The following is a 1,153,433-nucleotide window of genomic DNA, read 5'->3' as shown; positions in this document are numbered from 1 at the left end:
AATTTTCACAGAATGCTACTGTGTAGTTTATATTTGAATATATTCCTTTTTCCACTATTACCCTCTTAGCGCTCCGAATGTCCACTTGCATTTTCTACAGAAAGAGTGTTCAGAACTGCGCAATCAAAAGTATGGTTTAACTCTGTTAACTTAATGAACATATCAGAAATAAGTTTCACACAATGCTTCTGTGTAGTTTTTATTTGAAGATATTCTTTTTCCCAATGTAGGCCTCTTAGCGCTCAGAATGTCCAATTGCAGTTTCTACAGAAAGAGTGTTTCAGAAAGGCTCATTCAAAAGTAAAGTTCAACTCTGTTAGTTGAATGCACAGAACAGAAAGAAGTTTCATACAATGCTGCTGTGTAGTTTATATTTGAACATATTCTTTTTTCAACTATTACCCACTTAGCGCTACGAATGTCCAGGTGCATTTTCTACAGACAGAGTGTTTCAAAACTGCTCAATCAACAGTATGGTTTAACTCTGTTAGCTGAATGCTCAGATCAGAAAGAAGTTTCACAGAATGCTTCTGTGTAGTTTATATTTGAATATATTCCTTTTTCCACTACTACTCTCTCAGCGCTCCAAATGTCCAGTTGCATTTTCTACAGAAAGTGTGTTCAGATCTGCTCAATCAAAAGTATGGTTTAACTCTGTTAGCTGAATGCACAGATCAGAAAGAAGTTTCACAGAATGATTCTGTGTAGTTTATATTTGGAGACATTCCTTTTTCCACTATTACCCTCTTAGCGATCCGAATCTCCACTTGCATTTTCTACAGAAAGAGTGTTTCAGTATGGCTCAATCAAAACTAAGGTTCAACTCTTTTAGTTGAACAAACAGAACAGAAATAAGTTTCACACAATTCTTCTGTGTATTTTTTATTTGTAGACATTCTTTTTCCCAATATAGGCCTCTTAGGGCTCAGAATGTCCAATTGCAGTTTCTACAGAAAGAGTGTTTCAGAACGGCTCAATCAAAAGTAAGGTTCAACTCTGTTAGTTGAATGCACAGAACAGAAAGAAGTTTCATACAATGCTTCTGTGTAGTTTATATTTGAATATATTCTTTTTTCCACTATTACCCACTTAGCGCTACGAATGTCCAGTTGCATTTTCTACAGACAGAGTGTTTCAAAACTGCTCAATTAAAAGTATGGTTTAACTCTGTTAGCTGAATGCTCAGATCAGAAAGAAGTTTCACAGAATGCTTCTGTGTAGTTTATATTTGAATATATTCCTTTTTCCACTACTACGCTCTTAGCGCTCCAAATGTCCAGTTGCATTTTCTACAGAAAGAGTGTTCAGATCTGCTCAATCAAAAGTATGGTTTAACTCTGTTAGCTGAATGCACAAATCAGAAAATTGTTTCACCGAATGATTCTGTGTAGTTTATATTTGAAGACATTCCTTTTTCCACTATTACCATCTTAGCGCTCCGAATCTCCACTTGCATTTTCTACAAAAAGAGTGTTTCATAACTGCTCAATCAAAAATATGTTTTATCTCTGTTAACTAAATTTACAGATCAGAAATAAGTTTCACAGAATGCATCTGTGTAGTTTTTATTTGAAGATATTCTTTTTCCCAATGTAGGCCTCTTAGCGCTTAGCATGTCCAATTGCAGTTTCTACAGAAAGAGTGTTTCAGAACGGCTCAATCAAAAGTAAGGTTCAACTCTGTTAGTTGAATGCACAGAACAGAAAGAATTTTCACAGAATGCTACTGTGTAGTTTATATTTGAATATATTCCTTTTTCCACTATTACCCTCTTAGCGCTCCGAATGTCCACTTGCATTTTCTACAGAAAGAGTGTTCAGAACTGCGCAATCAAAAGTATGGTTTAACTCTGTTAGCTTAATGAACATATCAGAAATAAGTTTCACACAATGCTTCTGTGTAGTTTTTATTTGAAGATATTATTTTTCCCAATAGAGGCCTCTTAGCGCTCATAATGTCCAATTGCAGTTTCTACAGAAAGAGTGTTTCAGAACGGCTCAATCAAAATTAAGTTTCAAATCTGTTAGTTGAATGCACAGAACAGAAAGCAGTTTCACAGAATGCTTCTGTGTAGTTTATATTTGAATATATTCCTTTTTCCACTACTACGCTCTTAGCGCTCCAAATGTCCAGTTGCATTTTCTACAGAAAGAGTGTTCAGATCTGCTCAATCAAAAGTATGGTTTAACTCTGTTAGCTGAATGAACATATCAGAAATAAGTTTCACACAATGCTTCTGTGTAGTTTTTATTTGAAGATATTATTTTTCCCAATAGAGGCCTCTTAGCGCTCAGAAAGTCCAATTGCAGTTTCTACAGAAAGAGTGTTTCAGAAAGGCTCAATCAAAAGTAAGGTTCAACTCTGTTAGTTGAATGCACAGAACAGAAAGAAGTTTCATACAATGCTTCTGTGTAGTTTATATTTGAACATATTCTTTTTTCCACTATTACCCACTTAGCGCTACGAATGTCCAGTTGCATTTTCTACAGACAGAGTGTTTCAAAACTGCTCAATCAAAAGTATGGTTTAACTCTGTTAGCTGAATGCTCAGATCAGAAAGAAGTTTCACAGAATGCTTCTGTGTAGTTTATATTTGAATATATTCCTTTTTCCACTACTACTCTCTTAGCGCTCCAATTGTCCAGTTGCATTTTCTACAGAAAGAGTGTTCAGATCTGTTGAATCCAAAGTATGGTTTAACTCTGTTAGCTGAATGCACAGATCAGAAAGAAGTTTCACAGAATGATTCTGTGTAGTTTATATTTGGAGACATTCCTTTTTCCACTATTACCCTCTTAGCGCTCCGAATCTCCACTTGCATTTTCTACAGAAAGAGTGTTTCAGAACGGCTCAAACAAAACTAAGGTTCAACTCTTTTAGTTGAACAAACAGAACAGAAAGAAGTTTCACAAAATTCTTCTGTGTAGTTTTTATTTGTAGACATTCTTTTTCCCAATATAGGCCTCTTAGCGCTCAGAATGTCCAATTGCAGTTTCTACAGAAACAGTGTTTCAGAACGGCTCAATCAAAAGTAAGGTTCAACTCTGTTAGTTGAATGCACAGAACAGAAAGAAGTTTCATACAATGCTTCAGTGTAGTTTCTATTTGAACATATTCTTTTTTCCACTATTACCCACTTAGTGCTACGAATGTCCAGTTGCATTTTCTACAGACAGAGTGTTTCAAAACTGCTCAATCAAAAGTATGGTTTAACTCTGTTAGCTGAATGCTCAGATCAGAAAGAAGTTTCACAGAATGCTTCTGTGTAGTTTATATTTGAATATATTCCTTTTTCCACTACTACGCTCTTAGCGCTCCAAATGTCCAGTTGCATTTTCTACAGAAAGAGTGTTCAGATCTGCTCAATCAAAAGTATGGTTTAACTCTGTTAGCTGAATGCACAGATCAGAAAGAAGTTTCACCGAATGATTCTGTGTAGTTTATATTTGAAGACATTCCTTTTTCCACTATTACCCTCTTAGCGCTCCGAATCCCCACTTGCATTTTCTACAAAAAGAGTGTTTCATAACTGCTCAATCAAAAATATGTTTTATCTCTATTAACTGAATTTACAGATCAGAAATAAGTTTCACAGAATGCATCTGTGTAGTTTTTATTTGAAGAGATTGTTTTCCCAATGTAGGCCTCTTAGCGCTTAGCATGTCCAATTGCAGTTTCTACAGAAAGAGTGTTTCAGAACGGCTCAATCAAAAGTAAGGTTCAACTCTGTTAGTTGAATGCACAGAACAGAAAGAATTTTCACAGAATGCTACTGTGTAGTTTATATTTGAATATATTCCTTTTTCCAATATTACCCTCTTAGCGCTCCGAATGTCCACTTGCATTTTCTACAGAAAGAGTGTTCAGAACTGCGCAATCAAAAGTATGGTTTAACTCTGTTAACTTAATGAACATATCAGAAATAAGTTTCACACAATGCTTCTGTGTAGTTTTTATTTGAAGATATTCTTTTTCCCAATGAAGGCCTCTTAGCGCTCAGAATGTCCAATTGCAGTTTCTACAGAAAGAGTGTTTCAGAAAGGCTCATTCAAAAGTAACGTTCAACTCTGTTAGTTGAATGCACAGAACAGAAATAAGTTTCATACAATGCTTCTGTGTAGTTTGTATTTGAACGTATTCTTTTTTCAACTATTACCCACTTAGCGCTACGAATGTCCAGGTGCATTTTCTACAGACAGAGTGTTTCAAAACTGCTCAATCAAAAGTATGGTTTAACTCTGTTAGCTGAATGCTCAGATCAGAAAGAAGTTTCACAGAATGCTTCTGTGTAGTTTATATTTGAATATATTCCTTTTTCCACTACTACTCTCTCAGCGCTCCAAATGTCCAGTTGCATTTTCTACAGAAAGTGTGTTCAGATCTGCTCAATCAAAAGTATGGTTTAACTCTGTTAGCTGAATGCACAGATCAGAAAGAAGTTTCACAGAATGATTCTGTGTAGTTTATATTTGGAGACATTCCTTTTTCCACTATTACCCTCTTAGCGATCAGAATCTCCACTTGCATTTTCTACAGAAAGAGTGTTTCAGTATGGCTCAATCAAAACTAAGTTTCAACTCTTTTAGTTGAACAAACAGAACAGAAAGAAGTTTCACACAATTCTTCTGTGTATTTTTTATTTGTAGACATTCTTTTTCCCAATATAGGCCTCTTAGGGCTCAGAATGTCCAATTGCAGTTTCTACAGAAAGAGTGTTTCAGAACGGCTCAATCAAAAGTAAGGTTCAACTCTGTTAGTTGAATGCACAGAACAGAAAGAAGTTTCATACAATGCTTCTGTGTAGTTTATATTTGAATATATTCTTTTTTCCACTATTACCTACTTAGCGCTACGAATGTCCAGTTGCATTTTCTACAGACAGAGGGTTTCAAATCTGCTCAATTAAAAGTATGGTTTAACTCTGTTAGCTGAATGCTCAGATCAGAAAGAAGTTTCACAGAATGCTTCTGTGTAGTTTATATTTGAATATATACCTTTTTCCACTACTACGCTCTTAGCGCTCCAAATATCCAGTTGCATTTTCTACAGAAAGAGTGTTCAGATCTGCTCAATCAAAAGTATGGTTTAACTCTGTTAGCTGAATGCACAAATCAGAAAATAGTTTCACCGAATGATTCTGTGTAGTTTATATTTGAAGACATTCCTTTTTCCACTATTACCATCTTAGCGCTCCGAATCTCCACTTGCATTTTCTACAAAAAGAGTGTTTCATAACTGCTCAATCAAAAATATGTTTTATCTCTGTTAACTGAATTTACAGATCAGAAATAAGTTTCACAGAATGCATCTGTGTAGTTTTTATTTGAAGATATTCTTTTTCCCAATGTAGGCCTCTTAGCGCTTAGCATGTCCAATTGCAGTTTCTACAGAAAGAGTGTTTCAGAACGGCTCAATCAAAAGTAAGGTTCAACTCTGTTAGTTGAATGCACAGAACAGAAAGAATTTTCACAGAATGCTACTGTGTAGTTTATATTTGAATATATTCCTTTTTCCACTATTACCCTCTTAGCGCTCCGAATGTCCACTTGCATTTTCTACAGAAAGAGTGTTCAGAACTGCGCAATCAAAAGTATGGTTTAACTCTGTTAGCTTAATGAACATATCAGAAATAAGTTTCACACAATGCTTCTGTGTAGTTTTTATTTGAAGATATTATTTTTCCCAATAGAGGCCTCTTAGCGCTCATAATGTCCAATTGCAGTTTCTACAGAAAGAGTGTTTCAGAACGGCTCAATCAAAATTAAGTTTCAAATCTGTTAGTTGAATGCACAGAACAGAAAGCAGTTTCACAGAATGCTTCTGTGTAGTTTATATTTGAATATATTCCTTTTTCCACTACTACGCTCTTAGCGCTCCAAATGTCCAGTTGCATTTTCTACAGAAAGAGTGTTCAGATCTGCTCAATCAAAAGTATGGTTTAACTCTGTTAGCTGAATGAACATATCAGAAATAAGTTTCACACAATGCTTCTGTGTAGTTTTTATTTGAAGATATTATTTTTCCCAATAGAGGCCTCTTAGCGCTCAGAAAGTCCAATTGCAGTTTCTACAGAAAGAGTGTTTCAGAAAGGCTCAATCAAAAGTAAGGTTCAACTCTGTTAGTTGAATGCACAGAACAGAAAGTAGTTTCATACAATGCTTCTGTGTAGTTTATATTTGAACATATTCTTTTTTCCACTATTACCCACTTAGCGCTACGAATGTCCAGTTGCATTTTCTACAGACAGAGTGTTTCAAAACTGCTCAATCAAAAGTATGGTTTAACTCTGTTAGCTGAATGCTCAGATCAGAAAGAAGTTTCACAGAATGCTTCTGTGTAGTTTATATTTGAATATATTCCTTTTTCCACTACTACTCTCTTAGCGCTCCAATTGTCCAGTTGCATTTTCTACAGAAAGAGTGTTTAGATCTGTTGAATCCAAAGTATGGTTTAACTCTGTTAGCTGAATGCACAGATCAGAAAGAAGTTTCACAGAATGATTCTGTGTAGTTTATATTTGGAGACATTCCTTTTTCCACTATTACCCTCGTAGCGCTCCGAATCTCCACTTGCATTTTCTACAGAAAGAGTGTTTCAGAACGGCTCAAACAAAACTAAGGTTCAACTCTTTTAGTTGAACAAACAGAACAGAAAGAAGTTTCACAAAATTCTTCTGTGTAGTTTTTATTTGTAGACATTCTTTTTCCCAATATAGGCCTCTTAGCGCTCAGAATGTCCAATTGCAGTTTCTACAGAAACAGTGTTTCAGAACGGCTCAATCAAAAGTAAGGTTCAACTCTGTTAGTTGAATGCACAGAACAGAAAGAAGTTTCATACAATGCTTCAGTGTAGTTTCTATTTGAACATATTCTTTTTTCCACTATTACCCACTTAGCGCTACGAATGTCCAGTTGCATTTTCTACAGACAGAGTGTTTCAAAACTGCTCAATCAAAAGTATGGTTTAACTCTGTTAGCTGAATGCTCAGATCAGAAAGAAGTTTCACAGAATGCTTCTGTGTAGTTTATATTTGAATATATTCCTTTTTCCACTACTACGCTCTTAGCGCTCCAAATGTCCAGTTGCATTTTCTACAGAAAGAGTGTTCAGATCTGCTCAATCAAAAGTATGGTTTAACTCTGTTAGCTGAATGCACAGATCAGAAAGAAGTTTCACCGAATGATTCTGTGTAGTTTATATTTGAAGATATTCCTTTTTCCACTATTACCCTCTTAGCGCTCCGAATCCCCACTTGCATTTTCTACAAAAAGAGTGTTTCATAACTGCTCAATCAAAAATATGTTTTATCTCTATTAACTGAATTTACAGATCAGAAATAAGTTTCACAGAATGCATCTGTGTAGTTTTTATTTGAAGATATTCTTTTCCCAATGTAGGCCTCTTAGCGCTTAGCATGTCCAATTGCAGTTTCTACAGAAAGAGTGTTTCAGAATGGCTCAATCAAAAGTAAGGTTCAACTCTGTTAGTTGAATGCGCAGAACAGAAAGAATTTTCACAGAATGCTACTGTGTAGTTTATATTTGAATATATTCCTTTTTCCACTATTACCCTCTTAGCGCTCCGAATGTCCACTTGCATTTTCTACAGAAAGAGTGTTCAGAACTGCGCAATCAAAAGAATGGTTTGACTCTGTTAACTTAATGAACATATCAGAAATAAGTTTCACACAATGCTTCTGTGTAGTTTTTATTTGAAGATATTCTTTTTCCCAATGAAGGCCTCTTAGCGCTCAGAATGTCCAATTGCAGTTTCTACAGAAAGAGTGTTTCAGAAAGGCTCATTCAAAAGTAACGTTCAACTCTGTTAGTTGAATGCACAGAACAGAAATAAGTTTCATACAATGCTTCTGTGTAGTTTATATTTGAACATATTCTTTTTTCAACTATTACCCACTTAGCGCTACGAATGTCCAGGTGCATTTTCTACAGACAGAGTGTTTCAAAACTGCTCAATCAAAAGTATGGTTTAACTCTGTTAGCTGAATGCTCAGATCAGAAAGAAGTTTCACAGAATGCTTCTGTGTAGTTTATATTTGAATATATTCCTTTTTCCACTACTACTCTCTCAGCGCTCCAAATGTCCAGTTGCATTTTCTACAGAAAGTGTGTTCAGATCTGCTCAATCAAAAGTATGGTTTAACTCTGTTAGCTGAATGCACAGATCAGAAAGAAGTTTCACAGAATGATTCTGTGTAGTTTATATTTGGAGACATTCCTTTTTCCACTATTACCCTCTTAGCGCTCCGAATCTCCACTTGCATTTTCTACAGAAAGAGTGTTTCAGAACGGCTCAAACAAAGCTAAGGTTCAACTCTTTTAGTTGAACAAACAAAACAGAAAGAAGTTTCACACAATTCTTCTGTGTAGTTTTTATTTGTAGACATTCTTTTTCCCAATATAGGCCTCTTAGCGCTCAGAATGTCCAATTGCAGTTTCTACAGAAAGAGTGTTTCAGAACGGCTCAATCAAATGTAAGGTTCAACTCTGTTAGTTGAATGCACAGAACAGAAAGAAGTTTCATACAATGCTTCTGTGTAGTTTATATTTGAACATATTCTTTTTTCCAATATTACCCACTTAGCGTTACGAATGTCCAGTTGCATTTTCTACAGACAGAGTGTTTCAAAACTGCTCAATCAAAAGTATGGTTTAACTCTGTTAGCTGAATGCTCAGATCAGAAAGAAGTTTCACAGAATGCTTCTGTGTAGTTTATATTTGAATATATTCCTTTTTCCACTACTACGCTCTTAGCGCTCCAAATTTCCAGTTGCATTTTCTACAGAAAGAGTGTTCAGATCTGCTCAATCAAAAGTATGGTTTAACTCTGTTAGCTGAATGCACAGATCAGAAAGAAGTTTCACAGAATGCTTCTGTGTAGTTTATATTTGAATATATTCCTTTTTCCACTACTACGCTCTTAGCGCTCCAAATGTCCAGTTGCATTTTCTACAGAAAGAGTGTTCAGATCTGCTCAATCATAAGTATGGTTTAACTCTGTTAGCTGAATGCACAGATCAGAAAGAAGTTTCACAGAATGATTCTGTGTAGTTTATATTTGGAGACATTCCTTTTTCCACTATTACCCTCTTAGCGCTCCGAATCTCCACTTGCATTTTCTACAGAAAGAGTGTTTCAGAACGGCTCAATCAAATCAAAGGTTCAACTCTTTTAGTTGAACAAACAGAACAGAAAGAAGTTTCACACAATTCTTCTGTGTAGTTTTTATTTGTAGACATTCTTTTTCCCAATATAGGCCTCTTAGCGCTCAGAATGCCCAATTGCAGTTTCTACAGAAACAGTGTTTCAGAACGGCTCAATCAAAAGTAAGGTTCAACTCTGTTAGTTGAATGCACAGAACAGAAAGAAGTTTCATACAATGCTTCTGTGTAGTTTATATTTGAACATATTCTTTTTTCCACTATTACCCACTTAGCGCTACGAATGTCCAGTTGCATTTTCTACAGACAGAGTGTTTCAAAACTGCTCAATCAAAAGTATGGTTTAACTCTGTTAGCTGAATGAACATATCAGAAATAAGTTTCACACAATGCTTCTGTGTAGTTTTTATTTGAAGATATTATTTTTCCCAATAGAGGCCTCTTAGCGCTCAGAATGTCCAATTGCAGTTTCTACAGAAAGAGTGTTTAAGAAAGGCTCAATCAATAGTAAGGTTCAACTCTGTTAGTTGAATTCACAGAACAGAAAGAAGTTTCATACAATGCTTCTGTGTAGTTTATATTTGAACATATTCTTTTTTCCACTATTACCCACTTAGCGCTACGAATGTCCAGTTGCATTTTCTACAGACAGAGTGTTTCAAAACTGCTCAATCAAAAGTATGGTTTAACTCTGTTAGCTGAATGCTCAGATCAGAAAGAAGTTTCACAGAATGCTTCTGTGTAGTTTATATTTGAATATATTCCTTTTTCCACTACTACTCTCTTAGCGCTCCAAATGTCCAGTTGCATTTTCTACAGAAAGAGTGTTCAGATCTGTTGAATCAAAAGTATGGTTTAAATCTGTTAGCTGAATGCACAGATCAGAAAGAAGTTTCACAGAATGATTCTGTGTAGTTTATATTTGGAGACATTCCTTTTTCCACTATTACCCTCTTAGCGCTCCGAATTTCCACTTGCATTTTCTACAGAAAGAGTGTTTCAGAACGGCTCAAACAAAGCTAAGGTTCAACTCTTTTAGTTGAACAAACAAAACAGAAAGAAGTTTCACACAATTCTTCTGTGTAGTTTTTATTTGTAGACATTCTTTTTCCCAATATAGGCCTCTTAGCGCTCAGAATGTCCAATTGCAGTTTCTACAGAAAGAGTGTTTCAGAACGGCTCAATCAAATGTAAGGTTCAACTCTGTTAGTTGAATGCACAGAACAGAAAGAAGTTTCATACAATGCTTCTGTGTAGTTTATATTTGAACATATTCTTTTTTCCACTATTACCCACTTAGCGCTACGAATGTCCAGTTGCATTTTCTACAGACAGAGTGTTTCAAAACTGCTCAATCAAAAGTATGGTTTAACTCTGTTAGCTGAATGCTCAGATCAGAAAGAAGTTTCACAGAATGCTTCTGTGTAGTTTATATTTGAATATATTCCTTTTTCCACTACTACTCTCTTAGCGCTCCAAATGTCCAGTTGCATTTTCTACAGAAAGAGTGTTCAGATCTGCTCAATCAAAAGTATGGTTTAAGTCTGTTAGCTGAATGCACAGATCAGAAAGAAGTTTCACAGAATGCTTCTGTGTAGTTTATATTTGAATATATTCCTTTTTCCACTACTACGCTCTTAGCGCTCCAAATGTCCAGTTGCATTTTCTACAGAAAGAATGTTCAGATCTGCTCAATCATAAGTATGGTTTAACTCTGTTAGCTGAATGCACAGATCAGAAAGAAGTTTCACAGAATGATTCTGTGTAGTTTATATTTGGAGACATTCCTTTTTCCACTATTACCCCCTTAGCGCTCCGAATCTCCACTTGCATTTTGTACAGAAAGAGTGTTTCAGAACGGCTCAATCAAATCAAAGGTTCAACTCTTTTAGTTGAACAAACAGAACAGAAAGAAGTTTCACACAATTCTTCTGTGTAGTTTTTATTTGTAGACATTCTTTTTCCCAATATAGGCCTCTTAGCGCTCAGAATGCCCAATTGCAGTTTCTACAGAAACAGTGTTTCAGAACGGCTCAATCAAAAGTAAGGTTCAACTCTGTTAGTTGAATGCACAGAACAGAAAGAAGTTTCATACAATGCTTCTGTGTAGTTTATATTTGAACATATTCTTTTTTCCACTATTACCCACTTAGCGCTACGAATGTCCAGTTGCATTTTCTACAGACAGAGTGTTTCAAAACTGCTCAATCAAAAGTATGGTTTAACTCTGTTAGCTGAATGCTCAGATCAGAAAGAAGTTTCACAGAATGCTTCTGTGTAGTTTATATTTGAATATATTCCTTTTTCCACTACTACGCTCTTAGCGCTCCAAATGTCCAGTTGCATTTTCTACAGAAAGAGTGTTCAGATCTGCTCAATCAAAAGTATGTTTTAACTCTGTTAGCTGAATGCACAGATCAGAAAGAAGTTTCACCGAATGATTCTGTGTAGTTTATATTTGAAGACATTACTTTTTCCACTATTACCCTCTTAGCGCTCCGAATCTCCACTTGCATTTTCTACAAAAAGAGTGTTTCATAACTGCTCAATCAAAAATATGTTTTATCTCTGTTAACTGAATTTACAGAACAGAAATAAGTTTCACAGAATGCATCTGTGTAGTTTTTATTTGAAGATATTCTTTTTCCCAATGTAGGCCTCTTAGCGCTTAGCATGTCCAATTGCAGTTTCTACAGAAAGAGTGTTTCAGATCGGCTCAATCAAAAGTAAGGTTCAACTCTGTTAGTTGAATGCACAGAACAGAAAGAAGTTTCATACAATGCTTCTGTGTAGTTTATATTTGAACATATTCTTTTTTCCACTATTACCCACTTAGCGCTACGAATGTCAAGTTGCATTTTCTACAGACAGAGTGTTTCAAAACTGCTCAATCAAAAGTATGGTTTAACTCTGTTAGCTGAATGCTCAGATCAGAAAGAAGTTTCACAGAATGCTTCTGTGTAGTTTATATTTGAATATATTCCTTTTTCCACTACTACGCTCTTAGCGCTCCAAATGTCCAGTTGCATTTTCTACAGAAAGAGTGTTCAGATCTGCTCAATCAAAAGTATGGTTTAACTCTGTTAGCTGAATGCACAGATCAGAAAGAACTTTCACCGAATGATTCTGTGTAGTTTATATTTGAAGACATTCCTTTTTCCACTATTACCCTCTTAGCGCTCCGAATCTCCACTTGCATTTTCTACAAAAAGAGTGTTTCATAACTGCTCAATCAAAAATATGTTTTATCTCTGCTAACTGAATTTACAGATCAGAAATAAGTTTCACAGAATGCATCTGTGTAGTTTTTATTTGAAGATATTCTTTTTCCCAATATAGGCCTCTTAGCGCTTAGCATGTCCAATTGCAGTTTCTACAGAAAGAGTGTTTCAGAACGGCTCAATCAAAAGTAAGGTTCAACTCTGTTAGTTGAATGCACAGAACAGAAAGAATTTTCACAGAATGCTACTGTGTAGTTTATATATGAATATATTCCTTTTTCCACTATTACCCTCTTAGCGCTCCGAATGTCCACTTGCATTTTCTACAGAAAGAGTGTTCAGAACTGCGCAATCAAAAGTATGGTTTAACTCTGTTAGCTTAATGAACATATCAGAAATAAGTTTCACACAATGCTTCTGTGTAGTTTTTATTTGAAGATATTATTTTTCCCAATAGAGGCCTCTTAGCGCTCAGAATGTCCAATTGCAGTTTATACAGAAAGAGTGTTTCAGAAAGGCTCAATCAAAAGTAAGGTTCAACTCTGTTAGTTGAATGCACAGAACAGAAAGAAGTTTCATACAATGCTTCTGTGTAGTTTATATTTGAACATATTCTTTTTTCCACTATTACCCACTTAGCGCTACGAATGTCCAGTTGCATTCTCTACAGACAGAGTGTTTCAAAACTGCTCAATCAAAAGTATGGTTTAACTCTGTTAGCTGAATGCTCAGATCAGAAAGAAGTTTCTCAGAATGCTTCTGTGTAGTTTATATTTGAATATATTCCTTTTTCCACTACTACGCTCTTAGCGCTCCAAATGTCCAGTTGCATTTTCTACAGAAAGAGTGCTCATATCTGCTCAATCAAAAGTATGGTTTAAATCTGTTAGCTGAATGCACAGATCAGAAAGAAGTTTCACCGAATGATTCTGTGTAGTTTATATTTGAAGACATTCCTTTTTCCACTGTTACCCTCTTAGCGCTCCGAATCTCCACTTGCATTTTCTACAAAAAGACTGTTTCATAACTGCTCAATCAAAAATATGTTTTATCTCTGTTAACTGAATTTACAGATCAGAAATAAGTTCCACAGAATGCATCTGTGTAGTTTTTATTTGAAGATATTCTTTTTCCCAATGTAGGCCTCTTAGCGCTTAGCATGTCCAATTGCAGTTTCTACAGAAAGAGTGTTTCAGAACGGCTCAATCAAAAGTAAGGTTCAACTCTGTTAGTTGAATGCACAGAACAGAAAGAATTTTCACAGAATGCTACTGTGTAGTTTATATTTGAATATATTCCCTTTTCCACTATTACCCTCTTAGCGCTCCGAACGTCCACTTGCATTTTCTACAGAAAGAGTGTTCAGAACTGCGCAATCAAAAGTATGGTTTAACTCTGTTAGCTTAATGAACATATCAGAAATAAGTTTCACACAATGCTTCTGTGTAGTTTTTATTTGAAGATATTATTTTTCCCAATAGAGGCCTCTTAGCGCTCAGAATGTCCAATTGCAGTTTCTACAGAAAGAGTGTTTCAGAAAGGCTCAATCAAAAGTAAGGTTCAACTCTGTTAGTTGAATGCACAGAACAGAAAGATGTTTCATACAATGCTTCTTTGTAGTTTATATTTGAATATATTCTTTTTTCCACTATTACCCACTTAGCGCTACGAATGTCCAGTTGCATTTTCTACAGACAGAGTGTTTCAAAACTGCTCAATCAAAAGTATGGTTTAAATCTGTTAGCTGAATGCTCAGATCAGAAAGAAGTTTCACAGAATGCTTCTGTGTAGTTTATATTTGAATATATTCCTTTTTCCACTACTACGCTCTTAGCGCTCCAAATGTCCAGTTGCATTTTCTACAGAAAGAGTGTTCAGATCTGCTCAATCAAAAGTATGGTTTAACTCTGTTAGCTGAATGCACAGATCAGAAAGAACTTTCACCGAATGATTCTGTGTAGTTTATATTTGAAGACATTCCTTTTTCCACTATTAACCTCTTAGCGCTCCGAATCTCCACTTGCATTTCTTACAAAAAGAGTGTTTCATAACTGCTCAATCAAAAATATGTTTTATCTCTGCTAACTGAATTTACAGATCAGAAATAAGTTTCACAGAATGCATCTGTGTAGTTTTTATTTGAAGATATTCTTTTTCCCAATGTAGGCCTCTTAGCGCTTAGCATGTCCAATTGCAGTTTCTACAGAAAGAGTGTTTCAGAACGGCTCAATCAAAAGTAAGGTTCAACTCTGTTAGTTGAATGCACAGAACAGAAAGAATTTTCACAGAATGCTACTGAGTAGTTTATATTTGAATATATTCCTTTTTCCACTATTACCCTCTTAGCGCTCCGAAAGTCCACTTGCATTTTCTACAGAAAGAGTGTTCAGAACTGCGCAATCAAAAGTATGGTTTAACTCTGTTAGCTTAATGAACATATCAGAAATAAGTTTCACACAATGCTTCTGGGTAGTTTTTATTTGAAGATATTATTTTTCCCAATATAGGCCTCTTAGCGCTCAGAATGTCCAATTGCAGTTTCTACAGAAAGAGTGTTTCAGAAAGGCTCAATCAAAAGTAAGGTTCAACTCTGTTAGTTGAATGCACAGAACAGAAAGAAGTTTCATACAATGCTTCTGTGTAGTTTATATTTGAACATATTTTTTTTCCACTATTACCCACTTAGCGCTACGAATGTCCAGTTGCATTTTCTACAGACAGAGTGTTTCAAAACTGCTCAATCAAAAGTATGGTTTAACTCTGTTAGCTGAATGCTCAGATCAGAAAGAAGTTTCACACAATGCTTCTGTGTAGTTTATATTTGAATATATTCCTTTTTCCACTACTACGCTCTTAGCGCTCCAAATGTCCAGTTGCATTTTCTACAGAAAGAGTGTTCAGATCTGCTCAATCAAAAGTATGGTTTAACTCTGTTAGCTGAATGCACAGATCAGAAAGAAGTTTCACCGAATGATTCTGTGTAGTTTATATTTGAAGACATTCCTTTCTCCACTATTACCCTCTTAGCGCTCCGAATCTCCACTTGCATTTTCTACAAAAAGAGTGTTTCATATCTGCTCAATCAAAAATATGTTTTATCTCTCTTAACTGAATTTACAGATCAGAAATAAGTTTCACAGAATGCATCTGTGTAGTTTTTATTTGAAGATATTCTTTTTCCCAATGTAGGCCTCTTAGCGCTTAGCATGTCCAATTGCAGTTTCTACAGAAAGAGTGTTTCAGAAAGGCTCAATCAAAAGTAAGGTTCAACTCTGTTAGTTGAATGCACAGAATAGAAAGAATTTTCACAGAATGCTACTGTGTAGTTTATATTTGAATATATTACCTTTTCCACTATTACCCTCTTAGCGCTCAGAATGTCCACTTGCATTTTCTACAGAAAGAGTGTGCAGAACTGCGCAATCAAAAGTATGGTTTAACTCTGTTAGCTTAATGAACATATCAGAAATAAGTTTCACACAATGGTTCTGTGTAGTTTTTATTTGAAGATATTATATTTCCCAATAGAGGCCTCTTAGTGCTCAGAATGTCCAATTGCAGTTTCTACAGAAAGAGTGTTTCAGAACGGCTCAATCAAAAGTAAGGTTCAACTCTGTTAGTTGAATGCACAGAACAGAAAGAAGTTTCATACAATGCTTCTGTGTAGTTTATATTTGAACATATTCTTTTTTCCACTATTACCCACTTAGCGCTACGAATGTCCAGTTGCATTTTCTACAGACAGAGTGTTTCAAAACTGCTCAATCAAAAGTATGGTTTAACTCTGTTAGCTGAATGCTCAGATCAGAAAGAAGTTTCACAGAATGCTTCTGTGTAGTTTATATTTGAATATATTCCTTTTTCCACTACTACTCTCTTAGCGCTCCAAATGTCCAGTTGCATTTTCTACAGAAAGAGTGTTCAGATCTGCTCAATCAAAAGTATGGTTTAAGTCTGTTAGCTGAATGCACAGATCAGAAAGAAGTTTCACAGAATGATTCTGTGTAGTTTATATTTGGAGACATTCCTTTTTCCACTATTACCCTCTTAGCGCTCCGAATCTCCACTTGCATTTTCTACAGAAAGAGTGTTTCAGAACGGCTCAATCAAAACTAAGGTTCAACTCTTTTAGTTGAACAAACGGAACAGAAAGAAGTTTCACACAATTCTTCTGTGTAGTTTTTATTTGTAGAGATTCTTTTTCCCAATATAGGCCTCTTAGCGCTCAGAATGTCCAATTGCAGTTTCTACAGAAAGAGTGTTTCAGAACGGCTCAATCAAAAGTAAGGTTCAACTCTGTTAGTTGAATGCACAGAACAGAAAGAAGTTTCATACAATGCTTCTGTGTAGTTTATATTTGAACATATTCTTTTTTCCACTATTACCCACTTAGCGCTACGAATGTCCAGTTGCATTTTCTACAGACAGAGTGTTTCAAAACGGCTCAATCAAAAGTATGGTTTAACTCTGTTAGCTGAATGCTCCGATCAGAAAGAAGTTTCACAGAATGCTTCTGTGTAGTTTATATTTGAATATATTCCTTTTTCCACTACTACGCTCTTAGCGCTCCAAATGTCCAGTTGCATTTTCTACAGAAAGAGTGTTCAGATCTGCTCAATCAAAAGTATGGTTTAACTCTGTTAGCTGAATGCACAGATCAGAAAGAAGTTTCACCGAATGATTCTGTGTAGTTTATATTTGAAGACATTCCTTTTTCCACTATTACCCTCTTAGCGCTCCGAATCTCCACTTGCATTTTCTACAAAAAGAGTGTTTCATAACTGCTCAATCAAAAATATGTTTTGTCTCTGCTAACTGAATTTACAGATGAGAAATAAGTTTCACAGAATGCATTTGTGTAGTTTTTATTTGAAGATATTCTTTTTCCCAATGTAGGCCTCTTAGCGCTTAGCATGTCCAATTGCAGTTTCTACTGAAAGAGTGTTTCAGAACGGCTCAATCAAAAGTAAGGTTCAACTCTGTTAGTTGAATGCACAGAACAGAAAGAATTTTCACAGAATGCTACTGTGTAGTTTATATTTGAATATATTCCTTTTTCCACTATTACCCTCTTAGCGCTCCGAATGTCCACTTGCATTTTCTACAGAAAGAGTGTTCAGAACTGCGCAATCAAAAGTATGGTTTAACTCTGTTAGCTTAATGAACATATCAGAAATAAGTTTCACACAATGTTTCTGTGTAGTTTTTATTTGAAGATATTATTTTTCCCAATAGAGGCCTCTTAGCGCTCAGAATGTCCAATTGCAGTTTCTACAGAAAGAGTGTTTCAGAAAGGCTCAATCAAAAGTAAGGTTCAACTCTGTTAGTTGAATGCACAGAACAGAAAGAAGTTTCATACAATGTTTCTGTGTAGTTTATATTTGAACATATTCTTTTTTCCACTATTACCCACTTAGCGCTACGAATGTCCAGTTGCATTTTCTACAGACAGAGTGTTTCAAAACTGCTCAATCAAAAGTATGGTTTAACTCTGTTAGCTGAATGCTCAGATCAGAAAGAAGTTTCACAGAATGCTTCTGTGTAGTTTATATTTGAATATATTCCTTTTTCCACTACTACTCTCTTAGCGCTCCAAATGTCCAGTTGCATTTTCTACAGAAAGAGTGTTCAGATCTGCTCAATCAAAAGTATGGTTTAACTCTGTTAGCTGAATGCACAGATCAGAAAGAAGTTTCACAGAATGATTCTGTGTAGTTTATATTTGGAGACATTCCTTTTTCCACTATTACCCTCTTAGCGCTCCGAATCTCCACTTGCATTTTCTACAGAAAGAGTGTTTCAGAACGGCTCAATCAAAACTAAGGTTCAACTCTTTAAGTTGAACAAACAGAACAGAAAGAAGTTTCACACAATTCTTCTGTGTAGTTTTTATTTGTAGACATTCTTTTTCCCAATATAGGCCTCTTAGCGCTCAGAATGTCCAATTGCAGTTTCTACAGAAAGAGTGTTTCAGAACGGCTCAATCAAAAGTAAGGTTCAACTCTGTTAGTTGAATGCACAGAACAGAAAGAAGTTTCATACAATGCTTCTGTGTAGTTTATATTTGAACATATTCTTTTTTCCACTATTACCCACTTAGCGCTACGAATGTCAAGTTGCATTTTCTACAGACAGAGTGTTTCAAAACTGCTCAATCAAAAGTATGGTTTAACTCTGTTAGCTGAATGCTCAGATCAGAAAGAAGTTTCACAGAATGCTTCTGTGTAGTTTATATTTGAATATATTCCTTTTTCCACTACTACGCTCTTAGCGCTCCAAATGTCCAGTTGCATTTTCTACAGAAAGAGTGTTCAGATCTGCTCAATCAAAAGTATGGTTTAACTCTGTTAGCTGAATGCACAGATCAGAAAGAACTTTCACCGAATGATTCTGTGTAGTTTATATTTGAAGACATTCCTTTTTCCACTATTACCCTCTTAGCGCTCCGAATCTCCACTTGCATTTTCTACAAAAAGAGTGTTTCATAACTGCTCAATCAAAAATATGTTTTATCTCTGCTAACTGAATTTACAGATCAGAAATAAGTTTCACAGAATGCATCTGTGTAGTTTTTATTTGAAGATATTCTTTTTCCCAATATAGGCCTCTTAGCGCTTAGCATGTCCAATTGCAGTTTCTACAGAAAGAGTGTTTCAGAAAGGCTCAATCAAAAGTAAGGTTCAACTCTGTTAGTTGAATGCACAGAACAGAAAGAATTTTCACAGAATGCTACTGTGTAGTTTATATTTGAATATATTCCCTTTTCCACTATTACCCTCTTAGCGCTCCGAATGTCCACTTGCATTTTCTACAGAAAGAGTGTGCAGAACTGCGCAATCAAAAGTATGGTTTAACTCTGTTAGCTTAATGAACATATCAGAAATAAGTTTCACACAATGGTTCTGTGTAGTTTTTATTTGAAGATATTATATTTCCCAATAGAGGCCTCTTAGTGCTCAGAATGTCCAATTGCAGTTTCTACAGAAAGAGTGTTTCAGAACGGCTCAATCAAAAGTAAGGTTCAACTCTGTTAGTTGAATGCACAGAACAGAAAGAAGTTTCATACAATGCTTCTGTGTAGTTTATATTTGAACATATTCTTTTTTCCACTATTACCCACTTAGCGCTACGAATGTCCAGTTGCATTTTCTACAGACAGAGTGTTTCAAAACTGCTCAATCAAAAGTATGGTTTAACTCTGTTAGCTGAATGCTCAGATCAGAAAGAAGTTTCACAGAATGCTTCTGTGTAGTTTATATTTGAATATATTCCTTTTTCCACTACTACTCTCTTAGCGCTCCAAATGTCCAGTTGCATTTTCTACAGAAAGAGTGTTCAGATCTGCTCAATCAAAAGTATGGTTTAAGTCTGTTAGCTGAATGCACAGATCAGAAAGAAGTTTCACAGAATGATTCTGTGTAGTTTATATTTGGAGACATTCCTTTTTCCACTATTACCCTCTTAGCGCTCCGAATCTCCACTTGCATTTTCTACAGAAAGAGTGTTTCAGAACGGCTCAATCAAAACTAAGGTTCAACTCTTTTAGTTGAACAAACGGAACAGAAAGAAGTTTCACACAATTCTTCTGTGTAGTTTTTATTTGTAGAGATTCTTTTTCCCAATATAGGCCTCTTAGCGCTCAGAATGTCCAATTGCAGTTTCTACAGAAAGAGTGTTTCAGAACGGCTCAATCAAAAGTAAGGTTCAACTCTGTTAGTTGAATGCACAGAACAGAAAGAAGTTTCATACAATGCTTCTGTGTAGTTTATATTTGAACATATTCTTTTTTCCACTATTACCCACTTAGCGCTACGAATGTCCAGTTGCATTTTCTACAGACAGAGTGTTTCAAAACTGCTCAATCAAAAGTATGGTTTAACTCTGTTAGCTGAATGCTCAGATCAGAATGAAGTTTCACAGAATGCTTCTGTGTAGTTTATATTTGAATATATTCCTTTTTCCACTACTACGCTCTTAGCGCTCCAAATGTCCAGTTGCATTTTCTACAGAAAGAGTGTTCAGATCTGCTCAATCAAAAGTATGGTTTAACTCTGTTAGCTGAATGCACAGATCAGAAAGAAGTTTCACCGAATGATTCTGTGTAGTTTATATTTGAAGACATTCCTTTTTCCACTATTTCCCTCTTAGCGCTCCGAATCTCCACTTGCGTTTTCTACAAAAAGTGTGTTTCATAACTGCTCAATCAAAAATATGTTTTATCTCTGCTAACTGAATTTACAGATGAGAGATAAGTTTCACAGAATGCATCTGTGTAGTTTTTATTTGAAGATATTCTTTTTCCCAATGTAGGCCTCTTAGCGCTTAGCATGTCCAATTGCAGTTTCTACTGAAAGAGTGTTTCAGAACGGCTCAATCAAAAGTAAGGTTCAACTCTGTTAGTTGAATGCACAGAACAGAAAGAATTTTCACAGAATGCTACTGTGTAGTTTATATTTGAATATATTCCTTTTTCCACTATTACCCTCTTAGCGCTCCGAATGTCCACTTGCATTTTCTACAGAAAGAGTGTTCAGAACTGCGCAATCAAAAGTATGGTTTAACTCTGTTAGCTTAATGAACATATCAGAAATAAGTTTCACACAATGTTTCTGTGTAGTTTTTATTTGAAGATATTATTTTTCCCAATAGAGGCCTCTTAGCGCTCAGAATGTCCAATTGCAGTTTCTACCGAAAGAGTGTTTCAGAAAGGCTCAATCAAAAGTAAGGTTCAACTCTGTTAGTTGAATGCACAGAACAGAAAGAAGTTTCATACAATGCTTCTGTGTAGTTTATATTTGAACATATTCTTTTTTCCACTATTACCCACTTAGCGCTACGAATGTCCAGTTGCATTTTCTACAGACAGAGTGTTTCAAAACTGCTCAATCAAAAGTATGGTTTAACTCTGTTAGCTGAATGCTCAGATCAGAAAGAAGTTTCACAGAATGCTTCTGTGTAGTTTATATTTGAATATATTCCTTTTTCCACTACTACTCTCTTAGCGCTCCAAATGTCCAGTTGCATTTTCTACAGAAAGAGTGTTCAGATCTGCTCAATCAAAAGTATGGTTTAACTCTGTTAGCTGAATGCACAGATCAGAAAGAAGTTTCACAGAATGATTCTGTGTAGTTTATATTTGGAGACATTCCTTTTTCCACTATTACCCTCTTAGCGCTCCGAATCTCCACTTGCATTTTCTACAGAAAGAGTGTTTCAGAACGGCTCAATCAAAACTAAGGTTCAACTCTTTAAGTTGAACAAACAGAACAGAAAGAAGTTTCACACAATTCTTCTGTGTAGTTTTTATTTGTAGACATTCTTTTTCCCAATATAGGCCTCTTAGCGCTCAGAATGTCCAATTGCAGTTTCTACAGAAAGAGTGTTTCAGAACGGCTCAATCAAAAGTAAGGTTCAACTCTGTTAGTTGAATGCACAGAACAGAAAGAAGTTTCATACAATGCTTCTGTGTAGTTTATATTTGAACATATTCTTTTTTCCACTATTACCCACTTAGCGCTACGAATGTCAAGTTGCATTTTCTACAGACAGAGTGTTTCAAAACTGCTCAATCAAAAGTATGGTTTAACTCTGTTAGCTGAATGCTCAGATCAGAAAGAAGTTTCACAGAATGCTTCTGTGTAGTTTATATTTGAATATATTCCTTTTTCCACTACTACGCTCTTAGCGCTCCAAATGTCCAGTTGCATTTTCTACAGAAAGAGTGTTCAGATCTGCTCAATCAAAAGTATGGTTTAACTCTGTTAGCTGAATGCACAGATCAGAAAGAACTTTCACCGAATGATTCTGTGTAGTTTATATTTGAAGACATTCCTTTTTCCACTATTACCCTCTTAGCGCTCCGAATCTCCACTTGCATTTTCTACAAAAAGAGTGTTTCATAACTGCTCAATCAAAAATATGTTTTATCTCTGCTAACTGAATTTACAGATCAGAAATAAGTTTCACAGAATGCATCTGTGTAGTTTTTATTTGAAGATATTCTTTTTCCCAATATAGGCCTCTTAGCGCTTAGCATGTCCAATTGCAGTTTCTACAGAAAGAGTGTTTCAGAACGGCTCAATCAAAAGTAAGGTTCAACTCTGTTAGTTGAATGCACAGAACAGAAAGAATTTTCACAGAATGCTACTGTGTAGTTTATATATGAATATATTCCTTTTTCCACTATTACCCTCTTAGCGCTCCGAATGTCCACTTGCATTTTCTACAGAAAGAGTGTTCAGAACTGCGCAATCAAAAGTATGGTTTAACTCTGTTAGCTTAATGAACATATCAGAAATAAGTTTCACACAATGCTTCTGTGTAGTTTTTATTTGAAGATATTATTTTTCCCAATATAGGCCTCTTAGCGCTCAGAATGTCCAATTGCAGTTTCTACAGAAAGAGTGTTTCAGAAAGGCTCAATCAAAAGTAAGGTTCAACTCTGTTAGTTGAATGCACAGAACAGAAAGATGTTTCATACAATGATTCTGTGTAGTTTATATTTGAACATATTCTTTTTTCCACTATTACCCACTTAGCGCTACGAATGTCCAGTTGCATTCTCTACAGACAGAGTGTTTCAAAACTGCTCAATCAAAAGTATGGTTTAACTCTGTTAGCTGAATGCTCAGATCAGAAAGAAGTTTCTCAGAATGCTTCTGTGTAGTTTATATTTGAATATATTCCTTTTTCCACTACTACGCTCTTAGCGCTCCAAATGTCCAGTTGCATTTTCTACAGAAAGAGTGTTCATATCTGCTCAATCAAAAGTATGGTTTAACTCTGTTAGCTGAATGCACAGATCAGAAAGAAGTTTCACCGAATGATTCTGTGTAGTTTATATTTGAAGACATTCCTTTTTCCACTGTTACCCTCTTAGCGCTCCGAATCTCCACTTGCATTTTCTACAAAAAGACTGTTTCATAACTGCTCAATCAAAAATATGTTTTATCTCTGTTAACTGAATTTACAGATCAGAAATAAGTTTCACAGAATGCATCTGTGTAGTTTTTATTTGAAGATATTCTTTTTCCCAATGTAGGCCTCTTAGCGCTTAGCATGTCCAATTGCAGTTTCTACAGAAAGAGTGTTTCAGAACGGCTCAATCAAAAGTAAGGTTCAACTCTGTTAGTTGAATGCACAGAACAGAAAGAATTTTCACAGAATGCTACTGTGTAGTTTATATTTGAATATATTCCCTTTTCCACTATTACCCTCTTAGCGCTCCGAACGTCCACTTGCATTTTCTACAGAAAGAGTGTTCAGAACTGCGCAATCAAAAGTATGGTTTAACTCTGTTAGCTTAATGAACATATCAGAAATAAGTTTCACACAATTTTTCTGTGTAGTTTTTATTTGAAGATATTATTTTTCCCAATAGAGGCCTCTTAGCGCTCAGAATGTCCAATTGCAGTTTCTACAGAAAGAGTGTTTCAGAAAGGCTCAATCAAAAGTAAGGTTCAACTCTGTTAGTTGAATGCACAGAACAGAAAGAAGTTTCATACAATGCTTCTGTGTAGTTTATATTTGTACATATTCTTTTTTCCACTATTACCCACTTAGCGCTACGAATGTCCAGTTGCATTTTCTACAGACAGAGTGTTTCAAAACTGCTCAATCAAAAGTATGGTTTAACTCTGTTAGCTGAATGCTCAGATCAGAAAGAAGTTTCACAGAATGCTTCTGTGTAGTTTATATTTGAATATATTCCTTTTTCCACTACTACTCTCTTAGCGCTCCAAATGTCCAGTTGCATTTTCTACAGAAAGAGTGTTCAGGTCTGCTCAATCAAAAGTATGGTTTAACTCTGTTAGCTGAATGCACAGATCAGAAAGAAGTTTCACAGAATGATTCTGTTTAGTTTATATTTGGAGACATTCCTTTTTCCACTATTACCCTCTTAGCGCTCCGAATCTCCACTTGCATTTTCTACAGAAAGAGTGTTTCAGAACGGCTCAATCAAAACTAAGGTTCAACTCTTTAAGTTGAACAAACAGAACAGAAAGAAGTTTCACACAATTCTTCTGTGTAGTTTTTATTTGTAGACATTCTTTTTCCCAATATAGGCCTCTTAGCGCTCAGAATGTCCAATTGCAGTTTCTACAGAAAGAGTGTTTCAGAACGGCTCAATCAAAAGTAAGGTTCAACTCTGTTAGTTGAATGCACAGAACAGAAAGAAGTTTCATACAATGCTTCTGTGTAGTTTATATTTGAACATATTCTTTTTTCCACTATTACCCACTTAGCGCTACGAATGTCCAGTTGCATTTTCTACAGACAGAGTGTTTCAAAACTGCTCAATCAAAAGTATGGTTTAACTCTGTTAGCTGAATGCTCAGATCAGAAAGAAGTTTCACAGAATGCTTCTGTGTAGTTTATATTTGAATATATTCCTTTTTCCACTACTACTCTCGTAGCGCTCCAAATGTCCAGTTGCATTTTCTACAGAAAGAGTGTTCAGATCTGCTCAATCAAAAGTATGGTTTAAGTCTGTTGGCTGAATGCACAGATCCGAAAGAAGTTTCACAGAATGATTCTGTGTAGTTTATATTTGGAGACATTCCTTTTTCCACTATTACCCTCTTAGCGCTCCGAATCTCCACTTGCATTTTCTACAGAAAGAGTGTTTCAGAACGGCTCAATCAAAACTAAGGTTCAACTCTTTAAGTTGAACAAACAGAACAGAAAGAATTTTCACACAATTCTTCTGTGTAGTTTTTATTTGTAGACATTCTTTTTCCCAATATAGTCCTCTTAGCGCTCAGAATGTCCAATTGCAGTTTCTACAGAAAGAGTGTTTCAGAACGGCTCAATCAAAAGTAAGGTTCAACTCTGTTAGTTGAATGCACAGAACAGAAAGAAGTTTCATACAATGCTTCTGTGTAGTTTATATTTGAACATATTCTTTTTTCCACTATTACCCACTTAGCGCTCCGAATGTCAAGTTGCATTTTCTACAGACAGAGTGTTTCAAAACTGCTCAATCAAAAGTATGGTTTAACTCTGTTAGCTGAATGCTCAGATCAGTAAGAAGTTTCACAGAATGCTTCTGTGTAGTTTATATTTGAATATATTCCTTTTTCCACTACTACGCTCTTAGCGCTCCAAATGTCCAGTTGCATTTTCTACAGAAAGAGTGTTCAGATCTGCTCAATCAAAAGTATGGTTTAACTCTGTTAGCTGAATGCACAGATCAGAAAGAACTTTCACCGAATGATTCTGTGTAGTTTATATTTGAAGACATTCCTTTTTCCACTATTACCCTCTTAGCGCTCCGAATCTCCACTTGCATTTTCTACAAAAAGAGTGTTTCCTAACTGCTCAATCAAAAATTTGTTTTATCTCTGCTAACTGAATTTACAGATCAGAAATAAGTTTCACAGAATGCATCTGTGTAGTTTTTATTTGAAGATATTCTTTTTCCCAATATAGGCCTCTTAGCGCTTAGCATGTCCAATTGCAGTTTCTACAGAAAGAGTGTTTCAGAACGGCTCAATCAAAAGTAAGGTTCAACTCTGTTAGTTGAATGCACAGAACAGAAAGAATTTTCACAGAATGCTACTGTGTAGTTTATATATGAATATATTCCTTTTTCCACTATTACCCTCTTAGCGCTCCGAATGTCCACTTGCATTTTCTACAGAAAGAGTGTTCAGAACTGCGCAATCAAAAGTATAGTTTAACTCTGTTAGCTTAATGAACATATCAGAAATAAGTTTCACACAATGCTTCTGTGTAGTTTTTATTTGAAGATATTATTTTTCCCAATATAGGCCTCTTAGCGCTCAGAATGTCCAATTGCAGTTTCTACAGAAAGAGTGTTTCAAAAAGGCTCAATCAAAAGTAAGGTTCAACTCTGTTAGTTGAATGCACAGAACAGAAAGAAGTTTCATACAATGATTCTGTGTAGTTTATATTTGAACATATTCTTTTTTCCACTATTACCCACTTAGCGCTACGAATGTCCAGTTGCATTCTCTACAGACAGAGTGTTTCAAAACTGCTCAATCAAAAGTATGGTTTAACTCTGTTAGCTGAATGCTCAGATCAGAAAGAAGTTTCTCAGAATGCTTCTGTGTAGTTTATATTTGAATATATTCCTTTTTCCACTACTACGCTCTTAGCGCTCCAAATGTCCAGTTGCATTTTCTACAGAAAGAGTGTTCATATCTGCTCAATCAAAAGTATGGTTTAACTCTGTTAGCTGAATGCACAGATCAGAAAGAAGTTTCACCGAATGATTCTGTGTAGTTTATATTTGAAGACATTCCTTTTTCCACTGTTACCCTCTTAGCGCTCCGAATCTCCACTTGCATTTTCTACAAAAAGACTGTTTCATAACTGCTCAATCAAAAATATGTTTTATCTCTGTTAACTGAATTTACAGATCAGAAATAAGTTTCACAGAATGCATCTGTGTAGTTTTTATTTGAAGATATTCTTTTTCCCAATGTAGGCCTCTTAGCGCTTAGCATGTCCAATTGCAGTTTCTACAGAAAGAGTGTTTCAGAACGGCTCAATCAAAAGTAAGGTTCAACTCTGTTAGTTGAATGCACAGAACAGAAAGAATTTTCACAGAATGCTACTGTGTAGTTTATATTTGAATATATTCCCTTTTCCACTATTACCCTCTTAGCGCTCCAAACGTCCACTTGCATTTTCTACAGAAAGAGTGTTCAGAACTGCGCAATCAAAAGTATGGTTTAACTCTGTTAGCTTAATGAACATATCAGAAATAAGTTTCACACAATTTTTCTGTGTAGTTTTTATTTGAAGATATTATTTTTCCCAATAGAGGCCTCTTAGCGCTCAGAATGTCCAATTGCAGTTTCTACAGAAAGAGTGTTTCAGAAAGGCTCAATCAAAAGTAAGGTTCAACTCTGTTAGTTGAATGCACAGAACAGAAAGAAGTTTCATACAATGCTTCTGTGTAGTTTATATTTGTACATATTCTTTTTTCCACTATTACCCACTTAGCGCTACGAATGTCCAGTTGCATTTTCTACAGACAGAGTGTTTCAAAACTGCTCAATCAAAAGTATGGTTTAACTCTGTTAGCTGAATGCTCAGATCAGAAAGAAGTTTCACAGAATGCTTCTGTGTAGTTTATATTTGAATATATTCCTTTTTCCACTACTACTCTCTTAGCGCTCCAAATGTCCAGTTGCATTTTCTACAGAAAGAGTGTTCAGGTCTGCTCAATCAAAAGTATGGTTTAACTCTGTTAGCTGAATGCACAGATCAGAAAGAAGTTTCACAGAATGATTCTGTGTAGTTTATATTTGGAGACATTCCTTTTTCCACTATTACCCTCTTAGCGCTCCGAATCTCCACTTGCATTTTCTACAGAAAGAGTGTTTCAGAACGGCTCAATCAAAACTAAGTTTCAACTCTTTAAGTTGAACAAACAGAACAGAAAGAAGTTTCACACAATTCTTCTGTGTAGTTTTTATTTGTAGACATTCTTTTTCCCAATATAGGCCTCTTAGCGCTCAGAATGTCCAATTGCAGTTTCTACAGAAAGAGTGTTTCAGAACGGCTCAATCAAAAGTAAGGTTCAACTCTGTTAGTTGAATGCACAGAACAGAAAGAAGTTTCATACAATGCTTCTGTGTAGTTTGTATTTGAACATATTCTTTTTTCCACTATTACCCACTTAGCGCTACGAATGTCCAGTTGCATTTTCTACAGACAGAGTGTTTCAAAACTGCTCAATCAAAAGTATGGTTTAACTCTGTTAGCTGAATGCTCAGATCAGAAAGAAGTTTCACAGAATGCTTCTGTGTAGTTTATATTTGAATATATTCCTTTTTCCACTACTACTCTCTTAGCGCTCCAAATGTCCAGTTGCATTTTCTACAGAAAGAGTGTTCAGATCTGCTCAATCAAAAGTATGGTTTAAGTCTGTTGGCTGAATGCACAGATCCGAAAGAAGTTTCACAGAATGATTCTGTGTAGTTTATATTTGAAGACATTCCTTTTTCCACTATTACCCTCTTAGCGCTCCGAATCTCCACTTGCATTTTCTACAAAAAGAGTGTTTCATAACTGCTCAATCAAAAATATGTTTTATCTCTGCTAACTGAATTTACAGATGAGAAATAAGTTTCACAGAATGCACCTGTGTAGTTTTTATTTGAAGATATTCTTTTTCCCAATGTAGGCCTCTTAGCGCTTAGCATGTCCAATTGCAGTTTCTACTGAAAGAGTGTTTCAGAACGGCTCAATCAAAAGTAAGGTTCAACTCTGTTAGTTGAATGCACAGAACAGAAAGAATTTTCACAGAATGCTACTGTGTAGTTTATATTTGAATATATTCCTTTTTCCACTATTACCCTCTTAGCGCTCCGAATGTCCACTTGCATTTTCTACAGAAAGAGTGTTCAGAACTGCGCAATCAAAAGTATGGTTTAACTCTGTTAGCTTAATGAACATATCAGAAATAAGTTTCACACAATGTTTCTGTGTAGTTTTTATTTGAAGATATTATTTTTCCCAATAGAGGCCTCTTTGCGCTCAGAATGTCCAATTGCAGTTTCTACAGAAAGAGTGTTTCAGAAAGGCTCAATCAAAAGTAAGGTTCAACTCTGTTAGTTGAATGCACAGAACAGAAAGAAGTTTCATACAATGCTTCTGTGTAGTTTATATTTGAACATATTCTTTTTTCCACTATTACCCACTTAGCGCTACGAATGTCCAGTTGCATTTTCTACAGACAGAGTGTTTCAAAACTGCTCAATCAAAAGTATGGTTTAACTCTGTTAGCTGAATGCTCAGATCAGAAAGAAGTTTCACAGAATGCTTCTGTGTAGTTTATATTTGAATATATTCCTTTTTCCACTACTACTCTCTTAGCGCTCCAAATGTCCAGTTGCATTTTCTACAGAAAGAGTGTTCAGATCTGCTCAATCAAAAGTATGGTTTAACTCTGTTAGCTGAATGCACAGATCAGAAAGAAGTTTCACAGAATGATTCTGTGTAGTTTATATTTGGAGACATTCCTTTTTCCACTATTACCCTCTTAGCGCTCCGAATCTCCACTTGCATTTTCTACAGAAAGAGTGTTTCAGAACGGCTCAATCAAAACTAAGGTTCAACTCTTTAAGTTGAACAAACAGAACAGAAAGAAGTTTCACACAATTCTTCTGTGTAGTTTTTATTTGTAGACATTCTTTTTCCCAATATAGGCCTCTTAGCGCTCAGAATGTCCAATTGCAGTTTCTACAGAAAGAGTGTTTCAGAAAGGCTCAATCAAAAGTAAGGTTCAACTCTGTTAGTTGAATGCACAGAACAGAAAGAAGTTTCATACAATGCTTCTGTGTAGTTTATATTTGAACATATTCTTTTTTCCACTATTACCCACTTAGCGCTACGAATGTCAAGTTGCATTTTCTACAGACAGAGTGTTTCAAAACTGCTCAATCAAAAGTATGGTTTAACTCTGTTAGCTGAATGCTCAGATCAGAAAGAAGTTTCACAGAATGCTTCTGTGTAGTTTATATTTGAATATATTCCTTTTTCCACTACTACGCTCTTAGCGCTCCAAATGTCCAGTTGCATTTTCTACAGAAAGAGTGTTCAGATCTGCTCAATCAAAAGTATGGTTTAACTCTGTTAGCTGAATGCACAGATCAGAAAGAACTTTCACCGAATGATTCTGTGTAGTTTATATTTGAAGACATTCCTTTTTCCACTATTACCCTCTTAGCGCTCCGAATCTCCACTTGCATTTTCTACAAAAAGAGTGTTTCATAACTGCTCAATCAAAAATATGTTTTATCTCTGCTAACTGAATTTACAGATCAGAAATAAGTTTCACAGAATGCATCTGTGTAGTTTTTATTTGAAGATATTCTTTTTCCCAATATAGGCCTCTTAGCGCTTAGCATGTCCAATTGCAGTTTCTACAGAAAGAGTGTTTCAGAACGGCTCAATCAAAAGTAAGGTTCAACTCTGTTAGTTGAATGCACAGAACAGAAAGAATTTTCACAGAATGCTACTGTGTAGTTTATATATGAATATATTCCTTTTTCCACTATTACCCTCTTAGCGCTCCGAATGTCCACTTGCATTTTCTACAGAAAGAGTGTTCAGAACTGCGCAATCAAAAGTATGGTTTAACTCTGTTAGCTTAATGAACATATCAGAAATAAGTTTCACACAATGCTTCTGTGTAGTTTTTATTTGAAGATATTATTTTTCCCAATATAGGCCTCTTAGCGCTCAGAATGTCCAATTGCAGTTTCTACAGAAAGAGTGTTTCAGAAAGGCTCAATCAAAAGTAAGGTTCAACTCTGTTAGTTGAATGCACAGAACAGAAAGAAGTTTCATACAATGCTTCTGTGTAGTTTATATTTGAACATATTCTTTTTTCCACTATTACCCACTTAGCGCTACGAATGTCCAGTTGCATTCTCTACAGACAGAGTGTTTCAAAACTGCTCAATCAAAAGTATGGTTTAACTCTGTTAGCTGAATGCTCAGATCAGAAAGAAGTTTCTCAGAATGCTTCTGTGTAGTTTATATTTGAATATATTCCTTTTTCCACTACTACGCTCTTAGCGCTCCAAATGTCCAGTTGCATTTTCTACAGAAAGAGTGTTCATATCTGCTCAATCAAAAGTATGGTTTAACTCTGTTAGCTGAATGCACAGATCAGAAAGAAGTTTCACCGAATGATTCTGTGTAGTTTATATTTGAAGACATTCCTTTTTCCACTGTTACCCTCTTAGCGCTCCGAATCTCCACTTGCATTTTCTACAAAAAGACTGTTTCATAACTGCTCAATCAAAAATATGTTTTATCTCTGTTAACTGAATTTACAGATCAGAAATAAGTTTCACAGAATGCATCTGTGTAGTTTTTATTTGAAGATATTCTTTTTCCCAATGTAGGCCTCTTAGCGCTTAGCATGTCCAATTGCAGTTTCTACAGAAAGAGTGTTTCAGAACGGCTCAATCAAAAGTAAGGTTCAACTCTGTTAGTTGAATGCACAGAACAGAAAGAATTTTCACAGAATGCTACTGTGTAGTTTATATTTGAATATATTCCTTTTTCCACTATTACCCTCTTAGCGCTCCGAATGTCCACTTGCATTTTCTACAGAAAGAGTGTTCAGAACTGCGCAATCAAAAGTATGGTTTAACTCTGTTAGCTTAATGAACATATCAGAAATAAGTTTCACACAATGTTTCTGTGTAGTTTTTATTTGAAGATATTATTTTTCCCAATAGAGGCCTCTTAGCGCTCAGAATGTCCAATTGCAGTTTCTACAGAAAGAGTGTTTCAGAAAGGCTCAATCAAAAGTAAGGTTCAACTCTGTTAGTTGAATGCACAGAACAGAAAGAAGTTTCATACAATGCTTCTGTGTAGTTTATATTTGAACATATTCTTTTTTCCACTATTACCCACTTAGCGCTACGAATGTCCAGTTGCATTTTCTACAGACAGAGTGTTTCAAAACTGCTCAATCAAAAGTATGGTTTAACTCTGTTAGCTGAATGCTCAGATCAGAAAGAAGTTTCACAGAATGCTTCTGTGTAGTTTATATTTGAATATATTCCTTTTTCCACTACTACTCTCTTAGCGCTCCAAATGTCCAGTTGCATTTTCTACAGAAAGAGTGTTCAGATCTGCTCAATCAAAAGTATGGTTTAAGTCTGTTAGCTGAATGCACAGATCAGAAAGAAGTTTCACAGAATGATTCTGTGTAGTTTATATTTGGAGACATTCCTTTTTCCACTATTACCCTCTTAGCGCTCCGAATCTCCACTTGCATTTTCTACAGAAAGAGTGTTTCAGAACGGCTCAATCAAAACTAAGGTTCAACTCTTTAAGTTGAACAAACAGAACAGAAAGAAGTTTCACACAATTCTTCTGTGTAGTTTTTATTTGTAGACATTCTTTTTCCCAATATAGGCCTCTTAGCGCTCAGAATGTCCAATTGCAGTTTCTACAGAAAGAGTGTTTCAGAACGGCTCAATCAAAAGTAAGGTTCAACTCTGTTAGTTGAATGCACAGAACAGAAAGAAGTTTCATACAATGCTTCTGTGTAGTTTATATTTGAACATATTCTTTTTTCCACTATTACCCACTTAGCGCTACGAATGTCAAGTTGCATTTTCTACAGACAGAGTGTTTCAAAACTGCTCAATCAAAAGTATGGTTTAACTCTGTTAGCTGAATGCTCAGATCAGAAAGAAGTTTCACAGAATGCTTCTGTGTAGTTTATATTTGAATATATTCCTTTTTCCACTACTACGCTCTTAGCGCTCCAAATGTCCAGTTGCATTTTCTACAGAAAGAGTGTTCAGATCTGCTCAATCAAAAGTATGGTTTAACTCTGTTAGCTGAATGCACAGATCAGAAAGAACTTTCACCGAATGATTCTGTGTAGTTTATATTTGAAGACATTCCTTTTTCCACTATTACCCTCTTAGCGCTCCGAATCTCCACTTGCATTTTCTACAAAAAGAGTGTTTCATAACTGCTCAATCAAAAATATGTTTTATCTCTGCTAACTGAATTTACAGATCAGAAATAAGTTTCACAGAATGCATCTGTGTAGTTTTTATTTGAAGATATTCTTTTTCCCAATATAGGCCTCTTAGCGCTTAGCATGTCCAATTGCAGTTTCTACAGAAAGAGTGTTTCAGAACGGCTCAATCAAAAGTAAGGTTCAACTCTGTTAGTTGAATGCACAGAACAGAAAGAATTTTCACAGAATGCTACTGGGTAGTTTATATATGAATATATTCCTTTTTCCACTATTACCCTCTTAGCGCTCCGAATGTCCACTTGCATTTTCTACAGAAAGAGTGTTCAGAACTGCGCAATCAAAAGTATGGTTTAACTCTGTTAGCTTAATGAACATATCAGAAATAAGTTTCACACAATGCTTCTGTGTAGTTTTTATTTGAAGATATTATTTTTCCCAATATAGGCCTCTTAGCGCTCAGAATGTCCAATTGCAGTTTCTACAGAAAGAGTGTTTCAGAAAGGCTCAATCAAAAGTAAGGTTCAACTCTGTTAGTTGAATGCACAGAACAGAAAGAAGTTTCATACAATGATTCTGTGTAGTTTATATTTGAACATATTCTTTTTTCCACTATTACCCACTTAGCGCTACGAATGTCCAGTTGCATTCTCTACAGACAGAGTGTTTCAAAACTGCTCAATCAAAAGTATGGTTTAACTCTGTTAGCTGAATGCTCAGATCAGAAAGAAGTTTCTCAGAATGCTTCTGTGTAGTTTATATTTGAATATATTCCTTTTTCCACTACTACGCTCTTAGCGCTCCAAATGTCCAGTTGCATTTTCTACAGAAAGAGTGTTCCTATCTGCTCAATCAAAAGTATGGTTTAACTCTGTTAGCTGAATGCACAGATCAGAAAGAAGTTTCACCGAATGATTCTGTGTAGTTTATATTTGAAGACATTCCTTTTTCCACTGTTACCCTCTTAGCGCTCCGAATCTCCACTTGCATTTTCTACAGAAAGAGTGTTTCAGAACGGCTCAATCAAAACTAAGGTTCAACTCTTTAAGTTGAACAAACAGAACAGAAAGAAGTTTCACACAATTCTTCTGTGTAGTTTTTATTTGTAGACATTCTTTTTCCCAATATAGGCCTCTTAGCGCTCAGAATGTCCAATTGCAGTTTCTACAGAAAGAGTGTTTCAGAACGGCTCAATCAAAAGTAAGGTTCAACTCTGTTAGTTGAATGCACAGAACAGAAAGAAGTTTCATACAATGCTTCTGTGTAGTTTATATTTGAACATATTCTTTTTTCCACTATTACCCACTTAGCGCTACGAATGTCCAGTTGCATTTTCTACAGACAGAGTGTTTCAAAACTGCTCAATCAAAAGTATGGTTTAACTCTGTTAGCTGAATGCTCAGATCAGAAAGAAGTTTCACAGAATGCTTCTGTGTAGTTTATATTTGAATATATTCCTTTTTCCACTACTACTCTCTTAGCGCTCCAAATGTCCAGTTGCATTTTCTACAGAAAGAGTGTTCAGATCTGCTCAATCAAAAGTATGGTTTAAGTCTGTTGGCTGAATGCACAGATCCGAAAGAAGTTTCACAGAATGATTCTGTGTAGTTTATATTTGGAGACATTCCTTTTTCCACTATTACCCTCTTAGCGCTCCGAATCTCCACTTGCATTTTCTACAGAAAGAGTGTTTCAGAACGGCTCAATCAAAACTAAGGTTCAACTCTTTTAGTTGAACAAACGGAACAGAAAGAAGTTTCACACAATTCTTTTGTGTAGTTTTTATTTGTAGAGATTCTTTTTCCCAATATAGGCCTCTTAGCGCTCAGAATGTCCAATTGCAGTTTCTACAGAAAGAGTGTTTCAGAACGGCTCAATCAAAAGTAAGGTTCAACTCTGTTAGTTGAATGCACAGAACAGAAAGAAGTTTCATACAATGCTTCTGTGTAGTTTATATTTGAACATATTCTTTTTTCCACTATTACCCACTTAGCGCTACGAATGTCCAGTTGCATTTTCTACAGACAGAGTGTTTCAAAACTGCTCAATCAAAAGTATGGTTTAACTCTGTTAGCTGAATGCTCCGATGAGAAAGAAGTTTCACAGAATGCTTCTGTGTAGTTTATATTTGAATATATTCCTTTTTCCACTACTACGCTCTTAGCGCTCCAAATGTCCAGTTGCATTTTCTACAGAAAGAGTGTTCAGATCTGCTCAATCAAAAGTATGGTTTAACACTGTTAGCTGAATGCACAGATCAGAAAGAAGTTTCACCGAATGATTCTGTGTAGTTTATATTTGAAGACATTCCTTTTTCCACTATTACCCTCTTAGCGCTCCGAATCTCCACTTGCATTTTCTACAAAAAGAGTGTTTCATAACTGCTCAATCAAAAATATGTTTTATCTCTGCTAACTGAATTTACAGATCAGAAATAAGTTTCACAGAATGCATCTGTGTAGTTTTTATTTGAAGATATTCTTTTTCCCAATGTAGGCCTCTTAGCGCTTAGCATGTCCAATTGCAGTTTCTACTGAAAGAGTGTTTCAGAACGGCTCAATCAAAAGTAAGGTTCAACTCTGTTAGTTGAATGCACAGAACAGAAAGAATTTTCACAGAATGCTACTGTGTAGTTTATATTTGAATATATTCCTTTTTCCACTATTACCCTCTTAGCGCTCCGAATGTCCACTTGCATTTTCTACAGAAAGAGTGTTCAGAACTGCGCAATCAAAAGTATGGTTTAACTCTGTTAGCTTAATGAACATATCAGAAATAAGTTTCACACAATATTTCTGTGTAGTTTTTATTTGAAGATATTATTTTTCCCAATAGAGGCCTCTTTGCGCTCAGAATGTCCAATTGCAGTTTCTACAGAAAGAGTGTTTCAGAAAGGCTCAATCAAAAGTAAGGTTCAACTCTGTTAGTTGAATGCACAGAACAGAAAGAAGTTTCATACAATGCTTCTGTGTAGTTTATATTTGAACATATTCTTTTTTCCACTATTACCCACTTAGCGCTACGAATGTCCAGTTGCATTTTCTACAGACAGAGTGTTTCAAAACTGCTCAATCAAAAGTATGGTTTAACTCTGTTAGCTGAATGCTCAGATCAGAAAGAAGTTTCACAGAATGCTTCTGTGTAGTTTATATTTGAATATATTCCTTTTTCCACTACTACTCTCTTAGCGCTCCAAATGTCCAGTTGCATTTTCTACAGAAAGAGTGTTCAGATCTGCTCAATCAAAAGTATGGTTTAACTCTGTTAGCTGAATGCACAGATCAGAAAGAAGTTTCACAGAATGATTCTGTGTAGTTTATATTTGGAGACATTCCTTTTTCCACTATTACCCTCTTAGCGCTCCGAATCTCCACTTGCATTTTCTACAGAAAGAGTGTTTCAGAACGGCTCAATCAAAACTAAGGTTCAACTCTTTAAGTTGAACAAACAGAACAGAAAGAAGTTTCACACAATTCTTCTGTGTAGTTTTTATTTGTAGACATTCTTTTTCCCAATATAGGCCTCTTAGCGCTCAGAATGTCCAATTGCAGTTTCTACAGAAAGAGTGTTTCAGAACGGCTCAATCAAAAGTAAGGTTCAACTCTGTTAGTTGAATGCACAGAACAGAAAGAAGTTTCATACAATGATTCTGTGTAGTTTATATTTGAACATATTCTTTTTTCCACTATTACCCACTTAGCGCTACGAATGTCAAGTTGCATTTTCTACAGACAGAGTGTTTCAAAACTGCTCAATCAAAAGTATGGTTTAACTCTGTTAGCTGAATGCTCAGATCAGAAAGAAGTTTCACAGAATGCTTCTGTGTAGTTTATATTTGAATATATTCCTTTTTCCACTACTACGCTCTTAGCGCTCCAAATGTCCAGTTGCATTTTCTACAGAAAGAGTGTTCAGATCTGCTCAATCAAAAGTATGGTTTAACTCTGTTAGCTGAATGCACAGATCAGAAAGAACTTTCACCGAATGATTCTGTGTAGTTTATATTTGAAGACATTCCTTTTTCCACTATTACCCTCTTAGCGCTCCGAATCTCCACTTGCATTTTCTACAAAAAGAGTGTTTCATAACTGCTCAATCAAAAATATGTTTTATCTCTGCTAACTGAATTTACAGATCAGAAATAAGTTTCACAGAATGCATCTGTGTAGTTTTTATTTGAAGATATTCTTTTTCCCAATATAGGCCTCTTAGCGCTTAGCATGTCCAATTGCAGTTTCTACAGAAAGAGTGTTTCAGAACGGCTCAATCAAAAGTAAGGTTCAACTCTGTTAGTTGAATGCACAGAACAGAAAGAATTTTCACAGAATGCTACTGTGTAGTTTATATATGAATATATTCCTTTTTCCACTATTACCCTCTTAGCGCTCCGAATGTCCACTTGCATTTTCTACAGAAAGAGTGTTCAGAACTGCGCAATCAAAAGTATGGTTTAACTCTGTTAGCTTAATGAACATATCAGAAATAAGTTTCACACAATGCTTCTGGGTAGTTTTTATTTGAAGATATTATTTTTCCCAATATAGGCCTCTTAGCGCTCAGAATGTCCAATTGCAGTTTCTACAGAAAGAGTGTTTCAGAAAGGCTCAATCAAAAGTAAGGTTCAACTCTGTTAGTTGAATGCACAGAATAGAAAGAAGTTTCATACAATGCTTCTGTGTAGTTTATATTTGAACATATTCTTTTTTCCACTATTACCCACTTAGCGCTACGAATGTCCAGTTGCATTTTCTACAGACAGAGTGTTTCAAAACTGCTCAATCAAAAGTATGGTTTAACTCTGTTAGCTGAATGCTCAGATCAGAAAGAAGTTTCACACACTGCTTCTGTGTAGTTTATATTTGAATATATTCCTTTTTCCACTACTACGCTCTTAGCGCTCCAAATGTCCAGTTGCATTTTCTACAGAAAGAGTGTTCAGATCTGCTCAATCAAAAGTATGGTTTAACTCTGTTAGCTGAATGCACAGATCAGAAAGAAGTTTCACCGAATGATTCTGTGTAGTTTATATTTGAAGACATTCCTTTCTCCACTATTACCCTCTTAGCGCTCCGAATCTCCACTTGCATTTTCTAAAAAAAGAGTGTTTCATAACTGCTCAATCAAAAATATGTTTTATCTCTGTTAAATGAATTTACAGATCAGAAATAAGTTTCACAGAATGCATCTGTGTAGTTTTTATTTGAAGATATACTTTTTCCCAATGTAGGCCTCTTAGCGCTTAGCATGTCCAATTGCAGTTTCTACAGAAAGAGTGTTTCAGAAAGGCTCAATCAAAAGTAAGGTTCAACTCTGTTAGTTGAATGCACAGAACAGAAAGAATTTTCACAGAATGCTACTGTGTAGTTTATATTTGAATATATTCCCTTTTCCACTATTACCCTCTTAGCGCTCCGAATGTCCACTTGCATTTTCTACAGAAAGAGTGTGCAGAACTGCGCAATCAAAAGTATGGTTTAAATCTGTTAGCTTAATGAACATATCAGAAATAAGTTTCACACAATGGTTCTGTGTAGTTTTTATTTGAAGATATTATATTTCCCAATAGAGGCCTCTTAGTGCTCCGAATGTCCAATTGCAGTTTCTACAGAAAGAGTGTTTCAGAACGGCTCAATCAAAAGTAAGGTTCAACTCTGTTAGTTGAATGCACAGAACAGAAAGAAGTTTCATACAATGCTTCTGTGTAGTTTATATTTGAACATATTCTTTTTTCCACTATTACCCACTTAGCGCTACGAATGTCCAGTTGCATTTTCTACAGACAGAGTGTTTCAAAACTGCTCAATCAAAAGTATGGTTTAACTCTGTTAGCTGAATGCTCAGATCAGAAAGAAGTTTCACAGAATGCTTCTGTGTAGTTTATATTTGAATATATTCCTTTTTCCACTACTACTCTCTTAGCGCTCCAAATGTCCAGTTGCATTTTCTACAGAAAGAGTGTTCAGATCTGCTCAATCAAAAGTATGGTTTAAGTCTGTTAGCTGAATGCACAGATCAGAAAGAAGTTTCACAGAATGATTCTGTGTAGTTTATATTTGGAGACATTCCTTTTTCCACTATTACCCTCTTAGCGCTCCGAATCTCCACTTGCATTTTCTACAGAAAGAGTGTTTCAGAACGGCTCAATCAAAACTAAGGTTCAACTCTTTTAGTTGAACAAACGGAACAGAAAGAAGTTTCACACAATTCTTCTGTGTAGTTTTTATTTGTAGAGATTCTTTTTCCCAATATAGGCCTCTTAGCGCTCAGAATGTCCAATTGCAGTTTCTACAGAAAGAGTGTTTCAGAACGGCTCAATCAAAAGTAAGGTTCAACTCTGTTAGTTGAATGCACAGAACAGAAAGAAGTTTCATACAATGCTTCTGTGTAGTTTATATTTGAACATATTCTTTTTTCCACTATTACCCACTTAGCGCTACGAATGTCCAGTTGCATTTTCTACAGACAGAGTGTTTCAAAACTGCTCAATCAAAAGTATGGTTTAACTCTGTTAGCTGAATGCTCCGATCAGAAAGAAGTTTCACAGAATGCTTCTGTGTAGTTTATATTTGAATATATTCCTTTTTCCACTACTACGCTCTTAGCGCTCCAAATGTCCAGTTGCATTTTCTACAGAAAGAGTGTTCAGATCTGCTCAATCAAAAGTATGGTTTAACTCTGTTAGCTGAATGCACAGATCAGAAAGAAGTTTCACCGAATGATTCTGTGTAGTTTATATTTGAAGACATTCCTTTTTCCACTATTACCCTCTTAGCGCTCCGAATCTCCACTTGCATTTTCTACAAAAAGAGTGTTTCATAACTGCTCAATCAAAAATATGTTTTATCTCTGTTAACTGAATTTACAGATCAGAAATAAGTTTCACAGAATGCATCTGTGTAGTTTTTATTTGAAGATATTCTTTTTCCCAATGTAGGCCTCTTAGCACTTAGCATGCCCAATTGCAGTTTCTACAGAAAGAGTGTTTCAGAACGGCTCAATCAAAAGTAAGGTTCAACTCTGTTAGTTGAATGCACAGAACAGAAAGAATTTTCACAGAATGCTACTGTGTAGTTTATATTTGAATATATTCCTTTTTCCACTATTACCCTCTTAGCGCTCCGAATGTCCACTTGCATTTTCTACAGAAAGAGTGTTCAGAACTGCGCAATCAAAAGTATGGTTTAACTCTGTTAACTTAATGTACATATCAGATATAAGTTTCAAAAAATGCTTCTGTGTAGTTTTTATTTGAAGATATTATTTTTCCCAATAGAGGCCTCTTAGCGCTCAGAATGTCCAATTGCAGTTTCTACAGAAAGAGTGTTTCAGAAAGGCTCAATCAAATGTAAGGTTCAACTCTGTTAGTTGAATGCACAGAACAGAAAGAAGTTTCATACAATGCTTCTGTGTAGTTTATATTTGAACATATTCTTTTTTCCACTATTACCCACTTAGCGCTACGAATGTCCCATTGCATTTTCTACAGACAGAGTGTTTCAAAACTGCTCAATCAAAAGTATGGTTTAACTCTGTTAGCTGAATGCTCAGATCAGAAAGAAGTTTCACAGAATGCTTCTGTGTAGTTTATATTTGAATATATTCCTTTTTCCACTACTACTCTCTTAGCGCTCAAAATGTCCAGTTGCATTTTCTACAGAAAGAGTGTTCAGTTCTGCTCAATCAAAAGTATGGTTTAACTCTGTTAGCTGAATGCACAGATCAGAAAGAAGTTTCACAGAATGATTCTGTGTAGTTTATATTTGGAGACATTCCTTTTTCCACTATTACCCTCTTAGCGCTCCGAATCTCCACTTGCATTTTCTACAGAAATAGTGTTTCAGAACGGCTCAATCAAAGCTAAGGTTCAACTCTTTTAGTTGAACAAACAGAACAGAAAGAAGTTTCACACAATTCTTCTGTGTAGTTTTTATTTGTAGACATTCTTTTTCCCAATATAGGCCTCCTAGCGCTCAGAATGTCCAATTGCAGTTTCTACAGAAAGAGTGTTTCAGAACGGCTCAATCAAAAGAAAGGTTCAACTCTGTTAGTTGAATGCACAGAACAGAAAGAAGTTTCATACAATGCTTCTGTGTAGTTTATATTTGAACATATTCTTTTTTCCACTATTACACACTTAGCGCTACGAATGTACAGTTGCATTTTCTACAGACAGAGTGTTTCAAAACTGCTCAATCAAAAGTATGGTTTAACTCTGTTAGCTGAATGCTCAGATCAGAAAGAAGTTTCACAGAATGCTTCTGTGTAGTTTATATTTGAATATATTCCTTTTTCCACTACTACGCTCTTAGCGCTCCAAATGTCCAGTTGCATTTTCTACAGAAAGAGTGTTCAGATCTGCTCAATCAAAAGTATGGTTTAACTCTGTTAGCTGAATGCACAGATCAGAAAGAAGTTTCACCGAATGATTCTGTGTAGTTTATATTTGAAGACATTCCTTTTTCCACTATTACCCTCTTAGCGCTCCGAATCTCCACTTGCATTTTCTACAAAAAGAGTGTTTCATAACTGCTCAATCAAAAATATGATTTATCTCTGTTAACTGAATTTACAGATCAGAAATAAGTTTCACAGAATGCATCTGTGTAGTTTTTATTTGAAGATATTCTTTTTCCCAATGTAGGCCTCTTAGCGCTTAGCATGTCCAATTGCAGTTTCTACAGAAAGAGTGTTTCAGAACGGCTCAATCAAAAGTAAGGTTCAACTCTGTTAGTTGAATGCACAGAGCAGAAAGAATTTTCACAGAATGCTACTGTGTAGTTTATATTTGAATATATTCCTTTTTCCACTATTACCCTCTTAGCGCTCCGAATGTCCACTTGCATTTTCTACAGAAAGAGTGTTCAGAACTGCGCAATCAAAAGTATGGTTTAACTCTGTTAGCTTAATGAACATATCAGAAATAAGTTTCACACAATGCTTCTGTGTAGTTTTTATTTGAAGATATTGTTTTTCCCAATAGAGGCCTCTTAGCGCTCAGAATGTCCAATTGCAGTTTCTACAGAAAGAGTGTTTCAGAAAGGCTCAATCAAAAGTAAGTTTCAACTCTGTTAGTTGAATGCACAGAACAGAAAGAAGTTTCATACAATGCTTCTGTGTAGTTTATATTTGAACATATTCTTTTTTCCACTATTACCCACTTAGCGCTACGAATGTCCAGTTGCATTTTCTACAGACAGAGTGTTTCAAAACTGCTCAATCAAAAGTATGGTTTAACTCTGTTAGCTGAATGCTCAGATCAGAAAGAAGTTTCACAGAATGCCTCTGTGTAGTTTATATTTGAATATATTCCTTTTTCCACTACTACGCTCTTAGCGCTCCAAATGTCCAGTTGCATTTTCTACAGAAAGAGTGTTCAGATCTGCTCAATCAAAAGTATGGTTTAACTCTGTTAGCTGAATGCACAGATCAGAAAGAAGTTTCACCGAATGATTCTGTGTAGTTTATATTTGAAGACATTCCTTTTTCCACTATTACCCTCTTAGCGCTCCGAATCTCCACTTGCATTTTCTACAAAAAGAGTGTTTCATAACTGCTCAATCAAAAATATGTTTTATCTCTGTTAACTGAATTTACAGATCAGAAATAAGTTTCACAGAATGCATCTGTGTAGTTTTTATTTGAAGATATTCTTTTTCCCAATGTAGGCCTCTTAGCACTTAGCATGTCCAATTGCAGTTTCTACAGAAAGAGTGTTTCAGAACGGCTCAATCAAAAGTAAGGTTCAAATCTGTTAGTTGAATGCACAGAACAGAAAGAATTTTCACAGAATGCTACTGTGTAGTTTATATTTGAATATATTCCTTTTTCCACTATTACCCTCTTAGCGCTCCGAATGTCCACTTGCATTTTCTACAGAAAGAGTGTTCAGAACTGCGCAATCAAAAGTATGGTTTAACTCTGTTAGCTTAATGAACATATCAGAAATAAGTTTCACACAATGCTTCTGTGTAGTTTTTATTTGAAGATATTATTTTTCCCAATAGAGGCCTCTTAGCGCTCAGAATGTCCAATTGCAGTTTCTACAGAAAGAGTGTTTCAGAACGGCTCAATCAAAAGTAAGGTTCAACTCTGTTAGTTGAATGCACAGAACAGAAAGAAGTTTCATACAATGCTTCTGTGTAGTTTATATTTGAACATATTCTTTTTTCCACTATTACCCACTTAGCGCTACGAATGTACAGTTGCATTTTCTACAGACAGAGTGTTTCAAAACTGCTCAATCAAAAGTATGGTTTAACTCTGTTAGCTGAATGCTCAGATCAGAAAGAAGTTTCACAGAATGCTTCTGTGTAGTTTATATTTGAATATATTCCTTTTTCCACTACTACGCTCTTAGCGCTCCAAATGTCCAGTTGCATTTTCTACAGAAAGAGTGTTCAGATCTGCTCAATCAAAAGTATGGTTTAACTCTGTTAGCTGAATGCACAGATCAGAAAGAAGTTTCACCGAATGATTCTGTGTAGTTTATATTTGAAGACATTCCTTTTTCCACTATTAAACTCTTAGCGCTCCGAATCTCCACTTGCATTTTCTACAAAAGGAGTGTTTCATAACTGCTCAATCAAAAATATGTTTTATCTCTGTTAACTGAATTTACAGATCAGAAATAAGTTTCACAGAATGCATCTGTGTAGTTTTTATTTGAAGATATTCTTTTTCCCAATGTAGGCCTCTTAGCGCTTAGCATGTCCAATTGCAGTTTCTACAGAAAGAGTGTTTCAGAACGGCTCAATCAAAAGTAAGGTTCAACTCTGTTAGTTGAATGCACAGAACAGAAAGAATTTTCACAGAATGCTACTGTGTAGTTTATATTTGAATATATTCCTTTTTCCACTATTACCCTCTTAGCGCTCCGAATGTCCACTTGCATTTTCTACAGAAAGAGTGTTCTGAACTGCGCAATGAAAAGTATGGTTTAACTCTGTTAGCTTAATGAACATATCAGAAATAAGTTTCACACAATGCTTCTGTGTAGTTTTTATTTGAAGATATTATTTTTCCCAATAGAGGCCTCTTAGCGCTCAGAATGTCCAATTGCAGTTTCTACAGAAAGAGTGTCTCAGAACGGCTCAATCAAAAGTAATGTTCAACTCTGTTAGTTGAATGCACAGAACAGAAAGAAGTTTCATACAATGCTTCTGTTTAGTTTATATTTGAACATATTCTTTTTTCCACTATTACCCACTTAGCGCTACGAATGTCCAGGTGCATTTTCTACAGACAGAGTGTTTCAAAACTGCTCAATCAAAAGTATGGTTTAACTCTGTTAGCTGAATGCTCAGATCAGAAAGAAGTTTCACAGAATGCTTCTCTGTAGTTTATATTTGAATATATTCCTTTTTCCACTACTACTCTCTTAGCGCTCCAAATGTCCAGTTGCATTTTCTACAGAAAGAGTGTTCAGATCTGCTCAATGAAAAGTATGCTTTAACTCTGTTAGCTGAATGCACAGATCAGAAAGAAGTTTCACCGAATGATTCTGTGTAGTTTATATTTGAAGACATTCCTTTTTCCACTATTACCCTCTTAGCGCTCAGAATCTCCACTTGCATTTTCTACAAAAAGAGTGTTTCATAACTGCTCAATCAAAAATATGTTTTATCTCTGTTAACTGAATTTACAGATCAGAAATAAGTTTCACAGAATGCATCTGTGTAGTTTTTATTTGAAGATATTCTTTTTCCCAATGTAGGCCTCTTAGCGCTTAGCATGTCCAATTGCAGTTTCTACAGAAAGAGTGTTTCAGAACGGCTCAATCAAAAGTAAGGTTCAACTCTGTTAGTTGAATGCACAGAACAGAAATAATTTTCACAGAATGCTACTGTGTAGTTTATTTGAATATATTCCTTTTTCCACTATTACCCTCTTAGCGCTCCGAATGTCCACTTGCATTTTCTACAGAAAGAGTGTTCAGAACAGCGCTATCAAAAGTATGTTTTAACTCTGTTATCTTAATGAACATATCAGAAATAAGTTTCACACAATGCTTCTGTGTAGTTTTTATTTGAAGATATTATTTTTCCCAATAGAGGCCTCTTAGCGCTCAGAATGTCCAATTGCAGTTTCTACAGAAAGAGTGTTTCAGAAAGGCTCAATCAAAAGTAAGATTCAACTCTGTTAGTTGAATGCACAGAACAGAAAGAAGTTTCATACAATGCTTCTGTGTAGTTTATATTTGAACATATTCTTTTTTCCACTATTAACCACTTAGCGCTACGAATGTCCAGTTGCATTTTCTACAGACAGAGTGTTTCAAAACTGCTCAATTAAAAGTATGGTTTAACTCTGTTAGCTGAATGCTCAGATCAGAAAGAAGTTTCACGGAATGCTTCTGTGTAGTTTATATTTGAATATATTCCTTTTTTAATCTACTACTCTCTTAGCGCTCCAAATGTCCAGTTGCATTTTCTACAGAAAGAGTGTTCAGATCTGCTCAATCAAAAGTATGGTTTAACTCTGTTAGCTGAATGCACAGATCAGAAAGAAGTTTCACCGAATGATTCTGTGTAGTTTATATTTGGAGACATTCCTTTTTCCACTATTACCCCCTTAGCGCTCCGAATCTCCACTTGAATTTTGTACAGAAAGAGTGTTTCAGAATTGCTCAATCAAAACTAAGCTTCATCTCTTTTAGTTGAACAAACAGAACAGAAAGAAGTTTCACACAATTCTTCTGTGTAGTTTTTATTTGTAGACATTCTTTTTCCCAATATAGGCCTCTTTGCGCTCAGAATGTCCAATTGCAGTTTCTACAGAAAGAGTGTTTCAGAACGGCTCAATCAAAAGTAAGGTTCAACTCTGTTAGTTGAAGGCACAGAACAGAAAGAATTTTCACAGAATGCTACTGTGTAGTTTATATTTGAATATATTCCTTTTTCCACTATTACCCTCTTAGCGCTCCGAATGTCCAGTTGCATTTTCTACAGAAAGAGTGTTCAGAACTGCGCAATCAAAAGTATGGTTTAACTCTGTTAGCTTAATGTACATATCAGATATAAGTTTCAAAAAATGCTTCTGTGTAGTTTTTATTTGAAGATATTATTTTTCCCAATAGAGGCCTCTTAGCGCTCAGAATGTACAATTGCAGTTTCTACAGAAAGAGTGTTTCAGAAAGGCTCAATCAAAAGTAAGGTTCAACTCTGTTAGTTGAATGCACAGAACAGAAAGAAGTTTCATACAATGCTTCTGTGTAGTTTCTATTTGAACTTATTCTTTTTTCCACTATTACCCACTTAGCGCTACGAATGTCCAGTTGCATTTTCTACAGACAGAGTGTTTCAAAACTGCTCAATCAAAAGTATGGTTTAACTCTGTTAGCTGAATGCTCAGATCAGAAAGAAGTTTCACAGAATGCTTCTGTGTAGTTTATATTTGAATATATTCCTTTTTCCACTACTACGCTCTTAGCGCTCCAAATGTCCAGTTGCATTTTCTACAGAAAGAGTGTTCAGATCTGCTCAATCAAAAGTATGGTTTAACTCTGTTAGCTGAATGCACAGATCAGAAGGAAGTTTCACCGAATGATTCTGTGTAGTTTATATTTGAAGACATTCCTTTTTCCACTATTACCCTCTTAGCGCTCCGAATCTCCACTTGCATTTTCTACAAAAAATTGTTTCATAACTGCTCAATCAAAAATATATTTTATCTCTGTTAACTGAATTTACAGATCAGAAATATGTTTCACAGAATGCATCTGTGTAGTTTTTATTTGAAGATATTCTTTTTCCCAATGTAGGCCTCTTAGCGCTTAGCATGTCCAATTGCAGTTTCTACAGAAAGAGTGTTTCAGAACGGCTCAATCAAAAGTAAGGTTCAACTCTGTTAGTTGAATGCACAGAACAGAAAGAATTTTCACAGAATGCTACTGTGTAGTTTATTTGAATATATTCCTTTTTCCACTATTACCCTCTTAGCGCTCCGAATGTCCACTTGCATTTTCTACAGAAAGAGTGTTCAGAACAGCGCTATCAAAAGTATGTTTTAACTCTGTTATCTTAATGAACATATCAGAAATAAGTTTCACACAATGCTTCTGTGTAGTTTTTATTTGAAGATATTATTTTTCCCAATAGAGGCCTCTTAGCGCTCAGAATGTCCAATTGTAGTTTCTACAGAAAGAGTGTTTCAGAAAGGCTCAATCAAAAGTAAGATGCAACTCTGTTAGTTGAATGCACAGAACAGAAAGAAGTTTCATACAATGCTTCTGTGTAGTTTATATTTGAACATATTCTTTTTTCCACTATTAACCACTTAGCGCTACGAATGTCCAGTTGCATTTTCTACAGACAGAGTGTTTCAAAACTGCTCAATCAAAAGTATGGTTTAACTCTGTTAGCTGAATGCTCAGATCAGAAAGAAGTTTCACGGAATGCTTCTGTGTAGTTTATATTTGAATATATTCCTTTTTTAATCTACTACTCTCTTAGCGCTCCAAATGTCCAGTTGCATTTTCTACAGAAAGAGTGTTCAGATCTGCTCAATCAAAAGTATGGTTTAACTCTGTTAGCTGAATGCACAGATCAGAAAGAAGTTTCACAGAATGATTCTGTGTAGTTTATATTTGGAGACATTCCTTTTTCCACTATTACCCTCTTAGCGCTCCGAATCTCCACTTGAATTTTGTACAGAAAGAGTGTTTCAGAATGGCTCAATCAAAACTAAGCTTCAACTCTTTTAGTTGAACAAACAGAACAGAAAGAAGTTTCACACAATTCTTCTGTGTAGTTTTTATTTGTAGACATTCTTTTTCCCAATATAGGCCTCTTTGCGCTCAGAATGTCCAATTGCAGTTTCTACAGAAAGAGTGTTTCAGAACGGCTCAATCAAAAGTAAGGTTCAACTCTTTTAGTTGAATGCACAGAACAGAAAGAAGTTTCATACAATGCTTCTGTGTAGTTTATATTTGAACATATTCTTTTTTCCACTATTACCCACTTAGCGCTACGAATGTCCAGTTGCGTTTTCTACAGACAGAGTGTTTCAAAACTGCTCAATCAAAAGTATGGTTTAACTCTGTTAGCTGAATGCTCAGATCAGAAAGAAGTTTCACAGAATGCTTCTGTGTAGTTTATATTTGAATATATTCCTTTTTCCACTACTACGCTCTTAGCGCTCCAAATGTCCAGTTGCATTTTCTACAGAAAGAGTGTTCAGATCTGCTCAATCAATAGTATGGTTTAACTCTGTTAGCTGAATGCACAGATCACAAAGAAGTTTCACCGAATGATTCTGTGTAGTTTATATTTGAAGACATTCCTTTTTCCACTATTACCCTCTTAGCGCTCCGAATCTCCACTTGCATTTTCTACAAAAAGAGTGTTTCATAACTGCTCAATCAAAAATATGTTTTATCTCTGTTAACTGAATTTACAGATCAGAAATAAGTTTCACAGAATGCATCTGTGTAGTTTTTATTTGAAGATATTCTTTTTCCCAATGTAGGCCTCTTAGCGCTTAGCATGTCCAATTGCAGTTTCTACAGAAAGAGTGTTTCAGAACGGCTCAATCAAAAGTAAGGTTCAAATCTGTTAGTTGAATGCACAGAACAGGAAGAATTTTCACAGAATGCTACTGTGTAGTTTATATTTGAATATATTCCTTTTTCCACTATTACTCTCTTAGCGCTCCGAATGTCCACTTGCATTTTCTACAGAAAGAGTGTTCAGAACTGCGCAATCAAAAGTATGGTTTAACTCTGTTAGCTTAATGAACATATCAGAAATAAGTTTCAAACAATGCTTCTGTGTAGTTTTTATTTGAAGATATTATTTTTCCCAATAGAGGCCTCTTAGCGCTCAGAATGTCCAATTGCAGTTTCTACAGAAAGAGTGTTTCAGAAAGGCTCAATCAAAAGTAAGGTTCAACTCTGTTAGTTGAATGCACAGAACAGAAAGAAGTTTCATACAATGCTTCTGTGTAGTTTATATTTGAACATATTCTTTTTTCCACTATTACCCACTTAGCGCTGCGAATGTCCCGTTGTATTTTCTACAGACAGAGTGTTTCAAAACTGCTCAATCAAAAGTATGGTTTAACTCTGTTAGCTGAATGCTCAGATCAGAAAGAAGTTTCACAGAATGCTTCTGTGTAGTTTATATTTGAATATATTCCTTTTTCCACTACTACTCTCTTAGAGCTCCAAATGTCCAGTTGCATTTTCTACAGAAAGAGTGTTAAGATCTGCTCAATCAAAAGTATGGTTTAACTCTGTTAGCTGAATGCACAGATCAGAAAGAAGTTTCACAGAATGATTCTGTGTAGTTTATATTTGGAGACATTCCTTTTTCCACTATTACCCTCTTAGCTCTCCGAATCTCCACTTGCATATTCTACAGAAAGAGTGTTTCAGAACGGCTCAATCAAATCTACGTTTCAAATCTTTTAGTTGAACAAACAGAACAGAAAGAAGTTTCAAACAATGCTTCTGTGTAGTTTTTATTTGAAGATATTATTTTTCCCAATAGAGGCCTCTTAGCGCTCAGAATGTCCAATTGCAGTTTCTACAGAAAGAGTGTTTCAGAAAGGCTCAATCAAAAGTAAGGTTCAACTCTGTTAGTTGAATGCACAGAACAGAAAGAAGTTTCATACAATGCTTCTGTGTAGTTTATATTTGAACATATTCTTTTTTCCACTATTACCCACTTAGCACTGCGAATGTCCCGTTGCATTTTCTACAGACAGAGTGTTTCAAAACTGCTCAATCAAAAGTATGGTTTAACTCTGTTAGCTGAATGCTCAGATCAGAAAGATGTTTCACAGAATGCTTCTGTGTAGTTTATATTTGAATATATTCCTTTTTCCACTACTACACTCTTAGCGCTCCAAATGTCCAGTTGCATTTTCTACAGAAAGAGTGTTCTGATCTGCTCAATCAAAAGTATGATTTAACTCTGTTAGCTGAATGCACAGATCAGAAAGAAGTTTCACAGAATGATTCTGTGTAGTTTATATTTGGAGACATTCCTTTTTACACTATTACCCTCTTAGCTCTCCGAATCTCCACTTGCATTTTCTACAGAAAGAGTGTTTCAGAACGGCTCAATCAAAACTAAGGTTCAACTCTTTTAGTTGAACAAACAGAACAGAAAGAAGTTTCACACAATTCTTCTGTGTAGTTTTTATTTGTAGACATTCTTTTTCCCAATATAGGCCTCCTAGCGCTCAGAATGTCCAATTGCAGTTTCTACAGCAAGAGTGTTTCAGAACGGCTCAATCAAAAGTAAGGTTCAACTCTGTTAGTTGAATGCACAGAACAGAAAGAAGTTTCATACAATGCTTCTGTGTAGTTTATATTTGAACATATTCTTTTTTCCACTATTACCCACTTAGCGCTACGAATGTCCAGTTGCATTTTCTACAGACAGAGTGTTTCAAAACTGCTCAATCAAAAGTATGGTTTAACTCTGTTAGCTGAATGCTCAGATCAGAAAGAAGTTTCACAGAATGCTTCTGTGTAGTTTATATTTGAATATATCCCTTTTTCCACTACTACGCTCTTAGCGCTCCAAATGTCCAGTTGCATTTTCTACAGAAAGAGTGTTCAGATCTGCTCAATCAAAAGTATGGTTTAACTCTGTTAGCTGAATGCACAGATCAGAAAGAAGTTTCACTGAATGATTCTGTGTAGTTTATATTTGAAGACATTTCTTTTTCCACTATTACCCTCTTAGCGCTCCGAATCTCCACTTGCATTTTATACAAAAAGAGTGTTTCATAACTGCTCAATCAAAAATATGTTTTATCTCTGTTAACTGAATTTACAGATAAGAAATATGTTTCACAGAATGCATCTGTGTAGTTTTTATTTGAAGATATTCTTTTTCCCAATGTAGGCCTCTTAGCGCTTAGCATGTCCAATTGCAGTTTCTACAGAAAGAGTGTTTCAGAACGGCTCAATCAAAAGTAAGGTTCAACTCTGTTAGTTGAATGCACAGAACAGAAAGAATTTTCACAGAATGCTACTGTGTAGTTTATATTTGAATATATTCCTTTTTCCACTATTACCCTCTTAGCGCTCCGAATGTCCACTTGCATTTTCTACAGAAAGAGTGTTCAGAACTGCGCAATGAAAAGTATGGTTTAACTCTGTTAGCTTAATGAACATATCAGAAATAAGTTTCACACAATGCTTCTGTGTAGTTTTTATTTGAAGATATTATTTTTCCCAATAGAGGCCTCTTAGCGCTCAGAATGTCCAATTGCAGTTTCTACAGAAAGAGTGTTTCAGAACGGCTCAATCAAAAGTAATGTTCAACTCTGTTAGTTGAATGCACAGAACAGAAAGAAGTTTCATACAATGCTTCTGTGTAGTTTATATTTGAACATATTCTTTTTTCCACTATTACCCACTTAGCGCTACGAATGTCCAGGTGCATTTTCTACAGACAGAGTGTTTCAAAACTGCTCAATCAAAAGTATGGTTTAACTCTGTTAGCTGAATGCTCAGATCAGAAAGAAGTTTCACAGAATGCTTCTCTGTAGTTTATATTTGAATATATTCCTTTTTCCACTACTACTCTCTTAGCGCTCCAAATGTCCAGTTGCATTTTCTACAGAAAGAGTGTTCAGATCTGCTCAATGAAAAGTATGCTTTAACTCTGTTAGCTGAATGCACAGATCAGAAAGAAGTTTCACCGAATGATTCTGTGTAGTTTATATTTGAAGACATTCCTTTTTCCACTATTACCCTCTTAGCGCTCAGAATCTCCACTTGCATTTTCTACAAAAAGAGTGTTTCATAACTGCTCAATCAAAAATATGTTTTATCTCTGTTAACTGAATTTACAGATCAGAAATAAGTTTCACAGAATGCATCTGTGTAGTTTTTATTTGAAGATATTCTTTTTCCCAATGTAGGCCTCTTAGCGCTTAGCATGTCCAATTGCAGTTTCTACAGAAAGAGTGTTTCAGAACGGCTCAATCAAAAGTAAGGTTCAACTCTGTTAGTTGAATGCACAGAACAGAAATAATTTTCACAGAATGCTACTGTGTAGTTTATTTGAATATATTCCTTTTTCCACTATTACCCTCTTAGCGCTCCGAATGTCCACTTGCATTTTCTACAGAAAGAGTGTTCAGAACAGCGCTGTCAAAAGTATGTTTTAACTCTGTTATCTTAATGAACATATCAGAAATAAGTTTCACACAATGCTTCTGTGTAGTTTTTATTTGAAGATATTATTTTTCCCAATAGAGGCCTCTTAGCGCTCAGAATGTCCAATTGCAGTTTCTACAGAAAGAGTGTTTCAGAAAGGCTCAATCAAAAGTAAGATTCAACTCTGTTAGTTGAATGCACAGAACAGAAAGAAGTTTCATACAATGATTCTGTGTAGTTTATATTTGAACATATTCTTTTTTCCACTATTAACCACTTAGCGCTACGAATGTCCAGTTGCATTTTCTACAGACAGAGTGTTTCAAAACTGCTCAATCAAAAGTATGGTTTAACTCTGTTAGCTGAATGCTCAGATCAGAAAGAAGTTTCACGGAATGCTTCTGTGTAGTTTATATTTGAATATATTCCTTTTTTAATCTACTACTCTCTTAGCGCTCCAAATGTCCAGTTGCATTTTCTACAGAAAGAGTGTTCAGATCTGCTCAATCAAAAGTATGGTTTAACTCTGTTAGCTGAATGCACAGATCAGAAAGAAGTTTCACCGAATGATTCTGTGTAGTTTATATTTGGAGACATTCCTTTTTCCACTATTACCCCCTTAGCGCTCCGAATCTCCACTTGAATTTTGTACAGAAAGAGTGTTTCAGAATGGCTCAATCAAAACTAAGCTTCATCTCTTTTAGTTGAACAAACAGAACAGAAAGAAGTTTCACACAATTCTTCTGTGTAGTTTTTATTTGTAGACATTCTTTTTCCCAATATAGGCCTCTTTGCGCTCAGAATGTCCAATTGCAGTTTCTACAGAAAGAGTGTTTCAGAACGGCTCAATCAAAAGTAAGGTTCAACTCTGTTAGTTGAAGGCACAGAACAGAAAGAATTTTCACAGAATGCTACTGTGTAGTTTATATTTGAATATATTCCTTTTTCCACTATTACCCTCTTAGCGCTCCGAATGTCCACTTGCATTTTCTACAGAAAGAGTGTTCAGAACTGCGCAATCAAAAGTATGGTTTAACTCTGTTAGCTTAATGTACATATCAGATATAAGTTTCAAAAAATGCTTCTGTGTAGTTTTTATTTGAAGATATTATTTTTCCCAATAGAGGCCTCTTAGCGCTCAGAATGTCCAATTGCAGTTTCTACAGAAAGAGTGTTTCAGAAAGGCTCAATCAAAAGTAAGGTTCAACTCTGTTAGTTGAATGCACAGAACAGAAAGAAGTTTCATACAATGCTTCTGTGTAGTTTCTATTTGAACTTATTCTTTTTTCCACTATTACCCACTTAGCGCTACGAATGTCCAGTTGCATTTTCTACAGACAGAGTGTTTCAAAACTGCTCAATCAAAAGTATGGTTTAACTCTGTTAGCTGAATGCTCAGATCAGAAATAAGTTTCACAGAATGCTTCTGTGTAGTTTATATTTGAATATATTCCTTTTTCCACTACTACGCTCTTAGCGCTCCAAATGTCCAGTTGCATTTTCTACAGAAAGAGTGTTCAGATCTGCTCAATCAAAAGTATGGTTTAACTCTGTTAGCTGAATGCACAGATCAGAAGGAAGTTTCACCGAATGATTCTGTGTAGTTTATATTTGAAGACATTCCTTTTTCCACTATTACCCTCTTAGCGCTCCGAATCTCCACTTGCATTTTCTACAAAAAATGGTTTCATAACTGCTCAATCAAAAATATGTTTTATCTCTGTTAACTGAATTTACAGATCAGAAATATGTTTCACAGAATGCATCTGTGTAGTTTTTATTTGAAGATATTCTTTTTCCCAAGGTAGGCCTCTTAGCGCTTAGCATGTCCAATTGCAGTTTCTACAGAAAGAGTGTTTCAGAACGGCTCAATCAAAAGTAAGGTTCAACTCTGTTAGTTGAATGCACAGAACAGAAAGAATTTTCACAGAATGCTACTGTGTAGTTTATTTGAATATATTCCTTTTTCCACTATTACCCTCTTAGCGCTCCGAATGTCCACTTGCATTTTCTACAGAAAGAGTGTTCAGAACAGCGCTATCAAAAGTATGTTTTAACTCTGTTATCTTAATGAACATATCAGAAATAAGTTTCACACAATGCTTCTGTGTAGTTTTTATTTGAAGATATTATTTTTCCCAATAGAGGCCTCTTAGCGCTCAGAATGTCCAATTGCAGTTTCTACAGAAAGAGTGTTTCAGAAAGGCTCAATCAAAAGTAAGATTCAACTCTGTTAGTTGAATGCACAGAACAGAAAGAAGTTTCATACAATGCTTCTGTGTAGTTTATATTTGAACATATTCTTTTTTCCACTATTAACCACTTAGCGCTACGAATGTCCAGTTGCATTTTCTACAGACAGAGTGTTTCAAAACTGCTCAATCAAAAGTATGGTTTAACTCTGTTAGCTGAATGCTCAGATCAGAAAGAAGTTTCACGGAATGCTTCTGTGTAGTTTATATTTGAATATATTCCTTTTTCCACTACTACTCTCTTAGCGCTCCAAATGTCCAGTTGCATTTTCTACAGAAAGAGTGTTCAGATCTGCTCAATCAAAAGTATGGTTTAACTCTGTTAGCTGAATGCACAGATCAGAAAGAAGTTTCACAGAATGATTCTGTGTAGTTTATATTTGGAGACATTCCTTTTTCCACTATTACCCTCTTAGCGCTCCGAATCTCCACTTGAATTTTGTACAGAAAGAGTGTTTCAGAATGGCTCAATCAAAACTAAGCTTCAACTCTTTTAGTTGAACAAACAGAACAGAAAGAAGTTTCACACAATTCTTCTGTGTAGTTTTTATTTGTAGACATTCTTTTTCCCAATATAGGCCTCTTTGCGCTCAGAATGTCCAATTGCAGTTTCTACAGAAAGAGTGTTTCAGAACGGCTCAATCAAAAGTAAGGTTCAACTCTTTTAGTTGAATGCACAGAACAGAAAGAAGTTTCATACAATGCTTCTGTGTAGTTTATATTTGAACATATTCTTTTTTCCACTATTACCCACTTAGCGCTACGAATGTCCAGTTGCATTTTCTACAGACAGAGTGTTTCAAAACTGCTCAATCAAATGTATGGTTTAACTCTGTTAGCTGAATGCTCAGATCAGAAAGAAGTTTCACAGAATGCTTCTGTGTAGTTTATATTTGAATATATTCCTTTTTCCACTACTACGCTCTTAGCGCTCCAAATGTCCAGTTGCATTTTCTACAGAAAGAGTGTTCAGATCTGCTCAATCAAAAGTATGGTTTAACTCTGTTAGCTGAATGCACAGATCAGAAGGAAGTTTCACCGAATGATTCTGTGTAGTTTATATTTGAAGACATTCCTTTTTCCACTATTACCATCTTAGCGCTCCGAATCTCCACTTGCATTTTCTACAAAAAGAGTGTTTCATAACTGCTCAATCAAAAATATGTTTTATCTCTGTTAACTGAATTTACAGATCAGAAATAAGTTTCACAGAATGCATCTGTGTAGTTTTTATTTGAAGATATTCTTTTTCCCAATGTAGGCCTCTTAGCGCTTAGCATGTCCAATTGCAGTTTCTACAGAAAGAGTGTTTCAGAACGGCTCAATCAAAAGTAAGGTTCAACTCTGTTAGTTGAATGCACAGAACAGAAAGAATTTTCACAGAATGCTATTGTGTAGTTTATATTTGAATTTACTCCTTTTTCCACTATTACCCTCTTAGCGCTCCGAATGTCCACTTGCATTTTCTACAGAAAGAGTGTTCAGAACTGTGCAATCAAAAGTATGGTTTAACTCTGTTAGCTTAATGAACATATCAGAAATAAGTTTCACACAATGCTTCTGTGTAGTTTTTATTTGAAGATATTATTTTTCCCAATAGAGGCCTCTTAGCGCACAGAATTTCCAATTGCAGTTTCTACAGAAAGAGTGTTTCAGAAAGGCTCAATCAAAAGTAAGTTTCAACTCTGTTAGTTGAATGCACAGAACAGAAAGAAGTTTCATACAATGCTTCTGTGTAGTTTATATTTGAACATATTCTTTTTTCCACTATTACCCACTTAGCGCTACGAATGTCCAGTTGCATTTTCTACAGACAGAGTGTTTCAAAACTGCTCAATCAAAAGTATGGTTTAACTCTGTTAGCTGAATGCTCAGATCAGAAAGAAGTTTCACAGAATGCTTCTGTGTAGTTTATATTTGAATATATTCCTTTTTCCACTACTACTCTCTTAGCGCTCCAAATGTCCAGTTGCATTTTCTACAGAAAGAGTGTTCAGATCTGCTCAATCAAAAGTATGGTTTAACTCTGTTAGCTGAATGCACAGATCAGAAAGAAGTTTCACAGAATGATTCTGTGTAGTTTATATTTGGAGACATTCCTTTTTCCACTATTACCCTCTTAGCTCTCCGAATCTCCACTTGCATTTTCTACAGAAAGAGTGTTTCAGAACGGCTCAATCAAAACTAAGGTTCAACTCTTTTAGTTGAACAAACAGAACAGAAAGAAGTTTCACACAATTCTTCTGTGTAGTTTTTATTTGTAGACATTCTTTTTCCCAATATAGGCCTCCTAGTGCTCAGAATGTCCAATTGCAGTTTCTACAGCAAGAGTGTTTCAGAACGGCTCAATCAAAAGTAAGGTTCAACTCTGTTAGTTGAATGCACAGAACAGAAAGAAGTTTCATACAATGCTTCTGTGTAGTTTATATTTGAACATATTCTTTTTTCCACTATTACCCACTTAGCGCTACGAATGTCCAGTTGCATTTTCTACAGACAGAGTGTTTCAAAACTGCTCAATCAAATGTATGGTTTAACTCTGTTAGCTGAATGCTCAGATCAGAAAGAAGTTTCACAGAATGCTTCTGTGTAGTTTATATTTGAATATATTCCTTTTTCCACTACTAAGCTTTTAGCGCTCCAAATGTCCAGTTGCATTTTCTACAGAAAGAGTGTTCAGATCTGCTCAATCAAAAGTATGGTTTAACACTGTTAGCTGAATGCACAGATCAGAAGGAAGTTTCACCGAATGATTCTGTGTAGTTTATATTTGAAGACATTCCTTTTTCCACTATTACCATCTTAGCGCTCCGAATCTCCACTTGCATTTTCTACAAAAAGAGTGTTTCATAACTGCTCAATCAAAAATATGTTTTATCTCTGTTAACTGAATTTACAGATCAGAAATAAGTTTCACAGAATGCATCTGTGTAGTTTTTATTTGAAGATATTCTTTTTCCCAATGTAGGCCTCTTAGCGCTTAGCATGTAAAATTGCAGTTTCTACAGAAAGAGTGTTTCAGAACGGCTCAATCAAAAGTAAGGTTCAACTCTGTTAGTTGAATGCACAGAACAGAAAGAATTTTCACAGAATGCTATTGTGTAGTTTATATTTGAATATACTCCTTTTTCCACTATTACCCTCTTAGCGCTCCGAATGTCCACTTGCATTATCTACAGAAAGAGTGTTCAGAACTGTGCAATCAAAAGTATGGTTTAACTCTGTTAGCTTAATGAACATATCAGAAATAAGTTTCACACAATGCTTCTGTGTAGTTTTTATTTGAAGATATTATTTTTCCCAATAGAGGCCTCTTAGCGCACAGAATTTCCAATTGCAGTTTCTACAGAAAGAGTGTTTCAGAAAGGCTCAATCAAAAGTAAGGTTCAACTCTGTTAGTTGAATGCACAGAACAGAAAGAAGTTTCATACAATGCTTCTGTGTAGTTTATATTTGAACATATTCTTTTTTCCACTATTACCCACTTAGCGCTACGAATGTCCAGTTGCATTTTCTACAGACAGAGTGTTTCAAAACTGCTCAATCAAAAGTATGGTTTAACTCTGTTAGCTGAATGCTCAGATCAGAAAGAAGTTTCACAGAATGCTTCTGTGTAGTTTATATTTGAATATATTCCTTTTTCCACTACTACTCTCTTAGCGCTCCAAATGTCCAGTTGCATTTTCTACAGAAAGAGTGTTCAGATCTGCTCAATCAAAAGTATGGTTTAACTCTGTTAGCTGAATGCACAGATCAGAAAGAAGTTTCACAGAATGATTCTGTGTAGTTTATATTTGAAGACATTCCTTTTTCCACTATTACCCTCTTAGCTCTCCGAATCTCCACTTGCATTTTCTACAGAAAGAGTGTTTCAGAACGGCTCAATCAAAACTAAGGTTCAACTCTTTTAGTTGAACAAACAGAACAGAAAGAAGTTTCACACAATTCTTCTGTGTAGTTTTTATTTGTAGACATTCTTTTTCCCAATATAGGCCTCCTAGTGCTCAGAATGTCCAATTGCAGTTTCTACAGAAAGAGTGTTTCAGAACGGCTCAATCAAAAGTAAGGTTCAACTCTCTTAGTTGAATGCACAGAACAGAAAGAAGTTTCATACAATGCTTCTGTGTAGTTTATATTTGAACATATTGTTTTTTCCACTATTACCCACTTAGCGCTACGAATGTCCAGTTGCATTTTCTACAGACAGAGTGTTTCAAAACCGCTCAATCAAATGTATGGTTTAACTCTGTTAGCTGAATGCTCAGATCAGAAAGAAGTTTCACAGAATGCTTCTGTGTAGTTTATATTTGAATATATTCCTTTTTCCACTACTACGCTCTTAGCGCTCCAAATGTCCAGTTGCATTTTCTACAGAAAGAGTGTTCAGATCTGCTCAATCAAAAGTATGTTTTAACTCTGTTAGCTGAATGCACAGATCAGAAAGAAGTTTCACCGAATGATTCTGTGTAGTGTATATTTGAAGACATTCCTTTTTCCACTATTACCCTCTTAGCGCTCCGAATCTCCACTTGCATTTTCTACAAAAAGAGTGTCTCATAACTGCTCAATCAAAAATATGTTTTATCTCTGTTAACTGAATTTACAGATCAGAAATAAGTTTCACAGAATGCATCTGTGTAGTTTTTATTTGAAGATATTCTTTTTCCCAATGTAGGCCTCTTAGCGCTTAGCATGTCCAATTGCAGTTTCTACAGAAAGAGTGTTTCAGAACGGCTCAATCAAAAGTAAGGTTCAACTCTGTTAGTTGAATGCACAGAACAGAAAGAATTTTCACAGAATGCTACTGTGTAGTTTATATTTGAATATATTCCTTTTTCCACTATTACCCTCTTAGCGCTCCGAATGTCCACTTGCATTTTCTACAGAAAGAGTGTTCAGAACTGCGCAATCAAAAGTATGGTTTAACTCTGTTAGCTTAATGAACATATCAGAAATAAGTTTCACACAATGCTTCTGTGTAGTTTTTATTTGAAGATATTATTTTTCCCAATAGAGGCCTCTTAGCGCTCAGAATGTCCAATTGCAGTTTCTACAGAAAGAGTGTTTCAGAAAGGCTCAATCAAAAGTAAGGTTCAACTCTGTTAGTTGAATGCACAGAACAGAAAGAAGTTTCATACAATGCTTCTGTGTAGTTTATATTTGAACATATTCTTTTTTCCACTATTACCCACTTAGCGCTACGAATGTCCAGTTGCATTTTCTACAGACAGAGTGTTTCAAAACTGCGCAATCAAAAGTATGGTTTAACTCTGTTAGCTGAATGCTCAGATCAGAAAGAAGTTTCAAAGAATGCTTCTGTGTAGTTTATATTTGAATATATTCCTTTTTCCACTACTACGCTCTTAGCGCTCCAAATGTCCAGTTGCATTTTCTACAGAAAGAGTGTTCAGATCTGCTCAATCAAAAGTATGGTTTAACTCTGTTAGCTGAATGCACAGATCAGAAAGAAGTTTCACCGAATGATTCTGTGTAGTTTATGTTTGAAGACATTCCTTTTTCCACTATTACCCTCTTAGCGCTCCGAATCTCCACTTGCATTTTCTACAAAAAGAGTGTTTCATAACTGCTCAATCAAAAATATATTTTATCTCTGTTAACTGAATTTACAGATCAGAAATAAGTTTCACAGAATGCATCTGTGTAGTTTTTATTTGAAGATATTCTTTTTCCCAATGTAGGCCTCTTAGCGCTTAGCATGTCCAATTGCAGTTTCTACAGATAGAGTGTTTCAGAACGGCTCAATCAAAAGTAAGGTTCAACTCTGTTAGTTGAATGCACAGTACAGAAAGAATTTTCACAGAATGCTACTGTGTAGTTTATATTTGAATATATTCCTTTTTCCACTATTATCCTCTTAGCGCTCCGAATGTCCACTTGCATTTTCTACAGAAAGAGTGTTCAGAACTGCGCAATCAAAAGTATGGTTTAAATCTGTTAGCTTAATGAACATATCAGAAATAAGTTTCACACAATGCTTCTGTGTAGTTTTTATTTGAAGATATTATTTTTCCCAATAGAGGCCTCTTAGCGCTCAGAATGTCCAATTGCAGTTTCTACAGAAAGAGTGTTTCAGAACGGCTCAATCAAAACTAAGGTTCAAATCTTTTAGTTGAACAAACAGAACAGAAAGAAGTTTCACACAATTCTTCTGTGTAGTTTTTATTTGTAGACATTCTTTTTCCCAATATAGGCCTCTTTGCGCTCAGAATGTCCAATTGCAGTTTCTACAGAAAGAGTGTTTCAGAACGGCTCAATCAAAAGTAAGGTTCAACTCTGTTAGTTGAATGCACAGAACAGAAAGAAGTTTCATACAATGCTTCTGTGTAGTTTATATTTGAACATATTCTTTTTTCCACTATTACCCACTTAGCGCTACGAATGTCCAGTTGCATTTTCTACAGACAGAGTGTTTCAAAACTGCTCAATCAAAAGTATGGTTTAACTCTGTTAGCTGAATGCTCAGATCAGAAAGAAGTTTCACAGAATGCTTCTGTGTAGTTTGTATTTGAATATATTCCTTTTTTAATCTACTACTCTCTTAGCGCTCCAAATGTCCAGTTGCATTTTCTACAGAAAGAGTGTTCAGATCTGCTCAATCAAAAGTATGGTTTAATTCTGTTAGCTGAATGCACATAACAGAAAGAAGTTTCACAGAAGGATTCTGTGTAGTTTATATTTGGAGACATTCCTTTTTCCACTATTACCCTCTTAGCGCTCCGAATCTCCACTTGCATTTTCTACAGAAAGAGTGTTTCAGAACGTCTCAATCAAAACTAAGGTTCAACTATTTTAGTTGAACAAACAGAACAGAAAGAAGTTTCACACAATTCTTCTGTGTAGTTTTTATTTGTAGACATTCTTTTTCCCAATATAGGCCTCTTTGCGCTCAGAATGTCCAATTGCAGTTTCTACAGAAAGAGTGTTTCAGAACGGCTCAATCAAAAGTAAGGTTCAACTCTGTTAGTTGAATGCACAGAACAGAAAGAAGTTTCATACAATGCTTCTGTGAAGTTTATATTTGAACATACTCTTTTCTCCACTATTACCCACTTAGCGCTACGAATGTCCAGTTGCATTTTCTACAGACAGAGTGTTTCAAAACTGCTCAATCAAAAGTATGGTTTAACTCTGTTAGCTGAATGCTCAGATCAGAAAGAAGTTTCACAGAATGCTTCTGTGTAGTTTATATTTGAATATATTACTTTTTCCACTAATACTCTCTTAGCGCTCCAAATGTCCAGTTGCATTTTCTACAGAAAGAGTGTTCAGATCTGCTCAATCAAAAGTATGGTTTAACTCTGTTAGCTGAATGCACAGATCAGAAACAAGTTTCACAGAATGATTCTGTGTAGTTTATATTTGGAGACATTATTTTTTCCACTATTACCCTCCTAGCGCTCCGAATCTCCACTTGCATTTTCTACAGAAAGAGTGTTTCAGAACGGCTCAATCAAAACTAAGGTTCAACTCTTTTAGTTGAACAAACAGAACAGAAAGAAGTTTCACACAATTCTTCTGTGTAGTTTTTATTTGTAGACATTCTTTTTCCCAATATAGGCCTCTTAGTGCTCAGAATGTCCAATTGCAGTTTCTACAGAAAGAGTGTTTCAGAACGGCTCAATCAAAAGTAAGGTTCAACTCTGTTAGTTGAATGCACAGAACAGAAAGAAGTTTCATACAATGCTTCTGTGTAGTTTATATTTGAACATATTCTTTTTTCCACTATTACCCACTTAGCGCTACGAATGTCCAGTTGCATTTTCTACAGACAGAGTGTTTCAAAACTGCTCAATCAAAAGTATGGTTTAAATCTGTTAGCTGAAGGCTCAGATCAGAAAGAAGTTTCACAGAATGCTTCTGTGTAGTTTATATTTGAATATATTCCTTTTTCCACTACTACGCTCTTAGCGCTCCAAATGTCCAGTTGCATTTTCTACAGAAAGAGTGTTCAGATCTGCTCAATCAAAAGTATGGTTTAACTCTGTTAGCTGAATGCACAGATCAGAGAGAAGTTTCACCGAATGATTCTGTGTAGTTTATATTTGAAGACATTCCTTTTTCCACTATTACCCTCTTAGGGCTCCGAATCTCCACTTGCATTTTCTACAAAAAGAGTGTTTCATAACTGCTCAATCAAAAATATGTTTTATCTCTGTTAACTGAATTTACAGATCAGAAATAAGTTTCACAGAATGCATCTGTGTAGTTTTTATTTGAAGATATTCTTTTTCCCAATGTAGGCCTCTTAGCGCTTAGCATGTCCAAATGCAGTTTCTACAGAAAGAGTGTTTCAGAACGGCTCAATCAAAAGTAAGGTTCAACTCTGTTAGTTGAATGCACAGAAGAGAAAGAATTTTCACAGAATGCTACTGTGTAGTTTATATTTGAATATATTCCTTTTTCCACTATTACCCTCTTAGCGCTCCGAATGTCCAGTTGCATTTTCTACAGAAAGAGTGTTCAGAACTGCGCAATCAAAAGTATGTTTTAACTCTGTTAGCTTAATGAATATATCAGAAATAAGTTTCACACAATGCTTCTGTGTAGTTTTTATTTGAAGATATTATTTTTCCCAATAGAGGCCTCTTAGCGCTCAGAATGTCCAATTGCAGTTTCTACAGAAAGAGTGTCTCAGAAAGGCTCAATCAAAAGTAAGGTTCAACTCTGTTAGTTGAATGCACAGAACAGAAAGAAGTTTCATACAATGCTTCTGTGTAGTTTATATTTGAACATATTCTTTTTTCCACTATTACCCACTTAGCGCTACGAATGTCCAGTTGCATTTTCTACAGACAGAGTGTTTCAAAACTGCGCAATCAAAAGTATGGTTTAACTCTGTTAGCTGAATGCTCAGATCAGAAAGAAGTTTCACAGAATGCTTCTGTGTAGTTTATATTTGAATATATTCCTTTTTCCACTACTACTCTCTTAGCGCTCCAAATGTCCAGTTGCATTTTCTACAGAAAGAGTGTTCAGATCTGCTCAATCAAAAGTATGGTTTAACTCTTTTAGCTGAATGCACAGATCAGAAAGAAGTTTCACAGAATGATTCTGTGTAGTTTATATTTGGAGACATTCCTTTTTCCACTATTACCCTCTTAGCGCTCCGAATTTCCACTTGCATTTTCTACAGAAAGAGTGTTTCAGAACGGCTCAATCAAAACTAAGGTTCAACTCTTTTAGTTGAACAAACAGAACAGAAAGAAGTTTCACACAATTCTTCTGTGTAGTTTTTATTTGTAGACATTCTTTTTCCCAATATAGGCCTCTTAGCGCTCAGAATGTCCAATTGCAGTTTCTACAGAAAGAGTGTTTCAGAACGGCTCAATCAAAAGTAAGGTTCAACTCTGTTAGTTGAATGCACAGAACACAAAGAAGTTTCATACAATGCTTCTGTGTAGTTTATATTTGAAAATATTCTTTTTTCCACTATTACCCACTTAGCGCTACGAATGTCCAGTTGCATTTTCTACAGACAGAGAGTTTCAAAACTGCTCAATCAAAAGTATGGTTTAACTCTGTTAGCTGAATGCTCAGATCAGAAAGAAGTTTCACAGAATGCTTCTGTGTAGTTTATATTTGAATATATTCCTTTTTCCACTACTACGCTCTTAGCGCTCCAAATGTCCAGTTGCATTTTCTACAGAAAGAGTGTTCAGATCTGCTCAATCAAATGTATGGTTTAACTCTGTTAGCTGAATGCACAGATCAGAAAGAAGTTTCACCGAATGATTCTGTGTAGTTTATATTTGAAGACATTCCTTTTTCCACTATTACCCTCTTAGCGCTCCGAATCTCCACTTGCATTTTCTACAAAAAGTGTGTTTCATAACTGCTCAATCAAAAATATATTTTATCTCTGTTAACTGAATTTACAGATCAGAAATAAGTTTCACAGAATGCATCTGTGTAGTTTTTATTTGAATATATTCTTTTTCCCAATGAAGTCCTCTTAGCGCTTAGCATGTCCAATTGCAGTTTCTACAGAAAGAGTGTTTCAGAACGGCTCAATCAAAAGTAAGGTTCAACTCTGTTAGTTGAATGCACAGAACAGAAAGAATTTTCACAGAATGCTACTGTGTAGTTTATATTTGAATATATTCCTTTTTCCACTATTACCCTCTTAGCGCTCCGAAAGTCCACTTGCATTTTCTACAGAAAGAGTGTTCAGAACTGCGCAATCAAAAGTATGGTTTAACTCTGTTAGCTTAATGAACATATCAGAAATAAGTTTCACACAATGCTTCTGTGTAGTTTTTATTTGAAGATATTATTTTTCCCAATAGAGGCCTCTTAGCGCTCAGTATGTCCAATTGCAATTTCTACAGAAAGAGTGTTCAGAACTGCGCAATCAAAAGTATGGTTTAACTCTGTTAGCTTAATGAACATATCAGAAATAAGTTTCACACAATGCTTCTGTGTAGTTTTTATTTGAAGATATTATTTTTCCCAATATAGGCCTCTTAGCGCTCAGAATGTCAAATTGCATTTTCTACTGAAAGAGTGTCACTGAAAGGCTCAATCAAAAGTAAGGTTCAACTCTGTTAGTTGAATGCACAGAACAGAAAGAAGTTTCATACAATGCTTCTGCGTAGTTTATATTTGAACATATTCTTTTTTCCACTATTACCCACTTAGCGCTACGAATGTCCAGTTGCATTTACTACAGACAGAGTGTTTCAAAACTGCTCAATCAAAAGTATGGTTTAACTCTGTTAGCTGAATGCTCAGATCAGAAAGAAATTTCACAGAATGTTTCTGTTTAGTTTATATTTGAATATATTCCTTTTTCCACTACTACTCTCTTAGCGCTCAAAATGTCCAGTTGCATTTTCTACAGAAAGAGTGTTCAGATCTGCTCAATCAAAAGTATGGTTTAACTCTGTTAGCTGAATGCACAGATCAGAAAGAAGTTTCACAGAATGATTCTGTGTAGTTTATATTTGGAGACATTCCTTTTTCCACTATTACCCTCTTAGCGCTCCGAATCTCCACTTGCATTTTCTACAGAAAGAGTGTTTCAGAACGGCTCAATCAAAACTAAGGTTCAACTCTTTTAGTTGAACAAACAGAACAGAAAGAAGTTTCACACAATTCTTCTGTGTAGTTTTTATTTGTAGACATTCTTTTTCCCAATATAGGCCTCTTAGCGCTCAGAATATCCAATTGCAGTTTCTACAGAAAGAGTGTTTCAGAACGGCTCAATCAAAAGTAAGGTTCAACTCTGTTAGTTGAATGCACAGAACAGAAAGGAGTTTCATACAATGCTTCTGTGTAGTTTCTATTTGAACATATTCTTTTTTCCACTATTACCCACTTAGCGCTACGAATGTCCAGTTGCATTTTCTACAGACAGAGTGTTTCAAAACTGCTCAATCAAAAGTATGGTTTAACTCTGTTAGCTGAATGCTCAGATCAGAAAGAAGTTTCACAGAATGCTTCTGTGTAGTTTATATTTGAATATATTCCTTTTTCCACTACTACGCTCTTAGCGCTCCAAATGTCCAGTTGCATTTTCTACAGAAAGAGTGTTCAGATCTGCTCAATCAAAAGTATGGTTTAACTCTGTTAGCTGAATGCACAGATCAGAAAGAAGTTTCACCGAATGATTCTGTGTAGTTTATATTTGAAGACATTCCTTTTTCCACTATTACCCTCTTAGCGCTCCGAATCTCCACTTGCATTTTCTACAAAAAGAGTGTTTCATAACTGCTCAATCAAAAATATGTTTTATCTCTGTTAACTGAATTTACAGATCAGAAATAAGTTTCACAGAATGCATCTGTGTAGTTTTTATTTGAAGATATTCTTTTTCCCAATGTAGGCGTCTTAGCGCTTAGCATGTCCAATTGCAGTTTCTACAGAAAGAGTGTTTCAGAACGGCTCAATCAAAAGTAAGGTTCAACTCTGTTAGTTGAATGCACAGAACAGAAAGAATTTTCACAGAATGCTACTGTGTAGTTTATATTTGAATATATTCCTTTTTCCACTATTACCCTCTTAGCGCTCCGAATGTCCACTTGCATTTTCTACAGAAAGAGTGTTCAGAACTGCGCAATCAAAAGTATGGTTTAACTCTGTTAGCTTAATGAACATATCAGAAATAAGTTTCACACAATGCTTCTGTGTAGTTTTTATTTGAAGATATTATTTTTCCCAATAGAGGCCTCTTAGCGCTCAGAATGTCCAATTGCAGTTTCTACAGAAAGAGTGTTTCAGAAAGGCTCAATCAAAAGTAAGGTTCAACACTGTTAGTTGAATGCACAGAACAGAAAGAAGTTTCATACAATGCTTCTGTGTAGTTTATATTTGGACATATTCTTTTTTCCACTATTACCCACTTAGCGCTACGAATGTCCAGTTGCATTTTCTACACACAGAGTGTTTCAAAACTGCTCAATCAAAAGTATGGTTTAACTCTGTTAGCTGAATTCTCAGATCAGAAAGAAGTTTCACAGAATGCTTCTGTGTAGTTTATATTTGAATATATTCCTTTTTCCACTACTACGCTCTTAGCGCTCCAAATGTCCAGTTGCATTTTCTACAGAAAGAGTGTTCAGATCTGCTCAATCAAAAGTATGGTTTAACTCTGTTAGCTGAATGCACAGATCAGAAAGAAGTTTCACCGAATGATTCTGTGTAGTTTATATTTGAAGACATTCCTTTTTCCACTATCACCCTCTTAGCGCTCCGAATCTCCACTTGCATTTTCTACAAAAAGTGTGTTTCATAACTGCTCAATCAAAAATATATTTTATCTCTGTTAACTGAATTTACAGATCAGAAATAAGTTTCACAGAATGCATCTGTGTAGTTTTTATTTGAAGATATTCTTTTTCCCAATGTAGGCCTCTTAGCGCTTAGCATGTCCAATTGCAGTTTCTACAGAAAGAGTGTTTCAGAACGGCTCAATCAAAAGTAAGGTTCAACTCTGTTAGTTGAATGCACAGTACAGAAAGAATTTTCACAGAATGCTACTGTGTAGTTTATATTTGAATATATTCCTTTTTCCACTATTACCCTCTTAGCGCTCCGAAAGTCCACTTGCATTTTCTACAGAAAGAGTGTTCAGAACTGCGCAATCAAAAGTATGGTTTAACTCTGTTAGCTTAATGAACATATCAGAAATAAGTTTCACACAATGCTTCTGTGTAGTTTTTATTTGAAGATATTATTTTTCCCAATAGAGGCCTCTTAGCGCTCAGAATGTCCAATTGCAGTTTCTACAGAAAGAGTGTTCAGAACTGCGCAATCAAAAGTATGGTTTAACTCTGTTAGCTTAATGAACATATCAGAAATAAGTTTCACACAATGCTTCTGTGTAGTTTTTATTTGAAGATATTATTTTTCCCAATATAGGCCTCTTAGCGCTCAGAATGTCCAATTGCATTTTCTACTGAAAGAGTGTCACTGAAAGGCTCAATCAAAAGTAAGGTTCAACTCTGTTAGTTGAATGCACAGAACAGAAAGAAGTTTCATACAATGCTTCTGTGTAGTTTATATTTGAACATATACTTTTTTCCACTATTACCCACTTAGCGCTACGAATGTCCAGTTGCATTTACTACAGACAGAGTGTTTCAAAACTGCTCAATCAAAAGTATGGTTTAACTCTGTTAGCTGAATGCTCAGATCAGAAAGAAATTTCACAGAATGTTTCTGTGTAGTTTATATTTGAATATATTCCTTTTTCCACTACTACTCTCTTAGCGCTCCAAATGTCCAGTTGCATTTTCTACAGAAAGAGTGTTCAGATCTGCTCAATCAAAAGTATGGTTTAACTCTGTTAGCTGAATGCACAGATCACAAAGAAGTTTCACAGAATGATTCAGTGTAGTTTATATTTGGAGACATTCCTTTTTCCACTATTACCCTCTTAGCGCTCCGAACCTCCACTTGCATTTTCTACAGAAAGAGTGTTTCAGAACGGCTCAATCAAAACTAAGGTTCAACTCTTTTAGTTGAACAAACAGAACAGAAAGAAGTTTCACACAATTCTTCTGTGTAGTTTTTATTTGTAGACATTCTTTTTCCCAATATAGGCCTCTTAGCGCTCAGAATGTCCAATTGCAGTTTCTACAGAAAGAGTGTTTCAGAACGGCTCAATCAAAATAAGGTTCAACTCTGTTAGTTGAATGCACAGAACAGAAAGGAGTTTCATACAATGCTTCTGTGTAGTTTCTATTTGAACATATTCTTTTTTCCACTATTACCCACTTAGCGCTACGAATGTCCAGTTGCATTTTCTACAGACAGAGTGTTTCAAAACTGCTCAATCAAAAGTATGGTTTAACTCTGTTAGCTGAATGCTCAGATCAGAAAGAAGTTTCACAGAATGCTTCTGTGTAGTTTATATTTGAATATATTCCTTTTTCCACTACTACGCTCTTAGCGCTCCAAATGTCCAGTTGCATTTTCTACAGAAAGAGTGTTCAGATCTGCTCAATCAAAAGTATGGTTTAACTCTGTTAGCTGAATGCACAGATCAGAAAGAAGTTTCACCGAATGATTCTGTGTAGTTTATATTTGAAGACATTCCTTTTTCCACTATTACCCTCTTAGCGCTCCGAATCTCCACTTGCATTTTCTACAAAAGAGTGTTTCATAACTGCTCAATCAAAAATATGTTTTATCTCTGTTAACTGAATTTACAGATCAGAAATAAGTTTCACAGAATGCATCTGTGTAGTTTTTATTTGAAGATATTCTTTTTCCCAATGTAGGCCTCTTAGCGCTTAGCATGTCCAATTGCAGTTTCTACAGAAAGAGTGTTTCAGAACGGCTCAATCAAAAGTAAGGTTCAACTCTGTTAGTTGAATGCACAGAACAGAAAGAATTTTCACAGAATGCTACTGTGTAGTTTATATTTGAATATATTCCTTTTTCCACTATTACCCTCTTAGCGCTCCGAATGTCCACTTGCATTTTCTACAGAAAGAGTGTTCAGAACTGCGCAATCAAAAGTATGGTTTAACTCTGTTAGCTTAATGAACATATCAGAAATAAGTTTCACACAATGCTTCTGTGTAGTTTTTATTTGAAGATATTATTTTTCCCAATAGAGGCCTCTTAGCGCTCAGAATGTCCAATTGCAGTTTCTACAGAAAGAGTGTTTCAGAAAGGCTCAATCAAAAGTAAGGTTCAACACTGTTAGTTGAATGCACAGAACAGAAAGAAGTTTCATACAATGCTTCTGTGTAGTTTATATTTGAACATATTGTTTTTTCCACTATTACCCACTTAGCGCTACGAATGTCCAGTTGCATTTTCTACAGACAGAGTGTTTCAAAACTGCTCAATCAAAAGTATGGTTTAACTCTGTTAGCTGAATGCTCAGATCAGAAAGAAGTTTCACAGAATGCTTCTGTGTAGTTTATATTTGAATATATTCCTTTTTCCACTACTACGCTCTTAGCGCTCCAAATGTCCAGTTGCATTTTCTACAGAAAGAGTGTTCAGATCTGCTCAATCAAAAGTATGGTTTAACTCTGTTAGCTGAATGCACAGATCAGAAAGAAGTTTCACCGAATGATTCTGTGTAGTTTATATTTGAAGACATTCCTTTTTCCACTATTACCCTCTTAGCGCTCAGAATCTCCACTTGCATTTTCTACAAAAAGTGTGTTTCATAACTGCTCAATCAAAAATATATTTTATCTCTGTTAACTGAATTTACAGATCAGAAATAAGTTTCACAGAATGCATCTGTGTAGTTTTTATTTGAAGATATTCTTTTTCCCAATGTAGGCCTCTTAGCGCTTAGCATGTCCAATTGCAGTTTCTACAGAAAGAGTGTTTCAGAACGGCTCAATCAAAAGTAAGGTTCAACTCTGTTAGTTGAATGCACAGAACAGAAAGAATTTTCACAGAATGCTACTGTGTAGTTTATATTTGAATATATTCCTTTTTCCACTATTACCCTCTTAGCGCTCCGAATGTCCACTTGCATTTTCTACAGAAAGAGTGTTCAGAACTGCGCAATCAAAAGTATGGTTTAACTCTGTTAGCTTAATGAACATATCAGAAATAAGTTTCACACAATGCTTCTGTGTAGTTTTTATTTGAAGATATTATTTTTCCCAATAGAGGCCTCTTAGCGCTCAGAATGTCCAATTGCAGTTTCTACAGAAAGAGTGTTTCAGAAAGGCTCAATCAAAAGTAAGGTTCAACACTGTTAGTTGAATGCACAGAACAGAAAGAAGTTTCATACAATGCTTCTGTGTAGTTTATATTTGAACATATTCTTTTTTCCACTATTACCCACTTTGCGCTACGAATGTCCAGTTGCATTTTCTACAGACAGAGTGTTTCAAAACTGCTCAATCAAATGTATGGTTTAACTCTGTTAGCTGAATGCTCAGATAAGAAAGAAGTTTCACAGAATGCTTCTGTGTAGTTTATATTTGAATATATTCCTTTTTCCACTACTACTCTCTTAGTGCTCCAAATGTCCAGTTGCATTTTCTACAGAAGGAGTGTTCAGATCTGCTCAACCAAATGTATGGTTTAACTCTGTTAGCTGAATGCACAGATCAGAAAGAAGTTTCACAGAATGATTCTGTGTAGTTTATATTTGGAGACATTCCTTTTTCCACTATTACCCTCTTAGCGCTCCGAATCTCCACTTGCATTTTCTACAGAAAGAGTGTTTCAGAACGGCTCAATCAAAACTAAGGTTCAACTCTTTTAGTTGAACAAACAGAACAGAAAGTAGTTTCACACAATTCTTCTGTGTAGTTTTTATTTGTAGACATTCTTTTTCCCAATATAGGCCTCTTAGCGCTCAGAATGTCCAATTGCAGTTTCTACAGAAAGAGTGTTTCAGAATGTCTCAATCAATAGTAAGGTTCAACTCTGTTAGTTGAATGCACAGAACAGAAAGAAGTTTCATACAATGCTTCTGTGTAGTTTATATTTGAACATATTCTTTTTTCCACTATTACCCAATTAGCACTACGAATGTCCAGTTGCATTTTCTACAGACAGAGTGTTTCAAAACTGCTCAATCAAAAGTATGGTTTAACTCTGTTAGCTGAATGCTCAGATCAGAAAGAAGTTTCACAGAATGCTTCTGTGTAGTTTATATTTGAATATATTCCTTTTTCCACTACTACGCTCTTAGCGCTCCAAATGTCCAGTTGAATTTTCTACAGAAAGAGTGTTCAGATCTGCTCAATCAAAAGTATGGTTTAACTCTGTTAGCTGAATGCACAGATCAGAAAGAAGTTTCACCGAATGATTCTGTGTAGTTTATATTTGAAGACATTCCTTTTTCCACTATTACCCTCTTAGCGCTCCGAATCTCCACTTGCATTTTCTACAAAAAGAGTGTTTCATAACTGCTCAATCAAAAATATGTTTTATCTCTGTTAACTGAATTTACAGATCAGAAATAAGTTTCACAGAATGCATCTGTGTAGTTTTTATTTGAAGATATTCTTTTTCCCAATGTAGGCCTCTTAACGCTTAGCATGTCCAATTGCAGTTTCTACAGAAAGAGTGTTTCAGAACGGCTCAATCAAAACTAAGGTTCAACTCTGTTAGTTGAATGCACAGAACAGAAAGAATTTTCACAGAATGCTACTGTGTAGTTTATATTTGAATATATTCCTTTTTCCACTATTACCCTCTTAGCGCTCCGAATGTCCACTTGCATTTTCTACAGAAAGAGTGTTCAGAACTGCGCAATCAAAAGTATGGTTTAACTCTGTTAGCTTAATGAACATATCAGAAATAAGTTTCACACAATGCTTCTGTGTAGTTTTTATTTGAAGATATTATTTTTCCCAATAGAGGCCTCTTAGCGCTCAGAATGTCCAATTGCAGTTTCTACAGAAAGAGTGTTCAGAACTGCGCAATCAAAAGTATGGTTTAACTCTGTTAGCTTAATGAACATATCAGAAATAAGTTTCACACAATGCTTCTGTGTAGTTTTTATTTGAAGATATTATTTTTCCCAATATAGGCCTCTTAGCGCTCAGAATGTCAAATTGCATTTTCTACTGAAAGAGTGTCACTGAAAGGCTCAATCAAAAGTAAGGTTCAACTCTGTTAGTTGAATGCACAGAACAGAAAGAAGTTTCATACAATGCTTCTGTGTAGTTTATATTTGAACATATTCTTTTTTCCACTATTACCCACTTAGCGCTACGAATGTCCATTTGCATTTACTACAGACAGAGTGTTTCAAAACTGCTCAATCAAAAGTATGGTTTAACTCTGTTAGCTGAATGCTCTGATCAGAGAGAAATTTCACAGAATGTTTCTGTGTAGTTTATATTTGAATATATTCCTTTTTCCACTACTACTCTCTTAGCGCTCCAAATGTCCAGTTGCATTTTCTACAGAAAGAGTGTTCAGATCTGCTCAATCAAAAGTATGGTTTAACTCTGTTAGCTGAATGCACAGATCAGAAAGATGTTTCACAGAATGATTCTGTGTAGTTTATATTTGGAGACATTCCTTTTTCCACTATTACCCTCTTAGCGCTCCGAACCTCCACTTGCATTTTCTACAGAAAGAGTGTTTCAGAACGGCTCAATCAAAACTAAGGTTCAACTCTTTTAGTTGAACAAACAGAACAGAAAGAAGTTTCACACAATTCTTCTGTGTAGTTTTTATTTGTAGACATTCTTTTTCCCAATATAGGCCTCTTAGCGCTCAGAATGTCCAATTGCAGTTTCTACAGAAAGAGTGTTTCAGAACGGCTCAATCAAAAGTAAGGTTCAACTCTGTTAGTTGAATGCACAGAACAGAAAGGAGTTTCATACAATGCTTCTGTGTAGTTTCTATTTGAACATATTCTTTTTTCCACTATTACCCACTTAGCGCTACGAATGTCCAGTTGCATTTTCTACAGACAGAGTGTTTCAAAACTGCTCAATCAAAAGTATGGTTTAACTCTGTTAGCCGAATGCTCAGATCAGAAAGAAGTTTCACAGAATGCTTCTGTGTAGTTTATATTTGAATATATTCCTTTTTCCACTACTACGCTCTTAGCGCTCCAAATGTCCAGTTGCATTTTCTACAGAAAGAGTGTTCAGATCTGCTCAATCAAAAGTTTGTTTTAACTCTGTTAGCTGAATGCACAGATCAGAAAGAAGTTTCACCGAATGATTCTGTGTAGTTTATATTTGAAGACATTCCTTTTTCCACTATTACCCTCTTAGCGCTCCGAATCTCCACTTGCATTTTCTACAAAAAGAGTGTTTCATAACTGCTCAATCAAAAATATGTTTTATCTCTGTTAACTGAATTTACAGATCAGAAATAAGTTTCACAGAATGCATCTGTGTAGTTTTTATTTGAAGATATTCTTTTTCCCAATGTAGGCCTCTTAGCGCTTAGCATGTCCAATTGCAGTTTCTACAGAAAGAGTGTTTCAGAACGGCTCAATCAAAAGTAAGGTTCAACTCTGTTAGTTGAATGCACAGAACAGAAAGAATTTTCACAGAATGCTACTGTGTAGTTTATATTTGAATATATTCCTTTTTCCACTATTACCCTCTTAGCGCTCCGAATGTCCACTTGCATTTTCTACAGAAAGAGTGTTCAGAACTGCGCAATCAAAAGTATGGTTTAACTCTGTTAGCTTAATGAACATATCAGAAATAAGTTTCACACAATGCTTCTGTGTAGTTTTTATTTGAAGATATTATTTTTCCCAATAGAGGCCTCTTAGCGCTCAGAATGTCCAATTGCAGTTTCTACAGAAAGAGTGTTTCAGAAAGGCTCAATCAAAAGTAAGGTTCAACACTGTTAGTTGAATGCACAGAACAGAAAGAAGTTTCATACAATGCTTCTGTGTAGTTTATATTTGAACATATTCTTTTTTCCACTATTACCCACTTAGCGCTACGAATGTCCAGTTGCATTTTCTACAGACAGAGTGTTTCAAAACTGCTCAATCAAAAGTATGGTTTAACTCTGTTAGCTGAATGCTCAGATCAGAAAGAAGTTTCACAGAATGCTTCTGTGTAGTTTATATTTGAATATATTCCTTTTTCCACTACTACGCTCTTAGCGCTCCAAATGTCCAGTTGCATTTTCTACAGAAAGAGTGTTCAGATCTGCTCAATCAAAAGTATGGTTTAACTCTGTTAGCTGAATGCACAGATCAGAAAGAAGTTTCACCGAATGATTCTGTGTAGTTTATATTTGAAGACATTCCTTTTTCCACTATTACCCTCTTAGCGCTCCGAATCTCCACTTGCATTTTCTAAAAAAAGTGTGTTTCATAACTGCTCAATCAAAAATATATTTTATCTCTGTTAACTGAATTTACAGATCAGAAATAAGTTTCACAGAATGCATCTGTGTAGTTTTTATTTGAAGATATTCTTTTTCCCAATGTAGGCCTCTTAGCGCTTAGCATGTCCAATTGCAGTTTCTACAGAAAGAGTGTTTCAGAACGGCTCAATCAAAAGTAAGGTTCAACTCTGTTAGTTGAATGCACAGAACAGAAAGAATTTTCACAGAATGCTACTGTGTAGTTTATATTTGAATATATTCCTTTTTCCACTATTACCCTCTTAGCGCTCCGAATGTCCACTTGCATTTTCTACAGAAAGAGTGTTCAGAACTGCGCAATCAAAAGTATGGTTTAACTCTGTTAGCTTAATGAACATATCAGAAATAAGTTTCACACAATGCTTCTGTGTAGTTTTTATTTGAAGTTATTATTTATCCCAATAGAGGCCTCTTAGCGCTCAGAATGTCCAATTGCAGTTTCTACAGAAAGAGTGTTTCAGAAAGGCTCAATCAAAAGTAAGGTTCAACACTGTTAGTTGAATGCACAGAACAGAAAGAAGTTTCATACAATGCTTCTGTGTAGTTTATATTTGAACATATTCTTTTTTCCACTATTACCCACTTAGCGCTACGAATGTCCAGTTGCATTTTCTACAGACAGAGTGTTTCAAAACTGCTCAATCAAATGTATGGTTTAACTCTGTTAGCTGAATGCTCAGATCAGAAAGAAGTTTCACAGAATGCTTCTGTGTAGTTTATATTTGAATATATTCCTTTTTCCACTACTACTCTCTTAGCGCTCCAAATGTCCAGTTGCATTTTCTACAGAAAGAGTGTTCAGATCTGCTCAATCAAAAGTATGGTTTAACTCTGTTAGCTGAATGCACAGATCAGAAAGAAGTTTCACAGAATGATTCTGTGTAGTTTATATTTGGAGACATTCCTTTTTCCACTATTACCCACTTAGCGCTCCGAATCTCCACTTGCATTTTCTACAAAAAGAGTGTTTCATAACTGCTCAATCAAAAATATGTTTTATCTCTGTTAACTGAATTTACAGATCAGAAATAAGTTTCACAGAATGCATCTGTGTAGTTTTTATTTGAAGATATTCTTTTTCCCAATGTAGGCCTCTTAGCGCTTAGCATGTCCAATTGCAGTTTCTACAGAAAGAGTGTTTCAGAACGGTTCAATCAAAAGTAAGGTTCAACTCTGTTAGTTGAATGCACAGAACAGAAAGAATTTTCACAGAATGCTACTGTGTAGTTTATATTTGAATATATTCCTTTTTCCACTATTACCCTCTTAGCGCTCCGAATGTCCACTTGCATTTTCTACAGAAAGAGTGTTCAGAACTGCGCAATCAAAAGTATGGTTTAACTCTGTTAGCTTAATGAACATATCAGAAATAAGTTTCACACAATGCTTCTGTGTAGTTTTTATTTGAAGATATTATTTTTCCCAATAGAGGCCTCCTAGCGCTCAGAATGTCCAATTGCAGTTTCTACAGAAAGAGTGTTTCAGAAAGGCTCAATCAAAAGTAAGGTTCAACACTGTTAGTTGAATGCACAGAACAGAAAGAAGTTTCATACAATGCTTCTGTGTAGTTTATATTTGAACATATTCTTTTTTCCACTATTACCCACTTAGCGCTACGAATGTCCAGTTGCATTTTCTACAGACAGAGTGTTTCAAAACTGCTCAATCAAAAGTATGGTTTAACTCTGTTAGCTGAATGCTCAGATCAGAAAGAAGTTTCACAGAATGCTTCTGTGTAGTTTATATTTGAATATATTCCTTTTTCCACTACTACTCTCTTAGCGCTCCAAATGTCCAGTTGCATTTTCTACAGAAAGAGTGTTCAGATCTGCTCAATCAAAAGTATGGTTTAACTCTGTTAGCTGAATGCACAGATCAGAAAGAAGTTTCACAGAATGATTCTGTGTAGTTTATATTTGGAGACATTCCTTTTTCCACTATTACCCACTTAGCGCTCCGAATCTCCACTTGCATTTTCTACAAAAAGAGTGTTTCATAACTGCTCAATCAAAAATATCTTTTATCTCTGTTTACTGAATTTACAGATCAGAAATAAGTTTCACAGAATGCATCTGTGTAGTTTTTATTTGAAGATATTCTTTTTCCCAATGTAGGCCTCTTAACGCTTAGCATGTCCAATTGCAGTTTCTACCGAAAGAGTGTTTCAGAACGGCTCAATCAAAAGTAAGGTTCAACTCTGTTAGTTGAATGCACAGAACAGAAAGAATTTTCACAGAATGCTACTGTGTAGTTTATATTTGAATATATTCCTTTTTCCACTATTACCCTCTTAGCGCTCCGAATGTCCACTTGCATTTTCTACAGAAAGAGTGTTCAGAACTGCGCAATCAAAAGTATGGTTTAACTCTGTTAGCTTAATGAACATATCAGAAATAAGTTTCACACAATGCTTCTGTGTAGTTTTTATTTGAAGATATTATTTTTCCCAATAGAGGCCTCTTAGCGCTCAGAATGTCCAATTGCAGTTTCTACAGAAAGAGTGTTCAGAACTGCGCAATCAAAAGTATGGTTTAACTCTGTTAGCTTAATGAACATATCAGAAATAAGTTTCACACAATGCTTCTGTGTAGTTTTTATTTGAAGATATTAATTTCAAAATATAGGCCTCTTAGCGCTCAGAATGTTCAATTGCATTTTCTACAGAAAGAGTGTTTCAAAACTGCTCAATCAAAAGTATGGTTTAACTCTGTTAGCTGAATGCTCAGATCAGAAAGAAGTTTCACAGAATGCTTCTGTGTAGTTTATATTTGAATATATTCCTTTTACCACTACTACTCTCTTAGCGCTCCAAATGTCCAGTTGCATTTTCTACAGAAAGAGTGTTCAGATCTGCTCAATCAAAAGTATGGTTTAACTCTGTTAGCTGAATGCACAGATCAGAAAGAAGTTTCACAGAATGATTCTGTGTAGTTTACATTTGGAGACATTCCTTTTTCCACTATTACCCTCTTAGCGCTCCGAATCTCCACTTGAATTTTCTACAGAAAGAGTGTTTCAGAACGGCTCAATCAAAACTAAGGTTCAACTCTTAGTTGAACAAACAGAACAGAAAGAATTTTCACACAATTCTTCTGTGTAGTTTTTATTTGTAGACATTCTTTTTCCCAATATAGGCCTCTTAGCGCTCAGAATGTCCAATTGCAGTTTCTACAGAAAGAGTGTTTCAGACCGGCTCAATCAAAAGTAAGGGTCAAATCTGTTAGTTGAACAAACAGAAGAGAAAGAAGTTTCACACAATTCTTCTGTGTAGTTTTTATTTGTAGACATTCTTTTTCCCAATATAGGCCTCTTAGCGCTCAGAATGTCCAATTGCAGTTTCTACAGAAAGAGTGTTTCAGAACGGCTCAATCAAAAGTAAGGTTCAACTCTGTTAGTTGAATGCACAGAACAGAAAGAAGTTTCATACAATGCTTCTGTGTAGTTTATATTTGAACATATTCTTTTTTCCACTATTACTCACTTAGCGCTACGAATGTCCAGTTGCATTTTCTACAGACAGAGTGTTTCAAAACTGCTCAATCAAAAGTATGGTTTAACTCTGTTAGCTGAATGCTCAGATCAGAAAGAAGTTTCACAGAATGCTTCTGTGTAGTTTATATTTGAATATATTCCTTTTACCACTGCTACTCTCTTAGCGCTCCAAATGTCCAGTTGCATTTTCTACAGAAAGAGTGTTCAGATCTGCTCAATCAAAAGTATGGTTTAAATCTGTTAGCTGAATGCACAGATCAGAAAGAAGTTTCACAGAATGGTTCTGTGTAGTTTATATTTGGAGACATTCCTTTTTCCACTATTACCCTCTTAGCGCTCCGAATCTCCACTTGCATTTTCTACAGAAAGAGTGTTTCAGAACGGCTCAATCAAAACTAAGGTTCAACTCTTTTAGTTGAACAAACAGAACAGAAAGAAGTTTCACACAATTCTTCTGTGTAGTTTTTATTTGTAGACATTCTTTTTCCCAATATAGGCCTCTTAGCGCTCAGAATGTCCAATTGCAGTTTCTACAGAAAGAGTGTTTCAGAACGGCTCAATCAAAAGTAAGGTTCAACTCTGTTAGTTGAATGCACAGAACAGAAAGAAGTTTCATACAATGCTTCTGTGTAGTTTATATTTGAACATATTCTTTTTTCCACTATTACCCACTTAGCGCTACGAATGTCCAGTTGCATTTTCTACAGACAGAGAGTTTCAAAACTGCTCAATCAAAAGTATGGTTTAACTCTGTTAGCTGAATGCTCAGATCAGAAAGAAATTTCACAGAATTCTTCTGTGTAGTTTACATTTGAATATATTCCTTTTTCCACTACTACGCTCTTAGCGCTCCAAATGTCCAGTTGCATTTTCTACAGAAAGAGTGTTCAGATCTGTTCAATCAAAAGTATGGTTTAACTCTGTTAGCTGAATGCTCAGATCAGAAAGAAGTTTCACAGAATGCTTCTGTGTAGTTTATATTTGAATATATTCCTTTTTCCACTACTACTGTCTTAGCGCTCCAAATGTCCAGTTCCATTTTCTACAGAAAGAGTGTTCAGATCTGCTCAATCAAAAGTATGGTTTAACTCTGTTAGCTGAATGCACAGATCAGAAAGAAGTTTCACAGAATGATTCTGTGTAGTTTATATTTGGAGACATTCCTTTTTCCACTATTACCCACTTAGCGCTCCGAATCTCCACTTGCATTTTCTACAAAAAGAGTGTTTCATAACTGCTCAATCAAAAATATGTTTTATCTCTGTTAACTGAATTTACAGATCAGAAATAAGTTTCACAGAATGCATCTGTGTAGTTTTTATTTGAAGATATTCTTTTTCGCAATGTAGGCCTCTTAGCGCTTAGCATGTCCAATTGCAGTTTCTACAGAAAGAGTGTTTCAGAACGGCTCAATCAAAAGTAAGGTTCAACTCTGTTAGTTGAATGCACAGAACAGAAAGAATTTTCACAGAATGCTACTGTGTAGTTTATATTTGAATATATTCCTTTTTCCACTATTACCCTCTTAGCGCTCCGAATCTCCACTTGCATTTTCTACAGAAAGAGTGTTTCAGAACGGCTCAATCAAAACTAAGGTTCAACTCTTTTAGTTGAACAAACAGAACAGAAAGAAGTTTCACACAATTCTTCTGTGTAGTTTTTATTTGTAGACATTCTTTTTCCCAATATAGGCCTCTTAGCGCTCAGAATGTCCAATTGCAGTTTCTACAGAAAGAGTGTTTCAGAACGGCTCAATCAAAACTAAGGTTCAACTCTTTTAGTTGAACAAACAGAACAGAAAGAAATTTCACACAATTCTTCTGTGTAGTTTTTATTTGTAGACATTCTTTTTCCCAATATAGGCCTCTTAGCGCTCAGAATGTCCAATTGCAGTTTCTACAGAAAGAGTGTTTAAGAACGGCTCAATCAAAAGTAAGGTTCAACTCTGTTAGTTGAATGCACAGAACAGAAAGAAGTTTCATACAATGCTTCTGTGTAGTTTATATTTGAACATATTCTTTTTTCCACTATTACCCAATTAGCGCTACGAATGTCCAGTTGCATTTTCTACAGACAGAGAGTTTCAAAACTGCTCAATCAAAAGTATGGTTTAACTCTGTTAGCTGAATGCTCAGATCAGAAAGAAGTTTCACAGAATGCTTCTGTGTAGTTTATATTTGAATATATTCCTTTTTCCACTACTACGCTCTTAGCGCTCCAAATGTCCAGTTGCATTTTCTACAGAAAGAGTGTTCAGATCTGCTCAATCAAAAGTATGGTTTAACTCTGTTACCTTAATGAACATATCTGAAATAAGTTTCACACAATGCTTCTGTGTAGTTTTTATTTGAAGATATTATTTTTCCCAATATAGGCCTCTTAGCGCTCAGAATGTCCAATTGCAGTTTCTACAGAAAGAGTGTCTCAGAAAGGCTCAATCAAAAGTAAGGTTCAACTCTGTTAGTTGAATGCACAGAACAGAAAGTAGTTTCATACAATGCTTCTGTGTAGTTTATATTTGAACATATTCTTTTTTCCACTATTACCCACTTAGCGCTACGAATGTCCAGTTGCATTTTCTACAGACAGAGTGTTTCAAAACTGCTCAATCAAAAGTATGGTTTAACTCTGTTAGCTGAATGCTCAGATCAGAAAGAAGTTTCACAGAATGCTTCTGTGTAGTTTATATTTGAATATATTCCTTTTTCCACTACTGCGCTCTTAGCGCTCCAAATGTCCAGTTGCATTTTCTACAGAAAGAGTGTTCAGATCTGCTCAATCAAAAGTATGGTTTAACTCTGTTAGCTGAATGCACAGATCAGAAAGAAGTTTCACCGAATGATTCTGTGTAGTTTATATTTGAAGACATTCCTTTTTCCACTATTACCCTCTTAGCGCTCCGAATCTCCACTTGCATTTTCTACAAAAAGAGTGTTTCATAACTGCTCAATCAAAAATATGTTTTATCTCTGTTAACTGAATTTACAGATCAGAAATAAGTTTCACAGAATGCATTTGTGTAGTTTTTATTTGAAGATATTCTTTTTCCCAATGTAGGCCTCTTAGCGCTTAGCATGTCCAATTGCAGTTTCTACAGAAAGAGTTTTTCAGAACGGCTCAATCAAAAGTAAGGTTCAACTCTGTTAGTTGAATGCACAGAACAGAAAGAATTTTCACAGAATGCTACTGTGTAGTTTATATTTGAATATATTTCTTTTTCCACTATTACCCTCTTAGCGCTCCGAATGTCCATTTGCATTTTCTACAGAAAGAGTGTTCAGAACTGCGCAATCAAAAGTATGGTTTAACTCTGTTAGCTTAATGAACATATCAGAAATAAGTTTCACACAATGCTTCTGTGTAGTTTTTATTTGAAGATATTATTTTTCCCAATAGAGGCCTCTTAGCGCTCAGAATGTCCAATTGCAGTTTCTACAGAAAGAGTGTTTCAGAAAGGCTCAATCAAAAGTAAGGTTCAACACTGTTAGTTGAATGCACAGAACAGAAAGAAGTTTCATACAATGCTTCTGTGTAGTTTATATTTGAACATATTCTTTTTTCCACTATTACCCACTTAGCGCTACGAATGTCCAGTTGCATTTTCTACAGACAGAGGGTTTCAAAACTGCTCAATCAAAAGTATGGTTTAACTCTGTTAGCTGAATGCTCAGATCAGAAAGAAGTTTCACAGAATGCTTCTGTGTAGTTTATATTTGAATATATTCCTTTTTCCACTACTACTCTCTTAGCGCTCCAAATGTCCAGTTGCATTTTCTACAGAAGGAGTGTTCAGATCTGCTCAATCAAAAGTATGGTTTAACTCTGTTAGCTGAATGCACAGATCAGAAAGTAGTTTCACAGAATTATTCTGTGTAGTTTATATTTGGAGACATTCCTTTTTCACTATTACCCTCTTAGCGCTCCGAATCTCCACTTGCATTTTCTACAGAAAGAGTGTTTCAGAACGGCTCAATCAAAAGTAAGGTTCAACTCTGTTAGTTGAACAAACAGAAGAGAAAGAAGTTTCACACAATTCTTCTGTGTAGTTTTTATTTGTAGACATTCTTTTTCCCAATATAGGCCTCTTAGCGCTCAGAATGTCCAATTGCAGTTTCTACAGAAAGAGTGTTTCAGAACGGCTCAATCAAAAGTAAGGTTCAACTCTGTTAGTTGAATGCACAGAACAGAAAGAAGTTTCATACAATGCTTCTGTGTAGTTTATATTTGAATATATTCTTTTTTCCACTATTACCCAATTAGCGCTACGAATATCCAGTTGCATTTTCTACAGACAGAGAGTTTCAAAACTGCTCAATCAAAAGTATGGTTTAACTCTGTTAGCTGAATGCTCAGATCAGAAAGAAGTTTCACAGAATGCTTCTGTGTAGTTTATATTTGAATATATTCCTTTTTCCACTACTACGCTCTTAGCGCTCCAAATGTCCAGTTGCATTTTCTACAGAAAGAGTGTTCAGATCTGCTCAATCAAAAGTATGGTTTAACTCTGTTAGCTGAATGCACAGATCAGAAAGAAGTTTCACCGAATGATTCTGTGTAGTTTATATTTGAAGACATTCCTTTTTCCACTATTACCTTCTTAGCCCTCCGAATCTCCACTTGCATTTTCTACAAAAAGAGTGTGTCATAACTGCTCAATCAAAAATATGTTTTATCTCTGTTAACTGAATTTACAGATCAGAAATAAGTTTCACAGAATGCATCTGTGTAGTTTTTATTTGAAGATATTCTTTTTCCCAATGTAGGCCTCTTAGCGCTTAGCATGTCCAATTGCAGTTTCTACAGAAAGAGTGTTTCAGAATGGCTCAATCAAAAGTAAGGTTCAACACTGTTAGTTGAATGCACAGAACAGAAAGAATTTTCACAGAATGCTACTGTGTAGTTTATATTTGAATATATTCCTTTTTCCACTATTACCCTCTTAGCGCTCCGAATGTCCACTTGCATTTTCTACAGAAAGAGTGTTCAGAACTGCGCAATCAAAAGTATTGTTTAACTCTGTTAGCTTAATGAACATATCAGAAATAAGTTTCACACAATGCTTCTGTGTAGTTTTTATTTGAAGATATTATTTTTCCCAATATAGGCCTCTTAGCGCTCAGAATGCCCAATTGCAGTTTCTACAGAAAGAGTGTCTCAGAAAGGCTCAATCAAAAGTAAGGTTCAACTCTGTTAGTTGAATGCACAGAACAGAAAGAAGTTTCATACAATGCTTCTGTGTAGTTTATATTTGAACATATTCTTTTTTCCACTATTACCCACTAAGCGCTACGAATGTCCACTTGCATTTTCTACAGACAGAGTGTTTCAAAACTGCTCAATCAAAAGTATGGTTTAACTTGGTTAGCTGAATGCTCAGATCAGAAAGAAGTTTCACAGAATGCTTCTGTGTAGTTTATATTTGAATATATTCCTTTTTCCACTACTACTCTCTTAGCGCTCCAAATGTCCAGTTGCATTTTCTACAGAAAGAGTGTTCAGATCTGCTCCAACAAAATATGGTTTAACTCTGTTAGCTGAATGCACAGATCAGAAAGAAATTTCACAGAATGATTCTGTGTAGTTTATATTTGGAGACATTCCTTTTTCCACTATTACCCTCTTAGCGCTCCGAATCTCCACTTGCATTTTCTACAGAAAGGGTGTTTCAGAACGGCTCAATCAAAACTAAGGTTCAACTCTTTTAGTTGAACAAACAGAACAGAAAGAAGTTTCACACAATTCTTCTGTGTAGTTTTTATTTGTAGACTTTCTTTTTCCCAATATAGGCCTCTTAGCGCTCAGAATGTCCAATTGCAGTTTCTACAGAAAGAGTGTTTCAGAACGGCTCAGTCAAAAGTAAGGTTCAACTCTGTTAGTTGAATGCACAGAACAGAAAGAAGTTTCATACAATGCTTCTGTGTAGTTTATATTTGAACATATTCTTTTTTCCACTATTACCCACTTAGCGCTACGAATGTCCAGTTGCATTTTCAACAGACAGAGTGTTTCAAAACAGCTCAATCAAAAGTATGGTTTAACTCTGTTAGCTGAATGCTCAGATCAGAAAGAAGTTTCACAGAATGCTTCTGTGTAGTTTATATTTGAATATATTCCTTTTTCCACTACTACTCTCTTAGCGCTCCAAATGTCCAGTTGCATTTTCTAGAGAAGGAGTGTTCAGATCTGCTCAATCAAAAGTATGGTTTAACTCTGTTAGCTGAATGCACAGATCAGATAGAAGTTTCACAGAATGATTCTGTGTAGTTTATATTTGAAGACATTCCTTTTTCCACTATTACCCTCTTAGCGCTCCGAATCTCCACTTGCATTTTCTACAGAAAGAGTGTTCTGAACTGCGCAATCAAAAGTATGGTTTAACTCTGTTAGCTGAATGCACATATCAGAAATAAGTTTCAAACAATGCTTCTGTGTAATTTTTATTTGAAGATATTCTTTTTCCCAATATAGGCCTCTTAGCGCTCAGAATGTCCAATTGCAGTTTCTACAGAAAGAGTGTTTCAGAACGGCTGAATCAAATGTAAGGTTCAGCTCTCTTAGTTGAATGCACAGAACAGAAAGAAGTTTCACTGAATGCTTCTGTGTAGTATTTAGTTGAAGATACTCCTTTTTGGACTATTACACACTTAGCGCTCCGAATATCCACTGGCAGTTTCTACACAAAGAGTGTTTCAGAACTGCTCCTTCAAAAGTAAGGCTCAACTCTGTTATTTGAATGCGGAGAACAGAGGGGGTTTCAGAGAATGCTTCTGTGTAGTTTTTAATTGGAGATATTCCTTTTTCCTCTATTACAATCTTAGCGCTCCGAATGTCCACTTGCATTTTCAACAAAAAGAGTATTTCATAACTGCTCAATTAAAAATATGGTTTAGCTCTGTTAACTGAATTTACAGATCAGAAATAAGGTTCACAGAATGCATCTGTGTAGTTTTTATTTGAAGATATTCTTTTTCCCAGTGTAGGCCTCTTAGCGCTTAGAATGTCCAATTGCAGTTTCTACAAAAAGAGTGTTTCAGAACGGCTCAATCAAAAGTAAGGTTCAAATCTGTTAGTTGAATGCACAGAACAGAAAGAAGTTTCACAGAATGCTACTGTGTAGTTTATATTTGAATATATTACTTTTTCCACTATTACCTTCTTAGCGCTCCGAATGTCCACTTGCATTTTCTACAGAAAGAATGTTCGGAACTGCGCAATCAAAAGTATGGTTTAACTCTGTTAGCTGAATGCACACATCAGAAATAAGTTTCACACAATGCTTCTGTGTAGTTTTTATTTGAAGATATTTTTTTTCCCAATAGAGGCCTCTTAGCGCTCAGAATGTCCAATTGCAGTTTCTACAGAAAGAGTGTTCCCGAACGGCTCAATCAAATGTAAGGTTCAACTCTGTTAGCTGAATGCACAGAACAGAAAGATGTTTCATACAATGCTTCTGTGTAGTTTATATTTGAACATATTCTTTTTTCCACTATTACCCACTTAGCGCTACGAATGTCCAGTTGCATTTTCTACAGACAGAGTGTTTCAAAACTGCTCAATCAAAAGTATGGTTTAACTCTGTTAGCTGAATGCTCAGATCAGAAAGAAGTTTCACAGAATGATTCTGTGTAGTTTATATTTGAATATATTCCTTTTTCCACTACTACCCTCTTAGCGCTCCAAATGTCCAGTTGCATTTTCTACAGAAAGAGTGTTCAGATCTGCTCTATCAAAAGTATGGTTTAACTCTGTTAGCTGAATGGACAGATCAGAAAGAAGTTTCACAGAATGTTTCTGTGTAGTTTATATTTGAAGACATTCCTTTTTCCACTATTACCCTCTTAGCGCTCCGAATCTCCACTTGCATTTTCTACAGAAAGAGTGTTTCAGAACGGCTCAATCAAAACTAAGGTTCAACACATTTAGTTGAATGAACAGAACAGAAAGAAGTTTCACAGAATGCTTCTGTGTAGTTTTTATTTGTAGAAATTCTTTTTCCCAATATAGGCCTCTTAGCGCTCAGAATGTCCAATTGCAGTTTCTACAGAAAGAGTGTTTCAGAACGGCTCAATCAAAAGTAAGGTTCAACCCCGGTAGTTGAATGCACAGAACAGAAAGACGTTTCACAGAATGCTTCTGTGTAGTTTGTATTTGTATATATTCCTTTTTCCAATATTACCCTCTTAGCGCTCCGAATGTCCACTTGCATTTTCTACAAAAGAGTGTTCTGAACTGCGCAATCAAAACTATGGTTTAACTCTGTTAGCTGAATGCACATATCAGAAATAAGTTTAAACAATGCTTCTGTGTAGTTTTTATTTGAAGATATTATTTTTCCCAATATAGGCTTCTTAGCGCTCAGAATGTCCAATTGCAGTTTCTACAGAAAGAGTGTTTCAGAACGGCTCAATCAAATGTAAGGTTCAACTCTCTTAGTTGAATGCACAGAACAGAAAGTAGTTTCACAGAATGCTTCTGTGTAGTATTTAGTTGAAGATACTCCTTTTTGGGCTATTACCCACTTAGCGCTCCGAATATCCACTGGCAGTTTCTACAAAAACATTGTTTCAGAACTGCTCCTTTAAAAGTAAGGTTCAACTCTGTTAGTTGAATGCGGAGAAGAGAGGGGGTTTCAGAGAATGCTTCTGTGTAGTTTTTAATTGGAGATATTCCTTTTTCCTCTATTACAATCTTAGCGCTCCGAATGTCCACTTGCATTTTCAACAAAAAGAGTATTTCATAACTGCCCAATCAAAAATATGGTTAAGCTCTGTTAACTGAATTTACAGATCATAAATAAGTTTCACAGAATGCATCTGTGTAGTTTTTATTTGTAGATATTCTTTTTCCCAATGTAGGCCTCTTAGCGCTTAGAATGTCCAATTGCAGTTTCTACAAAAAGAGTGTTTCAGAACGGCTCATTCAAAAGTAAGGTTCAACTCTGTTAGTTGAATGCACAGAACAGAAAGAAGTTTCACAGAATGCTACTGTGTAGTTTATATTTGAATATATTCCTTTTTCCACTATTACCCTCTTAGCGCTCCGAATGTCCACTTGCATTTTCTACAGAAAGAGTGTTCTGAACTGCGCAATCAAAAGTATGGTTTAACTCTGTTAGCTGAATGCACATATCAGAAATAATTTTCACACAATGCTTCTGTGTAGTTTTTATTTGAAGATATTATTTTTCCCAATATAGGCCTCTTAGCGCTCAGAATGTCCAATTGCAGTTTCTACAGAAAGAGTGTTTCAGAACGGCTCAATCAAATGTAAGGTTCAACTTTCTTAGTTGAATGCACAGAACAGAAAGAAGTTTCACAGAATGCTTCTGTGTAGTATTTAGTTGAAGATACTACTTTTTGGACTATTACCCACTTAGCGCTCCGAATATCCACTGGCAGTTTCTACACAAAGAGTGTTTCAGAACTGCTCCTTCAAAAGTAAGGCTCAACTCTGTTAGTTGAATGCGGAGAACAGAAAGGGGTTTCAGAGAATACTTCTGTGTAGTTTTTAATTGGAGATATTCCTTTTTCCTCTATTACCATCTTAGCGTTCCGAATGTCAACTTGCATTTTCTACAAAAAGAGTGTTTCACAACTGCTCAATCAAAAATATGGTTTAGCTCTGTTAACTGAATTTACAGATCAGAAATAAGTTTCACAGAATGCATCTGTGTAGTTTTTATTTGAAGATATTCTTTTTCCCAAAGTAGGCCTCTTAGCGCTTAGAATGTCCAATTGCAGTTTCTACAGAAAGAGTGTTTCAAAACGGCTCAATCAAAATTAAGGTTCAACACTGTTAGTTGAATGCACAGAAGAGAAAGAAGTTTCACAGAATGCTACTGTGTAGTTTATATTTGAATATATCCCTTTTTCCACTATTACCCTCTTAGCGCTCCGAATGTCCACTTGCATTTTCTACAGAAAGAGTGTTCTGAACTGCGCAATCAAAAGTATGGTTTAACCCTGTTAGCTGAATGCACATATCAGAAATAAGTTTCAAACAATGCTTCTGTGTAATTTTTATTTGAAGATATTATTTTTCCCAATATAGGCCTCTTAGCGCTCAGAATGTCCAACTGCAGTTTCTACAGAAAGAGTGTTTCAGAACGGCTCAATCAAATGTAAGGTTCAACTCTCTTAGTTGAATGCACAGAACAGAAAGAAGTTTCACAGAATGCTTCTGTGTAGTATTTAGTTGAAGATACTCCTTTTTGGGCTATTACCCACTTAGCGCTCCGAATATCCACTGGCAGTTTCTACAAAAACAGTGTTTCAGAACTGCTCCTTCAAAAGTAAGGTTCAACTCTGTTAGTTGAATGCGGAGAACAGAGGGGGTTTCAGAGAATGCTTCTGTATAGTTTTTAATTGGAGATATTCCTTTTTCCTCTATTACAATCTTAGCGCTCCGAATGTCCACTTGCATTTTCAACAAAAAGAGTATGTCATAACTGCCCAATCAAAAATATGGTTAAGCTCTGTTAACTGAATTTACAGATCATAAATAAGTTTCACAGAATGCATCTGTCTAGTTTTTATTTGAAGATATTCTTTTTCCCAATGTAGGCCTCTTAGCGCTTAGAATGTCCAATTGCAGTTTCTACAAAAAGAGTGTTTCAGAACGGCTCAATCAAAAGTAAGGTTCAACTCTGTTAGTTGAATGCACAGAACAGAAAGAAGTTTCACAGAATGCTACTGTGTAGTTTATATTTGAATATATTCCTTTTTCCACTATTACCCTCTTAGCGCTCCGAATGTCCACTTGCATTTTCTACAGAAAGAGTGTTCTGAACTGCGCAATCAAAAGTATGGTTTAACTCTGTTAGCTGAATGCACATATCAGAAATAAGTTTCACACAATGCTTCTGTGTAGTTTTTATTTGAAGATATTTTTTTTCCCAATAGAGGCTTCTTAGCGCTCAGAATGTCCAATTGCAGTTTCTACAGAAAGAGTGTTTCAGAACGGCTCAATCAAAAGTAAGGTTCAACCCCGGTAGTTGAATGCACAGAACAGAAAGACGTTTCACAGAATGCTTCTGTGTAGTTTATATTTGTATATATTCCTTTTTCCAATATTACCCTCTTAGCGCTCCGAATGTCCACTTGCATTTTCTACAAAAGAGTGTTCTGAACTGCGCAATCAAAACTATGGTTTAACTCTGTTAGCTGAATGCACATATCAGAAATAAGTTTAAACAATGCTTCTGTGTAGTTTTTATTTGAAGATATTATTTTTCCCAATATAGGCTTCTTAGCGCTCAGAATGTCCAATTGCAGTTTCTACAGAAAGAGTGTTTCAGAACGGCTCAATCAAATGTAAGGTTCAAGTCTCTTAGTTGAATGCACAGAACAGAAAGGAGTTTCACAGAATGCTTCTGTGTAGTATTTAGTTGAAGATACTCCTTTTTGGGCTATTACCCACTTAGCGCTCCGAATATCCACTGGCAGTTTCTACAAAAACAGTGTTTCAGAACTGCTCCTTTAAAAGTAAGGTTCAACTCTGTTAGTTGAATGCGGAGAACAGAGGGGGTTTCAGAGAATGCTTCTGTGTAGTTTTTAATTGGAGATATTCCTTTTTCCTCTATTACAATCTTAGCGCTCCGAATGTCCACTTGCATTTTCAACAAAAAGAGTATTTCATAACTGCCCAATCAAAAATATGGTTAAGCTCTGTTAACTGAATTTACACATCATAAATAAGTTTCACAGAATGCATCTGTGTAGTTTTTATTTGTAGATATTCTTTTTCCCAATGTAGGGCTCTTAGCGCTTAGAATGTCCAATTGCAGTTTCTACAAAAAGAGTGTTTCAGAACGGCTCAATCAAAAGTAAGGTTCAACTCTGTTAGTTGAATGCACAGAACAGAAAGAAGTTTCACAGAATGCTACTGTGTAGTTTATATTTGAATATATTCCTTTTTCCACTATTACCCTCTTAGCGCTCCGAATGTCCACTTGCATTTTCTACAGAAAGAGTGTTCAGAACTGCGCAATGAAAAGTATGGTTTAACTCTGTTAGCTTAATGAACATATCAGAAATAAGTTTCACACAATGCTTCTGTGTAGTTTTTATTTGAAGATATTATTTTTCCCAATAGAGGCCTCTTAGCGCTCAGAATGTCCAATTGCAGTTTCTACAGAAAGAGTGTTTCAGAAAGGCTCAATCAAAAGTAAGGTTCAACACTGTTAGTTGAATGCACAGAACAGAAAGAAGTTTCATACAATGCTTCTGTGTAGTTTATATTTGAACATATTCTTTTTTCCACTATTACCCACTTAGCGCTACGAATGTCCAGTTGCATTTTCTACAGACAGAGGGTTTCAAAACTGCTCAATCAAAAGTATGGTTTAACTCTGTTAGCTGAATGCTCAGATCAGAAAGAAGTTTCACAGAATGCTTCTGTGTAGTTTATATTTGAATATATTCCTTTTTCCACTACTACTCTCTTAGCGCTCCAAATGTCCAGTTGCATTTTCTACAGAAGGAGTGTTCAGATCTGCTCAATCAAAAGTATGGTTTAACTCTGTTAGCTGAATGCACAGATCAGAAAGTAGTTTCACAGAATGATTCTGTGTAGTTTATATTTGGAGACATTCCTTTTTCCACTATTACCCTCTTAGCGCTCCGAATCTCCACTTGCATTTTCTACAGAAAGAGTGTTTCAGAACGGCTCAATCAAAAGTAAGTTTCAACTCTGTTAGTTGAACAAACAGAAGAGAAAGAAGTTTCACACAATTCTTCTGTGTAGTTTTTATTTGTAGACATTCTTTTTCCCAATATAGGCCTCTTAGCGCTCAGAATGTCCAATTGCAGTTTCTACAGAAAGAGTGTTTCAGAACGGCTCAATCAAAAGTAAGGTTCAACTCTGTTAGTTGAATGCACAGAACAGAAAGAAGTTTCATACAATGCTTCTGTGTAGTTTATATTTGAACATATTCATTTTCCACTATTACCCAATTAGCGCTACGAATGTCCAGTTGCATTTTCTACAGACAGAGAGTTTCAAAACTGCTCAATCAAAAGTATGGTTTAACTCTGTTAGCTGAATGCTCAGATCAGAAAGAAGTTTCACAGAATGCTTCTGTGTAGTTTATATTTGAATATATTCCTTTTTCCACTACTACTCTCTTAGCGCTCCAAATGTCCAGTTGCATTTTCTAGAGAAGGAGTGTTCAGATCTGCTCAATCAAAAGTATGGTTTAACTCTGTTAGCTGAATGCACAGATCAGAAAGAAGTTTCACAGAATGATTCTGTGTAGTTTATATTTGGAGACATTCCTTTTTCCACTATTACCCTCTTAGCGCTCCGAATCTCCACTTGCATTTTCTACAGAAAGAGTGTTTCAGAACGGCTCAATCAAAACTAAGGTTCAACTCTTTTAGTTGAACAAACAGAAGAGAAAGAAGTTTCACACAATTCTTCTGTGTAGTTTTTATTTGTAGACATTCTTTTTCCCAATATAGGCCTCTTAGCGCTCAGAATGTCCAATTGCAGTTTCTACAGAAAGAGTGTTTCAGAACGGCTCAATCAAAAGTAAGGTTCAACTCTGTTAGTTGAATGCACAGAACAGAAAGAATTTTCACAGAATGCTACTGTATAGTTTATATTTGAATATATTCCTTTTTCCACTATTACCCTCTTAGCGCTCCGAATGTCCACTTGCATTTTCTACAGAAAGAGTGTTCAGAACTGCGCAATCAAAAGTATGGTTTAACTCTGTTAGCTTAATGAACATATCAGAAATAAGTTTCACACAATGCTTCTGTGTAGTTTTCATTTGAAGATATTATTTTTCCCAATATAGGCCTCTTAGCGCTCCGAATGTCCACTTGCATTTTCTACAGAAAGAGTGTTCTGAACTGCGCAATCAAAAGTATGGTTTAACTCTGTTAGCTGAATGCACATATCAGAAATAAGTTTCAAACAATGCTTCTGTGTAATTTTTATTTGAAGATATTCTTTTTCCCAATATAGGCCTCTTAGCGCTCAGAATGTCCAATTGCAGTTTCTACAGAAAGAGTGTTTCAGAACGGCTGAATCAAATGTAAGGTTCAACTCTCTTAGTTGAATGCACAGAACAGAAAGAAGTTTCACTGAATGCTTCTGTGTAGTATTTAGTTGAAGATACTCCTTTTTGGACTATTACACACATAGCGCTCCGAATATCCACTGGAAGTTTCTACACAAAGAGTGTTTCAGAACTGCTCCTTCAAAAGTAAGGCTCAACTCTGTTATTTGAATGCGGAGAACAGAGGGGGTTTCAGAGAATGCTTCTGTGTAGTTTTTAATTGGAGATATTCCTTTTTCCTCTATTACAATCTTAGCGCTCCGAATGTCCACTTGCATTTTCAACAAAAAGAGTATTTCATAACTGCTCAATTAAAAATATGGTTTAGCTCTGTTAACTGAATTTACAGATCAGAAATAAGGTTCACAGAATGCATCTGTGTAGTTTTTATTTGAAGATATTCTTTTTCCCAGTCTAGGCCTCTTAGCGCTTAGAATGTCCAATTGCAGTTTCTACAAAAAGAGTGTTTCAGAACGGCTCAATCAAAAGTAAGGTTCAACTCTGTTAGTTGAATGCACAGAACAGAAAGAAGTTTCACAGAATGCTACTGTGTAGTTTATATTTGAATATATTACTTTTTCCACTATTACCTTCTTAGCGCTCCGAATGTCCACTTGCATTTTCTACAGAAAGAATGTTCGGAACTGCGCAATCAAAAGTATGGTTTAACTCTGTTAGCTGAATGCACACATCAGAAATAAGTTTCACACAATGCTTCTGTGTAGTTTTTATTTGAAGATATTTTTTTTCCCAATAGAGGCCTCTTAGCGCTCAGAATGTCCAATTGCAGTTTCTACAGAAAGAGTGTTCCCGAACGGCTCAATCAAATGTAAGGTTCAACTCTGTTAGCTGAATGCACAGAACAGAAAGATGTTTCATACAATGCTTCTGTGTAGTTTATATTTGAACATATTCTTTTTTCCACTATTACCCACTTAGCGCTACGAATGTCCAGTTGCATTTTCTACAGACAGAGTGTTTCAAAACTGCTCAATCAAAAGTATGGTTTAACTCTGTTAGCTGAATGCTCAGATCAGAAAGAAGTTTCACAGAATGATTCTGTGTAGTTTATATTTGAATATATTCCTTTTTCCACTACTACCCTCTTAGCGCTCCAAATGTCCAGTTGCATTTTCTACAGAAAGAGTGTTCAGATCTGCTCTATCAAAAGTATGGTTTAACTCTGTTAGCTGAATGCACAGATCAGAAAGAAGTTTCACAGAATGTTTCTGTGTAGTTTATATTTGAAGACATTCCTTTTTCCACTATTACCCTCTTAGCGCTCCGAATCTCCACTTGCATTTTCTACAGAAAGAGTGTTTCAGAACGGCTCAATCAAAACTAAGGTTCAACACTTTTAGTTGAATGAACAGAACAGAAAGAAGTTTCACAGAATGCTTCTGTGTAGTTTTTATTTGTAGAAATTCTTTTTCCCAATATAGGCCTCTTAGCGCTCAGAATGTCCAATTGCAGTTTCTACAGAAAGAGTGTTTCAGAACGGCTCAATCAAAAGTAAGGTTCAACCCCGGTAGTTGAATGCACAGAACAGAAAGACGTTTCACAGAATGCTTCTGTGTAGTTTATATTTGTATATATTCCTTTTTCCAATATTACCCTCTTAGCGCTCCGAATGTCCACTTGCATTTTCTACAAAAGATTGTTCTGAACTGCGCAATCAAAACTATGGTTTAACTCTGTTAGCTGAATGCACATATCAGAAATAAGTTTAAACAATGCTTCTGTGTAGTTTTTATTTGAAGATATTATTTTTCCCAATATAGGCTTCTTAGCGCTCAGAATGTCCAATTGCAGTTTCTACAGAAAGAGTGTTTCAGAACGGCTCAATCAAATGTAAGGTTCAACTCTCTTAGTTGAATGCACAGAACAGAAAGTAGTTTCACAGAATGCTTCTGTGTAGTATTTAGTTGAAGATACTCCTTTTTGGGCTATTACCCACTTAGCGCTCCGAATATCCACTGGCAGTTTCTACAAAAACAGTGTTTCAGAACTGCTCCTTTAAAAGTAAGGTTCAACTCTGTTAGTTGAATGCGGAGAACAGAGGGGGTTTCAGAGAATGCTTCTGTGTAGTTTTTAATTGGAGATATTCCTTTTTCCTCTATTACAATCTTAGCGCTCCGAATGTCCACTTGCATTTTCAACAAAAAGAGTATTTCATAACTGCCCAATCAAAAATATGGTTAAGCTCTGTTAACTGAATTTACAGATCATAAATAAGTTTCACAGAATGCATCTGTGTAGTTTTTATTTGTAGATATTCTTTTTCCCAATGTAGGCCTCTTAGCGCTTAGAATGTCCAATTGCAGTTTCTACAAAAAGAGTGTTTCAGAACGGCTCAATCAAAAGTAAGGTTCAACTCTGTTAGTTGAATGCACAGAACAGAAAGAAGTTTCACAGAATGCTACTGTGTAGTTTATATTTGAATATATTCCTTTTTCCACTATTACCCTCTTAGCGCTCCGAATGTCCACTTGCATTTTCTACAGAAAGAGTGTTCTGAACTGCGCAATCAAAAGTATGGTTTAACTCTGTTAGCTGAATGCACATATCAGAAATAATTTTCACACAATGCTTCTGTGTAGTTTTTATTTGAAGATATTATTTTTCCCAATATAGGCCTCTTAGCGCTCAGAATGTCCAATTGCAGTTTCTACAGAAAGAGTGTTTCAGAACGGCTCAATCAAATGTAAGGTTCAACTTTCTTAGTTGAATGCACAGAACAGAAAGAAGTTTCACAGAATGCTTCTGTGTAGTATTTAGTTGAAGATACTTCTTTGTGGACTATTACCCACTTAGCGCTCCGAATATCCACTGGCAGTTTCTACACAAAGAGTGTTTCAGAACTGCTCCTTCAAAAGTAAGGCTCAACTCTGTTAGTTGAATGCGGAGAACAGAAAGGGGTTTCAGAGAATACTTCTGTGTAGTTTTTAATTGGAGATATTCCTTTTTCCTCTATTACCATCTTAGCGTTCCGAATGTCAACTTGCATTTTCTACAAAAAGAGTGTTTCACAACTGCTCAATCAAAAATATGGTTTAGCTCTGTTAACTGAATTTACAGATCAGAAATAAGTTTCACAGAATGCATCTGTGTAGTTTTTATTTGAAGATATTCTTTTTCCCAATGTAGGCCTCTTAGCGCTTAGAATGTCCAATTGCAGTTTCTACAGAAAGAGTGTTTCAAAACGGCTCAATCAAAATTAAGGTTCAACACTGTTAGTTGAATGCACAGAAGAGAAAGAAGTTTCACAGAATGCTACTGTGTAGTTTATATTTGAATATATCCCTTTTTCCACTATTACCCTCTTAGCGCTCCGAATGTCCACTTGCATTTTCTACAGAAAGAGTGTTCTGAACTGCGCAATCAAAAGTATGGTTTAACCCTGTTAGCTGAATGCACATATCAGAAATAAGTTTCAAACAATGCTTCTGTGTAATTTTTATTTGAAGATATTATTTTTCCCAATATAGGCCTCTTAGCGCTCAGAATGTCCAACTGCAGTTTCTACAGAAAGAGTGTTTCAGAACGGCTCAATCAAATGTAAGGTTCAACTCTCTTAGTTGAATGCACAGAACAGAAGGAAGTTTCACAGAATGCTTCTGTGTAGTATTTAGTTGAAGATACTCCTTTTTGGGCTATTACCCACTTAGCGCTCCGAATATCCACTGGCAGTTTCTACAAAAACAGTGTTTCAGAACTGCTCCTTCAAAAGTAAGGTTCAACTCTGTTAGTTGAATGCGGAGAACAGAGGGGGTTTCAGAGAATGCTTCTGTATAGTTTTTAATTGGAGATATTCCTTTTTCCTCTATTACAATCTTAGCGCTCCGAATGTCCACTTGCATTTTCAACAAAAAGAGTATGTCATAACTGCCCAATCAAAAATATGGTTAAGCTCTGTTAACTGAATTTACAGATCATAAATAAGTTTCACAGAATGCATCTGTCTAGTTTTTATTTGAAGATATTCTTTTTCCCAATGTAGGCCTCTTAGCGCTTAGAATGTCCAATTGCAGTTTCTACAAAAAGAGTGTTTCAGAACGGCTCAATCAAAAGTAAGGTTCAACTCTGTTAGTTGAATGCACAGAACAGAAAGAAGTTTCACAGAATGCTACTGTGTAGTTTATATTTGAATATATTCCTTTTTCCACTATTACCCTCTTAGCGCTCCGAATGTCCACTTGCATTTTCTACAGAAAGAGTGTTCTGAACTGCGCAATCAAAAGTATGGTTTAACTCTGTTAGCTGAATGCACATATCAGAAATAAGTTTCACACAATGCTTCTGTGTAGTTTTTATTTGAAGATATTTTTTTTCCCAATAGAGGCCTCTTAGCGCTCAGAATGTCCAATTGCAGTTTCTACAGAAAGAGTGTTTCAGAATGGCTCAATCAAAAGTAAGGTTCAACCCCGGTAGTTGAATGCACAGAACAGAAAGACGTTTCACAGAATGCTTCTGTGTAGTTTATATTTGTATATATTCCTTTTTCCAATATTACCCTCTTAGCGCTCCGAATGTCCACTTGCATTTTCTACAAAAGAGTGTTCTGAACTGCGCAATCAAAACTATGGTTTAACTCTGTTAGCTGAATGCACATATCAGAAATAAGTTTAAACAATGCTTCTGTGTAGTTTTTATTTGAAGATATTATTTTTCCCAATATAGGCTTCTTAGCGCTCAGAATGTCCAATTGCAGTTTCTACAGAAAGAGTGTTTCAGAACGGCTGAATCAAATGTAAGGTTCAAGTCTCTTAGTTGAATGCACAGAACAGAAAGGAGTTTCACAGAATGCTTCTGTGTAGTATTTAGCTGAAGATACTCCTTTTTGGGCTATTACCCACTTAGCGCTCCGAATATCCACTGGCAGTTTCTACAAAAACAGTGTTTCAGAACTGCTCCTTTAAAAGTAAGGTTCAACTCTGTTAGTTGAATGCGGAGAACAGAGGGGGTTTCAGAGAATGCTTCTGTGTAGTTTTTAATTGGAGATATTCCTTTTTCCTCTATTACAATCTTAGCGCTCCGAATGTCCACTTGCATTTTCAACAAAAAGAGTATTTCATAACTGCCCAATCAAAAATATGGTTAAGCTCTGTTAACTGAATTTACACATCATAAATAAGTTTCACAGAATGCATCTGTGTAGTTTTTATTTGTAGATATTCTTTTTCCCAATGTAGGCCTCTTAGCGCTTAGAATGTCCAATTGCAGTTTCTACAAAAAGAGTGTTTCAGAACGGCTCAATCAAAAGTAAGGTTCAACTCTGTTAGTTGAATGCACAGAACAGAAAGAAGTTTCACAGAATGCTACTGTGTAGTTTATATTTGAATATATTCCTTTTTCCACTATTACCCTCTTAGCGCTCCGAATGTCCACTTGCATTTTCTACAGAAAGAGTGTTCTGAACTGCGCAATCAAAAGTATGGTTTAACTTTGTTAGCTGAATGCACATATCAGAAATAATTTTCACACAATGCTTCTGTGTAGTTTTTATTTGAAGATATTATTTTTCCCAATATAGGCCTCTTAGCGCTCAGAATGTCCAATTGCAGTTTCTACAGAAAGAGTGTTTCAGAACGGCTCAATCAAATGTAAGGTTCAACTTTCTTAGTTGAATGCACAGAACAGAAAGAAGTTTCACAGAATGCTTCTGTGTAGTATTTAGTTGAAGATACTACTTTTTGGACTATTACCCACTTAGCGCTCCGAATATCCACTGGCAGTTTCTACACAAAGAGTGTTTCAGAACTGCTCCTTCAAAAGTAAGGCTCAACTCTGTTAGTTGAATGCGGAGAACAGAAAGGGGTTTCAGAGAATACTTCTGTGTAGTTTTTAATTGGAGATATTACTTTTTCCTCTATTACCATCTTAGCGTTCCGAATGTCCACTTGCATTTTCTACAAAAAGAGTGTTTCACAACTGCTCAATCAAAAATATGGTTTAGCTCTGTTAACTGAATTTACAGATCAGAAATAAGTTTCACAGAATGCATCTGTGTAGTTTTTATTTGAAGATATTCTTTTTCCCAATGTAGGCCTCTTAGCGCTTAGAATGTCCAATTGCAGTTTCTACAGAAAGAGTGTTTCAAAACGGCTCAATCAAAATTAAGGTTCAACACTGTTAGTTGAATGCACAGAAGAGAAAGAAGTTTCACAGAATGCTACTGTGTAGTTTATATTTGAATATATCCCTTTTTCCACTATTACCCTCTTAGCGCTCCGAATGTCCACTTGCATTTTCTACAGAAAGAGTGTTCTGAACTGCGCAATCAAAAGTATGGTTTAACCCTGTTAGCTGAATGCACATATCAGAAATAAGTTTCAAACAATGCTTCTGTGTAATTTTTATTTGAAGATATTATTTTTCCCAATATAGGCCTCTTAGCGCTCAGAATGTCCAACTGCAGTTTCTACAGAAAGAGTGTTTCAGAACGGCTCAATCAAATGTAAGGTTCAACTCTCTTAGTTGAATGCACAGAACAGAAGGAAGTTTCACAGAATGCTTCTGTGTAGTATTTAGTTGAAGATACTCCTTTTTGGGCTATTACCCACTTAGCGCTCCGAATATCCACTGGCAGTTTCTACAAAAACAGTGTTTCAGAACTGCTCCTTCAAAAGTAAGGTTCAACTCTGTTAGTTGAATGCGGAGAACAGAGGGGGTTTCAGAGAATGCTTCTGTATAGTTTTTAATTGGAGATATTCCTTTTTCCTCTATTAAAATCTTAGCGCTCCGAATGTCCACTTGCATTTTCAACAAAAAGAGTATGTCATAACTGCCCAATCAAAAATATGGTTAAGCTCTGTTAACTGAATTTACAGATCATAAATAAGTTTCACAGAATGCATCTGTCTAGTTTTTATTTGAAGATATTCTTTTTCCCAATGTAGGCCTCTTAGCGCTTAGAATGTCCAATTGCAGTTTCTACAAAAAGAGTGTTTCAGAACGGCTCAATCAAAAGTAAGGTTCAACTCTGTTAGTTGAATGCACAGAACAGAAAGAAGTTTCACAGAATGCTACTGTGTAGTTTATATTTGAATATATTCCTTTTTCCACTATTACCCTCTTAGCGCTCCGAATGTCCACTTGCATTTTCTACAGAAAGAGTGTTCTGAACTGCGCAATCAAAAGTATGGTTTAACTCTGTTAGCTGAATGCACATATCAGAAATAAGTTTCACACAATGCTTCTGTGTAGTTTTTATTTGAAGATATTTTTTTTCCCAATAGAGGCCTCTTAGCGCTCAGAATGTCCAATTGCAGTTTCTACAGAAAGAGTGTTTCAGAACGGCTCAATCAAAAGTAAGGTTCAACCCCGGTAGTTGAATGCACAGAACAGAAAGACGTTTCACAGAATGCTTCTGTGTAGTTTATATTTGTATATATTCCTTTTTCCAATATTACCCTCTTAGCGCTCCGAATGTCCACTTGCATTTTCTACAAAAGAGTGTTCTGAACTGCGCAATCAAAACTATGGTTTAACTCTGTTAGCTGAATGCACATATCAGAAATAAGTTTAAACAATGCTTCTGTGTAGTTTTTATTTGAAGATATTATTTTTCCCAATATAGGCTTCTTAGCGCTCAGAATGTCCAATTGCAGTTTCTACAGAAAGAGTGTTTCAGAACGGCTGAATCAAATGTAAGGTTCAAGTCTCTTAGTTGAATGCACAGAACAGAAAGGAGTTTCACAGAATGCTTCTGTGTAGTATTTAGCTGAAGATACTCCTTTTTGGGCTATTACCCACTTAGCGCTCCGAATATCCACTGGCAGTTTCTACAAAAACAGTGTTTCAGAACTGCTCCTTTAAAAGTAAGGTTCAACTCTGTTAGTTGAATGCGGAGAACAGAGGGGGTTTCAGAGAATGCTTCTGTGTAGTTTTTAATTGGAGATATTCCTTTTTCCTCTATTACAATCTTAGCGCTCCGAATGTCCACTTGCATTTTCAACAAAAAGAGTATTTCATAACTGCCCAATCAAAAATATGGTTAAGCTCTGTTAACTGAATTTACACATCATAAATAAGTTTCACAGAATGCATCTGTGTAGTTTTTATTTGTAGATATTCTTTTTCCCAATGTAGGCCTCTTAGCGCTTAGAATGTCCAATTGCAGTTTCTACAAAAAGAGTGTTTCAGAACGGCTCAATCAAAAGTAAGGTTCAACTCTGTTAGTTGAATGCACAGAACAGAAAGAAGTTTCACAGAATGCTACTGTGTAGTTTATATTTGAATATATTCCTTTTTCCACTATTACCCTCTTAGCGCTCCGAATGTCCACTTGCATTTTCTACAGAAAGAGTGTTCTGAACTGCGCAATCAAAAGTATGGTTTAACTCTGTTAGCTGAATGCACATATCAGAAATAAGTTTCACACAATGCTTCTGTGTAGTTTTTATTTGAAGTTATTTTTTTTCCCAATAGAGGCCTCTTAGCGCTCAGAATGTCCAATTGCAGTTTCTACAGAAAGAGTGTTTCAGAACGGCTCAATCAAAAGTAAGGTTCAACCCCGGTAGTTGAATGCACAGAACAGAAAGACGTTTCACAGAATGCTTCTGTGTAGTTTATATTTGTATATATTCCTTTTTCCAATATTACCCTCTTAGCGCTCCGAATGTCCACTTGCATTTTCTACAAAAGAGTGTTCTGAACTGCGCAATCAAAACTATGGTTTAACTCTGTTAGCTGAATGCACATATCAGAAATAAGTTTAAACAATGCTTCTGTGTAGTTTTTATTTGAAGATATTATTTTTCCCAATATAGGCTTCTTAGCGCTCAGAATGTCCAATTGCAGTTTCTACAGAAAGAGTGTTTCAGAACGGCTGAATCAAATGTAAGGTTCAAGTCTCTTAGTTGAATGCACAGAACAGAAAGGAGTTTCACAGAATGCTTCTGTGTAGTATTTAGCTGAAGATACTCCTTTTTGGGCTATTACCCACTTAGCGCTCCGAATATCCACTGGCAGTTTCTACAAAAACAGTGTTTCAGAACTGCTCCTTTAAAAGTAAGGTTCAACTCTGTTAGTTGAATGCGGAGAACAGAGGGGGTTTCAGAGAATGCTTCTGTGTAGTTTTTAATTGGAGATATTCCTTTTTCCTCTATTACAATCTTAGCGCTCCGAATGTCCACTTGCATTTTCAACAAAAAGAGTATTTCATAACTGCCCAATCAAAAATATGGTTAAGCTCTGTTAACTGAATTTACACATCATAAATAAGTTTCACAGAATGCATCTGTGTAGTTTTTATTTGTAGATATTCTTTTTCCCAATGTAGGCCTCTTAGCGCTTAGAATGTCCAATTGCAGTTTCTACAAAAAGAGTGTTTCAGAACGGCTCAATCAAAAGTAAGGTTCAACTCTGTTAGTTGAATGCACAGAACAGAAAGAAGTTTCACAGAATGCTACTGTGTAGTTTATATTTGAATATATTCCTTTTTCCACTATTACCCTCTTAGCGCTCCGAATGTCCACTTGCATTTTCTACAGAAAGAGTGTTCTGAACTGCGCAATCAAAAGTATGGTTTAACTTTGTTAGCTGAATGCACATATCAGAAATAATTTTCACACAATGCTTCTGTGTAGTTTTTATTTGAAGATATTATTTTTCCCAATATAGGCCTCTTAGCGCTCAGAATGTCCAATTGCAGTTTCTACAGAAAGAGTGTTTCAGAACGGCTCAATCAAATGTAAGGTTCAACTTTCTTAGTTGAATGCACAGAACAGAAAGAAGTTTCACAGAATGCTTCTGTGTAGTATTTAGTTGAAGATACTACTTTTTGGACTATTACCCACTTAGCGCTCCGAATATCCACTGGCAGTTTCTACACAAAGAGTGTTTCAGAACTGCTCCTTCAAAAGTAAGGCTCAACTCTGTTAGTTGAATGCGGAGAACAGAAAGGGGTTTCAGAGAATACTTCTGTGTAGTTTTTAATTGGAGATATTACTTTTTCCTCTATTACCATCTTAGCGTTCCGAATGTCCACTTGCATTTTCTACAAAAAGAGTGTTTCACAACTGCTCAATCAAAAATATGGTTTAGCTCTGTTAACTGAATTTACAGATCAGAAATAAGTTTCACAGAATGCATCTGTGTAGTTTTTATTTGAAGATATTCTTTTTCCCAATGTAGGCCTCTTAGCGCTTAGAATGTCCAATTGCAGTTTCTACAGAAAGAGTGTTTCAAAACGGCTCAATCAAAATTAAGGTTCAACACTGTTAGTTGAATGCACAGAAGAGAAAGAAGTTTCACAGAATGCTACTGTGTAGTTTATATTTGAATATATCCCTTTTTCCACTATTACCCTCTTAGCGCTCCGAATGTCCACTTGCATTTTCTACAGAAAGAGTGTTCTGAACTGCGCAATCAAAAGTATGGTTTAACCCTGTTAGCTGAATGCACATATCAGAAATAAGTTTCAAACAATGCTTCTGTGTAATTTTTATTTGAAGATATTATTTTTCCCAATATAGGCCTCTTAGCGCTCAGAATGTCCAACTGCAGTTTCTACAGAAAGAGTGTTTCAGAACGGCTCAATCAAATGTAAGGTTCAACTCTCTTAGTTGAATGCACAGAACAGAAAGAAGTTTCACAGAATGCTTCTGTGTAGTATTTAGTTGAAGATACTCCTTTTTGGGCTATTACCCACTTAGCGCTCCGAATATCCACTGGCAGTTTCTACAAAAACAGTGTTTCAGAACTGCTCCTTCAAAAGTAAGGTTCAACTCTGTTAGTTGAATGCGGAGAACAGAGGGGGTTTCAGAGAATGCTTCTGTATAGTTTTTAATTGGAGATATTCCTTTTTCCTCTATTACAATCTTAGCGCTCCGAATGTCCACTTGCATTTTCAACAAAAAGAGTATGTCATAACTGCCCAATCAAAAATATGGTTAAGCTCTGTTAACTGAATTTACAGATCATAAATAAGTTTCACAGAATGCATCTGTCTAGTTTTTATTTGAAGATATTCTTTTTCCCAATGTAGGCCTCTTAGCGCTTAGAATGTCCAATTGCAGTTTCTACAAAAAGAGTGTTTCAGAACGGCTCAATCAAAAGTAAGGTTCAACTCTGTTAGTTGAATGCACAGAACAGAAAGAAGTTTCACAGAATGCTACTGTGTAGTTTATATTTGAATATATTCCTTTTTCCACTATTACCCTCTTAGCGCTCCGAATGTCCACTTGCATTTTCTACAGAAAGAGTGTTCTGAACTGCACAATCAAAAGTATGGTTTAACTCTGTTAGCTGAATGCACATATCAGAAATAAGTTTCACACAATCCTTCTGTGTAGTTTTTATTTGAAGATATTATTTTTCCCAATATAGGCCTCTTAGCGCTCAGAATGTCCAATTGCAGTTTCTACAGAAAGAGTGTTTCAGAACGGCTCAATCAAAAGTAAGGTTCAACTCTTTTAGTTGAATGAACAGAACAGAATGAAGTTTCACAGAATGCTTCTGTGTAGTTTTTATTTGTAGATATTCTTTTTCCCAATATAGGCCTCTTAGCGCTCGGAATGTCCACTGGCAGTTTCTACACAAAGAGTGTTTCAGAACAGCTCCTTCAAAAGTAAGGCTCAACTCTGTTAGTTTAATGCAGAGAACAGAAAGGAGTTTCAGAGAATGCTTCTGTGTAGTTTTTATTTGGGGATATTCCTTTTTCCACTATTACAATCTTAGCGCTCCTAATGTCCACTTGCATTTCCTACAGAAACAGTGTTTAATAACTGCTCAATCAAAAGTATGGTTTAACTCTGTTAGCTGAATGCACAGATCAGAAATAAGTTTCACAGAATTCTTCTGAGTAGTTTTTATTTGGAGATATTCTTTTTCCCAATATAGGCCACTTAGCGCTCAGAATGTCCAATTGCAATTTCTACAGAATGAGTGTTTCAGGACGGCTCAATCAAAAGTAAGGTTCAACTCTGTTAGTTGAATACACAGAACAGAAAGAAGTTTCACAGAATTCTTCTGTGTAGTTTATATTTGAATATATTCCTTTTTCCTGTATTACCTTCTTAGTGCTCCGAATGTCCACTTGCATTTTCTTCAGAAAGAGTGTTCATAATGGCTCAATCAAAAGTATGGTTTTACTCTGTTAGTTGAATGCACATATCAGAAATAAGTTTCACAGAATGCTTCTGTGTAGTATTTAGCTGAAGATATTCCTTTTTCGACTTTTATCCTCTTAGCTCTCCGAATGTCCAATTTCAGTTTCTACACAAAGAGTGTTTCGGAACTGCTCCTTCAAAAGTAAGGCTCAACTCTGTTAGTTGAATGCAGAGAACATAAAGAAGTTGCAGAGAACAGAAAGAAATTTCACAGAATGCTTCTGTTTACTTTATATTTGAATATATTCCTTTTTCCACTACTACCCTCTTAGCGCTGCAAATGTCCAGTTGCATTTTCTACAGAAAGAGTGTTCAGAACTGCTCAATCAAAAGTACGGTTTAACTCTGTTAGCTGAATGCACAGAGCAGAAAGATGTTTCACAGAATGATTCTGTGTAGTTTATATTTGAAGATATTCCTTTCTGTTCTCTGCATTAAAATCAATCAAAAAATTATATTGAAATTGAAATACTGAATTTTATACTAAAGACAAGGCATACAACTGAAAATGAAATTTTCCAGGTGAAAATTTCCAAATCATAAATATGTAGGGACAAAAAACTTTATTTATAAAGAAAAAGATAATTCTAATTAATTGATGATTCAAAGGTTTACAACTTTAAAAGTAAATATTATCTTTGAAGTAAAGTCCATTTAAATTATTTATGCCGCCAAAATTTTAGTAATTGTATATGTATATCATGTAAACTTTTTCGAGAAAGATGGAATTGGAAATGTTAGAGTATTATGCGGAAAAAATCACCTAAAGGAAAAAATTATCTCCTCATGAAATATTACTTTAGCCACTTTGACAGGTGTAGGTAAAAGAACACTTAATGCACATCAATATGATTAGGAGATGCGCGCTTAGAAATACGTTATCATTGAAAAGAGAATTGTATTATCAGGTTTGCAGGGGCCCTTCTTATCCTTCATATTTATGTAACTTTGTCATGTATAGAAAGATTATAAGAATTTTAAAAATAGCTGATAGTTAAGAAACATCACCATAACACTGTGCTGAATGCATAATAAAACATTTCCCTTCTCTCTAAAAGCCTTTTAAAATTATGTACCATAATCAGTATGGCCAGCAGAGGGTCATTTCCATGTTCAAGTTCCTCTGTTTCTCGAGGGTGAGAATCCTTCTATAGTCTTCTGAGGGTGACACTGTAGTGTTTTCTTAGCCTGATTATTTTTATCTATTTTTTCCGATCCTTTCCTTTGTATATTTACATTTTACATATTGAAAGTTATTTTTTCAAATATTTTATATGCAAATTTACAAAGTACAATGACTGTACATTAAAATAACTTATTTATGCCATATGGAAGATTAAATATAATTTTACAATATCTAATATTGATTGTTTAGTTTCTAATCATTGATACTTGACATGATTTTTCCCAGCATACCTCAAAATATTCTTCAAAATCCTGCGAATTAATTCCTGTAACACTTCTGAGGTGTATTAATAAGCTAGAGATGTAAAGAAGATTTGCAGAGAAAATTAGGTTCCCAAATTAGAAATTTTGTCCCACTATCGACTAGAAACCTCTTGAAATGATCAAAAACAATAATAATGCATGTCATAGAGGAAAACCAATAAGGCTGCTGCAGCATGACTACCTCTGTGACCTCATACAAGTTACGTGTGGGTCCCTACTTCTGTGACCTCAGACAAGTTACGTGTGGGTCCGCACTTATTTTCTTCATCTCTAATAAATATTTGACAAATCTCATTTTCAAAAGTCTTTTAAGGCCTATCCACCTTTATTTTTCAGATGGAGTTTTGCTCTCATTGCCCAGGCTGAAGTGCAATGTCATGGTCTCGGCTCACACAACCTCCGACTCCCGGGTTCATGTGATTCTCCTGCCTCCACCTCCTGAGTAGCTGGGATTACAGGTGCGCAACACAACGCCCAGCTAATTTTTTGTATTTTTAGTAGAGATGGGGTTTCACCATGTTGGTCAGGCTGGTCTTGAACTCCCGACCTCAGGTGATCTGCACGCCTCGGCCTCTCAAAGTGCTGGGATTACAGGCATGAGCAACCGCGGCCTGTGAGGGCTTTCTACTTTTAAGATGTCAGGACGTATAGCCTGGGAGGTAAATGGTAGTATATATATACATATATATATATATATATGTATATATATATACACACACACACTGTATATATATACATATATACGGTATATTATACTATATATACATATATACTGAATATTATACTCTATATATACATATCTACTGTATATTATATGTATATATATATATATACACATACACACATACACACATACACACATGAGACAGAGAGAAGGGATAGACAATTTCATGTGAAAATATAAACTGTTAACATAATATTTTGCTTCTCTGAGGAATATTTAGCAATGTTCTCAATCTTCTCTGCAGAATTTAAGCATTTTTCTCAGAACTCACCAGATAGAATGAGGGAGGGGCCATATGATACGAGCCAGAGATGAAGGGAGAACAATAGAGAGGGTGCTTTGGGAAAAATAGTACAGTAAGGCTAGGGAATACTTCTCTCCAACAAAAAGACCAAGGTCACAGCTGTATCTCTTCAGAAGCCAAACTTTCTTTTAAAATGTCAATTTCCATCTATTTCTTGCTTCACAGACATTCCATTCATTGCTGGATTTCAAATAAAGCCTTTCCATGTGCAACCTTTCTATAGAAAAAGAGAAATATGGGGGACAGTACAGTCTAAGAAGTGATTAAGAATATCTAGTGGACTTTCCCAGACTGTAAATCTTTACATATATCTGAGCCTAATGAGGTGATTTATTGTGCTATAATGCACAGTGAACTATACAGATGCTTCTTTTTGATCATGCTGCAGAATGGAACTAAATACTAAATACCAAATAGCACTCCCATGATTCTTATACATGTCATTCACATGGCATATTTATGCTTTTTTATATAGCAATTCTTATTCTTAGCTCTTAGGCAATTACGGAATCTTTTTGTCATTTTAATAATCATGCTCCATTTGAGTTATGCAAGGTAGAAATTCTAAGTAGAAAATCTTGTTTTTATTGAAAGTTTTTAGTAAACATTTTGGAAAAAGTCTGTTTTTTGATGCTACTTCTGCACGCTTTCTCAACATGATATTACTTGGTATTGTCCTTATTAACCATAGTACACCATATTCTGCAAATGTTAGAGAGGGTTAAAAATCAGTCATGTATAAGTAAAGCTAATGAAATAGAAAGGAAACCATATTTAGGAAATGGAAGGCAGAAGCAAATGTATTAACCGTGAGTTAGAAACGGTTTAGTCTTTGGAATGAAGCAGCAAGAGTTTAAAAATCTGGTTTGTGATTCACTAGCTTTGTGATCTTGGAGAATTACTTCAGATTTCTGAGTATCAGTTTAGTAGGTGATATCAATTGCAACTTCGCAGAAATATCACAAGTATTAAATAAAGGACTTAGTATCTGGGAGAGCATAGAAAATTACTAATAGTTACATTTTTGTTAATATTACCGTTATTATTATCATACGTATAGTATTTTCTTTCACTGACAATGCATTTAGGACATAAGGAGAACTATAGAACAGTGCTTCTCCAACTTAAATGCAGAGCATGAATCACCTGGAGTTTTGTCAAAATGCGAATTCTGACTCAGTAGCCCTGCAAACTAAGGAAATCTTGATAATGCTGGTGCTGCTAGTTCACCAACAGACCACACGTTTTGCAACAGCTATATAGAATGTCCTGTTTCTTTTTTTAATCACAAAACATGGCAAGCTCTAAAATAAAGCAGAATAACAGATTTAAATGTTAATACTCATGTCCTCAATTTATAATTTCTCCCTCCCTAACAATGGTATAATTCTGATTAAAAATTAGCAAAGAAAAAAATGGAAATTAATCTTCCTATGTTTATTCTTTTAACAAATTCTGTGTGATTACTACTGGGTTACTTGCTGTAGGAAATAGAAAAATTGCTTTGACATAGATCCTCAAGAATCTGTCCCACTACAAGCTTATTTTTGTAGGAAGCTAAAAGATTTATATAAATAACCGTAATTAAAGAGACAAATGAAGAAGTGCAATGAAAGACGTAGGGAAAGTGCTAGAGGAGTTCGGGGTGGAGGAAAATTATCCTCAAATAATATCTATGCGTAACATTATGCTATCTTCCCTAACCAGCGCTTGACCAGATTGTCACAGTGAACTTTGGTCCTTTCTTATATCTTAGTTTTGGTTCCCACATCCTTCTGTTTGGGGAAGTTCTTGTTTTCCTCATGTAATGACAACAACACTTAAACAATGTATACTAGATAAAAGGAACTATATTGCTTTATTTACATAGTTAATTTAATTTGTACAATGAACTATGAAGTAATCAGCATTATTTCCTTCATTTTACATATGAGAAAATGGAGAATCAGCGACATTGAATCATCTCAAGTTTCTAAAATATCCACTCTCACCAGGCTGTTTACCCTGTTTTTGTCTGTATGCTGCTATAACAAAATGCCACAGATTGAGTAATTCATAAAAAAACAGAAATGTATTTCTCACAGTTCTGGGGCTGAGAAGTCCGAAATCAAGGCAGTGGAGATTTGGCAGTTGGTCCCGAGGTGGCACCTTCTTGCTTCGTCTTCACGTGACAAAAGTGGGCAAAAACGGACAATGTAACGACATGGCAGAAGAGACTGAGGAGCCCGGCATTCCTCTAAAGCATCTTTTACGAGGACGTTTATCTCATTCATGAGGGTGGATCCTTCTTCATTTAATCACTTAACCAAAAGCCCCATCTCTTGATGTCATTGTCCTGGGATTTTAGTTTCAACATACAAACTTTGGATGGGCACATAGGTTCAAATCATAGCACCCTCCAAATTATAATGCCTCTCTCATGCCTGTTCTCCTTGAAGTACCCTCTGGTTTTGCTCTCTTCATTCTTGCCATCACAGTTAACCCTTCAGTTCCATTTCTTTAAGTAATCTCTAAATTTGTAAGATGGTTCCATCTTTTTTTTTTGTATATGGCAGTCTCTCAAACATATTTGTCATATGAACTAAGCAGGTAAATATGTAAATGCCAGCTAAATTTTAGTGAATGATATAATGGCCTAAAGTTGTATCTACCCTTCAGCCAAATATATTTACTTTTAGTAGCAATCTCCTGTCATATACAAAGTCACGACTCTAGGGGTAAACATTTTAGCCTGTGGGTAAGATGTAAAGCAGTGGTATGTTATAGTGACAACTCACTGTCATAGCACTGGGACATGCTCCTCTATCTGCTACAAATTGAATCAACAAAATATATATGATTTTGTCAGATTTAAATGTATGCTCCTGTTAGTAAAATAAAAGTATGGGAAAACTTTACGGAGTAGATTTAATAGAAATGTTTTCCTGAGTTATCTGCCTTCTTTATTTTTATGTTATGCTTTAAGTCTATGGTCAATGTATAGAGCTATGATTGATGTGCTTTTCCAATTCTGTTCAGATCAGACAGGTTAATTTTCTTCTTTTAAATCTTCTTGAATTTTGTCTAACACTTTTTGTTCCAATTTCTTACTAGATTATACTCCCTTCCCTAACTGCTTCATGATTACTTATACACAAACAATATTATGATATTGACACATTGAATTCATTTTAGGTGATGATTTTGGTCATAAACATGAGCAGGTTGTGAAGTGTTTCAGCCATCCCAGGGCATGGCTGTGAGTCCCTTGTCTAATGTTTCAAAAAAATCTTGAATTTGTGATGATGCTGTGATGGTCCCTCAGATATTCTTACACACATCTTTGCCCCTTGTTCCCTCTAACTTTCCTCTTCTGATAAAAAAGCAAACACTGCCAAGCTCAAATGGAATTACATTTGGATGCAAGTGTCACTATGCAATGGTTGCCAATAAAAGTACACAAGGAATTTCATTATGGTGAATTAAAGGCAAACAGACTTCAGAGAAATGAGCACGAACATGAAAATGGCGCATGGTACGCGGATCTCACTGGAAAGTCATTCGGTACACAATGTTTTCACTAGAAAAATCCATTAGCTTTAGCTAGAAATTGAAATTACTTTGTAGGAAATCAGAATAAAATATGTGAAAACATTATATTCTGTGCAAGATTAATACCACGCCTGGTGTTGAAAGGTTTGTGGTCTTGCTTCGACGATGCTAAAAGGTCAGAAACCACAAAGATGCATATGTGTTGTCGTTTGCACAGTTACTAATTTTTCTCATTATTTCCATAATGCGATGTGCTGTTTCAACAGAGAAACCCTCTGGAGAGTGGCTTGCACTGTTTTCAGGCAGCTCTTTTGCTTTCATGTTTTGGCCTTGGCCAGGGAATTCAGACAGACTTTTCAGTTATTTTCGACAAGAATGTATTCATTGATTGTTTTAAATAATAATAAATAGATTTTAAAATTACTGTACATTACTGCACTTTAAACGCCATGAGGTCAAGGACTCTAAAGTCTGGACATCATTGTATACCCTACATCTTGCACAAGGTTTAGAAAAAATGGCATGGACACCTATTTTTTGAATCAATAAATGAATACATAAAAGAATTCCAAACTCTAGTCCAAGGTTTTAGATTAATAATGTATTAAAATGCGTAAAATTTATAGACAAAACTCTTCTTATTTAGAAGTTTATTCTTTAGTTGGAGAGATAAAATATATGCACATAAAAGCTTAAGGAAAAATAATAAGGGTTTTGAAGTACTTACTATGTGAAAAATTTAGCATAAATCTTACATCCATTTATTTAACACATTTTATACGTTGCATTATTTATATATAGTGCTGATTGGTAGAATTCATATGTGAACGGAACTATAAAAATTTTGAGGATAAGCACTAGAAACACAGAATAAATAGAGTGTTAACATGCAAAACACAGAAATACTTAAATTGACTAGGTGAAAGAAAAGATTTCTGGTTCCATGTACACTGATTATTGAGGGATGAGTATGACATTATTATGCCAGAATCAATAAATATTTTAAATAGGGAGAAAACTATAATTATATATCTTTGTGTTCAACAGGAGTAGCAGTACTGATAAAGTAGAAGTTTGTTATACCTTTTTTATAGTCTTTTAAAGTTGTTTATAAATAAAATCTACTCTTAGTTAATTAATGGTTGATGTTCATTGAAGTGTTTTCAAATTTTTGACCTCTGAATTGCCTTGTACATATGGAGAAATAAAGCTTGCCTAGCATAATTTCTTGAGTGGAGAATGAATGATCTGGATAGATTTGTTGACAATATGTCTGTACTTATTTTATTAATTCTTTAATCTTCATGAAGAAAAATATAAAAGTCATATTCTAGTATTTTATACCATGGAAAAAATGTCTTATCCTTTTCCTAAGGAAAAATACATCATGACACAAAAGTAAAGTTAATTAAATTACTTACTTTATTAATTAACTGTCTATTATTTCTATGGGTTGAAGTAAATTTGATACTCAATGCTATTTAATCTAATTCTAAAAGCTTGAATGAGTAATGATTTTTTCATGTAAGGTTAGTTGAAATAAATTATCACTGATTTTCAGATTTAATATTAATTAGCTATTGCATATTCTTAATGGGAAATAAGTGTTTAAAAAGCCCTTTTTGGTTGCGAAAAGACCACGCCCATTGTAGACTTCTTAGAATACATCACATCTGGCCTCCTTTTTAGAGTGGGGAATTCAACTCATAAGTGGCTGGACATTGATTCTGAACATTTTGAACATTATTTGCCTGTCTTCACTCATACTGGTTGCTGTTCTTTTATAAGTAATCACCATGTTTAGCATGCACTTGAACTATTGTTACTTAGGGTGCTTGACTATTTACAAGTCTCACTAGGATTCTAGGTATTCATTAGTCTCGTGGTGTGTATTTGCTGATGGTCCTATTATCTTTGTTGGTTCAGTTACACAGTACCATCCAAGATGCTGCAACACATTATACACAGGCTATGGGTTGTGGGAGCTACAGATTTCAGTTATTATTTAGGCTCAGAAACTTAGAATCTCTGCAAGGTTGGACATGATCCTTAGTCTTGTTTTAAGACCGTCTTGTTTTAAAAGTTAAACCCAAATTCTTAAAATATAGAATAGGGGTGCTAGTAGTGCTCACAGAATTGTAGTAAAGATCAGCTGGGAAAGAAGAGCCTATTAAACAGAGCCTGGTATTTAATAAGTATCAGCTGCCTTCAATTAGGAATCTGTGTTGTCATGATTAGAAGATTGCTGGTTTATTTTACAGATCTGTAAGTATAGCCAAAATATGTCAAAATAACCACCAGAAAGAATCATATACCGTCCCTTGAACATTTCATCCCTAGAATCTAGCCAGATTACCATGTCTATACTGGCAATACTGTTAACACAGATTGTGCTCAAACCCCTCATTGACTTTTCAGCACCTGTAAATTACTGGAGATTTAGGAAGAAGTCTGGGGTTATGGCTTAGTTAAGCTGAGTGGCCAGAAAGTGTGAGATGCTGGATGCCTCCTCCAGTTCATTTCTCCAGCGGCCGCACCAGGCGTATCCATAGCTCCGCTCCCGGGAGCTCGTCTCCGGCGTGGGGCGTGTGCGCACCCCTGGCCGGGCGGAGCCTGGAGCCTGCTCATTAGCAGCGCGGGCAGCTCGTGCGCCCGCAGGAGGGAGGCGGAAGCACAGTCCTGAGCCGCCAGCAGGAGGAGGGAGCGCGGCGGCTGCAGGCAGGGGAGGGAGAGGAAAGAACGGAGGGACGGTTCCCGGACAGAGCGGGAGGAATCGGGGAGCGGCCAGTCCAGGGGGAGCTGCTCCGCTGCGCTGCACTCGTTATTCACAGGACGCGGCGGCGCTTCCCGGGGCCGCTTCCCGGTCCCCTGGGTGGAGGCTGCCATCTAAACCTGACTCCAGGTGAGTTCCCCAAAGAGGCGAAGCGAGGGGTCTCGAACCAGAGACTTGGAACTGGCGAGGCTGCTCGGCTCCCCAAGCGCTGCTGCCTTGACATTTCCCGATTCACGGGAGGTTTTGGGGGCGGCTGCACAGGCTGGAGGGGCGGATGGGCGGTTGCGATCCTCAGCCGGCGTGGGGGCGTTCGGGAGGAGTTAGCTTCAGTGAACGGGGTTTTAGGAGATGTCCGCAAGGCACGCGCTATGTACGCGTTTCTAGACGAGCTTTTGAGCAGAAATTTGGCTTCCCGGATGCCCGTTTTGGCCTTCTGTCCTTCCTTTTGCTTGCCTCATGCCCAATTTTCCAAGCCGAGGAAAGGACTGGAAGGGCGTGGAAGTAGGAGGTCTGGGCACAGCATTCGGCAGGGCAGCCCTGGTCTCCAAGTTTGGGGGTGGGGGGTGGGACTCTTTTCCTTTCAGCCTAATTTACCAGGGGAAAACCCGCAGAGCACCTTGAGGTGCCTTTGCTCCGCACCCTCCATAAGCTTATTAGAGGGAACTTGAGGCTCGCTAGACAACCTGTGACAGGTGACGGCAATTTAGCTTAAAAGCCATGTTGGTTCACTTCGTCTCCTCTTTATCCTTTGTTGCAAAATTGATACCTTTTTGGATTTCTTTAACAGCACAAAGTTTAAGTGGCCGGCTGACAGGAAATATTTCTTTTGAAAATGCTATGAGAAAAGTGATGAGTTAACGTTGAGAGAAAGGCAACTTTATTTTCTCGGAAGAACTTTGGGGAAAGAGATTGATAGGGAAATTCTGGGCATGAAATTATGGACATTTCCCACAGAACTTCCTTCATTTATTTATTTTTTTACATTTCCTTCATTTTTTTTTTAATCGTGTGTGTGTGTATCAGAGAGACAAAATTCGTTGGAGGTATTAGGACTTTATTTGGTTTAGAAGTTTCTTTCTTACTAATAGCACTAATTTGTGATCTTCATGATTATAAGAATTTACTAAGTGTTTTGCTTTTAGGTGTTTTGGGTCTGTTTTTTAAAAAAATTCAATACTTACTTTGTGGGCCTTGCTGAATACCTCTCAATAAAATCGGTGGGCATACAGTTAGTGACATGACCCCTGTGGATTTAATAGCAGGTAAGTATACAAATGATAAGTTTAGGAAATAAATGTCAGAATCAACATTTAGGTGTGAAATTGAAATATCTTTCAAATATTTACCAAACTCTCTTATAGGATCCAATGTCATTTTATGGTCAAGAGAGCTTAAAGGTTTCTCAGATTGAGATATATGTATCTACTTTGTTAATCCAAATGTAATGTTTTATTTTGTTCTTTAATGACTGTTTGAATTCAACAAATAAAACTTGCATATTTAATGTAAGGTTCTTTCACATATATTACTTCTCCAATTTTTAATATAAATTTAAGGAGAAAAGCAATATTCCATTTTGTAGATGAAGAGACTGTGTCACAGAAGTATTACTTTACCTAGATTTCTGTAATTATTATGTTATAAACTTAGAAATTACATATTATTCTGGAACATATAAAATATATGAATGTTATAAACCATAAGAATTCAGACCTATGCTATTTAACTTCAAGTTTAGTTCTTTACCCAAACAATTGCATGACTACATTGAGACTACTGAAGTAATTATATATGAACACGCTATACGAAAAAATACTTAAAACATTTCTTATTTTTGTCGTTTCTCTTTGATATAAAATATACTATAATTTAATGGAGTTATATTCCATATTTAGATGCTCCTAACTTCCAAATAACACCTAAACTCCTAAAAACTGACCTGTGTCCTTCTTAATAGAAGTGGCTTGACCGGGAGACCCAATTTTTACTAAGAATATTCTTGGGATAATTTATGTCTTATAATCAAGATAAAGACAGGCCACATTTAGTTGTATTTTTAAACCACTTAGTGTGAAGTTGCAACGCAGACATAACTTGCTTTCAGGCTACACTGCCAGCTTTGCAGTGAATAGTCTTTAAGATTCCGTGGAAACATTGGCAGATATAGCTAATGTCTATCTGATGTAGGATTTATGAGAAAAGGAGAGGTAGAAACTGAATGCTCTTATATTTCATATGTGACCACATTCATAAAACTTTATTGATAAGTACTTTGTTGTCTGACACGGGCTGATACAAATAGGCTTCTTCAAGAGTTGAGGAAGAAAACTAAATCCCTATAATACAGCCTTTTTCCTCCTTTTCTTTCTTAAGCGGTAATAGTTGATCCTAGCTTTTGTGTGTCTATGCATGCTCAATACAGTTAGGGGTATAAGGAGAAGTTAAGCAAGAATATTGAATGCTAGCTAGGAAAGTTTTTGGAGTCTCAAATACTTTGGAACGATTTTTCACATTATATACATAAAATTCCTAGTTACATTTGGGAACTAAGTATATTATACACAACTTTGCATCTGATTACAGGATTCCCTGTACATTTATAGCTCAGGTATTCTGGAAAGAGTCAAGATAATTAGTTTTATGGCTCTTGCCCGTGTGACCTGTTTCTTTCTGGTCCTGATATTAAAAGGATGACTTAAATTTTCTGGAATGTCAAAATTTTCTCTTCCCTTGGATCCTACAAAATACTTCAAGCAGTGTATGTGTGATACTCGCTGTCATTCCAACATTTCCAATCCTCCTGAGAATGCTAAACAATGCCCTAGATTTCTTCCTTTGTAATTCTTTCAGATAGAGGGTTAGCTGAGTTAGGAAGAAAGGAGAGAGGGAGAGAAGAAGAGAGATGACATTTTATCCCTCAGGAAAGAACAAGACCAATTGTATTCCTAATTTAGAAATATTATTCTACAAACATTCCTGAACAAGAGGGCTTTGCATATACATTAAAGCAGAATACCTAGTCAACTTCTAGTTATGCCATGTAGTGAAATGGAAGTAAGATGAGCAGGCCGAGATCATTTTTGTTGGAGAACTGACACCACATGAAATAGGTAACAGAGTTACCCCAACTGGGGGGCAAGAGGACTTGAAAGTTTCCTCCATAAATTTGCAGTTAGTACAGGGCTGCTCCAGTGATCAGAGTCATGAATGCCCTAGAGTGTCTGTATAACCCTGTACACAGGCTGAGACAGCTCTAACGGCCCAGAAAAGCCTCTGGACAGAATCACTGCACCCTTGGACATTGTCCGACCGCATGTATGAGAATAGTGAGTGCTGAGGAGTTGTGGGTAGCTCGGTACAACTCTTGCTAAAGGAGTGTCATCAACATTCATTGCTGAAAGTGAATTTTTTCATTCACATATGTGATGCCTATTAGGTCATGATTTCTTGGATACCAATTTGTACAAGATATGAATTAATTTTTGAACATCCTTTCTTAAAAGTACCATGTTCATATAGTTGCTCATTTTAATATGAGTAGTTCAGATGGGACATAATAGAGTAAGGAAATGATTGAACATCCTAAGATCTAGTGTATATACCTTTGTTCATGATGAGATTCATCCCCTGTCCCCCTTTGTAGTGACACTGATGGCATAAGGAGTATTAGATGAAATTTAATGCAGAAAACAATGGGATATATGAATGGTAGATATGGTTGACAACCACCATTTTCACTGAAGTTGTTTCAAAGCAAAGAAATTTGGGATAAATTCATTTTATTTGCTCCTGAAGGGTAATTAGGAATAAGTAGGAATTGTGAAGAGGCTGTAGTGTTGACATTAAGAGAAGTTTTTGATTCTTAAAATAGGATATATTACACAAGAGTGAACAAACAGAAGATACTGAACAAATATTCTGTCATAAGTAAGTGATGGATTATTCGGACTTGTTGAACTATGTTTTTAAATGTATTATTTAAATATTTAAATATTATTAAAACCTTAAATAATATTTAAATATTATAAAAGTTGTAGAAAATTATGTTTTCAATACAAATATACACTTATAAGCTATATTGTAGATATGGGAGTAAACAATGCAATTTTTTTTAACTGAGTGAAAAATTTAGTTTTTTAAAATTCCAAATGGAGCTAACAGCTTAGTGTGATACATATTTTGAATTTCAAAATTTGTAACCAAATAGGACAAATGTGTTGAACTGTACTTTTCTTGAAGAACCGTGATAAGAATGAGCGGTGAAAAAATTACAGCATACTTACCAGGGATCAAATACTTGCTTAGGGTTAATAAGAAAAATCTCAGCAAACGCTAGAAATGAGGTACACGATCTATCAGAGACCCATGATTAAAGTGGTATCTTGTTAGGTATATGAGCTTGAAAAGAAACGGCATAGCTTCACTTTACCCCAGTTGCTTCTTTTGTAAAACGGGGAGACTAAGAGTGTGGTAACTCAAAATCCTTTGTTAATGATTTTCTTCTTAGAACAGTGCCAGGTCCAATTAGGATTAGATTGCTATTTTTATTATTGATATTTGCCCTAGTTCTGCCTTTTATTGACTGTGTGAAATTGGTGAAGATCCCTTTCTGAAGCTTTGTTTCTTACCTACAAGCTGGGAATAGAATACTTGCTATGAAGAGTCGTTGTTAGTACATTAGAAAGGCTGGATATTTGTTGATATAAGGGGCTCAGCGCATGGTAGAAATTTGATAGCATTTTTTTCTTGCCCTCCCATGTATTACTGTGGAGACATCCCACATATTATGTCCAAGTTTTTATTTTCCCCTCAAATGCAATGTCAAGCACAAAACATTCCCATCTCCCAATTCTCTTCTGATGTTCTACAACCATTAAAGTATAGAAAACTAGAATGAGTGTTTTTATAACTTTTGCTGTACTTAAGCATGTGGAGAGAAGAGCGCTAGATCACAGGACACACTTTGATAGGAAAAGGGAAATATTTACACTGCAAACAACTTTCTCCTCATGCTTAACAGTTTTATGCTGTCATTCTGTCAGCACCAAGTGAGATTTTTCTATTTAAATAGTTTTCTATTTGTGGTATGATAATTCATGTATGGACTTCATGTAACTAACATAAATATAATGGATGGTTGAGAAGTGGTTTATTTTTACCAAGAGGAAAAAATGTGTACACGATTTTTTAAAATATTGCTTTGAAAATATTTAAAATTAATTTTGATTCAGTTGGTGGAAGATAGCGTCACAAACTCACTGCTAGTGGTATTCTTGAGAAGTAATGTTTGAATTTTCTAGGTATTGTCCCCAGACTGGCTTAAAAGAATTTAATTTTAGATGTAAATTTTCTGCTTAACATGGAAGATTTTCCCTGAAAATATTAGCTTCATCAGATACATAGTTGCTTAGGGGTAGCTGCATGGAATTATGGGAAGAGTGAAATAGAAAAAAATTTTCATGTCTAAGTTATACATACTGGTGTAATCATATTGATTGGATGATAATGATAATTACAGCAATAATGTGATTGAAAGGGTAAGCAAGTAACATATACTACAGTTACTAATATAATCCTGTGATTGAGTTTACCACTTCGTTTCTCTTTCCTGGAAACCCTTAAGTTTGTCACTATTGCACTTTATTTCCTTTGCTTATTGTAGTGGTGTATTAGTTGTATTACTGCTGCTATAACAAATTACGACACATTTACATAACTTAACACATATTTATTGTCTTGCAGTTTCAAAGGTCAGAAGTCCAAAATCACTTTAATATGGCTAAGTCAATGTGTCTGCAGTGTGGGTTCCTTCTGGAGGTGCTGAGGGGAGAATCCATTCTCTTGCATTTTCTGCTTCTGGTGGCACCTGTCTTCATTGTCTTTTCCCCATTCCTCCATTTTCAAGGTGCGTTGCTTTTATTTCTGTTTCTGTCTCCGCGCTGTCTCCTCCTTTAACTTTGAGTCCTTCTCTCCACTTCATCTAAGGACTCCTGTGATTACTTTGGACTCACGTGGATGATCTGGGATAATCATCTTGTCTCCAGATCCTTAAATGAATCGTATCTACAAGTCCTTTGGCTGTGTAAGGCAGCACATTCCCAGGGCCGGGAGATTAGGTGAAGAACATCTTTTGGGACTATTATGCAGCCTATCACAAGTGGTAATATCACTTTTATGCCTTGAGACCCTGAAATTAATGTACTTGCTTACGCATGGAAAAACAATGTATCTGTGGGGGTAACAGTTTATTTTTGAACCATTAGAAGGTATTGATGGGGAAGTTTTCATCTGACAACAGATACTGATAAATTAAATACCCTTAGATTTGTCAAAACTAGCTTTAGTAAAATATAAGTAAAAGTATTTGCACTGCTAGGGTCAAAAATATTAATTAAACCCATTATTTATCAAGGCCAAGTCCTGGATTAGTTAGGTTTAAATTAACCTAGAACATTATCTTCCATAGTGCTTAATTGTGAAGCTTAGTTCTTGTTGACAAAAGCTCATCCATATAAGAAAGCATCGAAAGGTTGGTGTTTTTTAACCTTTGCAGAATATAACTTTTCAAAGGGATGTTAGACAGTAGTTCCATCACAATTGATGCAGTTCACAGACATTCTTTGTGAATATTTTATCTCATGAGTTATATCTATGACACTAATCATAGACTTCTAGAAGAAATTTAGCAATGGTCATGTCAGCCTTTCAAATCTTTCTGTAACCTAGAAGAGGATCATTGCATAAGATAGATTCATTTTCCCCTTTATTCCATTGTTGCCAGAGAGAACTTGAAATGCCCTGTTCAAATTAATTTAATGCAAATGAATTCTTGCTGCCTCACAAGTAGTTTGTCCTTCATTTTTCTTAAAATTAGATTGAAAATGGATGTGACCTGCTTTACTGGTTGTTGTGCAGGAAGCGTTGTCCTTCCTGAAAGCTCCCTCAGTTGTCAAAATGAAGCCATTAAGAGTAAAGTAAATTATATTATCTGATCATAGTATCACAATTGACCTTAAAACAATAAATTTTATAATCAGTGCAAATTGCTGAATAGTGTTTGCAGTTGTAGAAATTTCAAAGGAAACCCTGGTTGAGATACAAAGCTGCTATAATCATTTTTAAAATCTTTGTTTTTCTTTTACTTTGGAACAGTAGTGCAGTAAGTACTTTTGCCTTATTGTTCTCTCTGCCTTCCAGAAACCCTCATTCAAATATTCTAAGTTTTTAAGTCTTTTTCATTTCTTTTAATATTGTAACATTTAACAATGTCAAAGAAAGTATAATTTTTCTGGAAATCAAGCTAAAAATGAAGAGAAGCCGATGTAAATGAACATCAAATTAACAAGATTGATTAGGAAAAGTAATTTTTGAAAAGGGCCCAAAATCCCTTTGCACATAAATGCAAAAGAATTTAGTGAAAGAAGGTGAAACTGGAGTAAAGAACTCTACGGATGCGTAAGTAACTCTTAATAAGAATGAGTAACGTACATGCATATCTTTAGCTCCCAGTTTCAGAGATACAGTAGTTGTACAACAAATGGTCCTTTCCTGCTCTTAAGGAAGCCTCTCCTCCTCCAGCCATGCCATTCCTCAGAGCAAGCTCTTCCACTGAGTTTTCAGCAACCATAAGTAAGAAGGATGGTACGATAGGCTGCGTGTACATATGGCCCTCATTAGCAGGCCAACTGTTCCTTTTGCCCACCCACATCACTGGGGACATATGGCGTTACTTTGACTGTTGAAACAAGTGTGTGTGGACATATCTTGGTATGAGTAAAAGACTGTTGATTGTCTTTCTCTTGTCGCTCGTGCAACCGTCTCCTTGTGGAGATCGTATTATCCATAACACTAGATTTGAGGATGATAAATGACGTTGTTATTATTAACTGAATTTGCCTCTCTAGTTTGATCACAAAACCAGCGAATGTTTGCTTATGGAACATGTAAAGCTTATAGAAGACGGAAAGCTTACAGAAAGAAATGATGGCTTTTCTAAGCATAAGAGTCAGGTCTTTTTCAATCAAAAACTAACTCATTCAAAAATTCAAGAGTTCTGTAAAACCAGAACAGCAGAGGTTTCAGAAATGCTATTGAGATCATTTATTATAAAATAGCCATTAATGAAATGTAATAGTGAGTCTGTTGTTGTGACTATGTGGAGAAATGAATGAGAAAATATAAGATAGGCTGGAATGAAGAGAGTCATCGGATCCCAGCATAATTCATTTTGTATAGTTCACAGTATTGTAACTTTAAAAAATTATGAATTTTTTCAGTACTGTGAATTCTGAATTTGCAATATGAGGCTTTTCAATCCTTGCAACAAGTGTGTATTTTTCAGTGGTTCTAGAATTATCGGGGCTTTCGAGCTGCTTCTGATAAGAAGGCAAGGCTAGAGGACTTGTGTTGAGGTGGCATTTGCACAGGACTTTAGATAACATACATCGATGATGTAGAGAGAAGAGCGGGTGATGTTGCTGTGGATTATAGGGGAAAGGCACCTTTTGCTCCCTCTGCTGACCTCTTTGTGTATTCAGCTGTGTAGCATATTTCTTGTATAATTACATAGTAATTTCACACACTACATTAAGAAAATCTGAACAATTTTTACTAAACTCATGTTTTCTAAATATTAAGTAAATAAAACCAATATTTGGCTAGGTAACATTTATAAAAACAGGATTTCTAGATAGATGATGATAAATTTTCATCTATATCTATAGAGCTGATAAATTTTCAAAACCCTTTGAATATCACTTGTACTACAAAGTCTCGTTTCAGTTTCAGTGCCATGGCACATTGATTAATCACCACTAAAATGGTACATGAAATATTTGGCAATATAGGTATTTGGTAATGGTGATTGATGCACAGAATACGGCACCATTATTATGCACTGGCCTTGAGAACTTTAGTTTTCATCTTCGATCACCTGATAGAGAACAAACTAACAGCTTTTTTCTTTCACCTTGCTGGAGAATAAACTAACAACTTCAAATTATCTGATCCATCCAAAAACTTATTTCCGTGAAACTCACTGATTTATTTATTATTTCGTGGGGATCACTATTATTTGCTGTAGTAAAATATCAAATGATCGATGTTTTATACCAACATGGCAGCTCACATGGTAGGCAACAGAATGAAAACAAACAGGTTTACTACCAAGAATTATACTATATTGCTTTTATTGACAGAAAAAGCATACAGATAATTTTATTCAGAGATTTTATGTGAATTATTTTGATAAGTGTACACATATATTTATAACTGACCTTTCTTTGTCAAGTGTGTGCCCACACACGTATTCATACTAAATCAATCTTAGAGATCTTATCCAAAGATTGAATTTCTTAAAGTGACTGTTCCAAATATGTATAATTTATGGCAAAAAAGTCACAAAATGGCAATACAAGGAGGCATAAAAGTGAAGATAAAGGGGGAGATGATGGTTAAAAACACCTGTAAATGAATAATTGATTTTGATTTAAATTCTTTTTAGTTCTTAGCTGATGAAATGAATATAAATGAAATTATTATGCAAAACACCTCTATTTGTTGTATATGCATGTACATATATGTGTTACAAATACAAAACTGATAGGATATTATTTAACATATATTCACACTCATAATGTGCATATATGTACAAAATGAAAATGAGTGCTTGTTTTATATGTATGTATACACACACATACACATATTGCATACTTTCATTTTTTAAAATTTTACTTTAAGTTCTGGGATACATGTGCTGAACATGCAGGTTTGTTACATAGGTATACTTGTGCCATGGTAATTTGCTGCACCCATCAACCCGTCATCTAGGTTTTAAGCTCCACATGCATTAGCTATTTGTCCTAATGCTCTCCCTCCCCTTTCCCCACACCCACCTACAGACCCCAGTGTGTGATGTTCCTCTCCCTGTGTCAACATGTTCTCATTGTTCAGCACCCACTTATGAGTGAGAACATGCAGTGTTTGGTTTTCTGTTCCTGTGTTAGTTTGCTGAGGATGATGGTTTCCAGCTTCATCCATATCCCCGCAAAGGACGTGAACTCATCCTTTTTTATGGCTGTGTAGTATTCCATGGTGAATATGTGCCACATTTTCTTCATCCAGTCTATCATTGATGGGCATTATGTTGGTTCCAAGTCTTTGCTATTGTAAATAGTCCCATGATAAACATATATGTACATGTGTCTTTAGAGTAGAATGATGTATAATCCTTTGGTATATACCCAGTAATGGGATTGCTGGGTCAAATGGTATTTCTGGTTTTATATCCTTGAGGAATCACCACATTGTATTCCACAATGGTTGAACTATTTTACAAGCCCACCAACAGTGTAAAAGTGTTCCTATTTCTCTGCATCTTCTCCAGCATCTGCTGTTTCCAGAATTTTTAATGATCACCATTCTAACTGGTGTGAGATGGTATGTCATTGTGGTTTTGATTTGCATTTCTCTAATGAACAGTGATAATGAGCTTTTTTCATATGTTTATTGGCCATATACATATCTTCTTTTGAGGAGTGTCTGTTCATATCCTTTGCCCACTTTTTGATGGGGTTGTTTGTTTTTTTTTCTTGTAAATTTGTTTAAGTTCCTTCTAGATTCTGGATATTAGACCTTTGTCAGATGGATAGATTGCAAAAATTTTCTCATATTTTGTAGGTTGCCTGTTCACTCTTGTGATAGTTTATTTTACTGAGCAGAAGCTCTTTAGTTTGATTAGATTCCATCTGTCAATTTTGGCTGTTGTTTCAAGTGCTGTTGGTGATTTAGTCATGAAGTCTTTGCCCACACCTATGTCCTGAATCATATTGCCTAGGTTTTCTTCTAGGGTTTTTATAGTTTTAGGTTTTACATTTATGTTTTTAATCCACCTTGAGTTAATTCTTTTATAAGGTATAATGAAGGGGTCTAGTTTCTCTTTTCTGCATATGGCTACCCAGTTTTCCCAGCGCCATTAATTACATAGGGAATCCTTTCCCCATTGCTTGCTTTTGTCAGGTTTGTTGAAGATCAGATTGTTGTAGATGTGTGGTGTTATTTCTGAGGCCTCTATTCTGTTTCATTGGTCTATATATCTGTTTTGGTATTAGCACCATGCTGTTTTGGTTACTTTAGCTTTGTAATATAGTTTGAAGTCAGGCAGCGTCATGCCTCCAGCTTTGTTCTTTTTGCTTAGGTTAGCCTTGGCTCCACAGGCTCTTTTTTGCTTCCATATGAAATTTAACATAGTTTTTTTCTAGTTCTGTGAAGAAAGTCAATGGTAGCTTGATGGGAATAGCATTGAATCTATAAATTACTTTGGGCAATATGGCCATTTTCATGATATTGAGTCTTCCTATCCATGAGGATGGAGTGTTTCTCTATATGTTTGTGTCCTGTCATTTCCTTGAGCTCTGGTTTGTAGTTTTCTTTGAAGAGGTCCTTCACATCCCTTGTAGGTTGTATTCCTAGGTATTTTGTTTTCTTTATAGCAATTGTGAATGGGAGTTTACTAATGATTTGGCTCTCTGCTTGTCTGTTATTGGTATATAAGAATGATTGTGATTTTTGCACATTAATTTTATATCCTGAGACTTTGCCAAAGTTGCTTATCAGGTTAAGGAATTTTTGGGCTGAGGTGGTGGCGTTTTGTAAATATACAATCATGTCATCTGCAGACAGAGACAATTTGATTTCCTCTCTTCCTATTTGCATGCTTTTATTTCTTTCTCTTACTCGATTGCCCTGGCCAGAACTTCCAATACTATGTTGATAAGAGTGGGGAGAGAGGGCATCCTACTCTTGGGCCAGTTTTCAAAGGTAATGCTTCCAGCTTTCGGCCATTTAGCATGATATTAGCTATGCATTTGTCATAAATAGCTCTTATTTTTGTGAGATATGTTCCATCAATACCTAGTTTATTGAGAGTTTTTAGTATGAGGGGTGTTGAATTTTATTGAAGGCCTTTTCTGCATCTATTGAGATAATCATGTGGTTTTTGTCATTGGTTCTGTTTATGTGATGGATTATGTTTATTGATTTGCATATGTTGAACCAGCCTTTCATGCCAGGCATGAAGCCAACTTGATCGTGGTGGATAAGTTTTTGATGTGCTGCTGGATTCTCTTGCCAGTATTTTATTCAGGATTTTCGCATCGATGTTCATCAGTGATATTGGCCTGAAATTTTCTTTTTCTATTGGGTCTCCGCCAGGTTTTGGAATCAGAGTGATGCTGGCCTCATAAAATGATTTAGGGAGGAGTCTTTCTTTTTCTATTGTTCAGAATAGTTTCAGAAGGAATGGTACCAGCTCCTCTTTGTACCTCTGGTAGAACTCGGCTGTGAAGACATCTGGTCCTGGGCTTTTTTTGGTTGGTAGGCTAGTAATTACTGAGTCAATTTCAGAACTTGTTATTGGTCTATTCAGGGATTTGACTTCTTCCTGCTTTAGTCTTGGGAGGGTGTATGTGTCCAGGACTTTATCCATTTCTTCTAGATTTTCTAGTTTATTTGTGTAGAGGTGTTTACAGTATTCTCTAATAATAGTTTGTATTTCTGTGGGATCAGTGGTGATATCCCCTTTATCGTTTTTTAATGTGTCTATTTGATCTTTCTCTCTTTTCTTCCTTGTTAGTCTGGCTACCGGTCTATCTATTTTGTTAATCTTTTCAAAAAACCCACTCTTAGATTCATTGATTTTTTTTTGAAGGTTTTTTTGTGTTTCTCTCCCATTCGGTTCTGCTGTGATCTTAGTTATTTCTTGTTTTATACTAGGTTTTTAATGTGTTTTCCATTGCTTCTTTTGATTGTGATGTTAGGGTGTCTATTTTAGATCTTTCCCACTTTCTAATGTGGACATTTAATGCTGTAAATTTCCCTCTAAACACTGTTTTAACTGTATCCCAGAAATTCTGATATGTTGTGTCTTTGTTCTCATTGGTTTCAAAGAACTTATTTATTTCTGCCTTAATTTTGCTATTTACCCAGTAGTCATTCATAAGCAGGTTGTTCAGTTTCCATGTAGTTGTGCAGTTTTGAGTGAGCTTCTTAATTCTGAGTTCTAATTTGATTACACTGTGGTGTGAGAGATTGTTTGTTATGATTTTCATTCTTTTGCATTTGCTGAGGAGTGTTTTACTTCCAATTATGTGGTTGATTTTAGAATAAGTGCTATGTGGTGCTGAGAAGAATGTATATTCTGTTGATTTGGGGTGGAGAGTTCTGTAGGTATCTATTAGGTCCACTTGGACCAGAGCTGAGTTCAAGTCTGAATATCCTTGTTAATTTCCTTTCTTGTTGATCTGTCTAATATTGATAGTGGGTTGTTAAAGTTTCCCACTATTATTGTGTGGGAGTCTAAGTCTCCTTGTAGGTCTCTAGGAACTCGTTTTATGAATCCTGGTGCTCCTGTATTTGGCATATATATATATTTAGGATACTTAGCTCTTCTTGTTGCATTGATCCCTTTACTACTATGTAATGCCCTTCTTTGTCCTTTTTTATCCTTGTTGGTTTAAAGTCTGTTTTATTAGAGACTAGGATTGCAACTCCTGCTTTTTTTTTCTTTCTTTCCATTTGCTTGGTAAATATTCCTCCATCCCTTTATTTTGAGCCTATGTGTGACCTTGCAAGTGAGATGTGTCTCCTGAATACAGCACACCTGTGGGTATTGACTCTTTATCCAATTTGCCAGTGTATGTCTTTTAATTGGGGCATTTAGCTCATTTATATTTACCGTTAATATTGTTATGTGTGAATTTGGTCCTGTCATCATGATGTTAGCTGGTTATTCTGCACATTAGTTGAAGCAGTTTCTTCCTAGTTTCATTGGTTTATATATTTTGGTGTGTTTTTGCAGAGGCTGGTACTGGTTTTTCCTTTCCATGTTTAGTGCTTCCTTTAGGAGCTCTTGGAAGGCAGGTCTGATGGTGACTAAATCTGTCAGCATCTGCTTGTCTGTAAAGGATTTTATTTCTCATTCACTTATGAAGCTTAGTTTGGCTGGTTATGAAATTCCATATGTACATCATGGAAACGAGTGCATGTGATACACACACACACACACGCACACACATTGCATACTTTCATTTTTGTGTCCATTTCTTTTCTGATTTTATCAGCAGCCAACTAAAGAAAATAGAAAAAAAAATTGGTAATTCGATCTTTCATGTTCTGCATCTTCCAGCTTCACAACTTATAGTTTTCTATTTTTATTGTTATTGTGATCAGAATGAAAATGTATACAATAGAATCAGAATCAGGTCAGAATCAACAAAAATACTATAATGTTTGTACATGCTTTCGATGCAGTTTGTCTCTGCAAAGGGTGTGTGTGTTTCTATGCACATGTGCATGTACACAAGTGTGTAAATAAGTGTTTTATTCATGATGGAGAAAGGCTGGTCAAAATGATTCTGAATGAGATAGCACCACTACAGCAGATAATTAGGTCTCTATCAATAAAACAAGTCATTAAACATGTTTCTAAGCATCTACTCAGTATCTGGCACAATGTTAAGTAGTGTAAATATAATCATTAGCAAAATTCAGCTTCTACCCTCAATGGTATATGTGTAGAACAAATTGGTAAAGCTGGAGTACATTTCAGGACCAAAAACAGTTTCTGTGTAGTTCCCACTTCATCAAGACCATGTTGTATACCTCTCATACACTTAAGCCATAGGGAAGCAATTATTCCATCCATCCTTTTACAGGGTAGTGGTGGGGAAGAAGAGCTGACTGTCATGCTTGAATTCACATAATTTCATAATTAAATAATTTCATGTTACATAATCTCGATAAACCTAAAATCCAATATATGATAAAGATAGTGTTTCAAATCAGTGGATAAGTGATAAACAGTTCATAAAATGGTGTTCAGATAATTGGCTATATGTATTTTATAGTTGCACAAAGGTATAATATGTCATTAATAAATATTAATTCCGTAGTGGATGTCAAATACACTTTTCCAAAATATAAAGAAAAAATACCATAGACAAATATCACTTGCAACATTACGGTTAAAATTAAATATCCAAACATAGCCCTAACCAATAACAGAAAATTTAAAAAAAAATTTATGGATTGGAATTTGTTAAAATATAAAACTTTTCTTTTTCAGAGGATACAATGAATATGTGTAAAAAGCAAATATCAAATCAGCAACAAGTGCTTGCAGTTCACTTGACATATTTAAAATATGAGTAGTTCCAACAAATCATAAATAAATGATTAGTAGTCCAATAAAAAAAAGACAAAGTACATTGACAGGAAACTGTATGAAACTCATGAACACTAAATGTCTTAGATTCTCTATTGTTAAACAAAATGCAAAAACAATAGAGAACATTATGAATATGGAGTTAATATTTAACAAAATTATTTTATCCATGTTATAAGTAAATATTTACATCCAAAAACCCTTGTTTTCTCTGAAAGTTGTCACTTATGAGTCTATTTTGAAAATGTTTAAAGAATAGTAATTAATTAACTTTAATAAATAGGTACTCCTATTGAGGGAAAACAGACATTTCCATAATTTTTCTTCTGTTTCTAATCTAGTAGATGGTAGGAAAATAATGACAATTGCATATTCATACCTGGAGAATATGCATTCCATTTCTTTTAAACTTTTGCATTCTCAAAACTATATTGATACCTCAAAGCATACCCTTTGCTGTTGAAAACAGCCTTTCAAGTATAAAGACACACACATCACTTTCCTTAAATCTTATATAAGGCAAGGGCCTAGATTCCTATCAGAAAATGTATTTCAAGAATGCTTTTTTAGTAGTTCCTGTGGCCTTATCTTATAGAGGAAGGTTTTTTTTTAAACATACACACAGTATTTGATGCACATTTTTATTGGAAAGAGCTTTTATTTCCTTAAATGTTTTGTTGTCTAAGTGTGAAAAGTATCCTGCAGTGGAATTTAGTGGCACAGATGCTTATTGTGATAGATGAGATGAACTTGCTTCCCTAAGCATGCATGGTCATGAAATGCATCTGGCTTCTGTACGTAAAAGTCAGTTATGTTCCCAAATGTGTCTCTGCATTTACACAGACGTTTAGAGGCAGACACCCTACTGTTCCCTCAAAAGGCGGCTCTGCTTAATTATGAAGTTCAAGTTAGACCAGAAGTTGGAAAATACTAAATTCCACATTGCAGACAGAGCCTGAGCAGGTGATGTCACCACTGCATTCTAAGGTGGCAAGTCCTCAGAGAAGTCACTTATCACCTTACCATGGAGAAAAATAACCGTGTCCAGAACACAAGAGGATGCTTTTAGGTAGCGTACAATCAAGTGTGCAAACCTGTGCAATACATACCAGATGAAATCCAGTTCAGAGGCTCAGGAAAACAAACAAATGAGGATATGCTTTAAAAAATAGGACTTAATATAAACAGTCGTGAGAGTAAAACTATTGCTAAGCACATAGGAAACATAAACCAGGCTTTCAGGAAGGAGTTTGGCACATGTGTGCACTGGTAGGAGGTGTAATGTGCAGAAATCCGGCCTTTTGTGGCATAGCAACTAAAGTTCCTTTTCTATTGTCCAGACAACCTTAAATATTCCTTTATGCAGTACTATTTTAAAAAGGCCATCTACTGTGCACAATGTGTTAGCATCAAGGACATGAAATTTATCTGGAATATACCAAAACTTTAATCAATAGACTAGGACCAAAGCTTTTAAAAACAGGTTTTCGTAGATAAATCATTATAAGTTATTATTTCCTCGCCATAGGTAAGGCATGATAGATAACTTTACTTTTTCTCAGTCACTTAGTGTGTAGGTAGAATAATGACCCTTAGCAGGATGACCTTTTGAATGTGTTGTTAGGCAGCATGGAAGCATTATGGTTAGAGGTGGAATTAAGATTGCTAATCACCTCACCTTAAACTGGAGCGATTATCCTGAATTATCTAGGTGGGCCCACTGTAGTCACAAAGAACCTTCAGACAGGAAGGCGGAGAGACCAGAGTGAGCAGAAGAGCTTGGGGAAACTGGAGCCGAGGCTGAAGTGATGTGCTGTGTCCAAGATGTGCAGAGGCCAAGAGCTCAGGGATACATGTGACCCCTCAAACCTGGTGAATTCTCTCCTGGAATCTCTAGACAAAATATACACTTGATGATACCTTGATTTTAGCACACTAAGACCCATTTTGGACTTCTGACCCCCAGAAGTATAAAGAAAAAAAATGTGTTGTTTTAAGCCTCTGAGTTTATGTTAATTTACTGTAACAGCAGTAAGAAACTAACACAGTAAGACGGCTTTTATTTTTATGTGATGTATAGAATTAAATTGGATATGCTAGGAAATATTGGAAATTTATTGATTTAATTTTTTGTCTGAGCTGGAGTCTGGCTCTGTCGCCCAGGCTGGAGTGCAGTGGCGCGATCTCGGCTCACTGCATGCTCTGCCTCCCGGGTTCCCGCCATTCTCCTGCCTCAGCCTCCCGAGTAGCTGGGACTACAGGCGCCGCCACCACGCCGGCTAATTTTCTGTATTTTTAGTAGAGACGGGGTTTCACCGTGGTCTCGATCTCCTGACCTCGTGATCCGCCCGCCTCGGCCTCCCAAAGTGCTGGGATTACAAGTGTGAGCCACCGCGCCCGGCCAGGAATTTATTTTCTTAATATAGTTCTTCATATTAGAATAATGAGAACCATCGAGTAATGAAGTGTTCTATTTTGTGAAGGATGATTATATAAACAGTACGAAGGTTAAAAACCGGGCGGGACCGGCTGGGCACAATGGCTCGTTCATGTAATCCCAGCACTTTGGGAGGCCGGGGCAGGTGGATCTCTTGAGCCCAGGAGTCTCAGATCAGCCTGGGCAACATGTGAAACCCCATCTCCACAAAAATACGAAAACCAGGCAGACGTGGTGGCGGCGCCTGTGGTCCCAGCCACTCAGGAGGCTGCGGTGGAAGGATCGGAGCCCGGCAGGTGCAGGCTGCGGTGGACCGTGATTATGCCACTGCGCTCCAGTCTGGGTGACAGAGTGAGACCTTGTCTCCATTAAATAAATAGATAAATAAATATATATATAAGTAAAAGAGGAGGGTGTCTTTTGAAGGCTATTAAAGTCGTCTAAGTGTCCTCTGATTATATGAGGCTGGAATGGTGCATGGAATGTTGTGTTGAATAACCTGATACAGTCTCTGAAACTATAGAAGCATTAGTAATTTTAGCCTGAGAGTGCTATAATCTGGGATAATTTGGTCCAATACTTCCAGAGAGGGTTGAAGTTTTGAGATAGCTGGAGTTATTTCAGTTGAAGACCTGAATATGAGGCAACTGGATACTCAATTACAATTCAATTTCTACTCTTTATATAAGGTAGAAATGGGTAACATGTGGGACACTGTGTTAAAAGTAATGCAGCCATAGTGTAGTGGTAGAAGCAGATGAAAAGTACTATAATAGTCGTATAGATGAGGTACTGGAAAGAAGCAGAGTTGAAAAATTGGAGATAAATGTCAGTTTTCCAGAGCCATGGGATGAAAACCAAACAGGATTACAACAGATTCAATTCACTCAAGATGTCTAACTTGGTAATAGGTCAGAAAACTCAATTTGTCGTATTTTCTTAAAAGTACACAAAAATGTTCCTTTTGATAAAACACGTGTAGTGCACCTTCGGATTTGATTTTTCTTTATGTTCTGTAAACTGCTCACAGTAAAACAGAAAAAAAGTCTGACAAATATGATGGTCCTTAAATATTGTAGGAGTATGATGCTTCTCCAAAGAATAGAGGTTTTGCTAGGAAGGCCCTAAGCAAGGAATCAAGTTTCCTTTTGCAAGAAATAAAATTCTCAAAAGTTCCCTGCACCTTGGAAAGGCTCTGGTTGAAATTAATAGCACAACGTTATTTATTTAAATTTTAACTTTTAAGTTCAGGGGTACAAGTGTAGGTTTGTTACAGAGGTAAGCTTATGCCATGGGATTGGTTGTACAGTTTATTTCATCACCCAGATATTAAGCCTAATATCCATTAGTTGTTTTTCCTGATCCTCATAGCAAATATTACCCCCATAAAGTTTTATGGTTACTTTTTTCTTATCTTCTGATTAATGCCATTAGATTCACCAATTGAAATTATTTTTCAGTAGTTTAATTCCCTCTAGAAGGTTTAAAAAATGTTTCCGAATTTCCTAAGTCTTCTTTCTTTGTTAGTCTTCTAAAAAGCTATATTCAATAGAATTCATGTGCTTAGGTACAGTTTCACTAAAAGCGTATCTTCAACATTTGATCTGTTTAAAAGTTCTTAAGGTGTTAAGGAACATTAGGTATCAGAGTTTATGGCATTTGATTAATCTGAATAAATCTTGGCATCAAATTGAATTCAGCAAAAGTAACAGTGATAAATCAGAGAGCAATATTTGAAATGTCTCCAGGAAACATTTTAAAACAATTTTTAAGTTCACTAATTTGAGTCATTACACTTGGCCCTAATATGGTAGATTTTAAGTGAAGCTCAGTCGAACCTGGCAGATATCATATACAAACTTTTAATAGTCCTAACAATTCCTGTACCTCATTTGGATAAAGATTATTTCCAGAGCATCAGTGCTTTGACCAGAAAGGCATTTATTATTCTGTAACACTTTTCTTGAGAAATTAGCATGATTCATCATTTGAGTACGCTCTCTCAGATAAGATTCTAATATTTGGGTGTGAATAAAACTTCAGGGCATTGAAAACAGCTGGAAGATAGACAATAGGGTGATCATCCTCTCTTGTCATTCTCTATCAAGGTCCTCTTTAATTATTGGCCTAAACAGCTATAACTTTATGGTGAAAACAAACCGCTCGGATATAGCGTTAAAGGTTGAAATAATGAATTATACATAAATCGATTTAGTTCAGTTATATTCTGTTGAATTGGGAGAACATCGAATTTTTAAATTTCTCTGCATTTCTTGAAGTTAGGAATAAAAGCTGGGGTGGGGTCTCCTGAAATAATGAGGTCTAGAATAATTTCTGTTAAATTTACCTTTTAGTAGGATAAGTCTACTAAAATCAATATGAATGGAACCTTCAATGTACCACTGAAGATAATTAATCTTTGAGAGGTTAAGTAACCATTACAAGGTAATTTACCTAATTAGCAACTAAACCAACCAAATTTTAGATTTCTTAACTTTAAGACTATTGCTCACATAGTCACGTAAAGTATATCTTCCACATAGTCACAGGCAATCACAAGCTAACACGAGCAGTTAGCACAAAATAGATGTTCCACATAGAATGCAGAACAAAAAAAGACACTTTAAAAATCCTTTTCCCTTTTCCAAATTCATATTTAAAAAGTTTCTTGTGGAATTTCCCAAATGCCAGCATGGCCACATATAATACAGATTGATACTCAGACCTCTAATGAGAAACAGTTAGAATTATGCTAAACAAGGAACATTCTATATTGATTTCACAAATTCTCCTCTTTCCACTTATAGTTTCTCATAAAATGTAACATGTTTGTCTCGTGTGGAGTCTGTATAGAAAAAGTGTGATAACTGAAGATATAGACACACAGGTGTATGTATGTCTGTGTGTTCCTGTGTATTATAGCCTTTCTTTAATGGTTTTCTCTTTATATTTATATATATATATATATATATATATATATACTTTAAGTTCTAGGACACATGTGCACAACGTGCAGGTTTGTTACATATGTATACATGTGCCATGTTGGTGTGCTGCACCCAGTAACTCATCATTTACATTAGGTATATCTTCAAATGCTGTCCCTCCCCCTCACCCCACCCCATGACAGGCCCCGGAGTGTGATGTTCCCCTTCCTGGGTCCATGTGTTCTCATTGTTCAATTCACACCTATGAGTGAGAACATGCAGCGTTTGGTTTTTTTTGTCCTTGTGATAGTTTGCTGAGAATTATGGTTTCCAGCTTCATCCATGTGTCTACAAAGGACATGAACTCATCCTTTTTTATGGCTGCATAGTATTCCATGGTGTATATGTGCCACATTTTCTTTTTTTTTTATTATACTTTAGGTTTTAGGGTACATATGCACAATGTGCAGGTTTGTTACATATGTATCCAGCCACATTTTCTTAATCCAGTCTATCATCGTTGGACGTTTGGGTTGGTTCCAAGTCTTTGCTATTGTGAATAGTGCCACAATAAACATACGTGTGCATGTGTCTTTATAGCAGCATGACTTATAATCCTTTGGGTATATATACATATATATATAAAAAAACTATATATATATATTTTGGGGACGGAGTTTCTCTCTGTCACCCAGCTGGAGTGCAGTGGCGCGATCTCGGCTCACTGCAAGCTCCGCCTCCCGGGTTCACACCATTCTCCTGCCTCAGCCTCCAGAGTAGCTGGGACTACAGGTGCCCGCCACCATGCCCGGCTAATTTTTTGCATTTTTAGTACAGACGGGGTTTCACCGTGTTAGCCAGGATGGTCTCGATCTCCTGACCTCATGATCCACCCTCCTCGGCCTCCCAAAGTGCTGGGATTACAGGCATGAACCACCGCGCCAGGTCTCTATTTAAGTTAGCTCTGTCCAGGGCAAACCAGCATTTCAAAGATACAAACTGTTTTTGCAAAAAACAGGTATACACCTATCCATAGTGCAGACATTTTGTCTACTTATTTCTCTCTAAATAGATCTTTCATTTTAACAAGTACTTCACCTTCACAAAATTTAGTTGAGTCAGTGAACTCTTATCCAGATGCTATATCTTGGCCAGATTATCAAGAATTAAGCCTCACAGATAGGCTGTTTCCATTTCCTTTAACAAAGTTTATCAGTCCTGAGTTACTTCTTGATTTCTTGCCAGTGGCATATAATGATGACTCAGCCAAGTCAGTTCCCAGAGTTGGACTCTTTTTTTTCTTATACACAGGAAACTTCTTTTCCAAGAATACTTGTTCCAGTTGCTCACAATCTTCATAGCTGATGATTATAGAATGATCTATGTACTTTCAGTGTACCTTCAAAAATGAGATCTGCAGCTGGATAAGACGTGTGTGTGTGTGTGTGTGTGTGTGTCTTAGTAGACTTAAACCGTTCATTGAATAAGAAGCCTAGTTGATAGTGTAAGGTGAGAGTTAGAAGAACAGGGAATTATTTGGTTTAAGGAATTGTGAAGAAATGTGCTATGCCATTAAAATTTTTCTCTACTTTTGTGTTAAATCTTAATTTTGTGCAGAATTTACTAAGCTGCAGGAAACTGTCAAAATTGACTCTTGCTAAGTTCCATATTGGTTTGTAATTATCTTAAAACAAAAGTTGGTTGATACTAAAGTGCAGTTTTTCCTCTAGCTTTCATAAATTGAGACAGGTCTTTTTCTCACCCTCCACATACCTATGGCTGGAAGCCGAGGTGGTTGTTCTTGGTTCCCGTTACAACTTCTAGACTGTTAATTTCTCCGCTCCTTGCAAATTAGACTGTTCCTTTGAAACTCAAACCCCTTGGAAATATCGGCCATGCCCCTTTGGTATTACCATCATCAACAGACCTCCCTCCTGGGCACTCTGGTCTTATTTTTTTTTTTTTTTTGAGATGGAGTCTTGCTCTGTCACCCATGCTGGAGTGTAATGGTGTGATCTCGGCTCACTGCAACCTCCTCCTCCCGGTTTCAAGTGATTCTCCTGCCTCAGGTTCCTGAGTAACTGGGATTACAGGTGCATACCACCACACCCAGCTAATTTTTGTATTTTTGGTAGAGACGGGGTTTCGCCATGTTGGCCCGGCTGGTCTCGAACTCCTGACCTCAGGTGATATGCCTGCCTCAGCCCCCCAAAGTTCTGGGATTACAGGCATGATCCACTGCACCTGGCCTCTTGCCATTTATTTAAGGCTGTAGATCTTTTGCTCAATATCATCTTCAGGCAAGTTCAGCCATCATTTTAGTGGCTCAGCTTTCACGTGAAAGGACCAGTACAAACCTCGGTTCCCCGTTTTTTGACATCTTTATTTCCATTACTTTTTTTCTTTCCTCCACTTTATTGTCATCAAATCTGAAACATTTTCTATAAGGGTATATACCACCAGGATCTAGATGCAAATATTCTGCCTCCTGGACATCACTCCTTGCCAGCTCGTTGGCCCAGATGTCCTCATTCCTACAACCCTTCATTTTCACTGAGACTCTTCTTAGGACACAGCTGCTGCTGCTCCCTCACGATCCATCCGTACTCTCTTGCTTTCAGTTTCCACGTTTTCCTCCTCAAATGCCATAGTTCATTTTTAGCATTCCCTTGCAACTACCCTGAGCTTCATTTTCCCACAATTTATTTGTTTCTGTTTCTCTTCCCAAATTTTAAATATTGATGTTTCTAAGGGTTCTGTCCTAATTGCTCTTCTTTTCTCTCCACACACATACTCTCTCTAAGCTCTAAACACTACTAAACAGCTCATAATTTCCAGTCTTAGAGTTTGGCCCAGACCTTTATTCTGGGAGTTGATGATTTACATGACAATAGCACTCGAATAATTCAGAGGTAACATGTCCTGGTTTCCCACATGTCAGTAAGTGGCACTGCCAGCCATGCTAGACGCTTATAAGTCATTTTTGGCCCTTCCTCAATATTCTGACAATATCCAATTCAACATTCATTTAAAAAATATTTTGGTTCCAAATACATCTGTAATTTCCTCCACCTCTTTTGATTTCCAATGTCCCCAGCCTAGCCAGAGCCACATATTTTCTTACCTATGCTTATTTTCTTAGGTCATCCTTAGTCAACCTACTTTAATTCTTAATCTCCTACACCCTGTTAGCTACAGAGAAACCAAAGTGATCTCTTCACATGTCTTTCAGTTTCCAACTCTCCCACTTTTCTGGTGTACTTGGACTAACATTTATGTTCCTCATCATTACTAATGAAGACCTGTACTGTTTCACATATCCTTCTCTTTCAGCCACGTCTCACATTAGTCTTTCTCCCTTCTGTACTTCATCCAGATTCCTACTTTTCAGTTTTTCATTTCATCCAATTCACAGGTTTCTTCTACATGCCAAGATCTTGCTCATATATTAGGGTCCATGAACACTGGGGGTTTTTCCTAAAAGACGAATCTTTCTGTAGTGTATGAAAAGCTAACTCTTTTTATTCTCAGGTCTTACCTTAAATATTCTCACTTGAAAGAAGTGGTTAGAATCTGTATAATCCAAATTAATATTTCTTTTTTTCTTTTTCTTTTGAGACAGGGTCTTGCTGTGTCACCCAGGCTGGAGTGCAGTGGCACAATCTTGGCTCACTGAAACCTCTGCCTCCTGGGTTCAAGCAGTTTTCCTTTCTCAGCCTCCTGAGTAGCTGGGACTACAAGCGCACACCACTACACCCGGCTAACTTTTTTATTTTTAGTAGAGATGGGGTTTTGCCATGTTGATCAGACTGGTCTGAAACTCCTGGACTGAAGTGATCCATCCGCCTTGGCCTCCCAAAATGCTGGGATTACAGGCATAAGCCACCACGCCCGGCCCAAATTAATATATCTATATATAAAAATTATATGTATGAATCTTATATAATCTGAATTAAGATTGTATCTAATGTTCGCCCCAAAACCCTTGTTGTATATTCAGTCCCTTGCTTCACTTTGCATGTGAACACATTTTGTAATAATCTCTTCTCTTTGCTCAGTTGGGTTTCTGTGCCTGTCTTCGTCTTCAGAATTGAAACCCTGGGAGTACAGGACTGTGGCTTTCTTATTCACCACTGCAGCTCCGTAACTAAGAGAGCATCTGATACATATGTGTGAAGGGAATTGGTTAAATATAGACCACTATGTCCAGTGGAGTCCACAGCCTATTCACTTCATGTAGTTTCCAAGAAACAAAGGCTTCTCAACATATATTAATGAATGAGATATGGGCCAGGATATCTGGTCTGGCTGGAGATGGCTTAACTTTGAGTTCACTTGAGAGGGTATCAGTGTGAGCAGGGATGCTTTCACTCACTTCAAGAATTGCATGGTGTTTAGGGGGAAGAATCACCCTGCTTCTCTGGAGAGACATGAGGGCTCTGTGGCTCCTGTGGGCTCTCAAACTGTTGGAAGATGACTGCTAAACCTGAGTTTTCAGGTCTCCTAGTTATATTCATTTAAACTTATAGATGATTTGTCACTATTTTAAGTTGTTTTTCACTGAAAATTCAGTCTGAATATAGAGCCTTATTTCATTCAGAACAGAAAGAATGGGTTACGGTGAAATCTGTTTATCTCTAATTTTTAAGTAAGTACAATTTTATAAACCAGTTATTCCTAACTTGAGAGGCCTGGAGGATTTATTACAATGTGTATTTCAGGGCCACATCTGCAGAAGTTTTGATACAACATTTCCTTACTAATCCCCCTGACAGCACATTTTAGCAGGCATCCTGTGTTATTGAGAAGCAGAACGTTTATGCACCACACTTTGGGAGAGAGAAGTGCATGTTATGTTACCATTTAAAGATGCCTGGTTCTTGTGGGGCAAATTGGCAAATGATTTATCTGAACTAATGGCAGAGTGGAATTTTAATATTTTAGGGTTTTCAGGAATCTTAGAGCTGTTTTCATTTGTCTCATACATAGAGCCTGAACCTTGAAGACATTAATGAATTTGTCACAGAAATTAAATTGGGCCAAAATTTACATTTCCAACCCATGTCTGTGCTCTTCATTCTAAAGCACAATGGCCTAGAGTCATATTTTAACCTCTAACTTTTATCTTATTAAAAAATAAAATAAAATAAATAATTGTAAATACATGCATGTATTATACCTATATATACAATTTATATACATTACAATATTAATTTGAACTACACATGACATCACTAGTAAAGGCCAGTTACAGTTTAGACTGAGATAAGCCCTGTGAGAATTTACTAAGATCAAAAAGACTCCTTTTAATAGTGACTCAGTGGCACCTACTCTAAGGACAAAGGCTCCAGTATGTATCCTAATCTAAGTTATTACTGAATGTGAGTCCTGTGATAGCTTCTAATGAAAATTTCCCATTGGAAAAAATCAATGTTAATAACTGGAACTCGAGAGCTGTAATGGGTTCTGCTGTGTTTTTCGGGCTTAGACTGTGTGCTATAATATGCTAAGAAGAGGAGTTGATGACCTGTGAGCTCTGGTCACTTCCTGATCTCATTTGATTCTTTGGTCTTTAGTTTTAAAAGGGTGATCAGAGAGGTTGCTTTATAATGGAGAAGTTGAACAAAAGGACCATCAACCTGCAGGCTCACTGGCACAGCGCAAGTTTCACCGGATAAGCATTTCAGTAAAGAGGACTATTGCCAACAGCAATACTTGCAAGGAAGCTTTGTTCCAGAGAGGATTTTTGTTTTTAAAGAAGCTGCTAGAAAAACTGACACTAGAAGCTAACTAGAGTCACTCTTTCTAGATATCAATGAAATTGTAAGTCTGAAGACATTACTTACCTAGATACAGAAATGGACTTTATTTAAGAACCAACTTTATACATATCTAATATACCTAGGCTTGTTGATCAAGTTGGCTGGCTGGGGAAGAATAAGACCATCTAGAAGATCCACATGATGAGAGAAAGCATTCGGGGAGGGCAGACAGATACTTGATGCTGGCCACAGATAGAACCCAGAGACGCTCTGTGATTGAAGTGGTTCTAATACCTAGAAGCTTCGATTTGCTCTTATAACGTGTTCTAAAGCCATTTAATTCAAGACTACCCTTCCTGGTTGGTACCTGTAGATGTAATGCATCTCCTAAGGTATTACTCTAGGCTCCATCGGACAGAACAACTACATGGAGGTAGGTGGTGGAGCCTCCGGACTCCACGACACATTTCACAGTGCTGTTTACTCCAAAACACTGGCCTAATTGAACTAATGTAGCTATTGGGTAAGACGAGAAGTAATACACGAACATTCTTAAAGTCTGTTCTCTTTTGCCTTGTGACCTTAAACATTTGAAAGACCAAGATGAACACTATTGAATAGAATTGTGTTTCCATCGTCGTAACTAACCTGAAAGCCTAAGTTTTACCTCTTTCACTGCACATCCGATCTATTTTATGGGCAGAAGAGCACAATGGGCTCAGCTATCCAGGCTTTAGGAGTTATTTTAATCTTTAAAGAACAATAGACACAAGTAAAAGTACATACATAAAGTAGGTATTTTATATTTAATTTTTATTTTCATATGCATGAAAAGGGTGTTCCAAAAAAAGATTAGAGAAGTCCATGGCATGTCTTTCTGGTTAATGTTACTTTATTTTTTGGTTCATCTACCATACTACTTACAAGTTACTTGATTTTGTTCATGGAAAATTATTTTAAAAGAATTGATTTTACTTTTCATCAGCACAGTTGTTGACTAATACCAAAGTTAGTTAGAAGGTTATGATTTTTGTATTTATAGAATGGCAGGGGCAGCATTTAGATAATACATCATAGTAACTTGGCATTTATGAAATATTAGTTTTCCATAAACATGAACTCAGAGAGGAAGGTTACATTTTTTTAAATTATAATAACATTTTGAAAAGCATCTGTCCTTTAAAATGTTACTGAAATATATATTGGAACTGGTGTTTTAGATGCCAGTCCTTCCTGAAGAGTGTTTTGAGATTTTTTTCAAATACTGCCTCAGTTCTATATAAAATAGAAAAAATTCTGCCTTGTAAAATGACTACTGGATGTAGGTAAGAAGAAGTTAAGGAAATATTACATAAAAATAGATTTGCAAAGGTAATTTGCTGGAGGATTATTTACACTTTGATGAGTGGATCTGGATATTTTGATACTAAGTGAAAGTGGTTCCACTGGAATTAGAAGGGAACAGAGATCTGCAAGCAGGAGTGAAAAGAATGTGTGTAAGCCGGGCACGGTGGCTCATGCCTGACCTCAGGTGAGCCGCCCACTTCAGCCTCCCAAAGTGCTGGGATGACACGCTTGTTAAGTGGTACTCTAATTAATCAGTAACTTAAACCTCAAAAGAGATTCATTATGTACACAAAATTAATCTTGTGTAATCAAGTGTATAAGTAAAATTAATTGAAGAAATCAAAAAACGCACGGTGGCTGACACCTGTAATCTCAGTGCTTTCGGAAGTCCAGGTGGGAGGATCCCTTGACTTAAGGAGGCTGAGACCAGTCAAGCAACACGGTGGGACCCATCTCTGTAAAAAAATTAGCCGGGGATGGTGGTGCGTGCCTGTAGTCCGAGCTACTTGAGAGGCCGAGGCAAAAGTATCGCTTGAGCCTAGGACTTGGAGTCTGCAGTGAGCTATGATCACACCACTGACTCCAGCCAGAGCAACAGAGGGAGACAATGAGAACACGTGGACACAGGAAGGGGAACATCACACTCTGGGGACTGTGGTGGGGTGGGGGGAGGGGGCAGGGACAGCATTAGGAGATACACCTAATGCTATATGACGAGTTAATGGGTGCAGCACATCAACATGGCACATGGATACATATGTAACAAACCTGCACATTGTGCACATGTACCCCAAAACTCAAAGTATAATAATAAATAAATAATAAACCACAAAACACTTGTAATTCCACATCCAGATATATAAACCACAGGAATACTTAGATAAACACACGCTATACACACATATAGTATATATATGATAAAATATATTTGTATGTTCAACTTGGGAAAGGTTGATGATTTTAGAAACAAACTAATAATTCTTTTGCCTTGTGCTCTAATGATTTTCAATATGAAGATGTATTTGGGATCAAATACATGAGGCTCCACATACAAGACATCTTTCTTTCCCCTCTTCTCAGCACCATTTTTTGGCTGATTATTGGACTACAACTGGGAGATCTAGAACTAAATTCCTGCTTAGTGTTTACTTGTTCAGAGCATAGGCTTTGAAATCGTCCTGTTTTGCCTCAGTCTCCACAGTGGTACCTACTAACCTCATGACTAGGGGATCGTGTAGCATTTCTCTAAGCCTTGTTTTCTTAGCTGTGAAGTGGTAAATTTTGGAAGTGCTTTGTTCATAGGATTTCTGTGAAAACTGAATTGGGTAAAGAATGTAAGGCATTTAGCACAGTAAAATAACCTGGATTACAGTAACTTTTCCAGGAGTGTTTATTAGTACTTAAACTGTCATTGTCATCAAAATTCTGTTTTTACATATGAACTTAGAAATGTCATTGTAACCTTCTCAACTCATTTGGTCATTTAAAATGGAGAGGTTGAGTTAGGTGTTTCTTAAATTTCTCTTTAGCTCTGATACTATGAGTCTGACGTTAAGTAATGCAAAGTTGGTAATTAAATCTTCCCCTATCGTGATGTAGGAGAAAGGCATAAAAAATTTCTGGGTGACTGGATTCCCTTGCAAGTTTATTAGAATTGTAATTACGTAGCATTTTGAATAAAGCATTCATTCTGGAAATCATTAAGTTTATTTTTCTTAACTCCGTTATTTTGTCAACTGTGGAAAAATTGGGATTTAGGAGTAACCTCTGATTTAAAATTCCACCTACTAACCATTTAAATTGTAGTCTTGTAATTTCCTAACTTTAGTCTTGAAGGTGTTTCTCATTCTTATGCGTTATTATACTGTATTATATATTTATGCAACATAAAATTTATAGTTTTAACTATTGCACATGTTTACATATGAAAGGTGTAATTTTGAACTTATCATTATTAAATTTGCTAGTTTTGCTTCACTATTCATTTTGGACACTTATCCATATTAGTACATGCAACTCAAGTTTATTCTTTTGAGCTACTGTATATCATTCAAATGTATGAATAAATAACCTTGCTTTGGTGGACATTTAAGTATTTTCATGTATCAGTATGAAAAGCAGTTTCAAAATGAACATTCAAATATACATTGTCATATATGTGTATAATATTTGTATATATGAAGGTTCCTGTGGGTCATATATCTGAAATCAAAATTACAAGTGTTTTGTACCTTCTATAATTAATTTTACTCTCAATTTTAAGTAAACAAGATTAGTTTTTGCACATGATGCATCTCTTTATTCAGTTAAAATTACTGACATAATTAGAATACCACTTAAAACTTGAGAATATTTTCAAGGGTATTTATGCAAAACTTACATAAATGTGTTGAAAAGTCCTTTTGTATATATGTAGAGATTACATGGTATGTTAAATTCATCAATTTGCCTAAATATCAAGTTATACTTAAGTAGTGTCCATACACCATGCTTTTGCTTGACTGAACTCCAATATGTATATCGGGAGTACTTTTTAACATTCATAGGTTAAGTGGCCTGTTTTGGAAAATGATATTAAAAATGGAATTCAGATGAATGCTTAAAGATTAAAAATGAATGAGCTTTCGTATTAATCATCAATATGACAACCCTAAAGGGAAGCATGATTTTCAAATGTACCTCCTTGTAGGCAGGATAATTCAGAAATGCACAGTGCATATTAGATATGGGATTTGAGTCGTAGTGTATTTCTCTAAGAATGTAATTTATTGTACTTTCACATCCACCCCACTGAATATGCAGAGTTTAAGATGCAATGGCCAGAAGACACGAGCGTGTCACTAGAAGGATGTGGACGTGGGCTCCGGGGCTGTTGATGATGACGGTGGTGTTTTGGGGTCATCTGGGGAATGGACAAGGCCAAGGTAAGTGCAAGGATTTTCTAATTCTTTGCGAGTTGGATGCGAATTTCACTTTGTGATGAAATTATGTTTAGTGTTTGGTTTGATGTTTAAGCAATTTGTTACAATCTTCCGTCAGGTTTTTGTTACAGGGTATTGTAATATCTCTGCAGTTAAATTGAAATAGAATTAAGTGTGAGTAAATGCATCAAAATTGAAGCCATGTTTCTGAAATTGGCTTTTCTCTGTTGTAATTGATGATATGTATATATATGTGAGGTATTATGAGGCCATATATATGCGTGTGTCTCTGTTGCATTTGGTGACATGTATATATATGTGAGGTATTACGAGGCCATATAAATTCGAGTGTGTGGGTTTTGGGTGGGTGGGTGTGCCTGTGAGTTTGTGTATGTGGTATTTTACAGGAACACGTAGCATATAAAGTTGTTGTGATTTTGAAGAAAAGTTTTTGGACGTTTGTCTGTTTAGGGTTTTTATGTTTTTGGATGTTTGTCTCTTTAGGGTTTTTATGTTTAACATTTTAAAATTTCAAGAACCTATTCTTAAAGGATGTGATGTTCTTTAGAAATTAAATGAAAAATGTGACGTTTCTCGTTCTTCTGCCAAGGGTATTTAGGGGAAATTAATGAGAGAGTGGAGCTGCAAGGTTGTGGCATCCTGAAATGTCAGTTGGAGAGTAGAAAAGGGCCATAGATTTTGGAATAAGGCTTTCAATACTGATTTCATCAATAGCTGTATGGAGTGGTTTGTGCCAAATCTAGTATCTGTGAATGTATTTTGTGATAAGTATTGTATTATTTTTGGAGGTGTGTTGCCTGCTCATATACAAATTGCAATTCTGTACTTTATGTGATAAAACATCCTGACACCCCTGAAATTTTCTTTTCCTTTCGGGGCAAGTATATTCAGCATTGATTTTCTGCATTTTCAAGGCTTGAAATGAAATCTGTGAGCAGGAAGTTTACAGAGTTATTTCAAGGGATAGATATATTTCTCCAGATAAAATTGAAAGTGTGCAGTGTTATTATATAATTGTGATGAAGTTGAGCTTTGCTAGTTTGGAGTATCTAATAAAGTTTAACACTTTTTAAAAGATCCTTCAAAAAGATCAGTTTTCTTGCCATATGTAATATTGTTCAATGAAGATTTGAAATGAAATAGATATTTTTTCAAAACCACAAATGCATCTGTGCCTTTGTATATGAACAGTTGTATATACATGTAAGCAGATAATACATTTTGTTAATTAAGATCAGCTTTGATTTTAATTTTTCTTTCCTGTCATTCAGAATTTGTATTTGCATCTAATAGAATTCTCATTTTTCTTTTGTGATAAAACTAATGTAAAATATATTCAATACACATAGTAGTTTTTTTCACCAAAGGTCTAAAACAAGAATATGTAGACAGTAGCTACGTTGGATTTCTTTGGCTATAAGAGTTGTCTATTTCTCTGGTGATGTGTAGAATTACTAAAATGCAGCATGACAACTGTTTCTCTGTAATAGTGATCCAACATGACATGTAGTATTACACAGGGTTGCTAATACCTTCCTCTGACCATCATTTCCAGTAATTGTGGCTTGTTTTAGATGAGGAATAGGTTATTAGATATTTAAAATATTTGAGAAAAATAGGTATCTTCTCTCTTATTTACCCAAACCCTTTTATTTACTCAATATTGATGGCTCAAGTATTCTATCTTTCACTAGGGACCATCATTTATTAAAAAATGGCCTGAAATCCATTCCAAGTCTAGCTGTAGTGAAGCTTCTAGTGGGAAATGCAAGTTAAGTAATTTGTTTTCTTTCTAAAAGGATAAATTAAAATAGACAATGATTCAAAGAACAAAACAACTTAATAGAAAACATAATGGAATGCTTTGATACTATGATTCAGGGAATTTTGCTTCCTTAGTGGTAGCTAGATTGAGTGAAGGAGATTGCTTAGGTATAATGAGCAAATCTTATAATTGCAAGTATAACCCAAGCTGCATATCATCATTTAGCTCAATAAGCCTCATTAAATATTAAATATTACCTTTTAACTTTTATGCAATTAAGCAGAATTTAAAAATAAAAGTTTTAAAAATTAAAGTTTTTATTACTAAGTATCTTTTAAAATACAAATCTCACAGCTCCTTATTGTCAAGAAAAGAACACATGAAAATTTATAAATAAGGTTTTCTCTCTATTAAATTTACAGTCTTGCATTAAATATTGGTTATTGGGACCCACCATGTCCATGATTATGATTAAGTATCAATGAAAGATGACTCTTGCAGCAAATATGCATGCAAATGTTTTAAGATTATTTTCACATTATTTCACATAATTTCTTAAGCATAATAGGATAAGTAAATTATACTTTCTACACAAGCTCTTCATATTTATGAGTAGACCATGTTCTAAATTTTTCAATCATTGGGGAATCCCAATGTCATATTTATGAATGGACCATGTTCTAAATGTTTCAGTCATTGGGGAATCCCAATGTCATATTTATGAATGGACCATGTTCTAAAAGTTTCAGTCATTGGGGAATCCCAGTGTCGTATTTATGAATGGACCATGTTCTAAATGTTTCAGTCATTGGGGAATCCCAGTGTCGTATTTATGAGTGGACCATGTTCTAAATGTTTCAGTCATTGGGGAATCCCAGTGTCGTATTTATGAATGGACCATGTTCAAAATGTTTCAGTCATTGGGGAATCCCAGTGTCGTATTTATGAATCGACCATGTTCTAAATGTTTCAGTCATTGAGGAATCTTCCTAGAGAAACCGTGTGAGAAATTGTAGCTAAGCTCAAAAACGGAAGACAAAAATCGATTTAACGAGGAATGTAGATTAATGTCATAGTATTATCGCGACTGTGTGCAACCACTACTTATAAACAATGATATAAGAAATGCAATCTGAAATCTGAATTCTAAATAGGAATGTAGTGCCATTATCCCTCTGGGACCCTTAGGGTCAAAATAAGATAAAAGTGATGAATGGTGGGTTGGAAGTCAGTCAGTGATCCTTGTCAAATTTTTGTATCTGTCAAGAAAAGCATCTGCTTGAGGACATCCATTTTCCTACTTCTGAGTTACAGAATAATAGGTACTTATCCTGAATGTGACATTCCCTGACGTGGACTCTGTCTTTGCTGCTTAGGTGGTGTGTGCATGAGAAAGTGCTTAACATCTGAAAACGGAGACAATCCTTAGAGAAAGATATATATGAATTTTAAAAGGAAATATACCTACGATGGAAATAAAACAAATAGCATAAATATCTAGCTGTATTTGGTCTTTTTGGTAACTATTACAATATATACATTTTCAAACAACTAAGTTCAGCACTGACTTTGGGAGAATCTAGATAAAACTGAACTGACATATAATAAGCATTGGTGTAATTAATAGCACAGCGGGCAGAACCATGGGGGTATTTCCTGAGGAAGAGGGACTATAGAGAGGCAAAAGAAAACCCAGCTCATTCTGGGGAGTGCCAGGAGCAGTTATTATATTCAGAACTGAGAACTTATTTCTAACTCACCAACCCATAGTTCTGGCTGAAGTGCAGTGGTGCAGTCATAGCTCATTCTCAGCCCCAAACTCCTGGGTTCATATGGTCCTCTCATCTCAGCCTCCTGGTAGCTATGACCACAGGTGTGCACTACTTTGTCCAGCCAGTTTATTTTATATTTTATTTTCATTTCATTTGTAAAGACTGGGTCTTGCTGTGTTGCCCAGGCAGGTCACAAACTCCTATCCTCAAGCAGTCCTCTAACCTAGGCCTCCCAAAGTACTGACATTACAGGCATGAGCCATTGCATCTGGCTCAAAAATATTTCTGTCCTAATGGCTTTAACAAAGAAGTGCCGTTTTGGGGATATATACAATGGTGTGCTGCTTGGGAGTGACAAAAAAATAATTATAAGAAGAATGGAACGAATATGTCAGTATGTTTTCAAAAGCAAGTTAGCCCAAGTTTTTAAACAAGCATAATTTTAGGGTTTTTGTAACTAACTTAGGGTTTAAATGTAGCAAAAATTTTAAACATTATCATGAATACACAGAAAATTTTAATCAATTTGGTTTCCATGATGAATTTACATGCTTAAATTCCTAATTTCAATTTGCTGCTAGATATGAGAAAGTTTGAGATTTTGAAGAAGCAAGTGGTTCTTACAAATGTAGCAAACTTAAATTTTGAGGACAATTTAATTTAACTTCCATTTTTATGACCAGATTTTGGGTCAGCTGTTAAGCATTCAAAAAATAAAATCTGATAATATCTGGCAATTCCAATTTTCAGTTTTATTGATCTTCACCATGAAATAATATATAAGCTAAGGGTCAAAATTTTGGAAAAGCAGATCACTTTGTTGTCCTATTTAGCAAGTTCTCAAATTATGCCATCTTGGAATCATTACAAGTAATTATACGAAGACAGTATCTTGTGTTTTGTATTTCATTGTTACACATCCAATTGTTCTCTAGAGATATCAGAGAAAACCCACTCAAGAAGGGAAGGTTAGATAAACAGCCCTCTCTCTCTCTCTCTCTCTCTCTGTCTTTGCCTCCATTTGGTTCCTTATGTTCATTTCTCAGTGCATTTCAGTTACTTTTATTGTTCCCTTCATTTTCTCTTTCATTCCAGAAGTTTAAGTGATTGCATAATTCTTTTGACAGCTGAAAGTAGTATCCGACTTTGAATGAAAGGTTTACAGCTACAGCTTTTCAATTAGAAAATCTCAGATCATGTGATCTATGAGTTTTAATATCTTAGGATCTCGACCAGTAAGGAATAATCACTTTGAAAAACCTTGATGCTACCTAGAGTTTGTGTTTTGTGAGGTTGCTTGGTAAATTATTTTCCTTTGATAATTGAATATTGCTTCAAGAGAGGTGAGCTCAGACGTTTGGCAATGAATATTGAATGTGTATTCCAAGAGACATGACCTTAAAATATCATCAAGCTAAGTAGTAGTGAAATTGAACTCTGCTGTATAATAGAAGTCAGTGTTTCTTACATCTTTGTGATATATAAATATTTTTACATTGTGGTAGATAATAATTTGTATGGGAACATTTAATTGAATTTAATTTATCCTATGGCAGAATTATGTTGCATAGGTCATTTTAGTTTTTGATTTAAGCATCTTAAAATTACAAATGCAAATATTCAACACGTAAAACCCACATGAATACACACTCCCAAACATTTGAAATCCTAACAGTCATTTCCAACAGCTTTTTCCTACAAAAGAAGTCAGCTCTTCTTAGAGAAGACATGCATTCCCATAGCTTGAGAGGTGCACACTATAAGGTAAACAGAGAAAGGATTACAGCAGTTTAAGTATACCAGCGGATTTACTTTATAGACAATAGACTTTTGAATTACTTGTCTTCAAAATTTGGTTTCTTGAGAAAATTATCTGTGTAGATTAATCATGCATTTCAGATACTTTCCAGACATCTGAATGTTGTTTTCTTAAAAGTAGCCAGCACGCCTTTTTATGCAGTCTGCATGGGAGATAGTAAGAGATGTGTATGCTGTATATCTACTAGTAGAGATTTGTTTATGAGTGCTTCCTTAAAAAATTATTTTTTTCTGAAGAAAGGGATTTCTTTTTTATAATTTAGATTAGATGATTTTAAATGTTTTTAGGTTTTAACCTCTCTGATCATCAGGGTCATTGCCATGGAAAAAATGCAAGTTATAGCATATTTCATTTTTATAAGGAAAGAAGTTGATAATTTAGACTTTTTTCTTTTACTAAATTGAATTACATCACTCAATATTTGGATGGCATTAATTCACAATAGCAACAAAAAAATCTTACTATTCAACAAAATAAAGTATGATTTCCTTCACATTTAACTTAATTTGTTCTTTAAAACATCTCCTAACGAAGGTTTTCTCATCCTCTGAAGCTGAATTTATTTAGGAAAAAATATTTTAAACACCATCCCAAGTGATATAACTATTTTTATTGAGCTTTGATGTTCTATTTGAACATATTTGAAGACTGTACAAGCACTCAATTTAGAATTAAGATTTTATTTGGAGATTTTGGTTGTATTTGAAATCTGTTGTGGAATTAAACATGAAGAATACGTCAATTTACTAGATGTCATTGTCTATGACACATTTTAGTCTTATCTTTCTGCCTATATGTAAAGAGGAATAGAAATAATTGGTATAAACAGGAAAAAAGAAGTAAAGTGGTAGGATCAGATGTGAGAAATATATAAGCTAAGATATTCTTTTTTTGTTTGTTTGTTTTTTGTTTTTGTGAGACAGAGTCTTGCTCTGTTGCCCAGGCTGGAGTGCAGTGACACAATCTTGGCTCACTGCGGCCTCCACCTCCCAGGCTCAATGGTTCTCCTGCCTCAGCCTCCTGTGTAGCTGGGATTACAGGTACGCATCACCACACCCGGCTAATTTTTGGATTTTTAGTAGAGACTAGGTTTGACCATGTTGGCTAGGCTAGTCTCAAACTCCTGACTTCAGTTGATCCGCCCACTTCAGCCTCCCAAAATTCTGGGATTTCAAGTGTGAGCCACCAGGGCCAGCCTAAGCTAAGATATTCTAGAAGCTATTAATAGTAAAATATAATGTAAATTGTTTAAAATTAATCTGTATATGAAATTTTTTCTAGGACTTTCCTGCCAGAAAAGTAGGAATAGAATGGCAAAAGGAACGAGGTTCCTTCTACAAGTAGGCACACATCCTATTTCACTTTATCCTGTGATCAGTCTCATAACCATCTCCTGGTGTGAAGTGCTAAAACTGTGCTTTAAGAATAACTTAAGTCCTTTATGTACAAACTAAAGTATGAGAGCCTGAACCTTGGAAACCAAGAGATTCCAAAAAGCCTTATGTGTGAGACTGGGTGCCACAGATCTTGGCAGAAATTACTGCTTATTCTTAATTCTTATTGTTCCTTTCTAGCACTTCAATTTATAATGCCAATATCTACCTCAGCCTAAAGACAAGCTCTAGAATCACTTGTGTTACTTATTACATTTCTTTTAAAAAACTCATGAATTACACATGAATTTCAAAGTTGCCAACTGAGATTCCAAGGACTTAAAAAAGAAAAAACGTGGCACCTTTCCATTATAAAGGCTGTACGCAGTCTTCATAGTGTTTGTCTTTAAGGGACAACATGCCTCATCCATCAGCAACTTTTCTTCCTTAAATCATCATATCTTGCCTAAAAAGGTTTTCTGAAAACTAAGATTTGCAGATTGTTATATCACATCTTAATCTACGTATCAACTTTAGCATTATCAAAGCATGAACTGTTCTGGGTTTTCATAGTTAATTATGTTTGTGGTAATAACTGGGATGCAATTGTTTTTCTTCTGATGATTTTGTACTTGCTTTTCTTATGGTAACTTCTGATGCTTGTTTGTAAGATCTTCCTCTCTTTTCTCCATCTGGTTATCTTCTTACCTTCTGTCCTTTAACTCAGATGTCACCCACACTGTGTGTCTTTCTGGATTGCTTCTTATTTAACTGTTGCTTCTCATAGTTTACATACCTCCTCCTGTACCACACTATCAACATTTCTCAAGCTGCACTATATGCTGGGTTGTGTCTTTATTTATTTATAAGTTCCTTGATAATTCGGACTATATATTAGTATATTCAAAAAATACTTATGAAGTGTTTACTTTGGGTCAGGAATTATTGAGTGAAGGAAATTGACCAAAACTCTGCCATCATGAAGCTCGCATTCTAACTTAGGGAGACAGATAACAGACAATGAGCCACATAAATATGCAAAGTATCGTAAGTTAGATGGTGAAAAGTAATCCTGGATGGGGATCAGATAATTTTGATAGGATAATTTTTAACTGGGTAGTCAAGAAAGGCCGCACAGAGAAGATGGCAATTGGAAGAACAAGGTGGTGAGAACTGCTGAGTCTGGAGCAAACACACAATTTGGAGCAGTAGAAGATTCCAGAAGTAACAGTATAGAGGCGAAGAAGTGGGAATTGTGTGGAGTCTTTTACTTGCTGTTGTAATGACCTTGGCTATGCTTTGAAGTGAGGTGGAAAGTTGGCAGGGACCTTAGTTTTCTTTTTAATAATTCACTATGAATTTTGAACGGTCACTATTATAGACTCAATAATTTTGCTTTATTACTCTTGCAATTGACTACAAAAGAGCGTATTGAAGAAATGTTAAATTCTAATTTAAACTGATTGAAATAGGTTTTTATCTTTTTATGTTTCTCATCACTGAATATCTCATTTTTAATTAGTTTGAAAGCATTCTAAGATAGTGAGCCAATGCAATTTAGCATAATGCATAACTTATTATTCATCAGATTTAGGTATTTAACCGAGGATGCTAATTAGGAAAGTAACTTGTTCTGTTGGATGATTTTGATAAAGCTACTTTCAAATGATTATCACATCCATTGATGTCATATTAAGTTGTGTTTCTGGAAACCAAATTTAGGCAGTGGTAATGAGTCAATATCTCTAAGTGGATACCTTTTATCTCTACAGTCAAGGATACTTGAAAGTGGAAAAACATACTGGCTTCAAGTCTTGGGAACTAGGACTTACCGGAAATGTGTGTGTTTTTTTTGTTTCCTGGTGGAATTGTCTTCTCGGAAAGATGGTGTTTCCTTTTCAATAGGAAAAAATTGATCCTATGCTGCTTTACTTTAATGCTTTGCTTTTGTCAAAATAGTGTTTTCTTAGGAAAATTAACCTATCATAATATAATGAAAAGAGAAATGCTGAAGACACAAAATGATGTCCATGTTAATATTGAGTAGGAAGCATCAAGGGACATGAGAAGAGGGAAGCGAAGAGAGGGAGAAGAGAAATTTATAGTGTAACAACAATTAGTAAAAAGGATTAGCATATACATGTAGTCAATAAGTCAATAAATGGCTGTTTATAGAAAGCCTACCAGGCACTAGGGGATATAGCAGTGAAGAAGGCAAAGACACAATTGGCTATACTGTAGTGAGGAGGGAAAGAGGAGGAAGACATACAAATACCTAAAAAAAGCAATGGTGTGAAGGGCTATAAAGTACACTACTACGAAGAAGATTACATGTGATAACATGGCTGAGTAAAACTGTCAAGGAGGAAGGCACTGATCTGGCTGTAGGTATTTCAGAGCATTTTTCTCTCTGAGGAGGTAATATTTCATTTGAGAGTTGAGTGAAGACAAAGAGGAAGGTACTTTGAAGATCTGGGGTGCTCTGAGCAGAAAGAAGGGCAGATATAAAGATTCTGTAATTTAAAAAGAGAGCTTGATAGTTTCTTACAAAGAAAAGAAGGCCGGTTTGGCTGGAATGTCCATGAAGGAAGAGCATGGAGAGAGATTACATGAGTGTTCTCAGGGACCAAATCTAGATCTTATATCAAAATGTGAATATAAATTAACTACATTGAAAAGTGTATGATGGATGTGTGATACGATGAGGTTAGCTCTTAGGAGGGTGTACTATTGTGGAAGGGTACACTAGTGAAGGAAGGGGGTTCATTTAGCTGACTATTGCACCTGTCCAGTTGAAGGATGATGGTAGTTGGGATTATGAGTGTAGCAATAAAGTTGGAGAAAATCAGTTGAGATTGGAAGTTGATTTGAAGATGATTGAATTTACTGAGCAAGAATTATATCAAGGTATTTGGATGTAGGGACATGGGGGATTATGGTCACTTTTAGTGATATGGCAAAGTCTTGATGACATGAGGCAGTTTGCAAGTGACAGAGGTGTGGGTAGGTGCGTATGTGTGATTGATTTTACATTTTTTAATCTTAAATTAAGACGCTAGTTAGAATCCAAGTGGAGACATCAAGTAGGCACTGACAAGTTGACTTGGCTAGAGATGTGAGTTAGATCATCGTAGCCTATAGAGCATGCCTAAAGTCATGAATCTAGGTGAGGGGTTGGAAAACTATTATAGCCCATGGGCCAGATCTGGTCTGCCACCTATTTTTGTATGGCTCATGAGTTATAAGTACGTGTGGCATTTATAAGTCTAAAATGTAAAATACAGGGAAATTTTTCAGCAGGGAAAGTTCCATAAATTTGCCTCTTGGCAACACAAAGCCTGCAATATTTACTATCTGGCTCTTTGTCAAAAATGTTACTGACTCCTGATCTGGATGAAACCCTGTGAGGAGAGAGTGTTGACAGAAGAGAGAGAAGCATCACAGTGGAAATTAAAATTATGTCAACTGAAGTGTGTAGGGTAGAGAATTTAAGCCTGAGTATAACAGTAAGAGATTAAAATAACAGTAAATTCATTATCAGCGTGATCAATGAAACCTTTGGGGGCAAAGAGGAACTATCTTCGTCACACCTTTCACTCACTCATAGAAAGATCTTAGGCAGGAAATATAACTTGTTTGAAGATCTGAGATAAGGCTAATGTAGTTTGGACAAAGAAAGCCAATGGGAGGATGACATTACATCTGGCCAAAGATTTAGGGAAGAGCCAAATACTTCAGGCTTTTTAAAGTGATCTTTAGATAAAGAGGAGGTCATCAAGGCATTCCGAATTTGGAGGATCAAATCACATCTGATGGAAAAAATCTGGCTGTATGTGCATCTAGGATGTAAGGAAGCCAACATGGATGTGAAGTTAAAATTGTCCATTGCAAATAATAAAATGAAGGCCCCAGGTAGCCTTGGCAAGGGCAGATTTGGTATAAAATCCTTATTGGAATGGGCTTAAGCAGTAACGGGAATACGGATCTAGCTGTTGTGTTTAGTGGAATTTTATCAGTCTGTTTGTTGTGTATGATATATAGATGGTCAAAATAAGGAACTTCTACATTTTCGGTTTTTGTTTTATTTTAATTGAGATTTGAATTAAAAATAAGAAACTTTTATTTTGAAACTTGGAGACTGTGTTTAAAAGGTATAGAGTAGGGCTAGAAAAAAACCTAAAACTCTCCTGATGAGGAGAGTGCTAATCGTGACTCTAATAATAATAAAATACTTTTCTGATAATTTTTTGTGTGTTTCATTATTTATATATGTATGGGAAGTTGTACCCTAGCCACATGCCAATTCACCTGGTGAACTTGCTCTTCAACGTGGCACAAATATTTCCTTCTATCTTTAGCCTTCCGGGGTTTCTCACATGGACTATTGGCTCTTCCTACATGAACCTGCTGGTAGTACCCTGTAGGAGACATGCTACTCCATGACAACAGGCACCACGCTGTAGGGGAATTACCATACCTGTCAATCACTATCTCTAGAATGTGGCCTTTCATGAGCCCTGAGATTTCATACTGTTTCTCTGAGCTGTAACAATATTTATATTGAAAAAATAAACATGTTCTTCTATCTTTAATATTTTATATCTTATAATTTGAATATCCCATTTTCATTATACTACTTAGCTGCTAAGTTATGTTATAAAAACAAGTTTTAATTATCTGCAAACACCTTCAAATCTAATCCTTACCGGTGAAGACTGATGTCTGGTTAACATCTGTTAGGACATTTATTTCCATACAGTATTTATAGCGCCTTTTTGTTATTGATTGGTATGATAAATGTGTAACTCTTACACAAAGACAAAATTTTTAGATTTTTGTATTTAAAATACTGGTTATCAAAAGAAAAACCCAGATGTTATTTGTTTATGTTTCTGCTTGAGGTACTGAATCTATTTCAAGTCATATTTCTCAGTATTGATATACTTAATTTTGCTGAAATAATAACACACTAACTTTAGCTATTTTTTTTCTCAGTGTATCTCCTTGTCGCTCACCATTTCCGCCTCATTTCACTTCTCATCTTTATTTCTTTTTCTTTGGTCTTCTTTTACTTTAGGGATTCTTTCAATTTAGAAGTGTTCTTGTTTTCTGTTAATTACTATTCTTCTTGGATGTACACAGTTATCCTTTTCCATTTCATTTGTGAATTCATCTCAGAGGCATTTTGTATGTGCCTTTTACTCATAGCTTCTCAGAAGTCCCTTTCGAGGTTACCGATTTAACATGTCATGTACTATAAGGTTTGCATGGCATGGTGGCAGCTGACTTTGGTCTTTACAAGGATTGAAATGTTCACTCAACATGGATTGGTAGAATTTATTTTTTCCTTAAACATTTCATCGCCTTGTAAACAAACAAAAGCAAACCCAAGACTCAAAACTGACATTACTATTGGTGCCCCTGGAAATAGCTACCTTCTCACTAAAGTAGATTTTGTCATCCAACTTTATGTGTTGTTGAACACACATGGTGCTGTATGAGCACTCACTCACTAGTCTAGAAAACATTGCTGTGACCAGTTACCAGAAAAATAAATTCAGATTGCTCTTCACCTTCCACAGATGACCCTTCTGAAAGCCATTTGAATTCATTATAAATTATAGTTATATTAGTGTGACTTTAATTCACTTGTAATCTGAACTTTATGTGCAATGCATTTTTTCCCGTGTTTAATCATTTTTGAATGCTAAATCATTTGCAAACAAATGGCTTGTCCTTGAGAAAGAATTTAAGGCTGAAAGTACATTAAGTGCCATCTGGGTATCTGTGTCAATGGTTTTGTGACTACAAATGTGTGTGTGTGTGCATATCACCTACTTTATCACATTTATTTGATAAAATTGATATGCAATCTCTAAATCATTGTGTCTCCAACTTGTGTTATGCCACAAATACAAATTTTTGTCCTAAAGTTGATGGTACCCTTTGTAAAACTAGAAGTTCTCATTTGTGCAAAGGAAGGAAAAATAAAACAAGAAACAAATTCAATAAAAAAATTAAAGGTCAGATTTCTTTTATAGCTGCTGAGTTCCTTTCTTTCCTTTCCATCATCCTCACATTCCCAAATCTCAACAAAGTTAAGAAATTAAAACACACATCATGAGATCATATGTTCACCTTGTTCAGGAACTGAAGGATTACATATACAAGACTATACCTTAATAAGTAGAGGGAGAAATATGAAGATATGAATAGAATATGAAAATTTATTATAATGCAGTTGTATTCTAAAGTGTTTCCTAGGCAGGCTAAGAGTATGTTGCCAGGAAATTTTAAGAGACCCACTCCATTATATAGAAGAGGATGTGTGTAGATCTCTTAATTCTGAAATGTTTAGAACTGAGTACAACAGGTCTTTGAATAACGACGTTTCATTCAATGTCATTTCATTATGATGTTGATGAGAAAAAACAAATTGATTCCAATTGGGGTTCACTGTCTGTGTAGAGCTTATGTATTCTCCCCATGTCTGCATTGATATTCTCTGGATGCTCCAGTTTCCTCTCACTTCCCAAGGCTGTGCATGTGAGGTTGATTGACGTGTCTATGTGGTCCCAGTCTGAGTAACTGTGGGTATGTGTGAGTGCACCTGCAATGCGACGGCGCCCTGTCCAGGGCTGGTTCCCACATTGCGTCCTGAGCTGACAGGATAGGCTGCGGTCAACTGCAACCCTAAACTGAAATAAGTAGGTAAATAATGATTTTACTAGCTTTTATTAATCTTAAACGTATGAATAGCTGAAATTTATTTCAGCATTTAATATTAGAAGTGTTTTGATCTTTATTTACAAGTTTGTTGACGTTTTAGTTACCAAAAGCCATAGAAGCTGAACTCTTTTGATGTCAACCTATGGTAAAATGGGTTTCGCTGACTGTATTTTTGTACCAATTAACCATCCCCAATTTATCCCTCCGTATGCGTGTATCAAAACATCACGTGACCATAAATATATATACCTATGACCAGTTTTCAAGCACCTGTCAATGATGTTAAGTGAAGACTTATTGTAGTCCTTTTTTGGCATAACGAAAATGTGTGTGTTTTGTTCAAGATTGGAAAAGTTCTTTGTGTAAAGAACTAGACAGTAAATATTATAGGCTTTGCTGGCCATATGTAGTCTCTGTCTCTCCTTCATCTACTCATTCTTCTTCTCCCCTTCCTTCTCCTTCTTTAAACACTTCCAAAATGCCAAAACAATTTTTAGCTCTCAGCCATATGAAGCAAGCCATTGATTAAATTTGGCTTGTAGGCCCATAAGGTGTGAATTCCTTTACATCATCAGAATGCCGCATATATATGAAATGTTATCTATGAGAAATTAATGGGGCTCCCAGCAGAGAGAAATTAGCCTAAGTTAAGTTTGGGCTTTGGAATTCAGGGGAATGCCATGCACAAAAATGCTCTGCTTTTAAAACTAGTTACTAACAGTCCATTTCTGATATCAGAAATACATGAAAACTACCAATTGAACGGACATTATTCACTACTTTAGTGCTGCTACTCCTGTGTGGTGGAAAAAGAATCCAGAAAGTTTTCCTTTCCATTTGAACATTCATGCAATAAAAATTTCCAAATCTTTTTTTGAACAAATTTTTATCTTATAGCTCTCTTGTGTACTTTATAAGTACGTTTTGCTGCTTATTCTCAGTAACTGTATTGAAACAATCTGTTTTCCTTTATCAATCAAAATAAAATAAGAAATTTAGCTTAATACTAATATTAAGCTGAAGTGCAAGATATATGAAAAAGAGAGAAAAGAAGCAGGATAAACTGACCTTTTGATAACTGCAGAGGACAGCAGATCAAAGACTGGACTTTAACGTCTGACATTTTCAGAATCTATCACAGTAAGTCCACTGGGTCCAGAAATAGGTTTTAATCCTAGATTGAAATGACAATGCTGTCATGACATTGAGTTTGATGGAAAAAGTGAAGTTAAAGTTTTTCTCAATATTTTTTTAAAATCAATGATTGATTTAACTATAAAATGGACTGATTCTGAAGAACTCATTCTGACGTTGGAGGTGAAAATGCTTTTACTCTAATCATTAAAATCAATTTCTCTAGATATCTGACTTTATTCTGCTTTATAACATAAAGAATGAAACTATATTTATTAATGAAGTGTAATCTAGCAAAGTGGCATAAGCATAATTATGAGTCACTTACTAAAGTTGTGTGTTTTTTTCCATTGCATGAAAACCCTGCCTTGTTTTAATTTTTATTGACTCTTTAAAAGCAATTTTAGGTTTGTAGAAAGAAGTGAATAAGCATTCACACGTCATCCTCAGCCTCTACCCCAATTTCCCCGATTTTTAACATCTTGCAATAGTGTGGTACATTTGTTATAGTTGATGAGTCAATATTGGTACATTACTATTGACTAAAGTATGTAGTTTGTATTAGAGTTTACTCCTTGTCTTATGAATTCTATAGGTTTTGTCAAATGTGTAATGACAAATAATCCTCATTACAGTGTCATACAGAATAATGGATTCACTCTCCTAAAATTCTTCCTTGCTCCATCCGTTCATCGTTTCCTCTACTAATTTATGTAGAAGATAAATTAGTAGATTGAGTTGATGGTTATAGCAGTTTAAAGCACAGATAGAAAACTAGATTGACCTGCCTACCCAGACTGTGCTTCTCACTCTCACTGTGCCCTTTCTTAACCTTTGGAAATGCTTTTATTCATATATAAAATAGGCTATAACTTCATATAGTTGTATTACAAAAAGTTAATGCACAGAAAAAGACTTGTGCTAGGTATATGGTTTCTTCTCAGTTAAATGGAAGCCATTGCGTGTGTTTGTCAATAGAATTCGTCATACTTTATCTCACATATCTTTACGTCATTGTTGGCACATGACATGTTTAGACTGCACAAATCTCCTCCAAATCCCTAATAGCCACTGATCTCTTTACTGTCTCCATAGTTTGGCTTTCTCCAGAAGGTCATGTAGTTGAATCATACGGTATGTAGACTTTTCAGACTGGCTTCTTTCACTTGGCAATATGCATTTAAAGGTTCCTGTGTGTCTTCTGTAGCTTGACAGAATACTATTCCATTGCCTGGATATACCACAGTTTATTTTTCCATTCACTTCCTGAAGGACATTTCGATTTTACTGATCATGAATAAGGCTCCTGTAACATTCATGGGAAGAAGGCTTTTGTGTGCATGTAAGTTTTCAAATCCTTTAAGTAAATACTGGGAATGTAATTGCTGGGTTGTGTGGTAGGAGTATGTTTAGTTTTATAAGAAACTGCCAAACTGACTGCCAAAGTAGCTGTACTATTCTGCATTCTCACAAGCAATGAATAAAAGTTCCTGTTTCTCCTCACATTTGCCAGCTTTTGGTATCATCAGACTTTTGGATATTGGTCATTTTAATAGTCATGTAATAATATCTCACGGTTGCTGTGACTTGCAGTTCCCTAATGATACATGACTAGTAACTTCAAAATCCCCATTTGACAGCTGTATTTAGACCTTTGGACTATTTTTTAAATGAGTTGTTTTCTTTCTTATTTTCGAGTTCTCTGTATACTTTAAATACCAGTAATTTATCTGATATGTTTTGAAAATGTTTTGAATATGTTTTGAAAAAATTTTCTCCCAACCTGTGGCTTTTGTTTTCATTCTAAGCACAGTTTTAATAACAAAAGTCTTTAATTTTAATGATGCTCAATTTCTCAATTTTTTCTTTGTCTAACCCAATAAATCAGAAAGCTTTTTATCATTTCACATGACTTAATATTCAGGCAAGGTCTATATAGGCCCCTTTCAAACAGTCATAAAGTTTAGAAGCTCTGACCTCACAAACAATAACAACGACAACATAGAAACAAAAATGACAGCTTTTGATGTTGTCTCAGTAATTTCTCAATTCAAGAACAGATTACTGAGCTTTATAAGCAATACGTATAGATATCAATTTCACAGTAAAATACCTTATGATATTTATCAAATCACCTTAGTTTTGGTCACTTATTACTATTAGACTAAAATGTAATTTGTCAGACATGAGAAATCCTTTGGAGTATTTTTTAGAGAACCAAGTATTTGTTTTAGCCTTTTCAGTTCTTCTCTTGCTGTTTCTCCAGTATAGTCATTCCAATTGTCTCTATAGATGTATTAATACCAGGTACATAGTAAACACAATTATCTCCCACGTGTACCCCAACCCCCTTCCCTGTTCATGCAGTGAACGTAAAGGAAGCAGGTCAAAAGGAAGCAGGTCATGTACCCTGTGATGTGCTGGGTTGTAAGGAAAGGTACACAATTAATGTACCATGTCTGAGTTTTCTTCTTCTCTGTATTTGTTCCATTTAATGCATGTATGTTTTTTATTCCTTAGGCCTCTCCAGTCCTAACACACTCAGGGATACTTGATACAGCTATAAGGCTGTGTCTTTATCAGGTACCTTTGGGTTACCCCCGGCCAGGGGTGGGAAATAGAGGAAGTGAATGTCTGTATCCTCATTAAGTATCACACAGAGCAGAAACATAAAGAAGCCTGTGCCATGAATGGGTCTCTTCTTTCTCCAAAAACCACCTACCCCTTCAACTCCCACTGCTTAAAGGAAAATCTTGTATTAGTCTCCCCATTTTCTCCTCAAACTTGCTTTAGCAAAGCAGTTCCTAAACCTCTGTTAATGTATGTCCCCACCCCTAACTCAACACACAGTCTCATGTCACATCACAGAAAAGAAGTTCAAAACAAAACAAAACAAAGCCACAGTCTTATAAGAAAAATAGGTAAGTTTTACAAAAGTTGTGTACTGTATCTCTGCTTTGAATTTTGTCATTGGCCAAGGATAGTAAAACTCTTGGAAAACTATAAAACAGGAACTTACGTAATATGTTTTACCCAAGATTTTTCAAACATTTTTGGAAGGATACTTATTAACATCTTGCAGAGGTAATGTTACATGAAAAACTTAGCATAAGACCAATCAGGTATTCTATGCAATAATGCAGATATATGAAAAAATAATATAATGAAATAAATGACTTTTCAAAAGGTATTGATCCTAGATCCACATTCTTTTTTTGGTTCAGGTGAGGCAATTAGAATGTGAAAAAAAGAAGCATAGAACAACTGTCTAATGAGAGGGACGAATGCTCCTGGGTGGAAAGTTATTAGAAGATAAATTAGTAGATTGACCCTTTTGCTGTCTACGCAGGTTTTTTTTTTTTTTGCTAGTACCAATAGAAACAAATTCATTTTATGGTTTGTGTCACTGGAAATGTATAACTTAGTGGTAGCTGTATAGCAAACTTTGAATATGTAATAATAAGAGATTAGATGTAGGTTTAATATCATTATTTAATTTATTTGCTTGAATACCAGTGAGGAATTTCCACTTAAGCTCTCGTTTTCCAGATGAGTGTTTAATTGAATTCCAGAATTCATTTTGAAATAGAACTTTGTGTAGAATATGAATTTCTTTGCAAGAAGAATCATTTGTACACTTGGGTTTGAGAGCAGTTTAATGTCAATATAACTTCTTTCCAGGCTTTCATTTCCTACTTTTTGATATGGGAATAATCTCATGGCGTGATTGTGAAAGTCTTAAAAGATAATGTTTGGGGGGAGGGGAAGGGATAGCAATAGGAGATATACCTAATGTTAAATGATGAGTTAATGGGTGCAGCACACCTACATGGCACATGTATACATCTGTAACAAACCTCCACGTTGTGCACATGTACCCTAAAACATAAAGTGTAATAAAAAAAGATAATGTTTGCAAAGATACTCTGTGCACTCAAAGCGTGCTCTATGAACTTCATTGCCGTTCACATTTTGGGTTTATGAGGCTTCCATTTGCTGGCAATTGAAATGTGACTCTGAGTTAGATGCCGTGGTGTGGGAGATGATGTTTATTGGAGTTTAAAGCACAGATAGACAACTAGATTGTCCTGCCCACCCAGACTGTGCTTCTCACTCTCACCGTGCCCTTTCTTAACCTTTGGAAACACCTTTATTTATATATAAAATAGTTTCATATACTATTTTATACTATATACTTCATATAGTTGTATTATGAAAAGTTAATGCACAGAAAAAGACTTGTGCTAGGTATACGGTTTCTTCTCAATTAAATGGAAGCTATTGCCTGTATTTGTCAATGGAATTCATCATACTTTATCTCACATATTCAGTGCTTTACATCATTTTTGGCACATGGTATGTTTAGACTGTGCAAGGGTTAATTACGCCAAATTTATCTATCTACCGTTAATATAGCCCAAGGTACCTTGTTTAGCTGAGCCAAAGTTTGCATTTATTAAAAATGTAAATTTATCTTGAAGTGATGCCTGATCTCACAGAACTATGGGTTCCAATCTCTAAATCACTGTGATCAGTAGTAAAACTATGTACTCTGTGTCTGTCCTACTAGCTATATTGCCGGAATCTGGAGCATGACTTTTGGGTCTTTCTGTAATGCCTTACCTCTCATCAAAATTCACAAAATTCACAAGACCTGCTCTCTGGATTGTGAGACTTTTGCATTACAAAGAAAAAGGTACTGTCCTAATGGCATTCCAAAGCCATTTGAAATGAGTTGCTGTCGTTTCCAGGGAGTCATTTTTGTGTTGGTTATCATTACTTTACCATTACCTTTTAATTTGGAAATGTTAAAATCCATTGCCATGCTCCTTGTAATATAAAGATCATATAGGGTCATTGACATGAGTCTGAAAGTATCAGTCACTGGAGACCTTCTAGTGGGATAATGTTGTTAATATTGCTGGTATTCTATTCTTCACGTTTCCTCCAGTAAAATGTAAAGTGACCAAAATATAAGCGTCACGCAGGCAAAGATTCTTTTATTTGTTCAACGAACACTGCTTTCACAGAGTAGTCAGTTAATATTCACTACTAGAATGCATGTTGAATGGCAGCTCTTTTATTTGCCATTAGCGTTGGCCCACTTGATAGCAGTTGGACAAAAAAATTGGACAAAGTGTGTTGATCTTTTATGAAAAAATAGATATCTCTTTCTTTCTTTCATTGTTGCGTTTTCTCTGGGCAAGTTGATACACACTGTAGACCTGATGTTATTTTAGGGATACAGTTGAAGTTACTAGATACTTTAGAGTTTATTTAATTATAATATGAAGCTTTGAGTTTCTGTTTCATTATTAAATAATTTATTTTATGATAGTGTTGCTTAACTTAGTGTGCAAGGCCTACAAATAAACCTAATAAATATCTTACAAACTACCTTAAAATAAATCTAACATTTTTTACTGAAATATTTTTAAACATGTTGAAGTTGGAATGCCAGGTAATTGTATACATACACACACACACATTTTCTTTTGGTTTCTTTGTTCCTATTATTGAAATTCCTATGCTAATAACCATATCAATTTATGAAACTCATTTTGAGAAAAAAGGCCTAAAATATAACTCATTTTTAAAATGATTTTCTCTTAATTTATAATGTCATACTTTAATAAAATAGGGTAGGGCAATTTTGTATAAATATTTATGCTAAGTTTTCTACATAAGTTACTGCATGTAGTCTAGTTTTTAATAGAAGGGTTTTCTTTTTCTTCAGTATCCACTTTAAAGTCAATGACATTTAGTGTTTTTTACTTTACAGTTCTAAGTTACTTATGCTTAAAAAGACACCTGACTTTTAAGTTACTGTCCAACTTGATTGTTATCTCTCTGTATCTTATCGATGTGTTCTTGAAAGTAGTTAGATTTTGAAAGACATTACTAAGAGGGCTTTTTCTCATCTTTGGAGAGTAACTTGGGGTAAACGGTTGTCTTTCGTCTTTGTCCTCCTCTCTACCCACAACTCCCCATCCCAGATCATTAGCTGAACTTGTGTGCTCAGGTTAATGTTCTGTTTCACCTTTCTTGTCAAATTGCTAGATACAACTCTCTTCAGTTATATACTGTACAAACAGAATCTCATCTTTTTAATCTCTCTCTTTTAAACAAATGTGTTCACGCTCAGATTTGTTGTCATTTAGAACAGGACTTCCTATTAGAAATATAATAATTTTCCTTCATGTTGTATCTTCAATACAAAAAAAAAAACAGAAAAACACGTATCAATGGTTTGCATGTGTCATGCTGATAGTTGGAGGGCAACTGATATTAGAAAAAGTGACACTATATTTCTGAACACAAACCTTGTTTCATCTTAGACTTTGGTGTTGAACCAATTGTGTACCTCATAGCAATAAACTTTAATGAGTTGTTAATATGTGATTAACTGCCTTGGCCAAACTCAAAATCTTATTCACACATACAATACACACAGAGAACTTATTTTTATTTGTTCAGTCACTCCTTTAGTCCTTCATTTATTTCACAAACATTCATTGACACTTACGTGGCAGCACTCTTATAAGAATAGAATATACCCTGTTAAATCAGACATGATACTTGCTTTTGTGGAGCTTATGCTTTAATGGAGAAACAGAAAGTCAAGCAAAAACTCAAACTATATAACTTTAAATTGGATATGTGCTAATGAAGGAAAATGTGGCAGTGTAAGAAAAAATAATAGGGAGTTAAAGGATAAATAGGAGTTTGGTGGATGAAATTTATGAAGGGCTGAAGATTTCAAACAAAAGAAACTGATGCAGGAGGGTGCAGCTTTGGAGTCAAGAATGAAGTTCTAGGAGATAGCAAGGAAATGGTGGGAGAGGAGGTCAAAGTAGGTAGGATTTTATATATTATCAATGGGAAAATATTGAACAACCCTAAGCAGAAAGGCAATGATAGGGGGTCAAAGTAGGTAGGATTTTATATATTATCAATGGGAAAATATTGAACAACCCTAAGCAGAAAGGCAATGATAGGAGGTCAAAGTAGGTAGGATTTTATATATTATCAATGGGAAAATATTGAACAACCCTAAGCAGAAAGACAATGATATATATTCATCTTCATTACAAATTCTTATATCTTTAGTAGACCTGTTTTCAGGCAAAATTTCATGAGAGAATAGTAACAAAGAGAAAAAAAGTGGTGTTCTCAGATTATCTCTAACTCACCTGATGACTTTAAGCTAAATGACCTCAACATTTTGTGAGGCTTTTCCTTCTTATAAAGTAAGGAGTTTAGATGAGGTGAGGTGTCCAATTTCATTTAGCTTCAATTTCCTGTAATTTGACGGCTGTCAAGTCATGCTTTGATTTGTTCTGTTTGTGAGCCAGAGTAACTTTAAGGCAGTATATTAACTAGGAGAACTATTTCTTTACTTTTAAACTTCAAAATTATGATGACATAAGTATTTTAAAGAGCATTTAGAAAGTAGACAAATGAAAAATTTTTAACATTTTGGAATGCTTCTTGTATTTCTTTTTGAAACCTAGGTTTTTGGTGGTAGTGTTGATATTTATTTTTGCCAAACTAACCGTTCCATGTAATTTTGTAGCATTTTGGGTTGATGACCACCGTAAGTCTAGTATTCCCATATGTGTTAAAATTTATCTTTACAATTAATATATTTTCACTGAATTATTTAATTAAAAATTAAACTACGATTTCTAATACATGTTCAGTGAGATATTATTAGGCATTTCCTGAAAGGGATTTCTGGAGAAAGAAAGAATTTCTGGTTAAAAAGAGTTGAGCAGGTTTTCCTAGAGCGATTCTCTTGGTCTCTAGGATGGTGCTACAGCATAAAATATCCTCCTAATTTACTTCACAAATTAGCCCTTAGATTTCATGAATTACTTATAATTTTTTTTGTAGACCACAGTTTCTTTGCTCTTCAGTATTACACTTGCTTATGTGAGTTTCTAAAACTAAGTTTAATTTTGGAAATTCTTAATTTTATATTTATATTTTGAATTGTGTTTAAAATTAAGTTTAGTAAAAAGCTAGGTTTTTATTTCTACCTACAAATTCAGTGTCCCATCAATAGAAAAAAAATTCTCAATAATATTTTAAAGTTACTTACTTTAGTCTTTGTCATTAAAGAATAAAATTTACCAGGCAGAAATGCCCCAGAAGCTACCTATGGAGGAAATATAAATATTATTATTACCTACTAATAGTAATATACAAAATAGTCAATTATGTGTATAGAAGTTAAATATATATAAAAGTTAAATATTTATAAATGATACAGGACTCACGTGTTTGTATTCTCTGACTGCTGTGCAGTCACAGTCTGATAAATTGATAAACAGAGTTTGCAGTAAAGAAGGAGTTTAATGATTGCAGGACAGCTGAGTGAGGAGATGCGAGCACCCTCAAATCTGTCTTTCCAGAGAGTACTTGGTTGGGGTGAAGGGATTGTAGAGGACCAGGGGCTGGATAAATGGGGTCACTGACTGGTTTGGGTTAGGGGGATTAAATCTTAAATCACCAGGATATAGAAACTTCACCCTTTAGTGAGTCAGCTTCTCCTGGAGCCCTTCGGAGGAGCTGATGTCAGTAGTTTCACTGGTATGTAGGATCTGAAAGAATACCTCAGAGAGAAAACAACATTTCACAATGCTCAAGTTGTTATCTATGAGTAGTTAAGTTAAGGGATGAATATTCTGATATATGTAAGTCATCAATTCTGATATATGTAAATCATCTATTCTGATATATGTAAATCATCAGTTCTGATATATGTAAATCATCTATTCTGATATATGTAAATCATCTATTCAGATATATGTAAATCATCACTACTCACTATGCTGCATGATCCTTGACAAATTTTCTGATTTCCTTGTATTATTAAGTAATAGCTGCATTCTTTTAGGATACTATTTCATGATCAGCACTCTTCCTTCAGGCTCTACATAAAAATTATATAAGACTACTAAATCAGTTTATGATCTAATTATGTCATTTCTTTATTTGTCTATTATTTGCCACTGTAACTCAATTGTTCAAAGATTCAATGTAGGAGTCATATAATTCAGCCAGATTAATATAAGTATTTGCTCTAAATGACATTGGAAATATATATATCCATTATAGCTCATTTTAGCACATATGTTAATATTTCTGTTGCAGGATTCACTCAGTTATATCCTCATTAAATGTTGGTACACTTCGAAGATATCAAATGATATCAAATCAGCAATACTGAGCAGCTAGCTACATTTATGAATTTCTTATTTGCTAGTTGAAGTTACTTATATTTGTTACAATCTGGGAAGCTCTTAAAAATATAATTATGCCTTTAAATATATCTCTGCAAAAAAAACTTTTGGAAAGAATTTCTTTGGTGTCTCTGAGAACTGTGAAGTCTTAAGTCTGAACGGAATTAAAGGCATTTGTATTCATCCATTCTTTTTTTTTTTTTCCTGAGACGGAGTCTCGCTCTGTCGCCCAGGCTGGAGTGCAGTGGTGCAATCTCGGCTCACTGCAAGCTCCGCCTCCCGGGTTCACACCATTCTCCTGCCTCAGCCTCCCGAGTAGCTGGGACTACAGTTGTCCGCAACCACGCCTGGCTAATTTTTTTTTTGCATTTTTAGTAGAGACGGGGTTTCACCCTGTTAGCCAGGATGGTCTCGATCTCCTGACCTCGTGATCTGCCTGCCTCGGCCTCCCAAAGTGCTGGGATTACAGGCCTGAGCCACTGCACCTGGCAAGTGGTGTCTTTTCACTTAGTTTAAGTTTACTCAGTGATGAGGATATGAACATTTTTCTAATTGGCATTCACTTCCATAACTGTGAACTCTACCCAGTGACCAGTATCTGTGATGGTATTAAGTACCACCTGTTCAAGCTATTTATGTGTTGTAAATTAGTCCCTAATACCCCCTGTTTCCAAAGTCTTATGACATCTAAGATGAAATGATAATAGATAATTTCATTAATTTATAAAACTCTGACTGAAGATGGGAGAAAGATGTCTAAACTAATTCTTTAGATTATATTTATCAAGAACCAGACAGATTCTAATCATTCTACATGTACATTAAATATATTGAATTAGATTTCTCTTCTAACCTTTACAATAAATGCTGTATGAGCTTGTGTGTTTATTTAGCTCCTGGAAAATATTAGCTCTAATCTCCCCTATTTCATGCTATTTATGTTTTAAACCTCGTTTCTGAATGTGCTTTGTTAATTTGAATTTTATTGGCCTAAACAAATTTTTTCTTATAATCAACATAAATTACATCGCCATAACTCATATGAAGTTTTCTTCCCTCCCTCAGAAAGTTGTGACCAAACAGGATTTTAATACATTGCAGTTTTTGTAGAACTCCTCTACCAACAATTTCATAGCTAGTTAACTGTTTAAATGCACACTTACTGTGCTAATGGTTGGAGAATAAGAGGTCAAGATGGTGGCTTTTACAAGGAACACATATTTCTGAGCTTATGGCCTGCAAAGCTAAGATAAATTTTAAGAGAGAGAAAAATATCCTAAGTATTTATATATTTAATTATGTTATATTTGAAGTCACATATTTAGGAAATGAAAGTAGGTGTTTTCAAACAATGTCAGTTTCTATCAGCATGCAGCAGGGGTATCCCTCTCCATGCACAGATGCACAGAAACGAGAGAAAAATTAAGTACTAAATTCTAGTGACTATTATAGGATGGTGCAAGTTTCAAGACATGTGAAAGAAAACACAAACTAAAATAATTAGTGAGGACTGTGATGTCCGATAAGGCAAGCAATGAATTCTCTCTTAGCCTCATCTTCTTCATTTGTAAAATTGTTAAATATTTTGCATGACTTCTTCATACTCAGACTTTAATTGTGGTTGGCTTAGAACTCTTTCTCTTTCAACATTGTCTTCATTTCTCCACCGTTTTACTAAATCTTAGTCGTGACTGTTGATATGTCCTCAAGTATCATATACGCACCACGTTCCTTGGAGGTGGTAGAGTGTAGTGAATAGTCAAACAGGTTCTGGGTTTAAATCCTGCATCCTCTGCTTTCTAGCTGTGTGATTTGGGTCAGGCTAGTTGCTATCTGAGCCTCATTTTCCTCATCTGATTGTTTTAAATACAAAATAGTATATAAGACAAAAGAGTTAAACAATATGTGAAAATATTCCAGCCTCTGACACATCGAAATTCTCAAGAAATATTTACTGTTCTCAGAACAATATTCTATTCTATTCACAATAACAATTGTTACAATTTTTATGCCTGTTCTAATTTAAAATCTCTACAAGTCCAAGGGTTAATCAAGAAACATTAAATGTCCCACAAATAATTATTTCTATTTAACATAATTTAATTTTAAAACAGTTTTAGGTTCACAGCAAAACTGAGCATTGAAGTGTAAAAGCTTTAAGATAATTTTTTGCCCTTTCAGTATTTAATTTATTTTATTTAGACCTGATTAATTGTAAAATTATTTTTCCTTAGCCATGAGAATTCAATATTACGTTATAAAGATATTTCAACTGGAAAGCTTTTTTTTTTTTTTTTTTTTTTTTTTTTTTTTTTTTTTTTTTTTGAGATGGAATCTGGCTCTGTCGCCCAGGCTGGAGTGCAGGGGCACGATCTCGGCTCACTGCAAGCTCCACCTCCCGGGTTCACCCTGTTCTCCTGCCTCAGCCTCCCTAGTAGCTGGGACTACAGGCGCCTGCCACCATGCCTGGCTAATTTTTTGTATTTTTAGTAGAGATGGTATTTCACCATGTTAGCCAGGATGGTCTCGATCTGCTGACCTCTTGATCCACCCACCTCGGGCTCCCAAAGTTAATTTTTGAATATATTTCAGATTTTGCTCTAGCATATTTAATGAGATATTAATGTCACTATACAATCTAAATTTTGGCATATCATTTTATGTCCCTCAGCGTGTAAAAATCCTTTGTCATTATAGCTTGTACTCTCTGTCTTTTAATAGTGAACTTAATGTATTTATACTAAATATGATTTTGACACATATGGATATATTTCTGCATCTTTAATAAAATTTCACTGTATTTTTACTTCTTTACTTTTTTCGTTTGTTTTCTGCTTTTCATTGACTTGATTGCATATTTTTGGGGGGTGTGTTGTTTGTATATTTCCTTTTCCATTTAATCTGTGTCGCTTTTCATTGCTCTTTAGTTATTAAATGTTGAACAAAGTGCATTAGCACTAATGAAGCACAAGGTTGCATTAGCAAAGTACAACTTGAAACAATCATCTCCTTCTACCTGAACAATTTAAAGGCTGTAGAAAATTTTAGATATGATCATCTCTTCCAGTTTTTATATTATTGCAATTTGTAAATATAATTATGTATTGTTTTTTAAATTCCAAGCTAAATAGTCATTATCCTTAATGTTATTATTGCTGTTACTTTGGTTATTGATTATTTAGATACACCAACGTGTTTTCAAGTTTCTGTATAACTCAGTGCCACTTAGATCTCACTCTTTTCTTCTCATTGAAGCATATATTTTGGTGCTCTTTGGTATGTAAACTCAATCATTTATTTGAATGTGTGTGTGTGTGTATGTGGCAGGGTCTCAGGCTGTCACCCAGGCTGCAGTGCTGTGGTGCAATCATGGTTCACTGCAGCCTTGACTTTCTGGGCTCAAGCAGGTCTCCCACCTCAGCCTCTTGGGTAACTGGGACTACAGGCATTTGCCACCATGCCCACACCAGGCTAATTGTTTGTATTTTTAGTAGAAATGAAGTTTCACTATCTTGTCCAGGCTGGTCTTGAACTCTTGAGCTCAAGCAGTCTGCTCTCCCGAGCCTCCCAAAGTGCTGAGATTACACGCATGAACAACCATGGCTGTCCTGAAAATTATCTTATTTTATATATCTTACTCTTAATAATTTAGAAAGGTTTAAAATAATAGATTGATGGATATTTTCTCTTAGCACTTTGAAGAGTTTAAAATCATAGGTTGATGGAAATTTTCTCTTAGCACTATTGTCTTTTATAATTTCAAGATGCTTTCATTTTAAATTATGAGTAGAAAACAGAAATTACCTAAAAGGGCACAATTACTAGACTGACAGTGTTATGGGTTGAATTGTGTACCTTCAGCAAATAATGAGGCGGTAATTCCAGTAGCTGTGAATGTGACCTTGTATGGAAATACAGCCTTTGCAGATGACCAAGTCAGGATGAAGTCATTAGGATGGGCCCAATCCAATATGACTCTGTAGTTACAAAAAGGAGAAATGTGGACACAGGGAAAGATAGGTATACAGAGAAGGCGATGTGAAGACACAGGAAGAATGCCATTGATAAGCCAAGCGATATGGTCTGTCTTAGCTCCTGTAACTCCCATGTGTTGTGGGAGGGATTTGGGGGAGGTAAGTGAATCATGGTTGTAGTTTCCGTAACTCCCATGTGTTGTGGGAGGGATCTGGTGAGAGATCATTGAATCACGGGGTGGTTTTCCCCATACTGTTCTTGTGGTGGTGAATGAGTCTCACAAGATCTGTTGGTTTGATAAGGGGTCTCCTCTTTGCTTGGTTCTCATTCTCTCTTGCCTGCCGCCATGTGAAATGAGCCTTTCGTCTTCTGCCATGACTATGAGGCCTTCCCAGCACATGGAACTGTGAGTTCATTAAACCTCTTTTTCTGTATAAATTATCCAGTCTCTGGTATGTCTTCATGAGCAGCAGGAGAACAGACTAAAACACCAAGAAACACCCAAAGCTGCATGACATAAGGAGAGAGACTTCTCTGGAATAGCTTTTTCCTTGTGGCTCTCAGAAGGAGCCACCTTTTCAACACCATGATTTTAGACTTCTGCCTTCCAGAACTCTGAGACAGTACACTTATGGTTAAGCCACCCACTGTGCGCTGTTTTGTTAGGGCAGTCCCAGGAAACTACTACAGATACAAATCGTAAACAGAAACAAGAGCCAGGAGAAACCAGAACCTTCAACCCTCTATGCAGTACTCTGTCCTTTCTTTCTGGAGGTTTTCAGAAGGAATTTCAAGGATTCGGCAGGGGGTTGGTAGACCATGCTGGGCCCACTGTGTCCCATTCCTGCCAGATTCCTGCGGGAACTGCACGGTTTACTAGGTTACACTTTCTTTTCTGTTTATGGCTTCTCAGGATGCACACTTGACCCTATGCCCTCTCTTAATCCTGGCAACCCCCCATACTCTGCCTAAATAAATACCAGTGGACATAACTACCGACATGCCAAAGTCCTCAACATCTCATATTCCATGGAAGAGTACATAGACGGGCTCTTTATACTGTCATAGATTATACCAGCCGGGTATCCAAGTGATGTCAACAGGGCCCCAGTGTTTTTTAGACATTTTAATAAAAATTTCTTTTTAAAAAATCAGATTTTGCTATAGAGTCAGGCTTATAATCCCTATGTTCTTTTCTTGACAGTATGTTTTTCCAAAAGAATCCTCAGCCATCCACATAAAAACAGTTTCCATATATGCGAACTGGAAATTTTTATAACTGGTAGAAACAGACTAAAAACTGGACTTTCAAAAAATATAGTTGGCCTTTCCTGTGTACGAGCTCCGCATTCACAGATTCAACCAACTATGGATAGAAAATATAGTATTCCCAGATTGGGCAGCCCAAGGATGCAGAGGGCTCAGTTTTAATTTTCCCAGGTTATACAGGACCAATGTTGGAATTTTAGCATTTCTGGATTTTGGCATCCATCAGGGTTCTAGAACTAATCTCTCACGGAGAACGTGGAACCACTGTATATACCAATGGCAAATAAGCAGTGAAAATTTGCTTAACGCCACTAGTCATTAGGAAAATGCAATTAAAACTGCAATGAGATGCTCTATACAGCTACTAGGACGGCTATAATCAAATCACAGAAGACGGAGTACTGATGAGGATATGTAGAAACATCAGTGGTATAGTTGCTTTGGATAACAATAGGGAAGTTTCTTTTAAATTTAAATATACATTTATCATATGACTCAACTGTCAATTCCTGGATGTTTACCCAAGAGAAATAAAAGCATGTTCATACAGAGACCCATTTGCTAATGTTTATAGCAACTTTATTTGCATGGCCTTAAGCTAGAAATAATCCAGAGGCCCATGTATTAGTAAAGGTATAATCAAATGGAACACTAGTTTGCGATAAAAAAATACAATATAGACATATGTAACAGCATGAATAAATCTCCAACGCATTAAGTAAACTCAATAAAAAACAATCAAAGCTACATAGTATATGATTCAATTTTTGTGACATTATTTAATAGCCAAAACTGTAGCCACCCAAATCTGAGTGGGGTAGACAGGGGCTAGGTGTCAGGTTGGAGGCGAGGACTGATTACAAAGGGGCACCAGGTAACATAGTACTTTAGGTTGCTGTAACAGAATATCATAGACTGGGTAGTTTATAAACAACCAAAATTTATTTTTCACAGTTTTGGTGACCAGAAGTTCAAATTCACGTTACTGACAGACTCAGTGCCTGGTAATGACTCACTTCCTGATTCAGAGGTGGCTGTCATTCTTTTGTCTCCTCACATTGTAGAAGGACGGGATATCTCCAGGGTCTCTTATAAAAAGCACTAACTCCTTTGATTAAGTCTCTGTTCTTATGATCTAATCACCTTCCAAAGCCTCCAACTCGCAATACCATTATATTGGGTATTAGATTTCAGCATAAAATTTCAGAAGAATATAAAAATTGAATCTATAGAACAAGGGAATTTTTAGGATGAAACGTCTCCATTGAAGTGGTTGTTACACTACTGTAAACATTTGTCAAAATTCATCAAAATGAACACTTAGAAAATGCTGTTATATATCATTATCGTTTGGCTGTGTCCCTCCAAAAGGCATGTGTTGGAACATAATCCAATGAACCACTGTTGGGAGGTGGGGCCCAATGGGAGGTGTTTAGGTCATGAAGGCTGAAGCCTTGTGAACAGATTCATGCTGATTTAAAATAACTTAAAGCTGGGAGTTCAATCTCTTGCTGTCTCACCTTCCACCATGAGATGACACAGAAAGAAGGTCCTCACCAGACACTTGCCTTTGCATCTTGGATTTTCCAGTTTCCAGAACCATGAAGAATCTCTACAAATTGCCCAGTCTCTTATATTCCATTATAGCAGCACAGACTGAATGTAACTATACATGTATTGCATTTGAATGAATATTAATAAGAAATTAAACATTCACCACAATAAAGGGATCTTTGAATGAGCACTGGGTCCCTCTGAGCAAGGCCATGGACAGATGTTATGTAAGAGAAAGGACTGGATCAGAACTTTGAGAGCAGAAAGCATCAAATATTCTACAGCTTGAGCCTTCTGTAATGGTAGCAGTAGGAACTGAAGATTCCTATGTTTTTGTTATCTTAGATGGTGAATTGGACTCCACTAATGGAGGGGCTTAAGATATCAGCAGCCATTTATTTTGTATAAACAGTTGTGCAAAATGAATGTGCCAATAAACCATAACAAAATAAATTGGGAGAGCTTCAAATCTAATCCACCTTTTAGGAAGTCTATGATGGATAGACTTGACCTACAGAATCTATGCACACTTTTGATAAGCCAATAATTTCCTCTCTATATAGATACCCCTAATTCAGGCTTCAGGGGCTAAAAAGTGTTCCCAGAGTTGCAACAAAATCATCAATACTTGAACAATATAACACACACTACAAGATTCCTTACTTTGAATGTTGAATATGTGTAGATATAGATACTAACAGAAGAAATTAAAGTTTGGCAGCTTTTGAAAGTGTAGTCATTCAAATATGTAAGGCACTGTTTGATGACACAACTAAAAATAAAGTTTTCATATTTCTTTTTTCAGTATTTTACATAATCTAGGGAGATATAAACTTCTGGCTAACAAAAAAATAAATGTTTGCTTAGGAAACAAGACTCCCAGACTTAAAAATCGTTACAAAAATACATATGTGACCAGCTATGTTTGGTTTCTCCGTTGTCTTTTGTTTGCATTCTAATTTTTCCAGCTTGAAGTATCTTGTCCTTACTCATTTTTAGACATCCAATACAGAGGTAATATTTATTTATTCAGTATTTGTCACTTTGAGAGTACTATGTTTTCTCAGATGTGAATCATCAAGTTGTTCTTGAATATTATACATTTCATTTTCAGGGTAGGATAAACTTTGTACCGATTATATTTGAATTTGTTACTTGAAGTGGAAATTGTATGTGATAGCAGAAAGGCTGAGTGCTTTGAAATGAGTAATACTGGATAGTGAAATATTGGTTAAAATTCTGGATCTTCCAGTGATAGCTGCCATCAAGGACACATTTCTTATCATTTTTAGCCTTAAGTCACTCACTTTGAACATGGAAATAATAAACACGTTTTACAAAGTTATACTGGTGTGATGAGATCAGCATTCAGTAAAGGGAAGCTGATACGACTGTCAGTCAACGGATTCATCTAGCTATTTACCTACCGTTCTTTTGTTTTCCTCTCTGCAGCCAAAAGATTTAAGTTCAAATTCTGGATTGACAGTTTATTACATCTGTGACTTTTAGCAAATTATGTACTTTGCAGTCTAAAATTTCACATTTATAATGTATGATATTATTATTAAAGAGTCCATAAGAATCCAGTTTAGTGCCTGAAATATAGTAGGTGCTCATTTAATGACAGCTACTATTTCAACTTTTAGACATCACTATTACTACAAAACTGGCTTTGATATTTTACCTTTCTAAAATTTATTTTTTTGCTTCCTAAAATGCAGACTGTCCTACATCCAAACTATATTGGAAATTAAATATTTTAACGGAAAATAAAAATCACACACAGGTCAAGTAAGTTATAGTGGTTTTGAACAAAAGGCATACAATTTCTTTTTAAAAAAATATAAAAAGTACTAAAGCTATGTTCAACACGAATATACTTATATGTGTATTATATACATGCTGGAAATATCAGTTTTTAAGGGACTACATAGCAGCTACATGTTTTGATAATTGACATTATTCAGCAAATTATTCTAATACAGGAAGTATGTCAAATGATGAGTTCAGTATAACATTTTTATCTGCATTGCTTTGTTACTTTTGTGCATTACTATTAAATGCATTGTTATATGTTGCTGTAAGTTGTATTATTGCATATTAAAATCATTCTTAGATAAAATAAAAATCAACAAGGTCATTTGCACAGCTCGAGAAAATGTTTTTATCATACAGAGATTACGCATTTTTCTTTTAGCACTTTTTTTGCATGAAATCAATTGTTTCAGGGTTTTTTTTTTAAAAAAAACACATCTTCCAGGTAAAGTAAATATTTTCACTTTTAGCTACACATGGATATCCTCCATTATTTATGTTGTCATATACTTATCTTAGTAAAAGTTTGCCTAAAAATAACTGCTTATCCAAAGTGTACTTATGTTAAGTGTAGATATATTTTGAGTAAATAAAAAGCAGGTATTGTTTTCAGAGATAATCTTAAAAATGCTTTATCATGAATCTGGAGGTTAAATAGCTGGAAATGAAATCCAGAAGTAAATGATACCACTTGTAAACATACCTCTGACATTAGGAGTATACAGGAAATTATGACAAGTATCTGTTATCATAGATAAGTAAGGGTATCCCATGGGTAACTAAAAATGAGCATATTTAATGGGAGCCAAGTTTCGTATTTTTAAAAGACATGGAGAAATTTATTTTATAAGAAAAATCTGTTTAAAATGGAAAATCTTTGTAAAAAAACTACTCTTTTTAAAATCCTTTGCTAATGGCCTTCTTGAACTTTATCTTAATGTATATAAGAATTCTTCAAAAGTCACATTATATAATTAATTAAGGATACTAGAGAAAATTAGATACTGCAATGTGTCAACAATGTTTAGAACTGATGTTAAATAAGTCTGGGTGCAGTGCCTCACTCCTGTAATCCCAGCACTTTCGTAGGCGGGTCACCTGAGGTCAGGAGTTCAAGACCAGCTTGGCCAACATGGTGATACCCCAACTCTACTAAAAATATGCAAATTACCTGGGTGTGGTGGTGGATACCTCTAGTTACAACTACTCTGGGAGGCTGAGGCAGGAGAATTGCTTGAACCTGGGAGGTGGAGGTTACAGTGAGCCGAGATCACGCCACTGCACTCCAGCCTGAGAGACAGAGCAAGACTGTTAAAAAAAAAAAAGAAAAAATATCGCTGCTAAATACGTTTCTGGCTATTACTAATTTCTATTTGTGATGGTCTAGTTTGTGCTTTTCTTTTTAATAAAGACTTGTTTTTTAAAAGAAAGCACAGTGATCTGGATGATGTCTTATGGTAAAGCCTTGGGGTAAACTCCAAAGGGTAAGTATTAGCAGTGTCGATGCCACCTCATTACGGTAACCACAATACCACATTTAAAGTGAAAAAAAAAATCAGACTTTTCTGAAGTGTCTTGCAAATTCAAATCCTTTCTATGATGGCAAATAAAACAGGAATTTGGAGCACCAAACTTGCCCCTTCCTCTGCAATAAAGTAAACAAAAGTTTCAAACATGTTTTAGAATGAATTCCTAATTTTATACATCAAATGACCACCCTCTCATCACATTGAATACCTATGGTAAGAAATTAGAATTCTCTCTCTCGTCCTTCCTTGTTAGTGTAGGGTAGAAGGGATTTTTTTTTCTCATCCATCACTAGGTTCATGGCTGAAGCACCTATAACAAAAGGCAGTTTAACAACAGAAAAGCATACATATTTATTTAATGTAAATTTTATGTGACATGTGGACCTTCAGAAATGAAGACCCAAAGAAATGGCGAAATCTATGTATATTTATGCTTAGGTTGGATGGGGAGTAGACAGTCATGAGGAAGCATGATTGAACAGAAGGAGTATGATCTAATGGTAATAAGCTGGGGGAACTTAGCAAGGCCTGTTTGTTCATATTATTTTCTGTGTCCCAGTGTGACATTCCTTGTCTCCAGATATGAGGCACATGAGGCTCTTATCACATACTTCAGAGGAAGATCAGATTCTTTTTTTATTTTTTTTTTGAGACAGAGTCTCGCTCTGTCGCCCAGGCTGGAGGGCAGTGGCGTGATCTCCGCTCACTGCAAGCTCCACCTCCCGGGTTCACACCGTTTTCCTACCTCAGCCTCCCGAGTAGCTGGGACTACAGGTGCCACCACCACACCCGGATAATTTTTTGTATTTTTAGTAGAGACGAGGTTTCACCGTGTTAGCCAGGATGGTCTCAATCTCCTGACCTCGTGATCCACCCACCTCGGCGTCCCAAAGTGCTGGGATTACAGGAGTGAGCCACCGCACCCAGCTGAAGATCAGATTCTTTTACAGCTTGCTTCAGAGAAGAAGGATTGGAGAAGGTCAGAGACCTTTCTCCTTTGTGATTTTCTCAAATGTGAAGGTGCCATCTTCTGGGGTAGCACGTTCTGAACCCAATGCTCTGGGGTAGCGTGTTTCTATTTGTAGAATATCAAGAGAATGGTGTTGCATCTTTCAGAAAACCCAGTCTAGAAAATCTTAGGAATGAAATATACAACCTAATTTTATACATTTTTCTAATTTCTATTTATGGTTAATATTTGAAGAAACATTCCCTCATGCATATAGAGTTTTAATTTAATGTAAGTGGATAATATACATAATAATGCTGGTTGCAAAGATTTTGTGTTCCAGAAGAGTTCAATAATATTTTCCTTAAAGGTTGGCGTGGAAGAAGAAAATTTATTTCCAACATTTTAATCTTTGACTCTGCATTAGCCATTTTCAAGTAGATAAATTAATTTTTTTCACTTGAGTTATTTACTGAAAATTGGTGAACTTAATTGCTGAAAAGCTTTAGCTTTTGCTGTTTTTTTTTCGCTAATCATTGATTCAGTGATTACTATTTCTTTTCTATTTTCTTTATATGTACTGTAATTTCTCAATGGCATTCAAGAAACCCAGGAAAGCACATTGAAAGTGGAATTATTTGGGCTGGACATATACTTGTGCATTAAAAAATTCTCCAAATATGTCTTTAAAACTTAATTAAAAATGTCAACTTAGAAACTTAATGTGCCTGGGGCTTAGTCCAGAGGACAGTGGTATCAGCTGAAACAGGAAGATAATGGAAGGGGATTTGAACTTTATGATAAGGACTCCTGGTCAGTTTAAGAAAGACAATGGCAGGATCAGAATATACGTTACTGCCTGCTGTGTATATGCAGCAATAGTGGTTATACCTGGTTCTTTGTCTCCAAATCAGAGCACAGGCCCAACAAGAACAATCCTCGGTCCACTTATGAAGGAGGCTTATCCACTCAGTTGGAGGTATGGTTTCCCTGCATATTGCTGCCAACTTCCTGTCACTGCCCCAGAGGTTTAGAATTAGCATTAATGACCTTCAAACAGCTTAATTTCCCCAGAGTCATTGAACACAGCTAGTTGGCCCTACTAGGCTGAAAGCCATATGGCATCAATTGTAAATGTTTTGCTACCATTTCCCAACATAACCACCTGCCTGATTTACTGTTTGCTGGATACTCACCTTGAATGTGAATATGTCCACATAATTTTTTTCTTTAAATTAAGAAATGTAGTTTAAAATTATGATTCATTTTATCCTATTAAGATGTTGAAGGGGGATGCTGAAGAAGATTCACATTGTCAGTTTTGTATAAATCCACTTGTTGGAGAAAAGTGTTGAAATGAAATTAACAAAACCATCACATAAATATAAACGTGTAGATTGTTAAAATTACAGTTTTAGGAAATTTGCAACATAAAGTACAAGGTAAATAAATATCTCATTTTGAACTCACATATTTAGTACAAATTATTGCCCAAAATACATCCTAGGGCTTGGGGATATTTAGAAAAGAGAAGACCCCCAGAGCTATAAATCATTAAAAAACCAGATAGCTTAACTTCAAAATGCATTTTATTTTTTTTAGTCTTGGGTTTCAAGATAAAACCTTGAAGAAAACTGTAGAAGCCTTTTCTCTTAGCCATAAAATAGACTCCATATCCCTCCCTTTCCTACCATGTATACTCCCTTCACATTTATCTAATTGTATGCTGTCGTCTATATGCCTTCTTAGAAGTTGCAGGGGCTAATCTTGAGTCTGACAAAGGAAGCTTGGAGACTCAGCTGCAAAATTCCCAAGATTATTTCAAGGTGGCTGGCTAGTCAACAACCCCGCCATTGTTGAGATGCTGCCAGCTCGTGATTCAGGAGGACTGAGACACAAAATAGCCACCAGAGCAAGACACACAGACATTGTACTCAGCACAATTTTGCGCGCCTTCCTTATCAATTTTTCCACACTTAAACTCCTACCCTCACCCCCAAAATTGAAGTGGTTGCTTTGGATGGGAATCCGGCCACATCCCCTTTACTAGTTTTGGTTAGTAAAATCCCTTTCTTTCCACCAGACCTCACTCTTGTGAATTGGACTCTGCAAGTGGTGAGCATTCAGATCTGTATTCAGTTACAACGAAGTGATCTCTCTGCAATGGATACAGAAAAGATAGGTTCAAGGGGAAATATAGGGGAAGAGGGAGGGGGAACTTAAATAGGGGGGATAAATGAATTTGTGATAATTAAAAGCAGACATAGAGAAAATTCTGAAGGGAAACTGGTAATAGTGTATATGGAGACATTGTGCTCCTCAATGGAAATTTTGAGGGTACGATATTGTTTCCATGCATCTCCCTTTCAGCAATTCATCCCAGTGACTTGATGCAATGACATCACCTGTTCTCTTCTGAGGAAACAGTTTTAGACATTCAAAGCCCAGTTGTTCAATGTAGCCGAGATTCTTTAATTTCTATTTCAGCTAATTAGTAGCAATACAAACTCTTGCCAAACAAGAAATGTGAATTCTTAAAGATTAAATTTTATTTTCTCTCTATCTAGAGGTAGGAAACCAATCTTTCGGGAGGCACAAATTACGATGACAGCCAACATTCATTTATTCATTCCAAAATAAAGCCTTTATGTGTAATGAATTATTTTTCGTAATTCTAGAAAGTGGCGTGTTCCAGCAATTATAATTATAAAGTGTACTGTTTTTGGAGGGTAAAATAGTAAGTCACATCATTAAGGTCAAAATGATGTTTAAAGGAAAACTATAACTATGCCTTTAGTATATTAAAATTAGATAATATTTTATACATCTGTCCCTGCAAAATAAAACACTTTTCATATGTTTTCTTTGGCTCACACACAACTAAATTTGATGAGATAAAATATACAAATATTTGACAGGGTCAATTTCCTTTTCAAGTTGGATTTTAATTAATTCAATAAGCATGTATTGATGACCTACTGTATGCAATACATTTGGCTAAATTTAGCATATCTGATTTTGCTCTATCATCATGGATCGTGATGTTTGTGACGGGGGATGTTTGTGACTGGGAGCTTTTTTTTCCCATTAGCCAAATAAATAAGTAGGTAAATGCTTAAAGATTTTTTTAAAAATCCACGTGGTGTTATTTTGAGAGGTATAGAATTTATCTAAGCTCCAGTTCCTTCCATTGGAAAAATGCATATTTAAATGAGGTAATATGTATAAAGGCAATGGTGGCTGGGCACGGTGGCTTGTGCGTGTAATCCCCGCAATTTGGGAGGCCCAGGTGGGACGATCGCTTTAGCCCGGGAGTTCAAGATCAGCCTGGGCAACAGGGAAAGACCCAGTTTCTACAAAATATTTTTAAATTTAGCTGGGTGCAGTGGCACGTGCCTGTAGTCCCAGCTACTTGGGAGGCTGTAGCAGAAGGATTGCTTAGGCCTGGGAGGTTGAGGTTGCAGTGAGCTGTGATCGCGCTACTGCCCTCCAATCTGAACCACAGAGTGAGACCCTGTCTCTAAAAATAAATAAATACAGAAATAAATAAATAAAGACATACATACATACATACACAAAAAAGGCAAAGAGTAGGCCCTCAATAACATGAGCTAATATCAATCTGTATTTCCATAAATTGGTATCATTCTATGTATTCATAGCCTCCAAACCTGTTATAGTCCAGTCTTCGGCTCCTTTTCCTGTGGCTTTAAAAATTTATATTAGATAAGGAAAAGAATCACACTATATACTTATCCTTAACTGTTTTATAGTTATTTTCAGATTTACATTTCCTGTGGTTACCAAATTACAAATGGCTACATGTAAAAACATACCTTTCTGGACAGTTTAGTTTCTCAAAGTTCAGAGGAACTCATATGCACTTACATGTAAAAATTATATAAAATATGCATATGTTAACTTCTCATATATACTTGAAAGACACCTAACAAAATTGAGAGTTCGCAATGGCGTTACACACATATTTGAAGTTGCAAATAGAAAAAAACAGATATCCAGAAATCAGGCTGAGTTTATACCCTAGAGATATTTGCAATTCCTCCATAATAAAGTGACAAAATTTGTGACTTTGAAGCTAAAAATTATGTATAACTACATTTTACACAATTTTAGCCATCAACAACTTATATTAACAAATAAATTAAGTTATACATCAAGCCAGAAAAGATAGCAAATTTCTTATGTTCTAGTATGGGAAGAAGAAAGGCATTTTTAGTTTAAAATTTAGTATGCGACACAAAATGGCCAGATGGTGCACATAATCCATTTGTTGCAGGGCTTCTAGTTCTTTCTGTGCATTGGAAGAAAACCAGGTGACAAGTTAGGCAGCAGTTTTTATGTAGGACATTTCCAAATTGCATATAATCAGAGAATAAGGATCTAGAAGATAACTTCCAACTAAAAACAAGCCATTCTGACTCAAAGTCACAAGAATTCAGTCTTAATAATCACAAATGCTTTCTGGTCTCAAGCTTAAATATCTATTCTCTATTTTCTTTGGACTCTCAGTGTCTTAGAATTTTTGCACACATAGTCTTACATTTTCCTCTTCAGAGAATGGGATTGGCAGAAGAAATGAGAGAACTTTTTGCAGCCAGTCATTTTTTCCAAGATCACAGAGCTAGTCAATACACCCTGAGATTCACATAAAACATGAGAATAGCCAGTATGGGGTACCTAGAAATGAGGAGCACTGCAATTATAATACAAACAAAAATTATACCCCATTTTACTAGTTTGAATCATTACCACAATAAACATGGATTCATATGTTAGGCTGTGATAGAACCAAAAGAAGACATTTATGTGATTTTTTTTTTTTAATGGCATGCATCTGCTCGGGACAGGCTGTGCTTTTTAGAGGAACAAATTTATCCTTCAGTAAAAAATTCTGGAGAAGTGTGATATAAAAGATCAATTAAACTTGATATTTAAAGTCTTTGTACCAAAATAATGAATCTATTCATGAACAATACAAGAATGAGATTTGGCAGGAAAGCTATGTCAGTATATCTCATATCAGTGCCTAGCTAGGATGCTAATTCACAAGAAAAAATATTGTCATTCTCCAATGTCAGACGGTTATTTGAAGCCTGTCTGCTTTTTTTGGTAAAGATACTTTAAATAAGGAACCTGGGGAAAGAGTTACAGATATCTACTGGCATGAAGAGGAAGACTGTTTACTGAATAGAATTGAATGGATTTTTTTATGAGTATTGGTATTATTTCAATTTTCAATTAAAAAATAAACTGGTATATGCAAAATCTTCATGCTGTGGGCCATATTGAAAGATAGTAAATAATTGAAATAAAATGCCAAGATATTGGTGGGGACCCGTCTGCACCTACTAGGGTCTTGATGTTACCTGAGCCCCCTTAGGTATTTTAAATATGTGCCAGAAGACATGCTTCCCAGGACATGATTTTTCTATTCCTAAAAATAAGTTACAGGAAAAATAGACAAATGAAGACTAAATGTTTCAAGAGGGAACCCATATAATGGGTTAAATGAGGCATAGGATAGCAGTGTGTGAGGCATTTTGTATTAGAGCTCATTTAAAATACCATCGGTTACATGAGGTTTCAGAAAAAAAGAAAACAGCCTGTGTTCTGCATAAACAACTGTATGCAATGCATTGTAAAATGGGTATGAGGAATTAAGGAAAGAATGCCTTTTCTTCTGGTGTTCATCTTCCTCCTGGTTCCTAGCCAACTACAACAATTTGTTTTATAATCTTGCTTATGGCACCTTCCATGGCAACAGGTGCTTACTCATTTTGACAAATGTCACTTTATTAACAATCGTGATGTATGCAAAGAGGACTAACAATCCCTCTAGTTATGCAAAGGACAGGCACAGTACCCGCTGGGGATCAGAGCCTACCAACTTTGTGACAGCTCACAGTATATTTTCACTATTGAAGCCAATGGAGTATATATTGAATATACACTTTGTTCAAGGATTGGTCCTGCTTTATGCTTGAGGCTTATTTTATTTTCAACGTGTCCTGATTTATTAAACTAGTTTTATGATGGACACACCTAAAGAGCATCTGTCTCCTATACAGGAAATGGCCATGTTATAGTGACAAACTTGGCAATGTAGAAATAAACTTAGAAATGTAGGCAAATATGAGATGATACCTGAACATCATCTCAGCCACACCACAGTTATTGAGATATTGTTTTCTAAGGGTAAGGTCCAAACACTTTATCATATTTTTATATCTTGCATGTAGTAGATAATTTATATACCTACCAATCACACACACACACACACACACACACTTAATGTCATAGCAATCTAATTAGAAATAAAAGTTTCTAAATTTCAAACAATGTGGAGCAAAACTATAAAATATTGTCTTAAGTTTTACAAATTTTTTAAAAAGGTGATTCACAGGATTATGGAGGATATTGATCCAATTGAATAAAACATAAAGCCCTGAATACTTCTCCACTCTTCCATTTTTATAGAAACTAAGAAGCAATTTAAGGATTTCTTTTTTAATGTGAAGAAAAATGTTTTGTTAGATTTTCTGCTAAATGCCATTTAAATAATCAATTTGCCAACATTTAGGGAAATTGAGTATGCCACTTCTCTAAAAAGCTTGTCATTTCTCTTTAGGGTAACGTGTAACAGAGATGCATAGGAAAATTCAGGGATGTGCTTTGAAATACTATTAGTAGATAGCAAATGGGGGATAGATGGATAAAAATTTAATCTATATATTACTGGGCAATAGTTAAAAGGAATAAAGTATCTCTCTATACACATGGGTCTCAAAATTGGCCTCAAAAATGATACTGAGTTAAAAAACACTAAGTGAAACATGGTGAATATCACATTTCCCTGTGTAAATATAAAAATAGAAAAAATATAACAATCATTGTTGATATATATTTAGGAAAGAAAGGATTAATAGTTTAATATTGAGAGTAGATTAGACACACACATATATTAAATATATAAGAATTAGCCTTTCGATTTGTTAATCTTTTTGTTTTAATCTGCTGTATCTCTATTTACTATTTCATTCATTATTATTGTTGGTTTTTATAATTGCATTTCTTCTGCTTGGGTTTCTTATATTTTCCCTAATATCTTAAGTTAACTGTTGAATTTATCGGTTTTCAGACTTTATTGCTTTCTTGTATGTTTTAAATATGCTTTCCTATTTCCAAATCTACAAATTTTTCAAAAAAAAAATGTTTTTTTCTGACTTTGAACTTCGTTGTGCTAAGAGAAGTATATCTGTCTGATAATTCCTTGGAATTGGCTGATATGTGCATTATGTCTTCCCCATGTGGTTCGGCTTTCTCTGAAGTTCCGTGCGTACCTGAGAACACTGTGTATTCCTTGGTATGATGGGTTTGTTGACTTCTTTATATGTTTTGAGGCAAGTTATTAGAGGCATCAAAGTTGAAATGAGTGTATAATTATCATTGTTTTATGATGTTTTCCATTCTATATGATGCTTTGTGCCTTAAAGACTTCACTCTATAATATTAATATAGATACACCAGCTTTCCTTTGACTAATATTTAAGCTGCCTAATTTCTTATCCTTTGTGTATCAGTTTTTCCATGTTTTTATTTTCATGTGTGATTCTTCGATAGTATAATCCTGGATCTTATCTTTTATTGAATTTAACCTTTAACTAGAAAGTTAATTTATTTACATTTATTAGGATTGCTGATATATTTGGATTCATTACCATCCTATTTCTTGTTTTGTATGTTCCTCTTTTGCTTCATCGCTTTTACTTTTTATCACTTTTTCTGCATCTTTTACATGAAGTTTTTATTTAAATTCTATTTCCCTCTTTATTCTTTTAATAGTTACCATGAAATTTTAACAGATTTATTTACTTAAAGTCTACATTAATCATTTTCTCTATTCCTTCTTTATATAACATAGGGACCTTAGAATTATAAAAATCAAATCACCTGCTAGTCTTACTTATTGTCCCATATTTTAATTATATCCTTTCTGTATTCCCAAATTTAATTTTTTTGTTATTTCACACAGACCTTGTGGTTTATCTACATGCTTTCCATGTTCTTCACTCAACATTTCTTCTTGTATCTGCAGCTTTCCTTTTGTAGTTATTTTCCATCTTGCTGACGTATCGTCAAAAGTTTGTTGAAGTGTGAATCTATTCACTTTTAGGTTTCCTAAAGGGAGTTTTAGTTTTTCTTTTAGGTTTACTTACATCTTACTTTTGAATTATTTCACACATGACAAAATATGTGAGAGGAGTACAACTATTAATACTTCCTATATACCTTGGGCCCACATCCTTTACTTGTTTATGTTTTACTGAATGCACTTTATCATTCTCTCTCTCTTCATCCTCAGTGTTCATTTTATTACCATGTTGACAGGAAGAGTTGTTCTTGATATTAAGTAAGGATTTTAAATCAACTTATTATCACTGCAAATTTCCAAAAGACAGAAAGAAGGGTAACAGTGTGAATCTCTCTGGCTTCTAGTAGAAATGGAAATATTGCTTAGATTGGAGGAAGGTCATAGAGCACTCAGAAGAAATATGATCGTATTGTCATCATAGAAGCAATACATTTGTCTTTTGTCTCCTTACTTGTTTATATTTTTTCAACTATTTAAATCAAACAATTTGAGGTGAAAGTTCACCACCACTCTCACCTACCAATAACAAGATAGAACAGTGGAAATATTAATTCACAAACATGTGTTTTCATTTTGATGATAGTCAGCTACTAATCTAGATGCTTGATATAAGAGACATTATCTAAGCTCTACCATACCTGTATCAGTAGAATTACTTCCCTATTATACATGAAGATATACAGGCATACCTTGGAGATATTACAGATTCAGTTCCAGACCACTGCAGTAAAGCAAACATTGCAATAAAGTGAGTCATACAAGTTTGTTGGTTTTCCAATGCATAAAAAAGTCATGTTTACATTACAATATAAGCAGCTGAGTGTGCAATAGAAGTATGTCTAAAAAACAATGCACATACTTTAATTTTAAAATACTTTATTGCTAAAATGCTAATGATTATCTGTTCCTTCATCAAGTTGTGATTTTTCACAGGTAAAGGGTTTGGTCCAAGTGTTGGTGGCAGCTGACCAATCAGGGTGGTGGTTTCTTAAAGTTAATATGGCTGTGGCAATTTCTTCTAACAAGGCAGCAATGAAGTTTGCCACATTGGTTGACTTTTCCTTTCATGAAAGATTTTTTTTTTTTTTTGTAACGTGATGCTGTTTGATAGCTTTTTCCCCACAGTAGAACTTCTTTCAAACCCAAATTCTACCATTGCTTTATCAACTAAGTTTCTGTAATATTCTAAATTCTTTGTTGTTATTTGAAGAATGTTCACAGCATCATTACCAGGAGTAGATTCTATCTCAAGGAACGACTTTCTTTGCTCATCTCTAAGAAACAAATCCTAATGCATTAAAATTGTATCTTGAAACTGCAGCAACTCAGTCACATTTTCAGGCTCCAGTTCTAATTCTAGTTGTCTTGCTGATTCCACCACATCCGCATTTACTTCCACTGAAGAGTTAAACCCCTCAAGGTCATCTGTGAGAGTTGGACTCAACTTCTTCTAAACTCCTGTTATTGTTGATATTTTGGACTCCTCCCAGGAATCACAAATGTCCTTAGTGTCATCTAGAGTGGTGAATCCTTTCCTGAAGATTTTCAATTTATTTTACCCAGATTAATCAGGGTAGTCATTATGGCAGCAATAACCTTACCATGTTTAGTTCTTATGTAATAAAACTTGAAAGTTGAAATTACTCTTTGATTCAGAGGCTACAGAATGGATGTTGTGTTAACGAGCTTAGAAACACTAATATCCTTGTTCACCTCCATCGGAACTCTTGGGTGGTCAGGTACATTGTCAATGAACAGCAATATTTTGAAAGGACTCTTTTTTTTCTGAGCAGTAGGTCTCAGGAGCAGGATAAAAATATCCAGTAGACCATACTGTTAACAGATATGCTGTCATTCAGACTTTGCTCCATTTATAGAGTACAGGCACAGTAGATTTAGCATAATTCTGGCTATTTTCAGAATCGTTAATCAGTATTGGCTTCAACTTCAATTTACCAGCTGCATTAGCCCCTACCAAGAGTGTCACCCTGTGCACTGAAGCTTTAAAGCCAGGCATTGACTTATTTTCTAGCCATGAACGTCCTAGACAGCATCTTCTTTCAATATAAGTCTGTTTCATCTACACTGAAAATCTCTTGTTTAGTGTAACAAACTTCATCTATTATCTTAGCTAGATTTTCCAGATTATGTGCTAAAGCTTCTACATCAGCACATGCTACTACTTCACCTTGCACTTTTTCTTTTATTTTGGGATGGCTTCTTTCCTTAAAAATTATCAACCAACTTCTTCTAGTTTCCAACTTTTCTTCTTCATTTCTCTCAGCCTGAAGAGAATTGAAGATAATTTGGGCCTTGTTGTAGTTGGTTTGATTTTCTATCCAGACTGATAAAACGTTCTTCATATCAGCAACAAGCCTGTTTTACATTCTTCATCGTTCATTTGTTCACTGTAGTAGCACTGTCAATTACCTTCAAGAACTTTTCCTTTGTGTTCATAAGTTGGCTGTTTGTTATAAGAGACCTAGCTTTTAGCCTCTCTCAGCTTTCAACATGCCTTCTTCATTAAGTTTAATCATTTCCAGCTTTTGACTTAAAGTGAGAGATGTATGATGCTTTTCTTCTCACTTGAACACTTACAGGCCATTGCAGGGTTATTACTTGGTCTAATTTTAATATTGTTGTGTCTCAGGGAATAGTGAGGCTTGAGGAGAAGAAGAGAGATGGAAGAACAGCTAGCTGCTGAAGAAGTGGGAACACACATGATATTAATTAAGTTTGCTATCTTATATGTGCAGAGTGTATGGTGTCCCACAATTACAATAGTGACATAAAAGATCATTGATCACAGATAACCATAAGTAATATAATGACAATGATAAAATCTGAAATATTGTGAGAAGTATTGAACTGTGACCCAGAAACCAAAAGTGAGCACATACTGTTGGAAAAAATAGTGTGGATAGAATTGCTCAAGGCAGGCTGGCCACAAACCTTCAATTTGTAAAAAACACAACATCTACAAGAAAAGTGCAATGAAACAAAGTACGCTTGTCATTGCTCCAGGTTACAGAGAAAAAAGTGGAAGAGATTAGATTCAAATCAAATCTCTCTGATGCCAAAATCCATGATCTTAATCATTAAATACATTGCTTCCAATTTTATGTCTAGATAATATATATTTCAAAGGTTTTATATAAAAATCTATTGTTTAACCTCATCTCATTAGTAATATATATATAATATTCAGAAAGTTTAATTAAACAATGGTTGCTTAAATGAACTACTGCTTTATTAAGCAAGAAACAAATCTTAATCTGTAATATATATTTAGAAGTAGCATTTATAACATTAAAATAAGCCATGATGGTTTTTCCAAAATAATGAGAAGATGACCCCTTAAATCAATTATACTTTAAAAAGAAAGATGCCTGTTTTGTCTGTCTTTATGAAGGAGATGAAATTTGGCAAGGCAAAAACTATAGATTGTTAAAAGAAGCAAGTTAACTCATGTTTATGTTTTATAACTTATTTTATTTTTTAAAACAACCTTGAGTAGAGTTTTCTTTGTATTTATTTTGTACTATTTTAAGATGTATAGGTCATTTGCAAGTAGTTAGTTTCTGAATTTTCGGTGCAATCCAAATACTTAGTTTAGTATTACCTGTGGTTTACCTGCTAATTTTAAAAAATGACTATAACATGCAAATTAAGATTATAACCACGCATTTTCAACTGCAAACTATATGGAGAGAGTATTCGTTATGAAAAAGATAAAAAATAAAAATCACACAGTTTCTATTTTCTTTGCAGTTTAAAAATGAATTGGAAAATGAATTAGTAATAATGTTTAAAATGCATTTAATTGTGTTTTTTAATGTTGCATGGCATAAAATTTTAATAGCTCGGTTAGAAATCTATGTCTGAACTAGATTTCAGAGAAATTGTTTTCCTCTTTCTATTGGTGAAATACTAACTGCTGTGTCTTGATATGACCACTTGATGGAACTCTTTCATTTTGCTTTCAGCAATCTCTAAGCAGTGACAAACTTACCTTTCTTGGCAGGTATAAAAGTGTATATAAGTATGTATGTGTGTATATATACATGTATATGTATGTGTGTGTGTGTATATATATGTATATATATGTGTGCGTATGTATATATGTATATATATATGTGTATATATGTGTATATATATATATCTATGCTTAAAGGAATTCGTTATTTGGCACATTTAGTATTCTCTACCGTTTTTTATGTATGTGAATTTTATTTATTTCTATGGAGAACCACAGTGTTAGTAAGTCGACCTGTAGAAAAAGAAATAAAATTCTACTTCTTAAATAAACTCTTGTTCTCATTTCCCTCCAAGAATTTTTTGCAAAAAATTAATTTTAAATAATTCTAAATATTTAAATATAATAATATCCAAGATGTTATTTGCTTTATAATCAAACTGAAACTGTATTTCTGGAATGCCTTCAAAATTCATAGTCAGAAGCATTCACAAGGTCTTGGGAATTAGAGGGTGTTAGGTAGCTGTGGGCACTTCCTAACAATTATCCTTATTAAGAAAGATAGTTTGAGAAGGGGAGAGATTGATTTTGAAGTGAAGCTTTCAATAAAGTCATATAGAACAATTAGGAAAAACTAGAAGTGAAGGATGGGGTGAAAATCACCTTCTCTTCATTGAAAACATTGACGCTATAGGTCATCCAAGAGCTGTGGATTAGGTATCAATCATCTATTTGTGACCTTTCATTTAAACTTTCTGAAGTTTTGCATAAAATAGGGATAATCGTAAATCTCTCACGAGGCTCAGATACAATAAAACTCACTGTAGTAATACATTTGTAAACTCTAAAAACATCGTGGAACTAGTAGTTGTTGGAATGATCACATTGTTGTAAAGAAAGCCCACATTAAGCATGTCAGCATATCTCGGAGAAAAAGGCCGTCTTCGGTAACTCTACCTTACAAAATATTTTCCATGCTCTGTAGTGTCTGGCTCCTAGTCAGAAGAATCTCAAGGAAGTAAGGCCTCTTTTTTGTTTGCCATTTATTCTAAGTGATCTCTGCCACTTCAGTGGCATCTAGTCCTATGCTAATGGTGGCCAAATCATTTTTCCAGTCCAGAATCTCTACATGAACTCCACCATCCTATTAGACACTTTCTCCCCAATATTCTGGAAACTTAAATTTCTCTGTCTTAAACCAAACTCACTGTGTTTATTCTGCAAAACTGTTGCATACACTTGGCTGACAGAGTTTTTGGTTTTTAAATTGATGACCGTGATTAATTTCTCTTTTGGCTCCCCAGTACCCAGCCTACAGTAGTCAGTGACCGATTAACCATTGAATGAATGAAGTATTTTGAAGCTCAAGACACAGATTTGACCTAATGGTGATAATTTCAAACATTAATTTGTTTTATTGTGACTCTGTTAGAGATTGGCTTATACAATATTACTTTCCTAGTGATTCTTGTTTTTATCTATTTTTGGTCTACACAAGGCATTGAAAATGTAAGGCACTGAATGTGCCCTCATTTTCAGAGTTTAAAAGAAACTTCATTGCTGCACTAATGATAAACATTTAATCAACCCATTTTTAGGAATAAGTTATAAAACACTATTAATGCTTTTTCTCTATATACACTTTTTCTTCTTGAATTACTGGAGTGAGGAAATTCACTTAAGAGTAATGTCTTTCAATAAGAGCAGCTGTAAGGGAAAAGCATATTTTCACTGCCAAGAAAAACTATCAGATAAAATACATTCATTGTACAAAAAATTACAAACGATTTCTGTAGACATGCAATATGGTATGTACTATTGAATGTGTTGGGGATAAAGTAATAAACAAAAGTACATGTCCTTACATTCTTTGAGCTTGTGTGGGAAACCCAATATAAACAAATGTGCTATTTATATTTCGGTTTAAATTATTTTATTTCAGGTTGCAACAGAACTATACAAAATGTGAAGTAGGGAAGGTGATGAAGTAACAGAGGCTGCTATTTTCTAATGGGTTGTCAGAGAAGATCTGTCTAAGGGGAGACTTTATATAGATATCTGAGTGAAATGATGGGCCAAGGCATTTCGGGAAGACATTTTGGATTGCCTCGAGAGGTCTCAAGAACCTTCCAGGGCTCTCCAGAACCCCTCTTCAGGGATCTCTGACAAGATACTGATTACAGAGATGTCTGAGGACAGAGCTGGGACAATCCAACATTTGTAGTACTGATGCAAAGAAAGCCCACCAAAAGAGATTTAGATCATTTCTATAGTTCTATAAAAATGTTTTTATGACTCCCAATTTTCATTTAGTTAGCGTATTTTTTCTTCTTCATGTCACCTTTACCCTTTGGTTGACTGTAAAGGAATCCATACACTTACGCAATGTATTCTGTAACAGCATAAGCTGTTTTCAATGATGGGAGCATCAATTTATAGGTAAGTATAACTCAATTAAAGCACATAAGTTCAGGTACTAAAATCAATACAAAGAGCATATTCTGGTACCTCCCAGTCGCCCGCCTCCGGTTTACATATGCTTAACATTTCTGGTGGACAGAATCTTGCTGCTTGTTTGGGATTCTTGACATCACAATATTCATCGTAGAGTAGGCATGCAATGCTTTTAATTTAAATCAATAAGTTAATTTCAAGGGGCAGGGAAGTGAGCAAAAGGGGGCTTATGACCCTTTTTCCTAAAGAGCAACCAATGGTCAGCCACCATTGATTGCTACACAAGGCCAGTCCTGAGATCCCAGTTCTAATATCATAAATAATCAAGTACATGAAAATAATAGAAAATGAAACCCATCCTTTTCTGACAACAGTGTCTTGCTTCTGGAGATAAAACTAATGATTTTCCCAGAAAATTTTTAAGCAACATTTGGAGGAAAAGCTAAAGAGAGATTTGAATATTATTCCTTTAGGACAGGATTGCCTGGTAACTTACAGGGCACCTATTTAAATGTGAACTTCAGATAAGCCTCTAAGTATTTAAGATGTTCTTATACTAAAAAGTTATTTGTTTTTTACATGAAATTGAAATATAAGTAGAAATCCTATATTTTTATTTGCTAATTCTGACAATCCTATGTTAGGAATACTTTAGACAGATGAGGGTAAGATACTTTCTCTGGAAACATCAAGCAAGCTATTTTTGTTAGTCCATCAATCAAAGCCAAGGAGCCAATAGGATAGATTAGTATGGCTAAATGTCTTAGGCTATTGGCAAAAATGTGTGGGTGTAGTATTTTTCAGGACAAAATAAAAGAAAGGAAGTTAGCTTTTAGATGGATGAAATGTTCTTTCTTAGCTATGATTTTATTAAAAATATACTGAGATGAGAAAATCAATCCTTTCTCAGATGAGAAGAAATCCAAACATAAGCGCAATAAAACGTGTGAAAGCAATAAAATACACGCTATAGAATTCAACCATATTCCAATATATACTGATAGAGCAAATATGAGAGAGGATAATAATACATGAAGCTGAACTATGCCCTCTTCCATGAAAAATCATAGGCTCAAATTGTCTATGGAGGGGCTAGGCCACTCATAATGACAAAAGATGAAGACATTAATAAGAGTTATATAACATTTTTAGTAGTTATATTAAGCTTCTAAGTGAGGGTAAAAAGTAACAAATATTCCCAACCGTGTGATAAAAACAATAAAAAATTACTACAATTGACAGAACTCCAGGATCATAAGAGACTTGTTAGATTCTAAAGGAAGTTGCTAATGAATAAGGAAAGCTGTTAAACAGGCATTGAAAGTCTCCAAAGAACTAGGGCATGCATTAAAGAAATCCTCAGGAAAATGCAATATAGTAAAATTCAGAAAAAAATGTGTAACTGTGGTGTGGTATAAAATTCCAGTGGTGTGAATTTCAGAATCAAGAATAGACCTGAGAAAGAAGAGGAGGAGGAGGATGAGGGGGACCTTTCTAGCAAAGATCATTACCTGTCAAAACCATGAAGTCTCTTAATAAAATAAGCTACTGACTAGATTTTAAATTTGCATTGGAAATGCCATGATTATTAAAAATTTTTACATAAAAAAAGGCCTGGGTTATTTGAATGTGTTCTCTAACTCTGGTTGTGTGCTTGGAAATAAAGCCCTATCACTGGCGTTCCAACTCTGCTGTGATCCTATTTTGGGGGTTAGTTCCTGGCAGTGCTGCTATGAGCATATTTGCCAAATTGTCTAAAGACCACTTTTCTTGTTATGCAAATATCAGTTTAGTCGTCCAACTTGTGTATACAGTTCTGGAACAAGAAGCATCTGGAAAAAAAAGAACATATTATGACAGTTAGCTAAAAGTGGGGGATGGTGATATTCTTTGGAGGAAAAGAATTCTATCAAGGACCTAATGTATTTAATTCTGTTCGTTAAAAACAAATTTCCAATGGTTTCAAGCCAGAAATTAATTAAAATAAAAATGGGAGTTAACATGAAATATTAACAAAACTTTATCATTTCTATTTGTTTTTGTTAACTGTGCTTAATAAGTGTTCAGAAAAAACATGGCATTATATTAATGTCTCCTAAATATTTGAAAATCTGTAATTTAGCACTTCTTACATTTCTTTATTATTATTATTATACTTTAAGTTCTAGGGTACATGTGCACAATGTGCAGGTTTGTATACATGTGCCATGTTGGTGTGCTGCACCCATTAACTCCTCATTTACGTTAGGTATTTCTCCTAATGCTATCCCTCCCCCAACCCCCCACCCCATGACGGGCTCTGGTGTGTGATATTCCCAACCCAGTGTTCAAATGTTCTCATTGTTCAATTCCCACCTGTGAGTGAGAACACGCAGTGTTTGGTCTTCTGTCCTTGCGGTAGTTTGCTCAGAATGATGGTTTCCAGCTTCATCCATGTCCCTACAAAGGACATGAACTCATCCTTTTTTACAGTTGCATAGTATTCCATGGTGTATATGTGCCACATTTTCTTAATCTAATCTATCATTGATGGACACTTGGGTTGGTTGCAAGTCTTTGCTATTGTGAATAGTGCCACAATAAACATATGTGTTCATGTCTTTATAGTAGCATGATTTATAATCCTTTGGGTATATACCCAGTAATAGAATTGCTGGGTCAAATGGTATTTCTAGTTTGAGATCCTTGAGGAATCACCACACTGTCTTCCACAATGGTTGAACTACTTTACAGTCCCACCAACAGTGTAAAATCCTTCCTATTACTCCACATCATCTCCAGCACCTGTTGTTTCCTGACTTTTTAAATGATGGCCATTCTAACTGGTGTGAGATGGTTTCTCATTGTGGTTTTGATTTGCATTTCTCTGATGACCAGTGATGATGAGCCTTTTTTCATGTGTGTGTTGGCTGAATAAAGGTCTTCCTTTGAAAAGTGTCTGTTCATATCCTTTGCCCACGTTTTGATGGGGCTGTTCGATTTTTTCCTGTAAATTTGTTAAAGTCTTCGTTGATTCTGGATATTAGCCCTTTGTCAGATGGGTAGATTGCAAAAATTTCCTCCCATTCTGTAGGTTGCCTGTTCACTCTGATGGTAGTTTCTTTTGCTGTGCAGAAGCTCTTTAGTTTAATTAGATCCCATTTGTCTATCTTGGCTTTTGTTGCCACTGCTTTTGGTGTTTTAGTCATGAAGTCCTTGCCCATGCCTATGTCCTGAATGGTATTGCCTAGGTTTTCTTCTGGGCTTTTACGGTTTTACATATAACATTTAAGTCTTTAATCCATCTTGAATTAATTTTTGTATAAGGTGTCAGGAAGGGATCCAGTTTCAGCTTTCTACATATGGCTAGCCAGTTTTCCCAGCACCATTTATTAAATAGGAAATCATTTCCCCATTTCTTGTTTTAGTCAGGTTTGTGAAAGATAAGATGGTTTTAGATGTGTGGTGGTATTTCTGAGGCCTCTGTTCTGTTCCTTTCATCTATGTATCTGTTTTGGTACCAGTACCATGCTGTTTTGGTTACTGTAGCCTTGTAGTATAGTTGGAAGTCAGGTAGCATGATGCCTCCAGCTTTGTTGTTTTTGCTTAGGATTGGCTTGGCAATACAGGCTCTTTTTTGGTTCCATGTGAACTTTAAAGTAGTTTTTTTCCAATTCTGTGAAGAAAGTCATTGGTAGCTTGATGGGGATGGCATTGAATCTATAAATTACCTTGGGGAGTATGGCCATTTTCACAATAGTGATTCTTCCTATCCATGAGCATGGAATGTTCTTCCATTTGTTTGTATCCTCTTTTATTTCATTGAGCAGTGGTTTGTAGTTCTCCTTGAAGAGGTCTTTCACATCCCTTGTGAATTGGATTCTTATGTATTTTATTCTCTTTGTAGCAATTGTGAATGGGAGTTCACTCATGATTTAGCTCTCTGTCTGTTACTGGTGTATAGGAATGCTTGTGATTTTTGCACATTGATTTTGTATCCTGAGACTTTGCTGAAGTTACTTATCAGCTTAAGGAGATTTTGGGCTGAGATGATGGGGTTTTCTAAATATAAATCATGTCGTCTGCAAACAGGGACAATTTGACTTTCTCTTTTCCTAATTGAATATTTATTTCTCTTTATTTCTTTATTTCTTTCACTTGCCTGATTGCCCTGGCCAGAACTTCCAGCACTGTGTTGAATAGGAGTGGTGAGAGAGGCCATCCCTGTCTTGTGCCGGTTTTCAAAGGGCATGATTCCAGTTGTTGCACATTCAGTAAGATATTGGCTGTGCGTTTGTCATAAATAGTTCTTATTATTTTGAGATACGTCCCATCAATACCAAATTTATTGAGAGTGTTTAGCACGAAGCGCTGTTGAATTTTGTCAAGGGCCTTTTCTAAATCTATTGAGATAATCATGTGGTTTTTGTCTTTGGTTCTGTTTATGTGATGGATTATATCTATTGATTTGCGTATGTTAAACCAGCATTGCATCCCAGGGATGAAGCCAAATTGATCTTGGTGGATAAGCTTTTTGATGTGCTGCTGGATTCGGTTTGCCAGTATTTTACTGAGGATTTTCGCAGCGATGTTCATCAGGGATATTGGTCTAAAATTCTCTTTTTTTGTTGTGTCTCTGACAGGCTTTGGTATCAGGATGAAGCTGGCCTCATAAAATGAGTTAGGGAGGATTCCCTCTTTTCCTATTGTTTGGAATAGTTTCAGAAGGAATGGTACCAGTTCCTCTTTGTACCTCTAGTAGAATTCAGCTGTGAATCCTGGACTTTTTTTGGTTGGTAGGCTATTAATTATTGCCTCAATTTCAGAGTCTGTTGTTGGTCTATTCAGGGATTCAGCATCTTTCTGGTTTAGTCTTGGGAGGGTGTATGTGTCCAGGAATTTATCCATTTCTTCTAGATTTTCTAATTTATTTGCATAGAGGCATTTATAGTATTCTCTGATGGTAGTTTGTATTTCTGTGGGATCGGTGGTGATATCCCCTTTATCATTTTTTATTGCGTCTATTTGATTCTTCTCTCTTTTCTTCTTTATTTGTCTTGCTAGCGGTCTATCAATTTTGTTGATCTTTTAAAAAAAACCAGCTCCTGGATTCATTGGTTTTTTTGAAGGGTGTTTTGTGTCTCTATTTCCTTCAGTTCTGCTCTGATCTTAGTTATTTCCTGACTTCTGCTAGCTTTGGGATGTGTTTGCTCTTGCTTCTCTTGTTCTTTTAATAGTCATGTTAGGGTGTTGATTTTAGATCTTTCCTGCTTTCTCTTGTGGGCATTTAGTGCTATAAATTTCCCTCTACATACTGCTTTGAATGTCTCCCAGAGATTCTGGTATGTTGTGTCTTTTTTCTCATTGGTTTCAAAGAACATCTTTATTTCTGCCTTCATTTCGTTATGTACCCAGTAGTCATTCAGGAGCAGGTTGTTCAGTTTCCATGTAGTTGTGCAGTTTTGAGTGAGTTTCTTAATCCTGAGTTCTAATTTGATTGCACTGCGGTCTGAGAGATAGTTTGTTGTGATGTGTGTTCTTTTACATTTGCTGAGGAGAAGCACTTCTTACATTTCTGATGTGAAAACTGTTTAAACGCTATGGCATCCTAGTTTAAAAATTACATATTGAGTGGTCCAAACAGACCGTAAAGTTTTCAGAAAGCAATATTCATATCACGTACATTGAAGTTAGTTTCGACTGGATATTATACGATACTGCTTATTTAGGCAAGATAGTGTTTTCTTTTAATATTGCAATGTGTGATGTACTAAAGAACTTTAATGTTGAAGCTTTAAAAAGACAGAAATAAGAGAAACCCAAACACATTCTGACTGGCTGTAAAAGTAAGAATAAATAGTACTTGCAAAGCATCATAAAATGGATATAACAGCAAAAAAAAAAAAAAAAATGGGTAGAAATGTTATCGTTGATTTTTCTTTGTTTCCTCAAGGAGGAAAAATAACACTTTTATCATGGTTGGGACATAACTTCTAAAGAAAAACAAGTTTAGAGCTTTCTATGTATTTTCTATTTCTTTCTTTAGACAATGTTACCACGTGGTCTGGTCTAATGCAGCTGTGACACATACACATACACACACATCACCGACCAGGATATGCTGTGCTATTGCTTTTGCTTCTTCGTGTGAATATTGAAAGGCCACAGGGTCACCTTCAGCTCCTTGGACACTGGCTTCCTGTGTGTCCTGCTGTGCATATAGGGCCTGCTACCGTGGTGTTTCCTCTGAGTCCCACACGCTGTGCCATTTTTGTACGAATTGAGCCAGATATTTTCTACATGGCATCATGGTCTGCCACTGGAATTTTACACTGAAAAGTTAGCAATAAGCATTTTACTACTCATTATTATTTATATGTTGCTATGTAATAAAGCACCGCAAAGCTTAATGACTTCAAATCACAGCCATTTTATTGGGTATGATGCCATGAGACAGCAATATGGGCAGGATGAAGAAGAGAGAACTCGTCCATGATTGACATGGTTTTGGCTGGGACAGCTCAGCTGGACATAGTGGAACCCATTGGCCTCATTTGCACGTGGGGCCTGGTACTTGCTGTTGGCTGGAATGCCATGGGTCTCTTCCATGTAGATTGTGTTTCTGCCTGTGGCCTGTCACTCTCCCGTCTCTCTGTGTGGTTACCCTCCTTAATAGGAGATTCCGGAATTCTTTATTCGGAGCTGAGTTCCGAAAGGGAAAGTAGAAACTGAAGACCTGAGCTCAAAAGTCCTAGAACATAACTTCTGTGACATTTCATTGATCAAAGCAAGCCACGTGGGCAACCCAGATTCAGGAGTTAAAGAAACAGACTTCACCTCTTGACAGGAGGGTGGCAAACACCTTAGAAAACGCGCATAGGCATGACCATTGGTGGGCAGTTTTTATCACTGTAGCACACTGCTTTTATGGGAGATGTGCAGTGGCCTTTGAAATGAACAGCTGCACCCAATATCATTTTGCTTTGAATAAGGCAGGAGCATGGATTCTAATTTTTCTCCCAAGTATTCCCTGAAGGAAAAAAATTTATATATCCATTTGTGGTTATAATGTTAAATTAGTTTTAAAAGTTTACAATTTTGATATAATCTCTTCCTCCTCAAGTAGCTTAGCTGGTTAATTCAGAAGGACTAAATGCATCTATTTCTATTTTTCTCCCTGTTTGAAAATAGACAAGTCACCTGTACTAATTTTCTATGATAAGACGTGGAGACTAGGTTATATATCTTTGCAGATAAGCACGCTCAGAACTGAAAGAATAAAGTTGAAAGTATGTTGTTTCAGTAGGGAACAGTGGGAAATAATTAATAACCCACATTAGTTCTGTGTGTTGGAATGTTGTTGTGGGGGTAGGAGAAGTAATTATTTTGCAGTTAAATTAATACAAGTCTACTTCCTGATGCTTCTGCTACAGTAACTTCTTTTTGTCTTACCACCTCGAATCCATGTGTTTTGTGATGTGCCATTATCTTGCTTTAAGCTCTTCAGTTTCTTCCAGTGGCTGGTAGAAAACAGTGAAAATTCCTTAGTGTGACATTTATGAGCCTTGCCTGGTTCCAGCTGTCACTCATCATGCCCCACCTCACGGCCTGTGCCCCAGCCAATCAAACTGCCTGTAATTTTCTCAGATGGCAGTCTGGGTCAGACCTGCAAGGCTGCTCGTTCAGTGCTCTCTGTTGTAGCTTCCTTTGGTCCCGGACTTCTTTTACTCTCCCACCTCCCAGAAAACTTGGTCCAAGAACAATGCTTCTCTCTTTAACCTTAGCCAATACTGAATCTTAAGTGAATCTTCTTTATAATCGCCTCCTCTTATGTAGAAGTGACTGTTTTATCCCATGTGTGCTAATTTCCAGACCTTCATAAGTTTTATCTTTGAAGCTATAGTATACTCCTGCATTTAATTACTTACTTATCTTTTTCTATGGCTGGACTGCGGTAAATATATCTTTATTTTTTTTTTTTCTAAATCCTCTCTTCCTAGGACAATGTCTGGCGCATGTTTGGTATTGAAGAAATGAGGCTTGCTGAATTAATGCACATATGCCAAAATCCCTTTTGATAGTGAGTCTTCCTAGTAAATATTCTAGACATGTTCTAAGACAGATGCATAAGTATTATCTCAGCATGGACTTTCCCTGTATGATTCAGAACAGATTACTCAAATATGATTCTTTGTTGTTTTTTTTTTTTTTTAATTGAGACTGGAACCATGATGAGAAGGTGAATGTGATCAGTCTGAGGATGTGCTCGGCTAGATTTCTGCAGGGTAAATTTTCTCCTCTATGCCATAAAATAACCAGCAGACTGTTTAAGAGCCACCAGGAACTCCAGTTTTTCTTTCAGAAGTCTGTTAAGACATAATGTTTGATGTGCTTGCTTTCCAAGGCATACATTAGTTGAGTGCAATTATATAAAGGAATGTTGTACCCACAAGCCATATTGCACTGAGTATGTTCTGCAGAAATGTACCTTGATATGCCACATAACACCCATACACATTTGCGGGCCTGCACTCATTATCGATTGAAAACAATCTGATCGAAAAGTGACAGTCTCGATTGCGATTTTCATTTGATCTTACAAGTTATTTCCAAGGGCCACGGTGTTGGCACATTTTTAACTCCTGTGTCTCCTTCACCCTCTAAAACAGACTTAGCCCCACCTTTTCATGGAAAAGCACAAGACCCTCAAATCATTGTGTTGTCCTAACGGCTTTCAAAGAATTACTTCCTTCGAAGTTATTTTCCTCTTTTTTTAACTTACGTTTCTAAAGCTAGAGTCAGGATAGTTGATTCTGGTGCTGAAAAAAATCAGTTAATAACCATTTTTATAAACTTCTACACATTTCTTTGGTGTAGGGTTGGTGTCGTGGAATATTGTGCATTTGGAGGTTAGAAAGAAACTGTTTCACTTCTTTTTTTTTTGAGGCAGGATCTCACTCTTGCCCAGGGTGGAGTGCAGTGGTGCGATCCCGGCTCACTGCAACCACCGCCTCCCGGGTTCAAGTGATTCTCCTGCCTCAGGCTCCCAAGTAGCTGGGATTACAGGCACCCGCCACCACGCCCAGTTAATTTTTGTATTTTTAGTAGAAATGGGGTTTCACCATGTTGGCCAGGCTGGTCTCAAACTCCTGACCTCAGGTGATCTGCCTGCCTCGGCCTCCCAAAGTGCTGGTATTACAGGTGTGAGCCAACGCGCCTGGCTGGTTCACATTTTAAATATGCAACTTTTTAACCAAATGATTTGGGGCAAGTTTCTCCTGTTTTTCTTTTTTTTTTTGAAATAGAGTTTCATTCTTGTTGCCCAGGCTGGAGTTCAATGGCGCAATCTCAGCTCACCACAACCTCTGCCTCCCAGGGTCAAGCGACTCTCCTGCCTCAGCTTCCCTAGTAGCTGGGATTACAGGCATGCGCCACCATGCCCAGCTAATTTCATGATTTTAGTAGAGACGGGGTTTCTCCATGTTGGTGAGGCTGGTCTCAGACTCCCGCCCTCAGGTGATCCGCCAGCCTCGGCCTCCCAAAGTGCTGAGATTACAGGTGTGAGCCAACGCGCCTGGCTGGTTCACATTTTAAATATGCAACTTTTTAACCAAATGATTTGGGGCAAGTTTCTCCTGTTTTTCTTTTTTTTTTTGAAATAGAGTTTCATTCTTGTTGCCCAGGCTGGAGTTCAATGGCGCAATCTCAGCTCACCACAACCTCTGCCTCCCAGGGTCAAGCGACTCTCCTGCCTCAGCTTCCCTAGTAGCTGGGATTACAGGCATGCGCCACCATGCCCAGCTAATTTCATGTTTTTAGTAGAGACGGGGTTTCTCCATGTTGGTGAGGCTGGTCTCAGACTCCCGCCCTCAGGTGATCCGCCAGCCTCGGCCTCCCAAAGTGCTGGGATTACAGGCATGAGCCACCGTGCCCAGCCATTTCTCCCCTTTTTCACATGTTTTCTCAGCTACAAAATATTTATCCCTGTAGATCTCTGTTCACCTCGAAAGTCAAGATAAAACTTTCCATTTGCTTCCCAGTATATATTTGGACATTTTGCCATAGTGAACTTACCCATGCCTGTTTTTAAGTGTGTTCATTTGTATTACTTTGGAAAAGCAATTATCTTGCCATCCTCTTTGTTGTCTTCAGATTTCTACTCCCTATTTTTCATTGAGATTTTCTTCTGCCCTCAAGTAGTACATGCTCATCCATCTCCATTGCATATCAATAGGCCTTTGAAAATAATCCTAGCTATAAATCCTGACTATTAAATAATTCAGAATTATTTACTCATCTGCATCATCCTGATTTATATTCCTATGTTTCCCACACTGTGTTCAGTGGTAGAAACACATGCTAAATTATGCATGTACATTTTCTTTTTTCTTTTTTTTTTTAGACAGAGTATCACTCTGTTGCCCAGGCTGGAGTGCACTGGCACGATCTTGGCTCACTGCAACCTCTGCCTCCTGGCTTCAAGTGATTCTGCTGCCTCAGCCTCCCAAGTAGCTGGGATTACAGGTGTCCACCACCATGCCTGGCTAATTTTTGTATTTTTACTAGAGACGGGGTTTCACCTGTGGGCTGGGCTGGTCTCAAACTCCTGACCTCGTGATCTGCCCTCCTCGGACTCCCAAAGTGCTGGGATTCGCATGTTCATTTTCCAGTCACTATTTACGCATTCTTCAATCACACTGCTTTTCTCAGCGTATACATACATAAAATGTTTTCTGTGCATCAAGCCTTATTCTAGGCACTGGGGATAGACTAAAAACAAACAAAATAGGATAATCTGTTCCCCTGCCCCCTTGAAACTCACGGTCAAACAGAAGAAAAATATATGAAACAAAAGAATAAAGTAAATAATTTTGTCATTTGAATAAACACAAAGATAGAGTGATATTATAGAACAAAATCCTTAACTACTTTTGGACAATGAGTAAGAGTTTTTAAAGAAATGCCATTTAAACAGATACTTTAAAAATAAAGAAAGATTCACCGAATGACAGGGATCAAGGAGGACATATGAATAAGTAAAATTAACCTAGAGAGGAACTTAAGGAAGAAACGTAGATCAGAATGTGCAGAGCTTTGAAAGAGTCATTTTAAGAATGTTCTTACCTTTTCTGAAGGGTACTGGGAAGATACCGAAAAGTTTCAGCAGAAGGGTAACTTGACCTCATTTGTATTTTTAAAGAAATCATTCTAGTTTCTGTTTGTGGAGCAAGAAAAAAGAAAGATTGTTTGGGAAAGAACAGGAAGTGGGGGAAGATGGTGAGTAGAATTCTACAAGTAGGTTTTGCAAATATATGTGTAGAGCTAGAAGAAATATCTGGTACAGATATAAATTTGGGTCCCTTCAGTCTATCATTATTAAAGGAAAGAATGGGAGTAGGTGAGATTGCATTGAGTGTATATTGCATGAAGAGTGGGGAAAAGAAATTATGAGAAACTTCAACACTTTAAAATTAAGTAGAAAAGTAGGACCTGGTAAGGAACAATCAAGATGCAAGAATGATAGAGGTGTGAGGAACATCCTCAGAATGAGGTTACATTGTATGATGGGTGCTGTGATCACAGCCCTCTTTAAGGGTGGTCTCAACTGCCTGCAACCAATGACTGATCAATAGACGGATATGAAGGCACAGTCTACCCGTTCCAACTAGAACTTGGCCTTTATACAACTCTGAAGTGTTATTTTACCAGTGTCCCCATAGGCTGAAGCTGCGTCCAGCCCACTTTCTCTCCTTGTCCTACCATGCTTCTCTCTACTTTCCTAGGTATTGATCCCAAGAGAATTCCATAAAAGACATCCTTCTTGTTAGTATCCATCTGACATTCTCCTTCCCTGGGAACACAACTGGCAGCACATGGAAAACTGCATGTGTGTGTGTGTGTATGTGTGTGTGTGTGTGTATCTGTGTGTGTATGTGTGTGTATGTATGTGTGTGTGTATGTGTATGTATGTGTGTGTATGTGTGTTTATGTATGTGTGTGTATGTGTGTGTGTATGTGTGTGTGTGTATGTGTGTGTATGTGTGTGTATGTATGTGTGTGTGTATGTGTGTGTATGTGTGTTTATGTGTGTGTGTGTATGTGTGTGTTAAAAGAGTGTGCTAGATTGTGTCTAGTAATCTTGCACAGTCAATAAATAATGTCTGCAATAGGAACAAAGTAGTGATTCGCCCTTTTGTTTCAGTAGTGAATGCAGCTAAATTGGTCAAGTCATGCCAGCAGCAATGGAATTGGACCGTGTAGAGGAATAAGAGAGGGAGACTTAGGATGGGTAATGTTGACAATCTTCCTGAAGAGCTTAGGAGGAAACACAAAATCAGGACAGTGGTAACACATGTAAAATTTGTTTCAGGTGGAAGAAATGACATTGACTTTGGAATGTTCCTCCACAGGTGGCGGAGGGGCCATAGGAAAGACTGGCGTTAGGTTGACTAGAGGAGGATGCAGCACAGTTTCCTGTCTTGGCTTTTGTTTGTTTCAGGGAAGAAAGAGACAAAGATTAAGGACAGCAGAGGGAAATACAGGTTGTGTTTGTGGTGAAAGATTAAAATAGTCATTCTGAAGGGTGATGGGTTGAATTGAGAAAATAAACGTGGTCTCTTTTTTTTTAGGCAGCATCAGGAGTTCAGTTGAGAGTAATGACAATGAATTTATACGGCACAAATGTAGGCAATCACATGTTCTACTTGTTTTCTTGTTTAATATAAATGGCCATGCATTTTGGGTTGGTTGGTAAATGGTGTTTGTGATGAAAACATCTGTTTCCCTTTTTTTTTACTCTCTTAAGAAAAATACCATTTAAAGAAAATTTAAATTACCTTGCATTTGAAAAGAACACATCAATAAGCTTATATAAACATTTTCTCTGTTGGGGAATACTTCCTAATGAATCGCATCCTTTGTCTATAGGGTAAAAGGAAAGAACATTATCTGACTAATAAGGAAGAAGGAGCTCTTTGTGAATCTATAATATTAAGCATAGATATTTGTCAGGCTAAACTTACCTGGTTGAGCCTCTATAATTAGAATATGACTGATGAAGAGAAGAAATATTTGTATATAATGTAATGAAAGGCTTTGTAAAGTTTATTTGCATAGGGGATGTAGGTGGAAGGCTGGCTCAAATTAATCAGTATTATCTGCGGAAGTGATGGCATTCCACTTCGGAGAATAAACGACATGACATCCTGTGGTTCCTTTGAATTCTGGACATTACATGAAAGGGGACATATTATTGCTCTCTTAAATAATATCCGACTTGTAATTAAAAATGAATGTAGGGTTTAATGACTTCTTTTGTCTTCTTTTTTGTGCAGAGAAAACTTCTAAAGCTCATTTTTAACATTTGCTATTCAATTTATAGATTTATAAGCCTAGTTCTTCTCTAGGTCTCTTTCATTACTGAGATTATTTTATTTTTAAAATGGGAAATTGCAGCAATTATTTTAAGGGCTTATGAATTTTTTTAATCTTGTTTACAAATGTAAGACATTTTCAAATATTTTTAAATTTATTTATAAACCTTTATAACTTATTTTTTGAGTGCTTCAAATTTAGGACAGTAAATTTTTTCTGCATATCTAAATAACTTTTATAAATCTAATTAATAAAAATAGTGACCCTAAAATGCATCTAGTTGTTCCAAAATAATATATAAATACTAAAATATCAATTTAAAATACCATGTCAAAATCAAGCAAATAATTACATATTTTAAGTTTGAAATTATGAAACCATCATTCCAATTCACTAGGAATTCCAAATGTAATATATTTTATTTCACTCAAGTTCTTTAGTGTCTGCATCTACAAACAAAATTTCCCCGATAATTTTATTTTTGTAAGAACAATCAATATGGTGAATCCAAACGCTTTGCCAAATGTTCCAATATTGTTTATATTAGTAAGAAATTTAAAATCAAATATCTGTTTCAAGTACTCAACTGCATATTAGATATTGTACCTTTAAAACTCACTCTCTGCTGGGCATGGGGGCTCATGCCTGTAATCCCAGCACTTTGGAAGGCAAAGGAGGGCAGATCACCTGAGGTCAGGAGTTCAAGACCAGCCTGGCCAACCTGGAGAAACCTTGTCTCTACTAAAAATACAAAAATTAGCCGGGCGTGGTGGGGTGCATCTGTAGTGCCAGTTACTCAGGAGGCTGAGGCAGGAGAATTGCTTGAACTGGGAGGGGAGGTTGCAGTGAGCTGAGATCCCACCACTGCCCTCCAGCCTGGGCGACAGAGTGAGACTCTCTCTCTCAAAAAACAAAACGAAGCTTTCTCTCATAAGCGAAGTTCTCTTAAACATTACACGTATGTAGATTTCCAACACAGATTGGATCCTTTCCAATGCCAAACTATCTTTACTAGGATTTCAAATTTTTAAAGTATTTCTATGCTTAATTGGAAACCCTGCCGAGGCTAAGGAGACGTGTACACATCATGAAAGCAACGACTATCTGGTAACTGAAGATACTCACAGTACCAAACACTTAATTCTAAATCTTATGCTGTGGGAGATCATGTCATCCTGCGCGACTATGATTTATTATGACCGGAAACCTTTGCCAGGATTTTGATCTTTTTAGATTCTATTTTTTTTTCTGAGCTACTAATAAAAACTTATGTAGAGCTTTTATGTTGGTGACCCTCGGACCTCAAGGAGGAAGTTATACCACCCATTCCCTGGAGTTACTTGGAACAGATTTTCTAATTCTCCTGTCTAATCACAGAACTCTGCCCTCCCACCTACATTGGTCATTTGTCTGTATGTCGAATGCATTATTTTAGCTCTTAAGAAACATATGTGTATTTTCCAACTAAACCGTAAAACTTCGTGGGAATACCAATGAATGCCTTTTCCATCTAACTTTAAAGAACTTTGAACTTCATAGAATTTTCTATTTTTTCGTGTTCTTAATACCACAAAACACAGGTATTAATATCATATGTATTGGCATTTGGATATCTCTTATAGCTTTATCTGACATGGGTTTGAAAATTATAAGGTCATTCTATTGGCATTTATTTAATTATTGCTTATGACACTTTATGTTGATTGAGCCCTACATTTTTGGCTTTTGGAAATAAAGACTGCTGTGATTTTGTCTGTAATGGTGCAAACACATTGTCATTCATTGACATATGAATGTACTTCAAGTTTAAAAGATGTCCTGTTTCTCTTGATCATCAGAAATCTCAGAGCTGACAGCACCAGGCATGTGTGTTTGTGTGTGTGTGACAGTGAGAGAGGGAGAGAGAGAGCGAGAGAGAGAGAGATTAAAAAACACCCCAGAACATAGTAAAGTGACAGAAACAAATTAAAGATGAATTAAATTTCATCCAAACTTTAAATATGGTCATTTTGCACCTTTGAGAAAGTTGGGTAGCTTATTCTAGGAAGACCATACTGTAGAAAGGATGGAATACCTGATTAGTACATTAACGTAATTTTGAAGACATGAAATGAATAAAGTACTTGATTCTAATGCATGATATGCAGGTGTATGTAAGAACTTTGCTAATAGTTGTCTTTTTGAAACAGTAATAGATGTTTCCACGTGTGCACAGGTATGTGCGAATATCAGAGATTAAAATAGAAATGGAACCAAAAAGCTGTGCCATCATTGAAAATGTATTTGTTTAAAGACTACGTGACACTTAGGAGGCATTTTAATGCAATATTTTATGTATGCAATTATTTACATATGTTTAAGTGTTTTTTATTTGACTTCCATAAAGTTTAGATTTGTCGCAATCTTATTTTTACCCTTGAGGGAAGAGAGAGACCCTCTCATATTGTTTTATACTGTTTTATACTCAGTACCTGTTTTAAGAAAAAAACAAGGAAGTGAAATCAAAGACAGGCAGCCCAGCGCCAGACCCAAAACCAGGCCTGGGCCTGCCTGGCCTAAACCTAGTAGCTAAAAATCAACTCATGACTTAGAACCCGATGTTACCCATAGATTTCAGGCATTGTATGGAAGAACATTGTGAAACTCCCTGCCCTGTTCCGTTTCACTCTGACCACCGGTGCATGCAGCCCCTGCCACGTACCCCTTGCTTGCTCAAATCAATCACGACCCTTTCTTGTGAAATCCTTAGTGTTGTGAGCCCTTAAAAGGGACAGAAATTGTGCACTTGGGGAGCTCGGGTTTTGAGGCAGTAGCTTGCTGATGCTCCCAACTGAATAAAGCCCTTCCTTCTACAACTCGGCGTCTGAGGGGTTTTGTCTGCGGCTCATCCTGCTACACACTTAGTAGTGTCTGAATCTTGGAAAGGAAGGGGAGGGAATATCCAGATACCTTAAACGGGGTTCTCGGACTTCTAATAAACAGTTAAAATCTTACACACACGGTATTTAAAATCTTACACACACGGCATACAGATGATTCTACATTTGTCCTAACAGATCATAGTGCCATGAATATTTGTCCATTAACGAACATCCCTTACGTGTAAGAACATTTTGCCACTGCGCTTTGAGTTATCTCCTTTTCACCTACTGTCCCCTGGAATAGTCTCTCCCTTTCGTTTCTCAGGGGTCTTCTTGAGCCTGAAGCTTTTATTGGGCCTCACTTTTTGCTGCTTTGTTCCTTCGCCAGTTCTGGGCCTTTTTGCTGTGTCGACTACAGGTTGAAAAAAGGAGAAAGCGCAACCCCAAGCTACTGACCTATGAGTAACAAGGTCACCGAATTCCCCTTAATCCTGCTGGTCTGATCCCCCACTCTGTGAAGACCACGGCTGGGGAAGACCTAACCTTCACTCCAGCTCGCCTGAATTTGTCAGTCTTTGATGATGGAAGCCTGAAATGCAGACCTTATACCCTAACCAATTCTTCCTCGGCCAAAAAAAAAAAAACAACCAAAAACCAAACAAAACAAAACAAAAAAACACGGCCACCTCTTTATGACCAACCATAGTTTTGGTTTAAGCCTTCAAGACGCACTTATCTACTTCATCCACAATTACATTGTAGTATCACGCTAAGCCTGGAGTTAATATCAAGGAGCAAATGGCCTCTGGCCTTTTGGAATCCACATGATCTTGGAACTCTGTGGAGATTGTCTTCGGATCACTTTGCCCTGCTGTTGTCCCCCCACCCCGTGCATTTTGTCTTTTCTATCTCCTTCCCTATTGTCGTGTAAAGTTACATCACGATGTTGAGTGGTGTGTTTTACACCCCGATGTCCCATAAACAAATACTTTTAATACCCTTTTGTTGGTCTAATTTGTAAGTGACCATTTTATACGCCACAGTAAGTACCTGTAAAGTTGGAGACAAAGAAAAGAGAATTGTGTTGTTCTCGTTCTAAGAAAGGGCAGCATTAAACTCCTCCGTAACCTCTTTTCTGTATTTCCGTTTTAACAAGGGTAAAGTTATCACAAAGTAGGTGAATGTAAGCATTCTTCCCTCAAACATCTGTGTTCTTCAGCCTGTCCCACTTCACCCTTTCCAAAGAAGGGCAGGTTTTTAAATAGAAGAGAAGCAATGTTGAATAAAGAGTATATCATGACGCTCCATAATTCATATAACCTCCAGACAAGCTCTCAGGTTTATTGGTCAGAAAACACATGGTGACATTCACTACTTTTTTGTTATCATTTTAAAGATTTCTGTGAGAGTGTGGGGCTCAGTCAAACTTTGTAGGGAGAAATAAGCCACAGTCACAGAGATTCATTCATTCATTCAACACATAGCTTTGTTTCTATTATGCCCCAGTGTCCTAGGCTCTGGGGATTAGACAGTGACCAAAACTGACAGGTATTTAGCCTCATGGAGCTTAAAGCATATTGAAGGGAACAGACAAAACTCACATAGGAATGTGCGATGTGCATAAATAAAATACTTTCGGTAAGTGCCATGACTAAAATACACCGAGGGCTGACATACAGTTGCATGTTGCGTAAGAGAGACTTGCGTTAGGTAAGGTGTCTAGGTTAGCTGTCTCTGAGGAAATTGCATTTCAGCTGAGACCTAAAAGATTACAATGAGGTCGGAGAGTGTCCTAGGCAGAGATAAATAGAATGTGTAAATGACTTTACGTTGAAAAATTCCTAAGCTGTTTGAAAAACTGATAGCGGCCAAGTTGCAGGTGAAATGGATGAGAGCAAGTCAAGCTATTACCATTTTATTACAAACCACACATAGGGTCTTTAAATGTTCCAGAATTTTGATTTTTTTTATTACCTGGGAGAGAATGTAATTTTATTTTCATCAAATCTTGTTCTTATAAACTCCGTTTACATTTTGCTTTCATCTGAGTAAGCTGACCATATAGTGCCCTCGTGTGGCGTAGTGCTGTATTACACGATTAATACTGTAGACTCTTTGAGGCATGATTTTAGCAAAATTCTTTTACACCTTTTTCAGTTAATCTAAGTCACCTCTAGCTGCTCTCACTCAGACTCAAACATAGAATCTTATTTATTTGTATTTTTGTGTTTTACTACTTTCTCACATTCCACTGTGGAATGGACACGCGCTGGGAGCACAGAATCCAGTGACCTCAGGATCCAGGCAGACTGAGAACAAAAATGAGGGAGGCCAGACTAGACCTGAAACAAAGACTCCGAGAGATTTGGAGAAGCAGGTTATAGGAAAGACTTTCAATTTTATGTATTTACTTTATAAATAAGTAATGCCAAAATAAATAGCCTTGGGGATCATTGTATTTTTCAGTCTCTGTCCCCAGATTTCTACGTTTAGCAAATGTACATGGTTAATTTCTCAGTCAACACCACAAATGCTTTGTATCCTTTTGTACATTTTGACTATTTTAGAACTGATTATTTTGTGCATCAAGTTGTCTATTTCTGTTTCCAAGTTCAGCATTTTGCCACAGGTTTATTTTGGAAAGTATTTCAGGAATCTTTGTTGCTCAAAACCAAGCACTGTAGCTGGAGCTGGTTTCTTTCCTCCTCTCCCTTCCTCTCTCTTCCTTCTTCCTTCCTAAGGCTTGAGCCATTTTTCACTAGAAGAGTTTTATTTTTAATTTTATTTTTATTTATTTTTTTTGACAAATGACTGCCAGTATGCTTTATGGAATGCAGCTGTTGAACTTTATTTCCTGCTTTTCTTTGCATTAAAGTAGTCCCAAAATTGTTTTCTGAGGAACTCTTCACTTTGACTGCCAGCGCTGCTTGTGTACCTTTCAAGTCAGAAATTGAGCGGTCTGTTAAGGCCCATCTTTATCCAGCTCCTGCTTTTCACATGAGGATGTTTGTGCTACATGCAATTTTGTTGACTTTTGGAGTGTAATGCTTTGTTTGCAAATGAAAACATAGAATTACAGCTTTCCCGGTACTTGTCAGGGACTATAATCACGAATTCACTGCAGCTGGATACTTTTCAGACACGTGGATAAGATAAATAATATTTATGAAAGATGGCCTGGAGGAAACGAAGCCATCTATTCTGCATTGTTATCTAAAATCTGTTTCAAGATGAAGTGAGACCATCAAAAATGCCTAACTGGCCGGGTGCGGTGGCTCACCCCTGTAATCCCAGCACTTTGGGAGGCTGAGGCGGGCGGATCATGAGATGAGGAGATCGAGACCATCCTGGCTAACACGGTGAAACCCCGTCTCTACTAAAAACACAAAAAATTAGCCAGGCGTGGTGGCGGCGCCTGTAGTCCCAGCTACTTGGGAGGCTGAGGTGGGAGAATGGTGTGAACCCGGGAGGCGGAGCTTGCAGTGAGCCGAGATTGCACCACTGCACTCCAGCCTGGGCGACAGAGTGAGACTCTGTCTCAAAAAAAAAAAAAAGAAAAAAGAAAAAGAAGCCTAACTGGACCACATCATACTGGGCCCAACACAGTCGCTTCTTACTGAACTGCTTTAGCCATCATAAAACCTTCTCTTCTTGAGGGGCCGTAGGAAATATTTTCTCTTATTTCATATTGGTGTTCTCCCAAATAACTAGAATATATCATGCACGGTCTTGTTACTGGTTATATTTTCTCCTTTCTGCATGTTAATTAGAAAACTCAAAGTCAAATTTGTGCTCTGCCCTGACTCAGTGCATGATTCGTCAAAGTGTCCATTTGTTCACTGACCACGTTTATGACACCATCTTGCTTCCCTATTTTTTGTATTTTCTAAAGGTTCTTTCTAAAGAGTTTAAGTATTTTATATTGCTATATTGTATGCATTTGCAAGCAACTTAAATGCATTGGGAACAGAAGTGATAGATAAGTAGCAACCATGGGATCGCTATCGATTCTGTACCTAATTATAAGTACATAATTCCTGGCTTAACCGTCTGTAACCTAAATAAGTAAGAATTAATACACCCTATAATTCCTCGATAGCTGAAACCTCCCCCCAGATAAATTTTATAAGCCATGCTAATCCTATTTCTCAGTGCACAGAGGTTGAACTTGTGGACTAATAATGCATTAATATTCCTCATGAAAAATATAGCTAAATAGGGAGAAAGAGATGAAAAGAACCAAAAATATTCTTTTAAGGATAATATTTGATCCTCTGCATCCATTCATTAAAGCTAATATTCATTCTCCATTTCTCTCTGTCCGTCTGGTTCTATGAAAAGACCTAGCCTGCCCTCAACATGTGTGTGACATTAATAGATGTTAGTGATACAGAGATTGCCCTCAGTGCAGATTGACAGCACTGTGTGGAGGTGAGAAGGAGTCTTGTTTACCACTTAGGATCTGGATCTCTGGTCTGCTTTGTCATGCAACACAATCCTTCTGGGATTTGTAAGTGACGACAAGCCTCAGCGATAATTATATTAAAATGCTTTTAACTTAGTGTAAACATAATTTAATAAGATGTAGATGTTCAAAAGGCTAGCCTTGAATTCAGTCTTGAGACCAGAGACAATATGCCTGTGTGCATGGTGTATGTCTGGAAAGCATGTACATTCTTTGACCCCAGTTAATTTCTACGAAGAAGTGTGTTAGTCTCTGATCTAATAATCTCATCTGCAGATTACTACATTTTTATTACGATAAAGAACACCTGGGCTTTTAAAATATAGTAAGGTTATCTTACCTGGAATATTAAATATTATTGAAGTTACAACTTTGGAGAAATTATATTTTTAATGAATATGGTTATATTATACCTGTTCGTTATTAGAGTAGCCCTCAAAGTTGGTGATTTATCAATGCGTTGTTGCTGAATAACAATAGCTTTATTGAATGTCTGCTTGATACTGAGCGTTGTATTAGCGGCTTTTCATATATTATCTCATTTAGTCATCGTAAAACATTTTATGGAATGCATTGTCAACATTTTGAGAATGATAAGTGGAGTAAATTGTTTGCATTCCCTTAGGTGGGCAGGTATTTTATGCTAAAAAAAAAAGAAAATAGTTGCATTCACATCTCTTAACCTATATGCACACTTCCTTTGCACGGTGGGGTTTGGCAAAGCTCTATCTTCTGCTAGTGATAGGGCAATTCTGATTGAAATCATACCATTTTAGATAAAATTAAAAATTAAACTTGTATTTGTATAACTTGAAAATTGTGAATTTTTCCTGCAATGACAGGGAGGCACACATCATGATTGGCACTCAGGTTTATGTTTTAGAGTAGCAAACAGACAGTGATAAGCCAGAAAAATGAGTTTGTACGTAAACTGCAAATATTTTTACTTAATATAGTAAGCAGTAAATAATTAGTCAATGTTTTTGATCATATGAATGACAATTTGAACATGGGAATATTGCAGCCCTTATGCACTGCAGATGAGACTATGGATTGTCACACTGGTTGAAAAAACAATATGAAATTATACAATATGTTTTAAGATGCTCACAACCCCTAAAAAGCTAGCAAGGAAGCTCAGACACATGTGCATAAGGACACACAAGAGCATCCATGGCAGCTCTGTCTACGGTAACGGGGCACTGAAGATTAGCAGGAGAGCAAGTTAACAAATCATAGCATGTTTACAAATGGAATACTACACAGCAGTGTGAATGAGGGACCGGAACTGTAAATGTTAACAAGATTAATCTCAGGAACACAATGTTGAATGAAAATAGCACACCACAGAAAGATACATACTTCTTGAGTATACCTGAATAAAGTTCAAAGCATGCAACACTAAACAACATATTAGAGGCACATATGATGGTACAACTATTAATAAAAATAAAGAGGAATTAAAAACCACACAAGATACAGGATAATGGTAATCTCTTTGGGGGAGAGAGTTGTCAGGTTGAGGGACCCTCAGGGACCCTAAGGGTTTCGGCAACTTCTTTTTTTTTTATTTTTTTTTTGAGACGGAGTCCCGCTCTGTCACCCAGGCTGGAGTGTAGTGGCGCGATCTCGGCTCACTTCAAGCTCCGCCTCCCGGGTTCCCGCCATTCTCCTGCCTCAGCCTCTCCGAGTAGCTGGGACTACAGGCGCCGCCACCACGCCCGGCTAATTTTTTGTATTTTTAGTAGAGACGGGGTTTCACCGTGGTCTCGATCTCCTGACCTCGTGATCCGCCCGCCTCGGCCTCCCAAAGTGCTGGGATTACAAGCGTGAGCCACCGTGCCCAGCCTCAGCAACTTCTTATTTTGAGCTGGGTAGCTAGGCGGTGGGTGTAAGGAACACCCTTTTACATTTAATCTCAGTGTCTCACGTTTATCACAAGCATTTTTTGTTTTTGCTTTTGTTTTTTTGAGACAGGGTTTTGCTGTGCTGCCCAGGCTGGAGTGCAATGATGTGACCACAGCTCACTGCTTCAGCCACGACCTCTTGGGCTCAAGCAGTCCTGTCACCTCAGCCTCTGGAGTAGCTGAGACCACAGGCGCATGCCACCACCCCTGGCTAATTTACGTGTATATATATATATTTTGTGTGTGTAGAGACAGAGTTTTCCATATTGCCCAGGCTGATCTCAAACTCCTGGACTCAAGTGATCCATCTCCCTCAGTCTCCCAAAGTGCTGGGATTACAGGCGAGAGCCACAGAGCCTGGCCACAAGCGTTCCTTTAGTGTCTATGTATTCAATATTCCAACAAGGACAAACAATGAGAAAATATTTAGACCTTAAATATTTTCTAAGTAAAGTTATTTATATCACGCTCTTTAGAGAAGCACCTCCTCTTACTTTATTATTTACACATATTCTTCTCTGAATTTAATTCATAAAAGTTATTGTCCAGTGTCCTCTAATTTGTGCCACTTTTTCATCAAACGAGGAAGATATGTGTGTGTCCTCGTACCCTGGGTGGCATGTTGCAAATTTTTCACTCCTGGTAGTGCATAGTCCCTCTCTGGAAATCAGGTCAATTGGTAGAGTCCTCTGTATTTCTGCCTCCTGCCCCAGTGTATTAAAAATGATAAAAAGATAGGCCTCTTCTTCTTCGTGTTGTAATACAACCCAAGCATAGCAAAGCTTTGATTAAATGAGTACAGAATAGTTGGTAGCTGATGCTTGCTATTCCCCAGTGTGATGGTTAATAACGAGTGTCAACTTGATTGGGTTGAAAGATGCAAATAACTGTTCCTGGGTGTGTCTTTGAGGGTATTGCCAAAGGACATTAGCATTTGAGTCAGTGGACTAAGAGACACAGACCCACCGTCAATCTGAGTGGGCGCTGTCTAAGCAGCTGCCATTGTGGCTAAGATAAAAGCAGGCAGGAGAACGCAGAAGGACCAGACTGGCTAAGTCCTCAGGTCTCCATCTTTCTCCCGTGCTGGGTGCTTTCTGCCCTCGAACATCGGACTCTGAGTTCTTCAGCTTTCAGACTCTTGGATTACACCAGTGATTTGCCAGGGGCTCTCGCGTCTTCGGCCACACACTGAAGGGGACACTGCTGGCTTCCCTGCTTTTGCAGTTTGGGACTCAGACTGGCTTCCTGGGTCCTCAGCTTGCAGATGGCGTATTGGGGGCTTCACCTTAAGATCATGTGAGTCAATTCTCCTAATAAACTCCCTTTCATGCATACATCTATCCTATTAGTCCTGTCGCCCTAGAGAACCCTGACTAATACACCCAGCTAGGAGGTACAGTTAAGTTGTAAATACCACCCACAGGCTGGTTCTTGTGGCCACTGCCTCTTACAGTGTTTATTTCTCCATCGAGTTCGCAACGGCTGTGTGCTTGCTGTGCTCTCCCTCTTCTCTCTCAGTACCTGATGGCCAGAGCTGTTTCCAGATCTTTTGCCTTTATAAATGCCTTCTTCCCTCCTACAGCTGATTCCTTCCAACAGGGCTCAGCAGGTGAAAGGCAGTTCACACAATTCTTCTCTAATGAATACTGCTGTGATGCTTTTTGAAATTACTAACATTCCTATCGTTTTCATTAAACAGTGAAGATAGAAGATTAAAGGCCACTATCCCTGCACAAGAGCTCCTCCTTGTGGCCTGCCCATGTTTTAAATGTGCAAACCTTGGTGATATATTGATATCCTGTGATGAGTTTATCCCACATCAACAATTGAGTTTTCTTCTGTTCTTTCGTATTTTATCACGTGTATAATTATTTTTCTCCAGATGAATCTTGTACTGTTTGTTATATTTACTTGTTCTTATATATATTGCCATATTGCCTAGGCTGGGAAAAAAATTGACGTATGCACTTACTTAGTGCCTCATTTGAAAAAAATGATTTCAGTGATATGAAACTCTAAAGTACATTTTCTTCATGTCTGTTTTCTATATTTTAAAAATGAAGTACTTTCATATGTATTCATGTCACTACAGTCATAAGTTCCCGTCCAAAGTTCCTCTGAAGAACCACCTTATCTTACACATCTCAAGGGAATTTAGCTGATGAAATAATTTGAACTACATTAATCACTGTTTCTGACAGGTAAAATGCTGAAATAAGCTTCTTGTAATGAATGTGAATTTTTTTGGGGGCTTGCAGAATATTGCAGATTAATATCACAGAAAGCATGTCTAGTTCATGCAACAATTATTTTCATGCAAATTTTGTGGGGCTTTACAAATAATACGTATTTGTTACCACTCTTCTTGACAGCAAAGAAAATAAAAATAATAAATATTTGAGAAAAGATCAGGTTCACTTATACTACATATACCACATTATCTTTCATGTCAATAGTTGCCTTGCACTTTAAACCTGTGACAAAACATGACAAATTTTAGAAGGGAAAATATTGTAAGATAAATTAATACCTCTGAAGCCTGTATTCCTATAAATTTAGTTGATAAAGCTCAGCTTATTTAGAGTTTTGAAGAGATATTTTCTCTTCAATGAAGAAATCTCCATAATTGAATGATCTAAATTTCAATGATTAAAAGTACTATTAAAAGAAAATATTTATAGAAAAGCTTTCCTTTAACAATTTTTACGTCCAAAATATGATTTATTTTTTCATGAAATGGGAATATGAATGATCATACATTCTTTTACACACACTTCATAAATTAAAAAGTTCTCAATCTATTTTAAAAACCCATATGTAAACAACAGTGTCATAGGATGTGTTAAGAACTACAGCAGTCAGAAAAAGTTAACAACCCTTGAAATGGCACAGGAAAGGACAGGATGTCTTCCAGGAAGAGGTGCCAATTCTGTTTAAAATTAAGAGACAACGGAGTAATGCAAATACTAACTTTACCCTGCAAATTGCAACATTTATCATCTAGCATCAAATGTGTATGCTGGGACTGACACATGCACGCATAGATGGTTTGTGTTCCATAATAAAGTTAATTGGTGAAATAAAATAATGGGTTTAATTTCTAGCAAAGAAATGCTTGGTTAATCTAAATTAGTAATGTTTGCTTATGGAATTTCCTACCCCAATTATTTCAGATGCTGTCCTTGAGATTCTTTTTGTTAAACTGCATGATACACATTTTGCGTGAAGTATTTTTAAAACTTAGGGTATCTCCTTATTTTCTGATTAAAGTAAAATTTCTCAGTGTTTCTGTAAGGACTTTGGCAAATACTCTTTCTGCTTTATAAAGCAAAATATAAGAACCAGAAATCTTTGTAATCCTTCACTATGTTGATGTCTTTTTACAGCAGATTTCTCAGGAATTATTGTTTGTGGTTCCAAATTGAAATTTTCCCTGCATAATCTAACATTCATATCTTCAGATCTGATGTGATAAACTGACCAATCTCTTTGTAAGTGATATTTTGTAAAACTCATTCTGTGTTTCGGACAAGGGAACACAAAGTTGTCACCTTCAAAATAGCTAATGGTCATATCACATGTTAAATTGACTGGGGAAATTCTAAACATTGAAAGTGTTCAAGTCTGGATTTTTCCTCAGGAAATATAACCTTTGGTTATTTATATTTGAAAGAAGCTAGTTTTATGAATTAAGCTTTAATTCTGAGATAATTATATGTTCATAGGCAGTTATAAGAAATAATACAGAGATATTTTATTGCCACTTGCCTAGCTTCCCGCAGTGGTCATGTAGGCCAAACTATAGGACAGTATCGTAACAAAGATGCTGACATTGATATAATCCACTGAACTTATTCAGGGTCAGTTTTACTTTTTACGTTAAAGTACATGATTCATTTAGTTTTTGTTTTTAAAATAAAATATCTGAGGGCCAAGTCTGCTGACTTAGTTCTTTAAATTTTACAACTAATACAAAGTTACTGAGACTTACAGAGCTTTGAGAAGTGCACTGTTATTTCTAGAGTTAAATTTAAATAAAACACTTAAAGTCTGAGACTATTTTCTAGTTGTAAAAAGGTTAAAACTGCATTGTAGATGTTCTTTTCCTTTCATTTCAAAACCTAAACAATGTTCTATTATTTAAAGGTAGTTCATTAATAAGCAAAGATTTGTTACAACTGTGATGAGAATAACATGTATGTATATTTTAGCATTTGAATACATTCTACATGAAAACATTTCTTTATATTTAAACTATTATTTCATACAAATAGAAGTCAAAAGAAATGTTATCAGATGCTATAAAATAACTCTTCCATAATGTAGGATGCACTAGGAAAATAGTGAATACAATATCATGTGCTGTTTTGGCATTAGATTTTCCATACATTAAGATAAATGCGTTCATTAACTTCTTCCACCCACCTTTTTTATTTTGGAGATTGACTTCATATTACTGTGATAAGAGGCAAATTGAAATCCTGGCTTCCTGATGATATATCTTCTTGTATGAACTCTTGTTGATGTAGATTAAGTGGGCTAGCAGATACAGTAGTACTCATAAAATAGTTTTTCAGAGCTTTTTATAGTTTAATAAACATTTGCCTATTTCCCAAAAATATCGTGCAAACATACTAAATTTAAGTCAATAATCCGTACTTTATATATCTATTACCATTGTCTAACAATGTAATTTATCTATTTGAAACTAAATTGACCAAAGACATTAACAAACATATAGGGAAATTTAAGTTTTATGTCTTTATGGAAATATGTTTTAAGTCCTGCCTTTTTGTAATTGAGAGTTATATTTTTACTCGAATATTTAAATGTTATAAGTAATTACAATCATAAGGCAACCCCTATCATGAATGAATCCTGATTTGGTGAGGTGAAATGTCTTAGTTTATGTTTGTATAAATTGTATACAGTATTGTGTAATTTGTATAAAATATTTTATCTGAATTTAGTTCTTTAGTTCAGATTGAAAAACCTCTCCTGCCTAGCCCTACCTCCAATAATTGGAAAATCTACTTACTGACATGTCAAGTCACTTCTCTTGAGGAATAAACTTCTAAAAGTAGTAGTCATAGAGTGAGTTTAGACAGAAATTCAGAAACGTCAACTAAAGTTAACTATACCCCTGTTGTTCACTGTTATCATGACTTTCATTTTTCTATCCGGCCAAAAATACTTCTAGTTTTATTCCCTCCAAGTTTAATGCCTTCTTGTTTACATGCCTATTGCATGTTGTCACTTATAAGTAGGAGCTGAAGAGTAAGGACACATGGACATAAACAGAGATAACAGACACTGGGAATTCCAACAGGATTTGGATTATGTATTATATTATTCACATTAAGTCCTATGAGCCTATCAGTGGAGGTGCATAATAATTATTTCAAAAATAATTTTAAACATGGAAGTTTGAAACGCATTTTTGGCATAGTTTATCAGGGAAAGTTGGAGAGAAGAGCAGAGATTTTCTAGCTGTCCTCTTGGTATGCTTGCTTATGCATTAGCTTGCATAAACTGACACATCCCGTGTCAGCCCTGAAACCCTTAAGCTGGAGTTTGGGGAGGTGAGGAATCTCTGGACATATCCTTGAGTTGATTGATTATCAGTTTGAAAGTGCAGTGTACTAGTCTGTTCTCATGCTGCTAATAAAGACACACCCGAGACTGGGTCATTTATGAAGGAAAGAGGTTTAATGGACTCACAGTTCTACATTGCTGGAGAGGCCTCACAATCATGGCTGAAGGTGAATGAGGAGCAAAGTCACATCTTACATGGCAGCAGGGAAGAGGGCATGTGCTTTATAAAACCATCAGCTCTCATGAGACTTATTCAACATCACGAGAACAGCATGGAAAATAACCACCTCCATGATTCAGTATCTCGCACGGGGTCCCTCCCACAACCTGTGGGGATTCTGGGAGCTACAATTCAAGATGAGATTTGGGTGGGGACACAAAGCCAAACCATATCAGGCAGACCTTACTAATTGTCACCACCATCTTTTTATTGTATTTATCTTATGTCTAATTTTAGATACATAGATTATTTGTTACATGGCTATTCCATGCGTGATGGTAGGGAATGTGCTTCTAGTACACCTGTCACCCAAATGGTGAACATTATACACAATAGGCAGTTTATGAACCCTCATTCCCATCGCCCTCCCCGCTTTTGGAGTTTTCAGTGTCTGTTATCTCCATCTTTATGTCCATGTGTCCCCATTATTTAGCTCCTACTTGTGAGAATATGAAATGATTTGATTTCCTGCTTCTGGGTTTGTTCACTTAGAATAATAGCCTCTAGCTCCATCCACATTGCTGCAAAGGGCATGATTTTATTATTTTTATGACTGTATGGTATTCCATGGTGTATATATACATTTTTTAAATCTAATCAACTGTTGACTACCAGCTTTTATTTTATTTATTTATTTTTTTAATTTCATTTTTTGAGATGGAGTCTCACTCTGTTGCCAGGCTGGAGTGCAGTGGTGCCATCTCGGCTAGCTGCAACCTCCACCTCCTGGGTTCAAGCGATTTTCCTGCTTCAGCCTCCCAAGTAGCTGGGACTACAGGCACCACCACCACACCCGGCTGGACCACCAGCTTTTAAAAACAAACTTGATTGACTAATTTTACTAGTTTTTGTGACTCACGACTCATTCAACACTTTGGAGATTAAAAATACATCCTCTGGTTTTGCATCCATGGATTCAACCAAGTGCTAATTGAAAATATTTGAAAAAATGAAAAACAAAAAAAGATACAAATAACACAAATTAAAAACAATACAGTATAACAACTACATAGCATTCATATTGTATTAAGTATTATAACAACTCTGTAGATAATTTAAAGTATACGGGAGGATGTGCATAGATTATATACACATATTACACCATTTTATGTAAAGGACTTGAGTATCTGCAGATTCTGAGGAGGGTCCGTTCTGGAACAAGCGCCCCACAGGTACCAAGGGATGACTGTATTCAGACTGAAACAAAATATTCTTAAACAGAAGCCATTGGCCCATATAATATAGTTCTAATACTAACCCTGCTTTTAAAACCTTTAAATTACATGATATTTTCTTTAAAAAATGGTGACTTTTTAAAAGGCACGATCATGTTGGTTGTATTTAATTTTAACTACATGTTCTAAAAGGGTCTCCAAAATAAAATCGAAAAAAAATAACCCATTCACTTTTAAAATACTGAGGTTTTGTTGCCTGTTTATAGAGGAGGTTACCAAAAAAAAAGAAAAGAAAAAGGATCTTACATGTATCACTACACTGAAGCAATTGCCTTCAGAATACTTAGCATAGACTTAAATTTGAGTCTTGTAACATTCTGAGGAACATTTATGATGGGAGGGTTGCAGATGTTTATGGCAATTTAAGGAGGTACACATCTTAAACATACATCAGTAGATTATGAATTCAGAAGTGGTGACTGGTAGCACTTTATAATCTGCAAATTGATTTGCTAAAGTCTACCCTATAATAGAGGAAAGTGTAATGTCAGATGTAGCAAATTGCAATTTTGGGGCATATGTTAATAGTATGCAGTTTCAATCCTTCATTAAAACAAAACAAAACAGCTAAAAATTATGGTCTTTTTTTAAAAAAAATAATTATATTGTGTATGCATGTGTATGTATTTAAAATATGTTATTTACCTAAATATTCTGTCTACTTAATTTTGGAGTTCCCCAAATTTTCTAAAGACCAGTTAGAAACAAAATGAGATCTTAAAATATTTTATCATGAGCATCTGGATTCCGTTCCTTTGTGTGTAATATTTTAAGTTACCATCATCTCTCACCTTCTAGGGCCTTTTATTTATACGTGCTTCAATCTGATACTAGGCGTATGCAGGCTTATTCAAATGTGTGCCACTCACAGCCTGCAGTGCCTATGACATTGAAGGAGTTTCTTAAAGTCATTTAGACTCTCCATCCTTGGGTTTATACGACACATTTGTTACTTCAGTAATTCAGTATGAATGATCCTCAGTACCTCAGGAGGAACAAAGCTCTTATGCTTAGAGATGTTAATATTTAGAAGCTTTGGAAGGTTCGAAATACTTTAAAGGAGACAAGCATTCTCTTAAAAAGCTAGAATATTTCCATATTTCCTTTATAAACATGTTCATGGTTGATAAATAAGTCAGTTTTGGGTCACAAAAAGGGGTTGTGCTGCACACTTCTGCATTTGGAATTATCCTCAGCATAGTAAGCTTTCAGGGTGACACGTAGATGGAACTTTTTTAGAGATATATCACTTTCTCGGGAAAGTATTGTGGAGTAGAACAGATTTATAGAGCTGGAACCGTATTATACAGAGCTGTAGATCACTGCTGCTGACCAATGAGACCAGCTTTTTTTTCCCTTTTTGCAAATATTCACCAAATGTCCTTTGTTTTATCTTTCCTTGTTGAAGTAACAATTCAATTAGTTTTTTGGTCTGAAAAATACGATCATTCCCTGTTCTAAATCATTTTTCTTGATTTTTGTTCCTAATCTCATACCATAAACAAATGTTTTTGTTTAGCTGTGTTTGTCAGGAATGACAGATTTAACAGCAAAGCATAAATGTAGATAGGTAGTTAAAAATCCAGTACAGTAAATCACTGCTTTTACCATGTGTTTGTGAAGGGTTATGATTAAAAATGGAACCTGAGTGAGGTAGATAAAAGAAATCCAATAATGTTATTTTAGGAGGATAGTGTTGTAACTTTCAGAATTGTAATCATTATAAAGAGCTTTTTTTTTCCCCTTTTTTAAACTATACATTCACTTCTGGGACACATGTGCAGAATGTGAAGGTTTGTTACGTAGGTCTACACGTGCCATGGTGGATAGCTGCACCCATCAACCCATCACCTCCATTAGGCATTTCTCCTAATGCTCTCCCTCCCATAACTCCCACCCCTGACAGGCCCCAGTGTGTGATGTCCCCTCCCTGTGTCCACGTGTTCTAATTGTTCAACTCCCACTTAGGAGTGAGAACACGCGGTGTTTGGTTTTCTGTAGAGAATATTTTTAAAAGGAAAACAGATACTATAGTTATTACTACTGAATGTATTTAGAAGTTCTAATAAGTTCATATTATGAATGTAATACTGCCTTTTGCCTGAAGCACCTAGTGGGTAATTATAAAACTCATTGCGACCTAATTGATTAAATAGGTAGAGTGACAATTTCCACTTGTTGATGAACGTTACACATGAACTATCACATGTCGAAACAGCAGAAACTCTTTTTTTTTTTTTTTGCTATTTGGTTGCAAGATGGTTTCTTTGCCTTTTTCTTTTAATTATTATTATACTTTAGGTTTTAGGGCCCATGTGCACAACGTGCAGGTTTGTTACATATGTATCCATGTGCCGTGTTGGTTTGCTGCACCCATTAACTCGTCATTTAACATTAGGTATATCTCCTAATGCTGTCCCTCTCCCCACCCCACAACAGTCCCCGGAGTGTGATGTTCCCCTTCCTGTGTCCATGTGTTCTCATTGTTCAATTCCCACCTATGAGTGAGAACATGTGGTGTTTGGTTTTTGTCCTTGTGACAGTTTACTGAGAATGATGGTTTCCAGCTTCATCCATGTCCCTACAAAGGACATGAACTCATCCTTTTTTATGGCTGCATAGTATTCCATGGTGTATATGTGCCACATTTTCTTAATCCAGTCTATCACTGATGGACATTTGGGTTGGTTCCAAGTCTTTGCTATTGTGAATAGTGCCTCAGTAAACATATGTGTGCATGTGTCTTTATAGTAGCAACGATTTATAATCCTTTGGGTATATGCCCAGTAATGGGATGGCTGGGTCAAATGGTATTTCTAGTTCTAGATCCCTGAGAAATCGCCACACTGACTTCCACAATGGTTGAACTAGTTTACAGTCCCACCAACAGTGTAAAAGTGTTCCTATTTATCCATTTATCCACATCCTCTCCAGCACCTGTTGTTTCCTGACTTTTTAATGATGGCCATTCTAACTGGTGTGAGATGGTATCTCACTGTGGTTTTGATTTGCATTTCTCTGATGGCCAGTGATGATGAGCATTTTTTCATGTGTTTTTTGGCTGCATAAATGTCTTCTTTTGAGAAGTGTCTTTTCATGTCCTTCACCCACTTTCTGATGGGGTTGTTTGTTTTTTTCTTGTAAATTTGTTTGAGTTCATTGTAGATTCTGGATATTAGCCCTTTGTCAGATGAGTAGGTTGTGAAAATTTTCTCCCTTTCTGTAGGTTGCCTGTTCACTCTGATGGTGGTTTCTTTTGCTGTGCAGAAGCTCTTGAGTTTAATTAGATCCCATTTGTCAATTTTGGCTTTTGTTGCCATTGCTTTTGGTGTTTTAGACATGAAATCCTTGCCCATGCCTATGTCCTGAATGGTATTACCTAGGTTTTCTTCTAGGGTTTGTATGGTTTTAGGTCTAACATGTAAGTCTTTAATCCATCTTGAATTAGTTTTTGTATAAGGTGTAAGGAAGGGATCCAGTTTCAGCTTTCTCCATATGGCTAGCCAGTTTTCCCAGCACCATTTATTAAATAGGGAATCCTTTCCCCATTTCTTGTTTTTGTCAGGTTTGTCAAAGATCAGATGGTTGTAGATGTGTGGTGTTATTTCTGAGGGCTCTGTTCTGTTCCATTGGTCTATATCTCTGTTTTGGTACCAGAGAAATTCTTTTATATATTTTTAAGACATTATCACATCAAGGTATTTTGGTGTGATTTCCAGCAGAATCGGCTAGAAAATGTTTTTTTTTAAAAAAAGAAAATGTGATTTGAGTATTTGATTATCATCACTGACTATAACTATAAATCATTTCCATGCTCTTATAATCCAAAAACTACCTGTGGGAAAATTATTAGCAATCACATCTATGCTGAATGTTCATTCATACATAAATTAAAAAGCATTTTCACACAGAGACCTGATTTTTGTGTACATCAGAAATAGAATAAAACCTAATATGGGTATTGTATTAATAATCCCATGTGGTGAAGGAACAATTAACTATATCTGTAACCATAATCTTGAGAAATATCTTACCTTTTAGTAAATAATAAAACCCATCTGCTGTTGCATCTCTCTGAGGTTTATAAAATTATGCTAGGGTTAGTTATTTTAATCAGCACAGGACATTTTGGCCCCGGATCTGTTGTCTTCTGGGAAAACATTGGCTTCCACAGAAGGTGGTCGTTTCGAAGGCTGGCAGCGATTTCTGCTGGTGACTGTCACCGAGGATTTTCATCCCTAACAATGGGAAGTGTAAATATAATCTGACTGCTGTGGCTAATTTGGGTCCCTTTACAACTGTAAATAACTAGTCCAAGGTTTTTGCTTAAGGTGTCACACCAATGTTACAACTCTTTTGAATTTTTTCAAGTCAGGAATAGACATCTCCTTCTTACTGCTGTGTGAAAGATAATTAATAGATCTTGTCTGTGACTCTTAACTTGGAAAAATGATTTGTTATGGGCAGAGAAATAACAGAGAATAAGAAATCTCAAACTTCGCCATCTCATGATCATCCCTGTTCCCACCTTGGAATTTGATTTAATGTTCTTTCACCTTGGACAGCGGTCAGTGTTTCAACATTAGAAATCCTAGAAGCATGTTCTTGCTATAGTTTCACCCCAAGGACAAGATTATTGCAAAACTCCACTCGATTTGAGGATTTTATTTTCCCTGGTATGATTTGCAGCCACCTGGAAAATGCCATGTTTATTTATGTTATTCTTCTTTATAAAGATTGCGAAAAATCAATGTCAAGGTGAATTCACATGTGCAAATTCTCAGCAACAAGTTAATTTAATGTCAAAGTTTAAAAAAAATGTCGTTATCATTCCTAAAACCAATTTTAGAAGCTGGAATTGTTTTACTGAATAAATTCAGGTAAAGTGCATGCTTCCTTTGAACACCTGCATCCTGCATCTCATGGTCAGCAACCAAGTTAATAATTAGGAAACACATCGCATTTCAGCTGAGTTGTTTGAGCTCTCTGTGTTTAAGTATAGTCTCATTATTCAGATTGTTTTTTTCTTTTTTTGGTAAGATGTATTTTTTACTTTTAAAGGAACCTGTAGTCATTGTTTACTCTGTAACTAAAGGTGGACACAGATATAAAATATTGCTTGCCTGTATTTTCTATATTTGACCAGGAGTTATTAACAGAGTTGTTTGATAGTAGAGACATGTTCTGTTGAAATTTGTGAAAAAAACATATTTTATCTAGATGAACCTGTTTACCAAATACTTTTTGGACATACAGCTGGAAGCACCAGAAATTTCCCTCCTGGAGAAAGTAAAGTCACACTTTTTAATTGTGTTAGTTCTATGCAGCTGCTGTAACAAATTACCTCTAATGGCTTGGTGGCTAAAACCCCAGAAATCCATTATCTTAAATTATGTATCTTAGAAATTCAACAAGGGTCTCAGTGGGCTGAAATCGAGGTATCAGCAGGACTGAATTCCTTTCTGGAGGTTCTACAGGGTCCATTTCCTTTCTTTTTCTATCCGGCAGGGGCCACCCGCATTCCTTTGGTCCCACAGCATCCTCAAAGCCAGCAACACTGCTCTCTCTGTTTCTTTCTTCCATAGTCACATCTCCCTCTGACTCTCGCTCTTCAGCTTCTCTTTCCCATTTTAAAGACCATTCTGATGTCACTGGGCTTGCTGGGATGACTCTAAATAATCTACCTATTTTGAGGCCAATTGGCTAGCAATCTTAACTTTCCCTGTGCCATGTAACCTAACATATTCACAGGTGTACAGAGATTAGAATGCGGACATTCTTGGGGGATATGGCCTAGTTCTGCCCACCACAAAGATGGAGCCAACTCTTAAAACAATCTTTGAAAGGCATAACTGATTTTTGGGTGCAACAGTAAAATTTAAATATTAATAAGATAATCAAAACAGCACGTCTAAAATAATTTGTTTTAAAAGTTAACTTACAAATTTCAATTGAAACATATTTTTTTTTATCAGAAATCCTAGCAGAGTTATATGCTATCCGACTACTTCACTAATGTGATCCCCAAACAATTACAGGTGTACGAGTCACTGTAGTTTTACGACATTAGCAAAACTTTGTACCAGGTTTTGTCAGTCACAAAACGCGAAATTTCAAATCCAAGTTTCTCCCTCCTTCATTGATAAAAAGTGAAGTCAATACTCAGTCTTACCTGGCATTCTTCTTCTTACTTGGGTTATAGGCCTGTGTTCTAGATGCAAAGGAAATTGGGTTTTTGCTTTCATCTTAGAGAAGAATTTATAAGGTGAAATTTTCCCAGACACAGGCACAGTATTCAAAGAAATGCAGATCAAAAAGCATGAACAGTGTTAGCTATAGGGCTGTCAGAACGGAATCGTTGCTTGACCCTAGCAAATCATAGCTTTGTTCTGTTTTCCCCCAGATAATGGTGAGAAATCACAGAAAACATTTGGGGAGATTTCAAAATTGTTAAAATCATATATGTTGGAGTTAATATAGGAGAAAATTATGCCTACTGATACTAATATTTGTCTATGTCATTTTTAACAATCAGAGTTCATTTAAGTGATTTTCTATTCATAAGTAAGAAATCTATTACTGTAAGTTCTTGATTAAGCTTATTAGATTCATTCATTCTAAAAGCCTGGTTACATTTTGTCACATATCAGCTCATTTAAACAACTGATACTCAAATACTTAACCTATGTTTATGCAAGGTAACACTAACTATAGTCTTTAAAGAGGGAATGAGTCACCATACTTGGCAGCTATGCAAAAGTTTTGCATTGTTAATCATGAGCGTAATGTAATGTGGCAGAGGGCATGGGGCCTTTTGAGTTACTGGGCGAAGTCTAAAAATAGCTGCCATTCACTGAGTCCAGACCGTAGACGTTGCTCTGAGAATTTTTTTATGCTGCCCTCCTCCCCCCCTTTTTTTTTTTGAGGCGGAGTCTCACTCTGTCACCCAGGTTGGAGTGCAGTGGCACAATCTTGGCTCACTGCAAACTCCACCTCCCGGGTTCACGCCATTCTCCTGCCTCAGCCTCCAAGTAGCTGGGACTACAGGCGCCACCACCACGCCCGGCTAATTTTTTTGTATTTTTAGTAGAGACGGGGTTTCACCGTGGTCTCGATCTCCTGACCTCGTGATCCGCTCGCCTCAGCCTCCCAAAGTGCTGGGATTACAAGCGTGAGCCACCGCGCCCGGCCTTTTTTTTTTTTTTTTTTTGAGACAGAGTCTCACTTTGCTGCCCAGGCTGGAGTGCAGTGGTGCAACGGTGGCTGACTGCAGTCTTGACTCCCTTTGGGCTCAAGCAATCCTCCCACCTCAGACCCCCAGGTAGCTGAGACTGCAGGTGTTGCCACCACACATGACCAATTTTATTATTTTTTTTGTAGAGATGAGACCTCACTCTGCGATCCAGGCTTGTCTTGAACTCCTGGCCTCAAGCTATCCTCCCATTTCGACCTCCCAAAGTGCTGGCAATACAGGCATAAGCCACTGTACCCAGCCTGTGTTAACTTTTCTTTCTACCAAACTTTTGAGATAGGTGCTAAGCTTATTCATATACTGAGATGTAACTTGACAAAGGTCACTCAGCAGACTTATGGCAGAGTAAAATCTCTGTACATCTGTTTTGTCTCCTGTGTACATGTGCTTTGTTTAATACCCTACCTTTAAGTGGAATTGGTGTGTGTGAATATAACTAAGCAAATTATACCACAAGAGTGATCCTCTTGGGATTATTTCTTGTTACATAAGCCTCCCTTATAGCAGGCTGGAGAGTTTCCTCTAGCTTTAGAGAAGTAAGCTGCTATGTGTTGAGAGGGCCATATGGCTTGGATCTGAAGGTGGCCTCCAAGAGCTGAAAGCAACTCTCGTTGACAACCAGCAGAGAAACAGGGACGTCAGTCCTCTAACTGCAAGAAGCTGAGTTCTGCCATCAATCAGAATGAGACTGGAAAAAGACCTCCGAGTTTCATGTGAGAATTGCAGACCGGTTGACACCTTGATTTCAGACTTGTGAGACCCAGAGCAGAGGATGCAGTTGAGTCACACACTCAGATTCCTGACCCATGGAAAATGTGAAATAATACACTTGTGTTGTGTTACACTTCTAATTTTGTTGTAATCTGTTATGCAGCAAGAGGAAACTGACATATTATGAAGGTTACACAGCTGATGAGGAGTTAAGTATTTTGCTGAGGAAGCTCAGCTGCAAATCCTCTGGCCTCTCCCATTATAGATGGTTGCCTTCAAATTCGAGGACTCAGCCATGAACCAGTCCAGGGAACTAGCACAACCCTTGTCCTCTGGGCCAAGCTCCTAGGTAGTTCCACTCTCATTAGAGAATTACGGTTTGGTCCTCTGATGACCAAATTTAAAGACAAATTATTGGTGATTTGAAATTTATCTGAATGCTAATATATGATTAGCTCTAACAATCCTTAAAAAGAAAGAAAGATTTTCTAATAATTACTTTTATTCCTTTAGCAAATATAAGTACATCTGAATCAGGTCTTTTAAACTGATTTTCTTTTAATGAAAATAAAAGTTGGGGGCCTGAAAGAATACATACAATGTAAAAGCACAATAGAGCTAAGATATTTGAGGAAGTGTCTATTCAGGGCAGCTTGAATCTATGCTCCTGGAAATAACATTTTAAAAATAAAAAAGAGAAAGATCTAAATATTTTAAAGGGTGTATGTACCTAATAATACCTATCTTTTCCAATTTTATTTCAAATGTGCCATGCTGCCATAAAATAAAGGTAAGTTTTTTTTCTTTGTTTGTTTGTGTTTGACTTGTATATCTTTATCACAGGAGTATAACAAAGATTATATGTATAGTCATTAATCAATTTGCATTCCAGATTGTTATTATATATATATTTGCATTCCAGATTGTCCATATATAGGGAAATAGATAAGTTGAAACAACTTTCAGAAAGAAATGAAGCAAAAGTGGTTAATAAATATAATAGCATAAAAATTATTGTAAGAAACCGAAAGATTTGTAGCCCGTAAAGATTTCATTAATGTGGTGAGAGACACAGGCTCCGTATCTCTCTGTTGTCAGAGTTAACTTGATTTCCTCACAAAAAAGTGCTTTCAACAATCATTGTGGTTGCTTATCCTAGAATTATAGAATATGTTTTTCTTTGCTCAATTGTAAAGTAGTAATTAGTGCTTATTCTCAGGATATTTTAAATAATGTGCGAGAACAATTTACAATCTCAAGGAAGATGACTGCAAAGCGGCTTTTAAAACACTGTGTATATGATTCAAAAATCATTGGTAAAGACATAACAATCGTGTTGTGTTGAATACTTACTTCCAAATCGATGCCAAAGATTGTTGGCCACTAGTTAACCATATTTTGAACTATAAGAAACAAAATCTTTGGCAAATTCTCTCTGTAAAAGCATCAGAAACCTAAAAAGCCTCTACTTAGAAAATGAAATTTCCCTTATAATAACCTTTCCTCCAAAGGGTTATATTTTTGTAATGTTATGGAAGAAATAAAAATTATTTGACAAAGTAAAATTTTAAATGCCTAAAAATACAGCCTGATATGAGTTTTCACATTCATACCAATTTTTAAACTAAATATAAGCATGTGTATATATATATACACTCACATATATGCTGCCATTTGTAGTTTTACTTAGACATGTTGATTCAGTGCAGTGGTTATTCCAAATTTTGTCTGAAATATTTTAGATTAACTATTTAAAGAATAGTCCCTGTATTGAAAAATTGTCCATCCCATGGCAGTGCAGATGATAAGCTTTCTGTACTTCTGTATTATTCCCTGCTCTCAACAGCTGCTCTTAATTGAACCCTAGGTACGATTTAGGATTGTTTTCTTTTGCTTTGTTGTTCTAAGAATTCTCACTTTAAATCCGTCTAAGGTTACAACAGCCTCTTATCATGTAGCTTTCGTACAAATGTGACATGGTCTCATTATATTTCTGCCAATGGATTTTATCGCTTTAATAATCCTTTGCAATATTTATAGAATGTCATGATGAATCATATTATATTTATCATATCACACAATAAATAGCATGACATGCTAATAAATCATTCCAGTTTGGAGAGTGTTGAAATTATTCTTTGTAAGCTTACATCAAAATGATTAGTCAGCATCCAGTCTCTGCATTAAATCTGTAGTCTTACACCAATTTATAACTTAGAATGGATAATGCAAATGAATACTCAAAATTATTTAATTATTTGCTAATATTTTATATAAGTTAACTTCTTTAGTTGTACAAAATACTAAATTACGGAGCCAAATATTTTTTATAATGAACCATTTTCTTAAGAATAATACAATAGACATAAGTCTAATAAGACTTTGCAAAAATTGAGATGTTTGTTGAACATTTTTCAAATTAGCAAGAATAAATTTAAGAGAAAACTTTATTTTAAGGATATTAGAATCCACAGAGAAGAAAGGAATAGAGAAATATGATTTAGTCTGCCAATTTTATATGTGAAAAAACATAGGCTCACCTATGTTAAGGAATGCAATCAGTTAGACTGACAAAGAAATGAAATTAGAAATTAGGTTTTCAGACATTTATCTTAGTGGTACTTTATAATAAGTTCTTTTCTGTTCTCTTTAAAATTTCATGTTGAGTTTTAAGAATTTAAGAAATAATATATAAGTATTAAAAGATAATTAAGCTGATAGATATAATCAATCAAGTTAGCTTAGATTGCATCAGAATCTTTTGGAATCCGGGTGTTATCTTCTTGGCTGCGTGTTTGAAGCCAGCAATTTCTTTTCAATTGTCTTTTGCCTTAATGTGAATTCTTTATTAGCTCTTTCGAAACAAAGACACTTTCCATGGACAAATACGAGTCTCCAGCTCGATGACTGTAGGGTTCGTGAGGTTGTGTGGCTGACACAGGAAGCCCGAGGCAATAGCTGAGCAAAGTGGTTCAGGTTGTGAATTCTGGAGTCGGCTTTTTTGGTTTGAATCCCAGATTAGACACAAATCAGAAATGTGATCACAGGCCAGTTATCTGATTTTTCTAAGCCCCAGTTCCCTTCTGTTAAAAATGGGGATAATAAAGAATACAAGACAGCTCACATCTGTTGTATGATTAATTATTGTATATCAAGATCAAAGGAGGACAATATCTGCATAATAATCAGCAAATAACAGCTATTGTGTATACTAGTAACAGGGACTAAGAGGAATCTTTCTGAACAAATGTTTGGAAAACATGGTAGAGATTGGCAGCCAAATTTAGTCAAATAGTTTACAGAATTCCTGCGATTCACTGCTTTTCTTTACAATAGATACCAGAGCCTTGGAAATGTTTTTTTTAAAAAAAACTATTGTTTACCTAAAGATCCATAAATATATCAGGCTCCGCACAATTAAGTAGAAAAAGAATCTTTTTTATATTATTATTATCCTGTAGCATTTATCTGTACTTGGTGTCATATCAAAAACCTTTGCGAGAGGGCCTGGTTTCTTCCAATTACAAAGTAGGAAATGTATTTATTTTGTAAACTTTCACCAGTGCTCTAGTTACCAGTATTTATTTTTGCCTTCTAGTCTTACGAGAAATCTCACTGAAAACTACAATACCCTCTAGTGTACATGATTGCATATAGTTTAAACATTGTTGTTTTAGGATTTTTATGCAAAGTAGTAAAAATTTGAGGTTAAGCCCTAAAATATCATTTTATTCATTTATCTGGCAAACTTACTGAACATGTAATATGTGATGGATAGTAATTTAGCTGCTGGATATATAGCAGTGAACGACGGGTAAAAATTTGTGTTCTCTTAAAATCTAAAGGGGTAAGACAATTATCAAAGAAAATATTTAAAACTCTTAATATGTCGTGTATTGGTGAGTGCTAAGGAGAAGAAGTACACGTGGAGGGTGGAGGGTTACAAGGTCAGGAAAGACTTCATTAAGCAGGTGAAATGTGAGCAAAGGCACAAATGAAAAGAGAAGGCAAGCCCTGCAGAATAGCCTAGTTGTTAAGAGCACAGACTTTGCAGGTACAGAGGCGTGCAGGTGTCTGGTGTGTTTGAGGGAGGGTAAGGAGTTCTGTCTGACTGGGCTGTAGTCAGCAAAAGGACAGTGAGAGCAGAAGGGGACAGCGGGGTAATGGAGCCAAATTACATAGTTCCTTGTAGGCCTCCGTAACACCTCAGGCTTTTACTTTGAATGAGATGGAAAGCCACTGAGGAGTTTGTAACCAGCCATACCTTATGGTCTGGTTTAATACGAGAAACTGTCACTGTGGGTGCCATGGAGAAGGTGCCCTTAGAGGCCACAGTGTGTTCATAGGAAATGCTAAGCCTTCTACCTGTGTGCCAGACACTGTCACCTCTCACCTAATGCAGGAACATCATTCCCCCAACTTTTCCCTTTCTTCTGCATCATCAATTCTCCTCTTGCTAATTAATAATATTCTTCATATGCAAACATGCTACAATTATTCTTATTTTAAAATACCTTTCCACATTCTACAAATCTCTCAAGATACTGCCTCCGTTCTCTGATCCTCAGAGCAAAACTCCATGCACCCATTATACCCAAATCCTTTCATCTTGGTTTTTAAAGATTCCACCCCAATCTGCCTTCTCCTTTTCTACTGTCCAAAATTTGTTGTTGCCAAGGACAACATTGATCTCCATATTCTTCAACTTTTAGTCCTTTTCACAGAATTTGACACAGGTAATCACTGACTTCTCCTTGAAACATGTTTGTCACCTGGGTTCCAGGTCACAGTATTGTCAGTTCCATTCACCTTGTTACAGCTGCTGCTTCCTGCGTTCCTTCGTTCACCACCATCTTCCTGATTTCTCAGTTACAGCACAGAAGGGATGATTCTGGCATTTATTTACTTTATTTAAATGCATTTTCTTTTTTATCTCAGATGGTGTCATGCTTTAACTCCTATGCGTATACTGCCGATTTTCAAGTGTTTAATCCCCAGCCTTCATTGTGCTGTAGAACTCTAGAATTGTACATTGAGCCACCTAGTTGATATCACTTCTTGAAATCTAATAAGTAACTCAAGGTTATTATTTGCAAAATTGACCCTCTGATTTTCTCCCTAAACCTGGTTCTGCCGCAACTTGGCCAGCTCAATAAATGACAGTTTTATTCTTCGATAATTTAAACCAAACTCTATGAAGTTATCCTTACCTGCTATTTCTAGTTTTCCCAGATTCAATCCATCAGGAAATCCTGCAAGTCTACTTTTAAACTGAATGCCTGTTGAGGTAATTTGCACTGACACTACTTGGAATAAACCACCATCAGCTCTCAATGGAATATTGCCTTAGTTTCCTGTTTGCGTCTAGAGCTGATGAAGCCGGACAGCAGGCTGATGGCTAGTTTTTTTTTTTTCCTGAAAGAAATAAATTATTGTAATTTGGTGGGTCTTAAATAACTGACTTAGAAATTATGTAATCTCATTAAAATTCCTACACTATTTTTTAATGAAAATTAGAAACATCCTAAACTTTGTTTAGTAAAGTCTTGACAAGTTCTTTCTGTGTGAGTTTTAATGGCGAAATCTTGTTCAAGAACAAAGAACACGTTCAGACGTGTTAGGTAAGGGAAGGTCTAAGCTAAACTCAGAGAGAAGAGGCCTATTGCTTTATTTGAATTTGTGATTCTTTGAGATTCTTAATGTCACAAAAACAAGTATAAAAAGAAACCATACAAATACCTCATTAGCCATCTAGTTTTTAATATGCTGTCTAACCAAGGGTTGCATTTCTTGAGTCAAAGGTAGCATTTTATGATTCATAGTTTCTACCATTGCTAAAATTTTAAATTTGGTCTTAACATTTGATTGGTTCTCTTTCATAATTGCAATTTCAGGGCCTATAGTTTGTCTGGGTTGATAATTATTCAGATGAATGATTTATCCATTTAGATAAACATCAACTGGTTCTAATAATTTGCAGTTACTGTTTATGTCAGGTTGCTTAATCATAAATGCTTTCTTGAGACCCCCTCTTTGTCAAAACTGTTCTTTAGATTCCCACAAAACACTTTTGGAGTTAGAATTTTCCCTATCATTTCTAAAGATAAATGGAAGAACTCAGAAATTAATTTGACCTCTTTGCTGCCTTGCCATCCTGCTTAATTACTACAGAGTTAACTATAAAAGCTATTATCTCATCAGTAACTATCTAATTTATAATATCCTATATTGAGTATAAAATGTATGAACTGGTTGGGTTATCTGGCTTTATGTTACATAATTGCCCATTCAAATTTTTATTTCAACCTGGTTTATGTGCTTTGCGACATTTCGGATATATTCGTATTTTTAGGTATTTCTCGTTTTAGTAGAGACTGATGTTCTTAAATACAAGCTTTTACTTTGATTTTTATCAGCATTGTGAGCAATTTGCTCATTTTCTAATCGGACGTTTTCAGGTCATAGAAAAATTAAGGAATGATATTGTCATTTAAATTCACTAAGAGAGTTGGAAACACCAGTAGTGATTTACAAGTTAAGGAAAGTAAACAGACGCTTTAAAAATATATATTTTTTAATGATTATATTATTATTAATTGAAAGCTGATTTTTAGGAATGGAAACAAATGTAGATTTGTGGGTTCTTAATGTCAAGCTAACACCTGTTTCTGGTAGTTTAATTTACTTTGGTTCACTGTCTTCTTCATGTAAGAGTAAAAACTGTTTTGTGGAACACACTTCAGTACCAAGAAAAGCTTGTTAATAGCTGTTCTACAGTATATATTCTCAAATTCGTGTCATGCCACATCTTTTCATATGTTGTAAGTCAGTGGTTTAGGACATTAAAAAATGATGTTTCTCAAAACACTTGTTATTTTCTCACACATACTGTGTTCTAGCATTCTAGAAGTGTTTTGGTAGATTTAAAGATTGGTTTGCTCTGTCACACTATAATCTAACAAAGTTTTCTTTGGCTTTTAAATCTAATCTCTGAGGCTGGATAGTAGGCTTTCTTTCCCCCACAAAAAAACTCTTCGTTGGATTTTTTTTCCTTGAGGCATATCAAATTCTTATTTCCTTTAGGTTATAAATAAATAGAGACTCAAAACATTGTGTCAAAACTTTTTCATATTTTACCCCCTATTTTGTGGAGAAATGTTTCGAAAAGTAGCCAATGCTATATTTCTTAGTTGTATTTTATTTTTATTTTTACTTCATATTATGTTGAATATAAAATAAAACTTGAGAGATGCATTAACCAGTTTATTCAATAAGGCCTTTTCTTTATATATACTCCTAGATAAATTTTAGCAGGAAAGTCAGAAACTTGTACTAAATTAAAGCTTAGTTTTTTTTTTGTTTTTTTTTTTAAGACCTACAAACTCCTCTTGTATCAGCACACTTCATATTATGGCTTAAGCTGTTATCAGAAATACTATTTCTTAATATCATATATTATTTTTAAAGCGCAAAAATTTAATACAGCTCTATTTATTAAGACCCTCACAGATCAAGAGCTGAGGGTGTTTATAAATGAAACATAAAAGATGACAGACATAGGGCCAGTGGTCTCGAGCAATGTCCATGAAACCCCAGTGCAGGAATGCAGGCAGGCCTCAGAGGTTGTAAAGTTATACTAAGAAGTAGAAAGTTGACAATTGTTTCTCTACCTATTCAGACCTCTGTTTCCTCATTTGTCAAATGAAATCAATAATAGAAAGTACCTCCCAGGACAAACGATGGGATGGATATAAAGCATTCTTACACTTTAGCACATAATAATTTTTCAGTGTTCCACAAGAAACCTTTATTTTGATTTATTTTATTTTGTCCCTATTCTTTCCCCAGTCACTTGAAATGTTGGAATGAAGGTGAGGGGACTGATCTGCTTACTGCTCTTGTGTTGTGGCTGAAATTTGTAGGGGAGGCTGCTCTCCATAATTAAGTCTAGTATCATTGTTTCATACGTGTGCCTTTAATATTTTTAAAACATTTATTTAAAAACTTAAGCCTAACTGATTTGTGAACTTCTCAGAATGAGTATTCTTCTGAAAATGTTAAATTAATAAGAAAATTAAGCACAATATAAGGAAGACATTTATATAAAAACTGAACAATAAGTTAAATTGGAGTGTAGTCAAAGGCACTTGGGATGCTAGAGCTGTTATAAGTGAGCTTTCAATTTATGTCAAGAGTCCTGGTAGATGGAAGATTAAGAGTCTTTGTATCTTACCATCTTATAAAGTAAGTTATACGGGTTCAACTAGAGAGATAAGCAGTGTCCTGACAAACATGAATACGGGTTCCCTTTTAAAAACGTTTCTAATAAAGGCATTGCGTTGAGCTTGCCTCCAATGTGGCATCTCGGTGGAGACCTGAAGCTGAGGCTCCAGGTCCGTGGAGGTCATTTCTCACTCTTCAGTTCCATCAGATGATGTGCCAGGGGTTAGGAGAAGCTACACCCCGTCTCACATTTCAACTCTGCTGCAATGAGAAGGAAATAAGCCAAGGAAAATGCCTTACTGCGTTAAGGCAGGGGCAAGAGAGAAGAAGAGCACCATGGTTTGCTCATGATTAAAAAATATTCAGCCAGATGGCCCACAAGTAAATGTGGCCCAATTAATTGGTAATGTGTAATCAGATTAGAATCTCTTGCCTTTTTAGAGGAGTAAGAAATGGGCAAAGATATGGACAGAGGTGCCAAACATATCTTCTTTCTTAATTTCTCATCAGGAAAAATGTTGATTATGAGTAAAAAGGAAGGAATTAATTGAAGTTAAACTAATATTAAGTGAGATGGATCAATATGTTAGGTTAAATACTTGTCATTAATCTGGAGGAATTAGTATAAAGTAAAATATAAGACTGTTCATTGTAAAATAGTCAATAAAATGAATATAAAGGCACATAGCCCACATATGCTAGTTTTTTAATGAAAAAGGAAAGTTCTGTTTCAGATATGGCCCTTCAAAATATATGTAAAGAAGACACAAAATAAATTGATCAAAAAATGGTAAAGTAACATGTCAGATTACTTTTAAAAATTGTTCCTTTAAGCAAAAGTTAATGAAATGGTGGTAGTTGCATATAAAGAAAGAAATATGTGACAATAGGGTCTTTCATATTCACTAGAAACATACTTGGGGATGAGACTTAACCCATAAGGCATGAATACGAACAGAAATGGAAGACATTCAGACACAAGTGATCATTTGTGAGACATGAGATTGGTCGTATTTATCCTGCTGAGTTCTTTGTTGAAACGACATTGCTTCCCCACATGATATTTCCCACAGCCTGTCTGAATTATGCTGTGTGGAGCCGTGTCACCCAGGCTTTCTGTGCCAGGGCCACCGTGTGATGGCTCATCCAGTATCTACTATCCACTAGCCAGTAACTTCCAAGGCTGAGAGTGGCCAGGGGAGGAAGAAAGATTATGTCATTATTACCAGGAAGGCAAGGTACACTGGTGATATCTACAGCCTGAATGTTTCTACAGGAAGAGTGTTTCAGAAAGGCTAAATCAAAAATATAGTTCAACTCTTTTAGTTGAATGCAAAGAACAGAACGAAGTTTCACAGAATGCTTCTGTGTAGTTTAGATTTGAATATATTCCTTTTTCACTATTACCCTCTTAGCGCTCCGAATGTCCACTTGCATTTTCTACAGAAAGAGTGTTCAGAACTGCGCAATCAAAAGTATGGTTTAATTCTGTTAGCTGAATGCACATATCAGAAATAAGTTTCACACAATGCTTCTGTGTAGTTTTTATTTGAAGATATTATTTTTCCCAATATAGGCCTCTTAGCGCGCAGAATGTCCAATTGCAGTTTCTACAGAAAGAGTGTTTCAGAACGGCTCAATCAAAAGTAAGGTTCAACACTGTTAGTTGAATGCACAGAACAGAAAGAAGTTTCATACAATGCTTCTGTGTAGTTTATATTGGAACATATTCCTTTTTCCACTGTTACCCACTTAGCGCTCCGAATGTCCAGTTGCATTTTCTACAGACAGAGTGTTTCAAAACTGCTCAATCAAAAGTATGGTTTAACTCTGTTAGCTCAATGCTCAGATCAGAAAGAAGTTTCACAGAATGCTTCTGTGTAGTTTATATTTGAATATATTCCTTTTTCCACTACTACGCACTTAGCGCTCCAAATGTCCAGTTGCATTTTCTACAGAAAGTGTTCAGAACTGCTCAATCAAAAGTATGGTTTAACTCTGTTAGCTGAATGCACAGATCAGAAAGAAGTTTCACAGAATGATTCTGTGTAGTTGATATTTGAAGATATTACTTTTTCCACTATTACCCTCTTAGCGCTCCGAATCTCCACTTGCATTTTCTACAGAAAGAGTGTTTCAGAACGGCTCAATCAAAACTAAGGTTCAACTCTTTTAGTTGAATGCACAGAACAGAAAGAAGTTTCACAGAATGCTTCAGTGTAGTATTTAGTTGAAGATATTCCTTTTTCGACTATTACCGTCTTAGCGCTCCGAATGTCCACTGGCAGTTCCTACACAAAGAGTGTTTCAGAACTGCTACTTCAAAAGTAAGGCTCAGCTCTGTTAGTTGAATGCAGAGCACAGAAAGGAGTTTCAGAGAATGCTTCTGTGTAGTTTTTATTTGGAGATATTCCATTTTCCACTATTACAATCTTAGCGCTTCGAATGTCCACTTGCATTTTCTACAGAAAGAGTGGTCAGAACTGCTCAATCAAAAGAATGGTTTAACTCTGTTAGCTGTATGAACAGATCAGAAAGAAGTTTCACAGAATGCTTCTGTGTAGTTTTTATTTGAAGATATTCTTTTTCCCAATATAGGCCACTTAGCGCTCTGAATGTCCAATTGCAGTATCTACAGAAAGAGTGTTACAGAACTGTTCAATCAAAAATAAGGTTCAATAGTGTTAGTTGAATGCACAGAACAGAAAGAAGTTTCATACAATGCTTCTGTGTAGTTTATAATTGAAGATATTCCTTTTTCCACTATTACCCACTTAGCGCTCCAAATGTCCAGTTGCATTATCTACCGAAAGAGTGTTTCAGAACTGCTCAATCAAAAGTAAGATTCAACTCTTTTAGTTGAATGCACAGAACAGAAAGAAGTTTCACAGAATGCTTCTGTGTAGTTTATATTTGAATATATTCCTTTTTCCACTATTACCCTCTTAGCGCTCCGAATGTCCACTTGCATTTTCTACAGAAAGAGTGTTCAGAACTGCTCAATCAAACTGTGGTTTAACTCTATTAGCTGAATGCCAATATCAGAAATAAGTTTAACAGAATGCTTCTGTGTAGTTTTTATTTGAAGATATTCTTTTTCCCAATATAGGCCTCTTAGCGCTCAGAATGTCCAATTGCAGTTTCTACAGAAAGAGTGTTTCAGAACGGCTGCATCAAAAGAAAGGTTCAACTCAGTTACTTGAATGCAAAGAACAGAAAGAAGTTTCACAGAATGCTTCTGTGTAGTTTGTATTTGAATATATCCCTTTTTCCACTACTACCCTCTTAGCGCTCCAAATGTCCAGTTGCATTTTCTACAGAAAGAGTGTTCAGAGCTGCTCAATCAAAAGTATGGTTTAATTCTGTTAGCTGAATGCACAGATCAGAAAGAAGTTTCACAGAATGATTCTGTGTAGTTGATATTTGAAGATATTACTTTTTCCACTATTACCCACTTACCGCTGCAAATGTCCAGTTGCATTTTCTACAGAAAGAGTGTTTCAGAACTGCTCAATCAAAAGTATGGTTTAACTCTGTTAGTTGAATGCAGAGATCAGAAAGAAGTTTCACAGAATGCTTCTGTGTAGTGTTTATATGAAGATATTCTTTTTACCAATATAGGCCTCTTAGCGCTCAGAATGTCCAATTGCAGTTTCTATAGAAAGAGTGTTTCAGAACGGCTCAATAAAAATAAGGTTCACCTCTTTTAGTTGAATGCACAGAACAGAAAGAAGTTTCACAGAATGCTTCTGCGTAGTATTTAGTTGAAGATATTCCTTTTTTGACTATTATCCACATAGCGCTCCGAATGTCCACTGGCAGTTTCTACACAAAGAGTGTTTCAGAACTGCTCCTTCAAAAGTAAGGCTAAACTCTCTTAGTTGAATGCAGAGAACAGAAAGGAGTCTCAGAGAATGCTTCTGTGTAGTTTTTATTTGGAGATATTCCCTTTTCCTCTATTACAATCTTAGCGCTGCGAATGTCCACTTGCATTTTCTACAGAACGAGTGTTTCATAACTGCTCAATCAAAAGTATGGTTTAGCTCTGTTAACTGAATGCACTGATCAGAAATAAGTTTCACAGAATGCTTCTGTGTAGTTTTTATTTGTAGATATTATTTTTCCCAATATAGGACTTTTAGCGGTCAGAATGTCCGTTTGCAGTTTCTACAGAAAGAGTGTTTCACAACGGCTCCATCAAAAGTAAGGTTCAAATCAGTTAGTTGAATGCACAGAACTGAAAGAAGTTTCACAGAATGCTTCTGTGTAGTTTATAATTTCATATATTCCTTTTCCCACTATTACCGTATTAGCGCTCCGAATGTCCACTTGCATTTTCTACAGAAAGAGTGTTCAGAACTGCGCAATCAAAAGTATGGTTTAGCTCTGTTAGCTGAATGCACATATCAGAAATAAGTTTCACACAATGCTGCTGTGTAGTTATTATTTGAAGATATTATTTTTCTCAATATAGGCCTCTTAGCGCTCAGAATGTCCAATTGCAGTTTCTACAGAAAGAGTGTTTCAGAACGGCTCAATCAAAAGTAGGGCTCAACTCTGTTACTTGAATGCACAGAACAGAAGGAAGTTTCATACAATGCTTCTGTGTAGTTTATATTTGAACATATTCCTTTTTCCATTATTACCCACTTAGCGCTCCGAATGTCCAGTTGCATTTTCTACAGACAGAGTGTTTCAAATCTCCACAATCAAAAGTATGCTTTAACTCTGTTAGCTGAATGCTCAGATCAGAATGAAGTTTCACAGAATGCTTCTGTGTAGCTTATATTTGAATATATTCCTTTTTCCACTACTAAACTCTTAGCGCTCAAAATGTCCAGTTGCAATTTCTACAGAAAGAGTGTTCAGAACTGCTCTATCAAAACTATGGTTTAACTCTGTTAGCTGAATGCACATATCAGAAAGAAGTTTCACAGAATGATTCTGTGTAGTATTTAGTTGAAGATATTCCTTTTTTACTATTACCCACTTAGCGCTCCGAATATCCACTGGCAGTTTCTACACAAAGAGTGTTTCAGAACTGCTCCTTCAAAAGTAAGGCTAAACTCTGTTAGTTGAATGCAGAGAACAGAAAGGAGTCTCAGAGAATGCTTCTGTGTAGTTTTTATTTGGAGATATTCCCTTTTCCTCTATTACAATCTTAGCGCTCCGAATGTCCACTTGCATTTTCTACAGAACGAGTGTTTCATAACTGCTCAATCAAAAGTATGGTTTAGCTCTGTTAACTGAATGCACTGATCAGAAATAAGTTTCACAGAATGCTTCTGTGTAGTTTTTATTTGAAGATATGCTTTTTAACAATGTTGGCCTCTTAGCGCTTAGAAAGTTCAATTGCAGTTTCTACAGAAAGAGTGTTTCAGAACGGCTCAATCAAAAGTAAGGTTCAACTCTGTTAGTTGAATGCACAGAACAGAAAGAAGTTTCAAAGAATGCTTCTGTGTACTTTTTATTTGAATATATTCCTTTTTCAACTATTACCCTCTTAGCGCTCTGAATGTCCACTTACATTTTCTACAGAAAGAGTGTTCAGAACGGCTCAATCAAAAGTATGGTTTTACTCTGTTAGTTGAATGCACAGATCTGAAAGAAGTTTCACAGAATGCTTCTGTGAAGTTTTTATTTGTAGATATTCTTTTTCCCAATATAGGCCTTTTAGCGGTCAGAATGTCCGATTGCAGTTTCTACAGAAAGAGTGTTTCACAATGGCTCCATCAAAAGCAAGGTTCAAATCAGTTAGTTGAATGCACAGAACTGAGAGAAGTTTCACAGAATGCTTCTGTGTAGTTTATAATTTCATATATTCCTTTTCCCACTATTACCGTATTAGCGCTCCGAATGTCCACTTACATTTTCTACAGAAAGAGTGTTCAGAACTGCGCAATCAAAAGTATGGTTTAGCTGTGTTAGCTGAATGCACATATCAGAAATTAGTTTCACACAATGCTGCTGTGTAGTTTTTATTTGAAGATATTATTTTTCCCAATATAGGCCTCTTAGCGCTCTGAATGTCCAATTGCAGTTTCTACAGAAAGAGTGTTTCAGAACGGCTCAATCAAAAGTAAGGCTCAACTCTGTTACCTGAATGCACAGAACAGAAAGAAGTTTCATACAATGCTTCTGTGTAGTTTATATTTGAACATATTCCTTTTTCCATTATTATCCACTTAGCGCTCCGAATGTCCAGTTGCATTTTCTACACACAGAGTGTTTCAAATCTCCTCAAACAAAAGTATGGTTTAACACTGTTAGCTGAATGCTCAGATCAGAATGAAGTTTCACAGAATGCTTCTGTGTAGCTTATATTTGAATATATTCCTTTTTCCACTACTACCCTCTTAGCGCTCCAAATGTCCAGTTGCATTTTCTACAGAAAGAGTGTTCAGAACTGCTCAATGAAAAGTATGGTTTAATTCTGTTAGCTGAATGCACAGATCAGAAAGAAGTTTCACAGAATGATTCTGTGTAGTTTATATTTGAAGATATTACTTTTTCTAGTATTACCCTCTTAGCGCTCCGAATGTCCACTTGCATTTTCTACAGAAAGAGTGTTCAGAACGGCTCAATCAAAAATATGGTTTTACTCTATTAGTTGAATGCCCATATCAGAAATAAGTTTCACAGAATGCTTCTGTGTAGTTTTTATTTGAAGATATTCTTTTTCCCAATATAGGCCTCTTAGCGCTCAGAATGTCCAATTGCAGTTTCTACAGAAAGAGTGTTTCAGAACGGCTGCATCAAAAGTAAGGTTCAACTCAGTTAGTTGAATGCAAAGAACAGAAAGAAGTTTCACAGAATGCTTCTGTGTAGTTTATATTTGAATATATCCCTTTTTCCACTACTACACTCTTAGCGCTCCAAATGTCCAGTTGCATTTTCTACAGAAAGAGTGTTCAGAACTGCTCAATCAAAAGTATGGTTTAATTCTGTTAGCTGAATGCACAGATCAGAAAGAAGTTTCACAGAATGATTCTGTGTAGTTGATATTTGAAGATATTACTTTTTCCACTATTACCCACTTACCGCTCCAAATGTCCAGTTGCATTTTCTACAGAAAGAGTGTTTCAGAACTGCTCAATCAAAAGTATGGTTTAACTCTGTTAGCTGAATGCACAGATCAGAAAGAAGTTTCACAGAATGCTTCTGTGTAGTGTTTATATGAAGATATTCTTTTTACCAATATAGGCTTCTTAGCGCTCAGAATGTCCAATTGCAGTTTCTATAGAAAGAGTGTTTCAGAACGGCTCAATCAAAATAAGGTTCACCTCTTTTAGTTGAATGCACACAACAGAAAGAAATTTCACAGAATGCTTCTGTGTAGTATTTAGTTGAAGATATTCCTTTTTTGACTATTACCCACTTAGCGCTCCGAATGTCCACTGGCAGTTTGTACACAAAGAGTGTTTCAGAACTGCTCCTTCAAAAGTAAGGCTAAACTCTGTTAGTTGAATGCAGAGAACAGAAAGGAGTTTCAGAGAATGCTTCTGTGTAGTTTTTATTTGGAGATATTACTTTTTCCTCTATTACAATCTTAGCGCTCAGAATGTGCACTTTCATTTTCTACAGAACGAGTGTTTCATAACTGCTCAATCAAAAGTATGTTTTAGCTCTGTTAACTGAATGCACTGATCAGAAATAAGTTTCACAGAATGCTTCTGTGTAGTTTTTATTTGAAGATATTCTTTTTAACAATGTAGGCCTCTTAGCGCTTAGAAAGTCCAATTGCAGTTTCTACAGAAAGAGTGTTTCAGAACGACTCAATAAAAGGTAAGTTTCAACTCTGTTAGTTGAATGCACAGAACAGAAAGAAGTTTCACACAATGCTTCTGTGTAGTTTGTATTTGAATATATTCCTTTTTCAACTGTTACCCTCTTAGCGCTCTTAATGTCCACTTACATTTTCTACAGAAAGAGTGTTCAGAACGGCTCAATCAAAAGTATGGTATTACTCTGTTAGTTCAATGCACAAATCCGAAAGAAGTTTCACAGAATGCTTCTGTGTAGTTTTTATTTGTAGATATTCTTTTTCCCAATATAGGCCTTTTAGCGGTCAGAATGTCCAATTGCAGTTTCTACAGAAAGAGTGTTTCACAACGGCTCCATCAAAAGTAAGGTTCAACTCAGTTAGTTGAATGCACAGAACCGAATGAAGTTTCACAGAATGCATCTGTTTAGTTTATAATTGAATATATTACTTTTTCCACTATTACCCTCTTAGCGCTCCGAATGTCCACTTGCATTTTCTACAGAAAGAGTGTTCAGAACTGCGCAATCAAAAGTATGGTTTAGTTCTGTTAGCTGAATGCACATATCAGAAATAACTTTCACAAAATGCTGCTGTGTAGTTTTTATTTGAAGATATTATTTTTCCCAATATAGGCCTCTTATCGCTCAGAATGTCCAATTGCAGTTTCTACAGAAAGAGTGTTTCAGAACGGCTCAATCAAAACTAAGGTTCAACACTTTTAGTTGAATGCACAGAAGAGAAAGAAGTTTCACAGAATGCTTCTGTGTAGTTTTTATTTGTAGATATTCTTTTTCCCAATATAGGCCTCTTAGCGCTCAGAATGTCCAATTGCATTTTCTACAGAAAGAGTGATCCAGAACGGCTCAATCAAAAGCAAGGTTCAACTCAGTTAGTTGAATGCAGAGAACAGAAAGAAGTTTCACAGAATGCTTCTGTGTAGTTTATATTTGAATATATTGCTTTTTCCAATATTACCCTCTTAGCGCTCCGTATGTCCACTTGCATTTTCTACAGAAAGAGTGTTCAGAACTGCGCAATAAAAAGTATGGTTTATCTCTGTTAGCTGAACGCACATATCAGAAATAAGTTTCACACAATGCTTCTGTGTAGTTTTTATTTGAATATATTATTTTTCCCAATATAGGCCTCTTAGCGCTCAGAATGTCCAATTGCAGTTTCTACAGAAAGAGTGTTTCAGAACGGCTAAATCAAAAGTAAGGTTCAACCCTGTTAGTTGAATGTACAGAACAGAAAGCTGTTTCATACAATGCTTCTGTGTAGTTTATATTTGAGCATATTACTTTTTCCACTATTAGCCACTTAGCGCTCCGAATGTCCAGTTGCATTTTCTACAGACAGAGTGTTTCAAAACTGCTCACTCAAATCTATGGTTTAACTCTGTTAGCTGAATGCTCAGATCAGAAAGAAGTTTCACAGAATGCTTCTGTGTAGTTTATATTTGAATATATTCCTTTTTCCACTACTACCCTCTTAGCGCTCCAATTGTCCAGTTGCATTTTCTACAGAAAGTGTGTTCAGAACTGCTCAATGAAAAGTATGGTTTAATTCTGTTAGCTGAATGTACAGATCAGAAAGAAGTTTCACAGAATGATTCTGTGTAGTTTATATTTGAAGATATTACTTTTTCTGGTATTACCCTCTTAGCGCTCAGAATGTCCACTTGCATTTTCTACAGAAAGAGTGTTCAGAACGGCTCAATCACAAGTAAGGTTTTACTCTATTAGTTGAATGCCTATATCAGAAATAAGTTTCACAGAATGCTTCTGTGTAGTTTTTATTTGAAGACATTCTTTTTCAAAATATAGGCCTCTTAGCGCTCAGAATGTCCAATTGCAGTTTCTACAGAAAGAGGTTTTCTGAACGGCTCCATCAAAAGTAAGGTTCAACACAGTTAGTTGAATGCACAGAACAGAAAGAAGTTTCACAGAATTCTTCTGTGTAGTTTATATTTGAATATATTCCTTTTCCAGTATTACCGTCTTAGCGCTGCGAATATCCATTTGCATTTTCTAAAGAAAGTGTGTTTCAGAACGGCTCAATCAAAAATAAGATTCAACTCTGTTAGTTAAATGCACAGAAGAGAAAGGAGTTTCATACAATTCTTTTGTGTAGTTTATATTTGAATATATTACTTTTTCCACTACTACCCTCTTAGCGCTCCAAATGTCCACTTGCATTTTCTACAGAAAGAGTGTTCAGAACTGCTCAATCAAAAGTATGCTTTAACTCTGTTAGCTGAATGCACAGATCAGAAAAAAGTTTCACAGAATGATTCTGTGTGGTTTATATTTGAAGATATTCCTTTTTCCACTATTACCCACTTAGCGCTCCAAATGTCCAGTAGCATTTTCTACAGAAAGAGTGTTTCAGAACTGCTCAATCCAAAGTACGGTTTAACTCTGTTAGCTGAATGCACAGATCAGAAAGAAGTTTCACAGAATGCTTCTGTGTAGTGTTTATATGAAAATATTCTTTTTACCAATATAGGCCTCTTAGCGCTCAGAATGTCCAATTGCAGTTTCTACAGAAAGAGTGTTTCACAATGGCTCCATCAAAAGTAAGGTTCAACTCAGTTAGTTGAATGCACAGAACAGAAAGGAGTTTCACAGAATGCTTCTGTGTAGTATTTAGTTGAAGATATTCCTTTATTGACTATTACCCACTTAGCGCTCCGAATGTCCACTGGCAGTTTCTACACAAAGAGTGTTTCAGAACTGTTCCTTCAAAAGTAAGGCTCAACTCTGTTAGTTGAATTCAGAGAACAGAAAGGAGTTTCAGAGAATGCTTCTGTGTGGTTTTTATTTGGAGATAATCCTTTTTCCCCTATTACAATCTTAGCGCTCCGAAGGTCCACTTATATTTTCTACACAAAGAGTGTTTCATAACTGCTCAATCAAAAGTATGGTTTAGATCTGTTAACTGAATGCACATATCAGAAATATGTTTCACAGAATGCTTCTGTGTAGTTTTTATTTGAAGATATTCTTTTTAATAATGTAGGCCTCTTAGCGCTTAGAAAGTCCAATTGCAGTTTCTACAGAAAGAGTGTTTCAGAACGTCTCAATCAAAAGTAAGGTTAAACTCTGTTAGTTGAATGCACAGAACAGAAAGAAGTTTCACAGAATGCTTCTGTGTAGTTTATATTTGAATATATTCCTTTTTCAACTATTACCCTCTTAGCGCTCCGAATGTCCACTTGCATTTTCTACAGAAAGAGTGTTCAGAACGGCCCAATCAAAAGTATGGTTTTACTCTGTTAGTTGAATGCACAGATCCGAAAGAAGTTTCACAGAATGCTTCTGTGTAGTTTTTATTTGTAGATATTCTTTTCCCCAATATAGGCCTTTTAGCAGTCAGAATGTCCAATTGCAGTTTCTACAGAAAGAGTGTTTCACAACGGCTCCATCAAAAGTAAGGTTCAACTCAGTTAGTTGAATGCACAGAACAGAAAGAAGTTTCACAGAATGCTTCTGTGTAGTTTATAATTGAATATATTCCTTTTTCCACTATTACCGTATTAGCGCTCCGAATGTCCACTTGCATTTTCTACAGAAAGAGTGTTCAGAACTGCGCAATCAAAAGTATGGTTTAACTCTGTTAGCTGAATGCACATATCAGAAATAAGTTTCACACAATGCTGCTGTGTAGTTTTTATTTGAAGATATTATTATTCCCAATATAGGCCTCTTAGAGCTGAGAATGTCCAATTGCAGTTTCTACAGAAAGAGTGTTTCAGAACGGCTCAATCAAAAGTAAGGTTCAACTCTGTTAGATGAATGCACAGAACAGAAAGAAGTTTCATACTATGCTTCTGTGTTGTTTATATTTGAACATATTCCTTTTTCCATTATTACCCACTTAGCGCTCCGAATGTCCAGTTGCATTTTCTACAGTCAGAGGGTTTCAAATCTCCTCAATCAAAAGTATGGTTTAACTCTGTTAGCGGAATGCTGAGATCAGAAAGAAGTTGCACAGAATGCTTCTGTGTAGCTTATATTTGAATATATTCCTTTTTCCACTATTACCCTCTTAGCGCTCCGAATCTCCACTTTCATTTTCTACAGAAAGAGTGTTTCAGAACGGCTCAATCAAAACTAAGGTTCAACTCTTTTAGTTGAATGCACAGAACAGAAAGAAGTTTCACAGAATGCTTCTGTGTAGTTTATATTTGAGTATATTGCTTTTTCCACTATTACCCTCCTAGCGCTCCGAATGTCAACTTGAATTTTCTACAGAAAGAGTGTTCAGAACTGCGCAATGAAAAGTATGGTTTAACTCTGTTAGCTGAATGCACATATCAGAAATAAGTTTCACACAATACCTCTGTGTAGTTTTTATTTGAATATATTATTTTTCCCAATATAGGCCTCTTAGGGCTCCGAATGTCCAATTGCAGTTTCTACAGAAAGAGTGTTTCAGAACGGCTCAATCAAAAGTGAGTTTCAACTCTGTTAGTTGAATGTACAGAACAGAAAGATGTTTCATACAATGCTTCTGTGTAGTTTATATTTGAACATATTCCTTTTTCCACTGTTACCCACTTTGTGCTCCGAATGTCCAGTTGCATTTTCTACAGACAGAGTGTTTCAAAACTGCTCAGTCAAAAGTATGGTTTAACTCTGTTAGCTGAATGCTCAGATCAGAAAGTAGTTTCACAGAATGCTTCCGTTTAGTTTATATTTGAATATATTCCTTTTTCCACTACTACCCTCTTATCGCTCCAAATGTCTAGTTGCATTTTCTACAGAAAGAGTGTTCAGAACTGCTCAATGAAAAGTATGTTTTAATTCTGTTAGCTGAATGCACAGATCAGAAAGAAGTTTCACAGAATGATTCTGTGTAGTTTATATTTGAAGATATTACTTTTTCTGGTATTACCCTCTTAGCGCTCAGAATGTCCACTTGCATTTTCTACAGAAAGAGTGTACAGAACGGCTCAATCAAAAGTATGGTTTTACTCTATTAGTTGAATGCCCATATCCGAAATAAGTTTCACAGAATGCTTCTGTTTAGTTTTTATTTGAAGATATTCTTTTTCAAAATATAGGCCTCTTAGCGCTCAGAATGTCCAATTGCAGTTTCTACATAAAGAGCTTTTCAGAACGGCTCCATCAAAAGTAAGGTTCAACTCAGTTAGTTGAATGCACAGAACAGAAAGAAGTTTCACAGAATGCTTCTGTGTAGTTTATAATTGAATATATTCCTTTTTCCACTATTACCGTATTAGCGCTCCGAATGTCCACTTGCATTTTCTACAGAAAGAGTGTTCAGAACTGCGCAATCAAAAGTATGGTTTAACTCTGTTAGCTGAATGCACATATCAGAAATAAGTTTCACACAATGCTGCTGTGTAGTTTTTATTTGAAGATATTATTATTCCCAATATAGGCCTCTTAGAGCTGAGAATGTCTAATTGCAGTTTCTACAGAAAGAGTGTTTCATAACGGCTCAATCAAAAGTAAGGTTCAACTCTGTTAGTTGAATGCACAGAACAGAAGGAAGTTTCATACAATGCTTCTGTGTAGTTTATATTTGAACATATTCCTTTTTCCATTATTACCCACTTAGCGCTCCGAATGTCCAGTTGCATTTTCTACAGTCAGAGTGTTTCAAATCTCCTCAATCAAAAGTATGGTTTAACTCTGTTAGCGGAATGCTGAGATCAGAAAGAAGTTTCACAGAATGCTTCTGTGTAGCTTATATTTGAATATATTCCTTTTTCCACTACTACCCTCTTAGCGCTCCAAATGTCCAGTTGCATTTTCAACAGAAAGAGTGTTCAGAACTGCACTATCAAAACTATGGTTTAACTCTGTTAGCTGAATGCACATATCAGAAAGAAATTTCACAGAATGATTCTGTGTAGTTTATATTTGAAGATAATCCTTTTTCCACTATTACCCTCTTAGCGCTCCGAATCTCCACTTTCATTTTCTACAATAAGAGTGTTTCAGAACGGCTCAATCAAAACTAAGGTTCAACTCTTTTAGTTGAATGCACAGAACAGAAAGAAGTTTCACAGAATGCTTCTGTGTAGTATTTAGTTGAAGATATTGCTTTTTCGACTATTACCCTCTTAGCGCTCTGAATTTCCACTGGCAGTTTCTACACAAAGAGTGTTTCAGAACTGCTCCTTCAAAAGTAAGGCTCAGCTCTGTTATTTGAATGCAGAGAACAGAAAGGAGTTTCAGAGAATGCTTCTGTGTAGTTTTTATTTGGAGATATTCCTTTTTCCACTATTACTAACTTAGCGCTCCAAATGTCCACTTGCATTTTCTACAGAAAGAGTGTTTCATAACAGCTCAATCAAAACTAAGGTTCAACACTTTTAGTTGAATGCACAGAACAGAAATAAGTTTCACAGAATGTTTCTGTGTAGTTTTTATTTGTAGATATTCTTTTTCCCAATATAGGCCTCTTAGCGCTCAGAATGTCCAATTGCATTTTCTACAGAAAGAGTGTTCCAGAACGGCACAATCAAAAGCAAGGTTCAACTCAGTTAGTTGAATGCAGATAACAGAAAGAAGTTTCACAGAATGCTTCTTTGTAGTTTATATTTGAATATATTCCTTTGTCCACTATTACCCTCTTAGCGCTCCGAATGTCAACTTGCATTTTCTACAGAAAGAGTGTTCAGAACTGCGCAATCAAAATTATGGTTTAACTCTGTTACCTGAATGCACATATCAGAAATAAGTTTCACACAATGCCTCTGTGTAGTTTTTATTTGAATATATTATTTTTCCCAATATAGGCCTCTTAGGGCTCAGAATGTCCAATTGCAGTTTCTACAGAAAGAGTGTTTCAGAACGGCTCAATCAAAAGTAAGTTTCAACTCTGTTAGTTGAATGTACAGAACAGAAAGATGTTTCATACAATGCTTCTGTGTAGTTTATATTTGAACATATTCCTTTTTCCACTATTACCCACTTAGCGCTCCGAATGTCCAGTTGCATTTTCTACAGACAGAGTGTTTCAAAACTGCTCAGTCAAAAGTATGGTTTAACTCTGTTAGCTGAATTCTGAGATCAGAAAGAAGTTTCACAGAATGCTTCCATGTAGTTTATATTTGAATATATTCCTTTTTCCACTACTACCCTCTTATCGCTCCAAATGTCTAGTTGCATTTTCTACAGAAAGAGTGTTCAGAACTGCTCAATGAAAAGTATGGTTTAATTCTGTTAGCTGAATGCACAGATCAGAAAGAAGTTTCACAGAATGATTCTGTGTAGTTTATATTTGAAGATATTACCTTTTCTAGTATTACCCTCTTAGCGCTCAGAATGTCCACTTGCATTTTCTACAGAAAGAGTGTTCAGAACGGCTCAATCAAAAGTATGGTTTTACTCTGTTAGTTGAATGCCCATATCCGAAATAAGTTTCACAGAGTGCTTCTGTGTAGTTTTTATTTGAAGATATTCTTTTTCAAAATATAGGCCTCTTAGCGCTCAGAATGTCCAATTGCAGTTTCTACAGAAAGAGCTTTTCAGAACGCCTCCATCAAAAGTAAGGTTCAACTCAGTTAGTTGAATGCACAGAACAGAAATAAGTTTCACAGAATGCTTCTGTGTAGTTTATATTTGAATATATTCCTTTTCCAGTATTACCGTCTTAGCGCTGCGAATATCCACTTGCATTTTCTAAAGAAAGAGTGTTTCAGAACGGCTCAATCAAAAATAAGGTTCAACTCTGTTAGTTAAATGCACAGAAGAGAAAGCAGTTTCATACAATTCTTCTGTGTAGTTTATATTTGAATATATTACTTTTTCCACTACTACCCTCTTAGCGCTCCAAATGTCCAGTTGCATTTTCTACACAAAGAGTGTTGTGAACTGCTCAATCAAAAGTATGCTTTAACTCTGTTAGCTGAATGCACAGATCAGAAAGAAGTTTAACAGAATGATTCTGTGTAGTTTAAATTTGAAGATATTCCTTTTTCCACTATTACCCACTTAGCGCTCCACATGTCCAGTAGCATTTTCTACAGAAAGAGTGTTTCAGAACTGCTCAATCCAAAGTATGGTTTAACTCTGTTAGCTGAATGCACAGATCAGAAAGAAGTTTCACAGAATGCTTCTGTGTAGTGTTTATATGAAAATATTCTTTTTACCAATATAGGCCTCTTAGCGCTCAGAATGTCCAATTGCAGTTTCTATAGAAAGAGTGTTTCAGAACGGCTCAATGAAAAGTAAGGTTCACCTCTTTTAGTTGAATGCACAGAACAGAAAGTAGTTTCACAGAATGCTTCTGTGTAGTAGTTAGTTGAAGATATTCCTTTATTGACTATTACCCACTTAGCGCTCCGAATGTCCACTGGCAGTTTCTACACAAAGAGTGTTTCAGAACTGTTCCTTCAAAAGTAAGGCTCAACTCTGTTAGTTGAATTCAGAGAACAGAAAGGAGTTTCAGAGAATGCTTCTGTGTGGTTTTTATTTGGAGATAATCCTTTTTCCCCTATTACAATCTTAGCGCTCCGAAGGTCCACTTATATTTTCTACACAAAGAGTGTTTCATAACTGCTCAATCAAAAGTATGGTTTAGCTCTGTTAACTGAATGCACATATCAGAAATATGTTTCACAGAATGCTTCTGTGTAGTTTTTATTTGAAGATATTCTTTTTAACAATGTAGGCCTCTTAGCGCTTAGAAAGTCCAATTGCAGTTTCTACAGAAAGAGTGTTTCAGAACGGCTCAATCAAAAGTAAGGTTCAACTCTGTTAGTTGAATGCACAGAACAGAAAGATGTTTCACAGAATGCTTCTGTGTAGTTTATATTTGAATATATTCCTTTTTCAACTATTACCCTATTAGCGCTCTGAATGTCCACTTGCATTTTCTACAGAAAGAGTGTTCAGAACGGCTCAATCAAAAGTATGGTTTTACTCTGTTAGTTGAATGCACAGATCCGAAAGAAGTTTCACAGAATGCTTCTGTGTAGTTTTTATTTGTAGATATTCTTTTTCCCAATATAGGCCTTTTAGCGGTCAGAATGTCCAATTGCAGTTTCTACAGAAAGAGTGTTTCACAACGGCTTCATCAAAAGTAAGGTTCAACTCAGTTAGTTGAATGCACAGAACAGAAAGAAGTTTCACAGAATGCTTCTGTGTAGTTTATAATTGAATATATTCCTTTTTCCACTATTACCGTATTAGCGCTCCGAATGTCCACTTGCATTTTCTACAGAAAGAGTGTTCAGAACTGTGCAATCAAAATTATGTTTTAACTCTGTTAGCTGAATGCACATATCAGAAATAAGTTTCACACAATGATGCTGTGTAGTTTTTATTTGAAGATATTATTATTCCCAATATTGGCCTCTTAGAGCTGAGAATGTCCAATTGCAGTTTCTACAGAAAGAGTGTTTCAGAACGGCTCAATCAAAAGTAAGGTTCAACCCTTTAAGTTGAATGCACAGAACAGAAAGAAGTTTCATACAATGCTTCTGTGTTGTTTATATTTGAACATATTCCTTTTTCCATTATTACCCACTTAGCGCTCCGAATGTCCAGTTGCATTTTCTACAGTCAGAGTGTTTCAAATCTCCTCAATCAAAAGTATGGTTTAACTCTGTTAGCGGAATGCTCAGATCAGAAAGAAGTTTCACAGAATGCTTCTGTGTAGCTTATATTTGAATATTTTCCTTTTTCCACTACTACCCTCTTAGCGCTCCAAATGTCAAGTTGCATTTTCTACAGAAAGAGTGTTCAGAACTGCTCAATCAAAAGTATGGTTTAACTCTGTTAGCTGAATGCACATATCAGAAAGAAGTTTCACAGAATGATTCTGTGTATTTTATATTTGAAGATAATCCTTTTTCCACTTTTACCCTCTTAGCGCTCCGAATCTCCACTTTCATTTTCTACAGAAAGGGTGTTTCAGAACGGCTCAATCAAAACTAAGTTTCAACTCTTTTAGTTGAATGCACAGAACAGAAAGAAGTTTCACAGAATGCTTCTGTGTAGTATTTAGTTGAAGATATTCCTTTTTCGACTATTACCCTCTTAGCGCTCTGAATTTCCACTGGCAGTTTCTACACAAAGAGTGTTTCAGAACTGCTCCTCCAAAAGTAAGGCTCAGCTCTGTTAGTTGAATGCAGAGAACAGAAAGGAGTTTCAGAGAATGCTTCTGTGTAGTTTTAATATGGAGATATTCCTTTTTCCGCTATTACTAACTTAGCGCTCCGAATGTCCACTTGCATTTTCTACAGAAAGAGTGTTTCAGAACGGCTCAATCAAAACTAAGGTTCAACACTTTTAGTTGAATGCACAGAACAGAAAGAAGTTTCACAGAATGCTTCTGTGTAGTTTTTATTTGTAGATATTCTTTTTCCCAATATAGGCCTCTTAGCGCTCAGAATGTCCAATTGCATTTTCTACAGAAAGAGTGTTCCAGAACGGCTCAATCAAAAGCAAGGTTCAACTCAGTTAGTTGAATGCAGAGAACAGAAAGAAGTTTCACAGAATGCTTCTTTGTAGTTTATATTTGAATATATTCCTTTGTCCACTATTACCCTCTTAGCGCTCCGAATGTCAACTTGCATTTTCTACAGAAAGAGTGTTCAGAACTGCGCAATCAAAAGTATGGTTTAACTCTGTTAGCTGAATGCACATATCAGAAATAAGTTTCACACAATGCCTCTGTGTAGTTTTTATTTGAATATATTATTTTTCCCAATATAGGCCTCTTAGGGCTCAGAATGTCCAATTGCAGTTTCTACAGAAAGAGTGTTTCAGAACGGCTCAATCAAAAGTAAGTTTCAACTCTGTTAGTTGAATGTACAGAACAGAAAGATGTTTCATACAGTGCTTCTGTGTAGTTTATATTTGAACATATTCCTTTTTCCACTATTACCCACTTAGCGCTCCGAATGTCCAGTTGCATTTTCTACAGACAGAGTGTTTCAAAACTGCTCAGTCAAAAGTATGGTTTAACTCTGTTAGCTGAATGCTCAGATCAGAAAGAAGTTTCACAGAATGCTTCCGTGTAGTTTATATTTGAATATATTCCTTTTTCCACTACTACACTCTTATCGCTCCAAATGTCTAGTTGCATTTTCTAAAGAAAGAGTGTTCAGAACTGCTCAATGAAAAGTATGGTTTAATTCTGTTAGCTGAATGCACAGATCAGAAAGAAGTTTCACAGAATGATTCTGTGTAGTTTATATTTGAAGATATTACTTTTTCTAGTATTACCCTCTTAGCGCTCCGAATGTCCACTTGCATTTTCTACAGAAAGAGTGTTCAGAACGGCTCAATCAAAAGTATGGTTTTACTCTATTAGTTGAATGCCCATATCCGAAATAAGTTTCACAGAATGCTTCTGTGTAGTTTTTATTTGAAGATATTCTTTTTCAAAATATAGGCCTCTTAGCGCTCAGAATGTCCAATTGCAGTTTCTACAGAAAGAGCTTTTCAGAACGCCTCCATCAAAAGTAAGGTTCAACTCAGTTAGTTGAATGCACAGAACAGAAATAAGTTTCACAGAATGCTTCTGTGTAGTTTATATTTGAATATATTCCTTTTCCAGTATTACCGCCTTAGCGCTGCGAATATCCACTTGCATTTTCTAAAGAATGACTGTTTCAGAACGGCTCAATCAAAAATAAGGTTCAACTCTGTTAGTTAAATGCACAGAAGAGAAAGCAGTTTCATACAATTCTTCTGTGTAGTTTATATTTGAATATATTACTTTTTCCACTACTACCCTCTTAGCGCTCCAAATGTCCAGTTGCATTTTCTACACAAAGAGTGTTCAGAACTGCTCAATCAAAAGTATGCTTTAACTCTGTTAGCTGAATGCACAGATCAGAAAGAAGTTTAACAGAATGATTCTGTGTAGTTTAAATTTGAAGATATTCCTTTTTCCACTATTACCCACTTAGCGCTCCACATGTCCAGTAGCATTTTCTACAGAAAGAGTGTTTCAGAACTGCTCAATCCAAAGTATGGTTTAACTCTGTTAGCTGAATGCACAGATCAGAAAGAAGTTTCACAGAATGCTTCTGTGTAGTGTTTATATGAAAATATTCTTTTTACCAATATAGGCCTCTTAGCGCTCAGAATGTCCAATTGCAGTTTCTATAGAAAGAGTGTTTCAGAACGGCTCAATGAAAAGTAAGGTTCACCTCTTTTAGTTGAATGCACAGAACAGAAAATAGTTTCACAGAATGCTTCTGTGTAGTATTTAGTTGAAGATATTCCTTTATTGACTATTACCCACTTAGCGCTCCGAATGTCCACTGGCAGTTTCTACACAAAGAGTGTTTCAGAACTGTTCCTTCAAAAGTAAGGCTCAACTCTGTTAGTTGAATTCAGAGAACAGAAAGGAGTTTCAGAGAATGCTTCTGTGTGGTTTTTATTTGGAGATAATCCTTTTTCCCCTATTACAATCTTAGCGCTCCGAAGGTCCACTTATATTTTCTACACAAAGAGTGTTTCATAACTGCTCAATCAAAAGTATGGTTTAGCTCTGTTAACTGAATGCACATATCAGAAATATGTTTCACAGAATGCTTCTGTGTAGTTTTTATTTGAAGATATTCTTTTTAACAATGTAGGCCTCTTAGCGCTTAGAAAGTCCAATTGCAGTTTCTACAGAAAGAGTGTTTCAGAACGTCTCAATCAAAAGTAAGGTTAAACTCTGTTAGTTGAATGCACAGAACAGAAAGAAGTTTCACAGAATGCTTCTGTGTAGTTTATATTTGAATATATTCCTTTTTCAACTATTACCCTATTAGCGCTCCGAATGTCCACTTGCATTTTCTACAGAAAGAGTGTTCAGAACGGCTCAATCAAAAGTATGGTTTTACTCTGTTAGTTGAATGCACAGATCCGAAAGAAGTTTCACAGAATGCTTCTGTGTAGTTTTTATTTGTAGATATTCTTTTTCCCAATATAGGCCTTTTAGCGGTCAGAATGTCCAATTGCAGTTTCTACAGAAAGAGTGTTTCACAACGGCTCCATCAAAAGTAAGGTTCAATTCAGTTAGTTGAATGCACAGAACAGAAAGAAGTTTCACAGAATGCTTCTGTGTAGTTTATAATTGAATATATTCCTTTTTCCACTATTACCGTATTAGCGCTCCGAATGTCCACTTGCATTTTCTACAGAAAGAGTGTTCAGAACTGTGCAATCAAAAGTATGGTTTAACTCTGTTAGCTGAATGCACATATCAGAAATAAGTTTCACACAATGCTGCTGTGTAGTTTTTATTTGAAGATATTATTATTCCCAATATAGGCCTCTTAGAGCTGAGAATGTCCAATTGCAGTTTCTACAGAAAGAGTGTTTCAGAACGGCTCAATCAAAAGTAAGGTTCAACTCTTTAAGTTGAATGCACAGAACAGAAAGAAGTTTCATACAATGCTTCTGTGTTGTTTATATTTGAACATATTCCTTTTTCCATTATTACCCACTTAGCGCTCCGAATGTCCAGTTGCATTTTCTACAGTCAGAGTGTTTCAAATCTCCTCAATCAAAAGTATGGTTTAACTCTGTTAGCGGAATGCTCAGATCAGAAAGAAGTTTCACAGAATGCTTCTGTGTAGCTTATAATTGAATATATTCCTTTTTCCACTACTACCCTCTTAGCGCTCCAAATGTCAAGTTGCATTTTCTACAGAAAGAGTGTTCAGAACTGCTCAATCAAAAGTATGTTTTAACTCTGTTAGCTGAATGCACATATCAGAAAGAAGTTTCACAGAATGATTCTGTGTAGTTTATATTTGAAGATAATCCTTTTTCCACTATTACCCCCTTAGCGCTCCGAATCTCCACTTTCATTTTCTACAGAAAGAGTGTTTCAGAACGGCTCAATCAAAACTAAGTTTCAACTCTTTTAGTTGAATGCACAGAACAGAAAGAAGTTTCACAGAATGCTTCTGTGTAGTATTTAGTTGAAGATATTCCTTTTTCGACTATTACCCTCTTAGCGCTCTGAATTTCCACTGGCAGTTTCTACACAAAGAGTGTTTCAGAACTGCTCCTCCAAAAGTAAGGCTCAGCTCTGTTAGTTGAATGCAGAGAACAGAAAGGAGTTTCAGAGAATGCTTCTGTGTAGTTTTAATATGGAGATATTCCTTTTTCCGCTATTACTAACTTAGCGCTCCGAATGTCCACTTGCATTTTCTACAGAAAGAGTGTTTCAGAACGGCTCAATCAAAACTAAGGTTCAACACTTTTAGTTGAATGCACAGAACAGAAAGAAGTTTCACAGAATGCTTCTGTGTAGTTTTTATTTGTAGATATTATTTTTCCCAATATAGGCCTCTTAGCGCTCAGAATGTCCAATTGCATTTTCTACAGAAAGAGTGTTCCAGAACGGCTCAATCAAAAGCAAGGTTCAACTCAGTTAGTTGAATGCAGAGAACAGAAAGAAGTTTCACAGAATGCTTCTTTGTAGTTTATATTTGAATATATTCCTTTGTCCACTATTACCCTCTTAGCGCTCCGAATGTCAACTTGCATTTTCTACAGAAAGAGTGTTCAGAACTGCGCAATCAAAAGTATGGTTTAACTCTGTTAGCTGAATGCACATATCAGAAATAAGTTTCACACAATGCCTCTGTGTAGTTTTTATTTGAATATATTATTTTTCCCAATATAGGCCTCTTAGGGCTCAGAATGTCCAATTGCACTTTCTACAGAAAGAGTGTTTCAGAACGGCTCAATCAAAAGTAAGTTTCAACTCTGTTAGTTGAATGTACAGAAGAGAAAGATGTTTCATACAATGCTTCTGTGTAGTTTATATTTGAACATATTCCTTTTTCCACTATTACCCACTTAGCGCTCCGAATGTCCAGTTGCATTTTCTACAGACAGAGTGTTTCAAAACTGCTCAGTCAAAAGTATGGTTTAACTCTGTTAGCTGAATGCTCAGATCAGAAAGAAGTTTCACAGAATGCTTCCGTGTAGTTTATATTTGAATATATTCCTTTTTCCACTACTACCCTCTTATCGCTCCAAATGTCTAGTTGCATTTTCTACAGAAAGAGTGTTCAGAACTGCTCAATGAAAAGTATGGTTTAATTCTGTTAGCTGAATGCACAGATCAGAAAGAAGTTTCACAGAATGATTCTGTGTAGTTTATATTTGAAGATATTTCTTTTTCTAGTATTACCCTCTTAGCGCTCAGAATGTCCACTTGCATTTTCTACAGAAAGAGTGTTCAGAACGGCTCAATCAAAAGTATGGTTTTACTCTATTAGTTGAATGCCCATATCCGAAATAAGTTTCACAGAATGCTTCTGTGTAGTTTTTATTTGAAAATATTCTTTTTCAAAATATAGGCCTCTTAGCGCTCAGAATGTCCAATTGCAGTTTCTACAGAAAGAGCTTTTCAGAACGCCTCCATCAAAAGTAAGGTTCAACTCAGTTAGTTGAATGCACAGAACAGAAATAAGTTTCACAGAATGCTTCTGTGTAGTTTATATTTGAATATATTCCTTTTCCAGTATTACCGTCTTAGCGCTGCGAATATCCACTTGCATTTTCTAAAGAAAGAGTGTTTCAGAACGGCTCAATCAAAAATAAGGTTCAACTCTGTTAGTTAAATGCACAGAAGAGAAAGCAGTTTCATACAATTCTTCTGTGTAGTTTATATTTGAATATATTACTTTTTCCACTACTACCCTCTTAGCGCTCCAAATGTCCAGTTGCATTTTCTACACAAAGAGTGTTCAGAACTGCTCAATCAAAAGTATGCTTTAACTCTGTTAGCTGAATGCACAGATCAGAAAGAAGTTTAACAGAATGATTCTGTGTAGTTTAAATTTGTAGATATTCCTTTTTCCACTATTACCCACTTAGCGCTCCACATGTCCAGTAGCATTTTCTACAGAAAGAGTGTTTCAGAACTGCTCAATCCAAAGTATGGTTTAACTCTGTTAGCTGAATGCACAGATCAGAAAGAAGTTTCACAGAATGCTTCTGTGTAGTGTTTATATGAAAATATTCTTTTTACCAATATAGGCCTCTTAGCGCTCAGAATGTCCAATTGCAGTTTCTATAGAAAGAGTGTTTCAGAACGGCTCAATGAAAAGTAAGGTTCACCTCTTTTAGTTGAATGCACAGAACAGAAAGTAGTTTCACAGAATGCTTCTGTGTAGTATTTAGTTGAAGATATTCCTTTATTGACTATTACCCACTTAGCGCTCCGAATGTCCACTGGCAGTTTCTACACAAAGAGTGTTTCAGAACTGTTCCTTCAAAAGTAAGGCTCAACTCTGTTAGTTGAATTCAGAGAACAGAAAGGAGTTTCAGAGAATGCTTCTGTGTGGTTTTTATTTGGAGATAATCCTTTTTCCCCTATTACAATCTTAGCGCTCCGAAGGTCCACTTATATTTTCTACACAAAGAGTGTTTCATAACTGCTCAATCAAAAGTATGGTTTAGCTCTGTTAACTGAATGCACATATCAGAAATATGTTTCACAGAATGCTTCTGTGTAGTTTTTATTTGAAGATATTCTTTTTAACAATGTAGGCCTCTTAGCGCTTAGAAAGTCCAATTGCAGTTTCTACAGAAAGAGTGTTTCAGAAGGTCTCAATCAAAAGTAAGGTTAAACTCTGTTAGTTGAATGCACAGAACAGAAAGAAGTTTCACAGAATGCTTCTGTGTAGTTTATATTTGAATATATTCCTTTTTCAACTATTACCCTATTAGCGCTCCGAATGTCCACTTGCATTTTCTACAGAAAGAGTGTTCAGAACGGCTCAATCAAAAGTATGGTTTTACTCTGTTAGTTGAATGCACAGATCCGAAAGAAGTTTCACAGAATGCTTCTGTGTAGTTTTTATTTGTAGATATTCTTTTTCCCAATATAGGCCTTTTAGCGGTCAGAATGTCCAATTGCAGTTTCTACAGAAAGAGTGTTTCACAACGGCTCCATCAAAAGTAAGGTTCAATTCAGTTAGTTGAATGCACAGAACAGAAAGAAGTTTCACAGAATGCTTCTGTGTAGTTTATAATTGAATATATTCCTTTTTCCACTATTACCGTATTAGCGCTCCGAATGTCCACTTGCATTTTCTACAGAAAGAGTGTTCAGAACTGTGCAATCAAAAGTATGGTTTAACTCTGTTAGCTGAATGCACATATCAGAAATAAGTTTCACACAATGCTGCTGTGTAGTTTTTATTTGAAGATATTATTATTCCCAATATAGGCCTCTTAGAGCTGAGAATGTCCAATTGCAGTTTCTACAGAAAGAGTGTTTCAGAACGGCTCAATCAAAAGTAAGGTTCAACACTTTAAGTTGAATGCACAGAACAGAAAGAAGTTTCATACAATGCTTCTGTGTTGTTTATATTTGAACATATTCCTTTTTCCATTATTACCCACTTAGCGCTCCGAATGTCCAGTTGCATTTTCTACAGTCAGAGTGTTTCAAATCTCCTCAATCAAAAGTATGGTTTAACTCTGTTAGCGGAATGCTCAGATCAGAAAGAAGTTTCACAGAATGCTTCTGTGTAGCTTATAATTGAATATATTCCTTTTTCCACTACTACCCTCTTAGCGCTCCAAATGTCAAGTTGCATTTTCTACAGAAAGAGTGTTCAGAACTGCTCAATCAAAAGTATGTTTTAACTCTGTTAGCTGAATGCACATATCAGAAAGAAGTTTCACAGAATGATTCTGTGTAGTTTATATTTGAAGATAATCCTTTTTCCACTATTACCCCCTTAGCGCTCCGAATCTCCACTTTCATTTTCTACAGAAAGAGTGTTTCAGAACGGCTCAATCAAAACTAAGTTTCAACTCTTTTAGTTGAATGCACAGAACAGAAAGAAGTTTCACAGAATGCTTCTGTGTAGTATTTAGTTGAAGATATTCCTTTTTCGACTATTACCCTCTTAGCGCTCTGAATTTCCACTGGCAGTTTCTACACAAAGAGTGTTTCAGAACTGCTCCTCCAAAAGTAAGGCTCAGCTCTGTTAGTTGAATGCAGAGAACAGAAAGGAGTTTCAGAGAATGCTTCTGTGTAGTTTTAATATGGAGATATTCCTTTTTCCGCTATTACTAACTTAGCGCTCCGATTGTCCACTTGCATTTTCTACAGAAAGAGTGTTTCAGAACGGCTCAATCAAAACTAAGGTTCAACACTTTTAGTTGAATGCACAGAACAGAAAGAAGTTTCACAGAATGCTTCTGTGTAGTTTTTATTTGTAGATATTATTTTTCCCAATATAGGCCTCTTAGCGCTCAGAATGTCCAATTGCATTTTCTACAGAAAGAGTGTTCCAGAACGGCTCAATCAAAAGCAAGGTTCAACTCAGTTAGTTGAATGCAGAGAACAGAAAGAAGTTTCACAGAATGCTTCTTTGTAGTTTATATTTGAATATATTCCTTTGTCCACTATTACCCTCTTAGCGCTCCGAATGTCAACTTGCATTTTCTACAGAAAGAGTGTTCAGAACTGCGCAATCAAAAGTATGGTTTAACTCTGTTAGCTGAATGCACATATCAGAAATAAGTTTCACACAATGCCTCTGTGTAGTTTTTATTTGAATATATTATTTTTCCCAATATAGGCCTCTTAGGGCTCAGAATGTCCAATTGCACTTTCTACAGAAAGAGTGTTTCAGAACGGCTCAATCAAAAGTAAGTTTCAACTCTGTTAGTTGAATGTACAGAAGAGAAAGATGTTTCATACAATGCTTCTGTGTAGTTTATATTTGAACATATTCCTTTTTCCACTATTACCCACTTAGCGCTCCGAATGTCCAGTTGCATTTTCTACAGACAGAGTGTTTCAAAACTGCTCAGTCAAAAGTATGGTTTAACTCTGTTAGCTGAATGCTCAGATCAGAAAGAAGTTTCACAGAATGCTTCCGTGTAGTTTATATTTGAATATATTCCTTTTTCCACTACTACCCTCTTATCGCTCCAAATGTCTAGTTGCATTTTCTACAGAAAGAGTGTTCAGAACTGCTCAATGAAAAGTATGTTTTAATTCTGTTAGCTGAATGCACAGATCAGAAAGAAGTTTCACAGAATGATTCTGTGTAGTTTATATTTGAAGATATTACTTTTTCTGGTATTACCCTCTTAGCGCTCAGAATGTCCACTTGCATTTTCTACAGAAAGAGTGTACAGAACGGCTCAATCAAAAGTATGGTTTTACTCTATTAGTTGAATGCCCATATCCGAAATAAGTTTCACAGAATGCTTCTGTTTAGTTTTTATTTGAAGATATTCTTTTTCAAAATATAGGCCTCTTAGCGCTCAGAATGTCCAATTGCAGTTTCTACATAAAGAGCTTTTCAGAACGGCTCCATCAAAAGTAAGGTTCAACTCAGTTAGTTGAATGCACAGAACAGAAAGAAGTTTCACAGAATGCTTCTGTGTAGTTTATAATTGAATATATTCCTTTTTCCACTATTACCGTATTAGCGCTCCGAATGTCCACTTGCATTTTCTACAGAAAGAGTGTTCAGAACTGCGCAATCAAAAGTATGGTTTAACTCTGTTAGCTGAATGCACATATCAGAAATAAGTTTCACACAATGCTGCTGTGTAGTTTTTATTTGAAGATATTATTATTCCCAATATAGGCCTCTTAGAGCTGAGAATGTCTAATTGCAGTTTCTACAGAAAGAGTGTTTCATAACGGCTCAATCAAAAGTAAGGTTCAACTCTGTTAGTTGAATGCACAGAACAGAAGGAAGTTTCATACAATGCTTCTGTGTAGTTTATATTTGAACATATTCCTTTTTCCATTATTACCCACTTAGCGCTCCGAATGTCCAGTTGCATTTTCTACAGTCAGAGTGTTTCAAATCTCCTCAATCAAAAGTATGGTTTAACTCTGTTAGCGGAATGCTGAGATCAGAAAGAAGTTTCACAGAATGCTTCTGTGTAGCTTATATTTGAATATATTCCTTTTTCCACTACTACCCTCTTAGCGCTCCAAATGTCCAGTTGCATTTTCAACAGAAAGAGTGTTCAGAACTGCACTATCAAAACTATGGTTTAACTCTGTTAGCTGAATGCACAGATCAGAAAGAAATTTCACAGAATGATTCTGTGTAGTTTATATTTGAAGATAATCCTTTTTCCACTATTACCCTCTTAGCGCTCCGAATCTCCACTTTCATTTTCTACAATAAGAGTGTTTCAGAACGGCTCAATCAAAACTAAGGTTCAACTCTTTTAGTTGAATGCACAGAACAGAAAGAAGTTTCACAGAATGCTTCTGTGTAGTATTTAGTTGAAGATATTGCTTTTTCGACTATTACCCTCTTAGCGCTCTGAATTTCCACTGGCAGTTTCTACACAAAGAGTGTTTCAGAACTGCTCCTTCAAAAGTAAGGCTCAGCTCTGTTATTTGAATGCAGAGAACAGAAAGGAGTTTCAGAGAATGCTTCTGTGTAGTTTTTATTTGGAGATATTCCTTTTTCCACTATTACTAACTTAGCGCTCCAAATGTCCACTTGCATTTTCTACAGAAAGAGTGTTTCATAACAGCTCAATCAAAACTAAGGTTCAACACTTTTAGTTGAATGCACAGAACAGAAATAAGTTTCACAGAATGTTTCTGTGTAGTTTTTATTTGTAGATATTCTTTTTCCCAATATAGGCCTCTTAGCGCTCAGAATGTCCAATTGCATTTTCTACAGAAAGAGTGTTCCAGAACGGCACAATCAAAAGCAAGGTTCAACTCAGTTAGTTGAATGCAGATAACAGAAAGAAGTTTCACAGAATGCTTCTTTGTAGTTTATATTTGAATATATTCCTTTGTCCACTATTACCCTCTTAGCGCTCCGAATGTCAACTTGCATTTTCTACAGAAAGAGTGTTCAGAACTGCGCAATCAAAATTATGGTTTAACTCTGTTACCTGAATGCACATATCAGAAATAAGTTTCACACAATGCCTCTGTGTAGTTTTTATTTGAATATATTATTTTTCCCAATATAGGCCTCTTAGGGCTCAGAATGTCCAATTGCAGTTTCTACAGAAAGAGTGTTTCAGAACGGCTCAATCAAAAGTAAGTTTCAACTCTGTTAGTTGAATGTACAGAACAGAAAGATGTTTCATACAATGCTTCTGTGTAGTTTATATTTGAACATATTCCTTTTTCCACTATTACCCACTTAGCGCTCCGAATGTCCAGTTGCATTTTCTACAGACAGAGTGTTTCAAAACTGCTCAGTCAAAAGTATGGTTTAACTCTGTTAGCTGAATTCTGAGATCAGAAAGAAGTTTCACAGAATGCTTCCATGTAGTTTATATTTGAATATATTCCTTTTTCCACTACTACCCTCTTATCGCTCCAAATGTCTAGTTGCATTTTCTACAGAAAGAGTGTTCAGAACTGCTCAATGAAAAGTATGGTTTAATTCTGTTAGCTGAATGCACAGATCAGAAAGAAGTTTCACAGAATGATTCTGTGTAGTTTATATTTGAAGATATTACCTTTTCTAGTATTACCCTCTTAGCGCTCAGAATGTCCACTTGCATTTTCTACAGAAAGAGTGTTCAGAACGGCTCAATCAAAAGTATGGTTTTACTCTGTTAGTTGAATGCCCATATCCGAAATAAGTTTCACAGAGTGCTTCTGTGTAGTTTTTATTTGAAGATATTCTTTTTCAAAATATAGGCCTCTTAGCGCTCAGAATGTCCAATTGCAGTTTCTACAGAAAGAGCTTTTCAGAACGCCTCCATCAAAAGTAAGGTTCAACTCAGTTAGTTGAATGCACAGAACAGAAATAAGTTTCACAGAATGCTTCTGTGTAGTTTATATTTGAATATATTCCTTTTCCAGTATTACCGTCTTAGCGCTGCGAATATCCACTTGCATTTTCTAAAGAAAGAGTGTTTCAGAACGGCTCAATCAAAAATAAGGTTCAACTCTGTTAGTTAAATGCACAGAAGAGAAAGCAGTTTCATACAATTCTTCTGTGTAGTTTATATTTGAATATATTACTTTTTCCACTACTACCCTCATAGCGCTCCAAATGTCCAGTTGCATTTTCTACACAAAGAGTGTTGTGAACTGCTCAATCAAAAGTATGCTTTAACTCTGTTAGCTGAATGCACAGATCAGAAAGAAGTTTAACAGAATGATTCTGTGTAGTTTAAATTTGAAGATATTCCTTTTTCCACTATTACCCACTTAGCGCTCCACATGTCCAGTAGCATTTTCTACAGAAAGAGTGTTTCAGAACTGCTCAATCCAAAGTATGGTTTAACTCTGTTAGCTGAATGCACAGATCAGAAAGAAGTTTCACAGAATGCTTCTGTGTAGTGTTTATATGAAAATATTCTTTTTACCAATATAGGCCTCTTAGCGCTCAGAATGTCCAATTGCAGTTTCTATAGAAAGAGTGTTTCAGAACGGCTCAATGAAAAGTAAGGTTCACCTCTTTTAGTTGAATGCACAGAACAGAAAGTAGTTTCACAGAATGCTTCTGTGTAGTAGTTAGTTGAAGATATTCCTTTATTGACTATTACCCACTTAGCGCTCCGAATGTCCACTGGCAGTTTCTACACAAAGAGTGTTTCAGAACTGTTCCTTCAAAAGTAAGGCTCAACTCTGTTAGTTGAATTCAGAGAACAGAAAGGAGTTTCAGAGAATGCTTCTGTGTGGTTTTTATTTGGAGATAATCCTTTTTCCCCTATTACAATCTTAGCGCTCCGAAGGTCCACTTATATTTTCTACACAAAGAGTGTTTCATAACTGCTCAATCAAAAGTATGGTTTAGCTCTGTTAACTGAATGCACATATCAGAAATATGTTTCACAGAATGCTTCTGTGTAGTTTTTATTTGAAGATATTCTTTTTAACAATGTAGGCCTCTTAGCGCTTAGAAAGTCCAATTGCAGTTTCTACAGAAAGAGTGTTTCAGAACGGCTCAATCAAAAGTAAGGTTCAACTCTGTTAGTTGAATGCACAGAACAGAAAGATGTTTCACAGAATGCTTCTGTGTAGTTTATATTTGAATATATTCCTTTTTCAACTATTACCCTATTAGCGCTCTGAATGTCCACTTGCATTTTCTACAGAAAGAGTGTTCAGAACGGCTCAATCAAAAGTATGGTTTTACTCTGTTAGTTGAATGCACAGATCCGAAAGAAGTTTCACAGAATGCTTCTGTGTAGTTTTTATTTGTAGATATTCTTTTTCCCAATATAGGCCTTTTAGCGGTCAGAATGTCCAATTGCAGTTTCTACCGAAAGAGTGTTTCACAACGGCTCCATCAAAAGTAAGGTTCAACTCAGTTAGTTGAATGCACAGAACAGAAAGAAGTTTCACAGAATGCTTCTGTGTAGTTTATAATTGAATATATTCCTTTTTCCACTATTACCGTATTAGCGCTCCGAATGTCCACTTGCATTTTCTACAGAAAGAGTGTTCAGAACTGTGCAATCAAAATTATGTTTTAACTCTGTTAGCTGAATGCACATATCAGAAATAAGTTTCACACAATGATGCTGTGTAGTTTTTATTTGAAGATATTATTATTCCCAATATTGGCCTCTTAGAGCTGAGAATGTCCAATTGCAGTTTCTACAGAAAGAGTGTTTCAGAACGGCTCAATCAAAAGTAAGGTTCAACCCTTTAAGTTGAATGCACAGAACAGAAAGAAGTTTCATACAATGCTTCTGTGTTGTTTATATTTGAACATATTCCTTTTTCCATTATTACCCACTTAGCGCTCCGAATGTCCAGTTGCATTTTCTACAGTCAGAGTGTTTCAAATCTCCTCAATCAAAAGTATGGTTTAACTCTGTTAGCGGAATGCTCAGATCAGAAAGAAGTTTCACAGAATGCTTCTGTGTAGCTTATATTTGAATATTTTCCTTTTTCCACTACTACCCTCTTAGCGCTCCAAATGTCAAGTTGCATTTTCTACAGAAAGAGTGTTCAGAACTGCTCAATCAAAAGTATGGTTTAACTCTGTTAGCTGAATGCACATATCAGAAAGAAGTTTCACAGAATGATTCTGTGTATTTTATATTTGAAGATAATCCTTTTTCCACTTTTACCCTCTTAGCGCTCCGAATCTCCACTTTCATTTTCTACAGAAAGGGTGTTTCAGAACGGCTCAATCAAAACTAAGTTTCAACTCTTTTAGTTGAATGCACAGAACAGAAAGAAGTTTCACAGAATGCTTCTGTGTAGTATTTAGTTGAAGATATTCCTTTTTCGACTATTACCCTCTTAGCGCTCTGAATTTCCACTGGCAGTTTCTACACAAAGAGTGTTTCAGAACTGCTCCTCCAAAAGTAAGGCTCAGCTCTGTTAGTTGAATGCAGAGAACAGAAAGGAGTTTCAGAGAATGCTTCTGTGTAGTTTTAATATGGAGATATTCCTTTTTCCGCTATTACTAACTTAGCGCTCCGAATGTCCACTTGCATTTTCTACAGAAAGAGTGTTTCAGAACGGCTCAATCAAAACTAAGGTTCAACACTTTTAGTTGAATGCACAGAACAGAAAGAAGTTTCACAGAATGCTTCTGTGTAGTTTTTATTTGTAGATATTCTTTTTCCCAATATAGGCCTCTTAGCGCTCAGAATGTCCAATTGCATTTTCTACAGAAAGAGTGTTCCAGAACGGCTCAATCAAAAGCAAGGTTCAACTCAGTTAGTTGAATGCAGAGAACAGAAAGAAGTTTCACAGAATGCTTCTTTGTAGTTTATATTTGAATATATTCCTTTGTCCACTATTACCCTCTTAGCGCTCCGAATGTCAACTTGCATTTTCTACAGAAAGAGTGTTCAGAACTGCGCAATCAAAAGTATGGTTTAACTCTGTTAGCTGAATGCACATATCAGAAATAAGTTTCACACAATGCCTCTGTGTAGTTTTTATTTGAATATATTATTTTTCCCAATATAGGCCTCTTAGGGCTCAGAATGTCCAATTGCAGTTTCTACAGAAAGAGTGTTTCAGAACGGCTCAATCAAAAGTAAGTTTCAACTCTGTTAGTTGAATGTACAGAACAGAAAGATGTTTCATACAGTGCTTCTGTGTAGTTTATATTTGAACATATTCCTTTTTCCACTATTACCCACTTAGCGCTCCGAATGTCCAGTTGCATTTTCTACAGACAGAGTGTTTCAAAACTGCTCAGTCAAAAGTATGGTTTAACTCTGTTAGCTGAATGCTCAGATCAGAAAGAAGTTTCACAGAATGCTTCCGTGTAGTTTATATTTGAATATATTCCTTTTTCCACTACTACACTCTTATCGCTCCAAATGTCTAGTTGCATTTTCTAAAGAAAGAGTGTTCAGAACTGCTCAATGAAAAGTATGGTTTAATTCTGTTAGCTGAATGCACAGATCAGAAAGAAGTTTCACAGAATGATTCTGTGTAGTTTATATTTGAAGATATTACTTTTTCTAGTATTACCCTCTTAGCGCTCCGAATGTCCACTTGCATTTTCTACAGAAAGAGTGTTCAGAACGGCTCAATCAAAAGTATGGTTTTACTCTATTAGTTGAATGCCCATATCCGAAATAAGTTTCACAGAATGCTTCTGTGTAGTTTTTATTTGAAGATATTCTTTTTCAAAATATAGGCCTCTTAGCGCTCAGAATGTCCAATTGCAGTTTCTACAGAAAGAGCTTTTCAGAACGCCTCCATCAAAAGTAAGGTTCAACTCAGTTAGTTGAATGCACAGAACAGAAATAAGTTTCACAGAATGCTTCTGTGTAGTTTATATTTGAATATATTCCTTTTCCAGTATTACCGCCTTAGCGCTGCGAATATCCACTTGCATTTTCTAAAGAATGACTGTTTCAGAACGGCTCAATCAAAAATAAGGTTCAACTCTGTTAGTTAAATGCACAGAAGAGAAAGCAGTTTCATACAATTCTTCTGTGTAGTTTATATTTGAATATATTACTTTTTCCACTACTACCCTCTTAGCGCTCCAAATGTCCAGTTGCATTTTCTACACAAAGAGTGTTCAGAACTGCTCAATCAAAAGTATGCTTTAACTCTGTTAGCTGAATGCACAGATCAGAAAGAAGTTTAACAGAATGATTCTGTGTAGTTTAAATTTGAAGATATTCCTTTTTCCACTATTACCCACTTAGCGCTCCACATGTCCAGTAGCATTTTCTACAGAAAGAGTGTTTCAGAACTGCTCAATCCAAAGTATGGTTTAACTCTGTTAGCTGAATGCACAGATCAGAAAGAAGTTTCACAGAATGCTTCTGTGTAGTGTTTATATGAAAATATTCTTTTTACCAATATAGGCCTCTTAGCGCTCAGAATGTCCAATTGCAGTTTCTATAGAAAGAGTGTTTCAGAACGGCTCAATGAAAAGTAAGGTTCACCTCTTTTAGTTGAATGCACAGAACAGAAAATAGTTTCACAGAATGCTTCTGTGTAGTATTTAGTTGAAGATATTCCTTTATTGACTATTACCCACTTAGCGCTCCGAATGTCCACTGGCAGTTTCTACACAAAGAGTGTTTCAGAACTGTTCCTTCAAAAGTAAGGCTCAACTCTGTTAGTTGAATTCAGAGAACAGAAAGGAGTTTCAGAGAATGCTTCTGTGTGGTTTTTATTTGGAGATAATCCTTTTTCCCCTATTACAATCTTAGCGCTCCGAAGGTCCACTTATATTTTCTACACAAAGAGTGTTTCATAACTGCTCAATCAAAAGTATGGTTTAGCTCTGTTAACTGAATGCACATATCAGAAATATGTTTCACAGAATGCTTCTGTGTAGTTTTTATTTGAAGATATTCTTTTTAACAATGTAGGCCTCTTAGCGCTTAGAAAGTCCAATTGCAGTTTCTACAGAAAGAGTGTTTCAGAACGGCTCAATCAAAAGTAAGGTTCAACTCTGTTAGTTGAATGCACAGAACAGAAAGATGTTTCACAGAATGCTTCTGTGTAGTTCATATTTGAATATATTCCTTTTTCAACTATTACCCTATTAGCACTCCGAATGTCCACTTGCATTTTCTACAGAAAGAGTGTTCAGAACGGCTCAATCAAAAGTATGGTTTTACTCTGTTAGTTGAATGCACAGATCCGAAAGAAGTTTCACAGAATGCTTCTGTGTAGTTTTTATTTGTAGATATTCTTTTTCCCAATATAGGCCTTTTAGCGGTCAGAATGTCCAATTGCAGTTTCTACAGAAAGAGTGTTTCACAACGGCTCCATCAAAAGTAAGGTTCAACTCAGTTAGTTGAATGCACAGAACAGAAAGAAGTTTCACAGAATGCTTCTGTGTAGTTTATAATTGAATATATTCCTTTTTCCACTATTACCGTATTAGCGCTCCGAATGTCCACTTGCATTTTCTACAGAAAGAGTGTTCAGAACTGTGCAATCAAAATTATGTTTTAACTCTGTTAGCTGAATGCACATATCAGAAATAAGTTTCACACAATGATGCTGTGTAGTTTTTATTTGAAGATATTATTATTCCCAATATTGGCCTCTTAGAGCTGAGAATGTCCAATTGCAGTTTCTACAGAAAGAGTGTTTCAGAACGGCTCAATCAAAAGTAAGGTTCAACCCTTTAAGTTGAATGCACAGAACAGAAAGAAGTTTCATACAATGCTTCTGTGTTGTTTATATTTGAACATATTCCTTTTTCCATTATTACCCACTTAGCGCTCCGAATGTCCAGTTGCATTTTCTACAGTCAGAGTGTTTCAAATCTCCTCAATCAAAAGTATGGTTTAACTCTGTTAGCGGAATGCTCAGATCAGAAAGAAGTTTCACAGAATGCTTCTGTGTAGCTTATATTTGAATATTTTCCTTTTTCCACTACTACCCTCTTAGCGCTCCAAATGTCAAGTTGCATTTTCTACAGAAAGAGTGTTCAGAACTGCTCAATCAAAAGTATGGTTTAACTCTGTTAGCTGAATGCACATATCAGAAAGAAGTTTCACAGAATGATTCTGTGTATTTTATATTTGAAGATAATCCTTTTTCCACTTTTACCCTCTTAGCGCTCCGAATCTCCACTTTCATTTTCTACAGAAAGGGTGTTTCAGAACGGCTCAATCAAAACTAAGTTTCAACTCTTTTAGTTGAATGCACAGAACAGAAAGAAGTTTCACAGAATGCTTCTGTGTAGTATTTAGTTGAAGATATTCCTTTTTCGACTATTACCCTCTTAGCGCTCTGAATTTCCACTGGCAGTTTCTACACAAAGAGTGTTTCAGAACTGCTCCTCCAAAAGTAAGGCTCAGCTCTGTTAGTTGAATGCAGAGAACAGAAAGGAGTTTCAGAGAATGCTTCTGTGTAGTTTTAATATGGAGATATTCCTTTTTCCGCTATTACTAACTTAGCGCTCCGAATATCCACTTGCATTTTCTACAGAAAGAGTGTTTCAGAACGGCTCAATCAAAACTAAGGTTCAACACTTTTAGTTGAATGCACAGAACAGAAAGAAGTTTCACAGAATGCTTCTGTGTAGTTTTTATTTGTAGATATTCTTTTTCCCAATATAGGCCTCTTAGCGCTCAGAATGTCCAATTGCATTTTCTACAGAAAGAGTGTTCCAGAACGGCTCAATCAAAAGCAAGGTTCAACTCAGTTAGTTGAATGCAGAGAACAGAAAGAAGTTTCACAGAATGCTTCTTTGTAGTTTATATTTGAATATATTCCTTTGTCCACTATTACCCTCTTAGCGCTCCGAATGTCAACTTGCATTTTCTACAGAAAGAGTGTTCAGAACTGCGCAATCAAAAGTATGGTTTAACTCTGTTAGCTGAATGCACATATCAGAAATAAGTTTCACACAATGCCTCTGTGTAGTTTTTATTTGAATATATTATTTTTCCCAATATAGGCCTCTTAGGGCTCAGAATGTCCAATTGCAGTTTCTACAGAAAGAGTGTTTCAGAACGGCTCAATCAAAAGTAAGTTTCAACTCTGTTAGTTGAATGTACAGAACAGAAAGATGTTTCATACAGTGCTTCTGTGTAGTTTATATTTGAACATATTCCTTTTTCCACTATTACCCACTTAGCGCTCCGAATGTCCAGTTGCATTTTCTACAGACAGAGTGTTTCAAAACTGCTCAGTCAAAAGTATGGTTTAACTCTGTTAGCTGAATGCTCAGATCAGAAAGAAGTTTCACAGAATGCTTCCGTGTAGTTTATATTTGAATATATTCCTTTTTCCACTACTACACTCTTATCGCTCCAAATGTCTAGTTGCATTTTCTAAAGAAAGAGTGTTCAGAACTGCTCAATGAAAAGTATGGTTTAATTCTGTTAGCTGAATGCACAGATCAGAAAGAAGTTTCACAGAATGATTCTGTGTAGTTTATATTTGAAGATATTACTTTTTCTAGTATTACCCTCTTAGCGCTCCGAATGTCCACTTGCATTTTCTACAGAAAGAGTGTTCAGAACGGCTCAATCAAAAGTATGGTTTTACTCTATTAGTTGAATGCCCATATCCGAAATAAGTTTCACAGAATGCTTCTGTGTAGTTTTTATTTGAAGATATTCTTTTTCAAAATATAGGCCTCTTAGCGCTCAGAATGTCCAATTGCAGTTTCTACAGAAAGAGCTTTTCAGAACGCCTCCATCAAAAGTAAGGTTCAACTCAGTTAGTTGAATGCACAGAACAGAAATAAGTTTCACAGAATGCTTCTGTGTAGTTTATATTTGAATATATTCCTTTTCCAGTATTACCGCCTTAGCGCTGCGAATATCCACTTGCATTTTCTAAAGAATGACTGTTTCAGAACGGCTCAATCAAAAATAAGGTTCAACTCTGTTAGTTAAATGCACAGAAGAGAAAGCAGTTTCATACAATTCTTCTGTGTAGTTTATATTTGAATATATTACTTTTTCCACTACTACCCTCTTAGCGCTCCAAATGTCCAGTTGCATTTTCTACACAAAGAGTGTTCAGAACTGCTCAATCAAAAGTATGCTTTAACTCTGTTAGCTGAATGCACAGATCAGAAAGAAGTTTAACAGAATGATTCTGTGTAGTTTAAATTTGAAGATATTCCTTTTTCCACTATTACCCACTTAGCGCTCCACATGTCCAGTAGCATTTTCTACAGAAAGAGTGTTTCAGAACTGCTCAATCCAAAGTATGGTTTAACTCTGTTAGCTGAATGCACAGATCAGAAAGAAGTTTCACAGAATGCTTCTGTGTAGTGTTTATATGAAAATATTCTTTTTACCAATATAGGCCTCTTAGCGCTCAGAATGTCCAATTGCAGTTTCTATAGAAAGAGTGTTTCAGAACGGCTCAATGAAAAGTAAGGTTCACCTCTTTTAGTTGAATGCACAGAACAGAAAATAGTTTCACAGAATGCTTCTGTGTAGTATTTAGTTGAAGATATTCCTTTATTGACTATTACCCACTTAGCGCTCCGAATGTCCACTGGCAGTTTCTACACAAAGAGTGTTTCAGAACTGTTCCTTCAAAAGTAAGGCTCAACTCTGTTAGTTGAATTCAGAGAACAGAAAGGAGTTTCAGAGAATGCTTCTGTGTGGTTTTTATTTGGAGATAATCCTTTTTCCCCTATTACAATCTTAGCGCTCCGAAGGTCCACTTATATTTTCTACACAAAGAGTGTTTCATAACTGCTCAATCAAAAGTATGGTTTAGCTCTGTTAACTGAATGCACATATCAGAAATATGTTTCACAGAATGCTTCTGTGTAGTTTTTATTTGAAGATATTCTTTTTAACAATGTAGGCCTCTTAGCGCTTAGAAAGTCCAATTGCAGTTTCTACAGAAAGAGTGTTTCAGAACGGCTCAATCAAAAGTAAGGTTCAACTCTGTTAGTTGAATGCACAGAACAGAAAGATGTTTCACAGAATGCTTCTGTGTAGTTTATATTTGAATATATTCCTTTTTCAACTATTACCCTATTAGCACTCCGAATGTCCACTTGCATTTTCTACAGAAAGAGTGTTCAGAACGGCTCAATCAAAAGTATGGTTTTACTCTGTTAGTTGAATGCACAGATCCGAAAGAAGTTTCACAGAATGCTTCTGTGTAGTTTTTATTTGTAGATATTCTTTTTCCCAATATAGGCCTTTTAGCGGTCAGAATGTCCAATTGCAGTTTCTACAGAAAGAGTGTTTCACAACGGCTCCATCAAAAGTAAGGTTCAACTCAGTTAGTTGAATGCACAGAACAGAAAGAAGTTTCACAGAATGCTTCTGTGTAGTTTATAATTGAATATATTCCTTTTTCCACTATTACCGTATTAGCGCTCCGAATGTCCACTTGCATTTTCTACAGAAAGAGTGTTCAGAACTGTGCAATCAAAATTATGTTTTAACTCTGTTAGCTGAATGCACATATCAGAAATAAGTTTCACACAATGATGCTGTGTAGTTTTTATTTGAAGATATTATTATTCCCAATATTGGCCTCTTAGAGCTGAGAATGTCCAATTGCAGTTTCTACAGAAAGAGTGTTTCAGAACGGCTCAATCAAAAGTAAGGTTCAACCCTTTAAGTTGAATGCACAGAACAGAAAGAAGTTTCATACAATGCTTCTGTGTTGTTTATATTTGAACATATTCCTTTTTCCATTATTACCCACTTAGCGCTCCGAATGTCCAGTTGCATTTTCTACAGTCAGAGTGTTTCAAATCTCCTCAATCAAAAGTATGGTTTAACTCTGTTAGCGGAATGCTCAGATCAGAAAGAAGTTTCACAGAATGCTTCTGTGTAGCTTATATTTGAATATTTTCCTTTTTCCACTACTACCCTCTTAGCGCTCCAAATGTCAAGTTGCATTTTCTACAGAAAGAGTGTTCAGAACTGCTCAATCAAAAGTATGGTTTAACTCTGTTAGCTGAATGCACATATCAGAAAGAAGTTTCACAGAATGATTCTGTGTATTTTATATTTGAAGATAATCCTTTTTCCACTTTTACCCTCTTAGCGCTCCGAATCTCCACTTTCATTTTCTACAGAAAGGGTGTTTCAGAACGGCTCAATCAAAACTAAGTTTCAACTCTTTTAGTTGAATGCACAGAACAGAAAGAAGTTTCACAGAATGCTTCTGTGTAGTATTTAGTTGAAGATATTCCTTTTTCGACTATTACCCTCTTAGCGCTCTGAATTTCCACTGGCAGTTTCTACACAAAGAGTGTTTCAGAACTGCTCCTCCAAAAGTAAGGCTCAGCTCTGTTAGTTGAATGCAGAGAACAGAAAGGAGTTTCAGAGAATGCTTCTGTGTAGTTTTAATATGGAGATATTCCTTTTTCCGCTATTACTAACTTAGCGCTCCGAATATCCACTTGCATTTTCTACAGAAAGAGTGTTTCAGAACGGCTCAATCAAAACTAAGGTTCAACACTTTTAGTTGAATGCACAGAACAGAAAGAAGTTTCACAGAATGCTTCTGTGTAGTTTTTATTTGTAGATATTCTTTTTCCCAATATAGGCCTCTTAGCGCTCAGAATGTCCAATTGCATTTTCTACAGAAAGAGTGTTCCAGAACGGCTCAATCAAAAGCAAGGTTCAACTCAGTTAGTTGAATGCAGAGAACAGAAAGAAGTTTCACAGAATGCTTCTTTGTAGTTTATATTTGAATATATTCCTTTGTCCACTATTACCCTCTTAGCGCTCCGAATGTCAACTTGCATTTTCTACAGAAAGAGTGTTCAGAACTGCGCAATCAAAAGTATGGTTTAACTCTGTTAGCTGAATGCACATATCAGAAATAAGTTTCACACAATGCCTCTGTGTAGTTTTTATTTGAATATATTATTTTTCCCAATATAGGCCTCTTAGGGCTCAGAATGTCCAATTGCAGTTTCTACAGAAAGAGTGTTTCAGAACGGCTCAATCAAAAGTAAGTTTCAACTCTGTTAGTTGAATGTACAGAACAGAAAGATGTTTCATACAGTGCTTCTGTGTAGTTTATATTTGAACATATTCCTTTTTCCACTATTACCCACTTAGCGCTCCGAATGTCCAGTTGCATTTTCTACAGACAGAGTGTTTCAAAACTGCTCAGTCAAAAGTATGGTTTAACTCTGTTAGCTGAATGCTCAGATCAGAAAGAAGTTTCACAGAATGCTTCCGTGTAGTTTATATTTGAATATATTCCTTTTTCCACTACTACACTCTTATCGCTCCAAATGTCTAGTTGCATTTTCTAAAGAAAGAGTGTTCAGAACTGCTCAATGAAAAGTATGGTTTAATTCTGTTAGCTGAATGCACAGATCAGAAAGAAGTTTCACAGAATGATTCTGTGTAGTTTATATTTGAAGATATTACTTTTTCTAGTATTACCCTCTTAGCGCTCCGAATGTCCACTTGCATTTTCTACAGAAAGAGTGTTCAGAACGGCTCAATCAAAAGTATGGTTTTACTCTATTAGTTGAATGCCCATATCCGAAATAAGTTTCACAGAATGCTTCTGTGTAGTTTTTATTTGAAGATATTCTTTTTCAAAATATAGGCCTCTTAGCGCTCAGAATGTCCAATTGCAGTTTCTACAGAAAGAGCTTTTCAGAACGCCTCCATCAAAAGTAAGGTTCAACTCAGTTAGTTGAATGCACAGAACAGAAATAAGTTTCACAGAATGCTTCTGTGTAGTTTATATTTGAATATATTCCTTTTCCAGTATTACCGCCTTAGCGCTGCGAATATCCACTTGCATTTTCTAAAGAATGACTGTTTCAGAACGGCTCAATCAAAAATAAGGTTCAACTCTGTTAGTTAAATGCACAGAAGAGAAAGCAGTTTCATACAATTCTTCTGTGTAGTTTATATTTGAATATATTACTTTTTCCACTACTACCCTCTTAGCGCTCCAAATGTCCAGTTGCATTTTCTACACAAAGAGTGTTCAGAACTGCTCAATCAAAAGTATGCTTTAACTCTGTTAGCTGAATGCACAGATCAGAAAGAAGTTTAACAGAATGATTCTGTGTAGTTTAAATTTGAAGATATTCCTTTTTCCACTATTACCCACTTAGCGCTCCACATGTCCAGTAGCATTTTCTACAGAAAGAGTGTTTCAGAACTGCTCAATCCAAAGTATGGTTTAACTCTGTTAGCTGAATGCACAGATCAGAAAGAAGTTTCACAGAATGCTTCTGTGTAGTGTTTATATGAAAATATTCTTTTTACCAATATAGGCCTCTTAGCGCTCAGAATGTCCAATTGCAGTTTCTATAGAAAGAGTGTTTCAGAACGGCTCAATGAAAAGTAAGGTTCACCTCTTTTAGTTGAATGCACAGAACAGAAAATAGTTTCACAGAATGCTTCTGTGTAGTATTTAGTTGAAGATATTCCTTTATTGACTATTACCCACTTAGCGCTCCGAATGTCCACTGGCAGTTTCTACACAAAGAGTGTTTCAGAACTGTTCCTTCAAAAGTAAGGCTCAACTCTGTTAGTTGAATTCAGAGAACAGAAAGGAGTTTCAGAGAATGCTTCTGTGTGGTTTTTATTTGGAGATAATCCTTTTTCCCCTATTACAATCTTAGCGCTCCGAAGGTCCACTTATATTTTCTACACAAAGAGTGTTTCATAACTGCTCAATCAAAAGTATGGTTTAGCTCTGTTAACTGAATGCACATATCAGAAATATGTTTCACAGAATGCTTCTGTGTAGTTTTTATTTGAAGATATTCTTTTTAACAATGTAGGCCTCTTAGCGCTTAGAAAGTCCAATTGCAGTTTCTACAGAAAGAGTGTTTCAGAACGTCTCAATCAAAAGTAAGGTTAAACTCTGTTAGTTGAATGCACAGAACAGAAAGAAGTTTCACAGAATGCTTCTGTGTAGTTTATATTTGAATATATTCCTTTTTCAACTATTACCCTATTAGCGCTCTGAATGTCCACTTGCATTTTCTACAGAAAGAGTGTTCAGAACGGCTCAATCAAAAGTATGGTTTTACTCTGTTAGTTGAATGCACAGATCCGAAAGAAGTTTCACAGAATGCTTCTGTGTAGTTTTTATTTGTAGATATTCTTTTTCCCAATATAGGCCTTTTAGCGGTCAGAATGTCCAATTGCAGTTTCTACAGAAAGAGTGTTTCACAACGGCTCCATCAAAAGTAAGGTTCAATTCAGTTAGTTGAATGCACAGAACAGAAAGAAGTTTCACAGAATGCTTCTGTGTAGTTTATAATTGAATATATTCCTTTTTCCACTATTACCGTATTAGCGCTCCGAATGTCCACTTGCATTTTCTACAGAAAGAGTGTTCAGAACTGTGCAATCAAAAGTATGGTTTAACTCTGTTAGCTGAATGCACATATCAGAAATAAGTTTCACACAATGCTGCTGTGTAGTTTTTATTTGAAGATATTATTATTCCCAATATAGGCCTCTTAGAGCTGAGAATGTCCAATTGCAGTTTCTACAGAAAGAGTGTTTCAGAACGGCTCAATCAAAAGTAAGGTTCAACTCTTTAAGTTGAATGCACAGAACAGAAAGAAGTTTCATACAATGCTTCTGTGTTGTTTATATTTGAACATATTCCTTTTTCCATTATTACCCACTTAGCGCTCCGAATGTCCAGTTGCATTTTCTACAGTCAGAGTGTTTCAAATCTCCTCAATCAAAAGTATGGTTTAACTCTGTTAGCGGAATGCTCAGATCAGAAAGAAGTTTCACAGAATGCTTCTGTGTAGCTTATAATTGAATATATTCCTTTTTCCACTACTACCCTCTTAGCGCTCCAAATGTCAAGTTGCATTTTCTACAGAAAGAGTGTTCAGAACTGCTCAATCAAAAGTATGTTTTAACTCTGTTAGCTGAATGCACATATCAGAAAGAAGTTTCACAGAATGATTCTGTGTAGTTTATATTTGAAGATAATCCTTTTTCCACTATTACCCCCTTAGCGCTCCGAATCTCCACTTTCATTTTCTACAGAAAGAGTGTTTCAGAACGGCTCAATCAAAACTAAGTTTCAACTCTTTTAGTTGAATGCACAGAACAGAAAGAAGTTTCACAGAATGCTTCTGTGTAGTATTTAGTTGAAGATATTCCTTTTTCGACTATTACCCTCTTAGCGCTCTGAATTTCCACTGGCAGTTTCTACACAAAGAGTGTTTCAGAACTGCTCCTCCAAAAGTAAGGCTCAGCTCTGTTAGTTGAATGCAGAGAACAGAAAGGAGTTTCAGAGAATGCTTCTGTGTAGTTTTAATATGGAGATATTCCTTTTTCCGCTATTACTAACTTAGCGCTCCGAATGTCCACTTGCATTTTCTACAGAAAGAGTGTTTCAGAACGGCTCAATCAAAACTAAGGTTCAACACTTTTAGTTGAATGCACAGAACAGAAAGAAGTTTCACAGAATGCTTCTGTGTAGTTTTTATTTGTAGATATTATTTTTCCCAATATAGGCCTCTTAGCGCTCAGAATGTCCAATTGCATTTTCTACAGAAAGAGTGTTCCAGAACGGCTCAATCAAAAGCAAGGTTCAACTCAGTTAGTTGAATGCAGAGAACAGAAAGAAGTTTCACAGAATGCTTCTTTGTAGTTTATATTTGAATATATTCCTTTGTCCACTATTACCCTCTTAGCGCTCCGAATGTCAACTTGCATTTTCTACAGAAAGAGTGTTCAGAACTGCGCAATCAAAAGTATGGTTTAACTCTGTTAGCTGAATGCACATATCAGAAATAAGTTTCACACAATGCCTCTGTGTAGTTTTTATTTGAATATATTATTTTTCCCAATATAGGCCTCTTAGGGCTCAGAATGTCCAATTGCACTTTCTACAGAAAGAGTGTTTCAGAACGGCTCAATCAAAAGTAAGTTTCAACTCTGTTAGTTGAATGTACAGAAGAGAAAGATGTTTCATACAATGCTTCTGTGTAGTTTATATTTGAACATATTCCTTTTTCCACTATTACCCACTTAGCGCTCCGAATGTCCAGTTGCATTTTCTACAGACAGAGTGTTTCAAAACTGCTCAGTCAAAAGTATGGTTTAACTCTGTTAGCTGAATGCTCAGATCAGAAAGAAGTTTCACAGAATGCTTCCGTGTAGTTTATATTTGAATATATTCCTTTTTCCACTACTACCCTCTTATCGCTCCAAATGTCTAGTTGCATTTTCTACAGAAAGAGTGTTCAGAACTGCTCAATGAAAAGTATGGTTTAATTATGTTAGCTGAATGCACAGATCAGAAAGAAGTTTCACAGAATGATTCTGTGTAGTTTATATTTGAAGATATTTCTTTTTCTAGTATTACCCTCTTAGCGCTCAGAATGTCCACTTGCATTTTCTACAGAAAGAGTGTTCAGAACGGCTCAATCAAAAGTATGGTTTTACTCTATTAGTTGAATGCCCATATCCGAAATAAGTTTCACAGAATGCTTCTGTGTAGTTTTTATTTGAAAATATTCTTTTTCAAAATATAGGCCTCTTAGCGCTCAGAATGTCCAATTGCAGTTTCTACAGAAAGAGCTTTTCAGAACGCCTCCATCAAAAGTAAGGTTCAACTCAGTTAGTTGAATGCACAGAACAGAAATAAGTTTCACAGAATGCTTCTGTGTAGTTTATATTTGAATATATTCCTTTTCCAGTATTACCGTCTTAGCGCTGCGAATATCCACTTGCATTTTCTAAAGAAAGAGTGTTTCAGAACGGCTCAATCAAAAATAAGGTTCAACTCTGTTAGTTAAATGCACAGAAGAGAAAGCAGTTTCATACAATTCTTCTGTGTAGTTTATATTTGAATATATTACTTTTTCCACTACTACCCTCTTAGCGCTCCAAATGTCCAGTTGCATTTTCTACACAAAGAGTGTTCAGAACTGCTCAATCAAAAGTATGCTTTAACTCTGTTAGCTGAATGCACAGATCAGAAAGAAGTTTAACAGAATGATTCTGTGTAGTTTAAATTTGTAGATATTCCTTTTTCCACTATTACCCACTTAGCGCTCCACATGTCCAGTAGCATTTTCTACAGAAAGAGTGTTTCAGAACTGCTCAATCCAAAGTATGGTTTAACTCTGTTAGCTGAATGCACAGATCAGAAAGAAGTTTCACAGAATGCTTCTGTGTAGTGTTTATATGAAAATATTCTTTTTACCAATATAGGCCTCTTAGCGCTCAGAATGTCCAATTGCAGTTTCTATAGAAAGAGTGTTTCAGAACGGCTCAATGAAAAGTAAGGTTCACCTCTTTTAGTTGAATGCACAGAACAGAAAGTAGTTTCACAGAATGCTTCTGTGTAGTATTTAGTTGAAGATATTCCTTTATTGACTATTACCCACTTAGCGCTCCGAATGTCCACTGGCAGTTTCTACACAAAGAGTGTTTCAGAACTGTTCCTTCAAAAGTAAGGCTCAACTCTGTTAGTTGAATTCAGAGAACAGAAAGGAGTTTCAGAGAATGCTTCTGTGTGGTTTTTATTTGGAGATAATCCTTTTTCCCCTATTACAATCTTAGCGCTCCGAAGGTCCACTTATATTTTCTACACAAAGAGTGTTTCATAACTGCTCAATCAAAAGTATGGTTTAGCTCTGTTAACTGAATGCACATATCAGAAATATGTTTCACAGAATGCTTCTGTGTAGTTTTTATTTGAAGATATTCTTTTTAACAATGTAGGCCTCTTAGCGCTTAGAAAGTCCAATTGCAGTTTCTACAGAAAGAGTGTTTCAGAACGTCTCAATCAAAAGTAAGGTTAAACTCTGTTAGTTGAATGCACAGAACAGAAAGAAGTTTCACAGAATGCTTCTGTGTAGTTTATATTTGAATATATTCCTTTTTCAACTATTACCCTATTAGCGCTCCGAATGTCCACTTGCATTTTCTACAGAAAGAGTGTTCAGAACGGCTCAATCAAAAGTATGGTTTTACTCTGTTAGTTGAATGCACAGATCCGAAAGAAGTTTCACAGAATGCTTCTGTGTAGTTTTTATTTGTAGATATTCTTTTTCCCAATATAGGCCTTTTAGCGGTCAGAATGTCCAATTGCAGTTTCTACAGAAAGAGTGTTTCACAACGGCTCCATCAAAAGTAAGGTTCAATTCAGTTAGTTGAATGCACAGAACAGAAAGAAGTTTCACAGAATGCTTCTGTGTAGTTTATAATTGAATATATTCCTTTTTCCACTATTACCGTATTAGCGCTCCGAATGTCCACTTGCATTTTCTACAGAAAGAGTGTTCAGAACTGTGCAATCAAAAGTATGGTTTAACTCTGTTAGCTGAATGCACATATCAGAAATAAGTTTCACACAATGCTGCTGTGTAGTTTTTATTTGAAGATATTATTATTCCCAATATAGGCCTCTTAGAGCTGAGAATGTCCAATTGCAGTTTCTACAGAAAGAGTGTTTCAGAACGGCTCAATCAAAAGTAAGGTTCAACACTTTAAGTTGAATGCACAGAACAGAAAGAAGTTTCATACAATGCTTCTGTGTTGTTTATATTTGAACATATTCCTTTTTCCATTATTACCCACTTAGCGCTCCGAATGTCCAGTTGCATTTTCTACAGTCAGAGTGTTTCAAATCTCCTCAATCAAAAGTATGGTTTAACTCTGTTAGCGGAATGCTCAGATCAGAAAGAAGTTTCACAGAATGCTTCTGTGTAGCTTATAATTGAATATATTCCTTTTTCCACTACTACCCTCTTAGCGCTCCAAATGTCAAGTTGCATTTTCTACAGAAAGAGTGTTCAGAACTGCTCAATCAAAAGTATGTTTTAACTCTGTTAGCTGAATGCACATATCAGAAAGAAGTTTCACAGAATGATTCTGTGTAGTTTATATTTGAAGATAATCCTTTTTCCACTATTACCCCCTTAGCGCTCCGAATCTCCACTTTCATTTTCTACAGAAAGAGTGTTTCAGAACGGCTCAATCAAAACTAAGTTTCAACTCTTTTAGTTGAATGCACAGAACAGAAAGAAGTTTCACAGAATGCTTCTGTGTAGTATTTAGTTGAAGATATTCCTTTTTCGACTATTACCCTCTTAGCGCTCTGAATTTCCACTGGCAGTTTCTACACAAAGAGTGTTTCAGAACTGCTCCTCCAAAAGTAAGGCTCAGCTCTGTTAGTTGAATGCAGAGAACAGAAAGGAGTTTCAGAGAATGCTTCTGTGTAGTTTTAATATGGAGATATTCCTTTTTCCGCTATTACTAACTTAGCGCTCCGAATGTCCACTTGCATTTTCTACAGAAAGAGTGTTTCAGAACGGCTCAATCAAAACTAAGGTTCAACACTTTTAGTTGAATGCACAGAACAGAAAGAAGTTTCACAGAATGCTTCTGTGTAGTTTTTATTTGTAGATATTATTTTTCCCAATATAGGCCTCTTAGCGCTCAGAATGTCCAATTGCATTTTCTACAGAAAGAGTGTTCCAGAACGGCTCAATCAAAAGCAAGGTTCAACTCAGTTAGTTGAATGCAGAGAACAGAAAGAAGTTTCACAGAATGCTTCTTTGTAGTTTATATTTGAATATATTCCTTTGTCCACTATTACCCTCTTAGCGCTCCGAATGTCAACTTGCATTTTCTACAGAAAGAGTGTTCAGAACTGCGCAATCAAAAGTATGGTTTAACTCTGTTAGCTGAATGCACATATCAGAAATAAGTTTCACACAATGCCTCTGTGTAGTTTTTATTTGAATATATTATTTTTCCCAATATAGGCCTCTTAGGGCTCAGAATGTCCAATTGCACTTTCTACAGAAAGAGTGTTTCAGAACGGCTCAATCAAAAGTAAGTTTCAACTCTGTTAGTTGAATGTACAGAAGAGAAAGATGTTTCATACAATGCTTCTGTGTAGTTTATATTTGAACATATTCCTTTTTCCACTATTACCCACTTAGCGCTCCGAATGTCCAGTTGCATTTTCTACAGACAGAGTGTTTCAAAACTGCTCAGTCAAAAGTATGGTTTAACTCTGTTAGCTGAATGCTCAGATCAGAAAGAAGTTTCACAGAATGCTTCCGTGTAGTTTATATTTGAATATATTCCTTTTTCCACTACTACCCTCTTATCGCTCCAAATGTCTAGTTGCATTTTCTACAGAAAGAGTGTTCAGAACTGCTCAATGAAAGGTATGGTTTAATTCTGTTAGCTGAATGCACAGATCAGAAAGAAGTTTCACAGAATGATTCTGTGTAGTTTATATTTGAAGATATTTCTTTTTCTAGTATTACCCTCTTAGCGCTCAGAATGTCCACTTGCATTTTCTACAGAAAGAGTGTTCAGAACGGCTCAATCAAAAGTATGGTTTTACTCTATTAGTTGAATGCCCATATCCGAAATAAGTTTCACAGAATGCTTCTGTGTAGTTTTTATTTGAAAATATTCTTTTTCAAAATATAGGCCTCTTAGCGCTCAGAATGTCCAATTGCAGTTTCTACAGAAAGAGCTTTTCAGAACGCCTCCATCAAAAGTAAGGTTCAACTCAGTTAGTTGAATGCACAGAACAGAAATAAGTTTCACAGAATGCTTCTGTGTAGTTTATATTTGAATATATTCCTTTTCCAGTATTACCGTCTTAGCGCTGCGAATATCCACTTGCATTTTCTAAAGAAAGAGTGTTTCAGAACGGCTCAATCAAAAATAAGGTTCAACTCTGTTAGTTAAATGCACAGAAGAGAAAGCAGTTTCATACAATTCTTCTGTGTAGTTTATATTTGAATATATTACTTTTTCCACTACTACCCTCTTAGCGCTCCAAATGTCCAGTTGCATTTTCTACACAAAGAGTGTTCAGAACTGCTCAATCAAAAGTATGCTTTAACTCTGTTAGCTGAATGCACAGATCAGAAAGAAGTTTAACAGAATGATTCTGTGTAGTTTAAATTTGAAGATATTCCTTTTTCCACTATTACCCACTTAGCGCTCCACATGTCCAGTAGCATTTTCTACAGAAAGAGTGTTTCAGAACTGCTCAATCCAAAGTATGGTTTAACTCTGTTAGCTGAATGCACAGATCAGAAAGAAGTTTCACAGAATGCTTCTGTGTAGTGTTTATATGAAAATATTCTTTTTACCAATATAGGCCTCTTAGCGCTCAGAATGTCCAATTGCAGTTTCTATAGAAAGAGTGTTTCAGAACGGCTCAATGAAAAGTAAGGTTCACCTCTTTTAGTTGAATGCACAGAACAGAAAGTAGTTTCACAGAATGCTTCTGTGTAGTATTTAGTTGAAGATATTCCTTTATTGACTATTACCCACTTAGCGCTCCGAATGTCCACTGGCAGTTTCTACACAAAGAGTGTTTCAGAACTGTTCCTTCAAAAGTAAGGCTCAACTCTGTTAGTTGAATTCAGAGAACAGAAAGGAGTTTCAGAGAATGCTTCTGTGTGGTTTTTATTTGGAGATAATCCTTTTTCCCCTATTACAATCTTAGCGCTCCGAAGGTCCACTTATATTTTCTACACAAAGAGTGTTTCATAACTGCTCAATCAAAAGTATGGTTTAGCTCTGTTAACTGAATGCACATATCAGAAATATGTTTCACAGAATGCTTCTGTGTAGTTTTTATTTGAAGATATTCTTTTTAACAATGTAGGCCTCTTAGCGCTTAGAAAGTCCAATTGCAGTTTCTACAGAAAGAGTGTTTCAGAACGGCTCAATCAAAAGTAAGGTTCAACTCTGTTAGTTGAATGCACAGAACAGAAAGATGTTTCACAGAATGCTTCTGTGTAGTTTATATTTGAATATATTCCTTTTTCAACTATTACCCTATTAGCGCTCCGAATGTCCACTTGCATTTTCTACAGAAAGAGTGTTCAGAACGGCTCAATCAAAAGTATGGTTTTACTCTGTTAGTTGAATGCACAGATCCGAAAGAAGTTTCACAGAATGCTTCTGTGTAGTTTTTATTTGTAGATATTCTTTTTCACAATATAGGCCTTTTAGCGGTCAGAATGTCCAATTGCAGTTTCTACAGAAAGAGTGTTTCACAACGGCTCCATCAAAAGTAAGGTTCAACTCAGTTAGTTGAATGCACAGAACAGAAAGAAGTTTCACAGAATGCTTCTGTGTAGTTTATAATTGAATATATTCCTTTTTCCACTATTACCGTATTAGCGCTCCGAATGTCCACTTGCATTTTCTACAGAAAGAGTGTTCAGAACTGTGCAATCAAAATTATGTTTTAACTCTGTTAGCTGAATGCACATATCAGAAATAAGTTTCACACAATGATGCTGTGTAGTTTTTATTTGAAGATATTATTATTCCCAATATTGGCCTCTTAGAGCTGAGAATGTCCAATTGCAGTTTCTACAGAAAGAGTGTTTCAGAACGGCTCAATCAAAAGTAAGGTTCAACCCTTTAAGTTGAATGCACAGAACAGAAAGAAGTTTCATACAATGCTTCTGTGTTGTTTATATTTGAACATATTCCTTTTTCCATTATTACCCACTTAGCGCTCCGAATGTCCAGTTGCATTTTCTACAGTCAGAGTGTTTCAAATCTCCTCAATCAAAAGTATGGTTTAACTCTGTTAGCGGAATGCTCAGATCAGAAAGAAGTTTCACAGAATGCTTCTGTGTAGCTTATATTTGAATATATTCCTTTTTCCACTACTACCCTCTTAGCGCTCCAAATGTCAAGTTGCATTTTCTACAGAAAGAGTGTTCAGAACTGCTCAATCAAAAGTATGGTTTAACTCTGTTAGCTGAATGCACATATCAGAAAGAAGTTTCACAGAATGATTCTGTGTAGTTTATATTTGAAGATAATCCTTTTTCCACTTTTACCCTCTTAGCGCTCCGAATCTCCACTTTCATTTTCTACAGAAAGGGTGTTTCAGAACGGCTCAATCAAAACTAAGTTTTAACTCTTTTAGTTGAATGCACAGAACAGAAAGAAGTTTCACAGAATGCTTCTGTGTAGTATTTAGTTGAAGATATTCCTTTTTCGACTATTACCCTCTTAGTGCTCTGAATTTCCACTGGCAGTTTCTACACAAAGAGTGTTTCAGAACTGCTCCTCCAAAAGTAAGGCTCAGCTCTGTTAGTTGAATGCAGAGAACAGAAAGGAGTTTCAGAGAATGCTTCTGTGTAGTTTTAATATGGAGATATTCCTTTTTCCGCTATTACTAACTTAGCGCTCCGAATGTCCACTTGCATTTTCTACAGAAAGAGTGTTTCAGAACGGCTCAATCAAAACTAAGGTTCAACACTTTTAGTTGAATGCACAGAACAGAAAGAAGTTTCACAGAATGCTTCTGTGTAGTTTTTATTTGTAGATATTATTTTTCCCAATATAGGCCTCTTAGCGCTCAGAATGTCCAATTGCATTTTCTACAGAAAGAGTGTTCCAGAACGGCTCAATCAAAAGCAAGGTTCAACTCAGTTAGTTGAATGCAGAGAACAGAAAGAAGTTTCACAGAATGCTTCTTTGTAGTTTATATTTGAATATATTCCTTTGTCCACTATTACCCTCTTAGCGCTCCGAATGTCAACTTGCATTTTCTACAGAAAGAGTGTTCAGAACTGCGCAATCAAAAGTATGGTTTAACTCTGTTAGCTGAATGCACATATCAGAAATAAGTTTCACACAATGCCTCTGTGTAGTTTTTATTTGAATATATTATTTTTCCCAATATAGGCCTCTTAGGGCTCAGAATGTCCAATTGCAGTTTCTACAGAAAGAGTGTTTCAGAACGGCTCAATCAAAAGTAAGTTTCAACTCTGTTAGTTGAATGTACAGAACAGAAAGATGTTTCATACAGTGCTTCTGTGTAGTTTATATTTGAACATATTCCTTTTTCCACTATTACCCACTTAGCGCTCCGAATGTCCAGTTGCATTTTCTACAGACAGAGTGTTTCAAAACTGCTCAGTCAAAAGTATGGTTTAACTCTGTTAGCTGAATGCTCAGATCAGAAAGAAGTTTCACAGAATGCTTCCGTGTAGTTTATATTTGAATATATTCCTTTTTCCACTACTACACTCTTATCGCTCCAAATGTCTAGTTGCATTTTCTACAGAAAGAGTGTTCAGAACTGCTCAATGAAAAGTATGGTTTAATTCTGTTAGCTGAATGCACAGATCAGAAAGAAGTTTCACAGAATGATTCTGTGTAGTTTATATTTGAAGATATTTCTTTTTCTAGTATTACCCTCTTAGCGCTCAGAATGTCCACTTGCATTTTCTACAGAAAGAGTGTTCAGAACGGCTCAATCAAAAGTATGGTTTTACTCTATTAGTTGAATGCCCATATCCGAAATAAGTTTCACAGAATGCTTCTGTGTAGTTTTTATTTGAAGATATTCTTTTTCAAAATATAGGCCTCTTAGCGCTCAGAATGTCCAATTGCAGTTTCTACAGAAAGAGCTTTTCAGAACGCCTCCATCAAAAGTAAGGTTCAACTCAGTTAGTTGAATGCACAGAACAGAAATAAGTTTCACAGAATGCTTCTGTGTAGTTTATATTTGAATATATTCCTTTTCCAGTATTACCGCCTTAGCGCTGCGAATATCCACTTGCATTTTCTAAAGAATGACTGTTTCAGAACGGCTCAATCAAAAATAAGGTTCAACTCTGTTAGTTAAATGCACAGAAGAGAAAGCAGTTTCATACAATTCTTCTGTGTAGTTTATATTTGAATATATTACTTTTTCCACTACTACCCTCTTAGCGCTCCAAATGTCCAGTTGCATTTTCTACACAAAGAGTGTTCAGAACTGCTCAATCAAAAGTATGCTTTAACTCTGTTAGCTGAATGCACAGATCAGAAAGAAGTTTAACAGAATGATTCTGTGTAGTTTAAATTTGAAGATATTCCTTTTTCCACTATTACCCACTTAGCGCTCCACATGTCCAGTAGCATTTTCTACAGAAAGAGTGTTTCAGAACTGCTCAATCCAAAGTATGGTTTAACTCTGTTAGCTGAATGCACAGATCAGAAAGAAGTTTCACAGAATGCTTCTGTGTAGTGTTTATATGAAAATATTCTTTTTACCAATATAGGCCTCTTAGCGCTCAGAATGTCCAATTGCAGTTTCTATAGAAAGAGTGTTTCAGAACGGCTCAATGAAAAGTAAGGTTCACCTCTTTTAGTTGAATGCACAGAACAGAAAGTAGTTTCACAGAATGCTTCTGTGTAGTATTTAGTTGAAGATATTCCTTTATTGACTATTACCCACTTAGCGCTCCGAATGTCCACTGGCAGTTTCTACACAAAGAGTGTTTCAGAACTGTTCCTTCAAAAGTAAGGCTCAACTCTGTTAGTTGAATTCAGAGAACAGAAAGGAGTTTCAGAGAATGCTTCTGTGTGGTTTTTATTTGGAGATAATCCTTTTTCCCCTATTACAATCTTAGCGCTCCGAAGGTCCACTTATATTTTCTACACAAAGAGTGTTTCATAACTGCTCAATCAAAAGTATGGTTTAGCTCTGTTAACTGAATGCACATATCAGAAATATGTTTCACAGAATGCTTCTGTGTAGTTTTTATTTGAAGATATTCTTTTTAACAATGTAGGCCTCTTAGCGCTTAGAAAGTCCAATTGCAGTTTCTACAGAAAGAGTGTTTCAGAACGTCTCAATCAAAAGTAAGGTTAAACTCTGTTAGTTGAATGCACAGAACAGAAAGAAGTTTCACAGAATGCTTCTGTGTAGTTTATATTTGAATATATTCCTTTTTCAACTATTACCCTATTAGCGCTCTGAATGTCCACTTGCATTTTCTACAGAAAGAGTGTTCAGAACGGCTCAATCAAAAGTATGGTTTTACTCTGTTAGTTGAATGCACAGATCCGAAAGAAGTTTCACAGAATGCTTCTGTGTAGTTTTTATTTGTAGATATTCTTTTTCCCAATATAGGCCTTTTAGCGGTCAGAATGTCCAATTGCAGTTTCTACAGAAAGAGTGTTTCACAACGGCTCCATCAAAAGTAAGGTTCAATTCAGTTAGTTGAATGCACAGAACAGAAAGAAGTTTCACAGAATGCTTCTGTGTAGTTTATAATTGAATATATTCCTTTTTCCACTATTACCGTATTAGCGCTCCGAATGTCCACTTGCATTTTCTACAGAAAGAGTGTTCAGAACTGTGCAATCAAAAGTATGGTTTAACTCTGTTAGCTGAATGCACATATCAGAAATAAGTTTCACACAATGCTGCTGTGTAGTTTTTATTTGAAGATATTATTATTCCCAATATAGGCCTCTTAGAGCTGAGAATGTCCAATTGCAGTTTCTACAGAAAGAGTGTTTCAGAACGGCTCAATCAAAAGTAAGGTTCAACTCTTTAAGTTGAATGCACAGAACAGAAAGAAGTTTCATACAATGCTTCTGTGTTGTTTATATTTGAACATATTCCTTTTTCCATTATTACCCACTTAGCGCTCCGAATGTCCAGTTGCATTTTCTACAGTCAGAGTGTTTCAAATCTCCTCAATCAAAAGTATGGTTTAACTCTGTTAGCGGAATGCTCAGATCAGAAAGAAGTTTCACAGAATGCTTCTGTGTAGCTTATAATTGAATATATTCCTTTTTCCACTACTACCCTCTTAGCGCTCCAAATGTCAAGTTGCATTTTCTACAGAAAGAGTGTTCAGAACTGCTCAATCAAAAGTATGTTTTAACTCTGTTAGCTGAATGCACATATCAGAAAGAAGTTTCACAGAATGATTCTGTGTAGTTTATATTTGAAGATAATCCTTTTTCCACTATTACCCCCTTAGCGCTCCGAATCTCCACTTTCATTTTCTACAGAAAGAGTGTTTCAGAACGGCTCAATCAAAACTAAGTTTCAACTCTTTTAGTTGAATGCACAGAACAGAAAGAAGTTTCACAGAATGCTTCTGTGTAGTATTTAGTTGAAGATATTCCTTTTTCGACTATTACCCTCTTAGCGCTCTGAATTTCCACTGGCAGTTTCTACACAAAGAGTGTTTCAGAACTGCTCCTCCAAAAGTAAGGCTCAGCTCTGTTAGTTGAATGCAGAGAACAGAAAGGAGTTTCAGAGAATGCTTCTGTGTAGTTTTAATATGGAGATATTCCTTTTTCCGCTATTACTAACTTAGCGCTCCGAATGTCCACTTGCATTTTCTACAGAAAGAGTGTTTCAGAACGGCTCAATCAAAACTAAGGTTCAACACTTTTAGTTGAATGCACAGAACAGAAAGAAGTTTCACAGAATGCTTCTGTGTAGTTTTTATTTGTAGATATTATTTTTCCCAATATAGGCCTCTTAGCGCTCAGAATGTCCAATTGCATTTTCTACAGAAAGAGTGTTCCAGAACGGCTCAATCAAAAGCAAGGTTCAACTCAGTTAGTTGAATGCAGAGAACAGAAAGAAGTTTCACAGAATGCTTCTTTGTAGTTTATATTTGAATATATTCCTTTGTCCACTATTACCCTCTTAGCGCTCCGAATGTCAACTTGCATTTTCTACAGAAAGAGTGTTCAGAACTGCGCAATCAAAAGTATGGTTTAACTCTGTTAGCTGAATGCACATATCAGAAATAAGTTTCACACAATGCCTCTGTGTAGTTTTTATTTGAATATATTATTTTTCCCAATATAGGCCTCTTAGGGCTCAGAATGTCCAATTGCACTTTCTACAGAAAGAGTGTTTCAGAACGGCTCAATCAAAAGTAAGTTTCAACTCTGTTAGTTGAATGTACAGAAGAGAAAGATGTTTCATACAATGCTTCTGTGTAGTTTATATTTGAACATATTCCTTTTTCCACTATTACCCACTTAGCGCTCCGAATGTCCAGTTGCATTTTCTACAGACAGAGTGTTTCAAAACTGCTCAGTCAAAAGTATGGTTTAACTCTGTTAGCTGAATGCTCAGATCAGAAAGAAGTTTCACAGAATGCTTCCGTGTAGTTTATATTTGAATATATTCCTTTTTCCACTACTACCCTCTTATCGCTCCAAATGTCTAGTTGCATTTTCTACAGAAAGAGTGTTCAGAACTGCTCAATGAAAAGTATGGTTTAATTCTATTAGCTGAATGCACAGATCAGAAAGAAGTTTCACAGAATGATTCTGTGTAGTTTATATTTGAAGATATTTCTTTTTCTAGTATTACCCTCTTAGCGCTCAGAATGTCCACTTGCATTTTCTACAGAAAGAGTGTTCAGAACGGCTCAATCAAAAGTATGGTTTTACTCTATTAGTTGAATGCCCATATCCGAAATAAGTTTCACAGAATGCTTCTGTGTAGTTTTTATTTGAAAATATTCTTTTTCAAAATATAGGCCTCTTAGCGCTCAGAATGTCCAATTGCAGTTTCTACAGAAAGAGCTTTTCAGAACGCCTCCATCAAAAGTAAGGTTCAACTCAGTTAGTTGAATGCACAGAACAGAAATAAGTTTCACAGAATGCTTCTGTGTAGTTTATATTTGAATATATTCCTTTTCCAGTATTACCGTCTTAGCGCTGCGAATATCCACTTGCATTTTCTAAAGAAAGAGTGTTTCAGAACGGCTCAATCAAAAATAAGGTTCAACTCTGTTAGTTAAATGCACAGAAGAGAAAGCAGTTTCATACAATTCTTCTGTGTAGTTTATATTTGAATATATTACTTTTTCCACTACTACCCTCTTAGCGCTCCAAATGTCCAGTTGCATTTTCTACACAAAGAGTGTTCAGAACTGCTCAATCAAAAGTATGCTTTAACTCTGTTAGCTGAATGCACAGATCAGAAAGAAGTTTAACAGAATGATTCTGTGTAGTTTAAATTTGAAGATATTCCTTTTTCCACTATTACCCACTTAGCGCTCCACATGTCCAGTAGCATTTTCTACAGAAAGAGTGTTTCAGAACTGCTCAATCCAAAGTATGGTTTAACTCTGTTAGCTGAATGCACAGATCAGAAAGAAGTTTCACAGAATGCTTCTGTGTAGTGTTTATATGAAAATATTCTTTTTACCAATATAGGCCTCTTAGCGCTCAGAATGTCCAATTGCAGTTTCTATAGAAAGAGTGTTTCAGAACGGCTCAATGAAAAGTAAGGTTCACCTCTTTTAGTTGAATGCACAGAACAGAAAGTAGTTTCACAGAATGCTTCTGTGTAGTATTTAGTTGAAGATATTCCTTTATTGACTATTACCCACTTAGCGCTCCGAATGTCCACTGGCAGTTTCTACACAAAGAGTGTTTCAGAACTGTTCCTTCAAAAGTAAGGCTCAACTCTGTTAGTTGAATTCAGAGAACAGAAAGGAGTTTCAGAGAATGCTTCTGTGTGGTTTTTATTTGGAGATAATCCTTTTTCCCCTATTACAATCTTAGCGCTCCGAAGGTCCACTTATATTTTCTACACAAAGAGTGTTTCATAACTGCTCAATCAAAAGTATGGTTTAGCTCTGTTAACTGAATGCACATATCAGAAATATGTTTCACAGAATGCTTCTGTGTAGTTTTTATTTGAAGATATTCTTTTTAACAATGTAGGCCTCTTAGCGCTTAGAAAGTCCAATTGCAGTTTCTACAGAAAGAGTGTTTCAGAACGTCTCAATCAAAAGTAAGGTTAAACTCTGTTAGTTGAATGCACAGAACAGAAAGAAGTTTCACAGAATGCTTCTGTGTAGTTTATATTTGAATATATTCCTTTTTCAACTATTACCCTATTAGCGCTCCGAATGTCCACTTGCATTTTCTACAGAAAGAGTGTTCAGAACGGCTCAATCAAAAGTATGGTTTTACTCTGTTAGTTGAATGCACAGATCCGAAAGAAGCTTCACAGAATGCTTCTGTGTAGTTTTTATTTGTAGATATTCTTTTTCCCAATATAGGCCTTTTAGCGGTCAGAATGTCCAATTGCAGTTTCTACAGAAAGAGTGTTTCACAACGGCTCCATCAAAAGTAAGGTTCAATTCAGTTAGTTGAATGCACAGAACAGAAAGAAGTTTCACAGAATGCTTCTGTGTAGTTTATAATTGAATATATTCCTTTTTCCACTATTACCGTATTAGCGCTCCGAATGTCCACTTGCATTTTCTACAGAAAGAGTGTTCAGAACTGTGCAATCAAAAGTATGGTTTAACTCTGTTAGCTGAATGCACATATCAGAAATAAGTTTCACACAATGCTGCTGTGTAGTTTTTATTTGAAGATATTATTATTCCCAATATAGGCCTCTTAGAGCTGAGAATGTCCAATTGCAGTTTCTACAGAAAGAGTGTTTCAGAACGGCTCAATCAAAAGTAAGGTTCAACACTTTAAGTTGAATGCACAGAACAGAAAGAAGTTTCATACAATGCTTCTGTGTTGTTTATATTTGAACATATTCCTTTTTCCATTATTACCCACTTAGCGCTCCGAATGTCCAGTTGCATTTTCTACAGTCAGAGTGTTTCAAATCTCCTCAATCAAAAGTATGGTTTAACTCTGTTAGCGGAATGCTCAGATCAGAAAGAAGTTTCACAGAATGCTTCTGTGTAGCTTATAATTGAATATATTCCTTTTTCCACTACTACCCTCTTAGCGCTCCAAATGTCAAGTTGCATTTTCTACAGAAAGAGTGTTCAGAACTGCTCAATCAAAAGTATGTTTTAACTCTGTTAGCTGAATGCACATATCAGAAAGAAGTTTCACAGAATGATTCTGTGTAGTTTATATTTGAAGATAATCCTTTTTCCACTATTACCCCCTTAGCGCTCCGAATCTCCACTTTCATTTTCTACAGAAAGAGTGTTTCAGAACGGCTCAATCAAAACTAAGTTTCAACTCTTTTAGTTGAATGCACAGAACAGAAAGAAGTTTCACAGAATGCTTCTGTGTAGTATTTAGTTGAAGATATTCCTTTTTCGACTATTACCCTCTTAGCGCTCTGAATTTCCACTGGCAGTTTCTACACAAAGAGTGTTTCAGAACTGCTCCTCCAAAAGTAAGGCTCAGCTCTGTTAGTTGAATGCAGAGAACAGAAAGGAGTTTCAGAGAATGCTTCTGTGTAGTTTTAATATGGAGATATTCCTTTTTCCGCTATTACTAACTTAGCGCTCCGAATGTCCACTTGCATTTTCTACAGAAAGAGTGTTTCAGAACGGCTCAATCAAAACTAAGGTTCAACACTTTTAGTTGAATGCACAGAACAGAAAGAAGTTTCACAGAATGCTTCTGTGTAGTTTTTATTTGTAGATATTATTTTTCCCAATATAGGCCTCTTAGCGCTCAGAATGTCCAATTGCATTTTCTACAGAAAGAGTGTTCCAGAACGGCTCAATCAAAAGCAAGGTTCAACTCAGTTAGTTGAATGCAGAGAACAGAAAGAAGTTTCACAGAATGCTTCTTTGTAGTTTATATTTGAATATATTCCTTTGTCCACTATTACCCTCTTAGCGCTCCGAATGTCAACTTGCATTTTCTACAGAAAGAGTGTTCAGAACTGCGCAATCAAAAGTATGGTTTAACTCTGTTAGCTGAATGCACATATCAGAAATAAGTTTCACACAATGCCTCTGTGTAGTTTTTATTTGAATATATTATTTTTCCCAATATAGGCCTCTTAGGGCTCAGAATGTCCAATTGCACTTTCTACAGAAAGAGTGTTTCAGAACGGCTCAATCAAAAGTAAGTTTCAACTCTGTTAGTTGAATGTACAGAAGAGAAAGATGTTTCATACAATGCTTCTGTGTAGTTTATATTTGAACATATTCCTTTTTCCACTATTACCCACTTAGCGCTCCGAATGTCCAGTTGCATTTTCTACAGACAGAGTGTTTCAAAACTGCTCAGTCAAAAGTATGGTTTAACTCTGTTAGCTGAATGCTCAGATCAGAAAGAAGTTTCACAGAATGCTTCCGTGTAGTTTATATTTGAATATATTCCTTTTTCCACTACTACCCTCTTATCGCTCCAAATGTCTAGTTGCATTTTCTACAGAAAGAGTGTTCAGAACTGCTCAATGAAAAGTATGGTTTAATTCTATTAGCTGAATGCACAGATCAGAAAGAAGTTTCACAGAATGATTCTGTGTAGTTTATATTTGAAGATATTTCTTTTTCTAGTATTACCCTCTTAGCGCTCAGAATGTCCACTTGCATTTTCTACAGAAAGAGTGTTCAGAACGGCTCAATCAAAAGTATGGTTTTACTCTATTAGTTGAATGCCCATATCCGAAATAAGTTTCACAGAATGCTTCTGTGTAGTTTTTATTTGAAAATATTCTTTTTCAAAATATAGGCCTCTTAGCGCTCAGAATGTCCAATTGCAGTTTCTACAGAAAGAGCTTTTCAGAACGCCTCCATCAAAAGTAAGGTTCAACTCAGTTAGTTGAATGCACAGAACAGAAATAAGTTTCACAGAATGCTTCTGTGTAGTTTATATTTGAATATATTCCTTTTCCAGTATTACCGTCTTAGCGCTGCGAATATCCACTTGCATTTTCTAAAGAAAGAGTGTTTCAGAACGGCTCAATCAAAAATAAGGTTCAACTCTGTTAGTTAAATGCACAGAAGAGAAAGCAGTTTCATACAATTCTTCTGTGTAGTTTATATTTGAATATATTACTTTTTCCACTACTACCCTCTTAGCGCTCCAAATGTCCAGTTGCATTTTCTACACAAAGAGTGTTCAGAACTGCTCAATCAAAAGTATGCTTTAACTCTGTTAGCTGAATGCACAGATCAGAAAGAAGTTTAACAGAATGATTCTGTGTAGTTTAAATTTGAAGATATTCCTTTTTCCACTATTACCCACTTAGCGCTCCACATGTCCAGTAGCATTTTCTACAGAAAGAGTGTTTCAGAACTGCTCAATCCAAAGTATGGTTTAACTCTGTTAGCTGAATGCACAGATCAGAAAGAAGTTTCACAGAATGCTTCTGTGTAGTGTTTATATGAAAATATTCTTTTTACCAATATAGGCCTCTTAGCGCTCAGAATGTCCAATTGCAGTTTCTATAGAAAGAGTGTTTCAGAACGGCTCAATGAAAAGTAAGGTTCACCTCTTTTAGTTGAATGCACAGAACAGAAAGTAGTTTCACAGAATGCTTCTGTGTAGTATTTAGTTGAAGATATTCCTTTATTGACTATTACCCACTTAGCGCTCCGAATGTCCACTGGCAGTTTCTACACAAAGAGTGTTTCAGAACTGTTCCTTCAAAAGTAAGGCTCAACTCTGTTAGTTGAATTCAGAGAACAGAAAGGAGTTTCAGAGAATGCTTCTGTGTGGTTTTTATTTGGAGATAATCCTTTTTCCCCTATTACAATCTTAGCGCTCCGAAGGTCCACTTATATTTTCTACACAAAGAGTGTTTCATAACTGCTCAATCAAAAGTATGGTTTAGCTCTGTTAACAGAATGCACATATCAGAAATATGTTTCACAGAATGCTTCTGTGTAGTTTTTATTTGAAGATATTCTTTTTAACAATGTAGGCCTCTTAGCGCTTAGAAAGTCCAATTGCAGTTTCTACAGAAAGAGTGTTTCAGAACGTCTCAATCAAAAGTAAGGTTAAACTCTGTTAGTTGAATGCACAGAACAGAAAGAAGTTTCACAGAATGCTTCTGTGTAGTTTATATTTGAATATATTCCTTTTTCAACTATTACCCTATTAGCGCTCCGAATGTCCACTTGCATTTTCTACAGAAAGAGTGTTCAGAACGGCTCAATCAAAAGTATGGTTTTACTCTGTTAGTTGAATGCACAGATCCGAAAGAAGCTTCACAGAATGCTTCTGTGTAGTTTTTATTTGTAGATATTCTTTTTCCCAATATAGGCCTTTTAGCGGTCAGAATGTCCAATTGCAGTTTCTACAGAAAGAGTGTTTCACAACGGCTCCATCAAAAGTAAGGTTCAATTCAGTTAGTTGAATGCACAGAACAGAAAGAAGTTTCACAGAATGCTTCTGTGTAGTTTATAATTGAATATATTCCTTTTTCCACTATTACCGTATTAGCGCTCCGAATGTCCACTTGCATTTTCTACAGAAAGAGTGTTCAGAACTGTGCAATCAAAAGTATGGTTTAACTCTGTTAGCTGAATGCACATATCAGAAATAAGTTTCACACAATGCTGCTGTGTAGTTTTTATTTGAAGATATTATTATTCCCAATATAGGCCTCTTAGAGCTGAGAATGTCCAATTGCAGTTTCTACAGAAAGAGTGTTTCAGAACGGCTCAATCAAAAGTAAGGTTCAACACTTTAAGTTGAATGCACAGAACAGAAAGAAGTTTCATACAATGCTTCTGTGTTGTTTATATTTGAACATATTCCTTTTTCCATTATTACCCACTTAGCGCTCCGAATGTCCAGTTGCATTTTCTACAGTCAGAGTGTTTCAAATCTCCTCAATCAAAAGTATGGTTTAACTCTGTTAGCGGAATGCTCAGATCAGAAAGAAGTTTCACAGAATGCTTCTGTGTAGCTTATAATTGAATATATTCCTTTTTCCACTACTACCCTCTTAGCGCTCCAAATGTCAAGTTGCATTTTCTACAGAAAGAGTGTTCAGAACTGCTCAATCAAAAGTATGTTTTAACTCTGTTAGCTGAATGCACATATCAGAAAGAAGTTTCACAGAATGATTCTGTGTAGTTTATATTTGAAGATAATCCTTTTTCCACTATTACCCCCTTAGCGCTCCGAATCTCCACTTTCATTTTCTACAGAAAGAGTGTTTCAGAACGGCTCAATCAAAACTAAGTTTCAACTCTTTTAGTTGAATGCACAGAACAGAAAGAAGTTTCACAGAATGCTTCTGTGTAGTATTTAGTTGAAGATATTCCTTTTTCGACTATTACCCTCTTAGCGCTCTGAATTTCCACTGGCAGTTTCTACACAAAGAGTGTTTCAGAACTGCTCCTCCAAAAGTAAGGCTCAGCTCTGTTAGTTGAATGCAGAGAACAGAAAGGAGTTTCAGAGAATGCTTCTGTGTAGTTTTAATATGGAGATATTCCTTTTTCCGCTATTACTAACTTAGCGCTCCGAATGTCCACTTGCATTTTCTACAGAAAGAGTGTTTCAGAACGGCTCAATCAAAACTAAGGTTCAACACTTTTAGTTGAATGCACAGAACAGAAAGAAGTTTCACAGAATGCTTCTGTGTAGTTTTTATTTGTAGATACTATTTTTCCCAATATAGGCCTCTTAGCGCTCAGAATGTCCAATTGCATTTTCTACAGAAAGAGTGTTCCAGAACGGCTCAATCAAAAGCAAGGTTCAACTCAGTTAGTTGAATGCAGAGAACAGAAAGAAGTTTCACAGAATGCTTCTTTGTAGTTTATATTTGAATATATTCCTTTGTCCACTATTACCCTCTTAGCGCTCCGAATGTCAACTTGCATTTTCTACAGAAAGAGTGTTCAGAACTGCGCAATCAAAAGTATGGTTTAACTCTGTTAGCTGAATGCACATATCAGAAATAAGTTTCACACAATGCCTCTGTGTAGTTTTTATTTGAATATATTATTTTTCCCAATATAGGCCTCTTAGGGCTCAGAATGTCCAATTGCACTTTCTACAGAAAGAGTGTTTCAGAACGGCTCAATCAAAAGTAAGTTTCAACTCTGTTAGTTGAATGTACAGAAGAGAAAGATGTTTCATACAATGCTTCTGTGTAGTTTATATTTGAACATATTCCTTTTTCCACTATTACCCACTTAGCGCTCCGAATGTCCAGTTGCATTTTCTACAGACAGAGTGTTTCAAAACTGCTCAGTCAAAAGTATGGTTTAACTCTGTTAGCTGAATGCTCAGATCAGAAAGAAGTTTCACAGAATGCTTCCGTGTAGTTTATATTTGAATATATTCCTTTTTCCACTACTACCCTCTTATCGCTCCAAATGTCTAGTTGCATTTTCTACAGAAAGAGTGTTCAGAACTGCTCAATGAAAAGTATGGTTTAATTCTGTTAGCTGAATGCACAGATCAGAAAGAAGTTTCACAGAATGATTCTGTGTAGTTTATATTTGAAGATATTTCTTTTTCTAGTATTACCCTCTTAGCGCTCAGAATGTCCACTTGCATTTTCTACAGAAAGAGTGTTCAGAACGGCTCAATCAAAAGTATGGTTTTACTCTATTAGTTGAATGCCCATATCCGAAATAAGTTTCACAGAATGCTTCTGTGTAGTTTTTATTTGAAAATATTCTTTTTCAAAATATAGGCCTCTTAGCGCTCAGAATGTCCAATTGCAGTTTCTACAGAAAGAGCTTTTCAGAACGCCTCCATCAAAAGTAAGGTTCAACTCAGTTAGTTGAATGCACAGAACAGAAATAAGTTTCACAGAATGCTTCTGTGTAGTTTATATTTGAATATATTCCTTTTCCAGTATTACCGTCTTAGCGCTGCGAATATCCACTTGCATTTTCTAAAGAAAGAGTGTTTCAGAACGGCTCAATCAAAAATAAGGTTCAACTCTGTTAGTTAAATGCACAGAAGAGAAAGCAGTTTCATACAATTCTTCTGTGTAGTTTATATTTGAATATATTACTTTTTCCACTACTACCCTCTTAGCGCTCCAAATGTCCAGTTGCATTTTCTACACAAAGAGTGTTCAGAACTGCTCAATCAAAAGTATGCTTTAACTCTGTTAGCTGAATGCACAGATCAGAAAGAAGTTTAACAGAATGATTCTGTGTAGTTTAAATTTGAAGATATTCCTTTTTCCACTATTACCCACTTAGCGCTCCACATGTCCAGTAGCATTTTCTACAGAAAGAGTGTTTCAGAACTGCTCAATCCAAAGTATGGTTTAACTCTGTTAGCTGAATGCACAGATCAGAAAGAAGTTTCACAGAATGCTTCTGTGTAGTGTTTATATGAAAATATTCTTTTTACCAATATAGGCCTCTTAGCGCTCAGAATGTCCAATTGCAGTTTCTATAGAAAGAGTGTTTCAGAACGGCTCAATGAAAAGTAAGGTTCACCTCTTTTAGTTGAATGCACAGAACAGAAAGTAGTTTCACAGAATGCTTCTGTGTAGTATTTAGTTGAAGATATTCCTTTATTGACTATTACCCACTTAGCGCTCCGAATGTCCACTGGCAGTTTCTACACAAAGAGTGTTTCAGAACTGTTCCTTCAAAAGTAAGGCTCAACTCTGTTAGTTGAATTCAGAGAACAGAAAGGAGTTTCAGAGAATGCTTCTGTGTGGTTTTTATTTGGAGATAATCCTTTTTCCCCTATTACAATCTTAGCGCTCCGAAGGTCCACTTATATTTTCTACACAAAGAGTGTTTCATAACTGCTCAATCAAAAGTATGGTTTAGCTCTGTTAACTGAATGCACATATCAGAAATATGTTTCACAGAATGCTTCTGTGTAGTTTTTATTTGAAGATATTCTTTTTAACAATGTAGGCCTCTTAGCGCTTAGAAAGTCCAATTGCAGTTTCTACAGAAAGAGTGTTTCAGAACGTCTCAATCAAAAGTAAGGTTAAACTCTGTTAGTTGAATGCACAGAACAGAAAGAAGTTTCACAGAATGCTTCTGTGTAGTTTATATTTGAATATATTCCTTTTTCAACTATTACCCTATTAGCGCTCCGAATGTCCACTTGCATTTTCTACAGAAAGAGTGTTCAGAACGGCTCAATCAAAAGTATGGTTTTACTCTGTTAGTTGAATGCACAGATCCGAAAGAAGCTTCACAGAATGCTTCTGTGTAGTTTTTATTTGTAGATATTCTTTTTCCCAATATAGGCCTTTTAGCGGTCAGAATGTCCAATTGCAGTTTCTACAGAAAGAGTGTTTCACAACGGCTCCATCAAAAGTAAGGTTCAATTCAGTTAGTTGAATGCACAGAACAGAAAGAAGTTTCACAGAATGCTTCTGTGTAGTTTATAATTGAATATATTCCTTTTTCCACTATTACCGTATTAGCGCTCCGAATGTCCACTTGCATTTTCTACAGAAAGAGTGTTCAGAACTGTGCAATCAAAAGTATGGTTTAACTCTGTTAGCTGAATGCACATATCAGAAATAAGTTTCACACAATGCTGCTGTGTAGTTTTTATTTGAAGATATTATTATTCCCAATATAGGCCTCTTAGAGCTGAGAATGTCCAATTGCAGTTTCTACAGAAAGAGTGTTTCAGAACGGCTCAATCAAAAGTAAGGTTCAACACTTTAAGTTGAATGCACAGAACAGAAAGAAGTTTCATACAATGCTTCTGTGTTGTTTATATTTGAACATATTCCTTTTTCCATTATTACCCACTTAGCGCTCCGAATGTCCAGTTGCATTTTCTACAGTCAGAGTGTTTCAAATCTCCTCAATCAAAAGTATGGTTTAACTCTGTTAGCGGAATGCTCAGATCAGAAAGAAGTTTCACAGAATGCTTCTGTGTAGCTTATAATTGAATATATTCCTTTTTCCACTACTACCCTCTTAGCGCTCCAAATGTCAAGTTGCATTTTCTACAGAAAGAGTGTTCAGAACTGCTCAATCAAAAGTATGTTTTAACTCTGTTAGCTGAATGCACATATCAGAAAGAAGTTTCACAGAATGATTCTGTGTAGTTTATATTTGAAGATAATCCTTTTTCCACTATTACCCCCTTAGCGCTCCGAATCTCCACTTTCATTTTCTACAGAAAGAGTGTTTCAGAACGGCTCAATCAAAACTAAGTTTCAACTCTTTTAGTTGAATGCACAGAACAGAAAGAAGTTTCACAGAATGCTTCTGTGTAGTATTTAGTTGAAGATATTCCTTTTTCGACTATTACCCTCTTAGCGCTCTGAATTTCCACTGGCAGTTTCTACACAAAGAGTGTTTCAGAACTGCTCCTCCAAAAGTAAGGCTCAGCTCTGTTAGTTGAATGCAGAGAACAGAAAGGAGTTTCAGAGAATGCTTCTGTGTAGTTTTAATATGGAGATATTCCTTTTTCCGCTATTACTAACTTAGCGCTCCGAATGTCCACTTGCATTTTCTACAGAAAGAGTGTTTCAGAACGGCTCAATCAAAACTAAGGTTCAACACTTTTAGTTGAATGCACAGAACAGAAAGAAGTTTCACAGAATGCTTCTGTGTAGTTTTTATTTGTAGATACTATTTTTCCCAATATAGGCCTCTTAGCGCTCAGAATGTCCAATTGCATTTTCTACAGAAAGAGTGTTCCAGAACGGCTCAATCAAAAGCAAGGTTCAACTCAGTTAGTTGAATGCAGAGAACAGAAAGAAGTTTCACAGAATGCTTCTTTGTAGTTTATATTTGAATATATTCCTTTGTCCACTATTACCCTCTTAGCGCTCCGAATGTCAACTTGCATTTTCTACAGAAAGAGTGTTCAGAACTGCGCAATCAAAAGTATGGTTTAACTCTGTTAGCTGAATGCACATATCAGAAATAAGTTTCACACAATGCCTCTGTGTAGTTTTTATTTGAATATATTATTTTTCCCAATATAGGCCTCTTAGGGCTCAGAATGTCCAATTGCACTTTCTACAGAAAGAGTGTTTCAGAACGGCTCAATCAAAAGTAAGTTTCAACTCTGTTAGTTGAATGTACAGAAGAGAAAGATGTTTCATACAATGCTTCTGTGTAGTTTATATTTGAACATATTCCTTTTTCCACTATTACCCACTTAGCGCTCCGAATGTCCAGTTGCATTTTCTACAGACAGAGTGTTTCAAAACTGCTCAGTCAAAAGTATGGTTTAACTCTGTTAGCTGAATGCTCAGATCAGAAAGAAGTTTCACAGAATGCTTCCGTGTAGTTTATATTTGAATATATTCCTTTTTCCACTACTACCCTCTTATCGCTCCAAATGTCTAGTTGCATTTTCTACAGAAAGAGTGTTCAGAACTGCTCAATGAAAAGTATGGTTTAATTCTGTTAGCTGAATGCACAGATCAGAAAGAAGTTTCACAGAATGATTCTGTGTAGTTTATATTTGAAGATATTTCTTTTTCTAGTATTACCCTCTTAGCGCTCAGAATGTCCACTTGCATTTTCTACAGAAAGAGTGTTCAGAACGGCTCAATCAAAAGTATGGTTTTACTCTATTAGTTGAATGCCCATATCCGAAATAAGTTTCACAGAATGCTTCTGTGTAGTTTTTATTTGAAAATATTCTTTTTCAAAATATAGGCCTCTTAGCGCTCAGAATGTCCAATTGCAGTTTCTACAGAAAGAGCTTTTCAGAACGCCTCCATCAAAAGTAAGGTTCAACTCAGTTAGTTGAATGCACAGAACAGAAATAAGTTTCACAGAATGCTTCTGTGTAGTTTATATTTGAATATATTCCTTTTCCAGTATTACCGTCTTAGCGCTGCGAATATCCACTTGCATTTTCTAAAGAAAGAGTGTTTCAGAACGGCTCAATCAAAAATAAGGTTCAACTCTGTTAGTTAAATGCACAGAAGAGAAAGCAGTTTCATACAATTCTTCTGTGTAGTTTATATTTGAATATATTACTTTTTCCACTACTACCCTCTTAGCGCTCCAAATGTCCAGTTGCATTTTCTACACAAAGAGTGTTCAGAACTGCTCAATCAAAAGTATGCTTTAACTCTGTTAGCTGAATGCACAGATCAGAAAGAAGTTTAACAGAATGATTCTGTGTAGTTTAAATTTGAAGATATTCCTTTTTCCACTATTACCCACTTAGCGCTCCACATGTCCAGTAGCATTTTCTACAGAAAGAGTGTTTCAGAACTGCTCAATCCAAAGTATGGTTTAACTCTGTTAGCTGAATGCACAGATCAGAAAGAAGTTTCACAGAATGCTTCTGTGTAGTGTTTATATGAAAATATTCTTTTTACCAATATAGGCCTCTTAGCGCTCAGAATGTCCAATTGCAGTTTCTATAGAAAGAGTGTTTCAGAACGGTTCAATGAAAAGTAAGGTTCACCTCTTTTAGTTGAATGCACAGAACAGAAAGTAGTTTCACAGAATGCTTCTGTGTAGTATTTAGTTGAAGATATTCCTTTATTGACTATTACCCACTTAGCGCTCCGAATGTCCACTGGCAGTTTCTACACAAAGAGTGTTTCAGAACTGTTCCTTCAAAAGTAAGGCTCAACTCTGTTAGTTGAATTCAGAGAACAGAAAGGAGTTTCAGAGAATGCTTCTGTGTGGTTTTTATTTGGAGATAATCCTTTTTCCCCTATTACAATCTTAGCGCTCCGAAGGTCCACTTATATTTTCTACACAAAGAGTGTTTCATAACTGCTCAATCAAAAGTATGGTTTAGCTCTGTTAACTGAATGCACATATCAGAAATATGTTTCACAGAATGCTTCTGTGTAGTTTTTATTTGAAGATATTCTTTTTAACAATGTAGGCCTCTTAGCGCTTAGAAAGTCCAATTGCAGTTTCTACAGAAAGAGTGTTTCAGAACGTCTCAATCAAAAGTAAGGTTAAACTCTGTTAGTTGAATGCACAGAACAGAAAGAAGTTTCACAGAATGCTTCTGTGTAGTTTATATTTGAATATATTCCTTTTTCAACTATTACCCTATTAGCGCTCCGAATGTCCACTTGCATTTTCTACAGAAAGAGTGTTCAGAACGGCTCAATCAAAAGTATGGTTTTACTCTGTTAGTTGAATGCACAGATCCGAAAGAAGTTTCACAGAATGCTTCTGTGTAGTTTTTATTTGTAGATATTCTTTTTCCCAATATAGGCCTTTTAGCGGTCAGAATGTCCAATTGCAGTTTCTACAGAAAGAGTGTTTCACAACGGCTCCATCAAAAGTAAGGTTCAATTCAGTTAGTTGAATGCACAGAACAGAAAGAAGTTTCACAGAATGCTTCTGTGTAGTTTATAATTGAATATATTCCTTTTTCCACTATTACCGTATTAGCGCTCCGAATGTCCACTTGCATTTTCTACAGAAAGAGTGTTCAGAACTGTGCAATCAAAAGTATGGTTTAACTCTGTTAGCTGAATGCACATATCAGAAATAAGTTTCACACAATGCTGCTGTGTAGTTTTTATTTGAAGATATTATTATTCCCAATATAGGCCTCTTAGAGCTGAGAATGTCCAATTGCAGTTTCTACAGAAAGAGTGTTTCAGAACGGCTCAATCAAAAGTAAGGTTCAACTCTTTAAGTTGAATGCACAGAACAGAAAGAAGTTTCATACAATGCTTCTGTGTTGTTTATATTTGAACATATTCCTTTTTCCATTATTACCCACTTAGCGCTCCGAATGTCCAGTTGCATTTTCTACAGTCAGAGTGTTTCAAATCTCCTCAATCAAAAGTATGGTTTAACTCTGTTAGCGGAATGCTCAGATCAGAAAGAAGTTTCACAGAATGCTTCTGTGTAGCTTATAATTGAATATATTCCTTTTTCCACTACTACCCTCTTAGCGCTCCAAATGTCAAGTTGCATTTTCTACAGAAAGAGTGTTCAGAACTGCTCAATCAAAAGTATGTTTTAACTCTGTTAGCTGAATGCACATATCAGAAAGAAGTTTCACAGAATGATTCTGTGTAGTTTATATTTGAAGATAATCCTTTTTCCACTATTACCCCCTTAGCGCTCCGAATCTCCACTTTCATTTTCTACAGAAAGAGTGTTTCAGAACGGCTCAATCAAAACTAAGTTTCAACTCTTTTAGTTGAATGCACAGAACAGAAAGAAGTTTCACAGAATGCTTCTGTGTAGTATTTAGTTGAAGATATTCCTTTTTCGACTATTACCCTCTTAGTGCTCTGAATTTCCACTGGCAGTTTCTACACAAAGAGTGTTTCAGAACTGCTCCTCCAAAAGTAAGGCTCAGCTCTGTTAGTTGAATGCAGAGAACAGAAAGGAGTTTCAGAGAATGCTTCTGTGTAGTTTTAATATGGAGATATTCCTTTTTCCGCTATTACTAACTTAGCGCTCCGAATGTCCACTTGCATTTTCTACAGAAAGAGTGTTTCAGAACGGCTCAATCAAAACTAAGGTTCAACACTTTTAGTTGAATGCACAGAACAGAAAGAAGTTTCACAGAATGCTTCTGTGTAGTTTTTATTTGTAGATATTATTTTTCCCAATATAGGCCTCTTAGCGCTCAGAATGTCCAATTGCATTTTATACAGAAAGAGTGTTCCAGAACGGCTCAATCAAAAGCAAGGTTCAACTCAGTTAGTTGAATGCAGAGAACAGAAAGAAGTTTCACAGAATGCTTCTTTGTAGTTTATATTTGAATATATTCCATTGTCCACTATTACCCTCTTAGCGCTCCGAATGTCAACTTGCATTTTCTACAGAAAGAGTGTTCAGAACTGCGCAATCAAAAGTATGGTTTAACTCTGTTAGCTGAATGCACATATCAGAAATAAGTTTCACACAATGCCTCTGTGTAGTTTTTATTTGAATATATTATTTTTCCCAATATAGGCCTCTTAGGGCTCAGAATGTCCAATTGCACTTTCTACAGAAAGAGTGTTTCAGAACGGCTCAATCAAAAGTAAGTTTCAACTCTGTTAGTTGAATGTACAGAAGAGAAAGATGTTTCATACAATGCTTCTGTGTAGTTTATATTTGAACATATTCCTTTTTCCACTATTACCCACTTAGCGCTCCGAATGTCCAGTTGCATTTTCTACAGACAGAGTGTTTCAAAACTGCTCAGTCAAAAGTATGGTTTAACTCTGTTAGCTGAATGCTCAGATCAGAAAGAAGTTTCACAGAATGCTTCCGTGTAGTTTATATTTGAATATATTCCTTTTTCCACTACTACCCTCTTATCGCTCCAAATGTCTAGTTGCATTTTCTACAGAAAGAGTGTTCAGAACTGCTCAATGAAAAGTATGGTTTAATTCTGTTAGCTGAATGCACAGATCAGAAAGAAGTTTCACAGAATGATTCTGTGTAGTTTATATTTGAAGATATTTCTTTTTCTAGTATTACCCTCTTAGCGCTCAGAATGTCCACTTGCATTTTCTACAGAAAGAGTGTTCAGAACGGCTCAATCAAAAGTATGGTTTTACTCTATTAGTTGAATGCCCATATCCGAAATAAGTTTCACAGAATGCTTCTGTGTAGTTTTTATTTGAAAATATTCTTTTTCAAAATATAGGCCTCTTAGCGCTCAGAATGTCCAATTGCAGTTTCTACAGAAAGAGCTTTTCAGAACGCCTCCATCAAAAGTAAGGTTCAACTCAGTTAGTTGAATGCACAGAACAGAAATAAGTTTCACAGAATGCTTCTGTGTAGTTTATATTTGAATATATTCCTTTTCCAGTATTACCGTCTTAGCGCTGCGAATATCCACTTGCATTTTCTAAAGAAAGAGTGTTTCAGAACGGCTCAATCAAAAATAAGGTTCAACTCTGTTAGTTAAATGCACAGAAGAGAAAGCAGTTTCATACAATGCTTCTGTGTAGTTTATATTTGAATATATTACTTTTTCCACTACTACCCTCTTAGCGCTCCAAATGTCCAGTTGCATTTTCTACAGAAAGAGTGTTTCAGAACGGCTCAATCAAAAATAAGGTTCAACTCTGTTAGTTGAATGCGCAGAAGAGAATGAAGTTTCATACAATGCTTCTGTGTAGTTTATATTTGAATATATTCCTTTTTCCACTACTACTCTTTTAGCGCTCCAAATGTCCAGTTGCATTTTCTACAGAAAGAGTGTTCAGAACTGCTCCATCAAAAGTATGTTTTAACTCTGTTAGCTGAATGCACAGATCAGAAAGAAGTTTCACAGAATGATTCTGTGTAGTTTATATTTGACGATATTCCTTTTTCCACTATTACCGACTTAGCGCTCCAAATGTCCAGTAGCACTTTCTACAGAAAGAGTGTTTCAGAACTGCTCAATCTAAAGTATGGTTTAACTCTGTTTGCTGAATGCACAGATCAGAAAGAAGTTTCACAGAATGCTTCTGTGTAGTGTTTATATGAAAATATTCTTTTTACCAATATAGGCCTCTTAGCGCTCAGAATGTCCAATTGCAGTTTCTATAGAAAGAGTGTTTCAGAACGGCTCAATGAAAAGTAAGGTTCACCTCTTTTAGTTGAATGCACAGAACAGAAAGAAGTTTCACAGAATGCTTCTGTGTAGTATTTAGTTGAAGATATTCCTTTATTGACTATTACCCACTTAGTGCTCCGAATGTCCACTGGCAGTTTCTACACAAAGAGTGTTTCAGAACTGTTCCTTCAAAAGTAAGGCTAAACTCTGTTAGTTGAATTCAGAGAACAGAAAGGAGTTTCAGAGAATGCTTCTGTGTGGTTTTTATTTGGAGATAATCCTTTTTCCTCTATTACAATCTTAGCGCTCCGAAGGTCCACTTGCATTTTCTACACAAAGAGTGTTTCATAACTGCTCAATCAAAAGTATGGTTTAGCTCTGTTAACTGAATGCACATATCTGAAATAAGTTTCACAGAATGCTTCTGTGTAGTTTTTATTTGAAGATATTCATTTTAACAATGTAGGCCTCTTAGCGCTTAGAAAGTCCAATTGCAGTTTCTACAGAAAGTGTGTTTCAGAACGGCTCAATCAAAAGTAAGGTTCAACTCTGTTAGTTGAATGCACAGAACAGAAAGAAGTTTCACAGAATGCTTCTGTGTAGTTTATATTTGAATATATTCCTTTTTCAACTATTACCCTCTTAGCGCTCCGAATGTCCACTTGCATTTTCTACAGAAAGGGTGTTCAGAACGGCTCAATCAAAAGTATTTTTTTACTCTGTTAGTTGAATGCACAGATCCGAAAGAAGTTTCACAGAATGCTTCTGTGTAGTTTTTATTTGTAGATATTCTTTTTCCCAATATAGGCCTTTTAGCGGTCAGAATGTCCAAATGCAATTTCTAGAGAAAGAGTGTTTCACAACGGCTCCATCAAAAGTAAGGTTCAACTCAGTTAGTTCAATGCACAGAACAGAAAGAAATTTCACAGAATGCTTCTGTGTAGTTTATAATTGAATATATTAATTTTTCCACTATTACCGTAATAGCGCTCCGAATGTCCACTTGCATTTTCTACAGAAAGAGTGTTCAGAACTGCGCAATCAAAAGTATGGTTTAACTCTGTTAGCTGAATGCTCAGATCAGAAAGAAGTTTCACAGAATGCTTCTTTATAGCTTATATTTGAATATATTCCTTTTTCCACTACTACCCTCTTAGCGCTCCAAATGTCCAGTTGCATTTTCTACAGAAAGAGTGTTCAGAACTGCACTATCAAAAGTATGGTTTAACTCTGTTAGCTGAATGCACATATCAGAAAGAAGTTTCACAGAATGATTCTGTGTAGTTTATATTTGAAGATAATCTTTTTTCCACTATTACCCTCTTAGCGCTCCGAATCTCCACTTTCATTTTCTACAGAAAGAGTGTTTCAGAACGGCTCAATCAAAACTAAGGTTCAGCTCTTTTAGTTGAATGCACAGAACAGAAAGAAGTTTCACAGAATGCTTCTGTGTAGTATTTAGTTGAAGATATTCCTTTTTCGACTATTGCCTTCTTAGCGCTCTGAATTTCCACTGGCAGTTTCTACACAAAGAGTGTTTCAGAACTGCTCCTTCAAAAGTAAGGCTCAGCTCTGTTAGTTGAATGCAGAGAACAGAAAGGAGTTTCAGAGAATGCTTCTGTGTAGTTTTTATTTGGATATATTCCTTTTTCCACTATTACTATCTTAGCGCTCCGAATGTCCTCTTGCATTTTCTACAGAAAGAGTGTTTCAGAACGGCTCAATCAAAACTAAGGTTCAACACTTTTAGTTGAATGCACAGAACAGAAAGAAGTTTCACGGAATGATTCTGTGTAGTTTTTATTTGTAGATATTCTTTTTCCCAATATAGGCCTCTTAGCGCTCAGAATGTCCAATTGCATTTTCTACAGAAAGAGTGTTCCAGAACGGCTCAATCAAAAGCAAGGTTCAACTCAGTTAGTTGAATGCAGAGAACAGAAGGAAGTTTCACAGAATGCTTCTGTGTAGTTTATATTTGAGTATATTGCTTTTTCCACTATTACCCTCTTAGCGCTCCGAATGTCCACTTGCATTTTCTACAGAAAGAGTGTTCAGAACTGCGCAATCAAAAGTATGGTTTAACTCTGTTAGCTGAATGCACATATCAGAAGTAAGTTTCACACAATGCTTCTGTGTAGTTTTTATTTGAATATATTATTTTTCCCAATATAGGCCTCTTTGGGCTCATAATGTCCAAATGCAGTTTCTACAGAAAGAGTGTCAGAACGGCTCAATCAAAAGCAAGGTTCAACTCAGTTAGTTGAATGTACAGAACAGAAAGATGTTTCATACAATGCTTCTGTGTAGTTTATATTTGAACATATACCTTTTTCCACTATTACCAACTTAGCGCTCCGAATGTCCAGTTGCATTTTCTACAGACAGAGTGTTTCAAAACTGCTCAGTCAAAAGTATGGTTTAACTCTGTTAGCTGAATGCTCAGATCAGAAAGAACTTTCACAGAATGCTTCTGTGTAGTTTATATTTGAATATATTTCTTTTTCCACTACTACCCTCGTAGCGCTCCAAATGTCCAGTTGCATTTTCTACAGAAAGAGTGTTCAGAACTGCTCAATCAAAGGTATGGTTTAATTCTGTTAGCTGAATGCACAGATCAGAGAGAAGTTTCACAGAATGATTCTGTGTAGTTTATATTTGAAGATATTACTATTTCCAGTATTACCCTCTTAGAGCTCCGAATGTACACTTGCATTTTCTACAGAAAGAGTGTTCAGAACTGCTCAATCAAAAGTATGGTTTTACTCTGTTAGTTGAATGCCCATATCAGAAATAAGTTTCACAGAATGCTTCTGTGTAATTTTTATTTGAAGATATTCTTTTTCCCAATATAGGCCTCTTAGCTCTCAGAATGTCCAATTGCAGTTTCTACAGAAAGAGTGTTTCAGAACCCCTCCATCAAAAGTAAGGTTCAACTCAGTTATTTAAATGCACAGAACAGAAAGAAGTTTCACAGAATGCTTCTGTGTAGTTTATATTTGAATATATTCCTTTTCCAGTATTACCGTCTTAGCGCTCCGAATATCCACTTGCATTTTCTACAGAAAGAGTGTTTCAGAATGGCTGAATCAAAAATAAGGTTCAACTCTGTTAGTTGAATGCACAGAAGTGAATGAAGTTTCATACAATGCTTCTGTGTAGTTTATATTTGAATATATTCCTTTTTCCACTACTACCCTTTTAGCGCTCCAAATGTCCAGTTGCATTTTCCACAGAAAGAGTGTTCAGAACTGCTCAATCAAAAGTATGGTTTAACTCTGTTAGCTGAATGCACAGATCAGAAATAAGTTTCACAGAATGATTCTGTGTAGTTGATATTTGAAGATATTCCTATTTCCACTATTACCCACTTAGCGCTCCAAATGTCCTGTAGCATTTTCTACAGAAAGAGTGTTTCAGAACTGCTCAATCAAAAGTATGGTTTAACTCTGTTAGCTGAGTGCCCAGATCAGAAAGAAGTTTCACAGAATGCTTCTGTGTAGTGTTTGTATGAAAATATTCTTTTTACCAATATAGGCCTCTTAGCGCTCAGAATGTCCAATTGCAGTTTCTATAGAAAGAGTGTTTCAGAACGGCTCAATGAAAAGTACGGTTCACCTCTTTTATTTGAATGCACAAAACAGGAAGAAGTTTCACAGAATGCTTCTGTGTAGTATTTAGTTGAAGATATCCCTTTATTGACTATTACACACTTAGCACTCCGAATGTCCACTGGCAGTTTCTACACAAAGAGTGTTTCAGAACTGTTCCTTCAAAAGTAAGGCTAAACTCTGTTAGTTGAATTCAGAGAACAGAAAGAGTTTCAGAGAATGCTTCTGTGTGGTTTTTATTTGGAGATAATCGTTTTTCCTCTATAAAAATCTTAGCGCTCCGAAGGTCCACTTGCATTTTCTACACAAAGAATGTTTCATAACTGCTCAATCAAAAGTATGGTTTAGATCTGTTAACTGAATGCACAGATCAGAAATAAGTTTCAGAGAATGCTTCTGTGTAGTTTTTATTTGGAGATATTCCTTTTTCCACTAATACAATCTTAGCGCTCCGAATGTCCACTTTCATTTTCTACAGAAAGAGTGTTTCAGAACGGCTCAATCAAAACAAAGGTTCAACACTTTTAGTTGAAAGCACAGAACAGAAAATGTTTCACAGAAGGCTTCTGTGTAGTTTTTATGTGTAGATATTCTTTTTCCCAATATAGGCCTCTTAGCGCTCAGAATGTCCAATTGCATTTTCTACAGAAAGAGAGTTTCAGAACGGCTCAATCAAAAGCAAGGTTTAACTCAGTTAGTTGAATGCAGAGATCAGAAAGAGGTTTCACAGAATGCTTCTGTGTAGTTTATATATGAATATATTGCTTTTTCCACTATTACCCTCTTAGCGCTCCGAATGTCCACTTGCATTTTCTACAGAAAGAGTGTTCAGAACTGTGCAATCAAATGTATGGTTTAACTCTGTTAGCTGAATGCACATATCACAAATAAGTTTCACACAATGCTTCTGTGTAGTTTTTATTTGAATATATTATTTTTCGCAATATAGGCCTCCTAGCGCTCAGAATGTCCAATTACATTTTCTACAGAAACAGGGTTTAAGAACGGCTCAATCAAAAGTAAGGTTCAACTCTGTTAGTTGAATGTACAGAACACAAAGTTGTTTCATACAATGCTTCTGTGTAGTTTATATTTGAACATATTCCTTTTTCCACTATTACCCACTTAGCGCTCCGAATGTCCAGTTGCATTTTCTACAGACAGAGTGTTTCAAAACTGCTCAATCAAAAGTATGGTTTAACTCTGTTAGCTGAATGTTCAGATCAGAAAAAGTTTCACAGAATGTTTCTCTGTAGTTTATATTTGAATATATTCTTTTTCTACTAATACCCTCTTAGCGCTCCAAATGTCCAGTTGCATTTTCTACAGAAAGAGTGTTCAGAACTGCTCAATGAAAAGTATGGTTTAACTCTGTTAGCTGAATGCACATATCAGAAATAAGTTTCACACAATGCTGCTGTTTAATTTTTATTTGAAGATATTATTTTTCCCAATATAGGCCTCTTAGCGCTCAGAATGTCCAATTGCAGTTTCTACAGAAAGTGTTTCAGAACGGCTCAATCAAAAGTAAGTTTCAAATCTGTTAGTTGAATGCACAGAACAGAAAGAAGTTTCATACAATGCTTCTGTGTAGTTTATTTTTGAACATATTCCTTTTTCCATTATTACCCACTGAGCGCTCCGAATGTCCAATTGCATTTTCTACAGACAGAGTTTTTCAAAACTGCTCAATCAAAAGTATGGTTTAACTCTGTTAGCTGAATGCTCAGATCAGAAAGAAGTTTCACAGAATGCTTCTGTGTAGTTTATATTTGAATATACACCTTTTTCCACTACTACCCTCTTAGCGCTCCAAATGTCCAGTTGCATTTTCTACAGAAAGAGTGTTCAGAACTGCTCAATCAAAAGTATGTTTTAACTCTGTTACCTGAATGCTCAGATCAGAAAGAAGTTTCACAGAATGATTCTGTGTAGTTTATATTTGAAGATATTCCTTTTTCCACTATTACACTGTTAGCGCTCCAAATCTCCACTTTCATTTTCTACAGAAAGAGTGTTTCAGAAAGGCTCAATCAAAACTAATGTTCAACTCTTTTAGTTGAATGCACAGAACAGAAAGAAGTTTCACAGAATGCTTCTGTGTAGTATTTAGTTGAAGATATTCCTTTTTCGACTATTACTGTCTTAGCGCTCCGAATGTCCACTGGCAGTTCCTACACAAAGAGTGTTTCAGAACTGCTCCTTCAAAAGTAAGGCTCAGCTCTGTTAGTTGAATGCACAGAACAGAAAGGAGTTTCAGAGAATGCTTCTGTGTAGTTTTTATTTGGAGATATTCCTTTTTTCACTATTACAATCTTAGCGCTCCGAATGTCCACTTGCATTTTCTACAGAAAGAGTGTTTCAGAACGGCTCAATCAAAACTAAGGTTCAACACTTTTAGTTGAATTCACAGAACAGAAAGAAGTTTCACAGAATGCTTCTGCGTAGTTTTCATGTGTAGATATTCTTTTTCCCAATATAGGCCTCTTAGCGCTCAGAATGTCCAATTGCAATTTCTACAGAAAAAGTGTTTCAGAACGGCTCAATCAAAAGCAAGTTTTAACTCAGTTAGTTGAATGCAGAGATCAGAAAGAAGTTTCACAGAATGCTTCTGTGAAATTTATATTTGAATATATTCCTTTTTCCACTATTACCCTCTTAGCGCTCCGAAAGTCCACTTGCATTTTCTACAGAAAGAGTGTTCAGAACTGTGCAATCAAATGTATGGTTTAAATCTGTTAGCTGAATGCACATATCAGAAATAGGTTTCACACAAGGCTTCTGTGTAGTTTTTATTTGAATATATTATTTTTCGCAATATAGGCCTCCTAGCGCTCAGAATGTCCAATTACAGTTTCTACAGAAACAGTGTTTAAGAACGGCTCAATCAAAAGTAAGGTTCAACTCTGTTAGTTGAATGTACAGAACACAAAGTTGTTTCATACAATGCTTCTGTGTAGTTTATAATTGAATATATTCCTTTTTCCACTATTACCGTATTAGCGCTCCGAATGTCCACTTGCATTTTCCACAGAAAGAGTGTTCAGAACTGCGCAATCAAAAGTATGGTTTAACTCTGTTAGCTGAATGCACATATCAGAAATAAGTTTCACACAATGCTGCTGTGTAGTTTTTATTTGAAGATATTATTTTTCCCAACATATGCCTCTTAGCGCTCAGAATATCCAATTGCAGTTTCTACACAAAGAGTGTTTCAGAACGGCTCAATCAAAAGTAAGGTTCAACTCTGATAGTTGAATGCACAGAACATAAAGAAGTTTCATACAATGCTTCTGTGTAGTTTATATTTGAACATATTCCTTTTTCCATTATTACCCACTTAGTGCTCCGAATGTAAAGTTGCATTTTCTACAGACAGAGTGTTTCAAATCTCCTCAATCAAAAGTATGGTTTAACTCTGTTAGCTGAATGCTCAGATCAGAAAGAAGTTTCACAGAATGCTTCTGTGTAGCTTATATTTGAATATATTCCTTTTTCCACTACTACCCTCTTAGCGCTCCAAATGTCCAGTTGCATTTTCTACAGAAAGAGTGTTCAGAACTGCTCTATCAAAAGTATGGTTTAATTCTGTTAGTTGAATGCACACATCAGAAAGAAGTTTAACAGAATGATTCTGTGTAGTTTATATTTGAAGATATTACTTTTTCCAGTATTACCCTCTTAGCGCTCCGAAGGTCCACTTGCATTATCTACAGAAGGAGTGTTCACAACGGCTAAATCAAAAGTATGGTTTTACTCTATTAGTTGAATGCCAATATCAGAAATAAGTTTCACAGAATGCTTCTGTGTAGTTTTTATTTGAAGATATTCCTTTTCCCAATATAGGCCTCTTAGCCCTCAGAATGTCCTATTGCAGTTTCTACAGAAAGAGTGTTTGAGAACGGCTTCATCAAAAGTAAGGTTCAACTCAGTTATTTGAATGCACAGAACAGAAAGAAGTTTCACAGAATGCTTCTGTGTAGTTTATATTTGAACATATTCCTTTTTTCACTATTACCCACTTAGCGCTCCAAATGTCCAGTAGCATTTTCTACAGAAAGAGTGTTTCAGAACTGCTCAATCAAAAGTATGGTTTAACTCTGTTAGCTGAATGCACAGATCAGAAAGAAGTTTAACAGAATGCTTCTGTGTAGTGTTTATATGAAAATATTCTTTTTACCAATATATGCCTCTTAGCGCTCAGAATGTCCAATTGCATTTTCTACAGAAAGAGAGTTTCAGAACGGCTCAATCAAAAGCAAGATTTAACTCAGTTAGTTGAATGCAGAGATCAGAAAGAAGTTTCACAGAATGCTTCTGTGTAGTTTATATATGAATATATTGCTTTTTCCACTATTACCCTCTTAGCGTTCCGAATGTCCACTTGCATTTTCTACAGAAAGAGTGTTCAGAACTGTGCAATCAAATGTATGGTTTAACTCTGTTAGCTGAATGCACATATCACAAATAAGTTTCACACAATGCTTCTGTGTAGTTTTTATTTGAATATATTATTTTTCGCAATATAGGCCTCCTAGCGCTCAGAATGTCCAATTACAGTTTCTACAGAAACAGTGTTTAAGAACGGCTCAATCAAAAGTAAGGTTCAACTCTGTTAGTTGAATGTACAGAACACAAAGTTGTTTCATACAATGCTTCTGTGTAGTTTATATTTGAACATATACCTTTTTCCACTATTACCCACTTAGCGCTCCGAATGTCCAGTTGCATTTTCTACAGACAGAGTGTTTCAAAACTGCTCAATCAAAAGTATGGTTTAACTCTGTTACCTGAATGCTCAGATCAGAAAAAGTTTCACAGAATGTTTCTCTGTAGTTTATATTTGAATATATTCTTTTTCAACTACTACCCTCTTAGCGCTCCAAATGTCCAGTTGCATTTTCTACAGAAAGAGTGTTCAGAACTGCTCAATCAAAAGTATGGTTTAACTCTGTTAGCTGAATGCACATATCAGAAATAAGTTTCACACAATGCTGCTGTGTAATTTTTATTTGAAGATATTATTTTTCCCAATATAGGCCTCTTAGCGCTCAGAATGTCCAATTGCAGTTTCTGCAGAAAGTGTTTCAGAACGGCTCAATCAAAAGTAAGTTTCAAATCTGTTAGTTGAATGCATAGAACAGAAAGAAGTTTCATACAATGCTTCTGTGTAGTTTATATTTGAACATATTCCTTTTTCCATTATTACCCACTGAGCGCTCCGAATGTCCAATTGCATTTTCTACAGACAGAGTTTTTCAAAACTGCTCAATCAAAAGTATGGTTTAACTCTGTTAGCTGAATGCTCAGATCAGAAAGAAGTTTCACAGAATGCTTCTGTGTAGTTTATATTTGAATATACACCTTTTTCCACTACTACCCTCTTAGCGCTCCAAATGTCCAGTTGCATTTTCTACAGAAAGAGTGTTCAGAACTGCTCAATCAAAAGTATGTTTTAACTCTGTTACCTGAATGCTCAGATCAGAAAGAAGTCTCACAGAATGATTCTGTGTAGTTTATATTTGAAGATATTCCTTTTTCCACTATTACACTGTTAGCGCTCCAAATCTCCACTTTCATTTTCTACAGAAAGAGTGTTTCAGAACGGCTCAATCAAAACTAATGTTCAACTCTTTTAGTTGAATTCACAGAACAGAAAGAAGTTTCACAGAATGCTTCTGTGTAGTATTTAGTTGAAGATATTCCTTTTTCGACTATTACCGTCTTAGCGCTCCGAATGTCCACTGGCAGTTCCTACACAAAGAGTGTTTCAGAACTGCTCCTTCAAAAGTAAGGCTCAGCTCTGTTAGTTGAATGCAGAGAACAGAAAGGAGTTTCAGAGAATGCTTCTGTGTAGTTTTTATTTGGAGATATTCCTTTTTTCACTATTACAATCTTAGCGCTCCGAATGTCCACTTGCATTTTCTACAGAAAGAGTGTTTCAGAACGGCTCAATCAAAACGAAGGTTCAACACTTTTAGTTGAATTCACAGAACAGAAAGAAGTTTCACAGAATGCTTCTGTGTAGTTTTCATGTGTAGATATTATTTTTCCCAATATAGGCCTCTTAGCGCTCAGAATGTCCAATTGCATTTTCTACAGAAATAGTGTTTCAGAACGGCTCAATAAAAAGCAAGTTTTAACTCAGTTAGTTGAATGCAGAGATCAGAAAGAAGTTTCACAGAATGCTTCTGTGTAATTTATATTTGAATATATTCCTTTTTCCACTATTACCCTCTTAGCGCTCCGAAAGTAAACTTGCATTTTCTACAGAAAGAGTGTTCAGAACTGTGCAATCAAATGTATGGTTTAAATCTGTTAGCTGAATGCACATATCAGAAATAAGATTCACACAATGCTTCTGTGTAATTTTTATTTGAATATATTATTTTTCGCAATGTAGGCCTCCTAGCGCTCAGAATGTCCAATTACAGTTTCTACAGAAACAGTGTTTAAGAACGGCTCAATCAAAAGTAAGGTTCAACTCTGTTAGTTGAATGTACAGAACACAAAGTTGTTTCATACAATGCTTCTGTGTAGTTTATATTTGAACATACTCCTTTTTCCACTATTACCCAATTAGCGCTCCGAATGTCCAGTTGCATTTTCTACAGACAGAGTGTTTCAAAACTGCTCAATCAAAAGTATGGATTAACTCTGTTAGCTGAATGCTCAGATCAGAAAGAAGTTTCACAGAATGCTTCTGTGTAGTTTATATTTGAATATATTCCTTTTTCCACTACTACTCTCTTAGCGCTCCAAATGGCCAGTTGCATTTTCTACAGAAAGAGTGTTCAGATCTGCTCAATCAAAAGTATGGTTTAACTCTGTTAGCTGAATGCACAGATCAGAAAGAAGTTTCACCGAATGATTCTCTGTAGTTTATATTTGAAGACATTCCTTTTTCCACTTTTACCCTCTTAGCGCTCCGAATCTCCACTTGCATTTTCTACAAAAAGAGTGTGTCATAACTGCTCAATCAAAAATATGTTTTATCTCTGTTAACTGAATTTACAGATCAGAAATAAGTTTCACAGAATGCATCTGTGTAGTTTTTATTTGAAGATATTCTTTTTCCCAATGTAGGCCTCTTAGCGCTTAGCATGTCCAATTGCAGTTTCTACAGAAAGAGTGTTTCAGAACGGCTCAATCAAAAGTAAGGTTCAACTCTGTTAGTTGAATGCACAGAACAGAAAGAATTTTCACAGAATGCTACTGTGTAGTTTATATTTGAATATATTCCTTTTTCCACTATTACCCTCTTAGCGCTCCGAATGTCCACTTGCATTTTTTACAGAAAGAGTGTTCAGAACTGCGCAATCAAAAGTATGGTTTAACTCTGTTAGCTTAATGAACATATCAGAAATAAGTTTCACACAATGCTTCTGTGTAGTTTTTATTTGAAGACATTATTTTTCCCAATATAGGCCTCTTATCGCTCAGAATGTCCAATTGCAGTTTCTACAGAAAGAGTGTTTCAGAAAGGCTCAATCAAAAGTAAGGTTCAACTCTGTTAGTTGAATGCACAGAACAGAAATAATTTTCATACAATGCTTCTGTGTAGTTTATATTTGAACATATTCTTTTTTCCACTATTAGCCACTTAGCGCTACGAATGTCCAGTTGCATTTTCTACAGACAGAGTGTTTCAAAACTGCTCAATCAAAAGTATGGTTTAACTCTGTTAGCTGAATGCTCAGATCAGAAAGAAGTTTCACAGAATGCTTCTGTGTAGTTTATATTTGAATATATTCCTTTTTCCACTACTACTCTCTTAGCGCTCCAAATGTCCAGTTGCATTTTCTACAGAAAGAGTGTTCAGATCTGCTCAATCAAAAGTATGGTTTAACTCTGTTAGCTGAATGCACAGATCAGAAAGAAGTTTCACAGAATGATTCTGTGTAGTTTATATTTGGAGACATTCCTTTTTCCACTATTACCCTCTTAGCGCTCCGAATCTCCACTTGCATTTTCTACAGAAAGAGTGTTTCAGAACGGCTCAATCAAAACTAAGGTTCAACTCTTTTAGTTGAAAAAACAGAACAGAAAGAAGTTTCACACAATTCTTCTGTGTAGTTTTTATTTGTAGACATTCTTTTTCCCAATATAGGCCTCTTAGCGCTCAGAATGTCCAATTGCAGTTTCTACAGAAAGAGTGTTTCAGAACGGCTCAATCAAAAGTAAGGTTCAACTCTGTTAGTTGAATGCACAGAACAGAAAGAAGTTTCATACAATGCTTCTGTGTAGTTTATATTTGAACATATTCTTTTCTCCACTGTTACCCACTTAGCGCTACGAATGTCCAGTTGCATTTTCTACAGACAGACTGTTTCAAAACTGCTCAATCAAAAGTATGGTTTAACTCTGTTAGCTGAATGCTCAGATCAGAAAGAAGTTTCACAGAATGCTTCTGTGTAGTTTATATTTGAATATATTCCTTTTTCCACTACTACGCTCTTAGCGCTCAAAATGTCCAGTTGCATTTTCTACAGAAAGAGTGTTCAGATCTGCTCAATCAAAAGTATGGTTTAACTCTGTTAGCTGAATGCACAGATCAGAAAGAAGTTTCACCGAATGATTCTGTGTAGTTTATATTTGAAGACATTCCTTTTTCCACTATTACCCTCTTAGCGCTCCGAATCTCCACTTGCATTTTCTACAAAAAGAGTGTTTCATAACTGCTCAATCAAAAATATGTTTTATCTCTGTTAACTGAATTTACAGATCAGAAATAAGTTTCACAGAAGGCATCTGTGTAGTTTTTATTTGAAGATATTCTTTTTCCCAATGTAGGCCTCTTAGCTCTTAGCATGTCCAATTGCAGTTTCTACAGAAAGAGTGTTTCAGAAAGGCTCAATCAAAAGTAAGGTTCAACTCTGTTAGTTGAATGCACAGAACAGAAAGAATTTTCACAGAATGCTACTGTGTAGTTTATATTTGAATATATTCCTTTTTCCACTATTACCCTCTTAGCGCTCCGAATGTCCACTTGCATTTTCTACAGAAAGAGTGTTCAGAACTGCGCAATCAAAAATATGGTTTAACTCTGTTAGCTTAATGAACACATCAGAAATAAGTTTCACACAATGCTTCTGTGTAGTTTTTATTTGAAGATATTATTTTTCCCAATATAGGCCTCTTAGCGCTCAGAATGTCCAATTGCAGTTTCTACAGAAAGAGTGTTTCAGAAAGGCTCAATCAAAACTAAGGTTCAACTCTGTTAGTTGAATGCACAGAACAGAAAGTAGTTTCATACAATGCTTCTGTGTAGTTTATATTTGAACATATTCTTTTTTCCACTATTACCCACTTAGCGATACGAATGTCCAGTTGCATTTTCTACAGACAGAGTGTTTCAAAACTGCTCAATCAAAAGTATGGTTTAACTCTGTTAGCTGAATGCTCAGAACAGAAAGAAGTTTCACAGAATGCTTCTGTGTAGTTTATATTTGAATATATTCCTTTTTCCACTACTACTCTCTTAGCGCTCCAAATGTCCAGTTGCATTTTCTACAGAAAGAGTGTTCAGATCTGCTCAATCAAAAGTATGGTTTAACTCTGTTAGCTGAATGCACAGATCAGAAAGAAGTTTCACAGAATGATTCTGTGTAGTTTATATTTGGAGACATTCCTTTTTCCACTATTACCCTCTTAGCGCTCCGAATCTCCACTTGCATTTTCTACAGAAAGAGTGTTTCAGAACGGCTCAATCAAAAATAAGGTTCAACTCTTTTAGTTGAACAAACAGAACAGAAAGAAGTTTCACACAATACTTCTGTGTAGTTTTCATTTGTAGACATTCATTTTCCCAATATAGGCCTCTTAGCGCTCAGAATGTCCAATTGCAGTTTCTACAGAAAGAGTGTTTCAGAAAGGCTCAATCAAAACTAAGGTTCAACTCTGTTAGTTGAATGCACAGAACAGAAATAAGTTTCATACAATGCTTCTGTGTAGTTTATATTTGAACATATTCTTTTTTCCACTATTACCCACTTAGCGCTACGAATGTCCAGTTGCATTTTCTACAGACAGAGTATTTCAAAACTGCTCAATCAAAAGTATTGTTTAACTCTGTTAGCTGAATGCTCAGATCAGAAAGAAGTTTCACAGAATGCTTCTGTGTAGTTTATATCTGAATATATTCCTTTTTCCACTACTACGCTCTTAGCGCTCCAAATGTCCAGTTGCATTTTCTACAGAAAGAGTGTTCAGATATGCTCAATCAAAAGTATGGTTTAACTCTGTTAGCTGTATGCACAGATCAGAAAGAAGTTTCACCGAATGATTCTGTGTAGTTTATATTTGAAGACATTCCTTTTTCCACTATTACCCTCTTAGCGCTCCGAATCTCCACTTGCATTTTCTACAAAAAGAGTGTTTCATAACTGCTCAATCAAAAATATGTTTTATCTCTGTTAACTGAATTTACAGATCAGAAATAAGTTTCACAAAATGCATCTGTGTAGTTTTTATTTGAAGATATTCTTTTCCCAATGTAGGCCTCTTAGCGCTCAGAATGTCCAATTGCACTTTCTACAGAAAGAGTGTTTCAGAAAGGCTCAATCAAAAGTAAGGTTCAACCCTGTTAGTTGAATGCACAGAACAGAAAGAAGTTTCATACAATGCTTCTGTGTAGTTTATATTTGAACATATTCTTTTTTCCACTATTACCCACTTAGCGCTACGAATGTCCAGTTGCATTTTCTACAGACAGAGTGTTTCAAAACTGCTCAATCAAAAGTATGGTTTAACTCTGTTAGCTGAATGCTCAGATCAGAATGAAGTTTCACAGAATGCTTCTGTGTAGTTTATATATGAATATATTCCTTTTTCCACTACTACTCTCTTAGCGCTCCAAATGTCCAGTTGCATTTTCTACAGAAAGAGTGTTCAGATCTGCTCAATCAAAAGTATGGTTTAACTCTGTTAGCTGAATGCACAGATCAGAAAGAAGTTTCACAGAATGATTCTGTGTAGTTTATATTTGGAGACATTCCTTTTTCCACTATTACCCTCTTAGCGCTCCGAATCTCCACTTGCATTTTCTACAGAAAGAGTGTTTCAGAACGGCTCAATCAAAACTAAGGTTCAACTCTTTTAGTTGAACAAACAGAACAGAAAAAGTTTCACACAATTCTTCTGTGTAGTTTTTATTTGTAGACATTCTTTTTCCCAATATAGGCCTCTTAGCGCTCAGAATGTCCAATTGCAGTTTCTACAGAAAGAGTGTTTCAGAACGGCTCAATCAAAAGTAAGGTTCAACTCTGTTAGTTGAATGCACAGAACAGAAAGAAGTTTCATACAATGCTTCTGTGTAGTTTATATTTGAACATATTCTTTTCTCCACTGTTACCCACTTAGCGCTACGAATGTCCAGTTGCATTTTCTACAGACAGAGTGTTTCAAAACTGCTCAATCAAAAGTATGGTTTAACTCTGTTAGCTGAATGCTCAGATCAGAAAGAAGTTTCACAGAATGCTTCTGTGTAGTTTATATTTGAATATATTCCTTTTTCCACTACTACGCTCTTAGCGCTCCAAATGTCCAGTTGCATTTTCTACAGAAAGAGTGTTCAGATCTGCTCAATCAAAAGTATGGTTTAACTCTGTTAGCTGAATGCACAGATCAGAAAGAAGTTTCACCGAATGATTCTGTGTAGTTTATATTTGAAGACATTCCTTTTTCCACTATTACCCTCTTAGCGCTCCGAATCTCCACTTGCATTTTCTACAAAAAGAGTGTTTCATAACTGCTCAATCAAAAATATGTTTTATCTCTGTTAACTGAATTTACTGATCAGAAATAAGTTTCACAGAAAGCATCTGTGTAGTTTTTATTTGAAGATATTCTTTTTCCCAATGTAGGCCTCTTAGCGCTTAGCATGTCCAATTGCAGTTTCTACAGAAAGAGTGTTTCAGAAAGGCTCAATCAAAAGTAAGGTTCAACTCTGTTAGTTGAATGCACAGAACAGAAAGAATTTTCACAGAATGCTACTGTGTAGTTTATATTTGAATATATTCCTTTTTCCACTATTACCCTCTTAGCGCTCCGAATGTCCACTTGCATTTTCTACAGAAAGAGTGTTCAGAACTGCGCAATCAAAAATATGGTTTAACTCTGTTAGCTTAATGAACACATCAGAAATAAGTTTCACACAATGCTTCTGTGTAGTTTTTATTTGAAGATATTATTTTTCCCAATATAGGCCTCTTAGCGCTCAGAATGTCCAATTGCAGTTTCTACAGAAAGAGTGTTTCAGAAAGGCTCAATCAAAACTAAGGTTCAACTCTGTTAGTTGAATGCACAGAACAGAAAGTAGTTTCATACAATGCTTCTGTGTAGTTTATATTTGAACATATTCTTTTTTCCACTATTACCCACTTAGCGCTACGAATGTCCAGTTGCATTTTCTACAGACAGAGTGTTTCAAAACTGCTCAATCAAAAGTATGGTTTAACTCTGTTAGCTGAATGCTCAGAACAGAAAGAAGTTTCACAGAATGCTTCTGTGTAGTTTATATTTGAATATATTCCTTTTTCCACTACTACTCTCTTAGCGCTCCAAATGTCCAGTTGCATTTTCTACAGAAAGAGTGTTCAGATCTGCTCAATCAAAAGTATGGTTTAACTCTGTTAGCTGAATGCACAGATCAGAAAGAAGTTTCACAGAATGATTCTGTGTAGTTTATATTTGGAGACATTCCTTTTTCCACTATTACCCTCTTAGCGCTCCGAATCTCCACTTGCATTTTCTACAGAAAGAGTGTTTCAGAACGGCTCAATCAAAAATAAGGTTCAACTCTTTTAGTTGAACAAACAGAACAGAAAGAAGTTTCACACAATACTTCTGTGTAGTTTTCATTTGTAGACATTCTTTTTCCCAATATAGGCCTCTTAGCGCTCAGAATGTCCAATTGCAGTTTCTACAGAAAGAGTGTTTCAGAAAGGCTCAATCAAAACTAAGGTTCAACTCTGTTAGTTGAATGCACAGAACAGAAATAAGTTTCATACAATGCTTCTGTGTAGTTTATATTTGAACATATTCTTTTTTCCACTATTACCCACTTAGCGCTACGAATGTCCAGTTGCATTTTCTACAGACAGAGTATTTCAAAACTGCTCAATCAAAAGTATTGTTTAACTCTGTTAGCTGAATGCTCAGATCAGAAAGAAGTTTCACAGAATGCTTCTGTGTAGTTTATATCTGAATATATTCCTTTTTCCACTACTACGCTCTTAGCGCTCCAAATGTCCAGTTGCATTTTCTACAGAAAGAGTGTTCAGATATGCTCAATCAAAAGTATGGTTTAACTCTGTTAGCTGTATGCACAGATCAGAAAGAAGTTTCACCGAATGATTCTGTGTAGTTTATATTTGAAGACATTCCTTTTTCCACTATTACCCTCTTAGCGCTCCGAATCTCCACTTGCATTTTCTACAAAAAGAGTGTTTCATAACTGCTCAATCAAAAATATGTTTTATCTCTGTTAACTGAATTTACAGATCAGAAATAAGTTTCACAAAATGCATCTGTGTAGTTTTTATTTGAAGATATTCTTTTCCCAATGTAGGCCTCTTAGCGCTCAGAATGTCCAATTGCAGTTTCTACAGAAAGAGTGTTTCAGAAAGGCTCAATCAAAAGTAAGGTTCAACCCTGTTAGTTGAATGCACAGAACAGAAAGAAGTTTCATACAATGCTTCTGTGTAGTTTATATTTGAACATATTCTTTTTTCCACTATTACCCACTTAGCGCTACGAATGTCCAGTTGCATTTTCTACAGACAGAGTGTTTCAAAACTGCTCAATCAAAAGTATGGTTTAACTCTGTTAGCTGAATGCTCAGATCAGAATGAAGTTTCACAGAATGCTTCTGTGTAGTTTATATATGAATATATTCCTTTTTCCACTACTACTCTCTTAGCGCTCCAAATGTCCAGTTGCATTTTCTACAGAAAGAGTGTTCAGATCTGCTCAATCAAAAGTATGGTTTAACTCTGTTAGCTGAATGCACAGATCAGAAAGAAGTTTCACAGAATGATTCTGTGTAGTTTATATTTGGAGACATTCCTTTTTCCACTATTACCCTCTTAGCGCTCCGAATCTCCACTTGCATTTTCTACAGAAAGAGTGTTTCAGAACGGCTCAATCAAAACTAAGGTTCAACTCTTTTAGTTGAACAAACAGAACAGAAAAAGTTTCACACAATTCTTCTGTGTAGTTTTAATTTGTAGACATTCTTTTTCCCAATATAGGCCTCTTAGCGCTCAGAATGTCCAATTGCAGTTTCTACAGAAAGAGTGTTTCAGAACGGCTCAATCAAAAGTAAGGTTCATCTCTGTTAGTTGAATGCACAGAACAGAAAGAAGTTTCATACAATGCTTCTGTGTAGTTTATATTTGAACATATTCTTTTCTCCACTGTTACCCACTTAGCGCTACGAATGTCCAGTTGCATTTTCTACAGACAGAGTGTTTCAAAACTGCTCAATCAAAAGTATGGTTTAACTCTGTTAGCTGAATGCTCAGATCAGAAAGAAGTTTCACAGAATGCTTCTGTGTAGTTTATATTTGAATATATTCCTTTTTCCACTACTACGCTCTTAGCGCTCCAAATGTCCAGTTGCATTTTCTACAGAAAGAGTGTTCAGATCTGCTCAATCAAAAGTATGGTTTAACTCTGTTAGCTGAATGCACAGATCAGAAAGAAGTTTCACCGAATGATTCTGTGTAGTTTATATTTGAAGACATTCCTTTTTCCACTATTACCCTCTTAGCGCTCCGAATCTCCACTTGCATTTTCTACAAAAAGAGTGTTTCATAACTGCTCAATCAAAAATATGTTTTATCTCTGTTAACTGAATTTACTGATCAGAAATAAGTTTCACAGAAGGCATCTGTGTAGTTTTTATTTGAAGATATTCTTTTTCCCAATGTAGGCCTCTTAGCGCTTAGCATGTCCAATTGCAGTTTCTACAGAAAGAGTGTTTCAGAAAGGCTCAATCAAAAGTAAGGTTCAACTCTGTTAGTTGAATGCACAGAACAGAAAGAATTTTCACAGAATGCTACTGTGTAGTTTATATTTGAATATATTCCTTTTTCCACTATTACCCTCTTAGCGCTCCGAATGTCCACTTGCATTTTCTACAGAAAGAGTGTTCAGAACTGCGCAATCAAAAATATGGTTTAACTCTGTTAGCTTAATGAACACATCAGAAATAAGTTTCACACAATGCTTCTGTGTAGTTTTTATTTGAAGATATTATTTTTCCCAATATAGGCCTCTTAGCGCTCAGAATGTCCAATTGCAGTTTCTACAGAAAGAGTGTTTCAGAAAGGCTCAATCAAAACTAAGGTTCAACTCTGTTAGTTGAATGCACAGAACAGAAAGTAGTTTCATACAATGCTTCTGTGTAGTTTATATTTGAACATATTCTTTTTTCCACTATTACCCACTTAGCGCTACGAATGTCCAGTTGCATTTTCTACAGACAGAGTGTTTCAAAACTGCTCAATCAAAAGTATGGTTTAACTCTGTTAGCTGAATGCTCAGAACAGAAAGAAGTTTCACAGAATGCTTCTGTGTAGTTTATATTTGAATATATTCCTTTTTCCACTACTACTCTCTTAGCGCTGCAAATGTCCAGTTGCATTTTCTACAGAAAGAGTGTTCAGATCTGCTCAATCAAAAGTATGGTTTAACTCTGTTAGCTGAATGCACAGATCAGAAAGAAGTTTCACAGAATGATTCTGTGTAGTTTATATTTGGAGACATTCCTTTTTCCACTATTACCCTCTTAGCGCTCCGAATCTCCACTTGCATTTTCTACAGAAAGAGTGTTTCAGAACGGCTCAATCAAAAATAAGGTTCAACTCTTTTAATTGAACAAACAGAACAGAAAGAAGTTTCACACAATTCTTCTGTGTAGTTTTTATTTGTAGACATTCTTTTTCCCAATATAGGCCTCTTAGCGCTCAGAATGTCCAATTGCAGTTTCTACAGAAAGAGTGTTTCAGAACGGCTCAATCAAAAGTAAGGTTCAACTCTGTTAGTTGAATGCACAGAACAGAAAGAAGTTTCATACAATGCTTCTGTGTAGTTTATATTTGAACATATTCTTTTTTCCACTATTACCCACTTAGCGCTACGAATGTCCAGTTGCATTTTCTACAGACAGAGTGTTTCAAAACTGCTCAATGAAAAGTATGGTTTAACTCTGTTAGCTGAATGCTCAGATCAGAAAGAAGTTTCACAGAATGCTTCTGTGTAGTTTATATTTGAATATATTCCTTTTTCCACTACTACGCTCTTAGCGCTCCAAATGTCCAGTTGCATTTTCTACAGAAAGAGTGTTCAGATCTGCTCAATCAAAAGTATGGTTTAACTCTGTTAGCTGAATGCAGAGATCAGAAAGAAGTTTCACCGAATGATTCTGTGTAGTTTATATTTGGAGACATTCCTTTTTCCACTATTACCCTCTTAGCGCTCCGAATCTCCACTTGCATTTTCTACAAAAAGAGTGTTTCATAACTGCTCAATCAAAAATATGTTTTATCTCTGTTAACTGAATTTACAGATCAGAAATAAGTTTCACAGAAGGCATCTGTGTAGTTTTTATTTGAAGATATTCTTTTTCCCAATGTAGGCCTCTTAGCGCTTAGCATGTCCAATTGCAGTTTCTACAGAAAGAGTGTTTCAGAAAGGCTCAATCAAAAGTAAGGTTCAACTCTGTTAGTTGAATGCACAGAACAGAAAGAATTTTCACAGAATGCTACTGTGTAGTTTATATTTGAATATATTCCTTTTTCCACTATTACCCTCTTAGCGCTCCGAATGTCCACTTGCATATTCTACAGAAAGAGTGTTCAGAACTGCGCAATCAAAAATATGGTTTAACTCTGTTAGCTTAATGAACACATCAGAAATAAGTTTCACACAATGCTTCTGTGTAGTTTTTATTTGAAGATATTCTTTTTCCCAATGTAGGCCTCTTAGCGCTCAGAATGTCCAATTGCAGTTTCTACAGAAAGAGTGTTTCAGAAAGGCTCAATCAAAAGTAAGGTTCAACTCTGTTAGTTGAATGCACAGAACAGAAAGAAGTTTCATACAATGCTTCTGTGTAGTTTATATTTGAACATATTCTTTTTTCCACTATTACCCACTTAGCGCTACGAATGTCCAGTTGCATTTTCTACAGACAGAGTGTTTAAAAACTGCTCAATCAAAAGTATGGTTTAACTCTGTTAGCTGAATGCTCAGATCAGAAAGAAGTTTCACAGAATGCTTCTGTGTAGTTTATATTTGAATATATTCCTTTTTCCACTACTACTCTCTTAGCGCTCCAAATGTCCAGTTGCATTTTCTACAGAAAGAGTGTTCAGATTTGCTCAATCAAAAGTATGTTTTAACTCTGTTAGCTGAATGCACAGATCAGAAAGAAGTTTCACAGAATGATTCTGTGTAGTTTATATTTGGAGACATTCCTTTTTCCACTATTACCCTCTTAGCGCTCCGAATCTCCACTTGCATTTTCTACAGAAAGAGTGTTTCAGAACGGCTCAATCAAAACTAAGGTTCAACTCTTTTAGTTGAACAAACAGAACAGAAAGAAGTTTCACACAATTCTTCTGTGTAGTTTTTATTTGTAGACATTCTTTTTCCCAATATAGGCCTCTTAGCGCTCAGAATGTCCAATTGCAGTTTCTACAGAAAGAGTGTTTCAGAACGGCTCAATCAAAAGTAAGGTTCAACTCTGTTAGTTGAATGCACAGAACAGAAAGAAGTTTCATACAATGCTTCTGTGTAGTTTATATTTGAACATATTCTTTTTTCCACTATTACCCACTTAGCGCTACGAATGTCCAGTTGCATTTTCTACAGACAGAGTGTTTCAAAACTGCTCAATCAAAAGTATGGTTTAACTCTGTTAGCTGAATGCTCAGATCAGAAAGAAGTTTCACAGAATGCTTCTGTGTAGTTTATATTTGAATATATTCCTTTTTCCACTACTACGCTCTTAGCGCTCCAAATGTCCAGTTGCATTTTCTACAGAAAGAGTGTTCAGATCTGCTCAATCAAAAGTATGGTTTAACTCTGTTAGCTGAATGCACAGATCAGAAAGAAGTTTCACCGAATGATTCTGTGTAGTTTATATTTGAAGACATTCCTTTTTCCACTATTACCCTCTTAGCGCTCCGAATCTCCACTTGCATTTTCTACAAAAAGAGTGTTTCATAACTGCTCAATCAAAAATATGTTTTATCTCTGTTAACTGAATTTACAGATCAGAAATAAGTTTCACAGAAGGCATCTGTGTAGTTTTTATTTGAAGATATTCTTTTTCCCAATGTAGGCCTCTTAGCGCTTAGCATGTCCAATTGCAGTTTCTACAGAAAGAGTGTTTCAGAAAGGCTCAATCAAAAGTAAGGTTCAACTCTGTTAGTTGAATGCACAGAACAGAAAGAATTTTCACAGAATGCTACTGTGTAGTTTATATTTGAATATATTCCTTTTTCCACTATTACCCTCTTAGCGCTCCGAATGTCCACTTGCATATTCTACAGAAAGAGTGTTCAGAACTGCGCAATCAAAAATATGGTTTAACTCTGTTAGCTTAATGAACACATCAGAAATAAGTTTCACACAATGCTTCTGTGTAGTTTTTATTTGAAGATATTCTTTTTCCCAATGTAGGCCTCTTAGCGCTCAGAATGTCCAATTGCAGTTTCTACAGAAAGAGTGTTTCAGAAAGGCTCAATCAAAAGTAAGGTTCAACTCTGTTAGTTGAATGCACAGAACAGAAAGAAGTTTCATACAATGCTTCTGTGTAGTTTATATTTGAACATATTCTTTTTTCCACTATTACCCACTTAGCGCTACGAATGTCCAGTTGCATTTTCTACAGACAGAGTGTTTCAAAACTGCTCAATCAAAAGTATGGTTTAACTCTGTTAGCTGAATGCTCAGATCAGAAAGAAGTTTCACAGAATGCTTCTGTGTAGTTTATATATGAATATATTCCTTTTTCCACTACTACTCTCTTAGCGCTCCAAATGTCCAGTTGCATTTTCTACAGAAAGAGTGTTCAGATCTGCTCAATCAAAAGTATGGTTTAACTCTGTTAGCTGAATGCACAGATCAGAAAGTAGTTTCACAGAATGATTCTGTGTAGTTTATATTTGGAGACATTCCTTTTTCCACTATTACCCTCTTAGCGCTCCGAATCTCCACTTGCATTTTCTACAGAAAGAGTGTTTCAGAACGGCTCAATCAAAACTAAGGTTCAACTCTTTTAGTTGAACAAACAGAACAGAAAGAAGTTTCACACAATTCTTCTGTGTAGTTTTTATTTGTAGACATTCTTTTTCCCAATATAGGCCTCTTAGCGCTCAGAATGTCCAATTGCAGTTTCTACAGAAAGAGTGTTTCAGAACGGCTCAATCAAAAGTAAGGTTCAACTCTGTTAGTTGAATGCACAGAACAGAAAGAAGTTTCATACAATGCTTCTGTGTAGTTTATATTTGAACATATTCTTTTCTCCACTGTTACCCACTTAGCGCTACGAATGTCCAGTTGCATTTTCTACAGACAGAGTGTTTCAAAACTGCTCAATCAAAAGTATGGTTTAACTCTGTTAGCTGAATGCTCAGATCAGAAAGAAGTTTCACAGAATGCTTCTGGGTAGTTTATATTTGAATATATTCCTTTTTCCACTACTACGCTCTTAGCGCTCCAAATGTCCAGTTGCATTTTCTACAGAAAGAGTGTTCAGATCTGCTCAATCAAAAGTATGGTTTAACTCTGTTAGCTGAATGCACAGATCAGAAAGAAGTTTCACCGAATGATTCTGTGTAGTTTATATTTGAAGACATTCCTTTTTCCACTATTACCCTCTTAGCGCTCCGAATCTCCACTTGCATTTTCTACAAAAAGAGTGTTTCATAACTGCTCAATCAAAAATATGTTTTATCTCTGTTAACTGAATTTACAGATCAGAAATAAGTTTCACAGAAGGCATCTGTGTAGTTTTTATTTGAAGATATTCTTTTTCCCAATGTAGGCCTCTTAGCGCTTAGCATGTCCAATTGCAGTTTCTACAGAAAGAGTGTTTCAGAAAGGCTCAATCAAAAGTAAGGTTCAACTCTGTTAGTTGAATGCACAGAACAGAAAGAATTTTCACAGAATGCTACTGTGTAGTTTATATTTGAATATATTCCTTTTTCCACTATTACCCTCTTAGCGCTCCGAATGTCCACTTGCATTTTCTACAGAAAGAGTGTTCAGAACTGCGCAATCAAAAATATGGTTTAACTCTGTTAGCTTAATGAACATATCAGAAATAAGTTTCACACAATGCTTCTGTGTAGTTTTTATTTGAAGATATTATTTTTCCCAATATAGGCCTCTTAGCGCTCAGAATGTCCAATTGCAGTTTCTACAGAAAGAGTGTTTCAGAAAGGCTCAATCAAAACTAAGGTTCAACTCTGTTAGTTGAATGCACAGAACAGAAAGTAGTTTCATACAATGCTTCTGTGTAGTTTATATTTGAACATATTCTTTTTTCCACTATTACCCACTTAGCGCTACGAATGTCCAGTTGCATTTTCTACAGACAGAGTGTTTCAAAACTGCTCAATCAAAAGTATGGTTTAACTCTGTTAGCTGAATGCTCAGAACAGAAAGAAGTTTCACAGAATGCTTCTGTGTAGTTTATATTTGAATATATTCCTTTTTCCACTACTACTCTCTTAGCGCTGCAAATGTCCAGTTGCATTTTCTACAGAAAGAGTGTTCAGATCTGCTCAATCAAAAGTATGGTTTAACTCTGTTAGCTGAATGCACAGATCAGAAAGAAGTTTCACAGAATGATTCTGTGTAGTTTATATTTGGAGACATTCCTTTTTCCACTATTACCCTCTTAGCGCTCCGAATCTCCACTTGCATTTTCTACAGAAAGAGTGTTTCAGAACGGCTCAATCAAAAATAAGGTTCAACTCTTTTAATTGAACAAACAGAACAGAAAGAAGTTTCACACAATTCTTCTGTGTAGTTTTTATTTGTAGACATTCTTTTTCCCAATATAGGCCTCTTAGCGCTCAGAATGTCCAATTGCAGTTTCTACAGAAAGAGTGTTTCAGAACGGCTCAATCAAAAGTAAGGTTCAACTCTGTTAGTTGAATGCACAGAACAGAAAGAAGCTTCATACAATGCTTCTGTGTAGTTTATATTTGAACATATTCTTTTTTCCACTATTACCCACTTAGCGCTACGAATGTCCAGTTGCATTTTCTACAGACAGAGTGTTTCAAAACTGCTCAATGAAAAGTATGGTTTAACTCTGTTAGCTGAATGCTCAGATCAGAAAGAAGTTTCACAGAATGCTTCTGTGTAGTTTATATTTGAATATATTCCTTTTTCCACTACTACGCTCTTAGCGCTCCAAAAGTCCAGTTGCATTTTCTACAGAAAGAGTGTTCAGATCTGCTCAATCAAAAGTATGGTTTAACTCTGTTAGCTGAATGCAGAGATCAGAAAGAAGTTTCACCGAATGATTCTGTATAGTTTATATTTGGAGACATTCCTTTTTCCACTATTACCCTCTTAGCGCTCCGAATCTCCACTTGCATTTTCTACAAAAAGAGTGTTTCATAACTGCTCAATCAAAAATATGTTTTATCTCTGTTAACTGAATTTACAGATCAGAAATAAGTTTCACAGAATCCATCTGTGTAGTTTTTATTTGAAGATATTCTTTTTCCCAATGTAGGCCTCCTAGCGCTTAGCATGTCCAATTGCAGTTTCTACAGAAAGAGTGTTTCAGAACGGCTCAATCAAAAGTAAGGTTCAACTCTGTTAGTTGAATGCACAGAACAGAAAGAATTTTCACAGAATGCTACTGTGTAGTTTACATTTGAATATATTCCTTTTTCCACTATTAACCTCTTAGCGCTTCGAATGTCCACTTGCATTTTCTACAGAAAGAGTGTTCAGAACTGCGCAATCAAAAGTATGGTTTAACTCTGTTAGCTTAATGAACATATCAGAAATAAGTTTCACACAATGCTTCTGTGTAGTTTTTATTTGAAGATATTATTTTTCCCAATATAGGCCTCTTAGCGCTCAGAATGTCCAATTGCAGTTTCTACAGAAAGAGTATTTCAGAAAGGCTCAATAAAAAGTAAGTTTCAACTCTGTTAGTTGAATGCACAGAACAGAAAGAAGTTTCATACAATGCTTCTTTGTAGTTTATATTTGAACATATTCTTTTTTCCACTATTACCCACATAGCGCTATGAATGTCCAGTTGCATTTTCTACAGACAGAGTGTTTAAAAACTGCTCAATCAAAAGTATGGTTTAACTCTGTTAGCTGAATGCTCAGATCAGAAAGAAGTTTCACAGAATGCTTCTGTGTAGTTTATATTTGAATATATTCCTTTTTCCACTACTACTCTCTTAGCGCTCCAAATGTCCAGTTGCATTTTCTACAGAAAGAGTGTTCAGATTTGCTCAATCAAAAGTATGGTTTAACTCTGTTAGCTGAATGCACAGATCAGAAAGAAGTTTCACAGAATGATTCTGTGTAGTTTATATTTGGAGACATTCCTTTTTCCACTATTACCCTCTTAGCGCTCCGAATCTCCACTTGCATTTTCTACAGAAAGAGTGTTTCAGAACGGCTCAATCAAAACTAAGGTTCAACTCTTTTAGTTGAACAAACAGAACAGAAAGAAGTTTCACACAATTCTTCTGTGTAGTTTTTATTTGTAGACATTCTTTTTCCCAATATAGGCCTCTTAGCGCTCAGAATGTCCAATTGCAGTTTCTACAGAAAGAGTGTTTCAGAACGGCTCAATCAAAAGTAAGGTTCAACTCTGTTAGTTGAATGCACAGAACAGAAAGAAGTTTCATACAATGCTTCTGTGTAGTTTATATTTGAACATATTCTTTTTTCCACTATTACCCACTTAGCGCTACGAATGTCCAGTTGCATTTTCTACAGACAGAGTGTTTCAAAACTGCTCAATCAAAAGTATGGTTTAACTCTGTTAGCTGAATGCTCAGATCAGAAAGAAGTTTCACAGAATGCTTCTGTGTAGTTTATATTTGAATATATTCCTTTTTCCACTACTACGCTCTTAGCGCTCCAAATGTCCAGTTGCATTTTCTACAGAAAGAGTGTTCAGATCTGCTCAATCAAAAGTATGGTTTAACTCTGTTAGCTGAATGCACAGATCAGAAAGAAGTTTCACCGAATGATTCTGTGTAGTTTATATTTGAAGACATTCCTTTTTCCACTATTACCCTCTTAGCGCTCCGAATCTCCACTTGCATTTTCTACAAAAAGAGTGTTTCATAACTGCACAATCAAAAATATGCTTTATCTCTGTTAACTGAATTTACAGATCAGAAATAAGTTTCACAGAATGCATCTGTGTAGTTTTTATTTGAAGATATTCTTTTTCCCAATGTAGGCCTCTTAGCGCTTAGCATGTCCAATTGCAGTTTCTACAGATAGAGTGTTTCAGAACGGCTCAATCAAAAGTACGGTTCAACTCTGTTAGTTAAATGCACAGAACAGAAAGAATTTTCACAGAATGCTACTGTGTAGTTTATATTTGAATATATTCCTTTTTCCACTATTACCTTCATAGCGCTCCGAATGTCCACTTGCATTTTCTACAGAAAGAGTGTTCAGAACTGTGCAATCAAAAGTATGGTTTAACTCTGTTAGCTTAATGAACATATCAGAAATAAGTTTCACACAATGCTTCTGTGTAGTTTTTATTTGAAGATATTATTTTTCCCAATATAGGCCTCTTAGCGCTCAGAATGTCCAATTGCAGTTTCTACAGAAAGAGTGTTTCAGAGAGGCTCAATCAAAAGTAAGGTTCAACTCTGTTAGTTGAATGCACAGAACAGAAAGAAGTTTCATACAATGCTTCTTTGTAGTTTATATTTGAACATATTCTTTTTTCCACTATTACCCACATAGCGCTACGAATGTCCAGTTGCATTTTCTACAGACAGAGTGTTTAAAAACTGCTCAATCAAAAGTATGCTTTAACTCTGTTAGCTGAATGCTCAGATCAGAAAGAAGTTTCACAGAATGCTTCTGTGTAGTTTATATTTGAATATATTCCTTTTTCCACTACTACGCTCTTAGCGCTCAAAATGTCCAGTTGCATTTTCTACAGAAAGAGTGTTCAGATTTGCTCAATCAAAAGTTTGGTTTAACTCTGTTAGCTGAATGCACAGATCATAAAGAAGTTTCACAGAATGATTCTGTGTAGTTTATATTTGGAGACATTCCTTTTTCCACTATTACCCTCTTAGCGCTCCGAATCTCCACTTGCATTTTCTACAGAAAGAGTCTTTCAGAACGGCTCAATCAAAACTAAGGTTCAACTCTTTTAGTTGAACAAACAGAACAGAAAGAAGTTTCACACAATTCTTCTGTGTAGTTTTTATTTGTAGACATTCTTTTTCCCAATATAGGCCTCTTAGCGCTCAGAATGTCCAATTGCAGTTTCTACAGAAAGAGTGTTTCAGAACGGCTCAATCAAAAGTAAGGTTCAACTCTGTTAGTTGAATGCACAGAACAGAAAGAAGTTTCATACAATGCTTCTGTGTAGTTTATATTTGAACATATTCTTTTTTCCACTATTACCCACTTAGCGCTACGAATGTCCAGTTGCATTTTCTACAGACAGAGTGTTTCAAAACTGCTCAATCAAAAGTATGGTTTAACTCTGTTAGCTGAATGCTCAGATCAGAAAGAAGTTTCACAGAATGCTTCTGTGTAGTTTATATTTGAATATATTCCTTTTTCCACTACTACGCTCTTAGCGCTCCAAATGTCCAGTTGCATTTTCTACAGAAAGAGTGTTCAGATCTGCTCAATCAAAAGTATGGTTTAACTCTGTTAGCTGAATGCACAGATCAGAAAGAAGTTTCACCGAATGATTCTGTGTAGTTTATATTTGAAGACATTCCTTTTTCCACTATTACCCTCTTAGCGCTCCGAATCTCCACTTGCATTTTCTACAAAAAGAGTGTTTCATAACTGCTCAATCAAAAATATGTTTTATCTCTGTTAACTGAATTTACAGATCAGAAATAAGTTTCACAGAAGGCATCTGTGTAGTTTTTATTTGAAGATATTCTTTTTCCCAATGTAGGCCTCTTAGCGCTTAGCATGTCCAATTGCAGTTTCTACAGAAAGAGTGTTTCAGAAAGGCTCAATCAAAAGTAAGGTTCAACTCTGTTAGTTGAATGCACAGAACAGAAAGAATTTTCACAGAATGCTACTGTGTAGTTTATATTTGAATATATTCCTTTTTCCACTATTACCCTCTTAGCGCTCCGAATGTCCACTTGCATATTCTACAGAAAGAGTGTTCAGAACTGCGCAATCAAAAATATGGTTTAACTCTGTTAGCTTAATGAACACATCAGAAATAAGTTTCACACAATGCTTCTGTGTAGTTTTTATTTGAAGATATTCTTTTTCCCAATGTAGGCCTCTTAGCGCTCAGAATGTCCAATTGCAGTTTCTACAGAAAGAGTGTTTCAGAAAGGCTCAATCAAAAGTAAGGTTCAACTCTGTTAGTTGAATGCACAGAACAGAAAGAAGTTTCATACAATGCTTCTGTGTAGTTTATATTTGAACATATTCTTTTTTCCACTATTACCCACTTAGCGCTACGAATGTCCAGTTGCATTTTCTACAGACAGAGTGTTTCAAAACTGCTCAATCAAAAGTATGGTTTAACTCTGTTAGCTGAATGCTCAGATCAGAAAGAAGTTTCACAGAATGCTTCTGTGTAGTTTATATATGAATATATTCCTTTTTCCACTACTACTCTCTTAGCGCTCCAAATGTCCAGTTGCATTTTCTACAGAAAGAGTGTTCAGATCTGCTCAATCAAAAGTATGGTTTAACTCTGTTAGCTGAATGCACAGATCAGAAAGAAGTTTCACAGAATGATTCTGTGTAGTTTATATTTGGAGACATTCCTTTTTCCACTATTACCCTCTTAGCGCTCCGAATCTCCACTTGCATTTTCTACAGAAAGAGTGTTTCAGAACGGCTCAATCAAAACTAAGGTTCAACTCTTTTAGTTGAACAAACAGAACAGAAAGAAGTTTCACACAATTCTTCTGTGTAGTTTTTATTTGTAGACATTCTTTTTCCCAATGTAGGCCTCTTAGCGCTCAGAATGTCCAATTGCAGTTTCTACAGAAAGAGTGTTTCAGAACGGCTCAATCAAAAGTAAGGTTCAACTCTGTTAGTTGAATGCACAGAACAGAAAGAAGTTTCATACAATGCTTCTGTGTAGTTTATATTTGAACATATTCTTTTCTCCACTGTTACCCACTTAGCGCTACGAATGTCCAGTTGCATTTTCTACAGACAGAGTGTTTCAAAACTGCTCAATCAAAAGTATGGTTTAACTCTGTTAGCTGAATGCTCAGATCAGAAAGAAGTTTCACAGAATGCTTCTGTGTAGTTTATATTTGAATATATTCCTTTTTCCACTACTACGCTCTTAGCGCTCCAAATGTCCAGTTGCATTTTCTACAGAAAGAGTGTTCAGATCTGCTCAATCAAAAGTATGGTTTAACTCTGTTAGCTGAATGCACAGATCAGAAAGAAGTTTCACCGAATGATTCTGTGTAGTTTATATTTGAAGACATTCCTTTTTCCACTATTACCCTCTTAGCGCTCCGAATCTCCACTTGCATTTTCTACAAAAAGAGTGTTTCATAACTGCTCAATCAAAAATATGTTTTATCTCTGTTAACTGAATTTACAGATCAGAAATAAGTTTCACAGAAGGCATCTGTGTAGTTTTTATTTGAAGATATTCTTTTTCCCAATGTAGGCCTCTTAGCGCTTAGCATGTCCAATTGCAGTTTCTACAGAAAGAGTGTTTCAGAAAGGCTCAATCAAAAGTAAGGTTCAACTCTGTTAGTTGAATGCACAGAACAGAAAGAATTTTCACAGAATGCTACTGTGTAGTTTATATTTGAATATATTCCTTTTTCCACTATTACCCTCTTAGCGCTCCGAATGTCCACTTGCATTTTCTACAGAAAGAGTGTTCAGAACTGCGCAATCAAAAATATGGTTTAACTCTGTTAGCTTAATGAACATATCAGAAATAAGTTTCACACAATGCTTCTGTGTAGTTTTTATTTGAAGATATTATTTTTCCCAATATAGGCCTCTTAGCGCTCAGAATGTCCAATTGCAGTTTCTACAGAAAGAGTGTTTCAGAAAGGCTCAATCAAAACTAAGGTTCAACTCTGTTAGTTGAATGCACAGAACAGAAAGTAGTTTCATACAATGCTTCTGTGTAGTTTATATTTGAACATATTCTTTTTTCCACTATTACCCACTTAGAGCTACGAATGTCCAGTTGCATTTTCTACAGACAGAGTGTTTCAAAACTGCTCAATCAAAAGTATGGTTTAAATCTGTTAGCTGAATGCTCAGAACAGAAAGAAGTTTCACAGAATGCTTCTGTGTAGTTTATATTTGAATATATTCCTTTTTCCACTACTACTCTCTTAGCGCTGCAAATGTCCAGTTGCATTTTCTACAGAAAGAGTGTTCAGATCTGCTCAATCAAAAGTATGGTTTAACTCTGTTAGCTGAATGCACAGATCAGAAAGAAGTTTCACGGAATGATTCTGTGTAGTTTATATTTGGAGACATTCCTTTTTCCACTATTACCCTCTTAGGGCTCCGAATCTCCACTTGCATTTTCTACAGAAAGAGTGTTTCAGAACGGCTCAATCAAAAATAAGGTTCAACTCTTTTAATTGAACAAACAGAACAGAAAGAAGTTTCACACAATTCTTCTGTGTAGTTTTTATTTGTAGACATTCTTTTTCCCAATATAGGCCTCTTAGCGCTCAGAATGTCCAATTGCAGTTTCTACAGAAAGAGTGTTTCAGAACGGCTCAATCAAAAGTAAGGTTCAACTCTGTTAGTTGAATGCACAGAACAGAAAGAAGCTTCATACAATGCTTCTGTGTAGTTTATATTTGAACATATTCTTTTTTCCACTATTACCCACTTAGCGCTACGAATGTCCAGTTGCATTTTCTACAGACAGAGTGTTTCAAAACTGCTCAATGAAAAGTATGGTTTAACTCTGTTAGCTGAATGCTCAGATCAGAAAGAAGTTTCACAGAATGCTTCTGTGTAGTTTATATTTGAATATATTCCTTTTTCCACTACTACGCTCTTAGCGCTCCAAAAGTCCAGTTGCATTTTCTACAGAAAGAGTGTTCAGATCTGCTCAATCAAAAGTATGGTTTAACTCTGTTAGCTGAATGCAGAGATCAGAAAGAAGTTTCACCGAATGATTCTGTGTAGTTTATATTTGGGGACATTCCTTTTTCCACTATTACCCTCTTAGCGCTCCGAATCTCCACTTGCATTTTCTACAAAAAGAGTGTTTCATAACTGCTCAATCAAAAATATGTTTTATCTCTGTTAACTGAATTTACAGATCAGAAATAAGTTTCACAGAATCCATCTGTGTAGTTTTTATTTGAAGATATTCTTTTTCCCAATGTAGGCCTCCTAGCGCTTAGCATGTCCAATTGCAGTTTCTACAGAAAGAGTGTTTCAGAACGGCTCAATCAAAAGTAAGGTTCAACTCTGTTAGTTGAATGCACAGAACAGAAAGAATTTTCACAGAATGCTACTGTGTAGTTTACATTTGAATATATTCCTTTTTCCACTATTAACCTCTTAGCGCTTCGAATGTCCACTTGCATTTTCTACAGAAAGAGTGTTCAGAACTGCGCAATCAAAAGTATGGTTTAACTCTGTTAGCTTAATGAACATATCAGAAATAAGTTTCACACAATGCTTCTGTGTAGTTTTTATTTGAAGATATTATTTTTCCCAATATAGGCCTCTTAGCGCTCAGAATGTCCAATTGCAGTTTCTACAGAAAGAGTATTTCAGAAAGGCTCAATCAAAAGTAAGGTTCAACTCTGTTAGTTGAATGCACAGAACAGAAAGAAGTTTCATACAATGCTTCTTTGTAGTTTATATTTGAACATATTCTTTTTTCCACTATTACCCACATAGCGCTATGAATGTCCAGTTGCATTTTCTACAGACAGAGTGTTTAAAAACTGCTCAATCAAAAGTATGGTTTAACTCTGTTAGCTGAATGCTCAGATCAGAAAGAAGTTTCACAGAATGCTTCTGTGTAGTTTATATTTGAATATATTCCTTTTTCCACTACTACGCTCTTAGCGCTCCAAATGTCCAGTTGCATTTTCTACAGGAAGAGTGTTCAGATCTGCTCAATCAAAAGTATGGTTTAACAATGTTAGCTGAATGCACAGATCAGAAAGAAGTTTCACCGAATGATTCTGTGTAGTTTATATTTGAAGACATTCCTTTTTCCACTATTACCCTCTTAGCGCTCCGAATCTCCACTTGCATTTTCTACAAAAAGAGTGTTTCATAACTGCTCTATCAAAAATATGTTTTATCTCTGTTAACTGAATTTACAGATCAGAAATAAGTTTCACAGAATCCATCTGTGTAGTTTTTATTTGAAGATATTCTTTTTCCCAATGTAGGCCTCCTAGCGCTTAGCATGTCCAATTGCAGTTTCTACAGAAAGAGTGTTTCAGAACGGTTCAATCAAAAGTAAGGTTCAACTCTGTTAGTTGAATGCACAGAACAGAAAGAATTTTCACAGAATGCTACTGTGTAGTTTATATTTGAATATATTCCTTTTTCCACTATTACCCTCTTAGCGCTCCGAATGTCCACTTGCATTTTCTACAGAAAGAGTGTTCAGAACTGCGCAATCAAAAGTATGGTTTAACTCTGTTAGCTTAATGAACATATCAGAAATAAGTTTCACACAATGCTTCTGTGTAGTTTTTATTTGAAGATATTATTTTTCCCAATATAGGCCTCTTAGCGCTCAGAATGTCCAATTGCAGTTTCTACAGAAAGAGTGTTTCAGAAAGGCTCAATCAAAAGTAAGGTTCAACTCTGTTAGTTGAATGCACAGAACAGAAAGAAGTTTCATACAATGCTTCTGTGTAGTTTATATTTGAACATAATCTTTTTTCCACTATTACCCACATAGCGCTACGAATGTCCAGTTGCATTTTCTACAGACAGAGTGTTTAAAAACTGCTCAATCAAAAGTATGGTTTAACTCTGTTAGCTGAATGCTCAGATCAGAAAGAAGTTTCACAGAATGCTTCTGTGTAGTTTATATTTGAATATATTCCTTTTTCCACTACTACTCTCTTAGCGCTCCAAATGTCCAGTTGCATTTTCTACAGAAAGAGTGTTCAGATTTGCTCAATCAAAAGTATGGTTTAACTCTGTTAGCTGAATGCACAGATCAGAAAGAAGTTTCACAGAATGATTCTGTGTAGTTTATATTTGGAGACATTCCTTTTTCCACTATTACCCTCTTAGCGCTCCGAATCTCCACTTGCATTTTCTACAGAAAGAGTGTTTCAGAACGGCTCAATCAAAACTAAGGTTCAACTCTTTTAGTTGAACAAACAGAACAGAAAGAAGTTTCACACAATTCTTCTGTGTAGTTTTTATTTGTAGATATTCTTTTTCCCAATATAGGCCTCCTAGCGCTCAGAATGTCCAATTGCAGTTTCTACAGAAAGAGTGTTTCAGAACGGCTCAATCAAAAGTAAGGTTCAACTCTGTTAGTTGAATGCACAGAACAGAAAGAAGTTTCATACAATACTTCTGTGTAGTTTATATTTGAACATATTCTTTTTTCCAATATTACCCACTTAGCGCTAGGAATGTCCAGTTGCATTTTCTACAGACAGAGTGTTTCAAAACTGCTCAATCAAAAGTATGGTTTAACTCTGTTAGCTGAATGCTCAGATCAGAAAGAAGTTTCACAGAATGCTTCTGTGTAGTTTATATTTGAATATATTCCTTTTTCCACTACTACGCTCTTAGCGCTCCAAATGTCCAGTTGCATTTTCTACAGAAAGAGTGTTCAGATCTGCTCAATCAAAAGTATGGTTTAACTCTGTTAGCTGAATGCACAGATCAGAAAGAAGTTTCACCGAATGATTCTGTGTAGTTTATATTTGAAGACATTCATTTTTCCACTATTACCCTCTTAGCGCTCCGAATCTCCACTTGCATTTTCTACAAAAAGAGTGTTTCATAACTGCTCTATCAAAAATATGTTTTATCTCTGTTAACTGAATTTACAGATCAGAAATAAGTTTCACAGAATCCATCTGTGTGGTTTTTATTTGAAGATATTCTTTTCCCCAATGTAGGCCTCCTAGCGCTTAGCATGTCCAATTGCAGTTTCTACAGAAAGAGTGTTTCAGAACGGCTCAATCAAAAGTAAGGTTCAACTCTGTTTGTTGAATGCACAGAACAGAAAGAATTTTCACAGAATGCTACTGTGTAGTTTATATTTGAATATATTCCTTTTTCCACTATTACCCTCTTAGCGCTCCGAATGTCCACTTGCATTTTCTACAGAAAGAGTGTTCAGAACTGCGCAATCAAAAGTATGGTTTAACTCTGTTAGCTTAATGAACATATCAGAAATAAGTTTCACACAATGCTTCTGTGTAGTTTTTATTTGAAGATATTATTTTTCCCAATATCGGCCTCTTAGCGCTCAGAATGTCCAATTGCAGTTTCTACAGAAAGAGTGTTTCAGAAAGGCTCAATCAAAAGTAAGGTTCAACTCTGTTAGTTGAATGCACAGAACAGAAAGAAGTTTCATACAATGCTTCTGTGTAGTTTATATTTGAACATATTCTTTTTTCCACTATTACCCACATAGCGCTACGAATGTCCAGTTGCATTTTCTACAGACAGAGTGTTTAAAAACTGCTCAATCAAAAGTATGGTTTAGCTCTGTTAGCTGAATGCTCAGATCAGAAAGAAGTTTCACAGAATGCTTCTGTGTAGTTTATATTTGAATATATTCCTTTTTCCACTACTACTCTCTTAGCGCTCCAAATGTCCAGTTGCATTTTCTACAGAAAGAGTGTTCAGATCTGCTCAATCAAAAGTATGGTTTAACTCTGTTAGCTGAATGCACAGATCAGAAAGAAGTTTCACAGAATGATTCTGTGTAGTTTATATTTGGAGACATTCCTTTTTCCACTATTACCCTCTTAGCGCTCCGAATCTCCACTTGCATTTTCTACAGAAAGAGTGTTTCAGAACGGCTCAATCAAAACTAAGGTTCAACTCTTTTAGTTGAACAAACAGAACAGAAAGAAGTTTCACACAATTCTTCTGTGTAGTTTTTATTTGTAGACATTCTTTTTCCCAATATAGGCCTCTTAGCGCTCAGAATGTCCAATTGCAGTTTCTACAGAAAGAGTGTTTCAGAACGGCTCAATCAAAAGTAAGGTTCAACTCTTTTAGTTGAATTCACAGAACAGAAAGAAGTTTCATACAATTCTTCTGTGTAGTTTATATTTGAACATATTCTTTTTTCCACTATTACCCACTTAGCGCTAGGAATGTCCAGTTGCATTTTCTACAGACAGAGTGTTTCAAAACTGCTCAATCAAAAGTATGGTTTAACTCTGTTAGCTGAATGCTCAGATCAGAAAGAAGTTTCACAGAATGCTTCTGTGTAGTTTATATTTGTATATATTCCTTTTTCCACTACTACGCTCTTAGCGCTCCAAATGTCCAGTTGCATTTTCTACAGAAAGAGTGTTCAGATCTGCTCAATCAAAAGTATGGTTTAACTCTGTTAGCTGAATGCACAGATCAGAAAGAAGTTTCACCGAATGATTCTGTGTAGTTTATATTTGAAGACATTCCTTTTTCCACTATTACCCTCTTAGCGCTCCGAATCTCCACTTGCATTTTCTACAAAAAGAGTGTTTCATAACTGCTCAATCAAAAATATGTTTTATCTCTGTTAACTGAATTTACAGATCAGAAATAAGTTTCACAGAATCCATCTGTGTGGTTTTTATTTGAAGATATTCTTTTTCCCAATGTAGGCCTCCTAGCGCTTAGCATGTCCAATTGCAGTTTCTACAGAAAGAGTGTTTCAGAACGGCTCAATCAAAAGTAAGGTTCAACTCTGTTAGTTGAATGCACAGAACAGAAAGAATTTTCACAGAATGCTACTGTGTAGTTTATATTTGAATATATTCCTTTTTCCACTATTACCCTCTTAGCGCTCCGGATGTCCACTTGCATTTTCTACAGAAAGAGTGTTCAGAACTGCGCAATCAAAAGTATGGTTTAACTCTGTTAGCTTAATGAACATATCAGAAATAAGTTTCACACAATGCTTCTGTGTAGTTTTTATTTGAAGATATTATTTTTCCCAATATAGGCCTCTTAGCGCTCAGAATGTCCAATTGCAGTTTCTACAGAAAGAGTGTTTCAGAAAGGCTCAATCAAAAGTAAGGTTCAACTCTGTTAGTTGAATGCACAGAACAGAAAGAAGTTTCATACAATGCTTCTGTGTAGTTTATATTTGAACATATTCTTTTTTCCACTATTACCCACTTAGCGCTACGAATGTCCAGTTGCATTTTCTACAGACAGAGTGTTTCAAAACTGCTCAATCAAAAGTATGGTTTAACTCTGTTAGCTGAATGCTCAGATCAGAAAGAAGTTTCACAGAATGCTTCTGTGTAGTTTATATTTGAATATATTCCTTTTTCCACTACTACTCTCTTAGCGCTCCAAATGTCCAGTTGCATTTTCTACAGAAAGAGTGTTCAGATCTGCTCAATCAAAAGTAGGGTTTAACTCTGTTAGCTGAATGCACAGATCAGAAAGAAGTTTCACAGAATGATTCTGTGTAGTTTATATTTGGAGACATTCCTTTTTCCACTATTACCCTCTTAGCGCTCCGAATCTCCACTTGCATTTTCTACAGAAAGAGTGTTTCAGAACGGCTCAATCAAAACTAAGGTTCAACTCTTTTAGTTGAACAAACAGAACAGAAAGAAGATTCACACAATTCTTCTGTGTAGTTTTTATTTGTAGACATTCTTTTTCCCAATATAGGCCTCTTAGCGCTCAGAATGTCCAATTGCAGTTTCTACAGAAAGAGTGTGTCAGAACGGCTCAATCAAAAGTAAGGTTCAACTCTGTTAGTTGAATGCACAGAACAGAAAGTAGTTTCATACAATGCTTCTTTGTAGTTTATATTTGAACATATTCTTTTTTCCACTATTACCCACTTAGCGCTACGAATGTCCAGTTGCATTTTCTACAGACAGAGTGTTTCAAAACTGCTCAATCAAAAGTATGGTTAAACTCTGTTAGCTGAATGCTCAGATCAGAAAGAAGTTTCACAGAATGCTTCTGTGTAGTTTATATTTGAATATATTCCTTTTTCCACTACTACGCTCTTAGCGCTCCAAATGTCCAGTTGCATTTTCTACAGAAAGAGTGTTCAGATCTGCTCAATCAAAAGTATGATTTAACTCTGTTAGCCGAATGCACAGATCAGAAAGAAGTTTCACCGAATGATTCTGTGTAGTTTATATTTGAAGACATTCCTTTTTCCACTATTACCCTCTTAGCGCTCCGAATCTCCACTTGCATTTTCTACAAAAAGAGTGTTTCATAACTGCTCAATCAAAAATATGTTTTATCTCTGTTAACTGAATTTACGGATCAGAAATAAGTTTCACAGAAGGCATCTGTGTAGTTTATATTTGAAGATATTCTTTTTCCCAATGTAGGCCTCTTAGCCCTTAGCATGTCCAATTGCAGTTTCTACAGAAAGAGTGTTTCATAAAGGCTCAATCAAAAGTAAGGATCAACTCTTTTAGTTGAATGCACAGAGCAGAAAGAATTTTCACAGAATGCTACTGTGTAGTTTATATTTGAATATATTCCTTTTTCCACTATTACCCTCTTAGCGCTCCGAATGTCCACTTGCATTTTCTACAGAAAGAGTGTTCAGAACTGCGCAATCAAAAGTATGGTTTAACTCTGTTAGCTTAATGAACATATCAGAAATAAGTTTCACACAATGCTTCTGTGTAGTATTTATTTGAAGATATTATTTTTCCCAATATAGGCCTCTTAGCGCTCAGAATGTCCAATTGCAGTTTCTACAGAAAGAGTGTTTCAGAAAGGCTCAATCAAAACTAAGGTTCAACTCTGTTAGTTGAATGCACAGAACAGAAAGAAGTTTCATACAATGCTTCTGTGTAGTTTATATTTGAACATATTCTTTTTTCCACTATTACCCACTTAGCGCTACGAATGTCCAGTTGCATTTTCTACAGACAGAGTGTTTCAAACCTGCTCAATCAAAAGTATGGTATAACTCTGTTAGCTGAATGCTCAGAACAGAAAGAAGTTTCACAGAATGCTTCTGTGTAGTTTATATTTGAATATATTCCTTTTTCCACTACTACTCTCTTAGCGCTCCAAATGTCCAGTTGCATTTTCTACAGAAAGAGTGTTCAGATCTGCTCAATCAAAAGTATGGTTTAACTCTGTTAGCTGAATGCACAGATCAGAAAGAAGTTTCACAGAATGATTCTGTGTAGTTTATATTTGGAGACATTCCTTTTTCCACTATTACCCTCTTAGCGCTCCGAATCTCCACTTGCATTTTCTACAGAAAGAGTGTTTCAGAACGGCTCAATCAAAACTAAGTTTCAACTCTTTTAGTTGAACAAACAGAACAGAAAGAAGATTCACACAATTCTTCTGTGTAGTTTTTATTTGTAGACATTCTTTTTCCCAATATAGGCCTCTTAGCGCTCAGAATGTCCAATTGCAGTTTCTACAGAAAGAGTGTTTCAGAACGGCTCAATCAAAACTAAGGTTCAACTCTGTTAGTTGAATGCACAGAACAGAAAGGAGTTTCATACAATGCTTCTGTGTAGTTTATATTTGAACATATTCTTTTTTCCACTATTACCCACTTAGCGCTACGAATGTCCAGTTGCATTTTCTACAGACAGAGTGTTTCAAAACTGCTCAATCAAAAGTATGGTTTAACTCTGTTAGCTGAATGCTCAGATCAGAAAGAAGTTTCACAGAATGCTTCTGTGTAGTTTATATTTGAATATATTCCCTTTTCCACTACTACGCTCTTAGCGCTCCTAATGTCCAGTTGCATTTTCTACAGAAAGAGTGTTCAGATCTGCTCAATCAAAAGTATGGTTTAACTCTGTTAGCTGAATGCACAGATCAGAAAGAAGTTTCACCGAATTATTCTGTGTAGTTTATATTTGGAGACATTCCTTTTTCCACTATTACCCTCTTAGCGCTCCGAATCTCCACTTGCATTTTCTACAAAAAGAGTGTTTCATAACTGCTCAATCAAAAATATGTTTTATCTCTGTTAACTGAATTTACAGATCAGAAATAAGTTTCACAGAATCCATCTGTGTAGTTTTTATTTGAAGATATTCTTTTTCCCAATGTAGGCCTCTTAGCGCTTAGCATGTCCAATTGCAGTTTCTACAGAAAGAGTGTTTCAGAACGGCTCAATCAAAAGTAAGGTTCAACTCTGTTAGTTGAATGCACAGAACAGAAAGAATTTTCACAGAATGCTACTGTGTAGTTTATATTTGAATATATTCCTTTTTCCACTATTACCCTCTTAGCGCTCCGAATGTGCACTAGCATTTTCTACAGAAAGAGTGTTCAGTACTGCGCAATCAAAAGTATGGTTTAACTCTGTTAGCTTAATGAACATATCAGAAATAACTTTCACACAATGCTTCTCTGTAGTTTTTATTTGAAGATATTATTTTTCCCAATATAGGCCTCTTAGCACTCAGAATGTCCAATTACAGTTTCTACAGAAAGAGTGTTTCAGAACGGCTCAATCAAAACTAAGGTTCAACTCTTTTAGTTGAACAAACAGAACAGAAAGAAGTTTCACACAATTCTTCTGTGTAGTTTTTATTTTTAGACATTATTTTCCCAATATAGGCCTCCTAGCGCTCAGAATGTCCAATTGCAGTTTCTACAGAAAGAGTGTTTCAGAACGGCTCAATCAAAAGTAAGGTTCAACTCTGTTTGTTGAATGCACAGAACAGAAAGAAGTTTCATACAATGCTTCTGTGTAGTTTATATTTGAACGTATTCTTTTTTCCACTATTACCCACTTAGCGCTACGAATGTCCAGTTGCATTTTCTACAGACAGAGGGTTTCAAAACTGCTCAATCAAAAGTATGGTTTAACTCTGTTAGCTGAATGCTCAGATCAGAAAGAAGTTTCACAGAATGCTTCTGTGTAGTTTATATTTGAATATATTCCTTTTTCCACTACTACGCTCTTAGCGCTCCAAATGTCCAGTTGCATTTTCTACAGAAAGAGTGTTCAGATCTGCTCAATCAAAAGTATGGTTTAACTCTGTTAGCTGAATGAACAGATCAGAAAGAATTTTCACAGAATGATTCTGTGTAGTTTATATTTGGAGACATTCCTTTTTCCACTATTACCCTCTTAGCGCTCCGAATCTCCACTTGCATTTTCTACAGAAAGAGTGTTTCAGAACGGCTCAATCAAAACTAAGGTTCAACACTTTTAGTTGAACAAACAGAACAGAAAGAAGTTTCACACAATTCTTCTGTGTAGTTTTTATTTGTAGACATTCTTTTTCCCAATATAGGCCTCTTAGCGCTCAGAATGTCCGATTGCAGTTTCTACAGAAAGTGTGTTTCAGAACGGCTCAATCAAAAGTAAGGTTCAACTCTGTTAATTGAATGCACAGAACAGAAAGAAGTTTCATACAATGCTTCTGTGTAGTTTATATTTCAACATATTCTTTTTTCCACTATTACCCACTTAGCGCTACGAATGTCCAGTTGCATATTCTACAGACAGAGTGTTTCAAAACTGCTCAATCAAAAGTATGGTTTAACTCTGTTAGCTGAATGCTCAGATCAGAAAGAAGTTTCACAGAATGCTTCTGTGTAGTTTATATCTGAATATATTCTTTTTTCCACTACTACGCTCTGAGCGCTCCAAATGTCCAGTTGCATTTTCTACAGAAAGAGTGTTCAGATCTGCTCAATCAAAAGTATGGTTTAACTCTGTTAGCTGAATGCACAGATCAGAAAGAAGTTTCACCGAATGATTCTGTGTAGTTTATATTTGAAGACATTCCTTTTTCCACTATTACCCTCTTAGCGCTCCGAATCTCCACTTGCATTTTCTACAAAAAGAGTGTTTTATAACTGCTCAATCAAAAATATGTTTTATCTCTGTTAACTGAATTTACAGATCAGAAATAAGTTTCACAGAATGCATCTGTGTAGTTTATATTTGAAGATAGTCTTTTTCCCAATGTAGGCCTCTTAGCGCTTAGCATGTCCAATTGCAGTTTCTACAGAAAGAGTGTTTCAGAACGGCTCAATCAAAAGTAAGGTTCAACTCTGTTAGTTGAATGCACAGAACAGAAAGGTATTCACAGAGTGCTACTGTGTAGTTTATATTTGAATATATTCCTTTTTCCACTATTACCCTCTTAGCACTCCGAATGTCCACTTGCATTTTCTACAGAAAGAGTGTTCAGAACTGCGCAATCAAAAGTATGGTTTAACTCTGTTAGCTTAATGAACATATCAGAAATAAGTTTCACACAATGCTTCTGTGTAGTTTTTATTTGAAGATATTATTTTTCCCAATATAGGCCTCTTAGCGCTTAGAATGTCCAATTGCAGTTTCTACAGAAAGAGTGTTTCAGAAAGGCTCAATCAAAAGTAAGGTTCAACTCTGTTAGTTGAATGCACAGAACAGAAAGGAGTTTCATACAATGCTTCTGTGTAGTTTATATTTGAACATATTCTTTTTTCCACTATTACCCACTTAGCGCTACGAATGTCCAGTTGCATTTTCTACAGACAGAGTGTTTCAAAACTGCTCAATCAAAAGTATGGTTTAAATCTGTTAGCTGAATGCTCAGATCAGAAAGAAGTTTCACAGAATGCTTCTGTGTAGTTTATATTTGAATATATTCCTTTTTCCACTACTACTCTCTTAGCGCTCCAAATGTCCAGTTGCATTTTCTACAGAAAGAGTGTTCAGATCTGCTCAATCAAAAGTATGGTTTAACTCTGTTAGCTGAATGCACAGATCAGAAAGAAGTTTCACAGAATGATTCTGTGTAGTTTATATTTGGAGACATTCCTTTTTCCACTCTTACCCTCTTATCGCTCCGAATCTCCACTTGCATTTTCTACAGAAAGATTGTTTCAGAACTGCTCAATCAAAACTAAGGTTCAACTCTTTTAGTTGAACAAACAGAACAGAAAGAAGTTTCACACAATTCTTCTGTGTAGTTTTTATTTGTAGACATTCTTTTCCCCAATATAGGCCTCTTAGCGCTCAGAATGTCCAATTGCAGTTTCTACAGAAAGAGTGTTTCAGAACGGCTCAATCAAAAGTAAGGTTCAACTCTGATAGTTGAATGCACAGAACAGAAAGAAGTTTCATACAATGCTTCTGTGTAGTTTATATTTGAACATATTCTTTTTTCCACTGTTACCCACTTAGAGCTACGAATGTCCAGTTGCATTTTCTACAGACAGAGTGTTTCAAAACTGCTCAATCAAAAGTATGGTTTAACTCTGTTAGCTGAATGCTCCGATCAGAAAGAAGTTTCACAGAATGCTTCTGTGTGGTTTATATTTGAATATATTCCTTTTTCCACTACTACGCTCTTAACGCTCCAAATGTCCAGTTGCATTTTCTACAGAAAGAGTGTTCAGATCTGCTCAATCAAAAGTATGGTTTAACTCTGTTAGCTGCATGCACAGATCAGAAAGAAGTTTCACCGAATGATTCTGTGTAGTTTATATTTGAAGACATTCCTTTTTCCACTATTACCCTCTTAGCGCTCCGAATCTCCACTTGCATTTTCTACAAAAAGAGTGTTTCATAACTGCTCAATCAAAAATATGTTTTATCTCTGTTAACTGAATTTACAGATCAGAAATAAGTTTCACAGAATGCATCTGTGTAGTTTTTATTTGAAGATATTCTTTTTCCCAATGTAGGCCTCTTAGCGCTTAGCATGTCCAATTGCAGTTTCTACAGAAAGAGTGTTTCAGAACGGCTCAATCAAAAGTAAGGTTCAACTCTGTTAGTTGAATGCACAGAACAGAAAGATTTTCACAGAGTGCTACTGTGTAGTTTATATTTGAATATATTCCTTTTTCCACTATTACCCTCTTAGCGCTCCGAATGTCCACTTGCATTTTCTACAGAAAGAGTGTTCAGAACTGCGCAATCAAAAGTATGGTTTAACTCTGTTAGCTTAATGAACATATCAGAAATAAGTTTCACACAATGCTTCTGTGTAGTTTTTATTTGAAGATATGATTTTTCCCAATATAGGCCTCTTAGCGCTCAGAATGTCCAATTGCAGTTTCTACAGAAAGAGTGTTTCAGAAAGGCTCAATCAAAAGTAAGGTTCAACTCTGTTAGTTGAATGCACAGAACAGAAAGAAGTTTCATACAATGCTTCTGTGTAGTTTATATTTGAACATATTCTTTTTTCCACTATTACCCACTTAGCGCTACGAATGTCCAGTTGCATTTTCTACAGACAGAGTGTTTCAAAACTGCTCAATTAAAAGTATGGTTTAAATCTGTTAGCTGAATGCTCAGATCAGAAAGAAGTTTCACAGAATGCTTCTGTGTAGTTTATATTTGAATATATTCCTTTTTCCACTACTACTCTCTTAGCGCTCCAAATGTCCAGTTGCATTTTCTACAGAAAGAGTGTTCAGATCTGCTCAATCAAAAGTATGGTTTAACTCTGTTAGCTGAATGCACAGATCAGAAAGAAGTTTCACAGAATGATTCTGTGTAGTTTATATATGGAGACATTCCTTTTTCCACTCTTACCCTCTTATCGCTCCGAATCTCCACTTGCATTTTCTACAGAAAGAGTGTTTCAGAACGGCTCAATCAAAACTAAGGTTCAACTCTTTTAGTTGAACAAACAGAACAGAAAGAAGTTTCACACAATTCTTCTGTGTAGTTTTTATTTGTAGACATTCTTTTTCCCAATATAGGCCTCTTAGCGCTCAGAATGTCCAATTGCAGTTTCTACAGAAAGAGTGTTTCAGAACGGCTCAATCAAAAGTAAGGTTCAACTCTGTTAGTTGAATGCACAGAACAGAAAGGAGTTTCATACAATGCTTCTGTGTAGTTTATATTTGAACATATTCTTTTTTCCACTATTACCCACTTAGCGCTACGAATGTCCAGTTGCATTTTCTACAGACAGAGTGTTTCAAAACTGCTCAATCAAAAGTATGGTTTAAATCTGTTAGCTGAATGCTCAGATCAGAAAGAAGTTTCACAGAATGCTTCTGTGTAGTTTATATTTGAATATATTCCTTTTTCCACTACTACTCTCTTAGCGCTCCAAATGTCCAGTTGCATTTTCTACAGAAAGAGTGTTCAGATCTGCTCAATCAAAAGTATGGTTTAACTCTGTTAGCTGAATGCACAGATCAGAAAGAAGTTTCACAGAATGATTCTGTGTAGTTTATATTTGGAGACATTCCTTTTTCCACTCTTACCCTCTTATCGCTCCGAATCTCCACTTGCATTTTCTACAGAAAGATTGTTTCAGAACTGCTCAATCAAAACTAAGGTTCAACTCTTTTAGTTGAACAAACAGAACAGAAAGAAGTTTCACACAATTCTTCTGTGTAGTTTTTATTTGTAGACATTCTTTTTCCCAATATAGGCCTCTTAGCGCTCAGAATGTCCAATTGCAGTTTCTACAGAAAGAGTGTTTCAGAACGGCTCAATCAAAAGTAAGGTTCAACTCTGATAGTTGAATGCACAGAACAGAAAGAAGTTTCATACAATGCTTCTGTGTAGTTTATATTTGAACATATTCTTTTTTCCACTGTTACCCACTTAGAGCTACGAATGTCCAGTTGCATTTTCTACAGACAGAGTGTTTCAAAACTGCTCAATCAAAAGTATGGTTTAACTCTGTTAGCTGAATGCTCCGATCAGAAAGAAGTTTCACAGAATGCTTCTGTGTAGTTTATATTTGAATATATTCCTTTTTCCACTACTACGCTCTTAACGCTCCAAATGTCCAGTTGCATTTTCTACAGAAAGAGTGTTCAGATCTGCTCAATCAAAAGTATGATTTAACTCTGTTAGCTGAATGCACAGATCAGGAAGAAGTTTCACCGAATGATTCTGTGTAGTTTATATTTGGAGACATTCCTTTTTCCACTATTACCCTCTTAGCGCTCCGAATCTCCACTTGCATTTTCTACACACAGAGTGTTTCAGAACGGCTCAATCAAAACTAAGGTTCAACTCTTTTAGTTGAACAAACAGAACAGAAAGAAGTTTCTCACAATTCTTCTGTGTAGTTTTTATTTGTAGACATTCTTTTTCCCAATATAGGCCTCTTAGCGCTCAGAATGTCCGATTGCAGTTTCTACAGAAAGAGTGTTTCAGAACGTCTCAATCAAAAGTAAGGTTCAACTCTGTTAGTTGAATGCACAGAACAGAAAGAAGTTTCATACAATGCTTCTGTGTAGTTTATATTTGAACATATTCTTTTTTCCACTATTACCCACTTAGCGCTACGAATGTCCAGTTGCATTTTCTACAGACAGAGTGTTTCAAAACTGCTCAATCAAAAGTATGGTTTAAATCTGTTAGCTGAATGCTCAGATCAGAAAGAAGTTTCACAGAATGCTTCTGTGTAGTTTATATTTGAATATATTCCTTTTTCCACTACTACTCTCTTAGCGCTCCAAATGTCCAGTTGCATTTTCTACAGAAAGAGTGTTCAGATCTGCTCAATCAAAAGTATGGTTTAACTCTGTTAGCTGAATGCACAGATCAGAAAGAAGTTTCACAGAATGATTCTGTGTAGTTTATATTTGGAGACATTCCTTTTTCCACTCTTACCCTCTTATCGCTCCGAATCTCCACTTGCATTTTCTACAGAAAGAGTGTTTCAGAACGGCTCAATCAAAACTAAGGTTCAACTCTTTTAGTTGAACAAACAGAACAGAAAGAAGTTTCACACAATTCTTCTGTGTAGTTTTTATTTGTAGACATTCTTTTTCCCAATATAGGCCTCTTAGCGCTCAGAATGTCCAATTGCAGTTTCTACAGAAAGAGTGTTTCAGAACGGCTCAATCAAAAGTAAGGTTCAACTCTGTTAGTTGAATGCACAGAACAGAAAGGAGTTTCATACAATGCTTCTGTGTAGTTTATATTTGAACATATTCTTTTTTCCACTATTACCCACTTAGCGCTACGAATGTCCAGTTGCATTTTCTACAGACAGAGTGTTTCAAAACTGCTCAATCAAAAGTATGGTTTAAATCTGTTAGCTGAATGCTCAGATCAGAAAGAAGTTTCACAGAATGCTTCTGTGTAGTTTATATTTGAATATATTCCTTTTTCCACTACTACTCTCTTAGCGCTCCAAATGTCCAGTTGCATTTTCTACAGAAAGAGTGTTCAGATCTGCTCAATCAAAAGTATGGTTTAACTCTGTTAGCTGAATGCACAGATCAGAAAGAAGTTTCACAGAATGATTCTGTGTAGTTTATATTTGGAGACATTCCTTTTTCCACTCTTACCCTCTTATCGCTCCGAATCTCCACTTGCATTTTCTACAGAAAGATTGTTTCAGAACTGCTCAATCAAAACTAAGGTTCAACTCTTTTAGTTGAACAAACAGAACAGAAAGAAGTTTCACACAATTCTTCTGTGTAGTTTTTATTTGTAGACATTCTTTTTCCCAATATAGGCCTCTTAGCGCTCAGAATGTCCAATTGCAGTTTCTACAGAAAGAGTGTTTCAGAACGGCTCAATCAAAAGTAAGGTTCAACTCTGATAGTTGAATGCACAGAACAGAAAGAAGTTTCATACAATGCTTCTGTGTAGTTTATATTTGAACATATTCTTTTTTCCACTGTTACCCACTTAGAGCTACGAATGTCCAGTTGCATTTTCTACAGACAGAGTGTTTCAAAACTGCTCAATCAAAAGTATGGTTTAACTCTGTTAGCTGAATGCTCCGATCAGAAAGAAGTTTCACAGAATGCTTCTGTGTAGTTTATATTTGAATATATTCCTTTTTCCACTACTACGCTCTTAACGCTCCAAATGTCCAGTTGCATTTTCTACAGAAAGAGTGTTCAGATCTGCTCAATCAAAAGTATGATTTAACTCTGTTAGCTGAATGCACAGATCAGGAAGAAGTTTCACCGAATGATTCTGTGTAGTTTATATTTGGAGACATTCCTTTTTCCACTATTACCCTCTTAGCGCTCCGAATCTCCACTTGCATTTTCTACACACAGAGTGTTTCAGAACGGCTCAATCAAAACTAAGGTTCAACTCTTTTAGTTGAACAAACAGAACAGAAAGAAGTTTCTCACAATTCTTCTGTGTAGTTTTTATTTGTAGACATTCTTTTTCCCAATATAGGCCTCTTAGCGCTCAGAATGTCCGATTGCAGTTTCTACAGAAAGAGTGTTTCAGAACGGCTCAATCAAAAGTAAGGTTCAACTCTGTTAGTTGAATGCACAGAACAGAAAGAATTTTCACAGAATGCTACTGTGTAGTTTATATTTGAATATATTCCTTTTTCCACTATTACCCTCTTAGCGCTCCGAATGTCCACTTGCATTTTCTACAGAGAGAGTGATCAGAACTGCGCAATCAAAAGTATGGTTTAACTCTGTTAGCTTAATGAACATATCAGAAATAAGTTTCACACAATGCTTCTGTGTAGTTTTTATTTGAAGATATTATTTTTCCCAATATAGGCCTTTTAGCACTCAGAATGTGCAATTGCAGTTTCTACAGCAAGAGTGTTTCAGAAAGGCTCAATCAAAAGTAAGGTTCAACTCTGTTAGTTGAATGCACAGAACAGAAAGAAGTTTCATACAATGCTTCTGTGTAGTTTATATTTGAACATATTCTTTTTTCCACTATTACCCACTTAGCGCTAAGAATGTCCAGTTGGATTTTCTACAGACAGAGTGTTTCAAAACTGCTCAATCAAAAGTATGGTTTAACTCTGTTAGCTGAATGCTCAGATCAGAAAGAAGTTTCACAGAATGCTTCTGTGTAGTTTATATTTGAATATATTCCTTTTTCCACTACTACGCTCTTAGCGCTCCAAATGTCCAGTTGCATTTTCTACAGAAAGAGTGTTCAGATCTGCTCAATCAAAAGTATGGTTTAACTCTGTTAGCTGAATGCACAGATCAGAAAGAAGTTTCACCGAATGATTCTGTGTAGTTTATATTTGAAGACATTCCTTTTTCCACTATTACCCTCTTAGCGCTCCGAATCTCCACTTGCATTTTCTACAAAAAGAGTGTTTCATAACTGCTCAATCAAAAATATGTTTTATCTCTGTTAACTGAATTTACAGATCAGAAATAAGTTTCACAGAATGCATCTGTGTAGTTTTTATTTGAAGATATTCTTTTTCCCAATGTAGGCCTCTTAGCGCTTAGCATGTCCAATTGCAGTTTCTACAGAAAGAGTGTTTCAGAACGGCTCAATCAAAAGTAAGGTTCAACTCTGTTAGTTGAATGCACAGAACAGAAAGATTTTCACAGAGTGCTACTGTGTAGTTTATATTTGAATATATTCCTTTTTCCACTATTACCCTCTTAGCGCTCCGAATGTCCACTTGCATTTTCTACAGAAAGAGTGTTCAGAACTGCGCAATCAAAAGTATGGTTTAACTCTGTTAGCTTAATGAACATATCAGAAATAAGTTTCACACAATGCTTCTGTGTAGTTTTTATTTGAAGATATGATTTTTCCCAATATAGGCCTCTTAGCGCTCAGAATGTCCAATTGCAGTTTCTACAGAAAGAGTGTTTCAGAAAGGCTCAATCAAAAGTAAGGTTCAACTCTGTTAGTTGAATGCACAGAACAGAAAGAAGTTTCATACAATGCTTCTGTGTAGTTTATATTTGAACATATTCTTTTTTCCACTATTACCCACTTAGCGCTACGAATGTCCAGTTGCATTTTCTACAGACAGAGTGTTTCAAAACTGCTCAATCAAAAGTATGGTTTAAATCTGTTAGCTGAATGCTCAGATCAGAAAGAAGTTTCACAGAATGCTTCTGTGTAGTTTATATTTGAATATATTCCTTTTTCCACTACTACTCTCTTAGCGCTCCAAATGTCCAGTTGCATTTTCTACAGAAAGAGTGTTCAGATCTGCTCAATCAAAAGTATGGTTTAACTCTGTTAGCTGAATGCACAGATCAGAAAGAAGTTTCACAGAATGATTCTGTGTAGTTTATATTTGGAGACATTCCTTTTTCCACTCTTACCCTCTTATCGCTCCGAATCTCCACTTGCATTTTCTACAGAAAGAGTGTTTCAGAACGGCTCAATCAAAACTAAGGTTCAACTCTTTTAGTTGAACAAACAGAACAGAAAGAAGTTTCACACAATTCTTCTGTGTAGTTTTTATTTGTAGACATTCTTTTTCCCAATATAGGCCTCTTAGCGCTCAGAATGTCCAATTGCAGTTTCTACAGAAAGAGTGTTTCAGAACGGCTCAATCAAAAGTAAGGTTCAACTCTGTTAGTTGAATGCACAGAACAGAAAGAAGTTTCATACAATGCTTCTGTGTAGTTTATATTTGAACATATTTTTTTTCCACTATTACCCACTTAGCGCTACGAATGTCCAGTTGCATTTTCTACAGACAGAGTGTTTCAAAACTGCTCAATCAAAAGTATGGTTTAATTCTGTTAGCTGAATGCTCAGTTCAGAAAGAAGTTTCACAGAATGCTTCTGTGTAGTTTATATTGGAATATATTCCTTTTTCCACTACTACTCTCTTAGCGCTCCAAGAGTCCAGTTGCATTTTCTACAGAAAGAGTGTTCAGATCTGCTCAAACAAAATTATGGTTTAACTCTGTTAGCTGAATGCACAGATCAGAAAAAGTTTCACAGAATGATTCTGTGTAGTTTATATTTGGACACATTCCTTTTTCCACTATTACCCTCTTAGCGCTCCGAATCTCCACTTGCATTTTCTACAGAAAGAGTGTTTCAGAACGGCTCAATCAAAACTAAGGTTCAACTCTTTTAGTTGAACAAACAGAACAGAAAGAAGTTTCACACAATTCTTCTGTGTAGTTTTTATTTGTAGACATTCTTTTTCCCAATATAGGCCTCTTAGCGCTCAGAATGTCCAATTGCAGTTTCTACAGAAAGAGTGTTTCAGAACGGCTCAATCAAAAGTAAGGTTCAACTCTGTTAGTTGAATGCACAGAACAGAAAGAAGTTTCATACAATGCTTCTGTGTAGTTTATATTTGAACATATTCTTTTTTCCACTATTACCCACTTAGCGCTACGAATGTCCAGTTGCATTTTCTACAGACAGAGTGTTTCAAAACTGCTCAATCAAAAGTATGGTTTAACTCTGTTAGCTGTATGCTCAGATCAGAAAGAAGTTTCACAGAATGCTTCTGTGTAGTTTATATTTGAATATATTCCTTTTTCCACTACTACGCTCTTAGCGCTCCAAATGTCCAGTTGCATTTTCTACAGAAAGGTTGTTCAGATCTGCTCAATCAAAAGTATGGTTTAACTCTGTTAGCTGAATGCACAGATCAGAAATAAGTTTCACCGAATGATTCTGTGTAGTTTATATTTGAAGACATTCCTTTTTCCACTATTACCCTCTTAGCGCTCCGAATCTCCACTTGCATTTTCTACAAAAAGAGTGTTTCATAACTGCTCAATCAAAAATATGTTTTATCTCTGTTAACTGAATTTACAGATCAGAAATAAGTTTCACAGAATGCATCTGTGTTGTTTTTATTTGAAGATATTCTTTTTCCCAATGTAGGCCTCTTAGCGCTTAGCATGTCCAATTGCAGTTTCTACAGAAAGAGTGTTTCAGAACGGCTCAATCAAAAGTAAGGTTCAACTCTGTTAGTTGAATGCACAGAACAGAAAGAATTTTCACAGAATGCTACTGTGTAGTTTATATTTGAATATATTCCTTTTTCCACTATTACCTTCTTAGCGCTCCGAATGTCCACTTGCATTTTCTACAGAAAGAGTGTTCAGAACTGCGCAATCAAAAGTATGGTTTAACTCTGTTAGCTTAATGAACATATCAGAAATAAGTTTCACACAATGCTTCTGTGTAGTTTTTATTTGAAGATATTATTTTTCCCAATATAGGCCTCTTAGCGCTCAGAATGTCCAATTGCAGTTTCAACAGAAAGAGTGTTTCAGAAAGGCTCAATCAAAAGTAAGGTTCAACTCTGTTAGTTGAATGCACAGAACAGAAAGAAGTTTCATACAATGCTTCTGTGTAGTTTATATTTGAACATATTCTTTTTTCCACTATTACCCACTTAGCGCTACGAATGTCCAGTTGCATTTTCTACAGACAGAGTGTTTCAAAACTGCTCAATCAAAAGTATGGTTTAACTCTGTTAGCTGAATGCTCAGATCAGAAAGAAGTTTCACAGAATGCTTCTGTGTAGTTTATATTTGAATATATTCCTTTTTCCACTACTACGCTCTTAGCGCTCCAAATGTCCAGTTGCATTTTCAACAGAAAGAGTGTTCAGATCTGCTCAATCAAAAGTATGGTTTAACTCTGTTAGCTGAATGCACAGATCAGAAAGAAGTTTCACCGAATGATTCTGTATAGTTTATATTTGAAGACATTCCTTTTTCCACTATTACCCTCTTAGGGCTCCGAATCTCCACTTGCATTTTCTGCATAAAGAGTGTTTCAGAACCGCTCAATCAGAACTAAGGTTCAACTCTTTTAGTTGAACAAACAGAACAGAAAGAAGTTTCACAAAATGCTTCTGTGTAGTTTTTATTTGTAGACATTCTTTTTCCCAATATAGGCCTCTTAGCGCTCAGAATGTCCAATTGCAGTTTCTACAGAAAGAGTGTTTCAGAACGGCTCAATCAAAAGTAAGGTTCAACTCTGTTAGCTGAATGCACAGAACAGAAAGTAGTTTCATACAATGCTTCTGTGTAGTTTATATTTGAACATATTCTTTTTTCCACTATTACCCACTTAGCGCTACGAATGTCCAGTTGCATTTTCTACAGACAGAGTGTTTCAAAACTGCTCAATCAAAAGTATGGTTTAACTCTGTTAGCTGAATGCTCAGATCAGAAAGAAGTTTCACAGATTGCTTCTGTGTAGTTTATATCTGAATATATTCCTTTTTCCACTACTACGCTGTGAGCGCTCCAAATGTCCAGTTGCATTTTCTACAGAAAGAGTGTTCAGATCTGCTCAATCAAAAGTATGGTTTAACTCTGTTAGCTGAATGCACAGATCAGAAATAAGTTTCACCGAATGATTCTGTGTAGTTTATATATGAAGACATTCCTTTTTCCACTATTACCCTCTTAGCGCTCCGAATCTCCACTTGCATTTTCTACAAAAAGAGTGTTTCTAACTGCTCAATCAAAAATATGTTTTATCTCTGTTAACTGAATTTACAGATCAGAAATAAGTTTCACAGAATGCATCTGTGTAGTTTTTATTTGAAGATATTCTTTTTCCCAATGTAGGCCTCTTAGCGCTTAGCATGTCCAATTGCAGTTTCTACAGAAAGAGTGTTTCAGAACGGCTCAATCAAAAGTAAGGTTCAACTCTGTTAGTTGAATGCACAGAACAGAAAGATTTTCACAGAGTGCTACTGTGTAGTTTATATTTGAATATATTCCTTTTTCCACTATTACCCTCTTAGCGCTCCGAATGTCCACTTGCATTTTCTACAGAAAGAGTGTTCAGAACTGCGCAATCAAAAGTATGGTTTAACTCTGTTAGCTTAATGAACATATCAGAAATAAGTTTCACACAATGCTTCTGTGTAGTTTTTATTTGAAGATATTATTTTTCCCAATATAGGCCTCTTAGCACTCAGAATGTCCAATTACAGTTTCTACAGAAAGAGTGTTTCAGAACGGCTCAATCAAAACTAAGGTTCAACTCTTTTAGTTGAACAAACAGAACAGAAAGAAGTTTCACACAATTCTTCTGTGTAGTTTTTATTTTTAGACATTATTTTCCCAATATAGGCCTCCTAGCGCTCAGAATGTCCAATTGCAGTTTCTACAGAAAGAGTGTTTCAGAACGGCTCAATCAAAAGTAAGGTTCAACTCTGTTTGTTGAATGCACAGAACAGAAAGAAGTTTCATACAATGCTTCTGTGTAGTTTATATTTGAACATATTCTTTTTTCCACTATTACCCACTTAGCGCTACGAATGTCCAGTTGCATTTTCTACAGACAGAGGGTTTCAAAACTGCTCAATCAAAGTATGGTTTAACTCTGTTAGCTGAATGCTCAGATCAGAAAGAAGTTTCACAGAATGCTTCTGTGTAGTTTATATTTGAATATATTCCTTTTTCCACTACTACGCTCTTAGCGCTCCAAATGTCCAGTTGCATTTTCTACAGAAAGAGTGTTCAGATCTGCTCAATCAAAAGTATGGTTTAACTCTGTTAGCTGAATGAACAGATCAGAAAGAATTTTCACAGAATGATTCTGTGTAGTTTATATTTGGAGACATTCCTTTTTCCACTATTACCCTCTTAGCGCTCCGAATCTCCACTTGCATTTTCTGCATAAAGAGTGTTTCAGAACGGCTCAATCAAAACTAAGGTTCAACACTTTTAGTTGAACAAACAGAACAGAAAGAAGTTTCACACAATTCTTCTGTGTAGTTTTTATTTGTAGACATTCTTTTTTCCAATATAGGCCTCTTAGCGCTCAGAATGTCCGATTGCAGTTTCTACAGAAAGTGTGTTTCAGAACGGCTCAATCAAAAGTAAGGTTCAACTCTGTTAATTGAATGCACAGAACAGAAAGAAGTTTCATACAATGCTTCTGTGTAGTTTATATTTCAACATATTCTTTTTTCCACTATTACCCACTTAGCGCTACAAATGTCCAGTTGCATATTCTACAGACAGAGTGTTTCAAAACTGCTCAATCAAAAGTATGGTTTAACTCTGTTAGCTGAATGCTCAGATCAGAAAGAAGTTTCACAGAATGCTTCTGTGTAGTTTATATCTGAATATATTCCTTTTTCCACTACTACGCTCTGAGCGCTCCAAATGTCCAGTTGCATTTTCTACAGAAAGAGTGTTCAGATCTGCTCAATCAAAAGTATGGTTTAACTCTGTTAGCTGAATGCACAGATCAGAAAGAAGTTTCACCGAATGATTCTGTGTAGTTTATATTTGAAGACATTCCTTTTTCCACTATTACCCTCTTAGCGCTCCGAATCTCCACTTGCATTTTCTACAAAAAGAGTGTTTTATAACTGCTCAATCAAAAATATGTTTTATCTCTGTTAACTGAATTTACAGATCAGAAATAAATTTCACAGAATGCATCTGTGTAGTTTTTATTTGAAGATATTCTTTTTCCCAATGTAGGCCTCTTAGCGCTTAGCATGTCCAATTGCAGTTTCTACAGAAAGAGTGTTTCAGAACGGCTCAATCAAAAGTAAGGTTCAACTCTGTTAGTTGAATGCACAGAACAGAAAGGTATTCACAGAGTGCTACTGTGTAGTTTATATTTGAATATATTCCTTTTTCCACTATTACCCTCTTAGCACTCCGAATGTCCACTTGCATTTTCTACAGAAAGAGTGTTCAGAACTGCGCAATCAAAAGTATGGTTTAACTCTGTTAGCTTAATGAACATATCAGAAATAAGTTTCACACAATGCTTCTGTGTAGTTTTTATTTGAAGATATTATTTTTCCCAATATAGGCCTCTTAGAGCTTAGAATGTCCAATTGCAGTTTCTACAGAAAGAGTGTTTCAGAAAGGCTCAATCAAAAGTAAGGTTCAACTCTGTTAGTTGAATGCACAGAACAGAAAGGAGTTTCATACAATGCTTCTGTGTAGTTTATATTTGAACATATTCTTTTTTCCACTATTACCCACTTAGCGCTACGAATGTCCAGTTGCATTTTCTACAGACAGAGTGTTTCAAAACTGCTCAATCAAAAGTATGGTTTAAATCTGTTAGCTGAATGCTCAGATCAGAAAGAAGTTTCACAGAATGCTTCTGTGTAGTTTATATTTGAATATATTCCTTTTTCCACTACTACTCTCTTAGCGCTCCAAATGTCCAGTTGCATTTTCTACAGAAAGAGTGTTCAGATCTGCTCAATCAAAAGTATGGTTTAACTCTGTTAGCTGAATGCACAGATCAGAAAGAAGTTTCACAGAATGATTCTGTGTAGTTTATATTTGGAGACATTCCTTTTTCCACTCTTACCCTCTTATCGCTCCGAATCTCCACTTGCATTTTCTACAGAAAGATTGTTTCAGAACTGCTCAATCAAAACTAAGGTTCAACTCTTTTAGTTGAACAAACAGAACAGAAAGAAGTTTCACACAATTCTTCTGTGTAGTTTTTATTTGTAGACATTCTTTTTCCCAATATAGGCCTCTTAGCGCTCAGAATGTCCAATTGCAGTTTCTACAGAAAGAGTGTTTCAGAACGGCTCAATCAAAAGTAAGGTTCAACTCTGATAGTTGAATGCACAGAACAGAAAGAAGTTTCATACAATGCTTCTGTGTAGTTTATATTTGAACATATTCTTTTTTCCACTGTTACCCACTTAGAGCTACGAATGTCCAGTTGCATTTTCTACAGACAGAGTGTTTCAAAACTGCTCAATCAAAAGTATGGTTTAACTCTGTTAGCTGAATGCTCCGATCAGAAAGAAGTTTCACAGAATGCTTCTGTGTAGTTTATATTTGAATATATTCCTTTTTCCACTACTACGCTCTTAACGCTCCAAATGTCCAGTTGCATTTTCTACAGAAAGAGTGTTCAGATCTGCTCAATCAAAAGTATGATTTAACTCTGTTAGCTGAATGCACAGATCAGGAAGAAGTTTCACCGAATGATTCTGTGTAGTTTATATTTGGAGACATTCCTTTTTCCACTATTACCCTCTTAGCGCTCCGAATCTCCACTTGCATTTTCTACAGAAAGAGTGTTTCAGAACGGCTCAATCAAAACTAAGGTTCAACTCTTTTAGTTGAACAAACAGAACAGAAAGAAGTTTCTCACAATTCTTCTGTGTAGTTTTTATTTCTAGACATTCTTTTTCCCAATATAGGCCTCTTAGCGCTCAGAATGTCCAATTGCAGTTTCTACAGAAAGAGTGTTTCAGAACGTCTCAATCAAAAGTAAGGTTCAACTCTGTTAGTTGAATGCACAGAACAGAAAGATGTTTCATACAATGCTTCTGTGTAGTTTATATTTGAACATATTCTTTTTTCCACTATTACCCACTTAGCGCTACGAATGTCCCGTTGCATTTTCTACAGACAGAGTGTTTCAAAACTGCTCAATCAAAAGTATGGTTTAACTCTGTTAGCTGAATGCTCAGATCAGAAAGAAGTTTCACAGAATGCTTCTGTGTAGTTTATATTTGAATATATTCCTTTTTCCACTACTATGCTCTTAGCGCTGCAAATGTCCATTTGCATTTTCTACAGAAAGAGTGTTCAGATCTGCTCAATCAAAAGTATGGTTTAACTCTGTTAGCTGCATGCACAGATCAGAAAGAAGTTTCACCGAATGATTCTGTGTAGTTTATATTTGAAGACATTCCTTTTTCCACTATTACCCTCTTAGCGCTCCGAATCTCCACTTGCATTTTCTACAAAAAGAGTGTTTCATAACTGCTCAATCAAAAATATGTTTTATCTCTGTTAACTGAATTTACAGATCAGAAATAAGTTTCACAGAATGCATCTGTGTAGTTTTTATTTGAAGATATTCTTTTTCCCAATGTAGGCCTCTTAGCGCTTAGCATGTCCAATTGCAGTTTCTACAGAAAGAGTGTTTCAGAACGGCTCAATCAAAAGTAAGGTTCAACTCTGTTAGTTGAATGCACAGAACAGAAAGATTTTCACAGAGTGCTACTGTGTAGTTTATATTTGAATATATTCCTTTTTCCACTATTACCCTCTTAGCGCTCCGAATGTCCACTTGCATTTTCTACAGAAAGAGTGTTCAGAACTGCGCAATCAAAAGTATGGTTTAACTCTGTTAGCTTAATGAACATATCAGAAATAAGTTTCACACAATGCTTCTGTGTAGTTTTTATTTGAAGATATTATTTTTCCCAATATAGGCCTCTTAGCGCTCAGAATGTCCAATTGCAGTTTCTACAGAAAGAGTGTTTCAGAAAGGCTCAATCAAAAGTAAGGTTCAACTCTGTTAGTTGAATGCACAGAACAGAAAGAAGTTTCATACAATGCTTCTGTGTAGTTTATATTTGAACATATTCTTTTTTCCACTATTACCCACTTAGCGCTACGAATGTCCAGTTGCATTTTCTACCGACAGAGTGTTTCAAAACTGCTCAATCAAAAGTATGGTTTAAATCTGTTAGCTGAATGCTCAGATCAGAAAGAAGTTTCACAGAATGCTTCTGTGTAGTTTATATTTGAATATATTCCTTTTTCCACTACTACTCTCTTAGCGCTCCAAATGTCCAGTTGCATTTTCTACAGAAAGAGTGTTCAGATCTGCTCAATCAAAAGTATGGTTTAACTCTGTTAGCTGAATGCACAGATCAGAAAGAAGTTTCACAGAATGATTCTGTGTAGTTTATATTTGGAGACATTCCTTTTTCCACTCTTACCCTCTTATCGCTCCGAATCTCCACTTGCATTTTCTACAGAAAGAGTGTTTCAGAACGGCTCAATCAAAACTAAGGTTCAACTCTTTTAGTTGAACAAACAGAACAGAAAGAAGTTTCACACAATTCTTCTGTGTAGTTTTTATTTGTAGACATTCTTTTTCCCAATATAGGCCTCTTAGCGCTCAGAATGTCCAATTGCAGTTTCTACAGAAAGAGTGTTTCAGAACGGCTCAATCAAAAGTAAGGTTCAACTCTGTTAGTTGAATGCACAGAACAGAAAGAAGTTTCATACAATGCTTCTGTGTAGTTTATATTTGAACATATTTTTTTTCCACTATTACCCACTTAGCGCTACGAATGTCCAGTTGCATTTTCTACAGACAGAGTGTTTCAAAACTGCTCAATCAAAAGTATGGTTTAATTCTGTTAGCTGAATGCTCAGTTCAGAAAGAAGTTTCACAGAATGCTTCTGTGTAGTTTATATTTGAATATATTCCTTTTTCCACTACTACTCTCTTAGCGCTCCAAGAGTCCAGTTGCATTTTCTACAGAAAGAGTGTTCAGATCTGCTCAATCAAAATTATGGTTTAACTCTGTTAGCTGAATGCACAGATCAGAAAAAGTTTCACAGAATGATTCTGTGTAGTTTATATTTGGACACATTCCTTTTTCCACTATTACCCTCTTAGCGCTCCGAATCTCCACTTGCATTTTCTACAGAAAGAGTGTTTCAGAACGGCTCAATCAAAACTAAGGTTCAACTCTTTTAGTTGAACAAACAGTACAGAAAGAAGTTTCACACTATTCTTCTGTGTAGTTTTTATTTGTAGACATTCTTTTTCCCAATATAGGCCTCTTAGCGCTCAGAATGTCCAATTGCAGTTTCTACAGAAAGAGTGTTTCAGAACGGCTCAATCAAAAGTAAGGTTCAACTCTGTTAGTTGAATGCACAGAACAGAAAGAAGTTTCATACAATGCTTCTGTGTAGTTTATATTTGAACATATTCTTTTTTCCACTATTACCCACTTAGCGCTACGAATGTCCAGTTGCATTTTCTACAGACAGAGTGTTTCAAAACTGCTCAATCAAAAGTATGGTTTAACTCTGTTAGCTGTATGCTCAGATCAGAAAGAAGTTTCACAGAATGCTTCTGTGTAGTTTATATTTGAATATATTCCTTTTTCCACTACTACGCTCTTAGCGCTCCAAATGTCCAGTTGCATTTTCTACAGAAAGGTTGTTCAGATCTGCTCAATCAAAAGTATGGTTTAACTCTGTTAACTGAATGCACAGATCAGAAATAAGTTTCACCGAATGATTCTGTGTAGTTTATATTTGAAGACATTCCTTTTTCCACTATTACCCTCTTAGCGCTCCGAATCTCCACTTGCATTTTCTACAAAAAGAGTGTTTCATAACTGCTCAATCAAAAATATGTTTTATCTCTGTTAACTGAATTTACAGATCAGAAATAAGTTTCACAGAATGCATCTGTGTAGTTTTTATTTGAAGATATTCTTTTTCCCAATGTAGGCCTCTTAGCGCTTAGCATGTCCAATTGCAGTTTCTACAGAGAGAGTGTTTCAGAACGGCTCAATCAAAAGTAAGGTTCAACTCTGTTAGTTGAATGCACAGAACAGAAAGAATTTTCACAGAATGCTACTGTGTAGTTTATATTTGAATATATTCCTTTTTCCACTATTACCCTCTTAGCGCTCCGAATGTCCACTTGCATTTTCTACAGAAAGAGTGTTCAGAACTGCGCAATCAAAAGTATGGTTTAACTCTGTTAGCTTAATGAACATATCAGAAATAAGTTTCACACAATGCTTCTGTGTAGTTTTTATTTGAAGATATTATTTTTCCCAATATAGGCCTCTTAGCGCTCAGAATGTCCAATTGCAGTTTCAACAGAAAGAGTGTTTCAGAAAGGCTCAATCAAAAGTAAGGTTCAACTCTGTTAGTTGAATGCACAGAACAGAAAGAAGTTTCATACAATGCTTCTGTGTAGTTTATATTTGAACATATTCTTTTTTCCACTATTACCCACTTAGCGCTACGAATGTCCAGTTGCATTTTCTACAGACAGAGTGTTTCAAAACTGCTCAATCAAAAGTATGGTTTAACTCTGTTAGCTGAATGCTCAGATCAGAAAGAAGTTTCACAGAATGCTTCTGTGTAGTTTATATTTGAATATATTCCTTTTTCCACTACTACGCTCTTAGCGCTCCAAATGTCCAGTTGCATTTTCAACAGAAAGAGTGTTCAGATCTGCTCAATCAAAAGTATGGTTTAACTCTGTTAGCTGAATGCACAGATCAGAAAGAAGTTTCACCGAATGATTCTGTATAGTTTATATTTGAAGACATTCCTTTTTCCACTATTACCCTCTTAGGGCTCCGAATCTCCACTTGCATTTTCTGCATAAAGAGTGTTTCAGAACCGCTCAATCAGAACTAAGGTTCAACTCTTTTAGTTGAACAAACAGAACAGAAAGAAGTTTCACAAAATGCTTCTGTGTAGTTTTTATTTGTAGACATTCTTTTTCCCAATATAGGCCTCTTAGCGCTCAGAATGTCCAATTGCAGTTTCTACAGAAAGAGTGTTTCAGAACGGCTCAATCAAAAGTAAGGTTCAACTCTGTTAGCTGAATGCACAGAACAGAAAGTAGTTTCATACAATGCTTCTGTGTAGTTTATATTTGAACATATTCTTTTTTCCACTATTACCCACTTAGCGCTACGAATGTCCAGTTGCATTTTCTACAGACAGACTGTTTCAAAACTGCTCAATCAAAAGTATGGTTTAACTCTGTTAGCTGAATGCTCAGATCCGAAAGAAGTTTCACAGAATGCTTCTGTGTAGTTTATATCTGAATATATTCCTTTTTCCACTACTACGCTGTGAGCGCTCCAAATGTCCAGTTGCATTTTCTACAGAAAGAGTGTTCAGATCTGCTCAATCAAAAGTATGGTTTAACTCTGTTAGCTGAATGCACAGATCAGAAAGAAGTTTCACCGAATGATTCTGTGTAGTTTATATATGAAGATATTCCTTTTTCCACTATTACCCTCTTAGCGCTCCGAATCTCCACTTGCATTTTCTACAGAAAGAGTGTTTCAGAACGGCTCAATCAAAACTAAGGTTCAACTCTTTTAGTTGAACAAACAGAACAGAAAGAAGTTTCACACAATTCTTCTGTGTAGTTTTTATTTGTAGACATTCTTTTTCCCAATATAGGCCTCTTAGCGCTCAGAATGTCCAATTGCAGTTTCTACAGAAAGAGTGTTTCAGAACGGCTCAATCAAAAGTAAGGTTCAACTCTGTTAGTTGAATGCACAGAACAGAAAGAAGTTTCATACAATGCTTCTGTGTAGTTTATATTTGAACATATTTTTTTTCCACTATTACCCACTTAGCGCTACGAATGTCCAGTTGCATTTTCTACAGACAGAGTGTTTCAAAACTGCTCAATCAAAAGTATGGTTTAATTCTGTTAGCTGAATGCTCAGTTCAGAAAGAAGTTTCACAGAATGCTTCTGTGTAGTTTATATTTGAATATATTCCTTTTTCCACTACTACTCTCTTAGCGCTCCAAGAGTCCAGTTGCATTTTCTACAGAAAGAGTGTTCAGATCTGCTCAATCAAAATTATGGTTTAACTCTGTTAGCTGAATGCACAGATCAGAAAAAGTTTCACAGAATGATTCTGTGTAGTTTATATTTGGACACATTCCTTTTTCCACTATTACCCTCTTAGCGCTCCGAATCTCCACTTGCATTTTCTACAGAAAGAGTGTTTCAGAACGGCTCAATCAAAACTAAGGTTCAACTCTTTTAGTTGAACAAACAGTACAGAAAGAAGTTTCACACAATTCTTCTGTGTAGTTTTTATTTGTAGACATTCTTTTTCCCAATATAGGCCTCTTAGCGCTCAGAATGTCCAATTGCAGTTTCTACAGAAAGAGTGTTTCAGAACGGCTCAATCAAAAGTAAGGTTCAACTCTGTTAGTTGAATGCACAGAACAGAAAGAAGTTTCATACAATGCTTCTGTGTAGTTTATATTTGAACATATTCTTTTTTCCACTATTACCCACTTAGCGCTACGAATGTCCAGTTGCATTTTCTACAGACAGAGTGTTTCAAAACTGCTCAATCAAAAGTATGGTTTAACTCTGTTAGCTGTATTCTCAGATCAGAAAGAAGTTTCACAGAATGCTTCTGTGTAGTTTATATTTGAATATATTCCTTTTTCCACTACTACGCTCTTAGCGCTCCAAATGTCCAGTTGCATTTTCTACAGAAAGGTTGTTCAGATCTGCTCAATCAAAAGTATGGTTTAACTCTGTTAACTGAATGCACAGAGCAGAAATAAGTTTCACCGAATGATTCTGTGTAGTTTATATTTGAAGACATTCCTTTTTCCACTATTACCCTCTTAGCGCTCCGAATCTCCACTTGCATTTTCTACAAAAAGAGTGTTTCATAACTGCTCAATCAAAAATATGTTTTATCTCTGTTAACTGAATTTACAGATCAGAAATAAGTTTCACAGAATGCATCTGTGTAGTTTTTATTTGAAGATATTCTTTTTCCCAATGTAGGCCTCTTAGCGCTTAGCATGTCCAATTGCAGTTTCTACAGAGAGAGTGTTTCAGAACGGCTCAATCAAAAGTAAGGTTCAACTCTGTTAGTTGAATGCACAGAACAGAAAGAATTTTCACAGAATGCTACTGTGTAGTTTATATTTGAATATATTCCTTTTTCCACTATTACCCTCTTAGCGCTCCGAATGTCCACTTGCATTTTCTACAGAAAGAGTGTTCAGAACTGCGCAATCAAAAGTATGGTTTAACTCTGTTAGCTTAATGAACATATCAGAAATAAGTTTCACACAATGCTTCTGTGTAGTTTTTATTTGAAGATATTATTTTTCCCAATATAGGCCTCTTAGCGCTCAGAATGTCCAATTGCAGTTTCAACAGAAAGAGTGTTTCAGAAAGGCTCAATCAAAAGTAAGGTTCAACTCTGTTAGTTGAATGCACAGAACAGAAAGAAGTTTCATACAATGCTTCTGTGTAATTTATATTTGAACATATTCTTTTTTCCACTATTACCCACTTAGCGCTACGAATGTCCAGTTGCATTTTCTACAGACAGAGTGTTTCAAAACTGCTCAATCAAAAGTATGGTTTAACTCTGTTAGCTGAATGCTCAGATCAGAAAGAAGTTTCACAGAATGCTTCTGTGTAGTTTATATTTGAATATATTCCTTTTTCCACTACTACGCTCTTAGCGCTCCAAATGTCCAGTTGCATTTTCAACAGAAAGAGTGTTCAGATCTGCTCAATCAAAAGTATGGTTTAACTCTGTTAGCTGAATGCACAGATCAGAAAGAAGTTTCACCGAATGATTCTGTGTAGTTTATATTTGAAGACATTCCTTTTTCCACTATTACCCTCTTAGGGCTCCGAATCTCCACTTGCATTTTCTGCATAAAGAGTGTTTCAGAACCGCTCAATCAGAACTAAGGTTCAACTCTTTTAGTTGAACAAACAGAACAGAAAGAAGTTTCACAAAATGCCTCTGTGTAGTTTTTATTTGTAGACATTCTTTTTCCCAATATAGGCCTCTTAGCGCTCAGAATGTCCAATTGCAGTTTCTACAGAAAGAGTGTTTCAGAACGGCTCAATCAAAAGTAAGGTTCAACTCTGTTAGCTGAATGCACAGAACAGAAAGTAGTTTCATACAATGCTTCTGTGTAGTTTATATTTGAACATATTCTTTTTTCCACTATTACCCACTTAGCGCTACGAATGTCCAGTTGCATTTTCTACAGACAGACTGTTTCAAAACTGCTCAATCAAAAGTATGGTTTAACTCTGTTAGCTGAATGCTCAGATCAGAAAGAAGTTTCACAGAATGCTTCTGTGTAGTTTATATCTGAATATATTCCTTTTTCCACTACTACGCTGTGAGCGCTCCAAATGTCCAGTTGCATTTTCTACAGAAAGAGTGTTCAGATCTGCTCAATCAAAAGTATGGTTTAACTCTGTTAGCTGAATGCACAGATCAGAAAGAAGTTTCACCGAATGATTCTGTGTAGTTTATATATGAAGACATTCCTTTTTCCACTATTACCTTCTTAGCGCTCCGAATCTCCACTTGCATTTTCTACAAAAAGAGTGTTTCATAACTGCTCAATCAAAAATATGTTTTATCTCTGTTAACTGAATTTACAGATCAGAAATAAGTTTCACAGAATGCATCTGTGTAGTTTTTATTTGAAGATATTCTTTTTCCCAATGTAGGCCTCTTAGCGCTTAGCATGTCCAATTGCAGTTTCTACAGAAAGAGTGTTTCAGAACGGCTCAATCAAAAGTAAGGTTCAACTCTGTTAGTTGAATGCACAGAACAGAAAGATTTTCACAGAGTGCTACTGTGTAGTTTATATTTGAATATATCCCTTTTTCCACTATTACCCTCTTAGCGCTCCGAATGTCCACTTGCATTTTCTACAGAAAGAGTGTTCAGAACTGGGCAATCAAAAGTATGGTTTAACTCTGTTAGCTTAATGAACATATCAGAAATAAGTTTCACACAATGCTTCTGTGTAGTTTTTATTTGATGATATTATTTTTCCCAATATAGGCCTCTTAGCGCTCAGAATGTCCAATTGCAGTTTCAACAGAAAGAGTGTTTCAGAAAGGCTCAATCAAAAGTAAGGTTCAACTCTGTTAGTTGAATGCACAGAACAGAAAGAAGTTTCATACAATGCTTCTGTGTAGTTTATATTTGAACATATTCTTTTTTCCACTATTACCCACTTAGCGCTACGAATGTCCAGTTGCATTTTCTACAGACAGAGTGTTTCAAAACTGCTCAATCAAAAGTATGGTTTAACTCTGTTAGCTGAATGCTCAGATCAGAAAGAAGTTTCACAGAATGCTTCTGTGTAGTTTATATTTGAATATATTCCTTTTTCCACTACTACGCTCTTAGCGCTCCAAATGTCCAGTTGCATTTTCAACAGAAAGAGTGTTCAGATCTGCTCAATCAAAAGTATGGTTTAACTCTGTTAGCTGAATGCACAGATCAGAAATAAGTTTCACCGAATGATTCTGTGTAGTTTATATTTGAAGACATTCCTTTTTCCACTATTACCCTCTTAGGGCTCCGAATCTCCACTTGCATTTTCTGCATAAAGAGTGTTTCAGAACCGCTCAATCAGAACTAAGGTTCAACTCTTTTAGTTGAACAAACAGAACAGAAAGAAGTTTCACAAAATGCTTCTGTGTAGTTTTTATTTGTAGACATTCTTTTTCCCAATATAGGCCTCTTAGCGCTCAGAATGTCCAATTGCAGTTTCTACAGAAAGAGTGTTTCAGAACGGCTCAATCAAAAGTAAGGTTCAACTCTGTTAGCTGAATGCACAGAACAGAAAGTAGTTTCATACAATGCTTCTGTGTAGTTTATATTTGAACATATTCTTTTTTCCACTATTACCCACTTAGCGCTACGAATGTCCAGTTGCATTTTCTACAGACAGACTGTTTCAAAACTGCTCAATCAAAAGTATGGTTTAACTCTGTTAGCTGAATGCTCAGATCAGAAAGAAGTTTCACAGAATGCTTCTGTGTAGTTTATATCTGAATATATTCCTTTTTCCACTACTACGCTGTGAGCGCTCCAAATGTCCAGTTGCATTTTCTACAGAAAGAGTGTTCAGATCTGCTCAATCAAAAGTATGGTTTAACTCTGTTAGCTGAATGCACAGATCAGAAAGAAGTTTCACCGAATGATTCTGTGTAGTTTATATATGAAGACATTCCTTTTTCCACTATTACCCTCTTAGCGCTCCGAATCTCCACTTGCATTTTCTACAAAAAGAGTGTTTCATAACTGCTCAATCAAAAATATGTTTTATCTCTGTTAACTGAATTTACAGATCAGAAATAAGTTTCACAGAATGCATCTGTGTAGTTTTTATTTGAAGATATTCTTTTTCCCAATGTAGGCCTCTTAGCGCTTAGCATGTCCAATTGCAGTTTCTACAGAAAGAGTGTTTCAGAACGGCTCAATCAAAAGTAAGGTTCAACTCTGTTAGTTGAATGCACAGAACAGAAAGATTTTCACAGAGTGCTACTGTGTAGTTTATATTTGAATATATTCCTTTTTCCACTATTACCCTCTTAGCGCTCAGAATGTCCACTTGCATTTTCTACAGAAAGAGTGTTCAGAACTGCGCAATCAAAAGTATGGTTTAACTCTGTTAGCTTAATGAACATATCAGAAATAAGTTTCACACAATGCTTCTGTGTAGTTTTTATTTGATGATATTATTTTTCCCAATATAGGCCTCTTAGCGCTCAGAATGTCCAATTGCAGTTTCAACAGAAAGAGTGTTTCAGAAAGGCTCAATCAAAAGTAAGGTTCAACTCTGTTAGTTGAATGCACAGAACAGAAAGAAGTTTCATACAATGCTTCTGTGTAGTTTATATTTGAACATATTCTTTTTTCCACTATTACCCTCTTAGCGCTCCGAATGTCCACTTGCATTTTCTACAGAAAGAGTGTTCAGAACTGGGCAATCAAAAGTATGGTTTAACTCTGTTAGCTTAATGAACATATCAGAAATAAGTTTCACACAATGCTTCTGTGTAGTTTTTATTTGATGATATTATTTTTCCCAATATAGGCCTCTTAGCGCTCAGAATGTCCAATTGCAGTTTCAACAGAAAGAGTGTTTCAGAAAGGCTCAATCAAAAGTAAGGTTCAACTCTGTTAGTTGAATGCACAGAACAGAAAGAAGTTTCATACAATGCTTCTGTGTAGTTTATATTTGAACATATTCTTTTTTCCACTATTACCCACTTAGCGCTACGAATGTCCAGTTGCATTTTCTACAGACAGAGTGTTTCAAAACTGCTCAATCAAAAGTATGGTTTAACTCTGTTAGCTGAATGCTCAGATCAGAAAGAAGTTTCACAGAATGCTTCTGTGTAGTTTATATTTGAATATATTCCTTTTTCCACTACTACGCTCTTAGCGCTCCAAATGTCCAGTTGCATTTTCAACAGAAAGAGTGTTCAGATCTGCTCAATCAAAAGTATGGTTTAACTCTGTTAGCTGAATGCACAGATCAGAAATAAGTTTCACCGAATGATTCTGTGTAGTTTATATTTGAAGACATTCCTTTTTCCACTATTACCCTCTTAGGGCTCCGAATCTCCACTTGCATTTTCTGCATAAAGAGTGTTTCAGAACCGCTCAATCAGAACTAAGGTTCAACTCTTTTAGTTGAACAAACAGAACAGAAAGAAGTTTCACAAAATGCTTCTGTGTAGTTTTTATTTGTAGACATTCTTTTTCCCAATATAGGCCTCTTAGCGCTCAGAATGTCCAATTGCAGTTTCTACAGAAAGAGTGTTTCAGAACGGCTCAATCAAAAGTAAGGTTCAACTCTGTTAGCTGAATGCACAGAACAGAAAGTAGTTTCATACAATGCTTCTGTGTAGTTTATATTTGAACATATTCTTTTTTCCACTATTACCCACTTAGCGCTACGAATGTCCAGTTGCATTTTCTACAGACAGACTGTTTCAAAACTGCTCAATCAAAAGTATGGTTTAACTCTGTTAGCTGAATGCTCAGATCAGAAAGAAGTTTCACAGAATGCTTCTGTGTAGTTTATATCTGAATATATTCCTTTTTCCACTACTACGCTGTGAGCGCTCCAAATGTCCAGTTGCATTTTCTACAGAAAGAGTGTTCAGATCTGCTCAATCAAAAGTATGGTTTAACTCTGTTAGCTGAATGCACAGATCAGAAAGAAGTTTCACCGAATGATTCTGTGTAGTTTATATATGAAGACATTCCTTTTTCCACTATTACCCTCTTAGCGCTCCGAATCTCCACTTGCATTTTCTACAAAAAGAGTGTTTCATAACTGCTCAATCAAAAATATGTTTTATCTCTGTTAACTGAATTTACAGATCAGAAATAAGTTTCACAGAATGCATCTGTGTAGTTTTTATTTGAAGATATTCTTTTTCCCAATGTAGGCCTCTTAGCGCTTAGCATGTCCAATTGCAGTTTCTACAGAAAGAGTGTTTCAGAACGGCTCAATCAAAAGTAAGGTTCAACTCTGTTAGTTGAATGCACAGAACAGAAAGATTTTCACAGAGTGCTACTGTGTAGTTTATATTTGAATATATTCCTTTTTCCACTATTACCCTCTTAGCGCTCAGAATGTCCACTTGCATTTTCTACAGAAAGAGTGTTCAGAACTGCGCAATCAAAAGTATGGTTTAACTCTGTTAGCTTAATGAACATATCAGAAATAAGTTTCACACAATGCTTCTGTGTAGTTTTTATTTGATGATATTATTTTTCCCAATATAGGCCTCTTAGCGCTCAGAATGTCCAATTGCAGTTTCAACAGAAAGAGTGTTTCAGAAAGGCTCAATCAAAAGTAAGGTTCAACTCTGTTAGTTGAATGCACAGAACAGAAAGTAGTTTCATACAATGCTTCTGTGTAGTTTATATTTGAACATATTCTTTTTTCCACTATTACCCACTTAGCGCTACGAATGTCCAGTTGCATTTTCTACAGACAGAGTGTTTCAAAACTGCTCAATCAAAAGTATGGTTTAACTCTGTTAGCTGAATGCTCAGATCAGAAAGAAGTTTCACAGAATGCTTCTGTGTAGTTTATATTTGAATATATTCCTTTTTCCACTACTACGCTCTTAGCGCTCCAAATGTCCAGTTGCATTTTCAACAGAAAGAGTGTTCAGATCTGCTCAATCAAAAGTATGGTTTAACTCTGTTAGCTGAATGCACAGATCAGAAAGAAGTTTCACCGAATGATTCTGTGTAGTTTATATTTGAAGACATTCCTTTTTCCACTATTACCCTCTTAGGGCTCCGAATCTCCACTTGCATTTTCTGCATAAAGAGTGTTTCAGAACCGCTCAATCAGAACTAAGGTTCAACTCTTTTAGTTGAACAAACAGAACAGAAAGAAGTTTCACAAAATGCTTCTGTGTAGTTTTTATTTGTAGACATTCTTTTTCCCAATATAGGCCTCTTAGCGCTCAGAATGTCCAATTGCAGTTTCTACAGAAAGAGTGTTTCAGAACGGCTCAATCAAAAGTAAGGTTCAACTCTGTTAGCTGAATGCACAGAACAGAAAGTAGTTTCATACAATGCTTCTGTGTAGTTTATATTTGAACATATTCTTTTTTCCACTATTACCCACTTAGCGCTACGAATGTCCAGTTGCATTTTCTACAGACAGAGTGTTTCAAAACTGCTCAATCAAAAGTATGGTTTAACTCTGTTAGCTGAATGCTCAGATCAGAAAGAAGTTTCACAGAATGCTTCTGTGTAGTTTATATCTGAATATATTCCTTTTTCCACTACTACGCTGTGTGCGCTCCAAATGTCCAGTTGCATTTTCTACAGAAAGAGTGTTCAGATCTGCTCAATCAAAAGTATGGTTTAACTCTGTTAGCTGAATGCACAGATCAGAAAGAAGTTTCACCGAATGATTCTGTGTAGTTTATATATGAAGACATTCCTTTTTCCACTATTACCCTCTTAGCGCTCCGAATCTCCACTTGCATTTTCTACAAAAAGAGTGTTTCATAACTGCTCAATCAAAAATATGTTTTATCTCTGTTAACTGAATTTACAGATCAGAAATAAGTTTCACAGAATGCATCTGTGTAGTTTTTATTTGAAGATATTCTTTTTCCCAATGTAGGCCTCTTAGCGCTTAGCATGTCCAATTGCAGTTTCTACAGAAAGAGTGTTTCAGAACGGCTCAATCAAAAGTAAGGTTCAACTCTGTTAGTTGAATGCACAGAACAGAAAGAATTTTCACAGAGTGCCACTGTGTAGTTTATATTTGAATATATTCCTTTTTCCACTATTACCTTCTTAGCGCTCCGAATGTCCACTTGCATTTTCTACAGAAAGAGTGTTCAGAACTGCGCAATCAAAAGTATGGTTTAACTCTGTTAGCTTAATGAACATATCAGAAATAAGTTTCACACAATGCTTCTGTGTAGTTTTTATTTGAAGATATTATTTTTCCCAATATAGGCCTCTTAGCGCTCAGAATGTCCAATTGCAGTTTCAACAGAAAGAGTGTTTCAGAAAGGCTCAATCAAAAGTAAGGTTCAACTCTGTTAGTTGAATGCACAGAACAGAAAGAAGTTTCATACAATGCTTCTGTGTAGTTTATATTTGAACATATTCTTTTTTCCACTATTACCCACTTAGCGCTACGAATGTCCAGTTGCATTTTCTACAGACAGAGTGTTTCAAAACTGCTCAATCAAAAGTATGGTTTAACTCTGTTAGCTGAATGCTCAGATCAGAAAGAAGTTTCACAGAATGCTTCTGTGTAGTTTATATTTGAATATATTCCTTTTTCCACTACTACGCTCTTAGCGCTCCAAATGTCCAGTTGCATTTTCAACAGAAAGAGTGTTCAGATCTGCTCAATCAAAAGTATGGTTTAACTCTGTTAGCTGAATGCACAGATCAGAAATAAGTTTCACCGAATGATTCTGTGTAGTTTATATTTGAAGACATTCCTTTTTCCACTATTACCCTCTTAGGGCTCCGAATCTCCACTTGCATTTTCTGCATAAAGAGTGTTTCAGAACCGCTCAATCAGAACTAAGGTTCAACTCTTTTAGTTGAACAAACAGAACAGAAAGAAGTTTCACAAAATGCTTCTGTGTAGTTTTTATTTGTAGACATTCTTTTTCCCAATATAGGCCTCTTAGCGCTCAGAATGTCCAATTGCAGTTTCTACAGAAAGAGTGTTTCAGAACGGCTCAATCAAAAGTAAGGTTCAACTCTGTTAGCTGAATGCACAGAACAGAAAGTAGTTTCATACAATGCTTCTGTGTAGTTTATATTTGAACATATTCTTTTTTCCACTATTACCCACTTAGCGCTACGAATGTCCAGTTGCATTTTCTACAGACAGACTGTTTCAAAACTGCTCAATCAAAAGTATGGTTTAACTCTGTTAGCTGAATGCTCAGATCAGAAAGAAGTTTCACAGAATGCTTCTGTGTAGTTTATATCTGAATATATTCCTTTTTCCACTACTACGCTGTGAGCGCTCCAAATGTCCAGTTGCATTTTCTACAGAAAGAGTGTTCAGATCTGCTCAATCAAAAGTATGGTTTAACTCTGTTAGCTGAATGCACAGATCAGAAAGAAGTTTCACCGAATGATTCTGTGTAGTTTATATATGAAGACATTCCTTTTTCCACTATTACCCTCTTAGCGCTCCGAATCTCCACTTGCATTTTCTACAAAAAGAGTGTTTCATAACTGCTCAATCAAAAATATGTTTTATCTCTGTTAACTGAATTTACAGATCAGAAATAAGTTTCACAGAATGCATCTGTGTAGTTTTTATTTGAAGATATTCTTTTTCCCAATGTAGGCCTCTTAGCGCTTAGCATGTCCAATTGCAGTTTCTACAGAAAGAGTGTTTCAGAACGGCTCAATCAAAAGTAAGGTTCAACTCTGTTAGTTGAATGCACAGAACAGAAAGATTTTCACAGAGTGCTACTGTGTAGTTTATATTTGAATATATTCCTTTTTCCACTATTACCCTCTTAGCGCTCAGAATGTCCACTTGCATTTTCTACAGAAAGAGTGTTCAGAACTGCGCAATCAAAAGTATGGTTTAACTCTGTTAGCTTAATGAACATATCAGAAATAAGTTTCACACAATGCTTCTGTGTAGTTTTTATTTGATGATATTATTTTTCCCAATATAGGCCTCTTAGCGCTCAGAATGTCCAATTGCAGTTTCAACAGAAAGAGTGTTTCAGAAAGGCTCAATCAAAAGTAAGGTTCAACTCTGTTAGTTGAATGCACAGAACAGAAAGAAGTTTCATACAATGCTTCTGTGTAGTTTATATTTGAACATATTCTTTTTTCCACTATTACCCACTTAGCGCTACGAATGTCCAGTTGCATTTTCTACAGACAGAGTGTTTCAAAACTGCTCAATCAAAAGTATGGTTTAACTCTGTTAGCTGAATGCTCAGATCAGAAAGAAGTTTCACAGAATGCTTCTGTGTAGTTTATATTTGAATATATTCCTTTTTCCACTACTACGCTCTTAGCGCTCCAAATGTCCAGTTGCATTTTCAACAGAAAGAGTGTTCAGATCTGCTCAATCAAAAGTATGGTTTAACTCTGTTAGCTGAATGCACAGATCAGAAAGAAGTTTCACCGAATGATTCTGTGTAGTTTATATTTGAAGACATTCCTTTTTCCACTATTACCCTCTTAGGGCTCCGAATCTCCACTTGCATTTTCTGCATAAAGAGTGTTTCAGAACCGCTCAATCAGAACTAAGGTTCAACTCTTTTAGTTGAACAAACAGAACAGAAAGAAGTTTCACAAAATGCTTCTGTGTAGTTTTTATTTGTAGACATTCTTTTTCCCAATATAGGCCTCTTAGCGCTCAGAATGTCCAATTGCAGTTTCTACAGAAAGAGTGTTTCAGAACGGCTCAATCAAAAGTAAGGTTCAACTCTGTTAGCTGAATGCACAGAACAGAAAGTAGTTTCATACAATGCTTCTGTGTAGTTTATATTTGAACATATTCTTTTTTCCACTATTACCCACTTAGCGCTACGAATGTCCAGTTGCATTTTCTACAGACAGAGTGTTTCAAAACTGCTCAATCAAAAGTATGGTTTAACTCTGTTAGCTGAATGCTCAGATCAGAAAGAAGTTTCACAGAATGCTTCTGTGTAGTTTATATCTGAATATATTCCTTTTTCCACTACTACGCTGTGTGCGCTCCAAATGTCCAGTTGCATTTTCTACAGAAAGAGTGTTCAGATCTGCTCAATCAAAAGTATGGTTTAACTCTGTTAGCTGAATGCACAGATCAGAAAGAAGTTTCACCGAATGATTCTGTGTAGTTTATATATGAAGACATTCCTTTTTCCACTATTACCCTCTTAGCGCTCCGAATCTCCACTTGCATTTTCTACAAAAAGAGTGTTTCATAACTGCTCAATCAAAAATATGTTTTATCTCTGTTAACTGAATTTACAGATCAGAAATAAGTTTCACAGAATGCATCTGTGTAGTTTTTATTTGAAGATATTCTTTTTCCCAATGTAGGCCTCTTAGCGCTTAGCATGTCCAATTGCAGTTTCTACAGAAAGAGTGTTTCAGAACGGCTCAATCAAAAGTAAGGTTCAACTCTGTTAGTTGAATGCACAGAACAGAAAGAATTTTCACAGAGTGCCACTGTGTAGTTTATATTTGAATATATTCCTTTTTCCACTATTACCTTCTTAGCGCTCCGAATGTCCACTTGCATTTTCTACAGAAAGAGTGTTCAGAACTGCGCAATCAAAAGTATGGTTTAACTCTGTTAGCTTAATGAACATATCAGAAATAAGTTTCACACAATGCTTCTGTGTAGTTTTTATTTGAAGATATTATTTTTCCCAATATAGGCCTCTTAGCGCTCAGAATGTCCAATTGCAGTTTCTACAGAAAGAGTGTTTCAGAAAGGCTCAATCAAAAGTAAGGTTCAACTCTGTTAGTTGAATGCACAGAACAGAAAGAAGTTTCATACAATGCTTCTGTGTAGTTTATATTTGAACATATTCTTTTTTCCACTATTACCCACTTAGCGCTACGAATGTCCAGTTGCATTTTCTACAGACAGAGTGTTTCAAAACTGCTCAATCCAAAGTATGGTTTAACTCTGTTAGCTGAATGCTCAGATCAGAAAGAAGTTTCACAGAATGCTTCTGTGTAGTTTATATCTGAATATATTCCTTTTTCCACTACTACGCTGTGAGCGCTCCAAATGTCCAGTTGCATTTTCTACAGAAAGAGTGTTCAGATCTGCTCAATCAAAAGTATGGTTTAACTCTGTTAGCTGAATGCACAGATCAGAAAGAAGTTTCACCGAATGATTCTGTGTAGTTTATATATGAAGACATTCCTTTTTCCACTATTACCCTCTTAGCGCTCCGAATCTCCACTTGCATTTTCTACAAAAAGAGTGTTTCATAACTGCTCAATCAAAAATATGTTTTATCTCTGTTAACTGAATTTACAGATCAGAAATAAGTTTCACAGAATGCATCTGTGTAGTTTTTATTTGAAGATATTCTTTTTCCCAATGTAGGCCTCTTAGCGCTTAGCATGTCCAATTGCAGTTTCTACAGAAAGAGTGTTTCAGAACGGCTCAATCAAAAGTAAGGTTCAACTCTGTTAGTTGAATGCACAGAACAGAAAGAATTTTCACAGAGTGCTACTGTGTAGTTTATATTTGAATATATTCCTTTTTCCACGATTACCCTCTTAGCGCTCCGAATGTCCACTTGCATTTTCTACAGAAAGAGTGTTTCAGAACGGCTCAATCAAAAGTAAGATTCAACTCTGTTAGTTGAATGCACAGAACAGAAAGATTTTCACAGAGTGCTACTGTGTAGTTTATATTTGAATATATTCCTTTTTCCACTATTACCCTCTTAGCGCTCCGAATGTCCACTTGCATTTTCTACAGAAAGAGTGTTCAGAACTGCGCAATCAAAAGTATGGATTAACTCTGTTAGCTTAATGAACATATCAGAAATAAGTTTCACACAATTCTTCTGTGTAGTTTTTATTTTTAGACATTCTTTTTCCCAATATAGGCCTCCTAGCGCTCAGAATGTCCAATTGCAGTTTCTACAGAAAGAGTGTTTCAGAACGGCTCAATCAAAAGTAAGGTTCAACTCTGTTAGTTGAATGCACAGAACAGAAAGAAGTTTCATACAATGCTTCTGTGTAGTTTATATTTGAACATATTCTTTTTTCCACTATTACCCACTTAGCGCTACGAATGTCCAGTTGCATTTTCTACAGACAGAGTGTTTCAAAACTGCTCAATCAAAAGTATGGTTTAAATCTGTTAGCTGAATGCTCAGATCAGAAAGAAGTTTCACAGAATGCTTCTGTGTAGTTTATATTTGAATATATTCCTTTTTCCACTACTACTCTCTTAGCGCTCCAAATGTCCAGTTGCATTTTCTAGAGAAAGAGTGATCAGATCTGCTCAATCAAAAGTATGGTTGAACACTGTTAGCTGAATGCACAGATCAGAAAGAAGTTTCACAGAATGATTATGTGTAGTTTATATTTGGAGACATTCCTTTTTCCACTCTTACCCTCTTATCGCTCCGAATCTCCACTTGCATTTTCTACAGAAAGAGTGTTTCAGAACGGCTCAATCAAAACTAAGGTTCAACTCTTTTAGTTGAACAAACAGAACAGAAAGAAGTTTCACACAAGTCTTCTGTGTAGTTTTTATTTGTAGACATTCTTTTTCCCAATATAGGCCTCTTAGCGCTCAGAATGTCCAATTGCAGTTTCTACAGAAAGAGTGTTTCAGAACGGCTCAATCAAAAGTAAGGTTCAACTCTGTTAGTTGAATGCACAGAACAGAAAGAAGTTTCATACAATGCTTCTGTGTAGTTTATATTTGAACATATTCTTTTTTCCACTGTTACCCACTTAGAGCTACGAATGTCCAGTTGCATTTTCTACAGACAGAGTGTTTCAAAACTGCTCAATCAAAAGTATGGTTTAACTCTGTTAGCTGAATGCTCAGATCAGAAAGAAGTTTCACAGAATGCTTCTGTGTAGTTTATATTTGAATATATTCCTTTTTCCACTACTACGCTCTTAGCGCTCCAAATGTCCAGTTGCATTTTCTACAGAAAGAGTGTTCAGATCTGCTCAATCAAAAGTATGATTTAACTCTGTTAGCTGAATGCACAGATCAGGAAGAAGTTTCACCGAATGATTCTGTGTAGTTTATATTTGGAGACATTCCTTTTTCCACTATTACCCTCTTAGCGCTCCGAATCTCCACTTGCATTTTCTACAGAAAGAGTGTTTCAGAACGGCTCAATCAAAACTAAGGTTCAACTCTTTTAGTTGAACAAACAGAACAGAAAGAAGTTTCTCACAATTCTTCTGTGTAGTTTTTATTTGTAGACATTCTTTTTCCCAATATAGGCCTCTTAGCGCTCAGAATGTCCAATTGCAGTTTCTACAGAAAGAGTGTTTCAGAACGGCTCAATCAAAAGTAAGGTTCAACTCTGTTAGTTGAATGCACAGAACAGAAAGAAGTTTCATACAATGCTTCTGTGTAGTTTATATTTGAACATATTCTTTTTTCCACTATTACCCACTTAGCGCTACGAATGTCCAGTTGCATTTTCTACAGACAGAGTGTTTCAAAACTGCTCAATCAAAAGTATGGTTTAACTCTGTTAGCTGAATGCTCAGTTCAGAAAGAAGTTTCACAGAATGCTTCTGTGTAGTTTATATTTGAATATATTCCTTTTTCCACTACTACTCTCTTAGCGCTCCAAGAGTCCAGTTGCATTTTCTACAGAAAGAGTGTTCAGATCTGCTCAATCAAAAGTATGGTTTAACTCTGTTAGCTGAATGCACAGATCAGAAAGAAGTTTCACAGAATGATTCTGTGTAGTTTATATTTGGAGACATTCCTTTTTCCACTATTACCCTCTTAGCGCTCCGAATCTCCACTTGCATTTTCTACAGAAAGAGTGTTTCAGAACGGCTCAATCAAAACTAAGGTTCAACTCTTTTAGTTGAACAAACAGAACAGAAAGGAGTTTCACACAATTCTTCTGTGTAGTTTTTATTTGTAGACATTCTTTTTCCCAATATACGCCTCTTAGCGCTCAGAATGTCCAATTGCAGTTTCTACAGAAAGAGTGTTTCAGAACGGCTCAATCAAAAGTAAGGTTCAACTCTGTTAGTTGAATGCACAGAACAGAAAGAAGTTTCATACAATGCTTCTGTGTAGTTTATATTTGAACATATTCTTTTTTCCACTATTACCCACTTAGCGCTACGAATGTCCAGTTGCATTTTCTACAGACAGAGTGTTTCAAAACTGCTCAATCAAAAGTATGGTTTAACTCTGTTAGCTGTATGCTCAGATCAGAAAGAAGTTTCACAGAATGCTTCTGTGTAGTTTATATTTGAGTATATTGCTTTTTCCACTACTACGCTCTTAGCGCTCCAAATGTCCAGTTGCATTTTCTACAGAAAGATTGTTCAGATCTGCTCAATCAAAAGTATGGTTTAACTCTGTTAGCTGAATGCAGAGATCAGAAATAAGTTTCACCGAATGATTCTGTGTAGTTTATATTTGAAGACATTCCTTTTTCCACTATTACCCTCTTAGCGCTCCGAATCTCCACTTGCATTTTCTACAAAAAGAGTGTTTCATAACTGCTCAATCAAAAATATGTTTTATCTCTGTTAACTGAATTTACAGATCAGAAATAAGTTTCACAGAATGCATCTGTGTAGTTTTTATTTGAAGATATTCTTTTTCCCAATGTAGGCCTCTTAGCGCTTAGCATGTCCAATTGCAGTTTCTACAGAAACAGTGTTTCAGAACGGCTCAATCAAAAGTAAGGTTCAACTCTGTTAGTTGAATGCACAGAACAGAAAGAATTTTCACAGAATGCTACTGTGTAGTTTATATTTGAATATATTCCTTTTTCCACTATTACCCTCTTAGCGCTCCGAATGTCCACTTGCATTTTCTACAGAAAGAGTGTTCAGAACTGCGCAATGAAAAGTATGGTTTAACTCTGTTAGCTTAATGAACATATCAGAAATAAGTTTCACACAATGCTTCTGTGTAGTTTTTATTTGAAGATATTATTTTTCCCAATATAGGCCTCTTAGCGCTCAGAATGTCCAATTGCAGTTTCAACAGAAAGAGTGTTTCAGAAAGGCTCAATCAAAAGTAAGGTTCAACTCTGTTAGTTGAATGCACAGAACAGAAAGAAGTTTCATACAATGCTTCTGTGTAGTTTATATTTGAGCATATTCTTTTTTCCACTATTACCCACTTAGCGCTACGAATGTCCAGTTGCATTTTCTACAGACAGAGTGTTTCAAAACTGCTCAATCAAAAGTATGGTTTAACTCTGTTAGCTGAATGCTCAGATCAGAAAGAAGTTTCACAGAATGCTTCTGTGTAGTTTATATTTGAATATATTCCTTTTTCCACGACTACGCTCTTAGCGCTCCAAATGTCCAGTTGCATTTTCAACAGAAAGAGTGTTCAGATCTGCTCAATCAAAAGTATGGTTTAACTCTGTTAGCTGAATGCACAGATCAGAAAGAAGTTTCACCGAATGATTCTGTGTAGTTTATATTTGAAGACATTCCTTTTTCCACTATTACCCTCTTAATGCTCCGAATCTCCACTTGCATTTTCTGCATAAAGAGTGTTTCAGAACCGCTCAATCAGAACTAAGGTTCAACTCTTTTAGTTGAACAAACAGAACAGAAAGAACTTTCACACAATGCTTCTATGTAGTTTTTATTTGTAGACATTCTTTTTCCCAATATAGGCCTCTTAGCGCTCAGAATGTCCAATTGCAGTTTCTACAGAAAGAGTGTTTCAGAACGGCTCAATCAAAAGTAAGGTTCAACTCCATTAGCTGAATGCACAGAACAGAAAGTAGTTTCATACAATGCTTCTGTGTAGTTTATATTTGAACATATTCTTTTTTCCACTATTACCCACTTAGTGCTACGAATGTCCAGTTGCATTTACTACAGACAGAGTGTTTCAAAACTGCTCAATCAAAAGTATTGTTTAACTCTGTTAGCTGAATGCTCAGATCCGAAAGAAGTTTCACAGAATGCTTCTGTGTAGTTTATATCTGAATATATTCCTTTTTCCACTACTACGCTGTGAGCGCTCCAAATGTCCAGTTGCATTTTCTACAGAAAGAGTGTTCAGATCTGCTCAATCAAAATATGGTTTAACTCTGTTAGCGGAATGCACAGATCAGAAAGAAGTTTCACCGAATGATGCTGTGTAGTTTATATATGAAGACATTCCTTTTTCCACTATTACCCTCTTAGCGCTCCGAATCTCCACTTGCATTTTCTACAAAAAGAGTGTTTCATAACTGCTCAATCAAAAATATGTTTTATCTCTGTTAACTGAATTTACAGATCAGAAATAAGTTTCACAGAATGCATCTGTGTAGTTTTTATTTGAAGATATTCTTTTTCCCAATGTAGGCCTCTTAGCGCTTAGCATGTCCAATTGCATTTTCTACAGAAAGAGTGTTTCAGAACGGCTCAATCAAAAGTAAGGTTCAACTCTGTTAGTTGAATGCACAGAACAGAAAGAATTTTCACAGAGTGCTACTGTGTAGTTTATATTTGAATATATTTCTTTTTCCACTATTACCCTCTTGGCGCTCCGAATGTCCACTTGCATTTTCTACAGAAAGAGTGTTCAGAACTGCGCAATCAAAAGTATGGTTTAACTCTGTTAGCTTAATGAACATATCAGAAATAAGTTTCACACAATGCTTCTGTGTAGTTTTTATTTGAAGATATTATTTTTCCCAATATAGGCCTCTTAGCGCTCAGAATGTCCAATTGCAGTTTCTACAGAAAGAGTGTTTTAGAAAGGCTCAATCAAAAGTAAGGTTCAACTCTGTTAATTGAATGCACAGAACAGAAAGAAGTTTCATACAATGCTTCTGTGTAGTTTATATTTGAACATATTCTTTTTTCCACTATTACCCACTTAGCGCTACGAATGTCCAGTTGCATTTTCTACAGACAGAGTGTTTCAAAACTGCTCAATCAAAAGTATGGTTTAACTCTGTTAGCTGAATGCTCAGATTAGAAAGAAGTTTCACAGAATGCTTCTGTGTAGTTTATATTTGAATATATTCCTTTTTCCACTATTACCCTCTTAGCGCTCCGAATGTCCACTTGCATTTTCTACAGAGAGAGTGTTCAGAAATGCGCAATCAAAAGTATGGTTTAACTCTGTTAGCTTAATGAACATATCAGAAATAAGTTTCACAAAATGCTTCTGTGTAGTTTTTATTTGATGATATTATTTTTCCCAATATAGGCATCTTAGCGCTCAGAATGTCCAATTGCAGTTTCTACAGAAAGAGTGTTTCAGAAAGGCTCAATCAAAAGTAAGGTTCAACTCTATTAGTTGAATGCACAGTACAGAAAGAAGTTTCATACAATGCTTCTGTGTAGTTTATATTTGAACATATTCTTTTTTCCACTATTACCCACTTAGCGCTACGAGTGTCCAGTTGCATTTTCTACAGACAGAGTGTTTCAAAACTGCTCAATCAAAAGTATGGTTTAAATCTGTTACCTGAATGCTCAGATCAGAAAGAAGTTTCACAGAATGCTTCTGTGTAGTTTATATTTGAATATATTCCTTTTTCCACTACTACTCTCTTAGCGCTCCAATTGTCCAGTTGCATTTTCTACAGAAAGAGTGTTCAGATCTGCTCAATCAAAAGTATGGTTTAACTCTGTTAGCTGAATGCACAGATCAGAAAGAAGTTTCACAGAATGTTTCTGTGTAGTTTATATTTGGAGACATTCCTTTTTCCACTCTTACCCTCTTATCGCTCCGAATCTCCACTTGCATTTTCTACAGAAAGAGTGTTTCAGAACGGCTCAATCAAAACTAAGGTTCAAATCTTTTAGTTGAACAAACAGAACAGAAAGAAGTTTCTCACAATTCTTCTGTGTAGTTTTTATTTGTAGACATTCTTTTTCCCAATATAGGCCTCTTAGCGCTCAGAATGTCCAATTGCAGTTTCTACAGAAAGAGTGTTTCAGAACGTCTCAATCAAAAGTAAGGTTCAACTCTGTTAGTTGAATGCACAGAACAGAAAGAAGTTTCATACAATGCTTCTGTGTAGTTTATATTTGAACATATTCTTTTTTCCACTATTACCCACTTAGCGCTACGAATGTCCAGTTGCATTTTCTACAGACAGAGTGTTTCAAAACTGCTCAATCAAAAGTATGGTTTAACTCTGTTAGCTGTATGCTCAGATCAGAAAGAAGTTTCACAGTATGCTTCTGTGTAGTTTATATTTGAGTATATTGCTTTTTCCACTACTACGCTCTTAGCGCTCCAAATGTCCAGTTGCATTTTCTACAGAAAGAGTGTTCAGATCTGCTCAATCAAAAGTATGGTTTAACTCTGTTAGCTGAATGCAGAGATCAGAAATAAGTTTCACCGAATGATTCTGTGTAGTTTATATTTGAAGACATTCCTTTTTCCACTATTACCCTCTTAGCGCTCCGAATCTCCACTTGCATTTTCTACAAAAAGAGTGTTTCATAACTGCTCAATCAAAAATATGTTTTATCTCTGTTAACTGAATTTACAGATCAGAAATAAGTTTCACAGAATGCATCTGTGTAGTTTTTATTTGAAGATATTCTTTTTCCCAATGTAGGCCTCTTAGCGCTTAGCATGTCCAATTGCAGTTTCTACAGAAACAGTGTTTCAGAACGGCTCAATCAAAAGTAAGGTTCAACTCTGTTAGTTGAATGCACAGAACAGAAAGAATTTTCACAGAATGCTACTGTGTAGTTTATATTTGAATATATTCCTTTTTCCACTATTACCCTCTTAGCGCTCCGAATGTCCACTTGCATTTTCTACAGAAAGAGTGTTCAGAACTGCGCAATCAAAAGTATGGTTTAACTCTGTTAGCTTAATGAACATATCAGAAATAAGTTTCACACAATGCTTCTGTGTAGTTTTTATTTGAAGATATTATTTTTCCCAATATAGGCCTCTTAGCGCTCAGAATGTCCAATTGCAGTTTCAACAGAAAGAGTGTTTCAGAAAGGCTCAATCAAAGGTAAGGTTCAACTCTGTTAGTTGAATGCACAGAACAGAAAGAAGTTTCATACAATGCTTCTGTGTAGTTTATATTTGAACATATTCTTTTTTCCACTATTACCCACTTAGCGCTACGAATGTCCAGTTGCATTTTCTACAGACAGAATGTTTCAAAACTGCTCAATCAAAAGTATGGTTTAACTCTGTTAGCTGAATGCTCAGATCAGAAAGAAGTTTCACAGAATGCTTCTGTGTAGTTTATATTTGAATATATTCCTTTTTCCACGACTACGCTCTTAGCGCTCCAAATGTCCAGTTGCATTTTCAACAGAAAGAGTGTTCAGATCTGCTCAATCAAAAGTATGGTTTAACTCTGTTAGCTGAATGCACAGATCAGAAAGATGTTTCACCGAATGATTCTGTGTAGTTTATATTTGAAGACATTCCTTTTTCCACTATTACCCTCTTAGCGCTCCGAATCTCCACTTGCATTTTCTGCATAAAGAGTGTTTCAGAACCGCTCAATCAGAACTAAGGTTCAACACTTTTAGTTGAACAAACAGAACAGAAAGAACTTTCACACAATGCTTCTGTGTAGTTTTTATTTGTAGACATTCTTTTTCCCAATATAGGCCTCTTAGCGCTCAGAATGTCCAATTGCAGTTTCTACAGAAAGAGTGTTTCAGAACGGCTCAATCAAAAGTAAGGTTCAACTCTATTAGCTGAATGCACAGAACAGAAAGTAGTTTCATACAATGCTTCTGTGTAGTTTATATTTGAACATATTCTTTTTTCCACTATTACCCACTTAGCGCTACGAATGTCCAGTTGCATTTTCTACAGACAGAGTGTTTCAAAACTGCTCAATCAAAAGTATGGTTTAACTCTGTTAGCTGAATGCTCAGATCCGAAAGAAGTTTCACAGAATGCTTCTGTGTAGTTTATATATGAATATATTCCTTTTTCCACTACTACGCTGTGAGCGCTCCAAATGTCCAGTTGCATTTTCTACAGAAAGAGTGTTCAGATCTGCTCAATCAAAAGTATGGTTTAACTCTGTTAGCTGAATGCACAGATCAGAAAGAAGTTTCACCGAATGATTCTGTGTAGTTTATATATGAAGACATTCCTTTTTCCACTATTACCCTCTTAGCGCTCCGAATCTCCACTTGCATTTTCTACAAAAAGAGTGTTTCATAACTGCTCAATCAAAAATATGTTTTATCTCTGTTAACTGAATTTACAGATCAGAAATAAGTTTCACAGAATGCATCTGTGTAGTTTTTATTTGAAGATATTCTTTTTCCCAATGTAGGCCTCTTAGCGCTTAGCATGTCCAATTGCATTTTCTACAGAAAGAGTGTTTCAGAACGGCTCAATCAAAAGTAAGGTTCAACTCTGTTAGTTGAATGCACAGAACAGAAAGAATTTTCACAGAGTGCTACTGTGTAGTTTATATTTGAATATATTCCTTTTTCCACTATTACCCTCTTAGCGCTCCGAATGTCCACTTGCATTTTCTACAGAAAGAGTGTTCAGAACTGCGCAATCAAAAGTATGGTTTAACTCTGTTAGCTTAATGAACATATCAGAAATAAGTTTCACACAATGCTTCTGTGTAGTTTTTATTTGAAGATATTATTTTTCCCAATATAGGCCTCTTAGCGCTCAGAATGTCCAATTGCAGTTTCTACAGAAAGAGTGTTTTAGAAAGGCTCAATCAAAAGTAAGGTTCAACTCTGTTAATTGAATGCACAGAACAGAAAGAAGTTTCATACAATGCTTCTGTGTAGTTTATATTTGAACATATTCTTTTTTCCACTATTACCCACTTAGCGCTACGAATGTCCAGTTGCATTTTCTACAGACAGAGTGTTTCAAAACTGCTCAATCAAAAGTATGGTTTAACTCTCTTAGCTGAATGCTCAGATTAGAAAGAAGTTTCACAGAATGCTTCTGTGTAGTTTATATTTGAATATATTCCTTTTTCCACTATTACCCTCTTAGCGCTCCGAATGTCCACTTGCATTTTCTACAGAGAGAGTGTTCAGAAATGCGCAATCAAAAGTATGGTTTAACTCTGTTAGCTTAATGAACATATCAGAAATAAGTTTCACAAAATGCTTCTGTGTAGTTTTTATTTGATGATATTATTTTTCCCAATATAGGCCTCTTAGCGCTCAGAATGTCCAATTGCAGTTTCTACAGAAAGAGTGTTTCAGAAAGGCTCAATCAAAAGTAAGGTTCAACTCTATTAGTTGAATGCACAGAACAGAAAGAAGTTTCATACAATGCTTCTGTGTAGTTTATATTTGAACATATTCTTTTTTCCACTATTACCCACTTAGCGCTACGAGTGTCCAGTTGCATTTTCTACAGACAGAGTGTTTCAAAACTGCTCAATCAAAAGTATGGTTTAAATCTGTTACCTGAATGCTCAGATCAGAAAGAAGTTTCACAGAATGCTTCTGTGTAGTTTATATTTGAATATATTACTTTTTCCACTACTACTCTCTTAGCGCTCCAATTGTCCAGTTGCATTTTCTACAGAAAGAGTGTTCAGATCTGCTCAATCAAAAGTATGGTTTAACTCTGTTAGCTGAATGCACAGATCAGAAAGAAGTTTCACAGAATGTTTCTGTGTAGTTTATATTTGGAGACATTCCTTTTTCCACTCTTACCCTCTTATCGCTCCGAATCTCCACTTGCATTTTCTACAGAAAGAGTGTTTCAGAACGGCTCAATCAAAACTAAGGTTCAAATCTTTTAGTTGAACAAACAGAACAGAAAGAAGTTTCTCACAATTCTTCTGTGTAGTTTTTATTTGTAGACATTCTTTTTCCCAATATAGGCCTCTTAGCGCTCAGAATGTCCAATTGCAGTTTCTACAGAAAGAGTGTTTCAGAACGTCTCAATCAAAAGTAAGGTTCAACTCTGTTAGTTGAATGCACAGAACAGAAAGAAGTTTCATACAATGCTTCTGTCTAGTTTATATTTGAACATATTTTTTTTCCACTATTACCCACTTAGCGCTACGAATGTCCAGTTGCATTTTCTACAGACAGAGTGTTTCAAAACTGCTCAATCAAAAGTATGGTTTAACTCTGTTAGCTGAATGCTCAAATCAGAAAGAAGTTTCACAGAATGCTTCTGTGTAGTTTATATTTGAATATATTCCTTTTTCCCCTACTATGTTCTTAGCGCTCCAAATGTCCAGTTGCATTTTCTACAGAAAGAGTGTTCAGATCTGCTCAATCAAAAGTATGGTTTAACTCTGTTAGCTGCATGCACAGATCAGAAAGACGTTTCACCTAATGATTCTGTGTAGTTTATATTTGAAGACATTCCTTTTTCCACTATTACCCTCTTAGCGCTCCGAATCTCCACTTGCATTTTCTACAAAAAGTGTGTTTCATAACTGCTCAATCAAAAATATGTTTTATCTCTGTTAACTGAATTTACAGATCAGAAATAAGTTTCACAGAATGCATCTGTGTAGTTTTTATTTGAAGATATTCTTTTTCCCAATGTAGGCCTCTTAGCGCTTAGCATGTCCAATTGCAGTTTCTACAGAAAGAGTGTTTCAGAACGGCTCAATCAAAAGTAAGGTTCAACTCTGTTAGTTGAATGCACAGAACAGAAAGAATTTTCACAGAATGCTACTGTGTAGTTTATATTTGAATATATTCCTTTTTCCACTATTACCCTCTTAGCGCTCCGAATGTCCACTTGCATTTTCTACAGAAAGAGTGTTCAGAACTGCGCAATCAAAAGTATGGTTTAACTCTGTTAGCTTAATGAACATATCAGAAATAAGTTTCACAAAATGCTTCTCTGTAGTTTTTATTTGAAGATATTATTTTTCCCAATATATGCCTCTTAGCACTCCGAATGTCCAATTACAGTTTCTACAGAAAGAGTGTTTCAGAACGGCTCAATCAAAACTAAGGTTCAACCCTTTTAGTTGAACAAACAGAACAGAAAGAAGTTTCACACAATTCTTCTGTGTAGTTTTTATTTGTAGACATTCTTTTTCCCAATATAGGCCTCTTAGCGCTCAGAATGTCCAATTGCAGTTTCTACAGAAAGACGGTTTCAGAACGGCTCAATCAAAAGTAAGGTTCAACTCTGTTATTTGAATGCACAGAACAGAAAGGAGTTTCATACAATGCTTCTGTGTAGTTTATATTAGATCATATTATTTTTTCCACTATTACCCACTTAGCGCTACGAATGTCCAGTTGCATTTTCTACAGACAGAGTGTTTCAAAACTGCTCAATCAAAAGTATGGTTTAACTCAGTTAGCTGAATGCTCAGATCAGAAAGAAGTTTCACAGAATGCTTCTGTGTAGTTTATATTTGAATATATTCCTTTTTCCACTACTACGCTCTTAGCGCTCCAAATGTCCAGTTGCATTTTCAACAGAAAGTGTGTTCAGATCTGCTCAATCAAAAGTATGGTTTAACTCTGTTAGCTGAATGCACAGATCAGAAAGAAGTTTCACCGAATGATTCTGTGTAGTTTATATTTGAAGACATTCCTTTTTCCACTATTACCCTCTTAGCGCTCCGAATCTCCACTTGCATTTTCTACAAAAAGAGTGTTTCATAACTGCTCAATCAAAAATATGTTTTATCTCTGTTAACTGAATTTACAGATCAGAAATAAGTTTCACAGAATGCATCTGTGTAGTTTTTATTTGAAGATATTCTTTTTCTCAATGTAGGCCTCTTAGCGCTTAGCATGTCCAATTGCAGTTTCTACAGAAACAGTGTTTCAGAACGGATCAATCAAAAGTAAGGATCAACTCTGTTAGTTGAATGCACAGAACAGAAAGAATTTTCACAGAATGCTACTGTGCAGTTTATATATGAATATATTCCTTTTTCTACTATTACCCTCTTAGCGCTCCGAATGTCCACTTGCATTTTCTACAGAAAGAGTGTTCAGAACTGCGCAATCAAAAGTATGGTTTATCTCTGTTAGCTTAATGAACATATCAGAAATAAGTTTCACACAATGCTTCTGTGTAGTTTTTATTTGAAGATATTTTTTTTCCCAATATAGGCCTCTTAGCGCTCAGAATGTCCAATTGCAGTTTCTACAGAAAGAGTGTTTCAGAAAGGCTCAATCAAAAGTAAGGTTCAACTCTGTTAGTTGAATGCACAGAACAGAAAGAAGTTTCATACAATGCTTCTGTGTAGTTTATATTGAACATATTCTTTTTTCCACTATTACCCACTTAGCGCTACGAATGTCCAGTTGCATTTTCTACAGACAGAGTGTTTCAAAACTGCTCAATCAAAAGTATGGTTTAACTCTGTTAGCTGAATGCTCAGATCAGAAAGAAGTTTCACAGAATGCATCTGTGTAGTTTATATTTGAATATATTCCTTTTTCCACTACTACTCTCTTAGTGCTCCAAATGTCCAGTTGCATTTTCTACAGAAAGAGTGTTCAGATCTCCTCAGTCAAAATTATGGTTTAACTCTGTTAGCTGAATGCACAGATCAGAAAGAAGTTTCACAGAATGATTCTGTGTAGTTTATATTTGGAGACATTCCTTTTTCCACTATTACCCTCTTAGCGCTCCGAATCTCCACTTGCATTTTCTACAGAAAGAGTGTTTCAGAACGGCTCAATCAAAACTAAGGTTCAACTCTTTTATTTGAACAAACAGAACAGAAAGTAGTTTCACACAATTTTTCTGTGTAGTTTTTATTTGTAGACATTCTTTTTCCCAATATAGGCCTCTTAGCGCTCAGAATGTCCAATTGCAGTTTCTACAGAAAGACGGTTTCAGAACGGCTCAATCAAAAGTAAGGTTCAACTCTGTTAGTTGAATGCACAGAACAGAAAGGAGTTTCATACAATGCTTCTGTGTAGTTTATATTAGAACATATTATTTTTTCCACTATTACCCACTTAGCGCTACGAATGTCCAGTTGCATTTTCTACAGACAGAGTGTTTCAAAACTGCTCAATCAAAAGTATGGTTTAACTCAGTTAGCTGAATGCTCAGATCAGAAAGATGTTTCACAGAATGCTTCTGTGTAGTTTATATTTGAATATATTCCTTTTTCCACTACTACGCTCTTAGCGCTCCAAATGTCCAGTTGCATTTTCAACAGAAAGAGTGTTCAGATCTGCTCAATCAAAAGTATGGTTTAACTCTGTTAGCTGAATGCACAGATCAGAAAGAAGTTTCACAGATTGATTCTGTGTAGTTTATATTTGAAGACATTCCTTTTTCCACTATTACCCTCTTAGCGCACCGAATCTCCACTTGCATTTTATACAAAAAGAGTGTTTCATATCTGCTCAATCAAAAATATGTTTTATCTCTGTTAACTGAATTTACAGATCAGAAATAAGTTTCACAGAATGCATCTGTGTAGTTTTTATTTGAAGATATTCTTTTTCCCAATGTAGGCCTCTTAGCGCTTAGCATGTCCAATTGCAGTTTCTACAGAAAGAGTGTTTCAGAACGGCTCAATCAAAAGTAAGGTTCAACTCTGTTAGTTGAATGCACAGAACAGAAAGAATTTTCACAGAATGCTACTGTGTAGGTTATATTTGAATATATTCATTTTTCCACTATTACCCTCTTAGCGCTCCGAATGTCCACTTGCATTATCTACAGAAAGTGTGTTCAGAACTGCGCAATCAAAAGTATGGTTTAACTCTGTTAGCTTAATGAACATATCAGAAATAAGTTTCACACAATGCTTCTGTGTACTTTTTATTTGAAGATATTATTTTTCCCAATAGAGGCCTCTTAGCGCTCAGAATGTCCAATTGCAGTTTCTACAGAAAGAGTGTTGCAGAACGGCTCAATCAAAAGTAAGGTTCAACTCTGTTAGTTGAATGCACAGAACAGAAAGAAGTTTCATACAATGCTTCTGTGTAGTTTATATTTGAACATATTCTTTTTTCCGCTATTACCCACTTAGCGCTACGAATGTCCAGTTGCATTTTCTACAGACAAAGTGTTTCAAAACTGCTCAATCAAAAGTATGGTTTAACTCTGTTAGCTGAATGCTCAGATCAGAAAGAAGTTTCACAGAATGCTTCTGTGTAGTTTATATTTGAATATATTCCTTTTTCCACTACTACTCTCTTAGCGCTCCAAATGTCCAGTTGCATTTTCTACAGAAAGAGTGTTCAGATCTGCTCAATCAAAAGTATGGTTTAACTCTGTTAGCTGAATGCACAGATCAGAAAGAAGTTTCACAGAATGATTCTGTGTAGTTTATATTTGGAGACATACCTTTTTCCACTATTACCCTCTTAGCGCTCCGAATCTCCACTTGCATTTTCTACAGAAACAGTGTTTCAGAACGTCTCAATCAAAACTAAGGTTCAACTCTTTTATTTGAACAAACAGAACAGAAAGTAGTTTCACACAATTCTTCTGAGTAGTTTTTATTTGTAGACATTCTTTTTCCCAATATAGGCCTCTTAGCGCTCAGAATGTCCAATTGCAGTTTCTACAGAAAGACGGTTTCAGAACGGCTCAATCAAAAGTAAGGTTCAACTCTGTTAGTTGAATGCACAGAACAGAAAGGAGTTTCATACAATGCTTCTGTGTAGTTTATATTAGAACATATTATTTTTTCCACTATTACCCACTTAGCGCTACGAATGTCCAGTTGCATTTTCTACAGACAGAGTGTTTCAAAACTGCTCAATCAAAAGTATGGTTTAACTCAGTTAGCTGAATGCTCAGATCAGAAAGATGTTTCACAGAATGCTTCTGTGTAGTTTATATTTGAATATATTCCTTTTTCCACTACTACGCTCTTAGCGCTCCAAATGTCCAGTTGCATTTTCAACAGAAAGAGTGTTCAGATCTGCTCAATCAAAAGTATGGTTTAACTCTGTTAGCTGAATGCACAGATCAGAAAGAAGTTTCACAGATTGATTCTGTGTAGTTTATATTTGAAGACATTCCTTTTTCCACTATTACCCTCTTAGCGCACCGAATCTCCACTTGCATTTTATACAAAAAGAGTGTTTCATATCTGCTCAATCAAAAATATGTTTTATCTCTGTTAACTGAATTTACAGATCAGAAATAAGTTTCACAGAATGCATCTGTGTAGTTTTTATTTGAAGATATTCTTTTTCCCAATGTAGGCCTCTTAGCGCTTAGCATGTCCAATTGCAGTTTCTACAGAAAGAGTGTTTCAGAACGGCTCAATCAAAAGTAAGGTTCAACTCTGTTAGTTGAATGCACAGAACAGAAAGAATTTTCACAGAATGCTACTGTGTAGGTTATATTTGAATATATTCATTTTTCCACTATTACCCTCTTAGCGCTCCGAATGTCCACTTGCATTTTCTACAGAAAGTGTGTTCAGAACTGCGCAATCAAAAGTATGGTTTAACTCTGTTAGCTTAATGAACATATCAGAAATAAGTTTCACACAATGCTTCTGTGTACTTTTTATTTGAAGATATTATTTTTCCCAATAGAGGCCTCTTAGCGCTCAGAATGTCCAATTGCAGTTTCTACAGAAAGAGTGTTGCAGAACGGCTCAATCAAAAGTAAGGTTCAACTCTGTTAGTTGAATGCACAGAACAGAAAGTAGTTTCATACAATGCTTCTGTGTAGTTTATATTTGAACATATTCTTTTTTCCACTATTACCCACTTAGCGCTACGAATGTCCAGTTGCATTTTCTACAGACAAAGTGTTTCAAAACTGCTCAATCAAAAGTATGGTTTAACTCTGTTAGCTGAATGCTCAGATCAGAAAGAAGTTTCACAGAATGCTTCTGTGTAGTTTATATTTGAATATATTCCTTTTTCCACTACTACTCTCTTAGCGCTCCAAATGTCCAGTTGCATTTTCTACAGAAAGAGTGTTCAGATCTGCTCAATCAAAAGTATGGTTTAACTCTGTTAGCTGAATGCACAGATCAGAAAGAAGTTTCACAGAATGATTCTGTGTAGTTTATATTTGGAGACATACCTTTTTCCACTATTACCCTCTTAGCGCTCCGAATCTCCACTTGCATTTTCTACAGAAACAGTGTTTCAGAACGTCTCAATCAAAACAAAGGTTCAACTCTTTTATTTGAACAAACAGAACAGAAAGTAGTTTCACACAATTCTTCTGTGTAGTTTTTATTTGTAGACATTCTTTTTCCCAATATAGGCCTCTTAGCGCTCAGAATGTCCAATTGCAGTTTCTACAGAAAGACGGTTTCAGAACGGCTCAATCAAAAGTAAGGTTCAACTCTGTTAGTTGAATGCACAGAACAGAAAGAAGTTTCATACATTGCTTCTGTGTAGTTTATATTAGAACATATTCTTTTTTCCACTATTACCCACTTAGCGCTACGAATGTCCAGTTGCATTTTCTACAGACAGAGTGTTTCAAAACTGCTCAATCAAAAGTATGGTTTAACTCAGTTAGCTGAATGCTCAGATCAGAAAGAAGTTTCACAGAATGCTTCTGTGTAGTTTATATTTGAATATATTCCTTTTTCCACTACTACGCTCTTAGCGCTCCAAATGTCCAGTTGCATTTTCAACAGAAAGAGTGTTCAGATCTGCTCAATCAAAAGTATGGTTTAACTCTGTTAGCTGAATGCACAGATCAGAAAGAAGTTTCACCGAATGATTCTGTGTAGTTTATATTTGAAGACATTCCTTTTTCCACTATTACCCACTTAGCGCTCCGAATCTCCACTTGCATTTTCTACAAAAAGAGTGTTTCATAACTGCTCAATCAAAAATATGTTTTATCTCTGTTAACTGAATTTACAGATCAGAAATAAGTTTCACAGAATGCATCTGTGTAGTTTTTATTTGAAGATATTCTTTTTCCCAATGTAGGCCTCTTAGCGCTTAGCATGTCCAATTGCAGTTTCTACAGAAAGAGTGTTTCAGAATGGCTCAATCAAAAGTAAGGTTCAACTCTGTTAGTTGAATGCACAGAACAGAAAGAATTTTCACAGAATGCTACTGTGTAGGTTATATTTGAATATATTCATTTTTCCACTATTACCCTCTTAGCGCTCCGAATGTCCACTTGCATTTTCTACAGAAAGTGTGTTCAGAACTGCGCAATCAAAAGTATGGTTTAACTCTGTTAGCTTAATGAACATATCAGAAATAAGTTTCACACAATGCTTCTGTGTACTTTTTATTTGAAGATATTATTTTTCCCAATAGAGGCCTCTTAGCGCTCAGAATGTCCAATTGCAGTTTCTACAGAAAGAGTGTTGCAGAACGGCTCAATCAAAAGTAAGGTTCAACTCTGTTAGTTGAATGCACAGAACAGAAAGAAGTTTCATACAATGCTTCTGTGTAGTTTATATTTGAACATATTCTTTTTTCCACTATTACCCACTTAGCGCTACGAATGTCCAGTTGCATTTTCTACAGACAAAGTGTTTCAAAACTGCTCAATCAAAAGTATGGTTTAACTCGGTTAGCTGAATGCTCAGATCAGAAAGAAGTTTCACAGAATGCTTCTGTGTAGTTTATATTTGAATATATTCCTTTTTCCACTACTACTCTCTTAGCGCTCCAAATGTCCAGTTGCATTTTCTACAGAAAGAGTGTTCAGATCTGCTCAATCAAAAGTATGGTTTAACTCTGTTAGCTGAATGCACAGATCAGAAAGAAGTTTCACAGAATGATTCTGTGTAGTTTATATTTGGAGACATTCCTTTTTCCACTATTACCCTCTTAGCGCTCCGAATCTCCACTTGCATTTTCTACAGAAAGAGTGTTTCAGAACGGCTCAATCAAAACTAAGGTTCAACTCTTTTATTTGAACAAACAGAACAGAAAGTAGTTTCACACAATTCTTCTGTGTAGTTTTTATTTGTAGACATTCTTTTTCCCAATATAGGCCTCTTAGCGCTCAGAATGTCCAATTGCAGTTTCTACAGAAAGACGGTTTCAGAACGGCTCAATCAAAAGTAAGGTTCAACTCTGTTAGTTGAATGCACAGAACAGAAAGAAGTTTCATACAATGCTTCTGTGTAGTTTATATTAGAACATATTCTTTTTTCCACTATTACCCACTTAGCGCTACGAATGTCCAGTTGCATTTTCTACAGACAGAGTGTTTCAAAACTGCTCAATCAAAAGTATGGTTTAACTCAGTTAGCTGAATGCTCAGATCAGAAAGAAGTTTCACAGAATGCTTCTGTGTAGTTTATATTTGAATATATTCCTTTTTCCACTACTACGCTCTTAGCGCTCCAAATGTCCAGTTGCATTTTCAACAGAAAGAGTGTTCAGATCTGCTCAATCAAAAGTATGGTTTAACTCTGTTAGCTGAATGCACAGATCAGAAAGAAGTTTCACCGAATGATTCTGTGTAGTTTATATTTGAAGACATTCCTTTTTCCACTATTACCCTCTTAGCGCTCCGAATCTCCACTTGCATTTTCTACAAAAAGACTGTTTCATAACTGCTCAATCAAAAATATGTTTTATCTCTGTTAACTGAATTTAGAGATCAGAAATAAGTTTCACAGAATGCATCTGTGTAGTTTTTATTTGAAGATATTCTTTTTCCCAATGTAGGCCTCTTAGCGCTTAGCACGTCCAATTGCAGTTTCTACAGAAAGAGTGTTTCAGAACGGCTCAATCAAAAGTAAGGTTCAACTCTGTTAGTTGAATGCACAGAACAGAAAGAATTTTCACAGAATGCTACTGTGTAGGTTATATTTGAATATATTCATTTTTCCACTATTACCCTCTTAGCGCTCCGAATGTCCACTTGCATTTTCTACAGAAAGTGTGTTCAGAACTGCGCAATCAAAAGTATGGTTTAACTCTGTTAGCTTAATGAACATATCAGAAATAAGTTTCACACAATGCTTCTGTGTACTTTTTATTTGAAGATATTATTTTTCCCAATAGAGGCCTCTTAGCGCTCAGAATGTCCAATTGCAGTTTCTACAGAAAGAGTGTTGCAGAACGGCTCAATCAAAAGTAAGGTTCAACTCTGTTAGTTGAATGCACAGAACAGAAAGAAGTTTCATACAATGCTTCTGTGTAGTTTATATTTGAACATATTCTTTTTTCCACTATTACCCACTTAGCGCTACGAATGTCCAGTTGCATTTTCTACAGACAAAGTGTTTCAAAACTGCTCAATCAAAAGTATGGTTTAACTCTGTTAGCTGAATGCTCAGATCAGAAAGAAGTTTCACAGAATGCTTCTGTGTAGTTTATATTTGAATATATTCCTTTTTCCACTACTACTCTCTTAGCGCTCCAAATGTCCAGTTGCATTTTCTACAGAAAGAGTGTTCAGATCTGCTCAATCAAAAGTATGGTTTAACTCTGTTAGCTGAATGCACAGATCAGAAAGAAGTTTCACAGAATGATTCTGTGTAGTTTATATTTGGAGACATTCCTTTTTCCACTATTACCCTCTTAGCGCTCCGAATCTCCACTTTCATTTTCTACAGAAAGAGTGTTTCAGAACGGCTCAATCAAAACTAAGGTTCAACTCTTTTATTTGAACAAACAGAACAGAAAGTAGTTTCACACAATTCTTCTGTGTAGTTTTTATTTGTAGACATTCTTTTTCCCAATATAGGCCTCTTAGCGCTCAGAATGTCCAATTGCAGTTTCTACAGAAAGACGGTTTCAGAACGGCTCAATCAAAAGTAAGGTTCAACTCTGTTAGTTGAATGCACAGAACAGAAAGAAGTTTCATACAATGCTTCTGTGTAGTTTATATTAGAACATATTCTTTTTTCCACTATTACCCACTTAGCGCTACGAATGTCCAGTTGCATTTTCTACAGACAGAGTGTTTCAAAACTGCTCAATCAAAAGTATGGTTTAACTCAGTTAGCTGAATGCTCAGATCAGAAAGAAGTTTCACAGAATGCTTCTGTGTAGTTTATATTTGAATATATTCCTTTTTCCACTACTACGCTCTTAGCGCTCCAAATGTCCAGTTGCATTTTCAACAGAAAGAGTGTTCAGATCTGCTCAATCAAAAGTATGGTTTAACTCTGTTAGCTGAATGCACAGATCAGAAAGAAGTTTCACCGAATGATTCTGTGTAGTTTATATTTGAAGACATTCCTTTTTCCACTATTACACTCTTAGCGCACCGAATCTCCACTTGCATTTTCTACAAAAAGAGTGTTTCATAACTGCTCAATCAAAAATATATTTTATCTCTGTTAACTGAATTTACAGATCAGAAATAAGTTTCACAGAATGCATCTGTGTAGTTTTTATTTGAAGATATTCTTTTTCCCAATGCAGGCCTCTTAGCGCTTAGCATGTCCAATTGCAGTTTCTACAGAAAGAGTGTTTCAGAACGGCTCAATCAAAAGTAAGGTTCAACTCTGTTAGTTGAATGCACAGAACAGAAAGAATTTTCACAGAATGCTACTGTGTAGTTTATATTTGAATATATTCCTTTTTCCACTATTACCCTCTTTGCGCTCCGAATGTACACTTGCATTTTCTACAGAAAGATTGTTCAGAACTGCGCAATCAAAAGTATGGTTTAACTCTGTTAGCTTAATGAACATATCAGAAATTAGTTTCACACAATGCTTCTGTGTAGTTTTTATTTGAAGATATTATTTTTCCCAATATAGGCCTCTTAGCGCTCAGAATGTCCAATTGCAGATTCTACAGAAAGAGTGTTTCAGAAAGGCTCAATCAAAAGTAAGGTTCAACTCTGTTAGTTGAATGCACAGAACAGAAAGAAGTTTCATGCAATGCTTGTGTGTAGTTTATATTTGAACATATTCTTTTTTCCACTATTACCCACTTAGCGCTACGAATGTCCAGTTGCATTTCCTACAGACAGAGAGTTTCAAAACTGCTCAATCAAAAGTATGGTTTAACTCTGTTAGCTGAATTCTCAGATCAGAAAGAAGTTTCACAGAATGCTTCTGTGTAGTTTATATTTGAATATATTCCTTTTTCCACTACTACTCTCTTAGCGCTCCAAATGTCCAGTTGCATTTTCTGAAGAAAGAGTGTTCAGATCTGCTCAATCAAAATATGGTTTAACTCTGTTAGCTGAATGCACAGATCAGAAAGAAGTTTCACAGAATGATTCTGTGTAGTTTATATTTTTAGACATTCCTTTTTCCACTATTACCCTCTTAGCGCTCCGAATCTCCACTTGCATTTTCTACAGAAAGAGTGTTTCAGAACGGCTCAATCAAAACTAAGGTTCAACTCTTTTAGTTGAACAAACAGAATAGAAAGAAGTTTCACACAATTCTTCTGTGTAGTTTTTATTTGTAGACATTCTTTTTCCCAATATAGGCCTCTTAGCGCTCAGAATGTCCAATTGCAGTTTCTACAGAAAGAGTGTTTCAGAACGGCTCAATCAAAAGTAAGGTTCAACTCTGTTAGTTGAATGCACAGAACAGAAAGAAGTTTCATAAAATGCTTCTGTGTAGTTTATATTTGAACATATTATTTTTTCCACTATTACCCACTTAGCGCTACGAATGTCCAGTTGCATTTTCTACAGACAGAGTGTTTCAAAACTGCTCAATCAAAAGTATGGTTTAACTCTGTTAGCTGAATGCTCAGATCAGAAAGAAGTTTCACAGAATGCTTCTGTGTAGTTTATATTTGAATATATTCCTTTTTCCACTACTACGCTCTTAGCGCTCCAAATGTCCAGTTGCATTTTCAACAGAAAGAGTGTTCAGATCTGCTCAATCAAAAGTATGGTTTAACTCTGTTAGCTGAATGCACAGATCAGAAAGAAGTTTCACCGAATGATTCTGTGTAGTTTATATTTGAAGACATTCCTTTTTCCACTATTACCCTCTTAGCGCTCCGAATCTCCACTTGCATTTTCTACAAAAAGAGTGTTTCATAACTGCTCAATCAAAAATATATTTTATCTCTGTTAACTGAATTTACAGATCAGAAATAAGTTTCACAGAATGCATCTGTGTAGTTTTTATTTGAAGATATTCTTTTTCCCAATGCAGGCCTCTTAGCGCTTAGCATGTCCAATTGCAGTTTCTACAGAAAGAGTGTTTCAGAACGGCTCAATCAAAAGTAAGGTTCAACTCTGTTAGTTGAATGCACAGAACAGAAAGAATTTTCACAGAATGCTACTGTGTAGTTTATATTTGAATATATTCCTTTTTCCACTATTACCCTCTTAGCGCTCCGAATGTACACTTGCATTTTCTACAGAAAGATTGTTCAGAACTGCGCAATCAAAAGTATGGTTTAACTCTGTTAGCTTAATGAACATATCAGAAATTAGTTTCACACAATGCTTCTGTGTAGTTTTTATTTGAAGATATTACTTTTCCCAATATAGGCCTCTTAGCGCTCAGAATGTCCAATTGCAGATTCTACAGAAAGAGTGTTTCAGAAAGGCTCAATCAAAAGTAAGGTTCAACTCTGTTAGTTGAATGCACAGAACAGAAAGAAGTTTCATGCAATGCTTCTGTGTAGTTTATATTTGAACATATTCTTTTTTCCACTATTACCCACTTAGCGCTACGAATGTCCAGTTGCATTTCCTACAGACAGAGAGTTTCAAAACTGCTCAATCAAAAGTATGGTTTAACTCTGTTAGCTGAATTCTCAGATCAGAAAGAAGTTTCACAGAATGCTTCTGTGTAGTTTATATTTGAATATATTCCTTTTTCCACTACTACTCTCTTAGCGCTCCAAATGTCCAGTTGCATTTTCTACAGAAAGAATGTTCAGATCTGCTCAATCAAAATATGGTTTAACTCTGTTAGCTGAATGCACAGATCAGAAAGAAGTTTCACAGAATGATTCTGTGTAGTTTATATTTGGAGACATTCCTTTTTCCACTATTACCCTCTTAGCGCTCCGAATCTCCACTTGCATTTTCTACAGAAAGAGTGTTTCAGAACGGCTCAATCAAAACTAAGGTTCAACTATTTTAGTTGAACAAACAAAATAGAAAGAAGTTTCACACAATTCTTCTGTGTAGTTTTTATTTGTAGACATTCTTTTTCCCAATATAGGCCTCTTAGCGCTCAGAATGTCCAATTGCAGTTTCTACAGAAAGAGTGTTTCAGAACGGCTCAATCAAAAGTAAGGTTCAACTCTGTTAGTTGAATGCACAGAACAGAAAGAAGTTTCATAAAATGCTTCTGTGTAGTTTATATTTGAACATATTATTTTTTCCACTATTACCCACTTAGCGCTACGAATGTCCAGTTGCATTTTCTACAGACAGAGTGTTTCAAAACTGCTCAATCAAAAGTATGGTTTAACTCTGTTAGCTGAATGCTCAGATCAGAAAGAAGTTTCACAGAATGCTTCTGTGTAGTTTACATTTGAATATATTCCTTTTTCCACTACTACGCTCTTAGCGCTCCAAATGTCCAGTTGCATTTTCAACAGAAAGAGTGTTCAGATCTGCTCAATCAAAAGTATGGTTTAACTCTGTTAGCTGAATGCACAGATCAGAAAGAAGTTTCACCGAATCATTCTGTGTAGTTTATGTTTGAAGACATTCCTTTTTCCACTATTACCCTCTTAGTGCTCCGAATCTCCACTTGCATTTTCTACAAAAAGAGTGTTTCATAACTGCTCAATGAAAAATATGTTTTATCTCTGTTAACTGAATTTACAGATCAGAAATAAGTTGCACAGAATGCATCTGTGTAGTTTTTATTTGAAGATATTCTTTTTCCCAATGTAGGCCTCTTAGCGCTTAGCATGTCCAATTGCAGTTTCTACAGAAAGAGTGTTTCAGAACGGCTCAATAAAAAGTAAGGTTCAACTCTGTTAGTTGAATGCACAGAACAGAAAGAATTTTCAAAGAATGCTACTGTGTAGTTTATATTTGAATATATCCCTTTTTCCACTATTACCCTCTTAGCGCTCCGAACGTCCACTTGCATTTTCTACAGAAAGAGTGTTCAGAAATGCGCAATCAAAAGTATGGTTTAACTCTGTTAGCTTAATGAACATATCAGAAATAAGTTTCACACAATACTTCTGTGTAGTTTTTATTTGAAGATATTATTTTTCCCAATATAGGCCTCTTAGCGCTCAGAATGTCCAATTGCAGATTCTACAGAAAGAGTGTTTCAGAAAGGCTCAATCAAAAGTAAGGTTCAACTCTGTTTGTTGAATGCACAGAACAGAAAGAAGTTTCATACAATGCTTCTGTGTAGTTTATATTTGAACATATTCTTTTTTCCACTATTACCCACTTAGCGCTACGAATGTCCAGATTCATTTTCTACAGACAGAGTGTTTCAAAACTGCTCAATCAAAAGTATGGTTTAACTCTGTTAGCTGAATGCTCAGATCAGAAAGAAGTTTCACAGAATGCATCTGTGTAGTTTATATTTGAATATATTCCTTTTTCCACTACTACTCTCTTAGCGCTCCAAATGTCCAGTTGCATTTTCTACAGAAAGAGTGTTCAGATCTGCTCAATCAAAATTATGGTTTAACTCTGTTAGCTGAATGCACAGATCAGAAAGAAGTTTCACAGAATGATTCTGTGTAGTTTATATTTGGAGACATTCCTTTTTCCACTATTACCCTCTTAGCGCTCCGAGTCTCCACTTGCATTTTCTACAGAAAGAGTGTTTCAGAACGGCTCAATCAAAACTAAGGTTCAACTCTTTTACTTGAACAAACAGAACAGAAAGTAGTTTCACACAATTCTTCTGTGTAGTTTTTATTTGTAGACATTCTTTTTCCCAATATAGGCCTCTTAGCGCTCAGAATGTCCAATTGCAGTTTCTACAGAAAGACGGTTTCAGAACGGCTCAATCAAAAGTAAGGTTCAACTCTGTTAGTTGAATGCACAGAACAGAAAGGAGTTTCATACACTGCTTCTGTGTAGTTTATATTAGAACATATTATTTTTTCCACTATTACCCACTTAGCGCTACGAATGTCCAGTTGCATTTTCTACAGACAGAGTGTTTCAAAACTGCTCAATCAAAAGTATGGTTTAACTCAGTTAGCTGAATGCTCATATCAGAAAGAAGTTTCACAGAATGCTTCTGTGTAGTTTATATTTGAATATATTCCTTTTTCCACTACTACGCTCTTAGCGCTCCAAATGTCCAGTTGCATTTTCAACAGAAAGTGTGTTCAGATCTGCTCAATCAAAAGTATGGTTTAACTCTGTTAGCTGAATGCACAGATCAGAAAGAAGTTTCACCGAATGATTCTGTGTAGTTTATATTTGAAGACATTCCTTTTTCCACTATTACCCTCTTAGCGCTCCGAATCTCCACTTGCATTTTCTACAAAAAGAGTGTTTCATAACTGCTCAATCAAAAATATGTTTTATCTCTGTTAACTGAATTTACAGATCAGAAATAAGTTTCACAGAATGCATCTGTGTAGTTTTTATTTGAAGATATTCTTTTTCCCAATGTAGGCCTCTTAGCGCTTAGCATGTCCAATTGCAGTTTCTACAGAAAGAGTGTTTCAGAACGGCTCAATCAAAGGTAAGGTTCAACTCTGTTAGTTGAATGCACAGAACAGAAATAAGTTTCATACAATGCTTCTGTGTAGTTTCTATTTGAACATATTCTTTTTTCCACTATTACCCACTTAGCGCTACGAATGTCCAGTTGCATTTTCTACAGACAGAGTGTTTCAAAACTGCTCAATCAAAAGTATGGTTTAACTCTGTTAGCTGAATGCTCAGATCAGAAAGAAGTTTCACAGAATGCTTCTGGGTAGTTTATATTTGAATATATTCCTTTTTCCACTACTACTCTCTTAGCGCTCCAAATGTCCAGTTGCATTTTCTACAGAAAGAGTGTTCAGATCTGCTCAATCAAAAGTATGGTTTAACTCTGTTAGCTGAATGCACAGGTCAGAAAGAAGTTTCACAGAATGATTCTGTGTAGTTTATATTTGGAGACATTACTTTTTCCACTATTACCCTCTTAGCGCTCCGAATCTCCACTTGCATTTTCTACAGAAAGAGTGTTTCAGAACGGCTCAATCAAAACTAAGGTTCAACTCTTTTATTTGAACAAACAGAACAGAAAGTAGTTTCACACAATTCTTCTGTGTAGTTTTTATTTGTAGACATTCTTTTTCCCAATATAGGCCTCTTAGCGCTCAGAATGTCCAATTGCAGTTTCTACAGAAACACGGTTTCAGAACGGCTCAATCAAAAGTAAGGTTCAACTCTGTTAGTTGAATGCACAGAACAGAAAGAAGTTTCATACAATGCTTCTGTGTAGTTTATATTAGAACATATTATTTTTTCCACTATTACCCACTTAGCGCTACGAATGTCCAGTTGCATTTTCTACAGACAGAGTGTTTCAAAACTGCTCAATCAAAAGTATGGTTTAACTCAGTTAGCTGAATGCTCAGATCAGAAAGAAGTTTCACAGAATGCTTCTGTGTAGTTTATATTTGAATATATTCCTTTTTCCACTACTACTCTCTTAGCGCTCCAAATGTCCAGTTGCATTTTCTACAGAAAGAGTGTTCAGATCTGCTCAATCAAAAGTATGGTTTAACTCTGTTAGCTGAATGCACAGATCAGAAATAAGTTTCACAGAATGATTCTGTGTAGTTTATATTTGGAGACATTCCTTTTTCCACTATTACCCTCTTAGCGCTCCGAATCTCCACTTGCATTTTCTACAAAAAGAGTGTTTCATAACTGCTCAATCAAAAATATGTTTTATCTCTGTTAACTGAATTTACAGATCAGAAATATGTTTCACAGAATGCATCTGTGTAGTTTTTATTTGAAGATATTTTTTTTCCCAATGTAGGCCTCTTAGCGCTTAGCATGTCCAATTGCAGTTTCTACAGAAAGAGTGTTTCAGAACGGCTCAATAAAAAGTAAGGTTCAACTCTGTTAGTTGAATGCACAGAACAGAAAGAATTTTCAAAGAATGCTACTGTGTAGTTTATATTTGAATATATCCCTTTTTCCACTATTACCCTCTTAGCGCTCCGAACGTCCACTTGCATTTTCTACAGAAAGAGTGTTCAGAACTGCGCAATCAAAAGTATGGTTTAACTCTGTTAGCTTAATGAACATATCAGAAATAAGTTTCACACAATACTTCTGTGTAGTTTTTATTTGAAGATATTATTTTTCCCAATATAGGCCTCTTAGCGCTCAGAATGTCCAATTGCAGATTCTACAGAAAGAGTGTTTCAGAAAGGCTCAATCAAAAGTAAGGTTCAACTCTGTTTGTTGAATGCACAGAACAGAAAGAAGTTTCATACAATGCTTCTGTGTAGTTTATATTTGAACATATTCTTTTTTCCACTATTACCCACTTAGCGCTACGAATGTCCAGATTCATTTTCTACAGACAGAGTGTTTCAAAACTGCTCAATCAAAAGTATGGTTTAACTCTGTTAGCTGAATGCTCAGATCAGAAAGAAGTTTCACAGAATGCATCTGTGTAGTTTATATTTGAATATATTCCTTTTTCCACTACTACTCTCTTAGCGCTCCAAATGTCCAGTTGCATTTTCTACAGAAAGAGTGTTCAGATCTGCTCAATCAAAATTATGGTTTAACTCTGTTAGCTGAATGCACAGATCAGAAAGAAGTTTCACAGAATGATTCTGTGTAGTTTATATTTGGAGACATTCCTTTTTCCACTATTACCCTCTTAGCGCTCCGAGTCTCCACTTGCATTTTCTACAGAAAGAGTGTTTCAGAACGGCTCAATCAAAACTAAAGTTCAACTCTTTTATTTGAACAAACAGAACAGAAAGTAGTTTCACACAATTCTTCTGTGTAGTTTTTATTTGTAGACATTCTTTTTCCCAATATAGGCCTCTTAGCGCTCAGAATGTCCAATTGCAGTTTCTACAGAAAGACGGTTTCAGAACGGCTCAATCAAAAGTAAGGTTCAACTCTGTTAGTTGAATGCACAGAACAGAAAGGAGTTTCATACAATGCTTCTGTGTAGTTTATATTAGAACATATTATTTTTTCCACTATTACCCACTTAGCGCTACGAATGTCCAGTTGCATTTTCTACAGACAGAGTGTTTCAAAACTGCTCAATCAAAAGTATGGTTTAACTCAGTTAGCTGAATGCTCATATCAGAAAGAAGTTTCACAGAATGCTTCTGTGTAGTTTATATTTGAATATATTCCTTTTTCCACTACTACGCTCTTAGCGCTCCAAATGTCCAGTTGCATTTTCAACAGAAAGTGTGTTCAGATCTGCTCAATCAAAAGTATGGTTTAACTCTGTTAGCTGAATGCACAGATCAGAAAGAAGTTTCACCGAATGATTCTGTGTAGTTTATATTTGAAGACATTCCTTTTTCCACTATTACCCTCTTAGCGCTCCGAATCTCCACTTGCATTTTCTACAAAAAGAGTGTTTCATAACTGCTCAATCAAAAATATGTTTTATCTCTGTTAACTGAATTTACAGATCAGAAATAAGTTTCACAGAATGCATCTGTGTAGTTTTTATTTGAAGATATTCTTTTTCCCAATGTAGGCCTCTTAGCGCTTAGCATGTCCAATTGCAGTTTCTACAGAAAGAGTGTTTCAGAACGGCTCAATCAAAGGTAAGGTTCAACTCTGTTAGTTGAATGCACAGAACAGAAATAAGTTTCATACAATGCTTCTGTGTAGTTTCTATTTGAACATATTCTTTTTTCCACTATTACCCACTTAGCGCTACGAATGTCCAGTTGCATTTTCTACAGACAGAGTGTTTCAAAACTGCTCAATCAAAAGTATGGTTTAACTCTGTTAGCTGAATGCTCAGATCAGAAAGAAGTTTCACAGAATGCTTCTGGGTAGTTTATATTTGAATATATTCCTTTTTCCACTACTACTCTCTTAGCGCTCCAAATGTCCAGTTGCATTTTCTACAGAAAGAGTGTTCAGATCTGCTCAATCAAAAGTATGGTTTAACTCTGTTAGCTGAATGCACAGGTCAGAAAGAAGTTTCACAGAATGATTCTGTGTAGTTTATATTTGGAGACATTACTTTTTCCACTATTACCCTCTTAGCGCTCCGAATCTCCACTTGCATTTTCTACAGAAAGAGTGTTTCAGAACGGCTCAATCAAAACTAAGGTTCAACTCTTTTATTTGAACAAACAGAACAGAAAGTAGTTTCACACAATTCTTCTGTGTAGTTTTTATTTGTAGACATTCTTTTTCCCAATATAGGCCTCTTAGCGCTCAGAATGTCCAATTGCAGTTTCTACAGAAACACGGTTTCAGAACGGCTCAATCAAAAGTAAGGTTCAACTCTGTTAGTTGAATGCACAGAACAGAAAGAAGTTTCATACAATGCTTCTGTGTAGTTTATATTAGAACATATTATTTTTTCCACTATTACCCACTTAGCGCTACGAATGTCCAGTTGCATTTTCTACAGACAGAGTGTTTCAAAACTGCTCAATCAAAAGTATGGTTTAACTCAGTTAGCTGAATGCTCAGATCAGAAAGAAGTTTCACAGAATGCTTCTGTGTAGTTTATATTTGAATATATTCCTTTTTCCACTACTACTCTCTTAGCGCTCCAAATGTCCAGTTGCATTTTCTACAGAAAGAGTGTTCAGATCTGCTCAATCAAAAGTATGGTTTAACTCTGTTAGCTGAATGCACAGATCAGAAATAAGTTTCACAGAATGATTCTGTGTAGTTTATATTTGGAGACATTCCTTTTTCCACTATTACCCTCTTAGCGCTCCGAATCTCCACTTGCATTTTCTACAAAAAGAGTGTTTCATAACTGCTCAATCAAAAATATGTTTTATCTCTGTTAACTGAATTTACAGATCAGAAATAAGTTTCACAGAATGCATCTGTGTAGTTTTTATTTGAAGATATTCTTTTTCCCAATGTAGGCCTCTTAGCGCTTAGCATGTCCAATTGCAGTTTCTACAGAAAGAGTGTTTCAGAACGGCTCAATCAAAAGTAAGGTTCAACTCTGTTAGTTGAATGCACAGAACAGAAAGAATTTTCACAGAATGCTACTGTGTAGTTTATATTTGAATATATTCCTTTTTCGACTATTACCCTCTTAGCGCTCCGAATGTCCACTTGCATTTTCTACAGAAAGAGTGTTCAGAACTGCGCAATCAAAAGTATGGTTTAACTCTGTTAGCTTAATGAACATATCAGAAATAAGTTTCACACAATGCTTCTGTGTAGTTTTTATTTGAAGATATTATTTTTCCCAATAGAGGCCTCTTAGCGCTCAGAATGTCCAATTGCAGTTTCTACAGAAAGAGTGTTTCAGAACGGCTCAATCAAAAGTAAGGTTCAACTCTGTTAGTTGAATGCACAGAACAGAAAGAAGTTTCATACAATGCTTCTGTGTAGTTTATATTTGAACATATTCTTTTTTCCACTATTACCCACTTAGCGCTACGAATGTCCAGTTGCATTTTCTACAGACAGAGTGTTTCAAAACTGCTCAATCAAAAGTATGGTTTAACTCTGTTAGCTGAATGCTCAGATCAGAAAGAAGTTTCACAGAATGCTTCTGTGTAGTTTATATTTGAATATATTCCTTTTTCCACTACTACTCTCTTAGCGCTCCAAATGTCCAGTTGCATTTTCTACAGAAAGAGTGTTCAGATCTGCTCAATCAAAAGTATGGTTTAACTCTGTTAGCTGAATGCACAGATCAGAAAGAAGTTTCACAGAATGATTCTGTGTAGTTTATATTTGGAGACATTCCTTTTTCCACTATTAACCTCTTAGCGCTCCGAATCTCCACTTGCATTTTCTACAGAAAGAGTGTTTCAGAACGGCTCAATCAAAACTAAGGTTCAACTCTTTTATTTGAACAAACAGAACAGAAAGTAGTTTCACACAATTCTTCTGTGTAGTTTTTATTTGTAGACATTCTTTTTCCCAATATAGGCCTCTTAGCGCTCAGAATGTCCAATTGCAGTTTCTACAGAAAGACGGTTTCAGAACGGCTCAATCAAAAGTAAGGTTCAACTCTGTTAGTTGAATGCACAGAACAGAAAGAAGTTTCATACAATGCTTCTGTGTAGTTTATATTAGAACATATTCTTTTTTCCACTATTACCCACTTAGCGCTACGAATGTCCAGTTGCATTTTCTACAGACAGAGTGTTTCAAAACTGCTCAATCAAAAGTATGGTTTAACTCAGTTAGCTGAATGCTCAGATCAGAAAGAAGTTTCACAGAATGCTTCTGTGTAGTTTATATTTGAATATATTCCTTTTTGCACTACTACGCTCTTAGCGCTCCAAATGTCCAGTTGCATTTTCAACAGAAAGAGTGTTCAGATCGGCTCAATCAAAAGTATGGTTTAACTCTGTTAGCTGAATGCACAGATCAGAAAGAAGTTTCACCGAATGATTCTGTGTAGTTTATATTTGAAGACATTCCTTTTTCCACTATTACCCTCTTAGCGCTCCGAGTCTCCACTTGCATTTTCTACAAAAAGAGTGTTTCATAACTGCTCAATCAAAAATATGTTTTATCTCTGTTAACTGAATTTACAGATCAGAAATAAGTTTCACAGAATGCATCTGTGTAGTTTTTATTTGAAGATATTCTTTTTCCCAATGCAGGCCTCTTAGCGCTTAGCATGTCCAATTGCAGTTTCTACAGAAACAGTGTTTCAGAACGGCTCAATCAAAAGTAAGGTTCAACTCTGTTAGTTGAATGCACAGAACAGAAAGAATTTTCACAGAATGCTACTGTGTAGTTTATATTTGAAAATATTCCTTTTTCCACTATTACCCTCTTAGCGCTCCGAATGTACACCTGCATTTTCTACAGAAAGATTGTTCAGAACTGCGCAATGAAAAGTATAGTTTAACTCTGTTAGCTTAATGAACATATCAGAAATTAGTTTCACACAATGCTTCTGTGTAGTTTTTATTTGAAGATATTATTTTTCCCAATATAGGCCTCTTAGCGCTCAGAATGTCCAATTGCAGATTCTACAGAAAGAGTGTTTCAGAAAGGCTCAAACAAAAGTAAGGTTCAACTCTGTTAGTTGAATGCACAGAACAGAAAGAAGTTTCATACAATGCTTCTGTGTAGTTTATATTTGAACATATTCTTTTTTCCACTATTACCCACTTAGCGCTACGAATGTCCAGTTGCATTTCCTACAGACAGAGTGTTTCAAAACTGCTCAATCAAAAGTATGGTTTAACTCTGTTAGCTGAATTCTCAGATCAGAAAGAAGTTTCACAGAATGCTTCTGTGTAGTTTATATTTGAATATATTCCTTTTTCCACTACTACTCTCTTAGCGCTCCAAATGTCCAGTTGCATTATCTACAGAAAGAGTGTTCAGATCTGCTCAATCAAAATATGGTTTAATTCTGTTAGCTGAATGCACAGATCAGAAAGAAGTTTCACAGAATGATTCTGTGTAGTTTATATTTGGAGACATTCCTTTTTATACTATTACCCTCTTAGCGCTCCAAATCTCCACTTGCATTTTCTACAGAAAGAGTGTTTCAGAACGGCTCAATCAAAACTAAGGTTCAACTCTTTTAGTTGAACAAACAGAATAGAAAGAAGTTTCACACAATTCTTCTGTGTAGTTTTTATTTGTAGACATTCTTTTTCCAAATATAGGCCTCTTAGCGCTCAGAATGTCCAATTGCAGTTTCTACAGAAAGAGTGTTTCAGAACGGCTCAATGAAAAGTAAGGTTCAACTCTGTTAGTTGAATGCACAGAACAGAAAGAAGTTTCATACAATGCTTCTGTGTAGTTTATATTTGAACTTATTATTTTTTCCACTATTACCCACTTAGTGCTACGAATGTCCAGTTGCATTTTCTACAGACAGAGTGTTTCAAAACTGCTCAATCAAAAGTATGGTTTAACTCTGTTAGCTGAATGCTCATATCAGAAAGAATTTTCACAGAATGCTTCTTTGTAGTTTATATTTGAATATATTCCTTTTTCCACTACTACGCTCTTACTGCTCCAAATGTCCAGTTGCATTTTCTACAGAAAGAGTGTTCAGATCTGCTCAATCAAAAGTATGGTTTAACTCTGTTACCTTAATGCACAGATCAGAAAGAAGTTTCACCGAATGATTCTGTGTAGTTTATATTTGAAGACATTCCTTTTCCCACTATTACCCTCTTAGCGCTCCGAATCTCCACTTGCATTTTCTACAAAAAGAGTGTTTCATAACTGCTCAATCAAAAATATGTTTTATCTCTGTTAACTGAATTTACAGATGAGAAATAAGTTTCACCGAATGCATCTGTGTAGTTTTTATTTGAAGATATTCTTTTTCCCAATGTAGGCCTCTTAGCGCTTAGCATGTCCAATTGCAGTTTCTACAGAAAGAGTGTTTCAGAACGGCTCAATCAAAAGTAAGGATCAACCCTGTTAGTTGAATGCACAGAACAGAAAGAATTTTCACAGAATGCTACTGTGTAGTTTATATTTGAATATATTCCTTTTTCCACTATTACCCTCTTAGCGCTCCGAATGTCCACTTGCATTTTCTACAGAAAGAGTGTTCAGAACTGCGCAATCAAAAGTATGGTTTAACTCTGTTAGCTTAATGAACATATCAGAAATAAGTTTCACACAATGCTTCTGTGTAGTTTTTATTTGAAGATATTATTTTTCCCAATAGAGGCCTCTTAGCGCTCAGAATGTCCAATTGCAGTTTCTACAGAAAGAGTGTTTCAGAACGGCTCAATCAAAAGTAAGGTTCAACTCTGTTAGTTGAATGCACAGAACAGAAAGAAGTTTCATACAATGCTTCTGTGTAGTTTATATTTGAACATATTTTTTTTCCACTGTTACCCACTTAGCGCTACGAATGTCCAGTTGCATTTTCTACAGACAGAGTGTTTCAAAACTGCTCAATCAAAAGTATGATTTAACTCTGTTAGCTGAATGCTCAGATCAGAAAGAAGTTTCACAGAATGCTTCTGTGTAGTTTATATTTGAATATATTCCTTTTTCCACTACTACTCTCTTAGCGCTCCAAATGTCCAGTTGCATTTTCTACAGAAAGAGTGTTCAGATCTGCTCAATCAAAAGTATGGTTTAACTCTGTTAGCTGAATGCACAGATCAGAAAGAAGTTTCACAGAATGATTCTGTGTAGTTTATATTTGGAGACATTCCTTTTTCCACTATTACCCTCTTAGCGCTCCGAATCTCCACTTGCATTTTCTACAGAAAGAGTGTTTCAGAACGGCTCAATCAAAACTAAGGTTCAACTCTTTTATTTGAACAAACAGAACAGAAAGTAGTTTCACACAATTCTTCTGTGTAGTTTTTATTTGTAGACATTCTTTTTCCCAATATATGCCTCTTAGCGCTCAGAATGTCCAATTGCAGTTTCTACAGAAAGACGGTTTCAGAACGGCTCCATCAAAAGTAAGGTTCAACTCTGTTAGTTGAATGCACAGAACAGAAAGAAGTTTCATACAATGCTTCTGTGTAGTTTATATTAGAACATATTTTTTTCCACTATTACCCACTTAGCGCTACGAATGTCCAGTTGCATTTTCTACAGACAGAGTGTTTCAAAACTGCTCAATCAAAAGTATGGTTTAACTCAGTTAGCTGAATGCTCAGATCAGAAAGAAGTTTCACAGAATGCTTCTGTGTAGTTTATATTTGAATATATTCCTTTTTCCACTACTACGCTCTTAGCGCTCCAAATGTCCAGTTGCATTTTCAACAGAAAGAGTGTTCAGATCTGCTCAATCAAAAGTATGGTTTAACTCTGTTAGCTGAATGCACAGATCAGAAAGAAGTTTCACCGAATGATTCTGTGTAGTTTATATTTGAAGACATTCCTTTTTCCACTATTACCCTCTTAGCGCTCCGAATCTCCACTTGCATTTTCTACAAAAAGAGTGTTTCATAACTGCTCAATCAAAAATATGTTTTATCTCTGTTAACTGAATTTACAGATCAGAAATAAGTTTCACAGAATGCATCTGTGTAGTTTTTATTTGAAGATATTCTTTTTCCCAATGCAGGCCTCTGAGCGCTTAGCATGTCCAATTGCAGTTTCTACAGAAACAGTGTTTCAGAACGGCTCAATCAAATGTAAGGTTCAACTCTGTTAGTTGAATGCACAGAACAGAAAGAATTTTCACAGAATGCTACTGTGTAGTTTATATTTGAATATATTCCTTTTTCCACTATTACCCTCTTAGCGCTCCGAATGTACACTTGCATTTTCTACAGAAAGATTGTTCAGAACTGCGCAATCAAAAGAATGGTTTAACTCTGTTAGCTTAATGAACATATCAGAAATTAGTTTCACACAATGCTTCTGTGTAGTTTTTGTTTGAAGATATTATTTTTCCCAATATAGGCCTCTTAGCGCTCAGAATGTCCAATTGCAGATTCTACAGAAAGAGTGTTTCAGAAAGGCTCAATCAAAATTAAGGTTCAACTCTGTTAGTTGAATGCACAGAAGAGAAAGAAGTTTCATACAATGCTTCTGTGTAGTTTATATTTGAACATATTCTTTTTTCCACTATTACCCACTTAGCGCTACGAATGTCCAGTTGCATTTCCTACAGACAGAGTGTTTCAAAACTGCTCAATCAAAAGTATGGTTTAACTCTGTTAGCTGAATTCTCAGATCAGAAAGAAGTTTCACAGAATGCTTCTGTGTAGTTTATAATTGAATATATTCCTTTTTCCACTACTACTCTCTTAGCGCTCCAAATGTCCAGTTGCATTTTCTACAGAAAGAGTGTTCAGATCTGCTCAATCAAAATATGGTTTAACTCTGTTAGCTGAATGCACAGATCAGAAAGAAGTTTCACAGAATGATTCTGTGTAGTTTATATTTGGAGACATTCCTTTTTCCACTATTACCCTCTTAGCGCTCCGAATGTCCACTTGCATTTTCTACAGAAAGAGTGTTTCAGAACGGCTCAATCAAAACTAAGGTTCAACTCTTTTAGTTGAACAAACAGAATAGAAAGAAGTTTCACACAATTCTTCTGTGTAGTTTTTATTTGTAGACATTCTTTTTCCCAATATAGGCCTCTTAGCGCTCAGAATGTCCAATTGCAGTTTCTACAAAAAGAGTGTTTCAGAACGGCTCAATCAAAAGTAAGGTTCAACTCTGTTAGTTGAATGCACAGAACAGAAAGAAGTTTCATACAATGCTTCTGTGTAGTTTATATTTGAACATATTATTTTTTCCACTATTACCCACTTAGCGCTACGAATGTCCAGTTGCATTTTCTACAGACAGAGTGTTTCAAAACTGCTCAATCAAAAGTATGGTTTAACTCTGTTAGCTGAATGCTCATATCAGAAAGAAGTTTCACAGAATGCTTCTTTGTAGTTTATATTTGAATATATTCCTTTTTCCACTACTACGCTCTTACTGCTCCAAATGTCCAGTTGCATTTTCTACAGAAAGAGTGTTCAGATCTGCTCAATCAAAAGTATGGTTTAACTCTGTTACCTTAATGCACAGATCAGAAAGAAGTTTCACCGAATGATTCTGTGTAGTTTATATTTGAAGACATTCCTTTTTCCACTATTACCCTCTTAGCGCTCCGAATCTCCACTTGCATTTTCTACAAAAAGAGTGTTTCATAACTGCTCAATCAAAAATATGTTTTATCTCTGTTAACTGAATTTACAGATGAGAAATAAGTTTCACCGAATGCATCTGTGTAGTTTTTATTTGAAGATATTCTTTTTCCCAATGTAGGCCTCTTAGCGCTTAGCATGTCCAATTGCAGTTTCTACAGAAAGAGTGTTTCAGAACGGCTCAATCAAAAGTAAGGATCAACCCTGTTAGTTGAATGCACAGAACAGAAAGAATTTTCACAGAATGCTACTGTGTAGTTTATATTTGAATATATTCCTTTTTCCACTATTACCCTCTTAGCGCTCCGAATGTCCACTTGCATTTTCTACAGAAAGAGTGTTCAGAACTGCGCAATCAAAAGTATGGTTTAACTCTGTTAGCTTAATGAACATATCAGAAATAACTTTCACACAATGCTTCTGTGTAGTTTTTATTTGAAGATATTATTTTTCCCAATAGAGGCCTCTTAGCGCTCAGAATGTCCAATTGCAGTTTCTACAGAAAGAGTGTTTCAGAACGGCTCAATCAAAAGTAAGGTTCAACTCTGTTAGTTGAATGCACAGAACAGAAAGAAGTTTCATACAATGCTTCTGTGTAGTTTATATTTGAACATATTTTTTTTCCACTATTACCCACTTAGCGCTACGAATGTCCAGTTGCATTTTCTACAGACAGAGTGTTTCAAAACTGCTCAATCAAAAGTATGATTTAACTCTGTTAGCTGAATGCTCAGATCAGAAAGAAGTTTCACAGAATGCTTCTGTGTAGTTTATATTTGAATATATTCCTTTTTCCACTACTACTCTCTTAGCGCTCCAAATGTCCAGTTGCATTTTCTACAGAAAGAGTGTTCAGATCTGCTCAATCAAAAGTATGGTTTAACTCTGTTAGCTGAATGCACAGATCAGAAAGAAGTTTCACAGAATGATTCTGTGTAGTTTATATTTGGAGACATTCCTTTTTCCACTATTACCCTCTTAGCGCTCCGAATCTCCACTTGCATTTTCTACAGAAAGAGTGTTTCAGAACGGCTCAATCAAAACTAAGGTTCAACTCTTTTATTTGAACAAACAGAACAGAAAGTAGTTTCACACAATTCTTCTGTGTAGTTTTTATTTGTAGACATTCTTTTTCCCAATATATGCCTCTTAGCGCTCAGAATGTCCAATTGCAGTTTCTACAGAAAGACGGTTTCAGAACGGCTCCATCAAAAGTAAGGTTCAACTCTGTTAGTTGAATGCACAGAACAGAAAGAATTTTCATACAATGATTCTGTGTAGTTTATATTAGAACATATTTTTTTCCACTATTACCCACTTAGCGCTACGAATGTCCAGTTGCATTTTCTACAGACAGAGTGTTTCAAAACTGCTCAATCAAAAGTATGGTTTAACTCAGTTAGCTGAATGCTCAGATCAGAAAGAAGTTTCACAGAATGCTTCTGTGTAGTTTATATTTGAATATATTCCTTTTTCCACTACTACGCTCTTAGCGCTCCAAATGTCCAGTTGCATTTTCAACAGAAAGAGTGTTCAGATCTGCTCAATCAAAAGTATGGTTTAACTCTGTTAGCTGAATGCACAGATCAGAAAGAAGTTTCACCGAATGATTCTGTGTAGTTTATATTTGAAGACATTCCTTTTTCCACTATTACCCTCTTAGCGCTCCGAATCTCCACTTGCATTTTCTACAAAAAGAGTGTTTCATAACTGCTCAATCAAAAATATGTTTTATCTCTGTTAACTGAATTTACAGATCAGAAATAAGTTTCACAGAATGCATCTGTGTAGTTTTTATTTGAAGATATTCTTTTTCCCAATGCAGGCCTCTGAGCGCTTAGCATGTCCAATTGCAGTTTCTACAGAAACAGTGTTTCAGAACGGCTCAATCAAATGTAAGGTTCAACTCTGTTAGTTGAATGCACAGAACAGAAAGAATTTTCACAGAATGCTACTGTGTAGTTTATATTTGAATATATTCCTTTTTCCACTATTACCCTCTTAGCGCTCCGAATGTACACTTGCATTTTCTACAGAAAGATTGTTCAGAACTGCGCAATCAAAAGAATGGTTTAACTCTGTTAGCTTAATGAACATATCAGAAATTAGTTTCACACAATGCTTCTGTGTAGTTTTTGTTTGAAGATATTATTTTTCCCAATATAGGCCTCTTAGCGCTCAGAATGTCCAATTGCAGATTCTACAGAAAGAGTGTTTCAGAAAGGCTCAATCAAAATTAAGGTTCAACTCTGTTAGTTGAATGCACAGAAGAGAAAGAAGTTTCATACAATGCTTCTGTGTAGTTTATATTTGAACATATTCTTTTTTCCACTATTACCCACTTAGCGCTACGAATGTCCAGTTGCATTTCCTTCAGACAGAGTGTTTCAAAACTGCTCAATCAAAAGTATGGTTTAACTCTGTTAGCTGAATTCTCAGATCAGAAAGAAGTTTCACAGAATGCTTCTGTGTAGTTTATAATTGAATATATTCCTTTTTCCACTACTACTTTCTTAGCGCTCCAAATGTCCAGTTGCATTTTCTACAGAAAGAGTGTTCAGATCTGCTCAATCAAAATATGGTTTAACTCTGTTAGCTGAATGCACAGATCAGAAAGAAGTTTCACAGAATGATTCTGTGTAGTTTATATTTGGAGACATTCCTTTTTCCACTATTACCTTCTTAGCGCTCCGAATGTCCACTTGCATTTTCTACAGAAAGAGTGTTTCAGAACGGCTCAATCAAAACTAAGGTTCAACTCTTTTAGTTGAACAAACAGAATAGAAAGAAGTTTCACACAATTCTTCTGTGTAGTTTTTATTTGTAGACATTCTTTTTCCCAATATTGGCCTCTTAGCGCTCAGAATGTCCAATTGCAGTTTCTACAGAAAGTGTGTTTCAGAACGGCTCAATCAAAAGTAAGGTTCAACTCTGTTAGTTGAATGCACAGAACAGAAAGAAGTTTCATACAATGCTTCTGTGTAGTTTATATTTGAACATATTCTTTTTTCCACTATTACCCACTTAGCGCTACGAATGTCCAGTTGCATTTTCTACAGACAGAGTGTTTCAAAACTGCTCAATCAAAAGTATGGTTTAACTCTGTTAGCTGAATGCTCAGATCAGAAAGAAGTTTCACAGAATGCTTCTGTGTAGTTTATATTTGAATATATTCCTTTTTCCACTACTACGCTCTTAGCGCCCCAAATGTCCAGTTGCATTTTCAACAGAAAGAGTGTTCAGATCTGCTCAATCAAAAGTATGGTTTAACTCTGTTAGCTGAATGCACAGATCAGAAAGAAGTTTCACCGAATGATTCTGTGTAGTTTATATTTGAAGACATTCCTTTTTCCACTATTACCCTCTTAGCGCTCCGAATCTCCACTTGCATTTTCTACAAAAAGAGTGTTTCATAACTGCTCAATCAAAAATATGTTTTATCTCTGTTAACTGAATTTACAGATCAGAAATAAGTTTCACAGAATGCATCTGTGTAGTTTTTATTTGAAGATATTCTTTTTCCCAATGTAGGCCTCTTAGCGCTTAGCATGTCCAATTGCAGTTTCTACAGAAAGAGTGTTTCAGAACGGCTCAATCAAAAGTAAGGTTCAACTCTGTTAGTTGAATGCACAGAACAGAAAGAATTTTCACAGAATGCTACTGTGTAGTTTATAATTGAATATATTCCTTTTTCCACTATTACCCTCTTAGCGCTCCGAATGTCCACTTGCATTTTCTACAGAAAGAGTGTTCAGAACTGCGCAATCAAAAGTATGGTTTAACTCTGTTAGCTTAATGAAAATATCAGAAATAAGTTTCACACAATGCTTCTGTGTAGTTTTTATTTGAAGATATTTTTTTTCCCAATATAGGCCTCTTAGCGCTCAGAATGTCCAATTGCAGATTCTACAGAAAGAGTGTTTCAGAAAGGCTCAATCAAAAGTAAGGTTCAACTCTGTTAGTTGAATGCACAGTACAGAAAGAAGTTTCCTACAATGTTTCTGTGTAGTTTATATTTGGACATATTCTTTTTTCCACTATTACCCACTTAGCGCTACGAATGTCCAGTTGCATTTTCTACAGACAGAGTGTTTCAAAACCGCTCAATCAAAAGTATGGTTTAAGTCTGTTAGCTGAATGCTCAGATCAGAAAGAAGTTTCACAGAATGCTTCTGTGTAGTTTATATTTGAATATATTCCTTTTTCCACTACTACTCTCTTAGCACTCCAAATGTCCAGTTGCATTTTCTACAGAAAGAGTGTTCAGATATGCTCAATCAAAAGTATGGTTTAACTCTGTTAGCTGAATGCACAGATCAGAAAGAAGTTTCACAGAATTATTCTCTGTAGTTTATATTTGGAGACATTCCTTTTTCCACTATTACCGTCTTAGCGCTCCGAATCTCCACTTGCATTTTCTACAGAAAGAGTGTTTCAGAACGGCTCAATCAAAACTAAGGTTCAACTCTTTTAGTTGAACAAACAGAATAGAAAGAAGTTTCACACAATTCTTCCGTGTAGTTTTTATTTGTAGACATTCTTTTTCCCAATATAGGCCTCTTAGCGCTCAGAATGTCCAATTGCAGTTTCTACAGAAAGAGTGTTTCAGAACGGCTCAATCAAAAGTAAGGTTCAAATCTGTTAGTTGAATGCACAGAACAGAAAGAAGTTTCATACAATGCTTCTGTGTAGTTTATATTTGAACATATTCTTTTTTCCACTATTACCCACTTAGCGCTACGAATGTCCAGTTGCATTTTCTACAGACAGAGTGTTTCAAAACTGCTCAATCAAAAGTACGGTTTAATTCTGTTAGCTGAATGCTCAGATCAGAAAGAAGTTTCACCGAATGATTCTGTGTAGTTTATATTTGAAGACATTCCTTTTTCCACTACTACGCTCTTAGCGCTCCAAATGTCCAGTTGCATTTTCTACAGAAAGAGTGTTCAGATCTGCTCAATCAAAAGTATGGTTTAACTCTGTTAGCTGAATGCACAGATCAGAAAGAAGTTTCACCGAATGATTCTGTGTAGTTTATATTTGAAGACATTCCTTTTTCCACTATTACCCTCTTAGCGCTCCGAATCTCCACTTGCATTTTCTACAAAAAGAGTGTTTCATAACTGCTCAATCAAAAATCTGTTTTATCTCTGTTAACTGAATTTACAGATCAGAAATAAGTTTCACAGAATGCATCTGTGTAGTTTTTATTTGAAGATATTCTTTTTCCCAATGTAGGCCTCTTAGCGCTTAGCATGTCCAATTGCAGTTTCTACAGAAAGAGTGTTTCAGAACGGCTGAATCAAAAGAAAGGTTCAACTCTGTTAGTTGAATGCACAGAACAGAAAGAATTTTCACAGAATGCTACTGTGTAGTTTATATTTGAATATATTCCTTTTTCCACTATTACCCTCATAGCGCTCCGAATGTCCACTTGCATTTTCTACAGAAAGAGTGTTCAGAACTGCGCAATCAAAAGTATGGTTTAACTCTGTTAGCTTAATGAACATATCAGAAATAAGTTTCACACAATGCTTCTGTGTAGTTTTTATTTGAAGATATTATTTTTCCCAATATAGGCCTCTTAGCGCTCAGAATGTCCAATTGCAGTTTCTACAGAAAGAGTGTTTCAGAACGGCTCACTCAAAAGTAAGGTTCAACTCTGTTAGTTGAATGCACAGAACAGAAAGAAGTTTCATACAATGCTTCTGTGTAGTTTATATTTGAACATATTTTTTTTCCACTATTACCCACTTAGCGCTACGAATGTCCAGTTGCATTTTCTACAGACAGAGTGTTTCAAAACTGCTCAATCAAAAGTATGGTTTAACTCTGTTAGCTGAATGCTCAGATCAGAAAGAAGTTTCACAGAATGCTTCTGTGTAGTTTATATTTGAATATATTCCTTTTTCCACTACTACGCTCTTAGCGCCCCAAATGTCCAGTTGCATTTTCAACAGAAAGAGTGTTCAGATCTGCTCAATCAAAAGTATGGTTTAACTCTGTTAGCTGAATGCACAGATCAGAAAGAAGTTTCACCGAATGATTCTGTGTAGTTTATATTTGAAGACATTCCTTTTTCCACTATTACCCTCTTAGCGCTCCGAATCTCCACTTGCATTTTCTACAAAAAGAGTGTTTCATAACTGCTCAATCAAAAATATGTTTTATCTCTGTTAACTGAATTTACAGATCAGAAATAAGTTTCACAGAATGCATCTGTGTAGTTTTTATTTGAAGATATTCTTTTTCCCAATGTAGGCCTCTTAGCGCTTAGCATGTCCAATTGCAGTTTCTACAGAAAGAGTGTTTCAGAACGGCTCAATCAAAAGTAAGGTTCAACTCTGTTAGTTGAATGCACAGAACAGAAAGAATTTTCACAGAATGCTACTGTGTAGTTTATATTTGAATATATTCCTTTTTCCACTATTACCCTCTTAGCGCTCCGAATGTCCACTTGCATTTTCTACAGAAAGAGTGTTCAGAACTGCGCAATCAAAAGTATGGTTTAACTCTGTTAGCTTAATGAACATATCAGAAATAAGTTTCACACAATGCTTCTGTGTAGTTTTTATTTGAAGATATTTTTTTTCCCAATATAGGCCTCTTAGCGCTCAGAATGTCCAATTGCAGATTCTACAGAAAGAGTGTTTCAGAAAGGCTCAATCAAAAGTAAGGTTCAACTCTGTTAGTTGAATGCACAGGACAGAAAGAAGTTTCCTACAATGTTTCTGTGTAGTTTATATTTGAACATATTCTTTTTTCCACTATTACCCACTTAGCGCTACGAATGTCCAGTTGCATTTTCTACAGACAGAGTGTTTCAAAACTGCTCAATCAAAAGTATGGTTTAAGTCTGTTAGCTGAATGCTCAGATCAGAAAGAAGTTTCACAGAATGCTTCTGTGTAGTTTATATTTGAATATATTCCTTTTTCCACTACTACTCTCTTAGCACTCCAAATGTCCAGTTGAATTTTCTACAGAAAGAGTGTTCAGATCTGCTCAATCAAAAGTATGGTTTAACTCTGTTAGCTGAATGCACAGATCAGAAACAAGTTTCACAGAATTATTCTCTGTAGTTTATATTTGGAGACATTCCTTTTTCCACTATTACCGTCTTAGCGCTCCCAATCTCCACTTGCATTTTCTACAGAAAGAGTGTTTCAGAACGGCTCAATCAAAACTAAGGTTCAACTCTTTTAGTTGAACAAACAGAATAGAAAGAAGTTTCACACAATTCTTCTGTGTAGTTTTTATTTGTAGACATTCTTTTTCCCAATATAGGCCTCTTAGCGCTCAGAATGTCCAATTGCAGTTTCTACAGAAAGAGTGTTTCAAAACGGCTCAATCAAAAGTAAGGTTCAAATCTGTTAGTTGAATGCACAGAACAGAAAGAAGTTTCATACAATGCTTCTGTGTAGTTTATATTTGAACATATTCTTTTTTCCACTATTACCAACTTAGCGCTACGAATGTCCAGTTGCATTTTCTACAGACAGAGTGTTTCAAAACTGCTCAATCAAAAGTACGGTTTAATTCTGTTAGCTGAATGCTCAGATCAGAAAGAAGTTTCACAGAATGCTTCTGTGTAGTTTATATTTGAATATATTCCTTTTTCCACTACTACTCTCTTAGCGCTCCAAATGTCCAGTTGCATTTTCTACAGAAAGAGTGTTCAGATCTGCTCAATCAAAAGTATGGTTTAACTCTGTTAGCTGAATGCACAGATCGGGAAGAAGTTTCACAGAATGATTCTGTGTAGTTTATATTTGGAGACATTCCTTTTTCCACTATTACCCTCTTAGCGTTCCGAATCTCCACTTGCATTTTCTACAGAAAGAGTGTTTCAGAACGGCTCAATCAAAACTAAGGTTCAACTCTTTTAGTTGAACAAACAGAACAGAAAGTAGTTTCACACAATTCTTCTGTGTAGTTTTTATTTGTAGACATTCTTTTCCCCAATATATGCCTCTTAGCGCTCAGAATGTCCAATTGCAGTTTCTACAGAAAGAGTGTTTCAGAACGGCTCACTCAAAAGTAAGGTTCAACTCTGTTAGTTGAATGCACAGAACAGAAAGAAGTTTCATACAATGCTTCTGTGTAGTTTATATTTGAACATATTTTTTTTCCACTATTACCCACTTAGCGCTACGAATGTCCAGTTGCATTTTCTACAGACAGAGTGTTTCAAAACTGCTCAATCAAAAGTATGGTTTAACTCTGTTAGCTGAATGCTCAGATCAGAAAGAAGTTTCACAGAATGCTTCTGTGTAGTTTATATTTGAATATATTCCTTTTTCCACTACTACGCTCTTAGCGCCCCAAATGTCCAGTTGCATTTTCAACAGAAAGAGTGTTCAGATCTGCTCAATCAAAAGTATGGTTTAACTCTGTTAGCTGAATGCACAGATCAGAAAGAAGTTTCACCGAATGATTCTGTGTAGTTTATATTTGAAGACATTCCTTTTTCCACTATTACCCTCTTAGCGCTCCGAATCTCCACTTGCATTTTCTACAAAAAGAGTGTTTCATAACTGCTCAATCAAAAATATGTTTTATCTCTGTTAACTGAATTTACAGATCAGAAATAAGTTTCACAGAATGCATCTGTGTAGTTTTTATTTGAAGATATTCTTTTTCCCAATGTAGGCCTCTTAGCGCTTAGCATGTCCAATTGCAGTTTCTACAGAAAGAGTGTTTCAGAACGGCTCAATCAAAAGTAAGGTTCAACTCTGTTAGTTGAATGCACAGAACAGAAAGAATTTTCACAGAATGCTACTGTGTAGTTTATATTTGAATATATTCCTTTTTCCACTATTACCCTCTTAGCGCTCCGAATGTCCACTTGCATTTTCTACAGAAAGAGTGTTCAGAACTGCGCAATCAAAAGTATGGTTTAACTCTGTTAGCTTAATGAACATATCAGAAATAAGTTTCACACAATGCTTCTGTGTAGTTTTTATTTGAAGATATTTTTTTTCCCAATATAGCCCTCTTAGCACTCAGAATGTCCAATTGCAGATTCTACAGAAAGAGTGTTTCAGAAAGGCTCAATCAAATGTAAGGTTCAACTCTGTTAGTTGAATGCACAGTACAGAAAGAAGTTTCCTACAATGATTCTGTGTAGTTTATATTTGAACATATTCTTTTTTCCACTATTACCCACTTAGCGCTACGAATGTCCAGTTGCATTTTCTACAGACAGAGTGTTTCAAAACTGCTCAATCAAAAGTATGGTTTAACTCTGTTAGCTGAATGCTCAGATCAGAAAGAAGTTTCACAGAATGCTTCTGTGTAGTTTATATTTGAATATATTCCTTTTTCCACTACTACTCTCTTAGCGCTCCAAATGTCCAGTTGCATTTTCTGCAGAAAGAGTGTTCAGATCTGCTCAATCAAAGTATGGTTTAACTCTGTTAGCTGAATGCACAGATCAGAAAGAAGTTTCACAGAATTATTCTGTGTAGTTTATATTTGGAGACATTCCTTTTTCCACTATTACCCTCTTAGCGCTCCGAATCTCCACTTGCATTTTCTACAGAAAGAGTGTTTCAGAACGGCTCAATCAAAACTAAGGTTCAACTGTTTTAGTTGAACAAACAGAATAGAAAGAAGTTTCACACAATTCTTCTGTGTAGTTTTTATTTTTAGACATTCTTTTTCCCAATATAGGCCTCTTAACGCTCAGAATGTCCAATTGCAGTTTCTACAGAAAGAGTGTTTCAGAACGGCTCAATCAAAAGTAAGGTTCAACTCTGTTAGTTAAATGCACAGAACAGAAAGAAGTTTCATACAATGCTTCTGTGTAGTTTATATTTGAACATATTCTTTTTTCCACTATTACCCACTTAGCGCTACGAATGTCCAGTTGCATTTTCTACAGACAGAGTGTTTCAAAACTGCTCAATCAAAAGTATGGTTTAACTCTGTTAGCTGAATGCTCAGATCAGAAAGTAATTTCACAGAATGCTTCTGTGTAGTTTATATTTGAATATATTCCTTTTTCCACTACTACGCTCTTAGCGCTCCAAATGTCCAGTTGCATTTTCTACAGAAAGAGTGTTCAGATCTGCTCAATCAAAAGTATGGTTTAACTCTGTTAGCTGAATGCACAGATCAGAAAGAAGTTTCACCGAATGATTCTGTGTAGTTTATATTTGAAGACATTCCTTTTTCCACTATTACCCTCTTAGCGCTCCGAATCTCCACTTGCATTTTCTACAAAGAGAGTGTTTCATAACTGCTCAATCAAAAATCTGTTTTATCTCTGTTAACTGAATTTACAGATCAGAAATAAGTTTCACAGAATGCATCTGTGTAGTTTTTATTTGAAGATATTCTTTTTCCCAATGTAGGCCTCTTAGCGCTTAGCATGTCCAATTGCAGTTTCTACAGAAAGAGTGTTTCAGAACGGCTCAATCAAAAGAAAGGTTCAACTCTGTTAGCTGAATGCACAGAACAGAAAGAATTTTCACAGAATGCTACTGTGTAGTTTATATTTGAATATATTCCTTTTTCCACTATTACCCTCATAGCGCTCCGAATGTCCACTTGCATTTTCTACAGAAAGAGTGTTCAGAACTGCGCAATCAAAAGTATGGTTTAACTCTGTTAGCTTAATGAACATATCAGAAATAAGTTTCACACAATGCTTCTGTGTAGTTTTTATTTGAAGATATTATTTTTCCCAATATAGGCCTCTTAGCGCTCAGAATGTCCAATTGCAGTTTCTACAGAAAGAGTGTTTCAGAAAGGCTCAATCAAAAGTAAGGTTCAACTCTGTTAGTTGAATGCACAGAACAGAAAGAAGTTTCATACAATGCTTCTGTGTAGTTTATATTTGAACATATTCTTTTTTCCACTATTACCCACTTAGCGCTACGAATGTCCAGTTGCATTTTCTACAGACAGAGTGTTTCAAAACTGCTCAATCAAAAGTATGGTTTAACTCTGTTAGCTGAATGCTCAGTTCAGAAAGAAGTTTCACAGAATGCTTCTGTGTAGTTTATATTTGAATATATTCCTTTTTCCACTACTACTCTCTTAGCACTCCAAATGTCCAGTTGCATTTTCTACAGAAAGAGTGTTCAGATCTGCTCAATCAAAAGTATGTTTTAACTCTGTGAGCTGAATGCACAGATCAGAAAGAAGTTTCACAGAATGATTCTGTGTAGTTTATATTTGGAGACATTCCTTTTTCCACTATTACCCTCTTAGCGCTCCGAATCTCCACTTGCATTTTCTACAGAAAGAGTGTTTCAGAACGGCTCAATCAAAACTAAGTTTCAACTCTTTTAGTTGAACAAACAGAACGGAAAGATGTTTCACACAATTCTTCTGTGTAGTTTTTATTTGTAGACATTCTTTTTCCCAATATAGGCCTCTTAGTGCTCAGAATGTCCAATTGCAGTTTCTACAGAAAGAGTGTTTCAGAACGGCTCAATCAAAAGTAAGGTTCAACTCTGTTAGTTGAATGCACAGAACAGAAAGAAGTTTCATACAATGCTTCTGTGTAGTTTATATTTGAACATATTCTTTTTCCACTATTACCCACTTAGCGCTACGAATGTCCAGTTGCATTTTCTACAGACAGAGTGTTTCAAAACTGCTCAATCAAAAGTATGGTTTAACTCTGTTAGCTGAATGCTCAGATCAGAAAGAAGTTTCACAGAATGCTTCTGTGTAGTTTATATTTGAATATATTCCTTTTTCCACTACTACGCTCTTAGCGCCCCAAATGTCCAGTTGCATTTTCAACAGAAAGAGTGTTCAGATCTGCTCAATCAAAAGTATGGTTTAACTCTGTTAGCTGAATGCACAGATCAGAAAGAAGTTTCACCGAATGATTCTGTGTAGTTTATATTTGAAGACATTCCTTTTTCCACTATTACCCTCTTAGCGCTCCGAATCTCCACTTGCATTTTCTACAAAAAGAGTGTTTCATAACTGCTCAATCAAAAATCTGTTTTATCTCTGTTAACTGAATTTACAGATCGAAATAAGTTTCACAGAATGCATCTGTGTAGTTTTTATTTGAAGATATTATTTTTCCCAATGTAGGCCTCTTAGCGCTTAGCATGTCCAATTGCAGTTTCTACGGAAAGAGTGTTTCAGAACAGCTCAATCAAAAGTAAGGTTCAACTCTGTTAGTTGAATGCACAGAACAGAAAGAATTTTCACAGAATGCTACTGTGTAGTTTATATTTGAATATATTCCTTTTTCCACTATTACCCTCTTAGCGCTCCAAATGTCCACTTGCATTTTCTACAGAAAGAGTGTTCAGAACTGCGCAATCAAAAGTATGGTTTAACTCTGTTAGCTTAATGAACATATCAGAAATAAGTTTCACACAATGCTTCTGTGTAGTTTTTATTTGAAGATATTATTTTTCCCAATATAGGCCTCTTAGCGCTCAGAATGTCCAATTGCAGTTTCTACAGAAAGAGTGTTTCAGAAAGGCTCAATCAAAACTAAGGTTCAACTCTGTTAGTTGAATGCACAGAACAGAAAGAAGTTTCATACAATGCTTCTGTGTAGTTTATATTTGAACATATTCTTTTTTCCACTATTACCCACTTAGCGCTACGAATGTCCAGTTGCATTTTCTACAGACAGAGTGTTTCAAAACTGCTCAATCAAAAGTATGGTTTAACTCTGTTAGCTGAATGCTCAGTTCAGAAAGAAGTTTCACAGAATGCTTCTGTGTAGTTTATATTTGAATATATTTCTTTTTCCACTACTACTCTCTTAGCACTCCAAATGTCCAGTTGCATTGTCTACAGAAAGAGTGTTCAGATCTGCTCAATCAAAAGTATGTTTTAACTCTGTTAGCTGAATGCACAGATCAGAAAGAAGTTTCACAGAATGATTCTGTGTAGTTTATATTTGGAGACATTCCTTTTTCCACTATTACCCTCTTAGCGCTCCGAATCTCCACTTGCATTTTCTACAGAAAGAGTGTTTCAGAACGGCTCAATCAAAACTAAGGTTCAACTCTTTTAGTTGAACAAACAGAACAGAAAGAAGTTTCACACAATTCTTCTGTGTAGTTTTTATTTGTAGACATTCTTTTTCCCAATATAGGCCTCTTAGCGCTCAGAATGTCCAATTGCAGTTTCAACAGAAAGAGTGTTTCAGAACGGCTCAATCAAAAGTAAGGTTCAACTCTGTTAGTTGAATGCACAGAACAGAAAGAAGTTTCATACAATGCTTCTGTGTAGTTTATATTTGAACATATTCTTTTTTCCACTATTACCCACTTAGCGCTACGAATGTCCAGTTGCATTTTCTACAGACAGAGTGTTTCAAAACTGCTCAATCAAAAGTATGGTTTAACTCTGTTAGCTGAATGCTCAGATCAGAAAGAAGTTTCACAGAATGCTTCTTTGTAGTTTATATTTGAATATATTCCTTTTTCCACTAATACGCTCTTAGCGCCACAAATGTCCAGTTGCATTTTCAACAGAAAGAGTGTTCAGATCTGCTCAATCAAAAGTATGGTTTAACTCTGTTAGCTGAATGCACAGATCAGAAAGAAGTTTCACCGAATGATTCTGTGTAGTTTATATTTGAAGACATTCCTTTTTCCACTATTACCCTCTTAGCGCTCCGAATCTCCACTTGCATTTTCTACAAAAAGAGTGTTTCATAACTGCTCAATCAAAAATATGTTTTATCTCTGTTAACTGAATTTACAGATCAGAAATAAGTTTCACAGAATGCATCTGTGTAGTTTTTATTTGAAGATATTCTTTTTCCCAATGTAGGCCTCTTAGCGCTTCTCATGTCCAATTGCAGTTTCTACAGAAAGAGTGTTTCAGAACGGCTCAATCAAAAGTAAGGTTCAACTCTGTTAGTTGAATGCACAGAACAGAAAGAATTTTCACAGAATGCTACTGTGTAGTTTATATTTGAATATATTCCTTTTTCCACTATTACCCTCTTAGCGCTCCGAATGTCCACTTGCATTTTCTACAGAAAGAGTGTTCAGAACTGCGCAATCAAAAGTATGGTTTAACTCTGTTAGCTTAATGAACATATCAGAAATAAGTTTCACACAATGCTTCTGTGTAGTTTTTATTTGAAGATATTATTTTTCCCAATATAGGCCTCTTAGCGCTCAGAATGTCCAATTGCAGATTCTACAGAAAGAGTGTTTCAGAAAGGCTCAATCAAAAGTAAGGTTCAACTCAGTTGAATGCACAGAACAGAAAGAAGTTTCATACAATGCTTCTGTGTGGTTTATATTTGAACATATTCTTTTTTCCACTATTACCCACTTAGCGCTACGAATGTCCAGTTGCATTTTCTACAGACAGAGTGTTTCAAAACTGCTCAATCAAAAGTATGGTTTAAGTCTGTTAGCTGAATGCTCAGATCAGAAAGAAGTTTCACAGAATGCTTCTGTGTAGTTTATATTTGAATATATTCCTTTTTCCACTACTACTCTCTTAGCGCTCCAAATGTCCAGTTGCATTTTCTACAGAAAGAGTGTTCAGATCTGCTCAATCAAAAGTATGGTTTAACTCTGTTAGCTGAATGCACAGATCAGAAAGAAGTTTCACAGAATTATTCTCTGTAGTTTATATTTGGAGACATTCCTTTTTCCACTATTACCGTCTTAGCGCTCCGAATCTCCACTTGCATTTTCTACAGAAAGAGTGTTTCAGAACGGCTCAATCAAAACTAAGGTTCAACTCTTTTAGTTGAACAAACAGAATAGAAAGAAGTTTCACACAATTCTTCTGTGTAGTTTTTATTTGTAGACATTCTTTTTCCCAATATAGGCCTCTTAGCGCTCAGAATGTCCAATTGCAGTTTCTACAGAAAGAGTGTTTCAGAAAGGCTCAATCAAAAGTAAGGTTCAAATCTGTTAGTTGAATGCACAGAACAGAAAGAAGTTTCATACAATGCTTCTGTGTAGTTTATATTTGAACATATTCTTTTTTCCACTATTACCCACTTAGCGCTACGAATGTCCAGTTGCATTTTCTACAGACAGAGTGTTTCAAAACTGCTCAATCAAAAGTACGGTTTAATTCTGTTAGCTGAATGCTCAGATCAGAAAGAAGTTTCACAGAATGCTTCTGTGTAGTTTATATTTGAATATATTCCTTTTTCCACTACTACTCTCTTAGCGCTCCAAATGTCCAGTTGCATTTTCTACAGAAAGAGTGTTCAGATCTGCTCAATCAAAAGTATGGTTTAACTCTGTTAGCTGAATGCACAGATCAGAAAGAAGTTTCACAGAATGATTCTGTGCAGTTTATATTTGGAGACATTCCTTTTTCCACTATTACCCTCTTAGCGCTCCGAATCTCCACTTGCATTTTCTACAGAAAGAGTGTTTCAGAACGGCTCAATCAAAACTAAGGTTCAACTCTTTTAGTTGAACAAACAGAACAGAAAGTAGTTTCACACAATTCTTCTGTGTAGTTTTTATTTGTAGACATTCTTTTTCCCAATATATGCCTCTTAGCGCTCAGAATGTCCAATTGCAGTTTCTACAGAAAGAGTGTTTCAGAACGGCTCACTCAAAAGTAAGGTTCAACACTGTTAGTTGAATGCACAGAACAGAAAGAAGTTTCATACAATGCTTCTGTGTAGTTTATATTTGAACATATTTTTTTTCCACTATTACCCACTTAGCGCTACGAATGTCCAGTTGCATTTTCTACAGACAGAGTGTTTCAAAACTGCTCAATCAAAAGTATGGTTTAACTCTGTTAGCTGAATGCTCAGATCAGAAAGAAGTTTCACAGAATGCTTCTGTGTAGTTTATATTTGAATATATTCCTTTTTCCACTAATACGCTCTTAGCGCCCCAAATGTCCAGTTGCATTTTCAACAGAAAGAGTGTTCAGATCTGCTCAATCAAAAGTATGGTTTAACTCTGTTTGCTGAATGCACAGATCAGAAAGAAGTTTCACCGAATGATTCTGTGTAGTTTATATTTGAAGACATTCCTTTTTCCACTATTACCTTCTTAGCGCTCCGAATCTCCACTTGCATTTTCTACAAAAAGAGTGTTTCATAACTGCTCAATCAAAAATATGTTTTATCTCTGTTAACTGAATTTACAGATCAGAAATAAGTTTCACAGAATGCATCTGTGTAGTTTTTATTTGAAGATATTCTTTTTCCCAATGTAGGCCTCTTAGCGCTTAGCATGTCCAATTGCAGTTTCTACAGAAAGAGTGTTTCAGAACGGCTGAATCAAAAGTAAGGTTCAACTCTGTTAGTTGAATGCACAGAACAGAAAGAATTTTCACAGAATGCTACTGTGTAGTTTATATTTGAATATATTCCTTTTTCCACTATTACCCTCTTAGCGCTCCGAATGTCCACTTGCATTTTCTACAGAAAGAGTGTTCAGAACTGCGCAATCAAAAGTATGGTTTAACACTGTTAGCTTAATGAACATATCAGAAATAAATTTCACACAATGCTTCTGTGTAGTTTTTATTTGAAGATATTTTTTTTCCCAATATAGGCCTCTTAGCGCTCAGAATGTCCAATTGCAGATTCTACAGAAAGAGTGTTTCAGAAAGGCTCAATCAAAAGTAAGGTTCAACTCTGTTAGTTGAATGCACAGTACAGAAAGAAATTTCCTACAATGTTTCTGTGTAGTTTATATTTGAACATATTCTTTTTTCCACTATTACCCACTTAGCCCTACGAATGTCCAGTTGCATTTTCTACAGACAGAGTGTTTCAAAACTGCTCAATCAAAAGTATGGTTTAAGTCTGTTAGCTGAATGCTCAGATCAGAAAGAAGTTTCACAGAATGCTTCTGTGTAGTTTATATTTGAATATATTCCTTTTTCCACTACTACTCTCTTAGCACTACAAATGTCCAGTTGCATTTTCTACAGAAAGAGTGTTCAGATCTGCTCAATCAAAAGTATGGTTTAACTCTGTTAGCTGAATGCACAGATCAGAAAGAAGTTTCACAGAATTATTCTCTGTAGTTTATATTTGGAGACATTCCTTTTTCCACTATTACCGTCTTAGCGCTCCGAATCTCCACTTGCATTTTCTACAGAAAGAGTGTTTCAGAACGGGTCAATCAAAACTAAGGTTCAACTCTTTTAGTTGAACAAACAGAATAGAAAGAAGTTTCACACAATTCTTCTGTGTAGTTTTTATTTGTAGACATTCTTTTTCCCAATATAGGCCTCTTAGCGCTCAGAATGTCCAATTGCAGTTTCTACAGAAAGAGTGTTTCAGAACGGCTCAATCAAAAGTAAGGTTCAAATCTGTTAGTTGAATGCACAGAACAGAAAGAAGTTTCATACAATGCTTCTGTGTAGTTTATATTTGAACATATTCTTTTTTCCACTATTACCCACTTAGCGCTACGAATGTCCAGTTGCATTTTCTACAGACAGAGTGTTTCAAAACTGCTCAATCAAAAGTACGGTTTAATTCTGTTAGCTGAATGCTCAGATCAGAAAGAAGTTTCACAGAATGCTTCTGTGTAGTTTATATTTGAATATATTCCTTTTTCCACTACTACTCTCTTAGCGCTCCAAATGTCCAGTTGCATTTTCTACAGAAAGAGTGTTCAGATCTGCTCAATCAAAAGTATGGTTTAACTCTGTTAGCTGAATGCACAGATCAGAAAGAAGTTTCACAGAATGATTCTGTGCAGTTTATATTTGGAGACATTCCTTTTTCCACTATTACCCTCTTAGCGCTCCGAATCTCCACTTGCATTTTCTACAGAAAGAGTGTTTCAGAACGGCTCAATCAAAACTAAGGTTCAACTCTTTTAGTTGAACAAACAGAACAGAAAGTAGTTTCACACAATTCTTCTGTGTAGTTTTTATTTGTAGACATTCTTTTTCCCAATATATGCCTCTTAGCGCTCAGAATGTCCAATTGCAGTTTCTACAGAAAGGGTGTTTCAGAACGGCTCACTCAAAAGTAAGGTTCAACACTGTTAGTTGAATGCACAGAACAGAAAGAAGTTTCATACAATGCTTCTGTGTAGTTTATATTTGAACATATTTTTTTTCCACTATTACCCACTTAGCGCTACGAATGTCCAGTTGCATTTTCTACAGACAGAGTGTTTCAAAACTGCTCAATCAAAAGTATGGTTTAACTCTGTTAGCTGAATGCTCAGATCAGAAAGAAGTTTCACAGAATGCTTCTGTGTAGTTTATATTTGAATATATTCCTTTTTCCACTAATACGCTCTTAGCGCCCCAAATGTCCAGTTGCATTTTCAACAGAAAGAGTGTTCAGATCTGCTCAATCAAAAGTATGGTTTAACTCTGTTAGCTGAATGCACAGATCAGAAAGAAGTTTCACCGAATGATTCTGTGTAGTTTATATTTGAAGACATTCCTTTTTCCACTATTACCTTCTTAGCGCTCCGAATCTCCACTTGCATTTTCTACAAAAAGAGTGTTTCATAACTGCTCAATCAAAAATATGTTTTATCTCTGTTAACTGAATTTACAGATCAGAAATAAGTTTCACAGAATGCATCTGTGTAGTTTTTATTTGAAGATATTCTTTTTCCCAATGTAGGCCTCTTAGCGCTTAGCATGTCCAATTGCAGTTTCTACAGAAAGAGTGTTTCAGAACGGCTGAATCAAAAGTAAGGTTCAACTCTGTTAGTTGAATGCACAGAACAGAAAGAATTTTCACAGAATGCTACTGTGTAGTTTATATTTGAATATATTCCTTTTTCCACTATTACCCTCTTAGCGCTCCGAATGTCCACTTGCATTTTCTACAGAAAGAGTGTTCAGAACTGCGCAATCAAAAGTATGGTTTAACACTGTTAGCTTAATGAACATATCAGAAATAAGTTTCACACAATGCTTCTGTGTAGTTTTTATTTGAAGATATTTTTTTTCCCAATATAGGCCTCTTAGCGCTCAGAATGTCCAATTGCAGATTCTACAGAAAGAGTGTTTCAGAAAGGCTCAATCAAAAGTAAGGTTCAACTCTGTTAGTTGAATGCACAGTACAGAAAGAAGTTTCCTACAATGTTTCTGTGTAGTTTATATTTGAACATATTCTTTTTTCCACTATTACCCACTTAGCCCTACGAATGTCCAGTTGCATTTTCTACAGACAGAGTGTTTCAAAACTGCTCAATCAAAAGTATGGTTTAAGTCTGTTAGCTGAATGCTCAGATCAGAAAGTAGTTTCACAGAATGCTTCTGTGTAGTTTATATTTGAATATATTCCTTTTTCCACTACTACTCTCTTAGCACTCCAAATGTCCAGTTGCATTTTCTACAGAAAGAGTGTTCAGATCTGCTCAATCAAAAGTATGGTTTAACTCTGTTAGCTGAATGCACAGATCAGAAAGAAGTTTCACAGAATTATTCTCTGTAGTTTATATTTGGAGACATTCCTTTTTCCACTATTACCGTCTTAGCGCTCCGAATCTCCACTTGCATTTTCTACAGAAAGAGTGTTTCAGAACGGGTCAATCAAAACTAAGGTTCAACTCTTTTAGTTGAACAAACAGAATAGAAAGAAGTTTCACACAATTCTTCTGTGTAGTTTTTATTTGTAGACATTCTTTTTCCCAATATAGGCCTCTTAGCGCTCAGAATGTCCAATTGCAGTTTCTACAGAAAGAGTGTTTCAGAACGGCTCAATCAAAAGTAAGGTTCAAATCTGTTAGTTGAATGCACAGAACAGAAAGAAGTTTCATACAATGCTTCTGTGTAGTTTATATTTGAACATATTCTTTTTTCCACTATTACCCACTTAGCGCTACGAATGTCCAGTTGCATTTTCTACAGACAGAGTGTTTCAAAACTGCTCAATCAAAAGTACGGTTTAATTCTGTTAGCTGAATGCTCAGATCAGAAAGAAGTTTCACGGAATGCTTCTGTGTAGTTTATATTTGAATATATTCCTTTTTCCACTACTACTCTCTTAGCGCTCCAAATGTCCAGTTGCATTTTCTACAGAAAGAGTGTTCAGATCTGCTCAATCAAAAGTATGGTTTAACTCTGTTAGCTGAATGCACAGATCAGAAAGAAGTTTCACAGAATTATTCTCTGTAGTTTATATTTGGAGACATTCCTTTTTCCACTATTACCGTCTTAGCGCTCCGAATCTCCACTTGCATTTTCTACAGAAAGTGTGTTTCAGAACGGCTCAATCAAAACGAAGGTTCAACTCTTTTAGTTGAACAAACACAATAGAAAGAAGTTTCACACAATTCTTCTGTGTAGTTTTTATTTGTAGACATTCTTTTTCCCAATATAGGCCTCTTAGCGCTCAGAATGTCCAATTGCAGTTTCTACAGAAAGAGTGTTTCAGAACGGCTCAATCAAAAGTAAGGTTCAAATCTGTTAGTTGAATGCACAGAACAGAAAGGAGTTTCATACAATGCTTCTGTGTAGTTTATATTTGAACATATTCTTTTTTCCACTATTACCCACTTAGCGCTACGAATGTCCAGTTGCATTTTCTACAGACAGAGTGTTTCAAAACTGCTCAATCAAAAGTACGGTTTAATTCTGTTAGCTGAATGCTCAGATCAGAAAGAAGTTTCACAGAATGCTTCTGTGTAGTTTATATTTGAATATATTCCTTTTTCCACTACTACTCTCTTAGCGCTCCAAATGTCCAGTTGCATTTTCTACAGAAAGAGTGTTCAGATCTGCTCAATCAAAAGTATGGTTTAACTCTGTTAGCTGAATGCACAGATCAGAAAGAAGTTTCACAGAATGATTCTGTGCAGTTTATATTTGGAGACATTCCTTTTTCCACTATTACCCTCTTAGCGCTCCGAATCTCCACTTGCATTTTCTACAGAAAGAGTGTTTCAGAACGGCTCAATCAAAACTAAGGTTCAACTCTTTTAGTTGAACAAACAGAACAGAAAGTAGTTTCACACAATTCTTCTGTGTAGTTTTTATTTGTAGACATTCTTTTTCCCAATATATGCCTCTTAGCGCTCAGAATGTCCAATTGCAGTTTCTACAGAAAGAGTGTTTCAGAACGGCTCACTCAAAAGTAAGGTTCAACACTGTTAGTTGAATGCACAGAACAGAAAGAAGTTTCATACAATGCTTCTGTGTAGTTTATATTTGAACATATTTTTTTTCCACTATTACCCACTTAGCGCTACGAATGTCCAGTTGCATTTTCTACAGACAGAGTGTTTCAAAACTGCTCAATCAAAAGTATGGTTTAACTCTGTTAGCTGAATGCTCAGATCAGAAAGAAGTTTCACAGAATGCTTCTGTGTAGTTTATATTTGAATATATTCCTTTTTCCACTAATACGCTCTTAGCGCCCCAAATGTCCAGTTGCATTTTCAACAGAAAGAGTGTTCAGATCTGCTCAATCAATAGTATGGTTTAACTCTGTTAGCTGAATGCACAGATCAGAAAAAAGTTTCACCGAATGATTCTGTGTAGTTTATATTTGAAGACATTCCTTTTTCCACTATTACCCTCTTAGCGCTCCGAATCTCCACTTGCATTTTCTACAAAAAGAGTGTTTCATAACTGCTCAATCAAAAATATGTTTTATCTCTGTTAACTGAATTTACAGATCAGAAATAAGTTTCACAGAATGCATCTGTGTAGTTTTTATTTGAAGATATTCTTTTTCCCAATGTAGGCCTCTTAGCGCTTAGCATGTCCAATTGCAGTTTCTACAGAAAGAGTGTTTCAGAACGGCTGAATCAAAAGTAAGGTTCAACTCTGTTAGTTGAATGCACAGAACAGAAAGAATTTTCACAGAATGCTACTGTGTAGTTTATATTTGAATATATTCCTTTTTCCACTATTACCCTCTTAGCGCTCCGAATGTCCACTTGCATTTTCTACAGAAAGAGTGTTCAGAACTGCGCAATCAAAAGTATGGTTTAACTCTGTTAGCTTAATGAACATATCAGAAATAAGTTTCACACAATGCTTCTGTGTAGTTTTTATTTGAAGATATTTTTTTTCCCAATATAGGCCTCTTAGCGCTCAGAATGTCCAATTGCAGATTCTACAGAAAGAGTGTTTCAGAAAGGCTCAATCAAAAGTAAGGTTCAACTCTGTTAGTTGAATGCACAGTACAGAAAGAAGTTTCCTACAATGTTTCTGTGTAGTTTATATTTGAACATATTCTTTTTTCCACTATTACCCACTTAGCCCTACGAATGTCCAGTTGCATTTACTACAGACAGAGTGTTTCAAAACTGCTCAATCAAAAGTATGGTTTAAGTCTGTTAGCTGAATGCTCAGATCAGAAAGAAGTTTCACAGAATGCTTCTGTGTAGTTTATATTTGAATATATTCCTTTTTCCACTACTACTCTCTTAGCACTCCAAATGTCCAGTTGCATTTTCTACAGAAAGAGTGTTCAGATCTGCTCAATCAAAAGTATGGTTTAACTCTGTTAGCTGAATGCACACATCAGAAAGAAGTTTCACAGAATTATTCTCTGTAGTTTATATTTGGAGACATTCCTTTTTCCACTATTACCGTCTTAGCGCTCCGAATCTCCACTTGCATTTTCTACAGAAAGAGTGTTTCAGAACGGCTCAATCAAAACTAAGGTTCAACTCTTTTAGTTGAACAAACAGAATAGAAAGAAGTTTCACACAATTCTTCTGTGTAGTTTTTATTTGTAGACATTCTTTTTCCCAATATAGGCCTCTTAGCGCTCAGAATGTCCAATTGCAGTTTCTACAGAAAGAGTGTTTCAGAACGGCTCAATCAAAAGTAAGGTTCAAATCTGTTAGTTGAATGCACAGAACAGAAAGAAGTTTCATACAATGCTTCTGTGTAGTTTATATTTGAACATATTCTTTTTTCCACTATTACCCACTTAGCGCTACGAATGTCCAGTTGCATTTTCTACAGACAGAGTGTTTCAAAACTGCTCAATCAAAAGTACGGTTTAATTCTGTTAGCTGAATGCTCAGATCAGAAAGAAGTTTCACGGAATGCTTCTGTGTAGTTTATATTTGAATATATTCCTTTTTCCACTACTACTCTCTTAGCGCTCCAAATGTCCAGTTGCATTTTCTACAGAAAGAGTGTTCAGATCTGCTCAATCAAAATTATGGTTTAACTCTGTTAGCTGAATGCACAGATCAGAAAGAAGTTTCACAGAATGATTCTGTGTAGTTTATATTTGGAGACATTCCTTTTTCCACTATTACCCTCTTAGCGCTCCGAATCTCCACTTGCATTTTCTACAGAAAGAGTGTTTCAGAACGGCTCAATCAAAACTAAGGTTCAACTCTTTTAGTTGAACAAACAGAACAGAAAGTAGTTTCACACAATTCTTCTGTGTAGTTTTTATTTGTAGACATTCTTTTTCCCAATATATGCCTCTTAGCGCTCAGAATGTCCAATTGCAGTTTTTACAGAAAGAGTGTTTCAGAACGGCTCACTCAAAAGTAAGGTTCAACACTGTTAGTTGAATGCACAGAACAGAAAGAAGTTTCATACAATGCTTCTGTGTAGTTTATATTTGAACATATTTTTTTTCCACTATTACCCACTTAGCGCTACGAATGTCCAGTTGCATTTTCTACAGACAGATTGTTTCAAAACTGCTCAATCAAAAGTATGGTTTAACTCTGTTAGCTGAATGCTCAGATCAGAAAGAAGTTTCACAGAATGCTTCTGTGTAGTTTATATTTGAATATATTCCTTTTTCCACTAATACGCTCTTAGCGCCCCAAATGTCCAGTTGCATTTTCAACAGAAAGAGTGTTCAGATCTGCTCAATCAAAAGTATGGTTTAACTCTGTTAGCTGAATGCACAGATCAGAAAGAAGTTTCACCGAATGATTCTGTGTAGTTTATATTTGAAGACATTCCTTTTTCCACTATTACCCTCTTAGCGCTCCGAATCTCCACTTGCATTTTCTACAAAAAGAGTGTTTCATAACTGCTCAATCAAAAATATGTTTTATCTCTGTTAACTGAATTTACAGATCAGAAATAAGTTTCACAGAATGCATCTGTGTAGTTTTTATTTGAAGATATTCTTTTTCCCAATGTAGGCCTCTTAGCGCTTAGCATGTCCAATTGCAGTTTCTACAGAGAGAGTGTTTCAGAACGGCTCAATCAAAAGTAAGGTTCAACTCTGTTAGTTGAATGCACAGAACAGAAAGAATTTTCACAGAATGCTACTGTGTAGTTTATATTTGAATATATTCCTTTTTCCACTATTACCCTCTTAGCGCTCGGAATGTCCACTTGCATTTTCTACAGAAAGAGTGTTCAGAACTGCGCAATCAAAAGTATGGTTTAACTCTGTTAGCTTAATGAACATATCAGAAATAAGTTTCACACAATGCTTCTGTGTAGTTTTTATTTGAAGATATTTTTTTTCCCAATATAGGCCTCTTAGCGCTCAGAATGTCCAATTGCAGATTCTACAGAAAGAGTGTTTCAGAAAGGCTCAATCAAAAGTAAGGTTCAACTCTGTTAGTTGAATGCACAGAACAGAAAGTAGTTTCATACAATGTTTCTGTGTAGTTTATATTTGAACATATTCTTTTTTCCACTATTACCCACTTAGCGCTACGAATGTCCAGTTGCATTTTCTACAGACAGAGTGTTTCAAAACTGCTCAATCAAAAGTATGGTTTAAGTCTGTTAGCTGAATGCTCAGATCAGAAAGAAGTTTCACAGAATGCTTCTGTGTAGTTTATATTTGAATATATTCCTTTTTCCACTACTACTCTCTTAGCGCTCCAAATGTCCAGTTGCATTTTCTACAGAAAGAGTGTTCAGATCTGCTCAATCAAAAGTATGGTTTAAATCTGTTAGCTGAATGCACAGATCAGAAAGAAGTTTCACAGAATGATTCTGTGTAGTTTATATTTGGAGACATTCCTTTTTCCACTATTACCCTCTTAGCGCTCCGAATCTCCACTTGCATTTTCTACAGAAAGAGTGTTTCAGAACGGCTCAATCAAAACTAAGGTTCAACTCTTTTAGTTGAACAAACAGAACAGAAAGTAGTTTCACACAATTCTTCTGTGTAGTTTTTATTTGTAGACATTCTTTTTCCCAATATATGCCTCTTAGCGCTCAGAATGTCCAATTGCAGTTTTTACAGAAAGAGTGTTTCAGAACGGCTCACTCAAAAGTAAGGTTCAACACTGTTAGTTGAATGCACAGAACAGAAAGAAGTTTCATACAATGCTTCTGTGTAGTTTATATTTGAACATATTTTTTTTCCACTATTACCCACTTAGCGCTACGAATGTCCAGTTGCATTTTCTACAGACAGATTGTTTCAAAACTGCTCAATCAAAAGTATGGTTTAACTCTGTTAGCTGAATGCTCAGATCAGAAAGAAGTTTCACAGAATGCTTCTGTGTAGTTTATATTTGAATATATTCCTTTTTCCACTAATACGCTCTTAGCGCCCCAAATGTCCAGTTGCATTTTCAACAGAAAGAGTGTTCAGATCTGCTCAATCAAAAGTATGGTTTAACTCTGTTAGCTGAATGCACAGATCAGAAAGAAGTTTCACCGAATGATTCTGTGTAGTTTATATTTGAAGACATTCCTTTTTCCACTATTACCCTCTTAGCGCTCCGAATCTCCACTTGCATTTTCTACAAAAAGAGTGTTTCATAACTGCTCAATCAAAAATATGTTTTATCTCTGTTAACTGAATTTACAGATCAGAAATAAGTTTCACAGAATGCATCTGTGTAGTTTTTATTTGAAGATATTCTTTTTCCCAATGTAGGCCTCTTAGCGCTTAGCATGTCCAATTGCAGTTTCTACAGAAAGAGTGTTTCAGAACGGCTCAATCAAAAGTAAGGTTCAACTCTGTTAGTTGAATGCACAGAACAGAAAGAATTTTCACAGAATGCTACTGTGTAGTTTATATTTGAATATATTCCTTTTTCCACTATTACCCTCTTAGCGCTCCGAATGTCCACTTGCATTTTCTACAGAAAGAGTGTTCAGAACTGCGCAATCAAAAGTATGGTTTAACTCTGTTAGCTTAATGAACATATCAGAAATAAGTTTCACACAATGCTTCTGTGTAGTTTTTATTTGAAGATATTTTTTTTCCCAATATATGCCTCTTAGCGCTCAGAATGTCCAATTGCAGATTCTACAGAAAGAGTGTTTCAGAAAGGCTCAATCAAAAGTAAGGTTCAACTCTGTTAGTTGAATGCACAGTACAGAAAGAAGTTTCCTACAATGTTTCTGTGTAGTTTATATTTGAACATATTCTTTTTTCCACTATTACCCACTTAGCCCTACGAATGTCCAGTTGCATTTTCTACAGACAGAGTGTTTCAAAACTGCTCAATCAAAAGTATGGTTTAAGTCTGTTAGCTGAATGCTCAGATCAGAAAGAAGTTTCACAGAATGCTTCTGTGTAGTTTATATTTGAATATATTCCTTTTTCCACTACTACTCTCTTAGCACTCCAAATGTCCAGTTGCATTTTCTACAGAAAGAGTGTTCAGATCTGCTCAATCAAAAGTATGGTTTAACTCTGTTAGCTGAATGCACAGATCAGAAAGAAGTTTCACAGAATTATTCTCTGTAGTTTATATTTGGAGACATTCCTTTTTCCACTATTACCATCTTAGCGCTCCGAATCTCCACTTGCATTTTCTACAGAAAGAGTGTTTCAGAACGGCTCAATCAAAACTAAGGTTCAACTCTTTTAGTTGAACAAACAGAATAGAAAGAAGTTTCACACAATTCTTCTGTGTAGTTTTTATTTGTAGACATTCTTTTTCCCAATATAGGCCTCTTAGCGCTCAGAATGTCCAATTGCAGTTTCTACAGAAAGAGTGTTTCAGAACGGCTCAATCAAAAGTAAGGTTCAAATCTGTTAGTTGAATGCACAGAACAGAAAGAAGTTTCATACAATGCTTCTGTGTAGTTTATATTTGAACATATTCTTTTTTCCACTATTACCCACTTAGCGCTACGAATGTCCAGTTGCATTTTCTACAGACAGAGTGTTTCAAAACTGCTCAATCAAAAGTACGGTTTAATTCTGTTAGCTGAATGCTCAGATCAGAAAGAAGTTTCACAGAATGCTTCTGTGTAGTTTATATTTGAATATATTCCTTTTTCCACTACTACTCTCTTAGCGCTCCAAATGTCCAGTTGCATTTTCTACAGAAAGAGTGTTCAGATCTGCTCAATCAAAAGTATGGTTTAACTCTGTTAGCTGAATGCACAGATCAGAAAGAAGTTTCACAGAATGATTCTGTGTAGTTTTTATTTGTAGACATTCTTTTTCCCAATATATGCCTCTTAGCGCTCCGAATCTCCACTTGCATTTTCTACAGAAAGAGTGTTTCAGAACGGCTCACTCAAAAGTAAGGTTCAACTCTGTTAGTTGAATGCACAGAACAGAAAGAAGTTTCATACAATGCTTCTGTGTAGTTTATATTTGAACATATTTTTTTTCCACTATTACCCACTTAGCGCTACGAATGTCCAGTTGCATTTTCTACAGACAGAGTGTTTCAAAACTGCTCAATCAAAAGTATGGTTTAACTCTGTTAGCTGAATGCTCAGATCAGAAAGAAGTTTCACAGAATGCTTCTGTGTAGTTTATATTTGAATATATTCCTTTTTCCACTACTACGCTCTTAGCGCCCCAAATGTCCAGTTGCATTTTCAACAGAAAGAGTGTTCAGATCTGCTCAATCAAAAGTATGGTTTAACTCTGTTAGCTGAATGCACAGATCAGAAAGAAGTTTCACCGAATGATTCTGTGTAGTTTATATTTGAAGACATTCCTTTTTCCACTATTACCCTCTTAGCGCTCCGAATCTCCACTTGCATTTTCTACAAAAAGAGTGTTTCATAACTGCTCAATCAAAAATATGTTTTATCTCTGTTAACTGAATTTACAGATCAGAAATAAGTTTCACAGAATGCATCTGTGTAGTTTTTATTTGAAGATATTCTTTTTCCCAATGTAGGCCTCTTAGCGCTTAGCATGTCCAATTGCAGTTTCTACAGAAAGAGTGTTTCAGAACGGCTCAATCAAAAGTAAGGTTCAACTCTGTTAGTTGAATGCACAGAACAGAAAGAATTTTCACAGAATGCTACTGTGTAGTTTATATTTGAATATATTCCTTTTTCCACTATTACCCTCTTAGCGCTCCGAATGTCCACTTGCATTTTCTACAGAAAGAGTGTTCAGAACTGCGCAATCAAAAGTATGGTTTAACTCTGTTAGCTTAATGAACATATCAGAAATAAGTTTCACACAATGCTTCTGTGTAGTTTTTATTTGAAGATATTTTTTTTCCCAATATAGGCCTCTTAGCGCTCAGAATGTCCAATTGCAGATTCTACAGAAAGAGTGTTTCAGAAAGGCTCAACCAAAAGTAAGGTTCAACTCTGTTAGTTGAATGCACAGTACAGAAAGAAGTTTCCTACAATGTTTCTGTGTAGTTTATATTTGAACATATTCTTTTTTCCACTATTACCCACTTAGCGCTACGAATGTCCAGTTGCATTTTCTACAGACAGAGTGTTTCAAAACTGCTCAATCAAAAGTATGGTTTAACTCTGTTAGCTGAATGCTCAGATCAGAAAGAAGTTTCACAGAATGCTTCTGTGTAGTTTATATTTGAATATATTCCTTTTTCCACTAATACGCTCTTAGCGCCACAAATGTCCAGTTGCATTTTCAACAGAAAGAGTGTTCAGATCTGCTCAATCAAAAGTATGGTTTAACTCTGTTAGCTGAATGCACAGATCAGAAAGAAGTTTCACCGAATGATTCTGTGTAGTTTATATTTGTAGACATTCCTTTTTCCACTATTACCCTGTTAGCGCTCCGAATCTCCACTTGCATTTTCTACAAAAAGAGTGTTTCATAACTGCTCAATCAAAAATATGTTTTATCTCTGTTAACTGAATTTACAGATCAGAAATAAGTTTCACAGAATGCATCGGTGTAGTTTTTATTTGAAGATATTCTTTTTCCCAATGTAGGCCTCTTAGCGCTTAGCATGTCCAATTGCAGTTTCTACAGAAAGAGTGTTTCAGAACGGCTCAATCAAAAGTAAGGTTCAACTCTGTTAGTTGAATGCACAGAACAGAAAGAATTTTCACAGAATGCTACTGTGTAGTTTATATTTGAATATATTCCTTTTTCCACTATTACCCTCTTAGCGCTCCGAATGTCCACTTGCATTTTCTACAGAAAGAGTGTTCAGAACTGCGCAATCAAAAGTATGGTTTAACTCTGTTAGCTTAATGAACATATCAGAAATAAGTTTCACACAATTCTTCTGTGTAGTTTTTATTTGAAGATATTATTTTTCCCAATAGAGGCGTCTTAGCGCTCAGAATGTCCAATTGCAGATTCTACAGAAAGAGTGTTTCAGAAAGGCTCAATCAAAAGTAAGTTTCAACTCTGTTAGTTGAATGCACAGAACAGAAAGAAGTTTCATACAATGCTTCTGTGTAGTTTATATTTGAACATATTCTTTTTTCCACTATTACCCACTTAGCGCTACGAATGTCCAGTTGCATTTTCTACAGACAGAGTGTTTCAAAACTGCTCAATCAAAAGTATGGTTTAACTCTGTTAGCTGAATGCTCAGTTCAGAAAGAAGTTTCACAGAATGCTTCTGTGTAGTTTATATTTGAATATATTCCTTTTTCCACTACTACTCTCTTAGCACTCCAAATGTCCAGTTGCATTGTCTACAGAAAGAGTGTTCAGATCTGCTCAATCAAAAGTATGTTTTAACTCTGTTAGCTGAATGCACAGATCAGAAAGAAGTTTCACAGAATGATTCTGTGTAGTTTATATTTGGAGACATTCCTTTTTCCACTATTACCCTCTTAGCGCTCCGAATCTCCACTTGCATTTTCTACAGAAAGAGTGTTTCAGAACGGCTCAATCAAAACTAAGGTTCAACTCTTTTAGTTGAACAAACAGAACAGAAAGAAGTTTCACACAATTCTTCTGTGTAGTTATTATTTGTAGACATTCTTTTTCCCAATATAGGCCTCTTAGCGCTCAGAATGTCCAATTGCAGTTTCTACAGAAAGAGTGTTTCAGAACGGCTCAATCAAAAGTAAGGTTCAACTCTGTTAGTTGAATGCACAGAACAGAAAGAAGTTTCATACAATGCTTCTGTGTAGTTTATATTTGAACATATTCTTTTTTCCACTATTACCCACTTAGCGCTACGAATGTCCAGTTGCATTTTCTACAGACAGAGTGTTTCAAAACTGCTCAATCAAAAGTATGGTTTAACTCTGTTAGCTGTATGCTCTGATCAGTAAGAAGTTTCACAAAATGCTTCTGTGTAGTGTATATTTGAATATATTCCTTTTTCCATTACTACGCTCTTAGCGCTCCAAATGTCCAGTTGCATTTTCAACAGAAAGAGTGTTCAGATCTGCTCAATCAAAAGTATGGTTTAACTCTGTTAGCTGAATGCACAGATCAGAAAGAAGTTTCACCGAATCATTCTGTGTAGTTTATATTTGAAGACATTCCTTTTTCCACTATTACCCTCTTAGCGCTCCGAATCTCCACTTGCATTTTCTACAAAAAGAGTGTTTCATAACTGCTCAATCAAAAATAAGTTTTATCTCTGTTAACTGAATTTACAGATCAGAAATAAGTTTAACAGAATGCATCTGTGTAGTTTTTATTTGAAGATATTCTTTTTCCCAATGTAGGCCTCTTAGCGCTTAGCATGTCCAATTGCAGTTTCTACAGAAACAGTGTTTCAGAACGGCTCAATCAAAAGTAAGGTTCAACTCTGTTAGTTGAATGCACAGAACAGAAAGAATTTTCACAGAATGCTACTGTGTAGTTTATATTTGAATATATTCCTTTTTCCACTATTACCCTCTTAGCGCTCCGAATGTCCACTTGCATTTTCTACAGAAAGAGTGTTCAGAACTGCGCAATCAAAAGTATGGTTTAACTCTGTTAGCTTAACGAACATATCAGAAATAAGTTTCACACAATTCTTCTGTGTAGTTTTTATTTGAAGATATTATTTTTCCCAATATAGGCTTCTTAGCGCTCAGAATATCCAATTGCAGATTCTACAGAAAGAGTGATTCAGAAAGGCTCAATCAAAAGTAAGGTTCAACTCTGTTAGTTGAATGCACAGAACAGAAAGAAGTTTCATACAATGCTTCTGTGTAGTTTATATTTGAACATATTCTTTTTTCCACTATTACCCACTTAGCGCTACGAATGTCCAGTTGCATTTTCTACAGACAGAGTGTTTCAAAACTGCTCAATCAAAAGTATGGTTTAACTCTGTTAGCTGAATGCTCAGATCAGAAAGAAGTTTCACAGAATGCTTCTGTGTAGTTTATATTTGAATATATTCCTTTTTCCACTACTACTCTCTTAGCGCTCCAAATGTCCAGTTGCATTTTCTACAGAAAGAGTGTTCAGATCTGCTCAATCAAAAGTATGGTTTAACTCTGTTAGCTGAATGCACAGATCAGAAAGAAGTTTCACAGAATGATTCTGTGTAGTTTATATTTGGAGACATTCCTTTTTCCACTATTACCCTCTTAGCGCTCCGAATCTCCACTTGCATTTTCTACAGAAAGAGTGTTTCAGAACGGCTCAATCAAAACTAAGGTTCAACTCTTTTAGTTGAACAAACAGAACAGAAAGTAGTTTCACACAATTCTTCTGTGTAGTTTTTATTTGTAGACATTCTTTTTCCCAATATAGGCCTCTTAGCGCTCAGAATGTCCAATTGCAGTTTCTACAGAAAGAGTGTTTCAGAACGGCTCAATCAAAAGTAAGGTTCAACTCTGTTAGTTGAATGCACAGAACAGAAAGAAGTTTCATACAATGCTTCTGTGTAGTTTATATTTGAACATATTCTTTTTTCCACTATTACCCACTTAGCGCTACGAATGTCCAGTTGCATTTTCTACAGACAGAGTGTTTCAAAACTGCTCAATCAAAAGTATTGTTTAACTCTGTCAGCTGAATGCTCAGATCAGAAAGAAGTTTCACAGAATGCTTCTGTGTAGTTTATATTTGAATATATTCCTTTTTCCACTACTACGCTCTTAGCGCCCCAAATGTCCAGTTGCATTTTCATCAAAAAGAGTGTTTAGATCTGCTCAATCAAAAGTATGGTTTAAATCTGTTAGCTGAATGCACAGATCAGAAAGAAGTTTCACCGAATGATTCTGTGTAGTTTATATTTGAAGACATTCCTTTTTCCACTATTACCCTCTTAGCGCTCCGAATCTCCACTTGCATTTTCTACAAAAAGAGTGTTTCATAACTGCTCAATCAAAAATCTGTTTTATCTCTGTTAACTGAATTTACAGATCAGAAATAAGTTTCACAGAATGCATCTGTGTAGTTTTTATTTGAAGATATTCTTTTTCCCAATGTAGGCCTCTTAGCGCTTAGGATGTCCAATTGCAGTTTCTACAGAAAGAGTGTTTCAGAACGGCTCAATCAAAAGTAAGGTTCAACTCTGTTAGTTGAATGCACAGAACAGAAAGAATTTTCACAGAATGCTACTGTGTAGTTTATATTTGAATATATTCCTTTTTCCACTATTACCCTCTTAGCGCTCCGAATGTCCACTTGCATTTTCTACAGAAAGAGTGTTCAGAACTGCGCAATCAAAAGTATGGTTTAACTCTGTTAGCTTAATGAACATATCAGAAATAAGTTTCACACAATGCTTCTGTGTAGTTTTTATTTGAAGATATTATTTTTCCCAGTAGAGGCCTCTTAGCGCTCAGAATGTCCAATTGCAGTTTCTACAGAAAGAGTGTTTCAGAAAGGCTCAATCAAAAGTAAGGTTCAACTCTGTTAGTTGAAGGCACAGAACAGAAAGAAGTTTCATACAATGCTTCTGTGTAGTTTATATTTGAACATATTCTTTTTTCAACTATTACCCACTTAGCGCTACGAATGTCCAGTTGCATTTTCTACAGACAGAGTGTTTCAAAACTGCTCAGTCAAAAGTATGGTTTAACTCTGTTAACTGAATGCTGAGATCAGAAAGAAGTTTCACAGAATGCTTCTGTGTAGTTTATATTTGAATATATTCCTTTTTCCACTACTACTCTCTTAGCGCTCCAAATGTCCAGTTGCATTTTCTACAGAAAGAGTGTTCAGATCTGCTCAATCAAAAGTATGTTTTAACTCTGTTAGCTGAATGCACAGATCAGAAAGAAGTTTCACAGAATGATTCTGTGTAGTTTATATTTGGAGACTTTCTTTTTTCCACTATTACCCTCTTAGCGCACCGAATCTCCACTTGCATTTTCTACAGAAAGAGTGTTTCAGAACGGCTCAATCAAAACTAAAGTTCAACTCTTTTAGTTGAACAAACAGAACAGAAGGAATTTTCACACAATTCTTCTGTGTAGTTTTTATTTGTAGACATTCTTTTTCCCAATATAGGCCTCTTAGCGCTCAGAATGTCCAATTGCAGTTTCTACAGAAAGAGTGTTTCAGAACGGCTCAATCAAAAGTAAGGTTCAACTCTGTTAGTTGAATGCACAGAACAGAAAGAAGTTTCATACAATCCTTCTGTGTAGTTTATATTTGAACATATTCTTTTTTCCACTATTACCCACTTAGCGCTACGAATGTCCAGTTGCATTTTCTACAGACAGAGTGTTTCAAAACTGCTCAATCAAAAGTATGGTTTAACTCTGTTAGCTGAATGCTCAGATCAGAAAGAAGTTTCACAGAATGCTTCTGTTTAGTTTATATTTGAATATATTCCTTTTTCCACTACTACTCTCTTAGCGCTCCAAATGTCCAGTTGCATTTTCTACAGAAAGAGTGTTCAGATCTGCTCAATCAAAAGTATGGTTTAACTCTGTTAGCTGAATGCACAGATCAGAAAGAAGTTTCACAGAATGATTCTGTGTAGTTTATATTTGGAGACATTCCTTTTTCCACTATTACCCTCTTAGCGCTCCGAATCTCCACTTGCGTTTTCTACAGAAAGAGTGTTTCAGAACGGCTCAATCAAAACTAAGGTTCAACTCTTTTAGTTGAACAAACAGAACAGAAAGAAGTTTCACACAATTCTTCTGTGTAGTTTTTATTTGTAGACATTCTTTTTCCCAATATAGGCCTCTTAGCGCTCAGAATGTCCAATTGCAGTTTCTACAGAAAGAGTGTTTCAGAACGTCTCAATCAAAAGTAAGGTTCAACACTGTTAGTTGAATGCACAGAACGGAAAGAAGTTTCATACAATGCTTCTGTGTAGTTTATATTTGAACATATTCTTTTTTCCACTATTACCCACTTAGCGCTACGAATGTCCAGTTGCATTTTCTACAGACAGAGTGTTTCAAAACTGCTCAATCAAAAGTATGGTTTAACTCTGTTAGCTGTATGCTCAGATCAGAAAGAAGTTTCACAGAATGCTTCTGTGTAGTTTATATTTGAATATATTCCTTTTTCCACTAATACGCTCTTAGCGCTCCAAATGTCCAGTTGCATTTTCAACAGAAAGAGTGTTCAGATCTGCTCAATCAAAAGTATGTTTTAACTCTGTTAGCTGAATGCACAGATCAGAAAGAAGTTTCACCGAATGATTCTGTGTAATTTATATTTGAAGACATTCCTTTTTCCACTATTACCCTCTTAGCGCTCCGAATCTCCACTTGCATTTTCTACAAAAAGAGTGTTTCATAACTGCTCAATCAAAAATATGTTTTATCTCTGTTAACTGAATTTACAGATCAGAAATAAGTTTCACAAAATGCATCTGTGTAGTTTTTATTTGAAGATATTCTTTTTCCCAATGTAGGCCTCTTAGCGCTTAGGATGTCCAATTGCAGTTTCTACAGAAAGAGTGTTTCAGAACGACTCAATCAATAGTAAGGTTCAACTCTGTTAGTTGAATGCACAGAACAGAAAGAATTTTCACAGAATGCTACTGTGTAGTTTATATTTGAATATATTCCTTTTTCCACTATTACCCTCTTAGCGCTCCGAATGTCCACTTGCATTTTCTACAGAAAGAGTGTTCAGAACTGCGCAATCAAAAGTATGGTTTAACTCTGTTAGCTTAATGAACATATCAGAAATAAGTTTCACACAATGCTTCTGTGTAGTTTTTATTTGAAGATATTATTTTTCCCAATAGAGGCCTCTTAGCGCTCAGAATGTCCAATTGCAGTTTCTACAGAAAGAGTGTTTCAGAAAGGCTCAATCAAAAGTAAGGTTCAACTCTGTTAGTTGAATGCACAGAACAGAAAGAAGTTTCATACAATGCTTCTGTGTAGTTTATATTTGAACATATTCTTTTTTCCACTATTACCCACTTAGCGCTACGAATGTCAAGTTGCATTTTCTACAGACAGAGAGTTTCAAAACTGCTCAATCAAAAGTATGGTTTAACTCTGTTAGCTGAATGCTCAGATCAGAAAGAAGTTTCACAGAATGCTTCTGTGTAGTTTATATATGAATATATTCCATTTTCCACTACTACTCTCTCAGCGCTCCAAATGTCCAGTTGCATTTTCTACAGAAAGAGTGGTCAGACCTGCTCAATCAAAAGTATGGTTTAACTCTGTTAGCTGAATGCACAGATCAGAAAGAAGTTTCACAGAATGATTCTGTGTAGTTTATATTTGGAGACATTCCTTTTTCCACTATTACCCTCTTAGCGCTCCGAATCTCCACTTGCATTTTCTACAGAAAGAATGTTTCAGAACGGCTCAATCAAAATTAAGGTTCAACTCTTTTAGTTGAACAAACAGAACAGAAAGTAGTTTCACACAATTTTTCTGTGTAGTTTTTATTTGTAGACATTCTTTTTCCCAATATAGGCCTCTTAGCGCTCAGAATGTCCAATTGCAATTTCTACAGAAAGATTGTTTCAGAACGGCTCAATCAAAAGTAAGGTTCAACTCTGTTAGTTGAATGCACAGAACAGAAAGGAGTTTCATACAATGCTTCTGTGTAGTTTATATTTGAACATGTACTTTTTTCCACTATTACCCACTTAGCGCTACGAATGTCCAGTTGCATTTTCTACAGACAGAGTGTTTCAAAACTGCTCAATCAAGAGTATGGTTTAACTCTGTTAGCTGAATGCTCAGATCAGAAAGAAGTTTCACAGAATGCTTCTGTGTAGTTTATATTTGAATATATTCCTTTTTCCACTACTACTCTCTTAGCGCTCCAAATGTCCAGTTGCATTTTCTACAGAAAGAATGTTCAGATCTGCTCAATCAAAAGTATGGTTTAACTCTGTTAGCTGAATGCACAGATCAGAAAGAAGTTTCACAGAATGATTCTGTGTAGTTTATATTTGGAGACATTCTTTTTTCCACTATTACCCTCTTAGCGCACCGAATCTCCACTTGCATTTTCTACAGAAATAGTGTTTCAGAACGGCTCAATCAAAACTAAATTTCAACTCTTTTAGTTGAACAAACAGAACAGAAGGAATTTTCACACAATTCTTCTGTGTAGTTTTTATTTGTAGACATTCTTTTTCCCAATATAGGCCTCTTAGCGCTCAGAATGTCCAATTGCAGTTTCTACAGAAAGAGTGTTTCAGAACGGCTCAATCAAAAGTAAGGTTCAACTCTGTTAGTTGAATGCACAGAACAGAAAGAAGTTTCATACAATGCTTCTGTGTAGTTTATATTTGAACATATTCTTTTTTCCACTATTACCCACTTAGCGCTACGAATGTCCAGTTGCATTTTCTACAGACAGAGTGTTTCAAAACTGCTCAATCAAAAGTATGGTTTAACTCTGTTAGCTGAATGCTCAGATCAGAAAGAAGTTTCACAGAATGCTTCTGTGTAGTTTATATTTGAATATATTCCTTTTTCCACTACTACTCTCTTAGCGCTCCAAATGTCCAGTTGCATTTTCTACAGAAAGAGTGTTCAGATCTGCTCAATCAAAAGTATGGTTTAACTCTGTTAGCTGAATGCACAGATCAGAAAGAAGTTTCACAGAATGATTCTGTGTAGTTTATATTTGGAGACATTCCTTTTTCCACTATTACCCTCTTAGCGCTCCGAATCTCCACTTGCGTTTTCTACAGAAAGAGTGTTTCAGAACGGCTCAATCAAAACTAAGGTTCAACTCTTTTAGTTGAACAAACAGAACAGAAAGAAGTTTCACACAATACTTCTGTGTAGTTTTTATTTGTAGACATTCTTTTTCCCAATATAGGCCTCTTAGCGCTCAGAATGTCCAATTGCAGTTTCTACAGAAAGAGTGTTTCAGAACGTCTCAATCAAAAGTAAGGTTCAACTCTGTTAGTTGAATGCACAGAACAGAAAGAAGTTTCATACAATGCTTCTGTGTAGTTTATATTTGAACATATTGTTTTTTCCACTAATACCCACTTAGCGCTACGAATGTCCAGTTGCATTTTCTACAGACAGAGTGTTTCAAAACTGCTCAATCAAAAGTATGGTTTAACTCTGTTAGCTGTATGCTCAGATCAGAAAGAAGTTTCACAGAATGCTTCTGTGTAGTTTATATTTGAATATATTCCTTTTTCCACTACTACGCTCTTAGCGCTCCAAATGTCCAGTTGCATTTTCAACAGAAAGAGTGTTCAGATCTGCTCAATCAAAAGTATGGTTTAACTCTGTTAGCTGAATGCACAGATCAGAAAGAAGTTTCACCGAATGATTCTGTGTAATTTATATTTGAAGACATTCCTTTTTCCCCTATTACCCACTTAGCGCTCCGAATCTCCACTTGCATTTTCTACAAAAAGAGTGTTTCATAACTGCTCAATCAAAAATATGTTTTATCTCTGTTAACTGAATTTACAGATCAGAAATAAGTTTCACAAAATGCATCTGTGTAGTTTTTATTTGAAGATATTCTTTTTCCCAATGTAGGCCTCTTAGCGCTTAGGATGTCCAATTGCAGTTTCTACAGAAAGAGTGTTTCAGAACGACTCAATCAAAAGTAAGGTTCAACTCTGTTAGTTGAATGCACAGAACAGAAAGAATTTTCACAGAATGCTACTGTGTAGTTTATATTTGAATATATTCCTTTTTCCACTATTACCCTCTTAGCGCTCCGAATGTCCACTTGCATTTTCTACAGAAAGAGTGTTCAGAACTGCGCAATCAAAAGTATGGTTTAACTCTGTTAGCTTAATGAACATATCAGAAATAAGTTTCACACAATGCTTCTGTGTAGTTTTTATTTGAAGATATTATTTTTCCCAATAGAGGCCTCTTAGCGCTCAGAATGTCCAATTGCAGTTTCTACAGAAAGAGTGTTTCAGAAAGGCTCAATCAAAAGTAAGGTTCAAATCTGTTAGTTGAATGCACAGAACAGAAAGAAGTTTCATACAATGCTTCTGTGTAATTTATATTTGAACATATTCTTTTTTCAACTATTACCCACTTAGCGCTACGAATGTCCAGTTGCATTTCCTACAGACAGAGTGTTTCAAAACTGCTCAATCAAAAGTATGGTTTAACTCTGTTAGCTGAATGCTCAGATCAGAAAGAAGTTTCACAGAATGCTTCTGTGTAGTTTATATTTGAATATATTCCTTTTTCCACTACTACTCTCTTAGCGCTCCAAATGTCCAGTTGCATTTTCTACAGAAAGAGTGTTCAGATCTGCTCAATCAAAAGTATGTTTTAACTCTGTTAGCTGAATGCACAGATCAGAAAGAAGTTTCACAGAATGATTCTGTGTAGTTTATATTTGGAGACATTCCTTTTTCCACTCTTACCCTCTTAGCGCTCCGAAACTCCACTTGCATTTTCTACAGAAAGAGTGTTTCAGAACGGCTCAATCAAAACTAAGGTTCAACTCTTTTAGTTGAACAAACAGAACAGAAAGAAGTTTCACACAATTCTTCTGTGTAGTTTTTATTTGTAGACATTCTTTTTCCCAATATAGGCCTCTTAGCGCTCAGAATGTCCAATTGCAGTTTCTACAGAAAGAGTGTTTCAGAACGGCTCAATCAAAAGTAAGGTTCAACTCTGTTAGTTGAATGCACAGAACAGAAAGAATTTTCACAGAATGCTACTGTGTAGTTTATATTTGAATATATTCCTTTTTCCACTATTACCCTCTTATCACTCCGAATGTCCACTTGCATTTTCATCAAAAAGAGTGTTTAGATCTGCTCAATCAAAAGTATGGTTTAAATCTGTTAGCTGAATGCACAGATCAGAAAGAAGTTTCACCGAATGATTCTGTGTAGTTTATATTTGAAGACATTCCTTTTTCCACTATTACCCTCTTAGCGCTCCGAATCTCCACTTGCATTTTCTACAAAAAGAGTGTTTCATAACTGCTCAATCAAAAATCTGTTTTATCTCTGTTAACTGAATTTACAGATCAGAAATAAGTTTCACAGAATGCATCTGTGTAGTTTTTATTTGAAGATATTCTTTTTCCCAATGTAGGCCTCTTAGCGCTTAGGATGTCCAATTGCAGTTTCTACAGAAAGAGTGTTTCAGAACGGCTCAATCAAAAGTAAGGTTCAACTCTGTTAGTTGAATGCACAGAACAGAAAGAATTTTCACAGAATGCTACTGTGTAGTTTATATTTGAATATATTCCTTTTTCCACTATTACCCTCTTAGCGCTCCGAATGTCCACTTGCATTTTCTACAGAAAGAGTGTTCAGAACTGCGCAATCAAAAGTATGGTTTAACTCTGTTAGCTTAATGAACATATCAGAAATAAGTTTCACACAATGCTTCTGTGTAGTTTTTATTTGAAGATATTATTTTTCCCAGTAGAGGCCTCTTAGCGCTCAGAATGTCCAATTGCAGTTTCTACAGAAAGAGTGTTTCAGAAAGGCTCAATCAAAAGTAAGGTTCAACTCTGTTAGTTGAAGGCACAGAACAGAAAGAAGTTTCATACAATGCTTCTGTGTAGTTTATATTTGAACATATTCTTTTTTCAACTATTACCCACTTAGCGCTACGAATGTCCAGTTGCATTTTCTACAGACAGAGTGTTTCAAAACTGCTCAGTCAAAAGTATGGTTTAACTCTGTTAACTGAATGCTGAGATCAGAAAGAAGTTTCACAGAATGCTTCTGTGTAGTTTATATTTGAATATATTCCTTTTTCCACTACTACTCTCTTAGCGCTCCAAATGTCCAGTTGCATTTTCTACAGAAAGAGTGTTCAGATCTGCTCAATCAAAAGTATGTTTTAACTCTGTTAGCTGAATGCACAGATCAGAAAGAAGTTTCACAGAATGATTCTGTGTAGTTTATATTTGGAGACTTTCTTTTTTCCACTATTACCCTCTTAGCGCACCGAATCTCCACTTGCATTTTCTACAGAAAGAGTGTTTCAGAACGGCTCAATCAAAACTAAAGTTCAACTCTTTTAGTTGAACAAACAGAACAGAAGGAATTTTCACACAATTCTTCTGTGTAGTTTTTATTTGTAGACATTCTTTTTCCCAATATAGGCCTCTTAGCGCTCAGAATGTCCAATTGCAGTTTCTACAGAAAGAGTGTTTCAGAACGGCTCAATCAAAAGTAAGGTTCAACTCTGTTAGTTGAATGCACAGAACAGAAAGAAGTTTCATACAATCCTTCTGTGTAGTTTATATTTGAACATATTCTTTTTTCCACTATTACCCACTTAGCGCTACGAATGTCCAGTTGCATTTTCTACAGACAGAGTGTTTCAAAACTGCTCAATCAAAAGTATGGTTTAACTCTGTTAGCTGAATGCTCAGATCAGAAAGAAGTTTCACAGAATGCTTCTGTTTAGTTTATATTTGAATATATTCCTTTTTCCACTACTACTCTCTTAGCGCTCCAAATGTCCAGTTGCATTTTCTACAGAAAGAGTGTTCAGATCTGCTCAATCAAAAGTATGGTTTAACTCTGTTAGCTGAATGCACAGATCAGAAAGAAGTTTCACAGAATGATTCTGTGTAGTTTATATTTGGAGACATTCCTTTTTCCACTATTACCCTCTTAGCGCTCCGAATCTCCACTTGCGTTTTCTACAGAAAGAGTGTTTCAGAACGGCTCAATCAAAACTAAGGTTCAACTCTTTTAGTTGAACAAACAGAACAGAAAGAAGTTTCACACAATTCTTCTGTGTAGTTTTTATTTGTAGACATTCTTTTTCCCAATATAGGCCTCTTAGCGCTCAGAATGTCCAATTGCAGTTTCTACAGAAAGAGTGTTTCAGAACGTCTCAATCAAAAGTAAGGTTCAACACTGTTAGTTGAATGCACAGAACGGAAAGAAGTTTCATACAATGCTTCTGTGTAGTTTATATTTGAACATATTCTTTTTTCCACTATTACCCACTTAGCGCTACGAATGTCCAGTTGCATTTTCTACAGACAGAGTGTTTCAAAACTGCTCAATCAAAAGTATGGTTTAACTCTGTTAGCTGTATGCTCAGATCAGAAAGAAGTTTCACAGAATGCTTCTGTGTAGTTTATATTTGAATATATTCCTTTTTCCACTAATACGCTCTTAGCGCTCCAAATGTCCAGTTGCATTTTCAACAGAAAGAGTGTTCAGATCTGCTCAATCAAAAGTATGTTTTAACTCTGTTAGCTGAATGCACAGATCAGAAAGAAGTTTCACCGAATGATTCTGTGTAATTTATATTTGAAGACATTCCTTTTTCCACTATTACCCTCTTAGCGCTCCGAATCTCCACTTGCATTTTCTACAAAAAGAGTGTTTCATAACTGCTCAATCAAAAATATGTTTTATCTCTGTTAACTGAATTTACAGATCAGAAATAAGTTTCACAAAATGCATCTGTGTAGTTTTTATTTGAAGATATTCTTTTTCCCAATGTAGGCCTCTTAGCGCTTAGGATGTCCAATTGCAGTTTCTACAGAAAGAGTGTTTCAGAACGACTCAATCAATAGTAAGGTTCAACTCTGTTAGTTGAATGCACAGAACAGAAAGAATTTTCACAGAATGCTACTGTGTAGTTTATATTTGAATATATTCCTTTTTCCACTATTACCCTCTTAGCGCTCCGAATGTCCACTTGCATTTTCTACAGAAAGAGTGTTCAGAACTGCGCAATCAAAAGTATGGTTTAACTCTGTTAGCTTAATGAACATATCAGAAATAAGTTTCACACAATGCTTCTGTGTAGTTTTTATTTGAAGATATTATTTTTCCCAATAGAGGCCTCTTAGCGCTCAGAATGTCCAATTGCAGTTTCTACAGAAAGAGTGTTTCAGAAAGGCTCAATCAAAAGTAAGGTTCAACTCTGTTAGTTGAATGCACAGAACAGAAAGAAGTTTCATACAATGCTTCTGTGTAGTTTATATTTGAACATATTCTTTTTTCCACTATTACCCACTTAGCGCTACGAATGTCAAGTTGCATTTTCTACAGACAGAGAGTTTCAAAACTGCTCAATCAAAAGTATGGTTTAACTCTGTTAGCTGAATGCTCAGATCAGAAAGAAGTTTCACAGAATGCTTCTGTGTAGTTTATATATGAATATATTCCATTTTCCACTACTACTCTCTCAGCGCTCCAAATGTCCAGTTGCATTTTCTACAGAAAGAGTGGTCAGACCTGCTCAATCAAAAGTATGGTTTAACTCTGTTAGCTGAATGCACAGATCAGAAAGAAGTTTCACAGAATGATTCTGTGTAGTTTATATTTGGAGACATTCCTTTTTCCACTATTACCCTCTTAGCGCTCCGAATCTCCACTTGCATTTTCTACAGAAAGAATGTTTCAGAACGGCTCAATCAAAATTAAGGTTCAACTCTTTTAGTTGAACAAACAGAACAGAAAGTAGTTTCACACAATTTTTCTGTGTAGTTTTTATTTGTAGACATTCTTTTTCCCAATATAGGCCTCTTAGCGCTCAGAATGTCCAATTGCAATTTCTACAGAAAGATTGTTTCAGAACGGCTCAATCAAAAGTAAGGTTCAACTCTGTTAGTTGAATGCACAGAACAGAAAGGAGTTTCATACAATGCTTCTGTGTAGTTTATATTTGAACATGTACTTTTTTCCACTATTACCCACTTAGCGCTACGAATGTCCAGTTGCATTTTCTACAGACAGAGTGTTTCAAAACTGCTCAATCAAGAGTATGGTTTAACTCTGTTAGCTGAATGCTCAGATCAGAAAGAAGTTTCACAGAATGCTTCTGTGTAGTTTATATTTGAATATATTCCTTTTTCCACTACTACTCTCTTAGCGCTCCAAATGTCCAGTTGCATTTTCTACAGAAAGAATGTTCAGATCTGCTCAATCAAAAGTATGGTTTAACTCTGTTAGCTGAATGCACAGATCAGAAAGAAGTTTCACAGAATGATTCTGTGTAGTTTATATTTGGAGACATTCTTTTTTCCACTATTACCCTCTTAGCGCACCGAATCTCCACTTGCATTTTCTACAGAAATAGTGTTTCAGAACGGCTCAATCAAAACTAAATTTCAACTCTTTTAGTTGAACAAACAGAACAGAAGGAATTTTCACACAATTCTTCTGTGTAGTTTTTATTTGTAGACATTCTTTTTCCCAATATAGGCCTCTTAGCGCTCAGAATGTCCAATTGCAGTTTCTACAGAAAGAGTGTTTCAGAACGGCTCAATCAAAAGTAAGGTTCAACTCTGTTAGTTGAATGCACAGAACAGAAAGAAGTTTCATACAATGCTTCTGTGTAGTTTATATTTGAACATATTCTTTTTTCCACTATTACCCACTTAGCGCTACGAATGTCCAGTTGCATTTTCTACAGACAGAGTGTTTCAAAACTGCTCAATCAAAAGTATGGTTTAACTCTGTTAGCTGAATGCTCAGATCAGAAAGAAGTTTCACAGAATGCTTCTGTGTAGTTTATATTTGAATATATTCCTTTTTCCACTACTACTCTCTTAGCGCTCCAAATGTCCAGTTGCATTTTCTACAGAAAGAGTGTTCAGATCTGCTCAATCAAAAGTATGGTTTAACTCTGTTAGCTGAATGCACAGATCAGAAAGAAGTTTCACAGAATGATTCTGTGTAGTTTATATTTGGAGACATTCCTTTTTCCACTATTACCCTCTTAGCGCTCCGAATCTCCACTTGCGTTTTCTACAGAAAGAGTGTTTCAGAACGGCTCAATCAAAACTAAGGTTCAACTCTTTTAGTTGAACAAACAGAACAGAAAGAAGTTTCACACAATACTTCTGTGTAGTTTTTATTTGTAGACATTCTTTTTCCCAATATAGGCCTCTTAGCGCTCAGAATGTCCAATTGCAGTTTCTACAGAAAGAGTGTTTCAGAACGTCTCAATCAAAAGTAAGGTTCAACTCTGTTAGTTGAATGCACAGAACAGAAAGAAGTTTCATACAATGCTTCTGTGTAGTTTATATTTGAACATATTGTTTTTTCCACTAATACCCACTTAGCGCTACGAATGTCCAGTTGCATTTTCTACAGACAGAGTGTTTCAAAACTGCTCAATCAAAAGTATGGTTTAACTCTGTTAGCTGTATGCTCAGATCAGAAAGAAGTTTCACAGAATGCTTCTGTGTAGTTTATATTTGAATATATTCCTTTTTCCACTACTACGCTCTTAGCGCTCCAAATGTCCAGTTGCATTTTCAACAGAAAGAGTGTTCAGATCTGCTCAATCAAAAGTATGGTTTAACTCTGTTAGCTGAATGCACAGATCAGAAAGAAGTTTCACCGAATGATTCTGTGTAATTTATATTTGAAGACATTCCTTTTTCCCCTATTACCCACTTAGCGCTCCGAATCTCCACTTGCATTTTCTACAAAAAGAGTGTTTCATAACTGCTCAATCAAAAATATGTTTTATCTCTGTTAACTGAATTTACAGATCAGAAATAAGTTTCACAAAATGCATCTGTGTAGTTTTTATTTGAAGATATTCTTTTTCCCAATGTAGGCCTCTTAGCGCTTAGGATGTCCAATTGCAGTTTCTACAGAAAGAGTGTTTCAGAACGACTCAATCAAAAGTAAGGTTCAACTCTGTTAGTTGAATGCACAGAACAGAAAGAATTTTCACAGAATGCTACTGTGTAGTTTATATTTGAATATATTCCTTTTTCCACTATTACCCTCTTAGCGCTCCGAATGTCCACTTGCATTTTCTACAGAAAGAGTGTTCAGAACTGCGCAATCAAAAGTATGGTTTAACTCTGTTAGCTTAATGAACATATCAGAAATAAGTTTCACACAATGCTTCTGTGTAGTTTTTATTTGAAGATATTATTTTTCCCAATAGAGGCCTCTTAGCGCTCAGAATGTCCAATTGCAGTTTCTACAGAAAGAGTGTTTCAGAAAGGCTCAATCAAAAGTAAGGTTCAAATCTGTTAGTTGAATGCACAGAACAGAAAGAAGTTTCATACAATGCTTCTGTGTAATTTATATTTGAACATATTCTTTTTTCAACTATTACCCACTTAGCGCTACGAATGTCCAGTTGCATTTCCTACAGACAGAGTGTTTCAAAACTGCTCAATCAAAAGTATGGTTTAACTCTGTTAGCTGAATGCTCAGATCAGAAAGAAGTTTCACAGAATGCTTCTGTGTAGTTTATATTTGAATATATTCCTTTTTCCACTACTACTCTCTTAGCGCTCCAAATGTCCAGTTGCATTTTCTACAGAAAGAGTGTTCAGATCTGCTCAATCAAAAGTATGTTTTAACTCTGTTAGCTGAATGCACAGATCAGAAAGAAGTTTCACAGAATGATTCTGTGTAGTTTATATTTGGAGACATTCCTTTTTCCACTCTTACCCTCTTAGCGCTCCGAAACTCCACTTGCATTTTCTACAGAAAGAGTGTTTCAGAACGGCTCAATCAAAACTAAGGTTCAACTCTTTTAGTTGAACAAACAGAACAGAAAGAAGTTTCACACAATTCTTCTGTGTAGTTTTTATTTGTAGACATTCTTTTTCCCAATATAGGCCTCTTAGCGCTCAGAATGTCCAATTGCAGTTTCTACAGAAAGAGTGTTTCAGAACGGCTCAATCAAAAGTAAGGTTCAACTCTGTTAGTTGAATGCACAGAACAGAAAGAATTTTCACAGAATGCTACTGTGTAGTTTATATTTGAATATATTCCTTTTTCCACTATTACCCTCTTATCACTCCGAATGTCCACTTGCATTTTCTACAGAAAGAGTGTTCAGAACTGCGCAATCAAATGTATGGTTTAACTCTGTTAGCTTAATGAACATATCAGAAATAAGTTTCACACAATGCTTCTGTGTAGTTTTTATTTGAAGATATTATTTTTCCCAATAGAGTCCTCTTAGCGCTCAGAATGTCCAATTGCAGTTTCTACAGAAAGAGTGTTTCAGAAAGGCTCAATCAAAAGTAAGGTTCAACTCTGTTAGTTGAAGGCACAGAACAGAAATAAGTTTCATACAATGCTTCTGTGTAGTTTATATTTGAACATATTCTTTTTTCAACTATTACCCACTTAGCGCTACGAATGTCCAGTTGCATTTTCTACAGACAGAGTGTTTCAAAACTGCTCAATCAAAAGTATGGTTTAACTCAGTTAACTGAATGCTGAGATCAGAAAGAAGTTTCACAGAATGCTTCTGTGTAGTTTATATTTGAATATATTCCTTTTTCCACTACTACTCTCTTAGCGCTCCAAATGTCCCGTTGCATTATCTACAGAAAGAGTGTTCAGATCTGCTCAATCAAAAGTATGGTTTAACTCTGTTAGCTGAATGCACAGATCAGAAAGAAGTTTCACAGAATGATTCTGTGTAGTTTATATTTGGAGACATTCTTTTTTCCACTATTACCCTCTTAGCGCACCGAATCTCCACTTGCATTTTCTACAGAAAGAGTGTTTCAGAACGGCTCAATCAAAACTAAAGTTCAACTCTTTTAGTTGAACAAACAGAACAGAAGTAATTTTCACACAATTCTTCTGTGTAGTTTTTATTTGTAGACATTCTTTTTCCCAATATAGGCCTCTTAGCGCTCAGAATGTCCAATTGCAGTTTCTACAGAAAGAGTGTTTCAGAACGGCTCAATCAAAAGTAAGGTTCAACTCTGTTAGTTGAATGCACAGAACAGAAAGAAGTTTCATACAATGCTTCTGTGTAGTTTATATTTGAACATATTCTTTTTTCCACTATTACCCACTTAGCGCTACGAATGTCCAGTTGCATTTTCTACAGACAGAGTGTTTCAAAACTGCTCAATCAAAAGTATGGTTTAACTCTGTTAGCTGAATGCTCAGATCAGAAAGAAGTTTCACAGAATGCTTCTGTGTAGTTTATATTTGTATATATTCCTTTTTCCACTACTACTCTCTTAGCGCTCCAAATGTCCAGTTGCATTTTCTACAGAAAGAGTGTTCAGATCTGCTCAATCAAAAGTATGTTTTAACTCTGTTAGCTGAATGCACAGATCAGAAAGAAGTTTCACAGAATGATTCTGTGTAGTTTATATTTGGAGACATTCCTTTTTCCACTATTACCCTCTTAGCGCTCCGAATCTCCACTTGCGTTTTCTACAGAAAGAGTGTTTCAGAAAGGCTCAATCAAAACTAAGGTTCAACTCTTTTAGTTGAACAAACAGAACAGAAAGAAGTTTCACACAATTCTTCTGTGTAGTTTTTATTTGTAGACATTCTTTTTCCCAATATAGGCCTCTTAGCGCTCAGAATGTCCAATTGCAGTTTCTACAGAAAGAGTGTTTCAGAACGTCTCAATCAAAAGTAAGGTTCAACTCTGTTAGTTGAATGCACAGAACAGAAAGAAGTTTCATACAATGATTCTGTGTAGTTTATATTTGAACATATTGTTTTTTCCACTATTACCCACTTAGCGCTACGAATGTGCAGTTGCATTTTCTACAGACAGAGTGTTTCAAAACTGCTCAATCAAAAGTATGTTTTAACTCTGTTAGCTGTATGCTCAGATCAGAAAGAAGTTTCACAGAATGCTTCTGTGTAGTTTATATTTGAATATATTCCTTTTTCGACTACTACGCTCTTAGCGCTCCAAATGTCCAGTTGCATTTTCAACAGAAAGAGTGTTCAGATCTGCTCAATCAAAAGTATGGTTTAACTCTGTTAGCTGAATGCACAGATCAGAAAGAAGTTTCACCGAATGATTCTGTGTAATTTATATTTGAAGACATTCCTTTTTCCACTATTACCCTCTTAGCGCTCCGAATCTCCACTTGCATTTTCTACAAAAAGAGTGTTTCATAACTGCTCAATCAAAAATATGTTTTATCTCTGTTAACTGAATTTACAGATCAGAAATAAGTTTCACAAAATGCATCTGTGTAGTTTTTATTTGAAGATATTCTTTTTCCCAATGTAGGCCTCTTAGCGCTTAGGATGTCCAATTGCAGTTTCTACAGAAAGAGTGTTTCAGAACGACTCAATCAAAAGTAAGGTTCAACTCTGTTAGTTGAATGCACAGAACAGAAAGAATTTTCACAGAATGCTACTGTGTAGTTTATATTTGAATATATTCCTTTTTCCACTATTACCCTCTTAGCGCTCCGAATGTCCACTTGCATTTTCTACAGAAAGAGTGTTCAGAACTGCGCAATCAAAAGTATGGTTTAACTCTGTTAGCTTAATGAACATATCAGAAATAAGTTTCACACAATGCTTCTGTGTAGTTTTTATTTGAAGATATTATTTTTCCCAATAGAGGCCTCTTAGCGCTCAGAATGTCCAATTGCAGTTTCTACAGAAAGAGTGTTTCAGAAAGGCTCAATCGAAAGTAAGGTTCAAATCTGTTAGTTGAATGCACAGAACAGAAAGAAGTTTCATACAATGCTTCTGTGTAATTTATATTTGAACATATTTTTTTTCAACTATTACCCACTTAGCGCTACGAATGTCCAGTTGCATTTCCTACAGACAGAGTGTTTCAAAACTGCTCAATCAAAAGTATGGTTTAACTCTGTTAGCTGAATGCTCAGATCAGAAAGAAGTTTCACAGAATGCTTCTGTGTAGTTTATATTTGAATATATTCCTTTTTCCACTACTACTCTCTTAGCGCTCCAAATGTCCAGTTGCATATTCTACAGAAAGAGTGTTCAGATCTGCTCAATCAAAAGTATGGTTTAACTCTGTTAGCTGAATGCACAGATCAGAAAGAAGTTTCACAGAATGATTCTGTGTAGTTTATATTTGGAGACATTCCTTTTTCCACTATTACCCTCTTAGCGCTCCAAAACTCCACTTGCATTTTCTACAGAAAGAGTGTTTCAGAACGGCTCAATCAAAACTAAGGTTCAACTCTTTTAGTTGAACAAACAGAACAGAAAGAAGTTTCACACAATTCTTCTGTGTAGTTTTTATTTGTAGACATTCTTTTTCCCAATATAGGCCTCTTAGCGCTCAGAATGTCCAATTGCAGTTTCTACAGAAAGAGTGTTTCCGAACGGCTCAATCAAAATTAAGGTTCAACTCTGTTATTTGAATGCACAGAACAGAAAGAAGTTTCATACAATGCTTCTGTGTAGTTTATATTTGAACATATTCTTTTTTCCACTATTACCCACTTAGCGCTACGAATGTGCAGTTGCATTTTCTACAGACAGAGTGTTTCAAAACTGCTCAATCAAAAGTATGGTTTAACTCTGTTAGCTGAATGCTCAGATCAGAAAGAAGTTTCACAGAATGATTCTGTGTAGTTTATATTTGAATATATTCCTTTTTCCACTAATACGCTCTTAGCGCTCCAAATGTCCAGTTGCATTTTCAACAGAAAGAGTGTTCAGATCTGCTCAATCAAAAGTATGGTTTAACTCTGTTAGCTGAATGCACAGATCAGAAAGAAGTTTCACCGAATGATTCTGTGTAGTTTATATTTGAAGACATTCCTTTTTCCACTATTACCCTCTTAGCGCTCCGAATCTCCACTTGCATTTTCTACAAAAAGAGTGTTTTATAACTGCTCAATCAAAAATATGTTTTATCTCTGTTAACTGAATTTACACATCAGAAATAAGTTTCACAGAATGCATCTGTGTAGTTTTTATTTGAAGATATTCTTTTTCCCAATGTAGGCCTCTTAGCGCTTAGCATGTCCAATTGCAGTTTCTACAGAAAGAGTGTTTCAGAACGGCTCAATCAAAAGTAAGGTTCAACTCTGTTAGTTGAATGCAAAGAACAGAAAGAATTTTCACAGAATGCTACTGTGTAGTTTATATTTGAATATATTCCTTTTTCCACTATTACCCTCTTAGCGCTCCGAATGTCCACTTGCATTTTCTACAGAAAGAGTGTTCAGAACTGCGCAATCAAAAGTATGGTTTAACTCTGTTAGCTTAATGAACATATCAGAAATAAGTTTCACACAATGCTTCTGTGTAGTTTTTATTTGAAGATATTATTTTTCCCAATAGAGGCCTCTTAGCGCTCAGAATGTCCAATTGCAGTTTCTACAGAAAGAGTGTTTCAGAAAGGCTCAATCAAAAGTAAGGTTCAACTCTGTTAGTTGAATGCACAGAACAGAAAGAAGTTTCATACAATGCTTCTGTGTAGTTTATATTTGAACATATTCTTTTTTCCACTATTACCCACTTAGCGCTACGAATGTCCAGTTGCATTTTCTACAGACAGAGTGTTTCAAAACTGCTCAATCAAAAGTATGGTTTAACTCTGTTAGCTGAATGCTCAGATCAGAAAGAAGTTTAACAGAATGCTTCTGTGTAGTTTATATTTGAATATATTCCTTTTTCCACTACTACTCTCTTAGCGCTCAAAATGTCCAGTTGCATTTTCTACAGAAAGAGTGTTCAGACCTGCTCAATCAAAAGTATGGTTTAACTCTGTTAGCTGAATGCACAGATCAGAAAGAAGTTTCACAGAATGATTCTGTGTAGTTTATATTTGGAGACATTCCTTTTTCCACTATTACCCTCTTAGCGCTCCGAATCTCCACTTGCATTTTCTACAGAAAGAGTGTTTCAGAACGGCTCAATCAAAACTAAGGTTCAACTCTTTTAGTTGAACAAACAGAACAGAAAGTAGTTTCACACAATTCTTCTGTGTAGTTTTTTTGTAGACATTCTTTTTCCCAATATAGTCCTCTTAGCGCTCAGAATGTCCAATTGCAATTTCTACAGAAAGAGTGTTTCAGAACGGCTCAATCAAAAGTAAGGTTCAACTCTGTTAGTTGAATGCACAGAACAGAAAGTAGTTTCATACAATGCTTCTGTGTAGTTTATATTTGAACATGTTCTTTTTTCCACTATTACCCACTTAGCGCTACGAATGTCCAGTTGCATTTTCTACAGACAGAGTGTTTCAAAACTGCTCAATCAAGAGTATGGTTTAACTCTGTTAGCTGAATGCTCAGATCAGAAAGAAGTTTCACAGAATGCTTCTGTGTAGTTTATATTTGAATATATTCCTTTTTCCACTACTACTCTCTTAGCGCTCCAAATGTCCAGTTGCATTTTCTACAGAAAGAGTGTTCAGATCTGCTCAATCAAATGTATGGTTTAACTCTGTTAGCTGAATGCACAGATCAGAAAGAAGTTTCACAGAATGATTCTGTGTAGTTTATATTTGGAGACATTCCTTTTTCCACTACTACCCTCTTAGCGCTCCGAACCTCCACTTCCATTTTCTACAGAAAGAGTGTTTCAGAACGGCTCAATCAAAACTAAGGTTCAACTCTTTTAGTTGAACAAACAGAACAGAAAGAAGTTTCACACAATTCTTCTGTGTAGTTTTTATTTGTAGACATTCTTTTTCCCAATATAGGCCTCTTAGCGCTCAGAATGTCCAATTGCAGTTTCTACAGAAAGAGTGTTTCAGAACGGCTCAATCAAAAGTAAGGTTCAACTCTGTTAGTTGAATGCACAGAACAGAAAGAAGTTTCATACAATGCTTCTGTGTAGTTTATATTTGAACATATTCTTTTTTCCACTATTACCCACTTAGCGCTACGAATGTCCAGTTGCATTTTCTACAGACAGAGTGTTTCAAAACTGCTCAATCAAAAGTATGGTATAACTCTGTTAGCTGTATGCTCAGATCAGAAAGAAGTTTCACAGAATGCTTCTGTGTAGTTTATATTTGAATATATTCCTTTTTCCACTACTACGCTCTTAGCGCTCCAAATGTCCAGTTGCATTTTCAACAGAAAGAGTGTTCAGATCTGCTCAATCAAAAGTATGGTTTAACTCTGTTAGCTGAATGCACAGATCAGAAAGAAGTTTCACCGAATGATTCTGTGTAGTTTATATTTGAAGACATTCCTTTTTCCACTATTACCCTCTTAGCGCTCCGAATCTCCACTTGCATTTTCTACAAAAAGAGTGTTTCATAACTGCTCAATCAAAAATATGTTTTATCTCTGTTAACTGAATTTACAGATCAGAAATAAGTTTCACAGAATGCATCTGTGTAGTTTTTATTTGAAGATATTCTTTTTCCCAATGTAGGCCTCTTAGCGCTTAGCATGTCCAATTGCAGTTTCTACAGAGAGAGTGTTTCAGAACGGCTCAATCAAAAGTAAGGTTCAACTCTGTTAGTTGAATGCACAGAACAGAAAGAATTTTCACAGAATGCTACTGTGTAGTTTATATTTGAATATATTCCTTTTTCCACTATTACCCTCTTAGCGCTCCGAATGTCCACTTGCATTTTCTACAGAAAGAGTGTTCAGAACTGTGCAATCAAAAGTATGGTTTAACTCTGTTAGCTTAATGAACATATCAGAATTAAGTTTCACACAATGCTTCTGTGTAGTTTTTATTTGAAGATATTATTTTTCCCAATAGAGGCCTCTTAGCGCTCAGAATGTCCAATGGCAGTTTCTACAGAAAGAGTGTTTCAGAAAGGCTCAATCAAAAGTAAGGTTCAACTCTGTTAGTTGAATGCACAGAACAGAAAGAAGTTTCATACAATGCTTCTGTGTAGTTTATATTTGAACATATTCTTTTCTCCACTATTACCCACTTAGCGCTACGAATGTCCAGTTGCATTTACTACAGACAGAGTGTTTCAAAACTGCTCAATCAAAAGTATGGTTTAACTCTGTTAGCTGAATGCTCAGATCAGAAAGAAGTTTCACAGAATGCTTCTGTGTAGTTTATATTTGAATATATTCCTTTTTCCACTACTACTCTCTTAGCGCTCCAAATGTCCAGTTGCATTTACTACAGAAAGAGTGTTCAGATCTGCTCAATCAAAAGTATGGTTTAACTCTGTTAGCTGAATGCACAGATCAGAAAGAAGTTTCACAGAATTATTCTGTGTAGTTTATATTTGGAGACATTCCTTTTTCCACTATTACCCTCTTAGCGCTCCGAATCTCCACTTGCATTTTCTACAGAAAGAGTGTTTCAGAACGGCTCAATCAAAACTAAGGTTCAACTATTTTAGTTGAACAAACAGAACAGAAAGAAGTTTCACACAATTCTTCTGTGTAGTTTTTATTTGTAGACATTCTTTTTCCCAATATAGGCCTCTTAGCGCTCAGAAAGTCCAATTGCAGTTTCTACAGAAAGAGTGTTTCAGAACGGCTCAATCAAAAGTAAGGTTCAACTCTGTTAGTTGAATGCACAGAACAGAAAGAAGTTTCATACAATGCTTCTGTGTAGTTTATATTTGAACATATTCTTTTTTCCACTATTACCCACTTAGCGCTACGAATGTCCAGTTGCATTTTCTACAGACAGAATGTTTCAAAACTGCTCAATCAAAAGTATGGTTTAACTCTGTTAGCTGTATGCTCAGATCAGAAAGAAGTTTCACAGAATGCTTCTGTGTAGTTTATATTTGAATATATTCCTTTTTCCACTACTACGCTCTTAGCGCTCCAAATGTCCAGTTGCATTTTCAACAGAAAGAGTGTTCAGATCTGCTCAATGAAAAGTATGGTTTAACTCTGTTAGCTGAATGCACAGATCAGAAAGAAATTTCACCGAATGATTCTGTGTAGTTTATATTTGAAGACATTCCTTTTTCCACTATTACCCTCTTAGCGCTCCGAATCTCCACTTGCATTTTCTACAAAAAGAGTGTTTCATAACTGCTCAATCAAAAATATGTTTTATCTCTTTTAACTGAATTTACAGATCAGAAATAAGTTTCACGGAATGCATCTGTGTAGTTTTTATTTGAAGATATTCTTTTTCCCAATGTAGGCCTCTTAGCGCTTAGGATGTCCAATTGCAGTTTCTACAGAAAGAGTGTTTCAGAACGACTCAATCAAAAGTAAGGTTCAACTCTGTTAGTTGAATGCACAGAACAGAAAGAATTTTCACAGAATGCTACTGTGTAGTTTATATTTGAATATATTCCTTTTTCCACTATTACCCTCTTAGCGCTCCGAATGTCCACTTGCATTTTCTACAGAAAGAGTGTTCAGAACTGCGCAATCAAAAGTATGGTTTAACTCTGTTAGCTTAATGAACATATCAGAAATAAGTTTCACACAATGCTTCTGTGTAGTTTTTATTTGAAGATATTATTTTTCCCAATATAGGCCTCTTAGCGCTCAGAATGTCCAATTGCAGTTTCTACAGAAAGAGTGTTTCAGAAAGGCTCAATCGAAAGTAAGGTTCAAATCTGTTAGTTGAATGCACAGAACAGAAAGAAGTTTCATACAATGCTTCTGTGTAATTTATATTTGAACATATTCTTTTTTCAAATATTAAACACTTAGCGCTACGAATGTCCAGTTGCATTTCCTACAGACAGAGTGTTTCAAAACTGCTCAATCAAAAGTATGGTTTAACTCTGTTAGCTGAATGCTCAGATCAAAAAGAAGTTTCACAGAATGCTTCTGTGTAGTTTATATTTGAATATATTCCTTTTTCCACTACTACTCTCTTAGCGCTCCAAATGTCCAGTTGCATATTCTACAGAAAGAGTGTTCAGATCTGCTCAATCAAAAGTATGTTTTAACTCTGTTAGCTGAATGCACAGATAAGAAAGAAGTTTCACAGAATGATTCTGTGTAGTTTCTATTTGGAGACATTCCTTTTTCCACTATTACCCTCTTAGCGCTCCGAAACTCCACTTGCATTTTCTACAGAAAGAGTGTTTCAGAACGGCTCAATCAAAACTAAGGTTCAACTCTTTTAGTTGAACAAACAGAACAGAAAGAAGTTTCACACAATTCTTCTGTGTAGTTTTTATTTGTAGACATTCTTTTTCCCAATATAGGCCTCTTAGCGCTCAGAATGTCCAATTGCAGTTTCTACAGAAAGAGTGTTTCAGAACGGCTCAATCAAAAGTAAGGTTCAACTCTGTTAGTTGAATGCACAGAACACAAAGAAGTTTCATACAATGCTTCTGTGTAGTTTATATTTGAACTTATTCTTTTTTCCACTATTACCCACTTAGCGCTACGAATGTGCAGTTGCATTTTCTACAGACAGAGTGTTTCAAAACTGCTCAATCAAAATTATGGTTTAACTCTGTTAGCTGAATGCTCAGATCAGAAAGAAGTTTCACAGAATGATTCTGTGTAGTTTATATTTGAATATATTCCTTTTTCCACTAATACGCTCTTAGCGCTCCAAATGTCCAGTTGCATTTTCAACAGAAAGAGTGTTCAGATCTGCTCAATCAAAAGTATGGTTTAACTCTGTTAGCTGAATGCACAGATCAGAAAGAAGTTTCACCGAATGATTCTGTGTAGTTTATATTTGAAGACATTCCTTTTTCCACTATTACCCTCTTAGCGCTCCGAATCTCCACTTGCATTTTCTACAAAAAGAGTGTTTTATAACTGCTCAATCAAAAATATGTTTTATCTCTGTTAACTGAATTTACACATCAGAAATAAGTTTCACAGAATGCATCTGTGTAGTTTTTATTTGAAGATATTCTTTTTCCCAATGTAGGCCTCTTAGCGCTTAGCATGTCCAATTGCAGTTTCTACAGAAAGAGTGTTTCAGAACGGCTCAATCAAAAGTAAGGTTCAACTCTGTTAGTTGAATGCACAGAACAGAAAGAATTTTCACAGAATGCTACTGTGTAGTTTATATTTGAATATATTCCTTTTTCCACTATTACCCTCTTAGCGCTCCGAATGTCCACTTGCATTTTCTACAGAAAGAGTGTTCAGAACTGCGCAATCAAAAGTATGGTTTAACTCTGTTAGCTTAATGAACATATCAGAAATAAGTTTCACACAATGCTTCTGTGTAGTTTTTATTTGAAGATATTATTTTTCCCAATAGAGGCCTCTTAGCGCTCAGAATGTCCAATTGCAGTTTCTACAGAAAGAGTGTTTCAGAAAGGCTCAATCAAAAGTAAGGTTCAACTCTGTTAGTTGAATGCACAGAACAGAAAGAAGTTTCATACAATGCTTCTGTGTAGTTTATATTTGAACATATTCTTTTTTCCACTATTACCCACTTAGCGCTAAGAATGTCCAGTTGCATTTTCTACAGACAGAGTGTTTCAAAACTGCTCAATCAAAAGTATGGTTTAACTCTGTTAGCTGAATGCTCAGATCAGAAAGAAGTTTCACAGAATGCTTCTGTGTAGTTTATATTTGAATATATTCCTTTTTCCACTACTACTCTCTTAGCGCTCAAAATGTCCAGTTGCATTTTCTACAGAAAGAGTGTTCAGACCTGCTCAATCAAAAGTATGGTTTAACTCTGTTAGCTGAATGCACAGATCAGAAAGAAGTTTCACAGAATGATTCTGTGTAGTTTATATTTGGAGACATTCCTTTTTCCACTATTACCCTCTTAGCGCTCCGAATCTCCACTTGCATTTTCTACAGAAAGAGTGTTTCAGAACGGCTCAATCAAAACTAAGGTTCAACTCTTTTATTTGAACAAACAGAACAGAAAGTAGTTTCACACAATTCTTCTGTGTAGTTTTTTTGTAGACATTCTTTTTCCCAATATAGTCCTCTTAGCGCTCAGAATGTCCAATTGCAATTTCTACAGAAAGAGTGTTTCAGAACGGCTCAATCAAAAGTAAGGTTCAACTCTGTTAGTTGAATGCACAGAACAGAAAGTAGTTTCATACAATGCTTCTGTGTAGTTTATATTTGAACATGTTCTTTTTTCCACTATTACCCACTTAGCGCTACGAATGTCCAGTTGCATTTTCTACAGACAGAGTGTTTCAAAACTGCTCAATCAAGAGTATGGTTTAACTCTGTTAGCTGAATGCTCAGATCAGAAAGAAGTTTCACAGAATGCTTCTGTGTAGTTTATATTTGAATATATTCCTTTTTCCACTACTACTCTCTTAGCGCTCCAAATGTCCAGTTGCATTTTCTACAGAAAGAGTGTTCAGATCTGCTCAATCAAAAGTATGGTTTAACTCTGTTAGCTGAATGCACAGATCAGAAAGAAGTTTCACAGAATGATTCTGTGTAGTTTATATTTGGAGACATTCCTTTTTCCACTATTACCCTCTTAGCGCTCCGAATCTCCACTTGCATTTTCTACAGAAAGAGTGTTTCAGAACGGCTCAATCAAAACTAAGGTTCAACTCTTTTAGTTGAACAAACAGAACAGAAAGAAGTTTCACACAATTCTTCTGTGTAGTTTTTATTTGTAGACATTCTTTTTCCCAATATAGGCCTCTTAGCGCTCAGAATGTCCAATTGCAGTTTCTACAGAAAGAGTGTTTCAGAACGGCTCAATCAAAAGTAAGGTTCAACTCTGTTAGTTGAATGCACAGAACAGAAAGAAGTTTCATACAATGCTTCTGTGTAGTTTATATTTGAACATATTCTTTTTTCCACTATTACCCACTTAGCGCTACGAATGTCCAGTTGCATTTTCTACAGACAGAATGTTTCAAAACTGCTCAATCAAAAGTATGGTTTAAATCTCTTAGCTGTATGCTCAGATCAGAAAGAAGTTTCACAGAATGCTTCTGTGTAGTTTATATTTGAATATATTCCTTTTTCCACTACTACGCTCTTAGCGCTCCAAATGTCCAGTTGCATTTTCAACAGAAAGAGTGTTCAGATCTACTCAATGAAAAGTATGGTTTAACTCTGTTAGCTGAATGCACAGATCAGAAAGAAGTTTCACCGAATGATTCTGTGTAGTTTATATTTGAAGACATTCCTTTTTCCACTATTACCCTCTTAGCGCTCCGAATCTCCACTTGCATTTTCTACAAAAAGAGTGTTTCATAACTGCTCAATCAAAAATATGTTTTATCTCTTTTAACTGAATTTACAGATCAGAAATAAGTTTCACGGAATGCATCTGTGTAGTTTTTATTTGAAGATATTCTTTTTCCCAATGTAGGCCTCTTAGCGCTTAGCATGTCCAATTGCAGTTTCTACAGAAAGAGTGTTTCAGAACGGCTCAATCAAAATAAGGTTCAACTCTGTTAGTTGAATGCACAAAACAGAAAGAATTTTCACAGAATGCTACTGTGTAGTTTATATTTGAATATATTCCTTTTTCCACAATTACCCTCTTAGCGCTCCGAATGTCCACTTGCATTTTCTACAGAAAGAGTGTTCAGAACTGCGCAATCAAAAGTATGGTTTAACTCTGTTAGCTTAATGAACATATCAGAAATAAGTTTCACACAATGCTTCTGTGTAGTTTTTATTTGAAGATATTATTTTTAACCTATAGAGGCCTCTTAGCGCTCAGAATGTCCAATGGCAGTTTCTACAGAAAGAGTGTTTCAGAAAGGCTCAATCAAATGTAAGGTTCAACTCTGTTAGTTGAATGCACAGAACAGAAAGATGTTTCATACAATGCTTCTGTGTAGTTTATATTTGAACATATTCTTTTCTCCACTATTACCCACTTAGCGCTACGAATGTCCAGTTGCATTTTCTACAGACAGAGTGTTTCAAAACTGCTCAATCAAAAGTATGGTTTAACTCTGTTAGCTGAATGCTCAGATCAGAAAGAAGTTTCACAGAATGCTTCTGTGTAGTTTATATTTGAATATATTCCTTTTTCCACTACTACTCTCTTAGCGCTCCAAATGTCCAGTTGCATTTTCTACAGAAAGAGTGTTCAGATCTGCTCAATCAAAAGTATGGTTTAACTCTGTTAGCTGAATGCACAGATCAGAAAGAAGTTTCACAGAATGTTTCTGTGTAGTTTATATTTGGAGACATTCCTTTTTCCACTATTACCCTCTTAGCGCTCCGAATGTCCACTTGCATTTTCTACAAAAAGAGTGTTTCATAACTGCTCAATCAAAAATATGTTTTATCTCTGTTAACTGAATTTACAGATCAGAAATAAGTTTCACAGAATGCATCTGTGTAGTTTTTATTTGAAGATATTCTTTTTCCCAATGTAGGCCTCTTAGCGCTTAGCATGTCCAATTGCAGTTTCTACAGAAAGAGTGTTTCAGAACGGCTCAATAAAAAGTAAGGTTCAACTCTGTTAGTTGAATGCACAGAACAGAAAGAATTTTCACAGAATGCTACTGTGTAGTTTATATTTGAATATATTCCTTTTTCCACTATTACCTTCTTAGCGCTCCGAAAGTCCACTTGCATTTTCTACAGAAAGAGTGTTCAGAACTGCGCAATCAAAAGTATGGTTAACTCTGTTAGCTTAATGAACATATCAGAAATAAGTTTCACACAATGCTTCTGTGTAGTTTTTTTTTGAAGATATTATTTTTCCCAATAGAGGCCTCTTAGCGATCAGAATGTCCAACTGCAGTTTCTACAGAAAGAGTGTTTCAGAAAGGCTCAATCAAAATTAAGGTTCAACTCTGTTAGTTGAACGCACAGAACAGAAAGAAGTTTCATACAATGCTTCTGTGTAGTTTATATTTGAACATATTCTTTTTTCCACTATTACCCACTTAGCGCTACGAATGTCCAGTTGCATTTTCTACAGAAAGAGTGTTCAGATCTGCTCAATGAAAAGTATGGTTTAACTCTGTTAGCTGAATGCACAGATCAGAAAGAAGTTTCACAGAATGATTCTGTGTAGTTTATATTTGGAGACATTCCTTTTTCCACTATTACCCTCTTAGCGCTCCGAATCTCCACTTGCATTTTCTACAGAAAGAGTGTTTCAGAACGGCTCAATCAAAACTAAGGTTCAACTCTTTTAGTTGAACAAACGGAACAGAAAGTAGTTTCACACAATTCTTCTGTGTAGTTTTTATTTGTAGACATGCTTTTTCCCAATATAGGCCTCTTAGCGCTCAGAATGTCCAATTGCAATTTCTACAGAAAGATTTTTTCAGAACGGCTCAATCAAAAGTAAGGTTCAACTCTGTTAGTTGAATGCACAGAACAGAAAGGAGTTTCATACAATGCTTCTGTGTAGTTTGTATTTGAACTTATTCTTTTTTCCACTATTACCCACTTAGCGCTACGAATGTCCAGTTGCATTTTCTACAGACAGAGTGTTTCAAAACTGCTCAATCAAAAGTATGGTTCAACTCTGTTAGCTGAATGCTCAGATCAGAAAGAAGTTTCACCGAATGCTTCTGTGTAGTTTATATTTGAATATATTACTTTTTCCACTACTACTCTCTTAGCGCTCCAAATGTCCAGTTGCATTTTCTACAGAAAGAGTGTTCAGATCTGCTCAATCAAAAGTATGGTTTAACTCTGTTAGCTGCATGCACAGATCAGAAAGAAGTTTCAGCGAATGATTCTGTGTAGTTTATATTTGAAGACATTCCTTTTTCCACTATTACCCTCTTAGCGCTCCGAATCTCCACTTGCATTTTCTACAAAAAGAGTGTTTCATAACTGCTCAATCAAAAATATGTTTTATCTCTGTTAACTGAATTTACAGATCAGAAATAAGTTTCACAGAATGCATCTGTGTAGTTTTTATTTGAAGATATTCTTTTTCCCAATGTAGGCCTCTTAGCGCTTAGCATGTCCAATTGCAGTTTCTACAGAAAGAGTGTTTCAGAACGGCTCAATCAAAAGTAAGGTTCAACTCTGTTAGTTGAATGCACAGAACAGAAAGAATTTTCACAGAATGCTACTGTGTAGTTTATATTTGAATATATTCCTTTTTCCACTATTACCCTCTTAGCGCTCCGAATGTGCACTTGCATTTTCTACAGAAAGAGTGTTCAGAACTGCGCAATCAAAAGTATGGTTTAACTCTGTTAGCTTAATGAACATATCAGAAATAACTTTCACACAATGCTTCTCTGTAGTTTTTATTTGAAGATATTATTTTTCCCAATATAGGCCTCTTAGCACTCAGAATGTCCAATTACAGTTTCTACAGAAAGAGTGTTTCAGAACGGCTCAATCAAAACTAATGTTCAACTCTTTTAGTTGAACAAACAGAACAGAAAGAAGTTTCACACAATTCTTCTGTGTAGTTTTTATTTTTAGACATTATTTTCCCAATATAGGCCTCCTAGCGCTCAGAATGTCCAATTGCAGTTTCTACAGAAAGAGTGTTTCAGAACGGCTCAATCAAAAGTAAGGTTCAACTCTGTTAGTTGAATGCACAGAACAGAAAGAAGTTTCATACAATGCTTCTGTGTAGTTTATATTTGAACATATTCTTTTTTCCACTATTACCCACTTAGCGCTACGAATGTCCAGTTGCATTTCCTACAGACAGAGTGTTTCAAAACTGCTCAATCAAAAGTATGGTTTAACTCTGTTAGCTGAATGCTCAGATCAGAAAGAAGTTTCACAGAATGCTTCTGTGTAGTTTATATTTGAATATATTCTTTTTCCACTACTACTCTCTTAGCGCTCCAAATGTCCAGTTGCATATTCTACAGAAAGAGTGTTCAGATCTGCTCAATCAAAAGTATGGTTTAACTCTGTTAGCTGAATGCACAGATAAGAAAGAAGTTTCACAGAATGATTCTGTGTAGTTTCTATTTGGAGACATTCCTTTTTCCACTATTACCCTCTTAGCGCTCCGAAACTCCACTTGCATTTTCTACAGAAAGAGTGTTTCAGAACGGCTCAATCAAAACTAAGGTTCAACTCTTTTAGTTGAACAAACAGAACAGAAAGAAGTTTCACACAATTCTTCTGTGTAGTTTTTATTTGTAGACATTCTTTTTCCCAATATAGGCCTCTTAGCGCTCAGAATGTCCAATTGCAGTTTCTACAGAAAGAGTGTTTCAGAACGGCTCAATCAAAAGTAAGGTTCAACTCTGTTAGTTGAATGCACAGAACAGAAAGAAGTTTCATACAATGCTTCTGTGTAGTTTATATTTGAACATATTCTTTTTTCCACTATTACCCACTTAGCGCTACGAATGTGCAGTTGCATTTTCTACAGACAGAGTGTTTCAAAACTGCTCAATCAAAATTATGGTTTAACTCTGTTAGCTGAATGCTCAGATCAGAAAGAAGTTTCACAGAATGATTCTGTGTAGTTTATATTTGAATATATTCCTTTTTCCACTAATACGCTCTTAGCGCTCCAAATGTCCAGTTGCATTTTCAACAGAAAGAGTGTTCAGATCTGCTCAATCAAAAGTATGGTTTAACTCTGTTAGCTGAATGCACAGATCAGAAAGAAGTTTCACCGAATGATTCTGTGTAGTTTATATTTGAAGACATTCCTTTTTCCACTATTACCCTCTTAGCGCTCCGAATCTCCACTTGCATTTTCTACAAAAAGAGTGTTTTATAACTGCTCAATCAAAAATATGTTTTATCTCTGTTAACTGAATTTACACATCAGAAATAAGTTTCACAGAATGCATCTGTGTAGTTTTTATTTGAAGATATTCTTTTTCCCAATGTAGGCCTCTTAGCGCTTAGCATGTCCAATTGCAGTTTCTACAGAAAGAGTGTTTCAGAACGGCTCAATCAAAAGTAAGGTTCAACTCTGTTAGTTGAATGCACAGAACAGAAAGAATTTTCACAGAATGCTACTGTGTAGTTTATATTTGAATATATTCCTTTTTCCACTATTACCCTCTTAGCGCTCCGAATGTCCACTTGCATTTTCTACAGAAAGAGTGTTCAGAACTGCGCAATCAAAAGTATGGTTTAACTCTGTTAGCTTAATGAACATATCAGAAATAAGTTTCACACAATGCTTCTGTGTAGTTTTTATTTGAAGATATTATTTTTCCCAACAGAGGCCTCTTAGCGCTCAGAATGTCCAATTGCAGTTTCTACAGAAAGAGTGTTTCAGAAAGGCTCAATCAAAAGTAAGGTTCAACTCTGTTAGTTGAATGCACAGAACAGAAAGTAGTTTCATACAATGCTTCTGTGTAGTTTATATTTGAACATGTTCTTTTTTCCACTATTACCCACTTAGCGCTACGAATGTCCAGTTGCATTTTCTACAGACAGAGTGTTTCAAAACTGCTCAATCAAGAGTATGGTTTAACTCTGTTAGCTGAATGCTCAGATCAGAAAGAAGTTTCACAGAATGCTTCTGTGTAGTTTATATTTGAATATATTCCTTTTTCCACTACTACTCTCTTAGCGCTCCAAATGTCCAGTTGCATTTTCTACAGAAAGAGTGTTCAGATCTGCTCAATCAAAAGTATGGTTTAACTCTGTTAGCTGAATGCACAGATCAGAAAGAAGTTTCACAGAATGATTCTGTGTAGTTTATATTTGGAGACATTCCTTTTTCCACTATTACCCTCTTAGCGCTCCGAATCTCCCCTTGCATTTTCTACAGAAAGAGTGTTTCAGAACGGCTCAATCAAAACTAAGGTTCAACTCTTTTAGTTGAACAAACAGAACAGAAAGTAGTTTCACACAATTCTTCTGTGTAGTTTTTATTTGTAGACATTCTTTTTCCCAATATAGGCCTCTTAGCGCTCAGAATGTCCAATTGCAGTTTCTACAGAAAGAGTGTTTCAGAACGGCTCAATCAAAAGTAAGGTTCAACTCTGTTAGTTGAATGCACAGAACAGAAAGAAGTTTCATACAATGCTTCTGTGTAGTTTATATTTGAACATATTCTTTTTTCCACTATTACCCACTTAGCGCTACGAATGTCCAGTTGCATTTTCTACAGACAGAATGTTTCAAAACTGCTCAATCAAAAGTATGGTTTAACTCTGTTAGCTGTATGGTCAGATCAGAAAGAAGTTTCACAGAATGCTTCTGTGTAGTTTATATTTGAATATATTCCTTTTTCCACTACTACGCTCTTAGCGCTCCAAATGTCCAGTTGCATTTTCAACAGAAAGAGTGTTCAGATCTACTCAATGAAAAGTATGGTTTAACTCTGTTAGCTGAATGCACAGATCAGAAAGAAGTTTCACCGAATGATTCTGTGTAGTTTATATTTGAAGACATTCCTTTTTCCACTATTACCCTCTTAGCGCTCCGAATCTCCACTTGCATTTTCTACAAAAAGAGTGTTTCATAACTGCTCAATCAAAAATATGTTTTATCTCTTTTAACTGAATTTACAGATCAGAAATAAGTTTCACGGAATGCATCTGTGTAGTTTTTATTTGAAGATATTCTTTTTCCCAATGTAGGCCTCTTAGCGCTTAGCATGTCCAATTGCAGTTTCTACAGAAAGAGTGTTTCAGAACGGCTCAATCAAAAGTAAGGTTCAACTCTGTTAGTTGAATGCACAGAACAGAAAGAATTTTCACAGAATGCTACTGTGTAGTTTATATTTGAATATATTCCTTTTTCCACTATTACCCTCTTAGCGCTCCGAATGTCCACTTGCATTTTCTACAGAAAGAGTGTTCAGAACTGCGCAATCAAAAGTATGGTTTAACTCTGTTAGCTTAATGAACATATCAGAAATAAGTTTCACACAATGCTTCTGTGTAGTTTTTATTTGAAGATATTATTTTTAACCTATAGAGGCCTCTTAGCGCTCAGAATGTCCAATGGCAGTTTCTACAGAAAGAGTGTTTCAGAAAGGCTCAATCAAATGTAAGGTTCAACTCTGTTAGTTGAATGCACAGAACAGAAAGATGTTTCATACAATGCTTCTGTGTAGTTTATATTTGAACATATTCTTTTCTCCACTATTACCCACTTAGCGCTACGAATGTCCAGTTGCATTTTCTACAGACAGAGTGTTTCAAAACTGCTCAATCAAAAGTATGGTTTAACTCTGTTAGCTGAATGCTCAGATCAGAAAGAAGTTTCACAGAATGCTTCTGTGTAGTTTATATTTGAATATATTCCTTTTTCCACTACTACTCTCTTAGCGCTCCAAATGTCCAGTTGCATTTTCTACAGAAAGAGTGTTCAGATCTGCTCAATCAAAAGTATGGTTTAACTCTGTTAGCTGAATGCACAGATCAGAAAGAAGTTTCACAGAATGATTCTGTGTAGTTTATATTTGGAGACATTCCTTTTTCCACTATTACCCTCTTAGCGCTCCGAATGTCCACTTGCATTTTCTACAAAAAGAGTGTTTCATAACTGCTCAATCAAAAATATGTTTTATCTCTGTTAACTGAATTTACAGATCAGAAATAAGTTTCACAGAATGCATCTGTGTAGTTTTTATTTGAAGATATTCTTTTTCCCAATGTAGGCCTCTTAGCGCTTAGCATGTCCAATTGCAGTTTCTACAGAAAGAGTGTTTCAGAACGGCTCAATAAAAAGTAAGGTTCAACTCTGTTAGTTGAATGCACAGAACAGAAAGAATTTTCACAGAATGCTACTGTGTAGTTTATATTTGAATATATTCCTTTTTCCACTATTACCCTCTTAGCGCTCCGAAAGTCCACTTGCATTTTCTACAGAAAGAGTGTTCAGAACTGCGCAATCAAAAGTATGGTTAACTCTGTTAGCTTAATGAACATATCAGAAATAAGTTTCACACAATGCTTCTGTGTAGTTTTTTTTTGAAGATATTATTTTTCCCAATAGAGGCCTCTTAGCGATCAGAATGTCCAATTGCAGTTTCTACAGAAAGAGTGTTTCAGAAAGGCTCAATCAAAATTAAGGTTCAACTCTGTTAGTTGAACGCACAGAACAGAAAGAAGTTTCATACAATGCTTCTGTGTAGTTTATATTTGAACATATTCTTTTTTCCACTATTACCCACTTAGCGCTACGAATGTCCAGTTGCATTTTCTACAGAAAGAGTGTTCAGATCTGCTCAATGAAAAGTATGGTTTAACTCTGTTAGCTGAATGCACAGATCAGAAAGAAGTTTCACAGAATGATTCTGTGTAGTTTATATTTGGAGACATTCCTTTTTCCACTATTACCCTCTTAGCGCTCCGAATCTGCACTTGCATTTTCTACAGAAAGAGTGTTTCAGAACGGCTCAATCAAAACTAAGGTTCAACTCTTTTAGTTGAACAAACGGAACAGAAAGTAGTTTCACACAATTCTTCTGTGTAGTTTTTATTTGTAGACATGCTTTTTCCCAATATAGGCCTCTTAGCGCTCAGAATGTCCAATTGCAATTTCTACAGAAAGATTGTTTCAGAACGGCTCAATCAAAAGTAAGGTTCAACTCTGTTAGTTGAATGCACAGAACAGAAAGGAGTTTCATACAATGCTTCTGTGTAGTTTGTATTTGAACTTATTCTTTTTTCCACTATTACCCACTTAGCGCTACGAATGTCCAGTTGCATTTTCTACAGACAGAGTGTTTCAAAACTGCTCAATCAAAAGTATGGTTCAACTCTGTTAGCTGAATGCTCAGATCAGAAAGAAGTTTCACCGAATGCTTCTGTGTAGTTTATATTTGAATATATTACTTTTTCCACTACTACTCTCTTAGCGCTCCAAATGTCCAGTTGCATTTTCTACAGAAAGAGTGTTCAGATCTGCTCAATCAAAAGTATGGTTTAACTCTGTTAGCTGCATGCACAGATCAGAAAGAAGTTTCAGCGAATGATTCTGTGTAGTTTATATTTGAAGACATTCCTTTTTCCACTATTACCCTCTTAGCGCTCCGAATCTCCACTTGCATTTTCTACAAAAAGAGTGTTTCATAACTGCTCAATCAAAAATATGTTTTATCTCTGTTAACTGAATTTACAGATCAGAAATAAGTTTCACAGAATGCATCTGTGTAGTTTTTATTTGAAGATATTCTTTTTCCCAATGTAGGCCTCTTAGCGCTTAGCATGTCCAATTGCAGTTTCTACAGAAAGAGTGTTTCAGAACGGCTCAATCAAAAGTAAGGTTCAACTCTGTTAGTTGAATGCACAGAACAGAAAGAATTTTCACAGAATGCTACTGTGTAGTTTATATTTGAATATATTCCTTTTTCCACTATTACCCTCTTAGCGCTCCGAATGTGCACTTGCATTTTCTACAGAAAGAGTGTTCAGAACTGCGCAATCAAAAGTATGGTTTAACTCTGTTAGCTTAATGAACATATCAGAAATAACTTTCACACAATGCTTCTCTGTAGTTTTTATTTGAAGATATTATTTTTCCCAATATAGGCCTCTTAGCACTCAGAATGTCCAATTACAGTTTCTACAGAAAGAGTGTTTCAGAACGGCTCAATCAAAACTAAGGTTCAACTCTTTTAGTTGAACAAACAGAACAGAAAGAAGTTTCACACAATTCTTCTGTGTAGTTTTAATTTTTAGACATTATTTTCCCAATATAGGCCTCCTAGCGCTCAGAATGTCCAATTGCAGTTTCTACAGAAAGAGTGTTTCAGAACGGCTCAATCAAAAGTAAGGTTCAACTCTGTTAGTTGAATGCACAGAACAGAAAGAAGTTTCATACAATGCTTCTGTGTAGTTTATATTTGAACATATTCTTTTTTCCACTATTACCCACTTAGCGCTACGAATGTCCAGTTGCATTTTCTACAGACAGAGTGTTTCAAAACTGCTCAATCAAAAGTATGGTTTAACTCTGTTAGCTGAATGCTCAGATCAGAAAGAAGTTTCACAGAATGCTTCTGTGTAGTTTATATTTGAATATATTCCTTTTTCCACTACTACGCTCTTAGCGCTCCAAATGCCCAGTTGCATTTTCTACAGAAAGAGTGTTCAGATCTGCTCAATCAAAAGTATGGTTTAACTCTGTTAGCTGAATGAACAGATCAGAAAGAAGTTTCACAGAATGATTCTGTGTAGTTTATATTTGGAGACATTCCTTTTTCCACTATTACCCTCTTAGCGCTCCGAATCTCCACTTGCATTTTCTACAGAAATAGTGTTTCAGAACGGCTCAATCAAAAGTAAGGTTCAACTCTGTTAATTGAATGCACAGAACAGAAAGAAGTTTCATACAATGCTTCTGTGTAGTTTATATTTCAACATATTCTTTTTTCCACTATTACCCACTTAGCGCTACGAATGTCCAGTTGCATATTCTACAGACAGAGTGTTTCAAAACTGCTCAATCAAAAGTATGGTTTAACTCTGTTAGCTGAATGCTCATATCAGAAAGAAGTTTCACAGAATGCTTCTGTGTAGTTTATATCTGAATATATTCCTTTTTCCACTACTACGCTCTGAGCGCTCCAAATGTCCAGTTGCATTTTCTACAGAAAGAGTGTTCAGATCTGCTCAATCAAAAGTATGGTTTAACTCTGTTAGCTGAATGCACAGATCAGAAAGAAGTTTCACCGAATGATTCTGTGTAGTTTATATTTGAAGACATTCCTTTTTCCACTATTATCCTCTTAGCGCTCCGAATCTCCACTTGCATTTTCTACAAAAAGAGTGTTTTATAACTGCTCAATCAAAAATATGTTTTATCTCTGTTAACTGAATTTACAGATCAGAAATAAGTTTCACAGAATGCATCTGTGTAGTTTTTATTTGAAGATATTCTTTTTCCCAATGTAGGCCTCTTAGCGCTTAGCATGTCCAATTGCAGTTTCTACAGAAAGAGTGTTTCAGAACGGCTCAATCAAAAGTAAGGTTCAACTCTGTTAGTTGAATGCACAGAACAGAAAGATTTTCACAGAGTGCTACTGTGTAGTTTATATTTGAATATATTCCTTTTTCCACTATTACCCTCTTAGCGCTCCGAATGTCCACTTGCATTTTCTACAGAAAGAGTGTTCAGAACTGCGCAATCAAATGTATGGTTTAACTCTGTTAGCTTAATGAACATATCAGAAATAAGTTTCACACAATGCTTCTGTGTAGTTTTTATTTGAAGATATTATTTTTCCCAATATAGGCCTCTTAGCGCTCAGAATGTCCAATTGCAGTTTCTACAGAAAGAGTGTTTCAGAAAGGCTCAATCAAAAGTAAGGTTCAACTCTGTTAGTTGAATGCACAGAACAGAAAGCAGTTTCATACAATGCTTCTGTGTAGTTTATATTTGAACATATTCTTTTTTCCACTATTACCCACTTAGCGCTACGAATGTCCAGTTGCATTTTCTACAGACAGAGTGTTTCAAAACTGCTCAATCAAAAGTATGGTTTAAATCTGTTAGCTGAATGCTCAGATCAGAAAGAAGTTTCACAGAATGCTTCTGTGTAGTTTATATTTGAATATATTCCTTTTTCCACTACTAATCTCTTAGCGCTCCAAATGTCCAGTTGCATTTTCTACAGAAAGAGTGTTCAGATCTGCTCAATCAAAAGTATGGTTTAACTCTGTTAGCTGAATGCACAGATCAGAAAGAAGTTTCACAGAATGATTCTGTGTAGTTTATATTTGGAGACATTCCTTTTTCCACTCTTACCCTCTTATCGCTCCGAATCTCCACTTGCATTTTCTACAGAAAGAGTGTTTCAGAACGGCTCAATCAAAACTAAGGTTCAACTCTTTTAGTTGAACAAACAGAACAGAAAGAAGTTTCACACAATTCTTCTGTGTAGTTTTTATTTGTAGACATTCTTTTTCCCAATATAGGCCTCTTAGCGCTCAGAATGTCCAATTGCAGTTTCTACAGAAAGAGTGTTTCAGAACGGCTCAATCAAAAGTAAGGTTCAACTCTGTTAGTTGAATGCACAGAACAGAAAGTAGTTTCATACAATGCTTCTGTGTAGTTTATATTTGAACATATTCTTTTTTACACTGTTACCCACTTAGAGCTACGAATGTCCAGTTGCATTTTCTACAGACAGAGTGTTTCAAAACTGCTCAATCAAAAGTATGGTTTAACTCTGTTAGCTGAATGCTCAGATCAGAAAGAAGTTTCAGAGAATGCTTCTGTATAGTTTATAGTTGAATATATTCCTTTTTCCACTACTACGCTCTTAACGCTCCAAATGTCCAGTTGCATTTTCTACAGAAAGAGTGTTCAGATCTGCTCAATCAAAAGTATGATTTAACTCTGATAGCTGAATGCACAGATCAGGAAGAAGTTTCACCGAATGATTCTGTGTAGTTTATATTTGGAGACATTCCTTTTTCCACTATTACCCTCTTAGCGCTCCGAATCTCCACTTGCATTTTCTACAGAAAGAGTGTTTCAGAACGGCTCAATCAAAACTAAGGTTCAACTCTTTTAGTTGAACAAACAGAACAGAAAGATGTTTCTCACAATTCTTCTGTGTAGTTTTTATTTGTAGACATTCTTTTTCCCAATATAGGCCTCTTAGCGCTCAGAATGTCCAATTGCAGTTTCTACAGAAAGAGTGTTTCAGAACGGCTCAATCAAAAGTAAGGTTCAACTCTGTTAGCTGAATGCACAGATCAGAAAGAAGTTTCAGCGAATGATTCTGTGTAGTTTATATTTGAAGACATTCCTTTTTCCACTATTACCCTCTTAGCGCTCCGAATCTCCACTTGCATTTTCTACAAAAAGAGTGTTTCATAACTGCTCAATCAAAAATATGTTTTATCTCTGTTAACTGAATTTACAGATCAGAAATAAGTTTCACAGAATGCATCTGTGTAGTTTTTATTTGAAGATATTCTTTTTCCCAATGTAGGCCTCTTAGCGCTTAGCATGTCCAATTGCAGTTTCTACAGAAAGAGTGTTTCAGAACGGCTCAATCAAAAGTAAGGTTCAACTCTGTTAGTTGAATGCACAGAACAGAAAGAATTTTCACAGAATGCTACTGTGTAGTTTATATTTGAATATATTCCTTTTTCCACTATTACCCTCTTAGCGCTCCGAATGTGCACCTGCATTTTCTACAGAAAGAGTGTTCAGAACTGCGCAATCAAAAGTATGGTTTAACTCTGTTAGCTTAATGAACATATCAGAAATAACTTTCACACAATGCTTCTCTGTAGTTTTTATTTGAAGATATTATTTTTCCCAATATAGGCCTCTTAGCACTCAGAATGTCCAATTACAGTTTCTACAGAAAGAGTGTTTCAGAACGGCTCAATCAAAACTAAGGTTCAACTCTTTTAGTTGAACAAACAGAACAGAAAGAAGTTTCACACAATTCTTCTGTGTAGTTTTTATTTTTAGACATTATTTTCCCAATATAGGCCTCCTAGCGCTCAGAATGTCCAATTGCAGTTTCTACAGAAAGAGTGTTTCAGAACGGCTCAATCAAAAGTAAGGTTCAACTCTGTTAGTTGAATGCACAGAACAGAAAGAAGTTTCATACAATGCTTCTGTGTAGTTTATATTTGAACATATTCTTTTTTCCACTATTACCCACTTAGCGCTACGAATGTCCAGTTGCATTTTCTACAGACAGAGTGTTTCAAAACTGCTCAATCAAAAGTATGGTTTAACTCTGTTAGCTGAATGCTCAGATCAGAAAGAAGTTTCACAGAATGCTTCTGTGTAGTTTATATTTGAATATATTCCTTTTTCCACTACTACGCTCTTAGCGCTCCAAATGTCCAGTTGCATTTTCTACAGAAAGAGTGTTCAGATCTGCTCAATCAAAAGTATGGTTTAACTCTGTTAGCTGAATGAACAGATCAGAAAGAAGTTTCACAGAATGATTCTGTGTAGTTTATATTTGGAGACATTCCTTTTTCCACTATTACCCTCTTAGCGCTCCGAATCTCCACTTGCATTTTCTGCATAAAGAGTGTTTCAGAACGGCTCAATCGAAACTAAGGTTCAACTCTTTTCGTTGAACAAACAGAACAGAAAGAAGTTTCACACAATTCTTCTGTGTAGTTTTTATTTGTAGACATTCTTTTTCCCAATATAGGCCTCTTAGCGCTCAGAATGTCCGATTGCAGTTTCTACAGAAAGTGTGTTTCAGAACGGCTCAATCAAAAGTAAGGTTCAACTCTGTTAATTGAATGCACAGAACAGAAAGAAGTTTCATACAATGCTTCTGTGTAGTTTATATTTCAACATATTCTTTTTTCCACTATTACCCACTTAGCGCTACGAATGTCCAGTTGCATATTCTACAGACAGAGTGTTTCAAAACTGCTCAATCAAAAGTATGGTTTAACTCTGTTAGCTGAATGCTCAGATCAGAAAGAAGTTTCACAGAATGCTTCTGTGTAGTTTATATCTGAATATATTCCTTTTTCCACTACTACGCTCTGAGCGCTCCAAATGTCCAGTTGCATTTTCTACAGAAAGAGTGTTCAGATCTGCTCAATCAAAAGTATGGTTTAACTCTGTTAGCTGAATGCACAGATCAGAAAGAAGTTTCACCGAATGATTCTGTGTAGTTTATATTTGAAGACATTCCTTTTTCCACTATTACCCTCTTAGCGCTCCGAATCTCCACTTGCATTTTCTACAAAAAGAGTGTTTTATAACTGCTCAATCAAAAATATGTTTTATCTCTGTTAACTGAATTTACAGATCAGAAATAAGTTTCACAGAATGCATCTGTGTAGTTTTTATTTGAAGATATTCTTTTTCCCAATGTAGGCCTCTTAGCGCTTAGCATGTCCAATTGCAGTTTCTACAGAAAGAGTGTTTCAGAACGGCTCAATCAAAAGTAAGGTTCAACTCTGTTAGTTGAATGCACAGAACAGAAAGATTTTCACAGAGTGCTACTGTGTAGTTTATATTTGAATATATTCCTTTTTCCACTATTACCCTCTTAGCGCTCCGAATGTCCACTTGCATTTTCTACAGAAAGAGTGTTCAGAACTGCGCAATCAAATGTATGGTTTAACTCTGTTAGCTTAATGAACATATCAGAAATAAGTTTCACACAATGCTTCTGTGTAGTTTTTATTTGAAGATATTATTTTTCCCAATATAGGCCTCTTAGCGCTCAGAATGTCCAATTGCAGTTTCTACAGAAAGAGTGTTTCAGAAAGGCTCAATCAAAAGTAAGGTTCAACTCTGTTAGTTGAATGCACAGAACAGAAAGAAGTTTCATACAATTCTTCTGTGTAGTTTATATTTGAACATATTCTTTTTTCCACTATTACCCACTTAGCGCTACGAATGTCCAGTTGCATTTTCTACAGACAGAGTGTTTCAAAACTGCTCAATCAAAAGTATGGTTTAAATCTGTTAGCTGAATGCTCAGATAAGAAAGAAGTTTCACAGAATGCTTCTGTGTAGTTTATAGTTGAATATATTCCTTTTTCCACTACTACGCTCTTAACGCTCCAAATGTCCAGTTGCATTTTCTACAGAAAGAGTGTTCAGATCTGCTCAATCAAAAGTATGATTTAACTCTGTTAGCTGAATGCACAGATCAGGAAGAAGTTTCACCGAATGATTCTGTGTAGTTTATATGTGGAGACATTCCTTTTTCCACTATTACCCTCTTAGCGCTCCGAATCTCCACTTGCATTTTCTACAGAAAGAGTGTTTCAGAACGGCTCAATCAAAACTAAGGTTCAACTCTTTTAGTTGAACAAACAGAACAGAAAGAAGTTTCTCACAATTCTTCTGTGTAGTTTTTATTTGTAGACATTCTTTTTCCCAATATAGGCCTCTTAGCGCTCAGAATGTCCAATTGCAGTTTCTACAGAAAGAGTGTTTCAGAACGGCTCAATCAAAAGTAAGGTTCAACTCTGTTAGTTGAATGCACAGAACAGAAAGAATTTTCACAGAATGCTACTGTGTAGTTTATATTTGAATATATTCCTTTTTCCACTATTACCCTCTTAGCGCTCCGAATGTCCACTTGCATTTTCTACAGAAAGAGTGTTCAGAACTGCGCAATCAAAAGTATGGTTTAACTCTGTTAGCTTAATGAACATATCAGAAATAAGTTTCACACAATGCTTCTGTGTAGTTTTTATTTGAAGATATTATTTTTAACCTATAGATGCCTCTTAGCGCTCCGAATGTCCAATGGCAGTTTCTACAGAAAGAGTGTTTCAGAAAGGCTCAATCAAATGTAAGGTTCAACTCTGTTAGTTGAATGCACAGAACAGAAAGATGTTTCATACAATGCTTCTGTGTAGTTTATATTTGAACATATTCTTTTCTCCACTATTACCCACTTAGCGCTACGAATGTCCAGTTGCATTTTCTACAGACAGAGTGTTTCAAAACTGCTCATTCAAAAGTATGGTTTAACTCTGTTAGCTGAATGCTCAGATCAGAAAGAAGTTTCACAGAATGCTTCTGTGTTGTTTATATTTGAATATATTCCTTTTTCCACTACTACTCTCTTAGCGCTCCAAATGTCCAGTTGCATTTTCTACAGAAAGAGTGTTCAGATCTGCTCAATCAAAAGTATGGTTTAACTCTGTTAGCTGAATGCACAGATCAGAAAGAAGTTTCACAGAATGATTCTGTGTAGTTTATATTTGGAGACATTCCTTTTTCCACTATTACCCTCTTAGCGCTCCGAATCTCCACTTGCATTTTCTACAGAAAGAGTGTTTCAGAACGGCTCAATCAAAACTAAGGTTCAACTCTTTTAGTTGAACAAACAGAACAGAAGGAAGTTTCACACAATTCTTCTGTGTAGTTTTTATTTGTAGACATTCTTTTTCCCAATATAGGCCTCTTAGCGCTCAGAATGTCCAATTGCAGTTTCTACAGAAAGAGTGTTTCAGAACGGCTCAATCAAAAGTAAGGTTCAACTCTGTTAGTTGAATGCACAGAACAGAAAGAAGTTTCATACAATGCTTCTGTGTAGTTTATATTTGAACATATTCTTTTTTCCACTATTACCCACTTAGCGCTACGAATGTCCAGTTGCATGTTCTACAGACAGAGTGTTTCAAAACTGCTCAGTCAAAAGTATGGTTTAACTCTGTTAGCTGTATGCTCAGATCAGAAAAAAGTTTCACAGAATGCTTCTGTGTAGTTTATATTTGAATATATTCCTTTTTCCACTACTACGCTCTTAGCGCTCCAAATGTCCAGTTGCATTTTCAACAGAAAGAGTGTTCAGATCTGCTCAATCAAAAGTATGGTTTAACTCTGTTAGCTGAATGCACAGATCAGAAAGAAGTTTCACCGAATGATTCTGTGTAGTTTATATTTGAAGACATTCCTTTTTCCACTATTACCCTCTTAGCGCTCCGAATCTCCACTTGCATTTTCTACAAAAAGAGTGTTTCATAACTGCTCAATCAAAAATATGTTTTATCTCTGTTAACTGAATTTACAGATCAGAAATAAGTTTCACAGAATGCATCTGTGTAGTTTTTATTTGAAGATATTCTTTTTCCCAATGTAGGCCTCTTAGCGCTTAGCATGTCCAATTGCAGTTTCTACAGAAAGAGTGTTTCAGAACGGCTCAATCAAAAGTAAGGTTCAACTCTGTTAGTTGAATGCACAGAACAGAAAGAATTTTCACAGAATGCTACTGTGTAGTTTATATTTGAATATATTCCTTTTTCCACTATTACCCTCTTAGCGCTCCGAAAGTCCACTTGCATTTTCTACAGAAAGAGTGTTCAGAACTGCGCAATCAAAAGTATGGTTTAACTCTGTTAGCTTAATGAACATATCAGAAATAAGTTTCACACAATGCTTCTGTGTAGTTTTTATTTGAAGATATTTTTTTTCCCAATAGAGGCCTCTTAGCGATCAGAATGTCCAATTGCAGTTTCTACAGAAAGAGTGTTTCAGAAAGGCTCAATCAAAATTAAGGTTCAACTCTGTTAGTTGAACGCACAGAACAGAAAGAAGTTTCATACAATGCTTCTGTGTAGTTTATATTTGAACATATTCTTTTTTCCACTATTACCCACTTAGCGCTAAGAATGTCCAGTTGCATTTTCTACAGAAAGAGTGTTCAGATCTGCTCAATGAAAAGTATGGTTTAACTCTGTTAGCTGAATGCACAGATCAGAAAGAAGTTTCACAGAATGATTCTGTGTAGTTTATATTTGGAGACATTCCTTTTTCCACTATTACCCTCTTAGCGCTCCGAATCTCCACTTGCATTTTCTACAGAAAGAGTGTTTCAGAACGGCTCAATCAAAACTAAGGTTCAACTCTTTTAGTTGAACAAACGGAACAGAAAGTAGTTTCACACAATTCTTCTGTGTAGTTTTTATTTGTAGACATTCTTTTTCCCAATATAGGCCTCTTAGCGCTCAGAATGTCCAATTGCAATTTCTACAGAAAGAGTGTTTCAGAACGGCTCAATCAAAAGTAAGGTTCAACTCTGTTAGTTGAATGCACAGAACAGAAAGGAGTTTCATACAATGCTTCTGTGTAGTTTGTATTTGAACATATTCTTTTTTCCACTATTACCCACGTAGCGCTACGAATGTCCAGTTGCATTTTCTACAGACAGAGTGTTTCAAAACTGCTCAATCAAAAGTATGGTTCAACTCTGTTAGCTGAATGCTCAGATCAGAAAGAAGTTTCACAGAATGCTTCTGTGTAGTTTATATTTGAATATATTACTTTTTCCACTACTACTCTCTTAGCGCTCCAAATGTCCAGTTGCATTTTCTACAGAAAGAGTGTTCAGATCTGCTCAATCAAAAGTATGGTTTAACTCTGTTAGCTGCATGCACAGATCAGAAAGAAGTTTCACCGAATGATTCTGTGTAGTTTATATTTGAAGACATTCCTTTTTCCACTATTACCCTCTTAGCGCTCCGAATCTCCACTTGCATTTTCTACAAAAAGAGTGTTTCATAACTGCTCAATCAAAAATATGTTTTATCTCTTTTAACTGAATTTACAGATCAGAAATAAGTTTCACAGAATGCATCTGTGTAGTTTTTATTTGAAGATATTCTTTTTCCCAATGTAGGCCTCTTAGCGCTTAGCATGTCGAATTGCAGTTTCTACAGAAAGAGTGTTTCAGAACGGCTCAATCAAAAGTAAGGTTCAACTCTGTTAGTTGAATGCACAGAACAGAAAGAATTTTCACAGAATGCTACTGTGTAGTTTATATTTGAATATATTCCTTTTTCCACTATTACCCTCATAGCGCTCCGAATGTGCACTTGCATTTTCTACAGAAAGAGTATTCAGAACTGCGCAATCAAAAGTATGGTTTAACTCTGTTAGCTTAATGAACATATCAGAAATAACTTTCACACAATGCTTCTCTGTAGTTTTTATTTGAAGATATTATTTTTCCCAATATAGGCCTCTTAGCACTCAGAATGTCCAATTACAGTTTCTACAGAAAGAGTGTTTCAGAACGGCTCAATCAAAACTAAGGTTCAACTCTTTTAGTTGAACAAACAGAACAGAAAGAAGTTTCACACAATTCTTCTGTGTAGTTTTTATTTTTAGACATTATTTTCCCAATATAGGCCTCCTAGCGCTCAGAATGTCCAATTGCAGTTTCTACAGAAAGAGTGTTTCAGAACGGCTCAATCAAAAGTAAGGTTCAACTCTGTTAGTTGAATGCACAGAACAGAAAGAAGTTTCATACAATGCTTCTGTGTAGTTTATATTTGAACATATTCTTTTTTCCACTATTACCCACTTAGCGCTACGAATGTCCAGTTGCATTTTCTACAGACAGAGTGTTTCAAAACTGCTCAATCAAAAGTATGGTTTAACTCTGTTAGCTGAATGCTCAGATCAGAAAGAAGTTTCACAGAATGCTTCTGTGTAGTTTATATTTGAATATATTCCTTTTTCCACTACTACGCTCTTAGCGCTCCAAATGTCCAGTTGCATTTTCTACAGAAAGAGTGTTCAGATCTGCTCAATCAAAAGTATGGTTTAACTCTGTTAGCTGAATGAACAGATCAGAAAGAAGTTTCACAGAATGATTCTGTGTAGTTTATATTTGGAGACATTCCTTTTTCCACTATTACCCTCTTAGCGCTCCGAATCTCCACTTGCATTTACTGCATAAAGAGTGTTTCAGAACGGCTCAATCAAAACTAAGGTTCACCTCTTTTCGTTGAACAAACAGAACAGAAACAAGTTTCACACAATTCTTCTGTGTAGTTTTTATTTGTAGACATTCTTTTTCCCAATATAGGCCTCTTAGCGCTCAGAATGTCCGATTGCAGTTTCTACAGAAAGTGTGTTTCAGAACGGCTCAATCAAAAGTAAGGTTCAACTCTGTTAATTGAATGCACAGAACAGAAAGAAGTTTCATACAATGCTTCTGTGTAGTTTATATTTCAACATATTCTTTTTTCCACTATTACCCACTTAGCGCTACGAATGTCCAGTTGCATATTCTACAGACAGAGTGTTTCAAAACTGCTCAATCAAAAGTATGGTTTAACTCTGTTAGCTGAATGCTCAGATCAGAAAGAAGTTTCACAGAATGCTTCTGTGTAGTTTATATCTGAATATATTCCTTTTTCCACTACTACGCTCTGAGCGCTCCAAATGTCCAGTTGCATTTTCTACAGAAAGAGTGTTCAGATCTGCTCAATCAAAAGTATGGTTTAACTCTGTTAGCTGAAAGCACAGATCAGAAAGAAGTTTCACCGAATGATTCTGTGTAGTTTATATTTGAAGACATTCCTTTTTCCACTATTACCCTCTTAGCGCTCCGAATCTCCACTTGCATTTTCTACAAAAAGAGTGTTTTATAACTGCTCAATCAAAAATATGTTTTATCTCTGTTAACTGAATTTACAGATCAGAAATAAGTTTCACAGAATGCATCTGTGTAGTTTTTATTTGAAGATATTCTTTTTCCCAATGTAGGCCTCTTAGCGCTTAGCATGTCCAATTGCAGTTTCTACAGAAAGAGTGTTTCAGAACGGCTCAATCAAAAGTAAGGTTCAACTCTGTTAGTTGAATGCACAGAACAGAAAGATTTTCACAGAGTGCTACTGTGTAGTTTATATTTGAATATATTCCTTTTTCCACTATTACCCTCTTAGCGCTCCGAATGTCCACTTGCATTTTCTACAGAAAGAGTGTTCAGAACTGCGCAATCAAATGTATGGTTTAACTCTGTTAGCTTAATGAACATATCAGAAATAAGTTTCACACAATGCTTCTGTGTAGTTTTTATTTGAAGATATTATTTTTCCCAATATAGGCCTCTTAGCGCTCAGAATGTCCAATTGCAGTTTCTACAGAAAGAGTGTTTCAGAAAGGCTCAATCAAAAGTAAGGTTCAACTCTGTTAGTTGAATGCACAGAACAGAAAGAAGTTTCATACAATGCTTCTGTGTAGTTTATATTTGAACATATTCTTTTTTCCACTATTACCCACTTAGCGCTACGAATGTCCAGTTGCATTTTCTACAGACAGAGTGTTTCAAAACTGCTCAATCAAAAGTATGGTTTAAATCTGTTAGCTGAATGCTCAGATCAGAAAGAAGTTTCACAGAATGCTTCTGTGTAGTTTATATTTGAATATATTCCTTTTTCCACTACTAATCTCTTAGCGCTCCAAATGTCCAGTTGCATTTTCTACAGAAAGAGTGTTCAGATCTGCTCAATCAAAAGTATGGTTTAACTCTGTTAGCTGAATGCACAGATCAGAAAGAAGTTTCACAGAATGATTCTGTGTAGTTTATATTTGGAGACATTCCTTTTTCCACTCTTACCCTCTTATCGCTCCGAATCTCCACTTGCATTTTCTACAGAAAGAGTGTTTCAGAACGGCTCAATCAAAACTAAGGTTCAACTCTTTTAGTTGAACAAACAGAACCGAAAGAAGTTTCACACAATTCTTCTGTGTAGTTTTTATTTGTAGACATTCTTTTTCCCAATATAGGCCTCTTAGCGCTCAGAATGTCCAATTGCAGTTTCTACAGAAAGAGTGTTTCAGAACGGCTCAATCAAAAGTAAGGTTCAACTCTGTTAGTTGAATGCACAGAACAGAAAGAAGTTTCATACAATGCTTCTGTGTAGTTTATATTTGAACATATTCTTTTTTCCACTGTTACCCACTTAGAGCTACGAATGTCCAGTTGCATTTTCTACAGACAGAGTGTTTCAAAACTGCTCAATCAAAAGTATGGTTTAACTCTGTTAGCTGAATGCTCAGATCAGAAAGAAGTTTCACAGAATGCTTCTGTGTAGTTTATAGTTGAATATATTCCTTTTTCCACTACTACGCTCTTAACGCTCCAAATGTCCAGTTGCATTTTCTACAGAAAGAGTGTTCAGATCTGCTCAATCAAAATTATGATTTAACTCTGTTAGCTGAATGCACAGATCAGGAAGAAGTTTCACCGAATGATTCTGTGTAGTTTATATTTGGAGACATTCCTTTTTCCACTATTACCCTCTTAGCGCTCCGAATCTCCACTTGCATTTTCTACAGAAAGAGTGTTTCAGAACGGCTCAATCAAAACTAAGGTTCAAGTCTTTTAGTTGAACAAACAGAACAGAAAGAACTTTCTCACAATTCTTCTGTGTAGTTTTTATTTGTAGACATTCTTTTTCCCAATATAGGCCTCTTAGCGCTCAGAATGTCCAATTGCAGTTTCTACAGAAAGAGTGTTTCAGAACGTCTCAATCAAAAGTAAGGTTCAACTCTGTTAGTTGAATGCACAGAACAGAAAGAAGTTTCATACAATGCTTCTGTGTAGTTTATATTTGAACATATTCTTTTTTCCACTATTACCCACTTAGCGCTACGAATGTCCAGTTGCATTTTCTACAGACAGAGTGTTTCAAAACTGCTCAATCAAAAGTATGGTTTAACTCTGTTAGCTGAATGCTCAGATCAGAAAGAAGTTTCACAGAATGCTTCTGTGTAGTTTATATCTGAATATATTCCTTTTTCCACTACTACGCTCTGAGCGCTCCAAATGTCCAGTTGCATTTTCTACAGAAAGAGTGTTCAGATCTGCTCAATCAAAAGTATGGTTTAACTATGTTAGCTGAATGCACAGATCAGAAAGAAGTTTCACCGAATGATTCTGTGTAGTTTATATTTGAAGACATTCCTTTTTCCACTATTACCCTCTTAGCGCTCCGAATCTCCACTTGCATTTTCTACAGAAAGAGTGTTTCAGAACGGCTCAATCAAAACTAAGGTTCAACTCTTTTAGTTGAACAAACAGAACAGAAAGAAGTTTCTCACAATTCTTCTGTGTAGTTTTTATTTGTAGACATTCTTTTTCCCAATATAGGCCTCTTAGCGCTCAGAATGTCCAATTGCAGTTTCTACAGAAAGAGTGTTTCAGAACGGCTCAATCAAAAGTAAGGTTCAACTCTGTTAGTTGAATGCACAGAACAGAAAGAAGTTTCATACAATGCTTCTGTGTAGTTTATATTTGAACATATTCTTTTTTCCACTATTACCCACTTAGCGCTACGAATGTCCAGTTGCATTTTCTACAGACAGAGTGTTTCAAAACTGCTCAATCAAAAGTATGGTTTAACTCTGTTAGCTGTATGCTCAGATCAGAAAGAAGTTTCACAGAATGCTTCTGTGTAGTTTATATTTGAATATATTCCTTTTTCCACTACTACGCTCTTAGCGCTCCAAATGTCCAGTTGCATTTTCAACAGAAAGAGTGTTCAGATCTGCTCAATGAAAAGTATGGTTTAACTCTGTTAGCTGAATGCACAGATCAGAAAGAAGTTTCACCGAATGATTCTGTGTAGTTTATATTTGAAGACATTCCTTTTTCCACTATTACCCTCTTAGCGCTCCGAATCTCCACTTGAATTTTCTACAAAAAGAGTGTTTCATAACTGCTCAATCAAAAATATGTTTTATCTCTTTTAACTGAATTTACAGATCAGAAATAAGTTTCACGGAATGCATCTGTGTAGTTTTTATTTGAAGATATTCTTTTTCCCAATGTAGGCCTCTTAGCGCTTAGCATGTCCAATTGCAGTTTCTACAGAAAGAGTGTTTCAGAACGGCTCAATCAAAAGTAAGGTTCAACTCTGTTAGTTGAATGCACAGAACAGAAAGAATTTTCACAGAATGCTACTGTGTAGTTTATATTTGAATATATTCCTTTTTCCACTATTACCCTCTTAGCGCTCCGAATGTCCACTTGCATTTTCTACAGAAAGAGTGTTCAGAACTGCGCAATCAAAAGTATGGTTTAACTCTGTTAGCTTAATGAACATATCAGAAATAAGTTTCACACAATGCTTCTGTGTAGTTTTTATTTGAAGATATTATTTTTAACCTATAGATGCCTCTTAGCGCTCCGAATGTCCAATGGCAGTTTCTACAGAAAGAGTGTTTCAGAAAGGCTCAATCAAATGTAAGGTTCAACTCTGTTAGTTGAATGCACAGAACAGAAAGATGTTTCATACAATGCTTCTGTGTAGTTTATATTTGAACATATTCTTTTCTCCACTATTACCCACTTAGCGCTACGAATGTCCAGTTGCATTTTCTACAGACAGAGTGTTTCAAAACTGCTCATTCAAAAGTATGGTTTAACTCTGTTAGCTGAATGCTCAGATCAGAAAGAAGTTTCACAGAATGCTTCTGTGTAGTTTATATTTGAATATATTCCTTTTTCCACTACTACTCTCTTAGCGCTCCAAATGTCCAGTTGCATTTTCTACAGAAAGAGTGTTCAGATCTGCTCAATCAAAAGTATGGTTTAACTCTGTTAGCTGAATGCACAGACCAGAAAGAAGTTTCACAGAATGATTCTGTGTAGTTTATATTTGGAGACATTCCTTTTTCCACTATTACCCTCTTAGCGCTCCGAATCTCCACTTGCATTTTCTACAGAAAGAGTGTTTCAGAACGGCTCAATCAAAACTAAGGTTCAACTCTTTTAGTTGAACAAACAGAACAGAAGGAAGTTTCACACAATTCTTCTGTGTAGTTTTTATTTGTAGACATTCTTTTTCCCAATATAGGCCTCTTAGCGCTCAGAATGTCCAATTGCAGTTTCTACAGAAAGAGAGTTTCAGAACGGCTCAATCAAAAGTAAGGTTCAACTCTGTTAGTTGAATGCACAGAACAGAAAGAAGTTTCATACAATGCTTCTGTGTAGTTTATATTTGAACATATTCTTTTTTCCACTATTACCCACTTAGCGCTACGAATGTCCAGTTGCATTTTCTACAGACAGAGTGTTTCAAAACTGCTCAGTCAAAAGTATGGTTTAACTCTGTTAGCTGTATGCTCAGATCAGAAAAAAGTTTCACAGAATGCTTCTGTGTAGTTTATATTTGAATATATTCCTTTTTCCACTACTACGCTCTTAGCGCTCCAAATGTCCAGTTGCATTTTCAACAGAAAGAGTGTTCAGATCTGCTCAATCAAAAGTATGGTTTAACTCTGTTAGCTGAATGCACAGATCAGAAAGAAGTTTCACCGAATGATTCTGTGTAGTTTATATTTGAAGACATTCCTTTTTCCACTATTACCCTCTTAGCGCTCCGAATCTCCACTTGCATTTTCTACAAAAAGGGTGTTTCATAACTGCTCAATCAAAAATATGTTTTATCTCTGTTAACTGAATTTACAGATCAGAAATAAGTTTCACAGAATGCATCTGTGTACTTTTTATTTGAAGATATTCTTTTTCCCAATGTAGGCCTCTTAGCGCTTAGCATGTCCAATTGCAGTTTCTACAGAAAGAGTGTTTCAGAACGGCTCAATCAAAAGTAAGGTTCAACTCTGTTAGTTGAATGCACAGAACAGAAAGAATTTTCACAGAATGCTACTGTGTAGTTTATATTTGAATATATTCCTTTTTCCACTATTACCCTCTTAGCGCTCCGAAAGTCCACTTGCATTTTCTACAGAAAGAGTGTTCAGAACTGCGCAATCAAAAGTATGGTTTAACTCTGTTAGCTTAATGAACATATCAGAAATAAGTTTCACACAATGCTTCTGTGTAGTTTTTATTTGAAGATATTTTTTTTCCCAATAGAGGCCTCTTAGCGATCAGAATGTCCAATTGCAGTTTCTACAGAAAGAGTGTTTCAGAAAGGCTCAATCAAAATTAAGGTTCAACTCTGTTAGTTGAACGCACAGAACAGAAAGAAGTTTCATACAATGCTTCTGTGTAGTTTATATTTGAACATATTCTTTTTTCCACTATTACCCACTTAGCGCTACGAATGTCCAGTTGCATTTTCTACAGAAAGAGTGTTCAGATCTGCTCAATGAAAAGTATGGTTTAACTCTGTTAGCTGAATGCACAGATCAGAAAGAAGTTTCACAGAATGATTCTGTGTAGTTTATATTTGGAGACATTCCTTTTTCCACTATTACCCTCTTAGCGCTCCGAATCTCCACTTGCATTTTCTACAGAAAGAGTGTTTCAGAACGGCTCAATCAAAACTAAGGTTCAACTCTTTTAGTTGAACAAACGGAACAGAAAGTAGTTTCACACAATTCTTCTGTGTAGTTTTTATTTGTAGACATTCTTTTTCCCAATATAGGCCTCTTAGCGCTCAGAATGTCCAATTGCAATTTCTACAGAAAGAGTGTTTCAGAACGGCTCAATCAAAAGTAAGTTTCAACTCTGTTAGTTGAATGCACAGAACAGAAAGGAGTTTCATACAATGCTTCTGTGTAGGTTGTATTTGAACATATTCTTTTTTCCACTATTACCCACGTAGCGCTACGAATGTCCAGTTGCATTTTCTACAGACAGAGTGTTTCAAAACTGCTCAATCAAAAGTATGGTTCAACTCTGTTAGCTGAATGCTCAGATCAGAAAGAAGTTTCACAGAATGCTTCTGTGTAGTTTATATTTGAATATATTACTTTTTCCACTACTACTCTCTTAGCGCTCCAAATGTCCAGTTGCATTTTCTACAGAAAGAGTGTTCAGATCTGCTCAATCAAAAGTATGGTTTAACTCTGTTAGCTGCATGCACAGATCAGAAAGAAGTTTCACCGAATGATTCTGTGTAGTTTATATTTGAAGACATTCCTTTTTCCACTATTACCCACTTAGCGCTCCGAATCTCCACTTGCATTTTCTACAAAAAGAGTGTTTCATAACTGCTCAATCAAAAATATGTTTTATCTCTGTTAACTGAATTTACAGATCAGAAATAAGTTTCACAGAATGCATCTGTGTAGTTTTTATTTGAAGATATTCTTTTTCCCAATGTAGGCCTCTTAGCGCTTAGCATGTCGAATTGCAGTTTCTACAGAAAGAGTGTTTCAGAACGGCTCAATCAAAAGTAAGGTTCAACTCTGTTAGTTGAATGCACAGAACAGAAAGAATTTTCACAGAATGCTACTGTGTAGTTTATATTTGAATATATTCCTTTTTCCACTATTACCCTCATAGCGCTCCGAATGTGCACTTGCATTTTCTACAGAAAGAGTATTCAGAACTGCGCAATCAAAAGTATGGTTTAACTCTGTTAGCTTAATGAACATATCAGCAATAACTTTCACACAATGCTTCTCTGTAGTTTTTATTTGAAGATATTATTTTTCCCAATATAGTCCTCTTAGCACTCAGAATGTCCAATTACTGTTTCTACAGAAAGAGTGTTTCAGAACGGCTCAATCAAAACTAATGTTCAACTCTTTTAGTTGAACAAACAGAACAGAAAGAAGTTTCACACAATTCTTCTGTGTAGTTTTTATTTTTAGACATTATTTTCCCAATATAGGCCTCCTAGCGCTCAGAATGTCCAATTGCAGTTTCTACAGAAAGAGTGTTTCAGAACGGCTCAATCAAAAGTAAGGTTCAACTCTGTTAGTTGAATGCACAGAACAGAAAGAAGTTTCATACAATGCTTCTGTGTAGTTTATATTTGAACATATTCTTTTTTCCACTATTACCCACTTAGCGCTACGAATGTCCAGTTGCATTTTCTACAGACAGAGTGTTTCAAAACTGCTCAATCAAAAGTATGGTTTAACTCTGTTAGCTGAATGCTCAGATCAGAAAGAAGTTTCACAGAATGCTTCTGTGTAGTTTATATTTGAATATATTCCTTTTTCCACTACTACGCTCTTAGCGCTCCAAATGTCCAGTTGCATTTTCTACAGAAAGAGTGTTCAGATCTGCTCAATCAAAAGTATGGTTTAACTCTGTTAGCTGAATGAACAGATCAGAAAGAAGTTTCACAGAATGATTCTGTGTAGTTTATATTTGGAGACATTCCTTTTTCCACTATTACCCTCTTAGCGCTCCGAATCTCCACTTGCATTTTCTGCATAAAGAGTGTTTCAGAACGGCTCAATCAAAACTAAGGTTCAACTCCTTTCGTTGAACAAACAGAACAGAAAGAAGTTTCACACAATTCTTCTGTGTAGTTTTTATTTGTAGACATTCTTTTTCCCAATATAGGCCTCTTAGCGCTCAGAATGTCCGATTGCAGTTTCTACAGAAAGTGTGTTTCAGAACGGCTCAATCAAAAGTAAGGTTCAACTCTGTTAATTGAATGCACAGAACAGAAAGAAGTTTCATACAATGCTTCTGTGTAGTTTATATTTCAACATATTCTTTTTTCCACTATTACCCACTTAGCGCTACGAATGTCCAGTTGCATATTCTACAGACAGAGTGTTTCAAAACTGCTCAATCAAAAGTATGGTTTAACTCTGTTAGCTGAATGCTCAGATCAGAAAGAAGTTTCACAGAATGCTTCTGTGTAGTTTATATCTGAATATATTCCTTTTTCCACTACTACGCTCTGAGCGCTCCAAATGTCCAGTTGCATTTTCTACAGAAAGAGTGTTCAGATCTGCTCAATCAAAAGTATGGTTTAACTCTGTTAGCTGAAAGCACAGATCAGAAAGAAGTTTCACCGAATGATTCTGTGTAGTTTATATTTGAAGACATTCCTTTTTCCACTATTACCCTCTTAGCGCTCCGAATCTCCACTTGCATTTTCTACAAAAAGAGTGTTTTATAACTGCTCAATCAAAAATATGTTTTATCTCTGTTAACTGAATTTACAGATCAGAAATAAGTTTCAGAGAATGCATCTGTGTAGTTTTTATTTGAAGATATTCTTTTTCCCAATGTAGGCCTCTTAGCGCTTAGCATGTCCAATTGCAGTTTCTACAGAAAGAGTGTTTCAGAACGGCTCAATCAAAAGTAAGGTTCAACTCTGTTAGTTGAATGCACAGAACAGAAAGATTTTCACAGAGTGCTACTGTGTAGTTTATATTTGAATATATTCCTTTTTCCACTATTACCCTCTTAGCGCTCCGATTGTCCACTTGCATTTTCTACAGAAAGAGTGTTCAGAACTGCGCAATCAAATGTATGGTTTAACTCTGTTAGCTGAATGAACATATCAGAAATAAGTTTCACACAATGCTTCTGTGTAGTTTTTATTTGAAGATATTATTTTTCCCAAAATAGGCCTCTTAGCGCTCAGAATGTCCAATTGCAGTTTCTACAGAAAGAGTGTTTCAGAAAGGCTCAATCAAAAGTAAGGTTCAACTCTGTTAGTTGAATGCACAGAACAGAAAGAAGTTTCATACAATGCTTCTGTGTAGTTTATATTTGAACATATTCTTTTTTCCACTATTACCCACTTAGCGCTACGAATGTCCAGTTGCATTTTCTACACACAGAGTGTTTCAAAACTGCTCAATCAAAAGTATGGTTTAAATCTGTTAGCTGAATGCTCAGATCAGAAAGAAGTTTCACAGAATGCTTCTGTGTAGTTTATATTTGAATATATTCCTTTTTTTACTACTAATCTCTTAGCGCTCCAAATGTCCAGTTGCATTTTCTACAGAAAGAGTGTTCAGATCTGCTCAATCAAAAGTATGGTTTAACTCTGTTAGCTGAATGCACAGATCAGAAAGAAGTTTCACAGAATGATTCTGTGTAGTTTATATTTGGAGACATTAATTTTTCCACTCTTACCCTCTTATCGCTCCGAATCTCCACTTGCATTTTCTACAGAAAGAGTGTTTCAGAACGGCTCAATCAAAACTAAGGTTCAACTCTTTTAGTTGAACAAACAGAACAGAAAGATGTTTCACACAATTCTTCTGTGTAGTTTTTATTTGTAGACATTCTTTTTCCCAATATAGGCCTCTTAGCGCTCAGAATGTCCAATTGCAGTTTCTACAGAAAGAGTGTTTCAGAACGGCTCAATCAAAAGTAAGGTTCAACTCTGTTAGTTGAATGCACAGAACAGAAAGAAGTTTCATACAATGCTTCTGTGTAGTTTATATTTGAACATATTCTTTTTTCCACTGTTACCCACTTAGAGCTACGAATGTCCAGTTGCATTTTCTACAGACAGAGTGTTTCAAAACTGCTCAATCAAAAGTATGGTTTAACTCTGTTAGCTGAATGCTCAGATCAGAAAGAAGTTTCACAGAATGCTTCTGTGTAGTTTATAGTTGAATATATTCCTTTTTCCACTACTACGCTCTTAACGCTCCAAATGTCCAGTTGCATTTTCTACAGAAAGAGTGTTCAGATCTGCTCAATCAAAATTATGATTTAACTCTGTTAGCTGAATGCACAGATCAGGAAGAAGTTTCACCGAATGATTCTGTGTAGTTTATATTTGGAGACATTCCTTTTTCCACTATTACCCTCTTAGCGCTCCGAATCTCCACTTGCATTTTCTACAGAAAGAGTGTTTCAGAACGGCTCAATCAAAACTAAGGTTCAACTCTTTTAGTTGAACAAACAGAACAGAAAGAAGTTTCTCACAATTCTTCTGTGTAGTTTTTATTTGTAGACATTCTTTTTCCCAATATAGGCCTCTTAGCGCTCAGAATGTCCAATTGCAGTTTCTACAGAAAGAGTGTTTTAGAAAGGCTCAATCAAAAGTAAGGTTCAACTCTGTTAGTTGAATGCACAGAACAGAAAGAAGTTTCATACAATGCTTCTGTGTAGTTTATATTTGAACATATTCTTTTTTCCACTATTACCCACTTAGCGCTACGAATGTCCAGTTGCATTTTCTACAGACAGAGTGTTTCAAAACTGCTCAATCAAAAGTATGGTTTAACTCTGTTAGCTGAATGCTCAGATCAGAAAGAAGTTTCACAGAATGCTTCTGTGTAGTTTATATTTGAATATATTCCTTTTTCCACTACTATGCTCTTAGCGCTCAAAATGTCCAGTTGCATTTTCTACAGAAAGAGTGTTCAGATCTGCTCAGTCAAAAGTATGGTTTAACTCTGTTAGCTGAATGCACAGATCAGAAAGAAGTTTCACCGAATGATTCTGTGTAGTTTATATTTGAAGACATTCCTTTTTCCACTATTACCCTCTTAGCGCTCCGAATCTCCACTTGCATTTTCTACAAAAAGAGTGTTTTATAACTGCTCAATCAAAAATATGTTTTATCTCTGTTAACTGAATTTACAGATCAGAAATAAGTTTCACAGAATGCATCTGTGTAGTTTTTATTTGAAGATATTCTTTTTCCCAATGTAGGCCTCTTAGCGCTTAGCATGTCCAATTGCAGTTTCTACAGAAAGAGTGTTTCAGAACGGCTCAATCAAAAGTAAGGTTCAACTCTGTTAGTTGAATGCACAGAACAGAAAGATTTTCACAGAGTGCTACTGTGTAGTTTATATTTGAATATATTCCTTTTTCCACTATTACCGTCTTAGCGCTCCGAATGTCCACTTGCATTTTCTACAGAAAGAGTGTTCAGAACTGCGCAATCAAATGTATGGTTTAACTCTGTTAGCTTAATGAACATATCAGAAATAAGTTTCACACAATGCTTCTGTGTAGTTTTTATTTGAAGATATTATTTTTCCCAATATAGGCCTCTTAGCGCTCAGAATGTCCAATTGCAGTTTCTACAGAAAGAGTGTTTCAGAAAGGCTCAATCAAAAGTAAGGTTCAACTCTGTTAGTTGAATGCACAGAACAGAAAGAAGTTTCATACAATGCTTCTGTGTAGTTTATATTTGAACATATTCTTTTTTCCACTATTACCCACTTAGCGCTACGAATGTCCAGTTGCATTTTCTACAGACAGAGTGTTTCAAAACTGCTCAATCAAAAGTATGGTTTAAATCTGTTAGCTGAATGCTCAGATCAGAAAGAAGTTTCACAGAATGCTTCTGTGTAGTTTATAGTTGAATATATTCCTTTTTCCACTACTACGCTCTTAACGCTCCAAATGTCCAGTTGCATTTTCTACAGAAAGAGTGTTCAGATCTGCTCAATCAAAAGTATGATTTAACTCTGTTAGCTGAATGCACAGATCAGGAAGAAGTTTCACCGAATGATTCTGTGTAGTTTATATTTGGAGACATTCCTTTTTCCACTATTACCCTCTTAGCGCTCCGAATCTCCACTTGCATTTTCTACAGAAAGAGTGTTTCAGAACGGCTCAATCAAAACTAAGGTTCAACTCTTTTAGTTGAACAAACAGAACAGAAAGAAGTTTCTCACAATTCTTCTGTGTAGTTTTTATTTGTAGACATTCTTTTTCCCAATATAGGCCTCTTAGCGCTCAGAATGTCCAATTGCAGTTTCTACAGAAAGAGTGTTTCAGAACGGCTCAATCAAAAGTAAGGTTCAACTCTGTTAGTTGAATGCACAGAACAGAAAGAAGTTTCATACAATGCTTCTGTGTAGTTTATATTTGAACATATTCTTTTTTCCACTATTACCCACTTAGCGCTACGAATGTCCAGTTGCATTTTCTACAGACAGAGTGTTTCAAAACTGCTCAATCAAAAGTATGGTTTAACTCTGTTAGCTGTATGCTCAGATCAGAAAGAAGTTTCATAGAATGCTTCTGTGTAGTTTATATTTGAATATATTCCTTTTTCCACTACTACGCTCTTAGCACTCCAAATGTCCAGTTGCATTTTCAACAGAAAGAGTGTTCAGATCTGCTCAATGAAAAGTATGGTTTAACTCTGTTAGCTGAATGCACAGATCAGAAAGAAGTTTCACCGAATGATTCTGTGTAGTTTATATTTGAAGACATTCCTTTTTCCACTATTACCCTCTTAGCGCTCCGAATCTCCACTTGAATTTTCTACAAAAAGAGTGTTTCATAACTGCTCAATCAAAAATATGTTTTATCTCTTTTAACTGAATTTACAGATCAGAAATAAGTTTCACGGAATGCATCTGTGTAGTTTTTATTTGAAGATATTCTTTTTCCCAATGTAGGCCTCTTAGCGCTTAGCATGTCCAATTGCAGTTTCTACAGAAAGAGTGTTTCAGAACGGCTCAATCAAAAGTAAGGTTCAACTCTGTTAGTTGAATGCACAGAACAGAAAGAATTTTCACAGAATGCTACTGTGTAGTTTATATTTGAATATATTCCTTTTTCCACTATTACCCTCTTAGCGCTCCGAATGTCCACTTGCATTTTCTACAGAAAGAGTGTTCAGAACTGCGCAATCAAAAGTATGGTTTAACTCTGTTAGCTTAATGAACATATCAGAAATAAGTTTCACACAATGCTTCTGTGTAGTTTTTATTTGAAGATATTATTTTTAACCTATAGATGCCTCTTAGCGCTCCGAATGTCCAATGGCAGTTTCTACAGAAAGAGTGTTTCAGAAAGGCTCAATCAAATGTAAGGTTCAACTCTGTTAGTTGAATGCACAGAACAGAAAGATGTTTCATACAATGCTTCTGTGTAGTTTATATTTGAACATATTCTTTTCTCCACTATTACCCACTTAGCGCTACGAATGTCCAGTTGCATTTTCTACAGACAGAGTGTTTCAAAACTGCTCATTCCAAAGTATGGTTTAACTCTGTTAGCTGAATGCTCAGATCAGAAAGAAGTTTCACAGAATGCTTCTGTGTAGTTTATATTTGAATATATTCCTTTTTCCACTACTACTCTCTTAGCGCTCCAAATGTCCAGTTGCATTTTCTACAGAAAGAGTGTTCAGATCTGCTCAATCAAAAGTATGGTTTAACTCTGTTAGCTGAATGCACAGACCAGAAAGAAGTTTCACAGAATGATTCTGTGTAGTTTATATTTGGAGACATTCCTTTTTCCACTATTACCCTCTTAGCGCTCCGAATCTCCACTTGCATTTTCTACAGAAAGAGTGTTTCAGAACGGCTCAATCAAAACTAAGGTTCAACTCTTTTAGTTGAACAAACAGAACAGAAGGAAGTTTCACACAATTCTTCTGTGTAGTTTTTATTTGTAGACATTCTTTTTCCCAATATAGGCCTCTTAGCGCTCAGAATGTCCAATTGCAGTTTCTACAGAAAGAGTGTTTCAGAACGGCTCAATCAAAAGTAAGGTTCAACTCTGTTAGTTGAATGCACAGAACAGAAAGAATTTTCATACAATGCTTCTGTGTAGTTTATATTTGAACATATTCTTTTTTCCACTGTTACCCACTTAGAGCTACGAATGTCCAGTTGCATTTTCTACAGACAGAGTGTTTCAAAACTGCTCAATCAAAAGTATGGTTTAACTCTGTTAGCTGAATGCTCAGATCAGAAAGAAGTTTCACAGAATGCTTCTGTGTAGTTTATAGTTGAATATATTCCTTTTTCCACTACTACGCTCTTAACGCTCCAAATGTCCAGTTGCATTTTCTACAGAAAGAGTGTTCAGATCTGCTCAATCAAAATTATGATTTAACTCTGTTAGCTGAATGCACAGATCAGGAAGAAGTTTCACCGAATGATTCTGTGTAGTTTATATTTGGAGACATTCCTTTTTCCACTATTACCCTCTTAGCGCTCCGAATCTCCACTTGCATTTTCTACAGAAAGAGTGTTTCAGAACGGCTCAATCAAAACTAAGGTTCAACTCTTTTAGTTGAACAAACAGAACAGAAAGAAGTTTCTCACAATTCTTCTGTGTAGTTTTTATTTGTAGACATTCTTTTTCCCAATATAGGCCTCTTAGCGCTCAGAATGTCCAATTGCAGTTTCTACAGAAAGAGTGTTTCAGAAAGGCTCAATCAAAAGTAAGGTTCAACTCTGTTAGTTGAATGCACAGAACAGAAAGAAGTTTCATACAATGCTTCTGTGTAGTTTATATTTGAACATATTCTTTTTTCCACTATTACCCACTTAGCGCTACGAATGTCCAGTTGCATTTTCTACAGACAGAGTGTTTCAAAACTGCTCAATCAAAAGTATGGTTTAACTCTGTTAGCTGAATGCTCAGATCAGAAAGAAGTTTCACAGAATGCTTCTGTGTAGTTTATATTTGAATATATTCCTTTTTCCACTACTATGCTCTTAGCGCTCAAAATGTCCAGTTGCATTTTCTACAGAAAGAGTGTTCAGATCTGCTCAGTCAAAAGTATGGTTTAACTCTGTTAGCTGCATGCACAGATCAGGAAGAAGTTTCACCGAATGATTCTGTGTAGTTTATATTTGAACACATTCCTTTTTCCACTATTACCCTCTTAGCGCTCCGAATCTCCACTTGCATTTTCTACAAAAAGAGTGTTTCATAACTGCTCAATCAAAAATATGTTTTATCTCTGTTAACTGAATTTACAGATCAGAAATAAGTTTCACAGAATGCATCTGTGTAGTTTTTATTTGAAGATATTCTTTTTCCCAATGTAGGACTCTTAGCGCTTAGCATGTCCAATTGCAGTTTCTACAGAAAGAGTGTTTCAGAACGGCTCAATCAAAAGTAAGGTTCAACTCTGTTAGTTGAATGCACAGAACAGAAAGATTTTCACAGAGTGCTACTGTGTAGTTTATATTTGAATATATTCCTTTTTCCACTATTACCCTCTTAGCACTCCGAATGTCCACTTGCATTTTCTACAGAAAGAGTGTTCAGAACTGTGCAATCAAAAGTATGGTTTAACACTGTTAGCTTAATGAACATATCAGAAATAAGTTTCACACAATGCTTCTGTGTAGTTTTTATTTGAAGATATTATTTTTCCCAATATAGGCCTCTTAGCGCTCAGAATGTCCAATTGCAGTTTCTACAGAAAGAGTGTTTCAGAAAGGCTCAATCAAAAGTAAGTTTCAACTCTGTTAGTTGAATGCACAGAACAGAAAGAAGTTTCATACAATGCTTCTGTGTAGTTTATATTTGAACATATTCTTTTTTCCACTATTACCCACTTAGCGCTACGATTGTCCAGTTGCATTTTCTACAGACAGAGTGTTTCAAAACTGCTCAATCAAAAGTATGGTTTAAATCTGTTAGCTGAATGCTCATATCAGAAAGAAGTTTCACAGAATGCTTCTGTGTAGTTTATATTTGAATATATTCCTTTTTCCACTACTATGCTCTTAGCGCTCCAAATGTCCAGTTGCATTTTCTACAGAAAGAGTGTTCAGATCTGCTCAATCAAAAGTATGGTTTAACTCTGTTAGCTGCATGCACAGATCAGAAAGAAGTTTCACCGAATGATTCTGTGTAGTTTATATTTGAAGACATTCCTTTTTCCACTATTACCTTCTTAGCGCTCCGAATCTCCACTTGCATTTTCTACAAAAAGAGTGTTTCATAACTGCTCAATCAAAAATATGTTTTATCTCTGTTAACTGAATTTACAGATCAGAAATAAGTTTCACAGAATGCATCTGTGTAGTTTTTATTTGAAGATATTCTTTTTCCCAATGTAGGCCTCTTAGCGCTTAGCATGTCCAATTGCAGTTTCTACAGAAAGAGTGTTTCAGAACGGCTCAATCAAAAGTAAGGTTCAACTCTGTTAGTTGAATGCACAGAACAGAAAGAATTTTCACAGAATGCTACTGTGTAGTTTATATTTGAATATATTCCTTTTTCCACTATTACCCTCTTAGCGCTCCGAATGTCCACTTGCATTTTCTACAGAAAGAGTGTTTCAGAACGGCTTAATCAAAGGTAAGATTCAACTCTGTTAGTTGAATGCACAGAACAGAAAGATTTTCACAGAGTGCTACTGTGTAGTTTATATTTGAATATATTCCTTTTTCCACGATTACCCTCTTAGCGCTCCGAATGTCCACTTGCATTTTCTACAGAAAGAGTGTTCAGAACTGCGCAATCAAAAGTATGGTTTAACTCTGTTAGCTTAATGAACATATCAGAAATAAGTTTCACACAATTCTTCTGTGTAGTTTTTATTTTTAGACATTCTTTTTCCCAATATAGGCCTCCTAGCGCTCAGAATGTCCAATTGCAGTTTCTACAGAAAGAGTGTTTCAGAACGGCTCAATCAAAAGTAAGGTTCAACTCTGTTAGTTGAATGCACAGAACAGAAAGAAGTTTCATACAATGCTTCTGTGTAGTTTATATTTGAACATATTCTTTTTTCCACTATTACCCACTTAGCGCTACGAATGTCCAGTTGCATTTTCTACAGACAGAGTGTTTCAAAACTGCTCAATCAAAAGTATGGTTTAAATCTGTTAGCTGAATGCTCAGATCAGAAAGAAGTTTCACAGAATGCTTCTGTGTAGTTTATATTTGAATATATTCCTTTTTCCACTACTACTCTCTTAGTGCTCCAAATGTCCAGTTGCATTTTCTAGAGAAAGAGTGTTCAGATCTGCTCAATCAAAAGTATGGTTGAACTCTGTTAGCTGAATGCACAGATCAGAAAGAAGTTTCACAGAATGATTATGTGTAGTTTATATTTGGAGACATTCCTTTTTCCACTCTTACCCTCTTATCGCTCCGAATCTCCACTTGCATTTTCTACAGAAAGAGTGTTTCAGAACGGCTCAATCAAAACTAAGGTTCAACTCTTTTAGTTGAACAAACAGAACAGAAAGAAGTTTCACACAAGTCTTCTGTGTAGTTTTTATTTGTAGACATTCTTTTTCCCAATATAGGCCTCTTAGCGCTCAGAATGTCCAATTGCAGTTTCTAAAGAAAGAGTGTTTCAGAACGGCTCAATCAAAAGTAAGGTTCAACTCTGTTAGTTGAATGCACAGAACAGAAAGAAGTTTCATACAATGCTTCTGTGTAGTTTATATTTGAACATATTCTTTTTTCCACTGTTACCCACTTAGAGCTACGAATGTCCAGTTGCATTTTCTACAGACAGTGTGTTTCAAAACTGCTCAATTAAAAGTATGGTTTAACTCTGTTAGCTGAATGCTCAGATCAGAAAGAAGTTTCACAGAATGCTTCTGTGTAGTTTATATTTGAATATATTCCTTTTTCCACTACTACGCTCTTAGCGCTCCAAATGTCCAGTTGCATTTTCTACAGAAAGAGTGTTCAGATCTGCTCAATCAAAAGTATGATTTAACTCTGTTAGCTGAATGCACAGATCAGGAAGAAGTTTCACCGAATGATTCTGTGTAGTTTATATTTGGAGACATTCCTTTTTCCACTATTAACCTCTTAGCGCTCCGAATCTCCACTTGCATTTTCTACAGAAAGAGTGTTTCAGAACGGCTCAATCAAAACTAAGGTTCAACTCTTTTAGTTGAACAAACAGAACAGAAAGAAGTTTCTCACAATTCTTCTGTGTAGTTTTTATTTGTAGACATTCTTTTTCCCAATATAGGCCTCTTAGCGCTCAGAATGTCCAATTGCAGTTTCTACTGAAAGAGTGTTTCAGAACGTCTCAATCAAAAGTAAGGTTCAACTCTGTTAGTTGAATGCACAGAACAGAAAGAAGTTTCATACAATGCTTCTGTGTAGTTTATATTTGAACATATTCTTTTTTCCACTATTACCCACTTAGCGCTACGAATGTCCAGTTGCATTTTCTACAGACAGAGTGTTTCAAAACTGCTCAATCAAAAGTATGGTTTAACTCTGTTAGCTGAATGCTCAGATCAGAAAGAAGTTTCACAGAATGCCTCTGTGTAGTTTATATTTGAATATATTCCTTTTTCCACTACTATGCTCTTAGCGCTCCAAATGTCCAGTTGCATTTTCTACAGAAAGAGTGTTCAGATCTGCTCAATCAAAAGTATGGTTTAACTCTGTTAGCTGCATGCACAGATCAGAAAGAAGTTTCACCGAATGATTCTGTGTAGTTTATATTTGAAGACATTCCTTTTTCCACTATTACCCTCTTAGCGCTCCGAATCTCCACTTGCATTTTCTACAAAAAGAGTGTTTCATAACTGCTCAATCAAAAATATGTTTTATCTCTGTTAACTGAATTTACAGATCAGAAATAAGTTTCACAGAATGCATCTGTGTAGTTTTTATTTGAAGATATTCTTTTTCCCAATGTAGGCCTCTTAGCACTTAGCATGTCCAATTGCAGTTTCTACAGAAAGAGTGTTTCAGAACGGCTCAATCAAAAGTAAGGTTCAACTCTGTTAGTTGAATGCACAGAACAGAAAGAATTTTCACAGAGTGCTACTGTGTAGTTTATATTTGAATATATTCCTTTTTCCACTATTACCCTCTTAGCGCTCCGAATGTCCACTTGCATTTTCTACAGAAAGAGTGTTCAGAACTGCGCAATCAAAAGTATGGTTTAACTCTGTTAGCTTAATGAACATATCAGAAATAAGTTTCACAAAATGCTTCTGTGTAGTTTTTATTTGAAGATATTATTTTTCCCAATATAGGCCTCTTAGCGCTCAGAATGTCCAATTGCAGTTTCTACAGAAAGAGTGTTTCAGAAAGGCTCAATCAAAAGTAAGGTTCAACTCTGTTAATTGAATGCACAGAACAGAAAGAAGTTTCATACAATGCTTCTGTGTAGTTTATATTTGAACATATTCTTTTTTCCACTATTACCCACTTAGCGCTACGAATGTCCAGTTGCATTTTCTACAGACAGAGTGTTTCAAAACTGCTCAATCAAAAGTATGGTTTAACTCTGTTAGCTGAATGCTCAGTTCAGAAAGAAGTTTCACAGAATGCTTCTGTGTAGTTTATATTTGAATATATTCCTTTTTCCACTACTACTCTCTTAGCGCTCCAAATGTCCAGTTGCATTTTATACAGAAAGAGTGTTCAGATCTGCTCAATCAAAAGTGTGGTTTAACTCTGTTAGCTGAATGCACAGATCAGAAAGAAGTTTCACAGAATGATTCTGTGTAGTTTATATTTGGAGACATTCCTTTTTCCACTATTACCCTCTTAGCGCTCCGAATCTCCACTTGCATTTTCTACAGAAAGAGTGTTTCAGAACGGCTCAATCAAAACTAAGGTTCAACTCTTTTAGTTGAACAAACAGAACAGAAAGAAGTTTCTCACAATTCTTCTGTGTAGTTTTTATTTGTAGAAATTCTTTTTCCCAATATAGGCCTCTTAGCGCTCAGAATGTCCAATTGCAGTTTCTACTGAAAGAGTGTTTCAGAACGTCTCAATCAAAAGTAAGGTTCAACTCTGTTAGTTGAATGCACAGAACAGAAAGAAGTTTCATACAATGCTTCTGTGTAGTTTATATTTGAACATATTCTTTTTTCCACTATTACCCACTTAGCGCTACGAATGTCCAGTTGCATTTTCTACAGACAGAGTGTTTCAAAACTGCTCAATCAAAAGTATGGTTTAACTCTGTTAGCTGAATGCTCAGATCAGAAAGAAGTTTCACAGAATGCCTCTGTGTAGTTTATATTTGAATATATTCCTTTTTCCACTACTATGCTCTTAGCGCTCCAAATGTCCAGTTGCATTTTCTACAGAAAGAGTGTTCAGATCTGCTCAATCAAAAGTATGGTTTAACTCTGTTAGCTGCATGCACAGATCAGAAAGAAGTTTCACCGAATGATTCTGTGTAGTTTATATTTGAAGACATTCCTTTTTCCACTATTACCCTCTTAGCGCTCCGAATCTCCACTTGCATTTTCTACAAAAAGAGTGTTTCATAACTGCTCAATCAAAAATATGTTTTATCTCTGTTAACTGAATTTACAGATCAGAAATAAGTTTCACAGAATGCATCTGTGTAGTTTTTATTTGAAGATATTCTTTTTCCCAATGTAGGCCTCTTAGCACTTAGCATGTCCAATTGCAGTTTCTACAGAAAGAGTGTTTCAGAACGGCTCAATCAAAAGTAAGGTTCAACTCTGTTAGTTGAATGCACAGAACAGAAAGAATTTTCACAGAGTGCTACTGTGTGGTTTATATTTGAATATATTCCTTTTTCCACTATTACCCTCTTAGCGCTCCGAATGTCCACTTGCATTTTCTACAGAAAGAGTGTTCAGAACTGCGCAATCAAAAGTATGGTTTAACTCTGTTAGCTTAATGAACATATCAGAAATAAGTTTCACAAAATGCTTCTGTGTAGTTTTTATTTGAAGATATTATTTTTCCCAATATAGGCCTCTTAGCGCTCAGAATGTCCAATTGCAGTTTCTACAGAAAGAGTGTTTCAGAACGTCTCAATCAAAAGTAAGGTTCAACTCTGTTAGTTGAATGCACAGAACAGAAAGAAGTTTCATACAATGCTTCTGTGTAGTTTATATTTGAACATATTCTTTTTTCCACTATTACCCACTTAGCGCTACGAATGTCCAGTTGCATTTTCTACAGACAGAGTGTTTCAAAACTGCTCAATCAAAAGTATGGTTTAACTCTGTTAGCTGAATGCTCAGATCAGAAAGAAGTTTCACAGAATGCTTCTGTGTAGTTTATATCTGAATATATTCCTTTTTCCACTACTACGCTCTGAGCGCTCCAAATGTCCAGTTGCATTTTCTACAGAAAGAGTGTTCAGATCTGCTCAATCAAAAGTATGGTTTAACTATGTTAGCTGAATGCACAGATCAGAAAGAAGTTTCACCGAATGATTCTGTGTAGTTTATATTTGAAGACATTCCTTTTTCCACTATTACCCTCTTAGCGCTCCGAATCTCCACTTGCATTTTCTACAGAAAGAGTGTTTCAGAACGGCTCAATCAAAACTAAGGTTCAACTCTTTTAGTTGAACAAACAGAACAGAAAGAAGTTTCTCACAATTCTTCTGTGTAGTTTTTATTTGTAGACATTCTTTTTCCCAATATAGGCCTCTTAGCGCTCAGAATGTCCAATTGCAGTTTCTACAGAAAGAGTGTTTCAGAACGGCTCAATCAAAAGTAAGGTTCAACTCTGTTAGTTGAATGCACAGAACAGAAAGAAGTTTCATACAATGCTTCTGTGTAGTTTATATTTGAACATATTCTTTTTTCCACTATTACCCACTTAGCGCTACGAATGTCCAGTTGCATTTTCTACAGACAGAGTGTTTCAAAACTGCTCAATCAAAAGTATGGTTTAACTCTGTTAGCTGTATGCTCAGATCAGAAAGAAGTTTCACAGAATGCTTCTGTGTAGTTTATATTTGAATATATTCCTTTTTCCACTACTACGCTCTTAGCGCTCCAAATGTCCAGTTGCATTTTCAACAGAAAGAGTGTTCAGATCTGCTCAATGAAAAGTATGGTTTAACTCTGTTAGCTGAATGCACAGATCAGAAAGAAGTTTCACCGAATGATTCTGTGTAGTTTATATTTGAAGACATTCCTTTTTACACTATTACCCTCTTAGCGCTCCGAATCTCCACTTGAATTTTCTACAAAAAGAGTGTTTCATAACTGCTCAATCAAAAATATGTTTTAACTCTTTTAACTGAATTTACAGATCAGAAATAAGTTTCACGGAATGCATCTGTGTAGTTTTTATTTGAAGATATTCTTTTTCCCAATGTAGGCCTCTTAGCGCTTAGCATGTCCAATTGCAGTTTCTACCGAAAGAGTGTTTCAGAACGGCTCAATCAAAAGTAAGGTTCAACTCTGTTAGTTGAATGCACAGAACAGAAAGAATTTTCACAGAATGCTACTGTGTAGTTTATATTTGAATATATTCCTTTTTCCACTATTACCCTCTTAGCGCTCCGAATGTCCACTTGCATTTTCTACAGAAAGAGTGTTCAGAACTGCGCAATCAAAAGTATGGTTTAACTCTGTTAGCTTAATGAACATATCAGAAATAAGTTTCACACAATGCTTCTGTGTAGTTTTTATTTGAAGATATTATTTTTAACCTATAGATGCCTCTTAGCGCTCCGAATGTCCAATGGCAGTTTCTACAGAAAGAGTGTTTCAGAAAGGCTCAATCAAATGTAAGGTTCAACTCTGTTAGTTGAATGCACAGAACAGAAAGATGTTTCATACAATGCTTCTGTGTAGTTTATATTTGAACATATTCTTTTCTCCACTATTACCCACTTAGCGCTACGAATGTCCAGTTGCATTTTCTACAGACAGAGTGTTTCAAAACTGCTCATTCAAAAGTATGGTTTAACTCTGTTAGCTGAATGCTCAGATCAGAAAGAAGTTTCACAGAATGCTTCTGTGTAGTTTATATTTGAATATATTCCTTTTTCCACTACTACTCTCTTAGCGCTCCAAATGTCCAGTTGCATTTTCTACAGAAAGAGTGTTCAGATCTGCTCAATCAAAAGTATGGTTTAACTCTGTTAGCTGAATGCACAGACCAGAAAGAAGTTTCACAGAATGATTCTGTGTAGTTTATATTTGGAGACATTCCTTTTTCCACTATTACCCTCTTAGCGCTCCGAATCTCCACTTGCATTTTCTACAGAAAGAGTGTTTCAGAACGGCTCAATCAAAACTAAGGTTCAACTCTTTTAGTTGAACAAACAGAACAGAAGGAAGTTTCACACAATTCTTCTGTGTAGTTTTTATTTGTAGACATTCTTTTTCCCAATATAGGCCTCTTAGCGCTCAGAATGTCCAATTGCAGTTTCTACAGAAAGAGAGTTTCAGAACGGCTCAATCAAAAGTAAGGTTCAACTCTGTTAGTTGAATGCACAGAACAGAAAGAAGTTTCATACAATGCTTCTGTGTAGTTTATATTTGAACATATTCTTTTTTCCACTATTACCCACTTAGCGCTACGAATGTCCAGTTGCATTTTCTACAGACAGAGTGTTTCAAAACTGCTCAGTCAAAAGTATGGTTTAACTCTGTTAGCTGTATGCTCAGATCAGAAAAAAGTTTCACAGAATGCTTCTGTGTAGTTTATATTTGAATATATTCCTTTTTCCACTACTACGCTCTTAGCGCTCCAAATGTCCAGTTGCATTTTCAACAGAAAGAGTGTTCAGATCTGCTCAATCAAAAGTATGGTTTAACTCTGTTAGCTGAATGCACAGATCAGAAAGAAGTTTCACCGAATGATTCTGTGTAGTTTATATTTGAAGACATTCCTTTTTCCACTATTACCCTCTTAGCGCTCCGAATCTCCACTTGCATTTTCTACAAAAAGGGTGTTTCATAACTGCTCAATCAAAAATATGTTTTATCTCTGTTAACTGAATTTACAGATCAGAAATAAGTTTCACAGAATGCATCTGTGTAGTTTTTATTTGAAGATATTCTTTTTCCCAATGTAGGCCTCTTAGCGCTTAGCATGTCCAATTGCAGTTTCTACAGAAAGAGTGTTTCAGAACGGCTCAATCAAAAGTAAGGTTCAACTCTGTTAGTTGAATGCACAGAACAGAAAGAATTTTCACAGAATGCTACTGTGTAGTTTATATCTGAATATATTCCTTTTTCCACTATTACCCTCTTAGCGCTCCGAAAGTCCACTTGCATTTTCTACAGAAAGAGTGTTCAGAACTGCGCAATCAAAAGTATGGTTTAACTCTGTTAGCTTAATGAACATATCAGAAATAAGTTTCACACAATGCTTCTGTGTAGTTTTTATTTGAAGATATTTTTTTTCCCAATAGAGGCCTCTTAGCGATCAGAATGTCCAATTGCAGTTTCTACAGAAAGAGTGTTTCAGAAAGGCTCAATCAAAATTAAGGTTCAACTCTGTTAGTTGAACGCACAGAACAGAAAGAAGTTTCATACAATGCTTCTGTGTAGTTTATATTTGAACATATTCTTTTTTCCACTATTACCCACTTAGCGCTACGAATGTCCAGTTGCATTTTCTACAGAAAGAGTGTTCAGATCTGCTCAATGAAAAGTATGTTTTAACTCTGTTAGCTGAATGCACAGATCAGAAAGAAGTTTCACAGAATGATTCTGTGTAGTTTATATTTGGAGACATTCCTTTTTCCACTATTACCCTCTTAGCGCTCCGAATCTCCACTTGCATTTTCTACAGAAAGAGTGTTTCAGAACGGCTCAATCAAAACTAAGGTTCAACTCTTTTAGTTGAACAAACGGAACAGAAAGTAGTTTCACACAATTCTTCTGTGTAGTTTTTATTTGTAGACATTCTTTTTCCCAATATAGGCCTCTTAGCGCTCAGAATGTCCAATTGCAATTTCTACAGAAAGAGTGTTTCAGAACGGCTCAATCAAAAGTAAGGTTCAACTCTGTTAGTTGAATGCACAGAACAGAAAGGAGTTTCATACAATGCTTCTGTGTAGTTTGTATTTGAACATATTCGTTTTTCCACTATTACCCACTTAGCGCTACGAATGTCCAGTTGCATTTTCTACAGACAGAGTGTTTCAAAACTGCTCAATCAAAAGTATGGTTTAACTCTGTTAGCTGAATGCTCAGATCAGAAAGAAGTTTCACAGAATGCTTCTGTGTAGTTTATATTTGAATATATTCCTTTTTCCACTACTACGCTCTTAGCGCTCCAAATGTACAGTTGCATTTTCTACAGAAAGAGTGTTCAGATCTGCTCAATCAAAAGTATGGTTTAACTCTGTTAGCTGAATGAACAGATCAGAAAGAAGTTTCACAGAATGATTCTGTGTAGTTTATATTTGGAGACATTCCTTTTTCCACTATTACCCTCTTAGCGCTCCGAATCTCCACTTGCATTTTCTGCATAAAGAGTGTTTCAGAACGGCTCAATCAAAACTAAGGTTCAACTCTTTTCGTTGAACAAACAGAACAGAAAGAAGTTTCACACAATTCTTCTGTGTAGTTTTTATTTGTAGACATTCTTTTTCCCAATATAGGCCTCTTAGCGCTCAGAATGTCCGATTGCAGTTTCTACAGAAAGTGTGTTTCAGAACGGCTCAATCAAAAGTAAGGTTCAACTCTGTTAATTGAATGCACAGAACAGAAAGAAGTTTCATACAATGCTTCTGTGTAGTTTATATTTCAACATATTCTTTTTTCCACTATTACCCACTTAGCGCTACGAATGTCCAGTTGCATATTCTACAGACAGAGTGTTTCAAAACTGCTCAATCAAAAGTATGGTTTAACTCTGTTAGCTGAATGCTCAGATCAGAAAGAAGTTTCACAGAATGCTTCTGTGTAGTTTATATCTGAATATATTCCTTTTTCCACTACTACGCTCTGAGCGCTCCAAATGTCCAGTTGCATTTTCTACAGAAAGAGTGTTCAGATCTGCTCAATCAAAAGTATGGTTTAACTCTGTTAGCTGAAAGCACAGATCAGAAAGAAGTTTCACCGAATGATTCTGTGTAGTTTATATTTGAAGACATTCCTTTTTCCACTATTACCCTCTTAGCGCTCCGAATCTCCACTTGCATTTTCTACAAAAAGAGTGTTTTATAACTGCTCAATCAAAAATATGTTTTATCTCTGTTAACTGAATTTACAGATCAGAAATAAGTTTCAGAGAATGCATCTGTGTAGTTTTTATTTGAAGATATTCTTTTTCCCAATGGAGGCCTCTTAGCGCTTAGCATGTCCAATTGCAGTTTCTACAGAAAGAGTGTTTCAGAACGGCTCAATCAAAAGTAAGGTTCAACTCTGTTAGTTGAATGCACAGAACAGAAAGATTTTCACAGAGTGCTACTGTGTAGTTTATATTTGAATATATTCCTTTTTCCACTATTACCCTCTTAGCGCTCCGATTGTCCACTTGCATTTTCTACAGAAAGAGTGTTCAGAACTGCGCAATCAAATGTATGGTTTAACTCTGTTAGCTGAATGAACATATCAGAAATAAGTTTCACACAATGCTTCTGTGTAGTTTTTATTTGAAGATATTATTTTTCCCAATATAGGCCTCTTAGCGCTCAGAATGTCCAATTGCAGTTTCTACAGAAAGAGTGTTTCAGAAAGGCTCAATCAAAAGTAAGGTTCAACTCTGTTAGTTGAATGCACAGAACAGAAAGAAGTTTCATACAATGCTTCTGTGTAGTTTATATTTGAACATATTCTTTTTTCCACTATTACCCACTTAGCGCTACGAATGTCCAGTTGCATTTTCTACACACAGAGTGTTTCAAAACTGCTCAATCAAAAGTATGGTTTAAATCTGTTAGCTGAATGCTCAGATCAGAAAGAAGTTTCACAGAATGCTTCTGTGTAGTTTATATTTGAATATATTCCTTTTTTTACTACTAATCTCTTAGCGCTCCAAATGTCCAGTTGCATTTTCTACAGAAAGAGTGTTCAGATCTGCTCAATCAAAAGTATGGTTTAACTCTGTTAGCTGAATGCACAGATCAGAAAGAAGTTTCACAGAATGATTCTGTGTAGTTTATATTTGGAGACATTCCTTTTTCCACTCTTACCCTCTTATCGCTCCGAATCTCCACTTGCATTTTCTACAGAAAGAGTGTTTCAGAACGGCTCAATCAAAACTAAGGTTCAACTCTTTTAGTTGAACAAACAGAACAGAAAGATGTTTCACACAATTCTTCTGTGTAGTTTTTATTTGTAGACATTCTTTTTCCCAATATAGGCCTCTTAGCGCTCAGAATGTCCAATTGCAGTTTCTACAGAAAGAGTGTTTCAGAACGGCTCAATCAAAAGTAAGGTTCAACTCTGTTAGTTGAATGCACAGAACAGAAAGAAGTTTCATACAATGCTTCTGTGTAGTTTATATTTGAACATATTCTTTTTTCCACTGTTACCCACTTAGAGCTACGAATGTCCAGTTGCATTTTCTACAGACAGAGTGTTTCAAAACTGCTCAATCAAAAGTATGGTTTAACTCTGTTAGCTGAATGCTCAGATCAGAAAGAAGTTTCACAGAATGCTTCTGTGTAGTTTATAGTTGAATATATTCCTTTTTCCACTACTACGCTCTTAACGCTCCAAATGTCCAGTTGCATTTTCTACAGAAAGAGTGTTCAGATCTGCTCAATCAAAATTATGATTTAACTCTGTTAGCTGAATGCACAGATCAGGAAGAAATTTCACCGAATGATTCTGTGTAGTTTATATTTGGAGACATTCCTTTTTCCACTATTACCCTCTTAGCGCTCCGAATCTCCACTTGCATTTTCTACAGAAAGAGTGTTTCAGAACGGCTCAATCAAAACTAAGGTTCAACTCTTTTAGTTGAACAAACAGAACAGAAAGAAGTTTCTCACAATTCTTCTGTGTAGTTTTTATTTGTAGACATTCTTTTTCCCAATATAGGCCTCTTAGCGCTCAGAATGTCTAATTGCAGTTTCTACAGAAAGAGTGTTTCAGAAAGGCTCAATCAAAAGTAAGGTTCAACTCTGTTAGTTGAATGCACAGAACAGAAAGAAGTTTCATACAATGCTTCTGTGTAGTTTATATTTGAACATTTTCTATTTTCCACTATTACCCACTTAGCGCTACGAATGTCCAGTTGCATTTTCTACAGACAGAGTGTTTCAAAACTGCTCAATCAAAAGTATGGTTTAACTCTGTTAGCTGAATGCTCAGATCAGAAAGAAGTTTCACAGAATGCTTCTGTGTAGTTTATATTTGAATATATTCCTTTTTCCACTACTATGCTCTTAGCGCTCAAAATGTCCAGTTGCATTTTCTACAGAAAGAGTGTTCAGATCTGCTCAGTCAAAAGTATGGTTTAACTCTGTTAGCTGCATGCACAGATCAGGAAGAAGTTTCACCGAATGATTCTGTGTAGTTTATATTTGAAGACATTCCTTTTTCCACTATTACCCTCTTAGCGCTCCGAATCTCCACTTGCATTTTCTACAAAAAGAGTGTTTCATAACTGCTCAATCAAAAATATGTTTTATCTCTGTTAACTGAATTTACAGATCAGAAATAAGTTTCACAGAATGCATCTGTGTAGTTTTTATTTGAAGATATTCTTTTTCCCAATGTAGGACTCTTAGCGCTTAGCATGTCCAATTGCAGTTTCTACAGAAAGAGTGTTTCAGAACGGCTCAATCAAAAGTAAGGTTCAACTCTGTTAGTTGAATGCACAGAACAGAAAGAATTTTCACAGAATGCTACTGTGTAGTTTATATTTGAATATATTCCTTTTTCCACTATTACCCTCTTAGCGCTCCGAATGTCCACTTGCACTTTCTACAGAAAGAGTGTTTCAGAACGGCTTAATCAAAAGTAAGATTCAACTCTGTTAGTTGAATGCACAGATCAGAAAGAAGTTTCACCGAATGATTCTGTGTAGTTTATATTTGAAGACATTCCTTTTTCCACTATTACCCTCTTAGCGCTCCGAATCTCCACTTGCATTTTCTACAAAAAGAGTGTTTCATAACTGCTCAATCAAAAATATGTTTTATCTCTGTTAACTGAATTTACAGATCAGAAATAAGTTTCACAGAATGCATCTGTGTAGTTTTTATTTGAAGATATTCTTTTTCCCAATGTAGGCCTCTTAGCGCTTAGCATGTCCAATTGCAGTTTCTATAGAAACAGTGTTTCAGAACGGCTCCATCAATAGTAAGGTTCAACTCTGTTAGTTGAATGCACAGAACAGAAAGAATTTTCACAGAATGCTACTGTGTAGTTTATATTTGAATATATTCCTTTTTCCACTATTACCCTCTTAGCGCTCCGAATGTCCACTTGCATTTTCTACAGAAAGAGTGTTCAGAACTGCGCAATCAAAAGTATGGTTTAACTCTGTTAGCTTAATGAACATATCAGAAATAAGTTTCACACAATGCTTCTGTGTAGTTTTTATTTGAAGATATTATTTTTCCCAATATAGGCCTCTTAGCGCTCAGAATGTCCAATTGCAGTTTCAACAGAAAGAGTGTTTCAGAAAGGCTCAATCAAAAGTAAGGTTCAACTCTGTTAGTTGAATGCACAGAACAGAAAGAAGTTTCATACAATGCTTCTGTGTAGTTTATATTTGAACATATTCTTTTTTCCACTATTACCCACTTAGCGCTACGAATGTCCAGTTGCATTTTCTACAGACAGAGTGTTTCAAAACTGCTCAATCAAAAGTATGGTTTAACTCTGTTAGCTGAATGCTCAGATCAGAAAGAAGTTTCACAGAATGCTTCTGTGTAGTTTATATTTGAATATATTCCTTTTTCCACGACTACGCTCTTAGCGCTCCAAATGTCCAGTTGCATTTTCAACAGAAAGAGTGTTCAGATCTGCTCAATCAAAAGTATGGTTTAACTCTGTTAGCTGAATGCACAGATCAGAAAGAAGTTTCACCGAATGATTCTGTGTAGTTTATATTTGAAGACATTCCTTTTTCCACTATTACCCTCTTAGCGCTCCGAATCTCCACTTGCATTTTCTACAAAAAGAGTGTTTCATAACTGCTCAATCAAAAATATGTTTTATCTCTGTTAACTGAATTTACACATCAGAAATAAGTTTCACAGAATGCATCTGTGTAGTTTTTATTTGAAGATATTCTTTTTCCCAATGTAGGCCTCTTAGCGCTTAGCATGTCCAATTGCAGTTTCTACAGAAAGAGTGTTTCAGAACGGCTCAATCAAAAGTAAGGTTCAACTCTGTTAGTTGAATGCACAGAACAGAAAGATTTTCACAGAGTGCTACTGTGTAGTTTATATTTGAATATATTCCTTTTTCCACTATTACCCTCTTAGCGCTCCGAATGTCCACTTGCATTTTCTACAGAAAGAGTGTTCAGAACTGCGCAATCAAAAGTATGGTTTAACTCTGTTAGCTTAATGAACATATCAGAAATAAGTTTCACACAATGCTTCTGTGTAGTTTTTATTTGAAGATATTATTTTTCCCAATATAGGCCTCTTAGCGCTCAGAATGTCCAATTGCAGATTCTACAGAAAGAGTGTTTCAGAAAGGCTCAATCAAAAGTAAGGTTCAACTCTGTTAGTTGAATGCACAGAACAGAAAGAAGTTTCATACAATGCTTCTGTGTAGTTTATATTTGAACATATTCTTTTTTCCACTATTACCAACTTAGCGCTACGAATGTCCACTTGCATTTTCTACAGAAAGAGTGTGCAGAACTGCGCAATCAAAAGTATGGTTTAACTCTGTTAGCTTAATGAACATATCAGAAATAAGTTTCACACAATGGTTCTGTGTAGTTTTTATTTGAAGATATTATATTTCCCAATAGAGGCCTCTTAGTGCTCAGAATGTCCAATTGCAGTTTCTACAGAAAGAGTGTTTCAGAACGGCTCAATCAAAAGTAAGTTTCAACTCTGTTAGTTGAATGCACAGAACAGAAAGAAGTTTCATACAATGCTTCTGTGTAGTTTATATTTGAACATATTCTTTTTTCCACTATTACCCACTTAGCGCTACGAATGTCCAGTTGCATTTTCTACAGACAGAGTGTTTCAAAACTGCTCAATCAAAAGTATGGTTTAACTCTGTTAGCTGAATGCTCAGATCAGAAAGAAGTTTCACAGAATGCTTCTGTGTAGTTTATATTTGAATATATTCCTTTTTCCACTACTACTCTCTTAGCGCTCCAAATGTCCAGTTGCATTTTCTACAGAAAGAGTGTTCAGATCTGCTCAATCAAAAGTATGGTTTAAGTCTGTTGGCTGAATGCACAGATCAGAAAGAAGTTTCACAGAATGATTCTGTGTAGTTTATATTTGGAGACATTCCTTTTTCCACTATTACCCTCTTAGCGCTCCGAATCTCCACTTGCATTTTCTACAGAAAGAGTGTTTCAGAACGGCTCAATCAAAACTAAGGTTCAACTCTTTTAGTTGAACAAACGGAACAGAAAGAAGTTTCACACAATTCTTCTGTGTAGTTTTTATTTGTAGAGATTGTTTTTCCCAATATAGGCCTCTTAGCGCTCAGAATGTCCAATTGCAGTTTCTACAGAAAGAGTGTTTCAGAACGGCTCAATCAAAAGTAAGGTTCAACTCTGTTAGTTGAATGCACAGAACAGAAAGAAGTTTCATACAATGCTTCTGTGTAGTTTATATTTGAACATATTCTTTTTTCCACTATTACCCACTTAGCGCTACGAATGTCCAGTTGCATTTTCTACAGACAGAGTGTTTCAAAACTGCTCAATCAAAAGTATGGTTTAACTCTGTTAGCTGAATGCTCCGATCAGAAAGAAGTTTCACAGAATGCTTCTGTGTAGTTTATATTTGAATATATTCCTTTTTCCACTACTACGCTCTTAGCGCTCCAAATGTCCAGTTGCATTTTCTACAGAAAGAGTGTTCAGATCTGCTCAATCAAAAGTATGGTTTAACTCTGTTAGCTGAATGCACAGATCAGAAAGAAGTTTCACCGAATGATTCTGTGTAGTTTATATTTGAAGACATTCCTTTTTCCACTATTACCCTCTTAGCGCTCCGAATCTCCACTTGCATTTTCTACAAAAAGAGTGTTTCATAACTGCTCAATCAAAAATATGTTTTATCTCTGTTAACTGAATTTACAGATCAGAAATAAGTTTCACAGAATGCATCTGTGTAGTTTTTATTTGAAGATATTCTTTTTCCCAATGTAGGCCTCTTAGCGCTTAGCATGTCCAATTGCAGTTTCTATAGAAACAGTGTTTCAGAACGGCTCCATCAATAGTAAGGTTCAACTCTGTTAGTTGAATGCACAGAACAGAAAGAATTTTCACAGAATGCTACTGTGTAGTTTATATTTGAATATATTCCTTTTTCCACTATTACCCTCTTAGCGCTCCGAATGTCCACTTGCATTTTCTACAGAAAGAGTGTTCAGAACTGCGCAATCAAAAGTATGGTTTAACTCTGTTAGCTTAATGAACATATCAGAAATAAGTTTCACACAATGCTTCTGTGTAGTTTTTATTTGAAGATATTATTTTTCCCAATATAGGCCTCTTAGCGCTCAGAATGTCCAATTGCAGTTTCAACAGAAAGAGTGTTTCAGAAAGGCTCAATCAAAAGTAAGGTTCAACTCTGTTAGTTGAATGCACAGAACAGAAAGAAGTTTCATACAATGCTTCTGTGTAGTTTATATTTGAACATATTCTTTTTTCCACTATTACCCACTTAGCGCTACGAATGTCCAGTTGCATTTTCTACAGACAGAGTGTTTCAAAACTGCTCAATCAAAAGTATGGTTTAACTCTGTTAGCTGAATGCTCAGATCAGAAAGAAGTTTCACAGAATGCTTCTGTGTAGTTTATATTTGAATATATTCCTTTTTCCACGACTACGCTCTTAGCGCTCCAAATGTCCAGTTGCATTTTCAACAGAAAGAGTGTTCAGATCTGCTCAATCAAAAGTATGGTTTAACTCTGTTAGCTGAATGCACAGATCAGAAAGAAGTTTCACCGAATGATTCTGTGTAGTTTATATTTGAAGACATTCCTTTTTCCACTATTACCCTCTTAGCGCTCCGAATCTCCACTTGCATTTTCTACAAAAAGAGTGTTTCATAACTGCTCAATCAAAAATATGTTTTATCTCTGTTAACTGAATTTACACATCAGAAATAAGTTTCACAGAATGCATCTGTGTAGTTTTTATTTGAAGATATTCTTTTTCCCAATGTAGGCCTCTTAGCGCTTAGCATGTCCAATTGCAGTTTCTACAGAAAGAGTGTTTCAGAACGGCTCAATCAAAAGTAAGGTTCAACTCTGTTAGTTGAATGCACAGAACAGAAAGATTTTCACAGAGTGCTACTGTGTAGTTTATATTTGAATATATTCCTTTTTCCACTATTACCCTCTTAGCGCTCCGAATGTCCACTTGCATTTTCTACAGAAAGAGTGTTCAGAACTGCGCAATCAAAAGTATGGTTTAACTCTGTTAGCTTAATGAACATATCAGAAATAAGTTTCACACAATGCTTCTGTGTAGTTTTTATTTGAAGATATTATTTTTCCCAATATAGGCCTCTTAGCGCTCAGAATGTCCAATTGCAGATTCTACAGAAAGAGTGTTTCAGAAAGGCTCAATCAAAAGTAAGGTTCAACTCTGTTAGTTGAATGCACAGAACAGAAAGAAGTTTCATACAATGCTTCTGTGTAGTTTATATTTGAACATATTCTTTTTTCCACTATTACCAACTTAGCGCTACGAATGTCCACTTGCATTTTCTACAGAAAGAGTGTGCAGAACTGCGCAATCAAAAGTATGGTTTAACTCTGTTAGCTTAATGAACATATCAGAAATAAGTTTCACACAATGGTTCTGTGTAGTTTTTATTTGAAGATATTATATTTCCCAATAGAGGCCTCTTAGTGCTCAGAATGTCCAATTGCAGTTTCTACAGAAAGAGTGTTTCAGAACGGCTCAATCAAAAGTAAGTTTCAACTCTGTTAGTTGAATGCACAGAACAGAAAGAAGTTTCATACAATGCTTCTGTGTAGTTTATATTTGAACATATTCTTTTTTCCACTATTACCCACTTAGCGCTACGAATGTCCAGTTGCATTTTCTACAGACAGAGTGTTTCAAAACTGCTCAATCAAAAGTATGGTTTAACTCTGTTAGCTGAATGCTCAGATCAGAAAGAAGTTTCACAGAATGCTTCTGTGTAGTTTATATTTGAATATATTCCTTTTTCCACTACTACTCTCTTAGCGCTCCAAATGTCCAGTTGCATTTTCTACAGAAAGAGTGTTCAGATCTGCTCAATCAAAAGTATGGTTTAAGTCTGTTGGCTGAATGCACAGATCAGAAAGAAGTTTCACAGAATGATTCTGTGTAGTTTATATTTGGAGACATTCCTTTTTCCACTATTACCCTCTTAGCGCTCCGAATCTCCACTTGCATTTTCTACAGAAAGAGTGTTTCAGAACGGCTCAATCAAAACTAAGGTTCAACTCTTTTAGTTGAACAAACGGAACAGAAAGAAGTTTCACACAATTCTTCTGTGTAGTTTTTATTTGTAGAGATTGTTTTTCCCAATATAGGCCTCTTAGCGCTCAGAATGTCCAATTGCAGTTTCTACAGAAAGAGTGTTTCAGAACGGCTCAATCAAAAGTAAGGTTCAACTCTGTTAGTTGAATGCACAGAACAGAAAGAAGTTTCATACAATGCTTCTGTGTAGTTTATATTTGAACATATTCTTTTTTCCACTATTACCCACTTAGCGCTACGAATGTCCAGTTGCATTTTCTACAGACAGAGTGTTTCAAAACTGCTCAATCAAAAGTATGGTTTAACTCTGTTAGCTGAATGCTCCGATCAGAAAGAAGTTTCACAGAATGCTTCTGTGTAGTTTATATTTGAATATATTCCTTTTTCCACTACTACGCTCTTAGCGCTCCAAATGTCCAGTTGCATTTTCTACAGAAAGAGTGTTCAGATCTGCTCAATCAAAAGTATGGTTTAACTCTGTTAGCTGAATGCACAGATCAGAAAGAAGTTTCACCGAATGATTCTGTGTAGTTTATATTTGAAGACATTCCTTTTTCCACTATTACCCTCTTAGCGCTCCGAATCTCCACTTGCATTTTCTACAAAAAGAGTGTTTCATAACTGCTCAATCAAAAATATGTTTTATCTCTGTTAACTGAATTTACAGATCAGAAATAAGTTTCACAGAATGCATCTGTGTAGTTTTTATTTGAAGATATTCTTTTTCCCAATGTAGGCCTCTTAGCGCTTAGCATGTCCAATTGCAGTTTCTATAGAAACAGTGTTTCAGAACGGCTCCATCAATAGTAAGGTTCAACTCTGTTAGTTGAATGCACAGAACAGAAAGAATTTTCACAGAATGCTACTGTGTAGTTTATATTTGAATATATTCCTTTTTCCACTATTACCCTCTTAGCGCTCCGAATGTCCACTTGCATTTTCTACAGAAAGAGTGTTCAGAACTGCGCAATCAAAAGTATGGTTTAACTCTGTTAGCTTAATGAACATATCAGAAATAAGTTTCACACAATGCTTCTGTGTAGTTTTTATTTGAAGATATTATTTTTCCCAATATAGGCCTCTTAGCGCTCAGAATGTCCAATTGCAGTTTCAACAGAAAGAGTGTTTCAGAAAGGCTCAATCAAAAGTAAGGTTCAACTCTGTTAGTTGAATGCACAGAACAGAAAGAAGTTTCATACAATGCTTCTGTGTAGTTTATATTTGAACATATTCTTTTTTCCACTATTACCCACTTAGCGCTACGAATGTCCAGTTGCATTTTCTACAGACAGAGTGTTTCAAAACTGCTCAATCAAAAGTATGGTTTAACTCTGTTAGCTGAATGCTCAGATCAGAAAGAAGTTTCACAGAATGCTTCTGTGTAGTTTATATTTGAATATATTCCTTTTTCCACGACTACGCTCTTAGCGCTCCAAATGTCCAGTTGCATTTTCAACAGAAAGAGTGTTCAGATCTGCTCAATCAAAAGTATGGTTTAACTCTGTTAGCTGAATGCACAGATCAGAAAGAAGTTTCACCGAATGATTCTGTGTAGTTTATATTTGAAGACATTCCTTTTTCCACTATTACCCTCTTAGCGCTCCGAATCTCCACTTGCATTTTCTACAAAAAGAGTGTTTCATAACTGCTCAATCAAAAATATGTTTTATCTCTGTTAACTGAATTTACACATCAGAAATAAGTTTCACAGAATGCATCTGTGTAGTTTTTATTTGAAGATATTCTTTTTCCCAATGTAGGCCTCTTAGCGCTTAGCATGTCCAATTGCAGTTTCTACAGAAAGAGTGTTTCAGAACGGCTCAATCAAAAGTAAGGTTCAACTCTGTTAGTTGAATGCACAGAACAGAAAGATTTTCACAGAGTGCTACTGTGTAGTTTATATTTGAATATATTCCTTTTTCCACTATTACCCTCTTAGCGCTCCGAATGTCCACTTGCATTTTCTACAGAAAGAGTGTTCAGAACTGCGCAATCAAAAGTATGGTTTAACTCTGTTAGCTTAATGAACATATCAGAAATAAGTTTCACACAATGCTTCTGTGTAGTTTTTATTTGAAGATATTATTTTTCCCAATATAGGCCTCTTAGCGCTCAGAATGTCCAATTGCAGATTCTACAGAAAGAGTGTTTCAGAAAGGCTCAATCAAAAGTAAGGTTCAACTCTGTTAGTTGAATGCACAGAACAGAAAGAAGTTTCATACAATGCTTCTGTGTAGTTTATATTTGAACATATTCTTTTTTCCACTATTACCAACTTAGCGCTACGAATGTCCAGTTGCATTTTCTACAGACAGAGTGTTTCAAAACTGCTCAATCAAAAGTATGGTTTAAATCTGTTAGCTGAATGCTCAGATCAGAAAGAAGTTTCACAGAATGCTTCTGTGTAGTTTATATTTGAATATATTCCTTTTTCCACTACTACTCTCTTAGCGCTCCAAATGTCCAGTTGCATTTTCTACAGAAAGAGTGTTCAGATCTGCTCAATCAAAAGTATGGTTTAACCCTGTTAGCTGAATGCACAGATCAGAAAGAAGTTTCACAGAATGATTCTGTGTAGTTTATATTTGCAGACATTCCTTTTTCCACTCTTACCCTCTTATCGCTCCGAATCTCCACTTGCATTTTCTACAGAAAGAGTGTTTCAGAACGGCTCAATCAAAACTAAGGTTCAAATCTTTTAGTTGAACAAACAGAACAGAAAGAAGTTTCACACAATTCTTCTGTGTAGTTTTTATTTGTAGACATTCTTTTTCCCAATATAGGCCTCTTAGCGCTCAGAATGTCCAATTGCAGTTTCTACAGAAAGAGTGTTTCAGAACGGCTCAATCAAAAGTAAGGTTCAACTCTGTTAGTTGAATGCACAGAACAGAAAGAAGTTTCATACAATGCTTCTGTGTAGTTTATATTTGAACATATTCTTTTTTCCACTGTTACACACTTAGAGCTACGAATGTCCAGTTGCATTTTCTACAGACAGAGTGTTTCAAAACTGCTCAATCAAAAGTATGGTTTAACTCTGTTAGCTGAATGCTCAGATCTGAAAGAAGTTTCACAGAATGTTTCTGTGTAGTTTATATTTGAATATATTCCTTTTTCCACTACTACGCTCTTAGCGCTCCAAATGTCCAGTTGCATTTTCTACAGAAAGAGTGTTCAGATCTGCTCAATCCAAAGTATGATTTAACTCTGTTAGCTGAATGCACAGATCAGGAAGAAGTTTCACCGAATGATTCTGTGTAGTTTATATTTGGAGACATTCCTTTTTCCACTATTACCCTCTTAGCGCTCCGAATCTCCACTTGCATTTTCTACAGAAAGAGTGTTTCAGAACGGCTCAATCAAAACTAAGGTTCAACTCTTTTAGTTGAACAAACAGAACAGAAAGAAGTTTCTCACAATTCTTCTGTGTAGTTTTTATTTGTAGACATTCTTTTTCCCAATATAGGCCTCTAAGCGCTCAGAATGTCCAATTGCAGTTTCTACAGAAAGAGTGTTTCAGAACGTCTCAATCAAAAGTAAGGTTCAACTCTGTTAGTTGAATGCACAGAACAGAAAGAAGTTTCATACAATGCTTCTGTGTAGTTTGTATTAGAACATATTCTTTTTTCCACTATTACCCACTTAGCGCTGCGAATGTCCAGTTGCATTTTCTACAGACAGAGTGTTTCAAAACTGCTCAATCAAAAGTATGGTTTAACTCTGTTAGCTGAATGCTCAGATCAGAAAGAAGTTTCACAGAATGCTTCTGTGTAGTTTATATTTGAATATATTCCTTTTTCCACTACTACACTCTTAGCGCTCCAAATGTCCAGTTGCATTTTCTACAGAAAGAGTGTTCAGATCTGCTCAATCAAAAGTATGGTTTAACTCTGTTAGCTGAATGCACAGATCAGAAAGAAGTTTCACAGAATGATTCTGTGTAGTTTATATTTGGAGACATTCCTTTTTCCACTATTAACCTCTTAGCGCTCCGAATCTCCACTTGAATTTTCTACAGAAAGAGTGTTTCAGAACGGCTCAATCAAAACTAAGGTTCAACTCTTTTATTTGAACAAACAGAACAGAAAGTAGTTTCACACAATTCTTCTGTGTAGTTTTTATTTGTAGACATTCTTTTTCCCAATATAGGCCTCTTAGCGCTCAGAATGTCCAATTGCAGTTTCTACAGAAAGACGGTTTCAGAACGGCTCAATCAAAAGTAAGGTTCAACTCTGTTAGTTGAATGCACAGAACAGAAAGAAGTTTCATACAATGCTTCTGTGTAGTTTATATTAGAACATATTCTTTTTTCCACTATTACCCACTTAGCGCTACGAATGTCCAGTTGCATTTTCTACAGACAGAGTGTTTCAAAACTGCTCAATCAAAAGTATGGTTTAACTCAGTTAGCTGAATGCTCAGATCAGAAAGAAGTTTCACAGAATGCTTCTGTGTAGTTCATATTTGAATATATTCCTTTTTCCACTACTACGCTCTTAGCGCTCCAAATGTCCAGTTGCATTTTCAACAGAAAGAGTGTTCAGATCTGCTCAATCAAAAGTATGGTTTAACTCTGTTAGCTGAATGCACAGATCAGAAAGAAGTTTCACCGAATGATTCTGTGTAGTTTATATTTGAAGACATTCCTTTTTCCACTATTACCCTCTTAGCGCTCCGAGTCTCCACTTGCATTTTCTACAAAAAGAGTGTTTCATAACTGCTCAATCAAAAATATGTTTTATCTCTGTTAACTGAATTTACAGATCAGAAATAAGTTTCACAGAATGCATCTGTGTAGTTTTTATTTGAAGATATTCTTTTTCCCAATGCAGGCCTCTTAGCGCTTAGCATGTCCAATTGCAGTTTCTACAGAAACAGTGTTTCAGTACGGCTCAATCAAAAGTAAGGTTCAACTCTGTTAGTTGAATGCACAGAACAGAAAGAATTTTCACAGAATGCTACTGTGTAGTTTATATTAGAATATATTCCTTTTTCCACTATTACCCTCTTAGCGCTCCGAATGTACACCTGCATTTTCTACAGAAAGATTGTTCAGAACTGCGCAATCAAAAGTATGGTTTAACTCTGTTAGCTTAATGAACATATCAGAAATTAGTTTCACACAATGCTTCTGTGTAGTTTTTATTTGAAGATATTATTTTTCCCAATATAGGCCTCTTAGCGCTCAGAATGTCCAATTGCAGATTCTACAGAAAGAGTGTTTCAGAAAGGCTCAAACAAAAGTAAGGTTCAACTCTGTTAGTTGAATGCACAGAACAGAAAGAAGTTTCATACAATGCTTCTGTGTAGTTTATATTTGAACATATTCTTTTTTCCACTATTACACACTTAGCGCTACGAATGTCCAGTTGCATTTCCTACAGACAGAGTGTTTCAAAACTGCTCAATCAAAAGTATGGTTTAACTCTGTTAGCTGAATTCTCAGATCAGAAAGAAGTTTCACAGAATGCTTCTGTGTAGTTTATATTTGAATATATTCCTTTTTCCACTACTAATCTCTTAGCGCTCCAAATGTCCAGTTGCATTTTCTACAGAAAGAGTGTTCAGATCTGCTCAATCAAAATATGGTTTAACTCTGTTAGCTGAATGCACAGATCAGAAAGAAGTTTCACAGAATGATTCTGTGTAGTTTATATTTGGAGACATTCCTTTTTCCACTATTACCCTCTTAGCGCTCCGAATCTCCACTTGCATTTTCTACAGAAAGAGTGTTTCAGAACGGCTCAATCAAAACTAAGGTTCAACTCTTTTAGTTGAACAAACAGAATAGAAAGAAGTTTCACACAATTCTTCTGTGTAGTTTTTATTTGTAGACATTCTTTTTCCCAATATAGGCCTCTTAGCGCTCAGAATGTCCAATTGCAGTTTCTACAGAAAGAGTGTTTCAGAACGGCTCAATCAAAAGTAAGGTTCAACTCTGTTAGTTGAATGCAGAGAACAGAAAGAAGTTTCATACAATGCTTCTGTGTAGTTTATATTTGAATATATTATTTTTTCCACTATTACCCACTTAGCGCTACGAATGTCCAGTTGCATTTTCTACAGACAGAGTGTTTCAAAACTGCTCAATCAAAAGTATGGTTTAACTCTGTTAGCTGAATGCTCATATCAGAAAGAAGTTTCACAGAATGCTTCTTTGTAGTTTATATTTGAATATATTCCTTTTTCCACTACTACGCTCTTACTGCTCCAAATGTCCAGTTGCATTTTCTACAGAAAGAGTGTTCAGATCTGCTCAATCAAAAGTATGGTTTAACTCTGTTACCTTAATGCACAGATCAGAAAGAAGTTTCACCGAATGATTCTGTGTAGTTTATATTTGAAGACATTCCTTTTTCCACTATTACCCTCTTAGCGCTCCGAATCTCCACTTGCATTTTCTACAAAAAGAGTGTTTCATAACTGCTCAATCAAAAATATGTTTTATCTCTGTTAACTGAATTTACAGATGAGAAATAAGTTTCACCGAATGCATCTGTGTAGTTTTTATTTGAAGATATTCTTTTTCCCAATGTAGGCCTCTTAGCGCTTAGCATGTCCAATTGCAGTTTCTACAGAAAGAGTGTTTCAGAACGGCTCAATCAAAAGTAAGGATCAACTCTGTTAGTTGAATGCACAGAACAGAAAGTATTTTCACAGAATGCTACTGTGTAGTTTATATTTGAATATATTCCTTTTTCCACTATTACCCTCTTAGCGCTCCGAATGTCCACTTGCATTTTCTACAGAAAGAGTGTTCAGAACTGCGCAATCAAAAGTATGGTTTAACTCTGTTAGCTTAATGAACATATCAGAAATAAGTTTCACACAATGCTTCTGTGTAGCTTTTATTTGAAGATATTTTTTTTCCAAATAGAGGCCTCTTAGCGCTCAGAATGTCCAATTGAAGTTTCTACAGAAAGAGTGTTTCAGAACGGCTCAATCAAAAGTAAGGTTCAACTCTGTTAGTTGAATGCACAGGACAGGAAGAAGTTTCATACAATGCTTCTGTGTAGTTTATATTTGAACATATTCTTTTTTCCACTATTACCCACTTAGCGCTACGAATGTCCAGTTGCATTTTCTACAGACAGAGTGTTTCAAAACTGCTCAATCAAAAGTATGATTTAACTCTGTTAGCTGAATGCTCAGATCAGAAAGAAGTTTCACAGAATGCTTCTGTGTAGTTTATATTTGAATATATTCCTTTTTCCACTACTACTCTCTTAGCGCTCCAAATGTCCAGTTGCATTTTCTACAGAAAGAGTGTTCAGATCTGCTCAATCAAAAGTATGGTTTAACTCTGTTAGCTGAATGCACAGATCAGAAAGAAGTTTCACAGAATGATTCTGTGTAGTTTATATTTGGAGACATTCCTTTTTCCACTATTATCCTCTTAGCGCTCCGAATCTCCACTTGCATTTTCTATAGAAAGAGTGTTTCAGAACGGCTCAATCAAAACTAAGGTTCAACTCTTTTATTTGAACAAACAGAACAGTAAGTAGTTTCACACAATTCTTCTGTGTAGTTTTTATTTGTAGACATTCTTTTTCCCAATATATGCCTCTTAGCGCTCAGAATGTCCAATTGCAGTTTCTACAGAAAGACGGTTTCAGAACGGCTCAATCAAAAGTAAGGTTCAACTCTGTTAGTTGAATGCACAGAACAGAAAGAAGTTTCATACAATGCTTCTGTGTAGTTTATATTAGAACATATTTTTTTCCACTATTACCCACTTAGCGCTACGAATGTCCAGTTGCATTTTCTACAGACAGAGTGTTTCAAAACTGCTCAATCAAAAGTATGGTTTAACTCAGTTAGCTGAATGCTCAGATCAGAAAGAAGTTTCACAGAATGCTTCTGTGTAGTTTATATTTGAATATATTCCTTTTTCCACTACTACGCTCTTAGCGCTCCAAATGTCCAGTTGCATTTTCAACAGAAAGAGTGTTCAGATCTGCTCAATCAAAAGTATGGTTTAACTCTGTTAGCTGAATGCACAGATCAGAAAGAAGTTTCACCGAATGATTCTGTGTAGTTTATATTTGAAGACATTCCTTTTTCCACTATTACCCTCTTAGCGCTCCGAATCTCCACTTGCATTTTCTACAAAAAGAGTGTTTCATAACTGCTCAATCAAAAATATGTTTTATCTCTGTTAACTGAATTTACAGATCAGAAATAAGTTTCACAGAATGCATCTGTGTAGTTTTTATTTGAAGATATTCTTTTTCCCAATGCAGGCCTCTGAGCGCTTAGCATGTCCAATTGCAGTTTCTACAGAAACAGTGTTTCAGAACGGCTCAATCAAAAGTAAGGTTCAACTCTGTTAGTTGAATGCACAGAATAGAAAGAATTTTCACAGAATGCTACTGTGTAGTTTATATTTGAATATATTCCTTTTTCCACTATTACCCTCTTAGCGCTCCGAATGTACACTTGCATTTTCTACAGAAAGATTGTTCAGAACTGCGCAATCAAAAGTATGGTTTAACTCTGTTAGCTTAATGAACATATCAGAAATTAGTTTCACACAATGCTTCTGTGTAGTTTTTGTTTGAAGATATTATTTTTCCCAATATAGGCCTCTTAGCGCTCAGAATGTCCAATTGCAGATTCTACAGAAAGAGTGTTTCAGAAAGGCTCAATCAAAAGTAAGGTTCAACTCTGTTAGTTGAATGCACAGAAGAGAAAGAAGTTTCATACAATGCTTCTGTGTAGTTTATATTTGATCATATTCTTTTTTCCACTATTACCCACTTAGCGCTACGAATGTCCAGTTGCATTTCCTACAGACAGAGTGTTTCAAAACTGCTCAATCAAAAGTATGGTTTAATTCTGTTAGCTGAATTCTCAGATCAGAAAGAAGTTTCACAGAATGCTTCTGTGTAGTTTATATTTGAATATATTCCTTTTTCCACTACTACTCTCTTAGCGCTCCAAATGTCCAGTTGCATTTTCTACAGAAAGAGTGTTCAGATCTGCTCAATCAAAAGTATGGTTTAAATCTGTTAGCTGAATGCACAGATCAGAAAGAAGTTTCACAGAATGATTCTGTGTAGTTTATATTTGGAGACATTCCTTTTTCCACTATTACCCTCTTAGCGCTCTGAATCTCCACTTGCATTTTCTACAGAAAGAGTGTTTCAGAACGGCTCAATCAAAACTAAGGTTCAACTCTTTTAGTTGAACAAACAGAACAGAAAGAAGTTTCACACAATTCTTCTGTGTAGTTTTTATTTGTAGACATTCTTTTTCCCAATATAGGCCTCTTAGCGCTCAGAATGTCCAATTGCAGTTTCTACAGAAAGAGTGTTTCAGAACGGCTCAATCAAAAGTAAGGTTCAACTCTGTTAGTTGAATGCACAGAACAGAAAGAAGTTTCATACAATGCTTCTGTGTAGTTTATATTTGAACATATTCTTTTTTCCACTATTACCCACTTAGCGCTACGAATGTCCAGTTGCATTTTCTACAGACAGAGTGTTTCAAAACTGCTCAATCAAAAGTATGGTTTAACTCTGTTAGCTGAATGCTCAGATCAGAAAGAAGTTTCACAGAATGCTTCTGTGTAGTTTATATTTGAATATATTCCTTTTTCCACTACTACGCTCTTAGCGCTCCAAATGTCCAGTTGCATTTTCTACAGAAAGAGTGTTCAGATCTGCTCAATCAAAAGTATGGTTTAACTCTGTTAGCTGAATGCACAGATCAGAAAGAAGTTTCACCGAATGATTCTGTGTAGTTTATATTTGAAGACATTCCTTTTTCCACTATTACCCTCTTAGCGCTCCGAATCTCCACTTGCATTTTCTACAAAAAGAGTGTTTCATAACTGCTCAATCAAAAATATGTTTTATCTCTGTTAACTGAATTTACAGATCAGAAATAAGTTTCACAGAATGCATCTGTGTAGTTTTTATTTGAAGATATTCTTTTTCCCAATGTAGGCCTCTTAGCGCTTAGCATGTCCAATTGCAGTTTCTACAGAAAGAGTGTTTCAGAACGGCTCGATCAAAAGTAAGGTTCAACTCTGTTAGTTGAATGCACAGAACAGAAAGAATTTTCACAGAATGCTACTGTGTAGTTTATATTTGAATATATTCCTTTTTCCACTATTACCCTCTTAGCGCTCCGAATGTCCACTTGCATTTTCTACAGAAAGAGTGTTCAGAACTGCGCAATCAAAAGTATGGATTAACTCTGTTAGCTTAATGAACATATCAGAAATAAGTTTCACACAACGCTTCTGTGTAGTTTTTATTTGAAGATATTATTTTTCCCAATAGAGGCCTCTTAGCGCTCAGAATGTCCAATTGCAGTTTCTACAGAAAGAGTGTTTCAGAAAGGCTCAGTCAAAAGTAAGCTTCAACTCTGTTAGTTGAATGCACAGAACAGAAAGAAGTTTCATACAATGCTTCTGTGTAGTTTATATTTGAACATATTCTTTTTTCCACTATTACCCACTTAGCGCTACGAATGTCCAGTTGCATTTTCTACAGACAGAGTGTTTCAAAACTGCTCAATCAAAAGTATGGTTTAACTCTGTTAGCTGAATGCTCAGATCAGAAAGAAGTTTCACAGAATGCTTCTGTGTAGTTTATATTTGAATATATTCCTTTTTCCACTACTACTCTCTTAGCGCTCCAAATGTCCAGTTGCATTTTCTACAGAAAGAGTGTTCAGATCTGCTCAATCAAAAGTATGGTTTAACTCTGTTAGCTGAATGCACAGATCAGAAAGAAGTTTCACAGAATGATTCTGTGTAGTTTATATTTGGAGACATTCCTTTTTCCACTATTACCCTCTTAGCGCTCCGAATCTCCACTTGCATTTTCTACAGAAAGAGTGTTTCAGAACGGCTCAATCAAAACTAAGGTTCAACTCTTTTAGTTTAACAAACAGAACAGAAAGTAGTTTCACACAATTCTTCTGTGTAGTTTTTATTTGTAGACATTCTTTTTCCCAATATATGCCTCTTAGCGCTCAGAATGTCCAATTGCAGTTTCTACAGAAAGAGTGTTTCAGAACGGCTCAATCAAAAGTAAGGTTCAACTCTGTTAGTTGAATGCACAGAACGGAAAGAAGTTTCATACAATGCTTCTGTGTAGTTTATATATGAACATATTCTTTTTTCCACTATTACCCACTTAGCGCTACGAATGTCCAGTTGCATTTTCTACAGACAGAGTGTTTCAAAACTGCTCAATCAAAAGTATGGTTTAACTCTGTTAGCTGAATGCTCAGATCAGAAAGAAGTTTCACAGAATGCTTCTGTGTAGTTTATATTTGAATATATTCCTTTTTCCACTACTACGCTCTTAGCGCCCCAAATGTCCAGTTGCATTTTCAACAGAAAGAGTGTTCAGATCTGCTCAATAAAAAGTATGGTTTAACTCTGTTAGCTGAATGCACAGATCAGAAAGAAGTTTCACCGAATGATTCTGTGTAGTTTATATTTGAAGACATTCCTTTTTCCACTATTACCCTCTTAGCGCTCCGAATCTCCACTTGCATTTTCTACAAAAAGAGTGTTTCATAACTGCTCAATCAAAAATCAGTTTTATCTCTGTTAACTGAATTTACAGATCAGAAATAAGTTTCACAGAATGCATCTGTGTAGTTTTTATTTGAAGATATTCCTTTTCCCAATGTAGGCCTCTTAGCGCTTAGCATGTCCAATTGCAGTTTCTACAGAAAGAGTGTTTCAGAACGGCTCAATCAAAAGTAAGGTTCAAATCTGTTAGTTGAATGCACAGAGCAGAAAGAATTTTCACAGAATGCTACTGTGTAGTTTATAATTGAATATATTACTTTTTCCACTATTACCCTCTTAGCGCTCCGAATGTCCACTTGCATTTTCTACAGAAAGAGTGTTCAGAACTGCGCAATCAAAAGTATGGTTTAACTCTGTTAGCTTAATGTACATATCAGAAATAAGTTTCACACAATGCTTCTGTGTAGTTTTTATTTGAAGATATTATTTTTCCCAATATAGGCCTCTTAGCGCTCAGAATGTCCAATTGCAGATTCTACAGAAAGAGTGTTTCAGAAAGGCTCAATCAACAGTAAGGTTCAACTCTGTTAGTTGAAAGCACAGAACAGAAAGAAGTTTCATACAATGCTTCTGTGTAGTTTATATTTGAACATATTCATTTTTCCACTATTACCCACTTAGCGCTACGAATGTCCAGTTGCATTTTCTACAGACAGAGTGTTTCAAAACTGCTCAATCAAAAGTATGGTTTAACTCTGTTAGCTGAATGCTCAGTTCAGAAAGAAGTTTCACAGAATGCTTCTGTGTAGTTTATATTTGAATATATTCCTTTTTCCACTACTACGCTCTTAGAGCTCCAAATGTCCAGTTGCATTTTCTACAGAAAGAGTGTTCAGATCTGCTCAATCAAAAGTATGGTTTAACTCTGTTAGCTGAATGCACAGATCAGAAAGAAGTTTCACAGAATGATTCTGTGTAGTTTATATTTGGAGACATTCCTTTTTCCACTATTACCCTCTTATCGCTCTGAATCTCCACTTGCATTTTCTACAGAAAGAGTGTTTCAGAACGGCTCAATCAAAACTAAGGTTCAACTATTTTAGTTGAACAAACAGAACAGAAAGAAGTTTCACACAATTCTTCTGTGTAGTTTTTATTTGTAGACATTCTTTTTCCCAATATAGGCCTCTTAGCGCTCAGAATGTCCAATTGCAGTTTCTACAGAAAGAGTGTTTCAGAACGGCTCAATCAAAAGTAAGGTTCAACTCTGTTAGTTGAATGCACAGAACAGAAAGAAGTTTCATACAATGCTTCTGTGTAGTTTATATTTGAACATATTCTTTTTTCCACTATTACCCACTTAGCGCTACGAATGTCCAGTTGCATTTTCTACAGACAGAGTGTTTCAAAACTGCTCAATCAAAAGTTTGGTTTAACTCTGTTAGCTGAATGCTCAGATCAGAAAGAAGTTTCACAGAATGCTTCTGTGTAGTTTATATTTGAATATATTCCTTTTTCCACTACTACTCTCTTAGCGCTCCAAATGTCCAGTTGCATTTTCTACAGAAAGAGTGTTCAGATCTGCTCAATCAAAAGTATGGTTTAACTCTGTTAGCTGAATGCACAGATCAGAAAGAAGTTTCACAGAATGATTCTGTGTAGTTTATATTTGGAGACATTCCTTTTTCCACTATTACCCTCTTAGCGCTCCGAATCTCCACTTGCATTTTCTACAGAAAGAGTGTTTCAGAACGGCTCAATCAAAACTAAGGTTCAACTCTTTTAGTTTAACAAACAGAACAGAAAGTAGTTTCACACAATTCTTCTGTGTAGTTTTTATTTGTAGACATTCTTTTTCCCAATATATGCCTCTTAGCGCTCAGAATGTCCAATTGCAGTTTCTACAGAAAGAGTGTTTCAGAACGGCTCAATCAAAAGTAAGGTTCAACTCTGTTAGTTGAATGCACAGAACAGAAAGAAGTTTCATACAATGCTTCTGTGTAGTTTATATATGAACATATTCTTTTTTCCACTATTACCCACTTAGCGCTACGAATGTCCAGTTGCATTTTCTACAGACAGAGTGTTTCAAAACTGCTCAATCAAAAGTATGGTTTAACTCTGTTAGCTGAATGCTCAGATCAGAAAGAAGATTCACAGAATGCTTCTGTGTAGTTTATATTTGAATATATTCCTTTTTCCACTACTACGCTCTTAGCGCCCCAAATGTCCAGTTGCATTTTCAACAGAAAGAGTGTTCAGATCTGCTCAATAAAAAGTATGGTTTAACTCTGTTAGCTGAATGCACAGATCAGAAAGAAGTTTCACCGAATGATTCTGTGTAGTTTATATTTGAAGACATTCCTTTTTCCACTATTACCCTCTTAGCGCTCCGAATCTCCACTTGCATTTTCTACAAAAAGAGTGTTTCATAACTGCTCAATCAAAAATCAGTTTTATCTCTGTTAACTGAATTTACAGATCAGAAATAAGTTTCACAGAATGCATCTGTGTAGTTTTTATTTGAAGATATTCCTTTTCCCAATGTAGGCCTCTTAGCGCTTAGCATGTCCAATTGCAGTTTCTACAGAAAGAGTGTTTCAGAACGGCTCAATCAAAAGTAAGGTTAAAATCTGTTAGTTGAATGCACAGAGCAGAAAGAATTTTCACAGAATGCTACTGTGTAGTTTATAATTGAATATATTACTTTTTCCACTATTACCCTCTTAGCGCTCCGAATGTCCACTTGCATTTTCTACAGAAAGAGTGTTCAGAACTGCGCAATCAAAAGTATGGTTTAACTCTGTTAGCTTAATGAACATATCAGAAATAAGTTTCACACAATGCTTCTGTGTAGTTTTTATTTGAAGATATTATTTTTCCCAATATAGGCCTCTTAGCGCTCAGAATGTCCAATTGCAGATTCTACAGAAAGAGTGTTTCAGAAAGGCTCAATCAACAGTAAGGTTCAACTCTGTTAGTTGAATGCACAGAACAGAAAGAAGTTTCATACAATGCTTCTGTGTAGTTTATATTTGAACATATTCATTTTTCCACTATTACCCACTTAGCGCTACGAATGTCCAGTTGCATTTTCTACAGACAGAGTGTTTCAAAACTGCTCAATCAAAAGTATGGTTTAACTCTGTTAGCTGAATGCTCAGTTCAGAAAGAAGTTTCACAGAATGCTTCTGTGTAGTTTATATTTGAATATATTCCTTTTTCCACTACTACTCTCTTAGCGCTCCAAATGTCCAGTTGCATTTTCTACAGAAAGAGTGTTCAGAACTGCTCAATCAAAAGTATGGTTTAACTCTGTTAGCTGAATGCACAGATCAGAAAGAAGTTTCACAGAATGATTCTGTGTAGTTTATATTTGGAGACATTCCTTTTTCCACTATTACCCTCTTAGCGCTCCGAATCTCCACTTGCATTTTCTACAGAAAGAGTGTTTCAGAACGGCTCAATCAAAACTAAGGTTCAACTCTTTTAGTTGAACAAACAGAACAGAAAGTAGTTTCACACAATTCTTCTGTGTAGTTTTTATTTGTAGACATTCTTTTTTCCAATATAGGTCTCTTAGCGCTCAGAATGTCCAATTGCAGTTTCTACAGAAAGAGTGTTTCAGAACGGCTCAATCAAAAGTAAGGTTCAACTCTGTTAGTTGAATGCACAGAACAGAAAGAAGTTTCATACAATGCTTCTGTGTAGTTTATATTTGAACATATTCTTTTTTCCACTATTACCCACTTAGCGCTACGAATGTCCAGTTGCATTTTCTACAGACAGAGTGTTTCAAAACTGCTCAATCAAAAGTATGGTTTAACTCTGTTAGCTGAATGCTCAGATCAGAAAGAAGTTTCACAGAATGCTTCTGTGTAGTTTATATTTGAATATATTCCTTTTTCCACTACTACGCTCTTAGCGCCCAAAATGTCCAGTTGCATTTTCAACAGAAAGAGTGTTCAGATCTGCTCAATCAAAAGTATGGTTTAACTCTGTTAGCTGAATGCACAGATCAGAAAGAAGTTTCACCGAATGATTCTGTGTAGTTTATATTTGAAGACATTCCTTTTTCCACTATTACCCTCTTAGCGCTCCGAATCTCCACTTGCATTTTCTACAAAAAGAGTGTTTCATAACTGCTCAATCAAAAATATGTTTTATCTCTGTTAACTGAATTTACAGATCAGAAATAAGTTTCACAGAATGCATCTGTGTAGTTTTTATTTGAAGATATTCTTTTTCCCAATGTAGGCCTCTTAGCGCTTAGCATGTCCAATTGCAGTTTCTACAGAAAGAGTGTTTCAGAACGGCTCAATCAAAAGAAAGGTTCAACTCTGTTAGTTGAATGCACAGAACAGAAGGAATTTTCACAGAATGCTACTGTGTAGTTTATATTTGAATATATTCCTTTTTCCACTATTACCCTCTTAGCGCTCCGAATGTCCACTTGCATTTTCTACAGAAAGAGTATTCAGAACTGCGCAATCAAAAGTATGGTTTAACTCTGTTAGCTTAATGAACATATCAGAAATAAGTTTCACACAATGCTTCTTTGTAGTTTTTATTTGAAGATATTATTTTTCCCAATATAGGCCTCTTAGCGCTCAGAATGTCCAATTGCAGTTTCTACAGAAAGAGTGTTTCAGAACGGCTCAATCAAAAGTAAGGTTCAACTCTGTTAGTTGAATGCACAGAACAGAAAGAATTTTCACAGAATGCTACTGTGTAGTTTATATTTGAATATATTCCTTTTTCCACTATTACCCTCTTAGCGCTCCGAATGTCCACTTGCATTTTCTACAGAAAGAGTGTTCAGAACTGCGCAATCAAAAGTATGGTTTAACTCTGTTAGCTTAACGAACATATCAGAAATAAGTTTCACACAATGCTTCTGTGTAGTTTTTATTTGAAGATATTATTTTTCCCAATATAGGCCTCTTAGCACTCAGAATATCCAATTGCAGATTCTACAGAAAGAGTGATTCAGAAAGGCTCAATCAAAAGTAAGGTTCAACTCTGTTAGTTGAATGCACAGAACAGAAAGAAGTTTCATACAATGCTTCTGTGTAGTTTATATTTGAACATATTCTTTTTTCCACTATTACCCACTTAGCGCTACGAATGTCCAGTTGCATTTTCTACAGACAGAGTGTTTCAAAACTGCTCAATCAAAAGTATGGTTTAACTCTGTTAGCTAAATGCTCAGATCAGAAAGAAGTTTCACAGAATGCTTCTGTGTAGTTTATATTTGAATATATTCCTTTTTCCACTACTACTCTCTTAGCGCTCCAAATGTCCAGTTGCATTTTCTACAGAAAGAGTGTTCAGATCTGCTCAATCAAAAGTATGGTTTAACTCTGTTAGCTGAATGCACAGATCAGAAAGAAGTTTCACAGAATGATTCTGTGTAGTTTATATTTGGAGACATTCCTTTTTCCACTCTTACCCTCTTAGCGCTCCGAATATCCACTTGCATTTTCTACAGAAAGAGTGTTTCAGAACGGCTCAATCAAAACTAAGGTTCAACTCTTTTAGTTTAACAAACAGAACAGAAAGTAGTTTCACACAATTCTTCTGTGTAGTTTTTATTTGTAGACATTCTTTTTCCCAATATATGCCTCTTAGCGCTCAGAATGTCCAATTGCAGTTTCTACAGAAAGAGTGTTTCAGAACGGCTCAATCAAAAGTAAGGTTCAACTCTGTTAGTTGAATGCACAGAACAGAAAGAAGTTTCATACAATGCTTCTGTGTAGTTTATATATGAACATATTCTTTTTTCCACTATTACCCACTTAGCGCTACGAATGTCCAGTTGCATTTTCTACAGACAGAGTGTTTCAAAACTGCTCAATCAAAAGTATGGTTTAACTCTGTTAGCTGAATGCTCAGATCAGAAAGAAGTTTCACAGAATGCTTCTGTGTAGTTTATATTTGAATATATTCCTTTTTCCACTACTACGCTCTTAGCGCCCCAAATGTCCAGTTGCATTTTCAACAGAAAGAGTGTTCAGATCTGCTCAATAAAAAGTATGGTTTAACTCTGTTAGCTGAATGCACAGATCAGAAAGAAGTTTCACCGAATGATTCTGTGTAGTTTATATTTGAAGACATTCCTTTTTCCACTATTACCCTCTTAGCGCTCCGAATCTCCACTTGCATTTTCTACAAAAAGAGTGTTTCATAACTGCTCAATCAAAAATCAGTTTTATCTCTGTTAACTGAATTTACAGATCAGAAATAAGTTTCACAGAATGCATCTGTGTAGTTTTTATTTGAAGATATTCCTTTTCCCAATGTAGGCCTCTTAGCGCTTAGCATGTCCAATTGCAGTTTCTACAGAAAGAGTGTTTCAGAACGGCTCAATCAAAAGTAAGGTTCAAATCTGTTAGTTGAATGCACAGAGCAGAAAGAATTTTCACAGAATGCTACTGTGTAGTTTATAATTGAATATATTACTTTTTCCACTATTACCCTCTTAGCGCTCCGAATGTCCACTTGCATTTTCTACAGAAAGAGTGTTCAGAACTGCGCAATCAAAAGTATGGTTTAACTCTGTTAGCTTAATGAACATATCAGAAATAAGTTTCACACAATGCTTCTGTGTAGTTTTTATTTGAAGATATTATTTTTCCCAATATAGGCCTCTTAGCGCTCAGAATGTCCAATTGCAGATTCTACAGAAAGAGTGTTTCAGAAAGGCTCAATCAACAGTAAGGTTCAACTCTGTTAGTTGAATGCACAGAACAGAAAGAAGTTTCATACAATGCTTCTGTGTAGTTTATATTTGAACATATTCATTTTTCCACTATTACCCACTTAGCGCTACGAATGTCCAGTTGCATTTTCTACAGACAGAGTGTTTCAAAACTGCTCAATCAAAAGTATGGTTTAACTCTGTTAGCTGAATGCTCAGTTCAGAAAGAAGTTTCACAGAATGCTTCTGTGTAGTTTATATTTGAATATATTCCTTTTTCCACTACTACTCTCTTAGCGCTCCAAATGTCCAGTTGCATTTTCTACAGAAAGAGTGTTCAGAACTGCTCAATCAAAAGTATGGTTTAACTCTGTTAGCTGAATGCACAGATCAGAAAGAAGTTTCACAGAATGATTCTGTGTAGTTTATATTTGGAGACATTCCTTTTTCCACTATTACCCTCTTAGCGCTCCGAATCTCCACTTGCATTTTCTACAGAAAGAGTGTTTCAGAACGGCTCAATCAAAACTAAGGTTCAACTCTTTTAGTTGAACAAACAGAACAGAAAGTAGTTTCACACAATTCTTCTGTGTAGTTTTTATTTGTAGACATTCTTTTTTCCAATATAGGTCTCTTAGCGCTCAGAATGTCCAATTGCAGTTTCTACAGAAAGAGTGTTTCAGAACGGCTCAATCAAAAGTAAGGTTCAACTCTGTTAGTTGAATGCACAGAACAGAAAGAAGTTTCATACAATGCTTCTGTGTAGTTTATATTTGAACATATTCTTTTTTCCACTATTACCCACTTAGCGCTACGAATGTCCAGTTGCATTTTCTACAGACAGAGTGTTTCAAAACTGCTCAATCAAAAGTATGGTTTAACTCTGTTAGCTGAATGCTCAGATCAGAAAGAAGTTTCACAGAATGCTTCTGTGTAGTTTATATTTGAATATATTCCTTTTTCCACTACTACGCTCTTAGCGCCCAAAATGTCCAGTTGCATTTTCAACAGAAAGAGTGTTCAGATCTGCTCAATCAAAAGTATGGTTTAACTCTGTTAGCTGAATGCACAGATCAGAAAGAAGTTTCACCGAATGATTCTGTGTAGTTTATATTTGAAGACATTCCTTTTTCCACTATTACCCTCTTAGCGCTCCGAATCTCCACTTGCATTTTCTACAAAAAGAGTGTTTCATAACTGCTCAATCAAAAATATGTTTTATCTCTGTTAACTGAATTTACAGATCAGAAATAAGTTTCACAGAATGCATCTGTGTAGTTTTTATTTGAAGATATTCTTTTTCCCAATGTAGGCCTCTTAGCGCTTAGCATGTCCAATTGCAGTTTCTACAGAAAGAGTGTTTCAGAACGGCTCAATCAAAAGAAAGGTTCAACTCTGTTAGTTGAATGCACAGAACAGAAGGAATTTTCACAGAATGCTACTGTGTAGTTTATATTTGAATATATTCCTTTTTCCACTATTACCCTCTTAGCGCTCCGAATGTCCACTTGCATTTTCTACAGAAAGAGTATTCAGAACTGCGCAATCAAAAGTATGGTTTAACTCTGTTAGCTTAATGAACATATCAGAAATAAGTTTCACACAATGCTTCTTTGTAGTTTTTATTTGAAGATATTATTTTTCCCAATATAGGCCTCTTAGCGCTCAGAATGTCCAATTGCAGTTTCTACAGAAAGAGTGTTTCAGAACGGCTCAATCAAAAGTAAGGTTCAACTCTGTTAGTTGAATGCACAGAACAGAAAGAATTTTCACAGAATGCTACTGTGTAGTTTATATTTGAATATATTCCTTTTTCCACTATTACCCTCTTAGCGCTCCGAATGTCCACTTGCATTTTCTACAGAAAGAGTGTTCAGAACTGCGCAATCAAAAGTATGGTTTAACTCTGTTAGCTTAACGAACATATCAGAAATAAGTTTCACACAATGCTTCTGTGTAGTTTTTATTTGAAGATATTATTTTTCCCAATATAGGCCTCTTAGCACTCAGAATATCCAATTGCAGATTCTACAGAAAGAGTGATTCAGAAAGGCTCAATCAAAAGTAAGGTTCAACTCTGTTAGTTGAATGCACAGAACAGAAAGAAGTTTCATACAATGCTTCTGTGTAGTTTATATTTGAACATATTCTTTTTTCCACTATTACCCACTTAGCGCTACGAATGTCCAGTTGCATTTTCTACAGACAGAGTGTTTCAAAACTGCTCAATCAAAAGTATGGTTTAACTCTGTTAGCTAAATGCTCAGATCAGAAAGAAGTTTCACAGAATGCTTCTGTGTAGTTTATATTTGAATATATTCCTTTTTCCACTACTACTCTCTTAGCGCTCCAAATGTCCAGTTGCATTTTCTACAGAAAGAGTGTTCAGATCTGCTCAATCAAAAGTATGGTTTAACTCTGTTAGCTGAATGCACAGATCAGAAAGAAGTTTCACAGAATGATTCTGTGTAGTTTATATTTGGAGACATTCCTTTTTCCACTCTTACCCTCTTAGCGCTCCGAATCTCCACTTGCATTTTCTACAGAAAGAGTGTTTCAGAACGGCTCAATCAAAACTAAGGTTCAACTCTTTTAGTTGAACAAACAGAACAGAAAGAAGTTTCACACGATTCTTCTGTGTAGTTTTTATTTGTAGACATTCTTTTTCCCAATATAGGCCTCTTAGCGCTCAGAATGTCCAATTGCAGTTTCTACAGAAAGAGTGTTTCAGAACGGCTCAATCAAAAGTAAGGTTCAGCTCTGTTAGTTGAATGCACAGAACAGAAAGAAGTTTCATACAATGCTTCTGTGTAGTTTATATTTGAACATATTCTTTTTTCCACTATTACCCACTTAGCGCTATGAATGTCCAGTTGCATTTTCTACAGACAGAGTGTTTCAAAACTGCTCAATCAAAAGTATGGTTTAACTCTGTTAGCTGAATGCTCAGATCAGAAAGAAATTTCACAGAATGTTTCTGTGTAGTTTATATTTGAATATATTCCTTTTTCCACTACTACGCTCTTAGCGCTCCAAATGTCCAGTTGCATTTTCTACAGAAAGAGTGTTCAGATCTGCTCAATCCAAAGTATGATTTAACTCTGTTAGCTGAATGCACAGATCAGGAAGAAGTTTCACCGAATGATTCTGTGTAGTTTATATTTGGAGACATTCCTTTTTCCACTATTACCCTCTTAGCGCTCCGAATCTCCACTTGCATTTTCTACAGAAAGAGTGTTTCAGAACGGCTCAATCAACACTAAGGTTCAACTCTTTTAGTTGAACAAACAGAACAGAAAGAAGTTTCTCACAATTCTTCTGTGTAGTTTTTATTTGTAGACATTCTTTTTCCCAATATAGGCCTCTAAGCGCTCAGAATGTCCAATTGCAGTTTCTACAGAAAGAGTGTTTCAGAACGTCTCAATCAAAAGTAAGGTTCAACTCTGTTAGTTGAATGCACAGAACAGAAAGAAGTTTCATACAATGCTTCTGTGTAGTTTGTATTAGAACATATTCTTTTTTCCACTATTACCCACTTAGCGCTGCGAATGTCCAGTTGCATTTTCTACAGACAGAGTGTTTCAAAACTGCTCAATCAAAAGTATGGTTTAACTCTGTTAGCTGAATGCTCAGATCAGAAAGAAGTTTCACAGAATGCTTCTGTGTAGTTTATATTTGAATATATTCCTTTTTCCACTACTACACTCTTAGCGCTCCAAATGTCCAGTTGCATTTTCTACAGAAAGAGTGTTCAGATCTGCTCAATCAAAAGTATGGTTTAACTCTGTTAGCTGAATGCACAGATCAGAAAGAAGTTTCACAGAATGATTCTGTGTAGTTTATATTTGGAGACATTCCTTTTTCCACTATTAACCTCTTAGCGCTCCGAATCTCCACTTGCATTTTCTACAGAAAGAGTGTTTCAGAACGGCTCAATCAAAACTAAGGTTCAACTCTTTTATTTGAACAAACAGAACAGAAAGTAGTTTCACACAATTCTTCTGTGTAGTTTTTATTTGTAGACATTCTTTTTCCCAATATAGGCCTCTTAGCGCTCAGAATGTCCAATTGCAGTTTCTACAGAAAGACGGTTTCAGAACGGCTCAATCAAAAGTAAGGTTCAACTCTGTTAGTTGAATGCACAGAACAGAAAGAAGTTTCATACAATGCTTCTGTGTAGTTTATATTAGAACATATTCTTTTTTCCACTATTACCCACTTAGCGCTACGAATGTCCAGTTGCATTTTCTACAGACAGAGTGTTTCAAAACTGCTCAATCAAAAGTATGGTTTAACTCAGTTAGCTGAATGCTCAGATCAGAAAGAAGTTTCACAGAATGCTTCTGTGTAGTTCATATTTGAATATATTCCTTTTTCCACTACTACGCTCTTAGCGCTCCAAATGTCCAGTTGCATTTTCAACAGAAAGAGTGTTCAGATCTGCTCAATCAAAAGTATGGTTTAACTCTGTTAGCTGAATGCACAGATCAGAAAGAAGTTTCACCGAATGATTCTGTGTAGTTTATATTTGAAGACATTCCTTTTTCCACTATTACCCTCTTAGCGCTCCGAGTCTCCACTTGCATTTTCTACAAAAAGAGTGTTTCATAACTGCTCAATCAAAAATATGTTTTATCTCTGTTAACTGAATTTACAGATCAGAAATAAGTTTCACAGAATGCATCTGTGTAGTTTTTATTTGAAGATATTCTTTTTCCCAATGCAGGCCTCTTAGCGCTTAGCATGTCCAATTGCAGTTTCTACAGAAACAGTGTTTCAGAACGGCTGAATCAAAAGTAAGGTTCAACTCTGTTAGTTGAATGCACAGAACAGAAAGAATTTTCACAGAATGCTACTGTGTAGTTTATATTAGAATATATTCCTTTTTCCACTATTACCCTCTTAGCGCTCCGAATGTACACCTGCATTTTCTACAGAAAGATTGTTCAGAACTGCGCAATCAAAAGTATGGTTTAACTCTGTTAGCTTAATGAACATATCAGAAATTAGTTTCACACAATGCTTCTGTGTAGTTTTTATTTGAAGATATTATTTTTCCCAATATAGGCCTCTTAGCGCTCAGAATGTCCAATTGCAGATTCTACAGAAAGAGTGTTTCAGAAAGGCTCAAACAAAAGTAAGGTTCACCTCTGTTAGTTGAATGCACAGAACAGAAAGAAGTTTCATACAATGCTTCTGTGTAGTTTATATTTGAACATATTCTTTTTTCCACTATTACACACTTAGCGCTACGAATGTCCAGTTGCATTTCCTACAGACAGAGTGTTTCAAAACTGCTCAATCAAAAGTATGGTTTAACTCTGTTAGCTGAATTCTCAGATCAGAAAGAAGTTTCACAGAATGCTTCTGTGTAGTTTATATTTGAATATATTCCTTTTTCCACTACTACTCTCTTAGCGCTCCAAATGTCCAGTTGCATTTTCTACAGAAAGAGTGTTCAGATCTGCTCAATCAAAATATGGTTTAACTCTGTTAGCTGAATGCACAGATCAGAAAGAAGTTTCACAGAATGATTCTGTGTAGTTTATATTTGGAGACATTCCTTTTTCCACTATTACCCTCTTAGCGCTCCGAATCTCCACTTGAATTTTCTACAGAAAGAGTGTTTCAGAACGGCTCAATCAAAACTAAGGTTCAACTCTTTTAGTTGAACAAACAGAATAGAAAGAAGTTTCACACAATTCTTCTGTGTAGTTTTTATTTGTAGACATTCTTTTTCCCAATATAGGCCTCTTAGCGCTCAGAATGTCCAATTGCAGTTTCTACAGAAAGAGTGTTTCAGAACGGCTCAATCAAAAGTAAGGTTCAACTCTGTTAGTTGAATGCAGAGAACAGAAAGAAGTTTCATACAATGCTTCTGTGTAGTTTATATTTGAATATATTATTTTTTCCACTATTACCCACTTAGCGCTACGAATGTCCAGTTGCATTTTCTACAGACAGAGTGTTTCAAAACTGCTCAATCAAAAGTATGGTTTAACTCTGTTAGCTGAATGCTCATATCAGAAAGAAGTTTCACAGAATGCTTCTTTGTAGTTTATATTTGAATATATTCCTTTTTCCACTACTACGCTCTTACTGCTCCAAATGTCCAGTTGCATTTTCTACAGAAAGAGTGTTCAGATCTGCTCAATCAAAAGTATGGTTTAACTCTGTTACCTTAATGCACAGATCAGAAAGAAGTTTCACCGAATGATTCTGTGTAGTTTATATTTGAAGACATTCCTTTTTCCACTATTACCCTCTTAGCGCTCCGAATCTCCACTTGCATTTTCTACAAAAAGAGTGTTTCATAACTGCTCAATCAAAAATATGTTTTATCTCTGTTAACTGAATTTACAGATGAGAAATAAGTTTCACCGAATGCATCTGTGTAGTTTTTATTTGAAGATATTCTTTTTCCCAATGTAGGCCTCTTAGCGCTTAGCATGTCCAATTGCAGTTTCTACAGAAAGAGTGTTTCAGAACGGCCCAATCAAAAGTAAGGATCAACTCTGTTAGTTGAATGCACAGAACAGAAAGAATTTTCACAGAATGCTACTGTGTAGTTTATATTTGGATATATTCCTTTTTCCACTATTACCCTCTTAGCGCTCCGAATGTCCACTTGCATTTTCTACAGAAAGAGTGTTCAGAACTGCGCAATCAAAAGTATGGTTTAACTCTGTTAGCTTAATGAACATATCAGAAATAAGTTTCACACAATGCTTCTGTGTAGTTTTTATTTGAAGATATTATTTTGCCCAATATAGGCCTCTTAGCGCTCAGAATGTCCAATTGCAATTTCTACAGAAAGAGTGTTTCAGAAAGGCTCAATCAAAAGTAAGGTTCAACTCTGTTAGTTGAATGCACAGAACAGAAAGAAGTTTCATACAATGCTTCTGTGTAGTTTATATTTGAACATATTCTTTTTTTTACTATTACCCACTTAGCGCTCCGAATGTCCAGTTGCATTTTCTACAGACAGAGTGTTTCAAAACTGCTCAATCAAAAGTATGGTTTAACTCTGTTAGCTGAATGCTCAGATCAGAAAGAAGTTTCACAGAATGCTTCTGTGTAGTTTATATTTGAATATATTCCTTTTTCCACTACTACTCTCTTAGCGCTCCAAATGTCCAGTTGCATTTTCTACAGAAAGAGTGTTCAGATCTGCTCAATCAAAAGTATGGTTTAACTCTGTTAGCTGAATGCACAGATCAGAAAGAAGTTTCACAGAATGATTCTGTGTAGTTTATATTTGGAGACATTCCTTTTTCCACTATTACCCTCTTAGCGCTCTGAATCTCCACTTGCATTTTCTACAGAAAGAGTGTTTCAGAACGGCTCAATCAAAACTAAGGTTCAACTCTTTTAGTTGAACAAACAGAACAGAAAGAAGTTTCACACAATTCTTCTGTGTAGTTTTTATTTGTAGACATTCTTTTTCCCAATATAGGCCTCTTAGCGCTCAGAATGTCCAATTGCAGTTTCTACAGAAAGAGTGTTTCAGAACGGCTCAATCAAAAGTAAGGTTCAACTCTGTTAGTTGAATGCACAGAACAGAAAGAAGTTTCATACAATGCTTCTGTGTAGTTTATATTTGAACATATTCTTTTTTCCACTATTACCCACTTAGCGCTACGAATGTCCAGTTGCATTTTCTACAGACAGAGTGTTTCAAAACTGCTCAATCAAAAGTATGGTTTAACTCTGTTAGCTGAATGCTCAGATCAGAAAGAAGTTTCACAGAATGCTTCTGTGTAGTTTATATTTGAATATATTCCTTTTTCCACTACTACGCTCTTAGCGCTCCAAATGTCCAGTTGCATTTTCTACAGAAAGAGTGTTCAGATCTGCTCAATCAAAAGTATGGTTTAACCCTGTTAGCTGAATGCACAGATCAGAAAGAAGTTTCACCGAATGATTCTGTGTAGTTTATATTTGAAGACATTCCTTTTTCCACTATTACCCTCTTAGCGCTCCGAATCTCCACTTGCATTTTCTACAAAAAGAGTGTTTCATAACTGCTCAATCAAAAATATGTTTTATCTCTGTTAACTGAATTTACAGATCAGAAATAAGTTTCACAGAATACATCTGTGTAGTTTTTATTTGAAGATATTCTTTTTCCCAATGTAGGCCTCTTAGCGCTTAGCATGTCCAATTGCAGTTTCTACAGAAAGAGTGTTTCAGAACGGCTCAATCAAAAGTAAGGTTCAACTCTGTTAGTTGAATGCACAGAACAGAAAGAATTTTCACAGAATGCTACTGTGTAGTTTATATTTGAATATATTCCTTTTTCCACTATTACCCTCTTAGCGCTCCGAATGTCCACTTGCATTTTCTACAGAAAGAGTGTTCAGAACTGCGCAATCAAAAGTATGGTTTAACTCTGTTAGCTTAATGAACATATCAGAAATAAGTTTCACACAACGCTTCTGTGTAGTTTTTATTTGAAGATATTATTTTTCCCAATATAGGCCTCTTAGCGCTCAGAATGTCCAATTGCAGATTCTACAGAAAGAGTGTTTCAGAAAGGCTCAATCAAAAGTAAGGTTCAACTCTGTTAGTTGAATGCACAGAACAGAAAGAAGTTTCATACAATGCTTCTGTGTAGTTTATATTTGAACATATTCTTTTTTCCACTATTACCCACTTAGCGCTACGAATGTCCAGTTGCATTTTCTACAGACAGAGTGTTTCAAAACTGCTCAATCAAAAGTATGGTTTAACTCTGTTAGCTGAATGCTCAGATCAGAAAGAAGTTTCACAGAATGCTTCTGTGTAGTTTATATTTGAATATATTCCTTTTTCCACTACTACTCTCTTAGCGCTCCAAATGTCCAGTTGCATTTTCTACAGAAAGAGTGTCCAGATCTGCTCAATCAAAAGTATGGTTTAACTCTGTTAGCTGAATGCACAGATCAGAAAGAAGTTTCACAGAATTATTCTGTGTAGTTTATAATTGGAGACATTCCTTTTTCCACTATTACCCTCTTAGCGCTCCGAATCTCCACTTGCATTTTCTACAGAAAGAGTGTTTCAGAACGGCTCAATCAAAACTAAGGTTCAACTCTTTTAGTTGAACAAACAGAACAGAAAGAAGTTTCACACAATTCTTCTGTGTAGTTTTTATTTGTAGACATTCTTTTTCCCAATATAGGCCTCTTAGCGCTCAGAATGTCCAATTGCAGTTTCTACAGAAAGAGTGTTTCAGAACGGCTCAATCAAAAGTAAGGTTCAACTCTGTTAGTTGAATGCACAGAACAGAAAGAAGTTTCATACAATGCTTCTGTGTAGTTTATATTTGAACATATTCTCTTTTCCACTATTACCCACTTAGCGCTACGTATGTCCAGTTGCATTTTCTACAGACAGAGTGTTTCAAAACTGCTCAATCAAAAGTATGGTTTAACTCTGTTAGCTGTATGCTCAGATCAGAAAGAAGTTTCACAGAATGCTTCTGTGTAGTTTATATTTGAATATATTCCTTTTTCCACTACTACGCTCTTAGCGCTCCAAATGTCCAGTTGCATTTTCAACAGAAAGAGTGTTCAGATCTGCTCAATCAAAAGTATGGTTTAACTCTGTTAGCTGAATGCACAGTTCAGAAAGAAGTTTCACCGAATGATTCTGTGTAGTTTATATTTGAAGACATTCCTTTTTCCACTATTACCCTCTTAGCGCTCCGAATCTCCACTTGCATTTTCTACAAAAAGAGTGTTTCATAACTGCTCAATCAAAAATATGTTTTATCTCTGTTAACTGAATTTACAGATCAGAAATAAGTTTCACAGAATGCATCTGTGTAGTTTTTATTTGAAGATATTCTTTTTCCCAATGTAGGCCTCTTAGCGCTTAGCATGTCCAATTGCAGTTTCTACAGAAACAGTGTTTCAGAACGGCTCAATCAAAAATAAGGTTCAACTCTGTTAGTTGAATGCACAGAACAGAAAGAATTTTCACAGAATGCTACTGTGTAGTTTATATTTGAATATATTCCTTTTTCCACTAATACCCTCTTAGCGCTCCGAATGTCCACTTGCATTTTCTACAGAAAGAGTGTTCAGAACTGCGCAATCAAAAGTATGGTTTAACTCTGTTAGCTTAATGAACATATCAGAAATAAGTTTCACACAATGCTTCTGTGTAGTTTTTATTTGAAGATATTATTTTTCCCAATATAGGCCTCTTAGCGCTCAGAATGTCCAATTGCAGATTCTACAGAAAGAGTGTTTCAGAAAGGCTCAATCAAAAGTAAGGTTCAACTCTGTTAGTTGAATGCACAGAACAGAAAGAAGTTTCATACAATGCTTCTGTGTAGTTTATATTTGAACATATTCTTTTTTCCACTATTACCCACTTAGCGCTACGAATGTCCAGTTGCATTTTCTACAGACAGAGTGTTTCAAAACTGCTCAATCAAAAGTATGGTTTAACTCTGTTAGCTGAATGCTCAGATCAGAAAGAAGTTTCACAGAATGCTTCTGTGTAGTTTATATTTGAATATATTCCTTTTTCCACTACTACTCTCTTAGCGCTCCAAATGTCCAGTTGCATTTTCTACAGAAAGAGTGTCCAGATCTGCTCAATCAAAAGTATGGTTTAACTCTGTTAGCTGAATGCACAGATCAGAAAGAAGTTTCACAGAATTATTCTGTGTAGTTTATAATTGGAGACATTCCTTTTTCCACTATTACCCTCTTAGCAGTCCGAATCTCCACTTGCATTTTCTACAGAAAGAGTGTTTCAGAACGGCTCAATCAAAACTAAGGTTCAACTCTTTTAGTTGAACAAACAGAACAGAAAGAAGTTTCACACAATTCTTCTGTGTAGTTTTTATTTGTAGACATTCTTTTTCCCAATATAGGCCTCTTAGCGCTCAGAATGTCCAATTGCAGTTTCTACAGAAAGAGTGTTTCAGAACGGCTCAATCAAAAGTAAGGTTCAACTCTGTTAGTTGAATGCACAGAACAGAAAGAAGTTTCATACAATGCTTCTGTGTAGTTTATATTTGAACATATTCTCTTTCCCACTATTACCCACTTAGCGCTACGAATGTCCAGTTGCATTTTCTACAGACAGAGTGTTTCAAAACTGCTCAATCAAAAGTATGGTTTAACTCTGTTAGCTGTATGCTCAGATCAGAAAGAAGTTTCACAGAATGCTTCTGTGTAGTTTATATTTGAATATATTACTTTTTCCACTACTACGCTCTTAGCGCTCCAAATGTCCAGTTGCATTTTCAACAGAAAGAGTGTTCAGATCTGCTCAATCAAAAGTATGGTTTAACTCTGTTAGCTGAATGCACAGATCAGAAAGAAGTTTCACCGAATGATTCTGTGTAGTTTATATTTGAAGACATTCCTTTTTCCACTATTACCCTCTTAGCGCTCCGAATCTCCACTTGCATTTTCTACAAAAAGAGTGTTTCATAACTGCTCAATCAAAAATATGTTTTATCTCTGTTAACTGAATTTACAGATCAGAAATAAGTTTCACAGAATGCATCTGTGTAGTTTTTATTTGAAGATATTCTTTTTCCCAATGTAGGCCTCTTAGCGCTTAGCATGTCCAATTGCAGTTTCTACAGAAACAGTGTTTCAGAACGGCTCAATCAAAAGTAAGGTTCAACTCTGTTAGTTGAATGCACAGAACAGAAAGTATTTTCACAGAATGCTACTGTGTAGTTTATATTTGAATATATTCCTTTTTCCACTATTACCCTCTTAGCGCTCCGAATGTCCACTTGCATTTTCTACAGAAAGAGTGTTCAGAACTGCGCAATCAAAAGTATGGTTTAACTCTGTTAGCTTAATGAACATATCAGAAATAAGTTTCACACAATGCTTCTGTGTAGTTTTTATTTGAAGATATTATTTTTCCCAATAGAGGCCTCTTAGCGCTCAGAATGTCCAATTGCAGTTTCTACAGAAAGAGTGTTTCAGAAAGGCTCAATCAAAAGTAAGGTTCAACTCTGTTAGTTGAATGCACAGAACAGAAAGAAGTTTCATACAATGCTTCTGTGTAGTTTATATTTGAACATATTCTTTTTTCCACTATTACCCACTTAGCGTTACGAATGTCCAGTTGCATTTTCTACAGACAGAGTGTTTCAAAACTGCTCAATCAAAAGTATGGTTTAACTCTGTTAGCTGAATGCTCAGATCAGAAAGAAGTTTCACAGAATGCTTCTGTGTAGTTTATATTTGAATATATTCCTTTTTCCACTACTACTCTCTTAGCGCTCGAAATGTCCAGTTGCATTTTCTACAGAAAGAGTGTTCAGATCTGCTCAATCAAAAGTATGGTTTAACTCTGTTAGCTGAATGCACAGATCAGAAAGAAGTTTCACAGAATGATTCTGTGTAGTTTATATTTGGAGACATTCCTTTTTCCACTATTACCCTCTTAGCGCTCCGAATCTCCACTTGCATTTTCTACAGAAAGAGTGTTTCAGAACGGCTCAATCAAAACTAAGGTTCAACTCTTTTAGTTGAACAAACAGAACAGAAAGGTGTTTCACAGAATTCTTCTGTGTAGTTTTTATTTGTAGACATTCTTTTTCCCAATATAGGCCTCTTAGCGCTCAGAATGTCCAATTGCAGTTTCTACAGAAAGAGAGTTTCAGAACGGCTCAATCAAAAGTAAGGTTCAACTCTGTTAGTTGAATGCACAGAACAGAAAGAAGTTTCATACAATGCTTCTGTGTAGTTTATATTTGAACATATTCTCTTTTCCACTATTACCCACTTAGCGCTACGAATGTCCAGTTGCATTTTCTACAGACAGAGTGTTTCAAAACTGCTCAATCAAAAGTATGGTTTAACTCTGTTAGCTGTATGCTCAGATCAGAAAGAAGTTTCACAGAATGCTTCTGTGCAGTTTATATTTGAATATATTCCTTTTTCCACTACTACGCTCTTAGCTCTCCAAATGTCCAGTTGCATTTTCAACAGAAAGAGTGTTCAGATCTGCTCAATCAAAAGTATGGTTTAACTCTGTTAGCTGAATGCACAGATCAGAAAGAAGTTTCACCGAATGATTCTGTGTAGTTTATATTTGAAGACATTCCTTTTTCCACTATTACCAACTTAGCGCTCCGAATCTCCACTTGCATTTTCTACAAAAAGAGTGTTTCATAACTGCTCAATCAAAAATATGTTTTATCTCTGTTAACTGAATTTACAGATCAGAAATAAGTTTCACAGAATGCATCTGTGTAGTTTTTATTTGAAGATATTCTTTTTCCCAATGTAGGCCTCTTAGCGCTTAGCATGTCCAATTGCAGTTTCTACAGAAACAGTGTTTCAGAACGGCTCAATCAAAAGTAAGGTTCAACTCTGTTAGTTGAATGCACAGAACAGAAAGAATTTTCACAGAATGCTACTGTGTAGTTTATATTTGAATATATTCCTTTTTCCACTATTACCCTCTTAGCGCTCCGAATGTCCACTTGCATTTTCTACAGAAAGAGTGTTCAGAACTGCGCAATCAAAAGTATGGTTTAACTCTGTTAGCTTAATGAACATATCAGAAATAAGTTTCACACAATGCTTCTGTGTAGTTTTTATTTGAAGATATTATTTTTCCCAATAGAGGCCTCTTAGCGCTCAGAATGTCCAATTGCAGTTTCTACAGAAAGAGTGTTTCAGAAAGGCTCAATCAAAGGTAAGGTTCAACTCTGTTCGTTGAATGCACAGAACAGAAAGAAGTTTCATACAGTGCTTCTGTGTAGTTTATATTTGAACATATTCTTTTTTCCACTATTACCCACTTAGCGCTACGAATGTCCAGTTGCATTTTATACAGACAGAGTGTTTCAAAACTGCTCAATCAAAAGTATGCTTTAACTCTGTTAGCTGAATGCTCAGATCAGAAAGAAGTTTCACAGAATGCTTCTGTGTAGTTTATATTTGAATATACTCCTTTTTCCACTACTACTCTCTTAGCGCTCCAAATGTCCAGTTGCATTTTCTACAGAAAGAGTGTTCAGATCTGCTCAATCAAAAGTATGGTTTAACTCTGTTAGCTGAATGCACAGATCAGAAAGAAGTTTCACCGAATGATTCTGTGTAGTTTATATTTGAAGACATTCCTTTTTCCACTATTACCCTGTTAGCGCTCCGAATCTCCACTTGCATTTTCCTCAAAAAGAGTGTTTCATAACTGCTCAATCAAAAATATGTTTTATCTCTTTTAACTGAATTTACAGATCAGAAATAAGTTTCACAGAGTGCATCTGTGTAGTTTTTATTTGAAGATATTCTTTTTCCCAATGTAGGCCTCTTAGCGCTTAGCATGTCCAATTGCAGTTTCTACAGAAAGAGTGTTTCAGAACGGCTCAATCAAAAGTAAGGTTCAACTCTGTTAGTTGAATGCACAGAACAGAAAGAATTTTCACAGAATGCTACTGTGTAGTTTATATTTGAATATATTCCTTTTTCCACTATTACCCTCTTAGACCTCCGAATGTCCACTTGCATTTTCTACAGAAAGAGTGTTCAGAACTGCGCAATCAAAAGTATGGTTTAACTCTGTTAGCTTAATGAACATATCAGAAATAAGTTTCACACAATGCTTCTGTGTAGTTTTTATTTGAAGATATTATTTTTCCCAATAGAGGCCTCTTAGCGCTCAGAATGTCCAATTGCAGTTTCTACAGAAAGAGTGTTTCAGAAAGGCTCAATCAAAAGTAAGGTTCAACTCTGTTAGTTGAATGCACAGAACAGAAAGAAGTTTCATACAATGCTTCTGTGTAGTTTATATTTGAACATATTCTCTTTTCCACTATTACCCACTTAGCGCTACGAATGTCCAGTTGCATTTTCTACAGACAGAGTGTTTCAAAACTGCTCAATCAAAAGTATGGTTTAACTCTGTTAGCTGTATGCTCAGATCAGAAAGAAGTTTCACAGAATGCTTCTGTGTAGTTTATATTTGAATATATTCCTTTTTCCACTACTACGCTCTTAGCGCTCCAAATGTCCAGATGCATTTTCAACAGAAAGAGTGTTCAGATCTGCTCAATCAAAAGTATGGTTTAACTCTGTTAGCTGAATGCACAGATCAGAAAGAAGTTTCACCGAATGATTCTGTGTAGTTTATATTTGAAGACATTCCTTTTTCCACTATTACCCTCTTAGCGCTCCGAATCTCCACTTGCATTTTCTACAAAAAGAGTGTTTCATAACTGCTCAATCAAAAATATGTTTTATCTCTGTTAACTGAATTTACAGATCAGAAATAAGTTTCACAGAATGCATCTGTGTAGTTTTTATTTGAAGATATTCTTTTTCCCAATGTAGGCCTCTTAGCGCTTAGCATGTCCAATTGCAGTTTCTACAGAAAGAGTGTTTCAGAACGGCTCAATCAAAAGTAAGGTTCAACTCTGATAGTTGAATGCACAGAACAGAAAGAATTTTCACAGAATGCTACTGTGTAGTTTATATTTGAATATATTCCTTTTTCCACTATTACCCTCTTAGACCTCCGAATGTCCACTTGCATTTTCTACAGAAAGAGTGTTCAGAACTGCGCAATCAAAAGTATGGTTTAACTCTGTTAGCTTAATGAACATATCAGAAATAAGTTTCACACAATGCTTCTGTGTAGTTTTTATTTGAAGATATTATTTTTCCCAATAGAGGCCTCTTAGCGCTCAGAATGTCCAATTGCAATTTCTACAGAAAGAGTGTTTCAGAAAGGCTCAATCAAAAGTAAGGTTCAACTCTGTTAGTTGAATGCACAGAACAGAAAGAAGTTTCATACAATGCTTCTGTGTAGTTTATATTTGAACATATTCTTTTTTCCACTATTACCCACTTAGCGCTACGAATGTCCAGTTGCATTTTCTACAGACAGAGTGTTTCAAAACTGCTCAATCAAAAGTATGGTTTAACTCTGTTAGCTGAATGCTCAGATCAGAAAGAAGTTTCACAGAATGCTTCTGTGTAGTTTATATTTGAATATATTCCTTTTTCCACTACTACTCTCTTAGCGCTCGAAATGTCCAGTTGCATTTTCTACAGAAAGAGTGTTCAGATCTGCTCAATCAAAAGTATGGTTTAACTCTGTTAGCTGAATGCACAGATCAGAAAGAAGTTTCACAGAATGATTCTGTGTAGTTTATATTTGGAGACATTCCTTTTTCCACTATTACCCTCTTAGCGCTCCGAATCTCCACTTGCATTTTCTACAGAAAGAGTGTTTCAGAACGGCTCAATCAAAACTAAGGTTCAACTCTTTTAGTTGAACAAACAGAACAGAAAGAAGTTTCACACAATTCTTCTGTGTAGTTTTTATTTGTAGACATTCTTTTTCCCAATATAGGCCTCTTAGCGCTCAGAATGTCCAATTGCAGTTTCTACAGAAAGAGAGTTTCAGAACGGCTCAATCAAAAGTAAGGTTCAACTATGTTAGTTGAATGCACAGAACAGAAAGAAGTTTCATACAATGCTTCTGTGTAGTTTATATTTGAACATATTCTCTTTTCCACTATTACCCACTTAGCGCTACGAATGTCCAGTTGCATTTTCTACAGACAGAGTGTTTCAAAACTGCTCAATCAAAAGTATGGTTTAACTCTGTTAGCTGTATGCTCAGATCAGAAAGAAGTTTCACAGAATGCTTCTGTGCAGTTTATATTTGAATATATTCCTTTTTCCACTACTACGCTCTTAGCGCTCCAAATGTCCAGTTGCATTTTCAACAGAAAGAGTGTTCAGATCTGCTCAATCAAAAGTATGGTTTAACTCTGTTAGCTGAATGCACAGATCAGAAAGAAGTTTCACCGAATGATTCTGTGTAGTTTATATTTGAAGACATTCCTTTTTCCACTATTACCCTCTTAGCGCTCCGAATCTCCACTTGCATTTTCTACAAAAAGAGTGTTTCATAACTGCTCAATCAAAAATATGTTTTATCTCTGTTAACTGAATTTACAGATCAGAAATAAGTTTCACAGAATGCATCTGTGTAGTTTTTATTTGAAGATATTCTTTTTCCCAATGTAGGCCTCTTAGCGCTTAGCATGTCCAATTGCAGTTTCTACAGAAACAGTGTTTCAGAACGGCTCAATCAAAAGTAAGGTTCAACTCTGTTAGTTGAATGCACAGAACAGAAAGAATTTTCACAGAATGCTACTGTCTAGTTTATATTTGAATATATTCCTTTTTCCACTATTACCCTCTTAGCGCTCCGAATGCCCACTTGCATTTTCTACAGAAAGAGTGTTCAGAACTGCGCAATCAAAAGTATGGTTTAACTCTGTTAGCTTAATGAACATATCAGAAATAAGTTTCACAGAATGCTTCTGTGTAGTTTTTATTTGAAGATATTATTTTTCCCAATATAGGCCTCTTAGCGCTCAGAATGTCCAATTGCAGATTCTACAGAAAGAGTGTTTCAGAAAGGCTCAATCAAAAGTAAGGTTCAACTCTGTTAGTTGAATGCACAGAACAGAAAGAAGTTTCATACAATGCTTCTGTGTAGTTTATATTTGAACATATTCTTTTTTTTACTATTACCCACTTAGCGCTACGAATGTCCAGTTGCATTTTCTACAGACAGAGTGTTTCAAAACTGCTCAATCAAAAGTATGGTTTAACTCTGTTAGCTGAATGCTCAGATCAGAAAGAAGTTTCACAGAATGCTTCTGTGTAGTTTATATTTGAATATATTCCTTTTTCCACTACTACTCTCTTAGCGCTCCAAATGTCCAGTTGCATTTTCTACAGAAAGAGTGTCCAGATCTGCTCAATCAAAAGTATGGTTTAACTCTGTTAGCTGAATGCACAGATCAGAAAGAAGTTTCACAGAATTATTCTGTGTAGTTTATAATTGGAGACATTCCTTTTTCCACTATTACCCTCCTAGCGCTCCGAATCTCCACTTGCATTTTCTACAGAAAGAGTGTTTCAGAACGGCTCAATCAAAACTAAGGTTCAACTCTTTTAGTTGAACAAACAGAACAGAAAGAAGTTTCACACAATTCTTCTGTGTAGTTTTTATTTGTAGACATTCTTTTTCCCAATATAGGCCTCTTAGCTCTCAGAATGTCCAATTGCAGTTTCTACAGAAAGAGTGTTTCAGAACGGCTCAATCAAAAGTAAGGTTCAACTCTGTTAGTTGAATGCACAGAACAGAAAGAAGTTTCATACAATGCTTCTGTGTAGTTTATATTTGAACATATTCTCTTTTCCACTATTACCCACTTAGCGCTACGAATGTCCAGTTGCATTTTCTACAGACAGAGTGTTTCAAAACTGCTCAATCAAAAGTATGTTTTAACTCTGTTAGCTGTATGCTCAGATCAGAAAGAAGTTTCACAGAATGCTTCTGTGTAGTTTATATTTGAATATATTCCTTTTTCCACTACTACGCTCTTAGCGCTCCAAATGTCCAGTTGCATTTTCAACAGAAAGAGTGTTCAGATCTGCTCAATCAAAAGTATGGTTTAACTCTGTTAGCTGAATGCACAGATCAGAAAGAAGTTTCACCGAATGATTCTGTGTAGTTTATATTTGAAGACATTCCTTTTTCCACTATTACCCTCTTAGCGCTCCGAATCTCCACTTGCATTTTCTACAAAAAGAGTGTTTCATAACTGCTCAATCAAAAATATGTTTTATCTCTGTTAACTGAATTTACAGATCAGAAATAAGTTTCACAGAATGCATCTGTGTAGTTTTTATTTGAAGATATTCTTTTTCCCAATGTAGGCCTCTTAGCGCTTAGCATGTCCAATTGCAGTTTCTACAGAAAGAGTGTTTCAGAACGGCTCAATCAAAAGTAAGGTTCAACTCTGTTAGTTGAATGCACAGAACAGAAAGAATTTTCACAGAATGCTACTGTGTAGTTTATATTTGAATATATTCCTTTTTCCACTATTACCCTCTTAGCGCTCCGAATGTCCACTTGCATTTTCTACAGAAAGAGTGTTCAGAACTGCGCAATCAAAAGTATGGTTTAACTCTGTTAGCTTAATGAACATATCAGAAATAAGTTTCACACAATGCTTCTGTGTAGTTTTTATTTGAAGATATTATTTTTCCCAATAGAGGCCTCTTAGCGCTCAGAATGTCCAATTGCAGTTTCTACAGAAAGAGTGTTTCAGAAAGGCTCAATCAAAGGTAAGGTTCAACTCTGTTAGTTGAATGCACAGAACAGAAAGAAGTTTCATACAGTGCTTCTGTGTAGTTTATATTTGAACATATTCTTTTTTCCACTATTACCCACTTAGCGCTACGAATGTCCAGTTGCATTTTCTACAGACAGAGAGTTTCAAAACTGCTCAATCAAAAGTATGGTTTAACTCTGTTAGCTGAATGCTCAGATCAGAAAGAAGTTTCACAGAATGCTTCTGTGTAGTTTATATTTGAATATATTCCTTTTTCCACTACTACTCTCTTAGCGCTCCAAATGTCCAGTTGCATTTTCTACAGAAAGAGTGTTCAGATCTGCTCAATCAAAAGTATGGTTTAACTCTGTTAGCTGAATGCACAGATCAGAAAGAAGTTTCACAGAATGATTCTGTGTAGTTTATATTTGGAGACATTCCTTTTTCCACTATTAACCTCTTAGCGCTCCGAAACTCCACTTGCATTTTCTACAGAAAGAGTGTTTCAGAACGGCTCAATCAAAACTAAGGTTCAACTCTTTTAGTTGAACAAACAGAACAGAAAGAAGTTTCACACAATACTTCTGTGTAGTTTTTATTTGTAGACATTCTTTTTCCCAATATAGGCCTCTTAGCACTCAGAATGTGCAATTGCAGTTTCTACAGTAAGAGTGTTACAGAACGGCTCAATCAAAAGTAAGGTTCAACTCTGTTAGTTGAATGCACAGAACAGAAAGAAGTTTCATACAATGCTTCTGTGTAGTTTATATTTAAACATATTCTTTTTTCCACTATTACCCACTTAGCGCTACGAATGTCCAGTTGCATTTTATACAGACAGAGTGTTTCAAAACTGCTCAATCAAAAGTATGCTTTAACTCTGTTAGCTGAATGCTCAGATCAGAAAGAAGTTTCACAGAATGCTTCTGTGTAGTTTATATTTGAATATATTCCTTTTTCCACTACTACGCTCTTAGCGCTCCAAATGTCCAGTTGCATTTTCAACAGAAAGAGTGTTCAGATCTGCTCAATCAAAAGTATGGTTTAACTCTGTTAGCTGAATGCACATATCAGAAAGAAGTTTCACCGAATGATTCTGTGTAGTTTATATTTGAAGACATTCCTTTTTCCACTATTACCCTCTTAGCGCTCCGAATCTCCACTTGCATTTTCTACAAAAAGAGTGTTTCATAACTGCTCAATCAAAAATATGTTTTATCTCTGTTAACTGAATTTACAGATAAGAAATAAGTTTCACAGAATGCATCTGTGTAGTTTTTATTTGAAGATATTCTTTTTCCCAATGTAGGCCTCTTAGCGCTTAGCATGTCCAATTGCAGTTTCTACAGAAAGAGTGTTTCAGAACGGCTCAATCAAAAGTAAGGTTCAACTCTGTTAGTTGAATGCACAGAACAGAAAGAATTTTCACAGAATGCTACTGTGTAGTTTATATTTGAATATATTCCTTTTTCCACTATTACCCTCTTAGCGCTCCGAATGTCCACTTGCATTTTCTACAGAAAGAGTGTTCAGAACTGCGCAATCAAAAGTATGGTTTAACTCTGTTAGCTTAATGAACATATCAGAAATAAGTTTCACACAATGCTTCTGTGTAGTTTTTATTTGAAGATATTATTTTTCCCAATAGAGGCCTCTTAGCGCTCAGAATGTCCAATTGCAGTTTCTACAGAAAGAGTGTTTCAGAAAGGCTCAATCAAAGGTAAGGTTCAACTCTGTTAGTTGAATGCACAGAACAGAAAGAAGTTTCATACAGTGCTTCTGTGTAGTTTATATTTGAACATATTCTTTTTTCCACTATTACCCACTTAGCGCTACGAATGTCCAGTTGCATTTTCTACAGACAGAGAGTTTCAAAACTGCTCAATCAAAAGTATGGTTTAACTCTGTTAGCTGAATGCTCAGATCAGAAAGAAGTTTCACAGAATGCTTCTGTGTAGTTTATATTTGAATATATTCCTTTTTCCACTACTACTCTCTTAGCGCTCCAAATGTCCAGTTGCATTTTCTACAGAAAGAGTGTTCAGATCTGCTCAATCAAAAGTATGGTTTAACTCTGTTAGCTGAATGCACAGATCAGAAAGAAGTTTCACAGAATGATTCTGTGTAGTTTATATTTGGAGACATTCCTTTTTCCACTATTAACCTCTTAGCGCTCCGAAACTCCACTTGCATTTTCTACAGAAAGAGTGTTTCAGAACGGCTCAATCAAAACTAAGGTTCAACTCTTTTAGTTGAACAAACAGAACAGAAAGAAGTTTCACACAATTCTTCTGTGTAGTTTTTATTTGTAGACATTCTTTTTCCCAATATAGGCCTCTTAGCACTCAGAATGTGCAATTGCAGTTTCTACAGTAAGAGTGTTACAGAACGGCTCAATCAAAAGTAAGGTTCAACTCTGTTAGTTGAATGCACAGAACAGAAAGAAGTTTCATACAATGCTTCTGTGTAGTTTATATTTAAACATATTCTTTTTTCCACTATTACCCACTTAGCGCTACGAATGTCCAGTTGCATTTTATACAGACAGAGTGTTTCAAAACTGCTCAATCAAAAGTATGCTTTAACTCTGTTAGCTGAATGCTCAGATCAGAAAGAAGTTTCACAGAATGCTTCTGTGTAGTTTATATTTGAATATATTCCTTTTTCCACTAATACGCTCTTAGCGCTCCAAATGTCCAGTTGCATTTTCTACAGAAAGAGTGTTCAGATGTGCTCAATCAAAAGTATGGTTTAACTCTGTTAGCTGAATGCACAGATCAGAAAGAAGTTTCACCGAATGATTCTGTGTAGTTTATATTTGAAGACATTCCTTTTTCCACTATTACACTCTTAGTGCTCCGAATCTCCACTTGAATTTTCTACAAAAAGAGTGTTTCATAACTGCTCAATCAAAAATATGTTTTATCTCTGTTAACTGAATTTACAGATCAGAAATAAGTTTCAAAGAATGCATCTGTGTAGTTTTTATTTGAAGATATTCTTTTTCCCAATGTAGGCCTCTTAGCGCTTAGCATGTCCAATTGCAGTTTCTACAGAAAGAGTGTTTCAGAACGGCTCAATCAAAAGTAAGGTTCAACTCTGTTAGTTGAATGCACAGAACAGAAAGTATTTTCACAGAATGCTACTGTGTAGTTTATATTTGAATATATTCCTTTTTCCACTATTACCCTCTTAGCGCTCCGAATGTCCACTTGCATTTTCTACAGAAAGAGTGTTCAGAACTGCGCAATCAAAAGTATGGTTTAACTCTGTTAGCTTAATGAACATATCAGAAATAAGTTTCACACAATGCTTCTGTGTAGTTTTTATTTGAAGATATTATTTTTCCCAATATAGGCCTCTTAGCGCTCAGAATGTCCAATTGCAGATTCTACAGAAAGAGTGTTTCAGAAAGGCTCAATCAAAAGTAAGGTTCAACTCTGTTAGTTGAATGCACAGAACAGAAAGAAGTTTCATACAATGCTTCTGTGTAGTTTATATTTGAACATATTCTTTTTTCCACTATTACCCACTTAGCGCTACGAATGTCCAGTTGCATTTTCTACAGACAGAGTGTTTCAAAACTGCTCAATCAAAAGTATGGTTTAACTCTGTTAGCTGAATGCTCAGATCAGAAAGAAGTTTCACAGAATGCTTCTGTGTAGTTTATATTTGAATATATTCATTTTTCCACTACTACTCTCTTAGCGCTCCAAATGTCCAGTTGCATTTTCTACAGAAAGAGTGTCCAGATCTGCTCAATCAAAAGTATGGTTTAACTCTGTTAGCTGAATTCACAGATCAGAAAGAAGTTTCACAGAATTATTCTGTGTAGTTTATAATTGGAGACATTCCTTTTTCCACTATTACCCTCCTAGCGCTCCGAATCTCCACTTGCATTTTCTACAGAAAGAGTGTTTCAGAACGGCTCAATCAAAACTAAGGTTCAACTCTTTTAGTTGAACAAACAGAACAGAAAGAAGTTTCACACAATTCTTCTGTGTAGTTTTTATTTGTAGACATTCTTTTTCCCAATATAGGCCTCTTAGCTCTCAGAATGTCCAATTGCAGTTTCTACAGAAGGAGTGTTTCAGAACGGCTCAATCAAAAGTAAGGTTCAACTCTGTTAGTTGAATGCACAGAACAGAAAGAATTTTCATACAATGCTTCTGTGTAGTTTATATTTGAACATATTCTCTTTTCCACTATTACCCACTTAGCGCTACGAATGACCAGTTGCATTTTCTACAGACAGAGTGTTTCAAAACTGCTCAATCAAAAGTATGGTTTAACTCTGTTAGCTGTATGCTCAGATCAGAAAGAAGTTTCACAGAATGCTTCTGTGTAGTTTATATTTGAATATATTCCTTTTTCCACTACTACGCTCTTAGCGCTCCAAATGTCCAGTTGCATTTTCAACAGAAAGAGTGTTCAGATCTGCTCAATCAAAAGTATGGTTTAACTCTGTTAGCTGAATGCACAGATCAGAAAGAAGTTTCACCGAATGATTCTGTGTAGTTTATATTTGAAGACATTCCTTTTTCCACTATTACCCTCTTAGCGCTCCGAATCTCCACTTGCATTTTCTACAAAAAGAGTGTTTCATAACTGCTCAATCAAAAATATGTTTTATCTCTGTTAACTGAATTTACAGATCAGAAATAAGTTTCACAGAATGAATCTGTGTAGTTTTTATTTGAAGATATTCTTTTTCCCAATGTAGGCCTCTTAGCGCTTAGCATGTCCAATTGCAGTTTCTACAGAAAGAGTGTTTCAGAACGGCTCAATCAAAAGTAAGGTTCAACTCTGTTAGTTGAATGCACAGAACAGAAAGAATTTTCACAGAATGCTACTGTGTAGTTTATATTTGAATATATTCCTTTTTCCACTATTACCCTCTTAGACCTCCGAATGTCCACTTGCATTTTCTACAGAAAGAGTGTTCAGAACTGCGCAATCAAAAGTATGGTTTAACTCTGTTAGCTTAATGAACATATCAGAAATAAGTTTCACACAATGCTTCTGTGTAGTTTTTATTTGAAGATATTATTTTTCCCAATAGAGGCCTCTTAGCGCTCAGAATGTCCAATTGCAATTTCTACAGAAAGAGTGTTTCAGAAAGGCTCAATCAAAAGTAAGGTTCAACTCTGTTAGTTGAATGCACAGAACAGAAAGAAGTTTCATACAATGCTTCTGTGTAGTTTATATTTGAACATATTCTTTTTTCCACTATTACCCACTTAGCGCTACGAATATCCAGTTGCATTTTCTACAGACAGAGTGTTTCAAAACTGCTCAATCAAAAGTATGGTTTAACTCTGTTAGCTGAATGCTCAGATCAGAAAGAAGTTTCACAGAATGCTTCTGTGTAGTTTATATTTGAATATATTCCTTTTTCCACTACTACTCTCTTAGCGCTCGAAATGTCCAGTTGCATTTTCTACAGAAAGAGTGTTCAGATCTGCTCAATCAAAAGTATGGTTTAACACTGTTAGCTGAATGCACAGATCAGAAAGAAGTTTCACAGAATGATTCTGTGTAGTTTATATTTGGAGACATTCCTTTTTCCACTATTACCCTCTTAGCGCTCCGAATCTCCACTTGCATTTTCTACAGAAAGAGTGTTTCAGAACGGCTCAATCAAAACTAAGGTTCAACTCTTTTAGTTGAACAAACAGAACAGAAAGGTGTTTCACACAATTCTTCTGTGTAGTTTTTATTTGTAGACATTCTTTTTCCCAATATAGGCCTCTTAGCGCTCAGAATGTCCAATTGCAGTTTCTACAGAAAGAGAGTTTCAGAACGGCTCAATCAAAAGTAAGGTTCAACTCTGTTAGTTGAATGCACAGAACAGAAAGAAGTTTCATACAATGCTTCTGTGTAGTTTATATTTGAACATATTCTCTTTTCCACTATTACCCACTTAGCGCTACGAATGTCCAGTTGCATTTTCTACAGACAGAGTGTTTCAAAACTGCTCAATCAAAAGTATGGTTTAACTCTGTTAGCTGTATGCTCAGATCAGAAAGAAGTTTCACAGAATGCTTCTGTGCAGTTTATATTTGAATATATTCCTTTTTCCACTACTACGCTCTTAGCGCTCCAAATGTCCAGTTGCATTTTCAACAGAAAGAGTGTTCAGATCTGCTCAATCAAAAGTATGGTTTAACTCTGTTAGCTGAATGCACAGATCAGAAAGAAGTTTCACCGAATGATTCTGTGTAGTTTATATTTGAAGAAATTCCTTTTTCCACTATTACCCTCTTAGCGCTCCGAATCTCCACTTGCATTTTCTACAAAAAGAGTGTTTCATAACTGCTCAATCAAAAATATGTTTTATCTCTGTTAACTGAATTTACAGATCAGAAATAAGTTTCACAGAATGCATCTGTGTAGTTTTTATTTGAAGATATTCTTTTTCCCAATGTAGGCCTCTTAGCGTTTAGCTTGTCCAATTGCAGTTTCTACAGAAACAGTGTTTCAGAACGGCTCAATCAAAAGTAAGGTTCAACTCTGTTAGTTGAATGCACAGAACAGAAAGAATTTTCACAGAATGCTACTGTGTAGTTTATATTTGAATATATTCCTTTTTCCACTATTACCCTCTTAGCGCTCCGAATGCCCACTTGCATTTTCTACAGAAAGAGTGTTCAGAACTGCGCAATCAAAAGTATGGTTTAACTCTGTTAGCTTAATGAACATATCAGAAATAAGTTTCACAGAATGCTTCTGTGTAGTTTTTATTTGAAGATATTATTTTTCCCAATATAGGCCTCTTAGCGCTCAGAATGTCCAATTGCAGATTCTACAGAAAGAGTGTTTCAGAAAGGCTCAATCAAAAGTAAGGTTCAACTCTGTTAGTTGAATGCACAGAACAGAAAGAAGTTTCATACAATGCTTCTGTGTAGTTTATATTTGAACATATTCTTTTTTCCACTATTACCCACTTAGCGCTACGAATGTCCAGTTGCATTTTCTACAGACAGAGTGTTTCAAAACTGCTCAATCAAAAGTATGGTTTAACTCTGTTAGCTGAATGCTCAGATCAGAAAGAAGTTTCACAGAATGCTTCTGTGTAGTTTATATTTGAATATATTCCTTTTTCCACTACTACTCTCTTAGCGCTCCAAATGTCCAGTTGCATTTTCTACAGAAAGAGTGTCCAGATCTGCTCAATCAAAAGTATGGTTTAACTCTGTTAGCTGAATGCACAGATCAGAAAGAAGTTTCACAGAATTATTCTGTGTAGTTTATAATTGGAGACATTCCTTTTTCCACTATTACCCTCCTAGCGCTCCGAATCTCCACTTGCATTTTCTACAGAAAGAGTGTTTCAGAACGGCTCAATCAAAACTAAGGTTCAACTCTTTTAGTTGAACAAACAGAACAGAAAGAAGTTTCACACAATTCTTCTGTGTAGTTTTTATTTGTAGACATTCTTTTTCCCAATATAGGCCTCTTAGCTCTCAGAATGTCCAATTGCAGTTTCTACAGAAAGAGTGTTTCAGAACGGCTCAATCAAAAGTAAGGTTCAACTCTGTTAGTTGAATGCACAGAACAGAAAGAAGTTTCTTACAATGCTTCTGTGTAGTTTATATTTGAACATATTCTCTTTTCCACTATTACCCACTTAGCGCTACGAATGTCCAGTTGCATTTTCTACAGACAGAGTGTTTCAAAACTGCTCAATCAAAAGTATGGTTTAACTCTGTTAGCTGTATGCTCAGATCAGAAAGAAGTTTCACAGAATGCTTCTGTGTAGTTTATATTTGAATATATTCCTTTTTCCACTACTACGCTCTTAGCTCTCCAAATGTCCAGTTGCATTTTCAACAGAAAGAGTGTTCAGATCTGCTCAATCAAAAGTATGGTTTAACTCTGTTAGCTGAATGCACAGATCAGAAAGAAGTTTCACCGAATGATTCTGTGTAGTTTATATTTGAAGACATTCCTTTTTCCACTATTACCCTCTTAGCGCTCCGAATCTCCACTTGCATTTTCTACAAAAAGAGTGTTTCATAACTGCTCAATCAAAAATATGTTTTATCTCTGTTAACTGAATTTACAGATCAGAAATAAGTTTCACAGAATGAATCTGTGTAGTTTTTATTTGAAGATATTCTTTTTCCCAATGTAGGCCTCTTAGCGCTTAGCATGTCCAATTGCAGTTTCTACAGAAACAGTGTTTCAGAACGGCTCAATCAAAAGTAAGGTTCAACTCTGTTAGTTGAATGCACAGAACAGAAAGAATTTTCACAGAATGCTACTGTGTAGTTTATATTTGAATATATTCCTTTTTCCACTATTACCCTCTTAGACCTCCGAATGTCCACTTGCATTTTCTACAGAAAGAGTGTTCAGAACCGCGCAATCAAAAGTATGGTTTAACTCTGTTAGCTTAATGAACATATCAGAAATAAGTTTCACACAATGCTTCTGTGTAGTTTTTATTTGAAGATATTATTTTTCCCAATAGAGGCCTCTTAGCGCTCAGAATGTCCAATTGCAATTTCTACAGAAAGAGTGTTTCAGAAAGGCTCAATCAAAAGTAAGGTTCAACTCTGTTAGTTGAATGCACAGAACAGAAAGAAGTTTCATACAATGCTTCTGTGTAGTTTATATTTGAACATATTCTTTTTTCCACTATTACCCACTTAGCGCTACGAATGTCCAGTTGCATTTTCTACAGACAGAGTGTTTCAAAACTGCTCAATAAAAAGTATGGTTTAACTCTGTTAGCTGAATGCTCAGATCAGAAAGAAGTTTCACAGAATGCTTCTGTGTAGTTTATATTTGAATATATTCCTTTTTCCACTACTACTCTCTTAGCGCTCCAAATGTCCAGTTGCATTTTCTACAGAAAGAGTGTCCAGATCTGCTCAATCAAAAGTATGGTTTAACTCTGTTAGCTGAATGCACAGATCAGAAAGAAGTTTCACAGAATTATTCTGTGTAGTTTATAATTGGAGACATTCCTTTTTCCACTATTACCCTCCTAGCGCTCCGAATCTCCACTTGCATTTTCTACAGAAAGAGTGTTTCAGAACGGCTCAATCAAAACTAAGGTTCAACTCTTTTAGTTGAACAAACAGAACAGAAAGAAGTTTCACACAATTCTTCTGTGTAGTTTTTATTTGTAGACATTCTTTTTCCCATTATAGGCCTCTTAGCTCTCAGAATGTCCAATTGCAGTTTCTACAGAAAGAGTGTTTCAGAACGGCTCAATCAAAAGTAAGGTTCAACTCTGTTAGTTGAATGCACAGAACAGAAAGAAGTTTCATACAATGCTTCTGTGTAGTTTATATTTGAACATATTCTCTTTTCCACTATTACCCACTTAGCGCTACGAATGTCCAGTTGCATTTTCTACAGACAGAGTGTTTCAAAACTGCTCAATCAAAAGTATGGTTTAACTCTGTTAGCTGTATGCTCAGATCAGAAAGAAGTTTCACAGAATGCTTCTGTGTAGTTTATATTTGAATATATTCCTTTTTCCACTACTACGCTCTTAGCTCTCCAAATGTCCAGTTGCATTTTCAACAGAAAGAGTGTTCAGATCTGCTCAATCAAAAGTATGGTTTAACTCTGTTAGCTGAATGCACAGATCAGAAAGAAGTTTCACCGAATGATTCTGTGTAGTTTATATTTGAAGACATTCCTTTTTCCACTATTACCCTCTTAGCGCTCCGAATCTCCACTTGCATTTTCTACAAAAAGAGTGTTTCATAACTGCTCAATCAAAAATATGTTTTATCTCTGTTAACTGAATTTACAGATCAGAAATAAGTTTCACAGAATGAATCTGTGTAGTTTTTATTTGAAGATATTCTTTTTCCCAATGTAGGCCTCTTAGCGCTTAGCATGTCCAATTGCAGTTTCTACAGAAAGAGTGTTTCAGAACGGCTCAATCAAAAGTAAGGTTCAAATCTGTTAGTTGAATGCACAGAACAGAAAGAATTTTCACAGAATGCTACTGTGTAGTTTATATTTGAATATATTCCTTTTTCCACTATTACCCTCTTAGACCTCCGAATGTCCACTTGCATTTTCTACAGAAAGAGTGTTCAGAACCGCGCAATCAAAAGTATGGTTTAACTCTGTTAGCTTAATGAACATATCAGAAATAAGTTTCACACAACGCTTCTGTGTAGTTTTTATTTGAAGATATTATTTTTCCCAATAGAGGCCTCTTAGTGCTCAGAATGTCCAATTGCAATTTCTACAGAAAGAGTGTTTCAGAAAGGCTCAATCAAAAGTAAGGTTCAACTCTGTTAGTTGAATGCACAGAACAGAAAGAAGTTTCATACAATGCTTCTGTGTAGTTTATATTTGAACATATTCTTTTTTCCACTATTACCCACTTAGCGCTACGAATGTCCAGTTGCATTTTCTACAGACAGAGTGTTTCAAAACTGCTCAATCAAAAGTATGGTTTAACTCTGTTAGCTGAATGCTCAGATCAGAAAGAAGTTTCACAGAATGCTTCTGTGTAGTTTATATTTGAATATATTCCTTTTTCCACTACTACTCTCTTAGCGCTCCAAATGTCCAGTTGCATTTTCTACAGAAAGAGTGTCCAGATCTGCTCAATCAAAAGTATGGTTTAACTCTGTTAGCTGAATGCACAGATCAGAAAGAAGTTTCACAGAATTATTCTGTGTAGTTTATAATTGGAGACATTCCTTTTTCCACTATTACCCTCCTAGCGCTCCGAATCTCCACTTGCATTTTCTACAGAAAGAGTGTTTCAGAACGGCTCAATCAAAACTAAGGTTCAACTCTTTTAGTTGAACAAACAGAACAGAAAGAAGTTTCACACAATTCTTCTGTGTAGTTTTTATTTGTAGACATTCTTTTTCCCAATATAGGCCTCTTAGCTCTCAGAATGTCCAATTGCAGTTTCTACAGAAAGAGTGTTTCAGAACGGCTCAATCAAAAGTAAGGTTCAACTCTGTTAGTTGAATGCACAGAACAGAAAGAAGTTTCATACAATGCTTCTGTGTAGTTTATATTTGAACATATTCTCTTTTCCACTATTACCCACTTAGCGCTACGAATGTCCAGTTGCATTTTCTACAGACAGAGTGTTTCAAAACTGCTCAATCAAAAGTATGGTTTAACTCTGTTAGCTGTATGCTCAGATCAGAAAGAAGTTTCACAGAATGCTTCTGTGTAGTTTATATTTGAATATATTCCTTTTTCCACTACTACGCTCTTAGCTCTCCAAATGTCCAGTTGCATTTTCAACAGAAAGAGTGTTCAGATCTGCTCAATCAAAAGTATGGTTTAACTCTGTTAGCTGAATGCACAGATCAGAAAGAAGTTTCACCGAATGATTCTGTGTAGTTTATATTTGAAGACATTCCTTTTTCCACTATTACCCTCTTAGCGCTCCGAATCTCCACTTGCATTTTCTACAAAAAGAGTGTTTCATAACTGCTCAATCAAAAATATGTTTTATCTCTGTTAACTGAATTTACAGATCAGAAATAAGTTTCACAGAATGAATCTGTGTAGTTTTTATTTGAAGATATTCTTTTTCCCAATGTAGGCCTCTTAGCGCTTAGCATGTCCAATTGCAGTTTCTACAGAAAGAGTGTTTCAGAACGGCTCAATCAAAAGTAAGGTTCAACTCTGTTAGTTGAATGCACAGAACAGAAAGAATTTTCACAGAATGCTACTGTGTAGTTTATATTTGAATATATTCCTTTTTCCACTATTACCCTCTTAGACCTCCGAATGTCCACTTGCATTTTCTACAGAAAGAGTGTTCAGAACCGCGCAATCAAAAGTATGGTTTAACTCTGTTAGCTTAATGAACATATCAGAAATAAGTTTCACACAATGCTTCTGTGTAGTTTTTATTTGAAGATATTATTTTTCCCAATAGAGGCCTCTTAGCGCTCAGAATGTCCAATTGCAATTTCTACAGAAAGAGTGTTTCAGAAAGGCTCAATCAAAAGTAAGGTTCAACTCTGTTAGTTGAATGCACAGAACAGAAAGAAGTTTCATACAATGCTTCTGTGTGGTTTATATTTGAACATATTATTTTTTCCACTATTACCCACTTAGCGCTACGAATGTCCAGTTGCATTTTCTACAGACAGAGTGTTTCAAAACTGCTCAATCAAAAGTATGGTTTAACTCTGTTAGCTGAATGCTCAGATCAGAAAGAAGTTTCACAGAATGCTTCTGTGTAGTTTATATTTGAATATATTCCTTTTTCCACTACTACTCTCTTAGCGCTCGAAATGTCCAGTTGCATTTTCTACAGAAAGAGTGTTCAGATCTGCTCAATCAAAAGTATGGTTTAACACTGTTAGCTGAATGCACAGATCAGAAAGAAGTTTCACAGAATGATTCTGTGTAGTTTATATTTGGAGACATTCCTTTTTCCACTATTACCCTCTTAGCGCTCCGAATCTCCACTTGCATTTTCTACAGAAAGAGTGTTTAAGAACGGCTCAATCAAAACTAAGGTTCAACTCTTTTAGTTGAACAAACAGAACAGAAAGTTGTTTCACACAATTCTTCTGTGTAGTTTTTATTTGTAGACATTCTTTTTCCCAATATAGGCCTCTTAGCGCTCAGAATGTCCAATTGCAGTTTCTACAGAAAGAGAGTTTCAGAACGGCTCAATCAAAAGTAAGGTTCAACTCTGTTAGTTGAATGCACAGAACAGAAAGAAGTTTCATACAATGCTTCTGTGTAGTTTATATTTGAACATATTCTCTTTTCCACTATTACCCACTTAGCGCTACGAATGTCCAGTTGCATTTTCTACAGACAGAGTGTTTCAAAACTGCTCAATCAAAAGTATGGTTTAACTCTGTTAGCTGTATGCTCAGATCAGAAAGAAGTTTCACAGAATGCTTCTGTGCAGTTTATATTTGAATATATTCCTTTTTCCACTACTACGCTCTTAGCGCTCCAAATGTCCAGTTGCATTTTCAACAGAAAGAGTGTTCAGATCTGCTCAATCAAAAGTATGGTTTAACTCTGTTAACTGAATGCACAGATCAGAAAGAAGTTTCACCGAATGATTCTGTGTAGTTTATATTTGAAGACATTCCTTTTTCCACTATTACCCTCTTAGCGCTCCGAATCTCCACTTGCATTTTCTACAAAAAGAGTGTTTCATAACTGCTCAATCAAAAATATGTTTTATCTCTGTTAACTGAATTTACAGATCAGAAATAAGTTTCACAGAATGCATCTGTGTAGTTTTTATTTGAAGATATTCTTTTTCCCAATGTAGGCCTCTTAGCGCTTAGCTTGTCCAATTGCAGTTTCTACAGAAACAGTGTTTCAGAACGGCTCAATCAAAAGTAAGGTTCAACTCTGTTAGTTGAATGCACAGAACAGAAAGAATTTTCACAGAATGCTACTGTGTAGTTTATATTTGAATATATTCCTTTTTCCACTATTACCCTCTTAGCGCTCCGAATGCCCACTTGCATTTTCTACAGAAAGAGTGTTCAGAACTGCGCAATCAAAAGTATGGTTTAACTCTGTTAGCTTAATGAACATATCAGAAATAAGTTTCACAGAATGCTTCTGTGTAGTTTTTATTTGAAGATATTATTTTTCCCAATATAGGCCTCTTAGCGCTCAGAATGTCCAATTGCAGATTCTACAGAAAGAGTGTTTCAGAAAGGCTCAATCAAAAGTAAGGTTCAACTCTGTTAGTTGAATGCACAGAACAGAAAGAAGTTTCATACAATGCTTCTGTGTAGTTTATATTTGAACATATTCTTTTTTCCACTATTACCCACTTAGCGCTACGAATGTCCAGTTGCATTTTCTACAGACAGAGTGTTTCAAAACTGCTCAATCAAAAGTATGGTTTAACTCTGTTAGCTGAATGCTCAGATCAGAAAGAAGTTTCACAGAATGCTTCTGTGTAGTTTATATTTGAATATATTCCTTTTTCCACTACTACTCTCTTAGCGCTCCAAATGTCCAGTTGCATTTTCTACAGAAAGAGTGTCCAGATCTGCTCAATCAAAAGTATGGTTTAACTCTGTTAGCTGAATGCACAGATCAGAAAGAAGTTTCACAGAATTATTCTGTGTAGTTTATAATTGGAGACATTCCTTTTTCCACTATTACCCTCCTAGCGCTCCGAATCTCCACTTGCATTTTCTACAGAAAGAGTGTTTCAGAACGGCTCAATCAAAACTAAGGTTCAACTCTTTTAGTTGAACAAACAGAACAGAAAGAAGTTTCACACAATTCTTCTGTGTAGTTTTTATTTGTAGACATTCTTTTTCCCAATATAGGCCTCTTAGCTCTCAGAATGTCCAATTGCAGTTTCTACAGAAAGAGTGTTTCAGAACGGCTCAATCAAAAGTAAGGTTCAACTCTGTTAGTTGAATGCACAGAACAGAAAGAAGTTTCATACAATGCTTCTGTGTAGTTTATATTTGAACATATTCTCTTTTCCACTATTACCCACTTAGCGCTACGAATGTCCAGTTGCATTTTCTACAGACAGAGTGTTTCAAAACTGCTCAATCAAAAGTATGGTTTAACTCTGTTAGCTGTATGCTCAGATCAGAAAGAAGTTTCACAGAATGCTTCTGTGTAGTTTATATTTGAATATATTCCTTTTTCCACTACTACGCTCTTAGCTCTCCAAATGTCCAGTTGCATTTTCAACAGAAAGAGTGTTCAGATCTGCTCAATCAAAAGTATGGTTTAACTCTGTTAGCTGAATGCACAGATCAGAAAGAAGTTTCACCGAATGATTCTGTGTAGTTTATATTTGAAGACATTCCTTTTTCCACTATTACCCTCTTAGCGCTCCGAATCTCCACTTGCATTTTCTACAAAAAGAGTGTTTCATAACTGCTCAATCAAAAATATGTTTTATCTCTGTTAACTGAATTTACAGATCAGAAATAAGTTTCACAGAATGAATCTGTGTAGTTTTTATTTGAAGATATTTTTTTCCCAATGTAGGCCTCTTAGCGCTTAGCATGTCCAATTGCAGTTTCTACAGAAAGAGTGTTTCAGAACGGCTCAATCAAAAGTAAGGTTCAAATCTGTTAGTTGAATGCACAGAACAGAAAGAATTTTCACAGAATGCTACTGTGTAGTTTATATTTGAATATATTCCTTTTTCCACTATTACCCTCTTAGACCTCCGAATGTCCACTTGCATTTTCTACAGAAAGAGTGTTCAGAACCGCGCAATCAAAAGTATGGTTTAACTCTGTTAGCTTAATGAACATATCAGAAATAAGTTTCACACAATGCTTCTGTGTAGTTTTTATTTGAAGATATTATTTTTCCCAATAGAGGCCTCTTAGCGCTCAGAATGTCCAATTGCAATTTCTACAGAAAGAGTGTTTCAGAAAGGCTCAATCAAAAGTAAGGTTCAACTCTGTTAGTTGAATGCACAGAACAGAAAGAAGTTTCATACAATGCTTCTGTGTAGTTTATATTTGAACATATTCTTTTTTCCACTATTACCCACTTAGCGCTACGAATGTCCAGTTGCATTTTCTACAGACAGAGTGTTTCAAAACTGCTCAATCAAAAGTATGGTTTAACTCTGTTAGCTGAATGCTCAGATCAGAAAGAAGTTTCACAGAATGCTTCTGTGTAGTTTATATTTGAATATATTCCTTTTTCCACTACTACTCTCTTAGCGCTCGAAATGTCCAGTTGCATTTTCTACAGAAAGAGTGTTCAGATCTGCTCAATCAAAAGTATGGTTTAACACTGTTAGCTGAATGCACAGATCAGAAAGAAATTTCACAGAATGATTCTGTGTAGTTTATATTTGGAGACATTCCTTTTTCCACTATTACCCTCTTAGCGCTCCGAATCTCCACTTGCATTTTCTACAGAAAGAGTGTTTAAGAACGGCTCAATCAAAACTAAGGTTCAACTCTTTTAGTTGAACAAACAGAACAGAAAGTTGTTTCACACAATTCTTCTGTGTAGTTTTTATTTGTAGACATTCTTTTTCCCAATATAGGCCTCTTAGCGCTCAGAATGTCCAATTGCAGTTTCTACAGAAAGAGAGTTTCAGAACGGCTCAATCAAAAGTAAGGTTCAACTCTGTTAGTTGAATGCACAGAACAGAAAGAAGTTTCATACAATGCTTCTGTGTAGTTTATATTTGAACATATTCTCTTTTCCACTATTACCCACTTAGCGCTACGAATGTCCAGTTGCATTTTCTACAGACAGAGTGTTTCAAAACTGCTCAATCAAAAGTATGGTTTAACTCTTTTAGCTGTATGCTCAGATCAGAAAGAAGTTTCACAGAATGCTTCTGTGCAGTTTATATTTGAATATATTCCTTTTTCCACTACTACGCTCTTAGCGCTCCAAATGTCCAGTTGCATTTTCAACAGAAAGAGTGTTCAGATCTGCTCAATCAAAAGTATGGTTTAACTCTGTTAGCTGAATGCACAGATCAGAAAGAAGTTTCACCGAATGATTCTGTGTAGTTTACATTTGAAGACATTCCTTTTTCCACTATTACCCTCTTAGCGCTCCGAATCTCCACTTGCATTTTCTACAAAAAGAGTGTTTCATAACTGCTCAATCAAAAATATGTTTTATCTCTGTTAACTGAATTTACAGATCAGAAATAAGTTTCACAGAATGCATCTGTGTAGTTTTTATTTGAAGATATTCTTTATCCCAATGTAGGCCTCTTAGCGCTTAGCATGTCCAATTGCAGTTTCTACAGAAACAGTGTTTCAGAACGGCTCAATCAAAAGTAAGGTTCAACTCTGTTAGTTGAATGCACAGAACAGAAAGAATTTTCACAGAATGCTACTGTCTAGTTTATATTTGAATATATTCCTTTTTCCACTATTACCCTCTTAGCGCTCCGAATGCCCACTTGCATTATCTACAGAAAGAGTGTTCAGAACTGCGCAATCAAAAGTATGGTTTAACTCTGTTAGCTTAATGAACATATCAGAAATAAGTTTCACAGAATGCTTCTGTGTAGTTTTTATTTGAAGATATTATTTTTCCCAATATAGGCCTCTTAGCGCTCAGAATGTCCAATTGCAGATTCTACAGAAAGAGTGTTTCAGAAAGGCTCAATCAAAATTAAGGTTCAACTCTGTTAGTTGAATGCACAGAACAGAAAGAAGTTTCATAGAATGCTTCTGTGTAGTTTATATTTGAACATATTCTTTTTTCCACTATTACCCACTTAGCGCTACGAATGTCCAGTTGCATTTTCTACAGACAGAATGTTTCAAAACTGCTCAATCAAAAGTATGGTTTAACTCTGTTAGCTGAATGCTCAGATCAGAAAGAAGTTTCAGAGAATGCTTCTGTGTAGTTTATATTTGAATATATTCCTTTTTCCACTACTACTCTCTTAGCGCTCCAAATGTCCAGTTGCATTTTCTACAGAAAGAGTGTCCAGATCTGCTCAATCAAAAGTATGGTTTAACTCTGTTAGCTGAATGCACAGATCAGAAAGAAGTTTCACAGAATTATTCTGTGTAGTTTATAATTGGAGACATTCCTTTTTCCACTATTACCCTCCTAGCGCTCCGAATCTCCACTTGCATTTTCTACAGAAAGAGTGTTTCAGAACGGCTCAATCAAAACTAAGGTTCAACTCTTTTAGTTGAACAAACAGAACAGAAAGAAGTTTCACACAATTCTTCTGTGTAGTTTTTATATGTAGACATTCTTTTTCCCAATATAGGCCTCTTAGCTCTCAGAATGTCCAATTGCAGTTTCTACAGAAAGAGTGTTTCAGAACGGCTCAATCAAAAGTAAGGTTCAACTCTGTTAGTTGAATGCACAGAACAGAAAGAAGTTTCATACAATGCTTCTGTGTAGTTTATATTTGAACATATTCTCTTTTCCACTATTACCCACTTAGCGCTACGAATGTCCAGTTGCATTTTCTACAGACAGAGTGTTTCAAAACTGCTCAATCAAAAGTATGGTTTAACTCTGTTAGCTGTATGCTCAGATCAGAAAGAAGTTTCACAGAATGCTTCTGTGTAGTTTATATTTGAATATATTCCTTTTTCCACTACTACGCTCTTAGCGCTCCAAATGTCCAGTTGCATTTTCAACAGAAAGAGTGTTCAGATGTGCTCAATCAAAAGTATGGTTTAACTCTGTTAGCTGAATGCACAGATCAGAAAGAAGTTTCACCGAATGATTCTGTGTAGTTTATATTTGAAGACATTCCTTTTTCCACTATTACACTCTTAGTGCTCCGAATCTCCACTTGCATTTTCTACAAAAAGAGTGTTTCATAACTGCTCAATCAAAAATATGTTTTATCTCTGTTAACTGAATTTACAGATCAGAAATAAGTTTCACAGAATGCATCTGTGTAGTTTTTATTTGAAGATATTCTTTTTCCCAATGTAGGCCTCTTAGCGCTTAGCATGTCCAATTGCAGTTTCTACAGAAAGAGTGTTTCAGAACGGCTCAATCAAAAGTAAGGTTCAACTCTGTTAGTTGAATGCACAGAACAGAAAGAATTTTCACAGAATGCTACTGTGTAGTTTATATTTGAATATATTCCTTTTTCCACTATTACCCTCTTAGCGCTCCGAATGTCCACTTGCATTTTCTACAGAAAGAGTGTTCAGAACTGCGCAATCAAAAGTATGGTTTAACTCTGTTAGCTTAATGAACATATCAGAAATAAGTTTCACAAAATGCTTCTGTGTAGTTTTTATTTGAAGATATTATTTATCCAAATAGAGGCCTCTTAGCGCTCAGAATGTCCAATTGCAGTTTCTACAGAAAGAGTGTTTCAGAAAGGCTCAATCAAAGGTAAGGTTCAACTCTGTTAGTTGAATGCACAGAACAGAAAGAAGTTTCATACAGTGCTTCTGTGTAGTTTATATTTGAACATATTCTTTTTTCCACTATTACCCACTTAGCGCTACGAATGTCCAGTTGCATTTTCTACAGACAGAGAGTTTCAAAACTGCTCAATCAAAAGTATGGTTTAACTCTGTTAGCTGAATGCTCAGATCAGAAAGAAGTTTCACAGAATGCTTCTGTGTAGTTTATATTTGAATATATTCCTTTTTCCACTACTACTCTCTTAGCGCTCCAAATGTCCAGTTGCATTTTCTACAGAAAGAGTGTTCAGATCTGCTCAATCAAAAGTATGGTTTAACTCTGTTTGCTGAATGCACAGATCAGAAAGAAGTTTCACAGAATGATTCTGTGTAGTTTATATTTGGAGACATTCCTTTTTCCACTATTACCCTCTTAGCGCTCCGAAACTCCACTTGCATTTTCTACAGAAAGAGTGTTTCAGAACGGCTCAATCAAAACTAAGGTTCAACTCTTTTAGTTGAACAAACAGAACAGAAAGAAGTTTCACACAATTCTTCTGTGTAGTTTTTATTTGTAGACATTCTTTTTCCCAATATAGGCCTCTTAGCACTCAGAATGTGCAATTGCAGTTTCTACAGTAAGAGTGTTACAGAACGGCTCAATCAAAAGTAAGGTTCAACTCTGTTAGTTGAATGCACAGAACAGAAAGAAGTTTCATACAATGCTTCTGTGTAGTTTATATTTAAACATATTCTTTTTTCCACTATTACCCACTTAGCGCTACGAATGTCCAGTTGCATTTTATACAGACAGAGTGTTTCAAAACTGCTCAATCAAAAGTATGCTTTAACTCTGTTAGCTGAATGCTCAGATCAGAAAGAAGTTTCACAGAATGCTTCTGTGTAGTTTATATTTGAATATATTCCTTTTTCCACTAATACGCTCTTAGCGCTCCAAATGTCCAGTTGCATTTTCTACAGAAAGAGTGTTCAGATGTGCTCAATCAAAAGTATGGTTTAACTCTGTTAGCTGAATGCACAGATCAGAAAGAAGTTTCACCGAAAGATTCTGTGTAGTTTATATTTGAAGACATTCCTTTTTCCACTATTACACTCTTAGTGCTCCGAATCTCCACTTGCATTTTCTACAAAAAGAGTGTTTCATAACTGCTCAATCAAAAATATGTTTTATCTCAGTTAACTGAATTTACAGATCAGAAATAAGTTTCACAGAATGCATCTGTGTAGTTTTTATTTGAAGATATTCTTTTTCCCAATGTAGGCCTCTTAGCGCTTAGCATGTCCAATTGCAGTTTCTACAGAAAGAGTGTTTCAGAACGGCTCAATCAAAAGTAAGGTTCAACTCTGTTAGTTGAATGCACAGAACAGAAAGAATTTTCACAGAATGCTACTGTGTAGTTTATATTTGAATATATTCCTTTTTCCACTATTACCCTCTTAGCGCTCCGAATCTCCACTTGCATTTTCTACAGAAAGAGTGTTCAGAACTGCGCAATCAAAAGTATGGTTTAACTCTGTTAGCTTAATGAACATATCAGAAATAAGTTTCACACAATGCTTCTGTGTAGTTTTTATTTGAAGATATTATTTTTCCCAATATAGGCCTCTTAGCGCTCAGAATGTCCAATTGCAGATTCTACAGAAAGAGTGTTTCAGAAAGGCTCAATCAAAAGTAAGGTTCAACTCTGTTAGTTGAATGCACAGAACAGAAAGAAGTTTCATACAATGCTTCTGTGTAGTTTATATTTGAACATATTCTTTTTTCCACTATTACCCACTTAGCGCTACGAATGTCCAGTTGCATTTTCTACAGACAGAGTGTTTCAAAACTGCTCAATCAAAAGTATGGTTTAACTCTGTTAGCTGAATGCTCAGATCAGAAAGAAGTTTCACAGAATGCTTCTGTGTAGTTTATATTTGAATATATTCCTTTTTCCACTACTACTCTCTTAGCGCTCCAAATGTCCAGTTGCATTTTCTACAGAAAGAGTGTTCAGATCTGCTCAATCAAAAGTATGGTTTAACTCTGTGAGCTGAATGCACAGATCAGAAAGAAGTTTCACAGAATTATTCTGTGTAGTTTATATTTGGAGACATTCCTTTTTCCACTATTACCCTCTTAGCGCTCCGAATCTCCACTTGCATTTTCTACAGAAAGAGTGTTTCAGAACGGCTCAATCAAAACTAAGGTTCAACTCTTTTAGTTGAACAAACAGAACAGAAAGAAGTTTCACACAATTCTTCTGTGTAGTTTTTATTTGTAGACATTCTTTTTCCCAATATAGGCCTCTTAGCACTCAGAATGTCCAATTGCAGTTTCTACAGAAAGAGTGTTTCAGAACGGCTCAATCAAAAGTAAGGTTCAACTCTGTTAGTTGAATGCACAGAACAGAAAGAAGTTTCATACAATGCTTCTGTGTAGTTTATATTTGAACATATTCTTTTTTCCACTATTACCCACTTAGCGCTACGAATGTCCAGTTGCATTTTCTACAGACAGTTTCAAAACTGCTCAATCAAAAGTATGGTTTAACTCTGTTAGCTGAATGCTCAGATCAGAAAGAAGTTTCACAGAATGCTTCTGTGTAGTTTATATTTGAATATATTCCTTTTTCCACTACTACGCTCTTAGCGCTCCAAATGTCCAGTTGCATTTTCTACAGAAAGAGTGTTCAGATCTGCTCAATCAAAAGTATGGTTTAACTCTGTTAGCTGAATGCACAGATCAGAAAGAAGTTTCACCGAATGATTCTGTGTAGTTTATATTTGAAGATATTCCTTTTTCCATTATTACCCTGTTAGCGCTCCGAATCTCCACTTGCATTTTCTACAAAAAGAGTGTTTCATAACTGCTCAATCAAAAATATGTTTTATCTCTTTTAACTGAATTTACAGATCAGAAATAAGTTTCACAGAGTGCATCTGTGTAGTTTTTATTTGAAGATATTCTTTTTCCCAATGTAGGCCTCTTAGCGCTTAGCATGTCCAATTGCAGTTTCTACAGAAAGAGTGTTTCAGAACGGCTCAATCAAAAGTAAGGTTCAACTCTGTTAGTTGAATGCACAGAACAGAAAGAATTTTCACAGAATGCTACTGTGTAGTTTATATTTGAATATATTCCTTTTTCCACTATTACCCTCTTAGCGCTCCGAATGTCCACTTGCATTTTCTACAGAAAGAGTGTTCAGAACTGCGCAATCAAAAGTATGGTTTAACTCTGTTAGCTTAATGAACATATCAGAAATAAGTTTCACAAAATGCTTCTGTGTAGTTTTTATTTGAAGATATTATTTTTCCCAATAGAGGCCTCTTAGCGCTCAGAATGTCCAATTGCAGTTTCTACAGAAAGAGTGTTTCAGAAAGGCTCAATCAAAGGTAAGGTTCAACTCTGTTAGTTGAATGCACAGAACAGAAAGAAGTTTCATACAGTGCTTCTGTGTAGTTTATATTTGAACATATTCTTTTTTCCACTATTACCCACTTAGCGCTACGAATGTCCAGTTGCATTTTCTACAGACAGAGAGTTTCAAAACTGCTCAATCAAAAGTATGGTTTAACTCTGTTAGCTGAATGCTCAGATCAGAAAGAAGTTTCACAGAATGCTTCTGTGTAGTTTATATTTGAATATATTCCTTTTTCCACTACTACTCTCTTAGCGCTCCAAATGTCCAGTTGCATTTTCTACAGAAAGAGTGTTCAGATCTGCTCAATCAAAAGTATGGTTTAACTCTGTTAGCTGAATGCACAGATCAGAAAGAAGTTTCACAGAATGATTCTGTGTAGTTTATATTTGGAGACATTCCTTTTTCCACTATTACCCTCTTAGCGCTCCGAAACTCCACTTGCATTTTCTACAGAAAGAGTGTTTCAGAACGGCTCAATCAAAACTAAGGTTCAACTCTTTTAGTTGAACAAACAGAACAGAAAGAAGTTTCACACAATTCTTCTGTGTAGTTTTTATTTGTAGACATTCTTTTTCCCAATATAGGCCTCTTAGCACTCAGAATGTACAATTGCAGTTTCTACAGTAAGAGTGTTACAGAACGGCTCAATCAAAAGTAAGGTTCAACTCTGTTAGTTGAATGCACAGAACAGAAAGAAGTTTCATACAATGCTTCTGTGTAGTTTATATTTAAACATATTCTTTTTTCCACTATTACCCACTTAGCGCTACGAATGTCCAGTTGCATTTTATACAGACAGAGTGTTTCAAAACTGCTCAATCAATAGTATGCTTTAACTCTGTTAGCTGAATGCTCAGATCAGAAAGAAGTTTCACAGAATGCTTCTGTGTAGTTTATATTTGAATATATTCCTTTTTCCACTAATACGCTCTTAGCGCTCCAAATGTCCAGTTGCATTTTCTACAGAAAGAGTGTTCAGATGTGCTCAATCAAAAGTATGGTTTAACTCTGTTAGCTGAATGCACAGATCAGAAAGAAGTTTCACCGAATGATTCTGTGTAGTTTATATTTGAAGACATTCCTTTTTCCACTATTACACTCTTAGTGCTCCGAATCTCCACTTGCATTTTCTACAAAAAGAGTGTTTCATAACTGCTCAATCAAAAATATGTTTTATCTCTGTTAACTGAATTTACAGATCAGAAATAAGTTTCACAGAATGCATCTGTGTAGTTTTTATTTGAAGATATTCTTTTTCCCAATGTAGGCCTCTTAGCTCTTAGCATGTCCAATTGCAGTTTCTACAGAAAGAGTGTTTCAGAACGGCTCAATCAAAAGTAAGGTTCAACTCTGTTAGTTGAATGCACAGAACAGAAAGAATTTTCACAGAATGCTACTGTGTAGTTTATATTTGAATATATTCCTTTTTCCACTATTACCCTCTTAGCGCTCCGAATGTCCACTTGCATTTTCTACAGAAAGAGTGTTCAGAACTGCGCAATCAAAAGTATGGTTTAACTCTGTTAGCTTAATGAACATATCAGAAATAAGTTTCACACAATGCTTCTGTGTAGTTTTTATTTGAAGATATTATTTTTCCCAATATAGGCCTCTTAGCGCTCAGAATGTCCAATTGCAGATTCTACAGAAAGAGTGTTTCAGAAAGGCTCAATCAAAAGTAAGGTTCAACTCTGTTAGTTGAATGCACAGAACAGAAAGAAGTTTCATACAATGCTTCTGTGTAGTTTATATTTGAACATATTCTTTTTTCCACTATTACCCACTTAGCGCTACGAATGTCCAGTTGCATTTTCTACAGACAGAGTGTTTCAAAACTGCTCAATCAAAAGTATGGTTTAACTCTGTTAGCTGAATGCTCAGATCAGAAAGAAGTTTCACAGAATGCTTCTGTGTAGTTTATATTTGAATATATTCCTTTTTCCACTACTACTCTCTTAGCGCTCCAAATGTCCAGTTGCATTTTCTACAGAAAGAGTGTTCAGATCTGCTCAATCAAAAGTATGGTTTAACTCTGTTAGCTGAATGCACAGATCAGAAAGAAGTTTCACAGAATTATTCTGTGTAGTTTATATTTGGAGACATTCCTTTTTCCACTATTACCCTCTTAGCGCTCCGAATCTCCACTTGCATTTTCTACAGAAAGAGTGTTTCAGAACGGCTTAATCAAAACTAAGGTTCAACTCTTTTAGTTGAACAAACAGAACAGAAAGAAGTTTCACACAATTCTTCTGTGTAGTTTTTATTTGTAGACATTCTTTTTCCCAATATAGGCCTCTTAGCGCTCAGAATGTCCAATTGCAGTTTCTACAGAAAGAGTGTTTCAGAACGGCTCAATCAAAAGTAAGGTTCAATTCTGTTAGTTGAATGCACAGAACAGAAAGAAGTTTCACAGAATGATTCTGTGTAGTTTATATTTGGAGACATTCCTTTTTCCACTGTTACCCTCTTAGCGCTCCGAATCTCCACTTGCATTTTCTACAGAAAGAGTGTTTCAGAACGGCTCAATCAAAACTAAGGTTCAACTCTTTTAGTTGAACAAACAGAACAGAAAGGATTTTCACACAATTCTTCTGTGTAGTTTTTATTTGTAGACATTCTTTTTCCCAATATAGGCCTCTTAGCGCTCAGAATGTCCAATTGCAGTTTCTACAGAAAGAGTGTTTCAGAAGGGCTCAATCAAAAGTAAGGTTCAACTCTGTTAGTTGAATGCACAGAACAGAAAGAAGTTTCATACAATGCTTCTGTGTAGTTTATATTTGAACATATTCTTTTTTCCACTATTACCCACATAGCGCTACGAATGTCCACTTGCATTTTCTACAGACAGAGTGTTTCAAAACTGCTCAATCAAAAGTATGGTTTAACTCTGTTAGCTGAATGCTCAGATCAGAAAGAAGTTTCACAGAATGCTTCTGTGTAGTTTATATTTGAATATATTCCTTTTTCCACTACTACGCTCTTAGCGCTCTAAATGTCCAGTTGCATTTTCTACAGAAAGAGTGTTCAGATCTGCTCAATCAAAAGTATGGTTTAACTCTGTTAGCTGAATGCACAGATCAGAAAGAAGTTTCACCGAATGATTCTGTGTAGTTTATATTTGAAGACATTCCTTTTTCCACTATTACCCTGTTAGCGCTCCGAATCTCCACTTGCATTTTCTACAAAAAGAGTGTTTCATAACTGCTCAATCAAAAATATGTTTTATCTCTTTTAACTGAATTTACAGATCAGAAATAAGTTTCACAGAGTGCATCTGTGTAGTTTTTATTTGAAGATATTCTTTTTCCCAATGTAGGCCTCTTAGCGCTTAGCATGTCCAATTGCACTTTCTACAGAAAGAGTGTTTCAGAACGGCTCAATCAAAAGTAAGGTTCAACTCGGTTAGTTGAATGCACAGAACAGAAAGAATTTTCACAGAATGCTACTGTGTAGTTTATATTTGAATATATTCCTTTTTCCACTATTACCCTCTTAGACCTCCGAATGTCCACTTGCATTTTCTACAGAAAGAGTGTTCAGAACTGCGAAATCAAAAGTATGGTTTAACTCTGTTAGCTTAATGAACATATCAGAAATAAGTTTCACACAATGCTTCTGTGTAGTTTTTATTTGAAGATATTATTTTTCCCAATAGAGTCCTCTTAGCACTCAGAATGTCCAATTGCAGTTTCTACAGAAAGAGTGTTTCAGAAAGGCTCAATCAAAAGTAAGGTTCAACTCTGTTAGTTGAATGCACAGAACAGAAAGCAGTTTCATACAATGCTTCTGTGTAGTTTATATTTGAACATATTCTTTTTTCCACTATTACCCACTTAGCGCTACGAATGTCCAGTTGCATTTTCTACAGACACAGTGTTTCAAAACTGCTCAATCAAAAGTATGGTTTAACTCTGTTAGCTGAATGCTCAGATCAGAAAGAAGTTTCACAGAATGCTTCTGTGTAGTTTATATTTGAATATATTCCTTTTTCCACTACTACTCTCTTAGCGCTCGAAATGTCCAGTTGCATTTTCTACAGAAAGAGTGTTCAGATCTGCTCAATCAAAAGTATGGTTTAACTCTGTTAGCTGAATGCACAGATCAGAAAGAAGTTTCACAGAATGATTCTGTGTAGTTTATATTTGGAGACATTCCTTTTTCCACTATTACCCTCTTAGCGCTCCGAATCTCCACTTGCATTTTCTACAGAAAGAGTGTTTCAGAACGGCTCAATCAAAACTAAGGTTCAACTCTTTTAGTTGAACAAACAGAACAGAAAGATGTTTCACACAATTCTTCTGTGTAGTTTTTATTTGTAGACATTCTTTTTCCCAATATAGGCCTCTTACCGCTCAGAATGTCCAATTGCAGTTTCTACAGAAAGAGTGTTTCGGAACGGCTCAATCAAAAGTAAGGTTCAACTCTGTTAGTTGAATGCACAGAACAGAAAGAAGTTTCATACAATGCTTCTGTGTAGTTTATGTTTGAACATATTCTCTTTTCCACTATTACCCACTTAGCGCTACGAATGTCCAGTTGCATTTTCTACAGACAGAGTGTTTCAAAGCTGCTCAATCAAAAGTATGGTTTAACTCTGTTAGCTGTATGCTCAGATCAGAAAGAAGTTTCACAGAATGCTTCTGTGTAGTTTATATTTGAATATATTCCTTTTTCCACTACTACGCTCTTAGCGCTCCAAATGTCCAGTTGCATTTTCAACAGAAAGAGTGTTCAGATCTGCTCAATCAAAAGTATGGTTTAACTCTGTTAGCTGAATGCACAGATCAGAAAGAAGTTTCACCGAATGATTCTGTGTAGTTTATATTTGAAGACATTCCTTTTTCCACTATTACCCTCTTAGCGCTCCGAATCTCCACTTGCATTTTCTACAAAAAGAGTGTTTCATAACTGCTCAATCAAAAATATGTTTTATCTCTGTTAACTGAATTTACAGATCAGAAATAAGTTTCACAGAATGCATCTGTGTAGTTTTTATTTGAAGATATTCTTTTTCCCAGTGTAGGCCTCTTAGCGCTTAGCATGTCCAATTGCAGTTTCTACAGAAAGAGTGTTTCAGAACGGCTCAATCAAAAGTAAGGTTCAACTCTGTTAGTTGAATGCACAGAACAGAAATAATTTTCACAGAATGCTACTGTGTAGTTTATATTTGAATATATTCCTTTTTCCACTATTACCCTCTTAGCGCTCCGAATGTCCACTTGCATTTTCTACAGAAAGAGTGTTCAGAACTGCGCAATCAAAAGTATGGTTTAACTCTGTTAGCTTAATGAACATATCAGAAATAAATTTCACACAATGCTTCTGTGTAGTTTTTATGTGAAGATATAATTTTTCCCAATAGAGGCCTCTTAGCGCTCAGAATGTCCAATTGCAGTTTCTACAGAAAGAGTGTTTCAGAAAGGCTCAATCAAAGGTAAGGTTCAACTCTGTTAGTTGAATGCACAGAACAGAAAGAAGTTTCATACAATGCTTCTGTGTAGTTTATATTTGAACATATTCTTTTTTCCTCTATTACCCACTTAGCGCTACGAATTTCCAGTTGCATTTTCTACAGACAGAGTGTTTCAAAACTGCTCAATCAAAAGTATGGTTTAACTCTGTTAGCTGAATGCTCAGATCAGAAAGAAGTTTCACAGAATGCTTCTGTGTAGTTTATATTTGAATATATTCCTTTTTCCACTACTACTCTCTTAGCGCTCCAAATGTCCAGTTGCATTTTCTACAGAAAGAGTGTTCAGATCTGCTCAATCAAAAGTATGGTTTAACTCTGTTAGCTGAATGCACAGATCAGAAAGAAGTTTCACAGAATGATTCTGTGTAGTTTATATTTGGAGACATTCCTTTTTCCACTATTACCCTCTTAGCGCTCCGAATCTCCACTTGCATTTTCTACAGAAAGAGTGTTTCAGAACGGCTCAATCAAAACTAAGGTTCAACTCTTTTAGTTGAACAAACAGAACAGAAACAAGTTTCACACAATTCTTCTGTGTAGTTTTTATTTGTAGACATTCTTTTTCCCAATATAGGCCTCTTAGTGCTCAGATTGTCCAATTGCAGTTTCTACAGAAAGAGTGTTTCAGAACGGCTCAATCAAAAGTAAGGTTCAATTCTGTTAGTTGAATGCACAGAACAGAAAGAAGTTTCACAGAATGATTCTGTGTAGTTTATATTTGGAGACATTCCTTTTTCCACTGTTACCCTCTTAGCGCTCCGAATCTCCACTTGCATTTTCTACAGAAAGAGTGTTTCAGAACGGCTCAATCAAAACTAAGGTTCAACTCTTTTAGTTGAACAAACAGAACAGAAAGAATTTTCACACAATTCTTCTGTGTAGTTTTTATTTGTAGACATTCTTTTTCCCAATATAGGCCTCTTAGCGCTCAGAATGTCCAATTGCAGTTTCTACAGAAAGAGTGTTTCAGAAGGGCTCAATCAAAAGTAAGGTTCAACTCTGTTAGTTGAATGCACAGAACAGAAAGAAGTTTCATACAATGCTTCTGTGTAGTTTATATTTGAACATATTCTTTTTTCCACTATTACCCACTTAGCGCTACGAATGTCCAGTTGCATTTTCTACAGACAGAGTGTTTCAAAACTGCTCAATCAAAAGTATGGTTTAACTCTGTTAGCTGAATGCTCAGATCAGAAAGAAGTTTCACAGAATGCTTCTGTGTAGTTTATATTTGAATATATTCCTTTTTCCACTACTACGCTCTTAGCGCTCCAAATGTCCAGTTGCATTTTCTACAGAAAGAGTGTTCAGATCTGCTCAATCAAAAGTATGGTTTAACTCTGTTAGCTGAATGCACAGATCAGAAAGAAGTTTCACCGAATGATTCTGTGTAGTTTATATTTGAAGACATTCCTTTTTCCACTATTACCCACTTAGCGCTCCGAATCTCCACTTGCATTTTCTACAAAAAGAGTGTTTCATAACTGCTCAATCAAAAATATGTTTTATCTCTTTTAACTGAATTTACAGATCAGAAATAAGTTTCACAGAGTGCATCTGTGTAGTTTTTATTTGAAGATATTCTTTTTCCCAATGTAGGCCTCTTAGCGCTTAGCATGTCCAATTGCAGTTTCTACAGAAAGAGTGTTTCAGAACGGCTCAATCAAAAGTAAGGTTCAACTCGGTTAGTTGAATGCACAGAACAGAAAGAATTTTCACAGAATGCTACTGTGTAGTTTATATTTGAATATATTCCTTTTTCCACTATTACCCTCTTAGACCTCCGAATGTCCACTTGCATTTTCTACAGAAAGAGTGTTCAGAACTGCGCAATCAAAAGTATGGTTTAACTCTGTTAGCTTAATGAACATATCAGAAATAAGTTTCACACAATGCTTCTGTGTAGTTTTTATTTGAAGATATTATTTTTCCCAATAGAAGCCTCTTAGCGCTCAGAATGTCCAATTGCAGTTTCTACAGAAAGAGTGTTTCAGAAAGGCTCAATCAAAAGTAAGGTTCAACTCTGTTAGTTGAATGCACAGAACAGAAAGCAGTTTCATACAATGCTTCTGTGTAGTTTATATTTGAACATATTCTTTTTTCCACTATTACCCACTTAGCGCTACGAATGTCCAGTTGCATTTTCTACAGACAGAGTGTTTCAAAACTGCTCAATCAAAAGTATGGTTTAACTCTGTTAGCTGAATGCTCAGATCAGAAAGAAGTTTCACAGAATGATTCTGTGTAGTTCATATTTGAAGACATTCCTTTTTCCACTATTACCCTCTTAGCGCTCCGAATCTCCACTTGCATTTTCTACAGAAAGAGTGTTTCAGAACGGCTCAATCAAAACTAAGGTTCAACTCTTTTAGTTGAACAAACAGAACAGAAAGATGTTTCACACAATTCTTCTGTGTAGTTTTTATTTGTAGACATTCTTTTTCCCAATATAGGCCTCTTACCGCTCAGAATGTCCAATTGCAGTTTCTACAGAAAGAGTGTTTCGGAACGGCTCAATCAAAAGTAAGGTTCAACTCTGTTAGTTGAATGCACAGAACAGAAAGAAGTTTCATACAATGCTTCTGTGTAGTTTATATTTGAACATATTCTCTTTTCCACTATTACCCACTTAGCGCTACGAATGTCCAGTTGCATTTTCTACAGACAGAGTGTTTCAAAGCTGCTCAATCAAAAGTATGGTTTAACTCTGTTAGCTGTATGCTCAGATCAGAAAGAAGTTTCACAGAATGCTTCTGTGTAGTTTATATTTGAATATATTCCTTTTTCCACTACTACGCTCTTAGCGCTCAAAATGTCCAGTTGCATTTTCTACAGAAAGAGTGTTCAGATCTGCTCAATCAAAAGTATGGTTTAACTCTGTTAGCTGAATTCACAGATCAGAAAGAAGTTTCACCGAATGATTCTGTGTAGTTTATATTTGAAGATATTCCTTTTTCCATTATTACCCTGTTAGCGCTCCGAATCTCCACTTGCATTTTCTACAAAAAGAGTGTTTCATAACTGCTCAATCAAAAATATGTTTTATCTCTTTTAACTGAATTTACAGATCAGAAATAAGTTTCACAGAGTGCATCTGTGTAGTTTTTATTTGAAGATATTCTTTTTCCCAATGTAGGCCTCTTAGCGCTTAGCATGTCCAATTGCAGTTTCTACAGAAAGAGTGTTTCAGAACGGCTCAATCAAAAGTAAGGTTCAACTCTGTTAGTTGAATGCACAGAACAGAAAGAATTTTCACAGAATGCTACTGTGTAGTTTATATTTGAATATATTCCTTTTTCCACTATTACCCTCTTAGCGCTCCGAATGTCCACTTGCATTTTCTACAGAAAGAGTGTTCAGAACTGCGCAATCAAAAGTATGGTTTAACTCTGTTAGCTTAATGAACATATCAGAAATAAGTTTCACAAAATGCTTCTGTGTAGTTTTTATTTGAAGATATTATTTTTCCCAATAGAGGCCTCTTAGCGCTCAGAATGTCCAATTGCAGTTTCTACAGAAAGAGTGTTTCAGAAAGGCTCAATCAAAGGTAAGGTTCAACTCTGTTAGTTGAATGCACAGAACAGAAAGAAGTTTCATACAGTGCTTCTGTGTAGTTTATATTTGAACATATTCTTTTTTCCACTATTACCCACTTAGCGCTACGAATGTAAAGTTGCATTTTCTACAGACAGAGAGTTTCAAAACTGCTCAATCAAAAGTATGGTTTAACTCTGTTAGCTGAATGCTCAGATCAGAAAGAAGTTTCACAGAATGCTTCTGTGTAGTTTATATTTGAATATATTCCTTTTTCCACTACTACTCTCTTAGCGCTCCAAATGTCCAGTTGCATTTTCTACAGAAAGAGTGTTCAGATCTGCTCAATCAAAAGTATGGTTTAACTCTGTTAGCTGAATGCACAGATCAGAAAGAAGTTTCACAGAATGATTCTGTGTAGTTTATATTTGGAGACATTCCTTTTTCCACTATTACCCTCTTAGCGCTCCGAAACTCCACTTGCATTTTCTACAGAAAGAGTGTTTCAGAACGGCTCAATCAAAACTAAGGTTCAACTCTTTTAGTTGAACAAACAGAACAGAAAGAAGTTTCACACAATTCTTCTGTGTAGTTTTTATTTGTAGACATTCTTTTTCCCAATATAGGCCTCTTAGCACTCAGAATGTACAATTGCAGTTTCTACAGTAAGAGTGTTACAGAACGGCTCAATCAAAAGTAAGGTTCAACTCTGTTAGTTGAATGCACAGAACAGAAAGAAGTTTCATACAATGCTTCTGTGTAGTTTATATTTAAACATATTCTTTTTTCCACTATTACCCACTTAGCGCTACGAATGTCCAGTTGCATTTTATACAGACAGAGTGTTTCAAAACTGCTCAATCAAAAGTATGCTTTAACTCTGTTAGCTGAATGCTCAGATCAGAAAGAAGTTTCACAGAATGCTTCTGTGTAGTTTATATTTGAATATATTCCTTTTTCCACTAATACGCTCTTAGCGCTCCAAATGTCCAGTTGCATTTTCTACAGAAAGAGTGTTCAGATGTGCTCAATCAAAAGTATGGTTTAACTCTGTTAGCTGAATGCACAGATCAGAAAGAAGTTTCACCGAATGATTCTGTGTAGTTTATATTTGAAGACATTCCTTTTTCCACTATTACACTCTTAGTGCTCCGAATCTCCACTTGCATTTTCTACAAAAAGAGTGTTTCATAACTGCTCAATCAAAAATATGTTTTATCTCTGTTAACTGAATTTACAGATCAGAAATAAGTTTCACAGAATGCATCTGTGTAGTTTTTATTTGAAGATATTCTTTTTCCCAATGTAGGCCTCTTAGCGCTTAGCATGTCCAATTGCAGTTTCTACAGAAAGAGTGTTTCAGAACGGCTCAATCAAAAGTAAGGTTCAACTCTGTTAGTTGAATGCACAGAACAGAAAGAATTTTCACAGAATGCTACTGTGTAGTTTATATTTGAATATATTCCTTTTTCCACTATTACCCTCTTAGCGCTCCGAATGTCCACTTGCATTTTCTACAGAAAGAGTGTTCAGAACTGTGCAATCAAAAGTATGGTTTAACTCTGTTAGCTTAATGAACATATCAGAAATAAGTTTCACACAATGCTTCTGTGTAGTTTTTATTTGAAGATATTATTTTTCCCAATATAGGCCTCTTAGCGCTCAGAATGTCCAATTGCAGATTCTACAGAAAGAGTGTTTCAGAAAGGCTCAATCAAAAGTAAGGTTCAACTCTGTTAGTTGAATGCACAGAACAGAAAGAAGTTTCATACAATGCTTCTGTGTAGTTTATATTTGAACATATTCTTTTTTCCACTATTACCCACTTAGCGCTACGAATGTCCAGTTGCATTTTCTACAGACAGAGTGTTTCAAAACTGCTCAATCAAAAGTATGGTTTAACTCTGTTAGCTGAATGCTCAGATCAGAAAGAAGTTTCACAGAATGCTTCTGTGTAGTTTATATTTGAATATATTCCTTTTTCCACTACTACTCTCTTAGCGCTCCAAATGTCCAGTTGCATTTTCTACAGAAAGAGTGTTCAGATCTGCTCAATCAAAAGTATGGTTTAACTCTGTTAGCTGAATGCACAGATCAGAAAGAAGTTTCACAGAATGATTCTGTGTAGTTTATATTTGGAGACATTCCTTTTTCCACTATTACCCTCTTAGCGCTCCGAATCTCCACTTGCATTTTCTACAGAAAGAGTGTTTCAGAACGGCTCAATCAAAACTAAGGTTCAACTCTTTTAGTTGAACAAACAGAACAGAAAGAAGTTTCACACAATTCTTCTGTGTAGTTTTTATTTGTAGACATTCTTTTTCCCAATATAGGCCTCTTAGCGCTCAGAATGTCCAATTGCAGTTTCTACAGAAAGAGTGTTTCAGAGCGGCTCAATCAAAAGTAAGGTTCAATTCTGTTAGTTGAATGCACAGAACAGAAAGAAGTTTCACAGAATGATTCTGTGTAGTTTATATTTGGAGACATTCCTTTTTCCACTGTTACCCTCTTAGCGCTCCGAATCTCCACTTGCATTTTCTACAGAAAGAGTGTTTCAGAACGGCTCAATCAAAACTAAGGTTCAACTCTTTTAGTTGAACAAACAGAACAGAAAGAATTTTCACACAATTCTTCTGTGTAGTTTTTATTTGTAGACATTCTTTTTCCCAATATAGGCCTCTTAGCGCTCAGAATGTCCAATTGCAGTTTCTACAGAAAGAGTGTTTCAGAAGGGCTCAATCAAAAGTAAGGTTCAACTCTGTTAGTTGAATGCACAGAACAGAAAGAAGTTTCATACAATGCTTCTGTGTAGTTTATATTTGAACATATTCTTTTTTCCACTATTACCCACTTAGCGCTACGAATGTCCAGTTGCATTTTCTACAGACAGAGTGTTTCAAAACTGCTCAATCAAAAGTATGGTTTAACTCTGTTAGCTGAATGCTCAGATCAGAAAGAAGTTTCACAGAATGCTTCTGTGTAGTTTATATTTGAATATATTCCTTTTTCCACTACTACGCTCTTAGCGCTCCAAATGTCCAGTTGCATTTTCTACAGAAAGAGTGTTCAGATCTGCTCAATCAAAAGTATGGTTTAACTCTGTTAGCTGAATGCACAGATCAGAAAGAAGTTTCACCGAATGATTCTGTGTAGTTTATATTTGAAGACATTCCTTTTTCCACTATTACACACTTAGCGCTCCGAATCTCCACTTGCATTTTCTACAAAAAGAGTGTTTCATAACTGCTCAATCAAAAATATGTTTTATCTCTTTTAACTGAATTTACAGATCAGAAATAAGTTTCACAGAGTGCATCTGTGTAGTTTTTATTTGAAGATATTCTTTTTCCCAATGTAGGCCTCTTAGCGCTTAGCATGTCCAATTGCAGTTTCTACAGAAAGAGTGTTTCAGAACGGCTCAATCAAAAGTAAGGTTCAACTCGGTTGGTTGAATGCACAGAACAGAAAGAATTTTCACAGAATGCTACTGTGTAGTTTATATTTGAATATATTCCTTTTTCCACTATTACCCTCTTAGACCTCCGAATGTCCACTTGCATTTTCTACAGAAAGAGTGTTCAGAACTGCGCAATCAAAAGTATGGTTTAACTCTGTTAGCTTAATGAACATATCAGAAATAAGTTTCACACAATGCTTCTGTGTAGTTTTTATTTGAAGATATTATTTTTCCCAATAGAGGCCTCTTAGCGCTCAGAATGTCCAATTGCAGTTTCTACAGAAAGAGTGGTTCAGAAAGGCTCAATCAAAAGTAAGGTTCAAGTCTGTTAGTTGAATGCACAGAACAGAAAGCAGTTTCATACAATGCTTCTGTGTAGTTTATATTTGAACATATTCTTTTTTCCACTATTACCCACTTAGCGCTACGAATGTCCAGTTGCATTTTCTACAGACAGAGTGTTTCAAAACTGCTCAATCAAAAGTATGGTTTAACTCTGTTAGCTGAATGCTCAGATCAGAAAGAAGTTTCACAGAATGATTCTGTGTAGTTCATATTTGGAGACATTCCTTTTTCCACTATTACCCTCTTAGCGCTCCGAATCTCCACTTGCATTTTCTACAGAAAGAGTGTTTCAGAACGGCTCAATCAAAACTAAGGTTCAACTCTTTTAGTTGAACAAACAGAACAGAAAGATGTTTCACACAATTCTTCTGTGTAGTTTTTATTTGTAGACATTCTTTTTCCCAATATAGGCCTCTTACCGCTCAGAATGTCCAATTGCAGTTTCTACAGAAAGAGTGTTTCGGAACGGCTCAATCAAAAGTAAGGTTCAACTCTGTTAGTTGAATGCACAGAACAGAAAGAAGTTTCATACAATGCTTCTGTGTAGTTTATATTTGAACATATTCTCTTTTCCACTATTACCCACTTAGCTCTACGAATGTCCAGTTGCATTTTCTACAGACAGAGTGTTTCAAAGCTGCTCAATCAAAAGTATGGTTTAACTCTGTTAGCTGTATGCTCAGATCAGAAAGAAGTTTCACAGAATGCTTCTGTGTAGTTTATATTTGAATATATTCCTTTTTCCACTACTACGCTCTTAGCGCTCCAAATGTCCAGTTGCATTTTCAACAGAAAGAGTGTTCAGATCTGCTCAATCAAAAGTATGGTTTAACTCTGTTAGCTGAATGCACAGATCAGAAAGAAGTTTCACCGAATGATTCTGTGTAGTTTATATTTGAAGACATTCCTTTTTCCACTATTACCCTCTTAGCGCTCCGAATCTCCACTTGCATTTTCTACAAAAAGAGTGTTTCATAACTGCTCAATCAAAAATATGTTTTATCTCTGTTAACTGAATTTACAGATCAGAAATAAGTTTCACAGAATGCATCTGTGTAGTTTTTATTTGAAGATATTCTTTTTCCCAATGTAGGCCTCTTAGCGCTTAGCATGTCCAATTGCAGTTACTACAGAAAGAGTGTTTCAGAACGGCTCAATCAAAAGTAAGGTTCAACTCTGTTAGTTGAATGCACAGAACAGAAAGAATTTTCACAGAATGCTACTGTGTAGTTTATATTTGAATATATTCCTTTTTCCACTATTACCCTCTTAGCGCTCCGAATGTCCACTTGCATTTTCTACAGAAAGAGTGTTCAGAACTGCGCAATCAAAAGTATGGTTTAACTCTGTTAGCTTAATGAACATATCAGAAATAAGTTTCACACAATGCTTCTGTGTAGTTTTTATTTGAAGATATAATTTTTCCCAATAGAGGCCTCTTAGCGCTCAGAATGTCCAATTGCAGTTTCTACAGAAAGAGTGTTTCAGAAAGGCTCAATCAAAGGTAAGGTTCAACTCTGTTAGTTGAATGCACAGAACAGAAAGAAGTTTCATACAATGCTTCTGTGTAGTTTATATTTGAACATATTCTTTTTTCCTCTATTTCCCACTTAGCGCTACGAATGTCCAGTTGCATTTTCTACAGACAGAGTGTTTCAAAACTGCTCAATCAAAAGTATGGTTTAACTCTGTTAGCTGAATGCTCAGATCAGAAAGAAGTTTCACAGAATGCTTCTGTGTAGTTTATATTTGAATATATTCCTTTTTCCACTACTACTCTCTTAGCGCTCAAAATGTCCAGTTGCATTTTCTACAGAAAGAGTGTTCAGATCTGCTCAATCAAAAGTATGGTTTAACTCTGTTAGCTGAATGCACAGATCAGAAAGAAGTTTCACAGAATGATTCTGTGTAGTTTATATTTGGAGACATTCCTTTTTCCACTATTACATTCTTAGCGCTCCGAATCTCCACTTGCATTTTCTACAGAAAGAGTGTTTCAGAACGGCTCAATCAAAACTAAGGTTCAACTCTTTTAGTTGAACAAACAGAACAGAAACAAGTTTCACACAATTCTTCTGTGTAGTTTTTATTTGTAGACATTCTTTTTCCCAATATAGGCCTCTTAGCGCTCAGAATGTCCAATTGCAGTTTCTACAGAAAGAGTGTTTCAGAACGGCTCAATCAAAAGTAAGGTTCAACTCTGTTAGTTGAATGCACAGAACAGAAAGAAGTTTCATACAATGCTTCTGTGTAGTTTATATTTGAACATATTCTTTTTTCCACTATTACCCACTTAGCGCTACGAATGTCCAGTTGCATTTTCTACAGACAGAGTGTTTCAAAATTGCTCAATCAAAAGTATGGTTTAACTCTGTTAGCTGAATGCTCAGATCAGAAAGAAGTTTCACAGAATGCTTCTGTGTAGTTTATATTTGAATATATTCCTTTTTCCACTACTACTCTCTTAGCGCTCCAAATGTCCAGTTGCATTTTCTACAGAAAGAGTGTCCAGATCTGCTCAATCAAAAGTATGGTTTAACTCTGTTAGCTGAATGCACAGATCAGAAAGAAGTTTCACAGAATTATTCTGTGTAGTTTATAATTGGAGACATTCCTTTTTCCACTATTACCCTCTTAGCGCTCCGAATCTCCACTTGCATTTTCTACAGAAAGAGTGTTTCAGAACGGCTCAATCAAAACTAAGGTTCAACTCTTTTAGTTGAACAAACAGAACAGAAAGAAGTTTCACACAATTCTTCTGTGTAGTTTTTATTTGTAGACATTCTTTTTCCCAATATAGGCCTCTTAGCGCTCAGAATGTCCAATTGCAGTTTCTACAGAAAGAGTGTTTCAGAACGGCTCAATCAAAAGTAAGGTTCAACTCTGTTAGTTGAATGCACAGAACAGAAAGAAGTTTCACAGAATGATTCTGTGTAGTTTATATTTGGAGACATTCCTTTTTCCACTATTACCCTCTTAGCGCTCCGAATCTCCACTTGCATTTTCTACAGAAAGAATGTTTCAGAACGGCTCAATCAAAACTAAGGTTCAACTCTTTTAGTTGAACAAACAGAACAGAAAGAATTTTCACACAATTCTTCTGTGTAGTTTTTATTTGTAGACATTCTTTTTCCCAATATAGGCCTCTTAGCGCTCAGAATGTCCAATTGCAGTTTCTACAGAAAGAGTGTTTCAGAAGGGCTCAATCAAAAGTAAGGTTCAACTCTGTTAGTTGAATGCACAGAACAGAAAGAAGTTTCATACAATGCTTCTGTGTAGTTTATATTTGAACATATTCTTTTTTCCACTATTACCCACTTAGCGCTACGAATGTCCAGTTGCATTTTCTACAGACAGAGTGTTTCAAAACTGCTCAATCAAAAGTATGGTTTAACTCTGTTAGCTGAATGCTCAGATCAGAAAGAAGTTTCACAGAATGCTTCTGTGTAGTTTATATTTGAATATATTCCTTTTTCCACTACTACTCTCTTAGCGCTCCAAATGTCCAGTTGCATTTTCTACAGAAAGAGTGTCCAGATCTGCTCAATCAAAAGTATGGTTTAACTCTGTTAGCTGAATGCACAGATCAGAAAGAAGTTTCACAGAATTATTCTGTGTAGTTTATAATTGGAGACATTCCTTTTTCCACTATTACCCTCTTAGCGCTCCGAATCTCCACTTGCATTTTCTACAGAAAGAGTGTTTCAGAACGGCTCAATCAAAACTAAGGTTCAACTCTTTTAGTTGAACAAACAGAACAGAAAGAAGTTTCACACAATTCTTCTGTGTAGTTTTTATTTGTAGACATTCTTTTTCCCAATATAGGCCTCTTAGCGCTCAGAATGTCCAATTGCAGTTTCTACAGAAAGAGTGTTTCAGAACGGCTCAATCAAAAGTAAGGTTCAACTCTGTTAGTTGAATGCACAGAACAGAAAGAAGTTTCACAGAATGATTCTGTGTAGTTTATATTTGGAGACATTCCTTTTTCCACTATTACCCTGTTAGCGCTCCGAATCTCCACTTGCATTTTCTACAGAAAGAATGTTTCAGAACGGCTCAATCAAAACTAAGGTTCAACTCTTTTAGTTGAACAAACAGAACAGAAAGAATTTTCACACAATTCTTCTGTGTAGTTTTTATTTGTAGACATTCTTTTTCCCAATATAGGCCTCTTAGCGCTCAGAATGTCCAATTGCAGTTTCTACAGAAAGAGTGTTTCAGAAGGGCTCAATCAAAAGTAAGGTTCAACTCTGTTAGTTGAATGCACAGAACAGAAAGAAGTTTCATACAATGCTTCTGTGTAGTTTATATTTGAACATCTTCTTTTTTCCACTATTACCCACTTAGCGCTACGAATGTCCAGTTGCATTTTCTACAGACAGAGTGTTTCAAAACTGCTCAATCAAAAGTATGGTTTAACTCTGTTAGCTGAATGCTCAGATCAGAAAGAAGTTTCACAGAATGCTTCTGTGTAGTTTATATTTGAATATATTCCTTTTTCCACTACTACGCTCTTAGCGCTCCAAATGTCCAGTTGCATTTTCTACAGAAAGAGTGTTCAGATCTGCTCAATCAAAAGTATGGTTTAACTCTGTTAGCTGAATGCACAGATCAGAAAGAAGTTTCACCGAATGATTCTGTGTAGTTTATATTTGAAGACATTCCTTTTTCCACTATTACCCTGTTAGCGCTCCGAATCTCCACTTGCATTTTCTACAAAAAGAGTGTTTCATAACTGCTCAATCAAAAATATGTTTTATCTCTTTTAAATGAATTTACAGATCAGAAATAAGTTTCACAGAGTGCATCTGTGTAGTTTTTATTTGAAGATATTCTTTTTCCCAATGTAGGCCTCTTAGCGCTTAGCATGTCCAATTGCAGTTTCTACAGAAAGAGTGTTTCAGAACGGCTCAATCAAAAGTAAGGTTCAACTCTGTTAGTTGAATGCACAGAACAGAAAGAATTTTCACAGAATGCTACTGTGTAGTTTATATTTGAATATATTCCTTTTTCCACTATTACCCTCTTAGACCTCCGAATGTCCACTTGCATTTTCTACAGAAAGAGTGTTCAGAACTGCGCAATCAAAAGTATGGTTTAACTCTGTTTGCTTAATGAACATATCAGAAATAAGTTTCACACAATGCTTCTGTGTAGTTTTTATTTGAAGATATTATTTTTCCCAATAGAGGCCTCTTAGCGCTCAGAATGTCCAATTGCAGTTTCTACAGAAAGAGTGTTTCAGAAAGGCTCAATCAAAAGTAAGTTTCAACTCTGTTAGTTGAATGCACAGAACAGAAAGAAGTTTCATACAATGCTTCTGTGTAGTTTATATTTGAACATATTCTTTTTTCCACTATTACCCACTTAGCACTACGAATGTCCAGTTGCATTTTCTACAGACAGAGTGTTTCAAAACTGCTCAATCAAAAGTATGGTTTAACTCTGTTAGCTGAATGCTCAGATCAGAAAGAAGTTTCACAGAATGCTTCTGTGTAGTTTATATTTGAATATATTCCTTTTTCCACTACTACTCTCTTAGCGCTCGAAATGTCCAGTTGCATTTTCTACAGAAAGAGTGTTCAGATCTGCTCAATCAAAAGTATGGTTTAACTCTGTTAGCTGAATGCACAGATCAGAAAGAAGTTTCACAGAATGATTCTGTGTAGTTTATATTTGGAGACATTCCTTTTTCCACTATTACCCTCCTAGCGCTCCGAATCTCCACTTGCATTTTCTACAGAAAGTGTGTTTCAGAACGGCTCAATCAAAACTAAGGTTCAACTCTTTTAGTTGAACAAACAGAACAGAAAGAAGTTTCACACAATTCTTCTGTGTAGTTTTTATTTGTAGACATTCTTTTTCCCAATATAGGCCTCTTAGCGCTCAGAATGTCCAATTTCAGTTTCTACAGAAAGAGAGTTTCAGAACGGCTCAATCAAAAGTAAGGTTCAACTCTGTTAGTTGAATGCACAGAACAGAAAGAAGTTTCATACAATGCTTCTGTGTAGTTTATATTTGAACATATTCTCTTTTCCACTATTACCCACTTAGCGCTACGAATGTCCAGTTGCATTTTCTACAGACAGAGTGTTTCAAAACTGCTCAATCAAAAGTATGGTTTAACTCTGTTAGCTGTATGCTCAGATCAGAAAGAAGTTTCACAGAATGCTTCTGTGCAGTTTATATTTGAATATATTCCTTTTTCCACTACTACGCTCTTAGCGCTCCAAATGTCCAGTTGCATTTTCAACAGAAAGAGTGTTCAGATCTGCTCAATCAAAAGTATGGTTTAACTCTGTTAGCTGAATGCACAGATCAGAAAGAAGTTTCACCGAATGATTCTGTGTAGTTTATATTTGAAGTCATTCCTTTTTCCACTATTACCCTCTTGGCGCTCCGAATCTCCACTTGCATTTTCTACAAAAAGAGTGTTTCATAACTGCTCAATCAAAAATATGTTTTATCTCTGTTAACTGAATTTACAGATCAGAAATAAGTTTCACAGAATGCATCTGTGTAGTTTTTATTTGAAAATATTCTTTTTCCCAATGTAGGCCTCTTAGCGCTTAGCATGTCCAATTGCAGTTTCTACAGAAACAGTGTTTCAGAACGGCTCAATCAAAAGTAAGGTTCAACTCTGTTAGTTGAATGCACAGAACAGAAAGTATTTTCACAGAATGCTACTGTGTAGTTTATATTTAAATATATTCCTTTTTCCACTATTACCCTCTTAGCGCTCCGAATGTCCACTTGCATTTTCTACAGAAAGAGTGTTCAGAACTGCGCAATCAAAAGTATGGTTTAACTCTGTTAGCTTAATGAACATATCAGAAATAAGTTTCACACAATGCTTCTGTGTAGTTTTTATTTGAAGATATTATTTTTCCCAATATAGGCCTCTTAGCGCTCAGAATGTCCAATTGCAGATTCTACAGAAAGAGTGTTTCAGAAAGGCTCAATCAAATGTAAGGTTCAACTCTGTTAGTTGAATGCACAGAACAGAAAGAAGTTTCATACAATGCTTCTGTGTAGTTTATATTTGAACATATTCTTTTTTCCACTATTACCCACTTAGCGCTACGAATGTCCAGTTGCATTTTCTACAGACAGAGTGTTTCAAAACTGCTCAATCAAAAGTATGGTTTAACTCTGTTAGCTGAATGCTCAGATCAGAAAGAAGTTTCACAGAATGCTTCTGTGTAGTTTATATTTGAATATATTCCTTTTTCCACTACTACTCTCTTAGCGCTCCAAATGTCCAGTTGCATTTTCTACAGAAAGAGTGTCCAGATCTGCTCAATCAAAAGTATGGTTTAACTCTGTTAGCTGAATGCACAGATCAGATAGAAGTTTCACAGAATTATTTTGTGTAGTTTATAATTGGAGACATTCCTTTTTCCACTATTACCCTCTTAGCGCTCCGAATCTCCACTTGCATTTTCTACAGAAAGAGTGTTTCAGAACGGCTCAATCAAAACTAAGGTTCAACTCTTTTAGTTGAACAAACAGAACAGAAAGAAGTTTCACACAATTCTTCTGTGTAGTTTTTATTTGTGGACATTCTTTTTCCCAATATAGGACTCTTAGCGCTCAGAATGTCCAATTGCAGTTTCTACAGAAAGAGTGTTTCAGAACGGCTCAATCAAAAGTAAGGTTCAACTCTGTTAGTTGAATGCACAGAACAGAAAGAAGTTTCATACAATGCTTCTGTGTAGTTTATATTTGAACATATTCTTTTTTCCACTATTACCCACTTAGCGCTACGAATGTCCAGTTGCATTTTCTACAGACAGAGTGTTTCAAAACTGCTCAATCAAAAGTATGGTTTAACTCTGTTAGCTGAATGCTCAGATCAGAAAGAAGTTTCACAGAATGCTTCTGTGTAGTTTATATTTGAATATATTCCTTTTTCCACTACTACTCTCTTAGCGCTCCAAATGTCCAGTTGCATTTTCTACAGAAAGAGTGTCCAGATCTGCTCAATCAAAAGTATGGTTTAACTCTGTTAGCTGAATGCACAGATCAGAAAGAAGTTTCACAGAATTATTCTGTGTAGTTTATAATTGGAGACATTCCTTTTTCCACTATTACCCTCTTAGCGCTCCGAATCTCCACTTGCATTTTCTACAGAAAGAGTGTTTCAGAACGGCTCAATCAAAACTAAGGTTCAACTCTTTTAGTTGAACAAACAGAACAGAAAGAAGTTTCACACAATTCTTCTGTGTAGTTTTTATTTGTAGACATTCTTTTTCCCAATATAGGCCTCTTAGCGCTCAGAATGTCCAATTGCAGTTTCTACAGAAAGAGTGTTTCAGAACGGCTCAATCAAAAGTAAGGTTCAACTCTGTTAGTTGAATGCACAGAACAGAAAGAAGTTTCACAGAATGATTCTGTGTAGTTTATATTTGGAGACATTCCTTTTTCCACTATTACCCTGTTAGCGCTCCGAATCTCCACTTGCATTTTCTACAGAAAGAATGTTTCAGAACGGCTCAATCAAAACTAAGGTTCAACTCTTTTAGTTGAACAAACAGAACAGAAAGAATTTTCACACAATTCTTCTGTGTAGTTTTTATTTGTAGACATTCTTTTTCCCAATATAGGCCTCTTAGCGCTCAGAATGTCCAATTGCAGTTTCTACAGAAAGAGTGTTTCAGAAGGGCTCAATCAAAAGTAAGGTTCAACTCTGTTAGTTGAATGCACAGAACAGAAAGAAGTTTCATACAATGCTTCTGTGTAGTTTATATTTGAACATATTCTTTTTTCCACTATTACCCACTTAGCGCTACGAATGTCCAGTTGCATTTTCTACAGACAGAGTGTTTCAAAACTGCTCAATCAAAAGTATGGTTTAACTCTGTTAGCTGAATGCTCAGATCAGAAAGAAGTTTCACAGAATGCTTCTGTGTAGTTTATATTTGAATATATTCCTTTTTCCACTACTACGCTCTTAGCGCTCCAAATGTCCAGTTGCATTTTCTACAGAAAGAGTGTTCAGATCTGCTCAATCAAAAGTATGGTTTAACTCTGTTAGCTGAATGCACAGATCAGAAAGAAGTTTCACCGAATGATTCTGTGTAGTTTATATTTGAAGACATTCCTTTTTCCACTATTACCCTGTTAGCGCTCCGAATCTCCACTTGCATTTCCTACAAAAAGAGTGTTTCATAACTGCTCAATCAAAAATATGTTTTATCTCTTTTAAATGAATTTACAGATCAGAAATAAGTTTCACAGAGTGCATCTGTGTAGTTTTTATTTGAAGATATTCTTTTTCCCAATGTAGGCCTCTTAGCGCTTAGCATGTCCAATTGCAGTTTCTACAGAAAGAGTGTTTCAGAACGGCTCAATCAAAAGTAAGGTTCAACTCTGTTAGTTGAATGCACAGAACAGAAAGAATTTTCACAGAATGCTACTGTGTAGTTTATATTTGAATATATTCCTTTTTCCACTATTACCCTCTTAGACCTCCGAATGTCCACTTGCATTTTCTACAGAAAGAGTGTTCAGAACTGCGCAATCAAAAGTATGGTTTAACTCTGTTTGCTTAATGAACATATCAGAAATAAGTTTCACACAATGCTTCTGTGTAGTTTTTATTTGAAGATATTATTTTTCCCAATAGAGGCCTCTTAGCGCTCAGAATGTCCAATTGCAGTTTCTACAGAAAGAGTGTTTCAGAAAGGCTCAATCAAAAGTAAGGTTCAACTCTGTTAGTTGAATGCACAGAACAGAAAGAAGTTTCATACAATGCTTCTGTGTAGTTTATATTTGAACATATTCTTTTTTCCACTATTACCCACTTAGCACTACGAATGTCCAGTTGCATTTTCTACAGACAGAGTGTTTCAAAACTGTTCAATCAAAAGTATGGTTTAACTCTGTTAGCTGAATGCTCAGATCAGAAAGAAGTTTCACAGAATGCTTCTGTGTAGTTTATATTTGAATATATTCCTTTTTCCACTACTACTCTCTTAGCGCTCGAAATGTCCAGTTGCATTTTCTACAGAAAGAGTGTTCAGATCTGCTCAATCAAAAGTATGGTTTAACTCTGTTAGCTGAATGCACAGATCAGAAAGAAGTTTCACAGAATGATTCTGTGTAGTTTATATTTGGAGACATTCCTTTTTCCACTATTACCCTCCTAGCGCTCCGAATCTCCACTTGCATTTTCTACAGAAAGTGTGTTTCAGAACGGCTCAATCAAAACTAAGGTTCAACTCTTTTAGTTGAACAAACAGAACAGAAAGAAGTTTCACACAATTCTTCTGTGTAGTTTTTATTTGTAGACATTCTTTTTCCCAATATAGGCCTCTTAGCGCTCAGAATGTCCAATTTCAGTTTCTACAGAAAGAGAGTTTCAGAACGGCTCAATCAAAAGTAAGGTTCAACTCTGTTAGTTGAATGCACAGAACAGAAAGAAGTTTCATACAATGCTTCTGTGTAGTTTATATTTGAACATATTCTCTTTTCCACTATTACCCACTTAGCGCTACGAATGTCCAGTTGCATTTTCTACAGACAGAGTGTTTCAAAACTGCTCAATCAAAAGTATGGTTTAACTCTGTTAGCTGTATGCTCAGATGAGAAAGAAGTTTCACAGAATGCTTCTGTGCAGTTTATATTTGAATATATTCCTTTTTCCACTACTACGCTCTTAGCGCTCCAAATGTCCAGTTGCATTTTCAACAGAAAGAGTGTTCAGATCTGCTCAATCAAAAGTATGGTTTAACTCTGTTAGCTGAATGCACAGATCAGAAAGAAGTTTCACCGAATGATTCTGTGTAGTTTATATTTGAAGTCATTCCTTTTTCCGCTATTACCCTCTTGGCGCTCCGAATCTCCACTTGCATTTTCTACAAAAAGAGTGTTTCATAACTGCTCAATCAAAAATATGTTTTATCTCTGTTAACTGAATTTACAGATCAGAAATAAGTTTCACAGAATGCATCTGTGTAGTTTTTATTTGAAAATATTCTTTTTCCCAATGTAGGCCTCTTAGCGCTTAGCATGTCCAATTGCAGTTTCTACAGAAACAGTGTTTCAGAACGGCTCAATCAAAAGTAAGGTTCAACTCTGTTAGTTGAATGCACAGAACAGAAAGTATTTTCACAGAATGCTACTGTGTAGTTTATATTTGAATATATTCCTTTTTCCACTATTACCCTCTTAGCGCTCCGAATGTCCACTTGCATTTTCTACAGAAAGAGTGTTCAGAACTGCGCAATCAAAAGTATGGTTTAACTCTGTTAGCTTAATGAACATATCAGAAATAAGTTTCACACAATGCTTCTGTGTAGTTTTTATTTGAAGATATTATTTTTCCCAATATAGGCCTCTTAGCGCTCAGAATGTCCAATTGCAGATTCTACAGAAAGAGTGTTTCAGAAAGGCTCAATCAAATGTAAGGTTCAACTCTGTTAGTTGAATGCACAGAACAGAAAGAAGTTTCATACAATGCTTCTGTGTAGTTTATATTTGAACATATTCTTTTTTCCACTATTACCCACTTAGCGCTACGAATGTCCAGTTGCATTTTCTACAGACAGAGTGTTTCAAAACTGCTCAATCAAAAGTATGGTTTAACTCTGTTAGCTGAATGCTCAGATCAGAAAGAAGTTTCACAGAATGCTTCTGTGTAGTTTATATTTGAATATATTCCTTTTTCCACTACTACTCTCTTAGCGCTCCAAATGTCCAGTTGCATTTTCTACAGAAAGAGTGTCCAGATCTGCTCAATCAAAAGTATGGTTTAACTCTGTTAGCTGAATGCACAGATCAGATAGAAGTTTCACAGAATTATTCTGTGTAGTTTATAATTGGAGACATTCCTTTTTCCACTATTACCCTCTTAGCGCTCCGAATCTCCACTTGCATTTTCTACAGAAAGAGTGTTTCAGAACGGCTCAATCAAAACTAAGGTTCAACTCTTTTAGTTGAACAAACAGAACAGAAAGAAGTTTCACACAATTCTTCTGTGTAGTTTTTATTTGTGGACATTCTTTTTCCCAATATAGGACTCTTAGCGCTCAGAATGTCCAATTGCAGTTTCTACAGAAAGAGTGTTTCAGAACGGCTCAATCAAAAGTAAGGTTCAACTCTGTTAGTTGAATGCACAGAACAGAAAGAAGTTTCATACAATGCTTCTGTGTAGTTTATATTTGAACATATTCTCTTTTCCACTATTACCCACTTAGCGCTACGAATGTCCAGTTGCATTTTCTACAGACAGAGTGTTTCAAAACTGCTCAATCAAAAGTATGGTTTAACTCTGTTAGCTGTATGCTCAGATCAGAAAGAAGTTTCACGGAATGCTTCTGTGTAGTTTATATTTGAATATATTCCTTTTTCCACTACTACGCTCTTAGCGCTCCAAATGTCCAGTTGCATTTTCAACAGAAAGAGTGTTCAGATCTGCTCAATCAAAAGTATGGTTTAACTCTGTTAGCTGAATGCACAGATCAGAAAGAAGTTTCACCGAATGATTCTGTGTAGTTTATATTTGAAGACATTCCTTTTTCCACTATTACCCTCTTAGCGCTCCGAATCTCCACTTGCATTTTCTACAAAAAGAGTGTTTCATAACTGCTCAATCAAAAATATGTTTTATCTCTGTTAACTGAATTTACAGATCAGAAATAAGTTTCACAGAATGCATCTGTGTAGTTTTTATTTGAAGATATTCTTTTTCCCAATGTAGGCCTCTTAGCGCTTAGCATGTCCAATTGCAGTTTCTACAGAAACAGTGTTTCAGAACGGCTCAATCAAAAGTAAGGTTCAACTCTGTTAGTTGAATGCACAGAACAGAAAGAATTTTCACAGAATGCTACTGTGTAGTTTATATTTGAATATATTCCTTTTTCCACTATTACCCTCTTAGCGCTCAGAATGTCCACTTGCATTTTCTACAGAAAGAGTGTTCAGAACTGCGCAATCAAAAGTATGGTTTAACTCTGTTAGCTTAATGAACATATCAGAAATAAGTTTCACACAATGCTTCTGTGTAGTTTTTATTTGAAGATATTATTTTTCCCAATAGAGGCCTCTTAGCGCTCAGAATGTCCAATTACAGTTTCTACAGAAAGAGTGTTTCAGAAAGGCTCAATCAAAGGTAAGGTTCAACTCTGTTAGTTGAATGCACAGAACAGAAAGAAGTTTCATACAGTGCTTCTGTGTAGTTTATATTTGAACATATTCTTTTTTCCACTATTACCCACTTAGCGCTACGAATGTCCAGTTGCATTTTCTACAGACAGAGTGTTTCAAAACTGCTCAATCAAAAGTATGGTTTAACTCTGTTAGCTGAATGCTCAGATCAGAAAGAAGTTTCACAGAATGCTTCTGTGTAGTTTATATTTGAATATATTCCTTTTTCCACTACTACTCTCTTAGCGCTCCAAATGTCCAGTTGCATTTTCTACAGAAAGAGTGTTCAGATCTGCTCAATCAAAAGTATGGTTTAACTCTGTTAGCTGAATGCACAGATCAGAAAGAAGTTTCACAGAATGATTCTGTGTAGTTTATATTTGGAGACATTCCTTTTTCCACTATTACCCTCTTAGCGCTCCGAATCTCCACTTGCATTTTCTACAGAAAGAGTGTTTCAGAACGGCTCAATCAAAACTAAGGTTCAACTCTTTTAGTTGAACAAACAGAACAGAAAGAAGTTTCACACAATTCTTCTGTGTAGTTTTAATTTGTAGACATTCTTTTTCCCAATATAGGCCTCTTAGCACTCAGAATGTCCAATTGCAGTTTCTACAGTAAGAGTGTTACAGAACGGCTCAATCAAAAGTAAGGTTCAACTCTGTTAGTTGAATGCACAGAACAGAAAGAAGTTTCATACAATGCTTCTGTGTAGTTTATATTTGAACATATTCTTTTTTCCACTATTACCCACTTAGCGCTACGAATGTCCAGTTGCATTTTATACAGACAGAGTGTTTCAAAACTGCTCAATCAAAAGTATGGTTTAACTCTGTTAGCTGAATGGTCAGATCAGAAAGAAGTTTCACAGAATGCTTCTGTGTAGTTTATATTTGAATATATTCCTTTTTCCACTACTACGCTCTTAGCGCTCCAAATGTCCAGTTGCATTTTCAACAGAAAGAGTGTTCAGATCTGCTCAATCAAAAGTATGGTTTAACTCTGTTAGCTGAATGCACAGATCAGAAAGAAGTTTCACCGAATGATTCTGTGTAGTTTATATTTGAAGACATTCCTTTTTCCACTATTACCCTCTTAGCGCTCCGAATCTCCACTTGCATTTTCTACAAAAAGAGTGTTTCATAACTGCTCAATCAAAAATATGTTTTATCTCTGTTAACTGAATTTACAGATCAGAAATAAGTTTCACAGAATGCATCTGTGTAGTTTTTATTTGAAGATATTCTTTTTCCCAATGTAGGCCTCTTAGCGCTTAGCATGTCCAATTGCAGTTTCTACAGAAACAGTGTTTCAGAACGGCTCAATCAAAAGTAAGGTTCAACTCTGTTAGTTGAATGCACAGAACAGAAAGAATTTTCACAGAATGCTACTGTGTAGTTTATATTTGAATATATTCCTTTTTCCACTATTACCCTCTTAGCGCTCAGAATGTCCACTTGCATTTTCTACAGAAAGAGTGTTCAGAACTGCGCAATCAAAAGTATGGTTTAACTCTGTTAGCTTAATGAACATATCAGAAATAAGTTTCACACAATGCTTCTGTGTAGTTTTTATTTGAAGATATTATTTTTCCCAATAGAGGCCTCTTAGCGCTCAGAATGTCCAATTACAGTTTCTACAGAAAGAGTGTTTCAGAAAGGCTCAATCAAAGGTAAGGTTCAACTCTGTTAGTTGAATGCACAGAACAGAAAGAAGTTTCATACAGTGCTTCTGTGTAGTTTATATTTGAACATATTCTTTTTTCCACTATTACCCACTTAGCGCTACGAATGTCCAGTTGCATTTTCTACAGACATAGTGTTTCAAAACTGCTCAATCAAAAGTATGGTTTAACTCTGTTAGCTGAATGCTCAGATCAGAAAGAAGTTTCACAGAATGCTTCTGTGTAGTTTATATTTGAATATATTCCTTTTTCCACTACTACTCTCTTAGCGCTCCAAATGTCCAGTTGCATTTTCTACAGAAAGAGTGTTCAGATCTGCTCAATCAAAAGTATGGTTTAACTCTGTTAGCTGAATGCACAGATCAGAAAGAAGTTTCACAGAATGATTCTGTGTAGTTTATATTTGGAGACATTCCTTTTTCCACTATTACCCTCTTAGCGCTCCGAATCTCCACTTGCATTTTCTACAGAAAGAGTGTTTCAGAACGGCTCAATCAAAACTAAGGTTCAACTCTTTTAGTTGAACAAACAGAACAGAAAGAAGTTTCACACAATTCTTCTGTGTAGTTTTAATTTGTAGACATTCTTTTTCCCAATATAGGCCTCTTAGCACTCAGAATGTCCAATTGCAGTTTCTACAGTAAGAGTGTTACAGAACGGCTCAATCAAAAGTAAGGTTCAACTCTGTTAGTTGAATGCACAGAACAGAAAGAAGTTTCATACAATGCTTCTGTGTAGTTTATATTTGAACATATTCTTTTTTCCACTATTACCCACTTAGCGCTACGAATGTCCAGTTGCATTTTATACAGACAGAGTGTTTCAAAACTGCTCAATCAAAAGTATGGTTTAACTCTGTTAGCTGAATGGTCAGATCAGAAAGAAGTTTCACAGAATGCTTCTGTGTAGTTTATATTTGAATATATTCCTTTTTCCACTACTACGCTCTTAGCGCTCCAAATGTCCAGTTGCATTTTCTACAGAAAGAGTGTTCAGATTTGCTCAATCAAAAGTATGGTTTAACTCTGTTAGCTGAATGCACAGATCAGAAAGAAGTTTCACCGAATGATTCTGTGTAGTTTATATTTGAAGACATTTCTTTTTCCACTATTACCCTGTTAGCGCTCCGAATCTCCACTTGCATTTTCTACAAAAAGAGTGTTTCATAACTGCTCAATCAAAAATATGTTTTATCTCTTTTAACTGAATTTACAGATCAGAAATATGTTTCACAGAGTGCATCTGTGTAGTTTTTATTTGAAGATATTCTTTTTCCCAATGTAGGCCTCTTAGCGCTTAGCATGTCCAATTGCAGTTTCTACAGAAAGAGTGTTTCAGAACGGCTCAATCAAAAGTAAGGTTCAACTCTGTTAGTTGAATGCACAGAACAGAAAGAATTTTCACAGAATGCTACTGTGTAGTTTATATTTGAATATATTCCTTTTTCCACTATTACCCTCTTAGACCTCCGAATGTCCACTTGCATTTTCTACAGAAAGAGTGTTCAGAACTGCGTAATCAAAAGTATGGTTTAACTCTGTTAGCTTAATGAACATATCAGAAATAAGTTTCACAAAATGCTTCTGTGTAGTTTTTATTTGAAGATATTATTTTTCCCAATAGAGGCCTCTTAGCGCTCAGAATGTCCAATTGCAGTTTCTACAGAAAGAGTGTTTCAGAAAGGCTCAATCAAAGGTAAGGTTCAACTCTGTTAGTTGAATGCACAGAACAGAAAGAAGTTTCATACAGTGCTTCTGTGTAGTTTATATTTGAACATATTCTTTTTTCCACTATTACCCACTTAGCGCTACGAATGTCCAGTTGCATTTTCTACAGACAGAGAGTTTCAAAACTGCTCAATCAAAAGTATGGTTTAACTCTGTTAGCTGAATGCTCAGATCAGAAAGAAGTTTCACAGAATGCTTCTGTGTAGTTTATATTTGAATATATTCCTTTTTCCACTACTACTCTCTTAGCGCTCCAAATGTCCAGTTGCATTTTCTACAGAAAGAGTGTTCAGATCTGCTCAATCAAAAGTATGGTTTAACTCTGTTAGCTGAATGCACAGATCAGAAAGAAGTTTCACAGAATGATTCTGTGTAGTTTATATTTGGAGACATTCCTTTTTCCACTATTACCCTCTTAGCGCTCCGAAACTCCACTTGCATTTTCTACAGAAAGAGTGTTTCAGAACGGCTCAATCAAAACTAAGGTTCAACTCTTTTAGTTGAACAAACAGAACAGAAAGAAGTTTCACACAATTCTTCTGTGTAGTTTTTATTTGTAGACATTCTTTTTCCCAATATAGGCCTCTTAGCACTCAGAATGTACAATTGCAGTTTCTACAGTAAGAGTGTTACAGAACGGCTCAATCAAAAGTAAGGTTCAAATCTGTTAGTTGAATGCACAGAACAGAAAGAAGTTTCATACAATGCTTCTGTGTAGTTTATATTTAAACATATTCTTTTTTCCACTATTACCCACTTAGCGCTACGAATGTCCAGTTGCATTTTATACAGACAGAGTGTTTCAAAACTGCTCAATCAAAAGTATGGTTTAACTCTGTTAGCTGAATGCTCAGATCAGAAAGAAGTTTCACAGAATGCTTCTGTGTAGTTTATATTTGAATATATTCCTTTTTCCACTAATACGCTCTTAGCGCTCCAAATGTCCAGTTGCATTTTCTACAGAAAGAGTGTTCAGATGTGCTCAATCAAAAGTATGGTTTAACTCTGTTAGCTGAATGCACAGATCAGAAAGAAGTTTCACCGAATGATTCTGTGTAGTTTATATTTGAAGACATTCCTTTTTCCACTATTACACTCTTAGTGCTCCGAATCTCCACTTGCATTTTCTACAAAAAGAGTGTTTCATAACTGCTCAATCAAAAATATGTTTTATCTCTGTTAACTGAATTTACAGATCAGAAATAAGTTTCACAGAATGCATCTGTGTAGTTTTTATTTGAAGATATTCTTTTTCCCAATGTAGGCCTCTTAGCGCTTAGCATGTCCAATTGCAGTTTCTACAGAAAGAGTGTTTCAGAACGGCTCAATCAAAAGTAAGGTTCAACTCTGTTAGTTGAATGCACAGAACAGAAAGAATTTTCACAGAATGCTACTGTGTAGTTTATATTTGAATATATTCCTTTTTCCACTATTACCTTCTTAGCGCTCCGAATGTCCACTTGCATTTTCTACAGAAAGAGTGTTCAGAACTGCGCAATCAAAAGTATGGTTTAACTCTGTTAGCTTAATGAACATATCAGAAATAAGTTTCACACAATGCTTCTGTGTAGTTTTTATTTGAAGATATTATTTTTCCCAATATAGGCCTCTTAGCGCTCAGAATGTCCAATTGCAGATTCTACAGAAAGAGTGTTTCAGAAAGGCTCAATCAAAAGTAAGGTTCAACTCTGTTAGTTGAATGCACAGAACAGAAAGAAGTTTCATACAATGCTTCTGTGTAGTTTATATTTGAACATATTCTTTTTTCCACTATTACCCACTTAGCGCTACGAATGTCCAGTTGCATTTTCTACAGACAGAGTGTTTCAAAACTGCTCAATCAAAAGTATGGTTTAACTCTGTTAGCTGAATGCTCAGATCAGAAAGAAGTTTCACAGAATGCTTCTGTGTAGTTTATATTTGAATATATTCCTTTTTCCACTACTACTCTCTTAGCGCTCCAAATGTCCAGTTGCATTTTCTACAGAAAGAGTGTTCAGATCTGCTCAATCAAAAGTATGGTTTAACTCTGTTAGCTGAATGCACAGATCAGAAAGAAGTTTCACAGAATTATTCTGTGTAGTTTATATTTGGAGACATTCCTTTTTCCACTATTACCCTCTTAGCGCTCCGAATCTCCACTTGCATTTTCTACAGAAAGAGTGTTTCAGAACGGCTCAATCAAAACTAAGGTTCAACTCTTTTAGTTGAACAAACAGAACAGAAAGAAGTTTCACACAATTCTTCTGTGTAGTTTTTATTTGTAGACATTCATTTTCCCAATATAGGCCTCTTAGCGCTCAGAATGTCCAATTGCAGTTTCTACAGAAAGAGTGTTTCAGAACGGCTCAATCAATAGTAAGGTTCAATTCTGTTAGTTGAATGCACAGAACAGAAAGAAGTTTCACAGAATGATTCTGTGTAGTTTATATTTGGAGACATTCCTTTTTCCACTGTTACCCTCTTAGCGCTCCGAATCTCCACTTGCATTTTCTACAGAAAGAGTGTTTCAGAACGGCTCAATCAAAACTAAGGTTCAACTCTTTTAGTTGAACAAACAGAACAGAAAGAATTTTCACACAATTCTTCTGTGTAGTTTTTATTTGTAGACATTCTTTTTCCCAATATAGGCCTCTTAGCGCTCAGAATGTCCAATTGCAGTTTCTACAGAAAGTGTGTTTCAGAAGGGCTCAATCAAAAGTAAGGTTCAACTCTGTTAGTTGAATGCACAGAACAGAAAGAAGTTTCATACAATGCTTCTGTGTAGTTTATATTTGAACATATTCTTTTTTCCACTATTACCCACTTAGCGCTACGAATGTCCAGTTGCATTTTCTACAGACAGAGTGTTTCAAAACTGCTCAATCAAAAGTATGGTTTAACTCTGTTAGCTGAATGCTCAGATCAGAAAGAAGTTTCACAGAATGCTTCTGTGTAGTTTATATTTGAATATATTCCTTTTTCCACTACTACGCTCTTAGCGCTCTAAATGTCCAGTTGCATTTTCTACAGAAAGAGTGTTCAGATCTGCTCAATCAAAAGTATGGTTTAACTCTGTTAGCTGAATGCACAGATCAGAAAGAAGTTTCACCGAATGATTCTGTGTAGTTTATATTTGAAGACATTCCTTTTTCCACTATTACCCTGTTAGCGCTCCGAATCTCCACTTGCATTTTCTACAAAAAGAGTGTTTCATAACTGCTCAATCAAAAATATGTTTTATCTCTTTTAACTGAATTTACAGATCAGAAATAAGTTTCACAGAGTGCATCTGTTTAGTTTTTATTTGAAGATATTCTTTTTCCCAATGTAGGCCTCTTAGCGCTTAGCATGTCCAATTGCACTTTCTACAGAAAGAGTGTTTCAGAACGGCTCAATCAAAAGTAAGGTTCAACTCTGTTAGTTGAATGCACAGAACAGAAAGAATTTTCACAGAATGCTACTGTGTAGTTTATATTTGAATATATTCCTTTTTCCACTATTACCCTCTTAGCGCTCCGAATGTCCACTTGCATTTTCTACAGAAAGAGTGTTCAGAACTGCGCAATCAAAAGTATGGTTTAACTCTGTTAGCTTAATGAACATATCAGAAATAAGTTTCACACAATGCTTCTGTGTAGTTTTTATTTGAAGATATTATTTTTCCCAATAGAGGCCTCTTAGCGCTCAGAATGTCCAATTACAGTTTCTACAGAAAGAGTGTTTCAGAAAGGCTCAATCAAAGGTAAGGTTCAACTCTGTTAGTTGAATGCACAGAACAGAAAGAAGTTTCATACAGTGCTTCTGTGTAGTTTATATTTGAACATATTCTTTTTTCCACTATTACCCACTTAGCGCTACGAATGTCCAGTTGCATTTTCTACAGACAGAGTGTTTCAAAACTGCTCAATCAAAAGTATGGTTTAACTCTGTTAGCTGAATGCTCAGATCAGAAAGAAGTTTCACAGAATGCTTCTGTGTAGTTTATATTTGAATATATTCCTTTTTCCACTACTACTCTCTTAGCGCTCCAAATGTCCAGTTGCATTTTCTACAGAAAGAGTGTTCAGATCTGCTCAATCAAAAGTATGGTTTAACTCTGTTAGCTGAATGCACAGATCAGAAAGAAGTTTCACAGAATGATTCTGTGTAGTTTATATTTGGAGACATTCCTTTTTCCACTATTACCCTCTTAGCGCTCCGAATCTCCACTTGCATTTTCTACAGAAAGAGTGTTTCAGAACGGCTCAATCAAAACTAAGGTTCAAATCTTTTAGTTGAACAAACAGAACAGAAAGAAGTTTCACACAATTCTTCTGTGTAGTTTTAATTTGTAGACATTCTTTTTCCCAATATAGGCCTCTTAGCACTCAGAATGTCCAATTGCAGTTTCTACAGTAAGAGTGTTACAGAACGGCTCAATCAAAAGTAAGGTTCAACTCTGTTAGTTGAATGCACAGAACAGAAAGAAGTTTCATACAATGCTTCTGTGTAGTTTATATTTGAACATATTCTTTTCTCCACTATTACCCACTTAGCGCTACGAATGTCCAGTTGCATTTTCTACAGACAGAGTGTTTCAAAACTGCTCAATCAAAAGTATGGTTTAACTCTGTTAGCTGAATGGTCAGATCAGAAAGAAGTTTCACAGAATGCTTCTGTGTAGTTTATATTTGAATATATTCCTTTTTCCACTACTACGCTCTTAGCGCTCCAAATGTCCAGTTGCATTTTCTACAGAAAGAGTGTTCAGATTTGCTCAATCAAAAGTATGGTTTAACTCTGTTAGCTGAATGCACAGATCAGAAAGAAGTTTCACCGAATGATTCTGTGTAGTTTATATTTGAAGACATTTCTTTTTCCACTATTACCCTGTTAGCGCTCCGAATCTCCACTTGCATTTTCTACAAAAAGAGTGTTTCATAACTGCTCAATCAAAAATATGTTTTATCTCTTTTAACTGAATTTACAGATCAGAAATATGTTTCACAGAGTGCATCTGTGTAGTTTTTATTTGAAGATATTCTTTTTCCCAATGTAGGCCTCTTAGCGCTTAGCATGTCCAATTGCAGTTTCTACAGAAAGAGTGTTTCAGAACGGCTCAATCAAAAGTACGGTTCAACTCTGTTAGTTGAATGCACAGAACAGAAAGAATTTTCACAGAATGCTACTGTGTAGTTTATATTTGAATATATTCCTTTTTCCACTATTACCCTCTTAGACCTCCGAATGTCCACTTGCATTTTCTACAGAAAGAGTGTTCAGAACTGCGTAATCAAAAGTATGGTTTAACTCTGTTAGCTTAATGAACATATCAGAAATAAGTTTCACAAAATGCTTCTGTGTAGTTTTTATTTGAAGATATTATTTTTCCCAATAGAGGCCTCTTAGCGCTCAGAATGTCCAATTGCAGTTTCTACAGAAAGAGTGTTTCAGAAAGGCTCAATCAAAGGTAAGGTTCAACTCTGTTAGTTGAATGCACAGAACAGAAAGAAGTTTCATACAGTGCTTCTGTGTAGTTTATATTTGAACATATTCTTTTTTCCACTATTACCCACTTAGCGCTACGAATGTCCAGTTGCATTTTCTACAGACAGAGAGTTTCAAAACTGCTCAATCAAAAGTATGGTTTAACTCTGTTAGCTGAATGCTCAGATCAGAAAGAAGTTTCACAGAATGCTTCTGTGTAGTTTATATTTGAATATATTCCTTTTTCCACTACTACTCTCTTAGCGCTCCAAATGTCCAGTTGCATTTTCTACAGAAAGAGTGTTCAGATCTGCTCAATCAAAAGTATGGTTTAACTCTGTTAGCTGAATGCACAGATCAGAAAGAAGTTTCACAGAATGATTCTGTGTAGTTTATATTTGGAGACATTCCTTTTTCCACTATTACCCTCTTAGCGCTCCGAAACTCCACTTGCATTTTCTACAGAAAGAGTGTTTCAGAACGGCTCAATCAAAACTAAGGTTCAACTCTTTTAGTTGAACAAACAGAACAGAAAGAAGTTTCACACAATTCTTCTGTGTAGTTTTTATTTGTAGACATTCTTTTTCCCAATATAGGCCTCTTAGCACTCAGAATGTACAATTGCAGTTTCTACAGTAAGAGTGTTACAGAACGGCTCAATCAAAAGTAAGGTTCAACTCTGTTAGTTGAATGCACAGAACAGAAAGAAGTTTCATACAATGCTTCTGTGTAGTTTATATTTAAACATATTCTTTTTTCCACTATTACCCACTTAGCGCTACGAATGTCCAGTTGCATTTTATACAGACAGAGTGTTTCAAAACTGCTCAATCAAAAGTATGCTTTAACTCTGTTAGCTGAATGCTCAGATCAGAAAGAAGTTTCACAGAATGCTTCTGTGTAGTTTATATTTGAATATATTCCTTTTTCCACTAATACGCTCTTAGCGCTCCAAATGTCCAGTTGCATTTTCTACAGAAAGAGTGTTCAGATGTGCTCAATCAAAAGTATGGTTTAACTCTGTTAGCTGAATGCACAGATCAGAAAGAAGTTTCACCGAATGATTCTGTGTAGTTTATATTTGAAGACATTCCTTTTTCCACTATTACACTCTTAGTGCTCCGAATCTCCACTTGCATTTTCTACAAAAAGAGTGTTTCATAACTGCTCAATCAAAAATATGTTTTATCTCTGTTAACTGAATTTACAGATCAGAAATAAGTTTCACAGAATGCATCTGTGTAGTTTTTATTTGAAGATATTCTTTTTCCCAATGTAGGCCTCTTAGCGCTTAGCATGTCCAATTGCAGTTTCTACAGAAAGAGTGTTTCAGAACGGCTCAATCAAAAGTAAGGTTCAACTCTGTTAGTTGAATGCACAGAACAGAAAGAATTTTCACAGAATGCTACTGTGTAGTTTATATTTGAATATATTCCTTTTTCCACTATTACCCTCTTAGCGCTCCGAATGTCCACTTGCATTTTCTACAGAAAGAGTGTTCAGAACTGCGCAATCAAAAGTATGGTTTAACTCTGTTAGCTTAATGAACATATCAGAAATAAGTTTCACACAATGCTTCTGTGTAGTTTTTATTTGAAGATATTATTTTTCCCAATATAGGCCTCTTAGCGCTCAGAATGTCCAATTGCAGATTCTACAGAAAGAGTGTTTCAGAAAGGCTCAATCAAAAGTAAGGTTCAACTCTGTTAGTTGAATGCACAGAACAGAAAGAAGTTTCATACAATGCTTCTGTGTAGTTTATATTTGAACATATTCTTTTTTCCACTATTACCCACTTAGCGCTACGAATGTCCAGTTGCATTTTCTACAGACAGAGTGTTTCAAAACTGCTCAATCAAAAGTATGGTTTAACTCTGTTAGCTGAATGCTCAGATCAGAAAGAAGTTTCACAGAATGCTTCTGTGTAGTTTATATTTGAATATATTCCTTTTTCCACTACTACTCTCTTAGCGCTCCAAATGTCCAGTTGCATTTTCTACAGAAAGAGTGTTCAGATCTGCTCAATCAAAAGTATGGTTTAACTCTGTTAGCTGAATGCACAGATCAGAAAGAAGTTTCACAGAATGATTCTGTGTAGTTTATATTTGGAGACATTCCTTTTTCCACTGTTACCCTCTTAGCGCTCCGAATCTCCACTTGCATTTTCTACAGAAAGAGTGTTTCAGAACGGCTCAATCAAAACTAAGGTTCAACTCTTTTAGTTGAACAAACAGAACAGAAAGAATTTTCACACAATTCTTCTGTGTAGTTTTTATTTGTAGACATTCTTTTTCCCAATATAGGCCTCTTAGCGCTCAGAATGTCCAATTGCAGTTTCTACAGAAAGAGTGTTTCAGAAGGGCTCAATCAAAAGTAAGGTTCAACTCTGTTAGTTGAATGCACAGAACAGAAAGAAGTTTCATACAATGCTTCTGTGTAGTTTATATTTGAACATATTCTTTTTTCCACTATTACCCACTTAGCGCTACGAATGTCCAGTTGCATTTTCTACAGACAGAGTGTTTCAAAACTGCTCAATCAAAAGTATGGTTTAACTCTGTTAGCTGAATGCTCAGATCAGAAAGAAGTTTCACAGAATGCTTCTGTGTAGTTTATATTTGAATATATTCCTTTTTCCACTACTACGCTCTTAGCGCTCTAAATGTCCAGTTGCATTTTCTACAGAAAGAGTGTTCAGATCTGCTCAATCAAAAGTATGGTTTAACTCTGTTCGCTGAATGCACAGATCAGAAAGAAGTTTCACCGAATGATTCTGTGTAGTTTATATTTGAAGACATTCCTTTTTCCACTATTACCCTGTTAGCGCTCCGAATCTCCACTTGCATTTTCTACAAAAAGAGTGTTTCATAACTGCTCAATCAAAAATATGTTTTATCTCTTTTAACTGAATTTACAGATCAGAAATAAGTTTCACAGAGTGCATCTGTGTAGTTTTTATTTGAAGATATTCATTTTCCCAATGTAGGCCTCTTAGCGCTTAGCATGTCCAATTGCACTTTCTACAGAAAGAGTGTTTCAGAACGGCTCAATCAAAAGTAAGGTTCAACTCGGTTAGTTGAATGCACAGAACAGAAAGAATTTTCACAGAATGCTACTGTGTAGTTTATATTTGAATATATTCCTTTTTCCACTATTACCCTCTTAGACCTCCGAATGTCCACTTGCATTTTCTACAGAAAGAGTGTTCAGAACTGCGAAATCAAAAGTATGGTTTAACTCTGTTAGCTTAATGAACATATCAGAAATAAGTTTCACACAATGCTTCTGTGTAGTTTTTATTTGAAGATATTATTTTTCCCAATAGAGTCCTCTTAGCGCTCAGAATGTCCAATTGCAGTTTCTACAGAAAGAGTGTTTCAGAAAGGCTCAATCAAAAGTAAGGTTCAACTCTGTTAGTTGAATGCACAGAACAGAAAGCAGTTTCATACAATGCTTCTGTGTAGTTTATATTTGAACATATTCTTTTTTCCACTATTACCCACTTAGCGCTACGAATGTCCAGTTGCATTTTCTACAGACACAGTGTTTCAAAACTGCTCAATCAAAAGTATGGTTTAACTCTGTTAGCTGAATGCTCAGATCAGAAAGAAGTTTCACAGAATGCTTCTGTGTAGTTTATATTTGAATATATTCCTTTTTCCACTACTACTCTCTTAGCGCTCCAAATGTCCAGTTGCATTTTCTACAGAAAGAGTGTTCAGATCTGCTCAATCAAAAGTATGGTTTAACTCTGTTAGCTGAATGCACAGATCAGAAAGAAGTTTCACAGAATGATTCTGTGTAGTTTATATTTGGAGACATTCCTTTTTCCACTATTACCCTCTTAGCGCTCCGAATCTCCACTTGCATTTTCTACAGAAAGAGTGTTTCAGAACGGCTCAATCAAAACTAAGGTTCAACTCTTTTAGTTGAACAAACAGAACAGAAAGATGTTTCACACATTTCTTCTGTGTAGTTTTTATTTGTAGACATTCTTTTTCCCAATATAGGCCTCTTACCGCTCAGAATGTCCAATTGCAGTTTCTACAGAAAGAGTGTTTCGGAACGGCTCAATCAAAAGTAAGGTTCAACTCTGTTAGTTGAATGCACAGAACAGAAAGAAGTTTCATACAATGCTTCTGTGTAGTTTATATTTGAACATATTCTCTTTTCCACTATTACCCACTTAGCGCTACGAATGTCCAGTTGCATTTTCTACAGACAGAGTGTTTCAAAGCTGCTCAATCAAAAGTATGGTTTAACTCTGTTAGCTGTATGCTCAGATCAGAAAGAAGTTTCACAGAATGCTTCTGTGTAGTTTATATTTGAATATATTCCTTTTTCCACTACTACGCTCTTAGCGCTCCAAATGTCCAGTTGCATTTTCAACAGAAAGAGTGTTCAGATCTGCTCAATCAAAAGTATGGTTTAACTCTGTTAGCTGAATGCACAGATCAGAAAGAAGTTTCACCGAATGATTCTGTGTAGTTTATATTTGAAGACATTCCTTTTTCCACTATTACCCTCTTAGCGCTCCGAATCTCCACTTGCATTTTCTACAAAAAGAGTGTTTCATAACTGCTCAATCAAAAATATGTTTTATCTCTGTTAACTGAATTTACAGATCAGAAATAAGTTTCACAGAATGCATCTGTGTAGTTTTTATTTGAAGATATTCTTTTTCCCAGTGTAGGCCTCTTAGCGCTTAGCATGTCCAATTGCAGTTTCTACAGAAAGAGTGTTTCAGAACGGCTCAATCAAAAGTAAGGTTCAACTCTGTTAGTTGAATGCACAGAACAGAAATAATTTTCACAGAATGCTACTGTGTAGTTTATATTTGAATATATTCCTTTTTCCACTATTACCCTCTTAGCGCTCCGAATGTCCACTTGCATTTTCTACAGAAAGAGTGTTCAGAACTGCGCAATCAAAAGTATGGTTTAACTCTGTTAGCTTAATGAACATATCAGAAATAAATTTCACACAATGCTTCTGTGTAGTTTTTATTTGAAGATATAATTTTTCCCAATAGAGGCCTCTTAGCGCTCAGAATGTCCAATTGCAGTTTCTACAGAAAGAGTGTTTCAGAAAGGCTCAATCAAAGGTAAGGTTCAACTCTGTTAGTTGAATGCACAGAACAGAAAGAAGTTTCATACAATGCTTCTGTGTAGTTTATATTTGAACATATTCTTTTTTCCTCTATTACCCACTTAGCGCTACGAATTTCCAGTTGCATTTTCTACAGACAGAGTGTTTCAAAACTGCTCAATCAAAAGTATGGTTTAACTCTGTTAGCTGAATGCTCAGATCAGAAAGAAGTTTCACAGAATGCTTCTGTGTAGTTTATATTTGAATATATTCCTTTTTCCACTACTACTCTCTTAGCGCTCCAAATGTCCAGTTGCATTTTCTACAGAAAGAGTGTTCAGATCTGCTCAATCAAAAGTATGGTTTAACTCTGTTAGCTGAATGCACAGATCAGAAAGAAGTTTCACAGAATGATTCTGTGTAGTTTATATTTGGAGACATTCCTTTTTCCACTATTACCCTCTTAGCGCTCCGAATCTCCACTTGCATTTTCTACAGAAAGAGTGTTTCAGAACGGCTCAATCAAAACTAAGGTTCAACTCTTTTAGTTGAACAAACAGAACAGAAACAAGTTTCACACAATTCTTCTGTGTAGTTTTTATTTGTAGACATTCTTTTTCCCAATATAGGCCTCTTAGCGCTCAGAATGTCCAATTGCAGTTTCTACAGAAAGAGTGTTTCAGAACGGCTCAATCAAAAGTAAGGTTCAATTCTGTTAGTTGAATGCACAGAACAGAAAGAAGTTTCACAGAATGATTCTGTGTAGTTTATATTTGGAGACATTCCTTTTTCCACTGTTACCCTCTTAGCGCTCCGAATCTCCACTTGCATTTTCTACAGAAAGAGTGTTTCAGAACGGCTCAATCAAAACTAAGGTTCAACTCTTTTAGTTGAACAAACAGAACAGAAAGAATTTTCACACAATTCTTCTGTGTAGTTTTTATTTGTAGACATTCTTTTTCCCAATATAGGCCTCTTAGCGCTCAGAATGTCCAATTGCAGTTTCTACAGAAAGAGTGTTTCAGAAGGGCTCAATCAAAAGTAAGGTTCAACTCTGTTAGTTGAATGCACAGAACAGAAAGAAGTTTCATACAATGCTTCTGTGTAGTTTATATTTGAACATATTCTTTTTTCCACTATTACCCACTTAGCGCTACGAATGTCCAGTTGCATTTTCTACAGACAGAGTGTTTCAAAACTGCTCAATCAAAAGTATGGTTTAACTCTGTTAGCTGAATGCTCAGATCAGAAAGAAGTTTCACAGAATGCTTCTGTGTAGTTTATATTTGAATATATTCCTTTTTCCACTACTACGCTCTTAGCGCTCCAAATGTCCAGTTGCATTTTCTACAGAAAGAGTGTTCAGATCTGCTCAATCAAAAGTATGGTTTAACTCTGTTAGCTGAATGCACAGATCAGAAAGAAGTTTCACCGAATGATTCTGTGTAGTTTATATTTGAAGACATTCCTTTTTCCACTATTACCCACTTAGCGCTCCGAATCTCCACTTGCATTTTCTACAAAAAGAGTGTTTCATAACTGCTCAATCAAAAATATGTTTTATCTCTTTTAACTGAATTTACAGATCAGAAATAAGTTTCACAGAGTGCATCTGTGTAGTTTTTATTTGAAGATATTCTTTTTCCCAATGTAGGCCTCTTAGCGCTTAGCATGTCCAATTGCAGTTTCTACAGAAAGAGTGTTTCAGAACGGCTCAATCAAAAGTAAGGTTCAACTCGGTTAGTTGAATGCACAGAACAGAAAGAATTTTCACAGAATGCTACTGTGTAGTTTATATTTGAATATATTCCTTTTTCCACTATTACCCTCTTAGACCTCCGAATGTCCACTTGCATTTTCTACAGAAAGAGTGTTCAGAACTGCGCAATCAAAAGTATGGTTTATCTCTGTTAGCTTAATGAACATATCAGAAATAAGTTTCACACAATGCTTCTGTGTAGTTTTTATTTGAAGATATTATTTTTCCCAATAGAGGCCTCTTAGCGCTCAGAATGTCCAATTGCAGTTTCTACAGAAAGAGTGTTTCAGAAAGGCTCAATCAAAAGTAAGGTTCAACTCTGTTAGTTGAATGCACAGAACAGAAAGCAGTTTCATACAATGCTTCTGTGTAGTTTATATTTGAACATATTCTTTTTTCCACTATTACCCACTTAGCGCTACGAATGTCCAGTTGCATTTTCTACAGACAGAGTGTTTCAAAACTGCTCAATCAAAAGTATGGTTTAACTCTGTTAGCTGAATGCTCAGATCAGAAAGAAGTTTCACAGAATGCTTCTGTGTAGTTTATATTTGAATATATTCCTTTTTCCACTACTACTCTCTTAGCGCTCAAAATGTCCAGTTGCATTTTCTACAGAAAGAGTGTTCAGATCTGCTCAATCAAAAGTATGGTTTAACTCTGTTAGCTGAATGCACAGATCAGAAAGAAGTTTCACAGAATGATTCTGTGTAGTTTATATTTGAAGACATTCCTTTTTCCACTATTACACTCTTAGTGCTCCGAATCTCCACTTGCATTTTCTACAAAAAGAGTGTTTCATAACTGCTCAATCAAAAATATGTTTTATCTCTGTTAACTGAATTTACAGATCAGAAATAAGTTTCACAGAATGCATCTGTGTAGTTTTTATTTGAAGATATTCTTTTTCCCAATGTAGGCCTCTTAGCGCTTAGCATGTCCAATTGCAGTTTCTACAGAAAGAGTGTTTCAGAACGGCTCAATCAAAAGTAAGGTTCAACTCTGTTAGTTGAATGCACAGAACAGAAAGAATTTTCACAGAATGCTACTGTGTAGTTTATATTTGAATATATTCCTTTTTCCACTATTACCCTCTTAGCGCTCCGAATGTCCACTTGCATTTTCTACAGAAAGAGTGTTCAGAACTGCGCAATCAAAAGTATGGTTTAACTCTGTTAGCTTAATGAACATATCAGAAATAAGTTTCACACAATGCTTCTGTGTAGTTTTTATTTGAAGATATTATTTTTCCCAATATAGGCCTCTTAGCGCTCAGAATGTCCAATTGCAGATTCTACAGAAAGAGTGTTTCAGAAAGGCTCAATCAAAAGTAAGGTTCAACTCTGTTAGTTGAATGCACAGAACAGAAAGAAGTTTCATACAATGCTTCTGTGTAGTTTATATTTGAACATATTCTTTTTTCCACTATTACCCACTTAGCGCTACGAATGTCCAGTTGCATTTTCTACAGACAGAGTGTTTCAAAACTGCTCAATCAAAAGTATGGTTTAACTCTGTTAGCTGAATGCTCAGATCAGAAAGAAGTTTCACAGAATGCTTCTGTGTAGTTTATATTTGAATATATTCCTTTTTCCACTACTACTCTCTTAGCGCTCCAAATGTCCAGTTGCATTTTCTACAGAAAGAGTGTTCAGATCTGCTCAATCAAAAGTATGGTTTAACTCTGTTAGCTGAATGCACAGATCAGAAAGAAGTTTCACAGAATTATTCTGTGTAGTTTATATTTGGAGACATTCCTTTTTCCACTATTACCCTCTTAGCGCTCCGAATCTCCACTTGCATTTTCTACAGAAAGAGTGTTTCAGAACGGCTCAATCAAAACTAAGGTTCAACTCTTTTAGTTGAACAAACAGAACATAAAGAAGTTTCACACAATTCTTCTGTGTAGTTTTTATTTGTAGACATTCTTTTTCCCAATATAGGCCTCTTAGCGCTCAGAATGTCCAATTGCAGTTTCTACAGAAAGAGTGTTTCAGAACGGCTCAATCAAAAGTAAGGTTCAATTCTGTTAGTTGAATGCACAGAACAGAAAGAAGTTTCACAGAATGATTCTGTGTAGTTTATATTTGGAGACATTCCTTTTTCCACTGTTACCCTCTTAGCGCTCCGAATCTCCACTTGCATTTTCTACAGAAAGAGTGTTTCAGAACGGCTCAATCAAAACTAAGGTTCAACTCTTTTAGTTGAACAAACAGAACAGAAAGAATTTTCACACAATTCTTCTGTGTAGTTTTTATTTGTAGACATTCTTTTTCCCAATATAGGCCTCTTAGCGCTCAGAATGTCCAATTGCAGTTTCTACAGAAAGAGTGTTTCAGAAGGGCTCAATCAAAAGTAAGGTTCAACTCTGTTAGTTGAATGCACAGAACAGAAAGAAGTTTCATACAATGCTTCTGTGTAGTTTATATTTGAACATATTCTTTTTTCCACTATTACCCACTTAGCGCTACGAATGTCCAGTTGCATTTTCTACAGACAGAGTGTTTCAAAACTGCTCAATCAAAAGTATGGTTTAACTCTGTTAGCTGAATGCTCAGATCAGAAAGAAGTTTCACAGAATGCTTCTGTGTAGTTTATATTTGAATATATTCCTTTTTCCACTACTACGCTCTTAGCGCTCTAAATGTCCAGTTGCATTTTCTACAGAAAGAGTGTTCAGATCTGCTCAATCAAAAGTATGGTTTAACTCTGTTCGCTGAATGCACAGATCAGAAAGAAGTTTCACCGAATGATTCTGTGTAGTTTATATTTGAAGACATTCCTTTTTCCACTATTACCCTGTTAGCGCTCCGAATCTCCACTTGCATTTTCTACAAAAAGAGTGTTTCATAACTGCTCAATCAAAAATATGTTTTATCTCTTTTAACTGAATTTACAGATCAGAAATAAGTTTCACAGAGTGCATCTGTGTAGTTTTTATTTGAAGATATTCTTTTTCCCAATGTAGGCCTCTTAGCGCTTAGCATGTCCAATTGCACTTTCTACAGAAAGAGTGTTTCAGAACGGCTCAATCAAAAGTAAGGTTCAACTCGGTTAGTTGAATGCACAGAACAGAAAGAATTTTCACAGAATGCTACTGTGTAGTTTATATTTGAATATATTCCTTTTTCCACTATTACCCTCTTAGACCTCCGAATGTCCACTTGCATTTTCTACAGAAAGAGTGTTCAGAACTGCGAAATCAAAAGTATGGTTTAACTCTGTTAGCTTAATGAACATATCAGAAATAAGTTTCACACAATGCTTCTGTGTAGTTTTTATTTGAAGATATTATTTTTCCCAATAGAGTCCTCTTAGCGCTCAGAATGTCCAATTGCAGTTTCTACAGAAAGAGTGTTTCAGAAAGGCTCAATCAAAAGTAAGGTTCAACTCTGTTAGTTGAATGCACAGAACAGAAAGCAGTTTCATACAATGCTTCTGTGTAGTTTATATTTGAACATATTCTTTTTTCCACTATTACCCACTTAGCGCTACGAATGTCCAGTTGCATTTTCTACAGACACAGTGTTTCAAAACTGCTCAATCAAAAGTATGGTTTAACTCTGTTAGCTGAATGCTCAGATCAGAAAGAAGTTTCACAGAATGCTTCTGTGTAGTTTATATTTGAATATATTCCTTTTTCCACTACTACTCTCTTAGCGCTCCAAATGTCCAGTTGCATTTTCTACAGAAAGAGTGTTCAGATCTGCTCAATCAAAAGTATGGTTTAACTCTGTTAGCTGAATGCACAGATCAGAAAGAAGTTTCACAGAATGATTCTGTGTAGTTTATATTTGGAGACATTCCTTTTTCCACTATTACCCTCTTAGCGCTCCGAATCTCCACTTGCATTTTCTACAGAAAGAGTGTTTCAGAACGGCTCAATCAAAACTAAGGTTCAACTCTTTTAGTTGAACGAACAGAACAGAAAGATGTTTCACACATTTCTTCTGTGTAGTTTTTATTTGTAGACATTCTTTTTCCCAATATAGGCCTCTTACCGCTCAGAATGTCCAATTGCAGTTTCTACAGAAAGAGTGTTTCGGAACGGCTCAATCAAAAGTAAGGTTCAACTCTGTTAGTTGAATGCACAGAACAGAAAGAAGTTTCATACAATGCTTCTGTGTAGTTTATATTTGAACATATTCTCTTTTCCACTATTACCCACTTAGCGCTACGAATGTCCAGTTGCATTTTCTACAGACAGAGTGTTTCAAAGCTGCTCAATCAAAAGTATGGTTTAACTCTGTTAGCTGTATGCTCAGATCAGAAAGAAGTTTCACAGAATGCTTCTGTGTAGTTTATATTTGAATATATTCCTTTTTCCACTACTACGCTCTTAGCGCTCCAAATGTCCAGTTGCATTTTCAACAGAAAGAGTGTTCAGATCTGCTCAATCAAAAGTATGGTTTAACTCTGTTAGCTGAATGCACAGATCAGAAAGAAGTTTCACCGAATGATTCTGTGTAGTTTATATTTGAAGACATTCCTTTTTCCACTATTACCCTCTTAGCGCTCCGAATCTCCACTTGCATTTTCTACAAAAAGAGTGTTTCATAACTGCTCAATCAAAAATATGTTTTATCTCTGTTAACTGAATTTACAGATCAGAAATAAGTTTCACAGAATGCATCTGTGTAGTTTTTATTTGAAGATATTCTTTTTCCCAGTGTAGGCCTCTTAGCGCTTAGCATGTCCAATTGCAGTTTCTACAGAAAGGGTGTTTCAGAACGGCTCAATCAAAAGTAAGGTTCAACTCTGTTAGTTGAATGCACAGAACAGAAATAATTTTCACAGAATGCTACTGTGTAGTTTATATTTGAATATATTCCTTTTTCCACTATTACCCTCTTAGCGCTCCGAATGTCCACTTGCATTTTCTACAGAAAGAGTGTTCAGAACTGCGCAATCAAAAGTATGGTTTAACTCTGTTAGCTTAATGAACATATCAGAAATAAATTTCACACAATGCTTCTGTGTAGTTTTTATTTGAAGATATAATTTTTCCCAATAGAGGCCTCTTAGCGCTCAGAATGTCCAATTGCAGTTTCTACAGAAAGAGTGTTTCAGAAAGGCTCAATCAAAGGTAAGGTTCAACTCTGTTAGTTGAATGCACAGAACAGAAAGAAGTTTCATACAATGCTTCTGTGTAGTTTATATTTGAACATATTCTTTTTTCCTCTATTACCCACTTAGCGCTACGAATTTCCAGTTGCATTTTCTACAGACAGAGTGTTTCAAAACTGCTCAATCAAAAGTATGGTTTAACTCTGTTAGCTGAATGCTCAGATCAGAAAGAAGTTTCACAGAATGCTTCTGTGTAGTTTATATTTGAATATATTCCTTTTTCCACTACTACTCTCTTAGCGCTCCAAATGTCCAGTTGCCTTTTCTACAGAAAGAGTGTTCAGATCTGCTCAATCAAAAGTATGGTTTAACTCTGTTAGCTGAATGCACAGATCAGAAAGAAGTTTCACAGAATGATTCTGTGTAGTTTATATTTGGAGACATTCCTTTTTCCACTATTACCCTCTTAGCGCTCCGAATCTCCACTTGCATTTTCTACAGAAAGAGTGTTTCAGAACGGCTCAATCAAAACTAAGGTTCAACTCTTTTAGTTGAACAAACAGAACAGAAACAAGTTTCACACAATTCTTCTGTGTAGTTTTTATTTGTAGACATTCTTTTTCCCAATATAGGCCTCTTAGCGCTCAGAATGTCCAATTGCAGTTTCTACAGAAAGAGTGTTTCAGAACGGCTCAATCAAAAGTAAGGTTCAATTCTGTTAGTTGAATGCACAGAACAGAAAGAAGTTTCACAGAATGATTCTGTGTAGTTTATATTTGGAGACATTCCTTTTTCCACTGTTACCCTCTTAGCGCTCCGAATCTCCACTTGCATTTTCTACAGAAAGAGTGTTTCAGAACGGCTCAATCAAAACTAAGGTTCAACTCTTTTAGTTGAACAAACAGAACAGAAAGAATTTTCACACAATTCTTCTGTGTAGTTTTTATTTGTAGACATTCTTTTTCCCAATATAGGCCTCTTAGCGCTCAGAATGTCCAATTGCAGTTTCTACAGAAAGAGTGTTTCAGAAGGGCTCAATCAAAAGTAAGGTTCAACTCTGTTAGTTGAATGCACAGAACAGAAAGAAGTTTCATACAATGCTTCTGTGTAGTTTATATTTGAACATATTCTTTTTTCCACTATTACCCACTTAGCGCTACGAATGTCCAGTTGCATTTTCTACAGACAGAGTGTTTCAAAACTGCTCAATCAAAAGTATGGTTTAACTCTGTTAGCTGAATGCTCAGATCAGAAAGAAGTTTCACAGAATGCTTCTGTGTAGTTTATATTTGAATATATTCCTTTTTCCACTACTACGCTCTTAGCGCTCCAAATGTCCAGTTGCATTTTCTACAGAAAGAGTGTTCAGATCTGCTCAATCAAAAGTATGGTTTAACTCTGTTAGCTGAATGCACAGATCAGAAAGAAGTTTCACCGAATGATTCTGTGTAGTTTATATTTGAAGACATTCCTTTTTCCACTATTACCCACTTAGCGCTCCGAATCTCCACTTGCATTTTCTACAAAAAGAGTGTTTCATAACTGCTCAATCAAAAATATGTTTTATCTCTTTTAACTGAATTTACAGATCAGAAATAAGTTTCACAGAGTGCATCTGTGTAGTTTTTATTTGAAGATATTCTTTTTCCCAATGTAGGCCTCTTAGCGCTTAGCATGTCCAATTGCAGTTTCTACAGAAAGAGTGTTTCAGAACGGCTCAATCAAAAGTAAGGTTCAACTCGGTTAGTTGAATGCACAGAACAGAAAGAATTTTCACAGAATGCTACTGTGTAGTTTATATTTGAATATATTCCTTTTTCCACTATTACCCTCTTAGACCTCCGAATGTCCACTTGCATTTTCTACAGAAAGAGTGTTCAGAACTGCGCAATCAAAAGTATGGTTTAACTCTGTTAGCTTAATGAACATATCAGAAATAAGTTTCACACAATGCTTCTGTGTAGTTTTTATTTGAAGATATTATTTTTCCCAATAGAGGCCTCTTAGCGCTCAGAATGTCCAATTGCAGTTTCTACAGAAAGAGTGTTTCAGAAAGGCTCAATCAAAAGTAAGGTTCAACTCTGTTAGTTGAATGCACAGAACAGAAAGCAGTTTCATACAATGCTTCTGTGTAGTTTATATTTGAACATATTCTTTTTTCCACTATTACCCACTTAGCGCTACGAATGTCCAGTTGCATTTTCTACAGACAGAGTGTTTCAAAACTGCTCAATCAAAAGTATGGTTTAACTCTGTTAGCTGAATGCTCAGATCAGAAAGAAGTTTCACAGAATGCTTCTGTGTAGTTTATATTTGAATATATTCCTTTTTCCACTACTACTCTCTTAGCGCTCAAAATGTCCAGTTGCATTTTCTACAGAAAGAGTGTTCAGATCTGCTCAATCAAAAGTATGGTTTAACTCTGTTAGCTGAATGCACAGATCAGAAAGAAGTTTCACAGAATGATTCTGTGTAGTTTATATTTGGAGACATTCCTTTTTCCACTATTACATTCTTAGCGCTCCGAATCTCCACTTGCATTTTCTACAGAAAGAGTGTTTCAGAACGGCTCAATCAAAACTAAGGTTCAACTCTTTTAGTTGAACAAACAGAACAGAAACAAGTTTCACACAATTCTTCTGTGTAGTTTTTATTTGTAGACATTCTTTTTCCCAATATAGGCCTCTTAGCGCTCAGAATGTCCAATTGCAGTTTCTACAGAAAGAGTGTTTCAGAACGGCTCAAACAAAAGTAAGGTTCAACTCTGTTAGTTGAATGCACAGAACAGAAAGAAGTTTCATACAATGCTTCTGTGTAGTTTATATTTGAACATATTCTTTTTTCCACTATTACCCACTTAGCGCTACGAATGTCCAGTTGCATTTTCTACAGACAGAGTGTTTCAAAACTGCTCAATCAAAAGTATGGTTTAACTCTGTTAGCTGAATGCTCAGATCAGAAAGAAGTTTCACAGAATGCTTCTGTGTAGTTTATATTTGAATATATTCCTTTTTCCACTACTACTCTCTTAGCGCTCCAAATGTCCAGTTGCATTTTCTACAGAAAGAGTGTCCAGATCTGCTCAATCAAAAGTATGGTTTAACTCTGTTAGCTGAATGCACAGATCAGAAAGAAGTTTCACAGAATTATTCTGTGTAGTTTATAATTGGAGACATTCCTTTTTCCACTATTACCCTCTTAGCGCTCCGAATCTCCACTTGCATTTTCTACAGAAAGAGTGTTTCAGAACGGCTCAATCAAAACTAAGGTTCAACTCTTTTAGTTGAACAAACAGAACAGAAAGAAGTTTCACACAATTCTTCTGTGTAGTTTTTATTTGTAGACATTCTTTTTCCCAATATAGGCCTCTTAGCGCTCAGAATGTCCAATTGCAGTTTCTACAGAAAGAGTGTTTCAGAACGGCTCAATCAAAAGTAAGGTTCAACTCTGTTAGTTGAATGCACAGAACAGAAAGAAGTTTCACAGAATGATTCTGTGTAGTTTATATTTGGAGACATTCCTTTTTCCACTATTACCCTCTTAGCGCTCCGAATCTCCACTTGCATTTTCTACAGAAAGAATGTTTCAGAACGGCTCAATCAAAACTAAGGTTCAACTCTTTTAGTTGAACAAACCGAACAGAAAGAATTTTCACACAATTCTTCTGTGTAGTTTTTATTTGTAGACATTCTTTTTCCCAATATAGGCCTCTTAGCGCTCAGAATGTCCAATTGCAGTTTCTACAGAAAGAGTGTTTCAGAAGGGCTCAATCAAAAGTAAGGTTCAACTCTGTTAGTTGAATGCACAGAACAGAAAGAAGTTTCATACAATGCTTCTGTGTAGTTTATATTTGAACATATTCTTTTTTCCACTATTACCCACTTAGCGCTACGAATGTCCAGTTGCATTTTCTACAGACAGAGTGTTTCAAAACTGCTCAATCAAAAGTATGGTTTAACTCTGTTAGCTGAATGCTCAGATCAGAAAGAAGTTTCACAGAATGCTTCTGTGTAGTTTATATTTGAATATATTCCTTTTTCCACTACTACGCTCTTAGCGCTCCAAATGTCCAGTTGCATTTTCTACAGAAAGAGTGTTCAGATCTGCTCAATCAAAAGTATGGTTTAACTCTGTTAGCTGAATGCACAGATCAGAAAGAAGTTTCACCGAATGATTCTGTGTAGTTTATATTTGAAGACATTCCTTTTTCCACTATTACCCTGTTAGCGCTCCGAATCTCCACTTGCATTTTCTACAAAAAGAGTGTTTCATAACTGCTCAATCAAAAATATGTTTTATCTCTTTTAAATGAATTTACAGATCAGAAATAAGTTTCACAGAGTGCATCTGTGTAGTTTTTATTTGAAGATATTCTTTTTCCCAATGTAGGCCTCTTAGCGCTTAGCATGTCCAATTGCAGTTTCTACAGAAAGAGTGTTTCAGAACGGCTCAATCAAAAGTAAGGTTCAACTCTGTTAGTTGAATGCACAGAACAGAAAGAATTTTCACAGAATGCTACTGTGTAGTTTATATTTGAATATATTCCCTTTTCCACTATTACCCTCTTAGACCTCCGAATGTCCACTTGCATTTTCTACAGAAAGAGTGTTCAGAACTGCGCAATCAAAAGTATGGTTTAACTCTGTTTGCTTAATGAACATATCAGAAATAAGTTTCACACAATGCTTCTGTGTAGTTTTTATTTGAAGATATTATTTTTCCCAATAGAGGCCTCTTAGCGCTCAGAATGTCCAATTGCAGTTTCTACAGAAAGAGTGTTTCAGAAAGGCTCAATCAAAAGTAAGGTTCAACACTGTTAGTTGAATGCACAGAACAGAAAGAAGTTTCATACAATGCTTCTGTGTAGTTTATATTTGAACATATTCTTTTTTCCACTATTACCCACTTAGCACTACGAATGTCCAGTTGCATTTTCTACAGACAGAGTGTTTCAAAACTGCTCAATCAAAAGTATGGTTTAACTCTGTTAGCTGAATGCTCAGATCAGAAAGAAGTTTCACAGAATGCTTCTGTGTAGTTTATATTTGAATATATTCCTTTTTCCACTACTACTCTCTTAGCGCTCGAAATGTCCAGTTGCATTTTCTACAGAAAGAGTGTTCAGATCTGCTCAATAAAAAGTATGGTTTAACTCTGTTAGCTGAATGCACAGATCAGAAAGAAGTTTCACAGAATGATTCTGTGTAGTTTATATTTGGAGACATTCCTTTTTCCACTATTACCCTCCTAGCGCTCCGAATCTCCACTTGCATTTTCTACAGAAAGTGTGTTTCAGAACGGCTCAATCAAAACTAAGGTTCAACTCTTTTAGTTGAACAAACAGAACAGAAAGAAGTTTCACACAATTCTTCTGTGTAGTTTTTATTTGTAGACATTCTTTTTCCCAATATAGGCCTCTTAGCGCTCAGAATGTCCAATTTCAGTTTCTACAGAAAGAGAGTTTCAGAACGGCTCAATCAAAAGTAAGGTTCAACTCTGTTAGTTGAATGCACAGAACAGAAAGAAGTTTCATACAATGCTTCTGTGTAGTTTATATTTGAACATATTCTCTTTTCCACTATTACCCACTTAGCGCTACGAATGTCCAGTTGCATTTTCTACAGACAGAGTGTTTCAAAACTGCTCAATCAAAAGTATGGTTTAACTCTGTTAGCTGTATGCTCAGATCAGAAAGAAGTTTCACAGAATGCTTCTGTGCAGTTTATATTTGAATATATTCCTTTTTCCACTACTACGCTCTTAGCGCTCCAAATGTCCAGTTGCATTTTCAACAGAAAGAGTGTTCAGATCTGCTCAATCAAAAGTATGGTTTAACTCTGTTAGCTGAATGCACAGATCAGAAAGAAGTTTCACCGAATGATTCTGTGTAGTTTATATTTGAAGTCATTCCTTTTTCCACTATTACCCTCTTGGCGCTCCGAATCTCCACTTGCATTTTCTACAAAAAGAGTGTTTCATAACTGCTCAATCAAAAATATGTTTTATCTCTGTTAACTGAATTTACAGATCAGAAATAAGTTTCACAGAATGCATCTGTGTAGTTTTTATTTGAAAATATTCTTTTTCCCAATGTAGGCCTCTTAGCGCTTAGCATGTCCAATTGCAGTTTCTACAGAAACAGTGTTTCAGAACGGCTCAATCAAAAGTAAGGTTCAACTCTGTTAGTTGAATGCACAGAACAGAAAGTATTTTCACAGAATGCTACTGTGTAGTTAATATTTGAATATATTCCTTTTTCCACTATTACCCTCTTAGCGCTCCGAATGTCCACTTGCATTTTCTACAGAAAGAGTGTTCAGAACTGCGCAATCAAAAGTATGGTTTAACTCTGTTAGCTTAATGAACATATCAGAAATAAGTTTCACACAATGCTTCTGTGTAGTTTTTATTTGAAGATATTATTTTTCCCAATATAGGCCTCTTAGCGCTCAGAATGTCCAATTGCAGATTCTACAGAAAGAGTGTTTCAGAAAGGCTCAATCAAATGTAAGGTTCAACTCTGTTAGTTGAATGCACAGAACAGAAAGAAGTTTCATACAATGCTTCTGTGTAGTTTATATTTGAACATATTCTTTTTTCCACTATTACCCACTTAGCGCTACGAATGTCCAGTTGCATTTTCTACAGACAGAGTGTTTCAAAACTGCTCAATCAAAAGTATGGTTTAACTCTGTTAGCTGAATGCTCAGATCAGAAAGAAGTTTCACAGAATGCTTCTGTGTAGTTTATATTTGAATATATTCCTTTTTCCACTACTACTCTCTTAGCGCTCCAAATGTCCAGTTGCATTTTCTACAGAAAGAGTGTCCAGATCTGCTCAATCAAAAGTATGGTTTAACTCTGTTAGCTGAATGCACAGATCAGATAGAAGTTTCACAGAATTATTCTGTGTAGTTTATAATTGGAGACATTCCTTTTTCCACTATTACCCTCTTAGCGCTCCGAATCTCCACTTGCATTTTCTACAGAAAGAGTGTTTCAGAACGGCTCAATCAAAACTAAGGTTCAACTCTTTTAGTTGAACAAACAGAACAGAAAGAAGTTTCACACAATTCTTCTGTGTAGTTTTTATTTGTGGACATTCTTTTTCCCAATATAGGACTCTTAGCGCTCAGAATGTCCAATTGCAGTTTCTACAGAAAGAGTGTTTCAGAACGGCTCAATCAAAAGTAAGGTTCAACTCTGTTAGTTGAATGCACAGAACAGAAAGAAGTTTCATACAATGCTTCTGTGTAGTTTATATTTGAACATATTCTCTTTTCCACTATTACCCACTTAGCGCTACGAATGTCCAGTTGCATTTTCTACAGACAGAGTGTTTCAAAACTGCTCAATCAAAAGTATGGTTTAACTCTGTTAGCTGTATGCTCAGATCAGAAAGAAGTTTCACAGAATGCTTCTGTGTAGTTTATATTTGAATATATTCCTTTTTCCACTACTACGCTCTTAGCGCTCCAAATGTCCAGTTGCATTTTCAACAGAAAGAGTGTTCAGATCTGCTCAATCAAAAGTATGGTTTAACTCTGTTAGCTGAATGCACAGATCAGAAAGAAGTTTCACCGAATGATTCTGTGTAGTTTATATTTGAAGACATTCCTTTTTCCACTATTACCCTCTTAGCGCTCCGAATCTCCACTTGCATTTTCTACAAAAAGAGTGTTTCATAACTGCTCAATCAAAAATATGTTTTATCTCTGTTAACTGAATTTACGGATCAGAAATAAGTTTCACAGAATGCATCTGTGTAGTTTTTATTTGAAGATATTCTTTTTCCCAATGTAGGCCTCTTAGCGCTTAGCATGTCCATTTGCAGTTTCTACAGAATGAGTGTTTCAGAAAGGCTCACTCAAAAGTAAGGTTCAAATCTGTTAGTTGAATGCACAGAACAGAAAGAATTTTCACAGAATGCTACTGTGTAGTTTATATTTGAATATATTCCTTTTTCCACTATTACCCTCTTAGCGCTCCGAATGTCCACTTGCATTTTCTACAGAAAGAGTGTTCAGAACTGCGCAATCAAAAGTATGGTTTAACTCTGTTAGCTTAATGAACATATCAGAAATAAGTTTCACACAATGCTTCTGTGTAGTTTTTATTTGAAGATATTATTTTTCCCAATATAGGCCTCTTAGCGCTCAGAATGTCCAATTGCAGTTTCTACAGAAAGAGTGTTTCAGAAAGGCTCAATCAAAACTAAGGTTCAACTCTGTTAGTTGAATGCACAGAACAGAAAGAAGTTTCATACAATGCTTCTGTGTAGTTTATATTTGAACATATTCTTTTTTCCACTATTACCCACTTAGCGCTACGAATGTCCAGTTGCATTTTCTACAGACAGAGTGTTTCAAAACTGCTCAATCAAAAGTATGGTTTAACTCTGTTAGCTGAATGCTCAGAACAGAAAGAAGTTTCACAGAATGCTTCTGTGTAGTTTATATTTGAATATATTCCTTTTTCCACTACTACTCTCTTAGCGCTCCAAATGTCCAGTTGCATTTTCTACAGAAAGAGTGTTCAGATCTGCTCAATCAAAAGTATGGTTTAACTCTGTTAGCTGAATGCACAGATCAGAAAGAAGTTTCACAGAATGATTCTGTGTAGTTTATATTTGGAGACATTCCTTATTCCACTTTTACCCTCTTAGCGCTCCGAATCTCCACTTGCATTTTCTACAGAAAGAGTGTTTCAGAACGGCTCAATCAAAACTAAGGTTCAACTCTTTTAGTTGAAGAAACAGAACAGAAAGAAGTTTCACACAATTCTTCTGTGTAGTTTTTATTTGTAGACATTCTTTTTCCCAATATAGGCCTCTTAGCGCTCAGAATGTCCAATTGCAGTTTCTACAGAAAGAGTGTTTCAGAACGGCTCAATCAAAAGTAAGGTTCAACTCTGTTAGTTGAATGCACAGAACAGAAAGAAGTTTCATACAATGCTTCTGTGTAGTTTATATTTGAACATATTCTTTTTTCCACTATTACCCACTTAGCGCTACGAATGTCCAGTTGCATTTTCTACAGACAGAGTGTTTCAAAACTGCTCAATGAAAAATATGGTTTAACTCTGTTAGCTGAATGCTCAGATCAGAAAGAAGTTTCACAGAATGCTTCTGTGTAGTTTATATTTGAATATATTCCTTTTTCCACTACTACGCTCTTAGCGCTCCAAATGTCCAGTTGCATTTTCTACAGAAAGAGTGTTCAGATCTGCTCAATCAAAAGTATGGTTTAACTCTGTTAGCTGAATGCACAGATCAGAAAGAAGTTTCACCGAATGATTCTGTGTAGTTTATATTTGGAGGCATTCCTTTTTCCACTATTACCATCTTAGCGCTCCGAATCTCCACTTGCATTTTCTACAAAAAGAGTGTTTCATAACTGCTCAATCAAAAATATGTTTTATCTCTGTTAACTGAATTTACAGATCAGAAATAAGTTTCACAGAGTGCATCTGTGTAGTTTTTATTTGAAGATATTCTTTTTCCCAATGTAGGCCTCTTAGCGCTTAGCATGTCCAATTGCAGTTTCTACAGAAAGAGTGTTTCAGAACGGCTCAATCAAAAGTAAGGTTCAACTCTGTTAGTTGAATGCACAGAACAGAAAGAATTTTCACAGAATGCTACTGTGTAGTTTATATTTGAATATATTCCTTTTTCCACTATTACCCTCTTAGACCTCCGAATGTCCACTTGCATTTTCTACAGAAAGAGTGTTCAGAACTGCGCAATCAAAAGTATGGTTTAACTCTGTTTGCTTAATGAACATATCAGAAATAAGTTTCACACAATGCTTCTGTGTAGTTTTTATTTGAAGATATTATTTTTTCCAATAGAGGCCTCTTAGCGCTCAGAATGTCCAATTGCAGTTTCTACAGAAAGAGTGTTTCAGAAAGGCTCAATCAAAAGTAAGGTTCAACACTGTTAGTTGAATGCACAGAACAGAAAGAAGTTTCATACAATGCTTCTGTGTAGTTTATATTTGAACATATTCTTTTTTCCACTATTACCCACTTAGCACTACGAATGTCCAGTTGCATTTTCTACAGACAGAGTGTTTCAAAACTGCTCAATCAAAAGTATGGTTTAACTCTGTTAGCTGAATGCTCAGATCAGAAAGAAGTTTCACAGAATGCTTCTGTGTAGTTTATATTTGAATATATTCCTTTTTCCACTACTACTCTCTTAGCGCTCGAAATGTCCAGTTGCATTTTCTACAGAAAGAGTGTTCAGATCTGCTCAATCAAAAGTATGGTTTAACTCTGTTAGCTGAATGCACAGATCAGAAAGAAGTTTCACAGAATGATTCTGTGTAGTTTATATTTGGAGACATTCCTTTTTCCACTATTACCCTCCTAGCGCTCCGAATCTCCACTTGCATTTTCTACAGAAAGTGTGTTTCAGAACGGCTCAATCAAAACTAAGGTTCAACTCTTTTAGTTGAACAAACAGAACAGAAAGAAGTTTCACACAATTCTTCTGTGTAGTTTTTATTTGTAGACATTCTTTTTCCCAATATAGGCCTCTTAGCGCTCAGAATGTCCAATTTCAGTTTCTACAGAAAGAGAGTTTCAGAACGGCTCAATCAAAAGTAAGGTTCAACTCTGTTAGTTGAATGCACAGAACAGAAAGAAGTTTCATACAATGCTTCTGTGTAGTTTATATTTGAACATATTCTCTTTTCCACTATTACCCACTTAGCGCTACGAATGTCCAGTTGCATTTTCTACAGACAGAGTGTTTCAAAACTGCTCAATCAAAAGTATGGTTTAACTCTGTTAGCTGTATGCTCAGATCAGAAAGAAGTTTCACAGAATGCTTCTGTGCAGTTTATATTTGAATATATTCCTTTTTCCACTACTACGCTCTTAGCGCTCCAAATGTCCAGTTGCATTTTCAACAGAAAGAGTGTTCAGATCTGCTCAATCAAAAGTATGGTTTAACTCTGTTAGCTGAATGCACAGATCAGAAAGAAGTTTCACCGAATGATTCTGTGTAGTTTATATTTGAAGTCATTCCTTTTTCCACTATTACCCTCTTGGCGCTCCGAATCTCCACTTGCATTTTCTACAAAAAGAGTGTTTCATAACTGCTCAATCAAAAATATGTTTTATCTCTGTTAACTGAATTTACAGATCAGAAATAAGTTTCACAGAATGCATCTGTGTAGTTTTTATTTGAAAATATTCTTTTTCCCAATGTAGGCCTCTTAGCGCTTAGCATGTCCAATTGCAGTTTCTACAGAAACAGTGTTTCAGAACGGCTCAATCAAAAGTAAGGTTCAACTCTGTTAGTTGAATGCACAGAACAGAAAGTATTTTCACAGAATGCTACTGTGTAGTTAATATTTGAATATATTCCTTTTTCCACTATTACCCTCTTAGCGCTCCGAATGTCCACTTGCATTTTCTACAGAAAGAGTGTTCAGAACTGCGCAATCAAAAGTATGGTTTAACTCTGTTAGCTTAATGAACATATCAGAAATAAGTTTCACACAATGCTTCTGTGTAGTTTTTATTTGAAGATATTATTTTTCCCAATATAGGCCTCTTAGCGCTCAGAATGTCCAATTGCAGATTCTACAGAAAGAGTGTTTCAGAAAGGCTCAATCAAATGTAAGGTTCAACTCTGTTAGTTGAATGCACAGAACAGAAAGAAGTTTCATACAATGCTTCTGTGTAGTTTATATTTGAACATATTCTTTTTTCCACTATTACCCATTTAGCGCTACGAATGTCCAGTTGCATTTTCTACAGACAGAGTGTTTCAAAACTGCTCAATCAAAAGTATGGTTTAACTCTGTTAGCTGAATGCTCAGATCAGAAAGAAGTTTCACAGAATGCTTCTGTGTAGTTTATATTTGAATATATTCCTTTTTCCACTACTACTCTCTTAGCGCTCCAAATGTCCAGTTGCATTTTCTACAGAAAGAGTGTCCAGATCTGCTCAATCAAAAGTATGGTTTAACTCTGTTAGCTGAATGCACAGATCAGATAGAAGTTTCACAGAATTATTCTGTGTAGTTTATAATTGGAGACATTCCTTTTTCCACTATTACCCTCTTAGCGCTCCGAATCTCCACTTGCATTTTCTACAGAAAGAGTGTTTCAGAACGGCTCAATCAAAACTAAGGTTCAACTCTTTTAGTTGAACAAACAGAACAGAAAGAAGTTTCACACAATTCTTCTGTGTAGTTTTTATTTGTGGACATTCTTTTTCCCAATATAGGACTCTTAGCGCTCAGAATGTCCAATTGCAGTTTCTACAGAAAGAGTGTTTCAGAACGGCTCAATCAAAAGTAAGGTTCAACTCTGTTAGTTGAATGCACAGAACAGAAAGAAGTTTCATACAATGCTTCTGTGTAGTTTATATTTGAACATATTCTCTTTTCCACTATTACCCACTTAGCGCTACGAATGTCCAGTTGCATTTTCTACAGACAGAGTGTTTCAAAACTGCTCAATCAAAAGTATGGTTTAACTCTGTTAGCTGTATGCTCAGATCAGAAAGAAGTTTCACAGAATGCTTCTGTGTAGTTTATATTTGAATATATTCCTTTTTCCACTACTACGCTCTTAGCGCTCCAAATGTCCAGTTGCATTTTCAACAGAAAGAGTGTTCAGATCTGCTCAATCAAAAGTATGGTTTAACTCTGTTAGCTGAATGCACAGATCAGAAAGAAGTTTCACCGAATGATTCTGTGTAGTTTATATTTGAAGACATTCCTTTTTCCACTATTACCCTCTTAGCGCTCCGAATCTCCACTTGCATTTTCTACAAAAAGAGTGTTTCATAACTGCTCAATCAAAAATATGTTTTATCTCTGTTAACTGAATTTACGGATCAGAAATAAGTTTCACAGAATGCATCTGTGTAGTTTTTATTTGAAGATATTCTTTTTCCCAATGTAGGCCTCTTAGCGCTTAGCATGTCCATTTGCAGTTTCTACAGAATGAGTGTTTCAGAAAGGCTCACTCAAAAGTAAGGTTCAAATCTGTTAGTTGAATGCACAGAACAGAAAGAATTTTCACAGAATGCTACTGTGTAGTTTATATTTGAATATATTCCTTTTTCCACTATTACCCTCTTAGCGCTCCGAATGTCCACTTGCATTTTCTACAGAAAGAGTGTTCAGAACTGCGCAATCAAAAGTATGGTTTAACTCTGTTAGCTTAATGAACATATCAGAAATAAGTTTCACACAATGCTTCTGTGTAGTTTTTATTTGAAGATATTATTTTTCCCAATATAGGCCTCTTAGCGCTCAGAATGTCCAATTGCAGTTTCTACAGAAAGAGTGTTTCAGAAAGGCTCAATCAAAACTAAGGTTCAACTCTGTTAGTTGAATGCACAGAACAGAAAGAAGTTTCATACAATGCTTCTGTGTAGTTTATATTTGAACATATTCTTTTTTCCACTATTACCCACTTAGCGCTACGAATGTCCAGTTGCATTTTCTACAGACAGAGTGTTTCAAAACTGCTCAATCAAAAGTATGGTTTAACTCTGTTAGCTGAATGCTCAGAACAGAAAGAAGTTTCACAGAATGCTTCTGTGTAGTTTATATTTGAATATATTCCTTTTTCCACTACTACTCTCTTAGCGCTCCAAATGTCCAGTTGCATTTTCTACAGAAAGAGTGTTCAGATCTGCTCAATCAAAAGTATGGTTTAACTCTGTTAGCTGAATGCACAGATCAGAAAGAAGTTTCACAGAATGATTCTGTGTAGTTTATATTTGGAGACATTCCTTATTCCACTTTTACCCTCTTAGCGCTCCGAATCTCCACTTGCATTTTCTACAGAAAGAGTGTTTCAGAACGGCTCAATCAAAACTAAGGTTCAACTCTTTTAGTTGAAGAAACAGAACAGAAAGAAGTTTCACACAATTCTTCTGTGTAGTTTTTATTTGTAGACATTCTTTTTCCCAATATAGGCCTCTTAGCGCTCAGAATGTCCAATTGCAGTTTCTACAGAAAGAGTGTTTCAGAACGGCTCAATCAAAAGTAAGGTTCAACTCTGTTAGTTGAATGCACAGAACAGAAAGAAGTTTCATACAATGCTTCTGTGTAGTTTATATTTGAACATATTCTTTTTTCCACTATTACCCACTTAGCGCTACGAATGTCCAGTTGCATTTTCTACAGACAGAGTGTTTCAAAACTGCTCAATGAAAAATATGGTTTAACTCTGTTAGCTGAATGCTCAGATCAGAAAGAAGTTTCACAGAATGCTTCTGTGTAGTTTATATTTGAATATATTCCTTTTTCCACTACTACGCTCTTAGCGCTCCAAATGTCCAGTTGCATTTTCTACAGAAAGAGTGTTCAGATCTGCTCAATCAAAAGTATGGTTTAACTCTGTTAGCTGAATGCACAGATCAGAAAGAAGTTTCACCGAATGATTCTGTGTAGTTTATATTTGGAGGCATTCCTTTTTCCACTATTACCATCTTAGCGCTCCGAATCTCCACTTGCATTTTCTACAAAAAGAGTGTTTCATAACTGCTCAATCAAAAATATGTTTTATCTCTGTTAACTGAATTTACAGATCAGAAATAAGTTTCACAGAATCCATCTGTGTAGTTTTTATTTGAAGATATTCTTTTTCCCAATGTAGGCCTCCTAGCGCTTAGCATGTCCAATTGCAGTTTCTACAGAAAGAGCGTTTCAGAACGGCTCAATCAAAAGTAAGGTTCAACTCTGTTAGTTGAATGCACAGAACAGAAAGAATTTTCACAGAATGCTACTGTGTAGTTTATATTTGAATATATTCCTTTTTCCACTATTACCCTCTTAGCGCTCCGAATGTCCACTTGCATTTTCTACAGAAAGAGTGTTCAGAACTGAGCAATCAAAAGTATGGTTTAACTCTGTTAGCTTAATGAACATATCAGAAATAAGTTTCACACAATGCTTTTGTGTAGTTTTTATTTGAAGATATTATTTTTCCCAATAGAGGCCTCTTAGCACTCAGAATGTCCAATTGCAGTTTCTACAGAAAGAGTGTTTCAGAAAGGCTCAATCAAAAGTAAGGTTCAACTCTGTTAGTTGAATGCACAGAACAGAAAGAAGTTTCATACAATGCTTCTGTGTAGTTTATATTTGAACATATTCTTTTTTCCACTATTACCCACATAGTGCTACGAATGTCCAGTTGCATTTTCTACAGACAGAGTGTTTAAAAACTGCTCAATCAAAAGTATGGTTTAACTCTGTTAGCTGAATGCTCAGATCAGAAAGAAGTTTCACAGAATGCTTCTGTGTAGTTTATATTTGAATATATTCCTTTTTCCACTACTACTCTCTTAGCGCTCCAAATGTCCAGTTGCATTTTCTACAGAAAGAGTGTTCAGATTTGGTCAATCAAAAGTATGGTTCAACTCTGTTAGCTGAATGCACAGATCAGAAAGAAGTTTCACAGAATGATTCTGTGTAGTTTATATTTGGAGACATTGCTTTTTCCACTATTACCCTCTTAGCGCTCCGAATCTCCACTTGCATTTTCTACAGAAAGAGTGTTTCAGAACGGCTCAATCAAAACTAAGGTTCAACTCTTTTAGTTGAACAAACAGAACAGAAAGAATTTTCACACAATTCTTCTGTGTAGTTTTTATTTGTAGACATAATTTTTCCCAATATAGGCCTCTTAGCGCTCAGAATGTCCAATTGCAGTTTCTACAGAAAGAGTGTTTCAGAACGGCTCAATCAAAAGTAAGGTTCAACTCTGTTAGTTGAATGCACAGAACAGAAAGAAGTTTCATACAATGCTTCTGTGTAGTTTATATTTGAACATATTCTTTTTTCCACTATTACCCACTTAGCGCTACGAATGTCCAGTTGCATTTTCTACAGACAGAGTGTTTCAAAACTGCTCAATCAAAAGTATGGTTTAACTCTGTTAGCTGAATGCTCAGATCAGAAAGAAGTTTCACAGAATGCTTCTGTGTAGTTTATATTTGAATATATTCCTTTTTCCACTACTACGCTCTTAGCGCTCCAAATGTCTAGTTGCATTTTCTACAGAAAGAGTGTTCAGATCTGCTCAATCAAAAGTATGGTTTAACTCTGTTAGCTGAATGCACAGATCAGAAAGAAGTTTCACCGAATGATTCTGTGTAGTTTATATTTGAAGACATTCCTTTTTCCACTATTACCCTGTTAGCGCTCCGAATCTCCACTTGCATTTTCTACAAAAAGAGTGTTTCATAACTGCTCAATCAAAAATATGTTTTATCTCTTTTAAATGAATTTACAGATCAGAAATAAGTTTCACAGAGTGCATCTGTGTAGTTTTTATTTGAAGATATTCTTTTTCCCAATGTAGGCCTCTTAGCGCTTAGCATGTCCAATTGCAGTTTCTACAGAAAGAGTGTTTCAGAACGGCTCAATCAAAAGTAAGGTTCAACTCTGTTAGTTGAATGCACAGAACAGAAAGAATTTTCACAGAATGCTACTGTGTAGTTTATATTTGAATATATTCCTTTTTCCACTATTACCCTCTTAGACCTCCGAATGTCCACTTGCATTTTCTACAGAAAGAGTGTTCAGAACTGCGCAATCAAAAGTATGGTTTAACTCTGTTTGCTTAATGAACATATCAGAAATAAGTTTCACACAATGCTTCTGTGTAGTTTTTATTTGAAGATATTATTTTTTCCAATAGAGGCCTCTTAGCGCTCAGAATGTCCAATTGCAGTTTCTACAGAAAGAGTGTTTCAGAAAGGCTCAATCAAAAGTAAGGTTCAACACTGTTAGTTGAATGCACAGAACAGAAAGAAGTTTCATACAATGCTTCTGTGTAGTTTATATTTGAACATATTCTTTTTTCCACTATTACCCACTTAGCACTACGAATGTCCAGTTGCATTTTCTACAGACAGAGTGTTTCAAAACTGCTCAATCAAAAGTATGGTTTAACTCTGTTAGCTGAATGCTCAGATCAGAAAGAAGTTTCACAGAATGCTTCTGTGTAGTTTATATTTGAATATATTCCTTTTTCCACTACTACTCTCTTAGCGCTCGAAATGTCCAGTTGCATTTTCTACAGAAAGAGTGTTCAGATCTGCTCAATCAAAAGTATGGTTTAACTCTGTTAGCTGAATGCACAGATCAGAAAGAAGTTTCACAGAATGATTCTGTGTAGTTTATATTTGGAGACATTCCTTTTTCCACTATTACCCTCCTAGCGCTCCGAATCTCCACTTGCATTTTCTACAGAAAGTGTGTTTCAGAACGGCTCAATCAAAACTAAGGTTCAACTCTTTTAGTTGAACAAACAGAACAGAAAGAAGTTTCACACAATTCTTCTGTGTAGTTTTTATTTGTAGACATTCTTTTTCCCAATATAGGCCTCTTAGCGCTCAGAATGACCAATTTCAGTTTCTACAGAAAGAGAGTTTCAGAACGGCTCAATCAAAAGTAAGGTTCAACTCTGTTAGTTGAATGCACAGAACAGAAAGAAGTTTCATACAATGCTTCTGTGTAGTTTATATTTGAACATATTCTCTTTTCCACTATTACCCACTTAGCGCTACGAATGTCCAGTTGCATTTTCTACAGACAGAGTGTTTCAAAACTGCTCAATCAAAAGTATGGTTTAACTCTGTTAGCTGTATGCTCAGATCAGAAAGAAGTTTCACAGAATGCTTCTGTGCAGTTTATATTTGAATATATTCCTTTTTCCACTACTACGCTCTTAGCGCTCCAAATGTCCAGTTGCATTTTCAACAGAAAGAGTGTTCAGATCTGCTCAATCAAAAGTATGGTTTAACTCTGTTAGCTGAATGCACAGATCAGAAAGAAGTTTCACCGAATGATTCTGTGTAGTTTATATTTGAAGTCATTCCTTTTTCCACTATTACCCTCTTGGCGCTCCGAATCTCCACTTGCATTTTCTACAAAAAGAGTGTTTCATAACTGCTCAATCAAAAATATGTTTTATCTCTGTTAACTGAATTTACAGATCAGAAATAAGTTTCACAGAATGCATCTGTGTAGTTTTTATTTGAAAATATTCTTTTTCCCAATGTAGGCCTCTTAGCGCTTAGCATGTCCAATTGCAGTTTCTACAGAAAGAGTGTTTCAGAACGGCTCAATCAAAAGTAAGGTTCAACTCTGTTAGTTGAATGCACAGAACAGAAAGTATTTTCACAGAATGCTACTGTGTAGTTAATATTTGAATATATTCCTTTTTCCACTATTACCCTCTTAGCGCTCCGAATGTCCACTTGCATTTTCTACAGAAAGAGTGTTCAGAACTGCGCAATCAAAAGTATGGTTTAACTCTGTTAGCTTAATGAACATATCAGAAATAAGTTTCACACAATGCTTCTGTGTAGTTTTTATTTGAAGATATTATTTTTCCCAATATAGGCCTCTTAGCGCTCAGAATGTCCAATTGCAGATTCTACAGAAAGAGTGTTTCAGAAAGGCTCAATCAAATGTAAGGTTCAACTCTGTTAGTTGAATGCACAGAACAGAAAGAAGTTTCATACAATGCTTCTGTGTAGTTTATATTTGAACATATTCTTTTTTCCACTATTACCCATTTAGCGCTACGAATGTCCAGTTGCATTTTCTACAGACAGAGTGTTTCAAAACTGCTCAATCAAAAGTATGGTTTAACTCTGTTAGCTGAATGCTCAGATCAGAAAGAAGTTTCACAGAATGCTTCTGTGTAGTTTATATTTGAATATATTCCTTTTTCCACTACTACTCTCTTAGCGCTCCAAATGTCCAGTTGCATTTTCTACAGAAAGAGTGTCCAGATCTGCTCAATCAAAAGTATGGTTTAACTCTGTTAGCTGAATGCACAGATCAGATAGAAGTTTCACAGAATTATTCTGTGTAGTTTATAATTGGAGACATTCCTTTTTCCACTATTACCCTCTTAGCGCTCCGAATCTCCACTTGCATTTTCTACAAAAAGAGTGTTTCATAACTGCTCAATCAAAAATATGTTTTATCTCTGTTAACTGAATTTACGGATCAGAAATAAGTTTCACAGAATGCATCTGTGTAGTTTTTATTTGAAGATATTCTTTTTCCCAATGTAGGCCTCTTAGCGCTTAGCATGTCCATTTGCAGTTTCAACAGAATGAGTGTTTCAGAAAGGCTCACTCAAAAGTAAGGTTCAAATCTGTTAGTTGAATGCACAGAACAGAAAGAATTTTCACAGAATGCTACTGTGTAGTTTATATTTGAATATATTCCTTTTTCCACTATTACCCTCTTAGCGCTCCGAATGTCCACTTGCATTTTCTACAGAAAGAGTGTTCAGAACTGCGCAATCAAAAGTATGGTTTAACTCTGTTAGCTTAATGAACATATCAGAAATAAGTTTCACACAATGCTTCTGTGTAGTTTTTATTTGAAGATATTATTTTTCCCAATATAGGCCTCTTAGCGCTCAGAATGTCCAATTGCAGTTTCTACAGAAAGAGTGTTTCAGAAAGGCTCAATCAAAACTAAGGTTCAACTCTGTTAGTTGAATGCACAGAACAGAAAGAAGTTTCATACAATGCTTCTGTGTAGTTTATATTTGAACATATTCTTTTTTCCACTATTACCCACTTAGCGCTACGAATGTCCAGTTGCATTTTCTACAGACAGAGTGTTTCAAAACTGCTCAATCAAAAGTATGGTTTAACTCTGTTAGCTGAATGCTCAGAACAGAAAGAAGTTTCACAGAATGCTTCTGTGTAGTTTATATTTGAATATATTCCTTTTTCCACTACTACTCTCTTAGCGCTCCAAATGTCCAGTTGCATTTTCTACAGAAAGAGTGTTCAGATCTGCTCAATCAAAAGTATGGTTTAACTCTGTTAGCTGAATGCACAGATCAGAAAGAAGTTTCACAGAATGATTCTGTGTAGTTTATATTTGGAGACATTCCTTATTCCACTTTTACCCTCTTAGCGCTCCGAATCTCCACTTGCATTTTCTACAGAAAGAGTGTTTCAGAACGGCTCAATCAAAACTAAGGTTCAACTCTTTTAGTTGAAGAAACAGAACAGAAAGAAGTTTCACACAATTCTTCTGTGTAGTTTTTATTTGTAGACATTCTTTTTCCCAATATAGGCCTCTTAGCGCTCAGAATGTCCAATTGCAGTTTCTACAGAAAGAGTGTTTCAGAACGGCTCAATCAAAAGTAAGGTTCAACTCTGTTAGTTGAATGCACAGAACAGAAAGAAGTTTCATACAATGCTTCTGTGTAGTTTATATTTGAACATATTCTTTTTTCCACTATTACCCACTTAGCGCTACGAATGTCCAGTTGCATTTTCTACAGACAGAGTGTTTCAAAACTGCTCAATGAAAAATATGGTTTAACTCTGTTAGCTGAATGCTCAGATCAGAAAGAAGTTTCACAGAATGCTTCTGTGTAGTTTATATTTGAATATATTCCTTTTTCCACTACTACGCTCTTAGCGCTCCAAATGTCCATTTGCATTTTCTACAGAAAGAGTGTTCAGATCTGCTCAATCAAAAGTATGGTTTAACTCTGTTAGCTGAATGCACAGATCAGAAAGAAGTTTCACCGAATGATTCTGTGTAGTTTATATTTGGAGGCATTCCTTTTTCCACTATTACCATCTTAGCGCTCCGAATCTCCACTTGCATTTTCTACAAAAAGAGTGTTTCATAACTGCTCAATCAAAAATATGTTTTATCTCTGTTAACTGAATTTACAGATCAGAAATAAGTTTCACAGAATCCATCTGTGTAGTTTTTATTTGAAGATATTCTTTTTCCCAATGTAGGCCTCCTAGCGCTTAGCATGTCCAATTGCAGTTTCTACAGAAAGAGCGTTTCAGAACGGCTCAATCAAAAGTAAGGTTCAACTCTGTTAGTTGAATGCACAGAACAGAAAGAATTTTCACAGAATGCTACTGTGTAGTTTATATTTGAATATATTCCTTTTTCCACTATTACCCTCTTAGCGCTCCGAATGTCCACTTGCATTTTCTACAGAAAGAGTGTTCAGAACTGAGCAATCAAAAGTATGGTTTAACTCTGTTAGCTTAATGAACATATCAGAAATAAGTTTCACACAATGCTTCTGTGTAGTTTTTATTTGAAGATATTATTTTTCCCAATAGAGGCCTCTTAGCACTCAGAATGTCCAATTGCAGTTTCTACAGAAAGAGTGTTTCAGAAAGGCTCAATCAAAAGTAAGGTTCAACTCTGTTAGTTGAATGCACAGAACAGAAAGAAGTTTCATACAATGCTTCTGTGTAGTTTATATTTGAACATATTCTTTTTTCCACTATTACCCACATAGTGCTACGAATGTCCAGTTGCATTTTCTACAGACAGAGTGTTTAAAAACTGCTCAATCAAAAGTATCGTTTAACTCTGTTAGCTGAATGCTCAGATCAGAAAGAAGTTTCACAGAATGCTTCTGTGTAGTTTATATTTGAATATATTCCTTTTTCCACTACTACTCTCTTAGCGCTCCAAATGTCCAGTTGCATTTTCTACAGAAAGAGTGTTCAGATTTGGTCAATCAAAAGTATGGTTCAACTCTGTTAGCTGAATGCACAGATCAGAAAGAAGTTTCACAGAATGATTCTGTGTAGTTTATATTTGGAGACATTGCTTTTTCCACTATTACCCTCTTAGCGCTCCGAATCTCCACTTGCATTTTCTACAGAAAGAGTGTTTCAGAACGGCTCAATCAAAACTAAGGTTCAACTCTTTTAGTTGAACAAACAGAACAGAAAGAATTTTCACACAATTCTTCTGTGTAGTTTTTATTTGTAGACATAATTTTTCCCAATATAGGCCTCTTAGCGCTCAGAATGTCCAATTGCAGTTTCTACAGAAAGAGTGTTTCAGAACGGCTCAATCAAAAGTAAGGTTCAACTCTGTTAGTTGAATGCACAGAACAGAAAGAAGTTTCATACAATGCTTCTGTGTAGTTTATATTTGAACATATTCTTTTTTCCACTATTACCCACTTAGCGCTACGAATGTCCAGTTGCATTTTCTACAGACAGAGTGTTTCAAAACTGCTCAATCAAAAGTATGGTTTAACTCTGTTAGCTGAATGCTCAGATCAGAAAGAAGTTTCACAGAATGCTTCTGTGTAGTTTATATTTGAATATATTCCTTTTTCCACTACTACGCTCTTAGCGCTCCAAATGTCTAGTTGCATTTTCTACAGAAAGAGTGTTCAGATCTGCTCAATCAAAAGTATGGTTTAACTCTGTTAGCTGAATGCACAGATCAGAAAGAAGTTTCACCGAATGATTCTGTGTAGTTTATATATGAAGACATTCCTTTTTCCACTATTACCCTCTTAGCGCTCCGAATCTCCACTTGCATTTTCTACAAAAAGAGTGTTTCATAACTGCTCAATCAAAAATATGTTTTATCTCTGTTAACTGAAATTACGGATCAGAAATAAGTTTCACAGAAGGCATCTGTGTAGTTTTTATTTGAAGATATTCTTTTTCCCAATGTAGGCCTCTTAGCGCTTAGCATGTCCAATTGCAGTTTCTACAGAAAGAGTGTTTCAGAAAGGCTCAATCAAAAGTAAGGTTCAACTCTGTTAGTTGAATGCACAGAACAGAAAGAATTTTCACAGAATGCTACTGTGTAGTTTATATTTGAATATATTCCTTTTTCCACTATTACCCTCTTAGCGCTCCGAATGTCCACTTGCATTTTCTACAGAAAGAGTGTTCAGAACTGCGCAATCAAAAGTATGGTTTAACTCTGTTAGCTTAATGAACATATCAGAAATAAGTTTCACACAATGCTTCTGTGTAGTTTTTATTTGAAGATATTATTTTTCCCAATATAGGCCTCTTAGCGCTCAGAATGTCCAATTGCAGTTTCTACAGAAAGAGTGTTTCAGAAAGGCTCAATCAAAACTAAGGTTCAACTCTGTTAGTTGAATGCACAGAACAGAAAGAAGTTTCATACAATGCTTCTGTGTAGTTTATATTTGAACATATTCTTTTTTCCACTATTACCCACTTAGCGCTACGAATGTCCAGTTGCATTTTCTACAGACAGAGTGTTTCAAAACTGCTCAATCAAAAGTATGGTTTAACTCTGTTAGCTGAATGCTCAGATCAGAAAGAAGTTTCACAGAATGCTTCTGTGTAGTTTATATTTGAATATATTCCTTTTTCCACTACTACTCTCTTAGCGCTACAAATGTCCAGTTGCATTTTCTACAGAAAGAGTGTTCAGATCTGCTCAATCAAAAGTATGGTTTAATTCTGTTAGCTGAATGCACAGATCAGAAAGAAGTTTCACAGAATGATTCTGTGTAGTTTATATTTGGAGACATTCCTTTTTCCACTATTACCCTCTTAGCGCTCCGAATCTCCACTTGCATTTTCTACAGAAAGAGTGTTTCAGATCGGCTCAATCAAAACTAAGGTTCAACTCTTTTAGTTGAACAAACAGAACAGACAGAAGTTTCACACAATTCTTCTGTGTAGTTTTTATTTGTAGACATTCTTTTTCCCAATATAGGCCTCTTAGCGCTCAGAATGTCCAATTGCAGTTTCTACAGAAAGAGTGTTTCAGAACGGCTCAATCAAAAGTAAGGTTCAACTCTGTTAGTTGAATGCACAGAACAGAAAGAAGTTTCATACAATGCTTCTGTGTAGTTTATATTTGAACATATTCTTTTTTCCACTATTACCCACTTAGCGCTACGAATGTCCAGTTGCATTTTCTACAGACAGAGTGTTTCAAAACTGCTCAATCAAAAGTATGGTTTAACTCTGTTAGCTGAATACTCAGATCAGAAAGAAGTTTCACAGAATGCTTCTGTGTAGTTTATATTTGAATATATTCCTTTTTCCACTACTATGCTCTTACGCTCCAAATGTCCAGTTGCATTTTTTACAGAAAGAGTGTTCAGATCTGCTCAATCAAAAGTATGGTTTAACCCTGTTAGCTGAATGCACAGATCAGAAAGAAGTTTCACAGAATGATTCTGTGTAGTTTATATTTGGAGACATTCCTTTTTCCACTATTACCCTCTTAGCGCTCCGAATCTCCACTTGCATTTTCTACAGAAAGAGTGTTTCAGAACGGCTCAATCAAAACTAAGTTTCAACTCTTTTAGTTGAACAAACAGAACAGAAAGTAGTTTCACACAATTCTTCTGTGTAGTTTTTATTTGTAGACATTCATTTTCCCAATATAGGCCTCTTAGCGCTGAGAATGTCCAATTGCAGTTTCTACAGAAAGAGTGTTTCAGAACGGCTCAATCAAAAGTAAGTTTCAACTCTGTTAGTTGAATGCACAGAACAGAAAGAAGTTTCATACAATGCTTCTGTGTAGTTTATATTTGAACATATTCTTTTTTCCACTCTTACCCACTTAGCGCTACGAAAGTCCAGTTGCATTTTCTACAGACAGAGTGTTTCAAAACTGCTCAATCAAAAGTATGGTTTAACTCTGTTAGCTGAATGCTCAGATCAGAAAGAAGTTTCACAGAATGCTTCTGTGTAGTTTATATTTGAATATATTCCTTTTTCCACTACTACGCTCATAGCGCTCCAAATGTCCAGTTGCATTTTCTACAGAAAGAGTGTTCAGATCTGCTCAATCAAAAGTATGGTTTAACTCTGTTAGCTGAATGCACAGATCAGAAAGAATTTTCACCGAATGATTCTGTGTAGTTTATATTTGGAGACATTCCTTTTTCCACTATTAACCTCTTAGCGCTCCGAATCTCCACTTGCATTTTCTACAAAAAGAGTTTTTCATAACTGCTCAATCAAAAATATGTTTTATCTCTGTTAACTGAATTTACAGATCAGAAATAAGTTTCACAGAATCCATCTGTGTAGTTTTTATTTGAAGATATTCTTTTTCCCAATGTAGGCCTCCTAGCGCTTAGCATGTCCAATTGTAGTTTCTACAGAAAGAGTGTTTCAGAACGGCTCAATCAAAAGTAAGGTTCAACTCTGTTAGTTGAATGCACAGAACAGAAAGAATTTTCACAGAATGCTACTGTGTAGTTTATATTTGAACATATTCTTTTTTCCACTATTACCCACTTAGCGCTACGAATGTCCAGTTGCATTTTCTACAGACAGAGTGTTTCAAAACTGCTCAATCAAAAGTATGGTTTAACTCTGTTAGCTGAATGCTCAGATCAGAAAGAGGTTTCACAGAATGCTTCTGTGTAGTTTATATTTGAATATATTCCTTTTTCCACTACTACGCTCTTAGCGCTCCAAATGTCTAGTTGCATTTTCTACAGAAAGAGTGTTCAGATCTGCTCAATCAAAAGTATGGTTTAACTCTGTTAGCAGAATGCACAGATCAGAAAGAAGTTTCACCGAATGATTCTGTGTAGTTTATATATGAAGACATTCCTTTTTCCACTATTACCCTCTTAGCGCTCCGAATCTCCACTTGCATTTTCTACAAAAAGAGTGTTTCATAACTGCTCAATCAAAAATATGTTTTATCTCTGTTAACTGAAATTACGGATCAGAAATAAGTTTCACAGAAGGCATCTGTGTAGTTTTTATTTGAAGATATTCTTTTTCCCAATGTAGGCCTCTTAGCGCTTAGCATGTCCAATTGCAGTTTCTACAGAAAGAGTGTTTCAGAAAGGCTCAATCAAAAGTAAGGTTCAACTCTGTTAGTTGAATGCACAGAACAGAAAGAATTTTCACAGAATGCTACTGTGTAGTTTATATTTGAATATATTCCTTTTTCCACTATTACCCTCTTAGCGCTCCGAATGTCCACTTGCATTTTCTACAGAAAGAGTGTTCAGAACTGCGCAATCAAAAGTATGGTTTAACTCTGTTAGCTTAATGAACATATCAGAAATAAGTTTCACACAATGCTTCTGTGTAGTTTTTATTTGAAGATATTATTTTTCCCAATATAGGCCTCTTAGCGCTCAGAATGTCCAATTGCAGTTTCTACAGAAAGAGTGTTTCAGAAAGGCTCAATCAAAACTAAGGTTCAACTCTGTTAGTTGAATGCACAGAACAGAAAGAAATTTCATACAATGCTTCTGTGTAGTTTATATTTGAACATATTCTTTTTTCCACTATTACCCACTTAGCGCTACGAATGTCCAGTTGCATTTTCTACAGACAGAGTGTTTCAAAACTGCTCAATCAAAAGTATGGTTTAACTCTGTTAGCTGAATGCTCAGAACAGAAAGAAGTTTCACAGAATGCTTCTGTGTAGTTTATATTTGTATATATTCCTTTTTCCACTACTACTCTCTTAGCGCTCCAAATGTCCAGTTGCATTTTCTACAGAAAGAGTGTTCAGATCTGCTCAATCAAAAGTATGGTTTAACTCTGTTCGCTGAATGCACAGATCAGAAATAAGTTTCACCGAATGATTCGGTGCAGTTTATATTTGAAGACATTCCTTTTTCCACTATTACCTCTTAGCGCTCCGAATCTCCACTTGCATTTTCTACAAAAAGAGTGTTTCATAACTGCTCAATCAAAAATATGTTTTATCTCTGTTAACTGAATTTACAGATCAGAAATAAGTTTCACAGAATGCATCTGTGTAGTTTTTATTTGAAGATATTCTTTTTCCCAATGTAGGCCTCTTAGCGCTTAGCATGTCCAATTGCAGTTTCTACAGAAAGAGTGTTTCAGAACGGCTCAATCAAAAGTAAGGTTCAACTCTGTTAGTTGAATGCACAGAACAGAAAGAATTTTCACAGAATGCTACTGTGTAGTTTATATTTGAATATATTCCTTTTTCTACTATTACCCTCTTAGCGCTCCGAATGTCCACTTGCATTTTCTACAGAAAGAGTCTTCAGAACTGCGCAATCAAAAGTATGGTTTAACTCTGTTAGCTTAATGAACATATCAGAAATAAGTTTCACACAATGCTTCTGTGTAGTTTTTACTTGAAGATATTATTTTTCCCAATATAGGCTTCTTAGCGCTCAGAATGTCCAATTGCAGTTTCTACAGAAAGAGTGTTTCATAAAGGCTCAATCAAAAATAAGGTTCAACTCTGTTAGTTGAATGCACAGAACAGAAAGAAGTTTCATACAATGCTTCTGTGTAGTTTATATTTGAACACATTCTTTTTTCCACTATTACCCACTTAGCGCTACGAATGTCCAGTTGCATTTTCTACAGACAGAGTGTTTCAAAACTGCTCAATCAAAAGTATGGTTTAACTCTGTTAGCTGAATGCTCAGATCAGAAAGTAGTTTCACTGAATGCTTCTGTGTAGTTTATATTTGAATATATTCCTTTTTCCACTACTACTCTCTTAGCGCTCCAAATGTCCAGTAGCATTTTCTACAGAAAGAGTGTTCAGATCCGCTCAATCAAAAGTATGGTTTAACTCTCTTAGCTGAATGCACAGATCAGAAAGAAGTTTCACAGAATGATTCTGTGTAGTTTATATTTGGAGACATTCCTTTTTCCACTATTACCCTCTTAGCGCTCCGAATCTCCACTTGCATTTTCTCCAGAAAGAGTGTTTCAGAACGGCTCAATCAAAACTAAGGTTCAACTCTTTTAGTTGAACAAACAGAACAGAAAGAAGTTTCACACAATTCTTCTGTGTAGTTTTTATTTGTAGACATTCTTTTTCCCAATATAGGCCTCCTAGCGCTCAGAATGTCCAATTGCAGTTTCTACAGAAAGAGTGTTTCAGAACGGCTCAATCAAAAGTAAGGTTCAACTCTGTTAGTTGAATGCAGAGAACAGATAGAAGTTTCATACAATGCTTCTGTGTAGTTTATATTTGAACATATTATTTTTCCACTATTACCCACTTAGCGCTACGAATGTCCAGTTGCATTTTCTACAGTCAGAGTGTTTCAAAACTGCTCAATCAAAAGTATGGTTTAACTCTGTTAGCTGAATGCTCAGATCAGAAAGAAGTTTCACAGAATGCTTCTGTGTAGTTTATATATGAATATATTCCTTTTTCCACTACTACGCTCTTAGCGCTCCAAATGTCCAGTTGCATTTTCTACAGAAAGAGTGTTCAGATCTGCTCAATCAAAAGTATGGTTTAACTCTGTTAGCTGAATGCACAGGTCAGAAAGAAGTTTCACCGAATGATTCTGTGTAGTTTATATTTGAAGACATTCCTTTTTCCACTATTACCCTCTTAGCGCTCCGAATCTCCACTTGCATTTTCTACAAAAAGAGTGTTTCATAACTGCTCAATCAAAAATATGTTTTATCTCTGTTAACTGAATTTACAGATCAGAAATAAGTTTCACAGAATGCATCTGTGTAGTTTTTATTTGAAGATATTCTTTTTCCCAATGTAGGCCTCTTAGCGTTTAGCATGTCCAATTGCAGTTTCTACAGAAAGAGTGTTTCAGAACGGCTCAATCAAAAGTAAGGTTCAACTCTGTTAGTTGAATGCACAGAACAGAAAGAATTTTCACAGAATGCTACTGTGTAGTTTATATTTGAATATATTCCTTTTTCCGCTCTTACCCTCTTAGCGCTCCGAATGTCCACTTGCATTTTCTACAGAAAGAGTGTTCAGAACTGCGCAATCAAAAGTATGGTTTAACTCTGTTAGCTTAATGAACATATCAGAAATAAGTTTCACACAATGCTTCTGTGTAGTTTTAATTTGAAGATATTATTTTTCCCAATATAGGCCTCTTAGCGCTCAGAATGTATAATTGAAGTTTCTACAGAAAGTGTGTTTCAGAACGGCTCAATCAAAAGTAAGGTTCAACTCTGTTAGTTGAATGCACAGAACAGAAAGAAGTTTCATACAATGCTTCTGTGTAGTTTATATTTGAACATATTATTTTTTCCACTGTTACCCACTTAGAGCTACGAAAGTCCAGTTGCATTTTCTACAGACAGAGTGTTTCAAAACTGCTCAATCAAAAGTATGGTTTAACTCTGTTAGCTGAATGCTCAGATCAGAAAGAAGTTTCACAGAATGCTTCTGTGTAGTTTATATTTGAATATATTCCTTTTTCCACTACTACGCTCTTAGCGCTCCAAATGTCCAGTTGCATTTTCTACAGAAAGAGTGTTCAGATCTGCTCAATCAAAAGTATGATTTAACTCTGTTAGCTGAATGCACAGATCAGGAAGAAGTTTCACCGAATTATTCTGTGTAGTTTATATTTGGAGACATTCCTTTTTCCACTATTACCCTCTTAGCGCTCCGAATCTCCACTTGCATTTTCTACAGAAAGAGTGTTTCAGAACGGCTCAATCAAAACTAAGGTTCAACTCTTTTAGTTGATCAAACAGAACAGAAAGTAGTTTCTCACAATTCTTCTGTGTAGTTTTTAATGGAAGACATTCTTTTTCCCAATATAGGCCTCTTAGCGCTCAGAATGTCCAATTGCAGTTTCTACAGAAAGAGTGTTTCAGAACGTCTCAATCAAAAGTAAGGTTCAACTCTGTTAGTTGAATGCACAGAACAGAAAGAAGTTTCATACAATGCTTCTGTGTAGTTTATATTTGAACATATTCTTTTTTCCACTATTACCCACTTAGCGCTACGAATGTCCAGTTGCATTTTCTACAGACAGAGTGTTTCAAAACTGCTCAATCAAAAGTATGGTTTAACTCTGTTAGCTGAATGCTCAGATCAGAAAGAAGTTTCACAGAATGCTTCTGTGTAGTTTATATTTGAATATATTCCTTTTTCCACTACTACGCTCTTAGCGCTCCAAATGTCCAGTTGCATTTTTTACAGAAAGAGTGTTCAGATCTGCTCAATCAAAAGTATGGTTTAACTCTGTTAGCTGAATGCACAGATCAGAAAGAATTTTCACCGAATGATTCTGTGTAGTTTATATTTGGAGACATTCCTTTTTCCACTATTAACCTCTTAGCGCTCCGAATCTCCACTTGCATTTTCTACAAAAAGAGTTTTTCATAACTGCTCAATCAAAAATATGTTTTATCTCTGTTAACTGAATTTACAGATCAGAAATAAGTTTCACAGAATCCATCTGTGTAGTTTTTATTTGAAGATATTCTTTTTCCCAATGTAGGCCTCCTAGCGCTTAGCATGTCCAATTGTAGTTTCTACAGAAAGAGTGTTTCAGAACGGCTCAATCAAAAGTAAGGTTCAACTCTGTTAGTTGAATGCACAGAACAGAAAGAATTTTCACAGAATGCTACTGTGTAGTTTATATTTGAATATATTCCTTTTTCCACTATTACCCTCTTAGCGCTCCGAATGTCCACTTGCATTTTCTACAGAAAGAGTGTTCAGAACTGCGCATTCAAAAGTATGGTTTAACTCTGTTAGCTTAATGAACATATCAGAAATAAGTTTCACACAATGCTTCTGTGTAGTTTTTATTTGAAGATATTATTTTTCCCAATATAGGCCTCTTAGCGCTCAGAATGTCCAATTGCAGTTTCTACAGAAAGAGTGTTTGAGAAAGGCTCAATCAAAAGTAAGGTTCAACTCTGTTAGTTGAATGCACAGAACAGAAAGAAGTTTCATACAATGCTTCTGTGTAGTTTATATTTGAACATATTCTTTTTTCCACAATTACCCACATAGCGCTACGAATGTCCAGTTGCATTTTCTACAGACAGAGTGTTTCAAAACTGCTCAATCAAAAGTATGGTTTAACTCTGTTAGCTGAATGCTCAGAACAGAAAGAAGTTTCACAGAATGCTTCTGTGTAGTTTATATTTGAATATATTTCTTTTTCCACTACTACTCTCTTAGCGCTCCAAATGTCCAGTTGCATTTTCTACAGAAAGAGTGTTCAGATCTGCTCAATCAAAAGTATGGTTTAACTCTGTTAGCTGAATGCACAGATCAGAAAGAAGTTTCACAGAATGATTCTGTGTAGTTTATATTTGGAGACATTCCTTATTCCACTTTTACCCTCTTAGCGCTCCGAATCTCCACTTGCATTTTCTACAGAAAGAGTGTTTCAGAACGGCTCAATCAAAACTAAGGTTCAACTCTTTTAGTTGAAGAAACAGAACAGAAAGAAGTTTCACACAATTCTTCTGTGTAGTTTTTATTTGTAGACATTCTTTTTCCCAATATAGGCCTCTTAGCGCTCAGAATGTCCAATTGCAGTTTCTACAGAAAGAGTGTTTCGGAACGGCTCAATCAAAAGTAAGGTTCAACTCTGTTAGTTGAATGCACAGAACAGAAAGAAGTTTCATACAATGCTTCTGTGTAGTTTATATTTGAACATATTCTTTTCTCCACTATTACCCACTTAGCGCTACGAATGTCCAGTTGCATTTTCTACAGACAGAGTGTTTCAAAACTGCTCAATGAAAAGTATGGTTTAACTCTGTTAGCTGAATGCTCAGATCAGAAAGAAGTTTCACAGAATGCTTCTGTGTAGTTTATATTTGAATATATTCCTTTTTCCACTACTACGCTCTTAGCGCTCCAAATGTCCAGTTGCATTTTCTACAGAAAGAGTGTTCAGATCTGCTCAATCAAAAGTATGGTTTAACTCTGTTAGCTGAATGCACAGATCAGAAAGAAGTTTCACCGAATGATTCTGTGTAGTTTATATTTGGAGGCATTCCTTTTTCCACTATTACCCTCTTAGCGCCCCGAATCTCCACTTGCATTTTCTACAAAAAGAGTGTTTCATAACTGCTCAATCAAAAATATGTTTTATCTCTGTTAACTGAATTTACAGATCAGAAATAAGTTTCACAGAATCCATCTGTGTAGTTTTTATTTGAAGATATTCTTTTTCCCAATGTAGGCCTCCTAGCGCTTAGCATGTCCAATTGCAGTTTCTACAGAAAGAGCGTTTCAGAACGGCTCAATCAAAAGTAAGGTTCAACTCTGTTAGTTGAATGCACAGAACAGAAAGAATTTTCACAGAATGCTACTGTGTAGTTTATATTTGAATATATTCCTTTTTCCACTATTACCCTCTTAGCGCTCCGAATGTCCACTTGCATTTTCTACAGAAAGAGTGTTCAGAACTGAGCAATCAAAAGTATGGTTTAACTCTGTTAGCTTAATGAACATATCAGAAATAAGTTTCACACAATGCTTCTGTGTAGTTTTTATTTGAAGATATTATTTTTCCCAATAGAGGCCTCTTAGCACTCAGAATGTCCAATTGCAGTTTCTACAGAAAGAGTGTTTCAGAAAGGCTCAATCAAAAGTAAGGTTCAACTCTGTTAGTTGAATGCACAGAACAGAAAGAAGTTTCATACAATGCTTCTGTGTAGTTTATATTTGAACATATTCTTTTTTCCACTATTACCCACATAGCGCTACGAATGTCCAGTTGCATTTTCTACAGACAGAGTGTTTAAAAACTGCTCAATCAAAAGTATGGTTTAACTCTGTTAGCTGAATGCTCAGATCAGAAAGAAGTTTCACAGAATGCTTCTGTGTAGTTTATATTTGAATATATTCCTTTTTCCACTACTACTCTCTTAGCGCTCCAAATGTCCAGTTGCATTTTCTACAGAAAGAGTGTTCAGATTTGGTCAATCAAAAGTATGGTTCAACTCTGTTAGCTGAATGCACAGATCAGAAAGAAGTTTCACAAAATGATTCTGTGTAGTTTATATTTGGAGACATTGCTTTTTCCACTATTACCCTCTTAGCGCTCCGAATCTCCACTTGCATTTTCTACAGAAAGAGTGTTTCAGAACGGCTCAATCAAAACTAAGGTTCAACTCTTTTAGTTGAACAAACAGAACAGAAAGTATTTTCACACAATTCTTCTGTGTAGTTTTTATTTGTAGACATAATTTTTCCCAATATAGGCCTCTTAGCGCTCAGAATGTCCAATTGCAGTTTCTACAGAAAGAGTGTTTCAGAACGGCTCAATCAAAAGTAAGGTTCAACTCTGTTAGTTGAATGCACAGAACAGAAAGAAGTTTCATACAATGCTTCTGTGTAGTTTATATTTGAACATATTCTTTTTTCCACTATTACCCACTTAGCGCTACGAATGTCCAGTTGCATTTTCTACAGACAGAGTGTTTCAAAACTGCTCAATCAAAAGTATGGTTTAACTCTGTTAGCTGAATGCTCAGAACAGAAAGAAGTTTCACAGAATGCTTCTGTGTAGTTTATATTTGTATATATTCCTTTTTCCACTACTACTCTCTTAGCGCTCCAAATGTCCAGTTGCATTTTCTACAGAAAGAGTGTTCAGATCTGCTCAATCAAAAGTATGGTTTAACTCTGTTAGCTGAATGCACAGATCAGAAAGAAGTTTCACAGAATGATTCTGTGTAGTTTATATTTGGAGACATTCCTTTTTCCACTATTACCCTCTTAGCGCTCCGAATCTCCACTTGCATTTTCTACAGAAAGAGTGTTTCAGAACGGCTCAATCAAAACTAAGTTTCAACTCTTTTAGTTGAACAAACAGAACAGAAAGAAGTTTCACACAATTCTTCTGTGTAGTTTTTATTTGTAGACATTCTTTTTCCCAATATAGGCCTCTTAGCGCTCAGAATGTCCAATTGCAGTTTCTACAGAAAGAGTGTTTCAGAACGGCTCAATCAAAAGTAAGGTTCAACTCTGTTAGTTGAATGCACAGAACAGAAAGAAGTTTCATACAATGCTTCTGTGTAGTTTATATTTGAACATATTCTTTTTTCCACTCTTACCCACTTAGCGCTACGAAAGTCCAGTTGCATTTTCTACAGACAGAGTGTTTCAAAACTGCTCAATCAAAAGTATGGTTTAACTGTGTTAGCTGAATGCTCAGATCAGAAAGAAGTTTCACAGAATGCTTCTGTGTAGTTTATATTTGAATATATTCCTTTTTCCACTACTACGCTCATAGCGCTCAAAATGTCCAGTTGCATTTTCTACAGAAAGAGTGTTCAGATCTGCTCAATCAAAAGTATGGTTTAACTCTTTTAGCTGAATGCACAGATCAGAAAGAATTTTCACCGAATGATTCTGTGTAGTTTATATTTGGAGACATTCCTTTTTCCGCTATTAACCTCTTAGCGCTCCGAATCTCCACTTGCATTTTCTACAAAAAGAGTTTTTCATAACTGCTCAATCAAAAATATGTTTTATCTCTGTTAACTGAATTTACAGATCAGAAATAAGTTTCACAGAATCCATCTGTGTAGTTTTTATTTGAAGATATTCTTTTTCCCAATGTAGGCCTCCAAGCGCTTAGCATGTCCAATTGCAGTTTCTACAGAAAGAGTGTTTCAGAACGGCTCAATCAAAAGTAAGGTTCAACTCTGTTAGTTGAATGCACAGAACAGAAAGAATTTTCACAGAATGCTACTGTGTAGTTTATATTTGAATATATTCCTTTTTCCACTATTACCCTCTTAGCGCTCCGAATGTCCACTTGCATTTTCTACAGAAAGAGTGTTCAGAACTGCGCATTCAAAAGTATGGTTTAACTCTGTTAGCTTAATGAACATATCAGAAATAAGTTTCACACAATGCTTCTGTGTAGTTTTTATTTGAAGATATTATTTTTCCCAATATAGGCCTCTTAGCGCTCAGAATGTCCAATTGCAGTTTCTACAGAAAGAGTGTTTCAGAAAGGCTCAATCAAAACTAAGGTTCAACTCTGTTAGTTGAATGCACAGAACAGAAAGAAGTTTCATACAATGCTTCTGTGTAGTTTATATTTGAACATATTCTTTTTTCCACTATTACCCACTTAGCGCTACGAATGTCCAGTTGCATTTTCTACAGACAGAGTGTTTCAAAACTGCTCAATCAAAAGTATGGTTTAACTCTGTTAGCTGAATGCTCAGAACAGAAAGAAGTTTCACAGAATGCTTCTGTGTAGTTTATATTTGTATATATTCCTTTTTCCACTACTACTCTCTTAGCGCTCCAAATGTCCAGTTGCATTTTCTACAGAAAGAGTGTTCAGATCTGCTCAATCAAAAGTATGGTTTAACTCTGTTAGCTGAATGCACAGATCAGAAAGAAGTTTCACAGAATGATTCTGTGTAGTTTATATTTGGAGACATTCCTTTTTCCACTATTACCCTCTTAACGCTCCGAATCTCCACTTGCATTTTCTACAGAAAGAGTGTTTCAGAACGGCTCAATCAAAACTAAGTTTCAACTCTTTTAGTTGAACAAACAGAACAGAAAGAAGTTTCACACAATTCTTCTGTGTAGTTTTTATTTGTAGACATTCTTTTTCCCAATATAGGCCTCTTAGCGCTCAGAATGTCCAATTGCAGTTTCTACAGAAAGAGTGTTTCAGAACGGCTCTATCAAAAGTAAGATTCAACTCTGTTAGTTGAATGCACAGAACAGAAAGAAGTTTCATAAAATGCTTCTGTGTAGTTTATATTTGAACATATTCTTTTTTCCACTATTACCCAATTAGCGCTACGAATGTCCAGTTGCATTTTCTACAGACAGAGTGTTTCAAAACTGCTCAATCAAAAGTATGGTTTAACTCTGTTAGCTGAATGCTCAGATCAGAAAGAAGTTTCACAGAATGCTTCTGTGTAGTTTATATTTGAATATATTCCTTTTTCCACTACTACGCTCTTAGCGCTCCAAATGTCCAGTTGCATTTTTTACAGAAAGAGTGTTCAGATCTGCTCAATCAAAAGTATGGTTTAACTCTGTTAGCTGAATGCACAGATCAGAAAGAATTTTCACCGAATGATTCTGTGTAGTTTATATTTGGAGACATTCCTTTTTCCACTATTAACCTCTTAGCGCTCCGAATCTCCACTTGCATTTTCTACAAAAAGAGTTTTTCATAACTGCTCAATCAAAAATATGTTTTATCTCTGTTAACTGAATTTACAGATCAGAAATAAGTTTCACAGAATCCATCTGTGTAGTTTTTATTTGAAGATATTCTTTTTCCCAATGTAGGCCTCCTAGCGCTTAGCATGTCCAATTGCAGTTTCTACAGAAAGAGTGTTTCAGAACGGCTCAATCAAAAGTAAGGTTCAACTCTGTTAGTTGAATGCACAGAACAGAAAGAATTTTCACAGAATGCTACTGTGTAGTTTATATTTGAATATATTCCTTTTTCCACTATTACCCTTTAGCGCTCCGAATGTCCACTTGCATTTTCTACAGAAAGAGTGTTCAGAACTGCGCATTCAAAAGTATGGTTTAACTCTGTTAGCTTAATGAACATATCAGAAATAAGTTTCACACAATGCTTCTGTGTAGTTTTTTTTGAAGATATTATTTTTCCCAATATAGGCCTCTTAGCGCTCACAATGTCCAATTGCAGTTTCTACAGAAAGAGTGTTTGAGAAAGGCTCAATCAAAAGTAAGGTTCAACTCTGTTAGTTGAATGCACAGAACAGAAAGAAGTTTCATACAATGCTTCTGTGTAGTTTATATTTGAACATATTCTTTTTTCCACTATTACCCACTTAGCGCTACGAATGTCCAGTTGCATTTTCTACAGACAGAGTGTTTCAAAACTGCTCAATCAAAAGTATGGTTTAACTCTGTTAGCTGAATGCTCAGATCAGAAAGAAGTTTCACAGAATGCTTCTGTGTAGTTTATAATTGAATATATTCCTTTTTCCACTACTACGCTCTTAGCGCTCCAAATGTCCAGTTGCATTTTCTACAGAAAGAGTGTTCAGATCTGCTCAATCAAAAGTATGGTTTAACTCTGTTAGCTGAATGCTCAGATCAGAAAGAAGTTTCACCGAATGATTCTGTGTAGTTTATATTTGAAGACATTCCTTTTTCCACTATTACCCTCTTAGCGCTCCGAATCTCCACTTGCATTTTCTACAAAAAGAGTGTTTCATAACTGCTCAATCAAAAATATATTTTATCTCTGTTAACTGAATTTACAGATCAGAAATAAGTTTCACAGAATCCATCTGTGTAGTTTTTATTTGAAGATATTCTTTTTCCCAATGTAGGCCTCCTAGCGCTTAGCATGTCCAATTGCAGTTTCTACAGAAAGAGTGTTTCAGAACGGCTCAATCAAAAGTAAGGTTCAAATCTGTTAGTTGAATGCACAGAACAGAAAGAATTTTCACAGAATGCTACTGTGTAGTTTATATTTGAATATATTCCTTTTTCCACTATTACCTTCTTAGCGCTCCGAATGTCCACTTGCATTTTCTACAGAAAGAGTGTTCAGAACTGCGCAATCAAAAGTATGGTTTAACTCTGTTAGCTTAATGAACATATCAGAAATAAGTTTCACACAATGCTTCTGTGTAGTTTTTATTTGAAGATATTATTTTTCCCAATATAGGCCTCTTAGCGCTCAGAATGTCCAATTGCAGTTTCTACGGAAAGAGTGTTTCAGAAAGGCTCAATCAAAAGTAAGGTTCAACTCTGTTAGTTGAATGCACAGAACAGAAAGAAGTTTCATACAATGCTTCTGTGTAGTTTATATTTGAACATATTTTTTTTGCACTATTACCCACATAGCGCTACGAATGTCCAGTTGCATTTTCTACAGTCAGAGTGTTTAAAAACTGCTCAATCAAAAGTATGGTTTAACTCTGTTAGCTGAATGCTCAGATCAGAAAGAAGTTTCACAGAATGCTTCTGTGTAGTTTATATTTGAATATATTCCTTTTTCCACTACTACTCCCTTAGCGCTCAAAATGTCCAGTTGCATTTTCTACAGAAAGAGTGTTCAGATTTGCTCAATCAAAAGTATGGTTTAATTCTGTTAGCTGAATGCACAGATCAGAAAGAAGTTTCACAGAATGATTCTGTGTAGTTTATATTTGGAGACATTACTTTTTCCACTACTACCCTCTTAGCGCTCCGAATCTCCACTTGCATTTTCTACAGAAAGAGTGTTTCAGAACGGCTCAATCAAAACTAAGGTTCAACTCTTTTAGTTGAACAAACAGAACAGAAAGAAGTTTCACACAATTCTTCTGTGTAGTTTTTATTTGTAGACATTCTTTTTCCCAATATAGGCCTCTTAGCGCTCAGAATGTCCAATTGCAGTTTCTACAGAAAGAGTGTTTCAGAACGGCTCAATCAAAAGTAAGGTTCAACTCTGTTAGTTGAATGCACAGAACAGAAAGAAGTTTCATACAATGCTTCTGTGTAGTTTATATTTGAACATATTCTTTTTTCCACTATTACCCACTTAGCGCTACGAATGTCCAGTTGCATTTTCTACAGACAGAGTGTTTCAAAACTGCTCAATCAAAAGTATGGTTTAACTCTGTTAACTGAATGCTCAGATCAGAAAGAAGTTTCACAGAATGCTTCTGTGTAGTTTATATTTGAATATATTCCTTTTTCCACTACTACGCTCTTAGCGCTCCAAATGTCCAGTTGCATTTTCTACAGAAAGAGTGTTCAGATCTGCTCAATCAAAAGTATGGTTTAACTCTGTTAGCTGAATGCACAGATCAGAAAGAAGTTTCACCGAATGATTCTGAGTAGTTTATATTTGAAGACATTCCTTTTTCCACTATTACCCTCTTAGCGCTCCGAATGTCCACTTGCATTTTCTACAGAAAGAGTGTTCAGAACTGCGCATTCAAAAGTATGGTTTAACTCTGTTAGCTTAATGAACATATCAGAAATAAGTTTCACACAATGCTTCTGTGTAGTTTTTATTTGAAGATATTATTTTTCCCAATATAGGCCTCTTAGCGCTCAGAATGTCCAATTGCAGTTTCTACAGAAAGAGTGTTTCAGAAAGGCTCAATCAAAACTAAGGTTCAACTCTGTTAGTTGAATGCACAGAACAGAAAGAAGTTTCATACAATGCTTCTGTGTAGTTTATATTTGAACATATTCTTTTTTCCACTATTACCCACTTAGCGCTACGAATGTCCAGTTGCATTTTCTACAGACAGAGTGTTTCAAAACTGCTCAATCAAAAGTATGGTTTAACTCTGTTAGCTGAATGCTCAGAACAGAAAGAAGTTTCACAGAATGCTTCTGTGTAGTTTATATTTGTATATATTCCTTTTTCCACTACTACTCTCTTAGCGCTCCAAATGTCCAGTTGCATTTTCTACAGAAAGAGTGTTCAGATCTGCTCAATCAAAAGTATGGTTTAACTCTGTTAGCTGAATGCACAGATCAGAAAGAAGTTTCACAGAATGATTCTGTGTAGTTTATATTTGGAGACATTCCTTTTTCCACTATTACCCTCTTAGCGCTCCGAATCTCCACTTGCATTTTCTACAGAAAGAGTGTTTCAGAACGGCTCAATCAAAACTAAGTTTCAACTCTTTTAGTTGAACAAACAGAACAGAAAGAAGTTTCACACAATTCTTCTGTGTAGTTTTTATTTGTAGACATTCTTTTTCCCAATATAGGCCTCTTAGCGCTCAGAATGTCCAATTGCAGTTTCTACAGAAAGAGTGTTTCAGAACGGCTCTATCAAAAGTAAGATTCAACTCTGTTAGTTGAATGCACAGAACAGAAAGAAGTTTCATAAAATGCTTCTGTGTAGTTTATATTTGAACATATTCTTTTTTCCACTATTACCCAATTAGCGCTACGAATGTCCAGTTGCATTTTCTACAGACAGAGTGTTTCAAAACTGCTCAATCAAAAGTATGGTTTAACTCTGTTAGCTGAATGCTCAGATCAGAAAGAAGTTTCACAGAATGCTTCTGTGTAGTTTATATTTGAATATATTCCTTTTTCCACTACTACGCTCTTAGCGCTCCAAATGTCCAGTTGCATTTTTTACAGAAAGAGTGTTCAGATCTGCTCAATCAAAAGTATGGTTTAACTCTGTTAGCTGAATGCACAGATCAGAAAGAATTTTCACCGAATGATTCTGTGTAGTTTATATTTGGAGACATTCCTTTTTCCACTATTAACCTCTTAGCGCTCCGAATCTCCACTTGCATTTTCTACAAAAAGAGTTTTTCATAACTGCTCAATCAAAAATATGTTTTATCTCTGTTAACTGAATTTACAGATCAGAAATAAGTTTCACAGAATCCATCTGTGTAGTTTTTATTTGAAGATATTCTTTTTCCCAATGTAGGCCTCCTAGCGCTTAGCATGTCCAATTGCAGTTTCTACAGAAAGAGTGTTTCAGAACGGCTCAATCAAAAGTAAGGTTCAACTCTGTTAGTTGAATGCACAGAACAGAAAGAATTTTCACAGAATGCTACTGTGTAGTTTATATTTGAATATATTCCTTTTTCCACTATTACCCTTTAGCGCTCCGAATGTCCACTTGCATTTTCTACAGAAAGAGTGTTCAGAACTGCGCATTCAAAAGTATGGTTTAACTCTGTTAGCTTAATGAACATATCAGAAATAAGTTTCACACAATGCTTCTGTGTAGTTTTTTTTGAAGATATTATTTTTCCCAATATAGGCCTCTTAGCGCTCACAATGTCCAATTGCAGTTTCTACAGAAAGAGTGTTTGAGAAAGGCTCAATCAAAAGTAAGGTTCAACTCTGTTAGTTGAATGCACAGAACAGAAAGAAGTTTCATACAATGCTTCTGTGTAGTTTATATTTGAACATATTCTTTTTTCCACTATTACCCACTTAGCGCTACGAATGTCCAGTTGCATTTTCTACAGACAGAGTGTTTCAAAACTGCTCAATCAAAAGTATGGTTTAACTCTGTTAGCTGAATGCTCAGATCAGAAAGAAGTTTCACAGAATGCTTCTGTGTAGTTTATAATTGAATATATTCCTTTTTCCACTACTACGCTCTTAGCGCTCCAAATGTCCAGTTGCATTTTCTACAGAAAGAGTGTTCAGATCTGCTCAATCAAAAGTATGGTTTAACTCTGTTAGCTGAATGCTCAGATCAGAAAGAAGTTTCACCGAATGATTCTGTGTAGTTTATATTTGAAGACATTCCTTTTTCCACTATTACCCTCTTAGCGCTCCGAATCTCCACTTGCATTTTCTACAAAAAGAGTGTTTCATAACTGCTCAATCAAAAATATATTTTATCTCTGTTAACTGAATTTACAGATCAGAAATAAGTTTCACAGAATCCATCTGTGTAGTTTTTATTTGAAGATATTCTTTTTCCCAATGTAGGCCTCCTAGCGCTTAGCATGTCCAATTGCAGTTTCTACAGAAAGAGTGTTTCAGAACGGCTCAATCAAAAGTAAGGTTCAAATCTGTTAGTTGAATGCACAGAACAGAAAGAATTTTCACAGAATGCTACTGTGTAGTTTATATTTGAATATATTCCTTTTTCCACTATTACCTTCTTAGCGCTCCGAATGTCCACTTGCATTTTCTACAGAAAGAGTGTTCAGAACTGCGCAATCAAAAGTATGGTTTAACTCTGTTAGCTTAATGAACATATCAGAAATAAGTTTCACACAATGCTTCTGTGTAGTTTTTATTTGAAGATATTATTTTTCCCAATATAGGCCTCTTAGCGCTCAGAATGTCCAATTGCAGTTTCTACGGAAAGAGTGTTTCAGAAAGGCTCAATCAAAAGTAAGGTTCAACTCTGTTAGTTGAATGCACAGAACAGAAAGAAGTTTCATACAATGCTTCTGTGTAGTTTATATTTGAACATATTTTTTTTGCACTATTACCCACATAGCGCTACGAATGTCCAGTTGCATTTTCTACAGTCAGAGTGTTTAAAAACTGCTCAATCAAAAGTATGGTTTAACTCTGTTAGCTGAATGCTCAGATCAGAAAGAAGTTTCACAGAATGCTTCTGTGTAGTTTATATTTGAATATATTCCTTTTTCCACTACTACTCCCTTAGCGCTCAAAATGTCCAGTTGCATTTTCTACAGAAAGAGTGTTCAGATTTGCTCAATCAAAAGTATGGTTTAATTCTGTTAGCTGAATGCACAGATCAGAAAGAAGTTTCACAGAATGATTCTGTGTAGTTTATATTTGGAGACATTACTTTTTCCACTATTACCCTCTTAGCGCTCCGAATCTCCACTTGCATTTTCTACAGAAAGAGTGTTTCAGAACGGCTCAATCAAAACTAAGGTTCAACTCTTTTAGTTGAACAAACAGAACAGAAAGAAGTTTCACACAATTCTTCTGTGTAGTTTTTATTTGTAGACATTCTTTTTCCCAATATAGGCCTCTTAGCGCTCAGAATGTCCAATTGCAGTTTCTACAGAAAGAGTGTTTCAGAACGGCTCAATCAAAAGTAAGGTTCAACTCTGTTAGTTGAATGCACAGAACAGAAAGAAGTTTCATACAATGCTTCTGTGTAGTTTATATTTGAACATATTCTTTTTTCCACTATTACCCACTTAGCGCTACGAATGTCCAGTTGCATTTTCTACAGACAGAGTGTTTCAAAACTGCTCAATCAAAAGTATGGTTTAACTCTGTTAACTGAATGCTCAGATCAGAAAGAAGTTTCACAGAATGCTTCTGTGTAGTTTATATTTGAATATATTCCTTTTTCCACTACTACGCTCTTAGCGCTCCAAATGTCCAGTTGCATTTTCTACAGAAAGAGTGTTCAGATCTGCTCAATCAAAAGTATGGTTTAACTCTGTTAGCTGAATGCACAGATCAGAAAGAAGTTTCACCGAATTATTCTGAGTAGTTTATATTTGAAGACATTCCTTTTTCCACTATTACCCTCTTAGCGCTCCGAATCTCCACTTGCATTTTCTACAAAAAAGGTGTTTCATAACTGCTCAATCAAAAATATGTTTTATCTCTGTTAACTGAATTTACAGATCAGAAATAAGTTTCACAGAATCCATCTGTGTAGTTTTTATTTGAAGATATTCTTTTTCCCAATGTAGGCCTCCTAGCGCTTAGCATGTCCAATTGCAGTTTCTACAGAAAGAGTGTTTCAGAACGGCTCAATCAAAAGTAAGGTTCAACTCTGTTAGTTGAATGCATAGAACAGAAAGAATTTTCACAGAATGCTACTGTGTAGTTTATATTTGAATATATTCCTTTTTCCACTATTACCCTCTTAGCGCTCCGAATGTCCACTTGCATTTTCTACAGAAAGAGTGTTCAGAACTGCGCAATCAAAAGTATGGTTTAACTCTGTTAGCTTAATGAACATATCAGAAATAAGTTTCACACAATGCTTCTGTGTAGTTTTTATTTGAAGATATTATTTTTCCCAATATAGGCCTCTTAGCGCTCAGAATGTCCAATTGCAGTTTCTACAGAAAGAGTGTTTCAGAAAGGCTCAATCAAAAGTAAGGTTCAACTCTGTTAGTTGAATGCACAGAACAGAAAGTAGTTTCATACAATGCTTCTGTGTAGTTTATATTTGAACATATTCTTTTTTCCACTATTACCCACATAGCGCTACGAATGTCCAGTTGCATTTTCTACAGACAGAGTGTTTCAAAACTGCTCAATCAAAAGTATGGTTTAACACTGTTAGCTGAATGCTCAGATCAGAAAGAAGTTTCACAGAATGCTTCTGTGTAGTTTATATTTGAATATATTCCTTTTTCCACTACTACTCTCTTAGCGCTCCAAATGTCCAGTTGCATTTTCTACAGAAAGAGTGTTCAGATCTGCTCTATCAAAAGTAGGGTTTAACTCTGTTAGCTGAATGCACAGATCAGAAAGAAGTTTCACAGAATGATTCTGTGTAGTTTATATTTGGAGACATTCCTTTTTCCACTATTACCCTCTTAGCGCTCCGAATCTCCACTTGCATTTTCTACAGAAAGAGTGTTTCAGAACGGCTCAATCAAAACTAGGGTTCAACTCTTTATTTGAACAAACAGAACAGAAAGAAGTTTCACACAATTCTTCTGTGTAGTTTTTATTTGTAGACATTCTTTTTCCCAATATAGGCCTCTTAGCGCTCAGAATGTCCAATTGCAGTTTCTACAGAAAGAGTGTTTCAGAACGGCTCAATCAAAAGTAAGGTTCAACTCTGTTAGTTGAATGCACAGAACAGAAAGAAGTTTCATACAATGCTTCTGTGTAGTTTATATTTGAACATATTCTGTTTTCCACTATTACCCACTTAGCGCTACGAATGTCCAGTTGCATTTTCTACAGACAGAGTGTTTCAAAACTGCTCAATCCAAAGTATGGTTTAACTCTGTTAGCTGAATGCTCAGATCAGAAAGAAGTTTCACAGAATGCTTCTGTGTAGTTTATATTTGAATATATTCCTTTTTCCACTACTACTCTCTTAGCGCTCCAAATGTCCAGTTGCATTTTCTACAGAAAGAGTGTTCAGATCTGCTCAATCAAAAGTAGGGTTTAACTCTGTTAGCTGAATGCACAGATCAGAAAGAAGTTTCACAGAATGATTCTGTGTAGTTTATATATGGAGACATTCCTTTTTCCACTATTACCCTCTTAGCGCTCCGAAACTCCACTTGCATTTTCTACAGAAAGAGTGTTTCAGAACGGCTCAATCAAAACTAGGGTTCAACTCTTTTAGTTGAACAAACAGAACAGAAATAAGTTTCACACAATTCTTCTGTGTAGTTTTTATTTGTAGACATTCTTTTTCCCAATATAGGCCTCTTAGCGCTCAGAATGTCCAATTGCAGTTTCTACAGAAAGAGTGTTTCAGAACGGCTCAATCAAAAGTAAGGTTCAACTCTGTTAGTTGAATGCACAGAACAGAAAGAAGTTTCATACAATGCTTCTGTGTAGTTTATATTTGAACATATTCTTTTTTCCACTATTACTCACTTAGCGCTACGAATGTCCAGTTGCATTTTCTACAGACAGAGTGTTTAGAAACTGCTCAATCAAAAGTATGGTTTAACTCTGTTAGCTGAATGCTCAGATCAGAAAGAAGTTTCACAGAATGCTTCTGTGTAGTTTATATTTGAATATATTCCTTTTTACACTACTACTCTCTTAGCGCTCCAAATATCCAGTTGCATTTTCTACAGACAGAGTGTTTCAAAACTGCTCAATCAAAAGTATGGTTTAACTCTGTTAGCTGAATGCACAGATCAGAAAGTAGTTTCACAGAATGCTTCTGTGTAGTTTATATTTGAATATATTCCTTTTTCCACTATTACCCTCTTAGCGCTCCGAATGTCCACTTGCATTTTCTACAGAAAGAGTGTTCAGAACTGCGCAATCAAAAGTATGGTTTAACTCTGTTAGCTTAATGAACATATCAGAAATAAGTTTCACACAATGCTTCTGTGTAGTTTTTATTTGAAGATATTATTTTTCCCAATATAGGCCTCTTAGCACTCAGAATGTCCAATTGCAGTTTCTACAGAAAGAGTGTTTCAGAAAGGCTCAATCAAAAGTAAGGTTCAACTCTGTTAGTTGAATGCACAGAACAGAAAGAATTTTCACAGAATGCTACTGTGTAGTTTATATTTGAATATATTCCTTTTTCCACTATTACTCTCTTAGCGCTCCGAATGTCCACTTGCATTTTCTACAGAAAGAGTGTTCAGAACTGCGCAATCAAAAGTATGGTTTAACTCTGTTAGCTTAATGAACATATCAGAAATAAGTTGCATTTTCTACAGAAATAGTGTTTCAGAACGGCTCAATCAAAACTAAGGTTCAACTCTTTTAGTTGAACAAACAGAACAGAAAGAAGTTTCACACAATGCTTCTGTGTAGTTTTTATTTGAAGATATTATTTTTCCCAATATAGGCCTCTTAGCGCTCAGAATGTCCAATTGCAGTTTCTACAGAAAGAGTGTTTCAGAAAGGCTCAATCAAAAGTAAGGTTCAACTCTGTTAGTTGAATGCACAGAACAGAAAGAAGTTTCATACAATGCTTCTGTGTAGTTTATATTTGAACATATTCTTTTTTCCACTATTACCCACTTAGCGCTACGAATGTCCAGTTGCATTTTCTACAGACAGAGTGTTTCAAAACTGCTCAATCAAAAGTATGGTTTAACTCTGTTAGCTGAATGCTCAGATCAGAAAGAAGTTTCACAGAATGATTCTGTGTAGTTTATATTTGAATATATTCCTTTTTCCACTACTACTCTCTTAGCGCTCCAAATGTCCAGTTGCATTTTCTACAGAAAGAGTGTTCAGATCTGCTCAATCAAAAGTATGGTTTAACTCTGTTAGCTGAATGCACAGATCAGAAAGAAGTTTCACAGAATGTTTCTGTGTAGTTTATATTTGGAGACATTCCTTTTTCCACTATTACCCTCTTAGCGCTCCGAATCTCCACTTGCATTTTCTACAGAAAGAGTGTTTCAGAACGGCTCAATCAAAACTAAGGTTCAACTCTTTTAGTTGAACAAAGAGAACAGAAAGAAGTTTCACACAATTCTTCTGTGTAGTTTTTATTTGTAGACATTCTTTTTCCCAATATAGGCCTCTTAGCGCTCAGAATGTCCAATTGCAGTTTCTACAGAAAGAGTGTTTCAGAACGGCTCAATCAAAAATAAGGTTCAACTCTGTTAGTTGAATGCACAGAACAGAAAGAAGTTTCATACAATGAATCTGTGTAGTTTATATTTGAACATATTCTTTTTTCCACTATTACCCACTTAGCGCTACGAATGTCCAGTTGCATTTTCTACAGACAGAGTGTTTCAAAACTGCTCAATCAAAAGTATGGTTTAATTCTGTTAGCTGAATGCTCAGATCAGAAAGAAGTTTCACAGAATGCTTCTGTGTAGTTTATATTTGAATATATTACTTTTTCCACTACTACGCTCTTAGCGCTCCAAATGTCCAGTTGCATTTTCTACAGAAAGCGTGTTCAGATCTGCTCAATCAAAAGTATTTTTTAACTCTGTTAGCTGAATGCACAGATCAGAAAGAAGTTTCACCGAATGATTCTGTGTAGTTTATATTTGGAGACATTCCTTTTTCCACTCTTACCCTCTTAGCGCTCCGAATCTCCACTTGCATTTTCTACAAAAAGAGGGTTTTATAACTGCTCAATCAAAAATATGTTGTATCTCTGTTAACTGAATTTACAGATCAGAAATAAGTTTCACAGAATGCATCTGTGTAGTTTTTATTTGAAGATATTCTTTTTCCCAATGTAGGCCTCTTAGCGCTTAGCATGTCCAATTGCAGTTTCTACAGAAAGAGTGTTTCAGAACGGCTCAATCAAAAGTAAGGTTCAACACTGTTAGTTGAATGCACAGAACAGAAAGATTTTCACAGAGTGCTACTGTGTAGTTTATATTTGAATATATTCCTTTTTCCACTATTACCCTCTTAGCGCTCCAAATGTCCACTTGCATTTTCTGCAGAAAGAGTGTTCAGAACTGCGCAATCAAAAGTATGGTTTAACTCTGTTAGCTTAATGAACATATCAGAAATAAGTTTCACACAATGCTTCTGTGTAGTTTTTATTTGAAGATATTATTTTTCCCAATATAGGCCTCTTAGCGCTCAGAATGTCCAATTGCAGTTTCTACAGAAAGAGTGTTTCAGAACGGCTCAATCAAAAGTAAGGTTCAACTCTGTTAGTTGAATGCACAGAACAGAAAGAATTTTCACATAATGCTACTGTGTAGTTTATATTTGAATATATTCCTTTTTCTACTATTACCCTCTTAGCGCTCCGAATGTCCACTTGCATTTTCTACAGAAAGAGTCTTCAGAACTGCGCAATCAAAAGTATGGTTTAACTCTGTTAGCTTAATGAACATATCAGAAATAAGTTTCACACAATGCTTCTGTGTAGTTTTTATTTGAAGATATTATTTTTCCCAATATAGGCCTCTTAGCGCTCAGAATGTCCAATTGCAGTTTCTACAGAAAGAATGTTTCATAAAGGCTCAATCAAAAATAAGGTTCAACTCTGTTAGTTGAATGCACAGAACAGAAAGAAGTTTCATACAATGCTTCTGTGTAGTTTATATTTGAACACATTCTTTTTTCCACTATTACCCACTTAGCGCTACGAATGTCCAGTTGCATTTTCTACAGACAGAGTGTTTCAAAACTGCTCAATCAAAAGTATGGTTTAACTCTGTTAGCTGAATGCTCAGATCAGAAAGAAGTTTCACAGAATGTTTCTGTGTAGTTTATATTTGAATATATTCCTTTTTCCACTACTACGCTCTTAGCGCTCCAAATGTCCAGTTGCATTTTCTACAGAAAGAGTGTTCAGATCTGCTCAATCAAAAGTATGATTTAACTCTGTTAGCTGAATGCACAGATCAGGAAGAAGTTTCACCGAATGATTCTGTGTAGTTTATATTTGGAGACATTCCTTTTTCCACTATTACCCTCTTAGCGCTCCGAATCTCCACTTGCATTTTCTACAGAAAGAGTGTTTCAGAACGGCTCAATCAAAACTAAGGTTCAACTCTTTTAGTTGAACAGACAGAACAGAAAGAAGTTTCTCACAATTCTTCTGTGTAGTTTTTATTTGTAGACATTCTTTTTCCCAATATAGGCCTCTTAGCGCTCAGAATGTCCAATTGCAGTTTCTACAGAAAGAGTGTTTCAGAACGTCTCAATCAAAAGTAAGGTTCAACTCTGTTAGTTGAATGCACAGAACAGAAAGAAGTTTCATACAATGCTTCTGTGTAGTTTATATTTGAACATATTCTTTTTTCCACTATTACCCACTTAGCGCTACGAATGTCCAGTTGCATTTTCTACAGACAGAGTGTTTCAAAACTGCTCAATCAAAAGTATGGTTTAACTCTGTTAGCTGAATGCTCAGATCAGAAAGAAGTTTCACAGAATGCTTCTGTGTAGTTTATATATGAATATATTCCTTTTTCCACTACTACGCTCTTAGCGCTCCAAATGTCCAGTTGCATTTTCTACAGAAAGAGTGTTCAGATCTGCTCAATCAAAAGTATGGTTTAACTCTGTTAGCTGAATGCACAGATCAGAAAGAAGTTTCACCGAATGATTCTGTGTAGTTTATATTTGAAGACATTCCTTTTTCCACTATTACCCTCTTAGCGCTCCGAATATCCACTTGCATTTTCTACAAAAAGAGTGTTTCATAACTGCTCAATCAAAAATATGTTTTATCTCTGTTAACTGAATTTACAGATCAGAAATAAGTTTCACAGAATGCATCTGTGTAGTTTTTATTTGAAGATATTTTTTTTCCCAATGTAGTCCTCTTAGCGCTTAGCATGTCCAATTGCAGTTTCTAAGAAAGAGTGTTTCAGAACGGCTCAATCAAAAGTAAGGTTCAACTCTGTTAGTTGAATGCACAGAACAGAAAGAATTTTCACAGAATGCTACTGTGTAGTTTATATTTGAATATATTCCTTTTTCCACTATTACCCTCTTAGCGCTCCGAATGTCCACTTGCATTTTCTACAGAAAGAGTGTTCAGAACTGCGCAATCAAAAGTATGGTTTAACTCTGTTAGCTTAATGAACATATCAGAAATAAGTTTCACACAATGATTCTGTGTAGTTTTTATTTGAAGATATTATTTTTCCCAATATAGGCCTCTTAGCGCTCAGAATGTCCAATTGCAGTTTCTACAGAAAGAGTGTTTCAGAAAGGCTCAATCAAAAGTAAGGTTCAACTCTGTTAGTTGAATGCACAGAACAGAAAGAAGTTTCATACAATGCTTCTGTGTAGTTTATATTTGAACATATTTTTTTTCCACTATTACCCACTTAGCGCTACGAATGTCCAGTTGCATTTTCAACAGACAGAGTGTTTCAAAACTGCTCAATCAAAAGTATGGTTTAACTCTGTTAGCTGAATACTCAGATCACAAAGAAGTTTCACAGAATGCTTCTGTGTAGTTTATATTTGTATATATTCCTTTTTCCACTACTACTCTCTTAGCGCTCCAAATGTCCAGTTGCATTTTCTACAGAAAGAGTGTTCAGATCTGCTCAATCAAAAGTATGGTTTAACTCTGTTAGCTGAATGCACAGATCAGAAAGAAGTTTCACAGAATGATTCTGTGTAGTTTATATTTGGAGACATTCCTTTTTCCACTGTTACCTTCTTAGCGCTCCGAATCTCCACTTGCATTTTCTACAGAGTGTTTCAGAACGGCTCAATCAAAACTAAGGTTCAACTCTTTTAGTTGAACAAACAGAACAGAAAGAAGTTTCACACAATTCTTCTGTGTAGTTTTTATTTGTAGACATTTTTTTCCCAATATAGGCCTCTTTGCGCTCAGAATGTCCATTTGCAGTTTCTACAGAAAGAGTGTTTCAGAACGGCTCAATCAAAAGTAAGGTTCAACTCTGTTAGTTGAATGCACAGAACAGAAAGAAGTTTCATACAATGCTTCTGTGTAGTTTATATTTGAACATATTCTTTTTTCCACTATTACCCACTTAGCGCTACGAATGTCCAGTTGCATTTTCTACAGACAGAGTGTTTCAAAACTGCTCAATCAAAAGTATGGTTTAACTCTGTTAGCTGAATGCTCAGATCAGAAAGAAGTTTCACAGAATGCTTCTGTGTAGTTTATATCTGAATATATTCCTTTTTCCACTACTACGCTCTTAGCGCTCCAAATGTCCAGTTGCATTTTCTACAGAAAGAGTGTTCAGATCTGCTCAATCAAAAGTATGGTTTAACTCTGTTCGCTGAATGCACAGATCAGAAAGAAGTTTCACCGAATGATTCTGTGTAGTTTATATTTGAAGACATTCCTTTTTCCACTCTTACCTCTTAGCGCGCCGAATCTCCACTTGCATTTTCTACAAAAAGAGTGTTTCATAACTGCTCAATCAAAAATATGTTTTATCTCTGTTAACTGAATTTACAGATCAGAAATATGTTTCACAGAATGCATCTGTGTAGTTTTTATTTGAAGATATTCCTTTTCCCAATGTAGTCCTCTTAGCGCTTAGCATGTCCAATTGCAGTTTCTAAGAAAGAGTGTTTCAGAACGGCTCAATCAAAAGTAAGGTTCAACTCTGTTAGTTGAATGCACAGAACAGAAAGAATTTTCACAGAATGCTACTGTGTAGTTTATATTTGAATATATTCCTTTTTCCACTATTACCCTCTTAGCGCTCCGAATGTCCACTTGCATTTTCTACAGAAAGAGTGTTCAGAACTGCGCAATCAAAAGTATGGTTTAACTCTGTTAGCTTAATGAACATATCAGAAATAAGTTGCATTTTCTACAGAAATAGTGTTTCAGAACGGCTCAATCAAAACTAAGGTTCAACTCTTTTAGTTGAACAAACAGAACAGAAAGAAGTTTCACACAATGCTTTTGTGTAGTTTTTATTTGAAGATATTATTTTTCCCAATATAGGCCTCTTAGCGCTCAGAATGTCCAATTGCAGTTTCTACAGAAAGAGTGTTTCAGAAAGGCTCAATCAAAAGTAAGGTTCAACTCTGTTAGTTGAATGCACAGAACAGAAAGAAGTTTCATACAATGCTTCTGTGTAGTTTATATTTGAACATATTCTTTTTTCCACTATTACCCACTTAGCGCTACGAATGTCCAGTTGCATTTTCTACAGACAGAGTGTTTCAAAACTGCTCAATCAAAAGTATGGTTTAACTCTGTTAGCTGAATGCTCAGATCAGAAAGAAGTTTCACAGAATGCTTCTGTGTAGTTTATATTTGAATATATTCCTTTTTCCACTACTACTCTCTTAGCGCTCCAAATGTCCAGTTGCATTTTCTACAGAAAGAGTGTTCAGATCTGCTCAATCAAAAGTATGGTTTAACTCTGTTAGCTGAATGCACAGATCAGAAAGAAGTTTCACAGAATGTTTCTGTGTAGTTTATATTTGGAGACATTCCTTTTTCCACTATTACCCTCTTAGCGCTCCGAATCTCCACTTGCATTTTCTACAGAAAGAGTGTTTCAGAACGGCTCAATCAAAACTAAGGTTCAACTCTTTTAGTTGAACAAAGAGAACAGAAAGAAGTTTCACAAAATTCTTCTGTGTAGTTTTTATTTGTAGACATTCTTTTTCCCAATATAGGCCTCTTAGCGCTCAGAATGTCCAATTGCAGTTTCTACAGAAAGAGTGTTTCAGAACGGCTCAATCAAAAATAAGGTTCAACTCTGTTAGTTGAATGCACAGAACAGAAAGAAGTTTCATACAATGCATCTGTGTAGTTTATATTTTAACATATTCTTTTTTCCACTATTACCCACTTAGCGCTACGAATGTCCAGTTGCATTTTCTACAGACAGAGTGTTTCAAAACTGCTCAATCAAAAGTATGGTTTAATTCTGTTAGCTGAATGCTCAGATCAGAAAGAAGTTTCACAGAATGCTTCTGTGTAGTTTATATTTGAATATATTACTTTTTCCACTACTACGCTCTTAGCGCTCCAAATGTCCAGTTGCATTTTCTACAGAAAGCGTGTTCAGATCTGCTCAATCAAAAGTATTTTTTAACTCTGTTAGCTGAATGCACAGATCAGAAAGAAGTTTCACCGAATGATTCTGTGTAGTTTATATTTGAAGACATTCCTTTTTCCACTATTACCCTCTTAGCGCTCCGAATCTCCACTTGCATTTTCTACAAAAAGAGAATTTCATAACTGCTCAATCAAAAATATGTTTTATCTCTGTTAACTGAATTTACAGATCAGAAATAAGTTTCACAGAATGCATCTGTGTAGTTTTTATTTGAAGATATTCTTTTTCCCAATGTAGGCCTCTTAGCGCTTAGCATGTGCAATTGCAGTTTCTACAGAAAGAGTGTTTCAGAATGGCTCAATCAAAAGTAAGGTTCAACTCTGTTAGTTGAATGCACAGAACACAAAGAATTTTCACAGAGTGCTACTGTGTAGTTTATATTTGAATATATTCCTTTTTCCACTATTACCCTCTTAGCGCTCCGAATGTCCACTTGCATTTTCTACAGAAAGAGTGTTCAGAACTGCGCAATCAAAAGTATGGTTTAACTCTGTTAGCTTAATGAACATATCAGAAATAAGTTTCACACAATGCTTCTGTGTAGTTTTTATTTGAAGATATTATTTTTCCCAATATAGGCCTCTTAGCACTCAGAATGTCCAATTGAAGTTTCTACAGAAAGAGTGTTTCAGAAAGGCTCAATCAAAAGTAAGGTTCAACTCTGTTAGTTGAATGCACAGAACAGAAAGAAGTTTCATACAATGCTTCTGTGTAGTTTATATTTGAACATATTCTTTTTTCCACTATTACCCACTTAGCGGTACGAATGTCCAGTTGCATTTTCTACAGACAGAGTGTTTCAAAACTGCTCAATCAAAAGTATGGTTTAACTCTGTTAGCTGAATGCTCAGATCAGAAAGAAGTTTCACAGAATGCTTCTGTGTAGTTTATATTTGAATATATTCCTTTTTCCACTACTACTCTCTTAGCGCTCCAAATGTCCAGTTGCATTTTCTACAGAAAGAGTGTTTCAGAACGGCTCAATCAAAACTAAGGTTCAACTCTTTTAGTTGAACAAACAGAACAGAAAGAAGTTTCACACAATTCTTCTGTGTAGTTTTTATTTGTAGACATTCTTTTTCCCAATATAAGCCTCCTAGCGCTCAGAATGTCCAATTGCAGTTTCTACAGAAAGAGTGTTTCAGAACGGCTCAATCAAAAGTAAGGTTCAACTCTGTTAGTTGAATGCACAGAACAGAAAGAAGTTTCATACAATGCTTCTGTGTAGTTTATATTTCAACATATTCTTTTTTCCACTATTACCCACTTAGCGCTACGAATGTCCAGTTGCATTTTCTACAGACAGAGTGTTTCAAAACTGCTCAATCAAAAGTGTGGTTTAACTCTGTTAGCTGAATGCTCAGATCAGAAAGAAGTTTCACAGAATGCTTCTGTGTAGTTTATGTCTGAATATATTCCTTTTTCCACTACTACGCTCTGAGCGCTCCAAATGTCCAGTTGCATTTTCTACAGAAAGAGTGTTCAGATCTGCTCAATCAAAAGTATGGTTTAACTCTGTTAGCTGAATGCACAGATCAGAAATAAGTTTCACCGAATGATTCTGTGTAGTTTATATTTGAAGACATTCCTTTTTCCACTATTACCCTCTTAGCGCTCCGAATCTCCACTTGCATTTTCTACAAAAAGAGGGTTTTATAACTGCTCAATCAAAAATATGTTGTATCTCTGTTAACTGAATTTACAGATCAGAAATAAGTTTCACAGAATGCATCTGTGTAGTTTTTATTTGAAGATATTCTTTTTCCCAATGTAGGCCTCTTAGCGCTTAGCATGTCCAATTGCAGTTTCTACAGAAAGAGTGTTTCAGAACGGCTCAATCAAAAGTAAGGTTCAACACTGTTAGTTGAATGCACAGAACAGAAAGATTTTCACAGAGTGCTACTGTGTAGTTTATATTTGAATATATTCCTTTTTCCACTATTACCCTCTTAGCGCTCCAAATGTCTACTTGCATTTTCTGCAGAAAGAGTGTTCAGAACTGCGCAATCAAAAGTATGGTTTAACTCTGTTAGCTTAATGAACATATCAGAAATAAGTTTCACACAATGCTTCTGTGTAGTTTTTATTTGAAGATATTATTTTTCCCAATATAGGCCTCTTAGCGCTCAGAATGTCCAATTGCAGTTTCTACAGAAAGAGTGTTTCAGAACGGCTCAATCAAAAGTAAGGTTCAACTCTGTTAGTTGAATGCACAGAACAGAAAGAATTTTCACATAATGCTACTGTGTAGTTTATATTTGAATATATTCCTTTTTCTACTATTACCCTCTTAGCGCTCCGAATGTCCACTTGCATTTTCTACAGAAAGAGTCTTCAGAACTGCGCAATCAAAAGTATGGTTTAACTCTGTTAGCTTAATGAACATATCAGAAATAAGTTTCACACAATGCTTCTGTGTAGTTTTTATTTGAAGATATTATTTTTCCCAATATAGGCCTCTTAGCGCTCAGAATGTCCAATTGCAGTTTCTACAGAAAGAGTGTTTCATAAAGGCTCAATCAAAAATAAGGTTCAACTCTGTTAGTTGAATGCACAGAACAGAAAGAAGTTTCATACAATGCTTCTGTGTAGTTTATATTTGAACACATTCTTTTTTCCACTATTACCCACTTAGCGCTACGAATGTCCAGTTGCATTTTCTACAGACAGAGTGTTTCAAAACTGCTCAATCAAAAGTATGGTTTAACTCTGTTAGCTGAATGCTCAGATCAGAAAGAAGTTTCACAGAATGCTTCTGTGTAGTTTATATTTGAATATATTCCTTTTTCCACTACTACGCTCTTAGCGCTCCAAATGTCCAGTTGCATTTTCTACAGAAAGAGTGTTCAGATCTGCTCAATCAAAAGTATGATTTAACTCTGTTAGCTGAATGCACAGATCAGGAAGAAGTTTCACCGAATGATTCTGTGTAGTTTATATTTGGAGACATTCCTTTTTCCACTATTACCGTCTTAGCGCTCCGAATCTCCACTTGCATTTTCTACAGAAAGAGTGTTTCAGAACGGCTCAATCAAAACTAAGGTTCAACTCTTTTAGTTGAACAAACAGAACAGAAAGAAGTTTCTCACAATTCTTCTGTGTAGTTTTTATTTGTAGACATTCTTTTTCCCAATATAGGCCTCTTAGCGCTCAGAATGTCCAATTGCAGTTTCTACAGAAAGAGTGTTTCAGAACGTCTCAATCAAAAGTAAGGTTCAACTCTGTTAGTTGAATGCACAGAACAGAAAGAAGTTTCATACAATGCTTCTGTGTAGTTTATATTTGAACATATTCTTTTTTCCACTATTACCCACTTAGCGCTACGAATGTCCAGTTGCATTTTCTACAGACAGAGTGTTTCAAAACTGCTCAATCAAAAGTATGGTTTAACTCTGTTAGCTGAATGCTCAGATCAGAAAGAAGTTTCACAGAATGCTTCTGTGTAGTTTATATATGAATATATTCCTTTTTCCACTACTACGCTCTTAGCGCTCCAAATGTCCAGTTGCATTTTCTACAGAAAGAGTGTTCAGATCTGCTCAATCAAAAGTATGGTTTAACTCTGTTAGCTGAATGCACAGATCAGAAAGAAGTTTCACCGAATGATTCTGTGTAGTTTATATTTGAAGACATTCCTTTTTCCACTATTACCCTCTTAGCGCTCCGAATCTCCACTTGCATTTTCTACAAAAAGAGAATTTCATAACTGCTCAATCAAAAATATGTTTTATCTCTGTTAACTGAATTTACAGATCAGAAATAAGTTTCACAGAATGCATCTGTGTAGTTTTTATTTGAAGATATTCTTTTTCCCAATGTAGGCCTCTTAGCGCTTAGCATGTGCAATTGCAGTTTCTACAGAAAGAGTGTTTCAGAATGGCTCAATCAAAAGTAAGGTTCAACTCTCTTAGTTGAATGCACAGAACACAAAGAATTTTCACAGAGTGCTACTGTGTAGTTTATATTTGAATATATTCCTTTTTCCACTATTACCATCTTAGCGCTCCGAATGTCCACTTGCATTTTCTACAGAAAGAGTGTTCAGAACTGCGCAATCAAAAGTATGGTTTAACTCTGTTAGCTTAATGAACATATCAGAAATAAGTTTCACACAATGCTTCTGTGTAGTTTTTATTTGAAGATATTATTTTTCCCAATATAGGCCTCTTAGCACTCAGAATGTCCAATTGAAGTTTCTACAGAAAGAGTGTTTCAGAAAGGCTCAATCAAAAGTAAGGTTCAACTCTGTTAGTTGAATGCACAGAACAGAAAGAAGTTTCATACAATGCTTCTGTGTAGTTTATATTTGAACATATTCTTTTTTCCACTATTACCCACTTAGCGGTACGAATGTCCAGTTGCATTTTCTACAGACAGAGTGTTTCCAAACTGCTCAATCAAAAGTATGGTTTAACTCTGTTAGCTGAATGCTCAGATCAGAAAGAAGTTTCACAGAATGCTTCTGTGTATTTTATATTTGAATATATTCCTTTTTCCACTACTACTCTCTTAGCGCTCCAAATGTCCAGTTGCATTTTCTACAGAAAGAGTGTTTCAGAACGGCTCAATCAAAACTAAGGTTCAACTCTTTTAGTTGAACAAACAGAACAGAAAGAAGTTTCACACAATTCTTCTGTGTAGTTTTTATTTGTAGACATTCTTTTTCCCAATATAAGCCTCCTAGCGCTCAGAATGTCCAATTGCAGTTTCTACAGAAAGAGTGTTTCAGAACGGCTCAATCAAAAGTAAGGTTCAACTCTGTTAGTTGAATGCACAGAACAGAAAGAAGTTTCATACAATGCTTCTGTGTAGTTTATATTTCAACATATTCTTTTTTCCACTATTACCCACTTAGCGCTACGAATGTCCAGTTGCATTTTCTACAGACAGAGTGTTTCAAAACTGCTCAATCAAAAGTGTGGTTTAACTCTGTTAGCTGAATGCTCAGATCAGAAAGAAGTTTCACAGAATGCTTCTGTGTAGTTTATGTCTGAATATATTCCTTTTTCCACTACTACGCTCTGAGCGCTCCAAATGTCCAGTTGCATTTTCTACAGAAAGAGTGTTCAGATCTGCTCAATCAAAAGTATGGTTTAACTCTGTTAGCTGAATGCACAGATCAGAAATAAGTTTCACCGAATGATTCTGTGTAGTTTATATTTGAAGACATTCCTTTTTCCACTATTACCCTCTTAGCGCTCCGAATCTCCACTTGCATTTTCTACAAAAAGAGGGTTTTATAACTGCTCAATCAAAAATATGTTGTATCTCTGTTAACTGAATTTACAGATCAGAAATAAGTTTCACAGAATGCATCTGTGTAGTTTTTATTTGAAGATATTCTTTTTCCCAATGTAGGCCTCTTAGCGCTTAGCATGTCCAATTGCAGTTTCTACAGAAAGAGTGTTTCAGAACGGCTCAATCAAAAGTAAGGTTCAACACTGTTAGTTGAATGCACAGAACAGAAAGATTTTCACAGAGTGCTACTGTGTAGTTTATATTTGAATATATTCCTTTTTCCACTATTACCCTCTTAGCGCTCCAAATGTCCACTTGCATTTTCTGCAGAAAGAGTGTTCAGAACTGCGCAATCAAAAGTATGGTTTAACTCTGTTAGCTTAATGAACATATCAGAAATAAGTTTCACACAATGCTTCTGTGTAGTTTTTATTTGAAGATATTATTTTTCCCAATATAGGCCTCTTAGCGCTCAGAATGTCCAATTGCAGTTTCTACAGAAAGAGTGTTTCAGAACGGCTCAATCAAAAGTAAGGTTCAACTCTGTTAGTTGAATGCACAGAACAGAAAGAATTTTCACATAATGCTACTGTGTAGTTTATATTTGAATATATTCCTTTTTCTACTATTACCCTCTTAGCGCTCCGAATGTCCACTTGCATTTTCTACAGAAAGAGTCTTCAGAACTGCGCAATCAAAAGTATGGTTTAACTCTGTTAGCTTAATGAACATATCAGAAATAAGTTTCACACAATGCTTCTGTGTAGTTTTTATTTGAAGATATTATTTTTCCCAATATAGGCCTCTTAGCGCTCAGAATGTCCAATTGCAGTTTCTACAGAAAGAGTGTTTCATAAAGGCTCAATCAAAAATAAGGTTCAACTCTGTTAGTTGAATGCACAGAACAGAAAGAAGTTTCATACAATGCTTCTGTGTAGTTTATATTTGAACACATTCTTTTTTCCACTATTACCCACTTAGCGCTACGAATGTCCAGTTGCATTTTCTACAGACAGAGTGTTTCAAAACTGCTCAATCAAAAGTATGGTTTAACTCTGTTAGCTGAATGCTCAGATCAGAAAGAAGTTTCACAGAATGCTTCTGTGTAGTTTATATTTGAATATATTCCTTTTTCCACTACTACGCTCTTAGCGCTCCAAATGTCCAGTTGCATTTTCTACAGAAAGAGTGTTCAGATCTGCTCAATCAAAAGTATGATTTAACTCTGTTAGCTGAATGCACAGATCAGGAAGAAGTTTCACCGAATGATTCTGTGTAGTTTATATTTGGAGACATTCCTTTTTCCACTATTACCCTCTTAGCGCTCCGAATCTCCACTTGCATTTCCTACAGAAAGAGTGTTTCAGAACGGCTCAATCAAAACTAAGGTTCAACTCTTTTAGTTGAACAAACAGAACAGAAAGAAGTTTCTCACAATTCTTCTGTGTAGTTTTTATTTGTAGACATTCTTTTTCCCAATATAGGCCTCTTAGCGCTCAGAATGTCCAATTGCAGTTTCTACAGAAAGAGTGTTTCAGAACGTCTCAATCAAAAGTAAGGTTCAACTCTGTTAGTTGAATGCACAGAACAGAAAGAAGTTTCATACAATGCTTCTGTGTAGTTTATATTTGAACATATTCTTTTTTCCACTATTACCCACTTAGCGCTACGAATGTCCAGTTGCATTTTCTACAGACAGAGTGTTTCAAAACTGCTCAATCAAAAGTATGGTTTAACTCTGTTAGCTGAATGCTCAGATCAGAAAGAAGTTTCACAGAATGCTTCTGTGTAGTTTATATATGAATATATTCCTTTTTCCACTACTACGCTCTTAGCGCTCCAAATGTCCAGTTGCATTTTCTACAGAAAGAGTGTTCAGATCTGCTCAATCAAAAGTATGGTTTAACTCTGTTAGCTGAATGCACAGATCAGAAAGAAGTTTCACCGAATGATTCTGTGTAGTTTATATTTGAAGACATTCCTTTTTCCACTATTACCCTCTTAGCGCTCCGAATATCCACTTGCATTTTCTACAAAAAGAGTGTTTCATAACTGCTCAATGAAAAATATGTTTTATCTCTGTTAACTGAATTTACAGATCAGAAATAAGTTTCACAGAATGCATCTGTGTAGTTTTTATTTGAAGATATTTTTTTTCCCAATGTAGTCCTCTTAGCGCTTAGCATGTCCAATTGCAGTTTCTAAGAAAGAGTGTTTCAGAACGGCTCAATCAAAAGTAAGGTTCAACTCTGTTAGTTGAATGCACAGAACAGAAAGAATTTTCACAGAATGCTACTGTGTAGTTTATATTTGAATATATTCCTTTTTCCACTATTACCCTCTTCGCGCTCAGAATGTCCACTTGCATTTTCTACAGAAAGAGTGTTCAGAACTGCGCAATCAAAAGTATGGTTTAACTCTGTTAGCTTAATGAACATATCAGAAATAAGTTTCACACAATGATTCTGTGTAGTTTTTATTTGAAGATATTATTTTTCCCAATATAGGCCTCTTAGCGCTCAGAATGTCCAATTGCAGTTTCTACAGAAAGAGTGTTTCAGAAAGGCTCAATCAAAAGTAAGGTTCAACTCTGTTAGTTGAATGCACAGAACAGAAAGAAGTTTCATACAATGCTTCTGTGTAGTTTATATTTGAACATATTTTTTTTCCACTATTACCCACTTAGCGCTACGAATGTCCAGTTGCATTTTCAACAGACAGAGTGTTTCAAAACTGCTCAATCAAAAGTATGGTTTAACTCTGTTAGCTGAATACTCAGATCACAAAGAAGTTTCACAGAATGCTTCTGTGTAGTTTATATTTGTATATATTCCTTTTTCCACTACTACTCTCTTAGCGCTCCAAATGTCCAGTTGCATTTTCTACAGAAAGAGTGTTCAGATCTGCTCAATCAAAAGTATGGTTTAACTCTGTTAGCTGAATGCACAGATCAGAAAGAAGTTTCACAGAATGATTCTGTGTAGTTTATATTTGGAGACATTCCTTTTTCCACTGTTACCTTCTTAGCGCTCCGAATCTCCACTTGCATTTTCTACAGAGTGTTTCAGAACGGCTCAATCAAAACTAAGGTTCAACTCTTTTAGTTGAACAAACAGAACAGAAAGAAGTTTCACACAATTCTTCTGTGTAGTTTTTATTTGTAGACATTTTTTTCCCAATATAGGCCTCTTTGCGCTCAGAATGTCCATTTGCAGTTTCTACAGAAAGAGTGTTTCAGAACGGCTCAATCAAAAGTAAGGTTCAACTCTGTTAGTTGAATGCACAGAACAGAAAGTAGTTTCATACAATGCTTCTGTGTAGTTTATATTTGAACATATTCTTTTTTCCACTATTACCCACTTAGCGCTACGAATGTCCAGTTGCATTTTCTACAGACAGAGTGTTTCAAAACTGCTCAATCAAAAGTATGGTTTAACTCTGTTAGCTGAATGCTCAGATCAGAAAGAAGTTTCACAGAATGCTTCTGTGTAGTTTATATCTGAATATATTCCTTTTTCCACTACTACGCTCTTAGCGCTCCAAAGGTCCAGTTGCATTTTCTACAGAAAGAGTGTTCAGATCTGCTCAATCAAAAGTATGGTTTAACTCTGTTCGCTGAATGCACAGATCAGAAAGAAGTTTCACCGAATGATTCTGTGTAGTTTATATTTGAAGACATTCCTTTTTCCACTCTTACCTCTTAGCGCGCCGAATCTCCACTTGCATTTTCTACAAAAAGAGTTTTTCATAACTGCTCAATCAAAAATATGTTTTATCTCTGTTAACTGAATTTACAGATCAGAAATATGTTTCACAGAATGCATCTGTGTAGTTTTTATTTGAAGATATTCCTTTTCCCAATGGAGTCCTCTTAGCGCTTAGCATGTCCAATTGAAGTTTCTAAGAAAGAGTGTTTCAGAACGGCTCAATCAAAAGTAAGGTTCAACTCTGTTAGTTGAATGCACAGAACAGAAAGAATTTTCACAGAATGCTACTGTGTAGTTTATATTTGAATATATTCCTTTTTCCACTATTACCCTCTTAGCGCTCCGAATGTCCACTTGCATTTTCTACAGAAAGAGTGTTCAGAACTGCGCAATCAAAAGTATGGTTTAACTCTGTTAGCTTAATGAACATATCAGAAATAAGTTTCACACAATGATTCTGTGTAGTTTTTATTTGAAGATATTATTTTTCCCAATATAGGCCTCTTAGCGCTCCGAATCTCCACTTGCATTTTCTGCATAAAGAGTGTTTCAGAACGGCTCAATCAAAACTAAGGTTCAACTCTTTTAGTTGAACAAACAGAACAGAAAGAAGTTTCACACAATTCTTCTGTGTAGTTTTTATTTGTAGACATTCTTTTTCCCAATATAGGCCTCTTAGCGCTCAGAATGTCCGATTGCAGTTTCTACAGAAAGAGTGTTTCAGAACGGCTCAATCAAAACTAAGGTTCAACTCTGTTAATTGAATGCACAGAACAGAAAGAAGTTTCATACAATGCTTCTGTGTAGTTTATATTTGAACATATTCTTTTTTCCACTATTACCCACTTAGCGCTACGAATGTCCAGTTGCATTTTCTACAGACAGAGTGTTTCAAAACTGCTCAATCAAAAGTATGGTTTAACTCTGTTAGCTGAATGCTCAGATCAGAAAGAAGTTTCACAGAATGCTTCTGTGTAGTTTATATTTGAATATATTCCTTTTTCCACTACTACTCTCTTAGCGCTCCAAATGTCCAGTTGCATTTTCTACAGAAAGAGTGATCAGATCTGCTCAATCAAAAGTATGGTTTAACTCTGTTAGCTGCATGCACAGATCAGAAAGAAGTTTCACCGAATGATTCTGTGTAGTTTATATTTGAAGACATTCCTTTTTCCACTATTACCCTCTTAGCGCTCCGAATCTCCACTTGCATTTTCTACAAAAAGAGTGTTTCATAAGTGCTCAATCAAAAATATGTTTTATCTCTGTTAACTGAATTTACAGATCAGAAATAAGTTTCACAGAATGCATCTGTGTAGTTTTTATTTGAAGATATTCTTTTTCCCAATGTAGGCCTCTTAGCTCTTAGAATGTCCAATTGCAGTTTCTACAGAAAGAGTGTTTCAGAACGGCTCAATCAAAAGTAAGGTTCAACTCTGTTAGTTGAATGCACAGAACAGAAAGAATTGTCACAGAATGCTACTGTGTAGTTTATATTTGAATATATTCCTTTTTCCACTATTACCCTCTTAGCGCTCCGAATGTCCACTTGCATTTTCTACAGAAAGAGTGTTCAGAACTGTGCATTCAAAAGTATGGTTTAACTCTGTTAGCTTAATGAACATATCAGAAATAAGTTTCACACAATGCTCCTCTCTAGTTTTTATTTGAAGATATTATTTTTCCCAATATAGGCCTCTTAGCACTCAGAATGTCCAATTACAGTTTCTACAGAAAGAGTGTTTCAGAACGGCTCAATCAAAAGTAAGGTTCAACTCTGTTAGTTGAATGCACAGAACAGAAAGAAGTTTCATACAATGCTTCTGTGTAGTTTATATTTGAACATATACTTTTTTCCACTATTACCCACTTAGCGCTACGAATGTCCAGTTGCATTTTCTACAGACAGAGTGTTTCAAAACTGCTCAATCAAAAGTATGATTTAACTCTGTTAGCTGAATGCTCAGATCAGAAAGAAGTTTCACAGAATGCTTCTGTGTAGTTTATATTTGAATATATTCCTTTTTCCACTACTACGCTCTTAGCGCTCCAAATGTCCAGTTGCATTTTCTACAGAAAGAGTGTTCAGATCTGCTAAATCAAAAGTATGGTTTAACTCTGTTAGCTGAATGCACAGATCAGAAAGAAGTTTCACCGAATGATTCTGTGTAGTTTATATTTGGAGACATTCCTTTTTCCACTATTACCCTCTTAGCGCTCCGAATCTCCACTTGCATTTTCTGCATAAAGAGTGTTTCAGAACGGCTCAATCAAAACTAAGGTTCAACTCTTTTCGTTGAACAAACAGAACAGAAAGAAGTTTCACACAATTCTTCTGTGTAGTTTTTATTTGTAGACATTCTTTTTCCCAATATAGGCCCCTTAGCGCTCAGAATGTCCGATTGCAGTTTCTACAGAAAGAGTGTTTCAGAACGGCTCAATCAAAACTAAGGTTCAACTCTGTTAATTGAATGCACAGAACAGAAAGAAGTTTCATACAATGCTTCTGTGTAGTTTATATTTCAAAATATTCTTTTTTCCACTATTACCCACTTAGCGCTACGAATGTCCAGTTGCATTTTCTACAGACAGAGTGTTTCAAAACTGCTCAATCAAAAGTATGGTTTAACTCTGTTAGCTGAATGCTCAGATCAGAAAGAAGTTTCACAGAATGCTTCTGTGTTGTTTATATTTGAATATATTCCTTTTTCCACTACTACGCTCTTAGCGCTCCAAATGTCCAGTTCCATTTTCTACAGAAAGAGTGTTCTGATCTGCTCAATCAAAAGTATGGTTTAACTCTGTTAGCTGAATGCACAGATCAGAAAGAAGTTTCACCGAATGATTCTGTGTAGTTTATATTTGAAGACATTCCTTTTTCCACTATTACCCTCTTAGCGCTCCGAATCTCCACTTGCATTTTCTACAAAAAGAGTGTTTCATAACTGCTCAATCAAAAATATGCTTTATCTCTGTTAACTGAATATACAGATCAGAAATAAGTTTCACAGAATGCATCTGTGTAGTTTTTATTTGAAGATGTTTTTTTCCCAATGTAGGCCTCTTAGCGCTTAGCATGTCCAATTGCAGTTTCTACAGAAAGAGTGTTTCAGAACGGCTCAATCAAAAGTAAGGTTCAACTCTGTTAGTTGAATGCACAGAACAGAAAGAAGGTTCACAGAATGCTACTGTGTAGTTTATATTTGAATGCATTCCTTTTTCCACTATTACCCTCTTAGCGCTCCGAATGTCCACTTGCATTTTGTACAGAAAGAGTGTTCAGAACTGCGCAATCAAAAGTATGGTTTAACTCTGTTAGCTTAATGAACATATCAGAAATAAGTTTCACACAATGCTTCTGTGTAGTTTTTATTTGAAGATATTATTTTTCCCAATATAGGCCTCTTAGCGCTCAGAATGTCCAATTGCAGTTTCTACAGAAAGAGTGTTTCAGAAAGGCTCAATCAAAAGTAAGGTTCAACTCTGTTAGTTGAATGCACAGAACAGAAAGAAGTTTCATACAATGCTTCTGTGTAGTTTATATTTGAACATATTCTTTTTTCCACTATTACCCACTTAGCGCTACGAATGTCCAGTTGCATTTTCTACAGACAGAGTGTTTCAAAACTGCTCAATCAAAAGTATGGTTTAACTCTGTTAGCTGAATGCTCAGATCAGAAAGAAGTTTCACAGAATGCTTCTGTGTAGTTTATATTTGAATATATTCCTTTTTCCATTACTACTCTCTTAGCGCTCCAAATGTCCAGTTGCATTTTCTACAGAAAGAGTGTTCAGATCTGCTCAATCAAAAGTATGGTTTAACTCTGTTAGCTGAATGCACAGATCAGAAAGAAGTTTCACCGAATGATTCTGTGTAGTTTATATTTGAAGACATTCCTTTTTCCACTACTACCCTCTTAGCGCTCCGAATCTCCACTTGCATTTCTACAAAAAGAGTGTTTCATAACTGCTCAATCAAAAATATGTTTTATCTCTGTTAACTGAATTTACAGATCAGAAATAAGTTTCACAGAATGCATCTGTGTAGTTTTTATTTGAAGATATTCTTTTTCCCAATGTAGGCCTCTTAGCGCTTAGCATGTCCAATTGCAGTTTCTACAGAAAGAGTGTTTCAGAACGGCTCAATCAAAAGTAAGGTTCAAGTCTGTTAGTTGAATGCACAGAACAGAAAGAATTTTCACAGAGTGCTACTGTGTAGTTTATATTTGAATATATTCCTTTTTCCACTATTACCCTCTTAGCGCTCCGAATGTCCACTTGCATTTTCTACAGAAAGAGTGTTCAGAACTGCGCAATCAAAAGTATGGTTTAACTCTGTTAGCTTAATGAACATATCAGAAATAAGTTTCACACAATGCTTCTGTGTAGTTTTTATTTGAAGATATTATTTTTCCCAATAGAGGCCTCTTAGCGCTCAGAATGTCCAATTGCAGTTTCTACAGAAAGAGTGTTTCAGAAAGGCTCAATCAAAAGTAAGGTTCAACTCTGTTAGTTGAATGCACAGAACAGAAAGAAGTTTCATACAATGCTTCTGTGTAGTTTATATTTGAACATATTCTTTTTTCCACTATTACCCACTTAGCGCTACGAATGTCCAGTTGCATTTTCTACAGACAGAGTGTTTCAAAACTGCTCAATCAAAAGTATGGTTTAACTCTGTTAGCTGAATGCTCAGATCAGAAAGAAGTTTCACAGAATGCTTCTGTGTAGTTTTATTTGAATATATTCCTTTTTCCACTACTACTCTCTTAGCGCTCCAAATGTCCAGTTGCATTTTCTACAGAAAGAGTGTTCAGATCTGCTCAATCAAAAGTATGGTTTAACTCTGTTAGCTGAATGCACAGATCAGAAAGAAGTTTCACCGAATGATTCTGTGTAGTTTATATTTGAAGACATTCCTTTTTCCACTATTACCCTCTTAGCGCTCCGAATCTCCACTTGCATTTTCTACAAAAAGAGTGTTTCATAACTGCTCAATCAAAAATATGTTTTATCTCTGTTAACTGAATTTACAGATCAGAAATAAGTTTCACAGAATGCATCTGTGTAGTTTTTATTTGAAGATATTCTTTTTCCCAATGTAGGCCTCTTAGCGCTTAGCATGTCCAATTGCAGTTTCTACAGAAAGAGTGTTTCAGAACGGCTCAATCAAAAGTAAGGTTCAAGTCTGTTAGTTGAATGCACAGAACAGAAAGAATTTTCACAGAGTGCTACTGTGTAGTTTATATTTGAATATATTCCTTTTTCCACTATTACCCTCTTAGCGCTCCGAATGTACACTTGCATTTTCTACAGAAAGAGTGTTCAGAACTGCGCAATCAAAAGTATGGTTTAACTCTGTTAGCTTAATGAACATATCAGAAATAAGTTTCACACAATGCTTCTGTGTAGTTTTTATTTGAAGATATTGTTTTTCCCAATATAGGCCTCTTAGCGCTCAGAATGTCCTATTGCAGTTTCTACAGAAAGAGTGTTTCAGAAAGGCTCAATCAAAAGTAAGGTTCAACTCTGTTAGTTGAATGCACAGAACAGAAAGAAGTTTCATACAATGCTTCTGTGTAGTTTATATTTGAACATATTCTTTTTTCCACTATTACCCACTTAGCGCTACGAATGTCCAGTTGCATTTTCTACAGACAGAGTGTTTCAAAACTGCTCAATCAAAAGTATGGTTTAACTCTGTTAGCTGAATGCTCAGATCAGAAAGAAGTTTCACAGAATGCTTCTGTGTAGTTTATATTTGAATATATTCCTTTTTCCACTACTACTCTCTTAGCGCTCCAAATGTCCAGTTGCATTTTCTACAGAAAGAGTGTTCAGATCTGCTCAATCAAAAGTATGGTTTAACTCTGTTAGCTGAATGCACAGATCAGAAAGAAGTTTCACAGAATGATTCTGTGTAGTTTATATTTGGAGACATTCCTTTTTCCACTCTTACCCTCTTATCGCTCCGAATCTCCACTTGCATTTTCTACAGAAAGAGTGCTTCAGAACGGCTCAATCAAAACTAAGGTTCAACTCTTTTAGTTGAACAAACAGAACAGAAAGAAGTTTCTCACAATTCTTCTGTGTAGTTTTTATTTGTAGACATTCTTTTTCCCAATATAGGCCTCTTAGCGCTCAGAATGTCCAATTGCAGTTTCTACAGAAAGAGTGTTTCAGAACGACTCAATCAAAAGTAAGGTTCAACTCTGTTAGTTGAATGCACAGAACAGAAAGAAGTTTCATACAATGCTTCTGTGTAGTTTATATTTGAACATATTCTTTTTTCCACTATTACCCACTTAGCGCTACGAATGTCCAGTTGCATTTTCTACAGACAGAGTGTTTCAAAACTGCTCAATCAAAAGTATGGTTTAACTCTGTTAGCTGAATGCTCAGATCAGAAAGAAGTTTCACAGAATGCTTCTGTGTAGTTTATATTTGAATATATTCCTTTTTCCACTACTATGCTCTTAGCGCTCCAAATGTCCATTTGCATTTTCTACAGAAAGAGTGTTCAGATCTGCTCAATCAAAAGTATGGTTTAACTCTGTTAGCTGCATGCACAGATCAGAAAGAAGTTTCACCGAATGATTCTGTGTAGTTTATATTTGAAGACATTCCTTTTTCCACTATTACCCTCTTAGCGCTCCGAATCTCCACTTGCATTTTCTACAAAAAGTGTGTTTCATAACTGCTCAATCAAAAATATGCTTTATCTCTGTTAACTGAATTTACAGATCAGAAATATGTTTCACAGAATGCATCTGTGTAGTTTTTATTTGAAGATATTCTTTTTCCCAATGTAGGCCTCTTAGCGCTTAGCATGTCCAATTGCAGTTTCTACAGAAAGAGTGTTTCAGAACGGCTCAATCAAAAGTAAGGTTCAACTCTGTTAGTTGAATGCACAGAACAGAAAGAAGGTTCACAGAATGCTACTGTGTAGTTTATATTTGAATGTATTCCTTTTTCCACTATTACCCTCTTAGCGCTCCGAATGTCCACTTGCATTTTCTACAGAAAGAGTGTTCAGAACTGCGCAATCAAAGGTATGGTTTAACTCTGTTAGCTTAATGAACATATCAGAAATAAGTTTCACACAATGCTTCTGTGTAGTATTTATTTGAAGATATTATTTTTCCCAATAGAGGCCTCTTAGCGCTCAGAATGTCCAATTGCAGTTTTTACAGAAAGAGTGTTTCAGAAAGGCTCAATCAAAAGTAAGGTTCAACTCTGTTAGTTGAATGCACAGAACAGAAATAAGTTTCATACAATGTTTCTGTGTAGTTTATATTTGAACGTATTCTTTTTTCCACTATTACCCACTTAGCGCTACGAATGTCCAGTTGCATTTTCTACAGACAGAGTGTTTCAAAACTGCTCAATCAAAAGTATGGTTTAACTCTGTTAGCTGAATGCTCAGATCAGAAAGAAGTTTCACAGAATGCTTCTGTGTAGTTTATATTTGAATATAGTCTTTTTTCCACTACTACTCTCTTAGCGCTCCAAATGTCCAGTTGCATTTTCTACAGAAAGAGTGTTCAGATCTGCTCAATCAAAAGTATGGTTTAAATCTGTTAGCTGAATGCACAGATAAGAAAGAAGTTTCACCGAATGATTCTGTGTAGTTTATATTTGAAGACATTCCTTTTTCCACTATTACCCACTTAGCGCTCCGAATCTCCACTTGCATTTTCTACAAAAAGTGTGTTTCATAACTGCTCAATCAAAAATATGTTTTATCTCTGTTAACTGAATTTACAGATCAGAAATAAGTTTCACAGAATGCATCTGTGTAGTTTTTATTTGAAGATATTCTTTTTCCCAATGTAGGCCTCTTAGCGCTTAGCATGTCCAATTGCAGTTTCTACAGAAAGAGTGTTTCAGAACGGCTCAATCACAAGTAAGGTTCAACTCTGTTAGTTGAATGCACAGAACAGAAAGAATTTTCACAGAGTGCTACTGTGTAGTTTATATTTGAATATATTCCTTTTTCCACTATTACCCTCTTAGCGCTCCGAATGTCCACTTGCATTTTCTACAGAAAGAGTGTTCAGAACTGCGCAATCAAAAGTATGGTTTAACTCTGTTAGCTTAATGAACATATCAGAAATAAGTTTCACACAATGCTTCTGTGTAGTTTTTATTTGAAGATATTATTTTTCCCAATAGAGGCCTCTTAGCGCTCAGAATGTCCAATTGCAGTTTCTACAGAAAGAGTGTTTCAGAAAGGCTCAATCAAAAGTAAGGTTCAACTCTGTTAGTTGAATGCACAGAACAGAAATAAGTTTCATACAATGTTTCTGTGTAGTTTATATTTGAACGTATTCTTTTTTCCACTATTACCCACTTAGCGCTACGAATGTCCAGTTGCATTTTCTACAGACAGAGTGTTTCAAAACTGCTCAATCAAAAGTATGGTTTAACTCTGTTAGCTGAATGCTCAGATCAGAAAGAAGTTTCACAGAATGCTTCTGTGTAGTATATATTTGAATATATTCCTTTTTCCACTACTACTCTCTTAGCGCTCCAAATGTCCAGTTGCATTTTCTACAGAAAGAGTGTTCAGATCTGCTCAATCAAAAGTATGGTTTAACTCTGTTAGCTGAATGCACAGATAAGAAAGAAGTTTCACCGAATGATTCTGTGTAGTTTATATTTGAAGACATTCCTTTTTCCACTATTACCCACTTAGCGCTCCGAATCTCCACTTGCATTTTCTACAAAAAGAGTGTTTCATAACTGCTCAATCAAAAATATGTTTTATCTCTGTTAACTGAATTTACAGATCAGAAATAAGTTTCACAGAATGCATCTGTGTAGTTTTTATTTGAAGATATTCTTTTTCCCAATGTAGGCCTCTTAGCGCTTAGCATGTCCAATTGCAGTTTCTACAGAAAGAGTGTTTCAGAACGGCTCAATCAAAAGTAAGGTTCAACTCTGTTAGTTGAATGCACAGAACAGAAAGAATTTTCACAGAGTGCTACTGTGTAGTTTATATTTGAATATATTCCTTTTTCCACTACTACCCTCTTAGCGCTCCGAATGTCCACTTGCATTTTCTACAGAAAGAGTGTTCAGAACTGCGCAATCAAAAGTATGGTTTAACTCTGTTAGCTTAATGAACATATCAGAAATAAGTTTCACACAATGCTTCTGTGTAGTTTTTATTTGAAGATATTATTTTTCCCAATAGAGGCCTCTTAGCGCTCAGAATGTCCAATTGCAGTTTCTACAGAAAGAGTGTTTCAGAAAGGCTCAATCAAAAGTAAGGTTCAACTCTGTTAGTTGAATGCACAGAACAGAAATAAGTTTCATACAATGTTTCTGTGTAGTTTATATTTGAACGTATTCTTTTTTCCACTATTACCCACTTAGCGCTACGAATGTCCAGTTGCATTTCCTACAGACAGAGTGTTTCAAAACTGCTCAATCAAAAGTATGGTTTAACTCTGTTAGCTGAATGCTCAGATCAGAAAGAAGTTTCACAGAATGCTTCTGTGTAGTTTATATTTGAATATATTCCTTTTTCCACTACTACTCTCTTAGCGCTCCAAATGTCCAGTTGCATTTTCTACAGAAAGAGTGTTCAGATCTGTTCAATCAAAAGTATGGTTTAACTCTGTTAGCTGAATGCACAGATCAGAAAGAAGTTTCACCGAATGATTCTGTGTAGTTTTTATTTGAAGACATTCCTTTTTCCACTATTACCCTCTTAGCGCTCCGAATCTCCACTTGCATTTTCTACAAAAAGAGTGTTTCATAACTGCTCAATCAAAAATATGCTTTATCTCTGTTAACTGAATATACAGATCAGAAATAAGTTTCACAGAATGCATCTGTGTAGTTTTTATTTGAAGATGTTTTTTTCCCAATGTAGGCCTCTTAGCGCTTAGCATGTCCAATTGCAGTTTCTACAGAAAGAGTGTTTCAGAACGGCTCAATCAAAACTAAGGTTCAAATATTTTAGTTGAACAAACAGAACAGAAAGAAGTTTCACACAATTCTTCTGTGTAGTTTTTATTTGTAGACATTCTTTTTCCCAATATAGGCCTCTTAGCGCTTAGCATGTCCAATTGCAGTTTCTACAGAAAGAGTGTTTCAGAACGGCTCAATCAAAAGTAAGGTTCAACTCTGTTAGTTGAATGCACAGAACAGAAAGAATTTTCACAGAGTGCTACCGTGTAGTTTATATTTGAATATATTCCTTTTTCCACTATTACCCTCTTAGCGCTCCGAAGGTCCACTTGCATTTTCTACAGAAAGAGTGTTCAGAACTGCGCAATCAAAAGTATGGTTTAACTCTGTTAGCTTAATGAACATATCAGAAATAAGTTTCACACAATGCTTCTGTGTAGTTTTTATTTGAAGATATTATTTTTCCCAATATAGGCCTCTTAGCGCTCAGAATGTCCAATTGCAGTTTCTACAGAATGAGTGTTTCAGAAAGGCTCAATCAAAAGTAAGGTTCAACTCTGTTAGTTGAATGCACAGAACAGAAAGAAGTTTCATACAATGCTTCTGTGTAGTTTATATTTGAACATATTCTTTTTTCCACTATTACCCACTTAGCGCTACGAATGTCCAGTTGCATTTTCTACAGACAGAGTGTTTCAAAACTGCTCAATCAAAAGTATGGTTTAACTCTGTTAGCTGAATGCTCAGATCAGAAAGAAGTTTCACAGAATGCTTCTGTGTAGTTTATATTTGAATATATTCCTTTTTCCACTACTACTCTCTTAGCGCTCCAAATGTCCAGTTGCATTTTCTACAGAAAGAGTGTTCAGATCTGCTCAATCAAAAGTATGGTTTAACTCTGTTAGCTGAATGCACAGATCAGAAAGAAGTTTCACCGAATGATTCTGTGTAGTTTATATTTGTAGACATTCCTTTTTCCACTATTACCCTCTTAGCGCTCCGAATCTCCACTTGCATTTTCTACAAAAAGAGTGTTTCATAACTGCTCAATCAAAAATATGTTTTATCTCTGTTAACTGAATTTACAGATCAGAAATAAGTTTCACAGAATGCATCTGTGTAGTTTTTATTTGAAGATATTACTTTTCCCAATGTAGGCCTCTTAGCGCTTAGCATGTCCAAATGCAGTTTCTACAGAAAGAGTGTTTCAGAACGGCTCAATCAAAAGTAAGGTTCAACTCTGTTAGTTGAATGCACAGAACAGAAAGAATTTTCACAGAGTGCTACTGTGTAGTTTATATTTGAATATATTCCTTTTTCCACTATTACCCTCTTAGCGCTCCGAATGTCCACTTGCATTTTCTACAGAAAGAGTGTTCAGAACTGCGCAATCAAAAGTATGGTTTAACTCTGTTAGCTTAATGAACATATCAGAAATAAGTTTCACACAATGCTTCTGTGTAGTTTTTATTTGAAGATATTATTTTTCCCAATATAGGCCTCTTAGCGCTCAGAATGTCCAATTGCATTTTCTACAGAAAGAGTGTTCAGAACTGCGCAATCAAAAGTATGGTTTAACTCTGTTAGCTTAATGAACATATCAGAAATAAGTTTCACACAATGCTTCTGTGTAGTTTTTATTTGAAGATATTATTTTTCCCAATATAGGCCTCTTAGCGCTCAGAATGTCCAATTGCAGTTTCTGCAGAATGAGTGTTTCAGAAAGGCTCAATCAAAAGTAAGGTTCAACTCTATTAGTTGAATGCACAGAACAGAAAGAAGTTTCATACAATGCTTCTGTGTAGTTTATATTTGAACATATTCTTTTTTCCACTATTACCCACTTAGCGCTACGAATGTCCAGTTGCATTTTCTACAGACAGAGTGTTTCAAAACTGCTCAATCAAAAGTATGGTTTAACTCTGTTAGCTGAATGCTCAGATCAGAAAGAAGTTTCACAGAATGCTTCTGTGTAGTTTATATTTGAATATATTCCTTTTTCCACTACTACTCTCTTAGCGCTCCAAATGTCCAGTTGCATTTTCTACAGAAAGAGTGTTCAGATCTGCTCAATCAAAAGTATGGTTTAACTCTGTTAGCTGAATGCACAGATCAGAAAGAAGTTTCACAGAATGATTCTGTGTAGTTTATATTTGGAGACATTCCTTTTTCCACTATTACCCTCTTAGCGCTCCGAATCTCCACTTGCATTTTCTACAGAAAGAGTGTTTCAGAACGGCTCAATCAAAACTAAGGTTCAACTCTTTTAGTTGAACAAACAGAACAGAAAGAAGTTTCACACAATTCTTCTGTGTAGTTTTTATTTGTAGACATTCTTTTTCCCAATATAGGCCTCTTAGCGCTCAGAATGTCCAATTGCAGTTTCTACAGAAAGAGTGTTTCAGAACGGCTCAATCAAAAGTAAGGTTCAACTCTGTTAGTTGAATGCACAGAACAGAAAGAAGTTTCACAGAATGCTACTGTGTAGTTTATATTTGAATGTATTCCTTTTTCCACTATTACCCTCTTAGCGCTCCGAATGTCCACTTGCATTTTCTACAGAAAGAGTGTTCAGAACTGCGCAATCAAAAGTATGGTTTAACTCTGTTAGCTTAATGAACATATCAGAAATAAGTTTCACACAATGCTTCTGTGTAGTTTTTATTTGAAGATATTATTTTTCCCAATATAGGCCTCTTAGCGCTCAGAATGTCCAATTGCAGTTTCTACAGAAAGAGTGTTTCAGAAAGGCTCAATCAAAAGTAAGGTTCAACTCTGTTAGTTGAATGCACAGAACAGAAAGAAGTTTCATACAATGCTTCTGTGTAGTTTATATTTGAACATATTCTTTTTTCCACTATTACCCACTTAGCGCTACGGATGTCCAGTTGCATTTTCTACAGACAGAGTGTTTCAAAACTGCTCAATCAAAAGTATGGTTTAACTCTGTTAGCTGAATGCTCAGATCAGAAAGAAGTTTCACAGAATGCTTCTGTGTAGTTTATATTTGAATATATTCCTTTTTCCACTACTACTCTCTTAGCGCTCCAAATGTCCAGTTGCATTTTCTACAGAAAGAGTGTTCAGATCTGCTCAATCAAAAGTATGGTTTAACTCTGTTAGCTGAATGCACAGATCAGAAAGAAATTTCACCGAATGATTCTGTGTAGTTTATATTTGAAGACATTCCTTTTTCCACTATTACCCTCTTAGCGCTCCGAATCTCCACTTGCATTTTCTACAAAAAGAGGGTTTCATAACTGCTCAATCAAAAATATGTTTTATCTCTGTTAACTGAATTTACAGATCAGAAATAAGTTTCACAGAATGCATCTGTGTAGTTTTTATTTGAAGATATTCTTTTTCCCAATGTAGGCCTCTTAGCGCTTAGCATGTCCAATTGCAGTTTCTACAGAAAGAGTGTTTCAGAACGGCTCAATCAAAAGTAAGGTTCAACTCTGTTAGTTGAATGCACAGAACAGAAAGAAGTTTCATACAATGCTTCTGTGTAGTTTATATTTGAACATATTCTTTTCTCCACTGTTACCCACTTAGCGCTACGAATGTCCAGTTGCATTTTCTACAGACAGAGTGTTTCAAAACTGCTCAATCAAAAGTATGGTTTAACTCTGTTAGCTGAATGCTCAGATCAGAAAGAAGTTTCACAGAATGCTTCTGTGTATTTTATATTTGAATATATTCTTTTTTCCACTACTACGCTCTTAGCGCTCCAAATGTCCAGTTGCATTTTCTACAGAAAGAGTGTTCAGATCTGCTCAATCAAAAGTATGGTTTAACTCTGTTAGCTGAATGCACAGATCAGAAAGAAGTTTCACCGAATGATTCTGTGTAGTTTATATTTGAAGACATTCCTTTTTCCACTATTACCCTCTTAGCGCTCCGAATCTCCACTTGCATTTTCTACAAAAAGAGTGTTTCATAACTGCTCAATCAAAAATATGCTTTATCTCTGTTAACTGAATTTACAGATCAGAAATAAGTTTCACAGAATGCATCTGTGTAGTTTTTATTTGAAGATATTCTTTTTCCCAATGTAGGCCTCTTAGCGCTTAGCATGTCCAATTGCAGTTTCTACAGAAAGAGTGTTTCAGAACGGCTCAATCAAAAGTAAGGTTCAACTCTGTTAGTTGAATGCACAGAACAGAAAGAAGTTTCACAGAATGCTACTGTGTAGTTTATATTTGGATGTATTCCTTTTTCCACTATTACCCTCTTAGCGCTCCGAATGTCCACTTGCATTTTCTACAGAAAGAGTGTTCAGAACTGCGCAATCAAAAGTATGGTTTAACTCTGTTAGCTTAATGAACATATCAGAAATAAGTTTCACAAAATGCTTCTGTGTAGTTTTTATTTGAAGATATTATTTTTCCCAATATAGGCCTCTTAGCGCTCAGAATGTCCAATTGCAGTTTCTACAGAAAGAGTGTTTCAGAAAGGCTCAATCAAAAGTAAGGTTCAACTCTGTTAGTTGAATGCACAGAACAGAAAGAAGTTTCATACAATGCTTCTGTGTAGTTTATATTTGAACATATTCTTTTTTCCACTATTACCCACTTAGCGCTACGGATGTCCAGTTGCATTTTCTACAGACAGAGTGTTTCAAAACTGCTCAATCAAAAGTATGGTTTAACTCTGTTAGCTGAATGCTCAGATCAGAAAGAAGTTTCACAGAATGCTTCTGTGTAGTTTATATTTGAATATATTCCTTTTTCCACTACTACTCTCTTAGCGCTCAAAATGTCCAGTTGCATTTTCGACAGAAAGAGTGTTCAGATCTGCTCAATCAAAAGTATGGTTTAACTCTGTTAGCTGAATGCACAGATCAGAAAGAAGTTTCACCGAATGATTCTGTGTAGTTTATATTTGAAGACATTCCTTTTTCCACTATTACCCTCTTAGCGCTCCGAATCTCCACTTGCATTTTCTACAAAAAGAGTGTTTCATAACTGCTCAATCAAAAATATGTTTTATCTCTGTTAACTGAATTTACAGATCAGAAATAAGTTTCACAGAATGCATCTGTGTAGTTTTTATTTGAAGGTATTCTTTTTCCCAATGTAGGCCTCTTAGCGCTTAGCATGTCCAATTGCAGTTTCTACAGAAAGAGTGTTTCAGAACGGCTCAATCAAAAGTAAGGTTCAACTCTGTTAGTTGAATGCACAGAACAGAAAGAATTTTCACAGAGTGCTACTGTGTTGTTTATATTTGAATATATTCCTTTTTCCACTATTACCCTCTTAGCGCTCCGAATGTCCACCTGCATTTTCTACAGAAAGAGTGTTCAGAACTGTGCAATCAAAAGTATGGTTTAACTCTGTTAGCTTAATGAACATATCAGAAATAAGTTTCACACAATGCTTCTGTGTAGTTTTTATTTGAAGATATTATTTTTCCCAATATAGGCCTCTTAGCGCTCAGAATGTCCAATTGCATTTTCTACAGAAAGAGTGTTTCAGAAAGGCTCAATCAAAAGTAAGGTTCAACTCTGTTAGTTGAATGCACAGAACAGAAATAAGTTTCATACAATGTTTCTGTGTAGTTTATATTTGAACGTATTCTTTTTTCCACTATTACCCACTTAGCGCTACGGATGTCCAGTTGCATTTTCAAAAGACAGAGTGTTTCAAAACTGCTCAATCAAAAGTATGGTTTAACTCTGTTAGCTGAATGCTCAGATCAGAAAGAAGTTTCACAGAATGCTTCTGTGTAGTTTATATTTTAATATATTCCTTTTTCCACTACTACGCTCTTAGCGCTCCAAATGTCCAGTTGCATTTTCTACAGAAAGAGTGTTCAGATCTGCTCAATCAAAAGTATGGTTTAACTCTGTTAGCTGAATGCACAGATCAGAAAGAAGTTTCACCGAATGATTCTGTGTAGTTTATATTTGGAGACATTCCTTTTTCCACTATTACCTTCTTAGCGCTCAGAAACTCCACTTGTATTTTCTACAGAAAGAGTGTTTCAGAACGGCTCAATCAAAACTAAGGTTCAACTCTTTTAGTTGAACAAACAGAACAGAAAGAAGTTTCACACAATTCTTCTGTGTAGTTTTTATTTGTAGACATTCTTTTTCCCAATATAGGCCTCTTAGCGCTCAGAATGTCCAATTGCAGTTTCTACAGAAAGAGTTTTTCAGAACGGCTCAATCAAAAGTAAGGTTCAACTCTGTTAGTTGAATGCACAGAACAGAAAGAAGTTTCATACAATGCTTCTGTGTAGTTCATATTTGAACATATTCTTTTTTCCACTATTACCCACTTAGCGCTACGAATGTCCAGTTGCATTTTCTACAGACAGAGTGTTTCAAAACTGCTCAATCAAAAGTATGGTTTAACTCTGTTAGCTGAATGCTCAGATCAGAAAGAAGTTTCACAGAATGCTTCTGTGCAGTTTATATTTGAATATATTCCTTTTTCCACTACTACTCTCTTAGCGCTCCAAATGTCCAGTTGCATTTTCTACAGAAAGAGTGTTCAGATCTGCTCAATCAAAAGTATGGTTTAACTCTGTTAGCTGAATGCACAGATCAGAAAGAAGTTTCACCGAATGATTCTGTGTAGTTTATATTTGAAGACATTCCTTTTTCCACTATTACCCTCTTAGCGCTCCGAATCTCCACTTGCATTTTCTACAAAAAGAGTGTTGCATAACTGCTCAATCAAAAATATGTTTTATCTCTGTTAACTGAATTTACAGATCAGAAATAAGTTTCACAGAATGCATCTGTGTAGTTTTTATTTGAAGATATTCTTTTTCCCAATGTAGGCCTCTTAGCGCTTAGCATGTCCAATTGCAGTTTCTACAGAAAGAGTGTTTCAGAACGGCTCAATCAAAAGTAAGGTTCAACTCTGTTAGTTGAATGCACAGAACAGAAAGTATTTTCACAGAGTGCTACTGTGTAGTTTATATTTGAATATATTCCTTTTTCCACTATTACCCTCTTAGCGCTCCGAATGTCCACCTGCATTTTCTACAGAAAGAGTGTTCAGAACTGTGCAATCAAAAGTATGGTTTAACACTGTTAGCTTAATGAACATATCAGAAATAAGTTTCACACAATGCTTCTGTGTAGTTTTTATTTGAAGATATTATTTTTCCCAATATAGGCCTCTTAGCGCTCAGAATGTCCAATTGCATTTTCTACAGAAAGAGTGTTTCAGAAAGGCTCAATCAAAAGTAAGGTTCAACTCTGTTAGTTGAATGCACAGAACAGAAATAAGTTTCATACAATGTTTCTGTGTAGTTTATATTTGAACGTATTCTTTTTTCCACTATTACCCACTTAGCGCTAGGAATGTCCAGTTGCATTTTCTACAGACAGAGTGTTTCAAAACTGCTCAATCAAAAGTATGGTTTAACTCTGTTAGCTGAATGCTCAGATCAGAAAGAAGTTTCACAGAATGTTTCTGTGTAGTTTATATTTGAATATATTCCTTTTTCCACTACTACTCTCTTAGCGCTCCAAATGTCCAGTTGCATTTTCTACAGAAAGAGTGTTCAGATCTGCTCAATCAAAAGTATGGTTTAACTCTGTTAGCTGAATGCACAGATCAGAAAGAAGTTTCACCGAATGATTCTGTGTAGTTTATATTTGAAGACATTCCTTTTTCCACTATTACCCTCTTAGCGCTCCGAATCCCCACTTGCATTTTCTACAAAAAGAGTGTTTCATAACTGCTCAATCAAAAATATGTTTTATCTGTGTTAACTGAATTTACATATCAGAAATAAGTTTCACAGAATGCATCGGTGTAGTTTTTATTTGAAGATATTCCTTTTCCCAATGTAGGCCTCTTAGCGCTTAACATGTCCAATTGCAGTTTCTACAGAAAGAGTGTTTCAGAACGGCTCAATCAAAAGTAAGGTTCAACTCTGTTAGTTGAATGCACAGAACAGAAAGAATTTTCACAGAGTGCTACTGTGTAGTTTATATTTGAATATATTCCTTTTTCCACTATTACCCTCTTAGCGCTCCGAATGTCCACTTGCATTTTCTACAGAAAGAGTGTTCAGAAATGCGCAATCAAAAGTATGATTTAACTCTGTTAGCTTAATGAACATATCAGAAATAAGTTTCACACAATGCTTCTGTGTAGTTTTTATTTGAAGATATTATTTTTCCCAATATAGGCCTCTTAGCGCTCAGAATGTCCAGTTGCATTTTCTACAGAAAGAGTGTTCAGAACTGCGCAATCAAAAGTATGGTTTAAATCTGTTAGCTTAATGAACATATCAGAAATAAGTTTCACACAATGCTTCTGTGTAGTTTTTATTTGAAGGTATTATTTTTCCCAATATAGGCCTCTTAGCGCTCAGAATGTCCAATTGCATTTTCTACAGAAAGAGTGTTCAGAACTGCGCAATCAAAAGTATGGTTTAACTCTGTTAGCTTAATGAACATATCAGAAATAAGTTTCACACAATGCTTCTGTGTAGTTTTTATTTGAAGATATTATTTTTCCCAATATAGGCCTCTTAGCGCTCAGAATGTCCAATTGCAGTTTCTACAGAATGAGTGTTTCAGAAAGGCTCAATCAAAAGTAAGGTTCAACTCTGTTAGTTGAATGCACAGAACAGAAAGAAGTTTCATACAATGCTTCTGTGTAGTTTATATTTGAACATATTTTTTTTCCACTATTACCCACTTAGCGCTACGAATGTCCAGTTGCATTTTCTACAGACAGAGTGTTTCAAAACTGCTCAATCAAAAGTATGGTTTAACTCTGTTAGCTGAATGCTCAGATCAGAAAGAAGTTTCACAGAATGCTTCTGTGTAGTTTATATTTGAATATATTACTTTTTCCACTACTACTCTCTTAGCTCTCCAAATGTCCAGTTGCATTTTCTACAGAAAGAGTGTTCAGATCTGCTCAATCAAAAGTATGGTTTAACTCTGTTAGCTGAATGCACAGATCAGAAATAAGTTTCACCGAATGATTCTGTGTAGTTTATATTTGAAGACATTCCTTTTTCCACTATTACCCTCTTAGCGCTCCGAATCTCCACTTGCATTTTCTACAAAAAGAGTGTTTCATAACTGCTCAATCAAAAATATGTTTTATCTCTGTTAACTGAATTTACAGATCAGAATTAAGTTTCACAGAATGCATCTGTGTAGTTTTTATTTGAAGATATTCCTTTTCCCAATGTAGGCCTCTTAGCGCTTAGCATGTCCAATTGCAGTTTCTACAGAAAGAGTGTTTCAGAACGGCTCAATCAAAAGTAAGGTTCAACTCTGTTAGTTGAATGCACAGAACAGAAAGAATTTTCACAGAGTGCTACTGTGTAGTTTATATTTGAATATATTCCTTTTTCCACTATTACCCTCTTAGCGCTCCGAATGTCCACTTGCATTTTCTACAGAAAGAGTGTTCAGAACTGCGCAATCAAAAGTATGGTTTAACTCTGTTAGGTTAATGAACATATCAGAAATAAGTTTCACACAATGCTTCTGTGTAGTTTTTATTTGAAGATATTATTTTTCCCAATATAGGCCTCTTAGCGCTCAGAATGTCCAATTGCATTTTCTACAGAAAGAGTGTTCAGAACTGCGCAATCAAAAGTATGGTTTAACTCTGTTAGCTTAATGAACCTATCAGAAATAAGTTTCACACAATGCTTCTGTGTAGTTTTTATTTGAAGATATTATTTTTCCCAATATAGGCCTCTTAGCGCTCAGAATGTCCAATTGCAGTTTCTACAGAATGAGTGTTTCAGAAAGGCTCAATCAAAAGTAAGGTTCAACTCTGTTAGTTGAATGCACAGAACAGAAAGAAGTTTCATACAATGCTTCTGTGTAGTTTATATTTGAACATATTCTTTTTTCCACTATTACCCACTTAGCGCTACGAATGTCCAGTTGCATTTTCTACAGACAGAGTGTTTCAAAACTGCTCAATCAAAAGTATGGTTTAACTCTGTTAGCTGAATGCACAGATCAGAAAGAAGTTTCACAGAATGCTTCTGTGTAGTTTATATTTGAATATATTCCTTTTTCCACTACTACTCTCTTAGCGCTCCAAATGTCCAGTTGCATTTTCTACATAAAGAGTGTTCAGATCTGCTCAATCAAAAGTATGGTTTAACTCTGTTAGCTGAATGCACAGATCAGAAAGAAGTTTCACAGAATGATTCTGTGTAGTTTATATTTGGAGACATTCCTTTTTCCACTATTACCCTCTTAGCGCTCCGAATCTCCACTTGCATTTTCTACAGAAAGAGTGTTTCAGAACGGCTCAATCAAAACTAAGGTTCAACTCTTTTAGTTGAACAAACAGAACAGAAAGAAGTTTCACACAATTCTTCTGTGTAGTTTTTATTTGTAGACATTCTTTTTCCCAATATAGGCCTCTTAGCGCTCAGAATGTCCAATTGCAGTTTCTACAGAAAGAGTGTTTCAGAACGGCTCAATCAAAAGTAAGGTTCAACTCTGTTAGTTGAATGCACAGAACAGAAAGAAGTTTCATACAATGCTTCTGTGTAGTTCATATTTGAACATATTCTTTTTTCCACTATTACCCACTTAGCGCTACGAATGTCCAGTTGCATTTTCTACAGACAGAGTGTTTCAAAACTGCTCAATCAAAAGTATGGTTTAACTCTGTTAGCTGAATGCTCAGATCAGAAAGAAGTTTCACAGAATGCTTCTGTGTAGTTTATATTTGAATATATTCCTTTTTCCACTACTACTCTCTTAGCGCTCCAAATGTCCAGGTGCATTTTCTACAGAAAGAGTGTTCAGATCTGCACAATCAAAAGTATGGTTTAACTCTGTTAGCTGAATGCACAGATCGGAAAGAAGTTTCACCGAATGATTCTGTGTAGTTTATATTTGAAGACATTCCTTTTTCCACTATTACCCTCTTAGCGCTCCGAATCTCCACTTGCATTTTCTACAAAAAGAGTGTTTCATAACTGCTCAATCAAAAATATGTTTTATCTCTGTTAACTGAATTTACAGATCAGAAATAAGTTTCACAGAATGCATCTGTGTAGTTTTTATTTGAAGATATTCTTTTTCCCAATGTAGGCCTCTTAGCGCTTAGCATGTCCAATTGCAGTTTCTAAAGAAAGAGTGTTTCAGAACGGCTCAATCAAAAGTAAGGTTCAACTCTGTTAGTTGAATGCACAGAACAGAAAGAATTTTCACAGAGTGCTACTGTGTAGTTTATATTTGAATATATTCCTTTTTCCACTATTACCCTCTTAGCGCTCCGAATGTCCACTTGCATTTTCTACAGAAAGATTGTTCAGAACTGCGCAATCAAAAGTATGGTTTAACTCTGTTAGCTTAATGAACATATCAGAAATAAGTTTCACACAATGCTTCTGTGTAGTTTTTATTTGAAGATATTATATTTCCCAATATAGGCCTCTTAGCGCTCAGATTGTCCAATTGCAGTTTCTACAGAAAGAGTGTTTGAGAAAGGCTCAATCAAAAGTAAGCTTCAACTCTGTTAGTTGAATGCACAGAACAGAAAGAAGTTTCATACAATGCTTCTGTGTAGTTTATATTTGAACGTATTCTTTTTTCCACTATTACCCACTTAGCGCTACGAATGTCCAGTTGCATTTTCTACAGACAGAGTGTTTCAAAACTGCTCAATCAAAAGTATGGTTTAACTCTGTTAGCTGAATGCTCAGATCAGAAAGAAGTTTCACAGAATGCTTCTGTGTAGTTTATATTTGAATATATTACTTTTTCCACTACTACGCTCTTAGCGCTCCAAATGTCCAGTTGCATTTTCTACAGAAAGAGTGTTCAGATCTGCTCAATCAAAAGTATGGTTTAACTCTGTTAGCTGAATGCACAGATCAGAAAGAAGTTTCACCGAATGATTCTGTGTAGTTTATATTTGAAGACATTCCTTTTTCCACTATTACCCTCTTAGCGCTCCGAATCTCCACTTGCATTTTCTACAAAAAGAGTGTTTCATAACTGCTCAATCAAAAATATGTTTTATCTCTGTTAACTGAATTTACAGATCAGAAATAAGTTTCACAGAATGCATCTGTGTAGTTTTTATTTGAAGATATTCCTTTTCCCAATGTAGGCCTCTTAGCGCTTAGCATGTCCAATTGCAGTTTCTACAGAAAGAGTGTTTCAGAACGGCTCAATCAAAAGTAAGGTTCAACTCTGTTAGTTGAATGCACAGAACAGAAAGAATTTTCACAGAGTGCTACTGTGTAGTTTATATTTGAATATATTCCTTTTTCCACTATTACCCTCTTAGCGCTCAGAATGTCCACTTGCATTTTCTACAGAAAGAGTGTTCAGAACTGCGCAATCAAAAGTATGGTTTAACTCTGTTAGCTTAATGAACATATCAGAAATAAGTTTCACACAATGCTTCTGTGTAGTTTTTATTTGAAGATATTATTTTTCCCAATATAGGCCTCTTAGCGCTCAGAATGTCCAGTTGCATTTTCTACAGAAAGAGTGTTCAGATCTGCTCAATCAAAAGTATGGTTTAACTCTGTTAGCTGAATGCACAGATCAGAAAGAAGTTTCACCGAATGATTCTGTGTAGTATATATTTGAAGACATTCCTTTTTCCACTATTACCCTCTTAGCGCTCCGAATCTCCACTTGCATTATCTACAAAAAGAGTGTTTCATAACTGCTCAATCAATAATATGTTTTATCTCTGTTAACTGAATTTACAGATCAGAAATAAGTTTCACAGAATGCATCTGTGTAGTTTTTATTTGAAGATATTCCTTTTCCCAATGTAGGCCTCTTAGCGCTCAGCATGTCCAATTGCAGTTTCTACAGAAAGAGAGTTTCAGAACGGCTCAATCAAAAGTAAGGTTCAAATCTGTTAGTTGAATGCACAGAACAGAAAGAATTTTCACAGAGTGCTACTGTGTAGTTTATATTTGAATATATTCCTTTTTCCACTATTACCCTCTTAGCGCTCCGAATGTCCACTTGCATTTTCTACAGAAAGAGTGTTCAGAACTGCGCAATCAAAAGTATGGTTTAACTCTGTTAGCTTAATGAACATATCAGAAATAAGTTTCACACAATGCTTCTGTGTAGTTTTTATTTGAAGATATTATTTTTCCCAATATAGGCCTCTTAGCGCTCAGAATGTCCAATTGCATTTTCTACAGAAAGAGTGTTCAGAACTGCGCAATCAAAAGTATGGTTTAACTCTGTTAGCTTAATGAACATATCAGAAATAAGTTTCACACAATGCTTCTGTGTAGTTTTTATTTGAAGATATTATTTTTCCCAATATAGGCCTCTTAGCGCTCAGAATGTCCAATTGCAGTTTCTACAGAATGAGTGTTTCAGAAAGGCTCAATCAAAAGTAAGGTTCAACTCTGTTAGTTGAATGCACAGAACAGAAAGAAGTTTCATACAATGCTTCTGTGTAGTTTATATTTGAACATATTCTTTTTTCCACTATTACCCACTTAGTGCTACCAATGTCCAGTTGCATTTTCTACAGACAGAGTGTTTCAAAACTGCTCAATCAAAAGTATGGTTTAACTCTGTTAGCTGAATGCTCAGATCAGAAAGAAGTTTCACAGAATGCTTCTGTGTAGTTTATATTTGAATATATTCCTTTTTCCACTACTACTCTCTTAGCGCTCCAAATGTCCAGTTGCATTTTCTACAGAAAGAGTGTTCAGATCTGCTCAATCAAAAGTATGGTTTAACTCTGTTAGCTGAATGCACAGATCAGAAAGAAGTTTCACCGAATGATTCTGTGTAGTTTATATTTGAAGACATTCCTTTTTCCACTATTACCCTCTTAGCGCTCCGAATCTCCACTTGCATTTTCTACAAAAAGAGTGTTTCATAACTGCTCAATCAAAAATATGCTTTATCTCTGTTAACTGAATTTACAGATCAGAAATAAGTTTCACAGAATGCATCTGTGTAGTTTTTATTTGAAGATATTCTTTTTCCCAATGTAGGCCTCTTAGCGCTTAGCATGTCCAATTGCAGTTTCTACAGAAAGAGTGTTTCAGAACGGCTCAATCAAAAGTAAGGTTCAACTCTGTTAGTTGAATGCACAGAACAGAAAGAATTTTCACAGAATGCTACTGTGTAGTTTATATTTGAATATATTCCTTTTTCCACTATTACCCTCTTAACGCTCCGAATGTCCACTTGCATTTTCTACAGAAAGAGTGTTCAGAACTGCGCAATCAAAATTATGATTTAACTCTGTTAGCTAAATGAACATATCAGAAATAAGTTTCACACAATGCTTCTGTGTAGTTTTTATTTGAAGATATTATTTTTCCCAATATAGGCCTCTTAGCGCTCAGAATGTCCAATTGCAGTTTCTACAGAAAGAGTGTTTCAGAAAGGCTCAATCAAAAGTAAGGTTCAACTCTGTTAGTTGAATGCACAGAACAGAAAGAAGTTTCATACAATGCTTCTGTGTAGTTTATATTTGAACATATTTTTTCCACTATTACCCACTTAGCGCTACGAATGTCCAGTTGCATTTCCTACAGACAGAGTGTTTCAAAACTGCTCAATCAAAAGTATGGTTTAACTCTGTTAGCTGAATGCTCAGATCAGAAAGAAGTTTCACAGAATGCTTCTGTGTAGTTTATATTTGAATATATTCCTTTTTCCACTACTACTCTCTTAGCGCTCCAAATGTCCAGTTGCATTTTCTACAGAAAGAGTGTTCAGATCTGCTCAATCAAAAGTATGGTTTAACTCTTTTAGCTGAATGCACAGATCAGAAAGAAGTTTCACAGAATGATTCTGTGTAGTTTATATTTGGAGACATTCCTTTTTCCACTATTACCCTCTTAGCGCTCCGAATCTCCACTTGCATTTTCTACAGAAAGAGTATTTCAGAACGGCTCAATCAAAACTAAGTTTCAACACTTTTAGTTGAACAAACAGAACAGAAAGTAGTTTCACACAATTCTTCTGTGTAGTTTTTATTTGTAGACATTCTTTTTCCCAATATAGGCCTCTTAGCGCTCAGAATGTCCAATTGCAGTTTCTACAGAAAGAGTGTTTCAGAACGGCTCAATCAAAAGTAAGGTTCAACTCTGTTGGTTGAATGCACAGAACAGAAAGAAGTTTCATTCAATGCTTCTGTGTAGTTTATATTTGAACATATTCTTTTTTCCACTATTACCCACTTAGCGCTACGAATGTCCAGTTGCATTTTCTACAGACAGAGTGTTTCAAAACTGCTCAAACAAAAGTATGGTTTAACTCTGTTAGCTGAATGCTCAGATCAGAAAGATGTTTCACAGAATGCTTCTGTGTAGTTTATATTTGAATATATTCCTTTTTCCACTACTACGCTCTTAGCGCTCCAAATGTCCAGTTGCATTTTCTACAGAAAGAGTGTTCAGATCTGCTGAATCAAAAGTATGGTTTAACTCTGTTAGCTGAATGCACAGATCAGAAACAAGTTTCACAGAATGATTCTGTGTAGTTTATATTTGAAGACATTCCTTTTTCCACTATTACCCTCTTAGCGCTCCGAATCTCCACTTGCATTTTCTACAAAAAGAGTTTTTCATAACTGCTCAATCAAAAATATGCTTTATCTCTGTTAACTGAATTTACAGATCAGAAATAAGTTTCACAGAATGCATCTGTGTAGTTTTTATTTGAAGATATTCTTTTTCCCAATGTAGGCCTCTTAGCGCTTAGCATGTCCAATTGCAGTTTCTACAGAAAGAGTGTTTCAGAACGGCTCAATCAAAAGTAAGGTTCAACTCTGTTAGTTGAATGCACAGAACAGAAAGAATTTTCACAGAATGCTACTGTGTAGTTTATATTTGAATATATTCCTTTTTCCACTATTACCCTCTTAGCGCTCCGAATGTCCACTTGCATTTTCTACAGAAAGAGTGTTCAGAACTGCGCAATCAAAAGTATGATTTAACTCTGTTAGCTAAATGAACATATCAGAAATAAGTTTCACACAATGCTTCTGTGTAGTTTTTATTTGAAGATATTATTTTTCCCAATATAGGCCTCTTAGCGCTCAGAATGTCCAATTGCAGTTTCTACAGAAAGAGTGTTTCAGAAAGGCTCAATCAAAAGTAAGGTTCAACTCTGTTAGTTGAATGCACAGAACAGAAAGAAGTTTCATACAATGCTTCTGTGTAGTTTATATTTGAACATATTTTTTTCCACTATTACCCACTTAGCGCTACGAATGTCCAGTTGCATTTCCTACAGACAGAGTGTTTCAAAACTGCTCAAACAAAAGTATGGTTTAATTCTGTTAGCTGAATGCTCAGATCAGAAAGAAGTTTCACAGAATGCTTCTGTGTAGTTTATATTTGAATATATTCCTTTTTCCACTACTACGCTCTTAGCGCTCCAAATGTCCAGTTGCATTTTCTACAGAAAGAGTGTTCAGATCTGCTCAATCAAAAGTATGGTTTAACTCTGTTAGCTGAATGCACAGATCAGAAAGAAGTTTCACAGAATGATTCTGTGTAGTTTATATTTGGAGACATTCCTTTTTCCACTATTACCCTCTTAGCGCTCCGAATCTCCACTTGCATTTTCTACAGAAAGAGTGTTTCAGAACGGGTCAATCAAAACTAAGGTTCAACTCTTTTAGCTGAACAAACAGAACAGAAATAGGTTTCACACAATTCTTCTGTGTAGTTTTTATTTGTAGACATTCTTTTTCCCAATATAGGCCTCTTAGCGCTCAGAATGTCCAATTGCAGTTTCTACAGAAAGAGTGTTTCAGAACGGCTCAATCAAAAGTAAGGTTCAACTCTGTTAGTTGAATGCACAGAACAGAAAGTAGTTTCATACAATGGTTCTGTGTAGTTTATATTTGAACATATTCTTTTTTCCACTATTACCCACTTAGCGCTACGAATGTCCAGTTGCATTTTCTACAGACAGAGTGTTTCAAAACTGCTCAATCAAAAGTATGGTTTAATTCTGTTAGCTGAATGCTCAGATCAGAAAGAAGTTTCACAGAATGCTTCTGTGTTGTTTATATTTGAATATATTCCTTTTTCCACTTCTACGCTCTTAGCGCTCCAAATGTCCAGTTGCATTTTCTACAGAAAGAGTGTTCAGATCTGCTCAATCAAAGGTATGGTTTAACTCTGTTAGCTGAATGCACAGATCAGAAAGAAGTTTCACAGAATGATTCTGTGTAGTTTATATTTGGAGACATTCCTTTTTCCACTATTACCCTCTTAGCGCTCCGAATCTCCACTTGAATTTTCTACAGAAAGAGTGTTTCAGAACGGCTCAATCAAAACTAAGGTTCAACTCTTTTAGTTGAACAAACAGAACAGAAAGAAGTTTCACACAATTCTTCTGTGTAGTTTTTATTTGTAGACATTCTTTTTCCCAATATAGGCCTCTTAGCGCTCAGAATGTACAATTGCAGTTTCTACAGAAAGAGTGTTTCAGAACGGCTCAATCAAAAGTAAGGTTCAACTCTGTTAGTTGAATGCACAGAACAGAAAAAAGTTTCATACAATGCTTCTGTGTAGTTTATATTTGAACATATTCTTTTCTCCACTATTACCCACTTAGCGCTACGAATGTCCAGTTGCATTTTCTACAGACAGAGTGTTTCAAAACTGCTCAATCAAAAGTATGGTTTAACTCTGTTAGCTGAATGCTCAGATCAGAAAGAAGTTTCACAGAATGCTTCTGTGTAGTTTATATTTGAATATATTCCTTTTTCCACTACTACGCTCTTAGCGCTCCAAATGTCCAGTTGCATTTTCTACAGAAAGAGTGTTCAGATCTGCTGAATCAAAAGTATGGTTTAACTCTATTCGCTGAATGCACCGATCAGAAAGAAGTTTCACCGAATGATTCTGTGTAGTTTATATTTGAAGACATTCCTTTTTCCACTATTACCCTCTTAGCGCTCCGAATCTTCACTTGCATTTTCTACAAAAAGAGTGTTTCATAACTGCTCAATCAAAAATATGCTTTATCTCTGTTAACTGAATTTACAGATCAGAAATAAGTTTCACAGAATGCATCTGTGTAGTTTTTATTTGAAGATATTCTTTTTCCCAATGTAGGCCTCTTAGCGCTTAGCATGTCCAATTGCAGTTTCTACAGAAAGAGTGTTTCAGAACGGCTCAATCAAAAGTAAGGTTCAACTCTGTTAGTTGAATGCACAGAACAGAAAGAATTTTCACAGAATGCTACTGTGTAGTTTATATTTGAATATATTCCTTTTTCCACTATTACCCTCTTAGCGCTCCGAATGTCCACTTGCATTTTCTACAGAAAGAGTGTTCAGAACTGCGCAATCAAAAGTATGATTTAACTCTGTTAGCTAAATGAACATATCAGAAATAAGTTTCACACAATGCTTCTGTGTAGTTTTTATTTGAAGATATTATTTTTCCCAATATAGGCCTCTTAGCGCTCAGAATGTCCAATTGCAGTTTCTACAGAAAGAGTGTTTCAGAACGGCTCAATCAAAACTAAGGTTCAACACTTTTAGTTTAACAAACAGAACAGAAAGTAGTTTCACACAATTCTTCTGTGTAGTTTTTATTTGTAGACATTCTTTTTCCCAATATAGGCCTCTTAGCGCTCAGAATGTCCAATTGCAGTTTCTACAGAAAGAGTGTTTCAGAACGGCTCAATCAAAAGTAAGGTTCAACTCTGTTAGTTGAATGCACAGAACAGAAAGAAGTTTCATTCAATGCTTCTGTGTAGTTTATATTTGAACATTTTCTTTTTTCCACTATTACCCACTTAGCGCTACGACTGTCCAGTTGCATTTTCTACAGACAGAGTGTTTCAAAACTGCTCAAACAAAAGTATGGTTTAACTCTGTTAGCTGAATGCTCAGATCAGAAAGAAGTTTCACAGAATGCTTCTGTGTAGTTTATATTTGAATATATTCCTTTTTCCACTACTACGCTCTTAGCGCTCCAAATGTCCAGTTGCATTTTCTACAGAAAGAGTGTTCAGATCTGCTCAATCAAAAGTATGGTTTAACTCTGTTAGCTGAATGCACAGATCAGAAAGAAGTTTCACAGAATGATTCTGTGTAGTTTATATTTGGAGACATTCCTTTTTCCACTATTACCCTCTTAGCGCTCCGAATCTCCACTTGCATTTTCTACAGAAAGAGTGTTTCAGAACGGCTCAATCAAAACTAAGGTTCAACTCTTTTAGTTGAACAAACAGAACAGAAAGAAGTTTCACACAATACTTCTGTGTAGTTTTTATTTGTAGACATTCTTTTTCCCAATATAGGCCTCTTAGCGCTCAGAATGTCCAGTTGCATTTTCTACAGAAAGAGTGTTCAGATCTGCTCAATCAAAAGTATGGTTTAACTCTGTTAGCTGAATGCACAGATCAGAAAGAAGTTTCACCGAATGATTCTGTGTAGTATATATTTGAAGACATTCCTTTTTCCACTATTACCCTCTTAGCGCTCCGAATCTCCACTTGCATTATCTACAAAAAGAGTGTTTCATAACTGCTCAATCAATAATATGTTTTATCTCTGTTAACTGAATTTACAGATCAGAAATAAGTTTCACAGAATGCATCTGTGTAGTTTTTATTTGAAGATATTCCTTTTCCCAATGTAGGCCTCTTAGCGCTCAGCATGTCCAATTGCAGTTTCTACAGAAAGAGAGTTTCAGAACGGCTCAATCAAAAGTAAGGTTCAAATCTGTTAGTTGAATGCACAGAACAGAAAGAATTTTCACAGAGTGCTACTGTGTAGTTTATATTTGAATATATTCCTTTTTCCACTATTACCCTCTTAGCGCTCCGAATGTCCACTTGCATTTTCTACAGAAAGAGTGTTCAGAACTGCGCAATCAAAAGTATGGTTTAACTCTGTTAGCTTAATGAACATATCAGAAATAAGTTTCACACAATGCTTCTGTGTAGTTTTTATTTGAAGATATTATTTTTCCCAATATAGGCCTCTTAGCGCTCAGAATGTCCAATTGCATTTTCTACAGAAAGAGTGTTCAGAACTGCGCAATCAAAAGTATGGTTTAACTCTGTTAGCTTAATGAACATATCAGAAATAAGTTTCACACAATGCTTCTGTGTAGTTTTTATTTGAAGATATTATTTTTCCCAATAGAGGCCTCTTAGCGCTCAGAATGTCCAATTGCAGTTTCTACAGAATGAGTGTTTCAGAAAGGCTCAATCAAAAGTAAGGTTCAACTCTGTTAGTTGAATGCACAGAACAGAAAGAAGTTTCATACAATGCTTCTGTGTAGTTTATATTTGAACATATTCTTTTTTCCACTATTACCCACTTAGCGCTACGAATGTCCAGTTGCATTTTCTACAGACAGAGTGTTTCAAAACTGCTCAATCAAAAGTATGGTTTAACTCTGTTAGCTGAATGCTCAGATCAGAAAGAAGTTTCACAGAATGCTTCTGTGTAGTTTATATTTGAATATATTCCTTTTTCCACTACTACTCTCTTAGCGCTCCAAATGTCCAGTTGCATTTTCTACAGAAAGAGTGTTCAGATCTGCTCAATCAAAAGTATGGTTTAACTCTGTTAGCTGAATGCACAGATCAGAAAGAAGTTTCACCGAATGATTCTGTGTAGTTTATATTTGAAGACATTCCTTTTTCCACTATTACCCTCTTAGCGCTCCGAATCTCCACTTGCATTTTCTACAAAAAGAGTGTTTCATAACTGCTCAATCAAAAATATGCTTTATCTCTGTTAACTGAATTTACAGATCAGAAATAAGTTTCACAGAATGCATCTGTGTAGTTTTTATTTGAAGATATTCTTTTTCCCAATGTAGGCCTCTTAGCGCTTAGCATGTCCAATTGCAGTTTCTACAGAAAGAGTGTTTCAGAACGGCTCAATCAAAAGTAAGGTTCAACTCTGTTAGTTGAATGCACAGAACAGAAAGAATTTTCACAGAATGCTACTGTGTAGTTTATATTTGAATATATTCCTTTTTCCACTATTACCCTCTTAACGCTCCGAATGTCCACTTGCATTTTCTACAGAAAGAGTGTTCAGAACTGCGCAATCAAAAGTATGATTTAACTCTGTTAGCTAAATGAACATATCAGAAATAAGTTTCACACAATGCTTCTGTGTAGTTTTTATTTGAAGATATTATTTTTCCCAATATAGGCCTCTTAGCGCTCAGAATGTCCAATTGCAGTTTCTACAGAAAGAGTGTTTCAGAAAGGCTCAATCAAAAGTAAGGTTCAACTCTGTTAGTTGAATGCACAGAACAGAAAGAAGTTTCATACAATGCTTCTGTGTAGTTTATATTTGAACATATTTTTTCCACTATTACCCACTTAGCGCTACGAATGTCCAGTTGCATTTCCTACAGACAGAGTGTTTCAAAACTGCTCAATCAAAAGTATGGTTTAACTCTGTTAGCTGAATGCTCAGATCAGAAAGAAGTTTCACAGAATGCTTCTGTGTAGTTTATATTTGAATATATTCCTTTTTCCACTACTACTCTCTTAGCGCTCCAAATGTCCAGTTGCATTTTCTACAGAAAGAGTGTTCAGATCTGCTCAATCAAAAGTATGGTTTAACTCTTTTAGCTGAATGCACAGATCAGAAAGAAGTTTCACAGAATGATTCTGTGTAGTTTATATTTGGAGACATTCCTTTTTCCACTATTACCCTCTTAGCGCTCCGAATCTCCACTTGCATTTTCTACAGAAAGAGTGTTTCAGAACGGCTCAATCAAAACTAAGGTTCAACACTTTTAGTTGAACAAACAGAACAGAAAGTAGTTTCACACAATTCTTCTGTGTAGTTTTTATTTGTAGACATTCTTTTTCCCAATATAGGCCTCTTAGCGCTCAGAATGTCCAATTGCAGTTTCTACAGAAAGAGTGTTTCAGAACGGCTCAATCAAAAGTAAGGTTCAACTCTGTTGGTTGAATGCACAGAACAGAAAGAAGTTTCATTCAATGCTTCTGTGTAGTTTATATTTGAACATATTCTTTTTTCCACTATTACCCACTTAGCGCTACGAATGTCCAGTTGCATTTTCTACAGACAGAGTGTTTCAAAACTGCTCAATCAAAAGTATGGTTTAACTCTGTTAGCTGAATGCTCAGATCAGAAAGATGTTTCACAGAATGCTTCTGTGTAGTTTATATTTGAATATATTCCTTTTTCCACTACTACGCTCTTAGCGCTCCAAATGTCCAGTTGCATTTTCTACAGAAAGAGTGTTCAGATCTGCTGAATCAAAAGTATGGTTTAACTCTGTTAGCTGAATGCACAGATCAGAAACAAGTTTCACAGAATGATTCTGTGTAGTTTATATTTGAAGACATTCCTTTTTCCACTATTACCCTCTTAGCGCTCCGAATCTCCACTTGCATTTTCTACAAAAAGAGTTTTTCATAACTGCTCAATCAAAAATATGCTTTATCTCTGTTAACTGAATTTACAGATCAGAAATAAGTTTCACAGAATGCATCTGTGTAGTTTTTATTTGAAGATATTCTTTTTCCCAATGTAGGCCTCTTAGCGCTTAGCATGTCCAATTGCAGTTTCTACAGAAAGAGTGTTTCAGAACGGCTCAATCAAAAGTAAGGTTCAACTCTGTTAGTTGAATGCACAGAACAGAAAGAATTTTCACAGAATGCTACTGTGTAGTTTATATTTGAATATATTCCTTTTTCCACTATTACCCTCTTAGCGCTCCGAATGTCCACTTGCATTTTCTACAGAAAGAATGTTCAGAACTGCGCAATCAAAAGTATGATTTAACTCTGTTAGCTAAATGAACATATCAGAAATAAGTTTCACACAATGCTTCTGTGTAGTTTTTATTTGAAGATATTATTTTTCCCAATATAGGCCTCTTAGCGCTCAGAATGTCCAATTGCAGTTTCTACAGAAAGAGTGTTTCAGAAAGGCTCAATCAAAAGTAAGGTTCAACTCTGTTAGTTGAATGCACAGAACAGAAAGTAGTTTCATACAATGCTTCTGTGTAGTTTATATTTGAACATATTTTTTTCCACTATAACCCACTTAGCGCTACGAATGTCCAGTTGCATTTCCTACAGACAGAGTGTTTCAAAACTGCTCAAACAAAAGTATGGTTTAATTCTGTTAGCTGAATGCTCAGATCAGAAAGAAGTTTCACAGAATGCTTCTGTGTAGTTTATATTTGAATATATTCCTTTTTCCACTAATACGCTCTTAGCGCTCCAAATGTCCAGTTGCATTTTCTACAGAAAGAGTGTTCAGATCTGCTCAATCAAAAGTATGGTTTAACTCTGTTAGCTGAATGCACAGATCAGAAAGAAGTTTCACAGAATGATTCTGTGTAGTTTATATTTGGAGACATTCCTTTTTCCACTATTACCCTCTTAGCGCTCCGAATCTCCACTTGCATTTTCTACAGAAAGAGTGTTTCAGAACGGGTCAATCAAAACTAAAGTTCAACTCTTTTAGCTGAACAAACAGAACAGAAATATGTTTCACACAATTCTTCTGTGTAGTTTTTATTTGTAGACATTCTTTTTCCCAATATAGGCCTCTTAGCGCTCAGAATGTCCAATTGCAGTTTCTACAGAAAGAGTGTTTCAGAACGGCTCAATCAAAAGTAAGGTTCAACTCTGTTAGTTGAATGCACAGAACAGAAAGTAGTTTCATACAATGGTTCTGTGTAGTTTATATTTGAACATATTCTTTTTTCCACTATTACCCACTTAGCGCTACGAATGTCCAGTTGCATTTTCTACAGACAGAGTGTTTCAAAACTGCTCAATCAAAAGTATGGTTTAATTCTGTTAGCTGAATGCTCAGATCAGAAAGAAGTTTCACAGAATGCTTCTGTGTTGTTTATATTTGAATATATTCCTTTTTCCACTTCTACGCTCTTAGCGCTCCAAATGTCCAGTTGCATTTTCTACAGAAAGAGTGTTCAGTTCTGCTCAATCAAAAGTATGGTTTAACTCTGTTAGCTGAATGAACAGATCAGAAAGAAGTTTCACAGAATTATTCTGTGTAGTTTATATTTGGAGACATTCCTTTTTCCACTATTACCCTCTTAGCGCTCCGAATCTCCACTTGCATTTTCTACAGAAAGAGTGTTTCAGAACGGCTCAATCAAAACTAAGGTTCAACTCTTTTAGTTGAACAAACAGAACAGAAAGAAGTTTCACACAATTCTTCTGTGTAGTTTTTATTTGTAGACATTCTTTTTCCCAATATAGGCCTCTTAGCGCTCAGAATGTACAATTGCAGTTTCTACAGAAAGAGTGTTTCAGAACGGCTCAATCAAAAGTAAGGTTCAACTCTGTTAGTTGAATGCACAGAACAGAAAAAAGTTTCATACAATGCTTCTGTGTAGTTTATATTTGAACATATTCTTTTCTCCACTATTACCCACTTAGCGCTACGAATGTCCAGTTGCATTTTCTACAGACAGAGTGTTTCAAAACTGCTCAATCAAAAGTATGGTTTAACTCTGTTAGCTGAATGCTCAGATCAGAAAGAAGTTTCACAGAATGCTTCTGTGTAGTTTATATTTGAATATATTCCTTTTTCCACTACTACGCTCTTAGCGCTCCAAATGTCCAGTTGCATTTTCTACAGAAAGAGTGTTCAGATCTGCTGAATCAAAAGTATGGTTTAACTCTATTCGCTGAATGCACCGATCAGAAAGAAGTTTCACCGAATGATTCTGTGTAGTTTATATTTGAAGACATTCCTTTTTCCACTATTACCCTCTTAGCGCTCCGAATCTCCACTTGCATTTTCTACAAAAAGAGTGTTTCATAACTGCTCAATCAAAAATATGCTTTATCTCTGTTAACTGAATTTACAGATCAGAAATAAGTTTCACAGAATGCATCTGTGTAGTTTTTATTTGAAGATATTCTTTTTCCCAATGTAGGCCTCTTAGCGCTTAGCATGTCCAATTGCAGTTTCTACAGAAAGAGTGTTTCAGAACGGCTCAATCAAAAGTAAGGTTCAACTCTGTTAGTTGAATGCACAGAACAGAAAGAATTTTCACAGAATGCTACTGTGTAGTTTATATTTGAATATATTCCTTTTTCCACTATTACCCTCTTAGCGCTCCGAATGTCCACTTGCATTTTCTACAGAAAGAGTGTTCAGAACTGCGCAATCAAAAGTATGATTTAACTCTGTTAGCTAAATGAACATATCAGAAATAAGTTTCACACAATGCTTCTGTGTAGTTTTTATTTGAAGATATTATTTTTCCCAATATAGGCCTCTTAGCGCTCAGAATGTCCAATTGCAGTTTCTACAGAAAGAGTGTTTCAGAAAGGCTCAATCAAAAGTAAGGTTCAACTCTGTTAGTTGAATGCACAGAACAGAAAGAAGTTTCATACAATGCTTCTGTGTAGTTTATATTTGAACATATTTTTTTCCACTATTACCCACTTAGCGCTACGAATGTCCAGTTGCATTTCCTACAGACAGAGTGTTTCAAAACTGCTCAATCAAAAGTATGGTTTAACTCTGTTAGCTGAATGCTCAGATCAGAAAGAAGTTTCACAGAATGCTTCTGTGTAGTTTATATTTGAATATATTCCTTTTTCCACTACTACTCTCTTAGCGCTCCAAATGTCCAGTTGCATTTTCTACAGAAAGAGTGTTCAGATCTGCTCAATCAAAAGTATGGTTTAACTCTTTTAGCTGAATGCACAGATCAGAAAGAAGTTTCACAGAATGATTCTGTGTAGTTTATATTTGGAGACATTCCTTTTTCCACTATTACCCTCTTAGCGCTCCGAATCTCCACTTGCATTTTCTACAGAAAGAGTGTTTCAGAACGGCTCAATCAAAACTAAGGTTCAACTCTTTTAGTTGAACAAACAGAACAGAAAGAAGTTTCACACAATTCTTTTGTGTAGTTTTTATTTGTAGACATTCTTTTTCCCAATATAGGCCTCTTAGCGCTCAGAATGTCCAATTGCAGTTTCTACAGAAAGAGTGTTTCAGAACGGCTCAATCAAAAGTAAGGTTCAACTCTGTTAGTTGAATGCACAGAACAGAAAGAAGTTTCATTCAATGCTTCTGTGTAGATTATATTTGAACATATTCTTTTTTCCACTATTACCCACTTAGCGCTACGAATGTCCACTTGCATTTTCTACAGACAGAGTGTTTCAAAACTGCTCAATCAAAAGTATGGTTTAAATCTGTTAGCTGAATTCACAGATCAGAAAGAAGTTTCACAGAATGATTCTGTGTAGTTTATATTTGGAGACATTCCTTTTTCCACTATTACCCTCTTAGTGCTCCGAATCTCCACTTGCATTTTCTACAGAAAGAGTGTTTCAGAACGGCTCAATCAAAACTAAGGTTCAACACTTTTAGTTTAACAAACAGAACAGAAAGTAGTTTCACACAATTCTTCTGTGTAGTTTTTATTTGTAGACATTCTTTTTCCCAATATAGGCCTCTTAGCGCTCAGAATGTCCAATTGCAGTTTCTACAGAAAGAGTGTTTCAGAACGGCTCAATCAAAAGTAAGGTTCAACTCTGTTAGTTGAATGCACAGAACAGAAAGAAGTTTCATTCAATGCTTCTGTGTAGTTTATATTTGAACATATTCTTTTTTCCACTATTACCCACTTAGCGCTACGACTGTCCAGTTGCATTTTCTACAGACAGAGTGTTTCAAAACTGCTCAAACAAAAGTATGGTTTAACTCTGTTAGCTGAATGCTCAGATCAGAAAGAAGTTTCACAGAATGCTTCTGTGTAGTTTATATTTGAATATATTCCTTTTTCCACTACTACGCTCTTAGCGCTCCAAATGTCCAGTTGCATTTTCTACAGAAAGAGTGTTCAGATCTGCTCAATCAAAAGTATGGTTTAACTCTGTTAGCTGAATGCACAGATCAGAAAGAAGTTTCACAGAATGATTCTGTGTAGTTTATATTTGGAGACATTCCTTTTTCCACTATTACCCTCTTAGCGCTCCGAATCTCCACTTGCATTTTCTACAGAAAGAGTGTTTCAGAACGGGTCAATCAAAACTAAAGTTCAACTCTTTTAGCTGAACAAACAGAACAGAAATACGTTTCACACAATTCTTCTGTGTAGTTTTTATTTGTAGACATTCTTTTTCCCAATATAGGCCTCTTAGCGCTCAGAATGTCCAATTGCAGTTTCTACAGAAAGAGTGTTTCAGAACGGCTCAATCAAAAGTAAGGTTCAACTCTGTTAGTTGAATGCACAGAACAGAAAGAAGTTTCATACAATGGTTGTGTGTAGTTTATATTTGAACATATTCGTTTTTCCACTATTAGCCACTTAGCGCTACGAATGTCCAGTTGCATTTTCTACAGACAGAGTGTTTCAAAACTGCTCAATCAAAAGTATGGTTTAATTCTGTTAGCTGAATGCTCAGATCAGAAAGAAGTTTCACAGAATGCTTCTGTGTTGTTTATATTTGAATATATTCCTTTTTCCACAACTACGCTCTTAGCGCTCCAAATGTCCAGTTGCATTTTCTACAGAAAGAGTGTTCAGATCTGCTCAATCAAAAGTATGGTTTAACTCTGTTAGCTGAATGCACAGATCAGAAAGAAGTTTCACAGAATGATTCTGTGTAGTTTATATTTGGAGACATTCCTTTTTCCACTATTACCCTCTTAGCGCTCCGAATCTCCACTTGCATTTTCTACAGAAAGAGTGTTTCAGAACGGCTCAATCAAAACTAAGGTTCAACTCTTTTAGTTGAACAAACAGAACAGAAAGAAGTTTCACACAATACTTCTGTGTAGTTTTTATTTGTAGACATTCTTTTTCCCAATATAGGCCTCTTAGCGCTCAGAATGTACAATTGCAGTTTCTACAGAAAGAGTGTTTCAGAACGGCTCAATCAAAAGTAAGGTTCAACTCTGTTAGTTGAATGCACAGAACAGAAAGAAATTTCATACAATGCTTCTGTGTAGTTTATATTTGAACATATTCTTTTCTCCACTATTACCCACTTAGCGCTACGAATGTCCTGTTGCATTTTCTACAGACAGAGTGTTTCAAAACTGCTCAATCAAAAGTATGGTTTAACTCTGTTAGCTGAATGCTCAGATCAGAAAGAAGTTTCACAGAATGCTTCTTTGTAGTTTATATTTGAATATATTCCTTTTTCCACTACTACGCTCTTAGCGCTCCAAATGTCCAGTTGCATTTTCTACAGAAAGAGTGTTCAGATCTGCTGAATCAAAAGTATGGTTTAACTCTATTCGCTGAATGCACCGATCAGAAAGAAGTTTCACCGAATGATTCTGTGTAGTTTATATTTGAAGACATTCCTTTTTCCACTATTACCCTCTTAGCGCTCCGAATCTCCACTTGCATTTTCTACAAAAAGAGTGTTTCATAACTGCTCAATCAAAAATATGCTTTATCTCTGTTAACTGAATTTACAGATCAGAAATAAGTTTCACAGAATGCATCTGTGTAGTTTTTATTTGAAGATATTCTTTTTCCCAATGTAGGCCTCTTAGCGCTTAGCATGTCCAATTGCAGTTTCTACAGAAAGAGTGTTTCAGAACGGCTCAATCAAAAGTAAGGTTCAACTCTGTTAGTTGAATGCACAGAACAGAAAGAATTTTCACAGAATGCTACTGTGTAGTTTATATTTGAATATATTCCTTTTTCCACTATTACCATCTTAGCGCTCCGAATGTCCACTTGCATTTTCTACAGAAAGAGTGTTCAGAACTGCGCTATCAAAAGTATGATTTAACTCTGTTAGCTAAATGAACATATCAGAAATAAGTTTCACACAATGCTTCTGTGTAGTTTTTATTTGAAGATATTATTTTTCCCAATATAGGCCTCTTAGCGCTCAGAATGTCCAATTGCAGTTTCTACAGAAAGAGTGTTTCAGAACGGCTCAATCAAAAGTAAGGTTCAACTCTGTTAGTTGAATGCACAGAACAGAAAGAAGTTTCATTCAATGCTTCTGTGTAGATTATATTTGAACATATTCTTTTTTCCACTATTACCCACTTAGCGCTACGAATGTCCACTTGCATTTTCTACAGACAGAGTGTTTCAAAACTGCTCAATCAAAAGTATGGTATAATTCTGTTAGCTGAATGCTCAGATCAGAAAGAAGTTTCACAGAATGCTTCTGTGTTGTTTATATTTGAATATATTCCTTTTTCCACTACTACGCTCTTAGCGCTCCAAATGTCCAGTTGCATTTTCTACAGAAAGAGTGTTCAGATCTGCTCAATCAAAAGTATGGTTTAACTCTGTTAGCTGAATGCACAGATCAGAAAGAAGTTTCACAGAATGATTCTGTGTAGTTTATATTTGGAGACATTCCTTTTTCCACTATTACCCTCTTAGCGCTCCGAATCTCCACTTGCATTTTCTACAGAAAGAGTGTTTCAGAACGGCTCAATCAAAACTAAGGTTCAAATCTTTTAGTTGAACAAACAGAACAGAAAGAAGTTTCACACAATTCTTCTGTGTAGTTTTTATTTGTAGACATTCTTTTTCCCAATATAGGCCTCTTAGCGCTCAGAATGTACAATTGCAGTTTCTACAGAAAGAGTGTTTCAGAACGGCTCAATCAAAAGTAAGGTTCAACTCTGTTAGTTGAATGCACAGAACAGAAAGAAGTTTCATACAATGCTTCTGTGTAGTTTATATTTGAACATATTCTTTTCTCCACTATTACCCACTTAGCGCTACGAATGTCCAGTTGCATTTTCTACAGACAGAGTGTTTCAAAACTGCTCAATCAAAAGTATGGTTTAACTCTGTTAGCTGAATGCTGAGATCAGAAAGAAGTTTCACAGAATGCTTCTGTGTAGTTTATATTTGAATATATTCCTTTTTCCACTACTACGCTCTTAGCTCTCCAAATGTCCAGTTGCATTTTCTACAGAAAGAGTGTTCAGATCTGCTGAATCAAAAGTATGGTTTAAGTCTATTCGCTGAATGCACCGATCAGAAAGAAGTTTCACCGAATGATTCTGTGTAGTTTATATTTGAAGACATTCCTTTTTCCACTATTACCCCCTTAGCGCTCCGAATCTCCACTTGCATTTTCTACAAAAAGAGTGTTTCATAACTGCTCAATCAAAAATATGCTTTATCTCTGTTAACTGAATTTACAGATCAGAAATAAGTTTCACAGAATGCATCTGTGTAGTTTTTATTTGAAGATATTCTTTTTCCCAATGTAGGCCTCTTAGCGCTTAGCATGTCCAATTGCAGTTTCTACAGAAAGAGTGTTTCAGAATGGCTCAATCAAAAGTAAGGTTCAACTCTGTTAGTTGAATGCACAGAACAGAAAGAATTTTCACAGAATGCTACTGTGTAGTTTATATTTGAATATATTCCTTTTTCCACTATTACCCTCTTAGCGCTCCGAATGTCCACTTGCATTTTCTACAGAAAGAGTGTTCAGAACTGCGCAATCAAAAGTATGATTTAACTCTGTTAGCTAAATGAACATATCAGAAATAAGTTTCACACAATGCTTCTGTGTAGTTTTTATTTGAAGATATTATTTTTCCCAATATAGGCCTCTTAGCGCTCAGAATGTCCAATTGCAGTTTCTACAGAAAGAGTGTTTCAGAAAGGCTCAATCAAAAGTAAGGTTCAACTCTGTTAGTTGAATGCACAGAACAGAAAGAAGTTTCATACAATGCTTCTGTGTAGTTTATATTTGAACATATTTTTTTCCACTATTACCCACTTAGCGCTACGAATGTCCAGTTGCATTTCCTACAGACAGAGTGTTTCAAAACTGCTCAATCAAAAGTATGGTTTAACTCTGTTAGCTGAATGCTCAGATCAGAAAGAAGTTTCACAGAATGCTTCTGTGTAGTTTATATTTGAATATATTCCTTTTTCCACTACTACTCTCTTAGCGCTCCAAATGTCCAATTGCATTTTCTACAGAAAGAGTGTTCAGATCTGCTCAATCAAAAGTATGGTTTAACTCTTTTAGCTGAATGCACAGATCAGAAAGAAGTTTCACAGAATGATTCTGTGTAGTTTATATTTGGAGACATTCCTTTTTCCACTATTACCCTCTTAGCGCTCCGAATCTCCACTTGCATTTTCTACAGAAAGAGTGTTTCAGAACGGCTCAATCAAAACTAAGGTTCAACTCTTTTAGTTGAACAAACAGAACAGAAAGAAGTTTCACACAATTCTTTTGTGTAGTTTTTATTTGTAGACATTCATTTTCCCAATATAGGCCTCTTAGCGCTCAGAATGTCCAATTGCAGTTTCTACAGAAAGAGTGTTTCAGAACGGCTCAATCAAAAGTAAGGTTCAACTCTGTTAGTTGAATGCACAGAACAGAAAGAAGTTTCATACAATGCTTCTGTGTAGTTTATATTTGAACATATTCTTTTCTCCACTATTACCCACTTAGCGCTACGAATGTCCAGTTGCATTTTCTACAGACAGAGTGTTTCAAAACTGCTCAATCAAAGTATGGTTTAACTCTGTTAGCTGAATGCTCAGATCAGAAAGAAGTTTCACAGAATGCTTCTGTGTAGTTTATATTTGAATATATTCCTTTTTCCACTACTACGCTCTTAGCGCTCCAAATGTCCAGTTGCATTTTCTACAGAAAGAGTGTTCAGATCTGCTGAATCAAAAGTATGGTTTAACTCTATTCGCTGAATGCACCGATCAGAAAGAAGTTTCACCGAATGATTCTGTGTAGTTTATATTTGAAGACATTCCTTTTTCCACTATTACCCTCTTAGCGCTCCGAATCTCCACTTGCATTTTCTACAAAAAGAGTGTTTCATAACTGCTCAATCAAAAATATGCTTTATCTCTGTTAACTGAATTTACAGATCAGAAATAAGTTTCACAGAATGCATCTGTGTAGTTTTTATTTGAAGATATTCTTTCTCCCAATGTAGGCCTCTTAGCGCTTAGCATGTCCAATTGCAGTTTCTACAGAAAGAGTGTTTCAGAACGGCTCAATCAAAAGTAAGGTTCAACTCTGTTAGTTGAATGCACAGAACAGAAAGAATTTTCACAGAATGCTACTGTGTAGTTTATATTTGAATATATTCCTTTTTCCACTATTACCCTCTTAGCGCTCCGAATGTCCACTTCCATTTTCTACAGAAAGAGTGTTCAGAACTGCGCAATCAAAAGTATGATTTAACTCTGTTAGCTAAATGAACATATCAGAAATAAGTTTCACACAATGCTTCTGTGTAGTTTTTATTTGAAGATATTTTTTTTCCCAATAGAGGCCTCTTAGCGCTCAGAATGTCCAATTGCAGTTTCTACAGAAAGAGTGTTTCAGAAAGGCTCAAACAAAAGTAAGGTTCAACTCTGTTAGTTGAATGCACAGAACAGAAAAAAGTTTCATACAATGCTAATGTGTAGTTTATATTTGAACATATTCTTTTTTCCACTATTACCCACTTAGCGCTACGAATGTCCAGTTGCATTTTCTACAGACAGAGTGTTTCAAAACTGCTCAATCAAAAGTATGGTTTAACTCTGTTAGCTGAATGCTCAGATCAGAAAGAAGTTTCACAGAATGCTTCTGTGTAGTTTATATTTGAATATATTCCTTTTTCCACTACTACTCTCTTAGCGCTCCAAATGTCCAGTTGCATTTTCTACAGAAAGAGTGTTCAGATCTGCTCAATCAAAAGTATGGTTTAACTCTGTTAGCTGAATGCACAGATCAGAAAGAAGTTTCACAGAATGATTCTGTGTAGTTTATATTTGGAGACATTCCTTTTTCCACTATTACCCTCTTAGCGCTCCAAATCTCCACTTGCATTTTCTACAGAAAGAGTGTTTCAGAACGGCTCAATCAAAACTAAGGTTCAACTCTTTTAGTTGAACAAACAGAACAGAAAGAAGTTTCACACCATTCTTCTGTGTAGTTTTTATTTGTAGACATTCTTTTTCCCAATATAGGCCTCTTAGCGCTCAGAATGTACAATTGCAGTTTCTACAGAAAGAGTGTTTCAGAACGGCTCAATCAAAAGTAAGGTTCAACTCTGTTAGTTGAACAGAAAGAAGTTTCATACAATGGTTCTGTGTAGTTTATATTTGAACATATTCTTTTTTCCACTATTACCCACTTAGCGCTACGAATGTCCAGTTGCATTTTCTACAGACAGAGTGTTTCAAAACTGCTCAATCAAAAGTATGGTTTAACTCTGTTAGCTGAATGCTCAGATCAGAAAGGAGCTTCACAGAATGCTTCTGTGTTGTTTATATTTGAATATATTCCTTTTTCCACTACTATTCTCTTAGCGCTCCAAATGTCCAGTTGCATTTTCTACAAAAAGAGTGTTCAGATCTGCTCAATCAAAAGTATGGTTTAACTCTGTTAGCTGAATGCACAGATCAGAAAGCAGTTTCACAGAATGATTCTGTCTAGTTTATATTTGGAGACATTCCTTTTTCCACTATTTCCCTCTTAGCGCTCCGAATCTCCACTTGCATTTTCTACAGAAAGTGTGTTTCAAAACGGCTCAATCAAAACTAAGGTTCAACTCTTTTAGTTGAACAAACAGAACAGAAAGTAGTTTCACACAATTCTTCTGTGTAGTTTTTATTTGTAGACATTCTTTTTCCCAATATAGGCCTCTTAGCGCTCAGAATGTCCAATTGCAGTTTCTACAGAAAGAGTGTTTCAGAACGGCTCAATCAAAAGTAAGGTTCAACTCTGTTAGTTGAATGCACAGAACAGAAAGAAGTTTCATACAATGCTTCTGTGTAGTTTATACTTGAACATATTCTTTTGTCCGCTATTACCCACTTAGCGCTACGAATGTCCAGTTGCATTTTCTACAGACAGAGTGTTTCAAAACTGCTCAATCAAAAGTATGGTTTAACTCTGTTAGCTGAATGCTCAGATCAGAAAGAAGTTTCACAGAATGCTTCTGTGTAGTTTATATTTGAATATATTCCTTTTTCCACTACTACGCTCTTAGCGCTCCAAATGTCCAGTTGCATTTTCTACAGAAAGAGTGTTCAGATCTGCTCAATCAAAAGTATGGTTTAACTCTGTTAGCTGAATTCACAGATCAGAAAGAAGTTTCACCGAATGATTCTGTGTAGTTTATATTTGAAGACATTCCTTTTTCCACTACTACCCTCTTAGCGCTCCGATTCTCCACTTGCATTTTCTACAAAAAGAGTGTTTCATAACTGCTCAATCAAAAATATGTTTTATCTCTGTTAACTGAATTTACAGATCAGAAATAAGTTTCACGGAATGCATCTGTGTAGTTTTTATTTGAAGATATTCTTTTTCCCAATGTAGGCCTCTTAGCGCTTAGCATGTCCAATTGCAGTTTCTACAGAAAGAGTGTTTCAGAACGGCTCAATCAAAAGTAAGGTTCAACTCTGTTAGTTGAATGCACAGAACAGAAAGAATTTTCACAGAATGCTACTGTGTAGTTTATATTTGAATATATTCCTTTTTCCACTATTACCTTCTTAGAGCTCCGAATGTCCACTTGCATTTTCTACAGAAAGAGTGTTCAGAACTGCGCAATCAAAAGTATGGTTTAACTCTGTTAGCTTAGTGAACATATCAGAAATAAGTTTCACACAATGCTTCTGTGTAGTTTTTATTTGAAGATATTATTTTTCCCAATAGAGGCCTCTTAGCGCTCAGAATGTCCAATTGCAGTTTCTACAGAAAGAGAGTTTCAGAAAGGCTCAATCAAAAGTAAGGTTCAACTCTGTTAGTTGAATGCACAGAACAGAAAGAAGTTTCATACAATGCTTCTGTGTAGTTTATATTTGAACATACTATTTTTTCCACTATTACCCACTTAGTGCTACGAATGTCCAGTTGCATTTTCTACAGACAGAGTGTTTCAAAACTGCTCAATCAAAAGTATGGTTTAACTCTGTTAGCTGAATGCTCAGATCACAAAGATGTTTCACAGAATGCTTCTGTGTAGTTTATATGTGAATATATTCCTTTTTCCACTACTACTCTCTTAGCGCTCCAAATGTCCAGTTGCATTTTCTACAGAAAGAGTGTTCAGATCTGCTCAATGAAAAGTATGGTGTAACTCTGTTAGCTGAATGCACAGATCAGAAAGAATTTTCACAGAATGATTCTGTGTAGTTTATATTTGGAGACATTCCTTTTTCCACTATTACCCTCTTAGCGCTCCGAATCTCCACTTGCATTTTCTACAGAAAGAGTGTTTCAGAACGGGTCAATCAAAACTAAGGTTCAACTCTTTTAGTTGAACAAACAGAACAGAAATATGTTTCACACAATTCTTCTGTGTAGTTTTTATTTGTGGACATTCTTTTTCCCAATATAGGCCTCTTAGCGCTCAGAATGTCCAATTGCAGTTTCTACAGAAAGAGTGTTTCAGAACGGCTCAATCAAAAGTAAGGTTCAACTCTGTTAGTTGAATGCACAGAACAGAAAGAAGTTTCATACAATGCTTCTGTGTAGTTTATATTTGAACATATTCGTTTTTCCACTATTACCCACTTAGCGCTACGAATGTCCAGTTGCATTTTCTACAGACAGAGTGTTTCAAAACTGCTCAATCAAAAGTATGGTTTAACTCTGTTAGCTGAATGCTCAGATCAGAAAGAAGTTTCACAGAATGCTTCTTTGTAGTTTATATTTGAATATATTCCTTTTTCCACTACTACTCTCTTAGCGCTCCAAATGTCCAGTTGCATTTTCTACAGAAAGAGTGTTCAGATCTGCTCAATCAAAAGTATGGTATAACTCTGTTAGCTGAATGCACAGATCAGAAAGAAGTTTCACAGAATGATTCTGTGTAGTTTATATTTGGAGACATTCCTTTTTCCACTATTACCCTCTTAGCGCTCCGAATCTCCGCTTGCATTTTCTACAGAAAGAGTGTTTCAGAACGGCTCAATCAAAACTAAGGTTCAACTCTTTTAGTTGAACAAACAGAACAGAAAGAAGTTTCACACAATTCTTCTGTGTAGTTTTTATTTGTAGACATTCTTTTTCCCAATATAGGCCTCTTAGCGCTCAGAATGTCCAATTGCAGTTTCTACAGAAAGAGTGTTTCAGAACGGCTCAATCAAAAGTAAGGTTCAACTCTGTTAGTTGAATGCACAGAACAGAAAGAAGTTTCATACAATGGTTCTGTGTAGTTTATATTTGAACATATTCTTTTTTCCACTATTACCCACTTAGCGCTACGAATGTCCAGTTGCATTTTCTACAGACAGAGTGTTTCAAAACTGCTCAATCAAAAGTATGGTTTAACTCTGTTAGCTGAATGCTCAGATCAGAAAGAAGTTTCACAGAATGCTTCTGTGTAGTTTATATTTGAATATATTCCTTTTTCCACTACTACGCTCTTAGCGCTCCAAATGTCCAGTTGCATTTTCAACAGAAAGAGTGTTCATATCTGCTCAATCAAAAGTAAGGTTCAACTCTGTTAGTTGAATGCACAGAACAGAAAGAATTTTCACAGAATGCTACTGTGTAGTTTATATTTGAATATATTCCTTTTTCCACTATTACCCTCTTAGCGCTCCGAATCTCCACTTGCATTTTCTACAGAAAGAGTGTTTCAGAACGGCTCAATCAAAACTAAGGTTCAACTCTTTTAGTTGAACAAACAGAACAGAAAGAAGTTTCACACAATTCTTCTGTGTAGTTATTATTTGTAGACATTCTTTTTCCCAATATAGGCCTCCTAGCGCTCAGAATGTCCAATTGCAGTTTCTACAGAAAGAGTGTTTCAGAACGGCTCAATCAAAAGTAAGGTTCAACTCTGTTAGTTGAATGCACAGAACAGAAAGAAGTTTCATACAATGCTTCTGTGTAGTTTATATTTGAACATATTCTTTTTTCCACTATTACCCACTTAGCGCTACGAATGTCCAGTTGCATTTTCTACAGACAGAGTGTTTCAAAACTGCTCAATAAAAAGTATGGTTTAACTCTGTTAGCTGAATGCTCAGATCAGAAAGAAGTTTCACAGAATGCTTCTGTGTAGTTTATATTTGAATATATTCCTTTTTCCACTACTACGCTCTTAGCGCTCCAAATGTCCAGTTGCATTTTCTACAGAAAGAGGGTTCAGATCTGCTAAATCAAAAGTATGGTTTAACACTGTTAGCTGAATGCATAGATCAGAAAGAAGTTTCACCGAATGATTCTGTGTAGTTTATATTTGAAGACATTCCTTTTTCCACTATTACCCTCTTAGCGCTCCGAATCTCCACTTGCATTTCCTACAAAAAGAGTGTTTCATAACTGCTCAATCAAAAATATGTTTTATCTCTGTTAACTGAATTTACAGATCAGAAATAAGTTTCACAGAATGCATCTGTGTAGTTTTTATTTGAAGATATTCTTTTTCCCAATGTAGGCCTCTTAGCGCTTAGCATGTCCAATTGCAGTTTCTACAGAAAGAGTGTTTCAGAACGGCTCAATCAAAAGTAAGGTTCAACTCTGTTAGTTGAATGCACAGAACAGAAAGAATTTTCACAGAATGCTACTGTGTAGTTTATATTTGAATATATTCCTTTTTCCACTATTACCCTCTTAGCGCTCCGAATGTCCACTTGCATTTTCTACAGAAAGAGTGTTCAGAACTGCGCAATCAAAAGTATGGTTTAAATCTGTTAGCTTAATGAACATATCAGAAATAAGTTTCACACAATGCTTCTGTGTAGTTTTTATTTGAAGATATTATTTTTCCCAATATAAGCCTCTTAGCGCTCAGAATGTCCAATTGCAGTTTCTACAGAAAGAGTGTTTCAGAACGGCTCAATCAAAAGTAAGGTTCAACTCTGTTAGTTGAATGCACAGAACAGAAAGAAGTTTCATACAATGCTTCTGTGTAGTTTATATTTGAACATATTCTTTTTTCCACTATTACCCACTTAGCGCTACGAATGTCCAGTTGCATTTTCTACAGACAGAGTGTTTCAAAACTGCTCAATCAAAAGTATGGTTTAACTCTGTTAGCTGAATGCTCAGATCAGAAAGAAGTTTCACAGAATGCTTCTTTGTAGTTTATATTTGAATATATTCCTTTTTCCACTACTACTCTCTTAGCGCTCTAAATGTCCAGTTGCATTTTCTACAGAAAGAGTGTTCAGATCTGCTCAATCAAAAGTATGGTTTAACTCTGTTAGCTGAATGCACAGATCAGAAAGAAGTTTCACAGAATGATTCTGTGTAGTTTATATTTGGAGACATTCCTTTTTCCACTATTACCCTCTTAGCGCTCCCAATCTCCGCTTGCATTTTCTACAGAAAGAGTGTTTCAGAACGGCTCAATCAAAACTAAGGTTCAACTCTTTTAGTTGAACAAACAGAACAGAAAGAAGTTTCACACAATTCTTCTGTGTAGTTTTTATTTGTAGACATTCTTTTTCCCAATATTGGCCTCTTAGCGCTCAGAATGTCCAATTGCAGTTTCTACAGAAAGTGTGTTTCAGAACGGCTCAATCAAAAGTAAGGTTCAACTCTGTTAGTTGAATGCACAGAATAGAAAGAAGTTTCATACAATGCTTCTGTGTAGTTTATATTTGAACATATTCTTTTTTCCACTATTACCCACTTAGCGCTACGAATGTCCAGTTGCATTTTCTACAGACAGAGTGTTTCAAAACTGCTCAATCAAAAGTATGGTTTAACTCTGTTAGCTGAATGCTCAGATCAGAAAGAAGTTTCACAGAATGCTTCTGTGTAGTTTATATTTGAATATATTCCTTTTTCCACTAATACGCTTTTAGCGCTCCAAATGTCCAGTTGCATTTTCTACAGAAAGAGTGTTCAGATCTGCTCAATCAAAAGTATGGTTTAACTCTGTTAGCTGAATGCACAGATCAGGAAGAAGTTTCACCGAATGATTCTGTGTAGTTTATATTTGAAGACATTCCTTTTTCCACTATTACCCCCTTAGCGCTCCGAATCTCCACTTGCATTTTCTACAAAAAGAGTGTTTCATAACTGCTCAATCAAAAATATGTTTTATCTCTGTTAACTGAATTTACAGATCAGAAATAAGTTTCACAGAATGCATCTGTGTAGTTTTTATTTGAAGATATCCTTTTTCCCAATGTAGGCCTCTTAGCGCTTAGCATGTCCAATTGCAGTTTCTGCAGAAAGAGTGTTTCAGAACGGCTCAATCAAAAGTAAGGTTCAAATCTGTTAGTTGAATGCACAGAACAGAAAGAATTTTCACAGAATGCTACTGTGTAGTTTATATTTGAATATATTCCTTTTTCCACTATTACCCTCTTAGCGCTCCGAATATACACTTGCATTTTCTAAAGAAAGAGTGTTCAGAACTGCGCAATCAAAAGTATGGTTTAACTCTGTTAGCTTAATGAACATATCAGAAATAAGTTTCACACAATGCTTCTGTGTAGTTTTTATTTGAAGATATTATTTTTCCCAATAGAGGCCTCTTAGCGCTCAGAATGTTCAATTGCAGTTTCCACAGAAAGAGTGTTTCAGAAAGGCTCAATCAAAAGTAAGGTTCAACTCTGTTAGTTGAATGCACAGAACAGAAAGACGTTTCATACAATGCTTCTGTGTAGTTTATATTTGAACATATTCTTTTTTCCACTATTACCCACTTAGCGCTACGAATGTCCAGTTGCATTTTCTACAGACAGAGTGTTTCAAAACTGCTCAATCAAAAGTATGGTTTAACTCTGTTAGCTGAATGCTCAGATCAGAAAGAAGTTTCACAGAATGCTTCTGTGTAGTTTATATTTGAATATATTCCTTTTTCCACTACTACTCTCTTAGCGCTCCAAATGTCCAGCTACATTTTCTACAGAAAGAGTGTTCAGATCTGCTCAATCAAAAGTATGGTTTAACTCTGTTAGCTGAATGCACAGATCAGAAAGAAGTTTCACAGAATGATTCTGTGTAGTTTATATTTGCAGACATTCCTTTTTCCACTATTACACTCTTAGCGCTCCGAATCTCCACTTGCATTTTCTACAGAAAGAGTGTTTCAGAACGGCTCAATCAATACTAAGGTTCAACTCTTTTAGTTGAACAAACAGAACAGAAAGAAGTTTCACACAATTCTTCTGTGTAGTTTTTATTTGTAGACATTCTTTTTCCCAATATAGGCCTCTTAGCGCTCAGAATGTCCAATTGCAGTTTCTACAGAAAGAGTGTTTCAGAACGGCTCAATCAAAAGTAAGGTTCAACTCTGTTAGTTGAATGCACAGAACAGAAAGAATTTTCATACAATGCTTCTGTGTAGTTTATATTTGAACATATACTTTTGGCCACTATTACCCACTTAGCGCTACGAATGTCCAGTTGCATTTTCTACAGACAGAGTGTTTCAAAACTGCTCAATCAAAAGTATGGTTTAACTCTGTTAGCTGAATGCTCAGATCAGAAAGAAGTTTCACAGAATGCTTCTGTGTAGTTTCTATTTGAATATATTCCTTTTTCCACTACTACGCTCTTAGCGCTCCAAATGTCCAGTTGCATTTTCTACAGAAAGAGTGTTCAGATCTGCTCAATCAAAAGTACGGTTTAACTCTGTTAGCTGAATGCACAGATCAGAAAGAAGTTTCACCGAATGATTCTGTGTAGTTTATATTTGAAGACATTCCTTTTTCCACTATTACCCTCTTAGCGCTGCGAATCTCCACTTGCATTTTCTACAAAAAGAGTGTTTCATAACTGCTCAATCAAAAATATGTTTTATCTCTGTTAACTGAATTTACAGATCAGAAATAAGTTTCACAGAATGCATCTGTGTAGTTTTTATTTGAAGATATTCTTTTTCCCAATGTAGGCCTCTTAGCTCTTAGCATGTCCAATTGCAGTTTCTACAGAAAGAGTGTTTCAGAACGGCTCAATCAAAAGTAAGGTTCAACTCTGTTAGTTGAATGCACAGAACAGAAAGAATTTTCACAGAATGCTACTGTGTAGTTTATATTTGAATATATTCCTTTTTCCACTATTACCCTCTTAGCGCTCCGAATGTCCACTTGCATTTTCTAAAGAAAGAGTGTTCAGAACTGCGCAATCAAAAGTATGGTTTAACTCTGTTAGCTTAATGAACATATCAGAAATAAGTTTCACACAATGCTTCTGTGTAGTTTTTATTTGAAGATATTATTTTTCCCAATAGAGGCCTCTTAGCGCTCAGAATGTCCAATTGCAGTTTCTACAGAAAGAGTGTTTCAGAAAGGCTCAATCAAAAGTAAGGTTCAACTCTGTTAGTTGAATGCACAGAACAGAAAGAAGTTTCATACAATGCTTCTGTGTAGTTTATATTTGAACATATTCTTTTTTCCACTATTACCCACTTAGCGCTACGAATGTCCAGTTGCATTTTCTACAGACAGAGTGTTTCAAAACTGCTCAATCAAAAGTATGGTTTAACTCTGTTAGCTGAATGCTCAGATCGGAAAGAAGTTTCACAGAATGCTTCTGTGTAGTTTATATTTGAATATATTCCTTTTTCCACTACTACTCTCTTAGCGCTCCAAATGTCCAGTTGCATTTTCTACAGAAAGAGTGTTCAGATCTGCTCAATCAAAAGTATGGTTTAACTCTGTTAGCTGAATGCACAGATCAGAAAGAAGTTCCACAGAATGATTCTGTGTAGTTTATATTTGGAGACATTCCTTTTTCCACTATTACACTCTTAGCGCTCCGAATCTCCACTTGCATTTTCTACAGAAAGAGTGTTTCAGAACGGCTCAATCAAAACTAAGGTTCAACTACTTTAGTTGAACAAACAGAACAGAAAGAAGTTTCACACAATTCTTCTGTGTAGTTTTTATTTGTAGACATTCTTTTTCCCAATATAGGCCTCTTAGCGCTCAGAATGTCCAATTGCAGTTTCTACAGAAAGAGTGTTTCAGAACGGCTCAATCAAAAGTAAGGTTCAACTATGTTAGTTGAATGCACAGAACAGAAAGAAGTTTCATACAATGCTTCTGTGTAGTTTATATTTGAACATATTCTTTTGTCCACTATTACCCACTTAGCGCTACGAATGTCCAGTTGCATTTTCTACAGACAGATTGTTTCAAAACTGCTCAATCAAAAGTATGGTTTAACTCTGTTAGCTGAATACTCAGATCAGAAAGAAGTTTCACAGAATGCTTCTGTATAGTTTATATTTGAATATATTCCTTTTTCCACTACTACGCTCTTAGCGCTCCAAATGTCCAGTTGCATTTTCTACAGAAAGAGTGTTCACATCTGCTCAATCAAAAGTATGGTTTAACTCTGTTAGCTGAATGCACAGATCAGAAAGAAGTTTCACCGAATGATTCTGTGTAGTTTATATTTGAAGACATTCCTTTTTCCACTATTACCCTCTTAGCGCTCCGAATCTCCACTTGCATTTTCTACAAAAAGAGTGTTTCATAACTGCTCAATCAAAAATATGTTTTATCTCTGTTAACTGAATTTACAGATCAGAAATAAGTTTCACAGAATGCATCTGTGTAGTTTTTATTTGAAGATATTCTTTTTCCCAATGTAGGCCTCTTAGCGCTTAGCATGTCCAATTGCAGTTTCTGCAGAAAGAGTGTTTCAGAACGGCTCAATCAAAAGTAAGGTTCAATTCTGTTAGTTGAATGCACAGAACAGAAAGAATTTTCACAGAATGCTACTGTGTAGTTTATATTTGAATATATTCCTTTTTCCACTATTACCCTCTTAGCGCTCCGAATGTACACTTGCATTTTCTAAAGAAAGAGTGTTCAGAACTGCGCAATCAAAAGTATGGTTTAACTCTGTTAGCTTAATGAACATATCAGAAATAAGTTTCACACAATGCTTCTGTGTAGTTTTTATTTGAAGATATTATTTTTCCCAATAGAGGCCTCTTAGCGCTCAGAATGTCCAATTGCAGTTTCTACAGAAAGAGTGTTTCAGAACGGCTCAATCAAAAGTAAGGTTCAACTCTGTTAGTTGAATGCACAGAACAGAAAGAAGTTTCATACAATGCTTCTGTGTAGTTTATATTTGAACATATTCTTTTTTCCACTATTACCCACTTAGCGCTACGAATGTCCAGTTGCATTTTCTACAGACAGAGTGTTTCAAAACTGCTCAATCAAAAGTATGGTTTAACTCTGTTAGCTGAATTCTCAGATCAGAAAGAAGTTTCACAGAATGCTTCTTTGTAGTTTATATTTGAATATATTCCTTTTTCCACTACTACTCTCTTAGCGCTCCAAATGTCCAGTTGCATTTTCTACAGAAAGAGTGTTCAGATCTGCTCAATCAAAAGTATGGTTTAACTCTGTTAGCTGAATGCACAGATCAGAAAGAAGTTTCACAGAATGATTCTGTGTAGTTTATATTTGGAGACATTCCTTTTTCCACTATTACCCTCTTAGCGCTCCGAATCTCCGCTTGCATTTTCTACAGAAAGAGTGTTTCAGAACGGCTCAATCAAAACTAAGGTTCAACTCTTTTAGTTGAACAAACAGAACAGAAAGAAGTTTCACACAATTCTTCTGTGTAGTTTTTATTTGTAGACATTCTTTTTCCCAATATAGGCCTCTTAGCGCTCAGAATGTCCAATTGCAGTTTCTACAGAAAGAGTGTTTCAGAACGGCTCAATCAAAAGTAAGGTTCAACTCTGTTAGTTGAATGCACAGAACAGAAAGAAGTTTCATACAATGGTTCTGTGTAGTTTATATTTGAACATATTCTTTTTTCCACTATTACCCACTTAGCGCTACGAATGTCCAGTTGCATTTTCTACAGACAGAGTGTTTCAAAACTGCTCAATCAAAAGTATGGTTTAACTCTGTTAGCTGAATGCTCAGATCAGAAAGAAGTTTCACAGAATGCTTCTGTGTAGTTTATATTTGAATATATTCCTTTTTCCACTACTACGCTCTTAGCGCTCCAAATGTCCAGTTGCATTTTCAACAGAAAGAGTGTTCATATCTGCTCAATCAAAAGTAAGGTTCAACTCTGTTAGTTGAGTGCACAGAACAGAAAGAATTTTCACAGAATGCTACTGTGTAGTTTATATTTGAATATATTCCTTTTTCCACTATTACCCTCTTAGCGCTCCGAATCTCCACTTGCATTTTCTACAGAAAGAGTGTTTCAGAACGGCTCAATCAAAACTAAGGTTCAACTCTTTTAGTTGAACAAACAGAACAGAAAGAAGTTTCACACAATTCTTCTGTGTAGTTTTTATTTGTAGACATTCTTTTTCCCAATATAGGCCTCCTAGCGCTCAGAATGTCCAATTGCAGTTTCTACAGAAAGAGTGTTTCAGAACGGCTCAATCAAAAGTAAGGTTCAACTCTGTTAGTTGAATGCACAGAACAGAAAGAAGTTTCATACAATGCTTCTGTGTAGTTTATATTTGAACATATTCTTTTTTCCACTATTACCCACTTAGCGCTACGAATGTCCAGTTGCATTTTCTACAGACAGAGAGTTTCAAAACTGCTCAATAAAAAGTATGGTTTAACTCTGTTAGCTGAATGCTCAGATCAGAAAGAAGTTTCACAGAATGCTTCTGTGTAGTTTATATTTGAATATATTCCTTTTTCCACTACTACGCTCTTAGCGCTCCAAATGTCCAGTTGCATTTTCTACAGAAAGAGGGTTCAGATCTGCTAAATCAAAAGTATGGTTTAACACTGTTAGCTGAATGCATAGATCAGAAAGAAGTTTCACCGAATGATTCTGTGTAGTTTATATTTGAAGACATTCCATTTTCCACTATTACCCTCTTAGCGCTCCGAATCTCCACTTGCATTTCCTACAAAAAGAGTGTTTCATAACTGCTCAATCAAAAATATGTTTTATCTCTGTTAACTGAATTTACAGATCAGAAATAAGTTTCACAGAATGCATCTGTGTAGTCTTTATTTGAAGATATTCTTTTTCCCAATGTAGGCCTCTTAGCGCTTAGCATGTCCAATTGCAGTTTCTACAGAAAGAGTGTTTCAGAACGGCTCAATCAAAAGTAAGGTTCAACTCTGTTAGTTGAATGCACAGAACAGAAAGAATTTTCACAGAATGCTACTGTGTAGTTTATATTTGAATATATTCCTTTTTCCACTATTACCCTCTTAGCGCTCCGAATGTCCACTTGCATTTTCTACAGAAAGAGTGTTCAGAACTGCGCAATCAAAAGTATGGTTTAAATCTGTTAGCTTAATGAACATATCAGAAATAAGTTTCACACAATGCTTCTGTGTAGTTTTTATTTGAAGATATTATTTTTCCCAATATAAGCCTCTTAGCGCTCAGAATGTCCAATTGCAGTTTCTACAGAAAGAGTGTTTCAGAACGGCTCAATCAAAAGTAAGGTTCAAGTCTGTTAGTTGAATGCACAGAACAGAAAGAAGTTTCATACAATGCTTCTGTGTAGTTTATATTTGAACATATTGTTTTTTCCACTATTACCCACTTAGCGCTACGAATGTCCAGTTGCATTTTCTACAGACAGAGTGTTTCAAAACTGCTCAATCAAAAGTATGGTTTAACTCTGTTAGCTGAATGCTCAGATCAGAAAGAAGTTTCACAGAATGCTTCTTTGTAGTTTATATTTGAATATATTCCTTTTTCCACTACTACTCTCTTAGCGCTCCAAATGTCCAGTTGCATTTTCCACAGAAAGAGTGTTCAGATCTGCTCAATCAAAAGTATGGTTTAACTCTGTTAGCTGAATGCACAGATCAGAAAGAAGTTTCACAGAATGATTCTGTGTAGTTTATATTTGGAGACATTCCTTTTTCCACTATTACCCTCTTAGCGCTCCGAATCTCCGCTTGCATTTTCTACAGAAAGAGTGTTTCAGAACGGCTCAATCAAAACTAAGGTTCAACTCTTTTAGTTGAACAAACAGAACAGAAAGAAGTTTCACACAATTCTTCTGTGTAGTTTTTATTTGTAGACATTCTTTTTCCCAATATTGGCCTCTTAGCGCTCAGAATGTCCAATTGCAGTTTCTACAGAAAGTGTGTTTCAGAACGGCTCAATCAAAAGTAAGGTTCAACTCTGTTAGTTGAATGCACAGAACAGAAAGAAGTTTCATACAATGCTTCTGTGTAGTTTATATTTGAACATATTCTTTTTTCCACTATTACCCACTTAGCGCTACGAATGTCCAGTTGCATTTTCTACAGACAGAGTGTTTCAAAACTGCTCAATCAAAAGTATGGTTTAACTCTGTTAGCTGAATGCTCAGATCAGAAAGAAGTTTCACAGAATGCTTCTGTGTAGTTTATATTTGAATATATTCCTTTTTCCACTAATACGCTTTTAGCGCTCCAAATGTCCAGTTGCATTTTCTACAGAAAGAGTGTTCAGATCTGCTCAATCAAAAGTATGGTTTAACTCTGTTAGCTGAATGCACAGATCAGGAAGAAGTTTCACCGAATGATTCTGTGTAGTTTATATTTGAAGACATTCCTTTTTCCACTATTACCCCCTTAGCGCTCCGAATCTCCACTTGCATTTTCTACAAAAAGAGTGTTTCATAACTGCTCAATCAAAAATATGTTTTATCTCTGTTAACTGAATTTACAGATCAGAAATAAGTTTCACAGAATGCATCTGTGTAGTTTTTATTTGAAGATATCCTTTTTCCCAATGTAGGCCTCTTAGCGCTTAGCATGTCCAATTGCAGTTTCTGCAGAAAGAGTGTTTCAGAACGGCTCAATCAAAAGTAAGGTTCAAATCTGTTAGTTGAATGCACAGAACAGAAAGAATTTTCACAGAATGCTACTGTGTAGTTTATATTTGAATATATTCCTTTTTCCACTATTACCCTCTTAGCGCTCCGAATATACACTTGCATTTTCTAAAGAAAGAGTGTTCAGAACTGCGCAATCAAAAGTATGGTTTAACTCTGTTAGCTTAATGAACATATCAGAAATAAGTTTCACACAATGCTTCTGTGTAGTTTTTATTTGAAGATATTATTTTTCCCAATAGAGGCCTCTTAGCGCTCAGAATGTTCAATTGCAGTTTCCACAGAAAGAGTGTTTCAGAAAGGCTCAATCAAAAGTAAGGTTCAACTCTGTTAGTTGAATGCACAGAACAGAAAGACGTTTCATACAATGCTTCTGTGTAGTTTATATTTGAACATATTCTTTTTTCCACTATTACCCACTTAGCGCTACGAATGTCCAGTTGCATTTTCTACAGACAGAGTGTTTCAAAACTGCTCAATCAAAAGTATGGTTTAACTCTGTTAGCTGAATGCTCAGATCAGAAAGAAGTTTCACAGAATGCTTCTGTGTAGTTTATATTTGAATATATTCCTTTTTCCACTACTACTCTCTTAGCGCTCCAAATGTCCAGTTACATTTTCTACAGAAAGAGTGTTCAGATCTGCTCAATCAAAAGTATGGTTTAACTCTGTTAGCTGAATGCACAGATCAGAAAGAAGTTTCACAGAATGATTCTGTGTAGTTTATATTTGCAGACATTCCTTTTTCCACTATTACACTCTTAGCGCTCCGAATCTCCACTTGCATTTTCTACAGAAAGAGTGTTTCAGAACGGCTCAATCAAAACTAAGGTTCAACTCTTTTAGTTGAACAAACAGAACAGAAAGAAGTTTCACACAATTCTTCTGTGTAGTTTTTATTTGTAGACATTCTTTTTCCCAATATAGGCCTCTTAGCGCTCAGAATGTCCAATTGCAGTTTCTACAGAAAGAGTGTTTCAGAACGGCTCAATCAAAAGTAAGGTTCAACTCTGTTAGTTGAATGCACAGAACAGAAAGAATTTTCATACAATGCTTCTGTGTAGTTTATATTTGAACATATTCTTTTGGCCACTATTACCCACTTAGCGCTACGAATGTCCAGTTGCATTTTCTACAGACAGAGTGTTTCAAAACTGCTCAATCAAAAGTATGGTTTAACTCTGTTAGCTGAATGCTCAGATCAGAAAGAAGTTTCACAGAATGCTTCTGTGTAGTTTCTATTTGAATATATTCCTTTTTCCACTAGTACGCTCTTAGCGCTCCAAATGTCCAGTTGCATTTTCTACAGAAAGAGTGTTCAGATCTGCTCAATCAAAAGTACGGTTTAACTCTGTTAGCTGAATGCACAGATCAGAAAGAAGTTTCACCGAATGATTCTGTGTAGTTTATATTTGAAGACATTCCTTTTTCCACTATTACCCTCTTAGCGCTGCGAATCTCCACTTGCATTTTCTACAAAAAGAGTGTTTCATAACTGCTCAATCAAAAATATGTTTTATCTCTGTTAACTGAATTTACAGATCAGAAATAAGTTTCACAGAATGCATCTGTGTAGTTTTTATTTGAAGATATTCTTTTTCCCAATGTAGGCCTCTTAGCGCTTAGCATGTCCAATTGCAGTTTCTACAGAAAGAGTGTTTCAGAACGGCTCAATCAAAAGTAAGGTTCAACTCTGTTAGTTGAATGCACAGAACAGAAAGAATTTTCACAGAATGCTACTGTGTAGTTTATATTTGAATATATTCCTTTTTCCACTATTACCCTCTTAGCGCTCCGAATGTCCACTTGCATTTTCTAAAGAAAGAGTGTTCAGAACTGCGCAATCAAAAGTATGGTTTAACTCTGTTAGCTTAATGAACATATCAGAAATAAGTTTCACACAATGCTTCTGTGTAGTTTTTATTTGAAGATATTATTTTTCCCAATAGAGGCCTCTTAGCGCTCAGAATGTCCAATTGCAGTTTCTACAGAAAGAGTGTTTCAGAAAGGCTCAATCAAAAGTAAGGTTCAACTCTGTTAGTTGAATGCACAGAACAGAAAGAAGTTTCATACAATGCTTCTGTGTAGTTTATATTTGAACATATTCTTTTTTCCACTATTACCCACTTAGCGCTACGAATGTCCAGTTGCATTTTCTACAGACAGAGTGTTTCAAAACTGCTCAATCAAAAGTATGGTTTAACTCTGTTAGCTGAATGCACAGATCAGAAAGAAGTTTCACAGAATGATTCTGTGTAGTTTATATTTGGAGACATTCCTTTTTCCACTATTACACTCTTAGCGCTCCGAATCTCCACTTGCATTTTCTACAGAAAGAGTGTTTCAGAACGGCTCAATCAAAACTAAGGTTCAACTACTTTAGTTGAACAAACAGAACAGAAAGAAGTTTCACACAATTCTTCTGTGTAGTTTTTATTTGTAGACATTCTTTTTCCCAATATAGGCCTCTTAGCGCTCAGAATGTCCAATTGCAGTTTCTACAGAAAGAGTGTTTCAGAACGGCTCAATCAAAAGTAAGGTTCAACTATGTTAGTTGAATGCACAGAACAGAAAGAAGTTTCATACAATGCTTCTGTGTAGTTTATATTTGAACATATTCTTTTGTCCACTATTACCCACTTAGCGCTACGAATGTCCAGTTGCATTTTCTACAGACAGATTGTTTCAAAACTGCTCAATCAAAAGTATGGTTTAACTCTGTTAGCTGAATACTCAGATCAGAAGAAGTTTCACAGAATGCTTCTGTGTAGTTTATATTTGAATATATTCCTTTTTCCACTACTACGCTCTTAGCGCTCCAAATGTCCAGTTGCATTTTCTACAGAAAGAGTGTTCACATCTGCTCAATCAAAAGTATGGTTTAACTCTGTTAGCTGAATGCACAGATCAGAAAGAAGTTTCACCGAATGATTCTGTGTAGTTTATATTTGAAGACATTCCTTTTTCCACTATTACCCTCTTAGCGCTCCGAATCTCCACTTGCATTTTCTACAAAAAGAGTGTTTCATAACTACTCAATCAAAAATATGTTTTATCTCTGTTAACTGAATTTACAGATCAGAAATAAGTTTCACAGAATGCATCTGTGTAGTTTTTATTTGAAGATATTCTTTTTCCCAATGTAGGCCTCTTAGCGCTTAGCATGTCCAATTGCAGTTTCTGCAGAAAGAGTGTTTCAGAACGGCTCAATCAAAAGTAAGGTTCAATTCTGTTAGTTGAATGCACAGAACAGAAAGAATTTTCACAGAATGCTACTGTGTAGTTTATATTTGAATATATTCCTTTTTCCACTATTACCCTCTTAGCGCTCCGAATGTACACTTGCATTTTCTAAAGAAAGAGTGTTCAGAACTGCGCAATCAAAAGTATGGTTTAACTCTGTTAGCTTAATGAACATATCAGAAATAAGTTTCACACAATGCTTCTGTGTAGTTTTTATTTGAAGATATTATTTTTCCCAATAGAGGCCTCTTAGCGCTCAGAATGTCCAATTGCAGTTTCTACAGAAAGAGTGTTTCAGAAAGGCTCAATCAAATGTAAGGTTCAACTCTGTTAGTTGAATGCACAGAACAGAAAGAAGTTTCATACAATGCTTCTGTGTAGTTTATATTTGAACATATTCTTTTTTCCACTATTACCCACTTAGCGCTACGAATGTCCAGTTGCATTTTCTACAGACAGAGTGTTTCAAAACTGCTCAATCAAAAGTATGGTTTAACTCTGTTAGCTGAATGCTCAGATCAGAAAGAAGTTTCACAGAATGCTTCTGTGTAGTTTATATTTGAATATATTCCTTTTTCCAATACTACGCTCTTAGCGCTCCAAATGTCCAGTTGCATTTTCTACAGAAAGAGTGTTCACATCTGCTCAATCAAAAGTATGGTTTAATTCTGTTAGCTGAATGCACAGATCAGAAAGAAGTTTCACCGAATGATTCTCTGTAGTTTATATTTGAAGACATTCCTTTTTCCACTATTACCCTCTTAGCGCTGCGAATCTCCACTTGCATTTTCTACAAAAAGAGTGTTTCATAACTGCTCAATCAAAAATATGTTTTATCTCTGTTAACTGAATTTACACATCAGAAATAAGTTTCACAGAATGCATCTGTGTAGTTTTTATTTGAAGATATTCTTTTTTCCAATGTAGTCCTCTTAGCTCTTAGCATGTCCTATTGCAGTTTCTACAGAAAGAGTGTTTCAGAACGGCTCAATCAAAAGTAAGGTTCAACTCTGTTAGTTGAATGCACAGAACAGAAAGAATTTTCACAGAATGCTACTGTGTAGTTTATATTTGAATATATTCCTTTTTCCACTATTACCCTCTTAGCGCTCCGAATGTCCACTTGCATTTTCTAAAGAAAGAGTGTTCAGAACTGCGCAATCAAAAGTATGGTTTAACTCTGTTAGCTTAATGAACATATCAGAAATAAGTTTCACACAATGCTTCTGTGTAGTTTTTATTTGAAGATATTATTTTCCCCAATAGAGGCCTCTTAGCGCTCAGAATGTCCAATTGCAGTTTCTACAGAAAGAGTGTTTCAGAAAGGCTCAATCAAAAGTAAGGTTCAACTCTGTTAGTTGAATGCACAGAACAGAAAGAAGTTTCATACAATGCTTCTGTGTAGTTTATATTTGAACATATTCTTTTTTCCACTATTACCCACTTAGCGCTACGAATGTCCAGTTGCATTTTCTACAGACAGAGTGTTTCAAAACTGCTCAATCAAAAGTATGGTTTAACTCTGTTAGCTGAATGCTCAGATCAGAAAGAAGTTTCACAGAATGCTTCTGTGTAGTTTATATTTGAATATATTCCTTTTTCCACTACTAATCTCTTAGCGCTCCAAATGTCCAGTTGCATTTTCTACAGAAAGAGTGTTCAGATCTGCTCAATCAAAAGTATGGTTTAACTCTGTTAGCTGAATGCACAGATCAGAAAGAAGTTTCACAGAATGATTCTGTGTAGTTTATATTTGGAGACATTCCTTTTTCCACTATTACACTCTTAGCGCTCCGAATCTCCACTTGCATTTTCTACAGAAAGAGTGTTTCAGAACGGCTCAATCAAAACTAAGGTTCAAATCTTTTAGTTGAACAAACAGAACAGAAAGAAGTTTCACACAATTCTTCTGTGTAGTTTTTATTTGTAGACATTCTTTTTCCCAATATAGGCCTCTTAGCGCTCAGAATGTCCAATTGCAGTTTCTACAGAAAGAGTGTTTCAGAACGGCTCAATCAAAAGTAAGGTACAACTCTGTTAGTTGAATGCACAGAACAGAAAGAAGTTTCATACAATGCTTCTGTGTAGTTTATATTTGAACATATTCTTTTGTCCACTCTTACCCACTTAGCGCTACGAATGTCCAGTTGCATTTTCTACAGACAGATTGTTTCAAAACTGCTCAATCAAAAGTATGGTTTAACTCTGTTAGCTGAATGCTCAGATCAGAAAGAAGTTTCACAGAATGCTTCTGTGTAGTTTATATTTGAATATATTCCTTTTTCCACTACTACGCTCTTAGCGCTCCAAATGTCCAGTTGCATTTTCTACAGAAAGAGTGTTCACATCTGCTCAATCAAAAGTATGGTTTAACTCTGTTAGCTGAATGCACAGATCAGAAAGAAGTTTCACCGAATGATTCTGTGTAGTTTATATTTGAAGACATTCCTTTTTCCACTATTACCCTCTTAGCGCTCCGAATCTCCACTTGCATTTTCTACAAAAAGAGTGTTTCATAACTGCTCAATCAAAAATATGTTTTATCTCTGTTAACTGAATTTACAAATCAGAAATAAGTTTCACAGAATGCATCTGTGTAGTTTTTATTTGAAGATATTCTTTTTCCCAATGTAGGCCTCTTAGCGCTTAGCATGTCCAATTGCAGTTTCTGCAGAAAGAGTGTTTCAGAACGGCTCAATCAAAAGTAAGGTTCAATTCTGTTAGTTGAATGCACAGAACAGAAAGAATTTTCACAGAATGCTACTGTGTAGTTTATATTTGAATATATTCCTTTTTCCACTATTACCCTCTTAGCGCTCCGAATGTACACTTGCATTTTCTAAAGAAAGAGTGTTCAGAACTGCGCAATCAAAAGTATGGTTTAACTCTGTTAGCTTAATGAACATATCAGAAATAAGTTTCACACAATGCTTCTGTGTAGTTTTTATTTGAAGATATTATTTTTCCCAATAGAGGCCTCTTAGCGCTCAGAATGTCCAATTGCAGTTTCTACAGAAAGAGTGTTTCAGAAAGGCTCAATCAAATGTAAGGTTCAACTCTGTTAGTTGAATGCACAGAACAGAAAGAAGTTTCATACAATGCTTCTGTGTAGTTTATATTTGAACATATTCTTTTTTCCACTATTACCCACTTAGCGCTACGAATGTCCAGTTGCATTTTCTACAGACAGAGTGTTTCAAAACTGCTCAATCAAAAGTATGGTTTAACTCTGTTAGCTGAATGCTCAGATCAGAAAGAAGTTTCACAGAATGCTTCTGTGTAGTTTATATTTGAATATATTCCTTTTTCCACTACTACGCTCTTAGCGCTCCAAATGTCCAGTTGCATTTTCTACAGAAAGAGTGTTCACATCTGCTCAATCAAAAGTATGGTTTAATTCTGTTAGCTGAATGCACAGATCAGAAAGAAGTTTCACCGAATGATTCTGTGTAGTTTATATTTGAAGACATTTCTTTTTCCACTATTACCCTCTTAGCGCTGCGAATCTCCACTTGCATTTTCTACAAAAAGAGTGTTTCATAACTGCTCAATCAAAAATATGTTTTATCTCTGTTAACTGAATTTACAGATCAGAAATAAGTTTCACAGAATGCATCTGTGTAGTTTTTATTTGAAGATATTCTTTTTCCCAATGTAGTCCTCTTAGCGCTTAGCATGTCCAATTGCAGTTTCTACAGAAAGAGTGTTTCAGAACGGCTCAATCAAAAGTAAGGTTCAACTCTGTTAGTTGAATGCACAGAACAGAAAGAATTTTCACAGAATGCTACTGTGTAGTTTATATTTGAATATATTCCTTTTTCCACTATTACCCTCTTAGCGCTCCGAATGTCCACTTGCATTTTCTAAAGAAAGAGTGTTCAGAGCTGCGCAATCAAAAGTATGGTTTAACTCTGTTAGCTTAATGAACATATCAGAAATAAGTTTCACACAATGCTTCTGTGTAGTTTTTATTTGAAGATATTATTTTCCCCAATAGAGGCCTCTTAGCGCTCAGAATGTCCAATTGCAGTTTCTACAGAAAGAGTGTTTCAGAAAGGCTCAATCAAAAGTAAGGTTCAACACTGTTAGTTGAATGCACAGGACAGAAAAAAGTTTCATACAATGCTTCTGTGTAGTTTATATTTGAACATATTCTTTTTTCCACTATTACCCACTTAGCGCTACGAATGTCCAGTTGCATTTTCTACAGACAGAGTGTTTCAAAACTGCTCAATCAAAAGTATGGTTTAACTCTGTTAGCTGAATGCTCAGATCAGAAAGAAGTTTCACAGAATGCTTCTGTGTAGTTTATATTTGAATATATTCCTTTTTCCACTAGTACTCTCTTAGCGCTCCAAATGTCCAGTTGCATTTTCTACAGAAAGAGTGTTCAGATCTGCTCAATCAAAAGTATGGTTTAACACTGTTAGCTGAATGCACAGATCAGAAAGAAGTTTCACAGAATGATTCTGTGTAGTTTATATTTGGAGACATTCCTTTTTCCACTATTACACTCTTAGCGCTCCGAATCTCCACTTGCATTTTCTACAGAAAGAGTGTTTCAGAACGGCTCAATCAAAACTAATGTTCAACACTTTTAGTTGAACAAACAGAACAGAAAGTAGTTTCACACAATTCTTCTGTGTAGTTTTTATTTGTAGACATTCTTTTTCCCAATATAGGCCTCTTAGCGCTCAGAATGTCCAATTGCAGTTTCTACAGAAAGAGTGTTTCAGAACGGCTCAATGAAAAGTAAGGTTCAACTCTGTTAGTTGAATGCACACAACAGAAAGAAGTTTCATACAATGCTTCTGTGTAGTTTATATTTGAACATATTCTTTTGTCCACTATTACCCACTTAGCGCTACGAATGTCCAGTTGCATTTTCTACAGACAGATTGTTTCAAAACTGCTCAATCAAAAGTATGGTTTAACTCTGTTAGCTGAATGCTCAGATCAGAAAGAAGTTTCACAGAATGCTTCTGTGTAGTTTCTTTTTGAATATATTCCTTTTTCCACTACTACGCTCTTAGCGCTCCAAATGTCCAGTTGCATTTTCTACAGAAAGAGTGTTCACATCTGCTCAATCAAAAGTATGGTTTAACTCTGTTAGCTGAATGCACAGATCAGAAAGAAGTTTCACCGAATGATTCTGTGTAGTTTATATTTGAAGACATTCCTTTTTCCACTATTACCCTCTTAGCGCTCCGAATCTCCACTTGCATTTTCTACAAAAAGAGTGTTTCATAACTGCTCAATCAAAAATATGTTTTATCTCTGTTAACTGAATTTACAGATCAGAAATAAGTTTCACAGAATGCATCTGTGTAGTTTTTATTTGAAGATATTCTTTTTCCCAATGTAGGCCTCTTAGCGCTTAGCATGTCCAATTGCAGTCTCTGCAGAAAGAGTGTTTCAGAACGGCTCAATCAAAAGTAAGGTTCAATTCTGTTAGTTGAATGCACAGAACAGAAAGAATTTTCACAGAATGCTACTGTGTAGTTTATATTTGAATATATTCCTTTTTCCACTATTACCCTCTTAGCGCTCCGAATGTACACTTGCATTTTCTAAAGAAAGAGTGTTCAGAACTGCGCAATCAAAAGTATGGTTTAACTCTGTTAGCTTAATGAACATATCAGAAATAAGTTTCACACAATGCTTCTGTGTAGTTTTTATTTGAAGATATTATTTTTCCCAATAGAGGCCTCTTAGCGCTCAGAATGTCCAATTGCAGTTTCTACAGAAAGAGTGTTTCAGAAAGGCTCAATCACATGTAAGGTTCAACTCTGTTAGTTGAATGCACAGAACAGAAAGAAGTTTCATACAATGCTTCTGTGTAGTTTATATTTGAACATATTCTTTTTTCCACTATTACCCACTTAGCGCTACGAATGTCCAGTTGCATTTTCTACAGACAGAGTGTTTCAAAACTGCTCAATCAAAAGTATGGTTTAACTCTGTTAGCTGAATGCTCAGATCAGAAAGAAGTTTCACAGAATGCTTCTGTGTAGTTTATATTTGAATATATTCCTTTTTCCACTACTACGCTCTTAGCGCTCCAAATGTCCAGTTGCATTTTCTACAGAAAGAGTGTTCACATCTGCTCAATCAAAAGTATGGTTTAATTCTGTTAGCTGAATGCACAGATCAGAAAGAAGTTTCACCGAATGATTCTGTGTAGTTTATATTTGAAGACATTCCTTTTTCCACTATTACCCTCTTAGCGCTGCGAATCTCCACTTGCATTTTCTACAAAAAGAGTGTTTCATAACTGCTCAATCAAAAATATGTTTTATCTCTGTTAACTGAATTTACAGATCAGAAATAAGTTTCACAGAATGCATCTGTGTAGTTTTTATTTGAAGATATTCTTTTTCCCAATGTAGTCCTCTTAGCGCTTAGCATGTCCAATTGCAGTTTCTACAGAAAGAGTGTTTCAGAACGGCTCAATCAAAAGTAAGGTTCAACTCTGTTAGTTGAATGCACAGAACAGAAAGAATTTTCACAGAATGCTACTGTGTAGTTTATATTTGAATATATTCCTTTTTCCACTATTACCCTCTTAGCGCTCCGAATGTCCACTTGCATTTTCTAAAGAAAGAGTGTTCAGAGCTGCGCAATCAAAAGTATGGTTTAACTCTGTTAGCTTAATGAACATATCAGAAATAAGTTTCACACAATGCTTCTGTGTAGTTTTTATTTGAAGATATTATTTTCCCCAATAGAGGCCTCTTAGCGCTCAGAATGTCCAATTGCAGTTTCTACAGAAAGAGTGTTTCAGAAAGGCTCAATCAAAAGTAAGGTTCAACTCTGTTAGTTGAATGCACAGGACAGAAAAAAGTTTCATACAATGCTTCTGTGTAGTTTATATTTGAACATATTCTTTTTTCCACTATTACCCACTTAGCGCTACGAATGTCCAGTTGCATTTTCTACAGACAGAGTGTTTCAAAACTGCTCAATCAAAAGTATGGTTTAACTCTGTTAGCTGAATGCTCAGATCAGAAAGAAGTTTCACAGAATGCTTCTGTGTAGTTTATATTTGAATATATTCCTTTTTCGACTAGTACTCTCTTAGCGCTCCAAATGTCCAGTTGCATTTTCTACAGAAAGAGTGTTCAGATCTGCTCAATCAAAAGTATGGTTTAACACTGTTAGCTGAATGCACAGATCAGAAAGAAGTTTCACAGAATGATTCTGTGTAGTTTATATTTGGAGACATTCCTTTTTCCACTATTACACTCTTAGCGCTCCGAATCTCCACTTGCATTTTCTACAGAAAGAGTGTTTCAGAACGGCTCAATCAAAACTAAGGTTCAACACTTTTAGTTGAACAAACAGAACAGAAAGAAGTTTCACACAATTCTTCTGTGTAGTTTTTATTTGTAGACATTCTTTTTCCCAATATAGGCCTCTTAGCGCTCAGAATGTCCAATTGCAGTTTCTACAGAAAGAGTGTTTCAGAACGGCTCCATCAAAAGTAAGGTTCAACTCTGTTAGTTGAATGCACACAACAGAAAGAAGTTTCATACAATGCTTCTGTGTAGTTTATATTTGAACATATTATTTTGTCCACTATTACCCACTTAGCGCTACGAATGTCCAGTTGCATTTTCTACAGACAGATTGTTTCAAAACTGCTCAATCAAAAGTATGGTTTAACTCTGTTAGCTGAATGCTCAGATCAGAAAGAAGTTTCACAGAATGCTTCTGTGTAGTTTCTATTTGAATATATTCCTTTTTCCACTACTACGCTCTTAGCGCTCCAAATGTCCAGTTGCATTTTCTACAGAAAGAGTGTTCACATCTGCTCAATCAAAAGTATGGTTTAACTCTGTTAGCTGAATGCACAGATCAGAAAGAAGTTTCACCGAATGATTCTGTGTAGTTTATATTTGAAGACATTCCTTTTTCCACTATTACCCTCTTAGCGCTGCGAATCTCCACTTGCATTTTCTACAAAAAGAGTGTTTCATAACTGCTCAATCAAAAATATGTTTTATCTCTGTTAACTGAATTTACAGATCAGAAATAAGTTTCACAGAATGCATCTGTGTAGTTTTTATTTGAAGATATTCTTTTTCCCAATGTAGGCCTCTTAGCGCTTAGCATGTCCAATTGCAGTCTCTGCAGAAAGAGTGTTTCAGAACGGCTCAATCAAAAGTAAGGTTCAATTCTGTTAGTTGAATGCACAGAACAGAAAGAATTTTCACAGAATGCTACTGTGTAGTTTATATTTGAATATATTCCTTTTTCCACTATTACCCTCTTAGCGCTCCGAATGTACACTTGCATTTTCTAAAGAAAGAGTGTTCAGAACTGCGCAATCAAAAGTATGGTTTAACTCTGTTAGCTTAATGAACATATCAGAAATAAGTTTCACACAATGCTTCTGTGTAGTTTTTATTTGAAGATATTATTTTTCCCAATAGAGGCCTCTTAGCGCTCAGAATGTCCAATTGCCGTTTCTACAGAAAGAGTGTTTCAGAAAGGCTCAATCAAATGTAAGGTTCAACTCTGTTAGTTGAATGCACAGAACAGAAAGAAGTTTCATACAATGCTTCTGTGTAGTTTATATTTGAACATATTCTTTTTTCCACTATTACCCACTTAGCGCTACGAATGTCCAGTTGCATTTTCTACAGACAGAGTGTTTCAAAACTGCTCAATCAAAAGTATGGTTTAACTCTGTTAGCTGAATGCTCAGATCAGAAAGAAGTTTCACAGAATGCTTCTGTGTAGTTTATATTTGAATATATTCCTTTTTCCACTACTACGCTCTTAGCGCTCCAAATGTCCAGTTGCATTTTCTACAGAAAGAGTGTTCAGATCTGCTCAATCAAAAGTATGGTTTAACTCTGTTAGCTGAATGCACAGATCAGAAAGAAGTTTCACAGAATGATTCTGTGTAGTTTATATTTGGAGACATTCCTTTTTCCACTATTACACTCTTAGCGCTCCGAATCTCCACTTGCATTTTCTACAGAAAGAGTGTTTCAGAACGGCTCAATCAAAACTAAGGTTCAACTCTTTTAGTTGAACAAACAGAACAGAAAGAAGTTTCACACAATTCTTCTGTGTAGTTTTTATTTGTAGACATTCTTTTTCCCAATATAGGCCTCTTAGCGCTCAGAATGTCCAATTGCAGTTTCTACAGAAAGAGTGTTTCAGAACGGCTCAATCAAAAGTAAGGTTCAACTCTGTTAGTTGAATGCACAGAACAGAAAGAAGTTTCATACAATGCTTCTGTGTAGTTTATATTTGAACATATTCTTTTGTCCACTATTACCCACTTAGCGCTACGAATGTCCAGTTGCATTTTCTACAGACAGATTGTTTCAAAACTGCTCAATCAAAAGTATGGTTTAACTCTGTTAGCTGAATGCTCAGATCAGAAAGAAGTTTCACAGAATGCTTCTGTGTAGTTTATATTTGAATATATTCCTTTTTCCACTACTACGCTCTTAGCGCTCCAAATGTCCAGTTGCATTTTCTACAGAAAGAGTGTTCACATCTGCTCAATCAAAAGTATGGTTTAACTCTGTTAGCTGAATGCACAGATCAGAAAGAAGTTTCACCGAATGATTCTGTGTAGTTTATATTTGAAGACATTCCTTTTTCCACTATTACCCTCTTAGCGCTCCGAATCTCCACTTGCATTTTCTACAAAAAGAGTGTTTCATAACTGCTCAATCAAAAATATGTTTTATCTCTGTTAACTGAATTTACAGATCAGAAATAAGTTTCACAGAATGCATCTGTGTAGTTTTTATTTGAAGATATTCTTTTTCCCAATGTAGGCCTCTTAGCGCTTAGCATGTCCAATTGCAGTTTCTGCAGAAAGAGTGTTTCAGAACGGCTCAATCAAAAGTAAGTTTCAATTCTGTTAGTTGAATGCACAGAACAGAAAGAATTTTCACAGAATGCTACTGTGTAGTTTATATTTGAATATATTCCTTTTTCCACTATTACCCTCTTAGCGCTCCGAATGTACACTTGCATTTTCTAAAGAAAGAGTGTTCAGAACTGCGCAATCAAAAGTATGGTTTATCTCTGTTAGCTTAATGAACATATCAGAAATAAGTTTCACACAATGCTTCTGTGTAGTTTTTATTTGAAGATATTATTTTTCCCAATAGAGGCCTCTTAGCGCTCAGAATGTCCAATTGCAGTTTCTACAGAAAGAGTGTTTCAGAAAGGCTCAATCAAATGTAAGGTTCAACTCTGTTAGTTGAATGCACAGAACAGAAAGAAGTTTCATACAATGCTTCTGTGTAGTTTATATTTGAACGTATTCTTTTTTCCACTATTACCCACTTAGCGCTACGAATGTCCAGTTGCATTTTCTACAGACAGAGTGTTTCAAAACTGCTCAATCAAAAGTATGGTTTAACTCTGTTAGCTGAATGCTCAGATCAGAAAGAAGTTTCACAGAATGCTTCTGTGTAGTTTATATTTGAATATATTCCTTTTTCCAATACTACGCTCTTAGCGCTCCAAATGTCCAGTTGCATTTTCTACAGAAAGAGTGTTCACATCTGCTCAATCAAAAGTATGGTTTAATTCTGTTAGCTGAATGCACAGATCAGAAAGAAGTTTCACCGAATGATTCTCTGTAGTTTATATTTGAAGACATTCCTTTTTCCACTATTACCCTCTTAGCGCTGCGAATCTCCACTTGCATTTTCTACAAAAAGAGTGTTTCATAACTGCTCAATCAAAAATATGTTTTATCTCTGTTAACTGAATTTACACATCAGAAATAAGTTTCACAGAATGCATCTGTGTAGTTTTTATTTGAAGATATTCTTTTTTCCAATGTAGTCCTCTTAGCTCTTAGCATGTCCTATTGCAGTTTCTACAGAAAGAGTGTTTCAGAACGGCTCAATCAAAAGTAAGGTTCAACTCTGTTAGTTGAATGCACAGAACAGAAAGAATTTTCACAGAATGCTACTGTGTAGTTTATATTTGAATATATTCCTTTTTCCACTATTACCCTCTTAGCGCTCCGAATGTCCACTTGCATTTTCTAAAGAAAGAGTGTTCAGAACTGCGCAATCAAAAGTATGGTTTAACTCTGTTAGCTTAATGAACATATCAGAAATAAGTTTCACACAATGCTTCTGTGTAGTTTTTATTTGAAGATATTATTTTCCCCAATAGAGGCCTCTTAGCGCTCAGAATGTCCAATTGCAGTTTCTACAGAAAGAGTGTTTCAGAAAGGCTCAATCAAAAGTAAGGTTCAACTCTGTTAGTTGAATGCACAGAACAGAAAGAAGTTTCATACAATGCTTCTGTGTAGTTTATATTTGAACATATTCTTTTTTCCACTATTACCCACTTAGCGCTACGAATGTCCAGTTGCATTTTCTACAGACAGAGTGTTTCAAAACTGCTCAATCAAAAGTATGGTTTAACTCTGTTAGCTGAATGCTCAGATCAGAAAGAAGTTTCACAGAATGCTTCTGTGTAGTTTATATTTGAATATATTCCTTTTTCCACTACTAATCTCTTAGCGCTCCAAATGTCCAGTTGCATTTTCTACAGAAAGAGTGTTCAGATCTGCTCAATCAAAAGTATGGTTTAACTCTGTTAGCTGAATGCACAGATCAGAAAGAAGTTTCACAGAATGATTCTGTGTAGTTTATATTTGGAGACATTCCTTTTTCCACTATTACACTCTTAGCGCTCCGAATCTCCACTTGCATTTTCTACAGAAAGAGTGTTTCAGAACGGCTCAATCAAAACTAAGGTTCAAATCTTTTAGTTGAACAAACAGAACAGAAAGAAGTTTCACACAATTCTTCTGTGTAGTTTTTATTTGTAGACATTCTTTTTCCCAATATAGGCCTCTTAGCGCTCAGAATGTCCAATTGCAGTTTCTACAGAAAGAGTGTTTCAGAACGGCTCAATCAAAAGTGAGGTACAACTCTGTTAGTTGAATGCACAGAACAGAAAGAAGTTTCATACAATGCTTCTGTGTAGTTTATATTTGAACATATTCTTTTGTCCACTCTTACCCACTTAGCGCTACGAATGTCCAGTTGCATTTTCTACAGACAGATTGTTTCAAAACTGCTCAATCAAAAGTATGGTTTAACTCTGTTAGCTGAATGCTCAGATCAGAAAGAAGTTTCACAGAATGCTTCTGTGTAGTTTATATTTGAATATATTCCTTTTTCCACTACTACGCTCTTAGCGCTCCAAATGTCCAGTTGCATTTTCTACAGAAAGAGTGTTCACATCTGCTCAATCAAAAGTATGGTTTAACTCTGTTAGCTGAATGCACAGATCAGAAAGAAGTTTCACCGAATGATTCTGTGTAGTTTATATTTGAAGACATTCCTTTTTCCACTATTACCCTCTTAGCGCTCCGAATCTCCACTTGCATTTTCTACAAAAAGAGTGTTTCATAACTGCTCAATCAAAAATATGTTTTATCTCTGTTAACTGAATTTACAAATCAGAAATAAGTTTCACAGAATGCATCTGTGTAGTTTTTATTTGAAGATATTCTTTTTCCCAATGTAGGCCTCTTAGCGCTTAGCATGTCCAATTGCAGTTTCTGCAGAAAGAGTGTTTCAGAACGGCTCAATCAAAAGTAAGGTTCAATTCTGTTAGTTGAATGCACAGAACAGAAAGAATTTTCACAGAATGCTACTGTGTAGTTTATATTTGAATATATTCCTTTTTCCACTATTACCCTCTTAGCGCTCCGAATGTACACTTGCATTTTCTAAAGAAAGAGTGTTCAGAACTGCGCAATCAAAAGTATGGTTTAACTCTGTTAGCTTAATGAACATATCAGAAATAAGTTTCACACAATGCTTCTGTGTAGTTTTTATTTGAAGATATTATTTTTCCCAATAGAGGCCTCTTAGCGCTCAGAATGTCCAATTGCAGTTTCTACAGAAAGAGTGTTTCAGAAAGGCTCAATCAAATGTAAGGTTCAACTCTGTTAGTTGAATGCACAGAACAGAAAGAAGTTTCATACAATGCTTCTGTGTAGTTTATATTTGAACATATTCTTTTTTCCACTATTACCCACTTAGCGCTACGAATGTCCAGTTGCATTTTCTACAGACAGAGTGTTTCAAAACTGCTCAATCAAAAGTATGGTTTAACTCTGTTAGCTGAATGCTCAGATCAGAAAGAAGTTTCACAGAATGCTTCTGTGTAGTTTATATTTGAATATATTCCTTTTTCCACTACTACGCTCTTAGCGCTCCAAATGTCCAGTTGCATTTTCTACAGAAAGAGTGTTCACATCTGCTCAATCAAAAGTATGGTTTAATTCTGTTAGCTGAATGCACAGATCAGAAAGAAGTTTCACCGAATGATTCTGTGTAGTTTATATTTGAAGACATTCCTTTTTCCACTATTACCCTCTTAGCGCTGCGAATCTCCACTTGCATTTTCTACAAAAAGAGTGTTTCATAACTGCTCAATCAAAAATATGTTTTATCTCTGTTAACTGAATTTACAGATCAGAAATAAGTTTCACAGAATGCATCTGTGTAGTTTTTATTTGAAGATATTCTTTTTCCCAATGTAGTCCTCTTAGCGCTTAGCATGTCCAATTGCAGTTTCTACAGAAAGAGTGTTTCAGAACGGCTCAATCAAAAGTAAGGTTCAACTCTGTTAGTTGAATGCACAGAACAGAAAGAATTTTCACAGAATGCTACTGTGTAGTTTATATTTGAATATATTCCTTTTTCCACTATTACCCTCTTAGCGCTCCGAATGTCCACTTGCATTTTCTAAAGAAAGAGTGTTCAGAGCTGCGCAATCAAAAGTATGGTTTAACTCTGTTAGCTTAATGAACATATCAGAAATAAGTTTCACACAATGCTTCTGTGTAGTTTTTATTTGAAGATATTATTTTCCCCAATAGAGGCCTCTTAGCGCTCAGAATGTCCAATTGCAGTTTCTACAGAAAGAGTGTTTCAGAAAGGCTCAATCAAAAGTAAGGTTCAACACTGTTAGTTGAATGCACAGGACAGAAAAAAGTTTCATACAATGCTTCTGTGTAGTTTATATTTGAACATATTCTTTTTTCCACTATTACCCACTTAGCGCTACGAATGTCCAGTTGCATTTTCTACAGACAGAGTGTTTCAAAACTGCTCAATCAAAAGTATGGTTTAACTCTGTTAGCTGAATGCTCAGATCAGAAAGAAGTTTCACAGAATGCTTCTGTGTAGTTTATATTTGAATATATTCCTTTTTCCACTAGTACTCTCTTAGCGCTCCAAATGTCCAGTTGCATTTTCTACAGAAAGAGTGTTCAGATCTGCTCAATCAAAAGTATGGTTTAACACTGTTAGCTGAATGCACAGATCAGAAAGAAGTTTCACAGAATGATTCTGTGTAGTTTATATTTGGAGACATTCCTTTTTCCACTATTACACTCTTAGCGCTCCGAATCTCCACTTGCATTTTCTACAGAAAGAGTGTTTCAGAACGGCTCAATCAAAACTAATGTTCAACACTTTTAGTTGAACAAACAGAACAGAAAGTAGTTTCACACAATTCTTCTGTGTAGTTTTTATTTGTAGACATTCTTTTTCCCAATATAGGCCTCTTAGCGCTCAGAATGTCCAATTGCAGTTTCTACAGAAAGAGTGTTTCAGAACGGCTCAATGAAAAGTAAGGTTCAACTCTGTTAGTTGAATGCACACAACAGAAAGAAGTTTCATACAATGCTTCTGTGTAGTTTATATTTGAACATATTCTTTTGTCCACTATTACCCACTTAGCGCTACGAATGTCCAGTTGCATTTTCTACAGACAGATTGTTTCAAAACTGCTCAATCAAAAGTATGGTTTAACTCTGTTAGCTGAATGCTCAGATCAGAAAGAAGTTTCACAGAATGCTTCTGTGTAGTTTCTTTTTGAATATATTCCTTTTTCCACTACTACGCTCTTAGCGCTCCAAATGTCCAGTTGCATTTTCTACAGAAAGAGTGTTCACATCTGCTCAATCAAAAGTATGGTTTAACTCTGTTAGCTGAATGCACAGATCAGAAAGAAGTTTCACCGAATGATTCTGTGTAGTTTATATTTGAAGACATTCCTTTTTCCACTATTACCCTCTTAGCGCTGCGAATCTCCACTTGCATTTTCTAAAAAAAGAGTGTTTCATAACTGCTCAATCAAAAATAAGTTTTATCTCTGTTAACTGAATTTACAGATCAGAAATAAGTTTCACAGAATGCATCTGTGTAGTTTTTATTTGAAGATATTCTTTTTCCCAATGTAGGCCTCTTAGCGCTTAGCATGTCCAATTGCAGTTTCTACAGAAAGAGTGTTTCAGAACGGCTCAATCAAAAGTAAGGTTCAACTCTGTTAGTTGAATGCACAGAACAGAAAGAATTTTCACAGAATGCTACTGTGTAGTTTATATTTGAATATATTCCTTTTTCCACTATTACCCTCTTAGCGCTCCGAATGTCCACTTGCATTTTCTAAAGAAAGAGTGTTCAGAACTGCGCAATCAAAAGTATGGTTTAACTCTGTTAGCTTAATGAACATATCAGAAATAAGTTTCACACAATGCTTCTGTGTAGTTTTTATTTGAAGATATTATTTTTCCCAATAGAGGCCTCTTAGCGCTCAGAATGTCCAATTGCAGTTTCTACAGAAAGAGTGTTTCAGAAAGGCTCAATCAAAAGTAAGGTTCAACTCTGTTAGTTGAATGCACAGAACAGAAAGAAGTTTCATACAATGCTTCTGTGTAGTTTATATTTGAACATATTCTTTTTTCCACTATTACCCACTTAGCGCTACGAATGTCCAGTTGCATTTTCTACAGACAGAGTGTTTCAAAACTGCTCAATCAAAAGTATGGTTTAACTCTGTTAGCTGAATGCTCAGATCAGAAAGAAGTTTCACAGAATGCTTCTGTGTAGTTTATATTTGAATATATTCCTTTTTCCACTACTACTCTCTTAGCGCTCCAAATGTCCAGTTGCATTTTCTACAGAAAGAGTGTTCAGATCTGCTCAATCAAAAGTATGGTTTAACTCTGTTAGCTGAATGCACAGATCAGAAAGAAGTTTCACAGAATGATTCTGTGTAGTTTATATTTGGAGACATTCCTTTTTCCACTATTACACTCTTAGCGCTCCGAATCTCCACTTGCATTTTCTACAGAAAGAGTGTTTCAGAACGGCTCAATCAAAACTAAGGTTCAACTACTTTAGTTGAACAAACAGAACAGAAAGAAGTTTCACACAATTCTTCTGTGTAGTTTTTATTTGTAGACATTCTTTTTCCCAATATAGGCCTCTTAGCGCTCAGAATGTCCAATTGCAGTTTCTACAGAAAGAGTGTTTCAGAACGGCTCAATCAAAAGTAAGGTTCAACTCTGTTAGTTGAATGCACAGAACAGAAAGAAGTTTCATACAATGCTTCTGTGTAGTTTATATTTGAACATATTCTTTTGTCCACTATAACCCACTTAGCGCTACGAATGTCCAGTTGCATTTTCTACAGACAGATTGTTTCAAAACTGCTCAATCAAAAGTATGGTTTAACTCTGTTAGCTGAATACTCAGATCAGAAAGAAGTTTCACAGAATGCTTCTGTGTAGTTTATATTTGAATATATTCCTTTTTCCACTACTACGCTCTTAGCGCTCCAAATGTCCAGTTGCATTTTCTACAGAAAGAGTGTTCACATCTGCTCAATCAAAAGTATGGTTTAACTCTGTTAGCTGAATGCACAGATCAGAAAGAAGTTTCACCGAATGATTCTGTGTAGTTTATATTTGAAGACATTCCTTTTTCCACTATTACCCTCTTAGCGCTCCGAATCTCCACTTGCATTTTCTACAAAAAGAGTGTTTCATAACTGCTCAATCAAAAATATGTTTTATCTCTGTTAACTGAATTTACAGATCAGAAATAAGTTTCACAGAATGCATCTGTGTAGTTTTTATTTGAAGATATTCTTTTTCCCAATGTAGGCCTCTTAGCGCTTAGCATGTCCAATTGCAGTCTCTGCAGAAAGAGTGTTTCAGAACGGCTCAATCAAAAGTAAGGTTCAATTCTGTTAGTTGAATGCACAGAACAGAAAGAATTTTCACAGAATGCTACTGTGTAGTTTATATTTGAATATATTCCTTTTTCCACTATTACCCTCTTAGCGCTCCGAATGTACACTTGCATTTTCTAAAGAAAGAGTGTTCAGAACTGCGCAATCAAAAGTATGGTTTAACTCTGTTAGCTTAATGAACATATCAGAAATAAGTTTCACACAATGCTTCTGTGTAGTTTTTATTTGAAGATATTATTTTTCCCAATAGAGGCCTCTTAGCGCTCAGAATGTCCAATTGCAGTTTCTACAGAAAGAGTGTTTCAGAAAGGCTCAATCACATGTAAGGTTCAACTCTGTTAGTTGAATGCACAGAACAGAAAGAAGTTTCATACAATGCTTCTGTGTAGTTTATATTTGAACATATTCTTTTTTCCACTATTACCCACTTAGCGCTACGAATGTCCAGTTGCATTTTCTACAGACAGAGTGTTTCAAAACTGCTCAATCAAAAGTATGGTTTAACTCTGTTAGCTGAATGCTCAGATCAGAAAGAAGTTTCACAGAATGCTTCTGTGTAGTTTATATTTGAATATATTCCTTTTTCCACTACTACGCTCTTAGCGCTCCAAATGTCCAGTTGCATTTTCTACAGAAAGAGTGTTCACATCTGCTCAATCAAAAGTATGGTTTAATTCTGTTAGCTGAATGCACAGATCAGAAAGAAGTTTCACCGAATGATTCTGTGTAGTTTATATTTGAAGACATTCCTTTTTCCACTATTACCCTCTTAGCGCTGCGAATCTCCACTTGCATTTTCTACAAAAAGAGTGTTTCATAACTGCTCAATCAAAAATATGTTTTATCTCTGTTAACTGAATTTACAGATCAGAAATAAGTTTCACAGAATGCATCTGTGTAGTTTTTATTTGAAGATATTCTTTTTCCCAATGTAGTCCTCTTAGCGCTTAGCATGTCCAATTGCAGTTTCTACAGAAAGAGTGTTTCAGAACGGCTCAATCAAAAGTAAGGTTCAACTCTGTTAGTTGAATGCACAGAACAGAAAGAATTTTCACAGAATGCTACTGTGTAGTTTATATTTGAATATATTCCTTTTTCCACTATTACCCTCTTAGCGCTCCGAATGTCCACTTGCATTTTCTAAAGAAAGAGTGTTCAGAGCTGCGCAATCAAAAGTATGGTTTAACTCTGTTAGCTTAATGAACATATCAGAAATAAGTTTCACACAATGCTTCTGTGTAGTTTTTATTTGAAGATATTATTTTCCCCAATAGAGGCCTCTTAGCGCTCAGAATGTCCAATTGCAGTTTCTACAGAAAGAGTGTTTCAGAAAGGCTCAATCAAAAGTAAGGTTCAACTCTGTTAGTTGAATGCACAGGACAGAAAAAAGTTTCATACAATGCTTCTGTGTAGTTTATATTTGAACATATTCTTTTTTCCACTATTACCCACTTAGCGCTACGAATGTCCAGTTGCATTTTCTACAGACAGAGTGTTTCAAAACTGCTCAATCAAAAGTATGGTTTAACTCTGTTAGCTGAATGCTCAGATCAGAAAGAAGTTTCACAGAATGCTTCTGTGTAGTTTATATTTGAATATATTCCTTTTTCGACTAGTACTCTCTTAGCGCTCCAAATGTCCAGTTGCATTTTCTACAGAAAGAGTGTTCAGATCTGCTCAATCAAAAGTATGGTTTAACACTGTTAGCTGAATGCACAGATCAGAAAGAAGTTTCACAGAATGATTCTGTGTAGTTTATATTTGGAGACATTCCTTTTTCCACTATTACACTCTTAGCGCTCCGAATCTCCACTTGCATTTTCTACAGAAAGAGTGTTTCAGAACGGCTCAATCAAAACTAAGGTTCAACACTTTTAGTTGAACAAACAGAACAGAAAGAAGTTTCACACAATTCTTCTGTGTAGTTTTTATTTGTAGACATTCTTTTTCCCAATATAGGCCTCTTAGCGCTCAGAATGTCCAATTGCAGTTTCTACAGAAAGAGTGTTTCAGAACGGCTCCATCAAAAGTAAGGTTCAACTCTGTTAGTTGAATGCACACAACAGAAAGAAGTTTCATACAATGCTTCTGTGTAGTTTATATTTGAACATATTATTTTGTCCACTATTACCCACTTAGCGCTACGAATGTCCAGTTGCATTTTCTACAGACAGATTGTTTCAAAACTGCTCAATCAAAAGTATGGTTTAACTATGTTAGCTGAATGCTCAGATCAGAAAGAAGTTTCACAGAATGCTTCTGTGTAGTTTCTATTTGAATATATTCCTTTTTCCACTACTACGCTCTTAGCGCTCCAAATGTCCAGTTGCATTTTCTACAGAAAGAGTGTTCACATCTGCTCAATCAAAAGTATGGTTTAACTCTGTTAGCTGAATGCACAGATCAGAAAGAAGTTTCACCGAATGATTCTGTGTAGTTTATATTTGAAGACATTCCTTTTTCCACTATTACCCTCTTAGCGCTGCGAATCTCCACTTGCATTTTCTACAAAAAGAGTGTTTCATAACTGCTCAATCAAAAATATGTTTTATCTCTGTTAACTGAATTTACAGATCAGAAATAAGTTTCACAGAATGCATCTGTGTAGTTTTTATTTGAAGATATTCTTTTTCCCAATGTAGGCCTCTTAGCGCTTAGCATGTCCAATTGCAGTCTCTGCAGAAAGAGTGTTTCAGAACGGCTCAATCAAAAGTAAGGTTCAATTCTGTTAGTTGAATGCACAGAACAGAAAGAATTTTCACAGAATGCTACTGTGTAGTTTATATTTGAATATATTCCTTTTTCCACTATTACCCTCTTAGCGCTCCGAATGTACACTTGCATTTTCTAAAGAAAGAGTGTTCAGAACTGCGCAATCAAAAGTATGGTTTAACTCTGTTAGCTTAATGAACATATCAGAAATAAGTTTCACACAATGCTTCTGTGTAGTTTTTATTTGAAGATATTATTTTTCCCAATAGAGGCCTCTTAGCGCTCAGAATGTCCAATTGCCGTTTCTACAGAAAGAGTGTTTCAGAAAGGCTCAATCAAATGTAAGGTTCAACTCTGTTAGTTGAATGCACAGAACAGAAAGAAGTTTCATACAATGCTTCTGTGTAGTTTATATTTGAACATATTCTTTTTTCCACTATTACCCACTTAGCGCTACGAATGTCCAGTTGCATTTTCTACAGACAGAGTGTTTCAAAACTGCTCAATCAAAAGTATGGTTTAACTCTGTTAGCTGAATGCTCAGATCAGAAAGAAGTTTCACAGAATGCTTCTGTGTAGTTTATATTTGAATATATTCCTTTTTCCACTACTACGCTCTTAGCGCTCCAAATGTCCAGTTGCATTTTCTACAGAAAGAGTGTTCAGATCTGCTCAATCAAAAGTATGGTTTAACTCTGTTAGCTGAATGCACAGATCAGAAAGAAGTTTCACAGAATGATTCTGTGTAGTTTATATTTGGAGACATTCCTTTTTCCACTATTACACTCTTAGCGCTCCGAATCTCCACTTGCATTTTCTACAGAAAGAGTGTTTCAGAACGGCTCAATCAAAACTAAGGTTCAACTCTTTTAGTTGAACAAACAGAACAGAAAGAAGTTTCACACAATTCTTCTGTGTAGTTTTTATTTGTAGACATTCTTTTTCCCAATATAGGCCTCTTAGCGCTCAGAATGTCCAATTGCAGTTTCTACAGAAAGAGTGTTTCAGAACGGCTCAATCAAAAGTAAGGTTCAACTCTGTTAGTTGAATGCACAGAACAGAAAGAAGTTTCATACAATGCTTCTGTGTAGTTTATATTTGAACATATTCTTTTGTCCACTATTACCCACTTAGCGCTACGAATGTCCAGTTGCATTTTCTACAGACAGATTGTTTCAAAACTGCTCAATCAAAAGTATGGTTTAACTCTGTTAGCTGAATGCTCAGATCAGAAAGAAGTTTCACAGAATGCTTCTGTGTAGTTTATATTTGAATATATTCCTTTTTCCACTACTACGCTCTTAGCGCTCCAAATGTCCAGTTGCATTTTCTACAGAAAGAGTGTTCACATCTGCTCAATCAAAAGTATGGTTTAACTCTGTTAGCTGAATGCACAGATCAGAAAGAAGTTTCACCGAATGATTCTGTGTAGTTTATATTTGAAGACATTCCTTTTTCCACTATTACCCTCTTAGCGCTCCGAATCTCCACTTGCATTTTCTACAAAAAGAGTGTTTCATAACTGCTCAATCAAAAATATGTTTTATCTCTGTTAACTGAATTTACAGATCAGAAATAAGTTTCACAGAATGCATCTGTGTAGTTTTTATTTGAAGATATTCTTTTTCCCAATGTAGGCCTCTTAGCGCTTAGCATGTCCAATTGCAGTTTCTGCAGAAAGAGTGTTTCAGAACGGCTCAATCAAAAGTAAGGTTCAATTCTGTTAGTTGAATGCACAGAACAGAAAGAATTTTCACAGAATGCTACTGTGTAGTTTATATTTGAATATATTCCTTTTTCCACTATTACCCTCTTAGCGCTCCGAATGTACACTTGCATTTTCTAAAGAAAGAGTGTTCAGAACTGCGCAATCAAAAGTATGGTTTATCTCTGTTAGCTTAATGAACATATCAGAAATAAGTTTCACACAATGCTTCTGTGTAGTTTTTATTTGAAGATATTATTTTTCCCAATAGAGGCCTCTTAGCGCTCAGAATGTCCAATTGCAGTTTCTACAGAAAGAGTGTTTCAGAAAGGCTCAATCAAATGTAAGGTTCAACTCTGTTAGTTGAATGCACAGAACAGAAAGAAGTTTCATACAATGCTTCTGTGTAGTTTATATTTGAACATATTCTTTTTTCCACTATTACCCACTTAGCGCTACGAATGTCCAGTTGCATTTTCTACAGACAGAGTGTTTCAAAACTGCTCAATCAAAAGTATGGTTTAACTCTGTTAGCTGAATGCTCAGATCAGAAAGAAGTTTCACAGAATGCTTCTGTGTAGTTTATATTTGAATATATTCCTTTTTCCACTACTACGCTCTTAGCGCTCCAAATGTCCAGTTGCATTTTCTACAGAAAGAGTGTTCACATCTGCTCAATCAAAAGTATGGTTTAATTCTGTTAGCTGAATGCACAGATCAGAAAGAAGTTTCACCGAATGATTCTGTGTAGTTTATATTTGAAGACATTCCTTTTTCCACTATTACCCTCTTAGCGCTGCGAATCTCCACTTGCATTTTCTACAAAAAGAGTGTTTCATAACTGCTCAATCAAAAATATGTTTTATCTCTGTTAACTGAATTTACAGATCAGAAATAAGTTTCACAGAATGCATCTGTGTAGTTTTTATTTGAAGATATTCTTTTTCCCAATGTAGTCCTCTTAGCGCTTAGCATGTCCAATTGCAGTTTCTACAGAAAGAGTGTTTCAGAACGGCTCAATCAAAAGTAAGGTTCTACTCTGTTAGTTGAATGCACAGAACAGAAAGAATTTTCACAGAATGCTACTGTGTAGTTTATATTTGAATATATTCCTTTTTCCACTATTACCCTCTTAGCGCTCCGAATGTCCACTTGCATTTTCTAAAGAAAGAGTGTTCAGAACTGCGCAATCAAAAGTATGGTTTAACTCTGTTAGCTTAATGAACATATCAGAAATAAGTTTCACACAATGCTTCTGTGTAGTTTTTATTTGAAGATATTATTTTCCCCAATAGAGGCCTCTTAGCGCTCAGAATGTCCAATTGCAGTTTCTACAGAAAGAGTGTTTCAGAAAGGCTCAATCAAAAGTAAGGTTCAACTCTGTTAGTTGAATGCACAGGACAGAAAAAAGTTTCATACAATGCTTCTGTGTAGTTTATATTTGAACATATTCTTTTTTCCACTATTACCCACTTAGCCCTATGAATGTCCAGTTGCATTTTCTACAGACAGAGTGTTTCAAAACTGCTCAATCAAAAGTATGGTTTAACTCTGTTAGCTGAATGCTCAGATCAGAAAGAAGTTTCACAGAATGCTTCTGTGTAGTTTATATTTGAATATATTCCTTTTTCCACTAGTACTCTCTTAGCGCTCCAAATGTCCAGTTGCATTTTCTACAGAAAGAGTGTTCAGATCTGCTCAATCAAAAGTATGGTTTAACTCTGTTAGCTGAATGCACAGATCAGAAAGAAGTTTCACAGAATGATTCTGTGTAGTTTATATTTGGAGACATTCCTTTTTCCACTATTACACTCTTAGCGCTCCGAATCTCCACTTGCATTTTCTACAGAAAGAGTGTTTCAGAACGGCTCAATCAAAACTAAGGTTCAACTCTTTTAGTTGAACAAAGAGAACAGAAAGAAGTTTCACACAATTCTTCTGTGTAGTTTTTATTTGTAGACATTTTTTTCCCAATATAGGCCTCTTAGCGCTCAGAATGTCCAATTGCAGTTTCTACAGAAAGAGTGTTTCAGAACGGCTCAATCAAAAGTAAGGTTCAACTCTGTTAGTTGAATGCACAGAACAGAAAGAAGTTTCATACAATGCTTCTGTGTAGTTTATATTTGAACATATTCTTTTGTCCACTATTACCCACTTAGCGCTACGAATGTCCAGTTGCATTTTCTACAGACAGAGTGTTTCAAAACTGCTCAATCAAATGTATGGTTTAACTCTGTTAGCTGAATGCTCAGATCAGAAAGAAGTTTCACAGAATGCTTCTGTGTAGTTTATATTTGAATATATTCCTTTTTCGACTACTACTCTCTTAGCGCTCCAAATGTCCAGTTGCATTTTCTACAGAAAGAGTGTTCAGATCTGCTCAATCAAAAGTATGGTTTAACTCTGTTAGCTGAATGCACAGATCAGAAAGAAGTTTCACAGAATGATTCTGTGTAGTTTATATTTGGAGACATTCCTTTTTCCACTATTACCCTCTTAGCGCTCCGAATCTCCAATTGCATTTTCTACAGAAAGAGTGTTTCAGAACGGCTCAATCAAAACTAAGGTTCAACTCTTTTAGTTGAACAAACAGAACAGAAAGAAGTTTCACACAATTCTTCTGTGTAGCTTTTATTTGTAGACATTCTTTTTCCCAATATAGGCCTCTTAGCGCTTAGCATGTCCAATTGCAGTTTCTACAGAAGGAGTGTTTCAGAACGGCTCAATCAAAAGTAAGGTTCAACTCTGTTAGTTGAATGCACAGAACAGAAAGAAGTTTCACAGAATGCTACTGTGTAGTTTATATTTGAATATATTCCTTTTTCCACTATTACCCTCTTAGCGCTCCGAATGTCAACATGCATATTCTACAGAAAGAGTGTTCAGAACTGCGCAATCAAAAGTATGGTTTAACTCTGTTAGCTTAATGAACTTATCAGAAATAAGTTTCACACAATGCTTCTGTGTAGTTTTTATTTGAAGATATTATTTTTCCCAATAGAGGCCTCTTAGCGCTCAGAATGTCCAATTGCAGTTTCTACAGAAAGAGTGTTTCAGAAAGGCTCAATCAAAAGTAAGGTTCAACTCTGTTAGTTGAATGCACAGAACAGAAAGAAGTTTCATACAATGCTTCTGTGTAGTTTATATTTGAACATATTCTTTTTTCCACTATTACCCACTTAGCGCTACGAATGTCCAGTTGCATTTTCTACAGACAGAGTGTTTCAAAACTGCTCAATCAAAAGTATGGTTTAACTCTGTTAGCTGAATGCTCAGATCAGAAAGAAGTTTCACAGAATGCTTCTGTGTAGTTTATATTTGAATATATTCCTTTTTCCACTACTACTCTCTTAGAGCTCCAAATGTCCAGTTGCATTTTCTACAGAAAGAGTGTTCAGATCTGCTCAATCAAAAGTATGTTTTAACTCTGTTAGCTGAATGTACAGATCAGAAAGAAGTTTCACAGAATGATTCTGTGTAGTTTATATTTGGAGACATTACTTTTTCCACTATTACCCTCTTAGCGCTCCGAATCTCCACTTGCATTTTCTACAGAAAGAGTGTTTCAGAACGGCTGAATCAAAATTAAGGTTCAACTCTTTTAGTTGAACAAACAGAACAGAAAGAAGTTTCACACAATTCTTCTGTGTAGTTTTTATTTGTAGACATTCTTTTTCCCAATATAGGCCTCTTAGCGCTCAGAATGTCCAATTACAGTTTCTACAGAAAGAGGGTATCAGAACGGCTCAATCAAAAGTAAGGTTCAACTCTGTTAGTTGAATGCACAGAACAGAAAGTAGTTTCATACAATGCTTCTGTGTAGTTTATATTTGAACATATTCTTTTTTCCACTATTACCCACTTAGCGCTACGAATGTCCAGTTGCATTTTCTACAGACAGAGTGTTTCAAAACTGCTCAATCAAAAGTATGGTTTAACTCTGTTAGCTGAATGCTCAGATCAGAAAGAAGTTTCACAGAATGCTTCTGTGTAGTTTATATTTGAATATATTCCTTTTTCTACTACTACGCTCTTAGCGCTCCAAATGTCCAGTTGCATTTTCTACAGAAAGAGTGTTCAGATCTGCTCAATCAAAAGTATGTTTTAACTCTGTTAGCTGAATGCACAGATCAAAAGAAGTTTCACCGAATGATTCTGTGTAGTTTATATTTGAAGACATTCCTTTTTCCACTATTACCCTCTTAGCGCTCCGAATCTCCACTTGCATTTTCTACAAAAAGAGTGTTTCATAACTGCTCAATCAAAAATATGTTTTTTCTCTGTTAACTGAATTTACAGATAAGAAATAAGTTTCACACAATGCATCTGTGTAGTTTTTATTGGAAGATATTCTTTTTCCCAATGTAGGCCTCTTAGCGCTTAGCATGTCCAATTGCAGATTCTACAGAAAGAGTGTTTCAGAACGGCTCAATCAAAAGTAAGGTTCAATTCTGTTAGTTGAATGCACAGAACAGAAAGAATTTTCACAGAATGCTACTGTGTAGTTTATATTTGAATATATTCCTTTTTCCACTATTACCCTCTTAGCGCTCCGAATGTACACTTGCATTTTCTAAAGAAAGAGTGTTCAGAACTGCGCAATCAAAAGTATGGTTTAACTCTGTTAGCTTAATGAACATATCAGAAATAAGTTTCACACAATGCTTCTGTGTAGTTTTTATTTGAAGATATTATTTTTCCCAATAGAGGCCTCTTAGCGCTCAGAATGTCCAATTGCCGTTTCTACAGAAAGAGTGTTTCAGAAAGGCTCAATCAAATGTAAGGTTCAACTCTGTTAGTTGAATGCACAGAACAGAAAGAAGTTTCATACAATGCTTCTGTGTAGTTTATATTTGAACATATTCTTTTTTCCACTATTACCCACTTAGCGCTACGAATGTCCAGTTGCATTTTCTACAGACAGAGTGTTTCAAAACTGCTCAATCAAAAGTATGGTTTAACTCTGTTAGCTGAATGCTCAGATCAGAAAGAAGTTTCACAGAATGCTTCTGTGTAGTTTATATTTGAATATATTCCTTTTTCCACTACTACGCTCTTAGCGCTCCAAATGTCCAGTTGCATTTTCTACAGAAAGAGTGTTCAGATCTGCTCAATCAAAAGTATGGTTTAACTCTGTTAGCTGAATGCACAGATCAGAAAGAAGTTTCACAGAATGATTCTGTGTAGTTTATATTTGGAGACATTCCTTTTTCCACTATTACACTCTTAGCGCTCCGAATCTCCACTTGCATTTTCTACAGAAAGAGTGTTTCAGAACGGCTCAATCAAAACTAAGGTTCAACTCTTTTAGTTGAACAAACAGAACAGAAAGAAGTTTCACACAATTCTTCTGTGTAGTTTTTATTTGTAGACATTCTTTTTCCCAATATAGGCCTCTTAGCGCTCAGAATGTCCAATTGCAGTTTCTACAGAAAGAGTGTTTCAGAACGGCTCAATCAAAAGTAAGGTTCAACTCTGTTAGTTGAATGCACAGAACAGAAAGAAGTTTCATACAATGCTTCTGTGTAGTTTATATTTGAACATATTCTTTTGTCCACTATTACCCACTTAGCGCTACGAATGTCCAGTTGCATTTTCTACAGACAGATTGTTTCAAAACTGCTCAATCAAAAGTATGGTTTAACTCTGTTAGCTGAATGCTCAGATCAGAAAGAAGTTTCACAGAATGCTTCTGTGTAGTTTATATTTGAATATATTCCTTTTTCCACTACTACGCTCTTAGCGCTCCAAATGTCCAGTTGCATTTTCTACAGAAAGAGTGTTCACATCTGCTCAATCAAAAGTATGGTTTAACTCTGTTAGCTGAATGCACAGATCAGAAAGAAGTTTCACCGAATGATTCTGTGTAGTTTATATTTGAAGACATTCCTTTTTCCACTATTACCCTCTTAGCGCTCCGAATCTCCACTTGCATTTTCTACAAAAAGAGTGTTTCATAACTGCTCAATCAAAAATATGTTTTATCTCTGTTAACTGAATTTACAGATCAGAAATAAGTTTCACAGAATGCATCTGTGTAGTTTTTATTTGAAGATATTCTTTTTCCCAATGTAGGCCTCTTAGCGCTTAGCATGTCCAATTGCAGTTTCTGCAGAAAGAGTGTTTCAGAACGGCTCAATCAAAAGTAAGGTTCAATTCTGTTAGTTGAATGCACAGAACAGAAAGAATTTTCACAGAATGCTACTGTGTAGTTTATATTTGAATATATTCCTTTTTCCACTATTACCCTCTTAGCGCTCCGAATGTACACTTGCATTTTCTAAAGAAAGAGTGTTCAGAACTGCGCAATCAAAAGTATGGTTTATCTCTGTTAGCTTAATGAACATATCAGAAATAAGTTTCACACAATGCTTCTGTGTAGTTTTTATTTGAAGATATTATTTTTCCCAATAGAGGCCTCTTAGCGCTCAGAATGTCCAATTGCAGTTTCTACAGAAAGAGTGTTTCAGAAAGGCTCAATCAAATGTAAGGTTCAACTCTGTTAGTTGAATGCACAGAACAGAAAGAAGTTTCATACAATGCTTCTGTGTAGTTTATATTTGAACATATTCTTTTTTCCACTATTACCCACTTAGCGCTACGAATGTCCAGTTGCATTTTCTACAGACAGAGTGTTTCAAAACTGCTCAATCAAAAGTATGGTTTAACTCTGTTAGCTGAATGCTCAGATCAGAAAGAAGTTTCACAGAATGCTTCTGTGTAGTTTATATTTGAATATATTCCTTTTTCCACTACTACGCTCTTAGCGCTCCAAATGTCCAGTTGCATTTTCTACAGAAAGAGTGTTCACATCTGCTCAATCAAAAGTATGGTTTAATTCTGTTAGCTGAATGCACAGATCAGAAAGAAGTTTCACCGAATGATTCTGTGTAGTTTATATTTGAAGACATTCCTTTTTCCACTATTACCCTCTTAGCGCTGCGAATCTCCACTTGCATTTTCTACAAAAAGAGTGTTTCATAACTGCTCAATCAAAAATATGTTTTATCTCTGTTAACTGAATTTACAGATCAGAAATAAGTTTCACAGAATGCATCTGTGTAGTTTTTATTTGAAGATATTCTTTTTCCCAATGTAGTCCTCTTAGCGCTTAGCATGTCCAATTGCAGTTTCTACAGAAAGAGTGTTTCAGAACGGCTCAATCAAAAGTAAGGTTCTACTCTGTTAGTTGAATGCACAGAACAGAAAGAATTTTCACAGAATGCTACTGTGTAGTTTATATTTGAATATATTCCTTTTTCCACTATTACCCTCTTAGCGCTCCGAATGTCCACTTGCATTTTCTAAAGAAAGAGTGTTCAGAACTGCGCAATCAAAAGTATGGTTTAACTCTGTTAGCTTAATGAACATATCAGAAATAAGTTTCACACAATGCTTCTGTGTAGTTTTTATTTGAAGATATTATTTTCCCCAATAGAGGCCTCTTAGCGCTCAGAATGTCCAATTGCAGTTTCTACAGAAAGAGTGTTTCAGAAAGGCTCAATCAAAAGTAAGGTTCAACTCTGTTAGTTGAATGCACAGGACAGAAAAAAGTTTCATACAATGCTTCTGTGTAGTTTATATTTGAACATATTCTTTTTTCCACTATTACCCACTTAGCCCTATGAATGTCCAGTTGCATTTTCTACAGACAGAGTGTTTCAAAACTGCTCAATCAAAAGTATGGTTTAACTCTGTTAGCTGAATGCTCAGATCAGAAAGAAGTTTCACAGAATGCTTCTGTGTAGTTTATATTTGAATATATTCCTTTTTCCACTAGTACTCTCTTAGCGCTCCAAATGTCCAGTTGCATTTTCTACAGAAAGAGTGTTCAGATCTGCTCAATCAAAAGTATGGTTTAACTCTGTTAGCTGAATGCACAGATCAGAAAGAAGTTTCACAGAATGATTCTGTGTAGTTTATATTTGGAGACATTCCTTTTTCCACTATTACACTCTTAGCGCTCCGAATCTCCACTTGCATTTTCTACAGAAAGAGTGTTTCAGAACGGCTCAATCAAAACTAAGGTTCAACTCTTTTAGTTGAACAAAGAGAACAGAAAGAAGTTTCACACAATTCTTCTGTGTAGTTTTTATTTGTAGACATTTTTTTCCCAATATAGGCCTCTTAGCGCTCAGAATGTCCAATTGCAGTTTCTACAGAAAGAGTGTTTCAGAACGGCTCAATCAAAAGTAAGGTTCAACTCTGTTAGTTGAATGCACAGAACAGAAAGAAGTTTCATACAATGCTTCTGTGTAGTTTATATTTGAACATATTCTTTTGTCCACTATTACCCACTTAGCGCTACGAATGTCCAGTTGCATTTTCTACAGACAGAGTGTTTCAAAACTGCTCAATCAAATGTATGGTTTAACTCTGTTAGCTGAATGCTCAGATCAGAAAGAAGTTTCACAGAATGCTTCTGTGTAGTTTATATTTGAATATATTCCTTTTTCGACTACTACTCTCTTAGCGCTCCAAATGTCCAGTTGCATTTTCTACAGAAAGAGTGTTCAGATCTGCTCAATCAAAAGTATGGTTTAACTCTGTTAGCTGAATGCACAGATCAGAAAGAAGTTTCACAGAATGATTCTGTGTAGTTTATATTTGGAGACATTCCTTTTTCCACTATTACCCTCTTAGCGCTCCGAATCTCCAATTGCATTTTCTACAGAAAGAGTGTTTCAGAACGGCTCAATCAAAACTAAGGTTCAACTCTTTTAGTTGAACAAACAGAACAGAAAGAAGTTTCACACAATTCTTCTGTGTAGCTTTTATTTGTAGACATTCTTTTTCCCAATATAGGCCTCTTAGCGCTTAGCATGTCCAATTGCAGTTTCTACAGAAGGAGTGTTTCAGAACGGCTCAATCAAAAGTAAGGTTCAACTCTGTTAGTTGAATGCACAGAACAGAAAGAAGTTTCACAGAATGCTACTGTGTAGTTTATATTTGAATATATTCCTTTTTCCACTATTACCCTCTTAGCGCTCCGAATGTCAACATGCATATTCTACAGAAAGAGTGTTCAGAACTGCGCAATCAAAAGTATGGTTTAACTCTGTTAGCTTAATGAACTTATCAGAAATAAGTTTCACACAATGCTTCTGTGTAGTTTTTATTTGAAGATATTATTTTTCCCAATAGAGGCCTCTTAGCGCTCAGAATGTCCAATTGCAGTTTCTACAGAAAGAGTGTTTCAGAAAGGCTCAATCAAAAGTAAGGTTCAACTCTGTTAGTTGAATGCACAGAACAGAAAGAAGTTTCATACAATGCTTCTGTGTAGTTTATATTTGAACATATTCTTTTTTCCACTATTACCCACTTAGCGCTACGAATGTCCAGTTGCATTTTCTACAGACAGAGTGTTTCAAAACTGCTCAATCAAAAGTATGGTTTAACTCTGTTAGCTGAATGCTCAGATCAGAAAGAAGTTTCACAGAATGCTTCTGTGTAGTTTATATTTGAATATATTCCTTTTTCCACTACTACTCTCTTAGAGCTCCAAATGTCCAGTTGCATTTTCTACAGAAAGAGTGTTCAGATCTGCTCAATCAAAAGTATGTTTTAACTCTGTTAGCTGAATGTACAGATCAGAAAGAAGTTTCACAGAATGATTCTGTGTAGTTTATATTTGGAGACATTACTTTTTCCACTATTACCCTCTTAGCGCTCCGAATCTCCACTTGCATTTTCTACAGAAAGAGTGTTTCAGAACGGCTGAATCAAAATTAAGGTTCAACTCTTTTAGTTGAACAAACAGAACAGAAAGAAGTTTCACACAATTCTTCTGTGTAGTTTTTATTTGTAGACATTCTTTTTCCCAATATAGGCCTCTTAGCGCTCAGAATGTCCAATTACAGTTTCTACAGAAAGAGGGTATCAGAACGGCTCAATCAAAAGTAAGGTTCAACTCTGTTAGTTGAATGCACAGAACAGAAAGTAGTTTCATACAATGCTTCTGTGTAGTTTATATTTGAACATATTCTTTTTTCCACTATTACCCACTTAGCGCTACGAATGTCCAGTTGCATTTTCTACAGACAGAGTGTTTCAAAACTGCTCAATCAAAAGTATGGTTTAACTCTGTTAGCTGAATGCTCAGATCAGAAAGAAGTTTCACAGAATGCTTCTGTGTAGTTTATATTTGAATATATTCCTTTTTCTACTACTACGCTCTTAGCGCTCCAAATGTCCAGTTGCATTTTCTACAGAAAGAGTGTTCAGATCTGCTCAATCAAAAGTATGTTTTAACTCTGTTAGCTGAATGCACAGATCAAAAGAAGTTTCACCGAATGATTCTGTGTAGTTTATATTTGAAGACATTCCTTTTTCCACTATTACCCTCTTAGCGCTCCGAATCTCCACTTGCATTTTCTACAAAAAGAGTGTTTCATAACTGCTCAATCAAAAATATGTTTTTTCTCTGTTAACTGAATTTACAGATAAGAAATAAGTTTCACACAATGCATCTGTGTAGTTTTTATTGGAAGATATTCTTTTTCCCAATGTAGGCCTCTTAGCGCTTAGCATGTCCAATTGCAGATTCTACAGAAAGAGTGTTTCAGAACGGCTCAATCAAAAGTAAGGTTCAACTCTGTTAGTTGAATGCACAGAACAGAAAGAATTTTCACCGAATGCTACTGTGTAGTTTATATTTGAATATATTCCTTTTTCCACTATTACCCTCTTAGCGCTCCGAATGTCCACTTGCATTTTCTACAGAAAGAGTGTTCAGAACTGCGCAATCAAAAGTATGGTTTAACTCTGTTAGCTTAATGAACATATCAGAAATAAGTTTCACACAATGCTTCTGTGTAGTTTTTATTTGAAGATATTATTTTTCCCAATAGAGGCCTCTTAGCGCTCAGAATGTCCAATTGCAGTTTCTACAGAAAGAGTGTTCAGAAAGGCTCAATCAAAAGTAAGGTTCAACTCTGTTAGTTGAATGCACAGAACAGAAAGCAGTTTCATACAATGCTTCTGTGTAGTTTATATTTGAACATAATCTTTTTTCCACTATTACCCACTTAGCGCTACGAATGTCCAGTTGCATTTTCTACAGACAGAGTGTTTCAAAACTGCTCAATCAAAAGTATGGTTTAACTCTGTTAGCTGAATGCTCAGATCAGAAAGAAGTTTCACAGAATGCTTCTGTGTAGTTTATATTTGAATATATTCCTTTTTCCACTACTACTCTCTTAGCGCTCCAAAGGTCCAGTTGCATTTTCTACAGAAAGAGTGTTCAGATCTGCTCAATCAAAAGTATGGTTTAACTCTGTTAGCTGAATGCACAGATCAGAAAGAAGTTTCACAGAATGATTCTGTGTAGTTTATATTTGGAGACATTCCTTTTTCCACTATTACCCTCTTAGCGCTCCGAATCTCCACTTGCATTTTCTACAGAAAGAGTGTTTCAGAACGGCTCAATCAAAACTAAGGTTCAACTCTTTTAGTTGAACAAACAGAACAGAAAGTAGTTTCACACAATTCTTCTGTGTAGCTTTTATTTGTAGACATTCTTTTTCCCAATATAGGCCTCTTAGCGCTTAGCATGTCCAATTGCAGTTTCTACAGAAGGAGTGTTTCAGAACGGCTCAATCAAAAGTAAGGTTCAACTCTGTTAGTTGAATGCACAGAACAGAAAGAAGTTCCACAGAATGCTACTGTGTAGTTTATATTTGAATATATTCCTTTTTCCACTATTACCCTCTTAGCGCTCCGAATGTCCACTTGCATATTCTACAAAAAGAGTGTTCAGAACTGCGCAATCAAAAGTATGGTTTAACTCTGTTAGCTTAATGAACTTATCAGAAATAAGTTTCACACAATGCTTCTGTGTAGTTTTTATTTGAAGATATTATTTTTCCCAATAGAGGCCTCTTAGCGCTCAGAATGTCCAATTGCAGTTTCTACAGAAAGAGTGTTTCAGAAAGGCTCAATCAAAAGTAAGGTTCAACTCTGTTAGTTGAATGCACAGAACAGAAAGAAGTTTCATACAATGCTTCTGTGTAGTTTATATTTGAACATATTCTTTTTTCCACTATTACCCACTTAGCGCTACGAATGTCCAGTTGCATTTTCTACAGACAGAGTGTTTCAAAACTGCTCAATCAAAAGTATGGTTTAAATCTGTTAGCTGAATGCTCAGATCAGAGAGAAGTTTCACAGAATGCTTCTGTGTAGTTTATATTTGAATATATTCCTTTTTCCACTACTACTCTCTTAGCGCTCCAAATGTCCAGTTGCATTTTCTACAGAAAGAGTGTTCAGATCTGCTCAATCAAAAGTATGGTTTAACTCTGTTAGCTGAATGCACAGATCAGAAAGAAGTTTCACAGAATGATTCTGTGTAGTTTATATTTGGAGACATTCCTTTTCCACTGTTACCCTCTTAGCGCTCCGAATCTCCACTTGCATTTTCTACAGAAAGAGTGTTTCAGAACGGCTCAATCAAAACTAAGGTTCAACTCTTTTAGTTGAACAAACAGAACAGAAAGAAGTTTCACACAATTCTTCTGTGTAGTTTTTATTTGTAGACATTCTTTTTCCCAATATAGGCCTCTTAGCGCTCAGAATGTCCAATTGCAGTTTCTACAGAAAGAGTGTTTCAGAACGGCTCAATCAAAAGTAAGGTTCAACTCTGTTAGTTGAATGCACAGAACAGAAAGAAGTTTCATACAATGATTCTGTGTAGTTTACATTTGAACATATTCTTTTTTCCACTATTACCCACTTAGCGCTACGAATGTCCAGTTGCATTTTCTACAGACAGAGAGTTTCAAAACTGCTCAATCAAAAGTATGGTTTAACTCTGTTAGCTGAATGCTCAGATCAGAAAGAAGTTTCACAGAATGCTTCTGTGTAGTTTATATTTGAATATATTCCTTTTTCCACTACTACTCTCTTAGCGCTCCAAATGTCCAGTTGCATTTTCTACAGAAAGAGTGTTCAGATCTGCTCAATCAAAAGTATGGTTTAACTCTGTTAGCTGAATGTACAGATCAGAAAGAAGTTTCACAGAATGATTCTGTGTAGTTTATATTTGGAGACATTCCTTTTTCCACTATTACCCTCTTAGGGCTCCGAATCTCCACTTGCATTTTCTACAGAAAGAGTGTTTCAGAACGGCTGAATCAAAATTAAGGTTCAACTCTTTTAGTTGAACAAACAGAACAGAAAAAGTTTCACACAATTCTTCTGTGTAGTTTTTATTTGTAGACATTCTTTTTCCCAATATAGGCCTCTTAGCGCTCAGAATGTCCAATTGCAGTTTCTACAGAAAGAGGGTTTCAGAACGGCTCAATCAAAAGTAAGGTTCAACTCTGTTAGTTGAATGCACAGAACAGAAAGAAGTTTCATACAATGCTTCTGTGTAGTTTATATTTGAACATATTCTTTTTTCCACTATTACCCACTTAGCGCTACGAATGTCCAGTTGCATTTTCTACAGACAGAGTGTTTCAAAACTGCTCAATCAAAAGTATGGTTTAACTCTGTTAGCTGAATGCTCAGATCAGAAAGAAGTTTCACATAATGCTTCTGTGTAGTTTATATTTGAATATATTCCTTTTTCCACTACTACGCTCTTAGCGCTCCAAATGTCCAGTTGCATTTTCTACAGAAAGAGTGTTCAGATCTGCTCAATCAAAAGTATGTTTTAACTCTGTTAGCTGAATGCACAGATCAGAAAGAAGTTTCACCGAATGATTCTGTGTAGTTTATATTTGAAGACATTCCTTTTTCCAATATTACCCTCTTAGCGCTCCGAATCTCCACTTGCATTTTCTACAAAAAGAGTGTTTCATAACTGCTCAATCAAAAATATGTTTTTTCTCTGTTAACTGAATTTACAGATCAGAAATAAGTTTCACAGAATGCATCTGTGTAGTTTTTATTGGAAGATATTCTTTTTCCCAATGTAGGCCTCTTAGCGCTTAGCATGTCCAATTGCAGATTCTACAGAAAGAGTGTTTCAGAACGGCTCAATCAAAAGTAAGGTTCAACTCTGTTAGTTGAATGCACAGAACAGAAAGAATTTTCACCGAATGCTACTGTGTAGTTTATATTTGAATATATTCCTTTTTAAACTATTACCCTCTTAGCGCTCCGAATGTCCACTTGCATTTTCTACAGAAAGAGTGTTCAGAACTGCGCAATCAAAAGTATGGTTTAACTCTGTTAGCTTAATGAACATATCAGAAATAAGTTTCACACAATGCTTCTGTGTAGTTTTTATTTGAAGATATTTTTTTTCCCAATAGAGGCCTCTTAGCGCTCAGAATGTCCAATTGCAGTTTCTACAGAAAGAGTGTTCAGAAAGGCTCAATCAAAAGTAAGGTTCAACTCTGTTAGTTGAATGCACAGAACAGAAAGAAGTTTCATACAATGCTTCTGTGTAGTTTATATTTGAACATATTCTTTTTTCCACTATTACCCACTTAGCGCTACGAATGTCCAGTTGCATTTTCTACAGACAGAGTGTTTCAAAACTGCTCAATCAAAAGTATGGTTTAACTCTGTTAGCTGAATGCTCAGATCAGAAAGAAGTTTCACAGAATGCTTCTGTGTAGTTTATATTTGAATATATTCCTTTTTCCACTACTACTCTCTTAGCGCTCCAAATGTCCAGTTGCATTTTCTACAGAAAGAGTGTTCAGATCTGCTCAATCAAAAGTATGGTTTAACTCTGTTAGCTGAATGCACAGATCACAAAGAAGTTTCACAGAATGATTCTGTGTAGTTTATATTTGGAGACATTCCTTTTCCACTATTACCCTCTTAGCGCTCCGAATCTCCACTTGCATTTTCTACAGAAAGAGTGTTTCAGAACGGCTCAATCAAAACTAAGGTTCAACTCTTTTAGTTGAACAAACAGAACAGAAAGATGTTTCACACAATTCTTCTGTGTAGTTTTTATTTGTAGACATTCTTTTTCCCAATATAGGCCTCTTAGCGCTCAGAATGTCCAATTGCAGTTTCTACAGAAAGAGTGTTTCAGAACGGCTCAATCAAAAGTAAGGTTCAACTCTGTTAGTTGAATGCACAGAACAGAAAGAAGTTTCATACAATGCTTCTGTGTAGTTTATATTTGAACATATACTTTTTTCCACTCTTACCCACTTAGCGCTACGAATGTCCAGTTGCATTTTCTACAGACAGAGTGTTTCAAAACTGCTCAATCAAAAGTGTGGTTTAACTCTGTTAGCTGAATGCTCAGATCAGAAAGAAGTTTCACAGAATGCTTCTGTGTAGTTTATATTTGAATATATTCCTTTTTCCACTACTACGCTCTTAGCGCTCCAAATGTCCAGTTGCATTTTCTACAGAAAGGGTGTTCAGATCTGCTCAATCAAAAGTATGGTTTAACTCTGTTAGCTGAATGCACAGATCAGAAAGAAGTTTCACCGAATGATTCTGTGTAGTTTATATTTGAAGACATTCCTTTTTCCACTATTACCCTCTTAGCGCTCCGAATCTCCACTTGCATTTTCTACAGAAAGAGTGTTTCAGACGGGCTCAATCAAAACTAAGGTTCAACTCTTTTAGTTGAACAAACAGAACAGAAAGAAGTTTCACACAATTCTTCTGTGTAGTTTTTATTTGTAGACATTCTTTTTCCCAATATAGGCCTCTTAGCGCTCAGAATGTCCAATTGCAGTTTCTACAGAAAGAGTGTTTCAGAACGGCTCAATCAAAAGTAAGGTTCAACTCTGTTAGTTGAATGCACAGAACAGAAAGTATTTTCACAGAATGCTACTGTGTAGTTTATATTTGAATATATTACTTTTTCCACTATTACCCTCTTAGCGCTCCGAATGTCCACTTGCATTTTCTACAGAAAGAGTGTTCAGAACTGCGCAATCAAAAGTATGGTTTAACTCTGTTAGCTTAATGAACATATCAGAAATAAGTTTCACACAATGCTTCTGTGTAGTTTTTATTTGAAGATATTATTTTTCCCAATATAGGCCTCTTAGCGCTCAGAATGTCCAATTGCAGTTTCTACAGAAAGAGTGTTTCAGAAAGGCTCAATCAAAAGTAAGGTTCAACTCTGTTAGTTGAATGCACAGAACAGAAAGTAGTTTCATACAATGCTTCTGTGTAGTTTATATTTGAACATATTCTTTTTTCCAGTATTACCCACTTAGCGCTACGAATGTCCAGTTGCATTTTCTACAGACAGAGTGTTTCAAAACTGCTCAATCAAAAGTATGGTTTAACTCTGTTAGCTGAATGCTCAGATCAGAAAGAAGTTTCACAGAATGCTTCTGTGTAGTTTATATTTGAATATATTGCTTTTTCCACTACTACGCTCTGAGCGCTCCAAATGTCCAGTTGCATTTTCTACAGAAAGAGTGTTCGGATCTGCTCAATCAAAAGTATGGTTTAACTCTGTTAGCTGAATGCACAGATCAGAAAGAAGTTTCACCGAATGATTCTGTGTAGTTTATATTTGAAGACATTCCTTTTTCCACTATTACCCTCTTAGCGCTCCGAATCTCCACTTGCATTTTCTACAAAAAGAGTGTTTCATAACTGCTCAATCAAAAATATGTTTTATCTCTGTTAACTGAATTTACAGATCAGAAATAAGTTTCACAGAATGCATCTGTGTAGTTTTTATTTGAAGATATTCTTTTTCCCAATGTAGGCCTCTTAGCGCTTAGCATGTCCAATTGCAGATTCTACAGAAAGATGGTTTCAGAACGGCTCAATCAAATGTAAGGTTCAACTCTGTTAGTTGAATGCACAGAACAGAAAGAATTTTCACCGAATGCTACTGTGTAGTTTATATTTGAATATATTCCTTTTTCCACTATTACCCTCTTAGCGCTCCGAATGTCCACTTGCATTTTCTACAGAAAGAGTGTTCAGAACTGCGCAATCAAAAGTATGGTTTAACTCTGTTAGCTTAATGAACATATCAGAAATAAGTTTCACACAATGCTTCTGTGTAGTTTTTATTTGAAGATATTATTTTTCCCAATAGAGGCCTCTTAGCGCTCAGAATGTCCAATTGCAGTTTCTACAGAAAGAGTGTTTCAGAAAGGCTCAATCAAAAGTAAGGTTCAACTCTGTTAGTTGAATGCACAGAACAGAAAGATGTTTCATACAATGCTTCTGTGTAGTTTATATTTGAACATATTCTTTTTTCCACTATAACCCACTTAGCGCTACGAATGTCCAGTTGCATTTTCTACAGACAGAGTGTTTCAAAACTGCTCAATCAAAAGTATGGTTTAAATCTGTTAGCTGAATGCTCAGATCAGAAAGAAGTTTCACAGAATGCTTCTGTGTAGTTTATATTTGAATATATTCCTTTTTCCACTACTACTCTCTTAGCGCTCCAAATGTCCAGTTGCATTTTCTACAGAAAGAGTGTTCAGATCTGCTCAATCAAAAGTATGGTTTAACTCTGTTAGCTGAATGCACAGATCAGAAAGAAGTTTCACAGAATGATTCTGTGTAGTTTATATTTGGAGACATTCCTTTTTCCACTATTACCCTCTTAGCGCTCCGAATCTCCACTTGCATTTTCTACAGAAAGAGTGTTTCAGAACGGCTCAATCAAAACTAAGGTTCAACTCTTTTAGTTGAACAAACAGAACAGAAAGATGTTTCACACAATTCTTCTGTGTAGTTTTTATTTGTAGACATTCTTTTTCCCAATATAGGCCTCTTAGCGCTCAGAATGTCCAATTGCAGTTTCTACAGAAAGAGTGTTTCAGAACGGCTCAATCAAAAGTAAGGTTCAACTCTGTTAGTTGAATGCACAGAACAGAAAGAAGTTTCATACAATGCTTCTGTGTAGTTTATATTTGAACATATACTTTTTTCCACTCTTACCCACTTAGCGCTACGAATGTCCAGTTGCATTTTCTACAGACAGAGTGTTTCAAAACTGCTCAATCAAAAGTGTGGTTTAACTCTGTTAGCTGAATGCTCAGATCAGAAAGATGTTTCACAGAATGCTTCTGTGTAGTTTATATTTGAATATATTCCTTTTTCCACTACTACGCTCTTAGCGCTCCAAATGTCCAGTTGCATTTTCTACAGAAAGAGTGTTCAGATCTGCTCAATCAAAAGTATGGTTTAACTCTGTTAGCTGAATGCACAGATCAGAAAGAAGTTTCACCGAATGATTCTGTGTAGTTTATATTTGAAGACATTCCTTTTTCCAGTATTACCCTCTTAGCGCTCCGAATCTCCACTTGCATTTTCTACAGAAAGAGTGTTTCAGAAGGGCTCAATCAAAACTAATGTTCAACTCTTTTAGTTGAACAAACAGAACAGAAAGAAGTTTCACACAATTCTTCTGCGTAGTTTTTATTTGTAGACATTCTTTTTCCCAATATAGGCCTCTTAGCGCTCAGAATGTCCAATTGCAGTTTCTACAGAAAGAGTGTTTCAGAACGGCTCAATCAAAAGTAAGGTTCAACTCTGTTAGTTGAATGCACAGAACAGAAAGTATTTTCACAGAATGCTACTGTGTAGTTTATATTTGAATATATTACTTTTTCCACTATTACCCTCTTAGCGCTCCGAATCTCCACTTGCATTTTCTACAAAAAGAGTGTTTCATAACTGCTCAATCAAAAATATGTTTTATCTCTGTTAACTGAATTTACAGATCAGAAATAAGTTTCACAGAATGCATCTGTGTAGTTTTTATTTGAAGATATTCTTTTTCCCAATGTAGGCCTCTTAGCGCTTAGCATGTCCAATTGCAGATTCTACAGAAAGATGGTTTCAGAACGGCTCAATCAAATGTAAGGTTCAACTCTGTTAGTTGAATGCACAGAACAGAAAGAATTTTCACCGAATGCTACTGTGTAGTTTATATTTGAATATATTCCTTTTTCCACTATTACCCTCTTAGCGCTCCGAATGTCCACTTGCATTTTCTACAGAAAGAGTGTTCAGAACTGCGCAATCAAAAGTATGGTTTAACTCTGTTAGCTTAATGAACATATCAGAAATAAGTTTCACACAATGCTTCTGTGTAGTTTTTATTTGAAGATATTATTTTTCCCAATAGAGGCCTCTTAGCGCTCAGAATGTCCAATTGCAGTTTCTACAGAAAGAGTGTTCAGAAAGACTCAATCAAAAGTAAGGTTCAACTCTGTTAGTTGAATGCACAGAACAGAAAGAAGTTTCATACAATGCTTCTGTGTAGTTTATATTTGAACATATTCTTTTTTCCACTATTACCCACTTAGCGCTACGAATGTCCAGTTGCATTTTCTACAGACAGAGTGTTTCAAAACTGCTCAATCAAAAGTATGGTTTAACTCTGTTAGCTGAATGCTCAGATCAGAAAGAAGTTTCACAGAATGCTTCTGTGTAGTTTATATTTGAATATATTCCTTTTTCCACTACTACTCTCTTAGCGCTCCAAATGTCCAGTTGCATTTTCTACAGAAAGAGTGTTCAGATCTGCTCAATCAAAAGTATGGTTTAACTCTGTTAGCTGAATGCACAGATCAGAAATAAGTTTCACAGAATGATTCTGTGTAGTTTATATTTGGAGACATTCCTTTTTCCACTATTACCCTCTTAGCGCTCCGAATCTCCACTTACATTTTCTACAGAAAGAGTGTTTCAGAACGGCTCAATCAAAACTAAGGTTCAACTCTTTTAGTTGAACAAACAGAACAGAAAGAAGTTTCACACAATTCTTCTGTGTAGCTTTTATTTGTAGATATTCTTTTTCCCAATATAGGCCTCTTAGCGCTTAGCATGTCCAATTGCAGTTTCTACAGAAAGAGTGTTTCAGAACGGCTCAATCAAAAGTAAGGTTCAACTCTGTTAGTTGAATGCACAGAACAGAAAGAAGTTTCACAGAATGCTACTGTGTAGTTTATATTTGAATATATTCCTTTTTCCACTATTACCCTCTTAGCGCTCCGAATGTCCACTTGCATTTTCTACAGAAAGAGTGTTCAGAACTGCGCAATCAAAAGTATGGATAACTCTGTTAGCTTAATGAACATATCAGAAATAAGTTTCACACAATGCTTCTGTGTAGTTTTTATTTGAAGATATTATTTTTCCCAATATAGGCTTCTTAGCGCTCAGAATGTCCAATTGCAGTTTCTACAGAAAGAGTGTTTCAGAAATGCTCAATCAAATGTAAGGTTCAACTCTGTCAGTTGAATGCACAGAACAGAAAGAAGTTTCATACAATGCTTCTGTGTAGTTTATATTGGAACATATTCTTTTTTCCACTATTACCCATTTAGCGCTACGAATATCCAGTTGCATTTTCTACAGACAGAGTGTTTCAAAACTGCTCAATCAAAAGTATGGTTTAACTCTGTTAGCTGAATGCTCAGATCAGAAAGAAGTTTCACAGAATGCTTCTGTGTAGTTTATGTTTGAATATATTCCTTTTTCCACTACTACACTCTTAGCGCTCCAAATGTGCAGTTGCATTTTCTACAGAAAGAGTGTTCAGATCTGCTCAATCAAAAGTATGGTTTAACTCTGTTAGCTGAATGCACAGATCAGAAAGAAGTTTCACAGAATGATTCTGTGTAGTTTATATTTGGAGACATTCCTTTTTCCACTATTACCCTCTTAGCGCTCCGAATCTCCACTTGCATTTTCTACACTAAGAGTGTTTCAGAACGGCTCAATCAAAACTAAGGTTCAACTCTTTTAGTTGAACAAACAGAACAGAAAGAAGTTTCACACATTTCTTCTGTGTAGTTTTTATTTGTAGACATTCTTTTTCCCAATATAGGCCTCTTAGCGCTCAGAATGTCCAATTGCAGTTTCTACAGAAAGAGTGTTTCAGAACGGCTCAATCAAAACTAAGGTTCAACTCTGTTAGTTGAATGCACAGAACAGAATGAAGTTTCATACAATGCTTCTGTGTAGTTTATATTTGAACATATTCTTTTTTCCACTATTACCCACTTAGCGCTACGAATGTCCAGTTGCATTTTCTACAGACAGAGTGTTTCAAAACTGCTCAATCAAAAGTATGGTTTAACTCTGTTAGCTGAATGCTCAGATCAGAAAGAAGTTTCACAGAATGCTTCTGTGTAGTTTATATTTGAATATATTCCTTTTTCCACTACTACTCTCTTAGCGCTCCAAATGTCCAGTTGCATTTTCTACAGAAAGAGTGTTCAGATCTGCTCAATCAAAAGTATGGTTTTACTCGGTTAGCTGAATGCACAGATCAGAAAAAAGGTTCACAGAATGATTCTGTGTAGTTTATATTTGGAGACATTCCTTTTTCCACTATTACCCTCTTAGCGCTCCGAATCTACACTTGCATTTTCTACAGAAAGTGTGTTTCATAACTGCTCAATCAAAAATATGTTTTATCTCTGTTAACTGAATTTACAGATCAGAAATAAGTTTCACAGAATGCATCTGTGTAGTTTTTATTTGAAGATATTCTTTTTCCCAATATAGGCCTCTTAGCGCTTAGCATGTCCAATTGCAGTTTCTACAGAAAGAGTGTTTCAGAACGGCTCAATCAAAAGTAAGGTTCAACTCTGTTAGTTGAATGCACAGAACAGAAAGAATTTTCACAGAATGCTACTGTGTAGTTTATATTTGTATATATTCCTTTTTCCACTATTACCCTCTTAAGGCTCCGAATGTCCACTTGCATTTTCTACAGAAAGAGTGTTCAGAACTGCGCAATCAAAAGTATGGTTTAACTCTGTTAGCTTAATGAACATATCAGAAATAAGTTTCACACAATGCTTCTGTGTAGTTTTTATTCGAAGATATTATTTTTCCCAATATAGGCCTCTTAGCGCTCAGAATGTCCAATTGCAGTTTCTACAGAAAGAGTGTTTCAGAAAGGCTCAATCAAAAGTAAGGTTCAACTCTGTTAGTTGAATGCACAGAACAGAAAGAAGTTTCATACAATGCTTCTGTGTAGTTTATATTTGAACATATTCTTTTTTCCACTATTACCCACTTAGCGCTACGAATGTCCAGTTGCATTTTCTACAGACAGAGTGTTTCAAAACTGCTCAATCAAAAGTATGGTTTAACTCTGTTAGCTGAATGCTCAGATCAGAAAGAAGCTTCACAGAATGCTTCTGTGTAGTTTATATTTGAATATATTCCTTTTTCCACTACTACTCTCTTAGCGCTCCAAATGTCCAGTTGCATTTTCTACAGAAAGAGGGTTCAGATCTGCTCAATCAAAAGTATGATTTAACTCTGTTAGCTGAATGCACAGATCAGAAAGAAGTTTCACAGAATGATTCTGTGTAGTTTATATTTGGAGACATTCCTTTTTCCACTATTACCCTCTTAGCGCTCCGAATCTCCACTTGCATTTTCTACAGAAAGAGTGTTTCAGAACGGCTCAATCAAAACTAAAGTTCAACCCTTTTAGTTGAACAAACAGAACAGAAAGAAGTTTCACACATTTCTTCTGTGTAGGTTTTATTTGTAGACATTCTTTTTCCCATTATAGGCCTCTTAGCGCTCAGAATGTCCAATTGCAGTTTCTACAGAAAGAGTGTTTCAGAACGGCTCAATCAAAACTAAGGTTCAACTCTGTTAGTTGAATGCACAGAACAGAATGAAGTTTCATACAATGCTTCTGTGTAGTTTATATTTGAACATATTCTTTTTTCCACTATTACCCACTTAGCGCTACGAATGTCCAGTTGCATTTTCTACAGACAGAGTGTTTCAAAACTGCTCAATCAAAAGTATGGTTTAACTCTGTTAGCTGAATGCTCAGATCAGAAAGAAGTTTCACAGAATGCTTCTGTGTAGTTTATATTTGAATAAATTCCTTTTTCCACTACTACGCTCTTAGCGCTCCAAATGTCCAGTTGCATTTTCTACAGAAAGAGTGTTCAGATCTGCTCAATCAAAAGTATGGTTTTACTCTGTTAGCTGAATGCACAGATCAGAAAAAAGGTTCACAGAATGATTCTGTGTAGTTTATATTTGGAGACATTCCTTTTTCCACTATTACCCTCTTAGCGCTCCGAATCTCCACTTGCATTTTCTACAGAAAGAGTGTTTCATAACTGCTCAATCAAAAATATGTTTTATCTCTGTTAACTGAATTTACAGATCAGAAATATGTTTCACAGAATGCATCTGTGTAGTTTTTATTTGAAGATATTCTTTTTCCCAATATAGGCCTCTTAGCGCTTAGCATGTCCAATTGCAGTTTCTACAGAAAGAGTGTTTCAGAACGGCTCAATCAAAAGTAAGGTTCAACTCTTTTAGTTGAATGCACAGAACAGAAAGAATTTTCACAGAATGCTACTGTGTAGTTTATATTTGAATATATTCCTTTTTCCACTATTACCCTCTTAAGGCTCCGAATGTCCACTTGCATTTTCTACAGAAAGAGTGTTCAGAACTGCGCAATCAAAAGTATGGTTTAACTCTGTTAGCTTAATGAACATATTAGAAATAAGTTTCACACAATGCTTCTTTGTAGTTTTTATTCGAATATATTATTTTTCCCAATATAGGCCTCTTAGCGCACAGAATGTCCAATTGCAGTTTCTACAGAAACAGTGTTTCAGAAAGGCTCAATCAAAAGTAAGGTTCAACTCTGCTAGTTGAATGCACAGAACAGAAAGAAGTTTCATACAATGCTTCTGTGTAGTTTATATTTGATCATATTATTTTTTCCACTATTACCCACATAGCGCTACGAATGTCCAGTTGCATTTTCTACAGACAGAGTGTTTCAAAACTGCTCAATCAAAAGTATGGTTTAACTCTGTTAGCTGAATGCTCAGATCAGAAAGAAGCTTCACAGAATGCTTCTGTGTAGTTTATATTTGAATATATTCCTTTTTCCACTACTACTCTCTTAGCGCTCCAAATGTCCAGTTGCATTTTCTACAGAAAGAGTGTTCAGATCTGCTCAATCAAAAGTATGGTTTAACTCTGTTAGCTGAATGCACAGATCAGAAAGAAGTTTCACAGAATGAGTCTGTGTAGTTTATATTTGGAGACATTCCTTTTTCCACTATTACCCTCTTAGCGCTCCGAAACTCCACTTGCATTTCCTACAGAAAGAGTGTTTCAGAACGGCTCAATCAAAACTAAGGTTCAACTCTTTTAGTTGATCCAACAGAACAGAAAGAAGTTTCACACATTTCTTCTGTGTAGTTTTTATTTGTAGACATTCATTTTCCCAATATAGGCCTCTTAGCGCTCAGAATGTCCAATTGCAGTTTCTACAGAAAGAGTGTTTCAGAACGGCTCAATCAAAAGTAAGGTTCAACTCTGTTAGTTGAATGCACAGAACAGAAAGAAGTTTCATACAATGCTTCTGTGTAGTTTATATTTGAACATATTCTTTTTTCCACTATTACCCACTTAGCGCTACGAATGTCCAGTTGCATTTTCTACAGACAGAGTGTTTCAAAACTGCTCAATCAAAAGTATGGTTTAACTCTGTTAGCTGAATGCTCAGATCAGAAAGAAGTTTCACAGAATGCTTCTGTGTAGTTTATATTTGAATATATCCCTTTTTCCACTACTACTCTCTTAGCGCTCCAAATGTCCAGTTGCATTTTCTACAGAAATAGTGTTCAGATCTGCTCAATCAAAAGTATGGTTTAACTCTGTTAGCTGAATGCACAGATCAGAAAGAAGTTTCACAGAATTAGTCTGTGTAGTTTATATTTGGAGACATTCCTTTTTCCACTATTACCCTCTTAGCGCTCCGAATCTCCACTTGCATTTTCTACAGAAAGAGTGTTTCAGAACGGCTCAATCAAAACTAAGGTTCAACTCTTTTAGTTGAACAAACAGAACAGAAAGAAGTTTCACACATTTCTTCTGTGTAGTTTTTATTTGTAGACATTCTTTTTCCCAATATAGGCCTCTTAGCGCTCAGAATGTCCAACTGCAGTTTCTACAGAAAGAGTGTTTCAGAACGGCTCAATCAAAAGTAAGGTTCAACTCTGTTAGTTGAATGCACAGAACAGAAAGAAGTTTCATACAATGCTTCTGTGTAGTTTATATTTGAACATATTCTTTTTTCCACTATTACCCACTTAGCGCTACGAATGTCCAGTTGCATTTTCTACAGACAGAGTGTTTCAAAACTGCTCAATCAAAAGTATGGTTTAACTCTGTTAGCTGAATGCTCAGATCAGAAAGAAGTTTCACAGAATGCTTCTGTGTAGTTTATATTTGAATATATTCCTTTTTCCACTACTACGCTCTTAGCGCTCCAAATGTCCAGTTGCATTTTCTACAGAAAGAGAGTTCAGATCTGCTCAATCAAAAGTGTGGTTTAAATCTGTTAGCTGAATGCACAGATCAGAAAGAAGTTTCACCGAATGATTCTGTGTAGTTTATATTTAAAGACATTCCTTTTTCCACTATTACCCACTTAGAGCTCCGAATCTCCACTTGCATTTTCTACAAAAAGAGTGTTTCATAACTGCTCAATCAAAAATATGTTTGATCTCTGTTAACTGAATTTACAGATCAGAAATAAGTTTCACAGAATGCATGTGTGTAGTTTTTATTTGAAGATATTCTTTTTCCCAATGTAGGCCTCTTAGCGCTTAGCATGTCCAATTGCAGTTTCTACAGAAAGAGTGTTTCAGAACGGCTCAATCAAAAGTAAGTTTCAACTCTGTTAGTTGAATGCACAGAACAGAAAGAATTTTCACAGAATGCTACTGTGTAGTTTATATTTGAATATATTCCTTTTTCCACTATTACCCTCTTAGCGCTCCGAATGTCCACTTGCATTTTCTACAGAAAGAGTGTTCAGAACTGCGCAATCAAAAGTATGGTTTAACTCTGTTAGCTTAATGAACATATCAGAAATAAGTTTCACACAATGCTTCTGTGTAGTTTTTATTTGAAGATATTATTTTTCCCAATAGAGACCTCTTAGCGCTCAGAATGTCCAATTGCACTTTCTACAGAAAGAGTGTTTCAGAAAGGCTCAATCAAATGTAAGGTTCAACTCTCTTAGTTGAATGCACAGAACAGAAAGAAGTTTCATACAATGCTTCTGTGTAGTTTATATTTGAACATATTCTTTTTTCCACTATTACCCACTTAGCGCTACGAATGTCCAGTTGCATTTTCTACAGACAGAGTGTTTCAAAACTGCTCAATCAAATGTATGGTTTAACTCTGTTAGCTGAATGCTCAGATCAGAAAGTAGTTTCACAGAATGCTTCTGTGTAGTTTATATTTGAATATATTCCTTTTTCCACGACTACTCTCTTAGCGCTCCAAATGTCCAGTTGCATTTTCTACAGAAAGAGTGTTCAGATCTGCTCAATCAAAAGTATGGTTTAACTCTGTTAGCTGAATGCACAGATCAGAAATAAGTTTCACAGAATGATTCTGTGTAGTTTATATTTGGAGACATTCCTTTTTCCACTATTACCCTCTTAGCGCTCCGAATCTCCACTTGCATTTTCTACAGAAAGAGTGTTTCAGAACGGCTCAATCAAAAGTAAGGTTCAACTCTTTTAGTTGAACAAACAGAACAGAAAGTAGTTTCACACAATTCTTCTGTGTAGTTTTTATTTGTAGACATTCTTTTTCCCAGTATAGGCCTCTTAGCGCTCAGAATGTCCAATTGCAGTTTCTACAGAAAGAGTGTTTCAGAACGGCTCAATCAAAAGTAAGGTTCAACTCTGTTAGTTGAATGCACAGAACAGAAAGAAGTTTCATACAATGCTTCTGTGTAGTTTATATTTGAACATATTCTTTTTTCCACTCTTACCCACTTAGCGCTACGAATGTCCAGTTGCATTTACTACAGACAGAGTGTTTCAAAACTGCTCAATCAAAAGTATGGTTTAACTCTGTTAGCTGAATGCTCAGATCAGAAAGAAGTTTCACAGAATGCTTCTGTGTAGTTTATATTTGAATATATTCCTTTTTCCACTACTACGCTCTTAGCGCGCAAAATGTCCAGTTGCATTTTCTACAGAAAGAGTGTTCAGATCTGCTCAATCAAAAGTATGGTTTAACTCTGTTAGCTGAATGCACAGATCAGAAAGAAGTTTCACCGAATGATTCTGTGTAGTTTATATTTGTAGACATTCCTTTTTCCACTATTACCCTCTTAGCGCTCCGAATCTCCACTTGCATTTTCTACAAAAAGAGTGTTTCATAACTGCTCAATCAAAAATATGTTTTATCTCTGTTAACTGAATTTACAATTCAGAAATAAGTTTCACAGAATGCATCTGTGTAGTTTTTATTTGAAGATATTCTTTTTCCCAATGTAGGCCTCTTAGCGCTTAGCATGTCCAATTGCAGATTCTACAGAAAGAGTGTTTCAGAACGGCTCAATCAAAAGTAAGGTTCAACTCTGTTAGTTGAATGCACAGAACAGAAAGAATTTTCACAGAATGCTACTGTGTAGTTTATATTTGAATATATTACTTTTTCCACTATTACCCTCTTAGCGTTCCGAATGTCCACTTGCATTTTCTACAGAAAGAGTGTTCAGAACTGCGCAATCAAAAGTATGGTTTAACTCTGTTAGCTTAATGAACATATCAGAAATAAGTTTCACACAATGCTTCTGTGTAGTTTTTATTCGAAGATATTATTTTTCCCAATATAGGCCTCTTAGCGCTCATAATGTCCAATTGCAGTTTCTACAGAAAGAGTGTTTCAGAAAGGCTCAATCAAAAGTAAGGTTCAACTCTGTTAGTTGAATGCACAGAACAGAAAGAAGTTTCATACAATGCTTCTGTGTAGTTTATATTTGAACATATTCTTTTTTCCTCTATTACCCACTTAGCGCTACGAATGTCCAGTTGCATTTTCTACAGACAGAGTGTTTCAAAACTGCTCAATCAAAAGTATGGTTTAACTCTGTTAGCTGAATGCTCAGATCAGAAAGAAGCTTCACAGAATGCTTCTGTGTAGTTTATATTTGAATATATTCCTCTTTCCACTACTACTCTATTAGCGCTCCAAATGTCCAGTTGCATTTTCTACAGAAAGAGGGTTCAGATCTGCTCAATCAAAAGTATGATTTAAATCTGTTAGCTGAATGCACAGATCAGAAAGAAGTTTCACAGAATGATTCTGTGTAGTTTATATTTGGAGACATTCCTTTTTCCACTATTACCCTCTTAGCGCTCCGAATCTCCACTTGCATTTTCTACAGAAAGTGTGTTTCAGAACGGCTCAATCAAAAGTAAGGTTCAACTCTTTTAGTTGAACAAACCGAACAGAAAGAAGTTTCACACAATTCTTCTGTGTAGTTTTTATTTGTAGACATTCTTTTTCCCAGTATAGGCCTCTTAGCGCTCAGAATGTCCAATTGCAGTTTCTACAGAAAGAGTGTTTCAGAACGGCTCAATCAAAAGTAAGGTTCAACTCTGTTAGTTGAATGCACAGAACAGAAAGAATTTTCACAGAATGCTACTGTGTAGTTTATATTTGAATATATTCCTTTTTCCACTATTACCCTCTTAGCGTTCCGAATGTCCACTTGCATTTTCTACAGAAAGAGTGTTCAGAACTGCGCAATCAAAAGTATGGTTTAACTCTGTTAGCTTAATGAACATATCAGAAATAAGTTTCACACAATGCTTCTGTGTAGTTTTTATTTGAAGATATTATTTTTCCCAATAAAGGCCTCTTAGCGCTCAGAATGTCCAATTGCAGTATCTACAGAAAGAGTGTTTCAGAAAGGCTCAATCAAAAGTAAGGTTCAACTCTGTTAGTTGAATGCACAGAACAGAAAGAAGTTTCATACAATGCTTCTGTGTAGTTTATATTTGAACATATTCTTTTTTCCACTATTACCCACTTAGCGCTACGAATGTCCAGTTGCATTTTCTACAGACAGAGTGTTTCAAAACTGCACAATCAAAAGTATGGTTTAACTCTGTTAGCTGAATGCTCAGATCAGAAAGAAGTGTCACAGAATGCTTCTGTGTAGTTTATATTTGAATATATTCCTTTTTCCACTACTACTCTCTTAGCGCTCCAAATGTCCAGTTGCATTTTCTACAGAAAGAGTGTTCAGATCTGCTCAATCAAAAGTATGGTTTAACTCTGTTAGCTGAATGCACAGATCAGAAAGAAGTTTCACAGAATGATTCTGTGTAGTTTATATTTGGAGACATTCCTTTTTCCACTATTACCCTCTTAGCGCTCCGAATCTCCACTTGCATTTTCTACAGAAAGAGTGTTTCAGAACGGCTCAATCAAAACTATGGTTCAACTATTTTAGTTGAACAAACAGAACAGAAAGAAGTTTCACACAATTCTTCTGTGTAGTTTTTATTGGTAGACATTCTTTTTCCCAAATAGGCCTCTTAGCGCTCAGAATGTCCAATTGCAGTTTCTACAGAAAGAGTGTTTCAGAACGGCTCAATCAAAAGTAAGGTTCAACGCTGTTAGTTGAATGCACAGAACAGAAAGAAGTTTCATACAATGCTTCTGTGTAGTTTATATTTGAACATATTCTTTTTTCCACTATTACCCACTTAGCGCTACGAATGTCCAGTTGCATTTTCTACAGACAGAGTGTTTCAAAACTGCTCAATCAAAAGTATGGTTTAACTCTGTTAGCTGAATGCTCAGATCAGAAAGAAGTATCACAGAATGCTTCTGTGTAGTTTATATTTGAATATATTCCTTTTTCCACTACTACGCTCTTAGCGCTCCAAATGTCCAGTTGCATTTTCTACAGAAAGAGTGTTCAGATCTGCTCAATCAAAAGTATGGTTTAACTCTGTTAGCTGAATGCACAGATCAGAAAGAAGTTTCACTGAATGATTCTGTGTAGTTTATATTTGAAGACATTCCTTTTTCCACTATTACCCTCTTAGCGCTCCGAATCTCCACTTGCATTTTCTACAAAAAGAGTGTTTCATAACTGCTCAATCAAAAATATGTTTTATCTCTGTTAACTGAATTTACAGATCAGAAATAAGTTTCACAGAATGCATCTGTGTAGTTTTTATTTGAAGATATTCTTTTTCCCAATGTAGGCCTCTTAGCGCTTAGCATGTCCAATTGCAGTTTCTACAGAAAGAGTGTTTCAGAACGGCTCAATCAAAAGTAAGGTTCAACTCTGTTAGTTGAATGCACAGAACAGAAAGAATTTTCACAGAATGCTACTGTGTAGTTTATATTTGAATATATTCCTTTTTCCACTATTACCCTCTTAGCGCTCCGAATGTCCACTTGCATTTTCTACAGAAAGAGGGTTCAGCACTGCGCAATCAAAAGTATGGTTTAACTCTGTTAGCTTAATGAACATATCAGAAATATGTTTCACACAATGCTTCTGTGTAGTTTTTATTTGAAGATATTATTTTTCCCAATAGAAGCCTCTTAGCGCTCAGAATGTCCAATTGCAGTTTCTACAGAAAGAGTGTTTCAGAAAGGCTCAATCAAAAGTAAGGTTCAACTCTGTTAGTTGAATGCACAGAACAGATAGAAGTTTCATACAATGCTTCTGTGTAGTTTATATTTGAACATATTCTTTTTTCCACTATTACCCACTTAGCACTACGAATGTCCAGTTGCATTTTCGACAGACAGAGTGTTTCAAAACTGCTAAATCGAAAGTATGGTTTAACTCTGTTAGCTGAATGCTCAGATCAGAAAGAAGTATCACAGAATGCTTCTGTGTAGTTTGTATTTGAATATATTCCTTTTTCCACTACTACGCTCTTAGCGCTCAAAATGTCCAGTTGCATTTTCTACAGAAAGTGTGTTCAGATCTGCTCAATCAAAAGTATGGTTTAACTCTGTTAGCTGAATGCACAGATCAGAAAGAAGTTTCACCGAATGATTCTGTGTAGTTTATATTTGAAGACATTCCTTTTTCCACTATTACCCTCTTAGCGCTCCGAATCTCCACTTGCATTTTCTACAAAAAGAGTGTTTCATAACTGCTCAATCAAAAATATGTTTTATCTCTGTTAACTGAATTTACAGATCAGAAATAAGTTTCACAGAATGCATCTGTGTAGTTTTTATTTGAAGATATTCTTTTTCCCAATGTAGGCCTCTTAGCGCTTAGCATGTCCAATTGCAGTTTCTACAGAAAGAGTGTTTCAGAACGGCTCAATCAAAAGTAAGGTTCAACTCTGTTAGTTGAATGCACAGAACAGAAAGAATTTTCAGAGAATGCTACTGTGTATTTTATATTTGAATATATTCCTTTTTCCACTATTACCCTCTTAGCGCTCCGAATGTCCACTTGCATTTTCTACAGAAAGAGGGTTCAGCACTGCGCAATCAAAAGTATGGTTTAACTCTGTTAGCTTAATGAACATATCAGAAATAAGTTTCACACAATGCTTCTGTGTAGTTTTTATTTGAAGATATTTTTTATCCCAATATAGGCCTCTTAGCGCTCAGAATGTCCAATTGCAGTTTCTACAGAAAGAGTGTTTCAGAAAGGCTCAATCAAAAGTAAGGTTCAACTCTGTTAGTTGAATGCACAGAACAGAAAGAAGTTTCATACAATGCTTCTGTGTAGTTTATATTTGAACATATTCTTTTTTCCACTATTACCCACTTAGCGCTACGAATGTCCAGTTGCATTTTCTACAGACAGAGTGTTTCAAAACTGCTCAATCAAAAGTATGGTTTAACTCTGTTAGCTGAATGCTCAGATCAGAAAGAAGTTTCACAGAATGCTTCTGTGTAGTTTATATTTGAATATATTCCTTTTTCCACTACTACTCTATAAGCGCTCCAAATGTCCAGTTGCATTCTCTACAGAAAGAGTGTACAGATCTGCTCAATCAAAAGTATGGTTTAACTCTGTTAGCTGAATGCACAGATCAGAAAGAAGTTTCACAGAATGATTCTGTGTAGTTTATATTTGGAGACATTCTTTTTTCCACTATTACCCTCTTAGCGCTCCGAATCTCCACTTGCATTTTCTACAGAAAGAGTGTTTCGGAACGGCTCAATCAAAACTAAGGTTCAACTCTTTTAGTTGAACAAACAGAACAGAAAGAAGTTTCACACAATTCTTCTGTGTAGTTTTTATTTGTAGACATTCTTTTTCCCAATATAGGCCTCTTTGTGCTCAGAATGTCCAATTGCAGTTTCTACAGAAAGAGTGTTTCAGAACGGCTCAATCAAAAGTAAGGTTCAACTGTGTTAGTTGAATGCACAGAATAGAAAGAAGTTTCATACAATGCTTCTGTGTAGTTTATATTTGAACATATTCTTTTTTCCACTATTACCCACTTAGCGCTACGAATGTCCAGTTGCATTTTCTACAGACAGAGTGTTTCAAAACTGCTCAATCAAAAGTATGGTTTAACTCTGTTAGCTGAATGCTCAGATCAGAAAGAAGTTTCACAGAATGCTTCTGTGTAGTTTATATTTGAATATATTCCTTTTTCCACTACTACTCTCTTAGCGCTCCAAATGTCCAGTTGCATTTTCTACAGAAAGAGTGTTCAGATCTGCTCAATCAAAAGTATGGTTTAACTCTGTTAGCTGAATGCACAGATCGGGAAGAAGTTTCACAGAATGATTCTGTGTAGTTTATATTTGGAGACATTCCTTTTTCCACTATTACCCTCTTAGCGCTCCGAATCTCCACTTGCATTTTCTACACAAAGAGTGTTTCAGAACGGCTCAATCAAAACTAAGGTTCAACTCTTTTAGTTGAACAAACAGAACAGAAAGAAGTTTCACACAATTCTTCTGTGTAGTTTTTATTTGTAGACATTCTTTTTCCCAATATAGGCCTCTTAGCGCTCAGAATGTCCAATTGCAGTTTCTACAGAAAGAGTGTTTCAGAACGGCTCAATCAAAAGTAAGGTTCAACTCTGTTAGTTGAATGCACAGAACAGAAAGAAGTTTCATACAATGCTTCTGTGTAGTTTATATTTGAACATATTCTTTTTTCCACTATTACCCACTTAGCGCTACGAATGTCCAGTTGCATTTTCTACAGACAGAGTGTTTCAAAACTGCTCAATCAAAATTATGGTTTAACTCTGTTAGCTGAATGCTCAGATGTGAAAGAAGTTTCACAGAATGCTTCTGTGTAGTTTATATTTGAATATATTCCTTTTTCCACTACTACGCTCTTAGCGCTCCAAATGTCCATTTGCATTTTCTACAGAAAGAGTGTTCAGATCTGCTCAATCAAAAGTATGGTTTAACTCTGTTAGCTGAATGCACAGATCAGAAAGAAGTTTCACCGAATGATTCTGTGTAGTTTATATTTGAAGACATTCCTTTTTCCACTATTACCCTCTTAGCGCTCCGAATCTCCACTTGTATTTTCTACAAAAAGAGTGTTTCATAACTGCTCAATCAAAAATATGTTTTATCTCTGTTAACTGAATTTACAGATCAGAAATAAGTTTCACAGAATGCATCTGTGTAGTTTTTATTTGAAGATATTCTTTTTCCCAATGTAGGCCTCTTAGCGCTAAGCATGTCCAATTGCAGTTTCTACAGAAAGAGTGTTTCAGAACGGCTCAATCAAAAGTAAGGTTCAACTCTGTTAGTTGAATGCACAGAACAGAAAGAATTTTCACAGAATGCTACTGTGTAGTTTATATTTGAATATAGTCCTTTTTCCACTATTACCCTCTTAGCGCTCCGAATGTCCACTTGCATTTTCTACAGAAAGACGGTTCAGCACTGCGCAATCAAAAGTGTGGTTTAACTCTGTTAGCTTAATGAAAATATCAGAAATAAGTTTCACACAATGCTTCTGTGTAGTTTTTATTTGAAGATATTATTTTTCCCAATAGAGGCCTCTTTACGCTCAGAATGTCCAATTGCAGTTTCTACAGAAAGAGTGTTTCAGAAAGGCTCAATCAAAAGTAAGGTTCAACTCTGTTAGTTGAATGCACAGAACAGAAAGAAGTTTCATACAATGCTTCTGTGTAGTTTATATTTGAACATATTCTTTTTTCCACTATTACCCACTTAGCGCTACGAATGTCCAGTTGCATTTTCTACAGACAGAGTGTTTCAAAACTGCTCAATCAAAAGTATGGTTTAACTCTGTTAGCTGAATGCTCAGATCAGAAAGAAGTTTCACAGAATGCTTCTGTGTAGTTTATATTTGAATATATTCCTTTTTCCACTACTACTCTCTTAGCGCTCCAAATGTCCAGTTGCATTTTCTACAGAAAGAGTGTTCAGATCTGCTCAATCAAAAGTATGGTTTAACTCTGTTAGCTGAATGCACAGATCAGAAAGAAGTTTCACAGAATGATTCTGTGTAGTTTATATTTGGAGACATTCCTTTTTCCACTATTACCCTGTTAGCGCTCCGAATCTCCACTTGCATTTTCTACACAAAGAGTGTTTCAGAACGGCTCAATCAAAACTAAGGTTCAAATCTTTTAGTTGAACAAACAGAACAGAAAGAAGTTTCACACAATTCTTCTGTGTAGTTTTTATTTGTAGACATTCTTTTTCCCAATATAGGCCTCTTAGCGCTCAGAATGTCCAATTGCAGTTTCTACAGAAAGAGTGTTTCAGAACGGCTCAATCAAAAGTAAGGTTCAACTCTGTTAGTTGAATGCACAGAACAGAAAGAAGTTTCATACAATGCTTCTGTGTAGTTTATATTTGAACATATTCTTTTTTCCACTATTACCCACTTAGCGCTACGAATGTCCAGTTGCATTTTCTACAGACAGAGTGTTTCAAAACTGCTCAATCAAACTATGGTTTAACTCTGTTAGCTGAATGCTCAGATGAGAAAGAAGTTTCACAGAATGCTTCTGTGTAGTTTATATTTGAATATATTCCTTTTTCCACTACTACGCTCTTAGCGCAGCAATTGTCCAGTTGCATTTTCTACAGAAAGAGTGTTCAGATCTGCTCAATCAAAAGTATGGTTTAACTCTGTTAGCTGAATGCACAGATCAGAAAGAAGTTTCACAGAATGATTCTGTGTAGTTTATATTTGAAGACATTCCTTTTTCCACTATTACCCTCTTAGCGCTCCGAATCTCCACTTGTATTTTCTACAAAAAGAGTGTTTCAAAACTGCTCAATCAAAAGTATGGTTTAACTCTGTTAGCTGAATGCACAGGTCAGAAATAAGTTTCACAGAATGCTTCCGTGTAGTTTATATTTGAATATATTCCTTTTTCCACTACTACGCTCTTAGCGCTCCAAATGTCCAGTTGCATTTTCTACAGAAAGAGTGTTCAGATCTGCTCAATCAAAAGTATGGTTTAACTCTGTTAGCTGAATGCACAGATCAGAAAGAAGTTTCACAGAATGCATCAGTGTAGTTTTTATTTGAAGATTTTTTTTTCCCAATGTAGGCCTCTTAGTGCTTAGCATGTCCAATTACAGTTTCTACAGAAAGAGTGTTTCAGAACGGCTCAATCAAAAGTAAGGTTCAACTCTGTTAGTTGAATGCACAGAACAGAAAGAATTTTCACAGAATGCTACTGTGTAGTTTATATTTGAATATATTCCTTTTTCCACTATTACCCTCTTAGCGCTCCGAATGTCCACTTGCATTTTCTACAGAAAGAGGGTTCAGCACTGCGCAATCAAAAGTATGGTTTAACTCTGTTAGCTTAATGAACATATCAGAAATAAGTTTCACACAATGCTTCTGTGTAGTTGTTATTTGAAGATATTTTTTTTCCCTGTAGAGGCCTCTTAGCGCTCAGAATGTCCAATTGCAGTTTCTACAGAAAGAGTGTTTCAGAAAGGCTCAATCAAAAGTAAGGTTCAACTCTGTTAGTTGAATGCACAGAACAGAAAGAAGTTTCATACAATGCTTCTGTGTAGTTTATATTTGAACATATTCTTTTTTCCACTATTACCCACTTAGCGCTACGAATGTCCAGTTGCATTTTCTTCAGACAGAGTGTTTCAAAACTGCTCAATCAAAAGTACGGTTTAACTCTGTTAGCTGAATGCTCAGATCAGAAAGAAGTTTCACAGAATGCTTCTGTGTAGTTTATATTTGAATATATTCCTTTTTCCACTACTACTCTCTTAGCGCTCCAAATGTCCAGTTGCATTTTCTACAGAAAGAGTGTTCAGATCTGCTCAATCAAAAGTATGGTTTAACTCTGTTAGCTGAATGCACAGATCAGAAAGAAGTTTCACAGAATGATTCTGTGTAGTTTATATTTGAAGACATTCCATTTTCCTCTATTACCCTCTTAGCGCTCCGAATCTCCACTTGCATTTTCTACAGAAAGAGTGTTTCAGAACGGCTCAATCAAAACTAAGGTTCAACTCTTTTAGTTGAACAAACAGAACAGAAAGAAGTTTCACACAATTCTTCTGTGTAGTTTTTATTTGTAGACATTCTTTTTCCCAATATAGGCCTCTTAGTGCTCAGAATGTCCAATTGCAGTTTCTACAGAAAGAGTGTTTCAGAACGGCTCAATCAAAAGTAAGGTTCAACTCTGTTAGTTGTATGCACAGAACAGAAAGAAGTTTCATACAATGCTTCTGTGTAGTTTATATTTGAAAATATTCTTTTTTCCACTATTACCCACTTAGCGCTACGAATGTCCAGTTGCATTTTCTACAGACAGAGTGTTTCAAAACTGCTCAATCAAAATTATGGTTTAACTCTGTTAGCTGAATGCTCAGATCAGAAAGAAGTTTCACAGAATGCTTCTGTGTAGTTTATATTTGAATATATTCCTTTTTCCACTACTACGCTCTTAGCGCTCCAAATGTCCAGTTGCATTTTCTACAGAAAGAGTGTTCAGATCTGCTCAATCAAAAGTAGGGTTTAACTCTGTTAGCTGAATGCACAGATCAGAAAGAAGTTTCACCGAATGATTCTGTGTAGTTTATATTTGAAGACATTCCTTTTTCCACTATTACCCTCTTAGCGCTCCGAATCTCCACTTGCATTTTCTACAAAAAGAGTGTTTCATAACTGCTCAATCAAAAATATGTTTTATCTCTGTTAACTGAATTTACAGATCAGAAATAAGTTTCACAGAATGCATCTGTGTAGTTTTTATTTGAAGATATTCTTTTTCCCAATGTAGGCCTCTTAGCGCTTAGCATGTCCAATTGCAGTTTCTACAGAAAGAGTGTTTCAGAACGGCTCAATCAAAAGTAAGGTTCAACTCTGTTAGTTGAATGCACAGAACAGAAAGAATTTTCACAGAATGCTACTGTGTAGTTTATATTTGAATATATTCCTTTTTCCACTATTACCCTCTTAGCGCTCCGTATGTCCACTTGCATTTTCTACAGAAAGAGTGTTCAGAACTGCGCAATCAAAAGTATGGTTTAACTCTGTTAGCTTAATGAACATATCAGAAATAAGTTTCACACAATGCTTCTGTGTAGTTTTTATTTGAAGCTATTATTTTTCCCAATAGAGGCCTCTTAGCGCTCAGAATGTCCAATTGCAGTTTCTACAAAAAGAGTGTTTCAGAAAGGCTCAATCAAATGTAAGGTTCAACTCTGTTAGTTGAATGCACAGAACAGAAAGAAGTTTCATACAATGCTTCTGTGTAGTTTATATTTGAACATATTCTTTTTTCCACTATTACCCACTTAGCGCTACGAATGTCCAGTTGCATTTTCTACAAACAGAGTGTTTCAAAACTGCTCAATCAAAAGTATGGTTTAACTCTGTTAGCTGAATGCTCAGATCAGAAAGAAGTTTCACAGAATGCTTCTGTGTAGTTTATATATGAATATATTCCTTTTTCCACTAGTACGCTCTTAGCGCTCCCAATGTCCAGTTGCATTTTCTACAGAAAGAGGGTTCAGATCTGCTCAATCAAAAGTATGGTTTAACTCTGTTAGCTGAATGCACAGATCAGAAAGAAGTTTCACCGAATGATTCTTTGTAGTTTATATTTGAAGACATTCCTTTTTCCACTATTACCCTCTTAGCGCTCGGAATCTCCACTTGCATTTTCTACAAAAAGAGTGTTTCATAACTGCTCAATCAAAAATATGTTTTATCTCTGTTAACTGAATTTACAGATCAGAGATAAGTTTCACAGAATGCATCTGTGTAGTTTTTATATGAAGAGATTCTTTTTCCCAATGTATTCCTCTTAGCGCTTAGCATGTCCAATTGCAGTTTCTACAGAAAGAGTGTTTCAGAACGGCTCAATCAAAAGTAAGGTTCAACTCTGTTAGTTGAATGCACAGAACAGAAAGAATTTTCACAGAATGCTACTGTGTAGTTTATATTTGAATATATTCCTTTTTCCACTATTACCCTCTTAGCGCTCCGAATGTCCACTTGCATTTTCTACAGAAAAGGGTTCAGCACTGCGCAATCAAAAGTATGGTTTAACTCTGTTAGCTTAATGAACATATCAGAAATAAGTTTCACACAATGCTTCTGTGTAGTTTTTATTTGAAGATATTATTTTTCCCTATAGAGGCCTCTTAGCGCTCAGAATGTCCAATTGCAGTTTCTACAGAAAGAGTGTTTCAGAAAGGCTCAATCAAAAGTAAGTTTCAACTCTGTTAGTTGAATGCACAGAACAGAAAGAAGTTTCATACAATGCTTCTGTGTAGTTTATATTTGAACATATTCTTTTTTCCACTATTACCCACTTAGCCCTACGAATGTCCAGTTGCATTTTCTACAGACAGAGTGTTTCAAAACTGCTCAATCAAAAGTATGGTTTAACTCTGTTAGCTCAATGCTCAGATCAGAAAGAAGTTTCACAGAATGCTTCTGTGTAGTTTATGTTTGAATATATTCCTTTTTCCACTACTACTCTCTTAGCACTCCAAATGTCCAGTTGCATTTTCTACAGAAAGAGTGTTCAGATCTGCTCAATCAAAAGTATGGTTTAACTCTGTTAGCTGAATGCGCAGATCAGAAAGAAGTTTCACAGAATGATTCTGTGTAGTTTATATTTGGAGACATTCCTTTTTCCACTATTACCCTCTTAGCGCTCCGAATCTCCACTTGCATTTTCTACAGAAATAGTGTTTCAGAACGGCTCAATCAAAACTAAGGTTCAACTCTTTTAGTTGAACAAACAGAACAGAAAGAAGTTTCACACAATTCTTCTGTGTAGTTTTTATTTGTAGACATTCTTTTTCCCAATATAGGCCTCTTAGCGCTCAGAATGTCCAATTGCAGTTTCTACAGAAAGAGTGTTTCAGAACGGCTCAATCAAAAGTAAGGTTCAACTCTGTTAGTTGAATGCACAGAACAGAAAGAAGTTTCATACAATGCTTCTGTGTAGTTTCTATTTGAACATATTCTTTTTTCCACTATTACCCACTTAGCGCTACGAATGTCCAGTTGCATTTTCTACAGACAGAGTGTTTCAAAACTGCTCAATCAAAAGTATGGTTTAACTCTGTTAGCTGAATGCTCAGATCAGAAAGAAGTTTCACAGAATGCTTCTGTGTAGTTTATATTTGAATATATTCCTTTTTCCACTACTACGCTCTTAGCGCTCCAAATGTCCAGTTGCATTATCTACAGAAAGAGTGTTCAGATCTGCTCAATCAAAAGTATGGTTTAACTCTGTTAGCTGAATGCACAGATCAGAAAGAAGTTTCACCAAATGATTCTGTGTAGTTTATATTTGAAGACATTCCTTTTTCCACTATTACCCTCTTAGCGCTCCGAATCTCCACTTGCATTTTCTACAAAAAGAGTGTTTCATAACTGCTCAATCAAAAATATGTTTTATCTCTGTTAACTGAATTTACATATCAGAAATAAGTTTCACAGAATGCATCTGTGTAGTTTTTATTTGAAGATATTCTTTTTCCCAAAGTAGGCCTCTTAGCGCTTAGCATGTCCAATTGCAGTTTCTACAGAAAGAGTGTTTCAGAACGGCTCAATCAAAAGTAAGGTTCAACTCTGTTAGTTGAATGCACAGAACAGAAAGAATTTTCACAGAATGCTACTGTGTAGTTTATATTTGAATATATTCCTTTTTCCACTATTACCCTCTTAGCGCTCCGAATGTCCACTTGCATTTTCTACAGAAAGAGGGTTCAGCACTGCGCAATCAAAAGTATGGTTTAACTCTGTTAGCTTAATGAACATATCAGAAATAAGTTTCACACAATGCTTCTGTGTAGTTTTTATTTGAAGATATTATTTTTCCCAATATAGGCCTCTTAGCGCTCAGAATTTCCAATTGCAGTTTCTACAGAAAGAGTGTTTCAGAAAGGCTCAATCAAAAGTAAGGTTCAACTCTGTTAGTTGAATGCACAGAACAGAAAGAAGTTTCATACAATGCTTCTGTGTAGTTTATATTTGAACATATACTTTTTTCCACTATTACCCACTTAGCGCTACGAATGTCCAGTTGCATTTTCTACAGACAGAGTGTTTCAAAACTGCTCAATCAAAAGTATGGTTTAACTCTGTTAGCTGAATGCTCAGATCAGAAAGAAGTTTCACAGAATGCTTCTGTGTAGTTTATATTTGAATATATTCCTTTTTCCACTACTACTCTCTTAGCGCTCCAAATGTCCAGTTGCATTTTCTACAGAAAGAGTGTTCAGATCTGCTCAATCAAAAGTATGGTTTAACTCTGTTAGCTGAATGCACAGATCAGAAAGAAGTTTCACAGAATGATTCTGTGTAGTTTATATTTGGAGACATTCCTTTTTCCACTATTACCCTCTTAGCGCTCCGAATCTCCACTTGCATTTTCTACAGAAAGAGTGTTTCAGAACGGCTCAATCAAAACTAAGGTTCAACTCTTTTAGTTGAACAAACAGAACAGAAAGAAGTTTCACACAATTCTTCTGTGTAGTTTTTATTTGTAGACATTCTTTTTCCCAATATAGGCCTCTTAGCGCTCAGAATGTCCAATTGCAGTTTCTACAGAAAGAGTGTTTCAGAACGGCTCAATCAAAAGTAAGGTTCAACTCTGTTAGTTGAATGCACAGAACAGAAAGAATTTTCACAGAATGCTACTGTGTAGTTTATATTTGAATATATTCCTTTTTCCACTACTACTCTCTTAGCGCTCCAAATGTCCAGTTGCATTTTCTACAGAAAGAGTGTTCAGATCTGCTCAATCAAAAGTATGGTTTAACTCTGTTAGCTGAATGCACAGATCAGAAAGAAGTTTCACCGAATGATTCTGTGTAGTTTATATTTGAAGACATTCCTTTTTCCACTATTACCCTCTTAGCGCACCGAATCTCCACTTGCATTTTCTACAAAAAGAGTGTTTCATAACTGCTCAATCAAAAATATGTTTTATCTCTGTTAACTGAATTTACAGATCAGAAATAAGTTTCACAGAATGCATCTGTGTAGTTTTTATTTGAAGATATTCTTTTTCCCAAAGTAGGCCTCTTAGCGCTTAGCATGTCCAATAGCAGTTTCTACAGAAAGAGTGTTTCAGAACGGCTCAATCAAAAGTAAGGTTCAACTCTGTTAGTTGAATGCACAGAACAGAAAGAAGTTTCACAGAATGCTTCTGTGTAGTTTATATTTGAACATATTCTTTTTTCCACTATTACCCACTTAGCGCTACGAATGTCCAGTTGCATTTTCTACAGACAGAGTGTTTCAAAACTGCTCAATCAAAAGTATGGTTTAACCCTGTTAGCTGAATGCTCAGATCAGAAAGAAGTTTCACAGAATGCTTCTGTGTAGTTTATATTTGAATATATTCCTTTTTCCACTACTACTCTCTTAGCGCTCCAAATGTCCAGTTGCATTTTCTACAGAAAGAGTGTTCAGATCTGCTCAATCAAAAGTATGGTTTAACTCTGTTAGCTGAATGCACAGTTCAGAAAGAAGTTTCACAGAATGATTCTGTGTAGTTTATATTTGGAGACATTCCTTTTTCCACTATTACCCTCTTAGCGCTCCGAATCTCCACTTGCATTTTCTACAGAAAGAGTGTTTCAGAACGGCTCAATCAAAATTAAGGTTCAGCTCTTTTAGTTGAACAAACAGAACAGAAAGAAGTTTCACACAGTTCTTCTGTGTAGTTTTTATTTGTAGACATTCTTTTTCCCAATATAGGCCTCTTAGCGCTCAGAATGTCCAATTGCAGTTTCTACAGAAAGAGTGTTTCAGAACGGCTCAATCAAAAGTAAGGTTGAACTCTGTTAGTTGAATGCACAGAACAGAAAGAAGTTTCATAAAATGCTTCTGTGTAGTTTATATTTGAACATATTCTTTTTTCCACTATTACCCACTTAGCGCTACGAATGTCCAGTTGCATTTTCTACAGACAGAGTGTTTCAAAACTGCTCAATCAAAAGTATGGTTTAACTCTGTTAGCTGAATGCTCAGATCAGAAAGAAGTTTCACAGAATGCTTCTGTGTAGTTTATATTTGAATATATTCCTTTTTCCACTATTACGCTCTTAGCGCTCCAAATGTCCAGTTGCATTTTCTACAGAAAGAGTGTTCAGATCTGCTCAATCAAAAGTATGGTTTAACTCTGTTAGCTGAATGCACAGATCAGAAAGAAGTTTCACCGAATGATTCTGTGTAGTTTATATTTGAAGACATTCCTTTTTCCACTATTACCCTCTTAGCGCTCCGAATCTCCACTTGCATTTTCTACAAAAAGAGTGTTTCATAACTGCTCAATCAAAAATATGTTTTATCTCTGTTAACTGAATTTACAGATCAGAAATAAGTTTCACAGAATGCATCTGTGTAGTTGTTATTTGAAGATATTCTTTTTCCCAATGTAGGCCTCTTAGCGCTTAGCATGTCCAATTGCAGTTTCTACAGAAAGAGTGTTTCAGAACGGCTCAATCAAAAGTAAGGTTCAACTCTGTTAGTTGAATGCACAGAACAGAAAGAAGTTTCACAGAATGCTACTGTGTAGTTTATATTTGAATATATTCCTTTTTCCACTATTACCCTCTTAGCGCTCCGAATGTCCACTTGCATTTTCTACAGAAAGAGTGTTCAGAACTGCGCAATCAAAAGTATGGTTTAACTCTGTTAGCTTAATGAACATATCAGAAATAAGTTTCACACAATGCTTCTGTGTAGTTTTTATTTGAAGATATTATTTTCCCAATAGAGGCCTCTTAGCGCTCAGAATGTCCAATTGCAGTTTCTACAGAAAGAGTGTTTCAGAAAGGCTCAATCAAAAGTAAGGTTCAACTCTGTTAGTTGAATGCACAGAAGAGAAACTAGTTTCATACAATGCTTCTGTGTAGTTTATATTTGAACATATTCTTTTTTCCACTATTTCCCACTTAACGCTACGAATGTCCAGTTGCATTTTCTACAGACAGAGTGTTTCAAAACTGCTCAATCAAAAGTATGGTTTAACTCTGTTAGCTGAATGCTCAGATCAGAAAGAAGTTTCACAGAATGTTTCTGTGTAGTTTATATTTGAATATATTCCTTTTTCCACTACTACTCTCTTAGCGCTCCAAATGTCCAGTTGCATTTTCTACAGAAAGAGTGTTCAGATCTGCTCAATCAAAAGGATGGTTTAACTCTGTTAGCTGAATGCACAGATCAGAAAGAAGTTTCACAGAATGGTTCTGTGTAGTTTATATTTGGAGACATTCCTTTTTCGACTATTACCCTCTTAGCGCTCCGAATCTCCACTTGCATTTTCTACAGAAAGAGTGTTTCAGAACGGCTCAATCAAAACTAAGGTTCAGCTCTTTTAGTTGAACAAACAGAACAGAAAGAAGTTTCACACAATTCTTCTGTGTAGTTTTTATTTGTAGACATTCTTTTTCCCAATATAGGCCTCTTAGCGCTCAGAATGTCCAATTGCAGTTTCTACAGAAAGAGTGTTTCAGAACGGCTCAATCAAAAGTAAGGTTCAACTCTGTTAGTTGAATGCACAGAACAGAAAGAAGTTTCATACAATGCTTCTGTGTAGTTTATATTTGAACATATTCTTGTTTCCACTATTACCCACTTAGCGTTACGAATGTCCAGTTGCATTTTCTACAGACAGAGTGTTTCAAAACTGCTCAATCAAAAGTATGGTTTAACTCTGTTAGCTGAATGCTCAGATCAGAAAGAAGTTTCACAGAATGCTTCTGTGTAGTTTATATTTGAATATATTCCTTTTTCCACTACTACGCTCTTAGCGCTCCAAATGTCCAGTTGCATTTTCTACAGAAAGAGTGTTCAGATCTGCTCAATCAAAAGTATGGTTTAACTCTGTTAGCTGAATGCACAGATCAGAAAGAAGTTTCACCGAATGATTCTGTGTAGTTTATATTTGAAGACATTCCTTTTTCCACTATTACCCTCTTAGCGCTCCGAATCTCCACTTGCATTTTCTACAAAAAGAGTGTTTCATAACTGCTCAATCAAAAATATGTTTTATCTCTGTTAACTGAATTTACAGATCAGAAATAAGTTTCACAGAATGCATCTGTGTAGTTTTTATTTGAAGATATTCTTTTTCCCCATGTAGGCCTCTTAGCGCTTAGCATGTCCAATTGCAGTTTCTACAGAAAGAGTGTTTCAGAACGGCTCAATCAAAAGTAAGGTTCAACTCTGTTAGTTGAATGCACAGAGCAGAAAGAAGTTTCACAGAATGCTACTGTGTAGTTTATATTTGAATATATTCCTTTTTCCACTATTACCCTCTTAGCGCTCCGAATGTCCACTTGCATTTTCTGCAGAAAGAGTGTTCAGAACTGCGCAATCAAAAGTATGGTTTAACTCTGTTAGCTTAATGAACATATCTGAAATAAGTTTCACACAATGCTTCTGTGTAGTTTTTATTTGAAGATATTATTTTTCCCAATATAGGCCTCTTAGCACTCAGAATGTCCAATTGCAGTTTCTACAGAAAGAGTGTTTCAGAAAGGCTCAATCAAAAGTAAGGTTCAACTCTGTTAGTTGAATGCACAGAACAGAAAGAAGTTTCATATAATGCTTCTGTGTAGTTTATATTTGAATATATTCCTTTTTCCACTATTACCCTCTTAGCGCTCAGAATGTCCACTTGCATTTTCTACAGAAAGAGTGTTCAGAACTGCGCAATCAAAAGTATGTTTTAACTCTGTTAGCTTAATCAACATATCAGAAATAAGTTTCACACAATGCTTCTGTGTAGTTTTTATTTGAAGATATTATTTTTTCCAATAGAGGCCTCTTAGCGCTCAGAATGTCCAATTGCAGTTTCTACAGAAAGAGTGTTTCAGAACGGCTCAATCAAAAGTAAGGTTCAACTGTGTTAGTTGAATGCACAGAACAGAAAGAAGTTTCAAACAATGCTTCTGTGTTGTTTATATTTGAACATATTATTTTTTCCACTATTACCCACTTAGCGCTACGAATGTCCAGTTGCATTTTCTACAGACAGAGTGTTTCAAAACTGCTCAATCAAAAGTATGGTTTATCTCTGTTAGCTGAATGCTCAGATCAGAAAGAAGTTTCACAGAATGCTTCTGTGTAGTTTATATTTGAATATATTCCTTTTTCCACTACTACGCTCTTAGCGCTCCAAATGTCCAGTTGCATTTTCTACAGAAAGAGTGTTCAGATCTGCTCAATGAAAAGTATGGTTTAACTCTGTTAGCTGAATGCACATATCAGAAAGAAGTTTCACCGAATGATTCTGTGTAGTTTATATTTGAAGACATTCCTTTTTCCACTATTACCCTCTTAGCGCTCCGAATCTCCACTTGCATTTTCTACAAAAAGAGTGTTTCATAACTGCTCAATCAAAAATATGTTTTATCTCTGTTAACTGAATTTACAGATCAGAAATAAGTTTCACAGAATGCATCTGTGTAGTTTTTATTTGAAGATATTCTTTTTCCCAATGTAGGCCTCTTAGCGCTTAGCATGTCCAATTGCAGTTTCTACAGAAAGAGTGTTTCAGAACGGCTCAATCAAAAGTAAGGTTCAACTCTGTTAGTTGAATGCACAGAACAGAAAGAAGTTTCACAGAATGCTACTGTGTAGTTTATATTTGAATATATTCCTTTTTCCACTATTACCCTCTTAGCGCTCCGAATGTCCACTTGCATTTTCTGCAGAAAAAGTTTTCAGAACTGCGCAATCAAAAGTATGGTTTAACTCTGTTAGCTTAATGAACATATCAGAAATAAGTTTCACACAATGCTTCTGTGTAGTTTTTATTTGAAGATATTATTTTTCCCAATAGAGGCCTCTTAGCGCTCAGAATGTCCAATTGCAGTTTCTACAGAAAGAGTGTTTCAGAAAGGCTCAATCAAAAGTAAGGTTCAACTCTGTTAGTTGAATGCACAGAAGAGAAACTAGTTTCATACAATGCTTCTGTGTAGTTTATATTTGAACATATTCTTTTTTCCACTATTTCCCACTTAACGCTACGAATGTCCAGTTGCATTTTCTACAGACAGAGTGTTTCAAAACTGCTCAATCAAAAGTATGGTTTAACTCTGTTAGGTGAATGCTCAGATCAGAAAGAAGTTTCACAGAATGTTTCTGTGTAGTTTATATTTGAATATATTCCTTTTTCCACTACTACTCTCTTAGCGCTCCAAATGTCCAGTTGCATTTTCTACAGAAAGAGTGTTCAGATCTGCTCAATCAAAAGGATGGTTTAACTCTGTTAGCTGAATGCACAGATCAGAAAGAAGTTTCACAGAATGGTTCTGTGTAGTTTATATTTGGAGACATTCCTTTTTCCACTATTACCCTCTTAGCGCTCCGAATCTCCACTTGCATTTTCTACAGAAAGAGTGTTTCAGAACGGCTCAATCAAAACTAAGGTTCAGCTCTTTTAGTTGAACAAACAGAACAGAAAGAAGTTTCACACAATTCTTCTGTGTAGTTTTTATTTGTAGACATTCTTTTTCCCAATATAGGCCTCTTAGCGCTCAGAATGTCCAATTGCAGTTTCTACAGAAAGAGTGTTTCAGAACGGCTCAATCAAAAGTAAGGTTCAACTGTGTTAGTTGAATGCACAGAACAGAAAGAAGTTTCATACAATGCTTCTGTGTAGTTTATATTTGAACATATTCTTGTTTCCACTATTACCCACTTAGCGCTACGAATGTCCAGTTGCATTTTCTACAGACAGAGTGTTTCAAAACTGCTCAATCAAAAGTATGGTTTAACTCTGTTAGCTGAATGCTCAGATCAGAAAGAAGTTTCACAGAATGCTTCTGTGTAGTTTATATTTGAATATATTCCTTTTTCCACTACTACGCTCTTAGCGCTCCAAATGTCCAGTTGCATTTTCTACAGAAAGAGTGTTCAGATCTGCTCAATCAAAAGTATGGTTTAACTCTGTTAGCTGAATGCACAGATCAGAAAGAAGTTTCACCGAATGATTCTGTGTAGTTTATATTTGAAGACATTCCTTTTTCCACTATTACCCTCTTAGCGCTCCGAATCTCCACTTGCATTTTCTACAAAAAGAGTGTTTCATAACTGCTCAATCAAAAATATGTTTTATCTCTGTTAACTGAATTTACAGATCAGAAATAAGTTTAACAGAATGCATCTGTGTCGTTTTTATTTGAAGATATTCTTTTTCCCCATGTAGGCCTCTTAGCGCTTAGCATGTCCAATTGCAGTTTCTACAGAAAGAGTGTTTCAGAACGGCTCAATCAAAAGTAAGGTTCAACTCTGTTAGTTGAATGCACAGAGCAGAAAGAAGTTTCACAGAATGCTACTGTGTAGTTTATATTTGAATATATTACTTTTTCCACTATTACCCTCTTAGCGCTCCGAATGTCCACTTGCATTTTCTGCAGAAAGAGTGTTCAGAACTGCGCAATCAAAAGTATGGTTTAACTCTGTTAGCTTAATGAACATATCTGAAATAAGTTTCACACAATGCTTCTGTGTAGTTTTTATTTGAAGATATTATTTTTCCCAATATAGGCCTCTTAGCACTCAGAATGTCCAATTGCAGTTTCTACAGAAAGAGTGTTTCAGAAAGGCTCAATCAAAAGTAAGGTTCAACTCTGTTAGTTGAATGCACAGAACAGAAAGAAGTTTCATATAATGCTTCTGTGTAGTTTATATTTGAATATATTCCTTTTTCCACTATTACCCTCTTAGCGCTCCGAATGTCCACTTGCATTTTCTACAGAAAGAGTGTTCAGAACTGCGCAATCAAAAGTATGTTTTAACTCTGTTAGCTTAATCAACATATCAGAAATAAGTTTCACACAATGCTTCTGTGTAGTTTTTATTTGAAGATATTATTTTTCCCAATAGAGGCCTCTTAGCGCTCAGAATGTCCAATTGCAGTTTCTACAGAAAGAGTGTTTCAGAACGGCTCAATCAAAAGTAAGGTTCAACTGTGTTAGTTGAATGCACAGAACAGAAAGTAGTTTCAAACAATGCTTCTGTGTTGTTTATATTTGAACATATTCTTTTTTCCACTATTACCCACTTAGCGCTACGAATGTCCAGTTGCATTATCTACAGACAGAGTGTTTCAAAACTGCTCAATCAAAAGTATGGTTTATCTCTGTTAGCTGAATGCTCAGATCAGAAAGAAGTTTCACAGAATGCTTCTGTGTAGTTTATATTTGAATATATTCCTTTTTCCACTACTACGCTCTTAGCGCTCCAAATGTCCAGTTGCATTTTCTACAGAAAGAGTGTTCAGATCTGCTCAATGAAAAGTATTGTTTAACTCTGTTAGCTGAATGCACATATCAGAAAGAAGTTTCACCGAATGATTCTGTGTAGTTTATATTTGAAGACATTCCTTTTTCCACTATTACCCTCTTAGCTCTCCGAATCTCCACTTGCATTTTCTACAGAAAGAGTGTTTCAGAACGGCTCAATCAATACTAAGGTTCAACTCTTTTAGTTGAACAAACAGAACAGAAAGAAGTTTCACACAATTCTTCTGTGTAGTTTTTATTTGTAGACATTCTTTTTCCCAATATAGGCCTCTTAGCGCTCAGAATGTCCAATTGCAGTTTCTACAGAAAGAGTGTTTCAGAACGGCTCAATCAAAAGTAAGGTTCAACTCTGTTAGTTGAATTCACAGAACAGAAAGAAGTTTCATACAATGCTTCTGTGTAGTTTATATTTGAACATATTCTTTTTTCCACTATTACCCACTTAGCGCTACGAATGTCCAGGTGCATTTTCTACAGACAGAGTGTTTCAAAACTGCGCAATCAAAAGTATGGTTTAACTCTGTTAGCTGAATGCTCAGATCAGAAAGAAGTTTCACAGAATGCTTCTGTGTAGTTTATATTTGAATATATTCCTTTTTCCACTACTACGCTCTTAGCGCTCCAAATGTCCAGTTGCATTTTCTACAGAAAGAGTGTTCAGATCTGCTCAATCAAAAGTATGGTTTAACTCTGTTAGCTGAATGCACAGATCCGAAAGAAGTTTCACAGAATGATTCTGTGTAGTTTATATTTGGAGACATTCCTTTTTCCACTGTTACCCTCTTAGCGCTCCGAATCTCCACTTGCATTTTCTACAGAAAGAGTGTTTCAGAACGGCTCAATCAATACTAAGGTTCAACTCTTTTAGTTGAAGAAACAGAACAGAAAGAAGTTTCACACAATTCTTCTGTGTAGTTTTTATTTGTAGACATTCTTTTTCCCAATATAGGCCTCTTAGCGCTCAGAATGTCCAATTGCAGTTTCTACAGAAAGAGTGTTTCAGAACGGCTCAATCAAAAGTAAGGTTCAACTCTGTTAGTTGAATGCACAGAACAGAAAGAAGTTTCATACAATGCTTCTGTGTAGTTTATATTTGAACATAATTTTTTCCACTATTACCCACTTAGCGCTACGAATGTCCAGTTGCATTTTCTACAGACAGAGTGTTTCAAAACTGCTCAATCAAAAGTATGGTTTAGCTCTGTTAGCTGAATGCTCAGATCAGAAAGAAGTTTCACAGAATGCTTCTGTGTAGTTTATAATTGAATATATTCCTTTTTCCACTACTACGCTCTTAGCGCTCCAAATGTCCAGTTGCATTTTCTACAGAAAGAGTGTTCAGATCTGCTCAATCAAAAGTATGGTTTAACTCTGTTAGCTGAATGCACAGATCAGAAAGAAGTTTCACCGAATGATTCTGTGTAGTTTATATTTGAAGACATTCCTTTTTCCACTATTACCCTCTTAGCACTCCGAATCTCCACTTGCATTTTCTACAAAAAGAGTGTTTCATAACTGCTCAATCAAAAATATGTTTTATCTCTGTTAACTGAATTTACAGAACAGAAATTAGTTTCACAGAATGCACCTGTGTAGTTTTTATTTGAAGATATTCTTTTTCCCAATGTAGGCCTCTTAGCGCTTAGCATGTCCAATTGCAGTTTCTACAGAAAGAGTGTTTCAGAACGGCTCAATCAAAAGTAAGGTTCAACTCTGTTAGTTGAATGCACAGAACAGAAAGAATTTTCACAGAATGCTACTGTGTAGTTTATATTTGAATATATTCCTTTTTCCACTATTACCCTCTTAGCGCTCCGAATGTCCACTTGCATTTTCTACAGAAAGAGTGTTCAGAACTGCGCAATCAAAAGTATGGTTTAACTCTGTTAGCTTAATGAACATATCAGAAATAAGTTTCACAAAATGCTTCTGTGTAGTTTTTATTTGAAGATATTATTTTTCCCAATAGAGGCCTCTTAGCGCTCAGAATGTGCAATTGCAGTTTCTACAGAAAGAGTGTTTCAGAAAGGCTCAATCAAAAGTAAGGTTCAACTCTGTTAGTTGAATGCACAGAACAGAAAGAAGTTTCCTACAATGCTTCTGTGTAGTTTATATTTGAACATATTCTTTTTTCCACTATTACCCACTTAGCGCTACGAATGTCCAGTTGCATTTTCTACAGACAGAGTGTTTCAAAACTGCGCAATCAAAAGTATGGTTTAACTCTGTTAGCTGAATGCTCAGATCAGAAAGAAGTTTCACAGAATGCTTCTGTGTAGTTTATATTTGAATATATTCCTTTTTCCACTACTACTCTCTTAGCGCTCCAAATGTCCAGTTGCATTTTCTACAGAAAGAGTGTTCAGATCTGCTCAATCAAAAGTATGGTTTAACTCTCTTAGCTGAATGCACAGATCAGAAAGAAGTTTCACAGAATGATTCTGTGTAGTTTATATTTGGAGACATTCCTTTTTCCACTATTACCCTCTTAGCGCTCCGAATCTCCACTTGCATTTTCTACAGAAAGAGTGTTTCAGAACGGCTCAATCAATACTAAGGTTCAACTCTTTTAGTTGAACAAACAGAACAGAAAGAAGTTTCACACAATTCTTCTGTGTAGTTTTTATTTGTAGACATTCTTTTTCCCAATATAGGCCTCTTAGCGCTCAGAATGTCCAATTGCAGTTTCTACAGAAAGAGTGTTTCAGAACGGCTCAATCAAAAGTAAGGTTCAACTCTGTTAGTTGAATTCACAGAACAGAAAGAAGTTTCATACAATGCTTCTGTGTAGTTTATATTTGAACATATTCTTTTTTCCACTATTACCCACTTAGCGCTACGAATGTCCAGGTGCATTTTCTACAGACAGAGTGTTTCAAAACTGCGCAATCAAAAGTATGGTTTAACTCTGTTAGCTGAATGCTCAGATCAGAAAGAAGTTTCACAGAATGCTTCTGTGTAGTTTATATTTGAATATATTCCTTTTTCCACTACTACGCTCTTAGCGCTCCAAATGTCCAGTTGCATTTTCTACAGAAAGAGTGTTCAGATCTGCTCAATCAAAAGTATGGTTTAACTCTGTTAGCTGAATGCACAGATCAGAAAGAAGTTTCACAGAATGATTCTGTGTAGTTTGTATTTGGAGACATTCCTTTATCCACTATTACCCTCTTAGCGCTCCGAATCTCCACTTGCATTTTCTACAGAAAGAGTGTTTCAGAACGGCTCAATCAATACTAAGGTTCAACTCTTTTAGTTGAACAAACAGAACAGAAAGAAGTTTCACACAATTCTTCTGTGTAGTTTTTATGTGTAGACATTCTTTTTCCCAATATAGGCCTCTTAGCGCTCAGAATGTCCAATTGCAGTTTCTACAGAAAGAGTGTTTCAGAACGGCTCAATCAAAAGTAAGGTTCAACTCTGTTAGTTGAATGCACAGAACAGAAAGAAGTTTTATACAATGCTTCTGTGTAGTTTATATTTGAACATATTCTTTTTTCCACTATTACCCACTTAGCGCTACGAATGTCCAGTTGCATTTTCTACAGACAGAGTGTTTCAAAACTGCTCAATCAAAAGTATGGTTTAACTCTGTTAGCTGAATGCTCAGATCAGAAAGAAGTTTCACAGAATGCTTCTGTGTAGTTTATATTTGAATATATTCCTTTTTCCACTACTACGCTCTTAGCGCTCCAAATGTCCAGTTGCATTTTCTACAGAAAGAGTGTTCAGATCTGCTCAATCAAAAGTATGGTTTAACTCTGTTAGCTGAATGCACAGATCAGAAAGAAGTTTCACCGAATGATTCTGTGTAGTTTATATTTGAAGACATTCCTTTTTCCACTATTACCCTCTTAGCGCTCCGAATCTCCACTTGCATTTTCTACAAAAAGAGTGTTTCATAACTGCTCAATCAAAAATATGTTTTATCTCTGTTAACTGAATTTACAGATCAGAAATAAGTTTCACAGAATGCATCTGTGTAGTTTTTATTTGAAGATATTCTTTTTCCCAATGTAGGCCTCTTAGCGCTTAGCATGTCCAATTGCAGTTTCTACAGAAAGAGTGTTTCAGAACGGCTCAATCAAAAGTAAGGTTCAACTCTGTTAGTTGAATGCACAGAACAGAAAGAATTTTCACAGAATGCTACTGTGTAGTTTATATTTGAATATATTCCTTTTTCCACTATTACCCTCTTAGCGCTCCGAATGTCCACTTGCATTTTCTACAGAAAGAGTGTTCAGAACTGCGCAATCAAAAGTATGGTTTAACTCTGTTAGCTTAATGAACATATCAGAAATAAGTTTCACACAATGCTTCTGTGTAGTTTTTATTTGAAGATATTATTTTTCCCAATAGAGGCCTCTTAGCGCTCAGTATGTGCAATTGCAGTTTCTACAGAAAGAGTGTTTCAGAAAGGCTCAATCAAAAGTAAGGTTCAACTCTGTTAGTTGAATGCACAGAACAGAAAGAAGTTTCATACAATGCTTCTGTGTAGTTTATATTTGAACATATTCTTTTTTCCACTATTACCCACTTAGCGCTACGAATGTCCAGTTGCATTTCCTACAGACAGAGTGTTTCAAAACTGCGCAATCAAAAGTATGGTTTAACTCTGTTAGCTGAATGCTCAGATCAGAAAGAAGTTTCACAGAATGCTTCTGTGTAGTTTATATTTGGAGACATTCCTTTTTCCACTATTACCCTCTTAGCGCTCCGAATCTCCACTTGCATTTTCTACAGAAAGAGTGTTTCAGAACGGCTCAATCAATACTAAGGTTCAACTCTTTTAGTTGAACAAACAGAACAGAAAGAAGTTTCACACAATTCTTCTGTGTAGTTTTTATTTGTAGACATTCTTTTTCCCAATATAGGCCTCTTAGCGCTCAGAATGTCCAATTGCAGTTTCTACAGAAAGAGTGTTTCAGAACGGCTCAATCAAAAGTAAGGTTCAAATCTGTTAGTTGAATGCACAGAACAGAAAGAAGTTTCATACAATGCTTCTGTGTAGTTTATATTTGAACATATTCTTTTTTCCACTATTACCCACTTAGCGCTACGAATGTCCAGTTTCATTTTCTACAGACAGAGTGTTTCAAAACTGCTCAATCAAAAGTATGGTTTAACTCTGTTAGCTGAATGCTCAGATCAGAAAGAAGTTTCACAGAATGCTTCTGTGTAGTTTATATTTGAATATATTCCTTTTTCCACTACTACGCTCTTAGCGCTCCAAATGTCCATTTGCATTTTCTACAGAAAGAGTGTTCAGATCTGCTCAATCAAAAGTATGGTTTAACTCTGTTAGCTGAATGCACAGATCAGAAAGAAGTTTCACCGAATGATTCTGTGTAGTTTATATTTGAAGACATTCCTTTTTCCACTATTACCCTCTTAGCGCTCCGAATCTCCACTTGCATTTTCTACAAAAAGAGTGTTTCATAACTGCTCAATCAAAAATATGTTTTATCTCTGTTAACTGAATTTACAGATCAGAAATAAGTTTCACAGAATGCATCTGTGTAGTTTTTATTTGAAGATATTCTTTTTCCCAATGTAGGCCTCTTAGCGCTTAGCATGTCCAATTGCAGTTTCTACAGAAAGAGTGTTTCAGAACGGCTCAATCAAAAGTAAGGTTCAACTCTGTTAGTTGAATGCACAGAACAGAAAGAATTTTCACAGAATGCTACTGTGTAGTTTATATTTGAATATATTCCTTTTTCCACTATTACCCTCTTAGCGCTCCGAATGTCCACTTGCATTTTCTACAGAAAGAGTGTTCAGAACTGCGCAATCAAAAGTATGGTTTAACTCTGTTAGCTTAATGAACATATCAGAAATAAGTTTCACACAATGCTTCTGTGTAGTTTTAATTTGAAGATATTATTTTTCCCAATACAGGCCTCTTAGCGCTCAGAATGTCCAATTGCAGTTTCTACAGAAAGAGTGTTTCAGAAAGGCTCAATCAAAAGTAAGGTTCAACTCTGTTAGTTGAATGCACAGAACAGAAAGAAGTTTCATACAATGCTTCTGTGTAGTTTATATTTGAACATATTCTTTTTTCCACTATTACCCACTTAGCGCTACGAATGTCCAGTTGCATTTTCTACAGACAGAGTGTTTCAAAACTGCTCAATCAAAAGTGTGGTTTAACTCTGTTAGCTGAATGCTCAGATCAGAAAGAAGTTTCACAGAATGCTTCTGTGTAGTTTATATTTGAATATATTCCTTTTTCCACTACTACTCTCTTAGCGCTCCAAATGTCCAGTTGCATTTTCTACAGAAAGAGTGTTCAGATCTGCTCAATCAAAAGTATGGTTTAACTCTGTTAGCTGAATGCACAGATCAGAAAGATGTTTCACAGAATGATTCTGTGTAGTTTATATTTGGAGACATTCCTTTTTCCACTATTACCCTCTTAGCGCTCCGAATCTCCACTTGCATTTTCTACAGAAAGAGTGTTTCAGAACGACTCAGTCAAAACTAAGGTTCAACTCTTTTAGTTGAACAAACAAAACAGAAGGAAGTTTCACACAATTCTTCTGTGTAGTTTTTATTTGTAGACATTCTTTTTCCCAGTATAGGCCTCTTAGCGCTCAGAATGTCCAACTGCAGTTTCTACAGAAAGAGTGTTTCAGAACGGCTCAATCAAAAGTAAGGTTCAACTCTGTTAGTTGAATGCACAGAACAGAAAGAAGTTTCATACAATGCTTCTGTGTAGTTTATATTTGAACATAATTTTTTCCACTATTACCCACTTAGCGCTACGAATGTCCAGTTGCATTTTCTACAGACAGAGTGTTTCAAAACTGCTCAATCAAAAGTATGGTTTAGATCTGTTAGCTGAATGCTCAGTTCAGAAGGAAGTTTCACAGAATTCTTCTGTGTAGTTTATAATTGAATATATTCCTTTTTCCACTACTACGCTCTTAGCGCTCCAAATGTCCAGTTGCATTTTCTACAGAAAGAGTGTTCAGATCTGCTCAATCAAAAGTATGGTTTAACTCTGTTAGCTGAATGCACAGATCAGAAAGAAGTTTCACCGAATGATTCTGTGTAGTTTATATTTGAAGACATTCCTTTTTCCACTATTACCCTCTTAGCACTCCGAATCTCCACTTGCATTTTCTACAAAAAGAGTGTTTCATAACTGCTCAATCAAAAATATGTTTTATCTCTGTTAACTGAATTTACAGATCAGAAATAAGTTTCACAGAATGCATCTGTGTAGTTTTTATTTGAAGATATTCTTTTTCCCAATGTAGGCCTCTTAGCGCTTAGCATGTCCAATTGCAGTTTCTACAGAAAGTGTGTTTCAGAACGGCTCAATCAAAAGTAAGGTTCAACTCTGTTAGTTGAATGCACAGAACAGAAAGAATTTTCACAGAATGCTACTGTGTAGTTTATATTTGAATATATTCCTTTTTCCACTATTACCCTCTTAGCGCTCCGAATGTCCACTTGCATTTTCTACAGAAAGAGTGTTCAGAACTGCGCAATCAAAAGTATGGTTTAACTCTGTTAGCTTAATGAACATATCAGAAATAAGTTTCACACAATGCTTCTGTGTAGTTTTTATTTGAAGATATTATTTTTCCCAATAGAGGCCTCTTAGCGCTCAGAATGTCCAATTGCAGTTTCTACAGAAAGAGTGTTTCAGAACGGCTCAATCAAAAGTAAGGTTCAACTCTGTTAGTTGAATGCACAGAACAGAAATAATTTTCAAACAATGCTTCTGTGTTGTTTATATTTGAACATATTCTTTTTTCCACTATTACCCACTTAGCGCTACGAATGTCCAGTTGCATTTTCTACAGACAGAGTGTTTCAAAACTGCTCAATCAAAAGTATGGTTTAACTCTGTTAGCTGAATGCTCAGATCAGAAAGAAGTTTCACAGAATGCTTCTGTGTAGTTTATATTTGAATATATTCCTTTTTCCACTACTACGCTCTTAGCGCTCCAAATGTCCAGTTGCATTTTCTACAGAAAGAGTGTTCAGATCGGCTCAATCAAAAGTATGGTTTAACTCTGTTAGCTGAATGCACATATCAGAAAGAAGTTTCACCGAATGATTCTGTCTAGTTTATATTTGAAGACATTCCTTTTTCCACTATTACCCTCTTAGCGCTCCGAATCTCCACTTGCATTTTCTACAAAAAGAGTGTTTCATAACTGCTCAATCAAAAATATGTTTTATCTCTGCTAACTGAATTTACAGATCAGAAATAAGTTTCACAGAATGCATCTGTGTAGTTTTTATTTGAAGATATTCTTTTTCCCAATGTAGGCCTCTTAGCGCTTAGCATGTCCAATTGCAGTTTCTACAGAAAGAGTGTTTCAGAACGGCTCAATCAAAAGTGAGGTTCAACTCTGTTAGTTGAATGCACATAACAGAAAGAATTTTCACAGAATGCTACTGTGTAGTTTATATTTGAATATATTCCTTTTTCCACTATTACCCTTTTAGCGCTCCGAATGTCCACTTGCATTTTATACAGAAAGAGTGTTCAGAACTGCGCAATCAAAAGTATGGTTTAACTCTGTTAGCTTAATGAACATATCAGAAATAAGTTTCACACAATGCTTCTGTGTATTTTTTATTTGAAGATATTAGTTTTCCCAATATAGGCCTCTTAACGCTCAGAATGTCCAATTGCAGTTTCTACAGAAAGAGTGTTTCAGAAAGGCTCAATCAAAAGTCAGGTTCAACTCTGTATGTTGAATGCACAGAACAGAAAGAAGTTTCATACAATGCTTCTGTGTAGTTTATATTTGAACATATTCTTTTTTCCACTATTACCCACTTAGCGCTACGAATGTCCAGTTGCATTTTCTACAGACAGAGTGTTTCAAAACTGCTCAATCAAAAGTATGGTTTAACTCTGTTAGCTGAATGCACAGATCAGAAAGAAGTTTCACAGAATGATTCTGTGTAGTTTATATTTGGAGACATTCCTTTTTCCACTATTACCCTCTTAGCGCTCCGAATCTCCACTTGCATTTTCTACAGAAATAATGTTTCAGAACGGCTCAATCAAAACTAAGGTTCAACTCTTTTAGTTGAACAAAGAGAACAGAAAGAATTTTCACAGAATTCTTCTCTGTAGTTTTTATTTGTAGACATTCTTTTTCCCAATATAGGCTTCTTAGCGCTCTGAATGTCCAATTGCAGTTTCTACAGAAAGAGTGTTTCAGAACGGCTCAATCAAAGGTAAGGTTCAACTCTGTTAGTTGAATGTACAGAACAGAAAGAAGTTTCATACAATGCTTCTGTGTAGTTTATATTTGAACATATTCTTTTTTCCACTATTACCCACTTAGCGCTACGAATGTCCAGCTGCATTTTCTACAGACAGAGTGTTTCAAAACTGCTCAATCAAAAGTATGGTTTAACTCTGTTAGCTGAATGCTCAGATCAGAAAGAAGTTTCACAGAATGCTTCTGTGTAGTTTATATTTGAATATATTCCTTTTTCCACTACTACGCTCTTAGCGCTCCAAATGTCCAGTTGCATTTTCTACAGAAAGAGTGTTCAGATCTGCTCAATCAAAAGTATGGTTTAACTCTGTTAGCTGAATGCACATATCAGAAAGAAGTTTCACCGAATGATTCTGTCTAGTTTATATTTGAAGACATTCCTTTTTCCACTATTACCCTCTTAGCGCTCCGAATCTCCACTTGCATTTTCTACAAAAAGAGTGTTTCATAACTGCTCAATCAAAAATATGTTTTATCTCTGCTAACTGAATTTACAGATCAGAAATAAGTTTCACAGAATGCATCTGTGTAGTTTTTATTTGAAGATATTCTTTTTCCCAATGTAGGCCTCTTAGCGCTTAGCATGTCCAATTGCAGTTTCTACAGAAAGAGTGTTTCAGAACGGCTCAATCAAAAGTGAGGTTCAACTCTGTTAGTTGAATGCACATAACAGAAAGAATTTTCACAGAATGCTACTGTGTAGTTTATATTTGAATATATTCCTTTTTCCACTAGTACCCTCTTAGCGCTCCGAATGTCCACTTGCATTTTCTACAGAAAGAGTGTTCAGAACTGCGCAATCAAAAGTATGGTTTAACTCTGTTAGCTTAATGAACATATCAGAAATAAGTTTCACACAATGCTTCTGTGTATTTTTTATTTGAAGATATTATTTTTCCCAATATAGGCCTCTTAGCGCTCAGAATGTCCAATTGCAGTTTCTACAGAAAGAGTGTTTCAGAAAGGCTCAATCAAAAGTCAGGTTCAACTCTGTAAGTTGAATGCACAGAACAGAAAGAAGTTTCATACAATGCTTCTGTGTAGTTTATATTTGAACATATTCTTTTTTCCACTATTACCCACTTAGCGCTACGAATGTCCAGTTGCATTTTCTACAGACAGAGTGATTCAAAACTGCTCAATCAAAAGTATGGTTTAACACTGTTAGCTGAATGCACAGATCAGAAAGAAGTTTCACAGAATGATTCTGTGTAGTTTATATTTGGAGACATTCCTTTTTACACTATTACCCTCTTAGCGCTCCGAATCTCCACTTGCATTTTCTACAGAAATAATGTTTCAGAACGGCTCAATCAAAACTAAGGTTCAACTCTTTTAGTTGAACAAACAGAACAGAAAGTATTTTCACAGAATTCTTCTGTGTAGTTTTTATTTGTAGACATTCTTTTTCCCAATATAGGCTTCTTAGCGCTCTGAATGTCCAATTGCAGTTTCTACAGAAAGAGTGTTTCAGAACGGCTCAATCAAAGGTAAGGTTCAACTCTGTTAGTTGAATGCACAGAACAGAAAGAAGTTTCATACAATGCTTCTGTGTAGTTTATATTTGAACATATTCTTTTTTCCACTATTACCCACTTAGCGCTACGAATGTCCAGTTGCATTTTCTACAGACAGAGTGTTTCAAAACTGCTCAATCAAAAGTATGGTTTAGCTCTGTTAGCTGAATGCTCAGTTCAGAAGGAAGTTTCACAGAATGCTTCTGTGTAGTTTATATTTGAATATATTCCTTTTTCCACTACTACGCTCTTAGCGCTCCAAATGTCCAGTTGCATTTTCTACAGAAAGAGTGTTCAGATCTGCTCAATCAAAAGTATGGTTTAACTCTGTTAGCTGAATGCACAGATCAGAAAGAAGTTTCACCGAATGATTCTGTGTAGTTTATATTTGAAGACATTCCTTTTTCCACTATTACCCTCTTAGCACTCCGAATCTCCACTTGCATTTTCTACAAAAAGAGTGTTTCATAACTGCTCAATCAAAAATATGTTTTATCTCTGTTAACTGAATTTACAGATCAGAAATAAGTTTCACAGAATGCATCTGTGTAGTTTTTATTTGAAGATATTCTTTTTCCCAATGTAGGCCTCTTAGCGCTTAGCATGTCCAATTGCAGTTTCTACAGAAAGTGTGTTTCAGAACGGCTCAATCAAAAGTAAGGTTCAACTCTGTTAGTTGAATGCACAGAACAGAAAGAATTTTCACAGAATGCTACTGTGTAGTTTATATTTGAATATATTCCTTTTTCCACTATTACCCTCTTAGCGCTCCGAATGTCCACTTGCATTTTCTACAGAAAGAGTGTTCAGAACTGCGCAATCAAAAGTATGGTTTAACTCTGTTAGCTTAATGAACATATCAGAAATAAGTTTCACACAATGCTTCTGTGTAGTTTTTATTTGAAGATATTATTTTTCCCAATAGAGGCCTCTTAGCGCTCAGAATGTCCAATTGCAGTTTCTACAGAAAGAGTGTTTCAGAACGGCTCAATCAAAAGTAAGGTTCAACTCTGTTAGTTGAATGCACAGAACAGAAATAATTTTCAAACAATGCTTCTGTGTTGTTTATATTTGAACATATTCTTTTTTCCACTATTACCCACTTAGCGCTACGAATGTCCAGTTGCATTTTCTACAGACAGAGTGTTTCAAAACTGCTCAATCAAAAGTATGGTTTAACTCTGTTAGCTGAATGCTCAGATCAGAAAGAAGTTTCACAGAATGCTTCTGTGTAGTTTATATTTGAATATATTCCTTTTTCCACTACTACGCTCTTAGCGCTCCAAATGTCCAGTTGCATTTTCTACAGAAAGAGTGTTCAGATCTGCTCAATCAAAAGTATGGTTTAACTCTGTTAGCTGAATGCACATATCAGAAAGAAGTTTCACCGAATGATTCTGTCTAGTTTATATTTGAAGACATTCCTTTTTCCACTATTACCCTCTTAGCGCTCCGAATCTCCACTTGCATTTTCTACAAAAAGAGTGTTTCATAACTGCTCAATCAAAAATATGTTTTATCTCTGCTAACTGAATTTACAGATCAGAAATAAGTTTCACAGAATGCATCTGTGTAGTTTTTATTTGAAGATATTCTTTTTCCCAATGTAGGCCTCTTAGCGCTTAGCATGTCCAATTGCAGTTTCTACAGAAAGAGTGTTTCAGAACGGCTCAATCAAAAGTGAGGTTCAACTCTGTTAGTTGAATGCACATAACAGAAAGAATTTTCACAGAATGCTACTGTGTAGTTTATATTTGAATATATTCCTTTTTCCACTATTACCCTTTTAGCGCTCCGAATGTCCACTTGCATTTTATACAGAAAGAGTGTTCAGAACTGCGCAATCAAAAGTATGGTTTAACTCTGTTAGCTTAATGAACATATCAGAAATAAGTTTCACACAATGCTTCTGTGTATTTTTTATTTGAAGATATTAGTTTTCCCAATATAGGCCTCTTAACGCTCAGAATGTCCAATTGCAGTTTCTACAGAAAGAGTGTTTCAGAAAGGCTCAATCAAAAGTCAGGTTCAACTCTGTATGTTGAATGCACAGAACAGAAAGAAGTTTCATACAATGCTTCTGTGTAGTTTATATTTGAACATATTCTTTTTTCCACTATTACCCACTTAGCGCTACGAATGTCCAGTTGCATTTTCTACAGACAGAGTGTTTCAAAACTGCTCAATCAAAAGTATGGTTTAACTCTGTTAGCTGAATGCACAGATCAGAAAGAAGTTTCACAGAATGATTCTGTGTAGTTTATATTTGGAGACATTCCTTTTTCCACTATTACCCTCTTAGCGCTCCGAATCTCCACTTGCATTTTCTACAGAAATAATGTTTCAGAACGGCTCAATCAAAACTAAGGTTCAACTCTTTTAGTTGAACAAAGAGAACAGAAAGAATTTTCACAGAATTCTTCTCTGTAGTTTTTATTTGTAGACATTCTTTTTCCCAATATAGGCTTCTTAGCGCTCTGAATGTCCAATTGCAGTTTCTACAGAAAGAGTGTTTCAGAACGGCTCAATCAAAGGTAAGGTTCAACTCTGTTAGTTGAATGTACAGAACAGAAAGAAGTTTCATACAATGCTTCTGTGTAGTTTATATTTGAACATATTCTTTTTTCCACTATTACCCACTTAGCGCTACGAATGTCCAGCTGCATTTTCTACAGACAGAGTGTTTCAAAACTGCTCAATCAAAAGTATGGTTTAACTCTGTTAGCTGAATGCTCAGATCAGAAAGAAGTTTCACAGAATGCTTCTGTGTAGTTTATATTTGAATATATACCTTTTTCCACTACTACGCTCTTAGCGCTCCAAATGTCCAGTTGCATTTTCTACAGAAAGAGTGTTCAGATCTGCTCAATCAAAAGTATGGTTTAACTCTGTTAGCTGAATGCACAGATCAGAAAGAAGTTTCACCGAATGATTCTGTGTAGTTTATATTTGAAGACATTACTTTTTCCACTATTACCCTCTTAGCGCTCCGAATCTCCACTTGCATTTTCTACAAAAAGAGTGTTTCATAACTGCTCAATCTAAAATATGTTTTATCTCTGCTAACTGAATTTACAGATCAGAAATAAGTTTCACAGAATGCATCTGTGTAGTTTTTATTTGAAGATATTCTTTTTCCCAATGTAGGCCTCTTAGCGCTTAGCATGTCCAATTGCAGTTTCTACAGAAAGAGTGTTTCAGAACGGCTCAATCAAAAGTGAGGTTCAACTCTGTTAGTTGAATGCACATAACAGAAAGAATTTTCACAGAATGCTACTGTGTAGTTTATATTTGAATATATTCCTTTTTCCACTAGTACCCTCTTAGCGCTCCGAATGTCCACTTGCATTTTCTACAGAAAGAGTGTTCAGAACTGCGCAATCAAAAGTATGGTTTAACTCTGTTAGCTTAATGAACATATCAGAAATAAGTTTCACACAATGCTTCTGTGTATTTTTTATTTGAAGATATTATTTTTCCCAATATAGGCCTCTTAGCGCTCAGAATGTCCAATTGCAGTTTCTACAGAAAGAGTGTTTCAGAAAGGCTCAATCAAAAGTCAGGTTCAACTCTGTAAGTTGAATGCACAGAACAGAAAGAAGTTTCATACAATGCTTCTGTGTAGTTTATATTTGAACATATTCTTTTTTCCACTATTACCCACTTAGCGCTACGAATGTCCAGTTGCATTTTCTACAGACAGAGTGATTCAAAACTGCTCAATCAAAAGTATGGTTTAACACTGTTAGCTGAATGCACAGATCAGAAAGAAGTTTCACAGAATGATTCTGTGTAGTTTATATTTGGAGACATTCCTTTTTCCACTATTACCCTCTTAGCGCTCCGAATCTCCACTTGCATTTTCTACAGAAATAATGTTTCAGAACGGCTCAATCAAAACTAAGGTTCAACTCTTTTAGTTGAACAAACAGAACAGAAAGTATTTTCACAGAATTCTTCTGTGTAGTTTTTATTTGTAGACATTCTTTTTCCCAATATAGGCTTCTTAGCGCTCTGAATGTCCAATTGCAGTTTCTACAGAAAGAGTGTTTCAGAACGGCTCAATCAAAGGTAAGGTTCAACTCTGTTAGTTGAATGCACAGAACAGAAAGAAGTTTCATACAATGCTTCTGTGTAGTTTATATTTGAACATATTCTTTTTTCCACTATTACCCACTTAGCGCTACGAATGTCCAGTTGCATTTTCTACAGACAGAGTGTTTCAAAACTGCTCAATCAAAAGTATGGTTTAACTCTGTTAGCTGAATGCTCAGATCAGAAAGAAGTTTCACAGAATGCTTCTGTGTAGTTTATATTTGAATATATTCCTTTTTCCACTACTACGCTCTTAGCGCTCCAAATGTCCAGTTGCATTTTCTACAGAAAGAGTGTTCAGATCTGCTCAATCAAAAGTATGGTTTAACTCTGTTAGCTGAATGCACAGATCAGAAAGAAGTTTCACCGAATGATTCTGTGTAGTTTATATTTGAAGACATTCCTTTTTCCACTATTACCCTCTTAGCACTCCGAATCTCCACTTGCATTTTCTACAAAAAGAGTGTTTCATAACTGCTCAATCAAAAATATGTTTTATCTCTGTTAACTGAATTTACAGATCAGAAATAAGTTTCACAGAATGCATCTGTGTAGTTTTTATTTGAAGATATTCTTTTTCCCAATGTAGGCCTCTTAGCGCTTAGCATGTCCAATTGCAGTTTCTACAGAAAGTGTGTTTCAGAACGGCTCAATCAAAAGTAAGGTTCAACTCTGTTAGTTGAATGCACAGAACAGAAAGAATTTTCACAGAATGCTACTGTGTAGTTTATATTTGAATATATTACTTTTTCCACTATTACCCTCTTAGCGCTCCGAATGTCCACTTGCATTTTCTACAGAAAGAGTGTTCAGAACTGCGCAATCAAAAGTATGGTTTAACTCTGTTAGCTTAATGAACATATCAGAAATAAGTTTCACACAATGCTTCTGTGTAGTTTTTATTTGAAGATATTATTTTTCCCAATAGAGGCCTCTTAGCGCTCAGAATGTCCAATTGCAGTTTCTACAGAAAGAGTGTTTCAGAACGGCTCAATCAAAAGTAAGGTTCAACTCTGTTAGTTGAATGCACAGAACAGAAATAATTTTCAAACAATGCTTCTGTGTTGTTTATATTTGAACATATTCTTTTTTCCACTATTACCCACTTAGCGCTACGAATGTCCAGTTGCATTTTCTACAGACAGAGTGTTTCAAAACTGCTCAATCAAAAGTATGGTTTAACTCTGTTAGCTGAATGCTCAGATCAGAAAGAAGTTTCACAGAATGCTTCTGTGTAGTTTATATTTGAATATATTCCTTTTTCCACTACTACGCTCTTAGCGCTCCAAATGTCCAGTTGCATTTTCTACAGAAAGAGTGTTCAGATCTGCTCAATCAAAAGTATGGTTTAACTCTGTTAGCTGAATGCACATATCAGAAAGAAGTTTCACCGAATGATTCTGTGTAGTTTATATTTGAAGACATTCCTTTTTCCACTATTACCCTCTTAGCGCTCCGAATCTCCACTTGCATTTTCTACAAAAAGAGTGTTTCATAACTGCTCAATCAAAAATATGTTTTATCTCTGCTAACTGAATTTACAGATCAGAAATAAGTTTCACAGAATGCATCTGTGTAGTTTTTATTTGAAGATATTCTTTTTCCCAATGTAGGCCTCTTAGCGCTTAGCATGTCCAATTGCAGTTTCTACAGAAAGAGTGTTTCAGAACGGCTCAATCAAAAGTGAGGTTCAACTCTGTTAGTTGAATGCACATAACAGAAAGAATTTTCACAGAATGCTACTGTGTAGTTTATATTTGAATATATTCCTTTTTCCACTATTACCCTCTTAGCGCTCCGAATGTCCACTTGCATTTTATACAGAAAGAGTGTTCAGAACTGCGCAATCAAAAGTATGGTTTAACTCTGTTAGCTTAATGAACATATCAGAAATAAGTTTCACACAATGCTTCTGTGTATTTTTTATTTGAAAATATTATTTTTCCCAATATAGGCCTCTTAACGCTCAGAATGTCCAATTGCAGTTTCTACAGAAAGAGTGTTTCAGAAAGGCTCAATCAAAAGTCAGGTTCAACTCTGTATTTTGAATGCACAGAACAGAAAGAAGTTTCATACAATGCTTCTGTGTAGTTTATATTTGAACATATTCTTTTTTCCACTATTACCCACTTAGCGCTACGAATGTCCAGTTGCATTTTCTACAGACAGAGTGTTTCAAAACTGCTCAATCAAAAGTATGGTTTAACTCTGTTAGCTGAATGCACAGATCAGAAAGAAGTTTCACAGAATGATTCTGTGTAGTTTATATTTGGAGACATTCCTTTTTCCACTATTACCCTCTTAGCGCTCCGAATCTCCACTTGCATTTTCTACAGAAATAATGTTTCAGAACGGCTCAATCAAAACTAAGGTTCAACTCTTTTAGTTGAACAAACAGAACAGAAAGTATTTTCACAGAATTCTTCTCTGTAGTTTTTATTTGTAGACATTCTTTTTCCCAATATAGGCTTCTTAGCGCTCTGAATGTCCAATTGCAGTTTCTACAGAAAGAGTGTTTCAGAACGGCTCAATCAAAGGTAAGGTTCAACTCTGTTAGTTGAATGTACAGAACAGAAAGAAGTTTCATACAATGCTTCTGTGTAGTTTATATTTGAACATATTCTTTTTTCCACTATTACCCACTTAGCGCTACGAATGTCCAGTTGCATTTTCTACAGACAGAGTGTTTCAAAACTGCTCAATCAAAAGTATGGTTTAACTCTGTTAGCTGAATGCTCAGATCAGAAAGAAGTTTCACAGAATGCTTCTGTGTAGTTTATATTTGAATATATTCCTTTTTCCACTACTACGCTCTTAGCGCTCCAAATGTCCAGTTGCATTTTCTACAGAAAGAGTGTTCAGATCTGCTCAATGAAAAGTATGCTTTAACTCTGTTAGCTGAATGCACAGATCAGAAAGAAGTTTCACCGAATGATTCTGTGTAGTTTATATTTGAAGACATTCCTTTTTCCACTATTACCCCCTTAGCGCTCCGAATCTCCACTTGCATTTTCTACAAAAAGAGTGTTTCATAACTGCTCAATCAAAAATATGTTTTATCTCTGTTAACTGAATTTACAGATCAGAAATAAGTTTCACAGAATGCATCTGTGTAGTTTTTATTTGAAGATATTCTTTTTCCCAATGTAGGCCTCTTAGCGCTTAGCATGTCCAATTGCAGTTTCTACAGAAAGAGTGTTTCAGAACGGCTCAATCAAAAGTAAGGTTCAATTCTGTTAGTTGAATGCACAGAACAGAAAGAATTTTCACAGAATGCTACTGTGTAGTTTATATTTGAATATATTCCTTTTTCCACTATTACCCTCTTAGCGCTCCGAATGTCCACTTGCATTTTCTACAGAAAGAGTGTTCAGAACTGCGCAATCAAAAGTATGGTTTAACTCTGTTAGCTTAATGAACATATCAGAAATAAGTTTCACACAATGCTTCTGTGTAGTTTTTATTTGAAGATATTATTTTTCCCAATAGAGGTCTCTTAGCGCTCAGAATGTGCAATTGCAGTTTCTACAGAAAGAGTGTTTCAGAAAGGCTCAATCAAAAGTAACTTTCAACTCTGTTAGTTGAATGCACAGAACAGAAAGAAGTTTCATACAATGCTTCTGTGTAGTTTATATTTGAACATATTCTTTTTTCCACTATTACCCACTTAGCGCTACGAATGTCCAGTTGCATTTTCTACAGACAGAGTGTTTCAAAACTGCGCAATCAAAAGTATGGTTTAACTCTGTTAGCTGAATGCTCAGATCAGAAAGAATTTTCACAGAATGCTTCTGTGTAGTTTATATTTGAATATAGTCCTTTTTCCACTACTACTCTCTTAGCGCTCCAAATGTCCAGTTGCATTTTCTACAGAAAGAGTGTTCAGATCTGCTCAATCAAAAGTATGGTTTAACTCTGTTAGCTAAATGCACAGATCAGAAAGAAGTTTCACAGAATGATTCTGTGTTGTTTATATTTGGAGACATTCCTTTTTCCACTATTACCCTCTTAGCGCTCCGAATCTCCACTTGCATTTTCTACAGAAAGAGTGTTTCAGAACGGCTCAATCAATACTAAGGTTCAACTCTTTTAGTTGAACAAACAGAACAGAAAGAAGTTTCACACAATTCTTCTGTGTAGTTTTTATTTGTAGACATTCTTTTTCCCAATATAGGCCTCTTAGCGCTCAGAATGTCCAATTGCAGTTTCTACAGAAAGAGTGTTTCAGAACGGCTCAATCAAAAGTAAGGTTCAACTCTGTTAGTTGAATGCACAGAACAGAAATAATTTTCAAACAATGCTTCTGTGTTGTTTATATTTGAACATATTCTTTTTTCCACTATTACCCACTTAGCGCTACGAATGTCCAGTTGCATTTTCTACAGACAGAGTGTTTCAAAACTGCTCAATCAAAAGTATGGTTTAACTCTGTTAGCTGAATGCTCAGATCAGAAAGAAGTTTCACAGAATGCTTCTGTGTAGTTTATATTTGAATATATTCCTTTTTCCACTACTACGCTCTTAGCGCTCCAAATGTCCAGTTGCATTTTCTACAGAAAGAGTGTTCAGATCTGCTCAATCAAAAGTATGGTTTAACTCTGTTAGCTGAATGCACATATCAGAAAGAAGTTTCACCGAATGATTCTGTGTAGTTTATATTTGAAGACATTCCTTTTTCCACTATTACCCTCTTAGCGCTCCGAATCTCCACTTGCATTTTCTACAAAAAGAGTGTTTCATAACTGCTCAATCAAAAATATGTTTTATCTCTGCTAACTGAATTTACAGATCAGAAATAAGTTTCACAGAATGCATCTGTGTAGTTTTTATTTGAAGATATTCTTTTTCCCAATGTAGGCCTCTTAGCGCTTAGCATGTCCAATTGCAGTTTCTACAGAAAGAGTGTTTCAGAACGGCTCAATCAAAAGTGAGGTTCAACTCTGTTAGTTGAATGCACATAACAGAAAGAATTTTCACAGAATGCTACTGTGTAGTTTATATTTGAATATATTCCTTTTTCCACTATTACCCTCTTAGCGCTCCGAATGTCCACTTGCATTTTATACAGAAAGAGTGTTCAGAACTGCGCAATCAAAAGTATGGTTTAACTCTGTTAGCTTAATGAACATATCAGAAATAAGTTTCACACAATGCTTCTGTGTATTTTTTATTTGAAAATATTATTTTTCCCAATATAGGCCTCTTAACGCTCAGAATGTCCAATTGCAGTTTCTACAGAAAGAGTGTTTCAGAAAGGCTCAATCAAAAGTCAGGTTCAACTCTGTATTTTGAATACACAGAACAGAAAGAAGTTTCATACAATGCTTCTGTGTAGTTTATATTTGAACATATTCTTTTTTCCACTATTACCCACTTAGCGCTACGAATGTCCAGTTGCATTTTCTACAGACAGAGTGTTTCAAAACTGCTCAATCAAAAGTATGGTTTAACTCTGTTAGCTGAATGCACAGATCAGAAAGAATTTTCACAGAATGATTCTGTGTAGTTTATATTTGGAGACATTCCTTTTTCCACTATTACCCTCTTAGCGCTCCGAATCTCCACTTGCATTTTCTACAGAAATAATGTTTCAGAACGGCTCAATCAAAACTAAGGTTCAACTCTTTTAGTTGAACAAACAGAACAGAAAGTATTTTCACAGAATTCTTCTCTGTAGTTTTTATTTGTAGACATTCTTTTTCCCAATATAGGCTTCTTAGCGCTCTGAATGTCCAATTGCAGTTTCTACAGAAAGAGTGTTTCAGAACGGCTCAATCAAAGGTAAGGTTCAACTCTGTTAGTTGAATGTACAGAACAGAAAGAAGTTTCATACAATGCTTCTGTGTAGTTTATATTTGAACATATTCTTTTTTCCACTATTACCCACTTAGCGCTACGAATGTCCAGTTGCATTTTCTACAGACAGAGTGTTTCAAAACTGCTCAATCAAAAGTATGGTTTAACTCTGTTAGCTGAATGCTCAGATCAGAAAGAAGTTTCACAGAATGCTTCTGTGTAGTTTATATTTGAATATATTCCTTTTTCCACTACTACGCTCTTAGCGCTCCAAATGTCCAGTTGCATTTTCTACAGAAAGAGTGTTCAGATCTGCTCAATGAAAAGTATGCTTTAACTCTGTTAGCTGAATGCACAGATCAGAAAGAAGTTTCACCGAATGATTCTGTGTAGTTTATATTTGAAGACATTCCTTTTTCCACTATTACCCCCTTAGCGCTCGGAATCTCCACTTTCATTTTCTACAAAAAGAGTGTTTCATAACTGCTCAATCAAAAATATGTTTTATCTCTGTTAACTGAATTTACAGATCAGAAATAAGTTTCACAGAATGCATCTGTGTAGTTTTTATTTGAAGATATTCTTTTTCCCAATGTAGGCCTCTTAGCGCTTAGCATGTCCAATTGCAGTTTCTACAGAAAGAGTGTTTCAGAACGGCTCAATCAAAAGTAAGGTTCAATTCTGTTAGTTGAATGCACAGAACAGAAAGAATTTTCACAGAATGCTACTGTGTAGTTTATATTTGAATATATTCCTTTTTCCACTATTACCCTCTTAGCGCTCCGAATGTCCACTTGCATTTTCTACAGAAAGAGTGTTCAGAACTGCGCAATCAAAAGTATGGTTTAACTCTGTTAGCTTAATGAACATATCAGAAATAAGTTTCACACAATGCTTCTGTGTAGTTTTTATTTGAAGATATTATTTTTCCCAATAGAGGTCTCTTAGCGCTCAGAATGTGCAATTGCAGTTTCTACAGAAAGAGTGTTTCAGAAAGGCTCAATCAAAAGTAACTTTCAACTCTGTTAGTTGAATGCACAGAACAGAAAGAAGTTTCATACAATGCTTCTGTGTAGTTTATATTTGAACATATTCTTTTTTCCACTATTACCCACTTAGCGCTACGAATGTCCAGTTGCATTTTCTACAGACAGAGTGTTTCAAAACTGCGCAATCAAAAGTATGGTTTAACTCTGTTAGCTGAATGCTCAGATCAGAAAGAAGTTTCACAGAATGCTTCTGTGTAGTTTATATTTGAATATAGTCCTTTTTCCACTACTACTCTCTTAGCGCTCCAAATGTCCAGTTGCATTTTCTACAGAAAGAGTGTTCAGATCTGCTCAATCAAAAGTATGGTTTAACTCTGTTAGCTAAATGCACAGATCAGAAAGAAGTTTCACAGAATGATTCTGTGTTGTTTATATTTGGAGACATTCCTTTTTCCACTATTACCCTCTTAGCGCTCCGAATCTCCACTTGCATTTTCTACAGAAAGAGTGTTTCAGAACGGCTCAATCAATACTAAGGTTCAACTCTTTTAGATGAACAAACAGAACAGAAAGAAGTTTCACACAATTCTTCTGTGTAGTTTTTATTTGTAGACATTCTTTTTCCCAATATAGGCCTCTTAGCGCTCAGAATGTCCAATTGCAGTTTCTACAGAAAGAGTGTTTCAGAACGGCTCAATCAAAAGTAAGGTTCAACTGTGTTAGTTGAATGCACAGAACAGAAAGAAGTTTCAAACAATGCTTCTGTGTTGTTTATATTTGAACATATTCTTTTTTCCACTATTACCCACTTAGCGCTACGAATGTCCAGTTGCATTTTCTACAGACAGAGTGTTTCAAAACTGCTCAATCAAAAGTATGGTTTAACTCTGTTAGCTGAATTCTCAGATCAGAAAGAAGTTTCACAGAATGCTTCTGTGTAGTTTATATTTGAATATATTCCTTTTTCCACTACTACGCTCTTAGCGCTCCAAATGTCCAGTTGCATTTTCTACAGAAAGAGTGTTCAGATCTGCTCAATCAAAAGTATGGTTTAACTCTGTTAGCTGAATTCACAGATCAGAAAGAAGTTTCACCGAATGATTCTGTGTAGTTTATATTTGAAGACATTCCTTTTTCCACTATTACCCTCTTAGCGCTCCGAATCTCCACTTGCATTTTCTACAAAAAGAGTGTTTCATAACTGCTCAATCAAAAATATGTTTTATCTCTGCTAACTGAATTTACAGATCAGAAATAAGTTTCACAGAATGCATCTGTGTAGTTTTTATTTGAAGATATTCTTTTTCCCAATGTAGGCCTCTTAGCGCTTAGCATGTCCAATTGCAGTTTCTACAGAAAGAGTGTTTCAGAACGGCTCAATCAAAAGTGAGGTTCAACTCTGTTAGTTGAATGCACATAACAGAAAGAATTTTCACAGAATGCTACTGTGTAGTTTATATTTGAATATATTCCTTTTTCCACTATTACCCTCTTAGCGCTACGAATGTCCACTTGCATTTTCTACAGAAAGAGTGTTCAGAACTGCGCAATCAAAATTATGGTTTAACTCTGTTAGCTTAATGAACATATCAGAAATAAGTTTCACACAATGCTTCTGTGTATTTTTTATTTGAAGATATTATTTTTCCCAATATAGGCCTCTTAGCGCTCAGAATGTCCAATTGCAGTTTCTACAGAAAGAGTGTTTCAGAAAGGCTCAATCAAAAGTCAGGTTCAACTCTGTAAGTTGAATGCACAGAACAGAAAGAAGTTTCATACAATGCTTCTGTGTAGTTTATATTTGAACATATTCTTTTTTCCACTATTACCCACTTAGCGCTACGAATGTCCAGTTGCATTTTCTACAGACAGAGTGATTCAAAACTGCTCAATCAAAAGTATGGTTTAACACTGTTAGCTGAATGCACAGATCAGAAAGAAGTTTCACAGAATGATTCTGTGTAGTTTATATTTGGAGACATTCCTTTTTCCACTATTACCCTCTTAGCGCACCGAATCTCCACTTGCATTTTCTACAGAAATAATGTTTCAGAACGGCTCAATCAAAACTAAGGTTCAACTCTTTTAGTTGAACAAACAGAACAGAAAGTATTTTCACAGAATTCTTCTGTGTAGTTTTTATTTGTAGACATTCTTTTTCCCAATATAGGCTTCTTAGCGCTCTGAATGTCCAATTGCAGTTTCTACAGAAAGAGTGTTTCAGAACGGCTCAATCAAAGGTAAGGTTCAACTCTGTTAGTTGAATGCACAGAACAGAAAGAAGTTTCATACAATGCTTCTGTGTAGTTTATATTTGAATATATTCTTTTTTCCACTATTACCCACTTAGCGCTACGAATGTCCAGTTGCATTTTCTACAGACAGAGTGTTTCAAAACTGCTCAATCAAAAGTATGGTTTAACTCTGTTAGCTGAATGCTCAGATCAGAAAGAAGTTTCACAGAATGCTTCTGTGTAGTTTATATTTGAATATATTCCTTTTTCCACTACTACGCTCTTAGCGCTCCAAATGTCCAGTTGCATTTTCTACAGAAAGAGTGTTCAGATCTGCTCAATGAAAAGTATGCTTTAACTCTGTTAGCTGAATGCACAGATCAGAAAGAAGTTTCACCGAATGATTCTGTGTAGTTTATATTTGAAGACATTCCTTTTTCCACTATTACCCTCTTAGCGCTCCGAATCTCCACTTGCATTTTCTACAAAAAGAGTGTTTCATAACTGCTCAATCAAAAATATGTTTTATCTCTGTTAACTGAATTTACAGAACAGAAATTAGTTTCACAGAATGCACCTGTGTAGTTTTTATTTGAAGATATTCTTTTTCCCAATGTAGGCCTCTTAGCGCTTAGCATGTCCAATTGCAGTTTCTACAGAAAGAGTGTTTCAGAACAGCTCAATCAAAAGTAAGATTCAACTCTGTTAGTTGAATGCACAGAACAGAAAGAATTTTCACAGAATGCTACTGTGTAGTTTATATTTGAATATATTCCTTTTTCCAATATTACCCTCTTAGCGCTCCGAATGTCCACTTGCATTTTCTACAGAAAGAGTGTTCAGAACTGCGCAATCAAAAGTATGGTTTAACTCTGTTAGCTTAATGAACATATCAGAAATAAGTTTCAAACAATGCTTCTGTGTAGTTTTTATTTGAAGATATTATTTTTCCCAATAGAGGCCTCTTAGCGCTCAGAATGTCCAATTGCAGTTTCTACAGAAAGAGTGTTTCAGAAAGGCTCAATCAAAAGTAAGGTTCAACTCTGTTAATTGAATGCACAGAACAGAAAGAAGTTTCATACAATGCTTCTGTGTAGTTTATATTTGAACATATTCTTTTTTCCGCTATTACCCACTTAGCGCTACGAATGTCCAGTTGCATTTTCTACAGACAGAGTGTTTCAAAACTGCTCAATCAAAAGTATGGTTTAACTCTGTTAGTTGAATGCTCAGATCAGAAAGAAGTTTCACAGAATGCTTCTGTGTAGTTTATATTTGAATATATTCCTTTTTCCACTACTACGCTCTTAGCGCTCCAAATGTCCAGTTGCATTTTCTACAGAAAGAGTGTTCAGATCTGCTCAATGAAAAGTATGCTTTAACTCTGTTAGCTGAATGCACAGATCAGAAAGAAGTTTCACCGAATGATTCTGTGTAGTTTATATTTGAAGACATTCCTTTTTCCACTATTACCCTCTTAGCGCTCCGAATCTCCACTTGCATTTTCTACAAAAAGAGTGTTTCATAACTGCTCAATCAAAAATATGTTTTATCTCTGTTAACTGAATTTACAGATCAGAAATAAGTTTCACAGAATGCATCTGTGTAGTTTTTATTTGAAGATATTCTTTTTCCCAATGTAGGCCTCTTAGCGCTTAGCATGTCCAATTGCAGTTTCTACAGAAAGAGTGTTTCAGAACGGCTCAATCAAAAGTAAGGTTCAACTCTGTTAGTTGAATGCACAGAACAGAAAGATTTTTCACAGAATGCTACTGTGTAGTTTATATTTGAATATATTCCTTTTTCCACTATTACCCTCTTAGCGCTCCGAATGTCCACTTGCATTTTCTACAGAAAGAGTGTTCAGAACTGCGCAATCAAAAGTATGGTTTAACTCTGTTAGCTTAATGAACATATCAGAAATAAGTTTCACACAATGCTTCTGTGTAGTTTTTATTTGAAGATATTATTTTTCCCAATAGAGGCCTCTTAGCGCTCAGAATGTGCAATTGCAGTTTCTACAGAAAGAGTGTTTCAGAAAGGCTCAATCAAAAGTAAGGTTCAACTCTGTTAGTTGAATGCACAGAACAGAAAGAAGTTCCATACAATGATTCTGTGTAGTTTATATTTGAACATATTCTTTTTTCCACTATTACCCACTTAGCGCTACGAATGTCCAGTTGCATTTTCTACAGACAGAGTGTTTCAAAACTGCGCAATCAAAAGTATGGTTTAACTCTGTTAGCTGAATGCTCAGATCAGAAAGAAGTTTCACAGAATGCTTCTGTGTAGTTTATATTTGAATATATTCCTTTTTCCACTACTACTCTCTTAGCGCTCCAAATGTCCAGTTGCATTTTCTACAGAAAGAGTGTTCAGATCTGCTCAAACAAAAGTATGGTTTAACTCTGTTAGCTGAATGCACAGATCAGAAAGAAGTTTCACAGAATGATTCTGTGTAGTTTATATTTGGAGACATTCCTTTTTCCACTATTACCCTCTTAGCGCTCCGAATCTCCACTTGCATTTTCTACAGAAAGAGTGTTTCAGAACGGCTCAATCAATACTAAGGTTCAACTCTTTTAGTTGAACAAACAGAACAGAAAGAAGTTTCACACAATTCTTCTGTGTAGTTTTTAATTGTAGACATTCTTTTTCCCAATATAGGCCTCTTAGCGCTCAGAATGTCCAATTGCAGTTTCTACAGAAAGAGTGTTTCAGAACGGCTCAATCAAAAGTAAGGTTCAACTCTGTTAGTTGAATGCACAGAACAGAAAGAAGTTTCATACAATGCTTCTGTGTAGTTTATATTTGAACATGTTCTTTTTTCCACTATTACCCACTTAGCGTTACGAATGTCCAGTTGCATTTTCTACAGACAGAGTGTTTCAAAACTGCGCAATCAAAAGTATGGTTTAACTCTGTTAGCTGAATGCTCAGATCAGAAAGAAGTTTCACAGAATGCTTCTGTGTAGTTTATATTTGAATATATTCCTTTTTCCACTACTACTCTCTTAGCGCTCCAAATGTCCAGTTGCATTTTCTACAGAAAGAGTGTTCAGATCTGCTCAATCAAAAGTATGGTTTAACTCTGTTAGCTGAATGCACAGATCAGAAAGAAGTTTCACAGAATGCTTCTGTGTAGTTTTTATTTGAAGATATTATTTTTCCCAATAGAGGCCTCTTAGCGCTCAGAATGTGCAATTGCAGTTTCTACGGAAAGAGTGTTTCAGAAAGGCTCAATCAAAAGTAAGGTTCAACTCTGTTAGTTGAATGCACAGAACAGAAAGAAGTTTCATACAATGCTTCTGTGTAGTTTATATTTGAACATATTCTTTTTTCCACTATTACCCACTTAGCGCTACGAATGTCCAGTTGCATTTTCTACAGACAGAGTGTTTCAAAACTGCTCAATCAAAAGTATGGTTTAACTCTGTTAGCTGAATGGTCAGATCAGAAAGAAATTTCACAGAATGCTTCTGTGTAGTTTATATTTGTATATATTCCTTTTTCCACTACTACGCTCTTAGCGCTCCAAATGTCCAGTTGCATTTTCTACAGAAAGAGTGTTCAGATCTGCTCAATCAAAAGTATGGTTTAACTCTGTTAGCTGAATGCACAGATCAGAAAGAAGTTTCACCGAATGATTCTGTGTAGTTTATATTTGAAGACATTCCTTTTTCCACTATTACCCTCTTAGCGCTCCGAATCTCCACTTGCATTTTCTACAAAAGAGTGTTTCATAACTGCTCAATCAAAAATATGTTTTATCTCTGTTAACTGAATTTACAGATCAGAAATAAGTTTCACAGAATGCATCTGTGTAGTTTTTATTTGAAGATATTCTTTTTCCCAATGTAGGCCTCTTAGCGCTTAGCATGTCCAATTGCAGTTTCTACAGAAAGAGTGTTTCAGAACGGCTCAATCATAAGTAACGTTCAACTCTGTTAGTTGAATGCACAGAACAGAAAGAATTTTCACAGAATGCTACTGTGTAGTTTATATTTGAATATATTCCTTTTTCCACTATTACACTCTTAGCGCTCCGAATGTCCACTTGCATTTTCTACAGAAAGAGTGTTCAGAACTGCGCAATCAAAAGTATGGTTTAACTCTGTTAGCTTAATGAACATATCAGAAATAAGTTTCACACAATGCTTCTGTGTAGTTTTTATTTGAAGATATTATTTTTCCCAATAGAGACCTCTTAGCGCTCAGAATGTGCAATTGCAGTTTCTACAGAAAGAGTGTTTCAGAAAGGCTCAATCAAAAGTAAGGTTCAACTCTGTTAGTTGAATGCACAGAACAGAAAGAAATTTCATACAATGCATCTGTGTAGTTTATATTTGAACATATTCTTTTTTCCACTATTACCCACTTAGCGCTACGAATGTCCAGTTGCATTTTCTACAGACAGAGTGTTTCAAAACTGCGCAATCAAAAGTATGGTTTAACTCTGTTAGCTGAATGCTCAGATCAGAAAGAAGTTTCACAGAATGCTTCTGTGTAGTTTATATTTGAATATATTCCTTTTTCCACTACTACTCTCTTAGCGCTCCAAATGTCCAGTTGCATTTTCTACAGAAAGAGTGTTCAGATCTGCTCAATCAAAAGTATGGTTTAACTCTGTTAGCTGAATGCACAGATCAGAAAGAAGTTTCACAGAATGATTCTGTGTAGTTTATATTTGGAGACATTCCTTTTTCCACTATTACCCTCTTAGCGCTCCGAATCTCCACTTGCATTTTCTACAGAAAGAGTGTTTCAGAACGGCTCAATCAATACTAAGGTTCAACTCTTTTAGTTGAACAAACAGAACAGAAAGAAGTTTCACAAAATTCTTCTGTGTAGTTTTTATTTGTAGACATTCTTTTTCCCAATATAGGCCTCTTAGCGCTCAGAATGTCCAATTGCAGTTTCTACAGAAAGAGTGTTTCAGAACGGCTCAATCAAAAGTAAGGTTCAACTCTGTTAGTTGAATGCACAGAACAGAAAGAAGTTTCATACAATGCTTCTGTGTAGTTTATATTTGAACATATTCTTTTTTCCACTATTACCCACTTAGCGCTACGAATGTCCAGTTGCATTTTCTACAGACAGAGTGTTTCAGAAAGGCTCAATCAAAAGTATGGTTTAACTCTGTTAGCTGAATGCTCAGATCAGAAAGAAGTTTCACAGAATGCTTCTGTGTAGTTTATATTTGAATATATTCCTTTTTCCACTACTACTCTCTTAGCGCTCCAAATGTCCAGTTGCATTTTCTACAGAAAGAGTGTTCAGATCTGCTCAATCAAAAGTATGGTTTAACTCTGTTAGCTGAATGCACAGATCAGAAAGAAGTTTCACAGAATGCTTCTGTGTAGTTTTTATTTGAAGATATTATTTTTCCCAATAGAGGCCTCTTAGCGCTCAGAATGTGCAATTGCAGTTTCTACGGAAAGAGTGTTTCAGAAAGGCTCAATCAAAAGTAAGGTTCAACTCTGTTAGTTGAATGCACAGAACAGAAAGAAGTTTCATACAATGCTTCTGTGTAGTTTATATTTGAACATATTCTTTTTTCCACTATTACCCACTTAGCGCTACGAATGTCCAGTTGCATTTTCTACAGACAGAGTGTTTCAAAACTGCTCAATCAAAAGTATGGTTTAACTCTGTTAGCTGAATGGTCAGATCAGAAAGAAATTTCACAGAATGCTTCTGTGTAGTTTATATTTGTATATATTCCTTTTTCCACTACTACGCTCTTAGCGCTCCAAATGTCCAGTTGCATTTTCTACAGAAAGAGTGTTCAGATCTGCTCAATCAAAAGTATGTTTTAACTCTGTTAGCTGAATGCACAGATCAGAAAGAAGTTTCACCGAATGATTCTGTGTAGTTTATATTTGAAGACATTCCTTTTTCCACTATTACCCTCTTAGCGCTCCGAATCTCCACTTGCATTTTCTACAAAAAGAGTGTTTCATAACTGCTCAATCAAAAATATGTTTTATCTCTGTTAACTGAATTTACAGATCAGAAATAAATTTCACAGAATGCATCTGTGTAGTTTTTATTTGAAGATATTCTTTTTCCCAATGTAGGCCTCTTAGCGCTTAGCATGTCCAATTGCAGTTTCTACAGAAAGTGTGTTTCAGAACGGCTCAATCAAAAGTAAGGTTCAACTCTGTTAGTTGAATGCACAGAACAGAAAGAATTTTCACAGAATGCTACTGTGTAGTTTATATTTGAATATATTCCTTTTTCCACTATTACCCTCTTAGCGCTCCGAATGTCCACTTGCATTTTCTACAGAAAGAGTGTTCAGAACTGCGCAATCAAAAGTATGGTTTAACTCTGTTAGCTTAATGAACATATCAGAAATAAGTTTCACACAATGCTTCTGTGTAGTTATTTGAAGATATTATTTTTCCCAATAGAGGCCTCTTAGCGCTCAGAATGTCCAATTGCAGTTTCTACAGAAAGAGTGTTTCAGAACGGCTCAATCAAAAGTAAGGTTCAACTGTGTTAGTTGAATGCCCAGAACAGAAAAAAGTTTCAAACAATGCTTCTGTGTTGTTTATATTTGAACATATTCTTTTTTCCACTATTACCCACTTAGCGCTATGAATGTCCAGTTGCATTTTCTACAGACAGAGTGTTTCAAAACTGCTCAATCAAAAGTGTGGTTTAACTCTGTTAGCTGAATGCTCAGATCAGAAAGAAGTTTCACAGAATGCTTCTGTGTAGTTTATATTTGAATATATTCCTTTTTCCACTACTACGCTCTTAGCGCTCCAAATGTCCAGTTGCATTTTCTACAGAAAGAGTGTTCAGATCTGCTCACTCAAAAGTATGTTTTAACTCTGTTAGCTGAATGCACATATCAGAAAGAAGTTTCACCGAATGATTCTGTGTAGTTTATATTTGAAGACATTCCTTTTTCCACTATTACCCTCTTAGCGCTCCGAATCTCCACTTGCATTTTCTACAAAAAGAGTGTTTCATAACTGCTCAATCAAAAATATGTTTTATCTCTGCTAACTGAATTTACAGATCAGAAATAAGTTTCACAGAATGCATCTGTGTAGTTTTTATTTGAAGATATTCTTTTTCCCAATGTAGGCCTCTTAGCGCTTAGCATGTCCAATTGCAGTTTCTACAGAAAGAGTGTTTCAGAACGGCTCAATCAAAAGTGAGGTTCAACTCTGTTAGTTGAATGCACATAACAGAAAGAATTTTCACAGAATGCTACTGTGTAGTTTATATTTGAATATATTCCTTTTTCCACTATTACCCTCTTAGCGCTCCGAATGTCCACTTGCATTTTCTACAGAAAGAGTGTTCAGAACTGCGCAATCAAAAGTATGGTTTAACTGTTAGCTTAATGAACATATCAGAAATAAGTTTCACACAATGCTTCTGTGTAGTTTTTATTTGAAGATATTATTTTTCCCAATAGAGGCCTCTTAGCGCTCAGAATGTGCAATTGCAGTTTCTACAGAAAGAGTGTTTCAGAAAGGCTCAATCAAAAGTAAGGTTCAACTCTGTTAGTTGAATGCACAGAACAGAAAGAAGTTTCATACAATGCTTCTTTGTAGTTTATATTTGAACATATTCTTTTTTCCACTATTACCCACTTAGCGCTACGAATGTCCAGTTGCATTTTCTACAGACAGAGTGTTTCAAAACTGCGCAATCAAAAGTATGGTTTAACTCTGTTAGCTGAAAGCTCAGATCAGAAAGAAGTTTCACAGAATGCTTCTGTGTAGTTTATATTTGAATATATTCCTTTTTCCACTACTACTCTCTTAGCGCTCCAAATGTCCAGTTGCATTTTCTACAGAAAGAGTGTTCAGATCTGCTCAATCAAAAGTATGGTTTAACTCTGTTAGCTGAATGCACAGATCAGAAAGAAGTTTCACAGAATGATTCTGTGTAGTTTATATTTGGAGACATTCCTTTTTCCACTATTACCCTCTTAGCGCTCCGAATCTGCACTTGCATTTTCTACAGAAAGAGTGTTTCAGAACGGCTCAATCAATACTAAGGTTCAACTCTTTTAGTTGAACAAACAGAACAGAAAGAAGTTTCACACAATTCTTCTGTGTAGTTTTTATTTGTAGACATTCTTTTTCCCAATATAGGCCTCTTAGCGCTCAGAATGTCCAATTGCAGTTTCTACAGAAAGAGTGTTTCAGAACGGCTCAATCAAAAGTAAGGTTCAACTCTGTTAGTTGAATGCACAGAACAGAAAGAAGTTTCATACAATGCTTCTGTGTAGTTTATATTTGAACATATTCTTTTTTCCACTATTACCCACTTAGCGCTACGAATGTCCAGTTGCATTTTCTACAGACAGAGTGTTTCAAAACTGCGCAATCAAAAGTATGGTTTAACTCTGTTAGCTGAATGCTCAGATCAGAAAGAAGTTTCACAGAATGCTTCTGTGTAGTTTATATTTGAATATATTCCTTTTTCCACTACTACTCTCTTAGCGCTCCAAATGTCCAGTTGCATTTTCTACAGAAAGAGTGTTCAGATCTGCTCAATCAAAAGTATGGTTTAACTCTGTTAGCTGAATGCACAGATCAGAAAGAAGTTTCACAGAATGATTCTGTGTAGTTTATATTTGGAGACATTCCTTTTTCCACTATTACCCTCTTAGCGCTCCGAATCTCCACTTGCATTTTCTACAGAAAGAGTGTTTCAGAACGGCTCAATCAATACTAAGGTTCAATTCTTTTAGTTGAACAAACAGAACAGAAAGTAGTTTCACACAATTCTTCTGTGTAGTTTTTATTTGTAGACATTCTTTTTCCCAATATAGGCCTCTTAGCGCTCAGAATGTCCAATTGCAGTTTCTACAGAAAGAGTGTTTCAGAACGGCTCAATCAAAAGTAAGGTTCAACTCTGTTAGTTGAATGCACAGAACAGAAAGAAGTTTCATACAATGCTTCTGTGTAGTTTATATTTGAACATATTCTTTTTTCCACTATTACCCACTTAGCGCTACGAATGTCCAGTTGCATTTTCTACAGACAGAGTGTTTCAAAACTGCTCAATCAAAAGTATGGTTTAACTCTGTTAGCTGAATGCTCAGATCAGAAAGAAGTTTCACAGAATGCTTCTGTGTAGTTTATATTTGAATATATTCCTTTTTCCACTACTACGCTCTTAGCGTTCCAAATGTCCAGTTGCATTTTCTACAGAAAGAGTGTTCAGATCTGCTCAATCCAAAGTATGGTTTAACTCTGTTAGCTGAATGCACAGATCAGAAAGAAGTTTCACCGAATGATTCTGTGTAGTTTATATTTGAAGACATTCCTTTTTCCACTATTACCCTCTTAGCGCTCCGAATCTCCACTTGCATTTTCTACAAAAAGAGTGTTTCATAACTGCTCAATCAAAAATATGTTTTATCTCTGTTAACTGAATTTACAGATCAGAATTAAGTTTCACAGAATGCATCTGTGTAGTTTTTATTTGAAGATATACTTTTTCCCAATGTAGGCCTCTTAGCGCTTAGCATGTCCAATTGCAGTTTCTACAGAAAGAGTGTTTCAGAACGGCTCAATCAAAAGTAAGGTTCAACTCTGTTAGTTGAATGCACAGAACAGAAAGAATTTTCACAGAATGCTACTGTGTAGTTTATATTTGAATATATTCCTTTTTCCACTATTACCCTCTTAGCGCTCCGAATGTCCACTTGCATTTTCTACAGAAAGAGTGTTCAGAACTGCGCAATCAAAAGTATGGTTTAACTCTGTTAGCTTAATGAACATATCAGAAATAAGTTTCACACAATGCTTCTGTGTAGTTTTTATTTGAAGATATTATTTTTCCCAATATTGGCCTCCTAGCGCTCAGAATGTGCAATTGCAGTTTCTACAGAAAGAGTGTTTCAGAAAGGCTCAATCAAAAGTAAGGTTCAACTCTGTTAGTTGAATGCACAGAACAGAAAGAAGTTTCATACAATGCTTCTTTGTAGTTTATATTTGAACATATTCTTTTTTCCACTATTACCCACTTAGCGCTACGAATGTCCAGTTGCATTTTCTACAGACAGAGTGTTTCAAAACGGCGCAATCAAAAGTATGGTTTAACTCTGTTAGCTGAATGCTCAGATCAGAAAGAAGTTTCACAGAATGCTTCTGTGTAGTTTATATTTGAATATATTCCTTTTTCCACTACTACTCTCTTAGCGCTCCAAATGTCCAGTTGCATTTTCTACAGAAAGAGTGTTCAGATCTGCTCAACCAAAAGTATGGTTTAACTCTGTTAGCTGAATGCACAGATCAGAAAGAAGTTTCACAGAATGATTCTGTGTAGTTTATATTTGGAGACATTCCTTTTTCCACTATTACCCTCTTAGCGCTCCGAATCTCCACTTGCATTTTCTACAGAAAGAGTGTTTCAGAACGGCTCAATCAATACTAAGGTTCAACTCTTTTAGTTGAACAAACAGAACAGAAAGAAGTTTCACACAATTCTTCTGTGTAGTTTTTATTTGTAGACATTCTTTTTCCCAATATAGGCCTCTTAGCGCTCAGAATGTCCAATTGCAGTTTCTACAGAAAGAGTGTTTCAGAACGGCTCAATCAAAAGTAAGGTTCAACTCTGTTAGTTGAATGCACAGAACAGAAAGTAGTTTCATACAATGCTTCTGTGTAGTTTATATTTGAACATATTCTTTTTTCCACTATTACCCACTTAGCGCTACGAATGTCCAGTTGCATTTTCTACAGACAGAGTGTTTCAAAACTGCTCAATCAAAAGTATGGTTTAACTCTGTTAGCTGAATGCTCAGATCAGAAAGAAGTTTCACAGAATGCTTCTGTGTAGTTTATATTTGAATATATTCCTTTTTCCACTACTACGCTCTTAGCGCTCCAAATGTCCAGTTGCATTTTCTACAGAAAGAGTGTTCAGATCTGCTCAATCAAAAGTATGGTTTAACTCTGTTAGCTGAATGCACAGATCAGAAAGAAGTTTCACCGAATGATTCTGTGTAGTTTATATTTGAAGACATTCCTTTTTCCACTATTACCCTCTTAGCGCTCCGAATCTCCACTTGCATTTTCTACAAAAAGAGTCTTTCATAACTGCTCAATCAAAAATAGGTTTTATCTCTGTTAACTGAATTTACAGATCAGAAATAAGTTTCACAGAATGCATCTGTGTAGTTTTTATTTGAAGATATTCTTTTTCCCAATGTAGGCCTCTTAGCGCTTAGCATGTCCAATTGCAGTTTCTACAGAAAGAGTGTTTCAGAACGGCTCAATCAAAAGTAAGGTTCAACTCTGTTAGTTGAATGCACAGAACAGAAAGAATTTTCACAGAATGCTACTGTGTAGTTTATATTTGAATATATTCCTTTTTCCACTATTACCCTCTTAGCGCTCCGAATGTCCACTTGCATTTTCTACAGAAAGAGTGTTCAGAACTGCGCAATCAAAAGTATGGTTTAACTCTGTTAGCTTAATGAACATATCAGAAATAAGTTTCACACAATGCTTCTGTGTAGTTTTTATTTGAAGATATTATTTTTCCCAATAGAGGCCTCTTAGCGCTCAGAATGTGCAATTGCAGTTTCTACAGAAAGAGTGTTTCAGAAAGGCTCAATCAAAAGTAAGGTTCAACTCTGTTAGTTGAATGCACAGAACAGAAAGAAGTTTCATACAATGCTTCTTTGTAGTTTATATTTGAACATATTCTTTTTTCCACTATTACCCACTTAGCGCTACGAATGTCCAGTTGCATTTTCTACAGACAGAGTGTTTCAAAACTGCGCAATCAAAAGTATGGTTTAACTCTGTTAGCTGAAAGCTCAGATCAGAAAGAAGTTTCACAGAATGCTTCTGTGTAGTTTATATTTGAATATATTCCTTTTTCCACTACTACTCTCTTAGCGCTCCAAATGTCCAGTTGCATTTTCTACAGAAAGAGTGTTCAGATCTGCTCAATCAAAAGTATGGTTTAACTCTGTTAGCTGAATGCACAGATCAGAAAGAAGTTTCACAGAATGATTCTGTGTAGTTTATATTTGGAGACATTCCTTTTTCCACTATTACCCTCTTAGCGCTCCGAATCTGCACTTGCATTTTCTACAGAAAGAGTGTTTCAGAACGGATCAATCAATACTAAGGTTCAACTCTTTTAGTTGAACAAACAGAACAGAAAGAAGTTTCACACAATTCTTCTGTGTAGTTTTTATTTGTAGACATTCTTTTTCCCAATATAGGCCTCTTAGCGCTCAGAATGTCCAATTGCAGTTTCTACAGAAAGAGTGTTTCAGAACGGCTCAATCAAAAGTAAGGTTCAACTCTGTTAGTTGAATGCACAGAACAGAAAGAAGTTTCATACAATGATTCTGTGTAGTTTATATTTGAACATATTCTTTTTTCCACTATTACCCACTTAGCGCTACGAATGTCCAGTTGCATTTTCTACAGACAGAGTGTTTCAAAACTGCGCAATCAAAAGTATGGTTTAACTCTGTTAGCTGAATGCTCAGATCAGAAAGAAGTTTCACAGAATGCTTCTGTGTAGTTTATATTTGAATATATTCCTTTTTCCACTACTACTCTCTTAGCGCTCCAAATGTCCAGTTGCATTTTCTACAGAAAGAGTGTTCAGATCTGCTCAATCAAAAGTATGGTTTAACTCTGTTAGCTGAATGCACAGATCAGAAAGAAGTTTCACAGAATGATTCTGTGTAGTTTATATTTGGAGACATTCCTTTTTCCACTATTACCCTCTTAGCGCTCCGAATCTCCACTTGCATTTTCTACAGAAAGAGTGTTTCAGAACGGCTCAATCAATACTAAGGTTCAATTCTTTTAGTTGAACAAACAGAACAGAAAGTAGTTTCACACAATTCTTCTGTGTAGTTTTTATTTGTAGACATTCTTTTTCCCAATATAGGCCTCTTAGCGCTCAGAATGTCCAATTGCAGTTTCTACAGAAAGAGTGTTTCAGAACGGCTCAATCAAAAGTAAGGTTCAACTCTGTTAGTTGAATGCACAGAACAGAAAGAAGTTTCATACAATGCTTCTGTGTAGTTTATATTTGAACATATTCTTTTTTCCACTATTACCCACTTAGCGCTACGAATGTCCAGTTGCATTTTCTACAGACAGAGTGTTTCAAAACTGCTCAATCAAAAGTATGGTTTAACTCTGTTAGCTGAATGCTCAGATCAGAAAGAAGTTTCACAGAATGCTTCTGTGTAGTTTATATTTGAATATATTCCTTTTTCCACTACTACGCTCTTAGCGTTCCAAATGTCCAGTTGCATTTTCTACAGAAAGAGTGTTCAGATCTGCTCAATCCAAAGTATGGTTTAACTCTGTTAGCTGAATGCACAGATCAGAAAGAAGTTTCACCGAATGATTCTGTGTAGTTTATATTTGAAGACATTCCTTTTTCCACTATTACCCTCTTAGCGCTCCGAATCTCCACTTGCATTTTCTACAAAAAGAGTGTTTCATAACTGCTCAATCAAAAATATGTTTTATCTCTGTTAACTGAATTTACAGATCAGAATTAAGTTTCACAGAATGCATCTGTGTAGTTTTTATTTGAAGATATACTTTTTCCCAATGTAGGCCTCTTAGCGCTTAGCATGTCCAATTGCAGTTTCTACAGAAAGAGTGTTTCAGAACGGCTCAATCAAAAGTAAGGTTCAACTCTGTTAGTTGAATGCACAGAACAGAAAGAATTTTCACAGAATGCTACTGTGTAGTTTATATTTGAATATATTCCTTTTTCCACTATTACCCTCTTAGCGCTCCGAATGTCCACTTTCATTTTCTACAGAAAGAGTGTTCAGAACTGCGCAATCAAAAGTATGGTTTAACTCTGTTAGCTTAATGAACATATCAGAAATAAGTTTCACACAATGCTTCTGTGTAGTTTTTATTTGAAGATATTATTTTTCCCAATAGAGGCCTCTTAGCGCTCAGAATGTGCAATTGCAGTTTCTACAGAAAGAGTGTTTCAGAAAGGCTCAATCAAAAGTAAGGTTCAACTCTGTTAGTTGAATGCACAGAACAGAAAGAAGTTTCATACAATGCTTCTGTGTAGTTTATATTTGAACATATTCTTTTTTCCACTATTACCCACTTAGCGCTACGAATGTCCAGTTGCATTTTCTACAGACAGAGTGTTTCAAAACGGCGCAATCAAAAGTATGGTTTAACTCTGTTAGCTGAATGCTCAGATCAGAAAGAAGTTTCACAGAATGCTTCTGTGTAGTTTATATTTGAATATATTCCTTTTTCCACTACTACTCTCTTAGCGCTCCAAATGTCCAGTTGCATTTTCTACAGAAAGAGTGTTCAGATCTGCTCAACCAAAAGTATGGTTTAACTCTGTTAGCTGAATGCACAGATCAGAAAGAAGTTTCACAGAATGATTCTGTGTAGTTTATATTTGGAGACATTCCTTTTTCCACTATTACCCTCTTAGCGCTCCGAATCTCCACTTGCATTTTCTACAGAAAGAGTGTTTCAGAACGGCTCAATCAATACTAAGGTTCAACTCTTTTAGTTGAACAAACAGAACAGAAAGAAGTTTCACACAATTCTTCTGTGTAGTTTTTATTTGTAGACATTCTTTTTCCCAATATAGGCCTCTTAGCGCTCAGAATGTCCAATTGCAGTTTCTACAGAAAGAGTGTTTCAGAACGGCTCAATCAAAAGTAAGGTTCAACTCTGTTAGTTGAATGCACAGAACAGAAAGTAGTTTCATACAATGCTTCTGTGTAGTTTATATTTGAACATATTCTTTTTTCCACTATTACCCACTTAGCGCTACGAATGTCCAGTTGCATTTTCTACAGACAGAGTGTTTCAAAACTGCTCAATCAAAAGTATGGTTTAACTCTGTTAGCTGAATGCTCAGATCAGAAAGAAGTTTCACAGAATGCTTCTGTGTAGTTTATATTTGAATATATTCCTTTTTCCACTACTACGCTCTTAGCGCTCCAAATGTCCAGTTGCATTTTCTACAGAAAGAGTGTTCAGATCTGCTCAATCAAAAGTATGGTTTAACTCTGTTAGCTGAATGCACAGATCAGAAAGAAGTTTCACCGAATGATTCTGTGTAGTTTATATTTGAAGACATTCCTTTTTCCACTATTACCCTCTTAGCGCTCCGAATCTCCACTTGCATTTTCTACAAAAAGAGTCTTTCATAACTGCTCAATCAAAAATAGGTTTTATCTCTGTTAACTGAATTTACAGATCAGAAATAAGTTTCACAGAATGCATCTGTGTAGTTTTTATTTGAAGATATTCTTTTTCCCAATGTAGGCCTCTTAGCGCTTAGCATGTCCAATTGCAGTTTCTACAGAAAGAGTGTTTCAGAACGGCTCAATCAAAAGTAAGGTTCAACTCTGTTAGTTGAATGCACAGAACAGAAAGAATTTTCACAGAATGCTACTGTGTAGTTTATATTTGAATATATTCCTTTTTCCACTATTACCCTCTTAGCGCTCCGAATGTCCACTTGCATTTTCTACAGAAAGAGTGTTCAGAACTGCGCAATCAAAAGTATGGTTTAACTCTGTTAGCTTAATGAACATATCAGAAATAAGTTTCACACAATGCTTCTGTGTAGTTTTTATTTGAAGATATTATTTTTCCCAATAGAGGCCTCTTAGCGCTCAGAATGTGCAATTGCAGTTTCTACAGAAAGAGTGTTTCAGAAAGGCTCAATCAAAAGTAAGGTTCAACTCTGTTAGTTGAATGCACAGAACAGAAAGATGTTTCATACAATGCTTCTTTGTAGTTTATATTTGAACATATTCTTTTTTCCACTATTACCCACTTAGCGCTACGAATGTCCAGTTGCATTTTCTACAGACAGAGTGTTTCAAAACTGCGCAATCAAAAGTATGGTTTAACTCTGTTAGCTGAAAGCTCAGATCAGAAAGCAGTTTCACAGAATGCTTCTGTGTAGTTTATATTTGAATATATTCCTTTTTCCACTACTAATCTCTTAGCGCTCCAAATGTCCAGTTGCATTTTCTACAGAAAGAGTGTTCAGATCTGCTCAATCAAAAGTATGGTTTAACTCTGTTAGCTGAATGCACAGATCAGAAAGAAGTTTCACAGAATGATTCTGTGTAGTTTATATTTGGAGACATTCCTTTTTCCACTATTACCCTCTTAGCGCTCCGAATCTGCACTTGCATTTTCTACAGAAAGAGTGTTTCAGAACGGCTCAATCAATACTAAGGTTCAACTCTTTTAGTTGAACAAACAGAACAGAAAGAAGTTTCACACAATTCTTCTGTGTAGTTTTTATTTGTAGACATTCTTTTTCCCAATATAGGCCTCTTAGCGCTCAGAATGTCCAATTGCAGTTTCTACAGAAAGAGTGTTTCAGAACGGCTCAATCAAAAGTAAGGTTCAACTCTGTTAGTTGAATGCACAGAACAGAAAGAAGTTTCATACAATGCTTCTTTGTAGTTTATATTTGAACATATTCTTTTTTCCACTATTACCCACTTAGCGCTACGAATGTCCAGTTGCATTTTCTACAGACAGAGTGTTTCAAAACGGCGCAATCAAAAGTATGGTTTAACTCTGTTAGCTGAATGCTCAGATCAGAAAGAAGTTTCACAGAATGCTTCTGTGTAGTTTATATTTGAATATATTCCTTTTTCCACTACTACTCTCTTAGCGCTCCAAATGTCCAGTTGCATTTTCTACAGAAAGAGTGTTCAGATCTGCTCAACCAAAAGTATGGTTTAACTCTGTTAGCTGAATGCACAGATCAGAAAGAAGTTTCACAGAATGATTCTGTGTAGTTTATATTTGGAGACATTCCTTTTTCCACTATTACCCTCTTAGCGCTCCGAATCTCCACTTGCATTTTCTACAGAAAGAGTGTTTCAGAACGGCTCAATCAATACTAAGGTTCAACTCTTTTAGTTGAACAAACAGAACAGAAAGAAGTTTCACACAATTCTTCTGTGTAGTTTTTATTTGTAGACATTCTTTTTCCCAATATAGGCCTCTTAGCGCTCAGAATGTCCAATTGCAGTTTCTACAGAAAGAGTGTTTCAGAACGGCTCAATCAAAAGTAAGGTTCAACTCTGTTAGTTGAATGCACAGAACAGAAAGTAGTTTCATACAATGCTTCTGTGTAGTTTATATTTGAACATATTCTTTTTTCCACTATTACCCACTTAGCGCTACGAATGTCCAGTTGCATTTTCTACAGACAGAGTGTTTCAAAACTGCTCAATCAAAAGTATGGTTTAACTCTGTTAGCTGAATGCTCAGATCAGAAAGAAGTTTCACAGAATGCTTCTGTGTAGTTTATATTTGAATATATTCCTTTTTCCACTACTACGCTCTTAGCGCTCCAAATGTCCAGTTGCATTTTCTACAGAAAGAGTGTTCAGATCTGCTCAATCAAAAGTATGGTTTAACTCTGTTAGCTGAATGCACAGATCAGAAAGAAGTTTCACCGAATGATTCTGTGTAGTTTATATTTGAAGACATTCCTTTTTCCACTATTACCCTCTTAGCGCTCCGAATCTCCACTTGCATTTTCTACAAAAAGAGTCTTTCATAACTGCTCAATCAAAAATAGGTTTTATCTCTGTTAACTGAATTTACAGATCAGAAATAAGTTTCACAGAATGCATCTGTGTAGTTTTTATTTGAAGATATTCTTTTTCCCAATGTAGGCCTCTTAGCGCTTAGCATGTCCAATTGCAGTTTCTACAGAAAGAGTGTTTCAGAACGGCTCAATCAAAAGTAAGGTTCAACTCTGTTAGTTGAATGCACAGAACAGAAAGAATTTTCACAGAATGCTACTGTGTAGTTTATATTTGAATATATTCCTTTTTCCACTATTACCCTCTTAGCGCTCCGAATGTCCACTTGCATTTTCTACAGAAAGAGTGTTCAGAACTGCGCAATCAAAAGTATGGTTTAACTCTGTTAGCTTAATGAACATATCAGAAATAAGTTTCACACAATGCTTCTGTGTAGTTTTTATTTGAAGATATTATTTTTCCCAATAGAGGCCTCTTAGCGCTCAGAATGTGCAATTGCAGTTTCTACAGAAAGAGTGTTTCAGAAAGGCTCAATCAAAAGTAAGGTTCAACTCTGTTAGTTGAATGCACAGAACAGAAAGAAGTTTCATACAATGCTTCTTTGTAGTTTATATTTGAACATATTCTTTTTTCCACTATTACCCACTTAGCGCTACGAATGTCCAGTTGCATTTTCTACAGACAGAGTGTTTCAAAACTGCGCAATCAAAAGTATGGTTTAACTCTGTTAGCTGAAAGCTCAGATCAGAAAGAAGTTTCACAGAATGCTTCTGTGTAGTTTATATTTGAATATATTCCTTTTTCCACTACTACTCTCTTAGCGCTCCAAATGTCCAGTTGCATTTTCTACAGAAAGAGTGTTCAGATCTGCTCAATCAAAAGTATGGTTTAACTCTGTTAGCTGAATGCACAGATCAGAAAGAAGTTTCACAGAATGATTCTGTGTAGTTTATATTTGGAGACATTCCTTTTTCCACTATTACCCTCTTAGCGCTCCGAATCTGCACTTGCATTTTCTACAGAAAGAGTGTTTCAGAACGGCTCAATCAATACAAAGGTTCAACTCTTTTAGTTGAACAAACAGAACAGAAAGAAGTTTCACACAATTCTTCTGTGTAGTTTTTATTTGTAGACATTCTTTTTCCCAATATAGGCCTCTTAGCGCTCAGAATGTCCAATTGCAGTTTCTACAGAAAGAGTGTTTCAGAACGGCTCAATCAAAAGTAAGGTTCAACTCTGTTAGTTGAATGCACAGAACAGAAAGAAGTTTCATACAATGCTTCTGTGTAGTTTATATTTGAACATATTCTTTTTTCCACTATTACCCACTTAGCGCTACGAATGTCCAGTTGCATTTTCTACAGACAGAGTGTTTCAAAACTGCGCAATCAAAAGTATGGTTTAACTCTGTTAGCTGAATGCTCAGATCAGAAAGAAGTTTCACAGAATGCTTCTGTGTAGTTTATATTTGAATATATTCCTTTTTCCACTACTACTCTCTTAGCGCTCCAAATGTCCAGTTGCATTTTCTACAGAAAGAGTGTTCAGATCTGCTCAATCAAAAGTATGGTTTAACTCTGTTAGCTGAATGCACAGATCAGAAAGAAGTTTCACAGAATGATTCTGTGTAGTTTATATTTGGAGACATTCCTTTTTCCACTATTACCCTCTTAGCGCTCCGAATCTCCACTTGCATTTTCTACAGAAAGAGTGTTTCAGAACGGCTCAATCAATACTAAGGTTCAATTCTTTTAGTTGAACAAACAGAACAGAAAGTAGTTTCACACAATTCTTCTGTGTAGTTTTTATTTGTAGACATTCTTTTTCCCAATATAGGCCTCTTAGCGCTCAGAATGTCCAATTGCAGTTTCTACAGAAAGAGTGTTTCAGAACGGCTCAATCAAAAGTAAGGTTCAACTCTGTTAGTTGAATGCACAGAACAGAAAGAAGTTTCATACAATGCTTCTGTGTAGTTTATATTTGAACATATTCTTTTTTCCACTATTACCCACTTAGCGCTACGAATGTCCAGTTGCATTTTCTACAGACAGAGTGTTTCAAAACTGCTCAATCAAAAGTATGGTTTAACTCTGTTAGCTGAATGCTCAGATCAGAAAGAAGTTTCACAGAATGCTTCTGTGTAGTTTATATTTGAATATATTACTTTTTCCACTACTACGCTCTTAGCGTTCCAAATGTCCAGTTGCATTTTCTACAGAAAGAGTGTTCAGATCTGCTCAATCCAAAGTATGGTTTAACTCTGTTAGCTGAATGCACAGATCAGAAAGAAGTTTCACCGAATGATTCTGTGTAGTTTATATTTGAAGACATTCCTTTTTCCACTATTACCCTCTTAGCGCTCCGAATCTCCACTTGCATTTTCTACAAAAAGAGTGTTTCATAACTGCTCAATCAAAAATATGTTTTATCTCTGTTAACTGAATTTACAGATCAGAATTAAGTTTCACAGAATGCATCTGTGTAGTTTTTATTTGAAGATATACTTTTTCCCAATGTAGGCCTCTTAGCGCTTAGCATGTCCAATTGCAGTTTCTACAGAAAGAGTGTTTCAGAACGGCTCAATCAAAAGTAAGGTTCAACTCTGTTAGTTGAATGCACAGAACAGAAAGAATTTTCACAGAATGCTACTGTGTAGTTTATATTTGAATATATTCCTTTTTCCACTATTACCCTCTTAGCGCTCCGAATGTCCACTTTCATTTTCTACAGAAAGAGTGTTCAGAACTGCGCAATCAAAAGTATGGTTTAACTCTGTTAGCTTAATGAACATATCAGAAATAAGTTTCACACAATGCTTCTGTGTAGTTTTTATTTGAAGATATTATTTTTCCCAATAGAGGCCTCTTAGCGCTCAGAATGTGCAATTGCAGTTTCTACAGAAAGAGTGTTTCAGAAAGGCTCAATCAAAAGTAAGGTTCAACTCTGTTAGTTGAATGCACAGAACAGAAAGAAGTTTCATACAATGCTTCTTTGTAGTTTATATTTGAACATATTCTTTTTTCCACTATTACCCACTTAGCGCTACGAATGTCCAGTTGCATTTTCTACAGACAGAGTGTTTCAAAACTGCGCAATCAAAAGTATGGTTTAACTCTGTTAGCTGAAAGCTCAGATCAGAAAGAAGTTTCACAGAATGCTTCTGTGTAGTTTATATTTGAATATATTCCTTTTTCCACTACTACTCTCTTAGCGCTCCAAATGTCCAGTTGCATTTTCTACAGAAAGAGTGTTCAGATCTGCTCAATCAAAAGTATGGTTTAACTCTGTTAGCTGAATGCACAGATCAGAAAGAAGTTTCACAGAATGATTCTGTGTAGTTTATATTTGGAGACATTCCTTTTTCCACTATTACCCTCTTAGCGCTCCGAATCTGCACTTGCATTTTCTACAGAAAGAGTGTTTCAGAACGGCTCAATCAATACTAAGGTTCAACTCTTTTAGTTGAACAAACAGAACAGAAAGAAGTTTCACACAATTCTTCTGTGTAGTTTTTATTTGTAGACATTCATTTTCCCAATATAGGCCTCTTAGCGCTCAGAATGTCCAATTGCAGTTTCTACAGAAAGAGTGTTTCAGAACGGCTCAATCAAAAGTAAGGTTCAACTCTGTTAGTTGAATGCACAGAACAGAAAGAAGTTTCATACAATGCTTCTTTGTAGTTTATATTTGAACATATTCTTTTTTCCACTATTACCCACTTAGCGCTACGAATGTCCAGTTGCATTTTCTACAGACAGAGTGTTTCAAAACGGCGCAATCAAAAGTATGGTTTAACTCTGTTAGCTGAATGCTCAGATCAGAAAGAAGTTTCACAGAATGCTTCTGTGTAGTTTATATTTGAATATATTCCTTTTTCCACTACTACTCTCTTAGCGCTCCAAATGTCCAGTTGCATTTTCTACAGAAAGAGTGTTCAGATCTGCTCAACCAAAAGTATGGTTTAACTCTGTTAGCTGAATGCACAGATCAGAAAGAAGTTTCACAGAATGATTCTGTGTAGTTTATATTTGGAGACATTCCTTTTTCCACTATTACCCTCTTAGCGCTCCGAATCTCCACTTGCATTTTCTACAGAAAGAGTGTTTCAGAACGGCTCAATCAATACTAAGGTTCAACTCTTTTAGTTGAACAAACAGAACAGAAAGAAGTTTCACACAATTCTTCTGTGTAGTTTTTATTTGTAGACATTCTTTTTCCCAATATAGGCCTCTTAGCGCTCAGAATGTCCAATTGCAGTTTCTACAGAAAGAGTGTTTCAGAACGGCTCAATCAAAAGTAAGGTTCAACTCTGTTAGTTGAATGCACAGAACAGAAAGTAGTTTCATACAATGCTTCTGTGTAGTTTATATTTGAACATATTCTTTTTTCCACTATTACCCACTTAGCGCTACGAATGTCCAGTTGCATTTTCTACAGACAGAGTGTTTCAAAACTGCTCAATCAAAAGTATGGTTTAACTCTGTTAGCTGAATGCTCAGATCAGAAAGAAGTTTCACAGAATGCTTCTGTGTAGTTTATATTTGAATATATTCCTTTTTCCACTACTACGCTCTTAGCGCTCCAAATGTCCAGTTGCATTTTCTACAGAAAGAGTGTTCAGATCTGCTCAATCAAAAGTATGGTTTAACTCTGTTAGCTGAATGCACAGATCAGAAAGAAGTTTCACCGAATGATTCTGTGTAGTTTATATTTGAAGACATTCCTTTTTCCACTATTACCCTCTTAGCGCTCCGAATCTCCACTTGCATTTTCTACAAAAAGAGTCTTTCATAACTGCTCAATCAAAAATAGGTTTTATCTCTGTTAACTGAATTTACAGATCAGAAATAAGTTTCACAGAATGCATCTGTGTAGTTTTTATTTGAAGATATTCTTTTTCCCAATGTAGGCCTCTTAGCGCTTAGCATGTCCAATTGCAGTTTCTACAGAAAGAGTGTTTCAGAACGGCTCAATCAAAAGTAAGGTTCAACTCTGTTAGTTGAATGCACAGAACAGAAAGAATTTTCACAGAATGCTACTGTGTAGTTTATATTTGAATATATTCCTTTTTCCACTATTACCCTCTTAGCGCTCCGAATGTTCACTTGCATTTTCTACAGAAAGAGTGTTCAGAACTGCGCAATCAAAAGTATGGTTTAACTCTGTTAGCTTAATGAACATATCAGAAATAAGTTTCACACAATGCTTCTGTGTAGTTTTTATTTGAAGATATTATTTTTCCCAATAGAGGCCTCTTAGCGCTCAGAATGTGCAATTGCAGTTTCTACAGAAAGAGTGTTTCAGAAAGGCTCAATCAAAAGTAAGGTTCAACTCTGTTAGTTGAATGCACAGAACAGAAAGAAGTTTCATACAATGCTTCTTTGTAGTTTATATTTGAACATATTCTTTTTTCCACTATTACCCACTTAGCGCTACGAATGTCCAGTTGCATTTTCTACAGACAGAGTGTTTCAAAACTGCGCAATCAAAAGTATGGTTTAACTCTGTTAGCTGAATGCTCAGATCAGAAAGAAGTTTCACAGAATGCTTCTGTGTAGTTTATATTTGAATATATTCCTTTTTCCACTACTACTCTCTTAGCGCTCCAAATGTCCAGTTGCATTTTCTACAGAAAGAGTGTTCAGATCTGCTCAATCAAAAGTATGGTTTAACTCTGTTAGCTGAATGCACAGATCAGAAAGAAGTTTCACAGAATGATTCTGTGTAGTTTATATTTGGAGACATTCCTTTTTCCACTATTACCCTCTTAGCGCTCCGAATCTGCACTTGCATTTTCTACAGAAAGAGTGTTTCAGAACGGCTCAATCAATACTAAGGTTCAACTCTTTTAGTTGAACAAACAGAACAGAAAGAAGTTTCACACAATTCTTCTGTGTAGTTTTTATTTGTAGACATTCTTTTTCCCAATATAGGCCTCTTAGCGCTCAGAATGTCCAATTGCAGTTTCTACAGAAAGAGTGTTTCAGAACGGCTCAATCAAAAGTAAGGTTCAACTCTGTTAGTTGAATGCACAGAACAGAAAGAAGTTTCATACAATGCTTCTGTGTAGTTTATATTTGAACATATTCTTTTTTCCACTATTACCCACTTAGCGCTACGAATGTCCAGTTGCATTTTCTACAGACAGAGTGTTTCAAAACTGCGCAATCAAAAGTATGGTTTAACTCTGTTAGCTGAATGCTCAGATCAGAAAGAAGTTTCACAGAATGCTTCTGTGTAGTTTATATTTGAATATATTCCTTTTTCCACTACTACTCTCTTAGCGCTCCAAATGTCCAGTTGCATTTTCTACAGAAAGAGTGTTCAGATCTGCTCAATCAAAAGTATGGTTTAACTCTGTTAGCTGAATGCACAGATCAGAAAGAAGTTTCACAGAATGATTCTGTGTAGTTTATATTTGGAGACATTCCTTTTTCCACTATTACCCTCTTAGCGCTCCGAATCTCCACTTGCATTTTCTACAGAAAGAGTGTTTCAGAACGGCTCAATCAATACTAAGGTTCAATTCTTTTAGTTGAACAAACAGAACAGAAAGTAGTTTCACACAATTCTTCTGTGTAGTTTTTATTTGTAGACATTCTTTTTCCCAATATAGGCCTCTTAGCGCTCAGAATGTCCAATTGCAGTTTCTACAGAAAGAGTGTTTCAGAACGGCTCAATCAAAAGTAAGGTTCAACTCTGTTAGTTGAATGCACAGAACAGAAAGAAGTTTCATACAATGCTTCTGTGTAGTTTATATTTGAACATATTCTTTTTTCCACTATTACCCACTTAGCGCTACGAATGTCCAGTTGCATTTTCTACAGACAGAGTGTTTCAAAACTGCTCAATCAAAAGTATGGTTTAACTCTGTTAGCTGAATGCTCAGATCAGAAAGAAGTTTCACAGAATGCTTCTGTGTAGTTTATATTTGAATATATTCCTTTTTCCACTACTACGCTCTTAGCGTTCCAAATGTCCAGTTGCATTTTCTACAGAAAGAGTGTTCAGATCTGCTCAATCCAAAGTATGGTTTAACTCTGTTAGCTGAATGCACAGATCAGAAAGAAGTTTCACCGAATGATTCTGTGTAGTTTATATTTGAAGACATTCCTTTTTCCACTATTACCCTCTTAGCGCTCCGAATCTCCACTTGCATTTTCTACAAAAAGAGTGTTTCATAACTGCTCAATCAAAAATATGTTTTATCTCTGTTAACTGAATTTACAGATCAGAATTAAGTTTCACAGAATGCATCTGTGTAGTTTTTATTTGAAGATATACTTTTTCCCAATGTAGGCCTCTTAGCGCTTAGCATGTCCAATTGCAGTTTCTACAGAAAGAGTGTTTCAGAACGGCTCAATCAAAAGTAAGGTTCAACTCTGTTAGTTGAATGCACAGAACAGAAAGAATTTTCACAGAATGCTACTGTGTAGTTTATATTTGAATATATTCCTTTTTCCACTATTACCCTCTTAGCGCTCCGAATGTCCACTTTCATTTTCTACAGAAAGAGTGTTCAGAACTGCGCAATCAAAAGTATGGTTTAACTCTGTTAGCTGAATGCTCAGATCAGAAAGAAGTTTCACAGAATGCTTCTGTGTGGTTTATATTTGAATATATTCCTTTTTCCACTACTACTCTCTTAGCGCTCCAAATGTCCAGTTGCATTTTCTACAGAAAGAGTGTTCAGATCTGCTCAATCAAAAGTATGGTTTAACTCTGTTAGCTGAATGCACAGATCAGAAAGAAGTTTCACAGAATGCATCTGTGTAGTTTTTATTTGAAGATATACTTTTTCCCAATGTAGGCCTCTTAGCGCTTAGCATGTCCAATTGCAGTTTCTACAGAAAGAGTGTTTCAGAACGGCTCAATCAAAAGTAAGGTTCAACTCTGTTAGTTGAATGCACAGAACAGAAAGAATTTTCACAGAATGCTACTGTGTAGTTTATATTTGAATATATTCCTTTTTCCACTATTACCCTCTTAGCGCTCCGAATGTCCTCTTTCATTTTCTACAGAAAGAGTGTTCAGAACTGCGCAATCAAAAGTATGGTTTAACTCTGTTAGCTTAATGAACATATCAGAAATAAGTTTCACACAATGCTTCTGTGTAGTTTTTATTTGAAGATATTATTTTTCCCAATAGAGGCCTCTTAGCGCTCAGAATGTGCAATTGCAGTTTCTACAGAAAGAGTGTTTCAGAAAGGCTCAATCAAAAGTAAGGTTCAACTCTGTTAGTTGAATGCACAGAACAGAAAGAAGTTTCATACAATGCTTCTTTGTAGTTTATATTTGAACATATTCTTTTTTCCACTATTACCCACTTAGCGCTACGAATGTCCAGTTGCATTTTCTACAGACAGAGTGTTTCAAAACTGCGCAATCAAAAGTATGGTTTAACTCTGTTAGCTGAAAGCTCAGATCAGAAAGAAGTTTCACAGAATGCTTCTGTGTAGTTTATATTTGAATATATTCCTTTTCCCACTACTACTCTCTTAGCGCTCCAAATGTCCAGTTGCATTTTCTACAGAAAGAGTGTTCAGATCTGCTCAATCAAAAGTATGGTTTAACTCTGTTAGCTGAATGCACAGATCAGAAAGAAGTTTCACAGAATGATTCTGTGTAGTTTATATTTGGAGACATTCCTTTTTCCACTATTACCCTCTTAGCGCTCCGAATCTGCACTTGCATTTTCTACAGAAAGAGTGTTTCAGAACGGCTCAATCAATACTAAGGTTCAACTCTTTTAGTTGAACAAACAGAACAGAAAGAAGTTTCACACAATTCTTCTGTGTAGTTTTTATTTGTAGACATTCATTTTCCCAATATAGGCCTCTTAGCGCTCAGAATGTCCAATTGCAGTTTCTACAGAAAGAGTGTTTCAGAACGGCTCAATCAAAAGTAAGGTTCAACTCTGTTAGTTGAATGCACAGAACAGAAAGAAGTTTCATACAATGCTTCTTTGTAGTTTATATTTGAACATATTCTTTTTTCCACTATTACCCACTTAGCGCTACGAATGTCCAGTTGCATTTTCTACAGACAGAGTGTTTCAAAACGGCGCAATCAAAAGTATGGTTTAACTCTGTTAGCTGAATGCTCAGATCAGAAAGAAGTTTCACAGAATGCTTCTGTGTAGTTTATATTTGAATATATTCCTTTTTCCACTACTACTCTCTTAGCGCTCCAAATGTCCAGTTGCATTTTCTACAGAAAGAGTGTTCAGATCTGCTCAACCAAAAGTATGGTTTAACTCTGTTAGCTGAATGCACAGATCAGAAAGAAGTTTCACAGAATGATTCTGTGTAGTTTATATTTGGAGACATTCCTTTTTCCACTATTACCCTCTTAGCGCTCCGAATCTCCACTTGCATTTTCTACAGAAAGAGTGTTTCAGAACGGCTCAATCAATACTAAGGTTCAACTCTTTTAGTTGAACAAACAGAACAGAAAGAAGTTTCACACAATTCTTCTGTGTAGTTTTTATTTGTAGACATTCTTTTTCCCAATATAGGCCTCTTAGCGCTCAGAATGTCCAATTGCAGTTTCTACAGAAAGAGTGTTTCAGAACGGCTCAATCAAAAGTAAGGTTCAACTCTGTTAGTTGAATGCACAGAACAGAAAGTAGTTTCATACAATGCTTCTGTGTAGTTTATATTTGAACATATTCTTTTTTCCACTATTACCCACTTAGCGCTACGAATGTCCAGTTGCATTTTCTACAGACAGAGTGTTTCAAAACTGCTCAATCAAAAGTATGGTTTAACTCTGTTAGCTGAATGCTCAGATCAGAAAGAAGTTTCACAGAATGCTTCTGTGTAGTTTATATTTGAATATATTCCTTTTTCCACTACTACGCTCTTAGCGCTCCAAATGTCCAGTTGCATTTTCTACAGAAAGAGTGTTCAGATCTGCTCAATCAAAAGTATGGTTTAACTCTGTTAGCTGAATGCACAGATCAGAAAGAAGTTTCACCGAATGATTCTGTGTAGTTTATATTTGAAGACATTCCTTTTTCCACTATTACCCTCTTAGCGCTCCGAATCTCCACTTGCATTCTCTACAAAAAGAGTCTTTCATAACTGCTCAATCAAAAATAGGTTTTATCTCTGTTAACTGAATTTACAGATCAGAAATAAGTTTCACAGAATGCATCTGTGTAGTTTTTATTTGAAGATATTCTTTTTCCCAATGTAGGCCTCTTAGCGCTTAGCATGTCCAATTGCAGTTTCTACAGAAAGAGTGTTTCAGAACGGCTCAATCAAAAGTAAGGTTCAACTCTGTTAGTTGAATGCACAGAACAGAAAGAATTTTCACAGAATGCTACTGTGTAGTTTATATTTGAATATATTCCTTTTTCCACTATTACCCTCTTAGCGCTCCGAATGTTCACTTGCATTTTCTACAGAAAGAGTGTTCAGAACTGCGCAATCAAAAGTATGGTTTAACTCTGTTAGCTTAATGAACATATCAGAAATAAGTTTCACACAATGCTTCTGTGTAGTTTTTATTTGAAGATATTATTTTTCCCAATAGAGGCCTCTTAGCGCTCAGAATGTGCAATTGCAGTTTCTACAGAAAGAGTGTTTCAGAAAGGCTCAATCAAAAGTAAGGTTCAACTCTGTTAGTTGAATGCACAGAACAGAAAGAAGTTTCATACAATGCTTCTTTGTAGTTTATATTTGAACATATTCTTTTTTCCACTATTACCCACTTAGCGCTACGAATGTCCAGTTGCATTTTCTACAGACAGAGTGTTTCAAAACTGCGCAATCAAAAGTATGGTTTAACTCTGTTAGCTGAATGCTCAGATCAGAAAGAAGTTTCACAGAATGCTTCTGTGTAGTTTATATTTGAATATATTCCTTTTTCCACTACTACTCTCTTAGCGCTCCAAATGTCCAGTTGCATTTTCTACAGAAAGAGTGTTCAGATCTGCTCAATCAAAAGTATGGTTTAACTCTGTTAGCTGAATGCACAGATCAGAAAGAAGTTTCACAGAATGATTCTGTGTAGTTTATATTTGGAGACATTCCTTTTTCCACTATTACCCTCTTAGCGCTCCGAATCTGCACTTGCATTTTCTACAGAAAGAGTGTTTCAGAACGGCTCAATCAATACTAAGGTTCAACTCTTTTAGTTGAACAAACAGAACAGAAAGAAGTTTCACACAATTCTTCTGTGTAGTTTTTATTTGTAGACATTCTTTTTCCCAATATAGGCCTCTTAGCGCTCAGAATGTCCAATTGCAGTTTCTACAGAAAGAGTGTTTCAGAACGGCTCAATCAAAAGTAAGGTTCAACTCTGTTAGTTGAATGCACAGAACAGAAAGAAGTTTCATACAATGCTTCTGTGTAGTTTATATTTGAACATATTCTTTTTTCCACTATTACCCACTTAGCGCTACGAATGTCCAGTTGCATTTTCTACAGACAGAGTGTTTCAAAACTGCGCAATCAAAAGTATGGTTTAACTCTGTTAGCTGAATGCTCAGATCAGAAAGAAGTTTCACAGAATGCTTCTGTGTAGTTTATATTTGAATATATTCCTTTTTCCACTACTACTCTCTTAGCGCTCCAAATGTCCAGTTGCATTTTCTACAGAAAGAGTGTTCAGATCTGCTCAATCAAAAGTATGGTTTAACTCTGTTAGCTGAATGCACAGATCAGAAAGAAGTTTCACAGAATGATTCTGTGTAGTTTATATTTGGAGACATTCCTTTTTCCACTATTACCCTCTTAGCGCTCCGAATCTCCACTTGCATTTTCTACAGAAAGAGTGTTTCAGAACGGCTCAATCAATACTAAGGTTCAATTCTTTTAGTTGAACAAACAGAACAGAAAGTAGTTTCACACAATTCTTCTGTGTAGTTTTTATTTGTAGACATTCTTTTTCCCAATATAGGCCTCTTAGCGCTCAGAATGTCCAATTGCAGTTTCTACAGAAAGAGTGTTTCAGAACGGCTCAATCAAAAGTAAGGTTCAACTCTGTTAGTTGAATGCACAGAACAGAAAGAAGTTTCATACAATGCTTCTGTGTAGTTTATATTTGAACATATTCTTTTTTCCACTATTACCCACTTAGCGCTACGAATGTCCAGTTGCATTTTCTACAGACAGAGTGTTTCAAAACTGCTCAATCAAAAGTATGGTTTAACTCTGTTAGCTGAATGCTCAGATCAGAAAGAAGTTTCACAGAATGCTTCTGTGTAGTTTATATTTGAATATATTCCTTTTTCCACTACTACGCTCTTAGCGTTCCAAATGTCCAGTTGCATTTTCTACAGAAAGAGTGTTCAGATCTGCTCAATCCAAAGTATGGTTTAACTCTGTTAGCTGAATGCACAGATCAGAAAGAAGTTTCACCGAATGATTCTGTGTAGTTTATATTTGAAGACATTCCTTTTTCCACTATTACCCTCTTAGCGCTCCGAATCTCCACTTGCATTTTCTACAAAAAGAGTGTTTCATAACTGCTCAATCAAAAATATGTTTTATCTCTGTTAACTGAATTTACAGATCAGAATTAAGTTTCACAGAATGCATCTGTGTAGTTTTTATTTGAAGATATACTTTTTCCCAATGTAGGCCTCTTAGCGCTTAGCATGTCCAATTGCAGTTTCTACAGAAAGAGTGTTTCAGAACGGCTCAATCAAAAGTAAGGTTCAACTCTGTTAGTTGAATGCACAGAACAGAAAGAATTTTCACAGAATGCTACTGTGTAGTTTATATTTGAATATATTCCTTTTTCCACTATTACCCTCTTAGCGCTCCGAATGTCCACTTTCATTTTCTACAGAAAGAGTGTTCAGAACTGCGCAATCAAAAGTATGGTTTAACTCTGTTAGCTGAATGCTCAGATCAGAAAGAAGTTTCACAGAATGCTTCTGTGTGGTTTATATTTGAATATATTCCTTTTTCCACTACTACTCTCTTAGCGCTCCAAATGTCCAGTTGCATTTTCTACAGAAAGAGTGTTCAGATCTGCTCAATCAAAAGTATGGTTTAACTCTGTTAGCTGAATGCACAGATCAGAAAGAAGTTTCACAGAATGATTCTGTGTAGTTTATATTTGGAGACATTCCTTTTTCCACTATTACCCTCTTAGCGCAACGAATCTCCACTTGCATTTTCTACAGAAAGAGTGTTTCAGAACGGCTCAATCAATACTAAGGTTCAACTCTTTTAGTTGAACAAACAGAACAGAAAGAAGTTTCACACAATTCTTCTGTGTAGTTTTTATTTGTAGACATTCTTTTTCCCAATATAGGCCTCTTAGCGCTCAGAATGTCCAATTGCAGTTTCTACAGAAAGAGTGTTTCAGAACGGCTCAATCAAAAGTAAGGTTCAACTCTCTTAGTTGAATGCACAGAACAGAAAGAAGTTTCATACAATGCTTCTGTGTAGTTTATATTTGAACATATTCTTTTTTCCACTATTACCCACTTACCGCTACGAATGTCCAGTTGCATTTTCTACAGACAGAGTGTTTCAAAACTGCTCAATCAAAAGTATGGTTTAACTCTGTTAGCTGAATGCTCAGATCAGAAAGAACTTTCACAGAATGCTTCTGTGCAGTTTATATTTGAATATATTCCTTTTTCCACTACTACGCTCTTAGCGCTCCAAATGTCCAGTTGCATTTTCTACAGAAAGAGTGTTCAGATCTGCTCAATCCAAAGTGTGGTTTAACTCTGTTAGCTGAATGCACAGATCAGAAAGAAGTTTCACCGAATGATTCTGTGTAGTTTATATTTGAAGACATTCCTTTTTCCACTATTACCCTCTTAGCGCTCCGAATCTCCACTTGCATTTTCTACAAAAAGAGTGTTTCATAACTGCTCAATCAAAAATATGTTTTATCTCTGTTAACTGAATTTACAGATCAGAATTAAGTTTCACAGAATGCATCTGTGTAGTTTTTATTTGAAGATATACTTTTTCCCAATGTAGGCCTCTTAGCGCTTAGCATGTCCAATTGCAGTTTCTACAGAAAGAGTGTTTCAGAACGGCTCAATCAAAAGTAAGGTTCAACTCTGTTAGTTGAATGCACAGAACAGAAAGAATTTTCACAGAATGCTACTGTGTAGTTTATATTTGAATATATTCCTTTTTCCACTATTACCCTCTTAGCGCTCCGAATGTCCACTTTCATTTTCTACAGAAAGAGTGTTCAGAACTGCGCAATCAAAAGTATGGTTTAACTCTGTTAGCTTAATGAACATATCAGAAATAAGTTTCACACAATGCTTCTGTGTAGTTTTTATTTGAAGATATTATTTTTCCCAATAGAGGCCTCTTAGCGCTCAGAATGTGCAATTGCAGTTTCTACAGAAAGAGTGTTTCAGAAAGGCTCAATCAAAAGTAAGGTTCAACTCTGTTAGTTGAATGCACAGAACAGAAAGAAGTTTCATACAATGCTTCTGTGTAGTTTATATTTGAACATATTCTTTTTTCCACTATTACCCACTTAGCGCTACGAATGTCCAGTTGCATTTTCTACAGACAGAGTGTTTCAAAACGGCGCAATCAAAAGTATGGTTTAACTCTGTTAGCTGAATGCTCAGATCAGAAAGAAGTTTCACAGAATGCTTCTGTGTAGTTTATATTTGAATATATTCCTTTTTCCACTACTACTCTCTTAGCGCTCCAAATGTCCAGTTGCATTTTCTACAGAAAGAGTGTTCAGATCTGCTCAACCAAAAGTATGGTTTAACTCTGTTAGCTGAATGCACAGATAAGAAAGAAGTTTCACAGAATGATTCTGTGTAGTTTATATTTGGAGACATTCCTTTTTCCACTATTACCCTCTTAGCGCTCCGAATCTCCACTTGCATTTTCTACAGAAAGAGTGTTTCAGAACGGCTCAATCAATACTAAGGTTCAAATCTTTTAGTTGAACAAACAGAACAGAAAGTAGTTTCACACAATTCTTCTGTGTAGTTTTTATTTGTAGACATTCTTTTTCCCAATATAGGCCTCTTAGCGCTCAGAATGTCCAATTGCAGTTTCTACAGAAAGAGTGTTTCAGAACGGCTCAATCAAAAGTAAGGTTCAACTCTGTTAGTTGAATGCACAGAACAGAAAGAAGTTTCATACAATGCTTCTGTGTAGTTTATATTTGAACATATTCTTTTTTCCACTATTACCCACTTAGCGCTACGAATGTCCAGTTGCATTTTCTACAGACAGTGTTTCAAAACTGCGCAATCAAAAGTATGGTTTAACTCTGTTAGCTGAATGCTCAGATCAGAAAGAAGTTTCACAGAATGCTTCTGTGTAGTTTATATTTGAATATATTCCTTTTTCCACTACTACTCTCTTAGCGCTCCAAATGTCCGGTTGCATTTTCTACAAAAAGAGTGTTCAGATCTGCTCAATCAAAAGTATGGTTTAACTCTGTTAGCTGAATGCACAGATCAGAAAGAAGTTTCACAGAATGATTCTGTGTAGTTTATATTTGGAGACATTCCTTTTTCCACTATTACCCTCTTAGCGCTCCGAATCTCCACTTGCATTTTCTACAGAAAGTGTGTTTCAGAACGGCTCAATCAATACTAAGGTTCAACTCTTTTAGTTGAACAAACAGAACAGAAAGAAGTTTCACACAATTCTTCTGTGTAGTTTTTATGTGTAGACATTCTTTTTCCCAATATAGGCCTCTTAGCGCTCAGAATGTCCAATTGCAGTTTCTACAGAAAGAGTGTTTCAGAACGGCTCAATCAAAAGTAAGGTTCAACTCTGTTAGTTGAATGCACAGAACAGAAAGAAGTTTCATACAATGCTTCTGTGTAGTTTATATTTGAACATATTCTTTTTTCCACTATTACCCACTTAGCGCTACGAATGTCCAGTTGCATTTTCTACAGACAGAGTGTTTCAAAACTGCTCAATCAAAAGTATGGTTTAACTCTGTTAGCTGAATGCTCAGATCAGAAAGAAGTTTCACAGAATGCTTCTGTGTAGTTTATATTTGAATATATTCCTTTTTCCACTACTACGCTCTTAGCGCTCCAAATGTCCAGTTGCATTTTCTACAGAAAGAGTGTTCAGATCTGCTCAATCAAAAGTATGGTTTAACTCTGTTAGCTGAATGCACAGATCAGAAAGAAGTTTCACCGAATGATTCTGTGTAGTTTATATTTGAAGACATTCCTTTTTCCACTATTACCATCTTAGCGCTCCGAATCTCCACTTGCATTTTCTACAAAAAGAGTGTTTCATAACTGCTCAATCAAAAATATGTTTTATCTCTGTTAACTGAATTTACAGATCAGAAATAAGTTTCACAGAATGCATCTGTGTAGTTTTTATTTGAAGATATTCTTTTTCCCAATGTAGGCCTCTTAGCGCTTAGCATGTCCAATTGCAGTTTCTACAGAAAGAGTGTTTCAGAACGGCTCAATCAAAAGTAAGGTTCAACTCTGTTAGTTGAATGCACAGAACAGAAAGAATTTTCACAGAATGCTACTGTGTAGTTTACATTTGAATATATTCCTTTTTCCACTATTACCCTCTTAGCGCTCCGAATGTTCACTTGCATTTTCTACAGAAAGAGTGTTCAGAACTGCGCAATCAAAAGTATGGTTTAACTCTGTTAGCTTAATGAACATAACAGAAATAAGTTTCACACAATGCTTCTGTGTAGTTTTTATTTGAAGATATTATTTTTCCCAATAGAGGCCTCTTAGCGCTCAGAATGTGCAATTGCAGTTTCTACAGAAAGAGTGTTTCAGAAAGGCTCAATCAAAAGTAAGTTTCAACTCTGTTAGTTGAATGCACAGAACAGAAAGAAGTTTCATACAATGCTTCTGTGTAGTTTATATTTGAACATATTCTTTTTTCCACTATTACCCACTTAGCGCTACGAATGTCCAGTTGCATTTTCTACAGACAGAGTGTTTCAAAACTGCGCAATCAAAAGTATGGTTTAACTCTGTTAGCTGAATGCTCAGATCAGAAAGAAGTTTCACAGAATGCTTCTGTGTAGTTTATATTTGAATATATTCCTTTTTCCACTACTACTCTCTTAGCGCTCCAAATGTCCAGTTGCATTTTCTACAGAAAGAGTGTTCAGATCTGCTCAATCAAAAGTATGGTTTAACTCTGTTAGCTGAATGCACAGATCAGAAAGAAGTTTCACAGAATGATTCTGTGTAGTTTATATTTGGAGACATTCCTTTTTCCACTATTACCCTCTTAGCGCTCCGAATCTCCACTTGCATTTTCTACAGAAAGAGTGTTTCAGAACGGCTCAATCAATACTAAGGTTCAACTCTTTTAGTTGAACAAACAGAACAGAAAGAAGTTTCACACAATTCTTCTGTGTAGTTTTTATTTGTAGACATTCTTTTTCCCAATATAGGCCTCTTAGCGCTCAGAATGTCCAATTGCAGTTTCTACAGAAAGAGTGTTTCAGAACGGCTCAATCAAAAGTAAGGTTCAACTCTCTTAGTTGAATGCACAGAACAGAAAGAAGTTTCATACAATGCTTCTGTGTAGTTTATATTTGAACATATTCTTTTTTCCACTATTACCCACTTACCGCTACGAATGTCCAGTTGCATTTTCTACAGACAGAGTGTTTCAAAACTGCTCAATCAAAAGTATGGTTTAACTCTGTTAGCTGAATGCTCAGATCAGAAAGAAGTTTCACAGAATGCTTCTGTGCAGTTTATATTTGAATATATTCCTTTTTCCACTACTACGCTCTTAGCGCTCCAAATGTCCAGTTGCATTTTCTACAGAAAGAGTGTTCAGATCTGCTCAATCCAAAGTATGGTTTAACTCTGTTAGCTGAATGCACAGATCAGAAAGAAGTTTCACCGAATGATTCTGTGTAGTTTATATTTGAAGACATTCCTTTTTCCACTATTACCCTCTTAGCGCTCCGAATCTCCACTTGCATTTTCTACAAAAAGAGTGTTTCATAACTGCTCAATCAAAAATATGTTTTATCTCTGTTAACTGAATTTACAGATCAGAAATAAGTTTCACAGAATGCATCTGTGTAGTTTTTATTTGAAGATATTCTTTTTCCCAATGTAGGCCTCTTAGCGCTTAGCATGTCCAATTGCAGTTTCTACAGAAAGAGTGTTTCAGAACGGCTCAATCAAAAGTAAGGTTCAACTCTGTTAGTTGAATGCACAGAACAGAAAGAATTTTCACAGAATGCTACTGTGTAGTTTATATTGGAATATATTCCTTTTTCCACTATTACCCTCTTAGCGCTCCGAATGTCCACTTGCATTTTCTACAGAAAGAGTGTTCAGAACTGCGCAATCAAAAGTATGGTTTAACTCTGTTAGCTTAATGAACATATCAGAAATAAGTTTCACACAATGCTTCTGTGTAGTTTTTATTTGAAGATATTATTTTTCCCAATAGAGGCCTCTTAGCACTCAGAATGTGCAATTGCAGTTTCTACAGAAAGAGTGTTTCAGAAAGGCTCAATCAAAAGTAAGGTTCAACTCTGTTAGTTGAATGCACAGAACAGAAAGAAGTTTCATACAATGCTTCTGTGTAGTTTATATTTGAACATATTCTTTTTTCCACTATTACCCACTTAGCGCTACGAATGTCCAGTTGCATTTTCTACAGACAGAGTGTTTCAAAACGGCGCAATCAAAAGTATGGTTTAACTCTGTTAGCTGAATGCTCAGATCAGAAAGAAGTTTCACAGAATGCTTCTGTGTAGTTTATATTTGAATATATTCCTTTTTCCACTACTACTCTCTTAGCGCTCCAAATGTCCAGTTGCATTTTCTACAGAAAGAGTGTTCAGATCTGCTCAACCAAAAGTATGGTTTAACTCTGTTAGCTGAATGCACAGATCAGAAAGAAGTTTCACAGAATGATTCTGTGTAGTTTATATTTGGAGACATTCCTTTTTCCACTATTACCCTCTTAGCGCTCCGAATCTCCACTTGCATTTTCTACAGAAAGAGTGTTTCAGAACGGCTCAATCAATACTAAGGTTCAAATCTTTTAGTTGAACAAACAGAACAGAAAGAAGTTTCACACAATTCTTCTGTGTAGTTTTTATTTGTAGACATTCTTTTTCCCAATATAGGCCTCTTAGCGCTCAGAATGTCCAATTGCAGTTTCTACAGAAAGAGTGTTTCAGAACGGCTCAATCAAAAGTAAGGTTCAACTCTGTTAGTTGAATGCACAGAACAGAAAGAAGTTTCATACAATGCTTCTGTGTAGTTTATATTTGAACATATTCTTTTTTCCACTATTACCCACTTAGCGCTACGAATGTCCAGTTGCATTTTCTACAGACAGTGTTTCAAAACTGCGCAATCAAAAGTATGGTTTAACTCTGTTAGCTGAATGCTCAGATCAGAAAGAAGTTTCACAGAATGCTTCTGTGTAGTTTATATTTGAATATATTCCTTTTTCCACTACTACTCTCTTAGCGCTCCAAATGTCCGGTTGCATTTTCTACAAAAAGAGTGTTCAGATCTGCTCAATCAAAAGTATGGTTTAACTCTGTTAGCTGAATGCACAGATCAGAAAGAAGTTTCACAGAATGATTCTGTGTAGTTTATATTTGGAGACATTCCTTTTTCCACTATTACCCTCTTAGCGCTCCGAATCTCCACTTGCATTTTCTACAGAAAGAGGGTTTCAGAACGGCTCAATCAATACTAAGGTTCAACTCTTTTAGTTGAACAAACAGAACAGAAAGAAGTTTCACACAATTCTTCTGTGTAGTTTTTATTTGTAGACATTCTTTTTCCCAATATAGGCCTCTTAGCGCTCAGAATGTCCAATTGCAGTTTCTACAGAAAGAGTGTTTCAGAACGGCTCAATCAAAAGTAAGGTTCAACTCTGTTAGTTGAATGCACAGAACAGAAAGAAGTTTCATACAATGCTTCTGTGTAGTTTATATTTGAACATATTCTTTTTTCCACTATTACCCACTTAGCGCTACGAATGTCCAGTTGCATTTTCTACAGACAGAGTGTTTCAAAACTGCTCAATCAAAAGTATGGTTTAACTCTGTTAGCTGAATGCTCAGATCAGAAAGAAGTTTCACAGAATGCTTCTGTGTAGTTTATATTTGAATATATTACTTTTTCCACTACTACGCTCTTAGCGCTCCAAATGTCCAGTTGCATTTTCTACAGAAAGAGTGTTCAGATCTGCTCAATCAAAAGTATGGTTTAACTCTGTTAGCTGAATGCACAGATCAGAAAGAAGTTTCACCGAATGATTCTGTGTAGTTTATATTTGAAGACATTCCTTTTTCCACTATTACCCTCTTAGCGCTCCGAATCTCCACTTGCATTTTCTACAAAAAGAGTGTTTCATAACTGCTCAATCAAAAATATGTTTTATCTCTGTTAACTGAATTTACAGATCAGAAATAAGTTTCACAGAATGCATCTGTGTAGTTTTTATTTGAAGATATTCTTTTTCCCAATGTAGGCCTCTTAGCGCTTAGCATGTCCAATTGCAGTTTCTACAGAAAGAGTGTTTCAGAACGGCTCAATCAAAAGTAAGGTTCAACTCTGTTAGTTGAATGCACAGAACAGAAAGAATTTTCACAGAATGCTACTGTGTAGTTTACATTTGAATATATTACTTTTTCCACTATTACCCTCTTAGCGCTCCGAATGTTCACTTGCATTTTCTACAGAAAGAGTGTTCAGAACTGCGCAATCAAAAGTATGGTTTAACTCTGTTAGCTTAATGAACATAACAGAAATAAGTTTCACACAATGCTTCTGTGTAGTTTTTATTTGAAGATATTATTTTTCCCAATAGAGGCCTCTTAGAGCTCAGAATGTGCAATTGCAGTTTCTACAGAAAGAGTGTTTCAGAAAGGCTCAATCAAAAGTAAGGTTCAACTCTGTTAGTTGAATGCACAGAACAGAAAGAAGTTTCATACAATGCTTCTGTGTAGTTTATATTTGAACATATTCTTTTTTCCACTATTACCAACTTAGCGCTACGAATGTCCAGTTGCATTTTCTACAGACAGAGTGTTTCAAAACTGCGCAATCAAAAGTATGGTTTAACTCTGTTAGCTGAATGCTCAGATCAGAAAGAAGTTTCACAGAATGCTTCTGTGTAGTTTATATTTGAATATATTCCTTTTTCCACTACTACTCTCTTAGCGATCCAAATGTCCAGTTGCATTTTCTACAGAAAGAGTGTTCAGATCTGCTCAATCAAAAGTATGGTTTAACTCTGTTAGCTGAATGCACAGATCAGAAAAAAGTTTCACAGAATGATTCTGTGTAGTTTATATTTGGAGATATTCCTTTTTCCACTATTACCCTCTTAGCGCTCCGAATCTCCACTTGCATTTTCTACAGAAAGAGTGTTTCAGAACGGCTCTATCAATACTAAGGTTCAACTCTTTTAGTTGAACAAACAGAACAGAAAGAAGTTTCACACAATTCTTCTGTGTAGTTTTTATTTGTAGACATTCTTTTTCCCAATATAGGCCTCTTAGCGCTCAGAATGTCCAATTGCAGTTTCTACAGAAAGAGTGTTTCAGAACGGCTCAATCAAAAGTAAGGTTCAACTCTCTTAGTTGTATGCACAGAACAGAAAGAAGTTTCATACAATGCTTCTGTGTAGTTTATATTTGAACATATTCTTTTTTCCACTATTACCCACTTACCGCTACGAATGTCCAGTTGCATTTTCTACAGACAGAGTGTTTCAAAACTGCTCAATCAAAAGTATGGTTTAACTCTGTTAGCTGAATGCTCAGATCAGAAAGAAGTTTCACAGAATGCTTCTGTGCAGTTTATATTTGAATATATTCCTTTTTCCACTACTACGCTCTTAGCGCTCCAAATGTCCAGTTGCATTTTCTACAGAAAGAGTGTTCAGATCTGCTCAATCAAAAGTATGGTTTAACTCTGTTAGCTGAATGCACAGATCAGAAAGAAGTTTCACCGAATGATTCTGTGCAGTTTATATTTGAAGACATTCCTTTTTCCACTATTACCCTCTTAGCGCTCCGAATCTCCACTTGCATTTTCTACAAAAAGAGTGTTTCATAACTGCTCAATCAAAAATATGTTTTATCTCTGTTAACTGAATTTACAGATCAGAAATAAGTTTCACAGAATGCATCTGTGTAGTTTTTATTTGAAGATATTCTTTTTCCCAATGTAGGCCTCTTAGCGCTTAGCATGTCCAATTGCAGTTTCTACAGAAAGAGTGTTTCAGAACGGCTCAATCAAAAGTAAGGTTCAACTCTGTTAGTTGAATGCACAGAACAGAAACAATTTTCACAGAATGCTACTGTGTAGTTTATATTTGAATATATTCCTTTTTCCACTATTACCCTCTTAGCGCTCCGAATGTCCACCTGCATTTTCTACAGAAAGAGTGTTCAGAACTGCGCAATCAAAAGTATGGTTTAACTCTGTTAGCTTAATGAACATATCAGAAATAAGTTTCACACAATGCTTCTGTATAGTTTTTATTTGAAGATATTATTTTTCCCAATAGAGGCCTCTTAGCGCTCAGAATGTCCAATTGCAGTTTCTACAGAAAGAGTGTTTCAGAAAGGCTCAATCAAAAGTAAGGTTCAACTCTGTTAGTTGAATGCACAGAACAGAAAGAAGTTTCATACAATGCTTCTGTGTAGTTTATATTTGAACATATTTTTTTTTCCACTATTACCCACTTATCGCTACGAATGTCCAGTTGCATTTTCTACAGACAGAGTGTTTCAAAACTGCTCAATCAAAAGTGTGGTTTAACTCTGTTAGCTGAATGCTCAGATCAGAAAGAAGTTTCACAGAATGCTTCTGTGTAGTTTATATTTGAATATATTGCTTTTTCCACTACTACTCTCTTAGCGCTCCAAATGTCCAGTTGCATTTTCTACAGTAAGAGTGTTCAGATCTGCTCAATCAAAAGTATGGTTTAACTCTGTTAGCTGAATGCACAGATCGGAAAGAAGTTTCACAGAATGATTCTGTGTAGTTTATATTTGGAGACATTCCTTTTTCCACTATTACCTTCTTAGCGCTCCGAATCTCCACTTGCATTTTCTACAGAAAGAGTGTTTCAGAACGACTCAATCAAAACTAAGGTTCAACTCTTTTAGTTGAACAAACAGAACAGAAGGAAGTTTCACACAATTGTTCTGTGTAGCTTTTATTTGTAGACATTCTTTTTCCCAGTATAGGCTTCTTAGCGCTCAGAATATCCAATTGCAGTTTCTACAGAAAGAGTGTTTCAGAACGGCTCAATCAAAAGTAAGGTTCAACTCTGTTAGTTGAATGCACAGAACAGAAAGAAGTTTCATACAATGCTTCTGTGTAGTTTATATTTGAACATATTCTTTTTTCCACTATTACCCACTTAGCGCTACGAATGTCCAGTTGCATTTTCTACAGACAGAGTGTTTCAAAACTGCTCAATCAAAAGTATGGTTTAACTCTGTTAGCTGAATGCTCAGATCAGAAAGAAGTTTCACAGAATGCTTCTGTGTAGTTTATATTTGAATATATTCCTTTTTCCACTAGTACTCTCTTAGCGCTCCAAATGTCCAATTGCATTTTCTACAGAAAGAGTATTCAGATCTGCTCAATCAAAAGTATGGTTTAACTCTGTTAGCTGAATGCACAGATCAGAAAGAAGTTTCACAGAATGATTCCGTGTAGTTTATATTTGGAGACATTCCTTTTTCCACTATTACCCTCTTAGCGCTCCGAATCTCCACTTGCATTTACTACAGAAAGAGTGTTTCAGAACGGCTCAATCAAAACTAAGGTTCAACTCTTTTAGTTGAACAAACAGAACAGAAATAAGTTTCACACAATTCTTCTGTGTAGTTTTTATTTGTAGACATTCTTTTTCCCAATATAGGCCTCTTAGCGCTCAGAATGTCCAATTGCAGTTTCTACAGAAATAGTGTTTCAGAAGGGCTCAATCAAAAGTAAGGTTCAACTCTGTTAGTTGAATGCACAGAACAGAAAGGAGTTTCATACAATGCTTCTGTGTAGTTTCTATTTGAACATATTCTTTTTTCCACTATTACCCACTTAGCGCTACGAATGTCCAGTTGCATTTTCTACAGACAGAGTGTTTCAAAACTGCTCAATCAAAAGTATGGTTTAACTCTGTTAGCTGAATGCTCAGATCAGAAAGAAGTTTCACAGAATGCTTCTGTGTAGTTTATATTTGAATATATTCCTTTTTCCACTACTACGCTCTTAGCGCTCCAAATGTCCAGTTGCATTTTCTACAGAAAGAGTGTTCAGATCTGCTCAATCAAATGTATGGTTTAACTCTGTTAGCTGAATGCACAGATCAGAAAGAAGTTTCACCGAATGATTCTGTGTAGTTTATATTTGAAGACATTACTTTTTCCACTATTACCCTCTTAGCGCTCCGAATCTCCACTTGCATTTTCTACAAAAAGAGTGTTTCATAACTGCTCAATCATAAATATGTTTTATCTCTGTTAACTGAATTTACAGATCAGAAATAAGTTTCACAGAATGCATCTGTGTAGTTTTTATTTGAAGATATTCTTTTTCCCAATGTAGGCCTCTTAGCGCTTAGCATGTCCAATTGCAGTTTCTACAGAAAGAGTGTTTCAGAACGGCTCAATCAAAAGTAAGGTTCAACTCTGTTAGTTGAATGCACAGAACAGAAAGAATTTTCACAGAATGCTACTGTGTAGTTTATATTTGAATATATTCCTTTTTCTACTATTACCCTCTTAGCGCTCCGAATGTCCACTTGCATTTTCTACAGAAAGAGTGTTCAGAACTGCACAACCAAAAGTATGGTTTAACTCTGTTAACTTAATGAACATATCAGAAATAAGTTTCACACAATGCTTCTGTGTAGTTTTTATTTGAAGATATTCTTTTTCCCAATGTAGGCCTCTTAGCGCTCAGAATGTCCAATTGCAGTTTCTACAGAAAGAGTGTTTCAGAAAGGCTCATTCAAAAGTAAGGTTCAACTCTGTTAGTTGAATGCACAGAACAGAAAGAAGTTTCATACAATGCTTCTGTGTAGTTTATATTTGAATATATTCCTTTTTCCACTACTACTCTCTCAGCGCTCCAAATGTCCAGTTGCATTTTCTACAGAAAGTGTGTTCAGATCTGCTCAATCAAAAGTATGGTTTAACTCTGTTAGCTGAATGCACAGATCAGAAAGAAGTTTCACAGAATGATTCTGTGTAGTTTATATATGGAGACATTCCTTTTTCCACTATAACCCTCTTAGCGATCCGAATCTCCACTTGCATTTTCTACAGAAAGAGTGTTTCAGTATGGCTCAATCAAAACTAAGGTTCAACTCTTTTAGTTGAACAAACAGAACAGAAAGAAGTTTCACACAATTCTTCTGTGTAGTTTTTATTTGTAGACATTCCTTTTCCCAATACAGGCCTCTTAGCGCTCAGAATGTCCAATTGCAGTTTCTACAGAAAGAGTGTTTCAGAACGGCTCAATCAAAAGTAAGGTTCAACTCTGTTAGTTGAATGCACAGAACAGAAAGAAGTTTCATACAATGCTTCTGTGTAGTTTATATTTGGACATATCCTTTTTTCCACTATTACCCACTTAGTGCTACGAATGTCCAGTTGCATTTTCTACAGACAGAGTGTTTCAAAACTGCTCAATCAAAATATGGTTTAACTCTGTTAGCTGAATGCTCAGATCAGAAAGAAGTTTCACAGAATGCATCTGTGTAGTTTTTATTTGAAGATATTCTTTTTCCCAATGTAGGCCTCTTAGCGCTTAGCATGTCCAATTGCAGTTTCTACAGAAAGAGTGTTTCAGAACGGCTCAATCAAAAGTAAGGTTCAACTCTGTTAGTTGAATGCACAGAACAGAAAGAATTTTCACAGAATGCTACTGTGTAGTTTATATTTGAATATATTCCTTTTTCCACTATTACCCTCTTAGCTCTCCGAATGTCCACTTGCATTTTCTACAGAAAGAGTGTTCAGAACTGCGCAATCAAAAGTATGGTTTAACTCTGTTAGCTTAATGAACATATCAGAAATAAGTTTCACACAATGCTTCTGTGTAGTTTTTATTTGAAGATATTATTTTTCCCAATAGAGGCCTCTTAGCGCTCAGAATGTCCAATTGCAGTTTCTACAGAAAGAGTGTTTCAGAAAGGCTCAATCAAAAGTAAGGTTCAACTCTGTTAGTTGAATGCACAGAACAGAAAGTAGTTTCATACAATGCTTCTGTGTAGTTTATATTTGAACATATTCTTTTTTCCACTATTACCCACTTAGCGCTACGAATGTCCAGTTGCATTTTCTACAGACAGAGTGTTTCAAAACTGCTCAATCAAAAGTATGGTTTAACTCTGTTAGCTGAATGCTCAGATCAGAAAGAAGTTTCACAGAATGCTTCTGTGTAGTTTATATTTGAATATATTCCTTTTTCCACTACTACTCTCTTAGCGCTCCAAATGTCCAGTTGCATTTTCTACAGAAAGAGTGTTCAGATCTGTTGAATCAAAAGTATGGTTTAACTCTGTTAGCTGAATGCACAGATCAGAAAGAAGTTTCACAGAATGATTCTGTGTAGTTTATATTTGGAGACATTCCTTTTTCCACTATTACCCTCTTAGCGCTCCGAATCTCCACTTGCATTTTCTACAGAAAGAGTGTTTCAGAACGGCTCAAACAAAACTAAGGTTCAACTCTTTTAGTTGAACAAACAGAACAGAAAGAAGTTTCACACAATTCTTCTGTGTAGTTTTTATTTGTAGACATTCTTTTTCCCAATATAGGCCTCTTAGCGCTCAGAATGTCCAATTGCAGTTTCTACAGAAAGAGTGTTTCAGAAGGGCTCAATCAAAAGTAAGGTTCAACTCTGTTAGTTGAATGCACAGAACAGAAAGAAGTTTCATACAATGCTTCTGTGTAGTTTATATTTGAATATATTCTTTTTTCCACTATTACCCACTTAGCGCTACGAATGTCCAGTTGCATTTTCTACAGACAGAGTGTTTCAAAACTGCTCAATCAAATGTATGGTTTAACTCCATTAGCTGAATGCTCAGATCAGAAAGAAGTTTCACAGAATGCTTCTGTGTAGTTTATATTTGAATATATTCCTTTTTCCACTACTACGCTCTTAGCGCTCCAAATGTCCAGTTGCATTTTCTACAGAAAGGGTGTTCAGATCTGCTCAATCAAAAGTTGGTTTAACTCTGTTAGCTGAATGCACAGATCAGAAAGAAGTTTCACCGAATGATTCTGTGTAGTTTATATTTGAAGACATTCCTTTTTCCACTATTACCCACTTAGCGCTCCGAATCTCCACTTGCATTTTCTACAAAAAGAGTGTTTCATAACTGCTCAATCAAAAATATGTTTTATCTCTGTTAACTGAATTTACAGATCAGAAATAAGTTTCACAGAATGCATCTGTGTAGTTTTTATTTGAAGATATTCTTTTTCCCAATGTAGGCCTCTTAGCGCTTAGCATGTCCAATTGCAGTTTCTACAGAAAGAGTGTTTCAGAACGGCTCAATCAAAAGTAAGGTTCAACTCTGTTAGTTGAATGCACAGAAAAGAAAGAATTTTCACAGAATGCTACTGTGTAGTTTATATTTGAATATATTCCTTTTTCTACTATTACCCTCTTAGCGCTCCGAATGTCCACTTGCATTTTCTACAGAAAGAGTGTTCAGAACTGCACAACGAAAAGTATGGTTTAACTCTGTTAACTTAATGAACATATCAGAAATAAGTTTCACACAATGCTTCTGTGTAGTTTTTATTTGAAGATATTATTTTTCCCAATAGAGGCCTCTTAGCGCTCAGAATGTCCAATTGCAGTTTCTACTGAAAGAGTGTTTCAGAAAGGCTCATTCAAAAGTAAGGTTCAACTCTGTTAGTTCAATGCACAGAACAGAAAGAAGTTTCATACAATGCTTCTGTGTAGTTTATATTTGAACATATTCTTTTTTCCACTATTACCCACTTAGCGCTACGAATGTCCAGTTGCATTTTCTACAGACAGAGTGTTTCAAAACTGCTCAATCAAAAGTATGGTTTAACTCTGTTAGCTGAATGCTCAGATCAGAAAGAAGTTTCACAGAATGCTTCTGTGTAGTTTATATTTGAATATATTCCTTTTTCCACTAGTACTCTCTTAGCGCTCCAAATGTCCAGTTGCATTTTCTACAGAAAGAGTGTTCAGATCTGCTCAATCAAAAGTATGGTTTAACTCTGTTAGCTGAATGCACAGATCAGAAAGAAGTTTCACAGAATGTTTCTGTGTAGTTTATATTTGGAGACATTCCTTTTTCCACTATTACCCTCTTAGCACTCCGAATCTCCACTTGCATTTTCTACAGAAAGAGTGTTTCAGAACGGCTCAATCAAAACTAAGGTTCAACTCTTTTAGTTGAACAAACAGAACAGAAAGAAGTTTCACACAATTCTTCTGTGTAGTTTTTATTTGTAGACATTCTTTTTCCCAATATAGGCCTCTTAGCGCTCAGAATGTCCAATTGCAGTTTCTACAGAAACAGTGTTTCAGAACGGCTCAATCAAAAGTAAGGTTCAACTCTGTTAGTTGAATGCACAGAACAGAAAGAAGTTTCATACAATGCTTCAGTGTAGTTTCTATTTGAACATATTCTTTTTTCCACTATTACCCACTTAGCGCTACGAATGTCCAGTTGCATTTTCTACAGACAGAGTGTTTCAAAACTGCTCAATCAAAAGTATGGTTTAACTCTGTTAGCTGAATGCTCAGATCAGAAAGAAGTTTCACAGAATGCTTCTGTGTAGTTTCTATTTGAATATATTCCTTTTTCCACTACTACGCTCTTAGCGCTCCAAATGTCCAGTTGCATTTTCTACAGAAAGAGTGTTCAGATCTGCTCAATCAAAAGTATGGTTTAACTCTGTTAGCTGAATGCACAGATCAGAAAGAAGTTTCACCGAATGATTCTGTGTAGTTTATATTTGAAGACATTCCTTTTTCCACTATTACCCTCTTAGCGCTCCGAATCCCCACTTGCATTTTCTACAAAAAGAGTGTTTCATAACTGCTCAATCAAAAATATGTTTTATCTCTGTTAACTGAATTTACAGATCAGAAATAAGTTTCACAGAATGCATCTGTGTAGTTTTTATTTGAAGAGATTGTTTTCCCAAAGTAGGCCTCTTAGCGCTTAGCATGTCCAATTGCAGTTTCTACAGAAAGAGTGTTTCAGAACGGCTCAATCAAAAGTAAGGTTCAACTCTGTTAGTTGAATGCACAGAACAGAAAGAATTTTCACAGAATGCTACTGTGTAGTTTATATTTGAATATATTCCTTTTTCCACTATTACCCTCTTAGCGCTCCGAATGTCCACTTGCATTTTCTACAGAAAGAGTGTTCAGAACTGCGCAATCAAAAGTATGGTTTAACTCTGTTAACTTAATGAACATATCAGAAATAAGTTTCACACAATGCTTCTGTGTAGTTTTTATTTGAAGATATTCTTTTTCCCAATGTAGGCCTCTTAGCGCTCAGAATGTCCAATTGCAGTTTCTACAGAAAGAGTGTTTCAGAAAGGCTCATTCAAAAGTAAAGTTCAACTCTGTTAGTTGAATGCACAGAACAGAAAGAAGTTTCATACAATGCTTCTGTGTAGTTTATATTTGAACATATTCTTTTTTCAACTATTACCCACTAAGCGCTACGAATGTCCAGGTGCATTTTCTACAGACAGAGTGTTTCAAAACTGCTCAATCAAAAGTATGGTTTAACTCTGTTAGCTGAATGCTCAGATCAGAAAGAAGTTTCACAGAATGCTTCTGTGTAGTTTATATTTGAATATATTCCTTTTTCCACTACTACTCTCTCAGCGCTCCAAATGTCCAGTTGCATTTTCTACAGAAAGTGTGTTCAGATCTGCTCAATCAAAAGTATGGTTTAACTCTGTTAGCTGAATGCACAGATCAGAAAGAAGTTTCACAGAATGATTCTGTGTAGTTTATATTTGGAGACATTCCTTTTTCCACTATTACCCTCTTAGCGATCCGAATCTCCACTTACATTTTCTACAGAAAGAGTGTTTCAGTATGGCTCAATCAAAACTAAGGTTCAACTCTTTTAGTTGAACAAACAGAACAGAAAGAAGTTTCACACAATTCTTCTGTGTAGTTTTTATTTGTAGACATTCCTTTTCCCAATACAGGCCTCTTAGCGCTCAGAATGTCCAATTGCAGTTTCTACAGAAAGAGTGTTTCAGAACGGCTCAATCAAAAGTAAGGTTCAACTCTGTTAGTTGAATGCACAGAACAGAAAGAAGTTTCATACAATGCTTCTGTGTAGTTTATATTTGGACATATCCTTTTTTCCACTATTACCCACTTAGTGCTACGAATGTCCAGTTGCATTTTCTACAGACAGAGTGTTTCAAAACTGCTCAATCAAAATATGGTTTAACTCTGTTAGCTGAATGCTCAGATCAGAAAGAAGTTTCACAGAATGCTTCTGTGTAGTTTATATTTGAATATATTCCTTTTTCCACTACTACTCTCTTAGCGCTCCAAATGTCCAGTTGCATTTTCTACAGAAAGAGTGTTCAGATCTGCTCAATCAAAAGTATGCTTTAACTCTGTTAGCTGAATGCACAGATCAGAAAGAAGTTTCACAGAATTATTCTGTGTAGTTTATATTTGGAGACATTCCTTTTTCCACTATTACCCTCTTAGCGCTCCGAATCTCCACTTGCATTTTCTACAGAAAGAGTGTTCAGATCTGCTCAATCAAAAGTATGGTTTAACTCTGTTAGCTGAATGCACAGTTCAGAAAGAAGTTTCACAGAATGATTCTGTGTAGTTTATATTTGGAGACATTCCTTTTTCCACTATTACCCTCTTAGCGCTCCGAATCTCCACTTGCATTTTCTAAAGAAAGAGTGTTTCAGAACGGCTCAATCAAAACTAAGGTTCAACTCTTTTAGTTGAACAAACAGAACAGAAAGAAGTTTCACACAATTCTTCTGTGTAGTTTTTATTTGTAGACATTCATTTTCCCAATATAGGCCTCTTAGCGCTCAGAATGTCCAATTGCAGTTTCTACAGAAAGAGTGTTTCAGAACGGCTCAATCAAAAGTAAGGTTCAACTCTGTTAGTTGAATGCACAGAACAGAAAGAAGTTTCATACAATGCTTCTGTGTAGTTTATATTTGAACATATCCTTTTTTCCACTATTACCCACTTAGCGCTACGAATATCCAGTTGCATTTTCTACAGACAGAGTGTTTCAAAACTGCTCAATCAAAAGTATGGTTTAACTCTGTTAGCTGAATGCTCAGATCAGAAAGAAGTTTCACAGAATGCTTCTGTGTAGTTTATATTTGAATATATTCCTTTTTCCACTACTACGCTCTTAGCGCTCCTAATGTCCAGTTGCATTTTCTACAGAAAGAGTGTTCAGATCTGCTCAATCGAAAGTATGTTTTAATTCTGTTAGCTGAATGCACAGATCAGAAAGAAGTTTCACAGAATGATTCTGTGTAGTTTATATTTGGAGACATTCCTTTTTCCACTATTACCCTCTTAGCGCTCCAAATCTCCACTTGCATTTTCTAAAGAAAGAGTGTTTCAGAACGGCTCAATCAAAACTAAGGTTCAACTCTTGTAGTTGAACAAACAGAACAGAAAGAAGTTTCACACAATTCTTCTGTGTAGTTTTTATTTGTAGACATTCTTTTTCCCAATATAGGCCTCCTAGCGCTCAGAATGTCCAATTGCAGTTTCTACAGAAAGAGTGTTTCAGAACGGCTCAATCAAAAGTAAGGTTCAACTCTGTTAGTTGAATGCACAGAACAGAAAGAAGTTTCATACAATGCCCCTGTGTAGTTTATATTTGGACATATCCTTTTTTCCACTATTACCCACTTAGTGCTACGAATGTCCATTTGCATTTTCTACAGACAGAGTGTTTCAAAACTGCTCAATCAAAAGTATGGTTTAACTCTGTTAGCTGAATGCTCAGATCAGAAAGAAGTTTCACAGAATGCTTCTGTGTAGTTTATATTTGAATATATTCCTTTTTCCACTACTATTCTCTTAGCGCTCCAAATGTCCAGTTGCATTTTCTACAGAAAGAGTGTTCAGATCTGCTCAATCAAAAGTATGCTTTAACTCTGTTAGCTGAATGCACAGATCAGAAAGAGGTTTCACAGAATGATTCTGTGTAGTTTATATTTGGAGACATTCCTTTTTCCACTATTACCCTCTTAGCGCTCCGAATCTCCACTTGCATTTTCTACAGAAAGAGTGTTCAGATCTGCTCAATCAAAAGTATGGTTTAACTCTGTTAGCTGAATGCACAGTTCAGAAAGAAGTTTCACAGAATGATTCTGTGTAGTTTATATTTGGAGACATTCCTTTTTCCACTATTACCCTCTTAGCGCTCCGAATCTCCACTTGCATTTTCTACAGAAAGAGTGTTTCAGAACGGCTCAATCAAAACTAAGGTTCAACTCTTTTAGTTGAACAAACAGAACAGAAAAAAGTTTCACACAATTCTTCTGTGTAGTTTTTATTTGTAGACATTCTTTTTCCCAATATAGGCCTCTTAGCGCTCAGAATGTCCAATTGCAGTTTCTACAGAAAGAGTGTTTCAGAACGGCTCAATCAAAAGTAAGGTTCAACTCTGTTAGTTGAATGCACAGAACAGAAAGAAGTTTCATACAATGCTTCTGTGTAGTTTTTATTTGAACATAGCCTTTTTTCCACTATTACCCACTTAGCGCTACGAATGTCCAGTTGCATTTTCTACAGACAGAGTGTTTCAAAACTGCTCAATCAAAAGTATGGTTTAACTCTGTTAGCTGAATGCTCAGATCAGAAAGAAGTTTCACAGAATGCTTCTGTGTAGTTTATATTTGAATATATTCCTTTTTCCACTTCTACGCTCTTAGCGCTCCTAATGTCCAGTTGCATTTTCTACAGAAAGAGTGTTCAGATCTGCTCAATCAAAAGTATGGTTTAATTCTGTTACCTGAATGCACACATCAGAAAGAAGTTTCACAGAATGATTCTGTGTAGTTTATATTTGGAGACATTCCTTTTGCCACTATTACCCTCTTAGCGCTCCGAATCTCCACTTGCATTTTCTAAAGAAAGAGTGTTTCAGAACGGCTCAATCAAAACTAAGGTTCAACACTTTTAGTTGAACAAACAGAACAGAAAGAAGTTTCACACAATTCTTCTGTGTAGTTTTTATTTGTAGACATTCTTTTTCCCAATATAGGCCTCTTAGCGCTCAGAATGTCCAATTGCAGTTTTTACAGAAAGAGTGTTTCAGAACGGCTCAATCAAAAGTAAGGTTCAACTCTGTTAGTTGAATGCTCAGATCAGAAAGAAGTTTCACAGAATGCTTCTGTGTAGTTTATGTTTGAATATATTCCTTTTTCCACTACTACTCTCTTAGCGCTCCAAATGTCCAGTTGCATTTTCTACAGAAAGAGTGTTCAGATCTGCTCAATCAAAAGTATGTTTTAATTCTGTTAGCTGAATGCACAGATCAGAAAGAAGTTTCACAGAATGATTCTGTGTAGTTTATATTTGAATATATTCCTTTTTCCACTACTACTCTCTTAGCGCTCCAAATGTCCAGTTGCATTTTCTACAGAAAGAGTGTTCAGATCTGCTCAATCAAAAGTATGGTTTAACTCTGTTAGCTGAATGCACAGATCAGAAAGAAGTTTCACAGAATTATTCTGTGTAGTTTATATTTGGAGACATTCCTTTTTCCACTATTACCCTCTTAGCGCTCCGAATATCCACTTGCATTTTCTACAGAAAGAGTGTTCAGATCTGCTCAATCAAAAGTATGGTTTAACTCTGTTAGCTGAATGCACAGTTCAGAAAGAAGTTTCACAGAATGATTCTGTGTAGTTTATATTTGGAGACATTCCTTTTTCCACTATTACCCTCTTAGCGCTCCGAATCTCCACTTGCACTTTCTACAGAAAGAGTGTTTCAGAACGGCTCAATCAAAACTAAGGTTCAACTCTTTTAGTTGAACAAACAGAACAGAAAGAAGTTTCACACAATTCTTCTGTGTAGTTTTTATTTCTAGACATTCTTTTTCCCAATATAGGCCTCTTAGCGCTCAGAATGTCCAATTGCAGTTTCTGCAGAAAGAGTGTTTCAGAACGGCTCAATCAAAAGTAAGGTTCAACTCTGTTAGTTGAATGCACAGAACAGAAAGAAGTTTCATACAATGCTTCTGTGTAGTTTATATTTGAACATATTCTTTTTTCCACTATTACCCACTTAGCGCTACGAATGTCCAGTTGCATTTTCTACAGACAGAGTGTTTCAAAACTGCTCAATCAAAAGTATGGTTTAACTCTGTTAGCTGAATGCTCAGATCAGAAAGAAGTTTCACAGAATGCTTCTGTGTAGTTTATATTTGAATATATTCCTTTTTCCACTACTACGCACTTAGCGCTCCAAATGTCCAGTTGCATTTTCTACAGATAGAGTGTTCAGATCTGCTCAATCAAAAGTATGTTTTAACTCTGTTAGCTGAATGCACAGATCAGAAAGAAGTTTCACCGAATGATTCTGTGTAGTTTATATTTGAAGACATTCCTTTTTCCACTATTACCCACTTAGCGCTCCGAATCTCCACTTGCATTTTCTACAAAAAGAGTGTTTCATAACTGCTCAATCAAAAATATGTTTTATCTCTGTTAACTGAATTTACAGATCAGGAATAAGTTGCACAGAATGCATCTGTGTAGTTTTTATTTGAAGATATTCTTTTTCCCAATGTAGGCCTCTTAGCGCTTAGCATGTCCAATTGCAGTTTCTACAGAAAGAGTGTTTCAGAACGGCTCAATCAAAAGTAAGGTTCAAATCTGTTAGTTGAATGCACAGAACAGAAAGAATTTTCACAGAATGCTACTGTGTAGTTTATATTTGAATATATTCCTTTTTCCACTATTACCCTCTTAGCGCTCCGAATGTCCACTTGCATTTTCTACAGAAAGAGTGTTCAGAACTGCGCAATCAAAAGTATGGTTTAACTCTGTTAGCTTAATGAACATATCAGAAATAAGTTTCACACAATGCTTCTGTGTAGTTTTTATTTGAAGATATTATTTTTCCCAAAAGAGACCTCTTAGCGCTCAGAATGTCCAATTGCAGTTTCTACAGAAAGAGTGTTTCAGAAAGGCTCAATCAAAAGTAAGATTCAACTCTGTTAGTTGAATGCACAGAACAGAAAGAAGTTTCATACGATGCTTCTATGTAGTTTATATTTGAACATACTCTTTTTTCCACTATTACCCACTTAGCGCTACGAATGTCCAGTTGTATTTTCTACAGAGTGTTTCAAAACTGCTCAATCAAAAGTATGGTTTAACTCTGTTAGCTGAATGCTCAGATCAGAAAGAAGTTTCACAGAATGCTTCTGTGTAGTTTATATTTGAATATATTCCTTTTTCCACTACTACTCTCTTAGCGCTCCAAATGTCCAGTTGCATTTTCTACAGAAAGAGTGTTCAGATCTGCTCAATCAAATGTATGGTTTAACTCCGTTAGCTGAATGCTCAGATCAGAAAGAAGTTTCACAGAATGCTTCTGTGTAGTTTATATTTGAATATATTCCTTTTTCCACTACTACGCTCTTAGCGCTCCAAATGTCCAGTTGCATTTTCTACAGAAAGGGTGTTCAGATCTGCTCAATCAAAAGTATGGTTTAACTCTGTTAGCTGAATGCACAGATCAGAAAGAAGTTTCACCGAATGATTCTGTGTAGTTTATATTTGAAGACATTCCTTTTTCCACTATTACCCACTTAGCGCTCCGAATCTCCACTTGCATTTTCTACAAAAAGAGTGTTTCATAACTGCTCAATCAAAAATATGTTTTATCTCTGTTAACTGAATTTACAGATCAGAAATAAGTTTCACAGAATGCATCTGTGTAGTTTTTATTTGAAGATATTCTTTTTCCCAATGTAGGCCTCTTAGCGCTTAGCATGTCCAATTGCAGTTTCTACAGAAAGAGTGTTTCAGAACGGCTCAATCAAAAGTAAGGTTCAACTCTGTTAGTTGAATGCACAGAAAAGAAAGAATTTTCACAGAATGCTACTGTGTAGTTTATATTTGAATATATTCCTTTTTCTACTATTACCCTCTTAGCGCTCCGAATGTCCACTTGCATTTTCTACAGAAAGAGTGTTCAGAACTGCACAACCAAAAGTATGGTTTAACTCTGTTAACTTAATGAACATATCAGAAATAAGTTTCACACAATGCTTCTGTGTAGTTTTTATTTGAAGATATTATTTTTCCCAATAGAGGCCTCTTAGCGCTCAGAATGTCCAATTGCAGTTTCTACAGAAAGAGTGTTTCAGAAAGGCTCATTCAAAAGTAAGGTTCAACTCTGTTAGTTGAATGCACAGAACAGAAAGAAGTTTCATACAATGCTTCTGTGTAGTTTATATTTGAACATATTCTTTTTTCCACTATTACCCACTTAGCGCTACGAATGTCCAGTTGCATTTTCTACAGACAGAGTGTTTCAAAACTGCGCAATCAAAAGTATGGTTTAACTCTGTTAGCTGAATGCTCAGATCAGAAAGAAGTTTCACAGAATGCTTCTGTGTAGTTTATATTTGAATATATTCCTTTTTCCACTAGTACTCTCTTAGCGCTCCAAATGTCCAGTTGCATTTTCTATAGAAAGAGTGTTCAGATCTGCTCAATCAAAAGTATGGTTTAACTCTGTTAGCTGAATGCACAGATCAGAAAGAAGTTTCACAGAATGATTCTGTGTAGTTTATATTTGGAGACATTCCTTTTTCCACTATTACCCTCTTAGCGCTCCGAATCTCCACTTGCATTTTCTACAGAAAGAGTGTTTCAGAACGGCTCAATCAAAACTAAGGTTCAACTCTTTTAGTTGAACAAACAGAACAGAAAGAAGTTTCACACAATTCTTCTGTGTAGTTTTTATTTGTAGACATTCTTTTTCCCAATATAGGCCTCTTAGCGCTCAGAATGTCCAATTGCAGTTTCTACAGAAAGAGTGTTTCAGAACGGCTCAATGAAAAGTAAGGTTCAACTCTGTTAGTTGAATGCACAGAACAGAAAGAAGTTTCATACAATGCTTCAGTGTAGTTTCTATTTGAACATATTCTTTTTTCCACTATTACCCACTTAGCGCTACGAATGTCCAGTTGCATTTTCTACAGACAGAGTGTTTCAAAACTGCTCAATCAAAAGTATGGTTTAACTCTGTTAGCTGAATGCTCAGATCAGAAAGAAGTTTCACAGAATGCTTCTGTGTAGTTTATATTTGAATATATTCCTTTTTCCACTACTACGCTCTTAGCGCTCCAAATGTCCAGTTGCATTTTCTACAGAAAGAGTGTTCAGATCTGCTCAATCAAAAGTATGGTTTAACTCTGTTAGCTGAATGCACAGATCAGAAAGAAGTTTCACCGAATGATTCTGTGTAGTTTATATTTGAAGACATTCCTTTTTCCACTATTACCCTCTTAGCGCTCCGAATCCCCACTTGCATTTTCTACAAAAAGAGTGTTTCATAACTGCTCAATCAAAAATATGTTTTATCTCTGTTAACTGAATTTACAGATCAGAAATAAGTTTCACAGAATGCGTCTGTGTAGTTTTTATTTGAAGAGATTGTTTTCCCAATGTAGTCCTCTTAGCGCTTAGCATGTCCAATTGCAGTTTCTACAGAAAGAGTGTTTCAGAACGGCTCAATCAAAAGTAAGGTTCAACTCTGTTAGTTGAATGCACAGAACAGAAAGAATTTTCACAGAATGCTACTGTGTAGTTTATATTTGAATATATTCCTTTTTCCACTATTACCCTCTTAGCGCTCCGAATGTCCACTTGCATTTTCTACAGAAAGAGTGTTCAGAACTGCGCAATCAAAAGTATGGTTTAACTCTGTTAACTTAATGAACATATCAGAAATAAGTTTCACACAATGCTTCTGTGTAGTTTTTATTTGAAGATATTCTTTTTCCCAATGTAGGCCTCTTAGCGCTCAGAATGTCCAATTGCAGTTTCTACAGAAAGAGTGTTTCAGAAAGGCTCATTCAAAAGTAAAGTTCAACTCTGTTAGTTGAATGCACAGAACAGAAAGAAGTTTCATACAATGCTTCTGTGTAGTTTATATTTGAACATATTCTTTTTTCAACTATTACCCACTTAGCGCTACGAATGTCCAGGTGCATTTTCTACAGACAGAGTGTTTCAAAACTGCTCAATCAACAGTATGGTTTAACTCTGTTAGCTGAATGCTCAGATCAGAAAGAAGTTTCACAGAATGCTTCTGTGTAGTTTATATTTGAATATATTCCTTTTTCCACTACTACTCTCTCAGCGCTCCAAATGTCCAGTTGCATTTTCTACAGAAAGTGTGTTCAGATCTGCTCAATCAAAAGTATGGTTTAACTCTGTTAGCTGAATGCACAGATCAGAAAAAGTTTCACAGAATGATTCTGTGTAGTTTATTTTTGGAGACATTCCTTTTTCCACTATTACCCTCTTAGCGATCCGAATCTCCACTTGCATTTTCTACAGAAAGAGTGTTTCAGTATGGCTCAATCAAAACTAAGGTTCAACTCTTTTAGTTGAACAAACAGAACAGAAAGAAGTTTCACAGAATTCTTCTGTGTATTTTTTATTTGTAGACATTCTTTTTCCCAATATAGGCCTCTTAGGGCTCAGAATGTCCAATTGCAGTTTCTACAGAAAGAGTGTTTCAGAACGGCTCAATCAAAAGTAAGGTTCAACTCTGTTAGTTGAATGCACAGAACAGAAAGAAGTTTCATACAATGCTTCTGTGTAGTTTATATTTGAATATATTCTTTTTTCCACTATTACCCACTTAGCGCTACGAATGTCCAGTTGCATTTTCTACAGACAGAGTGTTTCAAAACTGCTCAATTAAAAGTATGGTTTAACTCTGTTAGCTGAATGCTCAGATCAGAAAGAAGTTTCACAGAATGCTTCTGTGTAGTTTATATTTGAATATATTCCTTTTTCCACTACTACGCTCTTAGCGCTCCAAATGTCCAGTTGCATTTTCTACAGAAAGAGTGTTCAGATCTGCTCAATCAAAAGTATGGTTTAACTCTGTTAGCTGAATGCACAAATCAGAAAATAGTTTCACCGAATGATTCTGTGTAGTTTATATTTGAAGACATTCCTTTTTCCACTATTACCATCTTAGCGCTCCGAATCTCCACTTGCATTTTCTATAAAAAGAGTGTTTCATAACTGCTCAATCAAAAATATGTTTTATCTCTGTTAACTGAATTTACAGATCAGAAATAAGTTTCACAGAATGCATCTGTGTAGTTTTTATTTGAAGATATTCTTTTTCCCAATGTAGGCCTCTTAGCGCTTAGCATGTCCAATTGCAGTTTCTACAGAAAGAGTGTTTCAGAACGGCTCAATCAAAAGTAAGGTTCAACTCTGTTAGTTGAATGCACAGAACAGAAAGAATTTTCACAGAATGCTACTGTGTAGTTTATATTTGAATATATTCCTTTTTCCACTATTACCCTCTTAGCGCTCCGAATGTCCACTTGCATTTTCTACAGAAAGAGTGTTCAGAACTGCGCAATCAAAAGTATGGTTTAACTCTGTTAGCTTAATGAACATATCAGAAATAAGTTTCACACAATGCTTCTGTGTAGTTTTTATTTGAAGATATTATTTTTCCCAATAGAGGCCTCTTAGCGCTCATAATGTCCAATTGCAGTTTCTACAGAAAGAGTGTTTCAGAACGGCTCAATCAAAATTAAGTTTCAACTCTGTTAGTTGAATGCACAGAACAGAAAGCAGTTTCACAGAATGCTTCTGTGTAGTTTATATTTGAATATATTCCTTTTTCCACTACTACGCTCTTAGCGCTCCAAATGTCCAGTTGCATTTTCTACAGAAAGAGTGTTCAGATCTGCTCAATCAAAAGTATGGTTTAACTCTGTTAGCTGAATGAACATATCAGAAATAAGTTTCACACAATGCTTCTGTGTAGTTTTTATTTGAAGATATTATTTTTCCCAATAGAGGCCTCTTAGCGCTCAGAATGTCCAATTGCAGTTTCTACAGAAAGAGTGTTTCAGAAAGGCTCAATCAAAAGTAAGGTTCAACTCTGTTAGTTGAATGCACAGAACAGAAAGAAGTTTCATACAATGCTTCTGTGTAGTTTATATTTGAACATATTCTTTTTTCCACTATTACCCACTTAGCGCTACGAATGTCCAGTTGCATTTTCTACAGACAGAGTGTTTCAAAACTGCTCAATCAAAAGTATGGTTTAACTCTGTTAGCTGAATGCTCAGATCAGAAAGAAGTTTCACAGAATGCTTCTGTGTAGTTTATATTTGAATATATTCCTTTTTCCACTACTACTCTCTCAGCGCTCCAAATGTCCAGTTGCATTATCTACAGAAAGAGTGTTCAGATCTGCTCAATCAATAGTATGGTTTAACTCTGTTAGCTGAATGCACAGATCATAAAGAAGTTTCACAGAATGATTCTGTGTAGTTTATATTTGGAGACATTCCTTTTTGCACTATTACCCTCTTAGCGATCCGAATCTCCACTTGCATTTTCTACAGAAAGAGTGTTTCAGTACGGCTCAATCAAAACTAAGGTTCAACTCTTTTAGTTGAACAAACAGAACAGAAAGTAGTTTCACACAATTCTTCTGTGTAGTTTTTATTTGTAGACATTCTTTTTCCCAATATAGGCCTCTTAGCGCTCAGAATGTCCAATTGCAGTTTCTACAGAAAGAGTGTTTCAGAACGGCTCAATCAAAAGTAAGGTTCAACTCTGTTAGTTGAATGCACAGAACAGAAAGTAGTTTCATACAATGCTTCTGTGTAATTTATATTTGAACATATTCTTTTTTCCACTATTACCCACTTAGCGCTACGAATGTCCAGTTGCATTTTCTACAGACAGAGTGTTTCAAAACTGCTCAATCATAAGTATGGTTTAACTCTGTTAGCTGAATGCTCAGATCAGAAAGAAGTTTCACAGAATGCTTCTGTGTAGTTTATATTTGAATATATTCCTTTTTCCACTACTACGCTCTTAGCGCTCCAAATGTCCAGTTGCATTTTCTACAGAAAGAGTGTTCAGATCTGCTCAATCAAAAGTATGGTTTAACTCTGTTAGCTGAATGCACAGATCAGAAAATAGTTTCACCGAATGATTCTGTGTAGTTTATATTTGAAGACATTCCTTTTTCCACTATTACCATCTTAGCGCTCCGAATCTCCACTTGCATTTTCTACAAAAAGAGTGTTTCATAACTGCTCAATCAAAAATATGTTTTATCTCTGTTAAATGAATTTACAGATCAGAAATAAGTTTCACAGAATGCATCTGTGTAGTTTTTATTTGAAGATATTCTTTTTCCCAATGTAGGCCTCTTAGCGCTTAGCATGTCCAATTGCAGTTTCTACAGAAAGAGTGTTTCAGAACGGCTCAATCAAAAGTAAGGTTCAACTCTGTTAGTTGAATGCACAGAACAGAAAGAATTTTCACAGAATGCTACTGTGTAGTTTATATTTGAATATATTCCTTTTTCCACTATTACCCTCTTAGCGCTCCGAATGTCCACTTGCATTTTCTACAGAAAGAGTGTTCAGAACTGCGCAATCAAAAGTATGGTTTAACTCTGTTAGCTTAATGAACATATCAGAAATAAGTTTCACACAATGCTTCTGTGTAGTTTTTATTTGAAGATATTATTTTTCCCAATAGAGGCCTCTTAGCGCTCAGAATGTCCAATTGCAGTTTCTACAGAAAGAGTGTTTCAGAAAGGCTCAATCAAAAGTAAGGTTCAACTCTGTTAGTTGAATGCACAGAACAGAAAGAAGTTTCACAGAATGCTTCTGTGTAGTTTATATTTGAATATATTCCTTTTTCCACTACTACGCTCTTAGCGCTCCAAATGTACAGTTGCATTTTCTACAGAAAGAGTGTTCAGATCTGCTCAATCAAAAGTATGGTTTAACTCTGTTAGCTGAATGAACATATCAGAAATAAGTTTCACACAATGCTTCTGTGTAGTTTTTATTTGAAGATATTATTTTTCCCAATAGAGGCCTCTTAGCGCTCAGAATGTCCAATTGCAGTTTCTACAGAAAGAGTGTTTAAGAAAGGGTCAATCAATAGTAAGGTTCAACTCTGTTAGTTGAATTCACAGAACAGAAAGAAGTTTCATACAATGCTTCTGTGTAGTTTATATTTGAACATATTCTTTTTTCCACTATTACCCACTTAGCGCTACGAATGTCCAGTTGCATTTTCTACAGACAGAGTGTTTCAAAACTGCTCAATCAAAAGTATGGTTTAACTCTGTTAGCTGAATGCTCAGATCAGAAAGAAGTTTCACAGAATGCTTCTGTGTAGTTTATATTTGAATATATTCCTTTTTCCACTACTACTCTCTTAGCGCTCCAAATGTCCAGTTGCATTTTCTACAGAAAGAGTGTTCAGATCTGTTGAATCAAAAGTGTGGTTTAAATCTGTTAGCTGAATGCACAGATCAGAAAGAAGTTTCACAGAATGATTCTGTGTAGTTTATATTTGGAGACATTCCTTTTTCCACTATTACCCTCTTAGCGCTCCGAATCTCCACTTGCATTTTCTACAGAAAGAGTGTTTCAGAACGGCTCAAACAAAGCTAAGGTTCAACTCTTTTAGTTGAACAAACAAAACAGAAAGAAGTTTCACACAATTCTTCTGTGTAGTTTTTATTTGTAGACATTCTTTTTCCCAACATAGGCCTCTTAGCGCTCAGAATGTCCAATTGCAGTTTCTACAGAAAGAGTGTTTCAGAACGGCTCAATCAAATGTAAGGTTCAACTCTGTTAGTTGAATGCACAGAACAGAAAGAAGTTTCATACAATGCTTCTGTGTAGTTTATATTTGAACATATTCTTTTTTCCACTATTACCCACTTAGCGTTACGAATGTCCAGTTGCATTTTCTACAGACAGAGTGTTTCAAAACTGCTCAATCAAAAGTATGGTTTAACTCTGTTAGCTGAATGCTCAGATCAGAAAGAAGTTTCACAGAATGCTTCTGTGTAGTTTATATTTGAATATATTCCTTTTTCCACTACTACGCTCTTAGCGCTCCAAATTTCCAGTTGCATTTTCTACAGAAAGAGTGTTCAGATCTGCTCAATCAAAAGTATGGTTTAACTCTGTTAGCTGAATGCACAGATCAGAAAGAAGTTTCACAGAATGCTTCTGTGTATTTTATATTTGAATATATTCCTTTTTCCACTACTACGCTCTTAGCGCTCCAAATGTCCAGTTGCATTTTCTACAGAAAGAGTGTTCAGATCTGCTCAATCATAAGTATGGTTTAACTCTGTTAGCTGAATGCACAGATCAGAAAGAAGTTTCACAGAATGATTCTGTGTAGTTTATATTTGGAGACATTCCTTTTTCCACTATTACCCTCTTAGCGCTCCGAATCTCCACTTGCATTTTCTACAGAAAGAGTGTTTCAGAACGGCTCAATCAAATCAAAGGTTCAACTCTTTTAGTTGAACAAACAGAACAGAAAGAAGTTTCACACAATTCTTCTGTGTAGTTTTTATTTGTAGACATTCTTTTTCCCAATATAGGCCTCTTAGCGCTCAGAATGCCCAATTGCAGTTTCTACAGAAACAGTGTTTCAGAACGGCTCAATCAAAAGTAAGGTTCAACTCTGTTAGTTGAATGCACAGAACAGAAAGAAGTTTCATACAATGCTTCTGTGTAGTTTATATTTGAACATATTCTTTTTTCCACTATTACCCACTTAGCGCTACGAATGTCCAGTTGCATTTTCTACAGACAGAGTGTTTCAAAACTGCTCAATCAAAAGTATGGTTTAACTCTGTTAGCTGAATGAACATATCAGAAATAAGTTTCACACAATGCTTCTGTGTAGTTTTTATTTGAAGATATTATTTTTCCCAATAGAGGCCTCTTAGCGCTCAGAATGTCCAATTGCAGTTTCTACAGAAAGAGTGTTTAAGAAAGGCTCAATCAATAGTAAGGTTCAACTCTGTTAGTTGAATTCACAGAACAGAAAGAAGTTTCATACAATGCTTCTGTGTAGTTTATATTTGAACATATTCTTTTTTCCACTATTACCCACTTAGCGCTACGAATGTCCAGTTGCATTTTCTACAGACAGAGTGTTTCAAAACTGCTCAATCAAAAGTATGGTTTAACTCTGTTAGCTGAAAGCTCAGATCTGAAAGAAGTTTCACAGAATGCTTCTGTGTAGTTTATATTTGAATATATTACTTTTTCCACTACTACTCACTTAGCGCTCCAAATGTCCAGTTGCATTTTCAACAGAAAGAGTGTTCAGATCTGTTGAATCAAAAGTATGGTTTAAATCTGTTAGCTGAATGCACAGATCAGAAAGAAGTTTCACAGAATGATTCTGTGTAGTTTATATTTGGAGACATTCCTTTTTCCACTATTACCCTCTTAGCGCTCCGAATCTCCACTTGCATTTTCTACAGAAAGAGTGTTTCAGAACGGCTCAAACAAAGCTAAGGTTCAACTCTTTTAGTTGAACAAACAAAACAGAAAGAAGTTTCACACAATTCTTCTGTGTAGTTTTTATTTGTAGACATTCTTTTTCCCAATATAGGCCTCTTAGCGCTCAGAATGTCCAATTGCAGTTTCTACAGAAAGAGTGTTTCAGAACGGCTCAATCAAATGTAAGGTTCAACTCTGTTAGTTGAATGCACAGAACAGAAAGAAGTTTCATACAATGCTTCTGTGTAGTTTATATTTGAACATATTCTTTTTTCCACTATTACCCACTTAGCGTTACGAATGTCCAGTTGCATTTTCTACAGACAGAGTGTTTCAAAACTGCTCAATCAAAAGTATGGTTTAACTCTGTTAGCTGAATGCTCAGATCAGAAAGAAGTTTCACAGAATGCTTCTGTGTAGTTTATATATGAATATATTCCTTTTTCCACTACTACGCTCTTAGCGCTCCAAATTTCCAGTTGCATTTTCTACAGAAAGAGTGTTCAGATCTGCTCAATCAAAAGTATGGTTTAACTCTGTTAGCTGAATGCACAGATCAGAAAGAAGTTTCACAGAATGCTTCTGTGTAGTTTATATTTGAATATATTCCTTTTTCCACTACTACGCTCTTAGCGCTCCAAATGTCCAGTTGCATTTTCTACAGAAAGAGTGTTCAGATCTGCTCAATCATAAGTATGGTTTAACTCTGTTAGCTGAATGCACAGATCAGAAAGAAGTTTCACAGAATGATTCTGTGTAGTTTATATTTGGAGACATTCCTTTTTCCACTATTACCCTCTTAGCGCTCCGAATCTCCACTTGCATTTTCTACAGAAAGAGTGTTTCAGAACGGCTCAATCAAATCAAAGGTTCAACTCTTTTAGTTGAACAAACAGAACAGAAAGAAGTTTCACACAATTCTTCTGTGTAGTTTTTATTTGTAGACATTCTTTTTCCCAATATAGGCCTCTTAGCGCTCAGAATGCCCAATTGCAGTTTCTACAGAAACAGTGTTTCAGAACGGCTCAATCAAAAGTAAGGTTCAACTCTGTTAGTTGAATGCACAGAACAGAAAGAAGTTTCATACAATGCTTCTGTGTAGTTTATATTTGAACATATTCTTTTTTCCACTATTACCCACTTAGCGCTACGAATGTCCAGTTGCATTTTCTACAGACAGAGTGTTTCAAAACTGCTCAATCAAAAGTATGGTTTAACTCTGTTAGCTGAATGCTCAGATCAGAAAGAAGTTTCACAGAATGCTTCTGTGTAGTTTATATTTGAATATATTCCTTTTTCCACTACTACGCTCTTAGCGCTCCAAATGTCCAGTTGCATTTTCTACAGAAAGAGTGTTCAGATCTGCTCAATCAAAAGTATGTTTTAACTCTGTTAGCTGAATGCACAGATCAGAAAGAAGTTTCACCGAATGATTCTGTGTAGTTTATATTTGAAGACATTCCTTTTTCCACTATTACCCTCTTAGCGCTCCGAATCTCCACTTGCATTTTCTACAAAAAGTGTGTTTCATATCTGCTCAATCAAAAATATGTTTTATCTCTGTTAACTGAATTTACAGAACAGAAATAAGTTTCACAGAATGCATCTGTGTAGTTTTTATTTGAAGATATTCTTTTTCCCAATGTAGGCCTCTTAGCGCTTAGCATGTCCAATTGCAGTTTCTACAGAAAGAGTGTTTCAGAACGGCTCAATCAAAAGTAAGGTTCAACTCTGTTAGTTGAATGCACAGAACAGAAAGAAGTTTCATACAATGCTTCTGTGTAGTTTATATTTGAACATATTCTTTTTTCCACTATTACCCACTTAGCGCTACGAATGTCAAGTTGCATTTTCTACAGACAGAGTGTTTCAAAACTGCTCAATCAAAAGTATGGTTTAACTCTGTTAGCTGAATGCTCAGATCAGAAAGAAGTTTCACAGAATGCTTCTGTGTAGTTTATATTTGAATATATTCCTTTTTCCACTACTACGCTCTTAGCGCTCCAAATGTCCAGTTGCATTTTCTACAGAAAGAGTGTTCAGATCTGCTCAATCAAAAGTATGGTTTAACTCTGTTAGCTGAATGCACAGATCAGAAAGAACTTTCACCGAATGATTCTGTGTAGTTTATATTTGAAGACATTCCTTTTTCCACTATTACCCTCTTAGCGCTCCGAATCTCCACTTGCATTTTCTACAAAAAGAGTGTTTCATAACTGCTCAATCAAAAATATGTTTTATCTCTGCTAACTGAATTTACAGATCAGAAATATGTTTCACAGAATGCATCTGTGTAGTTTTTATTTGAAGATATTCTTTTTCCCAATATAGGCCTCTTAGCGCTTAGCATGTCCAATTGCAGTTTCTACAGAAAGAGTGTTTCAGAACGGCTCAATCAAAAGTAAGGTTCAACTCTGTTAGTTGAATGCACAGAACAGAAAGAATTTTCACAGAATGCTACTGTGTAGTTTATATATGAATATATTCCTTTTTCCACTATTACCCTCTTAGCGCTCCGAATGTCCACTTGCATTTTCTACAGAAAGAGTGTTCAGAACTGCGCAATCAAAAGTATGGTTTAACTCTGTTAGCTTAATGAACATATCAGAAATAAGTTTCACACAATGCTTCTGTGTAGTTTTTATTTGTAGACATTCTTTTTCCCAATATAGGCCTCTTAGCGCTCAGAATGTCCAATTGCAGTTTCTACAGAAAGAGTGTTTCAGAACGGCTCAATCAAAAGTAAGGTTCAACTCTGTTAGTTGAATGCACAGAACAGAAAGAAGTTTCATACAATGCTTCTGTGTAGTTTATATTTGAACATATTCTTTTTTCCACTATTACCCACTTAGCGCTACGAATGTCAAGTTGCATTTTCTACAGACAGAGTGTTTCAAAACTGCTCAATCAAAAGTATGGTTTAACTCTGTTAGCTGAATGCTCAGATCAGAAAGAAGTTTCACAGAATGCTTCTGTGTAGTTTATATTTGAATATATTCCTTTTTCCACTACTACGCTCTTAGCGCTCCAAATGTCCAGTTGCATTTTCTACAGAAAGAGTGTTCAGATCTGCTCAATCAAAAGTATGGTTTAACTCTGTTAGCTGAATGCACAGATCAGAAAGAACTTTCACCGAATGATTCTGTGTAGTTTATATTTGAAGACATTCCTTTTTCCACTATTACCCTCTTAGCGCTCCGAATCTCCACTTGCATTTTCTACAAAAAGAGTGTTTCATAACTGCTCAATCAAAAATATGTTTTATCTCTGCTAACTGAATTTACAGATCAGAAATAAGTTTCACAGAATGCATCTGTGTAGTTTTTATTTGAAGATATTCTTTTTCCCAATATAGGCCTCTTAGCGCTTAGCATGTCCAATTGCAGTTTCTACAGAAAGAGTGTTTCAGAAAGGCTCAATCAAAAGTAAGGTTCAACTCTGTTAGTTGAATGCACAGAACAGAAAGAATTTTCACAGAATGCTACTGTGTAGTTTATATTTGAATATATTCCCTTTTCCACTATTACCCTCTTAGCGCTCCGAATGTCCACTTGCATTTTCTACAGAAAGAGTGTGCAGAACTGCGCAATCAAAAGTATGGTTTAACTCTGTTAGCTTAATGAACATATCAGAAATAAGTTTCACACAATGGTTCTGTGTAGTTTTTATTTGAAGATATTATATTTCCCAATAGAGGCCTCTTAGTGCTCAGAATGTCCAATTGCAGTTTCTACAGAAAGAGTGTTTCAGAACGGCTCAATCAAAAGTAAGGTTCAACTCTGTTAGTTGAATGCACAGAACAGAAAGAAGTTTCATACAATGCTTCTGTGTAGTTTATATTTGAACATATTCTTTTTTCCACTATTACCCACTTAGCGCTACGAATGTCCAGTTGCATTTTCTACAGACAGAGTGTTTCAAAACTGCTCAATCAAAAGTATGGTTTAACTCTGTTAGCTGAATGCTCAGATCAGAAAGAAGTTTCACAGAATGCTTCTGTGTAGTTTATATTTGAATATATTCCTTTTTCCACTACTACTCTCTTAGCGCTCCAAATGTCCAGTTGCATTTTCTACAGAAAGAGTGTTCAGATCTGCTCAATCAAAAGTATGGTTTAAGTCTGTTAGCTGAATGCACAGATCAGAAAGAAGTTTCACAGAATGATTCTGTGTAGTTTATATTTGGAGACATTCCTTTTTCCACTATTACCCTCTTAGTGCTCCGAATCTCCACTTGCATTTTCTACAGAAAGAGTGTTTCAGAACGGCTCAATCAAAACTAAGGTTCAACTCTTTTAGTTGAACAAACGGAACAGAAAGAAGTTTCACACAATTCTTCTGTGTAGTTTTTATTTGTAGAGATTCTTTTTCCCAATATAGGCCTCTTAGCGCTCAGAATGTCCAATTGCAGTTTCTACAGAAAGAGTGTTTCAGAACGGCTCAATCAAAAGTAAGGTTCAACTCTGTTAGTTGAATGCACAGAACAGAAAGAAGTTTCATACAATGCTTCTGTGTAGTTTATATTTGAACATATTCTTTTTTCCACTATTACCCACTTAGCGCTACGAATGTCCAGTTGCATTTTCTACAGACAGAGTGTTTCAAAACTGCTCAATCAAAAGTATGGTTTAACTCTGTTAGCTGAATGCTCAGATCAGAAAGAAGTTTCACAGAATTCTTCTGTGTAGTTTATATTTGAATATATTCCTTTTTCCACTACTACTCTCTTAGCGCTCCAAATGTCCAGTTGCATTTTCTACAGAAAGAGTGTTCAGATCTGTTGAATCAAAAGTGTGGTTTAAATCTGTTAGCTGAATGCACAGATCAAAAAGAAGTTTCACAGAATGATTCTGTGTAGTTTATATTTGGAGACATTCCTTTTTCCACTATTACCCTCTTAGCGCTCCGAATCTCCACTTGCATTTTCTACAGAAAGAGTGTTTCAGAACGGCTCAAACAAAGCTAAGGTTCAACTCTTTTAGTTGAACAAACAAAACAGAAAGAAGTTTCACACAATTCTTCTGTGTAGTTTTTATTTGTAGACATTCTTTTTCCCAATATAGGCCTCTTAGCGCTCAGAATGTCCAATTGCAGTTTCTACAGAAAGAGTGTTTCAGAACGGCTCAATCAAATGTAAGGTTCAACTCTGTTAGTTGAATGCACAGAACAGAAAGAAGTTTCATACAATGCTTCTGTGTAGTTTATATTTGAACATATTCTTTTTTCCACTATTACCCACTTAGCGTTACGAATGTCCAGTTGCATTTTCTACAGACAGAGTGTTTCAAAACTGCTCAATCAAAAGTATGGTTTAACTCTGTTAGCTGAATGCTCAGATCAGAAAGAAGTTTCACAGAATGCTTCTGTGTAGTTTATATTTGAATATATTCCTTTTTCCACTACTACTCTCTTAGCGCTCCAAATGTCCAGTTGCATTTTCTACAGAAAGAGTGTTCAGATCTGCTCAATCAAAAGTATGGTTTAAGTCTGTTAGCTGAATGCACAGATCAGAAAGAAGTTTCACAGAATGATTCTGTGTAGTTTATATTTGGAGACATTCCTTTTTCCACTATTACCCTCTTAGTGCTCCGAATCTCCACTTGCATTTTCTACAGAAAGAGTGTTTCAGAACGGCTCAATCAAAACTAAGGTTCAACTCTTTTAGTTGAACAAACGGAACAGAAAGAAGTTTCACACAATTCTTCTGTGTAGTTTTTATTTGTAGAGATTCTTTTTCCCAATATAGGCCTCTTAGCGCTCAGAATGTCCAATTGCAGTTTCTACAGAAAGAGTGTTTCAGAACGGCTCAATCAAAAGTAAGGTTCAACTCTGTTAGTTGAATGCACAGAACAGAAAGAAGTTTCATACAATGCTTCTGTGTAGTTTATATTTGAACATATTCTTTTTTCCACTATTACCCACTTAGCGCTACGAATGTCCAGTTGCATTTTCTACAGACAGAGTGTTTCAAAACTGCTCAATCAAAAGTATGGTTTAACTCTGTTAGCTGAATGCTCAGATCAGAAAGAAGTTTCACAGAATTCTTCTGTGTAGTTTATATTTGAATATATTCCTTTTTCCACTACTACTCTCTTAGCGCTCCAAATGTCCAGTTGCATTTTCTACAGAAAGAGTGTTCAGATCTGTTGAATCAAAAGTGTGGTTTAAATCTGTTAGCTGAATGCACAGATCAGAAAGAAGTTTCACAGAATGATTCTGTGTAGTTTATATTTGGAGACATTCCTTTTTCCACTATTACCCTCTTAGCGCTCCGAATCTCCACTTGCATTTTCTACAGAAAGAGTGTTTCAGAACGGCTCAAACAAAGCTAAGGTTCAACTCTTTTAGTTGAACAAACAAAACAGAAAGAAGTTTCACACAATTCTTCTGTGTAGTTTTTATTTGTAGACATTCTTTTTCCCAATATAGGCCTCTTAGCGCTCAGAATGTCCAATTGCAGTTTCTACAGAAAGAGTGTTTCAGAACGGCTCAATCAAATGTAAGGTTCAACTCTGTTAGTTGAATGCACAGAACAGAAAGAAGTTTCATACAATGCTTCTGTGTAGTTTATATTTGAACATATTCTTTTTTCCACTATTACCCACTTAGCGTTACGAATGTCCAGTTGCATTTTCTACAGACAGAGTGTTTCAAAACTGCTCAATCAAAAGTATGGTTTAACTCTGTTAGCTGAATGCTCAGATCAGAAAGAAGTTTCACAGAATGCTTCTGTGTAGTTTATATTTGAATATATTCCTTTTTCCACTACTACGCTCTTAGCGCTCCAAATTTCCAGTTGCATTTTCTACAGAAAGAGTGTTCAGATCTGCTCAATCAAAAGTATGGTTTAACTCTGTTAGCTGAATGCACAGATCAGAAAGAAGTTTCACAGAATGCTTCTGTGTATTTTATATTTGAATATATTCCTTTTTCCACTACTACGCTCTTAGCGCTCCAAATGTCCAGTTGCATTTTCTACAGAAAGAGTGTTCAGATCTGCTCAATCATAAGTATGGTTTAACTCTGTTAGCTGAATGCACAGATCAGAAAGAAGTTTCACAGAATGATTCTGTGTAGTTTATATTTGGAGACATTCCTTTTTCCACTATTACCCTCTTAGCGCTCCGAATCTCCACTTGCATTTTCTACAGAAAGAGGGTTTCAGAACGGCTCAATCAAATCAAAGGTTCAACTCTTTTAGTTGAACAAACAGAACAGAAAGAAGTTTCACACAATTCTTCTGTGTAGTTTTTATTTGTAGACATTCTTTTTCCCAATATAGGCCTCTTAGCGCTCAGAATGCCCAATTGCAGTTTCTACAGAAACAGTGTTTCAGAACGGCTCAATCAAAAGTAAGGTTCAACTCTGTTAGTTGAATGCACAGAACAGAAAGAAGTTTCATACAATGCTTCTGTGTAGTTTATATTTGAACATATTCTTTTTTCCACTATTACCCACTTAGCGCTACGAATGTCCAGTTGCATTTTCTACAGACAGAGTGTTTCAAAACTGCTCAATCAAAAGTATGGTTTAACTCTGTTAGCTGAATGCTCAGATCAGAAAGAAGTTTCACAGAATGCTTCTGTGTAGTTTATATTTGAATATATTCCTTTTTCCACTACTACGCTCTTAGCGCTCCAAATGTCCAGTTGCATTTTCTACAGAAAGAGTGTTCAGATCTGCTCAATCAAAAGTATGGTTTAACTCTGTTAGCTGAATGCACAGATCAGAAAGAAGTTTCACCGAATGATTCTGTGTAGTTTATATTTGAAGACATTCCTTTTTCCACTATTACCCTCTTAGCGCTCCGAATCTCCACTTGCATTTTCTACAAAAAGAGTGTTTCATAACTGCTCAATCAAAAATATGTTTTATCTCTGCTAACTGAATTTACAGATCAGAAATAAGTTTCACAGAATGCATCTGTGTAGTTTTTATTTGAAGATATTCTTTTTCCCAATATAGGCCTCTTAGCGCTTAGCATGTCCAATTGCAGTTTCTACAGAAAGAGTGTTTCAGAAAGGCTCAATCAAAAGTAAGGTTCAACTCTGTTAGTTGAATGCACAGAACAGAAAGAATTTTCACAGAATGCTACTGTGTAGTTTATATTTGAATATATTCCCTTTTCCACTATTACCCTCTTAGCGCTCCGAATGTCCACTTGCATTTTCTACAGAAAGAGTGTGCAGAACTGCGCAATCAAAAGTATGGTTTAACTCTGTTAGCTTAATGAACATATCAGAAATAAGTTTCACACAATGGTTCTGTGTAGTTTTTATTTGAAGATATTATATTTCCCAATAGAGGCCTCTTAGTGCTCAGAATGTCCAATTGCAGTTTCTACAGAAAGAGTGTTTCAGAACGGCTCAATCAAAAGTAAGGTTCAACTCTGTTAGTTGAATGCACAGAACAGAAAGAAGTTTCATACAATGCTTCTGTGTAGTTTATATTTGAACATATTCTTTTTTCCACTATTACCCACTTAGCGCTACGAATGTCCAGTTGCATTTTCTACAGACAGAGTGTTTCAAAACTGCTCAATCAAAAGTATGGTTTAACTCTGTTAGCTGAATGCTCAGATCAGAAAGAAGTTTCACAGAATGCTTCTGTGTAGTTTATATTTGAATATATTCCTTTTTCCACTACTACTCTCTTAGCGCTCCAAATGTCCAGTTGCATTTTCTACAGAAAGAGTGTTCAGATCTGCTCAATCAAAAGTATGGTTTAAGTCTGTTAGCTGAATGCACAGATCAGAAAGAAGTTTCACAGAATGATTCTGTGTAGTTTATATTTGGAGACATTCCTTTTTCCACTATTACCCTCTTAGTGCTCCGAATCTCCACTTGCATTTTCTACAGAAAGAGTGTTTCAGAACGGCTCAATCAAAACTAAGGTTCAACTCTTTTAGTTGAACAAACGGAACAGAAAGAAGTTTCACACAATTCTTCTGTGTAGTTTTTATTTGTAGAGATTCTTTTTCCCAATATAGGCCTCTTAGCGCTCAGAATGTCCAATTGCAGTTTCTACAGAAAGAGTGTTTCAGAACGGCTCAATCAAAAGTAAGGTTCAACTCTGTTAGTTGAATGCACAGAACAGAAAGAAGTTTCATACAATGCTTCTGTGTAGTTTATATTTGAACATATTCTTTTTTCCACTATTACCCACTTAGCGCTACGAATGTCCAGTTGCATTTTCTACAGACAGAGTGTTTCAAAACTGCTCAATCAAAAGTATGGTTTAACTCTGTTAGCTGAATGCTCAGATCAGAAAGAAGTTTCACAGAATTCTTCTGTGTAGTTTATATTTGAATATATTCCTTTTTCCACTACTACTCTCTTAGCGCTCCAAATGTCCAGTTGCATTTTCTACAGAAAGAGTGTTCAGATCTGTTGAATCAAAAGTGTGGTTTAAATCTGTTAGCTGAATGCACAGATCAAAAAGAAGTTTCACAGAATGATTCTGTGTAGTTTATATTTGGAGACATTCCTTTTTCCACTATTACCCTCTTAGCGCTCCGAATCTCCACTTGCATTTTCTACAGAAAGAGTGTTTCAGAACGGCTCAAACAAAGCTAAGGTTCAACTCTTTTAGTTGAACAAACAAAACAGAAAGAAGTTTCACACAATTCTTCTGTGTAGTTTTTATTTGTAGACATTCTTTTTCCCAATATAGGCCTCTTAGCGCTCAGAATGTCCAATTGCAGTTTCTACAGAAAGAGTGTTTCAGAACGGCTCAATCAAATGTAAGGTTCAACTCTGTTAGTTGAATGCACAGAACAGAAAGAAGTTTCATACAATGCTTCTGTGTAGTTTATATTTGAACATATTCTTTTTTCCACTATTACCCACTTAGCGTTACGAATGTCCAGTTGCATTTTCTACAGACAGAGTGTTTCAAAACTGCTCAATCAAAAGTATGGTTTAACTCTGTTAGCTGAATGCTCAGATCAGAAAGAAGTTTCACAGAATGCTTCTGTGTAGTTTATATTTGAATATATTCCTTTTTCCACTACTACTCTCTTAGCGCTCCAAATGTCCAGTTGCATTTTCTACAGAAAGAGTGTTCAGATCTGCTCAATCAAAAGTATGGTTTAAGTCTGTTAGCTGAATGCACAGATCAGAAAGAAGTTTCACAGAATGATTCTGTGTAGTTTATATTTGGAGACATTCCTTTTTCCACTATTACCCTCTTAGTGCTCCGAATCTCCACTTGCATTTTCTACAGAAAGAGTGTTTCAGAACGGCTCAATCAAAACTAAGGTTCAACTCTTTTAGTTGAACAAACGGAACAGAAAGAAGTTTCACACAATTCTTCTGTGTAGTTTTTATTTGTAGAGATTCTTTTTCCCAATATAGGCCTCTTAGCGCTCAGAATGTCCAATTGCAGTTTCTACAGAAAGAGTGTTTCAGAACGGCTCAATCAAAAGTAAGGTTCAACTCTGTTAGTTGAATGCACAGAACAGAAAGAAGTTTCATACAATGCTTCTGTGTAGTTTATATTTGAACATATTCTTTTTTCCACTATTACCCACTTAGCGCTACGAATGTCCAGTTGCATTTTCTACAGACAGAGTGTTTCAAAACTGCTCAATCAAAAGTATGGTTTAACTCTGTTAGCTGAATGCTCAGATCAGAAAGAAGTTTCACAGAATTCTTCTGTGTAGTTTATATTTGAATATATTCCTTTTTCCACTACTACTCTCTTAGCGCTCCAAATGTCCAGTTGCATTTTCTACAGAAAGAGTGTTCAGATCTGTTGAATCAAAAGTGTGGTTTAAATCTGTTAGCTGAATGCACAGATCAGAAAGAAGTTTCACAGAATGATTCTGTGTAGTTTATATTTGGAGACATTCCTTTTTCCACTATTACCCTCTTAGCGCTCCGAATCTCCACTTGCATTTTCTACAGAAAGAGTGTTTCAGAACGGCTCAAACAAAGCTAAGGTTCAACTCTTTTAGTTGAACAAACAAAACAGAAAGAAGTTTCACACAATTCTTCTGTGTAGTTTTTATTTGTAGACATTCTTTTTCCCAATATAGGCCTCTTAGCGCTCAGAATGTCCAATTGCAGTTTCTACAGAAAGAGTGTTTCAGAACGGCTCAATCAAATGTAAGGTTCAACTCTGTTAGTTGAATGCACAGAACAGAAAGAAGTTTCATACAATGCTTCTGTGTAGTTTATATTTGAACATATTCTTTTTTCCACTATTACCCACTTAGCGTTACGAATGTCCAGTTGCATTTTCTACAGACAGAGTGTTTCAAAACTGCTCAATCAAAAGTATGGTTTAACTCTGTTAGCTGAATGCTCAGATCAGAAAGAAGTTTCACAGAATGCTTCTGTGTAGTTTATATTTGAATATATTCCTTTTTCCACTACTACGCTCTTAGCGCTCCAAATTTCCAGTTGCATTTTCTACAGAAAGAGTGTTCAGATCTGCTCAATCAAAAGTATGGTTTAACTCTGTTAGCTGAATGCACAGATCAGAAAGAAGTTTCACAGAATGCTTCTGTGTATTTTATATTTGAATATATTCCTTTTTCCACTACTACGCTCTTAGCGCTCCAAATGTCCAGTTGCATTTTCTACAGAAAGAGTGTTCAGATCTGCTCAATCATAAGTATGGTTTAACTCTGTTAGCTGAATGCACAGATCAGAAAGAAGTTTCACAGAATGATTCTGTGTAGTTTATATTTGGAGACATTCCTTTTTCCACTATTACCCTCTTAGCGCTCCGAATCTCCACTTGCATTTTCTACAGAAAGAGGGTTTCAGAACGGCTCAATCAAATCAAAGGTTCAACTCTTTTAGTTGAACAAACAGAACAGAAAGAAGTTTCACACAATTCTTCTGTGTAGTTTTTATTTGTAGACATTCTTTTTCCCAATATAGGCCTCTTAGCGCTCAGAATGCCCAATTGCAGTTTCTACAGAAACAGTGTTTCAGAACGGCTCAATCAAAAGTAAGGTTCAACTCTGTTAGTTGAATGCACAGAACAGAAAGAAGTTTCATACAATGCTTCTGTGTAGTTTATATTTGAACATATTCTTTTTTCCACTATTACCCACTTAGCGCTACGAATGTCCAGTTGCATTTTCTACAGACAGAGTGTTTCAAAACTGCTCAATCAAAAGTATGGTTTAACTCTGTTAGCTGAATGCTCAGATCAGAAAGAAGTTTCACAGAATGCTTCTGTGTAGTTTATATTTGAATATATTCCTTTTTCCACTACTACGCTCTTAGCGCTCCAAATGTCCAGTTGCATTTTCTACAGAAAGAGTGTTCAGATCTGCTCAATCAAAAGTATGGTTTAACTCTGTTAGCTGAATGCACAGATCAGAAAGAAGTTTCACCGAATGATTCTGTGTAGTTTATATTTGAAGACATTCCTTTTTCCACTATTTCCCTCTTAGCGCTCCGAATCTCCACTTGCGTTTTCTACAAAAAGTGTGTTTCATAACTGCTCAATCAAAAATATGTTTTATCTCTGCTAACTGAATTTACAGATGAGAAATAAGTTTCACAGAATGCATCTGTGTAGTTTTTATTTGAAGATATTCTTTTTCCCAATGTAGGCCTCTTAGCGCTTAGCATGTCCAATTGCAGTTTCTACTGAAAGAGTGTTTCAGAACGGCTCAATCAAAAGTAAGGTTCAACTCTGTTAGTTGAATGCACAGAACAGAAAGAATTTTCACAGAATGCTACTGTGTAGTTTATATTTGAATATATTCCTTTTTCCACTATTACCCTCTTAGCGCTCCGAATGTCCACTTGCATTTTCTACAGAAAGAGTGTTCAGAACTGCGCAATCAAAAGTATGTTTTAACTCTGTTAGCTTAATGAACATATCAGATATAAGTTTCACACAATGTTTCTGTGTAGTTTTTATTTGAAGATATTATTTTTCCCAATAGAGGCCTCTTAGCGCTCAGAATGTCCAATTGCAGTTTCTACAGAAAGAGTGTTTCAGAAAGGCTCAATCAAAAGTAAGGTTCAACTCTGTTAGTTGAATGCACAGAACAGAAAGAAGTTTCATACAATGCTTCTGTGTAGTTTATATTTGAACATATTCTTTTTTCCACTATTACCCACTTAGCGCTACGAATGTCCAGTTGCATTTTCTACAGACAGAGTGTTTCAAAACTGCTCAATCAAAAGTATGGTTTAACTCTGTTAGCTGAATGCTCAGATCAGAAAGAAGTTTCACAGAATGCTTCTGTGTAGTTTATATTTGAATATATTCCTTTTTCCACTACTACTCTCTTAGCGCTCCAAATGTCCAGTTGCATTTTCTACAGAAAGAGTGTTCAGATCTGCTCAATCAAAAGTATGGTTTAACTCTGTTAGCTGAATGCACAGATCAGAAAGAAGTTTCACAGAATGATTCTGTGTAGTTTATATTTGGAGACATTCCTTTTTCCACTATTACCCTCTTAGCGCTCCGAATCTCCACTTGCATTTTCTACAGAAAGAGTGTTTCAGAACGGCTCAATCAAAACTAAGGTTCAACTCTTTAAGTTGAACAAACAGAACAGAAAGAAGTTTCACACAATTCTTCTGTGTAGTTTTTATTTGTAGACATTCTTTTTCCCAATATAGGCCTCTTAGCGCTCAGAATGTCCAATTGCAGTTTCTACAGAAAGAGTGTTTCAGAACGGCTCAATCAAAAGTAAGGTTCAACTCTGTTAGTTGAATGCACAGAGCAGAAAGAAGTTTCATACAATGCTTCTGTGTAGTTTATATTTGAACATATTCTTTTTTCCACTATTACCCACTTAGCGCTACGAATGTCAAGTTGCATTTTCTACAGACAGAGTGTTTCAAAACTGCTCAATCAAAAGTATGGTTTAACTCTGTTAGCTGAATGCTCAGATCAGAAAGAAGTTTCACAGAATGCTTCTGTGTAGTTTATATTTGAATATATTCCTTTTTCCACTACTACGCTCTTAGCGCTCCAAATGTCCAGTTGCATTTTCTACAGAAAGAGTGTTCAGATCTGCTCAATCAAAAGTATGGTTTAACTCTGTTAGCTGAATGCACAGATCAGAAAGAACTTTCACCGAATGATTCTGTGTAGTTTATATTTGAAGACATTCCTTTTTCCACTATTACCCTCTTAGCGCTCCGAATCTCCACTTGCATTTTCTACAAAAAGAGTGTTTCATAACTGCTCAATCAAAAATATGTTTTATCTCTGCTAACTGAATTTACAGATCAGAAATAAGTTTCACAGAATGCATCTGTGTAGTTTTTATTTGAAGATATTCTTTTTCCCAATATAGGCCTCTTAGCGCTTAGCATGTCCAATTGCAGTTTCTACAGAAAGAGTGTTTCAGAACGGCTCAATCAAAAGTAAGGTTCAACTCTGTTAGTTGAATGCACAGAACAGAAAGAATTTTCACAGAATGCTACTGTGTAGTTTATATATGAATATATTCCTTTTTCCACTATTACCCTCTTAGCGCTCCGAATGTCCACTTGCATTTTCTACAGAAAGAGTGTTCAGAACTGCGCAATCAAAAGTATGGTTTAACTCTGTTAGCTTAATGAACATATCAGAAATAAGTTTCACACAATGCTTCTGTGTAGTTTTTATTTGAAGATATTATTTTTCCCAATATAGGCCTCTTAGCGCTCAGAATGTCCAATTGCAGTTTCTACAGAAAGAGTGTTTCAGAAAGGCTCAATCAAAAGTAAGGTTCAACTCTGTTAGTTGAATGCACAGAACAGAAAGAAGTTTCATACAATGATTTTGTGTAGTTTATATTTGAACATATTCTTTTTTCCACTATTACCCACTTAGCGCTACGAATGTCCAGTTGCATTCTCTACAGACAGAGTGTTTCAAAACTGCTCAATCAAAAGTATGGTTTAACTCTGTTAGCTGAATGCTCAGATCAGAAAGAAGTTTCTCAGAATGCTTCTGTGTAGTTTATATTTGAATATATTCCTTTTTCCACTACTACGCTCTTAGCGCTCCAAATGTCCAGTTGCATTTTCTACAGAAAGAGTGTTCATATCTGCTCAATCAAAAGTATGGTTTAACTCTGTTAGCTGAATGCACAGATCAGAAAGAAGTTTCACCGAATGATTCTGTGTAGTTTATATTTGAAGACATTCCTTTTTCCACTGTTACCCTCTTAGCGCTCCGAATCTCCACTTGCATTTTCTACAAAAAGACTGTTTCATAACTGCTCAATCAAAAATATGTTTTATCTCTGTTAACTGAATTAACAGATCAGAAATAAGTTTCACAGAATGCATCTGTGTAGTTTTTATTTGAAGATATTCTTTTTCCCAATGTAGGCCTCTTAGCGCTTAGCATGTCCAATTGCAGTTTCTACAGAAAGAGTGTTTCAGAACGGCTCAATCAAAAGTAAGGTTCAACTCTGTTAGTTGAATGCACAGAACAGAAAGAATTTTCACAGAATGCTACTGTGTAGTTTATATTTGAATATATTCCCTTTTCCACTATTACCCTCTTAGCGCTCCGAACGTCCACTTGCATTTTCTACAGAAAGAGTGTTCAGAACTGCGCAATCAAAAGTATGGTTTAACTCTGTTAGCTTAATGAACATATCAGAAATAAGTTTCACACAATTTTTCTGTGTAGTTTTTATTTGAAGATATTATTTTTCCCAATAGAGGCCTCTTAGCGCTCAGAATGTCCAATTGCAGTTTCTACAGAAAGAGTGTTTCAGAAAGGCTCAATCAAAAGTAAGGTTCAACTCTGTTAGTTGAATGCACAGAACAGAAAGAAGTTTCATACAATGCTTCTGTGTAGTTTATATTTGTACATATTCTTTTTTCCACTATTACCCACTTAGCGCTACGAATGTCCAGTTGCATTTTCTACAGACAGAGTGTTTCAAAACTGCTCAATCAAAAGTATGGTTTAACTCTGTTAGCTGAATGCTCAGATCAGAAAGAAGTTTCACAGAATGCTTCCGTGTAGTTTATATTTGAATATATTCCTTTTTCCACTACTACTCTCTTAGCGCTCCAAATGTCCAGTTGCATTTTCTACAGAAAGAGTGTTCAGGTCTGCTCAATCAAAAGTATGGTTTAACTCTGTTAGCTGAATGCACAGATCAGAAAGAAGTTTCACAGAATGATTCTGTGTAGTTTATATTTGGAGACATTCCTTTTTCCACTATTACCCTCTTAGCGCTCCGAATCTCCACTTGCATTTTCTACAGAAAGAGTGTTTCAGAACGGCTCAATCAAAACTAAGGTTCAACTCTTTAAGTTGAACAAACAGAACAGAAAGAAGTTTCACACAATTCTTCTGTGTAGTTTTTATTTGTAGACATTCTTTTTCCCAATATAGGCCTCTTAGCGCTCAGAATGTCCAATTGCAGTTTCTACAGAAAGAGTGTTTCAGAACGGCTCAATCAAAAGTAAGGTTCAACTCTGTTAGTTGAATGCACAGAACAGAAAGAAGTTTCATACAATGCTTCTGTGTAGTTTATATTTGAACATATTCTTTTTTAGACTATTACCCACTTAGCGCTACGAATGTCAAGTTGCATTTTCTACAGACAGAGTGTTTCAAAACTGCTCAATCAAAAGTATGGTTTAACTCTGTTAGCTGAATGCTCAGATCAGAAAGAAGTTTCACAGAATGCTTCTGTGTAGTTTATATTTGAATATATTCCTTTTTCCACTACTACGCTCTTAGCGCTCCAAATGTCCAGTTGCATTTTCTACAGAAAGAGTGTTCAGATCTGCTCAATCAAAAGTATGGTTTAACTCTGTTAGCTGAATGCACAGATCAGAAAGAACTTTCACCGAATGATTCTGTGTAGTTTATATTTGAAGACATTCCTTTTTCCACTATTACCCTCTTAGCGCTCCGAATCTCCACTTGCATTTTCTACAAAAAGAGTGTTTCATAACTGCTCAATCAAAAATATGTTTTATCTCTGCTAACTGAATTTACAGATCAGAAATAAGTTTCACAGAATGCATCTGTGTAGTTTTTATTTGAAGATATTCTTTTTCCCAATATAGGCCTCTTAGCGCTTAGCATGTCCAATTGCAGTTTCTACAGAAAGAGTGTTTCAGAAAGGCTCAATCAAAAGTAAGGTTCAACTCTGTTAGTTGAATGCACAGAACAGAAAGAATTTTCACAGAATGCTACTGTGTAGTTTATATTTGAATATATTCCCTTTTCCACTATTACTCTCTTAGCGCTCCGAATGTCCACTTGCATTTTCTACAGAAAGAGTGTGCAGAACTGCGCAATCAAAAGTATGGTTTAACTCTGTTAGCTTAATGAACATATCAGAAATAAGTTTCACACAATGGTTCTGTGTAGTTTTTATTTGAAGATATTATATTTCCCAATAGAGGCCTCTTAGTGCTCAGAATGTCCAATTGCAGTTTCTACAGAAAGAGTGTTTCAGAACGGCTCAATCAAAAGTAAGGTTCAACTCTGTTAGTTGAATGCACAGAACAGAAAGAAGTTTCATACAATGCTTCTGTGTAGTTTATATTTGAACATATTCTTTTTTCCACTATTACCCACTTAGCGCTACGAATGTCCAGTTGCATTTTCTACAGACAGAGTGTTTCAAAACTGCTCAATCAAAAGTATGGTTTAACTCTGTTAGCTGAATGCTCAGATCAGAAAGAAGTTTCACAGAATGCTTCTGTGTAGTTTATATTTGAATATATTCCTTTTTCCACTACTACTCTCTTAGCGCTCCAAATGTCCAGTTGCATTTTCTACAGAAAGAGTGTTCAGATCTGCTCAATCAAAAGTATGGTTTAAGTCTGTTGGCTGAATGCACAGATCAGAAAGAAGTTTCACAGAATGATTCTGTGTAGTTTATATTTGGAGACATTCCTTTTTCCACTATTACCCTCTTAGCGCTCCGAATCTCCACTTGCATTTTCTACAGAAAGAGTGTTTCAGAACGGCTCAATCAAAACTAAGGTTCAACTCTTTTAGTTGAACAAACGGAACAGAAAGAAGTTTCACACAATTCTTCTGTGTAGTTTTTATTTGTAGAGATTCTTTTTCCCAATATAGGCCTCTTAGCGCTCAGAATGTCCAATTGCAGTTTCTACAGAAAGAGTGTTTCAGAACGGCTCAATCAAAAGTAAGGTTCAACTCTGTTAGTTGAATGCACAGAACAGAAAGAAGTTTCATACAATGCTTCTGTGTAGTTTATATTTGAACATATTCTTTTTTCCACTATTACCCACTTAGCGCTACGAATGTCCAGTTGCATTTTCTACAGACAGAGTGTTTCAAAACTGCTCAATCAAAAGTATGGTTTAACTCTGTTAGCTGAATGCTCCGATCAGAAAGAAGTTTCACAGAATGCTTCTGTGTAGTTTATATTTGAATATATTCCTTTTTCCACTACTACGCTCTTAGCGCTCCAAATGTCCAGTTGCATTTTCTACAGAAAGAGTGTTCAGATCTGCTCAATCAAAAGTATGGTTTAACTCTGTTAGCTGAATGCACAGATCAGAAAGAAGTTTCACCGAATGATTCTGTGTAGTTTATATTTGAAGACATTCCTTTTTCCACTATTACCCTCTTAGCGCTCCGAATCTCCACTTGCATTTCCTACAAAAAGAGTGTTTCATAACTGCTCAATCAAAAATATGTTTTATCTCTGCTAACTGAAATTACAGATCAGAAATAAGTTTCACAGAATGCATCTGTGTAGTTTTTATTTGAAGATATTCTTTTTCCCAATGTAGGCCTCTTAGCGCTTAGCATGTCCAATTGCAGTTTCTACAGAAAGAGTGTTTCAGAATGGCTCAATCAAAAGTAAGGTTCAACTCTGTTAGTTGAATGCACAGAACAGAAAGAATTTTCACAGAATGCTACTGTGTAGTTTATATTTGAATATATTCCTTTTTCCACTATTACCCTCTTAGCGCTCCGAAAGTCCACTTGCATTTTCTACAGAAAGAGTGTTCAGAACTGCGCAATCAAAAGTATGGTTTAACTCTGTTAGCTTAATGAACATATCAGAAATAAGTTTCACACAATGCTTCTGGGTAGTTTTTATTTGAAGATATTATTTTTCCCAATATAGGCCTCTTAGCGCTCAGAATGTCCAATTGCAGTTTCTACAGAAAGAGTGTTTCAGAAAGGCTCAATCAAAAGTAAGGTTCAACTCTGTTAGTTGAATGCACAGAACAGAAAGAAGTTTCATACAATGCTTCTGTGTAGTTTATATTTGAACATATTCTTTTTTCCACTATTACCCACTTAGCGCTACGAATGTCCAGTTGCATTTTCTACAGACAGAGTGTTTCAAAACTGCTCAATCAAAAGTATGGTTTAACTCTGTTAGCTGAATGCTCAGATCAGAAAGAAGTTTCACACACTGCTTCTGTGTAGTTTATATTTGAATATATTCCTTTTTCCACTACTACGCTCTTAGCGCTCCAAATGTCCAGTTGCATTTTCTACAGAAAGAGTGTTCAGATCTGCTCAATCAAAAGTATGGTTTAACTCTGTTAGCTGAATGCACAGATCAGAAAGAAGTTTCACCGAATGATTCTGTGTAGTTTATATTTGAAGACATTCCTTTCTCCACTATTACCCTCTTAGCGCTCCGAATCTCCACTTGCATTTTCTACAAAAAGAGTGTTTCATAACTGCTCAATCAAAAATATGTTTTATCTCTGTTAACTGAATTTACAGATCAGAAATAAGTTTCACAGAATGCATCTGTGTAGTTTTTATTTGAAGATATACTTTTTCCCAATGTAGGCCTCTTAGCGCTTAGCATGTCCAATTGCAGTTTCTACAGAAAGAGTGTTTCAGAAAGGCTCAATAAAAGTAAGGTTCAACTCTGTTAGTTGAATGCACAGAACAGAAAGAATTTTCACAGAATGCTACTGTGTAGTTTATATTTGAATATATTCCCTTTTCCACTATTACCCTCTTAGCGCTCCGAATGTCCACTTGCATTTTCTACAGAAAGAGTGTGCAGAACTGCGCAATCAAAAGTATGGTTTAACTCTGTTAGCTTAATGAACATATCAGAAATAAGTTTCACACAATGGTTCTGTGTAGTTTTTATTTGAAGATATTATATTTCCCAATAGAGGCCTCTTAGTGCTCAGAATGTCCAATTGCAGTTTCTACAGAAAGAGTGTTTCAGAACGGCTCAATCAAAAGTAAGGTTCAACTCTGTTAGTTGAATGCACAGAACAGAAAGAAGTTTCATACAATGCTTCTGTGTAGTTTATATTTGAACATATTCTTTTTTCCACTATTACCCACTTAGCGCTACGAATGTCCAGTTGCATTTTCTACAGACAGAGTGTTTCAAAACTGCTCAATCAAAAGTATGGTTTAACTCTGTTAGCTGAATGCTCAGATCAGAAAGAAGTTTCACAGAATGCTTCTGTGTAGTTTATATTTGAATATATTCCTTTTTCCACTACTACTCTCTTAGCGCTCCAAATGTCCAGTTGCATTTTCTACAGAAAGAGTGTTCAGATCTGCTCAATCAAAAGTATGGTTTAAGTCTGTTAGCTGAATGCACAGATCAGAAAAAAGTTTCACAGAATGATTCTGTGTAGTTTATATTTGGAGACATTCCTTTTTCCACTATTACCCTCTTAGCGCTCCGAATCTCCACTTGCATTTTCTACAGAAAGAGTGTTTCAGAACGGCTCAATCAAAACTAAGGTTCAACTCTTTTAGTTGAACAAACGGAACAGAAAGAAGTTTCACACAATTCTTCTGTGTAGTTTTTATTTGTAGAGATTCTTTTTCCCAATATAGGCCTCTTAGCGCTCAGAATGTCCAATTGCAGTTTCTACAGAAAGAGTGTTTCAGAACGGCTCAATCAAAAGTAAGGTTCAACTCTGTTAGTTGAATGCACAGAACAGAAAGAAGTTTCATACAATGCTTCTGTGTAGTTTATATTTGAACATATTCTTTTTTCCACTATTACCCACTTAGCGCTACGAATGTCCAGTTGCATTTTCTACAGACAGAGTGTTTCAAAACTGCTCCATCAAAAGTATGGTTTAACTCTGTTAGCTGAATGCTCAGATCAGAAAGAAGTTTCACAGAATGCTTCTGTGTAGTTTATATTTGAATATATTCCTTTTTCCACTACTACGCTCTTAGCGCTCCAAATGTCCAGTTCCATTTTCTACAGAAAGAGTGTTCAGATCTGCTCAATCAAAAGTATGGTTTAACTCTGTTAGCTGAATGCACAGATCAGAAAGAAGTTTCACCGAATGATTCTGTGTAGTTTATATTTGAAGACATACCTTTTTCCACTATTTCCCTCTTAGCGCTCCGAATCTCCACTTGCGTTTTCTACAAAAAGTGTGTTTCATAACTGCTCAATCAAAAATATGTTTTATCTCTGCTAACTGAATTTACAGATGAGAAATAAGTTTCACAGAATGCATCTGTGTAGTTTTTATTTGAAGATATTCTTTTTCCCAATGTAGGCCTCTTAGCGCTTAGCATGTCCAATTGCAGTTTCTACTGAAAGAGTGTTTCAGAACGGCTCAATCAAAAGTAAGGTTCAACTCTGTTAGTTGAATGCACAGAACAGAAAGAATTTTCACAGAATGCTACTGTGTAGTTTATATTTGAATATATTCCTTTTTCCACTATTACCCTCTTAGCGCTCCGAATGTCCACTTGCATTTTCTACAGAAAGAGTGTTCAGAACTGCGCAATCAAAAGTATGGTTTAACTCTGTTAGCTTAATGAACATATCAGATATAAGTTTCACACAATATTTCTGTGTAGTTTTTATTTGAAGATATTATTTTTCCCAATAGAGGCCTCTTAGCGCTCAGAATGTCCAATTGCAGTTTCTACAGAAAGAGTGTTTCAGAAAGGCTCAATCAAAAGTAAGGTTCAACTCTGTTAGTTGAATGCACAGAACAGAAAGAAGTTTCATACAATGCTTCTGTATAGTTTATATTTGAACATATTCTTTTTTCCACTATTACCCACTTAGCGCTACGAATGTCCAGTTGCATTTTCTACAGACAGAGTGTTTCAAAACTGCTCAATCAAAAGTATGGTTTAACTCTGTTAGCTGAATGCTCAGATCAGAAAGAAGTTTCACAGAATGCTTCTGTGTAGTTTATATTTGAATATATTCCTTTTTCCACTACTACTCTCTTAGCGCTCCAAATGTCCAGTTGCATTTTCTACAGAAAGAGTGTTCAGATCTGCTCAATCAAAAGTATGGTTTAACTCTGTTAGCTGAATGCACAGATCAGAAAGAAGTTTCACAGAATGATTCTGTGTAGTTTATATTTGGAGACATTCCTTTTTCCACTATTACCCTCTTAGCGCTCCGAATCTCCACTTGCATTTTCTACAGAAAGAGTGTTTCAGAACGGCTCAATCAAAACTAAGGTTCAACTCTTTAAGTTGAACAAACAGAACAGAAAGAAGTTTCACACAATTCTTCTGTGTAGTTTTTATTTGTAGACATTCTTTTTCCCAATATAGGCCTCTTAGCGCTCAGAATGTCCAATTGCAGTTTCTACAGAAAGAGTGTTTCAGAACGGCTCAATCAAAAGTAAGGTTCAACTCTGTTAGTTGAATGCACAGAGCAGAAAGAAGTTTCATACAATGCTTCTGTGTAGTTTATATTTGAACATATTCTTTTTTCCACTATTACCCACTTAGCGCTACGAATGTCAAGTTGCATTTTCTACAGACAGAGTGTTTCAAAACTGCTCAATCAAAAGTATGGTTTAACTCTGTTAGCTGAATGCTCAGATCAGAAAGAAGTTTCACAGAATGCTTCTGTGTAGTTTATATTTGAATATATTCCTTTTTCCACTACTACGCTCTTAGCGCTCCAAATGTCCAGTTGCATTTTCTACAGAAAGAGTGTTCAGATCTGCTCAATCAAAAGTATGGTTTAACTCTGTTAGCTGAATGCACAGATCAGAAAGAACTTTCACCGAATGATTCTGTGTAGTTTATATTTGAAGACATTCCTTTTTCCACTATTACCCTCTTAGCGCTCCGAATCTCCACTTGCATTTTCTACAAAAAGAGTGTTTCATAACTGCTCAATCAAAAATATGTTTTATCTCTGCTAACTGAATTTACAGATCAGAAATAAGTTTCACAGAATGCATCTGTGTAGTTTTTATTTGAAGATATTCTTTTTCCCAATATAGGCCTCTTAGCGCTTAGCATGTCCAATTGCAGTTTCTACAGAAAGAGTGTTTCAGAACGGCTCAATCAAAAGTAAGGTTCAACTCTGTTAGTTGAATGCACAGAACAGAAAGAATTTTCACAGAATGCTACTGTGTAGTTTATATATGAATATATTCCTTTTTCCACTATTACCCTCTTAGCGCTCCGAATGTCCACTTGCATTTTCTACAGAAAGAGTGTTCAGAACTGCGCAATCAAAAGTATGGTTTAACTCTGTTAGCTTAATGAACATATCAGAAATAAGTTTCACACAATGCTTCTGTGTAGTTTTTATTTGAAGATATTTTTTTTCCCAATATAGGCCTCTTAGCGCTCAGAATGTCCAATTGCAGTTTCTACAGAAAGAGTGTTTCAGAAAGGCTCAATCAAAAGTAAGGTTCAACTCTGTTAGTTGAATGCACAGAACAGAAAGAAGTTTCATACAATGATTCTGTGTAGTTTATATTTGAACATATTCTTTTTTCCACTATTACCCACTTAGCGCTACGAATGTCCAGTTGCATTCTCTACAGACAGAGTGTTTCAAAACTGCTCAATCAAAAGTATGGTTTAACTCTGTTAGCTGAATGCTCAGATCAGAAAGAAGTTTCTCAGAATGCTTCTGTGTAGTTTATATTTGAATATATTCCTTTTTCCACTACTACGCTCTTAGCGCTCCAAATGTCCAGTTGCATTTTCTACAGAAAGAGTGTTCATATCTGCTCAATCAAAAGTATGGTTTAACTCTGTTAGCTGAATGCACAGATCAGAAAGAAGTTTCACCGAATGATTCTGTGTAGTTTATATTTGAAGACATTCCTTTTTCCACTGTTACCCTCTTAGCGCTCCGAATCTCCACTTGCATTTTCTACAAAAAGACTGTTTCATAACTGCTCAATCAAAAATATGTTTTATCTCTGTTAACTGAATTTACAGATCAGAAATAAGTTTCACAGAATGCATCTGTGTAGTTTTTATTTGAAGATATTCTTTTTCCCAATGTAGGCCTCTTAGCGCTTAGCATGTCCAATTGCAGTTTCTACAGAAAGAGTGTTTCAGAACGGCTCAATCAAAAGTAAGGTTCAACTCTGTTAGTTGAATGCACAGAACAGAAAGAATTTTCACAGAATGCTACTGTGTAGTTTATATTTGAATATATTCCCTTTTCCACTATTACCCTCTTAGCGCTCCGAACGTCCACTTGCATTTTCTACAGAAAGAGTGTTCAGAACTGCGCAATCAAAAGTATGGTTTAACTCTGTTAGCTTAATGAACATATCAGAAATAAGTTTCACACAATTTTTCTGTGTAGTTTTTATTTGAAAATATTATTTTTCCCAATAGAGGCCTCTTAGCGCTCAGAATGTCCAATTGCAGTTTCTACACAAAGAGTGTTTCAGAAAGGCTCAATCAAAAGTAAGGTTCAACTCTGTTAGTTGAATGCACAGAACAGAAAGAAGTTTCATACAATGCTTCTGTGTAGTTTATATTTGTACATATTCTTTTTTCCACTATTACCCACTTAGCGCTACGAATGTCCAGTTGCATTTTCTACAGACAGAGTGTTTCAAAACTGCTCAATCAAAAGTATGGTTTAACTCTGTTAGCTGAATGCTCAGATCAGAAAGAAGTTTCACAGAATGCTTCCGTGTAGTTTATATTTGAATATATTCCTTTTTCCACTACTACTCTCTTAGCGCTCCAAATGTCCAGTTGCATTTTCTACAGAAAGAGTGTTCAGGTCTGCTCAATCAAAAGTATGGTTTAACTCTGTTAGCTGAATGCACAGATCAGAAAGAAATTTCACAGAATGATTCTGTGTAGTTTATATTTGGAGACATTCCTTTTTCCACTATTACCCTCTTAGCGCTCCGAATCTCCACTTGCATTTTCTACAGAAAGAGTGTTTCAGAACGGCTCAATCAAAACTAAGGTTCAACTCTTTAAGTTGAACAAACAGAACAGAAAGAAGTTTCACACAATTCTTCTGTGTAGTTTTTATTTGTAGACATTCTTTTTCCCAATATAGGCCTCTTAGCGCTCAGAATGTCCAATTGCAGTTTCTACAGAAAGAGTGTTTCAGAACGGCTCAATCAAAAGTAAGGTTCAACTCTGTTAGTTGAATGCACAGAACAGAAAGAAGTTTCATACAATGCTTCTGTGTAGTTTATATTTGAACATATTCTTTTTTAGACTATTACCCACTTAGCGCTACGAATGTCAAGTTGCATTTTCTACAGACAGAGTGTTTCAAAACTGCTCAATCAAAAGTATGGTTTAACTCTGTTAGCTGAATGCTCAGATCAGAAAGAAGTTTCACAGAATGCTTCTGTGTAGTTTATATTTGAATATATTCCTTTTTCCACTACTACGCTCTTAGCGCTCCAAATGTCCAGTTGCATTTTCTACAGAAAGAGTGTTCAGATCTGCTCAATCAAAAGTATGGTTTAACTCTGTTAGCTGAATGCACAGATCAGAAAGAACTTTCACCGAATGATTCTGTGTAGTTTATATTTGAAGACATTCCTTTTTCCACTATTACCCTCTTAGCGCTCCGAATCTCCACTTGCATTTTCTACAAAAAGAGTGTTTCATAACTGCTCAATCAAAAATATGTTTTATCTCTGCTAACTGAATTTACAGATCAGAAATAAGTTTCACAGAATGCATCTGTGTAGTTTTTATTTGAAGATATTCTTTTTCCCAATATAGGCCTCTTAGCGCTTAGCATGTCCAATTGCAGTTTCTACAGAAAGAGTGTTTCAGAAAGGCTCAATCAAAAGTAAGGTTCAACTCTGTTAGTTGAATGCACAGAACAGAAAGAATTTTCACAGAATGCTACTGTGTAGTTTATATTTGAATATATTCCCTTTTCCACTATTACTCTCTTAGCGCTCCGAATGTCCACTTGCATTTTCTACAGAAAGAGTGTGCAGAACTGCGCAATCAAAAGTATGGTTTAACTCTGTTAGCTTAATGAACATATCAGAAATAAGTTTCACACAATGGTTCTGTGTAGTTTTTATTTGAAGATATTATATTTCCCAATAGAGGCCTCTTAGTGCTCAGAATGTCCAATTGCAGTTTCTACAGAAAGAGTGTTTCAGAACGGCTCAATCAAAAGTAAGGTTCAACTCTGTTAGTTGAATGCACAGAACAGAAAGAAGTTTCATACAATGCTTCTGTGTAGTTTATATTTGAACATATTCTTTTTTCCACTATTACCCACTTAGCGCTACGAATGTCCAGTTGCATTTTCTACAGACAGAGTGTTTCAAAACTGCTCAATCAAAAGTATGGTTTAACTCTGTTAGCTGAATGCTCAGATCAGAAAGAAGTTTCACAGAATGCTTCTGTGTAGTTTATATTTGAATATATTCCTTTTTCCACTACTACTCTCTTAGCGCTCCAAATGTCCAGTTGCATTTTCTACAGAAAGAGTGTTCAGATCTGCTCAATCAAAAGTATGGTTTAAGTCTGTTGGCTGAATGCACAGATCAGAAAGAAGTTTCACAGAATGATTCTGTGTAGTTTATATTTGGAGACATTCCTTTTTCCACTATTACCCTCTTAGCGCTCCGAATCTCCACTTGCATTTTCTACACAAAGAGTGATTCAGAACGGCTCAATCAAAACTAAGGTTCAACTCTTTTAGTTGAACAAACGGAACAGAAAGAAGTTTCACACAATTCTTCTGTGTAGTTTTTATTTGTAGAGATTCTTTTTCCCAATATAGGCCTCTTAGCGCTCAGAATGTCCAATTGCAGTTTCTACAGAAAGAGTGTTTCAGAACGGCTCAATCAAAAGTAAGGTTCAACTCTGTTAGTTGAATGCACAGAACAGAAAGAAGTTTCATACAATGCTTCTGTGTAGTTTATATTTGAACATATTCTTTTTTCCACTATTACCCACTTAGCGCTACGAATGTCCAGTTGCATTTTCTACAGACAGAGTGTTTCAAAACTGCTCAATCAAAAGTATGGTTTAACTCTGTTAGCTGAATGCTCCGATCAGAAAGAAGTTTCACAGAATGCTTCTGTGTAGTTTATATTTGAATATATTCCTTTTTCCACTACTACGCTCTTAGCGCTCCAAATGTCCAGTTGCATTTTCTACAGAAAGAGTGTTCAGATCTGCTCAATCAAAAGTATGGTTTAACTCTGTTAGCTGAATGCACAGATCAGAAAGAAGTTTCACCGAATGATTCTGTGTAGTTTATATTTGAAGACATTCCTTTTTCCACTATTACCCTCTTAGCGCTCCGAATCTCCACTTGCATTTCCTACAAAAAGAGTGTTTCATAACTGCTCAATCAAAAATATGTTTTATCTCTGCTAACTGAAATTACAGATCAGAAATAAGTTTCACAGAATGCATCTGTGTAGTTTTTATTTGAAGATATTCTTTTTCCCAATGTAGGCCTCTTAGCGCTTAGCATGTCCAATTGCAGTTTCTACAGAAAGAGTGTTTCAGAATGGCTCAATCAAAAGTAAGGTTCAACTCTGTTAGTTGAATGCACAGAACAGAAAGAATTTTCACAGAATGCTACTGTGTAGTTTATATTTGAATATATTCCTTTTTCCACTATTACCCTCTTAGCGCTCCGAAAGTCCACTTGCATTTTCTACAGAAAGAGTGTTCAGAACTGCGCAATCAAAAGTATGGTTTAACTCTGTTAGCTTAATGAACATATCAGAAATAAGTTTCACACAATGCTTCTGGGTAGTTTTTATTTGAAGATATTATTTTTCCCAATATAGGCCTCTTAGCGCTCAGAATGTCCAATTGCAGTTTCTACAGAAAGAGTGTTTCAGAAAGGCTCAATCAAAAGTAAGGTTCAACTCTGTTAGTTGAATGCACAGAACAGAAAGAAGTTTCATACAATGCTTCTGTGTAGCTTATATTTGAACATATTCTTTTTTCCACTATTACCCACTTAGCGCTACGAATGTCCAGTTGCATTTTCTACAGACAGAGTGTTTCAAAACTGCTCAATCAAAAGTATGGTTTAACTCTGTTAGCTGAATGCTCAGATCAGAAAGAAGTTTCACACACTGCTTCTGTGTAGTTTATATTTGAATATATTCCTTTTTCCACTACTACGCTCTTAGCGCTCCAAATGTCCAGTTGCATTTTCTACAGAAAGAGTGTTCAGATCTGCTCAATCAAAAGTATGGTTTAACTCTGTTAGCTGAATGCACAGATCAGAAAGAAGTTTCACCGAATGATTCTGTGTAGTTTATATTTGAAGACATTACTTTCTCCACTATTACCCTCTTTGCGCTCCGAATCTCCACTTGCATTTTCTACAAAAAGAGTGTTTCATAACTGCTCAATCAAAAATATGTTTTATCTCTGTTAACTGAATTTACAGATCAGAAATAAGTTTCACAGAATGCATCTGTGTAGTTTTTATTTGAAGATATACTTTTTCCCAATGTAGGCCTCTTACCGCTTAGCATGTCCAATTGCAGTTTCTACAGAAAGAGTGTTTCAGAACGGCTCAATCAAAAGTAAGGTTCAACTCTGTTAGTTGAATGCACAGAACAGAAAGTATTTTCACAGAATGCTACTGTGTAGTTTATATTTGAATATATTCCCTTTTCCACTATTACCCTCTTAGCGCTCCGAATGTCCACTTGCATTTTCTACAGAAAGAGTGTGCAGAACTGCGCAATCAAAAGTATGGTTTAAATCTGTTAGCTTAATGAACATATCAGAAATAAGTTTCACACAATGGTTCTGTGTAGTTTTTATTTGAAGATATTATATTTCCCAATAGAGGCCTCTTAGTGCTCAGAATGTCCAATTGCAGTTTCTACAGAAAGAGTGTTTCAGAACGGCTCAATCAAAAGTAAGGTTCAACTCTGTTAGTTGAATGCACAGAACAGAAAGAAGTTTCATACAATGCTTCTGTGTAGTTTATATTTGAACATATTCTTTTTTCCACTATTACCCACTTAGCGCTACGAATGTCCAGTTGCATTTTCTACAGACAGAGTGTTTCAAAACTGCTCAATCAAAAGTATGGTTTAACTCTGTTAGCTGAATGCTCAGATCAGAAAGAAGTTTCACAGAATGCTTCTGTGTAGTTTATATTTGAATATATTCCTTTTTCCACTACTACTCTCTTAGCGCTCCAAATGTCCAGTTGCATTTTCTACAGAAAGAGTGTTCAGATCTGCTCAATCAAAAGTATGGTTTAAGTCTGTTAGCTGAATGCACAGATCAGAAAGAAGTTTCACAGAATGATTCTGTGTAGTTTATATTTGGAGACATTCCTTTTTCCACTATTACCCTCTTAGCGCTCCGAATCTCCACTTGCATTTTCTACAGAAAGAGTGTTTCAGAACGGCTCAATCAAAACTAAGGTTCAACTCTTTTAGTTGAACAAACGGAACAGAAAGAAGTTTCACACAATTCTTCTGTGTAGTTTTTATTTGTAGAGATTCTTTTTCCCAATATAGGCCTCTTAGCGCTCAGAATGTCCAATTGCAGTTTCTACAGAAAGAGTGTTTCAGAACGGCTCAATCAAAAGTAAGGTTCAACTCTGTTAGTTGAATGCACAGAACAGAAAGAAGTTTCATACAATGCTTCTGTGTAGTTTATATTTGAACATATTCTTTTTTCCACTATTACCCACTTAGCGCTACGAATGTCCAGTTGCATTTTCTACAGACAGAGTGTTTCAAAACTGCTCAATCAAAAGTATGGTTTAACTCTGTTAGCTGAATGCTCCGATCAGAAAGAAGTTTCACAGAATGCTTCTGTGTAGTTTATATTTGAATATATTCCTTTTTCCACTACTACGCTCTTAGCGCTCCAAATGTCCAGTTGCATTTTCTACAGAAAGAGTGTTCAGATCTGCTCAATCAAAAGTATGGTTTAACTCTGTTAGCTGAATGCACAGATCAGAAAGAAGTTTCACCGAATGATTCTGTGTAGTTTATATTTGAAGACATTCCTTTTTCCACTATTACCCTCTTAGCGCTCCGAATCTCCACTTGCATTTCCTACAAAAAGAGTGTTTCATAACTGCTCAATCAAAAATATGTTTTATCTCTGCTAACTGAAATTACAGATCAGAAATAAGTTTCACAGAATGCATCTGTGTAGTTTTTATTTGAAGATATTCTTTTTCCCAATGTAGGCCTCTTAGCGCTTAGCATGTCCAATTGCAGTTTCTACAGAAAGAGTGTTTCAGAATGGCTCAATCAAAAGTAAGGTTCAACTCTGTTAGTTGAATGCACAGAACAGAAAGAATTTTCACAGAATGCTACTGTGTAGTTTATATTTGAATATATTCCTTTTTCCACTATTACCCTCTTAGCGCTCCGAAAGTCCACTTGCATTTTCTACAGAAAGAGTGTTCAGAACTGCGCAATCAAAAGTATGGTTTAACTCTGTTAGCTTAATGAACATATCAGAAATAAGTTTCACACAATGCTTCTGGGTAGTTTTTATTTGAAGATATTATTTTTCCCAATATAGGCCTCTTAGCGCTCAGAATGTCCAATTGCAGTTTCTACAGAAAGAGTGTTTCAGAAAGGCTCAATCAAAAGTAAGGTTCAACTCTGTTAGTTGAATGCACAGAACAGAAAGAAGTTTCATACAATGCTTCTGTGTAGTTTATATTTGAACATATTCTTTTTTCCACTATTACCCACTTAGCGCTACGAATGTCCAGTTGCATTTTCTACAGACAGAGTGTTTCAAAACTGCTCAATCAAAAGTATGGTTTAACTCTGTTAGCTGAATGCTCAGATCAGAAAGAAGTTTCACACACTGCTTCTGTGTAGTTTATATTTGAATATATTCCTTTTTCCACTACTACGCTCTTAGCGCTCCAAATGTCCAGTTGCATTTTCTACAGAAAGAGTGTTCAGATCTGCTCAATCAAAAGTATGGTTTAACTCTGTTAGCTGAATGCACAGATCAGAAAGAAGTTTCACAGAATGATTCTGTGTAGTTTATATTTGAAGACATTCCTTTCTCCACTATTACCCTCTTAGCGCTACGAATCTCCACTTGCATTTTCTACAAAAAGAGTGTTTCATAACTGCTCAATCAAAAATATGTTTTATCTCTGTTAACTGAATTTACAGATCAGAAATAAGTTTCACAGAATGCATCTGTGTAGTTTTTATTTGAAGATATACTTTTTCCCAATGTAGGCCTCTTAGCGCTTAGCATGTCCAATTGCAGTTTCTACAGAAAGAGTGTTTCAGAAAGGCTCAATCAAAAGTAAGGTTCAACTCTGTTAGTTGAATGCACAGAACAGAAAGAATTTTCACAGAATGCTACTGTGTAGTTTATATTTGAATATATTCCCTTTTCCACTATTACCCTCTTAGCGCTCCGAATGTCCACTTGCATTTTCTACAGAAAGAGTGTGCAGAACTGCGCAATCAAAAGTATGGTTTAAATCTGTTAGCTTAATGAACATATCAGAAATAAGTTTCACACAATGGTTCTGTGTAGTTTTTATTTGAAGATATTATATTTCCCAATAGAGGCCTCTTAGTGCTCAGAATGTCCAATGGCAGTTTCTACAGAAAGAGTGTTTCAGAACGGCTCAATCAAAAGTAAGGTTCAACTCTGTTAGTTGAATGCACAGAACAGAAAGAAGTTTCATACAATGCTTCTGTGTAGTTTATATTTGAACATATTCTTTTTTCCACTATTACCCACTTAGCGCTACGAATGTCCAGTTGCATTTTCTACAGACAGAGTGTTTCAAAACTGCTCAATCAAAAGTATGGTTTATCTCTGTTAGCTGAATGCTCAGATCAGAAAGAAGTTTCACAGAATGCTTCTGTGTAGTTTATATTTGAATATATTCCTTTTTCCACTACTACTCTCTTAGCGCTCCAAATGTCCAGTTGCATTTTCTACAGAAAGAGTGTTCAGATCTGCTCAATCAAAAGTATGGTTTAAGTCTGTTAGCTGAATGCACAGATCAGAAAGAAGTTTCACAGAATGATTCTGTGTAGTTTATATTTGGAGACATTCCTTTTTCCACTATTACCCTCTTAGCGCTCCGAATCTCCACTTGCATTTTCTACAGAAAGAGTGTTTCAGAACGGCTCAATCAAAACTAAGGTTCAACTCTTTTAGTTGAACAAACGGAACAGAAAGAAGTTTCACACAATTCTTCTGTGTAGTTTTTATTTGTAGACATTCTTTTTCCGAATATAGGCCTCTTAGCGCTCAGAATGTCCAATTGCAGTTTCTACAGAAAGAGTGTTTCAGAACGGCTCAATCAAAAGTAAGGTTCAACTCTGTTAGTTGAATGCACAGAACAGAAAGAAGTTTCATACAATGCTTCTGTGTAGTTTATATTTGAACATATTCTTTTTTCCACTATTACCCACTTAGCGCTACGAATGTCCAGTTGTATTTTCTACAGACAGAGTGTTTCAAAACTGCTCAATCAAAAGTATGGTTTAACTCTGTTAGCTGAATGCTCCGATCAGAAAGAAGTTTCACAGAATTCTTCTGTGTAGTTTATATTTGAATATATTCCTTTTTCCACTACTACGCTCTTAGCGCTCCAAATGTCCAGTTGCATTTTCTACAGAAAGAGTGTTCAGATCTGCTCAATCAAAAGTATGGTTTAACTCTGTTAGCTGAATGCACAGATGAGAAAGAAGTTTCACCGAATGATTCTGTGTAGTTTATATTTGAAGACATTCCTTTTTCCACTATTACCCTCTTAGCGCTCCGAATCTCCACTTGCATTTTCTACAAAAAGAGTGTTTCATAACTGCTCAATCAAAAATATGTTTTATCTATGTTAAATGAATTTACAGATCAGAAATAAGTTTCACAGAATGCATCTGTGTAGTTTTTATTTGAAGATATTCTTTGTCCCAATGTAGGCCTCTTAGCGCTTAGCATGTCCAATTGCAGTTTCTACAGAAAGAGTGTTTCAGAACGGCTCAATCAAAAGTAAGGTTCAACTCTGTTAGTTGAATGCACAGAACAGAAAGAATTTTCACAGAATGCTACTGTGTAGTTTATATTTGAATATATTCCTTTTTCCACTATTACCTTCTTAGCGCTCCGAACGTCCACTTGCATTTTCTACAGAAAGAGTGTTCAGAACTGCGCAATCAAAAGTATGGTTTAACTCTGTTTGCTTAATGAACATATCAGAAATAAGTTTCACACAATGCTTCTGTGTAGTTTTTATTTGAAGATATTATTTTTCCCAATAGAGGCCTCTTAGCGCTCAGAATGTCCAATTGCAGTTTCTACAGAAAGAGTGTTTCAGAAAGGCTCAATCAAAAGTAAGGTTCAACTCTGTTAGTTGAATGCACAGAACAGAAAGAAGTTTCATACAATGCTTCTGTGTAGTTTATATTTGAACATATTCTTTTTTCCACTATTACCCACTTAGCGCTACGAATGTCAAGTTGCATTTTCTACAGACAGAGTGTTTCAAAACTGCTCAATCAAAAGTATGGTTTAACTCTGTTAGCTGAATGCTCAGATCAGAAAGAAGTCTCACAGAATGCTTCTCTGTAGTTTATATTTGAATATATTCCTTTTTCCACTACTACGCACTTAGCGCTGCAAATGTCCAGTTGCATTTTCTACAGAAAGAGTGTTCAGATCTGCTCAATCAAAAGTATGGTTTAACTCTGTTAGCTGAATGCACAGATCAGAAAGAACTTTCACCGAATGATTCTGTGTAGTTTATATTTGAAGACATTCCTTTTTCCACTATTACCCTCTTAGCGCTCCGAATCTCCACTTGCATTTTCTACAAAAAGAGTGTTTCATAACTGCTCAATCAAAAATATGTTTTATCTCTGCTAACTGAATTTACAGATCAGAAATAAGTTTCACAGAATGCATCTGTGTAGTTTTTATTTGAAGATATTCTTTTTCCCAATGTAGGCCTCTTAGCGCTTAGCATGTCCAATTGCAGTCTCTACAGAAAGAGTGTTTCAGAACGGCTCAATCAAAAGTAAGGTTCAACTCTGTTAGTTGAATGCACAGAACAGAAAGAATTTTCACAGAATGCTACTGTGTAGTTTATATTTGAATATATTCCTTTTTCCACTATTACCCTCTTAGCGCTCGGAAAGTCCACTTGCATTTTCTACAGAAAGAGTGTTCAGAACTGCGCAATCAAAAGTATGGTTTAACTCTGTTAGCTTAATGAACATATCAGAAATAAGTTTCACACAATGCTTCTGGGTAGTTTTTATTTGAAGGTATTATTTTTCCCAATATAGGCCTCTTAGCGCTCAGAATGTCCAATTGCAGTTTCTACAGAAAGAGTGTTTCAGAAAAGCTCAATCAAATGTAAGGTTCAACTCTGTTAGTTGAATGCACAGAACAGAAAGAAGTTTCATACAATGCTTCTGTGTAGTTTATATTTGAACATATTCTTTTTTCCACTATTACCCACTTAGCGCTACGAATGTCCAGTTGCATTTTCTACAGACAGAGTGTTTCAAAACTGCTCAATCAAAAGTATGGTTTAACTCTGTTAGCTGAATGCTCAGATCAGAAAGAAGTTTCACAGAATGCTTCTGTGTAGTTTATACTTGAATATATTCCTTTTTCCACTACTACGCTCTTAGCGCTCCAAATGTCCAGTTGCATTTTCTACAGAAAGAGTGTTCAGATCTGCTCAATCAAAAGTATGGTTTAACTCTGTTAGCTGAATGCACAGATCAGAAAGAAGTTTCACCGAATGATTCTGTGTAGTTTATATTTAAAGACATTCCTTTCTCCACTATTACCCTCTTAGCGCTCCGAATCTCCACTTGCATTTTCTACAAAAAGAGTGTTTCACAACTGCTCAATCAAAAATATGTTTTATCTCTGTTAAATGAATTTACAGATCAGAAATAAGTTTCACAGAATGCATCTGTGTAGTTTTTATTTGAAGATATTCTTTGTCCCAATGTAGGCCTCTTAGCGCTTAGCATGTCCAATTGCAGTTTCTACAGAAAGAGTGTTTCAGAACGGCTCAATCAAAAGTAAGGTTCAACTCTGTTAGTTGAATGCACAGAACAGAAAGAATTTTCACAGAATGCTACTGTGTAGTTTATATTTGAATATATTCCTTTTTCCACTATTACCCTCTTAGCGCTCCGAATGTCCACTTGCATTTTCTACAGAAAGAGTGTTCAGAACTGCGCAATGAAAAGTATGGTTTAACTCTGTTAGCTTAATGAACATATCAGAAATAAGTTTCACACAATGCTTCTGTGTAGTTTTTATTTGAAGATATTATTTTTCCCAATAGAGGCCTCTTAGCGCTCAGAATGTCCAATTGCAGTTTCTACAGAAAGAGAGTTTCAGAAAGGCTCAATCAAAAGTAAGGTTCAACTCTGTTAGTTGAATGCACAGAACAGAAAGAAGTTTCATACAATGCTTCTGTGTAGTTTATATTTGAACTTATTCTTTTTTCCACTATTACCCACTTAGCGCTACGAATGTCCAGTTGCATTTTCTACAGACAGAGTGTTTCAAAACTGCTCAATCAAAAGTATGGTTTCACTCTGTTAGCTGAATGTTCAGATCAGAAAGAAGTTTCACAGAATGCTTCTGTGTAGTTTATATTTGAATATATTCCTTTTTCCACTACTACTCTCTTAGCGCTCCAAATGTCCAGTTGCATTTTCTACAGAAAGAGTGTTCAGATCTGCTCAATCAAAAGTATGGTTTAACTCTGTTAGCTGAATGCACAGATCAGAAAGAAGTTTCACAGAATGATTCTGTGTAGTTTATATTTGGAGACATTCCTTTTTCCACTATCACCCTCTTAGCGCTCCGAATCTCCACTTGCATTTTCTACAGAAAGAGTGTTTCAGAACGGCTCAATCAAAACTAAGGTTCAACTCTTTTAGTTGAACAAACAGAAGAGAAAGAAGTTTCACACAATTCTTCTGTGTAGTTTTTATTTGTAGACATTCTTTTTCCCAATATAGGCCTCTTAGCGCTCAGAATGTCCAATTGCAGTTTCTACAGAAAGAGTGTTTCAGAACGGCTCAATCAAAAGTAAGGTTCAACTCTGTTAGTTGAATGCACAGAACAGAAAGAAGTTTCATACAATGCTTCTGTGTAGTTTATATTTGAACATATTCTTTTTTCCACCATTACCCACTTAGCGCTACGAATGTCCAGTTGCATTTTCTACAGACAGAGTGTTTCAAAACTGCTCAATCAAAAGTATGGTTTAACTCTGTTAGCTGAATGCTCCGATCAGAAAGAAGTTTCACAGAATGCTTCTGTGTAGTTTATATTTGAATATATTCCTTTTTCCACTACTACGCTCTTAGCGCTCCAAATGTCCAGTTGCATTTTCTACAGAAAGAGTGTTCAGATCTGCTCAATCAAAAGTATGGTTTAACTCTGTTAGCTGAATGCACAGATCAGAAAGAAATTTCACCGAATGATTCTGTGTAGTTTATATTTGAAGACATTCCTTTTTCCACTATTACCCTCTTAGCGCTCCGAATCTCCACTTGCATTTTCTACAAAAAGAGTGTTTCATAACTGCTCAATCAAAAATATGTTTTATCTCTGTTAACTGAATTTACAGATCAGAAATAAGTTTCACAGAATGCATCTGTGTAGTTTTTATTTGAAGATATTCTTTTTCCCAATGTAGGCCTCTTAGCGCTTAGCATGTCCAATTGCAGTTTCTACAGAAAGAGTGTTTCAGAACGGCTCAATCAAAAGTTAGGTTCAACTCTGTTAGTTGAATGCACAGAACAGAAAGAATTTTCACAGAATGCTACTGTGTAGTTTATATTTGAATATATTCCTTTTTCCACTATTACCCTCTTAGCGCTCCGAATGTCCACTTGCATTTTCTACAGAAAGAGAGTTCAGAACTGCGCAATCAAAAGTATGGTTTAACTCTGTTAGCTTAATGAACATATCAGAAATAAGTTTCACACAATGCTTCTGTGTAGTTTTTATATGAAGATATTATTTTTCCCAATAGAGGCCTCTTAGCGCTCAGAATGTCCAATGGCAGTTTCTACAGAAAGAGTGTTTCAGAAAGGCTCAATCAAAAGTAAGGTTCAACTCTGTTAGTTGAATGCACAGAACAGAAAGACGTTTCATACAATGCTTCTGTGTAGTTTATATTTGAACATATTTTTTTTCCACTATTACCCACTTAGCGCTACGAATGTCCAGGTGCATTTTCTACAGACAGAGTGTTTCAAAACTGCTCAATCAAAAGTATGGTTTAACTCTGTTAGCTGAATGCTCAGATCAGAAAGAAGTTTCACAGAATGCTTCTGTGTAGTTTATATTTGAATATATTCCTTTTTCCACTACTACGCTCTTAGCGCTCCAAATGTCCAGTTGCATTTTCTACAGAAAGAGTGTTCAGATCTGCTCAATCAAAAGTATGGTTTAACTCTGTTAGCTGAATGCACAGATCAGAAAGAAGTTTCACCGAATGATTCTGTGTAGTTTATATTTGAAGACATTCCTTTTTCCACTATTACCCTCTTAGCGCTCCGAATCTCCACTTGCATTTTCTACAAAAAGAGTGTTTCATAACTGCTCAATCAAAAATATGTTTTATCTCTGTTAACTGAATTTACAGATCAGAAATAAGTTTCACAGAATGCATCTGTGTAGTTTTTATTTGAAGATATTCTTTTTCCCAATGTAGGCCTCTTAGCACTTAGCATGTCCAATTGCAGTTTCTACAGAAAGAGTGTTTCAGAACGGCTCAATCAAAAGTAAGGTTCAACTCTGTTAGTTGAATGCACAGAACAGAAAGAATTTTCACAGAATGCTACTGTGTAGTTTATATTTGAATATATTCCTTTTTCCACTATTACCCTCTTAGCGCTCCGAATGTCCACTTGCATTTTCTACAGAAAGAGTGTTCAGAACTGCGCAATCAAAAGTATGGTTTAACTCTGTTAACTTAATGTACATATCAGATATAAGTTTCAAAAAATGCTTCTGTGTAGTTTTTATTTGAAGATATTATTTTTCCCAATAGAGGCCTCTTAGCGCTCAGAATGTCCAATTGCAGTTTCTACAGAAAGAGTGTTTCAGAAAGGCTCAATCAAATGTAAGGTTCAACTCTGTTAGTTGAATGCACAGAACAGAAAGAAGTTTCATACAATGCTTCTGTGTAGTTTATATTTGAACATATTCTTTTTTCCACTATTACCCACTTAGCGCTACGAATGTCCCATTGCATTTTCTACAGACAGAGTGTTTCAAAACTGCTCAATCAAAAGTATGGTTTAACTCTGTTAGCTGAATGCTCAGATCAGAAAGAAGTTTCACAGAATGCTTCTGTGTAGTTTATATTTGAATATATTCCTTTTTCCACTACTACTCTCTTAGCGCTCCAAATGTCCAGTTGCATTTTCTACAGAAAGAGTGTTCAGTTCTGCTCAATCAAAAGTATGGTTTAACTCTGTTAGCTGAATGCACAGATCAGAAAGAAGTTTCACAGAATGATTCTGTGTAGTTTATATTTGGAGACATTCCTTTTTCCACTATTACCCTCTTAGCGCTCCGAATCTCCACTTGCATTTTCTACAGAAAGAGTGTTTCAGAACGGCTCAATCAAAGCTAAGGTTCAACTCTTTTAGTTGAACAAACAGAACAGAAAGAAGTTTCACACAATTCTTCTGTGTAGTTTTTATTTGTAGACATTCTTTTTCCCAATATAGGCCTCCTAGCGCTCAGAATGTCCAATTGCAGTTTCTACAGAAAGAGTGTTTCAGAACAGCTCAATCAAAAGTAAGGTTCAACTCTGTTAGTTGAATGCACAGAACAGAAAGAAGTTTCATACAATGCTTCTGTGTAGTTTATATTTGAACATATTCTTTTTTCCACTATTACCCACTTAGCGCTACGAATGTACAGTTGCATTTTCTACAGACAGAGTGTTTCAAAACTGCTCAATCAAAAGTATGGTTTAACTCTGTTAGCTGAATGCTCAGATCAGAAAGAAGTTTCACAGAATGCTTCTGTGTAGTTTATATTTGAATATATTCCTTTTTCCACTACTACGCTCTTAGCGCTCCAAATGTCCAGTTGCATTTTCTACAGAAAGAGTGTTCAGATCTGCTCAATCAAAAGTATGGTTTAACTCTGTTAGCTGAATGCACAGATCAGAAAGAAGTTTCACCGAATGATTCTGTGTAGTTTATATTTGAAGACATTCCTTTTTCCACTATTACCCTCTTAGCGCTCCGAATCTCCACTTGCATTTTCTACAAAAAGAGTGTTTCATAACTGCTCAATCAAAAATATGTTTTATCTCTGTTAACTGAATTTACAGATCAGAAATAAGTTTCACAGAATGCATCTGTGTAGTTTTTATTTGAAGATATTCTTTTTCCCAATGTAGGCCTCTTAGCGCTTAGCATGTCCAATTGCAGTTTCTACAGAAAGAGTGTTTCAGAACGGCTCAATCAAAAGTTAGGTTCAACTCTGTTAGTTGAATGCACAGAACAGAAAGAATTTTCACAGAATGCTACTGTGTAGTTTATATTTGAATATATTCCTTTTTCCACTATTACCCTCTTAGCGCTCCGAATGTCCACTTGCATTTTCTACAGAAAGAGAGTTCAGAACTGCGCAATCAAAAGTATGGTTTAACTCTGTTAGCTTAATGAACATATCAGAAATAAGTTTCACACAATGCTTCTGTGTAGTTTTTATATGAAGATATTATTTTTCCCAATAGAGGCCTCTTAGCGCTCAGAATGTCCAATGGCAGTTTCTACAGAAAGAGTGTTTCAGAAAGGCTCAATCAAAAGTAAGGTTCAACTCTGTTAGTTGAATGCACAGAACAGAAAGAAGTTTCATACAATGCTTCTGTGTAGTTTATATTTGAACATATTTTTTTTCCACTATTACCCACTTAGCGCTACGAATGTCCAGGTGCATTTTCTACAGACAGAGTGTTTCAAAACTGCTCAATCAAAAGTATGGTTTAACTCTGTTAGCTGAATGCTCAGATCAGAAAGAAGTTTCACAGAATGCTTCTGTGTAGTTTATATTTGAATATATTCCTTTTTCCACTACTACGCTCTTAGCGCTCCAAATGTCCAGTTGCATTTTCTACAGAAAGAGTGTTCAGATCTGCTCAATCAAAAGTATGGTTTAACACTGTTAGCTGAATGCACAGATCAGAAAGAAGTTTCACCGAATGATTCTGTGTAGTTTATATTTGAAGACATTCCTTTTTCCACTATTACCCTCTTAGCGCTCCGAATCTCCACTTGCATTTTCTACAAAAAGAGTGTTTCATAACTGCTCAATCAAAAATATGTTTTATCTCTGTTAACTGAATTTACAGATCAGAAATATGTTTCACAGAATGCATCTGTGTAGTTTTTATTTGAAGATATTCTTTTTCCCAATGTAGGCCTCTTAGCGCTTAGCATGTCCAATTGCAGTTTCTACAGAAAGAGTGTTTCAGAATGGCTCAATCAAAAGTAAGGTTCAACTCTGTTAGTTGAATGCACAGAACAGAAAGAATTTTCACAGAATGCTACTGTGTAGTTTATATTTGAATATATTCCTTTTTCCACTATTACCCTCTTAGCGCTCCGAATGTCCACTTGCATTTTCTACAGAAAGAGTGTTCAGAACTGCGCAATGAAAAGTATGGTTTAACTCTGTTAGCTTAATGAACATATCAGAAATAAGTTTCACACAATGCTTCTGTGTAGTTTTTATTTGAAGATATTATTTTTCCCAATAGAGGCCTCTTAGCGCTCAGAATGTCCAATTGCAGTTTCTACAGAAAGAGAGTTTCAGAAAGGCTCAATCAAAAGTAAGGTTCAACTCTGTTAGTTGAATGCACAGAACAGAAAGAAGTTTCATACAATGCTTCTGTGTAGTTTATATTTGAACTTATTCTTTTTTCCACTATTACCCACTTAGCGCTACGAATGTCCAGTTGCATTTTCTACAGACAGAGTGTTTCAAAACTGCTCAATCAAAAGTATGGTTTCACTCTGTTAGCTGAATGTTCAGATCAGAAAGAAGTTTCACAGAATGCTTCTGTGTAGTTTATATTTGAATATATTCCTTTTTCCACTACTACTCTCTTAGCGCTCCAAATGTCCAGTTGCATTTTCTACAGAAAGAGTGTTCAGATCTGCTCAATCAAAAGTATGGTTTAACTCTGTTAGCTGAATGCACAGATCAGAAAGAAGTTTCACAGAATGATTCTGTGTAGTTTATATTTGGAGACATTCCTTTTTCCACTATCACCCTCTTAGCGCTCCGAATCTCCACTTGCATTTTCTACAGAAAGAGTGTTTCAGAACGGCTCAATCAAAACTAAGGTTCAACTCTTTCAGTTGAACAAACAGAAGAGAAAGAAGTTTCACACAATTCTTCTGTGTAGTTTTTATTTGTAGACATTCTTTTTCCCAATATAGGCCTCTTAGCGCTCAGAATGTCCAATTGCAGTTTCTACAGAAAGAGTGTTTCAGAACGGCTCAATCAAAAGTAAGGTTCAACTCTGTTAGTTGAATGCACAGAACAGAAAGAAGTTTCATACAATGCTTCTGTGTAGTTTATATTTGAACATATTCTTTTTTCCACCATTACCCACTTAGCGCTACGAATGTCCAGTTGCATTTTCTACAGACAGAGTGTTTCAAAACTGCTCAATCAAAAGTATGGTTTAACTCTGTTAGCTGAATGCTCCGATCAGAAAGAAGTTTCACAGAATGCTTCTGTGTAGTTTATATTTGAATATATTCCTTTTTCCACTACTACGCTCTTAGCGCTCCAAATGTCCAGTTGCATTTTCTACAGAAAGAGTGTTCAGATCTGCTCAATCAAAAGTATGGTTTAACTCTGTTAGCTGAATGCACAGATCAGAAAGAAATTTCACCGAATGATTCTGTGTAGTTTATATTTGAAGACATTCCTTTTTCCACTATTACCCTCTTAGCGCTCCAAATCTCCACTTGCATTTTCTACAAAAAGAGTGTTTCATAACTGCTCAATCAAAAATATGTTTTATCTCTGTTAACTGAATTTACAGATCAGAAATAAGTTTCACAGAATGCATCTGTGTAGTTTTTATTTGAAGATATTCTTTTTCCCAATGTAGGCCTCTTAGCGCTTAGCATGTCCAATTGCAGTTTCTACAGAAAGAGTGTTTCAGAACGGCTCAATCAAAAGTAAGGTTCAACTCTGTTAGTTGAATGCACAGAACAGAAAGAATTTTCACAGAATGCTACTGTGTAGTTTATATTTGAATATATTCCTTTTTCCACTATTACCCTCTTAGCGCTCCGAATGTCCACTTGCATTTTCTACAGAAAGAGTGTTCAGAACTGCGCAATGAAAAGTATGGTTTAACTCTGTTAGCTTAATGAACATATCAGAAATAAGTTTCACACAATGCTTCTGTGTAGTTTTTATTTGAAGATATTATTTTTCCCAATAGAGGCCTCTTAGCGCTCAGAATGTCCAATTGCAGTTTCTACAGAAAGAGTGTTTCAGAACGGCTCAATCAAAAGTAAGGTTCAACTCTGTTAGTTGAATGCACAGAACAGAAAGAAGTTTCATACAATGCTTCTGTGTAGTTTATATTTGAACATATTCTTTTTTCCACTATTACCCACTTAGCGCTACGAATGTCCAGTTGCATTTTCTACAGACAGAGTGTTTCAAAACTGCTCAATCAAAAGTATGGTTTAACTCTGTTAGCTGAATGCTCAGATCAGAAAGAAGTTTCACAGAATGCTTCTGTGTAGTTTATATTTGAATATATTCCTTTTTCCACTACTACTCTCTTAGCGCTCCAAATGTCCAGTTGCATTTTCTACAGAAAGAGTGTTCAGATCTGCTCAATCAAAAGTATGGTTTAACTCTGTTAGCTGAATGCACAGATCAGAAAGAAGTTTCACCGAATGATTCTGTGTAGTTTATATTTGAAGACATTCCTTTTTCCACTATTACCCTCTTAGCGCTCCGAATCTCCACTTGCATTTTCTACAAAAAGAGTGTTTCATAACTGCTCAATCAAAAATATGTTTTATCTCTGTTAACTGAATTTACAGATCAGAAATATGTTTCACAGAATGCATCTGTGTAGTTTTTATTTGAAGATATTCTTTTTCCCAATGTAGGCCTCTTAGCGCTTAGCATGTCCAATTGCAGTTTCTACAGAAAGAGTGTTTCAGAATGGCTCAATCAAAAGTAAGGTTCAACTCTGTTAGTTGAATGCACAGAACAGAAAGAATTTTCACAGAATGCTACTGTGTAGTTTATATTTGAATATATTCCTTTTTCCACTATTACCCTCTTAGCGCTCCGAATGTCCACTTGCATTTTCTACAGAAAGAGTGTTCAGAACTGCGCAATCAAAAGTATGGTTTAACTCTGTTAGCTTAATTAACATATCAGAAATAAGTTTCACACAATGCTTCTGTGTAGTTTTTATTTGAAGATATTATTTTTCCCAATAGAGGCCTCTTAGCGCTCAGAATGTCCAATTGCAGTTTCTACAGAAAGAGTGTTTCAGAAGGCTCAATCAAAAGTAAGGTTCAACTCTGTTAGTTGAATGCACAGAACAGAAAGAAGTTTCATACAATGCTTCCGTGTAGTTTATATTTGAACTTATTCTTTTTTCCACTATTACCCACTTAGCGCTACGAATGTCCAGTTGCATTTTCTACAGACAGAGTGTTTCAAAACTGCTCAATCAAAAGTATGGTTTCACTCTGTTAGCTGAATGTTCAGATCAGAAAGAAGTTTCACAGAATGCTTCTGTGTAGTTTATATTTGAATATATTCCTTTTTCCACTACTACTCTCTTAGCGCTCCAAATGTCCAGTTGCATTTTCTACAGAAAGAGTGTTCAGATCTGCTCAATCAAAAGTATGGTTTAACTCTGTTAGCTGAATGCACAGATCAGAAAGAAGTTTCACAGAATGATTCTGTGTAGTTTATATTTGGAGACATTCCTTTTTCCACTATCACCCTCTTAGCGCTCCGAATCTCCACTTGCATTTTCTACAGAAAGAGTGTTTCAGAACGGCTCAATCAAAACTAAGGTTCAACTCTTTTAGTTGAACAAACAGAACAGAAAGAAGTTTCACACAATTCTTCTGTGTAGTTTTTATTTGTAGACATTCTTTTTCCCAATATAGGCCTCTTAGCGCTCAGAATGTCCAATTGCAGTTTCTACAGAAAGAGTGTTTCAGAACGGCTCAATCAAAAGTAAGGTTCAACTCTGTTAGTTGAATGCACAGAACAGAAAGAAGTTTCATACAATGCTTCTGTGTAGTTTATATTTGAACATATTCTTTTTTCCACTATTACCCACTTAGCGCTACGAATGTCCAGTTGCATTTTCTACAGACAGAGTGTTTCAAAACTGCTCAATCAAAAGTATGGTTTAACTCTGTTAGCTGAATGCTCAGATCAGAAAGAAGTTTCACAGAATGCTTCTGTGTAGTTTATATTTGAATATATTCCTTTTTCCACTACTACGCTCTTAGCGCTCCAAATGTCCAGTTGCATTTTCTACAGAAAGAGTGTTGAGATCTGCTCAATCAAAAGTATGGTTTAACTCTGTTAGCTGAATGCACAGATCAGAAAGAAGTTTCACCGAATGATTCTGTGTAGTTTATATTTGAAGACATTCCTTTTTCCACTATTACCCTCTTAGCGCTCCGAATCTCCACTTGCATTTTCTACAAAAAGAGTGTTTCATAACTGCTCAATCAAAAATATGTTTTATCTCTGTTAACTGAATTTACAGATCAGAAATAAGTTTCACAGAATGCATCTGTGTAGTTTTTATTTGAAGATATTATTTTTCCCAATGTAGGCCTCTTAGCGCTTAGCATGTCCAATTGCAGTTTCTACAGAAAGAGTGTTTCAGAACGGCTCAATCAAAAGTAAGGTTCAACTCTGTTAGTTGAATGCACAGAACAGAAAGAATTTTCACAGAATGCTACTGTGTAGTTTATATTTGAATATATTCCTTTTTCCACTATTACCATCTTAGCGCTCCGAATGTCCACTTGCATTTTCTACAGAAAGAGTGTTCAGAACTGCGCAATGAAAAGTATGGTTTAACTCTGTTAGCTTAATGAACATATCAGAAATAAGTTTCACACAATGCTTCTGTGTAGTTTTTATTTGAAGATATTATTTTTCCCAATAGAGGCCTCTTAGCGCTCAGAATGTCCAATTGCAGTTTCTACAGAAAGAGTGTTTCAGAAAGGCTCAATCAAAAGTAAGGTTCAACTCTGTTAGTTGAATGCACAGAACAGAAAGAACTTTCATACAATGCTTCTGTGTAGTTTATATTTGAACATATTCTTTTTTCCACTATTACCCACTTAGCCCTACGAATGTCCAGTTGCATTTTCTACAGACAGAGTGTTTCAAATCTGCTCAATCAAAAGTATGGTTTAACTCTGTTAGCTGAATGCTCAGATCAGAAAGAAGTTTCACAGAATGCTTCTGTGTAGTTTATATTTGAATATATTCCTTTTTCCACTACCACTCTCTTAGTGCTCCAAATGTCCAGTTGCATTTTCTACAGAAAGAGTGTTCAGATCTGCTCAATCAAAAGTATGGTTTAACTCTGTTAGCTGAATGCACAGATCAGAAAGAAGTTTCACAGAATGATTCTGTGTAGTTTATATTTGTAGACATTCCTTTTTCCACTATTACCCTCTTAGCGCTCCGAATCTCCACTTGCATTTTCTACAGAAAGAGTGTTTCAGAACGGCTCAATCAAAGCTAAGGTTCAACTCTTTTAGTTGAACAAACAGAACAGAAAGAAGTTTCACACAATTCTTCTGTGTAATTTTTATTTGTAGACATTCTTTTTCCCAATATAGGCCTCCTAGCGCTCAGAATGTCCAATTGCAGTTTCTACAGAAAGAGTGTTTCAGAACGGCTCAATCAAAAGTAAGGTTCAACTCTGTTAGTTGAATGCACAGAACAGAAAGTAGTTTCATACAATGCTTCTGTGTAGTTTCTATTTGAACATATTCTTTTTTCCACTATTACCCACTTAGAGCTACGAATGTACAGTTGCATTTTCTACAGACAGAGTGTTTCAAAACTGCTCAATCAAAAGTATGGTTTAACTCTGTTAGCTGAATGCTCAGATCAGAAAGAAGTTTCACAGAATGCTTCTGTGTAGTTTATATTTGAATATATTCCTTTTTCCACTACTACGCTCTTAGCGCTCCAAATGTCCAGTTGCATTTTCTACAGAAAGAGTGTTCAGATCTGCTCAATCAAAAGTATGGTTTAACTCTGTTAGCTGAATGCACAGATCAGAAAGAAGTTTCACCGAATGATTCTGTGTAGTTTGTATTTGAAGACATTCCTTTTTCCACTATTACCCTCTTAGCGCTCCGAATCTCCACTTGCATTTTCTACAAAAAGAGTGTTTCATAACTGCTCAATCAAAAATATGTTTTATCTCTGTTAACTGAATTTACAGATCAGAAATATGTTTCACAGAATGCATCTGTGTAGTTTTTATTTGAAGATATTCTTTTTCCCAATGTAGGCCTCTTAGCGCTTAGCATGTCCAATTGCAGTTTCTACAGAAAGAGTGTTTCAGAACGGCTCAATCAAAAGTAAGGTTCAACTCTGTTAGTTGAATGCACAGAACAGAAAGAATTTTCACAGAATGCTACTGTGTAGTTTATATTTGAATATATTCCTTTTTCCACTATTACCCTCTTAGCGCTCCGAATGTCCACTTGCATTTTCTACAGAAAGAGTGTTCAGAACTGCGCAATGAAAAGTATGGTTTAACTCTGTTAGCTTAATGAACATATCAGAAATAAGTTTCACACAATGCTTCTGTGTAGTTTTTATTTGAAGATATTATTTTTCCCAATAGAGGCCTCTTAGCGCTCAGAATGTCCAATTGCAGTTTCTACAGAAAGAGTGTTTCAGAACGGCTCAATCAAAAGTAAGGTTCAACTCTGTTAGTTGAATGCACAGAACAGAAAGAAGTTTCATACAATGCTTCTGTGTAGTTTATATTTGAACATATTCTTTTTTCCACTATTACCCACTTAGCGCTACGAATGTCCAGTTGCATTTTCTACAGACAGAGTGTTTCAAAACTGCTCAATCAAAAGTATGGTTTAACTCTGTTAGCTGAATGCTCAGATCAGAAAGAAGTTTCACAGAATGCTTCTGTGTAGTTTATATTTGAATATATTCCTTTTTCCACTACTACTCTCTTAGCGCTCCAAATGTCCAGTTGCATTTTCTACAGAAAGAGTGTTCAGATCTGCTCAATCAAAAGTATGGTTTAACTCTGTTAGCTGAATGCACAGATCAGAAAGAAGTTTCACCGAATGATTCTGTGTAGTTTATATTTGAAGACATTCCTTTTTCCACTATTACCCTCTTAGCGCTCCGAATCTCCACTTGCATTTTCTACAAAAAGAGTGTTTCATAACTGCTCAATCAAAAATATGTTTTATCTCTGTTAACTGAATTTACAGATCAGAAATAAGTTTCACAGAATGCATCTGTGTAGTTTTTATTTGAAGATATTCTTTTTCCCAATGTAGGCCTCTTAGCGCTTAGCATGTCCAATTGCAGTTTCTACAGAAAGAGTGTTTCAGAACGGCTCAATCAAAAGTTAGGTTCAACTCTGTTAGTTGAATGCACAGAACAGAAAGAATTTTCACAGAATGCTACTGTGTAGTTTATATTTGAATATATTCCTTTTTCCACTATTACCCTCTTAGCGCTCCGAATGTCCACTTGCATTTTCTACAGAAAGAGAGTTCAGAACTGCGCAATCAAAAGTATGGTTTAACTCTGTTAGCTTAATGAACATATCAGAAATAAGTTTCACACAATGCTTCTGTGTAGTTTTTATATGAAGATATTATTTTTCCCAATAGAGGCCTCTTAGCGCTCAGAATGTCCAATGGCAGTTTCTACAGAAAGAGTGTTTCAGAAAGGCTCAATCAAAAGTAAGGTTCAACTCTGTTAGTTGAATGCACAGAACAGAAAGAAGTTTCATACAATGCTTCTGTGTAGTTTATATTTGAACATATTTTTTTTCCACTATTACCCACTTAGCGCTACGAATGTCCAGGTGCATTTTCTACAGACAGAGTGTTTCAAAACTGCTCAATCAAAAGTATGGTTTAACTCTGTTAGCTGAATGCTCAGATCAGAAAGAAGTTTCACAGAATGCTTCTGTGTAGTTTATATTTGAATATATTCCTTTTTCCACTACTACGCTCTTAGCGCTCCAAATGTCCAGTTGCATTTTCTACAGAAAGAGTGTTCAGATCTGCTCAATCAAAAGTATGGTTTAACACTGTTAGCTGAATGCACAGATCAGAAAGAAGTTTCACCGAATGATTCTGTGTAGTTTATATTTGAAGACATTCCTTTTTCCACTATTACCCTCTTAGCGCTCCGAATCTCCACTTGCATTTTCTACAAAAAGAGTGTTTCATAACTGCTCAATCAAAAATATGTTTTATCTCTGTTAACTGAATTTACAGATCAGAAATATGTTTCACAGAATGCATCTGTGTAGTTTTTATTTGAAGATATTCTTTTTCCCAATGTAGGCCTCTTAGCGCTTAGCATGTCCAATTGCAGTTTCTACAGAAAGAGTGTTTCAGAATGGCTCAATCAAAAGTAAGGTTCAACTCTGTTAGTTGAATGCACAGAACAGAAAGAATTTTCACAGAATGCTACTGTGTAGTTTATATTTGAATATATTCCTTTTTCCACTATTACCCTCTTAGCGCTCCGAATGTCCACTTGCATTTTCTACAGAAAGAGTGTTCAGAACTGCGCAATGAAAAGTATGGTTTAACTCTGTTAGCTTAATGAACATATCAGAAATAAGTTTCACACAATGCTTCTGTGTAGTTTTTATTTGAAGATATTATTTTTCCCAATAGAGGCCTCTTAGCGCTCAGAATGTCCAATTGCAGTTTCTACAGAAAGAGAGTTTCAGAAAGGCTCAATCAAAAGTAAGGTTCAACTCTGTTAGTTGAATGCACAGAACAGAAAGAAGTTTCATACAATGCTTCTGTGTAGTTTATATTTGAACTTATTCTTTTTTCCACTATTACCCACTTAGCGCTACGAATGTCCAGTTGCATTTTCTACAGACAGAGTGTTTCAAAACTGCTCAATCAAAAGTATGGTTTCACTCTGTTAGCTGAATGTTCAGATCAGAAAGAAGTTTCACAGAATGCTTCTGTGTAGTTTATATTTGAATATATTCCTTTTTCCACTACTACTCTCTTAGCGCTCCAAATGTCCAGTTGCATTTTCTACAGAAAGAGTGTTCAGATCTGCTCAATCAAAAGTATGGTTTAACTCTGTTAGCTGAATGCACAGATCAGAAAGAAGTTTCACAGAATGATTCTGTGTAGTTTATATTTGGAGACATTCCTTTTTCCACTATCACCCTCTTAGCGCTCCGAATCTCCACTTGCATTTTCTACAGAAAGAGTGTTTCAGAACGGCTCAATCAAAACTAAGGTTCAACTCTTTTAGTTGAACAAACAGAAGAGAAAGAAGTTTCACACAATTCTTCTGTGTAGTTTTTATTTGTAGACATTCTTTTTCCCAATATAGGCCTCTTAGCGCTCAGAATGTCCAATTGCAGTTTCTACAGAAAGAGTGTTTCAGAACGGCTCAATCAAAAGTAAGGTTCAACTCTGTTAGTTGAATGCACAGAACAGAAAGAAGTTTCATACAATGCTTCTGTGTAGTTTATATTTGAACATATTCTTTTTTCCACCATTACCCACTTAGCGCTACGAATGTCCAGTTGCATTTTCTACAGACAGAGTGTTTCAAAACTGCTCAATCAAAAGTATGGTTTAACTCTGTTAGCTGAATGCTCCGATCAGAAAGAAGTTTCACAGAATGCTTCTGTGTAGTTTATATTTGAATATATTCCTTTTTCCACTACTACGCTCTTAGCGCTCCAAATGTCCAGTTGCATTTTCTACAGAAAGAGTGTTCAGATCTGCTCAATCAAAAGTATGGTTTAACTCTGTTAGCTGAATGCACAGATCAGAAAGAAATTTCACCGAATGATTCTGTGTAGTTTATATTTGAAGACATTCCTTTTTCCACTATTACCCTCTTAGCGCCCCGAATCTCCACTTGCATTTTCTACAAAAAGAGTGTTTCATAACTGCTCAATCAAAAATATGTTTTATCTCTGTTAACTGAATTTACAGATCAGAAATAAGTTTCACAGAATGCATCTGTGTAGTTTTTATTTGAAGATATTCTTTTTCCCAATGTAGGCCTCTTAGCGCTTAGCATGTCCAATTGCAGTTTCTACAGAAAGAGTGTTTCAGAACGGCTCAATCAAAAGTAAGGTTCAACTCTGTTAGTTGAATGCACAGAACAGAAAGAATTTTCACAGAATGCTACTGTGTAGTTTATATTTGAATATATTCCTTTTTCCACTATTACCCTCTTAGCGCTCCGAATGTCCACTTGCATTTTCTACAGAAAGAGTGTTCAGAACTGCGCAATGAAAAGTATGGTTTAACTCTGTTAGCTTAATGAACATATCAGAAATAAGTTTCACACAATGCTTCTGTGTAGTTTTTATTTGAAGATATTATTTTTCCCAATAGAGGCCTCTTAGCGCTCAGAATGTCCAATTGCAGTTTCTACAGAAAGAGTGTTTCAGAACGGCTCAATCAAAAGTAAGGTTCAACTCTGTTAGTTGAATGCACAGAACAGAAAGAAGTTTCATACAATGCTTCTGTGTAGTTTATATTTGAACATATTCTTTTTTCCACTATTACCCACTTAGCGCTACGAATGTCCAGTTGCATTTTCTACAGACAGAGTGTTTCAAAACTGCTCAATCAAAAGTATGGTTTAACTCTGTTAGCTGAATGCTCAGATCAGAAAGAAGTTTCACAGAATGCTTCTGTGTAGTTTATATTTGAATATATTCCTTTTTCCACTACTACTCTCTTAGCGCTCCAAATGTCCAGTTGCATTTTCTACAGAAAGAGTGTTCAGATCTGCTCAATCAAAAGTATGGTTTAACTCTGTTAGCTGAATGCACAGATCAGAAAGAAGTTTCACCGAATGATTCTGTGTAGTTTATATTTGAAGACATTCCTTTTTCCACTATTACCCTCTTAGCGCTCCGAATCTCCACTTGCATTTTCTACAAAAAGAGTGTTTCATAACTGCTCAATCAAAAATATGTTTTATCTCTGTTAACTGAATTTACAGATCAGAAATATGTTTCACAGAATGCATCTGTGTAGTTTTTATTTGAAGATATTCTTTTTCCCAATGTAGGCCTCTTAGCGCTTAGCATGTCCAATTGCAGTTTCTACAGAAAGAGTGTTTCAGAATGGCTCAATCAAAAGTAAGGTTCAACTCTGTTAGTTGAATGCACAGAACAGAAAGAATTTTCACAGAATGCTACTGTGTAGTTTATATTTGAATATATTCCTTTTTCCACTATTACCCTCTTAGCGCTCCGAATGTCCACTTGCATTTTCTACAGAAAGAGTGTTCAGAACTGCGCAATCAAAAGTATGGTTTAACTCTGTTAGCTTAATTAACATATCAGAAATAAGTTTCACACAATGCTTCTGTGTAGTTTTTATTTGAAGATATTATTTTTCCCAATAGAGGCCTCTTAGCGCTCAGAATGTCCAATTGCAGTTTCTACAGAAAGAGTGTTTCAGAAGGCTCAATCAAAAGTAAGGTTCAACTCTGTTAGTTGAATGCACAGAACAGAAAGAAGTTTCATACAATGCTTCCGTGTAGTTTATATTTGAACTTATTCTTTTTTCCACTATTACCCACTTAGCGCTACGAATGTCCAGTTGCATTTTCTACAGACAGAGTGTTTCAAAACTGCTCAATCAAAAGTATGGTTTCACTCTGTTAGCTGAATGTTCAGATCAGAAAGAAGTTTCACAGAATGCTTCTGTGTAGTTTATATTTGAATATATTCCTTTTTCCACTACTACTCTCTTAGCGCTCCAAATGTCCAGTTGCATTTTCTACAGAAAGAGTGTTCAGATCTGCTCAATCAAAAGTATGGTTTAACTCTGTTAGCTGAATGCACAGATCAGAAAGAAGTTTCACAGAATGATTCTGTGTAGTTTATATTTGGAGACATTCCTTTTTCCACTATCACCCTCTTAGCGCTCCGAATCTCCACTTGCATTTTCTACAGAAAGAGTGTTTCAGAACGGCTCAATCAAAACTAAGGTTCAACTCTTTTAGTTGAACAAACAGAACAGAAAGAAGTTTCACACAATTCTTCTGTGTAGTTTTTATTTGTAGACATTCTTTTTCCCAATATAGGCCTCTTAGCGCTCAGAATGTCCAATTGCAGTTTCTACAGAAAGAGTGTTTCAGAACGGCTCAATCAAAAGTAAGGTTCAACTCTGTTAGTTGAATGCACAGAACAGAAAGAAGTTTCATACAATGCTTCTGTGTAGTTTATATTTGAACATATTCTTTTTTCCACTATTACCCACTTAGCGCTACGAATGTCCAGTTGCATTTTCTACAGACAGAGTGTTTCAAAACTGCTCAATCAAAAGTATGGTTTAACTCTGTTAGCTGAATGCTCAGATCAGAAAGAAGTTTCACAGAATGCTTCTGTGTAGTTTATATTTGAATATATTCCTTTTTCCACTACTACGCTCTTAGCGCTCCAAATGTCCAGTTGCATTTTCTACAGAAAGAGTGTTGAGATCTGCTCAATCAAAAGTATGGTTTAACTCTGTTAGCTGAATGCACAGATCAGAAAGAAGTTTCACCGAATGATTCTGTGTAGTTTATATTTGAAGACATTCCTTTTTCCACTATTACCCTCTTAGCGCTCCGAATCTCCACTTGCATTTTCTACAAAAAGAGTGTTTCATAACTGCTCAATCAAAAATATGTTTTATCTCTGTTAACTGAATTTACAGATCAGAAATAAGTTTCACAGAATGCATCTGTGTAGTTTTTATTTGAAGATATTATTTTTCCCAATGTAGGCCTCTTAGCGCTTAGCATGTCCAATTGCAGTTTCTACAGAAAGAGTGTTTCAGAACGGCTCAATCAAAAGTAAGGTTCAACTCTGTTAGTTGAATGCACAGAACAGAAAGAATTTTCACAGAATGCTACTGTGTAGTTTATATTTGAATATATTCCTTTTTCCACTATTACCATCTTAGCGCTCCGAATGTCCACTTGCATTTTCTACAGAAAGAGTGTTCAGAACTGCGCAATGAAAAGTATGGTTTAACTCTGTTAGCTTAATGAACATATCAGAAATAAGTTTCACACAATGCTTCTGTGTAGTTTTTATTTGAAGATATTATTTTTCCCAATAGAGGCCTCTTAGCGCTCAGAATGTCCAATTGCAGTTTCTACAGAAAGAGTGTTTCAGAAAGGCTCAATCAAAAGTAAGGTTCAACTCTGTTAGTTGAATGCACAGAACAGAAAGAACTTTCATACAATGCTTCTGTGTAGTTTATATTTGAACATATTCTTTTTTCCACTATTACCCACTTAGCCCTACGAATGTCCAGTTGCATTTTCTACAGACAGAGTGTTTCAAATCTGCTCAATCAAAAGTATGGTTTAACTCTGTTAGCTGAATGCTCAGATCAGAAAGAAGTTTCACAGAATGCTTCTGTGTAGTTTATATTTGAATATATTCCTTTTTCCACTACCACTCTCTTAGTGCTCCAAATGTCCAGTTGCATTTTCTACAGAAAGAGTGTTCAGATCTGCTCAATCAAAAGTATGGTTTAACTCTGTTAGCTGAATGCACAGATCAGAAAGAAGTTTCACAGAATGATTCTGTGTAGTTTATATTTGTAGACATTCCTTTTTCCACTATTACCCTCTTAGCGCTCCGAATCTCCACTTGCATTTTCTACAGAAAGAGTGTTTCAGAACGGCTCAATCAAAGCTAAGGTTCAACTCTTTTAGTTGAACAAACAGAACAGAAAGAAGTTTCACACAATTCTTCTGTGTAATTTTTATTTGTAGACATTCTTTTTCCCAATATAGGCCTCCTAGCGCTCAGAATGTCCAATTGCAGTTTCTACAGAAAGAGTGTTTCAGAACGGCTCAATCAAAAGTAAGGTTCAACTCTGTTAGTTGAATGCACAGAACAGAAAGTAGTTTCATACAATGCTTCTGTGTAGTTTCTATTTGAACATATTCTTTTTTCCACTATTACCCACTTAGAGCTACGAATGTACAGTTGCATTTTCTACAGACAGAGTGTTTCAAAACTGCTCAATCAAAAGTATGGTTTAACTCTGTTAGCTGAATGCTCAGATCAGAAAGAAGTTTCACAGAATGCTTCTGTGTAGTTTATATTTGAATATATTCCTTTTTCCACTACTACGCTCTTAGCGCTCCAAATGTCCAGTTGCATTTTCTACAGAAAGAGTGTTCAGATCTGCTCAATCAAAAGTATGGTTTAACTCTGTTAGCTGAATGCACAGATCAGAAAGAAGTTTCACCGAATGATTCTGTGTAGTTTGTATTTGAAGACATTCCTTTTTCCACTATTACCCTCTTAGCGCTCCGAATCTCCACTTGCATTTTCTACAAAAAGAGTGTTTCATAACTGCTCAATCAAAAATATGTTTTATCTCTGTTAACTGAATTTACAGATCAGAAATATGTTTCACAGAATGCATCTGTGTAGTTTTTATTTGAAGATATTCTTTTTCCCAATGTAGGCCTCTTAGCGCTTAGCATGTCCAATTGCAGTTTCTACAGAAAGAGTGTTTCAGAACGGCTCAATCAAAAGTAAGGTTCAACTCTGTTAGTTGAATGCACAGAACAGAAAGAATTTTCACAGAATGCTACTGTGTAGTTTATATTTGAATATATTCCTTTTTCCACTATTACCCTCTTAGCGCTCCGAATGTCCACTTGCATTTTCTACAGAAAGAGTGTTCAGAACTGCGCAATGAAAAGTATGGTTTAACTCTGTTAGCTTAATGAACATATCAGAAATAAGTTTCACACAATGCTTCTGTGTAGTTTTTATTTGAAGATATTATTTTTCCCAATAGAGGCCTCTTAGCGCTCAGAATGTCCAATTGCAGTTTCTACAGAAAGAGTGTTTCAGAACGGCTCAATCAAAAGTAAGGTTCAACTCTGTTAGTTGAATGCACAGAACAGAAAGAAGTTTCATACAATGCTTCTGTGTAGTTTATATTTGAACATATTCTTTTTTCCACTATTACCCACTTAGCGCTACGAATGTCCAGTTGCATTTTCTACAGACAGAGTGTTTCAAAACTGCTCAATCAAAAGTATGGTTTAACTCTGTTAGCTGAATGCTCAGATCAGAAAGAAGTTTCACAGAATGCTTCTGTGTAGTTTATATTTGAATATATTCCTTTTTCCACTACTACTCTCTTAGCGCTCCAAATGTCCAGTTGCATTTTCTACAGAAAGAGTGTTCAGATCTGCTCAATCAAAAGTATGGTTTAACTCTGTTAGCTGAATGCACAGATCAGAAAGAAGTTTCACCGAATGATTCTGTGTAGTTTATATTTGAAGACATTCCTTTTTCCACTATTACCCTCTTAGCGCTCCGAATCTCCACTTGCATTTTCTACAAAAAGAGTGTTTCATAACTGCTCAATCAAAAATATGTTTTATCTCTGTTAACTGAATTTACAGATCAGAAATAAGTTTCACAGAATGCATCTGTGTAGTTTTTATTTGAAGATATTCTTTTTCCCAATGTAGGCCTCTTAGCGCTTAGCATGTCCAATTGCAGTTTCTACAGAAAGAGTGTTTCAGAACGGCTCAATCAAAAGTAAGGTTCAACTCTGTTAGTTGAATGCACAGAGCAGAAAGAATTTTCACAGAATGCTACTGTGTAGTTTATATTTGAATATATTCCTTTTTCCACTATTACCCTCTTAGCGCTCCGAATGTCCACTTGCATTTTCTACAGAAAGAGTGTTCAGAACTGCGCAATCAAAAGTATGGTTTAACTCTGTTAGCTTAATGAACATATCAGAAATAAGTTTCACACAATGCTTCTGTGTAGTTTTTATTTGAAGATATTATTTTTCCCAATAGAGGCCTCTTAGCGCTCAGAATGTCCAATTGCAGTTTCTACAGAAAGAGTGTTTCAGAAAGGCTCAATCAAAAGTAAGTTTCAACTCTGTTAGTTGAATGCACAGAACAGAAAGAAGTTTCATACAATGCTTCTGTGTAGTTTATATTTGAACATATTCTTTTTTCCACTATTACCCACTTAGCGCTACGAATGTCCAGTTGCATTTTCTACAGACAGAGTGTTTCAAAACTGCTCAATCAAAAGTATGGTTTAACTCTGTTAGCTGAATGCTCAGATCAGAAAGAAGTTTCACAGAATGCCTCTGTGTAGTTTATATTTGAATATATTCCTATTTCCACTACTACGCTCTTAGCGCTCCAAATGTCAAGTTGCATTTTCTACAGAAAGAGTGTTCAGATCTGCTCAATCAAAAGTATGGTTTAACTCTGTTAGCTGAATGCACAGATCAGAAAGAAGTTTCACCGAATGATTCTGTGTAGTTTATATTTGAAGACATTCCTTTTTCCACTATTACCCTCTTAGCGCTCCGAATCTCCACTTGCATTTTCTACAAAAAGAGTGTTTCATAACTGCTCAATCAAAAATATGTTTTATCTCTGTTAACTGAATTTACAGATCAGAAATAAGTTTCACAGAATGCATCTGTGTAGTTTTTATTTGAAGATATTCTTTTTCCCAATGTAGGCCTCTTAGCACTTAGCATGTCCAATTGCAGTTTCTACAGAAAGAGTGTTTCAGAACGGCTCAATCAAAAGTAAGGTTCAACTCTGTTAGTTGAATGCACAGAACAGAAAGAATTTTCACAGAATGCTACTGTGTAGTTTATATTTGAATATATTCCTTTTTCCACTATTACCCTCTTAGCGCTCCGAATGTCCACTTGCATTTTCTACAGAAAGAGAGTTCAGAACTGCGCAATCAAAAGTATGGTTTAACTCTGTTAGCTTAATGTACATATCAGATATAAGTTTCAAAAAATGCTTCTGTGTAGTTTTTATTTGAAGATATTATTTTTCCCAATAGAGGCCTCTTAGCGCTCAGAATGTCCAATTGCAGTTTCTACAGAAAGAGTGTTTCAGAAAGGCTCAATCAAAAGTAAGGTTCAACTCTGTTAGTTGAATGCACAGAACAGAAAGTAGTTTCATACAATGCTTCTGTGTAGTTTATATTTGAACATTTTCTTTTTTCCACTATTACCCACATAGCGCTACGAATGTCCCGTTGCATTTTCTACAGACAGAGTGTTTCAAAACTGCTCAATCAAAAATATGGTTTAACTCTGTTAGCTGAATGCTCAGATCAGAAAGAAGTTTCACAGAATGCTTCTGTGTAGTTTATATTTGAATATATTCCTTTTTCCACTACTACTCTCTTAGCGCTCCAAATGTCCAGTTGCATTTTCTACAGAAAGAGTGTTGAGATCTGCTCAATCAAAAGTATGGTTTAACTCTGTTAGCTGAATGCACAGATCAGAAAGAAGTTTCACAGAATGATTCTGTGTAGTTTATATTTGGAGACATTCCTTTTTCCACTATTACCCTCTTAGCTCTCCGAATCTCCACTTGCATTTTCTACAGAAAGAGTGTTTCAGAACGGCTCAATCAAAACTAAGGTTCAACTCTTTTAGTTGAACAAACAGAACAGAAAGAAGTTTCACACAATTCTTCTGTGTAGTTTTTATTTGTAGACATTCTTTTTCCCAATATAGGCCTCCTAGCGCTCAGAATGTCCAATTGCAGTTTCTACAGAAAGAGTGTTTCAGAACGGCTCAATCAAAAGTAAGGTTCAACTCTGTTAGTTGAATGCACAGAACAGAAAGAAGTTTCATACAATGCTTCTGTGTAGTTTATATTTGAACATATTCTTTTTTCCACTATTACCCACTTAGCGCTACGAATGTACAGTTGCATTTTCTACAGACAGAGTGTTTCAAAACTGCTCAATCAAAAGTATGGTTTAACTCTGTTAGCTGAATGCTCAGATCAGAAAGAAGTTTCACAGAATGCTTCTGTGTAGTTTATATTTGAATATATTCCTTTTTCCACTACTACGCTCTTAGCGCTCCAAATGTCCAGTTGCATTTTCTACAGAAAGAGTGTTCAGATCTGCTCAATCAAAAGTATGGTTTAACTCTGTTAGCTGAATGCACAGATCAGAAAGAAGTTTCACCGAATGATTCTGTGTAGTTTATATTTGAAGACATTCCTTTTTCCACTATTACCCTCTTAGCGCTCCGAATCTCCACTTGCATTTTCTACAAAAAGAGTGTTTCATAACTGCTCAATCAAAAATATGTTTTATCTCTGTTAACTGAATTTACAGATCAGAAATAAGTTTCACAGAATGCATCTGTGTAGTTTTTATTTGAAGATATTCTTTTTCCCAATGTAGGCCTGTTAGCGCTTAGCATGTCCAATTGCATTTTCTACAGAAAGAGTGTTTCAGAACGGCTCAATCAAAAGTAAGGTTCAACTCTGTTAGTTGAATGCACAGAACAGAAATAATTTTCACAGAATGCTACTGTGTAGTTTATATTTGAATATATTCCTTTTTCCACTATTACCCTCTTAGCGCTCCGAATGTCCACTTGCATTTTCTACAGAAAGATTGTTCAGAACTGCGCAATCAAAAGTATGGTTTAACTCTGTTAGCTTAATGAACATATCAGAAATAAGTTTCACACAATGCTTCTGTGTAGTTTTTATTTGAAGATATTATTTTTCCCAATAGAGGCCTCTTAGCGCTCAGAATGTCCAATTGCAGTTTCTACAGAAAGAGTGTTTCAGAAAGGCTCAATCAAAAGTAAGGTTCAACTCTGTTAGTTGAATGCACAGAACCGAAAGAAGTTTCATACAATGCTTCTGTGTAGTTTATATTTGAACATATTCTTTTTTCCACTATTACCCACTTAGCGCTACGAATGTCCAGTTGCATTTTCTACAGACAGAGTGTTTCAAAACTGCTCAATCAAAAGTATGGTTTAACTCTGTTAGCTGAATGCTCAGATCAGAAAGAAGTTTCACAGAATGCTTCTGTGTAGTTTATATTTGAATATATTCCTTTTTCCACTACTACTCTCTTAGCGCTCCAAATGTCCAGTTGCATTTTCTACAGAAAGAGTGTTCAGATCTGCTCAATCAAAAGTATGGTTTAACTCTGTTAGCTGAATGCACAGATCAGAAAGAAGTTTCACAGAATGATTCTGTTTAGTTTATATTTGGAGACATTTCTTTTTCCACTATTACCCTCTTAGCGCTCCGAATCTCCACTTGCATTTTCTACAGAAAGAGTGTTTCAGAACGGCTCAATCAAAACTAAGGTTCAACTCTTTTAGTTGAACAAACAGAACAGAAAGAAGTTTCACACAATTCTTCTGTGTAGTTTTTATTTGTAGACATTCTTTTTCCCAATATAGGCCTCTTAGCGCTCAGAATGTCCAATTGCAGTTTCTACAGAAAGAGTGTTTCCGAACGGCTCAATCAAAAGTAAGGTTCAACTCTGTTAGTTGAATGCACAGAACAGAAAGAAGTTTCATACAATGCTTCTGTGTAGTTTATATTTGAACATATTCTTTTGTCCACTATTACCCACTTAGCGCTACGAATGTCCAGTTGCATTTTCTACAGACAGAGTGTTTCAAAACTGCTCAATCAAAAGTATGGTTTAACTCTGTTAGCTGAATGGTCAGATCAGAAAGAAATTTCACAGAATGCTTCTGTGTAGTTTATATTTGAATATATTCCTTTTTCCACTACTACGCTCTTAGCGCTCCAAATGTCCAGTTGCATTTTCTACAGAAAGAGTGTTCAGATCTGCTCAATCAAAAGTATGGTTTAACTCTGTTAGCTGAATGCACAGATCAGAAAGAAGTTTCACCGAATGATTCTGTGTAGTTTATATTTGAAGACATTCCTTTTTCCACTATTACCCTCTTAGCGCTCCGAATCTCCACTTGCATTTTCTACAAAAAGAGTGTTTCATAACTGCTCAATCAAAAATATGTTTTATCTCTGTTAACTGAATTTACAGATCAGAAATAAGTTTCACAGAATGCATCTGTTTAGTTTTTATTTGAAGATATTCTTTTTCCCAATGTAGGCCTCTTAGCGCTTAGCATGTCCAATTGCAGTTTCTACAGAAAGAGTGTTTCAGAACGGCTCAATCAAAAGTAAGGTTCAACTCTGTTAGTTGAATGCACAGAACAGAAAGAATTTTCACAGAATGCTACTGTGTAGTTTATATTTGAATATATTCCTTTTTCCACTATTACCCTCTTAGCGCTCCGAATGTCCACTTGCATTTTCTACAGAAAGAGTGTTCAGAACTGCGCAATCAAAAGTATGGTTTAACTCTGTTAGCTTAATGAACATATCAGAAATAAGTTTCACACAATGCTTCTGTGTAGTTTTTATTTGAAGATATTATTTTTCCCAATAGAGGCCTCTTAGCGCTCAGAATGTCCAATTGCAGTTTCTACAGAAAGAGTGTTTCAGAAAGGCTCAATCAAAAGTAAGGTTCAACTCTGTTAGTTGAATGCACAGAACAGAAAGAAGTTTCATACAATGCTTCTGTGTAGTTTATATTTGAACATATTCTTTTTTCCACTATTACCCACTTAGCGCTACGAATGTCCAGTTGCATTTTCTACAGACAGAGTGTTTCAAAACTGCTCAATCAAAAGTATGGTTTAACTCTGTTAGCTGAATGGTCAGATCAGAAAGAAATTTCACAGAATGCTTCTGTGTAGTTTATATTTGAATATATTCCTTTTTCCACTACTACGCTCTTAGCGCTCCAAATGTCCAGTTGCATTTTCTACAGAAAGAGTGTTCAGATCTGCTCAATCAAAAGTATGGTTTAACTCTGTTAGCTGAATGCACAGATCAGAAAGAAGTTTCACCGAATGATTCTGTGTAGTTTATATTTGAAGACATTCCTTTTTCCACTATTACCCTCTTAGCGCTCCGAATCTCCACTTGCATTTTCTACAAAAAGAGTGTTTCATAACTGCTCAATCAAAAATATGTTTTATCTCTGTTAACTGAATTTACAGATCAGAAATAAGTTTCACAGAATGCATCTGTGTAGTTTTTATTTGAAGATATTCTTTTTCCCAATGTAGGCCTCTTAGCGCTTAGCATGTCCAATTGCAGTTTCTACAGAAAGAGTGTTTCAGAACGGCTCAATCAAAAGTAAGGTTCAACTCTGTTAGTTGAATGCACAGAACAGAAAGAATTTTCACAGAATGCTACTGTGTAGTTTATATTTGAATATATTCCTTTTTCCACTATTACCCTCTTAGCGCTCCGAATGTCCACTTGCATTTTCTACAGAAAGAGTGTTCAGAACTGCGCAATCAAAAGTATGGTTTAACTCTGTTAGCTTAATGAACATATCAGAAATAAGTTTCACACAATGCTTCTGTGTAGTTTTTATTTGAAGATATTATTTTTCCCAATAGAGGCCTCTTAGCGCTCAGAATGTCCAATTGCAGTTTCTACAGAAAGAGTGTTTCAGAAAGGCTCAATCAAAAGTAAGGTTCAACTCTGTTAGTTGAATGCACAGAACCGAAAGAAGTTTCATACAATGCTTCTGTGTAGATTATATTTGAACATATTCTCTTTTCCACTATTACCCACTTAGCGCTACGAATGTCCAGTTGCATTTTCTACAGACAGAGTGTTTCAAAACTGCTCAATCAAAAGTATGGTTTAACTCTGTTAGCTGAATGCTCAGATCAGAAAGAAGTTTCACAGAATGCTTCTGTGTAGTTTATATTTGAATATATTCCTTTTTCCACTACTACTCTCTTAGCGCTCCAAATGTCCAGTTGCATTTTCTACAGAAAGAGTGTTCAGATCTGCTCAATCAAAAGTATGGTTTAACTCTGTTAGCTGAATGCACAGATCAGAAAGAAGTTTCACAGAATGATTCTGTGTAGTTTATATTTGGAGACATTTCTTTTTCCACTATTACCCTCTTAGCGCTCCGAATCTCCACTTGCATTTTCTACAGAAAGAGTGTTTCAGAACGGCTCAATCAAAACTAAGGTTCAACTCTTTTAGTTGAACAAACAGAACAGAAAGAAGTTTCACACAATTCTTCTGTGTAGTTTTTATTTGTAGACATTCTTTTTCCCAATATAGGCCTCTTAGCGCTCAGAATGTCCAATTGCAGTTTCTACAGAAAGAGTGTTTCAGAACGGCTCAATCAAAAGTAAGGTTCAACTCTGTTAGTTGAATGCACAGAACAGAAAGAAGTTTCATACAATGCTTCTGTGTAGTTTATATTTGAACATATTCTTTTTTCCACTATTACCCACTTAGCGCTACGAATGTCCAGTTGCATTTTCTACAGACAGAGTGTTTCAAAACTGCTCAATCAAAAGTATGGTTTAACTCTGTTAGCTGAATGGTCAGATCAGAAAGAAATTTCACAGAATGCTTCTGTGTAGTTTATATTTGAATATATTCCTTTTTCCACTACTACGCTCTTAGCGCTCCAAATGTCCAGTTGCATTTTCTACAGAAAGAGTGTTCAGATCTGCTCAATCAAATTATGGTTTAACTCTGTTAGCTGAATGCACAGATCAGAAAGAAGTTTCACCGAATGATTCTGTGTAGTTTATATTTGAAGACATTCCTTTTTCCACTATTACACTCTTAGCGCTCCGAATCTCCACTTGCATTTTCTTCAAAAAGAGTGTTTCATAACTGCTCAATCAAAAATATGTTTTAACTCTGTTAACTGAATTTACAGATCAGAAATAAGTTTCACAGAATGCATCTGTGTAGTTTTTATTTGAAGATATTCTTTTTCCCAATGTAGGCCTCTTAGCGCTTAGCATGTCCAATTGCAGTTTCTACAGAAAGAGTGTTTCAGAACGGCTCAATCAAAAGTAAGGTTCAACTCTGTTAGTTGAATGCACAGAACAGAAAGGATTTTCACAGAATGCTACTGTGTAGTTTATATTTGAATATATTCCTTTTTCCACTATTACCCTCTTAGCGCTCCGAATGTCCACTTGCATTTTCTACAGAAAGAGTGTTCAGAACTGCGCAATCAAAAGTATGGTTTAACTCTGTTAGCTTAATGAACATATCAGAAATAAGTTTCACACAATGCTTCTGTGTAGTTTTTATTTGAAGATATTATTTTTCCCAATAGAGGCCTCTTAGCGCTCAGAATGTCCAATTGCAGTTTCTACAGAAAGAGTGTTTCAGAAAGGCTCAATCAAAAGTAAGGTTCAACTCTGTTAGTTGAATGCACAGAACCGAAAGAAGTTTCATACAATGCTTCTGTGTAGTTTATATTTGAACATATTCTTTTTTCCACTATTACCCACTTAGCGCTACGAATGTCCAGTTGCATTTTCTACAGACAGAGTGTTTCAAAACTGCTGAATCAAAAGTATGGTTTAACTCTGTTAGCTGAATGCTCAGATCAGAAAGAAGTTTCACAGAATGCTTCTGTGTAGTTTATATTTGAATATATTCCTTTTTCCACTACTACTCTCTTAGCGCTCCAAATGTCCAGTTGCATTTTCTACAGAAAGAGTGTTCAGATCTGCTCAATCAAAAGTATGGTTTAACTCTGTTAGCTGAATGCACAGATCAGAAAGAAGTTTCACAGAATGATTCTGTGTAGTTTATATTTGGAGACATTTCTTTTTCCACTATTACCCTCTTAGCGCTCCGAATCTCCACTTGCATTTTCTACAGAAAGAGTGTTTCAGAACGGCTCAATCAAAACTAAGGTTCAACTCTTTTAGTTGAACAAACAGAACAGAAAGAAGTTTCACACAATTCTTCTGTGTAGTTTTTATTTGTAGACATTCTTTTTCCCAATATAGGCCTCTTAGCGCTCAGAATGTCCAATTGCAGTTTCTACAGAAAGAGTGTTTCAGAACGGCTCAATCAAAAGTAAGGTTCAACTCTGTTTGTTGAATGCACAGAACAGAAAGAAGTTTCATACAATGCTTCTGTGTAGTTTATATTTGAACATATTCTTTTTTCCACTATTACCCACTTAGCGCTACGAATGTCCAGTTGCATTTTCTACAGACAGAGTGTTTCAAAACTGCTCAATCAAAAGTATGGTTTAACTCTGTTAGCTGAATGGTCAGATCAGAAAGAAATTTCACAGAATGCTTCTGTGTAGTTTATATTTGAATATATTCCTTTTTCCACTACTACGCTCTTAGCGCTCCAAATGTCCAGTTGCATTTTCTACAGAAAGAGTGTTCAGATCTGCTCAATCAAAAGTATGGTTTAACTCTGTTAGCTGAATGCACAGATCAGAAAGAAGTTTCACCGAATGATTCTGTGTAGTTTATATTTGAAGACATTACTTTTTCCACTATTACCCTCTTAGCGCTCCGAATCTCCACTTGCATTTTCTACAAAAAGACTGTTTCATAACTGCTCAATCAAAAATATGTTTTATCTCTGTTAACTGAATTTACAGATCAGAAATAAGTTTCACAGAATGCATCTGTGTAGTTTTTATTTGAAGATATTCTTTTTCCCAATGTAGGCCTCTTAGCGCTTAGCATGTCCAATTGCAGTTTCTACAGAAAGAGTGTTTCAGAACGGCTCAATCAAAAGTAAGGTTCAACTCTGTTAGTTGAATGCACAGAACAGAAAGAATTTTCACAGAATGCTACTGTGTAGTTTATATTTGAATATATTCCCTTTTCCACTATTACCCTCTTAGCGCTCCGAATGTCCACTTGCATTTTCTACAGAAAGAGTGTTCAGAACTGCGCAATGAAAAGTATGGTTTAACTCTGTTAGCTTAATGAACATATCAGAAATAAGTTTCACACAATGCTTCTGTGTAGTTTTTATTTGAAGATATTATTTTTCCCAATAGAGGCCTCTTAGCGCTCAGAATGTCCAAATGCAGTCTCTACAGAAAGAGTGTTTCAGAAAGGCTCAATCAAAAGTAAGGTTCAACTCTGTTAGTTGAATGCACAGAACAGAAAGAAGTTTCATACAATGCTTCTGTGTAGTTTATATTTGAACATATTCTTTTTTCCACTATTACCCACTTAGCGCTACGAATGTCCCGTTGCATTTTCTACAGACAGAGTGTTTCAAAACTGCTCAATCAAAAGTATGGTTTAACTCTGTTAGCTGAATGCTCAGATCAGAAAGAAGTTTCACAGAATGCTTCTGTGTAGTTTATATTTGAATATATTCATTTTTCCACTACTACTCTCCTAGCGCTCCAAATGTCCAGTTGCATTTTCTACAGAAAGAGTGTTCAGATCTGCTCAATCAAAAGTATGGTTTAACTCTGTTAGCTGAATGCACAGATCAGAAAGAAGTTTCACCGAATGATTCTGTGTAGTTTATATTTGAAGACATTCCTTTTTCCACTATTACCCTCTTAGCGCTCCGAATCTCCACTTGCATTTTCTACAAAAAGAGTGTTTCATAACTGCTCAATCAAAAATATGTTTTATCTCTGTTAACTGAATTTACAGATCAGAAATAAGTTTCACAGAATGCATCTGTGTAGTTTTTATTTGAAGATATTCTTTTTCCCAATGTAGGCCTCTTAGCGCTTAGCATGTCCAATTGCAGTTTCTACAGAAAGAGTGTTTCAGAACGGCTCAATCAAAAGTAAGGTTCAACTCTGTTAGTTGAATGCACAGAACAGAAAGAATTTTCACAGTATGCTACTGTGTAGTTTATATTTGAATATATTCCTTTTTCCACTATTACCCTCTTAGCGCTCCGAATGTCCACTTGCATTTTCTACAGAAAGAGTGTTCAGAACTGCGCAATCAAAAGTATGGTTTAACTCTGTTAGCTTAATGAACATATCAGAAATAAGTTTCACACAATGCTTCTGTGTAGTTTTTATTTGAAGATATTATTTTTCCCAATAGAGGCCTCTTAGCGCTCAGAATGTCCAATTGCAGTTTCTACAGAAAGAGTGTTTCAGAAAGGCTCAATCAAAAGTAAGGTTCAACTCTGTTAGTTGAATGCACAGAACAGAAAGAAGTTTCATACAATGCTTCTGTGTAGTTTATATTTGAACATATTCTTTTTTCCACTATTACCCACTTAGCGCTACGAATGTCCAGTTGCATTTTCTACAGACAGAGTGTTTCAAAACTGCTGAATCAAAAGTATGGTTTAACTCTGTTAGCTGAATGCTCAGATCAGAAAGAAGTTTCACAGAATGCTTCTGTGTAGTTTATATTTGAATATATTCCTTTTTCCACTACTACTCTCTTAGCGCTCCAAATGTCCAGTTGCATTTTCTACAGAAAGAGTGTTCAGATCTGCTCAATCAAAAGTATGGTTTAACTCTGTTAGCTGAATGCACAGATCAGAAAGAAGTTTCACAGAATGATTCTGTGTAGTTTATATTTGGAGACATTCCTTTTTCCACTATTACCCTCTTAGCGCTCCGAATCTCCACTTGCATTTTCTACAGAAAGAGTGTTTCAGAACGGCTCAATCAAAACAAAGTTCAACACTTTTAGTTGAACAAACAGAATAGAAAGAAGTTTCACACAATTCTTCTGTGTAGTTTTTATTTGTAGGCATTCTTTTTCCCAATATAGGCCTCTTAGCGCTCAGAATGTCCAATTGCTGTTTCTACAGAAAGAGTGTTTCAAAACGGCTCAATCAAAAGTAAGGTTCAACTCTGTTTGTTGAATGCACAGAACAGAAAGAAGTTTCATACAATGCTTCTGTGTAGTTTATATTTGAACATATTCTTTTTTCCACTATTACCCACTTAGTGCTACGAATGTCCATTTGCATTTTCTACAGACAGAGTGTTTCAAAACTGCTCAATCAAAAGTATGCTTTAATTCTGTTAGCTGAATGCTCAGACCAGAAAGAAGTTTCACAGAATGCTTCTGTGTAGTTTATATTTGAATATATTACTTTTTCCACTACTACGCTCTTAGCGCTCCAAATGTCCAGTTGCATTTTCTACAGAAAGAGTGTTCAGATCTGCTCAATCAAAAGTATGGTTTAACTCTGTTAGCTGCATGCACAGATCAGAAAGAAGTTTCACCGAATGATTCTGTGTAGTTTATATTTGAAGACATTCCTTTTTCCACTATTACCCTCTTAGCACTCCGAATCTCCACTTGCATTTTCTACAAAAAGAGTGTTTCATAACTGCTCAATCAAAAATATGATTTATCTCTGTTAACTGAATTTACAGATCAGAAATAAGTTTCACAGAATGCATCTGTGTAGTTTTTATTTGAAGATATTCTTTTTCCCAATATAGGCCTCTTAGCGCTTAGCATGTCCAATTGCAGTTTCTACAGAAAGAGTGTTTCAGAACGGCTCAATCAAAAGTAAGGTTCAAATCTGTTAGTTGAATGCACAGAACAGAAAGAATTTTCAAAGAATGCTACTGTGTAGTTTATATTTGAATATATTCCTTTTTCCACTATTACACTCTTAGCGCTCCGAATGTCCACTTGCATTTTCTACAGAAAGAGTGTTCAGAACTGCGCAATCAAAACTATGGTTTAACTCTGTTAGCTTATTGAACATATCAGTAATAAGTTTCACACAATGCTTTTGTGTAGTTTTTATTTGAATATATTTTTTTTCCCACTATAGGCCTCTTAGCGCTCAGAATGTCCAATTGCAGTTTCTACAGAAAGAGTGTTTCAGAAAGACTCAATCAAATGTAAGGTTCAACTCTGTTAGTTGAATGCACAGAACAGAAAGAAGTTTCATACAATGCTTCTGTGTAGTTTATATTTGAACATATTCTTTTTTCCACTATTACCCACTTAGCGCTATGAATGTCCAGTTGCATTTTCTACAGACAGAGTGTTTAAAAACTGCTCAATAAAAAGTATGGTTTAACTCTGTTAGCTGAATGCTCAGATCAGAAAGAAGTTTCACAGAATGCTTCTGTGTAGTTTATATTTGAATATATTCCTTTTTCCACTACTACGCTCTTAGCACTCCAAATGTCCAGTTGCATTTTCTACAGAAAGAGTGTTCAGATCTGCTCAATCAAAAGTATGGTTTAACTCTGTTAGCTGAATGCACAGATCAGAAAGAAGTTTCACCGAATGTTTCTGTGTAGTTTATATTTGAATATATTCCTTTTTCCACTACTACGCTCTTAGCGCTCCAAATGTCCAGTTGCATTTTCTACAGAAAGAGTGTTCAGATCTGCTCAATCAAAAGTATGGTTTAACTCTGTTAGCTGAATGCACAGATCAGAAAGAAGTTTCACCGAATGATTCTGTGTAGTTTATATTTGAAGACATTCCTTTTTCCACTATTACCCTCTTAGCGCTCCGAATCTCCACTTGCATTTTCTACAAAAAGAGTGTTTCATAACTGCTCAATCAAAAATATGTTTTATCTCTGTTAACCGAATTTACAGATCAGAAATAAGTTTCACAGAATGCATCTGTGTAGTTTTTATTTGAAGATATTATTTTTCCTAATGTAGGCCTCTTAGCGCTTAGCATGTCCAATTGCAGTTTCTACAGAAAGAGTGTTTCAGAACGGCTCAATCAAAAGTAAGGTTCAACTCTGTTAGTTGAATGCACAGAACAGAAAGAATTTTCACAGAATGCTACTGTGTAGTTTATATTTGAATATATTCCTTTTTCCACTATTACCCTCTTAGTGCTCCGAATGTCCACTTCCATTTTCTACAGAAAGAGTGTTCAGAACTGCGCAATCAAAAGTATGGTTTAACTCTGTTAGCTTAATGAACATATCAGAAATAAGTTTCACACAATGCTTCTGTGTAGTTTTTATTTGAATATATTATATTTCCCAATATAGGCCTCTTAGAGTTCAGAATGTCCAATTGCAGTTTCTACAGAAAGAGTGTTTCAGAAAGGCTCAATCAAAAGTAAGGTTCAACTCTGTTAGTTGAATGCACAGAACAGAAAGAAGTTTCATACAATGCTTCTGTGTAGTTTATATTTGAACATATTATTTTTTCAACTATTACCCACTTAGCGCTACGAATGTCCAGTTGCATTTTCTACAGACAGAGTGTTTCAAAACTGCTCAATCAAAAGAATGGTTTAACTCTGTTAGCTGAATGCTCAGATCAGAAAGAAGTTTCACAGAATGCTTCTGTGTAGTTTATATTTGAATATATTCCTTTTTCCACTACTACGCTCTTAGCGCTCCAAATGTCCAGTTGCATTTTCTACAGAAAGAGTGTTCAGATCTGCTCAATCAAAAGTATGGTTTAATTCTGTTAGCTGAATGCACAGATCAGAAAGAAGTTTCACCGAATGATTCTGTGTAGTTTATATTTGAAGACATTCCTTTTCCACTATTACCCTCTTAGCGCTCCGAATCTCCACTTGCATTTTCTACAGAAAGAGTGTTTCAGAACGGCTCAATCAAAACAAAGGTTCAACTCTTTTAGTTGAACAAACAGAACAGAAAGAAGTTTCACACAATTCTTCTGTGTAGTTTTTATTTGTAGGCATTCTTTTTCCCAATATAGGCCTCTTAGCGCTCAGAATGTCCTATTGCAGTTTCTACAGAAAGAGTGTTTCAGAACGGCTCAATCAAAAGTAAGGTTCAACTCTGTTAGTTGAATGCACAGAACAGAAAGAAGTTTCATACAATGCTTCTGTGTAGTTTATATTTGACCATATTCTTTTTTCCACTATTACCCACTTAGTGCTACGAAAGTCCAGTTGCATTTTCTACAGACAGAGTGTTTCAAAACTGCTCAATCAAAAGTATGGTTTAACTCTGTTAGCTGAATGCTCAGATCAGAAAGAAGTTTCACAGAATGCTTCTGTGTAGTTTATATTTGAATATATTCCTTTTTCCACTACTACGCTCTTAGCGCTCCAAATGTCCAGTTGCATTTTCTACAGAAAGTGTGTTCAGATCTGCTCAATCAAAAGTATGGTTTAACTCGGTTAGCTGAATGCACAGATCAGAAAGAAGTTTCACAGAATGATTCTGTGTAGTTTATATTTGGAGACATTCCTTTTTCCACTATTACCCTCTTAGCGCTCCGAATCTCCACTTGCATTTTCTACAGAAAGGGTGTTTCAGAACGGCTCAATTAAAACTAAGGTTCAACTCTTTTAGTTGAACAAACAGAACAGAAAGAAGTTTCACACAATTCTTCTGTGTAGTTTTTATTTGTAGACATTCTTTTTCCCAATATAGGCCTCTTAGCGCTCAGAATGTCCAATTGCAGTTTCTACAGAAAGAGTGTTTCAGAACGGCTCAATCAAAAGTAAGGTTCAACACTGTTAGTTGAATGCACAGAACAGAAAGAAGTTTCATACAATGCTTCTGTGTAGTTTATATTTGAAGACATTCCTTTTTCCACTATTACCCTCTTAGCGCTCCGAATCTCCACTTGCATTTTCTACAAAAAGAGTGTTTCATAACTTCTCAATCAAAAATATGTTTTATCTCTGTTAACTGAATTTACAGATCAGAAGTAAGTTTCACAGAATGCATCTGTGTACTTTTTATTTGAAGATATTCTTTTTCCCAATATAGGCCTCTTAGCGCTTAGCATGTCCAATTGCAGTTTCTACAGAAAGAGTGTTTCAGAAAGGCTCAATCAAAAGTAAGGTTCAACTCTGTTAGTTGAATGCACAGAACAGAAAGAAGTTTCATACTATGCTTCTGCGTAGTTTATATTTGAACATATTCTTTTTTCCACTATTACCCACTTAGCGCTACGAATGTCCAGTTGCATTTTGTACAGACAGAGTGTTTCAAAACTGCTCAATCAAAAGTATGTTTTAACTCTGTTAGTTGAATGCTCAGATCAGAAAGAAGTTTCACAGAATGCTTCTGTGTAGTTTATATTTGAATATATTACTTTTTCCACTACTACGCTCTGAGCGCTCCAAATGTCCAGTTGCATTTTCTACAGAAAGAGTGTTCAGATCTGCTAAATCAAAAGTATGGTTTAAATCTGTAAGCTGAATGCACAGATCAGAAAGAAGTTTCACAGAATGATTCTGTGTAGTTTATATTTGGAGACATTCCTTTTTCCACTATTACCCTCTTAGCGCTCCGAATATCCACTTGCATTTTCTACAGAAAGAGTGTTTCAGAACGGCTCAATCAAAACTAAGGTTCAACTCTTTTAGTTGAACAAACAGAACAGAAAGAAATTTCACACAATTCTTCTGTGTAGTTTTTATTTGTAGACATTCTTTTTCCCAATATAGGCCTCTTAGCGCTCAGAATGTCCAATTGCAGTTTCTACAGAAACAGTGTTTCAGAACGGCTCAATCAAAAGTAAGGTTCAACTCTGTTAGTTGAATGCACAGAACAGAAAGAAATTTCATACAATGCTTCTGTGTAGTTTATATTTGAACATATTCTTTTGTCCACTATTACCCACTTAGCGCTACGAATGTCCAGTTGCATTTTCTACAGACAGAGTGTTTCAAAACTGCTCAATCAAAAGTATGGTTTAACTCTGTTAGCTGAATGCTCAGATCAGAAAGAAGTTTCACAGAATGCTTCTGTGTAGTTTATATTTGAATATATTCCTTTTTCCACTACTACGCTCTGAGCGCTCCAAATGTCCAGTTGCATTTTCTACAGAAAGAGTGTTCAGATCTGCTCAATCAAAAGTATGGTTTAACTCTGTTAGCTGAATGCACAGATCAGAAAGAAGCTTCACCGAATGATTCTGTGTAGTTTATATTTGAAGACATTCCTTTTTCCACTATTACCCTATTAGCGCTCCGAATCTCCACTTGCATTATCTACAAAAAGAGTGTTTCATAACTGCTCAATCAAAAATATGTTTTATCTCTGTTAACTGAATTTACAGATCAGAAATAAGTTTCACAGAATGCATCTGTGTAGTTTTTATTTGAAGATATTCTTTTTCCTAGTGTAGGCCTCTTAGCGCTTAGCATGTCCAATTGCAGTTTCTACAGAAAGAGTGTTTCAGAACGGCTCAATCAAAAGTAAGGTTCAACTCTGTTAGTTGAATGCACAGAACAGAAAGAATTTTCACAGAATGCTACTGTGTAGTTTATATTTGAATATATTCCTTTTTCCACTATTACCCTCTTAGTGCTCCGAATGTCCACTTCCATTTTCCACAGAAAGAGTGTTCAGAACTGCGCAATCAAAAGTATGGTTTAACTCTGTTAGCTTAATGAACATATCAGAAATAAGTTTCACACAATGCTTCTGTGTAGTTTTTATTTGAAGATATTATATTTCCCAATATAGGCCTCTTAGTGCTCAGAATGTCCAATAGCAGTTTCTACAGAAAGAGTGTTTCAGAAAGGCTCAATCAAAAGTAAGGTTCAACTCTGTTAGTTGAATGCACAGAACAGAAAGAAGTTTCATACAATGCTTCTGTGTAGTTCATATTTGAACATATTCTTTTTTCAACTATTACCCACTTAGCGCTACGAATGTCCAGTTGCATTTTCTACAGACAGAGTGTTTCAAAACTGCTCAATCAAAAGTATGGTTTAACTCTGTTAGCTGAATGCTCAGATCAGAAAGAAGTTTCACAGAATGCTTCTGTGTAGTTTATATTTGAATATATTCCTTTTTCCACTACTACGCTCTTAGCGCTCCAAATGTCCAGTTGCATTTTCTACAGAAAGAGTGTTCAGATCTGCTCAATCAAAAGTATGGTTTAACTCTGTTAGCTGAATGCACAGATCAGAAAGAAGTTTCACCGAATGATTCTGTGTAGTTTATATTTGAAGACATTCCTTTTCCACTATTACCCTCTTAGCGCTCCGAATCTCCACTTGCATTTTCTACAGAAAGAGTGTTTCAGAACGGCTCAATCAAAACAAAGGTTCAACTCTTTTAGTTGAACAAACAGAACAGAAAGAAGTTTCACAGAATTCTTCTGTGTAGTTTTTATTTGTAGGCATTCTTTTTCCCAATATAGGCCTCTTAGCGCTCAGAATGTCCAATTGCAGTTTCTACAGAAAGAGTATTTCAGAACCGCTCAATCAAAAGTAAGGTTCAACTCTGTTAGTTGAATGCACAGAACAGAAAGAAGTTTCATACAATGCTTCTGTGTAGTTTATATTTGACCATATTCTTTTTTCCACTATTACCCACTTAGTGCTACGAAAGTCCAGTTGCATTTTCTACAGACAGAGTGTTTCAAAACTGCTCAATCAAAAGTATGGTTTAACTCTGTTAGCTGAATGCTCAGATCAGAAAGAAGTTTCACAGAATGCTTCTGTGTAGTTTATATTTGAATATATTCCTTTTTCCACTACTACGCTCTTAGCGCACCAAATGTCCAGTTGCATTTTCTACAGAAAGTGTGTTCAGATCTGCTCAATCAAAAGTATGGTTTAACTCGGTTAGCTGAATGCACAGATCAGAAAGAAGTTTCACAGAATGATTCTGTGTAGTTTATATTTGGAGACATTCCTTTTTCCACTATTACCCTCTTAGCGCTCCGAATCTCCACTTGCATTTTCTACAGAAAGGGTGTTTCAGAACGGCTCAATTAAAACTAAGGTTCAACTCTTTTAGTTGAACAAACAGAACAGAAAGAAGTTTCACACAATTCTTCTGTGTAGTTTTTATTTGTAGACATTCTTTTTCCCAATATAGGCCTCTTAGCGCTCAGAATGTCCAATTGCAGTTTCTACAGAAAGAGTGTTTCAGAACGGCTCAATCAAAAGTAAGGTTCAACACTGTTAGTTGAATGCACAGAACAGAAAGAAGTTTCATACAAAGCTTCTGTGTAGTTTATATTTGAAGACATTCCTTTTTCCACTATTACCCTCTTAGCGCTCCGAATCTCCACTTGCATTTTCTACAAAAAGAGTGTTTCATAACTTCTCAATCAAAAATATGTTTTATCTCTGTTAACTGAATTTACAGATCAGAAATAAGTTTCACAGAATGCATCTGTGTACTTTTTATTTGAAGATATTCTTTTTCCCAATATAGGCCTCTTAGCGCTTAGCATGTCCAATTGCAGTTTCTACAGAAAGAGTGTTTCAGAAAGGCTCAATCAAAAGTAAGGTTCAACTCTGTTAGTTGAATGCACAGAACAGAAAGAAGTTTCATACAATGCTTCTGCGTAGTTTATATTTGAACATATTCTTTTTTCCACTATTACCCACTTAGCGCTACGAATGTCCAGTTGCATTTTGTACAGACAGAGTGTTTCAAAACTGCTCAATCAAAAGTATGGTTTAACTCTGTTAGTTGAATGCTCAGATCAGAAAGAAGTTTCACAGAATGCTTCTGTGTAGTTTATATTTGAATATATTACTTTTTCCACTACTACGCTCTGAGCGCTCAAAATGTCCAGTTGCATTTTCTACAGAAAGAGTGTTCAGATCTGCTAAATCAAAAGTATGGTTTAAATCTGTAAGCTGAATGCACAGATCAGAAAGAAGTTTCACAGAATGATTCTGTGTAGTTTATATTTGGAGACATTCCTTTTTCCACTATTACCCTCTTAGCGCTCCGAATATCCACTTGCATTTTCTACAGAAAGAGTGTTTCAGAACGGCTCAATCAAAACTAAGTTTCAACTCTTTTAGTTGAACAAACAGAACAGAAAGAAGTTTCACACAATTCTTCTGTGTAGTTTTTATTTGTAGACATTCTTTTTCCCAATATAGGCCTCTTAGCGCTCAGAATGTCCAATTGCAGTTTCTACAGAAAGAGTGTTTCAGAACGGCTCAATCAAAAGTAAGGATCAACTCTGTTAGTTGAATGCACAGAACAGAAAGAAGTTTCATACAATGCTTCTGTGTAGTTTATATTTGAACATATTCTTTTGTCCACTATTACCCACTTAGCGCTACGAATGTCCAGTTGCATTTTCTACAGACAGAGTGTTTCAAAACTGCTCAATCAAAAGTATGGTTTAACTCTGTTAGCTGAATGCTCAGATCAGAAAGAAGTCTCACAGAATGCTTCTGTGTAGTTTATATTTGAATATATTCCTTTTTCCACTACTACGCTCTGAGCGCTCCAAATGTCCAGTTGCATTTTCTACAGAAAGAGTGTTCAGATCTGCTCAATCAAAAGTATGGTTTAACTCTGTTAGCTGAATGCACAGATCAGAAAGAAGCTTCACCGAATGATTCTGTGTAGTTTATATTTGAAGACATTCCTTTTTCCACTATTACCCTATTAGCGCTCCGAATCTCCACTTGCATTTTCTACAAAAAGAGTGTTTCATAACTGCTCAATCAAAAATATGTTTTATCTCTGTTAACTGAATTTACAGATCAGAAATAAGTTTCACAGAATGCATCTGTGTAGTTTTTATTTGAAGATATTCTTTTTCCTAGTGTAGGCCTCTTAGCGCTTAGCATGTCCAATTGCAGTTTCTACAGAAAGAGTGTTTCAGAACGGCTCAATCAAAAGTAAGGTTCAACTCTGTTAGTTGAATGCACAGAACAGAAAGAATTTTCACAGAATGCTACTGTGTAGTTTATATTTGAATATATTCCTTTTTCCACTATTACCCTCTTAGTGCTAAGAATGTCCACTTCCATTTTCCACAGAAAGAGTGTTCAGAACTGCGCAATCAAAAGTATGGTTTAACTCTGTTAGCTTAATGAACATATCAGAAATAAGTTTCACACAATGCTTCTGTGTAGTTTTTATTTGAAGATATTATATTTCCCAATATAGGCCTCTTAGCGCTCAGAATGTCCAATTGCAGTTTCTACAGAAAGAGTGTTTCAGAAAGTCTCAATCAAAAGTAAGGTTCAACTCTGTTAGTTGAATGCACAGAACAGAAAGAAGTTTCATACAATGCTTCTGTGTAGTTCATATTTGAACATATTCTTTTTTCAACTATTACCCACTTAGCGCTACGAATGTCCAGTTGCATTTTCTACAGACAGAGTGTTTCAAAACTGCTCAATCAAAAGTATGGTTTAACTCTGTTAGCTGAATGCTCAGATCAGAAAGAAGTTTCACAGAATGTTTCTGTGTAGTTTATATTTGAATATATTCCTTTTTCCACTACTACGCTCTTAGCGCTCCAAATGTCCAGTTGCATTTTCTACAGAAAGAGTGTTCAGATCTGCTCAATCAAAAGTATGGTTTAACTCTGTTAGCTGAATGCACAGATCAGAAAGAAGTTTCACCGAATGATTCTGTGTAGTTTATATTTGAAGACATTCCTTTTCCACTATTACCCTCTTAGCGCTCCGAATCTCCACTTGCATTTTCTACAGAAAGAGTGTTTCAGAACGGCTCAATCAAAACAAAGGTTCAACTCTTTTAGTTGAACAAACAGAACAGAAAGAAGTTTCACACAATTCTTCTGTGTAGTTTTTATTTGTAGGCATTCTTTTTCCCAATATAGGCCTCTTAGCGCTCAGAATGTCCAATTGCAGTTTCTACAGAAAGAGTGTTTCAGAACGGCTCAATAAAAAGTAAGGTTCAACTCTGTTAGTTGAATGCACAGAACAGAAAGAAGTTTCATACAATGATTCTGTGTAGTTTATATTTGACCATATTCTTTTTTCCACTATTACCCACTTAGTGCTACGAAAGTCCAGTTGCATTTTCTACAGACAGAGTGTTTCAAAACTGCTCAATCAAAAGTATGGTTTAACTCTGTTAGCTGAATGCTCAGATCAGAAAGAAGTTTCACAGAATGCTTCTGTGTAGTTTATATTTGAATATATTCCTTTTTCCACTACTACGCTCTTAGCGCTCCAAATGTCCAGTTGCATTTTCTACAGAAAGAGTGTTCAGATCTGCTCAATCAAAAGTATGGTTTAACTCTGTTAGCTGAATGCACAGATCAGAAAGAAGTTTCACCGAATGATTCTGTGTAGTTTTATTTGAAGACATTCCTTTTTCCACTATTACCCTCTTAGCGCTCCGAATCTCCACTTGCATTTTCTACAAAAAGAGTGTTTCATAACTGCTCAATCAAAAATATGTTTTATCTCTGTTAACTGAATTTACAGATCAGAAATAAGTTTCACAGAATGCATCTGTGTAGTTTTTATTTGAAGACATTCTTTTTCCCAATGTAGGCCTCTTAGCGCTTAGCATGTCCAATTGCAGTTTCTACAGAAAGAGTGTTTCAGAACGGCTCAATCAAAAGTAAGGTTCAACTCTGTTAGTTGAATGCACAGAACAGAAAGAATTTTCACAGAATGCTACTGTGTAGTTTATATTTGAATATATTAATTTTCCACTATTACCCTCTTAGTGCTCCGAATGTCCACTTGCATTTTCTACAAAAAGAGTGTTTCAGAACGGCTTAATTAAAACTAAGGTTCAACTCTTTTAGTTGAACAAACAGAACAGAAAGAAGTTTCACAAAATTCTTCTGTGTAGTTTTTATTTGTAGACATTCTTTTTCCCAATATAGGCCTCTTAGCACTCAGAATGTCCAATTGCAGTTTCTACAGAAAGAGTGTTTCAGAACGGCTCAATCAAAAGTAAGGTTCAACTCTGTTAGTTGAATGCACAGAACATAAAGAAGTTTCATACAATGCTTCTGTGTAGTTTATATTTGAAGACATTCCTTTTTCCACTATTACCCTCTTAGCGCTCCGAATCTCCACTTGCATTTTCTACAAAAAGAGTGTTTCATAACTGCTCAATCAAAAATATGTTTTATCTCTGTTAACTGAATTTACAGATCAGAAATAAGTTTCACAGAATTCATCTGTGTAGTTTTTATTGGAAGATATTCTTTTTCCCAATATAGGCCTCTTAGCGCTTAGCATGTCCAATTGCAGTTTCTACAGAAAGAGTGTTTCAGAACGGCTCAATCAAAAGTAAGGTTCAACTCTGTTAGTTGAATGCACAGAACAGTAAGAATTTTCACAGAATGCTACTGTGTAGTTTATATTTGAATATATTCCTTTTTCCACTATTACCCTCTTAGCGCTCCGAATGTACATTTGCATTTTCTACAGAAAGACTGTTCAGAACTGCGCAATCAAAAGTATGGTTTAACTCTGTTAGCTTAATGAACATATCAGTAATAAGTTTCACACAATGCTTCTGTGTAGTTTTTATTTGAAGATATTATTTTTCCCAATATAGGCCTCTTAGCGCTCAGAATGTCCAATTGCAGTTTCTACAGAAAGAGTGTTTCAGAAAGGCTCAATCAAAAGTAAGGTTCAACTCTGTTAGTTGAATGCACAGAACAGAAAGTAGTTTCATACAATGCTTCTGTGTAGTTTATATTTGAACATATTCTTTTTTCCACTATTACCCACTTAGCGCTACGAATGTCCAGTTGCATTTTGTACAGACAGAGTGTTTCAAAACTGCTCAATCAAAAGTATGGTTTAACTCTGTTAGCTGAATGCTCAGATCAGAAAGAAGTTTCACAGAATGCTTCTGTGTAGTTTATATTTGAATATATTTCTTTTTCCACTAGTACGCTCTGAGCGCTCCAAATGTCCAGTTGCATTTTCTACAGAAAGAGTGTTCAGATCTGCTCAATCAAAAGTATGTTTTAAATCTTTTAGCTGAATGCACAGATCAGAAAGAAGTTTCACAGAATGATTCTGTGTAGTTTATATTTGGAGACATTCCTTTTTCCACTATTACCCTCTTAGCGCTCCGAATCTCCACTTGCATTTTCTACAGAAAGAGTGTTTCAGAACGGCTCAATCAAAACTAAGGTTCAACTCTTTTAGTTGAACAAACAGAACAGAAAGAAGTTTCACACAATTCTTCTGCGTAGTTTTTATTTGTAGACATTCTTTTTCCCAATATAGGCCTCTTAGCGCTCAGAATGTCCAATTGCAGTTTCTACAGAAAGAGTGTTTCAGAACGGCTCAATCAAAAGTAAGGTTCAACTCTGTTAGTTGAATGCACAGAACAGAAAGTAGTTTCATACAATGCTTCTGTGTAGTTTATATTTGAACATATTCTTTTGTCCACTATTACCCACTTAGCGCTACGAATTTCCAGTTGCATTTTCTACAGACAGAGTGTTTCAAAACTGCTCAATCAAAAGTATGGTTTAACTCTGTTAGCTGAATGCTCAGATCAGAAAGATGTTTCACAGAATGCTTCTGTGTAGTTTATATTTGAATATATTCCTTTTTCCACTACTACGCTCTGAGCGCTCCAAATGTCCAGTTGCATTTTCTACAGAAAGAGTGTTCAGATCTGCTCAATCAAAGGTATGGTTTAACTCTGTTAGCTGAATGCACAGATCAGAAAGAAGCTTCACCGAATGATTCTGTGTAGTTTATATTTGAAGACATTCCTTTTTCCACTATTACCATATTAGCGCTCCGAATCTCCACTTGCATTTTCTACAAAAAGAGTGTTTCATAACTGCTCAATCAAAAATATGTTTTATCTCTGTTAACTGAATTTACAGATCAGAAATAAGTTTCACAGAATGCATCTGTGTAGTTTTCATTTGAAGATATTCTTTTTCCCAATATAGGCCTCTTAGCGCTTAGCATGTCCAATTGCAGTTTCTACAGAAAGAGTGTTTCAGAACGGCTCAATCAAAAGTAAGGTTCAACTCTGTTAGTTGAATGCACAGAACAGAAAGAATTTTCACAGAATGCTACTGTGTAGTTTATATTTGAATATATTCCTTTTTCCACTATTACCCTCTTAGCGCTCCGAATGTCCACTTGCATTTTCTACAGAAAGAGTGTTCAGAACTGCGCAATCAAAAGTATGGTTTAACTCTGTTAGCTTAATGAACATATCAGAAATAAGTTTCAAACAATGCTTCTGTGTAGTTTTTATTTGAAGATATTTTTTTTCCCAATAGAGGACTCTTAGCGCTCAGAATGTCCAATTGCAGTTTCTACAGAAAGAGTGTTTCAGAAAGGCTCAATCAAAAGTAAGGTTCAACTCTGTTAGTTGAATGCACAGAACAGAAAGAAGTTTCATACAATGCTTCTGTGTAGTTTATATTTGAACATATTCTTTTTTCCACTATTACCCACTTAGCGCTACGAATGTCCAGTTGCATTTTCTACAGACAGAGTGTTTCAAAACTGCTCAATCAAAAGTATGGTTTAACTCTGTTAGCTGAATGCTCAGATCAGAAAGAAGTTTCACAGAATGCTTCTGTGTAGTTTATATTTGAATATATTCCTTTATTCACTACTACGCTCTTAGCGCTCCAAATGTCCAGTTGCATTTTCTACAGAAAGAGTGTTCAGATCTGCTCAATCAAAAGTATGGTTTAACTCTGTTAGCTGAATGCACAGATCAGAAAGAAGTTTCACCGAATGATTCTGTGTAGTTTATATTTGAAGACATTCCTTTTTCCACTATTACCCTATTAGCGCTCTGAATCTCCACTTGCATTTTCTACAGAAAGAGTGTTTCAGAACGGCTCAATCAAAACAAAGGTTCAACTCTTTTAGTTGAACAAACAGAACAGAAAGAAGTTTCACACAATTCTTCTGTGTAGTTTTTATTTGTAGGCATTCTTTTTCCCAATATAGGCCTCTTAGCGCTCAGAATGTCCAATTGCAGTTTCTACAGAAAGAGTGTTTCAGAACGGCTCAATCAAAAGTAAGGTTCAACTCTGTTAGTTGAATGCACAGAACAGAAAGAAGTTTCATACAATGCTTCTGTGTAGTTTACATTTGAACATATACTTTTTTCCACTATTACCCACTTAGCGCTACGAATGTCCAGTTGCATTTCCTACAGACAGAGTGTTTCAAAACTGCTCAATCAAAAGTATGGTTTAACTCTGTTAGCTGAATGCTCAGATCAGAAAGAAGTTTCACAGAATGCTTCTGTGTAGTTTATATTTGAATATATTCCTTTTTCCACTACTACTCTCTTAGCGCTCCAAATGTCCAGTTGCATTTTCTACAGAAAGAGTGTTCAGATCTGCTCAATCAAAAGTATGGTTTAACTCTGTTAGCTGAATGCACAGATCAGAAAGAAGTTTCACAGAATGATTCTGTGTAGTTTATGTTTGGAGACATTCCTTTTTCCACTATTACCCTCTTAGCGCTCCGAATCTCCACTTGCATTTTCTACAGAAAGAGTGTTTCAGAACGGCTCAATCAAAACTAAGGTTCAACACTTTTAGTTGAACAAACAGAACAGAAAGAAGTTTCACACAATTCTTCTGTGTAGTTTTTATTTGTAGACATTCTTTTTCCCAATATAGGCCTCTTAGCGCTCAGAATGTCCAATTGCAGTTTCTACAGAAAGAGTGTTTCAGAACGGCTCAATCAAAAGTAAGGTTCAACTCTGTTAGTTGAATGCACAGAACAGAAAGAAGTTTCATACAATGCTTCTGTGTAGTTTCTATTTGAACATATTCTTTTTTCCACTATTACCCACTTAGCGCTACGAATGTCCAGTTGCATTTTCTACAGACAGAGTGTTTCAAAACTGCTCAATCAAAAGTATGGTTTAAATCTGTTAGCTGAATGCTCAGATCAGAAAGAAGTTTCACAGAATGCTTCTGTGTAGTTTATATTTGAATATATTCCTTTTTCCACTACTACGCTCTTAACGCTCCAAATGTCCAGTTGCATTTTCTACAGAAAGAGTGTTCAGATCTGCTCAATCAAAAGTATGGTTTAACTCTGTTAGCTGAATGCACAGATCAGAAAGAAGTTTCACCGAATGATTCTGTGTAGTTTATATTTGAAGACATTCCTTTTTCCACTATTACCCTCTTAGCGCTCCGAATCTCCACTTGCATTTTCTACAAAAAGAGTGTTTCATAACTGCTCAATCAAAAATATGTTTTATCTCTGTTAACTGAATTTACAGATCAGAAATAAGTTTCACAGAATGCATCTGTGTAGTTTTTATTTGAAGATATTCTTTTTCCCAATGTAGGCCTCTTAGCGCTTAGCATGTCCAATTGCAGTTTCTACAGAAAGAGTGTTTCAGAACGGCTCAATCAAAAGTAAAGTTCAACTCTGTTAGTTGAATGCACAGAACAGAAAGAATTTTCACAGAATGCTACTGTGTAGTTTATATTTGAATATATTCCTTTTTCCACTATTACCCTCTTAGCGCTCCGAAAGTCCACTTGTATTTTCTACAGAAAGACTGTTAAGAAGTGCGCAATCAAAAGTATGGTTTAACTCTGTTAGCTTAATGAACATATCAGAAATAAGTTTCACACAATGCTTCTGTGTAGTTTTTATTTGAAGATATTAATTTTCCCAATAGAGGCTTCTTAGCGCTCAGAATGTCCAATTGCAGTTTCTACAGAAAGAGTGTTTCAGAAAGGCTCAATCAAATGTAAGGTTCAACTCTGTTAGTTGAATGCACAGAACAGAAGGAAGTTTCATACAATGCTTCTGTGTAGTTTATATTTGAACATATTCTTTTTTCCACTATTACCCACTTAGCGCTACGAATGTCCACTTGCATTTTCTACAGACAGAGAGTTTCAAAACTGCTCAATCAAAAGTATGGTTTAACTCTGTTAGCTGAATGCTCAGATCAGAAAGAAGTTTCACAGAATGCTTCTGTGTAGTTTATATTTGAATATATTCCTTTTTCCACTACTACTCTCTTAGCGCTCCAAATGTCCAGTTGCATTTTCTACAGAAAGAGTGTTCAGATCTGCTCAATCAAAAGTATGGTTTAACTCTGTTAGCTGAATGCACAGATCAGAAAGAAGTTTCACAGAATGATTCTGTGTAGTTTATATTTGGAGACATTCCTTTTTCCACTATTACCCTCTTAGCGCTCCGAATCTCCACTTGCATTTTCTACAGAAAGAGTGTTTCAGAACGGCTCAATCAAAACTAAGGTTCAACTCTTTTAGCTGAACAAACAGAACAGAAAGAAGTTTCACACAATTCTTCTGTGTAGTTTTTATTTGTAGACATTCTTTTTCCCAATACAGGCCTCCTAGCGCTCAGAATGTCCAATTGCAGTTTCTACAGTAAGAGTGTTTCAGAACGGCTCAATCAAAAGTAAGGTTCAACTCTGTTAGTTGAATGCACAGAACAGAAAGAAGTTTCATACAATGCTTCTGTGTAGTTTCTATTTGAACATATTCTTTTTTCCACTATTACCCACTTAGCGCTACGAATGTCCACTTGCATTTTCTACAGACAGAGTGTTCTGAACTGCGCAATCAAAAGTATGGTTTAACTCTGTAAGCTGAATGCACATATCACAAATAAGTTTCAAACAATGCTTCTGTGTAGTTTTTATTTGAAGATATTATTTTTCCCAATATAGGCCTCTTAGCGCTCAGAATGTCCAATTGCAGTTTCTACAGAAAGAGTGTTTCAGAACGGCTCAATCAAATGTAAGGTTCAACTTTCTTAGTTGAATGCACAGAACAGAAAGTAGTTTCACAGAATGCTTCTGTGTAGTATTTAGTTGAAGATACTACTTTTTGGACTATTACCCACTTAGCGCTCCGAATATCCACTGGCAGTTTCTACACAAAGAGTGTTTCAGAACTGCTCCTTCAAAAGTAAGGCTCAACTCTGTTAGTTGAATGCGGAGAACAGAAAGGGGTTTCAGAGAATGCTTCTGTGTAGTTTTTAATTGGAGATATTCCTTTTTCCTCTATTACAATCTTAGCGCTCCGAATATCCACTTGCATTTTCTACAAAAAGAGTGTTTCATAACTGCTCAATCAAAAATATGTTTTAGCTCTGTTAACTGAATTTACAGATCAGAAATAAGTTTCACAGAATGCATCTGTGTAGTTTTTATTTGAAGATATTCTTTTTCCCAATGTAGGCCTCTTAGCGCTTAGAATGTCCAATTGCAGTTTCTACAGAAAGAGTGTTTCAGAACGGCTCAATCAAAAGTAAGGTTCAACACTGTTAGTTGAATGCACAGAAGAGAAAGAAGTTTCACAGAATGCTACTATGTAGTTTATATTTGAATATATCCCTTTTTCCACTATTACCCTCTTAGTGCTCCGAATGTCCACTTGCATTTTCTACAGAAAGAGTGTTCTGAACTGCGCAATCAAAAGTATGGTTTAACTCTGTTAGCTGAATGCACATATCAGAAATATGTTTCAAACAATGCTTCTGTGTAATTTTTATTTGAAGATATTATTTTTCCCAATATAGGCCTCTTAGTGCTCAGAATGTCCAATTGCAGTTTCTACAGAAAGAGTGTTTCAGAACGGCTCAATCAAATGTAAGGTTCAACTCTCTTAGTTGAATGCACAGAACAGAAAGAAGTTTCACTGAATGCTTCTGTGTAGTATTTAGTTGAAGATACTCCTTTTTGGACTATTACACACTTAGCGCTCCGAATACCCACTGGCAGTTTCTACACAAAGAGTGTTTCAGAACTGCTCCTTCAAAAGTAAGGCTCAACTCTGTTAGTTGAATGCGGAGAACAGAAAGGTTTTTCAGAGAATGCTTCTGTGTAGTTTTTAATTGGAGATATTCCTTTTTCCTCTATTACAATCTTAGCGCTCCGAATGTCCACTTGCATTTTCTACAAAAAGAGTGTTTCACAACTGCACAATCAAAAATATGGTTTAGCTCTGTTAACTGAATTTACAGATCAGAAATAAGTTTCACAGAATGCATCTGTGTAGTTTTTATTTGAAGATATTTTTTTCCCAATGTAGGCCTCTTAGCGCTTAGAATGTCCAATTGCAGTTTCTACAGAAAGAGTGTTTCAGGACGGCTCAATCAAAAGTAAGGTTCAACACTGTTAGTTGAATGCACAGAAGAGAAAGAAGTTTCACAGAATGCTACTGTGTAGTTTATATTTGAATATATCCCTTTTTCCACTATTACCCTCTTAGTGCTCCGAATGTCCACTTGCATTTTCTACAGAAAGAGTGTTCTGAACTGCGCAATCAAAAGTACGGTTTAACTCTGTTAGCTGAATGCACATATCAGAAATAAGTTTCACACAATGCTTCTGTGTAGTTTTTATTTGAAGATATTATTTTTCCAAATATAGGCCTCTTAGCGCTCAGAATATCCAATTGCAGTTTCTACAGAAAGAGTGTTCCAGAACGGCTCAATCAAAAGTAAGGTTCAACTCTGTTAGCTGAATGCACAGAACAAAAAGATGTTTCATACAATGCTTCTGTGTAGTTTATACTTGAACATATTTTTATTTCCACTATTACCCACTTAGCGCTACGAATGTCCAGTTGCATTTTCTACAGACAGAGTGTTTCAAAACTGCTCAATCAAAAGTATGGTTTAACTCTGTTAGCTGAATGCTCAGATCAGAAAGAAGTTTCACAGAATGCTTCTGTGTAGTTTATATTTGAATATATTCCTTTTTCCACTACTACTCTCTTAGCGCTCCAAATGTCCAGTTGCATTTTCTACAGAAAGAGTGTTCAGATCTGCTCAATCAAAAGTATGGTTTAACTCTGTTAGCTGAATGCACAGATCAGAAAGAAGTTTCACAGAATGATTCTGTGTAGTTTATATTTGGAGACATTCCTTTTTCCACTATTACCCTCTTAGCGCTCCGAATCTCCACTTGCATTTTCTACAGAAAGAGTGTTTCAGAACGGCTCAATCAAAACTAAGGTTCAACTCTTTTAGCTGAACAAACAGAACAGAAAGAAGTTTCACACAATTCTTCTGTGTAGTTTTTATTTGTAGACATTCTTTTTCCCAATACAGGCCTCCTAGCGCTCAGAATGTCCAATTGCAGTTTCTACAGTAAGAGTGTTTCAGAACGGCTCAATCAAAAGTAAGGTTCAACTCTGTTAGTTGAATGCACAGAACAGAAAGAAGTTTCATACAATGCTTCTGTGTAGTTTCTATTTGAACATATTCTTTTTTCCACTATTACCCACTTAGCGCTACGAATGTCCACTTGCATTTTCTACAGACAGAGTGTTCTGAACTGCGCAATCAAAAGTATGGTTTAACTCTGTAAGCTGAATGCACATATCACAAATAAGTTTCAAACAATGCTTCTGTGTAGTTTTTATTTGAAGATATTATTTTTCCCAATATAGGCCTCTTAGCGCTCAGAATGTCCAATTGCAGTTTCTACAGAAAGAGTGTTTCAGAACGGCTCAATCAAATGTAAGGTTCAACTTTCTTAGTTGAATGCACAGAACAGAAAGTAGTTTCACAGAATGCTTCTGTGTAGTATTTAGTTGAAGATACTACTTTTTGGACTATTACCCACTTAGCGCTCCGAATATCCACTGGCAGTTTCTACACAAAGAGTGTTTCAGAACTGCTCCTTCAAAAGTAAGGCTCAACTCTGTTAGTTGAATGCGGAGAACAGAAAGGGGTTTCAGAGAATGCTTCTGTGTAGTTTTTAATTGGAGATATTCCTTTTTCCTCTATTACAATCTTAGCGCTCCGAATATCCACTTGCATTTTCTACAAAAAGAGTGTTTCATAACTGCTCAATCAAAAATATGTTTTAGCTCTGTTAACTGAATTTACAGATCAGAAATAAGTTTCACAGAATGCATCTGTGTAGTTTTTATTTGAAGATATTCTTTTTCCCAATGTAGGCCTCTTAGCGCTTAGAATGTCCAATTGCAGTTTCTACAGAAAGAGTGTTTCAGAACGGCTCAATCAAAAGTAAGGTTCAACACTGTTAGTTGAATGCACAGAAGAGAAAGAAGTTTCACAGAATGCTACTATGTAGTTTATATTTGAATATATCCCTTTTTCCACTATTACCCTCTTAGTGCTCCGAATGTCCACTTGCATTTTCTACAGAAAGAGTGTTCTGAACTGCGCAATCAAAAGTATGGTTTAACTCTGTTAGCTGAATGCACATATCAGAAATATGTTTCAAACAATGCTTCTGTGTAATTTTTATTTGAAGATATTATTTTTCCCAATATAGGCCTCTTAGTGCTCAGAATGTCCAATTGCAGTTTCTACAGAAAGAGTGTTTCAGAACGGCTCAATCAAATGTAAGGTTCAACTCTCTTAGTTGAATGCACAGAACAGAAAGAAGTTTCACTGAATGCTTCTGTGTAGTATTTAGTTGAAGATACTCCTTTTTGGACTATTACACACTTAGCGCTCCGAATACCCACTGGCAGTTTCTACACAAAGAGTGTTTCAGAACTGCTCCTTCAAAAGTAAGGCTCAACTCTGTTAGTTGAATGCGGAGAACAGAAAGGTTTTTCAGAGAATGCTTCTGTGTAGTTTTTAATTGGAGATATTCCTTTTTCCTCTATTACAATCTTAGCGCTCCGAATGTCCACTTGCATTTTCTACAAAAAGAGTGTTTCACAACTGCACAATCAAAAATATGGTTTAGCTCTGTTAACTGAATTTACAGATCAGAAATAAGTTTCACAGAATGCATCTGTGTAGTTTTTATTTGAAGATATTTTTTTCCCAATGTAGGCCTCTTAGCGCTTAGAATGTCCAATTGCAGTTTCTACAGAAAGAGTGTTTCAGGACGGCTCAATCAAAAGTAAGGTTCAACACTGTTAGTTGAATGCACAGAAGAGAAAGAAGTTTCACAGAATGCTACTGTGTAGTTTATATTTGAATATATCCCTTTTTCCACTATTACCCTCTTAGTGCTCCGAATGTCCACTTGCATTTTCTACAGAAAGAGTGTTCTGAACTGCGCAATCAAAAGTACGGTTTAACTCTGTTAGCTGAATGCACATATCAGAAATAAGTTTCACACAATGCTTCTGTGTAGTTTTTATTTGAAGATATTATTTTTCCAAATATAGGCCTCTTAGCGCTCAGAATATCCAATTGCAGTTTCTACAGAAAGAGTGTTCCAGAACGGCTCAATCAAAAGTAAGGTTCAACTCTGTTAGCTGAATGCACAGAACAAAAAGATGTTTCATACAATGCTTCTGTGTAGTTTATACTTGAACATATTTTTATTTCCACTATTACCCACTTAGCGCTACGAATGTCCAGTTGCATTTTCTACAGACAGAGTGTTTCAAAACTGCTCAATCAAAAGTATGGTTTAACTCTGTTAGCTGAATGCTCAGATCAGAAAGAAGTTTCACAGAATGCTTCTGTGTATTTTATATTTGAATATATTCCTTTTTCCACTACTACCCTCTTAGCGCTCCAAATGTCCAGTTGCATTTTCTACAGAAAGAGTGTTCAGATCTGCTCTATCAAAAGTATGGTTTAACTCTGTTAGCTGAATGCACAGATCAGAAAGAATTTTCACAGAATGATTCTGTGTAGTTTATATTTGAAGACAATCCTTTTTCCACTATTACCCTCTTAGCGCTCCGAATCTCCACTTGCATTTTCTACAGAAAGAGTGTTTCAGAACGGCTCAATCAAAACTAAGGTTCAAATCTTTTAGTTGAATGAACAGAACAGAAAGAAGTTTCACAGAATGCTACTGTGTAGTTTATATTTCAATATATCCCTTTTTCCACTATTACCCTCTTAGCGCTCCGAATGTCCACTTGCATTTTCTACAGAAAGAGTGTTCTGAACTGAGCAATCAAAAGTATGGTTTAACTCTGTTAGCTGAATGCACATATCAGAAATAAGTTTCAAACAATGCTTCTGTGTAATTTTTATTTGAAGGTATTATTTTTCCCAATATAGGCCTCTTAGCGCTCAGAATGTCCAATTGCAGTTTCTACAGAAAGAGTGTTTCAGAACGGCTCAATCAAATGTAAGGTTCAACTCTCTTAGTTGAATGCACAGAACAGAAAGAAGTTTCACTGAATGCTTCTGTGTAGTATTTAGTTGAAGATAGTCCTTTTTGGACTATTACACACTTAGCGCTCCGAATATCCACTGGCAGTTTCTACACAAAGACTGTTTCAGAACTGCTCCTTCAAAAGTAAGGCTCAACTCTGTTAGTTGAATGCGGAGAACAGAAAGGGGTTTCAGAGAATGCTTCTGTGTAGTTTTTAATTGGAGATATTCCTTTTTCCTCTATTACAATCTTAGCGCTCCGAATGTCCACTTGCATTTTCTACAAAAAGAGTGTTTCACAACTGCTCAATCAAAAATATGGTTTAGCTCTGATAACTGAATTTACAGATCAGAAATAAGTTTCACAGAATGCATCTGTGTAGTTTTTATTTGAAGATATTCTTTTTCCCAATGTAGGCCTCTTAGCGCTTAGAATGTCCAATTGCAGTTTCTACAGAAAGAGTGTTTCAGGACGGCTCAATCAAAAGTAAGGTTCAACACTGTTAGTTGAATGCACAGAAGAGAAAGAAGTTTCACAGAATGCTACTGTGTAGTTTATATTTGAATATATCCCTTTTTCCACTATTACCCTCTTAGCGCTCCGAATGTCCACTTGCATTTTCTACAGAAAGAGTGATCTGAACTGCGCAATGAAAAGTACGGTTTAACTCTGTTAGCTGAATGCACATATCAGAAATCAGTTTCACACAATGCTTCTGTGTAGTTTTTATTTGAAGATATTATTTTTCCCAATATAGGCCTCTTAGCGCTCAGAATATCCAATTGCAGTATCTACAGAAAGAGTGTTCCAGAACGGCTCAATCAAAAGTAAGGTTCAACTCTGTTAGCTGAATGCACAGAACAGAAAGATGTTTCATACAATGCTTCTGTGTAGTTTATATTTGAACATATTATTTTTTCCACTATTACCCACTTAGCGCTACGAATGTCCAGTTGCATTTTCTACAGACAGAGTGTTTCAAAACTGCTCAATCAAAAGTATGGTTTAACTCTGTTAGCTGAATGCTCAGATCAGAAAGAAGTTTCACAGAATGCTTCTGTGTAGTTTATATTTGAATATATTCCTTTTTCCACTACTACCCTCTTAGCGCTCCAAATGTCCAGTTGCATTTTCTACAGAAAGAGTGTTCAGATCTGCTCTATCAAAAGTATGGTTTAACTCTGTTAGCTGAATGCACAGATCAGAAAGAAGTTTCACAGAATGATTCTGTGTAGTTTATATTTGAAGACATTCCTTTTTCCACTATTACCCTCTTAGCGCTCCGAATCTCCACTTGCATTTTCTACAGAAAGAGTGATTCAGAACGGCTCAATCAAAACTAAGGTTCAAATCTTTTAGTTGAATGAACAGAACAGAAAGAAGTTTCACAGAATGCTACTGTGTAGTTTATATTTCAATATATCCCTTTTTCCACAATTACCCTCTTAGCGCTCAGAATGTCCACTTGCATTTTCTACAGAAAGAGTGTTCTGAACTGCGCAATCAAAAGTATGGTTTAACTCTGTTAGCTGAATGCTCAGATCAGAAAGAAGTTTCACAGAATGCTTCTGTGTAGTTTATATTTGAATATATTCCTTTTTCCACTACTACCCTCTTAGCGCTCCAAATGTCCAGTTGCATTTTCTACAGAAAGAGTGTTCAGATCTGCTCAATCAAAAGTATGGTTTAATTCTGTTAGCTGAATGCACAGATCAGAAAGTAGTTTCACAGAATGATTCTGTGTAGTTTATATTTGAAGACATTCCTTTTTCCACTATTACCATCTTAGCGCTCGGAATCTCCACTTGCATTTTCTACAGAAAGAGTGTTTCAGAACGGCTCAATCAAAACTAAGGTTCAACACTTTAGTTGAATGAACAGAACAGAAAGAAGTTTCACAGAATGCTTTTGTGTAGTTTTTATTTGTAGATATTCTTTTTCCCAATATAGGCCTCTTAGCGCTCAGAATGTCCAATTGCTGTTTCTACAGAAAGTGTGTTTCAGAACCGCTCAATCAAAAGTAAGGTTCATCCCCGGTAGTTGAATGCACAGAACAGAAAGGCGTTTCACAGAATGCTTCTGTGTAGTTTATATTTGTATATATTCCTTTTTCCAATATTACCCTCTTAGCGCTCCGAATGTCCACTTGCATTTTCTACAAAAGAGTGTTCTGAACTGCGCAATCAAATGTATGGTTTAACTCTGTTAGCTGAATGCACATATCAGAAATAAGTTTCAAACAATGCTTCTGTGTAGTTTTTATTTGAAGAAATTATTTTTCCCAATATAGGCCTTTAGCGCTCAGAATGTCCAATTGCAATTTCTACAGAAAGAGTGTTTCAGAACGGCTCAATCAAATGTAAGGTTCAACTCTCTTAGTTGAATGCACAGAACAGAAAGAAGTTTCACAGAATGCTTCTGTGTAGTATTTAGTTGAAGATACTCCTTTTTGGACTATTAACCACTTAGCGCTCCGAATATCCACTGGCAGTTTCTACAAAAACAGTGTTTCAGAACTGCTCCTTCAAAAGTAAGGTTCAACACTGTTAGTTGAATGCGGAGAACAGAGGGGGTTTCAGAGAATGCTTCTGTGTAGTTTTTAATTGGAGATATTCCTTTTTCCTCTATTACAATCTTAGCGCTCCGAATGTCCACTTGCATTTTCAACAAAAAGAGTATTTCATAACTGCCCAATCAAAAATATGGTTAAGCTCTGTTACCTGAATTTACAGATCATAAATAAGTTTCACAGAATGCATCTGTGTAGTTTTTATTTGAAGATATTCTTTTTCCCAATGTAGGCCTCTTAGCGCTTAGAATGTCCAATTGCAGATTCTAGAAAAAGAGTGTTTCAGAATGGCTCAATCAAATTAAGGTTCAACTCTGTTAGTTGAATGCACAGAACAGAAAGAAGTTTCACAGAATGCTACTGTGTAGTTTATATTTGAATATATTACTTTTTCCACTATTACCCTCTTAGCGCTCCGAATGTCCACTTGCATTTTCTACAGAAATAGTGTTCGGAACTGCGCAATCAAAAGTATGGTTTAACTCTGTTAGCTGAATGCACATATCAGAAATAAGTTTCACACAATGCTTCTGTGTAGTTTTTATTTGAAGATATTATTTTTCCCAATATAGGCCTCTTAGCGCTCAGAATGTCCAATTGCACTTTCTACAGAAAGAGTGTTTCAGAACGGCTCAATCAAAAGTAAGGTTCAACTCTTTTAGTTGAATGAACAGAACAGAATGAAGTTTCACAGAATGCTTCTGTGTAGTTTTTATTTGTAGATATTCTGTTTCCCAATATAGGCCTCTTAGCGCTCAGAATGTCCAATTGCAGTTTCTACAGAAAGAGTGTTTCAGAACGGCTCAATCAAAAGTAAGGTTCAACTCTGTTAGTTGAATGCACAGAACAGAAAGAAGTTTCATACAATGCTTCTGTGTAGTTTATATTTGAACATATTCTTTTTTCCACTATTACCCACTTAGCGCTACGAATGTCCGGTTGCATTTTCTACAGACAGAGTGTTTCAAAACTGCTCAATCAAAAGTATGGTTTAACTCTGTTAGCTTAATGCTCAGATCAGAAAGAATTTTCACAGAATGCTTCTGTGTAGTTTATATTTGAATATATTACTTTTTCCACTACTACCCTCTTAGCTCTCCAAATGTCCAGTTGCATTTTCTATAGAAAGAGTGTTCAGATCTGCTCAATCAAAAGTATGGTTTAACTCTGTTAGCTGAATGCACAGATCAGAAATAAGTGTCACAGAATGCTTCTGTGTAGTTTTTATTTGTAGATATTCTTTTTCCCAATATAGGCCTCTTAGCGCTCAGAATGTCCAATTGCAGTTTCTACAGAAAGAGTGTTTCAGAACGGCTCAATCAAATGTAAGGTTCAACTCTCTTAGTTGAATGCACAGAACAGAAAGAAGTTTCACAGAATGCTTCTGTGTAGTATTTAGTTGAAAATACTCCTTTTTGGACTATTACCCACTTAGCGTTCCGAATATCCACTGGCAGTTTCTACACAAAGAGTGTTTCAGAACTGCTCCTTCAAAAGTAAGGCTCAACTCTGTTAGTTGAATGCGGAGAACAGAAAGGGGTTTCAGAGAATGCTTCTGTGTAGTTTTTAATTGGAGATATTCCTTTTTCCTCTATTACAATCTTAGCGCTCCGAATGTCCACTTGCATTTTCTACAAAAAGAGTGCTTCATAACTGCTCAATCAAAAATATGGTTTAGCTCTTTTAACTGAATTTACTGATCAGAAATAAGTTTCACAGAATGCATCTGTGTAGTTTTTATTTGAAGATATTCTTTTTCCCAATGTAGGCCTCTTAGCCCTTAGAATGTAAAATTGCAGTTTCTACAGAAAGAGTGTTTCAGAACGGCTCAATCTAAAGTAAGGTTCAACTCTGTTAGTTGAATGCACAGAACAGAAAGAAGTTTCACAGAATGCTACTGTGTAGTTTATATTTGAATATATTCCTTTTTCCACTATTACCCTCTTAGCGCTCCGAATGTCCACTTGCATTTTCTACAGAAAGAGTGTTCGGAACTGCGCAATCAAAAGTATGGTTTAACTCTGTTAGCTGAATGCACAAATCAAAAATAAGTTTCACACAATGCTTCTGTGTAGTTTTTATTTGAAGATATTATTTTTCCCAATATAGGCCTCTTAGCGCTCAGAATGTCCAATTGCATTTTCTACAGAAAGAGTGTTTCAGAACGGCTCAATCCAAAGTAAGGTTCAACTCTGTTAGTTGAATGCACAGAACAGAAAGAAGTTTCATACAATGCTTCTGTGTAGTTTATATTTGAACATATTCTTTTTTCCACTATTACCCACTTAGCGCTACGAATGTCCAGTTGCATTTTCTACAGACAGATTGTTTCAAAACTGCTCAATCAAATATATGGTTTAACTCTGATATCTGAATGCTCAGATCAGAAAGAATTTCACAGAATATTTCTGTGTAGTTTATATTTGAATATATTCCTTTTCCACTACTACCCTCTTAGCGCTCCAAATATCCAGTTGCATTTTCTACAGAAAGAGTGTTCAGATCTGCTCAATCAAAAGTATGGTTTAACTCTGTTAGCTGAATGCACAGATCAGAAAGAAGTTTCACAGAATGCTACTGTGTAGTTTATATTTGAATATATTCCTTTTTCCACTATTACCCTCTTAGCGCTCCGAATGTCCACTTGCATTTTCTACAGAAATAGTGTTCGGAACTGCGCAATCAAAAGTATGGTTTAACTCTGTTAGCTGAATGCACATATCAGAAATAAGTTTCACACAATGCTTCTGTGTAGTTTTTATTTGAAGATATTATTTTTCCCAATATAGGCCTCTTAGCGCTCAGAATGTCCAATTGCACTTTCTACAGAAAGAGTGTTTCAGAACTGCTCAATCAAAAGTAAGGTTCAACTCTTTTAGTTGAATGAACAGAACAGAATGAAGTTTCACAGAATGCTTCTGTGTAGTTTTTATTTGTAGATATTCTTTTTCCCAATATAGGCCTCTTAGCGCTCAGAATGTCCAATTGCAGTTTCTACAGAAAGAGTGTTTCAGAACGGCTCAATCAAAAGTAAGGTTCAACTCTGTTAGTTGAATGCACAGAACAGAAAGAAGTTTCATACAATGCTTCTGTGTAGTTTATATTTGAACATATTCTTTTTTCCACTATTACCCACTTAGCGCTACGTATGTCCTGTTGCATTTTCTACAGACAGAGTGTTTCAAAACTGCTCAATCAAAAGTATGGTTTAACTCTGTTAGCTTAATGCTCAGATCAGAAAGAATTTTCACAGAATGCTTCTGTGTAGTTGATATTTGAATATATTACTTTTTCCACTACTACCATCTTAGCTCTCCAAATGTCCAGTTGCATTTTCTATAGAAAGAGTGTTCAGATCTGCTCAATCAAAAGTATGGTTTAACTCTGTTAACTGAATGCACAGATCAGAAATAAGTATCACAGAATGCTTCTGTGTAGTTTTTATTTGTAGATATTCTTTTTCCCAATATAGGCCTCTTAGCGCTCAGAATGTCCAATTGCAGTTTCTACAGACAGAGTGTTTCAGAACGGCTCAATCAAAACTAAGGTACAACTCTTTTAGTTGAATGAACAGAACAGAAAGAAGTTTCACAGAATGCTTCTGTGTACTTTTTATTTGTAGATATTCATTTTCCCAATATAGGCCTCTTAGCGCTCAGAATGTCCAATTGCAGTTTCTACAGAATGAGTGTTTCAGAACGGCTCAATCATAAGTAAGATTCAACCCTGGAAATTGAATGCATAGAACAGAAAGAAGTTTCACAGAATGCTTCTGTGTAGTTTATATTTGAATATATTCCTTTTTCCACTATTACCCTCTTAGCGCTCCGAATGTCCACTTGCATTTTCTACAGAAAGAGTGTTCTGAACTGCGCAATCAAAAGTATGGTTTAACTCTGTTAGCTGAATGCACATATCAGAAATAAGTTTCAAACAATGCTTCTGTGTAGTTTTTATTTGAAGATATTATTTTTCCCAATATAGGCCTCTTAGCGCTCAGAATGTCCAATTGCAGTTTCTACAGAAAGAGTGTTTCAGAACGGCTCAATCAAATGTAAGGTTCAACTCTCTTAGTTGAATGCACAGAACAGAAAGAAGTTTCACAGAATGCTTCTGTGTAGTATTTAGTTGAAAATACTCCTTTTTGGACTATTACCCACTTAGCGTTCCGAATATCCACTGGCAGTTTCTACACAAAGAGTGTTTCAGAACTGCTCCTTCAAAAGTAAGGCTCAACTCTGTTAGTTGAATGCGGAGAACAGAAAGGGGTTTCAGAAAATGCTTCTGTGTAGTTTTTAATTGGAGATATTCCTTTTTCCTCTATTACAATCTTAGCGCTCCGAATGTCCACTTGCATTTTCTACAAAAAGAGTGCTTCATAACTGCTCAATCAAAAATATGGTTTAGCTCTTTTAACTGAATTTACAGATCAGAAATAAGTTTCACAGAATGCATCTGTGTAGTTTTTATTTGAAGATATTCTTTTTCCCAATGTAGGCCTCTTAGCCCTTAGAATGTAAAATTGCAGTTTCTACAGAAAGAGTGTTTCAGAACGGCTCAATCTAAAGTGAGGTTCAACTCTGTTAGTTGAATGCACAGAACAGAAAGAAGTTTCACAGAATGCTACTGTGTAGTTTATATTTGAATATATTCCTTTTTCCACTATTACCCTCTTAGCGCTCCGAATGTCCACTTGCATTTTCTACAGAAAGAGTGTTCGGAACTGCGCAATCAAAAGTATGGTTTAACTCTGTTAGCTGAATGCACAAATCAAAAATAAGTTTCACACAATGCTTCTGTGTAGTTTTTATTTGAAGATATTATTTTTCCCAATATAGGCCTCTTAGCGCTCAGAATGTCCAATTGCATTTTCTACAGAAAGAGTGTTTCAGAACGGCTCAATCCAAAGTAAGGTTCAACTCTGTTAGTTGAATGCACAGAACAGAAAGAAGTTTCATACAATGCTTCTGTGTAGTTTATATTTGAACATATTCTTTTTTCCACTATTACCCACTTAGCGCTACGAATGTCCAGTTGCATTTTCTACAGACAGATTGTTTCAAAACTGCTCAATCAAATATATGGTTTAACTCTGATATCTGAATGCTCAGATCAGAAAGAATTTCACAGAATATTTCTGTGTAGTTTATATTTGAATATATTCCTTTTCCACTACTACCCTCTTAGCGCTCCAAATATCCAGTTGCATTTTCTACAGAAAGAGTGTTCAGATCTGCTCAATCAAAAGTATGGTTTAACTCTGTTAGCTGAATGCACAGATCAGAAAGAAGTTTCACAGAATGCTACTGTGTAGTTTATATTTGAATATATTCCTTTTTCCACTATTACCCTCTTAGCGCTCCGAATGTCCACTTGCATTTTCTACAGAAATAGTGTTCGGAACTGCGCAATCAAAAGTATGGTTTAACTCTGTTAGCTGAATGCACATATCAGAAATAAGTTTCACACAATGCTTCTGTGTAGTTTTTATTTGAAGATATTATTTTTCCCAATATAGGCCTCTTAGCGCTCAGAATGTCCAATTGCACTTTCTACAGAAAGAGTGTTTCAGAACTGCTCAATCAAAAGTAAGGTTCAACTCTTTTAGTTGAATGAACAGAACAGAATGAAGTTTCACAGAATGCTTCTGTGTAGTTTTTATTTGTAGATATTCTTTTTCCCAATATAGGCCTCTTAGCGCTCAGAATGTCCAATTGCAGTTTCTACAGAAAGAGTGTTTCAGAACGGCTCAATCAAAAGTAAGGTTCAACTCTGTTAGTTGAATGCACAGAACAGAAAGAAGTTTCATACAATGCTTCTGTGTAGTTTATATTTGAACATATTCTTTTTTCCACTATTACCCACTTAGCGCTACGTATGTCCTGTTGCATTTTCTACAGACAGAGTGTTTCAAAACTGCTCAATCAAAAGTATGGTTTAACTCTGTTAGCTTAATGCTCAGATCAGAAAGAATTTTCACAGAATGCTTCTGTGTAGTTGATATTTGAATATATTACTTTTTCCACTACTACCATCTTAGCTCTCCAAATGTCCAGTTGCATTTTCTATAGAAAGAGTGTTCAGATCTGCTCAATCAAAAGTATGGTTTAACTCTGTTAACTGAATGCACAGATCAGAAATAAGTATCACAGAATGCTTCTGTGTAGTTTTTATTTGTAGATATTCTTTTTCCCAATATAGGCCTCTTAGCGCTCAGAATGTCCAATTGCAGTTTCTACAGACAGAGTGTTTCAGAACGGCTCAATCAAAACTAAGGTACAACTCTTTTAGTTGAATGAACAGAACAGAAAGAAGTTTCACAGAATGCTTCTGTGTACTTTTTATTTGTAGATATTCATTTTCCCAATATAGGCCTCTTAGCGCTCAGAATGTCCAATTGCAGTTTCTACAGAATGAGTGTTTCAGAACGGCTCAATCATAAGTAAGATTCAACCCTGGAAATTGAATGCATAGAACAGAAAGAAGTTTCACAGAATGCTTCTGTGTAGTTTATATTTGAATATATTCCTTTTTCCACTATTACCCTCTTAGCGCTCCGAATGTCCACTTGCATTTTCTACAGAAAGAGTGTTCTGAACTGCGCAATCAAAAGTATGGTTTAACTCTGTTAGCTGAATGCACATATCAGAAATAAGTTTCAAACAATGCTTCTGTGTAGTTTTTATTTGAAGATATTATTTTTCCCAATATAGGCCTCTTAGCGCTCAGAATGTCCAATTGCAGTTTCTACAGAAAGAGTGTTTCAGAACGGCTCAATCAAATGTAAGGTTCAACTCTCTTAGTTGAATGCACAGAACAGAAAGAAGTTTCACAGAATGCTTCTGTGTAGTATTTAGTTGAAAATACTCCTTTTTGGACTATTACCCACTTAGCGTTCCGAATATCCACTGGCAGTTTCTACACAAAGAGTGTTTCAGAACTGCTCCTTCAAAAGTAAGGCTCAACTCTGTTAGTTGAATGCGGAGAACAGAAAGGGGTTTCAGAAAATGCTTCTGTGTAGTTTTTAATTGGAGATATTCCTTTTTCCTCTATTACAATCTTAGCGCTCCGAATGTCCACTTGCATTTTCTACAAAAAGAGTGCTTCATAACTGCTCAATCAAAAATATGGTTTAGCTCTTTTAACTGAATTTACAGATCAGAAATAAGTTTCACAGAATGCATCTGTGTAGTTTTTATTTGAAGATATTCTTTTTCCCAATGTAGGCCTCTTAGCCCTTAGAATGTAAAATTGCAGTTTCTACAGAAAGAGTGTTTCAGAACGGCTCAATCTAAAGTGAGGTTCAACTCTGTTAGTTGAATGCACAGAACAGAAAGAAGTTTCACAGAATGCTACTGTGTAGTTTATATTTGAATATATTCCTTTTTCCACTATTACCCTCTTAGCGCTCCGAATGTCCACTTGCATTTTCTACAGAAAGAGTGTTCGGAACTGCGCAATCAAAAGTATGGTTTAACTCTGTTAGCTGAATGCACATATCAGAAATAAGTTTCACACAATGCTTCTGTGTAGTTTTTATTTGAAGATATTATTTTTCCCAATATAGGCCTCTTAGCGCTCAGAATGTCCAATTGCATTTTCTACAGAAAGAGTGTTTCAGAACGGCTCAATCAAAAGTAAGGTTCAACTATGTTATTTGAATGCACAGAACAGAAAGAAGTTTCATACAATGCTTCTGTGTAGTTTATATTGGAACATATTCTTTTTTCCACTATTACCCACTTAGCGCTACGAATGTCCAGTTGCATTTTCTACAGACAGAGTGTTTCAAAACTGCTCAATCAAATATATGGTTTAACTCTGATATCTGAATGCTCAGATCAGAAAGAATTTCACAGAATATTTCTGTGTAGTTTATATTTGAATATATTCCTTTTCCACTACTACCCTCTTAGCGCTCCAAATATCCAGTTGCATTTTCTACAGAAAGAGTGTTCAGATCTGCTCAATCAAAAGTATGGTTTAACTCTGTTAGCTGAATGCACAGATCAGAAAGAAGTTTCACAGAATGATTCTGTGTAGTTTATATTTGAAGACATTCCTTTTTCCACTATTACCCTCTTAGCGCTCCGAATCTCCACTTGCATTTTCTACAGAAAGAGTGTTTCAGAACGGCTCAATCAAAACTAAGGTTCAACTCTTTTAGTTGAATGAACAGAACAGAAAGAAGTTTCACAGAATGCTTCTGTGTAGTTTTTATTTGTAGATATTCTCTTTCCCAATATAGGCCTCTTAGCGCTCAGAATGTCCAATTGCAGTTTCTACAGAAAGAGTGTTTCAGAACGGCTCAATCAAAACTAAGGTTCAACTCTTTTAGTTGAATGAACAGAACAGAAAGAAGTTTCACAGAATGCTACTGTGTAGTTTATATTTGAATATATTCCTTTTTCCACTCTTACCCTCATAGCGCTCCGAATGTCCACTTGCATTTTCCACAGAAAGAGTGTTCTGAACTGCGCAATCAAAAGTATGGTTTCACTCTGTTAGCTGAATGCACATATCAGAAATAAGTTTGAAACAATGCTTCTGTGTAGTTTTTATTTGAAGATATTATTTTTCCCAATATAGGCCTCTTAGCACTCAGAATGTCCAATTCCAGTTTCTACAGAAAGAGTGTTTCAGAACGGCTCAATCAAATGTAAGGTTCAACTCTGTTATTTGAATGCACAGAACAGAAAGAAGTTTCACAGAATGCTTCTGTGTAGTATTTATTTGAAGGTATTCCTTTTTCCACTATTAACCTCTTAGCGCTCCAAATGTCCAGTTGCATTTTCTACAGAAGGAGTGTTCAGAACTGCTCAAACATAAGTGTGGTTTAACCCTGTTAGATGAATGCACAGATCAGAAAGAAGTTTCACAGAATTCTTCTGTGTAGTTTATAATTGAAGATATTCCATTTTTCACTATTACCCACTTAGCGCTCTGAATCTCCAGTTGCATTATCTACAGAAAGATTGTTTCAGAACTGCTCAATCAAAAGAATGGTTTAACTCTGTTAGCTGAATGCACAGAACAGAAAGAAGTTTCACAGAATGCTGCGGTGTAATGTTTATATGAAGATATTCTTTTTACCAATATAGGCCTCTTAGCGCTCAGAATGTCCAATTGCAGTTTCTACAGAAAGGGTGTTTCAGAAAAGCTCAATCAAAAGTAAGGTTCAACTATGTTAGTTGAATGCACAGAACAAAAAGAAGTTTCACAGAATGCTTCTGTGTAGTTTATATTTGAATATATTGCTTTTTCCAATACTACCCTCTTAGCGCTCCAAATGTCCAGTTGCATTTTCTACAGAAAGAGTGTTCAGAACTGCCCAATCAAATGTATGATTTAACTCTCTTAGCTGAATGCACAGATTAGAAAGAAGTTGCACAGAATGCTTCTGTGTAGTTTTTATTTGAAGATATTCTTTCTCCCAATATAGGCCTCTAGCGCTCAGATTGTCCAATTGCAGTTTCTACTCAAAGAGTGTTTCAGAACTGCTCCTTCAAAAGTAGGGCTCAACTCTGTTATTTGAATGCACAGAACAGAAAGTAGTTTCACAGAATGCTTCTCTGTAATTCATATTTGACAATATTACTTTTTCCACTATTACCCACTTAGAGCTCCGAATGTCCACTTGCATTTTCTACAGAAAGAGTGTTCAGAACTGCTCAATCAAAAGTATGGTTTAACTCTGTTAGTTGAATGCACAGATCAGAAAGAAGTTTCACAGAATTCTTCTGTGTAGTTTTTATTTGAAGATATTCCTTTTTCCAATATAGGTCTCTTAGCGCTCAGAATGTCCTATTGCAGTATCTGCAGAAAGAGAGTTTCAGAACTGCTCAATCAAAAGTAAGGTTCAATACTGTTAGTTGAATGCACGGAAGAGAAAGAAGTTTCAGAGAATGCTTCTGTGTAGTTTATATTTGAAGATATTCCTTTTTTCACTATTACCCTCTTAGCGCTCCGAATCACCACTTGCATTTTCTACAGAAAGAGTGTTTCAGAACGGCTCAATCAAAAGTAAGGTTCAACTCTTTTAGTTGAATGCACAGAACAGAAAGAAGTTTCACAGAATGCTTCTGTGTAGTATTTAGTTATAGATATTCCTTTTTCAACTATTACCCTCTTAGCATTCCGAATGTCCACTGGCAGTTTCTACACAATGAGTGTTTCAGAACAGCTCCTTCAAAGTAAGGCTCAAATCTGTTAGTTGAATGCAGAGAACAGAAAAGGGTTTCAGAGAATGCTTCTGTGTAGTTTTAATTTGGGGATATTCCTTTTTCCACTAATACAATCTTAGCGCTCCGAATGTCCACTTGCATTTTCTAGAGAAAGAGTGTCTCATAAATTCTCAATCAAAAGTATCTTTTAACTCTGTTAGCTGAATGCACAGATCAGAAATAAGTTTCACAGAATGCTTCTGAGTAGTTTTTATTTGGAGATATTCTTTTTCCCAATATAGGCCACTTAGCACTCAGAATGTCCAATTGCAGTTTCTACACAATGAGTGTTTCAGAAGGCTCAATCAAAAGTAAGGTTCAACTCTGTTAGTTGAATGCACAGAACAGAAAGAAGTTTCACAGAATGCTTCTGTGTAGTTTATATTTGAATGTATTCCTTTTTCCACTATTACCATCTTAGCGCTCCGAATGTCCACTTGCAATTTCTACAGAAAGAGGGTTTCAGAACGGTTCCATCAAAAGTAAGGTTCAACTCTGTTACTTGAATGCACAGAACAGCAAGAAGTTTCACAGAATGCTTCTGTGTAGTTTATATTTGAATATATTCATTTTTCCAGTATTACCCTCTTAGTGCTCCGAATGTCCACTTGCATTTTCTACAGAAAGAGTGTTCAGAACGGCTCAATCAAAAGTATGGTTTTACTCTGTTATTTGAATGCACATATCAGAAATAAGTTTCACAGAATCCTTCCATGTAGTATTTTGTTGAAGATATTCCTTTTTCGACTATTATCCTCTTAGCTCTCCGAATGTCCAATTTCAGTTTCTACACAAAGAGTGTTTCAGAACTGCTCCTTCAAAAGTAGGGCTCAACTCTGTTAGTTGAATGCAGAGAACAGAAAGGAGTTACACAGAATGCCTCTCTGTAGTTTATATTTGAATATATTCCCTTTTTCAGTATTACCCTCTTAGCGCTCCGAATGTCCACTTGCATTTTCTACAGAAAGAGTGTTCAGAACTGCTCAATCAAAAGTATGGTTTAACTCTGTTAGCTGAATGCACAGATCAGAAAGAATTTTCACAGAATGCTTCTGTGTACTTTTTATTTGAAGATATTCCTTTCTCCAATACAGGAGTCTTAGCGCTCAGTATGTCCAATTGCAGTATCTACAGAAAGAGTGTTTCTGAACTGCTCAATCAAATGTAAGGTTCAACTCTGTTAGTTTAATGAACGGAACAGAAAGAAGTTTCATAGAATGCTTCTGTGTAGTTTATATTTGAAGATGTTCCTTTTTCCACTATTACCTTCTAAGAGCTCCGAATGTCCACTTGCATTTTCTACAGAAAGAGTGTTTCCGAACTGCTCAATCAAAAGTATGGTTTAATTCTGTTAGCTGAATGCACAGATCAGTACGAAGTTTCACGGAATGCTTCTGTGTAGTTTTTATTTGAAGATAGTCCTTTTTCCAATATAGGCCTCTTAGCGCTCCGAATATCCAATTGCATTTTCTACAGAAAGAGGGTTTCAGAATGGCTCAATCAAAAGTAGGGTTCAACTCTTTTAGTTGAATGCACAGAACAGAAAGTAGTTTCACAGAATGCTTCTGTGTAGTATTTATTTGAATATATTCCTTTTTCCACTATTACCCTCTTAGCGCTCCGAATGTCCACTTGCAGTTTCTACAGAAAGAGTGTTTCAGGACTGCTCCTTCAAAAATAAGGCTCAACCCTGTTAGTTGAAAGCAGAGAACAGAAACAAGTTTCAGAGAATGCCTCTGTGTAGTTTTTATTTGAAGATATTCCTTTTTCCACAATTACCATCTTAGCGCACCGAATGACCACTTGCATTTTCTACAGAAAGAGTGTTTCAGAACTGCTAAATCAAAAGTATCATTTAACTCTGTTAGCTGAATGCACAGATAAGAAAGAAGTTTCACAGAATGCATCTGTTTAGTTTTTATTTTAAGATATTATTTTTCCCAATATAGGCATCATAGCGCTCAGTATGTTAAATTGCACTTTCTACAGAAAGAGTGTTTCAGAACGGCTCAATCAAAAGTAAGGTTCAACTCTGTTAGTTGAATGCACAGAACAAAAAGAAGTTTCACAGAATGCTTCTCAGTAGTTTATATTTGAATATATTCCTTTTTCCACTATTACCCTCTTAGCGCTCCGAATGTCCACTTGCATTTTCTACATAAAGAGTGTTCAGAACGGCTCAATCAAAAATATGGTTTTACTCTGTTAGTTAAATGCACATATCAGAAATAAGTTTCAGAGAAGGCTTCTGTGTAGTATTTAGTTGAAGATATTCCTTTTTTGAATATTATCCTCTTAGCACTCCGAATGTCCACTGGCAGTTTCTACACAAAGAGTTTTTCAGAACTGCTCCTTCAAAGGTAATGCTCAACACTGTAAGTTGAATGCAGAGAACAGAAAGAAGTTTCACAGAATGCTTCTGTGTAGTTTATATTTGAATATATTCCTTTTTTCAGTATTACCCTCTTAGCGCTCCGAATGTCCACCTGCATTTTCTACAAAAAGAGTGTTCAGAACTGCTCAATCAAAAGTATGGTTTATCTCTGTTAGCTGAATGCACATATCAGTACGAAGTTTCACAGAATGCTTCTGTGTAGTTTTTATTTGAAGATAGTCCTTTTTCAAATATAGGCCTCTTAGCGCTCCGAATATCCAATTGCAGTTTCTACAGAAAGAGTGTTTCAGAACGGCAAAATGAAAAGTAGGGTTCAACACTTTTAGTTGAATTCACAGAACAGAAAGTAGTTTCACAGATTGCTTCTGTGTAGTATTTATTTGAAGGTATTCCTTTTTCCACTATTACCCTAGTAGCGCTCGGAATGTCCACTTGCAGTTTCTACAGAAAGTGTGTTTCAGGGCTGCTCCTTCAAAAATAAGGCTCAACTCTGTTAGTTGAATGCAGAGAACAGAAAGAAGTTTCAGAGAATGCCTCTGTGTAGTTTTTATTTGAAGATATTACTTTTTCCACAATTACCAACTTAGCGCACCGAATGTCCACTTGCATTTTCTACAGAAAGAGTGTTTCAGAACTGCTAAATCAAATGTATCATTTAATTCTGTTAGCTGAATGCACAGATCAGAAAGTAGTTTCAGAGAATGCATCTCTGTAGTTTTTATTTGAAGATATTATTTTTCTCAATATAGGACTCTTAGCGTTCAGAAATCCAATTACACTTTCTACAGAAAGAGTGTTTCAGAACTGCTCAATCAAAATTAAGGTTCAACTCTGTTAGTTGAATGCACAGAACAGAATGTAGTTTCACAGAATGATTCTGTGTAGTTTATATTTGAATATATTCCATTTTCCACTATTACCCACTTAGCGCTCTGAATGTCCAGTTGCATTTTCTACAGAAAGAGTGTTTCAGAACTGCTCAATCAAAAGTATGGTTTAACTCTGTTAGCTGAATGCACAGATCAGAAAGAAGCTTCACAGAATGCTGCTGTGTAGTGTTTATATGAAGATATTCTTTTTACCAATATAGGCCTCTTAGATCTCCGAATGTCCACTTGCATTTTCTACAGAAAGTGTGTTCAGAACTGCTCTATCAAAAGTATGGTTTAACTGTGTTAGGTGAATGCACAGATCAGAAATAAGTTTCACAGAATTCTTCTGTGTAGTTTATATTTGAAGATATTCCATTTTCCACTATTATCCATTTAGCGCTCTGAATGTCCAGTTGCATTTTCTACAGAAAGAGTGTTTCAGAACTGCTCAATCAAAAGTGTGGTTTAACTCTGTTAGCTGAATGCACAGATCAGAAAGAAGTTTCACAGAATGCTGCTGTGTAGTGTTTATATGAAGATATTCTTTTTACCAATATAGGCCTCTTAGCGCTCAGAATGTCCAATTGCATTTTCTACAGAAAGAGTGTTTCAGAAAGGCTCAATCAAAAGTAAGGTTCAACTATGTTAGTTGAATGCACAGAACAGAAACAAGTTTCACAGAATGCTTCTGTGTAGTTTATATTTGAATATATTCCTTTTTGCACTACTACCCTCTTAGCGCTCCAAATGTCCAGTTGTATTTTCTACAGAAAGAGTGTTCAGAACTGATCAATCAAATGTATGATTTAACTCTGTTAGCTGAATGCACAGATCAGAAAAAGTGTCACAGAATGCTTCTGTGTAGTTTTTATTTGAAGATATTCTTTTTCCCAATATAGGCCTCTTATCGCTCAGATTGTCCAATTGAATTTTCTACAGAAAGAGTGTTTCAGAATGGCTCTATCAAAAGTAAGGTTCAACTCTGTTATTTGAATGCACAGAACAGAAAGTAGTTTCACAGAATGCTTGTCTGTAGTTCTTATTTGACGATATTACTTTTTCCACTATTACCCTCTTAGAGCTCCGAATGTCCACTTGCATTTTCTACAGAAAGAGTGTTCAGAACTGCTCAATCAAAAGTATGGTTTAACTCTGTTAGTTGAATGCACAGATCAGAAAGAAGTTTCACAGAATTCTTCTGTGTAGTTTTTATTTGAAGATATTCCTTTTTCCAATATAGGACTCTTAGCGTTCAGAATTTCCAATTGCAGTATCTACAGAAAGAGAGTTTCAGAACTGGTCAATCAAAAGTAAGGTTCAATATTGTTAGTTGAATGCAAGGAACAGAAAGAAGTTCTACAGAATGCTTCTGTGTAGTTTATATTTGAAGATATTCCTTTTTCCTCTATTACCCTCTTAGCGCTCCGAATCACCACTTGCATTTTCTACAGAAAGAGTGTTTCAGAACGGCTCAATCAAAAGTAAGTTTCAACTCTTTTAGTTGAATGCACAGAAAAGAAAGAAGTTTCACAGAATGCTTCTGTTTAGTATTTAGTTGAAGATATTCCTTTTTCGACTATTACCCTCTTAGCCTTCCGAATGTCCACTGGCAGTTTCTACACAAAGAGTGTTTCAGAACAGCTCCTTCAAAAGTAAGGCTCAACTCTGTTAGTTTAATGCAGAGAACAGAAAGGAGTTTCAGAGAATGCTTCTGTGTAGTTTTTATTTGGGGATATTCCTTTTTCCACTATTACAATCTTAGCGCTCCTAATGTCCACTTGCATTTCCTACAGAAACAGTGTTTAATAACTGCTCAATCAAAAGTATGGTTTAACTCTGTTAGCTGAATGCACAGATCAGAAATAAGTTTCACAGAATTCTTCTGAGTAGTTTTTATTTGGAGATATTCTTTTTCCCAATATAGGCCACTTAGCGCTCAGAATGTCCAATTGCAATTTCTACAGAATGAGTGTTTCAGGACGGCTCAATCAAAAGTAAGGTTCAACTCTGTTAGTTGAATGCACAGAACAGAAAGAAGTTTCACAGAATTCTTCTGTGTAGTTTATATTTGAATATATTCCTTTTTCCTGTATTACCTTCTTAGTGCTCCGAATGTCCACTTGCATTTTCTTCAGAAAGAGTGTTCATAATGGCTCAATCAAAAGTATGGTTTTACTCTGTTAGTTGAATGCACATATCAGAAATAAGTTTCACAGAATGTTTCTGTGTAGTATTTAGCTGAAGATATTCCTTTTTCGACTTTTATCCTCTTAGCTCTCCGAATGTCCAATTTCAGTTTCTACACAAAGAGTGTTTCGGAACTTCTCCTTCAAAAGTAAGGCTGAACTCTGTTAGTTGAATGCAGAGAACAGAAAGAAGTTGCAGAGAACAGAAAGAAATTTCACAGAATGCTTCTGTTTACTTTATATTTGAATATATTCCTTTTTCCACTACTACCCTCTTAGCGCTGCAAATGTCCAGTTGCATTTTCTACAGAAAGAGTGTTCAGAACTGCTCAATCAAAAGTACGGTTTAACTCTGTTAGCTGAATGCACAGATCAGAAAGATGTTTCACAGAATGATTCTGTGTAGTTTATATTTGAAGATATTCCTTTCTGTTCTCTGCATTAAAATCAATCAAAAAATTATATTGAAATTGAAATACTGAATTTTATACTAAAGACAAGGCATACAACTGAAAATGAAATTTTCCAGGTGAAAATTTCCAAATCATAAATATGTAGGGACAAAAAACTTTATTTATAAAGAAAAAGATAATTCTAATTAATTGATGATTCAAAGGTTTACAACTTTAAAAGTAAATATTATCTTTGAAGTAAAGTCCATTTAAATTATTTATGCCGCCAAAATTTTAGTAATTGTATATGTATATCATGTAAACTTTTTCGAGAAAGATGGAATTGGAAATGTTAGAGTATTATGCGGAAAAAATCACCTAAAGGAAAAAATTATCTCCTCATGAAATATTACTTTAGCCACTTTGACAGGTGTAGGTAAAAGAACACTTAATGCACATCAATATGATTAGGAGATGCGCGCTTAGAAATACGTTATCATTGAAAAGAGATTTGTATTATCAGGTTTGCAGGGGCCCTTCTTATCCTTCATATTTATGTAACTTTGTCATGTATAGAAAGATTATAAGAATTTTAAAAATAGCTGATAGTTAAGAAACATCACCATAACACTGTGCTGAATGCATAATAAAACATTTCCCTTCTCTCTAAAAGCCTTTTAAAATTATGTACCATAATCAGTATGGCCAGCAGAGGGTCATTTCCATGTTCAAGTTCCTCTGTTTCTCGAGGGTGAGAATCCTTCTATAGTCTTCTGAGGGTGACACTGTAGTGTTTTCTTAGCCTGATTATTTTTATCTATTTTTTCCGATCCTTTCCTTTGTATATTTACATTTTACATATTGAAAGTTATTTTTTCAAATATTTTATATGCAAATTTACAAAGTACAACGACTGTACATTAAAATAACTTATTTATGCCATATGGAAGATTAAATATAATTTTACAATATCTAATATTGATTGTTTAGTTTCTAATCATTGATACTTGACATGATTTTTCCCAGCATACCTCAAAATATTCTTCAAAATCCTGCGAATTAATTCCTGTAACACTTCTGAGGTGTATTAATAAGCTAGAGATGTAAAGAAGATTTGCAGAGAAAATTAGGTTCCCAAATTAGAAATTTTGTCCCACTATCGACTAGAAACCTCTTGAAATGATCAAAAACAATAATAATGCATGTCATAGAGGAAAACCAATAAGGCTGCTGCAGCATGACTACCTCTGTGACCTCATACAAGTTACGTGTGGGTCCCTACTTCTGTGACCTCAGACAAGTTACGTGTGGGTCCGCACTTATTTTCTTCATCTCTAATAAATATTTGACAAATCTCATTTTCAAAAGTCTTTTAAGGCCTATCCACCTTTATTTTTCAGATGGAGTTTTGCTCTCATTGCCCAGGCTGCAGTGCAATGTCATGGTCTCGGCTCACACAACCTCCGACTCCCGGGTTCATGTGATTCTCCTGCCTCCACCTCCTGAGTAGCTGGGATTACAGGTGCGCAACACAACGCCCAGCTAATTTTTTGTATTTTTAGTAGAGATGGGGTTTCACCATGTTGGTCAGGCTGGTCTTGAACTCCCGACCTCAGGTGATCTGCACGCCTCGGCCTCTCAAAGTGCTGGGATTACAGGCATGAGCAACCGTGGCCTGTGAGGGCTTTCTACTTTTAAGATGTCAGGACGTATAGCCTGGGAGGTAAATGGTAGTATATATATACATATATATATATATATGTATATATATATACACACACACACTGTATATATATACATATATACGGTATATTATACTATATATACATATATACTGAATATTATACTCTATATATACATATCTACTGTATATTATATGTATATATATATACACATACACACATACACACATGAGACAGAGAGAAGAGATAGACAATTTCATGTGAAAATATAAACTGTTAACATAATATTTTGCTTCTCTGAGGAATATTTAGCATTGTTCTCAATCTTCTCTGCAGAATTTAAGCATTTTTCTCAGAACTCACCAGATAGAATGAGGGAGGGGCCATATGATACGAGCCAGAGATGAAGGGAGAACAATAGAGAGGGTGCTTTGGGAAAAATAGTACAGTAAGGCTAGGGAATACTTCTCTCCAACAAAAAGACCAAGGTCACAGCTGTATCTCTTCAGAAGCCAAACTTTCTTTTAAAATGTCAATTTCCATCTATTTCTTGCTTCACAGACATTCCATTCATTGCTGGATTTCAAATAAAGCCTTTCCATGTGCAACCTTTCTATAGAAAAAGAGAAATATGGGGGACAGTACAGTCTAAGAAGTGATTAAGAATATCTAGTGGACTTTCCCAGACTGTAAATCTTTACATATATCTGAGCCTAATGAGGTGATTTATTGTGCTATAATGCACAGTGAACTATACAGATGCTTCTTTTTGATCATGCTGCAGAATGGAACTAAATACTAAATACCAAATAGCACTCCCATGATTCTTATACATGTCATTCATATGGCATATTTATGCTTTTTTATATAGCAATTCTTATTCTTAGCTCTTAGGCAATTACGGAATCTTTTTGTCATTTTAATAATCATGCTCCATTTGAGTTATGCAAGGTAGAAATTCTAAGTAGAAAATCTTGTTTTTATTGAAAGTTTTTAGTAAACATTTTGGAAAAAGTCTGTTTTTTGATGCTACTTCTGCACGCTTTCTCAACATGATATTACTTGGTATTGTCCTTATTAACCATAGTACACCATATTCTGCAAATGTTAGAGAGGGTTAAAAATCAGTCATGTATAAGTAAAGCTAATGAAATAGAAAGGAAACCATATTTAGGAAATGGAAGGCAGAAGCAAATGTATTAACCGTGAGTTAGAAACGGTTTAGTCTTTGGAATGAAGCAGCAAGAGTTTAAAAATCTGGTTTGTGATTCACTAGCTTTGTGACCTTGGAGAATTACTTCAGATTTCTGAGTATCAGTTTAGTAGGTGATATCAATTGCAACTTCGCAGAAATATCACAAGTATTAAATAAAGGACTTAGTATCTGGGAGAGCATAGAAAATTACTAATAGTTACATTTTTGTTAATATTACCGTTATTATTATCATACGTATAGTATTTTCTTTCACTGACAATGCATTTAGGACATAAGGAGAACTATAGAACAGTGCTTCTCCAACTTAAATGCAGAGCATGAATCACCTGGAGTTTTGTCAAAATGCGAATTCTGACTCAGTAGCCCTGCAAACTAAGGAAATCTTGATAATGCTGGTGCTGCTAGTTCACCAACAGACCACACGTTTTGCAACAGCTATATAGAATGTCCTGTTTCTTTTTTTAATCACAAAACATGGCAAGCTCTAAAATAAAGCAGAATAACAGATTTAAATGTTAATACTCATGTCCTCAATTTATAATTTCTCCCTCCCTAACAATGGTATAATTCTGATTAAAAATTAGCAAAGAAAAAAATGGAAATTAATCTTCCTATGTTTATTCTTTTAACAAATTCTGTGTGATTACTACTGGGTTACTTGCTGTAGGAAATAGAAAAATTGCTTTGACATAGATCCTCAAGAATCTGTCCCACTACAAGCTTATTTTTGTAGGAAGCTAAAAGATTTATATAAATAACCGTAATTAAAGAGACAAATGAAGAAGTGCAATGAAAGACGTAGGGAAAGTGCTAGAGGAGTTCGGGGTGGAGGAAAATTATCCTATAATAATATCTATGCGTAACATTATGCTATCTTCCCTAACCAGCGCTTGACCAGATTGTCACAGTGAACTTTGGTCCTTTCTTATATCTTAGTTTTGGTTCCCACATCCTTCTGTTTGGGGAAGTTCTTGTTTTCCTCATGTAATGACAACAACACTTAAACAATGTATACTAGATAAAAGGAACTATATTGCTTTATTTACATAGTTAATTTAATTTGTACAATGAACTATGAAGTAATCAGCATTATTTCCTTCATTTTACATATGAGAAAATGGAGAATCAGCGACATTGAATCATCTCAAGTTTCTAAAATATCCACTCTCACCAGGCTGTTTACCCTGTTTTTGTCTGTATGCTGCTATAACAAAATGCCACAGATTGAGTAATTCATAAAAAACAGAAATGTATTTCTCACAGTTCTGGGGCTGAGAAGTCCGAAATCAAGGCAGTGGAGATTTGGCAGTTGGTCCCGAGGTGGCACCTTCTTGCTTCGTCTTCACGTGACAAAAGTGGGCAAAAACGGACAATGTAACGACATGGCAGAAGAGACTGAGGAGCCCGGCATTCCTCTAAAGCATCTTTTACGAGGACGTTTATCTCATTCATGAGGGTGGATCCTTCTTCACTTAATCACTTAACCAAAAGCCCCATCTCTTGATGTCATTGTCCTGGGATTTTAGTTTCAACATACAAACTTTGGATGGGCACATAGGTTCAAATCATAGCACCCTCCAAATTATAATGCCTCTCTCATGCCTGTTCTCCTTGAAGTACCCTCTGGTTTTGCTCTCTTCATTCTTGCCATCACAGTTAACCCTTCAGTTCCATTTCTTTAAGTAATCTCTAAATTTGTAAGATGGTTCCATCTTTTTTTTTTTGTATATGGCAGTCTCTCAAACATATTTGTCATATGAACTAAGCAGGTAAATATGTAAATGCCAGCTAAATTTTAGTGAATGATATAATGGCCTAAAGTTGTATCTACCCTTCAGCCAAATATATTTACTTTTAGTAGCAATCTCCTGTCATATACAAAGTCACGACTCTAGGGGTAAACATTTTAGCCTGTGGGTAAGATGTAAAGCAGTGGTATGTTATAGTGACAACTCACTGTCATAGCACTGGGACATGCTCCTCTATCTGCTACAAATTGAATCAACAAAATATATATGATTTTGTCAGATTTAAATGTATGCTCCTGTTAGTAAAATAAAAGTATGGGAAAACTTTATGGAGTAGATTTAATAGAAATGTTTTCCTGAGTTATCTGCCTTCTTTATTTTTATGTTATGCTTTAAGTCTATGGTCAATGTATAGAGCTATGATTGCTGTGCTTTTCCAATTCTGTTCAGATCAGACAGGTTAATTTTCTTCTTTTAAATCTTCTTGAATTTTGTCTAACACTTTTTGTTCCAATTTCTTACTAGATTATACTCCCTTCCCTAACTGCTTCATGATTACTTATACACAAACAATATTATGATATTGACACATTGAATTCATTTTAGGTGATGATTTTGGTCATAAACATGAGCAGGTTGTGAAGTGTTTCAGCCATCCCAGGGCATGGCTGTGAGTCCCTTGTCTAATGTTTCAAAAAAATCTTGAATTTGTGATGATGCTGTGATGGTCCCTCAGATATTCTTACACACATCTTTGCCCCTTGTTCCCTCTAACTTTCCTCTTCTGATAAAAAAGCAAACACTGCCAAGCTCAAATGGAATTACATTTGGATGCAAGTGTCACTATGCAATGGTTGCCAATAAAAGTACACAAGGAATTTCATTATGGTGAATTAAAGGCAAACAGACTTCAGAGAAATGAGCACGAACATGAAAATGGCGCATGGTACGCGGATCTCACTGGAAAGTCATTCGGTACACAATGTTTTCACTAGAAAAATCCATTAGCTTTAGCTAGAAATTGAAATTACTTTGTAGGAAATCAGAATAAAATATGTGAAAACATTATATTCTGTGCAAGATTAATACCACGCCTGGTGTTGAAAGGTTTGTGGTCTTGCTTCGACGATGCTAAAAGGTCAGTAACCACAAAGATGCATATGTGTTGTCGTTTGCACAGTTACTAATTTTTCTCATTATTTCCATAATGCGATGTGCTGTTTCAACAGAGAAACCCTCTGGAGAGTGGCTTGCACTGTTTTCAGGCAGCTCTTTTGCTTTCATGTTTTGGCCTTGGCCAGGGAATTCAGACAGACTTTTCAGTTATTTTCGACAAGAATGTATTCATTTATTGTTTTAAATAATAATAAATAGATTTTAAAATTACTGTACATTACTGCACTTTAACGCCATGAGGTCAAGGACTCTAAAGTCTGGACATCATTGTATACCCTACATCTTGCACAAGGTTTAGAAAAAATGGCATGGACACCTATTTATTGAATCAATAAATGAATACATAAAAGAATTCCAAACTCTAGTCCAAGGTTTTAGATTAATAATGTATTAAAATGCGTAAAATTTATAGACAAAACTCTTCTTATTTAGAAGTTTATTCTTTAGTTGGAGAGATAAAATATATGCACATAAAAGCTTAAGGAAAAATAATAAGGGTTTTGAAGTACTTACTATGTGAAAAATTTAGCATAAATCTTACATCCATTTATTTAACACATTTTATACGTTGCATTATTTATATATAATGCTGATTGGTAGAATTCATATGTGAACGGAACTATAAAAATTTTGAGGATAAGCACTAGAAACACAGAATAAATAGAGTGTTAACATGCAAAACACAGAAATACTTAAATTGACTAGGTGAAAGAAAAGATTTCTGGTTCCATGTACACTGATTATTGAGGGATGAGTATGACATTATTATGCCAGAATCAATAAATATTTTAAATAGGGAGAAAACTATAATTATATATCTTTGTGTTCAACAGGAGTAGCAGTACTGATAAAGTAGAAGTTTGTTATACCTTTTTTATAGTCTTTTAAAGTTGTTTATAAATAAAATCTACTCTTAGTTAATTAATGGTTGATGTTCATTGAAGTGTTTTCAAATTTTTGACCTCTGAATTGCCTTGTACATATGGAGAAATAAAGCTTGCCTAGCATAATTTCTTGAGTGGAGAATGAATGATCTGGATAGATTTGTTGACAATATGTCTGTACTTATTTTATTAATTCTTTAATCTTCATGAAGAAAAATATAAGAGTCATATTCTAGTATTTTATACCATGGAAAAAATGTCTTATCCTTTTCCTAAGGAAAAATACATCATGACACAAAAGTAAAGTTAATTAAATTACTTACTTTATTAATTAACTGTCTATTATTTCTATGGGTTGAAGTAAATTTGATACTCAATGCTATTTAATCTAATTCTAAAAGCTTGAATGAGTAATGATTTTTTCACGTAAGGTTAGTTGAAATAAATTATCACTGATTTTCAGATTTAATATTAATTAGCTATTGCATATTCTTAATGGGAAATAAGTGTTTAAAAAGCCCTTTTTGGTTGCGAAAAGACCACGCCCATTGTAGACTTCTTAGAATACATCACATCTGGCCTCCTTTTTAGAGTGGGGAATTCAACTCATAAGTGGCTGGACATTGATTCTGAACATTTTGAACATTATTTGCCTGTCTTCACTCATACTGGTTGCTGTTCTTTTATAAGTAATCACCATGTTTAGCATGCACTTGAACTATTGTTACTTAGGGTGCTTGACTATTTACAAGTCTCACTAGGATTCTAGGTATTCATTAGTCTCGTGGTGTGTATTTGCTGATGGTCCTATTATCTTTGTTGGTTCAGTTACACAGTACCATCCAAGATGCTGCAACACATTATACACAGGCTATGGGTTGTGGGAGCTACAGATTTCAGTTATTATTTAGGCTCAGAAACTTAGAATCTCTGCAAGGTTGGACATGATCCTTAGTCTTGTTTTAAGACCGTCTTGTTTTAAAAGTTAAACCCAAATTCTTAAAATATAGAATAGGGGTGCTAGTAGTGCTCACAGAATTGTAGTAAAGATCAGCTGGGAAAGAAGAGCCTATTAAACAGAGCCTGGTATTTAATAAGTATCAGCTGCCTTCAATTAGGAATCTGTGTTGTCATGATTAGAAGATTGCTGGTTTATTTTACAGATCTGTAAGTATAGCCAAAATATGTCAAAATAACCACCAGAAAGAATCATATACCGTCCCTTGAACATTTCATCCCTAGAATCTAGCCAGATTAGCATCTCTATACTGGCAATACTGTTAACACAGATTGTGCTCAAACCCCTCATTGACTTTTCAGCACCTGTAAATTACTGGAGATTTAGGAAGAAGTCTGGGGTTATGGCTTAGTTAAGCTGAGTGGCCAGAAAGTGTGAGATGCTGGATGCCTCCTCCAGTTCATTTCTCCAGCGGCCGCACCAGGCGTATCCATAGCTCCGCTCCCGGGAGCTCATCTCCGGCGTGGGGCGTGTGCGCACCCCTGGCCGGGCGGAGCCTGGAGCCTGCTCATTAGCAGCGCGGGCAGCTCGTGCACCCGCAGGAGGGAGGCGGAAGCACAGCCCTGCGCCGCCAGCAGGAGGAGGGAGCGCGGCGGCTGCAGGCAGGGGAGGGAGAGGAAAGAACGGAGGGACGGTTCCCGGACAGAGCGGGAGGAATCGGGGAGCGGCCAGTCCAGGGGGAGCTGCTCCGCTGCGCTGCGCTCGTTATTCACAGGACGCGGCGGCGCTTCCCGGGGCCGCTTCCCGGTCCCCTGGGTGGAGGCTGCCATCTAAACCTGACTCCAGGTGAGTTCCCCAAAGAGGCGAAGCGAGGGGTCTCGAACCAGAGACTTGGAACTGGCGAGGCTGCTCGGCTCCCCAAGCGCTGCTGCCTTGACATTTCCCGATTCACGGGAGGTTTTGGGGGCGGCTGCACAGGCTGGAGGGGCGGATGGGCGGTTGCGATCCTCAGCCGGCGTGGGGGCGTTCGGGAGGAATTAGCTTCAGTGAACGGGGTTTTAGGAGATGTCCGCAAGGCACGCGCTATGTACGCGTTTCTAGACGAGCTTTTGAGACAGAAATTTGGCTTCCCGGATGCCCGTTTTGGCCTTCTGTCCTTCCTTTTGCTTGCCTCATGCCCAATTTTCCAAGCCGAGGAAAGGACTGGAAGGGCGTGGAAGTAGGAGGTCTGGGCACAGCATTCGGCAGGGCAGCCCTGGTCTCCAAGTTTGGGGGTGGGGGGTGGGACCCTTTTCCTTTCAGCCTAATTTACCAGGGGAAAACCCGCAGAGCACCTTGAGGTGCCTTTGCTCCGCACCCTCCATAAGCTTATTAGAGGGAACTTGAGGCTCGCTAGACAACCTGTGACAGGTGACGGCAATTTAGCTTAAAAGCCATGTTGGTTCACTTCGTCTCCTCTTTATCCTTTGTTGCAAAATTGATACCTTTTTGGATTTCTTTAACAGCACAAAGTTTAAGTGGCCGGCTGACAGGAAATATTTCTTTTGAAAATGCTATGAGAAAAGTGATGAGTTAACGTTGAGAGAAAGGCAACTTTATTTTCTCGGAAGAACTTTGGGGAAAGAGATTGATAGGGAAATTCTGGGCATGAAATTATGGACATTTCCCACAGAACTTCCTTCATTTATTTATTTTTTTACATTTCCTTCATTTTTTTTTTAATCGTGTGTGTGTGTATCAGAGAGACAAAATTCGTTGGAGGTATTAGGACTTTATTTGGTTTAGAAGTTTCTTTCTTACTAATAGCACTAATTTGTGATCTTCATGATTATAAGAATTTACTAAGTGTTTTGCTTTTAGGTGTTTTGGGTCTGTTTTTTAAAAAAATTCAATACTTACTTTGTGGGCCTTGCTGAATACCTCTCAATAAAATCGGTGGGCATACAGTTAGTGACATGACCCCTGTGGATTTAATAGCAGGTAAGTATACAAATGATAAGTTTAGGAAATAAATGTCAGAATCAACATTTAGGTGTGAAATTGAAATATCTTTCAAATATTTACCAAACTCTCTTATAGGATCCAATGTCATTTTATGGTCAAGAGAGCTTAAAGGTTTCTCAGATTGAGATATATGTATCTACTTTGTTAATCCAAATGTAATGTTTTATTTTGTTCTTTAATGACTGTTTGAATTCAACAAATAAAACTTGCATATTTAATGTAAGGTTCTTTCACATATATTACTTCTCCAATTTTTAATATAAATTTAAGGAGAAAAGCAATATTCCATTTTGTAGATGAAGAGACTGTGTCACAGAAGTATTACTTTACCTAGATTTCTGTAATTATTATGTTATAAACTTAGAAATTACATATTATTCTGGAACATATAAAATATATGAATGTTATAAACCATAAGAATTCAGACCTATGCTATTTAACTTCAAGTTTAGTTCTTTACCCAAACAATTGCATGACTACATTGAGACTACTGAAGTAATTATATATGAACACGCTATACGAAAAAATACTTAAAACATTTCTTATTTTTGTCGTTTCTCTTTGATATAAAATATACTATAATTTAATGGAGTTATATTCCATATTTAGATGCTCCTAACTTCCAAATAACACCTAAACTCCTAAAAACTGACCTGTGTCCTTCTTAATAGAAGTGGCTTGACCGGGAGACCCAATTTTTACTAAGAATATTCTTGGGATAATTTATGTCTTATAATCAAGATAAAGACAGGCCACATTTAGTTGTATTTTTAAACCACTTAGTGTGAAGTTGCAACGCAGACATAACTTGCTTTCAGGCTACACTGCCAGCTTTGCAGTGAATAGTCTTTAAGATTCCGTGGAAACATTGGCAGATATAGCTAATGTCTATCTGATGTAGGATTTATGAGAAAAGGAGAGGTAGAAACTGAATGCTCTTATATTTCATATGTGACCACATTCATAAAACTTTATTGATAAGTACTTTGTTGTCTGACACGGGCTGATACAAATAGGCTTCTTCAAGAGTTGAGGAAGAAAACTAAATCCCTATAATACAGCCTTTTTCCTCCTTTTCTTTCTTAAGCGGTAATAGTTGATCCTAGCTTTTGTGTGTCTATGCATGCTCAATACAGTTAGGGGTATAAGGAGAAGTTAAGCAAGAATATTGAATGCTAGCTAGGAAAGTTTTTGGAGTCTCAAATACTTTGGAACGATTTTTCACATTATATACATAAAATTCCTAGTTACATTTGGGAACTAAGTATATTATACACAACTTTGCATCTGATTACAGGATTCCCTGTACATTTATAGCTCAGGTATCCTGGAAAGAGTCAAGATAATTAGTTTTATGGCTCTTGCCCGTGTGACCTGTTCCTTTCTGGTCCTGATATTAAAAGGATGACTTAAATTTTCTGGAATGTCAAAATTTTCTCTTCCCTTGGATCCTACAAAATACTTCAAGCAGTGTATGTGTGATACTCGCTGTCATTCCAACATTTCCAATCCTCCTGAGAATGCTAAACAATGCCCTAGATTTCTTCCTTTGTAATTGTTTCAGATAGAGGGTTAGCTGAGTTAGGAAGAAAGGAGAGAGGGAGAGAAGAAGAGAGATGACATTTTATCCCTCAGGAAAGAACAAGACCAATTGTATTCCTAATTTAGAAATATTATTCTACAAACATTCCTGAACAAGAGGGCTTTGCATATACATTAAAGCAGAATACCTAGTCAACTTCTAGTTATGCCATGTAGTGAAATGGAAGTAAGATGAGCAGGCCGAGATCATTTTTGTTGGAGAACTGAGACCACATGAAATAGGTAACAGAGTTACCCCAACTGGGGGGCAAGAGGACTTGAAAGTTTCCTCCATAAATTTGCAGTTAGTACAGGGCTGCTCCAGTGATCAGAGTCATGAATGCCCTAGAGTGTCTGTATAACCCTGTACACAGGCTGAGACAGCTCTAACGGCCCAGAAAAGCCTCTGGACAGAATCACTGCACCCTTGGACATTGTCCGACCGCATGTATGAGAATAGTGAGTGCTGAGGAGTTGTGGGTAGCTCGGTACAACTCTTGCTAAAGGAGTGTCATCAACATTCATTGCTGAAAGTGAATTTTTTCATTCACATATGTGATGCCTATTAGGTCATGATTTCTTGGATACCAATTTGTACAAGATATGAATTAATTTTTGAACATCCTTTCTTAAAAGTACCATGTTCATATAGTTGCTCATTTTAATATGAGTAGTTCAGATGGGACATAATAGAGTAAGGAAATGATTGAACATCCTAAGATCTAGTGTATATACCTTTGTTCATGATGAGATTCATCCCCTGTCCCCCTTTGTAGTGACACTGATGGCATAAGGAGTATTAGATGAAATTTAATGCAGAAAACAATGGGATATATGAATGGTAGATATGGTTGACAACCACCATTTTCACTGAAGTTGTTTCAAAGCAAAGAAATTTGGGATAAATTCATTTTATTTGCTCCTGAAGGGTAATTAGGAATAAGTAGGAATTGTGAAGAGGCTGTAGTGTTGACATTAAGAGAAGTTTTTGATTCTTAAAATAGGATATATTACACAAGAGTGAACAAACAGAAGATACTGAACAAATATTCTGTCATAAGTAAGTGATGGATTATTCGGACTTGTTGAACTATGTTTTTAAATGTATTATTTAAATATTTAAATATTATTAAAACCTTAAATAATATTTAAATATTATAAAAGTTGTAGAAAATTATGTTTTCAATACAAATATACACTTATAAGCTATATTGTAGATATGGGAGTAAACAATGCAATTTTTTTTAACTGAGTGAAAAATTTAGTTTTTTAAAATTCCAAATGGAGCTAACAGCTTAGTGTGATACATATTTTGAATTTCAAAATTTGTAACCAAATAGGACAAATGTGTTGAAGTGTACTTTTCTTGAAGAACCGTGATAAGAATGAGCGGTGAAAAAATTACAGCATACTTACCAGGGATCAAATACTTGCTTAGGGTTAATAAGAAAAATCTCAGCAAACGCTAGAAATGAGGTACACGATCTATCAGAGACCCATGATTAAAGTGGTATCTTGTTAGGTATATGAGCTTGAAAAGAAACGGCATAGCTTCACTTTACCCCAGTTGCTTCTTTTGTAAAACGGGGAGACTAAGAGTGTGGTAACTCAAAATCCTTTGTTAATGATTTTCTTCTTAGAACAGTGCCAGGTCCAATTAGGATTAGATTGCTATTTTTATTATTGATATTTGCCCTAGTTCTGCCTTTTATTGACTGTGTGAAATTGGTGAAGATCCCTTTCTGAAGCTTTGTTTCTTACCTACAAGCTGGGAATAGAATACCTGCTATGAAGAGTGGTTGTTAGTACATTAGAAAGGCTGGATATTTGTTGATATAAGGGGCTCAGCGCATGGTAGAAATTTGATAGCATTTTTTTCTTGCCCTCCCATGTATTACTGTGGAGACATCCCACATATTATGTCCAAGTTTTTATTTTCCCCTCAAATGCAATGTCAAGCACAAAACATTCCCATCTCCCAATTCTCTTCTGATGTTCTACAACCATTAAAGTATAGAAAACTAGAATGAGTGTTTTTATAACTTTTGCTGTACTTAAGCATGTGGAGAGAAGAGCGCTAGATCACAGGACATACTTTGATAGGAAAAGGGAGATATTTACACTGCAAACAACTTTCTCCTCATGCTTCACAGTTTTATGCTGTCATTCTGTCAGCACCAAGTGAGATTTTTCTCTTTAAATAGTTTTCTATTTGTGGTATGATAATTCATGTATGGACTTCATGTAACTAACATAAATATAATGGATGGTTGAGAAGTGGTTTATTTTTACCAAGAGGAAAAAATGTGTACACGATTTTTTAAAATATTGCTTTGAAAATATTTAAAATTAATTTTGATTCAGTTGGTGGAAGATAGCGTCACAAACTCACTGCTAGTGGTATTCTTGAGAAGTAATGTTTGAATTTTCTAGGTATTGTCCCCAGACTGGCTTAAAAGAATTTAATTTTAGATGTAAATTTTCTGCTTAACATGGAAGATTTTCCCTGAAAATATTAGCTTCATCAGATACATAGTTGCTTAGGGGTAGCTGCATGGAATTATGGGAAGAGTGAAATAGAAAAAAATTTTCATGTCTAAGTTATACATACTGGTGTAATCATATTGATTGGATGATAATGATAATTACAGCAATAATGTGATTGAAAGGGTAAGCAAGTAACATATACTACAGTTACTAATATAATCCTGTGATTGAGTTTACCACTTCGTTTCTCTTTCCTGGAAACCCTTAAGTTTGTCACTATTGCACTTTATTTCCTTTGCTTATTGTAGTGGTGTATTAGTTGTATTACTGCTGCTATAACAAATTATGACACATTTACATAACTTAACACATATTTATTGTCTTGCAGTTTCAAAGGTCAGAAGTCCAAAATCACTGTAATTAGGCTAAGTCAATGTGTCTGCAGTGTGGGTTCCTTCTCGAGGTGCTGAGGGGAGAATCCATTCTCTTGCATTTTCTGCTTCTGGTGGCACCTGTCTTCATTGTCTTTTCCCCATTCCTCCATTTTCAAGGTGCGTTGCTTTTATTTCTGTTTCTGTCTCCGCGCTGTCTCCTCCTTTAACTTTGAGTCCTTCTCTCCACTTCATCTAAGGACTCCTGTGATTACTTTGGACTCACGTGGATGATCTGGGATAATCACCTTGTCTCCAGATCCTTAAATGAATCGTATCTACAAGTCCTTTGGCTGTGTAAGGCAGCACATTCCCAGGGCCGGGAGATTAGGTGAAGAACATCTTTTGGGACTATTATGCAGCCTATCACAAGTGGTAATATCACTTTTATGCCTTGAGACCCTGAAATTCATGTACTTGCTTACGCATGGAAAAACAATGTATCTGTGGGAGTAACAGTTTATTTTTGAACCATTAGAAGGTATTGATGGGGAAGTTTTCATCTGACAACAGATACTGATAAATTAAATACCCTTAGATTTGTCAAAACTAGCTTTAGTAAAATATAAGTAAAAGTATTTGCACTGCTAGGGTCAAAAATATTAATTAAACCCATTATTTATCAAGGCCAAGTCCTGGATTAGTTAGGTTTAAATTAACCTAGAACATTATCTTCCATAGTGCTTAATTGTGAAGCTTAGTTCTTGTTGACAAAAGCTCATCCATATAAGAAAGCATCGAAAGGTTGGTGTTTTTTTAACCTTTGCAGAATATAACTTTTCAAAGGGATGTTAGACAGTAGTTCCATCACAATTGATGCAGTTCACAGACATTCTTTGTGAATATTTTATCTCATGAGTTATATCTATGACACTAATCATAGACTTCTAGAAGAAATTTAGCAATGGTCATGTCAGCCTTTCAAATCTTTCTGTAACCTAGAAGAGGATCATTGCATAAGATAGATTCATTTTCCCCTTTATTCCATTGTTGCCAGAGAGAACTTGAAATGCCCTGTTCAAATTAATTTAATGCAAATGAATTCTTGCTGCCTCACAAGTAGTTTGTCCTTCATTTTTCTTAAAATTATATTGAAAATGGATGTGACCTGCTTTACTGGTTGTTGTGCAGGAAGCGTTGTCCTTCCTGAAAGCTCCCTCAGTTGTCAAAATGAAGCCATTAAGAGTAAAGTAAATTATATTATCTGATCATAGTATCACAATTGACCTTAAAACAATAAATTTTATAATCAGTGCAAATTGCTGAATAGTGTTTGCAGTTGTAGAAATTTCAAAGGAAACCCTGGTTGAGATACAAAGCTGCTATAATCATTTTTAAAATCTTTGTTTTTCTTTTACTTTGGAACAGTAGTGCAGTAAGTACTTTTGCCTTATTGTTCTCTCTGCCTTCCAGAAACCCTCATTCAAATATTCTAAGTTTTTAAGTCTTTTTCATTTCTTTTAATATTGTAACATTTAACAATGTCAAAGAAAGTATAATTTTTCTGGAAATCAAGCTAAAAATAAAGAGAAGCCGATGTAAATGAACATCAAATTAACAAGATTGATTAGGAAAAGTAATTTTTGAAAAGGGCCCAAAATCCCTTTGCACATAAATGCAAAAGAATTTAGTGAAAGAAGGTGAAACTGGAGTAAAGAACTCTACGGATGCGTAAGGAACTCTTAATAAGAATGAGTAACGTACATGCATATCTTTAGCTCCCAGTTTCAGAGATACAGTAGTTGTACAACAAATGGTCCTTTCCTGCTGTTAAGGAAGCCTCTCCTCCTCCAGCCATGCCATTCCTCAGAGCAAGCTCTTCCACTGAGTTTTCAGCAACCATAAGTAAGAAGGATGGTACGATAGGCTGCGTGTACATATGGCCCTCATTAGCAGGCCAACTGTTCCTTTTGCCCACCCACATCACTGGGGACATATGGCGTTACTTTGACTGTTGAAACAAGTGTGTGTGGACATATCTTGGTATGAGTAAAAGACTGTTGATTGTCTTTCTCTTGTCGCTCGTGCAACCGTCTCCTTGTGGAGATCGTATTATCCATAACACTAGATTTGAGGATGATAAATGACGTTGTTATTATTAACTGAATTTGCCTCTCTAGTTTGATCACAAAACCAGCGAATGTTTGCTTATGGAACATGTAAAGCTTATAGAAGACGGAAAGCTTACAGAAAGAAATGATGGCTTTTCTAAGCATAAGAGTCAGGTCTTTTTCAATCAAAAACTAACTCATTCAAAAATTCAAGAGTTCTGTAAAACCAGAACAGCAGAGGTTTCAGAAATGCTATTGAGATCATTTATTATAAAATAGCCATTAATGAAATGTAATAGTGAGTCTGTTGTTGTGACTATGTGGAGAAATGAATGAGAAAATATAAGATAGGCTGGAATGAAGAGAGTCATCGGATCCCAGCATAATTCATTTTGTATAGTTCACAGTATTGTAATTTTAAAAAATTATGAATTTTTTCAGTACTGTGAATTCTGAATTTGCAATATGAGGCTTTTCAATCCTTGCAACAAGTGTGTATTTTTCAGTGGTTCTAGAATTATCGGGGCTTTCGAGCTGCTTCTGATAAGAAGGCAAGGCTAGGGGACTCGTGTTGAGGTGGCATTTGCACAGGACTTTAGATAACATACATCGATGATGTAGAGAGAAGAGCAGGTGATGTTGCTGTGGATTATAGGGGAAAGGCACCTTTTGCTCCCTCTGCTGACCTATTTGTGTATTCAGCTGTGTAGCATATTTCTTGTATAATTACATAGTAATTTCACACACTACATTAAGAAAATCTGAACAATTTTTACTAAACTCATGTTTTCTAAATATTAAGTAAATAAAACCAATATTTGGCTAGGTAACATTTATAAAAACAGGATTTCTAGATAGATGATGATAAATTTTCATCTATATCTATAGAGCTGATAAATTTTCAAAACCCTTTGAATATCACTTGTACTACAAAGTCTCGTTTCAGTTTCAGTGCCATGGCACATTGATTAATCACCACTAAAGCGGTACATGAAATATTTGGCAATATAGGTATTTGGTAATGGTGATTGATGCACAGAATACGGCACCATTATTATGCACTGGCCTTGAGAACTTTAGTTTTCATCTTCGATCACCTGATAGAGAACAAACTAACAGCTTTTTTCTTTCACCTTGATGGAGAATAAACTAAAAACTTCAAATTATCTGATCCATCCAAAAACTTATTTCCGTGAAACTCACTGATTTATTATTATTTCGTGGGGATCACTATTATTTGCTGTAGTAAAATATCAAATGATCGATGTTTTATACCAACATGGCAGCTCACATGGTAGGCAACAGAATGAAAACAAACAGGTTTACTACCAAGAATTATACTATATTGCTTTTATTGACAGAAAAAGCATACAGATAATTTTATTCAGAGATTTTATGTGAATTATTTTGATAAGTGTACACATATATTTATAACTGACCTTTCTTTGTCAAGTGTGTGCCCACACACGTATTCATACTAAATCAATCTTAGAGATCTTATCCAAAGATTGAATTTCTTAAAGTGACTGTTCCAAATATGTATAATTTATGGCGAAAAAGTCACAAAATGGCAATACAAGGAGGCATAAAAGTGAAGATAAAGGGGGAGATGATGGTTAAAAACACCTGTAAATGAATAATTGATTTTGATTTAAATTCTTTTTAGTTCTTAGCTGATGAAATGAATATAAATGAAATTATTATGCAAAACACCTCTATTTGTTGTATATGCATGTACATATATGTGTTACAAATACAAAACTGATAGGATATTATTTAACATATATTCACACTCATAATGTGCATATATGTACATAATGAAAATGAGTGCTTGTTTTATATGTATGTATACACACACATACACATATTGCATACTTTCATTTTTTAAAATTTTACTTTAAGTTCTGGGATACATGTGCTGAACATGCAGGTTTGTTACATAGGTATACTTGTGCCATGGTAATTTGCTGCACCCATCAACCCGTCATCTAGGTTTTAAGCTCCACATGCATTAGCTATTTGTCCTAATGCTCTCCCTCCCCTTTCCCCCCACCCACCTACAGACCCCAGTGTGTGATGTTCCTCTCCCTGTGTCAACATGTTCTCATTGTTCAGCACCCACTTATGAGTGAGAACATGCAGTGTTTGGTTTTCTGTTCCTGTGTTAGTTTGCTGAGGATGATGGTTTCCAGCTTCATCCATATCCCCGCAAAGGACGTGAACTCATCCTTTTTTATGGCTGTGTAGTATTCCATGGTGAATATGTGCCACATTTTCTTCATCCAGTCTATCATTGATGGGCATTATGTTGGTTCCAAGTCTTTGCTATTGTAAATAGTCCCATGATAAACATATATGTACATGTGTCTTTAGAGTAGAATGATGTATAATCCTTTGGTATATACCCAGTAATGGGATTGCTGGGTCAAATGGTATTTCTGGTTTTATATCCTTGAGGAATCACCACATTGTATTCCACAATGGTTGAACTATTTTACAAGCCCACCAACAGTGTAAAAGTGTTCCTATTTCTCTGCATCTTCTCCAGCATCTGCTGTTTCCAGAATTTTTAATGATCACCATTCTAACTGGTGTGAGATGGTATGTCATTGTGGTTTTGATTTGCATTTCTCTAATGAACAGTGATAATGAGCTTTTTTCATATGTTTATTGGCCATATACATATCTTCTTTTGAGGAGTGTCTGTTCATATCCTTTGCCCACTTTTTGATGGGGTTGTTTGTTTTTTTTTTCTTGTAAATTTGTTTAAGTTCCTTCTAGATTCTGGATATTAGACCTCTGTCAGATGGATAGATTGCAAAAATTTTCTCATATTTTGTAGGTTGCCTGTTCACTCTTGTGATAGTTTATTTTACTGAGCAGAAGCTCTTTAGTTTGATTAGATTCCATCTGTCAATTTTGGCTGTTGTTTCAAGTGCTGTTGGTGATTTAGTCATGAAGTCTTTGCCCACACCTATGTCCTGAATCATATTGCCTAGGTTTTCTTCTAGGGTTTTTATAGTTTTAGGTTTTACATTTATGTTTTTAATCCACCTTGAGTTAATTCTTTTATAAGGTATAATGAAGGGGTCTAGTTTCTCTTTTCTGCATATGGCTACCCAGTTTTCCCAGCGCCATTTATTACATAGGGAATCCTTTCCCCATTGCTTGCTTTTGTCAGGTTTGTTGAAGATCAGATTGTTGTAGATGTGTGGTGTTATTTCTGAGGCCTCTATTCTGTTTCATTGGTCTATATATCTGTTTTGGTATTAGCACCATGCTGTTTTGGTTACTTTAGCTTTGTAATATAGTTTGAAGTCAGGCAGCGTCATGCCTCCAGCTTTGTTCTTTTTGCTTAGGTTAGCCTTGGCTCCACAGGCTCTTTTTTGCTTCCATATGAAATTTAACATAGTTTTTTTCTAGTTCTGTGAAGAAAGTCAATGGTAGCTTGATGGGAATAGCATTGAATCTATAAATTACTTTGGGCAATATGGCCATTTTCATGATATTGAGTCTTCCTATCCATGAGGATGGAGTGTTTCTCTATATGTTTGTGTCCTGTCATTTCCTTGAGCTCTGGTTTGTAGTTTTCCTTGAAGAGGTCCTTCACATCCCTTGTAGGTTGTATTCCTAGGTATTTTGTTTTCTTTATAGCAATTGTGAATGGGAGTTTACTAATGATTTGGCTCTCTGCTTGTCTGTTATTGGTATATAAGAATGATTGTGATTTTTGCACATGAATTTTATATCCTGAGACTTTGCCAAAGTTGCTTATCAGGTTAAGGAATTTTTGGGCTGAGGTGGTGGCGTTTTGTAAATATACAATCATGTCATCTGCAGACAGAGACAATTTGATTTCCTCTCTTCCTATTTGCATGCTTTTATTTCTTTCTCTTACTCGATTGCCCTGGCCAGAACTTCCAATACTATGTTGATAAGAGTGGGGAGAGAGGGCATCCTACTCTTGGGCCAGTTTTCAAAGGTAATGCTTCCAGCTTTTGGCCATTTAGCATGATATTAGCTATGCATTTGTCATAAATAGCTCTTATTTTTGTGAGATATGTTCCATCAATACCTAGTTTATTGAGAGTTTTTAGTATGAGGGGTGTTGAATTTTATTGAAGGCCTTTTCTGCATCTATTGAGATAATCATGTGGTTTTTGTCATTGGTTCTGTTTATGTGATGGATTATGTTTATTGATTTGCATATGTTGAACCAGCCTTGCATGCCAGGCATGAAGCCAACTTGATCGTGGTGGATAAGTTTTTGATGTGCTGCTGGATTCTCTTGCCAGTATTTTATTCAGGATTTTCGCATCGATGTTCATCAGTGATATTGGCCTGAAATTTTCTTTTTCTATTGGGTCTCCGCCAGGTTTTGGAATCAGAGTGATGCTGGCCTCATAAAATGATTTAGGGAGGAGTCTTTCTTTTTCTATTGTTCAGAATAGTTTCAGAAGGAATGGTACCAGCTCCTCTTTGTACCTCTGGTAGAACTCGGCTGTGAAGACATCTGGTCCTGGGCTTTTTTTGGTTGGTAGGCTAGTAATTACTGAGTCAATTTCAGAACTTGTTATTGGTCTATTCAGGGATTTGACTTCTTCCTGCTTTAGTCTTGGGAGGGTGTATGTGTCCAGGACTTTATCCATTTCTTCTAGATTTTCTAGTTTATTTGTGTAGAGGTGTTTACAGTATTCTCTAATAATAGTTTGTATTTCTGTGGGATCAGTGGTGATATCCCCTTTATCGTTTTTTAATGTGTCTATTTGATCTTTCTCTCTTTTCTTCCTTGTTAGTCTGGCTACCGGTCTATCTATTTTGTTAATCTTTTCAAAAAACCCACTCCTAGGTTCATTGATTTTTTTTTGAAGGTTTTTTTGTGTTTCTCTCCCATTCGGTTCTGCTGTGATCTTAGTTATTTCTTGTTTTATACTAGGTTTTTAATGTGTTTTCCATTGCTTCTTTCGATTGTGATGTTAGGGTGTCTATTTTAGATCTTTCCCACTTTCTAATGTGGACATTTAATGCTGTAAATTTCCCTCTAAACACTGTTTTAACTGTATCCCAGAAATTCTGATATGTTGTGTCTTTGTTCTCATTGGTTTCAAAGAACTTATTTATTTCTGCCTTAATTTTGCTATTTACCCAGTAGTCATTCATAAGCAGGTTGTTCAGTTTCCATGTAGTTGTGCAGTTTTGAGTGAGCTTCTTAATTCTGAGTTCTAATTTGATTACACTGTGGTGTGAGAGATTGTTTGCTATGATTTTCATTCTTTTGCATTTGCTGAGGAGTGTTTTACTTCCAATTATGTGGTTGATTTTAGAATAAGTGCTATGTGGTGCTGAGAAGAATGTATATTCTGTTGATTTGGGGTGGAGAGTTCTGTAGGTATCTATTAGGTCCACTTGGACCAGAGCTGAGTTCAAGTCTGAATATCCTTGTTAATTTCCTTTCTTGTTGATCTGTCTAATATTGATAGTGGGTTGTTAAAGTTTCCCACTATTATTGTGTGGGAGTCTAAGTCTCCTTGTAGGTCTCTAGGAACTCGTTTTATGAATCCTGGTGCTCCTGTATTTGGCATATATATATATTTAGGATACTTAGCTCTTCTTGTTGCATTGATCCCTTTACTACTATGTAATGCCCTTCTTTGTCCTTTTTTATCCTTGTTGGTTTAAAGTCTGTTTTATTAGAGACTAGGATTGCAACTCCTGCTTTTTTTTTCTTTCTTTCCATTTGCTTGGTAAATATTCCTCCATCCCTTTATTTTGAGCCTATGTGTGACCTTGCAAGTGAGATGTGTCTCCTGAATACAGCACACCTGTGGGTATTGACTCTTTATCCAATTTGCCAGTGTATGTCTTTTAATTGGGGCATTTAGCTCATTTATATTTACCGTTAATATTGTTATGTGTGAATTTGGTCCTGTCATCATGATGTTAGCTGGTTATTCTGCACATTAGTTGAAGCAGTTTCTTCCTAGTTTCATTGGTTTATATATTTTGGTGTGTTTTTGCAGTGGCTGGTACTGGTTTTTCCTTTCCATGTTTAGTGCTTCCTTTAGGAGCTCTTGGAAGGCAGGTCTGATGGTGACTAAATCTGTCAGCATCTGCTTGTCTGTAAAGGATTTTATTTCTCATTCACTTATGAAGCTTAGTTTGGCTGGTTATGAAATTCCATATGTACATCATGGAAACGAGTGCATGTGATACACACACACACACACGCACACACATTGCATACTTTCATTTTTGTGTCCATTTCTTTTCTGATTTTATCAGCAGCCAACTAAAGAAAATAGAAAAAAAAATTGGTAATTCGATCTTTCATGTTCTGCATCTTCCAGCTTCACAACTTATAGTTTTCTATTTTTATTGTTATTGTGATCAGAATGAAAATGTATACAATAGAATCAGAATCAGGTCAGAATCAACAAAAATACTATAATGTTTGTACATGCTTTTGATGCAGTTTGTCTCTGCAAAGGGTGTGTGTGTTTCTATGCACATGTGCATGTACACAAGTGTGTAAATAAGTGTTTTATTCATGATGGAGAAAGGCTGGTCAAAATGATTCTGAATGAGATAGCACCACTACAGCAGATAATTAGGTCTCTAGCAATAAAACAAGTCATTAAACATGTTTCTAAGCATCTACTCAGTATCTGGCACAATGTTAAGTAGTGTAAATAGAATCATTAGCAAAATTCAGCTTCTACCCTCAATGGTATATGTGTAGAACAAATTGGTAAAGCTGGAGTACATTTCAGGACCAAAAACAGTTTCTGTGTAGTTCCCACTTCATCAAGACCATGTTGTATACCTCTCATACACTTAAGCCATAGGGAAGCAACTATTCCATCCATCCTTTTACAGGGTAGTGGTGGGGAAGAAGAGCTGACTGTCATGCTTGAATTCACATAATTTCATAATTAAATAATTTCATGTTACATAATCTCGATAAACCTAAAATCCAATATATGATAAAGATAGTGTTTCAAATCAGTGGATAAGTGATAAACAGTTCATAAAATGGTGTTCAGATAATTGGCTATATGTATTTTATAGTTGCACAAAGGTATAATATGTCATTAATAAATATTAATTCCATAGTGGATGTCAAATACACTTTTTCAAAATATAAAGAAAAAATACCATAGACAAATATCACTTGCAACATTACGGTTAAAATTAAATATCCAAACATAGCCCTAACCAATAACAGAAAATTTAAAAAAAAATTTATGGATTGGAATTTTTTAAAATATAAAACTTTTCTTTTTCAGAGGATACAATGAATATGTGTAAAAAGCAAATATCAAATCAGCAACAAGTGCTTGCAATTCACTTGACATATTTAAAATATGAGTAGTTCCAACAAATCATAAATAAATGATTAGTAGTCCAATAAAAAAAAGACAAAGTACATTGACAGGAAACTGTATGAAACTCATGAACACTAAATGTCTTAGATTCTCTATTGTTAAACAAAATGCAAAAACAATAGAGAACATTATGAATATGGAGTTAATATTTAACAAAATTATTTTATCCATGTTATAAGTAAATATTTACATCCAAAAACCCTTGTTTTCTCTGAAAGTTGTCACTTATGAGTCTATTTTGAAAATGTTTAAAGAATAGTAATTAATTAACTTTAATAAATAGGTACTCCTATTGAGGGAAAACAGACATTTCCATAATTTTTCTTCTGTTTCTAATCTAGTAGATGGTAGGAAAATAATGACAATTGCATATTCATACCTGGAGAATATGCATTCCATTTCTTTTAAACTTTTGCATTCTCAAAACTATATTGATACCTCAAAGCATACCCTTTGCTGTTGAAAACAGCCTTTCAAGTATAAAGACACACACATCACTTTCCTTAAATCTTATATAAGGCAAGGGCCTAGATTCCTATCAGAAAATGTATTTCAAGAATGCTTTTTTAGTAGTTCCTGTGGCCTTATCTTATAGAGGAAGGTTTTTTTTTAAACATACACACAGTATTTGATGCACATTTTTATTGGAAAGAGCTTTTATTTCCTTAAATGTTTTGTTGTCTAAGTGTGAAAAGTATCCTGCAGTGGAATTTAGTGGCACAGATGCTTATTGTGATAGATGAGATGAACTTGCTTCCCTAAGCATGCATGGTCATGAAATGCATCTGGCTTCTGTACGTAAAAGTCAGTTATGTTCCCAAATGTGTCTCTGCATTTACACAGACGTTTAGGGGCAGACACCCTACTGTTCCCTCAAAAGGCGGCTCTGCTTAATTATGAAGTTCAAGTTAGACCAGAAGTTGGAAAATACTAAATTCCACATTGCAGACAGAGCCTGAGCAGGTGATGTCACCACTGCATTCTAAGGTGGCAAGTCCTCAGAGAAGTCACTTATCACCTTACCATGGAGAAAAATAACCGTGTCCAGAACACAAGAGGATGCTTTTAGGTAGCGTACAATCAAGTGTGCAAACCTGTGCAATACATACCAGATGAAATCCAGTTCAGAGGCTCAGGAAAACAAACAAATGAGGATATGCTTTAAAAAATAGGACTTAATATAAACAGTCGTGAGAGTAAAACTATTGCTAAGCACATAGGAAACATAAACCAGGCTTTCAGGAAGGAGTTTGGCACATGTGTGCACTGGTAGGAGGTGTAATGTGCAGAAATCCGGCCTTTTGTGGCATAGCAACTAAAGTTCCTTTTCTATTGTCCAGACAACCTTAAATATTCCTTTATGCAGTACTATTTTAAAAAGGCCATCTACTGTGCACAATGTGTTAGCATCAAGGACATGAAATTTATCTGGAATATACCAAAACTTTAATCAATAGACTAGGACCAAAGCTTTTAAAAACAGGTTTTCGTAGATAAATCATTATAAGTTATTATTTCCTCGCCATAGGTAAGGCATGATAGATAACTTTACTTTTTCTCAGTCACTTAGTGTGTAGGTAGAATAATGACCCTTAGCAGGATGACCTTTTGAATGTGTTGTTAGGCAGCATGGAAGCATTATGGTTAGAGGTGGAATTAAGATTGCTAATCACCTCACCTTAAACTGGAGCGATTATCCTGAATTATCTAGGTGGGCCCACTGTAGTCACAAAGAACCTTCAGACAGGAAGGCGGAGAGACCAGAGTGAGCAGAAGAGCTTGGGGAAACTGGAGCCGAGGCTGAAGTGATGTGCTGTGTCCAAGATGTGCAGAGGCCAAGAGCTCAGGGATACATTTGACCCCTCAAACCTGGTGAATTCTCTCCTGGAATCTCTAGACAAAATATACACTTGATGATACCTTGATTTTAGCACACTAAGACCCATTTTGGACTTCTGACCCCCAGAAGTATAAAGAAAAAAAATGTGTTGTTTTAAGCCTCTGAGTTTATGTTAATTTACTGTAACAGCAGTAAGAAACTAACACAGTAAGACGGCTTTTATTTTTATGTGATGTATAGAATTAAATTGGATATGCTAAGAAATATTGGAAATTTATTGATTTATTTTTTTGTCTGAGCTGGAGTCTGGCTCTGTCGCCCAGGCTGGAGTGCAGTGGCGCGATCTCGGCTCACTGCATGCTCTGCCTCCCGGGTTCCCGCCATTCTCCTGCCTCAGCCTCCCGAGTAGCTGGGACTACAGGCGCCGCCACCACGCCAGCTAATTTTCTGTATTTTTAGTAGAGACGGGGTTTCACCGTGGTCTCGATCTCCTGACCTCGTGATCCGCCCGCCTCGGCCTCCCAAAGTGCTGGGATTAGAAGTGTGAGCCACCGCGCCCGGCCAGGAATTTATTTTCTTAATATAGTTCTTCATATTAGAATAATGAGAACCATCGAGTAATGAAGTGTTCTATTTTGTGAAGGATGATTATATAAACAGTACGAAGGTTAAAAACCGGGCGGGACCGGCTGGGCACAATGGCTCGTTCATGTAATCCCAGCACTTTGGGAGGCCGGGGCAGGTGGATCTCTTGAGCCCAGGAGTCTCAGATCAGCCTGGGCAACATGTGAAACCCCATCTCCACAAAAATACAAAAACCAGGCAGACGTGGTGGCGGCGCCTGTGGTCCCAGCCACTCAGGAGGCTGCGGTGGAAGGATCGGAGCCCGGCAGGTGCAGGCTGCGGTGGACCGTGATTATGCCACTGCGCTCCAGTCTGGGTGACAGAGTAAGACCCTGTCTCCATTAAATAAATAGATAAATAAATATATATATAAGTAAAAGAGGAGGGTGTCTTTTGAAGGCTATTAAAGTCGTCTAAGTGTCCTCTGATTATATGAGGCTGGAATGGTGCATGGAATGTTGTGTTGAATAACCTGATACAGTCTCTGAAACTATAGAAGCATTAGTAATTTTAGCCTGAGAGTGCTATAATCTGGGATAATTTGGTCCAATTCTTCCAGAGAGGGTTGAAGTTTTGAGAGAGCTGGAGTTATTTCAGTTGAAGACCTGAATATGAGGCAACTGCATACTCAATTACAATTCAATTTCTACTCTTTATATAAGGTAGAAATGGGTAACATGTGGGACACTGTGTTAAAAGTAATGCAGCCATAGTGTAGTGGTAAAAGCAGATGAAAAGTACTATAATAGTCGTATAGATGAGGTACTGGAAAGAAGCAGAGTTGAAAAATTGGAGATAAATGTCAGTTTTCCAGAGCCATGGGATGAAAACCAAACAGGATTACAACAGATTCAATTCACTCAAGATGTCTAACTTGGTAATAGGTCAGAAAACTAAATTTGTCGTATTTTCTTAAAAGTACACAAAAATGTTCCTTTTGATAAAACACGTGTAGTGCACCTTCGGATTTGATTTTTCTTTATGTTCTGTAAACTGCTCACAGTAAAACAGAAAAAAAGTCTGACAAATATGATGGTCCTTAAATCTTGTAGGAGTATGATGCTTCTCCAAAGAATAGAGGTTTTCCTAGGAAGGCCCTAAGCAAGGAATCAAGTTTCCTTTTGCAAGAAATAAAATTCTCAAAAGTTCCCTGCACCTTGGAAAGGCTCTGGTTGAAATTAATAGCACAACGTTATTTATTTAAATTTTAACTTTTAAGTTCAGGGGTACAAGTGTAGGTTTGTTACAGAGGTAAGCTTATGCCATGGGATTGGTTGTACAGTTTATTTCATCACCCAGATATTAAGCCTAATATCCATTAGTTGTTTTTCCTGATCCTCATAGCAAATATTACCCCCATAAAGTTTTATGGTTACTTTTTTCTTATCTTCTGATTAATGCCATTAGATTCACCAATTGAAATTATTTTTCAGTAGTTTAATTCCCTCTAGAAGGTTTAAAAAATGTTTCCGAATTTCCTAAGTCTTCTTTCTTTGTTAGTCTTCTAAAAAGCTATATTCAATAGAATTCATGTGCTTAGGTACAGTTTCACTAAAAGCGTATCTTCAACATTTGATCTGTTTAAAAGTTCTTAAGGTGTTAAGGAACATTAGGTATCAGAGTTTATGGCATTTGATTAATCTGAATAAATCTTGGCATCAAATTGAATTCAGCAAAAGTAACAGTGATAAATCAGAGAGCAATATTTGAAATGTCTCCAGGAAACATTTTAAAACAATTTTTAAGTTCACTAATTTGAGTCATTACACTTGGCCCTAATATGGTAGATTTTAAGTGAAGCTCAGTCGAACCTGGCAGATATCATATACAAACTTTTAATAGTCCTAACAATTCCTGTACCTCATTTGGATAAAGATTATTTCCAGAGCATCAGTGCTTTGACCAGAAAGGCATTTATTATTCTGTAACACTTTTCTTGAGAAATTAGCATGATTCATCATTTGAGTACGCTCTCTCAGATAAGATTCTAATATTTGGGTGTGAATAAAACTTCAGGGCATTGAAAACAGCTGGAAGATAGACAATAGGGTGATCATCCTCTCTTGTCATTCTCTATCAAGGTCCTCTTTAATTATTGGCCTAAACAGCTATAACTTTATGGTGAAAACAAACCGCTCGGATATAGCGTTAAAGGTTGAAATAATGAATTATACATAAATCGATTTAGTTCAGTTATATTCTGTTGAATTGGGAGAACATCGAATTTTTAAATTTCTCTGCATTTCTTGAAGTTAGGAATAAAAGCTGGGGTGGGGTATCCTGAAATAATGAGGTCTAGAATAATTTCTGTTAAATTTACTTTTTAGTAGGATAAGTCTACTAAAATCAATATGAATGGAACCTTCAATGTACCACTGGAGATAATTAATCTTTGAGAGGTTAAGTAACCATTACAAGGTAATTTACCTAATTAGCAACTAAACCAACCAAATTTTAGATTTCTTAACTTTAAGACTATTGCTCACATAGTCACGTAAAGTATATCTTCCACATAGTCACAGGCAATCACAAGCTAACACGAGCAGTTAGCACAAAATAGATGTTCCACATAGAATGCAGAACAAAAAAAGACACTTTAAAAATCCTTTTCCCTTTTCCAAATTCATATTTAAAAAGTTTCTTGTGGAATTTCCCAAATGCCAGCATGGCCACATATAATACAGATTGATACTCAGACCTCTAATGAGAAACAGTTAGAATTATGCTAAACAAGGAACATTCTATATTGATTTCACAAATTCTCCTCTTTCCACTTATAGTTTCTCATAAAATGTAACATGTTTGTCTCGTGTGGAGTCTGTATAGAAAAAGTGTGATAACTGAAGATATAGACACACAGGTGTATGTATGTCTGTGTGTTCCTGTGTATTATAGCCTTTCTTTAATGGTTTTCTCTTTATATATATATATATATATATATATATATATGTATATATACATATATATGTATATATACATATATATATATATATATATTTTAAGTTCTAGGACACATGTGCACAACGTGCAGGTTTGTTACATATGTATACATGTGCCATGTTGGTGTGCTGCACCCAGTAACTCATCATTTACATTAGGTATATCTCCAAATGCTGTCCCTCCCCCTCACCCCACCCCATGACAGGCCCCGGAGTGTGATGTTCCCCTTCCTGGGTCCATGTGTTCTCATTGTTCAATTCACACCTATGAGTGAGAACATGCAGCGTTTGTTTTTTTTGTCCTTGTGATAGTTTGCTGAGAATTATGGTTTCCAGCTTCATCCATGTGTCTACAAAGGATATGAACTCATTCTTTTTTATGGCTGCATAGTATTCCATGGTGTATATGTGCCACATTTTCTTTTTTTTTTCTTTTTTTTATTATACTTTAGGTTTTAGGGTACATATGCACAATGTGCAGGTTTGTTACATATGTATCCAGCCACATTTTCTTAATCCAGTCTATCATCGTTGGACGTTTGAGTTGGTTCCAAGTCTTTGCTATTGTGAATAGTGCCACAATAAACATACGTGTGCATGTGTCTTTATAGCAGCATGACTTATAATCCTTTGGGTATATATACATATATATATAAAAATCTATATATATATATTTTTGGGACGGAGTTTCGCTCTGTCACCCAGCTGGAGTGCAGTGGCGCGATCTCGGCTCACTGCAAGCTCCGCCTCCCGGGTTCACACCATTCTCCTGCCTCAGCCTCCAGAGTAGCTGGGACTACAGGTGCCCGCCACCATGCCCGGCTAATTTTTTGCATTTTTAGTACAGACGGGGTTTCACCGTGTTAGCCAGGATGGTCTCGATCTCCTGACCTCATGATCCACCCTCCTCGGCCTCCCAAAGTGCTGGGATTACAGGCATGAACCACCGCACCTGGTCTCTATTTAAGTTAGCTCTGTCCAGGGCAAACCAGCATTTCAAAGATACAAACTGTTTTTGCAAAAAACAGGTATACACCTATCCATAGTGCAGACATTATGTCTACTTATTTCTCTCTAAATAGATCTTTCATTTTAACAAGTACTTCACCTTCACAAAATTTAGTTGAGTCAGTGAACTCTTATCCAGATGCTATATCTTGGCCAGATTATCAAGAATTAAGCCTCACAGATAGGCTGTTTCCATTTCCTTTAACAAAGTTTATCAGTCCTGAGTTACTTCTTGATTTCTTGCCAGTGGCATATAATGATGACTCAGCCAAGTCAGTTCCCAGAGTTGGACTCTTTTTTTTCTTATACACAGGAAACTTCTTTTCCAAGAATACTTGTTCCAGTTGCTCACAATCTTCATAGTTGATGATTATAGAATGATCTGTGTACTTTCAATGTACCTTCAAAAATGAGATCTGCAGCTGGATAAGACGTGTGTGTGTGTGTGTGTGTCTTAGTAGACTTAAACCGTTCATTGAATAAGAAGCCTAGTTGATAGTGTAAGGTGAGAGTTAGAAGAACAGGGAATTATTTGGTTTAAGGAATTGTGAAGAAATGTGCTATGCCATTAAAATTTTTCTCTACTTTTGTGTTAAATCTTAATTTTGTGCAGAATTTACTAAGCTGCAGGAAACTGTCAAAATTGACTCTTGCTAAGTTCCATATTGGTTTGTAATTATCTTAAAACAAAAGTTGGTTGATACTAAAGTGCAGTTTTTCCTCTAGCTTTCATAAATTGAGACAGGTCTTTTTCTCACCCTCCACATACCTATGGCTGGAAGCCGAGGTGGTTGTTCTTGGTTCCCGTTACAACTTCTAGACTGTTAATTTCTCCGCTCCTTGCAAATTAGACTGTTCCTTTGAAACTCAAACCCCTTGGAAATATCAGCCATGCCCCTTTGGTATTACCATCATCAACAGACCTCCCTCCTGGGCACTCTGGTCTTATTTTTTTTTTTTTTTGAGATGGAGTCTTGCTCTGTCACCCATGCTGGAGTGTAATGGTGTGATCTCGGCTCACTGCAACCTCCTCCTCCCGGTTTCAAGTGATTCTCCTGCCTCAGTTTCCTGAGTAACTGGGATTACAGGTGCATACCACCACACCCAGCTAATTTTTGTATTTTTGGTAGAGACGGGGTTTCGCCATGTTGGCCAGGCTGGTCTCGAACTCCTGACCTCAGGTGATATGCCTGCCTCAGCCCCCCAAAGTGCTGGGATTACAGGCATGATCCACTGCACCTGGCCTCTTGCCATTTATTTAAGGCTTTAGATCTTTTGCTCAATATCATCTTCAGGCAAGTTCAGCCATCATTTTAGTGGCTCAGCTTTCACGTGAAAGGACCAGTACAAACCTCGGTTCCCCGTTTTTTGACATCTTTATTTCCATTACTTTTTTTCTTTCCTCCACTTTATTGTCATCAAATCTGAAATATTTTCTATAAGGGTATGTACCACCAGGATCTAGATGCAAATATTCTGCCTCCTGGACATCACTCCTTGCCAGCTCGTTGGCCCAGATGTCCTCATTCCTACAACCCTTCATTTTCACTGAGACTCTCCTTAGGACACAGATGCTGCTGCTCCCTCACGATCCATCCGTACTCTCTTGCTTTCAGTTTCCACGTTTTCCTCCTCAAATGCCATAGTTCATTTTTAGCATTCCCTTGCAACTACCCTGAGCTTCATTTTCCCACAATTTATTTGTTTCTCTTTCTCTTCCCAAATTTTAAATGTTGATGTTTCTAAGGGTTCTGTCCTAATTGCTCTTCTTTTCTCTCCACACACATACTCTCTCTAAGCTCTAAACACTACTAAACAGCTCATAATTTCCAGTCTTAGAGTTTGGTCCAGACCTTTATTCTGGGAGTTGATGATTTACGTGACAATAGCACTCGAATAATTCAGAGGTAACATGTCCTGGTTTCCCACATGATAGTAAGTGGCACTGCCAGCCATGCTAGATGCTTATAAGTCATTTTTGGCCCTTCCTCAATATTCTGACAATATCCAATTCAACATTCATTTAAAAAATATTTTGGTTCCAAATACATCTGTAATTTCCTCCACCTATTTGGATTTCCAATGTCCCCAGCCTAGCCAGAGCCACATATTTTCTTACCTACGCTTATTTTCTTAGGTCATCCTTAGTCAACTTACTTTAATTCTTATCTCCGACACCCTGTTAGCTACAGAGAAACCAAAGTGATCTCTTAACATGTCTTTCAGTTTCCAACTCTCCCACTTTTCTGGTGTACTTGGACTAAGATTTATGTTCCTCATCATTACTAATGAAGACCTGTACTGTTTCACATATCCTTCTCTTTCAGCCACGTCTCACATTAGTCTTTCTCCCTTCTGTACTTCATCCAGATTCCTACTTTTCAGTTTTTCATTTCATCCAATTCACAGGTTTCTTCTACATGCCAAGATCTTGCTCATATATTAGGGTCCTTGAACACTGGGGGTTTTTCCTATAAGACGAATCTTTCTGTATTGTATGAAAAGCTAAATCTTTTTATTCTCAGGTCTTAGCTTAAATATTCTCACTTGAAAGAAGTGGTTAGAGTCTGTATAATCCAAATTAATATTACTTTTTTTCTTTTTCTTTTGAGACAGGGTCTTGCTGTGTCACCCAGGCTGGAGTGCAGTGCCACAATCTTGGCTCACGGAAACCTCTGCCTCCTGGGTTCAAGCAGTTTTCCTTTCTCAGCCTCCCGAGTAGCTGGGACTACAAGCGCACACCACTACACCCGGCTAACTTTTTTACTTTTAGTAGAGATGGGGTTTTGCCATGTTGATCAGACTGGTCTCAAACTCCTGGACTCAAGTGATCCATCCGCCTTGGCCTCCCAAAATGCTGGCATTACAGGCATAAGCCACCACGCCCGGCCCAAATTAATATATCTATATATAAAAATTATATGTATGAATCTTATATAATGTGAATTAAGATTATATCTAATGTTCGCCCCAACACCCTTGTTGGATATTCAGTCCCTTGCTTCACTTTGCATGTGAACACATTTTGTAATAATCTCTTCTCTTTGCTCAGTTGGATTTCTGTGCCTGTCTTCGTCTTCAGAATTGAAACCCTAGGAGTACAGGACTGTGGCTTTCTTATTCACCACTGCAGCTCCGTAACTAAGAGAGCATCTGATACATATGTGTGAAGGGAATTGGTTAAATATAGACCACTAGGTCCAGTGGAGTCCACAGCCTATTCACTTCATGTAGTTTCCAAGAAACAAATGCTTCTCAACATATATTAATGAATGAGATATGGGCCAGGGTATCTGGTCTGGCTGGAGATGGCTTAACTTTGAGTTCACTTGAGAGGGTATCAATGTGAGCAGGAATGCTTTCACTCACTTCAAGAATTGCATGGTGTTGGCCGGGCGCGGTGGCTCTCGCTTGTAATCCCAGCACTTTGGGAGGCCGAGGCGGGCGGATCACGAGGGCAGAAGATCGAGACCACGGTGAAACCCCGTCTCCACTAAAAATACAAAAAAAATTAGCCAGTCGTGGTGTCGGGCGCCTGTAGTCCCAGCTACTTCGAGAGGCTGAGGCAGGAGAACGGCGTGAACACAGGAGGCGGAGCTTGCAGTGAGCCGAGATTGCACCACTGCACTCCAGCCTGGGTGACAGAGCGAGACTCCGTCTCAAAAAAAAAAAAAAGAAGAATTGCATGGTGTTTAGGGGGAAGAATCACCCCGCTTCTCTGGGGAGACATGAGGGCTCTGTGGCTCCTGTGGGCTCTCAAACTGTTGGAAGATGATTGCTAAACCTGAGTTTTCAGGTCTCCTAGTTATATTCATTTAAACTTATACATGATTTGTCACTATTTTAAGTTGTTTTTCACTGAAAAGTCAGTCTGAATATAGAGCCTTATTTCATTCAGATCAGAAAAACTGGGTTTTGGTAAAATCTGTTTATCTATAATTTTTAAGTAAGTACAATTTTATAAACCAGTTATTCCTAACTTGAGAGGCCTGGAGGATTTATTACAATGTGTATTTCAGGGCCACATCTGCAGAAGTTTTGATACAACATTTCCTTACTAATACCCCTGACAGCACATTTTAGCAGGCATCCTGTGTTATTCAGAAGCAGAACGTTTATGCACTACACTTTGGGAGAGAGAAGTGCATGTTATGTTACCATTTAAAGATGCCTGGTTCTTGTGGGGCAAATTGGCAAATGATTTATCTGAACTAATGGCAGAGTGGAATTTTAATACTTTAGGGTTTTCAGGAATCTTAGAGCTGTTTTCATTTGTCTCACACATACAGCCTGAACCTTGAAGACATTAATGAATTTGTCACAGAAATTAAATTGGGCCAAAATTTACATTTGCAACCCATGTCTGTGCTCTTCATTCTAAAGCACAATGGCCTAGAGTCATATTTTAACCTCTAAGTTTCATCTTATTAAAAAATAAAATAAAATAAATAATTGTAAATACATGCATGTATTATACCTATATATACAATTTATATACATTACAATATTAATTTGAATTACACATGACATCACTAGTAAAGGCCAGTTACAGTTTAGACTGAGATAAGCCCTGTGAGAATTTACTAAGGTCAAAAAGACTCCTTTTAATAGTGACTCAGTGGCACCTACTCTAAGGACAAAGGCTCCAGTATGTATCCTAATCTAAGTTATTACTGAATGTGAGTCCTGTGATAGCTTCTAATGAAAATTTTCCATTGAAAAAAATCAATGTTAATAACTGGAACTCGAGAGCTGTAATGGGTTCTGCTGTGTTTTTCGGGCTTAGACTGTGTGCTATAATATGCTAAGAAGAGGAGTTGATGACCTGTGAGCTCTGGTCACTTCCTGATCTCATTTGACTCTTTGGTCTTTAGTTTTAAAAGGGTGATCAGAGAGGTTGCTTTATAATGGAGAAGTTGAACAAAAGGACCATCAACCTGCAGGCTCACTGGCACAGCGCAAGTTTCACCGGATAAGCATTTTAGTAAACAGGACTATTGCCAACAGCAATACTTGCAAGGAAGCTTTGTTACAGAGAGGATTTTTTTTTTTAAAGAAGCTGCTAGGAAAACTGACACTAGAAGCTAACTAGAGTCACTCTTTATAGATATCAATGAAATTGTAAGTCTGAAGACATTACTTACCTAGATACAGAAATGGACTTTATTTAAGAACCAACTTTATACATACCTAATATACCTAGGCTTGTTGATCAAGTTGGCTGGCTGGGGAAGAATAAAACCATCTAGAAGATCCACATGATGAGAGAAAGCATTCGGGGAGGGCAGACAGAGACATGATGCTGGCCACAGATAGAACCCAGAGACGCTCTGTGATTGAAGTAGTTCTAATACCTGGAAGCTTCGATTTGCTCTTATAACGTGTCTAAAGCCATTTAATTCAAGACTACCCTTCCTAGTTGGTACCTGTAGATGTAATGCATCTCCTAAGGTATTAGTCTAGGCTCCACCGGACAGAACAACTACCTGGAGGTAGGTGGTGGAGCCTCCGGACTCCGCGACACATTTCACAATGCTGTTTACTCCAAAACACTGGCCTTATTGAACTAATCTAGCTATTGGGTAAGACGAGAAGTAATACACGAACATTCTTAAAGTCTGTTCTCTTTTGCCTTGTGACCTTAAACATTTCAAAGACCAACATGAACACTATTGAATAGAATTGTGTTTCCATCGTCATAACTAATCTGAAAGCCTAAGTTTTACCTCTTTCACTGCACATCCAATCTACTTTATGGGCAGAAGAGCACAATGGGCTCAGCTATGCAGGCTTTAGGAGTTATTTTAACCTTTAAAGAACAATAGACACAAGTAAATGTACATACATAAAGTAGGCATTTTATATTTAATTTTTATTTTCATATGCATGAAAAGTGTGTTCCAAAAAAAGATTAGAGAAATCCATGGCATGTCTTTCTGGTTAATGTTACTTTATTTTTTGGTTCATCTACGCTACTACTTACAAGTTACTTGTTTTTTTTTTCATGGAAAATTTTTTTTAAATGAATTGATTTTACTTTTCATCAGCACAGTTGTTGACTAATACCAAAGTTAGTTAGAAGGTTATGATTTTTACATTTATAGAATGTCAGGGGCAGCATTTAGACAATACATCATAGTAACTTGGCATTTATGAAATATTAGTTTTCCAAAAACATGAACTCAGAGAGGAAGGTTACATTTTTTTAAATTATAATAACATTTTGAAAACCATCTGTCCTTTAAAACGTTACTAAAATATATATTGGAACTGGTGTTTTAGATGCCAGTCCTTCCTGAAGAGTGTTTTGAGATTTTTTTCAAATACTGCCTCAGTTCTATATAAAATAGAAAATATTCTGCCTTGTAAAATGACTACTGGATGTAGGTAAGAAGGAGTTAAGGAAATATTACATAAAAGTAGATTTGCAAAGATAATTTGCTGAAGGATTATTTACACTTTGATGAGTGGATCTGGATATTTTGATACTAAGTGAAAGTGGTTCCACTGGAATTAGAAGGGAATAGAGATCTGAAAGCAGGAGTGAAAAGAATGTGTGTAAGCCGGGCACAGTGGCTCATGCCTGACCTCAGGTGAGCCGCCCACCTCAGCCTCCCAAAGTGCTGGGATGACACGCTTGTTAAGTGGTACTCTAATTAATCAGTAACTTAAACCTCAAAAGAGATTCATTATGTACACAAAATTAATCTTGTGTAATCAAGTGTATAAGTAAAATTAATTGAAGAAATCAAAAAACGCAAGGTGGCTGACACCTGTAATCTCAGTGCTTTCGGAAGTCTAGGTGGGAGGATCCCTTGACTTAAAGAGGCTGAGACCAGTCAAGCAACACGGTGGGACCCCATCTCTGTAAAACAATTAGCCGGGGATGGTGGTGCGTGCCTGTAGTCCGAGCTACTTGAGAGGCTGAGGCAAAAGTATCGCTTGAGCCTAGGACTTGGAGTCTGCAGTGAGCTATGATCACACCACTGACTCCAGCCAGAGCAACAGAGGGAGACAATGAGAACACGTGGACACAGGAAGGGGAACATCACACTCTGGGGACTGTTGTGGGGTGGGGGAAGGGGGCAGGGACAGCATTAGGAGATACACCTAATGCTAAATGACAAGTTAATGGGTGCAGCACACCAACATGGCACATGGATACATATGTAAGAAACCTGCACGTTGTGCACATGTACCCCAAAACTCAAAGTATAATAATAAATAAATAATAAACCACAAAACACTTGTAATTCCAAATCCAGATATATAAACCACAGGAATACTTAGATAAACACACGTTATACACACATATAGTATATGTATGATAAAATATACTTGTATGTTCAACTTGGGAAAGGTTGATGATTTTAGAAACAAACTAATAATTCTATTGCCTTGTGCTCTAATGATTTTCAATTTGAAGATTTATTTGGGATCAAATATTTGAGGCTCCATATACAAGACATCTTTCTTTCCCCTCTTCTCAGCACCATTTTTTGGCTGATTATTGGACTACAACTGGGAGATCTAGAACTAAATTCCTGCTTAGTGTTTACTTGTTCAGAGCATAGGCTTTGAAATCGTCCTGTTTTGCCTCAGTCTCCACAGTGGTACCTACTAACCTCATGACTAGGGGATCGTGTAGCATTTCTCTAAGCCTTGTTTTCTTAGCTGTGAAGTGGTAAATTTTGGAAGTGCTTTGTTCATAGGATTTCTGTGAAAACTGAATTGGGTAAAGAATGTAAGGCATTTAGCACAGTCAAATAACCTGGATTACAGTAACTTTTCAAGGAGTGTTTATTAGTACTTAAACTGCCATTGTCATCAAAATTCTGTTTTTACATATGAACTTAGAAATGTCATTGTAACCTTCTCAACTCATTTGGTCATTTAAAATAGGTTGAGTGAGGTGTTTCTTAAATTTCTCTTTAGCTCTGATACTATGTGTCTGACGTTAAGTAATGCAAAGTTGGTAATTAAATCTTCCCCTTTCGTGATGTAGGAGAAAGGCATAAAAAATTTCTGGGTGACTGGATTCCCTTGCAAGTTTATTAGAATTGTAATTACGTAGCATTTTGAATAAAGCGTTCATTCTGGAAATCATTAAGTTTATTTTTCTTAACTCCGTATTTTGTCAACTGTGGAAAAATTGGGATTTAGGAGTAACCTCTGATTTAAAATTCCACCTAGTAACCATCTAAATTGTAGTCTTGTAATTTCCTAACTTTGGTCTTGAAGGTGTTTATCATTCTTATGCGTTATTATACTGTATTATATATTTATGCAACATAAAATATATAGTTTTAACTATTGCACATGTTTACATATGAAAGGTGTAGTTTTGAACTTATCATTATTAAATTTGCTAATTTTGCTTCACTATTCATTTTGGACACTTATCCATATTAGTACATGCAACTCAAGTTTATTCTTTTGAGCTACTGTATATCATTCAAATGTATGAATAAATAACCTTGCTTTGGTGGACATTTAATTATTTTCATGTATCAGTATGAAAAACAGTTTCAAAATGAACATTCAAATATACATTGCATATATGTGTATAATATTTGTATATATGAAGGTTCCTGTGGGTCATATATCTGAAATCAAAATTACAAGTGTTTTGTACCTTCTATAATTAATTTTACTCTCAATTTTAAGTAAACAAGATTAGTTTTTGCACATGATGCATCTCTTTATTCAGTTAAAATTACTGACATAATTAGAATACCACTTAAAACTTGAGAATATTTTCAAGGGTATTTATGCAAAACTTACATAAATGTGTTGAAAAGTCCTTTTGTATATATGTAGAGATTACATGGTATGTTAAATTCATCAATTTGCCTAAATATCAAGTTATACTTAAGTAGTGTCCATACACCATGCTTTTGCTTGACTGAACTCCAATATGTATATCCGGAGTACTTTTTAACATTCATAGGTTAAGTGGCCTGTTTTGGAAAATGATATTAAAAATGTAATTCAGATGAATGCTTAAAGATTAAAAATGAATGAGCTTTCGTATTAATCATCAATATGACAACCCTAAAGGGAAGCATGATTTTCAAATATACCTCCTTGTAGGCAGGATAATTCAGAAATGCACAGTGCATATTAGATATGGGATTTGAGTCATAGTGTATTTCTCTAAGAATGTAATTTATTGTACTTTCACATCCACCCCACTGAATATGCAGAGTTTAAGATGCAATGGCCAGAAGACATGAGCGTGTCACTAGAAGGATGTGGACGTGGGCTCCGGGGCTGTTGATGATGACGGTGGTCTTTTGGGGTCATCTGGGGAATGGACAAGGCCAAGGTAAGTGCAAGGATTTTCTAATTCTTTGCGAGTTGGATGCGAATTTCACTTTGTGATGAAATTATGTTGAGTCTTTGGTTTGATGTTTAAGCAATTTGTTACAATCTTCCGTCAGGTTTTTGTTACAGGGCATTGTAATCTCTGCACCAGTTAAATTGAAATAGAATTAGGTGTGAGTAAATGCATCAAAATTGAAGCCATCTTTCTGAAATTGGCTTTTCTCTGTTGTAATTGATGATATGTATATATATGTGAGGTTTTATGAAGCCATATATATGCATGTGTCTCTGTTGTAGTTGGTGATATGTATATATATGTGAGGTGTTACGAGGCCATAAATATGCGTGTGTGTGGGTTTTGGGTGGGTGGGTGTGCCTGTGAGTTTGTGTGTGTGGTATTTTACAAGAACACGTAGCATATAAAGTTGTCGTGATTTTGAAGAAAAGTTTTTGGACGTTTGTCTGTTTAGGGTTTTTATGTTTTTGGATGTTTGTCTCTTTAGGGTTTTTATGTTTTACATTTTAAAATTTCAAGAACCTATTCTTAAAGGATGCGATGTTCTTTAGAAATTAAATGAAAAATGTGACGTTTCTCATTCTTCTGCCGAGTGTATTTAGGGGAAATTAATGAGAGAGTGGAGCTGCAAGGTTGTGGCATCCTGAAATGTCTGTTGGAGCGTAGAAAAAGGCCATAGATTTTGTAATAAGGCTTTCAATACTGATTTCATCAATAGCTGTATGGAGTGGTTTGTGCCAAATCTAGTATCTGTGAATGTATTTTGTGATAAGTATTGTATTATTTTTGGAGGTGTGTTGCCTGCTCAGATACAAATTGCAATTCTGTATTTTATGTGATAAAACATCCTGACATCGCTGAAATTTTCTTTTCCTTTCGGGGCAAGTATATTCGGCATTGATTTCCTGCATTTTCAAGGCTTGAAATGAAATCTGTGAGCAGGAAGTTTACAGAGTTATTTCAAGGGATAGGTATATTTCTCCAGATAAAATTGAAAGTGTGCAGTGTTATTATATAATTGTGATGAAGTTGAGCTTTGCTAGTTTGAAGTATCTAATAAAGTTTAACACTTTTTAAAAGATCCTTCAAAAAAAGCAGTTTTCTTGCCATATGTAATATTGTTCAATGAAGTTTTGAAATGAAATAGATATTTTTCAAAACCACAAATGCATCTGTGCCTTTATATGAACAGTTGTATATACATGTAAGCAGATAATACATTTTGTTAATTAAGATCAGCTTTGATTTTAATTTTTCTTTCCTGTCATTCAGAATTTGTATTTGCATCTAATAGAATTCTCATTTTTCTTTTTTGTGATAAAACTAATATAAAATATATTCAATACACATAGTAGTTTTTTTCACCAAAGGTCTGAAACAAGAATATGTAGACAGTAGCTACGTTGGATTTCTGTGGCTATAAGAGTTGTCTATTTCTCTGGTAATGTGTAGAATTACTAAAATGCAGCATGACAACTCTTTCTCTGTAATAGCGATCCAACATGACATGTAGTATTACACAGGGTTGCTAAAACCTTCCTCTGACCATCATTTCCAGTAATTGTGGCTTGTTTTAGATGAGGAATAGGTTATTAGATATTTAAAATATTTGAGAAAAATAGGTATCTTCTCTCTTATTTGCCCAAACCCTTTTATTTACTCAATATTGATGGCTCAAGTATTCTATCTTTCACTAGGGACAATCATTTATTAAAAAATGGCCTGAAATCAATTCCAAGTCTAGCTGTAGTGAAGCTTCTAGTGGGAAATGCAAATTAAGTAATTTGTTTTCTTTCTAAAAGGATAAATTAAAATAGACAATGATTCAAAGAACACAACAACTTAATAGAAAACATAATGGAATGCTTTGATATTATGATTCAGGGAATTTTGCTTCCTTTGTGGTAGCTAGATTGAGTGAAGGAGATTGCTTAGGTATAATGAGCAAATCTTATAATTGCAAGTATAACCCAAGCTGCATATCATCATTTAGCTCAATAAGCCTCATTAAATATTAAATATTACCTTTTAACTTTTATGCAATTAAGCAGAATTTAAAATTAAAAGTTTTAAAAATTAAAGTTTTTATTACTAAGTATCTTTTAAAATACAAATCTCACAGCTCCTTATTGTCAAGAAAAGAACACATGAAAATTTATAAATAAGGTTTTCTCTCTATTAAGTTTACAGTCTTGCATGAAATACTGGTTATTGGGACCCACCATATCCAAGATTATGATTAAGTATCAATGAATTATGACTCTTGCAGCAAATATGCATGCAAATGTTATAAGATTATTTTCACATTATTTCACATAATTTCTTAAGCATAATAGGATAAGTAAATTATAGTTTCTACACAAGCTCTTCCTATTTATGAATAGACCATGTTCTAAATGTTTCAGTCATTGGGGAATCCCAATGTCATATTTATGAATGGACCATGTTCTAAATGTTTTAGTCATTGAGGAATCCCAATGTCATATTTATGAATGGACCATGTTCTAAAAGTTTCTGTCATTGGGGAATCCCAATGTCATATTTATGAATGGACCATGTTCTAAATGTTTCAGTCGTTGGGGAATCCCAATGTCTTATTTATGAATGGACCATGTTCTAAATGTTTCAGTCTTTGGGGAATCCCAATGTCATATTTATGAATGGACCATGTTCTAAATGTTTCAGTCGTTGGGGAATCCCAATGTCATATTTATGAATGGACCATGTTCTAAATGTTTCAGTCGTTGGGGAATCCCAATGTCATATTTATGAATGGACCATGTTCTAAATGTTTCAGTCGTTGGGGAATCCCAATGTCATATTTATGAATGGACCGTGTTCTAAATGTTTCAGTTGTTGGGGAATCCCAATGTCATATTTATGAATGGACCATGTTCTAAATGTTTCAGTCGTTGGGGAATCCCAATGTCATATTTATGAATGGACCATGTTCTAAATGTTTCAGTCATTGGGGAATCTTCCTAGAGAAACCATGTGAGAAATTGTAGCTAAGCTCAAAAAATGGAAGGCAAAAATCGATTTAACGAGGAATGTAGATTAATGTCATAGTATTATCGCAACTGTGTGCAACCACTACTTATAAACAATGATAGAAGAAATGAAGTCTGAAATCTGAATTCCAAATAAGAATGTAGGGCCATTATCCGTCTTGGACCCTTAGGGTCAAAATAAGAGAAAAGGGATGAATGGTGAGTTGGAAGTAAGTCAATGATCCTTGTCAATTTTTTGTATCTGTCAAGAAAAGCATCTGCTTGAGGACATCCATTTTCCTACTTCTGAATTACAGAATAATAGGTTCTTATCCTGAATGTGACATTCCCTGACGTGGACTCTGTGTCTTTGCTGCTTAGGTGGTGTGTGCATGAGAAAGTGCTTAACATCTGGAAACGGAGACAATCCTTAGAAAAAGATATTCATGAATTTTAAAAGGAAATATACCTACGATGGAAATAAAACAAATAGCATAAATATCTAGCTGTATTTTGTCTTTTTGGTAACTATTACAATATATACATTTTCAAACAACTAAGTTCAGCACTGACTTTGGGAGAATCTAGATAAAACTGAACTGACATATAATAAGCATTGGTGTAATTAATAGCACAGCGGGCAGAACCATGGGGGTATTTCCTGAGGAAGAGGGACTATAGAGAGGCAAAAGAAAACCCAGCTCATTCTGGGGAGTGCCAGGAGCAGTTATTATATTCAGAACTGAGAACTTATTTCTGACTCACCAACCCATAGTTCTGGCTGAAGTGCAGTGGTGCAGTCATAGCTCATTCTCAGCCCCAAACTCCTGGGTTCATATAGTCCTCTCATCTCAGCCTTCTAGTAGCTGTGACCACAGGTGTGCACTACTATGCCCAGCCAGTTTATTTTATATTTTATTTTCATTTCATTTGTAAAGACTGGGTCTTGCTATGTTGCCCAGGCAGGTCACAAACTCCTATCCTCAAGCAGTCCTCTAACCTAGGCCTCCCAAAGTACTGAGATTACAGGCATGAGCCATTGCACCTGGCTCAAAAATATTTCTGTCTTAATGGCTTTAACAAAGAAGTGCTATTTTGGGGATATATACAATGGTGTGCTGTTTGGGAGTGACAAAAAAATAATTATAAGAAGAATGGAACGAATATGTCAGTATGTTTTCAAAAGCAAGTTAGCCCAAGTTTTTAAACAAGCATAATTTTAGAGTTTTTGTAACTAACTTAGGGTTTAAATGTAGCAAAAATTTTAAACATTATCATGAATACACAGAAAATTTTAATCAATTTGGTTTCCACGATGAATTTACATGCTTAAATTCCTCACTTCAATTTGCTGCTCGATATGAGAAAGTTTGAGATTTTGAAGAAGCAAGTGGTTCTTACAAATGTAGCAAACTTAAATTTTGAGGACAATTTAATTTAACTTCCATTTTTATGACCAGATTTTGAGTCAGCTGTTAAGCATTCAAAAAATAAAATCTGATAATATCTGGCAATTCCAATTTTCAGTTTTATTGATCTTCACCATGAAATAATATAGAAGGTAAGGGGCAAAATTTTGGAAAAGCAGATCACTTGTTGTCCTATTTAGCAGGTTCTCAAATTATGCCATCTTGGAATCATTACAAGTAATTATACGAAGACAATATCTTGTGTTTTGTATTTCATTGTTACACATCCAATTGTTCTCTAGAGATATCAGAGAAAACCCACTCAAGAAGGGAAGGTTAGATAAACAGCCCTCTCTCTCTCTCTCTGTCTTTGCCTCCATTTGGTTCCTTATGTTCATTTCTCAGTGCATTTCAGTTACTTTTATTTTCCCTTCATTTTCTCTTTCATTCCAGAAGTTTAAGTGATTGCATAATTCTTTTGACAGCTGAAGGTAGTATCCGACTTTGAATGAAAGGTTTACAGCTACAGCTTTTCTATTAGAAAATCTCAGATAATGTGATCTATGAGTTTTAATATCTTAGGATCTCGACCAGTAAGGAATAATCACTTTGAAAAACCTTGATGCTACCTAGAGTTTGTGTTTTGTGAGGTTGCTTGGTAAATTATTTTCATTTGATAATTGAATATTGCTTCAAGAGAGGTGAGCTCAGACATTTGGCAATGAATATTGAATGTGTATTCCAAGAGACATGACCTTAAAATATCATCAAGCTAAGTAGTAGTGAAATTGAACTCTGCTGTATAATAGAAGTCAGTGTTTCTTACATCTTTGTGACATATAAATATTTTTACATTGTGGTAGATAATAATTTGTATGGGAACATTTAATTGAATTTAATTTATCCTATGGCAGAATTATGTTGCATAGGTCATTTTAGTTTTTGATTTAAGCATCTTAAAATTATAAATGCAAATATTCAACACGTAAAACCCACATGAATACACACTCCCAAACATTTGAAATCCTAACAGTCATTTCCAACAGCTTTTTCCCACAAAAGAAGTCAGCTCTTCTTAGAGATGACATGCATTCCCATAGCTTGAGAGGTGCACAGTATAAGGTAAACAGAGAAAGGATTACAGCAGTTTAAGAATACCAGCGGATTTACTTTATAGACAATAGACTTTTGAATTACTTGTCTTCAAAATTTGGTTTCTTGAGAAAATTATCTGTGTAGATTAATCATGCATTTCAGATACTTTCCAGACATCTGAATGTTGTTTTCTTAAAAGTAGCCAGCACGCCTTTTTATGCAGTCTGCATGGGAGATAGTAAGAGATGTGTATGCTGTATATCTACTAGTAGAGATTGGTTTTTGAGTGCTTCCTTAAAAAATTATTTTTTCTGAAGAAAGGGATTTCTTTTTTATAATTTAGATTAGATGATTTTAAATGTTTTTAGGTTTTAACCTCTCTGATCATCAGGGTCATTGCCATGGAAAAAATGCAAATTATAGCATATTTCATTTTTATAAGGAAAGAAGTTGATAATTTAGACTTTTTTCTTTTACTAAATTGAATTACATCACTCAATATTTGGATGGCATTAATTCACAATAGCAACAAAAAAATCTTACTATTCAACAAAATAAAGTATGATTTCCTTCACATTTAACTTAATTTGTTCTTTAAAACATCTCCTAACGAAGGTTTTCTCATCCTCTGAAGCTGAATTTATTTAGGAAAAAATATTTTAAACACCATCCCAAGTGATATAACTATTTTTATTGAGCTTTGATGTTCTATTTGAACATATTTGAAGACTGTACAAGCACTCAATTTAGAATTAAGATTTTATTTGGAGATTTTGGTTGTATTTGAAATCTGTTGTGGAATTAAACATGAAGAATATGTCAATTTACTAGATGTCATTGTCTATGACATATTTTAGTCTTATCTTTCTGCCTATATGTAAAGAGGAATAGAAATAATTGGTATAAACAGGAAAAAAGAAGTAAAGTGGTAGGATCAGATGTGAGAAATATATAAGCTAAGATACTCTTTTTTTGTTTGTTTGTTTTTTGTTTTTGTGAGACAGAGTCTTGCTCTGTTGCCCAGGCTGGAGTGCAGTGACACAATCTTGGCTCACTGCGGCCTCCACCTCCCAGGCTCAATGGTTCTCCTGCCTCAGCCTCCTGCGTAGCTGGGATTACAGGTACGCATCACCACACCCGGCTAATTTTTGGATTTTTAGTAGAGACTAGGTTTGACCATGTTGGCTAGGCTAGTCTCAAACTCCTGACTTCAGTTGATCCGCCCACTTCAGCCTCCCAAAATGCTGGGATTTCAAGTGTGAGCCACCAGGGCCAGCCTAAGCTAAGATATTCTAGAAGCTAATAATAGTAAAATATAATGTAAATTGTTTAAAATTAATCTGTATATGAAATTTTTTCTAGGACTTTCCTGCCAGAAAAGTAGGAATAGAATGGCAAAAGGAACGAGGTTCCTTCTACAAGTAGGCACACATCCTATTTCACTTTATCCTGTGATCAGTCTCATAACCATCTCCTGGTGTGAAGTGCTAAAACTGTGCTTTAAGAATAACTTAAGTCCTTTATGTACAAACTAAAGTATGAGAGCCTGAACCTTGGAAACCAAGAGATTCCAAAAAGCCTTATGTGTGAGACTGGGTGCCACAGATCTTGGCAGAAATTACTGCTTATTCTTAATTCTTATTGTTCCTTTCTAGCACTTCAATTTATAATGCCAATATCTACCTCAGCCTAAAGACAAGCTCTAGAATCACTTGTGTTATTTATTACATTTCTTTTAAAAAACTCATGAATTACACATGAATTTCAAAGTTGCCAACTGAGATTCCAAGGACTTAAAAAAGAAAAAACGTGGCACCTTTCCATTATAAAGGCTGTACGCAGTCTTCATAGTGTTTGTCTTTAAGGGACAACATGCCTCATCCATCAGCAACTTTTCTTCCTTAAATCATCATATCTTGCCTAAAAAGGTTTTCTGAAAACTAAGATTTGCAGATTGTTATATCACATCTTAATCTACGTATCAACTTTAGCATTATCAAAGCATGAACTGTTCTGGGTTTTCATAGTTAATTATGTTTGTGGTAATAACTGGGATGCAATTGTTTTTCTTCTGATGATTTTGTACTTGCTTTTCTTATGGTAACTTCTGATGCTTGTTTGTAAGATCTTCCTCTCTTTTCTCCATCTGGTTATCTTCTTACCTTCTGTCCTTTAACTCAGATGTCACCCACACTGTGTGTCTTTCTGGATTGCTTCTTATTTAACTGTTGCTTCTCATAGTTTACATACCTCCTCCTGTACCACACTATCAACATTTCTCAAGCTGCACTATATGCTGGGTTGTGTCTTTATTTATTTATAAGTTCCTTGATAATTCGGACTATATATTAGTATATTCAAAAAATACTTATGAAGTGTTTACTTTGGGTCAGGAATTATTGAGTGAAGGAAATTGACCAAAACTCTGCCATCATGAAGCTCGCATTCTAACTTAGGGAGACAGATAACAGACAATGAGCCACATAAATATGCAAAGTATCGTAAGTTAGATGGTAAAAGTAATCCTGGATGGGGATCAGATAATTTTGATAGGATAATTTTTAACTGGGTAGTCAAGAAAGGCCGCACAGAGAAGATGGCAATTGGAAGAACAAGGTGGTGAGAACTGCTGAGTCTGGAGCAAACACACAATTTGGAGTAGTAGAAGATTCCAGAAGTAACAGAATAGAGGCGAAGAAGTGGGAATTGTGTGGAGTCTTTTACTTGCTGTTGTAATGACCTTGGCTATGCTTTGAAGTGAGGTGGAAAGTTGGCAGGGACCTTAGTTTTCTTTTTAATAATTCACTATGAATTTTGAACGGTCACTATTAAAGACTCAATAATTTTGCTTTATTACTCTTGCAATTGACTACAAAAGAGCGTATTGAAGAAATGTTAAATTCTAATTTAACTGATTGAAATAGATTTTTATCTTTTTATATTTCTCATCACTGAATATCTCATTTTTAATTAGTTTGAAAGCATTCTAAGATAGTGAGCCAATGCAATTTAGCATAATGCATAACTTATTATTCATCAGATTTAGGTATTTAACCGAGGATGCTAATTAGGAAAGTAACTTGTTCTGTTGGATGATTTTGATAAAGCTACTTTCAAATGATTATCACATCCATTGATGTCATATTAAGTTGTGTTTCTGGAAACCAAATTTAGGCAGTGGTAATGAGCTAATATCTCTAAGTGGATACTTTTTATCTCTACAGTCAAGGATACTTGAAAGTGGAAAAACATACTGGCTTCAAGTCTTGGGAACTAGGACTTACCGGAAATGTGTGTGTTTGTTTTGTTTCCTGGTGGAATTGTCTTCTCGGAAAGATGGTGTTTCCTTTTCAATCGGAAAAAATTGATCCTATGCTGCTTTACTTTAATGCTTTGCTTTTGTCAAAATAGTGTTTTCTTAGGAAAATTAACCTATCATAATATAATGAAAAGAGAAATGCTGAAGACACAAAATGATGTCCATGTTAATATTGAGTAGGAAGCATCAAGGGACATGAGAAGAGGGAAGCGAAGAGAGGGAGAAGAGAAATTTATAGTGTAACAACAATTAGTAAAAAGGATTAGCATATACATGTAGTCAATAAGTCAATAAATGGCTGTTTATAGAAAGCCTACCAGGCACTAGGGGATATAGCAGTGAAGAAGGCAAAGACACAATTGGCTATACTGTAGTGAGGAGGGAAAGAGGAGGAAGACATACAAATACCTAAACAAAGCAATGGTGTGAAGGGCTATAAAGTACACTACTACGAAGAAGATTACATGTGATAACATGGCTGAGTAAAACTGTCAAGGAGGAAGGCACTGATCTGGCTGTAGGTATTTCAGAGCATTTTTCTCTCTGAGGAGGTAATATTTCATTTGAGAGTTGAGTGAAGACAAAGAGGAAGGTACTTTGAAGATCTGGGGTGCTCTGAGCAGAAAGAAGGGCAGATATAAAGATTCTGTAATTTAAAAAGAGAGCTTGATAGTTTCTTACAAAGAAAAGAAGGCCGGTTTGGCTGGAATGTCCATGAAGGAAGAGCATGGAGAGAGATTACATGAGTGTTCTCAGGGACCAAATCTAGATCTTATATCAAAGTGTGAATATAAATTAACTACATTGAGAATTGTATGATGGATGTGTGATACGATGAGGTTAGCTCTTAGGAGGGTGTACTATTGTGGAAGGGTACAATAGTGAAGGAAGGGGGTTCATTTAGCTGACTATTGCACCTGTCCAGTTGAAGGATGATGGTAGTTGGGATTATGAGTGTAGCAATAAAGTTGGAGAAAATCAGTTGAGATTGGAAGTTGATTTGAAGATGATTGAATTTACTGAGCAAGAATTATATCAAGGTATTTGGATTTAGGGACATGGGGGATTATGGTCACTTTTAGTGATATGGCAAAGTCTTGATGACATGAGGCAGTTTGCAAGTGACAGAGGTGTGGGTATGTGCGTATGTGTGATTGATTTTACATTTTGTAATCTTAAATTAAGACGCTAGTTAGAATCCAAGTGGAGACATCAAGTAGGCACTGACAAGTTGACTTGGCTAGAGATGTGAGTTAGATCATCGTAGCCTATAGAGCATGCCTAAAGTCATGAATCTAGGTGAGGGGTTGGAAAACTATTATAGCCCATGAGCCAGATCTGGTCTGCCACCTATTTTTGTATGGCTCATGAGTTATAAGTACGTGTGGCATTTATAAGTCTAAAATGTAAAATACAGGGAAATTTTTCAGCAGGGAATGTTCCATAAATTTGCCTCTTGGCAACACAAAGCCTGCAATATTTACTATCTGGCTCTTTGTCAAAAATGTTGCTTACTCCTGATCTGTATGAAACCCTATGAGGAGAGAGTGTTGATAGAAGAGAGAGAAGCATCATAGTGGAAATTAAAATTATGTCAACTGAAGTGTGTAGGGTAGAGAATTTAAGCCTGAGTATAACAGTAAGAGATTAACAGTAAATTCATTATCAGCGTGATCAATGAAACCTTTGGGGGCAAAGAGGAACTATCTTCGTCACACCTTTCACTCACTCATAGAAAGATCTTAGGCAGGAAATATAACTTGTTTGAAGATCTGAGGTAAGGCTAATGTAGTTTGGACAAAGAAAGCCAATGGGAGGATGACATTACATCTGGCCAAAGATTTAGGGAAGAGCCAAATACTTCAGGCTTTTTAAAGTGATCTTTAGATAAAGAGGAGGTCATCAAGGCATTCCGAAGTTGGAGGATCAAATCACATCTGATGGGAAAAAATCTGGCTGTATGTGCATCTAGGATGTAAGGAAGCCAACATGGATGTGAAGTTAAAATTGTCCATTGCAAATAATAAAATGAAGGCCCCAGGTAGCCTTGGCAAGGGCAGATTTGGTATAAAATCCTTATTGGAATGGGCTTAAGCAGTAACGGGAATACGGATCTAGCTGTTGTGTTTAGTGGAATTTTATCAGTCTTTTTGTTGTGTATGATATATAGATGGTCAAAATAAGGAACTTCTACATTTTCGGTTTTTGTTTTATTTTAATTGAGATTTGAATTAAAAATAAGAAACTTTTATTTTGAAACTTGGAGACTGTGTTTAAAAAGTATAGAGTAGGGCTAGAAAAAAACCTAAAACTCTCCTGATGAGGAGAGTGCTAATCGTGACTCTAATAATAATAAAATACTTTTCTGATAATTTTTTGTGTGTTTCATTATTTATATATGTATGGGAAGTTGTACCCTAGCCACATGCCAATTCACCTGGTGAACTTGCTCTTCAACGTGGCACAAATATTTCCTTCTATCTTTAGCCTTCCGGGGTTTCTCACATGGACTATTGGCTCTTCCTACTTGAACCTGCTGGTAGTACCCTGTAGGAGACATGCTACTCCATGACAACAGGCACCACGCTGTAGGGGAATTACCATACCTGTCAATCACTATCTCTATAATGTGGCCTTTCATGAGCCCTGAGATTTCATACTGTTTCTCTGAGCTGTAACAATATTTATATTGAAAAAATAAACATGTTCTTCTATCTTTAATATTTTATATCTTATAATTTGAATATCCCATTTTCATTATACTACTTAGCTGCTAAGTTATGTTATAAAAACAAGTTTTAATTATCTGCAAACACCTTCAAATCTAATCCTTACCGGTGAAGACTGATGTCTGGTTAACATCTGTTAGGACCTTTATTTCCATACAGTATTTATAGCGCCTTTTTGTTATTGATTGGTATGACAAATGTGTAACTCTTACACAAAGATAAAATTTTTAGATTTTTGTATTTAAAATACTGGTTATCAAAAGAAAAACCCAGATGTTATTTGTTTATGTTTCTGCTTGAGGTACTGAATCTATTTCAAGTCATATTTCTCAGTATTGATATACTTAATTTTGCTGAAATAATAACACACTAACTTTAGCTACTTTTTTTCTCAGTGTGTCTCCTTGTAGCTCACCATTTCCGCCTCATTTCACTTCTCATCTTTATTTCTTTTTCTTTGGTCTTCTTTTACTTTAGGGATTCTTTCAATTTAGAAGTGTTCTTGTTTTCTGTTAATTACTATTCTTCTTGGATGTATACAGATATCCTTTTCCATTTCATTTGTGAATTCATCTCAGAGGCATTTTGTGTGTGCCTTTTACTCATAGCTTCTCAGAAGTCCCTTTCGAGGTTACCGATTTAACATGTCATGTACTATAAGGTTTGCATGGCATGGTGGCAGCTGACTTTGGTCTTTACAAGGATTGAAATGTTCACTCAACATGGATTGGTAGAATTTTTTTTTTTCCTTAAACATTTCATCGCCTTGTAAACAAACAAAAGCAAACCCAAGACTCAAAACTGACATTACTATTGGTGCCCCTGGAAATAGCTACCTTCTCACTAAAGTAGATTTTGTCATCCAACTTTATGTGTTGTTGAACACACATGGTGCTGTATGAGCACTCACTCACTAGTCTAGAAAACATTGCTGTGACCAGTTACCAGAAAAATAAATTCAGATTGCTCTTCACCTTCCACAGATGACCCTTCTGAAAGCCATTTGAATTCATTATAAATTATAGTTATATTAGTGTGACTTTAATTCACTTGTAATCTGAACTGTATGTGCAATGCATTTTTTCCCGTGTTTAATCATTTTTGAATGCTAAATCATTTGCAAACAAATGGCTTGTCCTTGAGAAAGAATTTAAGGCTGAAAGTACATTAAGTGCCATCTGGGTATCTGTGTCAATGGTTTTGTCACTACATATGTGTGTGTGTGTGCATATCACCTACTTTATCACATTTATTTGATAAAATTGATATGCAATCTCTAAATCATTGTGTCTCCAACTTGTGTTATACCACAAATACAAATTTTTGTCCTAAAATTGGTGGTACCCTTTGTAAAACTAGAAGTTCTCATTTGTGCAAAGGAAGGAAAAATAAAACAAGAAACAAATTCAATAAAAAAATTAAAGGTCAGATTTCTTTTATAGCTGCTGAGTTCCTTTATTTCCTTTCCATCATCCTCACATTCCCAAATCTCAACAAAGTTAAGAAATTAAAACACACATCATGAGATCATATGTTCACCTTGTTCAGGAACTGAAGGATTACATATACAAGACTATACCTTAATAAGTAGAGGGAGAAATATGAAGATATAAATAGAATATGAAAATTTATTATAATGCAGTTCTATTCTGAAGTGTTTCCTAGGCAGGCTAAGAGTATGTTGCCAGGAAATTTTAAGAGACCCACTCCATTATATAGAAGAGGATGTGTGTAGATCTCTTAATTCTGAAATATTTAGAACTGAGTACAACAGGTCTTTGAATAACGACGTTTCATTCAATGTCATTTCATTATAATGTTGATGAGAAAAAACAAATTGATTCCAATTGGGGTTCACTGTCTGTGTAGAGCTTATGTATTCTCCCCATGTCTGCATTGATATTCTCTGGATGCTCCAGTTTCCTCTCACTTCCCAAGGCTGTGCATGTGAGGTTGATTGACGTGTCTATGTGGTCCCAGTCTCAGTAACTGTGGGTATGTGTGAGTGCACCTGCAATGCGACGGCGCCCTGTCCAGGGCTGGTTCCCACATTGCGTCCTGAGCTGACAGGATAGGCTGCGGTCAACTGCAACCCTAAACTGAAATAAGTAGGTAAATAATGATTTTACTAGTTTTTATTAATCTTAAACGTATGAATAGCTGAAATTTATTTCAGCATTTAATATTAGAAGTGTTTTGATCTTTATTTACAAGTTTGTTGACGTTTTAGTTACCAAAAGCCATAGAAGCTTAACTCTTTTGATGTCAACCTATGGTAAAATGGGTTTCGCTTACTGTATTTTTGTACCAATTAACCATCCCCAATTTATCCCTCCGTATGCGTGTATCAAAACATCACGTGACCATAAATATCTATACCTATGACCAGTTTTCAAGCACCTGTCGATGATGTTAAGTGAAGACTTATTGTAGTCCTTTTTTGGCATAACGAAAATGTGTGTGTTTTGTTCAAGATTGGAAAAGTTCTTTGTGTAAAGAACTAGACAGTAAATATTATAGGCTTTGCTGGCCATATGTAGTCTCTGTCTCTCCTTCATCTACTCATTCTTCTTCTCCCATCCTTCTCCTTCTTTAAACACTTCAAAAATGCCAAAACAATTTTTAGCTCTCAGCCATATGAAGCAAGCCATTGATTAAATTTGGCTTGTAGGCCCATAATGTGTGAATTCCTTTACATCATCAGAATGCCGCATATATATGAAATGTTATCTATGAGAAATTAATGGTGCTCCCAGCAGAGAGAAATTAGCCTAAGTTAAGTTTGGGCTTTGGAATTCAGGGGAATGCCATGCACAAAAATGCTCTGCTTTTAAAACTAGTTACTAACAGTCCATTTCTGATATCAGAAATACATGAAAACTACCAATTGAATGGACATTATTCACTACTTTAGTGCTGCTACTCATGTGTGGTGGAAAAAGAATCCAGAAAGTTTTCCTGTCCATTTGAACATTCATGTAATAAAAATTTCCAAATCTTTTTTTGAACACATTTTTATCTGATAGCTCTCTTGTGTACTTTATAAGTACCTTTTGCTTCTTATTCTCAGTAACTGTATTGAAACAATCTGTTTTCCTTTATCAATCAAAATAAAATAAGAAATTTAGCTTAATACTAATATTAAGGTGAAGTGCAAGATATATGAAAAAGAGAGGAAAGAAGCAGGATAAACTGACCTTTTGATAACTGCAGAGGACAGCAGATCAAAGACTGGACTTTAACGTCTTACATTTTCAGAATCTATCACAGTAAGTCCACTGGGTCCAGAAATAGGTTTTAATCCTAGATTGAAATGACTCACAATGCTGTCATGACATTGAGTTTGATGGAAAAAGTGAAGTTAAAGTTTTTCTCAATATTTTTTTAAAACCAATGATTGATTTAACTATAAAATGGACTGATTCTGAAGAACTCATTCTGACGTTGGAGGTGAAAATGCTTTTACTCTAATCATTAAAATCAATTTCTCTAGATATCTGACTTTATTCTGCTTTATAACATAAAGAATGAAACTATATTTATTAATGAAGTGTAATCTAGCAAAGTGGCATAAGCATAATTATCAGTCACTTACTAAAGTTGTGTGTTTTTTTCCATTGCATGAAAACCCTGCCTTGTTTTAATTTTTATTGACTCTTTAAAAGCAATTTTAGGTTTGTAGAAAGAAGTGAATAAGCATTCACACGTCATCCTCAGCCTCTACCCCAATTTCCCCGATTTTTAACATCTTGCAATAGTGTGGTACATTTGTTATAGTTGATGAGTCAATATTGGTACATTATTATTGACTAAAATATGTAGTTTGTATTAGAGTTTACTCCTTGTCTTATGAATTCTATAGGTTTTGTCAAATGTGTAATGACAAATAATCCTCATTACACTGTCATACAGAATAATGGATTCACTCTCCTAAAATTCTTCCTTGCTCCATCCGTTCATCGTTTCCTCTACTAATTTATGTAGAAGATAAATTAGTAGATTGAGTTGATGGTTATAGCAGTTTAAAGCACAGATAGAAAACTAGATTGACCTACCTACCCAGACTGTGCTTCTCACTCTCATTGTGCCCTTTCTTAACCTTTGGAAATGCTTTTATTCATATATAAAATAGGCTATAACTTCATATAGTTGTATTACAAAAAGTTAATGCACAGAAAAAGACTTGTGCTAGGTAAATGGTTTCGTCTCAGTTAAATGGAAGCCATTGCGTGTGTTTGTCAATAGAATTCGTCATACTTTATCTCACATATCTTTACGTCATTGTTGGCACATGACATGTTTAGACTGCACAAATCTCCTCCAAATCCCTAATAGCCACTGATCTCTTTACTGTCTCCATAGTTTTGCTTTCTCCAGAAGGTCATGTAGTTCAATCATACGGTATGTAGACTTTTCAGACTGGCTTCTTTCACTTGGCAATATGCATTTAAAGGTTTCTGTGTGTCTTCTGTAGCTTGACAGAATATTATTCCATTGCCTGGATATACCACAGTTTATTTTTCCATTCACTTCCTGAAGGACATTTCGATTTTAGTGATCATGAATAAGGCTCCTGTAACATTCATGGGAAGAAGGCTTTTGTGTGCATGTAAGTTTTCAAATCCTTTAAGTAAATACCAGGGAATGTAATTGCTGGGTTGTGTGGTAGGAGTATGTTTAGTTTTATAAGAAACTGCCAAACTGACTGCCAAAGTAGCTGTACTATTCTGCATTCTCACCAGCAATGAATAAAAGTTCCTGTTTCTCCTCACATTTGCCAGCTTTTGGTATCATCAGACTTTTGGATATTGGTCATTTTAATAGTCATGTAATAATATCTCACGGTTGCTGTGACTTGCAGTTCCCTAATGATACATGACTAGTAACTTCAAAATCCCCATTTGACAGCTGTATTTAGACCTTTGGACTGTTTTTTAAATGAGTTGTTTTCTTTCTTATTTTCGAGTTCTCTGTATACTTTAAATACCAGTAATTTATCTGATATGTTTTGAAAATGTTTTGAATATGTTTTGAAAAGATTTTCTCCCAACCTGTGGCTTTTGTTTTCATTCTAAGCACAGTTTGAATAACAAAAGTCTTTAATTTTAATGATGCTCAATTTCTCAATTTTTTCTTTGTCTAACCCAATAAATCAGAAAGCTTTTTATCATTTCACATGACTTAATATTCAGGCAAGGTCTATATAGGCCCCTTTCAAACAGTCATAAAGTTTAGAAGCTCTCACCTCACAAACAATAACAACGACAACATAGAAACAAAAATGACAGCTTTCGATGTTGTCTCAGTAATTTCTCAATTCAAGAACAGATTACTGAGCTTTATAAGCAATACGTATAGATATCAATTTCACAATAAAATACCTTATGATATTTATCAAATCACCTTAGTTTTGGTCACTTATTACTATTAGACTAAAATGTAATTTGTCAGACATGAGAAATCTTTTTGTAGTATTTTTTAGAGAACCAAGTATTTGTTTTAGCCTTTTCAGTTCTTCTCTTGCTGTTTCTCCAGTATAGTCATTCCAATTGTCTCTATAGATGTATTAATACCAGGTACATAATAAACACAATTATCTCCCACGTGTACCCCAACCCCCTTCCCTGTTCATGCAGTCAACATAAAGGAAGCAGGTCAAAAGGAAGCAGGTCATGTACCCTGTGATGTGCTGGGTTGTAAGGAAAGGTACACAATTAATGTACCATGTCTGAGTTTTCTTCTTCTCTGTATTTGTTCCATTTAATGCATGTATGTTTTTTATTCCTCAGGCCTCTCCAGTCCTAACACACTCAGGGATACTTGATACAGCTATAAGGCTGTGTCTTTATCAGGTACCTTTGGGTTACCCCCGGCCAGGGGTGGGAAATAGAGGAAGTGAATGTCTGTATCCTCATTATGTATCACACAGAGCAGAAACATAAAGAAGCCTGTGCCATGAATGGGTCTCTTCTTTCTCCAAAAACCACCTACCCCTTCAACTCCCACTGCTTAAAGGAAAATCTTGTATTAGTCTCCCCATTTTCTCCTCAAACTTGCTTTAGCAAAGCAGTTCCTAAACCTCTGTTAATGTATGTCCCCACCCCTAACTCAACACACAGTCTCATGTCACATCACAGAAAAGAAGTTCAAAACAAAACAAAACAAAGCCACAGTCTTATAAGAAAAATAGGTAAGTTTTACAAAAGTTGTGTACTGTATCTCTGCTTTGAATTTTGTCATTGGCCAAGGATAGTAAAACTCTTGGAAAACTATAAAACAGGAACTTACTTAATATGTTTTACCCAAGATTTTTCAAACATTTTTGGAAGGATACTTATTAACATCTTGCAGAGGTAATGTTACATGCAAAACTTAGCATAAGACCAATCAGGTATTCTATGCAATAATGCAGATATATGAAAAAATCATATAATGAAATAAATGACTTTTCAAAAGGTATTGATCCTAGATCCACATTCTTTTTTTGGTTCAGGTGAGGCAATTAGAATGTGAAAAAAAGAAGCATAGAACAACTGTCTAATGAGAGGGACGAATGTTCCTGGGTGGAAAGTTATTAGAAGATAAATTAGTAGATTGACCCTTTTGCTGTCTACGCAGGTTTTTTTTCTTTTTGCTAGTACCAATAGAAACAAATTCATTTTATGGTTTGTGTCACTGGAAATGTATAACTTAGTGGTAGCTGTATAGCAAACTTTGAATATGTAATAATAAGAGATTAGATGTAGGTTTAATATCATTATTTAATTTATTTGCTTGAATACCAGTGAGGAATTTCCACTTAAGCTCTCGTTTTCCAGATGAGTGTTTAATTGAATTCCAGAATTCATTTTGAAATAGAACTTTGTGTAGAATATGAATTTCTTTGCAAGAAGAATCATTTGTACACTTGGGTTTGAGAGCAGTTTAATGTCAATATAACTTCTTTCCAGGCTTTCATTTCCTACTTTTTGATATGGGAATAATCTCATGGCGTGATTGTGAAAGTCTTAAAAGATAATGTTTGGGGGGAGGGGAAGGGATAGCAATAGGAGATATACCTAATGTTAAATGATGAGTTAATGGGTGCAGCACACCTACATGGCACATGTATACATATGTAACAAACCTCCACGTTGTGCACATGTACCCTAAAACATAAAGTATAATAAAAAAAGATAATGTTTGCAAAGATACTCTGTGCACTCAAAGCGTGCTCTATGAACTTCATTGCCATTCACATTTTGGGTTTATGAGGCTTCCATTTGCTGGCAATTGAAATGTGACTCTGAGTTAGATGCCGTGGTGTGGGAGATGATGTTTATTGGAGTTTAAAGCACAGATAGACAACTAGATTGTCCTGCCCATCCAGACTGTGCTTCTCACTCTCACCGTGCCCTTTCTTAACCTTTGGAAACACCTTTATTTATATATAAATTAGTTTCATATACTATTTTATACTATATACTTCATATAGTTGTATTATGAAAAGTTAATGCACAGAAAAAGACTTGTGCTAGGTATACGGTTTCTTCTCAATTAAATGGAAGCTATTGCCTGTATTTGTCAATGGAATTCATCATACTTTATCTCACATATTCAGTGCTTTACATCATTTTTGGCACATGGTATGTTTAGACTGTGCAAGGGTTAATTACGCCAAATTTATCTATCTACAGTTAATATAGCCCAAGGTACCTTGTTTAGCTGAGCCAAAGTTTGCATTTATTAAAAATGTAAATTTATCTTGAAGTGATGCCTGATCTCACAGAACTATGGGTTCCAATCTCTAAATCACTGTGATCAGTAGTAAAACTATGTACTCTGTGTCTGTCCTACTAGCTGTATTGCCGGAATCTGGAGCATGACTTTTGGGTCTTTCTGTAATGCCTTACCTCTCATCAAAATTCACAAAATTCACAAGACCTGCTCTCTGGATTGTGAGACTTTTGCATTACAAAGAAAAAGGTACTGTCCTAATGGCATTCCAAAGCCATTTGAAATGAGTTTCTTTCGTTTCCAGGGAGTCATTTTTATGTTGGTTATCATTACTTTACCATTACCTTTTAATTTGGAAATGTTAAAATCCATTGCCATGCTCCTTGGAATATAAAGATCATATAGGGTCATTGACATGAGTCTGAAAGTATCAGTCACTGGAGACCTTCTAGTGGGATAATGTTGTTAATATTGCTGGTATTCTATTCTTCACGTTTCCTCCAGTAAAATGTAAAGTGACCAAAATATAAGCGTCACGCAGGCAAAGATTCTTTTATTTGTTCAACGAACACTGCTTTCACATAGTAGTCAGTTAATATTCACTACTAGAATGCATGTTGAGTGGCAGCTCTTTTATTTGCCATTAGCGTTGGCCCACTTGATAGCAGCTGGACAAAAAAATTGGACAAAGTGTGTTGATCTTTTATGAAAAAATAGATATCTCTTTCTTTCTTTCATTGTTGCGTTTTCTCTGGGCAAGTTGATACACACTGTAGACCTGATGTTATTTTAGGGATACAGTTGAAGTTACTAGATACTTTAGAGTTTATTTAATCATAATATGAAGCTTTGAGTTTCTGTTTCATTATTAAATAATTTATTTTATGATAGTGTTGCTTAACTTAGTGTGCAAGGCCTACAAATAAACCTAATAAATATCTTACAAACTACCTTAAAATAAATCTAACATTTTTTACTGAAATATTTTTAAACATGTTGAAGTTGGAATGCCAGGTAATTGTATACACACACACACACACATTTTCTTTTGGTTTCTTTGTTCCTATTATTGAAATTCCTATGCTAATAACCATATCAATTTATGAAACTCATTTTGAGAAAAAAGGCCTAAAATATAACTCATTTTTAAAATGATTTTCTCTTAATTTATAATGTCATACTTTAATAAAATAGGGTAGGGCAATTTTGTATAAATATTTATGCTAAGTTTTCTACATCAGTTACTGCATGTAGTCTAGTTTTTAATAGAAGGGTTTTCTTTTTCTTCAGTATCCACTTTAAAGTCAATGACATTTAGTGTTTTTTACTTTACAATTCTAAGTTACTTATGCTTAAAAAGTCATCTGAATTTTAAGTTACTGTCCAACTTGATTGCTATCTGTCTGTATCTTATCGATGTGTTCTTGAAAGTAGTTAGATTTTGAAAAACATTACTAAGAGGGCTTTTTCTCATCTTTGGAGAGTAACTTGGGGTAAACGGTTGTCTTTCGTCTTTGTCCTCCTCTCTACCCACAACTCCCCATCCCAGATCATTAGCTGAACTTGTGTGCTCAGGTTAATGTTCTGTTTCACCTTTCTTGTCAAATTGCTAGATACAACTCTCTTCAGTTATATACTGTACAAACAGAATCTCATCTTTTTAATCTCTCTCTTTTAAACAAATGTGTTCACGCTCAGATTTGTTGTCATTTAGAACAGGACTTCCTATTAGAAATATAATAATTTTCCTTCATGTTGTATCTTCAATACAAAAAAAAACAGAAAAACACATATCAATGGTTTGCATGTGTCATGCTGATAGTTGGAGGGCAACTGATATTAGAAAAAGTGACACTATATTTCTGAACACAAACCTTGTTTCATCTTAGAATTTGGTGTTGAACCAATTGTGTACCTCATAGCAATAAACTTTAATGAGTTGTTAATATGTGATTAACTGCCTTGGCCAAACTCAAAATCTTATTCACACATACAATACACACAGAGAACTTATTTTTATTTGTTCAGTCACTCCTTTAGTCCTTCATTTATTTCACAAACATTCATTGACACTTACGTGGCAGCACTCTTATAAGAATAGAATATACCCTGTTAAATCAGACATGATACTTGCTTTTGTGGAGCTTATGCTTTAATGGAGAAACAGAAAGTCAAGCAAAAACCCAAACTATATAACTTTAAATTGGATATGTGCTAATGAAGGAAAATGTGACACTGTAAGAAAAAATAATAGGGAGTTAAAGGATAAATAGGAGTTTGGTGGATGAAATTTATGAAGGGCTGAAGATTTCAAACAAAAGAAACTGATGCAGGAGGGTGCAGCTTTGGAGTCAAGAATGAAGTTCTAGGAGATAGCAAGGAAATGGTGGGAGAGGAGGTCAAAGTAGGTAGGATTTTATATATTATCAATGGGAAAATATTGAACAACCCTAAGCAGAAAGGCAATGATAGGGGGTCAAAGTAGGTAGGATTTTATATATTATCAATGGGAAAATATTGAACAACCCTAAGCAGAAAGGCAATGATAGGAGGTCAAAGTAGGTAGGATTTTATATATTATCAATGGGAAAATATTGAACAACCCTAAGCAGAAAGGCAATGATATATATTCATCTTCATTACAAATTCTTCTATCTTTAGTAGACCTGTTTTCAGGCAAAACTTCATGAGAGAATAGTAACAAAGAGAAAAAAAGTGGTGTTCTCAGATTATCTCTAACTCACCTGATGACTTGAAGTTAAATGACCTCAACATTTTGTGAGGCTTTTCCTTCTTATAAAGTAAGGAGTTTAGATGAGGTGAGGTGTCCAATTTCATTTAGCTTCAATTTCCTGTAATTTGACGCCTGTCAAGTCATGCTTTGATTTGTTCTGTTTGTGAGCCAGAGTAACTTTAAGGCAGTATATTAACTAGGAGAACTATTTCTTTACTTTTAAACTTCAAAATTATGATGACGTAAGTATTTTAAAGAGCATTTAGAAAGTAGACAAATGAAAAATTTTTAACATTTTGGAAGGCTTCTTGTATTTCTTTTTGAAACCTAGGTTTTTGGTGGTAGTGGTGATACTTATTTTTGCCAAACGAACCATTCCATGTAATTTTGTGGCATTTTGGGTTGATGACCACTGTAAGTCTAGTATTCCCATATGTGTTAAAATTTATCTTTACAATTAATATATTTTCACTGAATTATTTAATTAAAAATTAAACTACGATTTCTAATACATGTTCAGTGAGATATTATTAGGCATTACCTGAAAGGGATTTCTGGAGAAAGAAAGAATTTCTGGTTAAAAAGAGTTGAGCAGGTTTTCCTAGAGCGATTCTCTCGGTCTCTAGGATGGAGCTACAGCATAAAATATCCTCCAAATTTACTTCACAAATTAGCCCTTAGATTTCATGAATTGCTTATAATTTTTTTTGTAGACCACAGTTTCTTTGCTCCTCAGTATTACACTTGCTTATGTGAGTTTCTAAAACTAAGTTTAATTTTGGAAATTCTTAATTTTATGTTTATATTTTGAATTGTGTTTAAAATTAAGTTTAGTTAAAAGCTATGTTTTTATTTCTACCTACAAATTCAGTGTCCCGTCAATAGAAAAAAAATTCTCAATAATATTTTAAAGTTACTTACTTTAGTCTTTGTCATTAAAGAATAAAATTTACCAGGCAGAAATGCCCCAGAAGCTACCTATGGAGGAAATATAAATATTATTATTACCTACTAATAGTAATATACAAAATAGTCAATTATGTGTATAGAAGTTAAATATATATAAAAGTTAAATATTTATAAATGATACAGGACTCACGTGTTTGTATTCTCTGACTGCTGTGCAGTCACAGTCTGATAAATTGATAAACAGAGTTTGCAGTAAAGAAGGAGTTTAATGATTGCAGGACAGCTGAGTGAGGAGATGCGAGCACCCTCAAATCTGTCTTTCCAGAGAGTACTTGGTTGGGGTGAAGGGATTGTAGAGGACCAGGGGCTGGATAAATGGGGTCACTGACTGGTTTGGGTTAGGGGGATTAAATCTTAAATCACCAGGATGTAGAAACTTCGCCCTTTAGTGAGTCAGCTTCTCCTGGAGCCCTTCGGAGGACCTGATGTCAGTAGTTTCACTGGTATGTAGGATCTGAAAGAATACCTCAGAGAGAAAACAACATTTCACAATGCTCAAGTTGTTATCTATGAGTAGTTAAGTTAAGGGATGAATATTCTGATATATGTAAGTCATCAATTCTGATATATGTAAATCATCTATTCTGATATATGTAAATCATCAGTTCTGATATATGTAAATCATCTATTCTGATATATGTAAATCATCTATTCAGATATATGTAAATCATCACTACTCACTATGCTGCATGATCCTTGACAAATTTTCTGATTTCCTTGTATTATTAAGTAATAGCTGCATTCTTTTAGGATACTATTTCATGATCAGCACTCTTCCTTCAGGCTCTACATAAAAATTATATAAGACTACTAAATCAGTTTATGATCTAATTATGTCATTTCTTTATTTGTCTATTATTTGCCACTGTAACTCAATTGTTCAAAGATTCAATGTAGGAGTCATATAATTCAGCCTGATTAATATAAGTATTTGCTCTAAATGACATTGGAAATATATATATCCATTATAGCTCATTTTAGCACATATGTTAATATTTCTGTTGCAGGATTCACTCAGTTATATCCTCATTAAATGTTGGTACAGTTCGAAGATATCAAATGATATCAAATCAGCAATACTGAGCAGCTAGCTACATTTATGAATTTCTTATTTGCTAGTTGAAGTTACTTATATTTGTTACAATCTGGGAAGCTCTTAAAAATATAATTATGCCTTTAAATATATCTCTGCAAAAAAAACTTTTGGAAAGAATTTCTTTGGTGTCTCTGAGAACTGTGAAGTCTTAAGTCTGAACGGAATTAAAGGCATTTGTATTCGTCCATTCTTTTTTTTTTTTCCTGAGACGGAGTCTCGCTCTGTCGCCCAGGCTGGAGTGCAGTGGTGCGATCTCGGCTTACTGCAAGCTCCGCCTCCCGGGTTCACACCATTCTCCTGCCTCAGCCTCCCGAGTAGCTGGGACTACAGGTGTCCGCAACCACGCCCGGCTAATTTTTTTTGCATTTTTAGTAGAGACGGGGTTTCACCCTGTTAGCCAGGATGGTCTCGATCTCCTGACCTCGTGATCTGCCTGCCTCGGCCTCCCAAAGTGCTGGGATTACAGGCCTGAGCCACTGCACCTGGCAAGTGGTATCTTTTCACTTAGTTTAAGTTTACTCAGTGATAAGGATATGAACATTTTTCTAATTGGCATTCACTTCCATAACTGTGAACTCTACCCAGTGACCAGTATCTGTGATGGTATTAAGTACCACCTGTTCAAGCTATTTATGTGTTGTAAATTAGTCCCTACTACCCCCTGTTTCCAAAGTCTTATGACATCTAAGATGAAATGATAATAGATAATTTCATTAATTTATAAAACTCTGACTGAAGATGGGAGAAAGATGTCTAAACTAATTCTTTAGACTTTATTTATCAAGAACCAGACAGATTCTAATCATTCTACATGTACATAAAATATATTGAATTAGATTTCTCTTCTAACCTTTACAATAAATGTTATATGAGCTTGTGTGTTTATTTAGCTCCTGGAAAATATTAGCTCTAATCTCACCTATTTCATGCTATTTATGTTTTAAACCTCGTTTCTGAATGTGTTTTTTTAATTTGAATTTTATTGGCCTAAAGCAATTTTTTCTTATAATCAACATAAATTACATCGCCATAACTCATATGAAGTTTTCTTCCCTCCCTCAGAAAGTTGTGACCAAACAGGATTTTAATACATTGCAGTTTTTGTAGAACTCCTCTACCAACAATTTCATAGCTAGTTAACTGTTTAAATGCACACTTACTGTGCTAATGGTTGGAGAATAAGAGGTCAAGATGGTGGCTTTTACAAGGAACACATATTTCTGGGCTTATGGCCTGCAAAGCTAAGATAAATTTTAAGAGAGAGAAAAATATCCTAAGTATTTATATATTTAATTATGTTATATTTGAAGTCACATATTTAGGAAATGAAAGTAGGTGTTTTCAAACAATGTCAGTTTCTATCAGCATGCAGCAGGCGTATCCCTTTCCATGCACAGATGCACAGAAACGAGAGAAAAATTAAGTACTAAATTCTAGTGACTATTATAGGATGATGCAAGTTTCAAGACATGTGAAAGAAAACACAAACTAAAATAATTAGTGAGGACTGTGATGTCCGATAAGGCAAGCAATGAATTCTCTCTTAGCCTCATCTTCTTCATTTGTAAAATTGTTAAATATTTTGCATGACTTCTTCATACTCAGACTTTAATTGTGGTTGGCTTAGAACTCTTTCTCTTTCAACATTGTCTTCATTTCTCCACCGTTTTACTAAACCTTAGTCGTGACTGTTGATATGTCCTCAAGTATCATATTCACACCACTTTCCTTGGAGGTGGTAGAGTGTAGTGAATAGTCAAACAGGTTCTGGGTTTAAATCCTGCATCCTCTGTTTCCTAGCTGTGTGATTTGGGTCAGGCTAGTTGCTATCTGAGCCTCATTTTCCTCATCTGATTGTTTTAAAGACAAAATAGTATATAAGACAAAAGAGTTAAACAATATGTGAAAATATTCCAGCCTCTGACACATCGAAATTCTCAAGAAATATTTACTGTTCTCAGAACAATATTCTATTCTATTCACAATAACAATTTTTATAATTTTTATGACTGTTCTAAGTTAAAATCTCTACAAGTCCAAGGGTTAATCAAGAAACATTAAATGTCCCACAAATAATTATTTCTATTTAACATAATTTAATTTTAAAACAGTTTTAGGTTCACAGCAAAACTGAGCATTGAAGTGTAAAAGCTTTAAGATAATTTTTTGTCCTTTCAGTATTTAATTTATTTTATTTAGACCTGATTAATTATAAAATTATTTTTCCTTAGCCATGGGAATTCAATATTACGTTATAAAGATATTTCAACTGGAAAGCTTTTTTTTTTTTTTTTTTTTTGAGATGGAATCTGGCTCTGTCGCCCAGGCTGGAGTGCAGGGGCACGATCTCGGCTCACTGCAAGCTCCGCCTCCCGGGTTCACCCTGTTCTCCTGCCTCAGCCTCCCTAGTAGCTGGGACTACAGGCGCCTGCCACCATGCCTGGCTAATTTTTTGTATTTTTAGTAGAGACGGTATTTCACCATGTTAGCCAGGATGGTCTCGATCTGCTGACCTCGTGATCCACCCACCTCGGGCTCCCAAAGTTAATTTTTGAATATATTTCAGATTTTGCTCTAGCATATTTAATGAGATATTAATGTCACTATACAATCTAAATTTTGGCATATCATTTTATGTCCCTCAGCGTGTAAAAATCCTTTGTCATTATAGCTTGTACTCTCTGTCTTTTAATAGTGAACTTAATGTATTTATACTAAATATGATTTTGACACATATGGATATGTTTCTGCATCTTTAATAAAATTTCACTGTATTTTTACTTCTTTACTTTTTTCGTTTGTTTTCTGCTTTTCATTGACTTGATTGCATATTTTTGGGGGGTGTGTTGTTTGTATATTTCCTTTTCCATTTAATCTGTGTCGCTTTTCATTGCTCTTTAGTTATTAAATGTTGAACAAAGTGCATTAGCACTAATGAAGCACAAGGTTGCATTAACAAAGTACAACTTGAATCAATCATCTCCTTCTACCTGAAAAATTTAAGGGCTATAGAAAATTTTAGATATGATCATCTCTTCCAGTTTTTATATTATTGCAATTTGTAAATATAATTATGTATTGTTTTTTAAATTCCAAGCTAAATAGTCATTATCCTTAATGTTATTATTGCTGTTACTTTGGTTATTGATTATTTAGATACACCAACGTGTTTTCAAGTTTCTGTATAACTCAGTGCCACTTAGATCTCACTCTTTTCTTCTCATTGAAGCATATATTTTGGTGCTCTTTGGTATGTAAACTCAATCATTTATTTGAATGTGTGTGTGTGTGTGTGTGTGTGTGTCTGTGGCAGGTCTCAGGCTGTCACCCAGGCTGCAGTGCTGTGGTGCAATCATGGTTCACTGCAGCCTTGACTTTCTGGGCTCAAGCAGGTCTCCCACCTCAGCCTCTTGGGTAACTGGGACTACAGGCATTTGCCACCATGCCCACACCAGGCTAATTGTTTGTATTTTTAGTAGAAATGAAGTTTCACCATCTTGTCCAGGCTGGTCTTGAACTCTTGAGCTCAAGCAGTCTGCTCTCCCGAGCCTCCCAAAGTGCTGAGATTACACGCATGAACAACCATGGCTGTCCTGAAAATTATCTTATTTTATATATCTTACTCTTAATAATTTAGAAAGGTTTAAAATAATAGATTGATGGATATTTTCTCTTAGCACTTTGAAGAGTTTAAAATCATAGGTTGATGGAAATTTTCTCTTAGCACTATTGTCTTTTATAATTTCAAGATGCTTTCATTTTAAATTATGAGTAGAAAACAGAAATTACCTAAAAGGGCACAATTACTATACTGACAGTGTTATGGGTTGAATTGTGTACCTTCAGCAAATAATGAGGCGGTAATTCCAGTAGCTGTGAATGTGACCTTGTATGGAAATACAGCCTTTGCAGATGACCAAGTCAGGATGAAGTCATTAGGATGGGCCCAATCCAATATGACTCTGTAGTTACAAAAAGGAGAAATGTGGACACAGGGAAAGATAGGCATACAGAGAAGGCGATGTGAAGACACAGGAAGAATGCCATTGATAAGCCAAGCGATATGGTCTGTCTTAGCTCCTGTAACTCCCATGTATTGTGGGAGGGATTTGGGGGAGGTAACTGAATCATGGTTGTAGTTTCCGTAACTCCCATGTGTTGTGGGAGGGATCTGGTGAGAGATCATTGAATCACGGGGTGGTTTTCCCCATACTGTTCTTGTGGTGGTGAATGAGTCTCACAAGATCTGTTGGTTTGATAAGGGGTCTCCTCTTTGCTTGGTTCTCATTCTCTCTTGCCTGCCGCCATGTGAAATGAGCCTTTCGTCTTCTGCCATGACTATGAGGCCTTCCCAGCACATGGAACTGTGAGTTCATTAAACCTCTTTTTCTGTATAAATTATCCAGTCTCTGGTATGTCTTCATGAGCAGCAGGAGAACAGACTAAAACACCAAGAAACACCCAAAGCTGCATGACATAAGGAGAGAGACTTCTCTGGAATAGCTTTTTCCTTGTGGCTCTCAGAAGGAGCCACCTTTTCAACACCATGATTTTAGATTTCTGCCTTCCAGAACTCTGAGACAGTACACTTATGGTTAAGCCAACCACTGTGCGCTGTTTTGTTAGGGCAGTCCCAGGAAACTACTACAGATACAAATCGTAAACAGAAACAAGAGCCAGGAGAAACCAGAACCTTCAACCCTCTATGCAGTACTCTGTCCTTTCTTTCTGGAGGTTTTCAGAAGGAATTTCAAGGATTCAGCAGGGGGTTGGTAGACCATGCTGGGCCCACTGTGTCCCATTCCTGCCAGATTCCTGCAGGAACTGCACGGTTTACTAGGTTACACTTTCTTTTCTGTTTATGGCTTCTCAGGATGCACACTTGACCCTATGCCCTCTCTTAATCCTGGCAACCTCCCATACTCTGCCTAAATAAATACCAGTGGACATAACTACCGACATGCCAAAGTCCTCAACATCTCATATTCCATGCAAGAGTACATAGACGGGCTCTTTATACTGTCATAGATTATACCAGCCGGGTATCCAAGTGATGTCAACGGGGCCAGAGTAATTTTTAGACATTTTAATAAAAATTTCTTTTTAAAAAATCAGATTTTGCTATAGAGTCAGGCTTATAATCCCTATGTTCTTTTCTTGACAGTATGTTTTTCCAAAAGAATCCTCAGCCATCCACATAAAAACAGTTTCTATATAGGCGAACTGGAAATTTTTATAACTGGTAGAAACAGACTAAAAACTGGACTTTCAAAAAATACAGTTGGCCTTTCATGTGTACGAGCTCCACATTCACAGATTCAACCAACTATGGATAGAAAATATAGTATTCCCAGATTGGGCAGCCCAAGGATGCAGAGGGCTCAGTTTTAATTTTCCCAGGTTATACAGGACCAATGCTGGAATTTTAGCATTTCTGGATTTTGGCATCCATCAGGGTTCTAGAACTAATCTCTCACGGAGAACGTGGAACCACTGTATATACCAATGGCAAATAAGCAGTGAAAATTTGCTTAACGCCACTAGTCATTAGGAAAATGCAATTAAAACTGCAATGAGATGCTCTATACAGCTACTAGGACGGCTATAATCAAATCACAGAAGACGGAGTACTGATGAGGATATGTAGAAACATCAGTGGTATAGTTGCTTTGGATAACAATAGGGAAGTTTCTTTTAAATTTAAATATACATTTATCATATGACTCAACTATCAATTCCTAGATGTTTACCCAAGAGAAATAAAAGCATGTTCATACAGAGACCCATTTGTTAATGTTTATAGCAACTTTATTTGCATGGCCTTAAACTAGAAATAATCCAGAGGCCCATGTATTAGTAAAGGTATAATCAAATGGAACACTAGTTTGCGATAAAAAAATACAATATAGACATATGTAACAGCATGAATAAATCTCCAACGCATTAAGTAAACTCAATAAAAAACAATCAAAGCTACATAGTATAAGATTCAATTTTTGTGACATTATTTAATAGCCAAAACTGTAGCCACCCAAATCTGAGTGGGGTAGACAGGGGCTAGGTGTCAGGTTGGGGGCGAGGACTGATTACAAAGGGGCACCAGGTAACATAGTACTTTAGGTTGCTGTAACAGAATATCATAGACTGGGTAGTTTATAAACAACCAAAATTTATTTTTCACAGTTTTGGTGACCAGAAGTTCAAATTCACGTTACTGACAGACTCAGTGCCTGGTAATGACTCACTTCCTGATTCAGAGGTGGCTGTCATTCTTTTGTCTCCTCACATTGTAGAAGGACGGGATATCTCCAGGGTCTCTTATAAAAAGCACTAACTCCTTTGATTAAGTCTCTGTTCTTATGATCTAATCACCTTCCAAAGCCTCCAACTCCCAATACCATTATATTGGGTATTAGATTTCAGCATAAAATTTCAGAAGAATATAAAAATTGAATCTATAGAACAAGGGAATTTTTAGGATGAAACGTCTTCATTGAAGTGGTTGTTACACTACTGTAAACATTTGTCAAAAATCATCAAAATGAACACTTAGAAAATGCTGTTATATATCATTATTGTTTGGCTGTGTCCCTCCAAAAGGCATGTGTTGGAACATAATCCAATGAACCACTGTTGGGAGGTGGGGCCCAATGGGAGGTGTTTAGGTCATGAAGGCAGAAGCCTTGTGAACAGATTCATGCTGATTTAAAATAACTTAAGGCTGGGAGTTCAATCTCTTGCTGTCTCACCTTCCACCATGAGATGACACAGAAAGAAGGTCCTCACCAGACACTTGCCTTTGCATCTTGGATTTTCCAGTTTCCAGAACCATGAAGAATCTCTACAAATTGCCCAGTCTCTTATATTCCATTATAGCAGCACAGACTGAATGGAACTACACATGTATTGCATTTGAATGAATATTAGTAAGAAATTAAACATTCACCACAATAAAGGGATCTTTGAATGAGCACTGGGTCCCTCTGAGCAAGGACATGGACAGATGTTATGTAAGAGAAAGGACTGGATCAGAACTTTGAGAGCAGAAAGCATCAAATATTCTACAGCTTGAGCCTTCTGTAATGGTAGCAGTAGGAACTGAAGATTCCTATGTTTTTGTTATCTTAGATGGTGAATTGGACTCCACTAATGGAGGGGCTTAAGATATCAGCAGCCATTTATTTTGTATAAACAGTTGTGCAAAATGAATGTGCCAATGAACCATAACAAAATAAATTGGGAGAGCTTCAAATCTAATCCACCTTTTAGGAAGTCTATGATGGATAGACTTGACCTACAGAATCTAGGCACACTTTTGATAAGCCAATAATTTCCTCTCTATATAGATACCCCTAATTCAGGCTTCAGGGGCTAAAAAGTGTTCCCAGAGTTGCAACAAAATCATCAATACTTGAACAATATAACACACACTACAAGATTCCTTACTTTGAATGTTGAATATGTGTAGATATAGATACTAACAGAAGAAATTAAAGTTTGGCAGCTTTTGAAAGTGTAGTCATTCAAATATGTAAGGCACTGTTTGATGACACAACCAAAAATAAAGTTTTCATATTTCTTTTTTCAGTATTTTACATAATCTAGGGAGATATAAACTTCTGGCTAACAAAAAAATAAATGTTTGCTTAGGAAACAAGACTCCCAGACTTAAAAATCGTTACAAAAATACATATGTGACCAGCTATGTTTGGTTTCTCCGTTGTCTTTTGTTTGCATTCTAATTTTTCCAGCTTGAAGTATCTTGTCCTTACTCATTTTTAGACATCCAATACAGAGGTAATATTTATTTATTCAGTATTTGTCACTTTGAGAGTACTATGTTTTCTCAGATGTGAATCATCAAGTTGTTCTTGAATATTATACATTTCATTTTCAGGGTAGGATAAACTTTGTACCGATTATATTTGAATTTGTTACTTGAAGTGGAAATTGTATGTGATAGCAGAAAGGCTGAGTGCTTTGAAATGAGTAATACTGGATAGTGAAATATTGGTTAAAATTCTGGATCTTCCAGTGATAGCTGCCATCAAGGACACATTTCTTATCATTTTTAGCCTTAAGTCACTCACTTTGAACATGGAAATAATAAACACATTTTACAAAGTTATACTGGTGTGATGAGATCAGCATTCAGTAAAGGGAAGCTGATACGACTGTCAGTCAACGGATTCATCTAGCTATTTACCTACCGTTCTTTTGTTTTCCTCTCTGCAGCCAAAAGATTTAAGTTCAAATTCTGGATTGACAGTTTATTACATCTGTGACTTTTAGCAAATTATGTACTTTGCAGTCTAAAACTTCACATTTATAATGTATGATATTATTATTAAAGAGTCTATAAGAATCCAGTTTAGTGCCTGAAATATAGTAGGTGCTCATTTAATGACAGCTACTATTTCAACTTTTAGACATCAGTATTACTACAAAACTGCCTTTGATATTTTACCTTTCTAAAATTTATTTTTTTGCTTCCTAAAATGCAGACTGTCCTGCATCCAAACTATATTGGAAATTAAATATTTTAACGGAAAATAAAAATCACACACAGGTCAAGTAAGTTATAGTGGTTTTCAACAAAAGGCATACAATTTCTTTTTAAAAAAATATAAAAAGTATTAAAGCTATGTTCAACACGAATATACTTATATGTGTATTATACACATGCTGGAAATATCAGTTTTTAAGGGACTACATAGCAGCTACATGTTTTGATAATTGACATTATTCAGCAAATTTTTCTAATACATGAAGTATGTCAAATGATGAGTTCAGTATAACATTTTTATCTGCATTGCGTTGTTACTTTTGTGCATTACTATTAAATGCATTGTTATATGTTGCTGTAAGTTGTATTATTGCATATTTAAATCATTCTTAGATAAAATAAAAATCAACAAGGTCATTTGCACAGCTCGAGAAAATGTTTTTATCATACACAGATTACGCATTTTTCTTTTAGCACTTTTTTTGCATGAAATCAATTGTTTCAGGGTTTTTTTTTAAAAAAAACAAATCTTCCAGGTAAAGTAAATATTTTCACTTTTAGCTACACATGGATATCCTCCATTATTTATGTTGTCATATACTTATCTTAGTAACAGTTTGCCTAAAAATAACTGCTTATCCAAAGTGTACTTATGTTAAGGGTAGATATATTTTGAGTAAATAAAAAGCAGGTATTGTTTTCAGAGATAATCTTTAAAATGCTTTATCATGAATCTGGAGGTTAAATAGCTGGAAATGAAATCCAGAAGTAAATGATACCACTTGTAAACATACCTCTGACATTAGGAGTATACAGGAAATTATGACAAGTATCTGTTATCATAGATAAGTAAGGGTATCCCATGGGTAACTAAAAATGAGCATATTTAATGGGAGCCAAGTTTCGTATTTTTAAAAGACATGGAGAAATTTATTTCATAAGAAAAATCTGTTTAAAATGGAAAATCTTTGAAAAAAACTACTCTTTTTAAAATCCTTTGCTAATGGCCTTCTTGAACTTTATCTTAATGTATATAAGAATTCTTCAAAAATCACATTATATAATTAATTAAGGATACTAGAGAAAATTAGATACTGCAATGTGTCAACAATGTTTAGAACTGATGTTAAATAAGTCTGGGTGCAGTGCCTCACTCCTGTAATCCCAGCACTTTCGTAGGCGGGTCACCTGAGGTCAGTAGTTGAAGACCAGCTTGGCCAACATGGTGATACCCCAACTCTACTAAAAATATGCAAATTACCTGGGTGTGGTGGTGGATACCTCTAGTTACAACTACTCTGGGAGGCTGAGGCAGGAGAATTGCTTGAACCTGGGAGGTGGAGGTTACAGTGAGCCGAGATCACGCCACTGCACTCCAGCCTGAGAGACAGAGCAAGACTGTTAAAAAAAAAAAGAAAAAAAATCGCTGCTAAATACGTTTCTGGCTATTACTAATTTCTATTTGTGATGGTCTAGTTTGTGCTTTTCTTTTTAATAAAGACTTGTTTTTTAAAAGAAAGCACAGTGATCTGGATGATGTCTTATGGTAAAGCCTTGGGGTAAACTCCAAAGGGTAAGTATTAGCAGTGTCGATGCCACCTCATTACAGTAACCACAATACCACATTTAAAGTGAAAAAAAAATCAGACTTTTCCGAAGTGTCTTGCAAATTCAAATCCTTTCTATGATGGCAAATAAAACAGGAATTTGGAGCACCAAACTTGCCCCTTCCTCTGCAATAAACTAAACAAAAGTTTCAAACATGATTTAGAATGAATTCCTAATTTTATACATCAAATGACCACCCTCTCATCACATTGAATACCTATGGTAAGAAATTAGAATTCTCTCTCTCGTCCTTCCTTGTTAGTGTAGGGTAGAAGGGATTTTTTTTTCTCATCCATCACTAGGTTCATGGCTGAAGCACCTATAACAAAAGGCAGTTTAACAACAGAAAAGCATACATATTTATTTAATGTAAATTTTATGTGACATGTGGACCTTCAGAAATGAAGACCCAAAGAAATGGGGAAATCTATGTATATTTATGCTTAGGTTGGATGGGGAGTAGACAGTCATGAGGAAGCATGATTGAACAGAGGGAGTATGATCTAATGGTAATAAGCTGGGGGAACTTAGCAAGGCCTGTTTGTTCATATTACTTTCTGTGTCCCAGTGTGACATTCCTTGTCTCCAGATATGAGGCACATGAGCCTCTTATCACATACTTCAGAGGAAGATAAGATTCTTTTTTTTTTTTTTTTTTGAGACAGAGTCTTGCTCTGTCGCCCAGGCTGGAGGGCAGTGGCGTGATCTCCGCTCACTGCAAGCTCCACCTCCCGGGTTCACACCGTTTTCCTACCTCAGCCTCCCGAGTAGCTGGGACTACAGGCGCCACCACCACACCCGGATAATTTTTTGTATTTTTAGTAGAGACGAGGTTTCACCGTGTTAGCCAGGATGGTCTCAATCTCCTGACCTCGTGATCCACCCACCTCGGCGTCCCAAAGTGCTGGGATTACAGGAGTGAGCCACCGCACCCAGCTGAAAATCAGATTCTTTTACAGCTTGCTTCAGAGAAGAAGGATTGGAGAAGGTCAGAGACCTTTCTCCTTTGTGATTTTCTCAAATGTGAATGTGCCATCTTCTGGGGTAGCACGTTCTGAACCCAATGCTCTGGGGTAGCGTGTTTCTATTTGTAGAATATCAAGAGAATGGTGTTGCATCTTTCAGAAAACCCAGTCTAGAAAATCTTAGGAATGAAATATACAACCTAATTTTATACATTTTTCTAATTTCTATTTATGGTTAATATTTGAAGAAATATTCCCTCATGCATATAGAGTTTTAATTTAATGTAAGTGGATAATATACATAATAATGCTGGTTGCAAAGATTTTGTGTTCCAGAAGAGTTCAATAATATTTTCCTTAAAGGTTGGCGTGTAAGAAGAAAATTTATTTCCAACATTTTAATCTTTGACTCTGCATTAGCCATTTTCCAGTAGATAAATTAATTTTTTTCACTTGAGTTATTTACTGAAAATTGGTGAACTTAATTGCTGAAAAGCTTTAGCTTTTGCTGTTTTTTTTTTCGCTAATCATTGATTCAGTGATTACTATTTCTTTTCTATTTTCTTTATATGTACTGTAATTTCTCAATGGCATTCAAGAAACCCAGGAAAGCACATTGAAAGTGGAATTATTTGAGCTGGACATATACTTGTGCATTAAAAAATTCTCCAAATATGTCTTTAAAACTTAATTAAAAATGTCAACTTAGAAACTTAATGTGCCTGGGGCTTAGTCCAGAGGACAGTGGTATCAGCTGAAACAGGAAGATAATGGAAGGGGATTTGAACTTTATGATAAGGACTCCTGGTCAGTTTAAGAAAGACAATGACAGGATCAGAATATACGTTACTGCCTGCTGTGTATATGCAGCAATAGTGGTTATACCTGGTTCTTTGTCTCCAAATCAGAGCACAGGCCCAACAAGAACAATCCTCGGTCCACTTATGAAGGAGGCTTATCCACTCAGTTGGAGGTATGGTTTCCCTGCATATTGCTGCCAACTTCCTGTCACTGCCCCAGAGGTTTAGAATTAGCATTAATGACCTTCAAACAGCTTAATTTCCCCAGTGTCATTGAACACAGCTAGTTGGCCCTACTAGGCTGAAAGCTATATGGCATCAATTGTAAATGTTTTGCTACCATTTCCCAACATAACCACCTGCCTGATTTACTGTTTGCTGGATACTCACCTTGAATGTGAATATGTCCACATAATTTTTTTCTTTAAATTAAGAAATGTAGTTTAAAATTATGATTCATTTTATCCTATTAAGATGTTGAAGGGGGATGCTGAAGAAGATTCACATTGTCAGTTTTGTATAAATCCACTTGTTGGAGAAAAGTGTTGAAATGAAATTAACAAAACCATCACATAAATATAAACGTGTAGATTGTTAAAATTACAGTTTTAGGAAATTTGCAACATAAAGTACAAGGTAAATAAATATCTCATTTTGAACTCACATATTTAGTACAAATTATTGCCCAAAATCCATCCTAGGGCTTGGGGATATTTAGAAAAGAGAAGACCCCCAGAGCTATAAATCATTAAAAAACCAGATAACTTAACTTCAAAATGCATTTTATTTTTTTTAGTCTTGGGTTTCAAGATAAAACCTTGAAGAAAACTGTAGAAGCCTTTTCTCTTAGCCATAAAATAGACTCCATATCCCTCCCTTTCCTACCATGTATACTCCCTTCACATTTATCTAATTGTATGCTGTCGTCTATATGCCTTCTTAGAAGTTGCAGGGGCTAATCTTGAGTCTGACAAAGGAAGCTTGGAGACTCAGCTGCAAAATTCCCAAGATTATTTCAAGGTGGCTGGCTAGTCAACAACCCCGCCATTGTTGAGATGCTGCCAGCTCGTGATTCAGGAGGACTGAGACACAAAATAGCCAACAGAGCAAGACACACAGACATTGTACTCAGCACAATTTTGCGCGCCTTCCTTATCAATTTTTCCACACTTAAACTCCTACCCTCACCCCCAAAATTGAAGTGGTTGCTTTGGATGGGAATCCGGCCACATCCCCTTTACTAGTTTTGGTTAGTAAAATCCCTTTCTTTCCACCAGACCTCACTCTTGTGAATTGGACTCTGCAAGTGGTAAGCATTCAGATCTGTATTCAGTTACAACGAAGTGATCGCTCTGCAATGGATACAGAAAAGATAGGTTCAAGGGGAAATATAGGGGAAGAGTGAGGGGGAACTTAAATAGGGGGGATAAAGGAATTTGGGATAATTAAAAGCAGACATAGAGAAAATTCTGAAGGGAAACTGGTAATAGTGTATATGGAGACATTGTGCTCCTCAATGGAAGTTTTGAGGGTACGATATTGTTTCCATGCATCTCCCTTTCAGCAATTCATCCCAGTGACTTGATGCAATGACATCACCTGTTCTCTTCTGAGGAAACAGTTTTAGACATTCAAAGCCCAGTTGTTCAATGTAGCCGAGATTCTTTAATTTCTATTTCAGCTAATTAGTAGCAATACAAACTCTTGCCAAACAAGAAATGTGAATTCTTAAAGATTAAATTTTATTTTCTCTCTATCTAGAGGTAGGAAACCAATCTTTCGGGAGGCACAAATTACGATGACAGCCAACATTCATTTATTCATTCCAAAATAAAGCCTTTATGTGTAATGAATTATTTTTCGTAATTCTAGAAAGTGGCGTGTTCCAGCAATTATAATTATAAAGTGTACTGTTTTTGGAGGGTAAAATAGTAAGTCACATCATTAAGGTCAAAATGATGTTTAAAGGAAAACTATAACTATGCCTTTAGTATATTAAAATTAGATAATATTTTATACATCTGTCCCTGCAAAATAAAACACTTTTCATATGTTTTCTTTGGCTCACACACAACTAAATTTGATGAGATAAAATATACAAATATTTGACAGGGTCAATTTCCTTTTCAAGTTGGATTTTAATTAATTCAATAAGCATGTATTGATGACCTACTGTATGCAATACATTTGGCTAAATTTAGCATATCTGATTTTGCTCTATCATCATGGATCGTGATGTTTGTGACGGGGGATGTTTGTGACTGGGAGCTTTTTTTTCCCATTAGCCAAATAAATAAGTAGGTAAATGCTTAAAGATTTTTTTAAAAATCCACGTGGTGTTATTTTGAGAGGTATAGAATTTATCTAAGCTCCAGTTCCTTCCATTGGAAAAATGCATATTTAAATGAGGTAATATGTATAAAGGCAATGGCGGCTGGGCACGGTGGCTTGTGCGTGTAATCCCCGCAATTTGGGAGGCCCAGGTGGGACGATCGCTTTAGCCCGGGAGTTCAAGATCAGCCTGGGCAACAGGGAAAGACCCAGTTTCTACAAAATATTTTTAAATTTAGCTGGGTGCAGTGGCACGTGCCTGTAGTCCCAGCTACTTGGGAGGCTGTAGCAGAAGGATTGCTTAGGCCTGGGAGGTTGAGGTTGCAGTGAGCTGTGATCGCGCTACTGCCCTCCAATCTGAACCACAGAGTGAGACCCTGTCTCTAAAAATAAATAAATACAGAAATACATAAATAAAGACATACATACATACATACACAAAAAAGGCAAAGAGTAGGCCCTCAATAACATGAGCTAATATCAATCTGTATTTCCATAAATTGGTATCATTCTATGTATTCATAGCCTCCAAACCTGTTATAGTCCAGTCTTCGGCTCCTTTTCCTGTGGCTTTAAAAATTTATATTAGATAAGGAAAAGAATCACACTATATACTTATCCTTAACTGTTTTATAGTTATTTTCAGATTTACATTTCCTGTGGTTACCAAATTACAAATGGCTACATGTAAAAACATACCTTTCTGGACAGTTTAGTTTCTCAAAGTTCAGAGCAACTCATATGCACTTACATGTAAAAATTATATAAAATATGCATATGTTAACTTCTCATATATACTTGAAATACACCTAACAAAATTGAGAGTTCGCAATGGCGTTACACACATATTTGAAGTTGCAAATAGAAAAAAACAGATATCCAGAAATCAGGCTGAGTTTATACCCTAGAGATATTTGCAATTCCTCCATAATAAAGTGACAAAATTTGTGACTTTGAAGCTAAAAATTATGTATAACTGCATTTTACACAATTTTAGCCATCAACAACTTATATTAACAACTAAATTAAGTTATACATCAAGCCAGAAAAGATAGCAAATTTCTTATGTTCTAGTATGGGAAGAAGAAAGGCATTTTTAGTTTAAAATTTAGTATGCGACACAAAATGGCCAGATGGTGCACATAATCCATTTGTTGCAGGGCGTCTAGTTCTTTCTGTGCATTGGAAGAAAACCAGGTGACAAGTTAGGCAGCAGTTTTTATGTAGGACATTTCCAAATTGCATATAATCAGAGAATAAGGATCTAGAAGATAAATTCCAGCTAAAAACAAGCCATTCTGACTCAAAGTCACAAGAATTCAGTCTTAATAATCACAAATGCTTTCTGGTCTCAAGCTTAAATATCTATTCTCTATTTTCTTTGGACTCTCAGTGTCTTAGAATTTTTGCACACATAGTCTTACATTTTCCTCTTCAGAGAATGGGATTAGCAGAAGAAATGAGAGAACTTTTTGCAGCCAGTCATTTTTTCCAAGATCACAGAGCTAGTAAATACACCCTGTGATTCACATAAAACATGAGAATAGCCAGTATGGGGTACCTAGAAATGAGGAGCACTGCAATTATAATACAAACAAAAATTATACCCCATTTTACTAGTTTGAATCATTACCACAATAAACATGGATTCATATGTTAGGCTGTGATAGAACCAAAGGAAGACATTTATGTGATTTTTTTTTTTAATGGCATGCATCTGCTCGGGACAGGCTGTGCTTTTTAGAGGAACAAATTTATCCTTCAGTAAAAAATTCTGGAGAAGTGTGATATAAAAGATCAATTAAACTTGATATTTAAAGTCTTTGTACCAAAATAATGAATCTATTCATGAACAATACAAGAATGAGATTTGGCAGGAAAGCTATGTCAGTATATCTCATATCAGTGCCTAGCTAGGATGCTAATTCACAAGAAAAAATATTGTCATTCTCCAATGTCAGACGGTTATTTGAAGCCTGTCTGCTTTTTTTGGTAAAGATACTTTAAATAAGGAACCTGGGGAAAGAGTTACAGATATCTACTGGCATGAAGAGGAAGACTGTTTACTGAATAGAATTGAATGGATTTTTTTATGAGTATTGGTATTATTTCAATTTTCAATTAAAAAATAAACTGGTATATGCAAAATCTTCATGCTGTGGGCCATATTGAAAGATAGTAAATAATTGAAATAAAATGCCAAGATATTGGTGGGGACCCGTCTGCACCTACTAGGGTCTTGATGTTACCTGAGCCCCCTTAGGTATTTTAAATATGTGCCAGAAGACATGCTTCCCAGGACATGATTTTTCTATTCCTAAAAATAAGTTACAGGAAAAATAGACAAATGAAGACTAAATGTTTCAAGAGTGAACGCATATAATGGGTTAAATGAGGCATAGGTTAGGAGTGTGTGAGGCACTTTGTATTAGAGCTCATTTAAAATACCATCGGTTACATGAGGTTTCAGAAAAAAAGAAAACAGCCTGTGTTCTGCATAAACAACTGTATGCAATGCATTGTAAAATGGGTATGAGGAATTAAGGAAAGAATGCCTTTTCTTCTGCTGTTCATCTTCCTCCTGGTTCCTAGCCAACTACAACAATTTGTTTTATAATCTTGCTTATGGCACCTTCCATGGCAACAGGTGCTTACTCATTTTGACAAATATCACTTTATTAACAATCGTGATGTATGCAAAGAGGACTAACAATCCCTCTAGTTATGCAAAGGACAGGCACAGTACCCGCTGGGGATCAGAGCCTACCAACTTTGTGACAGCTCACAGTATATTTTCACTATTGAAGCCAATGGAGTATATATTGAATATACACTTTGTTCAAGGATTGGTCCTGCTTTATGCTTGAGGCTTATTTTATTTTCAATGTGTCCTGATTTATTAAACTAGTTTTATGATGGACACACCTAAAGAGCATCTGTCTCCTATACAGGAAATGGCCATGTTATAGTTACAAACTTGGCAATGTAGAAATAAACTTAGAAATGTAGGCAAATATGAGATGATACCTGAACATCATCTCAGCCACACCACAGTTATTGAGATATTGTTTTCTAAGGGTAAGGTCCAAACACTTTATCATATTTTTATATCTTGCATGTAGTAGATAATTTATATACATACCAATCACACACACACACACACACTCAATGTCATAGCAATCTAATTAGAAATAAAAGTTTCTAAATTTCAAACAATGTGGAGCAAAACTATAAAATATTGTCTTAAGTTTTACAAATTTTTTAAAAAGGTGATTCACAGGATTATGGAGGATATTGATCCAATTGAATAAAACATAAAGCCCTGAATACTTCTCCACTCTTCCATTTTTATAGAAACTAAGAAGCAATTTAAGGATTTCTTTTTTAATGTGAAGAAAAATGTTTTGTTAGATTTTCTGCTAAATGCCATTTAAATAATCAATTTGCCAACATTTAGGGAAATTGAGTATGCCACTTCTCTAAAAAGCTTGTCATTTCTCTTTAGGGTAACGTGTAACAGAGATGCATAGGAAAATTCAGGGATGTGCTTTGAAATACTATTAGTAGATAGCAAATGGGGGATAGATGGATAAAAATTTAATCTATATATTACTGGGCAATAGTTAAAAGGAATAAAGTATCTCTCTATACACATGGGTCTCAAAATTGGCCTCAAAAATGATACTGAGTTAAAAAACACTAAGTGAAACATGGTGAATGTCACATTTCCCTGTGTAAATATAAAAATAGAAAAAATATAACAATCATTGTTGATATATATTTAGGAAAGAAAGGATTAATAGTTTAATATTGAGAGTAGATTAGACACACACATATATTAAATATATAAGAATTAGCCTTTCGAGTTGTTAATCTTTTTGTTTTAATCTGCTGTATCTCTATTTGCTATTTCATTCATTATTATTGTTGGTTTTTATAATTGCATTTCTTCTGCTTCGGTTTCTTATATTTTCCCTAATATCTTAAGTTAACTGTTGAATTTATCTGTTTTCAGACTTTATTGCTTTCTTGTATGTTTTAAATATGCTTTCCTATTTCCAAATCTACAAATTTTTCAAAAAAAAATGTTTTTTTCTGACTTTGAACTTCGTTGTGCTAAGAGAAGTATATCTGTCTGATAATTCCTTGGAATTGGCTGATATGTGCATTATGTCTTCCCCATGTTGTTCGGCTTTCTCTGAAGTTCCGTGCGTACCTGAGAACACTGTGTATTCCTTGGTATGATGGGTTTTTTGACTTCTTTATATGATTTGAGGCAAGTTATTAGAGGCATCAAAGTTGAAATGAGTGTATAATTATCATTGTTTTATGATGTTTTCCATTCTATATGATGCTTTGTGCCTTAAAGACCTCACTCTATAATATTAATATAGATACACCAGCTTTCCTTTGACTAATATTTAAGCTGCCTAATTTCTTATCCTTTGTGTATCAGTTTTTCCATGTTTTTATTTTCATGTGTGATTCTTAGATAGTATAATCCTGGATCTTATCTTTTATTGAATTTAACCTTTAACTAGAAAGTTAATTTATTTACATTTATTAGGATTGCTGATATATTTGGATTCATTACCATCCTATTTCTTGTTTTGTATGTTCCTCTTTTGCTTCATCGCTTTTACTTTTTATCACTTTTTCTGCATCTTTTACATGAAGTTTTTATTTAAATTCTATTTCCCTCTTTATTCTTTTAATAGTTACCATGAAATTTTAACAGATTTATTTACTTAAAGTCTACATTAATCATTTTCTCTATTCCTTCTTTATATAACATAGGGACCTTAGAATTATAAAAATCAAATCACCTGCTAGTCTTACTTATTGTCCCATATTTTAATTATATCCTTTCTGTATTCCCAAATTTAATTTTTTTGTTATTTCACACAGACCCTGTGGTTTATCTACATGCTTTCCATGTTCTTCACTCAACATTTCTTCTTGTATCTGCAGCTTTCCTTTTGTAGTTATTTTCCATCTTGCTGACATATCGTCAAAATTTGTTGAAGTGTGAATCTATTCACTTTTAGGTTTCCTAAAGGGAGTTTTAGATTTTCTTTTAGGTTTACTTACATCTTACTTTTGAATTATTTCACACATGACAAAATATGTGAGAGGAGTACAACTATTAATACTTCCTATATACCTTGCGCCCACATCCTTTACTTGTTTATGTTTTACTGAATGCACTTTATCATTCTCTCTCTCTCTCTCTTCATCCTCAGTGTTCATTTTATTACCATGTTGACAGGAAGAGTTGTTCTTGATATTAAGTAAGGATTTTAAATCAGCTTATTATCACTGCAAATTTCCAAAAGACAGAAAGAAGGGTAACAGTGTGAATCTCTCTGGCTTCTAGTAGAAATGGAAATATTGCTTAGATTGGAGGAAGGTCATAGAGCACTCAGAAGAAATATGATCGTATTGCCATCATAGAAGCAATACATTTGTCTTTTGTCTCCTTACTTGTTTATATTTTTTCAACTATTTAAATCAAACAATTTGAGGTGAAAGTTCACCACCACTCTCACCTACCAATAACAAGATAGAACAGTGGAAATATTATTTCCCAAACATGTGTTTTCATTTTGATGATAGTCAGCTACTAATCTAGATGCTTGATATAAGAGACATTATCTAAGCTCTACCATACCTGTATCAGTAGAATTACTTCCCTATTATACATGAAGATATACAGGCATACCTTGGAGATATTACAGATTCAGTCCCAGACCACTGCAGTAAAGCAAACATTGCAATAAAGTGAGTCATACAAGTTTGTTGGTTTTCCAATGCATAAAAAAGTCATGTTTACATTACAATATAAGCAGCTGAGTGTGCAATAGAAGTATGTCTAAAAAACAATGCACATACTTTAATTTTAAAATACTTTATTGCTAAAATGCTAATGATTATCTGTTCCTTCATCAAGTTGTGATTTTTCACAGGTAAAGGGTTTGCTCCAAGTGTTGGTGGCAGCTGACCAATCAGGGTGGTGGTTTCTTAAGGTTAATGTGGCTGTGGCAATTTCTTCTAACATGGCAGCAATGAAGTTTGCCACATTGGTTGACTTTTCCTTTCATGAAAGATTTTTTTTTTTTTTTTTGTAACGTGATGCTGTTTGATAGCTTTTTCCCCACAGTAGAACTTCTTTCAAACCCAAATTCTACCACTGCTTTATCAACTAAGTTTCTGTAATATTCTAAATTCTTTGTTGTTATTTGAAGAATGTTCACAGCATCATTACCAGGAGTAGATTCTATCTCAAGGAACGACTTTCTTTGCTCATCTCTAAGAAACAAATCCTAATGCATTAAAATTGTATCTTGAAACTGCAGCAACTCAGTCACATTTTCAGGCTCCAGTTCTAATTCTAGTTGTCTTGCTGATTCCACCACATCCGCATTTACTTCCACTGAAGAGTTAAACCCCTCAAGGTCATCTGTGAGAGTTGGACTCAACTTCTTCTAAACTCCTGTTATTGTTGATATTTTGGACTCCTCCCAGGAATCACAAATGTCCTTAGTGTCATCTAGAGTGGTGAATCCTTTCCTGAAGATTTTCAATTTATTTTACCCAGATTAATCAGAGTAGTCATTATGGCAGCAATAACCTTACCATGTTTAGTTCTTATGTAATAAAACTTGAAAGTTGAAATTACTCCTTGATTCAGAGGCTACAGAATGGATGTTGTGTTAACGAGCTTAGAAACACTAATATCCTTGTTCACCTCCATCGGAACTCTTGGGTGGTCAGGTACATTGTCAATGAACAGCAGTATTTTGAAAGGACTGTTTTTTTTCTGAGCAGTAGTTCTCAAGAGCGGGATAAAAATATCCAGTAGACCATACTGTTAACAGATATGCTGTCATTCAGACTTTGCTCCATTTATAGAGTACAGGCACACTAGATTTAGCATAATTCTTGCTATTTTCAGAATCGTTAATCAGTATTGGCTTCAACTTCAATTTACCAGCTGCATTAGCCCCTACCAAGAGTGTCACCCTGTGCACTGAAGCTTTAAAGCCAGGCATTGACTTATTTTCTAGCCATGAACGTCCTAGACAGCATCTTCTTTCAATATAAGTCTGTTTCATCTACACTGAAAATCTCTTGTTTAGTGTAACAAACTTCATCTATTATCTTAGCTAGATTTTCCAGATTATGTGCTAAAGCTTCTACATCAGCACATGCTACTACTTCACCTTGCACTTTTTCTTTTATTTTGGGATGGCTTCTTTCCTTAAAAATTATCAACCAACTTCTTCTAGTTTCCAACTTTTCTTCTTCATTTCTCTCAGCCTGAAGAGAATTGAAGATAATTTGGGCCTTGTTGTAGTTGGTTTGATTTTCTATCCAGACTGATAAAACGTTCTTCATATCAGCAACAAGCCTGTTTTACATTCTTCATCGTTCATTTGTTCACTGTAGTAGCACTGTCAATTACCTTCAAGAACTTTTCCTTTGTGTTCATAAGTTGGCTGTTTGTTATAAGAGACCTAGCTTTTAGCCTCTCTCAGCTTTCAACATGCCTTCTTCATTAAGTTTAATCATTTCCAGCTTTTGACTTAAAGTGAAAGATGTATGATGCTTTTCTTCTCACTTGAACACTTAAAGGCCATTGCAGGGTTATTACTTGGTCTAATTTTAATATTGTTGTGTCTCAGGGAATAGTGAGGCTTGAGGAGAAGAAGAGAGATGGAAGAACAGCTAGCTGCTGAAGAAGTGGGAACACACATGATATTAATTAAGTTTGCTATCTTATATGTGCAGAGTGTATGGTGTCCCACAATTACAATAGTGACATAAAAGATCATTGATCACAGATAACCATAAGTAATATAATGACAATGAAAAAATCTGAAATATTGTGAGAAGTATTGAACTGTGACCCAGAAACCAAAAGTGAGCACATACTGTTGGAAAAAATGGTGTGGATAGAATTGCTCAAGGCAGGCTGGCCACAAACCTTCAATTTGTAAAAAACACAACATCTACAAGAAAAGCGCAATGAAACAAAGTACGCTTGTCATTGCTCCAGGTTACAGAGAAAAAAAGTGGAAGAGATTAGATTCAAATCAAATCTCTCTGATGCCAAAATCCATGATCTTAATCATTAAATACATTGCTTCCAATTTTATGTCTAGATAATATATATTTCATAGGTTTTATATAAAAATCTATTGTTTAACCTCATCTCATTAGTAATATATATATAATATTCAGAAAGTTTAATTAAACAATGGTTGCTTAAATGAACTACTGCTTTATTAAGCAAGAAACAAATCTTAATCTGTAATATATATTTAGAAGTAGCATTTATAACATTAAAATAAGCCATGATGGTTTTTCCAAAATAATGAGAAAATGACCCCTTAAATCAATTATACTTTAAAAAGAAAGATGCCTGTTTTGTCTGTCTTTATGAAGGAGATGAAATTTGGCAAGGCAAAAACTATAGATTGTTAAAAGAAGCAAGTTAACTCATGTTTATGTTTTATAACTTATTTTATTTTTTAAAACAACCTTGAGTAGAGTTTTCTTTGTATTTATTTTGTACTATTTTAAGATGTATAGGTCATTTGCAAGTAGTTAGTTTCTGAATTTTCGGTGCAATCCAAATACTTAGTTTAGTATTACCTGTGGTTTACCTGCTAATTTAAAAAAAATGACTATAACATGCAAATTAAGATTATAACCACGCATTTTCAACTGCAAAATTTATGGAGAGAGTATTCGTTATGAAAAAGAAAAAAATAAAAATCACATAGTTTCTATTTTCTTTGCAGTTTAAAAATGAATTGGAAAATGAATTAGTAATAATGTTTAAAATGCATTTAATTGTGTTTTTTAATGTTGCATGGCATAAAATTTTAATAGCTCGGTTAGAAATGTATGTCTGAACTAGATTTCAGAGAAATTGTTTTCCTCTTTCTATTGGTGAAATACTAACTGCTGTGTCTTGATATGACCACTTGATGGAACTCTTTCATTTTGCTTTCAGCAATCTCTAAGCAGTGACAAACTTACCTTTCTTGGCAGGTATAAAAGTGTATATAAGTATGTATGTGTGTATATATACATGTATATGTATGTGTGTGTGTGTATATATGTATATATATGTGTGTGTATGTATATATGTATATATATATGTGTATATATGTGTATATATATATCTATGCTTAAAGGAATTCGTTATTTGGCACATTTAGTATTCTCTACCGTTTTTTATGTATGTGAATTTTATTTATTTCTATGGAGAACCACAGTGTTAGTCAGTCGATCTGTAGAAAAAGAAATAAAATTCTACTTCTTAAATAAACTCTTGTTCTCATTTCCCTCCAAGAATTTTTTGCAAAAAATTAATTTTAAATAATTCTAAATATTTAAATATAATAATATCCAAGATGTTATTTGCTTTATAATCAAACTGAGACTGTATTTCTGGAATGCCTTCAAAATTCATAGTCAGAAGCATTCACAAGGTCTTGGGAATTAGAGGGTGTTAGGTAGCTGTGGGAACTTCCTAACAATTATCCTTATTAAGAAAGATAGTTTGAGAAGGGGAGAGATTGATTTTGAAGTGAACCTTTCAATAAAGTCATATAGAACAATTAGGAAAACTAGAAGTGAAGGACGGGGTGAAAATCACCTTCTCTTCATTGAAAACATTGACGCTATAGGTCATCCAAGAGCTGTGGATTAGGTATCAATCATCTATTTGTGACCTTTCATTTAAACTTTCTGAAGTTTTGCATAAAATAGGGATAATCGTAAATCTCTCACGAGGCTCAGATACAATAAAACTCACTGTAGTAATACATTTGTAAACTCTAAAAACATCGTGGAACTAGTAGTTGTTGGAATGATCACATTGTTGTAAAGAAAGCCCACATTAAGCATGTCAGCATATCTCGGAGAAAAAGGCCGTCTTCGGTAACTCTACCTTACAAAATATTTTCCATGCTCTGTAGTGTCTGGCTCCTAGTCACAGGAGTCCGAAGGAAGTAAGGCCTCTTTTTTGTTTGCCATTTATTCTAAGTGATCTCTGCCACTTCAGTGGCATCTAGTCCTGTGCTAATGGTGGCCAAATCATTTTTCCAGTCCAGAATCTCTACATGAACTCCACCATCCTATTAGACACTTTCTCCCCAATATTCTGGAAACTTAAATTTCTTTTTGTCTTAAACCAAACTCACTGTGTTTATTCTGCAAAACTGTTGCATACACTTGGCTGACAGAGTTTTTGGTTTTTAAATTGATGACCGTGATTAATTTCACTTTTGGCTCCCCAGTACCCAGCCTACATTAGTCAGTGACCGATTAACCATTGAATGAATGAAGTATTTTGAAGCTCAAGACACAGATTTGACCTAATGGTGATAATTTCAAACATTAATTTGTTTTATTGTGACTCTGTTAGAGATTGGCTTATACAATATTACTTTCCTACTGATTCTTGTTTTTATCTATTTTTGGTCTACACAAGGCATTGAAAATATAAGTCACTGAATGTGCCCCCATTTTCAGAGTTTAAAAGAAACTTCATTGCTGCACTAATGATAAACATTTAATCAACCCATTTTTAGGAATAAGTTATAAAACACTATTAATGCTTTTTCTCTATATACACTTTTTCTTCTTGAATTACTGGAGTGAGGAAATTCACTTAAGAGTAATGTCTTTCAATAAGAGCAGCTGTAAGGGAAAAGCATATTTTCACTGCCAAGAAAAACTATCAGATAAAATACATTCATTGTACAAAAAAATTACAAACGATTTCTGTAGACATGCAATATGGTATGTACTATTGAATGTGTTGGGGATAAAGTAATAAACAAAAGTACATGTCCTTACATTCTTTGAGCTTGTGTGGGAAACCCAATATAAACAAATGTGCTATTTATATTTCGGTTTAACTTATTTTATTTCAGGTTGCAACAGAACTATACAAAATGTGAAGTAGGGAAGGTGATGAAGTAACAGAGGCTGCTATTTTCTAATGGGTTGTCAGAGAAGATCTGTCTAAGGGGAGACTTTATATACATATCTGAGTGAAATGATGGGCCAAGGCATTTCGGGAAGACATTTTGGATTGCCTCGAGAGGTCTCAAGAACCTTCCAGGGCTCTCCAGAACCCCTCTTCAGGGATCTCTGACAAGATACTGATTACAGAGATGTCTGAGGACAGAGCTGGGACAATCCAACATTTGTAGTACTGATGCAAAGAAAGCCCACCAAAAGAGATTTAGATCATTTCTATAGTTCTATAAAAATGTTTTTATGACTCCCAATTTTCATTTAGTTAGCGTATTTTTTCTTCTTCATGTCACCTTTACCCTTTGGTTGACTGTAAAGGAATCCATACACTTACGCAATGTATTCTGTAACAGCATAAGCTGTTTTCAATGATGGGAGCATCAATTTATAGGTAAGTATAACTCAATTAAAGCACATAAGTTCAGGTACTAAAATCAATACAAAGAGCATATTCTGGTACCTCCCAGTCGCCCGCCCCCGGTTTACATATGCTTAACATTTCTGGTGGACATAATCTTGCTGCTTGTTTGGGATTCTTGACATCACAATATTCATCATAGAGTAGGCATGCAATGCTTTTAATTTAAATCAATAAGTTAATTTCAAGGGGCAGGGAAGTGAGCAAAAGGTGGCTTATGACCCTTTTTCCTAAAGAGCAACCAATGGTCAGCCACCATTGATTGCTACACAAGGCCACTCCTGAGATCCCAGTTCTAATATCATAAATAATCAAGTACATGAAAATAATAGAAAATGAAACCCATCCTTTTCTGACAACAGTGTCTTGCTTCTGGAGATAAAACTAATGATTTTCCCAGAAAATTTTTAAGCAACATTTGGAGGAAAAGCTAAAGAGAGATTTGAATATTATTCCTTTAGGACAGGATTGCCTGGTAACTTACAGGGCACCTATTTAAATGTGAACTTCAGATAAGCCTCTAAGTATTTAAGATGTTCTTTTACTAAAAAGTGATTTTTTACATGAAATTGAAATATAAGTAGAAATCCTATATTTTTATTTGCTAAATCTGACAATCCTATGTTAGGAATACTTTAGACAGATGAGGGTAAGATACTTTCTCTGGAAACATCAAGCAAGCTATTTTTGTTAGTCCATCAATCAAAGCCAAGGAGCCAATAGGATAGATTAGTATGGCTAAATGTCTTAGGCTATTGGCAAAAATGTGTGGGTGTAGTATTTTTCAGGACAAAATAAAAGAAAGGAAGTTAGCTTTTAGATGGATGAAATGTTCTTTCTTAGCTATGATTTTATTAAAAATATACTGAGATGAGAAAATCAATCCTTTCTCAGATGAGAAGAAATCCAAACATAAGCGCAATAAAACGTGTGAAAGCAATAAAATACATGCTATAGAATTCAACCATATTCAAATATATACTGATAGAGCAAATATGAGAGAGGATAATAATACATGAAGCTAAACTAGGCCCTCTTCCATGAAAAATCAGAGGCTCAAATTGTCTATGGAGGGGCTAGGCCACTCATAATGACAAAAGATGAAGACACTAATAAGAGTTATATAACATTTTTGTAGTTATATTAAGCTTCTAAGTGAGGGTAAAAAGTAACAGAAATATTCCCAACCGTGTGATAAAAACAATAAAAAATTACTACAATTGACAGAACTCCAGGATCATAAGAGACTTGTTAGATTCTAAAGGAAGTTGCTAATGAATAAGGAAAGCTGTTAAACAGGCATTGAAAATCTCCAAAGAACTAGGGCATGCATTAAAGAAATCTTCAGGAAAATGCAATATAGTAAAATTCAGAAAAAAATGTTTAACTGTGGTGTGGTATAAAATTCCAGTGGTGTGAATTTCAGAATCAAGAATAGACCTGACAAAGAAGAGGAGGAGGAGGAGGAGGGGGACCTTTCTAGCAAAGATCATTACCTGTCAAAACCATGAAGTCTCTTAATAAAATAAGCTACTGACTAGATTTTAAATTTGCATTGGAAATGCCATGATTATTAAAAATTTTTACATAAAAATAGGCCCGGGTTATTTGAATGTGTTCTCTAACTCTGGTTGTGTGCTTGGAATTAAAGCCCTATCACTGGCGTTCCAACTCTGCTGTGATCCTATTTTGGGGGTTAGTTCCTGGCAGTGCTTCTATGAGCATATTTGCCAAATTGTCTAAAGACCACTTTTCTTTTTATGCAAATATCAGTTTAGTCGTCCAACTTGTGTATACGGTTCTGGAACAAGAAGCATCTGGAAAAAAAAGAACATATTATGACAGTTAGCTAAAAGTGGGAGATGGTGATATTCTTTGGAGGAAAAGAATTCTATCAAGGACCTAATGTATTTAATTCTGTTCGTTAAAAACAAATTTCCAATGGTTTCAAGCCAGAAATTAATTAAAATAAAAATGGGAGTTAACATGAAATATTAACAAAACCTTATCATTTCTATTTGTTTTTGTTAACTGTGCTTAATAAGTGTTCAGAAAAAACATGGCATTATATTAATGTCTCCTAAATATTTGAAAATCTGTAATTTAGCACTTCTTACATTTCTTTATTATTATTATTATACTTTAAGTTCTAGGGTACATGTGCACAATGTGCAGGTTTGTATACATGTGCCATGTTGGTGTGCTGCACCCATTAACTCCTCATTTAAGTTAGGTATTTATCCTAATGCTATCCCTCCCCCAACCCCCCACCCCATGACAGGCTCTGGTGTGTGATATTCCCAACCCAGTGTTCAAATGTTCTCATTGTTCAATTTCCACCGGTGAGTGAGAACATGCAGTGTTTGGTTTTCTGTTCTTGCGGTAGTTTGCTCAGAATGATGGTTTCCAGCTTCATCCATGTCCCTACAAAGGACATGAACTCATCCTTTTTTACAGTTGCATAGTATTCCATGGTGTATATGTGCCACATTTTCTTAATCTAATCTATCATTGATGGACACTTGGGTTGGTTGCAAGTCTTTGCTATTGTGAATAGTGCCACAATAAACATATGTGTGCATGTCTTTATAGTAGCATGATTTATAATCCTTTGGGTATATACCCAGTAATAGAATTGCTGGGTCAAATGGTATTTCTAGTTTGAGATCCTTGAGGAATCACCACACTGTCTTCCACAATGGTTGAACTACTTTACAGTCCCACCAACAGTGTAAAATCCTTCCTATTACTCCACATCATCTCCAGCACCTGTTGTTTCCTGACTTTTTAAATGATGGCCATTCTAACTGGTGTGAGATGGTATCTCATTGTGGTTTTGATTTGCATTTCTCTGATGACCAGTGATGATGAGGCTTTTTTCATGTGTGTGTTGGCTGAATAAAGGTCTTCTTTTGAAAAGTGTCTGTTCATATCCTTTGCCCACGTTTTGGGGCTGTTCGATTTTTTCTTGTAAATTTGTTAAAGTCTTCGTTGATTCTGGATATTAGCCCTTTGTCAGATGGGTAGATTGCAAAAATTTCCTCCCACTCTGTAGGTTGCCTGTTCACTCTGATGGTAGTTTCTTTTGCTGTGCAGAAGCTCTTTAGTTTAATTAGATCCCATTTGTCTATCTTGGCTTTTGTTGCCACTGCTTTTGGTGTTTTAGTCATGAAGTCCTTGCCCATGCCTATGTCCTGAATGGTATTGCCTAGGTTTTCTCCTGGGTTTTTACGGTTTTCATATAACATTTAAGTCTTTAATCCATCTTGAATTAATTTTTGTATAAGGTGTCAGGAAGGGATCCAGTTTCAGCTTTCTACATATGGCTAGCCAGTTTTCCCAGCACCATTTATTAAATAGGAAATCATTTCCCCATTTCTTATTTTAGTCAGGTTTGTCAAAGATCAGATGGTTTTAGATGTCTGGTGGTATTTCTGAGGCCTCTGTTCTGTTCCATTAATCTATGTATCTGTTTTGGTACCAGTACCATGCTGTTTTGGTTACTGTAGCCTTGTAGTATAGTTGGAAGTCAGGTTGCATGATTCCTCCAGCTTTGTTGTTTTTGCTTAGGATTGGCTTGGCAATACAGGCTCTTTTTTGGTTCCATATGAACTTTAAAGTAGTTTTTTTCCAATTCTGTGAAGAAAGTCATTGGTAGCTTGATGGGGATGGCATTGAATCTATAAATTACCTTGGGGAGTATGGCCATTTTCACAATAGTGATTCTTCCTATCCATGAGCATGGAATGTTCTTCCATTTGTTTGTATCCTCTTTTATTTCATTGAGCAGTGGTTTGTAGTTCTCCTTGAAGAGGTCCTTCACATCCCTTGTGAATTGGATTCTTATGTATTTTATTCTCTTTGTAGCAATTGTGAATGGGAGTTCACTCATGATTTAGCTCTCTGTCTGTTACTGGTGTATAGGAATGCTTGTGATTTTTGCACATTGATTTTGTATCCTGAGACTTTGCTGAAGTTATCAGCTTAAGGAGATTTTGGGCTGAGATGATGGGGTTTTCTAAATATAAATCATGTCGTCTGCAAACAGGGACAATTTGACTTTCTCTTTTCCTAATTGAATATTTATTTCTCTTTATTTCTTTATTTCTTTCTCTTGCCTGATTGCCCTGGCCAGAACTTCCAGCACTATGTTGAATAGGAGGGGTGAGAGAGGGCATCCCTGTCTTGTGCCGGTTTTCAAAGGGCATGATTCCAGTTGTTGCACATTCAGTAAGATATTGGCTGTGCTTTTGTCATAAATAGCTCTTATTATTTTGAGATACGTCCCATCAATACCAAATTTATTGAGAGTGTTTAGCACGAAGCGCTGTTGAATTCTGTCAAGGGCCTTTTCTAAATCTATTGAGATAATCATGTGGTTTTTGTCTTTGGTTCTGTTTATCTGATGGATTATATCTATTGATTTGCGTATGTTAAACCAGCATTGCATCCCAGGGATGAAGCCAAATTGATCTTGGTGGATAAGCTTTTTGATGTGCTGCTGGATTCGGTTTGCCAGTATTTTACTGAGGATTTTCACATCGATGTTCATCAGGGATATTGGTCTAAAATCCTCTTTTTTTGTTGTGTCTCTGACAGGCTTTGGTATCAGGATGAAGCTGGCCTCATAAAATGAGTTAGGGAGGATTCCCTCTTTTCCTATTGTTTGGAATAGTTTCAGAAGGAATGGTACCAGTTCCTCTTTGTACCTCTAGTAGAATTCAGCTGTGAATCCTGGCCTTTTTTTGGTTGGTAGGCTATTAATTATTGCCTCAATTTCAGAGTCTGTTGTTGGTCTATTCAGGGATTCAGCATCTTTCTGGTTTAGTCTTTGTGAGGGTGTATGTGTCCAGGAATTTATCCATTTCTTCTAGATTTTCTAATTTATTTGCATAGAGGCATTTATAGTATTCTCTGATGGTAGTTTGTATTTCTGTGGGACCGGTGGTGATATCCCCTTTATCATTTTTTATTGCGTCTATTTGATTCTTCTCTCTTTTCTTCTTTATTAGTCTTGCTAGCGGTCTACCAGTTTTGTTGATCTTTTCAAACAACCAGCTCCTGGATTCATTGATTTTTTGAAGGGTGTTTTGTGTCTCTATTTCCTTCAGTTCTGCTCTGATCTTAGTTATTTCCTGACTTCTGCTAGCTTTGGGATGTGTTTGCTCTTGCTTCTCTTGTTCTTTTAATAGTGATGTTAGGGTGTCGATTTTGGATCTTTCCTGCTTTCTCTTGTGGGCATTTAGTGCTATAAATTTCCTTCTACACACTGCTTTAAGTGTGTCCCAGAGATTCTGGTATGTTGTGTCTTTGTTCTCATTGGTTTCAAAGAACATCTTTATTTCTGCCTTCATTTCGTTATGTACCCAGTAGTCATTCAGGAGCAGGTTGTTCAGTTTCCGTGTAGTTGTGCAGTTTTGAGTGAGTTTCTTAATCCTGAGTTCTAATTTGATTGCACTGTGGTCTGAGAGATAGTTTATTGTGATTTGTGTTCTTTTACATTTGCTGAGGAGAAGTACTTCTTACATTTCTGATGTAAAAACTGTTTAAACACTATGGCATCCTAGCTTAAAAATTACATATTGAGTGGTCCAAACAGACCGTAAAGTTTTCAGAAAGCAATATTCATATCACATACATTGAAGTTAGTTTCGACTGGATATTATACGATACTGCTTATTTAGGCAAGATAGTGTTTTCTTTCAATATTGCAATGTGTGATGTACTAAAGAACTTTTATGTTGAAGCTTTAAAGAGACAGAAATAAGAGAAACCCAAACACATTCTGACTGGCTTTAAAAGTAAGTATAAACAGTACTTCCAAAGCATCATAAAATGGATATAATAGCAAAAAAAAAAAAAATTTGTAGAAATGTTATCGTTGTTTTTTCTTTGTTTCCTCAAGGGGGAAAAAATAGCACTTTAATCATGGTTGGTCATAACTTCTAAAGAAAAACAAGTTTAGAGCTTTCTATGTATTTTCTATTTCTTTCTTTAGACAATATTACCACGTGGTCTGGTCTAATGCAGTTGTGACACATACACACACACACACATCACCGACCAGGATATGCTGTGCTATTGCTTTTGCTTCTTAGTGCGAATATTGAAAGGCCACACGGTCACCTTCAGCTCTTTGGACACTGGCTTCCTGTGTGTCCTGCTGTGCATATAGGGCCTGCTACTGTGGTGTTTCCTCTGAGTCCCACACGCTGTGCCATTTTTGTACGAATTGAGCCAAATATTTTCTACATGGCATCATGGTCTGCCACTGGAATTTTACACTGAAAAGTTAGCAATAAGCATTTTACTACTCATTATTATTTATATGTTGCTATGTAATAAAGCACCCCAAAGCTTAATGACTTCAAATCACAGCCATTTCATTGGGTATGATGCCATGAGACAGCAGTATGGGCAGGATGAAGAAGAGAGAACTCGTCCATGATTGACATGGTTTTGGCTGGGACAGCTCAGCTGGACATAGTGGAACCCATTGGCCTCATTCGCACGTGGGGCCTGGTACTTGCTGTTGGCTGGAATGCCATGGGTCTCTTCCATGTAGATTATGTTTCTGCCTGTGGCCTGTCACCCTCCCGTGTCTCTGTGTGGTTACCCTCCTTAACAGGAGATTCTGGAATTCTTTATGCGGAGCTGAGTTCCGAAAGGGAAAGTAGAAACTGAAGACCTGAGCTCAAAAGTCCTAGAACATAACTTCTGTGACATTTCATTGATCAAAGCAAGCCACGTGGGCAACCCAGAATCAGGAGTTAAAGAAACAGACTTCACCTCTTGACAGAAGGGTGGCAAAAACCTTAGAAAACGGGCATAGGCATGACCATTGGTGGGCAGTTTTTATCACTCTAGCACACTGCTTTTATGGGAGATGTGCAGTGGCCTTTGAAATGAACAGCTGTACTCAATATCATTTTGCTTTGAATAAGGCAGGAGCATGGATTTTAATTTTTCTCTAAAGTATTTCATGAAGAAAAAAATACATATATCTGTTCGTTTGTGGTTATAATGTTAAATTAGTTTTAAAAGTTTAAAATTTTGATATAATCTCTTCCTCCTCAAGTAGCTTAGCTGGTTAATTCAGAAGGACTAAATGCATCTATTTCTATTATATTTTTCTCCCCGTTTGAAAATAGACAAGTCACCTGTAATAATTTTCTATGATAAGACGTGGAGACTAGGTTATATATCTTTGCCCATAAGCACGCTCAGAACTGAAAGAATAAAGTTGAAAGTATGTTGTTTCAGTAGGGAACAGTGTGAAATAATTAATAACCCACATTAGTTCTGTGTGTTGGAATGTTGTTGTGGGGGTAGGAAAAGTACTTATTTTGCGATTAAATTATACAAGTCTACTTCCTAATGCTTCTTCTACAGTAACTTCTTTTTGTCTTACCACCTCGAATCCATGTGTTTTGTGATGTGCCATTATCTTGCTTTAAGCTCTTCAGTTTCTTCCAGTGGCTGGCAGAAAAGAGTGAAAATTCCTTAGTGTGACATTTATGAGCCTTGCCTGGTTCCAGCTGTCACTCATCATGCCCCACCTCACGGCCTGTGCCCCAGCCAATCAAACTGCCTGTAATTTTCTCAGATGACAGTCTGGGTCAGACCTGCAAGGCTGCTCGTTCAGTGCTCTCTGTTGTAGCTTCCTTTGGTCCCTGACTTCTTTTACTCTCCCACCTCCCAGAAAACTTGGTCCAAGAACAATGCTTCTCTCTTTAACCTTAGCTCAATACTGAATCTTAAGTGAATCTTCTTGATAATCGCCTCCTCTTATGTAGAAGTGACTGTTTTATCCCATGTGTGCTAATTTCCAGATCTTCATAAGTTTTATCTTTGAAACTATAGTATACTCCTGCATTTAATTACTTACTTATCTTTTTCTATGGCTGGACTACATGTAAATATATCTTTTTTTGTTTTTTTCTAAATCCTCTCTTCCTAGGACAATGTCTGGCACATGTTTGGTATTGAAGAAATGAGGCTTGCTGAATTAATGCACATATGCCAAAATCCCTTTTGATAGTGAGTCTTCCTAGTAAGTATTCTAGGCATGTTCTAAGAGAGATGCATAAGCATTATCTCAGCATGGATTATCCCTGTATGATTCAGAACAGATTACTCATATATGATTCTCTTTTTTGTTTTGTTTTTAATTGAGACTGGAAGCATGATGAGAAGGTGAATGTGATCAGTCTGAGGATGTGCTCGGCTAGATTTCTGCAGGGTAAATTTTCTCCTCTATGCCATAAAATAACCAGCAGACTGTTTAAGAGCCACCCGGAACTCCAGTTTTTCTTTCAGAAGTCTGTTAAGACATAATGTTTGATGTGCTTGCTTTCCAAGGCATACATTAGTTGAGTGCATTTATATAAAGGAGTGTTGAATCCACAAGCCATATTGCACTGAGTATGTTTTGCAGAAATGTACCTTGATACGCCACATAATTCCCATACACATTTGCGGGCCTGCACTCATTATCGATTGAAAACAATCTGATCGAAAAGTGACAGTCTCGATTGCGATTTTCATTTGATCTTACAAGTTATTTCCAAGGGCCACGGTGTTGGCACATTTTTAACTCCTGTGTCTCCTTCACCCTCTACAACAGACTTAGCCCCACCTTTTCATGGAAAAGCACAAGAGCCTCAAATCATTTTGTTGTCCTAACGGCTTTCAAAGTATTACTTCCTTCGAAGTTTTTTTCCTCTTTAACTTACGTTTCTAAAGCTAGAGTCAGGATAGTTGATTCTGGTGCTGAAAAAAAATCAGTTAATAACCATTTTTATAAACTTCTACACATTTCTTTGGTGTAGGGTTGGTGTCGTGGAATATTGTGCATTTGGAGGTTAGAAAGAAACTGGTTCACTTTTATTTATTTATTTATTTTTGAGGCAGGATCTCACTCTGTTGCCCAGGCTGGAGAGCAGTGGTGCAATCCCGGCTCACTGCAACCACCGCCTCCCGGGTTCAAGTGATTCTCCTGCCTCAGCCTCCCAAGTAGCTGGGATTACAGGCACGTGCCACCCCACCCAGTTAATTTTTGTATTTTTAGTAGAGACGGGGTTTCACCATGTTGGCCAGGCTGGTCTCAAACTCCTGACCTCAGGTGATCTGCCTGCCTCGGCCTCCCAAAATGCTGGTATTACAGGTGTGAGCCAACATGCCCAGCTGGTTCACATTTTAAATATGCAACTTTTTAACCAAATGATTTGGGGCAAGTTTCTCCCGTTTTTCTTTTTTTTGAAATGGAGTTTCACTCTTGTTGCCCAGGCTGGAGTTCAGTGACGCGATCTCCGCTCACCACATCCTCTGCCTCCCAGGTTCAAGCGATTCCCCTGCCTCAGCTTCCCTAGTAGCTGGGATTACAGGTATGCACCACCATGCCCAGCTAATTTCGTGTTTTTAGTAGAGACGGGGTTTCTCCATGTTGGTCAGGCTGGTCTCAAACTCCTGACGTCAGGTGATCCACCCGCCTCGGCCTCCCAAAGTGCTGGGATTACAGGCGTGAGCCACTGCGCCCGGCCATTTCTCCCCTTTTTCACATGTTTTTTCTCAGCTATAAAATATTATTTATCCCTGTAGATCTCTATTCACCTCGAAAGTCAAGATAAAACTTTCCATTTGCTTCCCAGTATATATTTGGACATTTTACCATAGTGAACTTACCCATGCCTGTTTTTCAGTGTGTTCATTTGTATTACTCTGGAAAAGCAATTATCTTGCCATCTTCTTTGTTGTCTTCTGATTTCTACTCCATATTTTTCATTGAGATTTTCTTCTCCCCTCAGGTAGTACATGCTCATCCATCTCCATTGTATATTAATAAGCCTTTGAAAATAATCCTAGCTGTAAATCCTGACGATTAAATAATTCAGAATTATTTACTCATCTGCATCATCCTGATATATATTCCTATGTTGCCCACACTGTGTTCAGTGGTAGAAACACATGCTAAATTATCCATGTACATTTTCTTTTTTTTTTTTAGACAGAGTATCACTCTGTTGCCCAGGCTGGAGTGCACTGGCACGATCTTGGCTCACTGCAACCTCTGCCTCCTGGCTTCAAGCGATTCTGCTGCCTCAGCCTCCCAAGTAGCAGGGATTACAGGTGTCCACCACCATGCCTGGCCAATTTTTGTATTTTTACTAGAGACGGGGTTTCACTTGTGGGCTGGGCTGGTCTCAAAGTCTTGACCTCGTGATCTGCCCTCCTCGGACTCCCAAAGTGCTGGGATTCGCATGTTCATTTTCCAGTCACTATTTATGCATTCTTCAATCATACTGCTTTTCTCAGCATTTACATACATAAAATGATTTCTGTGCATGAAGCCTTATTCTAGGCACTGGGGATAGACCAAAAACAAAAAAAATCGGATAATCTATTGCCCTGCCCCCTTGAAACTCACAGTCAAACAGGAGAAAAATATATGAAACAAAAGGATAAAGTAAATAATTTTGTCATTTAAATAAACACAAAGATAGAGTGATATTATAGAACAAAATCCTTAAGTACTTTTGGACAATGAATAAGAGTTTTTAAAGAAATGCCATTTAAACAGATACTTTAAAAATAAAGAAAGATTCACCGAATGACAGGGATCAAGGAGGAAGTATGAATAAGTAAAATTAACCTACAGAGGAACTTAAGGAAGAAACGTAGATCAGAATGTGCAGAGCTTTGAAAGAGTCATTTTAAGAATGTTCTTACCTTATCTGAAGGGTACTGGGAAGATACCGAAAAGCTTCAGCAGAAGGGTAACTTGAGCTCATTTGTATTTTTAAAGAAATTATTCTAGTTTCTGTTTGTGGAGCAAGAAAAAAGAAAGATTGTTTGGGAAAGAACAGGAAGTGGGGGAAGATGGTGAGTAGAATTCTACAAGTAGGTTTTGCAAATATATGTCTAGAGCTAGAAGAAATATCTGGTACAGATATAAATTTGGGTCCCTTCAGTCTATCATTATTAAAGGAATGAATGGGAGTAGGTGAGATTGCACTGAGTGTATATTGCATGAAGAGTGGGGAAAGGAAATTATGAGGAACTTCAACACTTTAAAATTAAGTAGAAAAGTAGGACCTGGTAATGAACAATCAAGATGCAAGAATGATAGAGGTGTGAGGAACATCCTCAGAATGAGGTTACATTGTATGATGGGTGCTGTGATCACAGCCCTCTTTTTTTTTTTTTTTTTGAGACAGAGTCTCGCTCTGTCGCCCGGGCTGGAGTGCAGTGGCGCTATCTCCGCTCACTGCAAGCTCCGCCTCACGGGTTCACGCCATTCTCCTGCCTCAGCCTCCGAGTAACTGGGACTACAGGCGCCCGCCACCGCGCCCGGCTAAATTTTTGTATTTTTTAGTAGAGACGGGGTTTCACCGTGGTCTCGATCTCCTGACCTCGTGATCCGCCCGCCTCGGCCTCCCAAAGTGCTGGGACTACAGGCGCCCGCCACCGCGCCCGGCTAAATTTTTGTATTTTTTAGTAGAGACGGGGTTTCACCGTGGTCTCGATCTCCTGACCTCGTGATCCGCCCGCCTCGGCCTCCCAAAGTGCTGGGATTACAAGCGTGAGCCACCGCGCCCGGCCTCACAGCCCTCTTTAAGGGTGGCTTCAACTGCCTGCAACCAATGACTGATCAACAGACGGATATGAAGGCAAAGTCTACCCATTCCAACTAGAACTTGGCCTTTATACAACTCTGAAGTTTTATTTTACCAGTGTCCCCATAGGCTGAAGCTGCATCCAGCCCACTTTCTCTCCTTGTCCTACCATGCTTCTCTCTACTTTCCCAGGTATTGATCCCAAGAGAATTCCATAAAAGACATCCTTCTTGTTAGTATCCATCTGACATTCTCCTTCCCTGGGAACACAACTGGTAGCACATGGAAAACTGCACCATTTTCTGAGAAGACTGTATTTGTTCCACTGTATTACCTTCACTCATTCATCAAGATCAGTTAACTCCATTTATGTGGGTCTATTTCTGGGCTCTCTATTCTTTTCTATTTATCTATTTGTCTATTCTTTCACCAACACCACACTAATTTGATTACAATAGCTTTATAGTAAGTCAAAGTTTGATAGCATCACTCCTCCAATTTTATTCTTCTTCAATATTAAATTGGCAATTCTGATTCTTTGGCTTCTCTGTATAAACATTAGAATCAGTTTGTTGATATCTATAGAATAACTTGCTATGATTATTTCGGATTGTGTTGAAACTATAGATCAATTTTGGGAGAACTGATATCTTGACTATCTTGAGGTTTTTATACAAAAGCATGAAATATATGCTTTTTTTTTTTTTTTTTTTTTTTTTTTTTACAGGATCTCACTCTGTTACCCAGGCTGGAGTGCAGTGGCATGATCTCTCAGATTCAAGCTATTTTCCTGCCTTAGCTTGCGGGGCAGCTGGGATTATAGGCGCCTGCCACTATTCTTAGTAGAGATGGAGTTTCACCATGTCAGCCAGGCTGGTCTCGAACTCCTGACCTCAGGTGGTCTGCCTGCCTCACTCTCCCAAAGTGTTGGGATTACAAGCATGAGCCACCGCACCCAGCCTAGTTCTTTGATATCTTTCATGAGAGTTTCGCTGTGTTCCTTACATAGATTTTGTACATATTTTGTTAGATTTATACCTAAGTATATCATTTTGAGGGATAATAATGTAAATGTTAGTGTGTTTGTAATTTCAAATTGTGCTTGTTCATTGCTAATATGTAGAAAAGCAACTGAGTTTTGTATATTAACCTTATATTCTGATACCTTTCTATAATCACTAATATTCCAGGAGTTTTTCTGAGAATTCTTTTGGATTTTTTTTATGTCAACATTCATGTCATTTGCAAACAAGGAAAGTTCTTTTTATTCCTTTCCACTCTATATTTTAAAATTTTGTTTTCTTATTTGATTAGCTCGAACTTCCAGTACAATCTTGAGAAGAGTGGTGAATTGAATCTCCTTGCATTTTTCCTGATCTTAACGTGGAAGCTTTGAGTTTCTCACTGTTACGTATGATATTAGCTGTAGATTTAGAGCTTTTTCCAGATATCCTTTATCAACTTGAAGAAGTTCTGTGTTCCTAGTTTACTGAGAATTTATCGTGAATGGGTGTTTGATTTTGTCAAATGTTTTTTCTTCATATATTAATATTATCATGTAATTTTTCTTCTTCAGTCTGTTGATGTGATGGGTTACATTAATTCATTTTTAAATATTTAACCAGACTTGCATGCCTCGATAAATCTAATTTGGTTGTGGTGTATAATTCTTTTTATACATGTTCAATTTAATTTGCTAATTATTTCTTGAGTATTACTGCAGCTATTTTCCTGACAGACATTGTTTTGTAGTTTGCTTTTCTTATAATATCTTTGGTTTTTCTATTAGGGTAAAGCTGGCCTCAAATAATGAGTTTGAAAGTATCTCCTTTGTTTTTGCCTTCCAAAAGAGGCTGTGGAGAATTGGCATAATTTATTTTATAAATGTTTGCTAAAATTCCTCCCTGAACTCATCTGGGTCTGGTGTTTCTATTTTGGTAACTGATTAAGTCAATTTCCTTAATGGATATAAGCCTATTTTAACCGTGTTTCTTTCAGTGGAAGATTTGACAGATGGTGTCTTTTATGGAATTGGTCAATTTTGTTTGGATTACCCAATTTGGAAGCATACATTTGTTCGTAATATTCTTTTACTACCCTTTTAATGCCCATAAATCTATAGTGATGTCCTCTTTTTCATTTCCGATATTGGTAATTCGCGTGGTCTCTCTCGTTCTCTCTTCCACTCCGATCTTTTCAAATAACCAGTTTTTTGTTTCACTGATTATTGGAATCTGTCTTTAGTTTCATTGATTCCTCCACTAATTTTTATTATTTCTTTTCTCTGCCTACTTTGGATTTAATTTGTTCTGTTTTTCTAGTTTCTTAATGTGGAAGCTTATATTGTTGCTTGTTCTTTCATCTTTCCTAACATGTGCATTCGATGCTATAAATTTCCCTCATGCATTGCTTTTGTTGCCTCCCACAAATTTTGATAAACTGTATTTTCTTTTAAATTCAGTTCAAAATATATTTTTACTTTTTCTTGAGATATTTTATTTGACCCATGGGTTATTTAGAAATGTGTTATGTAACCTCCAAGATTTTGAGATTTTTCCAGCTGTCTTTCTGTGATCGACCTAGTGTAATTCCATTGTAGTCTGATAGCAGACAATGCATGGTTTCTATCTTTTTTAATTTGTTAAGGTGTGTTTTATTGTTCAGATGTAACCTATCTTGGTGAATGTTCTATGTGAGCTTGAAAGACTGTGTAATACGTTCTTGTCAGATAAAGTAGTCTATATGTCAGTTACATCCAAATGATTTGGTAATGCTGTACATCCATGTCCTTACCAATTTTCTGCCTGTTGGATTTGTCCACTTATGGTGGCAGAGTATTAAGGTCTCTAATTATAAGAGTGGATTTATGCATTTTTCCTTGCAGTCCTATCAGTTTTTGCCTCACATGTTATAACACTCTGATGTTAGGTGCATACACATTAAGGATTTTTATGTGCTCTTGGAGTATTGACCCTTTATCATTATGTAATATTTTTCTTTATCCCTGATAACTTCCTTTGCTCTGAAGTCTGTTCTGTCTGAAATTGATATAGCTACTCCTGCTTTCTTTTGATTAGTGTTAGCATAGTGTATCTCTCACCATCCTATTTTTTACTTTTCATCTATGAGTCTTTAGATTTAAGACTTTTTATAAATAACATATAATTGCTTATAGTTTCTTGATCCATTCTTACAGTCTTTGTCTATAGTGTGTTAATATCATCCATATTACTTACAATTAAAATTACTTGCCCTACAGGTTGCAATATACCTTTACATCTAATCCAAATGCACTTTAAAACAATGCTTTACTGCCTCATGGGTAGTGTGTGAACTTTATAACACAATAATCCTAATTACTCACTCCTGTCTCTTGTATCATTAGTGTCACTCATTTTATTTACACATAGCCATATATATGAACAGAAGTGTAAACAATCTAATTCATTATTGCTATTATTATTTTGAAGCAACTATTAGATAAAATAACAAAAATAAAAGGTTTATCTTCACTTATGCCTTTTCTGATTCTATTCACTTCTTTATGTAGATATGACTTTGTAACCTGTATACTTTTCCTTCTTTCTACATAACTTTTTTTTAAACATTTCTTGCAAGGCAGGTCTACTGACCAAACATTCTCTCAATTTATGTTTGAGGATGTCTTTCTTTCTCTTCCACTTTTGGAGGATAATTTTGCAGGGTACAGAATTCTAGCTTGGAGAGTTTTTTATTTCTACCAAGACATTAAATATTTAAACCCATTCTGTTCTTGCTTACACTGCTTCTGAAAAGAAGTCAGATATAATATTTTTCTTTGATCTTTTATAAATAGGTATTTTAAAAATCTGGCATCTTTTAGGCTTTTTCTTTGCCTTTCCTTTTCTGAAGTTTGAGTATAATATGCCTACGTGCAGGTTTTCTGACATTTATCCTCGTTGGTGTTCTCTGAGCTTTCTGGATCTGTGGTTTGGTGTCTGTCATTAATTTGGGAGAAACTCTGTTATTATTGCTTCAAATACTGCTTCTTTCTTTCTTCTTCTTGTATTCCCTTTATGCATAGTTTTTAGTTGTTTCCCATTTCTTGGATATTATATTCTGATTTATTTCATCATTTGTCTCTTCTCTTTTCTATTGTGGATGTTTCTGTAGTCATATTCTCCAGCTCAGAGAGGCTTTTCTCATACACGTCTAGTCTGTTAATGACGCATCAAAGGCACTCGCCATTGCTGTTAGTGTTTTTAAACTCTAACACTTCTTTTTGACTCTTTTTTATAATTTTCATCTGTTCACATTGTCTATGTGTTCTTCCAAGTTATTTAATTTTTCTATTAAAGCTCATAGCATATTGATCATAGTTACTAAATAAAAAATTTCTTGTCTAATAATTCCAACTTTCTTGCCTTATCTGACTCTGATTTTGATGATTGTTCTTTGTTTTCAAATTGTGCTTATTACATTTTAGTATGCCTCGTAATATTGTGTTGAAAGGAAGACATGATGTACTGGGTAAATAGAACTGCAGCAAACAGGCCTTTAGTAGATTGCTAAGGTGTTGCAGTAGAGGAAGTTTTTAGTATTTTGTTGAGCCTGTGACTTCGGACTATGAACTTCACCTGCTTCTCAGCCCCATCCACAACCTCTGCCCATTGGGTGACATAGGATGACAAGCAGTGGCTGAAGTTGGGTGATATGGTTTGGCTGTGTCCCCACCCAAATCTCATACTGAACTGTAGTTCCCATAGTCCCCACGGGTCATAGGAGGGACTTAGCGGGAGGTGATGGAATCCTGGGGGCCGTTACCTCCGTGCTGTTCTCATGGTGGTGGGTGAATTCTCCTAACATCTGGTGGTTTTATAAGTGGCTTTTCCTCCCCTTCGCTCTCACTTCTTGCTGCCACCACGTGAAGAAGGATGTGTTTGCTCCGATTCCACCATGATTGTAAGTTTCCTGAGACTTCTGCAGCCAGGCCGTACTGTGAGTCAATTAAACCCCTTTTCTTCAGAAATTACTCAGTCTCAAGTATGTCCTTTTGATGCGCGAGGACAGACTAATACACAGGATATTTTCCTTCCTTCACGTCAGTTAGGCTTTGACAATACCCCAGACGGTCAGTCCCTGATAAAATAGTTTCTCTGGAAGACAAGTCTTTAAGAACGGTTGCCCTTTTGTATTTCAAATCGGTTCATTTCTCCCTCTCCCTTCCAGAAGCTTGAGAGACTTTTATCCAATATTCACTGTGAGGACCCGGTAGAGTTCTTAGAGCTCAAATTCACAAAACTGTGGGGGCCCTTTGTGACGTGCTCCCTTGGAGCTTTTAATTCTCAGAGTTGTCCACAGTGGGCCTCCAGCAATTCCTCAATTATGGTTCAGGTTTCCCTACTCTGGCACTGGTTCCCACAGGTGTTACTGCTGACGGGTTTCTGTGCAAGTAGGTTTTGAATCTCTGTATCTGCCTGTGTGTCTCTCCGATTTCAGGGGCAACAGTTTGCTCTTTGATCTGACCTCTAGATGGATCTGAAAAGAACTTAGTTTTTCATTTGATAAGCTTTTAACTTGTTGTTAGAATGAAGTGGTGACTGCTACGCTCTTTACATGCTGTAATGAAAACTGCAAGTCTCATGTATATTTTTTATTTTAAAAAATACCTGCTAGATTTACTTCCATTTAAAAGATAAAGATATGCAGTGCTTGTGATTTTTTGTTTACCTTTTTAAAAGTAGAAACAAAAACTGGGATTCCTTGATATCTGATAAATTAGCTTTTGTAAATCAGGTCAAACTTCCATAGCATTCCTATAATACTTAACTAAGGTAAGATAAGAATCAAACATTTGTTAAAGGTGTCTTTGAGAATGAATTGGTTTGTCAATGATTCTTAAGAACTTTAGAAATCCACTTAATGAAAATTTTCTATATGCATATACTCAATTTTCCATGCATACATATCATATATGTATATGTGTGTGTGTGTGTGTGTGTGTGTATGTAAACTGGGGGTTTGTGTTAACAAACTCTGAAGCAGATCATGGATAAGCTTTAAACACAAGAATAGTCAGCATTTCCAAGCACACAGGTGTTACATGAGTTTTCATAAATTTTTTTTTAAAAGCCTAAATATTACCTAAGTAATGTAGTTGGGTACTAATTCAGACACATTCTGAACCTTTATGTGTTTCATTTTATTTTATTAATTTAATTAAGCTCGGTTTCTATATGTTTCACAAAATAAGATGTGGTCCAAGGATTGAATGAGTCCACAGAGAATACCCTAATTGCCTCCTGAGCAGCAAGGACATATTAATGTGATTTCATTCTGTAAGGTGGTAATTCTTCTGTCAGTGTATGTAGATAGAAAAGAAATGTAAACCCCATAATTTAAAAATCCATTTACAGACATGAGAAGATGGAGACAGGGCACTAGTATGGACAGACTTTAGAGGAAACCGCACGCCAGATATTATAATGGAAACCCTAATATGTAGCCAAATTCGGGTCAGGACAGGTGGAATAATATTGAGGGATTTAGAATAGGTTAGGGTTTAATTCCTGCATCTGTGCCTCAATTAACTGTGTAATTTTGAGTAAATTCCTCATCCTTTCTGTTCCTCAGCTTTCTTATCTGTAAAACAGTAGTAATAACTGTCTCATAGAATTGTGCTGAAAATTAAATGATATAATATAATGACATCATGTTCATAAAATATGTAGCACAATTAATGGCACATGACAAATGACTAATTAGGACTCTGGTGGCTGTGGAGAAGACTAAGCAACTCCACCTTAAGGAACAGCCACTTCTTACTTCATATGACTAAAAAGTCTACATGAGTCATATGAAGAGCTTACATAACTATTTTCTTTTTGTTTCTTTGTTTCTCAGATCTGCATTCTTCTACATATTTGGCTTCATACTTAAGGTTTGCTTTTATGATTACAACATGGCAGCAGCTGTTTCTCATATTCCCTCACGAAAGAGCACAAAAGTGTCTGCTTTTTTCTAGGAATTCCATTAATTCTTACATATCATTGGTTCTGCATGGATTTTTTTCCCCAACACAATATCCAGCAGTCCCAGTTCCATTAAAAACAATAGACTGAGAGCGGGTAAGTGGCCGTTTCCCAGGTGTCAGTTGGAAGAAGCTCACCAATGGATGGGTGAGGCTTTCCAATGCCTCCCTGATGAGCATGCAGTTGTGGTAACCGTCATGTTGCCATCATTGTTGACATTGCCATGATGGAATTTTGGTGACCAATTTAGAGGAGAGAGAAAAGGGTGTGCACCTGAGAAAGTCTACAAGCTATTCAATTATTTCTGCTTTGTAACATATAGAATAAAAGGAAAGACATTCAAACGGGAAATAAGTACATAGAAGAAGCCATAGGAAGTGTAGACTTTTGGGACAGGAGGGAACATTTCAGATGCTGGTTCTATCAGGAAACTGGTGAAAGACAAAAAGTGCTCTATGAATCTAAACTCAGATGTTGACCTACATATTTCTGAAATCTAAAAGCTTAGTAAGTTTCTACACTTTAAAGTGCAAAAATCACAAACTAGTCTAGCAAAAAGTGTATTTTTTTCCTTCCCATGCTGTTGCTAAAAAACAAAACAAAAACAAAAACTTATCTAGTTCTCCTGATGAACAGTGGCCAATCTCAAAGACTCCCAGTGCAACTTCGGAATCATAGAATTTTTGTCATCCTTAACTCTCATTTTAAAAATATTATCGTTTTATTTCCTGACCTTAATATTTTTCCAAATGCTCTAAACTTTGCAGTATTTATATTCTTATGCTCACTATTCATATGACTTTTATACTTGTGTCTTCTACTGCTATCAATTTTTAATGATTTATACATCCCTACCTTAATCTCAGAGCTTTCTCCTGGGCCCCAGGCCTGCAATTCCATTCCCTTTTGACTGACAGAGAACTGATGTTTAACACCCCTGATACTGAATTTATGATCTCCTTCCCAAAGGTGTTCATATTACATTTCATTTCGGTGAATGTCATCATAATTCATCCAATCTCCCACACTGTGAAGGAAGCACCTCCTTTTTTGATCTTTCCTCCCTCATTACATATATTCCATCACCAAATACGTTTGGTTGATTTAATTTGGAAAAGCTTCTTAAGTCTGTACTCTCTACTCTATGCCCGTGGTGATCGCCTTGGGCCGGGTCTTCATGAGCTCACATTTTGAAAAAAATCATTGATTTATTCACAAAATATTTACTGAGTAGCTACTACGTCCCAGGCAACATTCTGGTCACTGAGGCTATGGCAATTATCTCAAAAGATATAAAAAATGACATACTAATGGGAAAATCATAACTAATCCTGTAATGATTTTTTCAAAGAAAAATAAAATAGGAAATAAGGAAAGAGAGTAGCAGCGACTGTTATTTAAAGGTCATTCAAATCAATCTCTGTAAAGTGGCAATATTTGAGCAGAGACTTGAAGGAGGTAAAGACAAAAGGCTTGTCACTCCCTCCACTCTTACTGGCCTCTGCTAACTTGTCACTCTCTCCTAAACAATCTTTTCCAGGGAACACAGGAGTTATTTTGTATACAGATAAGAGTCAATTATGTAGCTCTTCTATTTAAGAAACTGCCAGTTGTTTACCCTCTTGTTCCTGCTTCTCATTTCCCACTCGGCATCCTATACTCTCCTCATCTACCCTTCCCATTGATCTCTGCACATAGCATAACTTTTTATGCCTTTACACACTTAGTTGTAAAAAAATCGAAAAGGAACTTTCCTCTTCTCAATCCATTAAATTTCTGCTAAACCCTTAAGGACTCATCTTAAATGTGACTTTCTCTGGTGAGTCTTCCCTAATTTCTGGTAGTAAGAGTAGTCACATCATCTCTTATACCTACTTTGTCATGGTATGCAACACAGTGGATTGAAATTTCTTACCTTTTACATCAGTCTATCTTTAGGGCGTTGATTGACATTTATTTGGGCATATGGCTCAGGGACTGAAGCTTGTAGATAGTAAATATGTTTGTTGAATGAATCAAGTAGCTTGGAGTGAAGAAAGGAGATTAACGGTTGGGGGCTCAATTACCTTTGCCAGTCACAAAAATCTGTGGCTTGATTCTATTTTCATTAGCAAAATAAAGTTAGATTTTAAATGCATGTCTACACTTCTGCATCTGAGTATTTTGCTCTTGAGGCTTTCCTTTATCTTTTCTTTCAGTTTTTCTGGTGCGTGTGTGTGTATGTGTGTGTGTATTTTCATGTGCCATTTTGTATTCTATATACAGGACAAAGGGAAATTGTACAGACTTAAAACCATGATAGTTTAGCTACTTACAGGCCTTTAAAGGACAGGTGTGGTATCCAGCTCGAGAGAAATGAGAACATCTATGAAAAGGGGACCTTAAGCTCTTATCCAGCAGCCTCAGACATGGGTTGTTTTCTGATGGCAAATTTCTCTGCAGGAGCTGAGTGAAGTGAAACATATCTAAGTGTTCAATTCACGTCTGCTTTGGTGACATAGGTGAATTTTTCATTCTCATCCAATTCTATGCCAGGTGTTGAAAGATAGGGAAGTATTAAAACAAGTTATTTATTATTTTTATTATTGTTTATTGATTGCTTAACTATGTGAGGCTGAGCTAAATTCATATTATCAAATATTACCCATTTCACTATCCCTTTGTTGAGGCATAATTTTCACCATTTACAGAGAAAATCGGTTCAGATAGGTTCAGTTACATGACTATTCATACATCTATTAGGAAGTAGAGCTGGGGCAAAATTCAAGTATCTACATCAGTCTACATAAATCTACGTTTTAGAACCATAGATTGTTAATTTCCATCTAGTAAGCATCTAAGTAATGCCTGCTTAAAAATGTAGTTTGTACACGGAATAGAATATATATATACACATATATGTATGTGTATATATATGTGTATCTATATAAAATTTTGTAAAAAAATTATAAAACTAATTTTCAATGATTCTCATGAATTTTCCCTTAAAGTAACTTGAAAGTGGTTGCTAATGCCCCTGATTTCTTGCCACAAAGCCCTTAAAGAGCTGTGTTTTTAAAAGAGGAGCTATAAATTTCACTTGGTTGAATTTTTTTCCATTAACAAGCCAGTCTCTTTAGCATGAGAGAATATTTTTATAAAGGAATACTAATAGGACAAACAATTGTAAGATTGCATGTCATACTGGCAAAATCAAGGATTAAAAATAGTTTGAAGAATGCTTTAAATATGGTAATTCCAGTGCCGCAAAGAAAAAGATGATCTATTTTCTCTTCTTTGTTTGCATAAAGAGTCATATATCTTACTACATATCCTTGGCCTATTTAGATCTGTTGTAGATGGTTGAAAAAGAAATTTTAACAGATAATTTGCTCCTGAAATAAGTGAGAATGATGAAAATAAAGACTGACATCTAATTTTAAAATGCTTTCATTTATAAATGTGACAACTGAGTAGACAGTGAGCAGACATACATGATCAAAAAATTCTTTGTAAGCAACTCCTCAGATCCATTTAGGGGTTCTTTGATTAAACAGAGTGAATCTGAAACTTAACAATGGCAGAAATTAGCATCTTTTGCAGAAACGAAAAAGAATGTGTTATCCTCCTACCATCAGGCTAAAATACTGTTTTTTACAACATAATCCAGGCACCAGTTCTTCCACCTGAAGTCCTGCACAAGTTGGTCTTTGGGAACAGTAGAAAAAAACATGGTTGAATTTTACTTTAGGACTGAATTATAAATGTCTTCATGGTCTCACTATGTTAGGATATTTGAAAGCAACCAGGAATAATAAGCGCTGAAGCCACAAATAGAGCCGATTTTTCTGGTGGTCAGTATGCACTGAGCCTGGGTCAGAGAGTTAGGCAGCGGTGCTTTCGTCAGCATCCTCTCCGAGGCTTCTAAGCTCGGACTAGAATTGCTGGTCTTCACTAAACCACGGCAGGCGGAGAGCCGGGTCACTACTTGGCTAGATTTAATTTCGCCTTCAACATGAGAAATCAGTGTGTCATGTTTCTACACAAAAGGGAAAAGCATTTAAATATTGTATCTATGTGAAGGCCAATTATGTTATCTCATTCTTATGCATTCCTGCTATAAAATATTTGAGGGCAACAATCAGGCATATCATTGGTTCTATTTTTCTTCTCTCATTTTCCAAATTACAAGATTTTTAGTAAAGCCAATCTTTCAGGATTTTGTAGAAATTTCTTTCTTTCTTTCTTTTCTTTCTTTCATTTTTGTTGTTGTTCATCCCTTGTTTGTAATTTCTGCCTACTTAGTCACACTTTACTTCATTTAAAATCCTAAATTTTACCTGGCACTCTGGGAGGCCAAGGCGGGCGGATTGCCTGAGCTCAGGACTTCAAGACCAGCCTGGGCAACACGGTGAAGTCCTGTCTTCACTAAAATACAAAAGAAATTAGCCGGGCGTGGCGGCATGCACCTGTAATCCCAGCTACTTGGGAGGCTGAGATGGAAGAACTGCTTGAACCTGGGAGGCGGAGGTTGCAGTGAGCCCAGATTGTGCCACTGCACTCCAGCTTGGGTGACAGAGCAAGACTCTGTCTCTACAAAAAAAAAAAAAAAAACAAACAAAAAAAACTAATAATACTAAATAAATTTTCAATGTTTAATGATGCATCATAATTGCACATATTTATGGGAGTACATGTGATATTTTGATACACACATACAATGTTTAATGATCACAAGAGGGTTATTGGGATATTCATCACCTCAAGCATTTATTGTTTCATTGTGTTAGGAACACTCCAACTTCACTCTTCTAGTTACTTTGAAATACGCAATAAATTATTGTTACCTGTGGTTACCTTATTGTGATAATGAACACTAGATTTTATTACTTTCATCTAATCATATTTGTACTCATTAACCAACCCCTCTTAATACTTGTTTCTTCACTACCCTTCCCAGTTTATTATAATCATTGTTCTCCTATCTCTGTAAGATCAGTTTTTTTAGCTCCCACATATGAGTGAAAACAGGAGATACTGGTCTTTCTGTGCGTAGCTCATTTCACTTAACGTGGCGTCTTCCAGTTCCGTCCATGTGCTCAGCAGCACTAGTCATCAGAGAAATACAAATCAAAACTACGATGAGCTGTTATCTTGTTATCTCACCCCAATTAAAATGGTTTTATCAAAAATAAAACACAGGCAACAATGAATTTTGATGAGAATGAAGAGAAAGGGGCACTTGCACACTGTTAGTGGAGATGTAAACCAGTAAAACCATGGAGGTCCCTCAAAAAACTCAACATTGAAGTTATTTTATTATGTATCATCTACTCCAATTACATATAGCAAGCTTTTTGTTTTTCTAATTTTTAAAGTATTATGTTACATTAGTTAAGATATTGAACAATTTGGTTTTGTTCTTTAAAAGCTTATTACTGAGGCCAGGCATGGTGGCTCACACCTATAATCCCAGCACTTTAGGAGGCCAAGGAAGGAGGATCTCTTGCGTTCAGGAGTTTGAGACCAGCCTGGGCAACATAGGGAGACTCTGTCTCTACAAAAGAATGAGAATTAGCTGGGCAAGGTGCTGTGCGTCTGTAGTCCTAGCTACTTGGGAAGCTGAGCAGGAGGATTGCTTGAGCCTAGGAGGTCAAGGCTGCAGTGAACTATGATCATGCTATTGCACTCCAGCCTGGGGATGACAGGACAAGACCCTGTCATTAAAAATAAATAAGTAAATAAATACATAAATAAATACATCGCTTACTGCTAAATCCAACACTAGGACTGAGTTGTGCAAAAGTTGACTCAGATTCAGATTCTCCAAATACATCCAAATCTGTTTCTATGAAACAATGTTATAGGTTAAGTCATGGAACAACTTAAGAATTTCAACTCAGAAACATTAACAAAAAATCTGGCCTACCTCACAACCAATAACGAAAACACAGGTTGTTACGATCCTCTCGCTACCAAACTCTGTCATACGAATGTTGCATTGATTTTCCACTCTTCTAATTGCCACTAAAGGAAGATTATATTCCAGTATTGTGAAATTTTGAAAAATTAAGCAGTTCTCTGGGAAGAAGAGAGGGGGTGGAAAGCAGGTTGTTAGCAGTAAATTTATATTGCAGGTTCATTCTAAGAAATGAGGCAATTACGCTCTTCTGTTTGATTTTGGTGGCAAAGGGGGAATGGTTATCAATGGAAGTTGGCAACTAGTGTTTGTCTTAGAATTGGAATAGACTCCTTTAATCAGTTCTTTGATCTTCCAACTCACTTTGCTGATTATCTCCACTTTGTTCCTACTTTTCCACTGCAACTCAGAATCTAAGGTATTTTAATGTTTAATTATCCATTTTTGTCTTTACATCTAACGTTTCTTAAAATTTTAATTTGTCATACCCACATGTGTTTCCTCCTTACCCATTTGTATGTTACTTCTTTTTTTAAATAATAATAGGAAAAATATTGTTCAAGAAGAATCGTTATAATGAAAATTCATTACGATTTTATTTATTATTGTTGTTATTATTATTTTGAGACGGAGTCTCACTTTGTCACCCAGGCTGGAGTGCAGTGGCACGATCTCACTTCACTGCAACCTCCATCTCTGGAGTTCAAGCAATTCTCCTGCCTCAGCCTCCCGGGTACCTGGGACTACAGGTGCCCACCACCACTTATGGCTAATTTTTGTATCTTTGGTAGAGACAGGGTTTCGCCATGTTGGCCAGGCTGGTCTCGAACTCCTGACCTCAAATGATCCTCCCACTCGGCCTCCCAAAGTGCTGAGATTACAGGCATAAGCCACCTCACCCGGCCTCATTAAGATTTTAAAACATTATCAAATTTATATAAGATTTCCAAATTCCCCAATCCCTAGTTTCATGTTGTTTTGCTTTTCTACACATTATGGGAAACGTTTAAAATATAATCACTCCATTCATGGACTCAATTAATTACCGAAGTTGCCATCCACACTGCATTTATTGTGTACTACTGAAAATTATGTTTTAGGGGATAATCGACAACAACTAAAATAAAAACAAACGAAATTCACTTTGCACTAGCAGGGAGTAAAATATTACAGTAGGGAAGTAGAGCCCGAATTAAACAGGAAAATACTAGGCAATACTCCAACTTCACGATAAATCCAACCTAGACGTCTGAGCTTACATAAAAGACCAAAACAACAGTTATAATTTACCAGGGATAGTTCGACAGGACAACAGTTAACGTCACCGAAGTTGTAAAAAGACAATGTATGGCATCTCTTTAATTAGAGTTTAAATCTGCTCATCTTGATGCAGTAATAAACTGAGAAATGCCAGGTTATATGCTCTTTTGGAAGACAGAAATTCTATATAACACATGTGGCCGTTTCCAGTTCAACCCCTGATTCCTGGCTCCTGCTTCTGAAACACAATGTTTCATTTTAATGAAAAATACATTACTGTGGTAAGATAGGTCATCAGCTGTTAAGTGTAATGCAATTTCTGTAACAAAATTAATTTTACAGCTTGCATAAAAGACTTTACACAGGTTAAATACTGTTAATTACTAGCTAAATTTTGTTCCTTAGAATGCATAAATGAAGCACCTCCACCCTCTATAAAAATAATATCTATAGTACAAAATGTCCATAGGATTCTTTATGATTTCCATTTTTTATATCATGCTAAAATGCCAGCCATAGCCAACTGTGAGTTAATATGGCCTTTCATTGGTCACTGAAACAGAGGATATATTTGCTGGTGTCTTAAGACTAAAACAGTTGTGCTGGTGAAAGGCCAGTGCAATTTTCTTCTGGGTTACTTATTTAGAGATAGCAATTCAGACCAAAAAAACTCTGATACATAGTTATAGATTTACGTAACCTAAGTTAACCATCCAGCAAATGGATGCAGTTGATCTCAAAGGGAGGCGCAGCAGAGTAAAGGACATTCAAACCCCATCTATAACCAACATTGGAAAAACATTTCAATGTGGGTAAAATTACAGTCACATAAAAGGACAACAGATTATCGGTCAAATGTACATGCGAGCATTAATGCAATAACCTTTTTGCTCTGTGAAAAGTTTTCGTTGAGCTATTTGCTAAAATAATATTTTAAGTAATAAAGAATTTGGAATTAGTACAGAATATGGAATTGGACAGCTCTGAATTTGAACCCAAACTTTTTCATCAATTAGTTACTTAGAGCCAGGAAAAGTTACTGTATCTTCCTGATCCTGTTTTATTATCTGCTCTGTAAGTAAGTACAAGACAATTGCCTCACAGTGTTATTGCCATGCTTGAATATAATGATGGATAAAAATTTCTTGGCACTAAGGCGGCCTTTATAGATGTTCCTTTTCCTTCTGTTTTGCTGTTTCTATTGACTCATGGGAGCCGTTAAGGAAGAGATGTGATCAGATTTTAGATGCTCGTTTGTTTGTCTACGTTACTGGGATACTGTAGCGAATCGCTGATTTGAATGCGATACCTGGTTTAAAAAGGCACTACACGGTGTAAAATGTTACATTTAATTCAATCTAAGAAATTTTCAGTTAGTTTTGCAAATAGCACATCTATGCTTTTTGATACTTGTTATATGGAAAACAGGAGCACTAGCAAAAAAAAAAAAAAAATAGGAAAAGTCTTCAGGGGAACATTTTTTAAAATATCCCTCATTTAACTCCAGACGGGAGGCAAAGACAGAGGAACAGCGTATAGGAACTCCTAGATGTGGAATGATGTCAGAGATTCTCCACTCTGCATTTGGTCACATTCAGGCTGTAGATATCACCAGTGTACCTTGCTTTCCTGGTAATAAGGACATAATCTTTCTTCCTCCCCTGGCCACTCTCAGCCTTGGAAGTTACTGGCTAGTGGATAGTAGATACTGGATGAGCCATCACAAGGTGGCCCTGGCACAGAAAGCCTGGGTGACACGGCTCCACACAGCACAATTCAGACGGGCTGTGGGAAAGATCATGTGGGGAAGCAATGTCGTTTCAACAAAGAACTCAGCAGGATAAATACGACCAAGCTCATGTCTCACAAATGATCACTTGTGTCTGAATGTCTTCCATTTCTGTTCGTATTCATGCCTAATGGGTTAAGTCTCATCGCCAAGTATGTTTCTAGTGAATATGAAAGACCCTATTGTCACATATTTCTTTCTTTATATGCAACTACCATCATTTCATTAACTTTTGCTTAAAGGAACATCTTTCAAAAATAATCTGACACGTTACTTTACCATTTTTTGATCAATTTATTTTGTGTCTTCTTTACATATATTGTGAAGGGCCATATCTGAAAGAGAACTTTTTCATTAAAAAACTAGCATATGTGGGCTATCTGCGTTTATATTCATTTTATTGACTATTTTACTATGAACAGTCTTATATTTTACTTTATACTAATTCCTCCAGATTAATGACAAGTATTTAACCTAACACATTGACACATCTCACTTAATATTAGTTTAACTTCATTTAATTCCTTCCTTTTTACTCATCATCTTTTTCCTCATGAGAAATTAAGGAAGAAGATATGTTTGGCACCTCTGTCCATCTCTTTGCCCATTTCATACTCCTCTAAGAAGGCAAGAAATGCTAATCTGATTACACATTACCAATTAATTGGGCCACATTTACTTGTGAGCCATCTGGCTGAATATTTTTAAATCATGAACAAACCATGGTGCTCTTCTTCTCTCTTGCCCCTGCCTTAACGAAGTGAGGCATTTTCCTTGACTTATTTCCTTCTCATTGCAGCAGAGTTGAAATGTGAGATGGGGTGTAGCTTCTCCTAACCCCTGGCGTATCATCTGATGGAACTGAAGAGTGAGAAATGACCTCCACGGACCTGGAGCCTCAGCTTCATGTCTCCACCGAGATGCCACATTGGAGGCAAGCTCAACGCAATGCCTTTATTAGAAACGTTTTTAAAAGGGAACCCGTAATCACGTTTGTCAGGACACTGCTTATCTCTCTAGTTGAACCCGTATAACTTACTTTATAAGATGGTAAGATACAAAGACTCTTAATCTTCTATCTACCAGGACTCTTGACATAAATTGAAAGCTCACTTATAACAGCTCTAGCATCCCAAGTGCCTTGGACTACACTCCAATTTAACTTATTGTTCAGTTTTTATATAACTGTCTTCCTTATATTGTGCTTAATTTTCTTATTAATTTAATATTTTAAGAAGAATACTCATTCTGAGAAGTTCACAAATCAGTTAGGCTTAAGTTTTTAAATAAATGTTTTAAAAATATTAAAAGCACACGTATGAAACAATGATACTAGACTTAATTATGGAGAGCAGCCTCCCCTACAAATTTCAGCCACAACACAAGAGCAGTAAGCAGATCAGTCCCCTCACCTTCCTTCCAACATTTCAAGTGACTGGGGAAAGAATAGGGACAAAATAAGATAAAACAAAATAAAGGTTTCTTGTGGAACACTGAAAAATTATTATGTGCCAAAGTGTGAGAATGCTTTATATCCATCCCATCGTTTGTCCTGGGAGGTACTTTCTATTATTGATTTCATTTGACAAATGAGGAAACAGAGGTCTGAATAGGTAGAGAAACAATTGTCAACTTTCTACTTCTTAGTATAACTTTACTGCCTCTGAGGCCTGCCTGCATTCCTGCACTGGGGTTTCATGGACATTACTCGAGACCACTGGCCCTATGTCTGTCATCTTTTATGTTTCATTTATAAACACCCTCAGCTCTTGGTCTGTGAGGGTCTTAATAAATATAGTTGTATTAAATTGTTGCGCTTTAAAGAATAATATATGATATTAAGAAATAGTATTTCTGATAACAGCTTAAGCCATAATATGAAGTGTGCTGATACAAGAGGAGTTTGTAGGTCTTAAAAAAACAAAACAAAAAAACTAAGCTCTAATTTAGTACAAGTTTCTGACCTTCCTGCTAAAATTTATCTAGGAGTATATATAAAGAAAAGGCCTTATTGAATAAACTGGTAAATGCATCTCTCAAGTTTTATTTTATATTCAACATAATATGAAGTAAAAATAAAAATAAAATACAACTAAGAAATATAGCATTGGCTACTTTTTGAAACATTTCTCCACAAAATAGGGGGTAAAATATGAAAAAGTTTCGACACAATGTTTTGAATCTCTATTTCTTTATAACCTAAAGGAAATAAGAATTTGATATGCCTCAAGGAAAAAAAATCCAACGAAATTTTTTTTGCGGGGGAAAGAAAGTCTACTATCCAGCCTCAGAGATTAGATTTAAAAGCCAAAGAAAACTTTGTTAGATGATAGTGTGACAGAGCAAACCAATCTTTAAATCTACCAAAACACTTCTAGAATGCTAGAACACAGTAGGTGTGAGTAAATAACAAGTGTTTTGAGAAACATCATTTTTTTATGTCCTAAACCACTGACTTACAACGTATGAAAAGATGTGGCATGACATGGATTTGAGAATATATACTGTAGAACAGCTATTAACAAGCTTTTCTTGGTGCTGAAGTGTGTTCCACAAAACACTTTTTACTCTTACATAAAGAAGAGAGTGGACCAAAGTAAATTAAACTACCAGAAACAGGTGTTAGCTTGACATTAAGAACCCACAAATCAACATTTGTTTCCATTCCTGAAAATCAGCTTTCAATTAATAATAATATTATAACCATTAAAAAATATATATTTTTAAAGCATCTGTTTACTTTCCTTAACTTGTAAATCACTGCTGGTGTTTTCCAACTCTCTTAGTGAATTTAAATGACAATATCATTCCTTAATTTTTCTATGACCTGAAAAAGTCCGATTAGAAAATGAGCAAATTCTCACAATGCTGATAGAAATCAAAGTAAAAGCTTGTATTTAAGAACATCAGTCTCTACTAAAACGAGAAATACCTAAAAATACGAATATATCCAAAATGTCGCAAAGCACATAAACCAGGTTGAAATAAAAATTTGAACGGGCAATTATGTAACATAAAGCCAGATAACCCAACCAGTTCATACATTTTATACTCAGGATAGGATATTATAAATTAGATAGTTACTGATGAAATAATAGCTTTTATAGTTAACTCTGTAGTAATTAAGCAGGATGGCAAGGCAGCAAAGAGGTCAAATTAATTTCTGAGTTCTTCCATTTATCTTTAGAAATGATGGGGAAAATTCTAACTCCAGAAGTGTTTTATGGGAATCTAAAGAACAGTTTTGACAAAGAGGAGGTCTTAAGAAAGCATTTATGATTAAGCAACCTGACATAAAGAGTAACTGCAAATTATTAGAACCAGTTGATATTTATCTAAATGGATAAATCATTCATCTGAATAATTATCAACCCAGACAAACTATAGGCTTTGAAATTGCAATTATGAAAGAGAACCAATCAAATGTTAAGACCAAATTTAAAATTTTAGCAATGGTAGAAATTATGAATCATAAAATGCTACCTTTGACTCAAGAAATGCAACCCTTGGTTAGACAGCATATTAAAAACTAGATGGCTAATGAGGTATTTCTATGGTTTCTTTTTATACTTGTTTTTGTGACATTAAGACTCTCAAAGAATCACAAATTCTAATAAAGCAATAGGCCTCTTCTCTCTGAGTTTATCTTAGACCTTCCCTTACCTAACACGTCCGAACGTGTTCTTTGTTCTTGAACAAGATTTCACCATTAAAACTCACACAGAAAGAACTTGTCAAGACTTTACTAAATAAAGTTTAGGATGTTTCTAATTTTCATTAAAAAATAGTGTATGTATTTTTAATGAGATTACATAATTTCTAAGTCAGTTATTTAAATTACAATAATTTATTTCTTTCAGGAAAAAAAAAAAAAAAACTAGCCATCAGCCTGCTGTCCGGCTTCATCAGCTCTAGACGCAAACAGGAAACTAAGGCAATATTCCATTGAGAGCTGATGGTGGTTTATACCAAGTAGTGTCTGTGTAAATTACCTCAACAGGCATTCAGTTTGAAAGTAGACTTGCAGGATTTCCTGATGGATTGAATCTGGGAAAACTAGAAATAGCAGGTAAGGATAACTTCATAGAGTTTGGTTTAAATTATCGAAGAATAAAACTGTCATTTATTGAGCTGGCCAAGTTGCGGCAGAACCAGGTTTAGGGAGAAAATCAGAGGGTCAATTTTGCAAATAATAACCTTGAGTTACTTATTAGATTTCAAGAAGTAATATCAACTAGGTGGCTCAATGTACAATTCCACAGTTCTACAGCACAATGAAGGCTGGGGATTATAAACTTGAAAATCGGCAGTATATGCATAGGAGTTAAAGCATGACACCATCTGAGGTAAAAAAGAAAATGCATTTAAATAAAGTAAATAAATGCCAGAATCATCCCTTCTGTGCTGTAACTGAGAAATCAGGAAGATGGTGGTGAACGAAGGAACGCAGGAAGCAGCAGCTATAACATGGTGAATAGAACTGACAATACTGTGACCTGGAACCCAGGTGACAAACATGTTTCAAGGAGAAGTCAGTGATTACCTGTGTCAAATTTTGTGAAAAGGACTAAAAGTTGAAGAATATGGAGATCAATGTTGTCCTTGGCAACAACAAATTTTGGACAGTAGAAAAGGAGAAGGCAGATTGGGGTGGAAGCTTTAAAAACCAAGATGAAAGGATTTGGGTATAATGGGTGCATGGAGTTTTGCTCTGAGGGTCAGAGAAAGGAGGCAGTATCTTGAGAGATTTGTAGAATATGGAAAGGTATTTTAAAATAAGAATAATTGTAGCATGTTTGCATGTGAAGAATATTATTAATTAGCAGGAGGAGAATTGATGATGCAGAAGAAAGGGAAAAGTTGGGGGAATGATGTTCCTGCATTAGGTGAGAGGTGACAGTGTCTGGCACACAGGTAGAAGGCTTAGCATTTCCAATGAACACACTGTGAACCCTTAGGGCACCTTCTCCATGGCACCCACAGTGACAGTTTCTCGTATTAAACCAGACCATAAGGTATGGCTGGTTACAAACTCCTCAGTGGCTTTCCATCTCATTCAAAGTAAAAGCCTGAGGTGTTACGGAGGCCTACAAGGAACTATGTAATTTGGCTCCATTACCCCGCTGTCTCCTTCTGCTCTCACTGTCCTTTAGCTGACTACAGCCCAGTCAGACAGAACTCCTTACCCTCCCTCAAACACACCAGACACCTGCACGCCTCTCTACCTGCAAAGTCTGTGCTCTTAACAACTAGGCCATTCTGCATGGCTTGCCTTCTCTTTTCATTTGTGTCTTTGCTCACATTTCACCTGCTTAATGAAGTCTTTCCTGACCTTGTAACCCTCCACCCTCCATGTGTACTTCTTCTCCTTAGCACTCACCAATACACGACATATTAAGAGATTTAAATATTTTCTTTGATAATTGTCTTACCCCTTTAGATTTTAAGAGAACACAAATTTTTACCCGTCGTTCACTGCTATATATCCAGCAGCTAAATTACTATCTATCACATATTACATGTTCAGTAAGTTTGCCAGATAAATGAATAAAATGATATTTTAGGGCTTAACCTCAAACTTTTACTGCTTTGCATAAAAATCCTAAAACAACATTAATGTTTAAACTATATGCAATCATGTACACTAGAGGGTATTGTAGTTTTCAGTGAGATTTCTCATATGACAAGACTAGAAGGCAAAAATAAACATTGGTAACTAGAGAATTGGTGAAAGTTTACAAAATAAATACAGTTCCTACTTCGTAATTGGCAGAAACCAGGCCCTCTCGGAAACGTTTTTGATATGACACCAAGTACAGATAAATGCTACAGGATAATAATAATATAAAAAAGATTCTTTTTCTACTTAATTGTGCGGAGCCTGATATATTTATTGATCTTCAGGTAAACAATCGTTTTTTTTTTTTAAACATTTCCAAGGCTCTGGTATCTATTGTAAAGAAAAGCAGTGAATCGCAGGAATTCTGTAAACTATTTGACTAAATTTGGCTGCCAATCTCTACCATGTTTTCCAAACATTTGTTCAGAAAGATTCCTCTTAGTCCCTGTTACTAGTATACACAATAGCTGTTATTTGCTGATTATTATGCAGATATTGTCCTCCTTTGATCTTGATATACAATAATTAATCATACAACAGATGTGAGCTGTGTTGTATTCTTTATTATCCCCATTTTTAACTGAAGGGAACTGGGGCTTAGAAAAATCAGATAACTGGCCTGTGATCACATTTCTGATTTGTGTCAAATCTGGGATTCAAACCAAAAAAGCCGACTCCAGAATTCACAACCTGAACCACTTTGCTCAGCTATTGCCTCGGGCTTCCTGTGTCAGCCACACAACCTCAGGCACCCTACAGTCATCGAGCTGGAGACTCGTATTTGTCCATGGAAAGTGTCTTTGTTTCGAAAGAGCTAATAAAGAATTCACATTAAGGCAAAAAGACAATTGAAAAGAAATTGCTGGCTTCAAACACGCAGCCAAGAAGATAACACCCGGATTCCAAAAGATTCTGATGCATTCTAAGCTAACTTGATTGATTATATCTATCAGCTTAATTATCTTTTAATATTTCTATATTATTTCTGAAATTCTTAAAACAATAAACATGAAATTTTAAAGAGAACAGAAAAGAACTTATTATAAAGTACCACTAAGATAAATGTCTGAAAACCTAATTTCTAATTTCATTTCTTTGTCAGTCTAACTGACTGCATTCCTTAACATAGGTGAGCCTATGTTTTTTCACATATAAAATTGGCAGACTAAATCATATTTCTCTATTCCTTTCTTCTCTGTGGATTCTAATATCCTTAAAATAAAGTTTTCTCTTAAATTTATTCTTGCTAATTTGAAAAATGTTCAACAAACATCTCAATTTTTGCAAAGTCTTATTAGTCTTATGTCTATTGTATTATTCTTAAGAAAATGGTTCATTATAAAAAATATTTGGTTTCGTAATTTAATATTTTGTACAACTAAAGAAGTTAACTTATATAAAATATTATCAAATAATTAAATAAGTTTGAGTATTCATTTGCATTATCCATTCTAAGTTATAAATTGGTGTAAGACTACAGATTTGGCTGGGCGCGGTGGCTCACGCTTGTAATCCCACCACTTTGGGAGGCCGAGGCGGGCGGATCACGAGGTGAGGAGATCGAGACCACGGTGAAACCCCATCTCTACTAAAAATACAAAAAAATTAGCTTGGCATTGTGGTGGCGCCTGTAGTCCCAGCTACTCAGAGGCTGAGGCAGGAGAATGGCGGGAACCCGGGAGGTGGAGTTTGCAGTGAGCCAAGATTGTGCCACTGCACTCCATCCTGGGCTACAGAGCGAGACTCAGTCTCAAAAAAAAAAAAAAAAAAAGGGAGGAGGGCAGCATAAAAAAATTCTCAGAGCAACGTCTATGGTCTGGACTCAGTGAACGGCAGCTATTTTTAGACTTCGCCCAGTAACTCAAAAGGCCCCATGCCCTCTGCCACATTACATTACGCTCATGATTAACAATGCAAAACTTTTGCATAGCTGCCAAGTATGGTGACTCATTCCCTCTTTAAAGGCTATAGTTAGTGTTACCTTGCATAAACATAGGTTAAGTATTTGAGTGCCAGTTGTTTAAATGAGCTGATATGTGACAAAATGTAACCAGGCTTTTAGAATGAATGCATCTAATAAGCTTAATCAAGAACTTACAGTAATAGATTTCTAACTTATGAATAGAAAATCACTTAAATGAACTCTGATTGTTAAAAATGACATAGACAAATATTAGTATCAGTAGGCGTTATTTTCTCCTATATTAACTCCAACATATATGATTTTAACAATTTTGAAATCTCCCCCAATGTTTTCTGTGATTTCTCACCATTATCTGGGGGAAAACAGAACAAAGCTATGATTTGCTAGGGTCAAGCAACGATTCCGTTCTGACAGCCCTATAGCTAACACTGTTCATGCTTTTTGATCTGCACTTCTTTGAATACTATGCCTGTGTCTGGGAAAATTTCACCTTATAAATTCGTCTCTAAGATGAAAGCACAAACCCAATTTCCTTTGCATCTAGAACACAGGCCTATAACCCTCATATATGTTGCTAATCCCAAGTAAGAAGAATGCCAGGTAAGATTGAGTGTTGACTTCACTTCATATCAATGAAGGAGGGAGAAACTTGGATTTGAAATTTCGCGTTTTGTGACTGACAAAACCTGGTACAATGTTTTGCTAATGTTGTAAAACTACAGTGACTCGTACACCTGTAATTGTTTGGGGATCACATTAGTGAAGTAGTCGGACAGCATATAACTCTGCTAGGATTTCTGATAAAAAATTATGTTTCAATTGAAATTTGCAAGTTAACTTTTAAAACAAATTATTTTAGACGTGCTGTTTTGATTATCTTATTAATATTTAAATTTTACTGTTGCACCCAAAAGTCAGTTATGCCTTTCAAAGATTGTTTTAAAAGTTGGCTCCATCTTTGTGGTGGGCAGAACTAGGCCATATCCCCCAAGAACGTCCGCATTCTAATCTCTGTACACCTGTGAATATGTTAGGTTACATGCCACAGGGAAAGTTAAGGTTGCTAGCCAGTTGGCCTCAAAATAGGTAGATTATTTAGAGTCATCCCAGGAAGCCCAGTGACATCAGAATGGTCTCTAAAATGGGAAAGAGAAGCTGAAGAGCGAGAGTCAGAGGGAGATGTGACTATGGAAGGAAGAAAGAGAGAGAGCAGTGTTGCTGGCTTTGAGGATGCTGTGGGACCACAGGAATGCGGGTGGCCCCTGCCGGATAGAAAAAGAAAGGAAATGGACCCTGTAGAACCTCCAGAAAGGAACTCAGTCCTGCTGATACCTCGATTTCAGCCCACTGAGACCCTTATTGAATTTCTAAGCTACATAATTATAAGACAATGGATTTCTGGGGTTTTAGCCACCAAGCCATTAGAGGTAATTTGTTACAGCAGCTGCACAGAACTAATACAATTAAAAAGTGTGACTTTACTTTCTCCAGGAGGGAAATTTCTGGTGCTTCCAGCTGTATATCAAAAAAGTATTTGGAAAACAGGTTCATCTAGATAAAATATGTTTTTTTTCACAAATTTCAACAGAACACGTCTCTGCTATCAAACAACTCTGTTAATAACTCCTGGTCAAATACAGAAAATACAGGCAAGCAATATTTTATATCTGTATCCACGTTTAGTTACAGAGTAAACAATGACTAAAGGTTCCTTTAAAAGTAAAAAGTACATCTTACCAAAAAAAAGAAAAACCCAATCTGAATAATGACACTATACTTAAACATAGAGAGTTCAAACAACTCAGCAGAAATGCGATGCGTTTCCTAATTATTAACTTGGTTGCTGACCATGAGATGCAGGATGCAGGTGTTCAAAGGAAGCATGCACTTTACCTGAATTTACTCAGTAAAACAATTCCAGCTTCTAAAATTGGTTTTAGGAATGATAACTTTTTTTTAAACTTTGACATTAAATTAACTTGTTGCTGAGAATTTGCACATGTGAATTCACCTTGACATTGATTTTTCACAATCTTTATAAAGAAGAATAACATAAATAAACATGGCATTTTCCAGGTGGCTGCAAATCATACCAGGGAAAATAAAATCCTCAAATCGAGTGGAGTTTTGCAAT

Source organism: Symphalangus syndactylus, chromosome 13 (assembly GCF_028878055.3).
Source record: "Symphalangus syndactylus isolate Jambi chromosome 13, NHGRI_mSymSyn1-v2.1_pri, whole genome shotgun sequence".
NCBI lineage: Eukaryota > Metazoa > Chordata > Mammalia > Primates > Hylobatidae > Symphalangus > Symphalangus syndactylus.
The sequence above is the reverse complement of the archived record's forward strand: the minus strand, read 5'-3'. Positions refer to the sequence as shown.